Here is a 1,145,959-nt window from a genome sequence, read left to right on the forward strand (position 1 = left end):
GACCCTGTAGCTAGGAATCTTGCTGAGGTTTTCCCTGAGAGCTGGGGCTGCCCGTCTCCCAAGATTCAGATGTGACCAACAGTCTATGAAGGCCAACTACATGCCAAGCTTGAGCTGGGTGCACTTGCTCACTGCACGTGTTCATCTGATTCTCACAACTCCTCTACGTGAGAGGTAAGTTATTCTCAACAGATGAAGAAACTGAGGTTCCAGGACTTCCCTGGTAGCACAGTGGTTAAGAACCCGCCTGCCAATGCAGGGGACATGGGTTCGAGCCCTGGTCCAGGAAGATCCCACATGCCATGGAGCAACTAAGCCCATGAGCCACAACTACTGAGCCCGCGTGCTGCAACTCCTGAAGCCTGCTAGCCTAGAGCCTGTGCTCCGTCACAGGAGAAGCCACTGCAACGAGAAGCCCGTGCACTGCAACCAAGAGTAGCCCCCACTCGCCGCAACTAGAGAGTCTGCTCAGCAACTGGACTCAACGCAGCCAAGAAGAAAAAAAAGAAACTGAGGTTCCAAGAAATGATGTGATTTCCTTAAGACCACACAGTTAGTTAAGTGGCAGAGCCAGGATCTGAACCCTAATTTCCTAACTCCAGCCTCAGTGCTCTTGCCTCTATCATGGCTGTCTTTCCTGGGATCCCAGGAGATGTGGGAGAGGGCAATACGCAGAGTCTGGCTCATTCTACAGTAGCTTTTGTACTGGAGGAGGTGTAATGTGAAAAAATGCATATGATCAAAGTTTTGCATACCATTTCCCCGGGCTCGTCATCCCCGCCTCACCAAGTCTCTAGGAAACCCACATTCCAACTTTCTGTTCCAAACAAGAGAGGGAGACGAGGCCAATTCACCCTAGGAGCTCAGCAGAGGCTTAGGCCTTGATCCTCGTTGGCTCATGCCTCAGCCCCTGCCTGGCCTCCATGGTGGCCATCTGCCCTTTACTCGTGCTCTGCCATTTTCTTCACACCACAGGAAACCAGCCTTCTCTCCTGCCTCTATCCGAACATGAACACAGGAGAAAGGCAAGGACATCCTATTGACATTGAAAGGAGATGGTAGGTGGCGGGGGGCGGGGGGGGAGTGGGGGGGTGTGGGGGGTGTGTGTGGATAGTAGTGGCAAGGAAGTAGAGGGATGGGGGGGTGGAGGTAGCTTGGGAGAGTGGAGAAAAAGCTATTGAGGAAGCAAGGGAATAAAAAGTGGTTAAGAGAGCACAGACTCTCTGGAGGCAGATTATGTGGGTTCAAACCCCAGCTCTGCAGCTTACTGTCTCTGTGTGACCTCAGATGAATTACTTTGCCTCAGAATATCCACTTGATAGGGCTGATGTAAAAATTAAATGAATTAGTGGGTGGAAAGTGTAAAGTTCCTGGTATATGTGCTCTGTGTTTGCTTTTATAATACCCAAACTAGCTGTGTGACTTGGGCGACTCACTTCCTCTCTCTGACCTTCAGTTTTCTCATTTATGAAGTAAAGGGGTTGGATTAGGTGGTCCAAATTCCTTTCTCACTTTCAAGTTTTAGGCTGCTGACCTCTCTTTAGTCATTAGGAAATATTCTCAAGTTTCTATTGAGAGCTGGCTCTGTGTCTCGTGCTTTAAATGATCACAGTACCCTTGTCACTTGGCATTTACCATTATAACACGTCTTTGGACATTAAAAATGTTTCATTTTTAAGATTGTCTAGCTGAAGTTCAAATTCTCTAGGAGATCCTAAAAGCAAAAAAGATTAAAGGACCCTAAGAGCAAACAAAAGGATAGGAGGCACCTGAGGAGATGGGGTGGCAGCGCAGGCATGGCTGCAGCCTGCCACCATCTAAAATTCCCACTCTGTGTGCCCCTTCGGTCCTGCTGGCTACCTCTCTTGCCTGGATCTCCCTTCTTTCCTCAACTCCACCGTGTTGTTAAAGCTGCTACCATATTTGTTTCTTTCCTCACTGCCAGACTTTAGGAAACAATGGCCAACCCCACCTGCCTACACGGCCTGGCCAACTGGCCACACCACCATCTTCCCAGGCCTCTCTGAGTAGCTCCACCCAGTTGACTCCTTCTCAAAAGGCTCCTCCCCTTTCATGTCAGTGACTGACACTTTAGTCTCCTTTTGACATTCAAACAGCCTCCAGTCTAGTCTAGCTCTAGTCTGGCTGACCCTTGGCTGAGCCCAGGTCTAGGGTGTGGTCAGGCTCCGGGAAATCCCATCAGGGGAGATTTGGCCCATCTGAAGAGACTAAGATTGCCTTGGGGCATATAATCCATTTCAAGGGTGTGTGCCATTCCTTTCCCTTCTCCTAAGCTCTTTTTTTCCACCCCTGAAATGTCCCCTTCCCTTGCCTGCTTTTGAAATAAATGTTCAGGGAGCTGCCCAGGCAGGTTCAAAACAAACAGCTGCCTCAGCACCAGCTCTTCCCCCACACTTGCTGCTGCTATATGTAGAGTGGGATCTACGGCCCTAAACGCTGGAGTCAAATTGCAGGTACTCAGCTCTTTAGCAGCCTGTCCTTCTGCCCTGTGTTTTTGCTTAGGGGGATCTGAAACCCGTGCACCCCCGCCCCCTTCATTCCATGTTTCCCCGAGGCTTTGAGGGCTGTGGCTCTATCTGATGCCCAGTGTGTCTGGCACATGCTCTGGGCCTGGTGGTCCCAGGGAACCTTGGAGTGGAGCAGCAATTCTTTTACACTTTTAAAGCCATGCTAGACTAATGCCTTTCAGGCACCTCTATTCTTTCCCCAAAATGAACCTCTCCAGAGTCCCATGTGTTTGTTAGACAACACTTGTCAGCATGGAACCTGACTGTGGGATTAACCAAAAGGTTTATTTTTCTCACAGAACAAGAAGTCATAGGTAGCGTCCCAGGCTATGCAGCAATGCCAGGATGTAACTAAGGTACCAAACTCCTTAGATGTTTTTGCTCCACCATCCTTAGTAAGTGGCTCTTCTCATGGCCTAAAGATGGCTTTTGCATCTCCCAGCATTATTGAGAAAGGATGCTACCTTCTCCTTTTCTCTGCTTTTAAGTATGAAAGCAACTATTTTAACTAAATGAGTGATTCATAAATTCACAGGCCTTGTAAAAATTTAGAAAATTACAGAGAAGGCTAAAGGCATCCCTTCACCATTCCTTTTCCCAGTCCCTGGAAGTGAATATTGTTATCACTTTTTGGTTTTCCTTCAGACCTTTTCCTGCATATTGCATACACGTATATGTGCACATGGAAAATACAAAGTTTTAAAATAATTTTACTTGTATCATATTGTATGGATAATCCTTCAACTTTATTTTTCTTTCCAATTCAACCATAAATTTTGGCAATCTATTCTTTTATTACATGTAGCTTTCTCAAGTTGTCTTTTATTTTCTTTTTCCAAACTGCTTCCTGGTATTTCCTACTATGAATATATAATGCTCTAGTTTCTTTAGCCAGTCAATCCCCTATTAATTGACATATAGGTCATTTCCAACTTAGGATACTGCAGAACAATGATGCAAAGATTATCCTTATACATACGCCTCTTTTGTACATGTAGATACCATAAAATGAAATTTCTGGGTTTTAGGATGCAGGTATTTTTTAAAAAATATTTATTTATTTATTTGGTTGCACTGGGTGTTAATTGCGGTATGCAAACTCTTAGTTACAGCATGCATGTGGGATCGAACCCGGGCCCCTGCATTGGGAGCGTGGAGTCTTACCCACTGCGCCACCAGGAAAGTCCCAGGCATTTTAAATCTTTACAGGTATTGCCAAGTAACCCTCTCCTCCCCCGCAGAGAGAGCCATATCTAAGAATCTGGTTTGTTCACCTTTAACTCCGTTCTACCTTTGGGTCTAGCACGGTCTAAGCTCAATAAATGTCTGTTAAATTGCATGCTCCGCCAGGATTTTATATGGAGATTACGCAGGCAAGTAGCTACTTCTCCATTAGACTGCTTTCTCTGTTAAAAGTACATTCTGTTGAGCCTTATGTTCTCTCTCTCTCTTATTTATTTATTTATTTATTTATTTTTGTGGGATCTTACTTCCCCAACCAGGGATTGAACCTGGGTCCTTGGCAGTGAAAGCATGGAGTCCTAACCGCTGGACCGCCAGGGAATTCCCCTCTCTCTCTTTACCATTATACTTTGGTTCTTTCCTATCCCTAAGATCCAGGGAGAACAAACCTAATTCCTGTTTCATGTGACGTGCCCAGCCTGTATCAGACTGAAGATTCCTGCTTCCCCCTCCCCCATGCCCGTTTTTAATTTTTCAGAGTTTTTGTGAAGATAAATGAGATAATCTTTGTGAAAGTAGTCTGAGTTCTCTTCAAGGCTGGAATGTAACTATGGCAACAACATGTCCCCAGTTTTTGAGGACAGATTCATTTCTATCTGATGAACTCTTATTTCATACATTTAAGTTTTTGAATATGAAATACATTCACAGGGCTCAAAAATTCAAAAGTACAAAAGGGTATACATTGAAAAGTCTTGCTGCCATCCTTATCCCCCCCCCATCCTTTTAGTTACTGACTTCTGTCTCCATGCCCCCCACGTAACCACTTTAATTCATTTTTGGATAGCATTCCATAATTTCCTTATTTAAGTCCTTACAGATGTATGTTTCCCCACTGTGTCCCCCCAACCTGCTCCTCACTTCTTTCTATTCACATGTATATCTTGAAGATATTTCCATATGAAAACATAGAGTGCTTCCCAATGATTACTTTTGCCTTTTTCTATTAATAGAAAATTTTAAACAGTATATAGAAAATTTAACCTTTCATATAACCTCCATCCAGCGTCAACAATTATTGGCAATTTGCCAATTTTTAAATCTACTCTTCTTTTAAAATTTTTGTTGTAGGATCCTAAAGCATATCATATTTCTATTTTCATCTTTATTATTTTTAATGGATACACAAATACTCTGATATAAAGATATGCACCATAATTTAATTTAGCAGTCCTTCACTGATGGATATTTGTTTCCATAGTATAATTCTTTTTAATAAATGGGATTATATCTACATATGTATATATGTGTGTGTATATATATATATATATATATAAATACAGATATAGATAAACACATACAAACACATGTAGTATATTTTTTACTGTTTAAAATGTTCACATAAATTCACTACTCAGAAAAGGAAAATTTTTATCAAACCATGGCTTCAATTTGGAGTTCATAAAATAGAATCACTGCAGAACCTGAACAGCAACTATGGAGTTTCTAATCTGCTCTTCTCAAAATGCTGCAGTATCTTTGATTTTAAGTATTAAAATCATATTAACACTCTTCTCGCAATTTCATGATTAAGAAAGCTATGGATTTCCTGAATTTTATTTTCTCTTTTTTCTTTTCAAGGCTTTTCTCAACTTACCCAGACTTTGTCCAGTTTCTCAACCTCAGCACTACTGACATACTGCATAACTTCTTTGCTTATCCAATTGTTCTGTGAATTGCAGGATGACCTGCATCATCCCTGGTCTCTACCCACTACATGACAATAGCACTTCCCACCCCCCTCCATTTTAACAATCAAGTGTCCCAGACACTGCCAAATCAAGTGTCCCAGACACTGCCAAATGTCCCCTGGGGAGCAATTTCCCGACCTTGAGAACTATTGCTTCAGACTTAGAGCAAATGGAGGAAAATTGGACAAGATGGCCAGTAGCAGACATAGAAACACGTCATGCTCTACTAGCTGATATCCAAACAAAAACAAGTAAACTGAATTATGCTTCTGTTTCATTTTCCATTCTGAGCTAATTACTTCTTTGTTTATTTAATCAAAAAGTTCTAACTTAACTAGTTTAAACAACGTTTGAGAATATTATTAGAAGCAAAAGACTAATGAATGAATTTTCTAATTCCTCTTTCCAGCCAGTGACCTTGGTTAATATTTCTTAGCAGTGACATGTCTCAAGTACTGTTTATCTTTTTACCTCTGATAAGTCATATTTTGTGTAGTTATTTTGTGATTTAATGCTGTGTTTTCCATTGAATGCCTCAAAGTGAACTCTATGAAGTTGAAACATTTTTTCTATGTGAATTTATATATAAGTCTTGATTAATTTCTGCATCAAAAGTTCTGTGTTGTGGTCTAGGTGGCTCTCAAGATGTGTATTCAGTTTTAGAATTGGATACTGACTTCAGATGAGAAAATGCAAGAGGAGTATGGAGTCTCCTTTGCCCTCCTTTTTGAGAAACAACTTGTCTTCTTTGCAGAGGGAAGAATGTAACCAAATTTTCTCAGCCTAGACTATAAACATGCTGTCAGATGCCTAGAAATCCTGCCTAGCTAGCCAGGGTCAGTTCACTTTCTTACTTTTCTATGAGTTCCTGCACCTGCTAAGCCACACTGGCCAGTCTCATCCTCTTCGCTCTGACAGTGTTTTAAAACCCTGCCTGACATCATGGTGAGGTGTGGACACATGTCCCATTTTTTGTTTGTTTGTTTGTTTTAATGAAACTGTGTGACTTTATTAATTTACTTATTTATATTTTGGCCATGCTGCGCGGCTTGCAGGATCTCAGTTCCCTGACCAGGGATTGAACCCGAGCCACAGCAGTGAAAGCATCTAATCTTAACCACTAGACCACCAGGGAACTCTCCACATGTCCCCTCTTAACCTGTCACCTCCTCCATTTGATTGTGAGCAGCTTAAGGGCATGAACTCATTTATATGTATCCCTGATATGCCCAGTATCTGTTATCTTACTTGGCACACACTAATTGCCAAGTAAATCTCAGTTTAGTTTAAATTAGTTAAATAATTGAACCCTTTCCCCTCAAATCTTCTGACTGCTTGAGGAGCATTTATTGCTTATTCCTTTTGGAGTTTATGCCTTTGGGATATTCCTTCTATGCCCAGTGACCAGCGTTGCTGTGTTGCTATCAGTGAAAGATGACATTCATTATCATCATCATCATCATCATTACTATTAATAAGAGTCTCTTATGTGCCAGATATTTTACACATAATCTCATTTGTTATTTTGTAATTACGTTGCAAAGTAGGCATTCTTATACCCATTTTTCAGATGCATTAGAAAGCAGAAGCTGGGACTTCCCTGGTGGCGCAGTGCTTAAGAATTTGCCTGCCAATGCTGGGGACACGGGTTCGAGCCCTGGGCCAGGAAGATCCCACATGCCACGGAGCAACTAAGCCCGAGTGCCACAACTACTGAAGCCCACGCGCTCTAAGGCTCACATGCTGCAACTACTGAAGGCTACTGGCCTAGAGCCAGTGTTCCACAACAAGAGAAGCCACCACAATGAGAAGTCTTGCACTGCAACGAAATGTAGCCCCCGCTCACCACAACTAAAGAAAGCCCACACTCAGCAAAGAAGACCCAACACAGCCAAAAAAAAAAAAAAGAAAGCTGAAGCTCAGAAGAGTTAAGAAACGTACCCAAGGTCACCCAACTCATAAGTGGACAAGTTAGAATACAAACTCAAATGTCTGATCTCTAAATATTTGCTCTTTCCATGTGTCATTTCACTATGTGATCAAGGAGAATCTCTGGGGGAGAACCCATGTGGGGTAAAAGCTTTGGTCAAACAGGACATTCAAAACCTTGGTGGTCTCTTAGATTTCTCCTCCACAGGAGAGAGTCCTTTATCTGTTAGGGTTAGAAGGACGTGGGTCTCCTGCCTGGAGAATTAGTTTGCTCACAGTAAGGCAGGGATCCACTGGAAGGGTCATCTAGGGTCATAAGAATCCTCCGGCTTGTTCCAGCCTTATTTCCTCCTGTCCTGTAGGTCATAGCTCTGGCATTGTGCAAGGAGGGGTATGAGCATTTTGGAAGAGAGCATCTGAGGCAAAGCCGGCGGGAGTAGCAGGGGTGGGGCAGACCCTGAGAACATCAAAGCCCTAATGAGGCCTTTTCCATGCCTACTGCTCAGTGACCTCTTGAGCAATTCTTTTTGTAGTTTTTTCTATTCCTTTGCTCCTGGTCTATCTTGGATAGGGTGACTATGCAACATTGTCCAAACTAAGACAATTTTGAGAAGAGGACAATATTAATAATAACGCTGGGATATCAGAACCTCCTGGGGAAACCAGAATGCATGATCTCTCTATTTAGTTTGTAATTTTTTTATTTTTTTGGCTGCACCGAGTGGCATGTGGGATCTTAGTTCCCTGACCAGGGATGGAACCTAGGCCACAGCAGTGAAAGCGCTGAGTCCTAACCACTGGACCACCACAGAATTCCCTGGTCTCTCTATTTTTGAAGTCCTATTTCCATAACATTTCAGAAAACTTTCAGAGGTGAATGTCCCTGACACCCTTGAACACAGAGAACACATTTGTATAGGCTTGATAGGAAATGTCATAAGGCAGTAAAAATCGATGGGGCCTTTTCCAAACTACATGACCTTGGATAAGCCACTCAACTTCACTGAACTCAGTTTCCTCATGTATATAAGGGCATAATGGTATTTACCTCAGGGGGGCTTACATGGAATAAGTAAGATATCATAGATACTATCTGCATAGTAATCCCTTTCTCAGCTGAGTTGGGAACCCTTGTGGCTTTGGGGTGATGGTGGGGACCCCCGAATATTTGGTCCAAGGTCAGGGGATCTCTGGAAACCTTGAGAGATGGTCTGAGTTTCACGTTCCTGTGATCTGAGGATTCTTGGCCCACCCTTAATTAATGAAAGTGGGGCCCACTCATTTTTACTGGTTAAAGAATATTCATCCACCAGCTGGGAATAAGAAAGGAAAAAAAGAGAAGAAAAAAGAGCTTCAAAAATGTGCGTTTTGTACTGCCCTGGAGATAGGACAGAGAAGGGTCTGGGGAGACTCTGACATGATCCCACCCATGACAATGTGGAGAGAGTATGAGAGTTCATCTTGGTTGCTGTGTTTGCAGTTTCTGTACAAATAGGAACTGAATAAATAGGAAGTGAAGGAAAGAGCTGAGATCCTAAGCTTAGGGCTGGAAACGACCTCAGTTTTGGCCTTTTACCTGTTTTCTTGGCCCTGACAAATAGGCTTGCAGTTTCCTGATTGGACAATGATCCCTCGGGCATCCAAGCTCAGGGAGCATTTTCCAAGACAAATTAGAGTTTAGGAGAGACTTTTCCTGGTAAAATGGCCTCCACCTTAGGCTTCCTTGTCCTGAGGGGAGGAGAGAGGGAGGCCTTGCTTGCCTGAGACCTACTAGTTTTGCTTAGAAGGGAAGACTGTTGAGTCCCATGCTTGCTTGGTCGGTCCTGACTTCATTAGTTTTGCTGGAACAGCTACAAGATGGGCCACATGACATCTGTTCCCTGAGAGTAAGCTGAGAACACCACGTAAATAATGGTCACGAATTCCATCCAAAGAGACAAGGACACAAGTGACTCTGCTTACTGGGCTTCGAACAAAACACAGCGGGCCTGGGCTGGCACCCAGGGGCCGGGAGATTGTCATGAATTCTCATCTTTCCTACCTTTGAGCTCCTTCTCAAGGCCTGCGGCTGTGTCTCTGTTTTCAGCCCTCCAGGCTCCTCTGCTCTTCCAGTGGGATGAGGACCAGATGTGCTGAAATGCTGGAAGGCACATGGGGCGCTGCGATGCTATTTCTGGCTTGGGCTGAACTCACAAGTCCTAGAAAGAATGTTTCTGACACTACTTGCCTTCTGAGAATTCATGATGCTCTGCCTGGCTGTTCCTGATACTCATTCAGACAATAAGCTTGTGGACCATGGCATCCAGAGGGGCCAGGGCAGAAGGGTGATGGAGGTGGTGACCCAGCACACACCGAAGCAGCTCTCTAGTGGCTGGCTCAGAGCAAGCCACACCCTTGGCTGCTTCATTTATTTATTCATTTGTGCATTTATTAAGCAACTATACTTGTCAGACATTGTTCTGGGAACTTGACAGGCGTAAGAGAAAAGATCAGACTTAACATTCCTGCTTTCATGGATTTTATATTCTAGCAAGGGGAATATAGATAGTAAATAATAAGTATCATAAATAAGTAAAATGTTTAATGTTAGAAGATGTTAAATGCTATAGAAAAAAGAAAGAGCAGAGCAAAGGAGACCAGGAGTGCCAGTGGGGATGTTGCACTATTAGCCAGGGTGGTCAGATTAGATGTCATTGAGAAAGTCCTCCTTCAAAGACTTGAAGGAAGTGGTTAACTTAGGTTATATCTGAGGGAAGAGTGATCAAAGTAGAGTTAACTTCTAGAGCAAAGGTGCAAAGATGGAAGATGTCTGGACTGTTCAATGAACAGCAAGGAAACCAGCGTAGCTGGAGGGGAAACAGCTAAGAGGGGAAGAATAGAAGAAGGGTTCAAAGAAGTGAGGAGTATGGGGGGAGGCACTGACCTTACAGGGTCTTGTAAGCCATTGTAAAGACCTTGGCTTTCACTTTAAGTGAAATGGGAAGTCATTTCAGGATTTTTGAGAAGTGGCATGATCCGACATGATTCAAAAGGATCATTCTGGTAAGATGGCAGCAGCAGTGGTGGCATACTTTTTGGATGTTTCTGAATCTCCACATAAAAACAGACAGAGAAACTAGAATGAAAACTAAAAACCCTTGGACATCATTTAGCTCAAAACTAGATGACACTCAGCTTGGTGCTCTCTGATGACCTAGATGGGTGGGATTGGGGGGTGGAGGTGGGGTGGGAGGGAGGCCCAAGAGGGAGGGGATATACGTATGCATATAGCTGATTCACTTCATTGTACAGCAGAAACTAACACAACACTGTAAAGCAACTATACTCCAATTTAAAAAAAAATGAAAAACTAGGTGACAAGGTGTTTTCACAACTCCCCAGAAAAGAAATGGACAGAACAAATCACCAAAAGCCACAAGACCTGCATAGTATCAGCTTCTCCGCAGAGGAAAGGAAGGGATTTGATGGACCTGAGGACAGGAGAATCACAAAATAGCCAACAGTTATTCACTGGAAGACACAGGAGGCCAGTCTGAGAACAGCATTCTGCTGGTGGGGGACTTCAGGGCCTGGGTTAAGGTCAGGGCTGGAGCACACCAGTCCCTTTGAACTTTTGAAACTGCCCATTCCAGGCTCCCTCCCTGGACACAGTCCTGTTTGAGGAGAAACTGCTGGGAGTGGATTCAAAATACAACAAAATAGGACAACAGAGATGCAGAAAGAGAAGCCAAGTGGTAGAGCAAAACGGAACCAGGAAATCTCAGAAAAAAAGCCACGATGGCTCATTTTGTTTTGGTTTGTTTGGTTTTCAATATTGCCCAAAACAACAGAGGAGGAGGTTCTTCGAAATTAGAGAAGCTATCTGAACCAAGGCTCCTTCTAACAATTCTAGAAAATTTAACTCACATCAAAATGAGCAGCAGAAAAGTATCAAATTTAAGTCCATACAAAACGGTTATAAGAAAAACAGAATATGGATCATGAAATCATGCCAGAAAGCGTGCTCAAAAAGCAAAAAATCAAAGCAGTAGTATATATTTTTTCAAAATGAAATAAAAGATGCTAATAAAATGTCTTACATTTGAATTAGAGAAATGGAAATCAAAATTACATAAGCTCAGAAATGATGTGACAAAACTCAAGAACTAATCAGAAGTGAAAAGAAAAAAAATTGAAATAAATATCATAATAGAAAGACCACGAAAGCAAATTAAAAAAAAAAAACCTTAACAGAAATAGAAGGTAAAAAGGCAGAACACTTTTAAATATCAAAAAGTAATGGAGCTTCCCTGTGGCGCATTGGTTAAGAATCTGCCTGCCAATGCAGGGAACATGGGTTCGTGCCCTGGTCTGGGAAGATCCCACATGCCTCCGAGCAACTAAGCCCGTGCACCACAACTACTGAGCCTGCACTCTAGAGCCCACGAGCCACAACTGCTGAGCCCATGAGCCACAACTACTGAAGCCCATGTACCTAGAGCCTGTGCTCTGCAACAAGAAAAGCCACCGCAGTGAGAAGCCCGCGCACCGCAACAAGGAGTTGCCCCCACTCGCCGCAACTAGAGAAAGCCCGCGTGCAGCAATGGAGACCCAAAGCAGCCAAAAATAAATAAATAAATAAATTTATATACTAAATAAAAGAAGTAATGAAGAAGATAAGGATTTGAGAGAATGTGACAAATATTTCAGATTGGTAAAAAGATACAAAATAAAGGTAATGGGAGTCCTGAAGAAGAAAACCAAAGCAAGGAAACTAAATACTAAACACTATAACTTAAGAAAATTTGCCTAAATTGCAAAAAAAAAAAGAAAAAGAAAAAAAGATTTAAAACTACATATTGGAAGAGCATATAATGTGCTGGAGAATAAACATATCTTAGTAAAATTTTTAGATTGTGAAGAAAGTGAAATGAGCATGTTACTTATAAGGGAAAGAAAATTTGTTTATCATCAGACTTTTTCACAGCAATGTATTATGCCAGAAGCAAGTGGAGTACCACTTTTAAGGTACTCAAGGAAAGGAAATATGAACTGAGGGTATTAAATCCAGCAAAATTTACCTTAAAATAGAAAGGCCCTGACAAATCTATCAACATGCAAGAGCTCAAGGAATATTGTTCCCATGAGCTCTTCCTAAAGAATTTTCTAAAAAATGTGCTTCAGACAACCACAATGACTTAGGAATAATTGATATAAGGACTGTTGGTGAGTATTAAATATACAGTTACTTGTAGAATTAGATTAAATGAGAGTTAAAAGGCGTAAGGCATAGTGAATGTAATAGCTATATGCTCTGACACCGTAAATTTAATATAACCATTAACAAATAAGAAAGAAGAGAATAGGAATGGCATCAGCAAAAGCGATTGAAGGGCTGGGGTGGAAAAAGTATTCTTACAAAGGAAAATATGTCCTTTCTACCAGTTCTCAGGAATGTCTCCTACCCTAGCCAGTCTTCTATTTTCATCTATAAAGGGGCCTGACTGAAAGGAGCTTTGCTTTCGCAGTGAAGTTCAAACAGCCACCCACCCACATTTTTCTAGCCCACAGGCTGTTTCCCTGCCCAACAAACATCGTCCTGTGTCACTGCAGTGCTGTCTATGGCGCTAACAATATCCTGAAGACATATCTTAGACAGTTCAGGAGTTCACATTTTTATGAAGTTTCTCATTTGCCACCTGTGTTCTTTTTGGCCTGGCTTAACATTCCCCAGCCCTGGAGAACAGGCTTCAAGGAAATCGTGCGGACTGATTTAAAGCTAGAGGTCCTTGTTCCTGTTGTTCTCTTTAATCTGTGTCTGTAATCCCTAGCAATCCTGACATGGCATGTACCCTCTCACAATATCCTGGGTCCCCAGCGACTTCCTGGCACAGATAGACTCAGGGTCCCCAGGACTACCACCTCCCGTGCCCTCCACTGCCCTGCGCCTTGCCTCTTTCTTCCCTGACCCTGGAGCTTGAGCCTGATGTCCAAACACTCAGAATCCGACTCATTATGTAAGTTTCCTGGTCCCTGAACTGGGTGATTCAGCACGGGGTGGTGCCCCGCTGTTTCCCAGCCTGGGGCAGCACGCTAGCAAGCTGCAGTGGAAAACAGGCCTGCTGTTGGGGTCCAGCCCTTCAGCCTTCCTTCCCAGTGTGTCTGCTGAGCCCAGGAAACCCATGGGAACCACCTGAGGGCTGTAGCACACTAACCCATGGGTGAAGTTCTCCAGCTCCCTGCCCACTTCCTGTTTCCTCCCCACTCACGTTTGGTTGAGGGTCACAGAAGCTGCACATTTGGTTCCCCTCTGCCCTGAGGCTGCCACTTTCTGGGTCCTTGTTAAGAACTGAATGTTTGTGTCCCTCCAAAATTTGCATGGTGAAGCCCTAACCCCCCAATGTTAAGAGGTGTTAAGAGGTGGGCCTTTGGGAGGTGATTAGTTTAGATGAGGTCATGAAGGTTGAGAGTCCCTCTCTTTCTCTGCCATGTGAGGACACAGCAAGAAGCTGGCCATCTGAGAGCCAGGAAGAGGGTCCTCATCAGAAACCCACCCTGCTGGCACCCTAATCTTGAACTTCTAGCCTCCAGAACTGTGAGAAAATTAATTTGTTTCAGCCTGAGCTAAGACAGTCCCACTGACTTGGGCCCTCACCTCTGAGTTCTATCAAGGCTCAGGCAGGCAGCAATGTTGGTGCAGGAGGAGGCCCCTTGGGTGCGGTTCGCCTGGACCCAGACTCTATCTCTCCTCTGCCCCAGGTCCCAAGCACAAAGGAGGAAACCCACTGGGAACACTGGTCATAGAGAGGACAGACTTTGGCTGATTTTGGTCTTGGGTCTGGTTCTTCCTCATTTCCCTTTCCTGCAGGCATATAATTGAGTTTTCTTTCCTTTCTAGGACAGGGACAGGTGCTGGCATCCTGCTAACTGTTGGACTAGGAGCCAGAGACCCCAGATTCTAGTACAGGTTTTGCCACTAATCAGGTGTTCAGGGTTATAGGCAGCACACTTTTTCTCTCTGTGCCCCAGGGATTCATCTGAGCGACACCCGCCTTAGAACTGTTACTCGTTCATTAATAAAAATTGTGTGCCGGCTCTTCTAGTGTTGGGATATGGTGCTAAACAAGATAGCTATGATTGCTGCCCTCCTGGAGCCTGCATTCCAGAGTGAGGAGGCACGAAGGAAATAGGTAAATAAGACAATTACTGATTGTGACAAATGCTCTGAGGGAGATAAATAGAATGATGAAATAGACAGCCACTGGGAGGAGGTGACATTTATTTAAAAGACTCCTCCACCTGCAAACTGAGAAGGGGCCAGCCCTGCCACCAGGGAAGAGCCTTTCAGGCAGACCTCTGAGCTAACAAAAGTAAACATGCTCTACAAACTGTATAGTGCAATGCAGATATCAAGTTTAATAGGAGTTAAATCGCCTTCATCCTCTGTGGCTTTGCTGCACATTCCTTGATCACAGCCTGGAGTTGGCACCACTGGCCAGTGTCTGGAAAGCAGTGTGAGGACAATTTAAGTCCCAGAGTGTGGTAAAAAGAAGGGTGGACTGAGTTCTGCTCTCTTTGAGGACGTGATGATCCAGTCTATGTAGGCAGACCCTTCTCCTCCCACAGACTCGTGTCCCCAAATGCTTCAGTTCTCTGTCACCGTGCTTGCAACATTCACCTGGCATTTATGGAGCACCTTCTGAGAGACAGGGACTCTCCCCTCCTCCAAGCAGGAACTCAGGCCTGTGGGAGGCCCCTTCTCCCAGCCTGTCCATGTTTGGGTCCGTGTTGCCTGCTGTCCATTTTGTTTATTAGTTTGCTGTCCAGCTAGATCCTAAGCATGTGGCTCCAAGCATGCTGCGATTGTAAACTGATGCCATTTACCACCCAGAGGGGCCATTTGGGGCTGGAATGTTTCCGCGTGTGTCTTCTCTCTGTGGACAAATATCCAGGGGCATGTGGAGCAGTCATGTGGTGCATCTCCCTCAGGGCACCCCGGCAGAAAAGTTCCCCAGCTGACCGAGTGAGCCAGCCTCAGCACAGTGGCACAGCAGGGCTGCTGCTTCACATCCTTTCTGGGCACGTCCCCTCGGAGTCAGGGATGCTGGACAGAGTGCCAGAACACCAGGGTCTCCACCTGCTAAGCGTGGAAGCTGCTCTGCAGTTTTATGTTCCTTTGGTGCTAACATTCTCTAGCTGTGTGACTTTAGGGGGACAGTGGTTTTCAAACTTCAGCGGGCATAAGAATTCTCTAAGAGGTTATAGAAGCATAGCTCCTTGGACCTGCTAAATCAGTAGCTCATTGAGTAGCAGTGCAGGAATGTTCGTTTTTAACAGGCACTGAAGAGCGATTCTGACTGCAGGTAAACTGCAGCTGAGGAAACGTGGCTGTTTAAAGACATAATTCAGTTCACTCCTCCCTTAAAGGACTAATGGTTCCTCAGGGAGCCTTGAAGCCAGGCTGCCTGACAGGGTTTATGCAGGCAGCAAAGGTGACAATGCCTCCTCTCAGGTGGCACCGATGCTTCACAGAGTGCAGGGCTCAAGAGTGTGTGCTAATGTTGGCTGAATGGATGAAGTGCCCAGAGACTCAGAGAGATGGGAAGGGCAGTTGGGGGTGGGCTGTTAATTATGTTTGTGCTGCCAGAATGCAAGTTCCAGAAAAGTAGGGAAGTAAGAATAATAATTCTTAATTATTCCCAGGGCCTGATCCATACTGAAAATGCTAAATGAATTAATGACACCACCCACTTCTCTCTCCCTTGCGAAAGAGAGAATGTCTAAAAGCTCAGTGAAATAAACCTACCATATCTAATGAAATTCCCTAATTCCCCCAATACTTGATTTAAATAGACTCCCATAGGATCAGCATTGTGTGATTAAAAAACCAGGTTCAGGGGACTTCCCCGGTGGTCCAGTGAATAAGTCTCCTCACTCCCAGTGCAAGGGCCCAAGGTTCAATTGCTGGTCAGGGAACTAGACCCTGCATGCCACAACTAAAGGTCCTGCGTGCTGCAACTAAGACCTGGCACAACCAGGTAAATAAATCAATAATAAATAAATAAATATTAAAAAATAAATCAGGTTAAGACTTCAAGGTTTTTAAAATTTATTTATTTTATTTTTTGTCTGCGGTGGTTCTTCGTTGCTGTGCGCGGGCTTCCTTTAGTTGTGGCGAGCGGGGGCTACTCTTCGTTGCAGTGCACGGGCTTCTCATTGCAGTGGCTTCTCTTGTTGCAGAGCACGGGCTATAGGCATTCAGTAGTTGTGGTTCACGGCCTCTAGAGCACAGGCTCAGTACTTGTGGCACACGGGCTTTGTTACTCCGCAGCATCTGGGATCTTCCCAGACCAAGGCTTGAACCCGTGTCCCCTGCATTGGCAGGAGGATTCTTAGCCACTGATCCACCAGCGAAGCCCCAGGACTTCAAGATATTTTTGATACCCAGTGACAGGCAAACGCATCAACTGGGCACAACAAAGTGAGTCATGCAATTTCTATTGTAATGAGAAAGGATGGAGTAACTGATTTCCCTTTCTTCCCCTTAAAACACCAGGGCCAGAACAGCTGGGCCATTAGGAAAATTTACTAAATAACAAACCTCATTAGAAGCAAAGAAAGAGTAAATTAAACTGATAATGGAAAACCATTTTAGAACCACCAGGTGGACAAAAAGTAAAAAGTCTGACAATAGCAAGTGTCAGCAAGGATGTTAGTATGATGAAAACTAGTTGACTGAGGATGGTCAACCACTTTGGAAGAAGAGTAGACATCCTCAAGCAAAGTTGCAAATGTGCCTTCATGTTTTATGACTCAGCATTCCCACTTCTAGGCAGTTACTCCATTTTTGCACGTATACAAGAAACATATAAGAATGCTCATAGCAGCACTGTTTTATATGGCAAAAACCTGAAACAAGCAGCCCAAACGTACATCAATGGTAGAATAAAGAAACCATTAAGCACATACAATGGCAAACCATATAGCCGTGAAAATAAATGAACTACAGTCGTGCATCAATATAAATGAAATTCAGTAGTATAGTATTGATTGAAAAAAGCCAAGTCACAGAAGAATTTACACTATGATTCCCCTGATTTAAAGATCAATAACAGGACTTCCCTGGTGGTGAAGTGGTTAAGAATCCACCTGCCAATGCAGGGAACACGGGTTTGATCCCTGATCTGGGAAGATCCCATGTCCCTCAGAGCAACTAAGCCCATGTACCACAACGACTGAGCCTGCACTCTAGAGCCTGCGAGCCACAACTGTTGAGCCCGCATGCCACAACTACTGAGGCCCGTGTGCCTAGAGCCTATGCTCCGCAACAAGAGAAACCACCACAATGAGAAGCCCGCGCACCACAGAGAAGAGTAGCCCCTGCTCTCCACAGCTAGAGAAAGCCCGCATACAGCAACGAAGACCCAATGCAACCAAAATAAATAAATAAATAAATAAAATAGATTCTTTAAAAATAAATAAAGATCAATAACAGAACAAACAGAACAGGTTATCAAATTTGGGCAAAACTTTATGTTCTAGAATCTTTGGGGTTTCTTTCCCTGGAATTCCCTTCCTTATTTTATTTAAGAACTTCTCATTCTTTCCTCAAGATAAAACTTAAAGGCATCCTCTATGATGCCTTCCCCAAAGGCTCCACGTAAAGTTATTGCCCACCTCTCTATCCTGACATATCTTTCCCTTGCACATACACTGTCAAAGCTCTTGTCACATCATGTTGGCACAAATGTTTGCAATGTCTGAGCCAGTCGTGTGCTGGTAGCTGGTTACTAACTGGATTTCCATGGCTATCTTTCTATCTATCTACCTATCTATCTATCTATCCATCTATCATCTATCTACCTGCATATAAATTTATTACAAATTTTACTGATATAAAGGGTATATAACACATAATCTATAAATAATAATAAAATATTCAGTCTCCTTATGTGAATTCTATGTAGCCAAATTGATTCTCACAGAATGTTTTTTATTGTCTGCAGAATCTTGAATGCATAGCCAGCCTTACATTAATTAATAAGAAAAAGTAAAATAATAAAGACATTAGGACTTCATTTGTTCGTTTGCTGATGACTTTGCTGAAATGGATGATAACTTTTGAGTACTGGAAGAATATTTCCTCAATTTTCTGCACCATTTACAATGTAGTAGCTATAGACATGAGACACTTTGAGTTTTTATCTGCATTCTTAACATTTTCTCCATCGCTCAGGTCTGACAGCCAACCAAACAAGAAATGAAGCACTGATTTGTAGTGTTTGCCAATTTCCATGGTGTAAATTCTCCCACCATGGAAAATTCAGGGTTTTAGGGTGATGTTGAATGAAGAGTTGGAAAGAGATGCATGGGAGCATAGCATTATACATACTTGTACCACATAGACACAGTACAGGTAAGTCATCACAGGAGCATAGATAATAGTGAAATGTAGTAAATAGTAAAAGACCAAAATGAAGCTATAAGTAATTAGGAAGTGATGAGTACTACTTTTGTTTGTAATATAATTTACTTAATGGTAAGTTTATATAATTTTAAAAATAATGGCTGTGTTTAACAACTGGCTCTTAAAATTCCTGAAAATGTAACCACCAACATTTGTGTAGCATTTGTCTGCATGAGTCAGCTCCAGCAAGTGTCACTGTGTGTCTCCCAACCGAAATGTAGCTCCTGTGTGGTGTGGATGTGCCTTATTAGTTTTGTCTCCCAGTGACTATCAAAGTCCATGGAACATAAGAGTCATTTAACAAAAATTGGACAAATGAATGAATGAACTCATACACTGCAGGCCATTTTGCAAAAATTCTGGGAGTGTAAGTGGCTTGGTTCTGGTATCACACAACATCTAGGACTTCTGAGTCTCCTTTATGTTAAGGGTCTCCCAGCTCTAGGAAGCATTCTCATATGCTCACACCCAGAGAACAGTGCAGGTGTGCACCTGACTTATATGGCAGGGAGAAGGGTTTGTAACTGGCAACTAGAAGAGTGCAGGAAGAGCCCAGGACTCTACCTGAAAGAAAAATTTGTAAGATATAAGTTCAAAGGCAGGCTGGGTGCCATGTGCTGAAAAATGTGTGTTTAAGAGGCAGAGGTGAAGGGGAAGGGGTACCATCTGAATTTCCTCTTGTGGCTTTGAAACACAGCATGTAGGCTTTCCCCCTAGTGATTTACTGTCCTCATGATCAAATTGCCTGTTTGGCTCAGTGAGTCTTAAAAGAGGTTGTTTACCCTTGGCCCACCATAGCAAGAACTAAGGAAAGTAGTTTGTTCCTAGAAGAAACCCATCTGAAATTAGATACTATGTTTTGGGCTTTTGGTCTGTTTTAAGGGTCAGACCCAGGAGCAAAACCAATAGCTGAACACATCCTTGCTTCTTGCAATGCACCCAGAACAGAAACCAGCCTACATGACTCCCTTCATGAGCTCCCACTGCTGTCGGAGTAAAAGCTAACTGCAATCTGACTGCAGCCGACCGTGCCAAGCCCCTAGTATATTTCTACCTCTCTGCCTTCTTTCTTGTCCTCTGAAACCCTGCGCTCTTTCTTTCCTTGGTGGTTTGACATTGCTGCCCCTGCTGTCTGAATAGTTCTTCTTCTGGTTCCTTAAAAGGATGGCTTATCCTCGTGCTGCAGATCTCAGCTTAGATGTTACCAACTTACAGAAGCCCTTGCTGACCTAATTCACCCCCCTCATTTATTTGCCTACGAGCCTATTTCCTTCGTCACGCTCACAGCAGCGTTTAATTATCTGGTTTATTTGTTTATTGCTGCTTCTCCCATTAATGTCCTTTCCTTCTAGTTAAGGACCTTGTCTGTCTTGAACATCACTCTAGCCAAGGCCTTCAGCAAATATTTGTAGAATGAGTGAACGAAAATGTAAAAGAGGATTCCTCAAGACAGGGGTTCTCAAGCTTCAGCATGTAAGGGAATCCATGGAAAGGCTTTTTAACACAAGATTGTTTGACCTTCACTCCCAAGGTTTCTGATTCTGAACATCTGAATGAGCTGAGGGGTTTCCAACAAGTTTCCAAATGCTGCTGGTCCAGGGACCATAGTTTGAGAGACACTGCACACCCCCATCTGTACCCCATTAAAATGTATCTGTTGACCAGTCACAGGAGGAGCCTGGGAGGGGGGAGTTCTTGTTGAGGGAGAGGAGAAATCAAGACAAGCTGACCTCAGAGGTACCGTGGAAAAGGTAAGGGGCTCCAGGACAATGGTTGGGTCTCTTTCTACTCAGAGGTCCTGGACTTTGGAGACAAAAGGCTGCTTTTCCAATGAGGAAGCCACGGTGGATAAACAGATCTTTCCTTCCTCAGCTGCCAGAGCAAGCAGGGCTAAATAATGGTGTGTAGGCTCCCAAACTGTACACCCATCATATTCGTGACTTGCAGTGGTGATTTGTGCTCGAAATGAGTTCTGCCTCCAGATCTAACCCAAAGGTTAAAAAGTGGAAAAAGGGGGAATTCCCATCTTCATCCAAAGTCAGCTTTTCCCAAAGTGTATTCTGAAGAATATTTGTTCCATAGAGTCACACCATGACAAAAGCCTTCCATAGTCAGATGAAATGAGAGGATTCTGAAAGCCATATCCCCTTCTCAGAGATCCACAGGACATGTCTGAGAAGTCTTGTGGTCAAGAAATCAACTTAAGATTGTTAAACTCAGTCTTGGGAAATAGGACCAAAGAGCATGTTTGCTTATAACACATGTTTTGTGGCACATACTTAGAGAAGCACTGCTTTTGAATGCCTTCTTTCTTCAGAGAGAGGAATTTTGTTTTGTTTGTGATGGCAACTTCATGTAGGCATACAAGACCAATCTGATACACACACACACACACACACACACACACACACACACACAAGGCTGCCTCCTGCCTCAATCCCTAGATAGGCAGGAGAGGAAGTATCCAGAATGACCACTTCAGTTCTCTTTCCTTCCAGATGTGAAGCTGCCCCAAGGTATGACATTAATTGCTGCCTGGGTGGGGCACAGGGGCTGCTTTTTGTTTGTTTGTTTGTTTTGCGGTACGCGGGCCTCTCATTGTTGTGGCCCCTCCCGTTGCGGAGCACAGGCTCCGGACGCGCAGGCTCAGCGGCCATGGCTCACGGGCCCAGCCGCTCCGCGGCATGTGGGATCCTCCCGGACCGGGGCACGAAGCCGTGTCCCCTGCATCGGCAGGCGGACTCTCAACCACTGCGCCACCAGGGAAGCCCGGGGCTGCTTTTTAATGGGGCAGTTCGGGTGGGTGGAGGAGGAGGAAGCTCTGGGCATAAGTGATAGGCAGCCAGGAAAGTGCTGGCCTAGGGAAAGGAAGTGGAATTTTCCTCTGGAAATCCTTTTGAACTAAGTGGATTTGAATGTTGCACCCCTGGTTGCTTAGATCCCGTGGCTAAGTGATTCTGTCTTCATTTTCCGGTAATGATTAACATTGCTGTAGTCACTGCAGTTTGGGGACGGTTTATTTAACTGTGGTGATGGAAACGAGGAGAAAACCCTTCCCCAAACCCCTCAGCAAAATCTGCTTTCCACTTCTGACTGTTGGTGGGAAGAGGAAGGACACTAAAATGTTCCTGTGTTTGGAAGGATTGTTCTGCCTTTTCTTAAATCAAATACTTCTCAGTGTCTTATTATATTCTTGTAACAAAGCACCCATCTGGGGCTGATGGGTTATGTTTCCATTAGTCATCCTAGTGAAACTCCACTAGGAAATGGTGTTTTTAGATTAGGAAGCAGAGGCTGATAGGCCCAAATCTTTTGGGGGCAGGAGTGGGGAAGAATGGGGTGCCTTGTCTCCTAACCTGTTGGAGACCTCTGACACCACCTGGCAAGTTGTCTGGGTTCCACATTTCACTTTGAATAAACAAGTGGGATGTGAGAACCAAGTGGGGTCAAAGAGTCATGGCTTATAGGATGTAATACCACTTACCCAGCCCCTGACTTGCAGGGGAACACTGCACCTCCTACTCCCCGCAACCAACCAACACTAAAAAGCATGGCTCTGTAGTGTGATTTTTTATTTTGTTTCCAAGAGCTTTTCTCTCTCTTCCCTCTCTCCCTCCTTCTCTCTCTCCCTCCCTTCTTTCCTTCCTTCCTTCCTCCCTTCCCTCTCTCCTTCCTTCCTTCTTTCCTTTCTCTCAATGAAAGAGGAAAGCATAACAAAATATTGCTCATTTGAGAGAGGTAACAATAGAAAGCCCTCAGAATCTGCATCTGGGAGTAAGGGGAGAGCTTCCTCTTCCATGACACAGCAGACGCCTAGAATGTCAAAATAAGGAGGGACCTCAGGCATTGTCCTGACCCATCCTGTCAAAGAAGATGGAGGCCAAATGCGGAGCTCCTGCACAGGACTCTTCATCACAACACTGCCCCTTTCTACTGCTCCAGGCTAAAAGGGCGAATGGAGTTTGTTAGGCAATGTCACGGGTTCTGCTGCGGCTCTCTCTGAAGCATGGCATGCATGACGTGACACTTTTGGGAAACTTTGAGCTGGAGCATCCTCTGGATCGTGCTGAGGACTTGGTCAGCTTGGTCATATCCGTGGGTGCACAGGGTGGGCCGAGATAGGGATGAGATGACCGCCTGCAAATAAAGGCTGCTTATCCTAAAACCTAAAGGTATTGAAAACATGCCTTGATGCATTTCTGAGCACTCTGCCAAAATAAGTTTGCCAAAATTACAATGTTTGAGGGCTCTACGATGGAGAAAGAGGGACACGGAGCAAGGTGTGGAATACCCCAGGCACAGGAAAACCCACCAGGACTCCGACATCATTTGAAGCCCCTGTGTAACTCCATCCCTCATGAGGTGATGGCTGAGTTTAAATGCTGGGCCTCATAGTTTCATGTCATTCGATGCTATGGAACCACTGATGAAGAGCATGGCAGTGTTTGTTCTAGATAGTTTATTCCTTATTCTTGTGACAGTGGGATAAATGTAGACTTTTTTATCATTGGGAATATTATCAAGTATCAATTATTTGTTAACCACATTCTTAAAGTTAATATGCAATGACGGGGACTTCCCTGGTGGTCCAGTGGTTAAGAATCCGCCTTCCAATGCAAGGGATGTGGGTTCAATCCCTGGTTGGGGAACTAAGATCCCACATGCTGTGGGGCAACTAGGCCTGCGGACCGCAACTACTGAGAGTTTTGCAGATGATAGAGGGTGTTGAAGTTTGTGTCTCTAAACTCTCAGCCAAGTCCTCATCTAATCATGTATGTTGTTTTCTCTGGATCTAAAGTAATAACAACGTATGAACAAGAATTAAAAAGCCTGGGAAAGTGCATTTCCCAGAGTAGGGGTATGAATATGTGGTTTAGAGCCTCAAAGTGAATCCCCATGTTGGGACTGACTCATACCAGGCAGAACACAACTTGACATGTTCCTCAGTTACAGCTGCAAAGAAGGGTGGCCATCAGGAACCTAAGATTGCTCAGGACATAGACACCACTAAATGCTAGGGCTGGGAGGACTTTGTAGGTCATCTAGTCCTTTCTTCTTCCTTCCAGCTCTCAGACAATGAGTCAGTTGGTGGAAGGAGGGGGTGGGTGGGTAGGGGGGAGCTCCTGTCTCTGATTTTGTCCTAAATATCCCAGAAATGAGAATGATGTCTTGGCCACCAAGATGCTATCAATCTGTTCTAGTGTTTATTTATTTATTATTATATTTTTAAATATTTATTTATTTTTTGGTTGTGTTGGGTCTTTGTTGCTGCGTGCGGGCTTTCTCTGGTTGCGGTGAGCAGGGGCTACTCTTCGTTGTGGTGTGCGGGCTTCTCATTGCAGTGGCTTCACTTGTTGCAGAGCACGGGCTCTAGGCACACGGGCTTCAGTAGTTGCAGCACGCGGGCTCAGTAGTTGTGGCGCATGGGCTTTGCTGCTCCGTGGCATGTGGGATCTTCCTGGACCAGGGCTCAAACCCGTGTCCTCTGCATTGGTAGGCGGATTCTTAACCACTGCGCCACCAGGGAAGTCCCTAGTGTTTAGTTTTAAAGGGACGCAGTGCATGGATAAGAGTGATTCATATTATCGAGGGCGCATAATGTTGTGTCTGACACCCTGCTGAGCACGTGCAATGCATCCTACCTCATTTAATACTCACACCAGCCCTAATGAGGCAGGCACTTCATTATACAGATCAAGAGACCAACACATAGAAAGAGTAAATAACTTACTCTAGATCACAGTTAGCAAGTGGCCGAGCTAGGGCTCAGACCCAATTATGCCTGATTCACACTTCAAACTCTTAACAGTCCTATTCTATTCCCCATTGGCAAGGAAGTCCTACCATTATGAAAAGGTTCTCTTTATATGCTGAAAAATTGGTTTTGATTTATGGGTCAAAAGACCTTTCCCTTACAAGTAATAAGAGGTTCATTATTAGGGTTGCTAGATTTAGCAAATAAAAATATAGAATGCCAAGTGTTTTTCATTTTCTTTTTTTTTAATTTTTTTTTTTCTATTTGTTTTATTTATTTATTTATTTTTGGCTGTGTTGGGTCTTCGTTGCTGCACACAGGCTTTCTCTAGTTGCGGTGAGTGGGGCTACTCTTTGTTGCAGTGTGCGGGCTTCTCATTGCGGTGGCTTCTCTTGTTGTGGAGCACGGGCTCTAGGCACTCAGGCTTCAGTAGTTGCAGCACGCAGCCTCAGTAGTTGTGGCACAGGGCCTTAGTTGCTCCGCAGCATGTGGGATCTTCCCGGACCAGGGCACAAACCCAACTCCCCTGTGTTGGCAGGTGGATTCTTAACCACTGGGCCACCAGGGAAGCCCTGAATTTCTGATAGATAATTAATTTTGTAGCTTAAATATTTTTAGTATAAGTACATCCCAAATAGTACATGGAATAGGCTTCACACTAAAAAACTATTCTTTGTTTATCTGAAATTCAAATTTACTGGGCATCCTGTGTCTTATCTGGCATCCATATTCATAATGAATGAGACCAGGTTGGTGAGGTTAGTCTCTCTATAGGACACTTTATGTTGCTCTGTTCCATGGCTGACCCCTCTCTACTGGGAACCTCTTCATCCAAGGCTTCTGTGAACCTCTCAGTCCCATAGTCCCTCATTGTTTATGTATATCATAGATTAATTTATTTATTTTAAAATATTCTTATTATTAAATGGTTGATACATACAGAAGAATATATGTAACATGTTCTAGTTAACAATTGCTGAGTCAAAGGTTATAGGCACGTTTAGCATTGCAAGATAAGGTTAATTGTTTTCCAACATGATGGTACAAATATTCTTCTTCCATTGGTATACATTAGTTCCCTTTGTTCAGTATCCTCACTGCACATGGGGTATCATCAGTCTTTTAAACTTTTGCCTTTGTAGTGGGTGAGAAGTGCCCTCTCACTGTGATTTCAATTTGCATTTATTTCCCTGATTTCTAATGAGTTTGAGCATCTTTTCACAAATTCACTGTCTCTTCTTCTTTTTCTTTTTTGTTTTCTCAGATTTTTGCATTCCAACTATGTGCTGGGGTCTGAAAGTCCATTGTTTTCAGGAGGAGACTCAGAGATAGTAACTCAGGAGAAGGTTAAACAGAGAAGACTCCAGATACAGAGTGCACACTGGTCCTCAGTGAGAAGAAGGAGGAAAGTGTGCTTTGTATGCAACACTACCTGAGGCCTGGAAACCCCTCTGTTGCCCAACCAGCACTTAGCTCCTGCCCACTGGCAGCCAGGTGCTGTAGAAACTATTTCCAAGCCAGACAGACGTGGATTTAAATTCTATTTCCTTGCTATGTAACAGCAAGTTACTTTCTTTCTCTGAGTCTCAGTTTTCTTATCTATAAAATTGGTATGGAAAAACGTGCCTTGCAGGGTTGCTCTAGGATTAAACAAGATAGGAAATGGAAAGGACTGTAAGGTAGGGCCTCAACCCATGTTGCTTTCTACCAGGCTTCTTTGTTTTAAGAACTGACCAGAAGAAAAACACCTCAAGAGAACCAATATTCTGTTCCAAAAAATTAGAAAAAATTGTCAGGAACTTTGCACTTACGATCTTATTTGTGGCAAAGGTAAGCCTAGGGTTTCTCTAAGAATCAAAAGGTTGGGTAGATTTTGGAGACATTCTGACTTGATGACTCCTTTCCAGGCGGTTCTGCGAGTAGATCATCAGAGAGCTGTGTCAGCCATCATCCTGATGCTCCTTCAGAGGGAGATTCCACCATCACCCGGATGCCTGACTCAGTGTCTCACAATCTTTCTGTAGTTTAGAGTTCTTCCCAGTGTCTTACATAGAATCTCTCCTGCTTCAGCAAAGACTGTGCTCTCCCCAGAGTGAGGGAGCTCTGCCATGAGACAGATGTTTGAACTACATAGCAACTCTGCCAGCTGCTTCACTGGCCTGGTTCACAAGTTATTATATTATGGGATGTTGGGCCTAGGCCACACCTCTTAATTCACATGAGAAAACAAGGCCCAGAGAGATCTGTTATGGCTATGATACTACAGCTAGTAAGGGGCAAGACCTGTGTTTCAATTCAAGTTTTCTGAGTCACAAACTTAGGATTATTTTGTTCCCTTTCACCGAGGGTCTCTTTTTACTTGGTCTGTGTCCAAAGGTGACCCAGAATCCTTTGGCCATCCAAGGGCCACTTTCAGACATCTTAGCCCAGGAGTCAGGAGACCCTAGTCCCAATCTTGGTCCTCTTCAGAATTGCTTCTGTGGAGAATGCAGTGACAAAAGAGCTTTTGTTTATGTGCTTTTGAGGGATATCAAGTGTTATGGGTGATGCAGGAATATCCTTTGGAAACTAGAGTCTTTGCATGGGACGATTCAATTATATATATAATTTTTTTAATGGAGAGAGGAGTTACAAAATTTCATCCAATTTAAAAAAAGGGGCCCAGGACCTCAAAAAAGGCTAAGTAATGCATTCATTAATCTTTCATTCAGCAAATATTTTTCAAGTGCCTACTGTGTGTGAGGTACTCTACTAGGCCCAGAGAATATAATAGAAATATAATAGATGTGATCCCTACTCTCATAGCACTTACATTCTAGTGAGGGAGGCAAATGATAAATAATAAGTAAATAATAACATGAAATAACACCTGAACAGGTTCAGAACTACTGGTCTAACTAGACTTTGTCTTTCTCTCTGGACTCAAATATAGAGGTTTCCTCAACTGAGAAAGCCAAACCCCACTGGAAGCAGACTCAGTTTGACTTCTCAGTTGTAATTTGAAGGTATGTAGTTAAGTCCCTAAGTCTCCTGACTCTTCTCCACGTTAACAGGGTTGCTTTGTGCAGCCAGGCTGATTAGATTAACCCTTCATTCCTCCCTGCCTCCCAGGCAGGCAGGATAATTCCAGGTCTCTAGAAATGAAAGACAAGTCTGTTTGGCTAGGATCAGCCACGTACTTTCCCCTTGCAGAATCTCCCTGCTGATTACAACTGCTGCTTGTGCAAGACTAAATGATCTGAAAGCCCCAGAAAGGCAAATCACCGAGAAGCTTTGGTGAATTTTTAAACTTTGTGGATTCTCATAATGAGGATATTGTTCACAATTTTATCTCAGATCAGGTTTTTGTGCACCACTGAGTGGATTTTCACATGTGCACCTCTATTGTTTAAAAATGCAAGTGAGTTGGACTTCCCTGGTGGTCCAGTGGTTAAGACTCTGCCCTGCCACTGCAGGGGGGCACAGGTTTGATCCCTGGTTTGGGAAGTTCCTCATGCCATGTGGTGCAGCCAAAAAGAAAAAAATATATATATATACAAGTGAGTTAACCCCCCTGCCCTCATTTCCAATCCTGAACGAACTCATAGAATTGTTGCTATTTTTGAATTGGTGTTTTCCTAAATTCAGCTTTGGGGGTTGGTAGTAGAAAGGAGTGACCTGCTGAAAGTGTTACAACTCAATGGCAAAGCGGCAATCCGACTCTAGGACACCTGATTTCTGGGTCCCTGTTCTCCAGGCACTAGATTAGATCCAAGGGCCTGGCTCAGATTACACATGCATGTGCACACAATATTATCAGAATGCTGTTGGGGGGGGGGCGGTCAGTGGATTAGAATGTTCAGTCCTTACTAATTCTAGGGAAAGTGTCACACCGCCAACTGAAAGGCCAATTCTGATTAAAAGAAAAACAGACTCTGTCAATGAAACTGGAGTGCATGGTCATTACACTTTGAAAACACAAGTATAGGAAATTAAAAAAAAAAAAGAAGTTGGGGAAGGTTATGGATATCATCTGGAGGGTGTAAATGAAAGAAAGGTTAATGATGATGTACAATTAAGGTTACCAGGTCAGTACCTAAAGTCCTATCAGCGGTCCAAAGGGAGTCTGAATTGGTTTGAACTCGTTGATGGCTTCTCTGTTCCTTTCTTCATACCTCCATCCTCTACTCCATGTCTCCCTCCCATCCGTTCATATCTTGGATCTGGTGGGGAAGTGACATTCCCTTTTCCTGAGAGTCTCTCTGAGGATGGACTTCAGGTCATGGTATTATTAGCCTTAGAAATGAGTTAGCTTTGGGGGGTCTCCCTTAGACAATATCGTCCTCCTCAATCCCCCAGCAAAAGCATGGGAAAGAGTCAGAAAAGGAGGGACTTCCCTGGTGGTCCAGTGTTTAAGGATCCACCTTCCAACACAGGGGACTTGGGTTCCATCCCTGGTCGGGGAACTAAGATCCCACATTCCACGGGGCAACTAAGCCTGTGTGCTCTAGAGCCTACGTGCCGCAACTAGAGAGACGCCTGCATGCCGCAATGGAGATCCTGTGTGCCGCAACTAAGACCCAATGCAGGGCTTCCCTGGTGGCACAGTGGTTAAGAGTCCGCCTGCCTATGCAGGGGACATGGGTTCGAGCCCTGGCCTGGGAAGATCCCACATGCTGCGAAGCAACTAAGCCTGTGTGCCAAAACTACTGAGCCTGCACTCTAGAGCCTGCATGCCACAACTACTGAAGCCCGCGTGCCTAGAGCCCGTGCTCCGCAACAAGAGAAGCCACTGCAATGAGAAGCCTGTGCACCGCAACAAAGAGTAGCCCCTGCTTGCCGCAACCAGAGAAAGCCCACGCACAGCAACGAAGACCCAATGCAGCCAAAAATAAAAATAAAGTAAATAAATTTATTTTTTTTTAAAAACCAATGCAGCCAAATAAATAAATAAATATTAAAAAAACAAACAAACAAAAACGAGTCAGAAAAGGAAATGTGCCTGAACTGGACAGAAAGTCAGACTTCCTTCCCAGGAAGCTATTGGTTATTTCTGGAGAGCCAGGCCCAGGATTTATGCCCATTGCTGAGAAAGTGTCATGGCACAGACTGAAATAATTAGGCACAGTGTCCTCCCATCTTGTAAGTCCGTGCAGCATTGGTTCCTGGACTAGGGGTGTGCGTGTGTGTGTGTGTGTGTGTGTGTGTGTGTGTGTGTGTGTGTGTGTTGAGGGGCCGGGGAGAGAGCCTGAAAGATAAACTGAACAGGGACTCTTTTTTCATTGCTATTGTGACTCAGTCAATTCCAGGATTTAAACGCAGGCCCATTATGCCTCCTATTCAGTTCTCCTGGGAAATGCCATCTGTTGGGGGTACTTATTTCTGGGCAGCAAAAATGCCATTAGTTCGATTTTGGTGTAGCTGCTATGTGGCATGCCTCCCACCAGCCTCATCCCAGGCGTCAGGGAACAAGGGTAGGGCTCAGGCATTTGCCACCATCCAGTTCTCCCTCTTTTTTATGTTGTGCCTATTAACCCAGCTTTCTGTAAACACCCCTCATTTCCTTGACCCACATATACGCAGCCAAACCCTGCCTTAGTTTTCAAGCCATGACATGATTTAAATGCTTCTGTGAATTCCATATCAAGTGTACTAAGGCTTAACATTTGCTTGGAGTAAATAAGGAAGTGCTGTTAGGAAATTCATTCCTTAGGATCTTATTTATGTCTTAAACAAGACCAGCACCTTTTGTTATTACAGCTGCTCTTCAGTGCGGTGCACATAGGCTTGCCTTTCTGACCCTTTTTGTTTGTTTGTTTTCTTTCTTTTGGCCACAGTGCTTGGCTTGAGGAATCTTAGTTCCCAGACCAGGCATTGAACCCAGACCCCTGGCAGTGAAAGCACCGAGTCCTAACCACTGGACCGCCAGGGAATTCCCTCTGACCCCTTATTTTGAATGCATTGTTGGCTGACACTCACCCCTAGAAGAAATTTCTACCCTTTTTCCGATCGTTAGGACAAATTCACATGCCGGTTTAGGCTGGTTCACCTGCTCAATACTGAGTGATTTGAATGGGGCCGTCTTCTCTGCACTTCACTGGCCACAATGCACAGACACACTCCACTCAGGAATGTAGTCCTGGGAATTCCCTGGTGGTCCAATGGTTAGGGCGCCGATCTTTCACTGCCTGGGGGAGCCCGGGGTTCCATCCCTGCTCGAGGAACTAAGGTCCTGCAAGCCCTGAGGCACGGCCAGAAAAAAAAAAAAAAAAAAAAAGAGGAAGGAATGTAGTCCTGGCATGGGAGCTCAGGAATTCCTTAAAGATTTCAGGAGTGCATGAGCACAAGCCAACAGAGGAGTGATGCATATGCTGGCTTGAAATTCTGGAGACAAATTCCTGTTCAAAGCCCAGGAAAGCTAGTTTTCTGGCTAAAGTCTTAGGGAGATGGGAAATTCTGGGGATGTGGGTTAACAGAGGCCAGGGCTAGGGATGAGAGGGGGAAGGAAGCCATGTACTCAAGACAAAGTCATAGGTGACATTCTTGATTTTTCTCTCCTTCTCACCCCTCATAATCAGTCTCTTAGCAAGTCTGGCAGTCCCACCTTCAAAGCTTGTCCTGAAGTCCCTGCTGTTTACCCTCACTGCCATCACCCTAGCCAAGCTTCTGCCATCTCTCATCTAGTCAACAAGATTACCTCCTCCAACTAGCTTTTGTGCATCTCTCTTGCTAATTTCTAATTAATTCTCCATGCAGATGATAGAGAAATCATTTATAAGTGCAAATTAGATCATATTACTTCCCTGCTTAAATCCCATCTCAGCTAGAATTATATCCAGCTCTGCTCCAAGGCCTACAAGCCCCATGTGCTCTGGGGTTTGCTCACCTCTTCAAAGTTCTCTCACTCCACTCTCCCCCACTGACACTGCCCTCTAGCCACACCGAAAACATTGCCTGCCAAGCATTTGACGCCTAGGGGCCTTTGCTCTGACAGCGCTCTCTGCCTGGCATGCTCTGCTCACTTCTTCACCTGGCTGGTCCATTTTTACCTTGCAGGTACCCACTGCAATGCTTCACGATGACTTCACCTAAAGTAGCAATACTCCCCATCCCTACCCCTCAGTGGCTATCTCATCACCATTATTTCACTTCTAGCATTTCTCATAATCTAAAATCATCTTCTTTATTAATCTCTTTACATATTTATTTTCTAACTTTCCCACTTGTATGACGGCAAGAGAGATTTCTATCTAGATCTGTGTTGTCTAGTATGGTAACCACTAGACCCACGTGTGGCTACTGGGAACTTGAGATGTGGCTAGTCTGAATTGAGATGTGCTTAAAGTATAAAATACACGTCAGAATTTGAAGATTTAGTATGAAAATATCCTATTGATAAGTTTATACTGATTACATGTTGAAATGATAATATTCTGGAAATACTAGTTTAAATAAATTATATTTAAAAATTTTTTTTAAACATTTTTTTCTTTAATATTTATTTGGTTGCACCGGGTCTTAGTTGCAGCAGGCGGGCTCCTTAGTTGCAGCTCAAGGGCCCCTTTTTAGTTGTGGCTCGAGGGCTCCTTAGTTGTGGCATGTGAACTCTTAGTTGTGGCATGAATGTGGTATCTAGTTCCCTGACCAGGGATCGAACCCGGGCCCCCTGCATTGGGAGCGTGGAGTCTTAACCGCTGCTCCACCAGGGAAGTCCCTGTTATAAAAATTAACATTGCTATTTTTTATCTTTTTTTTTAACTTTATAATGTGTCTACTAAAACATTTTAATAGCATTCATGACTCACATTATACTTCTATTGGCCAGGACTAATCTGGATCACCAAAACGCTCCTCAATGCGCATTAAATACTTGTTTACTGAATGGTTATTTGCTTCCACTCTCTCTTTGAAATTTACCAAAGAGAAGTCAAATGTTTTTCATTTCCTCCTTCCATCTGTTCCAAATTAGGAGAAAGACAAAACAAAGCTCAATACCAACAACAACACCATCAACGGAAGAAATCCCCTGAGCCATTTAACTCCTAGCAGCAAGCCAAGGAAGGCAAACTGGGATTAGGGAACAAAAGGGTAACCTGGGATGGTGGCTGGATGGGGTGAGCAGTTTCAGCAGCCAGAGATCTTCCCTTAGGCCTAGGAGGTGACACAAGCAATTTTCCCAGGATCATCCTGACACAAGCAATAAAACAAGTTAACAAGGCAGAAGGTCACTGAACCTGGTCTCAGCCAGTCCTGGTGCAGCTCTCCCCTAACATGTAAGCAAAGGGGCTGGCAGAGAAGTCTCCTCATTCATCAGCCCGCCTCAAAAGCACATCTTCCTGCTTGTATTGTGGGAGGAGTTGCAGAGTTTGGAGAGTCAAAGTGGAGTGGGGGAAGGGAAATAACTGTGGGGATAGGAAAAGCCCTACTGATTTTTTTCCAGCTTTCCTTTTAAGGGCTTCTGGAGACAAAAGGGGATTAAAACTTCAAGTTAGGGAGAAGTAAAAACTCATAGTTAACTGATTAGGTGGGTTTATCTGATTAATCCTGGGGAGTCTGGGTCATAATTCAATGCAACAAAATTTACCAAAGTATGGAAATTTAAAAACGTTTTGAAGCCAGACGCCCTACCCCGACAGGGTAATGGGTGGGAGAGGATGGGAAGGAATGAGACAGAGCTAGGAACTGCCTTGTTCTGGGAACAAAAAAAGCTGAAAGAGCCCCCAGGCCAAGTGGAGTTGGAGTAAGACTTTGCCCTTAATTTCTTTCAGTTCCACTCATTAATTCATTCATTCCACAAATATTGAGTGCCTACAGTGTGTTAGGCCTTTGCTAGCACTATGAGTTGGACTTCTAGAGTTGTTGACTGTCCTTTGAGAAACCACAAATATTGCCTTAAAATCCTTAAGTCAGTAAGAAAGTGCTTCAACTGAATGAGCAGGCAGGTGGATCTTCCACTTCCTCCTTTTATCCCTTCTCCCTAGTAATCTGCAATCCCAACCACTCCATCCCTCTGCTGTTTGCTGAAGTTGTTTCCACTAAATTTCCCAATGACCTCCATTTTGCCAAAACCATATCCACTTGCATCTGTGGAGTATTTTTTAATATAAATTTATTTATTTATATTTATTTTTGGCTGCGTTGGGTCTTCGTTGTTGTGCTCGGGCTTTCTCTAGTTGTGGTGAGCAGGGGCTACTCTTTGTTGCGGTGCACGGGCTTCTCATTGTGGTGGTTTCTCTTGTTGCGGAGCAACAGCTCTAGGCGCATGGGCTTCAGTAGTTGTGGCACACGGGCTCAGTAGCTGTGGCTCGCAGGCTCTAGAGCGCAGGCTCAGTAGTTGTGGTGCATGGGCTTAGTTGCTCCGCGGACCAGGGCTTGAACCCATGTCCCCTGCATTGGCAGGAAAATTCTTAACCACTGTGCCACCAGGGAAGCCCCCACCTGTGGAGTATTGACATCTCTTGAAATTCTGTCTTCCTCCGGTTTTTTCCTTTTCATTGGTTCTCCTCCTTCATTTAAAGCTGCTCATCTTTTAATATCTTTCACCTCCTTTGGCTGACTTTTGAAATGAAAAGGAGTCCTCAGGAGTCCTTGGCTTTCTCCTTTTCTCACTCTATTCATAGTTCTTGGGCATCAATAACCAAAATAACAGCTTCATCTACCATATAGACATGGATTGGGCTCTCAAAACTGCATCAGGCCCTTATCGCTCATCACACTTGTAGTCACATGTGATAAACTGCCTGCTAGACCTTCATTGGATGAACTTAACCCCTAAGCCAGTCATTCTCCTGTTATCCTTATCTTGAGGACTGACACTACCAAAAACCTGTGTCTGTTTAGACTTATGCTCCCTGTCATATCATTCATTCAATAGATTGATCCCTTCCTTACTAGATCCTAGACACTGGGCCCTGTGCTAAAGGGTACAGAGATAAATAAGATACAACCCCTGCCCACAAGGGACTGGGCACTTGGAGACAGGTAAACAATCAGAGAAGTATACTGTAAGACATCATCAGAGGGAAGTGAAAAAATAGAAACACATTTAAGATGCAAGACACAAGGACTTCCCTGGCGGTCTGGTTGTTAAGACTCCGAGCTTCCACTGCAAGGGGCATGGGTTCAATTCCTTGTTGGGGAACTAAGATCCTGCATGCCACTTGGTGTGGCCAAAAAATTAAAAAAAAAAAAAGATGCAAGACACAGAGAAAGCACAGTAGAGGGACTAACTGGGAGATGGAATATGAGGAAGTGCTTCCTTGAGGAGATGATGCCTGAGATGGGTTTTGAAAGACAAATGGAAATGTAATTTGCATGACAAGCACGGGAGTTATGGTATTTTTAGGCATTGAGAATAGTATGTAAAAGGCATGAGTACGTGAAACCAAATAGCATATCTGATAACACATGAGCAGTGTGATATTGATGGGAATGTAAAGTACATGGCAAAGGGATATTTGGTAGGAGGTGAACTTGGAGTAGTAGGTAGGGACCAAATCATAAGGGATCTGTATAATAATAAGAACAATAAAGGCTACAATTAACAAAGCAGACTTTATCTACAAGACCACTAGTGCTTAATCGGCTCTATGTTATTATTCACACACTACAGCAAGGAAGCCAAGAGGCTACATATCTGGTATAGTTTAGCTGAAATTCACACCCAGGATTCTTTGACTCCAAAGCCTAGGCCCTTGGTCATACATCTTGCTGCATGTGCATGATGCTAAAATGTCCTTACCTCACGGAGCTTATAACATAGTGCAGGGTGAAGGATATGGTGGGTTGAGGCAAGGATGGGAGATGGCTTCTGTGCCTGTTTGCAGGGTCAGGAACTAGGATGAAGCTGGCTTAGCCACAGCTGGTGGTGGGCTGGGTCTTGCTTGCTCTAGGAAGTCCACACCTCTGGGTGGTGTACAGTTCTAAAGAAAGTCAAAATATTCTTACTTCTATAATAGTTCTTTCCCTTGGCTTCCCATGCCCTCCTCACCTGCTTCCTTACCACCACTCTCCCACCCTCAGCAATCATCTTCAACACCATCCAAATTTGACCTCATCCATTCCTACTTAAAATCCTCCTCTGGATTCTCATTGGCTTTGCTGACACACAAACCCTTCCTGGTGAGGGTTCTGCCCACCCCCTTTAGCTCTGTCTTCCACCTGTGACTCAGTCACACTGCATGGTCTGCTATCCCACCCGTCTGTATCTTCCCAGGTGCTATAATTGTGCCTGGAATGCTTTCCCCTTACCTGACTTCCTAATCCCACACCAAACCTTCAGGATGGTGTACATATCACCTCCTCCAGGAAGCCTTCCCTGACTTCCCCTGGCTGGTCTAAAAGCCCCTCTTTGGTGCCCCCAGCATAATTTATATATTCTTTTTGTGTGTGTGTGTGTGTGTGTGTGTGGTACGCGGGTCCTCTCACTGTTGTGGCCTCTCCCGTTGCGGAGCACAGGCTCCGGACGCGCAGGCTCAGCGTCCCTGGCTCATGGGCCCAGCCGCTCCGCGGCATGCGGGATCCTCCCAAACCGGGGCACGAACCTGTGTCCCCTGCATTGGCAGGCGGACTCCCAACCACTGCGCCACCAGGGAAGCCCAATTTATATATTCTTTACTATCTATGCACTTGTTTCTATTGCCTTCTAATTGTGTTAGGTTCAACTCTTAGTCTGGCTTCTTCCTAACCACTTGACCTTATGCAGGTTATTCAAACTCTTGATTCCTCAATTTACTCATCTATAAAAGGGGGTGAAAATGTCATTTCTCATAAATGTGCTCTGAAGATTCAAGATATTTAAAACATTAAAATGTATTACATGGGGCTTCCCTGGTGGCACAGTGGTTAAGAGTCTGCCTGCCAATGCAGGGGACACGGGTTCAAGCCCTGGTCTGGGAAGATCCCACATGCCACGGAGCAACTAAGCCTGTGCGCCACAACTACTGAGTCTGCGCTCTAGAGCCCACCAGTCACAACTACTGAGCCCACGTGCCTAGAGCCTGTGCTCCACAGCAAGATAAGCCACTGCAATGAAAAGCCCGGGCACCGCAATGAAGAGTAGCCCCCGCTCACCGCAACTAGAGAAAGCCCACGCACAGCAACAGAGACCCAAGACAGCCAAAAATATAAATAAATAAATAAGTTTATTAAAATAAGTGTATTATAACATATGTTAAATATATTATATATCAGAATATAGTATTTTTTGTTAAATATATTATATATCAAAACATATATTAAAATTCTTTGTATAGTGTAAGCACTAAATAAATGTCACTGTTATTCTACCTGTTACAATTGCTCATCCATACTAGACTCTAAGTGGCTTGAAGGCAATGATTTATTTAATATCTAGTATACTGCCTGGCATCTGGGAGGTGTTCAGTAGACATTTGGGTTTTATATCCTTCTCCTGTTTTCAATGTTGGCTTTGCCACTTCAGGTTCTCAATTCAATATATATTTTTTTCTTTTTAAAAATTGAGTAAGATGAGAAGAAAAGGGGGAGGGGATATTTGCATTTACTTATAGAGATTTCTTAACCCTGGGCTGTGGTCCAGCCCCCAAGGGACTGCAGGGAAATGTTATTTCTGTAGATAAGAGAGCTTTGGCGCCTACCCTAGTCTTTCCCACTCTTCCACCTCCTTCCCTGCAGAGATCCTTTCCTACTTATACTGCCTTCTCTGTCCATTCCTGGCGCTTTGAAGATTTTCAAAGAATGTGGTGGTAGTGGTTGTGTATGGGGAGAAGGGGAGTTTGTAGGTAGCTTGGGGGGGAAATCCAACTTTCTGAGGCAGTCCCAAAAGAGATGAAAAAAGATGAGGTTGTACACTTTCCCTAAGGGCCTGGAGGCTTGGAGAGCGTTATCTGAACCTGATCTTGTAAGGCAGAAGGGCAATCATTCTTTTCCATGTTTTTGTTGAGCATTTGGAAGTCCTAAAAATAGAGAGCTCATTCATCAGATAAGGACTCAGGGTGGGTGGGGAGCTGCACTAGATGAAGTAATCATTGTAACCAAATTTTCAAAACCAATATAGGACAAACTATGGCATAAAAGAATTGTTTAAATACTGATTTGTGATTTTATTTATGTAAAGATCATGAGAAGATATAAAATAATGAAATTGCCTTGAATGAATGGTCTTTATTAAGGACCATAATTACACAAAAGAAAAAAGTACAGTCAAAAATATTTTAATCTTTGTAACATTTCACAACAACGAAGACTTAATTCAAGTCTTTGCTCACTTTTGCATTGAGTTGTCTGTTTTCATTCTTACTGATTTCCAAGAGTTCTTTAAGAATTCTGGCTATGATTGCAAATATCTTTTCTCATTCAGTGGCTTGCTTTTTCATTCTTTTAATGGTGTCCTTTTATGAACAGAATATTTAAATTTTAAGGGAGTCTACATTATCACTCTTTTCCTGTATGGATAGTCTTTTTTTGTGTTCTGTTTGAGAAGTCTTTGACTGCCCCAAGGTCATGGCAATATTATATGTCTTCTTCTAGAAGCTATATTAGAGAATGTTCAGATGGCTAACAAGCTCGTGAAAAGATGCTTGACATCATTATTCACCAGGGAAATGCAAATGAAAACTGTAAAGAGGTATATCTATACCAGAATGGTATATATATATATAATGAAAAAGTACAATACCAAGTGTTAGAGAGGATGTGAGCAACTGGAACGTTCATGCTCTACTGGTGGGTGGGTAAACTTACACAGTAAATTAGCACAATCACACTGGAAAACTTTTACTGAAGTTGAACATAAGCTTACCCTATGGTTTAACAATTTCACACCTAGGTTTGGACCCAATGGAAACTCAGACATACGTGCATCCAAACTGAAAAGTGCTCTCAGCAGTTTTGTTCATCAAAGCCTCATATTGGAAACGATCCACATGTCTGTCAATAGTACTGTAGAAGGGACAAATTCATGTAGCATATATAGTCAATGGAACATTATACAGAAATGAAAAAAAACCCCAGCAAACTATTACTGCATGCAAAAACATATATAATTCTCAGCCACATAATATTGAGCAAACATATCCAGACATAAAAGAGGACATACTGTATGATTGCATTTATATGAAGTTCAAGAACAAGAAAACCTAATCTGTGGTGAAAGAAGTCAGGATATTGGTTATCTTTGGTGCGGCTGGGAGCAGGGGTTGATTAGAAAGGGGCAGAGGGAGGCCTCTGGGTGGAGGTAATATGCTCTTGCTTGATCTGTGTGGCAGCTTTAAGGTTGTATATGTTTGTAAAAATTGATCCAGTGTCACTCAGAGATTTGGGCATTTTACTTCAATATAAAAAGTTAAGGGATTTCCCTGGTGATGCAGTGGTTAAGAATCCGCCTGCCAATGCAGCGGACATGGGTTTGTGCCCTGGTCCGGGAAGATCCCACATGCTGCGGAGCAACTAAGCCCGTGCGCCACAACTACTGAGCCTGCGTTCTAGAGCTTGCAAGCCACAACTACTGAGTCCGTGAGCCACAACTACTGAAGCCCGCATGCCTAGAGCCTGTGCTCCACAACAAAGAGAAGCCACCGCAATGAGAAGCTCACACACTGCAAAGAAGGGTAGCCCCCACTCGCCACAGCTAGAGAGAAAGCCCACGCGCAGCAACGAAGACCCAACACAGCCAAAAATAATTAATTAATTAGTTAATTAACTTAACAAGTTAAGAAAAAATGTTATTTAATAAAATATTTGAGTTGTGATTTTTACCATTCATTGACAACAGAAGTTGAAAGAATATTACTTTGATTATATTTGTGTGTCGAAGAATAAAAGTTACTCAGTCGTAATATTTACTGATGGATTCATTCGGATATTGTTGGCAGGACTCTATGAGGGCTGGGATATTTAAATTTGATATAGCACCAGAAAATACAAGGAGTAGAGTTGGAGGACATCTAACATCCCTCTGGAAGTAAGGTATAATGAATTGTCTGAGATCACATATAGTAATAATAATATTAGCCTTTGATTATAAAAGCAAGAAGATATAAAGACCTGTTTGAAGTATGTATAACAATAATAGCATTGTCCTTTGATTATAAAGGCTATACTATGGAGAATATTTTGAGTTTTTTTCAGAAGTGTTGACTGAATTGAAATTGACTTTGCAATTTTCTGCATAGAACATCCCAAATACTTGGTTCTTGCATTATACTTTTCAAAAAGTTTTCCATGTATTATGTGATCTGCTACTTACACGTTCAGTGAATAAATGAATGAATAAATGAACAAAAGAGCACACCATTCACTTTTTTGTGCTTAGTGCTAGGATCATAGTAGTGAAAAGTCAGACCCGTTCTCTGCCCTGATGGGTGCCTAATCTTCTAGGAGGAGAGACTGACCTTAAGCAAGCATAGGCATGGAAGTGCTAGGAAAGGGACATATCGTCTGATCTAGGAGGTCCAACCTAGCCTCAGGGATTGCAAAGAGTTTTGTGAGGCATCTGACACATAACCTGAGATGAGTTTAAGCTTGCTAGATAAAGTGGGAAAATGGAGGTAGTTTGGGCAGAGGGTTAGCATATTCCAAAGTTACAAGAATACAGAGCAGCATGCTTTGGAAGAAAAAAAAAGCCCAGTGGGTTGGAAAGGAGAATTTGAGGAGTTATCTGGGAGCCATTAGATGTGGAGGGCCCTGTTTGCCCTGTTTAAAATATGGGACTTAATCCTGGGACAAGGTGAAGCCACTCCAGGTTTTAAGCAAACTTATATTTATAAATTTAATATTTATATTTTAGGAAAATCAGACTAGAAAAGGGACAACGCTCTCCTTTTGGTAGGTTCTGTGGATAAGAAGTACAGCTGGAACTAGATAGCAGCTCTCCAGGGGCCTGGTCTCTTACCACCCTCTATTCTCTGCTCTTTGTTGGTCTCAGACTAAAGTGAAAAAGGAACCTTGGGTTAGAAGTGAAGCTTAAGAGCACAGCTGGCCCCCTTTTCCTTCTTTACTTGTATCAATACCATGCCATAAGCTGGAGAGAAAGGAGGGCTGACTTCTTGCGTGGACTCATGACAGAACCCTTTACAGAGGAACCTAGCCTTGTAGGTTCACACACAGCAAGACTTTTTAATCCTTTTCATTGATTTTATCTAGAAATACTTTTGAGGTAAAAGCAAAAATCCCTCAAATAGTGTTTCCATAAGGCCCACTTGGAATTCTGTGAAAGGATAAATGTCACCTAGGAGAGTTGTAAAAGTCACTTGGTCTATATCCAGAACACAGTGCCCAGGGTTAGTAAACTGGAAAGCAGAGGGATTTTCCAGGACAGACAATTGTTTTTTGAGAGGAAAAAAAAGAAGAGTTACAGAAATATCACTTCTTGAAGGTCCACTCTATGCTCCTCGTCCTTACTTCTTCAGATCCACGGACAATTGCACCCACAGGAATTTGCTTTCTGTTCCTACTGCTCTATGGAAACTGCTCCTGTCCAGCTCATCAATGACTACCATTTTTTGCAAACCCAGCAGCTTCTTTTTGGTGCTTATGCAAAACCAATAATCTGTCCTGAAAAATACCTCTGCTTTTCAAATCCTGTGCACTGAGTTCTGGAAACAGACAGATTGATTTTTATAACTCTCTGTGGTGACACTTAGTGTTTCACAGGATTCCAAGTGGGGCTATGGGAACCCATTATTTGAGGAGTTTTTGCTCTTTGCATTTTCATTCTGTTGACCTTCCTCTTCTGTGCAGGAGAAACTTTCACAGTTCTCTTCTCCATGGCTTTGGTGATGCTCCTCATTCCAGGTTCTCCTTTTAGTTTCCCATCTCTGATTGGTGTCTCTAGCTTTGCACCCCATTAAATGCTAGTACTCCCCAGGGTTCTAATTGTAATTTTCTTTTTCCTTTCATATTTGCTGAATAATGTCCTCTACTTTCATACATCATTGACTGATGATTCTTAAATGTGTATTTCTAGCTCCTACATCTTCAGGGTTCTAATTGTAATTTTTTTCCCTTTCATATTTGCTGAATAATGTCCTCGATTTCAAACATCATTGACTGATGATTCTTTCTTTCTTTCAGGCTGCGTTGGGTCTTCGTTGCTGCACATGGGCTTTCTCTAGCTGCGGTGAGCGGGGCTACTCTTCGATGCGGTGCGAGGGTTTCTCATTGTGGTGGCTTCACTTGTTGTGGAGCACGGGTTCTAGGTGCGCAGGCTTCAGTAGCTGTGGCACGCGGGCGCAGTAGCTGTGGCTCGCAGGCTCTAGAGTGGAGGCTCAGTAGTTGTGGTGCACAGGCTTAGTTGCTCCATGACATGTGGGATCTTCCCAGACCAGGGCTCGAACCCGTGTCCCCTGTATTGGCAGGCGGGTTCTTAACCACTGCGCCACCAGGGAAGTCCTGACTGATGATTCTTAAACGTATATTTATAGCCCCTACATCTTCTGGGCTCTCGACTTGTCAATGATCACCTACTGGATTTCTTCACCTGGATGAACTAAAATCGTGCCATCTTCCACAAGTTAACTATGCCCAAGGATCACCCACATCCCAAGTAGAACTCCAGCATTTTCTGTTTCAGTTAATAGCATTAATATCTGTCTTGGGCAGATTCTGGATTCACTCCAGAATCCCGGGATTTGTTCTTCAACTCCTTTCTCTACCTCACCTAAGAGCTCAATATGTCATGAATTCCTGTTACCACTACATCCAAGATCTTTCTTCCTACCACACTTCTCCAACAATCATGACTTGTTTTGTTTTTAAACTTTTTATTTTATATTGGAGTATAGTTGATTAACAACTCATGACTTGTTCTTAACCCAGGATCTCTCTATACTAGTGCATCCCTCCCTGTTGCTACCAATAATCACTTTTAAAGAGCACATCTAATGATCTCACTCCCTTCTTTTAAGTCTATGAAGTCTCTGAAGGCTACCCATCTAGAATAAAGTGTTATCCCCGACTATGGTACACAGGGTCATCCACACTCTAGTGTCAGCTTATTTCCCATGGGTCACCCCCTCTGTTGAACATGCCCTTGGTGCCCTGCCCCTGCTTTTGCCCTTGCTGTTCCCCTGTACTCTCACCCTTTCTTCACACCTAACAAACTCTTCTCCACTCTTCAAAGCTGTCACCTCCCTGTGACTTTTCCTGATGCTCCTCTTCAATATCCCAATAGATGAAATCATTTTCTTTGCTCCCTTGGTACTTTCTACATGCCTCTATTATAGCAGCTATTGCATTGTTTCATAACTATTTGCCTTATTGTTTCTCTCTTCCTCTCTCAGGGATCTTTCCTTATTCACCACTATAATCCCCAAGTGCCTGGCCTATAGTAAGCACTCAACAATGTATATGTTTTAATGCTTCTTCCCGTTTTTGTTTCTGACCTCTTTCCAGTAAACTGATTAAAGGTATAGACAAAGCCCAACCCATATTTTCCCAGCTGAGCCAGTGCTAATGGACACAGAAGGCATGAGAAATAGTAATAAGAGTGAAAGATCAAGGGCTAGGAGAACAAAGAACACATTGAGTCTTTTCAGTAGGGGTGACTGGGATTGCACCACCCCCAATGCTTGCTCAGAAAATAACAGTAATGCTTTATTGCCAGGTCCTGTCTTACACTTTCCAGCATGTAGGCCAGCTGGTGTTAACAACAACATGGTGAATGAGCCAAATGGTGTGTATGTACCCTGGTGGGCATTTTTGTGGTGACAGAGGGGAAGGTATTATCTTTAGTTGGGAGGTGGGAAGCACGGCTGGAATTGGGCTACTGATCTTCTAATGCACGGCTGACCAACTTTTTTGTATTTCAGGCTTTGTGGGTCCTTTGCAAAAGCAGCTATAGAAGATACATAACAAATGGTCGTGACTGTGTTCCCGTAAAACTTTACTCATGAACACTGTAATGTGAATTTCATATACCATTCATGTGTTGTAAAATAGTCTTCTTCTTTTGATTTTTTTCCCAACCATTTAAACATGGAAAAACCATTCTTAGCTCTCAGGCCATACAAAAGTAGGCATCAGGCAGGATGTGGTCCACAGGCCACAGTTTACAGCTGCTGCTCTGGTGCTTAGTCCACTACTACACTACCCGGAGTAGCTTTATTGGGACCAAAGCCACATGGAGAGTGCTGACTTTATCATAGGACCATAGTAGCCTCACCAAGAGCTGGGCTCTGCGCTTCATATGCTCTCTCATTTATTTCTTACAAAAATCCCAGGAGCAAGGAACTAGGATCATCCCTACTTTACAGGGACTCAAACTGGTCACCCAGCCCATTAACTGTCAGAGTCAGGCTTTTGAAGGTCTGTCTGGTTCCGAGGTATGTGTTCTGACCACTGCATCAGACTGCCTCCTGTGGCAAAGTGTCAGTGCTGTGGAAACCATATGTGAAGGCTTATGTTTTTCAAGAACACAGATATATTTTATCAAAAAGAGGTCGGGTTTCCAAAAGAAAAAATGGGGGACAAAGATGACCATGGGAAGATTGGCTCCGAATCTCCCAAGACTTAATGACTTTTCTGAACTTGTTATCTAGTTCTTTCCCCCAGAAATTTGGAGGAATGCACAAATCATCTCAGTCTCCACAGGGACCCTCCCCTCATTGCTTCCCACTACCCTCCACTAACCCCCCCTCCACACACACACGCGCACACCCACACACACCATCTTAGGCGTGCATGTTAAACTACTGTCAAGCAATCTATTTGGCATTAGTATCTAAAGAACAGATGTCAACCTATTGTCACTGCTTCCAGTGGCCCTGCCAGGTGAGTGCAAAGGTGGGCATCGCCCAGCAGTGCCTGCACTTTCCTGCCTTCTGCTTCCATAGTTTCTCTTCCTTGGACACCCAACCACTTGGAACCCAATACTGAGGGCAGCTCAAGGGTGGGCCGCACTAACAGTGTAATGGGGGTGGTGGGGAGCTGGGTGCCCTCAGCTGCCCTCTCCACACTTCTGAAAAGTCTACTCCAAGCTTTTTCCCTCCTCCCCACCAGCCCCACCTCCCCCACTTCCTCCCTGACCTCACAAGCTACTTCCCTCTGCAAGAACCGGGTGTGGCTGTCACCCTCACAGCAGGAGCTGCAAGCCCTGGAGAAACAAGCTCAGATTGTCAGGGGGTGATGGAATTAAGTTGCGGGTGGGGGTGGGATCTAGAGTTTGAGTGAGGAAGATAAAAGGAACACAAAAGGGAACTTAAGGGGCTTCCCTGGTGGCACAGTGGTTGAGAGTCTGCCTGCCAGTGCAGGGGACACGGGTTCATGCCCCGGTCCGGGAAGATCCCACATGCCGCGGAGCGGCTGGGCCCGTGAGCCATGGCCACTGAACCTGCGCGTCCGGAGCCTGTGTTTGTAACGGGAGAGGCCACAACAGTGAGAGGCCCGCGTACCACAAAAAAGGGGAAAAAAAAAAAAAAAGGGGAATTTAAGACGTCTGGCCATGAGTAGAGGGGGTTGGAGCCAGAGGAGGAGGTGGAGTGTGTCTGAGCTGAAGTGAACCTTGCCTCCTGTCCCTGGTTTTCTCCCAGGCCTTCTCTGCATCCTTGGAGGTCCTTGGAAATCTGCCAGCCCCTGAACAGGGCAGTTTCAATTCTGTATTAGAAACCCCCTTCTTTGCTCCTTTGCCTCATTCCCCTCCTACTCTTGATCTCCTCCCTTTCCCATTTTGCTAATGAATCTTTTGGGAGCAAGCTCTCGGGGTGCACTGGGGGTAGGGGCACAGCTGTGGAGCCATTGGTGACCTCTTAGCTTATGTCTGAACTTGGTTCCTACAGACCTATGTGCCTGAACTACCTCTGTTGTGTGGTTTTCAACTCACCATCTGCCCTTAAATAAGGGTAATGGCCTTTGCCGGATGCTGTGCTGGACAACAGGAAGGAGGGCTGGGCCGGCCGTGAGGTAGGAAGATCTGAAGCCTTTGTACTCAGGTCACTCAGCTTTCAGTGAGGCTTCTTGATGGGATCAGGTCAAGGCAAGGCGATCTACATTAAAAACAAATTTAAAAATTCATCCCATCCACCATTACTAGAGTCACATTTGTTCATAGTAAAAAAACTCGGACAGCACACAAACATAAAGACAAATAGGAAGCAAAATCACCCATAATTCACAACGCTGGGAAAATTTCTCCAGGCATTTTGATGTATTTCCTTCTACTCTTTGCTCAATGAATATCTTTGTCTCTATCTCTACCTATAATATATGGTAACTACCATTTGAAAGCCTGCTTTTTTTTTTCCTATTGGCTTTTTTTTTTGAGTATTTCCCCATTAAAAATTCTTCTAAAGCAATGATTGACATTTAATGAAGAGATATTTGCCTTCCAAGACTAGACAATGTTCATATGCAGGAATTCATTTTGAATTATTATTGACGACATTAACATCCCCACTCAACACTACACACACACACTTCTGTCTGAAAGTTTATCAGGAAGTCATGTGGATCAAATACTCCTCACTATGAGGGGCAGACTCTCCAGATGGGATTTGTAGGCTTGGGGTGGGGTGGAAGCCCGGGGGTGGGAGGTAAGCACACAGGGATTGTTTATAGCTGCTCATTCCCCCTCTTGAAGGCCCCACTCCTTAAGCAGAGAACTTCATCTGGGATGGACTGTGCTGGGACCAGGGCTCAAAACTATGTGGGTATATGTTTTGATGTTCAAGCAAGCAAAATGATTCAACATGAACTCTGCCCAAATAAAAATGGATCAGACAGGGAGTTTTATCTGTTTTCCTGAGAGTGCTGACATTCTCCACATCGTGGTTTATTTTCCTGCTTCCCTGGGCTGCCCTTAATTCTGTCACACACTCCAGAACAGAAGCATCCTTTCTGTGGAGATGGTGGCCAGCACAGCCCTAAAGGCCACCAGCACAGCCTATGTGTCCAGTCCCCTAGGGCACAGTTCTTGGTAATATTTTGGATTTGGTGGGGCGAGCAGAGGGTAGGAGAATGGGGGTATAGGTGGGAATTATGGCCAACGGCAACTGTGAACCCATCTGCAAGAAACCTGACACAAGCCGCAAGTGAGAGTTCCCAAGGAATGGTTCTGAGGGCCAAGTTTCTCAGCTTGGAGGGTCAGCAGCTTGTTTATGCAGCTTTCGACACCACTGGAGGTTGGAAAGAAGCGAGAGGAAAAATGAGAGTAAAGGTGAAGGAATAGGAGCAGGGCTTGATCACCAAGAAGCCAACTATCATGCTCAGGTATCCAAAAACAAGGGAACCCAATATTTAATATTTCATAAAGAACATTCATGTATTGCCTGGAGGTTAGGGTAAGGTGGACAAGGGGGAGGTGATTAAGACCTTAATTATTTCCAGTTATTAGGACCTCAACAAGTCCTAATGGACAGAAAGGAGATGGGAAAGGAGGAAAAAGAGGAAGTTGGAGGATAAAAGGAGAGAACGAAAAGCAAGGATAGAATCCATTTACAAATATGTATTAAGTGTTAATTATGGTGTAGGCTTTGTGTTAGAAGCTAGGAACATAGAATTAAAATTTTCAAGCTGTGCCTTCAAGGGATAGCGCACCCTAAGCTATGTGTTCCCTAAGCCCTGCCCTAGTGATTGCTTCTAGAGATCTTTGTTGTTTGGGTGAGTCATATGGAGTCAGAGGCTGTGTACAGATTTCTGGGCTCCAGATACCATGCTGGTCGTATTCACTGGGTTGGCTCCTGAACTAACATCCTTTTATGGCTGCCTGTTCTTCAGGAGGAAACCCAATCTCCATCTTTAGATGGAATGTGTTCTAGAGCCATGGGGAGGGGCTGCAACTCTATAAGGAAGACCAAAGAAATGTCAAATATCTTGATTTAAATAGAGTCTGGCACGTTCACCATTTATTTATTCATTTGTTCATTTTTCAAACTTAGAGATCACACCTTATTGCTAAAGGTGAGGTCAAAAAGAATATATCCAGCCATTTCTTTTCTATAGCACTTTATTTTATTTTATTTTTGCCTCACAGCATGTGGGATCTTAGTTCCTTGACTAGGCATCGAACCCGTGCCCCCTGCAGTGGAAAAACGGAGTCTTAACCACTGGACCACCAGGGAAATCCCTCTGTAGCACTTTAAAACACAGGAAAAGCTGTTATGACAGCCTCTCCCTGTGGCATTAATGATCTTAGTAACAAGTTAGACCTTAGACCAGATTAAGAAGGGAGGTAGAACCATTCTTGAATCACTGAATACTGGGGACTATATAGCCTCAAGGTGAAACCCCTCAAGGTTGAGCGTTGGGGACAGATGTGGGAAATCTGCTTAGAGCTTCTTATTCTTGGCTCTGATTGGTATCCAATGGCTCATTACCTGGGCAGAATCACGGAAGGTGTGTGTGATGCTGCTGAATCCTTGCTCCGCACCATCAGCTGCCTTTACCGTCAAAGGCTCTTGGGAGACCAGGCTGCTGTCATGTAAGGCTTGAGTTACAGAGATGAAGAGGATGCATTCCCTGCCCTTGTGTTACAGCCTAGGAGAAAAAGCAGGAAGGTAAACAAATGATTGGAATTTGAAGCAGAATAAAGTGAGTTCTGAACTGTGGAAGGGGCAGTGGGTTGTGGGGACTCAGACGTAAGGGCATTTAATTTAATTATCATGCAGGATTACAGAAAATTTCATGGAGACGATATTCATTTCAGGTGGACCTTCAAGGCTAAGTAAGATTTCACAGGTGGAAAAGATGGAAGGACATTTTCCAGGCTAAGGGAGTTACATGGAAATATGAAAGCATGCAATGGGTTCCAGGAGAAGCAACTCTTGGGAGGTAGCTTGAAGGGAGAGGGAATGCATAGAGTGATGAAGTAAAAGTCATGGATAGGGCATGAGACCCACAGGAAGAAACTCAGCAACCTTCCCATGGATGTTCAGATGGAAGGCAGTGCAGGACCATTGGAAGAGTGTGGTATTCTAAGTCAGGCACACCAGAGTTTGCCTCTCGACTCTAGGTCACTGTCGCTGACTGACATTGAACAAATTATCTCACATCTTTGATCCTTATTTTCATAATGTATAAACTGAAGGTGTTATTCTTACCTCTCAGACTGATGTGAAGTTTAAATGATATGATGTTCAGAAAATGCCAAACAAGTGCACATGATAGATCTTCATTAAATGTAGCCCCTTTGTTTACCCCCTCAGGTGGAATAAATTAGAAAATGTAGTTGTGCATCAAAAGGTTGTCTGTACTGTCATTCATTTTACAAATTATCGACCACCTACTATGTGTTAGGTCCTGTGCTAGGTGATGCAGGATATCCAAGATGCAAGCTCTCAAGGAGAGAATAATACAGCTGGGGGGATGATATACAAAGAGTCAAAGTTAGGTAATAGTCTGAGATAACTAGCTGAGAGCCATCCTAAGCTGTCTGTGATTGATGAATGAATGAGCGTCCAGACAGTGAACACTGTGAGTGAAGTACAGGTGGACAAAGGGCAGTGTGAGGTCGCTGAGGGCTGGGGGATTGGGTGGCTGGAATTGTGTCAAGGAGCAGAAGAAATGTGAGCCAGACCTCAAACACGGTTAGCATTTGGTGAAGCAGAGGAAAGGAAGAATTGTGCTACATGGTAAAAAACCACCCGTGGAGCAAGGTGAACTTAGGGTGCAGTCTGGTTGGATTGTAGGAGCCCTGGGAGGTAAGGCTGAGATGGGGGGTGGAGGTCAGATTATGGAAAGCACTGGAAGTCAGGCTAGGGACTTCAATTTCCATTATAGACAATGTCTTTTTCATTGTGTGTTCTAGGCCACACTATCTGATCGGCGCACCAGATGCAAATGATCTGTCCCCAGCCACAACTTGTATTTTTTATGCCACTTATTCTCTAGTATTTATATATTGCCTTATCTTATTTTCTCTGTTGGATATATGGGTCACACTGTGCACAAAACAAGATTGTAAGTTTCGTAGGACAGGTCACATAAGGATTTCCTAACTTGACATGGCTCAGAGTGGTAGCACACCTTAGAAGCTGAGAGGAAAGGAAGGCTTAGGGATACCCATCGAGAAGCTGAGGTCACACGGTGGTGATGGCTTGTAGGAAGTCCCAGCCACTGCATGGGCACCATAATCAGCACATTTGTCATCTCTTCAATGTTGATCTTAATGCTCTTGGTGTTGCCTTCATGGTTTGGTCCTCTAGTTAGAGCAATATCTCTATGGACTATATTTGATGTACTTCCCATCCATTAATACAGAATCCTCAAATACAAGTGGAGGGGACACTTTTATGATAAAGGGTCTTAGACCTTCCAGATTCTTTTGAGCTTTGCCTGGTCAAGCCCCTTGACTTTCCTGGAAAAATCAACCAATCATTTAACAAGAGAACTGCTATGTGACCCTAACCCTCTTACCCTCTAGAAATCCCTGTCCTTTGGTATTCCCAGCTGCCTTTCTCAGCTTATTCCCGAGGAGGAGATCAACCAGGAATCTTGGGAATCAGATGACCAAGGGTGGACAGCAGAACTACAGAGCAAACCTGGCCTGCACCAGTGTTTGCTTTGGTTTAAAGAGTTACTGGGGAGAGTATACTAACCTTTTGTTTTGCAGGAGCTTTGCTTTCCTGGTAAATAGCTGTTTTTTAATAGCAATTTCTCCATGTGACCAGTTGAACAGATTCCTAAAATAGACCTGATTCACTTCTTTGTGGATCAGCCAGGATGGCAGCAGTGACATCTGGGTCACTGGTCCCACTCACATGCCAAAACAATGGCCAATCAGGAGTGCGTGGGTTCTTTATGCAGGGCACAGCTGTTCCTTCCTCTCACTGCCTCCTGAAGCTGTAGCCTTTGGTAGCCCTGATCACCACCAAGTGCTAGAGTCCTCAGATGAGTGTTTGCCGCCCCAGACACTGCTAGACACCCTCACTATGGGGCATGCACATGAGTGGTCTCTGGACTAAATTACTTTGGCTCTACAGACACTTTTTAACTTGGTTTTCCATGAAACAACAGCAGCTAAACTGGGGTGTGGGTGAATATGGGACTGGAAAGAGGCCATACCTAGTTGTTCCTATAAGGAACAAGGACATTGAGAGGTAGGGGGAGTCTGTAGCTGGTTGGTTGATTAGGTCACAGCCAAGCTCTCAAGGCCCAGCAAAGGTGGCTATCATTTTTTCCTTCCTCTCATATGTATTTTCACTGGAATAAGACTAGCTCTTTACAGACACCCCCAAGTCACATTACATACATGCATCTTGTGCCAGTTCCCCCTCTGGTCTTTGTCTTCTATGATTGTGCTGTTCTTTTCTCCTAATAAGTCCTTCCCTTTCCTCTGTATCTATTCAAATCTTTCCCATCCTTCGAAGTCCGACACAAAGCTACTCAACATGACCCATAAGCCTTATTTTGGATCCTTGAAAATGAGGGTGTCTAAAAACATAATGGCCTTTGCGTGCATTTCTCTTTCATTTAGTTGCTGACCAAGGGAGTCTGACTTTAACCTCTCTGATGTTTAGTTTGAACAAGTCAAATTAGTAAACATTAAATGAGCATCTGCTAAGTACACTTCACTCTGCTGGATCCTGGTAGTGAGACCTGAGGCCCTGCTCCTGGAGAAGAGAGTCGAGAAGCCTTTATTAGTTGCCTTCTTAGCCCTAATGGGAAGTGACCATGATAGATAAGAGCAGTAGCCACAGGCTGTTCAGGGCAAGAATAAAAACAAGGAAGGGGTACTAAGGGGTCAGAGGGTCAGAAGCGGGAATGAAGGACTTCAGGTTCCAAGAACACAAACTTGTTGGTTCTCAAACTGGTTGGCCTGAGGTGACTCAAATAACCAATTACGCAAGTGACACAGTAGTCACCAGAACAAGATAAGACCTCCAAGTGAGGGGAGCCAGCCCCAAACTCTTTCTGGGGAGCAGCCAAACATTCAACAGTCATGGAACCAAGTCAGCAAAAGTCCCTGAGAAGAGCTAAATTTATCCAGGTTGCTGGAGATGATTGAGGGCATGAACTTCAGGGAAAGAAATACAAATGAGGAAACACTTATATGCCAGGGAGAGAGAACAGAAAAGATGGTACCCATGGCTGGTGAATCACAGCAGCAAAAGAGGGAAGTCTCATCAATGCTGACCAGTATATATCACAGTATGTGGGGGACGAGGTTGGGGTGGGGGGTGGGAGGGGTTGTCTTTAACTGACACACTTGAGCCTTCCCGAGGATTTAAAGATGACAGAAGACCAGGAACCTCATCAAGCTTCCACTACCTCTAATGACAGATAGAAATGCAATGTTTTCTCAAAGAACTGGGTGAACAGCTGAGAGTTACAAAAGCATGTCAGCTCATACCCAATGATTGACGCATGCAATGCTCAGGGTGCAATATCTTGGTGACGTGATGGTAGAATCCCTACTAATGGTCCACAGAGAAAATGCTGAGATCATTGTCAGCTTGGGCAATGTGTCTAATTTGCAAGGAGTTGGAGGAAAGCCAAGATTATTAAGTGTTATCTTGCCCACTCAAGGGTGGTTTTCAAGGGGAAGATGAGCAGAAGGAAGTAGGAGGTGAGGGAGCACTTGTTGAGTACCCACTGGTACCTTTTCGTAAATACTATCTCATTCCATCCTTTGAGGTAAGCATCTTCCCCATTTTAAAGATGAAGAAAGCAAGACTCATGGGGTCTACATAACTCTCACAAGGTCACACTGATTAATTGTTAAAGTTAGGGTTCAACCTTAGGCTGCGTAGCTCCAAAGCCTGGGCTCTTTCTTCTCCACTACAGTGCTTTCCAGCTCTCTCTACTCCCTTTGGGTATGAAATCCCAGCCAGGGAGAGCCTCCAGGGAGGGCCTAGTGTAATTAGGACATGGGGGAGGAGATCTGGAACTCCTTGCTCATAAAACCTACTGGATCTTGGATCAATCAAAAACTAACAATCAACCAACAACCCCTTCCAGGCCAACTCAACACTTTCCTACTTAGAATTTCTATTTTTTCTAAAATGACATTTCCCTGAGAAATACACTTAACTAGGTGAAAGGTGCATGTCATTGCCTTTTCCCCTTTGCTTTTAGCATATGATAACCTTTTTGGTCATGTCCAGTCTCCTTGGCCGTTCTCCTCATCACAGAGCAAGTGCATGTTTACCCAACCTTTATACCACATGGCTCTGAGCAGCACATGCTCTGATCTGGACCAGGTTCATTTGGCAGAGGGGTAGATGGCCTTCCACTGACACTTACAGGAAACACCTGTCCTCCCCAGGTTTCCCTGGGGCCCTTGCTAGTGGCAACAGTGCTACGATGGGGGCAGAGTGGGCAGCAGCTTACTTTTCCACAGGAAGTCCAAAACTTGTTCCACCAACTTCTCCAGGATGAACCTGGAGAAGTTTGAATGCCTTTGCTCACCCTTAAATCCTCCCACTTCCTTCCTTCTATAACTTCAAGCACTGGCTAAAGATACTTATGACACACATTTAACACTCAGGAGAAAAACAAGAAATGAGTTTAAGACGCATAAGATGGTTACTCAGAGACAGGTATAGGTTCCAGGCACTGCTTGTATTCTCCTTTACTCTTCCTGTCCTAAGGCTGGTGTTCCTTAGGATCTTGTCTTGGGCATCTTCTCTTTTCAGTGTACTCATTCTCCCGAGGCAATCTCATTCTTCAGTGTGACAGTGATCACCACCTAACTTGTTGATGACTCTGAAATCTCTCACCTCAGACCCCAACATCCACCTGTCCACTAGACACCTCTATCCGGAAATCCCTCAGGACATAGTGGGTGCTCAATAAGTCAATGTTGAATTCATGGATCATCTAAACCCTAAAGGTTGGCAGCTCAGGGAGAGGTAAGCCTCTGACTTGTTGGATTTTATATCTCCCCTTTTACTGTTGTTGCTTTGTGAGGCAGTCTGGAGTGGTGGAAGGATCACAAGTCTTAGAACTACAACTGTGTCCAGATCCTGATCTTGTTCTAAAATCTATATCTATTTATCTATCTGAAGGCTACAGGTCAAACTCTGAGGTTGGCAGTATGGAGTCCCATCCAGGGTTCTAGATCCAGTTCTGATATGGGTAAGCTGCGTAGCTTTGGACAATCTCTTTGCCTCTTTGTTTCTCCGGGGACAGTTGAACTGGATGATTTCTAAGGTCCTTTCTAACACTTAACCTTTCAGTGTAAAGCATTCTATCACCTCTGGATAGGATGGGTTTTTTTCTGACTAATTAGCTGATAGTTTTTGCTGGAAGGGGATATTATAAATCTCAGCAAGTTGGCAAATTTCATTCTGTTTTTCTATAGCTTTGTGTAGATCTCTCTGAATGAGGCTGAGAACTAGCTGTTGGCTTCAACACTGTTCAACATTCAGGCTTCTATCATAGTAGGTGTACACGTAGCTGGCTTAAAGATCAAGGTAAAAATATCTCTTTCCACACAGACACCTATTTTTGTCTAACTCATCCCTTTCCCTCTTCCCGAAATGAGGACTGGCAGAAGCAGCTGTTGCCTGAGCATACCGGGCGGGGGTTTGTCTGAACGGGTGACTGTGGTAAGGAGCTGTAACTCCAGGTTGGTAACTGCTTGATAAGATGCCAGATGTACAAACGATGCATCTAAGTGAATTGTTATTTTTCCAGCATTCACCTTGGTAGGTGCATAGTTATTCTAAAACTGTCTGGGGGCTACTATATATTTCGGAGAGTAAATTAATTTAAAATTTAATCGAAGCGACATAGGCCCTGAGTTGGAACAAGTCAAATGCACTAAAGATACTTATCAACCCAGCAGCCCAGTGGCCTCCTGACCACCTTCCCCCACATCCTGCTCCCTAGAGGCAATTACATTCATCTTCCAGCTCTTTCTTGTGATATGTACTTCCATTTTTTTTTTTTTTTTTTTTTTTGCGGTACGCGGGCCTCTCACTGTTGTGGCCTCTCCCATCGCGGAGCACAGTCTCCAGACGTGCAGGCTTAGCGGCCATGGCTCACGGGCCCAGCCGCTCCGCGGCATGTGGGATCTTCCCAGACCAGGGCACGAACCCGCGTCCCCTGCATCGGCAGGTGGACTCTCAACCACTGCACCACCAGGAAAGCCCATATTTTTAAATAATATACTCATCCTGCTCTCACTTGATTAATGATTTGACATTATTTTTAAATTTTTACTGTAAATGAGGTATTAGATTTCTCATACCCTCTTTTTTTCTCTAATGCTTCCAATTCCTATTCCTCCAACAGAGAATTAAAAACAATATTCAGGGTTTACATTATTATGATCACTGATAGATTGTGCATGCCAAGCCTAAGGACTATGATTTCAACCTTTTGCTTTTTCAGGTAATTCACGGTAACCTACTCCCTTCTCCTCCTCCTCCTCCTCCTTGTACTCATCCTCCTCCTTCTCCTCCACTTCCTCTTCCTCTTCTTCTACCAATTACCTTGGTATCTATGGCTAAATTCTCCTACACCATTCAACATCCACTCTATATACATTTCCATGTGGTCAAACCAGGTGTCAGTGGAGGATGGAGATAATTTTGCATTTGTCTTGAAGCTTGTTATGTGTCCAGCTTCATTTTTTTTCTGTAGCTCTTCCTCCAGGATGCTCTGTCCTCCAACTCCTCTTTGGGCTTGCTCTCCAGGCTCACTGAGAACCTGACCACATGGAAATTCCCTTCATAGTCATCCCGAGGATTTCCTTTATCTTTCTCTTCTGTTGCATCTCCCATTTCCTGGATCCCATGCCTTCTTCTCAGTTTACATCTTCATTTTGGTGGGGCACACTCACTAAGAATTCCTGAGAAAGCGTACATCGGCAATGTTTTGAAATCGTGCTTATATGAAAATGTCTATTATATGCTCACATTTAATTAAGACTTTTAGTTGGGAATAGTTGAAAATAATTTTCCTTCAAAAATTTTTTTGTCTACTAGCTTAGTCTAGTGCTGATGTTGAGAAGTTTACTACTATTCTTATATCTCATTTCTTTGTCTGTAACTTACTTTTCTCTGTAGAAGCTTTTGTTTATCCCTAGTATGTTGAAATTCTATGATTTTATACATTAGTGTGAGTCCTTTTAAATTCATTATGTTGTGCACTTGATGGGCCCTTTCAGTCTGGGACCTCGGATTCTTCAATTTCTTGTATTATATCTTTGATAATTTCTTCTCTATTATTTATTTTTTCTTTTCTTTTTCTTTCTGGAACTATCACTAGTCAGAAAAATAACTCCCTGGATTCTCTTATTTTTAAAAGATCTTTTTATCCATCACTGTACACATTTTCTCTTACCTTTTGGAAGAGTCCTTCAATTTTATTTTTTACATCTTCCACTGAGTTTATTGTATCTTTAGTTCTCAAGCACTTTTTCTTATTTTCATGGTTCCTTTTGCTGTTGTTTTGCATCTTCTGCTTGTTGCATGGATATAAACTTTCCCTTACCTCTCTGAAGATACTAATCATGTACTCACAGTAGTTTTCTGTTTTTGGATTGCCTCTGCTTCCTCCAAGTTGCTTTATTACTGTTTGTTATTATTTTCATCTTTCATGTTGGAGGGTTTCCTTAAGCATCTGAAGTTTCCTGGTTGTCTGCTCTTATTTAAGAGTGAGGTCTGTCAACTGGTAGGCTACATTTTACAGTCATCAGGTGACAAGTGGGCTTTTTCACACAGAGCTGGTCATATTCAGAAGACAGAAAATGCAGTGCAAAGGCCACAGGGGTGGAATTGAAACAGGGGTCAATGAATTAGTATGGTAAAAGTTCAGTGCTTTTCCCTCTCATTTAGGGTGACTGTTTCATTCTTGAACTTTAGAAATCATCAAAGGGATTAATAAGTTATTATCCCTTTGAGGTCATTTCAAATGCTGTCCAAATCTTGGAACTAGATTCAAGGTTGGAACTGCAGCTCATTGAGCCTGAAAAGCACCCTCTTTGGGGGGGGTGGGCACAATCAGCTGGAAAAGATGAAAAGAAAGATTACTTGGATATTATGACTATCCAGGGAATTGGGATTGATGCAACTGTGGCAAGCAAGAGTGAGACTATATAGATATAAAATCCTAATGTTATATGATCTTTCTGTTTGACTTTCAAGGGAGAAGCTTATTGCAATATCACTACAGGATCACTGCTGTTGACTAGGAAGCTGTCTACAATAGGATAGTCATATGGGGATGGAGAAATTACAGATACCACTGTCTTTAAATAAGTTGAAATTTCTTCTCCCTGCTCTGAAAACAAGTTTTCATATTTTAAAGGAAAAGTGCCAGATCTGTACTCCCTCAATTCCAGCCATGGCATGCCATGAAAAGGCATCAAGTCCATCCTGGAACCCAAGGGAAATGCTTTCCTCTCTTTCATCTGTCTAATTGTTTATCCATCCAACCACCTATCCTTATCCTATCTACTTGTTGAGACCAAGTTTGAGAAGCTTTGCTTAACTGTTTAATTCTACAGATTTCTCCTTTCCCTGAATACCTGCAACATAGCTATCAGCCTCATGCATTCTAGCATTCATGACTTAGATTGTAATTCATGACTTAGATTGTCCCCAGGAGCGGTCACGAGCACAAATGACTCCCAAGGGCTAGCAGATAATGTAAATGACGTCTTCTCAATGAGTCAGCTAATAGGGAATTCTGGGGACCGGAGTGAACTGGAGAATGGGCGCTCTCAGTAATGGGCAGTCACACCTTCACTCCAGTCAATTGCTGCCTGGCAGTAATGCAGGTTAGCAGTCATATACCTTCTAGTTTTTCAAGAGGAGCCAGATATCCAGCTTTTCGTGTGATCTTTTAAAATAATGGTTCAATTTTACAAAAACACAGTGTAGGACAAACACAGTGGGTGTTTCATGCTGTAGGTTTGTTTCCTCTGACATAAGTTTTCTCTCTTCAGGGGGTGATGAGCTTCTTGAGCTCATTGTTTCTGAGTCTCCCCACAGCAGCTCATGCATTAGCCAGCATGCATAATAGGTACCTGACAAATGACTGTCCAACTTTGCAGAATACCACGTTGAAGCCAAGCAAAATTTTTGCCTCAGCTGACTCTCTGTAGCCTATAGGTGGTGAAAAGAAAAATCTTCCCCTAAAACTCGTTTATGTATTAAAGCTCTCCACCCTGCCCCCTGAATCTGGTGAGTCTTGATGTATTTGTCTGGCAGGTTTAAATAAGGTATTAATGTGTTCTCTGCCATCTTTACATAAAACCCTCTCTCAACCTCATCTTTCCATTCTTCTATTGCTACCACTAATAGTGTAAACTCACTACCTCTTTTTTTATCATTTCGTTCGTATCCTTCCACACGCCTTAGGAATCACTCTCAATAATAAGTGACCTCTTTGATATTACATGCGGTGATGGTAATCAGTGCTTCTCATCCTCTAATCTGCCTTGAATCAGGCTATAGCATTTGATGCTGTTGATTATTTCCTACTTCTCAAAATTCCTTTGTTCCTTACCCTTTGGGGGCTCTACTGCCTCCTGAATTTTCTTGCATCTTCCTAGATACTCCTCATCAGACTCCTTTCCTGCCCAATTCCCAAAATGCCAGTTTTCTGCAGGTTTTATTCCAGGCCCTCTCCCTTCTCCCTCCACACATTCACCCCGAATGACCTTATCCTCTCCTATGACTCTCCCCCACCATGAGTGCTGATGACGCCCAGTTCTACCATCTCCGCTCCAGATTCATCTAATCAGCTGCCTTCTGGCAGTGTCTGTCTCTGTTGATACTTCAAACTCACACGTCCAAGGCTGAGCTCATCTCTACTCTGCCCCTGCATATCCTCTTCCTGCATCCCTGTTCTTGGTGAAAGGCATGCCATCCACCTAGTGGCTCACACATGAATTTCACAACTCCCTCCCAGTGCTGGCTTTTCCAATAAGCATGAAAAGGCACGTGCGTGAAACACCAAGAAAACAAAACCAGGATGCCAAAGAATTATTTGGAAAGAGTTTAGTGCTTTCAAACAGTATCAAAGTAGCCATTCTAAAATAAAACAGAAAATTTTTGGAATTCCATACACCTATTTTATTTTGAATGATGTATACACAGGAGCCTGATTGGGCATAAATTTTTCAGGGCTGAGAACCAGTACGTAAGTTCTTACTACAACCCTGATCATGCTCACCCAACCCCTCTCCACACCCAATTTGTTCCTAAGCCCTGTTGATTTTGTCTCATTAACAACAATTGAGCCAACTCTAATGGAATGTTGGGGCTTTTGCTGTCTGGTACCCGGCTTGCTACAGCAGCCTCTTAACTGGCTCTTCCTTCCCATCTGTCCTTCACAGACGATGTATCTTCTTCACAGAGGAAATAGCTGCTTCCTGTATGTCACTCTCCTGTGTAAAATCTTTTCTTTGCCACTTAGTACCTTCAAGGGAAGTTCCAACTACTTGCCATGGCCCTGCACACCCTGCTTCCCCTCATTTGGCCTCCTCAACTCCATGCGCTACTTCACTTCTAGCCTTGGCCCTGGATTGTCCATGGTTACTCCACCCCCTGCACCCCTCCATGTCCCTGAACCTGAGGAAAGGGTCTGCATGAGAAGTAAAAAAAAAAAATCAGAAGAATCTAAACCTCTGGTCTCCAGAAAAGAAATGAACATCCCAGCCCCCTCCATCTCTTAAACGTTTCTAAAGAAGAAATGAGCAAACATAGAGAAAGACCTCAGCCAAGAAATCATTTCCTTCTTCCCTTGGGATTGTCTTGTGGTCATAGCTCTTGCTCATCAAATGCAATTAGATGCATTACTGGGGCCACATGCAGAAGAGGGTCATTGTCTTCTTTCTCTCAATGCCCTGCTCAGTGTGAGCATCTTCACGTCACCAGCCACGAGCCAGCCACTCAGCTGATAGAACTCGTGTTTGCTGTAAACAGGGCCTAGGAGAACACTCGCCTCCGGCCAAGGCTCAGCCGTGGCTGGGGAGGATGGCATTACTCACTGGAGCCCCATCCACTCCTCTCCCCAACATTGTTTGCCCATTTTCACCAGGGGACTAAAATGGGGATGGAGGGGGAGGCGGGAGAACACAGAGGAATGGGGCTGTTTGTTTTTTACTTGGTGTTAACAATACAACATCTGTTCCCCAGCCTGGCAGCTGGACCAAAGTGAAATGATGTGAGCATTCATTGGCCTCTGGATCAGGGGGTGGAGTGGGAGAAGGAAGGAGGGAGGGGTGTGGCAAGGGCCAAAGCCTCCCTGAACAATACCAACAGCAACACTAATGAGAATATCTTCCATACCACTTGGCAGGCGGGTCCATGGAACCCACAGAGCTGGGTAACTTGATGTTCTGGCTGATCCACATGCTGTAACTAATGTACCTAAGAGCGATCTATGTGCCTTTTAAAAAATCACCCAATTAAAAGGATAGTGTTTACCTGGGAAATATCTGTTTTGGCTCATGCACTTTGACAGAAAATGTCTTTGTTTACCTAAGAGTGAGGCTGAGGGAGGTGAGGCTGAGAGGTGGAGAGCAAAGAAGGAGAATGAGAGTTGGAGGGAGAGCAGCAAGGACAATGAATGACCCACATCCTCCAGGTTTCCCTCCTCCCTTCCTCCTGTTCCTTCTCATTCTCTGATGCTGAATGCTGCCATGCTCCACAACTCAGGCAGTGGGCCTCGTCTCCCTTCTCTCTACAGTTGCCCTCAGGGTTTTCATCTAGTCTAGTGATTATACATCTCATCTAAATACTGACCATTCCCAATTTATACCTCTAGCACCAACCTATCCCCTGTTTTCCAGCCTCATATATCCAACTGCCTGCTTGTTATCTCCAGTCAGATATCTAAAAGTATACCCAGCCAAGCATCCCCCAAATGAGATTCTGACGTCCTCCATCTCCCAAACTTGCTCTTCCACAGTCTTCCTCTTCTCAGTTAATGGCAACTTCATCCTTCCTTGACTCTCCTCTTCCTCTCACATCCCACAACAAAACAGTTGGCAAATCCTGTTGACCTGACCTTCAAAATGGAACCCAGAACCCAATCACTTCTCCCCACTTCAACCACTGTCACCCCACTCCAAGCCATCATTAGTTCTTATCTAGATCATGATAACAGCCTCCAGACTGCTCTGCTTCCACCTATGACCTCCTTTCCCAGCCCATCCAGTCTATTCTCAACACAGCAGTCAGAGCCCTCCCATAAAATTGTAGTTTAGATCAGACCCCCCAAAAGCTTCCACTCAGACCCCCCAACAGATCCCCTTCTCACTCAGAGTAGAAGCCAAAATTCTTACAGTGGCCTGAGAGGTTCTCTGTGACTTCTCATGCTGTTAACTCTGCTTCAGAATGTACCAGGCACAGTCCCAGGACTTTTCCTGAACTGCTCTTCTCTCTGAGTTTTGCTTATCTTACTCTCTCATTTTTAGGTCTTTATCTCAGCATCTTCTAACCTCCTTTCTTAGTTTATTTTTCTCTATAACACTGATCTCATCTAACAGGTTATATCTTCACTTATTTATTTTGCTCATTGCCTCTTCCCAGTGATGATGCAAATGGTACAAGAGTCTAAGACAGTCACCAACCAGAACTACAAATACTCTCCATTCTAGGTGCAACAAGAGTTTAATTTTGTTCCAAGGAAGAATAATGTTCTTTGTTTTGTTTCTGGTTCATAGTGATGTTCAGCATTTTTGTTTGACTTTTTTTGACCAAGGCAGTATATTCATCTCATGCTCTCTGCTGGCTCAGAATTAGAAAAATTCATCAGCACACGGAATAGGCACACAATAGTGAGACTGCTCAATTAATGCCTCCATCATAATCAGGATATGAAGATCAGTATCTGTAAGATTCTTTTCATTGGGTTTTATTATCATATTTTTTATAGCCTTTTATTACAGCAAACTGCCAAGTGATTTCTTTCTTTTTAAATTTCTGTCTAAACTTCATTGCAGTGTATAATATAAAATAATATTAAGAGGTAGCAATATTAACTTTACAGTATTAAATCCATCTTCCTTTCCATCCATAGATCAGGAGAAATAGGAAAAGTGCTGTACTCCCATCTCTGCTAGTCAAAGCAAATATTTAATATAAAACTTCTTGGTTCCATCTGAAAAGCTGACAGACCTCTGAGTCATAGGTCTTATATCTTAATAGCTCTTGAGACAGTTGCAGGAAGAAATGGTTGAAGGTGGTGGTAATAAAGTAGAGATTCCTTAAAATTAGTAACAGCTTCAAACCAAATGAAATAACAGTTTAGATTCAGTTGGGAGAACATTTTGATCTTCCAGGTTTATTCAGCTTCAGTTGTTTTCAAAAAAATCAGAAATTTTAACACAGCTAAAACAGTTTCTCTAAGTGTTCTTTAAAAATACTTCTGGCATTTTGTGAAGAGAAAGTGTAAGTTTATTTTAGCTAAAGGGATGTCAAAGGCTCTTCTAAATTTGATTATCAAATGACAGTCTGTCAAGTATTTGAAGACTTTTTCATGGAAGTCTGCAATTTTCTTGGGTAAATATCTTAGCTTCCTTCCAACTATTTCTTATATGACAGGGCTGCCCTATTCTGGGTATTGTGTCTAGTTGTCATTCAACGTGCCTGTTAATCTGCGAGTGTGGCACCAAGAATTGAATTTACCACTTCGCATGTGGATTGACCTGGACAAAATAAAGTGGTACTTCTACAGTCCCTCTTTGGAATTTTTTTAACTTCTATTAATCCTAGCCACATCAACATTAGTTTGTCAACCACATCATAGTATTGATTCATAATATCTTGTAGTCAACTAAAACCTCTAAAATATCTGCTGTTATTTCTTTCTCTTAAACAAGAGTAATTTTTAAAATTTTTATTTTGAAATAATGATAGATTCTCAGAAAATTGCAAAGATAGTACAAAGAGATCCCAAGTACCATTCCTCCAGCTTCACCCAATGGTTCCTACTTACTTAACTATAATAACAAAACCAGGAAACTGATATTGGTGCAACGTGTGGGCATAGTTCTTTGCTGTTCTAGCTATTTTTTTGACCTAAAAAATCTAAGTTCATCAAATAACAAACACTGTAACTACATAAGTTTCTTCAGATGCCGTCCTCTTTCTCCTGTATTGGAATAATTTATATTGTCAGAGTTGAAGTTTTTAGAACTTCTCACTTCACTTTCCTCTCTTAACATTTCTTAATACCTCCCCTGACAAAAAAGCAACCAACCAACCAAAAAAAACAAAACAAAAACAAAAACAAAACAGAAAACCAACCCTCCTCTCTCAGCATCCTATATCAGTAAAATGGTACCACCACTCACTCAATTACTCAAACTAAAATTCTTGGAGACATTGTTGCTCCTCTCCTTCACTTATACCCTATATCCAATTCATTAGCAAATCCTATCAATTTTACTTTAAAAATTTATCTTGAAGCTGTTTCTTTTCACACGCACTATGACCACCTTGGTCTAAGCTGCCATCACTCTGGCCACCACTGTGGCCTCCTAACTGACCTCTCAGTCCCACACTTGCCACTCTAGAGTCTATTCTCCACAGAAAACACAAGAGAGATCCCTTAAAGAACTAAACTGAGCCATTAACACTACTCTGCTCAACACCTCCAGTGGCCAAATACTTATTTACATATACATCACTTATTGTATGCCAAGAATGTTAGTGCTTTTTTTTTTTTTTTGCGGTTCGCGGGCCTCTCACTGCTGTGGCCTCCCCCGTTGTGCGGAGCACAGGCTCTGGATGCGCAGGCTCAGCGGCCATGGCTCATGGGCCCAGCCGCTCCGTGGCATGTGGGATCTTCCCGGACCAGGGCACAAACCCGTGTCCCCTGCATCGGCAGGCGGACTCTCAACCACTGCACCACCAGGGAAGCCCTGTTAGTGCTTTAAATGTACTAACTCATTTAATCCTCACAACAACCCTCTGAGGCAGGTTCTAGTATGATCTACATCGTATAGATGAGGAATTTCTGATACAGAGAAGTTAAGTGACTTCCCCAAGGGCACACAGCTATTATGTGGAAGAGCCAGGATGAGACATGGGCAGGCCGGCTGGAGAGGGCACACTCTGCTATTCCGCCTTGTGCCTTTGGAGGAAGACACGATGTGGAGCCCACACTTATGGGGTGGGAGTTATGGTCCACCTCCTTGAGGAAGGATTATTTACATAAATTATTTGGAATTCTTCTTCATGGAAGAGTCACCTCTTCTCCATTTATTTGTTTGTTGAATCATTTATTTACGTCAGTGTGAACTCAGAGATACTCATTTTACACCTTGGGTTATAATTCAGTACTGCTTTGTTTTGTTGCTCAATTTATTCCAGTTCTGGCCATTGGGAATGCTTTCAGTTTGCTTCTGTGTCCCTTTGACATACCCCCATTAGTGTGGGGTTTTGTTTTTTGTTTTTGAGCACTTCCTTACTTCCTGACACTATAAGATGTTTCAAGCTTATTTTGTATATTTCTTGCCCTAGTTCTAGAATCAGCCATTTCTCCAAAGAGCTTGCTCAAACTACTTTTAAATTATATACTTATTTATATATTTGTATTTTATTCCTCTCTCCCCTGACTATACCGCAAGTTCCATGAGGACAGGAACTTTGCTTTATCCAATGCTGTATTCTAGCCATAGAGTGCCTAGTAATTATCAATTTTGTATGTGTTCAGTCCATTTTGTTAAATCAATTTCTGACATGGGACCAGTGTTCTTTTTTCTCTGAACTTTAATTTGCTCTCCAGAAGTTGGGAATATGCAACTCACCATTTACTTGTTTGCCTCTTCATGGTTATTTTCCCCTAAATTTTCCCTCATCTCTGCAATCCTGATGACTTTTTACTTGTTGATCAAAATTAAGTCTAGAATAGCGTTTCTTTATTGCTTCCTCATGTGCAAGAGTTCAGAGAAGTTCTGTTTTAAGAAAAAGAATGAGGCTTACAGTAGATTTCCAGATAACTGAAAATAATTCCTCATCACGTCTGTATTTTCTATGCTGTGTTAGAATAGCATCATTCTCAGTCCAGCCATGTTGCTACTACTGGTTATCCTTGTCTTTAGATTTCCCAGATGGTCCCCTTTGGGCTTTCATCTTTGACTTCATGGATACTCGAGACTTGCTGTATCTGCTAGGTCCAGGAAATCTACAAAAGCATACCCTTCCATGGCCATGTTGCAGTTACCAGACACTGTCCACTAAGTCTCTAGAAAATCCTTAAGACTGCATTACATTCTTTTAATTAATTTATTAATTAATTTATTTTTGGCTGCATTGGGTCTTTGTTGTTTTGCACGGGCTTTCTCTAGTTGCGGCAAGCGGGGGCTATTCTTCGTTGAGGTGCGCGGGCTCCTCATTGCAGTGGCTTCTCTTGTTGCAGAGCACGGGCTCTAGGCGTGCACGAGCTTCAGTAGTTGCGGCACGCAGGCTCAGTAGTTGTGGCTCATGGGCTCTAGAGCGCAGGCTCAGTAGTTGTGGTACACAGGCTTAGTTGCTCTGCGGCATGTGGGATCTTCCCGGACCAGGGCTCAAACCCGTGTCCCCTGCACTGGCAGGCAGGTTCTTAACCACTGCGTCACCAGGGAAGTCCAAGATTGCGTTACATTCTTATATGAAAATTTCCAGTTTATTTTGTTATTTAAACTCTGGTATTATTACTGAACTCTATTACAGTCATCCCTCATTATCCGCAGAGGATTGGTTCCAGGACCCCACTCATAGCAATATCTAAGGATGCTCAAGTCCCTTACATAACATGGGGTAGTATTTGCATATAGTCTATGCACGTCCTCCTGTATACTTTAAATCATCACCAAAGTATTTATGATACCTAGTACAACGTAAATTCTGTGTAAATAGTTGCCAGCTCGTGGCAAATTCAAGCTTTGCTTTTTATAACTTTCTGTAAAATGGAGCTCGTAAAGGTGTCTAGCCCTTTATATTAGCAACTGTGCCAATGTGTCTATTCAATCATAATAAATAATTTATTTCAAATATATTCCAGGGACTTCCCTGGCGGTCCAGTGGTTAAGACTCCGTGCTTCCACTGCAGGGGGCAAGGGCTCGATCATGGTTGGGGAACTAAGATCCTGCATGCCATGGTGTGGCAAAAAAAAAAAAAAAAAAACAGCAGCAACAAAACCAAATATATTCCAAAATACCACCTTTTTATTAATTCACAGAGTTTCCTTCCAAATAATGCAAATTGGTGGATTTTTTTTTTTTTTTTTTGCGGTACGCGGGCCTCTCACTGTTGCGGCCTCTCCTGTTGCAGAGCACAGGCTCCGGATGCGCAGGCTCAGCGGCCATGGCTCATGGGCCCAGCCGCTCTGCAGCATGTGGGATCCTCCCGGACCAGGGGACGAACCCATGTCCCCTACATCGGCATGCGGACTCTCAACAACTGCGCCACCAGGGAAGCCCAGTGGAATTTTTCACATCTATAAAAATGATTTTCTTTTTTTTTGAGGCAGTGGAATTTTTGTATGGCAAATTTTTATCTGAATCTATTGAGGATGGCATAATGGCCTTTGGTTGCAGCAAGCAAGAATGCTGTCAGACAGAAAGGGGAACTGGACGCAAGTGCAGATAAAACTATTCATGGTAAGTTCCCCTTGTCCCCTGCCCCGAGCTGACCTGACACTAAATAAGAGTCTGTGGAGACTCCTTGCAGTGACTGCTGTAAGGATGTTGCTAAGGATATGCCCATCATATTGCTCAGTGTCCCTTTTATGAGGATCCTTCAGAAAAAGATTTTCCCTAGTTTTAGTATAAGCTCAATTATTCAACCAATATTCACTGAGGCTCCTCCTAAGTGCCAGACTCTGTCCTAAGAGGTACAGGCCAGGTCTTGTGCTCATGATTTTCTGTAATGGGAGAGACACACAGTAAACATATTATCAAATAAGTGAGTTAAAATTTTTCATGTAGTGATTAGGGGCTATGAGAAAAAAACAAGCAGGGTGAAGCAATCTCACATTGGGCTTAGGGGAAGAGGAGCCGCTTTCAAGTGGGCAGTTAGAAATCATTTCTCCGAGGATGGGACTTTAGGCTGAGGCCTAAATGACGAGAACAAGTCAGATGTGTGAAGATCTGAGGAAAGAGGAAAAACAGGTGCAAAGTTCTCGAGTCAGGAATGACCTTGGTGTGTTCAAGGAACAAAAAGGAGACCAGGGTGGCTGACGTGTGGTGAGGAAGCAGGGGGTTGGGAGCTGCTGAGATTGAAGGCCCAGAAGGACCTGGGCATTGGGCTTCCTAGGTGAAGAGGAAGTTGCCGGAGCTGAGAAACACACCTGGGCTGCTCTGCCGTGTGTATCTCTGGGTCCCATGAACGGATATCTTAACCCACTTCCTGTTCTCATCTCCTGTTCAACAGCTTTGGGCCAGATTTGTGACCTTTGGTGAGTGCCTCGGAGCCTGAGTTGCGTATTAACTTCATTCACGGCACCATCTCGTGCCCAACTCTTGTGTGTCCTTTTTCTTTCTAATACTTCTTATTGTAGCTAGTTCTGGTTTATGTTATGTTTTGGGTGAGTCACTTCCTGTCTTGTTTTGGATGAAGATGGGCGGACAGTGCATACACACAAAAACAATGGTGGAGGGAGTCTTGGTCACGGAGTCTTCAGAACGGGATGGATTTTTATCTATCCAGCTGAACTTAGAGGCTGTCGCCCCTGTCTTTGACTTTCTGCTCCTTGGATTTTAGCGTGAGGCTATGGGTTTGGAAGGGACTACTATTCGTTAGCCACCTCTCTAAAAAGGGAAGAAGAAAGAGAGGGAGGGATGCCACCAGGAATTTTTACCTGAGGCCACCTCAAGAGATATAAGATGGGTCCCGATGAAAACAGGAAATGTATTTCAGATCCCAGATACCTAAGAGGCCACAGCAGTCAGTTCCAAGAAAGTGTACATTAATTCCATAAACTCTGTGGAGTAAAGGGACAAAAAGAACTGGGAATGTCAGGAATTTCCCTCAAAAGTTACCTGGAATTGCTGTGGACTTCTCAGAGTGTTGTGGTCTCCACAGGCCCTTCACTCAGCGGTGATTCCAGGTGTGGCAGAGCCATCCCAGGCTGACCACTGTCCCCTGGTCATCTCTAGCTCTTGGCTAAACCAGACTTGAGGTTTTGAGAAGATACACAGGCCAGGGATCTCGTCACGTTGTGGTAACTACCATGTTCTTCCCTGTTAAACGATCATCTAAAAAAAAAAAGGTAAGCACTCAGAGTGGGTGTATGATGGGGGGTGGGGTAGGGAAGAGTCACTTACAGATTCTCTCCAGGATAGGGGACAAAGACAAAGGCCTGAGATCATTCTACAGGCAATAAAGTAGCATATCTGTTTTGCTTTAAAATAACTATCTTTCTCTAAAACTAATGCTAACCTGAGTCAAATTTGCCTCCATTCACTTCCTCCATAAATATTTCTTGAGTGCTGATTAGGTGCCAGGCACTGTTCTGGGCATGGGGATACACCACTGACATTACAAGCATCTTCTCCCTCCAAGGTGATCGGGGCCTTCTGCCTGTGATGACCACAATCCTGTCAATGTTCCCTGTCGCCCTGAACTTGCTGATTCCCTCTTGAATAATTGTACTCAATGAGCTGTACAAGGACCTCATGAAGGAGGAGCTGGGTGAAAGCAGGGAAAGAATCTGGGTATTAGTTCTTGCAATACTCTACCACGAAGATGTCTGATTGAGAGAGCTGCACGCCCATGTGGCTAATTCCACGGTGGCTTGGGCCTCTTCCAACCCACTCTACGCCCTCCTTGCAAACATGAGCTTACATGTAAATTTTTCAAGTCATCACCTCCTTCCCCTGTACCCTCCCCCTCCGAAAAAAGGTAGAGAGTACATTTCTTCCTCATTATTTTGCCTTTTCATGCCCCTCCTTACAACTGGCCTCTACCACAACTGGCAGCAGAAGCGCTGACCTATCATGAGAAAGACTTTCTGGGGGATGTGTGGCCTGGGCAGCAGCAGCAGGAAGTACAGGAAATCTCATGAGACAGTCTTTTCTTGAACACTTGCCCGTCTTCTTCTGCAGACTCATGAGGTAAAGAGAAGCATCCGAGTTACTAGGGAGGTAACTGAAACGGAGTCGCAGTTCTTAACTGTTTGAGGTTCACCCATAACTGGCAAAATAACCGCAGGGCACGACCGTTAGACTCCAGCCAAGCCTGCGGCCATGGTGCTGTATGTTGAGATACTTTTGATTCTAACGGTTCTAAGCACCCAGGGAGCCCAGCAGTTACAACTAGCAGTGAAAGTCATAAAGCAAGGCTTTGTCTGCAAGCACTATAATGTGCTGGCTCATGGTAAGATGCTGCCATGGAGTCCTGGGGCGGTCACGTGATAGGGGAGGCATTGTGGTCTGTTTTCTTGAGGAAAAAGAGAGCTGCTTCCAAGAGGAAGGGCAAGCAGTCTGAGTCATAGATCAGAGCTGACTTCTGTGGAAGACTCAGGATGGGGCCCTGTGACAGCTCTTGTGCTTTGCTGGATGATTTAGCTAACTGATCACACACAAATGTGAGCTCTGGGATGAAGACACTGGCCTCAAGACCCAGACTTCTAAAAGTTACATCACTTGTTATTAAGAAAAAGGGAGAAAGAGAGAGAGCGAGCGAGAACAAGACAGACAGACAGAGAGAGAAAGAAAGAAAAGAAAGAAAGAAAAGAAAGAAAGAAGCTTTCTCTGCCACATCTCTGGCAAGTGTTGTCTCCTGACACAGCAAGGTCCATTCTTAGAAATGGCCAGGCTTCACTACCAGGGTTTGCTGAAAGCACTGTGTTAAAGCCAGCACAGAAAGACCGGCCCCAGGCTGAATGCTCTGACCCATCCAAATCCACCCAGGCACATGCCCAACTACCACACCCTGTCTTTTGTTTTCGGTCACATCTGATCCTCTGGTGCACACCTTGGGACACTGGAAATTCTAGGATGGTTTGCCTCTGTCTTACATACACCAAAACCACCAGGCCAGGCACAGTGGCTTCCTTAGAGATAGCATCTAATGAACCCAGTGGATGACTTCTTCAAGCAAGTTGGCAGGTCAACCTAATTTGGAGGAAGAAAGAGAAGCAGGCCAAAATATGGCCAGAGATCAGAGATGGGCCCTGGACCAACCATCACCAACCTAGCTAAAACCCCCCTCTGCTACTTCTCTTTCCTGAAGGGGAACTCCTCCCTAGGCTGAAAACATAAAGAGCAGAGCTGGGTATTGTCAGAGGCTGGGTGGATTACAGCCTGGAACAGGGCCTGCCAGTCAGGAGACCAGGACTGGGGTCCCAGCATTATGATCAGGTGAAGATTATCATCTGACTCACCCACTGGCCATGTTGATAAGGCCCCCCAGCCTGGTTGTGGCCGGGGTGAGAGGGTTCCTGCTCTGCTCCTCATTTGGATGGAAGGTATCACATAACTGATTTATAAAATGCAATTGATGCTACGTAAGCTCAAAACACTTAATATGTCTTTCTAAGTTCAGATATGGTTATTTCTAAATGGATGCTCTCCTCCCAGCTCCCCATTGCCCATAGCTGACTTGGTGATTGAGCTATTCTGACCACTCTTTTTAAATTTACAATCAAGTTCTAAAGGTGAGCATTTCTTTAATAGATGTATAACACAGTCAATAAAATTAAAGGTGTATTCAAAAGACCTTTTTCCAAAGCCTGGGAGTGACTCATTTATTTAAGATGAGAGGGGCTGCTCAACTTCAGCTGGGCAGCGGTGGGAATGCAGGGATTTTATCACTACCTCTCCTGGGGAAAATACTAAGTAACAACTCTCCCTACCACCATCAACACCACCCAGAACATAAAAACACACATGAAACTTTGGCCACGTAGATTTTTTTCCAGGCTGACCAGATATTTTCTTTTGTCTTTTTGAATTTTATTTATTTTTGTCTGTGTTAGGTCTTCACTGCTGCATGCGGGCTTTCTCCAGTTATGGCGAGCAGGGGCTACTCTTCGTTGTGGTGTGCAGCCTTCTCCTTGCTGTGGCTTCTCTTGTTGCGGAGCACGGGCTCTAGGCATGTGAGCTTCAGTAGTTGTGGCTCGCAGGCTCTAGAGCGCAGGCTCAGTAGTTGTGGCACACAGGCTTAGTTGCTCCACGGCATGTGGGATCTTCCCAGATCAGGGATAGAACACATGTCTCCTGCACTGGCCAGGTGGATTCTTGACTACTGTGTCACCAGGGAAGTCCCAGACCAGATATTTTCTAATGAGCATCTATTAGCCCTAGGGTTATTTTTGTTTTTTTAAATTGGAGTATAGTTGTTTTACAATGTTGTGTTAGTTTCTACTGTACAGCAAAGTGAAGGAGAGTTCCCTGTGCTATACAGCAGGTTCTTATTAGTTATCTATTTTATACATATTAGTGTATATATGTCAATCCCAACCTCCCAATTCATCTCACCCCCTCACCCCCCATATCCCTAGGACTATTATTAAAAGTTGCTTTTTTTGGTGTTTTAAGGTAAAATCTTCTTATAAGTAACACCATCATCATAAAAGGTCAGAATAAGTGAGAGAGTTTGGGATTGACATGTACGCCCTGCTATGTTTAAAATACATAACCAACAAGGACCTACTGTATAGCACAGGGAAGCTGCTCAATACTCTGTAATAACCTAAATGGGAAAAAATTTTGAAAAAGAATAGATACATGTATATGTATAACTGAATCACTTTGCTGTACACCTGAAACTAACACAACATTGTTAATCAACTATACTCTAATATAAAATAAAATTTTTTAAAAAAAGGTCCAAATAAAATTTCAAGTCCCTACCTATGGCCAATATATTTCTAAGTAACATCCAAAGTAACAATATTCCCATAAAAATGTTGGCATTGTGTAATACTTTCACCTGCCTTATCTGGTCCTTATGATCACATGAGTAAATTGGCCCAGCTCTACCATCCCCACTTTACAGTGAGGAGGAGCAGTGGATGTTGGAGCACATCTCTCCAGCCAAGGAAGGACACAGCCAAGGGGCACGTGACTGACCAGCAGACAGCCTCCCACTGTCAGCTCCTTCAGAGTGGCCTCAGCGGCCAAGATCCACCTCACCTGAGGCACGCCCTTCTCAGGGGTGACTGAGTGAGGAGGGGTAGAAAAGCCCAGCACTTCAGTCCCCTGCACGATGACCACAGTGGGCAACGCTCACCCCAGATCTCCCTGCCCAGGTCAGCCCAGGTTCTGTCAGATCTACGTTGCAGGTTGACTGCTTCCTCCGCCCAGCTCTGCTTCTTCCTCCCATCCTCTCACAGGTGTTGAACCCCCAAAAATATCTGCACCCTAAACTCCATCTTAACAACGTCCAAAGAACCCAACCTTTGAGTATGGATGCCAAAAAGGCAAGGGTGTGAAATGAGATTTCACTGGCTGGACCTTCACTGCCTGGTTGGCAAACTTGTCACTGGTGGTGAGTGAAACACAGACAGCCCCCCCTGCATGAGGTGGTTATTCACTTGTTCAAACTTTAACTTCTGTGAATTGGGAAGGTGTATTGGTGGCAGGGGATGCACTAACCTGTGTAGATACTCCAGGTGTTTGCAGTGTGTGGAGGGAAGGATGATGTTGTCGGATGGTTATTACTAAGTGCCACTGGTGCTCTGCATGAAGATGAAGATCGGATGAAGAGTCACAGGCAGTTGAAAGCCAGGTGTGGAAGCCAGAGGGCCTCTTTGGTTGCCCTGCAGAGGAAGAATGGAGAAAGACAAGGACCAAGCCCATGACTTAAGAGTGCCTGAACTTCAAAGACAGTTAAATGCCCAACCGAGGCAGATCTGCTATGCCAAGTTCAGGGCACTGGTTGGAAAAACCTGAGACCCTAGCACAGTGCATGTGGGGACATGGTGGATCGTCCCTCCACAGGACCCATCCCTACCTCCCTCATGGCCTCTAGGTTTGAGTCACAGGATAGCACAGCTGGAAATGTACCAGGCCTGATGAGGAAGGAGACAGCCTATGCCTCAAAGGAATTGGAAAAACTGAACAGAAGATACTGGTAGAAGCCAAAGGACCATACGTATAATTAAGTTCTGTGGGTGTTTGATCAAGGGAGCTGAAACATACAGATAGGGAAGGGTTTATAGGATTGAGGGAAGCCTCCTGAGATACAAGACTGAACACCCTGGCAAGGAACCCAGGAGATAGTGTGAACTTGCTACTTGGATGGCTCCCAGAAGCATAAAGAAAAAGTGATGGTACACATTGAGAGAAACTGAAATGCTAGAATTGTAGTGGCAGATAGTAGAGGAAGGGATCAAAACGCTATGGTGGTGGGGGGACTTCCCTGGTGGTCCAGTGGGTTTAGCTCCGCACTCTCAATGTAAGGGGCCCAGGTTCAATCCCTGGTAGGGAACTAGATCCCGCATGCATGCCACAACTGAGAAGCCCACATGCTGCAACTAAAAAAAAGATCCTGCATGCCTCAGTGAAGATCCCTCATCCCTGTGCCAACTAAGACCTGGCACAGCCAAAATATATAAACAAATAAATAAATATTTTTAAAAAAAGGCTATGGGGCTGGTCATGTGACAGTGAGTATAGTAGGTATGGCTGGATGATCCACTGAATGCTTATATTCCAGAGGAATGCCCAAAGGGCACACCATTCCACAAGGCCATTGGGATGTGCTAGGGGAAAGTTAAACAGTGGCTCTCCTCTGAAGGCCAGGGGCTGATGGTAGCAGAAACTGTTACAGACCTTGGCTTGCTCATAGCAGTAGGGTTGATGGGACATTGAAATAATAAAGGTCAGGAGACAGCATTTAACTGCCAAAGTTAAAAGTTTGTAATTATTAAAAAGACTGATGAGGTCAGAGTGGCAGCCAAGGAGGCCTGATCCACAGAGAGTTATGGCAACAGTTAACAGAACATGGGGTTCCTAGGAGAAAAGAGATGGGAAGTTGACAAGGATATTACTCAGACGGTATTAGCAGAAAAAATCTAGCATGGGTGATTGGCAGATTGTGTATGAGAGGAGGGTGGTCATCCCAATACTAAGTCACCACTCCTTGCACAGCCCCTAGATAGGATCCAGTTTTCAGACCTGGAACACACTGTCTGATGAGGTGGCTGGGTCTCCAGGCAACAATCTGGAGGACCCTGCAACACCATGACAAGTGAACAGGGTATTTCTCTAGTCCTTTTCCAAAAGGATCTATAGCTATTTATTTGAGTAACTGTGTCCTGGGCACAGGGTCTGAATTGACATTGCTATGCAGAGACCTGCAGTATAATTGTGGCCCTTCTGGAGGGCACCTGAGGTCAGATATTCAATACAGTCCTAGCCAAAGTTCTGCTTAGAGTAGGCCCCCTGAGTGTGCAGACCCACCTGTTGTCACTTCCTTAACCCTTAAGTGTAAAATTAGGATTGACATACTTGGTCCAACTCCCACATTGGGTCCTTAGCTTATGGGGTAAGAGTTATTATAGTGGAGAAGGCCAAGTGGAAGTATATGAAACTGCCTCTTCCCGAGATAGTAAATAAAATTTTAAAAACCACTATTGCATCCCAGGGGGGATGGCAGAGATAAGTGTCATCCTTAAGTGTCCAAAGGATTCAGGAGCAGTGGTTCCTAGAATATCTCCATGTGAGTCACCAGTCTGGCCACTGCAAAAACTAGATGAATCCTGGAGGATGACTGCAGATTATTACAAACTCAAATAAGGAGTAGCCTGATTACAGTACAGCTGCTGTTCCAGATTAGGTATTTTTGCTAGAACAGGCTAATATAGCCTCAGGTTCATGGTATATCGTCATTGATTTGGTAAATGCATTCTTTTTAATCCCATTTAAAAAAGAGGATCGGAAGCAGTTTTCATGTTGCTCCAGGGCTATGTTAACTCTCCTGACTTCTGTCCTAACAAAGTCCAAAGACAGCTCTACTGTCTGGACATTCTATAGTATCGATCCATTATATTGATGATATTATGTTAATCAGGCTGGAGGAGCAACAGATGGCTAGCACACGTGCACTTAGAGAGTAGAAAATAAACCCTATGTAGATTCAGGTGCCTGTCACTTCTGTACAATTTTTGGAGGTCTAGTAGTTAGGAGTGTGCTGGGAAATCCCTTTCAAAATAAAATATAAATTATTGCATCACATACCTCCTACTATAAAAAAGGAAGCACAACACGCAGGGGGCCTTTTGGGGTTCCGGAGGCAGCATATTCCACTCCTAGGAATGGAGGACATGAAAGGATGCCAGATTTGAGTGAGGTTCAGAGCAGACAAAGGCCCAGTGGCAGGTCCAGGCAGCAATACAAGCATTTCTGCCACTTGGACCATATGATCCAGCAGACCCAGTGGTGTTAGAGGCATCCTTGGTAAGGAAAGGTGCCATTTGGAATGTGTGGAAAGCCCTAGAAGGAGAGTCACATGGATCAAGGCCATGCAATTTGCAGTAGACGATTATATGCCTTTCTAAAAAACAACTCCAGGTGTGGTACTGGGCCCTGGAAGAAATGCTTGACCATGTGAGACCAAGTGACCATGAGTCTAGGACTATTCATCTTGAGCTGAATCCTGTTATATCCATGGAGTCATAAGGCCAAGTGGGCCCCCGAATAATTCATCATAAAAGAGAAGTAGTTCATCTGGGATTGAGCACACGCAGGCTACATAACAGAGCTCCTCCGCACCGCACACCCATCACTGTTGCATCCACGCCTCTCCCTCAGCTCACACCCAGGGGTGTGAAGGGTGATTTTTTTTTTTTTTTTTTTTGCGGTACGTGGGCCTCTCACTGTTGTGGCCTCTCCCGTTGCGGAGCACAGGCTCCGGACGCGCAGGCTCAGCGGCCATGGCTCACGGGCCCAGCTGCTCCGCGGCATGTGGGATCTTCCCGGACCAGGGCACAAACCCGTGTCCCCTGCATCGGCAGGCGGACTCTCAGCCACTGCGCCACCAGGAAAGCCCCGGGGTGATTCTTAACAACTAACTGAAGGAGGATCAAAAAGCGCAAGCTTGCATATGAATGGATTGGCTTGGTATTTCTGTGAAAGTTGAATGGTTGAATGTTGATGACAGCTGCAGGACAGTCTCACTCAGGCTTGGCCTTGAAAAAGGCAGGGGCAAGAGAAAGTCCTCCCAATGAACAGAGCTCTAAGCAGTGCCCATGGTCATTCACTTTGTGGCAAGAGAAGGGGTCTGAGGTTAGAATATACATGGACTAATGTACTGGAGTATAATTCTAGCAGGAATGATCCCCGATGTCTCACCCAGCCTCATAAGAGAGAGGTTGGAATGTTATTTTCCAAAGATAAGCTCCATTCTTTTGGAGGGAGCCTCCCTTTGTCCCAAGACTGACCTGGCTCCTCTTTGGGGCCCTCCTCAAACTCAGAGGATCCCTCAGAGGTTTAGGAGGCCCACTCTCTCCTTTTAAGGTGTTGCTGGTCCCGCATGGCAGAGAGTACACAGCACACATAGAGAACACGTCAAAAACAAATAGCTCCTGAAACTCTATCTCCAGCTTTGGGTTAGGGCCCCTCCTGGCACAGACTTCTCAGAAGCCTGAACAGGGTTGTGTGATTTTCTGTACCAGGATTAGCTAAGACTAATACAGATCTAATGTAAACATACTTAGGGATATGTAGGAAGTATGCTTAAATTTGCACTTATAGCAGCCTGGTCAAGCTTTGGGCAGGGGAAGGAGGATATTTTTTTTCAATTAGACACTTGATTGGTGATATAACTTAAATATTTCAGATTGCAGTTCGTCCACAAGCAGATAGAGGAGAATGAAAAACTGGGCAGAGATTTTCCAAGAAACTTATTTAACCAACAATTGCCATTTTTTATCGTGGAAAGAAAGACTGGCCTACAGAAGCCTTGCCCCTTGTCCACTTCTGGTTCTGTAGCTACCACAAAATACCCCCAAATCCAGGAAAACCTAGTCAAAAAGGACCGAGGGACCCAGAGGAGAAGGCCCTTGTTGCCATACATTCTTACAAAATTAAACTGGCTTGTCAACCTGTAAGAATAACGATGAGAACATAGTGATAACATTTAAAATAAAGTAAAACTGTTATCTTTAACTTTTACTTTAGATGAGAAATACTTGGTGGGGTGGTGCCTTTAAAAGACACGTGGGCTCTATTCCCTGAGGCTCAGAGATGCAATTGCTCTGAGGGGGCAGCCTGGTAGGTAAACACCAAAGAAGACCTTGACCTAACCTAGCACCAGGTGATTTCTATCCCCACAGAAGAATATACGTTTGGCAGGGGGTGGGGTGGAGAGAGGGAGGCCTAAAAGAACCATTGAAAAGAGATCTACAGAAACCAGTAAACCGAAGCCGATTTTAAAATGACAACTCATGAGCCTCTATATTCCACAAAGATCCTGTGAACCTTTTGAAACACACCATGATATTAAATCCACATTTCATGTATTAATACCAATTTGTTTGCTAATAATTAGACAATAAAAAGTAAGGTTATTGTTTTACAATGTCTTCGATTTGGGTTCTGTAAATGGGCAAGCAAATTCCTACTGGATGTGCCAATCAGAAAAAGAAGTCTCCCAGAGGGCTCCCAGAGGGCCCTCAGAAAGCCCTCCCAGAGGGCTTTTGAGAAAGCCCACCCCGCCAGTGCAGAACTACATGTTGGCAGCCCAGTAGAGGGATGAGCGTTAGTCCAGGAGCTAGGTGACTTGGATCTTTGTCTGTTTTTGATACCGACTTAGCGAGCTATTTACCTGAGATCCTTTTTCATCTGTAAAATGGAGATAATAATGATTATTTTAATAACTTGAAAGGTAGTTGTTATTTTATTATTACATTATTATCACTCCACATGTAACTTGACCCAGTGGGTCTTAGTCTTGTTTGGGAAATTACTCTTTTTATTATAATCTTCATGACCAACGGCCTTATTTTTATTTTGGTTGGCATCATTATTTCTGTAGCAAAAAACCAGAAGAAGTGCCAAATAGGTGACCCCAGCGAAATGGCCTCAATGATACAGTTATCTAAAGGATCCTTCCTTCCCACATTATACAACAGTACATTTTATTACACTGTCTATACTCTTATACCATGAAAATCCCCGCTTCAAGGCCTAAGGAAAAGCCAGTGACTTCAGTACTCATGATCCCAACTGCAGAATGTCCTTAGAGGGCTGTTGTTAGCATGGAATGAGAGTGAATATGAAGACACTTTGTAAACTATGAGGCACTAGACATGTGTGGGTGATGGTGATGACAGTGGTGGTTATGGAGAAGATGGTGTTAATGACAGTGATACAGACCAATTTGTTAACCTTGAATAAATAGGTAAGGACATGAACTGCTGGTCCCCACTCGAGTAGCAGATGTACTAAAGGAGACAGGGCAGCCTCTGGAAAAAGGCTAAGTCACGTAGAGTGAAACATAGAGCTGGCTGGTTATAAAGTCTTATAGTTCTAAAACTCTATCCCATCCCTTTCAAATCTGAGAAATGCCAAACAACTTCCTGGTAGTATTCATTGGGTTTTCTTCCCCTGCATGCTTCTTTCTAGATAGTTCACTTGAGGCTTTGTCATGCATATCTCTTGTTCAGCAAAGTCCCTCCTTCTGCACAATCTCAGTGAGTACCACTCTCTGGACCATAGGATGGGTGTCAACATTGGCCAAAGGGCAGAGTGTAGAAAGGAAGGGGCAGGACAATGAGGAAGACTTGTCTACTCATCCCCAGGAAAGTTTCATGAATTACTTGTCCTTACAACACACTGACTGCTCTTTTTCTAATGGCTAAACTCTTTGAGACAGTAACACAGAAGCTTCCACTTTGGTGGAGAAGATAGACATAGTAAAGCATTATAAAAGTACACATAAGTACCCCCAGTGCTCAGAGCAGGCTGCTACAATTCCATTTTAATTGGAAGATGAAAGGACTTCCCTGGCAGTGCAGTGGTTAAAACTCTGGGTTTCCACTGCAGGGGGTGCGGGTTCCACCCCTGGTTGGGGAACTAAGATCCCGCACGCCACACAGCCATAAAAATTAATTAATTAATTTTAAAAATTGGAAGATAAAAGATTTCATAGAGGAATAGGAGTGGGGACAAATTTAAAAAACTGGATTGAAAACTAAATAAATGTGAGGGATTTGTTAACCATCCAGAGGTTCACTTTTTTTCCCCCAAACAGGAGAAGAAAAGTATCATTATCCTTGTTCCGGGGCTTCTCCCACATCTTTTGGATCCCTTAGTCTGGCAGTTGAAAATTTCTTTCTCTAACAGTTGGGGACTTTTTCCTCCAGAAAGCCATTCTGTCTGCCTGCTACTGCTCAAGGTATCTTTGACCAAAAGAACTGCATAGAGGACAAGATCTCAGTTGTTCAGGATCAGGGCTGGAGGTCAGAGGTAAAAGATGCATAAGTCTGTACCTCTCCCAAGCCATGAGCTGTCTCCTTGGATTAGCTCAGAGCAGTGAATGGCCATGGGCGCATGACCATCAGGTCATCCCAGCCTTGTGGAACTTGATCAGTGACATAACTATGCCCTGCTGCTGACAATCCCTCTCTTTAGAAAGACATGGGGTGGTTGTGAGAACTCTTACAACTTGCTGTGGGACCACTGGGTAGATAACACCCCATCTGCCTTCATCACAACACTTGACCCTTAATCCTTCAATGATGCTTTTATCAGAGATTTTCTTTTTAATCTCTGGAGACTTTCCCAAACTCTACTGAGTTTCATGTTGTTGGTTTCATCTCACCCTGTGTGTTCTAGCCATTAGTGTCTGGCCCTTCTTTTAGAGCAGACTTTCTCATGAGAGTTTTGGGCGCTAGAAGTAGATATTCTTCAGACTGACTCTTCTTCTAGGGAGATTAGGCAGGAGTCTAAGAATGTAAATAGACAGGCCCAAGAGAACGCTTTGTGTATGACTGGATCCCAGGGCATCATGGACTGCACTGGGTGGGGGATGGAGCTTGACCAGAAACCTGGTGAAAGTTCATTCTACCCTGAAGCCCCGCTGGCTCACTGCATAATGAAACGATGGCTCAAAGAGTCTGTCTCCTCCACGGTCAATAAGGCCTCTTGCAGCAGACTGCTCAGGCATACGTGCTCATGTGCTCCCACATCCTATCTGCCGTGCGCTTCCTCTTCTCCCATGGACTCTTCAGGTTCAATGCCTGAGAAGCCACTTGAGGACCCTTCAGCACCACAGCTGCCAGTGCCCTCCATAACAGTACTGATACCTGTGCAGGTGTTGCTGTCTGCCCGCCCCCACCCCCGGCCCTTACCCCGTGTCCCCAAAGCTGTGTAGACCAAGGAGCTGTTACAGTCTCAGAAGACCTCAGTCCTCAGTATGTCTAAAACACCGCAGCCTCAGCACAGAAGCAAACAGAATGCTCTTCCTTTCCACTTTCAGTTACCCTAGCATCAGAATCCTGCTTTTTATATCTCCTCCAATGTTGAAAACTGGCTGTTGTAGCTTCAGCTTGTAGCTTCTCTTTCCCTGGGGCCAAGGGCGAGATTGGCTAATGTCTGAGATACCCATTCCCACTCCTGCCACATAAATCCCTTCCAAAGTGACTCTTGCCAACCTTTCTGTGACACACACACAGGCAGGTCTGAATCCCTGAAATGGGCACCATTTAGGCTGCAGTGGGGGACCCTGTATGCTATTTAAAGAAACAAACAAAAAAGAAACGAAATCCCAGGAATCTTGAAGCTATTCATCTTGAAGACTATTCATGGAAGCAGGGAAATTAAACATGACATCCTTGAATATATACCCTCCACAGCGCAGCTTGGCCTATTGTTTCCCTCATAATGACAATTTACCGATGGGAGGTTGAGAGCGGGGCACTCTGCTGGATCAGGTATCGGGGAGGAAATGAGAACAAAGCTATATTGTCAGGAAGCTTGAGGGCTGACACAAACATAGCAGTGCTCCAGAAAATTATTGTTGAAAATGTTTCCTCCATAGCTGCCTGCGGTTGTTCAACCTAATCTTCAGTGAGACTGGACCTGGAGAGGAAAACTACTCCTGTGTGTTGCTATTCCATTAAGGAGAGAAACATAAAGACATAAATAAGAAGAGTGGTGTGAGCCATTCCCATTGTTCTGTCTTCCCTTTCTGCTCCCTCTTCGACATCACTTTCCAAGACTCAAGTGTTCTCTTAGCTCTAAGGGCTGTTGTCATTAGGAGAAAATATTGATTTGACTTACATGCCTTTCTTCCTTTTGTGGAGCTCCTACCTGCTCACCTGCTCATTTGATTACCTGGGGACCTGATGAGAGTAGAAAATCCCAGAGACAAAACCAGGGCCCAAGGTGGAGTGTATAGAATCTTTAGAAGCGAATTGTTGGGCTAGAAAAATTGTCAAGGTGGAATCTAAAATGGGATCTGTCATCAATAAAATCCTTTAGCCCTTCTGCTTCTTTAGATAATCCCATGGATACCCCAAAGTAGATTTAAGTGCCCAACTAAAGGACACAGGGGGTTATTGTGGATGTGTGAGGCTCATTGTGAGCAAGATAAAGTTTCTCTAAAGTCTTGATCTGTCAGCACTTCTGGTTGAATTTTTTTGCGGCAGCTGTAAATCAATTCCTTTCTTAAGAGTGCAGGAGAAGCTGTGAAGAATCCTGCAAAGAGTGAAGATGAAATATGGAAGGAGAAAAGGGACAGAACTGTACTAATAAGCTAGTCATTACAAATGGCTTTGGGGATTCATTCATTCGTTCATTTTTCATTCATTTATCCACCCAGTCACTCAACACATATTCACAGAACCGTTTACTGTGTGCTAAGCATTATATTGTTGGGGGCAGATCAGTGAATAAAATAGGAAAGATTGCTGCTTTCTTGGAGCTTTTGCCTGGTAAGGGAGACAGACTAATACGACACAAATTATGTAACTGTAATTGTGGTAAGTGTTAGGAAGCAGAGGCACAGGGTGCTATGAAAGCAAATAACAGGGTGGCGATGGTTCAAAAAAATTTCCATGAGGAAAGCTGAGCCCTGGAGGATTAGCCAGATGAAAGAGAGGGGAGTTTGGGGAAATGACCTAATCAGGAAATAATAGCACGAATGAAGGTGAAAAAATGGTCAGGTGAAAAAATGAATCTCAAAAAAATAGTCATCTGTAAAAAGCAAATGAGCAAAACTCAATGAAGAGAAGGCAAAACAAATAAAGCCAAACCACAGTGGGGCAAATATCTGCTCCAAAAAGCTGCAGTGGCGGCAGGGGAGTGGGTGCAGGGCCTCCTCCATCCATCTGGCTTCCGTCTCTCCCACACTGATAGCAAAAGGCATTTTGTGGAAGCACAAGGTCAAGTCCTCCACTACTGCATCCCTAAGATGTTACCCTAAGGCAGATAGATGCCATGAATTCTTTGTAAAATTAATATGGTTATCAAATGACAGAATGGCAAAGTTGGAGGTGGGGATAAAACTAAAATTACTGGGCATCCATGATGTGGCAGGTAATGTCTAAGCCCTTCGTGTGTATATTCTCATTTAACATTCAAATAGACCTCCATGGTGGATAGCACACATTTTATACTCTAAAGAGAACTGCAGTCTGGATAAGGTAAGTCACTTGCTCAGAGAGTTAAGGCTGGAGATAAACCAGCTCCAGGTGGTCTAACTCTTACATCTGACCATACTCCCACTCTTCTTTGCAACCTAATTAGAACCCATAGAGCTTGTCTGGTCCCAGCCTGTTCTTTTGTAAGGGGACCTGGAGCTCACAAAGGTTCAGAGACTCATGTAAGGCCGTGGGATTAGAGGCCAGTGTAGGATTAGACCTCTGGTTCCCATTGCTAATCCATACATCTTCCCCATTTCTTCTTGTTTTGTTAAATGTAATAAAAACACACAGTTGAGAATTATCAGGATAGAATGCCAAAACTACACAAAAATTCATCATCATTTTTCTTGAGTTACATCCCTTTTTCCCTGGAAAGCTTCAGTGTCATAATATGTAGTGGAAACTTCTATCAAAAAAAATAAAAACCCCACTAAATGATATATTTTGTAATGAAGCAATCATACCTTACTTTTGGATTTTTGTATTTTGAACTCTATTAAAGCAGGACATGTTTGCATTAAGCAGCTGATTTGTGCATTTTATACAATATTCTTCGACATTCATCTAATAAAATGCAAAGTCTTAAATAAAGTATATTTAATCAATTAGCTTCTCTAATAAAATCTCATATCCAGAATAATATCTTGGCTCATACACTGAATAATGAAACAATACTGTGGAACAGGAAGATAAAAAATGGTAACCATTTGCTCCAACAGAGAGGAATTCTACATTTGTTATTATAGAGTTGCTTCTAATTAGGTTTAACTTTGAACATGCCACTCACTCTTCTGGCCTTGGATTCTGCATTGGAGAAATGTAGGGATTAGACCTGATGGTCTGTAAGATTCCTTTTAGATTTGAACTTCAATGAGACAATGGGTCTTGGAGGTTTATTTACAACTAGCTCACCCTTTCCTCCTCCACAACCCTCAGCCATCATTCTCATCAGCTGTCCCTTAACTTGATTTCCAGCCCTTCCCTACTGGGTCTTAGAAATGCTAAAGGGAACGTCTGACATTTTCAATTCCTGGGCCTGAGCGCCCCCTAGGCACACAGAGAAAAATTGTAGCTCTGGGAGAAGACGGTGTCTCACTATGGTCAGCACCAAACCCTTGCACTTCCCTGTATGTACTCTGAGGCAAGAACACTGGGGCAGGGAGGGAGCTAGGAAGGACAAGAGGGAGTGGGTGGCAAGCTCTGTCGTCAACCACACATTGCAGGGGCTCTGTGCGGCTGTCCCCCTAACAACAGGCACATTCAGAATGGAAGGAGGTGAGCTAGAGGTGGAGCAGACCCTGCCCCGTGGAAAGAAGTCAGGGGCCACATAGTGAATGTATCAGGCTAAAGAGTAGTTACTGGAAAAATTTTACTGTTCAACTAAATCCATTTGCAGAAAATGATCCAAAGGTTACTAAATAAACATCAATTATTTGCATTGCTTACATTGCCTTCCTGTTCCTATAAATATCATGCATGCATATCACTGGATTTCATCTTTGTGTATTTACCTTTTTTGCTGTTTTTCTTATTTCTGGTACTGTTTTGTATACATACCTCCCACACTCACAGTCCACATAAATATTACCTTAAACCTTCTGTAATATGGCTAAACCATAGTGAGGCACTTATTGAGAAGAAAATTTATGCCTGTGTATATGTATGTGGTATTAAGTGTTCACTGTGTATGTTTGTGGGTGTGTATGTTTGGGATGTATGTATTATATGTGATAGTATGTGTCTGCTGTGTGTGTGTGTGTCTCGGTATGTATATGTGGTATATGTTCATGTGTGTGGTATGGTATGTGTATTTGTGTGTATATGTTTGTGGCATATGTATTTGTGTCTGTGTGTGTGTACATGGTGTGTGTATGTATCTGAACGTCTCTGTGTTTGTGTGTGGTGAAGTGTGTGGAGGGTTTTGTGATGGGTGTGGTGTGTATGTGTGTCTCTGTGTGTCTGTATGTGTGGTTTGTAGTGTGTATGTGTCTGTGTGTGTATGTGGTGAATCCCTGTGTGTGGAGGTGTGTGTGGTATGTATGTCTGTGTTTTGTACATCTGTGTGTATATTTGTGGTGCGTATGTTTCTGTGTGTGATATGTGGTGTGTATGTTTGTGTCCCTCCGTGTGTGTATGTTTGTGTTTCTGTGCCTGTGTGTGTGATCACTCCTATACGGGGACTTCAGTCCCACAGGTCTTGGTCCTGGGCCCTTCTCTCAGACCTCAGCATCTGTGCCAGAATACAGATACAGAGACTTCCTGGTACTCACATGGACTGCGGTTTGTGTCCAGACAGAGTGGAGAAAGCATGTCCTACTGCAGGTGTTTATAAGCCTGCACAGACGTGTGCCTGGGTGTGTGATATGCCAACTGCTTCTGCAGAGGACAGGTGTCTGCAGTTATCAGCAGAGTCAGGACCCTCAGGAAGCAATTACCACAGGCACCAGGATGCTTGAATTCCTGGGGGTCTGTTTTTCCTCTAAGATCATACTTTCATTCTCTATTAAAAGAAAAAAAAAAGGCAAAAATAAAAATCTCTTGGGTGAATCAGTCAGTCATTGTTATTAGGCCCTTCCATCTCGACATCCTCTGATCCTAGAAGCACTCAAATCCACCAAATGGCTTTTCCCCTATATTCTGGTTTCAGTTCTCTGTGGGACTTGCACACACAGCTCCAACTCCCTCCACCACATGGGCACCTCTTTTGTGTCTCTCTCATCATTGTCGGCCTTCTGCCTTCCTGACCTGGATCAGACCCAGAAGGTGAAGACGACTGAGGCCACAGTATCTAGGTTTAATTCTCTGTTTAAATCCCTGATAATTAATTCCTCTAATGTTCATTGAGTAGGTGTGGCCACATGCTGGGTTAGGCGTGCAAGATACAGTGATGGGTAGAATAATATGGTAGTTAAGAGCGAGGGCTCCAGAATAATATAGAACCTGTTTACCTCCCATCCTCACCTCTTAATCTGTGACCTTTGACAAAGCAACTTCCTTAAGGCTCTGCTGCCTTATTTGTGAAATAAGTACATACCTCACTGGATGGCTGTGAGGTTAACCTGGCATGAAGTACATAGAAGAGTACCTGGAATGCAATAGTCCACACGTGAGCTCTTGTGTGGACTGGCTCACAGACCTTCATTCCAGCCTCCCAGGTAGAGGGAGACGTTGGGAAGCCAAGCACCATGTTTTCTGGATGTCTTTGCAGTCAGAGTTCTAGATGCAAACTGCCTTCCATCATGTAGACACACTCAGCATAAGAAGTGCAAGGCATAATCTGCTCCCTTTTGTGATATGTGAAATAAAATGGAGTCACTTATGTCAAGGGGTCTTAAAATGGAGCTGGGAGGTTATTAAGGAGGTGAACCTTACGCATGTCCTCACTGGGTGGAACAATGAAGGTTTGAACTGAAACCACGAAAATTCCAAGGACTCTATAAGAACACCTGAAAACTGTCATAGTAACAAACTTCTACCTTCCTCTAGTGATAGCCTTAGCATGAAATCATGATTAGCCAAGACTAGCTTCCACCTCCAACTCCAATTAAGACTTTGTAATGCAGACCTCCCAACTTTGCCTTTATTTTGTTTTTATTTATTTTTTGCTTTGAATATCCAGCTTCTAATACTTGTTTCTTTAAAAAATTTTTTTTATTGAAGTATAGTTGATTTACAATATTGTGTTAGTTTCAAGTGTACACACAGTGATTCTGTTATATATATATATATATAAAAATACATATATAAATATATATCTTTTTTACATTCTTTTCCCTTATAGATTATTATAAAATACTGAGTATAGTTCCTGGTGCTATACAGAAGGCCCTTGTTGGTTATCTATTTTAATGTGTATATGTTAATCCCAAACTCCTAATTTATCACCCCTCTCCCTTTCCCCTTTGGTAACCATAAGTTTGTTTTCTATGTCTGTTGTTCTAGTTCTGTTTCATATATAAGTTCATTTGTATCTTTTTTTTTTTAGATTCCACATATAAGCAATATCATGTGATATCTGTCTTTGTCTGGCTTACTTCACTTAGTATGATAATCTCTAGGTCATTCCATGTTGCTGCAAATGGCATTATTTCATTCTTTTTTTATGGCTGAATAATAATCCATTGCATATATATGTGTACACACACACACACACACACACACCCCCCACACATCTTCTTTATCCTTTCATCTGTCAATGGACATTTAGATTGCTTCCATGTCTTGGCTGTTCTGTTCTATTCTATTCTATGCTGTTCTCCATACTGTTCTCCATAGTGGCTATACCAATTTATATTCCCACCAACAGTGCAGGAGGGTTCCTTTTTCACCACACCCTCTCCAGCATTTATTATTTGTAGACTTTTTGATGATGGCCATTCTGACTGGAGTGAGGTGATACCTCACTGTAGTTTTGATTTGCATTACTAATAATTAGCGATGTTGAGCATCTTTTCATGTGCCTTTGGGCCACCTATATGTCTTCTTTGGAGAAATGTCTGTTTAGATCTTCTGCCCTTCTTTGCCTTTAAAAGCCCCTGAACTTTACTCAGTGTCCCTCCTAGGGACACTGGGTTGTTACCGAAATCTGTGTGCCCGAATTGCAATTCCTTGATCCTAAATAATCAAGCTTTTTGCTTGCTTATTGTCTCTGAGGTTTATTTAGGTTGACCCTCTTTTAGCCGTTTTTGCTGGCAACCAAAGTTGTGGAAATGTGAGGGTTTTCTGCAGTGGTGCTCTGGAGTCCATTTTCCAGCTTCTTGGGCATTGAGAGGCAGGGACTGTAGCAGAGGTAGCTTCAGGATTCTAGCACAGCTCCCGAGGTGCCCCAGAGGTGGTAACTCCCCTGACTGGTCATTTCTGTGTTGTTTTGGAAGCTGTTTCTGGAGCCCCAGCCTAGAATCGGCGTCTTCAACCCTTCTAACTTTGCAAGCACATTATTCCTTTATAAACTCCATTTCCAATCATTAAATTAAATCCTATTTAATATAAATAAAGCAATTTCTATTTCATGCCCTGAATTCTGATGGATACAACTATTATTATTTGTATGTGTTATTAATATTAATATATTATTATAATATTATCTTGTCGTAAATAATATATATCATTATATATTATGCACATTAATATAGTATTTGTATATATTAAATAATATTAAAATAATAACAGCTACCAAATATTGGTTATACTATAGGTCCAAATGTTTACAGATGTTATCTAATTGCACTGTCCCAGCAAAAGCACACAGTCTTTAAGGGACCCAATCAGGGTGTGAACCTAGATCTTTCTGCCACCTAGATCAGGTGCCTAACCACTGCACCCTACTGTTCCTTCTCTGGTGGAGCTCTTGGTGCAGTCAGGATGGCTACCATGCACTGTAAGAAATGCTGAAAAGAGCTGTGGGCCCAGGGCTGTGAGAGCCCAGAAGAGAAAATGTCTAATTCTGCCTGGGCCTTAGAAGTCCACGATGGTGTCTGCTTTCCACCTTGGCAAGGGGTCACGACCTCTAGATTCCTTAATATGTTGGGGGACCCTGCCTCAAAGATCCAGTGGCCTGTTTCTCAAGTAATAATGACCTAAGAACCCCAAATCTGCTTGCTTGCAAAGGTAACTGTCTGCTCTTGCATCCAGGTGAGTCATTGCAGGCCCTGGGACATTCAGACTCCTTTGTGGGACACATTCTAGCTGGCAGCTGGAGAAGCACATAAGCAGAGTGTTTGGCCAGCCTGGGGCAGATGTGTACACTCACCTTCTGGGCAGCTCTCTCCCTGTTTCTCACAAGACTTCTCTGCAGCAACACCTTCTTGCTGGGAATGCCTCAATTTCAGAGACCTTGCCTTATTGAGGTCTGTACCTCTCACATCAAGCATATTGCAGATCCTTGGAGAATGAACACATGAATAAATGAATGAAGAAACCCCAGCCTGCAGCTAAGCCGGGCTACCTGGAGAGCTGGATTCTTTGCATTCTATTCTCAGCTCTTTTCTGCCCATGCTTCTGGTTGCCATGGTTCACTCACATGCCTGGCCTTGCATGGACTGCACTACTCTCATCCTCTTCCCAGCATCTGAAACACTGGGGTTTGTCTTTAATTGATGCTTCTTTTTTTTTTTTTTTTTTTTTTTTTTTTTTTTTTGCGGTACGCGGGCCTCTCAGTGCTGTGGCCTCCCCCGTTGCAGAGCACGGGCTCCGGATGCGCAGGCTCAGTGGCCATGGCTCACGGGCCCAGCCGCTCCGCGGCATGTGGGATCTTCCCGGACCGGGGCACGAACTCGTGTCCTCTGCATCGGCAGGTGGACTCTCAACCACTGCGCCACCAGGGAAGCCCTTGATGCTTCTTTTAATTCCATGAAATGATCTATATCTTCATGGGTTGTAATAATTTTCCTTCACTCAGTTTAGAAGCTTATGTGAAAAAACAAAAGCTTATGGCTTCCAATGTGTGTCTGAAAGGTCTCTTGATCCAGAAACAAACAAGACCTTTTTTCAGCTGAAGGACTGATGAGAGTTTCTATCTCTAAGTGGAAGGTTCATCCCAGTAGCCAGTTATAGCTGACCTTTTCTTTTTGGGAGTCTGGGGACCCGAGGCTATATAAATCTTTGCATTTGCATGCTTTACAATTCACAACAGGTTTTTTTATTAAAAAAGCAACAAAACCTCCCATTGATCAAGATATGCAGAGCAGGTATTATTCCTATTTCAAAAGAGTAGCTTTTGAAGCCAGAGTCACACAGCTTTAAGTGGCTGAGTCAATCCATGACTCTGAATCAGTGCATTTTCCACTTTTCCTTGGAACTAAATCTTTCCCAGAGCTGTGGGTTCCACTGAGTGGGTGGGGGCCAGGCACAGGGAGTCTGACTTCCTGGCTCTCGCCTCCCTCGTTTCCAGGATTCACTATCATCTCTTAATTTTCAGGTTTTGGGTCTTGCAAAATGTTATGAATTAGACAATTAGAAGCCTAATCCTGGAACACATTTTCAAATTCCTAGCCTTTGGGTAATTGGATCCTCTGCCTTCACATTCAGCCAACACCCACAACCACACCTTCAGCAGAGCCCTGGGTAGGGGTGCAGGGAACTGCAGGAGATTCTGGTCCCAGAACAACTTTTAAATGATGTCAGACAAAGACCGCCACAGACACACACTTCAAATAGTCTTAGGTCACAAGGACCTGATATACCATGGTATTTTATAGGGGGCACAAAAAGGGGGCTAAGAAATTATGCAGCTTCTAGAAGATGAGTTGACAGAAAGTTACAGTGGAGGTGACAAAGCACTCTTAAAATAATGATACCAAATATTGCATGCATACAGTGCTTGACAATGTTACAAGCTTTCTCATATATATCATTTCATATAATTCTCAGAATAACAGCCTTATCAAGCGGCAGAGCAGACATTAGGATACCAGTTTAAGAAATTAAATCTGAAGCTTGGGGTTGAGGTCTTCTGATCCCAAATCCAGCTCCCTCATGAAAATCAGGACCAATATGATATAAGGTTATTTCAATTTTTTTAAAAGTCTATAGTCCAAGTTACATGCTTCTGCCTCTTACCTGTGTATGCAGGAGTTTACTCTCCTGCAAATTCCCCCTTGATTAGTTCTGGGAGTCCCTAAGAGGTTTCTCACATGCGTTCAGCAAGAAGACCACTCACAGAAGTTTTGCTGCCGGTGACTGTTCCAGTTCTGGCTGGACCCCATGAAGGTCACAGCACCCTAGGCCACTGATCAGGACCCACCCCAGCACTGTCGTTGCCTCTCTGGAGCTGTGCTCTTTCCTGCAACTTCATCAGACCCACCAGTTTCTGCTAGTACTCGTTTCAAGTCCTCAGGCTGTCAAGGATATCTGGTGTTCTGTGGCAGTGTAGGGGACCTCCCTCTTTGTGGAATCATGCTTTGTCAGAGACTCCCAAAGCAGTGTTGTTATGACTGCAGTGTGATACAGGGGTTAACTGAGCAGCTATGTCAGTTTTTATGTATCTGGGGGTGACCTTGGGACAGGTGCATTTAACAGCCACAGAGCTCTACTGGATTCTACTGGGTGTCTCCACAACAGGGCTGTCTATCAGTCAGTCTGAACTTAGGAACCAAATGGAGTGAAGTACATTTTCAGTTAAACCTTTGTTGTTCAAAACTAAAGACTCAAGCAGATTTGGGTAGCCCATCATTCTTCAATACCTAAGTGCTCTTATTTGGATAGATGGGAACGCTAGTCATAAGCCCTCTGATATGTCAGGCTTGTAGTTACAAGTGATCCAGTGACATATAAGGTGGACGCAATTCCTACTCTATTGGATCTTACCCTCTGGAAGGTCAAGGTCATAGCACCAAGTTCTTTGTTTATCTAGGATGAGTTCTTTCCTGGGAGACTTATCTGGATTGTTCACTCCCCTCCTACACACGTCCCTACCATCCCACCTTCCCAACTTGCAAGTAAACATTGTTTTAATTAAATTTTTATTCTGAGATGATTGTAGATTCATTTGCAGTTGTAATAAATAATATGGAGAGATCCTGTGTACCATCTACTTTGTTTCCCCCATCTTGTAAAACGATGCTATAATATCACAGTCAGAATTGACATCAACACAGCCAGACACAGAAAATTTCCACATCCACCACAAGAATCCCTCATATCACTCTGGCATAGCCAACCCCACCTCCTTCCCCCATCCCTGATCTCTGGCAATCTGTTCTCCATTCCTGTAGTTTTGTCATTTTGAGAATATTATATAAATGGAATCACACAGCGTGTGCCTTTTTGGAATTGACTTTTCTTCACTCAGTGTAAGTCCCTAATTATCTGGAGATTCACTGAAGTTCTTTTATCAATAGTTCATTCCTTTTTATGGCTGAGCAGTATTCCATGGTGCAGATGTGCCATACTTTGTTTATCTAGTCACCTACTGAAGGACATCTGAGTTGTTTCCAGGTTTTGATTATTATGAATAAAACTGCTCTTTATAGGTTTTTATGTGAATATAAAATTTCATTTCTCTGGGACAAATGCCCAGCAGTGCCATTGCTAGGTTGTAGGGTAGTTGCAGGTTTCGTGTTGTAAGAAGTTGCCACATAGTTTTCTAGAGTTGTGGGACCATTGTCTGTCACCACTAGCAATGTGGGAGGAATCCAGTTTCTCCACATCTTCATCAGAAAGTAAACTTTTAACTGACTACCCCACCAAATCACCAGACCCTCCCAGACAGGTTGAAAGTCACCAAGGGGGCACAGCCTGAGATTGTTTATTTGTTTGTTTGTTTCTCCCAGAGGGCTCTTTAGACTCTGTGCAAATTTGACTTCTACCCAGCATGTCCCACCGTTTCCCTGGACATGTCCAGACATGCCTGAAGCCTCAGAGGGATCAGCAAAAACTGTCAGCTCAAGCTACATGTCCCTCTGCATATAGTGAGATGTTTAGGGGTTTTACCCCCAGAGCCTCTTCTAAAGAACTGCCCCTCCCCATATCCCCTGCTGGGGAAAGGTAGGCCCCAGATACCAGTTTGTCCCCATCCACCGGACCCAAGGGAGGCTGTCTGTGACTTGTGTAGAGTCAATCCCATTCTTTCCCTTGGTGTCTACTATGTGTCAGGCACTGTTCTAGGTGCTGTAGATAAAATAGTGAACCATTGGGATTTCCCTGGCAGTCCAGCAGTTAAGACTCCATGCTTCCAATGCAGGGGATGTGGGTTTGATCCCTGGTCAGGGAACTAAGATTCCGTATGCCACATGGTGAGGCCAAAAAAAAAGAAAAATATGAAGGGGAAATAGACAATAAAGAAGCAGGACGATTTCAGATGGTGATAAATACAACAGAGCCTACACCCAGGGCAACGTGATAGAGTCTCCAAGGAACTCAGCTTTTTCAGTATTAGAATTCCTACTTTTTTTCAAAGCTAATTATTTATATTTTTTTCTGTAATATGTTTTCTGATCCTAAGATCCCAGAGTTGACTTTTGCTATCAACAATTCCTTTTATCCATTAAAGATCATTTTATAATTTGGTTTTTTGAATTAAAAAATATTTCTCCAAATAGGGAATGGGGCACTACAGATGCAGTGAAAATACTTTCTTCTTTAATTTCAACACCATATTTTTATGAATACAGCCAAAGACTGCAGGCTTTTGGAAGGTTCTGTTCTTGTCCATTTCTTGTTCTGTGAATTAATATTCCCAGGTCCTTTCCAAGCAAATACTGTAAAGTCAAACCCCTCACATCCTGTACTAACTAGTTCCAAGCTATTTACGTAGATATACATCAAACTTGTTAGCCTCAGCCTGCCAGATATTTCTGCCACTTGAGTCTGTTTTGAACAAATCAGGCGTCCACCAGGCATCAGGTTATCTGTGAATGTGATAACGTGCACTCTTAGATCAAATTTCATCTTCAGGTGTTAAGAGTACAGAACATCGAGGCACGCTTGGCCTTCAGACCGGCATAGTCCACTTATACTCTATGGGCTTAGTTGCTCAGTGAGTTAGGAAGTCATCTTAGGCTTCCCCATCTTGCCCATGAAAGTATTACCCATGAGAGCTTTGATAAGATATTTTGCTCAGATCAAGCTACGGTACATTACCTGTTTGGTAATCCCATTAATAAAGCAAATGAGAGTTTGATGAGACTTGGTCTCAATGATCCCATGTTGGTTTCCAGCTTTTCAGTCCTGTTTGTAATATTACACCATCTGCCTCAAGCAGTTAGCCTAGACTTTTTCTGGTTCTTCCTGCTCTGAACACGACTGAAACAAAAATCTTTGCTGTCCTTAAGCTTCTTGAAATCTCGGCTGCTTCTGACATTGGTCTTTGGAGGACTTATGTTCCATCTTTTGTGCTCATGTTTATAACATCTGAGTGCCCTGAGCAGCCAAATTGTTAACTTCCATGTATTATTTTTGGCATGTTCATACACAGATGCACAGCAGCTTGAATGACTTATGACTGTATTAATAAAAATGTTATTTTTAAATAATCTTCCAAGTCCCTTGACATGTTCCGTCTTCTGGAGTCATTAGCCACAGGATCATCCTCTCTTCTCTGTTTATTTTATCATACCCACTTTCTTAAGCCTTAATGTGCAAGGCTGATTCTCCCTAGACTTCTCTTTCTTAACTATATGGTCTTTAAAATGGCATGGTTACTTTTCACCAATCTTAAGAGGCCTGGTTAACAATATGGGCTTCGGAGTCAGGTAGATCTGGGTTGGATTCTCAGGTACTTTATTGCTAGCCAAGTAACATTAACGCTCAGTTTCCTCATGTGTGAAATGGGGATAGTTTCATAGCTTGTGAGAACATTAAAGGAAGTAATGCTTGACACATAGTGAACACCCAATAAATGATGTTAAGGGCTCAACAAATGTAAGCTATTGTTATTTGTATTATCCTTGTACATTAGGATTGCATCTGGAGTGTCATGTCCTCAAAATGTTACTTCTGCCTTCTTCAGGAAGGAAAGAATTTACCAGATCCTTGCTTTTGGAGTATAAGTCTTCCATTGCTATTGGCTCTTATTATGTTAGTTTTCTAATATGATTTGCAAAATGTCCTCCACATCCTTAAATGCTTCCACAGTTTGATCATTCCATTTCTCTATTCTTTAATCCTCATCTAAAAGTGTCTATTCTGCTTTACAAATGTCCCTAAATGTAAATAATTCTATTATATGTTGCAATTTTTCCACCCTTCAATTAGTTGTCCTTCTTTTGGGTGGTGGATGCTATCACATGATGCATGCCTTAACATGGCAGAGAATATACTCTAGCCTAGAGTCACTTTTTAAAAAGCCAAATACTTCCTTTTAAAAGCATGATTTCCGTTTGATATGAATTATCACATTCGCTTTTATTATCTATGCTTAGCTCATATCTGAGATCACATGTTTTGCTGCCACATCTTTCTCCTCTTGTTTTCTCCTGAGATCAGCTGGGAATCTTCACCACTGTTCTTTTCATTTAACACCTGAGTCTTCAGTTTTATCTGAATCTTTTTCTCCCTCCTCATCAAATGTTAATGGAAAACACTCTTGTTCAGTTTATGAACTACCTGCCAAACTCTCCCTTCCTGTTCTGTCTCTTGCCAAGAGTCCATAGCTCTATTATTATAAGCCATGGTCCAGGAAAATCAAACCTGTTTTTCAACTCGTTTATGAAGCTAGCAGTTCCCTTCCAATATCTCCTTTTCTCTTCCAAGGTTATTACTTTCAACTGAAATATGAGCTTAAATGATCTTCATTGCCCTTCAAATGCCCATTTCCTATTCATGATTTTGCAGCCATCTGAGATGCACCGGCAAATGTCTTTGTGCTGTATTTTCTTTCCATGAAGATTGGTGGGAGCAGGCAGTGGTCAACAGGCTTGGCGACCCTTGGCAGGCTCTCTTACGTTTCAGGTGCCCGTGTCAAAAAACAACAAACCTCCAGAGTTTCCTATTGGGATCTCCTTGCACAACTCCATTTCAGCCACACTGGCCTCCTTGCTGGTTCTTAAATACACTGGGTGTGGTTCTGCCCTGGGGTCTTTGCACCAGATATCTCCCAGACATCTGCAAGACTCACTGCCTCACCCCCTTTGTCTATGTCCCTCTGCCCTATGTTTCAATAAGGCCTACCCTGACCACCTTATTTAAAATCACAAACTGCGCTGCTCTGCTACCTCTATGTTACATTCCCTATCTTCCTTACACAGCTCCATTTTTTTCCACAGTACATATCACCTCCTAATATATGAGACAATTGACAAATTTATTATAGTTACTGTGATTGCCTGATACCCCCTCTGCCTCCCCTTCCTACTGGAATATAAGCTCCATGGAACAGAGATTTATACATCCTGGAAACTTACAACAGCCCTTGATACATACAGATGTTCAGTCAATATCTGCTAAATGACACTCAGGATTCAATGGCAAATTACAGTTCAAATCCACCACCTGCCTTCTTTCGTGTTTTCATTCCTTTATTTTTTTTTTTCCTTCTAAAATAAGATTCTTTAAAATATAAAAATAATACTAAAGTTTGGAAGTAAAAATTAGGAAAAAAGGAAAATCATAAATGGTAAAAATAAAGTTAAACATAATCTTACCACCCAGAGGTAAACATTGATAACCGTTGTTAACACTGAATATTTTTTCCAGTTTTTTAAAACTGGATGTGTGTTTATACATAACTGAAACATGCTACTGTACATGTCATATAAGCAATACTCTACATAGTACTTATACACACAGTATTTGTATGCAATGTATTTATACATACATTACTATGTAAATAATACTGTACATAGAGTTTGGTATTCTGATTAATATTAGAGGGAAAGTGTTTTTTTCCTGTTTTCTTGGTGCCCTGCAGGCTCTCAGAACAAAGTCACCCCATTTCTCTGCCTTCAGTAAAGAAGAACCTAACCTAACCCTAACTTAGCCCTAACCCTAATCCCTAATGGCTCTCCTAGACTAGGACTTCTTCCTATTGGGTCTTAGGAGAACATGAGATGGTCTTAAAGCTTTATTTTGTTTTACCCACTAAGAAACTTCTTTGAGATCAACCTTTTAAATGGTTCTATTCTAGTTCATCATTTAGACTTGGCATTTGCCATTCTCACCCTTTTTCTTTAGTGAAAAAACGTAATTTTGTTCTAGGCAGCAGTTTACTGAGCCAAAGGACTATATTTCTATGTCTTCCTTGCAGCTAGTAGTCCACGTTACTGAGTCCTGGCCAATGACATGTAAGCAGAAGTGTGTTGTGGGACTTATGGGAGGGCAGCCATAGGCATGGTGGTTGGGGTTGTCATAGCCATCGTGAACTTTAAATTGACCTTGAGGATGGAAGTCACTTGCTTGGATGTTAGAACAGAAAGTTATCCCTAGGCTACCTACTTTAGATTCCTTTTACACTGTCCAAGAAACAAATATCTATCTTGTTTCAGTAAGTATTATTTGGGGCATTAGTGAAATTCAAGTCAAAATACCAAGAGGATTTTTATCTATTTGACACTTGGTAGGCTGTTTGAAAATCTATATGGAAAAGTAGAGGGAGAATAGCCAAAACATTTATGAAAAGTACTATAATGTAGATGGATTATGAGATATCAATACTTATTATAAATTAGAGTATATAGATAAAACAGTTTTTTCTTTATGAAAATAGACAAATTGATCAAAGTAATAAAATAGAAATCCAAAAAACAGCAACGAATATATAGAATCCTTATTTATGAGAGAATAGGCATGGCTTATCATAGGGGAGATGATGGATTATTCAGTAAACAAATTGGGATGATTAGCTATTCATATGGAAAAATAACAAAGTTGGAGCATTATCTCACACTCTACACACCAAAAAATCAATTCTTAGTAGATTAAATACTTAAATATGGATACACATAAAATTTTAATGTGAGAGAGAATCGCAAAATTTTTAGAATATAGAAGAATCTTTGTGAACTCAGTAGAAGGAAACATTTCCTAAATAAAACACAAAACTTGCTAACCAGAAAAGAAAGGATTTCTAAATTTAATTACCTTAAAATTTAAAAAACCTGTTATCAAATAACATCATAAAGGAAAAGACAAGTTATAATCTGAGTGAAGATATTTGTAACTCATCTAATTGACAAAATATTAGAATCCAGAGAACATAAGATAAAGCAATATAAAAAATATAACCCAACAGAAAAATGGGCATCAGACATGAACAGGCATTTCCATTAAAAAAATGCAAATATCATATAAACATCTGACAGCATGTTCAACAACACTAGCAAATAAATAAATGCTAATTAAGAAAACAATGAAATACCATATACACCTACTAGATTGGCAAAAATTAAGATATATGTTAATGTAAAGTGTTGATGGGAATGTAGAACAAAGGAAAAGTTTAGACACTGCTGGTGACAGTTTAAATTGATACAACCACTTTGGGAACAGTTTCCCACACCTTATGACTCAGCAATCCATTCCTAACTATATGCCCCAGAAACCCTTATGCACTTGCATACCAGGGGCCATGTTACAAGAACATTCATATCAGTATTGTCTGTAATAGCCAAAATGTCTTATGGCAGGAAAATGAATAAATATATTGTAGTGTAGTCATACCTTGGACTACTATACTGCATGAAAAATAAAAACTTCCACTCCACACAATAATATGAATTAATTTTAGAAACTTGATGTTTAAAAGAAAGTAGATGCCAGATGTTGACACACGTACGTCCCTCCCCACACTTTTTTTTCATATTTAAAGACAATTTTTTAGAGAAGTTTTAGGTTCACAGCAAAAATAAGGGGAAGGTACAGAGATTTTCCATATACCTCTGTCCCCACTCATGTGTAGCCTTTTGCATTATCAACATCCCAGAGTACTACATTTGGTACAATTGATGAACCTACACGAACACATCATTATCACCCAAAGTCCACCGGTTACATTAGGATTCATTCTTGATGTTGTACATTCTGTGGGTTTGGACACGGACTTTCATATAAGATTTAATTCTAACACATATAAATAAAGCTTACCTCAAGAAAAAATCAACATTAGCTGAAAGAAAGCAGATGGAATAAAATAGTAAAGATAAAAGCAAACATTAATGAGTCAAAAATAGAAAATAAGTAAAACTAATAAATTAATAATGCTGGTTCTTAAAAAAGTAAATGAAATAGGTAAACCATTAGCTGATCCAATAAAAAATGAGAAAGCATACTATAAAAAATTAAACAGGAAACGTTTTTAAAAATGGCATTAACTTGAAAAAGTCTGTGTAAATAAATTTGGAAATCCCGATAACACAGATAATTTCTTAGGAAAATACTCTTTCCCAAATTGACCTGCATAAAGAGAGAAACCTTAAGCAGACACATTTCCATAGGAGAAAGAAATAAAGTGATCAAGACATTACCCTACAAAAAAAGCACAAGACCCGGATTATTTCACAGGAGAATTTTTACCAACACTTTATTTCTAGTTTAGCTCCAACATGTAAAGAGCTGTTACTCCCCTCCTTACAACAAGAAAAATGCTGAATGCACAAACTAAAAATCAATGGATTTTCTTAGATCCATCAAAGAATTGAAGTCATAGGGCAAACGTCCACCCTGTAATTTGGAGAGACATGCAAGTACAGATATCACAGCCAAGATCAAAGTCATTCAAGCCATTAACTGGTAGAAACATTTAATGGTAATTTTGACTAATTGCTGGGGGCTGAGCATAGACTAGCTCGAGAGTTAAACATTCCTAGGGGCCCAGGCTTAGGGAGGATTCCACACTTTTGAGGGATTTATACCTTCAGGTTCTCACATTGAAGACTGAAGAAAAATATCCTTTGGTTTCTAGCAGGGGGAAGGGAAAAATAACCATTTAAAGATGTGCCCAGGGCTTCCCTGGTGGCGCAATGGTTAAGAATCCAACTGCCGGGCTTCCCTGGTGGCGCAGTGGTTGAGAGTCCGCCTGCCAATGCAGGGGACAGGGGTTCCTGCTCCGGTCCGGGAAGATCCCACATGCCGCGGAGCGGTTCGGCCCGTGAGCCATGGCCGCTGACACTGCGCGTCCAGAACCTGTTCTCCGCAACGGGAGAGGCCACAATAGTGAGAGGTCCGCGTACCGCAAAAAAAAAAAAAAATCCAACTGCCAATGCAGGGGACACGGGTTTGAGCCCTGGTCTGGGAAGATCCCACATGCCACAGAGCAACCAAGCCTGTGCACCACAACTACTGAGCCTGCGCTCTACAGCCCACGAGCCACAACTACTGAAGCCCGCGCGCTTACAGCCCATGCTCTGCAACAAGAGAAGCCACTGCAGTGAGAAGCCCCCCCCACCACAACGAAGACCCAACACAGCCAAAAATAAATAAATAAAATAAATTTATTAAAAATAATAATAAAAAATAAATAAAAATGTGCCCAGAGTGAAAGAAAACATTTTGAAATATTTCAAAGAAAACATTTTGAAATATTCTCCAAACCAAAGTTCTGCCCTCCAGGGGAAACTACTTTCCCAGAACCTTATCTTACTGGGAGAGAGGGTAAGCTCCAGCACTCTCTACCCTTTCTGTCTGAGGAAAAGAAAAAAAATGATGAGACACATTTCTGAAGGGCAGAGCCCAGGGACTCAGGCCTGTTAATCATAAGATTATAGAACACTTATCCTCTCCAACACATTAACAGGGCTCCAATATAATAGTGGAGTACAACTGAGAGAGCTGTAAGATGAAGACTTAATTTAAGAAGGAGTTCTTAGTGAAACCCAAAGAAAACAAGGGAGGAAAACAAGAAAACAAAAGACCAGGAACTCTCAGTGCTACTTAAATGCCAGCGTAGAGAAAAAAAGTCCAAATTCTATATACCTATACCTGAACTAATGCAAAAATCCTGAAATAAAGTATTAGTGAACAGAATCTTTTAGCACATTAAGAAAACAATACATATGTATCAGGTGGAGTTTTTTTCAGAAATATAAAAATGATAGGATAAATGCAAGGATGGTTCAATATTATGAAATCCATTAATATAATTCATTATACTATTTGTTATAAGCTAAATATTATTTTAGCATCTCTGTAGATTATTAAAAAGACTTTTGACAAAATTCAACACCTATTCCTGATGAAAACTCCAAATAACATAGAAATTGATAGAACTTCAACATAATAAAACATAAAACCCACACCTAAAGTTAAGCTATTCTGTGACCATGAATTGGAAGTCTTAATATTGTTAATTTCCATTGAGGAAAACAATATGGAGTTTCCGCAAATAGCTAAAAATAGAACTACCATATAATCCAGCAATTCCACTCCTGGGTGTATATCTGAAGAAAATGAAAACACTAATTTGAAAAGATATATGCACCCCAATGTTCACAGCAGCATTATATACAATTGCCAAGATACGGAAGAAAACTAAATGTCCAACAACAGATGAATGGATTAAAAAAAAGTATACATGTATATGATACACACACACACACACAAAATGGAATACTACTCAGCAATAAAAAGAATGAAATTTTGCCATTTGCAGCAACATGGATGGACTTGGAGGGTATTATGCTAAGTGAAATGTCAGACATAGAAAGACAAATACTGTATGGTATCACTTATAGGTAGAATGTAAAAAATACAACAAACTAGTGAATATAGCAAAAAAGAAACAGATTCACAGATATAGAGAAAAAACTAGTGGTTACCAGTGGGGGGAGGGAAGGGAGAAGGGGCAATACAGGGGTAGGGGTTTAGGAAGTACAAACTATTATGTATAAAATAAACTACAAGGATATATTGTACAACACAGGGAATACAGCCAATATTTTGTAATAACTATAAATGGAGTATAAACTTTAAAAATTGTGAATCACTATATTGTACACCTGTAACATATATAATATTGTATATGAACTACACTTCAATAAAAAAAGAAATTAGGTTCAGAAAATTTTAAAAAAGAGAATATATCTAGTGTTATAAATTGAATTATGTCTTTCAAAAAGATCTGTCCTAATCCCCAATACCTCTGAATGTGACCTTATTTGCCAATAGGGTCCTTGTAGATGTAATTAGGTGAAATGATGTCATACTGGAGTAGGGTGGGCCCTTAATCCAATATGGCTGTGTCCTTATACAAGAGGAAGCAGAGACACATGGAAAAGATAACCATGTGACATCAGAGGCAAAGATTGGAGTGATGCATCTACAAACTAAGGAACACCAAGGATTGCAGGCAAACTCCAGGAGCTAGACAAGGCAAGGATCCTCTCCTACAGGTTTCAGAAGGAGCACAGCTCTGCCAACACCTTGATTTTGGACTTCTAACCCCCAGAAACGAGACAATACATTTCTGTTATTTTAAGCTACCCAGTTTTGTGGTAGTTTGTTAAGGAAGCCCTGGGAAATCTAGTAACACTTATGCATATATGTATGAATTTTTAAAAACTTATTTTTGCAAAACAGAAATTCACAATGGGTAAACCAGAAACTAATGAAAGTGATTTCCTTTAGGGTATGTGTGGCTACAAGATGGAAGGGGTTGGGATGGCAAGAAGACAACTAGAAGCATACCTTTTTAAGCTCTGGCCTTTGAAACTTGCAAATGTTTTATATAATAAAAGAATAAAATACAATCAAAAAGAGTGTAGAAAAACAAACCCAAAAATTGAATATCATCAGAAACCATTAACTACCAATGAAATTGATAATAAAACCACACAAAGAATTATTTCATGTAACTTTGGAACACAGTTACTCTAGCTATACATCTTTAGTGGGATATATTCAAAGTACAAAAAAGTAAAGCTTTGTATCCCAAAAGGCAGATTATGAGTGGCATTCTGAGTCTGATCAAAGGGACCTTCTTCAACTTACCTACCTCCTCCTGGATAAGATGCTGCTGCGATTGGAGAATGTTTTGTAATTCAGCTGCGATCCAGATGCCAGGGAAATTGGGTTAACTCCATTTCTTGCAGCTCAGTTGGACTTCCTTGGTTTCCACAAATGCAGAAGCCTGACCTTATGCTAGAAATAATCAAGCCCCACACTCCTGGCTGAAATGGCAAGAGAGTGCATGGCGCCTAGAAAGGACAAAAGGGAGGTGCTGCAGGCACAGGTCAATATTCCATCGGCACTGGGGGCTCTACCTCCAGGAAATAGAAGCAGTCTCTACACGGGGCAGAGCTACCATGAAGGTTGGAATTGCACTATTTAGTTTGTGGTTGAGGCAGAGGTTGAAAGTCCTAATAGCATCTAGCAACACAGCGTACAAGGTCTTAGGAAGCTTAATTTGCTGAAGTAAAAAAACAACACTGAAAAAAAAAAAAAACAAACAACACTCACACTCCAAGTTCTTGGGAATCGTTTAGGAGTCTTCTAAGGAGTTGCTTCCTCTTTTGACATCTTTACCAGTTTGGTTCCTGGGCCCTTTCTCTGCGACTCCTCTGGCTTCACTTGGCCAGTTTTTTGCCATCTGAATATTCAAAATACTCAAATTCCTGGTTCAGTCTTGGAAGGTGTACCTTTCTAAGAATTTGTCCATTTCTTCCAGGTTGTCCATTTTATTGGCATAGAGTTGCTTGTAGTAACCTCTCATGATCCTTTGTATTTCTGCAGTGTCAGTTGTAACTTCTCCTTTTTCATTTCTAATTTTATTGATTTGAGTCCTCTCCCTCTTTTTCTTGATGAGTCTGGCTAATGGTTTATCAATTTTGTTTCTCTTCTCAAAGAACCAGCTTTTAGTTTTATTGATCTTTGCTATTGTTTTCTTTGTTTCTATTTCATTTATTTCTGCTCTGATATTTATGATTTCTTTCCTTCTACTAACTTTGGGTTTTGTTTGCTCTTCTTTCTCTAGTTCCTTTAGGTGTAAGGTTAGATTGTTTATTTGAGATTTTTCTTATTTCTTGAGGTAGGCTTGTATTGCTAAAAACTTCCCTCTTAGAACTGCTTTCACTGCATCCCATAGATTTTGGATTGTTGTATTTTCCTATGTTCATCCATTTTTTTCCAGAGTTCCCTGAAAATCTTTATGATCATTACTTGGGACCCCAATGTTTGAATCAGATCTGACTGTCATAGAGAATTACTGTACTCTGCTAGAGGCCCAGGATCTTAGGGTTGTTAAGAATCCTAATGATTATCAGTTACTTCCAAAAGATCCTGAAACCATCTATACAGATCCTGCTGAGGGATTACTGCTTGAATACCTTGTATGCTGGGAAACTCATTATCTTATAAGGCAGCCAGGCCATTAGTTCATTAATTAAATATTTATTGAATGCATTCCCTAGGCAGGCACTAGGACTACAAGGTGACAAAAACTTAGGCCCAGTACTTAAGAAGTTTATAATTCAGAACAAACTTCTCTTCTGTGTTTGTTCGTTTGTTTGTTTGTTAAACAGGACCATATACTTTGCTTCTGCTAATGGTACTAATCACTACTCTCCATTCCACAGGTCACCCAGCATCTGGGTGAATTACAGGCACAGTGCTATAGTCCTCTCTCAGACTCAATCAACCTCACCCTAATTATTCCTAGAAAAGTGCATTGTAATTCCCCTGGGGCATTTAGAAATGGCTTACACAGCATTTTTCCAAACCCTCTTCTCCCCAGAGGACTTTTACAGTCAGTCATTTTCTAGTTGACAAATTGCTTCTCCTCTGCCTTTCCATTTTAGGTTTCCAAATTCTACCTCTAGGTCCATTTCAAAACCTGTAATTAGATCACTCAGCGGCTGAGCTGCTGTGGAGTGTCTGTGTCCTTCTCCATATTCATCTTGGAACAAACCCACACCAGAACTCACTTTTCATTGCAAAATTTGCCTGTGCTTCTTATTCCAAAACCATTGCATCTGAAAAATGGCCACCCATCTCAAAGCCACCATCTACTTTGTGTTACCAATTCAAAACATAAATTGTGTCTAGAAACCAGGGTGCTTTCAAAATTGTTTTGGAAGGTATTCTAGAAGGTCAGTTTAAAACTGTCAGGATTATCTTCCCTGACTACTCTCCTCCACTCCAGCCCCCAGCTCTCTTCATTCTCCCTCATTTAGAGTCCTAGGTCAGACCACAGATCAGCTTAATCTTTGCTCTCAGCTTCACCAGAAAGAATTCCTGTCTGATTAATGTGTCAAACTTCGCTGTAAAGTGGGAATTTGCAGATTAATAAGCAAAAGTTATTTCTCAATGTCCCAATTTCAACTTTTAGGCAAAACCCATTGTGTTTTTAAGCTCCATTTAGCACTCAGTTCCTTCTACTGGTCTGTCCTGTTCTAACCAGCCCTGGGATGTTCTAGTGATGTGAGGGGAACCAAGCAATTTGTGCCCACTGGGTACCTGATCTATACTAGCCCATTAAGTCCTCTACACAATCCTGGGAGACTGGCTCTACTATCTCAATGCCAAAGATAAGGAAATGAGGCAGAATCAGGTCGAGTCACCTGTCTAAGACCTCCAAGCTGGCAAGTGGAAAACAAATTCACATATGTCTGACTCCAAAGCCAAAGCTTTTTCTACTGCTTCAGCTAATCAACTTCCTTATTTGAAGGTTGGAACTATTCAGGCAAATAACCTTGGACAAGCCAATTAACCTCCTCTGAACATCAGGTTCCTTCCCAAATGAAGAAGTTGGACTAGATGGATGCTAGGGTCCTTTTATCTCTTACATGCTGTGCGTTCCTACTGCACTCGGGCTAGCTGATTCTGGAGGAAGAACTTATGCCAAACTTAAGCCACAGCAACAGCAGTAATATCAACACTAACCATTTATTGAGTGCCTACCCTATATGAGGTGAATTATAACTTTACTTATTTTAATCCTTCTAGTATATTCTACATATCATCCCTATTTTATAGATGAGGATGACAGAAGTTAGAAACATGCCCAAAATCACACGGCCAATAGAAGCAAACCCAGGGGTATCTGATTTCCAAGCCCATGCTCATGGGCCCACTATGCTATGTTTTGGGAGAGGCAGGGGACATAAGGAGGGCAGGCATTGTGAGAAATGGTCATTTAGTGATACAGAAATGTATACACCTGGCAGAATGATCAGACGTAACTCAGTTGGGATGAGGAAGGGTGTTCAGATATCCAGGTAATTAAATCCCTGTCCTAGTCTCTGCCACTTTGCTCCCAGCTCTAGGCAGATGTGTTCCTTGCTTCCATACACAGAATGTTGCCCTGGCAGGCACTTGGCCTGGGAGAGCTTTGCTTGGTACTGAGTCTTGCTCCCAGAGGACACTTAGACCCAAAGTCACTAAAACTTTCATCTCACTGTTGTTGTTTTTAATCTCATCTTATTACTGGGTCCAACATTTTCTGACCTCTCTGAACTTCAGCCAAAACTGTCAGACCCCCAGCCCAAGCCTTACCATGGCCAGTACTTTTCTGGGGCTGCCTGAGTCTCGGTATGCAATAAGTAGGGCTTCCGGGAATATGAAATCATCACAGCTATAATGGAAAAGAAAGAAAAATGGGTCTCTGAAGAATAAGCAAGGGTCCATCAAGGGTTATTCTAAGCTGGTCAGCTGACTGAGAAGGACTGGCCAGTTATGAGGGAGGGCCTGGGCGTGGTATGAAGGCTGCCATCTGTGGGCATAAAAGTCCCACAGCCCCTGGGGAAGGAGGTCAATTCAGATTTACAAAGGCCGGTGCATGGATGGCCTGGTGGAGCACAGGCATGGACTTTGGGACCAGGTAAACCTAGATTTGGATACTACTTGGCTACTTCCCTTTTCTGGCTCCAATGTACAGCCCCAGTCAATAAAATGAGGATGACTAGAACTTCACAGTGTGGCTATAAACATTAGAAATAATCCCCACAGTACTTTAAGCACACTGGAGAAACAGGAAGGAGGCAGTGCCTGTTATCCTTACTCTGAAGGAAACAGTATGAGAAAGGCTTTTTTCCTGCCATGAGTACTCAAGCAGTCATCACCATTTTTCATGCTGTTTTGCTTGTCCAAAAATGGGGGCGTGACCATTTGGTGAGTAAAAGCTGACAATACTTACTGGGCACTAAAATTCAGAATGAAGTAAGTCTCTGGAATAAAAAACCAGCTTCTTGAGACTGCTGGAAGACACCACTCCAAGCTTCAGTGGAGGAGTCATACAGCTTTTCACATGGGGAATTTTTAAAACCTGCCTTTTCCCCACTTCAAACTAGAGATCTAATTATTGCCTGAAGATCACTATTATCCAAGAGAATAAAGGGATAATAGGTCAAAACCAGGAAAGGGAAAGGACAAATCAGTCATAGTAAAAAAGAAAGTCACCTGTGAAATGGGGCAGAATGGTGACCATGTAGGATAAGAAACGGACCCACCAGTCATGCAGGTAAGGGCTTTGTCCCAGAATTTTCAATAGTGACCCCTTTAATTCTCAGAGATGTCCCAGTGTGAACGATAAATTCTTTGGTCACCTAGTAGTCATGTGGAATCTAGAATATCACTCACACATTTATGTGATGGGAGGGGGAAACTATACATGCTATTTGGGCTACAAATCCCCAGGCAGGTGGACACTTAGAGAAGGAACTTCCAGAACCTTGCTCTCTAATCCAAGCACTCTTCCTCATATTTTTACTAAGTACCTCTGATTTTTTACTTAAGCCCATTTGCTGGCTGGTGAAATGAAGTGGAGAAAATAAGAGAGTGTGGGATGAGGCAGAGGGGAGAAAAAGCCCAAGAAATCATAGGATCGTCAGTTGTTTTACACTATGAAATCAAATGGGGAAATGGATTGAATGACTGTGCTTGTCTGTGGCAGCTCTGTTTGTCTTTCTGGAAGGCAGAAGTATTGCATAGGGAGTGGAGAGCATTAGTCAGCAGCTTGGCTTGGCCTGACTCAGTGGCCTCTTTGAACACTCTCTTGCTCTAGGGTTCCTGGGAAGTGTCCTAAAGGAGCTCACCGGTTTCTGACCATTGCAGACTCGACCGTCTGAGGATTTGGTATTTGTCCAAGTTCCACTGGAAGTGAGGATGTGTATGTGTGTGTCTGGTGGGTGGTGTGCGTGTACCGCCCTGATCCAGGAAGTGCACAAAGGCAACCCCCCCACTCCGGCCACACCCAGCTGGCCCCCTGTGTTCTATTTTAAAAGCCCCAGCATAGCCTGATCTGAGGTCTGTCCATTCCATCCCCTCCTTGTTTACTGGAACATTGGGTCACTGCAGTGCAGTTGGAATGCAATCTCTGGGCAATTCAGCAAGGCCAAGGCAGGCCCTACCAGGCGTCATGTCATTGCGCTGTTTTTCCTCCCCTCCCACTGAGTTTTCTTGGAAGTTCTGAGCCAGGGTCAGTATGTATCTCCAGAGGTGCATTCCAAATTCCCAGCTGCCTGCAACTCAGCAAGTCTCACTGCCCCTCCTTTTAAAATCCAGGTGCCCTAAAAGGTTAGAAGAAACCTGCACCAAGGGGTGTCCCAGACTCCTGATGTGTTAGCTACTGCCTGCTGTCACACAGGCTTCAGACAGTGTCCCCTCTAAAAAGCAAAGAGGAAAATCATCTCTGTTGAGATGGCTTTGTGACCCAGCAAACTTGCCTCTAGTCTGTGCATCTGTCCTAGCTGAGGGGACTTGGGGGCAGCTTTGCTGCCTTTTTTCCTCCTGAGTACAGGTTTCATGTGATTCTTTACCACCCTGAACTCCCAGTTATCTATCCCAGACCTCCTCCTTATTTCCCTCCAAACTTCCTGCCTCCTTAATTTCTTCCCTGCAGTGTTTTCTCTCCTCATTATGATCGCTTTATCCCTTACTGGACTAGAGGAAATAATGGGGGACGGGAGAAATAGCCAAACACATCAATTACGTAAAAATCATATTTGTCTCATTAAGGGTGAAAATGGGACCTATGCCTTTTGGATTTGTTCTTGCTCTTGAATTATATATTGATTTTTAGGAATTTTTAAAAATTTAATTTATTTTTGGCTGTGCTGGGTCTTGGTTGCTGTGCGCGGGCTTTCTCTAGTTGCGGCGAGCAGGGGCTACTCTTCATTGCAGTGCACAGGCTTCTCATTGTGGTGGCTTCTCTTGTTGCAGAGCACGGGCTCTAGGCGCGCAGGCTTCAGTAGTTGCAGCACGTGGGCTCAGTACTTGTGGCACGTGGGCTCTAGAGGACAGGCTCAGTAGTTGTGGCTCACGGGCTTAGTTGCTCCGCGGCATGTGGGATCTTCCCAGACCAGGAATCGAACCTGTGTCCCGCTGCATTGGCAGGCAGATTCTTAACCACTGCGCCACTAGGGAAGTCCCTTGATTCTTCAGGATTGAGCGCTGGCTCCCCAAGTGTGGTTCCCTGACCTGTAGCAGCAGCCTCACCTGGGAACTTGTTGGAAATGCACATTCACAGGCCCTAGACCAGACCTGCTGAATCAGAAACGCTTGAGCTAAAGCCCAGTAATCTGAGTTTTCACAAGCCCTCCATGTGACACTGATGTGTGCAAAAGTTTGTGAACCGCTAGGGTAGAGGATTCTCCATGGGATTGGGGGCAGGGGAGGTTTGAGGTTTCCCTCTGCTCTCCAGATGTCAGAATCAGTGTGAGGAGAATAGAGCCTGTGCCATGCTCCTGAGGGCTGGCTCATGCACCTTCCTTCTCAGGCAGGGGCAGGTGTGAGAGTGAATGTGAGGAGAAGCACTGAGAGGTGGTGGTCACACTATTGGATGCCCTCAGTGAGCTGGCTTCATGGGCCAACCCTTTGGATGGGGTCTGGAGCTTCCTGATCTTCTTGTGTCCAGCACCCCTCTAAGAGCGTGTCATGTAAACCATCACTCAGCTTCTCATCTGCTCTCAGGCAACTAAGCCAACCACTAGTTATAGATGGAAATTGTAGAGTTTACTACTTTTATTTTTTTCTTGTATTAAATCAAGCACTAACTAGAAACATGCTCTTCATCTTGCCAATTCTTTCCTTTCTATTCTCCAGAAGAGCCCCTAAGATTATTAAGAGGATTGGGATCTATGAGTCTAGACTGGTGACATCCAGCTCAGTAGCTTCTAGCTACATGTGGCCATTGAGCAATTGAATTGTGGGTAGTCTGAATTGAGACATGCTGAAAGCTTAAATACACATCATATTGCAAAGGTATAGTAAAAAAAAAGTGTAAATTATTTCATACATTTTTTTAATATCGATTACATGTTGAAATTGTAAATTGGATGTATTGGGTTACATAAAATATATTAACATTAATTTCATCTATTTATTTTTACCTTTTAAAATGTGGCTATTGGAAAAATTAAAATTATAAATGTGGCTCATATTTGTGACTCACATTTTATTTCCATGGGGCAGTGCTGGTCTAGTTAGCTGGGGGCTCTGGTCAAACCCAGGATTTTTTTTTTTTTTTTTTTTTTTTTGGCTGCGTTGGGTCTTTGTTGCTCCGTGCAAGCTTTCTCTAGTTGCAGTGAGTGGGGGCTACTCTTTGTTGTGGTGCACAGGCTTTTCATTGTGGTGGCTTCTCTTGTTGCGGAGCATGGGCCCTAGAGCCGCATGGGCTTCAGTAGTTGCAGCATGTGGGCTCAGTAGTTGTGGCACATGGGCTCAGTAGTTGCAGCTCACGGGCTGTAGAGCGCAGGATCGGTAGTTGTGGCACATGGGCTTAGTTGCTCCACAGCATGTGGGATCTTCCTGGACCAGGGATCAAACCCATGTCTCCTGCATTGGCAGGCAGATTCTTAACCACTGAGCCACCAGGGAAGTCCGAACCCAGGATTTTAAGTAAGACTAGTGGATAGGCCAGGAGCAAATACAAGGGAGCATGTATAAACTATAACATGTACAGCATGTTAGGTAAGGCAATGTAGTCTAAAGCATGGCAACTGATCTCCTGAACCTTGGAGCTAGACATACTAGGGTTGTCTAGATTCTGCCACTTACTCAGTCAAGTAACTTAACCTCTCTGAATTCCAGTTTTCTCATCTGTAAACTGAATTGTCTTGGTTCCTAACTCAAAGTGCTTTTGCAATAATTAGTTAAGACAATGACTGTAAAAGCCTGAATATTATTCCCAGCTATTAATAAGTACTCAATAAATATAACTCTTCTTAAGTAAGAAGAAATTGTATTACTAGATGGTATTAGATACTCATTGTGGAACCTTCATTTTGGAGGGTCCTTAACATTTTAGATGGATTTTCCTCTATCTGGAATGGTTTGTGTATCATCCTACTCAAAATATGGGGTGAATATGTTACCTTTTCAGTGCTTCCTCAGCTGGAAATCCACAGCTGGCTATGGACCCCTCCCCACCACTTCGTACTGTGATACTTAAGGTCCTCACAGTGAAAAACCGGATTACATAGAGGATTGCTCCTGGACAGAGACCCTGGTTTGTTATGGTTACAAAACTTGACAGTTTATATGGCATAGACTGGATGGACTCTGACAGCAACAGAAGACAGTGTCCTTCCTGAATGAGGGAAATAGAGTCTCTTCACTAGGAAATATAGTACTCCAGGTGAGTAAAGTCAGGGTTGGGTGGTAATGGGAAGGGAATGCTATGGTTCTGGCTTTTACGATTTATGGATGAGCCCTGAAAGAAGTGTTTTAGTCCTTCTGTTCATAAGAGCACAGAACATCTAGTTTAGATTTTCCCAAAGACGAGGCATAGCTCTCACAAGCTTACATGGAGGCAAGGATGAGATAAAAGGGTAATAGTAAGATGAAAAGACAGTGGAAAAAACAAACAGAAAAAGGTGCTGCCTGGCTCCACTTTGAAAGACCCTAAAAGCATACAGTCAAAGTAGCATATCTCCAGGTGCAAAGTCTCTGAGCTCCCAGAACACTGACAACATGATAAAACCTCTAACTGTTCCTTAGGCGTTAAAAAAAAAGATCCTGAGTTTCCAGCCATGGCTACTACTCAAAACAACTACAAGAATGAAGAAGCAGCGAAGAAGCAAGGTGTTTCCATGCAAGACTGAGTGTTCTGGATATCTGCTCTAGGCAGTGTTCAATCTTGAGAAAAGAAACAAAGTGGTGTGCTTGGCTGAGAAAGGGATTGAAGAGTCTTTGGTCTCTTTCTGAATTGTACCACTTAATTTATCATCATCACCATCATCATTGTCATCGTCAACACAGTGCTTCCTACATGCCAGAAACTTTGCTTTCCCTGATTGATCTCATTTAATTCTCCTGAAAGCTCTATGAGGTAAGTACTATTATTATGCCGTCTTCATGAATGAGGAAACAGAAGCTTAGAGACATTAAGTAACTTGCTCAAAGTTACACACACCCCTGTCCTGGGCTTGCTGGGACTTCCATGCTCAATAAACAGAGAGGCAAACTGAAAGTGCCTTATTATAGATCACAAAGGGAATCCCTAGATCAGAAGTTCTGAACCCTATCTCAACCCTAGGGCCCCTTTCTATAAGAAATCTTTTATAACACCACATTTACTATCCTGAAATGAAATTCAGATTATATAACCCACCTAACACACTATATTTGAAAATCAATATTTAGTCATAAAGAGACATTAAATGAGTGTATATTATAATAAAGTAGTATACATTACAATATGTAAACATTCAAGCATGATGAAATCATCAGATGCTGGCACCTATGTATAGAATCACCATGGAAACCACAGCTACAAATGCTGACAATTCAAATACCACAAGTAGTACTGATATTGGTCATATGTTTATCTGGCAAGATAAGAAACTCCTAGTAAATTTCTAAATAAATAAAGTACAATTTTACCTTGATTTATATGTTGATTATATTCTGGGAAAATTCAGTGTGTATTAATTAAAAACATGCAAATAATACTTTGTGTTTATATGTAAGGTGGAGTTAAGTTCCAGATCATATAAATTTTTCAACTGTGTCAATATCTGGTAGGATATTCAAAGGGTGGGACAATGTTTTTATTGGGAGGGAATTGTTCTAGGCATTATAAGACATTATGACATTATGACATCTAACCCATATCGCTGCCAAGAGAAATGCCAGTATTATCTCTGCCCCAATTATTGGGCCACCAGAGAGACTCCTTGTAAATTTCCAAACACCTTAGGAAAATAGTCCTCAACCTTGGCTTTAACTCAGATACTGACACTAGGGCAGCATCTGCAGAGCCTCTGATATAGTTGGTCAGGGCCAATGCCTGGTCATAAGGGTTTTTAAAAACTGCTCAGTTGATTCTGTGTAGTAGCCAAGGCTGAGAACCATGCCGTAAGGGAGGTTCTGCTCTTTTGAGCATCGTTGCCTTAGCTGAGTCAGATCACCAGAACATCGACCTGACAGGCTTTCTTTCTGCCTCATGGAGCTATTTCCTGTCAGATAGAGCCCAAGGGCCTCCTAACCTAAGGATCAACCTCTCTAATTATAAAGTGGGACAGCGGGTATGTGGCTCTAGGCTCTGAAAAGTCAAAGACCTACTTTCAAGAAATCCCAAGAGATGGGTAAATGATTAATCGTTTACTTCCACATTTAGAACAAACAGAAAAACATAGTTTAACTAAATTAAAAAACAAATCAACCAGTGACTGATTATTTAGGAAATAAACTTGTACTACATTGTGACCAAACACCTTCTAGAACCTCTAGTCATCCCTCCTTAGGCCTAACTTGGGCCTTTAACTTTGTAGGAAAAATAAATTTATAGTCTTTCTTCAGTTGTCTACTAAACCCTAAATCAGGAACACTAGATACATTTATCTCCAGTGCTAACTGTAAACAGATCAGATTTGTCTGCCTGGAGAGGACTTTGAAGTCTGATCCAGGCTAACTGAACAGTGCTGTGGTGGGTTGGCTAGTGATACCTGTCATGGGCACAGGATGGGGAGAGGAAAGGAAGTGCCCCATTCCTCCCATAGACCCTAGTGGAAGAGGCACATTTCTCAAAAATAACAGGTGAGCTTCTCAGTCCTGGTCAGCTTTTGCAACCTGATTGGATTTTATTACCATCATCATCATCATCCAGTGAGTTTCCATTTATTGAGGTATAGCTATGCACTGCACATTTATTACCTCATTAATCCTTACAACTCTACAAGATAGGCATTTTCATCACAGTCTGCGATCCCACAGCTCATGGAAGGAACTAATCATCTAATCTGTGGTTGCTTGACGTTCAACTCCCACAGTACAATAAATAATATGGAGGGAAATGTGGCCTCAGACCATCCTCCAAAGCTCTAATGTTCTTTATCCTGCATCCACATCCCCAGGATTCTTGCTCAAATGATACAAGATTCAACAAATACCAAATGATAATACACATACTTATTTCTCAGTATTTTCCCATTATTTCCTGGTACTGCATCCTGTCCATGTACTTAAGCAAAAAACTTAAAACATATGGCAAGGATGTTTGTGTTAATAAACTTTCTCTGCTTTGTGTTTTTCCTTTGTTGAAAACATTTTTAAAATGTTCATTTTCCTGTGACAGTCCAGTATAATAGAGGGAATCCAATTCATTGCCATAATTCAACACCTAGAAGGGTGTTGGCACATAATAGACATTTAATAACTATTTTAAATGAATTAATCAATGCAATTGACATTTTTGTCCAAGAGCAAATGATTAATTTTTATGAAATTAAAATGTTTAATTTTGATGAAATCCAATTCATCAATTTTTCCTTTTATGATTTATTTATTTTAAACAGTTGACTTTTTTAAAAATATATTTTTTTAAGTTTTATTTATTTATTTTTTTGGCCACGCAGCTTGTGGGGTCTTAGTTCCCTGACCAGGCATGGAACCCTAGGCCCTCACCCTCAGAAGTGAGAGTGTGGAGCCCTAACCACTGGACCACCAGAGAATTCCCCTTTTATGGTTTATTTTTTGTGTTTTAAATCTAAGAAGTTTTGGCCTTACCTAAGGTCACAAAAATTTTCACCTATGTTTTCTTCTAGAAGTCTTGTAGTATTAGCTTTTACATCTAGGCCTATGATCCATTTAATCCATTTTTGATTATTAAGATTTGTGTAGAGCTTAGGGTCAGCTCTCTAAACACATCTTCATCTGCTCGGCACTGAAGAGGCAGGTGAAGCAGTTTAAGAGTATGGATATAATGCTTCCTGTCTTAGAACATGGTCTAAAAGTTGTTTTTCCAGAAAAGTGTCTCATGGCAATGTCAAATTTATCGTTTCACTCTTTCTCATAAGTAGGGGTGTGTCCCTCCTTTTCTTCCCCTCTCTTCTACAGTCTCCAGAAACAGAAAAGTCTAGTTTCTCTTTCTGTTTCAGAATAACAATGTCACAAGTAGAAAAGGAAGTATTAATCGATACTTTTTTTTTAACATCTTATTTGGAGTATAATTGCTTTACAATGGTGTGCTAGTTTCTGCTGTATAACAAAGTGAATCTGCTATACATATACATATATCCCCATATCTCTTCCCTCTTGCGTCTCCCTCCCACCCTCCCTATCCCACCCCTCTACGTGGTCACAAAGCACTGAGCTGATCTCCCTGTGCTATGCGGCTGCTTCCCACTAGCTCTCTGTTTTACATTTGGTAGTGTATATATGTCCATGCCACTCTCTCACTTCGTCCCAGCTTACCCTTCCCCCTCCCCGTGTCCTCAAATCCATTCTCTGCGTCTGCGTCTTTATTCCTGTCCTGCCCCTAGGTTCTTCAGAACAATTTTTTTTTTTTTAGATTCCATATATATGTGTTAGCATAGAGTCTTTCCACGCTTCATCTAGTTAACCAGATAGATAACAGCCCCGAGCAGCACTCTTTCAAGTAAACCCTGAGAGGCCTTCGCAGGCGGGTGGTGGCTACCGCGCTTGCCGCTGAGGGCGGGACGGAGGGCGGGACGGAGGGCGTACCTGAGCGTGTGCGAGCGAGGGAAGGGGCGAGCGGGCGAGCCAGCTGCCGGCGCCCTCCGCTTGAAGCACCAGTCAGGCCCCGCGCCGCGGCCACGCTGAGCCGAGCTGGGTCGGGTCCGGGCCGTGCCGCTCACCGTGTACTGTGTGCGGATGGACCTCCTCGAGGTGACCTTTCCCCTCCAGGTGACCTTTCCCCTCCAGGTGACCTTTCCCCTCCAGGTCGACGCTGACTTGGAGCTGCGCAACTTCCGCGCTGTGCGAGCTCGAGTCGGCATCCCAGCCGCCGAGGGCCAGATCGTCTCCACTGAGAGGCCCCCCCATAGACCACCAGGGATTACTGGCTGCTTAAGTCTTAAAAGATGGCCACGTTGGGATTTTAACGAAAGAAGGAGAATGCAGACCCTTGACTTTCCGTGCAGTTCCCAAACTTACCCCGAATAGACTTGCGTAGTTTATCAAAAGGCTTTCTTCAAAGGAATATAATCGGATATTTTCAGTCAGCAGTACTTCCCAAAGTGAGACGTGTGAAAGGAGAGGGGAGATATGCTAAGAGCCATTTTATTTTGAGGTACTTCTTTTTTACATCTTTATTGGAGTATAATTGCTTTACAATGGTGTTAGTTTCTGCTTTATAACAAAGTGAATCAGTTATACATATACATATGTTCCATATCTCTTCCCTCTTGCGTCTCTCTCCCTCCCACCCTCCCTATCCCACCCCTCCAGGCAGTTACAAAGCACTGAGCTGATCTCCCTGTGCTATGCGGCTGCTTCCCACTAGCTATCTACCTTACGTTTGGTAGTGTATATATGTCCATGCATCTCTCTCGCTTTGTCACAGCTTACCCTTCCCAATCGCCATATCCTCAAGTCCATTCTCTAGTAGGTCTGTGTCTTTATTCCTGTCTTACGCCTAGGTTCTTCATGACATTTTTTTTTCTTAAATTCCATATATATGTGTTAGCATACGGTATTTGTCTTTCTGACTTACTTCACTCTGTATGACAGACTCTAGGTCTATCCGCCTCATTACAAATAGCTCAATTTCGTTTCTTTTTATGGCTGAGTAATATTCCATTGTATATATGTGCCACATCTTCTTTATCCATTCATCCGATGTTGGACACTTAGGTTGTTTCCATCTCCGGGCTATTGTAAATAGAGCTGCAATGAACATTTTGGTACATGACTCTTTTTGAATTATGGTTTTCTCAGGGCATATGCCCAGTAGTGGGATTGCTGGGTCATATGGTAGTTCTATTTGTAGTTTTTTAAGGAACCTCCATACTGTTCTCCATAGTGGCTGTACCAATTCACATCCCCACCAGCAGTGCAAGAGTGTTCCCTTTTCTCCACACCCTCTCCAGCATTTATTGTTTCCAGATTTTTTGATGATGGCCATTCTGACTGGTGTGAGATGATATCTCATTGTAGTTTTGATTTGCATTTCTCTAATGATTAGTGATGTTGAGCATTCTTTCATGTGTTTGTTGGCAGTCTGTATATCTTCTTTGGAGAAATGTCTATTTAGGTCTTCTGCCCATTTTTGGATTGGGTTGTTTGTTTTTTTGTTATTGAGCTGCATGAGCTGCTTATAAATTTTGGAGATTAATCCTTTGTCAGTTGCTTCATTTGCAAATATTTTCTCCCATTCTGAGGGTTGTCTTTTGGTCTTGTTTATGGTTTCCTTTGCTGTGCAAAAGCTTTGAAGTTTCATTAGGTCCCATTTGTTTATTTTTGTTTTTATTTCCATTTCTCTAGGAGGTGGGTCAAAAAGGATCTTGCTGTGATTTATGTCATAGAGTGTTCTGCCTATGTTTTCCTCTAAGAGTTTGATAGTGTCTGGCCTTACATTTAGGTCTTTAATCCATTTTGAGCTTATTTTTGTGTATGGTGTTAGGGAGTGATCTAATCTCATACTTTTACATGTACCTGTCCAGTTCTCCCAGCACCACTTATTGAAGAGGCTGTCCTTTCTCCACTGTACATTCCTGCCTCCTTTATCAAAGATAAGGTGACCATATGTGCGTGGGTTTATTTGTATGGAAACACAAAAGACCCCGAATAGCCAAAGCAATCTTGAGAATGAGGTACTTCTTTTTATAGCCTATTTTACTCATGTGTATAAAAAACCCACCTCCTAATAAAAATCAACATTCATAAGAAAAAAAGAAACAAAAGACAAACAAACAAAAAAAACAACTCTGGGAAGTGCCAGCCACCAGGAACCCAGCAGTCCCACTCATCTCCTGGAAAAATAGCTTCATCAGGGCTTGGACAATCCAGCCTTGTTCTGATACCTTATGCTGGCCAACTCCTCCACGAGCTGTCCTTGCTGGAGGAATGCAATCCGCCCTGGCAGATGCTCTGCTCAGAGGAGATCTTGAGAAATCTTCTAGGATCCTGGTGGAGCAGCAATAGGACTGAGCCTGGAGAGAGCAAGAAAGGATTCATCTCTTTTCTGCGGATCCTTTTACTCAGGCAAAGATAGAAGAAGATATAAGGCAACAGAACATTGAGGAAAGCATGACAATAGCTATGGAAGAGGGTCTGGAAAGTTTTTGCTGAGTAGTCGTGCTTTATATTAACTGCAAAGTGAATGGGCATCCTTTGAAAGCCTTTGTTGATTCAGGTGCCCAGATGACCAGTATGAGCCAAGCTTGTGCAGAAAGGTGTAATATTGGGTTGGACAAAAAGTGCCTTTGGTTTTTAAGTAAAACTAAAAGACACATTTTTTCATTTTCACCAAGGACTTTATTGAACAATGTATTCACCCTTTTGTTCCACTACCTTTTGCCATTTTTCAGGCAACTTCATAATTCCATCTTCCCAAAACTTTTTATCTTTTTGAGCAAAGAATTGTTCCAGGTGCCTTTTACAGTCTTCCAGGGAATTGAATTTTTTTCCATTAAGAGAATTTTGTAAAGACCTAAATAAATGGAAATCTGAAGGTGCAATGTCTGGTGAATACGGCGGATGAATCGGAACTTCCCAGCCAAGCTGTAACAGTTTTTGTCTGGTCATCAAAGAAACATGTGGTCTTGCGTTATCCTCATGGAAGATTATGCATTTTCTGTTGACTAATTCTGGATGCTTTTCATCGAGTGCTGCTTTCAGTTGGTCTAATTGAGAGCAGTACTTTTTGGAATTAATCGTTTGGTTTTCCAGAAGGAGCTCATAATAGAGGACTCCCTTCCAGTCCCACCATATGCACAACATCACCTTCTTTGGAAGACAACCGGCCTTTGATGTGGTTGGTGGTGGTTCATTTCACTTGCTCCACGATTTCTTCTGTTCCACGTTATTGTACAGTATCCACTTTTCATCGCCCGTCACAATTTGTTTTAAAAACAGCACATTTTCATTACGTTTCAATAGAGAATTGCATGCGGAAATACAGTCAAGAAGATTTTTTTCACTTAACTTATGTGGAACCCAGACATCAAAGTGATTAACATAACCAAGTTGGTGTAATGATTTTCAGCGCTTGATTTGGATATTTTGAGTATGTCGGCTATCTCCTGCGTGGTATAATGTTGACTGTTCTCAGTTAATGTCTTGATTTGATCGCTATCAACTTCAACTGGTCTACCCAACTGTGGAGCATACTCCAGCGAGAAATTTCCAGCACAAAACTTCACAAGCCACTTTTGACATATTTATCAGTCACAGCACCTTCTCCATACACTGCACAAATCATTTTTTTTTTTGCATTTCAGTTGCGTTTTTGCCTTTCTTGAAGTAATCAAGCATAATATGCCAAAAATTAATCTTCAATATTGAACTGGGTACACAAAAATTCATCAATTTTGATAAGTCTTTTTAAAAATGTGTGCTGATATGACAGCTGTCACATACAATCTAACAAAATTGTTTAGAATGACGTTAAAGACAACTAAGTACTACTAGAGCCATTTTACAGAAAAAACCGAACGAACCTTTTGGCCAGCCCAAAATAATGAGGCTGGTGGACCGTTGGTGGACACCCAGAAGATTACTAGAAGGGTACATCTAATTCAGGTAAAAATTGAAGGCGATTTCCTGGCGTGTTCCTTCTCTATACTTGAGGAAGAGCCCATGGACATGGTTCTGGCACTGGACATGCTGAAATGGCATCAGTGTTCCACTGACCTCAAGAAAAATGTACTCGTGATCAGCACCACAGGCTCACAGAGCACCTTTCTTCCGGAGAGGGAGTTACCAGAGTGTGCCCAGCTGGCATATGTGGCCAGGCAAGAAGAAATACGGCCAAAGGAGGTTGCAGAAACAAGAATTAGCAGAAGCCCTTCAGAAATCTGTGGAGGATGCAGAGCGTCAGAAGCCATGATGCATGTCGTGTGTGTGTACTGCAGCTGGAGTGCCCCAGAAGAGAGAAAAGAGGTAAAGAAACTGCCTTACTGGGAATGTCATCATTACCAACGTCAGGTGGATTTAACCATCAAGCCCATCCTTCAGGACAGAGTCCTGAGATTGGTAATCCTACAAGTCTCGCTCACTCTGTCTCTGCTTCAGTCTACCCCATCAAGCCCAGTGACCCAGACAGCATTGAACCTAAAGCTGTGAAGGCTTTGAAGTTTTCAGCTGAATTCCAGATAAGCTCTGAAAAGAAAGAGCATCTTCCTCTACAGGATCTTTCTGATTGTGCTTCCTCAACAGACAATGCTCCAGCAAACCAGAGTCCAGCTACGCCTTTGCAGAATTCACTTGAAGAAGTCATTGTTGCAGAAATCTAGAGAAATCTGCTGAAAGAAGCACCCAGGGCCTCAAATCTCATCTCCACACAAGACAGGAAGCTAGGTTATTTGTCACAGCTTACTAAGATGCAAGAACCACAGAGGCTTATCAGTGAAAATGGTTGGCCTCCAGAATATCAGTACCTGATTCAGGTAAATGGCCTTCAGCAGCATGAAGAATCGAGGAATGAACAGCATGAGGTTAAACAACAAAATGCTCCACATAACCAAGAACATCTTTATAACAGAGGGGACCTTGAACTTCTTGGAGAAAAACAACAAAGAAGAGTTGATTTGGAAGCTACAATGAAAGGAGACAGTTTACAGCAGACTGGGGACCTTCCAGGTACAGAGAAAAATATTCTACCTTCAGGATGCTTTGGCTGCTCAAATTCAGAAACACTTGTGGAAGTAGATACAGTAGAACAGTCCCTAGTTGCTGTGCTTATTTCAGCAGGCAGTCAAAATACCAATGTCAAGAACATCGGTGCATCTGATCTCACCTTAGATAATCCCTTGATGGAAGTAGAAACATCAGAATGTAACCTTTCCCCTGAAATATTGAGTAATTCCATTTCCACTCAGGATTTACAGCTTCTAGAAAGTGATGTTGAAATGTCTGGAACAAATAAAGAATATGGGAATTGCCCTCATCTTTAAGTCTCTGTGCAGTTGTCAGCCCTCTGCAGAGTCAACAGAGGAATCTTGCTCATCTATAACAGCAGCCTTGAAGGAACTTCATGAACTTTTGGTCATTAATAGTAAACCAGCTTGAGAAAACACATCTGAAGAAGTTATCTGTCAATCAGAGATAGTAACTAAGGGCCAAACAGATATTAAGGACCTTTCTGAAAGATGGTCCCCAAATGAGCATCTTACAGCTACCCAGAGTGAACAGTGTTCACAAGTCTCCTTTCATCAGGCCATATCTGTATCAGTGAAGACAGAAGAATTAACAGACACTTCAGCTGATGCTGGAGTAGAAGATGTAGAAAATATTAACTTCAGGGGTCCGTGTGATAGCCTGTTAACTGATAAGGAAGGTGTCCCCAAATCTAGGGAATCAATAAATGAGAGCAGTTCTGTCACTCTAGCCTCAGCTAAAATGTCTAATTAACTACACTGCACCTTAGGTGTAGAAATTTCACCTAGACTTTTAGCAAGTGAGGAGGATGCGCTCAATCAGACTTCTGAGCAAACTGAGTCCTTGTCATCCAGTATCACATTGGTTAAAGATTCAAGTCAGGGCACACAGAATCCAGTGACAGACAGGCCTGAGACCAGAGAAAATGTTCTGCAGCTGCAGGGCCACTTCTAGAATTTGAACCACCTACCAGCCATCCATCATCAAGTCCCTCTTTTCTTACACAATTAATTTTTCCTGCTGCAGACATTGACCAGATTCTCCGTGCTGGCTTTACTTTGCAGGAAACTCTTGGGGCGTTGCATCGAGTTGGTGGAAATGCAGACCTTGCACTTATTGTTTTGCTAGCAAAGAACATTGTAGTTCCTACATAACCATGGAAAAGTGGGCTAGACATTACTCCATTCCCTTAAAAAAAAGCTACACACACGCACACACACACTCACTGCATATACAGTATATGTAGAAACCTGCAAGCGAATGTTGAGCCAGATTTTTTTTAAAGATTTTTTTTGGCCAAAGTAATTTTTGATCTCTCGACTGAATTTGTCTGTTTGTCTAGATGGATTGTCTATTTGATGGATTTGTCTATTCTGTTTGTTAAAATTTGGGCCTTTTTAAATGTATTGGCAGTATGTGCATACAAAAGCTTTTTATTATCATTAAGATGATGTAATCTGGAATAAAATTGATGGTATTTTGTATAGCATAAAAAGTAAAAATAAAAATAAAATAAAGTAAATCCTACATTGTCTGCAAAATAATCCAGGGCTTGAGGAACAGACAGACCACCAATAGTAAGCTGAGGCCTATGGGTGGGAAAGGGTAAGAGGTCAAGGACCCGCTATTCTGGTCAACCTCTAGCTATTTCAACTTTGAGCTGTGATACCACATGAACAAGACCTCTCTGTTTAGGGACTTTCATGGGGAATCAGGGGAAGGGGATGTCTTAAGAAGGATCTTGTCCTCTGAATTCATACAGCTCCTGAGAAGACTTGATTTCATAGCTGGAATGGCAACCAAGGTTCTGTCTGCTTACAATTCCAATTGCACATTTATACCGTATTTTTATTTCTCCGACCTTCTGGGAAGGACTGAGAAAAAGGAAATGGACTTTGTTAGATCTTCGTTAGATATATGGAAAAAACGTTTGCTTCTCACAGTTGAGCTTGTGTCCTTTACTGTTTGTTTCACATACTCATGCTCTGGATCACTCTACTGGCAGGAAGGACATCCCCTGAGCTTTCAAATCGTACTTACCTATTGACCAAAATCTAACCCAAGTGTTTTTCTGTGAATCCAACTACTCAGGCATTCTTAGTGATCTCTCTATTTCCTAGTCTTATAAAAGGGCACCAATACCAGAAATAGCCAGGAGCTAGGAGAGATGCTGGGTGTATATAGAAAAAATGAGACACAATACATACCTATAAGGAAACTTGCAGCCTAGTGAGGGGGTCAGATGCAGCAATAGCTTATTATAACACAGTGCTGTGATAAGAGATGTGCATAGACAGCTATGGAAGACAAAGATTGGGCATCTAATACAGAGTACAGTATGGAGTCAGGGATGATTTTCTGGAGGAGGCAATAGGTTTTGTTGAGTTTTGAGATTAACTTGGTATAGACTATCAACGGGGTGGTTCCAGGCAAATCTGTCTAAAGCACAGAGGCATGAGATGGCATGGGAAATCCAGAGAACTACAGGTAGTTCAGTAACCCATAACCAGACCCTCTTAGCTCACTTTTATTTTATTTTTATTTCTATTTTTTATTTTTTATGGTAGGTCCTTTTTGGTTATCTATTTTAAATATAACAGTGTGTACATGTCAATCCCAAGCTCCCAATTTATCCCTCCCCTCAACCCTTCCCCACTGGTAACCATAAGTTCATTCTCTAAGTTTGTGAGTCTGTTTCTGTTTTGTAAATAAGCTCATTTTTTAGATTCTGCATATAAGTGATATCATATGATATTTGTCTTTCTCTTTCTGACTTACTTCACTTAGCCTGATAACCTCCAGGTCCATCCACATTGCTGCAAATGGCATTATTTCATTCTTTTTAATGGCTGAGTAATATTCCATTGTACAATATGTACCATATCTTCTTTATCCATTCATCTGTCGATGGACATTTAGGTTTCAGCTCACTTTTAACCAGTTTCCTTTAAATTTTTTTAAAGGAAACTAGGAGGGCTCTTTGATGGCAACATGCAATTCCTCATCTCAATTGTCCCAAGCAAGTCTATTCCTTGGCCTCTGACTCAGTTCAACAAAATTGTGCAGAAATTTAGAAATCTTCTACTGTTACTTACACAGGTCCCTGGGGGGTATCACTCCCTCTCCTTAGCAGTTTATCACAGGACCTCACAAAATGTCTGCTCCTTGAGTTGTTCTGACAATTCTATCCTCTACACCTTGCTAGATTTCTAGTGATGTGTTAGAAAGCCTTATAGATTGGCTCCCTGAGGGGACTAGCCACCCTTAAGACAGCTCCAAGAGTGGCTGGAACATAAAATATAAGAGAGAAGTGTCAAGAAATTTGGTTTGGTGGAATATGAGTGGGAAACCAGATTATGAAAATCTTTGAAAGTAGACGGAGGGGCCAAAGGAAAATTAGACTGTTGACCTATAAACTGAGCCACACAGATGAAAACTTGCTTATTCTAATTGCTCTAAGGTACAAGCTGCTCCCTCCTACTGAATTATACATACATTTCCTGAGGGCAGAAGTCCTGCCTAATATTTCCTCTATGATTCTACATACATGTTCAAGCACATAGGAAGGAGTACAAAATATGTTGGTCAGTGGATTCGAATGGGCTACCAAGTGAGGCTGCATAGATTTTTAGAAAGGGATACCTTGCATTGCATAGAGTCAGATTTTCAAAGACAGATGGCTGTTTCTCTCAATTTTCCACCCTCTCCGCCACTAGGAGGCAGCATAATTTCCCTTTGCCCTCTGGGACAAAGATTCTCTATCCCATAATACATAGTACAAACATACATACATAATACACACAAAAAATATATGTTTCACCTGAAGCTTTGACCTTGATTGACTGGAAAAATGTTGCTTGGTGTTTTGGCCATTTGGCCCCAACGCTCAAGACAGAGGGTTCTAGAAAAACACTCTGACCTCCAACTATCCCTGAAGGAGCTGCCCCAATGAAAACTACTTTCTATGAAGCATCTGAATGGTACATTAATTCTGCAAGCAACAACTGGCAAACTCAAACATTACAGAATCCTATATTGGGTAAAGAGGGTTTAAATGGGGTTGGCAGTCCTCTCCTGTTGAGTTTTTTTTTTGTTTTTTTTTTTTTTTTTGCGGTACGCAGGCCTCTCACTGGCGTGGCCTGTCCCGTTGTGGAGCACAGGCTCCGGACGCACAGGCTCAGCGGCCATGGCTCACGGGCCCAGCTGCTCCGCGGCATGTGGGATCTTCCCGGACCGGGGCATGAACCCTTGTCCCCTGTATCGGCAGGTGGTCTCTCAACCACTGCGCCACCAGGGAAGCCCCCTGTTGAGTTTTATGCAACCTTGGACCCCTAGGGAGTTTCCACAGAAACTCAGTTCAGGATGTGCCGGCCTTGTTTGTTGTAGCTTTCTGTTTATTTCTTAGTGGTTGCAATATAGTGGCACTTGTGTTTATGCCGGCAGCCTGAAGCCTTTTAGCAAGCTAGAAATGTAATGCCCTATTAAGAAGCCAAAGTATGTTCCAAGCATATTTTTCTCAAGGCCGGTGTTTTCAGGATTACTTCTGCCTTGGTGACAGTGAAACTTAAGGAAAGCTATTTAATTTGATCATCATTGTCAATGTGCCAGTTAAACGGTGTCGGGGTGTCTCAGGCTGTCCTGGAAAAGATTTGTCAATCACTTTAGCAGAACTGCTCAAAGCTTGTGACATCAGAGGGTTTCAGGTTATTTCTGAGTCACAAGACGGGACAGCCAAAGCCAAGAACATGGTCAGCCTCACTCAGACACGCAGCTTGTCAAAGTCAAGTCTTGCGCTGGCCTCCTGCTTAAGCCCCTTTAAGAAAGATTTGCTTTGACAGGTGACTAGTGCAAAGACCAAGATTATAAGCTACTGTATGTGTGTGGGGAGCAGAGACCATGCAAAATTTTAGGAAGAAATTCAGCTTCTCTTCCTTTGAGCTTTGCTGAAATCTCTCCAGAGTTTTCAAAGGCAAAGTCAGCACTGTTCCTTTCATAAGCATGTATTGAGTCTGAACTCTTGCCAGGGCCTAGGACACAAGGGAAAATGAGACCTAGAATGTAGATTTGGCCATCACACCTGTTGCAAATGGGCTTGCACTGGGCTAAGGGACATAGCCAAAGACAAATACTTTCCATGTGACACATTCATGATAATAAATAATAAAAAATAAATGAAATACTACTTTTAAAAAGGAAATAAACATTAAAGCAAAACAGAAACATTGACTTGGATTTTTGGAGCTGCTATTATAATGGAAGAGTCACACATGTATATAATAAAAGAGATGATTATAATGTACAGAATTGCCACCCATATAAGTATTTTCTAAATTGCTATGAGAATGCAGAAGAAGGAGTTATTGACAGGAGTTTAACTCTCTTCCCACAGAAAATTTGCAATACTAATGACAGAGAAAGCCTGGTGGAATCACCTACCAGGAAGACAGTGACCTTGATTCAGACAAATATTCATTCACTCAGCAAATATTTATGGAGCACTTATCATGTGTTGTTAGGTTCTTGGGATACATCAATTAACAAAAGGGAAGAAGGTTCCTGTCCTTATATTCTAGCAAAGAAAACAGGCAATGACCAATAAAAACACTTCCTCTTTTTAATTTTTTTATTTCTAATTTTTTAATTGAAGTACAGTTGATTTACAATGTTGTGTTAATTTCTGCTGTACAGCAAAGTGATTCAGTTATACATATATACATTCTTTTTCATATTCTTTTCCATTATGGTGTATCACAGGATATTGAATATAGTTCCCAGTGCTATACAGTAGGACCTTGTTGTTTATCCATCCTATATATAATAGTTTGCATCTGCTAATCCCAACCTCCCACTCCATCCCTCCCCCAACCACCTCTCCCTTGGCAACCACAAGTCTGTTATCTATGTCCCTGAGTCTGTTTCTGTTTCATAGATAGGTTCATTTGTGTCATATTTTAGATTCCACATATAAGTGATATCATATGGTATTTGTCTTTCTCTTTCTGACTTACTTCACTTAGTATGATAATCTCTAGTTACATCCATGTTGCTGCAAATGGAATTATTTTGTTCCTTTTTATGGCTGAGTAGTATTCCATTGTATATATGTAGCACATCGTCTTTATCCATTCATCTGTCGATGGATATTTAGGTTGCTTCCATGTCTTGGCTATTGTGAATAGTGCAAAAGCACTCCCTCTTAAGTAACATGAAAGAATCTAATTGGTTTTTTGTTGCCATCAACTACTAAAAGCCATAGGACATCATAGCTCTTGATCCTGAAGTCTCACTAAAATAATAGAATCCAACAGTATGTTAGAATGATGATTGCCCCAGATAGATCCTGAAGACAGTTTTAGGATTAATGTGAGCCAGTTGTGTGCTGGTAAATGCTTAACAATTGGCTCTCAGAAATAAATAACAAAAAATAAAGCCCTCATTTGTAGTATCTGCCACTTTTTGTGGTATAAGTACTCTCACTGTGGCCCTTTCAAATTAACAATGAGATATTACTGAACACAGAGTTGGAGAAAAAACACACACAATGACTCTTAAGAGCCAGTGCAACCTGGCTCCAGCACACCACTGATTGAGGGCTCATAGGACAATGAAACATCCCACATGCAAGGGACCTCAAAGTCCATGGACAAATGTTTCTTGTTCACAGTGTATTACAATCATTTCTGACAGAGGTGTCACAAGTGAATTGCTACAAATACTGTATTTCCTTAAATCACTTCATTGATTCAAAAAAAGCTTTGGGGGAAAAAAAGAAACATTAAACCTACACAGAATTTATTTTATTTACCAACTAGAGCACATTCAGTACTTAAAGGTTCTTCTTATTTACTTTTGGCCATGGGCAGCTATGCAGAGCATTGTAGTGAGGAGCTGCTATTCTGGGGATCTTTACTGCTTTTGCAGACTTAATATTGACCTTGAAATTGAGACATATTAAAGAATACCTGGGTTTGGTCTACATTTCTTATTGGCTTAAGCAGATATTTTGTTTTCTTCTTAAATTATGTATTGAGGATTGTTAAGCAGTTAGTTCCTCTTGAAAATCAGCCAGGAGATTTTGCCAGATCCATGTTTGGAGTCTGAGTCCTTTGTGATGGATTAGTCAGTTACATCAAGTTATTCCACCTGGATGTTTGCTGCCTCTAATTTCATTGTGTGTGTCTCAACAACAAAATAAAACCCTGCTGGGGTCTAAAGGACACTTGGTTGTTGCTTTACCAAAAAATGTGAAGGGTGTTCACTCCTCTTTTGACAAACTTTGATTCACTTTTCCTAGGTGTGTCTGCCTGAACTTATGCACTAGGAACTTTTTCATTTTAAGGCTGAAATGTGCGGAAATATTTTGGTGAAATTTTAAGCAAATTTAGAGAACTACATCAAGTAAAATTCAACCAAGCACCACATGTAGTCTAACTTTGGAATTGCAAAAAAGAAAAAAAGTAAAAATATGAAGATATAATACAACTACAAAAACATAACCTTTGACAATTAAAATAATATTAAGTTAGGTGTCAACATTTATAAGAGATGCACTGTTGTTGGCTTTCAAGATGGAAGGAGGCAGCCACAAGCCAAGGAACGTGGGCAGCATTTAGAAGCTAGAAAAGGCAAGGAAACAGATTCTCCCTTAGAGCCTCTGGAAGGAATGCAGGCCTGGTGACACCTTGATCTTAGCCCAGTGAGACCCATATCAGATTTCTAACCTATGGAACTGTAAGATAATAAATTTGTGTTGTTTTAAGCCACTAGGTTTGTGGTAATTTTTTTTACAGCAGCCATAGGAAATGAATGCACATGTGCTTCTCTACATTTTCCAGTCTCTCTACAGAGAGAGCATAAGTGGGGCTGTGAGACTAGCTCTGGCTCTTGGAATGGGGGTGGATGTGATTTGCACCCTAACTAAGCAATGTGCCATAATCTCTCTCTCTGCCCAGTTGGGCAGCCAAATGCAGAAGGTCAGTAGAGTATTCCAAGGAGGCTCTAGTGGACGGCAGAGCCACTGTTTGCAAGGAGCCTTCAATTTGAAGTCACCATTTGGAAGTGTTGCCCAAGGGGGCTGCCTCAACCGAACGCAGGAGGGCTAAAATCCCCTGAGTCTCCAGAGTTCATGTTTCCTGCAGCAGAGCTTCTCCTAGTCTAATGCCAGAATCTCCAAATCAGAGATGCTGGAATTAAAAAAATTTTTTTTACTATTCAAGAACATTGCTGTTTATTTACAAGTGACTGATGCTATGCATTTATTACAATAATGGAATTTTATTTTAAGAATTTGACATGAGTTTTTTGTTTTTTTTAACTATTCTAAATGGGCAGTCAGAACTTTGTTGGGCTTCCTTAGCCTTATTTTGTAATTTAGTATTTTTAAAATTTCACATAGCACCTGGAGAGCATTGTAATAAAATTTCCATACTTAGGGCTTGTGAAGTTCTTAAAACCTGTTCTGCTTTCCAGGCCACGGAGGTACCCACAGCCTCACAGTTCAGACAGCTCACTGGTCTCTTACAGGATTTTCTGGCCCTTTCCTAAATACGCTCTCTACTCCCCTAAATTTCTACTTTTGTTCAGAGAGTCCTTTTTCTTGGAATATGTACCCCACCCCCTCCTTCAAGCTCAGCTCAATCCCTTTTCTTTCAAGAAGCCTTTCTAGATTCTCAAAGGAATATGAATTTTCTTCCTCTATGATTCCCTGTATTCTTTCATCATAGTTATTGCATTTGTATCTGTCCTCTCTCCCTCAGTACACACACATACACATACTAAAATATAGCTTCTAGAAGGCAGGTACCATCCCATACTCACTGTTGTCCTCACCATAACATAGTGCTCTAAATGCAGTAAATGTTCAATGCATTTGTAAACTTTAGCAAAACCATCTGTGGCTGGTGGGAGAATTTTGCTTTGTTTGTTTGTTTGTTTGTTTACCAGGCAGGGTCATGTGGTGCCTTTTAAATGATCACATAGGACTGCTCCATTTATATGGAGCAAGGGTCCCCACAATGTACCTTGTTTATCTACCAAAAAAATAAAAATCTGAATGCTTACTCTAAGCCAGGCACTGTGCTGAATGCTGGAGTACTGTGTACCCTGTGTAACTATCATATGTCATCAACTAGGACAGCTGCAAACCACATATAGAGTGTACCTACTATGTGCCAGACTTTGCGCAGATGACTTACAGCAGCCTGAGCCTCTGGCCAAGCCTTCTCTCTCCAGGACTTCTTCCTCTTCAGGGAAATCTAGCCTCGCAGCATCTGGAGATTGAACTGCTCATTTGTTAATGTTTGTTTGCACATCAGGATTTTTCACTTTCAGGAACAGTTTGTCTCTCTGGCTCAAATTTCTGTGTTCCCATACCATTATTTATGATGTAACTAAGAATCTATTGTACAGAATTAAACTCAGTTCCATTTTGAAATTGTGCAAGAGATCTACCCCGCCCATTTTCTTTCCATTTAAAATGCAAGAGGGGTGTGTAGGAGCAGTTTATTAAGGGGCCCTGGAGCTAATCCCAGTCCATTATTTCTCCATTTCTTTACAACTCACTGAGAGGGGTGGGGGAGAACAAGGAAGGGGAGACTGTTCTTTCTTGACTGATTGGCCAGATCCACAGGGATCCCTACTTTCCTACACCCATCAGGGAAGTAGCGTTCAGAGGGTCATCCCAGGGGCAGGGCTGGCTGTGTCGGGCTGTGATGAATGGGAGGTGGTATTTGGCCAACAACAGGGAAAGTGTGATAGGAGACAATAATCATTAGAACATTTAGACATTGAGAATAGGATCCATGTTTGTCTTATGTATCCTGCGTATCAATACAGTAACTGCCCTATAATGTTTAAATGATGTCCAATGAATGACTGAATGCATGAATGCCATATTCTTGCTTCCTTCTCCAAACACTCTTTATAAAATTATGGCATCTCATTCATGTCTCCTCTATAAATCAGGAATTTGGTGAGGCATACAGTTTATTGCTTTGGAATCATTTTGCTTAATCACAAAGGCCCCAGGGGTTTGGGCAAGGAAAAAAGCACAGTTAGGGAGAGAGAGTAGGATAGAATCTTTCTAGAGACTTCTCAAATAGGCTAGAGCCCCACTTCCCTGTATGGTTAGTTTCAGGCTTCTAAGCCATCCTTCCAACATGTTGAAAGCTCTATGAAAACCAAGATCAGCAGTATATGACAACAGTTAAATGCTCTGTAGTCTGGGCTTCCCTGGTGGCGCAGTGGTTGAGAGTCCACCTGCTGTTGCAGGGGACACGAGTTCGTGCCCCGGTCTGGGAAGATCCCACGTGCCGCGGAGCGGCTGGGCCCGTGAGCCATGGCCGCTGAGCCTGCGCATCCGGAGCCTGTGCTCTGCAATGGGAGAGGCCACAGCAGTGAGAGGCCCGCGTACCGCAAAAAAAAATAATAAAATAAAAAATAAATAAATGCTCTGCAGTCTATAGCTCTGGGTTCTAATCCTGGTTCTCCACTGACAACAAGGAACTCATTTAGGCACCCTGCCTTCAATTTCTCATCCATAATATGGGGATGATAATGGTACCTATTTCATAAGATTGCTCTGAAGATTAATTTGTGTATTATTCCCATAAAGTACTCAGCCCAGCCCAGGGACATAGTACGCTCTGAATAAATGAGAGCTATTATGATAATTAGCTCAAAACATAGCACACAGAACATCGCAGACATTTTTTGGTTGCCTGACTGAAATGGGATCTAGCTTGGAGAAAGCAGAACAAATTAGAGTCAGCCAGTTCATCAGGTTTCCTTCTAGATCTGTAGTTCAAGCTTTTCTCTTGCCTTGGTCATTTCTCCAAATGTGAGCACTTCCGGGCTCTTTGCAATGAGGGAAATGGGTATATTTGCAGGATAATTTACAGTTTAGGGAAGCTCTCTGAAGGGATAGTTTTCAGGACTTGGCTCATTCTTGGCTAAGTACCTTAAAGAACTTGAAGGGTATTGAAGAGCTATTATTCATCTCCATTGAGGGCAGGTGAGAGGAAGTGGAACCCAATGGCAGCTGGCACACTTCCTGCTACACAGGAAGAAATTCCTGGAAGCAATTTAGTCTCCTCAGGAGGGCAGGTAATATCCTTCCAGGAAAAAAATTAATGAACTTTATTGAGGTATAATTTATATACAGCAAATGCATTCATTTATTGGGTGGAGTTCAATGAGTTTTAACAAATGAATACATTCATGTAATTACTACCACAATCAGGGTTTAACACATTTCCATTAACCCAAAACTTTCCCTCATTCCTTTTTTAGGGCCAACCTCCCTGCATCTTGGGTCCCAGGCAATCACTGATGTGCTTTCTATCATTATTTTACCTACTCTGGAATTTTATATGAATGGAGTCACACGGTATGTACTCTTCTGTGTGTGGTGACGTTTGCTCATCCATGTTGTTGTATATACCTGTCGTCTGTTCACTTTTTTTAACAGTAATATTCTATTATACGGATATAGCACAGATTCTTTCACCTATCTGTTCACATGTAGATGAACATTTGGGTCGTTTCCAGGTGTGATCATGATAAAGTTGCATTTGGGTGCAAGTCTTTGTGCGTATGTTTTCCAAAATGGCTGCATCATGTTACATTCTCACCAGCAGGTGTATGAGAGTTCCAGCTGCTTCACATCCTCACCAACACTGGGACTTGGGAGAGGTAGAATAATAATAGCCTCCAAAAGATGGCCGTGTCCTCATTCCCCAAACCTGTGAATATGTCACCTTCCATGGCAAAAGGGACTTTGTAGCTATGACTAAGTTAAGGATCTTGAGCTGGGAAGGTTATCCTGGACTGTCTAGGTGGGCCAATGTAATCATAAGAATCTTTAAAAGATGGAAGACAGGTAGAAGCAAGAACAGGCAGTTACGGAGGGAGAGCTCATATCTTTGGTTGCTTTGTCTTAAACACATGGTTTGTCCTACTCATCAGGGGTTGAGCTGAGCCTTTAAACCAGATTTGCCTAGTTTATATGTACATTCACTCTGCTGGTCAGCCTTCCCAGTGCAAGACACTATCAGGACCCCTCTAAACAGAGGGATAATTGTGGGGTTTGCTGGGTGACACTGGGAAACTGGGGAGAGGGTGACAAAAGGAGCTGAGAAGGGAGTTTTAGGAAACATAATTCCAGGTTAACCAAGTTGACTTGTACAAATCACCCTGTGTGGCAAGCGCTGCAAACCTCTTTCCGTGTATTACCCTCAAAAGCAGCAGGGTGCACCATCCATGGGACAGCCCAGAGTCTCCGGGCACTAAAATTGCTGGCACAATGCAATCTTGCATTACCTTCAGGCGTAATTCAGAGACTTAGTATATGACTAACGTTCACTTACTTTCTTTTTCTTCTGTCAGAAGATTAGAGGAGGGCTTATCATTTGAGTTTTGACCATTGGTTTAAAGTATAAAAATGAACAAAAAAGTTAATTCAAAAAAAGAAACCTCTTTACAGACAAGCAAGGTGATAAATTTTTCAAGCATTGGAGCATAGAGGACAGTTAGTGCTGGGCCTGGATTCCATTTAAAACAAAAGGAAGTAAAGTTAAAAAAAAAAAAAATCCTTCAGTAGTTGTATGCCAAGGATTCCGGCAAAGACAAAACATCCTGAAAGCTCAGGATGAGTCATCAAATTTGTTTGCCAAGGCTTATCCAGCTAGTAAGGGCTGTACGTTCGTACAGGGAGAATTCCTGTTTGCAGCTTACTGGTAGCAGTCACCACACCAGTAGGTTCATATTAGCTGCTCACCATCAAAATCAGTATATGGACAAATGAGACTAACCACAGGGCAAAATTATCTTCAGCTGATTTACAGACATCCAGGAGGACCAGGAACCCCAAAGTTCAGGGGTCTTCTGCCTGCCTCACTGTAACCACACTCCTTGCACAGAATCCATTCTTTCCTGCCTCAACATCTATCTCTTATTGGTTTCATTGTCATCAGGCTAAGAAATTCTCTCCAGCAACAATGTTAATTTTGCCTAACATGCAAATTCCCATGGATATTTAGAGGAGTAAAGCAGCTTTCCATGAGCATGTATGTGCGCGTGCGTGCACACACATAGGGCAGAAGAGAGGTGGGTGCCCTGAGATGGGCAGGTCAGCCCCCACCCCGGAGCTCATTACATTCGTTACATAATTATTTATCAAGCACCTACCTGTATACCAGGCACTGTGCTACGTGATGTGGAAACCATGGAAAATAAAATAGGTGACTCATATCTTTTCTGGACAGTGCCATTTAAAAACACTTATATTCTCTGTGAAAGTTAATTTGTGTCTATGAGACCTTTATCTGAAAGTGTGAGTTTGGAAAATAGCATGGCATATTTATTCCTCTCTATTTTTCACATTTCACATGGCCTCAGCTCCACCCTATTTCAGTCCTTATCTGGCTTCAGTAGATTAGTCTGTCAGTAGATTAGAGAGCAGGGGCCTGTGCGTCATTGTCTATTTCCTTAAAATTATTTGTCATTGACTTTTGGAAAGACAAGACTGAGGGGAGCCATATCCCCGATGCGAAAACTGCAGAAACATCAGTCATGATGTCTTATCGCGTGTAACCAGATGATAAGTCTCTCATGTTTTTTTATAGGCTCAGGTTGTAAGTTTCTTTGGAAGACACCATCCATTTATTTTAAAAATTTGAAAAAAAAAATCCCCAAACAATAGAGATAGTGATGTGGATTCATGTGGGACAGAAGCTCTCAAATCATCTCAGACCAGCAGTTTCTCTGAATCAGAGTGATCACCGCATTGTTCCATTTTCACTCAGACACTCCCAAACTCCAGGGACTTTGCGGCCATAGTTGCCACAGTTGGGTCTTTCCCAAGGTTCTAGCAGAGAGTCCAGATGGATATTCAATTAAACATGTCTGCCAGCCTCAACCGTACTCTCAGTGGAGCCAGGTCATCCAACCTTGCTCCACAAGCGGAGTGTCTCTCCTTTCTCTGGAGACGACGCTTTCAAACCTTCTCCATCCTCCTCACAGGGTTGAACCCTCAGCTTTCCCTTCACTTCCTACTTAACAGAAGACATGGAGAAGTAGTCAGATGAAACTTCCTTCAGCTTCCTGCCTGTCTTGTGCCTACCCTTTCCCTTTCCTTCTTATTCTGATGGAAGAGGTGCCCACGCCTTCTGAGACTGAAGCTGTGCCCCCATCCCGCCCCCTCTGGTCTGCTCAGGGACTACACCTTGGTCAGCATCCTCTCTGCTGGCTTCTTCCCACTAGTTTTTACACATACTCTGATTTCTCCCATTTAAAAAAAACAAAACAACAACAACAAAAAACTCTGCGTATCCAACATAATCCTCCAGCAGCTGCCTTCTCTCTCTCCTCCTGTTCATGCATTTACATCCTCAGCTCCGTCTAGCCCAGTCTAACCTGTTGTAGTTTGGCTTCTGTTCCCATTACCCCACTGAAACTGTTTTGGGGATGGTCTGTGTTAATCACGCAGGGATGCAACTAATCTCCCCTTCCGCTGACACCCGGCTGTCCTTCAATCCTACTCTCTGGGGCTAGTTGTTGGTTTTTCTGTTTTTTTTTTTTAATACCCTTGGATGAATCTATAATAGGTCCATGGCTTTTCTGACCGCTCTTAAATGGTAAGAGACCCTCTGGTCACTCTGAGTTTCACAAACAACTTCATTTCCAATATTAAAATGCCTGGTCCAACTTTTATTTAAGGATACATCTTCTCTCCTTCCTGAGCTCAGGGCAGCTCCAGGTTTGAGAAAGTAGACTGGGGTTGGCTGCCTTTCTCTTTACTCTGTTGACAGTTCCATTCTCCCTATTCCCCACTCCCAGACTTGAAATCTACAGGCTCTGATCCCTCAAAGATTGGAGTGAGGAGAGAGAAGAGATAGGGCTCAGGAAAGATCTCACTTGGTTGGCAATGATGGATTGCAGTTTTTCTCTGGATGCAGCAGGGATGTATTTAAATCTGACTTTCTATCAGGGCACTTTGTGGATTCTTTGGAGGAATCTCTCTCCTGTTATTCCATTGAATGGACAAATGCATCCTTTGGCTGGTCACTTAGGATCCTCACTTCCTCTCCCCTCCAAGAGGCTGTCCCAGGTGGGGTTTAAGAAACACAGCAGGCTCTCTCTTATGGCCCACATGTGGTGCCAGGAAGCACTCTTTAATCCTTGGCCCTGACAAATCCTAGGAGTGTAAACTGTCAAACACAGCCACTTCTCCTGGCTCTGCCCACAGACCAGGATTCTCCCAACCACAGCTTTCCACATTTAGATGCCTCAGGCATGTGACAGAGGCCTCTGTGCCCTAAAAGTTGCAGAAGACACATACCAAGCTTTCCAATTGGTTCCATGGAAGTTCTTCTCACTTGATTTGCGTAAGACGAGGGCAAAGTACTTCCTTTTCTCTCTCCACCTCCCTAAGATTTGCAGGACACAGATGACTCTTCAAAAAACTACCCCCTCTCTCAGCCTCTTTAAACATCCTGTATAAAGTGATCAGCTAATGGTCTAGAAAAATTTCCAGACACCTCCTTTGCAGGTCTAGGATAGGTATTTAGTACCTTACTGTGAAAAATGGGAGTCTCCTTTTAACATTCTCTTGCAACCATATCTCAGCTTTTATCTTATTACACCTGTAACCAGCCATTATCTCCTGAAATTAAGAGAGGATAACATGAGCAAAGTAAGAAGACACTGAAAATCCAGAGCACATGAGTAGACTTCTATGATTGGCTGTGGCCAAATTCTGGGGCAGGGGAGAACGCATCCTAGAGTAAACCTTCCTTTGAAATGCTGCCTGGTTGCTTTTTACTTAGACTCATTTCTTGGGTCCTCTGAGGCCAGCTCCTCCTCCGTGACATGCCCCAACCAGGAAACAGTGACAGTGGCTGGAGAAGAGGCTCAGATGTGGGCTCTGTCAGTCTGAGAAGGGCTAGGTTAGCCAGGCAAAGAATTCCAATTTTGTCCTGTAGGACCCAGGGAATCTGGGGAGGTATTTTAAGCAGAGGAGCATTATAATATGACCTGTGTGGGAAAAGGATGACCCTGAATGTGATGTCCTTACCTTTTCTTTATTAGGCGCAAGTACTTTTTTTTCTTTATTAACCTTTGCTGTGGGGACTGCAACACTCCCAATGAACATTTTTCTGTCCCCACTTGTCTTAGTTTGCTTGGGCTGCCATAATAAAATATCACAGACTGGGTGACTTAACAACAGAAACTTATTTTCTCATGGTTTTGGAGACTGGAAGTTCAAGATCAGGGTACCGGTATGGTTGGTTCCTGGTGAAGGCTGTTTTCCTGGCTTGTAGACAGCTACCTTCTCACTGTGTCCTCATGTGACCTTTGCTCGTTGTGTGCATGCAGAGAGAGAGTACTCTGGTCTCTCTACCTCTTCTAAGGACACTAATTCTACCAGGTCAAGGCCCTACTTTCATGGCCTCATTTAACCTTAATTACTTCTGTAAAGGTCCTATCTCCAAATATAGTCACATTGGGGGTTAGAGCTTCAACTTATGAATTTGGAGGAGAAACAGATATTCAGTCCGTAACAATACCCAATAGATTTTTTTTAAATAGTTGGGAATATCAAGCTCTTAAAATATTCCAGAAGCTTAAATGCAGTGGGGCCCCATGACATCAATCAAGGTGCAGTAATTAATCAGCAGATAAATGCAAGACCTATTTTAGTCCAGCTGTTGACCAACTTTGATTGTCTCCTTTAATCTGTCCAGAGTATCAGTTTATCCCAGTTAAATTTGTGCTACTTGGATGTCCCCAGGAATTCCTATTTACTCTCCTAAATCTGACTCTGGGGGCTTATTAGGCACAGAGTTCAAATCCTGACTTCCCAAGTGATCCTTATGAATCCAGCTTCCTTGCCATCCTTGCTCCTCAAGCATCCAGAGTTGTATCAGATGCCTCTGTGCCTGGTGTATGTCTATGAACTCTATGGGGAAGCTGGCTGCCCCATTCTGATGGGAAGCAACAGTTACTCATGAGTCTCTGTGCCCTGGTTGGGGCATGTCACCTCAGGGGAGAGGCTGCCCTCATAGGATCCAAGAAACTGAGTCTGAGTCAAAGTGAAAAAACAACCAACTAGCGTTTCCAACAGAATGTCGCTCTGAGGTGGCTACATGTGGAAATTAAGTAGGCAAGGGTGAAAAATATATTTCATAAATATTTTTACTTCAGTTTTGTTAATATATCCTATTGGCTTTTCTTTCTTCCTTCCTCTCTTCTTCCTTCCTTCCCTCCTTCCTGCCCCCTCCTTTCCTCCCTCCCTTTCTCCTTTCTCTCTTCTTTCCCTTTCTTTCTTTCTTTCTTTATTCTTTCTTTTTTTCTTTTAAAAAAACAATAGTTTTGGTGGATTTTTAAAAATGAGGTATGATCTCTGCAATTTAAATAGCAAAACACTGTCTATGAATTACTACATACACCTGACCCATAATAGATTCTAAAAGTTAGTACCCCTGTCATTATTTGTACAATTTATAGAAAACAATAAATAACCACAGAGACCATCTCAATTCCAAAGCATAATTAAAGACTAGTCCTATCCTACAAACAATCTGTATTATTCTTCATTATTCCTTTTCTCCAGAACCAGACTTAAGTATAGTTCCTGATATTTTTCTCTATGTTCTCCCAACCATTGTATGGGTTCAGCCATGCTTTAAAAATACATGTAGGGCTTCCCTTGTGGCGCAGTGGTTGAGAGACCGCCTGCCGATGCAGGAGACATGGGTTCGTGCCCTGGTTCGGGAAGATCCCACATGCTGCAGAGCGGCTGGGCCCGTGAGCCATGGCTGCTGAGCCTGCGCGTCCGGAGCCTGTGCTCTGCAACGGGAGAGGCCACAGCAGTGAGAGGCCCGCGTACTGCAAAAAAAAAAAAAAAAAAAAAAGAATCGTCCCCTTGTAGGAGCCTGGATAGTAAAGACTAGTAATTAAATATTTTTCAAACCCTAACTTAGTTCATTCTGTGGAGCTGTCTTTTTTTTTTTTGTATTGAGGTGCTCCTATTATATTGAGGTAGGTTCCCTCTATGCCCATTTTCTGGAGAGTTTTTATCATAAATGGGTGTTGAATTTTGTCAAAAGCTTTTTCTATATCTATTGAGACAATCATATAGTTTTTATTCCTTAATTTTTTAATGTGGTGTATCACATTGATTGATTTGTGTATATTGAAGAATCCTTGCATCCCTGGGATAAATCCCACTTGATTATGGGGTATGATCTTTTTAGTGTACTGTTGGATTCTTTTTGCTAGTATTTTGTTCAGGATTTTTGCATCTATGTTCATCAGTGATATTGGTCTATAATCTTCTTCTGTCATATCTTTTTCTGGTTTTGGTATCAGGGTGATGGTGGCTTCGTAGAAAGAATTTGGGAGTTTTTCTCCCTCTGCAATTTTTTGGAAGAGTTTGAGAAGGATAGGTGTTAGCTCTTCTCTAAATGTTTGATAGAATTCACCTGTGAAGCCATCTGGCCTGGTCTTTTGTTTGTTGGAAGATTTTATTTTATTTTATTTTTTTAATTAATTAATTAATTAATTTAGTTTTGGCTGCGTTGGGTCTTCATTGCTGTGCACAGCCTTTCTCTAGCTTCAGAGAGTGGGGGGCTACTCTTCGTTGTGGTGCACAGGCTTCTCATTTTGGCTTCTCTTGTTGCGGAGTATGGGCTCTAGGTGCGTGGGCATCAGTAGTTGTAGCACGTGGGCTCAATAGTTGTGGCACATGGGCTTAGTTGCTCCACAGCATGTGGGATCTTCCTGGCCCAGGGATCGCACCAATGTCTCCTGTGTTGGCAGGTGGATTCTTTTTTTTTTTTTTTTTTGTGATACACGGGCCTCTCACTGTTGTGGCCTCTCCCGCTGCGGAGCACAGGCTCCGGACACGCAGGCTCAGCGGCCATGGCTCACAGGCCCAGCCACTCCACGGCATGTGGGATCCTCCGGGACCAGGGCACGAACCCGTGTCCTCTGCATCGGCAGGCGGACTCTCAACCACTGCGCCACCAGGGAAGCCCAGCAGGTGGATTCTTAACCACTGTGTCACCAGGGAAGTCTGGAAGATTTTTAAATATGGTTTCAATTTCATTACTTGTGATAGGTCTGTTTATATTTTCCAATTCTTCCTGGTTCAGTCCTGGAAAATTATACCTTTCCAAGAATTTGTCCATTTCTTCATGGTTGTCCATTTTATGGGCATATAGTTGTTTGTAGTAGTCTCTTATAATCCTTCATATTTCTGCAGTGTCAGTTGTGATTTCTCCTTTTTTAATTCTAATTTTATTGATTTGCATCCTCTCCCTTTTTTTCTTGATGAGTCTGGCTAAGAGTTTATCAATTTTATCTTCTCAAAGAACCAGCTTTTAGTTTTATTGATCTTTGCTGTTGTTTTCTTCATTTCTATTTCATTTATTTCTGTTCTGATCTTTATGATTTCTTTCCTTCTACTGACTTTGGGTTTTCTTTGTTCTTCTTTCTGTAGTTGTTTTAAGTGTAGTGTTAGATTGTTTATTTGAGATTTTTCTTGTTTCTTGAGGTGAGAATGAATTGCTAGAAACTTCCCTTTTAGAACTGCTTTTGCTGTATGCTATAGGTTTTGGGTCATCGTGTTTGCATTGTCATTTGTATTTTTTAATTTCTTCTTTGATTTCTTCAATGATCTCTTGGTTATTTAGTAGCACACTGTTTAGTCTCCATGTATTTGTGTTTTTTATAGTTTTTTTCCTGTAATTGATTTCCAATCTAATAGCACTGTGGTCGGAAAAGATGCTTGATATGATTTCAATTTTCTTAAATTTTCGGAGGCTTGATTTGTGACCCAAGATGTGATCTATCCTGGAGAATGTTCCATGTGCACTTGAGAAGAAAGTGTATTCTGCCACTTTTGGGTGGAATGTTTATAAATATCAACTAGATCTATCTGGTCTATTGTGTCATTTAAAGCTTGTGTTTCCTTATTTATTTTCTGTTTGGATGATCTGTCCATTGGTATAAGCGGGGTATTAAAGTCCCCTACTATTATTGTGTTACTGTCAATTTCTCCTTTCATGGTTGTTAGTATTTGCCTTATGTATTGAGGTGCTCCTATGTTGGGTGCATAAACATTTATAACTGTTATATCTTCTTGGATTGATCCTTTGATCATTAAGTAGTGTCTCTCCTTATCTTTTGTAACAGTCTTCATTTTAAAGTCTATTTTGTCTGATACGAGTATTGCTACTCCAGCTTTCTTGTGATTTCCATTTGCATGGAATATCTTTTTCCATCCCTTCACTTTCAGTCTGTATGTGTCCCTAGGTCTGATGTGGGTCTCTTGTAGACAGTATATATATGGGTCTTGTTTTTGTATCCATTCAGCCAGTCTGTATCTTTTGGTTGGGGCATTTAATCCATTTATATTCAAGGTTATTATCGATAAGTTTGTTCCTATTGCCATTTTCTTAATTGTTTTGGGTTTGTTTTTGTGGGTCTTTTTCTTCTCTTGTGTTTTCCACTTAAAGAAGTTTCTTTAGCATTTATTGTAAAGCTGGTTTGGTGGTGCTGAATTCTGTTAGCTTTTGCTTGTCTGAAAAGCTTTTGACTTCTCCATGGAATCTGAATGAGATCCTTGCTAGGTAAAGTAATCTTGGTTGCAGGTTTTTCTCTTTCATCACTTTACGTATATCCTGCCACTCCCTTCTGACCTGCAGAGTTTTTGCTGAAAAATCAGCTGATAACCTTATGGGGATTCCTGTGTATATTATTTTTTGTTTTTCCCTTGCTGCTTTTAATATTTTTTCTTTGAATTTAATTTTTTTTAATTCAAACAGAAAGTCACAAAAATTATAATCATCCTCATCAGTTCACTCAGTCCCATGTAATTAATTTTTTTAATCTTGATCTTTTGTTAGCACTTTTATGAATTCATCAGTTTTCCATTAGAGTTCTGAAAATGCTTATTCATTCAGTTCAGCAGTATAGTCAGTTACCAGAAACCTGTACTTGTCAGTCTTTTCCATGTGAATTTAATTTTTGTTAGTTGGATTAATATGTTTCTTGGTGTGTTTTTCCTAGAGTTTATCCTGTATGGGACTCTCTGTGCTTCCTGGACTTGGGTGACTATTTCCTTTTCCATGTTAGGGAAGTTTTCAACTATAATTTCTTCAAATATTTTCTCAGTCCCTTTCTTTTTCTCTTCTTCTTCTGGGACCCCTATGATTTGAATGTTGGTGCATTTAGTGTTGTCCCAGAGGTCTCTGAGATTGTCTTCAATTCTTTTCATTCTTTTTTCTTTATTCTGCTCCTTGGCAGTTACTTCCACCATTTTGTCTTCCAGCTCACTTATTCATTCTTCTGCCTCAGTTATTCTGTTATTGATTCCTTCTAGTGTATTTTTCATTTCAGTTATTGTGTTGTTCATCTCTGTTTGTTTGTTCTTTAGTTCTTCTAGATCTTTGTCAAACATTTCTTGTATTTTCTCAGTCTGTACTTCCATTCTATTCTGAGATTCTGGATCATCTTTACTATCATTACTCTGAATTCTTTCTCAGGTAGATTGCCTATTTCCTCTTCATTTAATTGGTCTTGTAGGTTTTTACCTTGCTCCTCCATCTATGACATATTTTTTTGCCATCTTGTTTTTTTGTTTTTTTGTGAGTGCAATTGTGTTCCTGTTTTACTGGTTGTTTGGCCTGAGGCTTCCAACACTGGAGTTTGTAGGCTGTTGGGTAGAGCTGGGTCTTGGTGCTGAGATGAGGACCTCCATGAGACCTCACTCCAGTGAATATTCCTTGGGGTCTGAGGTTCTCTATTGGTCCAGTGGTTCAGACTTGGAGCTCCCAGCACAGGAACTTCAGCCCTACCCTGGGCTCGTGAACCGAGATCCCGCATGTCTTGTGGGGTGGCAAAAAACAAAAACAAAAACAAAGTAAAAAATAAAATTAGACTAGGAAACTAACAGATATGTTAGAAAGAATGTAAAAATAAAAATATAGATGAATCAACAACCAGAATGTACATCAGTACCACAATAGTAAAAAAGAAGAGGAGGGAAAAGAAAAAAAAATAAATAAAGGAGGGGAAAGGCCTTGGCTGTGGAGGGTGGGGCCTAAGCAAGGGTGAGGTTTAGGCAGTGGGTGGGACCAAGGCTCAGGACCCACAGGGCTGGAAAAGGCCCTGGGGGCTCTGGGGGGTGAAGCTTAGTCTCAAGGAACAGAAGGGGTCCAGGTGTGCCCCCCACCCCTGGTCTCAGAGGGCAGGGGACCTCACCTGGGAGCCCAGCAGGCTTTCTGGGCTCAAGTGGGGGTGGCAAATGCCCTCCTCTCCTCTCCTGCTCCTCTGGTCTGGGATGGCTCCTCCCACCTACCTCTCCTGATCTCCCCAGCCTCAGGGGCGCCAATCCTGTCTGGCCTCCACTTCTCCTCCTGCCTCAGTCCCCCTACATCCTACCAGTTCACTCTGGGTTTCCTCCCATCTCCTTGGGTATCAGAGTCACCCACTGGCAGCCAGCAGGTGCCTTCATTGTGGGGAGACGTTAAATCCAGGTCTTCCCACACTGCCATCTTGACTCCGCCTCCTGTATATTTATTTTCTAACTGACAATATCTTTTTACATTATTTTCTTTCTTTTTTTTTAATGAATTTATTTATTTATGGCTGTGTTGGGTCTTCGTTGCTGTGTGCAGGCTTTCTCTATTTGTGGCGAGTGGGGGCTACTCTTTGTTGCAGTGCACGGGCTTCTCATTGTGGTGGCTTCTCTTGTTGCAGAACATGGGCTCTAGGCACATGGGCTTCAGCAGTTGTGGCACGTGGGCTCACTAGTTGTGGCGCCCGGGCTTTGTTGCTCCGCGGCATGTGGGATCTTCCTGGACCAGGGCTTGAACCCATGTTCCCTGCATTGGCAGGCAGAAATTTAACCACTGTGCCACCAGGGAAGTCCCTTATATTATTTTCTTTTACAGTACATTCTCTTTGGTTTGTGATGTAGACAATCACATTATTTGCAAATAATAATTTTCATCCTCCTTTCTTCAACCCTCCTCCCCTTATTTTATTTCACTGACTAGAATCTCCTCATCATTATTAAAATAGCATCAAGAGAGCCACCTCCTTACATCCTTTCTGGGCTTTAATGTGAAGACCCCTATTTTTTCACTATTGAACATGGTGTCGACTATAAGGTCTACATTAGTGTTGTGTCATTTATTGAATTAGTTTTCCATATCCAGTTTACTAAGAGTTTTGGGGAGGAATGTTTACTAAATGTTTTAATCCGATTCTTGTTGGCACCTGTCAAAATGACATATAGCTTCAGCTTTGTTTTGCTGTTTACTATCGAATTATATATTCCTACCCATAGTTCTACTCCAAGACCACTTAAGAACTTTTATTTCTTATATTTCTCATAATTTGTTTACTTCTAAATTTTTTAGTGTTGATATTCACCATAATATTTCACCCTCATCCCCATCAAAGATAAAATAAGCAGATGAAAACCTGTCTAGTGGACACCAACAAATTAAGTACTGTCTAGCTACAAGATTAGAGCAATCGCCCAGAGGATAATTTTAAAATTCCGTAACTTGAGTAGGTTATTTTATCCCAGGAATGGTCAGCCTTCTAGATGTATTTTATTTACTTTTGACACTTAAAAGCATTCTTAAAGGTATTAGCTTGCTCTCCTTCCTCTATCCCATATTTCTTTTTAAAAGAAATCTCCTATAATCTCCTTTGTATTTTCAATCAGTATTTATTCAGGAGAAAATATTTTGAGCACCTACTGTTTATTCTACTATGAAAGACTCTGGGAAAACAGGTGACACTGGTACAATCCTTTTGCTCCAAAATTTTGTCCGGTATTGGGGGTGGGAGTCCTGCAAGGGGAGCTCAGGACACAGATAAGAAAATCATGGAGTCAGTGGGGTGTGGTAAGTTCTTGAATAAAGATATAAAGAAGATATTTAGGAAGCATAGAGGAACACTGAACTCTGCCCTGAGATGCCTGGCAGAGGGGTCAGGAACTACTTCCCTGAATGCTGCCACTCAGTTGAGTGGATTTTGCTTGAGATGACCTGTTTATTCACCACTCCACAAATGCTGGAAGGATAGCCATCCTTCTGCCTCTGTAGCACTGAAATAATCCTTCCCCATAAAGCCAAACCTTAGTTACCTCATAAGAAGGCTGATCATAAATCCCAGTTTATCCAGGGTTGTTCCATTTGCACCTATTGTCCCCATGTAACTAATAGTTCTCCCTTTCATTCTCAGACATGCCCCAGCTTGAACGATAAATGACAAAGCACCCCATCAATTCCTCTTCCTCCCAGCCTTAATCAATCAAACTTCAGTCAAATTAAACTTCATGAAGGAATTGAATTTTAAAGGCAGATAATAATAATTATCAGCAACTTCATATATCCTCTGCCTCAGTCCTCTGTACGCTGTTCTTTTTTGCCCAAGGGGCAATCTCTTCTAACTCTTAGCTCTTTCTTATATTTACCACCATTTTTCTAAATAATATGTTACTTCTTAATTTTATCATTTTATATCCTCTATTGACTTCTGTTGCAGAATGAATTGTTTCCCCCTAAAATTTATATGTTGAACTCCCAACTCCCAGTGTGACTGTGTTTGGAGATAAGACCTTTATGCAATAATCAAGATTAAACGAGGTCATCAGGGTGGGTCCTGATCTGATAGGATTAGTGTCCTTATAAGATGAGGAAGAGACACTAGAGTGCTCTCAAAGAGCACAGAGGAAAGGCCACGGGAGGTCACAGTGACAAGGTGGCTTTCCTCAAGCCAACCAGGAACAAAACTGGCCCACACCTTGATCTGGGACTTCCCAGTCTCCAGAACTGTGAAATAAATGTGTGTGGTTTAAGCCAGCCAATCTGTGGTATTTTGTTATGGCCACCTGAGCAGACTAAAACAACTTCCTACTGTGAAGAAGAGACCTTAGCTTCTTCCTACAGTTCCCCTACACACACACACACACACACACACACACACACACACACACAACACTCACACACACACCCCACACACACCCCCATACATATACATGACACTCACACACATTCACACACACCTCACATAAACCTCACACACACACCCCTTATACACACATATATTCACACACACACTCTCACTCATTCACACACATCTCACCACACTTCACACACATACATACATCTCATACACACACTCACACACTCACTCACACACACACACACGCTCATCTTCTTCTTCCCAGTTTCCCCTGTTTCTTACCTAGTGATGCCTCCTGTCCCATTCTCTTTGTCTGTGATGATTTATGTGTAATGTGGTTTTAAAATCTTTTCCCTGACATATTAGTGGCATTTCAGGATGGTGATCACGTTTTCAACCCATCATGCTTACCAGAAGTTCTTATCACTTACCTTTACCACCACATATGGCCCTAATACACTCTCCATTCACCACTTGTGCTAATTTGCCAAGAAGTATCCCTGAAGAAGCACTTATGTCACCACTGTCCTCACATGCAAGGCTTTATGACCATCAGCTGGCTTCCTCAACCTTGGTGATTTCTAGCCCTTGAACTTTGGCCAATTTGTGTGGCCTGTTTAAGTTCTCCTTCAGGACTCCTTATGCTCAGCTTCTGTAGATAAAATATCTTTGTGATATGGATTCACCTCTGGTTATAATTTCAGGGAGGCATGTGAAAGTGCTTTTTAAAACTGTATGGGAGCACTGTTCAAATATAAACATTATTATTATCAACAGTAACAAAGTGAAAAAAATGCATAAACTGTTAAATTGTGTCATCCAGATACTACCCTCAGCACTTTTAATCATTGGACTTCAGACCACTTTCCAACTCTACAGCATTCAGGTAAGGAAATGCTCTTAGTCTTGGTTTCCAGGACACAATGCAGAGAAGACTCACTCCCTGTGTTAAATGAATGAATCAGGAGGCCCATCTAAGGCCACTGATTCCTACTAGCTCACCTTTCTCATTCTGTAATGACCATATAAATTCTGAATGGCACCAGTTTTTACCTTTATGCATATAATAAGGCATTACATTACCTTCTATTGGAAACACAAGGTTTCTTCCCAAGTGAAGAAATTAAATGCCCCACAAACTCAGAGTATAATACCAACTTCAGAAATTTTCAGCAGGAGTGGCATTACAGAATACTATTTTGCTGAACTACATCAGTGTTACATGGATACAAATGACTTTTTAACTGAATTCTTTAATTTATAAAGAAAATATTTATTGAGTACCTCCTACATTCCGGTCACTAGAAGTAGTGGATAAAAGTAATAGCTAACATTTATATAGTGCTTACTATACTCTATATTGTTACATAAACTCATTTAATTCTTATAATGATCATATGAGAGGGCTACTATCATGATTCCCATTTTACATATGAGAAAACTGAGGCACAGAGTCAATAAATTACTTGATTGGTCTACACCAGAGGTTCTCAGCCAGGGCTGATTACCCCACCACTCCTGCCATTTGGCAATGTCTGGAGACATTTTAAATTCTCATGACTGGTGATGACAGGTAATAACAAAGCCTAGGGATACTGCTAAATGTCCTACATTGCATAAAATGGCTTGACAACTAAGAACAATCCATCGAAAATGTCAGTAGTGCTGCTATTAAGAAGGCTTGATCTACACCAGTTAGCATAGCATTCTTCTGGCAACAGTCATTGAGCCAGTGGTAGACACATGACTTACTCTGGCCCAATCAGACTAAAGGAGACGGCTTTGGGGAGAAGTTACTTTCATTCATTTCTCTCCTGCTGGGCGTGAACAAGGAGCACATAGCTTGATATCTAGGGGTAGCCATCTTGTTATATTGAGAATAACCAACCTTCCAATGAAGCCAATGCTGAGGACAGCAGAATGGAAGGGCTGGAGTAACCATTGTCCTTAACGATGTTACTGAGCAGCAGTGAACGATATCTCTCCTGGAAACCAAGCCATCTCTGGACTTTAAGTTATGTGAGGCAATACATTCACTTTGTTTAAGCCTACTTGAGTGAACATTTTCTGTTTCAGGCAGCTAAAAGTGTTGTAACCAACACACCTTGCTAATTACAGGCAATATCGTGGAAAATTCAGCAAAGTCTCTTTCACATGATCAGATAGGAATCCGAAATTCATATTTCTCCCTTCTGGCTGAACTTTGTCTTAGGAGGATAGTCAGAGACACCTTCCTCAGCTTGTTCTCCTGTCTGAACAAACATGTACTAAGTAGAGACTTTGTGGGGTCAGTCAACAAGCAACTGGAGTCCAATGCCCTGTTCTGGGGAAGAATGAGGGGAAGGCCGAAGAGGGAGATTGCAATCTAGGTGGAAACGTGGAATGCTATATACATGGAGAAAGCAGAGAGAAATGAGTTGTGGAACTCTGTGATGAGGACCATCTGTTTATTGGAATTTATAAAATGGAAAGGATGAGCTGGAATGATTTGGAGGAGGCCAGCTTGGAAGTGAAGGCCATTCCCATGTACCCCAGGTGACTTGGGATGATGTGTTAAGGGAATTGAAAAAAAGTGATCTTTAAACATTGTTCCAGTGGGACATTCCATCATCGAAACTGAAGGAGATGGTAACCTGAACTGTTTGGTATCCATATTACATCCTACGGACTCTGATTGTGGCAATTTTCTTTATATGTTCTGGAAGCCACCATCTTGTTATTGCCCAGGTACCTACATGGTGTAGCATAGACGGGCCCACCTCCTTCCATATCATTAGTCACACCTGTGAGAAGGTGAGTAGAAAAGGAGATAGGAGCTGACTTTAGAAGCCCGAGAATGCCATAAACGAAGTGTGTTGGATGCTAGATGACTTTCTTAGATATCTATACCGCATTAGGGAGTATTCTGGAGTCTGTATAGATAGGCATTGTTTTGTTTTGTTTTGGGGGGGGAATAAATTCTTAGTTTAGTTTCTAAGCCCTGGAAAATGAATCATTTCAACATAATCTGCCAAAAATAATAGTTGTTTTTATGGTGCATATAGCACTTTATTATCACAACATCATTTGTGATTTCCCACATGATCTGAGTGAATATCAATTCCTCTTATCCTGGATTGGACTATAAGTGGCCAGTAAGCACACACTCCCACAGTGGGGCTTCTTTCAGAACTCTCTCACATGCACAGAAAAAGTCCCTCAAAACAGAGAAAACAGAAAGAGAAAAACAAATACCGTATACTAACACATATATATGGTATCTAAAAAAAAAATGGTTATAAAAAACCAAGGGGCAGGACAGGAATAAAGACGCAGACGTAGAGAATGGACTTGAGGACACGGGGAGGGGGAAGGGTAAGCTGGGACGAAGTGAGAGAGTGGCATGGACTTATATATACTACCAAATGTAAAATAGATAGCTAGTGGGAAGCAGCCGCATAGCACAGGGAGTTCAGCTCGGTGCTTTGTGACCACGTAGAGGGGTGGGATAGGGAGGGTGGGAGGGAGATGCAAGAGGGAAGAGATATGGGGATGTATGTATACGTATAGCTCATTCACTTTGTTATAAAGCAGAAACTAACACACCATTGTAAAGCAATTATACTCCAATAAAGATGTTAAAAAAAAGATTAAAAAAAGAAATATTGTAAAAGCTTCAACCTTATAAGAGAAGCAAAAAAACCAGAGGAAACAGGCACAAGTTTTCAATAATCTCTTTCCCAGGTCCCTAGACAACACAGCAAGAAAGATGGAGCCAGAAGTGGGATAGTAATTGGGTCTTGGAGGCTCTGAAAAATCCAGGTGACACCACATGTGTCCTCAAACATTACCTGACTTTTAATTTCCCTCTGAAAAACTGACACATAGTCTGTGGACTCCTTACTGAAAGGCTCCAGGACTCCAGTTTCCCGTTTTTGCCTTTTCCCTGACCACCCAAATTAGATTTGATTTGATAATTCTTTGCGGTGGTGTCCAAGAAGGGAGAACTTTGCTGACGCCCATATTCACCGTTTTTGCTGAAGGGCAGACATATGATCCAAGCCTCTCCTGCTGAGCCTTGCCTGTGGCTCATACACACTTGTTTTGCAATCAGTTCCTGTGTTGCCACATCAGACTCTTTCCCTCTGAGACTGAAGAGAAACTGACCTGGACTCTCCTCTTGCTAGCAGAGAGTCTCACCTGTGGTTAGCTCCCTGGAGCAAGCCATTTCGTGTTGACCCAATGGTTAGAGAGGCAGACATACTGCAGTATTTTCCAAACTGCCGATCAAGATGCATTAGAAGGTCCGGAACAAATTTAATGCAGCACAACTAGCACTTTTAAAATGCAATAGAGTTGAAAAGAACTGAGGGGAGAAGGTTAAATGTTCCAGTGCCCTACATATAACAAGGGCAAGTATTGTTTGGTGAAACTGTTGTTTCAGTTATATAAATTCAACAATATGAATGTGCACATTGTGTCTTGATGTAAAGTGCATTTCTTACTGTGGGGTGGCAATCAAAATTATTCGAAAGCTACTGAAATGTAAATTTGAAGTTTGATTTCATTATCTTCAAAACTCGCTGCTGGGAAGTGACGAGTCTCTCGTTTATTTAGGGAACTGGAGAGAAATGCTTTTAGTTACCCACTGCATAAACTCAGTGATTCCAAGAACCTGCCTTTCTCTTAGGAAGCTCACTATGCTATGCATGAAAACGCCCATGCTTCAGCCAGCTTTTCCTCCTTCTATTCCTTCCACAATCTTAGCAGAACCCTCAAGAGGAGCAGGCATCAGAACTGGTGAGGCAAATAGGAAGGTCAGAGCAGATTCTGCATCCCTCCGATGATGACATCCACTGAAAAGCATCTACTGTGACATCTGCCTGCAAGGTTGGAAACCGGCAACCTTCATCTAATAGGGCTGAAGCAGAGCTGCTCATGCAAAGAGGGGAGCAGAAATTTCAGCAGCTACTTGGACATTATTTTTCTTCGTGCTTCATGTGGTTTCTTATTGCAGTGAAATGTACACAACATAAAATTTACCATTTTAACCATTTTGAGTTGTATAGTTCAGTGGCATTAAGTATATTTGCATTTTTGTGCAACCATCCATCTCCAGAACTTTTTCATCATCTCAAACAGGAACTCTATACTCATTTAACAACAACTTCTCATTCATCCCTCCCTCCAGGTCCTGGCAACTACCATTCTACTTTCTGTCTCTGTGAATTTGCCTACTCTAGGTATTTCATACAAATGCAATTATATTTGTTCTTTTGAAACTGGCTTATTTCACTTAGCTCTTTTCCAAAATTCATCCATCTTGTAGTGTATGTCAGAATTCCCTTTGTTTTTAAGGCTTAATAATGTTCCATTATATGTATATATTCAGATGTTATTTTTAATATATATATAAACACTTCTGCTTCTCCCCTGGCATTCACTGTGTAATGCTCATTTTGGAGCAGCAGCAGAGGGGAGAATGCTATGAAGCTAGTATTGTCCATAAAAGACCTGGGGACAGTGGTTCAAAAATACTAAGGCCAAAACTACCTGGTGGCTGAGTTCTCTGGCTTTCTTTTCCTGACTCTGGAAGTATGCAAAAGTTAGAACAACTTTTTTTTTTTTTAAGAATGCCAAACTTCATAACCTGTTGAGATGTTCCCTTTGGTCCTTACTCCCAGCAGTAGGACCCAGCTTCCCTTGGAAACAAGCTGACTCCTCTCTCTCGGGGCTACTTCTTAGCATCTATTAGTGGGAAACAGAAGAGAATATGCCTGTTTTGATTCCTTTGTTTCTATCATTCATAAACCCCCATTTGTATTAATATAACTTAACTGTGACTTCTAGAGCAGACATTTTGCTATGTGCCACTCCCCTCTTTTCCTTACTTATCCAGGTTCTAGATGATCTAGATGCTCAGTAAGAATGTGGGCAGTACATTTGTCCAGAATGGAATTGTTAGAAATGAGACCGGAACAGAGACAGGGCAAAGAATCCTCATGTTTAGGTATCTGATGTCATTATACTCAATGATTCAGTGACAAATTCAGGTGTAGAAAGCAGCTTGGGTAGGAGACATAGATGAAGTAGAATCCTACCTGAGTGTGTCTATGGGGTTTGAGTTGTGGCCATGGTCCCAAGCCTTTGTTTATGAGCCAATCCTGTTCTGATCACTACCCATTAGTGCTAATAATAGCTAACATTATTGAACTCTTACTATGGGTCAGGCTATTTTCTAAATGCTTTGAGTTCTCTCATTTAATCCTCAACAATAACCCTATGACATTCTATTACAGTCCCCATTTTACAGATGACGACCAGTTAAGTGGTTTGTATGAAGTCATGCAGTTAATGAATGGTAGTGCTGGGATTCCATCTGAGGTGGTGGAGGTCCAGAGCCTTCACTCTTCAGCACTCTTCTGTACTGCCCTCATTTAATTCTTCAACTCAGAAGCCTAACTTGTGATCAAGCTTAGTCTTGCAGATGCCTCTGAATCTGGGCCATATGATCTGGATCACATTGGGCCAATCTCTCTGGAGAGTTATTACCAATACTGCAAGCACACAGCAATACTCAGAAGAAACACTGCAGGTCTCTTCCTTTGTCATCTCATCCCCAGGGCATCATCCAGTAGATATAGCCTGAAGATAGCCTGTTCAGGCATCAGAACCATCAAAATTACTTCTTATTATTTTAGATTGTAAGAAACATTTTATTACATGTTCTACTAATACTGCACTAGGCACATCACAGAATAAGCATCTCTTGCATTCACAGCAAGAACACTGTAGAGAATGTAGCTAGAAATTAGCTTCCAAAAAGCATTGGCTTATAAGTCTTGTTAAACACTTCACTACATGCATTGCAGAATGGGTATTGCTCCATCAGAATTACTTCTTAAAGTCCACCAATTAATATTGACTTTTGAACACCTACTGGATGGCCAGCATCATGCTGAATACTATTGTGGATACAAAGAAATGTGGCATGATCCTTACCCTTTTTAAAAACCAACCCCTATGAACTCATACAGGGTAATATAAAAGTAAGGGTTTAGTTCTCTGACACGTGGGCATTGAACAGTGTATGGTCCATTCAAGGAAATCTCTATATGTTAACTTTTAATATATAATGCCTGCACATTTCCTCCACAAGTCACCACTCATCTTTTTCTCTAGAGCAGATTCAATCACTTCCCATTTCTTCCTTACTATTTATTTCTTGTCAATCAATTTCTTTAAGAACCAAAATATTCCTTTAAGGATTTCCTTAATTTCTTTGCCTTCAATGGCAAAGAACCAAGGGCCAGAAGAGGCTCAGAGCAAAATATATTCACAGCACACAAAAATAAAAACAACCCCACTTAAAACTAATCAGCACCAGAGAGGAAAGCAAGGTCAACACAAACATTTCCTCTGTTTCCAACATGAGAGGAATTCCTCCCAGGGTTTTGGTCATGCTCATTTCTGTTCATTTTCTGGTTCATTTCATGTGACTTCCCCTGTGTCTTATTTGGATTGTTTGAATCAGAAATGACAGCCAGTGAACCCACTTAAATCCAAGTCCAGCATTGCATGAATCCTGCTATTCTTAGAGATCCTGGAGTCATTTTGGAAGAGGGAATGGAGCACACGTTTCACTAAGTGAAGACCTAGAACCTCCTTCTTTTGAAAAGTTATAGTGTCAGCTGAAAGACGCTGAAGGATACTTGTCAGCTCCAAATGGCCTGGGGAGTATAGACACTATAGCCTGAATCTGGCTATATGCTTGGAAGTCTGTTTATACCATGGTTTGGGCTATATTCCAAGGTAGGTGATCCCTGAGAACAGTGTTTCTTTGCTACATGTTCAGCATCCATCAAAACCTGCATAGATTAGGGTGTTTGTGAAAAGAACAGATTCTAGAACTCCACTGAAGGCTTAAGGACTTCTAAACTTGGAGGCGGGGCCCAGGAGTCCACTTTCTTTAACATTCTCAGGGTCCCTTTCCCTTTCCCTTAATCTGTCAGCCACTGAAAAACGGCAGAGGGACTTCAGCCAGCTCAGTCTTGGGAACAATATTGGGCAGCAGAGTGTCCCTTCCAGCAGGCAAGAGTGATGCCCAGGGAAGGGCCAAGAGGAAGCAGTGACCAGTGGCCTTTTGCTATAAAAAAGCCTAAGGCCAGTGCCAGAGCTGGAACAAAGCTGGGCTCCAAAAAAAAAAAAACAACAAAATGCAGCCTGATTATACCTCTGCCTAGAGATCCTCTGGCTTTTAATTCTCAAACTTAATAGAAAAACCAGATTTCTTCTTCCCACACTCGACACCCCCTTCCAAATCCATCCCTCTCCCAGCACCTCTTATCCAACCTGTACTTCACCCAAAGTGATCAAATGGAAAGTTTAGTCCAGGAAGAGAAGGATGGGGAGGTGCTGGGGGACCAGTTGTTTGCCATGGGAACCCCGCCTGGTGCAGGGTCTCAATGGTTTTCTGTTTGCTGACGTCCAGTTCTTTAGGGCAGGCCTTGGCCTCAGCAGGGGCCTGGGCACCGCATCCTGTGTGTCCCGTTTCCGGCATCCGGCCCAGTGGCATCCACCCCAACAGGTCTCCTGGGAGCAGGCAGGGTGTCTGGGACTGAATGCTTCCTCCTGACCTCTTGTCCTGCTGCTGCTGCCCTCCCCAGCTGGGAAGTGAAGGGAAGCAGAGGGTGTTTCCCAACTCTTTGAAGAGAGAGTCCTTGTTTTCTTTTGCATTTTATTCTTTCCTTCCTCATCATCCAAACACAAACCATTGGCCATTTGCCTGTCTCCCTGCTGGCCAGCTGTCCTTGCCAGTCTCAGCTCTGAATTTCTATTTATCTCACAGGGACTGCAGAGTTTGTTTTCATCCAGCTTGGTACACTGGGTGAGCTGCTGTTTCTAGTCTGCTCTCTGAAATTGTGCCTCCAGCAGCTGATTAGAAAGGCTGAATGACGGCCATCCAGATGATCCAGGGAGATGATCGATGGTTTTAGTCTATTTGAAAGGTTTATTAGAGCCAGGTTAGGAATGACCGAGGCCTCTAGGTGCCTAGCTCATGCTGTGTATGGAGCGTATGCCACCATGCTGTAGGCTACCATGCTCACATACCAGTTCCTCCAACTGCCAACTGTGTTTTACATTTGTAGGCCTTTACATAGGCTATTCCTGCTTGGAAAGTCCTTGCCGCCCATTTTTATTATACTTTGGCTTACCAAGCCTTGAATGTACCAGCCCCTGCTTTCCTCCCTAGCAATGTATCATGCATCTCTCCTTTTCATATTCACCTTCCACCAGACACAAAGGCCTTTTTGCAGTTGCTATACAGTCCTGGCAATTTTCTGCCTCAGGGCCTTTGCACATTCTCCCTCCACGGACCCATGCTCTTACTTGTCTTCCCATGGTTAATTCCTTCTTATCTTTCAGGTCGTATCTAACATCAGCTCCTCAGCAAGGTCTTTCTTGATCATTTTAATGTGACTTCTCTTTGTTCTCTATATCAGCACCTTTCTTGTTTTTCCTAGCATGTCACACTTTGTAATATTTGCTTACTTCTTCTTGCCTTATCATACTGCCTGGTGCAATATTTATTGAATAAATGGAAGAGTAGCTCATTTCTACCCATCCTTCCAAATTCCACCTGGACGTCAATTGCCTCCTTGTGTAAATCCTTCCTGACTACCCCTCCACAGGCTCACCTCCTGGGTCTTGGTGGGGTGTCTGCCCTGAGTGTTCCCCTGCACCCTGGGCTTACCTCTCATGCTATATTATAGTGCTTGCTGGTGTGTCCTTTCCTTCAAGCAGAGGGTAAACTTTGAAAGGGAAGGATTATAACTTCCATTTCTAGAAAAATATCTGACACATAGAGATTGCCTAATCAATGTTGGTTAAATGAATAAATGAATGAATAAATAAATGACTAGGTAACATTTCAGATACGTATAGAAAACTTGGAGTGGAGCTACTACTTACTTCAAAAAGAGGCAGAGATAAGTTTCAGAAGAAAACTTTTGTACAATTTGGTTCTCATGTTTCTTGGTCCTTCCTGGTCTGGTGATATTCCAGTAAACTAGGCAAGCAACAATCTGGTAAGGTCTTAAACATAAATTAAACCAAGGAGTCTCAATTCTTACAACTGAAATGTTCCTATCATTACAGGATTTTATGATGCTCATTCCCAAATCTTAAAACATGGGGTTGGGGGGACTTCCCTGGTGGTCCAGTGGGTAAGACTCTGGGCTTGCAGGGGGCCCAGGTTTGATCCTTGGTCAGGGAACTAGATCCTGCATATATGCCGAGTCTGCGTGCTAAGAGTCTGCTAAGAGTCTGCGTGCCACAACTAAGAAGTCCGCATGCTGCATCTAAAGATTCCCATCCCGCAACTAAGACCTGGTGCAGCCAAAATAAAAAATAAATAAATAAGTAAATATTTTTAAAAAACACACTGTGTTGGGGTGAATTTTAGACACCTCTTTGTGCCTCTGTTTCCTCATCTGTAATGAGAAGGATGGATGACATCATCTCTAAAGAATCTTTTAGCTCTAGCACTTTATGATTAAAAAAAAAAATCAAGGTAACTAACATTGACTTTTGAATGCTTTGAAAAATTTCCAGCGTCTCATGAGCTCACTGGGGGTGCTCTAGGGCTGAAGAGAAACCTGGCTGGAAACCACAGCTCTGGGCATCTCAGGTTTGATGCTCTCTCCCAGAGCAGATGAGAGTTACCTTCTTACCCACATAATCAAGTGTGTTGTAGCTCAAAAGATTGTGGGGAAAGAGTGTAATATGGGACCAAGTGCATGAAGGGGAGAAGAGAGAGTCTAAAGGATGTGGCCCCATTGGTCCAGCAAAGAGTGATGCTGAGGGGGCCAGAGGTGGGTAACTTTATTTTAATTGAAATGAAGGCATAATGTGTCCTAGAAAAATAAAGATTTAGGATACAAACTAGACACAGGGGTCAGGGTTGCCCCGAGGGTCAAGGGATCTTTGGTCTGGGGCTGGACGTGCTAACAAGGGCTCTAGTCCAGGAGAAGCTTATGGAGGACCCTGGCCCACAGACCTCACACTGCATCCCTTGTGGGCAGGAATGGTCCGGTGGGGAGGGTCTGTCAGTCTCTAGGCACAGGACTGCTGGTCCTCCACCCTCGGATTCCAAGCAGTTCTGGGAACACTGGATGTCAGTGGAGCTGTTAATAGTGTTTCAGGGAGTGATAGGGAGAGGGCTCAAGGGGGTTGGAAATCCAGCCATTCGGCAGGGCTTTCAGCTCACAGCTAGTACCGGGTCGAGGGGGGCAGAGCCCCTGAGTCAGGGGTTTCAGAGAACACGTGATGTACTTGTGGCAGGGAGGGAGGAAGAGGACTTGGAGGGGGGGGTGGAGAAAATGTGGACTGAAGGTAGAATGAGTTGAGAGGAAGGATTATTGAGACAAAGAAAGAAAGAGAGGGTAAGAATAACGGGCAGCCAGTAAAATGCTGCAGAAAGATCATGAGCCCAGCAGTCAAAAAACTTTAGCTCAAGTCGTCCACTAACTAGCTGTGTGAAGCCAAGCAAATCTCTTGACCTCTTTGGGCCTCAGTTTCTGAATCTGCAAAAATGTAACAAATAGCACCCTCCCCACAACACAGGACTATTTTTCAGACTAAATTATGCTTATGGAAATGAAAGCGCTTGAAAAGAATTTTTAAAAAATGAATGAAAGCAGAAATGATTGGGTCAAAAGGGTTAAGAGCAGTTATGGAATAATACAGCAAAAAGTGCTACCGCATTAAAGAAATACTATCAGGAATTTATAACTCACAAGGAAATGGATCAAAGAGGTCAGGGAAAGGTTTTTTCCCCCCAAAGGCTTGGTCATATTTTTCCAATTGTTTAAAAGAGAAAAATTAATAAATGTTATCTTTATTTTACCCAAAGGTGACTTACAGGAATTGAAAGGGTTGGGCCAGGACGAGGCTTCATGGATCAAAACATGACTTTGATGGAGCTAAATCCCAGGTAATTACTGTCCTGGAAAGTTTCCCTAAACTCAAGGCCCTGGGCTAGACTGCCCATCAATCATCCACATACCCAGCCAGGGCAAGAGGAAAACCAACTAACCAACCAACAAAATCTGAATCCAGAGCCTGAAATGACAGTCAAGGGAGGATGCAGGTCAGGTAATGGACTTAGAAAGAGGTTAAATAAGCTCACCACCAGATAAGAGTAGACCTTTAAAGATGAGAAAACAACAATTAAGAGCAGAGAGCTGCTGTTTTATGTCCTTATTTCAGTTAAGGCCCAAATCCAATTCCTTTCACAGTAGGGACTACCCTGGTGGCCAGTGGATAAGACACCGTGCTTCCCCTGAAGGGGACAGGGGTTCGATCCATGGTCGGGAAACTAAGATCCCACAAGCCACGTGGCGTGGCCAAAAAAGTAGAAAAAACAAACAATTCCTTCCACTGGAAAATGGGTTGGTCTTCTAAAGTTGGCCAAGCCCATCTTCAGAGCCCCTTCTTTCATGGGGTACCACTTCCAACCCTGGCCCTTGTCTAGTATCCTACCCCCCTAGAATGTCCCATTTTGTTCCAAGCCCCTGTGCTATGCCTGCCTGACTTTCCTTTCTGCTCCAGCACCTCCATCAGTTCTCCATTTCGTTGGCTGCCCCCCTGAACCTCTACTGTCCAGCCCCCATCTCTTTGGATTGAAGCTTGCTAAATCAACCCAGGCTAGCTTTAGCTAAGCCCTACTTATATGCAAATGGTGCAGGGCCAGAGGCAGCCAGCCCTCCAGGGCCAGCTCTTACGCTTCCTCTTTGGGGCCTGTAAAACTTTTCCTGTAATGAACCAGATAGCAAATATTCAGGCTTTGCATGCCACGTGGTCTCTGTCACAGCTACTGAACTCTGCTGTTCTACAAAAATAGCCTTAGACAATATCTAAATGAATGGGCAGGACTATGTTCCAACAAACCTTTATTTGTGGATCTGAAACTTAAATTTCATATAGTTTTCGTGTGTCATGAAATTTTTTTCTTTTGATTTTTTTTTAATAATTAAATATATAAAAACCATTGTTAGCTAATGGGCCATACAAAAAACAGGCAGATTTGCAGCAACATGGATGGGCCTAGAGATTATCATACATAAATTAAGTCAGAAAGAGAAAGACAAATACCGTATGATATCACTTATATGTGGAATCTAAAATATGACACAAATGAACTTATCTATGAAACAGAAACAGACCCACAGACATAGAGAACAGACTTGTGGTTGCCAAGGGGGAGGGGGAATGGGGGAGGGATGGAGTGGGAGTTTGGGGTTAGCAGATGCAAACTATTATATAGAGAATGGATAAGTAACAAGGACTTACTGTATAACACAGGGAACTATATTCAATAGCCTGTGATAAACCATAGTGGAAAAGAATATGAAAAAGAATGTGTGTGTGTGTGTGTGTGTGTATCTGAATCACTTTGCTGTACAGTAGAAATTAACACAACACTGTAAATCAACTATACTTCAATCAAATAAATTTAAAATAAAAGGCAGAAGACAAGATTTGGTCCACAGGCCTAGTTTGCAGGTCCCTGCTTTATGGCTGCACCTTCATGGCTGACTACTGAGTACTCAAGATATGGCTGGTCTGTATTGAAATGTGTTCACGTATAAAATATCCCCATTTCCAAGACTTAGTAAAAAAAGAAAATATAAAACAGCTCAATAATTTTATATTGATTGCATGTTGAAATGATAGCATTTCAGATATATGGGGTTAAATAAAATTAATTATTAATTTTACTTTTTGAAATATGGCTACTAGATATTGACACATGTATACGTGGCTCATATTATGTCTTTGTTGGATGAAAACACTCTAGAGGCAGTGCTGGGGCCTTTGCTGAATGAATTCATGGGCGAATAGAGCATCATGGAGCTAATCAGGCCCACCTCTCATTTCATGAATGATGATCTGAGAGGTAAAGTACTTCCCTAAAATCTCACAGCTGGCTGGACAAGAACCCTGGTCTTTCTGTGCTATCAGCCCGTGGCACTTCCAGTACACATTTTGACCCAGACAAGGAGTTCAGGTGTTGAGCAGGGTGCAGGTAGAGCCCTGCGTCAATGCCACAACTCACAGAAAGTAAGAACATTTCTATTCTGCCAGCCCTGGATGTTGGGATAACTCCCCCACAACCTTTCTCCTTTATTACTTCTAATTTTTTCTCAAAGTCTGGTCCCAGGACCGCGGATCAGAAAATCCTGACAGGGTATGTTAAAAACTGCATTGTGAGCCTCACCCCCAGGGATGCTGAATTAGTGGGTTTGAGGTAGGGCCTGTGAATCTGTATTCTGCCAAGAAGCCTCTTAGGTAATCCCTAAGGCACATTAACCTTTAAGCTCTGCTACTCCTGGAGTGGCTTTGGAATCCTGATCTATATGACACAGGGAAAGCTTCTTTCTATGGGAGCAAAAGAGACTAGAAATGAAAACGGGTTGAAAGCCCTTATTTTGCAAGCACTGTGATCACCTCAGAAGAAGGTATTCACATAGGTAACATAATATGGTTGCAGCAATAATTTTAGATAATCATGATTTCTTTTTCTTCTTGGCATAGCCTCGGATCTCTCTAAAAGGAGCAGTTTTTGATCCGAGAGGCAGCTCTTAGGACTCTAAGTCTCTTGCAAACTGTGCCTTTCAATATTCTGTACATCAGCTGCACGTGGGTGAACAATATAATTTGAATACTATTCATCAAAATATTCACGGTGTATGTGCAGGGAATGAAGGTTTAGCCAGTGCTCATCACAGTTGTTGCCACAGCTGAGAGTTCTGCATTCAGCATTGGCCAGAAATTCAGGCCAACTCATCGCAGACTTTACATTTGGGGAGAAATGAATTAGGAGGCTCAATTCCTTTGGCCACAAAGGTGCCTATAATTTTGAGATTTTGCTGGTAGTAATGGCTCTAGAAACAAATGATAATATCTGTGTAAGACATATAATTTGAAAGAGTGCCCACTGCAATATTCATCTTGTGTGTAAGGTATTTTCAGATTAAAGTTAAGCAAAGTAATGCATTTATGAGGAAAAGAGTCATACTCCATTTTGGAAAGACAAGTACAGAGCTACCCATTCTGGTGTAGGAAAGGTCTCAATCTTTCCAAGAATACTTCAATTCAATGTGCTACTGCAACTTTACTTATTTAATTTTTAAAATTCTTATACAATTTTTAAAGGCTACACTTCATTTACAGTTACTACAAAATATTGGCTCTATTCCCCGTGTTGTCCAGTATATCCTTGAGCCTATCTTACACCCAGCAGTTCATACCCCCCAGCCCCCCATCCCTATATTGCTCCCCATCTCCCACCCCCAACCCCGCACCACTAGTAACCACTAGTTTGTTCTCTGTACCTGTGAGTCGGCTTCTTTCTTGTTAGATTCACTAGTTTGTTGTATTTCTTAAGATTCCACATATAAGTGTTATCATACAGTATTTGTCTTTGTCTTATTTCACTTATCAATATGCTACTTCAATTTTAAATGACCAATAAAATGTTGGAGATTGTCCGATACAAACTATAAAATGTTATCTTAGCCTTGTATAAGCCCTCACTAATCTATCACATGGAATGCTTCAAGCAGTTAAGCCTATCTAATTCTGATAAAGAAAGAGAAATGTTCCAGAAAAGAAATCAAGCAAAACCACTGATTTATATATTCATTCATGTATTGAACCAACACGTAAGTACCTAATTTAATACAAGTCCCTAGAATGGAGATACAGACTCTGCCGTCAAGTAGATATAATCTAAAAGGAGAAATATGAAAGTTTTGTGTAACTAAAATCCAATAGAGAAAGTGAAACGTACCATAAGAAGGATTGAAAGGTAGAGAGTCCTGTGGTTATTTCACATGAGAGTGAAATCACTTCTATCTGGGGGCATTAAAAAAGGCTTCAAGGAGGGGTTCATCTTTGAGCTAATCATCAAGTATAGATTTTGGCTACGGGGAAATGAGGAACAGGTGGGCACAGAGGAAGGGCATTTCAGTTTGAAGGGTCGTGGGAAACTGAAGGCATAGACCAGCCTAGAACTGGTGGTTTGCCTGGAGCACGGCGTCAGGAAAGGACGCATGAGAGCTGCCTTATAAAAACACTGAAAACATGACTTTTTGGCCTTGAAAGATGAGGCCTTAAAGCATAATATAATAAATCTAAAGAAAAGCAGAAGTCTCTGTGAGGGGAAATTGGAATTTACAAATCTTGGAGTATTAGAATTACGGACTGTTCTTTAAAGATTGGAGATAGGAGCATTAGTTCAAATAAGAGGAAGCACATAGAATCTGATTAAAACCATTTTAGTCAAGACATTGTGCAAGCAGAAGATTAAGATTCAAGAGGAATTTAATTAACTTTGAGATAATAAAATTGCCATGGTTGTTGAGAGAACTAAACAGTGTTTCAGGGAGCCCAACCCCAATCTTATGTGGTTAGTTCCTTTCAAAGAACACGATTCTTCCCTAAAAAACCTCATCCCCAGAGTGTAATTGGTTAAAAGCTTGGGTTTGGGCTTCGGACAGCTCTGGGTTCAAGTCTTTTTTTGTAGCATGCAAGATATATCTCTTTGAGCAAATTACTTTGTCTCCCCAAGTTCCAGATTCATCTGTAAAGTGGTGACAGTGGATTGTTATGAGAACAGCCATATTAAATAAGAAAACACTTGAGAAGTACTTAACAGAATGCCAGTACTTGAAAGTAGATGTTGGCTGTTACAGTTATGACCTGAGTTGAATGGACCATGCGCCCAATTGGGGGTGACATTTCCTATGGTTTGAATTTAGGGATTCAAAGGAGTAAGTAAATATGTCAGAGCTTGCCTTCAAAGGGGGCCTAACAGGTATGTGTTTTGCATGTAACATGCTCAGCACTACACCTGAGGGCTATCACTACATGTCTTTGTAGTGTTGAGAGCCATGGATTACACATGAATTTGGTTTTAGGTACCTCGAGTCTTCAACTGTCAAGCTCAAAAATGCACAGATTAATCCTGTCTTGTGCCCAGGGCTGGGCTGAGACTTTGAGGTTTTTCATGTGAGAGCTGAATAAATTAGTTATGCAAGTGTCAGGGCCAGGCTAAAAAAACATGGGCTGAGTGAATGTGATATTGAGCTGAGATTGACATAGCAGGGAGCCACGCTGGCCTGGGCACAAAGACAAAATTGAAATTCCTTGTGGGGAAAAGCACCAAAGCACACAGTTCTCGGGGGTAAAGGCAATCAAAGAGTAATGGGTCGGTAGGAGAGATGGCCAAAACTGGAGGCCACATGATCCTGTCTGGAAACACTGTGTTCAAAGCTGAATTCCATAACCAAAAATTTACTCAGAGATGGGCTGGGAGAACAGTCCTGAGACTCTCTAAAGAAATGTAGTAGACAGAGAGCAAAAAAATTATCTGCAGTGACTCAGTAGGGCCGGAACAGAGGCTGAGGGAATCTGTTGTCATGGAACAATGAGATTCTCCAGGGCAACATGAGATTGGGGCCCCTCAGGACTCTCATCCACCCTCCCTGGATGAGTTGCCCCATGAGGACCTCTATCACTTAGGGAGTACCTCCAAAGACACCTCCTTCCCTCCCCAGGGGCTCCCATCAAAGACAGCTCCCTTCCCCTCCCGTATTCCCCTCAAACCAAACCCAGTCCTCAGAAGCTTCCTCCAAGCCTCCCCTGTTTTATTTTGAAAAGAGACACCAGCACTAAGAAACAGTCAAGACTTGAAAGAAATCAGATTCAGAAAGAAGGGTGACATTGGATAGTGACAATAACAATCACAGCTTTCAATCTTCCTCAAGCTTTAGAGCTCAGGTCTCTGAAGCCCCTCACCAAGGCCATGACACCAGCGAGGGTGGGGAAGGCTGACGGCAGGTCTTAGCGTCCCTCTTGGCAAACTGGCAGTGCGTGGAAAGAAATGGAAGCGTTTTCTCACTCTTGTATTTCTTTGCTGCATCCCTTATTTTTCTTCCACTCCTGCCTCTTGCCTCTGCCCATCTTCCTACCACCAGTCCTCTGCCTTTAGAACCTTTCCCAATAACTGAAGAACTTCCAGAATGAAGTAGGAATAGGATGGGAGTGAGAAGGAAAGAAGGAAGATCTTCCCAGAGCTGAGATGTCTTACAGGTTCAATAAAATATTTGGGGTTTGGTGGAACGTTTTTCTTTTAAATACTTTTGAACATTGGCACTAAAAATGAAACCCAAACTCATTTCTTCTTCTTGAGCTTTCCTTCTGCTCCTTTGTGCCAAACACTCAACAACTGAGACTCTGAGCACCTCGTATGTGCTAGGCACTATTCTAGGTTCTCGTGAGATAAATCAGACAAAATTCTTGCCCTAGAGGTACTTACGATAAAAGAAGCTTCCAATTATATTTCTCATTTATTCATGCATGTCTTAGAGAACTACTATGCAGAAGGGTAGGTTTTACCAGTAGTAGAGGAGGGGGCAGAAAGAAGAAAGGAAGGGACTGGGGTAGGGAGCAGTTCTGGGCAAAGGAGAAAGCACTGTGGTTTCTCTGCAGGTTCTGAGGCCATTGGTTACCCCTGCACATACTGCTACAGACACCCAGGTCCAAGTGACCAAGGCTTCTTTGCTCACCATCTGGGTTTCCAGGTAGGACTGGGTCAGCAGGAATCTAGAGGGGCAGAACATCCCACCCTGGTACCCTGCTCTGAGGCCTAGGTTCATGGGAGCACCTAAGGCAGAGCTGCAGCCTCGGCTGACATTGTAGCTCCCACTGAGTCAGGGAAGCATGGGATGCAGAGCAGGTCCCGAATGCTGGTGAACAGACCTGAATCCCAATCTTGAATCCATCATTAATGGTTTGCTCCTAGGTTACTTGAATTCTCTGAGCCTCAGTTCTCTCAGCTGTAAAATGGAGACAGAATATGTGTGCTGTTGGGTTATTATGAGAATTAAATAATTTAATCTTGCATAGCACATAGTTAACCCTCAGTAAGGGGTAGCTGGCATCAGATAGTACACCGAGAACTCAGGGATGAGTTGACCCAAGCATTCAATTCATTTTAAATATCAGAAAATATTTTCATTATCTGAACCATATGGTTATGAACTCATCTGAGTAGCTGACAATTGTTTTGAATATTATATATGGATCCTTGGAAAATGAAATAAAATAAAATACCTTTATAACTATTTTTCTAGATGGGGATGCAGCCGGGAGTAGATGAGGAACCCATTTTCCTTCACTTTCCAAACATTACAAGGTAACTCTATACATTCTAAGACTAAGATTTTAGAGATTGCTGGGTAAAAGTCACTTTCATCATTTTGGTTAGAAATTGACTTTTAGTAACCAATCTCACAGAGGAAAACAGTTAAATTTTTTTTCAATCTTTCCGACTCAATACTCTAATGAGTAGGAATTTTAAGTCCATGAATTCTGCTAATGCTAATACTATGACTACTGATTATTATGATAGCTCACATTCATTGAGAGCTTACTAAGTGCCAGGCCGGGCAGTGTTGTAAGTGTTTTGCAAGTATTAACTCATGCAGTTGTCAGAAACAACTCTGAGATCAGTGCTATTATAAGCCTTCCTTGACAAACAAGGAACTAAGGCACCGGGATGTGGAGAAACTGGCCCTTAGTGGTCTCCCAACTCCTCTCCTAAATGGGGAGCTGGGACTTAGATTCAGGAAGTCTGGCTGCTGTGCCTGCGTAACCACCTCTGACAGACGTAGCATTTCATCATCCTCGAAAACTTAGCACTTGGAGCCAGATATGCCTTTTTTACAGGAAGATTAGAAACTGTTTCATTTTTCTCATAGAGGAACTTATTTGCATACATTGATGAGGCTTATTGCTGCTTGCAAGGTATTTGAAATAGCATTGTTCTGTTTTCATGATTTCATGTTGTCAGTTCTTGATTTTTATGCTTCCTTTTTATTTAAGAAGTGATCTTGATTTTGCACTTAAAATGAAACGGAAAAGTTTTCTTCTGAAACAAACCGTTTTCAGTAAAAAAAAAATCTGCTTCTAGCAAAGTGATGAAGCATTCAAAGTATCACCAGTGTGCCTGGCATGGTCACAACGGGCTGGTAGTCCTGAGGATTGCTGAGCGCACGTTAAGCCACAGCCATCTCTGGTCAGCGAGCTGACATTTGCCTGGACGAGTCCAAGCAGCAGATGACATGGGACTGAGGCTGGGGTGCCACAGGTAAACTCACCCCAAGCTGACCTCATGATCCTTTGGGAGGGCAGTCTCAGATCTCACATTCCTAGTCACCTTGTTACCGACTCCTGTGGAAAATTTAACGTGGCCAAAAGGAACTCTGACCCCTTCTAGGGGTAAACATGCTCATGCTTTAATTATTAGCTCTTTAATATTTTTATTGAAAGTATTTATTTTATACTGCTCTAAAAGGGTGAACATTTTTTAGGTATTGATCTAATGCTGCCAAGAACAAGAGAGGATACAATTGAAGAAGGTGTCAGATTCAATACACATTGTATTTAATTGTTCTTTGATTTAAACCCCGCCCTTTCACTGATGTTGCCACTTTTCTCATTTTTCAAAATTGCATGTTGGAAGAAAACAACAAGAGGGGAGGGAGCAATAGTGTGGCCTGGGAAACTAGGGTGTTTACTGCCTCGAGGAACCAGAAGTTCAGAGGGGTCTGGCTGGACTAAGAAATGACAGCTCAGCATAGGGAAGGGGAAAAAAAGAAAAAAAACAAAAAACCGACAGCAGCAGCAAAGCAAGAACAAAACATGTTAAGAGATCTGGCCAGAACTGGTCTGCACAAATTCCTGTCCCGCCTTCCTCTTCCACTATGCCCCAAGCGGTAGCAATCTTGCTTCCCCTAGAAAACCTGCCTGCAACTCACAGCCACTCCCGGCGAGCTGTGCACGCGCCCCGTGCATTGCTCCGCTCGCCTCCCACGCACCCACTGAAGGCAGACCACGTGTGAGGGAGGGTGAGGAGTGGAGCAAGAGAGACACAGCTCAGCTGGCTGGCCCCGGCCCCTGAAGAAAACAAGCGGAGTCAGGGAGGGGCACGTACTGTTCCCTGCAAGCGCATCACCTCCGTGCAAGCCTCTGGGTTACACACCCCGGGACGCCGAGGCCCAGAGGTGAAGCTGATTAGAGCCGTCAGGAAAACCAAGCGTGCTGACTGTTCCTGGGCAGATTAGAAACACGTTGTTGGAGAAGCGGGGTGGGGTGGGGGGCGCGGGAGTGCTGGAGGCTGGGGGTTGGGGGGAGGCTGGAGCCCGCGAGCGGGCGGGAGCAGGCAGAAGGCCTGCGGGGAGTGCTCTCCTTGTGAGCTGCGATTCCAGCTCCCGGGGTGGCCCCTGGCAGCTGCCCAGACCTCACAGTGAGAAATCTGGAACAGCCAAGGCGCTGCGACAAAAGGGTCTCTGGACAGAGGGGCTACAGGCTTCATGGGGCCAGGGGCACTTCAGTTCCGAGGGGCACCGAGCAACCCCGGTGTGAGACTGGAAGCAGATTGCCCACCACACGGGATTACTTAGGAGGAAAACTAACGTTTATTGGGCATTTTCTGGGTACGGGGCACTATGCTAGGCTCTTTTTACGTATTTCATCGAGTTTGGGGTCACAGTATGGATTCTCACTGAGTTGGAAAACGGGAAGCAAATAGCATTTTTCCCCCAGGTGACCGACACCCTAGACTTGCGCAGTATCACATCGGTGCAGTTGTAACTAGAGGCCCGCTGGGAATTTTGTCACTAGGAAACCAGTAGAGCATGCCCCTGTAGCTTCCAGCTCAGGCAAGGACATTCAAGAGTGTGAGGACCGAAGTATGTTTTCGCATCTTCCCCTCTCGGCCGCCCCCCACTGCTGCTGGACCCTCAGCCTCTCAAACCCCCGCTCCCCTTGCGGGATCCTCGTAACAGCTGAGTCACCGCCAAAGTTCTCTACTCTAGCGCCACCTGGTGGCCCTGACGGCTAATCCATGGCTGACTTGGCTAGGAATTGCTGGTTTATAGCAGCTAAATTAATGTCACCTAGCTCAGCTTTGTGAGGCCCACCTGTCCTTTCGCGCTGCCATTGATCTCCACGTTCTTATCAGTCTTTTTACTACTTCAGCCTTTGCCAGTTCTCTGCTGCTTCATCTCACTAAGGCACCCTCAGTATTATTTTCATGGGATCCCAAATCAGGGAGATCTTGCTCCCATTCTTACAATTTTGCCAGTGCACCAGCTTTTTCATTTGCGTAGTTTTCAGTTTTCTAGAGGATCCTTCTCTCCCTTTCCCTCCGAGGGTTTGGGGCACGGACATATTTCTGAGTGTTTGATTTCACTCTCTGTGAGTGGTAGAATGCTGTATCCCACCCGAATTGTCCCTCCCACCGATACTCAATCAGCATCTACGTCTGGGGACTGAAACTGGGGACAGCAGCTCTGTCCAGTCCCAGGGTGGTTCCGGGCCCACCTGGAAGCCCTCTCTGAGAATGCAGATGAGCAACTTTGCCCTGGTTTTGACCAGGAGGCTCAGCCTGGTGTCTGATTCCAATCCATGAAGCTTGACCAAGCACAGTGGGAAAATCAGCCTTATGCGCAATGGACGTGGAGGCCAAGCTTGAGTGAGAAGGGAATTTGTCCAGAGTGCCCACTGCAAAACAGGAGGACAGCCAAGGTTGGAATGAGAGAGGCAGGGTCAGGCCAAGGATGTCGGGGAGAGGAGGACAGATGAGATCTGCGAGGAGATTGTGAAGAAGCCACGGCAAGGATGTTGAGGCTCTTATCGGTGGCCTGCTGCATGGTGGGGGTCCAGGTTGGCAAGGTGGAAGTTTGTAGTGCTGGCCCAGATCCACGGGGCTGGACACACCCTCCAGATGTCTGGTTACTGTTTCTTCAAGTAGGCCAATCGAGATCTCATGTAAACAGAGCCCCTGATTAGCCACCCTGGTGATACAAAGCCCACCATGGATGTAGAGCACAGGTACCTCTGGGGTCTTTGTCACACTGATGTAACAGGTTGATCAATAGGGCTTACATTTATATAGCGCTTCATTCAAATGTTAATTTGTTTCTTAAATCATTTATTCATTTTCACTCAACTGTCTACTGATGTGCTGGTACAATGCTGGGTGAGGGAGCAGAAGACAAATCAGATACAATCTTGGCTATAGGAACTTACAGTTTGAGGAGAGAAACATATACATAGGGCAACCATCACATCATTATCTCCCAATAGTTTCCCAGTAACCCCGTGAAGTACCCAGGGCCAGCATCACTGTGATCACTTAGCAAAAGCGGCTGACTATCTGAGACAGTTTTCTCTTCTATGTAATGGTACTTAGGGAATATTAAAGCCAATGACGTCAGTCAAGTCCTTAGCATTGTGCCTGGCATGTAGGAATTGCCTCATAAATGTTAGCTTCATGATGGCTGTGATAAATTTGGAGCTGAGAAGAGTATTGTAATTGGCCCAGGATTATCTACTAATGATAGAGAAAGTGTGGGCTCCACACCTGGACCTTCTGATTCAAAATTCAGTGTACTTCCCTTTACTATCTAGTAAGATGCTGTCTTAGAGACAGACACAGCAGCTGGGTAGTAAAATGCTTTTAATCACTTTTCTACTGTAGAGTTGATAGCAAAAACTATGATTTAGGAGGCAGAGAGGCAAATGACCATTTGGCTGCCCAAATATCAGTCGCAGCTGTGATTCTTCCTACATCCTGGGCTTGCACCTGAATCAGAGATCACGTGAAACATTGTTAGGGATGAAAGGAAGCTGTGAATTCAACATACAGAAGGCGGATTCTCCTCTGTCCAGGCTAATTGAAGTGGATGTCAGTTTGGATGGGAAATTCAGCAGAAGAGTGGGGACACTGCCCCCAGAGGTCCTCATTCAGTAAATCCCTCTCAAGGTGCAGGAATCTGTGCCTTTAAGGCTCTGATGATGAGCAGGTTTGGGAAGGACTGGACTAGATACCTCGTAAGGGTCTCTGTTTCTCCATGGCCTGGCTGCTCCCAGAAAGGAACGGTCTGTTTGGCTTAGAACATGGCTGGGAATGAAAGGCAACTGAACCACAGAGGATGAAAGTCTGCAGGAAGCTATGAACTCAGAGAAACGACTTGAATTCTGGCCCCGGGAAGGGCATTGCCAGTCCAAGCCCTAGGTGGTAGAGCCCGCCTTGGCCTGCTCACAGCTGCCGTCCAAATACCAGTTCTCAGGAATTCCCTGGAGATCCAGTAGTTAGGGCTCCGCGCTTTCACTGCTGAGAGCCTGGGTTCAATTCCTGGTTGGGGAACTAAGATCCCACAACCAAAAAAAAAGACCAGTTCTCATGATAAAATAAGCAAAGAGTATGTTTATATCTTTCTTCTAAGTCCTTTGCTAGGTCTGGGTGGAGCTGATCTAGGTAACTCTCGTTGACAATTCAGCAAGATCAACCCTGAGCCAACACATTGAGAGACCAGACATCTCCAGATTGGTTCATTTCCGAAATTCTGCTTCAGGCTCCCTTATTCACCTGCACTGCCCTTTCAGCCAGATCTTTTGTCCGAGGGTGAGGCCGCCCAAGGATAACAGCACACAAATTCCTTGAGCTTGGGCAGGTAAACAGGCCCAGGCCAGCCCATGTGATGACCTCGCCCGGCCCTGGGTCACAGGCTCCTGATAAGTAAGCAGCAGCTGCAGGTAGTATCACCACCCCAGAGGATTTCTCCAGGCTCTATCTCCTAACATCAGCTATAAACCCTCCCTGCTCTGTGCTGTTTCCCCTGCATCTCTTTCCTGGGTTCTCCTTGCCTAGATCCTCTGCTTTGATGATGACTCTCTGAAGTGTTCTCCCTGGATTTCATTCTGTTTTCCCCTTGAAACACCACCCTCCTCCTCTCCATGTCCTGCATCCCTCTGTGAGAATCCTGGAACCCCAGCACCACTGGCTTCCAGGACACAGGACCCGTCCTGTGTCCAGCTCCTATGACCCCTCCTTGTCTAGAGCAGAGAACGAAGGTTGGGTTCTATAGCCTGAGCAGGAACTGGGTGTTTCTATCCCGGGCAGCACAGGACCTGAGAGCCCAGAGGAATAAGAACAAAAGAAAAGTGAAAAACAGGCAAGGATGGACCTGAGCCCTGGGTTTTCAGTTTGCCTCCCTGGACCAGCAGGCCTGAGTGCCTTAGACTGCCTTAAAGGGCCAGGAACAAGGAAAATCGATGGTTCTCAGCCATGGTTGCACCTTAGAATCACCAGGAGAGCTTTTAAAGAAAAACACCCATGTCCAGTCTCCACCACAGAGCAATTTAATCAGAATCTCTGGGGATGGTCCTGACGTGTGTGTGTGTGTGTATGTGTGTGTGTGTGTGTATGTGTGTGTGTGTGTGTGTGTGTGTGTGTGTGTGTGTGTGTTTTAAACCTTCTCAGAAGAGCTCGATGTGTAGCCAGGGTTAAAAACCCCTGAGATGATGACAGAATCAGATCCCTTTGCCTGGTCTTCAGCGTCTCTCACCTCTGTCTTTCCCAGCAGCATGTTACGAGGTCCTCCCAGGAGCAGCTTGATGGGGTAGAGAGAGCCAGGGCTTTGGAGTCATACATGAATTCAGATCTTGGCCAGATCACCAACTAGTTGTGATCTTTGGCAGGTCTGAACATTTCTGAAGTAGTTTGAGAATTAAGAGATGGGATATTTAGCACCCAGCATCTGGCAGGTTTATAACATGTCAATTCCCTTCCCTGTTACCACACAATTAGCTCCCCTTGTAGGCCTCCCTGGGTGTTGAGACCATCCTAGAAGAGATGAGATATGCATCAGAGCCACTGCCCAGCATCCTGTGGGAGCTGGGCATGAATTCAGACTGCCAGGCGTGGGAGGGAGACCATGGCCACTGGGCTCCCAGGTTGTCCCAAAGCCTTGTTACACTGTCAGCTCTTCCTAGGATCTAGCATCCTAGGATCAAATGCCCAGGTTATCCCTAAACTGCTTAAACCTCTCTGCTTCCCTCTACTCCCATGCCTTGTCCCAGTCCACATGTTTGGGATTTTGACCTGAGCTAACTGTTGTTGGATTCTCCCTTGTCATCTCTCCCTTTGCGGAGAACTTCCTTGAGTGTCTAGCCTGGTACCCTGCTTAACTCCTATCATCATCTCTCCCTGGGATGAGGCCTGGCTCTCACATCTCAGCCCTGGTTGGGTTCCTAGTCTATGCTGGCACATCTTCCAGTATCACCCTCTGCCTACTTGGTAACCACAGGCTCCCGGACTTTGACTGGCTCCTCCACCTGCCCACCTGCTCCAGCCCTGAGATGGAAATGGCTGTGCTACCCACGACACCACTCCTGGAGCACCCAGCTGCCCTTCCAGGACCAGTCTCAAATCTGGGTGGGTCATTCCTGTTTCTCCCTCTCGTCACAAGGGATCAGGCCCTTGCTTGATTCAGTGAGACCTCTCCCCTCCTCTCAGCCCTGGACTTACCATTCTTTTTTTTCAAGTATACAATACCACATTTTATTATTGCTCTTTTAACTACAATTATTGCTGATAAGAAGTGCTTTTTTGATAAGAAAGTTTGCATTATTTTTTCTTTCTGTGTTTCCTTTGCCTTAAGAAGATTTTAAAGAGAAGCTTACTTTCTTTTCTATACTACAGTAACTATTACTACTTTTAGAAGTTACAAAGTTCATCCCCAATAGTTTATTTTTATTTAACATTTATAAGTTGCTGGGCACTAAGAGTTTCTACCATGTTATGTTTTGTTTTGTTCCCATTTATTTATTTTATTTATTTATTTTTGGCTGCGTTGGGTCTTTGCTGTGCGTGGGCTTTCTCTAGTTGAGGCGAGCGGGGGCTGCTGTTTGTTGCGGTGCGCGGGCTTCTCATTGCGGTGCCTTCTTTTGTTGTGGAGCATGGGCTCTAGGTACACGGGCTTTAGTAGTTGTGGCACGAGGACTCAGTAGTTGTGGCTCGTTGGCTCTAGAGCACAGGCTCAGTAGTTGTGGCACACAGGTTTAGTTGCTCCGCAGCATGTGGGATCTTCCCGGACCAGGGCTCGAACCTGTGTCCTCGGACTTACCATTCTTCATTCTTGAACCATTTCAAGCCATCACACCGTTGTGCAATGTAAATACTTGGTGACAAATTGTGACTTTTGTGGAATTTGGAAAGAAAAGGGGAAGCCGTTGCATTAAGGTGGAGCTGTCTGCCTGAAGGGGCCCTGTGTTATTAAGATGGACACTTGATTTCTTGCCACTTTGTGTGGAATGGTGAGGTACATTTAATGTGTTATAGAAAATATCTAGAAACACATTAATCTTTTCCAAAATCCTAATCAACTCTGAGTCTTCAACAGTGCTTCTAGTTTCTACATTAATTCAAAGAATCCAGATATATAGAACATGTAACATAAAGCCGTAGTCTCTTCCTGGAATCACTTCTGCAATTTCCTCATAAAAGGCACTCTTTATGGGCAGCAAACTCATGTTGATAGCTTTTGGATGGCTCAAATTCCTTCTGTCATTTTTCCATACCAACAAATTGACCAGTATGAGTCAGCTTGGAAAAGCAGTCTAGGGGGACCATCTAATGTAAAAACTCCAAGTAAAGGTGTCAGAATACAGTCTATGGTGGCAGGTCAGCTTTTGATGTTGTTCAGGCTTACAGTGCCGAATCAGAATCTGAGGCTGCATCTGAGATGATATTACTGGGCTATAGGCCAAGGGCAGCAATTAGTCCTATCATGTATCAACTCTGATCTATCAGTAATGGCTTTCTAGAGCACTATGCTAAAAGAAGTTGGGAGGCCCAGTCTGGGCTGAGTGAGAAAGAATGCAATGATTGATTAGTGATGCCTGCCGTGGGCGGACAGCATAGTAGTTAACAGCCTGAGTATTGTAGTCAGAAGTTCAAGTTCTGTCTCCACCACTTATTTGCAGGGTGACCTTGGGCAAGTTACCTAATCACTTTCAGCCTTGTTTCTCATCAGTAAAATGCAGATAAATTATAGCACCTGCTTCACAGGATTTATTACGAGGATTGATTGAGATAATTCATGCCAAGGGCTTAGCAAAGTATCTGGCACAGAGTACTCAATAAATATTAGCTGTTAGTAGCATAAATATTACAGGCAAAGAACGGGGTGAGACGGCTTGTGCTTGGCATATCTGCCTTTCCAGGTTCAGGCTTATACGAGTGCTTATAGGGACGTAAGACAACTTTTAAAGGCATTTGTAGAGGTTGTTGGAACTTCTTTATTCCTAGGATACTGTCAAAATGTTTTCAGTTGATGTTGGTATAGATTTTTTTTTTTTCCTGCTTAAATACAAGTGGTTTCTTAGAATCATCAAGTAGCACAGACCCTCATTGTAGGTATATACAAGTCTGATCTGATCTTCTAATTTGATTCTCACTGTTTACAGGACAGAACAAAGTATCAGCATGGCTTAAAAAGATTTACCCCTGCCTGATTTGCCAGTTCCTACTTCTTTCCATTACATCTCCTGAGCTCCAGCTGTACTGAACCTGAACCACTAATTTCCCAAATTCATTGCACTGGATAATCACAGCTGTGATTTTCAGCAGAGCCTACTCCAACTTCAGAGGGAGGCTGTAATGTTTTACTATTAACCAGCATTATCTGACAACCAACTTTATTGCCTGCAAAATCTCCTTTTATTTATTTATTTTGGTTAGTTTTAATTTAGTAAAGAGAATCCCTTATTCAGAGAAGATGTCTTATGTCACAGGAATCAAGCAAGGGTCATTCATTCATTGATAGTGACTGCTTGAGGCCTAAATGCTCTTCCAGCCTTTCCCCCAAGCCCACATTCACTGCTGCAAGTGCCCACAGCAGCACTTCTCAAGAACACCCACTCTCACCCCAGGCTTGGCTTTTTAAACTTTAGGACACCAAATCCATGTTAGCAGTGGACCTGATATGCCTGAAATTAAGATGCATCCTCATGTCCAGTGTTGCCTAAGGCATTATCAGGTCAATCCACCAAGAGCCTGCAGGTCCACACATGAAGCTGGCCCGGTGATGGCTTTCAAGAAAGACTTCATAAGCTTGAGGAGTAGGCAAGTCATTCATGTTACTGTGGTTCAAATGGCTTTGGGGGCTGCTAACCAGAAGAAGAAAAGTGCCAAATTTCACATCTCCTCTGAATTAAAGTCTAGTCGTTCAGCTCCTCTGTTCTCCAATAATCTCCTTGTGGAATTTAGACTCCATGGAACAGGACCTGTGCTATTGCACTGTAGTTCACAGCAGTGTTCTGCAATGTCACTAGAGGAAGGAAGAGAGATTGTGGCCCAAAGTAGAAGGAGCACAGGGGGCGGTGGTGGGGGACAGCTCCTAGGACAGAGCAGTCCAGGTTCAGCTATATAAAAGGCTCCAAGAGTCTCAAACGGTTCAACAGTCAGCTAAGAAGGAGAGTAGCAAAACAAAACTGGGTTCAACTTCAAGGTTAACCAAGTGAAAAGAAAGCACATACATTAAGACAATGTTTTAAGCCAATTGGCAAGTTTTACAGGAACTAGGCAGTGGTTGGGAAACAGTATACCAAAGCCAAGGGTGGGGCTGAAGCCAGGCCTCCTGGTGGGTTACTGGGGAAGCCATTCCTCTGGCCGCATGGGAGACCAGGAGCTAAAGGTCGCTGGTACTCTGACCACATAGTCCAAATCACCTTCTAAGATACACCTGTGTTTCCTTCCAACTTAGTGTGAAATTCCACCTAGGCATGGCAACAAACACCAAGATTTTAGTGCTAGAGCAAACCTCAGAGCTCTGTGACATGCTTTACTTCCAGATGGGGTAAGCTAGGCTTAGAGAAGCTGAGAGACTTAACCAAAGCTATATAGCTAGTGAGTGGCAAATCCACAAGAGCCCAGCCACCGGACCTGGTTCAGTGCTTTTTCTAGTACCCAGTCTGATTCCCAATGTCTGGCTTCTGGAAATTCTTGTTTTCCTATGGCGCCAGGTTTCACGTGTGCTTTTGTTATAAATTCTACTTATAGCTAATAGTGGAAGTATTAGCAGCCCCTCTGGTGGTAAGAACTGCCTCACTAGTTTTCATTTTGCAGGCTGGACATTGACTACAGGAGATCAAAATGAGTTTTCTCTTTTGGTAAAACGACATTCCTAATGCAATCTTGCTTCCTGAAGCTGCTTCTCAGGGTGGTATGTGGCATTCAGGGTATTTATTCAATGTCAACAAGAAAATAGTTATCTCCTGCTCAAAATCACGGAGTTTACTAACTAGTCCAGGAGCTAAAACTGGTCCATATGGAAAAGCAGTGATTCTGTAAGGCAAGTAGATTTGTGAGCTAAAAGGATATGCTCTGTGAAGTTCCTGGACGGGGAGCCCAGTGAGGGTCGGAAGTGATCAGGGAAAACTTCGTGTGGAAGATGGGACATGTGTTAGTCTTGGGATAGATTTATGAATGGGGGACTCCATTGCCAAGGGAAGGGAACACCAAGAGTGAGGGCAGAGACAAAGGAATATGCAGGGCATCTTCATGAAGAGTCAGCTGGACTGGGACGGAAGAGGGGATGGGATGGCAGGGAAAGAGGCTGAATGATATATAGTTTCTAGTAACGCAAAAAGAAGATTATAAATGAGCCACCATAGGAAATGGGGAGCCACAGAGATGTTGAGCAAAGAAATGACATGAATGTAGTTCTAAAAGGTGATTGGTTTGCCCTGGCATGCAGGACAAGTTGGAGGACACACAGACTAGAATCAGGAGAACTTGCCATTACATCTATATTGTAAGATATGAGTATGAAACATCAAGAACCAGGGTGTACCAGTACAAATGGAAAGGAAGCTACAGGTATGGCAGACATTTGAAAGGAAATACTGAACACATGCCAGCTGCTCATATTGGCCTAAGTAGCCTTTGTTCATTCCTCAAAGAGATGAAACACCAAATAGTTTTGCTTTTGAAATATTGTATCATGTAAATGTCTATATATCAATATTTATAGGTTTCTCATGATTTACTTCATTTTCCAAATATTTAATTGCTTCAGATGAGGTTTAAAGTATTGGATGCATTTTGTAGGGTGGAATTAGCAGAATATTTTTTGGTTTCAAAATGTCATCTCAAAACACCTTTGAAATCTTTCAAGGCTCTGAATTTCACAACAGATGACATATTATTCAGGCTCTTTCAGATTACAAGAAAGAGTCTTACTTAAATTATCTTAAGCGATGCAGTTTTACTGTTGGAATTTACAGGGAAGTAAGGAGGCAGGCCAAGTGCTCAGCAGTTCCATAGCCATTGTGGGTCCTGCATATTGGTCCAGGGCTTTCACAGTGGGATGCACGGTAGGTCTAGATTGAATCCAGGGTAGCAGTAAAGCAGTTTTTAAAATTAATTAATTATTAATTTATTTTTGGCTGCCTTGGGTCTTCATTGTTTCGTGCAGGCTTGCCCTAGTTGTGGCGAGCAGGGGCTACTCTTCGTTGCAGAGCTTCTCATTGCGGTGGCTTCTCTTGTTGCAGAGCATGGGCCCTAGGTTCAGCAGCTGTGGTGCACGGGCTCAGTAGTTGCAACTCACAGTCTCTAGAGCGCAGGCTCAGTAGTTGTGGCCCACGGGCTTAGTTGCTCCGAGGCATATGGGATCTTCCCGGACCAGGGCTCGAACCCGTGTCCCCTGCATTGGTAGGCGGATTCTTAACCACTGCGCCACCACGGAAGCCCAATAAAGCAGTTTGACATGATTCACCGTACTGTAATGGCTCCTGTGTGACCCGTCTTGTCTGTGAGCACCTCTCATACTCCCCAACAGCACTGTTGTCAATCATTGTCACTATCCAATGTGGAGGGCCACCACTGGATAGAGTTTCTCCCCAAGGCACCATGTAGAAGCATGTTTTGCATCATCGTCATCCCATACTTGATGGCCTTTGACTGGGGCTCCATTCCTATTGTCGTCAGCTAGAACATGGTTGCTGTCTCTCATCACAAATGACATAAACCATAGCCATTCAGGCAGAAAGAAAAGCCTGGGTTCACTTTCCTCAGCAGGGGTCTGTGGCAGACACTCAGAGCTCCTCTGTTTTGATGGGGTGGACAAACTATAGATCTGTGTTTGGAGGCAGAAGGAGAAATTGTCTTTATCAGAGAGTCATATAATAGCTCCCTGAGTTTCTAAACTTAGGAAGACAGCTGAATTTCAAATGGGCAAGTGTTTGTGTATATTTCAACTTATCACTAGCTTCTGCTTACATCAAAAATTTCTCTCCTCTTTCACTGATGAGACAGGAAATATGGTCAGACACAGCACACCTTGGTAATAGGAGAATGTTCCATATTTTATTGTGGTCTTTATTGGAAATTAGATATCAGAGAAGGTCAACTGCCTTTTTTTTTTTTTTCTGGAGTCCAGAATTTGTCTAAACTACTTCACCCAAGTTATTATCAATAATTAGCCAATGACTATCTGGTGAGTACCTACTTTACTCATTAGCTTCGAGATGTCGTATTATTATTTCATCTCATACACTAGCTCTGACCTATTAGAGTGGTTCCTAGAATGTTCCTGAGTTGAGAAGGATTCTAAGGTTTTAACCTTTCTCAAAAGGAGAAAAGCCAACACTGATTAGTGACCACTCCATGAGCATAGGAAGGAAGAAAAGGAACATATGCATGGTATTCGCCAACATTATACCAACCTTACACCCTCGCATTATTCTCAGTAATGTACCAGCTCCTTACCCCCATCCCAGTTTGCTGCTCCTAAAACTTGGAGACTTCGTTGATGCCTGATTTCTTTCACTTCTTCACCTCCACTCAAATGCATGTTATCAACAAGGCCTTTCTGAAACCTCTCTCTCCCTTTCCATTCGTCCAGCCATAACCTTGGTCCAGTTGGCTTTGCTGGCTTTCAAAGCTGTTGTCACTTAGAGGGGGGTGGTAGAGTCCAGGAGATGCCAATTAGGTGCCCAGAAATTGTCCAAATTGGCAGGTCCTTGGGGATCTGAGATCTAGTCTTCCCTCAGCCTTGTAAGTCTAAAAACTCAATTGTGTCGGGGCCCCAAATTGGACCCAGAGGGAAGTGATTTATATGAATCAGTCATAGGAGACTGATAGATAAAATAATTACCGGAAAAAAAATGTACTGGCCTTAAGAGAAAATTGTAAAGTTCTCTGATCTGCACATTTGTCCCTGGTGAGAAATTTCCATGCAAGTCAGGACATGATCAGAAGGGGGTTCAGTGAACATGAAACCAAGGTAGGGAACTACTGTGGGGCCTAAAGGGCATGAAGCCATGATGGCCTATCTCCACATAAGGATGTCTCATCACCGTTTCCCCTGGACAGTCTGGGTAAGCGCTGCCATGCTCCACTCTTTGCCAGTCTTCACGCTGTGCCGAGCCTTTGTCAACATGCCCTTTAACAACATGGATATCACTTTAGCTACTGTCAACTTGCTCCATTCAGTTTGTCCTGAACAGCCTGCACTTTTAATACTGTTGATTTTGTTAGGGGAATCCCTCCAGGTTTGGGGGGGTCCCCGCTCTCATGCTTACCTAGCCCACTTCCTAGCTGTTTAGCTAGCTTTACCATCTCTAGATTTCTAACTAATTCATTTGCCTAAAAAGACCTTTCATTATTTAACACATTTGATGGGCCCAAGTTGACAAAATCCTTCCACAGGCATTGTCACCCAAAGTCCTCACCATGGGCTTGGGCAGCAGGTAAAGCGTGGATTCCCACACGAGGGAGGAAGTGAGGCCCGGAGAGGTCTTAAGCAAGTTCCTGCGGGGAACCCACCCCAGCTCCAGGCCTGGGACCATGGCTCCTGTCTTGGGGACCCATGTTTTCTCTGCCACTCACCCTCCCCTGCTCTTTTTCTACTAAAGAAGCTCGTAAAAGTTCCCAATCCCTGCTCTTGAGGTAGGATGAAGTTCCTAATGATGAGTTTTCAGGTCCTCAACCCATGTCTGACTTCCTGCTCCCAACCCCACAGACTTCTCATTCTTCCCAGTCATGTGAACCCTTTTCCCATTTCCACTTGCTCCCACGCTCCAGCCCCTGCTTTGGCAGCCACTGAGCAGAGAGAAAACAAGTTCAGAGTGTGCTTCTGAGTCCCCTATGTGTGCCTTTCCCCAAGCTACCCGGGGTATCAGTTTGGCAGGTCACCTTCTGCTGGCAGTGGGCTCAGGACCTGGAGATGATGAGGGGAGGGGAGGGACAACAGGCTGAGAATGGGATATTTTCAATGCATGTTTGATTTCTCATCAGCATTCAGGGCTCCTCATTAAGCCACAGATGCGGTGCGGACGACCTGCTCTTCATTTTGAGTTGGCAAGGCCTGAAGCCCCATTAGCAGTAATATGCACCAGTGAGACTCCAGGGAGAGGAAGAAGGCTGAAAGGACTAGAGTTTCTGGCCCATTTTTAAAGAAAAGAAGAGAATGAGAGACCCATAAAACTCAGCAACATTCTTTCCCTGGGCTCATTCACATGGAAATGCAAGTCTGCTGATCAAGGACAGGGAAGTGATGGCTCTGGAGCAGGGGTCAGGGTGACCTCCAGCCCGACCTGCCAGCAGGACTCACCTCCTGAGCCACCAGTGCCAAAGGGAAAGACTTTTATGTCACATCTTTGGACACTTGGCAGGAAGAACCACAAGTGTTCCAATTACTAAACTAATAAGCACTCAAGACCCCAAACAGCCCTTCATGGTGCACGTACTCCCAAGCTTTGGGTGCTGGGAAAACTTCTCATCAATCACAAGTCTCTTTGGTTGCTATACTCGTGATAGGAGCAGAAAAAGGATAGCAGTAATGACACTGGCAGTGGCTGTCAAATGTTGCTCTGAGGGCTTTGTATGATGGGTATGAGGCTCAGGCCTGGTGGGTGTCAGGGTTAATGCAGGGAAAGGAAGCTGTGGATCCTGTTCCTTGAAACTTAAAGAAACAGGTACGAAAACAAGATCTGGTGTTTTGCAACCAGATCTCTTAATGACCAATGTAGAGAGCGGCACCGCCTTTGTTGTAATCACTCTGCTTCTCGCTTAATCTCTAAGAATGCCACCCTGAGCTCAGCATTACAGATGATGCATGGGGAGATGCCAGCCCTGGTTCCAGTGGCACAACCTTCACCTTCACTCAGTGAATTCTCAGCCCATCCTCAGAGCCACTCAGGGAGGTACGCAGGGTGGTGTTAATCTGTCCACTTTGCAAATGAGGAAATTGAGTCTCTGCGTGTAAATGATCTGCCTATGATCCGCAGAACTTAGACTCAAACCTGGACCTTCTGACCAACTCCAGTACTTTTTCCAGGAATCCACCTTCTAGAAAGATCTCAATCTAACCCATGAGGTGGGGATTGGGAAGGGGCATCAGATTTGGGACTGTGAATCACTCTCAGTTGGAAGACAAGTTTCATGACATGGGCTTCCCGTAGATCCACCAATTGTTAGACTTTGAATAAGAGGCCTGAGCTAAGGCTCTCATCTCAAGGAGCAGCCTAATAGTAATATCATCAAGAAAGATATACTGTGCCCTTCAGTTTACAGAGTTGACTTCCTGTACTTGACTTCCTGTTCTGCTTTCCAGCTGGCATCTGGGTTTCACATTCCTCTTGTTGATCATTTGCTCTTCCTTCTACGACTGCTGACCTTTTTCTTTCCTGTCCTTGGGTTTATTGCCCTTTTTACTGTCTTCTTCACAATGCTGTCTGAGGATACCTGTCGTCAGAGACCAGAAAATTTGTATCCATTAGAGGAAAGAAAATAGAGAAAGCCCTTCAATGAAGCCTCAAACATGTGGGCATCCTACCAGCACCAGAACATCTCAAGCATCACAGATCATGTATCTGGAGTGCACTTATCCATCAGACCAGAATGGTGTTGTAGAGTGATGTCAGCCTTCTAGAGTTCTGCTTAGGGAACAGAGGGGTTTAGAAGACAGAGATTGACTCATTTTACTAGTGAGAGGTGATTTCCCCAAAGTTACATGGCTAGTCAGTGGCAAAACAGAAGCTCATTTCTACTTGTGTTATTCTCCATCCCCCCCTTATAATTTGTAAGACTGAAGGATTGGGAGGAATATCCAGCACCTTTTTAGTTGAGAAAATAAGTCATACAAGCCTACGTTCCTTTCCCACATAGTTTTTCTGAAGGCTCTAATGGTGAGCTAAGAGGATCTTGCCAAGAGGTACTTGAGGGAAAGATCTTAAAGAAAAGGATCAATCTATCCTCTCTTAGACTCTTAGTCTTTCCGTCCATTCCTTTAAGGTATGAGTAAGGAGTACGAAATATGATTATATAATCCTCAACCCAAAGGCACTACCTCACCTGGAGTGAAGAATTGAAAACAGGATTTTCCATCTGGGATGCCTCAGGTGAAAGCATTTTTGCAATCTTCGGCTTGAATCCTGGATTTTAAAACACAGTGGCTACATAAAATGACCCCATATAACACTTCTCTATAAAGAAAGACTTACTGTGCAGCCCTCAGATTTGTCCGTATCTGAGCAGCTTAAAGGACTTGCCTGCCTTTGTTTTCCCTGACAGTGACCTTATTTTCTGATTTCAAACCCAAGACTCCAAATGTGGCAAAGTCTTGCTTTATATTGTGAGTTAACTTATACAGAAAGTCTTATGAAGGTGTAAAAGTCAAAGTGCATTTAATCAATGCAATTAGCTAAACATAGATACAAAAAAACCCCAAAAATACATGAAATCAAGACTGTCCCCATTAATATTTTTCATGGGGAGAATCATGAGTTGCTAGTTTAGTTTTTTAAAGTTTATTAACATTTTTAGATATATTTGGTTACTTTCTTTTTTTTTTTGCTGTACGCGGGCCTCTCACTGTTGTGGCCTCTCCCGTTGCGGAGCACAGGCTCCGGACGTGCAGGCCCAGCAGCCATAGCTCACGGGCCTAGCCGCTCGTGGCATATGGGATCTTCCCGGACCGAGGCATGAACCCGTGTCCCCTGCATCGGCAGGCGGACTCTCAACTACTGCACCACCAGGGAAGCCCGGTTACTTTCTTTTTAAAGTACCTTTTTTCATATTATAAAACTTAATAAATATTCTTTGTAGAATATTTAGAAGATACAAATAGGCAAAAACTGTAAAATTTTAAAACTTTATGATCTTACCCATTCAAGATAACCAGTGTTTGGTCACTTATTTTATTTTCCTTCCAGACCTACACACATACTATGTAAACACATGCACACGTGCACACCTGTGCACTTGTGGACACACACCCCCCCCCACTGGATTACATTGTACAAACAGCCTATATTTTTTTCCATTTAATATTCTAATAAATACTTACCTATGACATTATTTCAATGACTGATTTGTATTTCTTTGTATGGTATTAGTTAATTAATCCATCCCATATTGTTTGGTTATTTTAAAGCTACTGTAAACATCTTTGGAACTAATTAATCACTCGAGAGGTTTCTCAAATTCGGAAGCATTGTTTTCCTAAAATGTTTACTTCTATCACATTCATTTTCAGTAGCAGGGAAGTTATAAAAACTGTTAAAAGCTTGCAAACCATCATCTTCAAAATAACTTAAGACGGTGACCGAAAAGAGTCAGATTGCTAGAAATTCAACTTTAATAATAAAAGGCAATGTGATCCACAAAATAGTATCTCTTCAGGTATTTTTTTTACACAATTCTTTTTTTTAAATTTTAATTGAAATGTAGTTGATTTACAGTGTTGCGTTAGTTTCAAGGGTACAGTAAAGTGCTTCAGTTATACATATATGTATATATTCTTGTTTTACATTCTCTTCCCTTATATGTTATTACAGGATATCAAGTATAGCTTCCTCTGCTATACAGTAGGTCCTTGTTGGTTATCTATTTTATACATAGTAGTGGGTATATGTTAATCGCAAGCTCCTAGGGGTGAGGGAGGAGCCAATGTGGTGTTGCAAGAAGGAAATTGCTCTTCTAGGACTGGTGTGAGAAGACCACCAGCTCGCACCACACACAGTCAGCACCCTGAACTCCCCAAGGGGCCCTTCTTGCATTTATTTTTCCCTTCTATGTTGACCTTCACTAGAGAATAAAACTTACAGAGTGGTGACGAATTACATGTGATTTGTCCTGGGTTCCGTGACCCACGTCCTCCATCCTATCACCGTTCATCATGGCTGGCCCCCGTGCATTGTTAATAAACAGAGGGAGGAGAGCTGATGAAGACATGGTAGAGAAGATTTGAGTGCTGTTCCTGGAAGACTGGTGTGGGCTGTCCCACATGCAAGTCAGCAGAAGCATATTCCCTTTGTTGCCTGAGACTAGATTAATACCGTCGGTTTCTGCACCACTCATCAGTGTCAAAGTTATGAGCATAATAACTTCCTTAAGTGACACACGTCATAGCCCAAGTAACAAAAGCTTCCTTTAGAATATTTGGCAGTGGTAATTTACTACTAGTAATGTAAATTATGGATGGTCACAAGGTTTTTTGTTGTTTGTTTGTTTGTTATTATTTATTTATTTATTTGGCTGTGCTGGGTCTTCGTTGCTGCTCACGGGCTTTCTCTAGTTGCGGCGAGTGGGGGCTACCCTTTGTTGCAGGTGCACAGGCTTCTCATTGCGGTGGCTTTTCTTATTGCACAGCATGGGCTCTAGGTGTGTGGGCTTCAGTAGTTGTGTTGCACAGGCTCAGTAGTTGTGGCGCATGCGCTTAGTTGCTCTGCGACATGTGGGATCTTCCTGCACCAGGGCTTGAACCCATGTCCCCTGCATTGGCAGGCAGATTCTTAACCACTGCGCCACCAGGGAAGTCTGGTCACAAGGTTTTTTAAAAATATCCCCAAATTTCTTATACTAAGCATCTGACAAAAGAAAAAAAACCAACAAACCCAGCTCATCCAATTCTCAATTTCTCATCCCAATTTAAATGTATAAATTTATGAAAAAATGGCCACTTCCACATTAGCTGGTTTGGCTACTTCGGAGCAATTTTGGTTTTCTACTACAGCCTCTTTCCTCCATAAAATGCCTTGCTAGATACCTCTGTTTCAGATGCCTGATTTTGGCTGCTGGTGAGAAGAACCAAGGGATGCAATCAGCCCCTCTGTCTCTTCTATCTTCAGGCCTGGACAGGGGCCCTCCTCCGCTCTATGGCCTTCTTGAATATGGCGTCTGCATTCATTCCCAGCACAGGGCCTGCCCCAAGGAGGGGACCTCCTTGCAGAGCACTCTTTCCCCACAGTCCCTGATGCCTGTATTCTGAGATAAAGTAAGCCTGTGCTCCATCCCCTCTGCCAAACTTCTGCTTATCACTAGGCAAGGCAAATATCATTGGAATGTTTCAGTGTGTTACTAACCAAATTCCAGTGCAATCCCAATCACTTGCTTGAGGGTTGTGAGCACTCACCAGTCCTGGCATTAAGTCCTTGAAGGAGGTCAACAACCTCAATGAGGATAAACATCAGCTTGCCCTTTCACATTGAACATGTCAAGCTGACCTACAAGGATGTAAGCACCCCAAGGGCTGCAGCTTCTGTATTGTTCTCTAATGCATCCCCCTAGTACACCTGGAATGCTACCAGAACAGTACTCTAGAGTGCCAGGGACATAGTTGGTACTTAATAAATGATTTTCAAAAATCGAGTTAAAGTTTCCTTACAGTGAACAACCCATTCTTGAACTTCATATAAGTGCAGTCATTTAGTATGAGCTCTTTTATATGTGTCAGAGTTTTAAACTCAACATGTTTTAGAGATTTATCCATGTTTGCATATATTAGTAATTTGTTCTTGTTTATGGCTGTGCAGTACTCCATGCATAAATATTCCACAATGTGTTTATCCATTCTCTAGTTGATGGATATTTGGTTATTTCCAGTTTGGGGCTGCTATGACTAAAGCTTCCAAAAACATTCTTTTACGTCTTCTTGTGGATGTATGTTTTTAGTTCTCTTGGGTAAATACTCAGGAATGAAAATGCTGGATTATAAAGTAAGGATAACTTGATAAGATTCTGCCAAGCTAGCAATAAATATTGATTGAGTCCTTTAATACGTATCCAGATAAGTTGGTCTTTCAATTTGAAATATCCTTTCCCTTTCTCAATCAATTATCGTAAAATTCATTTTTCAAGGTTTTGTTCCATAAGGACTTACTTCCCTGATTGTCACAATATGTATTCAGCAAGTTTAATGTTTAACAGATATTTATTGCACATCTACTAGTTTCCTGGTATTTTATTGTTTTCTGAGGCTACAGAGGTGGAACTCAATCCTTGCCTTCAGGAAGCTTGCAGTCTAGTGGAGAAGACAGCTGTGATGGGGGATAGTGAGGCATGCACAGGGTACTAAGGGGCTGCAAAGAGGAAACACATAACTCAGTCTGAGAGGTCGTTCTAGGACTGGAAGCCTCAACTGAATGTAATAGTTTGTGGAAAAAGAAGAAGACATTCTAGGCAAAGAAAACTGCAGGTATGAAGAGAGATGAAGGAGAGCATGCTTCATTTGGGAACAAGTGGATCCCCATGGCTGGAGCACTGGGCATGAGTGTGGGTCAGGGGAGGCACCAAGGAGACAAAGGGGGCTGGGGAACAGCCAAGACCTGGATCACAGAAGGCCTTGAATGTCATATTAAGGCATCTGGACTTTACCTGCAAATCAATGGGGAACCACTGAATGGTCTTAAGTAGGGGTGACATTATAGGATTAACTGCCTCTCCTACTTTTCCACAGCAACTGACTTGACTTTTATTACACCACTTGTTCCAATTTGCCTCTTGCTGCTGTGGTTTGTAGGTGTGTCTCCTCTCCATCTGGCCTTCAAGGTAAGGCTTGTGAATGTCTTCGGGATCTCCATGACCCCAAAGCACCTATCAGCTGGTGTGTATATGGTAGGTGCAAGTGCTTTATGGGGTTGAGCCATGAATTCCTAGAGGCAACCATCACCCTTGGGGCTGCTAGACTGAGGTTTAAGGAGGATGTTCATTTTCCTTGGGGCATAGATCCCACTGAAATGGATTTGAGAGAAAAGTTCTAAACTCTAAGATGGAAGAAAGGGGGCAGAAATCACACATAACTAAGAGCCCTCAGTTTTTCCTGTCATGATTTTATCTGCCTCCCACCCCGAATTCCACTGAGGTATTTTGAGGCTGTTCTATAGCAAAAACCTGGTTGCTTTTCTGAAGCTTTCTGGAATTTCCATCTAGTGAACAGATGGCATTGCTTTCTTATGTAGAGTAAAAGAATCTCATGTACTCAAACACTGAAAGCTTGAGAAAACACACAGAGCCTGGGTAGTAATTATAATGGGGAAAGAACATGATATGTCAACAGAGAGCTAGTCTCTGTACAAAGCAAGAATCCGGTTGGTTCCTTGGCAGGTAATGTGGCCTCTGCAGGGAGTGTCGGGGTTGAGGGTATGTGTGCACCGATGTGGTGCTAATAATGGGTCTGGGCCGGGCAAGGTCTCATCTATCAGCACGACTGAATTGTCTTCTCTCTATATATAGAAAGTTCCTATTATGTGCTTGGCCCTGAGAATCCAGAAGTGAAAAGACAGTCCCTGACCTCAGGGGCTGTCAGCATGGTGGTGGAGACAGACTCATAAAAGATCTGCACAAAAATCGAGAACAGAAAGTAGAAATCTCTAACCCAGCCTGGAGAGATCAGGGGAGGTCCCTGGGGGAGGTGACATGTGAGCTGAGTCTTATGAGTGGGTTGGGAGCTGGCCAGGAGGAGTGGTAAGGAGGTGAAGTAAAGGGCAAGACAGCGGACATTCCGGATTGAGGAGACAGTGTGAGCAAGGGCATGGATGTCCCAGGAGTGAAGTGGATACAGAGACGTCATATAAGCAATGCTGCATGGCTGGATAGGGTAGGGAGTAGCCAAAAATGAGGCTAGAGATGCAAGCTGGGGATTAGAAATATCTGAATATAGAGAAATACCTGAGCAAAACAACATTACACAAGTTCATGCAAATTACTGCATAACAAGGTGCACCCTATCAGGAAACCTGCTTACAAGGTTGACAGCATGGGAATATTTGGTATCAGAACCCTACTGCCAAGGTCAACACGTCTCACAAAGGAAGAAGTAGTCATTTATTCATTTAATCTAAATACATATAGAGAGCAGGTGCTCAGTGCTAGGCACTAGAAGTCTATGCTGAATACTATATTCCTGACAAAATGACTAGTACTTTTCATTCTGCCCAAGGTGAGGACTCCATAGATAGTTGTTCAATAAATCAATGATCAATTTGAGCCCCTGCCCAAGGAGTTCACAGTCTATCAGGCAGGTCAGAGAGGTAAGCAGATGATTATGATAGCAGATGATTACAATTAAGATAGGACAGGGAACTCAACCTAAAAATGTCTGCAAGAACCAAAAAAGTAAAATAAGTAAATGAAGAGACCTCCAGGTGAGGGACAATAGGGACTGGTGGGGACTACAGCCAGTAGAGAGCGTGTTCTCATTCTCAGGAGGATAGTTGCTACTCAACTCCAGGTAAATTAGGATCAAAAGGGGCTGGAAATTTGTGCTTTTATCAAGTGAATGTTACTGTGTAAATTGGTCGCTCCCACATGCTCACTGTTCCAGCATGATCAGCCTGGTACCTACATGGAGGTGGCCTGGAGAGAGAGACATTGGTTAGCAAGACACAAGGGCTGAATACCTGCCTTTCTGGGTGAACATGGCATGGGACACAGCAACCTGCAAGATCAGAGGGGGACACGATAGTCCTTGCAGCCAAGAGGGCAAACAGTGTCAGGCACTGCCAGGGACCCCAACCTCCCGGCAGCCCATCAGGCTCATGTGCAGGCTCATGTTTTAGGTCAATCTCTGACCTTCTTAGGTCAGGACTGGGCTCCAGTGCAGCTCCTGCCCCAGAGAGGACTTGTGTGGCAGTTGCTAATTCTCTGGCCACAGGGATCCGTTTGGGGCTGTTTGTTCTGTCGAAGGAAACAGAAGATTGCAGCGTGTCAGAATCCTGCTCCTCCTTCTGCACCGCTCCCTCTCCCACCACATTAAAAACTACTGAACAAACAGAGAAATCAAAGATGATTATATGCTGCTGGAAACCCGCGTGCTTCCGCCTGGCTGCGTACCCCTGCCAAACTGTTATGTAAGCCACGGCCCCACTCAGGCCTGGAACCAAACAGAGATGCCATTGACAGCTCGTCACCCACAGCTTTCCCCAGATCCTGTCTCACCTGGAGTGAACCTTCCCCCGGGGGAGGGGAGGGCCACAGCACAAACTGACAAGCTGCTTTTACATTTGTTTTGGGATTTCCCTCTCTCCCTTCCCAGCCAGTTCAGAGGTATGGGTGGGTCAGGAATAGGAGTTTACTTTGGCCGGATTCCCAGCGACTGAGACGTTTTATACTGGAAAACTCCATCTAAAATCCTGGGGAATTGAGTGTTTTTCACCCTCTGAAGTGAATAAGGCATTTTGGACGTTTAGATACCAGAGTTGAACAAGGAATTTCTGGAGCCCGAGGTGACCTCTCGGCCAGACCACACTGCTCTGATGACCAATACTTATTTCTATTTAGGGATTCTGGGCATGTTCCCCAGCCCTAAACCACCTAAATGGACTTAGAAGAGCTTTTCCTTTGATGTGTCAATGACTTGAGTAAATGAGCTGAATTCTCAGGGTTTTATTTTTTTTCTTCTGTACCACAGGGTTAGGAATACTCAATAGCTCCGATAGCAAGTGCACTAAAGGTTTTCAATGTTAATTATGACTTTTTGGCATGGTTATAATTATATCTGAAGTGAGCTCCCATCTGTTTACTGTTGACAGTGTTCAGGAGTTTATATATTCATAAATATTCAACATTGGGATTCCATTCCTTTCCCTTTTGCAGCCTTAACTGACCATATTCCACATGAGAGATTTAAATCTCAAGTAGAAGGGCCTGAACTTTGGAGTCAGATAAAACCTGTGTTGGAGACACAGCTTTTTCATTCAGAGTCTATGTGACCTTGTGCTGTAGCTTCAGCCTTGCTAAGTCCCTCGTCTACTGGTTCCCCTTAATTTTCCTATATCACTTTAGAAAACAAGGCTTCCAAGGTCCAATTCTGGCTTTGGAGAATGGCTGACTGTGTCCACCTCCTGGCCCTCATCTCTTTTCCTACTAACCCTGGAGGGAGCTCCTCACGAGCCAAGGGGCCAGGGTGGTTGTTCAGCTCTTTCTAACTCTTGGTGACCTAGAAGCCAGATCTTATAGTTGATACAGATGTCTCCTCCCAGGCAGATGGCCAGCAAATTCTTATTCCTTGCACAGGCATTCTGAAAAAGCTCACACCAAAGAAGGAATTGCCTTTTTTAGATCCCAAGCTATAGAAGGGCTAGTCAGTAGGCCCCTAAAAAGAGAAGAGATTTATGGGGGTACCACATAAGCATTATGGCAGAGAGAGCAAACTAAATACACTGAGAACTATTTTTACTAAGTGAAACTATTTTGCACACCGTGAAAACAGTCAACTGCCCTCCCATTGTCTGAATGTAAATAGGGGAACCAAGCTCAGAGCCTAACCCTCTTATTATAGGGAAGCTTTGCTTCCCACTCTGCTTCAAGATGACCTTTGGCTGGAAACAAAATGTGGGTCTGAATTCAGTAAAGCTTGGGTTCTTTTATATGACTCCACTCTCCCAGTCCAGAGGAAATAAAAATCCCTGCTTCCGAAATCCAGTGGCCTCTGTGAGTGAGCTCATCCAGCCCTTAATGGTTTTCTGGATAATAATTAAACTCATGTTGACCAACCTCCTTACACTGTTATCTAAAAAAAAGAGAAGTGGTGTGGTTGGGATGGGGCCCTGGGAAGCAAGCCTTTTTGAGCATCTTTCTCCCTCTGTCCAACTGCTGGCTTCCAGCCTGGCTATACAACCTCCAACAGGAAGCCTCCCTCCTCAGACCCTTCAGATCTCCACCTGGAGAAAGGGGATGAGAGTAACAAGGAGTTGAATAATCTTAACTAAGGGAGTTGGTTTCTTCATAAAACATGCTCTCCTTAATCTGGCTGGAGCAGGGTAGATGAGAGGGAAAAGCAGCCCAGTGAATGCATCAAGGCTGTATCAGCCATGCCCCCCAAACGGGCACAACTAGAATGGGGTGTTTAGCACCAGAGAACACTTTCATGTGCCTGAGAACTGGCCAGCCTGCCAGTTTGAATGTATGAGATCAGCTCTTTGGAAGCCTCCTCTTCAACCCCAGGCAGTTTGACTAATTCAACAGCTCTTAAGTGATGGATAAAGGGACCTGGGTCAGTAACATGCAGTTCAAAGATATAGATAACGAGGTAAAAAAGTGTGTGACACATACTTTTTGTCAATCATGCTTTGTCTACAAAATAAAGAGCAACAGGAATCACTGATATATATACATATATATATGTGTATATATATATATATATATATATATATATATATATCTCCATACACATATAGATTTAGAGATACATAAACACTCCAGTGTACAAATTTGGAACTTCTGCACTAAACTTTAATCATTAATAATTACTGCTCATTCTAATCTGGGCCATGATCTTAGCAAATCAATTGTTTCTGGATGTTTCTAAGAATAAAAGCTCTTCTGGAATATGTATGTGGCTTTGGAGAATGAGGATTTTTAAAACAAACTTTATTTTTTACAATAGTTTTAGACTTGAAGAAAAATTGCAAAGATAGTACAGAGTTCCCATATACCCCTCACCTAGTTTCCCCTATGAGTAACATCTTACATGAGCATGGTACATTTATTACAATTAAGGAACCGATATTGATACATTATTATTTTTTAAATAAATTTATTTATTTATTTTTGGCCACGTTGGGTCTTTGTTGCTGCGCCTAGGCTTTCTCTAGTTGCAGCAAGCGGGGGCTACTCTTCATTGCAGTGCATGGGCTTTCTCCTTGCAGTGGCTTCTCTTGTTGCAGAGCACGGGCTCTAGGCATGCGGGCTTCAGTAATTGTGGCACACGGACTCAGTAGATGTGGCTCATGGGCTCTAGAGCGCAGGCTCAGTAGTTGTGGCGCATGGGCTTTGTTGCTCCGCGGCATGTGGGATCTTCCCGGACCAGGGCTCAAACCCGTATCCGCTGCATTGGCAGGCGGATTCTTAACCACTATGCCACCAGGGAAGTTCCAATACATTATTATTAACTAAAGTCCATACTTCAAAGAATGAGAGTTTTACAGAAAATTGGCATTAAAATTCTTCAGAGGTATCTTAACTCAAGTTTTCACATCACAGAGAGAAGTTCTTTTCTGACCTCCTATCTCCCCCATCACCTCTTAGAACATTCACTGATTGTTTGCTGCTTTGCTGCTATATGGTCAGGCTGCTCAAAATGGCTGCTCTCTTACTCTCTGTAAGAGAGCACATCCCCTGCCCGACCAGTGCCTGCTTCACCTATACCCTATACACATGACTGACTTTCCTATGTACTTGTCCCAGACCCCAGCTAGTGATTGTTCTTATCAAAGGGGTAGTGAGGGGTGTGCCCCTCTACTGGTTTCCCTGGTAGCTAATGAGCCCACCTGACATCAATTCCCCTATAACAGGTAATCTCCCCTCCCCGCCCCGCTTCCAGGAGCGAAGACTGTCACCATGTCCTGCCCGTCGTTGCTCCAGGACTTGCTTCAGACATGTAAGCTCCCTCATCCATTAAATCATTTATGTCTCTGTGGCTGACTCTGGGCTCTTTCTTTGGTCTTGAAGCTGGGCTTGTAAGCCTGCAGGATGCAGCCCAACAGCTGCCTTCTATCTGCAAAGGAAAAGATGTTTTCTGGTCTAAGAACTTGACTATCCACCGGGAAGCAACTCTCATACATCTTGTTTTCAGTTGTTCCCCTCAAAAGTATTTTAAAATAGTGGTGGAGTGAAACGGTGAAGAGTAGAGATTTTGGAATCAAACAGATTGAATCCCAGTTCTGCCATTTATAAGCTATTACTTTATCAAGCCTCATTTTTCTCATCTGTAAAGTGGAAATAATAGTATCACAGATATAGAGAACAAACTAGTGTTTACCAGTGGCGAGAGGGGACGGGGAGGGGAAAGGTAGGGGGAGAGGATGAAGAGGTACAAACTACCATGTATAAAATAAATAAGCAACAAGGGTATATTATACAGCACAGGGAATAATATTTTATAATAACTATAAATGGAATATAATCTTTAAAAATTGTGAATTACTATGTTGTACACCTGAAACTTATATAATCTTATAAGTCAACTACACCTCAAAAAAAGAATGAGATATAAAATATGTATAAATTACAAAAGAAATAATAGTAGTATCTTTTTCATTGATTTGCTGTGAGGATTGAATAACAATATTTCAAAACACTTAGCACAGTGCCAGGCATATAATAGTAGCCCAATAATGGTAGCTATCATTAAGCTGAAAAGGTGAAGCCCTTTTGAAAGGCAGCTGTGGTCAATAGACTAGTCAATGAGTAATCTAGATCAATTTGGTCAAAAATAGCTTTTTCAAAAAAGATCAGTTTCAAAGGTCAGTAGAGAGAAGATAAATAGTTATGGAAGCATAAACTAAATTGCCTGAAGAATTCTTTTCAAATTAGAAAGAAAATGGTCATTAAAGGGACTGCTGACGTGAAAACATGTGAAGCATTACCCAGTGTCTTTCTCTGCTTTACCATTCCATTTGAAGAATTAAATTATCAGTAAATGCTTAGAGCAGTAAATATCCCTATTGAAGGTATTCCTTGGGAAGAAATGATGTCTCAGAGCTAACTGGGAATATTATGGAGATCTGGGCCCTGTCTACATCTCTGGCTCCTATTCACCATGTCTCATCTCACCACATTCTAATTCTCCAGCCATGTGGAACTACTGCAGTGTATCAAACATGCATGCCCTCTTGCCTTCCATGGCCTTGCACGCTTGGCTCCTTCTGCCTGGGTACACCCCATACTTTCACCTGGCTGACATACTCTTCAAGACTCAGCTCAGGTATCACCTCCTCTGGAAAATCTTCCCCAGCCACTGCTCTTCTGGTTAAGGCATACTCCCAGAGGCTCCCAGGCTTCATTCTTGTAACATTTAACCCAATTCCTCACCTCTCTCTCCCACTCTGTTGTAAGTACCATAAGTAACTGAAGTCTTGCATGGTACCTGGGACATGATAGGTGCTCCAAACATGTTGGCGACTGCCTATTCTCTGATCATCTGCAAGCCCACAGGCTTTTGATTCTTCTCTCAAATTCTAAAGTGGAAGCAGTTAGGGGAGGCCCATGGATTGGTGAAAGCTGCATTTTTACACCTGAAGCATAAATGAGAAAACTTGAAAGGTTACTCTTCAAAGAATATCATTAAAGTCAATGTAGGATTCAACCACAGCAGATAATCTGTGCAGTGGTTTCCAGGCCCCAGTGCATGACACGATACTGGTCTGTGTGAAGTTTTCCCAAGGCAATGAGGATTCTTCTCAAAAAATTTCCACCTGCTTCATGAGGCTGTTCAGTCTTGTGAATGGCCTGAGATGGGGGGTGCCTTACAGTTCACGTCCTCCAGCTCTCCCGGGACAGATGTCTGGTCTACGCCTTCCCACCTTCCTATAAATTGTGGCCATTCTGATTGTACAGTTGAGGAAACCAAAGTAATTTCCTGAAGGTCTCATAGTTACCAAGTTTTAAAATTAAGATACAGACCCATCTATCTCGTTCCAGAGCATTTAACCACCATCTTCTTCAGCTGGTACCTGATCACATCATAGGCTTAGTGCCCAGAAGGACAGAGCCTCCTCATATGGGGCTGAGCTTACAAACCCAGGTCTATTTTACTATATTTGTATCCCAGACTGGACTGCACTAGTGCCTTCATATCATTCTGGAAGTGTTTTACACCTCCTAACTCTCTTCTTCCCTTCTTTATCCTGTGGAGTCCTCTGGTACTGGGTAAGGAGAAAACCTTCCAGGGTAGATAAAGAGGGACCTTCCTATCTTATACGATTATATTATACTTACTTACCCCACAGCGGGATCCATTCTGCACCTGGGGATTACAGTGGAATTCCTAGTGGTAGGGATAGTGCCATGTGTCCAATCATTCTACAGTGGATTCCAAAAATCTCTTTAAATAGTTAACTTGGGCAAGAGCTTTGTACCAAGATAAGTAGGTTTTTAGTGGGGTTTGGGAATTTTCTTTAATATGTAAGGTTATTTGTTATAATTCTGGTATCTTGGCATGAAATTTAGTCTTATATGAAACACTAGAAGACACACATGACTTTTAGGTTAAATTTTTGGCACTTTGTGATTTATAAGTCAAAGCAGCAATATACCTACAGTACAAAATTCCCATGCAAAGAGCCCCTGGGCCCAGCTGCTACATATTTTCTGGATGTGACTCCGGACACAGGCCTGGAGCAATGGTCATCCTGTCCTCGAACTGAAGAGTGCCTGAGAACAGGTGAGTCGGCTGGCTCTGTGGAAGAAGATGCAGCCCATTTTGCACTTAGAGGAGATGTTGTTATTTCTGTTTCAGAGTCATCATCTTCACTGACAACATTCTTTCCCTGCAAAGTGAGCTGGAACAGAGGTAGAATATGAGTGATTCAGAAGTGAAAACCCATGGAGAGATGATGAAACAGACAGGAGCAGCAGGCAGACCCATACATACCCTCTGGCTTCTGCCTTTTAGGCCCACAGCAAGTCAGCCTTGCTGTTCCCTCGCTGGGAGATTATTCTGTGGTTTTGGCACAAGACAGCGACCTGGGAGAGAAAGCAAAGTCTATGGATATGTTTGCCTTTTCTCCTCTAAGCCAACTAGTGCCTTGTTTTTCTGTGAGCCTGCCACTGTGGGAAAATTGCAAGAGTGTAAAGTTTCCCTCTTTGTCCCCAGCGCACTTCATTTACCAGCGAGCCAAGCTGGGAACAGAGCCGCCTCTCACAGGCCTCATGAATGACTCCATTTTCTCAGGGCAGCTCTGCCCGCCCATTGTCTGACTGTCATGCCCTCTTGTATAGGTGTTCCCTGCAGGCCGTCTGTTATGTAACGCCTGTGCAGGGCACATCTCGTGAGAGCGACAGGATCAGAGAAAGAGAGGAAAAACCCAGAGGGTAACCAAGATCAAAATGTCTTCGTGGAGAAGGAAAAAAAAAAAAAAAAAAGACTAGCCATCCTTCAGCTCTTTTCCTGGGCTTGTTTGCCTGAGTGATAAACTTCGATTGCTGGCCCATGGCTGACTCAAGTGAGTGCTTCTGTCTATGTTATACACAAGATGGAACATGCTCTACCCTCAGGCCCACACCAGCACAGCTGCCACCTAGGTCCTCCTGTAAGACTCTGACAAGAAATGCTACTCCTTCTCTCTCATGGCCTAGGAGGAAAGGACCTACCCGCTCCTCACTCACCACTTTCTATGCCTCCATCTCTTGCTACTCCGTTGGCCCAGTGAGCCTCTCCGTCCTGCTTAGAGAACAATCCACCCCCTCAGACTTTCCTCTGGCAATTTTTAGGTGGCCTTGACTCTCCATCAGAGTTCAGTGTTGAGAGGTAGCTGTCGTTTAATGTCCACAAACGGGGACCACTGTCCCCCATATTTACATCACCTGAATGGCATGTCCTGGGCTTAAATGTTATCCATCATCTCTTTTGGTCACATTACCAATATGGTGGTGACATGTAGCAAGGTGGAGGTGGTGTATGTCCTTCTTTCTCTATCTGCCCCCAGCATTTCCTCCAGGTTTTTGCTGCAGAACACCAGCTCTGGGGTCATGAGAAGAGACTTTATGGCAAATAAAATAGGATTGCATGGCCAGATATTTGGCATACTCTGTACCCTTTTTTGCATAGAGTATACCCTGCATACTCTACCTTCCTCTTGGAAAGTTGAAATGCATGCATCATAAAACCCTGAAATGTTTGCAGTAAAGAAACCTACATCACTTTGGTATAACATATCCAAACTTACTTGACTGTTAGGTTACAACCTGCATGAGGACAAGAACTTTACCTGTATTTTTCATGGTTGAATTTGTAGTTCACAGCCCTGCTGTGGGTCTTCAAAAAATGTCTTAAATTAAATTGAAGTGAATTTACTTGACCCTTCTTTCCAAGTCCTATCCATTAACATCTTACAGAACTAATGTGCCCTGGAATATACTGTGGTAAATGCTGGTCTGTGCCATTCACTAATACTACTAACTGCAATGAAAAGAAAACAGGAGCACAGGTACGCCCAAGATGAAGACTTTCTGGTCCTCACCTAGAATAGGCTGCAGGATGTTGCTCTGTCCACAGCACTTTAAATGCATCCAGCTCACCCACGAGCCATCCCACAGGGAGGATGGTATATGCCTCTGTCTCTGTGGCTCATCTGGACCTTCTGACTTGTCCCACCACCTACTTTCTTTCACTCACCCTGGTTCTTTGAAACCTCAGCTTTATGAACTGCCTCACAGTAGGTTTTTCTGACTCTCCTCCTTGTTATAAAAATTCATTAAAACAAAATAAAACCTTTTCTCCATCTTCCTGGCTGGGGCTTTGGAGTCTGAAAAATCTAGATTTGAACCCATCTTCTGCCATTTACTTGATGTGAGGTTTTTAGAAATTTCTTGTACCCATCAGAACCTATTCTCTATAAGTAAGGATACTAGCACCTGTTACACAGAGTTGTCCTGAGAAGTAAATAAGCATGTAAGGCTTCAGCACAGTCCCGGCATTTAGCCAGTGTGGGGCACATGACTGCTATTATTCAGTTGCTCTCCCCTCTTACCTGTTGCCTCAGTTTGGGCACATGCACACCTCCAGGTGAGCCTCTACTTTCCCTCTACTGGGTTAGACCCAGCTGGCAGGAACTCTGGTGCAGATATCCTCTGCCTGTGAGGATGTCTCTCCTCTCTTCCCATATGTCCGCTCATTGTTGCCTTCAATAGCCCCTTAGATTCACCCCTTCGTCCCTTCTTATGTCTTCATTATCAGACATAGTAATTAATTAGTAGAGTGTTTCATAGGTTACAAAATTCTTTCTAATACATCATCTCACTTAGTCCTCACAACAACTCTCTGCAGGCTGAGTTATCTTTTTACAGATGAGAAAATAAAAAGGGACTCAATGACTGGTTTGAGGTTACACAGCCATCAAACCTCAGAGGCTGAGTCTGAACACAGGTCTGCCTTCAGATGCAGTGCTCTCCCTCACCACCTCACCACATTTGCCACATGGGTGACTGTGAAGCACAGTGGGGTGGGTGGAGCCTATTCTCCTGCCCCCACAGGAACTTGTCATTACCATTCGATTTCTACCTCTACTTCCACCCTAGGATGTGGTCTTGCATAGCAAAGAAAGGACTGGAGAGAGAGGACATGGGGGGACAGGAAGATAGGAGGGGGAAAGGGAAAGGTAGACCAACTGATCCTCCAACTGCATGTCCCAGATTCTGGGACTCAAGTGTTCCCAGTCTGCCCTTTCCAGGACAGTGGCACACGGGATGCCTATGTCCACATCCAGTAACAGTGAACAAAGATATTCAATGAAACGTGCAGCAGAATATTCTGATTAGCCTACTTGAGATTCCAGTATAAGGAATGTTACATTGTCAATGAGTAAAATACCTCAACCCTTCTAGGAGAACTTGTTTAGTCCTGGTTCTGTTGAGTACATATACTACACCTCCCACCCCCCCACCCCTACACAGAGGCGTCTGTATGGTACGAAGGTAAAGAAATGAACAAATGGTGGTCTTCCTTTTTAGATTGGTCTTTATATCACATCCTAAAACTAAATATATGAAACCTAGTGACAAATCCTTGATCATCTTAGGATCTAGGATGCCTTTGTCATTGTAAGTCACTGAGCCTATAGATGTGAGTTCCTGTGAAGAACAAAGCGTGTAAGGAGCAAGAGACATCCAAAAGTCATGGTAATCCTCAGCCAGCACCCTGGACAGTCACCCACCTTTCTCCTGATCCCTGAGGTCAGATGCCCTAAAAATATAAGCGGCAAATGAAAAGAAAGAGACAAGTCTTCTTTCTCTGTAGGAAGAATCATGCACTAGGAAAAGTAAGGCTCTTGTGTTCTTCTCTAGGGCAGTGAACACTGTTGGGGAATTGGGATCGTAATACATGACACAGAGAAAGAAATGGTAGTCTCTCGTCCTCTGATGCGGAGGTACCGGGAATAGCCTGTCTGTCCCATGCGTCTCTTCCTTCTGGTCCACTTTAATTCCTCTTTCTTTCTCCCAGCCTCCAAACGGCCCTGAAAAAGTATCTCCAGTGTTATTTTCACACAGAAGCCTCAACACAAAGAGTTTAAAGCCCTCTGACTTATCATCCCATTCTGCCATCTAAGGGCACATCTAGAATCTCAAATTTCCACCTTTACAGAAAAGGCATCAAATGAGAGTCTCTGTCTGAACTCTGATGATGAGGCATGTTCTGCCCATATGTTCCTGCATGACAAGCAACTCTAAAACCTAGTGACTTAGAACAACAGTATTTATTTTGCTCATAAGTCTGCAGTTTGGGAGAGATATGGAGGGAAACTTTTGATCCACCCTCACGGGATGGATCCTGTGAGGATCCATCAGAGGAGCTGGGATCCTCTGAAGGCTCGCTTACTCACATCTCCGTTACTTGGGTGGGAAGACACAAAACTGGAGGCTGAAAGAGCTGGGGTTCCTTGGGCATCTCTCTCTGTCTCCATGTGATATCTCCACATGACCTTGCAGGGTAAGTGGACTTCTCACAGGTCAAATCAAAGTTCCCAAAGTGTAGACTGCCTTCTATAACCTAACCTCAGAAGTTATTCAGTGTCACTTCTATTATGTTATACTCATCCAGGGTGTCACAGGATCCACCCAGGTTTGAAGGGAGAGGAGATAGACTTCACTTCTTGATGGGGGACTGACAGGTCCTGGAATAGCACATAGGATGAGAAATATAGCTGTGGCCATTTTTGGAAAGTTTAATCTGCCACACGGAGTAAGTCAATGGAGGGAACATCAGTCTGAAGGTTACTAGTTTCTGAACTGTCAGACACTGGGCTAATGAACTTTTGTACTGCCTTTCAAGCGTTATAAGTTGTAAGGGAATAAAACAATAAAACCAAGTACAGGCCAAGTCAGTTGTAAAAAGCATCCATCCCTTCATATCCTTCTTGCCTCTTCAAACCACTGGTGATAGGCATTGAAGCAGGCATCACCATTACTGTCAGTCAGAAAGCCAAGGCAAGCTGTGATTTTTACATCAAAGGCAAGAAGATTGACAGTGATACCCAGGATTGACGGCAGGGTGAGGAGAACAAGACTAAATATTGCTCTTGCAACTAGAATAACCAGCAAGGGTATTTCTCATTTCTGCTGAAGGAAGGGTTTTACTCTGAGGAATCAGGGGCTTCCAGGACACAGATATAAGGAATTTGATAGCACGTGGAATGAATGAAGACATAAAACAGTGTAGGACCCAATCCTACTAGAAGGAAGGTAACGTATTAACAAAGGTAACATATTAATAAATAAAGCTCCATGCTGTGGGGCACAGTAAAAAAGACACAAGTCTCTTTCCATGAAGAAGGAGAATGAAAAAAACATCAAAATATGTGAGGGCTCTAAAAAGAGAAAATGAGATCTCACTCTCAATACGCCCATCCAGTTATGTAAAAAAATCAACTTTTCAGATAATAAAATAAAGATTAATAAGGTAGCAAATATAATATACCTTTAAGGTAGCAATAATATAATATTAATGCTTATTAATAGTGATAAAAATAAGAGAAAAATAAAACTCAAGAAACAACATAACAAACCACCTATTGAAATGACTAAGATACTTGGACAGTATGCATTCTAATTCTGATTAATCTTAAATATTATTATTCAATTAAACTCTTCAAACTGAAGAACGAACACCTAGAGGTTATTAAAGGCCTATTAAGTGCCACCACTAAGCTAGAATACCTTCAAGTTTATTACAGATTAGTGAAAGTGATAAATATAAAACCTTTTCAATATAATGGATTGTGTTTTATTATTGAGGTCTACCTTGGGAGCACACTGAAAGATCACTTGGACTAGCCTGGGGAAGCTGATTCTTAAAGAAGGAGTACAAATTAAGCAGGTGAAGAAGTGAGGGAAGGAAGAGAAATTCTTGCAGAAGGAATAACAGAAATGTTTGGACGCATAATATATTTGGTAATTTTAGAACATGAACTTCAAAAAAGGGAACATGAGTCTTGAGAGGTAGGCAGGGGCCAGGTTATGAAGAGTTTTACAAACTGGAAAGGAGCTGGCATTGTCTGCAGGTGACAGGAAAGCCCTGAGAGCTTTAAAGAATGCACTGCTGCGTTTGGTCACTCTGTGGAGGATGGTCCAGAGAGAATGGAGGTGAAACCAATTAGGAAGCCAGTGCTGTACTCCAGGTGGGCATTGAAAAGAGCCCACATTAAAGCAATAAGAGTGGAGATGTCCAGGAGAAGGACAAATATGAGAAATATTTAGGTTAAAAACTCATCAAAGTTGGTGATTTGGGGTAGGATGAAATAAGGGGTGACCATTAGGTTACTAGTATAGGCAAGTGGGAAAAGCAGTGGCACCAACTGGGGCAGTAAACAAAGTGAAGGAGAAGCAATTAAAAAGGGGGAGAGGAGGGCTTCCCTGGTGGCGCAGTGGTTGAGAGTCTGCCTGCCGACGCAGGGGACGCGGGCCCCGGTCTGGGAAGATCCCACATGCCGCGGAGCGGCTGTGCGCGTGAGCCATGGCCGCTGAGCCTGCGCGTCCGGAGCCTGTGCTCCGCAATGGGAGAGGCCACAACAGTGAGAGGCCCGTGTACCGCAAAAAAAAAAAAAAAAAAAAAACGTGGGGGGAGAGGAATCTATACTAGTGTTTCTCCTCATAATCGAATGAATCTTTTATCTTTTACTAAAGATTCACATGGGGAGGAAAAAGCATGACAGTTGCCTCAATTCTTTGAAGGCTTGTGGGAATAAACAAGGCTGATATTTCTGTGATAAAAATAGATCTAACGATGAACTTTCCTGCTAGCCCAGTCTGTTAGACTCGGTGCTCCCGATGCAGGAGTTCTGGGTTTGATTCCTTGGTAGGAGTATGGTCCCACGTGTATCCAACAACTGGGAGTTCACATGTCACAAATAAGGAACTCTCCTGTCATAACTAAGGAGCCCGCATGTTACAACCAAGACCCGGTTTAACCGAATAAATAAATATTTTTTTAAAAAGTTTGGGGGGGAGAAGAGATGCTGAGCTTTGTTTAGGGCATATTGAAGCTGGGTTGACAGTGGGTGGATCCATCTCGTAGTCCACCATCTGATAGTCCTTTACAGCCCTAGAGCTCCCTGGAAAGAAGCTAGACCAGCCTTGAACTTGAAGATCCCTCACGATATTTTGAGGAGCTGAGATTGGAGACCCTGAACTTACAGGTCTTTTCCACTCATACCATTTAAAAACTTTATCTTGAAAAGGAAACTTGGACAGAGAGGCTATTCTGTGATATACTGGATGCGGGTTCATTAGATTGAGGAGTCTAGTGGCCCATGTAGAAAGTACCTTCATTAACAATTGTATATTTCACCCTTTTACCTATTCCTTCTCTTACTCAACAAATACTATCCGAAATTACTCTGCTAGGGGCTGAGAATACAAAGATGGACAAGATTTAGAGAACATACTTAAGAGATTCATAGTTAAATATTAAGAGATTATTTTGACTTCTGTAGCTGGCAATGTAAAACTCTGGTTCAATTTGAAATGCTCTGGTGTTTTTCTTTTTTTTCTTTCTTTTTCAGTTAGAGTAAAGGGTAGCTTAGTGTAAAACAAAAGAAACAAGTTTTGTAGGCAGCCTTACCGAAGCTCTTCAAGATGTATGACCTTAGTGAGTTCGTTAGCCTACCCAAGTTTGAAAATGGCAAACTAGATATTTCAGACCAATTTTCCTGTTGATGATAACTAGAAAAGCTTAAAAAAAAAAAAAAGTGAGTGCTAACAAGAGCGTGAAGAATTACCAGGCCAGTATAGTGGCCCAGAGCAGTAAACTGGTAGATAGGACTGCTTGAGAGTATTTGGTAAATCCTGAGGGGTTGGAGAGAAGCTAAGAGGCTGAACTAAGGGAATGGATTGCAGTCCAGGGGTGAAAAGGGTCAATGGTGAATCCTCTTACTTTGAGCTGAGATGCTGAAGAAGGAAGAATTAGAATTAGACAAACCCTCCCAGGTGTTTCAGATTAGAACCATCCCAATTGCCTGGCAGAAGCAAATGTAAATCCTCTTTCAAGGAAGAACACATTTCTACAAACAGTTTTGCACATGCAATTAGCTGAACATCTTTGTTTTGTGCGCTCTTTGATAGGTGAGTTGTAGTTCCCAATAAAAAGGGCTTTATACACACACGTACATACATATTTCATACAATATATATGTTAAGCACCTAGCCTCGTGCCTGGCACATAATAGAGAACATGAGATTGCTTCCCGTCCCCCGTTCCTTCTTATTTTCTAGCAGAGAAAAGAGAAAAAGAGGAAAGTGTGAATGTTCATAAACATCTCACTTCCCAAGTACAGGCACCATCATTCTCTTGTTCTCTTGCAACAATTTTCTTGCCATGGCAACTGCAATCAAAGGTTGAGCCTGTGAGGAAAAGGAGGGATGTGGGCACTACAGCCTGAACTTGATTACCTCCTTGCACGAGGACATCCTCGCTGATAACTAAATTGCTGGAGTCCTAAGTTGAAAGTGCCCATTAATGGATAATATGTTTGTTTGTTCTATATTTTCTTTTCCCTTCCAAAAAACCAAAGCAAAACCTTTGTGTAAAGGCTTACCTCTGCTGCAGGTTGCAGTTAATCCTATAATCACTGAATAAATGGTTATCAAGCCAGACATTCTTTGTGCGTCAGAGAAGCAAGAGGCCTGTAGTGGAAGCCTTGTCTGCAAGGAGATTGCGATGCGTTGGGGGGACAGGGCTGGGGGGTGGGCGCAGCGGGCTGTGGGCTCCAGGGAACGGCTCGCTGCTCCTCTGTTCACCTGCTCCCGCTCTGGCAGCCCTCCCTCGGCCTGCACCCGCTGGACTGTTTGTCTGCCTCCACCCGCTCTCATGCCTCAGGGATAGGCACAGCCATCTGACATGTTTGCAACTGGGGAAAAGGCTAATGACACTTGGGAACAACACTGAAAATCTATCAGATGAGAAATCAAAGACATCTGAAAATCAAAGTGGTGCCAAAGACCATTTATGAATAAAATAGCCCTTACCTTCCTTCAAGCCACCTCCCACCCTCCCATGTCTGCCCTCGACCCCCAACCAATTCACCTGAAAAATACCAGACTTGGAAAGAGATGAAAGAGTGAGATTTCCAGGCCTGAAGATGAGCAGCAAGTTCAAAGGGCCAAATACTGAAATCACAAAGGACCCGGGAGGCTTATTTTCAGCTGATGTTGAAATTCTTTCTTGTGACCTCAAAGAAAATCCTGCCTTTAGCATAGATTTGTTCTGCAAGGGGGATCAGACTGAAATTTCTTATGGACTGGGAAGGAGGTGGTGGACAGGGGGAGAGTGTCAGGAGAGGACATCTGGACTTCACTTTCTTGGACCTGTGGAATTAGTCAAGAGGCATTCTGCTGGTAGAAGTGAGAATCCCTGAAAACTAGGTTATTGATTAATTAACTCAGCAAATAGTTATTGAGGACCTAGAGTATCCCTGTGCTGTGCTGGGTACGGGAGAGCACAACCAGAGAGACTGTATCCCTCACCCCATGGAGTATAAGGACAGGAGAGTGATGTGGCTCAAAACCAGGTTCCAAGTGGGCTAGACACCTATAAACACATGGGCATCGCAGGGTGACCAGCCTTTAAAAAGAGAGGAAGAATAGCTGGAGAATTTGCAGGCCAGAATAACCACCAATTCCTCCATTTCAGGTCTGCAGAAGTCTGGCAGGAGGGCAAGGCGTGAAGAAGAGGGTGGCGTAGGAGGTGTCATAGATGACTTGCAAACACAAAGACCCCCCCGAACATGGTCAAGATGGGCCAGGGCCAAGGGGCACCCAGGAATATGGTTGGGGAGATTGGTCATCTACATAAATGTATAAATTGTGTCAAGAACCAGAGAAATCAACTAAAGGCCAGAACAGTGCCATCTTGCAAACAGCAGAAACTATCCGAGTAACACCACAGATACTTGTATGAGTATCTTCTTCCAGGGAGCCCAGAACTAGAGGGAAGAGAAAACACAATTGACAGGTGGTAGACTGGCCACGCAGAGGTCAGCTAAGAAGGGCAGTCTGCTCATGAGTGGGAAGCTGAAGGTATGATGTCCCATCTGTCTGGAGCGGGTAAGAGATGCACTCAGGGATGAGCTTTGCCCGCTGGTCTGGTCATGCTATGATTTCCAGAATGAACTGGTACAGAGGCAGCAGAAGGATCTGAAAGGGGAGAACTTCCTAGTCTTGATTTTGCTTTGGATTCCTCTTCATGACCCTTGGCAAGCTTCCTTCCTTAACAATTTCCTCGTGACAAAGCATCAAAAACACTCATGATAGCAATTCCAATCCATTACCTTTATCATGCTCACTGACAAAATTAAATAATGTAACACCAACATATCCTCTGTAATCCTCCCCTATGACATCATCTCTGATGTTTATACAGTGTTTCCAGCCAAATTAGAGCCGGAAGAATTGGACCTTAACATCTAGAGAGAGGAGGATGTGGTCATCTCCTTCCACAGGTTGAAGTCATGGCCCTGCATAGTTGCTGTAGGTGGCCCTGGGGCACACTGGGTAGGACCCAGCCAACTTGGTGAGCTGAGCCAAGCAAAACATCCCTCAGCTCTTATAGCCTGCAGGACCTCAACGCACAGATGTGCCCTAGTCATAGATTGCCTTGCAGTGGGATTTTACTCTTCAAATACATGTCTTTCTTCCACCACAGGATTGTAGGACAGCGGAGGACTAGAACTTGACATTGTTCTTTATTTCTCCCTCAGTATCCAGAACTAATGTTTGTTGTCCATTAAATTATTGTCGATAGAACAAATTCAAAGGACATCTGCCAAATGCTGATTGAATGGATTCTGTGTGACAGGCACTGAGATACAATCAACAGATTTTTTTTAATGATGTTTTATTTATTTATTTATTTTTAAATTAATTAATTTGGCTGTGTTGGGTCTTAGTTGCGGCACGCAGGACCTTCTTTGTGGCATGCGGGATCTTTTGATGTGGCATGTGGGCTCAGTAGTTGCAGCACACGGGCTTAGTTGCCCTGCGGCATGTGGGATCTTAGTTCCCTGACCAGGGATTGAACCTGTGTCCCCTGCACTGGAAGGCAGATTCTTAACCACCGGGCCACCAGGGAAGTCCCAGATGTTGTTTTTGTAAAGATCCAGTCAACTCTCTGGGTAGGTGCTTACAGTTACAAATCGTTTTTAACTGCTCTTCAAAAATAGTCTACCAGATCTGTATTTCTCCCTAGAATAGCAGCCTCCCAGAATTGAGAGGGGAGGGCACCATTCTCCGCCATCACACAGGCCAGTTCCAGCCCAGGGTCCACAGTGGGGTCAGGCCAGTCCTTGTCCGAGCGAGCCGGGACCTGCTGCTGAGTGTGACAGGGCAGAAGCAAGTTACTGATGCAAGTTTTAGGGGCCACTAGGGGCCCCCAATTCACTGCAAAGACAAAGAAGGGAACTCAGCTTAAGAGTTTTACTAGTTTATGGTGAGTTGAATTGTTTTCTGAGATTCTGGTGATGAGATTGAGGGGAGGTGGTGTGGTGTTTAGGGACAGGGTGGTAGGAGAACAGGTAGGGAGAGTCAAGCAAGGGGAACATTTCAGAGGGACACTGAAACCGTCAAATGTCATCTCAGGTGGTTGTAAAGGTGAGCGCCGCACTTACAAACTTTGTCCCTTTGATAAGATGAATGGAACAGAAAACCTGAGTGCTGTTATCTTATCACTTCTATTCTTAGGAAACAAACCTAGAAATGCTCCCTGTCGGCCAGCCTGGTTCTTATCCCACACTCAGAGTGCAGACCTGTAGACACCTGGCAGACCCAAGCAGGCTCAATACAGAGGGAACAGTCTTCTGCATGCCCTTTCCAGGAAGCCGAGCCTTTGAGGACAAGGTACCATGTCCTCTGAACCTTTATTAATGGCCTGAAAGCTGAGGCCAGGCTCTTGCTATGCTGACCCACAGATTTCCTGGAAATCTCATCTCATGACTAAAGAATGCTGGCAGAGAGGTTCTGTGGATATATCCCCCCTGACCTCCCACCCCTCCCTCCACCCATATCCCAGGGCCAAAGTGGCCCTGCAGCTGAGGGTCACAGGGACATTCAGTCTTGCCATGACCTTTCTCTTCCCACACTGATGACCTCCCGCTAGATCTCTGTGAGAATTCAGACCTGCCCTGAGCCCGAATGAACTGGGGCATTGGCACAAGGCTGTGTCTCCACACCCCAAATGCAGGGAGACAAAGGTCTGCGGTGGCCAGAGCTCCCTGAATCAGACTGGCTTTGGAGTGAGCCTGCTGGGGCAGGCTGTAACGAGCTGCTCCATCAGCAGCAACCCCTGTGGGACCAGGGAAGCTTTCTTCCCGTAAGGCCAGGGAGAGATTAGAAACTTCTCCCTCGACCTCTCTGCTGCCCCAGACGGTGACCGTCTCACTTATTCTCATACCACAATCACCTGCTGCAAAGGGGGCCATACTTCTTCCAAGCCCTTTCCTGGGGCCACTTAGCCTGAAGCAAGACTCTATCAATTCAGTGATAGGGCAACTCTGTTGAATTCCAGAGCTCAAGAGTCACAAAGACCCAGAGTTGGAAGAGACTGGAGAGCTATCCACTTTACCCCTCATAGATGTGAGTTACCACTGCAACACCAAGGCCAAACGGCCATCTCTTTTTTTAAATCTCTTAATTTAAAAAATCCTATTTCTCCTTTCTCTGTGCTCTACAATCTCAGTTGCTATAGTCATTCCTCATCCTGAGCATATGAAGAGGAACAAGATAGATTGACCAGGTAGGCACATAAGTACAAGGCCCTGAGTGCTCTGTGGGGCCACGTGGCAAGTGCTACAGGAAGTGAACACCTGCAGCAGCGGGAAGGATTCTCAGGATGCCTGTTGCCTGAGCTGGCTGCTTTGGACAATAAATGAGATTTCCCAGATGGACAAATGGAAAAGGAGGACATTCTAGTCAGAGGAACCAGCACTGATTCATTTATTTCCCCTTTCATTCATTTACCTCATATTTACTGAATACCTGCTTTGTGGCAAGATCTGCTCTAAGTAAGAAAATAAGAGTGAAAAAAGCAGCATGGCCCTGAGGTAGCTTACAGTCTAGTTTGGGATATCGGTAGGAAAAAAAGGCAGCAATGACATAGTGAGTTAAGGCAAGAACACAGGGGAAAAAATAGGTGCTTTGGGAGCCTGCAGGAGGGCATGAAATGAGAGAAAGCAGGAAGTGAGAACCAGCTTGGTTAGCTTAGGGGGACAGGCGGCCAGGGCATCAAGCCCACTGAAAGAACAGAGGGAATGGAGCTGCAGAGATAGGGCTAGAATGTGGAAAGTCCTAGGTTTTATTCTGTAGGTAATGGGAGAAAGAGCTCTGAAGATGTTAAATAAATGAGTGATGTGAGCCTATGTGTGTTCAAGGGAAACCACCCTGAGAGCGGTGAGGAGAACCGGCATGAAAGCTGTCGTGGTTTTCATGGGTCCCGCTTTTCTCGTCTCTATGCACCCTGCTATGTCAATTTCCCTCTTTAAGCATGATGCCAGAATGGAACAAAATACTGTAGGTGAGGATTGACCAGCAGAGATGCCATAAGATAACTAATTACTGTAGATACCACCCTTCTAGGATGACAATAGGTTTTGGTAACATACTGCTATGTTACTTCATGTGGAGCTTATTATCAACATTAAATTCTGGGGTTGCTTTCTCATTTACTATGGCCTAACACTGGTTCCTTATCTGATATTGAGGTATTCAGTCCTTGCTACCAAAATGCAGGAATTCCCATTCATTCTTATTATACGTTACTTTGTTAACTCTGCCCATTCATCTAGTCCAACAGAATTATTTGGGATCCTACGTGTTCTGTCAATATATTTCTATCTTTCCTAGCTTTGCAATGTCTGCACACTGGACTATCATTTCAATGATATTTTCATTCGAGTCTGTGACAGAATTTTTGAACAGGCCAAGGAGAGAGAGGGTAGAACATGCCATTTATAAATTCAAGTAATAAAACTGTTTCACAAGCCCATGTATTGCCATCATGTTAAAAAATACCAGAAGAGTCTTTTTCAACCACCATGTTGAAATCTGGGCAAACTATTGCACTGTCCAGAGATACTTTCTAAATAAAAGAATGTGTGTCATCTGGCAAAACCTGTTCTTGGTGGACGGATCTTGAATTCTAGTTATCACCACTTTCTTTCCAAGGGTCCACTGACAATCCTTTTAGCCAGCTATTCCAATGGTCATTTTTCAGTCTTCATCTTACTTGACCATGTGGCAGTTGTTGACACAGTCAATCCCTCCCTCCTGAAAACCTTGTCTTCACTAGCCTTCAAGATACTACCCTCTCCTAGTTGTGCTCCAACCTCACTGGCTGCTCCTTTTGGGTCTCCCTGTGCTGCTTCCCCTTCCTCTTCTCAGCATTCAACATTGAGATGTGCTCCAGCTCAGTCCTTAGGACTTCCTCTCTTTTCTAGGTTTTAGTCTCTTTTTGTTTTAATAAATTTATTTATTTTATTTATTTATTTTTGGCTGCGTTGGGTCTTCGTTGCTATGCGTGCAGGCTTTCTCTAGTTGCAGTGAGCGGGGGCTACTCTTTGTTGTGGTGCGCGGGCTTCCCATTGCGGTGGCTTCTCTTGCTGCAGAGCACGGGCTCTAGGCGCGCGGGCTTCAGTAGTTGTGGCATGCGTTCTCAGTAGTTGTGGTTCGCGGGCTCTAGAGCGCAGGCTCAGTAGTTGTGGCGCACAGGCTTAGTTGCTCTGCGGCATGTGGGATCTTCCTGGACCAGGGTTTAAACCCATCTCCCCTGCATTGGCAGGCGGATGCTTAACCTCTGTGCCACCAGGGAGAGGTACATCCATTCTCATGGATGTATTTCACCAACCTTGGCCTCCTCCCTCATCTCCAGACTCAGGAATCCGACTAGCTGCCACATGTCTTCTGGGATGCCAAGTAAGGATCTCAACTGTAACCTATCCAAGAAGAAGCTCTTTGTCTCCTCCCACCCCCTGAGCCAGGTCCTCCTATAGTCATCCCATTTCAGTTAATGCCCCTCCATCATTCCAGCTGACCAGGCCCAGATCCTTGACATTAACCTCCCTTTTTCTCTCATCCTCATTCAATCTATTAACAAAATCCAGTTGTTTCTGTCTAGAATTTGACTACTTCTTAGACCACATCTCAGCACCTCCTTTAGCTACCAGCCTGATTCAAGCCATCATCACTGCACAGTTTATTACAAGAACCTCGTAATAGGCCTCCCTGCTTCCACCAAAGCCTCCATTCAGTCTGTTACACCATAAAGTGAACTTTTAAAATGTAAATCAGAGCATATCACTCCCCAGGTCAATGCCTGTCATCTCTCTAAGGACCATCCGTGGTCCTCACAAGGGCCTGCAAAGCCCTGCCCGGTCTGGCCTCCTGTTGTCTCTCTGACTCCATCCTCTGCCATTCTCCCCACAAGTCCTTCCACTGCAGCCACACAGGACAGCCTCCTGGGCTCTTTGCACTTGCCGTTCCATCTCCAGAGGGTGACACATCTTCAGGTTTTACTAAAAGGTCTTCTTGTGTCCAAGACCTTGGCTGACTCTCCTCTTTAATATTGAAACCCTCTCCCTCTAACACCCTGTATCTTCTTGCCTCACTTTGTTTCTCTCCACACCACATATAGCAGCCAACATGTTTTATATTTACTTATTTTTTAAAATTATATGTCTCTCCTACTAGACCTACTACACTGAAGAGGGCATGGACTTCTGTTTATTTTGTTCACTGCTATATTTCCAGGGCCCAACACATAGTAGGTATGTAATAATAATTATTGAATAACAGTACAGTCAGAAATTTTGCCTGGCACTGATAGCATTGAGAAAATTCATTTCTTTTCTTTTCAAAATTGGAATGTATTTGTTTATCTCTGTCTTCTAAACTTTTCTCTGATTGCCATGTTTCCTAGCCAATGTTTCATATCAGATCAGCCATATACTGTAGTAATAGCAGCATCAGCTAACAGTTTTTGAGCACTGAAGGTGCCAGGCTGAGCGCTAAGAATAAATAGAATCTTATCCTTTCATCCTTCAGCAATCCCATGAAGTAGGTATTATTGTTTTACCCATTTAACAGGTGGAAAAACTAAGATTGATTAGGTAACTTCCCCAAGGTCATACAGCTAGCAAGGGACAGAGCCAAGATTCCAACCCAGGCAGTCTAGTTCCAGGGTGTGTGTTCTTAACTATTCTTCTGAAGCTACAGCAATCCCTTCTTGAAATTTTTTTTTTTTTTTCAGTACGCGGGTCTCTCACTGTTGTGGCCTCTCCTGTTGTGGAGCACAGGCTCTGGACGCGCAGGCTTAGTGGCCATGGCTCACGGGCCCAGCCACTCCGCGGCATGTGGGATCCTCCCGGACAGCGGCACGAACCCGTGTCCCCTGCATCGGCAGGCGGACTCTCAACCACTGCGCCACCAGGGAAGCCCCCTTCTTGAAATTTTTTCAGAATTTTGGAATGTAATATACTCAGGCCAGGATATGTCAGTTAACTTGAGGAGTAAGTTTCACTCTTGCACACTCTTCATTCTTTGAGGATGTCGGTGTCTTCTGCTCCTTTTGGTCTTGAAATCATTCCCTTTGACAAAGAAGTTGGAAGCAAAATAGATGGGTAGGAATGTTTTTCTGACCCTCAGTAACACCAGATCACCCACCACTAGGGACAGAGCTAAGTCTCCTGTGTTTGTCTGCTCAAACAATGCTTTAAAAAGCTTTAAAAATCTGTGTTAACATTTTTCAGATAGCTTGCATTCCTGACATGACTCTTACAGTGCCATACATATAGTTTATGTTGTTATTGGTCAACAGCTGCTTTTCTTTTATACATGTTCTTTCTTAACACTGAGCTCATCTGAGAGCTTCCTGGGTAGCCACTTCTGCCTTTTTATTTACTGCCCCATGTTTATTAAGATGGCCCTTTTAGATCCCTCCCTCTCTCCTTCCATCTCAGGAGTAGCTGAGATTTCAATGGTAGACTCTCATTCTAGAATTCCCCTTCTGATTCCACCAGAGTCATGTTCTTTGTCCACAGTGTGGAGTTGGTGCTGGGAGGGGCTCTCCAGCATGGACTACGTTTCTCAGCCCCGCTTCAGACAGGGAACCCAGTTGTTGAGTTCCAGCCAATGTCATGAAGGCAGACATGATAAATACCGCTTGCAGGGCTGATCCAAAAAGACCTCCTCCCTGGCTCTCCACGGCCCTCTTCCCCATCTGCAGCTGGATGTCTCCAATCCAGCTCACTTCAGAAGCCACATGTTAAATGGGCAGTGTCTCTGCCAGCCTGGGTGCCTGAGTGAGCCCTTTCCCCATCAGATTTTGTGGGAGTACAAAATAAACTTGTATCATGTTAAGCCACTGAGATTTGAGAATTTGTATGTTACAATAGCTAGGATCATCTTAACTAAAACAAATCATATTTGTGTTTCTCCGTGAGTCTATTGAAATCTTCTCCCTACAGTCTGGAAAAATGCATTGAGCCTGTAGCATGGGTTTCTCTCCTCAGCCATCACAGGCTTCACAGGGAAATGGGTACATTCCCCCCATAACCCCATTGCTGCCGTTCTACAAGCAATTCTTCTCCATCTCAGTGAGGTCCACGTCACAGTTTCCCTCGTCATGTTCCCCATCCTACCTTATGGGAAAGAAAACTGTCAAAAGAAATGAAAGGTGGAGGCAGCTCTCTAAGCAGTTGGTTTGAGTAAGGGGCCACCTGGATCCTATTAAAAGAAAGAGGAGAATAAGAAGAATGTGAGGATTCAGAGAGGAGCCAGTGTTTTGGTTCTTCCTGTTAGGAAGCCTGGAATAAGCTCCAGGCCGTGTAAGGAACTTTGCACTGGGGCCTCAGAGCCAGGCCAAGGCCAAGAAGCAGGCACTTGTCCATCCTATGTGCGAGGCAGCAGGAAGCTGCTGGCAGCCCCGACCCCCAAGGGGCTTAATGTGCTCTTCGTGCAGGATTTATGCTGCAGCAACAGCCGGAGCATCCCCAGGACAGGTGGGTGAGTGAGCGCAGAGCTGGCGGTAGGGAGAACGTGAAACCAGGCTTCACTCCTTAGCCAGAGAAACACATGAATTCCTAGAAGGCCCAGTCCAGGTGCTCCGGTACCTCTTGGGCATAAGAAAGCTCCCAGGGGGAGCTTCAGAGAGCTCAGCTCAGCAAGAGGTGCAGCCTGGGACCCTGAGCTTAGAGCACCTATTGGCTGTTTAGCTTCAGTTGTTTGTATTTTGTTTTCTACATAAAAGGGGAGTAAGGCAACCAATTTGCCCTGTTCGGACATAATATGAAGTATCGAAAGTAACTGTTATTAACAACAGTAATAGACACGGACCATTTACTAAGTGCTAACCACTGTTCTACGTACTTTACACAAATCAACTCAGTTCATCTTAAAACAAATGCTATGAGGTGGTGCTACTATAATCCCACTTTGTAGATGAGGGAACTGAGGTCCAGAGAGGGGACATATCTTTTCTGATGTCACGCGGGTAGTCGTGGCAGTGCATGGGATTTAAACCCAGGCAGTCTGGCTCCTGAGTTCACGTTCTTGACCACCATGGGAGACCTCCAGGGAACACGGCAGTCAGTTTCCACGGGAGGAGGAGGGCACATGGAGGAAAGGGTCCATGCTAAGGCTCTGACTACACCTTGGCCCGCCTCTTCCTGCCTTGTCTCCCTGCTGAGGGACTTAGAGAGGGCAAATGGCGCCATTCCAGGTTCAAACAAGAAGGAGGCAGCTTTTGTGTGGTAGCAAAACGCTGCATTAGGAATCGGAAGACCACTTAGCTTCGTGATCTTAGGCGAGTGGTGGAAGCAATCAGTTTCAATTTCTGGATTTATGGAAGGAAAATATGCCCCTTGTAGGGTTGTTATGAGGCCTACCAGCATTTAGTGGCACTTAAATGAGTTAGCTGAGTGTGAATCCAGGATTGAATTCCAGGGAGATGGGATACTGTGGGACAGGCAGGGGGCTTTGAGCAGGAAACGCTCTACTGCACTAATGTCACTTGGAGGGCTGATGTCCACAGAAGTCATCGCATTTGGGCTACTACATGTTCCAACCTTTGAGAACAAAAATCTTATCCCTGAGCAGACTGGAGCACAGGGGCATAGCACATGGCCAGGGGGATACATCGCCCCGAGCAGAGCAGGCTCTTGCCTACTCAACTGCCCGGAAAGCTGCTCTTCCCCCCACTAACTCTGAGCACTCCCCCATCAAACCAACATGGAAACTGACAAGGTTTGGTTTGGTTTTGCTTATGTTCAAATGATAGAAAGTCTTGTTCAGCACTCAACATGCCTTCTGATGCTTCCTTTCTTTTCTCTCTTGGACCGTCTATCAGGAATGAAGCTTGTTTTTTTAAATATTTATTTATTTATTTATGGCTGTGTTGGGTCTTCGTTGCTGGGCGCAGGCTTTCTCTAGTTGCTGCGAGAGGGGGCTACCCTTCATTGCGGTGCACGGGCTTCTCATTGTGGTGGCTTCTCTTGTTGCGGAGCACGGGCTCTAGGCGTGGGGGCTTCACTAGTTGTGGCTTGCAGGCTCTAGAACACAGGCTCAGTAGTTGTGGTGCATGGGCTTAGTTGCTCTGTGGCATGTGGAGTCTTCCTGGACCAGGGCTCGAACCCATGTCCCCTGCATTGGCAGACAGATTCTTAACCACTGCGCCACCAGGGAAGCCCCCAGCTTTTTTTTTTAATTTTTCTGGTTGCACCGTGCCGCACGCAGGATCTTAGTTCCCCAAACAGGGATCGAACCCATGCCCCCTGCAATGGTAGCACAAAGTCTTAACCACTGGACCGCCAGGGAAGTCCCTGGTTTGGTTTGGCTTTGGTTTTGGTAATTATTGTTACTTCTGCTGCTTTCTGCTGGGATAATAGACTGGACAATGGGCTTCTTGCCTAGACAGACAAGATGGGGATCCAGCTGAGCTTTCGGCCTCCACTTGGGGTTTTCATGCATTCCATGTTCCCACATCATTTGGGATCTGACCCTATGGGTGATTTTGTCCCTGCTCAGGCCACCATCTTTCTCGTGGGCTGTTACAGTTGTCAGGGTCCCCACTCTCTTGATACGATTCATGCTCAGCAGGCCCATGTTCTACTTCCCGAGCCTAGAAGGCCCGTTCATTAGGTGTGTCTGCACCACAGGTGCTGTGTGTGTAGCCGAGAGCACAGGGCTTAGAGCAGGTGTGAGTGTGTGTGACCGTTGTCTGAGGTTTCAGGCATGTCACCCAGAGCTCATTTAAGCAAATACTCAGGACTAGTTACAGCAGGAAACCATGAGTGTCTGCTATGGCTGGCCTGGGAGATTTCCTTTTACTTACACGAATCCATTCCTGAGTCAGAGGTGGTCCCTGCTTCTTCAGTGGGTTTCAGGATACCAAGTGTAAGATGCAGTTTCCGAATCCAGCCTCTGCAGAGCCAGCAGGCTTCTCTGAGGGGATCTGGGCTCCTGGCAGGAGGGGAGGAGATGTATTTTTCTGGCACGTGCACCAGGTCCTTCAATGACCAAAAGGCCTTGGTTAGCGTGATGGGCTTGATACTCCGTCCTCTGCGGCTTGTGAAGGAAAGTGAGGGAGAGGAGGGGAAGATACAACATTCTGAGCAGTTTGGGTCAAATATGAGGAGCCAGCTCATTCTTCTCCTGAGAATTTCTCAAGCTTCTGTCAAATAGAACGTGTTCTCTTTCCTCTACCCATCAGAGCATCTTATAAATACTGTCTCTTTATGCTAGGGGTTTGCCAGGCCTGCAGGGGCTGGGGCAGCAGAGCCCCACAGCAGGCTCTGGGGCAGATGTTGGGGGAGGGAAGGGGAAGAGGACCCATCACTGGGGCTCCTGTCCCAGGATGTGCAGGGAAGGGGTGGGTCAATACGCTTCTCCAACAGCCACCTTACAGCCACGATGGGCGTCTACGGCGCCCAGGCACAGATGCAGGCGAGAACACGCTTCATCTAATGGGCATTTGCTAGGCACCTGGGATGACCAGGCTCTGTGCTAGAGTTCAAAACTAAATGAGACCCGGACGTGCTGCCCAGGAGGAATGGTCAAGGGAAGGAGGCAGCACAGATGTGCGGACAGAACCAGGCTGGTTTACCAACCTGAGGATGGCCCTGTTCTTAAAAGGTTAGCGACTCAGAGGACGCAAAGTCCTGCCGCAGCCTCCCTCCCCTCACTTTCAGAGGAGCACCCAAATCAGCACCCCAAGTTCAGCAGCTGCTCTGTCCTCAGAGCCTCTGGGGCTATATGGAACCTAAGTGTTCATTCATTACCTCAAAAGATGTCCACTGAGTGCCCACGAGGGGCAAGCATTGCGCTCGCTGTCAGAGATAGGGAACCCAGGGCTTCCCAGTGGGGAGGACAGACCCATAGACAAATCACATGTCTTAACATGAAGAACCAAATCAGAGCTATGGATGCAGAGAAGGGAGAGTGTGTTTCGGATGAGCCAGGAGGGAAGAGCCGCAGCTTGTTTACCGATAAGTGCTGGTCAGCGAAATGGGCTCAACACTCATCTTCCATAAAATTCACCCAGCATCATTTTGATCTCATTACCTCTGCCTTTCCTGGTTCTGACCCCATGAAAGGGCACAGGAAGATGCTGACATCAGAAATGGCAAGTCAGGATGCCCCAGGCTGGGTTCCGGGATGCTTCGGCTTCCCTGTCCCAGCATCTCCGTGCAGCCTCTTCCTGCTGCCCCAGGGACAGGCCTGACTTCTGTGGACCTGCAAGTAGCGCTCCAGCTTTACTCTACCCCGGACGGGGACCTCCCCCTAGGGCAACAAAAGTGATTGTTTTCCTCTTGTGGTTGCCCTCCTTTTCACCTGAGTGACTCATGGGAGGCGGCAGGCCAGCCTGAAGCAGGGGAGGAGGGGTGTGGCCTAGGGCCAGCCTGGGGCTCAAAGCTGGGGCGGCCACAGATGGCCAGATCTACAGGATGCCACAAGAGAGAAGCCTGCTCCCGCATGAACATAACTTGTCTGTTTTTCTGAGCTCAGCAATGTGGCCTGATAAAGGATACAGTGAGGCCCTCAAGGAGGAAGAAAGGAAGGCAGGGAGATGTACACTTTTTGGCCAGAGCTCCATCAGATAGTAGAGAAAGAACGCATTCTCCTAGGGGAACGCAAGGCACGCTCTGTCCTTGGGTGCTGTTTTCCCAGACAACAGGGGTGAGGCTGGGCGAGCCATGGAGGGGGAGGGTGGGGTGCTGACCATGTCATGGGCCTGCAGCTTCCCACCTGGACCACAGCATCCACACCCACTCTCAGGGGCCCATGGGGTGGCCGAGAGGGGACTCCCTGGTGGAACCTTTCTTTGTCTTAGACAAACTCAGAAGGGAGGATGGTGAGCATGGGTGATACATTCTGGGAGGAGCGAAAAAGCTGGAGAACAAGGTTTTACTCATCCTGGGGGCCCCCTTCCTCCATCCTGCCTGCTGTCCCCTCCAAACACCCTGACCCTCGTTAAGCAAAGACGCCAAACTTTTCACTGAAGAGGGGAAGCATGCAAAGTCTCACAACGCATACCTCCGGGTCAGGGGAGAAGGTGGAGGAGATTCTTGAGAGCACAGAAGTCCCCAAAGATGTGTTCCCCAAAGACGTGCATTCCACCTCTCAGGCTGTTCCCTCTTTGATTTTAGGATGTGGCTTTGCTGGGCTGGTGTCAAGCATGGCCACACCATAAGCCCAAGGACTGGGTTTGGGGGTGCCATGCCCACCCTGACAGCATATCTGCCTCCAGCCCTCTCTCTGGTTTTGTGTTTGATGTTCCTTTCTAAGTGTGAGCTGGGTCCAGGGAGGAAGCCAGGGTGTGGCTCTCCATGCACTCCTCAATCCTGGGTAGTTCCACACATTCCAGAAAGTTGTACTGGGGATTGACCAAGAGCATCAACAGGATCGCCTGTTGATCGTTGATTGGTCCATGGCCACCATGGGCCACTTTCCTCCCACCCTGAATATTTCAGCATTGACTTAAGAAGAAAGATCTGATAACATGCTGGTGACCTTTTCACCTAATCACTTAACCCCTCCTTCAGGGCCCAGATCCATTCCCACCTCCACGATGAAACCTTCCTTGTCGACTCCAGATCGCCACCATCTTCTCCAGCATCCTTATGCATTTGTAAGAGTTAACAACCACACCCCTTTTCTGGATTTCTTTATCACTTCCTGTGCATCTCCTCTTGTCAGGTCCTTCCCAGACCCTGCACTAGGGGCTGGGGGCAGACGTCACATGGTACCACCACCCCCTGTTTCCGATGCAGTCGGGAAGATGTACATACAGGAGGGATGCTCTCACATGGCGCCATGAGGGGGCGTCAGAGAATGTGCTACAGGAGGTGGAGGAGGAAGATGCTGCACCGACCGCAGGGAAGACAGTGCAGGGGCCTCACAAGTGGCATCTGAAAGTGACTTTCTGAAACACATAGGATTTGGATGGCAGGGGCCAGTCCAGGAAGAGGCAGAGGGAGAGAGTAGACACGGCATGGAGACGGGAAGCGGTGGATGGCTATGTGGGGAGCCATCAGGGTGGACCCCCACCGGGCCAGCTCCTTCGCGTTGGCTGCTTAGCACCTGGGCTCCCCTCCTCCAAGCTTTCCCCACGTTGGCAGCTTTGTGCCCAGGGCCATCTGGGGGCAGTGACTGGGGGAGGCTGCAGGAAGAGAGAGCAGCGATAACGTAGTCCCCTGCTGTGAAGACCCACAGTCAGCCACCCCGCCCGGATTTCCACGCATGGGTAGCCCCGCCAACTTGGGCCCCCGATCAACACCAGGACGCCCTCCATGGGCCTCAGTTTCACGGGGTGCTGCTGGAAATTGTGCCTGCCTGAGAGGTGATGGGGCTGCTTACTAAACCGTTTGCTTCTGCAGACTCATCAGCAAGCCCCGCGGTGGGGTTAAAGCTCAGCTGGCGGTGGGCGTGGGCTGTGTTCTGGCTACAGCCCGAGCCAAGGCTGGTATAGGAACAAGGAGAGAGCAGGGTGCCGTGGGAGCACGAGGCTGTGCCTGGCGCCCAGCAGCCATCTCCTGGAGACACCTGCTCAGCCTTCGCCGACGAAGTTCGTGCCTCTGGCAGAGCGGTGGGCTGTAGGCTGAGCTGTGCTAGGCTTTCTTAATCGATAAAGTCAACTTTGTGTCTGAAAGGCTGGCCTACGGAATCAAATCAGGCAAATAAGAATTTGGCCTGCTTACATCAAAATCACCTGGGGCTTCCCAGGGACCCATCCAGGAGATTCTGATTCAGTGGTTCTGGGTGAGACCTGTGCATCCTTTTTTTTTTTTTTAAACAAGTATGCAAGACCTGTAGAGCTAAGAAGTCTTGGAATTAGAAAAAATTGGATCCACAAATAGTTACAGATCCAACTGCGTGTAGAGCACCTGGCATCTTGGCCTTGTCTGCGCCTCAAATTACTCTCTGAGACTGGCCTTGAGAAGGCCTCCTGGGGACCATCTCCCACGGCAAGAAGCCGTGCTAGCTTATCCTGGGGAAAGGAGTCCCTCATCTGAGGAGCAAGGCTGCCACCTGCTGGTCGATGCTAGAAACGTCTCCCGTTCTCGGAGGGAGGATGCAAATAGAGGTGGGAAGCCAGGGGGCGTGGCCCTGCCCTCCATTTCCTGTTCTGTCTTTGTCCTATTCTGAGAACTCTAGGTGTCCCCCAGTCTTGTACCTCTTCTGGTGCCTCTCATCTAAGCCCATCTTCCCTGGGCAGCCACCAGTCAACAGGCAGAACCTGCTAATCCACCGTCTTGCCCTGAATTCGGTTCAGTTTAGCACACACTTGATATGAGCCAGGTGTGGGCTGGCCATACAGAGGAAAGTAATGCAGAGGGATGGAGAAGTAAGGGTGACTCATGAATACGGATAATTTCTATCTGAGGTGACGTCTGAGCTGAGGGTAAGTGGGAGGCTGTCAGGTGAAAAATGGGAAAGGAGATTCCGGGCTACAGGACTAGCAAGATAGGATATTTGAATATAGAAACTGAATTGTTTTATTCTTAATCCACTTCTTGGCTGCCCCTAAAGGATGGAATGCAAACACTTCCCCTCAATTTCTGGGCAGATTTAAAGATTACGAGAAAGGGAAACAAGTTTTTCAGTTGTTAAAATCAGATTCTGGATTTTAAGGGCCTCCAGGACTATTGTGAAAGTACAAGAGGGAGGGCTGGGTTTGAGGGAAGAAGCCATGTATCCAGGGGAAACAAAAGGCAGAGGGGGTTTCTCCCCTCTGCAGAGTTCTCCTGGCCCGGTGGGGTGAGGGCTCCAAACCACCACTCCCAACCTGGCCCTGCAGCGCCCCAGAGACATATCAAGGCCCCAGAGGGAAGTGGCTGCAGTGCCAGGATGTGCTGCCCTTCCAGCCTACAAAGAACTTCCAGGTCCCGAGAATGGCAGAGAAGCATCCCTGAGCCTGCAGACCTGTGAGCCCCCTGCTGTAAGAGACCCAGCTGTCTCCATGGTAACCCGTGGAGACAGATGCCCAAGAACCAGAACCCTTGGTCCTGTGAAGGACTTGAGGACCTTGACATAGTTCCAGAAGTAGAGAGATATACATTCAAACCACAATGAGAAAACAAAGGAACTCAGTATTCCTGCACACCAGGGCCTGTAGCAGATTCTACTGGTAACAGGTACAAGGCAGGTCAAGATGTGGCACTGGAATCAAATGGAGAAGGTGTAACTATTGTAAAGCTGGTTAATAAAATAGTCTGGGTGGTGGGTGGGAGGCCAATAGTCTAGGACATTCTGTAGCTCTGGTGATTGCAGGATTCCAGCCAAATGTTTTCCTCCAGACAGCTCTAGGCCTTGTTTTGTGCCCCCAGAAGGTTGGGGTCATCTGGCTCCGGAGTGCCAGCTCTGCACTTGTTCTGGGGCCAAACACAATGGGGGCCCAGTTTAATCATGTTCTGTTTCTGCTCATAATTGTTCAGCAAAAGAATTATATACCTTCTAAAGATAAAATAATCATCCTTCAGTGGAGCCCAAGCTCCTTAGCATGTCCCACGGGCCCCGCATCCACATCTCTACAGCATCAGCCCCTCTCACCTCCTCTAACTCAGCCATCAGAAGGGCTCCCTACGTTCTCTCAGTAGCCTCCCACCCTCTCTCACCTAACTCCTGTTCATCCTTTAGGCCTCTGTTTAGTCATTTTCTGAATCCCCCCACCACTACCGTGGCTGAGTTAAGGCTTTCTCTTGTGTGCTGTCTCTGGGTTTGCCCCATCATGGCTCTTAGCAAACTCCAAATCACCTGCTCACTTCCTCATCTGCTTCACAAGACTGGACTACTTGACAGCAGAAAATCTGTGTGTAGATCACTTCTGTGGCACCAGCACAGCACCCTGTTTTAAGGAGGATGTTCAGCAAGGTTTCTGAGAGGAAATAATACTCAACATGAGATCTAAAGGAGTGGGGTGGGGGCAGAGGTGTGATTTCAAGCATATGCAAAGGCCCTGGGGTTGCAAAGAACTTGGCATGTCTAAGAAACATGCTAAAGACACTGTGGCTGGAGTGCAGGAAGGGAGTGAGCAGGTAGCGTGAGACTTGGTCTGAGAGGTTCTAAGCGTGGTGGGATGTCACCAATAGAAACATTATCCTGTATCTTCACTGTCTTCTCTTTCCCTTTTTGCTCTCATTGAGCACAGGCTCTCTTCTGGAGCAATTCCATGCAGCCTCTGCTCAAGGGGTGACTTATCTTTCTCTTCTACATCCCTCCTACCATTTGGTGGGGCAGGTGTCTTCTTCATTCCTTCTTGCTGTGTCAGGCCATTCCTTTAAGAACTTCTGGGCTTTGAAGATCACATCATCAGCCTGCAGCACCCACCACCCCTCCTTGGTACAGTCTCCCACACACCCCAGATCACCTTCCTTCATTCTTTATGTGGATCTTAGCATGTGGCTCACTGTCACTCTCACCCACACCATCATGTCATCATTCTTGGGACTACACCCCATGTATCTGGCTTCTCAGTTCCCTGATCTCCTCTCCTCCAATGGTCTCATCCTCCACCCTATCCCAGATACTCTAAATGGCGTAAGTCACCTGCCTGACACTGATAAAAACCGCACCCCCTCCATGCTCTCAGTTTCGGTGCATGTTCCTCTCTGACCAGTGCCTCCCAACTTCCTAGCTCACTGCTCCTGAAATGCCGTCACCAACCATCCTTCATCACAGTGGGACTGCTGGATCCTCTGCCTTTTAACTTGTTCTGCGCCCCTCATGTTCTCTCTCCCTAATTTACTTGGCTTAAATTCCATGGTTTATCACTTTAATCATATCTTCTTTTTTCCCATACTTCTTCATCTTCAACACCCTTCCTTCGCTTTACTGTATTGGTTTGGCAAAACTCTAACCCTGGTTAACTCCACTTCGAAGCCTACTCCATTCTGGTGCCCACACAGCTGACCATGGCTGGAGGAAAGTACACAACCTTCCTGACCGGTTTAACATTAATTTATGACTGCTAACCTCAAGTGGGCCTTAAATGCTGCCTGGCAATCATGGACCCATTCACCCTGCTACTCTCCTAGTTGAATATCTCCTACCTCTCTCTCTTCAGGCCTCCCACACCTCCTCCCCCACCCTTCATCTCAGCCAATGACCTGCTGCCTATCGCAGGGAGAAAAAGCAGCCCTAGAAAGAACACTTCCTCGAGTGTTCCCTCCCCACATCTCCCCACACACCTGCACCTGTGTCCATGTCCTTTAGCTTTTCTCCTGCTCCTGTGGATGAACTGTGTGGAGGCCAACATCTGCTTGTGTCCTGGATCCCATCCTCTCTCAGTTTCTCAAGGACATCTCCCCAGCAATTCCTTCTGCTCCTGCCTCATCAATTTCCCTTTCTCTACAGACATACTCTTCCCATGTCCCAGCTCCCTCTTACAGGAAAACTCCTTGAAGGAGCTATCTATACTCACTGACAATTCCTCTCCTCTCCTAAATCTACCCCAATCAGCTTTTGATGCCCGTGTGGCTAAGCCAAATGGTCATTTCTTAGTGGTCATTTTAACATGAGCTCTCAGCACCATTTGATATAATAGATCACTTCCTTCTCCTGGCATCATTTCTTCCCTTGATCTCCAGAATATCACATCCTTCTGATTTCCCTTCAAATCTTTTTGTTCTCTTCTTTTCATCTCTTTTGCTGAAGATATCTTCGTTTCCCTCTCATCTCCCACACTTATTAACATTGAATCTGTCTAAGGCTCCTCTTCTCTTCCGCTTTGTACACTCCCTTGGTGACTCATTAAAATGACATGGCTTTAAATGCAATTCATGCATTGATAACTCTTAAATTTTACATTCTACCAGGTCCTCCATCTTGAAATCCAGATGCCTATACCCAATCCACCGCCAATATTCAATTTTCTCTTCAATGTTTCCACTTGGAAACATTGTCCAAGCCTAAACTCCTTGATCTTCTCCCTGAAACTCTATTTCCCACAGTCTTCCTCAACTCAGTTAAGGGCAACTCCATCCTTCCAGTTGCTTGGACCAAAAATCCTAGGGTTGTCCTTGACTCTTCTCTGTCTTTCACTTCCACGTCCAGTGTGTAACCAAATCATGTTAGCTCTAACTTCAAAATATACCAAGAAGTTGACCATTTCTCACCATTTGTGGCCATTCTGGTCCAAACCACCATCATCTCTCATCCAGATGACTGAAAAGCCTCCTAACTGATCTTCCTGAGTCTACCATTGCTGCTGCCATCAGGTTCCTGCATCTGGGGACCAAGTGAGGAGGAGGTAGAAAGACCTGGCCTCAGGACCTGGAGTTTTTGTTTGTGTGCTTGTTTTTAATTACAAATTCAATTACAGGGTTATCATCATTACCTATTTGTTCTTGAGTAAGCTTTAGTAGTGTGTTTCTTTCAAGGGATTTTTCTGTTCTAACTTGTCAAATCTATTGGGATAACGTTGTCCATAATATCCCCTTTTTATCCTTGTAATACTGTAGCATCTGTAGAGATGTCATATCTCCCATTCCTGATATTACTAATTGGTGTTTTCTTTTTTTTTTAACCTGATCAGTCTGACTAGAGGATTATCAATCTTATGGATCTCCTCAAAGAACCAGCTTTAGGTTTCACTGGGTTTTTTCTCCGCATTATATTCCTTTTCCATTTTATTTATTTCTGTTCTGATCTTTATCATTTTCTGTAGTCTACCAACTTTGGGTTTACTTTGATCTTCCTTTTTTAGTTTCTTAAGGGGGAAATTGAGGTCATTTCTTGAGACCTTTCTTCTTTTATAACATAGACCTTCAGCGTTACAAGTTTCTTGTGGCTGGAATTTGTGTCTGCTTTGTTCGCTGATAAAACCCTAAAGTCTAAAACAGTAATTGGAAATGGTGGGTACTAAATATTTGTCAAATTAATGAATTGATACCTCCTATCTACCCAAAGCCCTCTGAAGAGTTCCCATTTTACTCCAAATAAAACCAATTCCTACATCATCTATAAGGCCTTACACAGTCGGCCCCTCGCTGCTTCTCTGATCTCCTTTCCTGCTGTCCCTTCCCTTAGCTACACTGGTTCCTCTGTTGCCCCTCAAACAAGCTGGGCAGAATCTGAACTCATGGCCTTGGCATTTACTGTTCTGCCTGGAATACTCACCTACCCCATTTGTCCTGGTAAAGAATGACTTCAAATCTCTGTGCAGAGAGCGTCTGCCATCTCTCATTCTCTTCCCCCTCTCTGCTTCCACCCTGATGAAGAAACCTGGCTGAAAAGCTGAACCCGGACACTGAGAGTTCTCATTTCCAGAGGAGCCCTGCCTGGAGTCATCACCTCAGCAGCCCCACCACCCCGTCAAAATCACGTGTCTGTTTCTGTGAGGCTGAGGACTGGATTCAGCTAAGGCGCTTTCACCCGGTGAGGCCCAGCCACTAGCAGATTGTGGATACTTTTTTTCTGAATGCAAGATTTTAATTTAAGTTTTATTTTTATTCATTTTATGTATGAGGACATAACTTATCTCATTGTTGTTTTCAAATGTATGGCATAAAACTGCAAAGTATTCCTGTATGTGTTCATAACCACTCTCAATTTTGTGTGTTTACATCCGTCCTCCACCCACACCCTCCAACTAGACTTGTCCGAGGATTTCAGTCTTTCCAAAGGACAGACATGCGCACTGCTGGGCTAGGGGGCAGGGCCAGTCCTCAGCTCACCCTGGCCCGGAGAATCCGCACGTACCGAGTAATATCGCATCCCAGGAGCCCTAAACGAAATTTCAAGAATCTTGGCTTCACACCCTCTGCCAGACCTTTCTGAAGACAGGTCCTCTCCAGTTATGTTCAGTGCAGCAGCTGACAAAGGGAAAGGGAGGTGTGTTTTCCTGGAAACCCCAAACGCCTCTCCTCATCTCCTGTGAATTACCTCTGTGTTCAGGCAGCTGAGCTAGACACCTGCGAGGAAACGCGTGTGTGTTCAGTGGGGGCCTTGGAAAGAAAAGGCCCCTTTTACCCCTGGCCAGCACTGTAGGTGGTATGGCCCAGGAGGGCCCCGTGGCAGCAGCTCGGCTGCTGCAGGCAGAAGTCAGAATCCCGGTGGCAATGTTCAACTGAGCCAGAGGGGGAGCCAGAGAGCTGAGAGGCCCGTCCCTGTACAGAGAAGGGCGGAGCAAGGCCGAGGAATGTGACGTGAAATTCCTGATGGTAGTGTGGCCCTGTCCCTCCCCGTCTGTGCTTGGTAAACTCAAGTTCATCTTTCAGGGCCCATGTCAAAAATCATCCTTTTGGAAAGACTTCTCCGAAGCCCAGACAGAGCCAATTTCTCCTCCTTCTTGCTCCCTGGAGCATGCCTCAGAGTCATGCAGGGGCTTGTCAGAATGCAGATTCTAGGGTCTGCTGTTACCCCAAGAATCTCTGGGAGTGTGGTCCTACCATCATCATATTTAAACAGATTCCTGGTTTTTTTTTATGCAGAGCAAGAATGATACCAAGTACAGCATCATCTCCCTTAAACCCCATAAGAACTCTGGAAGGTAGACGCTATTATTAACCATAACGTACAGATCAAGAAACTGAGGCACAGAAAGCTTAAGTAACTAGCCCACAGACATGCAGCCAGTGGTAGAAACAGGATTAACTAACCCAAGTAGCCTGACTCCAGAGCCTGCATCCTCGGTCCTTACACTGTGCAGGCTTCCCCCTTGCCAGGTGGTGCTATCAGTCAAGCGAAGGTCTTCGGATCTCGGGTGGCCTCAGCCGGCACTGGCTTGAAGCAGGATTTCGGCTCCCAGCCAGAGATTGAGGTCGGGCAGCAGCCGTGAGAGCACTGAATCCTAGATACCAGACCACCAGGGACCAGTGACCAGTAACAAGGTCCTGGCCTGTCAGCTATGTAGAAATGAATTTCCACATAGAGACGGAACATAGTGAAGTAAGTAAAGTGTTCATTAGGAGGAAAAAGAGTACAGGACGTGTGGATAGACACATGGGCGGGCTCAGAGAGAGTTGCGCACTCGTGGTAGTTTGAATCACTTTTATGGGGCATTTCTTCTGTGTTTCCTTTGACCAATCATCTTGCTTTGCCTGGTTCTGAGTCCGTATTTGGTCTTTCTCAGGATCCTCCCCTGTGTGCGTGCGCATCTCTTAGCCAAGATGGATTCTAGCAAAGAGGACTGTGGGTCGTTGACATCACTTACTATGAGGTGGCGCCCCCTCGCTTTTTGACCTCCAAGGAGCCTTTCTGTGCATGTGTAGTCAGGGAGGTCTCCTTGACTTCGAGAATGAGGAATATGTGGTCTTTCATCTCTTATCTGGGCAGGGCCTAGCCTCCTCCATCATCCTGCTTTTATGGAGTTTCTGCTATTATGGAGTTTCTGTCCACAGGGTAGAAACTGTTCAGCCTGGGGTCCGTCTATCTCCTGCCTCACTTCTACCTGGTACCATCCTGCAGAAAGTTTTAGGAAGTACTGACATTTGGGGTCACTGCCATGTTCTGTCATCCTGTCTAGAGCACGAACCTCCCAGCCATGGCATTGACTGCCATGTGTGTCGAGTGCAACACACAATGAAAAGCCCTGACATCACTGCTCTGAGAACATCATTGGCCTTGAAAAAGTCTGCTTGGCTGGCCTCTGAGTGGGAATGCTTTGGGCAGGGAGACCAGAGTAGGAACCAGAAAGAAGGTGCCCTTCAGGTGGCAGAGTAATTAAGGACAAGCATTCTGGAAGGACAGGGATGGGGTAAAGACATCAGCAAGCTCCCACCAGCTCTAGGATAAAAATAATAATTTATTGAAAAACCACTACATGGCTGACACTGGGCTAAAACTTTACAAATATTGTTTCAGGGTATTTTCACAACCACCCTGTAATGAAGGTTGTAATGAATTCTTATTCCCATTCTACAGACAGAGAGCCTAAGGCTCAGAAAAGTTAAGGAAATTGGTCAAGGTCGTCAAACAAATACACCTGGGTTTCAAAGCCAGGTCTGTCTAGCCCGAGATCATGTACCAAGTTCCTGTTCCACCCACAATTCTGCTCGCCCGCATGCATTCTCTTACTCAACAAATTTTGATGCATGTGAGAGAAAAACAACAAATATTTTAAGTCTCTCCCACATATGGGCCACTTAAGTGGCTCCATTAATCTTCCTCAAGGATGACACAGGGGCAAGAAAGCAGACTGGATGACTGGTTTCTCAGCAATGGTTCCCACTGTTTGAAAGCAGCTCAGCTAGATCACTGTGATGACAGCTGGCGGCAGAGCATGGGGAAAACCTGCAGGGGAGGGGATCCTGGAGCCTCATCAATGGAAGCGGGAAGTTTCTCAGGTCCTCTCAGAATCATAATCAGACCCAACGTCCAGGCTTAGCCACGGTTCGTGAACTCAGCGAGGTGCCCACGCGTCCTCCAGGACGGAGGGCTAGTCTGGCCTGTTCTCCACCCGTGTCACTCAGCCCTGCCGGTGCAGTCGGTGTGGTTCATAGGCACCGCTGGGCTCTGGCACCATGCCTGGCAAGGGCCAGGTTCCCTTCTCTCTCCCCAGTGCCCTGCAAGCCTCTCTCAATCTGTCTTTTCTCCCCTTCCCAGACAGGCAAGGGGACCCCAGTTTTCACCATTGCCAGTCAGAACAGCTCAAGGAAAATGCCAGATTTTGAAGGTAGACTTGCAAATAATAACAAACAAAAACAATGCCTCCCTTGTTTCCATACCGAAGGGATTGGGCCAAATTATATAGATTCCAAGAGCTCTTAAAAGAAGGAAAAAGATGTGGCTTTCCCTTCACCTCTCATGCCCAGTGGTCCCCAGAGTGACGGCTGGGGAGATTAAATAGTGAATGTGCTTGTGCTGTCGAAAGGAAAAAGATCCCTGTCCCCTTGGGTCTGAGCAGGTTGACCAGGGGCCTGAGCAAGACCCAGGATTCAGTTCTGAGGCCTGCTCAGCCCCCTGCTTGCGGCTCCTTAGGACGAAGTTCCACACACAGAGAAGGTGCGTGACACTTCAAAGTGCGATGTCAGAGAGGGCTCCGGGGATCTCTCAGGGTAGGTGACTCGGGATAAGGGGCTCCTGTTCCGTCTTGCTGTCGGGAGTACTCCCCTGTGTGCGTGCGCATCTCTTAGCCAAGATGGATTCTAGCAAAGAGGACTGTGGGTCGTTGACATCACTTACTATGAGGTGGCGGCCCCTCCATTTTTGACCTCCAAGGAGCCTTTCTGCGCATGCGTAGTCAGGGAGGTCTGACTACACAGGATGTCAGAGAGGGCTCCGGGGATCTCTCAGGGTAGGTGACTCGGGATAAGGGGCTCCTGTTCCGTCTTGCTGTCGGGAGTACCCAGGCTGCTCCTTATCCCATTTCTCACTCGGTGAGGTCGCCTGGCCCACACCAGCGAGGTGGTCAGGGCAGGGTGTCTTGGAAACCAAGGCGGAGACAAAGTGGGCAAGTTAACACGGAAGTTCCATGGCGTGTGGGCTTTTGTTATACAGTTGATGCTTAGGGTTTCTAGAAATAAAGCACGCCGAGAGACAAGATGTGTTGGCTGGACAATAATAAGTTGGCATTCATGGGACCCATCGTCTCCTTGGGCAGCTGTGCTGAGGGAAAAGAAGGTCTTCTGGAGGAGGGACTTCAGGGACCACACACACACACACACACACACGCACACACGTCACACAGCCTCGGGTGGAAGGACTGAGGGTTTCCAGGAGGAAGGGAGGGCAGCGCCAGGCCAAACACACAGGCTCTGAGGTGACAGTGTTTGAGCAGTTTGTGCTCAGTGGTTCAAGTGCAGACCCTGATACCTTGGAACCGCAGCTCCACTCGGTAGTGACCATGTGCTGTGAGCCTAGAAAAGGCGCTAAGCTGTCTGTGTCTCTGCATCCTCAGTCTGTGGACGGGAGTAACATTGACAGCAGCCACTCCACTGCAATGCAGTGAGGATTAAGGGAGACACTGCATGTGGTGTCAGCGTAGTGTTGGCACAAGGAAGAGCTCAGCGCATGTGCACCGGTGCCGCGAGGCTGGGAGAAGGGAGGGACCCGTACACTTCCACCCCAGCTGCAGCCTTCACCTCCTCTGGCCCCTTTGAGGAATTCAGTCACTTCCTTGCCAAAGGTATCTGAAGGCCATCCTGTATGACACGGCCACTTGGGAAATTTTGAACAGCAGTGTTGGGGTGTGGGTTGGTGGCAACACCAACTGATACATTGCTATGGGAGATATTTTAAGTACCAACTCTCCTATCCTATCGCTCCCCCTGCACAAAGGGGATCACAGTCCCTTTGAGAAATGCGTAATAGCTAAGGATCCTCTTGCCTAGACAGTGCATATCCACATATCTGTAGCATTCTGCACTTTATTTCAGGGACATCAGGTTTTGAACCCTGTTCCAGCCTTGCAGACTCAAAGACCTAGAGGCATCTCTCTGCTGCCTGACTCCTTCCCCTGAAGCCACACCTACAAAACGCCAAGGGGCAGAGAGACCTACTTCTCTCAATCACATTCTGAAGTTTACTGTTCAGAAAAATGTGTCAGGTGTCACTATGGCTGTCAGAGTTGCAGCCCTGACAAGGCAGTGGGGATATGAAAGGAGCCCCATGAGCCATGTCTTCCCTGGAAACAAGAACATCCATAATAACAAGGTGGGCAGCTAACTTTTCTGGGCACTTACTATGCTCCAGACACTGCTAAGCTCTTCACATGCACGATTTTATTTAACCTTCCCAAGACCCCCACGATGGGGATACTGCCATGATTCCCATTTCATAGATAAGAAGCTAAGGCACAGAGAGGTTAAATAACTTGTCCAAGGTCATACAAGTCATGAGTTAAGATTTAAACCCAGTCCCAGAACCCTACTGTCAACCAGTATAGTTTTGGCCACCTAGGGACATCACAGGTACCATACTCCCATCCCCTATTTTAATGTCCTGAGCATTCACCCTAATAAAAGCACCTTATACTCGAGTGGATGCCAATTCTAGACATACTGAGGCTTGATCCCGGGCCAATTTTCTCTTCAACATGAAACTGCATGGGAAGCAATGCTGAAAGAAGACAGAAGTAGAGTCACAGATGCAGAAAACAAACTTATGGTCACCAGGGGTTGAGGGCGGTAGGGGTAAACTTGGGAGATTGGGATTGACATATCACACTACTATAAATAAAACAGCTAACAAAGAAGGACCAGGGAACAGCACAGGGAACTCTACTCAATACTCTGTAATGGCCTATATGGGAAAAGAATCTAAAAAAGAGTGGATGTATGTATATGTATACGATTCTGTGCAGCAGAAACCAACACAACATTGTAAATCAACTATGCTCCAATAAAAATTCTTTCACAATTTTCTCTTCACAATGAACCTGCATGGGAAGCAAGGCTGAAAGATGGAGAGAGAAGCTTGGTTTGTATATGAGTCAGGAGAGAAAATTATCTCCCTGTACTCCACCCGCAGCTAAATAGTCATGGGCATCCTTGAGCCGATGATGACTGCAAAAGATCCTGGGAACAACCCTGCTCAAACCACAGTGCTGCAAAAGGTGGGTACTAGCATGGGGAGGTAGGGGTACAGGCCTAATACCCTGTCCTGCTTCCCAGGAAGGGAAAGCATGCTTCCCCCAGGAAGCTCACAATGTGACCAGAGGCTTACGGACATATTGGGGCAGGATGGAAGGACTGAGTGCCTGGTCTGCTGGAAGAAGGGATGACAGTGAGCAGAAGGGAGAGGGCCACCTGCAGGAGGGCTGAGTAACCTTCCTGAGGGCGGGAGGAAGGGAGGGAGGGAGGGAGGCTGGCCTTGGCAGGAGGGGAGGCGGGCGCAGAGGAAGCAGCAAGATCAGTCCAGGCAGTGAGACAGGGCAGCCCCAGTAGACTTCCCAGGCTGCCCTCTGGGAAGCAGGCAGGAAGGTTGAGTGTATTACGTTGGCCCCGCCTCCTGAAGCTCTCTCCACAGCTGCTGGACTGGACACAAAAGCGTGAGGGACAGAGACACCATCTCTGCTGATTTGTACCCAACTCTAGTTCCAGTAGCTGAGAAGCTACATATGACAGAGAAGCTGGGGGGGCGGGGCACGTGGCTGTCTGCATTTCCCAGGTAAGTGACTATTTGTGTCGGAGCCAGAAGTGACGAGCAAGGCCTGAAGGTGGTGGGCAGGGGAGAAGGCAGGAGGCGGCTGCCCTGGGGTGGACGGGGTACCATCTATGGAAGGAAAGAGGAGCAGGGGCTGGGAGCTGGAACAAGGCCTGTGGCCAGGCTTCTGCAAAGCATCCACGTCCACGGGTGAGGTAGGTGAGCCGGGGCCGCCCCTGGCCGGCAAGCACGGAGGAAGGTCCAGGAAAGGGCTGTGCTCTGCCCGCACCAGGGTGTCAGCGTTCCTCTTCCAGACTGGGAATATTTGTGTCGACCTGGCCAGAAAACCCCAGCCTGAGCCCTTGCCTTCCTCTCGGTCTTCTTGGTGGTCAAGACAGCACCTTTGGCAGCTATAGGAGGAAGACAGCGGGACATATTCACTGGGAATGTGGCCGCAGACAGAGGGATTTCCCATCTGGAAAGGCAATCCCCGTCAGCTGTGAGCTAGCAGAGGGCTGTGTGCCGCCCTGAGGAGGCTCCCCTGTGGCCCAGAGGAAAGGGATGAGACACATGTTGTGTAGAAGGCGGGGTGGGGAGTGGGTGAGATGAATGGTCTGTGAACAGCTCTCTGTGAGCATGCATGGCGTGTTGTCCCAGAGAAAGAAAGACGCCTTGGAACCTGCTTCAATCAAATCCAGCGTCCCCAGTAAGTCATAGTAAGCTGGTTAGTGCTGTGTCCCCTCTACACACACACACACACACACACACACAGCCACTCTCTAAGAACCACTATGCTGAAAATATGTCAAACTTGGTTTCCTGCCAAGAGGTATGCCAGCTACACTCTGACGTGTTATGGGGATAGAGCAGAAGGGTCAGAGGGAGAGAGTGATCCCTGGGCTTCGGGTACAAAGGGACATGAGATGCTGAACTCCAGTCGTTACTGCACTGTGTCCTCCATTTATCTGTGGCTACTGTATCCACAGAGAGAGTGAGGAGTCCTCCCCATCGCTGCCCCTCCCCTCCCTCCAGCCCACACACAGAGCAACTGGGCTTGTTGTGATCAGGCAGGAGCTGGGGGAAGGGCAGTCTGGTGAGACAGGGGCTAATAGAACAGGACATGACCTTACTGTGTGAACCTTGACCACCAAACTGCAAAGATCATCGACCTAGACACCTCCCGGGAGTCCCGCTGCGGTGCAGAGGAGCTGGCAGCACGGGTGACAATGGCCCAGTCACTGAGTGCCAGCCATGTGTGCAGGAGCGTCCCCCACACTGTACAGTAGGGGCAGTATGTCCATCCTGCAGACGGAGAGAACCTGGCTCAGAGATGTTTGTCGACACACAGGCATACGGTTTTGACTATTTGGTCAACATCTGTCGAATGAATGACTCCGTCTTGCTGAGGGAGGATGGCAAGCCTCCCGCCCTGAAGCGGCACGTTGGAGCCACACCAAGAGCCTATCCCTCTGAGAGGCGGTGGAAGGTGGGCGGAGGGGAGCAGCGGCTTTTGGAAAGCAAACCCTCAGTGACTCATACGCCGAACCACCTCAGTCAAAGGCCTGGCCTCTCTCTCCTGTGCAGGGCAATCTGGGTCAACAGGGTCAGGGAGGAGCCCAGCCGTGAGGCCCCGTAGCCAAGGTGTCTTGGCCCAGAAAACACAAGGGGCTTTGATGCCTCAGAAAGCAGCGGCTCTCCCCATCCCAGGATGCTGCGGCTGCTCTTGGGCAGGGCCCAGCCCCGGGGCAGGGCCTCAGTGTGGAGGCCACATGGGGGAGCTAGGGCAGCCCCTTGAAGTCAGAAACCCCACGGCTGCTGTCTAGGAGCTGTGTGACCCTGGGCAGGTGAGTAATCTCTTGAAACCTCAGTTTTCTGGTCTGTAAAATGGAGAGGATACTAGCACTTATCTTAAAGGTTGCTGGGAGGATTAAAGGAAGTCATGCTTGTGAAATGCTCAGCACATTGCCGGGCTCATAACATTTGTCCAGAAAATGGAACTGCTAGTAATACTGCTCTCTGGGATTCTCAGAAGGTTCCCTCCAGAGCAAAGCAAACTCAGCCCCCGGGTCAGAAATTGCTCCTCCCCCACCTACACCCCATCCTGCCCCACTCCCCACCCCCCCACCCCCGGCCTCCACAGAGACCCTCAGTAGCCTGTCTCTCACTCCAGCAACTCCTGTAAAACTCACACAAACAATCCTTATTAACCAACCCCAGCAGGCTTTCTTTGTATCTTCAAGCTAAAATAAAATCAATCAGAAAATGCAACTCAAAGCCTCCCTTGTCTCATGCCTTGCTGTCAAAACCCTAAGTCCATACTTTTCAAGTTGGGATATGTACACCCGTGGGAGCCTATGGGGGTATGCCAGGAATACATGAGGCCATGGGATAAATACAGCACACCTGGGGAAAAGTTAAACGTTTAAACTGAAGGTAACTTAAAACACTATTTTTATGTTAAAACAGACATGACATAGAATCTACATTCTCATGAACAATTAAGATGAAGCAATACTTCAGAGACAGTTCAAGCTGTTGGTGGGCATCCCTTTCTCCCTGGGTGCATGTGTCTACCCCGCCCAGCAGCAGGGGGGTCCTCACTGCAAAGGCCTGAGAAGCTCCCCTTAAGCAGTGAGAGGCAGCTGGGTTTCTTCTTGGGAACACGCTGGTGTCTTCCTGACTCACCCCCATTCTCCCAGGAGCTGGTCCTTATCTTTGGAAGGGGTGGCCCACGCAGTCCAGTGCCTGGGAGGCAGTCCCAGCAGACATGGCAAGAGCCGGCCTGGTTTCCAGCTTCCCGACCAGGACGGCAGTTTAAGAGGTCCGAGGAGGACCAGACCTTGCTTCCTGCCCTCTCTCTTCCCCAGGCTCACAGAGCACCCACCTGGCTAGCAGTTAGTGTTTGAGCCCCTGGCAAGGGCAGGGCAGGGCACAGCTGGCACTCAACAAATGCCCCACGCTTGCCATCCTGACAACATTGTCTCCTGGGGCTTCGGGCAAGTGGGACCTCCAAAGGATTAAGGGTGACTGTGGAGTTCTCAGCAGGGCCCAGCTCCTCCTTCGCCTGTGAGGGGCAGCAATGTGGCTGGAACGGCTACCAGCTGGACACAGATCTGTAGTGAGAACTCAGTCCCCGTGGCCGTGAAGGTGATTAAGTCCATTCTTTGTGATTTTCCTTTTTGCAGGTATCTTGAGCCAAGTCAAAGGTCTGTGTCGGAGAAGCAGGGACAGAAGGGCCTGCACATATGGCACAGGTGGACCCCCAGGATGGACAGGGTGAGGCATCTCCTCTCTGCAGCTATGACCCCCGGATGCTACGCATGAACTTGGAGAGTGAGGATGAGGACCATGGACAGGCAGGAGACAAAGAGGGCACTGGTGACACTGGTCAGTGGGCCCATTCAAGGCTCAGCTCCCAAGGGACTCAGGACAAAACTGACTTGCCACGGCAGCATCCGTTCCACAAAAAGGAAGAGAAATTCTCTGACTCCTTTAGTGCAGGAGTCGTGGGGAAGAAACCCATGGCAATGCCTAGGAAGAAGGCCAGCTGGGAAAGAGACGAGTCAAAGATCACCCTGACTCAGGACTCCCCCAGAGCAAGCACAACTCCCAGTGGCCTCCCCAGCAGCTTCTCACACAAGGGGTTCGGTCAGGTGCAACCTCCTAGGGACCCATTACCTGCTGGCAATGATGGAGACTGGAGGGCAAACCTGGACACTGCTCTAGGTATCCCATCCAACTTCCCTGGTTCTGGAAGATATTTCTGTGCACAGAAAGGGGTAGACAAGTCCCCAGACAGCTCCTCTCCAGCTTGTGTCCCCAAGGCGGCGGGCAGTTGGGACCCGTCCACGCAGGAGACACATATACCAGCCCAGGGGTCGGCCACCCCAGCCAACCTGGCAGCGGAGGCGCTGGCCAAAGTGCGGAAGGGCTTTAAGGACCAGAACCCGGCGGGCGCCGGGGAGGGCGGGCAGAGGGAGGCGTGTCCCCACAAGCGCCGGTGGGGCGGGCAGGCCTTCCAGAAGCCGCCTGGCGCCAAGCCCTACGCGTGCGAGCTGTGCGGGAAGGTGTACTCCCACCGGGGCACTCTCCAGCAGCACCAGCGCGTGCACTCGGGCGAACGACCCTACCGGTGCCCCTTTTGCGACAAAGCCTACACGTGGTCCTCGGACCACCGCAAGCACATCCGCACACACACGGGCGAGAAACCCTACCCTTGCCCGGACTGCGGCAAGGCCTTCGTGCGCTCCTCCGACCTGCGCAAACACCAGCGCAACATGCACAGCACCGACAAGCCCTTCCCGTGTGCCGAGTGCGGCCTGACCTTCAACAAGCCGCTGTCGCTGCTGCGCCACCAGCGCACGCACCTGGGCGAGAAGCCCTTCCGCTGCCCCACCTGCGACCGGGAGTTCGCCGTGGCCAGTCGGATGATGGAGCACCAACGCGTGCACTCGGGTGAGCGGCCCTTCCCCTGCCCCACCTGCGGCAAGTGCTTCACCAAATCCTCCAACCTGATCGAGCACCAGACGCTGCACACGGGCCAGAGGCCCTTCAAGTGCGCTGACTGCGGCGTGGCCTTCGCGCAGCCCTCGCGCCTCACGCGCCACCAGCGCATCCACACGGGCGAGAGGCCCTTTCCTTGCGCGCAGTGTGGCCAGGCCTTTGCGCGCTCCTCCACCCTGAAGCGGCACCAACAGATCCACTCCGGGAAGAAGGGCTTCCTCTGCGCCGAGTGCGGCAGGGCTTTCCGTATTGCCTCGGAGCTGGCCCAGCACATTCGAGTGCACAACGGGAAGAGGCCCTACCAGTGTGAGGACTGCGGCCAGGCCTTCACCCGCTCCAACCACCTCCAAAGACACCGAGCCAAGCACCGCAGCTGCAAGAAGGAGCCCATCCCCTCCTCCTCGGACGAGTGAGGGCTCCATCAGCTGACTCTCAGGGAAGGTGAAGACATGGCCGACCTCGGATGCAGTGACGAAAAAAACTAGCCCATTCTGCCCTCAAAGCCATGTGCAAATACCGAGAAGGTCCGGGCTGGTCCTGTCTAGAGAAAGGTACTTTTCTGTTTTTATGTAAATAAAGGAATCCCCAGATGTGGTCTCTATGGAGGAATCTTCCAAAGCAGCAAATTATACCTGGGGGTAACTCAAACCCATCCGAATGGCTCAGCATTTCACTTTCCTAACGAAATGACTTTACCCTGGGGAATGTCTGAGTCATGGCTTTGAATTAGAGACGGCCTTTATCTTAAAGAGAGGGGCGTTTATGTCCTATATTTGGGACCTAGTTATCCTAGAAATCCAGAACAGCCTTAGCCTCTGAAAAAGAAGAAGCCCGCTTCTCTTCACAGTGGAGCTTACTAACTGGAACTAATCAGAGTCTCAGCCGCAAAATTCACAGGTGCCTCCTCTCTGGCTACCTCTTCTCCTGTTTCCACCCTGGGAGCTTCAATCACATGCTATATTTACAGAGGAATCTGCCCATTTACAGAGACATATACAAAATTTCTCCCTATGGGCTTGACCATGGTTCGGGAAGCCTTTTAGATTCATTTAAACTTGCCAGGATCAAGAGCTCCAATGTGAAGTAAATAAAATAAAGGACCCCTTGCCCAAGTGCAATCAGCTTGTTTCACCGTCATTAAAAACAGGTTTGCAAACCTACGTGACTCGCAGTTATTCTCGAACAAGGTTAACCGAAATTTGCATTACTAACAGCCATCCTTAGAGATGTACTGCTACATACATTGATTTTGTATAGTTTAAAAGTCAGTAGTTCTTAGCTCTGGACCTCAAGCGGGAGGAATCCGTGACTTCACAGAGTTCCGTTGACGCACGCAGGTAAACGACACTTCTCATCTTACCAAAGTTAAAGAAGGCACTCCACAAAAAGGTATTGCACTCTCCTTCTGAGGATATCTTTGCTATATTCCTAAAATCGCCACCCAAATCTGCCAAATCTGAATTTCACTTGAATTTCAGCTGATTTGGACCCAGGGAGTGACTGCTAAATGGTGTTCTTACGCTTGACACGTGGAGTCCAGGGAGAACTGCTATATGCGTCATGCCTTGTTTGACAGAGGTAACCTTAGAGCTCTGACAGCATGCCTGCAGGTTTTGTGTGTTGACTCAGATAGATCTGCGTGTCCAAACGACAGAGTTAGCCAGTTCTGGGTCTGGCTGGAGAGCCAGTTGTTGGGTTCCTAATCCATCCATCTCCATATTCACCAGTGATGTGACCTTGAATTCAGCTTCTGCATCTGAATTGGCAAAATAGGAATGATAATAACGGGGTAGTAAGGGTGAGCATCAGTCTCCCAGGAGAAGAGCTTTGAATTCAAAAGCATTAGATTGGTAGCAAAGTCATAAGAATCAGCCATAACCCTGTGACTATGAAGATAGCAAAGGATAGTATACTTTTTTCTGGGTAGTCAATGAAATATTTGAAAACTGAAGTTACTCTTCCGTTTCTTTGTGTTCCGTTTTTCTTAAGGTGGTTGTTAGTAGAGCTTTTCCTAATTAAAATTTTGGGTTTGGCCTGTAATTTCTTAAGGTGGTTGTTCCCCAAACCAGTTCATAGAATGGCTGTATAGAAATCACCTGGGATGTTTGTTAACCATACAAACTTGCTGAATCCTAGCCTTGAATATTGATACAGGTCTGTAGTGCATCTTGCAATCTAATTTTATTTTATTTTATTATTATTTATTTTATTTATTTATTTTTGGCTGCGTTGGGTCTGTTGCTGCACGCGGGCTTTCTCTAGTTGCTGTGAGCGGGGACTACTCTTCATTGTGGTGTGCGGGCTTCTCATTGCAGTGGCTTCTCTTGTTGTAGAGCACTGGCTCCAGGAACTCAGGCTTTAGGAGTTGTGGCTCGCAGGCTCTGGAGCTCAGTAGTTGTGGTGCATGGGCTTAGTTGCTCCACGGCATGTGAGATCTTCCCAGACCAGAGCTCGAACCCATGTCCCCTGCATTGGCAGGAGGATTCTTAACCACTGTGCCACCAGGGAAGCCCCCTTGCAATCTGATTTGTAAAGCTTCCCATGTGTTCTGGTGCACAGCTAAGTTGGGACCACTAGTATAATTAATATATTGGTGATGCTTAAATTTTATTATTTAATAAACAAATAATAGAGGAATAAGAAATGGGCAATATGGATGAGATCACAATAGAACTAGACTTAAAATAGGCACAAACTACTGGAACATCTCCTGAGTTGGATATGGTAGACTCAAACTGGCAAGCAAGTTTTGAAGTGTCCCATAAGTTCATTTCTGCAGATGAGATGCAGCATCTAGGTATGGCTTCCAGGTGGTTATACTTTTGGAATGAGAGTGTGAGTTAATAGGCCAACTAGTTTAGCTTGTGCTGGGTACATTTGGAGCTGTGTACTGTGTTTCTGGAAATATAAGGGTGTATAATGTACTGAATATTATATAATATGCCGAAGAGAACTTCATTAATCCTTCAGTGCTTATTACATAAAGAAGTCACTTTTTTTTTTTAAAGGAAAATTGTCCCAAACAGTCTTTTCTCACTACATCAGCTGCAAGCGTCATGCTGAGTAGGTATTGCGGGGTGGGCGGGGGCGGGGGGGGGGGGGGAGCAATCCTGTTGCCATAGTCACAGGGCCATTCCATTGCTGCACGTAGAAGGCAGCAACACATGGAGTGGCCAGCAGAGAAATCAACCAGCTGCAGGCTGGCTTGACACACATTCTGCCCAATAGTCTGTCCTTCCAAATTAGAGGCAGTTGAATCCTCTATTTGAAGAAGAATCAATGCTGGAATACTGGTTATTCTGGCTCAGATTGTTGCCTGCAAGCGATGCTGAGCTACTTTTCTGGTTTTCTATACACCCACTGTACCTCAAATCTTACTTCCCTAGTATGTAATTTAAAATCAGAGCAGGGCCCTCATTGTGATAGAAGAAATTTAACATTTCTCTCTGGACTAGTGCTGTTTCCACTGTTTAGTTTGCCAGAGTTAATTTGGATATGCCCAGTAAAACTGTTCATTTGTAAGTTTTCACTTAATAAAAATTCTCCTAATGTATTCACCAGAGTCTACAGTCACCATGATCCACATCCTTTGGATAAGAGTTGGCACTTACAGTGCCAGGAACTGTTTTAAGTGTTTCTCATGTATTAACTGTTTCATTTTTAAAGTAAGCCTTTCTATTCTATTCTGTTTTTAAGATGAAGAAATCAAGACACATTCTATTTTTTTCTATGTATTTTTTAACATCTTTATTGGCGTATAATTGCTTTACAATGGTGTGTTAGTTTCTGCTGTATAACAAAGTGAATCAGCTATATATATACATATATCCCTATATCCCCTCCCTCTTGAGCCTCCCTCCCACCCTCCCTATCCCACCCCTCTAGGTGGTCACAAAGCACCGAGCTGATCTCCCTGTGCTATGTGGGTGCTTCCCACTAGCTATCTGTTTTACATTTGGTAGTGTGTATATGTCAATGCTACTCTCTCACTTCGTCCCAGCTTACCCTTCCCCTGCACTGTGACCTCAGGTCCATTCTCTATGTCTGCATCTTTATTCCTGTCCTGCCCCTAGGTTCATTAGAACCATTATTTTTTAGATTCCACATATGTGTTAGCATACGGTATATGTTTTTCTCTTTCTGACTTACTTCATTCTGTATGACAGACTCTAGGTCCATCCACCTCACTACAAATAACTCAGTTTCCTTTCTTTTTATGGCTGAGTAATATTCCATTGTATATATGTGCCACATCTTCTTTATCCATTCATCTGTCGATGGACATTTAGGTTGCTTACATTTCCTGGCTATTGTAAATAGTGCTGCAATGAACATTGCAGTACAAGAGACATTCTATTTTTAAGATGCAGAAATCAAGAGACAAAAAAGTTATATTGCCCAAGATATCGTAACTAGAAAGTAGCATAATAATGATTTGACATCCTGGCTCCAGAGACTGTGTTCTTAACCACAGAGCTAACTGCTTCTGTTTGGTACAGAGAATACCCTGAAATTCTTGATAACATGCGTTTTCAAAGTGGATGGTCATAAATTCAAGGGAAGATAAAGTTTGAAACACAGCACAGCAGAAACCACGGTGTGACTCTAGGAAGGAGACCTGTGAATTACTTAAGAATGGGTGTGGGAGACCCTGGGATGGCAGCTGTTAATCATTAATTCCTTTGAAAAGCTGTCAGTAACCTGGTCAGAGGGAAGGAATTGAATCTAAAGGAACGATGGTTCCCTGAAGACCTACCATTACTTAATCTCACTGAGGAAAGAAACATTCTGTGCCTATGCTGGACACAGAAAAATACAGCAGCAATGAATCTTGGCACTCAGCATTTACACAACATTTTATAAACCAAATGCACACACTGAGCAGCTATAGTACCCCCAATATGAACACAATAGATCACCCAGGAGTTCCAAGTAGGCCTTAAAAAATCTTACTTGGAAGGAAATTTTGTGTAAAGCATCAATTTAATTGCTAAAATACTCAAGCAGATGTCATTGCTAGGCTCAGAACTAGACTATGAACTACAGACTCAATTACCCATGAAAATATTGCCAGAGATAGAATGACTCAATGTTTCATCAAAAGAGAAAAAGGCATCTTTTTAAAGTTGAGAGGGAAGCTCATTTTTTATATCAATTGCCCTCTTTCCATTCTGTATAAAATCATGCCAGTATAATTAAAATTTTTCCACTATGGCTGGATAATATTTTAAAATCTTCCTTTTCCTTGTTTTCTCCTCAGTCAAATTGGCTCAGAGTTTCACTGACTCATCTCAGGAGTGTCAGGCTGTTAGTAGATTGGCTCAATGAGTGAATGGAGTGTCTATAAAACATAACCTATGATTGAGATTTAAAGAAAAACAGGAGGGAAGCAAGGATTCTGTCTGATAGTTCAGATGAAATCAAGGACAGGTGGGGATAATACATTAAATGAGAAGATGCCTGAGATTTCAAAGGTGTAGTCAATTAGGCTTGATGACGGGATAATAACTTCTATTTAGTGAACAATTTTTAGGGGTCAGAGACTACATTCATTATCCCAATTAATCCGGTCTGTTATGGGAGACCCTTGAGAAATATTCCCATGTGGGGTCTGCAACAATTTTCCTTTCCAGGAAAGCAGGTGAGATTAATAGATCTTAGCTTTGCCTATTATTGTTAAGCAAGGGTCACTAAATCACTAGAGTCTGTGTACCCCTTCCAAGAAATAGGTTGCAAACCTGCAACAAGGAGAACATGCAGCAAATCCCCTGCCTTTTGGTTTAGAAATCATGCTTGCTTACATTTTTATTTTCCATCATTGTGGTGGTTTAAAAAATATATCCACATAAGTGTCCATCAACAGGTAAATGGGTAAAGAAGATGTGGTATATGTATGCAGTGGAATATTATTTCAGCGATGACAATGAAGGAAATCCTACTGTTTGTAACAACATGGGTAGAAATGTTGAGAACATTATGCTAAGTGAGATAAGTCAGACAGAGAGAGCCAAACACTGTATGATATCCTTATATGTGGAAACTAAAAAAGTTGAGCTCGTAGAAACAGAGTAGAATGGTGATGACAAGGGACTCGGGGGTGGGAGAATTGGGGAGATGTCGGTCAAAGGGTACAAACTTTCAGCTATAAGACGAATAAGATCTGAGGGTTTATGTAAAACATGGCGACTATAGTTGATAACACTGTATTGTATAATTGGAATATGCTAAGAGAGTAGAACTTAAATGTTTTCACCAAAAGAAAAAAAATAAGATAAATATGCGAGGTGACGGATATGTTAATTAACTAGATGAGGGGAATCCTTTCACAATGTATGCATATATTAAATCACCACATTGTAGACCTTAAGTATCTTACAATTTTATATGTCAATTATACCTCCATAAACTGAAATTTAAAAAAAGAATTTTAAAAGTTTTAATAAAAATATGCCCACAATTCTTTAACACTCCTCCCTTCAAGAAGTAGAGCCTAATATTTCCTCTTTCATGTGGGCTAGACTTAGTGACTTGGTTCTAATGAATAGAATAAAGCGGAAATGTTGGCGCACAACTTCTAAGGCTAGATCATAAAAGGCACTCTGGCTTCTACAGCTCTCCTCTGTCTGTCTCCCTCTCTCTCTCCCTCTCATCACTCACTATGGGGGAAACCAGCTACCATGCTGTGAGTAGCCTTACAGAAGAACCCATGTGGTGAGGAACTGAAATCTGCTGCTAACCGCCACATCAGTGAGCTCGTAGGGGATCCTCTAGCCCCAGTCGAGAGTTCAGGTGACTGCAGACCTGCCCACTGCTTGACTGAAACCTCATGAGAGACCTGCAGCCACAAGCATCCAGCAAAGTGGCTCCCAAATTCCTGGCTCTTGGAAACTGTGTAAAATAATCAATACTTGTTGTTTTAAGATGATAAGTTTTGGTTGGCAATTTGTGACCCAGGAATAGGTCACAAACGCTAGAGAACAACTTGCCCCTAATGAATTAGAGAGCAGTCACTCGATGTCACCCTGAGCCCTGATTTCTGCCCTAAGGAAATTGACAGAGGGGTTGAAAAGCATCTCCACTTCCTGTCATCCCTCCCCCCCCCGCCTCAGGTCACTGTTAAGGTTGGCAGAAGCTCAGCTGGTGTACATCTCTGTCATAGGCCCCATTGCCAAGTGAACTGTCCTAACCCTAGGGCCCAGCAAGATAGACCCTCTGGGAAGGGGGCAGAAGCATTGTGCATAATATCTGGACACTAGCATAATATCTGGACACTAACCCTTTTGCTTGCCCTTGTTTCTGGAATACTGCAATTCCTACTCCATGGAGATAAGTGAATCAATGCATGATCTTCCCAGAAAGGGGGGAAATCTCTAGTTCTCTAGAGTGTAGAACACAATCCTGTGAAGGAAGTATTATTATCTGCATTTTGCAGGTAAGGAAACAAAGGAGTGCAAAGATTAAGCAACACGTCCAAGGTCACAGAGCTCCTAAGCACAGAATCAGAATACCAAGTCAGATCTGTGGAGCTGTGCTGGCTCAGCCTTGGGGTAGGGGAGGGCGTGGGAACCAAGGATTGGCCCCAGGTTTCTCCCTGGGCTCACTGGGCAGAGTCAGTGCTCTTTCCACTCTGACCACTGGCTCTTATTCCTAATTTCTTTTTGTTCCCACTTCCCTGCCCTAGGCCTTCTGTAAATACCACAGCTAGCATTTTCCCATTTCTCTTTCCCACTCTCACTTTCCAACCCCTATCTCCAAAGAATGAGGGGGTTAATGGGGACTTTTAAGAAGATGGTGATGTGGACACATTTGTGCGGCAACTGAAGCTCCTGTTGGGTCATCCTCAGCTCATGTTTCCGGGAAGAAAGTGACATGAAATATATAGATACCTAAAGCTTTTCCATTTGGAGACTGTGGAGGTATGTCTTAAAAAAGGGATTTTAGGGGGAGGTACAAACTGTTGTGTGTAAGACAGGCTCAAGGATGTATTGTACAACACTGGGAATATAGCCAATATTTTGTAATACCTGTAAATGGAAAGTAACCTTTAAAAGTTGTATAAAAAAACCAAAAAATTTTAAAAAATTAAAAAGGGATTGTAGGCGTCAACGGAAGGAGATATTTGGGAGAGGCACCCTCCAAGTGCTCCTCGAATCATAAGACATCCATCTGGAAATTGATATGTAATTATTTATGTCAGCCTGGAACATCTATAACTCGAAACAGACAACGCAGAAGTGTAGTTAGTGTGCATCTTGTTTCCCCCAGTATAACGATGTTCACAATCATGATGCCTGGATGTCTGTGTGGGTGTGTGTTTAAACCACTTGTATTAGTTTCCTGTGGCTGCTGTAACAAAGTACCACAACCTCAGTGGCTTAAAACAACAGAATTTACTTTCTCAGTAGTCTGGAAGCCAGAAGTCTGAAATTAGAGCTAAAATCAAAGTGTCTTTAGGGCTGAGTTCCCTCTTAAGGCTTTAGGGGAGAATCCATTCCTTCTCTTTTCCGGCTTCTGGCAGCTGCCGGCTTCTTTGGCTTGTGGCTGCATCCTTCCAATCTCTGTCTCCATAGTCACAATGTCTCCTCCTTTTCTGTCAAATCTTTGTCTGCCTCTCTTTATAAGGACACTATGATGGCATTTAGGGCCCAGTTGAATAATCCAGGAAATCTCCCCATCTCAAAATCCTTAATCACATCTGCAAAGACCCTTTTTCCTGAGAAGGTAACATCTATCCACGCGATATCTTTAGATGGCCATCATTCAGCTTACTACCCTGATGCGCAACAAATAGTATCAGGGGTCTTCTTACAACTATGAATATTAAGTGATAAACAATTTTTCACTTAAGGTAGCTGAAAGGTCAGTGAAAGTATAATTTTCCTGTCACTTAAAGAAACTTTGGCACTACAGCGGGCCTTAGAGATCACTTATTTTGCAAGGGAGAAAGCTGCAAGTTACACAGCTTTTAACGGCAGTCCAGAGTTCTTTTCATTCTACCAGATCCTCTTTTTCATTTTTGTGTGAAGTTTGATTTCTAATCTTTAAAGTCACTAACAGTCATAACTTTAATTAGCTCTATTAATTTCAGAAGTTATGGTAGATTTAAATAAAATACTTAGATCTCAGAAATGAAAATTTTTACATTTTCTTTTTATACTAATAACATTGCTTTAATTTTAGAATTGCTTCAATTCTCGATCTATAGCTGTTTCTGTCTTCTAAGAGCCATTCATAATTCCCATTTCCATCTCAATTAAATGATGTACTTAAGCTTTCAAGTCTTTCCAGCACCATTACTCCTTATTATAACTTGTTTTCTACCATTGCCACTTATTATCTGGGCAAATATAAAAGAAAAAAAAGTTTTCAATCTTAGCATGCAATTTTCCAAATTTTTCTCCTTCCATCATATTTCAAAAGATCTTAAAACACCCTTACACCATGCAAAAGAGATTACTGCCAATATTTTCACAAATGTAAAAGAAAGCATTTATTAGAGGCATATTAAAGATGATACTTTTGTAATGATACAGCAGTCCTGAAGAGAAGCGGTAAAGAACTAAAGATGAAACTAGAGTGATGAGTCTGGAAGTCATTCCCAAAATCTTTTAAAGCAGTTCTGAACCTTTCCTTGAATCACAGGCTTTTGGAGAATTCAGTGAAAGCTATGGAGCCTATCCAAAAAACCCACATTATTGATGTTTTGTGTTATGATTTCAGAGTCACAGACCTTATAAAGCCCATCAACTGGACAGGAATTAAGAATCTCTGTTAGATTCCTCTTCCAAATATGTGTCCAGCACCAATACCCAGGAACTTAAGTCAGTTACAATAGGAAAGGGCTACAACAGACTTACAAAGTAATCCTCATCAAAGACTATCTTTTAGGGGATTTTACAGAGGGAAAATCACACAGAAGATGACTAAGACAATTCATACTCCAAAGGGATAAACATATTTCTTCAAATGCTGAAATGAATTTATTACGAGTATAAATTAGTAAATTAATTTATAATTAGTCATGTTAAATTAACATGTTAACTTAGTCATGTTCTCTCTTATAAAGGTAACAATTATTCTTGTAATTATAAAGTGGTATATGGAGTTTGAAAAAAGTACAAGTTCATCTCACTAAAGTATTGTCATAGCTTTTAAGAAAAACAAATACTTTTTTGAAAAATTTGCAACAGTGACAAGGCTAACCAAATTACCAGTGTACTCTAGGAAAGAGTCTACCTTTGCATCCTGAACTGCATGCAAACCTGCAGAGGGGTTACAACTATGGAAAACTCCAATAAGGACTAGTCCTTAAAGGACCAAGCGGAGCACCAAATTATGAAAAGAGCCAGAGGCTTCTTGATAAGGAGTCTGCCAACCAAAAACTTCATTTAGTTCTGCCATTGAAAACTGTTATCTGTACTTGTAAATACCTACTTCTTTACTCCTGCTAGAAATGACTATGGCATTTCTAAGGGGAAAAAAAAAACCCCACGTTCTTAGATTTATTTTAAGCCATCCATGAGGAAGCAGGGTCTGGGGAAAAAACCTGGACTAAGTTAATGACTATATTGGAAAGCTGGCAACATGAAATCTTAATGGAGACAAAACCAAAAGGTGATGATAAACTTAACAGTCCTAGCCGCTAGGATTACTCTGCTCTATGAGTCCATTGTGCCTCCTCAGAGCGCCTGACTCAGTGAAAGAATGATCGCAGGAAGCACAGGAGTGTGGTTTCTCTCCTGTATGAATCTGCTGATGGCCTTGCAGGGGTTTCAGCCAGGGGAGGTCCCTCCACATTCAACACAGTAGAAGGGGCGCCCTCCGTAGTGTGTTTGTCGGTGTCTTTTTAACCTGACTAGTGGTACAAAGGCCATGCCACATTCTTGGCACTTGTATGGCTTGTCCTGCCAATAGATCACCTTATGTTTCCATAGAAGATTTGGTTTGCAGAACCCCTTACGACAAACAGGACAGATAGGTGTATGGTTTGGAGCCTTTCTTTTCTTTGTTTCCATCATCTGAACTGTGATGGTTCAGGTACGCAGTGGACCAGGGATTCTCAGGGTACCATTTCTACAACCATTTTTGAGTGTTCCATCCAGTGCATGTTACACAGGTGCCTCCACACATCTGCTGTGTAGATGAAACCTTTATGACATTCAGGGCACTTCTGTGTCCCATCCCTAGAGTGAAAGAATTTGTGCACGTGTAGGTTGGCAGCCTGGAAGAATTCCCTACTACAAATGCGGCAGCAGTGGAAACATTCTGCTAAATGGTTCTGCTTATACTCCTGAAGTCCTGTAAGCTCCTGGAAAGCTGTCCCACAGTTCTTAGGTTGATCGGAGCTATCTTCTCCAGAGAGTGGCTCTAGGTCTTCATCATCAAATAAGGCAATAAGGATATGTCCATCATCCCCAATAGGCTCTCCCTGAAGCTCTTCTGAGTGCTCAGAGGAATATGTTTCCAGGTCTTCCTCCTCACACTGTGTGTCAAGATGGGTACTAGAAGTGACAGAGTCCTGCGGTGGTTTCTCTCCACGAGTGGTAGTAAGTTTTATAGGTGTCCTCATCTTCTCACTCAAGTTATACTAGGAGCTCTTGCTTACCTGAGAGCGCCCCACCCAAGATATAGCCAGCTCTGGAGGGTAGCAAGTACTCTTCTTGAACTTCCAGATGGAGGCTGGATTTCTTTCTTTTTTTCATTGAAGTATAGTTGGTTTACAATGTTGTGTTGGTTTCAGGTGTACAGCAAAGTGATTCAGATATACTATCTATGTAATTGTTCAAATTCTTTTCCATTATAGGTTATTATAAGATGTTGAATATAGTTCCCTGTGCTATGTAGTAGGACCTTGTTGTTTATCTATTTTATTACATAGTAGTGTGTTTCTGTTAATCCCAAGCTCCTAATTTATCCCTCCCCCCTTTCCTCTTTGGTAACCATAAGTTTGTTTTCTATGTCTGTGAGTCTGCCTCTGTTTTGCAAATAAGTTCATTTTTTTTAGATTCCACATATAAGTGATATCATATGATATTTGTCTTTCTCTGTCTGACTTCACTTCGTATGATAATCTCTAGGTCCATCTATGTTGCTGCAAATGGCATTATTTCATTCTTTTTTTGTGGCTGAGTGGTATTCTATTGTGTATATATACCACATCTTCTTTATCCATTCATCTGTCAGTGGGCATTTAGGTTGCTTCCATGTCTTGGCTATTGTAAATAGTGCTGCAATGAACATCAGGGTGCATGTACCTTTTTGAATTAGAGTTTTCTCCAGATATATGCCCAAGAGTGGGATTGCCAAATCATATAGTAACTCTATTTTTCGTTTTTTTAATATATTTTATCTATTTATTTATTTTATTTTGGCCATGTTGTGCAGCATGTGGGATTTTAGTTGCCTGATCAGGGATCAAACCCGTGCCCCCCTGCAGTGGAATCACAAAGTCTTAACCACTGGACTGCCAGGGAAGTCCCTATTTTTAGTTTATTAAGAAACCTCCATAGTGGCTGCACTAATTTACATTCCCATCAACAGTGTAGGAGAGTTCCTGGAGGCTGAATTTCTGATGTATCTTCCCCAGGCTCAGGCTGGTTTCATCTGAAGATGATTTCTCTGTGACCTGGACATCTCTGACTGCCATGCTACCTCTATACCCATCCTTGGGCCAATGGGCTAAGCATTTGTTTTTGGATTTTTGTTGAGGTTCTCATCCTTCATTCTTACATACTTCCTAAGTAGATATTCTAAACAGATATAGCTTCATTTTAGTTTTTTAAACATTCCAAGGGGAAAAAAGAGATCAGTTTTGTTCATAGAATTAGTTAAAATTTACTCTAGGAACTACAAAGTTATTTGTTTTTCTAAACAGTTTTAAATTCTAAAAAGAATTAAAACTGTAGTTGCCTGTTTTTTTAGTCAAGATTGTACCGTGAGTTTATACTTTAACTACCACTCCCAAAATACATGGCAGTGCATGATAGATAAAATATAATAAAAGAAAACAATTAAAATATAGCTATATTCCAAAGCAAGATATAAATCCTCATGGACCATATCTGAATAGAAACAAAATGCAGTGATTAGGGCTAAAGGTGTATAGTTGTTGGATTCTGGGTCAGAGAATTGGCAAAAGTGGCTGGGAGTATAATTCTCAAAGCATAAATGAAATAAAAATGCAGCTGGGCTGGAAGAATATGTGACCACAGCCTGTGAGATGGCTGATGTAAAGCTGTATACCTGGAATAGTAGGTAGAAGCAGATAAAGCCACTAACCCAGAATATGATCAAGATAGGGGGAAATTAATAATCTAGAAAACAGAAAAAAAATCACCATGAGAAGCTGGTTCTTTGAAAACACTAAATGAAAAGATAAAGCGTTAGCAAGATGGACAAAGGCAAAAGGAAGGAGAGCACGAAAACATTAGAAATGAAAAAAAGCAAAATTACATTTCAGTAGGAAATTTAAAAACTAGACTAGAACAAATATTTTGAAAAATTAAATTGATGCCCATATATTTAAAAACTTAAATGAAATGGAAAAATTTCTAGAAGAATATAAGTCATCAAAATGGCCTCAAGAAGATAAAAAATAAAATAATAACCACTAAAATTTAATCTGTTATTTGAAGCCTTACTCTCTTTCCTTCAACCTAAAAAAAAAGACTTCAGGCTTATGTGGCTTTACACTAAATCTACAAAGAATACATAATCCTTTACTAATGCAAGTCATCCTAGAAAATGAAAGAGAAAAGGCAAATTTATATCAAGACTGGATTAGAATAATATAAAGAAAGAAAAGTATGGCCAAATCTCACTTATAAATTCAAAACTCCTAAATAAATATTAGGAAATCAAATCCAGCAGGAAAAAAGAAAATCCAAAGCCAAGAAACCAACAGTGAAACAAAACTAACACATTTTGACTAGAAGGGTTTTTATCCCCCAAAATGAAAAGGTGTTTCCACATCAAGAAATTTTATTGAAGTAATTGACCACATTAATTAAACAAAAAGCAACATAGGATCTTCTTAACAGGTGTGATAGAAAACATATTCAATAAAATTCACTAGAAATTCATGATAAAAACCACAAAATAGACACTTTTTTAGAGTTCCTTGAAAACAAAGCTTCAGACGAGTAACAAAGTATTGAGTACTTTATTTGGGAGGTGATTCCGGGTGGCAGCAGTGAGGTCGCAGAGAAAATGAAACAAGCAAAGAAGGTGAGCCAATATAAATGTGTTATCAATATCACTGTTATAAACCACAACATCTCAATACCACTGGGATCCTTAGAAGCATAGAAAAAATCATCCATCAGAGGAAGGAAAGACTAGAGGCCAGGACATCCATCCTTGAGCTCCCATTCACCATTGATTCAGGGGTAACCTCTAGCCCAGCACTTCTATGTAGCATCTCCACACAAGGACTGAGTGGACTCCTATGGTTTTTGAAAAGCCCTACTATTGCAGAGAAGCCCATCGGGGAAAACTAAAAATGAAAACAAAACCCCAGAGATATATGGCATATGCTTGAGGTGAGATATTGTTAGCCTGAGTCAACAATGTTCACTATAGGTGCAGCTGAACTATAGTGAACTTTGCTGGGTACCAAAAATGTCTGCTACAGTTACCTAATAAGAAGCTACAACCAACATCATAATGGTGAAACTCTTTAAGGTCCGGAACAAGACAAGGATGCCTCTCATTATGATTATTACTACTCAACACTATTTGAGGAACCATGTGATGCTATAAGTTAAGAAAAAAGTATAAAAGTTTGAAAGAAAGACAAAACTGTCTTTGTAGATGATAGATCTGTCTAAAAAAAGTAAAAAAAAAAAAAAAAGAAAGATGGACAGACAAGCCATTGGAACTAAACACAAGATAAGCCTATAAAAATCAATAGATTTCTATACACCAGCAATAATCAACTTTAAAATGTAACAAAAACAGATAACATTCACATTAGCAGTGATCTCTAGGAATAAAAGCCAGTAAAATATGAGGACTCATGGAGACAATTATAAAATGTTATTTAAGGGTATAACATAGGGGGGCTTCCCTGGTGGCGCAGTGGTTGAGAGTCCGCCTGCCGATGCAGGGGGCGCGGGTTCGTGCCCCGGTCCGGGAAGATCCCACATGCCGCGGAGCGGCTGGGCCCGTGAGCCATGGCCGCTGAGCCTGCGCGTCCGGAGCCTGTGCTCCGCAACTGGGGAGGCCATGGCAGTGAGAGGCCCGCATATAGCAAAAAAAAAAAAAAAAAGTATAACATAGGACCTGATTTAATACAAGGTAGATCAGATTCATGCTTATGGATGGAAGGACTCAATAGCATAAAGATTAAGTTATCTGTAACACTCTGTAAAGTCATTGCACTTCCAATGAAAACCTCAATATGAATGTTTTAAGGACCTTGAAAAACTGATTTGAAAACGTATATGGAAGAGTTAAAGGACCACAGACAGCCAAAATAATTTGGGGAGGATAAAAAGAAACAAGAGGAGGAGGAGTAGCCTGAGTAGTTAGTAAGACATATGACACAGCAAGTCATTTTAGAGTAATTAAGTCAGTTTTACATTGATGTAAGGATAGACAAATAGACTAATAAAACAGAACAGAGAGCCCAGAAAAAGATCTAAGCATGTGTAGACTCTTAGTATGTGATAGAGCGGATATTACAAATCAGTGGCAAAAGGTCAACTTATTCAGTAATGGTGTTGGGATAACTGGATACACATATAGAAAAAAATAAATTTCTTCCCTATAATATAAATGATTAAATACCTAAATATGAAAAACAGAGGTTAAAACTGTAAGAAGTAAATGTAAGATATCTTTACAGCACCAGAGAGATTTTTTTTAACAAGACAACAAAAGGGATCATAAAGGAAAATTGGTAGAATTAGACTACATTAAAACTTTAAAGATCTGTAAAACAAAGGGTAGCATAAGTAAATATAAAAGACAAGTGACACTTTGGAAGAACATTTATGACTCGTGTGACTATAAATAACTCAGATGAATCAATAAAAACAACTCAAAAGAAAAATAGGCAAAGATTATTAAACAACTTTAAAAGAAGTAACTTGAATATCCAAGGAAAAGATGCTCAACCTTATAAGTAATCAAGGAAATTCAAAATAAAATGCAATTTCATTTCTTGTCCATTAGATTGGCAAAACTTAAGAAAATCTGACAACCTCCTGATGTGATTCACTGAGAACACAATATCACTTATATAGTATTCCTGCCAAAAATACATAACCCCATCTAATCATGTGTAAATCATCAAGCAAATCCAAATTTAGGAACAGGAAACAAAATAACTGGCCTGTACTCTTCAAATATGTCAATATCATGAAAAATAATATCTAAGGAACTGTTCAGGATTAAAAGAGACTAAAGAGAAATGACAAAGGCAACATGTGTGCTGGGTCAGAAAAAAAATTGCTAAAAAGGACTTAAGTGGGAGAATTGGTGAAATGTTACAGCTCTTTAGCAATGTTACGTTTCCTGAATTTGATCATTGTACCATGGTTACATAAGAGAATGTCTTTGTTCTTGGGATCTACATGTGGGGGTACTTGGGGCTAACAGGTCATACTTTCTGCAACTTATTTTTAAATGGCTCAGGAAAAAATTATGGAAATAAAACATAAATGCATATGAAGGGAAGGAGGGGAGGGAGGAAAGAAGAGAGAGAGGTAGAGAAAGAAAGTAAAAGTAGCAAAGTATTAATAATTGGTGAATCTAGATGAAGCTTATACAGGAGGTCATTGTAACATTCTAGCAACTTTTCTTCTGGTTTGAAAATTTTTTCAAAATAAAATGTTTAAAGCATCTGTTCATATCAAGTATTATTAAGGTTGTAGGAAAATGGAAATTTTCATACTCTGCTAGAAAGGATGCAAATTAGTACAGTTCTTTGGAGAGTAACATAATAATAATGTATTATATTGTATTGTAGATATATAATAATAATATAATAATAATGATAGTAATATAAGTAAAGGTGAACATGTTCATATCCTGTACCCCAGCAGTTCAAATGGGATGTGGGAAGAAAATAATAGAACTTTGTATTTATTTATTTTATCTTTTAAGAAAAAAATTTACATTTTACAGTGGATATTGTATATTAGTATGATAGAGCATTTATATAATTTATAGATAAATATAGAAATGTTGGGGATAGGCAGTCAAATATTTTCTTGATAGGGCAGCCTGATGAACACAGTAGGAGACCGCTGGTCTTAAGAAATTCAAATATGCACGAGGATATATATAGATATGTATGTTAACCGCAAATTGATTTGTAGTGGCAAAAATCTGCAAACATCCTGAATGTCCATCAGTAAGAGGAAAGATCAACTGTCTTTTATTCATATGATGCGGTACTAAATAGCAGTTAAAATGAATGAAACAGAGCTGTAAGTATTTACATGGGTAGGTTTAGAAAATGTTGAGTGAAAAAAGGAAGTTGGAAAACAATAAAGACACAATACTATTATTTATGGATATTTAAATCTGCCCTAAAAACAAAAGCACTGCCTAGACAACAAAATCCTGGTGCTTGCCTCTGGGAGGGATGGAGGAGACAAGTACCAGAAAAGAGATTATACAGAGCTTAACTTAATTTGTAAAGTTTTATTTCTTTGCCCCTTCCCCTCCAAAGAGAGAGTAAGAGATCTGAAGAAAATATTACTAAATGTTAATTTTGGTTAGTTCTGGGTAGCAGATATGTGGGTGTTTGCTGTATTATTCTTTGAACTTTCTTGTACCTTTTGCTTTGTCCAAAAAGCAAAACTCAAAGTTTTTCATTTTCCTGATGAATTACAGGCCCCATACAGAAAGCACCTGACCAGCCAAACCTGTTCCTACAACTCTGCATATATCTCAGCTTCTGGACACACCAAAGCAACTTTAAATCAGAGCTTCTGAAAAAATACTTATCAACAGAAAACTAATGCCTCTTATTTTCATAAATGTATTCCTAATTTTATGGAAATGTCAGTCTAGTAAGGAGCATGTAGAGCCACAAGTGATGCCATATTGAACCCAAATATTCTGTAGTGCTAAGTCATTGGCTGTTATCTTGATTTATGCAAGGATAAAACTGGAAATTCTCTCAAAGTTTAAAAAGTAATTTAAGAATACAAAAGTTGCATATTGCTGAGTTACATTTGTTAAAGTTCATTACCACTTCTATATAAAATTACCAGCCTCTTGCTAATGGCCCCCTTAGTTCCATATTTCAAGCTATGCTTGTATAATAAAAGAACTTTAATTATTCAGGGACAAATTAATTTACATTTCTCTAACATTTGGCCTCTTAATGGCTTTTTTGTTTGTACCTGTACTGACTCCACCTCCACGAGAAAGAGAGTGAAACTAAAAAGTTGGTCTCTTTTACTATGTGTTGAGAGAATTAATTACATTTTAGTGAGAAAAAAGAATAGACACTATTGATTTAAAGGAGACTTGAGGATTACCCCCCAAATTTAATTGTAGGAACTTCCTGTGGCCCTCATTTGCATTAATTATTAGGAGAGGGCTCACATATTATTGCTGCCAAGAAATCTATAGGATAAATGTCTATCCAATAATCCACCTATTTTAAGCAGTAATTTGGGCAGTTCCTCTGAGCTAGTGAGTGGAGAGAATAAGACATTAAGAATTTCTGTCTGAAGGAGTTTCTTAGGTCCTCCTCTTACCATATGTTTAATGTGTGCAGGATCTGTAGTGTGGTCTCTTTTTTCATTCCTTATATTGGACATTTGTCTTTTTTTTTTTGAAAAGTCACACCAGAGACTTGTTAATTTTATTAGTCCTTAAGTTTTTTGTTTTGTTTTGTTGATTCTCTACTATATATGTGTTTTCTATCTGATTCTCTCTTACCTTTACTATTTCATTGCTTCTACTTTTCTTCCCCCCTGCCCACTGCCCCTTGGCAAGTAGCTTTTTTTTTTCTTTTTTTTCTTTTTTTTTGGCGTATAGATGATTTACAATGTTGTGTTAGTTTCAGGTGTACAGCAAAGTGAATCTGTCATACATATACATATATCCACTCTTTTCCAGATTCTTCTCCCATACAGGCCATTACAGAGTATCAAGTAGTGTTCCCTGTGCTATACCATAGGTCCCCATTAGTTATCTATTTTATATATAGTAATGTGTATATGTCAATCCCAATCTTCCAATTTATCCCTCCCTCGCTTACCTCCTGGTAACCACAAGTTTATTTTCTACATCTGTAACTCTATTTCTGTTTTGTAGATAAGTTCATTTGTACCCTTTTTTTTTAAAAATTCCACATATAAGCAATATCATATGATATTTGTCTTTCTCTGTCTGACTTCACTCATCTACTTTTCTTGTACTTATTTTTTAGTCCTTTTATAACCTCTCTAGAAGGGTAGAATTCTTGCTCATTAATTTTCAGTCTTTCTTCATTTCTACTATATGGCTTTAAGGCTATAAATTTCCTTCTAAGGATTTCTTTAGCTAAATTGTACAAAATTGGATTGTACGTTTTCATATTGTTCAATTCAAAATATTTCCTAATTTGTTATCATTTCTTCTTTGACCATGGGTTATTAGAATATGTGCTAAATTTCCAAATATATGAGAATTTTCTGGTTACCTTTCATTATTCATTTCTAGCTTACCTGTATTAGGGTCAATAATATATTTTATCTAGTCTATATGATTTCATTCATTTGAATGTTGATGAGACTTTCTTCATGGGCCAGTTTATGGCAAATTTCTGTAGATGTTTTATGTGTGCTTGAAAAGAAAGTATATTCTGAAGTCTTGGGTAGAATGTTCTATATTTGTCCATTAAGTCAAGTTTCTTGATTATTCTTTCCTGGTATTATATCCTTAAGTTTTTGACTTCTTGTTCTATAAGTTGCTAAAAGAGGTATGTATAAAAAGCTCCCATTGCGGGCTTCCCTGGTGGCACAGTGGTTCAGAGTCCGCCTGCCGATGCAGGGGACACGGGTTCGTGCCCCGGTCTAGGAGGATCCCACGTGCCGCGGAGCGGCTGGGCCCGTGAGCCATGGCCGCTGGGCCTGCGCATCCGGGGCCTGTGCTCCGCAGCGGGAGAGGCCACAGCAGTGAGAGGCCCTCATACAACAACAACAACAACAACAAAAGCTCCCATTGCGATTATGGACTTGTCTGTTTCTCTCTGGTTTTGACCATTTTTACTGTATATATTTTGAGACCATGTTATCTTCTCTGCTTAAAATGTAGGGAAAAAAAAGAAAGAAGAAAAATTGGTTGCAAAGATAATTCCACCTCCTCTTAATAAATCAAAAATGTTGCTGGACAAGTAACTAAAATTGTAGGATATTTTCCATGATAACATTTGTTCTGGGTTGTATTGTGTCCCCCCAAAAGAAATAATGTTGGAGTCCTAACCCCCAGTACCTCAGAATATGACTTGACTTAAATTTACTCTGTAAAGACTTACAGTTCAAATGAAGTTCTTAGACTGATGTCCCTATAAAAAGGGGAAAATTGGACACAGTCAGACATATATAGGGAGAAGATGGCCATCTACAAGCTAAGGAGAGAGGCCTGTAACAGAATTCCCTTCACAACCCTCAGAAAGACCAACCCTGCACTCACCTTGATCTCAGGCTTCCAGCCTCCAGAACTGTGAGACAATAAATTTCTGTTGTTTAAGCCACCCAATTTGTGGTATTTTCTTATAGAAGTCCTAGCACACTAATAGGACATTTATAACAACACAATTTTGTCCTTTAAAAAGAAAAGTATGTTTTTAGCAGAGGGAAAAAAAGAACAATAACCTTTCTGCCCTTAAAAATGTAAAATGAGGAACCAGGAGTTGAGAAAAGCTGATTTGCTATTTAACAGAATATCCTTTTACATGTTAATAGTAAAGATAAAACTTTTTATCTGGTATCATGAGACATTTTTATTTAATAAATTTGGTGGGTCAGTCTTACTGAGTGAAGGAAAACAGTTCCCATGTTCTCAGAATTGCATTTTATGATTTCCTAATTAAGGATGAGGAAGACAATTCCCCAGTTTCCTTCAGAGAGGACTGGAGCAATAAACATAATGAACTCTAAGAAGTTTAATAATAAATCACCAAATCCAATGAGCATAATAAATACAACCAGGGAATTATTTTAATATAGACTCAGTGGAATAACCACAAATTCAACTTCAAAGCAGCATGGGTTACACATATATTAAACTTTGCTGGAAGTCAAATTTTAAAGAAGCTTAATTTTCTTAGCATAGATCTTGGGCCATGCCAGTTTTGAGGTTATTTCTTATTGGAAAAAAGAGAGGTATGACAATGTATAGCCTTACCTGTTCTAAGATAATGTCAGCAAGAGTAACAATGTCCTCCTACAAACCTTGCTAAAGAGAAAATATGAAGCTGCAGTAAGCGTAGGTTATGAATATGGACCAAGTGATAACTTCTTTAAGACTGTCTGTAGAATTTTGCAATCACATACACAGGTTGTCTTATTAGCAATATGCTGTCTGATTCCCAAAAGTATACCCTACTCTGATATTTTGAGCATTTTGAGGCTCTTATCTCACATGTTCAGACCAGTGCCTACAATATACGTTTGGCAGACGGTCAACTGATGAATAATATGAGACGAAGTTTGATGTGGCTCCATCTTTACTGGATCTCATAAACCCAGAGCAAGCTTATTTTTTTTTTAATTATTATTGTATTTATTTATTTTTGGCTGCATTAGGTCTTCGTTGCTGCGTGTGGGCTTTCCCTAGTTGCGGCGAGCTGGGGCTACTCTTCATTGCGGTGCACAGGCTTCTCATTGCAGTGGCTTCTTGTTGTGGAGCACAGGCTCTAGGCATGCAGGCTTTAGTAGCTGCAGCACACGGGCTCAGTAGTCGTGGCTTGTGGCCTCTAGAGCACAGGCTCAGTAGTTGTGGTGCACGGGCTTAGTTGCTCCGCGGCATGTGGAATCTTCCCAGACAAGGGCTCCAAACCCCGTTCCCTCCATTGGCAGGCAGATTCTTAACCACTGCACCACCAGGAAAGTCCCCAGAGCAAGCTTACTGTCAGTAAGAAATATATGTGTCAGTTTCAAACCCTTGACTATGACATCCAGTCTGATATGATAAATATGTAGACAATTTTGGCTGGATCAATGAAAATCTGATTTAAAGTCTTTGGGTTTAAGTATTTTCAAGTCAAAATTTGTATAAAGGGCCACTGTATGCAGGAAACTCATACCTAAGCTCTTCCTTGAGAGTTTGAGTGGTTCAAATGATAGAAATCTCTCATATTCATTAGGTATTCCATCCTACCATCTGACTGCTCTACTTATTAGAAATGCTTTCCCTAGAGTAGCCCTCAATTGGCCTATAGTTAAGTCTACTTATAAGGCTTAATTGTGCCTTAGGGAGATATAAAAAGAGGTTCATCCTAGAAATGACAGCTCTTCAGATATCTAAAGAGAGCAATCATGTCTCCACTAAGTCTATTTCTAATTACAATATAAATACATTTCTCTATTTCAATAAATGTGGGGGATACATTTAATTTTCAGTAATGGGGTTTGTGATAAGTAGGGGCTGGGGAGAATGATTTAATAATAGAATTACTTCTTTAAAGGGATTTTTGACCCTGCCTTCAAGCTTGTAATAACCTCCCTACTAATTTGTGTCTGAGCTAAGTTTCACATTCAGGGAGTCCAAAGAATATCTCAACAGGAAGCCAGGAAGGTACCTGGAGAGGAGGAAACAGTGAGCTGGGATAAAAGGAACCTTCAGAGGACATATAGAGATAAGGATCTTAGGTGATTTTATAGGTTGTTCATGTTGTCTGTCGTCTCTTTCCTCATTCTTCTATTTCTGGCCTTTTAAATTACCGGTAAGAAAGATCATTATGAAAAGATTATTAAGACTAAAATGTGGTGAGATACCTCAATTCAGTCATGAATTCCTTCACCTTATGATAAGCAGGATTTATACATTGTCCAGCAATTCTGTTCTTCCCAAACTTGGTTCCATCAAAGACTCCCTGGAAAAAAAGGGTGCGTATTAGTTTCCATTAATTTGTAATTTCTGAAAAATCTGATTTCAGTCCTTTAAATCTTGGTGCCTAAATTCTGAAAGACAAATGTCTTGAGAAAGATAACTGGAATGGTACTTAAGAGTGAATTTAATAAATAGAAACCATCTTTCACTGTTCTAATTTCCAGTAATAGCTACCTCTCCCTGTATGAATACAATATGAATCAATCCCTCAAATCTATAGATTTTAGGTATGAGCATTTTACATCCATATTTTATAATAATATATAAACAGACTGCTATTCTACAATGTTTATTTTGTGTGTGTGTGATATGGGTACATGTTATCTTAGAGGCCAAAAAAGACATGGGAGCAGGGAAGCAGTAGAAGAAAATTAAGGCCACATTCTAATTGGCATAAAAACCAGCCCATGTTTATCCCTATACCTGCCCTTGCCTTTTCCATGCTGGCCCAGTTTCTCTACTGATGCTGTTACTATTTATTCCTCCGGTCTGTCACATGTGTATGGCCACAAACATATAGGATAAACCTTTTTTTTCTCTCTTATTTGCAGTTATCCTACTTTTACTAACCAGCCTCAGCCCTAGCCAGTCTAAGCCAGTATAATTGTGTTGTGATTAGCATCAGAAAAACACATCCCAGCCCCTTCAACGTCTCTTGTAGAACCTGAGATTGCCAAAGCTTCAATTATATGGAAATGATTATATTGCTTAATGTGGTAGGGACATTCCTGTTGGATGGTTATCACAGAAATTATTATTCAAAAAGCAAAGGCAGAGAAAGAAAACTAATGGCCTATATATATATAGATTATCAGATGCTAAAAGTTCTTTTTGAGAAACAAATTCCTGTTAAAGTGTATCATTCGTGAGGTCTAGAGACATGACATATTAGTGTGAATTCGATGAATATATTTAAATCTCTCCTTAAATATATTAAGCTCAGAATAAAAATATATGCAACATTCGGAAGCACATACACACAGCAAATATATGGGCTAAAATAAACAGGGAAAATTTTGTGGGGTGATTGTCACGTTCAGTATCTTGACAGAGATTTGCGTTGCATAGGAGTAGCTGTTTAGCAAAACATATTGAATGATCTATGCAAGATTTGTACATTACATATAAATTTTACCTCAAAAGGAAAAAATCATAAGCAAATATTGAAATCTAGTTAATGATGTACATGCTGAAGTGTTTAGGGGTGAAGTGTACTGATGCCTGAAGCTTACTTAAAATACTTTAGAAAATAAGATGGATCATTGGATGGATACACAGATATATGAATAAAGCAAGTAGTGTAAAATGTTAGATAGTACACATCAGTTTAAGTCAAATAGGATTTATATAACTCGGCACCATGTGCACAGTACGCTAAGTTGGCAACTAGAATTTTGGATACTTCCATTTAATGCACAAGTGACATTTTATTTCTAGGCCTTATTTTGATTATCTCTAAGTTGTAAATTGTCATCCATAATATTAAAGTTAGAAAAATAACTCTTAAATGTTATTTGAGCTAAAAAAATATGTGAAGAGAATATAATTAGTGATTTTTCCATCAGTCTGGGCTACGTGGCAATAAAGATCTCAGAATCCTAGTGGCTCACAACACAGCTTTATTTCTCGTGTCCATACTGGGGTCAAGTTTGACTCAGTTCCATGTCTTTTCCATTCCAGATAACAGCAGCCCCTATCTAAAATGTAAGAGTTTCATGTCAGAATGAAAAAGAGCTGGTGGTGAAGGACCACAAAATGGCTCTTAAAGCTCTGTTCAGAGGTAGGACTGTCGGTTCAAGTCACAGTCCAATGACCAAAGCAAGTCACACGACCATGCCTGCCACGAGCAGAGATAGGTCATCCTCCCATAGGCAGGGGCCCTATGGAAGAGGCAATGAATATTTTGAGGAAAGATACCATCTATTACAAACTAATGTAACTTTCAAATTTCATCAGAAGTATGTTGAACTACTATGTTCCAGTCCTTTAGTAGTATTATATTAATACTTATATAATTAGTATATAATAGGTATTCAACAAATGTTTGCTGAAGAATGAGTTTTTCTGTATTACATCTTTTCAAATTTAGAAAGGAATCACAAATTATTCAATAGGATCCAGGAAAAGAATGTAATAAGCAAAATACCAGGTTTAAGACAGAGAGGCCTTGGGACTTCCTTGGTCGTCCAGTGGTTAACATTCTGCACTTCCACTGCAGCGGGCACAGGTTTGATCCTTGGTTGGGGAACTAAGATCTCACATGATGAGTCGTGTGGCCAAAAAACAAAAGAGGGGGGTCTTAAAAAAAAAAAAGTGAGGCCTGGAGTGGACTGTGGGGAATGCATGCCCTGTTATTACCTTCTTGCATTGGTGTGGTACATCTGTTACAAGTGGTGAAGCAATATTGATACCTTATGATGAATGAATAACCCCAAGGTTTTGAGCCTCAAAACTAGACAAATCAAAGTTGTCAGAGAAGTCAGGGCAGTAGCTGAAGAGAAAGAAATTTAAATTCAAGAAAGAAAAGAAATTTAAATTCCAAGGTAGGCATATAGACTAAGAAGAATATAAATCTCCTACAGTGGAAAAAAAAAAAGCAAAGAAGAGTATAAGTCAAGGTCTGGACTATGCAAAAGGTAACATTTCTGTGAAAAACCAGATAGTAAATATTTTAGGCTTTGTGAACCTACCTCTGTCACAATCCCTCAAATCCGCCATGGTAAACACAAAAGTCACCATAGACGATACATAACCAAATAGACATGGCTATCTTTCAATAAAACTTTGTTTACAAACACAGTCAGTAACCCGGATGTGGCTCCTGGGTCATAGTTTGCTGACCCCTTTTCCAGACCATGGCTTCTAGATTTGAGTACTACCTGGGATGATGGGTTGATCCTGGAGTACAAACCACCTCAGAACATCACAGAGGTGGCCTCAGGCCCTGTACCTCTGTACCTGGTATCATGCCAGACATACAGAAAGTGCTCAGTACATGTTGAATCAAGGTCACCGGTGAATACAATATTAAAGAGTCACAGAACTTGGTAAGACCTCTCTACCAAGATTTCTTGGCAAATAACTCAGAGGGAATCAGATAGTGACAACCAAAATACAGTTTTGATGACTGGCTTTGATTCCTCTTCACTTTTCTCATTTACCATGTGTGAGATATTATGCCAGTTATTTTTTCATAAGTTCACACAGGATTCGCATAACAACTTTGCAAGGAATGTACTTTTTTCACATTTAATTAGACTTTTATTTAGTTATATCTTTATTGAATGAAAGATTCTTTAAATTCTACAGTGCTTTACAATTTTCAAATTTTCACACATGATTTCATATAATCCCATAATAACCCTTTTTCCCCCTACCCTAATATTGCCCCTCCCCCCTTCCCTTTCCACACTGGTAACCATTAGTTTGTTCTCTATATCTGTGAGTCTGCTTCTTTTTTGTTTTATTCACTAGTTTGTTGCATTTTTTTAGATTCTACATGTAAGTGCTATCATACAGTATTTGTCTTTCTCTGTGTGACTTATTTCACTTAGCATAATGCCCTCCAAGTCCATTCATGTTGCTACAAATGGCAAAATTTCAATCTTTTTTATGGCTGAGTAGTATTCTATTGTATATATATATATATATACCATATCTTCTTTATCTGTTCATCTGTTGATGTACACTTAGGTTGCTTCCGTACTTTGGCAGTTGTAAATAATGCTGCTATGAATATTGGGGTGCATGTATCTTTTTGAATTAGTGTTTATTTCTTTCAGATATATACCCAGGAGTGGGATTGCTGGATCATATGATCATTATAATTTTAGTTTTTAGAGAAACCTCCATACTGTTTTCCACAGTGGCTGCACCAATTTACATTCCCACCAACAATATAGGAGGGCTCCACAAGGAATATACTTTTATTTTCATATAAGGAATGAAGATCTTGAGTCTTATTGGTTGAATTATGTACCCCCAAAAATGATACGTTGAAGTCTTAACCCTCAGTACCTCAGAATGTGGTCTTATTCTTGGAAATAGGGTCATTGCAGCTATAATTACTCAATGGTCATTGCAGCTCTAATTATTTAAGATGAGGTTATACTGGAGTAGGGTGGGTTCCTAATCCAATATGACTCTGGTCCTTGAAAGAAGACAGCCATGTGAAGACACAGAAACACAGGGAGAATGCCTTACAAAGACAGAGGATTGGAGTGATGTATCTGTAAGCCAAGAAACACCTGGGGCTACCAAAAGTTAGAAGAAGGCATGGAACAGATCCTCCCCTAGTCTTTGAGAGAGCATCACCCTGCTGACATCTTGATTTTGGAGTTATAGCCTCCAGAATTACGGAACAATAAATTTATGTTGTTTTAAGCCACCTAGTTTTTGTTACTTTGTTATGGCAGGCCTAGGAAACTAAGACACTGAGACTCAAGGAATTTGTCACTTGTCCAAGATCACCCAGCTAGTGTGAGACAAAGTCAGTAGTCAAACCCATGGCTGTCTGACTCCCAAATCCATGCTCTTTTGATTACACTGCACTGAATCAGTCTTTATTTTACTTTACTGTGATAAAATGATGTAAAATCAAATACTGACTCATACTAGAAAAGTGAGTCCCTCTCTTCTATTCTCACTCTACAATATTCCCTACGAGCAATACCGCTTCCTTCCTTTCTTCCTCCCTTCCTCCCTTCCTCCTTTCCTTCCTTTCTTTCTGGCTGCATTGGGTCTTCATTGCTGCGTGAGGGCTTTCTCTAGTTGCAGCGAGCAGGGGCTACTCTTTGTTGCGGTGCCCGGGCTTCTCATTGCGGTGGCTTCTCTTGTTGCGGAGCATGGGCTCTAGGCGCACAGGCTTCAGTAGTTGTGGCTCTCGGGCTCTAGAGTGCAGGCTCAGTAGTTGTGGCGCACGGGCTTAGTTGCTCTGCGACATGTGGTATCTTCCTGGACCAGGGATCGAACCCGTGGCCCCTCCATTGGCAGGCAGATTCTTAACCACTGTGCCACCAGGGAAACCCTCTTTCTTTCTTTCTTTCATTTTCTTTCTTTCCTTCCTTTTTTCCTTCTTTCTTTCAAGACTTCTCTACTAATATTACCTTTTAAAGTAAGGTTTCTTATACTATCCTTTATAGTCAGAAGCTATAAAGCTATACAAGTTTTGTCTTTCACCCTATTCTGGCCTCATGCTATCCATTTTTTACTGTTTTCTTTTTTAAGTAAACCATCTTAATCTATCTATACATGGCATATTTCTTTTAAAAACCTCTCCAGCACACATATTAATGAAGATCTCTTAAATATAGTCAATAAATATATCCAAGTGATATTTCCTGGAAATGAGGGAGTGGAAAGTGAGAAAAAAATAGTACATGCTTTGCACCTTTCAAAATATACTATCTCCGATTCTCATTCCAATCCTATGAGCATTATTCCCCCTATTTTTTGAAGAAGAAACTCAAGTTCAGGGAAAGTTAAGAAACTTATTTAAGATCAAAGCTAGTATATGGTAGAGCCAATATTTCCCCCAGGTCTGTCTGGCTCCAACATGCTTTACCTTCATCACATTCTCCCCTCTTTCCCTCACTTTCTTTGTGGCATTATTTCCAAACTAACACTACCTTTCCCCATTTCTTACCCAAGGAGTTACTTTGAGTTGTCATTTTCCATATTCATATATATACCACTAAATCCTTGCCTCTCACTTTCAAAACTGGCCAGAAGTAATATTGTGAAGTATGTAGAAATCCTATCAAGCATCCTTTAATCTTTTGATCATTTGGCAAACTTTAACAAGGCCTTGTGCAATATTTTGGAGACTGACAATCACATACAGCCTTTTCTCTTTTCCTACATTCTTAGAGATTGCGGTGTCCCTTCTCCTATATGAAATCTAGTTCTCCATCTGGGCCCTTGATCACATGCCTTTCAGTCTCCTCAGGGATCTTCCTCTGTCTCAGATCTGTATCTTTCATCATTCCCTCCTCCCCTGCTGCATCCTCTCTGCTCACTAATATTCTCTCTCAAAAACATCCTTCCTTTATCCTCCTATCTACCCCTCAAGTCACTACCCAATGGCCATCTTCCCACCTCTTTATTCCCAGCCTTGGAGAGGAAGGTGTAATTCATATCTGTCAACTCCATTTCTTGTTCAACCAAACCACTGAAGTCAGACTTTGCCCCCACCTTCCACTGAAACTGGTCTTAGATTACAAAAGCTACTTCAATATCAAAACCAATGCATTCTCTGAGGTCATCATCCAACTCCATTTCTCTGCTGCATTTGACAGTTTTTTTCATACCATTCTGCTTAAAACTCTCCCCTCCTTTGGTTTCTGGAAGATTGCATTCATCACGCTCCTTTTTTTCCCCTTCTTCTGCCTTCTAATGTGACCAACTGCTTGTCTCTCATTTCATGCTGTCCTGAGAATTCTTCCACTCTGATGATCTTCAACCAATGCTTTTATGCAGAACTATGCACCAGGACTATATAGTTGAGCCTGTTCTCATATGACCTCCTCTTCAGTATTTTCAAAGGACTTACTTTTCTCTTAAGATGAGTTTTGAAGTAAAAGTAGAAATTTTCTGTCAGACTCACAAAGTAGAGAGAGAGTATTCCAGGGAGGCAACTGCAAAATGATTTGCAGAAAGAAAGAGGGGAAGATTAATACAGATTGAGAGGGTTATCATCGGTTCAGTCATGCTGCAGTGTGCAGTGAACTGCTGGGGGTAGGGGTGGGAGGAGAGAGGAGAGGTGAGGCCAGGCAGATAGGCAGAGGTCAAACAATATGAAGGATCTTATATGCCATGCAGATGGTTTCAGATTTTGCCCTGTGTATGGTGAACCATTGTGGAATTCTGAGCAGAGGAGTTCCATGATTGGCTCTGAATTCTGGAAAGCTCATTATGTTAGGAGGGTGGAGAAAGGATGAGACTAGAGGCAGGGGAACAAAGAAGTTGTGCTAATAATCCAGGTGAGAGATGATAATGGAGTGAACTAGGGCAAAGAAATGGTTTGGAGAGTAGGGACAATGGGCCTTTCTAAAGTGGAATCAAGAGAATTTGGTGATTAATCAAATAAAAAGGTACATAGGAGGTAGACTGTAGGATAATGGGCTTTAGATGAAAAGCCTATTTAGATGAAAAAATATTCAGCACAATGGACTATAGGAAGTAAAGTAGGTTTATCGGACAACATTCATTTACGAAACAGATTTACTGAGCATTTTCTACATGCTAGGCACTGTGCTAAGCCCTAGAATGATTTCCATTTTGGATGTGTTTGAGATGCCTTGAAACATTCAGGTTCAAAACGTCTAGCAAACAGGTAGAGGAAGGCATTTAAAACTCAGGAGACATGTCTCCATTGTGTTGCTATTATTAACAACATTGTGACATTTTTGTCCAGATGACTAATTAGCTATACAGTGTGGAGATATTAGCGAGATGAGAATTAGTTGAAATCCATAATAATCCCATGCCATGTTATTGATATTACTTTTTAAAATAATATCCTACTAATTTGCATTCTTGTATGATTAACAATTTTCCAAGAAAGAAAACTTGCAACTGCATAATTGAGTGGTGTAGGACTGATTTCTGCAAAACTGTTATAGAATCAAAGGTTAAAAAAATCCTCTTCGTAGCATTTTATCACCCTCAAAGAAATTGCTACCTTCACCATACTTTAGTGGTGTCCTTTGACTTTACAAGAACATTTTATATATGATGCCTAATTTTATATTGATGACAGCCTTATGAATAAGTACAATCCTTTTTGGAAAATGGTCAAAATTTAGAAAGAGCTTGAATGTATGCATACCTTTTGACCCGGTAATTCAACATTTAGAAAATTCAACTATTCTAAGGAAATAGTCCAAGCAGTAGAAAAAGCTATATGCGTGATGATGTTTATCACAGCTTTATTTATAATTTTTAAAGAAAAGGAAGCAACCTTGGTGTCCATGGGAGTAAATTAGAGTTCATTTATATGTGACCATTAAAATTATGGTTAGAAAAATGATAGACATGCAAAATGCATATAATAGAATGGGAAGAGAAAAAATGCAGGAGAAAAATTTTAAGTAAACTGTAGTTACAGTTACGTAAAAAATACCCAGGAGGGCTTCCCTGGTGGCGCAGTGGTTGAGAGTCCGCCTGCCGATGCAGGGGACGTGGGTTCGTGCCCGGTCCGGGAGGATCCCACGTGCCGCGGAGCGGCTGGGCCCGTGAGCCATGGCCGCCGAGCCTGCGCGTCTAGGGCCTGTGCTCCACAACGGGAGAGGCCACAACAGTGAGAGGCCTGCATACCGCACGTGAAATAATACTTTTCATGTAGTAGATAATCAATAAACGTTTGCTAAATTTAATTTCTTTTGGAACAAGACACTACTTTCTGTTATGAGAAACTACTCTCATCTTGTGGATTTTTAGAACATTACTAGCAATGAATGTTTAATTTAGATTTTATTTTTTCAACCAGCGGAATCTAATATATTTCACATTTTTCTGTCTTCCCTTAGGTGCCAGTTCTTTGAAGCATATTTATTTGCTTCTGAGTTCGCCCCAGTGCCAATTACTTGAGGATACCAGATAACTTTGCTCCTTCTGTACTGATTACTTCTGTCAGCACCAAGATAGAAATACAAAGCTAAAACATCGAGAAAAAACCCTGAGGGAAAAGAGAGGAGAGAAGGTGGGAAGAGAAGAGAGATCTTAAAAAGAGAAATGGGTAAAAAATCTAGTTCATGAAGCAGGAAATGGAATGTAGAGTCTGGTCATGAATCCCAAGTAAGTACCTTGAGGAGAAGGATCCCGACACAGCAAGGGAAATACGAAGACCTAAGGGTCAGTCATTGTTCAGATCAATGAACAAGAAATTGGGGTTTGGAGGCTAAGATGTGGAATGATCAGTTCAAACCCATATTCCAAGGCAGCAGTTACATATACTTCTGACGACCTGGGTCCGGAAGGCACCCGGGAAAATGTTTTTGTTTATCTTGAGTGAGTTTGACATATGACCATCTTTATGATCTGTTTAAGTTCTTTTGATTCTGCTCGATGGAAACAGGTGCACCAGAGCTGCAACGCATCTTTCTTGGTCTCCCATCAGGTACTCAGTGAAGCACAGGGAACAGAAGAGAGTTCCCAGTAATAATGCTCCTTCCCCTAACTGGTCCTGCTTTATAGACAGAAAGTGAAGAACCAAGATGGGTTTCTGTGGCTCTTCCAAGATTTGAGGAAGGTGTGAAGCACGCTCAGCTGCAACGTGGGGCTGTGAATGCCAACACTTAGAAGGCTGTATTAATCAAACAAAATTATTTTGCTAATATGTATTCACAATGTATAGTCACAATCACCTATTTTTAAAAAACTTATTTCTTTTTGGGGGGCAATAAAGATTCTATGTATTGGGTGAAATACCACATTAAGTTTAGAGCTTTATAATACTAGGATTTTCTTTGTTTTATTTAATGTTTTGAGGAATTCTGATGCTAACAGGGTTAGATCTGGGAAAGGGACTGAGTCAAATGCCATTGGAGAGATCATTGTATGCAAAGAGGCTCCTGAATGCCTGTGGAATATGTCCTTGGCTGGATCAAACCTCAAATCAACATCTTACCCATTGCTCTGTCTTAGCATGCTGGCAGCCTTCCTTCAGAAGGCTAAAGGAAGAGCAGGGAGAAAGACACAGGTCAGGTATCTTATGTGGACCTTATTCATGTTATCTTATTGAATAACAACAGCCTATAAAGTGGGCATTGCCATCTTCATTTTACAGATGGTGAAGCTGAGGCTCAGAAAGCAAGAATTACAGCTAATAAAGTGTAGACCTGAGAGTCTGACCTAGTGCCTTTCCAAGGTGCATCCTCTATACTGTTCTATCTCAATGTGAGGCCTAGGAAAGAAGGTATTGGAGGGGTGACCTTCCTGAGCTGACGTTTTAGCTTATTCCATATTAGCCTCCACTGCATTTCGCAAGGATCCCCTCCGAAATTATTTAGTCAGTGAGCCTCCACTGAGAAACAAATGACTGACATACAGGAAATGTACATGTAGGAACATATAGAAAAATATTCTCACAGATAATAAAAAAACATGCACATTGAAACAGTGATGAGATCTTAAATACTGGACCTTCAAGTCATCTGCGCCCACACCCTAAGTATGCATGTGCTTGTTTATGAGCCTGAATTCCAGCCTGAATTCAAGGAAATTGCCTGGGAATTCCCAGCCCTTGTTTCTCCTGACCTTCTGGCACTCTAATCCTGCTCCAGCTTCCAGCTTCGTGACCTGACCTTATCTCTGGAGGCCTGTCTGTGCATATCCTACCTGATAATTGGGTCCTAGCTTGATTCTTTGAATTTCCTCTAGTCCATTCCTTTGGCTACCAAGGAACTGCCCACCCCAGGCTCAGTCCTGAGGAATCTAATCTGGCCGCAGCCATTCAGTTGACTGTGTTGGCGTCAGGAGCTGGGGTGAGAATGCTGACATTTTGTCTAAATGTTGTGAGGGACTCTCCATGCTCTTCTGGCAAAATTTAATTTACCCATTGGCATGCTCCACTTTCAGTTTATGGGAAATGGGATATATGGGAAAACAGTATTCCAGGATCAACTGCCCACACCATTGGCTCAATTACCAGAAGTAATGAAGGAGTGTTATCACTGCCTACAAGCCTTATGGAATTTTACTCAGCCTGTCACTTTCTCTCGGGTGTTCCAAGTAAGTATGCGGCTTCTCAGGAAGTGTTTTTGGTCTGAGCAATGTAAGACTTGCTACAAAGACCAAAAAAACCCAAAAAACCCACAATTATATATGGCAGAGCTATAGACTTCATGACAAGAGCCTTTGTCCCCACCAGAGGACACATTTACTTTGTGAATCTGTGGCTGTTGCCCTTCATAATTTTTTTCACATATACTTCCAGAAGGTTCACTGGGCTCTCAACTTTACCCAGGGTGTGGGGGCATATCTTCATCATAAGAGTTAGTGGGACTATATACAAGTGACCAAGCCTCCCTGTGCCATAGTCTTTTCATTAGTAAACTGGGGATAATAATAGTACCTACTTGAGAATTGTGAGAATTAAATGAACAAATGCATGTAAAGAGCTTAGAAGGTACCTGGCATGTAATAAGCACTCAGTCTAGGTTAGCTGTTGTTGGTGCTCTACTCCCTTCAGGAATGAACAGTAAAGGCCCTTCGGCTGTTAACATTTCTCAAGGGGATGATGCGGGACAGTCAGTTTCTGCTCCTGCATCCCCAAGTAACTTCCTCTAGTGAGGTCTTGGAGCACAGTACAATCAGATTTTCTATTGGCGGCTTTTCTATAAAGAAAGTCACTGGTGTTTGGTGAAGTGATGTGTAAAGTGACCCCAAAGTGGAACTCCTCATCCAGCCCCAGAAGGAAAGTGGATATTCGTCTACTCATCAGTGGGGAAACCTGCATGTTTCTAGGAAGGGAGGTTGGCATGTTACTGCTATAAAATCTTGTGAGTGGCTTGCAATGCCATCTTGTGGAGGAAAGGACCCTTCTAGTTAGGTTTTAGACCACATTCTGCCCCTAAAATATTTTACCTTGGAAAAATCACTGATGTATCTATGCCTTTTTTTATCACTTCAAAATTGGGCATTAAAATAGATGAACTTCGAAGTCCCTACCAGGTCTAACATCCTAGAATTATGTAATTTGTGAATCACCATGGTTTAGGAAAATCTTAAGTAAATAGATCTCTTCTTTATGTGGGGTCCACACTCATAATGCCTGAACACCTTATTAAATATTAGAGGAAAAAAAAACCCAACAGATAGGCCGTTTGGCTATTTTAAGGCCCTATTAACATAACTTCACAGGACATTTGGTAACTGACTCTTATAATTCTGCAGCTCTAAGTGCAAGAGTGTTCTCAGAACAAACTTAGAGTGAGGGTAGATGAGGGAGAAAATGAGTATATATCCACATCTCAGTACACGGTACCAAACTCTGCAGTCACATTGTACATTGTCTGGGCCAGAAATTGATGAGATGCACCTGATTCAGATGAGGACCTCCCCAGCACATATCCTGCTTAGCCATTAGAAACAACCCAAATGCCTATCGACAGGCAAACAGATCAAAAATAGTGGCATATTCATGATTGAATACTATATAGAAATGACAAAGAATGAAGTACTGCTACATGCAACAATATGAATAAATGTCACAAACACAGTAGTGATCAAGAGAAGTCAAACACACACACACAAAACACAAACTGTGTGATTCCACTTATATAAAACTGTAAAAAAGGAAAAAGCTAAAAAAAAAAAGCTAAAAAAAAAAGGAAAAAGCTAATATATGATACTAGATATCAGGTAGTAGCTACCTTTGGAGAAGAGGGTGGAAATTAGGCAGGGCATTGTAGGCAGATAGGGTAGGGGATTCCTGAAGGAAGAGAACCAGATGTAACTTTTTAAATATAATTTTTAAAGGTTACAGTCCATTTACAGTTATTACAAAATATTGGCTATATTCCCTGTTTTGTACAAACACTTTGTAGCCTACCTTACACCCAATAGTTTGTACCTCCCACTCCCCCACCCCTATGCTGCCCCTCTCCACCCTCTCCCCAGTGGCACCCACTAGTTTGTTCTCTATATCAGTGAGTCTGCTTCTTGTTATATTAACTAGTTGATTGTATTTTTTAGATTCCACATGTAAGTGACATAGTATTTATCTTTCTCCAGACATAACTTTCTTGACCTAAGAGAAGCCATTTTAGGCCTAAGCTATTTTGTGATCTCAGCCTGGCCACAAGTGCTTGTTCTTGACCAGGCCAAGGAAATAACCATACTGGGGACAATAAATCAGTTGTAAAGAATCCCATTTCTGTTTCGAAGGTAAAGATTAGCCTGAAGCACATTCCTGAGCTATTCTGCAAGCTCTAAACCCCCCTTGAGTACTCCACCACCAGACTAACTGGAACCTAAGGAATGATGAAGCTGACCTTTGCTGACCTTTGAGACTTCAATCAACTAGAGCCAGGACTCTGTCAACCTTTGCCCCAATTCTAAGCTGCATTCTCCTCCGCTCAAGCCCCTCCATGAATATGCACATACTATCCCGCCCAAGCCCCTTCGCGTAAGGAAGTACCCTTAGCTTGAAACTTCGCTCATTTTGCTGTTCAGGGAAATACTACCTCCGGAAATTTCCTCGGTGTTCTCCCAACTTGTTGTGAGCAATAAATCCTTCCTTCCTTCTGCTCTTTTGCTTGGTTGTGTCTTGGCTTGACACCCACCAAAGAGCGAATCCAGTTTTCAGGTAACAGCTTGAGGGAGGCTACCTGGATATTTATAATACTCTATTCCTTCATCCAGGAGATAGTTACGTGGGTGTGTGTACTTCAGGAAAATCCATCAAGCTGTACACTTAAAATACATGGTTTGATAACATCAAGGAACATTTTTATGTTTTTTTTTTTGCGGTACGCGGGCCTCTCACTGCTGTGGCCTCTCCCGTTGCGGAGCACAGGCTCCGGACGCGCAGGCTCGGCGGCCACGGCTCACAGGCCCAGCCGCTCCGCGGCATGTGGGATCTTCCCGGACCGGGGCACGAACCCGTGTCCCCTGCATCGGCAGGCGGACTCTCAACCACTGCGCCACCAGGGAAGCCCAAGGAACATTTTTAAAATTCAAGTTTCACCCATGACAAATGATAAGATATATCGAAGGAATGGAATACTCACAATTTCCATAATTTACTGAAATCTGATTTGCATAGAATTTCCACACTTTTTGAGACTAAAGTGATGGATATGATTTTGGCAAAATTGGGAGAGGCTAGTGCAACTAGAGAGAGGGACATGAGAACAACATAAAGGTAAGCAAATGCAGATCACATTCAGTGACTAGTGAGAGGTGGGGTATCATGGGAAAGGTAGATGGGAAGGACATTAGGGGCCATGCTGTGGAAGGTTTTGAATACAAGGCAGGGTTAGTTTTTAATCTCATAGGTCATAGACAGCCAGTAAGAGTTTTGAACAGGGAAGTAATATTCCTTTCCTCCAACTCTTTCTTTTTTTTTTTATTGGAGTATAATTGCTTTACAATGGTGTGTTAGTTTCTGCTGTATAACAAAGTGAACCAGCTATACATATACATATATCCCCATATCTCCCTCCCTCTTGAGCCTCCCTCCCACACCCCCCATCCCCCCCCTCTAGGTGGTCACAGAGCTCGGAGCTGATCTCCCTGTGCTATACAGCAGCTTCCCACTAGCTATCTATTTTACACATGGTAGTGTATGTATGTCAGGGTGAGGTGTAGGGAAGGTATCTGAATGTATTCAGAAATGTTTTATCCTAGGCTCGCACACACACACCATGTACTTACATATGAAATGAATGTATCCCCCATGACAATCCGAAGAAGTAGGTTATTCTTTCACAAATGAGGAAATTGATACCTGGAAAGGCTGAGTAACTTGTCCAAGGACAACAGAAGTGGCCTTCTGCCAACAGTGGAACAACCTTGCTTCCTTTTGAAGAGTGACCCCAGGAAACAGAACATAGAGGGATTCAGCAGGGGATTTATTAATTGGGGGTGGGAGGTGGTGAGTAGGGAGAGGAAACAAAGAAAACCTCAGGAGAATTCTGAAGAGAACACCATCCAGGGCTAGTGGCTAGCATGGTTTCCATGATGATAGATAGCCACTCCAGCCACAAAACCTCATCCTCGTCTAGGCCAGAGAACCTGATTTGGTGATTTCACTCAAGCTGTGGAATCAGAGCCACTCAATCCTGTGTCAGCTCAGGGCACCGCCTCTAGAAAAATACTTTTTAGCAGGTCATTATTAACAATTCTTCTTCCTTGTCTCAGAAATGTTCTGCTCAGTGATGGGCTGAGTGAATGAGTGTTTTCTGAAAATTTCCATCTCCTTCAGATTTGGTTCATGTGAAAAAGAGTTGAGAAGGTGGAAAATTTCCTTTACCTATACTGAAATGTGCGTCACTAGTTGTCTCTATATACATGAATCTATGATGTGCCGTTTTCTCCTTGACATCCAATAGTAGTTTCGATGTCAGATGGTGGTTTTGGTTCAATTGCCAGACCCATCCCTTCCTAGTTCTGTGATTTGGAGCAAATTAATAGATGTCCCATAGTTTCAGTTTTCTTATCTATATTGTGGGATTATGGTGCTAATACTTGTTTCACAATGAGAAAATGGACATAAAGTGCTTAACACAGCCAAAGCTAAATAAATTATTAATCTCATGTCTAGACTGTTTTTCTGTCTTTTCCACCATGTAATGGAGAATTCCTTAGTAATTTTTAACACCTGTTATCCTAAGGAGTTGGGAAATGTGGTGCTTCAACTAATTAAATATTATGAGTAACTAAGTTGATACACACACACAAACAAAATCAACATGAGATCAAGAATATTTAGGGAATAAGAATCACAATTATCGGGGTTTCCCTGGTGGCGCAGTGCTTGAGAGTCCGCCTGCCGATGCAGGGGACACGGGTTCGTGCCCCGGTCCGGGAAGATCCCACATACCACGGAGCAGCTGGGCCCGTGATCCATGGCCGCTGAGCCTGCGCGTCCGGAGCCTGTGCTCCGCAACGGGAGAGACCACAACAGTGAGAGGCCTGCGTACCACAAAAAAAAAAAAAAAAAAATCACAATTATATTCAAGAGGCAATATTATTGAAAAGCACTAACACTCAGGATTTGATTCCTATTGGCTAACTCTAGAGTCCCTAGTTTAAGCTTCCAAAGATAGGATCCTAAATGGGTTCTGTGTGTTCGCATTTCACAAATGCGTAAGCTGAGGTATTTCCTTTTCATCTACAAGTTTATTACACCTGAAAACGTGAACCCTCATTTTGTAACCATGAGAAAGTCATTTAAACTCTCAACGTTCATTTATTTTCCTTATCTGTAGTATAGAGACAATCTTAATAGCTCCCTTCTGGACTTGTGAAGTTTAAATGAGAGAGTCAATGAAAAAGAACTTAGCATAAGGTATATACCCATTAAATGTTAGTGTGATGGCTTCTCTTAGCGCCCCACCTGGATCCTCTTTACAGGCAGTGCGCCCACCCCCAGGCTCCTGTTTGACTGATAACAATTCACAGCTGCCCCAACCCTTGAAACTAGTCCTCAGCCAAAGAAGTCTTATTGCCCAGGAGGCAACGCCCCTTCCCGCCCAGGGCAGAGCTCAGCAAATGACAGCAGACTTCGTGGTAGAAAAGGCTGGCTTCCTTGCCTTGTTGTGGTAGAACTTCGGCCTCTCTGTGGGGTCGGACTGAGACTAGTCTTCGGCAGGTACCACAGTCTCGTTTAAGCTTTCTACTTCCATCCTCCTCTGCTTCTTACCGCTCCTCTTATCCGGAGAGCACTTTCTCAAGCATTTAAGAACATCTCAGTCCCAGCTGCTCAGGAGCCCAATGTAAGTCCACTGGCTTCAGAGGTGAATTTAAGAAGCCTACCATGAGGATGGGATTCTGGAGCTGGCTCACTTGCTGTCTGGATGGCAATGAGGACCCCAGAGCTGAAGGTAGGTGGAGAATTGATAATCCTTGCTATGCTACATAGTGTGACTGCTAAGCTTTCCATCTGTAATGAGCTGGGGTGAAATTCACGTGGGAGGGGATGTGCTAATTGGTACAATGAGTCAGCATTTGAGACTAATTTGTGGGAAATTAATGACTATAAGGTCTCTGGAATTGGACAAGTAGCTGAAGAGAGAAAATTACAGATTTATTGGTCAAAAATTTATAGCAAAACATGAGAGTCAGAAGGGCTTAACTCCTGCAGCTGGGATGGGGTGAGAGCAGAAACAGCTGAGATGGGGCATAGGACTTAATTGCAATAATGCAGAACTCTAAGAAGGCTGACTTCTCAGCCTGGGCAAGCCTTCTAAGTCAGAGTTGGGGCCTTAATGGGCAAAGAATGTGACCTTGAGACTTGGGATAAAGATATCACTGTGTAGATGTACTTTGAACTTTGATTCCTGTGAACACTCTGATCCTGAAAAAGTGGTCTATTTCTCTATTGAAGATAGGGCCTCCTACCCCCACCCTTCTTGAAGATTATAAAGAGATTTCAAATGAGGCCTTATAAAATAGTGCAGAGTCCTCTTCAAGATATCTTTCCACTTCCCCTCCTGGCCACCAGACTCATAACTAGCATCAAATCTCAGGGTAGCTCAATCAGAAAAGTGCTGGATCAGCCACAAGGAGATACTATATATTGAAGGAGCCTCAGGACCTAGAGAGAATTTATTGGCAGAACCTGTGGGAGTGTGTCTAACAGAGGCACCTGAGAATGCTTGACTGAGGGAGAACAGAATATAAAGTTTGTTAAGGGGAAGTTTGTGGATATCAGAGCACTCCATCATAGCCATAAGATAATACCCTACAAGGGCCTAGCAGATGACTCTAAATTATTTGTGGCATACCTCTCAGAAGATTGGAAAAAGCAATGACCAACACAAAGTGAAGTAAAAATGCAAAACTGCTATTGCAAATGGTGGAGGAAAGAATCAGGAAGCTCAGATAAGTGAATATACTGGATTGGATCTGCCTTATAGGACCAGAAAACCACTAGCTGACCAAATTTTAAGGACGAACCCAAGGTCACTCCATTTAGCAAGGCAAACAAGAGTGCACAAAGGTTCCCTTTTCTCCACATCCTTGCCAACACTTATTTGTCTTTTTGGTAATAGCCATTCTGACTGGTATGAGGTGATGTCTCATTGTGGTTTTTTGATTTACATTTCCCTAATGATTAGTGACATTGAACATCTTTTCATATACCTGTTTGCCATCTGTATATCATCTTTGGAAAAATGTCTATTTAGATCTTCTGACCATTTTTAAATTAGATTTTTTGCATTTTTACTATTGAGTTGTATGAGTCCTTTATATATTTTAGATATTAACCCCTTATCAGATATATGAGTTGCAAATATTTTCTCACATTCTGTAGGTTGCCTTTTCATTTTCTTGATGGTTTCCTTTGCTGTGCAGAAGGTTTTTAGTTTCAGTCTCACTTGTTTATTTTTGCTTTTGTTGTCATATCCAAAAGATCATTACCAAGACCAAAATCAAGGAGCTTATCACCTCTGTTTTATTCTAGGAGTTTTATAGTTTCCGTTCTTACGTTCAAGTCTTTAATCCATCTTGAGTTAATATTTGTGTACCAGTTTCATTCTTTTGCATGTAGCTGTCCAGTTTTCCCAATACCATTTATTGAAGAGACTGTCCTTTCCCCATTGTATGTTCTTGGCTCCTTTGTCATAAATTAATTGACCATATCATAAATTAATTGACCATATGTGAATAGGTATATTTCTGGGCATTCTCTTCTGTTCCATTGATCTGTGTGTCTGTTTTTATGCCAATACTATATTGTTTTGATTACTATTGATTTGTAATATAGTTTGAAATCTGGGAGTGTGATGCTTCCAATTTTGTTTTCTTTCTCAAGATCGTTCTGACTATTCAAGGTCTTTTGTGGTTCAATACAAGTTTTAGAATTGCTTGTTTTATTTCTGTGAAAAATGCCATTGGGATTTTGACAGAATATATTTACATATAAGAATTTGTGACACATGAGACATCAATGGAAAAAGAAAGCATTCTGCATTGTGGTGCTGGGACAGTCTAACAATTTGTAGGAAGCATCAGTTCTATAAACTATTGGAAGGCAGGGACCTCTTCTATTGGTCTTGAACCTCCAGTGCCTAGAACATAGGCACACATTAAATAAACACTAAACTTCTTTTACTAGGGACTTAGAAAGTTAATCATAGTAAAGCAACAAGAAATTAAGTGGTTGTCAACTTTCTGTAGAACTATGTTCTTATAAGTAATAAATCACCAAAGAAAGAATCAACATATTTTTTACATAAAGATTTTGAAAATTTCAGCATATTAAAAAAAAAGCTAAAGGCATAACTGGCAAAGGGTTAATATAGAGAAGTCCTGTAAAGTAATAAAGCACTAAATAGATAAATAAGCAAAGTTTATGGACAGTTAATTTATTAAAATGAAATTGTTATAAACAATTATACAGAAAAACATATACAAAGCCATTTCTTCCTCCTAAGTTAGCAAAAACTTTCAATAAAAATATACAATGCAGGTGAATGTGTGGATAAACACATACGTGCAGGTATGCCTGGATGCTTTATGTACTGGTGTAACTGTGGAAGCTGATTTTTGTAAAATCTACCAAGAGTCATGAAAATATAAATAAGGTTTGCTCTCACCTTTACAGTTTTGGAAATAATCCTAAGGAAATATCCATCCTAGGGAAATAATCCAAATTTAAATTAAAATTTAGACAGTAAGATATTCAAGGTTGTCTTATTTATAGCAACAAAAGATTGGAAACGTAAGTCTGGTGAAACGTAAGTATAGTGGAAGGGTTAAATATGGTATATCTCTTCTATAGGATATTTGTAATCAGTAAATGTAACAGCCACGAAGATAATCCAGTGCCATGGAAATACAATTATTACATAATGTTAAGTGATAAACACAAGATATAACACTGTGTATTGAATGGAGCAGGCCCCTTGAGATGCTTGCCAGTCACACTGTTCCCTTTTGTCAAACTAAGTGGTGGCCATGCTTCTGAGGGGTTTTATTTTACCCACAGATTGCTGGACCTTATATCACAAGACTCCTGACCATAGCTTCTTAGCACAAAAGATGAATGCCTGTATCAGTGGGCCCTTTTAAGCTGGAGAGTTGCAGGTTATAATCCATGGGTAACTTCTGGTGTTACTTCATAGAAAAATTCCTCCCAATCTTTTTTCTCTGTACTCTTCATGGAGTTCCTAACAATTGGATGGATTATAGACTTAATCTCTTTTACAAAATTTTTTTCTAATTTTCTCAAATTAATCCTCTAAATTCTGTATACAAATGCAAATTTCAGCTGTCTTAATTTTCAAGAGCTCTTTCTTGTTCTGGTAGTTCCTGTTGGAAGGATATTAGACAACTAATATTCCATGTGCTTCTCTATATTTTCCAGTCTCAGTTAGATTTGGACTAGTTCTGGCCAATAGTCTGTGAGCAGAAATGATATGTGTCACTCCCAGGCTGAAGCAGTTAAAAGCTGTGCCTCAGTCCACCCCTCTCTCCTCCTGCTGTGTCCTTGAAAGCCACATGAAAAGATGGTGACATCACAGAATAATGGGAACCTGAATCTCTGAGTCCCAGATTAAGAAGAACAACTTTTGATTGCTTTGGACTTGGTATAAATGAGAAACTTTAGTTGTCCTAAGTCATTGAAAACTGAGAGTTTGTTACTATAGCAGAGCCTATTATATTTTAAATAACACAGTTCCTTTTCCCTAGTACTCTGTCTTGTTTCATGAGCGCAATTTTTTTCTCTCAGGATACTCTAATTATTCTTCTGTTCTTTGTATAGTGTTTGTTTCTCTTCTTATTCATTTTCCCCATTTGTCGTCTCTCTTTCATGTTGGAGGCTTTCCTAAAAACCTTAGAGTTTTTGACTATTTAGTTTTAAAATAAGGTACAAAAATCTGATATGAAATTTTATATGCCTGCACAGGTCTTGTAGGCTATGGGGTTTTCACATGGTACAATCAAGGGTTAGCTCTTCATTGGGAGACCCACATATTTCAGTATGTGCACAGCTTTCTTTGGGGTTATCTGTTTTCCTAATAGAAGAATCCTTTAACATCTTGTCTGGGAAGTGGGATGGCACATGTGCTTGACTGTGTTCCGGGAGCAAAGGAAATAAGTGTTTTGTTGTTTAAAGTGCAAATTTTCACTGAATTCCCTCATTTTCAGTGCCTGGTTCACATCTGGAATGTTCTTTTTCAGTTTCGCTAGAGAATCAGCTTCTGATCTTTTTCAGGGACTCATCATGTGGCTGTGTAATTTTAGAAGGGGGATCTGGGAGGATTCAATTGCTCATTACATAGATTCCAAACAAGCCCCTTATTTCCAGTCCTACATCTCACCTTCATCTTTGGTAGTGCCTGGGTCTCTAAATGCTAAGCCTTTCCAGGAACCTCTTAGGCAAGTTCCCCTTGTCTCTGCAGGCACAGGAGCTGAAGCTTACTCTGCCATACCTGTCACTCCTCCTCCACCTGATATTTTAACTTCAGTAGAAATGAGATCTTCCCAAGATGCCAAATCTTCTTCTCGATGGCTTCCTTCTGTGGTCTCTTGTTCCTTGTGGACTTACATACTTTTATTCCTTCACTGTGACTTTACGGCGGTCAGGGACAGAGAAGAAATTCTCTTAAAAAGTAAATGGTAAACCACCTTGTTTACCTGGAGATACATTGCTTTTGTAATGGAAAAATCTGAAAAAGAGATAGGAAAATGTCGACACTGCTCACTATGGATAACAGAAATCTGCAGAAGTACAGCAAGAAGGTGGCCAACATACATGATTTATTTGACCTTCTATCCACTCTCCTCCCTCCAATATCAGCAAAGGTTTCACAGAGTTATGTAGGTGCTTGTGCAGTTTTTGGAATATTAAAGTTTAGTAATTCAATTTCACAAATATTTATTGATGAGAAAATCAGATCTCTGAAACCCTTTTCCAGAATTGTTTTCTGCAAGTTGACACAAATGAGGCAAGCAGGAATTAATATTTTAGCTTTTAATTGCTTTGTTCTTTGGTTATTTCTCCAAGCAAAACAGAAAACATAAAAAATGACTTATTTGGAGAAGCAAATGGATTTAAGTTATCATTTGAATTGACCGTATTGTAACATATAATTTCAGACATATTTCCCAAATGTGACTTGTTTTTATCATACCTTAGTTCTATTAAAGTTCTTGTTTCGGGCTTCCCTGGTGGCGCAGTGGTTGAGAGTCCGCCTGCCGATGCAGGGGACACGGGTTCGTGCCCCGGTCTGGGAAGATCCCACATGCCGCGGAGCGGCTGGGCCCGTGGGCCATGGTCGCTGAGCCTGCACGTCCGGAGCCTGTGCTCCACAACGGGAGAGGCCACAACAGTGAGAGGCTCGCGTACGGGGAAAAAAAAAAAAAAAAAAAAAAAAAGTTCTTGTTTCATAACATTTTCTCCCCTCATATCTGACAGTGAGTCAGAAGCTGCTTATTCCCTTCATCCATCCTCCTTCCCCCCCAACTATATCACTATGAGAATATAAATGCTTATACTTTTTATACTTAAGCATTTATATTCTCATAGTGACATTGTTAGGGGGTGCAGGAGGATTATCACTATACTTTCTGGGAATCCATCCTAAGAAAAAAATGCAAAATTTAAAAAAAATAGGCATTAAGAGACTCATGACGTTCTTATTCACAATAGCAAGAAATTAGGGAAAAAAAACCTACCACCCATCCCTCAAACACACAACTTACCCCAGTCAGGTATTAACTGCACAAGGGAGAAGCCGGCTGGCTTTAGAGGTACGTTAAAAAGTCCATCTTTTATAACAGGAAGAAAGCAGAGTATATGGGGGCAGATGGTTGGAGGTGGGTAAATGAGGTAGTGGGAGTTTGTGGAAATTCTCTTTTGATTGCTCCAATTTTGTGAGGAAAGTAAGAGGCAAGATCGTCAGCTGAGAATGAGCATGGGGGCAGAGGCGTTGGACTTGTGAGGAGAACGGAGAAGGTGTGAACTAATCATCTCAAAGAGTGGGAAGGCAAATACACCAGGGGAATCCAATGTGGCTGCTATGGTGGCATCAAGGGCCCCCTTGAGGTTCCGGACATGAATTTAAAGCACACAAGTCAGCATGGCTGTGTGTGTGTGTTTCTAGTCACTTCGAGCTGCATTGAGTGTGTAGGCCAGTGCGGCTGGCAGAAATGCTCAAATTTGGAGTTTAGCCAAGCAAATACAATGAATTGAGGGGTATGGGAAATGATATATACACAGAAGTTACTAAGGATTGACTATTGTATGTAAACTGGCTAAGGAGGGAAGGGGGCAGGGACAGTAAAAAGATGATAGAATCCCTGGATTATAGGTCCAGGTAGGGTCAGAATTCATTGAATCTGGGGCTGTAGAGGGAGATTAGCTGAAGTTTATGGGAGATGGCTCAGGGAGAGGTCGGCATGGGATCTGTTTCCTGGAATACTTGCAATGATTTGTTATGACAAAGTCTAGGATGTCACCATGCAAAAGGGGACCCTCTTGCACTGTTGGTGGGAATGTAAATTGATACAGCCACTATGGAGTACAGTATGGAGGTTCCTTAAAAATCTAAAAATAGAATTACCATATGATCTAGCAATCCCACTACTGGGCATATACCCACACTGGGCATAAAAACACAATTCAAAAAGACACATGCACCCCAATGTTCATTGCAGCACTATTTACAATAGCCAGGTCATGGAAGCAACCTAAATGCCCACTGACAGACGAATGGATAAAGAAGATGTGGTACATATATACAATGGAATATTACTCAGCCCTAAAAAAGAATGAAATTGGGTCATTTGTAGAGACATGGATGAATCTAGAGACTGTCATACAGAGTGAAGTAAGTCAGAAAGAGAAAAACAAGTATCGTATATTAACACGTATATGTGGAACCTAGAAAAATGGTACAGATGAACTGGTTTGCAGGGCAGAAATTGAGACACAGATGAAAAGAACAAACGTATGGACACTAAGGGGGGAAAGTGACAGTGGGGGGTGGTGGTGGGATGAATTGGGAGATTGGGATTGACATGTATACACTAATATGTATAAAATGGATAACTTATAAGAACCTGCTGTATAAAAAAATAAATTAAATTGAAAAAGAAAAAAGACACTGAGGAGGAACGAGTAGTGGCCTAGCAGCTGGAGGTGGGGGTGGCCCACGTTTCAAAAAGAAGAGGGAGTGATCTTATTGGCAAATATCACTGAGGTCAAGTAAAAAAAGGCTGAACAGAATCCTCTGGATCTACCATTTTGAAGGTCAAATCAAGGGAACTTGCATGGATTGACAGGGAAGAGCCAGTGGGTAGGGAATTGGGCACAGAGGCACTGAAGAAGTAGATGTGATTCAGATGATTATATCAAGACTTTTATCTTGGAGAAGAGAAACAGGGCAATAGAAAACATGAGTCTTAGAAGAGTAAGTTTTAAGCAACATTTAAGTGAAGATACAAAGAAAATAAAAAATACAAAAATAATGAATGATTGATGGAACAACCTCAAAGAGAAGATGAGGGAATGGGATCGAGGTTGAAGTTAGATAGGAGGTAGAACTAATATTTACTGAGTGCTTTCTGTGTGCCAGGGACTGTGGAGTTACTTTCATATACAGTCGTCCCTCAGTGTCTGGGGGTTCCAGAACACCCCCGCCCCACAAATGCCAAAATCCACAAATGCTCAAGCCCCTTACTGTGTATCGTGTCATTTAAATATTACAACCCCAGAAGTGTTGTATTCCTCATTTTACAGATGAGAAAGTTGACCACGGCTCAGAGAGGTTAAGCAACCTGCTCAAAGCCACACAGCTAGTGAGGTTAGAGTCCAGATTCCAAAACCAAGCCTATTTGACACCGAGATTCCTTCTTTTTCTACCACATCACACCTCTACCTCTTCCTTGAGATGTGAGATTGAGGTAAAGTAGGTAGAGTTGGAGATATGTTTGTAGAAAGGGGACCAAGTTGAAGATATTTACCCTTGAAGACTTGGGTTTTTTTTGTTGTTGTTTAATCCAAATATCCGTTCATGGGATCCTCTCTACCCCTCTAAACTGAGATAAGATTGCCTCAATATCATTCCAAACCTTGTAGAGGTCTTCCAGCCTTCCACAGATCTCTGCAGATTCCCAGGTTCTTCATGGGCTCCTCTGGGTCGTGATCATGGCTTTCCCTGACTTGGCTCAGTGGAGAGATCCTCTTGCATCCTGTGAGCACTCTGATGTCTCTGCCTCAAATTCTACAAAATGACATTCTCACAAAGCACTTTTATTTGTGGTAGACTTTACAGAGGCTTTTGATGGGGGAGCAAAGGAGGGGATTTATCCTAGCAACACAAACAGCTTCCAACTGACCATAACTCACTCTTGTCCTTAAAAGCCTTTTAGTATTCCCCACTGGGTTTTTCACTGGCTTCTTCACCCAAGGGTGTCAGCCTGCTTCAGCCATTCCTGTTAGCTTTCCTTTTCCTCTCCTTTTATCTCTCTTCTTTAACTCCTTCTTTCCTGTGGTAGCCTTGGGAATGCTAAAATGTTCTCATTCTATTATGCCGTGCAACTGTCTGAGCCCCTACTCCCCTCTGCTGGTCTAAGCCTTCCTTTGCAAATCCAAGTTCATCAAGGTTCTCCCCTGATTAAAAGGGCCTTCCACGGAACAAGATCCAGCTGTCTGCTTTTGATTTTTATGTTGCCCTGTGTGCAGAGAGAAGTAAGGCCATCTGCTGAGATGGGGAGCTGGGCGGGGGAGAGCAGGAGGAAGAAAGGGTTTGAAAAGGGAGTGAAAATGTCAGGTAGCCACTGCAGGGAAAGGAACACCAGGGAAGACAGAGACTCAGCTTAAGCAGGAATCTTTTAGATTTTTTTCTCTGGTAATCAGCTATCCAAGCAGAAAAAAGGTGAAAGATGGCTGGAGTTTCTTGGGGTTAGAAGTTTGCAGAGTGATCACGGGATAAAGACAAAACACAAAGTTGTGTAAAGTGATGGCGAGACAGTCACTGATGAGATGGGGTGTGGGTCTGGGGCGGGGTGGGTGGGAGAGGGCAGTGAGCAAGTAGGTAAGAGGAAAAAGAGTTCAAGATAGACAAACAGGGGTTGTGAGAGGAAGGGCAAAATGGGAGAAGGCAGTGGTCAGAAAGGGGGTTCTGGAGTTACACCTTTGCAGCTGGTTGGCCCTCCTGGCGCTCGGGGATCTGAGCACCCAGTGTGCCAGAGCTGGCTCTGCCTCCTGGCCCTTGCATCTTCTCCCTGAAAGACAAGCCTGTAGTGGCCTAAAGCAGCCCACCCCACCGGCCTCACAAACATGGAGATGAGAAAGGCTAATTAGGAAATCGAGACCCCCCCCACACCCTGGCTCCCTCCACGTGTCTCCAAGCGGCTGTCCAGTCTAGGAAGAAGCACAGTGGCACAATAGCTGCTGTTTCTCTCTCCCACTTCTCTCCCTGACATCCCACTCTCTTTGTAGGGAATACTGTTCTCTTTTGTCTGCTGCTACACATATGGGGGTGGGGGAAATGGGCATTTGGTTTCCCTAGACCTGAAATTTAACACATCTCTACTCCCGAAATGCTCTCAGTTTACATCTCCATTTTATCATCTTGTGGTCCTATTGTTCATAAGTTGCTTTCCTCCTCTTCCTCCCCTCCCACAGTTTCCCACATCTTTGTTTCAGTTTTTGCATGTTCATTTACTGCTCTTCCAATCACGTCTTCTCTGTTAACCCTGTATCTGAAGATGAGCAGAGAAGGCCTGTCTTTGAGCTTTCGTTAAAGGTGACCTGTTGTTTAAGAGGTGTTCCACATGCCATAGGTAAGCCATCTGTCCTCCGTGTACCCTGAAGCGGCATCTTTCCTGCCAGTTTCTTCTCTCTATAGCTTCTGCCCCTAAGTCGTATCGCTAATAGCTTGCTATCACGTACTATCGTGCCTATGGCACAGTTAGGGGCCACTTTAATGTGATAACAAATGTCCTTAGTCATGGGGCCATATGGAGATTCAGTGGGTGGTACCATTAGCTGTAAAGCTTGAGGCAGACTTGGAGTTGCCCAGAAAAGAATCCCAAATCAGAGAAATGTTTTAATAAAACATACTGCAACAGATTTTAAGCTGCTCTACCATCAAACAGGAGTCTTCCTCTTCTCAATTCAATTGTATTGATGTTTCCCCCAAATAGTTTCAAACACGACAGGAATGGGCATATAGATCCTGACACTTTATGCATCCTCAATGATCATTTTCTTATCCTATAATGACCACACTTCATCATGGTTCTCCCCGGAACCAGGAGAGAATGCTGTCAGCCCAGTGTTTAGGGGATTAGGTGGGAAGCCAGTGAGAGTTTCCCATCAATATTTCACCATGAATCTACATATTTCTGATGAACTCACAGGTAAACAACAATGGACTTAGGGCAAGCTCTTTATCAGCCACTGAACTATAAATAGCCCTTGAATTTTGAAGCAGCCTGCTCCCCCTTCAAAGTGATGTCATCAAAAGCAACCTGCTTTTCTATCACATGGACCAAAATAGACCATGCCTGTAAGCAGCTTGCAGGTAGGGCCCACGTCTCTCCTCACTGCCCTAGCACATGTTAGGCAAGAAGTAGGTCCTCATGGAAGAAATGAGCTGAATCCAGAGCTGACAGGAGCCTACAAGGTCATCTACAAGATTATCTAGCTCAGGATTTCCAAAGATGGGTTCCTTAGAACATTAGGGCTCAGTAGGATAGAGGTTAAGTGGTTGAGGGAGGGGGAGGAGGGGGAGGAGAAGAGAAGGGTACCAGGACGGTTTCATGGCCAAGTTAGTTTGGAATATGTGATCGACAAGGTTTTTTTTGCTGTTGGCGGTATAAGTTTGAAGACTAGGTATGTCCTGTAATAAACAAAGTGCTTCTGAACCTTGTGAATGACCGAAAGAAGGGATAAAAGTGTGATTGTGTCTCTCCCACTGGAGTGCTGTGTATCAGTTTGGGAGAGGATGAAGCAACCTAACCCTCTCATTTTAAGAATGAGGAAAATTAGGGCTTCCCTGGTGGCGCAGTGGTTGAGAGTCTGCCTGCCGATGCAGGGGACGTGGGTTCGTGCCCCGGTCCGGGGGGATCCCACATCCCGCATGCCGCAGAGCGGCTGGGCCCGTGAGCCATGGCCGCTGAGCCTGCGCGTCCGGAGCCTGTGCTCCGCAATGGGAGAGGCCACAACAGTGAGAGGCCCGCATACCGCAAAAAAAAAAAAAAAAAAAGGAAAATGAGGCTGAAAGAGGAAATGACATGCTCAGAAACACTTGACTTATTAGTCACACACCTGGGATTAGGATCTAGACCTCTCCTTACTGTGTGTTTTCCACAGGGGGTGTCGCCACATGGCCTTCTGCACCCAGGTAATAGGGAAAGAACCAAATGAATGAGCCTGTGGCATCAATCTGATGTCAGGTGCTTATTTTCAGCTTGACATCTCAAACATCAATGCCCTATGACTGTCAAGAATTACCCCAAACCTCCCCAGGCCCTTAGAGGAGGAATGCATTTTCCCTCACGAACCACGCAGACCTCAGATTTCTGATCCGTGTGAAGAGATGTCACGCCCTGCTTTATGTTTTATTCAGGTTAGTCCAAGTCATCACTTCACCAAAAAAAAAAAAAAAGGCAAATGATCCTTATAAAAAGAAATTTGTGTACAAATGCAAGGTCCTTTGCTGAAACTAGATAAAAAAATAAAATGCCAAGAAGAACAGCTAAACGTGCATGTAACACTAGACAGAGGGGTGTGATGGAGTGGGAGTGTCTTCTGAATCACTGCCCTAAATTTAGCAATGCAGCTTAAAAAAATAAGCCTTTAAGATCTGCTTCCCAGAAATCCTGTTGTTTCTTTGCATATGTCTTACGTAAGTCTGTGCCACAGGCCTGCAGAATAATGAGATGGGAAGGGCACAGCCCTATTTTGAAAGAACTACCAAGAGAAATCCAAGAGAATTTGAGAGGATAAGAAACTCAGGAGAATGCAACCTCTGTCTTCTCTAGCCACGCAGCTGTGAGTGGTGCCGTCTGAAGGAAGTGATGTCTGTTAAGTGCTTCCCACCTAGAAGTTGTGGGGTGATTCGAAGATGTATTCATCTCCCCCACCAGAATAAAGCTGTCATTGTTGTCGTTCATCATTTCCAAAAGCCTTTATCGTTGTTCTTATTTAATTCCTAAAGGAGCATCTCTGTCACATGCCTTCATTCCCTTGGCACGTCACTCTCCTCCCCTGTTTTCCTTTCTCTAGCCTCACCCTGTGAGTGGTTCCAGAAAGCTGGGCCTCGAGAGTTTTCAGGAATTCATGTTTTTAGATTCTTCTTCCAGCTTACATCCAGTGGTTTCTTATGCAGTTTCTCTGAATCTCCTCTTAGCGAGTGGTAGAGAGTGAAAAGAATCCTGATGGTCAAGGCAGGATCGTGTTGTAGGCTACACAGGTGATGTCACTGAAAGAAGGTCACAGTTAAGTGGGAACAAATGTCCTGATGTTTTCCAGCTCCCCTCTGACTGTCTCTATAAGCGCCTGCCTCTGTAAATTGGGGTCAGCTTTGAGCACACCAGTGAGGCGAGTGAAAGGGGTCATGATGGCAAACTCCTCTCCAGAAGCCCCTCTAGGTGTCCTCTACTTGCCTGGACCCTCTTTCAAACCATGCCTCCCCTGCCCCCTCTTTTCCCTACCTCCCCTAACAAAACCTTTTCACCAGTCTGCAATCCGATTTAATCCTCTTTTGCTTCCCCACTGAACTGCCAGAGATAGTCATGAATCCCTGCTAGCTGGTGCTCTGGAAAGAAGCCGATAAACAAATTCACAATAATCTATAAGTAACTGATAATAACTTCATATATTACTTGCCTAGGATACTTTACATTTTAATAGAAGAGAGCTCATGTATTCACAGAGTTACTGGAATGCCTAGAACAAGGCCTAGGGCTGAATTCAGGCAAGATCCCTGCTTATACTCTAGTGGGAGAGACAGACAATAAGCCAGAAAACAAACGAATAAGATGACTTTTTGGTAGCAGTAAGTTCTATGAGGAAAATAAAGCAAGGTAACATAGTTATTTGGGGAGCTGGAGTGAGCAGAGAGGTCTTCATTGAGGAAATGACATTTGCGTCTTCACCTGAAGAAAGGAAAGGAGCAAAATCTGGGGCAGGGTGTTCCAGGCAGAGGAAAGAGCCAGGGTAGAGTTCCTGATGTTGGAGCAACTTGGATGGGAACAGAGAGATGGACAGGGTGAGTGTGTGTAGTGAGTAGGGGACAGAAAGGAGGAGATAGCTCTGGAAGGGTGAGCTGGGGTCAGGTCATGGAGAACTTTGAAACCCATAAGAAGTTTGGAATTTATGTAATTGTAATGGGATGCCTTAGGAGAGTTTTAAGAAGGGAATTGACATGATCTAATGTAAATCTTAACAGACCAGCCCCTAACTTAATAGAATCTCTGTATTTGTAGAGGACCTTTCAAGCCAATGGAGAAAGAACTAAGAGGTGGTGGGTTGAGAAGTAGATTCGGGGAGTCTGGATGGAAGTTCTGACCTTGCCCAAAACAACTGACCAAAAGCTACCGCACGTCTTTGCCTTCAGGTTTTTCACGTAGGAAAGGATGAGGCTGGACCAATGAGTGTTCCCAGCTCTTTTCACATCAAAACAGATATAGAAGTTGATAGCAGGGCAGCACCCCTAGAAATAAATGAAGCTCCTCAAGGCTGTCCCGAGGGCTGAGGCACACTCACAACACACAGGGAGGGAATTTCTAGGCTAGATGATCTTGAAGGTTCCTCTCAGTTATGTTATCGTAAGATTTCATGACATTTCCTCGTGATGCCCCTCAATCCATACCACACAATCATCTATTAGAACTGAAGTAAGGGCGTAGTACTAATCTAGGTCATAATGACTAGTGTGGCCTATTATTTCGCATTTCCCAAGCATCAAACTTCATCCTAAATAATCAAGCATTGGCATCTGTGCTTTGTGCTTTCTGCTGCCAACCATGCAAATTTCCCAGATACACTGTGTCTCGAGTTCTCCTCTGCCACTTGGGTGGTCAATTCCTCCCCAAAGTGATCTACACAGCTCAGAACTGCTGGTGCTGCAGAACGTTCTGGCTTTTGAGTTGACACATTTAGATCTCAAGCCAAGTGACAAGACAATCTACCACAATGGCATATTAAGGTGGAAATTTGTATCGTTTCTTTTCCTCTTTTCCGTACTCCAAAAGAAATTTCTTCTAGAATAAAAAAGGAATAGCTACAGTTTATGTAATAGATAAGACATGGAAACTGAAGGTATCTGCACCAGGCAATCAAAAATCACTCTACAGCAATAAAAGGCAAATGTATAAACATGGTAAAACTTGCCCTCCACCCCAGGGCATGTTATTTGACACGTACATTCAGTAGTGCAGATGTGTTGGAATATACCCATCTTCATTTTCCTGTGTCCTTTGAGACCTGGCCTAGTAGATACAAGCTGATTGAACTCTACATCACTCATATTTATTCCACCCTCTCTAACCTTTTTTTTTGTTTTTACTCTCCTACATTTACCTTTGCTCTGTGCCCCATCATGACCTCAGTTCTCTGACCTCCCTAGTTCTATCAGCCCATCCTCCCTACTCCCAACCTTACTTATTCTGCTTTTCACTATATACCATATGTTCATTCACTATATACCATGTGCTCACCAGGATCCCTTGTGACCTTGACCTTCAACTTTATCAGTTCTCAACCATAGTCACTACCTGAATTCTCCAGCATTACCAGAATTACAGAACCCAGACAACTGGGTATTGATTGTGAAAGGGTCAACCTGGTGGCTTTGTCCGGTTAACACTGCACCCCACTTAGCTGGTCACAAGCTCCTCCGTAAGTATCCACGCCGTTGCAGAAGGTGTTCTTTTGTGTTGTTCCATGGAGGTGGTACCAGTGGAGAAAAGAATAAGACTTGAGGAAATAAAAAAGGGTACATCAAACTCTTATATAACTCTGTTCATTTAATAAGCTAGTCTTTTTGCCTATATTTCCTTTTCTTTCTTCTACTTGCTGTAGCCATCCTCTCATGTGTCTGACTTCAACTAACAGTTAAACATTTCTTCCTCTGTCCTATCATTGAACACACACTATAATCCTTTGCTTACATGTTTTCTCCCTTTCTAGATTATGGACATCTTTCAACACTAAAAATATTTCACTCCACTCTCTTCTTATTGCACAGATTCTGAAGAGAAGTCCAATATAATTTTTATCCTTCTTCCTCTATAGGTAGGATGTTTTCCCCACCATCCTCACTTCTTACAAGACTTTCCCAGGAATTCTCTGGTGGCGCAGGGGATAGGACTCCGCACTTTCACTGCTGAGTGTCCAGGTTCAATTCCTGGTTGGGGACTAAGATCCCGCAAGCCAGGCAGCACTGCCAGAAAAAAAAGACTGTCTTTGATTTTCTGCACTTTGAATATAATATACCTAGGTAGAGTTTTGGGGTTTTTTGTTTGTTTGTTTATCCTGCTTGGTATTCTCTGAGTTGCTTAGACCTGTGGTTTGGTGTCTGTCGTTAATTTTGGAACAACATTATTACTTCAACTATTTCTTCTGTTTCTTCTCTCTTCTCTTTCTAGTATTCCTATTATGTATATGTTACGGCTTTTATAATTGTTCCACAGTTCTTAGATATCCTGCTCTATTTTGAATCTTTTTCTCTTTGCTTTTCAGTTTGAAAAGTTTTTATTGACATATCTTCAAACTCACTCATTTTCCCTTGGCCATGTCTAGTCTCCTGATGATCATCAAAGGCATTCTTCGTTTCTTATATAGTGCTTTATATCTCTAGCATTTTAAAATTATTTCTCAGAGTTTCCATCTCTCTGTTTCCATTTCCAATCTTCTCTTGCATGATGTCTACTTTTTCTATTAGGGCCTTTTACATATTAATCATGGTTATTTTAAATTCCCAGTTTTGATCATTCTAAAATCTCTGCCTTATCTGAGTCTGGTTTTGATGTTTGCTTTATCTCTTCATGCGAGAAGTATGGGGGAATATTTCTTCACTATTCACCCCCAAACCTGGTGGGACTTCTGGAGGTAAAACTCATGAAAGTATAGGGACCCTCTCCCCTTAAAGTTGGGCCCCCAGGAGTTTTATCTTTCTTGTCCTTGTTCAGTCTCCAGCCATTAGTCATTTACTCTTAAATGTTCCTAACTGGTTCTTGCAGCAGCTTCTGTTCCAAGCAAGCTGTGATGCTTTGTATTTACATGTCTTTTCAGTTTTCAGGGTGGCAGTTTGCCCTGTGACCTCTATTCTCTGATTGTTTGAAGAGTGATTGATTTTCAGTTTTTTCTGTTTTTTTTTTTTTCTAATGAGGACAGGAGTGACAACTTCCAAGCTCTTCCCATGTTAGACTGGCAACTGTGGGCTTACTATTCATCACTGAAGTCCTTTATAATGACATAATACCTAGAAAATAGCAGATATCCAAATATTTCCTAGGTCAAAGTCTACAAGAACAAGAAAATGAGGGGCCATCCCCCTAAAGATATAAAGCTTGTTTCCAGCTGTATTATGAGAGGAGCTTTGCTCCTTGGTCTTGAACTGAAATTACATTGTTTTGTTAAGGATTAAGTGCTCGCGCAGGCCTCTGCCGCTGCAGGCTTGCCCTGCATTCCAATTATAACTACGTATCCCTCCCTCCCTCCGCCTGACTGAGCAAGAGCCCACTAATCAGCCGATGCTTTAACCCCATCCTGTCTGGGTAGGAACACATGCCTCAGGGAGACCTACATGCAGAGGTGGGGCCAAAACCAAAGCTGAACCCCAGGAGCTGTGCGAGCAAAGAAGAGAAAGGGAAATTTCTCCCTGCAGCCTCAGGAGCAGTGGATTAAATCCCCACAATCAACTTGATGTACCCTTCATCTGTGGAATACCTGAATAGACAACAAATCATCCCAGAATTGAGGTGGTGGACTTTGGGAGCAACTGTAGACTTGGGGTTGGCTGTCTGAGACTGATTTCTTTCTGATTTTTAAGTTTATCTTAGTATAGTTTTTAGTGCTTGTTATCATTGGTGGACTTGTTTATTGGTTTGGTGGATCTCTTCTTTTTTATTCTTATTTTTATTTTAATAATTTTATTTATTTATTTATTTTATTTTTCTTTCTTTCTTTTTTTCCTCCCTTTTCTTCTGAGCCTTGTGGTTGACAGGGTCTTGGTGATCTGGTCAGGTGTCAGGCCTGAGCCTCTAAGGTGAGAGAGCCAAGTTCAGGACATTAGACCACCAGAGACATCCCAGCCCCATGTAATGTCAATTGGCGAGAGCTCTCCCAGAGATCTCCATCTCAGTGCTAAAACCCAGTTCCACCCAACAGCCAGCAAGCTCCAGTGCTGGACACCACATACCAAAAAACTAGTAAGACAGGAACACAACCCCACCCAATAGCAAGACTCTGCCTAAAATCATACTAAGTTCACAGACACCCCAAAACACACCACCAGATGTGGCCCTGCCCAGTAGAAAGGCAAGATCCAGCCCCACCCACCAGAACAAAATACCAGTCCCCTCCACCAGGAAGCCTACACAAGCCACTGAACCAGCATCACCCACTGGGGGCAGACACCAAAAACAGTGGGAAATACAAACCTGCAGCCTGCAAAAAGGAGACCCCAAACACAGTAAGTTAAGCAAAATGGGAAGATAAAGAAATATGCAGCAGATGAAGGAGTAAGGTAAAAACCCACCAAACCAAACAAATGAAGAGGAAATAGGCAGTCTACCTAAAAAAAAAATTCAGAGTAATGATAATAAAGATGATCCAAAATCTTGGAGATAGAATGGAGAAAATACAAGAAATGTTTAACAGGGACCTAGAAGAACTAAAGAGCAAAAAGCAATGATGAACAACACAATAAATGAAATTTAAAATTCTCTAGAAAGAATCAATAGCAGAATAACTGAGGCAGAAGAACGCATAAGTGACCTGGAAGATAAAATAGTGGAAATAACTACCGCAGAGCAGAATAAAGAAAAAAGAATGAAAAGAATTGAGGACAGTCTCAGACACCCCTGGGACAACATTAAACACACCAACATTCTAATTATAGAGGTCCCAGAAGAAGAAGAGAAATAAAAAGGGTCTGGGAAAATATTTGAAGAGATTATAGTTGAAAACTTCCCTAAGATGGGAAAGGAAATAGTCAGTCAAGTCCAGGAAGTGCAGAGAGTCCCATACAGGATAAATCCAAGGAGAAACATGCCAAGGTACATATTAATCAAACTATCAAAAATTAAATACAAAGAAAAAATAGTAAAAGCAGCAAGGGAAAAACAACAATAACATACAAGGGAATCCCCATAAGGTTAACAGCTGATCTTTCAGCAGAAATTCTGCAGGCCAGAAGGGAGTGGCAGGACATATTTAAAATGATGAAAGGGAAAAACCTACAATCAAGATTACTCTATCCAGCAATGATCTCACTCAGATTTGATGGTGAAATTAAAACCTTTACAGACCAGCAAAAGTTAAGAGAATTCATCAACAAACCAGCTTTACAACAAATGCTAAAGGAACGTCTCTAGGCAGGAAACACAAGAGAAGGAAAAGACCTACAAAAACAAACCCAAAATAATTAAGAAAATGGTAATAGGAACATACATATCAATAATTACCTTACATACATATCAATAATTACCTTAAATGTAATTAAGTGGATTAAATGCTCCAACCAAAAGACATAGACTGGCTGAATGGATACAAAAACAAGACCAGTATATATGCTGTCTACAAGAGACCTACTTCAGACCTAGGGACACATACAGAGTGAAAGTTAGGGGTTGGAAAAAGATATTCCATGCAAATGGCAATCAAAAGAAACCTGGAGTAGCTATTCTCATATCAGACAAAACAGACTTTAAAATAAAGACTATTACAAGAGACAAAGAAGGACATTACATAATGAAATCAAAAGAAAGCTGGAGTAGCAATTCTCATTTCAGACAAAATAGACGTTAAAATAAAGACTCTACAAGAGACAAAGAAGGACACTACATAATGATCAAGAGATCAATCGAAGAAGAAGATATAACAATTGTAAATATTTATGCACCCAGCATAGGAGCACCTCAATACATAAAGCAAATGCTAACAGCCATGAAAGCTGAAATCAACAGTAACACAATCATAATAGGGGACTTTAACACCCCACTTTCACCAATGGACAGATCATCCAAAACGAAAATAAATAAGGAAACACAAGCTTTAAATGACACATTAAATAAGATGAATTAATTGATATTTATGAATTAATTGATATCAATTAATTGATATTTAATAAATAAGGAAACACAAGCTTTAAATGACACATTAAATAAGATGAATTAATTGATATTTAAATATTTATAAATATAAATATTTATATTTATATTTATTTATTAATTGATTAAACACAAGCTTTAAATGACACATTAAATAAGATGAATTAATTGATATTAAATAAGATGAATTAATTGATATTTATGATTAATTGATATTTATCCAAAAACAACAGAACACACTGTCTTCTTAAGTGCTCATGGAACATTCTCCAGGATAGATCCTATCTTTGGTCACAAATCAAGCCTTGGTAAATTTAAGAAAATTGAAATCATATCAAGTATCTTTTCTGACCACAACGCTATGAGACTAGATGTCAATTACAGGAAAAAATCTGTAAAAAATACAAACACATGGAGGCTAAACAATACACCACTAAATAACCAAGAGATCGCTGAATAAATCAAAGAGAAAATCAAAAAATACATAGAAACAAATGACAATGAAAACACGATGACCCAAAACCTATAGAATGCAGGAAAAGCAGTTCTAAGAGGGACGTTTATAGCAATACAATCCTACCTCAAGAAATAAGAAACATCTCAAATAAACAACCTAACCTTACACCTAAAGCAATTAGAGAAAGAACAACAACAACAACAAAAAAAACACCCCAAAGTTAGCAGAAGGAAAGAAATCATAAAGATCAGATCAGAAATAAATGAAAAAGAAATGAAGGAAACAATACCAAAGATCGATGAAACTAAAATCTGGTTCTTTGAGAAGATAAACAAAATTGATAAAACATTAGCCAGACTCATCAAGAAAAAAAGGGAGAAGACTCAAATCAATAGAATTAGAAATGAAAAAGGAGAAGTAATAAATGACACTGCAGAAATACAAAGGATCATGAGAGATTACTACAAGTAACTATATCCCAATAAAATGGACAACCCTGAAGACATGGACAAATTCTATGAAAAGCCCAACCTTCCGAGACTGAACCAGGAAGAAATAGAAAATATAAACAGACCAATCACAAGCACTGAAATTGAAACTGTGATTAAAATCTTCCAGCAAACAAAAGCCCAGGACCTGATGGCTTCACAGGTGAATTCTATCAAACATTTAGAGAAGAACAAACACCTATCCTTCTCAAACTCTTCCAAAATATAGCAGATGGAGGAATACTCCCAAACTACTTCTACAAGGCTACCATCACCCTGATGCCAAAACCAGACGAAGATGTCACACACACAAAAAAGAAACCTACAGGCCAATATCATTGATGAACATAGATGCAAAAATCCTCAACAAAATACTAGCAAACAGAATCCAACAGCACATTAGAAGGATCATACACCATGATCAAGTGGGGTTTATCCCAGGAATGGAAGGATTCTTCAATATATGCAACTCAATCAATGTGATACACCATATTAACAAACTGAAGGATAAAAACGATATGATAATCTCAATAGATGCAGAAAAAGCTTTGAACACAATTCAACATCCATTTATGATAAAAACTCTCCAGAAAGTAGGGCACAGAGGGAATCTACCTCAACATAATAAAGGCCATATATGACAAACCCACAGCAAACATCATACTCAATGGTGAAAAACTGAAAGCATTTCCTCTAAGTTCAGGAACAAGACAAGGTTGCCCACTCTCACCACTATTACTCAACATAGTTTCAGAAGTTTTAGCCACAGCAATCAGAAGAAAAAGAAAAGGAATCCAAATTGGAAAAGAAGTAAAACTGTCACTGTTTGCAGATGACATGATACTATATGTAGAGAATCCTAAAGATGCTACCAGAAAACTACTAGAGCTAATCAATGAATTTGGTAAAGTAGCAAGATACAAAATTAATACACAGAAATCTCTTGCATTCCTATACACTAATGAAGAAAAATCTAAAAGAGAAATTAAGGAAACACTCCCATGTACCATTGCCACAAAAAGAATAAAATACCTAGGAATAAACCTACCTAAGGAGACAAAAGACCTGTATGCAGAAGACTATAAGACACTGATGAAAGAAATTAAAGATGATACAAACAGATGGAGAGATATACCATGTTCTTGGATTGGAAGAATCAACAATGTGAAAATGACTATACTACCCAAAGCAATCTACAGATTCAATGCAATCCCTATCAAACTACCAATGGCATTTTTCACAGAACAAGAACAAAAAATCTCACATTTGTATGGAAACACAAAAGACCCTAATTAGGCAAAGCAATCTTGAGAAAGAAAAACGGAACTGGAGGAACCAGGCTCCCTGACTTCAGACTATACTACAAAGCTACAGTAATCAAGACAGTATGGTACTGGCACAAAAACAGAAAGATAGATCAATGGAACAGGATAGAAAGCCCAGAGATAAACCCACACACATATGGTCAGCTTATCTTTGAGAAAGGAGGCAAGAATATACAATGGAGAAAAGACAACCCCTTCAATAAGTGGTGCTGGGAAAACTGGACAGCTACATGTAAAAGAATGAAGTTAGAACTCTCCCTAACACCATATACAAAAATAAACTCAAATGGATTAAAGACCTAAATGTAATGCCAGACACTATCAAACTCTTAGAGGAAAACATAGGCAGAACACTCTATGAGATAGATCACAGCAAGATCCTTTTTGACCCACCTCCTAGAGAAATGGAAATAAAAACAAAAATAAATAAATGGGACCTAATGAAACTTAAAAACTTTTGCACAGCAAAGGAAACCATAAATAAGACGAAAAGACAACCCTCAGAATGGGAGAAAATATTTGCAAATGAAGCAACTGACAAAGGATTATCTCCAAAATATACAAGCAGCTCATGCCTCTCGATATCAGAAAAAAAAAACCCATCCCAAAATGGGAAGAAGACCTAAATAGACATTTCTCCAAAGAAGATATACAGATTGCCAACAAACAGATGAAAGGATGCTCAACATCATTAATCATTAGAGAAATGCAAATTAGAACTACAATGAGGTATCACCTCACACCAGTCAGAATGTCCATCATCAAAAAATCTACAAACAGTACAGAGGCTTCCCTGGTGGTGCAGTGGTTGAGAGTCCGCCAGCCGATGGAGGGGACATGGGTTCGTGACCTGGTCTGGGAAGATCCCACATGCCATGGAGCAGCTGGGCCCTTGAGCCATGGCTGCTGAGCCTGTGCATCCGGAGTCTGTGCTCCGCAACAGGAGAGACCACAATAGTGAGAGGGCTGCGTACCACAAAAAAAAAAAAAAAAAATCTACAAACAGTAAATGCTGGAGAGGGTGTGGAGAAAAGAGAACACTCTTGCACTGTTGGTGGGAATGTAAATTGATACAGCCACTATGGAGAACATTATGGGAGTTTCTTAAGAAACTAAAAATAGAACTACCATACGACCCAGGAATCACACTACTGGGCATATACCCTGAGAAAACCATAATTCAAAAATCACGTACCACAGTGTTCATTGCAGCACTATTTACAATAGCCAGGACATGGAAGCAACCTAAGTGTGCATTGACAGATGAGTGGATAAAGAAGATGTGGCACATATATATAATGGAATATTACTCAGCCATAAAAAGAAACAACACTGAGTTATTTGTAGCGAGGTGGATGGACCTAGAGTCTGTCATACAGAGTGAAGTAAGTCAGAAAGAGAAAAACAAATACCATATGCTAACACATATATATGGAATCTAAAAAAAAAGTTATAAAGAACCTAGGAGCGGGACAGGAATAAAGATGCAGGCATAGAGAATGGACTTGAGGACATGGGGAGGGGGAAAGTTAAGTTGGAATGAAGTGAGAGAATAGCACTGACATATACACTACCAAATGTAAAGTAGATAGCTAGTGGGAAGCAGCTGCATAGCCCAGGGAGGTCAGCTCGGTGCTTCGTGATCACCTAGAGGGGCGGGATAGGGAGGGTGGGAGGGAGATGCAAGAGGGAGGGGATTTGGGGATATATGTATACATATAGTTGATTCATTTTGTTATACAGCAGAAACTAACACAACATTGTGAAGCAAGTATATTCCAATAAAGATGTTAAAAAAAAAAAAAGGAATTAAGTGCTTCCCCAAACCTTCTGACCCAGCATCAGATCCTAGCCTCCCAACTAACTCCTTACTTTCCCTGTCTTCACTAGGTACCAGATTTTGGGTTCTTATTGACCCTACCTCATAGCATTCTCAGATTTTCTAAACCTCAACTTGAATAAAAGACCTTGTGTTTTACTGTCATCTACCATGAGCTCCTTGCATTTTCTCTCTCCCATATTTAACTATTTTTCTTTAACTAGGTAATGCTTATTGGCAGGTTAGTAACACTAAGCACTGTTTAAAGTGCTTTTTGAAGATTATCTCATTGGCTCTTCTTAACAAATGTTGAGGCGGGTGCAATTTCTACTTTTAGAAGATACGAAATTCTGTCTGAAAGATGACAAATTGCCTCATTCACATAGCTGGTAGGTGGCAAAGTTAGGAAATTTTCAATCTCCTTTCTTTGTCCAGTCTCAGTTTATCCGTCCATCCATCCATCCATCCTACAAGCAAATACTGAGCATCTACATGTTACAGGCACAGAACTAGGTGCCTTTTTGATACAAAGATAAATTACATGTTCTTGCCCTCAAGAGTTACAATACCCTACTTGAAGGAGTGGGTAGAAGAGGATGAAGAAGTGGCAAAAGGGGGAATAGAAAGGGTAGAATGAGAGAGGTCATTTTTCCAGACATCTGTACAGCACTTCCAATGCAAATAACTTCTATTTTTCCTCTTCAATAATAGACAAATCTAAGACTTAGCTCTTGGGTTGAAATTCTCAAGAACCAAAGTTAGAATATCAAGAAGGTCTTCAAAAGATGCTAATAAAAATATGCCCTCCCCCAAATATGTCTTTCAACCTAGTCAAAGACAGAAAAGTAAAAGCTGGGAGGGGATATCTTAGAGCTATAATGCCAGTGTACCTCCTCCTACCAGTCATATCACCAGGAAGAGTCACCAGCCTATGGCCAACTCTGGAAAAGTGGCCCATAGAGATACCATTTTTGCAACCCATCGACCTATAGTAAACTTGGAATGGGGCAGACCTTCCTGCTTGTGTGCTCAATCCAGGAATTGTATTATATACTCTATTAGTATATATATTAGTAATATATACTGTTCTACCTGATCTTAGATTTTTAAAGCTTCCCATATGTCCAATTCTGAGTTGCAATGATTTAGGTGTGGGCACCACCTCTAGAGACGAAGGTAAATGATAGAATAGGTAGATAGATCCAAGAGAGTAAATGAAACATGAGAGAAGAGGGAATGATTTGACCTTAGGGCAGGAAGGAAGCTTAGAGGTCACTTATTCATTTTATAAGTCCAAATATTTTTCTTTCTTTTACCATGCATATAGAACTTGCTTCCTGTATTGCGTCCTACCTGTCACGTTCTCTCTGCTTCTCCCAATGTCTTTCCCATTTCTTTACCTTCTATTTCCCTTTTCTCCGAAGACTTGGAGCAGTCAGACCTCTGATGCCCCTGAGCTGTTTGGAATTGGACTTGTTACTTGACCTCTCTAAAATTCAGTTTTCTCTTCTGAAAAATGGAGATAATAAATAATAGTTGTTTCATAGTGACTGCAAGGTTAAATGGGATAATATAGGTAAGGACTGTAGCTCAGTATTCAGACCATAATGAGAACATCATAATTGCTAGCTGTTCTGTTTTGCTATTGTTGTCATTATTTTAACTTTTTATTCGTACTTACTATTCTCCCTGCTTCTTTTTCCTACCTTGGAAAGCCATAGCTGGCTTTTCCCAGATGTCCTATTTAAGGCAGCTCCCTTTATAAAATCCAGAGGTTTGCATATGCATCAAAGAGTTTTCAACCCATAACTGGAAATACCTATGAAGATATGGATGTCCTGTTTACTCTGGCTGGGAAGACCTGGGATTTCCTTTTCAACTTATTCTAGTATAAGATCTCTACACAGCAGCTGTAAAAAATGGTTGCCTGAGGACTGAGAGGCATCTTACTGCCCTCTTCTACCCCAGACTCCATTGAAATTTGACCCCAGCTATTAACAAAAGCAATCTAGAATGGGACTAGGAAGGCAGAGTCTCTCTCCCACCTGCACTCCCCACCCCCCCATATAAATCTTGCATTTTCTGTCTCTCCTGGAGCTCAGTTACTACCTGGCTTCTGGGGCCACACCCAGAACAGGAACAAAGAGAATGTGGAAAACTTCCTGCCAAGCTAGGCTCTCAGATGGCCCTGAGGGTGCCTACTGAAATATGTATAACCCTAGTCACTTAGAAATACATCTCATTAAATATAAAGATATTTTTTAAAGAACGGGAAATAATTTATAAAGATAAAAATAACTCAGCCTTGCCACAAAAGTGCAAAAATAAATTCTGTACCTTCTCTGATTCAGGGAGGGAGGGAAGAGATGAGGGAAGAGAGAGAATATGAGAGAGAGAGAAAGAATATGATGAGAAAGAATGTATTCTGGCTGAAGCTATGTGAGAACAGAAACTTGATCAACCAGCAGTGGTGCTATGAGGCCCAGGGATCTTGGGCAGGATAGTGGAGGGGAATTGAAGTTTTAAATAATCTATTCCTTAGTTCAGAGCTCATCAAGTCATTCCCAGCATGGTGCTTTGTTTGTAAACAATGGCACACCACAGGGGTACATATCTATCCAGCCCCAGTTCCTCTCCCTCCCCAACACCTTTTAATTATAGGACTCTGAAAGCAGAAAATAGAGAGTTCTCAGAAGGTCCTTTCTTTTAGTGTTTTTTAAAATACACTGCCTGGGGCATGCTCTGGCTCACACGTGACCTCATCTCCTCCGAGTCTCCCCCTCAGCACCTGCCCCAGCCTCACTGCTCCCCATGACATTCCTTAAAAAACAGCCATGCTCCCACTTCAGGGCCTCTGTCTGTCCTCAGGAGGCTCTTCCCCTGGACACTGAGAGCTGCCCGGGCGAACTCTGGTAACACCTATGACTACACATAAGATTTGTTCAGCTCACATTATACTGAATAATAGTAGCCATACTTGTACTTTTAAAACATGAAAATGGCATCACAGACAAGGAATCAAGAAGCAATCTTAGAATGGAGTTACTTTTTCCCCTCTGCTTGTTTCTCTCCTCTTCCTGAGCACAGCAATCTCCAGGACTGGGAGTACCAGAAGTAGGGGCATCTCTTGCATGTAGTGTACAAAACCCCTTTAATTTCTCAATCCTTGTGTTCTGGGCTCATAATATATACCCAGTTGGTAATTGTGAGTAATTATAGTAATACATCATTCTAAGCAATCTGTACATAGTTGTAAATACATCTTTAATTTGTCACCAATTACTGGGAGGCAGTCTGTCCAAAGCTCGGGTGTACTTGCTCTGATTGGGGCCTGCTTCCCCTAATCAGCTGAACTGAACTTGGAGTCTCCCAGCACCCATGCAGGGAAGGTAGAAAGCATGTCCTGACAGGTAGGAAGCAGCAGAGAGAAGGAGCTCCAGTCACTGTTGAAAGAGCCCTGGCGAGGCAAGGCATTCTTGCCTTAGATCAAGTGTCAGAAGACTCAGCTCAAACTCCAGCTTCTCCCCTTGTCAGTTCTGTAGCCTTAGAAGAGTACTTGAATATATGGCCAAACTTCACCTCTGTCATCTCTGAAATGAGATAATGTTGCTTGCTCTTTACTCCATGGGGTGTCTTAATAATAATGAAAACAGCTAACATTTATTTAGTACTCACTATGTACCAGACACTGCTAAGTATGTGTATATATTTATACATGGAAGTTTATATATGTATATGTGTATGTAAATATACATATTCATACCTACAATAAGGTACACAGATTTTAAGTGTAAAGCTTAGAGAATTTTTACGTATCTATACACTCATGAAACCACTATTCAGATCAAAATATAAAACAATATCAGCACTCCTCCTCCCAAGCAGTAACCTCCAGAGGTAACCACTGTTTGACCTCTGTTGCAGTAGATTAGTTATACCAACTCAAGACCTCGTCTAAGTGGATTCATAGAAGATGCATTCTTTTCTTTTTTCTGGCTCTTTTCATTAAACATGTGTCTGTGAGATTCATCCATGTTGCATGGAACAGTAATTTGTTCTTTTATTCCTGTATACTCTTTCACTATATCAATAAACTTTATGAATTTTGTTGATAACAGACATTTGGATTGTTTCCAGATTTTTCTATTATAAAGCTGCTATGACCATTCTAGTGAAAGTCTTTTCATGGACATGCTTTCATTTCTTTTGGGTACTCAGGATGGAAGGTGCTGGATATTGGATTTATATATGTTTACCTTTAGTAGAGACTGACAAGTGGTTTTCCAACATAATTATACTAACTTGCAGGCCCAACAGCAATACTTGAGAGTGCCAGTTGCTTTGTATTCTCACCAACACTTGGTATTGTTAGTCTTTTTAATTTCAGCCATTCTGATAGGGGTACAGTGGTATTTTGTTGTGGCTTTAATTTACATTTTCCTGATAACTTACAGTGCTGAGCAAATTTTTCTATGTTTATTGGCCTGTTGCATAGTCCCCTTTTGAAGTTCAGGTCTTTTGTTTCTTTAGTTTTGTTGCTTGTATTATTTTATTAGTTTATAGGATTTCTTTATATATTCTAGATATGTGTCTGTTGCTACAGATATATATAGGCAAATATCTTCTCCCCATGTCTTGACTTTTTACTCTGTTAATTGTTCTTAAATTTAAGGAAGTCCAATTAATATATTCTTTCTTTTATGGCTATTGACTTTTGTGTCGTAAGAGTATTTGCCTACCCCAAGATTTATGAAGATGTCCTCATATGCTTTCTTCTAGAAATGTTATCATTTTATATTTTATGTTTAGGTCTATCTATGGTCCATCTTAAGTTAACTTTTATGTATGGTGCAAGGTGAAGTGAGGCAGCTTTTTTTTTCCATATTGAAATCCAGTTGACTCAATGATATTTATTAAAAGAATCATTCTTTCCCCACTGGCTTATAATGGTATCTTTTTCATAAATCAAGTGATGGTACTTACATGGACCTATTCCTGTACTCTATTATACTTCATTGCTCTATTTTATTCTTTCATCAATACCACATAGTTTTTATATTACTGTAGCTTTAAAACTAGGTTCTTGAACCCTCACTCTTCTTCAAGATTTTCTTTGCTCTTCTAGGTCCTTTATATTTCCATACAAATTATAAAAATAGCTTATCAATTTCTACCAAAAAATATCTGACAATTTGATTGGGATTACACTTAATACATAGATCACCTAGAGGCAAATTGACACCTTGACAATGTTGACCATTCCAATCCATGAATATGGTATATCCCTCTATTTATTTAGGTATTCTTTAATTTTTCTCAGCAATATTTTGTATTTTCAGTGTGAGTATTTAAAGTGCTATACTTAATCTCCTGAACAACCCTAAGAGACAGGTACTATTATAATACATATTCTTACAGAAAAGGAAACTAAGGCTCATAGACGTTAAATGTCTTTCCCAGGGTAATGTAGCTGGGGGAGTCACTGTATGGATAAAATATAATTAGGCAGGGACAGGATATTTATCGGTTGTAAAGTGCTACCCAAATGTCAGCTATGATTATGGCTAAGTTTTCTTGAGCACATGGGCCCCATGCTGCTATGTAATTACTAAGAACCTTGTTCCTCTGTGAACCCAGGGTCCTTAACATCTCGGCTTGGTTGGTTGTCTTCTAGACTTTACTTTGAATTCCCCTTTCTGAATAAAATTTTGTGTCCTGAGAAAAACTGTTGGTGCAAGAACCATGTTTTTCTCATTCCTTTCATGCTGCACTGTCTGGCATGATGTTTGAGATATAGTTTGTGCAGTAGATGTTTGCTGAAATGATAGTCTAGCCACAATGGTGAATTTTGTTAGCACTCATCATGTTTTCTCAAAATAATTCCTTGGTGAGCAAAGATCACCATGGCTTAGTAGAAATTTAAGGACCACTAGCTTAAATCCAAGAAATAGACTAAATTGTCTATTCCACATTTTAGAGGGAAGTAAGAGCCGAGGATGTGGTCAAATGAGTAAGCGTCGTCTTCTGGAAGCTCTCTCTTCTCTCACATATTTTTGAGTTACTGCAATATGGTATTTCTGTTTCAGCAGTTTTATTTAATCAGTAGGTATGCAATTTAGTAAACACTAGGGCATAGACTAGGAGTTAAATTATTTCAAGTCTTTGAACTAAAGACTATTTTCTATGTTAAAATATCCCAAACATGCAATTATGGAAGACAATTTGCTTTGGAAAATGAACCATAAAACTCTGCGCTAATAGCTCATGGGGAGAACTCTTTGTATACCTTTTCAAGAGGGTAGAAGGGTCAGGGTTTGAAATTAAAAAGAAAAATTTCCACCTAATCTCCATTACTATAAAACAGAAAATGTAAAGTGCAAGACACATGATCTTTCACTATCCTGTCAAACGCATGTCATCTAAGCAAGGAAAAGCTATATAACAGTTCTCAGAGTGATTTTCATTATCACGTATTCATGGGTTGACAATATAGAACCTCAGGAAGGAAACTTCTAAGATTCTTTTAAGGGAACAAATCATCTCAACAATGCTGCTGTGTGCGTACACTCACATGTGTGTTTCTGAACTTGCATGTGACCAGTGGATTCCCCCAAAACATGAGTTATAATTACTTCATACGTTCTCAGGGGTAATCTTGGGCATTGATATTTGCTAAAATGGACAAAATAATATCTAATGATGGGACTAGAAGAGAATCCAAGAAATGCAGGAAAAATACTTGTATACTTAAAAAGACAGTGAGGCAAGAAATGTAAATATAAAGAAATAATAAGGTTCTTTAATTTAGAAATCTCATTCATGAGAAAATTGTTTTAATTATCAAATATCAGCTGTTTTTTTTGTCATTCAAGGAAACACCAAGAAGTATAAGAAAAATGTATCTAGTTGTGTACAGGTTACATTCTGCATCAATCCTTATAGATTCTTCTCTGTGAATTTTTCTCACTGGTCCTCTGAAGTTGATAGACTATTGACCTAGAGAAGCACAGAAGAGAATAATAATTACAGTGAAAATAATAGCATTGATAATCCACCTTGAAGTTAAACAAGGACTTTCTTATATCAAATGCAAGATGTTCCTCATATATCTTCACATTAATGCTCACATAAAATTTAGGCAATTTAGGGGACTTCTCTGGTGGCGCAGTGGTTAAGAATCCGCCTGCCAAAGCAGGGGACACGGGTTCGAGCCCTGCTCCAGGAACATCCCACATGCTGCAGAGCAGCTAAGCCTGCGAGCCACAACTACTGAAGCCCGTGTGCCTAGAGCCCTTGTTCCACAAGAGAAGCCACCAAAATGAGAAGCCTGCGCACCGCAATGAAGAGTAGCCCCCACTCACCACAACTAGAGAAAGCCTGTGTGCAGCAACGAAGACCCAATGCAGCCAAAAATAATAATTAATTAATTTAAAAAATTTAGGCAATTTAGGAGCTGAAACAATTAGTGTTTCTACAGTTGGCATTAAGTTAAGATAAATCAATTGACTCACTTTACAGTATACATAGTTTCTCTGGATGAAATAGGTGGGATAATTCCCAATTCCCTCTTCAGACCTCTTTCAAATAGATTATATTTTTCTCCATTAATACCTTTTTTCCTCTTTTCTTCACTAATACTATAAGAAATTAGGATACATGTCCTTTCATATTGTGTTACCTTTATTATTACTGCAATAGTGTAAGTCTCTGGTGAACAAGTAACAGAAACTAAAATGTGCTGCTGGCATTAAGGTAGTTTTGAGTATTACAAAAATTTAAAGAAATAGAAATGCAGCTTTGGGGTCCATTCAATTATTGAAACTTTAAGAATATAGTGTAATCACCCAATTTTATTCTTGTTTTATTAGTTCCAAATTTTCTAATGCTGATCCTAAGAGCTATTTATAAATTCTGGGACTCAAAGTATTCCCTATGTATATATATTTAAGATGATTCCTCAAGTAGAAGTTAGTTACAGGTGTGCAAATTGAGTCTCCATAAAGAAAAGCTATCTAATGGCATCTGGAAGACTCAAAGGATGAACATATATTCGAGAATGGTCTATTGCAGGATTTAGATTATTTCAAGATTATTCAACAGCCTCAAAAAGTTAAGAGATGTGAACTCTATGAATTAAGAGGAAAAAAGTCACAAAGGGAGACAAAGCTGAGATGGGAATCATAAAATGAGATTAAAAATAGACCTAAAAAAGCTTGCAGGGAAATTGCAATACAAATATTACAAATTAAAATTTACCATAAAAAAGGAAAGAATCAATAAAAGAGAAAATGATGAAATCACAGAAAAAAATTAACAGACATAAAGAGCAGTATTGAGATTGTAGAGAATTAAAACAGTTGGAAAAAATGGGAAGATATTCAGAATTCAGATTAAAAGGATAAATAGAGGAAAATGCTGACCAAGACGATGATGTATATGGATGGTAGAAAATGGAGAGCCCAGTACCTGAATATAATAGATATTTTTGGATGAAAGATCAGAGTAAATGGAACCAATGCAATTGTCCAAGAAATATCATAAAAGCATTTCCATTATCTGAAAAAAAAAGTACCCTGTGTTTGCATTCAGGCTTTAGATATAATTAATAACTTTAAGAGGAACTCCATAGCTAGAGAGCCTGATCAAATTTTTTTAAATTAAATAGTCTTACAGACATCAAAAAAACCCAGAATTAACAGCAAAGAAAAATATTTTTTAAATCAGGCTGCGGGTACATTTTCAGCAATGATAGTCTAGGTTACTTTCTCTCTTGATAAGAACAACAAGAAAATCTAGAAAATTCATCTGTTTGAAAACATTGGAGAGTTTCAAAGCGGTGAGAATCTGTGGGGCTAAGATCCTGAGAGAAAAAGAAAGCAAAGGAGAAAAGCCCAACCTTTCATGTACCTGCCATGGCAACTGTCAGGTTCAAAAGCAGGTGCTGAGAGAATAAAATGCTGAGTAGAGCTGTAGACCCAGAGGTCTGGGGGAAAAATCAGGGAGTTAGGAGCTCAACAAGAAAGAATGGTACAGATTTTCAGCTGGGACTCTGAAAGGTTACACCCTAGGAATAAGTATGAATTAGGAATAGATCTGTTCCCTAGGGACAGAAAGCTACCTTCAAATCATCTAAATTTCCGATGGTATTAAGTGATCTGGGATTGCTAGTACTCCTAGCCTAGCTGCCAATGAGAAGAAAACATAAACTATCTCTGAAGGAAGAGCATATCATCTAGAGCCTCAAATGTCTATACAGTCTTTCATTAACAATGTCCAGCCCTCAGTCAAATATACTCAAGCATGTGAAAACACAAGATTTGACTGAAAACTAATTAAAACAGACATTAGAAATAGATCTATGGGAAATTCAGATAAGAGAATTAAAAGGGAAGCTATTATGGACTTTAAAATAGTTATGATTACTATGTTGATGGAATTAAACAAGAAGGAAAATTTGGGCAGAAAAACTAAAAAATCAAATGGAAATTCTAAAATTGAAAGACACAACTGTAATTAAAACTGAATAGGTTTAGATATAGCTGAAATGGAAGATAAGATAGGTAAGAAGAAAAGGTAAGAATCAATAAAAGAGAAGATGATGAAATCACAGAAAAAAATTGAGACACCTAAATTATGGTAAAAAAAAAAAAGTCTAGCATATTTGTGATTTTAATCTCAAGGAGAAGATAGGGAGAAAGAGGCAGACACAATATTTGAAGAGATAATGGCTGATAATTTTCTTAAACTGAAAAGATCTTGAGCCACACATTGAGGGAGCACTATGGACTTCAAGCAAGATAAATAAAGAGAAAAGTACACCGAGGATCTTTAACGTTTGCCAAAAGTTGACAGCAGTGAGAAAATCTTAAAAGAAACCAGTGTGGGGAAAAATCAGACTGGATCATAACAAAGAAAAAGAATAAAGGGAAGGATTAATAGATTTTATTACATTAAAATTGAAAACTTTTTTGTGATCAAAGTATGAGTAAATCAGAATGTCAATAGGACATTAGGAATCTATTTTTTAACATAGATGATAAAGTATTAGTACTTTACACATTAGTACTTCACACATACAATAGTATTTCAACTCAGTAGAAAACAAGAAACTTATGAAAAATGTTCAAACTTACTAGACATCAAAAATGCAAATTAAAACAATAAGTTTTCATTTTTGCCCAGCAGATCTACCATATAAAAAAATGATAAAACCAATTTTGGCAAGGACACAGGGAAATATGCACTCTCATTTCTGGTCAGGAAAGTAAATTCAGACCAATTTTCTAGACAGCAATTTGACCATGTGTATTGAAGCTTTAAATATTCCTTTCACTCTTTGCTCAATTATCTTTTAGGACTTTTATCTGAAGGAAATGTTTAGACAAGTATAAAAAGGTATATACAAGATCCTGATAGCAGCCTTTTAAAAAATGGCCAAAAGCATAATGTCAACTGGTTGTTTATAATCCATTTCCTAAGTGTGAAGACATCTTTATCTTTCCAAACTAAACGTATGTGCAGTTGATATTAAAAGACTACCTACAGCTGTCAGATGGAATAGTAAGTTATGGTGTGGTTGTCAGTGCTTTTCCAGGTGTGAGCTGAACTACAGACTGTAACTTAACAACTGAAGTGACAATTGGATGTAGTTATTTGCATCAGTATAACACTAAGCATTCCATTGTATAATGCTGTCAAGTCCCTTGAACTTTTAGCTTATTCGGGATGCCTCTTTATTGTGACAGGTTTCAGGACACAGTACCCTAAAATATGTCATGATGAATATTTCAAGCTGAAGGGATTTGTGCAGGTGCAGGAAGGATTTTCTGATCTTTCTCTGAAACAGCTCATAAGACCCTCATGTGAGAGGTGGCCTCCCTATACCTGGAGGAAAGGAGCATCCCTATTTCCTAAGACACAGGAATGTGGAGAGGAATCTGAATGAACAGGCAGGCCTTCCTATTTCCCCCAGTTTATTACACTTAGTTCATACCTTTTTTTTTTTTTTTTTTGCCCTAGCACATTTTCCCACAACTTTCTGGTCTTCATCAAACCTAGCATAAAAACACTCAGATTTAACCCCTTCTTTGGGACTTCATTTCCTTACAAAGGCTCCTGTGTCACATAAAACTTATATTAAATAAATTTGTATGCTTTTCTCTTGTTAATCTAACTTTTGTTACAGAGATTAGAAGTGTTGAGGAAAAAGAGAATTTTTTCCTTTCCTATAGTTGTATTAAATGCCCTAAAGAGATATTTGAATGATGAAAGCATTGAAATAAAAAGTTATCTTATAAATAGAAGACTGCATATCATATACTAGACAATACAATAAAAATTATATTGCCAAATCCCTTGTACTAAATAGAACTTTCAAAACCAGAGGAGTAAGGTATGGCCAATTCATGTGTTTGGAAGAACTAGTATCACTTAGGTCCTGTCAAATAATATAATTTTAAAAATAATAAAAATTTCCAAATAGGAAATGTAGACAAAATCCTGGCATTCCTTGAGGTGCTTTGAAATTATGCTATTAATCCTAATGGTGCCAAAAAGACCAATGTTATGAATATAGTTTTAAACAGCATAAAATTACTATAATTTTATATATGATTGCTAATGGCTAAAATGTTTTATAATAATTTTTAAAACTTAGATGAGAGGACTTAGATGAAAACTCTGATTTTAATATTAAAATATTATATGGACCAATGTGTTTTATTGTCTGCTAGCAAAAATTAATAAATAAAAACAACTTTTATATCCTTCCACGTCGATTTCCCCCCAAAATTGTTATTAAATTAACGGTACACATCACAGTGAATGTCATCGGAGAAATGAAAAACAATTCATAGGTGTAAGATAATCAGAAAATGGTAATATCAAAGCATTAGGTATGTTTACTGCTGAGTAGCATTTGTGTATTATCTTACTTCACTTTGTCTAATAAAACAGATTAATCATTATACTTTTCCTTTATAATCATAAATTCCAGAAAACGATGGCGCACATCTAGAAAATTTTGTAACCTGAGAATTTTGTACACAGCTAAACTTTCTTATATGTCAGCAAAATAAGGATATTCTCAGATATTTAGGCATTCAGAAAAGGTCCTACTCATGTATATTTCTTTAATAGCTACTTGGAGATTTGCCCCAAATGAATGAGGGAGCAAAACTAAAGTTCAAGATTAGGGAAATCAGGACAGGAATGGAACAGCAACGACTTCTTAATCCAGTTAAAGTAGAGCTGTCTAAATGCCTGTTCCAGGTCTGATTGTAAAATTTTATGAAAATGTAAAATGATTATTTAAAAAACAACATCAAAATATAAAATAGCATAACAGCATTATACAGAAATGCCAAGGTTATTGTTAACAACAACCTAGAAGTTGGTGCTGGTTGAAGGGCGGAGTGGAGAAAAATCGTGTCAAATGAGAGGACTTCAAAAATACTGTTGAATTCTCTCTAATTTTAAAGAAATACAAGTTAACAGAATGCTTTCAAAAAATCTGTTGGAAACCAACGATATAATTAGGAACTGCTTATATGTTTCAAAAACAATAAATTATAAGTGCAGAGAAAATGTAGTTTATCGAACGGCTGAAAACAAATAACAAGAAAAAATTTTTAAAGGATTAAGACCACCACAAAAGAATTAAGACCAAATTTACAATTTATAGAAATAAATGTAAATTAGATTAATTCCTCCATTAAAAGACAAAGACGTTTAGATTGAGTTAAGCAGCATGCAGTCTTTTTTAAATCAGAGAATTATTTAATGCAAGGTAGCATTAAAATTTATAATCAAACATGACAAAAGTATTTTATGCAAATGCAACTAACAAGAAAAAATATCAGTGATAGTATCAGTATATCAATATCAATCAATAGCAATATCAGTGATAGTTTCAATATACTGATGGTGACCACCATCAATATCAGACAAAACTTAATTTTTACAAACATTTTTACCCAAAAAATAATGATTTTATTAACAAGGATGTAGTTCTCAAAGCTGAAACTGTCATAAACCTTTACGTGACAAATAATACTACCTCAGTGTATTTAAGGGAAAGATGTTAGATATAAGAGAAGCAGAAATACAACAGCAGTAAAACATTTTTGATACGTTTTGCGTCTTTAACAAACTAAACAGGTAAATAATAAGCAAGGAAAAATTAAATACGTATATAAAAACATATACATTATGTATCAGTCAGGGTTCTCCAGAGAAAACTAACCATTACATCTTACAAAAATACAATTTTTCCCTTCTGTAATTCATAGTACATTTCATTGATCACATATTAAGCTGCAAAGAAAAATCATGTCCTAAAATCTGGTCATAATCTCTGACTAAAATGCAATGGACTCAGCATCATTAGTCAACAGGGAAATGCTAACCAAAACCATGATCTGTACTACATGGATAAGTCTTAAACATTATGCTAAGTGACAGAAACCAGACACAAAAGGCCACAACTTGTATGATTCCATTTATATGAAGTGTCCTCAACAAGAGAATCTCTAGGGTTAGAAAGTAGGTTAAATGTGGCTGGACTAGGTGGGGGAGTTGTGGGTTTTGGGGCGTGATGGTGAATGGACACAGTGATTCTTTTCGGGGTGATAAAAATGTTCTACGATCAGATTGTTGTGATTGTTATCTAACTCTAAACATACTAAAAACCACTGAACTGTACACTTTCAAAGGGTGAATTTTATGGTATGCTTTTATCTCAGTAAAGTTGTTATAAAAAGTCAATGGAACTAGAGATTAATAATGAAGTATTTTTTAAAAGAAAATAGGAATTTATAAAACCTCTCTCAATTTTTGGGTGAGAGAATTAAAACTCCAATCATAGATTATTTAGAAGTTTCTGGAAATTAAAACATTTCATATAAAAACAGGACATAGCCAAAGCTGTGCCTAAAGGGAAAATGAAGAGCACTAAATGATTTATTCTTAAAAACTAATAAAATGTTTAAAACATGTCACCGAGGAAAATAATTAATGAACTAGAAAATAGAAATATAAAAAGCAATGGAATTGATAAATAAATCCAGTAATCTGATATTTGGAAGACCAACAGCGTAGAGAAACGTTTAGAAAAGCATTATAATTTCAGGCTTGTCTCCTATTGTTACCCCAGGATGTAGGTTACATTTTTCTTATTAGTTGGTTAAGTCCTCTTATGGACAAGGCAAGGGATAAATCACACTTAAAGAAGCAATCTTTCATGACCTGTGAAACTGTAAAGTAATGAAAAGTGAGATTTATCTGATTTCTCCATAGTTCCTACAGGGGTTCTGAATGATCTTGTATCCACCTCTTCCTTCTTGAAAGCACAGACGGATTAGGATGAGAGCTCCAAGTCTAGGCTATGTCCCCTTTCAAGTGGTTCCTAACCTTTGTGCGAGGCGGGGAGGACAGTGCCACAGATAACTTTGGAACCTAATGGAAGCTAAGTACCTCCCCCCAGAAAAATATACCCACATACGTTGTGCCCTACCATCAGTGGCCTCCTGGATCTTTCCTGTGTACCATTCAGTCCAGAAATGGTGACAGTAACACAGCTTGACATTTCAATGAGGCCTGCAAATCAGTGGTTCTTAAACTTTTTAGTTAGTGCCCCTTTACACTCAAAATTATAGAGAACCCCAAAAAGCTTTTGTTCACATGGGTGGGTAAGATCTCTCAATACTTAACCATTTTCCGAATTAAAACAGAAACTTTAAAAATTAATTTAAAATAACAATAATAAACCCATTATATATTAATGTAAATAACATAATTTTAAGAAAAATTACTGCTAAAACAAAACCAAAAATAAGTGGCATTTCTTTTGCAACTTGGCAAGTCTCTTAATATCTGGCTTAATAGATCAATTCTAGCTCAATACGCATATCTGCCTTTGCTTGTTACAGGTCATATAGCCCCCGGAAAACTACAGTGTACACTCATGAAAGAATAAGAATAAAAAGGCCACTAATGTCTTAGTATTATAAAAACAATTTTGACCTTGCAGAACCCCTAAAATTCTCTTGAGAACCCCCCTGTGGGGGTCCCTGGACCACACTTTGAGAGAATTTTTCTCCAAGAAATTCTGTGAAACATTAATTCTTCAAAAGGTTAACAGATGTTGAACCGAGGGGGAAAAATTCAGCATATCCAAATGGTTTAGGGAAGACATGTTTCTATACCTGTGAGACTTTGTGTTCAAGATCAGTAGGACGGGCACAGGAACAGGGAGGAGCTCCTGCGTTACACAAGATGGCCACTGGATGGCACTGCTGTCCCACTCAGAAGATAAGCATCTGCATTAGGAAACAGCTTTTGGAAGCCTAAATTCCCTGGAAAGCTAAAAGACTTACACGGTACTTTAAATTTTTTAAAATAAAGTAGTGATTAAAAGCTGCCATAAAGGGTCATATAATCTCATTTATTCTCAGTGCAAAGGACAGTTTTCATTTAACCCCAAACTGGGGGCTTCCAGTCTATCGAAATCAACAGTGAGGTTCGGGGAGTAGCTCTCAAGTTCATGACTGAGTGAAGAATCTGAGGGGTCCGGAATGTGGAGATGACAGAGTCTCTGACCTCAGAGAGCTCACTTAGAATGTAAGAGAAACCAGGATGTCCTTGGCCAATATCCCCAGGTCTGATCAGTGTTGATTCAGCTTTACAATAGTCCAAAATTAACTGGACTAGTTGGGTGTGTCTGCATTGAGAAGGCATAGGGACATACTGCAAAAGCTGTCCTGGAGGACCAACAGCTCCACGGGGTGAGGGGTCCCTTACTGTGCCAGTAGGCTCTGTGGGAAGCCATTCAAGTGAAGGAAGATCCTGATGGCAGTTTGGGGGTGACATACGTCCTGGTCCACAGTGATGTACCCACACAGAGAGTGAGCCTGGCTCTACCCATCTTTGCTCTCCTTCAAGCTGCCTCACCGTGAATGTGGCTCTGGTTCAGAGCTTCACTATTCAGAGGGAACAGAATGTCACAGAGCAAAGGTCTGGAGAAGGTCAGTGCCTGCGATAGTCTGGTCCCCAGAAGTTCATTTTGCAGGCAGGCTCGTAGGATCTGAGGGGTGTGGAGTGGAGAGTAGAGGCTGGTGAGGCAGGAGGCAGGTTGGGAATTGGGCTTTTTCCCTGGGGGACAGTGGAGAACTGCTGAGGGGTTTTAAGTAGGTGCCCTGCTCTGTGCCCCTTCCTGCCTTAAGTGCTGCAATACAGAGATGAAAAGTGCAAGGTGGTCAATGGCTATTACTAGAGTGACAGATGTACAGATGTATATAAAAACAGCTAACACTCACTATGTGCTAGTCATTAATAGTAACTCATTTAATCCTCTTAACTATTCTATAAGGTAGGAGCTCTTATCACCCTCTCTTGCTAGAGAGAAAAATTGAGGGTCACAGAAGTTAAGGGACTTCCCCAATGACACACGGCCCATAAGTGGCAGAGCCAGGCTCCAGCCGCTGTTTAACTACCCCATCATACTTCCTCACTCATAAGAGGGAACAAATGGTCCTAAAGTACTACAGCTACTCTGACGGACATCATCTGGGTCCAGTGGGAGCCCAAAGAGGGGATGTTAAACTCTACTGGGATTGGGGTAGAAAGAGAAATTGTAGTAAGAAAGAAATTTATAGAGGACTTGAACCGAATCTGACAGTTGAGTTTGTGTTGAATAAGCATAGAAGGGGGAAGGGAGAGTGGGAGGACATTTTGAACAGAAGAAACAAGGCCAGTCTGCAAAGATACAGAGGGGGCCCATGCCAAACGGCAAGTATCAATAGTTACCTTTGGATTCTAAGAGACTTTTGGCTGCAAGTCAAACTGGGCAGGTAACTGGTGGCCAGGTGATGCTGGGCTCATGTACTCCATGTGAAGGAATACACCTTGTTCCTATTAAGCTTAGTCTGTTAGATTCAGTCCATTTTTCAAACATCTCAAGATCATTTAGGAGACTGCCCCCTCCATCCCAACTATTAATCAACCTTCTCAGGTTCTAACATGCAAGAACTTGTTAAAAAAAATGCCTCTGTCCAATTCATGGTTGAAAATATTGACTTGGAACAGGAAACATTTAGGACAAAGATAACTACTTGCAATTTTGACACAGGTCTCCTCTGTATCTTTGCAGACTGGCCTTGATTCTTCTGAGCTCTTAAGTGAATGAATATTTGATTGATAGTTTGGCCATGTATAGAATTCTGGGCTGGAAATTATTTTCCTTTAGAATTCTGAAGGCATTGCTTCATGTTTTCTAGTTCTGTTGCCAACGCTGTTGCCAGTGGATTAGTGGTAAATGCAAAGAAGAAGAGAGGCAAGTCTTATGCCATTCTGATACTTCATCCTTTGTATATGGCTTCTGCCCCTGATGTTCTGACTTTTTACAATAATGTGTTTGGCGTGAGTCCGTGTTCTTCCTTTGTGCTGGCCGCTTGGTGCACTTTTATAATCCAGAAATTAATGTCCTTCAGGTCTGAGAAATTTTCTTGAATTTATTATTTGATAACTTCTGTTTTTGCCATTCTCTCTTTTTGGAGTTCCTTGGTATTCCTGGCTTATCTCTCTAATTTCATTCATTTTCTATTTTTTTATATCTCTTTGTATTTTCTGTTCTCTGGGAGATTTCTTCAACTTACCTTCCCAATGTTTTTGAGACTTCATGCTTTTTATTTCTAAGACTTCTTTACTTTTTAGTCCTGTAAATGCCCCCTCTTCTTTGTAGAGCATCTTGTTTTTGTTTTACCAATAAAATTATTTCCCTTCTCTCTCAGGATATTGAAAAACATATATAAATTTAAAGGTTTCTTTTCCATGAATTTTCTTGGTTTTCTTCTAAATTCCTTTTTCCTCTTTTGTTGTAGCTGTTGTTGTTTGTTTTTGTCTTTCATATGAGAGAGTTTTTTCAAACATCTGGAAATTCTGGACTGTCCTTTCTAGTTTAAGAGTGGTGTCCTGAAAAGCTCCATGCTTGTGAGTGGGGTTCATTGACTAGAAACAGCTTCACTGTTGGGTGATCTGGTTGAATTGCTCCAGTGTGGAATCTTTTTAGTCTTGTCTCTCGGGCTAGTCCTTTTTTTTCTTTTCTAGGAAAAACAAACAAACAAAAAACCTTTCACTCTTTTCCTAGAGGGGAGGAGCCCGGTGTTAATGTCCTGGTTGTACTATGTAGAAGGCTTTTCCAGTTCTGTGTGCAAACTTTTCTTGAATCCCCCTGTCTTCAGGACAGCACTTCTGCCTTCAGATGCACCTCGTGGCCCTGATCCAGCATCCCTCCAGTCTACCCTCTTCAGTCTCCTGCTGATGGGAGAGGGTGGTGGTGGAAGGTATCTGGGCATCTTATTGCTTCTTAAACCAACCTTCTGCTCTTCCTTATGCTGTCACCTTCACCATCACCTTCATCATTAGAGGTATCTTGTAACTTTCAGGGGTTCTGCGGTACAGTTACTTCCACTGCCAGCTAAGATTTCAGCCTTCTCAGCTCTGGTGAGTCTGTTATCAAATGCCCGTCTGCTTTCCACTTCAAAATTATATGTTTGGTGTTCTTATTCTCTTTGTCCTTAAAGATTTATTCCTTAAAAAAATCCCTGTATTATCATTTTATTAGGGCTTCAGGAGATAGTAGAGATAATGTATGCTGAATCTACCATACCTGTTGTAACAGGAAGCACACAACTATGCTTCCAATCTTTGTGCCGTATGACCTCCTATTAGGACCTTCCCGGACAGCCTCCACACTTACAGAACCAATGCTTCCTTCTTTATAGCATTTCTGTATCTGAACCTTGCACACACTTCCTTTCTTGTATATATAACATGATTACGGAAGAAGTTTGGATCTCCCTACTGAATTAAAAACTGCTCGAGTGAAGGAATCCTGTTATCTACTTTTACATCCTCAAGATCTAGCACACAATCAGGTACCTAGATGCTCAATGGATGTTTGTTGAGTTGAGTAGAAATTGGGTGGTGTTTTTCATAAGTGAACTCAACTTCAGAGAGATGAATGGTCTAATTGTCCTGGCAGCAGAAAGCCCCTAAATGGGGGTATTTTTCTAAATCCTATTTCATCATTTCTATGGATGGTGAGCAGTGGAATTGAAGATTAATCTTTTTTTTTTTAACATCTTTCTTGGAGTATAATTGCTTTACAAGTGTGTGTTAGTTTCTGCTTTATAACAAAGTGAATCAGCTATACATATACATATATCCCCATATCTTCTCCCTCTTGTGTCTCCCTCCCACCCTCCCTATCCCACCCCTCTAGGTGATCATAAAGCACTGAGTTGATCTCCCTGTGCTCTGTGGCTGCTTCCCACTAGCTATCTATTTTACTTTTGGTAGTATATATAAGTCCATGCCACTCTCTCACTTTGTCCTAGCTTACCCTTCCTCCCTCCCCGTGTCCTCAAGTCCATTTTCTATGTCTGCATCTTTATTCCTGTCCTGCCCCTAGGTTCTTCAGAACCCTTTTTTTTTAGATTCTATATATATGTGTGTTAGCATACGGTATTTGTTTTTCTCTTTCTGACTTACTTCACTCTGTATGACAGACTCTAGGTCCATCCACCTCACTACAAATAACTCAATTTCGTTTCCTTTTATGGCTGAGTAATATTCCATTGTATATATGTGCCACATCTTCTTTATCCATTCATCTGTCGATGGACATTAGATTAATCTTTTTTAAGGAATTTCCTTCAAACCTGGGACATGCAGTGGGTTTGGTTCCCTCCCTCAAGAACATGGCAGCAGGGTCTGGAACTAAGGGTGGCCTTGGGACAGGAAATAAGTTGGATTGTTTTTGTCAATGAGTCAAGGTAAGCATGGTGTCATGGTTCTGGAAGGATGGGTGCTTATGACCACCATCTCTTTTTGGGGGGATGAGATGTGATCAAGAATGAGTGTTGTATCCTCTCAAACTGCCTTGAGTGTTCCTTGGCCCTAGAACACACTTACCTAGCTTGTTCTGATGAAAACAGAGCCATCCAAAGCTGGACTGAGCTGTGGACCCTCCAGCAGGGCTTGTAGAGTCTTCAGGGATATAAACAGAGTTCTGATTCAGGTGTCCCTGCTGGGAATCTAACCAACAGTGATCATGTAGGACACTCCTTGTACTGAGTTGATCAATAAATCTGCCTCTTCCCCACTAGACTGGAAATCAAGAAACACAACTCACACTGGTGACCAAGAAGCCACCCAGTAGCTGCCTTAATAAGTTGGAACTGTGGTCTTTCAGTTAGAGAACGCTGGATTGTGGAAGGTCAGCCTAGGATGGCAGCCTAAAACAGTGGAAGGTCCACTAAGTTGGAAGGGTCTTTGGAAGCAAGGGAAGGTGGGAGGGGCGTGAATCCAGGCAGTGTGAGCAGGCAGTCCCAGGCTCTGTGGTACAGTCAGAAATAAGAGGTACCAAAAATCACACCTGGGACCAATTATGTACATCTAATCTGATAGGTGAGATGAGGATGGAGTGATTTGGAGTTAAGGGAGCTCGTCTGGACCAAACACCTAAGCTTAGCAACATTTCTCTCTGCTTAGCTATTCTGGCTTCAGAAGGGTTGCTTCTTAAGGTCTCAGGCTACTGTTAGCAGCTAAAGCCCCCTGCAGTACGACACTTCACTCTGCATGACAGCTCACAATTCACTGTAATGACAGTGTTTAGGCAGGACCTGTCCAGGGCAGGAGAGAGAACAGAAGAGAGAGCAAGTGAAGGAAAAAAGATATTTTCTTAGGAGTGGATGGAGATTATATCCACCTGGGGGATATAAACCTGTCAGGAATCTGTTTGGGGTTGACACGATGTGGAATGCTGACACAGAAGCTGTGCAGCCTTGCAAGCCTGGGTGACTGAACGTTTTGACATTGGATATGCACATGCTGGGAGGGACTAGACTCTCGTAGCCAGAATGGCAGCATTGGGGGGAAAAAAACTGCAAATCTGGAATGGAAGGGAGCAAATCCTCTTACCCTTTCTCCTCTTCCTTTGTTTATTTTCCTGTTTTATAATTTATAAAACAGTAAATGAAATTTGGACATGGATCTGAATGTTACTGAACTGCAAACACATGAGTTGCCCTTAGAAAACCCAGAAGATCTCACAGAAAACGTCAGACAAGGCCAGGAGTTTTCCAAGTGACCTGTGAGACAGTCTGAGCTTTTGTTCTCCTTTGGGTGAAGAAGGCCCTCGAGGGTCTTGGAGGAAAACATGGGTGCATAAGTCAGGCACTCTGGACTCAAGTCCCAGCTCTGCCTGTTCTTAACTGTGACCCCTTAGCTGGGCAGGTGAATCAACCTCTCGAGGCTTTAGTTAATACACTTAGTAAACAGGAAAAATAGTCATTCCTACCTCATAGGCTGGTTGTGAATGTTACTCAAGATCACGTGACTAGCAAGGTTCACACAGAGCCTGGCACATAAGTGCCCAACACATGCTCCAAAGAGATTGTTGGTTTTGTCAGCACTCTCATGGCTACATGGCAGCAATGGCCCACCTGGGTGGCATTCTACCTTGTGGTCAGGCAGCGTGGACCATTCTTTGGTCACTCGGAGGAGATTATCGAAATTCAGCCAAAGAAATAAGTCCTCCAAAGAGAGTAGGTAAATAGAAATTGCATCATAAAGCTGTAAGCATCCCAAGAGGAAATAACTAGGAAAGAATTCTATGCATGCTCATATTAGTCATTAGTAATATTTTCTGGGAAGCAAAAGTGTACTCAGAACATAGACTTAAGACCCAGACAGACGTGGGTTCCAGTTCCAGCTCCACTTGACTTTGGACAAATTCTTTAACTCCTTGAAGTACTGGGAAGTCCCCATCTGTTCAAATGGTACTGTCAACGGTTTCCTTGCTGATTGCTACTAGGAATAAAGAGGCAAAATATATCAAAATATGTCGCTTAATACCTTATACATAGAAGGCATTCCTCGATGCACGTTGGCTTCTTTCCTTCCTGTGGTTTCTCTTCTATTGTCTACTGAAGAATCGCGGATGCATAATTCAGAACCCAGATGTCAAAGAAGGAAAAATAACATTGAGAGATGAGAGAATCAAGATTAAATAACATCTCAATAGGTTGGAATACTGAGACTGAAAAACAAATAAGCTAAAATTATTAAGGATATATGTGAAAACTGGCACTTGTCTCAACACCCACTTAGTGTCCAAATGTATGATGGAGTTGGCTGTATGTGCATGTGTGCACCCATGGGTGTGTCTATGTGAGAGCACAGCTCACGTCTTAGGCTTCTGTGATGAAGCACCACACACCAGTTACTGGAATTGATGGTTCCATTGTAGCCAGCACTGGTCAGACCATCCCTAGAGCATTGTGTCACATCTGGGAGCAGCAGTTTTTAAAAAGGAATCCTGATACACCAGAATGTCTCCAGCAACATCACCAGTGTGGTGAGTGCCCTGAGGAATGGCTCAAGGGGTCAAGGAATTTTGGTATGAAAAATAGAATAAAAGGAAAACACGACAGCTATTTTTTCCTTTTTTGTTGTTTTTTGCTTTTAATTTTTATTTTATATTGGAGTATAGTTGATTAACAATGTTGTGTTAGTTTCAGGTGTACAGCAAAGTGATCCAGTTATACATATACATGTATCTATGCTTTTTCAAATTCTTTTCCCATTTAGGTTATTACAGAATATTGAGCAGAGTTCCCTATACAGTAGGTCCTTGCTGGTTACCTATTTTAAATATAGCAGTGTGTACATGTCAATCCCGAACTTGCGATTTATCCCTCCCCCTCCCCCTTCCCCCCTGGTAACCATAAGTTCCTTCTCTAAGTCTGTGAGTCTGTTTCTGTTTTGTAAATAAGTTCATTTGTATCATGTTTTTTAGATCCCACATATAAGTGATATCATATGATATTTATGACATCTATTTATATAAAGATCATCTTTATGAAAGAGAGAATAGGTGAGAAAAGTGTCATACAGAAACGTAAAATTGGAAATTTCGAGAAGAATATTTTGACCCCTAACACTTTTATTCACTCATACATTCATTCTCTCACCCAACAAACATTGATTGAACTGAGTGTGCACTGTGTGTTAGGCGTGTTTCCCTGTAGGCAGTGGCATGCTGGTTAATGTTTAATAACGCTCTCCATTTGTAGCTTGTGCCGATCTCTGTGGTATAAATACTCCCACCATGGCTGATTACAGGCTACCAATGTAAATGTGAAATTGGGAGGAGATGCGCCCAATTGACCCTCCCAAGCTGAAGCAAGCTCTCTCCAGCACACCGCTGCTTGTAGATTCTGAGGATGTCCATGGTTTAGAGGGAGAAAACACTCCAATTCAGCTGTGACCTAGAACACAAACTTGACGAGGATGAGACTGCTTGGGGTTTGGCTAGGGAGAAAAGCAGAGGGAAACACATTCTGACAGAAGGAGCAGCAGCTAAAAATATGCAAAACTATGAGCGGAAATGGTTGACGTGGGGTTGTGTGCGTTGCCTGGCTTAATCGGAGTAGAGAGGATAAGATTCACTCAGGAAGGCTGACACTGGAGACATGTGGTAGCTGGAACACGGTAATGAATTTGAGCCTAATTTCGAAGGCAATAAGGAATGGATCAAAGGTTGTTAATCGGGGAGTGATGTTGTTATACTTGCATTTTAGAAAGTTCAGTCAGAGGAAAGGATAGAAAAACGGATTGCAGGGCTTCCCTGGTGGCGCAGTGGTTGAGAGTCCGCCTGCCGATGCAGGGGACACGGGTTCGTGCCCTGGTCCGGGAGGATCCCACATGCCGCGGAGCGGCTGGGCCCGTGAGCCATGGCCGCTGAGCCTGCGCGTCCGGAGCCTGTTGCTCTGCAACGGGAGAGGCCACAGCGGTGGGAGGCCCGCGTACCGCAAAAAAAAAAAAAAAAAGAAAAATGGATTGCAATAGGTCAAGACTGGAGGTAGAGATATCAATTAGAAAAATCCCTCGGTAATTGACAAAGTGTGAAGGTAGTGATATTGGCAAATACAAAGGGGGGATATACATCTAAGTGATGTCAAAAGCGTTAGAATAGATGGGACAAGATGACAAGGAGAGGGGGGAATAAGGCATGCTTATGACAAGTCTGCAAAGTAAGGGGGAAGGCTGAGTTAGGGAGGATGTGCAGTTCCGTGGGCCAGTGGCAGTGACATTCATCTTGTTAGGAAATAGATCTTACAAGAACTAACTGGAAGAGCTTTTTAAAGTGCTAATTTCTGGATATCATGCCTGGAGATTATGAGTTAGTAGGTGAAGCTGGGCCCATGTGTCTTCATTTTCAAAGCACCCCAGGGGATTCACATTCATTCCCTCAACAAATATTTGCTATGTGCCAGGTACCATTCTAGATATTGGAGATGCGGCAGTGAATGAGACAAACTCCCTGCCTTTGTAGAGCCTTTAAGTGGGATAGAGAGAGGGTAAACCAAGTATGTACAATAAACAATAATGTTTAGGTAGCAATACAGCCTATGAAGAAAACACAGGATAAGGGGATGGCATTTCACAGAAGGTGGGATCGGATTGCTATTTTACATAAAGTAGTTGGAGAACCTTCTCTGGAAAGGTGACATTAATGCCAGGATATAAAAATAAGTGTTAAACTTAGAGAAACACCATGTTACAAAATATAGGAAAAGTTATAGAATGTGATGTAAAAATGGCAGGGATGAAGAAATGGTAAGTTCAGACCTGTATTAAATGTTTCGGACCTGTATTAAAGCTCTCTGTTAGGCATCTGAGTAGAGACATCCAATAAGCCACATATAACAGAGTTTGTGGAGCAGATCTGGGCTCAGAATACTGATTTGGGAGATGTCAGGGTAGGGATGGTGGTTGAAGCCATGAGAGTGTGTGGAGTGAGAGTGGAACCCAGGGAAAGAGTGTTCTTTTGAGGGAGGTAAAGAAAGGACTCTGGGAAGGAAAATGAGAGGCAGGAGTCAGAGAGACAGGAAGGAAACCAGTAGGCAGTGTGGGTGGAGAAGAAGACAGTTTCAAGGAAGGTGATCCAAACAGGTTCAAGAGCTGCCTGGAGGCCAGGTGAGGTAGGGAGAGAAATGTGTCAATTGTACTGGGCAATGGAAAATAATTTTCTCTCTTGTTGAGAGCAGTTTCAGAAAGATAGTGGGGGGTATGGGGGAGCTGGAGTATAACAAACAGAGGAGGTAGAAAGTGGAGATAGGTGAGGTAAAACCATCTATTCAAAAAGTTGGTGAAGAGAAGTTCTAGATGGTGAAAGAAGGGCATAGGGTTGAGGGAGACTTTTTTAAGATGAAGAGCCTTGGACATGAATATGTGTTAATGGGAAAGAGCCAATAAAGAAAAGATGAGAGAAGAGGAGTCCTGATGCTACTGATGGAGAGTGACTGAGATCTCTTCCCCTGAGACCAGAAGGAAGGGTGGATGCTTGTGCAGATATGTTTCTAGGTAGGTTTGGGAGAGAATGGATGTCCAACTTCAGGACCTTTATTTGCTGTGAAGTGGAAGTTACAGCTGTTTGTGAAGAGCAGGGTGGCCAGGTGGTCTAGGCAGAATTGGGGAAAGTGGCGAAGGGATGTAAAAACTTATCCTTGGAAATAGGTTAGGGAGGTGACATGGTGTGATGGTTGGGTCATAGCTCAGGTGAGTTAGAGGCCCTGCCTTTGAGGACCACTGGCCTGCCCAGGTGTGAATGTGTTTATCCGAAAGCAGTATGGAGTCCAAGATGGAGGGAACTGAATAGATCTGGGTTTGGGGTTCTGCCCCATGAGTTTAGAGAGAAGGGAGAGAAAATGAGCAGCATTATCAAAGGAGGCTGTCACTACTGCTCTGGTCATGCCGTGGCCATTTGGTCCAGCTCTCCCTCTTGGAGTGTCTGAGTGAGGACTGCTTACATCAGAATCACTGTAGAGCTTATAACACCTGCAATGAAGCTCTGAGGGGCGGAGTCTATGGATTTGCATTTCCACAAGTTTCCCGCATGATTTTAATGTATACAAAAGTTTTAAAACCGCTCCTGAGGCCCCAAATCCCTCGACAGTATCCTGCTACATCTCTAGCCCCATCAAAACACATCCAAATGGAGCAAGAGGTCGGAAACAGGTCATGCTGCAGAAGGGAAGCCTCCTCTTCTGTGTCCCGCCCCCAGCGTAGACGTGTCAGATCCTCAACTTCCCCTAGCAATGCAGAGCTGCCAGGAGCGCATCCGTACTGATGCCGATCTATAGCGAGAAGGCAGGCCCCAGCCTCTGGCGTCCCCGTGCAGGCCCCTCTGGACCTCTGCCTTGCCCAGGCCTCCCCAGCAAGCCTGCAGAAAAGTCAGCTGTCCCCGGCACGTTCGTTCCCTGGAGAGCCCAGAGGGCTCCAGCTGCCCACCCCTCTCCCGGAGGAGCCCCTCCCCGGCTGCCTGGCCTTTTGCTGGCCCTGCTGCAACTTCGCCTGGAGCTCCTGGCTTCCACTCCTCAGCCTTCACGGACGAGAGAGCGGGAATTTAAGAGCAGAATTAATTAGGCAAGTGTAAGGGGGGCATGAGTCACAACAGACCTGAGTATTTTAGTCCATTACAAATCGGAGCCCTCCCAGCAAGGAGGAGCCTGCGGCACCGTCCACCGCCCCCACCGGTGCTGATTTAGGTGCAGCGCTAGGGGGCGTCTTTCGTTGACCGGGCAGGCTCCAGCCAGGCCTCTGCAAGACCGTCCGTGTGGGTAGCGGGGTATGGGACCCTAACCTTTTGAGGGAATCCTTGTCAGTTTGTTCAGATAATTGGACGCTGAATAGACAACCCAAGCCAAACTAAAGGCTTGCGTAGGCTATAAATTGAGAGCATCCTCGTTGACTAGAAGGGGCACGTTGGAAGAGAAAATTCTCAGAGGTTTTAAGGGAACCAGCAACCTGCCTGTGCTGAGTGTCTTCTTTGATCTTTTTCCAAACTCAGTGGTCCAGATGCTCACTCTGTTATTCTCCAAGCTGGGGGAGCATCAGGGAAATGGTTGCAATTTCTTGTGGGGTGCTTTGACTTATAAGACGCTTTGGCTGAGTCCTTTTTCCCCAGAAATATGCCCTCTTCTCCTTCCCGTGCCACCAGGCTCATCCCCCCAGACCAGGCAATGATTGTCAAATAAATGTAAAAACTGGGAGCAGTCTTCAAGCTCCATTTTCTATCACTTAATGAGTTTCATTCATTCAGCAAAATTATTTAAAATGCTGTCATGCTCCACACTGTTGTTCAATGAATTTGCCATGAATCCTGTTCTGGGTAGTTTTAATCTATGAAGGGATGTGCACATCCTGAAATATAATAAAAAGTGGAGAGTGATGAAAGTACCATGAGATATGTGAGGGTGATGAGTCGGGGGAGGCTATGAAAATCTGAAGAAGTGGAGATTAATCAAATGGGAGGTCGTGGCGGACTTCCAGGAGGAGGTGGTATTTGAAGCATTTGGGCTTGCGAGCATGGTTATCCAGGCAGAGAGGCTAGACCACTTCTCTGAGTCCAGAGAGTTAGTGTGTGGCAGAGTAGAATCAATGGTAGAACTCAGGTCTGAATCCCACTCCAGTGATGTTTAGCCATTAGATGGTGGGTTTCCCTCCACCAGATAATTCAAGCTAACAAAAGTTATGAGGTATTTATGACATGCAGTACCTCTGAGTCTGATGAGGGATCTTTCCTCGAAGAACTAACAATAGTAACAACAAGCCCAGGCCAGCCAAAACTCCTCAGCCTTTAATAGTAACGGCACCATCTTTTTCCCATTGGAATCATTCTCGATTCCTCCTTTCTTCCTCACTTCCTGTATTGAATTGATCACCAATTCTTGTTGGTTCTGCCTCATTAAAAATTTGGTCGATACGTATTTATTGGACATCTCTGTTAAGTTCTGGGAAACAAAGATAAATAAGGCACAGTCTCAAGAAACCCATGATTAATGATGGAAGCAGACTTGTAAACCAAATATATGGTGTAATGTGATACGTGAACAATATGTTATGCCAGGAGTGCTGTAGGGGCAAAAAAGAGGACAGGAACTCAGCCTGGGGGGGGTGGGGCGGGGGGGGCGTCAGCGTGGGCACCAACAAAATTTTCTAGTTCATGCCTCCACTCCATCCCCAATGCCATATATTGCATCAGGCTCTAACCGTTAACAACTGGACTATTGCAAAGCCTCTTAATGGTCTCCTTGTCTCCAATCTAGGCCTCTATCCATATATTTTCCATTCTGCTGCTGGCTCTTTCAAAAATGCAAATTATTTACATACACACTTCACCCCACTTAAAGCTCATGAGTGGTTTCCTGTGGATTAAAATAAAAATTGAACTCCCAGTTTACCATACAAGGCTAGTAACCATATGACCCCTGCTTAACTTTTCAACCCTTTAATAGGTACTCCCCCTGCCCCCCACAGCCCTACTTACTAACTTGTGATTACTTTTGCACGCTATTCTCTTGATCTAGAATCCTTTCCCCATGTGTCTTCCTAAAGAAACACCACTTTTCTTTCCAGACTCCATAAAAGCTCACTTCCTGGGCCCTGCCCTCTCGTCCTTGGGCACAATTATTCATCCCATCCTCGGTCTTTTCTTGGTATTTGGAACATCCCCTGTTACCCTCATCTCTGTTCTGGACTGAAACAGTCTGTTAAACACCTACCTGTGTTCATCACCAGACAGAACACAGGGGCTATGTCTTTCACATCTTCGTATCTGTGCTGCCCAGAACAGTGTCTGACACGTAATAGGCACTTGATAAATGTTGGACACACGAATATAAGTAAATAACTTGAAAACAGGTGCATTTTCAGAGACAGTAGCTTCAAAGAAACCACCTACAAACTGAGAAGGAAATTCTGTTGAAAGCAACTAGGCAAAGAAAAGTATGTAAAGATGATTTGGTGTTGACATTACCTGTTAATTTTTAGTCAGCGATGTTTCCTTCATTTACAGTTAACAGTCAGCACCTAACCTGGGATACCCGTTCTAGCTAAAGCAAGTAGTTGAGAATCCTAATGCCTCAGAGGACCCCCAGAGACATGGTGTGCCGTGTCCTTTCTCTTCAATTCTGGTACTTTCACCACTTTGTGATTTGGGTAATTTATCATCCTGGAGCCTTGATTTCCCTATCTATGTAATGAGAGTAATATCAGCTTGTAATGAGTTCAGTAATGGCCCCTAAAATACATGTCACTCAGAATGTGACTTTATTTGGATAAGGGTCTTTGCAAGCCTAGTAATTAAGGTAAAGATCTCAAGATCATTAGGTGGGCCCTGAATCCAATGGTAGCTGTCCCATAAGAAACAGACAAGGAGACACAGACATAGAGGAGAAACCCAGAGAGGCCACGTGAAGGCAGAGGTAGAGATTGCAGGGATAGGTGTATCGGCCGAGGAATGGCAGGGGGCTGCCAGCAGCCACCGGGAGCTAGGACAAAAGCATGGGGTGGATGCTCCCGCGGTCTCCAGAAGGAGCCAACCCTGCCAACACCTTGATTTTGGACTGCTGGCCTCCAGAACTGTGAGAGGCTAAATTTCTGTTGTTTTAAGACACCCAGTTTGTGGTCATTCATCATGGCAAGCTCTAGGAAACTAATACACAGCCTGGCCTGGCCCACTGGGGTTTTGAGAAGGTCAAATGGGACAGTGTCTATGGAGGTGCTTTGTGAAGTTCTGTAAAAGCAGAACTACAGAGCTGGGGAACAGAGGGGTGAGCTCCTAGCCCAGCACTGTCAGACAAGCAGTTCATTCCCCTGACCTGAGGGGAGGCTGACTTCAGTTCCAGGTGGCCCTTCCACTGCAGGCTCCACCATGCTACCTTGAGAAGTAACTCACCCTCTTCAAAGTGCTTTAAGAGCCCCAGGCCACAAGTACCATGAAGACAGAAGCCTACAGACTCTAACCCATCAGGTTACTTCTTTTTTTTTAAAGAAGGGGATTTTTTTTTTAATTTTTATTTATATTATTTTTGGCAGCGTTGGGTCTGTTGCTGCGCATGGACTTTCTCTAGTTGCGGTCAGCGGGGTCTACTCTTTGTTGCAGTATACGGGCTTCTCACTGCGGTGGCTTCTCTTGTTGCAGAGCACGGGCTCTAGGCACGCAGGCTTCAGTAGTTGTGGCTCACGGGCTCTAGAGCGCAGGTTCAGTAGTTGTGGCGCACGGGTTTAGTTGCTCCGCGGCATGTGGGATCTTCCCGGACCAGGGCTCAGACCTGTGTCCCCTGTGTTGGCAGGCGGATTCTTAACCACTGCACCACCAGGGAAGCCCCATCAGGTTACTTCTTGAGGGTGTTTTTTTTTTTTTTTAATTGAAGTGCAGTTGACGTACAATATTATATAAATTACAGGTATACAGTATAGTGATTCACAATTTTTAAAGGTTCTATTCCATTTATAGTTATTATAAAATATTGGCTATATTCCCCGTGTTGTACAATATATCCTTGTAGCTTATTTTATACATAAGTTGGTACCTCTTAATCCCCTACCCCTATATTGCCCTTCCCTGCTTCCTTCTCCCCACTGGTAACCACTACTTTGTTCTCTACACTCTGCGTCTTTTTTGTTATATTCACTAGGTTGTTGTATTTTTTTAGATTCCACATGTAAGTGATATCATACAGTATTTGTCTTTGACGCAATACACTTAGCCTAATACCCTCCAAGTACATCCATGTTGCTGCAAATGGCAAAATTTCATTCTTCTGTACTGAGGGTGTTTCGTACATAGTCAATTTCTGGCCCTTGGACATAGGTTAAATTCATTCATTATTTATCCTTTATTCTCCTAGCTGCTCAGCTGTGCCCATCTGAACGCTTTGGCCTGAGATGGTTAGGGACCTGGCTGCCTCCATCGCCTGGGGGCTGATTGAGTATTTACTGTGATACACAGCATTCCAGACTCAGGGAGCAGACAGGCCCTCTGTAAATCAGCATGGATATCGTGTTACCTGCCAGCACCGTGCTGAAGCCTGCCCCAGCACTTCGGGGCCTGGCCTTGAAGGCCAAACTAGGGAAAACCATTTGCAGAGCTACCACCTCCAGCGTAGTCTTGTCGAGATGATTGCTACCGCCCTCCCCCAGGAGGGCTTGAAGAGCCACCTGCCCGTTCACCCTCTGAAGCGGAGAAAGGGCCTGTATCAGAAGCAAACCTGAAGATCCGCCTTCAGCTGAGTAAGGAAGACATACCCATTGCAAGGATCTGAGTCCTACCTCTGAGGGGAGGGCATCAGTTCACTCTCAGCAGACTTGGCCATGACGATAGAGCTTAGAGCGATGTTTCTCAAACTCCAGTGTGCATATGAATTCCTTTGGGATTTTGTTGAGGATGCAGATTTTTTGGCCCACATCCCCAGACTTTGGGGCATCTATAGGTTTGACAAGTACCTCTGGTGATTCTGATGTAGGAGATTCCCAGGGCTATACTTAAGAAACCCTGCCAGTAGAGCACGTGGCTTAGAGACCTGACCTACAGCTGAGCTTGATATAGACTGAGGTTTGGATGGCAGCTCAGACGCCTAAGTTCTTAGAGCTTAGTCAAGTTGTTTAGTTACCATAGCCTCTGTTTCCTTATTGTAACATGAGGATAATAGCGCCCAATGTATATAGTTGTTTTGAAGGATTAAGTGATGTAGTAGATATGACGCGCTTAGTATAGTGTCTGGCATACAGTAAGTGCTCCAAAAATGTTAGAAATATCATTGTTGTTATTGGGGCAGGTGGTGGGCAGGGCAGGAGCCTAGAACTGGTATCCTAATGAGTAGGGGGAGGCCTGATGAAATCTGAGCAGGTCAGCTGGGACACCTGTTTCTCAGTAATAGGGCCGGAGCTTCCCTGTGGATTCAGGGGCAGGTCTTGATTCCCCAAGAGGGGCTTGCAAGGGGGAGGCAGGGCCTGTTGCTCCTAGGAGTGTCTGAGGGCGTCGGCAGCTTCCTGAAACAGAAATCTGGGTTGGGGGCTGAAGCACTGTGCTATATATTTGTTTGGTATTTTTCGTATATTATGATGCTTTGACATCTTACAAACATTGCTGACTGGGGAGAGACTGCCCCTCCCAGGGCTAGTCAGTTCTTAGAGACAGCAAAGGGCTCAGCCAGGAGCAGGCCTTTGATTGCAAACTGACCACTCCAGAGCCATGCCTCCTTTATCTGGTCTGTCCACCCCAGGGGGTAATATTCCTCTACCTTAATCATCCCAGGGCCATGCACCAGACCACTAAAGACCACCCCAGTAGCCTAAAGCCTGCCCAAATTATTCAAACTACCAATCCTAAACTGTTTACCCTCCCTTGCCTTTCCTGCAGAACCCCCCAATAAAGGCCATGGCCTAAGCTCTCCCCTGACCCTATCTACTGCCACCTGACCAAAACCTGGCTCTTCCCCTGTACCCCTGCAAGGCATGTGGTAACCCACTCTCTAGGACTTGTGAGGGTCATACACTCTGTTTTCCTGAGAGTCATATTTGGGATAGTCTTGGAGGGTAGGGTGGTAGAGGATTGATTATAGGGCCTGAGAGTAAGTGGGACTGACTGTAAGGATGTTGGCTTAAGCCCATGTGTGAATGTTGGCCTATTTATTGAGATAAGGAATGCTTGGGTAGAGAAGATAAGCCTCCAGGGAGAGGGCTCAAGAGTTTGGTTTTGTCCATGTTAAATTTAAGTTAGACATCCAAGTACAAAAGGCATTGGATATATGGGTCTCTATGTGTGGGAGAGGCTGGGGACTGACCTAAAAACTGGAGAGTCCTTGGTAGACAGATAGGACTAGATGATATCGTTTATGGAGTAAGGGTGGGTGGAGAAGAGATCCTAGGACAAGAGCTCTTCTACATTTAGAGATCTGGAAGAACAGAGGCTCCAGCTAAAGAGAGTTTTATATTATACCTGGCCTCCCCCGCCCTTTTTTTTTTTTTTTTTTTGGTACACGGACCTCTCACTGTTGTGGCCTCTCGCGTTGCAGAGCACAGGCTCTGGACGCGCAGGCCCAGCAGCCATGGCCCATGGGCCTAGCTGCTCTGCAGCATGTGGGATCTTCCCGGACCAGGGCACAAACCCGTGTCCCCTGCATCGGCAGGTGGACTCCCAACCACTGCACCACCAGGGAAGCCCTGGCCTTCCCCTTTTTATATCACCTGCCTGGCCCCTGTAAGCATTTGGGTGGTTAACATTACCAGCTCTGCAGTCAGACTCACCCAAGTTAGAGACCCAGCTCCACCATTTATCAGTGAGAAAACTTTGCCAAGTTATTAACCTCTCTTCAATTAACTCTTTTCTTTTCTTTCTTTCTTTCTTTCTTTCTTTCTTTCCTTCTTTCCTTCTTTCCTTCTTTCCTTTCTTTCCTTTCTTTCCTTTCCTTTCTTTCCTACTTTCTTTCTTCCCTTTCTCCCCTTTCTTTTCTTTCTTCCCTTTCTTTTCTTCTTTCCTCCCTCCCTCTCTCTCTTTCTTTCCTTTCTTTCGTTCTGTCCTCCCTCTCATCCTCCCTCCTGTTCTCCCTCCCTTTTGTAAAGTAGGGATAATAGCACCTACTTCCATAAATTTTTATGAAAATTAAAGGTGAAAATGCATGTAAATGGCTCAACACCTAGCACATAGTAAGCTCTCATTAAAGTTTAGCTCTCATTAACAATGCTGTGAAAAATGCTTTATAAATCATGATATGTTAAGGAATTACTATTGCTGCTACCATTATTATTTTACAGATTCTCAACTATATATACTTTTGGTTCCATGATCATTGAGATCATTACTCATACATATGACATATTATGTAAGAGAATCTGAAGATGGCCTCTCAGTGACCTTGAGAAAACCCATTTAAGTTGTGTCTGGATACTTCTGTTCCCCCAATAAAATGATTATTTCAGATGCTTAAACAAGGCGAGAGAAAACTGCAGTATTCAGAAGGGGTTTGCCATAATCAGTCTCTAAACATCCAGCCAAAATAACGCTTCACACTCTTTAAGTGATGGGATCCCTGAAACAGAAGATTCTGGAAGAAAGGTTTGCTAAGACACCTCAGCATCCAGGTATAGAGTTCCCTGGGACCATCCGCCCTTCCCCAAGATTTTATGATAAACAGGATTCTTGAGGGACCTTCTCTTCCTGGTACTTAAAGAAGCACAGACTGCTGCAGAACTGGACTGATTTGGGTAATTTGTTCTCTACGACTTCTCTCAATAATTGAAGTACAAAGAGCCTTGCCAGGGATCTGGAAGAACAGGTATCCTGGCCCAAAGTCAGATGCTTCAATCCCTTCCGGGCCTTGAATTCAAACTCCACCAGTTTGAATGGAAGGTAGGTCCTTCTCGGCTGCAGGGTAGGTCTTCAGTTTCTCACTAGAATGGCACAAGAAGTGAACACGTGCCTCTTAGAATCTGCCAGAGCCTCCAATAATCTTTTGTTTTCACGGGGTAAAGGGAATAATAGGACACTCTTTCAGTCCAGTCTGGTTAGTCCATCAGGGCAGCGTAAGGGGGAAGGTAGACACGTTTTAGAGTTTCTGGAAGCAGGAAGCAGCAGACACTGAGTGCCTGAGACTGGCAAGAACTCCATGTCACAAAATCAAGATGGTTCCAAATGAATCCAAAGTTTGAATTTTACAACATCCATTGAGTATTAACCAGCTATTCTAATGACGCATTGTCAAGTTGTTAAATAATTCAGTTAGATAGAGGACAGTGGTTTTCAATGCTGGCTGAACATAAGAATCACATAGAGAATTTCTGAAAAATATTGTTACCCAGGCCACACCTTCAAAGATTCTGATTTAGGGCTTCCCTGGTGGCTCAGTGGTTGAGAGTCTGCCTGCCGATGCAGGGGACACAGGTTCGTGCCCCGTTCCGGGAAGATCCCACGTGCCGCGGAGTGGCTGGGCCCGTGAGCCATGGCCGCTGGGCCTGCGCGTCCGGAGCCTGTGCTCTGCAGCGGGAGAGGCCACAACAGTGAGAGCCCCGTGTAACGCAAAAAAAAAAAAAAAAAAAAAGATTCTAATTTAATTAATATGCTGCAGGGCCCAAATATTGGTAGGTTTTAAAAGCTCCCCTGGTGATTCTAATTTGCAGCTGGGACTGACAACTACTGTGAAGAATATGTGGCCTTAACCTCATAGTTGTAACTATTAAAATAATTGGCTTGGACTGGCTACTGTTGGGTTTGATTGATTTCTCAGCAGTTGACCCACAACTGGTTGAACAAGTCGGCTGTTCTTAGATGACCTAGGGATCCACAACCTCATTTTCAGCAGTTTAGAGACTTAAAAATGTTTCTTCAAAAGAGGAAATTATCTTTGATCCAGAGAAACCAGCCTCACATACAAAGATGTGTGAATTCCAAATCTACTGCTGAATTTGGATATTTTAATTTTTATATGCAAACCAAAGAAAATGGAGTGTTACCAGGATGAGTCAGAACACCTCTCAATCTGGTAAAAGCCACTTAAGGCAGGACCCTGGAGAGAGGTGACAGAGGAGAGTCCAGCAGCTCACTTCTGTAAATACCATGTTCTCTAGTTTCTATGTTTCATGCTTTGACATCTTAGGGCCTTGCTGACCCTGGAGGGACTGCCCCTCCCAGGGTTAACCAATTCCAAGAGATCGTAAAAGACTGGCCTGTAAGCATGGCTTTTATAGGCAAATAAACCAATCCAGAGCCCTCACCTCCAACCACCTCCTCTGTGGGCTCTAATCACCCCGGGGCCAGGTACCAGACAACTAGAAACAGTTTATGCCCCAGAACCTGCTGAAATTATTGAAATTAGCCAGTGCTAAGCCTGTTCTCCCTGCCTCACCTGTTTACCCCCATGTGTTCCCTGTTCTCTCTGCCTCCTAACTGACCCTGGTGCTTCTCCAAGTGGCCCCCCTCATCGGGCCTCTTCTCTTGTGGTCTGTGAGTATAACAAACTATCCTTTCAATGGAAATCATTTTCTGGTCTGTTGGCCTTGACACCTGAATAATGATAAAACTTACCATTTTACAATAACTTTCTGGGTATGGGGAAAGAAGAAAAGCAGGAGTCAAGCTAAGGGCAACTAGGAAGGAATTAACATCCTTGTCTCTATTGGAGGTGGGGGGACGTTGAGAAATCCTTTGCGTGTACATGAGTTTTAAACCCTGAAAAGAATTCCAACAGTCAGAATTTGATCCGTGACTGTTTACCTAACAAACGCTGCCCTTTCTTGTAGAAGCTTTTGTTGCTCCCTCTGGATGGAAGTCAGTAAGTCAATGAGTCATACTACTTTTCGTATAAGTAGTATGCCCAGGACAGGACGTCCAATGAGTACAAAACACCAGTCATAACAAAGCCCTCCTCAGGGGAATTCGTGGCACCTGGAGCAGATTGCCCTTTGCTGATTTCAGTGGCTATTAAGGGAAACCCTGAAGGTGTGAAAAAAGAGGAAACTGTCCCAAAGGACCATCCACCTGGCAGGATGTATGTGGCAGGAGAGTGGGGTTACAATACCAGAAGTCTTCTCGGATTCTCTTGAGGGTCGTTAGCTAAGTGTGGCTTAAGTGCTGATCAGATATAATACCTTGGCATCTGAGTCATATGGAAATGCTACCCTGCCCTTTGCTCACTGTCTCTCTGGGTTGTTACCTCTAGCTACTTGGTACCTGCAATCGTGGTGGTTTCACACACACAAGGTTTGAAAAATGAGAGTCTTTGCCCAAATTTGGTGCATAGCTCTGATTCAAATGATGTGCTGTGAGGTTTCTCATCTCGATTTCTAGAGCTTCTCATAACTTAACAAATCTGGTTCTGGGTCTCAAAAGGTGGGCCACCATAGTCTCAGTAAGTACCTGAGTCCATACAAGATCAATTTGACTTCTCTGTGCCTCAATTTCCTCATGTATCAAATGGGGAATATATTTAACTACCTAAACATATAGAATGAGTTTATGTATGTAAAAATTAAGAATAATAGTACTTAGTAAGCACTCAATAAATATTAGCTCTCATTAACCACTAAGAAAACCACCAGGTGCTAAGAAGTAACTCATTTGAATTTTGTGAGGAGTAAACTATTCTTGACTCTCACATGAAAGGTGGAAGGAATCAGGGTTCGTTATCTTAGTTTCAGGGATGCTTAGGGTCTGCCCCACAAGTCTCAGAAGCTCAGAAGCTAAGGAGTAAATAATCATCTTCCAGCTTAGGAGCATAATTAAAACAGGATCATCAGAGCTTAACCTGCGTCCTGGAAGTCTGGTTTTCCATCCAGACTGGAGCCATTCCCACTCCCTCAGAGACAGACGGGTCCTGGGAGTTTAGGATTCTCCAAGGCTGGCACCCTAGCAGCTGATGGAGCAGAAAAACAAAAAAAGACTTCCCCATCAGACATATCCAGGCTCAAAATACATTCTGAGATGTAGTAGCTCAGAACTCTGTTTGGAAAGCGCTTTCCCTCCCTTTGCCTGGTTAATTTCTTTGTCCTTCAGAAGCGATTCAATGTTGTTCCCTATGAAAAGCGTTCCACAACTGGCTCAGTCCAAATCCACTGTTCCTTTCTCTAGTCTTATTTCTGTTGTAACATGCCATTGCCACTCAGATTGAATGGGACTAAAACGATATATTACAGAGCACTGTGTTGTAATTTTGCTGCTGACGTGTCTGACCCCGTGAATCTGGATGCTTTGAACATGAGTTCCTCAAAGTCAGGGACTATGTTTCATTCATCTTTGTATCCCCAGGGACTGTCAAGAATGCTGACACAGAAACTGCTGGGTAAATATTAGGGTAGGTGAATGAAGTAAGGAAACTCCTCTGAGCATCAGTTTTAAAGTGGGGAAAAAAGGATGCCAACTTCCCAACGTTGGTGTGTGGATGAAGTGAGATGGTACCTATAGTTTGTGCAGGATAATCACAGCTCAGATTCCTCCCTGTGCTCACTATCTGGCCCAGGTTGGCCTTCAATCAATGGTTATTTGCTTTCTTCCCACAGGACCCCTTCATGGAGGTGACTTTCCCATAAGGGTCTCTAGTCTTCCTTCCCAGTCACCTTGGGAGGTCTGCAGCCCAATGACCTGAAGCCCAACTGGGCATCTTTCCTTAAGTCCTCTAAGTCTGCAAAGATTAGCCTTATTTCACCCAAGGCACCTTTCTTAGACTCTCCAGCCATACTTTCCCCAGAATTATTATCTGGAACTTCATGTCTTGTGGTTTTGGGGCAGGGATTCTCTCAGAGTCTGCAAATTTTTTTTCTTTCAAAAAGCCAGGTGCCCCTGCTGCCTCCTCAAATTCAGTTAAATATTGTGGTGGAAACCTCAGCGATTAGGAGGAAATTTACCAGATATAGCAGGACCCACTGAAACACCTTCTGGGCTCTAAGACTATTTTCTGGACAGAAAAAAGTTCTTTGCTTCCACTGGAGAGCACCCTGCTACACTGTCGCTATTTCGGTCAGTCAGAAATATGGGTTTTATTCCTTCTCCCTCTCCACCAACCCTTTTCCGAGCTGATAATCTCCATGATATATTCATCCTGGTCACCTGCAATCCAGTAAAATAGGTGATGTAAACTGTAGCTGTGGGGAAGGAACTGTTGCTCATTCAGACATCAGCTTTCCACCCCCCGAGGGAAAATTGGCTCCTGTGAGGAATGGAGGTCTGAGAAACTCAATACTCTGTTATGACCTATATGGGTAAAGAATCTAAAAAAGAGTGTATATACGTATATGTTTAACTGATTCACTTTGCTGTACACTTGAAACTAACACAACATTGTAAATCAACTATACTCCAATAAAAATTTAGAAAGATCTAGTAACTGTGCCCCTGGGCATTTCCAGACAATCAAGTACGTTGCAAATGACTCTGAAACAGGATGTGTACTCCCTTACGGACTGCCCCACAGCACTGCGTGCTCCTGCCATGGCGTCTAGGGAAATCCCAGGCCTCAGCAGCCCTGCAGGAAGACCTTAACTGGAGACCATTCTGTCTGTAGTTCTATGCAGGCTGCTGGCAGGTGGAGATGGTGTTGCCTGTTGGCAGTGGCACCCCATCCAGGACGCTGCACCTCACTGCCAGATGCTGCAAGATGCTGGGCATGCACTGAGCTTTGGAGTTTACCTCCGGGTTCCAGAGGAGGGCAGGGTGACTGACTGTAACACAGCCAGGCAGCCCCTGCGCCTGCCAAGCATCTGTGTGCTCCCTACAGTGGGAGCCACTGCCAGTAGTCCTTGTCATCAGGAACTGATGGAAACACCACCCATGATCCCGTGGTGCAGGTGCAGCTCACGGCTCCTGAGTTTTTGCTGCATTGGCCCAGCCTGTGCTCATGGTAACCCGAGTGCTAACACCGTCTAACTTCCTTGATTCTACCAGGGAACCCCAGCAACGGAGCCTCTGTTCTGCTACTCTAAGAAACTAACCTACCACACTCCCAACACTGCCCATTGTTACTGAGATGGGCTTCTCAGGATCACTTAAAGTCATCAACACAGATTTTAAGTCAATCTTGGCCGAATGCTTTTAGGAATGCCAAAAGGACCATATTTTGGACATGAGTGTTCTGAATACAAACTAACCTTTTGAATGTCTGTGTTAAGAAGAAAGCAGAGGAGAAAATTAAAAAAAAAAAAAACCCAAGCAAACAATACAGCCAATTAGATGTGACAACACTAGCTAGAAATGCTGTTTGGAAACATTTTCATCTCTTCTAGAAAGTGCTTAAATAGCTGTGTGTGTGTGGGGGGGGTCCCACAGAATAAAAGCATTGTAATAATCCATTTAGAACAAGCTTGCTAGCTACAGCCAAATCACTGGCTAATTTTAGTAAATCCATTTCTATCCCTTATCGCCCCCCTTCTCTTTATTTTCCGCAGTTTCCTGTTTTAAATTACAGATTTCTAAAGGTTCAAATGTCTGGCATCAAAAGCACAACCCATAAAATAACAATGAACTGAACTTCACCAAAATGTAAAAACTGCTCTTTGAAAGACACTATTAAGGCAATAAAAAAGCCAAGCATTGGAGAAATATGCTTGCAGAGCACATATCTGATAGAGGACTTGTCTTAGAATATATAAAGAATTCTCAAAACTCAGTAAAAAAATAAATAACCAAATACTAAAAAGGGAAAAGTATTTGCACAGCACTACACCAAAAAATATATACAGATGGCACGTCAGCACATGAAAAGATGCTAAACATCATTAATTAAGGAAATGCAAATTAAAACCAAATGAAATGCCACTATATGCCTTTCACAATGGCTAAAATGAAAAAGACTGAGCATACAAAGTATTGGCAAAGATATAGAGGAAGGAGAACTCTCAGACACTGCTGGTGGGAATGTAAAATGGTATCACCTTGGAAAACAATACAGCAGTTTCTGAAAAAGCTAAACATATACCTACCATATGATCCTGCTATTCTACTCCTGTTTGCCCTAGAAATAAAAGCATATGTTCATACTACAGCTTGTTCACTGATCATATCCGATTAATTTACAATAGCCCTGAACTTGAAACAACCCAACTGCCCATCAACAGGTGAATGGATGAACAAACTGTGGCATATTCATACAATGGAATGCTACTCAGCACTTAAAAGAGTGAACCACTAATACACATAGCAACACAGATGAATCTCAAAATAACTATGCTGAGTGACAGAAGCCAATAATAAAGGTGTACATACTGTATGATTCCACTTGTATAAAATTGGGGATAAAGATGTGGAGAAGGGAAAGGGGGAAGGTTTACAAAGAGGCAGGAGGAAACTTTTGGGAAAGAAACATATATTTGCTATCTTGATTGTGGTGATGGCTTCACTTTTTTTTTTAGTTGAAGTACAGTTGGTTTACAAAGTTGTGTTAGTTTCTGGTATACAGCAAAGTGATTCAGTTATATATACGTTTGTGTGTATATATATGTGTATACACATATATGTATACACATATATATATATTCTTTTTCAGATTCTTTCACCTTATAGATTATTACAAGATATTGAGTATAGTTCCCTGTGTTATATAGTAGGTCTTTGTTGGTTATCTATTTTATATTTATTAGTGTGTATATGTTAATCCCAAACTCCTAATTTATCCCCTACCCTCCTGTCTTCTTTGGTACCCAAAATTTTGTTTTCTCTGTAAGTCTACATCTGTTTTGCAAATAAGTCCATTTGTGTCATTATTTTTAGATTTCACATATAAGAGATATAGGATATTTGTCTTTAGCTGGCTGACTTCACTTAGTATGATAATCTCTAGGTCCATCCATGTTGCTGCAAACGGCATTATTTCATTCTTTTTTATGGATGAGTAATATTTCACTGTATATATATACCACATCTTCTTTATCCATTTCTCTGTCAATGGACGTTTAGGTTGCTTCCATGTCTTGGCTATTGTAAATAGTGCTGCAGTGAACACTGGGGTACATGTATCCTTCTGAATTATGATTTTCTCTGGATATATGCCCAGGAGTTGGATCACTGGATCATATGGTGACTCTATTTTTAGATTTTTAAAGGAACCTCTATACTGTTCTCCATAGTGACTGCACCAATTTACATTCCCACCAACAGTGTAGTAGGGTTCCTTTTTCTCCACACCCTCTCCAGCATTTATTATTTGTAGACTTTTCTGATGATGGTCATTCTGAGCCAGTGTGAGGTGATACCTCATTGTAGTTTCGATTTGCATTTCTCTGATAATTTGCGACGTTGAGCATCTTTTCATGTGCCTATTGGCCATCTGTATGTCTTCTTTGGAGAAATGTCTATTTACATCTCTTGCCCATTTTTTGATTGGATTGTTTGTTTTTTTGATATTGAGCTGTTGGTACATGATAGAAATTAATCTCTTGGTATCATCATTTGCAAATATTTTCTCCCATTCTGTAGGTTGTCTTTTCATTTTGTTTATGGCTTCCTTGGCTGTGCAAAAGCTTTTAAGTTTTATTAGGTCCCATTTGTTTATTTTTGTTTTCATTTCCATTACTCTAGGAGATGGATCCAAAAAAATATTGCTATGATTTATGTCAAAAAGTGTTCCGCCTATGTTTTCCTCTCGGATTTTTAAGAGTATCCGGTCTTACATTTTGAGTTTATTTGTGTAGATGGCTTCACTTCTTGATTGTGCTGATGGCTTGATGTAGCGTTTAAATGTTAAAACGTTAAATTATGCCCTGTAAATATGTATAGTTCATAGTATGTTAATTATAGCTCAATAAAAATGTTACAAATGCCTGGGAGAGGGATCCCATGGGATACTTTTTCTGTGCACAGTTAGAAATGGTGATGTCAGCATATTATCTCCACCCTTGGGTTCACGGGGCTCTGGATTCATGAGGCATCACACGGGGACATCTCCAAAGCATTCCGAACCTGTAATTTGGGATTGCTTTTTTTTTTTTTAACGTCTTTATTGGAGTATAATTGCTTTACAATGGTGTGTTAATTTCTGCTTTATAGCAAAGTGAATCAGCTATACATATACATATATCCCTATATCTCCTCCTTCTTGCATCTCCCTCCCACCCTCCCTATCCCACCCCTCTAGGTGGTCACAAAACACCGAGCTGATCTCCCTGTGCTATGCGGCTGCTTCCCGCTAGCTAGCTATTTTACGTTTGGTAGTGTATACATGTCCATGCCTCTCTCTCACTTCGTCTCAGCTTACCCTACCCCCTCCCCGTGTCCTAAAGTCCATTCTCTATGTCTGCGTCTTTATTCCTGTCCTGCCCTTAGTGGGATTGCTTTTGAGGTGAAGAAGGTATCTGTGGGATAATCTATTGACAGCTCAGGTCGCCTTGACACACATGTATCTAGTCCTTTGCTCAGTGCTCATGGGAATATGGTTTAAAACAGGAGACATTCTAATCCTTAGAGGAACTTATGAGTTCAGTGGAAAAAGCAAGTCAGCTTCAGCATATAATGATTCAACAAAAAAATTATATAGTAGGCTTAGGTCTTAGTTCAATACCATGATCTGGTTTGGAATTATTTGATCATTTATAAAACAGGATGGTAATACATATCCTGTCCCTTTTGGAGGTGCTACAAACATCAAATAATTGAATAATTGTGGGAAAGTATTTGATAACTACTTCAATGTCAGCTATTATTAGATGCACGCAAGGAGAAGTAGGAGGTGAGGACTGTATGGTTAAGGATTGGTGGGATTGTCGGGTAGAAACTCCCAGAGTAAACAGGGAACACAGGAGATGAAAAGGGCTCCAGAATGTCCATTAGCTGGAGAATTATACTAGCTAAGAGCAGAACACCTGGGCCCAACTCATCAGTGTGGAACCCTCATAATTTGAGATCAAATTAGTGGTAGTTGTTTTTCCTTTTTTGACTATCCAAAAACCATCCCCTCTTCCTAAAAGCACTTGCATTTTCTTTAGGGGCGCCAGTTCTCCCCTACAGTAGATATACTTGGTGGAAGGGAATTCAGTTGCCTGTGTCTTGAACCCAGTTCTAAGGGCCTGAGATTGTTGACCATTGTGTCTGTCCAACAGCCTTTCCTTCTCAGGAGACCAGAATCTCCCCTTACTCTTGGAATTGTTTATTCTCCCGGTGCTCATGTGGTTATAGGGAACTTCCATGTGTTCACATCTTCCACATCCACAGTCTCTGGATGATTGCTTTACAAGTGGGTGTTGGCCCAAGCCAAGCCTATCAGGGTCCTTTCCTGGCCCTCTTCAAACTGGCACTAAAATGAAAGAGGTGGACCTTGTCTGGAAGTAAAATCTATGAAACATGAGCCATGGCATCTACACTATCATGCAGAGGAAGCTGACCTGTAGTAAAAGAACAGAAGAGGCAGAAGAAGAGAGCCCTGACGGCGTTCCAGGCCCCACAATGGTTTGGTTATTCAACTCCTCTTTTGCTTACATGATTTATTGTGTATTCTTAAAACAAAAACAAAAAACTCACCTTTTTGCCTCGCCATTTCGAATTGGGCTTATGTCACTTGTAACAAAATTTTCTATTTAATAAAAAGAGAGGAAGAGAATGTGAATTTCAAAGGTTTAGTTAACTGTTGAGCACCTACTTTTTGCCTACTGCTCTCACATATCTTTAATGAGATCTTCTGAGATCTGTGGAATTATTTCATTTTACAGATAAGAAAAACTGACAAATAATAATAGAGCCAGTAACAGGCAATAGAGCTGATGATGATCAGATTCAGGACGCTAATCAAAGTGATTAATTCCAAAGGCATCCACACTCTTCCCACTATTACGTATTACCCTCCTATGAACACAAGCTCTTCCAGGACCATGTCTTATCAATGCTGGTATTTTCAGCACTTTGAAATTTTCTTGTCACCTAATGGCCATCTTGTACATATCGGTTGAATGAGTGAAGTGTTAAGTTAAATTAAAATAGTTCTGGGGGACTTCTTTGGCAGTCCAGTGGTTAAGACTTCACCTTCCAGTGCAGGGGGCATGGGTTTGATCCCTGGTCAGGGAGCTAAAATCCCATATGCCTCCTGGCCAAAAAACCAAACCGTAAAACAGAAACAATATTGTAACAAGTTCAATAAACACCTTTAAAATGCCCCATATCAAAAATAATCTTAAAAAAATAGTTCTGAATTCAAAGAACTAGGAGGATAGGGTCAAGCAAGATTTGATAGTCTCTGCGAATAAGGTGTTTTACATAATTGTTATATTACTCCAAATGAGTGTAGAATTAAGCTTTCCTGCACCTAGTAATATTTTAAATACAGAGAACTTGCTCTCTAAAGGAACCTATGATGAGTCTTTTTAAAACAATAATTATGCTTCCTTTTTGACATCTGCATAAATCTAGATTTTCCCATCATATGTTTATTTAAAGCAGGAGCTGTGGACCTCTGGGCTACATATTTAGACTTCAGATATGTTTTGTTTAGTTGGCAGAGTGTTAAAAAAATTGAAATAATTGCCAACATTTACAAGCAGGAATTTTTAAATTAAACTTGGAAGTTTGGGTTTCTTTTTAAAAATGGGATATTGTGGTAACACAGAGCTTTTGTCAACATGTGGCCATAATCAGCTGAATGAAGGAATGACTGCCCCCTTTGGTCAGAAGAAGGCCACAGAATCCCCATTTGATTCCCTCATGCTACTTACCTTCCTGTGTGCATTTGCATGAGCAAACCTGGTTTAAGTTGTATTGTCTCTTTTTTTTAAATTTTTAAAATTTTATATTGGAGTATAGTTGATTTACACTGTTGTGTTAGTTTCAGGTGTACAGCGAAGTGATTCAGTTATACATATACATATATCTATTCTTTTTCAAATTCTTTTCCCATTTGGTTATCACAGAATATTGAGTAGAGTTCCCTGCACTATACAGTAGGTCCTTGTTGGTTATCTATTTTAAATATAGTAGTGTGTATATGTCAATCCCAACCTCCTAATTTATTCCTGCCCCTTTCCCTTTGGGTAACCATAAGTTTGTTTTCTAAGTCTGTGGTCTGTTTCTCTTTTATAAATAAGTTCATTTGTATCATTTTTTTAGATTCCACAAAGAAGTGATATCATATGATATTTGTCTCTGACTTACTTCACTTAGTATGATAATCTCTAGGTTCATCCATGTTGCTGCAAATGGCATTATTTCATTCTTTTTTATGGCTGCATAATATTCCATTGTATAGATGTACCACATCTTCTTTATCCATTCCTCTGTCAACGGGCAGAGGAATTTAGGTTGCTTCCATGTATTGGCTATTGTAAATAGGGCTGCAGTGAACATTGGGGTGCCTGTATCTTTTCAAATTATGATTTTCTCTAGATATATGCCCAGGACTGGGATTGCTGGATCATATGGTAATTCTGTTTTTAGTTTTTTAAGGAACCTCCATAGTGGTTGTACAAATTTACATTCCCACCAACAGTGTAGGAAGGTTCCCTTTTCTCCACACCCTCTCCAGCATTTACTGTTTGTAGACTTTTTGATGATGGCATTCTGACCAGTGTGAGGTGATACCTCAAAACTTTCACTCATTAAAAACATCATTAAAAATGAAAAAGTGAATCATTGTCTGAGGATAAAATGTTCAAATATACAAAAATCTAACAAAAGACTTGTACGCAGAATAATAAAGAATTCCTATAAATGAAAAAAAAATGTATTCTCTCTCTCTAAGTCAGATAGAGCATGGGAAGAACACATATAGAGAATGGAAAGATTCTACTCCATTGTCTTCCAAAAGCCCCCAAAATTCACAGGCTGGCAGCTGTACTTTTTAAAGGCATGTGTTTTCCTGACTACCTAGAAATCTCTATTTGGTAAATGCCAGAAAGTTACTTCTCACACTGATTCACTTGGTCAAATAATAAACTTGATTTTGTTCCTGGCGTATGTACCAGCAGTGGACTCATCCTCTAAATTATTTTCCAGTAATCTTCCCTAATGGCATTGAAGTGCAAATCGAAACGAATGCAAAACCAAGAGTTTGGAACTCTGGGCAATTAGCAAGGCTCATTTGTTGACTTGACGAAGGAGAAAATGCTGATGTAGAAGAGAAAAATATTTTGTCACTTTTATGGTGTCTGGACTGTCCTTTTGCTTTGTTGCATTGTCTTCTTTTGGTTTTGGTTTCTTATGATGTAACCCTGGTGGAGCTAGCAAAGAAGATGAGAAGAATTAAGATTTATTTAAATCCCCCTTCATCCCATCTGTGAATCACCTCCTTTAGACCATGCAACACCCATATATGATATACAGAAGGACACAGATGTTAAGCACATGGGGTCAGAGCCAGAATAACCAGGTTCTTACACTTACTAGAGCAGGGTCTTATTAGTGAAGTTATTTAACTCTTCTAATGTCTTTGCCTTCTTAGAAAAAAATTCTAAGGGTTTTGCATCCTGACTCTATGACTTGCTGTCTGTGTGTCCTTGGACATGTAGTTAACTCCTCTGTGTCTCAGTTTCCTTAACTTTATATAGGGATAATGTCCCTAGTAAATCCTTCACAGGATCACTATGAGTACTGTCAGAGCATGGTTTCCTGAAAGTTAAAAACATTCATATATATTTTAAGGATTGTATCAAAGGTTTATTTGACAATGATGGAACCAGGAGGAGGGCAAAACTGGTTTAAAAGAAGATAAGAAACGGATATATAGTCACTGGAAAAGAGAAAGAATGCTGTAATAAGATTGCAACGTTTGATACAAAACTGGTTAATATCCTACAAGGAAAACAACCATGACTTTTGTGGTTATCTTTTCTAACAGACAAAAATCATTTGCAAAAATCATTTGTAACATGTCAATTTCCTAACAGTTAAAAACTACCTATGTAAGTCCTGGACCCAAACAATAGTAAATGGAAAGTCAAAGTTACCTCCCCTAAAAAGTCATAGGGCCTTTAGGCAGGTTGTTAGACACTACTGTGTAAAACTTTGAAAACTCATGATGGAGTCTTTTTACCTTATTTCCAAATTTCAGATCATTTTACTTAAAAGGCTTAAATGAAATAGCGTTCATAAAGCCCTTGGAATAGCGCCTACTAAGTGTTCATTAAATTTTATGTTTTTTCACCATTACTCGTGAAATAGGGGAAAGTAAGTTTTCTACCCTATGTGATTATTACAATAATTAGACTATATAAGCTCTTAACATCATGCCTGGCACAGAGTAAGCCCTCAACAAATACAAGTGTTGTTATTGGTTGCTAGAACGTCAGATACTATATAAACATATTGTATGATCATATTAAGAATCCATGACAGCAACTTTGCACATGATCACAAATTCTGTGAATTTTGACATTATTAACCTTTAAAGAATGCACAACATTCAAGTAGCTTCAATTCCAAATCTATATAGTCTTATCAAGCGGCCTTAATTTGTTCTAAGTTATATGGGGAACACCTGAAACCCTTCAGGAGCAAGGCTCTTCTTAGACTAATCAGTCTGTCAATCAACCAGAGAGGTGTCCATGGAATCACACTGACCAATCTGGATTCTGTGGTCTTATTTCATGGAATACATTTTCACAGGGAGCAAGTGAATTATCCCCTTTCTTGTAAATAGTGTTCAGTGAGGTTGTCTGTCTTCAAGTCTGTGCATTAGATGTGACAGATTGCGTATTCTCAAAAGCCCCATGAATAAGATCTATGAGCTTTACTACACTAGACTATGCCTACTCTTTTTGATCCTGTCCTCTCTAGAGAATACCCAAGACCTGCAAAATGTTTTGGGGAAAAGAGGAGTGCCCAGATTAAGAAATGAGGACAGATACTGTTTTTCACTGTCTATATTGGTTTCATTAGCAATGCCTATGCGTATTGAAAACTAGCCAATATTTAGAGGTATTCCCCAATAACGAAGCCTAAAGGCAAGATAGTTCTTTTCCATTCACACTTGACTATTATTGAGCACCTACTCAATGTAATCTCCCACTACCTCTGTTATCTCATTTAATTTATGCCAAGGGCAGAGATCATGCTTTGAGCGAACTGTTTCACACCCAGTGCAGTTATAGGATTGAGAATACTGCCAGGGTGGAAAATTTTTCCTCTACCCTCTTAGGCTCAGGAGTGTGAACTAAACCAACAAAAGATAGATTAACAGGAGAAAAGGCACACAGTTTTTTATTTATTTATGTGCACGGGAGTTCACAGAATAGAAGTGAAATTCAAAGAAGTGGTTAGACTCAGGGGCTTACCATTTCGACAAAGGAAAGGGATTTGTTCTTCAAGGGATAATAAATTGTGAGGAAGTGACTAGGAAATATTTGTGGGAACTACTGGGAGATAAGAGTTATTTTAGTAAGGTCTGTTTTTTGCAAACTCATCTCATTGTCAACTTTCCATCACTGGTAATAAGAGTAATCTTCTCCTTTGGGAGGTGGTGGGAGGCAACTTCCTCAATGGGAAATGTAGGCCCTGCTTTTAAGCAGATAAGTGAGGTGGGCAGAGAACTGTGCCTGCAACTGTTGATTTTTCAATTTCCTTCAACTCAAAATAATCCTTGTGCCAAAGTGGCGTATTTGGAGGCAGTATATTCTGGACCACTTCAATACCCATTGGGCATGCAAATGTTGACTCTTAGAGGCATTCAGAAAACTTCAAAATGAAAGGAAAGAAGAAATAGGGCATAGGAGCTACTTTGAGCAGCTTTACATAAGCTGGTTACAGCTATCAAGGAACATAAAGCTTGGAATCTCATACCTGTTTAGAGAGACTAGAAGGTAATTAAACACCCTTGCACCTAATCTACTTTCCCAAAGGAGAGTGGAGAAGCCAAATTGCTCAAATTGGAGAATCCTCGCTGTTACACCATAAATTTCCAAGGAATTGCGAAAAACAGAAAATCAGTATTTATTATATACAAACTATACAATGTTAACAGGAATAAGAAAACCATATCCAAACTCTGTGACATTAACAGGAGTAAGAAAACCACTCAGCCTTTTGTTAAGAAATTAGGCTCAGTCAGTGGGTAAAGTCCTTGATCCATCAGTGAATATATTTGAGGCCTGTGGCTTTCCATCACTCTCTTAGGCATTCCAATTTTATTTTATTATTATTTTTTTAACATCTTTATTGGAGTATAATTGCTTTACAATGGTGTGTTAGTTTCTGCTTTATAACAAAGTGAATCAGTTATACATATGTTCCCATATCTCTTCCCTCTTGCGTCTCCCTCCCTCCCACCCTCCCTACCCCACCCCTCTAGGTGGTCACAAAGCACCGAGCTGATCTCCCTGTGCTATGTGGCTGCTTCCCACTAGTTATCTGTTTTACATTTGGTAGTGTATATATGTCCATGCCACTCTCTCACTTTGTCCCAGCTTACCCTTCCCCCTCCCCATATCCTCAAGTCCAGTCTCTAGTAGGTCTGTGTCTTTATTCCTGTCTTACCCCTAGGTTCTTCATGACCTTTTTTTTTTCTTAGATTCCATATATATGTGTTAGCATACGGTTATTTGTTTTTCTCTTTCTGACTTACTTTACTCTGTATGACAGACTCTAGGTCCATCCACCTCACTACAAATAACTCAATTTTGTTTCTTTTTATGGCTGAGTAATACTCCATTGTACATATGTGCCACATCTTCTTTATCCATTCATCCGATGATGGACACTTAGGTTGCTTCCATGTCCTGGCTATTGTAAATAGAGCTGCAATGAACATTTTGGTACATGACTCTTTTTGAATTATGGTTTTCTCAGGGTATATGCCCAGTAGTGGGATTGCTGGGTCGTATGGTAGTTCTATTTGTAGTTTTTTAGATTAAGAAACCTAAGTGCCACAATTGTAGAAACTCCATATTGGAAGGAATCATCTGTATTCAAAGGCGGTGTTCATGATTATGTTGAGCCTTTAATAGTTCGTTAATTCACATGTGTAGGGGAAGACTTTACCCTCTTAGGTTACCTCTTAGGTTCTGTATTTGGGGCCTATATATTGAACTGACAAAAAGACGGACTAACAGGAGAAAAGTATACAACTTTTATTTGATGTTCATATTTTTATGTGGCATGGGGGGCTTCATGGAAAGAAATGAAAATTCCCAAGAAGCATCTATACCCAGGGGCTTAGATACCATTTGAACAAAGAGTGATAAATTGTGAAGCCATGATAAGACTAAGGAAAAAGGTGTTTGGGATAGAGGTGGTATATTGTGGGAACATGACTGGAAATTAATTGTGAAAACTAATGGAAGTTAAAGGTTATGTTAGTAAGGTTTGTACAGACTCATCCTGGCAACAACTTCTTGTCTCTGATGACAAGAATATTTTCCTCTTCATGATACAAGGATGACACCTTTTTCATGGGAAATTTATGACCTGCTTTTAGGTAGAAAGGGGGAGGTCAGAGAACCTCCCCTTCCTGCATCTGCTGTTTCTCAATTGCCTTCACCTGCAGATAATCAATAGGCCAAATCAATATGCCAATAGGTCACCCCAAGGTATATTTTGGGGTGGTATGTTCTGATTCCCTTTGATTTCAGACACACACAGCAGTGAGTGGTAGCTTACAGTGGGCAGCAGCTTGAAGAGAGACAGCTCTCTGACCGGGGGTCAAACCCTGATCCAGTGGTGAGAGCATAAAATCCTAACCACTAGAGCACAAGGGCCAGTGGCTAGAGTTTGGGTTCTGAGTCCTTGTCTGTCTTGAAAAGAAAAAATTCTGACAAAGAGACAGAAGGTAGAGAGGAAAGTAGAGTGTTTATTAGAAAAGCAGAGTACATGCGGACGGAAGCATAGGCGAAGTCAGCAAGACTCGTGCCTAAGGGAAATTTAAATCCTTTACAAGGGGGCAGTCTTCCGGGTCTTTTTTCTCCCTCTGGCCAATTGTCTTTCTTTGCCCCCATGGCTGATTTGCCTCAGGACCTTCCCCTATGTGCGTGGGCAGCTCTCAGCCAAGAGGGATTTTAGTGCAAGGGTCTTGGGGTGGGGGGTGGGGGGGTTGACATGACTTATTATGGTCTGGCATCCCCTGCCTTTTTACCCCTGAGGAGCCTTTCTGCAGTGCCTCCCTTACCCCAAGGATGGGAAATATGTGACTTCTTGATCTTTTGCTCAAACAGGATTTAGCCCCTCTCTGTCCGTGCCATGACTGTTATCCAAAAGTGTTCACAGGAAACAAAGTCCAGCTATTTACCCTGTCCCTGTTGTTATTTCTATCTCGAAGTGCAGACAGGAGGCTGGTCATAAATATCTAGCCTGGAGCCCACTTGCCTCCTGCCTCAGGAAATGTGAACAGGAGGCCAGTTGTAAATGCCTAGCCTGGAGCCCAGCTATCTCCTGCCTCACCCTTCTCATGGTTTTAAGTTCCATCTTTTTTAAACAAACTATGGGGAATATGATTGAAAGAGAGGTCCTTTCCTACATGGGTCTACTTTTAAAATAATATGTAATTTTTAAAAATTGAGGTATAATTGACATATGACATTATATTAATTTTAGGTGTACAACATAATGATTAAATATTTGTATATATTATGAAATGATCACTACAATAAGTCTAGTTAACATAGTTAATTTTCACCATACATATTTACAAACTTTTTCTCTTGGGATGAGAACTTTTAAAATTTACTCTTAGCAACTTTCAAATAAGCAACACAGTAGTATTAACTATAGTCTCAATGTTCTAATTACATCCACATGGCTTATTTATTTTATAAGTGGAAGTTTATACCTTTTGACCCCCTTTACCCATGTTGCTCATGTCCTATTCCCCACCTCTGGCAACCACCAATCCATTCTCTGTATCTATGAGCTTGGATTTTTTTTTTTTTTTGATTCCACATATACACGAGATGATACAACATTTGTCTTTCTCTGTCCGAGTTGTTTCACTTAGCATAATGTCCTCAAGGTCTATCCATGTTGTCACAAATGTAAAAATTTCATGTTTTTAATAGCTGAATAATATTCCATTGTATGTATATGCCACTTTATCTGTTCATCCATACATGGACATATAGGTTGTTTCCATGGCTTGGTTATTGTAAATAATGCTGCAGTGAACATGGGGGTGCATGTATCTTTTCAAGTTAATGTTTTTGTGTTCTTTGGTTAAATACTCAGAAGTAAGATTGCTGCGTCACATGGTAGTTCTATTTTCAATTTTTTGAGGAAATTCTGAACTGTTTTCTGTAGTGGTTGCACCAATATACATTCCCACAAACAGTCCACAAAGTTTCCCTTTTCTCCATATCCTCACCACCATTTGTTATTTCTTGTCTTTTGGATAGTAGTCATTCTAACAGGTGTGATGTATTATCTCACTGTGGTTTTGATTTGCATTTCCCTGATGATTACTGATATTGAGCATCTTTTCATGTACTTGTTTGCCTTCTGTATTTCTTTGGAAAAATGTGTATTCAGATCTTCTGCCCATTTTCGTATTGGATTGTTTGCTTTTTTGCTATTGAGTTGTATGAGTTTTCTTTTACAATACTTTGGATATTAACCTCTTACTATATATGTGACTTGCAAATATTTTCTCCCATTCTGTATGTTGCCTTTTCATCTTTTTGGTTTCTTTTGCTACGCAGAAAGTTTTTAGTTTGATGTGGTCCCACTTGTTTATTTTTGCTTTTGTTGCCTTTGCTTTTGGTGTCAGATCCAAAAGATCATCACCAAGAGCAAAGTCAGGAGTTTACTGCTTATGTTTTCTTCTAGGAGTCTTATAGTTTCAGGTCTTAATCCATTTTGAGTTAATTTTTGTGTATGGTGTAAATAGCGGTCTGGTTTTGTTCTTTTGCATATGGCTGTCCAGTTTTCCCAACACCATTTACTGAAGAGACTGTCCTTTCCCCATTGTATATTCTTGGCTCCTTTGTCATAAATTAATTGACCATATATGCATAGGTTTGTTTCTGGGTTCTCTATTCTCTTCCATAATCTATGTGTTTGTTTTTATGCCAATATCAAACTGTTTTGATTACTATTGTTTTGTAATATAATTTGAAGTCTGGGAATGTGATGCCTCCAACTTTGTTATTCTCTCTCAAGATTGCTTTTTTTTTTTAAACATCTTTATTGGAGTATAATTGCTTTACAATGGTGTGTTAGTTTCCACTTTATAACAAAGTTTTACATATACATATATCCCCATATCTCTTCCCTCTTGCACCTCCCTCCCTCCCACCCTCCCTATCCCACCCCTCTAGGTGGTCACAAAGCACCGAACTGATCTCCCTGTACTATGTGGCTGCTTCCCACTAGCTATCTATTTTACATTTGGTAGTGTATATATGTCCATGCCACTCTCTCACTTTGTGCCAGCTTACCCTTCCCCCTCCCCATATCCTCAAGTCCAGTCTCTAGTAGGTCTACATCTTTATTCCCATCTTGCCCCTAGGTTCTTCATGACCATTTTTTTTGTTGTTTTTTAGATTCCACATGTGTGTGTTAGCATACGGTATTTGTTTTTCTCTTTCTGACTTACTTCACTCTGTATGACAGACTCTGGGTCCATCCATCTCACTACAAATAACTCAATTTCGTTTCTTTTTATGGCTGAGCAATATTCCATTGTAAATATGTGCCACATCTTCTTTATCTATTCATCTGTTGATGGACACTTCGGTTGCTTCCATCTCCTGGCTACTGTAAATAGAGCTGCAATGAACATTGTGGTACATTACTCTTTTTGAATTATGGTTTTCTCAGGGTATATGCCCAGTAGTGGAATTGCTAGGTCGTATGGTAGTTCTATTTTTAGTTTTTTAAGGAACCACCATACTGTTCTCCATAGTGGCTGTATCAACTTACATTTCCACCAACAGTGCAGGAGGGTTCGCTTTTCTCCACACCCTCTCCAGCATTTAGTGTTTGTAGATTTTTTAATGATGGCCATTCTGACTGGTGTGAGATGATATCTCATTGTAGTTTTGATTTGCATTTCTCTAATCATTAATGATGTTGAGCATTCTTTCATGTGTTTGTTGGCAATCTGTATATCTTCTTTGGAGAAATGTCTATTTAGGTCTTCTGCCCATTTTTGGATTGGGTTGTTTGTTTTTTTGATATTGAGCTGCATGAGCTGCTTGTAAATTTTGGAGATTAATCCTTTGTCAGTTGCTTCATTTGCAAATATTTTCTCCTATTCTGAGGGTTGTCTTTTCATCTTATTTATGGTTTCCTCTGCTGTGCAAAAGCTTTTAAGTTTCATTAGGTCCCATTTATTTATTTTTGTTTTTATTTCCATTTCTCTAGGAGGTGGGTCAAAAAGGATCTTGCTGTGATTTATGTCATAGAGTGTTCTGCCTATGTTCTCCTCTAACAGTTTGATAGTGTCTGGCCTTACATTTAGGTCTTTAATCCATTTTGAGTTTATTTTTCTGTATGGTGTTAGGGAGTGTTCTAATTTAATTCTTTTACATGTACCTGTCCAGTTTTCCCAGCACCACTTATTGAAGAGGCTCTCTTTTCTCCACTGTATATTCTTGCCTCCTTTATCAAAGATAAGGTGACCATATGTGTGTGGGTTTATCTCTGGGCTTTCCATCCTGTTCCATTGATCCATATTTCTATTTTTGTGCCTCAAGATTGCTTTGACTATTGTAGGGTCTTTTGTGATTCCATACAAATTTTAGTATTGCTTGTTCTATTTCTATGAAAAAATGCCATTGGAATTTTGATAGGGATTGCATTGAATCTATAGATTGCTTTGGGTAGTATAGACATTTTAACAATAGTCTTTCAATCCATGAACATGAAATATCTTTATGTCTTTAGTTTCTTTCATTAATGTCTTATAGTTTTCAGTGAACTTCCATCTTTCTAGTCATTTCCTTACTGTCTCCTCCTTGTATTTATCACATCCAACACCCAATGTCCAGGAGTGATTACAAATCTCCCATTATGCTATAATTAATAGAGTGTAGGAAAACCATCGTTTCCATCTTTCAAATACCATAGTTCATGTCAGTGCTGCCAAAGTTGAATCAGTTTTTTGGCTGCCACAGTTCAGAGTATTGACTCATACTCAGCCTTTCATTACACAATTCCTAATCTCCCTCACACGTGCTATTGCTAAGCTCCTTCTCCTCTACCTTGCTTATGCAGATGCTTTTCTGGAGAGGCAGCCCTGGCATTTAGAAGGGTATTTTTAGGTGTGGGCTCTTTATTAACTTCTTCATTCATTCAAACAATTTTTATGATTTCTTGCTATTCTGCAGTCATTCTTCTGGGACTATAAACTGAATATGGTGGACACAGTCCTTGAATCTTTCAGTCCAATAAGGAATAGGAACAATTATTCCAGTGAGTACAACTGAGTAAGATAAGAGCTCTAACAGGAAGTACAGGATGCTATGACAGAGTCTTTCACCCAGGTTTGGGGAATTAAGAAATGTTTCATGGAGGAAATGATATGTTAGCTGAAGAATGAAAGAGATGTAGGTGTTGGTTGAACAAAAAGAAAGGAAGAATGACCTCCCCACCAAAAAAACAAACAGCTTGATCAAAGAAAAGAGAAGCTGCATGGAGATTTTGAGACATTGAATCAGGTTAGGAGTGTAGGATCAGGAAGAAGCAGTAGAGAACAAGGCAGTAAGGGTAAGCCAAGTTTGAGTTTAAACATGATCCTAAAGAAATAAGGAGGTATTAAATGATATAAACAGAGTAATAGCATCCTATCATCACTTTAGAAAGATCACTCCGGCTTCAGAGTGAAGAATGGACTGAAGAGAGACATATTGTTGAAGGCAGGGAGACCAGTTAGGCTGTTGCACTACTCCAGGTGAGCCATGGTAGCAGTCTGAAACACAGTAGCAGCAGTGGCTATGGAGAGAAGGTGAGCAAGATATTTAGAGGTAGAAATAACAGAACCTGTTGAAAGATTAGCCAAGAGGGTGTAAAGGAGGGAGGTGGTAAAAATAATACCTGAGATTTTGGCTTGAATACCTGGATGAACACCGGGCACATTCACTGAGAAAGAGAATCTAGGTAGAGGAGCAGGTGTTTCCTTGGCTTTGTTGTTTGTTTGCTTGGGTGCAGGGTGAGTAATAAGTTCTGTTTTGCATGTGATGGGTTTCAGTTGACAATGGAGATGTTAAGTAGGAAACTGAATACAAGAATGTCAATCTGAATGACAGATTCGAGCTGGAGTTAGAGATTTGGGAATCATCAAGTGTATTGATAGGAAGTTAATACAGGGAGGGGATGAGAGGTTCAGTGGTAAGAAGAGACAAGGATATAAGAAACCCAACCATTTAAATTTTGGAAGAGGAAGAGGACTCCGCAAAGGAGGAAGAAAGGGAATGCCCAGAGTTACAGGTGGAAAACCAGCAAGGAACTCTCAAGAAGGAGGAAGCTATCAATTGTATCAAATACTGCTGAAAGGTCATCCAATGTGTTTTCATTTTTTTATTACAATTCTGTTATCCAAACTTCAAATATGTCACTACATTCATTCATTCACTCATTAAAACAAATATTTATTGAGCCCTTACTATATGCCAGATACTGTTCTAGATCCTAGACATATATAGTTAATAAAATAGACAAATACCATATGTAAGGCAGATTAGAATGTTAAGCCAAATTAAGCAAAAGAGTCCTGTCTTACTTTCTATAATTTGGAAATCAGCATCCAGGGGTTTCAGCTAACTTTGACCATCTAATGACATCAAATTTATATTTTGTTTTCTTCCCCAAAGGAATATCATGAGGGACCTTATGAAGTGGCATGTCAAATACCATACTGAAATCCAAATACAGCATGTATCATGTGTTTTCCTGATCTCCTAGTGGAACAGTGTGTGTGACTGATTTTTCTACTTCCTTGGAGGTGGAATTGTCAGAAAATCAAGTTTTGAAACTTGTCTGACACTTGGATTTCAGCCAGTTCATTAGCCCACAGGTTATTAAATATCTGTTGAGCACCTGCCTTGTGCCAGGCACTTTACCTGGATACCATGGTGGTCAAAACAGACAAGGTCCCCAACTTCTCACAGAAGATGGGGTAGGGTAGTACTTAAGAGCATGGATTTTGTTTAAAGCCCTTCTCTTCCACTTAATAGTAAGTTATTTAATCTTTTCCTGCCCCAACTTCATCACCAACTAGGGCTTAGTTTCATCATCAGCAAAATGGGGATAATTATAGTAAACCTATCACATAGTTGTTAAAAGATAAGTTTTTTAAAGGATTTATTAATAGATGCAAAACTAGTCAAAATTAATAGGGTGGTAATCAACTGCATTTTACTGAACATGAGAGGTGACATCTGAGACAGGTAGGAATTAACCAGATGATGGTAGGAGAGAGTAGGAAAGGGGAAGAGAAATGCACGTAAGTCTGGAACATTTGGGGAATTGAATTTAGCCTAGTCTAATGGACTATAGACTGCAGTGAAGGGAGAAAATGGTCAGAAAGAATTTGAAGATCTTAAAACCCTTGAACACTATGTCTAGGAATTTGGATTTTAAGAAAAGGATGAAATGTTGAACAATTTGGTACAGGGAATTGATAAGAATTGATTTGCATTGTAACAAGGTCTTAGGATTTCAATCAAAGAGCTGTGTAGAAAGAAACAAGACTGAAAAAAGGGAAGTGAATTAGGCATTTTTACAGTTATCCAGGCAAGAGATGGTGGTAGCCTCAACCAGGGGCTTAAAGTAGTGATAGAGAGAAATAGAATCTAAATTCTTTATAGAGGACATCTGACAATGAGTGATGTGTTGTAAAGAGTAAGAGGGAGAAATTAAGGTTCCAACTCAAGTTATAACTTGAGCATCTGAAGAGATGATGCAGTCATTAACTGGGACAGGGAACACAGAAGAGGAAACGAGTGTTTGAGGGGGAAGATAGTAAATTTAGTTTTGGGCATGCATGTAGAGTTTGAGCAGCCAATGGGGCATTAAATGGAGATGTTAATGTAGTTAGATATGAATCATAGAGGGTAGAGGCAGATGTGGAGTCACTGAATATAGGAAGGAAATAAAGCTTGGTTTAGGATAGCTCACCCAGAGAGAGTAAGGAGAGAAGACCTAAGACGAACCCTGGGAACACCAATATTTTAAGGATGGGCAGGGAAAGAGCAACTACCAAGGAGACAAAAGGGGGCAATTAAATGTGTAGATGGAAAACCTGAGGAGTGCAGAATGGCAGAAAAGAGTGTTTCAGGAACAAGAGAGGGAGGGTCAAAAATACTAACAGAGAGTGCTCACCATGCAATAGACACTGTTCTAAGTGTTATACATATATAGCTCATCACATCCTCTCAACAATTCCATATGATAAATACGATTATTATCATCCTCATATTATAGATAGGAAACTGTCAACTGAAAAAAAACGCACGACCTAAAACTTGAGAGTTATGTTTTTTTTAATATGAGGACTTAAGCCTGGGACACAGCATCTCAGATAACTCTGAGAGACTGCTCTGAAGAGGCAAGGTGGGGAGCCAGGATATACAGGAGTTTTTGCAAAAAAGACCAAGTAGTTGAAACATCTGAAGATTATTGTTAATTAAAGAAAACCAGATATCTCAAGTTAAGGAAGTTAGCGCTTTTCTTTATATTGGAAGATGCAAACGTCTAGTCTCATTGAAATCATTCCTTTGATATGCACCTCAGCTACGGGGGCTAGAATTCTGTGCTTTCTCATCCCGAGTCTCCTCAGAGTGCACTGCTGGGGGTGGCTGCAGAAGTTGACCACTAGATAGCAGGCATCCTGTTTTTATCCTGAGTTCCCTCAGGGCTCGCTGTAGGGGCAGCTGTAAAGTGATGGCTTGATGGCTGCAACATCCTGTGTTTACTGATACGGCAGGCAATATTTTTTATTCACAAAACCAAAGCCAAGAAGTTAGATAACCTCTCAAAGCTCGCATGAGGAAGAGTCATAATTCAGATTCAGACTCTCTGACTAAAGAGTTTACGCTCTTAATACTCTGCTTACTGTGTTGTCACACACTGCAGAGGTCAGGTCTGCAGAGTCTAAGAAGTGTTCATTAGATTTAACAAGACAGTTATTGGCAACCTTAGTAAGAGGAGTTTTAGTTGTTGGTGTAGAAAGGCATATTTGAGTAAAGGAGTGAATAAGAGACAGTATTTGTTTAAGCAGTTTAATTGTGAAGGGGAGATGAGGAGGTAGTGGTTTAATGAGAAGGGATAAAGGAAGATTGTGTTATGTTTGTGTGCTAAGACGGAAGAGAATTGACTTCATTTAAATATGAACAGCAAGAAACTCAGTCGAGAGGGGTGGTTTAAGACACAGGGGAAGGAAGAAGTAACTAACAGGTGGAAATTTCTGAGAAGGAGGTGGCATACAATCCAGAGGTCCCTCCCCGTCGATTGTATCGTGAGAAAGGTAGGAAAGATTGAATAAGGTAGGTCCCCTTGTAGATCTGAGGGATCTGAGAATTAGAGGGAGTTCCTATATGATGGAGGACAGAAGTTCATATATTGTTAGGGGGCGTTGTAGGATGGAAGATGGGCAGTTGGGGGTCCAGTCAGGGCCAGAGTTTCAGATCAGAAAGTCCAGATCCCAATCAATATAGTATGGGTATAGCTGGCCAGTCTCTTCTCAGACCTCATCTTATCCAAAGCCCTCTTCACAGGATCCTTGGGCCTTCCGCTTCTTGCTCAAGAATTTCACAAAGCCTAAATATGGTCCCTAGGTTTTTTCCAGTGGAGTCATTCATGCAGTCATGAATCACACCTGGAGGTTATTCGAGGGTTCAGTGCATCTCACAGGCTCTTTACCACACCTGAACACACTTCACAAAGATAGGACGTTCCTCCTACAATCATTTTTGTGGAGGACTTATTGGAGGACAAATATTTATCTTAACAGCTTTGAAGAAAAATAAAAGCTTATATCTCTACCACGAGGTGGTAAAATTGTCTTTTCCTGATTTCCACTGAAGAAGCGAACAAACCATCTTCCTTCTCTGGAAACTGTGAGTGAGGGCTGGGGGGATCCCTCACGTACCTATCTTATGACCTTACTGGATATAAAATTTTTTTGCAATTTCACAATTCTAAATGTATTGTTGTCTGTTCCAGTGGGTATGTTTAGAGGACAGATGATAACCAGCTAGGTATCTAAGCAACTGTTCTATGACAGACTAAAATTGGGGAGCTACAAGTGAAATCATAAGAAGCACAGAAACATTATGTTAAAAAAGTCACAAGGCCAAAAAGCATTGCCAGGGGTTCCAGGCAAGGGACTGCAGCTGAACATCAGAGCTGCATTGTGACAAGACACTGCCAGGCTGCCATTGCACTGTGGTTGTCAAGGGAACTCAGGTAAACTCTCTAGGAGAGTCATCATTTCTCCTTCTCCAGCCTTCCCCATCTTAAATCAGTAGTTATCTCCTCTCATTTATATAACATTTAAAAAATATATATACACAATATTGTATACCTGAAACTAATATAATATTGTAAATCAATTATACTTTAATAAAAAAGAATAAAACTATGTATAACTGGACTCCCATCCCAGAGATTCTCTTTTTCGACAAAACAGTTACTAATGTTTAGTTGACATACGATGAGCTAAACCTACTTAAAATGCACAATTTGGTAACTTTTGCCATAACAGCATCACCACAATAAAGAAAATGAACACATTCATCACTCCCAAGAATTTCCTCCTGCCTCTGGGCAATTCTTCCCTTCCACTACTCTAACCCCCATTATCAGAAACTACAGATATGATTTCTGTCACAATATATTAATCGTCTCCTGAAATTTTGTGTAAGTAATATTAGTATTTATTCTTTTATGTCTTCTATCACTTGCATAATTTTTTTTGAGATTCAGTCATGTTGTTTGATCAATGGTTTATTACTTTTTATTGCTGAATAGTATTTCATTGTATGCATATATGACAGTTTGTTTAACCATTCATCTGTTGATGGACGTTTGGGTTGTTTCAAGTTTGGGACTATTGCAGATTAAACTGCTATGAAAATTCATGTGTAAGTGATTGTATAGATATATGCTTTCCATTTCTCTTGGGTAAATACCTGGGAGTGGAATAGCTAGCTCACATGGTAGTTGTATTTTTAACTTTTTAAGAAGTTGCCAAACTGTTTTCCAAAGTGGTTGCACCATTTAACATTCCCACCAGCAGTCTATAAGAGTTCCAGCTACTCCACATCCTTTCCAGTACTTGATATAGTAAATCTTTTTTTTTTTTTTTAGTTTAGCCATTTTAAAAGGTATGTAACAATATCTCATTATGGATTTAACTTGCATTTCTCTAATAACTAATGATGTTGTGCATCTCTTCATGTGCTTATGTGCCATCTATATGTCTTTGATAAATGGGCATATCCTTTGCCCATTCTTGTTGGGTTGTTTATTTTCTTATTATTGAGTTGTGAGAGTTCTTTAGCTATCCAGATACAAGTCCTTTATCAGATACATGCTTTACAAGCGTGTTCCCCCAGTCTGTGGCTTGTCTTTTCATTTTCTTATTAGTATCTCTCAAAGAGAACCTTCCTTTTTTCTTCTTCTTCTTTTTTTGATGAAGTCCAATTTATTCATTTCTTACTAAATGGATGATCCTTTTGATGTCATATTTTTAAATCTTTACCTAACTCAAGGACACAAAGATTTTTCCCCTGTTTTATTCTAAAAGTTGTATAGCTTTTACATTTAGGTATATAATCCATTTTAATGTAATTTTGGTATACAGTGCAAAAATGGATTAAATTTTATTTTTCTTTGTATATGGATATCTAATTACGAATGATTCAGCACAATTTGTAGAAAAGACTATCTTTTCTCTACTGAATTGCCTTTGCATATTTGTCAAAAATCAGTTTACAGTAGATATGGGAGTCTATTTCTGGACTCACTGTTCTGAATCACTGATCTATGTGTCTATATTGACACTGATAAAACATTGTCTCAATTACTGTGGCTTTATAATAAATCTTGAAATCTGATAGTATTTATCCTCTAACTTTGTTCTTTTATTTTGAAGTCGAATTGTCTATTCTAGATTTTTTGCTTTTCCATGTGAATTTTAGAATCAGTTTGTCAGTGTCTACAAAGAAACTTGCTGAAATTTTGATTTGGATAACATTTCATCTATAAATAAATTTGGGGAGGATTGATATCTAATAAAATTGAGCTTTCCCACCATGACCATGGTAAACCTCCATTTAGAACTCTAATTTTCTCAGCAATGCTTTATATTTTTCAATGTACAGGGCTTGCACAGCTTTTGTAAAATTTATCCCTAAGTATTTTATATTTTTATTACTATTTACATGTTTTCTTAAATTTCAGTTTCCAATTGTTGAATGATTGTATATAGAAATAAAAATTGATATTTACATATTGATTTTCTATCCTGCAACTTTGCTAAACTCACTTATTAATCCTAGTAATATTTTGATAGATTTCATAGGGCTTTTTACAGAGATGTTCATGCTGTCTCTGAATTTTAAAAGTTTTACTCTTCTTTTCCAATATGGATACCTTCCATTTGTTTTTCTTACCTTACTACACTGGTTTGAACATCCAGAACAATGTTGAATAGAAGGGATGATAGCAGACATCTTTGTCTTATTATTAATCTTGGGGGTAAATATTCATTCTTTCACCATCAGGTGTAGGTTTTCTGTAGATGCCCTTTACTGGTTTGAGAAAGAATTCCTTGTTTGCTGATTTTTTTAATAAGGAATAGGTGATGGGTTTTATCAATGCTTTGTTTGCATTTATTGAAAAAATCATATAGGTTTTCTTTATTAGTCTGTTAATATGGTGAATGAGGAAATACAGTGACTGATTTTGAAATGTTAAAACAATCTTGCATTCCTGGAAAACTCCAATTGATCATGAGTTATTATCCTCTTATATATCATTGGATTTAATTTGCTAAAACTGTGTTTAGAACTTTTGCAGATGCCACCAAAAAAGCTCTATTGTACTAGAGCTCATCAATGAAGTTGGCAAAGTTGCAGGATACAAAATTAATATATAGAACTCTGTTGCATTTCTATATACTAACAATAAACGATCAGGAAGAGAAATTAAGGAAACAGTCCCATTTACCACAACATCAAAAAGAATGAGATATCTAGGAATAAACCTACCTTAGGAGGTAAAAGACCAGTACTTGAAAAACTATAAGAAACTGATGAAAGAAATTGAAGATGACACAAAAAGATAGAAACTTATACTGTTTCTTGGATAGGAAGAATCAGTATTATTAAAATGCCCATACTATCCAAGGCAATCTCTATAGGTTGAATGCAATCCCTATCAAAATACCAATGATATTTTTCACAGAACTAAAAAAAATAATTTACAGTTTTCTATGGAAACAAAAAAGACATGAATAGCGAAAACAATCTGGAGAAAGAAGACCAGAGCTGGAAGGATCAGGCTCCATGGCTTCAGACCATATTGCAAAGCTACAGTAATCAAAACAGTATGGTATAAGGTTAACAGCTGATCTTTCAGGAGAAAATCTGCAAGCCAGAAGTGACTGGCAGGACATATTTAAAGTGATGAAAGGGAAAAATGTACAACCAAGATTACTCTCCCAGCAAGAATATCATTCAGATTCAATGGAGAAAATAAAAACTTTACAGACAAGCAAAAGTTAAGAGAATTCAGCATCAACAAACCAGCTTTACAACAAATGCTAAAGGCAGGAAACACAAGAGAAGGAAAAGACCTATAAAAACTAACCCAAAACAATTAAGAAAATGGTAATAGGAACATACATATCGATAATTGCCTTAAATGTAAATGGAATAAATGCTCCAACCAAAAGACATAGATGGGCTGAAAGGATACAAAAACAAGACCCATATATATGCTGTCTACAAGAGACCCACTTCAGACCTAGGGACACATACAGACTGAAAGTGAGGGGATGGAAAAAGATATTCATGCAAATGGAAATCAAAAGAAACCTGGAGTAGCAATACTCATATCAGAGAAAATAGACTTTAAAATAAAGAATGTTACAAGAGACAAGGAAGGACACTACAAAATGATCAAGGGATCAATCCAAGAAGAAGATATAACAATTATAAATATGTATGCAACGAACATAGGAGCACCTCAATACATAAGGCAAATGCTAACAGCTATAAAACAGGAAATTGACAGTAACACAATAAAAGTGGGGGACTTTAACACCTCACTGACAAATGGACAGATCATCCAAAAAGAAAATATATGAGGAGACGCAAGTTTTAAATGACACATTAGAGAAATTGACTAATTGATATTTATAGGACATTCCATCCAAAAACAACAGAATACACTTTCTTCTCAAGTGCTCATGGAACATTCTCCAGGGTAGATCATATCTTGGGTCACAAATCAGCCTTGGTAAATTTCAGAAAATTAAAATCATATCAAGTATCTTTTCTGACCACAACATTATGAGACTAGATATCAATTACCGGAAAAAACTGGAAAAAATACAAACACATGGAGGTTAAATAATACACTATTAAATAACCAAGAGATCACTGAAGAAATCAAAGAGGAAATCAAACAATACTGAGAACCAAATGACAATGAAAACACAGTGACTCAAAACCCATGGGATGCAACAAAAGCAGTTCTAAGAGGGAAGTTTATACCAATACAATCCTACTGCAAGAAACAAGAAACATCTCAAATAAACAACCTAACATTACACCTAAAGCAATTAGAGAAAGAAGAAGAACAAAAACAAAACCCCCAAAGTTAGCAGAAGGAAAGAAATCATAAATATCAGAGCAGAAATAAATGAAAAGAAATGAAGGAAACAATAGCAAAGATTAATAAAACTAAAAGCTGGTTCTTGGAGAAGATAAACAAAATTGATAAACCATTAGCCAGACTCATCAAGAAAAAGAGACAGAAGACTCAAATCAATAGAATTAGAAATGAAAAAGGAGAAGTAACAAATGACACTGCAGAAATACAAGGGATCATGAGAGATTACTACAAGTAACTATATGCCAATAATATGGACAAGCTGGAAGAAATGGACAAATTCTTAGAAAAGCACAACCTTCTGAGACTGAACCAGGAAGAAATAGAAAATATAAACAGACCAATCACAAGCACTGAAATTGAGACTGTGATTAAAAATCTTCCAACAAACAAAAGCCCAGGACCAGATGGCTTCACAGGCGAATTCTATCAAACATTTAGAGAACAGCTAACACCTATCCTTCTCAAACTCTTCCAAAATATAGCAGAGGGAATAACACTCCCAAACTCATTCTACGAGGCCATCACCCTGATACCAAAACCAGACAAAGATGTCACAAAAAAACTACAGGCCAACATCACTGATGAACATAGATGCAAAAATCCTCAACAAAATACTAGCAAACAGAATCCAACAGCACATTAGAAGGATCATACACCATGATCAAGTGGGGTTTATCCCAGGAATGCAAGGATTCTTCAATATATGCAACTCAATCAATGTGATACACCATATTAACAAACTGAAGGATAAAAACCACATGATAATCTCAATAGATGCAAAAAAAAAGCTTTTGACAAAATTCAACACCCATTTATGATAAAAACTCTCCAGAAAGTAGGCATAGAGGGAACATACCTCAACATAATAAAGGCCATATATGACAAACCCACAGCCAACATCATTCTCAATGGTGAAAAACTGAAACCATTTCCTCTAAGATCAGGAACAAGACAAGGTTGCCCACTCTCACCACTATTATTCAACATAGGTTTGGAAGTTTTAGCCACAGCAATCAGAGAAGAGAAAGAAAGAAAAGGAATCCAAATTGGAAAAGAAGAAGTAAAACTGTCACTGTTTGCAGATGACATGATACTATACATAGAGAATAGCAAAGATGCTACCAGAAAACTACTAGAGCTAATTAATGAATTTGGTAAAGTAGCAGGATACAAAATCAATGCACAGAAATCTCTTGTATTCCTATACATTAATGATGAAAAATCTGAAGGAGAAATTAAGGAAACACTCCCATTTACCATTGGAACAAAAAGAATAAAATACCTATGGATAAACCTACCTAAGGAGAAAAAAGACCTGTATGCAGAAAACTCTAAGTCACTGATGAAAGAAATTAAAGATGATACAAACAGATGAAGAGATGTACCATTTTCTTGGATTGGAAGAATCAACATTGTGAAAATGACTATACTACCGAAAGCAATCTACAGATTCAGTGCAATACCTATCAAATACCATTGACATTTTTCACAGAAGTAGAACAAAAAATTTCACAGTATGTACAGAAACACAAAATTGAGAAAGAAAAATGAAGCTGGGGGAATCAAGCTCCCTGACTTCAGACTATTCTACAAAGCTACAGTAATCAAGACCATATGATACTGGCACAGAAACAGAAATATAGATCAATGGAACAGGATAGAAAGCCCAGAGATAAACCCATGCACATATGGTCACCTATCTTTTTTTTTTTTTTTTGTGGTACGCGGGCCTCTCACTGTTGTGGCTTCTCCCGTTGTGGAGCATAGGCTCCGGACGCGCAGGCTCAGTGGCCATGGCTCACGGGCCCAGCCACTCCACGACATGTGGGATCTTCCCGGACCGGGGCACGAACCCATGTCCACTGCATCGGCAGGCGGACTCTCAACCACTGCGCCACCAGGGAAGCCCGGTCACCTATCTTTGATAAAAGAGGAAAGAATATACAATGGAGAAAATACAGCCTCTTCAATAAGTGGTGCTGGGAAAACTGGGCAGCTACATGTAAAATAATGAAACTAGAACACTTCCTAACACCATACACAAAAATAAACTCAAAATGGATTAAAGACCTAAATGTAAGGCCAGACACAATCAAACTGTTAGAGGAAACCATAGGCAGAACACTCTATGACATAAATCACAACAGGATCCTCTTTGACCCACCTCCTAGAGAAATGGAAATAAAAACAAAATAAACAAATGGGACCTAATGAAACTTAAAAGCTTTTGCACAGCAAAGGAAACCATAAACAAGATGAAAAGAAAACCCTCAGAATGGGAGACAATATTTGCAAATGAAGCAACTAACATAGGATTAATCTCCAAAATATACAAGCAGCTCATGCAGCTCAATATCAAAAAAACAAACAACCCAATCCAAAAATGGGCAGAAGACCTAAATAGACATTTCTCCATAGAAGGTATACAGATTGCCAACAAACACATGAAAGGATGCTCAACCTCACTAATCATTAGAGAAATGCAAATCAAAACTAAAATGTAGTACCACCTCACACCGGTCAGAATGGTCATCATCAAAAAATCTACAAACAGTAAATGCTAGAGAGGGTGTGGAGAAAAGGGAACCCTCTTGCACTGTTGGTGGGAATGTAAATTGATACAGTCACTATGGAGAACAGTATGGTGGTTCCTTATAAAAACTAAAAATATAATTACAATATGACCCAGCAGTCCCACTGCTGGGCATATACCCTGAGAAAACCATAATTCAAAAAGATTCATGTACCACAATATTCACTGCAGCAGTATTTACAATAGCTAGGACATGGAAACAACCAAAATGTCCGTTGACAGATGAATGGGTAAAGAAGATGTGGCACATATATACAATTGAATGTTACTCAGTCATAAAAGGAAACAAAATTGAGTTATTTATAGTGAGGTGGGTGGGCCTAGTGTCTGTCATACAGAGTGAAGTAAGTCAGGAAGAGAAAATCAAATACCGTATGCTAACACATATATATGGAATCTAAAATTTAAAAAAAAAAAGGTTCTGATGAGCCTAGGGGCAGAGCAGGAATAAAGATGTAGACATAGAGGATGGACTTGAGGACATGGAAAGAGGGAAGGGTAAGCTGGGATGAAATGAGAGAGTAGCATTGACATATATACACTACCAAATGTAAAATAGGTAGCTAGTGGGAAGCAGCTGCATCACACAGGGAGATCAGCTCAGTTCTTTATGACCACCTAGAGGTGTGGGATAGGGTGGGTGGAAGGGAGGCACAAAAGGGAGGGGATATGGGGATATATGTATATATATATATAGCTGATTCACTTTGTTATACAGCAGAAGCTAACACAACATTGTAAAGCAACTATATTCCAATAAAGATGTTAAAAAATACATATGACCCGGCAATCCCACTACTGGGCATATACCCTGAGAAAACCATAATTCAGAAAGAGTCAGGTACCAAAATGTTCATTGCAGCTCTATTTACAACAACCCAGAAATGGAAACAACCTAAGTGTCCATCATCGGATGAACGGATAAAGATGTGGTACATATACACAATGGAATATTACTCAGCCATAAAAAGAAATGAAATTGAGCTATTTGTAATGAGGTGGATGGACCTAGAGTCTGTCATACAGAGTGAAGAAAGTCAGAAAGAGAAAGACAAATACCGTATGCTAACACATATATATGGAATTTAAGAAAAAAAATGTCATGAAGATCCTAGGGGTAAGACAGGAATAAAGACACAGACCTACTAGAGAATGGACTTGAGGATATGGGGAGGGGGAAGGGTAAGCTGTGACAAAGCGAGAGAGAGGCATGGACATATATACACTACCAAACGTAAGGTGGATAGCTAGTGGGAAGCAGCCACATAGCACAGGGAGATCAGCTCGGTGCTTTGTGACCGCCTGGAGGGGTGGGATAGGGATGGTGAGAGGGAAGGAGACGCAAGAGGGAAGAGATATGGGAACATATGTATATGTATAACTGATTTACTTTGTTATAAAGCAGAAACTAACACACCATTGTAAAGTAATTATACTCCAATAAAGATGTAAAAAAAAAAAAAGATGTTAAAAAATAGAACAAAACAGTATGGTACTAGCACAAAAACAGACACATAGTCAATGGAACAGAATAGAGAGCCCAGAAGTAAACCCATGCACTTATGGTCAATTAATCTATGACAAAGAAGGCAAGAATATACAATGGAGAAAACACAATAAGTGGTTCCAGGAAACCTGCACACTTACATATGAAAGAATTAATTTAGAACATTTTCTCATACCATATACAAAAATAAACTCAAAATGATTAAAGACCTATGTGTAATGTCGAAAACCAAAAAACTCCTAGAAGAAAACATAGGCAGAACACTCTTTCACACAAATTGAGCAATATTTTTTTGGATCTCTCTCCTAAAGCAAAGGAAATAAAAGCAAAAGCAAACAAATGGGACCTAATTAAACTTAAAAGCTTTTGGATAACAAAGGAAACCATCAACAAAATGAAAAGACAACCTACTGAATGGGAGAAAATATTTGCCAATCACATGATTGTTAAGGGGGTAATATCCAAAAAATATATACCACTCATACAACTCAGTATCAAAAAAACAAAAACAAAAACCCAAACAACACAATTAAAATTGGACAGAAAACCTACTGGACAAAACAGGCATATGAAAAAATGCTCAACCTTGCAAATCAACAGAGAAATGCAAATCAAAACCACAGTGAGGTATCACCTCACAGCTGAGAGAATGGCCATCATTAAAATGACCACAAATAACAAGTGTTGCCAAGGATGTGGAGAAAAGGGAATCCTGTACACTGTTGGTGTGAATGTAAAAAATTGGTGCAGCCACTGGGAAAACAGTATGGAGTTTCCTTTAAAAACTAAAAACAGTACTACCATATGATGCAGCAATTTTGCTCCTGAGTATACATCCCAAGAAAATGAAAACATGAATCTGAAAAGATACACACCCCAGTGTCCGTAGCAGCTTTATTTACAATAGCCAAGATATGGAAGGAACCTAAGTATCCATCAACAGATGAATGGATAAAGAAGATGTTGTGCAATGTGTGTGTGTGTGTGTGTATATATATATATATATATATATGTATGTATAGATATATAGATATATAGTAGTATTCCATTGTATGTGTATATATAATAGAATGGAATACTATTCAACCATAAAAAAGAATGAAATTTTGCCATTGCAACAACATGGATGGACTTGGAGGGTATTATGCTTAGTAAAATAGGTCAGACAAAACAAATACTATATGTACCACTTATATTACAAACTTTGTGTGTCCATAAAAATAAAACAATCTAAAATATAATTTTGCCATTTTGCAACAACATGGATGGACTTGGAGGGTATTATGCTTAGTAAAATAGGTCAGACAAAACAAATACTATATGTACCACTTATATTACAAACTTTGTGTGTCCATAAAAATAAAACAATCTAAAATATAAAACAAAAATTTAAAAAACTAGTGAATATAGCAAAAAAGAAACTGACTCACAAATATAGAGAAGAAACTAGCGGTTTGTTTGTGGTGAGAGGAAAGGAGGGAAGGGCAAAATAGGGGTAGGGCATTAAATGGTGCAAACTACTTTGTATAAAATAAATAAGCTACAAAAATATTTTGTTCAGCACAGGGAATATAACCAATGTTTTATAATAAATATAAGTGGAATTTATAAAAAATTTTACATCACTATGTTCTATAACTGAAATTAATAAAATTGTAAATCAACTATACCTAAATAAAACTTTTTAATTTAAAAAATTGAAAAATATCAGTTGACTGTAGATCCATGGATTTATTTCTTGACTCTGTACTCTTTTCCATTTGTTTATATGTCTGTGTTTACGCCAGTACCATATTGTTTTGCTTACTGTAACTTTGTAATATATTATGAAGTCAGGCAGTGTTATGCCTCCAAGTTGTTCTTCTTGCTCAAGAGTGCTTTGGCTTTTGGGGATATTCTGTGATTCCATGTGAATTTTAGAATTGTTTTTTCTGTATCTCTAAAGAATGCCATTGGGATTTTGATAAGGATTGCATTGAATCTATAGATAATTTGGGGTAGTATGGACATTTAAACAATTCCTCAATCCATGAACACAGTGTGCCTTTCCATTTATCAGTGTCTTTAATTTTATAATTTTCAGAGTACAAATCTTTCACTTCTTTGGTTAAGTTCATTCCAAAATATTTTATTCTTTTTGTTTCTATGGAGAATGTGGTTATTTTCTTAATTTCCTTTTTGGGAAGTTCGTTGTTTGTATAGAAATGTGATTGATTTTTACCTGTTGATTTTGTATCCTACAACTTATAGACTTCATTGTTAATTCTAACAGGTTTTTGTTGTTAATTCTAACAGGTTTTTGTTGTTGTAGTTAAGTCTTCATAGTTTTCTATGTATCTGATCATTTCAACTACAGAGTTGATTTTTCTTCTTCCTTTCCAATTTGAATGATTTAAAAATTTTTTCTCATCTAATTGCCCTATCTAGGACTTCTAGTGCTATGGAGAAAAGAAATGGTGAGAATGGGTGTCCTAGCATTGCACCCAATTTTAGATGGAAAGTTTTCAGTTTTTCTTCATTGATTATGATGTTAGCTGTCAGCTTATTAGATGTGGGCTTTATTGTGTTGAAGTAAATTCCTTCTATACCTATTTTGTTGAGAGTTTTAATCATGAATGGATGTTGAACTCTGTCAAATATTTTTTCTCTATTGAGATGACCATGTGGCTTTTTTACTTCATTTTGTCAGTATGTTGTATCATATTGATTGATTTGCATATGTCAAACTATCCTTGCATTCCAGAGATAAATCCCTCTTGGTCATGATGTATGATCCTTTTCATGTCCTGCTGAATTCGGTTTGCTAGTATTTTACTAAGTGTTTTTACATCAATGTTCATTAGGGATATTGGCCTGTAATTTTCTTTTCTTGTAGTGCCTTGTCTGTTTTGGGTATTAGGGTGAAGTAGGCCTCTTAAGATAAGTTTAGAAGTGTTTCCTCTTCTTCTAGTTTTAGGAAGAGTTTAAGAAAGATTCGTAATAATTCTTTGAATGTTTGGTAGGATTCACCATGAAGCCATCTGGTCCTGGACTTTTCTTTGTTAGGAAGTTTTTGATAACAGAGTCAATCTCCTAATTTGTTATGGCTTTGTTAAGGCTTTCTATTTCTTCTTGATTTAGTTTTGGTAGGTTGTATGTTTCTAGGAATTTATCCATTTCTTCTAGATCATCCAATTTGTTGGTGTGATTTTGTACATAATAGTCCTTGATAACCCTTTTTGTTTCTGAGGCATCCACTGTAATGTTTCCTCTCTCATTCTAATTGTACTTTTTGAGTCTTTTCAGATATTTTGTCTAGGAATTTAAACTCTCGCTGAGTTTTGTTTATCTTTTCAATAAACCAACTCTTAGTTTTGTTTTATTCTATTTTTCTCTGATTTATTTCTGCTCTAATCTTTATTATTTCCTTTCTTCTGCAAATTTTGAGCTTAGTTTGTTCTTCTTTTGTAGTTTCTTGAGATGTGAAGTTAGGTTGTTTATATTAGATCTTTCTTCTCTTTATTTTAGACATTTATTACTCTAAACTCTTGGTACTGCTTTCATTGCATCCCATAACTTTTAGTATGTTCTGTGCCTTTTGTTGTTGCTGTTTCAAGGTGCTTTTAAAATTCCCTTTTGATTTCCTCTTTGATTCAGTGGTCATTCGAGTGTATTGTTTAATTTTCATTTATCTGTGAATTTTGCAAATTTCTTATTTGTATTGATTTCTAGTTTCCACTTTTGGGAAAAGATACTTGGAATGATCTCAATCTTTTTTAAGTTTGTTAAGACTTGTTTTGCTACCTAACATGATCTGTCCTGGAGAATATTCCATTTATGCTTGAGAAGAATGTGTATTCTTTGATTGTTCGGTAGAAAGTTCTGTACATGTCTGTTAGCTCTATTTGGTCTATAGTGTTGTTCAGGTCAGTTGTTTCTTTATAAATTTTTTGTCTGGGTGACTGCCTATTATTATAAGTGGAATATTGAAGTTCCCTACTATTATTGCACTGCGGTCAATCTCTCCCTTCAGATCTGGCAATATTTGCTTTATATATTTGGGTGCTCTGATGTTGTGTGCATATATATTTATAATTGCCGTATCTTCCTGTTGAATAGATTCTCTTAACATTATACAATGACCTTTTTTTAAAGACATTTATTTAGTTATTTTTGGCTGTGCTGTGCGGCATGCAGTATCTTAGTTCCCTGACCAGGGATCAAACCTCGGCCCACTGCATTGGGACCATGGAGTCTTAACCACTGGTCTGCCAGGGAAGTCCCTCCAATGACCTTCTTTGTCTTTAGAGACAGTTTTAGACTGAAAGTATATTTTGTCTGATATAAGTATAGCCGTCCTGGATTTCTTTGGTTACCACTTGCAGGAAATATCTTTTTTATCCCTTTATTTTCAACCGATGTTTGTTTTTATATATATGTAGACAGCATATCACCAGATCTTTATCTATTATTGTTATCCTTTCAGCCATTCTATGCCTTTCGACTGGTGAGTTTAATCCATTTACATTTACTCATTGATACATGAGGACTTACTATTGCCATTTATTAGTTGTTTTCTGTTTTGCAGTTGTTTTGTCTCTCTCACTGTCTTTTCTCTTGTTGCTGTTATTTGATGATCTTTTGTAGTGATTTGCTTTCATTCTTTTCACTTTGTTCTGTATCTGCTATAGTTTTTCCTTTGTGGTTAGCTTAAAACTTGCTTAAAATATCTTGTAGTTATAATCCTGTATTTTAAGTTGCTAGCAACTTCAGTTGCAAAAAACCCTCTACACTTGTACTCCTCATCTCTACACTTTGTGTTCTTGTAGTCAGAGTTTGGTTCTCTATATATTGTGTATCCGTTAATAAAGTTCTATCTTTTAACTTTCATGTTGGGGTTAAAGGTAATTTATGTATCACCATTACATTGTTTCATTATTCTGTATTTGTTTATATATTTACTATTACCAGTGAGATTTATGCTTTCATGTTGCTTCTAGTTTTTGTTTCTATCTGAAGAATTCCTTTAAGCAGTTCTTGTAAGACAAGTCTACAAGAAACTGCTCAGTTTCTGTTTGTCTGGGAAAGACTTTATCTTTCTTTCATTTTTTAAATGTGATTTTACTGGGTGTCTTATTTTTGTCAGTTTTTTTCTTTTCTTTCAGGACTTTGAATTTATCTTTCCATTCTATCCTGGCCTACAAGATTTCTGCTGAGAAATCTATTCACAGTCTTCTGGGGGTTTCCTCATATGTCACTTTTCTCTGCTGCTTTCAAAATTATCTCTTTGTCCTTGAATTTGATTTATAATGCACCTTGGTGTGGTCTTCTTTGGAATGATCCAGTTTGGAAACTTTTGAGCTTTCTGAATCTTGATGTCCATTTTCCTCCCACGATTTGGGAAGTTTTCAGCTATTATTTATTTAAATAAGCCTTCTGCTTCCTTCCCTATCCTCCTTCTGGGACTCCCATAATGCATATATTCATCTAATGTTATGCCATAAATCCATTATTTTAATTCTTTTTGTTTCCTCCTCTGACTGGATGATTTCAAATGACCTTTCTTTGAGTTCCAAGATTATTTCTTCTGCTTAATCAAATTCATTATTGAAGATCTCTATTGCATTTTTTCATTTTATTTATTGAACTCTTCAGCACCAGAATTTCTGTTTTGTTTTGTTTGGAGATTTCTCTTTGTTAAACATTTCATTTTGTTCATGTATTGTTTTCCTGATTTTGTTGAGTTATCTGTCAGTGTTTTTTTTGTTTGTTTTTTTTTTGCGGTACGAGGGCCTCTCACTGTTGTGGCCTCTCCCGTTGTGGAGCACAGGCTCTGGACACGCAGGCTCAGCGGCCATGGCTCACGGGCCCAGCCGATCCGCACCATGTGGGATCTTCCCGGCCCGGGGCACGAACTGGCGTCCCCTGCATCGGCAGGCGGACTCTCAACCACTGCGCCACCAGGGAAGCCCGTCAGTGTTTTTATATAGCTCTCACTAAGCTTCTTTGAAACAATTATTTTGAATTCTTGGTCAGGCAAGTTATAGATCTCCATTTCTCTGGGGATGGTTATGGGAAAATTATTTTGTTCTTTTGGTGATATCATGTTTCTTTTGTGTGTGTGTGTGTATGTGTGTGTGTGTAGTCCTTGCAGACTTGTGTTGATGTCTGCACATTTGAAGCAGCAGTCACCTCTTTCAGATTTTTTGTAGTGGCTTCAGTGGAAAAACCTTCACCTGTGGGTAGGTGTGAGAATGTCAATTGGGTGTGGTGCAGTGGCTCCAGCTCTGTGAGGGGGAGGGGCAAAGTGGCATGGACACCAGGCAGCTCTGTCAGCTGAGGTCAGATTCAGTGAAGACCATAGGAGTCCTCAGCAGCCAAGGCTGTGGGTGTCTACAACAGCAGCAAGGGCTGTCTGGGTCCTCATTGGTGAAGGTTGCTGGAATACTCAGTGGTGAAGGCTTCTAGGGTCCTAATGCTCTCCTTTCCCCCCAGAGTGGGAAATTGCAGCTAAGGAGGTCCTTCTTGGTACCACTTTCTTGGTTGTAGGTATGCGCATGGTGGTGGTGGTTCTGGGGTCCAGGATGTACATGCATATGCGCATATCGCAATGAAAGGGTTAGAGGTTGTGATATTTGCATGCACATGGTGGCATAGGGAAGTGGCACTGAGGCTGGAGATGGTGCAAAGGCTCTGGCCTTGGTGGGGGGGTGCACACTGATGTGTACTCTGGGCAGCTTCATCAGCTCAGGTTAACATTGGAGAAGACTGGAGGGTACTTTGTGTGAAAGCTGCACATGTCTACAGCAGTGGCAAGGGCTGCTAAGTTCCTCCTGCTCTCCTTTTCCCCCATGGGGGAAGGTCATAGCCGAGGGGATTCCTCTCGAAGCCAAGCTGTGCTGGACTGGGACATGGATGAAATGCTTCCTATGACTTTCTATACAGCTATCCTGAGTTCTTGCACTCCACTCATTTGCTACAGCTTCTTTATCATACTCTGGAGCTGTCTTAGAGAGCTTTTTCTTGGTGGATAATTGTTTGTGGGTAATTGTTTAGCCATTGTTTTTGTGTATGGTTGAGCTTTGGGGCCTGTTAGTGTGCCAGCTTGCTGAGGTCGCTTCCCTACACAGAGCTTTCTTTGTAAAAATGTTTTAACTATAAATTCAATTTATTTAATAGATATAGAGTTATTCAGATTATTTAATTCTTCTTGAGTGAGTTTTGGTGGTTTGTGTTTTTTAAGGAACTTGTCAATTTCATCTAAGTTTTAGAATTTCTTGGTGTAAAGTTGTTCATAATACCCTTCTGTTTTCTTTTTAATATCTGTAGAACCTGTGGTGATGTATCCTCTCCCATTTCTAATATTGGATATTTGAGTCTTTTCTCTGTTTTGTTTTGTTTTCTTATTAGTCTGGCTAGAAGCTTACAGTGTTATTGATTTTCTCAAAAAATCAGCTATTTTTATTGATTTTTTTCTATTTTCTATTTTGTTAATTTCCATGCTGATCTTTACTATTTTCTATCTCATGCTTACTTGGGGTTTAATTTGCTCTTCTTTTTGTAGCTTCTTAAGGTAAGAAGCTGAGGTCATTGATATAAGTTCATTCTTCTTTTATAATATAGGCATTTAATTTCCCCTTATGTACTGTTTTAGTGGCATCTCACACATTTTGATATGTTGTGTTTCATTCAGTTCAAAATACTTTCTAATTTCGCTTTTGATGTCTTCTTTGTCCCATTGGTCCTCTAGAAATGTGTTATTTAATTTCCAAATATTTGGGGATTTTCCAGATGTATTTCTGTTTTTGATTTCTAACTTACTTCCAAAGTGGTCAAAGACCATGCTTTGTATGACTTAATTCCTTTTCAATATATTGAGGCTTGTTTTATAGCCCAGAGTATGGTCTATCTTAGTAACGATTACCTGTACACTTGACAAGAATGTTTATTTTGATGTTGTTGAGTGGAATGTTCTATAAATATCAATTAGTTCAAGTTAGTTGATAGTGCTCAAGTCTTCTGTAATCTTACTGAGTTAATTGCCCTATCAATTTTTTTTTTTTTTTTTTTTTTTTTTTGGCGTTACGTGGGCCTCTCACTGCTGTGGCCTCTGCCGTTGCGGAGCACAGGCTCCAGATGCGCAGGCCCAGCGGCCATGGCTCATGGGCCCAGCCGCTCTGCGGCATGTGGGATCCTCCCGGACCGGGGCATGAACCTGCGTCCCCTGCATCGGCAGGCGGACTCTCAACCACTGCGCCACCAGGGAAGCCCTGCCCTATCAATTTTTAAGAGAGAAGTATGGGAAGCTCTCACTATAATTGTGTATTTGTCTTTCTCCTTCAAGTTCAATCTGTTTTTGCTTCACATATTTGTTGTGTTATTAGATTCATAAACATATAGAATTGTTATTTTTGTAATTGTCTTTATCCCTGTTAGTATTATTTGCTATGAAATTTAGACCTTCCAACCTTATTTTGATTAATTTGAGCATGGTATATTTTTTCCATCCCTTCATTCATAAGCTATTTGTGTCTTTATATTTCAAGTGTATTCCTTGCGATCAAGATATACTTGAGTCTCACTTTTTATACAATCACACAGTGTTTGCCTATTAGTTGTGTTATTTTGACCATTCTGTTTATTGTGATTATTGATATGATTAGGTTTGTCTAACATGTTATTTGTTTTATATTTGTTCCCTGTGTTCTTCCCTGACCCCCTTCTTCTTCTTTTTCCTGCCTTCTTTTGGGAATACTTAAATAGATTTCATGATTCCATTTTATTGCCTTTGTTAGCTTATTGGCTATAGATCTTTGCATTGTTATTTGAGTGTTTGCTTTAGAATATATAGTACACTCCTTTAACTTACCAAACTCCATATTTGAATGATACTTTACCACTTCATGTATAATAGAACTTTACAATAGTATATTTCTTCCTTCCTCAACTTTGCGATATATTTGTCAAATATTTTACCTCTACATGTGTATAAGATTGCAATACACTAAACACCACATTGTTATCATTTGTGTTTAAACAGTTAATTGTCTTTTAAAGTGATTTAAAAAGTGGGAAAAAATCATAAATATTTATCCGTGTAGTTACCATTTCCACTGCTCTTCATATGTTTTTATAGGCCATATTTCCACCTGGTATCACTTTCCTTCTGCCTGAATGATTTCCTTTAACATTTATGATAGTGCAGATCTACTGGCAAAAAATATATATATATGTGTGTGTGTATATATATATATATATATATATATATATATATATACACATATATATATATATATTTCTGGTTTCTTAGTCTGAAAAAGCATTTTGCCTTCATTTTTAAAAGATATTTTCTCTGGGCCTAAAATTCTAGGTTGACAGTTGCTTTATTTTAGTCCTTTAGAGTGTGATTCCACTGTCTTCTCACTTGCATTGTTTCCAATGAGACATCTGTTTTATTCCTTACCTTTATTCTTCTGCAGATAATGTGTCTTTTATTCATTTGGCTGCTCTTAAGATTTTCTCCTTATCACTGGTTTTGAAGTTTTATTATGATGTATCTTGATGTAATTTTATTAATGTTTTTGTGCTTAGGGTTTTGTTGAAATCCTTGCATGTGTATTTTTATCGTATTCATCAAATTTGGCAACATGTCAGTCATTACTTCTTCAAATATTTATTCTGAAACACTCCTGCACTTTAGGTTCTTCAATTAAAAATATATTAGGCTGCTTGAAGATATTCCAAAGCTCATTAATGCTTTGTTCATTTTTAAAAATTATCTTTGTGTGTTTCATTTTGAATAGTTTATATTGCTATGTCTTCATAGTTTTCTGATCTTTTATTTTGTCATGTCTAATCTGCTATTAATCCCAGCCATTGAATTTTTATCTCAGCCATTGTACTTTTTATTTCTTGAAGTTTTCTCTAGCTCTTTTTAAAATATCTTCCATGTTTCTAGTTAACTTTTAAATTATATAGAATACAGCATTTAATTTCAATGTCTTTATCTATTAGTTCTAGTATCTGTCAGTTCTCGGTTATTTTCAATTATTTATCTCCTCATTATGGATTGCATTTTCTTCCTCCTCTTTATGCCCAGTAGTTTTTTTTTATTGGATACCGAACATTTTGAATTTTACCCTGTTGAGCGCTGGATATCTCTGTACTCTTATACTCTTGGGCTTAGTTCCGGAACATAGTTAAGTTACCTGGAAACACTTTAATTCTTTCTTGTGCTTTTAAGATTTGTTAGGCAAGACTGAAGCAGTTATCAGTTAAGGGCTAATTATTCCCCACCACTGAAGCCAGAAAACTTCTGTTTAATCTACCCATTGCCCCTTGAATCTTAAGGTTTTCCATTCTAGGTGTTGAGAATAGACACTATTCTTGGCCCAATATGAGTGTTTCATATTAATCCTTTAATCCTTTCAGATTATTCCCCATAGTTTTAGATAATTTTTGTACACATATGCACTGATCAATATTCAGATAAATACTCAAGGAGTACCCTCTGCAAATATTCAAGGCACACACTCTCTCTCTCTCTTTATAGCATTTTTCTCTCTGATACTTTGTCCTGAGAATTCTACCAAGTTAATTTCCCCAGAATCTCAGCTTTCCCTCTCCAGTCACAGTGCTCCACCCTGTACCAGAATCTGGCAACAATCTGGCTGCAAGCTGGGGTAATCACAAGACCTACCTCATTTCTTTCCTGGGACTCAGAGATCACTGTCCTTTGTTTGCTCATGCCTGGGGTCTTGCAAACCATTGCTTTATATATTGTGCCCATGTTTTGGCTGTTTCCAATGGGAGAGTAAACATGATCCCTGTTAGTCTTAGTCAGAAGTAGAAGTCCCAGAAATTCTGTCTCAGGAGGTATTGGATTAGGCTTAACATATGATTCTGAGAAGCAACCAAGCTTGGGGGCTTCTGCTCTAGGCTAAAGAATAACCTCAGGAAAAATGATAACTTCCACAGTCAAATAAGCAATAAGATGAAGGGAATCTCTGTTTTCCTTCCATCATAAGCAAAAGTTAGAAGATGTTTCCTTCCTGCTGCTATGGCCCTTTGTCTAACCCAGAGCATAGTCAATCTTATATTTTTCTCCTTCAATGTTAAGATTCCAGGAAGTACTTCCAGGAAATGCCTACTCTGTCCTCTGACTCTACATTGCCCTCTCCCTCCCTAGTTACTGGTAAAGCTCACAACTAACCTTTGAGGATGATAGGTTGATTATATTATATGTTGTTCTACTTTGCAGACTGAACAATTGAAGGCCAGCAAATGGTGTAGGGCATCACCCAACCAGAGGCAGATCTAATAAGGAAATCTCTGGGTTCCCTTGGGAGTCCATAGATTTTAACAGAGAAAGGAAGGTAGCCCTTGGGGGAGGACCCAGAACTGCCAGTCTGCAGCCTGAGACCTAGAGACTTGTGTCCCTTGTAATTTTGCCCAGACAGGTGCTGCTGCAAATGCTATTCTTGTTGTCAGGACTCCAATTTGGGATTAAAACACAGCAGCTTGGCTCACTATCTCAACACTTTAGTTATCCCTTTCCCTTCTAGAATTTCAGTTAGAGATTTTTTCACCTTCACGAACTTGTGGGAAAAAAGGGTACCCCCAAATGACTCCTCATTGCCTCATGGATCCAGATTCAGAAGAATCCACCAGAGAAAACATCACTCACTCAGGCTCCCAAGGCAAGTAGAAATGGTGTATTATCCCCTTTTTATAAGTGAGGAAGCTGAGACCTTGATGAATTATATGTCCATGGGCCTGTGCAGAGATATCTCTAGGTTAAGGAAAAGTAAGTGAGTGCTTAGGACCTTGGAAACACCAAACTTAGTCTTTGGTTTCGCATTAGAATACAACATAAAGTGAAATAAACATACCCCCTACTGGGCATTTCAGGACTATCATCTAATGGCTAGAGTGATTATCAATCTTTGCACGCTTGTGAAAAGTACTGGTTGACTGCTGGTCAGATCAATTGGAGCACAGTAACTTTAGCCAAACAAACTCAGCAATGCTTAGCATAACGGCCAATCACAGGGCTGTTGGGTGATGGTGGTAGTTCTTTTCAAACCACCAGAACTCTGATAACAAAGTGAATCTAGTTGTTTTCTATTATATTAAGCAACATATATCATTAAGAAAAGTGAAGTATCTGTAAGGTAAAGCTTAGGAAAACAATAAGCCTATGTGTATCCCCCAAATGTCTATCAGTAGAAAAAAATATTCCAACAGCAGAAAATTTGATTGAGTTATGCAAAAACAGAAAGAAGGAAAGAGGCTCTTTAGAAGATGGTTTTGTCTCCTGTATGACTTTTGCCTGGGGCCTAACTACTACCTCAAGTTGCCTCCTAATCATATAACCAGAAAATGTAGAGCCAGAATTATTAGGGTTCTTGGTATTAATACTTAGTTGGGTGGCTGGCAAATACACAATAAATGAGTTAATGAGAGAAGAAATGAAACTCTACTCGGCCCTTCCTGATGTGCCCTCAACCTGTCTCCCGGTCTTCTCACCTACTATGCTCCTTTTTCACTCCTCCAGTTTCCTTGACATTCTTGCTCTTTTTGAAGCATGACCTGCTCATTCTTGCCTTAAGATCTTTGCACGGGCTGTTTCCTTTAGCTAATTGCCCTTCTCCAGATCTCAACATGGTGGACTCTTTCTTACTGACCTTTCCTGATTCCTGATCTAAAATGGCTCATTAATCATCACATCACATCCTCCTCCTGACTTTCACCTTAGTATTATCTCCACCTGGTGTTGGTGTATTTGTTTTTTCTCTCTCTCTCTTCTTCATTAAAATACAAGCTCTATAATAACCAGCATTTATAGAGACTATGTGCCTTGCATCATTCTAGGAACTTTACACATGGAATAATGTGTTTAATCCTCATAACAACCCCATGAGTTTAGTTTATTATTATTACCCTTATTTCACAAGTGATGACACTGAGTCAAAGTCTATAATGAAATCGAGGTGTGGGGAGATGAAATAACTTGTTAGTAAGTGGCAAGGCAGGGCTTCGAACCCAGGCAGTCAGACTCCAGAATGCATGTTCTCTCTGCCCCCTTCTGCAGGGAGTTGGGGACTCTTGTTAGTCAGGATCCTCCAAGAAGCAAACACCAAGATGGGATTAGACATGCAAGAAACTTACTGGGGGAAATCCCAGTAACAGAATATGAAAAAAGAGCTGGAGGAAACTGGTAGAGAAGTTAGACCATGATGGAGTTCTGACCCTGGTGACGGAGAGAGGGGTGGAAGGCAGAAGAAGGAGGGAAACAAGGAACACCACAGATTGCAGTATCATTTTAAGAAAAGTCTCCCAAAAAAGTCAGTCAGAATCATGCATCAGAGGAGTTATATCTTCCAGGACCTAGCCTGCGTTTGTACCTCTGCCAAGTTCATTCATTAACTGGGAGCAGTCCTTGGGAAGTGCAGCCTTGGCAGGAATATGGTGATGGATTTCGGAGCACAGCAGCTGGGGCTGTCAGTTAATGACATTCCCTGAGATGTGTATTTTTACAGTCACCACAGGGATGCTGCCTTGTTAAACTACCATACCTCGGACACCTAGACACCTAGACTAGCACATGGCAGACACTTAATATTTGTCAACTAAATAAATTACCCCTTGGAAAATAAATATACTTAATGATTGATTGTTGGATATAAACAAATAAGTGAACAAATGAACACACGAAAGAAATAAAAAGAAGTCTCCTAACTCCTTTAACATTTGCCCATCACCATTGTTGCTTTGGTGAAAAGCAAGAGTGGGAGGAACTTCAAATAGGGTCATAGGAGACACAGTATCTGCTTCACCCTTTCTTCTTGGTAATGCTGTGTTTAGGCAATGATTTCCAAAGGTAAGTGTCCTCCCCCAGGGAAAAGAATGCCATTTGGCTGTTGTTTGGGCAGATGTACTTCTGAACACTTCAGACCTGCACATTTCAAGAACTTAATCCACGTGAAGTAATGATAGTTCACTCTCCTGAATCCATTCCAAGCTGTCTAGATATATCGCATTGTGTTTTGTATCACAGACAGGCCCTCTCAGGCTCACAATTTCCTTTTTCTTTCTTCCTTTTTTCCCCTTTTTATTTTTGTTTTCCTCTTTTCCCCTTTCTTTCCATCTCTCCCTCTCTTTCTCCCTCCCTCCCTTCCTTCCTCCCTTCTTTCCTTTTTACCTTTCCTTTAAACAACAAAGATGTATTCTCTCACAGTTCTGAAAGCTAGGCATCTGAAATCAAGGTGTGTCAGTAAGACAGAGCTCCCTCTGGGGGCTCTCGGGGAGAATCCTTCCTTGCCTCTTCTTCACTTCTGGTGGCTCCTGGTAACTCCTGGCTTAGAGCTGCCTCACTCCAATTTCTGCCTCCACCATCTGATGCTGTTCTCCCTGTGTCTTCTGTCTCTGTATAGAAATTTTCCTCACCTTTATTTTTAATTCTGGCCAAATATATAGAACATAAAATTTATTTTAACCATTTTTAAGTGTACAGTTCAGTGACATTAAGTGCATTCACCTTGCTGCACAACCATCACCACGTCGGTCTCTAGAACTCTTCGTCTTGCATCACTGAAATTCTGTACCCACTAAACACCAACTCCCCATCCCCCTCTTTCCCCAGCCCCTGGCAGCCACCATTCTACTTTCTGTTTCTATAAATTTGACTACTCTAGGTACCTCGTATAAGTGGACTCAGACAGTATGTGCCCTTTTGTGATTGGTTTATTTCACTTACCATAATGTCTTCAAGGTTCATGTTATAGCATGTGTTAGAATTTCCTTCCTTTTTAAGGCTGAATGATATTCCATTGTACATTGTATTCATTTTCTAGGGCTGCCATAATAAAATACTACAGACTAGGTGGCTTAAATAACAGAAATTTATTTTCTCACAGTTCTGGAATTTAGAAGTTCAAGATCAAGGTGTCTACAGACTTGGATTCTTCTTGAGGCCTCTCTCCCTGGCTTGCAGATGGCCACTTTCTCACTATGTCCTCACATAGTTATCTCTCTGCCTGTTGTCAGTGTGCCAATCTCCTCTTCTAGCCAGATGACCTCATTTTCCCTTAATCACCTCTTTAAAGACCCTACCTCCAAACTGTCACATTCAGAGGTAATAGGGTGAGTACTTCAACACATGAATTTGGCGGCAGGGCACAATTCAGCCCATGACACCCATGGAATGGTTATCAAAATCAGAAGGTTAACATTGATACAATTCTATTATGTATTCTATAGTCTTGGTTCAAATTTTTCCAGTTGTTCCAGGAATGTCATTTTCCTGAATGAGGATACAATCCAGGTTCAGACCTTGCATTAGTTATCCTGTCTCTTTCGTCTCCTTTAGTCTCAAACATGTTTTCAATCTTTCTTTCATGACCTTAATTTTTTTTTTTTTTGGCGGTACGCGGGCCTCTCATTGTTGTGGCCTCTCCCGTTGCGGAGCACAGGCTCCGGACGCGCAGGCTCAGCGGCCATGGCTCACGGGCCTAGCCACTCCACAGCATGTGGGATCTTCCCAGACTGGGGCACGAACCCATGTCCCCTGCATCAGCAGGCGGATTCTCAACCACTGCGCCATAAGGGAAGCCCCATGACCTTAATATTTTGAAATGTATTGTTCAGTTATTTTATACAATGTCCCTCTTTGTATGTTTCCTCATGATTAAATTAGGTTTTGCATTTTTCAAGAATGTCACAGAAGTGATATTGTGTCCTTCTCAGTGCATGATATCAGGAAGCATATAATGTTAATTTGTCCAGTTTCTGGTGATGTTATCTTTGACTATTCGGTAAGGGTGGTGTCTGCCAGTCTCCCCCACTGTATTTTTTTCCTTGTAATGAATAAATATCTTATGGGGAGATACTTTGAGACCATGTAAATATCATGTTTCTCATACTTATGTCTACAAATTTTAGTTTCCACTGATGATTCTTGTTGAAAACTATTACTTTAGCGTTTACTAAGTGGTGATTTTCTAGTAATCCTTCTACATTTATTGGAGTGTAATTCAAGGAAGAGCTTTCCTTTCTCCACCATTTATGTATCTATTCAATTATTTATTTATATCTGTGTGCACTTATGGATTCAATTTTACTCTATGAGTTATAACCTACAGTTGCTCATTTTGCTGCTCAAACTGTTCTGGATGTGGTCATTGGGAGCTTATTCATTTGGCTTCAGTGTCTTTTTATATGGCTCTAACAGTTTTCAAGCATTTCCTAATCTCTGACCCCACAAGATGTTCCAGACTTATCTTATATTTGTCCTGCCCAATCCTTGAAATGTGCCTTTTCTTCAAGGAGTCCTGGTTCATTTTATTGAGAATTATACTTTATTGAAGCAGTTACTTTTACTAGAGAATAGGCACTAGGTGTGCTCATTGGTGTAGGGGTATAATTGCTTCCATGCCTTCTCAGCAGACAGAGCTATGAATGCACACAGACACACACAGACACAGACACAGACACACACACACACACGCACACACACACACACACACACACAGAGCTACTTTTATATCTATCTGTATATATATATATTTTTGAAGAATTCCTTAAATTTTCAATAATAGATGTTTATTGGAGTATAATTGCTTCACAATACTGTGTCAGTTTCTGTTGCACAAGAAAGCAAATCAGCCATATGCATACACATGTCCCCATATCCCCTCCCTCTTGAGCCTCCCTCCCATCCTCCCTATCCCACCCCTCTAGGTGGTCACAAAGCACCGAGCCGATCTCCCTGTGCTGTGCTGCTGCTTCCCACCAGCCAACTATTTTACATTCAGTAGTTGTATATATGTCGATGCTACTCTCACTTTGCCCCAGCTTCACCCTCCCACCCCATGTCCTCAAGTCCATTTTCTATGTCTAGCCCTTTATTCCTGCCCTACAACTAGGTTCATCAGTACCACTTTTTTTTTTTAATTCCATATATATGTGTTACCATACGGTATTTTTTTTTCACTTTCTGACTTACTTCACTCTGTATGGCAGACTCTAAGTCCAACCACCTCACTACAAATAACTCAATTTCGTTTATTTTTTTGGCTGTGTAATATTCCATTGTATATACGTGCCACATCTTCTTTATCCATTCATCTGTCAATGGATACTTAAGTTGGTTCCATGTCCTGGCTATTGTAAATAGTGCTGCAGTGAACATTGTGGTACATGCCTCTTTTTGAATTATGGTTTTCTCTGGGTATATGCCCAGTAGTGGGATTGCTGGGCCATATGGTAATTCTACTTTTAGTTTTTTAAGGAACTCCATACTGTTTTCCATAGTGGTTGTATCAATTTACATTCCCACCAACAGTGCAGGAGGGTTCTCTTTTCTCCACACCCTCTCCAGCATTTGTTGTTTGTAGATTTTCTGTTGATGCCCATTCTAACCAGTGTGAGGTGATACCTCATTGTAGTTTTGATTTGCATTTCTCTAATAATTAGTGATGTTGAGCAGCTTTTCATGTGCCTCTTGGCCATCTGTATGTCTTCCTTGGTGAAATGTCTATTTAGGTCTTCTGCCTATTTTTAAACTGGATTGTTTGGGTTTTTTTGATATTGAACACCATGAGCTGTTTGTATATTTTGGAGATTAATCCTTTGTTGTTTCATTGGCAAATATTTTCTCCCATTCTGAGGGTGCTCTTTTTGTCTTGTTTATGATTTCCTTTGCTGTGTAAAAGCTTTTAAGTTTAATTAAGTCACATTTGTTTATTTTTGTTTTTCTTTCCATTACTCTTGGAAGTGGGTCAATAAAGATCTTGCTGTGGTTTATGTCAAAGAGTGTTTTTCCTATATTTTCCTCTAAGAGTTTTATAGTGTCTGGTCTTACATTTAAGTCTTTAATCCATTTGGAGTTTATTTTTGTGTATGGTGTTAGGTAGTATTCTAATTTCTTTTATGTGTAGCTGCCCAGTTTTCCCAGAACCATGTATTGAAGGGGCTGTGTTTTCTCCATTGTATGTTCTTGCCTCCTTTTTCATAAATTAGATGCCCATATGCACGTGGGTTTATCTCTGGGCATTCTATCTTGTACCATTGATCTATATTTCTGTTTTTGTGCCAGTACCATACTGTCTTGATTACTGTAGCTTTGTGGTATAGTTTGAAGTTGGGGAGCCTGATTCCTCCGTCTCCCTTTTTCTTTCTCAAGATTGCTTTGGCTTTTCAGGGTCATTTGTGTTTCCATACAAACTGTAATATTTTTGGTTTTAATTCTGTGAAGAATACCATTGGTAGTTTGATAGGGATTGCATTGAATCTGTAGATTGCTTTGGGTACTATAGTCATTTTCACAATATTGATTCTTCCAATCTAAGAACATTGTATATTTCTCCATCTGTTTATGTCATCTTTGATTTCTTTGATCAGTGGTTTATAGTTTGATGAGTACAAGTCTTTTGCCTCCTTAGGCCGGTTTATTCCTAAGTATTTTATTCTTTTTGTTGCAGTGGTAAATGGGAGGGTTTCCTTAATTTCTCTTTCTTATTTTTCATTGTTTATGTATAGGAATGCCAGAGATTTCTGTGCATTAATTTTGCATCCTGAAACCTTACCAAATTCATTGATTAGGTCTTGTAGTTTTCTGGTGGAATTTTTAGGATTTTCTATGTATTTTTCTATGTCACTGGCAAACAGTGACAGTTTTACTTCTTTTCCAATTTGGATTCCTTTTATTTCTTTTTCTTGTCTTGTCTCTGTGGCTAGGACTTCCAAAACTATGTTGAATAAGAGTGGTGAGAGTCTTTTTCCTGATCTTAGTGGAAATGCTTGCAGTTTTTCATCATTGAGTATGATGCTTGCTGTGGGTTTGTCATATATGGCCTTTACTGTGCTGAGGTAGGTTCCCTCTATGCTCATTTTCTGGAGAGTTTTTATCATATATTGGTGCTGAATTTTGTCAAAAGCTTTTTCTGCGTCTATTGGGAGGAGCATATGGTTTTTATTCCTTAATTTGTTAATGTGGTGTATCACATTGATTGATTTGCGTATATTGAAGAATCCTTACATCCCTGGGATAAATCCCACTTGATCATGGTGTATGATCCTTTTAATGTGCTGTTAGATTCTGTTTGCTAGTGTTTTGTTCAGGATTTTTACATGTATGTTCATCAGTGATATTGGTCTGTAGTTTTCTTTTTTTGTGATATCTTTTTCTGGTTTTGTATCAGGGTGATGGTGGCTTCGTAGAATGAATTTGGGAGTGTTTCTCCCTCTGCAAATTTTTGGAAGAGTTTGAGAAGGATAGATGTTAGCTTTTCTCTAAATGTTTGATAGAATTTGCCTGTGAAACCATCTGGCCCTGGGCTTTCCTTTCTTGGAAGATTTTTAATTACGGTTTCAATTTCATTACTTGTGATAGGTCTGTTTATATTTTCTAATTCTTCCTGGTTCAGTGTTGGAAAATTGTACCTTTCCAAGAATTTGTCCATTTCTTCATGGTTGTCTATTTTATTGGCATATAGTTGTTTGTAGTCGTCTCATAATCCTTTGTATTTCTACAATGTCAGTTGTGATTCCTCCTTTTTCATTTCTAATTTTACTGATTTGCATCTTCTCCCTTTCTTTCTTGATGAGTCTGGCTAGGGTTTTATCAATTTTGTTTATCTTCTCAAAGAACCGGCTTTTAGTTTTATTGATCTTTACTATTGTTTCCTTCATTTCTATTCATTTATTTCTGCTCTGATCTTTATGATTTCTTTCCTTCTACTGACTTTCAGTTTTCTTTGTTCTTCTTTCTCTAGCTGTTTTAAGAGTAGGGTTAGATTGTTTATTTGAGATTTTTCTTGTTTCTTGAGGTGAGATTGTATGGCTACGAACTTCGTTCTTAGAACTGCTTTTGTTGCATCCCACAGGTTTTGAGTTGTCATGTTTTCATTGTCATTTGTTTCTAGGTATTTTTTTATTTCTTCTTTGATTTCTTCAGTGATCTCTTGGTGATTTAGTAGCACATTGTTTAGCCTCCATGTATTTGTGGGTTTTACAGTATTCTTCCTGTAATTGACTTCCAGTCTCATAGCATTGTGGTCAGAAAAGATGCTTGATATGATTTCAATTTTCTTAAATTTTCCAAGGCTTGATTTGTGACCCAAGATGTGATCTATCCTGGAGAATGTTCCGTGTGCACTTGAAAAGAAAGTGTATTCTGCCACTTTTGGGTGGAATGTTCTATAAATATCAGTTAGATTTATCTGGTCTCTTGTGTCATTTAAAGCTTGTGTTTCCTTATTTATTTTCACTTTGGATGATCTGTCCATTGGTGTGAGTGGGGTGTTAAAGTCCCCTACTATTATTGTGTTACTGTCAATTTCTCCTTTCATGCTTGTTAGCATTTGCCTCATGTATTGAGGTGCTCCTATGTTGGGTGCATAAGCATTTATAATTGTTATATCTTCTTTTTGGATTGATTCTTTGATCATTATGTACTGTCCCTCCTTATCTCTTGTAACAGTCTTTATTTTAAAGTCTACTTTGTCGATATGAGTATTGCTACTCCAGCTTCCTTTTGATTCCCATTTGCATGGAATATCTTTTTCCATCCCTTCATTTTCAGTCTGTATATGTCCCTAGGTCTGAAGTCAGTCTCTTGTAAATAGCATATATGTGGGTCTTGCTTTTTTATCCATTCAGACAGTCTGTGTCTTTTGTTTGGGGCATTTAATCCACTTACATTCAAGGTTATTATTGATATGTATGTTCCTATTACCATTTTCTTAATTGTTTTGGGTTTGTTTTTGTAGGCCCTTTTCTTCTCTTGTGTTTCCCACTTGGAGAAGTTTCTTTAGCATTTGTTGTAAAGCTGGTTTGGTGGTGCTGATTTCTCTTAGTTTTTGCTTGTCTGAAAAGCTTTTGACTTCTCCATCAAATCTGAATGAGATCCTTGCTGGGTAGAGTAATCTTGGTTGTAGGTTTTTCTCTTTCATCACTTTAAGTATATCCTGCCACTCCCTTCTGGCCTGCAGAGTTTCCACTGAAAAATCAGCTGATAACCTTATGGGGATTCCTTTGTATATTATATTTTGTCTTTCCCTCGCTGCTTTTATTACTTTCTTTTAATGTAATTTTTGTTAGTTTTATTAATATGTGTCTTGATGTGTTTTTCCTAGAGTTTATCCTGTATGGGACTCTCTGTGCTTCCTGGGCTTGGGTGACTATTTCCTTTTCCATGTTAGGGAAGTTTTCAACTATAATCTCTTCAAATATTTTCTCAGACCCTTTCTTTTTCTCTTCTTTTTCTGGGACCCCATAATGTGAATGTTGGTGTGTTTATTGTTGTCCCAGAGGTCTCTGAGATTGTCTTCAATACTTTTCAATCTTTTTTCTTTGTTCTGCTCCTCAGCAGTTATTTCCACCATTTTGTCTTCCAGGTCACTGATTCATTCTTCTGCCTCAGTTATTCTGTTATTGATTCCTTCTAGTGTATTTTTAATATCAGATATTGTGTTGTTCATCTCTGTTTGTTCTTTAGTTCTCCTCGATCTTTGTTAAACATTTCTTGTATTTTCTCAGTCTGTGCCTCCATTCTATTTCTGAGATTCTGGATTATCTTTACTATCATTACTGTGAATTCTTTTTCAAGTAGATTGCCTATTTCCTCTTCATTTATTTGGCCTTGTAGGTTTCTACCTTGCTCCTTCATTTGTGACATATATTTTTGCCATCTCATTTTTATTTTTTTAATGAATGGGATTGTGTTCCTGTCTTACTGGTTGTTTGCCCTGAGGCTTCCAACATTGGAGTTTGTAGGCTACTGGGTAGAGCTGGGTCTTGGTCCTAAGATGAGGAACTCCATGAGACCTCATTCTGTTGAATATTCCCTGGGTTCTGAGGTTCTCTGTTAGTCCAGTGGTTTGGACTCGGAGCTCTCACTGCAGGAGCTTCGGCTGGATCCCGGGCTTGTGAACCCAGATCCTGCAAGCTGCCTTGGTGGCAAAAAAATCCCAAAAAACACAATAATAACAAAGTAAAATATAAAATTAGACTAGGAAATTAACAGATATGTTAGGAAGAATATAAAAATAAAAATATAGATGAATCAACAATATTAAAAAAGAGGAAGAGGGAAAAGAAAAAAAGGGGGGGATGGAAGGCCTTGTCTGTGGAGGGTGGGGCCTAAGCAAGGGTGAGTTTTGGGTGGTGGGCAGGACCAATGCTCAAGACCCACAGGGCTGGAAAAGGCCCTGGGGGCTGTGGGGGGTGTGGCTTAGGCTCAAGGAACAGAAGGGGCCCAGGTGTGCCCCCCACCCCTGGTCTCAGAGGGCATGGGACCTCACCTGGTAGCCCAGCAGGCTTCCTGGACTCGAGTGGGTGCAGCAAATGCCCTCCTCTCCTCTCCTGCTCCTCCTGTCTGAGAGGGCCCATCCCTCCTGCCTCTCCTTATCTCCCTGGCCTCCCTGTTATGCACTCAAGGACCCACGCAGCCTGGAGGGGGCCTTGGAGGGCAGGGGACCGGCCTAGGAGCTCAGCAGGCTCCCTGTACCTGAGTAGTTGGGCAATCACCCTCTGCTCCTTTCCCACTCCTCCTGGATGGTTCCTCCTGCCTGCCTCTCCTGATCTCCCTTCAGCTTCCTTCCTATGCCCCCAAGTACCCACACAACTTGGAGGAGGCTTTGGGAGGCAGGGGATCGGTCTGCAGCTCAGCAGGATCCCCAGCCTGAGTAGGCAGAGCAATCACCCTCCACTCTTCTCCCTCTCCTCCTGGATGGCTCCTCCCACCTGTCTCTCCTGATCTCCCCGGCCTCAGGGGCACCGATCCTGTCTGGCTTCCACTCCTCCTCCCTCCTCAGTCCCCCACATCCTACCGGTTCACTTTGGGGTTCCTCCTGTCTCCTTGGGCATCAGAGTCCCCCAGCAGCAGCTGGCAGGCACCCTAGTTCTGTATATATTTTTAAGTCCTTGAGCTTATACTAATGCCTCCAATTTTAGTTCAACCTCACAAGGCTTATTCTAGCCTTCCCCTTTTCCTGATCTGCAACTCCTTTCCCTGACAAAGAGCAACCTAGCTCTTATTATTCATAATATATTTGCCGACTCATAGAATACTCATAAAGTAGTTTCAGAATTGCTAACCCATAACCCTGTGGAAAACAAACCTACCAACTAAAGTATAATATTTATGTAGTTTTTCCTTTTTTTCTTTTCTATTTAGTCTTAAATTATATAGTCAAACTTCTATTTTCCAAAGTTACATTGGTTAGTTATCCACTGCCACCACCATGCCATCAGTGTGGTTATATTATTGGTAATAGAGTTTGGCTCATACTTTTCTGTTTATATTCCTTTTGGAGTCTCCTTCACCACCATTCATTTTAATTATATATCTATATTTTGAGTATGTGAGATATTAATATAGATCTAAGTCACAACTATACAATTTTTATTTTTTACTCAAGAAGTGGTGTCCCCCAATTCCTACCACATTCCCGTTTTTCATCCTGTTTCTACCCACTGCCTGTGGCTGACCAATATTATTAGTTTCCATTTCATCCTTTCTATTTTTTTAATAAATAAGTATATTTATGTATATTTTCTTTTCTTTTGTTTAAACAAAATATTTTTTTTTGATGTGGACCATTTTTTTTAAGTCTTTATTGAATTTGTTACAATATTGCTTCTGTATTATGTTTTGGTCTTTTGTCCACGAGGCATGTGGGATCTTAGCTCCCCAACCAGGGATTGAACCCACACTCCCTGCATTGGAAGGGGAAGTCTTAACCACTGGACCGCCAGGGAAGTCCCTGTATATTTTCTTATTTTTCCCTTCTTATACTCAAAGTAGCATGTGATAGACACTCTTGCATAGATTGCTTCTATTCACCTAATATTATGCCCTAAAAATTACTCCATATTAGTTCATAGATAATTTTCTCATTTTTTTTTTTTACAGTTACATAGTAGTACTGCATTCTGTGGATGTACCATAGTCTATTCAATCACTTTGCTGTATTTAAATTGTTTCTTATATTGTACTATTACAAACAATTCTGCAATGAATAATCTTGTGCATGTATGTCTTTATATTGCTAAGTGTATATCTTTAGGGTAAATTTCTACACTACTTATAGCAATTGCTTTGACTCTTTGCTGGGTCAGTAATATTACTAAACCTGGATTTGGGTCTGCTTTCCTGAGAGCAGTAAAGCCAATCTATTGACACCAGGTTGTCATGAAGCATTTATTGCAGGGTGCTGAGCAAGGAGAACGGGAAGCTCATGCTCAAAAGACTCAAACTTCCTGATGACTTTCAGGGAAGGATTTTTAAAGGCAGTGTAAAGGAGGGGGTTGTAGGGTGTGTGATCAGTTCATGCACAATTCTCAGATCAGTTGGCATCAAGGTGAAGTTTCAAGAATCACCAGTCTTCTGGTTTCAACCAGTCTGGGGTCTAAGTGCTTGCGGTCAATGGTTTCCATCCGCTTCCTGTGGGAACAACTTAGGAATGTGTGTCAGACCTTTATCTATATCTTTCAGGGAACTGGGAGTTCTGTGATTCAGCTTTGTGGCTGGTTTATAGTCTAAATTGTTACCAGTCTCTTGGCCCAATAAGTATTTTTCATTTCTACCTCTTCACATTTCCTAATCATTAACTCTTGAGCCAGACTTTTGAAACCCAGGGGAGGCCTGGGAGACTAAACCAAAAGCCCTTTATTTCAAAGGCCAAGGATACAGGGGCTTGTATGTGGTTCCAATATCCCCTTTTCTTTGATACTTCTCAATCTTGAGGGGAATATGTTCAGGACATGAAGGCGAATAAAATTTTGGATAGAGAGGTTAATCATAAACCCAGCAGAGGAACTCGGTTTCAATAGGTAAGTGCGTATGTATTTTTTATTATGTAAGCACAAATTCTTCTCCAAAAGACTTGCACTAGTTTATATTCCCATCAACAATGTATGCGAGTGCCTGTTTCTACATAGCATCACCAACAAAATGTCTTTTGTTGTTGTTGTTTTCACCTTTATGCTGGATAAGAACGGTATCTCAGTGTAATTTAATTTTCATAAACTTATATTTCATAAAATCTAATTATGATTGAGATTGAACATTTTTTCATATACTTGAAGGTCATTTTATACATTTTTTTGTTATTTGTCTATTCATATCTTGTCAATATTTTAATCAGAGTTTTGTGCCTCCCTTCTTAATTTTTATAAGTTGTTTACATATTAGAAATATTAGCTTTTATCTGTTATATATCCTGCAAATATTTTCTACTGGTTGACTAGTTGCCTTTTGACTTCACTTGTTGGGGCTTTTGCCATGCAATTTCTGTTTTGTGTACTCAAATTTATCAGAAAGATAGATGATTTCAAGACAGTGTCCTATAGGATGGTTGAAAGAGTTTCTAGAGAAGAAAAGCTTAAGAAAATAATCATTAATTTTCACTTATTTGGATTACTGTCATGTGAAAGAAGGACTAGACTTATTATTCTGTTTCTCCAAGGGAAAGAATTATATTAAATGACTTAAAATTGAAGGACACAACTTTTGCCATAATGCAGTGAGGGGCTTCCTAGTGATGTATGGACCATTGTTTTATAAGTAGCTTATTCTGTATCACCAGAAGAATTAAATTAAAGGTTGCTGTCATAGTGCAGGTTATTCTAAAGGTCAAATATTAGTCTTTGGTACAAAGTAAGATGCCAGTTGAGCTGGGGTAGTAAGCTCAAAATGGATTGTCAAAGACAGGAGTGATTAGAGCAAATTTGACATTGAGTGACTGAGCCAATCTAAGGTTGAAAAACCAAGAAAGTCTAGAGCAAATCAGAATGGGTAACAGGGGCTTCCCTGGTATTGCAGTGGTTAAGAATCCGCCTGCCAATGTGGGGGACACAGGTTTGAGCCCTGGTCCAGGAATATCCCACATGCCGCGGAGCAACTAAGCCTGTGCACCACAACTACTGAGCCTGCGCTCTACAGCCCGCAAGCCACAGTTACTGAGCCTATATGTCACAACTACTGAAGTCCATGTGTGTAGAGTCCATGCTCCACAACAAGAGAAGCCACCGCAATGAGAAACCCATGCACCACAACGAAGTGTAGCCCCCACTTGCAGCAACTAAAGAAAGCCCATGCACAGCAACAAAGACCCAATGCAGCCAAAAATAAAATAAATTAATTTTTAAGAAATGGGTAACAGAAAAGGGACTGGATCATATTTAGAAATGTGGGTTAATATCCTCAATGATTTTTATGAGTTTTTGCTGAATATCCAGCAAGGTAAATTGAGTTAACATAAACTATACCAATAGAAACCTTGATAAATTTGCATTTTCTATAAATATTTATTGAGCTATGGCTCTGACACTGTCTAGGTGATCTAAATATAGCAGAACAAAAAAAGACCTTTTCCTGGTTTTGCAAGGCATGCAGTATTGAAAGTTGCTATTCGCCCTCTGTGAATCTGCTTACCAGAACTTTGTTCCAGGTCAAATTATTTCACCTAACACATAAGAATATCAAGAAATGTCATCTTGCTGAAATTCAGATGACTTATCTGGCTGGGCTGAACTGAACCAATTGTATTGCCCATATATTTCATTCTACGTACTTAGAACAACTTACACAATTTAATCATGACTATTCTAACAGAAGCATTTTCAGTATCACCCCATGAGAATTCAGAGGGATTAAGGGAACTGATAAGGTGGAAAGTAATAATCATCCCAGGCTGGGTGAATCAGCAATGGACCCCAAGCAGGACTGAAGACCTCATACTCTCAGGATCTCCATTCAATGACTAGACTACACAGCATGACAATTTGGCATCCTCATCCTGTGCCTTTAGGTTGCCTAACAACATACAGAGACATCCATAAAATTCATGGAATAGTGAAAAATTGCTTGAGACATCAGGCTAAGATTTACCCTAAATAGCTGCATTTCTCTCAACACTTGAATTTAAGTTTATGGACCTCTGGGACATAGAATAATTAGATGTCATAGACCTTTCAACCTTCGAGCTAGAAGATTCTGTACAGTCCACCTACTCTAACATCCCATACTGCAATGGCCTGGAGAGGTGAAGAGGTCTTCCCAAGATCACAGTTGGTTAATTGTATTTCAGAGTCTTCCACACTGTGGCTCCTGGGTATCTCATCTTCATCTCAGGCTATTTCCCCCTGTTCTCTATATTCTGGCTCATCTCATCCTCCTTTAATTCCTCATATGCATGATGCTCTCTTTTGCCTCTAAGCCTCTGCACATGCTGTCCCCACTGTTTGGATTAATTCCTCTTTATCTCTCTCTGGACAACTTTCTCACTTAATTTTCTGATCTCAGTTTATTCCGTAGGCTTAGTAAAGTCTCCTCTTCCATGTTCTCATGGAAGAGAGAGACTTTATATCCCCTTGGAAATGTTTATCACACCTGCAATTACATGTTTGATGCTTATTTCCCACCCCACCCCCACCCCCCTGCCAAAGTCAGTAAGCTCTTTTTGTCTTATTCCCCACTGTATCCCCAGATGCTAGCCCAACATTTTTGGACACAGTGGTTACTCAATAAATGATTTTTTATTGAATGGAAACCAGGATGCAGATTTAGTTTTTCTGGTTCCCAGTGTGACACTATTTCCACACAATAGTCCTGACTCCTGACTAAACATTCTTTCCCTCTGGAGATATTAGAGGACACTGACAAGGATCAAGTATTTTCTCTGAGGTCATATGATTACTGTGGTACTTAAAAAGTATCTTAAAAAAGAAAGATATTTGAGAGATTAGAGTGACCCAAAGTTAGATGGATGAAGCCTCACATGAGATAAAAATGTCAGCAGGACAATTTTTCAATTTGTAAGACAAAAATACACGTTTGGTTTGGTTAAATCCTGTATCACAGCAAATGTCATCCGAGATTATCCAACCAGCAGGATCAGCCCATCAGTTCTGATATTTACTGGTGTGAGAGTTTGCCCTTATTGCCAAGGTTTTTCTGAATTCAAGAATACTCAGGGAGTTACCCATCACCAGTCCCTCCCATCAGGAAACTTGCACAGGCCTATTAGATAGCCTCATCCACAAGAGAGCAGAGAGCAGAAACAAGAAGAACTACAATACTGCAGCCTGTGAAACAAAAACCACATTCACAGAAAGATAGACAAGATGAAAAGGCAGAGGGCTATGTACCAGATGAAGAAACAAGATAAAACCACAGAAAAACAACTAAATGAAGTGGAGATAGGGAACCTTCCAGAAAAAGAATTCAGAATAATGATAGTGAAGATGATCCATGACCTCAGAAAATGAAGGGAGGTAAAGATCGAGAAGATGCAAGAAATGTTTAACACAGACATAGAAGAATTAAAGAACAAACAAAGATGAACAATACAATAACTGAAATGAAAAATACACTAGAAGGAATCAATAGCAGAATAACTGAGGCAGAAGAACGGATAAGTGACCTGGAAGACAGAATGGGGGAATTCACTGCTGCAGAACAGAGAATAAAGAAATAAGAATGAAAAGAAATGAAGACAGCCTAAGACACCTCTGGGACAACATTAAATGTAACAACATTCGCATTATAGGGGTCCCAGAAGGAGAAGAGAGAGAGAAAAGACCAGAGAAAATATTTGAAGAGATTATAGTCGAAAGCTTCTGTAACATGGGAAAGGAAATAGCCACCCAAGTCCAGAATGTGCAGAGAGTCCTGGGCAGGATAAACCCAAGGAGAAACACGCTGAGACACAGAGTAATCGAACTGACAAAAATTAAAGACCAAGAAAAATTATTCAAAGCAACAAGGAAAAAATGACAAATAACATAGAAGGGAACTGCCATAAGGTTAAGAGCTGATTTCTCAGCTGAGACTCTACAAGCCAGAAGGAGTGGCATAATATATTTAAAGTGATGAAATGGAAGAACCTACAACCAAGATTGCTGTACCTGGCAAGGATTTCATTCAGATTCGATGGAGAAATCAAAAGCTTTACAAACAAAAGCTAAGAGAATTCAGCAGCACCAAAACAGCTCTACAACAAATGCTAAAGGAAATTCTCTAAGTGGGAAACACGAGAAGAAAAGGACCTACAAAATCAAACCCAAAACAATTAAGAAAATGGTAATAGGAACATACATATCAATAATTACCTTAAACGTGAATGGATTAAATGCTCCAACCAAAAGACACAGGCTTGCTGAATGGATACAAAAAAAAAAAACCCATATATATGCTGTCTCCAAGAGACCCACTTCAGACCTTGGGGCACATAAAGACTGAAATTGATGGGACACAAAAAGATATTCCATGCAAATGAAAATCAAAAGAAAACTGGAGTAGCAATACTCATATCAGATAAAATAGACTTTAAAATAAATAATGTTACAAGAGACAAGGAGGGACACTACATAATGATCAAGGTTTCAATCCAAGAAGAAGATATAACAATTATAAATATATATGCACCCAACATAGGAGCACCTCAATACATAAGGCAACTGCTAACAGCTATAAAAGAGGAAATCGACAGTAACACAATAATAGTGGGGGACTTTAACACCTCATTTACACCAATGGACAGATCATCCAAACACAAAATTAATAAGGAAACAAAAGCTTTAAATGACACAAGAGACCAGATAGGTTTAATTGATATTTGTAGGACATTCCATCCCAAAACATCAGAATACACTTTCTTCTCAAGTGCACATGAAACATTCTCCAGGATAGATCACATCTTGGGTCACAAATCAAGCCTCAGTAAATTTAAGAAAATTGAAATCATATCAAGCATCTTTTCTGACCACAATGCTATGAGATTAGAAATGAATTACAGGGAAAAGAACGTAAAAAGCACAAACACAAGGAGGCTAAACAATATGTTACTAAATAACCAAGAGATCACTGAAGAAATCAAAGAGGAAATAAAAAAAATACCAAGAGACAAATGACAATGCAAACACGATGATCTAAAACCTATGGGATGCAGCAAAAGCAGTTCTAAGAGGGAAGTTTATAGCTATACAAGCCTACCTCAAGAAACAAGAACAATCTCAAATAAACAATCTAACCTTACACCTAAAGGAACTAGAGAAAGAAGAACAAACAAAACCCAATGTTACCAGAAGGAAAGAAATCATAAAGATCAGAGCAGAAATAAATGAAATGGAAACAAAGAAAACAATAGCAAAGATCAATAAAACTAAAAGCTGATTCTTTGAGAAGATAAACAAAATTGATAAGCCTTTAGCCAGCTGCATTAAGAAAAAGAGGGAGAGGACTCAAATCAATAAAGTTACAAACGAAGAAGGAGAAAACGGACACCACAGAAATATAAAGCATCCTAAGAGACTACTACAAGCATCTCTATGCCAATAAAATGGACAACCTGGAAGAAATGGACAAATTCCTAAAAAGATATAAACTTCCAAGGCTGAACCAGGAAGACATAGAAGATATGAACAGATGAATCACAGGTAATGAAATTGAAACTGTGGTTTAAAATCTTCCAACAGGGCTTCCCTGTTAGCACAGTGGTTGAGAGTCTGCCTGCTGATGCACGGGACACGGATTCATGCCCCGGTCTGGGAGGGTCCTACATGCCACGGAGCAGCTAGGCCCATATGCCATGGCTGCTGAGCCTGTGTGTCCAGAGCCTGTGCTCTGCAACGGGGGAGGCCACAACGGTGAGAGGTCCGTGTACCGCAATAAAAAAAAAAAAACTCCTCCAGCAAACAAAAGTCCAGGACCAGATGGCTTCACAGGTGAATTCTATCAAATATTTAGAGAAGAGCTAACACCCATCCTTCTCAAACTCTTCCAGAAAATTGCAGAGGAAGGAACACCTCCAACCCATTCTATGAGGCCACAATCACCCTGATACCAAAACCAGACAAAGATACTACAAAAAAAAGAAAATTATAGACCAATATCACTGACGAATATAGATGCAAAAATCCTCAACAAAATAGTATCAAACAGGATCCAACAGATTAAAAGGATCATACACCATGGTCAAGTGGGATTTATCCCAGGGATGCAATGATTCTTCAATATACGCAAATCAATCATTGTGATACACAATATAAACAAATTGTAGAATAAAAACCATATAATCATCTCAATAGATGCAGAAAAACTTGTGACAAAATTCAACACCCATTTATGATCAAAACTCTCCAGAAAGTGGGCATAGAGGGAACCCACCTCCACATAATAAAGGCCATATATGACAAACCCACAGCAAACATCATTCTCAATGGTGAAAAACTGAAAGCATTTCCTCTAAGATCAGGAACAAGACAAGAATGTCCACTCTCACCCTTATTATTCAACATAGTTTTGGAAGTCCTAGCCACATCAATCAGAAGAAAAAGAAATAAAAGAAATCCAAATTGGAAAGGAAGAAGTAAAACTGTCACTGTTTGCAGATGACATGATGCCATACATAGAGAATCCTAAAGATGCTACCAGAAAACTCCTAGAGCTAATCAATGAATATGTTATAGTTGTAGGATACAAAATTAATGCACAGAAATCTCTTGCATTCCTATACACTAATGATGAAAAATCTGAAAGAGAAATTAAGGAAACACTCCCATTTACCATTGCAACAAAAACAATAAAATACCTAGGAATAAACCTACCTAGGGATACAAAAGACCTGTATGCAGAAAACTATAAGACACTGATGAAAGAAATTAAAGATGAAACCAACAGATGGAGAGATATACCATGTTCTTGGATTGGAAGAATCAATATTGTTAAAATGACTATACTACCCAAAGCAATCTACAGATTCAGTGCAATCCCTATCAAATTACCAATGGCACTTTTTACAGAATTAGAGCAAAAAATCTTAAAATTTGTATGGAGACACAAAAGACCCCAAATAACCAAAGCAGTCTTGAGGGAAAAAAACGGAGCTGGAGGAATCAGACTCCCTGACTTCAGACTATACTACAAAGCTACAGTAATCAAGACAATATGGTACTGGCACAAAAACAGAAACATAGTTCAATGGAACAGGATGCAAAGCCCAGAGATAAACCCACACACTTATGGTCAATTAATCTATGACAAAGGAGGCAAGGTTATACAATGGAGAAAAGACAGTCTTTTCAATAAGTGGTGCTGGGAAAACTGGGCAGCTACATTTAAAAGAATGAAATTAGAACACTCCCTAACACCATACACAAAAATAAACTCAAAATGGGTTAAAGACCTAAATGTAAGACCAGACATTACAAAACTCTTAGAGGAAAACATAGGAAGAACACTCTTTGACATATATCACACCAAGGTCTTTTATGAACCACCACCTGGAATAATGGAAATAAAAGCAAAAGTAAACAACTGGGACCTAATGAAACTTGAAAGCCTTTACACAGCAAAGGAAACTATAAACAAGATGAAAAGACAACCCTCAGAATGGGAGAAAATATTTGCAAACGAATCAACGGACAAAGGATTAATCTCCAAAATATATAAACAGCTTATGATGCTCAATATTAAAAAAAAACAATCAAAAAATGAGCAGAAGACCTAAATAGACATTTCTCCAAAGAAGACATACAGATGGCCAAGAGGCACATGAAAAGCTGTTCAACATCACTAATTATTAGAGAACTGCAAATCAAAACTACAATGAGGTATCACCTTGCACCAGTTAGAATGGGCATCATCAGAAAATCTACAAGCAACAAATGCTGGAGAGGGTGTGGGGAAAAGGGAACCCTCTTGCACTGTTGGTGGGAATGTAAATTGATACAGCCACTATGGAGAACGGTTCAGAAGTTCCTTAAAGAACTAAAAATAGAATTACCATATGATCCGGCAATCCCACTACTGGGCATATACCCAGAGAACCATAATTCAAAAAGACACATGCACCCCAATGTTCATTGCAGCACTATTTACAATAGCCAGGTCATGGAAGCAACATAAATGCTCGTAGACAGACGAATGGATAAAGAAGATGTGGCAGATATATACAATGGAATATTACTCAGCCATAAAAAGGAACGAATTTGGGTCATTTGTAGAGACATAGATGGACATAGAGACTGTTATACAGAGTGCAGTAAATCAGAAAGAGAAAAACAAATATGTATATTAATGCATATATGTGGAATCTAGTTAAAAGGTACAGATGAACCAGTTTGCAAGGCAGAAATAGAGACACAGATGTAGAGAACAAACATATGGACACCAAGGGGGGAAAGAGGCAGGTTGATGGTAGTGGGATGAATTGGGAGATTGGGATTGACATATATACAGTAATATGTGTAAAATAGATAACTAATAAGAACCTGCTGTATAAAAGAAATAAAAATTAAATAAAAATTAAAAAAAAAACAGAGAAGAGAGTAATGCTGTAAAAAAACAAAAAAACAAAAAAGGTTATCATAGGTATAAGTCCCAGAAGGAAAGGAGAGAGAGTGATTGGGGCAGACCTGAGAACTGAAGAGATAATGGATGAGAATCTTTTGAATGATTCAAAATGTTCAGCAATCTCCAAAGAGGATGAATACAAAGAAAGCCAACCAAAGCACATAAAGTTAACCTGTTGAAAACCAAAGACAAATATAAGAACTGCTGATTCCAGTTTTCCCCAGTAGCCAGCCGCTGCCTGGGCCATGCCTGATATCCAGTCCTTTTCCTGATTTGTAAAATGCTCCCAGGAAATAAAATGCTACCAATTTCAGCTCACATAGAAAGGAGTCTTCCTCCCTCCAGAATTTTGTGTTATCTAGTCCTTATTGGTTCCACATTTCTTTGATGTCTTAAAATACTTTTTTCAATTGTCCTATTATTTCTTAGTTGTTACAGATATAGTTTTCTTTTTTAAAAAATATACATATCTTTAATTTAGTTTATTATTATTTATTTATTTACTTTTGGCTGCGTTGGGTCTTCATTGCTGTGCGTGGGTTTTCTCTAGTTGTGTTGAGCAGGGGCTACTCTTTGTTGCAGTGTGCAGGCTTCTCATTGCAGTGTCTTCTTTGTTGCAGAGCATGGGCTCTAGGCATGTGGGCTTCCGTAGTTGTGGCACATGGGCTCAGTAGTTGTGACACACTGGCTTAGTTGCTTCACGGCATGTGGGATCTTCCCGGACCAGGGATCGAACCTGGGTCCCCTGCATTAGCAGCCAGATTCTTAACCACTGCGCCACCAGGGAAGTCCCAGCAGATATAGTTTTCAACTCTCTAATAAAAACTGGAGTGCCAGTCTGCTTACAATCAACTGTTACATACTACTTTGATGTGGAAGTTCCCTTATATCACTTTTTATTTAAAGAAAATAGTTAAATTAACAGCAAAATTTCAGAAATTTGGGGAGGCTAATCATCCACTAATCTTAATGATATTTTATTTTACTGTCTGTGAAAAATAAAGGAGTTCAGTAAATTATTTCAATCAGTGTTCAAAGTTAATAAAATCTCAAACATTAAGAAAATATTTTAATATGTCATAGGAATATGAGAGGATATGAGAGAAGAATGAGATATAAATGTTGCATGTATGCCTTGCTTATATTCACAGTACATTATTATACATTTCTAATTCAACAGGCTTGAATTAGTAAGCTCTTTTCAGTTCCCCGTGACATGTAGGTGACTAGATCTCTATCCTTGTTATACTCTGAATTCACTGAGCTGACACGGTGCCATGACTAAATCTGGACAGTGGTTTGCTGTTAAATGTCTGGTAACTGGCTCTTCAAGGAAAAGAAATTGTTTTAAACCCTAGTTTGTAACATTTGCCAATTCCATGTTGTAAATATTCCAACCATGTCCAACTTCAAGCTACCATTCGGAAGTTACTGAATGTGGGGTTTGGGAAGAGATATGAACAATTGGCTTGTATGAGCCCATGCCAACCAGCCCCAGTATACCACTGGGTCCCAGGATTGACTGAGCTGAGGGCAGTGAGAGGGAATTCTTTAACAAAGCCCATTCAGTCTCTCTTAAGGTCTCACCACTGGCTACTCTGATGTGGTCTGAGTGCACAGTAGGCTGCCTTTAGTGATCCTTTCCTTGTTCCTTTGCCCATTATTCATTTCACACAGGCAACTCAGAAACAGCATCTCCTACAGAAACACTAAGAGAATAATAACAATAAAATGAAAAAATGTTGCTAAGTTCCATGTGTGCTATTCCAGCTGCTCCCCACCCTAACTATGACCACGGCAAGTCAGACCACTCTGCCTCACTTGTGAAATAAGAGAAGGACCCCCACATGGGTCCCACGTTGAGCTGCTCTAAGGCCAGGACCCAAAGGCAGAGGCAGTGCTTGGAGATGGAAGCAGCATACACAAAACAGAAGACTGTGTCATGGGGACAGAATAAATGTTTTACATTGCCTATGTAGCAATAAAATCATCTCTAGTTAAAAATAATTTATACATTTATTAAGATATATACCCAGATTTCAAGTGAGAGCCAGCTCTCAGTGGGAAGGAAATCTTAGTGGAAGGCAGGGAGAAGTCCAGTGGTTAAAAACAAACCAACAAACCAACAAACCAAAAACCCCAGCAGCTGTCATACATCTAGTTACCCCAAGGAAGAGTGGATAAGAAGCTAAAAGAGTCTGGAAGCTTCCAGAATGTCAGGGTTAGAAGAGCTCTTGAGGATCATCTAGCTTTACCTCCAAACCAGGTCAATGGTCTCCCCCACAGAGGAATCTTTTTTTTTTTTTTACATCTTTATTGAAGTATAATTGCTTTACAATGGTGTGTTAGTTTCTGCTTTATAACAAAGTGAATCTTAACATCCCCTGGAATTCAGAGATTTCTTTCTCTTTAATTTAGTTTCTCTATCCTCTAATCAAGTAGTATCCAAAATTATTAGAAAATTATGACTCTGACATCCCTAAATATGCTGAGAGTCTATGACCTTACTAAATATGGACAAAACTTAGAGAGGGATAGGAATGTTTCATGTTGATTGCAAACTTCAGATGACTTGCTGAGCCATGATCCATCACTGATACCTGATAATTGATCAACACAGCATTAAGGGAGAGGAAATAGGGAGAAACGTCAAAGCAGAGGGAAGTTGTTTACTTCTTTTATGCCAGGCTTTCTCTGTTATAATTCATAAGGGACACACAGAGTAAAAAATAAGGTGTCATCCAGAATTTGGAAAAGGGGTAAATTTCCCTCACTGAATTATGACCAGCATATATGACTCTGGTTACAGCAAAGATATGCAAAGTCATCTGAAAAATACAGCAAAGTTTGACTGTAACCCAAACGGATATATGAGCAGCGCTCACAAAAGCAAACAGTCAGGATGGGGTTGGTCAGTAAGAGAAACTTAGAAAAAGATAATTCATAGTGGGATGACTTAAGCTACATAAAGGAGGCAGAAAGTACATAGCAAGAGACCAATGTGGGCAGAACTTTTGATTCCCACTGGTAGGGCCCTCTCTGTAGTGTACGAAAGGATTCCAAGCCTTCCTATCTGGGGAGCAGAATCTCATCTAAATACCCTTGTTCTGCTTGGCTGTTTTTGGAGAATGTAGCTTTTCAGAGAGATTTGTCTGTTTATAGTGGATGTGGTCAAAGTGGAGAAAGAGAGAGGAGAATAGGAAGGTTGTCTGAGAATCCCTTAGGGAGCTTTCCAGGAAGTATGGGAGCATCATAATGGATAAGGCAAGAAACCACGTGTATGTTGAATTGCTCTCCATGTGACCCTGATATCCCCCCAACACTCATTCCTGAATATCACCAGACTTTAGAAAAAGAGCATATCACACACACGTGAAATTCCAGCCCATGTGATGATTATACAGCTGGCCCTTGAACAACATGGGATTTAGGGGCACTGACCCTTTGCACAGTTGAAAATTCATGTCTGACTTACAGTCGTCCCTCTGTATCAGTGGTTCCTCCTTACCTACAGATTCAACCAACCAGGAAACACGTAGCACTGCAGTATTTACTATTGAAAAGAATCTGCGTATAAGTGGACCCTCGCAGTTCAAACCCATGTTGTTCAAGGGACAACTGTATTTCTTTTCATAAGTTAATAAGTTATTAGTGATGTACACAGCAATTCCTGTGAGTTTAGTTAATGTAAAGCTACCCCTGATTAACCAACTCGCTCTCAGAAACCCCAAATCATTTTCTGGTCCTCGAAACTGATGACCAAAATCTGGACTGAGGTGAAATCATCTGGTTAAATGGCAGCCTTCCTGATGCTACCTGACCTCATGATGGGGACTCTTAAGTTTAGGCAACGAAATGTGGGAAGACTAATATCATAAGCTCTTTCTAGTTCCTACCTATGAAATGGGGATAATACCTTCTACATAGGGTTGTTGTGAGAACTGAATCAATATCAATGATAAAGAGCCTGGAACATCCTTAGTGTGGCAGGCTAGCTTGGAAGGCTGGATGCTCACCAATCCATTTTCTTATGCACAGAGAAATGTTACATTTCCCAACATCCTCTGAAATTAGACTGAGTCCACCAGATTCTGGCTAATGGGATGTGGGTAGAAAAGTCCCTACACAATTAGCTCCCCCTTTCTCTTTCTATGGTGCTTCTTAGAAGCCACATGTTTAAATAGCAGTTTCACAGGATGCAAAGGTACTGAAACCCTGAGGTCACTGCCAAGCTGAGAGCCCCCAAGGAGAGCCTCTGACCCGCATTAAATAAGGGTATAAGCAAGAAATAAACCCTTGTGGTTCTTAGAGCAGCTAGAATGAATTCCTCTAACAAAGAAATTGGTATCTTGAATTGGGATGTTACTGAAAGCAAAAGCCCAGAATTTGTGCCAGGACCTAAAAAATCAGCACTGAGTGACAGCAAACCATTATTGGAGGCTAAAAAGATTAAGATACATATTAAACAGGGCTTCCCTGGTGGCGCAGTGGTTGAGAGTCCGCCTGCCGATGCAGGGGACACAGGTTCGTGCCCCGGTCCGGGAAGATCCCACATGCCGCAGAGCGGCTGGGTTCGTGAGTCATGGCCGCTGAGGCTGCGCGTCCGGAGCCTGTGCTCCGCAAGGGGAGAGGCCACAACAGTGAGAGGCCCACGTACCGCAAAAAAAAAAAAAAAAGATACATATTAAACAGTGCCATACATTTGATGAAACACTAGAACTTGAAATACAATGCTGTAACCTGGATGTCAGATCATGTGTCTAATAACTTCATAAATTTAGGGGAAGAATCTGGAAAACAGGATGCTACCAATGCATGTTGGATACTCTTGGTTGCATTTGATGAGGTATTAGAAGAAAGAGATAAGTTCAGGAAAGACTCAGCTTGTTTGCAAGCAGAAATAAAATGAATAGAAAGTCCAGAAATCCAGGGCTTTGCAGGATTGTAAAAGCTGGCTGCTTCTAACTCTGAAGTGTTAGAGATGGGATTTTTGGAACCTCTGAAGACAAAACCCTTATAAAACTTCTCATTTGATGAAAGTGACTAGGGAAAAGATCAGATTCAAGTGACTAGGGAAAAGATCAGATTGTGGTTTCATGATAGCCATATTTAAGTTGAGATAGAGAACAATGGGGGTGAGAAAATAAAGATTTGAAAAAGCATATTTGAGAACTATGTCTCAGGAGAAATCTGGGTGTGGTTACTGGCATATGAGATGCACTGGAAATAGATAGATTAGAAGTCCATTATATTTCTGAGGGAATTATGTTACTGAAGAAACCATTAATGTGGATTTTAAGAAGGACTTTATTGTTCAAAACTTAAAACAATCCTCAAAACTTCCACAAACATGGCCTGCTTTAAAAGCTGCACAGTCCCCCCAAAGGGTACTTTATAGGTTTAAGAAACAAGGGGAGCCTCCTTGAAGAACCAGGAGCCACAGAGAACAATGAACAAGAAAACTCTTCAGAATCAATACAATAGAGGAACTACCCCACCCCAAAGACGGGTGCCTTTATGACATCTGCCTAACAAGTCACAGAATTGCTCCAGACAACTTTCTGTACAGTGTCTCCACTCTTCCCCTTTCTGAAGGGGTGTTTACTGTGGTTATCCCAGCCCTGTCCCATCCGTGTATTCTTTGTGCGGGCAGGGGAGGGGAAGGGAGATGCATATAACTTTCTCCTTATTTCATCAATTGCCAAGCTAAGAAAACCTACATGTGGAGCTGATGGAAAGGGCTGCCTAACACCTGGGTTCCTGAGCTTCAAGCAGGATACAGAGACTGGGTGGGGCTTTAATTGGCCTCCTTGATATGTATGTCCTATGTGTGAAAGCAGGAGTGAAAAAGACTTCCAGATTGGCAGCCTATGGCAGAGGCCTGCTAGATGCTCACCAATCCCATTTCCCTCTTCTTGACACGGAAGACTACATTCCCCAGTGTACTTTGCAATTAGGTTGGAACAGTAAGAATGGGTTCTGGCCAGTGGGATGTGGATAGACGTGATCATACTTAGCCCCTGTACTGTCTAAGAAGGTGGTCACTAAATTTAAGTCTAAATAAAATAAAAAATTGAATTTCTCAGTCATAGTACATGCCAAGTACTCAATAGCCACATGTCCAGTGGGTACCATACCGGCTGGTACAGATACTGAACATTTCCTTCATCACAGATGTTCTATTCAACAGTGCTGCTTTAGCCCTTCTGCAGTGACCTTGGCAGTCATTCCCTAAATGAGATGAAGGCTCAGAAGGTCCAAATAGTGGAGAGAGGGGTGACTCTAATGATTAGGACAAATTTTATAGATTTAAGTTTCAATTAGAAATGAAAGGTGCCACTAGTTAAACAGGTGACCAGTGGAGGAAACAGTCCTATTTATGCCTGTGGCAAAGAACTGGCGACAAGGGGAATAATATCTGCTGCTTTAAGAACAATGTTATCTTCCTTGACACTGAAAAGGTTTGCATCCTTTATCTGCTTATGGTGTTTGTAAAATGATACGAAAATAAGCCAACAGACTATCCTGACTTCTAGACTGATTATCCCCTCAGAAATCTTATTAGCACCCTTGAATTATGCTCTCTATGAAGGCAGAGTTTGTAAATCATAGGTAAACCTCAAGGCTTGTTGAAACATATTCCTAAGCAATAAAGTTCTGGGATGCCTGCAAAAGTGCTTCTGGAAAATTGAATATTATCTAAATTATGATTAGGGCCAATGACTGCATGTATGGTTGAAAGATTCCCTGTGGGCATCATAAAAATTCTTCCCACCCCTCCACCCAACAGAATCAAGTTAACAGAGCATTTTGTGAAAATATTCAGAAGGAAATAAAGTAGATCTTTTTTTAACTAAAGAAAACAGAATCCACCATAATTTCCAACCTGACATAGTCTCTTTTCTCATCTGATTCTCCACAAGAATCTAATGGATAACGATCATCCTTCATGATCTTAGCTTTCTCTCTGATGATTCTGACAAGGTCAAATGTCCTATGTTAGCCTGGAGCCACAGGTGTTGTCTATTTGTCTTTCATGCATAAATATGTGTCTATATTACATATAGACACATACCTCTTCCTTTTTAAGATTTTGCCTTTCTTCATATCTAAATGCAAGAATGTTCCTACATACACAAACATATCACACTGGTAGCATTTTGAGGGGAAAGGCAAACAGCATGATTCTACCGCTATCTATGTGACCACAGGCATAGTCACTTAATTTTTCAGGACCTTGTTTCACTCTAAAATGCACACAGGAATGAAATAATCTCTAAGATCCATTCTTGTTAACTCACATTATTTATGACTTTCATGTAAAGGAAAACCAAATAAAAAATATATCAAGAAATACTCTACTTAAAATTTCATTGTCCAGCTTAACCATTTACTAGTTTTAGGCAAGAATGTTTGACTTATTTAATAATTCCCATAAACAAATTAAACTTTGTTTGAATTTCCCTATTTTTTTGAATTTTTGAATTTTATTTTATATATATTTTAATACAGCAGGTTCTTATTAGTTATCCATTTTATACATATTAGTGTATACATATCAATCCCAATTGCCCAATTCATCACTCCACCACCCCCACCCCCACCCCCACCCCCACTTTCCACCCTTGGTGTCCATACACTTGTTCTCTACATCTGTGTCTCCATTTCTGCCCTACAAACCCATTCATCTGTACCATTTTCCTAGGTTCCACATATCTGCATTAATAGACGATATTTGTTGTTCTCTTTCTGACTTACTTCACTCTGTACGACAGTCTCTATATCCATCCAAGTCTCTACAAATGACCCAATTTCATTCCTTTTTATGGTTGAATAATATTCCATTGTATATATGTGCCACATCTTCTTTATCCATTCGTCTGTCTATGAGCATTTACGTTGCTTCCATGACCTGGCTATTGTAAATAGTGCTGCAATGAACATTGGGGTGCATGTGCCTTTTTGAATTTTGGTTTTCTCTGGGTATATGCCCAGTAGTGGGATTGCTGGATCATATGGTAATTCTATTTTTAGTTTTTTAAAGAACCTCCATACTGTTCTCCATAGTGGCTGTATCAATTTACATTCCCACCAACAGTGCAAGAGGGTTCCCTTTTCCCCACACCCTTTCCATCATCCAGTTGTTTGTAGATTTTCTGATGATGCCCATTCTAACTGGTGCAAGGTGATACCTCATTGTAGTTTTGATTTGCAGTTCTCTAATAGTGATGTTGAACAGCTTTTCATGTGTCTCTTGGCCACCTGTATGTCTTCTTTGGAGAAATGTCTATTTAGGTCTTCTCATTTTTTGATTTTTTTTTTTTAATATTGAGCATCATAAGCTGTTTATATATTTTAGAGATTAATCATTTGTCCGTTGATTTGTTTGTGAATATTTTCTCCCATTCTGAGGGTTGTCTTTTCATCTTGTTTATAGTTTCCTTTGCTGTGTAAAAGCTTTCAAGTTTCATTAGGTCCCATTTGTTTATTTTTGCTTTTACTTCCGTTACTCTAGGAGGTGGTTCATAAAAGACCTTGGTGTGATTTATGTCAAAGAGTGTTCTTCCTATGTTTTCCTCTAAGAGTTTTGTAATGTCTGGTCTTACATTTAGGTCTTTAACCCATTTTGAGTTTATTTTTGTGTATGGTGTTAGGGAGTGTTCTAATTTCATTCTTTTACATGTAGCTGCCCAGTTTTCCCAGCACCACTTATTGAAGAGACTGGCTTTTCTCCATTGTATATCCTTGCCTCCTTTGTCATAGATTAGTTGACCATAGGTACGTGGGTTTATCTCTGGGCTTTCTATCTTGTTCCATTGATCTATGTTTCTGTTTTTGTGCCAGTACCATATTGTCTTGATTACTATAGCCTTGTAGTATAGTCTGAAGTCAGGGAGTCTGATTCCTCCAGCTCCGTTTTTTTCCCCTCAAGACTGCTTTGGCTATTTGGGGTCTTTTGTGTCTCCATACAAATTTTAAGATTTTTTTTTGTTCTAGTTCTGTAAAAAATGCCATTGGTAATTTGATAGGGATTGCATTGAATCTGTAGATCACTTTGGGTAGTATAGTCATTTTCAAACATTGATTCTTTCAATCCAAGAACATGGTATATCTCTCCATCTGTTTGTGTCATCTTTGATTTCTTTCATCACTGTCTTATAGTTTTCTGAGTACAGGTCTTTTACCTCCTTAGGTACGTTTAAACCTAGGTATTTTATTGTTTTCGTTGCAGTGGTTAATGGGATTGTTTCCTTAATTTCTCTTTCTGATCTTTCATTGTTAGTGTATAGGAATGCAGGAGATTTCTGTACATTAATTTTGTATCCTGCAACTTTAGCATATTCATTGATTAGCTCTAGTAGTTTTCTGGTGGTATCTTTAGGATTCTCTATGTATAATATCTTGTCATCTGCAAACAGTGACAGTTTTACTTCTTCTTTTCCAATTTGGATTCCTTTTATTTCTTTTTCTTCTCTGATTGCTGTGGCTAGGACTTCCAAAACTATGTTGAATAATAGGGGTGAGAGTGGACATCCTTGTCTTGTTCCTGAGCTTAGAGGAAATGCTTTCAGTTTTTCACCACTGAGAATGAAGTTTGCTGTGGGTTTTTCACATATGGCCTTTACTATGTTGAGGTAGATTCCCTCTATGCCCACTTTCTGGAAAGTTTTTAATCATAAGTGGATGTTGAATTTTGTCAAAAGCTTTTTCTGCATCTATAGAGATGATCATATGGTTTTTATTCTTCAGTTTATTACTATGGTGTATCACGATTGATTTGCATATATTGAAGAATCCTTGAATCCCTGGGATAAATCCCACTTGTTGTGTGATCATTTTAAGGTGCTGTTGGATCCTGTTTACTAGTATTTTGTTGAGGATATTTGCATCTATATTCATGAGTGATATTGGTGTATAATTTTCTTTTTTTGTAGTATCTTTGTATGGTTTTGGTATCAGGGTGATGGTGGCCTCATAGAATGAGTTTGGGAGTGTTCCTTCCTCTGCAATTTTTCGGAAGATTTTGAGAAGGATGGGTGTTATCTCTTCTCTAAATGTTTGATAAAATTCACCTGTGAAGCCATCTGGTCCTAGACTTTTGTTTGGTAGAAGATTTTTAATCCTAGTTTCAATTTCATTACTTCTGATTGGTCTGTTCATATTTTCTATTTCTTCCTGGTTCAGTCTTGGAAGGTTATACCTTTCTAGGAATTTGTCCATTTCTTCCAGGTTTTCCATTTTATTGGCATAGAGTTGCTTGTAGTACTCTCTTAGGATGCTTTGTAGTTCTGTGGTGTCTGTTGTAACTTCTCCTTTTTCATGTCTAATTTTATTGATTTGAGTCCTCTCCCTTTTTTTCTTGATGAATCTGGCTAATGGTTTATCAATTTTGTTTATCCTCTCAAAAAACCAGCTTTTAGTTTTATTGATCTTTGCTATTGTTTTCTTTGTTTCTATTTCATTTATTTCTGCTCTGATCTTTATGATTTCTTTCCTTCTGCTAACTTTGGGTTTTGTTTGTTCTTCTTTCTCTAGTTCCTTTAGGTTAGATTGTTTATTTGAGGTTTTTCTTGTTTCTTGAGGTATGTTTGTATAGCTATAAACTTCCCTCTTAGAACTGCTTTTGCTGTATCCCATAGGTTTTGGATCATCGTGTTTTCATTGTCATTTGTCTCTAGATATTTTTGGATTTCTTCAGTGATCTCTTGGTTATTTAGTAACGTATTGTTTAGCCTCCATGTGTTTGGGTTTTTTTACGTTCTTTTCCCTGTAATTCGTTTCTAATCTCATAGCATTGTGGTCAGAAAAGATGATTGATATGATTTCAGTTTTCTTAAATTTACTGAGGCTTGATTTGTGACCCAAGATGTGATCTATCCTGCAGAATGTTCCATGCGCATTTGAGAAGTGTAATCTGCTGTTTTGGGATGGAATGTTCTATAAATATCAATTAAATCTATCTGGTCTGTTATATCATTTAAAGCTCCTGTTTCCTTATTTATTTTCATTTTGGATGATCTGTCAATTGGTGTAAGTGAGGTGTTAAAGTCCCCCACTTTTACTGGGTTACTGTCGATTTCCTCTTTCATAGCTGTTAGCAGTTGCCTTATGTATTGAGGTGCTCCTATGTTGGGTGCATATATATTTATAATTGTTATATCTTCTTCTTGGATTGATCCCTTGATCATTATGTAGTGTCCCTCCTTGTCTCTTGTAACATTCTTTATTTTAAAGTCTATTTTATCTGATATTAGTATTGCTATTCCAGCTTTCTTTTGATTTCATTTGCATGGAATATCTTTTTCCATCCCCTCACTTTCAGTCTGTATGTGTACCTAGGCCTGAAGTGGGTTTCCTGTAGACAGCATATATATGGGTCTTGTTTTTGTATCCATTCAGCAAGCCTGTTTCTTTTGGTTGGACCATTTAATTCATTTACGTTTAAGGTAATTATATGTATGTTCCTATTACCATATTCTTAATTGTTTTGGGTTTGTTTTTGTAGGTCCTTTTCTTCTCTTGTGTCTCCCACTTAGAGAAGTTCCTTTAGCATTTGTTGTAGAGCTGGTTTGGTGATGCTGAATTCTCTTGTTCTTGCTTGTCGGTAAAGCTTTTGATTTCTCTATTAAATCTGAATGAAATCCTTGCTGGGTAGAGTAATGGTGGTTGTTGTTTCTTCCCTTTCATCACTTTAAGTATATCATGCCACTCCCTTCTGTCTTGTAGAGTTTCTGCTGAGAAATCAGCTGTTAAGCTTATGTGGCTTCCCTTGTATATTGTTTGTCATTTTTCCCTTGCTGCTTTCAATAATTTTTCTTTGTCTTTAGTTTTCTCAATTTGATTACTATATGTCTTGGTGTGTTTCTCCTTTGGTTTATCCTGTATGGGACTCGCTGCACTTCCTGGACTTGGGTGGCTATTTCCTTTCCCATTTTAGGGAAGTTTTCAACTATAATCTCTTCAAATATTTTCTCTCATCCTTTCTCTCTCTCTTCTCCTTCTGGGACCCCTATAATGCTAATATTGTTGTGTTTAATATTGTCCCAGAGGTGTCTTGGGCTGTCTTCATTTCTTTTCATTCTTTTTTCTTCCAGGTCACTTATCCGTTCTTCTGCCTTAGTTATTCTGCTATTGATTGCTTCTAGTGTAGTTTTTCAGTTATTGTATTGTTCATCTCTGTTTGTTTGTTCTTTAATTCTTCTAGGTCTTTGTTAAACATTTCTTGCATCTTCTCGATCTTTGCCTACATTCTTTTTCTGAGGTCCTGGATCCTCTTCACTATCATTATTCTGAATTCTTTTTCTGGAAAGTTGCCTATCTCCACTGCATTTAGTTGTTTTTCTGTGGTTTTATCTTGTTCCTTCATCTGGTACATAGCCCTCTGCCTTTTCATATTGTCTGTCTTTCTGTGGGTGTGGTTTTTGTTTCACCTGCTGCAGGATTGTAGTGCTTCTTGCTTCTGCTGTCTGCCCTCTGGTGGATGAGGCTATCTCAGAGGCTTGTGCAAGTTTCCTGATGGTAGGGACTGGTGGTGGGTAGAGCGGGCTGTTGCTCTGGTGGGCAGAGCTCAGTTAACTTTGATCTGCTTGACTGCTGATGGGTGGGGCTGGGTTCCCTCCCTGTTGGTTGTTTGGCCTGAGGCAACCGAACACTGGAGCCTACCTGGGCTCTTTGGTGAGGCTAATGGCAGACACTGGGAGCGCTCATGCCAAGGAGTACTTCCCAGAACTTCTGCTGCCAGTGTCCTTGTCCTCACGGTGAGCCACAGCCACCCCCCACCTCTGCAGGAGACACTCCAACACTAGCAGGTAGGTCTGGTTCAGTCTCCCCTGGGGTCACTGCTCCTTCCCCTGGGTCCCGATGCACACACTACTTTGTGTGTGCCCTCCAAGAGTGGAATCTCTCTTTCCCCCAGTCCTGTCGAAGTCCTGCAATCAAATCCCACTAGCCTTCAAAGTCTGATTCTCTAGGAATTCCTCCTGCCGTTGCCGGACCCCCTGGTTGGGAAGCCTGATGTGGGGCTCAGAACCTTCACTCCAGTGGGTGTACTTCTGTGGTATAAGTGTGCTCCAGTCTGTGAGTCACCCACCCAGCAGTTATGGGATTTGATTTTACTGTGATTGCGCCCCTCCTACTGTCTCATTGTGTCTTCTCCTTTGTCTTTGGATGTGGGGTATCTTTTTTGGTGAGTTCCAGTGTCTTCCTCTCCATGATTGTCCAGCAGCTAGTTGTGATTCTGTTGTTCTCACAAGAGAGAGTGAGAGCACATCCTTCTACTCTGCCACCTTGGTTCAGGGCCACAAATTTTGCTTCTTCCTTAATTTTCTCCCACCAAAAGTATCAGCTCTGTGAAGGCACCATCAGTGGCTGCTTGTTTGTTGTATTTCCAACACCTCACTCTGTGCAGCTCTGGAGAGGAAAGAGCCCCACAGAGTGCAGGGCTGCACAGGGAAACTGTGAGGGTGGTCTCTGGCCACAGAGAAAGAGACCAACTGCAATTTACCATCAAAGACTTTTACTGGAAGTGGCAAGCCTGCAGTCTATACCACAGTGTTCCAAAGTAGTTATATCACACAGATTCTGCCAGTTTTATTGTTGTCTAAGTGAGGAGACAGATTTCTGGTGCTTCCTACTCTGCCATCTTCCCAGAATCCTCCTACATTAATTGAATTTTGCATGTTAAACCAACCTTGCTTGCATCCCTGGAAAACCCCATGATGTATTATCCCCCTTTACATATTGCTGGATTTGATTTGTCCAAATTTTGTCTAGAATTTTTGTATCTATATTTATGAGGGATATTGATTGGTAGTTCATTTCTTGCAATGTTTTTATTTTGTTTTTGTTTAACTTTAATGTCAAACTCATAGAATGACTTGGAGAGTACTTTCTTCTTTTCAATTTTCTGAAAGAATTTGTGTATACTTGGTATTAATTATTTATAAACATTTAGTAGAATTAACTAATGAAGCCACCTGAGCCTGGAGTTTGCTTCATAAGGTTTTTCACTAAGTTCATCTAAGTTGTCAAATTTATAGGCATAAATTATAATATTCACTTTTTAGCCTTTAAATATCTATGATCCATAGTAATGCCCTTGATCTAATTCCTGATAAGAATACTTTGTGATTCTTACCCTGTGTAGCTAAATATTTATCCCTTAATTTCAAAGAATCAGCTTTTGATTTTGTTGATTTTTCTCTATTTTTCTGTTTCATTAATTTATGTTCTGACTTTTCCTTTATTCTACTTCCTTTGAATTTAATTGGCTCTCCTTTTTCTAGCTGGCAGCTGAGGTCATTGATTTGAGGACTTTATTCTCTTCTAGTATTGGCATTAATTCTATAAAATTGTGATACTCTACAAGATTTGATAGGTAGTAATTTCATTTTCATTAAGTCTGAAATAATTTTTTAAAATAATTTATTTTATTTATTTATTTTTGGCTGCATTGGGTCTTCGTTGCAGTGCATGGGCTCCTCATTGCAGTGGCTTCTCTTGTTGCGGAGCGCGGGCTCTAGGTGCAAGGGCTTCAGTAGTTGCAGCTTGTGGGCTCAGTAGTTGTGGCTCACAGGCTCTAGAGCACAGGCTCATAATTGTGGTGCACAGGCTTAGTTGCTCCGTGGCATTTGGGATCTTCCCGGACCAGGGCTCGAACCCATGTCCCCTGCATTAGCAGGCAGATTCTTAACCACTGTGTCACCAGGGAGGCCCTGAAATAATTTTTCATTCCCCTTTGATATATTCTTTGACTCATGTATAATTTAGAGATGTGTTATTTAGTTTCCAAATTTTGGGGGGATTTTCCAGAGATCTTTCTGTTATTAGTTTTTAATTTAATTTCATAGTAATCAGAGAATATACTTTATATGACTTGAATACCTTAAAATCTTTTGACACTTGTTTTATGGTCACAATATGGTCTATACTGGTAAATATTGCTTGTGCACTTGAAAATAACATGTATTCTACTATTTGCAGAATCTTCTATGCTAGTAAAGTAGATCAAATTAAATGAAAGTGTTATTCAAGTCTGCTCTATCATTGTGAGAAGGTATTGACATCTCTAAAAATAACTGTAGATATGTTTATTTACCCTTGTAGTTCTGTCAATTTTTGCTTCATGTGTCTTAAAATTCTCTTATATGGTACATAAATTTATGCAGTAGAAGTAACAATTATAATAATTTATTTCTTTATCATTATGAAATACTATCTTTATCCGTAGTAATAATGTTTGCTGCATAATCTACTTCACTTAATACTAGTACAGCTGCTTTAGTTTTTTATTTTTACTATTGTTAGCATTGTTTATTTTCTATTCTTTTACTTTTAATCTATTTGTGTATTTATATCTGAGGGGTGTTTCTTGTAAGTCACATGAAGTTTCTTGCTTTTTAAAATAAATTGGACAAATCTTTGATATTTAGACCATTTACTTTTAGTGTAATTATTGATATGTTTATTTTCAATTTATCCTCTTGCTGGATATTTTTGTTTGTCACATCTGTTTTTTTTTTTTTTTTTTTTTTTTTGGTGGTACACGGGCCTCTCACTATTGGGGCCTCTCACTGCTGGGGCCTCTCCCGTTGCGGAGCACAGGCTCCGGACGCGCAGGCTCAGCGGCCATGGCTCACAGGCCCAGCCGTTCTGCGGCATGTGGGACCTTCCCGGACTGGGGCACAAACCCGTGTCCCCTGCATCAGCAGGCGGACTCTCAACCACTGCGCCACCAGGGGAGCCCACATCTGTTTTTCATTCTCTTTTTTTCCCTGCCTTCATTTGGATTTATTGAACACATTTTTTTTTTTTTTTTTTGCGATACACGGACGTCTCACTGTTGTGGCCTCTCCCATTGCAGAGCACAGGCTCTGGACACGCAGGGTCAGTGGCCATGGCTCATGGGCCCAGCTGCTCCACGGCATGTGGGATCTTCCCGGACCGGGGCACAAACCTGTGTCCCTTGCATCGGCAGGCAGACTCTCAACCACTGCGCCACCAGGGAAGCCCTATTGGACACTTTTTATAGTTCTGTTTTATCTCTTTTTTGTTGTTTATTTATTATAAGTCCTTGTTTTGTCATTTTGGGGATTGCTTTAGGGTTTATAGTATACAACTTTAACTTATGACTTATTGGTTGTCTATTTTCAAGTGATATTATACAACTTCTCATAAAATATAAGACACAACAGCATACTTTCATTTCACTCCTCCTGACCTTTGTCCTATTGTAGTCATAAATTTTAATTTCACAGATGCTGTAAACCACAAAATGCATTGTACTTTTATTTAAACACTTTTAATTTTTATTGGAGTATAGTTGCTTTACAATGTTGTGTTAGTTTCTACTGTACAACAAAGCAAATCAGCTATTCATATTTATATATCCCCTCTTTCTGGACTTTATTCCTATTTAGGTCACCACAGAGCATTGAGTAGAGTTCCCTGTGCTATACAGTAGGTTAGTTATCTATTTTATACACAGTATCAATAGCGTATATGTGTCAATCCCAATCTCCCAATTCATCCCACTCCCCCATTTCCCTTTTGGTATCCATATGTTTGTTCTCTATGTCTGTGTCTCTAAAATTGAAATCCTATCAAGCAGCTTTTCTGACCACAATGCTATGAGATTAGAAATCAATTACAGGAAAAAACTGTAAAAATACAAACACACGGAGGCTAAACATTTATTTTTAATAAATGGTTAGTAAAAATATTTCGTACTTACCCATGTAATTATCATTTCCTGTTTTCTTTATTTTTTTGTGTCGATTCATATTTCAATCTGATGTCATTTTCCTTCTTCCTGAAAGACCTCCTTTATCATTTCCTCTATTGTAGGTCTCTTCAGATTTTGTATATCTAAAAGAAACCTTATTTTACCTTCATTTTAAGAGTGAATTTCCCTGGGTGTAGAATTCTATGTGGATTTTTTTTTTTTTTTGGTACTTTAAAAATGTTGTTCAAGTGTTTTCTCTCTTGCATTGATTATAATAAGAATCAGCTATTATCCTTTTCTTTGTTCTTCTGTGTATTGGTTTTCTATTTGCTGCTATAACAAGTTATGACGACCTTAGTGGCTTAAAACAGCACAAGTTTATTATAGTTCTGGAAAAATATTCAGAAGTCTGAGATGGGTCTCACTGTGCTAAAATCAATGTGTTGACATTGCTGTCTTCCTTTCCAGAAGCTATAGGAAAGAGTGCTGTTTTGCTTGCCTTATTCAGCTTCTAGAAACATTTTGCATTCCTTGGTTCATGACCCCCTTCCTTTTGAAGTCAGCAACATCAGGCCAAGTTCTCACACTGTTATTTCTCTGGTTCTCTCTATGGTCTCCCTCATCCTCTTTTGAGGACCCCTGCGATTATATTGGGCCAATTCAGACAATCCAGGATAATTTTCCTGTCTAGGGTTACCAGATTAGCAAATTTTATTTTATCATCTATATTAATTCCTTTAGGCATATAACATAAAATAGTCATAGGCTCTGAGGATTAGGACATGGACATCTTTGGAAGGCCATGGTTCTGACTTCCACATTCTGTATGTACAATATCATGCCTTTTTTTCTCTGGATGCTTTTAAGATTCTCTTATATCACTAGTTTTGAGCAATTAGATTTTGATATGCTTTAGAGTAGTTTTATTCCAGTTTTTTTTGTTTGTATTTCATCTAGCTTTTCGGGTTTTGTTTGTTTGTTTTTATATAATTATTTTTTATTGAAGTATAGTTGATTTACAATGTTGTGACAATCTCTGATGTACAGCAAAGTGACTCAGTTATACACATATATACATTATTTTTTATATTCTTTTCAATTATGGTTTGTCACAGAATATTCAATACAGTTTTCTGTGCTATACATTAGGACCTTGTTGTTTATCCATTCTAAATATAATAAGTAATAGTTTGCATCTACCAACCCCAAACTCCCAGTGTATATTTCTCCCTCCCCCTCTCCCCCTTGGCAACCACAAGTCTGTTCTCTATGTCTATGAGTCTGTTTTCATTTTGTAGATAGGTTCATTTGTGCCATATTTTATATTGCACATATAAGTGATATCTTATGGTATTTGTCTTTCTCTTTCTGACATACTTCACTTAGTATGATAGTCTCTAGTTGCATCCATGTTGCTGCAAATGACATTATTTCATTCTTTTTTATGGCTGAGTAGTATTCCATTATATATATGTACCACATCTTCTTTATCCATTCATCAGTCTATAGATATTTAGGTTGTTTCCATGTTTTGGCTATTGTGAACAGTGCTGCTATGAACATAGGGATACATGTATCTTTTTAAATTATAGTTTTGTCCAGGTATATTCCTAGAAGTGGGATTGCTGGATCATATGGTAATTCTATTTTTAGTGTTCTGAGGAACCTCCACACTGTTTTCCATAGTGGCTGTACCAACTTACATTCCCACTAACAATGTAGGAGGGTTCCCTTTTCTCCACACCCTCTCTAGCATTTGTTATTTGTAAGCTTTTTAATGATGGCCATTCTGACTGGTTTAAGGTGGTATCTTATTGTAGTTTTGATTTGCATTTCTCTAATAATTAATGATGTTGAGCATCTTTTCATGTGCCTACTGGCCATCTGTATGTCTGGTTTCGAGAAATGTCTATTAAGGTCTTATACCCATTTTTCAATTAGGTTGTTTTTTTGTTGTTGGCTGTATGAACTGTTTGTATATTTTGGAGATTAAGCCCTTGTCTGTCACATCATTTGTAAATATTGTCTCCCATTTCATAGGTTGTCTTTTCATTTTTTTAAATGGTTTCCTTTGTTGTGCAAAAGTTTGTAAGTTTGATTAGGTCCCATTTGTTTATTTTTGCTTTTATTTTTATTTTTTTAAATATTTTGGAGCTTCCCTGGTGGTGCAGTGGTTGAGAATCTGCCTGCTAATGCAGGGGACATGGGTTTGAGCCCTGGTCTGGGAAGAACCCACATGCCATGGAGCAACTAGGCCTGTGAGCCACAACTACAGAGCTTGCGTGTCTGGAGCCTGTGCTCTGCAACAAGAGTGGCTGCGATAGTGAGAGGCCCATGCGCTACAATGAAGAGTGGACCCCGCTTGCCACAACTAGAGAAAGCCCTCACACAGAAACGAAGATCCAACACAGCCAAAAATAAATAAATAAATATTTTTAAAAATATATTTTCTTATTTATTTATTTAGTTGCATCAGGTCATGGTTGTGGTTCACCAGCTCCTTAGTTACAGCACAGAGGCTCCTTAATTGTGGCATGCGAACTCTTAGTTGTGGCATGCATGTGGGATGTAGTTCCCCAACCAGGGATCGAACCCAGGCCCCCTGCATTGGGAGCATGGAGTCTTATCCACTGTGCCACTATCTCTGCTTTTATTTCAATTTCCTTGGGAGACTGACTTAAGAAAACATTAGTATGATCTATGTCAGAGAATGTTTTGCCTATGCTCTCTTCTAGGAGTTTTATGGTGTCATGTCTTATGTTTAAGTCTTTAAGCCATTTTGAGTTTATTTTTGTGCATGGTGTGAGGACATGTTCTAACTTCATTGATTTACATGTAGCTGTCCAACTTTCCCAGCACCGCTTGCTGAAGAGACTGTCTTTTTCCCATTTTATATTCTTGCCTCCTTTGTCAATGATTAATTGACTGTAGGTGTGTGGGTTTATTTCTGGGCTCTCTCTTCTGTTCCATTGATCTGAATACCTGTTTTTGTACCAATACCACACTGTTTTGATTACTGTAGCTTTGTAGTATTTTCTGACGTCTGGGAGAGTTATGCCTCCTGCTTTGTTTTATTTTTTCCCCCTCAGGATTGCTGTAGCAATTCTGGATCTTTTATGGTTCCATATAAATTTTTGGATTATTCTAGTTCTGTGAACAATGTCATGGGTAATTTGTTAGGAATCACATTAAATCTGTAGATTGCTTTCGGTAGTATTGCCATTTTAATAATATTAATTCTTCCAATGCAAGGGTATGGGATATCTTTCCATTTCTTTGAATCCTCTTTTATTTCCTTCATTAATGTTTTATAGTTCTCACCGTATAAGTCTGTCACCTCCTTGGTCAGATTAATTCATTGGGTTTTTTTGGGGGGTTTTTTTGGTGGATTTTAAAAGGTATTTTTTTTTTTTACATTCCTTTTCTGATATTTCATTGTTAGTGTAAAGTAATGCAACTGATTTCTGAATGTTAATCTTGTATCCTGCTACTTTGCTGAATTCATTTATTATATCTAGTAGTTTTTGTGTGGAGTCCTTAGGGTTTTCTATATATAGTACCATGTCATCTGCATATAGTGACAATTTTAACCTCTTACCTTCCAATTTGGATAACTTTTATTTCTTTTTCTTGTCTGATTGCTGTGTCTAGGACTTCCAATATTATGCTGAAGAGAAGTGGTGAGAGTGAGCATCCTTGTCTTTTTCCAGATTTTAGTGGGAAGGCTTTCAGCTTTTCACCATTGAGTATTATATTGGCTGTGGGCTTGTTATAAATGGCTTTTGTTATGTTGAGATATGTTCCCTCTATTCTCACTTTGGTAAGAGTTTTTATCATGAATGGATGTTGAATTTTGTCAAATGATTTTTCTGCATCTATTGAGATGACCATGTGTTTTTTGACTTTTCTTCTGTTAATGTGTTGTATTACATTTATTGATTTGCATATGTTGAACCATCCTTGTGAACCTGGGATGAATTCCACTTAGTCGTGGTGTATGGTTTTTTTATGTGTCATTAGATCCCGTTTGCTAGTATTTTGTTGATAATTTTTGCATCTGTATCCATCAAAGCTATTGGCCTGTAATTTGCTTTTTTGGTGGTGTCTTTGTCAGGTTTTGGTATCAGGGTGATGGTGGCTTCATAGAATATCTTTGGGAGTGTTCCCTCCTTATCTTTTGGAAGAGTTTAAGAAGAATTTGTGTAAGTTCTTCTAAGTTTGGTAGAATTTGCCTGTGAAGCCATCTGGTCCTGGACTTTTGTTTGTAGGAAGTTTTTTTAATTGCAGATTCTATTTCACTTCTTGTGATCAGTCTATTCAAAGTATCTATTTCTTCTTTATTCAATTTTGGTGGGCTGTATGTTTCTAGAAAGTTGTCCATTTCTTCTAGGTTGTCAAATTTGTTGGCATAAAATTGTTCATATTATTCTTTTATGGTTTTTGTGTTTCTGTGGTATCAGTTGAGATTTCTCCATTTTCATTTCTTATTTTGTTTATTTGGGTTCTCTCTCTTTTCTTTTTGTTGAGCCTGGCCAGAGGTTTGTCAATTTTGTTTACCCTTTCAAAGAACCAGCTCTTGGTTTTGTTAAGTTTTTATATTTTTTTAAATCTCTATTTTATTTATTTCCCCCTTGATCCTTATTATTTCCTTCCTTCTGCTGACTTAGGTTTTGTTTGTTCCTCTTTTTCTAATTCTTTTAGGTGGCAGGTTAGGTTGTTTACTTGAAATTGTTCTCTTTTTTTGATGAAGGCTTGTATTGCTATGAACTTCCCTCTAAGAACTGCTTTTGCTGCATCCCATAGATTTTGTATAGTTGTGCTTTCATTGTCATTTGTCTCAAGGTATTTTTTAATTTCCTTTTTGATTTCCTCATTGACCCACTGGGTTTTTTTCTGTTTTTTAAATTTTATCATGAGACTTAGTTGTGGTTTTTTTTAACATTTTATTTATTTATTTTATTTTTTGGCTGTATTGGGTCTTAGTTGTGGCACACAGGATCTTTGTTGAGGCATGCAGGATCTTTTGTTGCAGTGCATGGGCTCTTCATTGCAACATGCAGGCTTCTCTCTAGTTGTGGTGTGTGTTTTTTCTCTCTCTAGTTGTGGCGTGCGGGCTCCAGAGTGCATGGGCTCTGTAGTTTGCAGCACATGTACTCTCTAGTTGAGGCACAGGAGCTCAGTAGTTGTGGCACATGGACTTAGTTGCCCCGCAGCCTGTGGGATCTTAGTTCCCTGACAAGGGATCGAACCCACGTCCCCTACATTGGAAGGCAGATTCTTTACCACTGGACTACCAGGGAAGTCCAACCCATTGGTTTTTTAGTAACATGTTGTTTAGTCTCCATGTAATCGTTTTTTTCTCATTTCTTTTCCTGTGGTTGATTTCTAGTTTCATGTCACTGTGGTCAGAGGCTTGAAATAATTTCTATATTCTTAAATTTGTTGAGGTTAGTTTTGTGCCCTAGGATGTGGTCAGTCCTAGAGAATGTTCCATGTTCACTTGAAAAGAATGTATATTCTGTTTCTCTTTTTTGGATGCAGTGTCCTGAAAATGTCAATTAAGTCTAACTCTTCTATTGTATCATTTAGGACCTCTGTTGCCTTATTGATTCTCTGTCTAGAAGATCTGTCCATTGATGTGAGTGGGGTGTTAAAGTCTCCTACTATTACTATATTCCTATCAATTTCTCACTTTATGTCTGATAATAATTGTTTTATGTATTTGGGTGCTCCTATGTTAGGTGCATATATGTTGATGAGTGTAAAATCCTCTTCTTGTATTGATCCTTTTATCATTTTATAGTGTCCTTCTTTATCTTTCTTTATAGCCTTTGCTTCAAAGTTTAATGTCTGATATAAGTATTGCAACTCCCGCTTTCTTGTCATTTCCATTTGCACGAAATAGTTTTTCTATTCCCATACTTTCAATCTATGTGTGTCCTTTGCCCTAAGGTGCGTATCTTGTGGACAGCATATTGTAAGCTCTTGTTTTTTATCCAGTCTGCCACTCTATGTCTTTTGATTGGAGCATTCAGTCCATCGACAGTTAAGGTAATTACTGATAGATATGTATTTATTTCCATTTCAAACCTTGTTTTCCAGTTGATTCTTTGTTTCTTCTTTGTTCCTTTCTTTTTCTTTTTGTGGTTTGATGATTTCCTTTTATTTTATGCTTGTGTTCTCTTCTTTTAGGCTTTTGTGACTCTATTGTATGTTTTTGGTTTGTGGTTGCCCTGTGTTTCAAATATTTTAACCCCCTCCTATATCTGCTTCTTTTAGATTGATATTCATATAGGCTCAAACACATTCTAAAAAAAAGAAAAAGAATCTGCATTTTCTTTCTTTCCCCACATGTTTTGATTTTGATGTTCCTTTTTCCATCTTCATGTTTATTCTTTGCTGTTCCTTGTGTTTATCATTGCTTTCACAAATACTTTTTTTTTCTTTTTCTTTTTATCTTTATATACTGGCTAATTTAAGAGATTTAAATATATAGATGTATATAAAGTATATCTTTATATACTGGCTAATTTAAGAGATTTACTTTACAACTGTGAATTCCTCCTTCCTATTTCTTCTTGCCTCTTTTCTGTTTAGAGATGGCTTTTCAATATTTCTTTTAGGATAGGTTTAGTATTGCTGTGTTTTTTAGTTTTTGCTTGTCTGAGAAATTTTTTATTTCTCCTCCTATACTAAATGATAATTTTCTAGGTAGAGTATTCTAGGTTGCAGATATTTCTCTTTCAAGACTTTGAATATATTTTGCCACTCCCTTCTGGCCTGCAGTGTTTCTGTAGGGAAATCAGCTAATAGCCTTATAGGGGTTCCCTTCTAAAGAACTCTTGGTTTTTCTCTTGCTGCCTTTAGAATCTTTTTTTTATCTTTAACTTTTGCCATTTTTATTATAATATGTCTTGTTGTAGGTCTGTTTGGGTCTATCTTGTTTGAGACCCTCTGTGCTTCCTGTATCTGGATATCTATTTCCTTCTTTAGGTTTGGGAAATTTTCAGCCATAATTTCTTCAAATACATTTTCATTTCCCTCCTGTCTTTCTTCTCCTTTGCGTATCCCTATTATGTGTAGATTGACCCACTTTGTATTATCGCATAGGTCTCTTATATTGCTTTTTTTTTTTTTCATTTGGCTTTCTGTCAGATGTTTTGATTGGGTAATTTCCATTAGTCTATCTTCCAGGTCACTTATTCTTTCTTCTGCATTATTCATTCTGTTATTCATTTCCTTGAGCTCAGCTTTTGTTTCATCAAATGAATTTTCTGATTTTTCTTGGCTCCTCCTTATAGTCTCTAGTTCCTTTTTACAGTAATCTGCATTTCTGTCAATAGCCTTTCTTAATTCCTTCAGTATTTCTATTACCTCCTTTTTGAATTCAGTGTCTATTAGACTGAGGAGGTCTATTTCATTGTTCCTTCAGGAGAATTTTCTTGGTAAATTAAGAAAGGTAATTTTTCTTTTAACTGAAAGTGGTTACTCTGCTTCTTCATTTTGCTTATATGTCTCTTAGTCTGTTAATTTAGGAGAAACAATTATCTACTGTAGTCTTGGAGGGTTATTTATAAGCAGGAGCATCCTGTGTAGCTTGTGAGAGTATAATATTTTTGTGGCATGAGGGCTGTTTATGGTTTGCATGCTTTCTGTTTCTTTCCTCAGAGAACATTGGGGTGCACATATCCTTTTGGACCATACTTTTCTCTGGATATATGCCCAGGAGTGGGATTGCAGGATCATATGGTAGTTCTATTTTAGTTTTTTAAGGAACCTCCATACTGGCTGTATTCTCCATAGTGGCTGTATCAATTTACATTTTCACCAACAGTGTAGGAGGTTTCCCTTTTCTCCACACTCTCTCCACCATTTATTGTTTGTAGATTTTTTGATGATGGCCATTCTGACTGGTGTGAGGTGATATCGCACTGTAGTTTGGATTTTCATTTCCCTAATAACTAGCAATGTTGAACACCTTTTCACGTGCCTTTTGGCCATTTGCATGTCTTCTTTGGAAAAATGTCTATTTAGGTCTTCTGCCCATTTTTTGATTGAGTTGCTTGTTTTTATGATATTAAGCCACATGAGCTGTTGTTTGTAAATTTTGGAGACTAATCCCTTGTTCGTTGCATCATTTGCAAATATTTTCTCCCATTCTGTGGGTTGTCTTTTCGTTTTGTTTATGTTTTCTTCTGTTGTGCAAAAGCTTTTGCGTTTAATTAGGTACTATTTATTTTTGTTTTTATTTCCATTACTTTGGGAGATGGATTGAAAAAGATATTGCTGTGATTTATGTCAGAGAGTGTTCTACCTATGTTTTCTTCTAAGAGTTTTATGTTATCCAGCCTTACATTTAGGCCTTTAATCCATTTTGAGTTTATTTTGTGTATGGTGTTAGGGAGTGTTCTAATTTCATATTTTTACATGGAACTGTCCAGCTTTCCCAGCGCATTTATTGAAGATACTGTCTTTCCTCTATTGTATAGTCTTGCCTTCTTTGTCATAGATTCATTGACCATAGGGGCGTGGGTTTATATCTGGCCTTACATTTAGGGCTTTAATCCATTTTGAGCTTATTTTTGTGTATGGTGTTAGGGAGTGATCTAATCTCATACTTTTACATGTACCTGTCCAGTTTTCCCAGCACCACTTATTGAAGAGGGTGTCCTTTCTCCACTGTACATTCCTGCCTCCTTTATCAAAGATAAGGTGACCATATGTGCGTGGGTTTATCTCTGGGCTTTCTATCCTGTTCCATTGATCTATATTTCTGTTTTTGTGCCAGTACCATACTGTTTTGATGACTATTGCTTTGTGGTATAATCTGAGGTCAGGAACCCTGATCCCTCCAGCTCTGTTTTTCTTTCTCAAGGTTGATTTGGCTATTCAGGGTCTTTTGTGTCTCCATTCAAATTATAAGATTTTTTGTTCTAGTTCTGTGAAAAATGCCATTGGTAATTTGATAAGGATTGCAGTTAATCTGTAGATTGCATTGAGTAGTATAGTCATTTTGACAATATTGGTTTTTCCAATCCAAGAACATGGTATATCTTTCCATCTATTTGTCTGGTATGTTATTACTTTTATCAGTGTCTTATAGTTTTGGGAGTACAGGTTTTTGCCTCCTTAGGTAAGTTTATTCCAAGGTATTTTATTCTTTTTGATGTGATGGCAAATGGCATTGTTTCTTGAATTTCTCTTCCTGATCTTTTGTAGTGTATAGAAATGCAAGAGATTTCTGTGTGCTAATTTTGTATCCTACAAGTTTACCAAATTCATTGATGAGCTCTAGTAGTTTTCTGGTAATGTCTTTAGGATTTCCTATGTATAGTATCATGTCATCTGCAAACAGTGCCAATTTAACTTCTTCTTTTCCAATCTGGGTTCCTTTTCTTTCCTTTTCTTCTCTGACTGCCATAGCTAGGACTTCCAAAACTGTGTTGAATAAAAGTGGCAAGAGTGGACATCTTGCCTTGTTCCTGATCTTAGAGGAAATACTTTCAGCTTTTCACTGTTGAGTATGATGTTAGCTCTAGGTTTCTTGTATATGACCTTTATTATGTTGAGGTATGCTCCCTCTATACCCAGAGAGTGTTGGTCATAAATTGGTGTTGGTCAAAAATTGGTGTTGAATTTTGTCAGAAGCCTTTTCTGCATCTATTGAGATGATCATTTGGTTTTTATTCTTCAATTTGTTGATGTGCTGTATCACACTGATTAATTTGAGGATATTGAAGAATCCTTGCATCCCTTGGATAAATCCCACTTGATCATGGTGTATGATCCTTTTAATGTGTTGTTGGATTCTGTTTGCTAGTATTTTGTTGAGGATTTTTGCATCTATGTTCATCAGTGATGTTGCCCTATAATTTTATTTTTTTGTGGTATCTTTTTCTGGTTTTGGCACCAGGGTGATGGTGGCCTCATAGAATGAGTTTGGGAGTTTTCCTTCCTCTGCAACTCTTTGGAACATTTTCAGAAGAATAAGTGTTAACTCTTCTCTAAATGTTTGAGAGAATTCGCCTGTGAAGGCTTCTGGTCCTGGATTTTTGTTTGTTGGGAGTTTTTAAATCACTGATTCAATTTCAGTACTTGTGATTGATCTGTTCATATTTTCTATTCCTTCCTTGTCCAATCTTGGGAGATTATACCTTTCTAAAAATGTATCCATTTCTTCCAGGTTGTCCATTTTATTGACATATGGTTGCTTGTAGAAGTCTCTTATGATCCTTTGTATTTCTGTGGTGTCGGTTGTAATTTCTTCTCCTTCATTTCTAATTTTATTGATTTGCGTCCTCTCCTTTTTTTTTCCTTGATGAGTCTGGCTAAAAGTTTATCAATTTTGCTTATCTTTTCAAAGAACCAACATTTAGTTTCATTGATCTTATTGTTTTCTTCATCTCTATTTCATTATTTTTGCTCTGATCTTTATGATTTCTTTTCTCCTACTAACTTTAGGTTTTGTTTGTTCTTTCTCTAGTTGCTTTAGGTGTAAGGTTAGGTTGTTTATTTGAGATTTTTTTGGTTTGTTTACTGAGGTAAGATTGTATGCTATAAACTTCCCTCTTAGAATTGGTTTTGCTGCATCCCATAGGTTTTGAATCCTTGAGCTTTCGTTTTCATTTGTCTCTAGGTGTTTTTTGATTTCCTCTTTGATTTCTTCTGATCCATTGGTTGTTTGGTTGCATATTGTTTAGCCTCCACCTGCTTGTGTTTTTTACAGTTTTTTTTCCTTGTCGTTTATTTCTAATCTCATAGCTTTGTGGTTGGAAAAGATGCTTGATATGATTTCAATTTTCTTAAATTTACTGAGGCTCGCTTTGTGGCCCAGCATGTGGTCAATCCTAGAGAATGTTCCATGTGCAAGTGAGAAGAATGTGTATTCTGCTGTTTTTGAATGGAATTCTCTATAAATATCAATTAACTCCGTCTGCTCTAATGTGTCATTTAAGGCCTGTGTTTCTTTATTGTTTTTCTGTCTGGATCATCTGTCTATTGATGTAAGTGGGGTGTTAAAGTTCCCCAATATTATCGTGTTACTGTTGATTTTTTTATGGTTGTTTATGGTTGTTAGTATTTGCCTTATGTATTGAAGTGCACTCCTATGTTGGGTGCATATATATTTACAATTGTTATATCTTCTTGGATTGATCCCTTGATCATTATATAGTGTCCTTCTTTGTCTCTTCTAACAGTCTTTATTTTTAAGTCTATTTTGTCTGATATGCGTATTGCAACTCCAGCTTTGTTTTGATTTCCATTTGCATTGAATACATTTTCCCGTCCCCTCACTTTCAGTCTGTATGTGTCCCTAGATCTGAAGTGGGTCTCTTATTGACAGCATATATATGGGTCTTGTTTTTGTATCCATTCAGCCAGTCTATGTATTTTGGTTGGAGCATTTAATCCATTTACATTTAAGGTAATTATCCATATGTATATTCTTATTGCCATTTTGTTACTTGTTTTGGATTTGCTTTTGTAGGTGTTTTTTCTTCCCTTCCTCTTTTGTTCTCGTGATTTGATGACTAACTTTAGTGTTGTGTTTGGATTCCTTTTTCTTTTTGTGTATGTATCATAGATTTTTGGTTTGTGGTTAACATGAGGTTTGGATATAGCAGTCTATAGATAAACAAGATTGTTTTAAGTTGCTGGTCTTTTAATTTCAAATGCATTCCCAATATCCTGCATTTGTGCTCTCCTCTTCTCATAGTTGATGGTTTTGATATATTTGTGTGTGGATGATTTCCTACCTTTAATGTATGTTTGCCTTTACCAGTGAGCTTTTCCCTCCATAATTTTCTTTTTTCTAGTTTTGTTCTCTTCTGTTTAGAGAAGTTCCTTTAGCATTTGTAGCAAAGTTGCTCTGGTGGTGCTGAATTCTCTTAGCTTTTGCTTGTCTGTAAAGCTTTTGATTTCTCTGTTGAATCTAAATTAGAGCCCTGCTGGTTAGAGCACTCTTGCTTGTAGGTTCTTCTCTTTCATCATTTTAAATGTATCATGCCATTTCCTTCTGACTTGCAGAGCTTCTGCTGAGAATTCAGCGGATATCCTCGTGAGAGTTCCCTTGTATGTTAATTGTTGCTTTTCCCTTGTTGCTTTTAATATTTTTTTGTCTTTAATGTTTGTTAATTTGATTACTATGTGTCTTGGTATGTTCCTCTTTGGGTTTATCCTACCTGAGACTCTCTGTGCTTCCTGAACTTGGGTGACTGTTTCCTTTCCCATGTAAGGGCAGTTTTCAGCTATTATCTCTTCTAATATTTTTTCAGGTCCTTTCTCTCCCTCTTCTCCTTCTGGGATGCCTATAATGCAAGGTTTGTTGTGTTTAATGTTGTCCTAGAGGTCTGTTAGACTGTCTTTCTTTCTTTTCATTCTTTTTTCTTTATTCTGTTCCACAGCAGTGATTTCTATCATTCTGTCTTCTAGGTCACTTATCCATTCTTCTGCCTCATTTATTCTGCTACTGATTCCTTCTAGTGTATTTTTCATTTCAGTTATTGTATTGTTCATCTCTTTGTTTGTTCTTTAGTTCTTCTAGGTCTTTGTTAAACATTTCTTGCATCTTCTCATCCTTATTTCCATTCTTTTTCCGAGATATTGGATCATCTTCACTATCATTATTCTGAATTCTTTTTCCAGTAGGTTGGTTATCCCCAGTTCACTTAGTTGTTCTGGGGTTTCATCTTGTTCCTTCATCTGGGACATATTCCTCTGACATCTCACTTTGTCTAACTTTCTGTGATTGTGGTTTCCATTCCACAGCCTGCAGGACTGTAATTCTTGCTTCTACTCTCTGCCCTCTGGTGGCTGAGGCTGTCTACGAGGGTTGTGCAGGCTTCCTGATGGGAAGGGCTGGCTCCTGCCCAGTTGGGTGGAGCTGGGTCTTGTCCCTCTGGTGGGCAGGGCTGTGCTCAGGGAGACTTTAAGCCACTTGTCTGCTGATGGGTGGGGCTGGTTTGTTGTTTGTCCTGAGGCGACTCAGTACTGGAGCCTACAGGCTGTTTGGGGCTAATGGCAGCCTCTGGGAGGGCTCATGCCAATGAGGACTTCCCAAAACTGCTGCTGTCAATGTTGCTGTCCCCACAGTGAGCCACAGCAACCCCTGCCTCCACCAGAGACCCTCCAATATTAGCAGGTAAGTCTGGCCCAGTCTATTCTGGAGTCACTGCTTTTTTCCCCGGGTCCTGGTGCACACAGGACTTTGTGCGTGCCCTCCAAGAGTGGAGTTTCTGTTTCCCCCAGTCCTGTGGAAGTCCTGTGATCAAACCCTGCTGGCCTTCAAATACAGATTCTCTGAGAACTACTCCTCCCATCGCCAGAACCCCAAGCTGGGAAGTCTGATGTGGGGCTCAGAACTTTCACTCCTGTTGCATAACTTCTGTGGTATAATTGTTTTCCAGTTTCTGGGTCTCTCACCCAGCAGGTCTGGGGTTATTTTATCGCAATCGTGCCCCTCCTACTGTCTTGTTGCAACTTCTTCTTTGTCTTTGGATGTAGGGTATCTTTTTTGGTAGTTTCCAGTGTTTTTTTTGTTGATGGTTGTTCAGCAGTTAGTTGTGATTTTGGTGTCTTTGTAAGAAGGGTGTGAGCTCATGTCCTTCTACTCTGCCATCTTAAGCTAATCTCTCTGTTTACATTTTTTAATTCTCATTTCTCTGTGTGTATGGTTTTTAAATTTTTTCTTTTACTATATCTTGAAGTTTACTAATTTTTTCTTCTAAGCCTAATCTGCCATTAATTTCATTAGGTTTATTTTTATCTCACACTTTGTTATTTTCATTTCTAGAAGCTCAATTTTAGTCACTTTTATATTTTCCATGTCTCTTCTTAAGTTTTGAGCATATGGAACTCAGGTATAATAATTGCTTTAATGTCTTTGTCTGCTAATTCTAACATCTGTATCAGTTCTGAGTCAATTTCATTTGATCACTTTATCTCCTAACTATGGGTTGCATTGTCCTGCTTCTTTACATCCTGGAAATTTTTATTGGATGTCAGATGTTTTGAATTTTACTTTCTGAGATGTGCGATATTTTTATATTCCCATAAATATTCCTGAGCTTTGTTATGGGTTGTAGTTATGTTACATGAAAACTGTTTGATCTTTTCAAGTTTTGCTGTTAAGATTTATAAGAGAAGACTGGAGCAGTTATCAATCCATGGCTTATTATTCCCTATTACTTAGGTAAGAGGCTTGTGTGCACTCTACCCAAATCCTCCTCAATTTTTTAGTTTTTCAGTCTGGTTTTTGGGACTAGACATCATTCCAAGCCCTGTCTGATCACCAGGCACTGTTACCTCTAATTATAATCTTTCAAATAGTTTTCCCCCAGCCTTGAGTAGTTTCTTCATATGCATGTGCTAATCAGTATTCACCTAAATACTCAAGGGTAAATCTTTGCATATCTCCAGAGTTTTCTCTCTGTGTAGCGCTTTCCTTTCTTGTACTCTCTTTTTAGCAACTTGAGCTGCCATAGTCTCCTACAAACTCTCCATTCCTTATCCTCAGCTCAGGGAGTTCACTGGGCTCTCCGTGATTGCCCTCCACCCTGCACCATGGCCATCATAATGCTCTATCTCTCATAGGAATATGGTGTTTCCCATCTCTCAAGGACCATTTGCCTTCATTGCCTGATATGTAGTGTCTTGCAAACCTTTGTTTCATATATTTAGTCCTTTTTAAATTGTTTCAGTTGTAAGGTTAGATATGGTCCCTATTATTCCATTTTACAGAGAAGCTGAAGTCCCCATAGCCTCATTTTTTTTATTTTAAAGAGTAGAAACTATTTTGCATAGGCAGCAAGGGAGAGGAATGGAATTCTAGAAGTCATACTGCCTTTCTTAGAGGAGTTCACCTTCCTCTAGCATGTCTCAGCATCAGATATTTATTTGGTTTCTCGTTTTCTAGTATATTCTTTAATATCCATGCTGGATCTGCCATCTGCCTTTATGTAATGCTGCTTTCTGTGGACCATTCTTCCTGGGTGTGCACTGTTGGTAGAGAGCAAAGTGTACCTAATATTGATAACTCATGACATACCAAAACAATATTTTACTATAATATAACCTCCAGAGAAAATATTTCGAAAAATTATTCAGAAACATCTCTTTCTGATATTTCTGGACTACACAGGTCTGAATCATAGATGAAAGATCAGACTATTTTATGAGTGTTTTTGAACTCCCCAATCTTTGTCCCCTTCCAAAAAATAGTTTATTCAGTGATGATAGTATTTAAGATATATGGTCAGAGAAATGTATTCATCATTCATTTATCCACTAAATAAATATTTGAGAACCTATTATGTGCCAGGCACCTTCACTCCCTTGGGTTGTATATGTGTGTCTCTCTTTAGCACTTTATACCTTTATTACTCTTTGTTTTGTGTTAGTATATAATGTCAATCTCTCTTCTGACTTGTGAACTTATTTCATTCAAAATCCATACCTTATTTAACATCTATATATCCCTCATAGCATTTGACATGTTTTCTAGAATCTAGAAAAACCTCAGTAAAGGATTTCCATTTGGAATGAACTTTTAAATACACATGTGCATTTGTGGTTTTGGGAATATAGATATATACCTTGTCTGTGTATTCCTTACTTACTGACTTGCAGCTTTTACACAGAAAACAATTTTCAGGAGACAATATAGTCCTTTCTTTGTAAAAGTCATTCCTTCTCAGCAGTAACTGTTGTGTCTCTGCAAGTTTGATCAAAGCAAGGCAAGAGTCCCTCAAGAGGCCCTGGTTGTTGAATTTAGAAGGAAAAGTGTTTTGTTTCTTATGAATATTTGTAAGAGGACTATGCTTGGGAATGATGGTGCTAGTCATTTACATCTATGGGACATAATCATTCCTGTGGATGCACTACAGCTCCAGGGTGAGAGATAGCAAGGGTAGTCCAGACATATATAGATATTACCTGTTTCTCCCAATAGCTTTTAGCTCAGACTAAATGATAACATATGAGGGCTCTTAAAGGAAAGTTTTCAGCAGAGGTTATTTTCAGCTTTATTTAGGCACTACTGACCTGTCTACTTAGTTATTTTATAAATCTTACCAGGGATAGGAGCTTTTGGTTTCTATCTTTATTTACTCTTCTGCACAAATTTGGGGATGTATCAATGGATCTTTGCTGTCCTTATCTCTCCGGGTCACAGAGAAAAAAGTACTTTGGAAACAGCATAATGGGTTTACTGCTCGGAACTAATTTTAAATGTATGCAGTTACAGGCACATATCAAAACCTCCCTCAAGGCATGAAGCCCCTTTTGCTTACTAGTTTAGTCTGATTTTTTTTTTTTTTTTGCGGTACACGGGCCTCTCACTGTTGTGGCCTCTCCCGTTGTGGCCTCTCCCGTTGCAGAGCACAGGCTCTGGATGCGCAGGCTCAGCGGCCATGGCTCACGGGCCCAGCTGCTCCGCGGCATGTGGGATCTTCCTGGACCGGGGCATGAACCCGTGTCCCCTGCATCGGCAGGCGGACTCTCAACCACTGCGCCACCAGGGAAGCCCCTGATTATTTTTTAAATGGGCAATATTTATCTATAGGCCAATGAGAGCAAACTCCTGCTAAAATATCTATTTCCTTTTTTAAATTTTCAAAAAAATACTAAAGATGAACAAAGATTTGGGTTAAAAGATGAGGAGCCTAAACTCATGTTTCGCAATCTCACTCTTTCACCTCCTCTCTTTCTTTGCCTCTTCCTTCTCTATTTACATTATGTTTGAACTTTGTATTTACATGAATGAGTTAAGAGGAAAACTTTACGTATAAAAATGGGTTAAATAAAAGGTCTCTGACTGGATTTCTACTTAAAAGCATGATGAAATAACATGGACTAGGGCAAACTTAGCTTATAAACAGCTAGCAAACTAGATAATATACATGTGTCTTAGTTCATTCAGGATGCTTTAACAAATTATCATAGACTGCGTGGCTTATAAGCAACAGAAATTTATTTCTCACAGTTCTGGAGGCTGGAAAGTACAAAATCGAGACACCTGCAGATTTGGTGTCTGGTGAGAGCCCATTTCTGGTTCATAGATGGGAGTCTTCTCACTGTGTCCTTACGTGGTGAAAGGGGCTATGGAGCTCTGTGGGGTCACTTTTATAAGAGCATTAATTTCATTTATGAGAGTTCATGGTCATGACCTAATCACCTCGCAAAGGCTCCACCTCCAAATATCATCAAGTTGAACATTAGATTTCACATATGAATTTTGGAGAGACACAAATATTCAGTCTATAGTAACACAAAACAAGTATTTCCCAACGTTTTACAAGCAGGACAGGAGCGTGTCCCCTATTAGATAAATGGAGATAAACAAGTAAAGTGAGCCTTGTGATCATCTTGGATTTCTGCCTGGAGGCAACTTCTAGGCTGTGGGCATAGGTGGAGGGGCGTCAACTCAAGCAGGGCCCAGTGACCTTCATGAATTCAAGACATAGATATTCGGAAATTAGGGCTCAAGGCAGCTACAGTGGTGGATGTTACAGTACAGAATTTCAGAAAATATGTGCAGAAAAAGAACTCCAGAAACCTAAAAAAGAATCCTCATGAATCTTTGCTGAATACAAGCTGTACAGTCATAGAGGAAAACCATACAAAGCCAGGTAAAGAAAACCCAAGAGAATTGTAATCAGAATAATCCCCAGAGCTCATACAGGTCAATGAGATGTTTAAGCTGTGAGGATGTATTCAAACTATGGCTAGCCAAATTGGAGAGCCATTGGTGATCACACCAGGGCATTCAGTGTAGACTCCACAGCTTGGCACTAGGGCTATGCTATCATAGGGTGAAGACTACTCTAGACCTGCTCTAGAAAAGGTTAAAGACAGGCCTTAGAGATCAAACTCATCTGTAAATTACCTAACTGCCTGCCCAACACTCTTTAAGGAAAGACAGCACAATCCAGACACTCAACAACATAGTATTCACAAAGTCCTGCATCCAGCAAAAATAAATAGACATTCCAAGAAAAGGAAAATGTGACTCATAATTAGAGCAAAAATCAATCAATAGGAACAGAAATGATAGAAATGATAGCATTAGAATTGAGTGTCAGAATTGAGATTAATTGTAGGACAATTCAACTGGTGTTGAACAACCAGCTGGTGTTTGAGAATTGCGTGGTGGTATGTGGGGAGAACCCTGCCCCACATGCATTGTAATTGGTGACCAGAGTCAGACGTGGCAAAGGAGAATTAAGGGAGAGGACAGAATTAAGTTTGCTAATCAGCTAACCTTAAAATAAGGAGATTATCTTGGATTATCTGAGTGGGCCCAAAATAATCACAAAGGTCCTTAAAATTGGAAGAGGCAGGCAGAGGAGAGAACCAGAGTGATGGTAGTATGTAAAGGACTTGGTTGACATCGCTGGCTTTGAAGATAGAGGTGGGGGAGGCCCGTGAGCTAAGGAGTGCAGGAGGCCTCTAGTAACTGGAAAAGGCAAGGAAATAACTTCTTCTCTAGAACCTTCAGAAAGAAATGTATCCTGTTGACACATTGACCTTAGTCCAGTGAGATCCATGTTGGGTTTATGGTCTATAGCAGTGTAAGATAACAAACTGTTGTTCCTTTAAAACACTAGATTTTTTGTGATTTGTCATAGCAGTAGTAGAGAACTAAGACTCTTGCTGAGGGTAAAATCTCAGGGAGATTCTTACACCAACAGGGCCATGTTCTTCACCACAGGACTCCTAACCCCAATTTAGCCACAGCTCATTTGCACATGGAGGACATGCCACATAAAAGCAGCCCATCTATAATCTGGCCAATGGACAATCAGGTGTTGATTAAATTGGATTAATCAGATGTTTTCCCTTGAGCCTTGGAACTAGAGATATGAAAGAGCCAGAGTTCAATAGAAACAGAAGATAGAAGTGGAAAGGCCCAGAAGGAGTCAGCTCTGGAAAGAGTAGCTGAGTCATGCTAGTAGGGCAGAGTACAAGGGTGACCATGAATGGATGCCTACTTCCAAGGGGCCAGTTATTAACCTATTTGTCAAGTTGTCAGGACTCTGCAGTATCATGAATCTCTTCCAGTTTCGTTGACACCTTGATATGGTCAAGATCACTGTTATTCTTATGTCCAGATGTATAAAATTCCCTCTGGTACTAGGATCAACCTTGCTGAATATAGCCATTCATTTCCTATAAGCAGTGGAACTTATGTATTACTAAGTGCCTAGAATTTCAAAGGTTCTGAATGATTAGTGCCTCCCCAAGGATTGTTTAGAATTCTCATACCCTGTTTCAAATTTTAGTTAAGGAAGGGCCTAAGCAGCTGTAACAAAGAGACTCCAAAACAGAGGGACTCAAACAAGTTGTAGGTTTATATGTTCCTCATTTAACAGTCAAAGTCAAACAGCCTGTGCATGGTAGGTCAAGCAGTTTCACCCTACAAGATCATCCAGGAATCTAAATTCCTTGTACCTTGTTGTTTTACCATCCCTTAGGGTGCTTTCTGTCTCTACATGTTTCAGTCTCACTCACTAGCACCACAACTGCCTTCCAGCTGAAAGAAAGAGGGAAAGAGACAAAGTAGATGGCAAGCATATCCTTTCAAGACACTTGTGCGTATCACTTCTGCTTACTTTCCCTTGGTGACAACTTGGTCACTGGCTGAAAAGTTGGCTGTGATGTCTTCTCTGGTTTGGTGGTCCTGTGACCTTCTAAAATATCAGTGTGGAGGGAGAATACTATTCTTGAAAGAATCAGGGGGAATGAATACGGGGAAACCGTTATCAGTGTCTTCCACAGTTTCTAATGTTCATCTGAAAATACTACTATTATAGGCTAGGTCCTTGTTGTGCCAAGGATAACATTGTTATAACAGTAACACAGTGTCTGCCCTCACGTAGCTTACATTCTAGTGGAGTGAACTGACACATTATAATTTGGTGTGATTATTTTTTTAATTAATTAATTATTATTATTATTTTTGGGGGGCTGCATTGGGTCTTCATTGCTGAGCGTGGGCTTTCTCTAGTTGTGGCGAACGGGGGCTACCCTTAGTTGCGGTGCACGGGTTTCTTATTGTCGTGGCTTCTCTTGTTGCAGAGCACGGGCTCTAGGCACGTGGGCTGCAGTTGTTGTGGCTCCTGGGCTCTAGAGCGCAGGTTCAGTAGTTGTGGCACACAGGCTCAGTAGTTATGATGCATGGGCTTTGTTGCTCCGCGGCATGTGGGATCTTCCCGGACCAGGGCTCGAACCCGTGTTCCCTGCATTGGCAGGCAGGTTCTCAACCACTGTGCCACCAGGGAAGCCCCTAATTTGGCGTGATGATTGCTCTAATAGGGAAACTATAGGGAGCTATGGGAATATATAGTAAAGGTACTCAACCCAGCTTCAGTTCTCCCTGAAGCCTGAGTAGGAAGCATGGCAAAATGTCGTTGGGAAAGATTTTCTAGGTAAATAAAAGTGTGTGTTTACTTCCTGAGGTGAGAAACTTAGTGCATGCTGAATAAAGAAACCTAAGAAAGGGTGGTGACTCTCTTAGGTCACTCGAGTACATTCTAAGTGAATCACTCATTTTTTTCAATAAGATATTTTCAGTGCTTATTATGTACTAGTCCCCTTCTGGGCACTGGAAAGCTGGAATGAGAGTTAAGACAGTGTTGTTAAGCCAGAAACTGCCATTCCATAGCTATGTAAATTTCTTTGTGTTCATGAAATAAGACTAGACTGTCTAACTTTTCTCCCAAGTAAAATGCCCAATAACCAATAATCTCACAGGGACTTTAATTCTAACCAGACTTTCAATATATACTGAACTGCTAACAGATTAGATGTACAAATACAAAATCTCATGACTCAGAGCATCACAAGGGGTTACCTGGTAGAAGGTCAGTATCCATAACAGTAAATTATACATATAATAATTAGATTAGCAAGCAGTGATATAGAATCAGGTTCTGTTCTAAATGCTTTCTGTGTTAATCTATGTGATCCTTATAAGAACCACATGAGGTGGGAACAAATACTGTCCTCATTTTACAGATAGAACTGACTCTCCCAAGGTCAGTAAGTGGTGAAGCCAGAATTTGAACCCAACCAATATGGCCCCAGAGTCCTTGTTCTTAGCCTCTATAGAAAACTGTGAAATACTTGGTAGTTAACGTTACACAACAGGGTCATGTAGTCTCTAAGACGTGAATTGCCCTTTTTTTTCCCCTCTTTCTTTCATACTGAGTTCTTATATCCAGCACCTCACTAGAAGGTTCAAGTATCACTCCACAGAGTGAAGGTCTTGTAAATGATTGTCAGTAATTAGGAAATAAATTGATTAGGATAATATTTAAAATTTGATTATATTTTTGGGATGATGAAAGTGTTCTCAAATTAATTGTGGTGATAGTTGCACAACTCTGAATATAATAAAAAATACTGAATCGTAACTTAAGTGGATGCACTGTGTGACCTGTGAATTGTATCTAAAACTTTTAATTAAGACAAATCCATGCGACTTCAGTTTATTGTCACCACAGCTAAAGCAATCCCCAGTCCTTACCTGGCAAGTGGGAGGCATGGGTGCTCTCTCCCTCCATTCCCGGGATGGGTCCCTTTTCACAAACTCTTTTCAATCTTGGAAACCTTCAAACCTCCAAGTGAGATGTGTCATCTCCCTTCACATCTCTCCCCCAGTTCTAATGATGGTGCTGATGTGAGGGAAGGGGGCGGAGCCCAGGAACTGGGTTCAGATCTACATGACACACTTAAACAAGACAGTGGTGTTCTAGATCATACCCCAAGGAGACAGGAATTTGGAAAGAGGACACCTGGATAAATTAGGGATGTTTATCCTGGGTGTCTTGATAACAGTCTTCAAATATCTGATGACCTGTCTTCTGGAAAGAGAATTAGACTTAGGTAGCTCTAGAGGACGGGTCTATGAGTAATAGATGAAAGTTACACAGAGAGGGGAAAAAACGCCATGAAATGGGGCCCATCTCAAATTGCCACCTATTTAGTCAGGTCCACCTTAAAATACTACATTCAAAAGCTTACCCTTTGATATTTAAAGACTGGCTCTACATGGTATGTGCAAACCAGAGAGGAGTCACACTGACAGGAAATGCCCTGGGTCCAGTTCCACAAAGGACAAATTTTGGAGCCTGAATTAAAGATTCTGTGAGTGTCTGTCTAATCCCAGATACCTTTATAATTAATATCCTTTATCCTGGCTGAGTCAGTGTGAGGTCTCAAACCTTCTACATAAGAGCAGACTGGCTCAAAGCAGCTGATGCTTCTAAGAAACTCCTCAAGAAGGAAAACAAAACATTATAGCTTCTTTTCCTTTGAAGCTGACATCAGCTACTAACAGAAAAGAACTTCCAAGCCTATAAATATGGTTACATCTAGTGAGTCTCAGTTTTCCTTTTTGTTAAATATTTTCTCCGATAGATGATATTTTCTGGAGGGAAGATATAAAGAGACTTTTGCAAGAAGAAAGGACCATGTAGCCCCCAAATGCCATAAATGGAAATACCTTTGGACTCAGAAGGGAATGTGTATTTGAGTTTTTATTTTAGATCAGGCTGTAGTTGGCCTATTGTGTAGCCTTACACAGGATAGATTTCTTTTTCTAATTTTTATTTTATATTGGAGCATAGTTGATTAACAATGCTCTATTAGTTTTAGATGAACAGCAAAGTGATTCAGTTCAGGATAGATTTCTTATCAATAAAATGAGGTGCTGGAATTAAATCCCTCTTTCTCAAACATGGCTTCTCGGACCACTTTAATCTGAATCATCCAGGATGCTTATAAAATGTGAAAATATGGAGCCCCACCAAGACCTACTCTATCAGTATTTCTGGAGGTAGAACCCAGGAATCTGCATTTTCAATAAACAGCTTAGGGGATTCTGATGTACACTACAGTTGGAGAACTATTGGGTCAGATGGTCACTAATATCCCTTTCATCTTGAACATTTTCTCATCCAATACTTTTTCATCCACTGCGGAGAACCTGGAATATCTTTCAAGTAAAGATTTTGTACTGCATCTTACCCTTTATGGAGAGACCTAGGCTGACCAATGGTTGGTTTACCTAGGAGTAAGGGGATTCCCAGGATGCAGGCCTTTCAGGCAAACTGAAGCAAGTCTGTCATCCCATGAGGACCCAGCTGAAGTGATTATTTCTTCCACTAGAGAGACCTGCCAGTCCACCAGGATGCCGGAAACGTCTCTGTGTCAGTCACAAATACACATCTAGCTGAGATTATAATTCCCGGCACTCTGATAGCAAAGGGTCAAGACACCGATGTGCCCCTTGGCATGAGGGTCAGCTCAGAAACTGTTGCCCTCTCTGTAGTCCATTGGCACGGCTCGCAGTGGGGATGGGTGGGTGGGTGGGCTTCCGTCTTGGGGGGAGTTGGCAGGGCAACTTCCATCAGCCACTCCCATCCATCTGTACAGCTTGTAGCGTGAGCTAACGTGAGTCATCTCTGCTGCATCAGTGCAAACCACCCATGGGGAGTCCGACCTCTGCCTATTTCTAGAGAGGCATTTAACGAAGACTGACCTAATTCAAGCAAAAATACGTCTCAATTAGTGTGCAACTAACCCACTGATTTTTTCTAGAAAAGAACCTTTCTGCCATGCTTGGTGACTCGATGGTGATGCTTGGTAATGGTGAAGTTGCACTTTGCTTGTGTTAATGCTTCTCCTCCTTCTTCTTTCTTTTCCTCCCTCTCCTATCCTAGCTTTCTCTCTCTCTCTCTCAAGGAGGGTTAGCTGCTGGTGATCAATCATGGTGCCTGAAAACCCTCTCTTAGTCCCTCTATCTGGCAGAGCAGCTCCCATTTTTCATTAAATGAATATGGAAATTAGAAATGAAGAATAAGCAAATTGGGACTTGTCTCTGAGACAAGAGTGGGGGCATGATTTAAAAATAGATCTATAATAACGTATAAAGACTGATACAACCATAACATTTCTTATGTGAGGGGTAAGGGGTTGCCTTCTTAGATGAGAAGGCACTGTGATGCTTGGAGTGATACACTTTGAAGATGGAGCAAGGGTTCACAAGCCAGAGGATACAGGTGGCCACTAGAAGCTGAAAAAGGCAAGGCAAGGAACTCTCCCTCAGAGACTCCAGAAAGAACCAGCCCTGCTAACACCTTGACTTTAGTCCAGTGAAACCGACTTCTGACCTCCAGAACAGTAAGAGAATAAATCCGTATGGTTTCAAGCCACTAGTTTGTATACTTTGTTGCAATGGCAAAAGGAAACTAATAGACCATTTTAACTAACTAGCTGGCTCACTCATTGGAAACTACAGATTCGTCTGTCAGTGTGCCACATCAGCCAATCGTCAAAGCCTGCCTAATCCTCCCCTAAGTGGACTTCTCAATTCCGTCCACTTCTTTCCATCTCTGCTGTCATTATCCTTGCCCAGGATAATGGATTTCCCCTACAGTGGATTTCTCCTCTTTGAGCCCCATTCACCTCGTTGCAGCCAAAGTGTTTTTGTTTTGTTTTGTTTTGTTTTGTTCTTACAAATCACACCATGCCATTTCTCTGCTTCTAACCACCTCAGCGGCTGGTCACTCACTTCAGGATAAAGTCTCGGGGATAAACAGAGTCACAGGTCAGAGGGTTTGTGATAGAGGTTCCCAGAGCCTCCTGGGAAACGGCCCCTCTGGGGTTCTACAGCACAAAGCTGAGGGATTTATGTGGCCCGGACTGTGTTAGGCTGTGGAGGGGGTGGAGTTGAGGGTGATAGATGGGAGCTGTCCTCCAGCCTGAGAGTTCTGCCCTGTACAAGCCTTGTCATCACGGTGTGATTTCAAGACTGATGAGGTGCGCCAGTGGAGGCATCCCCTGGCACCTCTCCAGACGGACCTACACGGAGAACAGCTTCAGTGTCATGCCTGGCAGTGGAACCTGGAGGAGATGGTTAGGCCTCCAAAGGGTCTGACGTAACCTCACTCATTCACATCGTCATCTTTGGCAGTGTACTCCCAGTGCCCAATTTGGTGGTCACAAGATTGTGTCTCTGACTGTCATGCAGAACATTTTTATTTCTCTTCAGTGTATACTGACGGTCGTGACTTCCTTCTGTATCCTTTCGGTAAGCGAACCCGCTCTGGCTCACCCGTGCGATGTCTGTGTCTAGTCTTCTCATAATTTAATACTTGCCATTGACTAACACGGTGGTTGCGTGAAGGCTAAGCTCTGAACACGGTCTCTGTGCTCTCCCTTAATGCTCCAACCTTATCCCTTCACACACCCTCTCAAAGCTCTGCCCTTGAACCACAGCAAGCTATTAATAGGTCCTCCGACACCTCTACCTGGTACCCTCTTCCCCACTCTTGTGGCCCAGCTAAACCCTGCTATCCTTCAGCCCTCAACTCAAATACTGGCTCCCTCAGGAAGCTGTTTCTGACTCCCAAGCCCCTCTTAGGGGCTTCCAGAGTTCCCTGAAATTTCCCCCCTGCGTAAGAATCACGCAGTGGGGCAGTGGTTTGTTTGTTGTCTGTAACTCCATTAGGCGGTGGACAGCTCGAAGCCACTACTTCACCTGTCTTCTTCACCATCAAAATCCTAGTTCTTGGCACCATAGTGTGTGATTAATAAATACATCTGATGAATGGGTGAATGGATTCATAATAATAGTAATCATGTTTTATGGAATGCCTGCTATGTGATAGGCACCATGCCAGGTACTGTGTGTGTGTGTGTGTACAGCTGACCCTTGAACAACACAGGTTTGAACTGCTTGGGTCCACTTTTCTGCAGATCTTTTCAATAAATATAGTACCTGTATTTTAATTTTACAGATCTTTAAATTAAGTAAGTATAGGGAAAAGTTTGTGTTCAATTAGAGAACACAATATGTGGAATCAAAAGAACTAAGGTTTGAATCCTGATTCTGTCCAAACTGTTTCAGCTTCTTGCCCTTGTTTGAGTCACTTATCAGTTCCTCTGTTTTTGAGGCAGAGATAGCGGTATGCAGATTTTCGATGGCTTGGGGGTCGGTGCCCCTAAACCCTACATTGCTCAAAGGTCAACTGTAATCTCTAATCCTAAATACAACTATGCAAGGTTGGTCTTGTTATCCTAATTCTGTAGTTGGGAAAACCAAGGATTAGAGGCTAAGTTACATGGCTGGGGTCACTATTCGATGCATAATTGGAATTTTGGGCCAGATCTATCTATTGCTTTATGTCAGTATATTTACTGAGCTGTATTTATAATGAAGCACCCTTTTCCCCTCTCAAACCCCTCCCAGCCATTCACAGTGTAATCCCATCCAAGTCAAGCCATCAGATCTGGAGGCCCAGGAAAGCAGTGTTTCCAGCATGCCTGGGAACTGGGCCTGGATTCTATCCTTTGTTTCCAGAGGCCCAGATAGTTTGATGTCACAGCTCTTCCTCTGAATTCCTTTGAGGCAAGTAGCTCTGTTTTGGGCTTGGTCTTTCCCTAATACCTCCTGGGACTGTTGTGGGGGAATTATAAACAGCCTTTGGGGTGGGGCTGGGGGATGTGAAGACTCAGGGTTTTTTGTGCTTTTTTTTCAAGAGAGAGGACCCATAGCTTCCATTAGATTCCCAAAGGAGTCTTCTGGATGTGTGAGCAAAAGGGCCTCCTGGGTATTTCTCTGCTGTTTTCTTCCCCTCTTCTCTTTTGGAAGTTGTGCTAGGGTGGGTGGAACCTACTGTGGCTGCCCAGATTCACAGGAGTCCTCCTTGATCTCTGGAAAACCCACATTAGAGTTTTTCTAAATCTCATATCCCACACGTACGAATAAGCTTGGGCCAGAATTGACACCTAGGCTCCTTCCTGCTCTAACATTCTGGTTCTGTGATTCCTGTGTGTTACAGAATCATTTAAATATCAGCACATGGAGGCTAAAGGTATTTTATGCACACATGTGGTCTTGCATGCAGAAGCAGGGGCCGGAGGTTTGGAAGCAATACCTGACGCATGGGGGTCCCCTTCCTGGATGGACTCACGGCTCTTGAGCCACGTTGCTCTGCCTTTTTGGTTCTCTATTCCCTGCAAAGCACTGCAATTTACGTCCAGAGCGGATGCCTTATGAACTAATAATTTTTATTGACCACCTAGCAATGGTTTTTTTAAAGGATTTTTCTGATTTTTTTCTTTCTTTTAATAGAGTAACAATCAGGCCGTTGACGCTGAATCTGATTCTCTTACATGTGCCATTAATTTGTCAGTTGCTTCATATTTCAAATTGCCTTGAATATTGCTAGTTTATATGTGTGCAGTATTTTTAATATTGCCATTAACTTTATTCCTTTTACAATTACTACCTCCCACTAATGTTTCTCCCATTTTGTTATTAAATGAATATGGAAATTAGAAGTGAAGAGTAAGCAAATTAGGGCTTGTTTCTGAGACAAGAACGGAGGCGTTATTTAAAAATAGATATACAATAATGTTTTGCTTGCTTTTTAAGGCTTAATTTATTCCGTTCTCGTTAGAAACCTGTCTACAGATCAGATTGTCCTCTGTGTTTCACTGACAGAAAAGGAACACCCACCCGGCATACTCTTCTGGTTAGAACGTGTCTCTGAGGGTTCAGTTTCTCGGATTTAGGGGGGTTGGGGAATGAACTTTTATGTGATGATAATGACAAGGATGGTGTTCCTATGGGGCGGGCACTGGCTATTCTCTTTATATGCAGTAACTTGTCAGTACCGTATAACCACCCTAGGAGGTAGTTACTACTATTGTTCCATTTTATTTTATTTTATTCTATTTTAAATTTTTTTTTTTGGCCGTGCCGCACAGCACGTGGGATCTTAGTTCCTCGACCAGGGATTGAACCCTTGCCCCTTGCATTGGAAGTGCAGAGTTTCAACCACTGCACTGCCAGGGAAGTCCTATTGTTCCATTTTAAAGATGAAGAAAGTGAGTGTTAGGTTAAATGGCTTGCTCAAGGGCACACAGTTCATGAATGGCGGTGCACAGATTTGAACTCAGTTGGGTCTGACTCCAGCACTTGCTTTTATAACGTCTCTTCTCCTCTTTCTCTGTGTTGCCTCTTATGCTTGAGGTGTTCTAGAGTCATATACACCTGTGACTAGTCCCAATATTTTGTGTTTAAGGGACTGACATCTTGGTCTTTGGGAATTTTCCTAGCTTATTAGCAAAGGAACTTGGTATACAAGTAAAAACAAGTTTTTAATACTGTAGAAACTTTAAAGGACATGTGTTAGGGTAACCAACAAATGCTCAGAAGCATAATACAGAAACACCAGAAAGAAGTGCAGAACAGTGTCTATTTTTCTTTATATATGTTTCCTAGTGCCATCACCGTGTGAAATACTATGGACCTATGGTCTAGATTAGAAGGAAACCAAAAAAAAAAAAAAAACCCCAAACCCTTATTAATCCATGTAGAAATTCCTTACAGACCAACATTTGCCTAAACAAACCAACTAGTAATCCCATAAAAGAATGAAGGTAAGGAAGACTGTTGCTGACATTCCATCTTCCCAGCTCCAATGGTGATGAAAGCCATGGGAAAGAAATTGTGACGGGAAAATACACAAAACCTGAGAGTTGGACAAGATCTCAGAAGTTTCCAATCCAGCCTCCAAGGACCTAGGCCATTTTCTTATAATCAAAACCGTCCAAAAATGTGGTGCAGTAATTCTTACTTAACAAAATTATATGTCTTAGGGCTTGAGAGGTTATCTTGGATGGAACTGCAGAAATGGGGGACTTATCCTAGAATTCTTGGTTTTATTTAATTGATAAAATAATTATTCAGATTAAAATAATAAACCCAACACTAGGATTAGAAGATGATGATGCTTCCCCAGGGAGAATGAGACAAAAAGTTGTCCTCCAAATGGAGACTCAAAGGGACCACTGGACCCGGGGACTGATTTCTATCTTTTTATTAAAGAAGCCATGTTGGTCAAATAAGGAATGATATGGGCAGAAGGAAAGAATGGACAGTATTTCCTGAAAGGCTTGGGGAGTCTGCTCCGTCCTGAACTTGGCAGCTAAGCTGGTGTCCCATAATCTTCTCCCTCTTTTGGGAGGGAGGCTGCTTATAGTTCTTCTAGTCAAGAAGCCCTGTGTCCCATAAAGAGATTCTCTGCCTATTTTTAAACTCCTCCCCTGGACATAGTATTTTTCTGATTAGAAAAATTTGCCCAACTTTTTCCAACTAGTTTATCTGGTTATTTATTTATTTGTTATTTCCTCTAAGATGAAGAACATTTATTAATAAAAGAAAATCTTCTAGGACCAGGATGTCCTTGGAACTTTGGGAAACTCTGGAATTCCTCATAACTAGCTGGGCTGAGCAGACGTTGACATCCAGAAGCTGCTGCCCATCCCCCTTGAGAGTCCTGGCAACGATTCACTTCCATGATCTCCCTTTTGAGTGGGAGCAGAGAAACACATCGAGTGAGAGAGGGAATCAGGCCGATTAATTCTTTACAACAAGGTTTTATTTATTTATTTTCTTTGACCCCACCCCCCACCCCCCCAAAAAAGAAACAATGAAAGTTGTTCATCTTTCTTTTATTTTTAATGGTTTTCCTTTTGGATCCAAACGAGCATTTATATTACAGGATATCCACCTGGTTAACATGCAGTGCTGAACCCTGGCTTTGGGAGAGATGCACCGATACCGTGGGCAGTCCAGCACTGGCTGCCATTCCAACACGGTCACTGAAGGGGCATCAGGCTGGCACACCGCGGTGGATGCTGCCTGTAAGGAAGTGTCTCAAGTGACTTGACTCACACGTGTTTTGTAATGCAGGTGGCAGCATTTTAACAGCCTAAGGCAGATCACCCAATTTCCCTCTTGGTCCCATCTGATGTGCTCATCCTCTAAGAGCAAACCAAGCAGGGGGAATGGCCTGCCCTTGGGTCCCAAAGGACGGAGGGCATGGCCTGGGCACCCTGTTGTCCACTTCCTTGCAGTGTTATCTTTTGAGGCTAGTGCACCATGTGGGGTTTGAAATCTATTCCTGATAAAGCTTATCTCCTGTCCCGCTAACTGCCTCTCCTCCCTCTCCCCTCCTATGGTGCTTGTGCCACTAGGAAGATCAATGAAATCTCTCCACTACTGGCACTACTATATTGAAGAGCTGTTAGTTAAAGTCATCGAGATTGTTTTCAGGCTGCTTGAAAGCAAGAACCTCCTTTCTCTCCATCTCCCAAGTCTGGAATTTTTTTTCAGGGCTCTATTAATCCTCTGAGGCCTTCAAATCCACTACCTAGAGTGGAAAGAACCCCTCGGCCCCCGATATCATGCTAACAAGTTGACCCGCGATCTGGCATAAATGAGGATCCCAGGTCACGCTCCTCTAAGCCTTCCTCTACCTGGGACCAGCTGGTATTTCTCACCTTAGCCTTGTCTTTGTCCTAGAGCTTGTTTTCCCCACCTCTACCCAACTCGTCCCAGCTATGAAATGCCCTGCACACTTAGTGCTTTAGATGTTTCTCCTCTGTTTGTTTTTCTGGGTGGGTTCCCAATCTTGGACTCAGTTTGAGTGGAGATGGACGGCTCTCTAATGTCACCAAGAAGGAGGTTCCTCTGCAATCACAGCACTTAGGGTGGCTTTGTATAAATTTTGGTTGGTCACAAAACCCCAGGGTAGAAAAACACTGACTGAAGTTTGGCCTGCAGGCTAAGTATCTATCTCCATGGGTAGCCATTCAAATATAATACCTATGTTTTTACTAAAGCTGTTGGGATCTGCTTAATGCTACCTAGCTCCATATCAAATGTAACTAAGACCAGAACTACAGTATACTTTAATTGGCAGTTAGATTACCTTGTTTAGCCCTCATTTCCTATTATTTTATTTTTTTAAAATTGGCTAATGGCACTTTGAAGCTTTGCAGTGTGTTTTTCCTGCTCATCTCTTATCAAGATTTCTAATAGATTTTGAGTGGTGGTTCTTCTGTGCTACAGGCCATCACTAGAAGAAATTAGAGAGTACTGGAAGGAAAACTGAGTCACCAAATAAGGTCAAATGTGAACCTGGCAGTTTTGACTGATTTAGTCTCCTTGCAGTTTGGGGGTCCCCCTCTGAGTGAACCAAGAAGGAAGTGGTACTGCCTGGTACACATTCTCGGATCTGGTCCAGAACATAGAGAATAATCCATCCTTATCTCTGACAAGCTGGCAGAAGAGAGAGAGAAAGACCCACGCAGATTTCCAATGCTGAGTAGGAGAAGGGGTCTCAGGGAGGATCGTACGTGTTAGCTTGTGAGCATTGGATCTAAGACTGGTTCAGTGTCCACAAAGGAGACGCTGGACTGGGAAGCTCTGAGCATGGACACTCAACTGCCTTCCTGGATTCAAAAAAGAAAGTCTGGATTTTTGTTGTTGTTGTTGTTAGCAAGCTAAGAAGAAGAGGAAGGGAAAAGGGGAAAACTAGAGGGTGAAATTAAAGGAACTCCTGGATTCAGGATCCATTAAACATGAAGTTTCTTCCAAAAAAAAAAAAAAAAAAGAAAATGCTTACAGCAATGCCAAGAATGTCATAGGTCCTAAATGGGATATAGGGAGTGAAGAGTTTTCTAAACTGATTTGTGGAGACTTAAGTGCTTTATTTAAATGATGAGTTAGTAACTTACTTGCAAACGCTTGACACACCCATGACCTAGCCAAGCATTAGTATTTTAATTTTCCTAATAAGGGAAAGAAAGTAGAGAGAGGCGATACCCTGCTGAAGGCACAGGTTAGTACAGAAGGCTGGGATAGATTTTATTATTTTTGACTTTCAATAATTTTCATTTACCAGATTACTATGCCCTTTTTAAACTTTTTTATCTTTTCATCAAGACATAAATTTTGTATTTATTGGTTAAAGATGTCCTAGAAAAATTCTGTATCCATTCTATTATTTCCTTGGCTTTCCCTGTGTTTTCAGAGTTTTTCAGTCTTCTAGATAATATGTTAAGTCCCTAAAAGGAGAAGAGACAGAGAAATGAGAGACAGAAGCTGACTTAGAAGGAGAAAGAAGACAAAAAGGAAACCAGAGAGAGAAAATAGAGCTGGTACTGTGTAACCTCAGATTTTGGACTTAAATATCACATCATTAAATTGGACAGAAATTAATTCCTAAAGAGAAGCTAATTCAGAAACAATGCAGAGCACACGTTTACCCTTCTTTGCTGTTCTAGAGCAGGTCTCTTACCAAAAAGTGCAACTAACCAAACAAAAAAATCCAAAAAACACCCCCATAAATCCCCTTATCTCTTTTTACCTGATCTACTCAGCTCTTTCAGACCCCCAGAAATAAGAATTCAGGGACCTCCCTGGTGGTCCAGTGGTTAAGACTTCGCCTTCCAATGCAGGGGGTGTGGGTTCGATCCCCGGTCGGGGAGCTAAGATCCCACCTGCCTCAGGGCCAAAAAACCAAAACATAAAACAGAATCAATATTGTAACAAATTCAATAAAGACTTTAAAAATGGTCCACATCAAAAATAAAATCAATCTCAATAATATATTTACATCACAGCATGACTTATTATAAAATCTCTTCTTGCATTTAGAAGGTCAAGATACCAGCCCCCCTATTTTTAGCATGGGGGGGAGGAAGTAAGACTATAAAAATAGAAGCGCAGTCTGGGGACACCCCAGCCTCACCAGCAATGTGATAGGATCTCCTCTGAGTCCCATTCTTGCTTCTTAACTAACTGGCTTGAATTTTAAGAGCCGCTTTTCAGGCCCTTGGGTAGGTTGGGACAATCTATGAATCAGTTATCTTTGGCTTGGAGTGATCTCTCTGGGATGCCTAAGCCTCAGAGGCTCAAAGCAGAAGGGACTCAAGAAAAAGACGGCCATCAGAAACCAAAGACGGCTCTTTCCGTTCCTAGTCTTTTCTGCCCCCAAGTGGTACATCTATATCTCTGACAGGGTGAGTTGTAGCACATGGCAGCTGACAGTCGCTCCAGCAAGCTGCAGCTGAGCCTGCCACTAGAGCCAGCAGAGAAACCACGGGCTGCTGCTTTGCTGGGTTAGACCTGCCTATGATGACTGGGTGGTTCAGAGAGGAGAAAACAAAAATCAAAAAGACAACACTCCCGACAGAGGCAGTGTTTATCAACGTGGGATCTCCTCTGATCGCCTTGTGAAAATGTTAGGTCGCAACTCCTGAGTTAATCTCGTTTGGCTTTTGTTAAAATAAGAGTCTCAGTGTGGATATATAGTTATCCAAACCGGGACCTGATTCCCTATGGGGCTCCTGTCTGGAGTTAAACCATCATGCCCTGACTGGCCACTTGCATGGGGCCACTGTCCTCCTTTCCTACAGCATAAAGTCCTCTCCCGGAACTCCAGGGAAGTGCTCAATGCTCTGGAAACCAGGGGGGGAAGGACAGACAGGATGGGTGAGAAGCAAGTGAGGAAGAATCTACCCCAAGGCATGGAAACGCCTCTCTTCACCCCGATTCTCTGCATACACTGGCACTGGGCCTTTAAGATCTCAAACATAAGAGACATGAAACTGATAAAAATAGCAGTGAACGTTCCTTAACCTTCTCATAAAATCTCAGCAAAGTAGGTGACTTTCTGCTCCCCTCCTGTTACACATGCACCCCTTTCTCAATACAACCTCATAAGATGTATTATAGCTGAGCTTAGAAATTAAAGAATCTCTCAACTTATCCCCGGCTTGACCCACTAGAGAAATATTCTGTGCAAAAACGAGGCATCTAGAGCAGGCTTTAGAAATAAGGATGTAATGAAAAACTGAGAACTTTCTTAAAGCATCAAAGTTATTCAATTTTGTTCCATTTTACTCCAGGAGAGACCTGATTTCCCTACGATGGGCTTTCATCGAGTATGTGGACGATTCATACACACCAGCGAGAGTTCTGCACGTTACACTATCTCAGATCATCTTGTATCACCAGGTGAGTCCCCGACTGTATTTCATGAGGCTCAAGCGTGCCCTAACGGCAGAGAGCCCAGCAGAGTCAGGCAGGTCGGCAGATAAGCTTGGACTGGGTGGACTTAACCATCTCAGGAGTTGGGTCATTACTAACGTGTGGCAAAGCAAGGGCTGGGCTGGGAGGACAGAGGGCGCCCAGGCTCATCACATAGCCTATGTGAAGGAGGATGTGTGTGGAGGATGCGTGCTGGCCGAGTGGTGGAACATGGGGTCTTCTCTTTGTGGTGGCAGAGTCAAGGGAAGGCAAAACCAGCAGATCTGGAGCTCAGCTTCAGAGAACTGGTATCAGTGATTTCGGTACCTCATAGAAACACTGAATGGGGAGAAGTGAAACCCAGATCAGAAATAGATTCCTCAGCTAGAAAAACACACAGCCCCACGTTGGGCGGCTGTGTTCACGGCTCATGTTGAGCCTGGGGGACCCTCAAGGATACCGTCCCGTCACGGTGTAGGTAAGTCTATCCTGACCCTGGCTCACGGCACCTTGGCCTAGAGCCTAGAGCTCTACCCCCTTGTCTGAAGGCCTGCTGGCGCTCATGCCCCCTTGGTGACTGAGACAGGCAGCGGGACACACATTTGCGTACACGGAAAGAGAGATGAATTCCCCACCAGAAGTCTGTCTGGAGCCTTAAGTGAAAAGAGGAGTATCTAAACACAAACCTAGTTAGAACATCTCTCTGCCTTGGTTTCTTTTCTTTTCCTTCTCCTTCCTTCTTTTTCCCTTCCTCTCCCCACTACCTCCCTCTTTCTTATTCTGAGGGGATCCCGAAGGCTCACATTGGCAAGGGAAACTGGACGTACAGCTAAAGAAAGATTCTTCCGAGGGGACCTACAGTGCTGAGTTTGAGCACGCTGTGTGTCTCAAACACTGGTGGTGGTTCTGTTTTGCTTGGAATTTCTCAAGATGCTGCCTTACTTTTTAATCCAAAGAGAAGCACAGGTTTTGAGATTTAAAGGTGGGGGGGATCTTTTCAAGGGAAAGAGGCAGAATCTGACACCTAGGAATGGATCTCCAGGTTGGCTACTGGGGGAAGGTTAGGGTTCGTATTTATTCAGAGGTGGAAGGAAACCATTGCAAGATTATGCTAATGTGTTCCGTGACTTCATAGAAAATTGTCTTTTATTATCTGGTCTTAATAGAAGGGTAAATGCAGGCTAAGGGATTAGAAACCTGATTTCTTGGTCAGGGGGAGGTGAATTAAAGAGATGAGTTCGTAAGTTCATGGGTACTACAAAAGCCCAAGGAGTTGGTCAGGGGCCTGCATCTACAGTGCAGTATGCCACTTTATTCAGGACTCAAGTGCTTGTGTGGATGTGAGTTTAAGGAGTTCAGATGTCCAGGAAGGTTTCCTGGCACAGCAAATCGAGTGTCTGTAATGTTGTTTGCAGGCAAATCCCACTTCTGGTAATTGCTCTGCCAGCCTCAGTGCCTCCTGTTGCAATGGTGTAAGACGTCACTTCAACACCCATTCTCAAAACACAATGCAATAGACTCGCTGGTGCAGAATGGCCGTCCTGTGTCAGCCGTTCCCTCAGGAAAGCTGCATTTCCGAGGTGGAAGAAAGCAATTTTGTGCGAAGCAGCCCATAGCAGCACTTTGGCAGGAAAGGACACCGAGCAGGGGAAACCTTTTAAGACAGTACAAGGCCCTGAGTCTGAGTCTCAGGTAACAATCCCGCCTGTTAGGATCAGGGTGTTACACAGTCACACTCCCAGTTACCCCTGAGCACACGCGTGTGCTGAGTGGGAGAGGAAAGGGAAAAAAGACGAGGGTTTCAGAGTGGGAGGCCTACGTCTCTGCCTCACTCGTCTCCTGCCCCAGGACTGCTTTGGTTTGGGGGCTGGCTCTGGGCCGTGAAGCTCCATCCATGTCTAGGACAGAAGGCAGGGCCATCACAAATGATTTTGCAGCCACAGGGTTGAATCTGGCTTTGCAGAGCTGATACGACGATGCCTTATTTCTATTTCCACAACAACAAACAACAAAACAAAAAAACCCAAGTTCGTAATAACAGCCACTGACTGCTCCTACCCAAGACGTGAAGTCTGCCTGGGCCGGAGGAGAATAAAGAGTGTTTATCCGCTGCGATCTCAGTTGGGGGCCTCTGAGTCGCCCCATGGAGGGTCCCGGGAGGCAGGTTCCATCTGCTCCTGGCTGGGAGAGGAGGGCCCTGCCTGGTACCCCCTGCAGGAAATCATTCCACCTAACGGTGATGGTGCTGGAGGACTGGAGAGGGACATGAGGGGGTGATGTGTTTCCACCGAATGGATAATCGATACAGTGAAGGAGAACTGATCAGCTAAGAAAGGGCTCTCTTCTTCTCAATGCTTACGAGTTTTGGGGGTTAGGAACAATGTCCTGAGGTTGTATTCTGCTCAGCTCTACTTTAGGGATGGGGAAAGCCCAGGGGAATATTCAGGACCACCGGGGTCCCAGGCCTGTCACCTTGTGTACTGAGGCCCCACTGGAGCCTGCTTTGCTAGCAGGAACAGCCCAGGTCTAAGCTGAGGTATATTTACTCATCACCTTAAAGTATCCTTGACAAACTGACCCTCAACCACAAACTAGCTGCAGAAGCTGCCCGTCCAAGCGTCCCTCCCTCACGGGAGCTCCTCAGTAAACTCAGAGCGACTCTCTCATTGAAGCTTCTCTGGTTGCAATCTGTTGGCCTTTCTCATCTCTCCGGAAGAAGTCCCTACCAGGTGATGTGTAGCTCACCTTGGATGTGTGTGTGCTGCCCTCTTGGGGAGTGGCTGGGAAGGCCAGGCCACTGGCACTTGGGCTCACTGGCCTTGGCACGGCACTGGCCTTGCTGCTTGGCAAAGAGCTCTTCTGCTCCTGGCCCAGAGTCTGGGCTGACATGCAGCCGGTATGTGCTGGGCCGGCTGCAGCGCCGTTCCACATACTGAATTACCTCTATACTGGTTGGAAGACTGACTCTGCCTGAGCCCCTTAAGTGCCCCCCTGCCACACTCAGCCCACCCTCGGGGCTCCCCCGTGCCCGGCCTCTCCCGGGCTAAGTGAGGCCTGTCGGGGCATGGGGTGCCAGTGCTGAGGCCGGACTCCACGCTCATCAGCGGGTGCCCTGGTCCCACGGGTTGTTAAATACTTTGAAAATGTCACCCTTACCAGAGCCTTCGGCACCTCCCTGGACCTCAGGGGGCCTCCCTGGCCTATCCTCAATGAACACAGCACCTACTGAGTGGGTGACAGGCCTCAGACGGGACTGCAGCGACCAGCAGCAGCAGCTCTCCGCTCCTTTGCCCCCCCCCCCCCGCTATGGTGAGGGCTGCCGGCCTATGGCTTTGCTCACCCAGACCGGCTCTCGCTGCTGCTACCACAGCGCCCCGACCCCTTCCCCTTCCCCCTCCCTCTCTGCCTCCTACCCTTGACATCCAATGCTCCTGAACTCAGCCTGTGCTTCCTCTGGGGATGCAAGCCACAGGATAACGCATGAGATGCCGTCATGGTTGGCCTGGTGGCAGGGGTGCTGGCCGAGGAGGAAGGGCTGGTGAGGGAGGAGAGTCCTCTCCCAGGGTCTCCATGACTCCCCAGTTAAGAGCCAGAATGTCTTCCAGGCTTCTCAGGGCAACAGGCATAGCCACAGGCCGGCCTGACATCCCCGCGGCTATAGAAAAGTGGGAAGGGGCAAGGGGAAGCAAAGCCATCCTCGTGTCCCTTCTCCCCTGGGAATAACCCTCCATGTTCTTGTATATTCTTTCCCCAGCAAAGAGGCAGAACTATGGCAGTGCCCATCTTGCCAAGGGAAATACAGCGATTTGGTGGGTTTGACCGGTTTTCCTTCTGTCCTTTCCTTCCTCTTCTCTGATAATGCACGGTGTCCTTCTATCTTCTTCCTCCCTCTTCCTCCCCCCCGGGCCGCACTGGCTTCCCAATTGGGGGTCTTGGTTTTCTCCGTGTTGAGAGAAGAGCATGCATCGGAGGGGGGCGCGGCCTCTAGCATTTGTCGTCTTCTTCCGTATCGCTCAGAAGGTCGCTGACGGCTCCACACATCATGCCTGGTCCAGGCCCCCCGTGCCTCCGCCGCCGATAGTGCCCATTGGGCATCTGCCAGCTGTGCCGCAGGGGCGGGGCTGAGCCGATGGTGTTGGACCGGCCGAGGCTGGTCGCCACAGCTGCTTCAAAGGTGAGCGTCTCCTCCTCGCCACAGTCCGAGGCGTGGGAGTCTTCGTGCAGGGCCAGGTAGGGCTCAGAGATGTAGCGCTGTGGGGAGGAGGGGTGGCCCTGCTGTACGTACCGGGGGTTGCAAGGCTCGGGCAGGCTGGCGTCATTGCCCTCCAGAGCTTGGGAGGTCAGTGGGGAGCCACCCTCGCTCCCATCAGCAGGTGGGGAGATGCTCCCAGTGTGTCTTATCAGGGAGCTGTAGGAAAGGAGGGGCCGAGGCTTCGGAGGGACAGGTGGGAGCTGCCGACGACTTCGTCTTGGGGTGCTGGTGTCGGAGACGGAGGGAATGGAGCTTTCACTGAGGGACCCTGTGCCCTGTGCGGCAGGAAGAATATGGCATGTTAGCCTGGGTTTGGCATCATTCCTACTTGGGACCTGGTTAAGGTCCCTAACCCCTCCTACAGAGAGCCACCAGAGTCCCCTCTGCTACCAGTCACATCCGCTCAGGGACGCAGAGATTACAGGAGACTCAGGAGCCAGTACCATGGAGACCAGGGTATGTCAACTTTCAATATGCTTATGCATCTTTGGGGTCTTCTTAAACTGCAGACGCAGCTCAGAAAGTCTGGGGTGGGGCCTGAGATCCTGCATTTCTAACAAGCTCACAGGTGCTGCCGGTCCTTGGAACAAACACGTTGAGTAGCAAAAGATCCGGAAGCTCACTCTCTCTAGCACGTGGCACGTTGAAAGAAAGACTTGAAGCTTTTGGGAAAGACAACTACGTGAAAGGTAAACGAATGCTCTAGAGTTGCTCTGTCTGGGGAACGTTCTTGGGAATTGGATCTAAGGGCATGGCAAATACCTTCCCTCATCTTCTCTTTTTGCATCTGTGTTTTCAGTGGCGTGCTAAGACTAACTTGGCTTCTACACCCGCTCCCCACTTATCTGCTGGTTCAGGCCTGACACACCTAGTCCCAAGGGTCTCTGAGCCCAGGGGTTGGTACCTGGACCTCCAGCTCGGTGTTGAGGCTTAAGGTGTGCGTGTAACCTAGGAACCACATGCTCAAGATCTCCTGGGAGATTCTGGGGTCCTTCCAAGTGCAGACTTCTGGGTTCTACTTTACAGCGGGTCTCACTACTGAAGCAGAAGCCTTGAGGTCCCAGGAACGTGCACTTATAACAAGCCCTAGGTGACTCCGTTCTGCACTAAAACTCGACACCACTGCTCTAGAAGTAAACTTCTCAACTGCGTCTGAAAGTTGGCTGTGGAAGCCCTTCCTCTTGCCCACTGCTCACTGCCGATGGGTCTCACATCTGGACTCCGAGAGTATTGGAGCAAGGTAGGGCAGGGAGTGAGGGATGGTAGTCAGGAGGAAAACAGGGCCAGAGAGTGTTTTCACACAGCCCTCATAGTTGTATCTTAGACCTAGGCTGACGTTTCAGTAACTGGCCGGAAGGAGAGATGCTCTTCCTCTTGGGATGGCCGGAAGCTAGATAGATGAAGTTGAATTGATCTGACTTTTGAATCCTGTGTTGAGAGAGGAATCACCATTCCAACCACTATTAAGGGTCACACGACTGGTCAAAGCTTTTCTGGCTAAAAAACCATCCTTTCCTCTGAAATCTGCCTGAGATATTTATGAACTTATTTGTTGTGACTCTGTAACTCTGGATACTGAGAACCAAGATGGAATGACCCCTAGACACCATTGTCTTTCTTGGGGGGCTCTTTGGTTTTCTGTGAATCCGTATCATTTCTGAGTACACAAGTGTTAAGTAAAAAGCTAACCTCTATGCACAATGGATGCAGTTTCCTGTGAAGCTGAGGTCTGTGTGGGTGCTGGATGCCCACATTCTGCACCTCATGTTAACAGCCCGCCCCTCCCTGTCTTCTGCAGAGGCTCAGCTTCCTCTCCATGCTCACCGGTCTGTTGGAGGTCTGCGACCTGCACTCGCTGGGAGACCGGGACTGATGACGTTCTGGGGACTCCCAGTCGGCCTGGGTCCCTCGCTCCTCGGAGTTGCAGCGGGAGACGTCGGGAGAGAGAAGATGCTTTCGCTCTTTCGATCGTCCCCGCTCTCTGCCCCCTGAGCGGTGGGTGTCGGACTTGTGGCCTATGAGAGATGACAGAAGCAACTATCGTAACTCTGCCCATCCTGGCCGCTGAACACAAAGATAAGTCTTACAGCTTGGGACCAGGCCCCTCAAGGACCCTGGCTTCTGCAGACATGTCAACAGGTGATCTGAAAGGGAAGAAGGAGAGAAAGACTGGAAAATTACCCTTTTGGGAAGAGGTAAGTGTGCAAGCTGCCACTGGAAAGACTTGCAAATTCAAGGATGCAATCACTCTCTTCTTCCATTTACGCTAGATACAATTCAGGTAGAATCTCTGCCAGCAATGTGGCCCAAGAATCCTCTACGTCCTAAACATGGGTGTGTAACTTTTTAGAGGGAAAACGGCACTAGCAGAAGGGAATTAAGAAGTTGCTATGAACAAAGTAAACACAGTTACTGTAATGCCCTAGGACTGAAGTCAATGGATTTCACTTCTAGTCCCCTCTCTGCCACTTGCTGGCCCTATGATACGGGACATGTCACTGCTTTTTTATCTTTGTTTCTTCACTTCGTAAAAATAGTTTGAACCAGACTAGTGATTTTCTGTTTCTATCTATATGACCCTTTTCCTTAAAAAACAAAACTCAAATGCATAAAACAATTCCAGGTAGCACTGTCTGGGTCGAAGTGCAGTTAGTGGGTAACGCTCCGCCCTCGCCAGGGGGTCTCTAATGCTTCCCTAAGGCAGTGGAGTGGTTTTGTAGAAGGCCCTTGGGAAAACTCTGTTTTAATGATTTTTATAGCCCTGGTCTGGAAGAAAGAAATCTCATCAGCCTTCGTGATGACTAGAGAGGGTTTTGTTGCTTTGTTTCATGATGTGAGTCAGACAGGAAACCCCCTTTGTTAAGGAGCATTGTTCCTTCACTCTCCGCAACCCCATCTTTATCTAGATTCTGTTCCTGTGACTTTCAGTTCTCGTCAGAAAAGAGGCAAACGGTGAAGACTCCCTCACCTGAGTCAGAGTTCAGGCGGTGGGCTGACAGCCTCAGGGAGGAGTGGTAACTCCGGCGACGCGACTTGTAGGTGTTTTCGCTGCTTCGCTCCATGGAGAATTCCTCCAGCCAAGAGGAATTTGAACGCTTTTCCCGAATAGTGGAAAATGAACGTCTTATGGAGCTAGGGTCTGTCACCACCTGGAAACATGAGCCCCCAGAAGAACACAAGGTATGGATTAATTACTGAAATGGTCTAGAAGTAAGGAAGATGTAGGACTGAGATTGTTGAAGACTGCAAATTGTCATCTCCCATAAATCCCTTTTGCTCAGACCTTAGCTGGAGGAGGCTGTTCCAGAAAGTGTCTTTACGTTAACATAGTCACTGGGCTGGTGCAGGGCTCCTCTTCACGCTCAGGAAAGCAAGGAGCTGAGGGTCCTGTGCAAGCCGCCCATAGAACCATCTACCCTGGAGACTCAGCCAGGACCTGCCGTGAACCTGGAGCCACTTTGCAACAAGTGAGGGCAACTGTCAAAAAGTCTCCACCACGAAAGAAGCACGGCTTTGCCGCTTGTTTTTTGCCCTCCTCAGGGAAGGCGCCACCCTATAGCGCTAGAGCTTAGGAGAGCTTGTAAATGAGTAGCTCCTGAGAATGCACTGCGCTCTCTCGATCAGTCCCACCCCAGCTCCACCTTAAACTCTGGCATTTTGACTTGCCACAGATGTTAAAACAGATCCACAAAAACTTCTTGTCTCTGTCAAAACTTGATGTAAGACAGACAGACAGAAAAAAGCCAGGAAAACAGACAAAGAAATGAGGCGTGGCCTGCACTGGCTAGGACAGACAGTCCTGACACAGAGCTGTGTGTGTACGTAACTGCATATGCGCTAGAGGAACCAGGAAAGGAGAAAAGAAGGAAAAATGCACAGGGGAAATCCTGGAAAATATTTCTTGCACGGCTGGTTGGGTCTTGAGGATGTTGAGCCCATCCGGGGGCCTGCCCTTTGGCTGGCTAGGCTGTTGTGGTTAGGGTTTCATTGGAAACACAGTGTGGAGGAGCAGGCTCTGTAGAGAAAGCCCGTGAGCCAGGTTTTGCTTATAGAGAAGGGGTGGGGGCAAGTCAAGGGCTCACCTGAAGATATCAGATGTGTGTCCATAACCCACCAATTCAATACAGCCCAGGATGCCACTGCATATGGTAGGTGGTGGTTGCGTTTTACCTGGGGATCCACAGTCAGGCGTGGCATAGAGGATGCCCTCCCAGATCCCGCATGCTCCTGGGTGTCCGAAGGAAGGTAGATGCCATGGTTAGAGGGCTGCACGCTTTTTAATTCACTAACCTCTGGCTCCTAGAAATAAACACACAGCCAAGCTTGTGGGACTTGATTCCATCCCATTGCTTCTCACTTCCAGGGGATGATTCTGCCTCCTCCATGTGAAGAACGGCTTTCAGAAGAGACACTTGCATCTCTAAGGTCTCCGTTGTGTGTGTATATATGTTTGTATCTACGTGTGCACATAGGTGGTATACCAGATGTCCCAAACAGAAAGCTCTAACTAGGATTGAGGGATAAGGATCACCTTTTCTGGTTAAGTATCATCTTAGTTATCACTGAGCAATGCTTCAGATTTTATAGCTTTGTGAAATTTACCTTCTGCAAGTTGACAGTATGGGGTTTATGCTTGTAATCTGAAGAAGCCATTTGTCAATTAAATAGAAATCACTATTTTAAGGAAAGTCAGCAATTTCCGGTGTCAGGTTTATCTTCTGAAACCTTAAGACACGTGATTTTAAGAGCTTTCTTATGATTGAAACCATCCAATAATGGGGGGTGGGTAGCCATCTTTCAGGAATGCTTTGGACTAGTGCAGGCTAATAGAAATATAATGCAAATCACTTATGTCATTTAAAATTTCCTAGTAATTATATTTTAAAAAGTAAAAAGAAACATGAAATTTAATAGATTTTATGTAACCCAATATAGCCGAATATTCTCATGGCCACATGTAATCAATATAAAAAATTAATGAGCTATTTTACATTTTTTGGTACCAAGTCTTTGACATTGGCATGTACTTTACACCTATGGCACGTCTCAATTTGGACTAGTCACATTTCAAGTGCTCAGTTACCGTATGTATTGGACTATGAGAGCACTTGAGAGCTTTAAGAAGGTTGGATGGGAGATCTCTAGGGTCGTGCCCAAATCATTTAATTTTCCTGGTTAAAGAATGTTAGTTTGGCAAATGTACGTGCTCTGTATAGACAGCTAGTGTCATTGCGCAAAGAGTAGAGCCGCTTTAAAAATGTTTACGTGGGCCACCCAACAAAGAGACCTAGGAATATCTTAGACATCTGGAGATTATACCAGAAAAAAAGCATTTTACGTTTAGGAAATGACACCTAAAAACATGGGTGTATGAGTCGGGTACTATTAAAGGAAAGGGGGCCTGAGACACCCCCTTGGCCTCAATGACCATTTGGCTGAGTGGTTCCTGGTGTGAACGGGAGGACTGCCTTCAAAGGACATGATGTGTGCACCTGAAGAAGTTACAGTGTTTGCAATATGTGCTCTTTATAGCACCCAGGTCTGACTCAAAACAGACGTGATAACAACACTGCAGTCTACGTGGTAACAACAACTGCAGCCAACGGGTATCAGAGGTGGTGCAAGACACGCCCACACACACAAATCATGGCCATGTCCCAGGACGTTGAGCAGGGAGCCCCAAAGGATGGGCAGGAGTACACAGTGGTGAGTGTATAGCATGGGCTGACACCTGAATTGAATTACAGACACCAGTATTGACAATGAGATGAACATATATCCAAAAAGTCCTGGCACTACAGCTCAGCCCTGGGAAACCTGCAGAAAGGGTGATGTAATGAAGCCTCCCTGTGAAAGAAAGGACACATGATTGAGATTTTTCTCACCAGACAGACACATCACCAGGCAAGCCATAAAATGACGAGAGGCCCTTTTTAGAATTAAACTATCTGGACCAATTAGTCCCTTTTCCCCTCTGAAGGGTACCCATTCCATCAGACATGCCCTCCACAAGCAGGCCACACCCACACTCCACCCACACATCCATTCAGGAAGGCGCTGGGGTACACTAACGGTGAGGAGGGGTCAGGGAAAAAAATGAAGGGGAGAGAAGAACACAGGTGAATTAGAATCAAAGTGACATGGGACTCACTTAATACAAGCTGTCTATATAGACTACTGCAAAGGTTGGGTTTTACCCTTTTTCTTTCCAGACCAATAACCACCTGGATTTTAATTCTAAGCTCCAGAGGGAACTTGACCTCATGGCTCCTGAACTAATAGTAAAGTCCATCATCTCTGGGAGTCCCATTTTAGCTTTGTATTATCAAAATCTAAAGTTCCATCTGTCATCCATTGGTGCCATCCATTCTTATGATGATTCATCCTCAGGCTCCCTCTCAAAGGCAAGATTTCATTTGTCACTTCTGCTTCTCCATTTGATGCCCAGGGGCATAAATTAAGAGGGCTTGGCCTGAAGCATTATAAGTTCCTGAAGCAGGTAAGGAGCCTCTGGGGTTGTAAAACCCGAAGAGGGAGCATTTGTCAAAGAACATGAGAAACTCAGCTATGAAAGGGGAGATGGCAGGAAACTTTCAGGGTAATTGGTTGGACGATCAGAAAGGTTTTTTTTCTGATGGAGCAAGGCTATGGAATAAAATTTGAAAATGAGAGGGGGAGGGATCAGGAAACCAAGGAAGTATTTTTGAGGTCATGTAACTCATTCATTCACCAGAGATTGCTGTTCCTGGAATTGTCCATCGTCAGCTGGGTCCATACAGGCCAACTGGAATATTTCCTGCGGAGAGAGTGGACTCATCGAAGGGTATCCACTCCGGCCACTCCTGCAAAGCAATGCCAAGTTCAGAGGTAACGTGTGCATAAGAGAAAGAGAAACAGTCATGACGTAGTTGTCATTACCAATTCCCACCCAGACAAGACTTCCTCCCCAGCAAGGGCAATACCCTTTAGCCTTGGCTGGCTTGAAAGCCTGATAACTTACAGGTGGCTGGCCCTAGAATAGAAAAATTTTTTAAAAAAACATTGGAAAAGAGGAACCACTGTTTTCAACCTGCATTTGGAACCATTCATCATTTTGCTGGCGACTAGCATATCTGTGACAAATGACATCATTTGTCACACTCAGCCATATGGAAGACCAATGCTAGATTGTAAACCTGTTTCTCCTCAGTTTCTCCATTCGGCAGAAAAATGCCATAGTTTAAAGTGAACAGTTTGTTTAAATATTAAGCAGTCATGGTCTTTTAAAAAATTTCCTCCACTCTCAGAATATGGTTTTATTGTGCCAACATCCCTGGCCAAACCAAACAATTCAATGCCATGAACATTTATTGAAGGACTGCTCTGTATCAGACACTGCTGGTGTATGAACTGCATGGAACGATTTCAGAAGAGGTGAAAGAGGTGACAACGTCTGGGTCGATGGCTATGTAGGAGGATGCTTCAATGGTGATGAGGTAAAAAAGGACAGGGGCAGAGTTGGCCAAGTGTTTAGGGGCCTCTGAATGAAAAGCATGGAGAGCTGTTGCAGTGTGCCTGCTATTAAACCACGGTTTGGTACCTGAAAGACACCCTCAGCCTATGGGATCCATTGGGCAGGTTAGGAAAAAAAAGAGGCAGCCAATCTTTCCTGAGAACTTGGCGCTGCTGCCGCCACTCATTGCTACTAGTGCAGTAACAGTTCCTCTTTGACCTAAGCCAGCATGCAGACTGAGCTTCCTGATCACGGGAAGAGGAACGTGGTCAGTGACTGGGGCAGCAGCTCCCTCAGTGGGTGTGGAATTAGGAGGGAGAGATGGGACACCGTCTCTGCCAGTGTCCCATCTGCTCCGGAGAGAGCCACTGCAGAGTCTCCTGCTAATGACTGTGAATCCAGTGGAAAATCCGAGACCTAAGCAAGGATTGCCAGTTACTGAAAAATAATCCGTTAGACTGGGATCACAGGGGAAAATCTGAAGCACACACTTTTCACCCAACCTGTCCCCTCGCTGCTAGTGAGGGCTTTAGCTGAATTGTTACAACTGCTAGAGAGCAGTCTGCCGTTTAAACGACTGCTTAAATGTCAATCATCTTCTTCTGTGTGCCTTGGCCTGAGAACCATGGGAAACAAGCACTGCTCTATAGGAAATGGGTCCCCTTTTGTCCTACAGAAAATGAGTAACTCCAGGATCCCCAATAGGTAGACAGGACACTTAAAAGCACTGAACAACCTTATAGACTTGAAGAATTTGAACCCTGAGTAACCTCTTACTTTGAAAACCTTGTCTGGCTTCTCACTGTTATTAGGAGAGAGTCCAGAGGCCTCTCTCTCAGTTGGTTGAAGGTGCCAGGCTTCTTTCTGCCTCAGGACTTGAATAAAGGCTGTTCCCCAGAGTGCAGGATGCTTCTCAAACACCCGGTCCCTTGCAAACTCGTTTTTGAATTCATCCTTCAAAATTCTTCTTAAAAGTCACTTCCTTAAGGAAACCTTACCTGATAAACTCGTCAGAGGTCGCTCTCACACGCAATCAGATCATAATGTATTTTTTTCCCATCCTAGCGCCCACCAGAACTGTGATTAAATCATCAAAAATGACAAGTGGTTTTTTTTCTGATAATCTGTTTCATGTTTGTTTTTCTACCAGCTGTAAGCTCAATGAGAGAGGAGCCCTGTCACGTCCACCACACTACCTCCAAAGCAATCTCTACTTGAACAATTCAGGGCTCTAGAAACACAAGTTGTTCCAAAGAACCAGCCTGCTGCTCCACCAGCATCTCCGTTTCAGGAAGTGGACCAACATCCACCTAGAAGCTCAAACCAGAAACCCGAGGGTCATCTTGGATTCCTCCCTGTCCCTCACACCATGTAGCAAATCAATCAATCACCAAATCCTATCCGTTCTGTGTATTAATTGCCTCTCAAGTCTGATTCTCTCTCCCCATTTCTATCCTGTTAGTCCAAGCCACAGTCTCACAATATTCACAATTGCAGCCACGTACTAAATGGTGTTCTATCTCTCGAACTGCTTCCCTCCAATCCACGGAGCCCACACTGGATTAAAGAATGATCTCTGGAAAGCCCAAACCTGATCATGTCACTCTGATGATCGTGTCACCCATTATCCTTGGATGACACTAAACTTCTGTATCCTGCCTGTAAACTACCTCTGTATCCCTACATCCTGGCCCCTCCAAATCCATCACCTGCCACGTCCCCCGATATCTCTGTGCTCCAACCATCATGACAGTTCTTAGGTTCCTTAAACTTACCATACTTTACTTTATTTCACCTCTTGAAGTACCTGCTTTTGAGTCTCAATCAAATGTTACTTCCTCAGGGAAGCTTCCTCAAATCCTCAAACTACGCGCGTTGCCTCCTTTACACAGAGTCACAATAGCCTACCCTTCCACATTTTAACCTTTATCACTCTTGTAATTTCTTTTTTAAGAACTGTGTCCATGGGGACTGTGTGATTATCTGGACTGAATCCCCAGTGTCTGAGCCAGTTTTTGGGTCACACCGACTCTCAGTAAATATTGGTCAAATCAATGAGTGAATGAATTAATAAACATATGGGACAGAGGCTGGAATAGTCCAATGATGGGAGTTAATTTGTACAGCAAATTGTTGTGGCTAAAACAGATCTAGATGGTGGAGGGTGTCCTCTATTTCTAAGCCAAAGACCCTTGAAAAACACTGTAAACTCTTCCAAGGAGGTAGTCCCTAGTACTCTAATCACACCTCTTGACCACCTTCCTGCACAGACCAAAGATAAACATGTACTTGTGTTTTTGTAGACAGGAGAATCCATACCTGCTATTTAAACACCTCACATGTTTTGTAAAAACGACCGACGGCCTTGGTCGTTTTTTTTCTTTTTCAAATGCGTTGGATTGTGACCTTTGAAAACAATGCTTTTCAAAAACAGGTCTCCAACACCACAGGCAGAAAGAAATTTATGGCGTGAGAGATTGCAAATGGTATTCTGACTGAGGGCTCATTCCTAAGCCTGGGATTTCACTCCTCTGACAATTACTGAAGTTGTGATATTTAGTGATTTACTGGTTCCACGAGAGCTAGACTGGAAAAAAGTCACTAATCATAACCAACGACAACAAGCCATTTACGCTGGGTAGAGGGACCATTTGGGTACATCACTTGTGATGAGAGAAAGAAAGCATTAAAATGAAGTATGTATATTACATTAGATCCTTTATGGCTAATGACCACATTGGGGCTAAGGCTTACAACTCGGAAGAATTGGCACATGCCTTAATTAGGGTTTTGTTTCCACTTTCAATATAGAAAATTAACAAAAAAATTGTTTTGCCTGATTTAAGGTTCTTTTTGTTCATTACAGATAACACAGTGTAGTGGGAAGACTCTGGGCTTGCAAATAACTGACTTAAATTCCAATTCAGCTTCCTACCAGCCATATGGCTTTGGGCCACTTAGTGAACCTCTCTGAGTTCACTCTAAAGTGATGATACTAATACAGCCCCTTACTTCCTTTGTCCATTCACAGTGCTCCCTGTCTCTGGAGCTGGCCACGGCACCAAACACGCTCAGTCTGCTTTTCCATTACCCCTGCTGAATAACCATCTTAAGATACAACATGTGGTCTTCTCACCCTCAGAGAGGGGACCATCCATGCATCTCAGCGTTAGTATTAGCTCGGGCACTTCTAGGCAATGAGTTTCTGGGTCTGCCCGATGGCACACGTGATAATGCAAGCAGGGGAGTCATGGACCCTCTGGTAATACTCACAGGCCTGAAACGGGGTCCTGCTGGAGATAAGGCAGGGCTTTGGCATTAGCAATGATCTCCTGAGGCAGAGATGACGGCTCCATCCGCTGGAACATGGGTGCGTTTTTCTGTGTTAAAAGTGGAAAGGAGGAAAAAGGAACTCAAATGACTGTGGGGGGAAAATACCATTTGAGTAAAACAGGAATACGACTGATACCCTGTTTGACATTCTGAACCTCTGCCCCACTGGTTTTCTAATCCCTTGATCCTAGGGAGGTTCCTGGACCCTGCAAAGCAAAGCCTGACCTCTGCTTCTAAGCACTTGCAGGGCACTGTGCCCCAGGGATGCACAGGCCTGTCCCTTCAGGGGCCCACCCAGCCACCACGCTGTCCTTGACCTTCACCTGTTCCTCCAGCTGCTGCCTCTGCTTCTTCACCTTGCTCTGTTTATAGTAGTCCATGATCATCATTGCTGCATAGATTTTGCCCACAGTCAGGTCAGAGGCTGAAGACACAAGTGTGGCATGGAGGGGAACAGGGAGAAGACACGGGGGGAAAGTGAGGACACCTAGGAAGCAGGTTTGCCCCTTCGGCCACCCACCCATCCAACATTTATTGAGGGTTCCATCTGTGCCAGGCACTGAGGCTACAGAGTGAACAGGTCCCCATGTCTAGCCTCAGGGAGCTTCCACGGCCACCCAGGGAGGGTGATGTTACCAATGATGTGCAACACATTAGTAAGCACCTCCCCACCCCCAGAATGGTCTAGGTTTCCATCTCTTAGTAACACCACCTTTTCCCCAACGGCTTGAAGGTTTGCTGAACTGTGTTATGTGGAAGGACAGAGCTATGTAGCCAAGAAGTTTCATCCACAACCGCAGTGACCTATCTTAAGAAACTGTTCTCCAGTGTGGAGGTTCCTCAGAAAACTGAAACTAGAACTACCATGTGATCCGGCAATCCTACTCCTGGGCATATATCCAGACAAAACTCGAATTCAAAAAGATACACACACCTCAGTGCTCATAGCAGCACTATTCACAATAGCCAAGACACGGAAGCAACCTAAATGTCCATCAACAGATGAATAGATAAAGAAGCTGTGGTACATATATACAGTGGAATACTACTCAGCCATAAAAAAGAACAAAATAATGCCATTTGCAGCAACAAGGATGCAACTAGAGATTATCATACTAAGTCAGAAAGAGACAAATAACATATGATGTCACTTATATGTGAACTCTAAAATATGGCACGAAATGGAAACAGACTCACGGACATAAAGAACAGACTCGCAGACATAAAGAACAGACTTGTGGTTGCCAAGGGAGGGAGGGTAGGGGAGGGAAGGATTGGGAGTTTGGGGTTAGTAGATGCAAACTATTACATATAGGATGGATAAACAACAAGGTTAGTATAGCACAGGGAACTATATTCAATATCCTGGGATAAACCATAATGGAAAAATATAAAAAAGAATATATTTATGTATATAATCAATTATGTATATAATCACTTTGCTATGTAGCAGAAATTAACACAACACTGTAAATCGATCAACTATACTTCAGTAAAAAAAAAAAAAAAAAAAAAGAAACTGTTTTCAATTAATGACAAAAGGAACTTGAGAAGTGAGGGATTTTTGTTTCCTAAGAATAAAAGAGCACCCTTCCCTTATCTCTTCGATCATTCTGTGTTCCCCCCAAAGGTGTGGTCTTGGCGTGCTGGGCCCACAGTGACAAGGATACCCTGGAGGAGACCCCACACCTTTGGGCATGGGCACAAGCAGATCTAACATCTTCTGGGACAGGTGAGGCCAGATGGCCAGGGTCTCCTTCTGTAGCTCTGAGTCTAGCTGCTGCCTGTCCGCACCACCTAGGGGAAGATACATTTATTAATAGCGAAAACAGAACAGACACAGAAATAACAAGGACGGAGGGAGGAGGTGGGGCAGGAGCTGAGTCAGCACGGCACGTCATATTCTCAGAGGGGATCTTGGTACTTAGCGACAGTGGACCTTGCAATACTGGGTCTTTCTGCTGAAGAAGCAGAACACATTTTGGCTCCGTTTTCAGTGACTCAGGGATATCCTGTCACAGAGAGCCGAGGCCCTGGGACCAAGATGAGCCTCCTCATTGATTCACAGAGGCTCCCAGCTGCTCAGTATATCAGAAGGGGGAATGCAGAGAGCCACGAGCCAGCCTCCTCTGCCTTTATACGTGTATCAGTTCTTCCAGCGATCTGACTCCAGAGTCTGAGTGACCTGATTTTTTTTTTTTTTTTGCGGTACGTGGGCCTCTCACTGCTGTGGCCTCTCCCGTTGCGGAGCACAGGCTCCGGACGCGCAGGCTCAGCGGCCATGGCTCACGGGCCCAGCGGCTCCGCAGCATGTGGGATCTTCCCGGACCGGGGCACGAACCCGTGTCCCCTGCATCGGCAGGTGGACTCCCAACCACTGCGCCACCAGGGAAGCCCGAGTGACCTGATTTTAAAAAGGATTTGGGTCAGGTAAGAGCAGGAAGCTGGAGGCCCATCTGCAAGTAGTAAACCCTTTCTTTCCTAAACCACTGAATTAGAAATCAAAAGGAACAAAATACTGCCATGATAGCACCTGCCACAGAAGCCTTCCTAGTTGTTAAAGGCACCACATAAGGGGGAAAAAAAAAAAAAAGAAAAAAAAGAACTGAATCAAAACTCATTTGTTCAATCAACAAATATTTCTAAAATGCCTACTTTGTGCCAGACACCAAAGATCACATACTGTTGAAGTCAAAAGGAGGCTTAGTGATTATCAAACCATTCATTTCCCCAAGAAGAAAGGGCAAATATAATAGTTACTGTAGCTCAGAGGTGAAACAGGGACCCTACTATTTGATCTCCAGGTCACTGCCTCATCAGAGGGATGAAAGGTCAGACATTTCCATCCTGCGCCACCCTGCGTGAGTTGTTTCAGAATCTTTCCCCCCCCTAAGCTTACTGACCTTTGGCGATTTTAATGTCCAGAGCTGTCCGGATCAGAGCCATAAGCGTGGAAGTGAAGTGGACAGTCATGTCCTCAGCCACCGGCATATTCATCAGGACTAACCTCTGTGTGAAAGAGAGAAAAGAAACAGCAGGAGGAAAAAAATATATCGAGAGAAACCTTGGTGAGAAGGGAGGAAAAGTGCAGAGGTCAAATGCAGAGACAAAAAAGAAGGGCAAGGATACCCCCGTCCCCTGTCCCAGTCCTGCCCTCTCCCGGCTTCTCACTTAAGGCTCATTGGCTGCTGTTTTGTTTTGCTTTGTTTATTTCTAGGGAATGATGCCGAATTCCAAGGGAAGAGGGACTAATCATTCTGTAGGACTCCTCCACAGTCCTAAGAATGTCTTTAATAGGGATTCCTAAAAGCAGTGGCTCAGGGGAAGGAGTCAGCTCTGTGAGGTGACTCCATTCCCTGTTTCAGGGCTGCTCTACAATTCCACTTGTCCCATGAATACCCCCCAAAACTCACATGGGGGAGATTGTGCTTTGCTTATCTGACTTGAAAGATGCATCCTGATGCCCCCTTTTTGAGTCTTTAAAAGATGAAATTTGCCAGCACATGGTTGAACATGCAGAAGTCCAGCTTATCCAAAAGATGAAGTGGAGCAGAATGGAAAAGTGGGAGAGTGCAAACAAGGTCTAGGGGAAGAGGGCTGGGGAGAGCAGAGAAGAGAAGGGTGATCAAGGCAGGAGCAGAGTGGGCAGGCCTTGTTCCCCTCACCCAAAGGAAGGGGATCAAACTGAAATGGCCAAATCCACTTTCCAGAGAGTATCTTGCTTTTGGAATTCTTTAACTTTTCCTCCAATCCCCACATCCCTTCTCCCACTGAGCTTCACCCCAGAAATGCAAAGAACTTAGGGCCACATTCCACCACCCGGTACCGTTAGATGTGGAATCGTGAGCAAAAAGGATGCCAGCCCCTAAGCTTCAAAGGAGGAGCCATGTAGTGGGGTGGATAAGGGTCCCTAATGGGCACCCCCATTCCAATGAGATGCTCTCTGGAGCTTTCAACTTGGAGGTAGCAGCAGGAGAAGGTCCTCCAACAGAACCACCAGCCTAGCAGGAAGGCAAGTGTTTCTTCCCAAGACAGGGTTTCTAAAACTCCATTGGAACATCTTGCTTAACGTGATGCCACAAACACGGTGTCTGAGAGTGTAAGGCCAGTTTCTTGTTTGTATCTGACTTCCATCTCTCTCCCACTTCTTTAGGCTTCTAGAGAAGTGGCGACATCGCTAGGGTGTATTCCTAGGTGAACGAAAGAGCTCCAGAGTTCTGGGTCAGTCTAAACAGCAGTGGGGAGTTAGCAGTAACTATTATCCATTGTGGAGAAAAAGTTCAGGCCCCAAGGCTCTGAACACCCCAATGGCAGTTGACTCCCAATGCACAATGCTGTCCTAAGCAAGCTGAGGGGAGTCCACCCATCTCAGTCATGCCGAGAAGGCAAATCTAATGCTGAAGGCAACTTGTGTCCATCATCACCCTTTCCTTTGAACTGCCAGGAAAAATGGGTAGCTGGGCTAATGGGGAAGGGAGCTGCATCCTTCATCACGTATCATGGGATGGAGGTTGCCGTTCCTCTTTCTTTTCTGGTACCTAGAAGGAACCATGCCATCGTTCCTCCCTACGTCATGGAGGAAGAAATTTGTTAAGAGTTTTCCTCTCTCCTAAAAATTTCTTCTTGAACCATGTTTAGAGGAATTTCTGCATTATTTCCTGAGCTTAGCTGATGGAAGATTTTTTTTATAAGCTCTGATAGCTGTCTTGCTGCAGGCTTTCTTCTTGCCCATATATGCTATTCCACAGCCCACCACTCTGCCTTCTCTAGAAGGAAACATGCTACTTAACACTTCCTTTCTAGGAACCCACTCACAAGAAGCCACACACTTGTAGAAACAGAATAACATTAAAAAAAAAAACCCACGGCGAATAGTCTTACACACCACCTTGCGTATCGATTCAGGACTTCACCCCTTCTGTGAAGTTTCATGACCTTTTCATCTCATCATTCCTTTTTGCCTTGGTTCCCTCCTCTCCCTCCCCAGCCCGGCTTCCTCCCCACGTCCTGACCTCCCCACAGCTGGCGCCCATTTCCTGCTGGTCACTAGCCCAGAACAAAGGAAGAGGTGGTCTACCTTATATGCCACCTTGGAGGGACATCTCTTGCCGAGGCCTAGCGGTGGTGACATGAGAGTCAGCATTTCATACATCTCAGTGTAATGGATGCGGCCACTGCTCATGGCGGGGTGGTAAGTGGGGATGGGGGCAGGGGGGCAGGGCAGGGAGGGTGGCAGGGAAAGGATGCAGACAGGGAGGAGAGGAGAACAGGCATTCCCGGGGAGCCAAAACAAACAAACAAAAGAGTACAGAAAACAGGAGAAGAAAAACGAAACAAAATGGACAGACAGGAAAAGAACAGGAAACCCGTTAATCAAGGCAAGTCGTACACGTGTCTCCATCCTGGTGCGGATTTATAGCACACCCAACACAGACCCGGGAACGTGGCGGCAACCTTTGGTCTCTCTGCGCGGCTGTCACAGGGACCGGTTTTCTCCTCCAGGATGAGCATCACCCTACCTCTCTGTTCAACTCATCCATCCCCCATCCAACACAAGCTTGTCTTCAATTCCCAGGGCTGTGTGAGAGTGGTATAAACCAGATAGACGGTGTTCCAGCCGTGGGTTAGGATTTCTGGCCCCGGCTGGGGACGGGGGTGCTGGCCTGGAAGTCAGGCCTTTCTCCTGCTCTGAACCCGCAGGCGGAGCATCGTGTATCCCCCTCTGTGGTGTGAGTGCAGCAGGAGACGGCGGCTCGCGCTGGAAGTGCTGCGCTACGGCTGCTGGGCAGAGTCGGCCCGTTGCTTCCACCTGGCTCTGGTGGCAAGAGTGCTCTTTGTGCCCCGGCATGCCCCGGGGGCGACGGCATGCTGGGGACAGAAGAAACAAAACCAGGAGGAGGAAGAGCATCTCGCATGCCATGCTGCCCTCCCCGGCTCTCCCACATGCGGCTGCAGGTTTCACCAGGGTGGAGTTTAAAGAGTCTCTGCAGAGGCAGCTGTTCGGCCTCCTGAGTATGGGAATCACTTGTCACCATCCCAGGCCATCTCCTTCCCATCGCCCAGCCTGGCATCTTCCTGGGCCTAAGTCGTCTTCCGGCTGCCAGACTGTGCTACGCACCCGGGAGCCCGCGCATCCCTCCTGTAACACCAGGAGAGACTTCCTTATCTAGTGGGCTTGGCCTTGGACAGGGACTGGGTGGAGCCACTGTGCTAGTCGAAGAGGGAGGTCCTGTGCGCCCCTGAACAACTTCCTTGGTCTCACAAACAAACAGTGACTCGGCAGTTACAACAGAGCTCTCGGTGCCTCCAACAATACACGGCAGGACCCTCAGGCAAGAAACCTGCTCCGAGCCCTCGTCCTCTGCTGGGACCTTCCCAGACCCTCTGAGCTATTAAATTCTCCCACCGACTCTATCCTCTTTGCCTTCTTGACTTATCCTCCCCTCCTGCCCTCTTTTTTTTTTTTATGATTTCTCACCTCCCTTTTGTCCTATAGCTTTTATAATTGCTTGTGGCCGAACTACCCAGAGCTGGGCAGAGGTAGGCATGGCTAGAATCACACTTCTCTACACCGTATATGGGATGATGCTACTAGTTTGCTAAAAGGAGGCTCTCTGTCTCCAGGGAAAAGAAACCAGAACTCCTTGCTGGATTCAAAAGATTTCTGCATTCTCTGGAGGAGGGAGAGGTCCCTCTGGTTAAATCCACATATTAAGGTGGAGTGAGAAAGAGAGAGAGGAGAATGTGTGTGTTATACGTGCATGAATGAGTGTGTGCATGTGAAGAAAACAGAGGTCAAAGCAGCCTCCGTTATTAAGTCCTTAACTCTTTTTTTATCCGCCGTCCCCCCAAAACGTTCCCTTCTTCCTTGTGTAACAGCTGCTGGTTCTGGGAGGGTTTGGACCTCTTTAAACTCAAAGGAAAGCAACATGAAGGTTCCCTCATGTGGCGCAGTGGTGGTGGAGCAGAACGGAGAGGAGGGGGGTTGGAGGCTGCACCCCGCCGCCGGTCACGGTCATGGTCATGGTCACAGCTGGGGACCGGAGGCAAACCTTGCAAGCCACCCTGTAGGGGCAGTTCTCTCCCAGGCCCAGAGGTGGCGAGATCACCCGCACTAATTTGTACATATCCTTATACGGGATCCTGCCGCTGTAAAGGAAGCACAGGTGGGTTAATAGGACACTCAGAGAAGGGTAGGAGAGAAACGACAGCCTAGCCACGAAGGGGATGGCTGGAGGAGGAAGGGCAGCTGCTTTCCTTGGGCCCAGCAAAGCCAGATTAGGAGAGACTGAGGACGAAAAGCATCAGAGAACCACCACCTTGCAAACAGCGAGGTAAGTATCAGAGAACCATCACTGCAAACTGCACTGCCTCGAATTTTCTAAGGAATCAGAGCTCATTCAATGCCTAGTGGCCACGAGCACCCAGAGATATCTGTTGGGCCTATACCTGACCAGATGCAGAAAGTGGAGCCTGGGTCCAGCTAGGCCTCTAAGAACAAAGCCCACCAATTCACAAATACCTCTGACTGCCACCAAGAGCAGACACCAGGCTGCCGTGAAGCAGACTGCAGAACCCTTTGCTTACACAGACACTGATCACAGTCAGACCCACTTGTCAGGGCAGTGGGAAAGTCAGCCTCCTTCTACAGAGTGCGAGAAAGAAATTTCCCATTAGGCTAATTAGCAAGGAGCACAGTTGGCATGAGGGAATTTGCAAAGGGCTTTGCTTCTCTTTGTGGCAGATTTTTCCCCGAGTTCTGCTTGGGCAAACTCTTCTCAATTTGGCTGGAGCCTGCCCGGATCTGTGCTCAGAAAGCAGCCTGCAAGGGAGCCGAAATGCTCTCCCGCCAGTCCTGCTCCTGCAACCCAGCCCATAGGCAGCTTGGTCAGATCCAGTCAGAATTCCAGGAACACTGTGACCTATCTTATCACTCCCCTTTCACAGAGCCTGCTAGAGAATTCTGATTTCCTGTGTAAAGGACAGACTCAACAGTTGATTCATTTTCAGTGGCTAAAGCATCTGCTCCCTCAGGGGCCAGAACAAGTCAGCAACGGCCAGGGATCTGAGGGTCTGGACACATCCTGGTACAGACCAGGGCTTCCACCGGAAATGATGAGCACGCATTTTCCACCTCCAAGCATCCGATCCTCGCCAGTGATGTCGAGACTGCAACTTTGCCCCAGTGTCACTCTTCCTAATCTTTTCTTGATTTTGCTGTTGATTCCTCCTCTTCTTCCAAACAGCAGCTCAGCCGTACTTCCAGGTCTCTTGACTCTTAAGGGAAGGTTCATTTTACCACGTGTTCTTTTGTTTCTCATTGTGGATGGGACGTGGGTGCGTTGGTCCTGCTGTCTACAGGCTGATGTGCTCTGCAACCTGTCTCCTTTTTGAAGACATCGGCTTACTTTACCTTGGTTAGTTTCCCCTCTCATCTCATAGAGAAGGCCAGTAAAACTAAAACCAGGACAAGTTACGCTGTGAATTTCAAAGTAGACACAAGAGGTTCTCTTTGGTCTTTTTGCTCTTTCACAGCTCATGCGTCTGAGTCTCATGATTAGTTCTCGTGGAATTGTTCTTCCCAGCAGATGGAAGAACTGGGGAGCAGCATGTTTAATGCCCAAGGCAACTGGGTCCCAAAATAATGTGAACCCCAAGAAGCTGGGGTTTCTGAGAGCCCAGGGCACCTGAGTGAGGCTAGGTGAGCCATGGACTCCTTTGCTAGCAGCTGCTTTCTCCTCTCTCAGGTGAGTGAAGAGGTCCCTTCTTGGTCTCCCGATCCCATGGCCATCCAGCTTTACAGACACCAGTTTTTCATATTTTCTTTCCCATATGGTAATTAATTATAACAACAGTTAATACATGATTTAATATATTCTTCACAACCAGCCTTCAAGGTAGGCAGGATCATTACCACTATTATACAACAAATGTGGAAGCTCAGAGTGGTTGAATGACTTATCCAAGGCCACAGAGCTGACGAGATACAGGCCTGGCTGCATTCCCCTGTAACACAGTGCCCACTGCATTCTAAAGCAGCCTATCCTACTAGAAAGAAGGCCCAGAAAGTACAAGCCATTGCTCAGCCATTGTAACAGGAATGGATTTAGAGAACTCTGTGCTAAGTCATTAATAATGACTGAGGGGAAGAGGAATTCTGATTCACTCTTTCAACATCTAAAGCAGGGACCCAAGTTCAACAAGCCTCATAGGAGGACAGATTTGGGAAGAGTCTTAGATTATGAAGTAGTTCCAGGTGGAAGCAACGTGGTCCATTCCCATGAAGGATGGAATTTCTTGTAGTATTTTCAGAGGGGGACCAGAATGGATAGATTGGTGAGATAAAAAACTAAGATGACTTGGGACAGAAAACTTCCCATGGAGTGAGTGCTCACAGCACTCTTACCCTGTCTTCAACTGTGAGGACCAAAAGGCTGCCTTTGAACTCTAAATCAGGGATTAGCAAACTTTTTAAGTAAAGGGTCAGATAATACATATTTTTGAGTTTGAGGGCCATGCTGTCTTTGTCACAATATGCAGCTCTGCCTTGTAGTGTGAAAGCAGCCACAGACAGTACATAAATGAGCATGGCTGTGCTCCAATAAAACTTTATTTGCAGGGCTTCCCTGGTGGTGCAGTGGTTGAGAGTCCGCCTGCCAAGGCAGGGGACACGGGTTCGTGCCCCGGTCCGGGAAGATCCCACATGCCGCGGAGCAGCTGGGCCCGTGAGCCATGGCCCCTGAGCCTGCGCGTCTGGAGCCTGTGCTCCGCAACGGGAGAGGCCACAACAGTGAGAGGCCTGAGTACCACAAAAAAAAAAAAAAAACAAAAAAAAAACCCCAAAAAAACCCCACCAAACTTTATTTGCAAAAATAGACAGTGAGCCACATTTAGCCCATGGGTTATAGTTTGCCAGCCTCTGCTTTAAAGCCCAGAAGGCACAATATCACTTGAGAACTATTGGAAAGTGAAAAAGACCTAGGGAGGTCATCCCCGCAAATTCCTGCCATCTAACTCAGTTCCATGCAATAAAAATCCACAAGTACTTAAGCAATCAGTTAGAAGAATAACTTGCTCGCTTTTTTATATAATTTCAGAGTTATCTGAAACTGTACCTTTTGAGAGGGATGAGATAGAGAAAAGACGAATGTCACTGACCATGGTGGCCAGATGTCCAGCTGGCCCCAAAAACACTTGTCAACCCCCCTGGTGACTCAGAGGGGTCCACTAACCATTTTGGAAGCTCCTCTAGGGACTGACTCAAACACTCTGAGGTGCAGACTGTGTACTGAGATAGGCAAAGAAAGGGAAAAGCCTGTCACAGAAGGAAAGAGAGGGGAAAGGAAGATAAAGAAGCTAAATGGTCCATAACTGGCTTGATCCCAGAGCCAGTTTGAGGACCTGGCCTCTTCCACGGGCCACAACCAAGAGGAATCTCCTCTCCTTCTCTAACAAGCAAGCATGGGTGTCTCCAATTCCAACCTCTTCCTTGAGAACTCCAGAGGCCCTTGATAGGGGCCTCACGGGGGGCGCCGAGAGGCCTACGCACCATGCCGCTCTGTCATACTCTGCCCAGACACGGACAAACTCGTCCAGGTGGTGAGGCCCCAGGATGGATGAATCCCGAGTCAGGTACTCAAAGTTGTCCATGATGACGGCCACGAACAGGTTGAGCATCTGGAGGGCAAGGGGGAGAAGAGGAGTTAGGAGAAACCCAAAGCAGAAAAACAGGCTTCAAGGCAAATAAAGAATTCAGAAGTTTGTGAGGCTGAGGCTCCTAACCAAAGCACCGTTGACCCTGCCGAAGGCAACGCAGCATTTCCACGACTGAACTACACGTGTCTTTCTGCGTGCATTATGATTTCACTTTCCTCTGCCACTTTGTATCTGCAAAGTACTCCTCAGTCGCTTTTGTTATCTATTAAATTTCTTTAATTATTAGTGCAGCAGCAGCAACACGTTCTCAAAGCCTAGAGGAAGTCAAGGCCCGACACCAAGCCTCCCTGCCAGCCTCCCTCCCCAACCCCTGCTCCCCAAAGCGGCCAGTGAGAGAACTGGTGGGATGCCTTATAGCGGATGAAGGGCTCACTGTGCGACAACTTGAAGCTGTTCACGGCTCTTAAGTGCTTCCAAGACCCTGTTCTCCCACTTATTTGTTCAACAACATTTACTGTGCACCTACTATGTTCCAGACAGAGCTCCAGGTGCTGGTGGTGGGAGTTAAGAAAGGTCTGGTCCGAGATACATTTCCATAACTAGCACGTTGCTTAAGGCATAGCAGGCGTTCACTAGATGTTGTTACTTGAATATTCTTAAAGACATTTAGTATTTACCAGAGACTGTGATGTGTTGGAAACATACAAAGGTTACAGATTTTTTTAAGAGCCATGAAAGAAGCATGTACAGCAGGGACAAAAAGGAGTATGGGTTCGAATTTCATATAATTTTCATGTCATGAAATATTATTCATCTTTTGATTTTTTTTCTCAACTACTGAAAAATGTAAAAATCATTCCTAGCTCATGGGCCATAGAAAAACAAGTGGGAAACTGGATTTGGCTTGTGGGCTATCGCTAGTGGAGCTCTATATAATCTTATCCAGCAACAGGAAGCAACAGGAACCCCTAAAGGGGTTTAAACTAGGAGAGAGACCAAGGGCTATGTGCGTTCAGAAAGAACACTTGGTCGCAATGTGGAAGGTGTGGAAGGTGGGCAGGAGACCAGGGGGAGAGTTTTGCAATGCTCTTGAACTAAGCCAGTGCCAGACAGCAGCCTGGATAGAGAGTTTAAGGAGGTGGACTCAACGGGCCTCGACCACAGCGAACAGCACTTCTTTGTTGTTTCTTGGCCATCCAGCACCCATATACTGTACTTCCGGTCTCCTGGGGACACACCCCTTACCTATTCCCAGTTAATATGGTTTAGTGGGGCACCACCATGACCCAGGCCTCAACCAGCCATTGAATTCCATCTCCCTGGGCTACAGTGACTGGTAAGCCAATCAAGGCCAAGAAAATGGCATTGAATCTTCTGAGCAAGAGACTTGTTCTTCCTTGCTGGCCTTGAATACGTGGGGAGTGAGGTATACAGCTGCTGCTACAGCCATCTTGGAGCCAAGGACTGGAGTTGTTGGAGAAAAGAGCTCACACGCAGAAGCCTGGAGAAGAGATCTGACAATAAAGAAGGAAACCTGGGCCTGGGGATGTCATCTGAGCCCCAGATCAAGCTTGCTTAAGCCTGTCCTGCCAGACCCTTCATTTATATGAGCCGATGAAATCCCTTTTTGCTTAGGTCGGATGCAGCTGGACTTTCTGCCACTTGCAAGGGAAAGAACCTTGCCTGACAGAGATGAATTGGCTGTGGAGGTGAGCGAACAGGAGCCTCTGTTGCTGATTCCCAGGTTAAGTGGCTGGGTGGGTGGAGGTGCCAGGTATGCAGACAGGATACACAGGATAAAGACAAAGTCTGCAGGATGGAGTTGCTGGGAGTCTTCTCTGCAACAGAGACTGCTGGCTGCATCCTAATTATTATTAATGTTAACAAAAACTATTTGTATTATTATTGCTTTACGTTTGCATAGTCTTCTATAGTGTTGTGTGCGTATTCACACCTACCAGACGTTTAATGCTTGCTCTACCCTTTCGTGAAGCAGGTTTAATTACCACCAGCCTTTCAAGGACACAAGTGCTTCCTAGACACATCTGTGTTCTTTAGCTCCAAGCACATAGCTGGGCACATCCCAACGCACCGGTAAATCTTTCTAGAGTGGTTGGCTTGAGTTGAGAAGCTGTGTGACTTGCCCAAGGTCACAGAGTCAGTGTCGGGCTGAGATTTGAAAGCAGAACATCTCATACTGAATATAGCCTCTATAAAAATAACATTAATGTGAATTATGCAGTAGCCTCTATCTCAAAATTCTAAAAGTACCTTTATGGTCACTAATTAATTTTCCAGTTATATCTTTGGTTTCTTTTGAAATATTTATTAAACACTTAAATGATGAAGGATAAAATGGAGATGTCTGCATGGCCTTCTATATGCTCCACCTCCCCCTATGATAAGCACTGATACTCCTGTATGAGTTTCACCTTTCAGTTCTAGGTGACGGATGCACTGAAACTCACTGACGGCTTCACCTCAGTGTCTAGCTCAGTGTGGACCTTTTAATGGCCACTCAGTAAAAATGTGCTGAAAGTGCTGAATACAGGAATGAATAAACAAAAAACTCCAATTTATATCATCATTCTAAATTTCCTTGGTTATTTTCATTATAGGTTATACTTCCCTATTCCTAAATAAGATAATATTTTCTGTTCTTTTTTCATCAAAAAACCTTTCACATCCACGAGAAGGAACACATGTATCAGCTCACTATACCAATAATACTCTTAGCAGCAAGTACTTTTTCTTCCCATTTTACAGAAGCCACAAATGGGAAGGTGCCTTGGCCAAGGCTAGAACAGCAACAACGCCAGTGTGGGCTGCCCAAGTCTCCGGTCAGTTCAACCCCTGCTACATCGGCCTGCCCACCACCCTTACCAGTCTGTGTGTTAGCCACTTCCCCACACCCGACAGCTGGACACATGGCAAGTCCCCTTGGGATCACTTGAAAGAGGTAGAAATTCCTGGACACCAAACAATTCACTCTGGGATTCCCAGCCATGAAGCTGACCACTTTTAAGTGGCATTGCTTTCGTTTTAGATTTTCTGTGTAGCCGGTGGCATCAGCAGTGAAGCCGAGCCCAGGGACGTCAGGGTGGCCAGAAACGCCAGACTGACCCTTCCAGTGATCTGGCAGCACCTCGCCCATTCTTCTCTTTATCACCGCTTGTGTGATTGTGCAGGGTAGAGATTTCTGGATGCTGCCGTGCTGAGTCCTGTTTTCTCCCAAAGAAAGAATTAAGAAGGCACCTAGGGCTTCTCACTATTTTATAGGTGGGCGTGTGGCACGTATATTACTCAATATTTACTAAGGCCTAAAGCAGTCATATCCTTTCATGTCTATCAAGCTGGCCAGCTGTCACCAGACGTAGTGACATGAGAGAGAACCGCATCTACTACATTGTATATTGTCATCATCCTCTTCTGATTAATGCTATCCCCTTACAGTTTCAGAGTACGTTTTCTCAAACAGTTCAAAGGTCTCCAAAGGAGAGATAAAAGATTCTGAGCCCTGCTTGTGAGATAAAATACCGGAGATACAGAAGAGAAAGATTCACTCTGGGTCACAACTGATTCAACGTGATATTCAATACTCTATTCACGGAACCCTACCTACTCCCCTAATTAGCTCTTCTCACACAGTCCTCGCCTAGAAGCAGCAGAGACATCTCTCAGCCATGGAAAGTCACCCACCCTGGCCTCCAAGAGCCTCCGTGAGGAGACCTATTTCTCATCATGGGCTGGGGTTCGTGGCGGAACGTACACCAAAGGAAACCTCTCGTCTGTTTATCAGAGGGGGGGACTGGGCCACATCTCAAGCCAAGAGCACACTGCTGCTCACCAAGAAGGAACAGAAGAAGATGAAAGAGACGAAGTACACGTAGGCCAGGTCGGTGCCACAGCGCTCGCTCTCGCTCTGCCCTGAGGGTGCGGTGGTGTCAGGCTCACAGCCCTTCTCCCCGAGGCACGACAGCATTATCTCCTGCCAGGCCTCACCCGTGGCACTCCTGAGCCCAAAAGACAACTCGGTTAGTAGCAGCAGGTCTGCGTGTCCTAACCTCTCCTCAGCACTCTTCCCGACTCACTCATCTAGGTTCCTCTTATGCTCAGCCTCCTTCGAGTGCGATGGAGAGTACCAGTGAGGTCTCTCCTGGGCTCTGCCACCTCACCCACTGCCTCTCCATCTTCTGTTGACAGCGGTAGAGAGGGCAGTGGAACTCTCTAAGACCCCACGTAAACCTGGTCATCCGTGGTTTCAGCCCTTAAATGGAATCTGGCCTGCAATCCACCCTCACCTTCCCCTTCTCAAAGCCCTGGAGGATGTGCTGAAACTGCATTTTGCAAATTGACCACTGAGTCAAAGATGTGGAGGAAACGTTCTAAAGTCAAGTCATCGGAGCAGTTTTTCGGACATCCTGCCCCTGCTTCCGCCCTCATCTCACTGTCTATCCTGTGAGCAGAGACAAAGGGGAACGGGCGGAAGAGGCAGGCCGACTGTTTCTCTCTCGCAGGAGAGCTCCAGCCACCACAGTTACGGATCCAGGTACCTGAAGAGTAGCATGAGGGACCCAAAGAAACTCCGGAAGTTGTTGTGCCGGTTGATGTGACTCTCCTCATCTAATTTTATGTTTCCAAAGACCTGGATGAGAAAAACAACAGAAAGCCCTGAGCATTATTGAGCGGTGGGATGTGTCCAGTGCAGGATATTAGATGTACCTGCAGGCTTGGTGAATTCACATGCGTGGCTTCTCCCACTGGCCTAACCATGAAGCAGACAACTCAAAACCCAGGAAGGCTGGTAGACCCCCACGTTCTTGGCCTGATATGCGGGAGGAGTTATATTCTCCAGTGACGCAAAGAGGATGAATGCTTGCAAGGACCGCAGAAGGCAAGATCTTTGAAAGCCATTCTGCTTAGATGTAGTTCCTCCCACACCTAATTTGGTCTTTTTATTTCTGTGATACCTACTCACTATGGTACTCAAGCAGTCTGTCAAAGACATTACCCTATAATAGGCATGCAGGGAACGAGTTACCCCTCCCCTCTTCCTGTCTCAGCTGGTAATGATGAGAACACTTGCATTTGCAGAAGATGTGATTTATCCCTTACAAAGGATAAATAGGCAGATGTTGTCCTGGAATTTGCAAGCAGTTTAAGTCAGAGAGGGGTATCTCTATCTTCCTTGGATATGTTCCCATCTGAAGAGTCACATCTCAGAAGTGTGATACAGCTATAACCCAGAGTCCATGAGAATGAACACACACCAAGTCCAGGCCAATAGGATGAAGAAAGTCTGGAAAACTGGATACTTGGAAAAGGAAAAAGAAAATGGATTGGGGCAGATCTGGCTATAGAGTGAGTTTACTAATCTGCTGTGGGTCTCTGGGCTTAGAATGAGGTCACTGTGCAAGTTCATGTGGAAAAAAGAGGGAAAAGTCAGAGATCTTTATCTATAGTGAATAATGATGAGCTCTCAGACACAGTGCTGTCTGGAGCCAAGGTCGACCCCATGTCTCTCTAGATGGGAAGGGTGCCCTTACACGTGTACTTTCCTCCCCAGACATGATTCAGATCTCAGGATCTACTCTCACGAGGCAATGTCTGTACAACCGAAGGCTTACAGGTCACTTTTCCGGCCTTTTGAGATTATATTGAGCCTGTATTTAACATGCTTCAGTTTACCTAATACGTGCTAAATGGAACACATTTCCCGCCCCCCCCCCCCCCAACAGTGTCTAGAATGTGCAATTAAGAACAGTCTCTGCTATTTTGCTCAAATAGCTCCCACTGACACCTGCTTGGGGAATTTGTTCTCAACGCTGATTTTCAAAACCTAAATACTACTTGTCTCTCAGGGAGAATGGAGGTGGCAAGCTAGGCAGTGCTGGGGAGGAAGGGAAGGAGGGAGATAAGGCTGAGGGCCCCCAGTCAGACAAATAGTAGCACTGAAAAAAATCCCACTCAAACAATCAAACCTAGTTCTGGATGCCCCAGGAGGAAACCGCCATATATCCTTGCCCATGTTCACATCCCCTTCTGTCTTTCTTTACACCCATTTAACTCAAAATCCATAGTTTATGCCTGATTCATCACACGCACACAACTTACAGTGTATTTCCTCCCTGTGACACTCCTGAAGCCATTATTCGTTGTCCCCTTTACGATATTCTCGAATACCTTACCCAATCATGAACTAGCTGGAGGGCACACTGTGAGTTTACAAAAGTTATGTATGTAATAGTCAAGGAACTACTGTCAAGCCAATAATGTATATTTATAATGAAGGTGGTGTTTAAATTTTTCCACCTTTTGAAAAAGCTTTTCACTTAGTCCTTGTCAGTAACCCAAATCTCCTACATCCAAAGGAAAGGCTATGGAAGAGAAAGGTTTGATGAGACCCACTGGAACACTTAATGAAAGTATAGGCTTAAATCTGTTTCACTTGGGATTACAGAACTTTAGAACTAGAAGGGACCTGTAAAGCTATCTATCCAACTCCTCTACTGCACCGGTGATGGGGTTAAGGCCCAGAGAGGTTCAGTGACTTGACCAAGTTTGCACAGCTGGTCAGTGGTGGAGCTGAGGCTGGAAGCCTATAGCCCCAGGACTCTCCCAAACCCAGCAAGTTACTCCTTCCTTCCATCTTCAGACTTCTCTGCAAAGCTCTCTTCTTCTAAGAAGCCCTTGAAAGTTCAGAATAATGGTGCTTCTCACAGATACCTCCTATTGCTAGTTCTCTTTCCAATGCTTGTCTACTTTCCTTTTGCTTTTCTGTTTGTACGGATCCCTCTGCTTTGTTATGACTGTATGAGACACAGCCTTTCTAGGTACAAGCTAGGTGTCTTCTTTGTGTGTGGTGTGGGGTCTCCGTCACGGGACAGGATGAAGATGGCCAGCTAAAGGTAAGTCACAGTGGGAATGGCATTCATGTCTTGGTGGAATGGAAGTAGTGATCTTATTTTTTGGAAATAAGTCTGAGGGCAATAAATGATTACCCATTGTGGTTATTGTAAATATTGCAATTTCACAACTGAAGAACTCCTATCTCCCACTAAAGGGTCAGAGAAATACTTGTATTTGCTTGTTGGTGGGAGGAGAGACAGTGCAGAGAACTTGCAGTCCAGTAGGAACATGGGCTGCAGAGCAGACAGAGCTGAGATTTAAACTCAGCTCTCCCACTTACTATCTGAGATCTTGAGTGTGTTACAAGTTACTTAGCCATGCTAAGCAACAGTGGAGACAATGAAACCCACATATAAACATTTTCACATCACTCCTGAATACATCAGTCATGTATCTTGTGGGGGGTGTGTGTGTGTGTAATATATATATTTGCGGGGAGAGAGAGAAAGTGAGGGAGAGAAAGGGAGGCAGGAATGGGTAAGAATATCTATTTAGCACAGTGTCTGGAACACTCAGGAATTCAAGTGATGGTAAACAGTATTATCATCATCAGTAGTATTACTAACAGGTTAATATTAGAGATGGTGTTAATCTAGTTTATTTTGCTGGAAGATGAAAAGGGGATAAGAACTATTTTAAGCATGGACCAAAAAAAAAGAACCCTAATTTAATCAAGTTTCATTTGGCCGTTCAAGAACATTTTAATTCTAGAATCAAATATTTGAGAGTTTGGATGGACTTAATAGAAGTCATCAAGCCAATCTTCCACTTCAGCTGGGATTCAGCTTGCACCCACTTCTGACATCATCATTAAAGCTCTACCAAAATATCCTCCGTGAAGGAGAACTCATTACTTTTCAACCAAATCTCACCGTTTTTGACACTTGACATTCTATTGTCTTTTTGGAGAACAAAACTCTCCAGTCATGGGATCAGAAGATGAACAAAATTTGGAAGTGCAGGCAAGAGAGAGGAACAAAAAGAAGACATTTCAGAGAAGCGCTCAAAAGGGCTGCTGACACGTCAAGCCTGGGGGATGCGTGCAGTGGCTCCAGATGGCAGCCACCACTGAGAAGGCAGCTGGCCGTTCAAAGGCAGCCAGACCACCTGACTGCAGAGACTCCCACTTGGCTGAGGTCCTACGCTGGGGTCTAGTCTCCACATCTCCAAGTCAGAAAATCAGCCTCTCGGAGCCCAGCAGAGAGCCTGTGTATCCAACTAGACAGGTGCATGGGATGTGCTGCTGGCTGTTTATGGTAGGAGTTCACCCACCACAAATGACAGCAGCCTTTGAAAGATCTTTTGGCCTCTTCTGCTCAGTGGGTTTCTGGTTACCTGCCTAAGTACCCAGGGTGGGAACCTCATCCACTTCTCCATTCCGAAACTGGAAAGGATGTGGTAACCAAGGAGAACCATCCAGCGAGCTGCGTGGTCCTTGGACAGGCATCAGCCGGGATGTGGCCCTTGGGTTTCCTGAGGACTGGGCACACTGCCAGGAACTCTGAGCTGTTCCCAGTGGTGGGTCTTAGGGCATCCATCTCAGCCATGTGGGATGGAACTCGCATACATTTTGTGCTGCTGTCTGCAGAAGAACCACCACCTGACCTTCTTTTAGGTCTGGCTCAGATATGGGAGGGTCCTGAGATACGCATCATCACGAGCCCTACCCTATCCTTAGTCTCGTGGGGGGAACCCCTCTGGCTAAGAACAGCGGTGTCATCTTCACTGGAGTCCAGCTGCTTATGAGGCAGCACCATGACCTGACCACCTCAGAGGAAGCCCCTGTATCAGACCACCCTGACCATCTGGGCAACCCGAGTGGGGAACCCTGCACACGTGAATTCCCAAGGTCATATTGCAACAAGATCCTGGGAGCGAGCCTCAGGGCAAGAAGGGATTCTTGAAAGGACCTCAATCCTGTAGGCTCAGGCTAGAAAGCCAGAGACAACCTGGGCAACAACTGTCCCCCACCAGAGCCCTGATGCACCCTCTCTCACCTGCATCCCAATGATGGCATAGATGAAGAAAAGCATGGCAATCAGAAGGCAGACGTAGGGGAGGGCCTGGAAAGAAAGCAGAGACACGACCATGAATTTAAAGGCAGGCAGCTCCAGGGTCACCTGCAGCACGGGCAGACAGGAACTCTTGTCCTGAGACTGACTTAAAACACAGGGCTGGGGCTCTCTATTCACCCGGGATGTTCTATTTTGGGATTCCATACTTTTGCAGATGTCCATATCCTCTGACAGATATGTAAGCTGGTGGCCCCAGAGAGGCTTGTAATTTCCCCTCTGTCGAGAATATTCCCTGACCCACAAGTGTGTGGCCCATATATCCAAGGGAGAGCTGGGAAAACTTCTTGGGATTGGGATTCATCCCACTCTGTATGCAGAATATTAATAACCTGGGCAGTTGTGATGCAAATTACACAGCAAGCATTTAGCTTTGGCTCCCAAACCCCTGTATTACCCTTCCCAACCCTCGCTCAATGTGAGGTTCATAACGGAGCATTTGGAAGCAAAATGAAATGGCTGGGGTCTCAGTTGCCGGTCAGTTCCTAGCAGGCTCCTTCAAGCTCTGATGAAACATCTTTTTCCAATGTTTAAGCGTCCTGACCTTTCATTCTGTGTCACGCAAAATTCCAAAAAGGCTTTCAAAGCGTGAGCCATCACAAAACCCTGCCATGAAGCCACATGGCACAAAATTCCACACTGTGCCAGCTAACTGCCACTCTGGGGTGACAACACTTTACTGATGGGGGTGAAAGGGCGAGTGCAAGAGACAGAAGGCCGGGAACTGCCCCTGGTGGCTGGGGGAGGATGGAGACATAGGGCAGTCTGGTTTGGAGGCCAGGATTATAATTCTGGGCTGATCTCAGTGCTGACACGGAAGCCCCTCTTCTTTACCACCCAGGAAGCCTCCCTGGCAGTTCGTGCAACTCCGAGTCTCCACCCTCTCTCGAGTGTGTACAGCACAGCTCCCCGGAGAGCAATTGAAGGCTTTCAGACTGCATGAACCAGGCAGAGCTTATCAACAGAGCTAACTAAATGAAGAGCCCTGGGAGACTTTTACAACTTGAATAAAGAATAACATTAAAATGCAATAGGGCTTCCCTGGTGGCACAGTGGTTGAGAGTCCGCCTGCCGATGCAGGGGACGCGGGTTCGTGCTCCGGTCCGGGAAGATCCCACATGCTGCGGAGCGGCTGGGCCCGTGAGCCATGGCCGCTGAGCCTGCGCATCTGGAGCCTGTGCTCCGCAATGGGAGAGGCCACAACAGTGAGAGGCCCGCGTACCGCAAAAAAAAAAAAAAAATGCAATAGAGGGGTTTCCTTGGGGCGCAGTGGTAAAGAATCTGCTTGACAATGCAGGGGACACGTGTTCAAGCCCTGGCATGTGGGAAGATCCCACATGCTGCAGAGCAACTAAGCCCGTGCGCCACAACTACTGAGCCTGCGCTCCAGAGCCCGCAAGCCACAATTACTGAGCCCACGTGCCACAACTACTGAAGCCTGTGCACCTAGAGCCTGTGCTCCGCAACAAGATAAGCCATGACAATGAGAAGCCCGCGCATCGCAACGAACAGTAGCCCCTGCTCACCGCAACTAGAGAAAAGCCCGCGCAGCAACGAAGACCCGAGCCAAAAATAAATAAATTAATTAATTAATTAAAATGCAATAGAGAGTTGGTGGGAGAACCCCTTCTCCAGTGGAGTGCTGATTCTCAAGATCTGTGAGGAGCGACTACATCCCGAGGGGGCATGTGAAGACACCATCTGCTGAAAGGAAAGAGTAGGGAGGCAGGTTTCTCTCCCAGCTTTGAGGAGAGGACCAAAGAGTCATCCTGATCTCTCTTCTTGTCATGTTGTAAATTCCAACACAAAATAAGGAAGAGAGAAGAACTGAGTAGGGGTCAGCGGTGGAGAACTGGGTGATGCTCAGGGTGGGGCTGGGGAAGGCAGAGGCAGGGGCAACGCTGTTTACACACTGTTACTTTCTGCTGTGTATGCACAGAGGCAGCCTTTGTTAAACCAGCTTCAAGAAACAACTTCTACACTGTGTTCCAGGGCTGCACCATCCATCACAGTGTCACCGGGAGGCAGATGCAGCTGTCTTCACTGTTCTCTCTCTATTCACTGGAATACGCCAGTCATTTGGTCATCAATTTTTGACATGCTTTTCTTTGCCCTCGACAGTATACACTTTGACAGAGAATCAGTGATCATGAGACTATGACAGGCTGACACATATTTCTTAAGAGACTCACTAACAACTGTAACTTGTCGCACAGGCCTCTATAAAAAGCTTTTAAGACCATCTTGTGTTTCAAATTCTAAATCCAGATCCACCCGAGACTCAAATGGTAAATTCTTGCTAAGGTTTTCAATTTCTCCCCTGTCACTGAGCTTTGGAGAAATAGTTTTCATGGAGGTGACACCTCTCTGGGAGTCATAGCACCAAACAATTATCTGAATCCAATAAAAATGTCAAGGTTGCTTGTGGGACCCTGAGCGTCCTTACAACTGGCCTCACATCTCAGATCCCCAGGACTTTGCTGAAGAAGTAAATCAGTAACGATGGTGTGGCACGAAGTCCCTTGCAAGTGACAAGAAACCATGAATTCACTGACAAGCTTTCTTTAGTTCAATCTGTAGTTAAAATGTACAAACAATTAAAATAAAGAAGGCAATTCAATAAATTCATGATTTTTCATCTTTGAATCAATTTCATCAACCACATTTTTAAAGTACATTCATTGAAAGACTCTTTTTTATAGGAGGAAAATAGTAGGCTTTTGAGCAGCGTTGATGTCCCCCAAAGCTGAAAAACAAACTAATTGTATTTGCTAGAGCTTGAAGATATTGAAATATGTTTGGAAAACTTCTTTTACTGGAAACCTCTGCCATTATAGTGGATCTCAGGTATCAATTTTTAACTTGTTTATTACATATACATCTCTGTATGGCTCCATGAGATCATTCAGAAGAAGCTCTCACCATATTAACCTTGCTCAGGTACCCTCTGGGTTTGTGGGATGCAGAGGTAACTATTAGCATGGCATATATTCAGTGGTTCAGGAAATACACTAATGATGACACGGGTGGGACTGGTATGAATCATCTTGTTATAAAACACAACTCAAGGAGTCCTTTGAAAAACCGTTCTGTGAAATAAAGCCACGGACAAATCCCTGAAAAATGCAGAGGATATGTGACTACAGGTGGCTGGCTCTGTCCGTGGATGGGATTGCCCAGGGCATACTGAAATACCTCGGGAGGGAGCACACCTCATAAAACGAGCCCCCTGCCTCAGTGGACAGAGAAGGTAACTGAGTTACAAAGTTGGGGTGATTTTTTAGCATGAGATTCTAGCCAGTTAGTCATAAGCTAACCGCTGCCTGGCCAAGTTGTGTTGTAACTAAGAACTGCTGTGTTTATCTAATGCTTCTGACAAACGCCCATCCCCAGAGGCGAGGGGACTTGTGGAATCATGCTGCGTTGCCTGGTGTGCTGTCTGATGTGACAGGGCCGCTGCAACCCTCAGAGGGGAGGAGCTTGTGCCCTTTACCTTAAAGGACTGCACGAAGGTCCAAAGTAAAATACGGATGGTGTAGCCTTGACGCAGAAGCTTGATGAGGCGGGCGGCTCGGAAGAGCTTCAGAAAGCTCATATTGAAGCCACTGGTGTTCACCAGCTGGTGGATCAAAAGGAAACGTATCATTAGTGACATTATGGTCATTTAGAACATCTAAGCACTGGTATTTGTGTATTTATCTCTCATTCAGATCATAGAATGGAACATGGATGCTGTCTTTTGTTTTTAACCCCATTTTCAGCTGATGGGCCAGTGGGGACCATCTCTCGGAGCCTCCCCAGGCCTGCCCTCTATTCCCAGAAAGAAGGCATGGAAGTACCACAGATGGATGCCCCACATACAACTGACAAAACTGGCCTCCCCAGTCTTCTCTAAGTAGTCCTAACTCTGCACTCGGATGCCAGAGGGCAGACCTAACCATCTCTCTTGCACATGATGGCCCTCCAATATTCGAAGACTTGTGATGAGCTCTCCAAGTCTTCCTTAGGGTGAACCATTTCAGGGAAACAGTTCAGGTCTAACAAGTCTGAGGGCGAAGACCCTGTGCCTCTTTTGTGTCTCTCAAAGAATCTAGCAGGACACTGTGCACACTCGGCCTCTCCTGGGCCCTCTATCCCATTCACCCCCATTGGATGGCTGCTATCTGAGTCGTGCAAATGGGACCAAGCCTTCCATGAGATCCAGCGCCATCCAATGTTCCCATTTTCTGGCAAAAGCTCAGGAATGAGGAAGTGAACAGGGGGCTGCACATTGGACTTGTGGAGTTAAAAATGGACAATGTGCAGAGAATTTTTTTTTAATGCAACCCCAGGGCCAAGCCTAAAGAGAAGGACCAAGGAGCCACTCACCTTGCTGTCTGTCAGAATAATTTCTGTGATACTGCCAATCACCGTGATGAAGTCAAAGATGTTCCAGGTGTCTCGGAAATAGTTCTGCCAAGTGGATTCAGCCACGGGAGCATCCGGGAAAAAAAGGAAAAGAAAACACGGGAGAAAATGGAAAAAAGACGTCTTTCATGACATAACTTTGTCACTTGGAATTAAAACTTGTCAATTCCAGGACAAGTTCATTCTAACTTTCGCTTTAGTTTCCTATTTCTAACCCAAAATGCTGTTTTTCCTTCACTAATTTGAGAGTTCTCATTTGGGAAGCAGTTTCATCACTATTTGGAGACCTTGTTTTTGAAGCTGTCACTAAAGAGCTACATCAAAAAAAGTATAAGATTTTTTCATGTAATATTACATAAAAATATGTAAGAAAGAGATCTGGGGCCTAGAACATTTTGATGTCCAAAAATGAAAGATCATAATTGTCACCTACAAGACAATAAAATTATTTACAGTATCACTCCAAGGTTTTCTATAACTTGTAAATTATTATTTATATAGCATCATGTGACCCTATAAATATAGTTCTGACTTTCAACTAACAATAAAAGTCACAGAGATGTCCTAAGTGACTAAAGATCAAAGATGTGTCAAAAATCGCTTCCTAACTCCACTGAGCCTTTTCACACCAACTGCTGATTGGCAATAGGATGAACAAACTCATCTTTCCCCCGTTTCCCTGCTCCGTTACACCTTTCGAGGAGGTGTAACTAAATACAATACAAGGAAGCAGCAACAGAATGAGTGGGTTAAAGGACACGAAGAAGTAAAGGACCTGGATACATGCACCAGCCAGCCAACGTTAAGCTTAATAGAGAAAGTGGGCTCTGCTCCCATCTCCAGTGCTCCGGTGAAAACAGACCTTGGACTATATTTCTTAAAAGAAACAAAACGCTTGGGACTCCAAGACGTTACCCACTTGCCCTTGGGTGGCGCTTCCCGTAAGAGACCCTCAGAGCACTGCAAAATACACCCTCTTCCATCCCCACAACTGGCATTCATGAATCCTTGCTACACATGCCAGATTTTGTGCCAGGTCCTCCCTTGGCATTCTTTCAGTTCATTTATTCCTCCCATGGATGCTGTAAGTAGGTAGTGATAAATACCTCATAAATTACTGAGTGGTAGGGCTAGCAAGAAGAATGGGTAGAGATACGCGATAAAGAGAGAAATGTTCTGAGGAGAGAGAAGGTACGTTTATGAGCACCTACTCAGGACCTGCCACCTTAGGTATATTCCCTCACGGGACACACACACAGTATCTAAGGCTAATGGCAGCTATCGTTATCCTCCTTTTATGAATGAGAAAACTGAGGCTTAGAGAGGCCCGTCTGATTCCAAAGTCACAGGCACCTGCCAGGCATGTACAGAAACTAAGTACACAGACTCAAAAACTCACTGCTGCTAAGGATGACTACCTCAGGAGTGGGGTCAAGTTGAGTCTCTGAGTTCCTCAATTCTCAGTGCTCTCCTATTACCAACCCGGGGTGAGCTTCCTAATTCTTGGTTAGGTCCCTATATGAGAGCTAGAATATAAAACTAGCTCTCGGGGGACAGAAGCCCTAGATTCCAGTAGAGGAAGTCTTACAATACAGTATGGTAGAGCACAGCATAACATAGTACAGACTAGTAGATTACAGTGGACAAAGTGTGGGCTTTGAAGCCAGAGAGACCAGGATCTGAACACTGGCTCTGCCTTTCAGTAACCTTGTGCAAAGTACTGAATCTTCTTGAGCCCTAGCTCATCCGTATAAGAAGAAAACCATAATGGCCATCTAATAGAGTTCTTATGAAGCTAAAATGGATGATACATAAAGCTTTTGGTACTTAGTAGACAACCAATGTATGTCAATTCTCTCCCTCTTTCTTTTTCCTCTTCCTTCCTTTTCTATTCCCACTCCACTTTCCAATTCTACTGCCTTTTATTCTGTAATCTTCAAAGAGCGACACAATTTTTCTGACCTTCAATTTCCTCATTTAAAATAACAACAACAACGATAATCACAGCTTCTGCCATGCCTATTTCAGAGTCATCGAGAAGATCTGACAAAAACAGTATATATTAGGGCGTTCTGAAAATCTACAGTACTATATCAATGAAAAGACTTATTCGGGACTAGTGGTGCCTTTTATAGTGTGAGAATGCTTCTAGACCTTGAATGAAAATACGGGGCTGAAGGTGGGAAGGAGGCAGGCTTTGGGGCCGAATCATCTAGTTAAGCCTGTAAGCATGTATTCCGCAATCACCATAATTTGACACAGAATTGGGGACTTGAGTCACAGACGACGTCAATCCAACATGCGAATAATCAAGATGCAGGGAAAAACTTGTCCTGTTTTTACACAGGCTTCCCCCACCCCCTTCTCCTCCCGCCCAGGGCCAGACTGTATTATAATGGCATCTTTGTTGCTGGTAGTTTACTTTTATTTCTCCAAGACTCAAAAGGGAGTCAAACAACCAACAATACAGCCACCTGCAAGGGGTTCCCTTCAACTCTCCTCCCCAAACCATCAAATCAATGACTTTTCAAAGAACCGCCAGGAAACCAGAAGCAATCGCCACCGTCAACACTCACAACCATCAAGCCGAGGCCAGAGTCCCTGTTCAAGCTGCCCCCAGACAAACATATATTCAGATAATCAGCTGAGTTTCTCTTCTTGCAGGGAAAGCCATATACATATAATTTGAAATGGTAGCTCACACACAAAGTAAGTGTGAAGCAGCTGTCGGGTGGGTTTATCTGCAGCCCACTGATCTCACTGTAAACACTGAGGCAAGGGTGGCAGAGAGGATTATTTTGTTTACAGGACACTGAAGTGAAGGGCTAGGTTTGCTTCACACCCTTGATGGTAGATGCGAAAATCTGCCAAACAACTATAATTAGTAGTTGAGGAGAAGTAAAAGGAGGACTCATGCCAGAAAAACTCAACCCAACCCTCCCCAAACCAATTCCAGAAACTGCCCCCCCGACCCCACACTTGCTCACTCTCTCTCATACACACACTTTAAAGGCCATTAGCCTTTGGAAGCTTAAGTGCTAAACATTTAGTTTTAGTGGCAGAAATTACTCTTCAGGTAACTAAAGGGAGGAGGATTACTAGGTAAAATCTATTATTTGCTATGTTTGAGGCTAAGCGGGACAGATATGTTCCCATTTGAGTTATAAGATTTTCAACCTTTCACCAGTAAATAAGCACTCAGGTTTATTAGTCCAGTCCTTGTTTTGCTCTTCCTGACAGATAAATCTTACTAAGTTCTAGTAAGACTCAACGACTGTCGCCCCTTGACAACTGACAGACTTTGACGAGAACAGAGCTGATAGCTAGAGGTAGGAGCTGGGGATCTGGTTCTCTTTGTCTTTTCTCCTAACACCCTCACACATCATCCTGTCTCTACGGCAGTTTTTTGAAGCAGTCGAAACAAGCCCACAATTAGGTGGGCAGGTGTGTGAACCCTTTCTGGAATAGCGGTGACCGCCCTCCCTTCCAACAAAGGCTGGCAATGTACCCAAAGAGAAGGGAAGACAAGAATGATGCCGGGATAAATTCCATGACGTACCAAGAAGCCAAACGCAATGATCTTTAGGACACATTCCAGGGAGAACACCATGGTGAAGGCGATATTCAGGTACTTCAGGGCCAGTTCATAGGTACACGGAGCAGAGTAGTACTGCCGGGAAGAGAAAAGAGGAAAGAATCAAACCCCTAAAGGTGAGAGGGTCCATGAGAGAGGCTGGCCATCTCGCGCCCCTGCCCTTGGGGGACATTCTGGTGTCATCTAGGGCTAGAGAGGAGAAGCACACGTCCTAGCAAAACAAAACAGAGGAAAACACGGGTCTTATTAGCAAAATGGCCAGTCTTCCTAGAGTTGAAGGTGAGAAGGGCAGAAACATTTCCTAGAGTTAATTACTTTACCATTTAGTATTAAAAACCTCTTCCGACACTCTTTTAGAACCCCATGATCATCTACATCTCCTGACATCTCCACCCTTGTCTGCGTCTGATTGCCATCGCCAACCTTTGCTTTCAGAGTTCCTGGACTGCTACTATATATTTCACTGCATTTTGCCCCAAAGACCCAAAGGCTGGGCTGTGGATGGAGACAAGATGAAAGAGAAATTCCACGATGGAAAAGTAGGTAACAGGGCTTCCCTGGTGGCGCAGTGGTTGAGAGTCCGCCTTGCCGATGCAGGGGACACGGGTTCGTGCCCCGGTCTGGGAAGATCCCACATGCCGCGGAGCGGCTGGGCCCGTGAGCCATGGCCGCTGAGCCTGCGTGTCTGGAGCCTGTGCTCCGCAACGGGAGAGGCCACAGCAGTGAAAGGCCCGCGTACCACAAAAAAAAAAAAAAAAAAAAAAAAAAAGAAATGTAGGTAAGGAGGCAACAGACTGGTAAGCTGGAGTGTTTTCTCAGTGTCTCGGGCACACACACAAGTGCTCTGCGAAGGGAGAGTTGCCGAGGCTCAGCCTGCCCGCGTGCCTCCCAGCCACCACCTTCTCACCTTCATCATCAGCACGACAGTGTTCAGGGCGATCATGGCCATGATGGTGTACTCAAAGGATGGAGACACCACAAAGTGCCAGACGCGGTACTGGAAGGTGTGCCTGTTCTGGGGCATGTAGCGGGTGAGTGGTTTGGCACTGATGGCGAAGTCGATGCACGCCCTCTGCAGGAGAGTCACACTGATTAGTCAAGCTCAGATTCCCTAAACCTCGCACACGGGTGAGCTCTCTGTCAGACGGTTAGAAGAAGAGGACAGTGTGTGAGAAGAGGCTAGGGCTGGGCAAGCAGAGGTAAAAAGCAGCAAAAGAAATTATCTGGACAGAGCTGCAGGTGAGATGTCACCTTAAACGAATACACAGAACTAGAAGGGTTCGGTCCCATGCGGTAAGGACTTGATGGTTATTAATAATGCCCTTTACACAGCACAAGACTTAGATATTTGGGCAGGAAGCTCACAGTCAGAAGTAAAAATCTATCTCCCTGTGCATTCCCATAGCACTTTATTTGCATTTCTCTTATAGACTCTAACAATTTCTAGTTCAGTTCCAGGATAAAAACAATGGACCCGACAATGTGTCAGAACTACGCTTGTTACTACAAAAGCAGTAATAAGTTAGACAGGTTCCCCGCCCTTACAGCAAATATACACCATTGAGGGATGCAGGAAGGGAAGCAGACGTGTTAACGTTATAACGTTAGCACACGTCTTTCACCCCCACCTCCAGACGATGCGCCACATAAACGCAGGGGCTGCATCTTAAACACCTTACATCCCTCCCGGTTCTCTGTGTCTCATACCTGGGCTTTAAACAGAGCGGATACTCCAAAAACATTTATTTAATGACTGGCTAATGCATTTCCCCCCAATTCTCTCTCTAATTCACAACAAAATGGAGAGCATTCTGTCTTCCTCCTAACACTGCTGGTCTGAGAGTCCTTTCCAGAGCGCCCCCTGGCCCTACACTCCAGACCCCTCGTTTCACCTCGTTCTTCTCCAGGCTGCACTCCTCCATCATCTTGTCCCCTTGCTCCTGGAAGGTGATGATGATGAGAGCCACAAAGATGTTGACGAAGAAGAAAGGAAAGACCACAAAGTAGACCACGTAAAAGATGGACATCTCCATGCGGTTGCTGCGGCTCGGGCCTCGGTCTTCCTCTGTCACATCGACAGAATGCTGCAAAACTCTGGGGACAGAACGAGAGGGCACGGATGGTGGACGGCGATCTTGGAAGCTGCTGTGACTCAAGGCTTCATTAGCAGATGTACCATCTACTGTATTTTCTTATCTGACTTTTTAAACTTGGTGGATCCTCCGTGAATTTGGGGCTCCACAACCAAGCTGGCGGACCCCCAATCCACTGCTCTTTCTAGCCCCGGTGCCATCACGCATCCAACTCCCTAACACCAGAGTGACATTACTTTATAGTTGAGGTTGTCATAAAATACCAAGAGACTCCTGAATTTCCCTTTGGCATTTTGCTGCCCCCAGAAAGTAGTGTCTTGGCTACCGCCAAGTCCCTGAAAAAATAAGCCTGCAGCTACGAGCAGCATAAAAACTGCATTCTGTTGTCTTTGACATGTGAGGTATGACCACAGAAAGCATCTCTGGGTTCTGCCACCGCATCCTTAACCCTTGACCCTCATGTCCAGGGCCAACTCGGAGGATAAATCTGTCTAAGACAGTCCTCAGGGACTCTCCTACGGTGCGGAGAGCTGTTCAAAACTCATTTGTTCTGTAGGAATCAGATGGCTCTATTCAACTCCTTGATCATGGGCTGAAACACTGTGTTTCAAATATTTCCCGGACTTCGTCAGCTCCCTCCTGATTCCCGCCTGAAGGATTTTCATTCTTCCTGTCTCCTGCCCGTCTTACCTACTCATAACCACTTACTTTCCTTGGTACAATAACAAAGGGTTAGCCTTGTTTATCTTGAATCAACTTCTCAAGGCAAACACATGGCCCTAGCCCAGCTCACAGACAAGCATGCCAAGCCAAACCCATCACTCACTGAGGCCATCCTTCCCCTGTGGAGACGGTGAAGAGGGTCAGCAGGGCCCAGATGATGTTGTCATAGTGGAATTCATGGCGCTTCCATTCTCGGCCTTTCACCTCCATCTTGTTTTTCTCGTGATCTACATAGTTTCCTCTAAAACCAGAGCAGAAGTGAACCAGAACCTCTTCACTATAGCTCATGGAAGAGCAAAGAAATTCTAGGGACTTTGATAATGTACAGTAGTAATTATCAGCATTCAAACCCAAGCAAGAGGGGATTTTATTAAGGCAGTGTATTATCATGGAATAAAAATGAGATTTGGTGCCCAACAGACATGGAAGATTAAATCCTAGTCCTTTCACTAGTCACTGTATAACCTTGAGCAACTTCCTTAAACTTTCTGTGCCTAGGCTTCCACACCTATAATGTGCAAATAAAACCTATCTCAAAAGGTCATTAGAAAGATTTAAAATTAAAACCTGATGCAAAATGCTATGTTCCATGTCTGACACAAAAGAGGTACTCACTCAAAATGTGGCAACTTCTTATTTTGCCTTTTTTCCCAAAAGAGGAATGGATTTAAGAAAGGGGGAAAGAAAAGACCTATCTGTAAAGGGTTGTGTGGACCTTGGCAGAACGCACTTTAGCAGAAAGTGAGTGGTATGTGCTGGTGGCGCTTACATGCACTCCTTCTCTGTGTCCTTGGAACTGTCTGTGCAATAGAAGAACTTGCCCTTGAAAAGTTGAACTGCGATGACAGCAAAGATGAACATGAAGAGCTTATAGACAATTAGTATGTTGAAGACATTTTTCAAGGAGGTGACCACACAGTCGAAGACAGCCTGTGAACAGAAAAAAGAGCCCTGGTGTGTGAATCCCTGAAATGGCCTGTGTATTTGCCTACAGCTGAGTTGGACCCAGACTACCACCAGCCAGCCCACTGAGAAGGTGCCCTAGGAGATAGCACCCTAGGAAGAAGTGACACTCATGGGATTCGGACCTGTTTTCTAAGCTGGTCATGACTGTAGGAACCTATAATTTAGGAGGGGAACACATGTTCTGAATCTGGAAGGAAACCCAAAGCAGTAGAGACCAAGATGGTATCAGGCAGTGGAGGGAGTCCTTTGTGGAATCCTATTACGGGCACTCCACTTAGCGTGAAACAGAAATTTATTCCAGAAAAGGGATCCTTGAAATCATTTCGCCTGTTTTAGGCGTTAAATAGCTTACCCATAACTTCATCTATTTGGGGCACGTTCTTAGATTTGATTTATATACTGAATATGTATTGTTTTCTCTTAGCCTTTCTAAATAGATCAGGGAGTGATAATAAACTCTCATCTTTGTTCATTTTAATGATATTTTGTAATAAGTTCACACATTTACCCCAATTACATTCCACACTTCACGTAAATGTTCTCTAGTTTAAAGCTGGCTGTGCTGGGGATGAAGATTCAACAGGTGATGTGGGAAGGGGTAAGAGCCACCCTCTCTTAGAGATGGGAGGATCAGATGGACAGAATCAGGAACTTGCACTTCAGTTCAAGGCAGTGAATCTCCCTCTGAAGAATCCATTGTAGGCCCTAAGCCATGAATAGTTACATGGGAATTCAACACATTTCAAACCATTTTTAGGTTATTTTCTAGGTTTGTAGGTTTAGCTCACTGAAGAGTCTAGCCCCACAGTGGCGCTGCATTTGAGCAGTTGCCTCTTCACAGCGCTGGGTGAACACTGCTGGTTTAATTAGTTCAGCACTGCAGGGAATGTGAGTGACACGCAGCCTCGTGGAATTATCAGATCCACCTACATTTCCCTCAGGTTATGGAGCTGCAGAGCAAAGAGCCAGCCCTTCCTAATTAGTTGGAATTAACCAAGGTTGGGTCGCCTTCTTCAGCCTGTTAATTAATCTCATCATCCTGTCCAAGCCCTTCTCAGGACCCCAACATAGCTCAGAGGAGGAGACCAGTGGACCTGGGCTGCAGCTAACAACATTGGTTAGGGCCCCAGGCCTCCCGGCCAAATTTTTCTGGGGGTGAGGCAGAAAGGAATGAATGTTCACAGGCACTGACCCCGGCCAGGCCCTGTGCTGGGGCCTGTCACCAGGTGGAGGGTTATAATGAACAGCGTGTGAAAGATTTCCTGATACCGTGGGAGGTGCCTGATCCAGGAGGGAAGGCAGGGCAGTGGAGGAGGAGAGCAGGCAGTGAGGACACTTCCTTTGGAGCACGAGTACCTCTCCTCGGGAATCCACGCAGGAGGCCAGGGCCCTGGGCTCTGAGAGGAAGCCATGTCTCAGCCAGTTAGGGGGTCTTCCAAAAAGACCTTCCTGTGGTCTTAAGCCTTTGATCAACCTGGTTGGTTTAACACCTCTCTGCAGAGCCAGAGGGCTGAAAGGGAAGCAGTTGGGGTGGCGGTGGAGGGACTGGTGGGGAATATCAGAGGTGAGGCAAACCCAATGGGAAAGAGGAACTGGGGAGCAGGGGAGTCCCTTGTTCCCTCCCTGGTGGTGGCTGGCTCTCATTCGCAGGAATTCAGGAAGGAAAAACTTTTCTCCCATGAGGCTTCAGCTTCCATAACAGCAAGGGATCTGTGTGGGAGAGGCGGGTTCCACAAGCCAGCAACCTAAGGGCAGGAAGGCTCAGGGAAGGAGCTCAGGGTGGGTGAGCAGGTCAGAGGGCAGGAGAACCCAGATAATAGTCCTATGAAGACACAGGTCCTGGCAACAGGGAGAACTTAGTTGTGTGAGCTCACTTCCCCATTTCTTCTCTGCTTGTGCCAAAAATGACTCTGTGTCCTTGGGCAAGTTATTGGCCTCTAAGATATGAAGGGTCAGGGCTACAAGATTCTTTCTTTCTCTAGAATCATGAGGAAAGAAACCAGCCCAGGTGACTTGGTCTGACGTAGTATGTGGACCACAACACGCAGGGCTCATGCTCCTTCCATTGTGGTGTCTGACCCACCTTAATGACACAGGAGGCTCCAGGATAAAGCCACACAGGGTTCTTCCTATGACTTCCCACAGAGGGTGGGGCAAAAGTCCTTAGAGACAGATTTTTTAGGATATTGGTTATTTTCCTTTGAAACTCAGACCCTTAGTTCAAGCAGATGAAAAGAATCTCAGTCTCTGTGTGAGCAAAAAGAATATCCCCAGAAATAATTCTCCAAAAGCAGGCCACCTAGGCGTCTCTCTCTAGAGGAAGGGGAGCTGATGGGAAGAAACTGGCGAACGTTACCTTGAGCTTGGGCAGGCGCTTGATGGTCTTGAGCGGTCTCAGCACACGCAGCACCCGCAGGGACTTGATGGTCTTGATGTCCCGGCCCTTGTTGCTTCTGCAGGGGAGAAGCCCCGGGAAATCACAGGACAGGGGACAGTTAAAGTGACAGTCACACTACTACGTTAACAGCAACAGGGAGAAGGGAGAAAGAGGTGTGGGCAAGAGGCCTGAAACTGGGTCAGAGTAGACCCCAAACAACACTTTCTGGGAACATTTTCCAATCACTCCCCAGCATGCACACACTCATATGCACGCACACTCATGCATACTCACAAAGGGCAAGACACAGGCACACCACAGAGGCACCCGTGCACACACGTCAATCAACACTTCCTACCCCTAACAGCCGGAGCAATGCTGCTCATGACCACACTGACCAAATGGACATGGAGGATCAATCGACTGGGGAACACGACCGTAGCCCGTTGTGGACAGGCATGGTGCCTAGCCTAGGGAGTCTTCAGTAGAAGGCTCTCAAAGAGCATGTGCTGAATTGAATAGGGAGCCATGGTTGACAGCAAGTCTCATCAGAGGACTCTGCCTAGTCCTTCCTTCAGCTCTAGGTTTGTCACCTCTGCACAGTTCATGAGTTCAGGGGAGAGCAGGGTAAGGAAGGCTGGTGGGGACATGACACCCATGCTGGGCTGGGCTGCTGGCTCCAGAGAGAGCACGTCATGCAGGCTTCTAGCCAGGACTTGGGCTCACACCCCGATTATCTCTGTGCGAGTGGCTCTTCCAGCAGTCCCTTCCCATTTCCAGCCCTCTGCACCTAGCACAAGCGGCAGAGAGCCTGCAGTTGGAGGAGGTCCAAACTGCAGCCCCCGCCCACCTTTATCCTTGCCCTACAGCTGATGACCCTCCCTCTTCAGCCTCTCGGAAATGTTTGCTCCTAGTAGACAAAATACATCTTTCTATTTTTAGGAAGGAAATGAATAAATCAACCTGCATTTCTCTCTCCACCCTGCCCATCCCTTGAGATCTTTGCATTCGAGTCAAACAACTGCAATTTGTAAAACATGCAGATGGTAGAAAATGAGACTCTAAATAGTGAGCTCAGGTTCTGGTTCTTTCCTCACGTTGGCCCAGATCACCGTGACACCAACTATCGGAGGAAATGGGATCCATCTAGAACATCAGATGGGAACTACAAGGCTTCTGCCTGCTTTTCACCCTGTCCTTCCTGCCATACCCATCCTCCAAATAGGGAGATCAAAGGCCATCCATTCCTTCATACAAGGCAAGGCAGGAAGACAGTTAATGGAAGGCTGACTGCCTAGAAGGTGAATTCTGAGACCCTCTTAAATGGTTACAATCCATGATGTGTAAGTTGCTTTTACTCCGTTCTAGATCTGAATATAGATAACCCGAAAGTATCACATTGATATCAATGGCCTTTTGCATCCGTGGGCTTTGTATATTTTATAAACTCTTTTACTTTAGTAGGATCGTCTATCTACCTTTCTAAAAAGGCAACATATAGGCCGAAAACATATCCAAACCAATAAGAATGATCATTTCCCAAGAAGGCTTGGTGACTCCTAGTTTCTGTTCTCTTGGATATCAATGAAAACACACCACTCACATAAACTCACCACTCCTTTCTTAGTGAGCCAGTTCCTTCCCTCTCAACCATACTTTCTCCCTCCTCCAACCCACTCCCCATATTTTTTTACTTCAAAGAAAACTGAAGAAAAAAATATTTACCCCAAGGCATTCCTATGGAGGATCCAAGCAGAAAGCAGTTAAAAAAAAAAAAAAAAAAAAAAAAAAAAAGGAGAGGTAATGGAGAGAAGGGAGATAGTCAGTAAATTCAGGGAGAAAAGAGAACTTTAGGACAACGGGAAATTGGAGATGCCCAGACCCTAGAGATCCCGCTTACAGCCTTGGCACTTGCAGAGTCCGCACGCTTTGTGAAGGAGAGGAAGAGCCAGCACACCATCGCTCCACACCCACCTCTCCACCCTGCAGAGGCAAAGGACCTCTTGCAAGCGTTAGGGACGCTGCCTCGAACTATATGGCATTCCCCATGTGTACTTTATTCCATGGAGCCTCGCTGAATTGGCGTTTTCTAAATGTAGTCTTTCACTTCCATTTCCTTAGTAGCCTTCAGACAAACTCCTTCTGTTTCCAGTGAATTTATAAGAAGCCAGGCTAGAGGAAAAATGCCTGATCTGGGCCAGAAACTATGTCTTGGAAAAGGAGTTTCAAGACATAGTGGCATACTTATGCTTATGAAGGAGTTCATTTGAAGAGTGAGACACAATGTCCAGGAGAGGGCTACTCTGACATCTCTCAAAAGCACAGATGGGCCATACCATAAAACCACCTTGAAATACGGGGGAAGGCATTGTCTATCAAGGTCCTGATGTCACATAAAGGGATGCCTTTTGATAAATTAAATGACCACCTGTCCGTTGTGAGCTATTTACCGTGTAGCTTGCAGACAAATCATCCCAGTTCTATTGGTGAGGCTTAAAAATGACAAAAATAAAGATGGGGAGCATAAACATGAAACATTTGAGATAGAAATAATAAAAGCTAACTTTCTGAATATTTATTCTTGGCCAGACTCTGTTAAGCACTTTTAGTGCAACTCTTTATTCGGACGTCCTAATAACTTTCGGACAAAGGTATTATTATCTCCATTTCACAGATGAGATGCCGAGAGGCTGAGTGCCCAGCAGTGGCAGGGCAAGCTGGGACTTGAACCCAAGTCTATATGATGCTCAGAGCTCTTGCTCTGCACCATTAAGCTTCTGCGCCAGCAAGTTTTTGGTTCTAGGCTCTGTCAAACAGCTCACCAAATTCTAGAGCTGGAACAGATCCTTGAAATCCACTTAACTGCAAACAGAACTGCAGCCTGTGGAACGTGTGCCTTGCATAAGATCTCAGTAAGTGAGCCCCAGTGCCACGGGTGAACAGCCAGCTGCTATGAAGAAGTGCTTAAAATTCAGCCTTTGCTTCTTGGTTGACAGTTGGCTGTGAAGGGTACTTCTTTTTCCTTTCTTTTAATTTTTTTTTACTTACCACAAACGTATGTTACACCACCATATACCACAAGCAAAGATTTCCAATGACCATTTTATTCAGTGAATGATCCCACATTCAAAATTATATTAATTTTCACTGTAAATGCCAAATGAATGGTGGTTTGAGAATTAAACCCAAGTCCTTATAAACCTTAAATCCCTCATGTGATAATCTCCAAATGCTCAGAAGGCAGAGGAAATATCTTCCCCTGAGTTATAACAGTGTCTTCTCATGCATGAGACTGGGCACGTGGTAGGTCAGCCAAACATACCTTTATCCATTCATACAACAGCACTGATGGAGTCCTTAATAAATGTCTGGCACTATTCTAAGTACTGACTACACGGTTGTGAATAAAACAAATGAGGTCCCTTCCTAATCTAGGAGGGAAGACAGGCCTTAAATAAACAAGCAAACAAATGAAGGTATAATTGCAAGCTAAATGCTTGGGAAAGATGGAATCATTTGACTGAAAATTTTGCCAGAATAACTAAATAGGTCACCATCTTTTCCCCAGGCTACATTCATCTTTAGCAAAAGCTCAGGGAGAATCTTCCAAATCCTTGAAATGAGAGAACAAAGTGGTCCAGGCTTTCACCTTCCATTAGCCCAGGTCCTTAACACCAAGACCTTTATATCCAGTAGACTCTAAATGGGTTCATACTCACAGATGCCCATCATATTGAAGGAAAGTTCAATAATTTTTTCTCCTCATACACACCCAGATAAAGGACAGAATTTGCTCTCTACAATTAATTTTGTCCCAGGATCCTAGTAAAATGTCACGCTATAGAACAAAGGGGATCTCTGACGACCTGTGTGTGTGTGTGTGTGCGTGTGTGTGTGTGTATGTCTCCCTTGGTTTGGGAAGTGGAATGCTTCGATGGTACACTCTGATCTTAACAGCTGATTGTGGTTGCCAAAGTACTGGGCTATTAGTCCCATTCTGACTCCTACAGAGTTGAGCCAAGGATAGTAATCAGACACAGGCCAAAAGTAAAATAAAGATTAGTCACTGCTCTGCACATCTTTCAAACAGGTCTGCAGAAGAGCTACTGAAAAGCTAGGATTTTGAGTGGCTGTAAAAAAACATGCTTGGGTTCTCAGTTTTGTTAACACATACATTCAGTACGAACTTGAAAATTGTCATTTGAAATGAAAGGAATACTGGCTGACAAAGCCACAGGGTCAGGAAAAGCATCAACAACGTAGTCCCCATTAATTAAAATATAGCATAAATTTACACATGGGCTAGGCTAAACTACCTCTCCCAAATCCCTGCATACAAGAGTCATTTAAGCCATTATCCAAGTCAACAAGATTGCAAGGGAGAGGTTTTATCAAACCAGGAGAACAGACTCTTCAAATACATCAACTGCAGCATATTGTTTAAGAAAAAATTCATGAGCTTTTTACAGCTCATTTAAATATAATCATTTGATAACACTTAGCTACGCTTTGCTACTAACTGTATAAGCGGAATTTTTTTACACTGCCTGGCTAATTGGTGAAATTTTATCAGGTTTAAAATTGACTCTAGAAGTTTTAGCCACAGCAATCAGAGAAGAAAAAGAAATAAAAGGAATCCAGATCGGAAAAGAAGAAGTAAAGCTGTCACTGTTTGCAGATGACATGATATTACACATAGAGAATCCTAAAGATGCTACCAGAAAACTACTAGAGCTAATCAATGAATTTGGTAAAGTAGCAGGATACAAAATTAATGCACAGAAATCTCTGGCATTTCTATACACTAATGATGAAAAATCTGAAAGAGAAATTAAGGAAACACTCCCATTTACCACTGCAACAAAAAGAATAAAATACCTAGGAATAAACCTACCTAAGGAGACAAAAGACCTGTATGCAGAAAACTATAAGACACTGATGAAAGAAATTAAAGAAGATACAAGCAGATGGAGAGATATACCATGTTCTTGGATTGGAAGAATCAACATTGTGAAAATGACTATACTACCCAAAGCAATCTACAGATTCAATACAATCCCTATCAAACTACCACTGGCATTTTTCACAGAACTAGAACAAAAACTTTCACAATTTGTATGGAAACACAAAAGAACCCGAATAGCCAAAGCAATCTTGAGAAAGAAAAATGGAGCTGGAGGAATCAGGCTCCCTGACTTCAGACTATACTACAAAGCTACAGTAATCAAGACAGTATGGTACTGGCACAAAAACAGAAATATAGATCAATGGAACAGGATAGAAAGCCCAGAGATAAACCCACGCACATATGGTCACCTTATCTTTGATAAAGGAGGCAGGAATGTACAGTGGAGAAAAGACAGCCTCTTCAATAAATGGTGCTGGGTACATGTAAAAGAATGAAATTAGAACACTCCCTAACACCATACAGAAAAATAAACTCAAAATGGATTAAAGACCTAAATGTAAGGCCAAACACTATCAAACTCTTAGAGGAAAACATAGGCAGAACACTCTATGACATAAATCACAGCAAGATCCTTTTTGACCCACCTCCTAGAGAAATGGAAATAAAAACAAAAATAAGCAAATGGGACCTAATGAAACTTCAAAGCTTTTGCACAGCAAAGGAAACCATAAACAAGACCAAAAGACAACCCTCAGAATAGGAGAAAATATTTGCAAATGAAGCAACTGACAAAGAATTAATCTCCAAAATTTACAAGCAGCTCAATACCAAGAAAACAAATAACCCAATCCAAAAATGGGCAGAAGACCTAAATAGACATTTCTCCAAAGAAGATATAGACTGCCAACAAACACATGAAAGGATGCTCAACATCACTAATCATTAGAGAAATGCAAATCAAAACTACAATGAGGTATCATCTCACACCAGTCAGAATGGCCATCATCAAAAAATCTAGAAACAATAAATGCTGGAGAGGGTGTGGAGAAAAGGGAACCCTCTTGCACTGTTGGTGGGAATGTGAATTGATACAGCCACTATGGAGGACAGTATGGAGGTTCCTTAAAAAACTAAAAATAGAAGTACCATATGACTCAGCAAGCCCACTACTGGGCATAAAACCTGAGAAAACCTTAATTCAAAAAGAGTCATGCACCACAATGTTCATTGCAGCTCTATATACAATAGTCAGGACATGGAAGCAACCTAAGTGTCCATCGACAGATGAATGCATATAGATGATGTGGCACATATATACAATGGAATATTACTCAGCCATAAAAAGAAATGAAATTGAGTTATTTGTAGTGAGGTGGATGGACCTAGAGACTGTCATACAGAGTGAAGCAAGTCAGAAAGAGAAAAATAAACACCATATGCTAACACATATATATGGAATCTAAAAAAAAAAAATGGTTCTGAAGAATGTAGGGGCAGGACAGGAATAAAGACACAGACCTACTAGAGAATGGACTTGAGGATATTGGGGAGAAGGAAGGGTAAACTGGGACAAAGTGAGAGAGTGCCATGGACATATATACACTATCAAACGTAAAATAGCTAGCTAGTGGGAAGCAGCCGCATAGCACAGGGAGATCAGCTTGGTGCTTTGTGACCACCTAGAGGAGTGGGATAGGGAGGGTGGGAGGGAGGGAGACGCAAGAGGGAAGAGATGTGGGAACATATGTATATGTCTAACTGATTCACTTTGTTATAAAGCAGAAACTAACACACCATTGTAAAGCACTTATACTCCAATAAACATGTTAAAAAAAAAAAAACCATGCATGCTGGGGCTTAAAGACAAGAACAGGTAGACTGGGAACTTCTGTCTTTCTTTCAGACACTTCCTTCGTGTGGCTGCCACTACGACCTTCCTTTTTCCCTCCCAAACCCTGTTTGCAAGGCAGCTAGGGTGTAAAATGCAGCAGTGGGAATCCCAAGAGTCCATGGACATTAATCATCTTCAGTGTCCCTGCTGGGGTCCAAAGTCAGATAAAGTCACTCTTGAGGTGACTCTTAAGGCTGGAGTCTCAAGCAATGACATCCTTCTATCTGCTCACAGCTGGAAATTTCTAATTCCAGCTCAGCTGGCATCCTAAATCCACAGTTAACGGGCTACCTGACGGCTAAATTTAATTTTAATCCTTCATTCTCTTCCACAGAGCAGTGGAACTGGATGAACTGTCTGGCGCAGTGGTAAATGGGTCTTCTTTGAACGGAGTAGGACTTTGTCAACCCTTTTTCCCCCTACAAGATTAATGAGTAGTCAGAGCTTCCTGTGGGAGACACCCCTCTCACTTTTAAAAGAATGGGGGCTGTCAAGAAAGAAGCCCCGAGGCAAAACTTGAGGTTTGAGGGGACTGCCTCAGACACAGGCAGACAGCAAAGGACAGGAGAAAGGGTCAGGCAGGTGTAAGGTGAAGTATCAGTTCCATTATTACCAAGCTCCGCTGAGTGTGAGCACGTACCAGCATTTCAGTTCTAAGTAGTCACTCCTTTCTCATGTATGCACACTCCCACCTTCACAAACACAAAGCCTCAAATGCAAAACCAGAACCAGAGTACCAATTCCAAGTCTACAATTGTCTGTGCTTGTGTATCTCGTTGAATGAATTCAGAACCGGCTCTGCTGCTGTGGCTGGTTCTGAATGCGTTCAAAAGACCTTATCCATCTTAGAGACTAGGGCAGACTGTCAAGTGTCAGGAAAGTGACATACTTCAATGAAAAGAATGTACTAAAAGCTAACGTGGGAATTCCGGTTCCTTCTGGCATCAAGAGGCGATTGACTCATGTTTTTCTTTCCTGGCTAAGGACCAAATAATGAAAGGCCAAGTGCGGCTGTGATCCAGATCCCCTGCGTGCCAGGGAGCCCTGACCTTACCTCGTGCCCTGCTATGATGGAAAACGGTAACGGGAAGCTTTGGCGTCAGCTGCCTGAGAGCCTGCATGACTGACTGATGTACACAGCCGTGCTGGGGAGGAGGTGGGAGCTGAATTGCTAGTTATTTTTCTTTTCAACTGTTTGTGTTGAGAAGCCATCATAAGCTGTGAATTTACTATTTAGAATCCAACTCAGGACAGCTCACCTGGTGCTTGACTTGAGCTGGTCAAGTAACATGTTGTAGAGCAATAGGAATGAAGAGGAGGGAGGGGCCTGGGCTGGAGTGCAGGATCACACCCTTCCCATCCTCCCCTGCGGTCCCTACTGAGGTGCTGGCCTGGCCCCGCCCACCTGCCTGCCAGAAGCCCTTCACTAAACACGGAAGACGGGAAGCCTGAGGGCCAGACAGCATCGCCATCAATGGGCAGGATCCCATAAGGTTTATGTACTCAACCTGCACAGTGGACACATGACCCCCCTACAAGGCAGCCGACTCTGGGGGGTGCCCCAAAGTGAGGGGGTGTGTCCAATGTGCAGATACCCAGAAATGCCAAGGCTGGAACCATCCCTGCTTTCCCACCCAGCAGACCGGGAAGCAGAAGTGATGGCAACAGGGTGTGAGAAAAGTGAGAAAAGCAGTTTCTGGTCTTTCAGTGGAAAATAATTATCAAACAGAAGAATCCCTCTTTTTCAAATAGAAAAAGATAAAGAGAAAGGTTTCAAAGGCCCAGTCACTCACCAGACTTTTCTTGAAACCACAGAGAGGAAAAGGCACAGTCAGGATATTTATAGTTGGCAAACACTCCGTGTCCCCACGTGGCCCAGAAAGCAGGGTGTTGTGAAGGCAGTGGGATGAGGGAGAGCTGTAGCCAACCTCTGTCAAAACTTTGCCCCCTCTATACAGGTATTGGGCTTATGGAGGGAGACCTGAGGGTTCTTATAAATGCTTTATAATGTAAAAGTGGACTCAGCAGAACAGGAAGGGTGCAATACAGGTATCTTTCCATATATTTTCTTATCCCTTGCTATGCCCACACTCAGAAAATAAACCCCCTTCCCCTCCTCAAAAGTCAATACAGTGCCCACATGGAATCTGTCGAGTTTACATTATAAAGAATCCCTTCACTTCACATATGCAGCTATAAAGAAGAGAGATCCCCTTCCAGCCAATACAAAACAGCATACACGCTCCTAGAAAATATACATGATGGCAGGGGCAGACCGCTGCAGCAGAAGGGCTCAGCTTTCTCTGAGAATTCAGCTAGAGGCCATTTTCTCCCCTTGGTTAGGGGTTGCTCCTGGGACTTTGGCTGGGTCCTCAGAAGGCTCTGGCCGCCAGTGGTGGAAGAGATACCAAGTCATTTCTGATTTCTGAGGAGCCACGGAAAGGTATTACCATGACAATCGCCATCAGTTCTGCTCAAATTGAGCAATAACGTTTGCAGAAGCCTCAGTAAAACAAGGTTCAATTTCAAGGAGAGAGAGAGAGAGAGAGCAGGAGTAAGGTTATGTGAATGGTGGACATTCTTAGGGGCAAAAATATGGGATATGACAATGAAAGTTTTATCCACAGGGAGGGAGGTCCTTGACAGGCCTACAGAAAAACTCACACGTGGTTCTCTTGGCCTGAGCCCCTGACCACAGCCCCGCAGGGGGACGTAGGCCTTATTCCGATGTCAACCCGTTTCAGGTCAGGCCCTTGCTTTGCTGTCAGGGGAAACCCTGGCTAACCCTACCAAAGTGATAGGAGAGCTGAATTCTCTGTGCCCTTCATGAGGAAAGGGGGAGAACAGAATTAGAAAGCATGAGCATACGAGCAAGAGAAAGCATTACCTGGACCTCAGCAAACGTGACGAAGGGCAGAGGAGGGGGTGTGTGAGCCTGTCCCATAAGCAGGAGAAAGGGGAGAGGAAATGGGCATGGCAAGCTTAGAAGGATGCTAACAAAAGAGAGAGTGTGCATGGAGAAGGATGAGCAAGTACCATTTACATTTTGGAGAGAAATGAATAAAAAGTTCAAGAAGTGAAATCACTAAAAGCAAGCAATGGGGCTTCCCTGGTGGCGCAGTGGTTGAGAGTCTGCCTGCTGACACAGGGGACGCGGGTTCATGCCCCGGTCCGGGAAGATCCCACATGCCGCGGAGCGGCTAGGCCCGTGAACCATGGCCGCTGAGCCTGCGCGTCCGGAGCCTGTGCTCCGCAACGTGAGAGGCCACAGCAGTGAGAGGCCCGCGTACCGCAAAAAACAAACAAACAAAAAAGCAAGCAATGGATCATAACGCTCAATCCATCACAATACACGTGGACCCCAGAACCAGGGGATTTCTGGGGTACCCTGCACTGTACCTGGTCTGAGGACCAACAGAGAGGCTTCGGCTCCGGGGCTGTTAAGGCTTCCCCCACCACAAACACCAAAGCTACCACTGCCACGTTTCAAAGGGCACAAAGAAAGAACAAGACAGATGACAACCCTCCAGCCCGTCGTCACTGCTCTGGATCTGAGGAGACACAGCTGGACTGTGGACATGTGGCAGGCGTGCAGAGGCTTCCTTTAACACACACCTCCTTCCCACTGGCACCAACACAGGCCAGGTGTGTGTGCACAACAACCAAGTCTTGGAAACCAGCCTGTGTTCAACTTTTTGTGTACGTTATGTCTCAACACACATTTTACTCCATATTCGGACTTCATGACGTGATGGAGAATGGAAGCATAAGGAAGGGAATTCACGTTTACTGATCGCTCACACTCGGTAAGGCTCTGGGCTAAGCCCTTGACACACAGTATTTTGTCTCCATGTCAGAGATGAGAAACGGAGGTTAAGAGGGTTAATACTTTGCTATGTTGCTCTAGGCCATGAAACTGGTAAGTGGAGGAGCTGGGCCTTCCTGACTCCACAGCCCACCCCCTTCCTCCCACTCTGCCCTGTGACCCCAATGAACTCCGTTCTTTCCCAAGAGGACGTGGCTCCTTTCCTATATGCTCCTCTCTCCTTGTCCTTTATTTCTTCAAAGAGAGACAACGTATTTTACCGAGATCAAAGTAAGGGAGAAGAACAATATGGTGAACAATGTACACAAATGAGTTGGAAAAATGAAAAGGGAACTTGACTTTAAAAACTCAGGGGTAAGATTTATCTCTAACATGAAAAGGTGGACCTCCTTAGGAGGAAGGCAGACTTTGGTGCTTCTCCCCTTGAAGGAGGAGGAAGAGGAGCTGGGAGCCCCCTTATTAGAGCCAGAGTTGCCTTTATTTTTATCTTGCTATGAGAGTCCACACAGGGACCAGATGCTTGGAAAAATGTCATACTTTTGTGAAATCTCCTTGGGAACAACAGTTCAGAAACGTCTGATAGGAGGTTTCCTTGTGAGGGGCACAGGTGACTCCACGTGACTCTAACGGGGTAAATACACTGGTGCACATAAGGACAAAGGACACTGGAATTGTCCTGACTGCCAGCTCAGGGTCACAAGTCACATTCAGCCTGGTTCTCCTTTGGAGGGTCCCCCATAGCTGGGGCAGCAATGGACACAGTCTACTTCCAGGTTCTGGGAGGTCTCAAATTCTTAGCACAGCTGGGGACCTTTCATCTCTCCTCCCACTCCTGGCCACCTGAGGAACATTCCTTCTTAACTCTTACCCCATTTCTTTCTCTGCCAGATGGATAGGGACGGAGGCTGACAGTGTCTGGGGAGAAGGTGGGACAGATGATCCCTATCTGACCACTTGGGTCTGGGAAGGTCAAGCCTACGGAGGTGTTTTGCTCCTTCCCTTTTGTAGCTGTCATCCATGACAGAAGCTCCCAAATGCTTTCCTTGTGCCCCATCACACAGTGTAGCTCGTCTTGCCTAGAACACTTGGCTTCTCTTGTACTCAGAAGGCTGGAGGGCATTCTATTGTGCCATCCGGCAAAGGGTGTAGCTGCTTTGACAGTGGAACAAGGTACGGACAGAGCCCAGAAGGCTGTCATTCATCTTCTGGGGCCCTCTACCCACTAGCTCAGGGAAAACGCTCTGACAATATGTCTACTTCCTAGCTACACCCTGGAGGGCTAGGAAAGCCCTTCCCTGGATCAGTGTTCAGAAAAAAATAATCCCCTAACGTAATGAACATGGTTAGTCACCTGAATGGTTTAAGACTGTTTTCTTAAGTGTGTTACCAAGGAAAGTTGGGAAAGTCTTTCCTTCTGGAGTTCATCATATTAACACGCTTCTTATGTCCTTGGGATAGCTCTGGGGTACTTCTGCTTATAAGCAGAGAATCTCCCCACACCCAGGACTCTGTGATTCCCCAACTCTGCTCTACCCGCTGCATTTTTCTTTCAAGCTGATCCTTTGTTTGACAGAATCAAGAAATGAAAGGGTACCTCGGCTGCCCCTGGGTCCCGTGCCGAGCCCATGGGGGCACACAGGTGAGTGCCTGCCCAGGCCCGCTCATCTCGAAGGGAGGAATGCCAAGGCCTTTGGCTTCTCCCTAGAGACTCGCTCTGCTCCTCCTTCACCAGTCCCACGACTCAGGGCGTGGGAGCTGAGGCTGTAAGGCCCTCAGGAGCCCTGTCGAGGGGTAACTGGGAAGCAGACTCCCAGGGCAGCGTTCATGGGCACCATTGAGTGAACTGGCCCTGGAGAAGCCCTCAAATCAGCCGTCTCAGGAAGGAAGGAGGGAAGGGAATTGAACGAGAAAAAAAGAGTTACTTACGCCAGAGCAAAGGCCACCAATGCACCAACCACTACCACAAAGTCGAGGATGTTCCACAGGTCTCGGAAGTAGGACCCATCCTGCAGGATCAAGCCCTGGTCTATCATCTGCAGGAGGAGGATGTGAACAGCCACGAATGAGCCCAGGAGGTGCCGGTCATACGTGCCCTGAGCTCTGGGCTCCCCATGGCAATATCCCCACTGCCACTGCCTCTAGAAAGCAACCCACACGGGGACCCAAGAAGCAGGAGGACAGGTCCCGCAGGCTCTGTCCACCTAACTGTGAGGCCCAAGGCCCTTCTCATAGCCACCAGGGTTCACTTAGACTCCCTGGCTCCTCGAAAGCCGCCACATCCCTCCTTACGTTAGTGGCTCAGAGCCCCAGGCATCGCCACATATGCACAGACGAGAAAAATCTCAGATGGGTGAGACTGGGAATAAGATGGTAACGTGGGGTGTTCTAGTGGCAGGGAAGAGAGTGGAGGGCAGTGAGTACGGTTGGGACTAAATGAGGCCAGGAAGACATCTCTATCTAACCCCCTGCCTTGGCAGGTACCCAGGCTCAAACCAGGAAGCGTGTTGGGGAGGTGAGAACAGTCCCCACGCCTGGAGCACCTCTCCTGCCTGCCTGAGAGGGGGCCCGCCTTCTCCCCGGGCCATGCCCACAGGTCTGCACCAGTCTAAACAGATCCCCACAGTCACGTCCTGCCACGACAGACCTCACTGGGATCTGAGGCTGGAGGAGGGGTCAGCAGAGGCGCCGCTGAGATTCTGACATTGATCAGGAGGTGACAGTCCTGGGGAAGGGCACCAGACTAGAGAGGCAGACGGGTGGCCCATCCAAGCCCCAGAGCCCAGGTTTGCTCTAGAGGCTCTTACCTTTATAACCATCTCAAAGGTGAAGACGCCAGTGAAAACATAGTCAAAATACCTCAGCACCTGTGAGACACATAAGGTAGAGACCACCAGGCTACACACACCCCTCAACACAGGCTCTCCTGCACGCCCACCCCAAGCCTCGCTCACTTCTACCTTGGAACAGAAGCTCGGAGTTGTAACTGCTAATCAGACGCAGGGAAGAGAGGAGCCGTGGATACTGCTGGGGCCCCATTACCGCTGGCCAGTCCTTGGCCCCTCCCTCCCCTGTGGTCAGAACTTAATGTCTTGGGTCCGAACTGCCCCCCAGGTCTCTCCCTCCCTGGGATCCTTGTCCGTTGCAATCCTCCCCACCCCCTTGACCCCTCCTGACATCCACCCTGGCCCTCCAGGAGGTGCCTCAGCTCCCTGGGAGGAGCTGCAGCGCCCTGATGTCACCCACATCACCCATGCCCCTAGGTCAGACCCCACATCCAACCCATGGGTGACTGCAGACCCCCTTTCAAGGCCATGGCTGGCTCTGGGTGTAAGGCCCACTGCTGAACGTAAAGGTAAGCAGTGTGGTTAGGGTTAGGGTTGCGGGTGGGGACCGGCCTGGAAGCGGTTCACGCTTTGCCCTGAGGACTGGGACCACGCAATCTCTCAAGCCTCTGTCATTCTCCAGGAACCTTCCTTAGCTCATCTCTAACGTTGGGATGGGAGGGGCTGCGATGAGGCGGTACCAGGGTACTACGGGGGCTGGCGGTCAGCCCCCGCGCACCTACTTTGTTGCGCTCCGAGTTGGTCAGGACGGGGTCCTCGGCCGCCAGGGCAATGCTGCTGGCTGCGATCACCAGGAGGATGCACATCTCAAAGTAGCGCAGGTTCACGATGTAGTGGCAGGCCCTGCGGATCCTGTGGGCGGCAGATGAGCCCGCTGAGCCGGCCCCCCTTCCCTCCCATCCCCATCTTTCCTCCCCACCCCCATGCACACCAGCCTCTTCCAGACAGCCAGGCCCTGGCCAGAGGAAGCCAGGGGGAGAGCCATTTAATTTCTCAGGCACCACCCTTGATTTAAAGTGCTGGTGGGGGGAAGGTAATCAGATTGGATAGAGGCTGCAGTACGCAAGCCAAGATACGTTATCTGCAAGCACATCTGAGCTGGGGGGAGCCGCGGCCAGCACCAGATGACACACGCGCGGGTGGCTACAAGGTACCTTCCACTAGGTCTCAATGTCTACTCCCCAACTGTACAGAAACTGGGGCGCAGCAAGGAACTCCTAAGAACCAATAAATGTAAAAGCAGACCTTGATCCTAAGATTCCTGATGGAAGCAGCAACAGGCTTCCCTGAGCCTCAGGTATTCTGATTAAAGTGACTATTCTATAGACAGCATCCTGGCCTCGGTTGGCCTGACATCTCTTAGCCCCGGTTCCTTCCTTCCCAGGGCCGTGCCTGAATACTGCCCACACGGTCACTGAAAGCCTTCTCACCTTCCTAGACTCAGAAGCTGGTCTATGTGTACATCTTGCTCATTTCCAGGGTGGAAGGCAGCTTCTCTTTCAAAATTCCATCTTTCCTAAATCTAACCTTCCAGATTCTTCCTGGCCAACCCCATCTCATGCCCTGCCTCTGCTCTGAGGGGCACACCCACTTCAAAATTCACACGTAGGGCAGCCAACGGATGATCGAGTTATGCAAGCCTCCCTATTCTCAGCTCTGTCCACCTCTGGAATATTTGGTCACACATCCCAAGTAGATTTCCTTCCTTCTCACCACGCCCCACCCCCCCAACCTGCTGACCAAAGAGTAGGTGAAGGGTCCTTCCCTCATGACATTTCTCATTCTGTACTGTCTTAAATTACTCTTTAGACTATGGGCACAGAGTTCCGAGGCTGTTCATTAATTCCATGACTGGCCTCACCTAGTGAGCACCCTGGCGTCTTCAGATGTCTGGCCACATTCCACCAGGAAGGCTCAGGAGGAAGACTGGACCCCCATCCCTCCTTCTCATCACCCCGCCCTGGCTCAAACCTGGGCTGTTTACTCCAGCACCAAAGGGAGGTGGCAATGGAGGGTGTCTTACGGGTTGGTGGTGCTGAAGATGAACATTGAGCTGTGAGGCACCATGGCTTTGCCCGTCTCACGCTTCTCCTTCTTCTGCTGCTTCTTCTCCACTTCCTCCTCATCCTCTTTGATCTCTGCCTCTTTCAAGGGACTGGCTTCTCCATCAGTCTTGCTGCTGACTGCAAGAGGAACGTGTTGAAATCTTCAGAAACCTTGCTACGTGCAGAACGGTGCCCTTCATTTTCCACTGGGGATGGGATGGAGGGGACGGGAGAGGCAGCTAGGGATGTGCCTGGCAAGGTGCCTGAAAACATCGGGGTGTTTGCTAGATTATACTGAGTTAAGCCCTGCTCTCTTCCTAGCCTTACCCCTGCCCTGATTTCAGGTGGTATAGCCCTTTTTTTTGCCATATAAATGATAATCATGTTTCCCGGGGTAAAACAGAATGGTTGTTTCTGTTGTAAAGTTTACAAAGTTTATTTATATCTAAACTCTGAACTCTTTGTATATATTCACTTATGGCATTTTTCACATCACTACACCTTGGACGGCATATATTATTATTCCCCTTCTACAGATGGGAAAACTGAAGTTCAGGGAATTCAAGGACCTATCCTAAGGTCATACAGCTGGCATGGGTTCCCAATTCAAAATTCTACCTCCTTTCAAAGAAATCACACTGCAATGGAAGACTTTAAGAAGACATTACTCTATTTGTGGCAGCCTTTCTGGCTGTGCTTTTTCCCGTCATGATTAATGTAGAAACAAGAATGCAATATTCACGCGAAGATGGGTCCATGACTTTATCCCAGGATTGAGAGGATGAAGAAGCAGAGACAGAGTGGGGCTGCTGGACCACTACTCTCTGTTTCCTTATGCAAGTCCCAGAGTGGGGTGAGTGGCAGAGAGGATGAGGCTATCAGAGTGGGGCAAAGGAACCTCTCCCACGTTCCCATTCAGTGAATGCTTCTGCCCTGGTACCTTGTGTAAGTAGCAAACCTCTGAGGTCCTGACCCCTTCCAGGTCCTTCCAAAAGGTAAGTCATCCAAAGTGTCCAAAAACCCTGATGACACGCTCTTACCTACAACCAAGGACAGGGACTAGCCCCAGAAAGAGAACAGAGGGGGGTCAAACTTTCTTAATGTTGTGTCTCATAAAGGAGGGCCCCCAAAACTTCATTATTAGAACATAAAATTAAATAAGACAGAAAAAAAGGTTGTGAGTCTGAGATCCTGAGACATGTCCACCCAAGTCAACCCCAGGGGCACCGGATATGCGAGATTTCACTTTTTAAAGTAGTACTGGCACTCTGAAGAACACTTTGAGACATTTTCTTCACTTTGAGAAGGTGAAGAAACGGAGACAGAAGTGGGAGAGAGAAAAACAGGGAGAGAGGACTGTTCTGTGAAAAGAGAAAAACATGGGGAAAGAAAGAGAGGAAAAAAAGCAAGAGTGGAATCCTGTGGTCGCGATTCAGTGATGATAAGGTGGATGGTGGGATTAATGCAGAGATGGGTGGGGTGTCAGGGCAGGGATGGGTGTGGGTTAAGTGCTTTTGGGTTGCTTCCGTTTAAGGTCTCACAGGTGAACAACCATTGCCTTTAGGAACTATAAGAGAAAGTGTGACTAAGAGCTCCTAGGAGAAAAAGAGTAGATAAGAGTAATAGATTCATAAAATGTTAGCACAGGGAAAGATCTCAGAGGTCATCCGGTTCGATGCCCTCACTTCACAGATGATAAACTGAGGCCTCGAGAGACACAGGGTTTAGGAGGCTACACACCGAGCACAGCCAGTGCCGGCCCCAGCCCACCTGCCATCTTCTGTTCCAGCAACGGTCCCCAAACTGTCAAGTGGCAGAGCACCTGGGGGGTCCCAGACAATGCCGTCAGATATTCATACAATAAATCAAATAGCTGAATATAAAAATGGGTCAAAAATCACGTGTGATCTCTCTGAAGACTCTAGGATGGTCACAGGGGCCAAAGGCCTAAGGACATTTTATGGGCAAAACTTAAGATTGAGAAAATTCTAACTTATTTTTCTTGCAAACTGGGAAAAAATCTGCTGCTGTTTTTTTTTACATGTTGAAGAGTGAGTTCATCCCTCTGGTGGGGTTTTCCACGCAGCTCTCCAGGGATGACTCCAGAGCCAAGACTCCCCCAGCCCCGGGCACGATGAGCAATGGGGGTGAAGGGGACAGGAACTGTGTTCTCACTGTGCACCACGGTCGAGTCCACCAAGGGGTCCACGTCAGGGATGGCGACGGTGACGCTGGTGCTCTCGGGGGCAGCCCTGTCCGTGTTGGCCGTGGTGCAGGAGAGGTCGGGCTCACTCTGGCTGATGACCCGGCCCATGTCCAGCTGCACGTCCCCCAGCAGGGCTTGCTCACTGCTGCCCTCCGGCTCCTGTTCCGTCAGCGCTGCATCCTTCTCCGCTTGCAGCTCTGGTTGGGGCAGGGCGAGGGGTGTGTTGGCCTCGTCGAGGGCTCCTGCCAGCCCGGAGCGTCTGTGCACCATCAGACTATTGGTCCTGTGAAGAGAGAGGGGGACACAGGTGGTGCTCAGATCGAGAAGCTGTTCCGAAACGTCTGATACGCCTGGCGAGAAGCAGAAGTGCGGGGAGCCAAAGCAGCCCTGCTGGAGAGCACGTGGCATCCGGTGCCTCCCACCCCACCCAGCCAGGCAGTATCCACAGACAGTATCCACTGCCTTTACTCCTATCCATTCATCCACTACCCACTCCCAACAGGAGATGCCCTGGTGTTCAGGGGGGTGGACGCCACCGCTGTCATATTTACACACGCCTCGTAAAAGGCGCATTAGCATCACCTCCATTTTACTACAGGGGAAACCGAGGCTTGGAAGGGCTCACGCTGAAGAACCCCTAACTCCAGCCACGCTACATGCCTCGGGCATGCTCCTGCGTCTCATTTACCTCCTTAAGTCCTGGGATCGCTCTTCCTCCTGGATTGTGGGCTCCTTGCCCCCATGGCTGTCCCTGGGCTCGAGGTCCCTCTCCCCCTCACTGGGCACAGCTTCATCCAGACTCCGCTCCTGGCTGGCAGACCTGCTCCTGGAAGCGGAGGAGGACTCCTTGCCCTCCGTCCTGACGCGGCGGTGCCGGCTGCGCCGCTGGCTCTGCCTGTGCCTGGCCCGGTCCTCGAAGGCCACCACGGTCTCCCCGCCCCCGGCCTCCTGCTGGGTCGGGTCACAGTTCCCATGACAGGGCCTGGCCAGCCAGGGCGGCTCCCGTTTGCCCAGGGACACGGGGCTCCTCTGGTTGTCCAGGGCACTCGACAGGTCCCCTCCGTCCCCCTGGAGGGACCCCCCGCGGCTGACGCGCTCCTCCTCACACTTCTCCAGACCCAGGCCCAGGGCCGGCCCCTCGATGGGCCTGGGTCTCCGGTAGAGGCTGGGGTGGGCATTGAGTGGGTGGAGGGAGCTCAGGGGGTTGAGGGGGTTGAGGGGGTTCATGGGTGGGGCCTCCTCCTTGTTGAGGGCCTCCTGGCTGGGCATCTGCATGTGCCTTCTCAGCTGGCTGGTGCGCTGCTCCCACACCGACATGTGGTGTCGGCGCCTTCGCTCCCTCCTGGCAAAGGGGAGAGGGCGAGGGCTTGGTCAGAGCTGACGGCTAAGGGCCAGGGAGGGCGGCCACGGGGCAGAGGCCAGCCCTCGGTGGCCGTGGGATGGGGGGACACACAGTGCAGGGAGCGAACGGGAGAGCCCAGGACCTGCAGACAGGGTGCACAGAAAGACGCGAGGGGCCGAGGGGGTGGTGGGACCACTGTCCCCCGGTCCGTGGGGCTTCCCGCTCTAATCACTGCTCCGCAGGAGCTGAGAGGGGTGGGGTCAGCCCAGGATTGAGTCCCGGTCCCCAGGACAGTAGTATGAAGGCTTACCAGATGTCCGCTCCCCCAGCTCCCCTCTGCTTTCAGGGCAGCAGCCTGTACCTGCTCTGTGCCCACCAATGGCCCTTAGTTCAAGGTGAGAGGCCTTTCTTCCTCCTCCTCTCCCTCTCCTTTCCCTTTCTGAGGACAGCCTGGGAGAGCCAGGGCTGAGAAATACAATGGGCAGGTACTATCCAAGGGTGACGGATGACAGTGGCGAGCAGACCCGTGTTATAAAAGGTCTTGGCATCACTCTTGCGGTGATGCAGTGGGGTCTCTTCCACAACCACTAATAAAATCCACAGGACTCTATGTCCAGGGACCACCAGCAACTCATACTCAAAACAACCGCTGAACAGTCCAGCTCAGGGGCCTGGCTGAGCATTCACGTGGCAGCGGGAACACACAAACGTGACACAGAGAGTGGGCTCCCACGGGGGGGGGTGGGGTGGACGCCTATGCCCACACTCACACACGCCTGCGGGCGCACGCCTAGAGCCCGTGCAGGGGATGCTCACATGTGCCCACACGCATCCTCACTGGGGCCCACACGTGCTGTCCACAAGTGCCTGCGTGAAAGGCACCCCACCGGCACTAACGACCCACACCGACACATGCCCACTCACAGGCCACACGGAAGAGCAAACTGCACACGGGGTCACATACCTGAGACGCACACTGAGATAGGCACATGGTGAGAGGTGCGGAGGGGCAGATCCACAAACCATGTGCACGGAACGCCCACGCACACACCATGGCACACACTGACACGTGCACGCCCGATGCCACTCTGCCCACGGCAAGGACAAAGACACGGTGTCCCCGCACCCACACGTAACCACTCACAAACACGCAAACCGGTACACACATACAGGTGGCTGCTGCGTGGCTCCCACATCGACATGTGGTGTCTTCTCCTTCTGTCTCTTCTGGGGAAGAAAAATGGACAGGTTCAGTTTATCCTGACCTCTAGGACCCGCAAGCCCCACGGCCACCAGCCGATCTCCAGGGAGAGGTGCAGAATCCCCTACGTGTCTGCTGCCCTCTGTACACTCCCAACCTTCAGCTCTCCAAGGGAGTGACCTTGGTTCCTTGCTGTGTGCAAACACACGGATCTAGTATTGAAGCAAACATGCGGGCACACAAAGGGTCTATTGCTTCCCGGAGGTAACAGCTTCGGATACTCAGTCATCAAGCCCCACTGGCACTCACGCTTTCACCTAAATATCCTTCAGAGACCTATTTTGGAAACCCTGTAAACTTGGACAAAGAGTTGTATTTCCCCCTGATCATTTCTAGGATATTCACAAGGGTGTGACTCCCCAGCTCATCACTCCAATTTCACACAACATGCAGGGAACAAACGCACTGCCATGCACACCATCGAGGCCACCAAGTAGCCCACGGCCAAAGGCGGGGCCACCACTCCGTGGGCTGCTGTCCACATACTTCAGGATGTAAGCAGTGCCCCCTGCATGTGTGCAATGCAGTGGCCCTGACCAGAGGCCTTCAATGTTCAGTCTATTCAGCTGGGTAAAGCACAGTATTAACCTTCCTGGCCTTGCACAGGGAAAAATCTCTTCTACAGATACACACGTGTTGTGTCCTTTCAAACACAAGGAAGGTCAGAATGGTAGGGTAGAGGCATCACCCACAAAGGCAAACAGGAAAAATGAAGCTGTCAGTGCTCAGGTGGAGGATTGCACGTCTGGGACACCCGTGGAATGAGCTTGCCCCAGTTCCTGGGCTGACAAACCCAGTCTGGCCCAATGGGCCCTGCCTGGACCTGGGAGGTTGGCAAATGCTGCTCCTTCCCCGATGAAACTGACACCCACCAGTGGAGAACACGCAGGCAAACTAGCACTGTTCAAACGCCGTGTCCACATCTGCAGAGAAGCGTGGTCCACGGTGGGCAAAGGGAGCAGAGGCAGCTGGTCTGAGCCTGAAGAGGCGCAATGCACATAAGCACCCTGGAATGGATGTGGATATCACTGTGGAGACACCTGTGAGCTCCGCAAATGAAGGCACCCCTCAGCATTGACAGCTGCAATGCACGTAGAGTGGCCATGCCAGGAAGCACGGGCAGCACAGAGAAAGAGAAGCAGACGCTCTAGACGGGCAGCATGCACTCCCACCAGGAAAAGCACCTTCCACTGGCTATTTGCAAATTCTCAGATATTCAAATGCCAGCCCTCCAGGAGCACATGTGTAAGAGTGTAATTACATGGAAGAATTCTCTCTCTCTTACATGCTCACACGTGTGCATACCCACATATGCGCACACGCACACGCGCATACACACACACACACGCGCCAGGCAAAAGAGAGAACCAACCTCTAATTTCCACACAAATCAGATACACACTTCAAACTTCACTTCTCCAGTCGCACATACAAAGATCCAGACTCATATCCCATCACAACCATTAATATGTCTTCATACCTAAAATCACAGAGAAGCATCTTTCCAACTCATGCATATATGACCTCACATACACCTTGCAAGGACCCTGTGGATCAGGAAGGGTGGTTGGTATTCTTCATTTCGAAGATGGGGAAACAGGGATTCTGAGATGCCAGGAGGTTCCCTCAGCGTGTGAGGGACCGAGCTACGACTAGCACTTGGGCCTTTTAATTTGTAACAATGTTCTTTCCGTGTTTCTCTATGGACACCACATTCGCACTTAGTTATACCGTAGTCCGGAAGTCAGGAGTCTGGGCTGTAAGCCCAGGCAGCGCACACACACCCTGACAACGTTCCACCTGTAGCACCCACCTCGCAGCACAAGCACTGCACCCAAAGCCTGGATCTCTGCTCATCTTGGATGGTCACAGCGCCTCTCCCACCTCACTGTGGCCGGATACGCACACAGCTCAATGCCTACTGCCATGTGCCTACCAGCATCTCATTCATTCTTTCATTCCATAAATAGTGATTTTCTACTCTGGGCCAAGCATTCTTCCCCCGCGTATCTCTAACCCACTCCTCCTCCAGGCTTCCTCATCTCAGTAAATAGAACCACCTACTGCTAAGTGACAGCCAGCCCTACCCACCAGCATGTTTGGATACCTGTGTATATGTATTTTTAGCGCAGGCTCATGAGCGCAGGGAAAGTGGAGTAGAAACTGCTCAAGGCCCAGAGAATGCTCTAGGGAGCAAGGAGTTGTTTCACCTTTCTTCATCAATCTTTAAAAAATTTGCCGGGGGTGGGGGGGAGGGGAGTTTTTTTCTCATGCAGGGGAGGGAGGTCCCCACACATAACTCTGGAATGTTCCTACAAGGCGAGGCCGAGGACATTCATAGCCTTTCACACGAGCTCTGGGCAGAGAAGGGCTCCCCCCTGATCAGCTTCTAGTAATAGATGACAGGGTCTGGGGCCAGGCTAGAGGTCCAGCTGCCAGGGCTCTCAGACCCTCCCCAGTGATACCCCAGGACCCCTCACTAAGTTCTCAGGACGGCCAAGAAGCCACAACAGGAATTCCGTGGTTCTGTGGTCACTTCTCAAGGCCCTTCTCCAAGGCCCTCCCCCAGCACCATACAGTGGTCAGTCGCCCCGCAGGGCCCATGGCCTGCCGGTTCCACCAGCAGCCACAGGGCCAGGCTGGATCCTCAAAGACAGTCTACACTCGCCACTCTAATTTATCACCTCCCATTCTCTCCCTAATCCGCTCCAACTGGATTCTGTTCCCACTGGGCCACTGAAACGGCTCTCGGGAAGGTCGCTAACAGCGTTCATTTTGCCAAACCCAACACTCCCTTTTCTGTTCTCATCTTACGTGATCTTTCAACGGTCCTGAGCTCCGCCGTCCACTCCCTCCGTCTGGAAGCGTGTCCTTCTCCACATCTCCAGGACACCACGCTCCCTCGTTCTCTCTCCCACCTCCGGGCTGCTCCCCATCAGTCTCCTCGCGGGTTTTCCTCGAGGCACGGAGTGCTCTGGCCTCTGTTCTCAGCTCCTCGCTTCTCCAGCCCACCTCTCCCTGAGTCAGCCCGCCCAGGCTGACAGCTAAAATGCCGTCCAAATGCAAATGCTCCCCCAAATCCTTATTTCTAACCCCGACTTCTAAACTCCAGACTCACGGGCCAACAGCCCGTTCAACACCTTCACTTGCATGTCTTAGCATCTCAAATTTAACATGGCCAAAATGAACCTTGGATTTCCACTGTTCTCCAGGCTAGCAGTAAATACCACCATCATCTACCCAGTTGCTTAGGTTCAAACCTAAAAACCTGGGAGAAACGTTTGTTTCTTCTCTTTTTTTTTTTTTCATCCCCACCTCCATCACATTTATTCCATCAGCTCATCCTATTGGTTCTCCCTCCAAAATACAGACTGAATGGGATGACTTCTCATCTTCTCCATTGCTATCATGGTCTAAACCACCACCAGCTCTCACCTACTTTACTCTAAGAGCCAACCTCTGTCTTCCTGGCTCCAGTCTGGGCCCCTACAGTCCATCTCCACAGAGCACAGGGACCTTTTAAAAGTGTAAATCCTAACCTATCCACCCTTCCCCTCTAGACCCTCCTATGGTTGTAACTAGAATAAAAGCTAAAGTCCTTCACCTGGGCCTTCAGAACCTCCCGGGCCATGTCTCCTTCTCTTCCCCCTTGCTCCCTTCATACCAGCCACACTGGGTCTTGCTGGGGATATTCCACCTTCGTAACGTCACACGACCATCTTCTACACATTTAGGTCTCTGCTTAAATATCATCTCTTCAAAGAACCCCTCCCAGATCGCCCGAAGGTACTCCACCCAATTCCTGTTCCTCTGCCTTAGTACCCTGTTATATGTATTTGATAGCTATTCTCACTATCTAAAATTATTTCTGTGTATTTATCAGCTATCTTGCTCACTGAAATAAAAGCTCTGTGAAAAAAAGAGAGCCTGTCTTGCTCACTGCTGTATTCACAGGACGTTTCCTGGCATGGAGCAGGCGCCCTGTGAGAGTTCACAGCTTTGGAATTGAGCAACTGGCTGTCAGCACAGGAGCCCAGGGGTCTGTGAAGTGGGGACAGCGACTCACTCGATGGAAGGCATGTTGGGTGCAGACATCGGGCTGACCTCCTTGGCCTTCTGCAGCGCGTGTTTCTGGTTGAAGGCCTCCTCTTCTTCCTGTTCATCCTAGACACAAAGCAGAGAGGGCTTTGTCTGGGATCCTCGTGAAGGACAGCAGCTCCCATGGCTCTCCCCAGAAGGCGTTCTGGAGACCAGGCGAAGCGAGACAAGCAGGGCAAGAGGTGAAACAAGGCAGAATGAGGTCAGGTTGGCTCACAGACCTCGGGTGGCCAGCAGCCAGCCCCCTTGAGACAGCAGCCTCCTGGCCAGCAATTCTGGCCTCCACCCTGCCCCACCTTCTCAGGACAGCCGTGCAGTTCTACCCCAGTGCCAGTCCTCAGGGGAGCTGGCCGGGGTTGTGGAGGTCAGAGGCCAGAGCCGACACTTCTCAGATGCTCTGCAGTGTCTGGAAGTGATGGAGGGGGAACTTCCAGGCACAGCCCCCTGAAGTAAACACCACACTTCCCATCACGCCCTCTTCCCTGCACAGCTAAGTGACCCCCCTGGGGCCCAGGCGGGGACCTTATCCCCTCACCCACATTCCTGCTCATACATGTCCCTCTATGTGATGACACCAAGGAAAGCCGGTTCAGGTAAAATGACTAGAGCTCCTAGGAATACATACATCTTCAGAGCCTGCTCTGGTTTTCACACACATCATTTTACTTGATCCTTGCAGTACTCCTGTGAGGTATGCAAGGCAGATATATCATTCCTTTTTTACAGATAAAGGAAGCAAGGCTAATGGAGACCAGGGGTCAAGCACAAGCTAAAAGAGCCAGTAAGTGGTAGACGCATGACTTACAGCCAGCTTTTCAGATACTAGAGCTGGTATTTCTCCCTGCCTGCAGAGAAGAAGACCCTCAAGGACGTAGGGAAGAGCAGTCACGGAAACATCACCAGGTTGCTATGGGCTCTGCCCCAAACCAAATTTGTATTACGTGGGGAGAAGTTTTCACTCATCTCCCTAGACCATCCCACGGCAATCAGTATTGCCTCCACCCCTGAAGAAATGACTCAGAGGAAAGAAAGGAACAGTTCTTTGAGCAATGTAGCAACTAGCTTCATTGAAACTTCCCTCAAGATGACCATGGCCACTGGAGTACCCCAGGAGACACAGTCTAGGAACAGAGATGCTCCTGGCCCCTCTCACCCCCAAACCCAGAAGTATGAAGGCACATGATTGAGGTCACACAGCCACAGGTCAGAGGAGCAGAGGTGGGACTTAAATCCAGGACTTTGGTGTTTTCTTTCTTTTCCAGGGCGTAATTCTGCAAAGGATATCTTTGGGAGTTTGCAGTGACTAAGTGATTATCTTCTACATCCCATGAGAGATCCAGTCTGCTCCAAGGCTCAGCAAACTCAGCGAGGGTGAAGCAGGCTCCTTTCATGGATGTGTGTCTCTCCAGCTGTCCACAAGCTCCCAGAAGGGGCCTTCCTGGCAGGCTTGAGCCAGGCAACGCAGACTTTTGGACACAGCCAAAGGCCAGCAGGCACCCAACGGCACTAGAGAACCATCGGATCCCCGGAGAACAACGCTTACCTTGGTCAGCTCCTGGGCATTGGCCAGATTGTCCACAGCGATGGCCAAGAACACATTCAGCAGTGTGTCTGGGGTGATGAGTTAAGGATGGGCAAGTAAGAAAAGCCAAAGGCTCCAGCAAGGCTGAGAGGGCATCTCCAGGCCTTTCCTGCCTGGGACACCAGCAGGAACAGAAACCACCCCAGAGTCACTTAAGCGGGGGCTGTCGGGGGAGGGAGAGAGACGTTATGCAACTCTGTTTGATGGAGAATATGTCTTCTCTCCTTCCACATGTCATCTCTTTGTACAGGACAAAGAAATACCTGAATCAAAGCTCCCAGAGGGCAAAGTGAGCTACTTTGTGACAAACTGGCCTTCCATTTCTGTGACTCACTGCCTAGCTTTCTTTTTATGGGTTTTTCATGTTTAGTTTATAGTCTGCTCTGGCCCCTAGAAGTTTTCAGGGCAGAAAACTTAAAGAAATATCACTGTTCTGTGAGACTATGGAAAATGCAAAAATATAGCTGCAGCACATGGCTGTCCCTTTTCACTCTAGCAATCCCAATTCAACGCAAGTCCCACCCCCCCAAAACTTCTAATGATCATGTAGAAGTTTGCAGTTTATAACGTAACACTCAAGCAAATTATCTCATTTACTATTCATAACCATCAAAGGAGAGAGATATTGCTTCTTCCTTTCAGATGTGGAAACCAGGCGCTCAGAGAGATTAAGTGACTTTCCCAAGGCCACACAGCTGGTAAACAGAGTTGCTGGGATTAAAACTTAAATCTTTCTGGTCTAGAGCCCATGACCAGCCATGGATTTTGGAATTAAATGCACTTAGTTTCTAGTCTCCCTTCACAACTTACTAATTGTTTGACTTTGATTGAGTTATTTCCTCTAAGTCTTATAAGGTAAGGATTAGATGCAATAGTGCCTGGAAAGCATTTACTACAGGGTCTCATGAACAGCACAAGTACGATAAATGTTAGCTATGCTCAGTAGTATCAGCATTAATCATGATACTAATATTTTTGAGAACTTACTATGTGGAAGGCTCTGTTCTATATTAACATATAGAGCTGCCACATGATCCTGCAATCCCACTCCTGGGCATATATCTGGAGAAAACTAGAATTCGAAAAGATACATGCACCCCAATGTTCATTGCACACTATTTACAATAGTTAAGACATAGAAGCAACCTGAATGTCCATTGACACGTGAATGGATAAAGACGATGTGGGATATATATACAGTGGAATACTACTCAGCCATAAAGAAGAATGAAATATTGCCATTTGCAGCAACATGGATAGACCTAGAGATTATCATACCAAGTGAAGTAAGCCAGACAGAGAAAGACAAATATCATATGGTATCGTTTATATGTGGAATCTAAAAAACATGATACAAATGAACTTATATACAAAACAGAAATAGATCCACGGACATAGAAAACCAAGCTTATGGTTACCAAAGGGGAAAGGGGGAAGGAGGAATAAATTAAGAGTCTGGGATTAACATATACACAGTACTATATATAAAATAGATAACCAACAAGGACCTTCTGTATAGCACAGGGAACTATACTCGATATTTTGTAATAAGCTATAAGGGAAAGAATCTGAAAAATATATATATATGTGTAACTGAATAACTTTGCTGTACACCTGAAACTAATACAACATTGTAAATCAACTATACTTAAATAAAAGTCTTTTTTAAAAAAGTAAAAAAAAAAACCATATAATTAATTCATTAGTATTATAATCTTGTCACTATTTCAGCCCATAGTGATCTCTGTCTTTTCTTATTTTCCCCAGCTCATTGTATCTCCAACCATTTACTATAACAGACTCATATGTTTTTATTTGTGATGCTAATCTGATAACTTGGATATTATGATATCTGATCATTTGGATGATACTTGCTTATATTTATCTTCTTTACCCAACTAGCAGATGATCCTTAGATCGGGATCCTTGTGCCTCTTAGTACACCTAGCAATGGTCACCCCAGTGCTACCCCGCCCCCCACTATTACCACCATCAGCACCACTACCATCACCTCCTCCTCCTCACATGCTGGTCCCTGCAGGCAGCCCAAGAGAAGCCTTTGAAAAAGGATACAGTTTCCAAACAAGGTGAGCACAATGAAATAGATAGCTGACCACATGCCTGAGCTGACCCCACCCTGGGAGCGGATCCCATTGTACATCACCTCATTCCAGTCCTCACCCGTCAGGATCTACGCAAAGCAAACAACAGGCAAATCAGAGACCTGGGTTGGATGAGAAAATGGGGTCAACGGAAGGGGGAAAATTCTGGGCCTGGGTCTTTTCCATCTACCCCTTGCTTCATTATCCTGCGAGAGAGAAAAAAGTGTCACGGCCATGAATAATCCTCAACTTCCTTCTGATATGTAAGAGACATTGAAAACAGAAGGAGAACATCAAAAGGAAAGATTCTATTCCTCAAAATACAGAGTCTCCCCACCCTGACCCAAACATCAGCTTTGCCCGGCCTGTGGGAATCACACAGATGAGGTGGTCTGGTCACTGCCTGACTGCCCCCAGGAGTTGCCAAGATACAGTTCCTGAGACAGCAGCATTATTGGAAAGGGCCTCATGGGCTCCAGTTCTGGAAACCTGGGTTCTGGTTCAGCCTCAGATTCTGGCTAAATAGTGTTCTCCTTCAGCTCTTAGACATTATTGATTTTGAGTTTCCCCCATGATTTAAAAAAAAATTTTGGGGGGGGGGGTGCGTGGAATAGATGCTTCTTTAAATGCACACGTGGGTTTGAAGATGCTTCCAATTTCATAAAACCAGAAATGCAATGTTGCTGAATGACTTTGACTAACATCTCTTGCAAACTCACAAGTGTAAGGAGAAAGCCAATGAGGTCATCACAATAGAGCTCTTTTATTATTGGTAAGGACATAGCTATAGAAATGCTAGGAATTATAGTGGTGATGATTACTCAATAAGCAAGAGTACCCAGCTGCCTGAGATGAGCTTGGAGAGGAAAGGGAGAATTCTCTTAACACATCATTTTATAGTGTGTGCACCAAGGGATCCCAAGTAACATTTTTTAACGTCTCATACCTGGAATACAGTCATGATGGCTGCAGGGAAGGTGTCAAAGTTTGCTGAAGGAGTCCCATCATTAAAGTTGAACCTGAAAAAGGAAATTCAGAGAGAATGAAATGACCAAGTTTTCCTTTCCCGAGATCATGCCGTTTTCATCACTACTTTTCCCCTTTCTCCACATCCCCCTGTGCCCTACTCTCCCTTCATCCCAGTAACTTATGAAGACAGTTTTAGTGACTACTACTGGGGGACTGTGCACTTGAAGGGCCCTGGTAATGGGACGGGGTCTGGGCTGATCCTGAGTTACAAAGCCCCAGGCTGTACCTTTCAGGGACAGCTCCAGAGAGAGGGGTCCCCTCAGTAAGAACCCTGTACAGTGTGAACGAATTAAAAACAGAGATATCTGTTCCACACACATGCTCGTGGTTGATTTGAGCCACAGACACGAACAAACGAGATAGTTAACATGGCAATCAAATTAGTGACCCCAGCGCTCACAGGTTGAAGTCTAGGTTTTGAGGCTCCTTTGGATGCAAAGTTCATTGGTGCTTACCTGCCTCCAAACAGCTGCATTCCTAGGAGAGCAAAGACAACGATGAAGAGGAAGAGAAGGAAGAGCAAACTGATGATTGACTTCATGGAACTCATCAAGGAGACCACCAAATTCCGGAGGGATGCCCAATACCTACAAAGAACCCAGACAGCATTACAGCAGTGAACACTAAATACCAAATTATCTCCATGCACAGCTGGGCATCTGCCTGGTGGTCTATGAGATAAGCCGCATCTGCATACTTGTAGGAAGGAGAGATGACAGCAATAATGTGGCTCCCTTGGGAATGTGGCACAGGATATGGCATCATGGGCATTTTTCTGGTTTAATCTTCGGAGAAGAAGAAGGAACTGGAGAACGGAGTGGGGGGTGGAGTCAGAAAGGGGATCATGTGGTAAGGGCATGTGGGGATGGAAGGAAATAAATATAATAAGGCAGAGAGAAGCGTCCACTCTCGAAGGTGGTTGGGAAGAGTCTAGATTCTGATCACTTACTTGGTTATTTTAAATATTCTTAGAAGCCGGAGAGCTCGCAAGACACTGATTCCAAAAGATGTACCAGGTCTGAAGATCGCCCAGACCACTTCAAAGATGCTGCCCACTGTGACCTAAAGAGCCAAACCCAGCCACGGTGAGAAGAGGAAAAGGAGGAGGAGGTGAATGAGGAAGAGGAGAGAGGAGCAATCTGGTATTCCGCAACCAACAGCTCTCACTGGGCCATTGTGAAATTCAAACTCCCCCCTCCCCCACCCAGCCCACCTGCAACAGGACCACCTGTTTGTGAAGGCTGCCAAGGAAAAACAAGACTCTACCACCTCTCTCCCCACTGCTCCCCACTCCCCTTGCTAAATTTCCTCCTTCATACTACAGATTGCTTTACTGACTGCTGTTCTGTCCTTTGTGAAAACTGCAGTAGTCATTCACCACTTCTGCACACATCTGACAGCCATACTGTTCTTATAACACCTTGAACAGACAGAAGAGTGGTCCTCAAATGAGAAAACAAGTTTAAATTAATACACGTTGCATTCCAATACAAAAACCTCTGAGAAGATCCACGTTCTCTCACTGTCCTAGAATTTAGTGCTAACAAGAATGTTTCAGTCACCTGTACATGAAGTATCTTTCAGTCACTCAGGACCCCATACCCCAACGTGATGGTACTACTTGGTGGCGTAGAATCTGACTGCTATAGAAATAGCAACGTCAAATCAACCATCCAATTTGTTTTACGCTTTAATTATGTGTTTATTGAAAGCCTACTACATTCCACACATTGCACTAGGAGAAAGAACAAAAATTAATTCTCACAGCAATGCTGAAAAGTATGTACATAAGGGAACTAAGGTGAAAATGGTCTTTCACTAGTTATTATGCCTGAAAATTGCCTGTACCCAGAAGCATATGTTCCAAGTTAAAATGCAGATTGGCAAGGGCTCAGAATCGTTAGCACCTAACTGGAGATTTGGCAGAAAAAGAAGTAGGTTTGGCAGAAAGAGAGATGGTTCAGGAACCCAAAGTTTTGAAACCGACTTCTGCTGCTAACTGGCTGTGTGAACTTGCACACAAGGTCTCCTATTTACTCATGTGTAAACGGGCAGCCTAACTCCCAGCACCTAACATCGTGGACATCGGACCCCTGCAAGCAGTGGAGGACAAATATGTACGTGAGAGCACCTTGAAGACTGTTAGTAACGCACACATTTATATATCAATATTATTTAGGAAAGTGGACACTGGGTGAAGTAGTCTATGTGGGGACTTGCTAATACACGAGTGTGTATGTGCATATGTGCGTGAATGTTTAAGGGTATACCCAGATAATTTTCCCAATTTTAAAGTGAACTCAAAAAATAAATATATAAGTTGCTCATTTTTGATTGAACCACCTTCTGGAATCAAGTCTTTTGTCCTTCTCCCCCAGGCTCCCCCCAAGATAATAAGAGGTTCAAAACTTTGGCTATGGGTAGTTTTGTAAAATTTACCAAAGTGTTTACTCTATGGTATGTGTGTTACCATTCAGTAAAACATTAAAACATTAAAAACATTAAAAATAAAAGAGCATTTAAAAGACCCAAACAGACCCTAGTACGGCAAGGATTCACTCATTCCTGACCTCCCTTTTGCTAATCCTATCTATTCCCCTTTTATAAATTCTGATTTTAGTGCTGCATGCCGAGAGCCCCGGAGCAAGCTGCTTATCTCAAACCATGGCATAGCAACACCTGGCAGAAGGATGGGCGGGCTCCAGAGCACTTACCCCAAAATCAAAGCAGTTGAACGAAGAGTGAAAATAAAGGCGAGGCCCCATGCCGTACATCTTCAGGGACATCTCCAGGAGGAAGAGTCCCAGAAACAAAAATTCTGCATAGTCTGAAAGCATTAAAGGCAGAAGCGTTGGTTCCATGGATGGCACGGGCTTCTGCCCTCCCCGGTCCAATCGCCCCACCTACAGAGGAACCCTCCACAGCAGCAGGACCTACACAAGCGGGACTTGCAGTGACCATGCCAGCTCAGTGCCAGGCAAAACCTAACGAAGTCTGAAAACGCTCAGACCCAGGATGAGTCCCAGGCACACTCCACAGGGTCAGCTTTGCTCTCTTGACAGGTGGCTTTGTCATTGCCCTTCAAATGGTAGATGGCTCTCAGGAGAGAGAGAAAGGGCTTAAGCATGGCTTTGATGAAAGAGCTGGATTCGCTCTCCACACTCCCGGCAGTGACAGCCTCTGGGAGCCTCACTCGCGCCCAGCGGCAGCCTTACCGAGAGCTGACCTATACGTTTCCTTTCTGGTCTATTGAAGGTATCCATTTCCCTAGGAACTTTTTCCCTAGGACTTTGGTGACCGAGACACCCTACGTCGCTGAGCCTACTTAAGGCACTAAGCTGGCCTCAGACTACCCAAGGTGTAACACCATCTTGTTGACTCATCAGCAAAGATTTGTTGATCTGATTCAATAATGAGTGACAGCTAGGAATGGTCGTGTGATAACCCCGACCCCTTGAGGACAGCTCTGGCCTCGGTCACAACGTGGTGGAGAGGCAGAACTCTGGGTGGGCAGGACCACTGCCAGGCCCACGTGACACCTTGCTCTCTTGACATTCACACCCCAATTGAGCAGCTGTCGTGAAAGCCAGTAGTCACCATTCACTTACAGAGGAGGTGGGTGAGCCACTGGGGCTGGTTGTGATGGACGATGGCCACACAGGCGGTGTTGAGAGCCACAAGGCTCAGCACAATCCAATAAAACACCTGGGATTTAACCATGTGGCGGATAGAGATACGCAGAAGCCGCTCCTTGTGCCGGAAGTAGGAGGCCCCGTCCACCTTTGTACTCTTGATGCTGGCTCGGGCGAGGGGTGTGCCTAAGTGGGAGAAGTAAGGAGGAAGAATGAGGCTGCAAAGGACATCACCCTCCGTGGCAAGCAGGTATTCGCAGGGCAAGGTGGGCAGCTTTGGTCCCAGGGCTAGGGTACTGCCACGTGTTATGAGCTAAGAGTTTCCACAGCACAGCAGGGGACCCTGCTTTTCCTCTGGACACCCTCAGTCCTAGGAAACGGAAAGATTCCCCAGGCAGGACACCAGGTATCCAGCCGGTATCTTGAATCCTAACAGGATCGTGTTTATGTCTGTAACAGATTGGGCTTCTCTCTGGCTTTTCTTTTTAAATATGCTTCAGGCACTGGAATCATCCTGCCGCATTTGTGATTTTTCTGCCACTGGAAGCCTAAAGCAGCGATGAGCTCTGTACGCCTCTTCTGCTTTGGAGGATGAAGTCAGACCCTTCCCTTTTATCTGGGGAGGAAAAAATCTGCCATCAGCCAGAATCTCTAAGGGAACCTGAGGTTGAACACCAGTCATGTTAAAGGGTTGTCAGTAGGAATTTGTGTAAGTATCACATGGAAGCAGGCGATGGAAGTAGGTAGATGCTACTATGATTAAGCAAATGATTGCAGGTTCTCAAATGGGTGTCCTCAGGATCCTTTGAACAATTTCCCAAAGTGGGTTCTCATTATCACATCCAGGAGAGATAGGATATATATGCCGATGGGATACATCTGCCACACTCGAAGAATCTGGGTTGGATTCTTGGCCCTAAGCCCCATGTTTCACATAACAGTATCCCCTGGTCCATCTTTTTCTGTAAGTCATTGTCAACTAGATTAGATTCCAACGCCTCTTCCTAATTACATCCCAAAGTTCTGGATTCTTTGGCCTCCCTTCCTCCTGGTGGTGTTTCTCCAAAGACAGGATGTTCCCTTTCAGAGGAGGTTCAGAGCAGTGAAAGGAGATCTGACAGCCTCCACTCACCCACAGAGGAGATGTCGACACAGTGCTCGTCGCTGGAGTCCCGCGTCATGGCCTCCGTCCGGCTCCTTTTGATGGTTGCCCTTCGGAGCACTACACCGGGGAAGGCGGAGGCCAGGGAGAGGACACAAGAACAACCGGATCAGTCTGGTCAGAACTGAGGACTGTGGGCAAGAGGCCCCTCTGACACAGGCGCCTGCCTTTAAATACCCGAGCCAGGGTTAGTGAAGTCAGCAGCACCTCTGACACACGAGGCTCTTGAATCCCATGGGACAAGGCTCCCGAAGCCTTGCTAGAGCTTATCTAAATGCAGTAGGTAACAGGTACTCCGTATCTATTTGTTCTGGTTCTTCATAAACAATGTCACTTCCTGCCAATGAAAGTGGTCCCAAGATGATCCCCACAAATTGTCAAAGAAGATCCCTTTCTGTGCCATTGGTTGTATGATGGCTTTTTCACTGCCCGTATCAAGCACACGCCCTGGAACAAAGCAACTCTTGGATTTCATTTTCATCACTTTAAAAAACATTTAAATCCATGACTCAAGTCCCTTCATTTTAAAGCATGAGGGATTTTATGACAGAGAGACTTGCGTTTCAAATCCCAGAGCGCCCCTCTTTTCTTTCTTTCTCCTCTTTTGATCAAGAGAGATTGCCTCTGCAGAAGAGGGGGCAAACGCGAAAGGAATGAGGCCCTGGAGCACTTCCTTACCTTCTAAGGCTGACGTTCCAGCATTTTTATTTTCTTCAGCGAGCATGACTTCCTCTATATGGAAACAAATGGTTTAGTAAATTATCGGTAAATGCCAAATTACTTTGCAACATGAAAATCCCTCAGGAACGGCTCTGGCTCCAGGGCAAGAGAGAGAGAGCAAAGAGTTCAGAGCTGGTCACAGGCATCAGCAAGACATCAAAGGTCATGAAGGGAGCACCCGAAGGTCAGAACAGAAAGGAAGGTCTTCAGTGAGGGGGTGTTGGTGGGTGATCGGTAAGATTCAGCTCTGTCTCTGATACACTGTTTAGGAGAATAGCCCTGAGAGCGAAAGCTGATCTTTTTAACTAAAATCCCCTAAATTGATAAGAATGACAAATTTCCATTTCTGTTTTTTCTTTTATCCAGGTTCCTTAAACCTTTTCTAGCAGCAGGAGCTCCCTTAATTTTGCTTGTCTGCAGCCCCCAGGTCATAACACCTTACCCCTTCATTCTGAAGGTGAGACCGTGTTTGGGTTCTAGCCTACTCCTTTAAGGAAGGGGCGGAGGAAGATTCTCACAGCCACCCAAAAGAGAGGAGCAGGGCTTATGGGCTTGCCTCCTCTCCCCGCCACCACTTCCGTCCTGCCTAGCTGAGCAGAGCTTGCGCTGAAGAGGCTTGGGCCTATCATGAATTTGTCCCTGTGATATAATAAAATATAAATATTTGGTTTCTGTCCACCTTCCTGGCACAGAGCTTCCAAACCCTTGGAATTTACTGTCTTTTGTACGCTAATGAGATGACTCACTGTGGGAGAGGCCTAGTTAGTTTAAGGATGGGGGCTGGTTTCCCCCAAAAACCAACCACATGATTAGAAGGTTGTAACTTTCAGTCTCATCCCCCTCCCACCTCGCAGGAGGGGAGAGGGTCTTGAGGCTATTCAATTACCAATGGTCAGTGATTTAATCAATCACGTCTACGTAAAACCTCCATAAAAACCCTACACGACGGGGCCCGGGGTGCTTATGGGTTGGTGAGCATATCAGGGTACTGGGAAGGTTAAGTGCCTGGAGAGGGCATGTGGGATCTGCATGCCCCCCAAACGCCACCCTCATACCTTACCCCGTGTATCTCTTCCATTTGGCTGTTACTGACTTGTATCCTTCATAATAAACTGGTGGTAGTTTTTCCTGAGTTCTGTAAGTCATTCTAACTAATTATCAAACTTGGAGCCCTCTGAAATTCTAGTCAGCCGGGAAGAGGTGCAGGTCACCTGGGGACCCCACTGTGGCTGGTGTGTAAAGTACAGGCAGGCTTGTGGGACGGAGCCTTTCACCTGTGGTGTCTGCACTAACTTCGCGTCAGAATTGAGTTGAATTGTTGGACACCCCAACTGGTGTCAGAGAGTGGAAGGCCTGGTTGGCATTGGGACGATGTATTTGGTTGTTGGCGTTTGGAAAACAACCACTCAGTCCCCTGGACGCCCCTCTTGGCCTCCCCAGGAGCAGCCTGTACTCCACAGCGGCGTCATCATTGGCAGGATACTATTTTCTGCTAAGACTTATCAGAATATGCCTCACTGACATCCCTCCAAACTTATCAACAAAACAGCCCTTCTGTCCCATGTGTGCTGGGATTCTGAGCCCAACTATTGGGCGTGGTGTGGATGAGTTCTGATCCCCGCCCCTGTCTCAGCCACAGGTGAGGGAGCTGGAGGCCCCAGCAATCATTCCCTAAGATCCCAGCTGCTGGGGAAACGCTTGCAGCAGGGTCTATGAAGCAATGCTTTAATTTAAGCACTTCTAACAAGTAAAAGGACAGGCATAAGAGGGTAAAGTTATTACCATAATTCCACCTGCATAGAAAACTGAGAGCATATAATGTATTTCCCAGGGAGGGGAACATTTTGAGGCTCGGAGGGTACCAGGCAGGATGGCCATTATAAAGTCATAACATTTAGCTTTCGTTTTTAAGTACAGCCCTCCAGCAAAACTAAGTTGACAGGTTAAGTGTTATTGGTGGGCTGCTCCTTGATGAGGACAAAGAGGGTTTTAAAGTCATTAATAGCACTTGCTTTTGGAGGGCATCCTTTTAAAATTAGGTACTTGTTAAAATACCTCATAGCAACATGAACGACCTCAGCCAGAGAGTCTTTTTCGTTCTGTGCAGTGTCGGGGCTTTGGGATCAGCAGATCTGAGGACCCCCAAGGCAGACGGAGGGTGTATGGTGCTGCTGAGTACCTCTGGGAAGCGCTCGAGGACTCTGGATGGGCTGGAACGGCCCTCCCATCCCCCCCCCCATGCCTCTTGCCAAGTTCGCTTTCGAACTTGAGCATGTCTTTCCAGGCAAATGTAACCCATATGTCTCTGAATCACTCACGCTCCACTTGTAAAGGGAAGGGCCAGGAAGCACAATTTGACGTCGCGGTGCGTCTTTTTTTGCTGAGAAGGAGAGTGCTGGCTTTGCCAACTGGAAGAAAGTGGAGCCTTGGGATTCTGCGTGCGACTGAAAAGCAGAGCCGCAAAGAGCGGCATACCGGGCTGCCTGACCCCGAGCAGGGCCGTGGCAAGGGTAGGGAGGGTTGTCTTCCAGCTCTGCTGCCAGCCTACTCGCTAGGGTGGTCTGTCAGACGGCTCCCCTGCCCAGGAAGCCAAGGGCAGTTGGGAACTTCAAGCTGCCGGCCTGGCCTGGAGGCAAATCTGCTGAGATACTGTTCCAGGAAGAGGGAGGGGAGATTCACATTCACCTCCACACAAGAGCCTCAGAGGAGAAAGGGCAAAATGGAAGTACAGTCACCGCTCTCATGGCTCCTGCTTCCAGAAGCAGCAAGTCCCAAATGAGACGTGGCTTCTTTCTGGCTTTGACGTGGCACTTTCCACCACACATGCCCTCTCACCCCTGAAAGATAATCCAAAGTTGACTCCTGAACTGAGAGAGCTTTTGTGTGCTGTGATCTGAATAAGCATCATAGCATCATTCCAAAGCTTAGAGAAGCATAAGGGTCAGGCACCTAAGTATCCAATCCTATTCCAAATTTGTCCAGAGAGACCTCTTTGTTCTCTGCTTTCTACCAGGAATACAGCAAAGATGCTGACTATCATGTGTATTTTTTTTTAATTAAAAAATAGTTTACTCTTTTGCTCGGGAAGATATACAACACCAATGCAACGCAACCTTTAAAATAAGACGGAAATCAAATACATCCTTTTTACTGACAGATGTGGTGTGATCGATGTCCCTCCTAAGCAGCAGAGCCACAGTCGAACTTGCATCTGGGGGCTCTGTGGGTTAATGAAATCGGGATAAATCTGGACCTATCCTCGGGGCTGGGCAAGAATTTTTCCCGAGGCTGAGCCAGAGTGGGGAGCTGATGACAGTGCAGGGAACAGCGAACACCAATTCTCACCATCATCTATTAGCTGCCTTACTGCAGTGGCCTCACAATCAGTCTCCCTGCTTCTGGCCTTGTCTTCCTACTGTCTGTTCTCAGGGCAGCAACCAAGTACTCCTTTAAAATCTTAAACAGAGCATGTCCCTTCTCTGCTCAAGACCCTCCTGTGCTTCTTGCCTTATTCACCGGAAAGTTCCAAACTTTACAGTGGCCCGTAAAGGTCATACACAATCTACTGCCTCTGCTCCCACCACAGCTGCCCTCATCCTTACTCTTGACACCTTCCCCTGCTCACACCTCCTGCTATTCCTGGAGGGCTCCTGGCCCCTCCCACATTAGAGCCTGGGCACTGGGGTCTTCTTCCCTCAGAGCTCCCAGTGGCTCACGCCCTCATCTCTTTCGAATCTCTCTTCACACGGGTCTACCCTGACCCTCTATTTAAGACTGCAACCTACCCTAAACCCCTAACCCTACCTTGATCTGTTTTCACTGTACTTATCACCTTATCACAAGTAATTATTTTGTTCATCGCTGCCTTCCCCAGCTACAGGGTAATGAGCTCCACAAGAGCAGAGCTCTGGGGGAATTCTCCGGCAGTCCAGTGGTTAGGACTCAGCACTTTCACTGCGGTGGGTGGGGGGGCCGGGTTCAATCCCTGGTTGGGGAACTAAGATCCTGAAAGCCGCGTGGCATGGTCCAAAAACAACAAAAAAGGTAGAACTCTGGCTCACTGCTGTATCCTAAGTGCCTAGAACAGGACTTGGCACAAAGTAAGCTCTCAATAAATATTTGTGGAATGAACAGACTGTTAGTAGTAGTAGTAACAGAAGTAGTGTAGAATGTCATCAGCCCAAACTCATGGGTTATGTTACCTTTTACTCAGTTCACCTTGCTAAAATGCCTGCCTCGTGAAAGGCGTTTGGCTGAAGAACTGGGACAGACTCCAGAGGGAGAAAAAGGGACCAGCGGGGAATCCAAAAAGCCAACAAGTCATCTCGAGCTTCTCTCTGCTCTGGTCTAGGCTGCCCCTTTGAATGCAAGTATTGGGAGTGGGAACTGGGGCAGGTCCCTGATGTCTGGGCAGCCCATCACCAACCTCCTCCAGCCCCCAGGCCTTACCTGCTTTGTCTATCCACGCGCGGTACCCATTCAGTTCACGCTCGATCTGCTGCTGGCGCCGCAGTTTCATGAAAGCTCTCCGGTTCTCCACTCTCTCTCTCTCTTTGGCAAATTCCCTGTGGACAAAGCAGATAAGATTCACTAGGTTTGGGCAGTGCCATGACTAAAAGAAAGGGCGAAACAAGCAGGAGGGAGAGCATGTTTGAACAGGCACTGTGTATACCCCATTTCCTTTGTCCCAGGCTGCAACGGGGATCTCCTTAAAAGGTCGCACAGAAATGCACTTCGTCCAGCCTCCTGCAGGAAGCCTTCGCAGATCAGTTTCATTCCAGTCAGCACTAATGCTCTCTGCTTGCTCTATTTTGAAAGGTATTGACTTAGTAACGTGACCAGCTAGCTTCCAGAATGCTACGTTATGTCTCTCCGGCTACAACCGAAGCCCTTCACCCTCTGAGGGGCCCAGCTACCCTTTCTGCTCTTAATAACAACAGTGACTAATGTACATTGACTGATGATTATGTGCCAGCCTATATGAAGTTTTTCATACCCATTAACTCATTTAATCCTCAAAATCACCCTATGAGGTAAGCACTATTAAAATTCCTATTTAACAGATGGGGAAATCAAGGTTTAGGGGAGAGAGGTAACTTGCTGGGATCTGAACTCTACCCATAATGCTGTGCTTCCCCTGGTGGCCTGTACCCTGTGGTGATCAGTATGGGCTGCCATGGAAGACCACGACACTGAGGCCTAGAAGGGCTGAAATGCTGTTTGAAGATGGCTGGTCGAGATTAAACAAGAAAGGTAAGGACACAGGAAGGGCACATGGCTCCAGTAGAAAGAGAGTAGGAAGATGGGGTGGTGTGGAGGGGAAAGTGAGACAGACGGAAAAAGCCAGCATGAGGGTCAGAGATAAGACAGAGCCCACTAACAGACACAGGGGACCAGAGCCACTCTGGTCAAGATGATTAAAAAAAACAAAACAAAAACAAAACAAAAACGGAAGCTCCATGGGAAAAAGAAGACAGAAGAGGAACGAGGGTTCCCTGGCAGAGAGGAAGATGATCAGATTCAATGAGTGAACAAATGGGGATCAAGAAATATTCATTTGCTAACAGGCCCCTCCAGATACCACCTCTGCACCAATGCCCGTCTCATCACCAAACACCCTTCCAGCCGGAACACCCCTTGCTAGCGTAGTGCCTCCCAGCCACGGCTCGCGCACTCTCCTACTGCCCTGGAAGCTGATCCACTTATTCAAGGTGTTCCCCGTCCATAAAGAGCAACAGCCTGAAGATAAGTGAGTCGAGCACCCACTGTGGGTCCTGCCACCTACCCCCTCATGTCCAGGGAGGAGAAAATGAGCCAGGGGCTGAGGGACGTGCCCCAGCCCTGGTGCAGGGAAAGGAGAGGTGCCAGTCTACTGTGAGGCAGAGGGATATACCGGTTTGGGTCTCATACAGCCCCTCCTTCCAAGATAGAGAGGGATTCCTCGGGCACAGACACCTTACAATGGTCACAATCAGGCTAAGGGCATGGGGACAAGGCACATGGGCAGGGGAAGTTCTCCTGGGCTTGGTTTCAAGCTCGGTGGGTTCTCCTAAGGCTGCTGTGGGGGAAGGAAGAGTTGAGCAGGGCCAGCGAGAGTCAGGGTAACAGAACTTAAGCCCTGGGACACCTCCTTTTTTCACCTGCCCCTCTGGATTTCAGCAATTAGAAAGTAACGAACAGCTAGCTTGGTTCATGGCGTCACCATCTACCAAAGTTCCTACCTTTGGTTCTTTGTCTTCTTCCTATCCTTCTTGTCTGACGAATGCTATTGTTCTGTTGGTTCTATCTTCAGAATAGCACTTGGACCCAGCCTCCCTCTGCATCCTCACTGCCTCTTGGTCCTCATCCTTTCCTGCCTGGACAACTGCAATAGCACCGACTTGGTCTCTCAACCACCTATCTCCCTTCCCTTCATTTCATCTGTTTCACAGTTACTCCAGTTATCTTTCTAAAACGTGCACTGGATTTTGCCACTTCCAAACTGAAAATAATAACCCCAGTGAGTGACATTTATGGAGCACTTTCTAATTTCCAAGCACCTGCATCCATTTTGTGCATTTAATCTTTACAACCAAAATGAGAAGGAGGTAGAACATGTATTTTCAGCCTCGATTTAAAAGTTAAACAACTTGCTCAGGTTCAGGTAAGAGATGGAGCCAGGTTTGGAACCCAGGCCTGTCTGCTCTAAGAGCCCAGGCTCCCCGCATATCTGCCGGCCCAGTGGCATATTTATATGCTGCTTTCTTTATCTTTTCATACGTATGCGTCTTCATTTTCCAGCTATGCTCTAGGGAAATCCAAGAGGGTTTTGCAGGAGGTAATGTTTTGAGCAAGACATTGAACAAGGAGAATTTAAGCAAGCTATGAGCAGGGGAACACAATAATCTTTCTTTTAGCATCTGCATTATTACCTCCATTTTCCAGCTCAGAAAACTGAATCTTGGTGGTGGGATGAATTGGGAGGTTGGGATTGACATATATACACTAATATGTATAAAATAGATAACTAATAAGAACCTGCTATATAAAAAATAAATAAAATAACATTCAAAAATTCAAAAAAAAAAACAAACCCAAAATCTGAATCTAAGGGGAGTTAAGTGGCCAGCCACTAAGAGGAACCACGACCCTCAGATCTTCTAAATTCCCCCTTCTCTCTACTCTGTCCTCCCCTCCTCCACAGTCTCCTCCAACAGCTGCTAAACACCTAACAGACCCTTCAAAGGCCTTCACAGCTGGATCTGAACCTTTCATTCAAACATCACCTCCCATCAATCTGATCTATCTCTTGCCTACTTGCAGCCCATCACGGCCATGCTTGAAACACAGCACACTTTCCACAGTTCCTGAAAAAGCAGTGAGGGATCTCAAGGTTTAATTCACACTGCCCAGAATCTGTTCTTACCTTTTGCCTGAGTCTCTCTTTTTTTTTTTTTTTAAACATCTTTATTGGAGTATAATTGCTTGACAATGGTGTGTTAGTTTCTGCTTTATAACAAAGTGAATCAGTTATACATATACATATGTTCCCATATCTCTTCCCTCTTGCGTCTCCCTCCCTCCCACCCTCCCTATCCCACCCCTCTAGGTGGTCACAAACCACCGAGCTGATCTGCTTCTTCAAGGCCAGGTTGAAATGTCACCTCTAATGTTTAGCTTTCCCCTCCCCCTCTCCCTTGCCCCCAGTCTTCTGGCCTCCTTTCTACCTTATCTCTATCTCTTCACAGCTCATGTTACAGCCAGACCTCTATTGTGGTGAGTTGTACATGTGACTGTCTCTCTCCCTCTATGTGAGCTTTTTGAAAACATTTTGTCTTACTCAACTTTGCATCTTCCAGGACTAGACTAGGTCTGGCGTATAGTACTTATTCAATAGATTATTTTATTACAGATACCCAGGCTGACTTGAGGAGCACACAGATAGCTCTGACCTGATTCCCAAAGGCTTAAATGAGGGGGCGCAGCATCTCTGCACTGACCCAAATGGAGCCAGGTGAACTAGCGGGAATTTAGCAGTTGCCAGGTAACTCCTGGACACTGCCACCACTATTTTTCTTTGTTTGACTCCACTAAAATCTCTGTAGCATGCGTCTATGAAGTATGCAGTGTGGTACCTCTATCTGACCCCCAGGATGACCGCGTGGCTTGATTTCCGGTGGGATAGCCCAAGACACCGCAGCCTAACCTCCCTGTATATTTGGAAGTTTCCTGGCTCCAGTCTCACCAGCTGGCTTCCCTGCTCTCCTCTGCCACTGCAGGCCCCCATTTCCTCCCACCCTCCCACCTGGCATCTTACAGGCCCAGAGCCCAACAAATCTGGCTTGGTCTTTTTAAGAAGCCTCTTGGCTAAAAGAAATCGAGTATGCACCAACGGGGCTACTTCCTGAGCAGCTCCCACGTGTCAGTGGGGGGAAGAAGGGCTGTGTTTGGGGTTCTTCTGTACTATGTTTATCATTTGGCCTTCTGTGTGTTTTTTTTTTTTCCATCTTTGCTCTTATTTATTTTACAAAAACTGGATCATAGCGTACTGTCTATAGCACGTGGCCTTCTGTGTTTTGTTTTGCTTTGTTTTGTTTGTCAGCTGGGAGCCTAGGGCAGAGAGTCTGGCACCAGTGTCTCTCACGACACTTCTTAACCCCCTCCCTTGACATCACAGTGTGCCCACGGCTTTTCTCTAACTAATCGGAAGGTTCCATGAGGCCAAGTAGAGGCTGAATCATATCACATTCTATCAAGGACCAATGAAGTTTAATCCACAGCCTCGTATTATAGCAGATTCCATAGATGATAAATAAGATATTAAGCTTTTTAAGGCACATTTGTAAAATTTTTATTTTCTAAATCACTTTCATGTAAATTATTTCATTTAGATTTGCAAAAACCCTGGGAGGTTCAGAAAGGTTACTTCCCCAAAATGACCAAATTATCAGGAGGCAGAGCCAGAATTCAAATGAATGCCTTTTGATTCCAGATGAAGTGCTGTTTCTACGAGGCCTGAGCTGTCTTCCATGTTATGTAGCAGTCAACATTTAAAATCCACAAGAGGGATTTATTTTTCAGCCAAAGGTTGAGGAAAGTAAGGACATAAAAACAGAGTTTTGTGTTTTTTCTAAAAGGACTCTCTTTTTAATTGAGAGAGCAGTGTAAAAATCCATTGCTCTGTGTTGGGTTAATAAGGACCTAGTATCAATGCTACTAATTTGTAGCATTAGTCAAGCTAGTGATGTGCTGCTTGATTTTGTGTCTATATCACACTCACCATTTATTTATACACATATTTCATTCTGGAGAACACAGGGACAAACAGGATTCAGCTCTATTACCTGCCAAAAATAAGTGATTATTCTAACCTTAGATTCAACATGTCTGCCAGTCTTGTGAGTATATATGTAGCCAGATGGAAGAAAGGGAAATGTGTTCCTCCCACTGGCCCCTCTCTTCCCTGAGGACCTGAGTACTCTCTCCTCTTCATAGAGGATTATCCTGGGGTTACTCAGATGATGATGCTTTTGCAAAGATAAAACATATGGCCGTTGCCTTACTTAGCCATCTCGATGACCACCACCAAACTTCTTAATGAAAGGTGCCTCAAGGAGTGGCCCTACGGATATCTCAATTTATCCAGTTTCCTTGGATCAAGCAACAGGAAGTTCAAAGGAGAAAAGTCTGGCTTACATTAGAAGAGTGCTCATGTCCCCTAAGAGCACTTAGCGTTAGCCTGTGGCTCAAGGTAAGAGGATGGGTAGTCAGCTCCCTTTCATTTCCTCCATCCAGTGTTTCCACACCCCTAGATGTAACAGAACTCAAGCTGAGATGCATCTAGACACTCAGGAAAACACAAATAAATCCCCATGTGATGTGGCATAAATACCACCAAGTCAATTCTCAGAGCTAGGTACCCAGGTAACCTTTGCTGCTAATAAACTGGGCAGTAAACCTCTCTGTCTCAGTTTCCTCTTCAGCTAGTGTTGCCATTAGAAAGACACGAAACCCCCCTACTCATAACCAGAGCAGGAATAAATCTGTTTTAGTCTGGAAGTCCTGAGTGGATTCTTGTAAGAGATTGTAAAATGATAAAAATTCAATGAAATGGCAACCTATGGAATGAAAAGGCAGCCTATGGAAAGGAAGAAAATATCTGCAAATCATGTATCTGATAAGGGGTTAATATCCAAAATATATAAAGAACTCACACAACTCAATAGCAAAAAAAAAAAAAAAAAAAAAAAAATACCATTATAAAATAGGCAGAGGAACTAAATAGACATTTTTCCAAAGAAGACAAACAAATGACCAACAGATACATGAAAAGGTGCTCAACATCACTAATCATCAAGGAAATGCAAATCAAAACCACAGTGAGATATCACTTCACATGTATTAGAAAAGCTCTTGTCAAAAAGACAAGAGATAACTGTCAGAATGTGGAGAAAAGGGAACCCTTTTGCACTGTTGGCGGGAATATAAACTGGTGCAGCCACTATGGAAAACAGTATGAAGGCTCCTCAAAAAATTAAAAATAGAATTACGATATGGTCTAGCAATCCCGCTTCTGGGTATGTATTCAAAGGAATTGAAATTACTCTCTCAAAGACATTATACACTCCCATGTTCACTGCAGCATTATTTACAATAGCCAAGACATGGAAACAACCTAAGTACCCATCAAGAGATGAACGGATAAAAAAATGTGGTGTGTGTATGTGCATGTGTGTATACACACACATGCACACACACACACACAATGGAATATTATTTGGCTATAATAAAGATGGAAATCCTGTCATTTGGGACAATATGGATTAATGAAGGCATTATGCTAAGTAAAATATGTCAGAGAAAGCCAAGTACTGTATGATCTCACTTATTTGTGGAATTTTAGAAAAACTGAACTCATAGAAACAACATTTTGGTGGTGGTCAGGGGGTGGGGGAAATGGGTGAAGGTGGTCAATAGGTACATACTTCCAGTTATAAGTAAGCTCTGGAGATGTAATGCATAGCATAGTGACGGTAGTTAACAATATTGTGCTGTGTATTTTGAAGTTGCTGAGAGAGAAGATCTTCAAAGTTCTCATCACAAGAAAAAAAATGTAACTATGTGGGGTGAAGGATGTTAACCTACTGTGGTGATCATTTCACAATACATACAAATATTGAACTAACACAACTTAAACTAATACAATGTTACCTGTCAATTATATCTCAATAAAACTGGGGGGAAAATCCATTGCATTTCATTCAAATATTTCTTACCCAATTCTGTTATCCATAATTTTTGGCTGTCTTTTTTTTTTTTCCTGGGAGGAGAAATGGCAGTTCCCCTCAAAACACAGCTGTCACAGAGATGGAAGGATGATGACGTGGAGATGAGCACAGCTGAGCCTCTATTCTGGTTGTCTCATGTGTATGCAAGGTTTGGGATTTTAAACTTCAGTTACCAGAACGAAGAAGGAGGCTGATCTATCTCCCCATACTGCACGGTTACGTACAATTTTCTTCCTACGTCTGACTTAGTGAATTTACATTTGTGACCGCTTTTGTTTTTTAGCAGTTTACATGAGAGGCATAATTTGTACAAATCAACTATTCATACATAACCTGTTCCATATTATTCACAATTAGATAAAGTGCAAGAATGATGTAGATAATCTCAGACAAGGTACAACATCCATGTGCGCTTATCATGTTTGACTGGGGGGCGGGTGGTGGGGAGGAGGTAGAGTTGTCTTTCAAGTCATATTTAGGTTAATGTTAAAATTAATTTATATTTTATGAACTTCTGAACCTATAAAGGAGCCACAGGTAATTCACAAAGCAGCTCATCTGTATATTGATAAATAAGTGATTGGCTTTGTTCCATAGGGTGATGGGAGGGGCTTTGAACACTCAGGTTGCTGGAATTTATTATGAGATGACTAACTGCTGGGGGTTAGGAGTGAGGTTCCCTGAAGCCTTGCTCCAATTGGAAATTCCTGCCCATGTTATGTCACCTCAGGATCACAGGGCACCTGAACAGGTATCTCTGTATTTACCTAGTGGCGAAGATGTGCCGGTAGGTCTGCTGTGACAAGAAACGGGAATAAAGACACAGACCTACTAGAGAACGGACTTGAGGATATGGGGAGGGGGAAGGGTAAGCTGGGACAAAGTGAGAGAGTGGCATGGACATATATACACTACCAAACGTAAAATAGATCGCTAGTGGGAAGCAGCCTCATAGCACAGGGAGATCAGCTCGGTGCTTTGTGACCACCTAGAGGGGTGGGATAGGGAGGGTTGGGAGGGAGACGCAAGAGGGAGGAGATATGGGGATATATGTATATGCATAGCTGATGCACTTTGTCATAAAGCAGAAACTAACACACCATTGTAAAGCAATTATACTCCAATAAAGATGTTAAAAAAAAAAAAAAAACACTCTGTAGGAGGATTAGATGGCTCCCAGTTTTGGCTTCTAGCTCCAGACCCCTCCTCCTGGTTCAGTCACACAGGCAGCTTTGTTTACGGATCGGATCGGAGGCCCTCGCTGTTGTCATGGCAACCAAAAGGAAGACAAAGCCCGCCAGGAGGGGCTGGCCCCTGTGACTCAAAGACCTGTTTACCCACACTCCCGTATGCACTTGTACACTTCATCACACACACACTGGCACACATGCACACATGCTGACAGTGGCACGCAGAAGCATATGTGGACAGACTGCCAAGCTCACAAATGGCCACGTGGTCATATTTCTATTAATCTTCAAAGCCCATATTTCCAAAGTGCTTCACCGCCCCCGTGGAACCTTGCCAGTCTTCCTGTAACACGTTTGCTTTAGGAAAGAGGAATTTGGGTTAGACATCAAAAAAAACAACCCCTTTGACCCTAACTGTTCTAAAACTAACAAAGAAATTGGGGGAGGTCAGAGAGGCAATTGTGTGTTGGCAGTGTTTTCATTTCGATTTCATTGGAGAATGGCATGGGTGTGGTGGGGTGGAGGGGGTTGTAAAACAGTCTTTCAGTGTACTAGGAGCCTGGGGAACATTTTCTCCTATTTTTCAGAGGAGCAAACACAGCCCCGAGAAGGTAAATACCTTACCGAAGGTCACACGGTTCAGCTGTATTACAGTTATTTACACCTTATCCCTTGATTTGTTCCTGAAAGGATTTAAGGAGACTTAGGTTGTCAATAAATAAAGGCCCAAACAGCACGCAGTCCTCTAAATGCCATCCAGTGTTGACTCTAACAAGCAGAATGGATGGGCATAGAGGAGGGTGAGGGATGCATTAACTCAGGCACTGCATCATACCATGTCGTGTCTCCTTAGAGATCAGGGGCTCCAGTGAGCAAAAGTCCTTCCCTAAAGCAGTGAAGGCAAATAAATGGCCTTACACAGAGTACTACAGCCCACCCTCACTCCTCCACGCTATACCCACAGCAATGAAAGAAAGGCCACGAGTCTCACAGGCCAGAATATCAGGTGGGAAGGACCTCACAGACCACTTCCCCAAGTGCCGCCTTTTACATGCGAGGAAACTAAGGCACAGAGAGATCAGAGGGCTTGCTGGCCCGAGGCTGACAGGGTGCTCGGAGGCTGACCTGGAGCAACTCCAGGTTCCAAAGCCAGTGCCATTCCACATCTTCATGATATTTCAGTCATGAGACCTCAAAGAGGCAGATTCTTTTAGGATCTTGGGAAATTTGCTCGGTCTTTTTATTTTTTTTCCTTTTTCTTCTTGACATTGAGATCTCGTTTATTTATTTGTTTGAGCAGATGCAAGGGAAGGCCTGGCAACTAACATAAAGGACATAATGAAGGAACTATGTCTCCTGTTTTGCTTTTTAACCTTGAAGTTGGTATAATCCTGACTGTTATAGCATAATGATTAAAAGTTCTGAAATGTGACCGAACTGGGTTTAAATCACGGCTCTGTCAGGGACCTGGGGCAAGTTCTTAACCTCTCTGAGTCTCAGTTTCCTCGTTTGTAAAGTAGGAATAAACACTGTACCTCTCTCAAAGCGTTGTGAGGATTAAATTAAATAATAGATGGAAAGTGCAAAGTATAGTATCCAGCACAGAACAGGTATTCCAAGTGCCTATTTTAAGAACTGCTGACATTCCTAAGAATGTATCATAATACACACAAACTACTATCAAGGTCCTTATCTGTCTATCTATCTATCTACTTATTCTGCTTCCAAAATATAATTTATTGAGTGCCTACTACATGGTTGGCATTGCTTTAGCACATGGGGATACAGCAGCAAACATAAAAGTAATAATCCCTGGCCTCATGGAGCTTACATTCCAGTAGAGGAGACAGGCAATAATAACAAAGATAAGTACAAATATAAAGGATGTTATATACTGATAAGTGCTGAGGGGAAAACAAAGCATGAAGAGGAATAGTAAGTATGGGGGTAGGGTCTGGGGTTTGGGGTAGAGTGGCTGGGAAAGGCCTCGCTGAGAAGACTTGAGAAATGACAGAAGAAGAGTGAGACAGTGAGCCATGCAGACTTCTGAGGAAGAGCATTCCAGAAGAGGCAACAGCCAGGGCAAAGCTGTGGGGCAGGAACATCCTGGAGGAGCTTCCGAAGACCTGAAAGGAGCCAGTGTGGCCGCGCTGGACGGAATAAATAGAAAATGAATGAGATGAAGTCTGAGTGCGTAACAGGCCACATGGAGGTGGGAGGCTAGACCAGGTAGACCGTGGATAATAACCTGACTTTCACTTGGTGTGATCTGGAAACCATGGGGTGGGGGTGGGGGGTTTGCAGCAGAGAACTCATGTGACCTGATTAAAGTTTTCAAATAATGTCTCTGATTGCCCTGTTGAGAACAGACTGAAGAGGGCTAAAGGTGGAAGCAAGGAGATCTCCCAGGTTATTTCCAAATCATGACTGCCTTGGCCAGAGTGGGAGGAGCGGGGACACTGAGAAATAGCGGGATTCTGGGTATATTGTGAGGTAGAGCTAGGAAGACTTGCTGACACATTGAATGTGGAATATAAGAGAGACATGAGTCAAAGATGACCCTCAAGGTTTTTTAGCTTGAGCAACTAGAAGGATGGAGTTCAAATAACTGAGATGGAGAAGAGCAGTTTCTGGGGGGCAGACCAGGAGTTCAGCTGTATATCAAGTCAGCTGGATATCCTGGGCCCAACAGCACCAATTCTCTGTTATCCATATGAGATCAGCCAGCTGCTTCAAAAATCATCTGCTGTGACTGAAACAGCCATCCTAGACTCCTTCCATACCCTGCTTTCTCCTCCACTGCCCACAGGTGCTAGAAAGATGTTAACTGATTTTTCAGCAAGATATTATCGAGAAGTTGTTTTAGCTATTGCTGCAAATACAATTCAAAACAAAACCCCACAAACATTCTTGAATGTTGTACTATTTCACTCTAACTAGCTTTATCATTTCCTTCTATCATCAGAGATAACCATGGAGTAGCAGGTACGAAGAACACAGTGAAAAGTTTTGAGTTCTCACAAGCTTGTCCTTACAACTTTTCAGGAAGGAAACTAAGGGACGCTCATACTTTTACCCCCATTCTTCTGATTGGAAAAATAAAGCCCTGAAGGATCAACTGACTCTTTTTTTTTTTTTTTTAATGAAAAACAGTTTAACGTATATACTGTGCCTCAGTTTCATCTAAAGAAATAGTAAGAAAATGCAAAAATTCTTTCCAAAGTCTACTCTTCAAAATATACAAGCATGTCAAAATAACCATCTTTACTGTGTGTCTAATATAATCAATGACCACTACCTTTCTTTGTAAAAATGAAAGCCCCTAGATTAAAAATTGTTGTAATAATAGAAACACATTTTTAACACATATTAAATGTGTTCTATGCCACAGGCATTGTTCTAACTGCTTTACTTCTATTATTTCATTCATCTTCACGACACTTTTAGGTATATACTATTCCTATCTTCGTTTCCAGATGTGAACAGAGAAATATTGCCAGAATTTATGTTGAGGAATGTGTTCATTCTTCTTTAAAACTTGGGATACAGGCTAAATCAGTTCAACGTGACTCTTGGAGAGGCACAGGGTTACAAGGCAGAATTCTGATCTCCCGACTCTGATAAACTCCCCCCAGGCTGCACCCTCTCACTTGAGCACATAGGCACCATGGAGGCAGAAACTCAGGGGCACACAGGTCGCTTTCTCCCTCTCTGTGCATATAACAGTGTGTGTTTCAGTCACAATATTTCAGTGAGTTCAAAGCCCTGCAGTGCAGGAAGAATAAGCCACGAGGGGAAGTAAGAGCGTTTCATATTCCTCCTTCTCCCCCATTTCCACCCCCCTACAGCACTCTAATTACAGTATGAAAGAGGCATCTTGACAGAGAACAAATGGCTGTGTTCTTTTCAGAGACACTTTCTGCATTTCTCTGAGAAGCTGCCGCAATCAGTACCCTCCCCGAAAGGTTCTGAGGCGCGTGAGGAGTGGGTGCGGCTGGGTTCAAGGGAGTGGCTGACAGTTTATTACCAAGTTCAGCCATTATACACTGAACACTGTGTGGGCATTTGAATTTCCCAGAATCCTTTGTTCCACCTCCCCAGATCATTTAAACATTAAAGATGCCTCTCAGGAAGGTCAAATCTTCTTGGTTCAGCATCAAAGGATTCTTCTGTGATTCTTCTCAGCATCAAAGCTCTTTCTTCTGCTTTGGGATGGACAAGCAGAACCAAAAAGAAGGCCCAGAGCTGAGAGAACAGCAATGGTGAAGGGCGAGGAGAGGAGCAGACATCTAGAAGGAAAAGTTGGAGACTTGCTGTAGGCTAACACACCAAACGTGAGCTCGCCACACAGACAGGCTGCCCAGGCCTCCCCACTCACTGCCCTTTTCGATGTTCCACGAGGGGCTAGACAGGAGTTTACAACCTCAGGGTATATCAGAAAGCTCCTCAAACTTAGTTCCATTTCTCAGACGGAAAATCAAGGCTTAGAACAGCAGCTATACTTGCCCGAGTCTCACAGTCTATACTAAAAACAGCTGTACCTCAACCATTTCTGTTCATTGTAATTGTCCACTTGTTGGTGACCTTATTATGTTATAAACTCTCTGAGGGCAGGGACTGTGTCGAACTGTTCTCATTCAGCGTTACACCCACGGTGCCAGCACAGATGGGCTGCTCAGCAAACGTTTACTAAGTGAACGAAGGGCATCACACGGTAAGGGCAACCACCGGACACAGAGCAGGTTCGGATTTTGGAACAAGAGGCAAGACTGGGTCCAGTGGAGTGAGTGGGGCCTGTGCCGTGTCTCAGTCCCGGGTCCTGGATGTGCAGGGTCAACAAGGGGTGGGAGGCACGTGTGGGTGTGTGACTCCAGCTTATTCTTTCAGGAGAAGGAAACTTCTTGTCTTAGGCTTTTCTGCTTTGCTTCTTCTCCATCTCCTTCCTTCTGCTGGACACATGGGAATGCCTTAGCGTCCAGGCCTAGGTCTTCTCCTCTAGCCATTCTCCCTCCAGATGATCCTGTATAGGCCCACGGAAGCAACCTCATCTCTATATTATCAAATCTATAGCTCCAGCCCCAACTCACCAATGAGCTCCAAACACGTTTAATGCAACTGTCTACTTGTGATCGGCAACTGGGATGGCAAACAGGCATCCCAAATGTAACACGGCCAAAATCGAATTTTTGATTTCTCCCCCAAATCCCTCCTCCTCTAGACTGTCCCACCTCAGTAAAGCGTATCAGCGAAGCTAGGAGTCACTTTCAATTCTTCCCTTCATCTCACTGCAACCCCAATCCAATCCAATTCCTAGCCATCCAACCGCCTCTCTCCAACTCCACCGCTGTCCCCTGAGTCCAAGCTACTCTGCTCTCTTGCCTGGATGCTTCCTGCTTTCGGTAGCCTGAAGTAACCTCTCTAACTCACTTCTTGTTTCTACCCTTGCCCCAATCCCCCCTATTTCCCTCATAGAAGAAGAAGAAGGAGTGACTTTTAAAATAAGTCATGTTACCCTCCTGCTTAAGACTCTCCCCTGGCATCCCCCAGTTGTCTATGAGACCCTACATGAGTCTGACTCTTGTCTGTCTCCTTAACTTCAGGGAACCTTCCCTGATCACAGAACCAAAACTAGTAATCCCACTACCTGTCACACTCTATTACAACTACCTGTTTGATTTTATTAATAACATTTGTTGCTACAAGATTACCTTGTTCAACTATTTGGATTTTTGTCTTCCCATAAGAATGTCTTATGGGGAAAAAGGGGGTCTCTTCTGCCATGTTCACCATTATATCCTCAGTGCTCAGAACAGTGCCTGGTACTTAGAAGGAACTCAACAGATACTTGTTGAATGAATGAATAAAGGTAACAGAACATGCAGAATTATACATTCTTTTCTCTGGAGGTAAGTTACCAATTTGAGTCATGACCATTGCATATCCTATCTACTGGTAGTGTGATCAATTCCTCAACCTCCAAGAATTAATTCTCAACCAAATCCAAAACTAAAATCTGCCCCTTTTCTTAGAACATGAACTTTCAAAACCACTCCAAAGCTGGAAAGCATCGATCATGGCAGGAAATTCTTTAGTGTATTCTACTCAAATATTTTCTACTGCAGTTGAGACCTTAACCTTCTGCAGTCTCACTTAAGTTGATGGTTATCATCTTTTATTCAGAAATCTTTCTCAAGTTGAGGATATTTAATAAATCACCATCTTCTTTAGTTTGTCTTACAGTTAAGCAGGGTTCTTTGTGAAAATGTAATTAATTATTACCTCATTGAAAATTTCAGTGTCTCTTAGAGACAAATGCTACAAAAGCAGGTGATGTTCAAGCAAAGGTGTTCTCCTGAAAGGCTGGCATGTGGTGGACATTACTGTTTAGGACTATGTAGGCTATGCATTTTCCAACGAGGACTCTGTAATAATACATATACAACCAAAGAAACAAGATGTTTTGAGAGATAATTAAACATGCGCTATAGTTTAAAAGAACTGTATCTAGACTCAGTACACCTAGCTTTGAATCACAGTCCATGGGAAAGTCATCCAAGCTCTCTGAGGCTTGATTTCCTAATAAATGGCACTGATAAAAACAACCTCACTGGGCTTCCCTGGTGGCGCAGTGGTTGGGAGTCCGCCTGCCGATGCAGGGGACATGGGTTCGTGCCCCGGTCCGGGAAGATCCCACATGCCGCGGAGAGGCCATGGCCGCTGAGCCTGCACGTCCGGAGCCTGTGCTCCACAACGGGAGAGGCCACAACAGTGAGAGGCCCGCATACCACAAAAAACAAAACAAAAACAACCTCATTGAGCTGTTGTGTCAATGGGCTCAAAAGAGCAAAGGTACCCATCATGGTGTGGAGCATGGTACATATTAAATATACACAAGCTGAATTTGAACCTGAAGCCCCAGAGTAGCTAGTTCACTTAAAGTATAAAGCACTGTGAGTGGAGGACTCTTGCTGTTCATATTTTATCACCTTGGGATATTAACTCAAAACAGGTATTTAGGTCAAGGATAAGATAAATCAACACCAGAAAGGAAGGAATACCAGTGAAGTCAGAGAGGAGAAAAGTCCGTCTTTTGACAAAGTCTATGTTACGAAACATTAGTAAACTATTTAGCTACTTCTCAATTCTAACTGCTCACCTCACAGATTTCTGGATAACTCTGCCACCTTCAGAAGAAACCACTCCTGCATTGGACTTTTTGATGAGAATTTCCTTTAGAGAAGACGTTCCAGAGTTTGGAACAATCTGGGTCATGTGTGCAAATGAATGCATTAGTTGGGGGCGGGGAGCTGCCAGCTTGGATCATAACCCTTCACCCTAGCATAGACTTCTAAGAACTTCCAAGCCCTTCCCTTACCAAAGTTTATCCTAATATATATATAGCCATCATAGATCTGCTCCTCACAGAGCAGTGGTACTCAAAGTGTGGTCCATGGACCAATGCCCATCTGTACATTGTTACTAGTTCATGATAAAACAAATTCAGAAATTAAAAGTGCTTAGTAACTTCTACAACAATTTGATAGATATTTTATGTCAATCGAATTTAAGAATAAAATTGAGGGCTTATATTTATGTCTCTGTGTATTTTTATTTATTATGGTAATCCATTTTTGTGACAACTGCATTTCACAAAAGTATCAATACTCACTAGACTGGGAATGTTAAAAAGTGATTTTTCACTATAGATAGTTGGAGAAGCACTGTCTGGAGCAAAACTAATGTTTTTTGTGGCTGGAAGATGTGGTATTGAGATCATAACACTAATTACCATTTATTTTGTGTTTATGATATAACAGAAACTCTGCTAAATGTTTTATAAGCACTATATCATTTAATTTTCATAAAAACACAAGATACACGCTATCATCTCACTTTTAAAAAGAGGCCAAAGGATATTAAAAAACCTGTTTGAAGTCATAAAGTGAGGCAGTGATGGCACCAATATTCTTTTGACCACAAACAGCTCTAAGAGGCAGATGAGAAGCCAGGAGGCTAGTGTTACTTGATGCCCTTATGATTATATTGGTAGCATTTAGTCACATCTTTTCAGTGTATCTTTCTCTTCTTTCTTTTTTTGCACCCTCCTCCTCTGCTTTTTGTTTTTCTTCTTTTTCATTCTTTTCTTTTCTGTTTTCCCTTCTGTCTCTCATCCCTGAGGATGGACTCAGCCAAAAGGATAGAGCCTGAGGTCACAAAAACCCCTGAACTCCACTACAGGATGTCCCTGCCCTACGCTGCTCTGTGTGGTTGAGCGGTTGAAGCCATAAGGAGGCATGAAGTTCACATTCTCATCCTGTGCAGAAAGTATTATCAAATGGTAGTTAAGAGAAATGAGTTCTCATTAAAAGCACCAATATCCAACAGCACAAATCACAGCCACGTCCTTTTGTAAGTTAAAACTGCTCTGCTAATAAACACTAATCATTTTTTCACATATCTTGCGTCCAAATATTACAATGAATTCTAAGTTTATGTTAAAATATTACTTACTTTCAAATCTTCATTCTTACTAGAAAATACACCTTATCTGGAAACACTATCTGTGAATACATGTGGCTACACAGTCATGAAATGGTACATGCACACAATGGGTCTATACATAACACGTGTATAGCCAGAGCCCCACTTATAGGAAGGCTCACACCTCAGAACATATACCATGCCGACATTATTTCCAGAGGTTAACCTACTGCTTTTCAGTCATGCGTCCTACCTGGGGAAGCAGTAAGTACAGGCTTTATGTCTGAAGGGGTAAGTAGATAGGTTTTGACTGAACAATTTTGCTTAAGTATGACGTAAGGTAGTCACTATCACGCTAGAACTGTATTTCCACCTCATGCTGCTCAGGAAACTGTTGTATCTCACAGGTAATCTGAAAAGTAAAAAAACTGACTTCTAATTCTGGCAGACTCATGCACTAATGTTCTGAAATACACTTTACACAAAATATCCGGATGCTGGATAAATTACAACACGCATGCTAATTAATACATTCCTAAGCTTACAGGAAAGTAAAAGAAATCTCTAAGGTTAAAAAGATAAAAATGATACGTATTATGCAAGTACTGTCCCCGGTCTCATCTTTTGTCAGATTTGTTCCTAGATGTCTGATTTTTTTTTACTTTAAAATTCTTCATTCATCTTAATTCATTTCAGTTGAAACTGAAGTATTTTCAGTTGAAATTGAAGTACACTGCAAATATTATTAACCCAATTAAAATTTTGAATTTGACCTATGTCCTATGATCTTGCTAAATTTGCTTATTAGCTCTAGTAGTTTGTAGATTCTATTGTTAGATTTTCAAAACATGCAATCATATTGTCTGTGAAAAAATTACAGTTTTACTTCTTCCTTTCTGATCTATGTGTCCTTTGTTTCTGTTTCCTACCTTTATTAAAATGGCTCGGATCTCCAGAACAATGTCGAACAGAAGTGGTGAAAGTGGAAGTTCTCGCCCATTTCCGGATCATAGGGGAAAAAAGGGATTCATATTTCACCATTAAGTATGACATCAGCTGAGAAAGTTTTGATCAGACTGAGAAAGTTCCCTTCTATCATTAGTTTACTGTGAGTTTTTAATCATAAAAGATTATTGGATTTTGTTATATTCTTTTTGGGCATCTACTGAGTTGTCACATGTACTTCCTCCCTTTAATACTGTTAATGTGGTATATCACACTGATTGATTCTCAAGTGCCAAGCCAACCCTGAACTCATGGATTAAACAACATTATCCTTTATAGTTTGCCAAATTTGACTGATAATATTTTGTTAAGGAATTTTGCATCTATGTTCATGATGAATATTATTCTGCAATCTTCCTTTCTAATTATATGTTTGTCAGGATTAAGTACTGGGGTTATACTGTCTACATCAAATGAGTTGAGAAGTCTATCCTCCTCTATATTCGAAAGAGTTTGTGAAGGTTTGGTATTATGTTTGGTAGAACTAACTGATGAAGCCATGTGGACTGGAGTTTTCTTTGTGGGAAAATTCTAAATTACGAATTTGATTTCTTTAATAGATATGGGTTTAATTAAATTTTCAATTTCTTGTATAAGTTTTGCCAATTTATGTTTTCAAGGAACTTGCCATTTTCTCTAAGTTGTTGAATTTGCTGGCATAAATTTATTCATACTATATCCCTATTATCTAATGTCTGTAGGGTCTATAGTGATGATCCCCTTTTTGTTCCTAATGTTGATAATTTATTTCTCTTTCTTTGAGATTTAAATTTCAAAGGTAAGTTATACCGTAAAGCAGACAGCATTGAAAGAAAAAGTGAACTATAAAGAGATAGGAAAGATGAAAGGGAGGTTAATACAAATGTTTGACAGGATAAAGATCTTAAATAGGTCAAGTCAGAGTTCCATAAAAATAGAGGAGATAGAAGAAGAAGAGGAAATATTTGAAAAGATGCCTGAATTTCTCAGAATTGATGAAATACTCAAATATATATAGTAAGCACCATACATATAAAAGCAGTATGAATAAAAAGCAACCCATAACAAGAACCATTAGAGTAAAACCATACAACACCAAGGACAAAGTCTTTAAAGAAGCCTCAGAGATTTTTAAAAATTATCATTTATCAAGGGATGTCAATTAGGTCTCATCAGTAATGTTGGAAACCAAGATATAGGGATTATATGTTTAGAATGCTGAGACAAAATAATTGTCGCCTTTGAATTATGAATCCTGACAAACAAACTTTTAAGAATGAGGTCAAAATAAAGATATTTTTCAGATAAATAAAAACCGAAGGAACCTACACCAAAAGATCTCTGCCAAAGGAAACTCTGAAGGATGTACTTTAGAAAGAAGGAAAACAGAGTACTGAGTAGAGTTCCCTGTGCTGTACAGCAGGTTCTTATTAGTTATCTATTTTATATATAGTAGTGTGTATATGGGAAAAGAATGTAAAAAAAAAATGGTGGATATATGTATATTCACTTTGCTGTACACCTGAAACTAATGCAACATTGTAAATCAATTATACTCCAATAAAAATGTAAAAAATAAAATAACATGTTGAAAAACTAAAAACAAAAGAAAAGTTTACAATGGAAGAAAGAATGGTAAGCAGAAAACGTGGTAGACATGCAAGTAAATCTAACAAATATATTTGTTCAAAATTGTAAAGACTATATCTAAATTGTTGAATTAAGAAATTAGAACATCATATTGACCAATAATAGCTTATAAGCCAAAAATCAGGTAATACAAGTAATTGAGTTTTTATGTTATGAGGTAGGAGGGTTAAGGCATTGAGTTTACAAAAATTTCATTAATTTAGAATGCCTGGAAAAGATTAAAATTAATCCACTAAAAGAAAAGAAATAGAATGCTACCTTCACATCTGACAGAAGGTATAAAGTAGACTAAGTGGAAAAAAGAATTAAAAAGCTGTGTGATCTTTGGATGATAATACTATTTGCTGAAAACCCCAAAGAATCTACATATAATCTAATAGAATTAAGAGAGTATAACAATATTAATGAATACAAATGATCAATTTCCAGAAATCAATGAAAACTAGATACCAGAGCAATTAGAAAATTAATAACAAAAAGGTACCATGTGTAACAGCAACACAAATCACGAGGTACCTAGGAATAAATCTAACAAAAGATGTGTAAGACCTTTCTGGAGTTATGAAATTATATTGAAAGACATTAAATAAGGCACCGAAAATGAAGATATCTATATGCTCATGGATAGACTTCTTATTGTAAATATCAGTCTCCCTAAGTCGCACTAGAGGATGCGAAGCATTCCAATAAAACCCTAACAGATATTATCTTGGAACCTGGTAAGGATGTTAGAATTCATATGGAAAAGAAAAGCACCAAAAAGAATAAGCTGTTTTCTTATAAGTGGTGGGTCCCTAAATTTTATAAAATTTTTAGAATATAAGAATATCTTTATAACCTTGAGGTAGAGAATGATTTTTTTAAAACAAGTTTTATAAAAACATAAACCATAAAAATAAGACAAAGAAATTAAAACTTCAAACTTCTGTTCATAGTTAGGAAATGACAGAACAAAATAATGATGTGCTACAAGCTGTGAGGAATTACTTCTAGACAAAATACTAATAGCAACAAAAGTAATGTTTACCTAGAACATACAAAGAACTCCTAGAAAAAGACAAATAAGCCAAAAGAAATATAGACAGAAGATGGAAACAGGTAAAATACAAATCGACAATGAACATTTGAAAATATGCTCAACCTCATTAGGAATCAAGAAAACACAAATTAAAACCACAAGATGCTGTTTATACACATTAGGTTGACACAAAATCAAAAGTCAAAAAGGTTAAGTGTTAACAAGGATGGCGAACAACAGGACCTCTTATAAACTGCTGGTGAAACTGTAAACTGGTACAATCATTTAAAAAAATAACTATGCATTGTCTCATAGAGTTGAAAATGCATATGACCTATAACCCCAGAAAACCACTTCCAGAATCTTCATGGCAACATACTTGCATTAGCAAAAAACTAGAAGGACCCACCAACAGGAGGATGGATAAATAACTTGCAGTACATTTACACAGTGGAATTCTACACAGCAATGACCCAGATGAATAAAAACATACACAGTACGTTCCAATTCATATAACCAAACAATGATTTATTGTTTAGGGAAACATACATAAAACTAATGAAAAGCAAAGGGATAATAAGTACTACCCTTGAGGGGAGGTGGGAGAAGCAGTTGGAGAAAGGCCATTGGGCTCCACTGGTACCAGTAATAATGCTCTCTCTCCAGCTTCACTGTGAATACCCAGACACTCATTTCATTTATGTTTGTAACACATATATGGTACAAACCTTATATAAAATTACATATACATTTTTTCTTTTGTATATGAAATATTTCAGACAGAAGGGTTTTTGTGAGTCAATGAACCATGAGTCATGAAAACACATTGCTTCATGGTTATGAGGGTGTTGAGTTACCTTGAATAATAAGAAAAACAGTACTGACTAGAAGGGGAAGAGCTGGTTTCCAGTCCCGACTCTGACGTAGCCTAACTGCGTGATTCTGGCTAAGTCAACAGTCTCTGTTCCTTACAAAATGGGGATGATAATTTCTCTTGAAGTTATGGTGCAAATAAAAGAATAAAAAATATATACAAAGGTGTTCTGGAAAAGGTAAGAAGCCATATATATATATGAAATATACATATATATCAAAAGACCCTAAAAACACATGCAGGAAATAATTTTTCTTCCAGTTCAAGAAACTGTGTCTGTCAGCTACATTCTTTTATAGTTGACCCAATGCCCCTTCTTATAAAAATGTATGTGGCGGTCGGAAAGCACGTTAATATTTATCCTCACCAAGTTCAGCGGGGAGCATCCGGGCTCTCAGACCCAGCTGCCTGTGTTCACTTAAACAGACCCTTTGGCATGCCTTCCTCCCAAGCCTGCGGTTACCCACCTTGTCAAAGGGCCAAGCTCCAGCCAGCTGAGGTTGGGCTTGACAAGCCAGAAGAGCTGTGAGGAACCCCAGGTCATTTAAGTCCCTAAGTAACACGCCTGATTTCCCAGCATATCACCCTGAGCGACTTTCCAGAGCAGGCTGTCATAGATTCCAGAGCTCATTAAAGGAACATTAAAGATCAAGACAGAAGACACGACACCCCCAATGGAAGACTGTGAAGGCTGGGGCGGAAGTGCCATCTGTTCCCCCTGCCCCGGCACCTGCTTCCCTGATAACTCCAGGGTCTCTGTTCCCATCTGGCTGCTGGGGGTTAGATGTCATACTTCTTCCTTCAAGGGGAGCCCTTCTGTACCCACACCAACCACCTCTCTTGAAATCTGTGAATTAAGAGTAGCTTGTTGAAACACCACCCACCCCACACCCGGCCCCGGTCTCATGGTCCCAATCAAGCCAATCACATTTCTCTTGCCAAGAAGATAGCAAAAGACACGCAGCAGCCATCGTACGAATAGGCGGAACAATAAAAATCAGCGTCACAAGTCGCCCAGGATCTCCACCCCTCTTTGAGGGGAGCTAGAGGAAAGTCCGTTTTAGAGTCTTTTTAGAATTCCCTTTGCCCCTCACCCACAAGCCTGCTTTCCTAAACACCTCCACACAAGAGAGCTCTCACAGGAAAGTCCTGCTAGCATCCCCACCTTGGCCCGTCCCCTCTGGACATGTCCTCCCTGGATTAGGAGGGCCTTATGATTCCTACTACCCGCAATCCAAACTGCAATATCTGGATAGCAATAAGGACTAAAGGAGGCTCATCATCTTGCTACCAGCCTGAAAGGCCAATACTCAGAGACACGAAGCCACTGCTTGGAAACCTGAGTTCTTACTGACCTCCAAGGCTCTGTAATCAATTTAATATGGAATGAAAGTGCGGTCCTCGGCACCAAATGAAGGCCTGGGGATAATAAGGATGGAAGTCAAATATCAAAAGGCACATCTGACAAGGGTAGATAGACAATAAACACTGAAGAGGAGTCAAGGGGCCGGGATTCCAGCCTTACTCTGACACTTGCCACCTCTGGGTCTTAGTCAAGCTAATTCGTGGGGTGGAGGTGACTCTATGACCTCAGCCATGAAACATTCTCTAAGGGCCTTGCTAGCCTGAGCACTTTCAGATTATAACTCAAATGAAACCCAACGTTAGTTACATCTGATGCTCCCAGGAAGTGAAATTTACAGAACTAGGATGCAGGGTGTGAAGCATATGAAGAAATAGTCCAAGTTATATAAAAAGCAAAACAATCGGAGTACAAAATGAGTAAACTCTAGAAACCAGGGATAGTAAAACAATGAGATATAGGTGAACTATTCTAAACAGTCTTGGAGATAAAGTTTGAGAGGGTCTCTTGAAAGTAGGTATAGTCATGCTTTTCCCACAGAACTGAACATAGCACCTGGCTCATAGTAGGAACTATATTTATGCATTGAATGAATGAGACCAGGATGGAGAACATCTGCTGGAGAGGGAAACACCTGCCCAAACCATGGCAATTTAGAACATTAAAGGAAAGACTTAGGATCCTTCCAGAAGTAAAAAAGAGGTATCCAAGAGAGTCTGAGTCAGTAGGGGTAAGGGGACTGACCCCCAAGGAGGAAGATGGTACAATGCGCTGCTGTCGGTTGGGTTAGTCATCCACAGGGTCCAGCTGCGTGCCCCTGGAGACTTGTACAAGGCCTTCAGAACACAGCACTGACTGACTTGAGGGGTACAGTTTCTGGCTGAGGACAACATGAAATAATAGACGTAAAAACAATTTGAAAAATTAAAAGTGAGCTATGTGCAACCCAGTTAGGCAAGGAAACATCTTCTTTGTAAGCATACACCTAGGGGGAAAAAGTCTTCATTTGCTCATCAAATTCTCATTCAGCATCTATTATGCACCAGACATGATGCTGGATGATAAGTAGAATATAATGTTAAGTACACTACTTATAACAGTATGTTACTTTACAGTCTGTAAAAAACCTTCACACAGAGTATCTCAAGAGTAACTCAGTCTTGGACTTCCCTGGTGGTGCAGTGGTTAAGAATCCGCCTGCCAATGCAGGGGACACGGGTTCAAGCCCTGGTCTGGGAAGATCCCAAATGCCGCGGAGCAAATAAGCTCATGCGTCACAACTTCTGAGCCTGCGCTTTAGAACCTGCGAGCCACAACTACTGAAGCCCGCACGCCTAGAGCCCGTGCTCCGCAACAAGAGAAGCCACCGCCATGAGAAGCCCACGCACTGCAACAAAGAGTAGCCCCCTGCTCACCACAACTAGAGAAAAGCCCACGCGTAGCAACAAAGGCCCAATGCAGCCAAAAATAAATAAATAATTTTTTTTTTTAAAAAAAAAGAGTAACTCAGTCTTTGCAAAACATTAAGCCCCCAAAGCCATATAGAATCCTTTAATTCAGGCTGTCAAATTGCAAAGTAGAATTAATCTATTTATTTCCTGTAGCATGATCCTAAAAGGGCAAAAAAAACCCCCCAAAACTCAAAAACTTTTGTTTAGGGAGAACATCCATCTAGAATGGGAAAGTGGTATTATCACCAAATGAGTAACAAAGCAAATTGGCAAACCTAATGAACAACAGAGGAAGAAAATCTGATAAGAAACAGTCTCCTAAACCCAAGAATAAGCACATGGAACGCAATTCTGTAAGAGACTAAAAAATTACAAGCTGAATAAAATTCAGTAGAAAGTGGGAACAAGAATCAAGAGTCTTAGGTTTTGGTACCTACTCTGCCTGTTTGTACGGCTGTGGGAATTGCTTTTGTTTCCAGTCATTCAGACACAGAATCTTAGCCAGTGGCACTGGATAAAGTGCCGCTTGTTAGACTGGAAAATACAAAGATGTATAAGATACCATTCCGATACTCAAGTAAATCCAATCTTCCCAGAAGACATGCAAGTAAAACAATAAAAAATGGAATGCGCTATAAATGAGACATGGATGAAACAGGAAAGAGAGAGGCTCCAATTCTATGGGAGTAACTAGGGAAGGTGTCCACAGAAGATGAGATGTTTTGATAGATAAGTCGAGAATAAATGGTAACACCAGCCACTGAGAAAACACAGGTTGAACGGTGGGATTTGCTGGCAGAGATGAAATGAGGGCTCAGGATGGACATGCTGAGTCTAAGACGCCAGGGAGCACTAGGTGGGGATGTCTGGCCCTTCTTGGTCCTTCAGTTTCCTCATCTGTGATGAGCAGAATTGACTAAAAGATAGTTTGCATTCCTTCTAGTTAGAGTATCTTTGAGGGTCAGGTTTTTTTTTTTTTCCGGTACACAGGCCCCTCATTGTTGTGGCCTCTCCCGTTGCGGAGCACAGGCTCCGAATGCGCAGGGTCAGCGGCCATGGCTCACGGGCCCAGCCGCTCCACGGCATGTGGGATCTTCCAGGACCGGGGCACGAACCCGTGTCCCCTGCATCGGCAGGCGGACTCTCAACCACTGCGCCACCAGGGAAGCCCCGTCAGTTCTTATCTTAAAGTCCTTGACATACTTAAAGCTACTGTGTCCCATCCTCTTTGGAAGAAGGCTAAGCAAAACCTGACAAGGTTGACTAACTAGTGGTCCCATGGAGTCTCTGCGTCAGAGCTTGGTCAGGCAAGGAGGCGATCCAGAGGCCAAGGGTCTGAGGTAACTGCTATGGGGTAATGCAGCAGTCTTTCAAGCTGCTCACATAATGCTTTTGGCTTTCTGCCTTCTTAGCCCCTGAGGCTGGATATGGCCATACGGCCAGTTCTGTCAAATACATTTGAGGACAAACACTTCACTGCCAGGATTAGAGCCTCCAGAGCTCTCTTTCCCCTTGTCATGGTGTGAGGAGGTGGCTGAAGTACAGTAGGCAGAGGGGGAGAAGGAGGGGATGAGGTCAGAGAATGGCTGCTCCATCAGCCCAGGTCTGAGAGGAAGCATAATACCGAGCCCCCAGCCAGCTGGATGATGGACGTGAACATGAGCAAAAGATAAAGCAACCCTGTGAGGTAGGTATTATTATCTTCTTTTTATAGGTTGGCGAACTGAGAATCAATGAGATTAAATAACTTACTCAGAGCTAGTAGGCGGTGGACCAGGATTCAAGCTCTTGTCGGTCTCTGTTCAAATACAACTCCGTTCCCCCCAAGGAGTTGACATGATTTACTCTGTGGGTCGTAGGAAATTCTCAAAGGTTTTTACATAATGGAGCAACACAGTTAGATCTATTTTTAGGAAAATCGCTATGTTTTTGCCAAGACCAAAGGTGAAGAAGAAACACTATTTAGTAGACTATGGCGGGAATCCGGGCCTGAAGTGACCAAGGGCGTTGACAATGGAAAGGAGGATGGATAGGCCAACAGATATTTCACAGAATAAAAAGGAATTTGTAGACCAGACAAGGAAGAGCCAGAAATTTCAAAGGCCCCCAGGATGGCTAAGTGGGTGTGTTAGCAGAGAGAAGAGGTGGGGAGTTTGGTATCAGAAGTTCATTTGGTTTGCAGTATGATGACCTTAAAGTAATTCATTCAGACCTATCACACAATTGGGAATATGGCTTTGCAGCAGAGGAGAGAAGCCAAAGTTGGGGATGTGGATCTAAGGGTCAGAAGGACATGGAAGGCTTATAGCTGGGGGAGTAAATGAGACTTTCCAGGAAGGGCAGGGCGATGTGGCTCAGAATGGCTCCCTATGGGGAGCCAGTGTTTCACCAGGACGTAGAAAAAAAAGGCCAGCAAACAGAGTGAGGGAGACACTACTGACAGCTCTCCTCGACTTCCGGGCACATGCAGGACTGCTCATCTTCCAACTTTGACATTAGGCAAGGCTATGTGACAGGTTCTGACCAATGAAATGTGAGAACTGTTAGGTGGCACGTCTGTGCCAGAACTGTCAGCCTGAGTCTCTGAGAGGCATCTATGATATGCAACCTTGACCGTGTAGCTGGAGTAAAAAATAAACTTCTATTATTTCAAGCTACTGAGATTTGGGGCGTCGTTTCAGCCACATAGCTTAATCTATACAAATACTGAGAGGGAGGGAGTGGTCAGAAATCTAGGAAGTGAAAAAGAGAAACCTAAGAGAAGAGGAAAGGTCTCCATGAAGTCATCAACATTTTCAAAGGCTGCAAAGCGTGGAAGAGTTTCATGACTGAAGAGACTATTAACTCGGCAATGGGGACTGCCTGGGAATAACCAGAGACAGGTATGGGGTGTGGTGAAGTGTGCCGTCAAGTGGACTGATGTCTGGAAAACTGCAGAAACCAGTATCAGGAGGTTTTCTTTCTTTTGGCTCTTCCTTTCCGGACGCAGAGAGCCTGAGGGGCAGGGAGGCCTGAGCTGGTTTGCATGTGAATTAGAGAACACACAGTTCCTTGATTTGCCTTGGCCCTGTTGGTTGGCAGCCTACACACTTCTCACTGTGGCAATTTTCATTCGCTCTAGCCCATTGGGTAGCCACATCCTTGGCCTGTGCTCTCACCCCAAACCACATCCCTCTGCCCACTCCCCCGCCCCCGGGGTTGGAGTTTCACGCATTATAGCACATTATAGCTTGAGAAGTGCCCAGCCTGCCTTCACAAGGAGGACAGAGAAACCACAATAAAAGCCCACTCTCTGCCCAGGGAATCCTTCCAGAGCCACCTCCCCACACCCGTGTTCATTCTCCTCACTCACTGACCCCTCCTACCCACTGGGTCCTCCAGCCTGTATCCTGACTCCTGTTCTCTCTGTAGCTCCTTAGATTGGGGACCCAGATTTAGAACATCAGCCCTCACTCTGACTATGGTCCCCTTCTGGGCATGGATCTGTTTGTCAATTCCGCACACTATAATGCTAAATAACGAACGGCCTGCCTATCCTAAGCTCCCCACCGGCCACTGCCCACTCAGACCTGCTCCTTGCCCAGCCACGGAGAGGGGAACAGATGCTGAGCAGCACCTCTCAGAACCCCAACCCTGCTGCACTGTCCTGACGGCTAATGTGCCTTGGGAGTGCGGACAGGGGCTCACTCTGTCTCCCCCAAACCAAGCCAGCCCTAAGGGACACAGGAAGTAGAAGCTGTGAAAGCATACCTTTCCTCCACTTTCCCCCATTTCCCTGTTAACAAGTCTACCTCTTTCACATCTTTACATTGGGCCCTTTGGCATTATGCCCTTAGCCTCTCCTTGGCTTTCCTAGGACACTTGGCCCCCTGAGTTTGCCTCCTTCCAATAGGCATCATCGCTCTATGCATTTCCCAAGGGCCAGCAGAGTACAGGACAAAGCACACAGTCTTTGGATTAAGAGAGCCCTGAGTTCAAATCCTGGTCCCTCCATTTACTAGCCGGGGATCCTTGGGCAAGTTACTTAATCTCCTGTAGTCCACATCTCCTCATTTGTAATATGAGGAGAACACAACCTACCTTACTGAGTTGTTAAGAGGATTAAATAGATAATATATTAAAATTTTCTACCATACTGTGGTTACTAATTACATCTTGTTTGGAACAAGATGTTTTAGCTTTTTCCAGACTCCTTCATATTTTACAACTCCATTCCCCAACTATTAAAATGATTCTGGGACTTCCCTGATGGCACAGTGGTTAAGAATCCGCCTGCCGATGCAGGGGAAATGGGTTCAAGCCCTGGTGCAGGAAGATTCCACATGCCGCGGAGCAACGAAGCCTGTGCGCCACAACTACTGAGCCTGTGCTCTAGAGCCTGTGAGCCACAACTACTGAGCCTGAGTGCCACAACTACTGAAGCCCATGCGCCTAGAGCCCGTGCTCTGCCACAAGAGAAGCCACTGCAAATGAGAAGTCCACGCACCGCAACAAAGAGTAGCCCCAGGGACTTCCCTGGTGGCACAGTGGCTGAGAGTCTGCCTGCCGATGCAGGGGACACGGGTTCGTGCCCCGGTCCGGGAAGATCCCACATGCCGCGGAGTGGCTGGGCCCGTGAGCCATGGCCGCTGAGCCTGCATGTCCGGAGGCTGTGCTCCGCAACGGGAGAGGCCACAATAGTGAGAGGCGCGCGTACCACAAAAACAACAACAACAACAACAAAAAAAAGAGTAGCCCCAGCTCGCCGCAATTAGAGAAAGCCCACGCACAGCAACGAAGACCTGACGCAGCCAAAAATAAATAAATTTTTTAAAATAAGTAAATAAATAAATAAAATGATTCTGTCCTGCCTAGGTACCACTCTTCTGGGGCTCTGTTATTCTAAGATGCTAATAAATGAGTCACGCAAAGCTGCTGAAGGAATATGAGGGAGAAAATGTGTAACTTTCACTATATATCGTGTTTTAGTTATTTAGAGGCTCTTACAAAGCCTCAACTCAAAGATACAGCAGATAAAAGAAAAATTATGTTTCCACAGGAGGTTAGTTAAGTTGCCCTTAGTAATAATAGCGCTATGCTATTGAACATCGATTATGTGCCAGGCACTGTTTAAAGTTCACTGCGTTTATTATCTCATTTAATCAACGTCAAAATAATTCTATGAAGTATTGCGATCCCCACTTCAAAGATTGGGAAACTGAAGCTTACAGAGGTTGGAAAATTTGCCCATCATCACACAACAGTAAAATGAAGAGTTAGGATTTAAACTTGAGCTCTCCAATTCCAAAACCACTATGCTAGACAGTCTCCTAGTTTTGGTAAGGGACTCTTCCAAAACATTCCCATCAGGGGTTGCCTTTTTTTGTCTGTATTTACCCCCAGCACTGTAAAATCCTAATGACTGTTCATTATGTCCTTGTTAGAAGCATATATGTTAGAGATGCCCAAACACAGTAAGAAAAGCCCTAACACTCAGTAAACACTTTATAAACAGGGGCTTTATTATTACTATTACTGTTATGATGTACAGCCCTTTGCTACAGCTCCTAGATGTGTGTGTTTACAAGGGAATGGTGACTATTATTTTTGATTTTTGATTTATCTTTTAAAAAAGGCCTTTCTTTTGAAACAATGTGCATCCTCACATGTAACCGCAAATCTCAAAGCCACGGTCTCGGTGGAATGAATGCTCTTTCAGTCCTTTCAGAAGCATCCTAGCCTACCTTCTGTGCCCGGCATGTCTGTCACAGTGCAGAGTGGCTGACAGAGGGACACAGCCATAGTCCTCCTGAGAGACAGCTCAGAGCTCCTAGAAGATGAAAGAGTTGGGGAGGTGTCAAAAGAACTAGATAAGCAGGAGTCCTTGCCCCCAGGACAGGTCTGTAAGTCCATCTTCCTAAAACACTATATCCCGCATGGTCATCCTGTATCGTCCATCCAGTATACACAATGACTCACCCACCTGCAGGAGCAAACCTAATCCCCTCTTTTGTGAGCCCTGCCATCATCTGGCCAGACACAACTATAAGCCAACCTCGTTTGCACCACTGTCAAATGCAATGTCCTCTATCTCACAAATAAATTAGGGCCTCAAAGCTGGTGCTCGGGCTTCCCCGGTGGCACAGTGGTTGAGAGTCCGCCTGCCGATGCAGGGTACACGGTTCGTGCCCCGGTCTGGGAAGATCCCACATGCCGGGGAGCTGCTGGGTCCGTGAGCCATAGCCGCTGAGCCCGCGCGTCCGGAGCCTGTGCTCCGCCACGGGAGAGGCCACAACAGTGAGAGGCCCGCGTACCGCAAAAAAAAAAAAAAGCTGGTGCTCATCCTATTCCTCCAGCCTGAAATGCTCCTCTCCCCCAACCCCACTCCACACCGTCCCTGGCTTACCTAAATTTTAGCCACCCTTCAAAGTCCAGCTCAAATCCCCCTTCTTTCCACAAAGCTGCTCTTCTGATAGAAGCCACAGTTGATCCCCAGCCACAGAACGCCTGTTACAGCGATCGCCAACATAAAAGAACGGCAGGTTTAAGCTTCTTGGGGAGGACGTAAGCCCCAAGAGAAAGAACCAGTTCTCAGACTTCTCTTTCATTCGCCTGTTTTTGGTGATCAGAAGGCCATACACCAGTCAAGTGTGCTACAAAGATAATTTCTGTTCTGTAACTGTGCTTTCCCGACTGACCTTCAATATAAATATCTAAGGGATGCACACCGAACTTTCTGGATTCCTTGAATGTGACAAAAATCGCATCTGAGGTTGTACTGTATCATTTTAAATTGTATGTTTAAGGGGGGAAAAAAGACTTTGCAATCAACCCTAACAGTACTGTGGGGATCAATATATTTCTTCTCCCCCTGATTATGGAACCAACTGAGATAAACAGAATATGCAGGCGTCTGATACAAGAAGACAAAAACATCAGCTTTATTTCGGATCCAGCCCAGTGGAGACATGGCTTCAGCTCCATCTCTAACGTTTGCTTCAGCATTTTGAGCCGCCCAGTCATAGGCACAAGCTACGCGTCTAAGCCCGCCCTATCACAGGATGCTATCCCGGTAAGCCAAGAGCCAGAGGAGGCGAGGACACCCACACCTGGAGGGCAGGCCGGCCCTAAAAAGGAGAAAAAGGCTGAGGGAGCCATACCCAGTTCTTTTATTCTTACCAGTTATGAGTCGGGAGGAATGAATGAAGGGTAGGGAGAGAAATGTAGTGTTTTCTGGAGGAAGGTCCTCCGCATGGATACATGAAGCCAGAGAAAAAGGAGGTCCCCTCCCTAATAAATGGGTCTAAAATATTGGAAGTGTAATGCAATACGAACAATGTAACCGGTTAATATCTGGAAGAGAGATTGGTAGATTAGTCTCTGCTGATCCAAAGAACTCACTCAGCGTGATGTGCTCATTTCAGTGGCGTTGCTGTCCTTCTTAGGGGTACAGGGCTCACCTATATGTCGTCTGGTGAGCTTCCTGTGCATTATGGCCAAAGAGCCCTTTGTGAGAGTCTGGCCAGAGCACATATAATAAAAGGGGCCTGAAACCTGAACCAGAATCAAGCACTCATTCATTCATTCAACAAACATATTAAGTAATTAGAGTGTGCTAGCTACTGTGCTTGGCAGCAGAGATATAACAGCGTACAGACTAATGGGTACCCATGTCAAGCAAGCACAAGGTGGCAGCAGGATCCCCAATTTCACGCAGTTCTAAGAACAAGGCTGTTAATTCACGGATTGGTTCAAAATGCTGTAAGATAAACGCTGATTATACGAGGGAAGGATACGTATTGAAATGTCCACAGCTATTCTAATGAGAAAAAGAAATGAATGATATTTGAATAAGGATAAGAGAACACCGAGGGGTTGCTTCATGAAATATACCTCTTTTAAGAGTAAACAATTCTAAGATGCTTTGGGTGCATTTCCAATGTGAGTATGGCAGACGAAAAAACCATTACCTACAAATCCTTCTCAGCCCTCACATTTTATGCTTCTCAATGCTGCCTTCTCTTGTCTGAACCCTACACAGTTCTGGGACTGGGGAGAAGAGCTTTCTAGTTATAATGAGTGCCCCGTGATGGAGACTTTCTGTTCTAAACTGTTGTGGTGAGAGGGATACAGCGCACACTGTCACTTGAGTGCCAGGGAACCCACTGCAAGAAGGAACGCTGAGAGGGGGGCAGGTGGGAGGAGAGGAAGGGGCAGCAGAGCAGGACGAGAGCCCGGCTTTCAGAGGCTTCTCCCCCCACGATATGCCTCACACACAATGCAGTTTCCTTTGTCAGAATCTCTTAGCCTCGCATTGTCCGGAGCCCAGGAGGTTGCGAGAAGCATTGTACGCGGCCCGGCAATCCCCGCAGTCTCTGCCGCGCTCGGCCAGGAGCGAGCAGCTCCACAGTCCAGGTCCCCAGGTAGTGGCAGGATGTGTTAAGAGCCTCTTCAGAGGTGTCCTTGGCCTCATGATCACTGCTTTATTATTTGTATTATTTTAATTCTTTCCTTCTGGGCTCCCCTGCTTCCCCTGCAAAACTAGTTCAGAGATGCCATTTTGGAGCTCATTATGTTGTCATGGCAACTAGAATTCTCAAAGTTTATTTCTCCTCCACTTCTCCCTTCCAGGAACTCCTTTTCCCTCTTCCATCTCTTGCCGCGTATATGTTTTGCACATGAAACAAAACATGGAAGAAAATACGACCAATATCACCACCGGGTAAATTTTCTCACACACTTTCTACTTCAGCACTGCTTGTCCCCCTGGGTATTTGAAATTGCCCCTGTTCTCACAATATCCAATTAATATTCTTAGGCTTCAAATCCCTGTGATGTTTGGGAGCAAGGCCTTGGGTAACAGCCATCAGCTTGCCCCTCTCTTCTCTCCTCCTTCTCTCTTCCTGCAGAGAGAAGCAGATTTATTCCTTCCTGCTTATATAAACCATGCACATGCTGTGTCTTATTTATCCTTTGTTAGCCCTTGAAAACAGCATTTAAAAAAAGACACAGCCACAACTGTACATGAAGGAAAGTGAAAACACCTTGGATGCGGGCTCTCCGGAGATCAGAGGAGCTACAGTTGCCGAAAGGAAAGGAAAGGCAAGCCCCAAAGAAAAGTTACTACATTGATTGTTTAATTATAACATGAACCTTTGCTATCAAGAACCAGATGGAGACAGAGAGGGACAGGAAACCGAAACGAGGAGAGAGCCTGAACTCCCACACTGAACACAAGCCATCGCGAGAGGCTGGCGCTGGCTCCCACCTGCTTCATTCACTTGTGAGGAGGAAGCTCTGAGCTCTGGCATGCTGGGGCACCTGTAGGTGAAACAGTTGTTTGGGCCACACTGCTGCTAAAGGAGTTGTCACCCCAAGGACTCATGCTCTGGTTCTCTGCGCTGGGGTCTGGGTGACCCAAGAGAGGTGGTCAGGACAAAGTACACCCACGAACTCTTTCCTCCTGACAGCCCCGCGCCTCTGCTGCTCTCCCCACTGGGGAGAGGGAAGATGACTGGGACAGAGAACATAGGAATGCTAGGCTGAGCGGGGTACGAAACGGACAGAAGGGGCCTGACCCAGATTATGGGACAATGTCCTGAGGCTCTAAGATTGAATGACCCTCTGGCTACTGAGATCGAATATTTTTAATTCACAGACCAACTGAGTTTGAGATTAGACTTTGTGACATCACCAGTGATGGATGAGTGTTTTTGTTTTTATTTTGGTTTGTTTGGTTTTTTTTGCGGTACGTGGGCCTCTCACCGCTGTGGCCTCTCCCATCGTGGAGCACAGGCTCCGGACGCGCAGGCTCAGCGGCCATGGCTCACGGGCCCAGCCGCTCCGCGGCACGTGGGATCTTCCCAGACTGGGGCACGAACCCATGTCCCCTGCATCGGCAGGCGGACTCTCAACCACTGTGCCACCAGGGAAGCCTGGATGAGTGTTTTAATTGAGACTCTGCTTACTTATTATATCATTCATCACTGTTAACAGAAGGAGATCTCCACTTGCTTAAGTCATAAAAGCTCCAGACTCCAGCATTGCTTAAATTGGCCCATAATAGGATTAGCTGCGTAGATGAGGGAACTAAATAATGATAAAGGGAATACTGCACTTCACAGCAAGGGGAGGGGAGGGTGAAAAGGGAAGGAAAGCCAAGTAGGACAAACGCATGTTGGGATACACTGGAATGGTGGGTGTGTTGGGGAGAGGAGAAGGCGGAGAGAAATGGGTAAGGAGAAGAGTGGGGTCACGCTGACCTCAACTTTCAGGAGTTGGGTTGGCCTTGTGGGATATGACAGGGGTGTCCTGCCCAGCCCATGGCTTCTAAGCAGCACACCTACCCCCAGAGCACCTGTCTCCTCCCCATTGAAGGATGCTCTCATTCTGAGCAGTGGACCGACCACCTGCTCCTCCAGCCCACTCCATACCTCAAGGCTCTATTCCCACTCTGCTTCTTTTAACTTACCTGGACACTAACCTCAGAAATACTGTTCCTGGCACATAGTAGGTGCTCAACAAATGCTGGATGAATGAAATATTCCTTGAATGGGCAGCAAGCAGTGTATGCTCTGGATGGCCCACTTCATATTCCCTCAGGTCCCCTCTGAGTTGTCCTGAAGCTGCGGTGGACGGGTCCTGCGTGCTTTGACAAATGTGACAGTCCCCACTTCAAGTGCCCACACTTTTCTGTTTCTCTGTCTGAGGGACTTCTTCAGTCCCCCAGGGGCTTGATCAGCCCACAAGCAGGGCAGCCTCAAAGTGTCATCACTCAAGGAGGGCCAGGAATTAAGGGAGATTATGTGTAAATACATATCCCAATGGCTCAGTCCTCAGTGGAGCAATTCTGAAATATATCCTATATGGTTCCTTACAAGGTTCCCAGTGGGTTAAGCCTCAGCAACCCATACTAGAAACTCTCTCAATTAATACATATTATTTGGCTTTGCCACTTCTGTCTCAATGTCTCCATTCTTTCCCTTTTGCAGCTAGAGATCACTTCCCAAATAAACTACCTAGCCCCAATCCTTTTCTTACGATCTTCTTTCAGAGGAACCCAGCCCAAAACACTACCTGTGAGCCAGTTAGTCCAGCAAATCATTTTCCTCCCTGACAAAAAGGATGGGAAAAAGGAACGGGTGACATTAAACTTGGGGAGAACAAAGGTATGTCATCTCAAGGATCAATGCCTACTTTTCAAATTTTGCCAGGACCGAATCTTGACCAGGGTTGAAAGATTATATACATGGACCAGAAATTCCTAGAAAGAAAGGTTAATTTCTGTTTAACTCATCTGTAAAAATGGCCAACCTAGAGACAGCTATTTGTTACTGCTTCTAAGGACAGTGCTGAGAAAAGGGGCCAGAAATGAGTGACTGAATCAATAACATCCTTCTTCTCTGGGGAGTAGACAATCTGGGACGTGACTTGGCCTTGAGGTTCCCTCTGACCGTTTTAGACTTTTACTATTCATAGGTGTATGCAGAGGGAATGTAGAAGGCAGAGATATCAACAAAAGCATAGTCCTGGATGCTGGCTCATTATCTCTGGAAGGAATATTAAGTTGCTTGATCCACTGGGGCATCTTTCACTGATGGTTAACACAGAGGCACCCTTTTTAACCCCACCGAGTGCAGAACAGGGGGTGCCCCACACAGATTAACTAACACGTTCAAGATACTACTGCTTGTTAATTTTTTGTAGCCCCATTGCTTGGGAAGTGACATTTTCAGAATAACAGATACTGTCCTTCTAGAGCAAAACACGTGCCATCTCTCCAGTGAGGGAGCCCTTGTGTCAGGCTGAGAAAAGTATGTCTACAGATCTGACACCTAGGTCAGACCCATGTTGCTCTCTCAAGTCTGATGTTTTTCACCCTAAGACAAGAGTTAGAGCTGTTATTCAAAGCCTGTTCATTTGCTTCATAACATGTACCATTAATACGGTGCTACTTGCTTGTTTTCTGTCCTGGCCATTAGAACTTCATGACTATGAAGTTCATGAGGGTGAGGGACCCCACTTCTCGTCCACCATCAAACACAGGTGCTTAATAAATGTGTGCTGAAAAAAAAATCTCCATAAATCATCAAATGGGTGTTTCTTCTCCTTGCCTTCCTCTACTTAAAAAAATTATCTCATATTTCCTTCTCTCAGTTCTGGGTCTCAGACACCTGCTGGCTGAGGCATTGATGTCTGCTAATAAGATCATCCCTCCCTTGTGTTATATCTGACCACTGGGTATTGTTCTAAAGGAAGAGCATAATGTGAAAAAGCAGGGGCAAGGTGATGGAAGAGATACTTCTCTGTGTACAGCACACAAGGTCGTGGGAGGAGTGGGGAAGATTCGTGTCCCATTTTACTGCCATTTCAGTCAACTCTGGTGAGGGTCTCCTCTGGTCTGGTCAACTTGAGCTTATGAATTTGTCAGCTGGTAAACAGATTGGTTATCAAGTTTAGTTTAACATGGGTAAGAGTAATGTGGCCCCTTTAACAGGCTTTGGGGTCCCCTCCTGTTCTCTCAAAGCTCTCAATAGCTGTTCATTTCCTGGGTTCTCTATGGAACACACCGTCTCCGTGTTCTCCCTGCGTAACAGAGTTTGCTTCTTCACCAGGAAAGAGTAATTGCAATATTTTTGCTAAATGAGGAATATTTGGGGATGCAATGATAATTAAGTGTTGAGAATGTAGTGATGCACTTGACACCGAGGGGAAAATAAAGAACTTTTAATTCAACTGCAACTCTAACGGCACTGAAACGTAACAGCTAGAAATGCCAAGTACCCAGTATATAACCAAGTTATAAAGACTGTGATTATCAACCGGGGAAATTGGGAGGTATTATTTCAGCCACCTCAGTGTGCACATGTCTGCAAGCACACAGAAAACATGTCTAATTATAGGGGCTTGACTGTGGGCTATAAGCTCAGAATGAAGTGAGGCTCTAATACTATTACGAATTTCTATGTGGTGAAATCAGTTACTATGAGATTCCACAGACAAGAAAAAGAGACATTGGTTCAAGCAAAAAAATTTTTTCTAATGTTGAAAAAACTAAGATTTTGGCATAAAAGCCACAGTGAAATGAGCATATGGGATAAATTTTGTCAGCAAAAAAAATCTGTTAAAAAGCCCCTCAAACAGCCGTGGATTTGATACAGTGGCTTATGTCCATCAATCTGATAATGACAAATGTTCCCTCCTTCTCCCTGTAATGGAGAAGGTCTAAGCACAATTGTTAGAGTTGCTCCTTGACACCAGCAAAAGAATGGAGTTCTGCTACAGTCATCTGTGCTCCGCTCTTCAACTAATGTTAAACTTGGGTTTCAGGGAATTATAGCCACTGAAAACAGTGCCCAAAATCTCAGGAAAATTTCTGACAAATGCAGACATCCCATACACAGGAAGACGGCCTTTGATTTGTTCACTAGAGGGTATCTACTGGGAGCCCACTGAATGCCTGTTAATTACGCTTGCCAAGTGCTGGAGAAAGGAAGGTGAGCTCACCATGGTGCCTGCTTTCATAACCCTATGAAAGGGGCAGAGACCTCCACAAATAGCTATAAAATAAGACAAGTGCTCTAATAGAGGATTACCAATGGTGCAAGAAAAACACAGATGAGGGTACTTAAGGGGAATTTGACCTTGAAAGATGAGTCAGAGTTTCCTAGTCAAATAAGGCAGGTGTATGAAGGGGGATATGGTGGTTCTTTCTAGGCAAAGGAATGGAGGTGTGTGTACCTGGGGCATCCAGGAACAGCGAGTGTGTAGCAGGGCTAAAGGAGAGGGAACATAGCATTGAGGCCAGAAAAGTAGGTTGGGCTAAGCTTTGAGAAGTCTTACAAGACAAGGACCATTTCTTTGGACTTTTTAATAAATTGATGATTAAAGAAGCTAGCAGTTGGAGATGTGTTTGTGATTATCCTGTTTTAAAGCCTTTAACTATTAAAATTAAAATTTATTAACTCCATATTCATCTTTCCAATCCATCTAATGTTGGTTTTGTTGTTGCCGTTTATTCTCTTTTTCTGAGAACTTCTTGGTCCATAATGTTTAAAAACATGATCTATCTAATAATCATTGGTTTACATTACTTATATTACCTTAAAATTTCCACATAAATTGTGATTTTTTTAGTGTTCATTGTATATTATTATTTAATTTTTAAAAACCAGCCAGTGAGGACAAAGAAAAACCAGAATTCTCACTTTTTCTGGCAGGAATGTAAAAGGATACAGGCACTCTGGAAAGCAGATTGGTAGTTTCTTATAAAACTAAAGACGCAATTACCCTATGACCCAGCAATTATACTCCTGGGCATTTATCTCATGGTTACGTTCACACAAAACCATGTAGACAAATGTTCAGAGCAGCTTCATCTGTAATAGCTCAAAACTCAAAACAACTCAAATGTCTTCCCAAGGGGTGAATGGATAAACAAACCGCGGTACACCCACACCATGAAATGCTGTTCAGAAACAAACAGGAATAAGCTATTGATACGTGCAAAGATCTGGATGGCTTTCAAGGAAACTATGCTGAGTGAAAAAATAAGTCAATTTAAAAAGGTTATATACTATATAATTCCATTTAAATAACATTCTTAAAATGACAAAATTAGAGCGAGGGAGAACAACTGAGTGGTTACCAGGGGTTGAGGAGTGGAGGACAGTGGGTGTGATTATAAAGGGGTAGCATGAGGAAGTCTCATGGTAATGAAATAGTTCTGCGTCTTGATTATGGTGGTGGTTACACAAATCTACACTTGATAAAACTGCATGGAACCACACACACACAAACACACACTTGCACACACACAGGAGTGCATGTAAAACCAGTTAAATCTGAATAAGCTCTACAGATCGCACCAATGTCAATTTCCTAGTTTTGGTATTGTACTATAGTCATGCAAGATGTTATCACTGGGGAAACTAGGTGAAGAGGATACAAGTCTTCCCTGCACTTCTTGGTTTTCAACTTCCTGTGACTCTATAATTGTTTCAAAAAAAACAAACAAACAAACTTTTAAAACAAGCTAGCCAGGTCCTCCACATTGAAAACTTCAACAGCTATTTTTTAGTCATCTTTGTATTGACTCTATGATTCATTCAGCATTTGGGATTTTCTCATTCCTTTTAGAAATCCTGTATTTCTTTGCCCTCTACGATGTGATGCTTTTGTGATATCCTTTTGACCAATCTCGATATTTTAACTCTTTAATAGCTAGCATTCTAGAAATCTTTATCCTTGGCTCTGTTTTTTCTTCTCTACATGCCCTCCACGGATAACCCTATCTATTTGTGCCATCTTCTCTACTATGTTCTGAGAGTGTGTCTCATCTGTTCTCCCTCTGTTCTCAAAACACAGATATTGGCTGATCCTATCTACTTGTTAGGCTCTCCTGAACCTCAAACACTCTCTGTCTGAAATTGCATGCATATTCCTCCCAGAACAGAGATGTTTTTCTTCCTATATTATTCATCTCAGTAAATGGAAAACCAAAGTTCTCCAAGACATTTGCAAGTGAACCTTGGGATGTATCCTAAATAATCTTCCCTCACCCATTACAGCCAATCATTTACGTTGTCCTGACTATTTTATCACCTAAAATCTTCACCTCTGTTTTCCCTTTTTCATTTCAGCCATCAGTGCCTAAGATCCTCACTTTCTCTCCACAGCTAGAGCTCTTCACAGTCTTATTACTAATCAATCACCTTTTTTTTTAAAACCACCTTCCCTAAGCCTCAATCTAAAATTCAAAACTAACTCAAATTTTGTCTTTTGATCTTATTAATGAATTATGGTAGTCAGCACATTTTTATTTTTACAAATTCAATTTATCAATTGTTTCCTTAATGGCTTACTGATTTGTATCATGCTTAGAAAGGCTCTCCCCCTTAAAGAGTTTTAAACAGTCCGTAATCTTTTTGAATATTTATAGTTTCATTTTAAAAACGTGTACTTGCTCCACCTGCAATTTACTTTGGTATAAGATATAAGAGATGGGGAGCCAATTCAACTTTTTCTTTACAAGTGACTGGCCAGTTATCAACACAATTCACTGAATAAGTTCACTAATTTGAAATGACACTTACATACACTATAAATTCATATATATATATATATATATTTGAATCTCATTTTGGTCCTCCTATTACTACATCAGGCCACACTGTTTCAATTACTGCAGCTTTAGAACACATTTTACTACTTGGAGAAAAGTCCCTGTTCCTCACTGTTCTAAGAAATGTCTTGGATATTCTTATATACTATAGTTTTCAGATAAATTTCCATTTAGTAAAGTAAATCTTATTTGCATTTATTAATATTCAAGTTAAAGATGAAACTAGGGAAAACAGACATCTTTGTCATCTGAAGCATTCCTTTTAGAGTACAGTGTTTGTCTTCTTATTTACCTAAATGAGAATAAACAACTTAGAGTCTCCCCGTGTTGGAATTCAAGCTCCACAAGGGCAGGACTTTTTGTTTTGTTCTCTGCTATATTCCCAGTTTCTAGAACACTTTCTGGCACAGTAGAAGCACAATACCTATTTGTTGAAAAACTGAACAAATGAACACATAAATTATCCTATTATTTAGGCAATAGAAAGCCATTATAAATAATTAAGGTACACAAACTGTGTAATTAGATGTCTAGTTAGGAAAGACTGCTTTGATCATGGAGAGAAGGCTGCATTAGAGTAGGCAGAGCACTTAAAGAGGCAATTGCTACAGTCCAGGATACAGCTCATGAAACCTTTCAAAGGGGGAATCAGTAGGTCTTGATGAGCAACTAGATGCAGAGAATAAGTAAAACGAAAGGACTAAGGTTAACTAAGGTTACTGTCTTGGATTACTAAAGTGATAATAGATAACAGAGGGAGAGTATGGAAGAGTAGTGGGTGTTTTTAGTGGTGGAGTAGGGGAATGAGGCAATGAATTCAGTTTAGAGCATCCTAAGTTTGAGACATGTAAGGGATACCCAAGTGAAAATATCCCTTTTGGAGCTTAGTAGCAGATGGGTGAATTAAATCCAGGCTGGCCTGGTAATAAGCCATCTTCTTAAATATAACTTTATATTATATTATTTTATTAAACACAAATTAGCTCCTCCTCTGAAAAACAGATAACTTAAATGGGATTTTAAGACAGAAACAGTCTTAAAAGAGGCTTAAATATAGTGTGCAAGTGTGCAATACAGTGTACACTGTACAAGGCAAGTTCAGAGAACTGTATAGTCACCTACAGGGTCCTTAAGTACTTTATGGAGGAGCAAAGACTGGAATACAGCATGTATATAAAGTTTGAGCATGAATATAAGCAACATGTACATGTGTGGAAATATGTGTGTGTATGTGTGTATGCATATAAATGTGTGTGTATATTTGTGTGTGTGTGTACAAATGTATGTATGTACACACACATATATAAATAAAGGTATCAGAGTGTTCGAGAATGAATCTCGAACCTAGTTATTCAGGTTATGGCAGAGGAGATAACAGTATTGTTTCAGCCACCTAAGAACTTGGTGAACTAAAAATTTAATGCACGAAAAATCCTTCAACAGAGAATGGAGGCATTTTTATATTTAGCTGTAGTCTTCATCACCAAAAAGGCACCTAATGAATTCCAGGTCTAATGTTCAAATTGCTCTAGAAAAAGTATGAGTCCATGTAAAACAGTACCTTGTTTTGATGATTTACCTTGACTGTCCTACTCACTGATTTCTCTATTCCTTTTTTGTTAACACTTTGACCCTGCCTCTCGGAGTTGACCTTTCTTGATAAGATTGTTAGTTTCTACCAGATATGACTTCACTGCTCCATCCCCACCACACACATATTCAGAAAATGATCCTCCCACCTTGGCCCAGGCCCTCAGAACCATCTATCCCAGTGCAGCCCCTGCTCCCCCAGATAAATAAAAGAGTGCACTAGAGCTTGACTTTGGAGAGGGAACAAATTTTAAACAATAAAAGAGACCTAGAGCCTTTTTCTTCTCAAAGCATTACATTTCGCATTCACAATCTCAGCTCATAAAGTTATCAACAAGTGTGATTTCAGGGTATTGGCACTGATTATACTTCTTCATATTAGTACATCTTAAAATGGGGAGTAATAGTCTAGAAAACAGAGATTACATGTGCAACACAAAAATATAAGTTACATGAGGGGAGGGATTTTTCAATTCCAGCATCTAGAACAGTGTTTGGCACATAGTAAGTGCTCAATAAATATTTGTCAACCTAATAACTAAATTCAAAAGAGCATTTTGTGGTTTGTTGGAGCATGTATGTAAATCACACCGCTATGTCTTGAATAGAAGCTGAGCAGCAAAGATTCTACTGGCAATACCCAACTCCAGAATGGAGTTGGGTATTGCCAGTAGTCTGTGTAACCAGGAGCATTGGACTAAGGGTCAGAACACCACACCCTTAGATTTAGGATTTAAGGCATGTCGCTTGCTCATTTTTGAACTTCAGTCTCCTTACTTGTAAAATAACAACACAGTTCCTAGAGTCACTATGAGAATTAAACCAATGAATACCCATGAAATGCTTTCTAAATGAAGTGCTCTACGGTAAAAAAAGAAAAGAAAAGAAAAGAATAACTGCTTTAGTCTTTCTGTGCTTCCAACAGACGTAGTTGCCCACAATTCCCACTAGGATGACAGCTTTAACTATCCTTAAGTGATTGTTCCCTAAATATTTGCCACATGTGATTTATATGGATTAATATCCTCACTATATAAATAGAAATTTTAAGTTCATGTGAAAAAGATAAATATGGCTAGAGGAAAATGGGCAAAGGACATGAGCAATTAACTAAAAGAAAAAAATCAATAGCTATGTGAAAAAATGTTCAGTATGTGACAATTGCATGTTTGTAACACCTGTTAGATGCAAGCAGGGACCACCACTCTGCAAAGTAAACAGCCTCTCTTGGGCTTTCGCCTGGATCTCCAATGCTAGTGACTGTGCTCCTGACTTTCAAGATACCAGCCTCTTCATAGTCCTCTGCAGTATTATTCTCCAGAATGCCACAAGGGGGTAAGAAATCTTCTAAGAGGGGCCTGGTGTTAGTTGGTTTCCCTTCAATTCAGCAATTATGTACTGAGCACAAGATAAGGCACTAAGATGTTAAGAGAGGTCCAATTATGTGGAAAGCCATCTCCAACATAGGAAATAAAACCTGGACTTCCCTGTGGCTCAGTGGTTAAGAATCCACCTGCCAATGCAGGGAACACGGGTTCAATCCCTGGTCCGGGAAGATCCCACATGCTGCGGAGCAACTAAGCCCGTGTGCCACAACTACTGAGGCTGCGTGCTGCAACTACTGAAGCCCACGTGCCTAGAGCCCATGCTCTGCAACAAGAGAAGCCACCGCAATGAGAAGCCCGTGCACCGCAACGAAGAGTAGCCCCCACTCGCAGCAACAAAGACCCAATGCAGCCAAAAAAAAAAAAAAAAAGAAACGATAAAAAAAAAAGGAATAAAACCTAACAGGTGACAGGGACATTCATAACTCCAATACAAGGAAGACAGTGCATCCTGGGCGGGACAGGAGAGTTCTGCCCCCTGATAAGTCATATTTAAGACTCAAACTTTCTCAGCCTCCATTTCCTCATTTATTATAAAATGGGGTTAACAATACTACCTTACTCGTGAGGCTGTTATAAAATTAATCAAAATAATGTGTATAAAGTATTTAGCACAGTATCAGGCAGATAGCGAGCTTTCAATAAATGTTAGCTCTTTTCTTTAGCATTATTATTATTATTAAATGACATAACAAAATAGTGTAATGTTATACTGAGTAATAGGTTCTAATGGACAGGTACATAGTGCTATGAGAGCATATGGGAGAAAGATTTTAATCCTAACTGCAGAATGGGACTGGTGGTATGGATCTGGAAAGATCTCATGAAGGAAGTCAAAGCTGAAACAGGTGATGAGGGATGAGCAGGAATTCGACAAGGAAAACTAAGGGGGCAAGGCTTACTCCAGACCACAGGAGCAGAGGGCATTGCTAAGAAACTGCAAGAGGTATAGTGTCCAAGGTGATGGCCACATGTGGAGGTACAGGGGTGTGGTCCAATGATCCATCATTACTATTCCCTCTAGGGAATAGGGTGCCATGGGTGGTCAGCCCTACCAGTGGCATCTGAAAACACCCGAGTTCATGCTAATTGACTCAATGGGGGGACTTGGTAAGTAAAAATGACTCTTTTCCAGCCCTACCTACTGAGGTGTCAACCAAGGTCTGGAGAGAAGAAACCTGCTACTCAGAGCTAACACTGATTAAGTATTTACTATCTCCCAGGTACTGAACACTTAACATGAATGATCTGATTTAGTTTCCCCAACAATCCTACATGGTGGATCCTAGAATCCTTGTTTGCCATCGGGTCATCGAGGGTATAGAAAAGTGGAGCACCTTGCCTAAGGTCATGCAGATGACAAGTGACGGACATGGGATTCAAACCCAGGTACGCTCTTGACAGAGTCTGTACTTACTACTAAGCTATCCCCATTTGTGCAGAGGAAATAAGCACTCTGAACAGGGAACCAGAGGACTAGGTTCTAGTCAAGATCTGCCGCTAAATAGCTGCGTATGACTTCAGAAAGTCTCTTCACTCTCTGGTCAGACTTCTTCGGTTATAACACGGAGGCCAGGAGTAAACTACACTTATAGTCCCTTCTGCCTCAAATAATTTTTATCACACTCTAGGGTACAACTCTGACAACTGATACACAAAACAGCTTCTTGGGGAAATGCAGACGCTTTCCACAAACCCTCAGAGCTTTATGTGGGAGTCCCATGGGCAAGCAACTCATCCAGGAGCATGCTTCCAGTCAAGGTGGGAAATATGAACACTCTACTCTGGTCATTACAGGTGCTTGACATGAAATCTCTGTCTGCAGGACTGGAAAGCTCTATATGTCCCACCAGCCACCAAGGGCCCCTTCATTTCCATCGAGTTCTGCGATACTAGATCCCAGATAAATTCCTTTTAACAAGGACATTTAAACTATATGCAAGATGTATTGGGGTCCGGCCAGACCTCCATCCAAATTCTGAACCTGCTGCTCTGTGAGCTTAGGCAAATTACCAAACCTTCCCGTCACAGCTATCCTATTTATAAAGGATAGTACTAACTCAAGGGTCATGGTGAGGATTAAATGAAACAATATGTGTCATGAGATTAGCACAATGCTTGGTGCATAGCACAGTCTCAATAAATTACAGCTTAAAAAAAAATCAACCTAAAACAAACCCTACACTACTGCTGTGAACTCGCCAAAGGTGTAAAATGCGTTACGCTTTCTCAAACCCTATAGGTACAAAACCTAAACTCTTTCCCTCAAAACCTCTTTGTCCTGTCTTCTCCCTCGACCACCTAGTGGCTCAATTCCGAATGAAAGAGACTCACAGACAGAAAACAAACTTATGATTACCAAGGGGGAAAGAGGGGTTAGGGGAGGGATAAATTAGGAGGCTGGGGTTAACATATACACACTGCTATGTATAAAACAGATAATCAACAAGGACCTACTGTATAGCGCAGGGAACTATACTCAATATTATGTAATAACCTACAAGGGAAAAGAATCTGGAAAAGAATATATATGTGTGCATGTGTGTGTTTGTATATATACATATGCTGTGTGGCACACCTGAAACTTACACGATATTGTAAATCAACTATACTTCAATAAAAAAAACTTTAAAAAAATCTAGAAGTAGTCCAAGACACTTCCCTCTTATTTCCACCCCCAGTACACACTCAAACACACCCACACAGTCACCAAGTCATGCAGATCCCATCCCACCAACACCTCCTGGATCTGGTCCACCTTCTCCATCACCACTCCCCTCTGCCTCACTGCTTCTCTGCTTCTTTCTTCATCTGTTGCTCCAAACATGTCTCCCTGCCTCTAGTCTCGCTTCTCCAGGGTAATCATCTTCAAATGCAAACTGGCTGTCTTCCCCGCTAAGCTTGAGAACCCCGCCCCCCACGAGCTCTAGGGGTCAGGTTTGAACTCAGGTTCAGCCCACAGGAGGGGCCCTGCATGATGAGCCGCTGCCTCTAGTTTCACCTCCTCTACAGCCCCCGACATGCTTCACTCCAGTCACTCACAATGGCCTCTCATTATACATCTTCCTGACTACCAACCTGATGGAAAGTCCTCTTCCCTTCTTCTTGCTGGCCATTACTCATTCTTCAAAAGAATGCATCAATGTCACCTTCTTCAGGTGGTCCTGCCTGATCCTTGCCCCCATCTAATATAAATGCTCACCCTGTGCTATCTCTCTACCTCTCCACCTAGACTACAAGCTCCCTGAGGGTAGCAGCTCTCTGTCCCTGTCTGATCTCATTCCCAGCCCTAGGAGCAAGTGACATATAGCAAGCACTCAGGACCTGCTCGCTGAATTCCTCCCAGTTGATTCCAGTGCTGGAATCCTGGCAGGAGAATTACCGTGTGGTCCATGCACACGCTTATCTTAGCCAGTCTCCTTCGATGTCAGTCTGCCTCGGGAAGATCACACACAGGCCAAACTGATACCCACCAACCCCTCAGAGCGCTCATCTGGACCACCGATCTGGGCATGAACAATTTCCTTCTTAAGACCACCAGCCATTCCTATCTCAAGTCAGGCCTGGGAAATGCTCAAGTGCCGCCTCCTAACATCCAGAGGGAAGCAATGGCAGGTGACTCAGGATATCCAACATTTAATATTGAAGGTACATTCATTAGCCTCTTCCTTGTGGACAGGACCTAGGTCCTACTCACCTTTGTATTCTCAGCAATGCTTCACAAGATAGTAGGTGCCCAAAATACATGACATATGAACCTTTAACTTTTGATAGGGCTAGAATTCTGGATCTATTGAATTTAGACACCATTACATGTATTTTGAATGATTTCCTTAATTAATCTACAATCTCTTTTACTCATCTTTGTAATCTCAGAGTCTAGCGTGGTGTCCTAAGCACAGTAGCCACACAATCAGCTTTTGCTGAATTGCACTGAATCGTCAAACCTACCCAGCAAAGGAGTTGGTGACAAGACAGACGGACCACAGTCATCTTGCCAGTCATGGGAGCCACTCCACTCATTCAAGAGATGCGACCAGAAGAATTCCTCCTCTTATACGGACAGTCCACCACTCCCTATTAGTCTTGAGGGCAAGAGGACCTGGACAGTGGGCCTTGGCATCTCCTACCTTGTATGTACCAGGTCACATTGTGTGCTGAAGACCAGTGTATGAGAATAAGTACATGCTTCAATGTAGGTGCAGATTACAACTCGTACCAACATCTGTATGGTCAGGATGATATTCTAGGTTAACCACTGGCCAACTTGCTCTAGTTGTGCCACATTGGGTGCCAGTATTCCTGGATGGAGGCCACCTGGTGCAGGTGTATTAAAACAAGTCCCTAACCAGAAGGTGGGAAATTATTACCTCTGGCCACACCTCTGCCAGCAACTACTTGGGGGTTAGCACCTCTAAACCGCCCTCTTCCCATCTGTAAATAAAGATAGTGTCTACCTAAGCAAAGGTGCTCTGAAAACTATGACATGCTTTACATACATGCTCCCTGTGTGCATGCGTAAGCAGTCCCTGGCTTGGCTGTCCCTGCCCTGGTTTGGAGATAGCACAGCTGCTCCCCCAAGCCTACCTCCCTCTCTCCAGAAGCCCTGGAAGCAGAGAGTAGAGGCGATGGGATAAGGGTCATTTTCTGTTTGCATGAGCCTTCTGCCCTGTAGCCCCTGACTGCACTTCAGGATGTACTTAAGCAGCCCTGTTTTGTTTCCATGGAGACAGGAAGCTCTGCTTCTCTTCAAGCCTAAACTAATGGTTTTCATCAAATCCCATTTCCTCTGAGACAAGTAAAAATGCGACAAAGCTTCTATCCACACTTCCTGTTTAAATACACTGAAACTGACAAACAGACCTCTGAGCCCTCCTCCCACCTAGGCCCATCCCCTGGGACAGGTGCAACCATCACTTCCACACCTGGTGGGCCATAAGCACCGGTACGGGCTGCCTGCCCCCACGCACCGGACTCTTCTTCACTTGCCCGGCAGAGGGGTTCCTCCTTCCATTGCCTTCTCCCTGCTTTAGGAAACCTCGGTACCTAACGTTCAAACTGCCTGCAGGTCACTGGGAACATGTATCCCAGAGATAAAACCTTCAGAGCTTTTCCCTGGCTTATGAGTGCAGCTCCCAAGCAACCTCTTACTCAAAGGAGAACGCCTCTATCCCCTCCAGGGGCATGTGAGAACCAGACAAAGCAGGAGAGAGAGCCCATGCCCCCCCCACCCCACCCCCACAGCCCTGTACACAGAACTAGCTGCTGCCGAACCCTCTGCAGACACCAGTGAAACCCAATACATGTTGAGCATCAGAACGAGAAAAAGAAACCAGGACAGAAATATTCCAACCCCGGCCTGTAAGGCCCCTATTGTTAACACTCTTTGAAATGTTGGAATTTATTCACACCAGCTGTTCCCAGCTGCTGCTATCACTTCCTAGGCTTCTCCAGGAGTGCTAAGGAGGCACATGCCATGCAGTTCTGTTTCATCTCCCAGCCTGAGGAGGCCGCCTCCCGGTCAGAGAGGAACTGATGGCCTCGCGGCAGGTTCAAGCCCAACATCACAGGCTGCTACTCAGATGATAGCCACCTGCACCTAACAGGCAGAGTAAACGAACATCGATAATATCAAAGGGTGTAAGAGCTGACAGCTACTCCATGCCAGACCTGGGCTAGGCTTCTGCCTGGGAGAGGGCTATGGCTATCCCATTTCACAGAGGAGGAAGCAGGCTCAGAGTAACTTGTCCAAGTGCACGATGCTAACACGCGGCAGGGGTAGGATCTCACCCGTGACTGTCAGATGCCCAAGCTCCCATTTCCCCCAACCTCCCATGCTTTCCCACCCAGAGAAGCATGTAGGAGAATTCAAAGATGCAATTCCAAACTAGAGCTAGTCCATCAGAGTGGACACGGTCAGACAGGAATTGTGTTTCAGGGCAGTGCTCTGTCCCATTTCCAGCTCTGTTATGACACATCCTCAACCCACACTGGAACCTTATCTGGAATATCAATGACCTGTTATTCAATAGTGAGAATCTGACTTGAATTTTCTCAACTAAAACGTGGACAAGTAAGGACAAAGAATGTCGGATAAGATTATACAAACAAGAGATTATCCCCTCAGTAGAAATACAAGAAGAAAGAAGTCTATGGTCAGGTCCCTCCTGGGCAGTCATTGAGGTAGAGCAGGTGACTTGTAGCTATAGGCTATGTGGAGAGAATTACCTATTGAGCATAAGGGATGTCAATAAATGCTCACTGAATGAGTACATACATAAGAAATCGCATTATGTCTTATGACTCTCCACTCAAGACATACACTATTAAGAACTTCTTCACACTGTCTCTTGTCCTTCCTTCATAACCATTTCACAAGTCACCCAAGGCTCTTAGTACCACAGAGTTGACTAATATGGCTGTTTCCTCCTTAATCCTCCTGTATCTGGTCTCTCTCCAGGCCAATCCTCCCCCGATGATGCTAGACGAATAGTCTTATACACTCCTTTCATCCTGCACTTTTCGTGTGTGTGCAGTAATTTTAAAATTTAATTTCTATTTTTCTCCAAGTCATGCATGTTGAGTTTTAAAGTCAAAAGTTTTTAAAGCTTGTAATGAAAAAATAGCAGCCCACTGCCTCACCCCTTCTCACCCCTGAATCTGACTCCCCAAGGCAACCATTTATAACTCTTTTACCTGGTTCTTCTAGTATCCGTTTCCAATTTTATAAATATTATACTTACACAACTGTTCTTTCTTGATATTTCACTTTTAGTTATCACTTAAGGACTTCCCCACTGTAGAACCTAAGATTTTAGTCTTTGACATTCCCTTCTCCTCCCCATCTTTATTCTCCCCCATCCTCTTAAGGCAATTATAGCACCATAGGGGCTATCTCAAAATCCAGTGTGAACAATGTACGTCTGATTGACAGCTGAGCAGTATAGAGTACTTACTTTGCTTATATTACTTTAGTGGTAACACTTCTGTATTTTGTGGAATTGCTTAGATTGGTGTGTGTGTGCAAATACATATAAATATTTATATACTCATATACATAGTTTTAGAAAAACTTAAACTCTTGTAGGTAGAATAATACACATTGGGAAACATATTAATTTCATTGTTTTCTTAAACGTATTTTTAGAGCCCTCTGTCATCCTACTCAAATCTGAACTTGCTGCTCACTAGGCCTTCTGACAGTTATTATCCTTAAGTTCCCTTCATCATCATCCTGGAAATCTCCTTTCTTTCTCTCTAATGAATCCCTTGTTTCCATGAGTCTCGGGGTCCTTCTCTTTCTTCAATTAATTCTTTATTTTTAGTGACTCACATTCTCCAGTAACTTCTTCAGAGAAAGTGTCTCAAAATATTGCTATTCCATCCTCACAGATAATTGCTATTTGGGCTAGGTATAAACATTCTATCTTGGAAATTTTTTTCCAAAAAATTTTTTAGGAACTACTCTATCGGTTTCTAACTTTCAATGTCATGGAGGTGTCCAAAGCCATCCTAATTCCTGATTCTTTATAGATAAAATTCATCTCCTTACTAAGCACCAGAAGCTTCCAGAATATTATTTTACTCAGATGCTCTGAAATGTCATGGTTTATCTTGGTGTAGTCTCTTCTCAGCTGTTGTGTTGAGTGCTCAGTTGGCATTTTTATTATTAACTCACTTGTTCCCTTTTTTCTCCACACCCACCTCCCATCTCCTTGCCATACAAACAACCATTACACTATATTCAATGTATAGTTTTTATCTGAATGAATTTTTACGAACTGTATATTATGTGTACATGTATTTTTTAATTTATGTGGATGGTATTATACTGTTTCCTTCTTGTTTTCACTAAACTCTGTTTTTAACATGTACATGGTCTTTGTTGCTCCTGACTGTCACATAGTATGTCATCCGAGAGTTATGTCCACCTAACTACTCTCCTAGTTATAGGTACCCAGGTTGTCTCCAAGTCCCCACCATCAAAAACTAATGCTAGAAAGAATATCCTTGCACGTGTCTCAACCGATCTTTTAATCTGGCGGTATGAGTTTATTAGTTCTGAGAACATTTTTGGTATTTTTCTTTGTTAATTTCTTCCTCTCCATTTCCCTATTTTCTTTATGGAATTCTTATTAGTCCAATCCTCTAATTTTCTTATTTCTGTTCTACCTCCTGGGTGATTTCATCAACTTTATAATCCAACCGTTTACTATTTATTTTTATTACATTTTAATATATTTACATTAATTAATTTTACATTAATATAAATTTTACACTAATTATTTTACATTAATTTCCAAGAGCTCTTCTTAACTGCTAAATGTTCTCTTTCTTTAATAGCAATCTGCTGCCTTGTAGATAAAATAATTTCTCTTCTATCTCTGTTGATATCAATTATACTTTTAAAAAGTTATCTTCCACTCCCTGCATTATTCCTGTTCCCTCAAGTTCCTTTTTCCTATTTATTATTTTGATTTTGTCTTTTGTGTTGGACCTTTTCTTTGAATGCTGATGACCCCTAGCTGTGTGTTTATATTTAAGAGCAAAGCACAAAAGGCTTACTGGAAATTCCTGCACGAATGGTTGGGGCTTGTAGAATGCTGGGTGTAGTGGTTTGACTGGTGGCCCCCTCCCCCAAAGATAGGTCCACATCCTAATTCCTGGAACCTGTGCATGTTCCCTTATTTGGAAAAAGGATATTTGCAGATGTAATTAAGTTAAGGATCTTGAGATGAAGAGGTCATCCCGGATTATCCAGGTGACCCTAAATCCAATGTCAAGTGTCCTCATAAGAGAGAGGCAAAGGGAGATTCTAGACAGAAGAGAAGGAGGCAACTTGACCATGGAGGCAGAGACTGGAGTGACACAGCCACAGCCAAGGAATGCCTGGAGCCACCAGAGGCTAGAAGAGGAAGCAAAGAAATTCCCCCGTAGAGCCCTTGGAGGGAGCATGGCCCTGCCAGATTTTGGACCTCTAGCCTCCAGAACTATGAGACAATTTCTCTCACACTTTTAAGCCACCTAGTTTGTGGTAATTTGTTGGGGCAGCCTCAGGAAACTAATATGGTGAGCCTCACTGAAGGTGAGGGATGGGACCATTTCTCTGATTACCCTCAAATATCAGGATACAGACGTCTTTTCTCTTCAGATGGGTAGTTCCCCCATAGGGGAAGGCTGTGAACTCCACCACATTGCTACATTTTTGAGAGCCAAGCAGAAGTGGGCTGGGAGCATGACGTTCAGTTTGTGGACTTTCATGTAACACTCCCGTTTTCAGTACAGAATATCAACCCCACCCTGATGTTACTATTCCACGCTTCTCTGGTTCAGCCTCCTCAGAGAGGAAGTCTTCTAACTTTGGCTGGTGGGGGGGGGGGGAGCGGGGGGGGTGCGGGGGTTGGGTGGGACAGGCACCTGTGAGCAGTGTCTGGGGGAAGAGATCTAAGGTACCGGGGAGAATGCATCTAGGAACTGGGAAAAATCCTCTTGTTCTAGAATCCCCCCCATACCCCAGCTTTTAGACATACCTGGTGCCTCAATTCATGAGCCTTTCTCTCATTTTGCTTTTTTCTTGGCATTCCTCGCTGGAGGCAGTGTAACCTCAGCTTTTCGTGCCACTAGATTAGTTACCATTTACTGGCTTCAAAAGTTCTGTTGACATCTCTCATCTATTTTCATACCCTCTCCTGTTCTCTTTGTCACTGTGTCCTTTCAATATTTACTTCCTGTGTTAGTGGACTTATAAGAGATGTCCAACTTGGTTCAATCTGCCACGTTTAAAGAGAAGGACCACCTTATAAATTTCCATTTCAAGAATGTCTGCCATTCAGACAAGAGATTATGTTCAGTTTTGCTCAGAAAAATGAAAGCCTCTCTAAGGCCCTGTTTTAGCCCTCCTATTTTAACCTTTCAATTCCCAAATGAAATTTCCACTCAAGTTAAATTTGGTTGCATTCTAGTCTCCTCACTCTCCATGACGAATCCCATTTCTTCATGTTTGCTTATGGTGTGGTGCTCAACTTCCTGGAATATTCACTCCCATATATTCTATTTTATTCTATTACATATTTTGTATCCCAAGCAAAATCCCAATCCTTTATGAAACCATTTCTGATAGCTTCAGACTATATAGATTTGTCCCTTCCCCCAAACAAATGAACTGTATCTTATATTAGTCAGTAAAAGAACTCCTGTTCCCTGTTTCAAGTGGTTGTGTTGTCTTCTCAGCAAAACGTAAGTTTCTTAAAGGCAGAAACCGTGCCTTATACTTTATGTGCTCTTTGCGATGGCATTGAACGTTCAGTACTTGTTAACTGATGTATACTAATTCAAGCCACAGATATGGAATCTGATGTCCGATACACAATAGAGTAAGAACCTTTTGAGGGTAAAGGCTGTTTCTTATTAAACATCATATGTCTATCAACCAGCACAGTGTTTGACACAGAAGGTCTCTGTTGAGTGACAGAATGAAAGTATGGATGGATAAATGGACTTGCGTTAGCTACCATGTTCAAGGTTGTACCAGTCTAAAGACTTTTCAGTTCCTAAGAACACTGAAGATGATTAAAACAACGGTTCACGACTGCCTTCCCAGAATCTAGAACAGCTTTTAGCACATAGGGGCTGCCCAGTTGATGAAGGTTACATGAATGAATCCGCAAGGAGTCAGGAACACTAGTTTATCGTTAGAAAGGAGAGAGAGACATTTGGCTTACCCAGAAAGCACTCCCAGGACGAGGTTGAGAACAAAGAAGGATCCAATGATGATCAGTGGGATGAAGTACAGCCAATTCCAGGTGGCTCCTAAGGCATCATTGGTCTGAAAGGAAGAAAAATGGTTCCTTAATGCTTCATCAGAACCACCCGCCAGGTGAAGGCCTCTGTTCCTGCAGCACATTTAGGGTGATGAAAAAGCACAGTGCAATACGGTTAAACGCTGCCTCACTTCACTCCCAATTTAATGTGGTTGTAGATTAACTCATGTTCTCCACGTACGCTGTGAAGGGCACCGTGTCAGCCACACATAACATCCTGAATTGGAAGGGTCTAACACCCTCACTCGGCAGGTAACTGAACCCAGAAAGGTAAAATACTTTTCTAAGATCATGCAAATAATCACTGGTTTTACAGTGTTTGGTGATGTGGGTTCTAAGCCTTTGTACTCTAAACTGGGCAAGTTCTCAAACGACTGTGGCAGGCTGTGTCCATCACTTTATCCCAGGGATGCTGGCAAACACCTTGACAGGTTGCTTGGGAGAGATTAATGTCATCCACATCCTGCTCAGCTCGTGACCCTGGGCTCTGGCTTTCCTTCCTCCATCATAGTCCAATAGTACAGAGCTAGATCAGGCCTGGCCCTGGGAAGGCTCTGGTAAAAGAAGGAATAAATCTAGATTTGACGAGTGATCCCTTGCGCTCTCTCTAATGTGAACACACAGTTAACTAAAAACCGCATGGAAACCCATATTCTGGATTCTTATACCACAAGTGAGACGTAAGGCCCTTGAATGGTAGGGGGCTGAGGGAGGATTATACGACATGTCTTAGCCAAAAAAAGCAAAACAAACATAAAGCAACTCTCAGCAGGATGTCTCATTAAGGACCTTTAAACAGTTTTGGAGAATTCTGAAAAGTCCTAACACATGGACCTCTCAACTAAGCTTTGCCTTGACTGTCTCCCCTCATGATATGAACCCCAAATCTTCCTAACAAGTCCACCTGAATCGCATTTTACATATACAGGGCTTTGAATCCCCCCAATCCCACTCCACCCCTCACACACAAACTTTAATACCTCTTTGAAACTCAAAAGTTTCTGCAAAGATATTTTATTCCCAATTCACTGGAGAAACAAGGCCATCCAAATCCAATGCCACGCCTAAAATTCGCAGCTAAATTAGTGAAATGAAGATCTGAACTCAGAATTTCTATTGCAAAGTGTTTCTTATCCCCGTGAGTTACCTTTTTCTCCCTCTCACTACTACCTTTGCAAACATATTTTGATTCATTGTCTTCCTGCTTCCCATGGACTTCTATGACATTCTATCTTGTTTTTCCCCAAATTATCTCATTTTCCTTCTGCCTCCCATTCAAATATGTCAGTCTATAAAATACAGCCTCCCACTAATCATGGCAGCTATCACTGTACAGTAGATTTTTCCATTAAAAAATAGCTTCTAAGGCAACCTCTTTCACCAAGCTCGTGTCTTTTTGTCTTGCCCCTATGCTGTTCAGAGAGATACGTTTGCAAATGAAGCAGAATAAAAGTTAAAAACAAACAAACACCTTCTGAACTGTATGAACAAAAGCAGAGACCTGCCAATTTCAGTGTATAAGATCTAGGCTCTTTGGTTCAACCAGGTCTGCTCAGTCAAATGTGAGCAGGGCAGATTCGGGTCAGACCGCAGAGAAAATTTCTCCTGATATCAGAAGGAAGATGCAGAAGAATTAGATGCCAAGGGCCACAGGGGGTTTTAATGGACATAGGAAGCTAGTTTTTCTGAGATAACTGAGACATGGTTCTTCCTGTGAGCTACAGGATGGACTGAATGATCTTTGTATAACTAGCTCTATCTTGATCCATGACTATAAATGCAACATTTTGTAAAGACTGGTTAGCGCGGACGGTTCACCAGTGGTGCTCCAGATCAACAAGTTTCATTCACCCCATGGCTCAGACAGCCCCACCCTGAGAGTTCTTCGGCAGCAAGAACTGAGTCTGCTCCCAGCACCCAGATCACGGCTCAGCTGCCAATACACATTAGTTGGTGTCAGCAATGGCAATGATGAAATTGTGACTTTGAATCTGTTTTTGGTCCCAGGAGTGACGGTGCTACGTTTTGAGGATGGCTAGAGCAACTTCGGTTGGGTGACTATTTGCCAGAGATGCTGCACAGTGAAGAACAATTCCCAAATTGTGTTCTCCTCGTCGCTAGCAATCTGTAAGATGTTCATGGGTTCTGTGGAAAGTGAGCTTCTGGAACCAAAGAAACTGGGGAAACACAGCAGATTATATTTTCGTGTCAGCCTGTGAGAAGATCCACCAAAAAGGAACATTATTAACTTGATTTCCTCCATCATTTCTTACGCTTCCTTGATTACAAAACCTCCTTTTCAACGGCAATCTATTAACATATCAGGAAATACCGCCTGTGAAATACAGGGAGAGAAGGACTTCCCTCACAGGCCCCGAGTCTGGAATGTGCTTCCCAATTCTCTAAAATGCTGCTGATGCAGAGGGTCCTTTTACTCAGTGCGCTGCGAGAATGTTTTGGTTTCGCTTTAACCTACATTAAGGCAAGAGCCTCCACTGTCTGCTCATTTCTGTATCTGGCATCTGACAAGGTGTTTGGCACACATAGATGCTCAACCAATCAATAAATGACCACAATTTGAGTAAGATGATTCTCGTGTTTAAAATATGCCCAACAAAATTCATTCTGATATTCTCCCCAAGCTTTGTCTGAATTGCTTTAAAAGAAAAAAACAAAAGTCATCCACCATGGTACTGGGTCCTGTTGGATGAGAAGGACAGAGGAGAAAGGGAAGAGAAGGAGAAAAAGAATATCTGGGAGGACCCCAGCACCAGCGGCTAGGGGGTTAATAACCCTAGGGGGTCATTAAGGATGACTGACAGCTTACAAGGTTCTTCTGGAGAAAGCAGCTTGACAGCTCCCCGAGATTATTCACAAACCTTTTAATAGACTTGCCCTACCCTCTCTACACCTTCCGCCTCTCCCTCTGGCTTCCTCTTCCCTCGACCCCTCCCGTTCCTCCTCTCCAGGTGGCCTCACACCCCCACCTCCCATGCCTGTCAGTGGATCAATGACAAGGCCACCAGGACAGGGGAACACACCTCAGCAGGAAGTGGGCAAGCCCAGGACTTCATGCTTCCCTCCTCCAAAATGGCAAGGTTCTTTCTAATGCTGATTAGAGCTTCAATCTCCTTCTGATTCATCGTTATTAAAAGCTTAAAACTGTCCAGTGTAGGAGAGACAACTACTGAAGTGTCTTTTGAGATGAAAAAAGAAGAAAGTAATCGACAACTCTGAAGGCAGCAAGTGCCCTGATACCATATGAGGTGGGACTCAGGAGCGCCAAGCAGAAAGGTACCAGTTCAACTGCAGAGCTGTGACTGTGTTCCCTCTGGGCTGGGCATGTGTGTCTGTGACACGGCAGGACACGGGAGAGAGGAGGGGCTGCCTGTGTGAGAGGGAGAACCTCTCCCTTTCCTTCTGTCTCCCCTGTACCCCCTGCTTCTGTGACTCTCCCAAGCGCCTTGCCTGCGGGAGCATCACACTTCATTCTCCCTAGCAACTCTTCCTTCAGGGCCAGGGGACAGCTGTGCTAAGTACTCTTTGCAAGATCCCGGGGAAGGAGACCTACAGCTTTCCAAACATGGTCCACTGGATTCTGGCCCCAGGAGAGTGGACCCTTCCCTGCCCAGACCGCTATTGTGGAGCAGCTAAAGTGTAAACCAGCCCCTCACTGCAAAGACAGCTGCACACAGAGTACCAGCTTCCTCCTCCCCACCATTCATGGAACACCCACTCTGTGGCAGGCAGTACATGAGAGCGCTTTTCTTCGGGCAATGTCCTCTTATTTAAGATGCTGATTCTCTTCCCACCGACCCAGTCAAGCCCCTAGACTTGGCAAGCAGGCTACCCTCCATCTCTCTCACCTGCTGATTCCCTGAGTGACACACACACACGCGCACACGTGCGCAGGATGGGGCTGATGACAGAGAAAGCGGTCGGGGGTGGCGGCCCACCCTGCACAGGGAGTGCTCAGCGGGTACCAGGCCTGACACAGTGGGAATGTGTTCCTTTGGGAACCTGCCTGACTGGGGGTGGTGAGTGCACCCACTCCTTGCGTAAACAGGCACACATGGCAATTATCACATTAATCTCCGGGTGATGGGGGAGATGGTGGAAGGCAGGGGTGGGAGGAGGACTGGTAAGAAGGATGGAGATGGAGATGACAAGAGGTAGGGGGTCCCTGCCCAGCCCTGGCCTGGGTCACAAAGGCAGTACTATAGCTCCCATCCTTGGAAACAGGCCTCCATCAGGGTTCCACAAGGCTCTGCAGAAAACAGGCTGAAGGGCCTCCTCCTGGATGTCCACGCCTCTCACAGAGCAGCTCTGGCCAGGGAGGCTGAATGACATATAGCTGAGTGGGGAGGCTGAGTGAATTGGAACTGGGGAAAAAACGAGGATACTTATTCCAGGGTCCTTTCAGAGGGAAAAAAAAAAAGGTACACCTGCTTCCCAGGCTGGAGGTGGCACCCGCTGGCAAGCCCTGGCCTGGCCTGCCGCAGGCTCAGTCTGGGCACCATCGGCATCGTGGGCAGGATGATTCTTTGCAGTGGGAACTGCCAAAACACCTGGGGGCAAAAACTGGCTTCAGTTGAGAACTGCTGGCCTAGAGGCTCTGCCTCAAAGAGAGAGCTTTGGAACTGCCAAGTGAGCTCAGGTCAAGGGAGGGCTGTGGCAGCCACCCTGGGCTGTCAAAGAGGCCAGGCCATTCGTCTCAGCAAAAGCATCTGTCCTAGGCCTCTGCAGACCATCCCGGGGAGAGAAAATTCAGAGAGGGCAAGAGGTGGAGGAAATAAAGTTAACAGTGTTCCTTTTTGGTGGGTCTTCTCACAGGCTAACACAAAAATATAATAAGGAGGCCAAAGATGATTCAACTGCTTACCACCTCCCCTGAGGGAATGACGCCTGGGCATCCGGCACTGCCCAGCTGACTTGCCTCGCCTGGGCCCCTCACTTCTTTCCAGCACCAAGTGTACAGCTCCTTTTCATCCCAAGGGACTTGGGACTCGGAGTCCATGTCTCAGAGCCTAAAGGCCATATTTTGTTCAACAAATTTGTGGACCATGTACTAGGCAACAGATATCCTCCTAGGTACTGGGGATAAATGATGAACAAAGCAGTCTCAGGTCCTGGCCTTCATGAACTAGTGTCATGGGGAGACCCACATTCAATAAGTGAGCTCACACATGCTGTGCGGCTTTAAACCGAGATGAGTGGGATGAAGGGACCACCAGGGAGCTGACCCACAGGTGCGTCTGATCTGGTCCAGGGGGTCAGGAAAGGATTTACTGAAGCTTTCAGAGTAAAGAGTCACATGACAGTCTAAGAAACTACCTTGGCAGGAGGCAGCAGAGGTCAGAAAGGCAGAGAAGAGGTTTATCATGGAGGTGAAAGAAAGAGGAGGAGAAGGTTAAGATTAAGAAGTCATTAAAAACACAGTCATAAAAAACAAACTTATGGTTACCAAAGGGGAAAGGGGGGTGGGGAGGGATAAATTAGGAGTTTGGGATTACCATAGACACACTACTATATATAAGATAGATAACCAACAGGGACCTACTGTAGAGCACAGGGAACTCTACTTAGTGTTTTGTGATGGCCTGTAAGGGAAAAGAATCTGAAAAAGAATGGAGATATATATATATATGTATATATGTATGTATATGTAACTGAATCACTGTGCTATGCACCTGAAACCAACACAACACTGTAAATCAACTACACTTCGATTAAAAAAAAAAGATTCAGGGCTTCCCTGGTGGTTCAGTGGTTGAGAGTCTGCCTGCCAATGCAGGGGACACAGGTTCGTGCCCCGGTCCGAGAAGATCCCACATGCCGCGGAGCGGCTGGTCCCGTGAGCCATGGCCGCTGAGCCTGCGCGTCCGGGGCCTGTGCTCCACAACGGGAGAGGCCACAACAGTGAGAGGCCCGCGTACCGCAAAAAAATAAAAAAAAAAATTAAAAAAAAAAAAGATTCAGAAGTGTCAAGAGGTAGGGGACACGTGAGAGGAAAAACGAGGGCAGGGATTGCTCTCTGGGAATGAACTCCTGCCTTCCTGTGATAGCAGCCCCCGGGGCCCCGTGTGGATGTTGTACTGAAACATACACGAATCATAAGGGCACTCTTAGTGGATTTTTTCAAAACGTATATAACCGTGCAGCCAGCACCCAGATAACCCCAGGGCTTCCCTCACACCCCTTCCTAGGCACCATCTCCCTTCCCTCAAATGTAACGTTCTCCCGACTTCTATAACCATCAGTTATGTTGGCCTAATCGGAAAATCACATCTGAGCATTTCCCGGCATGTCCTGAGCCATCCCCGTCCCCTCTTTGCTCAGGGACTTATATTCAGAATAGCCCCCTCATACCCTGCCTCCTAGCCCCCCTCCCTGTCCGGCTCTCAGCAGCCTGGATATGGCAGATTCTGTGCTGCCCCCATAAGGTCTCCTTTACCAGCGGGTGTACCCACCCCCCTCCCACCCCAGCAGCTCTGAGTGTTGGCTGCTAACGGCTCACACCTGGATCCTCCTGAGAAGTTGGCCCCTGGCTGACAGACCCTCCCCATCTGGGAGTTTATGCCTGTCCGAGGGGGACAGTGATCTGGAACCAATAACTCACCGATGCAGGGGTGTCAAGGGCCCAGCCCCTTCACCTCTGCATGGGACAACTTCTGTGGTGCAACTCACTGTGGAGCCGCCTGGGGGATATGACTGAAGCTAAAACGTCTGCAACCACACCTTTGCCTAGTATTTTCTCCTGACTTATTCTACTTCCCTCCTATCGGTACAGGCTTCTCCCGAAAGCAGTCCATAAATAAATCATTGCCACAAAAATCTCTGTCCCAGAGACAGTTTATAGGGAATCTGACTTAAGCCATTAAATCCCTTTCTCATCAGTGTTTTGGTTTTTTTTTGCGGTACGCGGGCCTCTCACTGTTGTGGCCTCTCCCGTTGCGGAGCACAGGCTCCGGACGCGCAGGCTCAGCAGCCATGGCTCACGGGCCCAGCCGCTCCGCAGCATGTGGGATCTTCCCAGACCGGGGCACGAACCCGTGTCCCCTGCATCGGCAGGCGGACTCTCAACCACTGCGCCACCAGGGAAGCCCTCTCATCAGGGTTTTGACCAGCCTTACAAAGCAGGTAACATCCTGCCCCTGAGTCACACAGATAGATGGTGGATGGTGTTTCTAAGGGCAGAGTCACTGCCCTTTGACCACACCCACATTTTAGCCAAAGGACACAATGCCCACCCAGCATACCGTGCAACCACTGGGCGAGTAAAGCTTGTGGATCATGCCATCTGGTTTCTTGTATACCAGAAATGCTAGCCACAGTCTTGGAAGATTATGAGAACACACTGCCCAACCCACCAGTTGGTAGAAGAGGAAACCAAGGTCCAGGCGAGCAAAGTGAAGGGGTCCCAATCTAGAAGCACAGTGGGTCAACTTCTTGAGGACACTTGACTCTCCATATCTCGTTTGGTTCCAAATCTCTTAAAAGCAATCCTACCCATACTGTCTCCACCTTCTAGGGGAGAACCACATTCAATAAGAAAGCCAACACTAGGCTCCGGCAGCCAGAACATGAAAGCTGTCTTCCCAGTCCCCAGGCAAGAAAGAAGGGTGGGGGGAGCAGGGGAAAAGAGTGAGGACAGAGAGTCCCGAGTGCAACACAGCCACCTGCTGCCACCCAGCAAGGAGGCAGAACCTGTCAGTCCTGGAGGCAGGGCATTTCATTATGTCTCAGATCCCTGAGCATATCTAATGAATATGCTGTCTCCCCCACACAAACAAGCTCCAAAGGCAGCATCTGGCTTAGCCAGGGGCCTGGGATAAGTAATCAAGACTCTCTACGCATTCTGGCCCTCCCAAACCCTCCCGGACTTGATGGCCAGCAGCCACTTTCTCCACTTGCCTGGACGGCCAGTGACCGTCACTGATGCAGCAGTGCCTTAGCCCACATGCAAAGCACCTCCAGGAGGACTTCCTGTTGGGCATTTTACCACCTATTCTTCCCCTTCTCTGACTACTGGAAAAACAGAGCAGGACCAGTCAGCCAAAGAGGAGAACCAGAAAATAACAGCTCGCCCACCCTGGTCCACAGGCAGTAGCATGATTCCAATGAGACCACCCTTGGGAGCTCTGCTCAGCATCATGGACCAGTAAGCACTGCCTCACTTTGGACGTGGGCGGTGAGCACCACTGGTGCTGGGCAGACAGGTATTGACGTGTCCGTGAAAATCCATCCACACACCTGGGAAGAAGACTCAAGAATAAATGTCAAAGTGAGGGAGGATGAGTAGTGCCACATCTGACCAGGAAGGCTGCCGTGACGTTGTCCACGCCAAGTGAGAGCCTCAAAACCCACAGAGCTCGGAGCCCTGCTGTGCCTGAAAACTCTTTGGTTAAATCCTAATAATTCCAATATCACTGTTATGTGAGGTTATTGTCACCTCCCTTTCTGAGCCCTGGCCCGGAAGCCCAAAATGGACATGAGAGATACTTTCAAGATCTTTTAACTGTTGAAGCTGGGTGTGGGTTACACAGGGGCTCAATATTCTATTCTCTCTACTTGTGTGTATGCTTGAAAACTTCTACAATAGAGGGTTTAAATTTTTCCCCAAATAAAACTGTATAGGTTATTTATACGGTTCAGGGTCATATGTGGATTTTATGATAACTGGGGGTGGGGGGTAGGCAGGGTAGAAATTAGTGATTTTGTTTAAAGATCTTTTTATACTTTTCCTATACTTTGCAACTTTTCTGCAGTAACTAAGTGGTTTTTGTTTTGTTTGTTTTCATGGTCAGAGAAAACATACAGGGGGGAAAAAAAAGCCAAAGAGGAGGTCCTCCTGTCCAGCGACTGCAGCAGGGTGCCAAGGAGGCTGACGTTCCTGGGGCCACTGGGAAGCCGGACAGTTGACCATACAGTGAGCCATCCAGGCCAGGATGCTGCACTGCTCTGGGAAAAGGCGAGTGTGTTGTTCTGATGCCGCCATAGGCAGGCTGGCCAAAGTAGGCCACTTAGAGAGGATGCTTCCTATGATGATCAGCTAACACACATCACCCTTCTACACGGCGGGCTGACCAGAGACTGAATGTCTTTTTGCAAGAAAGTCAAGCACCAGAAAGAGCTCAGAGAATGAGAGAAGACACGAGTCTCAGAAGACCCTTCCTTTGAGGCCCAGGGACAAAGGGTGCACAAGGCTTGATAGATCCTCTGCACTGTGAGAGCTTTGTGTAGGGTCCACTGTATTCTAGAAAGACTGTGCTGATGACACCAGGGCAACAGGTCTTCAACCAGTTCCCCAGCTGGTTCTCGGCTCTATCCTACAGTCCTTGAGGGTCAGTCCTTCTGGTTACCATCATTTACTGCATTTCCATGAGTCCCCGGTCCCCTCCAGCTAACCAATCACTATTTCCCATTCATCTAACATGAATACTGTAACTTTCATCATCTTGCAGTACATAGAGCTAGGAGGAATCACAGCATCTTGCACAAACCCCTCATTTTATGGATGAAGAACCACGGGTCAAACGTTGATTGCTGAAAGATACCCCACTAGTTGATTACAGAAGCAGAACTAGGACTTCTGATCCCCAGGCTACTCTGTATAGCCCTTGTATTCTCTGCCATATCATTTAGTACTGATAAATATGTATGGCCCTGCTCTCTCTGGTTATTTTGTATGTAGTAGTCTAGCTTCATGCTTTCCCTTGGAAGCTACGTGAAGGTGAAGACCACGACGATGTGTCTTCCTTCTTCTGAAGGTTTGGAGCACGGAGCTATGAACATGGCTATCGGATTTCATAAAGAAAGGAGTGAGGCTAGAGATATCCTGGAAGGCTTCCTGGGGCTGTGCCGTCACCTGGACTTGAAGTAGGAGAAGGATGTAGATTGGCCCATCAATGGAGGAAGAGAGTCCAAGAGAGGGAAAGAAGTGGGAATGATGAGGCCACAAAGAGCGGCTGTGGGCAGTGGCGAGGAAGGCAAGAGGAAGAGGAGTAGGTCCTGGAGGACCCTGAATGGTGGTCTAAATGTTTGGATTTGCTCACTCCCCAAGAGCTCTTCCTTCCTTCTACCCTCTCCTCTCTGTGCCAAGCCATGAGTTCCCTCATACTGGACAACACTGCTCAGTCTCTGGAAGGCTTCCCCAAGGCGTGTCACTCTGCTTCTCTCCAGAATTTCCCAGCGCTTAGGCGTACCCCATAGCAGCATATATATTCATTCAACATTTTTGAGTGTGTACTCTGGACAAGATGAGTGAGAAAGGAAAACAGTCCTTAAGGGCCTTGGTATCTGTAAGAAGGCTAAGTCATGAGTATAAATGCCTATAATTGAAAACAAAACATTAAGTGCTGCACTTGGGTTTTTATTTGTACTTATTTACAGGCCCTCTTTAGATGTATTCTGTCTCTTTCACATATTGGTCCTCCCTTTCCATCAGGGTTGACTGGTTCTTAAAGACAGAACTGCATCTTTTATTTCTCTGTTCACTCTCTAATGCCTAGAATATTATTCTACAAACAAGAGATGCTCAGTAACATTGTTGACTACCAGGAGATTGTTAACACCACTACCATTCTTCTGCTTCACAGGCCTGCATGAGTTTCCTTCTCTGGAAATAAATATATCACCCATAAAATGGCATCTCTGTTGACATATAGCAAGAACACTTAGCTAACTCAAAAATTCAGCACAGCATATAAGAGCAGACGCTCAAGAAAAGAGCTTCAGGTCATCATTTTTCTTGGCTTTCATTCCCTCCACAAAGAGCAGGTGAATTAATTTATCACTGAACATCCCCGTTCTAATTAACGATTGCATGTCAAACACTAGGTAAGGCTGGTAAGTGCAGCTGGTTCCCTGAAGAAGCCCCAGGCCAGTTAGTTTCATTTATTTTGTGGCCACAGGAGCCACTCTTACTCCTTGGTAAGAACGGCTTGAAAGCAAGAAACCATGGCTTTGAAGTCTTTATATCTTCCGATTTCAAGAAAACATGCTCAATTAATCTGCACTGGTGCTGATAATTGGTGATAATGAAATGCCCAGTCCCATATGCCTATTTGTCACCTGAGGGGCTGAGAGTACCTGGGTGAGGGTCTTCACCTGGTCCTACTGGATCACAGTTTCTCTAAGCACACTGGGCTTGGAGAAACACAAGTGCCCAAAACATCACTCCACTCAACTCTCACAGCCGCTGGCAGAGCCTGGCTCAGCCAGAGTCCCCAAGGCAGTCACCTCCACTTGTGAACAGCTTTGTCCACTCACCCCAGCGCTAGACAAATGTTATTTTCTATTTGTTCCATGATGTGGAAAAAAAAATGGGAATCACTGTGCCAGACGACCATCTGTCAGGGACATTGAGGAGGGAATTCCTCGCTTGAGTAGGTGCCTACATCAGACAACAGATGTGGGGTCCCTTCCCACTCAGACCCAGATTCCTCACTGTGCTTCTCCTCTATCTCATGGACTCGAATTCTCCGGTTTCAATTCTACTACTCCCTCGAAACCTTCTCTTTTCTCATCTCCTGATTTCTCCTGTCTTGTTCACTCTGCTGCTGCCCTCCTAGGAATTCACCTTGGTTCTTCTTCTTTCCCCTAAGATACACAGAGTGCATGCCCCAACTGAGCTCTCCCATTGGTCTGGGGGCATAACAATGTTGAAACAAAATACAGATAATAAAGTAATAATGTTCACTGCTTCCCCAATCTGGGAACCATTGGAAAGAAAAATCTCTTTTGGCCTTTCCCATTCTTTGTACAACTTTCGTTCCTGTTCATTAGGGTGGAATGTACTGAGAGCAACCACGATGGGTGACTAATACAGGACTGCATATAAACTGTTGGATGGCAAATCCAACACGGACCCAGTCAGACCTATTTCTGGAAGTACTAAGAAGACCTGATTAAAACATTCTTATCTCCACATTTTCCTTTGACTTATACCCTAAGGCTATTGTAATTGAGAAGTGTAATTGAGAAGTGTAATTGAGAAGGAGAAAGAATCATGGCTTCCATTCGTTAAGCATCTAGTCTACGCTGAACGATGAGCTAGATGCATAACAACCACGTGTAGGAGAGGTGCAACTGTAATTTCATATGCTAAAAACAAACAACAACAAAATCCAGGCTCAGAAAACCTAAGGACTTGCCCAAGGCCCCGTAGTCAGTATGTTACAGAACCCAAATCCAAACCCATGTCTGACTTCCTCTTAAGACATGACATTATGCTGCCTCTTGTATGGTGGGAAAGGGGGAGAGAGACAGAAATAAAAATGTTGTTTTAACGTGGAACATATCTGAGAACAGAGCTATGCATGCAGGTATTTACAACAGCAGTGCCAGCAGAAGAAATAGTTTCTGACCAATTGCATACTGCAATCCCACCTGAATGTTATGTGGTTTCAACTCCTTTGATGTCTACACCTTAAAGCAGTGGTTTCTTCTCTGCCCTCGATGTCTGATAAGGTTGGAAGGACTTGTCACAGCAAGTTCCCTGGCTAGTAGTGCAACAGTCACTCTGTTGTCAGGGTGATCTTGTAAAGTGGGACGAGTGATTCCCAGCCACGGCTGGCTTCAGTCTTCAGAGCAGGGGAAAGCTGTCATTTCTAACCAGCATCTCTCACCCTGTCTCTCTTCTGCTTAAAACCCTCCAAAGGCTGCCCTTGTCAAATCCCCCACCATGTGCGAACCCAGTCCAACCTCTCGGGCTCACCTCACAGCCCCCGCCTCCTCGTATACCAAGTCAAGTGGCCACACCCCACTTCTTGCAATTCCCCCATACGCCACGTTCTTTCATAGCTGTATGCTTCTGCACATATTGTTCCCACTTCCTAGAATACCTTCTCTGCCTTTTTCACTTGGAAAGCCTCTACTCAGGCCCTGATTAAAGGTTACTTTTGCCAGGAAGCCTTCCCAGAGTTGGTTGCTCTCTTCACTCTCTGCACTTAAGGCTACCATGCCACTCAACTCTACTGTAATCATGGCTTGCTGGTATGTCTTTCTCTACAAGACTTGACACCCCACAGGAACAAGGAGGAGGTCTTATTTTTCTATCTGTCCCAGAACCCAAGTTAGCTCTCAGGAGGTGCTCAGCAAGTGTTCACTGAGTGAACAGATAAATGAATAAGTTAATAAGCTGAATGTATGGCTCTGATTAAATCTAAGACAAGCAAAAGAAAGAAAAGGTGATGAGAAAAGATTTCTTAAAGAGTTAATTAAATGCCTAGAGGTTTCTTTTATCACTAAGAGGGCAGAGTCACTGGATGATTAGAGGGGGTTTATCAGGAATTATCACTTAGTAAGCCCTTCCCAGGTGTATCTTGCCACCGAAGGACTTCATCCTCTAATCCTCTCCAGAAGAAGAAAGGCTTTATCACTCATCTCCGATAAGCTCAGGAAAGAATTAAAAACAAAACTGGTAGCTTCTGCCACTTCATCCAGCTACAGTTTCAGCTGTAAAGCTGGGTTTGAGGGAGGCAGAAAATACAGACTTGATTCTCAACACGAATGTGGACAGTGGTTCCTGCAGGGCCCCATGCAGAGATTAAGGGAACTCTCCCTTATCTCGAAACTAGAATAGTGAAACTCATCTCTCAGCGGACAGTGTGGGGTGGAGTAGGGGGAGGTAACCAAGAGGGGAGAGAGCAGCCCCTTTGGGAAAGCAGCAAAAAATGCAGCCTCTTTGCTGTGGCCTCTGGGCACGAAGGTGATGGGGAAGAAAGCATGTCTCAGGGAAGGTGACCCTGGTTCTCTCAATGTCAAAGGTAAACTTGAAACTTTCTAGATCCCAGCCGGAGGGCTCTGTGTTCTGTCCTCTTAAGCTTGGTGAGGTAGAGATGTTCTTTTTTTTTTTTTTTACATCTTTATTAGAGGATAATTGCTTTACAATGGTGTGCTAGTTTCTGCTTTATAACAAAGTAAATCAGTTATACATATACATATGTTCTTTCAGCTGGGAATTCTTTTAAGCCTCCGTCTAAAACTGCCACTCATCCTCTCAAAAAATAAGAAATGCTTTGTCAAAAATCCTGGCCATCCTTCAAGGCCTTTGTTATACTCCATCTGGATGAAATGATGCCCTGATCACCCAGCCAGGGCCGTCTGGTGCCCCAGGGGCTTTTTGGACTTGTTTGGAGATCCTCTAACTCTCACATTCAGAGCCAGCCCCAAACCATTCTCTTGGCTAAACCCTGGTGAGTTATTTAGTCTGAAGAGTATAAACTTCTCTAGGCAAACTCTCTTGATATTCAACATGAGGTCACACAATATCAATAAAAGTCAACACTTTTTGGAGAAATTACTATGTACATTTTGCCCACATTTGCACATTTAATCTTTTCAAGAATGCTTTAAAGCTGATAGTAGTACCATAGCCTTTTTCTCCAATGAGGAAACTGAGGCACAGATTGGTTAGCTAACCTGCCTGAGGTTGCACAGACATTAGGGACAAGACTAGAACTACAGCCAGCAGTCTGAGAACTGAAACATAGAAAATGCTCCACACACATGACATATTAATATTATTTAAATAGGTTAAGCTCAGTTCCCTTTAACCCTTGAAAAAGGGGGAAAAAAAGAATGGATGAATCACTTTTTTTAACATTTTTATTGGAATATAATTGCTTCATATTGTTGTGTTAGTTTCTGCTGTATAACAAAGTGAATCAGCTATATGTATACATATATCCCCATATCCCCTCCCTCTTGTGTCTCCCTCCCACCCTCCCTATCCCACCCCTCTAGGTGGTCACAAAGCACTGAGCTGATCTCCCTGTGCTATGTAGCCGCTTCCTACTAGCTATCTGTTTTATATTTGGTAGTGTATATATGTCAGTGTTACTCTCACACTTTGTCCCAGCTTACCTTTCCCCTGCCCTGTGTCCTCAAGTCCATTCTCTACATCTGCACCTTTATTCCTGTCCTGCCCCCAGGTTCTTCAGAACCTTTTCGTTTTTCTTTTTTAGATTCCATATAAATGTGTTAGCATACGGTATTTGTTTTTCTCTTTCTGACTTACTTCACTCTGTAGGACAGACTCTAGGTCCATCCACCTCACTACAAATAACTCAATTTCATTTCTTTTCATGGCTGAGTAATATTCCATTGTATATATGTGCCACGTCTTCTTTATCCATTCATCTGTCAGTGGACATTTAGGTTGCTTCCATGTCCTGGCTACTGTAAATAGTGCTGCAATGAACATTGTGGTACATGTCTTTTTTTGAATTATGGTTTTCTCAGGGTATATGCCAGTAGTGGGTTTTCTGGGTCATATGGTAGTTCTATTTCTAGTTTTTTAAGGAACCTCCATACTGTTCTCCATAGTGGCTGTATCAATTTACATTCCCACCAACAGTGCAAGAGGGTTCCCTCTTCTCCACACCCTCGCCAGCATTTATTGTTTGTAGATTTTTTGATGATGCCATTCTGACCAGTGGGAGGTGATACCTCATTGTGGTTTTGATTTGCATTTCTCCAGTGATTAGTGATGTTGAGCATCTTTTCATGTGTTTGTTGGCAGTCTGTATATCTTCTCTGGAGAAATGTCTATTTAGGCCTTCTGCCCATTTTTGGATTGGGTTGTTTTTTTGATACTGAGCTGCATGAGCTGCTTGTGTATTTTGGAGATTAATCCTTTGTCAGTTGCTCCATTTGCAAATATTTTCTCCCATTCTGACGGTTGTCTTTTCGTCTTGTTTATGGTTTCCTTTGCTGTGCAAAAGCTTTTAAGTTTCATTAGGTCCCATTTGTTTATTTTTGTGTTTATTTCCATTTCTCTAGGAGGTGGGTCAAAAAGGATCTTGCTGTGATTTATGTCACAGAGTGTTTTGCCTATGTTTTCCTCTAAGAGTTTGATAGTGTCTGGCCTTACATTTAGGTCTTTAATCCATTTTGAGCTTATTTTTGTGTGTGGTGTTGGGAAGTGTTCTAATTTCATTGTTATACCATCTCATCTAAATATTTTGCTTACCTTGTGCAAGGAGATTGGTGTCTACTTCTAAGCCTCTTATCATTTGCAGGTGATTGTAATATTTATCACACCAAACAATGATTATTTACTTGTCAGTCCCCTGTACAAATTGTGAAATCCTGGAGGACAGGGTTTTGTGGTTCGTTGTATAGCGTACCTGCTATAGTACCCTGAATACTGCTCAATTAACATCTGTTGCACGAAAGGGTGAATGAGCTAATCAAATCCTTTAGAATCGAAACGTAAAGGAATATTCCAGCCATAGCTAGTTCAAATTGGATGAACACAGTCTAGAACAGTGGTTCTCAAAGGTGGTCCCTGGTCCCCCAGCATCAGCAGCTTTGGGGGCCTTGTTGGAAATGCACTGGTCCGAAGGTACCAGTAGAGACCTTCGGATCAGAACTCTCGGGATGAAGCTCAGCACTCAGCCATCTGTGTTCTAACAAGGTATTCAGGTGATGCCTGCTAAAGCTTGAGAACTAATGGTCTAGGGAAAAAAATAAGTCTGCCATGGTAGCCTCAGTTGCTATGCTGTTGTATCCAGGAGTGCAAAAGACAGATCTGAGGAAGGAGAAAGTCTGAGGTTGAGTGGGGAGGAGAGAAGATGACAGAAGGGTGTGGGGAGAGATGGAGAGGGAGGAGAAAGAGGGTGGGTGAGAAGGAGAGAGAGTCATCTCCTGGGAATGAAATGGGTTCATGATCTCAGCAGCATGTTGCCACAGCAACAGGTCCAGCACCTCCCCCACCCCCTCCCCAGGATGACCAGGCATTAGACACACCTACGCTGAGGCCTGAGCCCTGCAGAAAGATTTAAGCTTCAGCAAGTTGGAAAAGCACAGTGAGGGGAAAGCTTATAGAATTAGCTCCCCACACAGGCTCTGGCCCCCAGGTGCACTCCTGGAAAGGTCGGTTCTTCCTAAGGTCAGTGATCAGTCCCAACAGGCGGTGAAGACACAGCCATGTGGGTTTGCTCCTCTGCACCCCAGCTCACAGCCTGGCTAGGATGGCTCTGCTGCCCTACAGAACTCACTGTGAGAAAGGATGAGTGGCTTAGAGGAGAGGGAGAGAGCCCACCATGCTGCAGGGGTGGAAGCAGAGGAGGGCATAAGGAGACAGGGCTCAGAGACCAGGGATGGATTACTCCAGAAGCCAGGGCGGGAGTCCAAATGGGGAAGGAGAAGAGGAGCGGAGCTTGCATGCAGATTCAAGGGGCTCAGCGGGGAGAGCAAAGGGGTAGTGAGGAGCAGAAGGCTCTCAAGAGCATCTCGGCCCTTTGCTGGAAATGGCTGGAGCTTCCAGGGCACCCACAAGGCAAACGCACATCCGACCGGCTTCCCTAATAAAGGCAAGACAGGGGCTGCAGGAGGACACTGAGATAAGCAAAACGCACAGTGTTCCATATGCTCGATGGAAATAACTCCGGGAAAGCGAGTTTACAGCCAATTAGACATTAAAAGTAAGATATAATTGCTGTTGCTATGTTTGTTTCCAAGAAGAACTGTGTTATGATTAGACTAACAGGCTAGTGTTAGAATTCTGAGCAAACTGCATGGAAGACTTAGTCTCGCTTTGTCTCCGCGTGAGAGAAGAAAGAAGGTGAGAAAAAGATGAATCAATAAACCACCACTATGTTCAAGGTATCCACCCTCTGAAAACCCCTGAACCGTTTTTTGGAGGGGGAGAGGGGGACTAGGGGAGAATATGCAGAGATTTCTCCCATCGGATTCCTTCTAATCCGCATTAACAACCCAATGAAGTCATCACTGCAACTCCCATTTTTATGGATGAGGACACAGCCCAGAGAAGTCGAGGAGCATGCAGGTCATAAAACAAAGACTGGGGTTCGAACTTACCTCTGCCTGACTTCAAAGACCATGCTCCTTTACCCACAACAAAGGGCACAATTCTGTCCACAAAAATGGAGGTGGGGAGAACTGGTGGTCCACAAGTTACCCAAGGGCTGTGTGCTATTCCAGCCAGAACTGGGTGTCTCTCACTGGAGAGGTTATTCCTGTGAGATGCTATAGTGTAACGGGAAAACACTGCCCTCACCTCTTATTAGTTCTGTGACAGTGCGCACATCATTTAAACTCTTAGTGCCTCAGCTTCTCAACTTGAATAATGCGGGTGATAATCTCTCTCATGAAGCAGTGCTGGGAAGGTTAAATGAGAAATATAGTGTGATAGGTTAACACCCACCCCACCCCACCATGTTATTAGCTGTGGGATCTTAGGTACGTTACTTAGCTTCTCTGCCCGTCAACTGATTAATCTCTAAAATGGTTGGACTAGGAATAATGCAGCTCAAACACTCAGCTCAAGGCGTGGCATGGCACGCAGAAAGCATGTGATAAGTGGATGCCGTATGTTCTACTTCTAGCCAGCTCTCCTCCTCGGAGAGCACAAGCCCATCCCACAGCTGCTGGGACCATCTGTCCCTGACAGCTCACAGCTGCATCCCTCACTGGGCATTGCCCTGTACCTCTGAAGGGGCACCTAGCTCGGCTGGTGTGGGTCAGCCTCTCCTCTGTCCGACTTTGGTCTCCTCACTTCCTCAGGTGTATCTCCCAAAAGCACATCCCGATCAACACTCTGCACACAATTCTCCAGTGCAGAGTTGCTTTCCAGAAACCCCAATCTAATCTATAGGATCTCTATCTCAGTGCTCAGCAAAGAGTAACTGATAACAGCAATTATGAAGTCTTCAAACTCAAAAGGCTATGATACTGTACATGTGACTCCTGGAAGCTTTACAGAATTATTGGCCGGACTGTACATTCTTTAAGGAGCAGGACCGTGTCTTAAATGTCTTTGTTTCCTTCAAGCACCCTCAAGACAGCACATCCTCTAGAAACATATTTGACTCATACGGGCTATATTTCTATTCAGCCCAGAATCAAATCCATCTGCATGGGTCCAGGGGGTACACATTTCATTTCCACAGCATTGACATACATGGTTCATAACCAGGACATGCAGCGTCTCAGCAGGAAGGAACTTTATAAATGAAATCCCTCTGACAGAATAACTTTGTAAAAATGGGCCACACAAATCAAACAAGGGAAGTAGGTTATATGAACTATTATTAGTATTCTTGAAATATTAAATATTAAACAAAGTTCACATCTGTAAAGGTAAGTGTTTCTGACCTGACCCTCCAGCCTCCCTGAGAGAGAGACATAAGCTCCTTGGGGGACAGTCGATCCCAGCACAAGTCTCCTTCTACCCCGCCTCCTACCAAGGTGACACAGAAAGCCAGTGACAGTGCTTGGAATAGAAACTAGTTCCTCTATTCCCAAACCTGTATTCTTGGGTTACACTATATCCTCTGTAATTTGCTCCCGTGGAAGCGTAGGTATAAGAGAAAAGGGGAAATGCGCAAACTTGCCCTTTTGGTGCCGTGAAACAGGTTAACGCCCTGCTGTTGATATTTCCTCAGTGATGTCCATGTGTTAGCTGCAGGGTGGAGAGAGGCTGAGAAAGGGCGTCTCAGGCAGAGGATGTGTAGCTGCCAATACTGCCTCAGCTCATTCAGTTCAAGGTGACTCTAGTTCGGTCTGAAGTCCGTGGGGCTCCACAGGGATGAGTTCTTTCCTCAGGACCTCCAGACAGACTTGCTGCTCTTTACATCTGTCTGAGTTCTGGTGGGTGGGGTCTTGAGATCCACGGAGCAGTATTCCTGTCGCTTCACGAAGCCTGGGCTGAATCTCATCTCCCCGGGCTTGTGGAGCCAGACAGGAGGCCCTCGGAAAGGCCGTGTCCATCGTGTGGCTTCCCTGGGGCCCAGCCAGAGCCATCCATCAGAAAAAGCGGTCAAACCAAGGGTTCCTCAACTTTCCCTTCAGCTTGCAACGAGAGTCAGTAAAACAGGCATTTTAACAGGTGAGCTTTCGGCATGTTCCCTGGAAGCCGAGGAGCGAGCTTCTCCTTCTCCTCTTCCCTTGGAGTGCAGCTTGTGGGGCGTGTTCCCTCTTCCCCTCAGCTGCTCGGGGGTTCCCTTCACTCTGAGGGGCAGCATCCAGACGAGGGGCCGGCAGGAGGTCCTGCGATGAAAGGTCCATCCCTGCTGCCCTGCCTGCTGCCACTGGTCCCCGGGAATACAGCTCCAGGGACTCCCCGGAATCCTCACACACTCCAGGTATCTCTGGGCTTACTGCACTACCTATGCCCAAAGCACTATGCTGGGGGAGCAAACTGTTCGAGACACTCCTGGACCTCAGGCAGCCTAAGATGTAGTCAGGGAGACTGGAAAGTGCAACAAATCAAGGCCAAACAAATGATACACCAAAAAAAAAAAGACTCAGAGAGGGGAATAGGGTCTGAGGGCCTGAGGGGTCCTATAAGACGTTCTCAGAAGAAAGGTCATCCTGGGGCCTGAAACATTAGAGCTCTCTGCAGAGGATGTCCATTCTCGGCCAGAGGTCTCCACAACAGCCCAGACTCATTAGCACCCAGCCCGGGCCGGGACAGCATATAATCACCTAATTAACCGAGCATCACGCACCTGGCTGGCAACTCGGCCGCCCTGGGCACCAAGCCTGAGAAAGCGCCCCTGTGATGCGGCGTCAGGCTGGGTTTGTTTGCTCTTGGAGAGTAGGCCTCCAAGGAGCACCTCCCAGCTGACAGTGACAAGCCAGGCTCCTTCCAGCCAGGTCTTCCGGCTCCCTGAGGACAATTCCAGAAGATGCTAGCCTGCCTGGCCTGAGAGGAATCAGGTCAGAGTTGGAAAAAACAACACTAACACTTGGAAGGTGAGCAGGGCTCAGAGTCAGTACAAGCAGAAAGTCTGGCATATAGTAGGCAATCGTGCATGTACGTGTGTGTGTGTGTGTGTGTGTGTGTGTGTATTTTTAAATGATAACTAAGGTAAGAAATTGATAAATGAATGAATGAACGATAGGGCCTCAAAATGGAGAGGCTAAAATAAAACAGGTGTAGTGGGTGGTGTCAATTACACCACTCTGTTCTAGGCATGATATTAAAGTCCCTGGCAGGAGGAAAGACGTTCACCTCACTTGGCATCATGTAGCTGTTTTCTAGCTGGTTTGAACAACCGTATGGCCAGACGGGAGCAGATGGGAACAGAAAAACCATCCTAATCGGTTCTTAATCTTTAAGTACTTGTGAAATTTTAAATTACAAGAGCAATGAGCCTTAGGAATAAGTAATAAACAATACAAAAAGGTATAAAGAAAGCTTTAGTTTCCCCTCACCTCCACCCCATCCCACTGTGTTTACACCATGTCCATGGCCTGATGTGTATACCTCCCCACCTATCTCCATGCACATTCAAACTGACATATAGCACTTTGCTATTTGTTTATTCTTTTAACGGGATCACACTATACACATTACTCTGTAACTTGCTTATCTTATGTAAAACACGTTAGGAATGTCCCTCCAGGACAAACACATAGATCAAACTCATTAAAACACGCCATACACACACCACATGGGCACAGACATACACAGAACCACAGCTATGTGAGTAGGGGGTCCACAGATCTCCCTACTGCTGTTTGTTTGCTCTTGCTTTGGGTGCTGTAAAATAAGGCTGAATACTCTCTCTTGCATATGATATCCATATTGACTGGTCTTTTAATTTCAGTAGGTGCATGTCTCAACAATTGGGCTTACAGGGTCTAAGGCAATACCTATTTTCAGTATTAATTCCCCTAAAGGTTGTAGCAATGCACCAAATACTCCACCAAAATTTCATGAATGCCTCTTACTCCACATCCTCACAGGTACTGGATGTTATGACCCTTAAAAGTTGGCCAATCGGATGGATGAAAACTGGGTTTTATTTAATACTTTATTTTGCATCTTTCAGGGGTCTCAGCATCATTTCAGGTGTTTAGTAGCCATTTAGATTGCCTTTTCTTTGAACTGCTTACTCATACCCTTTGTTCTTTTTTTTTTTTAACGTGGTTGTCTTTTTTCTTATAAATTTGTTGGGGCTCTTTGTATATCAGTTACATTAGAATTTGCTTTATGTCATTTTTCTCAATCTGTCAATTGTCCTTTGACATTACCTAAGGTGTCCTTTGCCACAGAAAATTTGTAATTTCTTAAGGTTGCTGAGTCCAATATTAGAGTTCCCACTGGAAATTAAAACATTCATGTTCTTTTTTCTCTCCGTCTTGTTGGGGGGTGTCCTGCTTCATGAATAATAAGGTTTCAGTCTTAGAGACTGAACTTACAGACTGAAATAAGGTAGTTCATAGTACAAACTCCACAAGTATACTTGACGGAAAAGTGGAGAGAAAAATAGTAAAATAACCTCTCCTGATGATTAGGGAAGCAAACGCTGTGAACAACTTTTCACCAAAATTCACTCCACGTAGAAGGCTAGGCAAAGACCATCAACTGCTGATTGCTTGTCCTGACACCTGAACCACTCAACACCGAAGTCCACCATGCCTCTGATCCTGGTCATCTTGGGGGGTGGTGGGAGGCCACCACCCAAGCAAGCTCTGCCTCACATTTTCATCTCCTTGAGCACTCGGCTCTGGCAACATCTATACCTTCCCTCACCGCCCCAGGCCAAGGGACTCTGATCTAATGGGCCTCCCCGCACTCCTTGGTATATCACACTTACCTCTGGATTGATAATTATTTACCTGTCATTCTTATTTATATTCCCAACACCTATTACTGTGCCTAACACACGGTCTCTGCTCCTTAAGTAGCTGGTGAAAGAAAGGAGCAAAGAAAAAGGACAAAACTGAGGAAGAAGCATTAAAATCCAAAGCTGAAGGTTCACAGCTAACTGCCAACTCAAGATCAGGAATGAATCTTAAACATTGCTGAAATTACAGGGTAAGTTAATAATAAAAAAAAAGATTCCATTTACAAAAAGCTGACTGACACAAAATTTCAAGAACAAGCCTGGTTCATAAAGAGAAGCCCGCCTACACTTCAGGCTTGCTCAGCTGCCACTCTCCAGCTACCATGTTTCACTCTGGGACGAATGGGTTTTGGTCAAGGATAAAGTCTAAATATTCATTTTTCAGACTCTTAATGAGTTTTTAGAATGATCACTATCATTCAGCCCTAACTGCAGCCAATTTTCTCTGAGTTAATCTTGCCATCAATACCCCACCTAAAGACTTTTCTGTGATAAAAAATGATTCATGGGATAGTGTTCACACAATCAAGCTTGCACCTTCCAGAAGCAGAAGTGACACGTTTTTGAATTGACTATCAGACTACAAAGAAGGCCACCAGCAATGAGCTCCTGGGAGAATGGATTTCAAATTTTTAACAGAGGAAAGATAATCTGGTTATACAGATTCCTCCTTTAGAAATAGAGTCCTGGCTTCCTCTCTGTAAGTGCTATGGACATCCACTCTCCGACTTGGCCTCATGTATGCCCTGAGAGTGAGTGTTTCCATTCCTGAGGAATGCTGAAGAATCTAAGAAAATGGAAGGCTCCTGAGACACCCACAGTGATCAGAGCTGGACACATGCGTTTGCAGTAAGACAGTTGAACTTTTCACCTAGGATGGGGTTCAAAGGTTGCTGACACTGGCCAGTTACTTAAGGGACATACAGACCATCTCAACCCCTCATCATACCATCTAGCTTCTTGGTGGTTTTTTTTTTTCTTCAAAGTATGATTACGCAGTCCCATGATTCTAGCTTACAGCATTAGGGAAAATTTCTAATGATCTAAACATGAAATGCCTAATAGAGAAGTAATTTAGCTCACTTGAGAACTGAAGTGAATATGAACTAAATGTCAATAACGGGATGGAAGAAGACTAGACAGAGAAAGCAGAGGTGGGTTGACAAGACATGACATTAAAACAATGAAATTATTGTATCGCAATTCCAAAAAGTTTAGCAACCTTTAGCCTCACCCACTGGATAAGCATTTTAGTGACACAACTTAAACCTTATTCTCCCTAATTTGTAATAATTAAGGACAGTGGGGAGAAGCCTGGTGCTTATAGAAGTATCTACCATCTTGAAAGGCCTTTCTCAAAAACTATGATCCCTAGACAACATTCCCTTATAGCTGAATTACTGTGCTGGCCTGATGACTCCCCTCCAACCCACTCAGCAGCCAACACACTGCTTTATCACAGCCTTCCTCTGCTCAGAACTCTGCACTGGCTACACTCTGTTCACCAACTAGAGGCCATGAGCGCGACGAGCTGGGCCCAATCTGTCTCTTGGACTCATACCCCCCCTCCCAGATACGATCCCTCCCACATACCCAAACCTGACCTTTCACAGTTCCTTGATAACACACTACGTTTTCCAGATACAGGTGTTGTTTGCTTTGACAGAGAGATCTACTTTCCATATTCTATCATTTGCTAACTCTTCCCATGAGTCCTAGTTCAACAGCTTTCTCTTCTGTGAAACATTCATCCTGTGACCAGCTCTCCATCTTGAATCATAATTATTTGTAACCCTCACAGTGCTTGTAATATTATAAAGGTTAAATAAATATTTATTGAATGATACGGGTGTTTGTTGAAATGAACTGAACTTTGAAATTTTTCATTGTTCTTTTACCCTGCTAGGATTTTTTAAAATGAAATTTTGTTCTTCTGCTTATGAAAGTAATACATGAACATTTGAAAAGTACAAAAAAGCAGAAACAGGAAAGCAAAAATTACCCATAATCATCACCTAGAGATAACCACTCTCATTACTCTCTTAATTGCACATTTTACATCAATGCAATTTAACAAATTTACATATGGAAGTCCTACGCCCTGTGCATCTTTTCCTGAATTTAGATCAAGTCACATACTATGTACTCACCCAGCATTTGGTTGACCAGAAGTCTCTGCCAATGAGCACTCCTACCTATCAATAGTACAATGCAAGCAAATGTTCTTGGTGATGCAAGTCTCTGAAGTACTTTCTCCCAAATCATAAATGCATAGAACTTTACTGCTCAGAGAGACCTCAGAAAACATCTCCACTAACACCACCTCTCCTCCCTCCTGTGCATTTGGCCGACATGGCTAATCATTTAAGATACTCTTCAAAGATGGGTTTGGACATGATCTCAGAATCCTCTAGGAAATCATACCCATTGGGTGAAAACTACATGCAATGTGAAACCCAGTTGTCATCTGAGATTCCATCCACTCATTCTGCACATGGTAAAAGGTCTTGAGAGAGACTGAGTAACTACCCAAGGTCCAAAAGCCCATGAGGGGCAGAGCAAGAGGCAGAACTCTCCAACTTGCCTCTACTGTCCTTTGCTTTATGTCACCCATCTAAGAAAGATGAGATTAGATCTATATGGTTTGAATTTAAAATGTATTTTATTTCAATTTGATTATTTCAAAGTTCATAATTTGCAAAATCTATACACCAGCCTATTAAGTACTACATTTGATTAAACAGAAATTTCTAAGTTTATGGACCCAAAGAAATACCACTGCTTCAGACAAGTCCTGTAATCATGTAATCATCCAGCAAACATTTGAGAACCTGCTCTGTGTCTACTCTCTGCTAAACTCTGGCAGAAAAAAAAATATAAGGAGTGATCCTTGTCCTGGAAGAACTTATTATGTAGGGTTTCTAGGCAACCACTTCAGATCCCACCCTTTTATCCTCTGGAAACAGCCTAAATGGATTTCCAGAAAAGGGGTTGGAGGGAGTGGAGACAACAGAAGGATGAAGTGTGGAGTAAGGAAGAGCTTCCCCACTGTTATGGGCTGCTCTGTGCCCTCCAAAATTCATATGTGGAAGTCCTAGCTCCCAGTACCCTAGCATGTGACTATACTTGGAGATAGGGCCTTTAAAGTGGTGATTATCTTAAAATTAGGCCATTAGGGTGGGCCCTAATTAAATCTGACAGATGTCCTCATAAGAGGAGAAATAACAGACACATGAAGCAACACCAGGGATGCACACACAGAGGAAAGACCATATGAGGACACAGCAAGAAGGTGGTCATCAACAAGCCGAGGAAGATGTCTCAGGAGAAACCAAACCTGCTGACACCTTGATCTTGGAAGTTCAGCCTTCGGAGCTGTGGGAAAATATCTTTCTATTGTTTGAACCACACAGCCTGTGGTGTATTTTGGTTTCCCTAGCAAACTAATATACCTACCAACTACTCTAACATTGCCTTCCTAATCAGAGAAGGTTCAACCATGAAACTTGACTCCTTGAAAGAGAGCAGCCCTCTACTAAGCCAACAGCTGGCTTTCAAAAAGATCTAAATGATTGTGAAAGACTCTCAGGGGAAGGAGACAGAGGAGCTCACCTTGGATATGCCAAGCATTACCTGATAACAGAAATGGGCCAGAGGCAGCTCTGATGGATCCGTGCCAAGGAGAGGTGGTGGAGCTCTGACTGACCTAACTCATCCAGGAGAAAGGAGTAGGGACTCTGCTACTCAAGGACCCTCTTAGGGCAGGGACATTCTGGGCAGTGAGAGAGGCCCTGTACTGGATGCCTTAGCTCAGCAGGGTCTTATATGCCCTTTAAGGAGGGGATACACTCATGACGGGGCTGGGCATGACCCACACCACAGCTGACAAAGCTGGTTCCGTGAGTAGATACTCCCTTACCTATGCGTTGTAGGGAGACTAAGCTTGATACAGGCAAAAACTCTGGCCAGTAGTGGAGAAAAACAGAGCTAGTAGTAGAGAAAGTTCCCCTCCCCTCCTTACACGTATACAATCCTACCTACACTTTGTACAGGGTCTTCCATGGCTGTAAAGGAGATACACAAAATGTAGCACAAGGCATTATGGGAGTAAAAAAGCATTTCTGGGATCAGCAGTCAAGAGTCTGAGACATGCCCTGCCACTGCCAGGCTGGGTGACTTAATAGGTCATTCAGCCTTTCAGTATCTTGGTTACGTCCCTGGCAGATAGGGTTGATAATACCAATCTCATAGGGTTGTAGTGAGAATCAGGTGTGATAATATATGGTCATGTTTTAAGCCATTATGGAGCTCCACAAATGCTAGCTGAACTGACAATGATTAAATTTCCTTACCATAGCTCTTTCTGCTTATCTAAGTTCTGTCCTCTTTTATTGGCTAGTTGACTTGCAACGTGGACATGCATTTTATATTCAGTTAGACTTTGAGCAATGGAGGGAGGAAGCCATGTGTTCAATTTTTTTCCCTGTCTCCCATCTACATGTATTAGAAAGCTACGGACATGGTAAGCACTTATCACGCACCTATTTGGTTAATGTACAGTCAGCCCTGTGGTACATGCTTGGAAATGGTTCTGTGTCTTTCCGTTAACCCTAACAGCATTGTTTTAACACTCTCGATTCTCCTTCTAGCCTATTCTCTTCCTTCACTTCACCACCACCAGACGTCTCACGACCCCAGCCCGCCTGCACTCTGCTATCAAGAGATCTGTCTAGAACACATTTTTAAAACAATCTCTTATCCAAAAACTTCTAGTCAGCTGATAACTGCCAATATGGTGAAGTTCTAATTCTTTAGCTTGACAGTCAAAGCCTTACATAATGTAGCACCAATCACACATCTTTGTCACATATTTGTCATGAATCTTCCGCTATGGTCAATGTGGCCTGTTCACTGGTGACAGACAATATTTGCTGCATAAGTAGATGGATGTTTGACTAGCATCAAACAAATGACCATATCATGGCTGATTCTACCTCCTTGCTTTTGTCCATGCTCTTCTTCCCTCCTGGAGTATCTGTTTTGGGCCCACTGATTACACACATAAGACACATGATTAGGATATATATGGTGCTGCATGAAGCTGTGTAGGTATTTCCTGCACAACCACAAAGAGGAGGCTTCCCCCTCTTTCTTTTACTTATTTAAGTCCCTCCATTTCTCAAAGGCCGGTTCAATCCTCACCCGCTGTGAGAATGAGCCTTTTCTGACTCCATGGTACACAGGAGTTTCTTGCTTCTCTGCATTCCTCACGACATGTTACCTTCACCATGCCCTTGCCTTCTAGCGCCCTCCATCTTGCATTGTTATTTGAACTATACAGTGGATGGAAGTCCACCAGATAATAAGTCCCTTCAGGAAACTCTCTAAGTCTTCTACCTCTTTGCACCCACCACATTGCTTTGAAAGTAGTGCGATCCACTTGGGACTCCTAGGAAGAGGACAACAAGCTGGGCGCATCTGTCTTCTCAGATTCATGAGCTATCCAGGGTCGACCAGTCCTAAGCATGCTCTGATCCGTGTTATCTCTGGCCCATTTGTCAACTCTACCTCAAAGTCTCACCCTGAGATGAATGAACCCTAAGAAAAATCAGAAATGAATTCAACTGCACATGTCAGCCCATGACTCAACATACGGATGAGGGGTGTCAGCATGGCGAAATGGCATTCTCCAGGTGACTTGTATCTGCATATCTGTCAAAGCAATCAGGACGTGCTCCCCTTCACAGCAAGGATGATGACACGCTGACTCACCGCAGTGAGGCTGCTTTCCCAGTAGTGAGGCTGGCTGCTGCTGATCCATCACCCTACTCTCCCCAGGCTCACCTGTGGCCTTGACGCGCACGTGCGCTATACAGCTAGCTTGGGCTAGTGGCTCTGAAACTAATCAATGGCCCCCCAGTAGAAAGACCTATTTGGGTCACATACTAATGGAACACATGACATCGGCTTTGTTCTCATTGAATTTTCATGGCCATCTATATGCTATAATAATAATGTGATACTAAATATAAAATATGTATAAATAACAATAAAACAAAATAAAAAATATATAATAGAAACTTTTTTTATATACTATAATAACCCAGCAATATAAAGGTTCACCACAAACCTCTCCTCTGACCTCCAGAGTCATATGTCCCGCTGCCTATTCCAGATCCTCCGTGGAGGTCCAACAGCCATCTCAAACTTCACATGTCTAAAACTGAGTTCCTGATATGCCCCTCACAAGTCTGTTTCTCCTACAATTTTCCCCATTTTAGTTAGTTACAATGCCATTCTACTAGTTGTTCAGACCAAAAACCTTCAAATCACCCTTAACTCCCCTCTGTCTCTCACATCCAACTTCTGGTCCATCAATAAATCCATCAGCCCTTTCCTTCAAAACTCATCCAGGATTTTACTCCTTCTCCTCCCGTTCTCTGACCACCCTGGGCTAAGCCACCACGATGTCTTACTGGGCTTAGAGCCTCTTTCAGTCTATTCTCAACACAGCAGTCAGCATGTTACATTTAACATTTAACAGTGTGACCCTGTTAAAACATAAGCTGACTCATGGCACTGGCTTCTTCTAAGCTCTCCAAAGGCTTCTGAGCTCACTCCAGGTAAAAGTCAAAGCCTCATCATGACCCACAAGGACCCTCCATGACCTGGGTCCCCAGATCTCACCCCGTAGCCTAGATTGCTCTCTTGTTGCTAAGCTCTACCCACACTGTCCTCTTCGCTCTTCCTCAACCTCTGCAGACCTATTCCTACTTCAGGGCTTCCACATGTACTATTCTTCTCAGAATGCTTGTTGCCCAGATATCCATGTGTCTTAATTCCTAGCTTTCTTCAGGTCTTTATTCAAAAGCCAACTTCTCTTTGAGGCCTTTCCTACCTATCCTATATAAAATGACAACCTCAGGCCCTCCTACCAAAACTGCCCATGCCTCCTCGGACTGTACCCCTTTCTATCACACTATGTATCACTTAATACTAACATGACTAATATTACTCATTTATTTTACTTTTTAAATTGTTTAGGATGTAAGTTCCATGATGGCAGGGATTTAGATTGTTTTGCTCCTTGCTATCTTCCCATTACCTAGACCAGTGCCTGGTACATAACAGATGCTCAATGAAAATGTGCTACACAGTGTAATAAATCTAATTCAGTCAACTGAAATTCATTTTACCCATTACTACTGTATATCTATGAATCAAAAATTTGATGATCTTTAAGGTGAATACTTTAGGAACAGACTAATCAGATACTCTGAAGACTATCTTAAAGAGTAGCCTTGACGGAATTTTTACTAGCAGCAGCTATGTATTTGGTGTTCATTCCACAAACATTTAGTGAGCACCTACCATGTGCTAGGTATTGAAATAGGTGCTGGAGATACAACAGTGATCAAGGCAAATATAGTCTTTGACCTTTGACATTTATAAGCTAGCAGAATCAAAGTTTAACTTCTTTACCAAGTAATGAGACATCTCTGAACGTCAACTGTGTTGTCTATAAAATATGGATGAGGATACTTCACCTACCCAAGAACGGAAGACTCAACCAGATGATGTTTGATGTCCCTTCTACTATTATGAATCGAATCTGCCATGCCCACTATCATCCCTTCTCTGGTATCTTCCTACTCTCCCCAAGAATATTTCCCTCTGGTTCATCTAGCCCCCTATCTCACATATCCACATTAATACAGACGCACAGTCACTTCATGGTTGGTATTTCTAAAACATTCGAAACACCACTGCAGGCAAATTAAACATCATGCAGGGACTCACTGTCTATAACTTTGGGTCTCTGGAGCAAGGCAGTGGGGGCAAGCCATATCGAGTTTGGAGTCTTAAATGAGAAAAAAAAAAAAAAAAAAGAGGAGCTGCCATGCAGATCCAAGAAGCCTTTCTTCCCACACTGAAAATAAACTCCCTCAGTGCTAGGACTCACCCAGCTAAGTGTGGACAAAGCAGCAGTCATCCAGATGACATGCAAAGCCCTAACGGCACTTCCAACAGAGTCACTGTGCTGATACCACATCACTCTGTCACCGTCACAAAGCTGCGCCCCTTAAAATACCCAGAGTCATTTGGGCTCTTTTGTAATGCAGAGAGGGGTGGGAGGCAATCCTTCCTTGGGGGAACACTGAAAAGGAGGGGCTGTCGGGAATGCTGGCAAAGAACACACTATATACTTAAGCCTGTAGCACTTCTCACTGCTTTCATTGTTAGTGATGGGGGTGGGGGAGAGGGGAAGTAGAAGTCCTTGATAGGGGGACTGCTAGGAAACAGATAAGCATGAGAGCCGCCTAAATCAGAGAGGCAACTAAACAGAAGACAAAGGTGCCCAAGGGAGCTGCACTATTCACTGGCGGCTGAACAAACTCAGATTTCCGACTACCTCTGTCCGAATCTCCTGCTCTTAACAAAGAGTCAGTGCTTATTCACTCATTCATTCAACATTTTCTCGTGGAACACTAAGAATGTGCCAGGTACTATTCCAGGTGCAATTTACCATGGTGAACAAACAGACACTAAAGACGCTAATTAAAAGACAAAAATTACTTACAAAAAAGCACACCTTAGATATAAAGATGCACAGAAAGGTTGAAACTGAATAGCATATTAAACCACTGCCCAAATTCGAAGAAAATAATAAGGAACAGAAATTGAAATAAAAATAAATTTGCAATACGGAAAATCAACAAAACCAAGAATTGGTTCTTTGAGAAGATTAATAAAATTGATAAACCTCTAGCAAAACTGATCAAAAAATAAGTAAATAGAAGAGAGAAAGCAGAGATAACCAATATCAGAAAAGGGGGAAAAAAAAAGACAACATCACTACAGATCCTATGAACATCAAATAACATAATAATGTATGATTAAAAACTTTATGCAACTAAATTTTAAAATTAAGATGCAATTATTTGTGGAGTCTAGAAAAATGGTACAGATGAACTGGTTTGCAAGTCAGAAATAGAGACACAGATGTAGAGAACAAACGTATGGACACCAAGGGGGGAAAGTAGGGGTTGGGATGAATTGGGACTAACACATATACACTAATACGTATAAAACAGATAACTAATGAGAAACTGCCGTATAGCACAGGGAACTCTACTTCACTTTGCTGTACAGTAGAAACTAACACAACATTGTAAAACAACTGTACCCCAATTAAAAAAATAAAAATAAAGATGCAATGGATAAATTATTTTTAAAACATGACGTAAAATAACTGACACAAGAATAAGTAGGAAAGTTTACAATTTGATGTCTAGCAAAGAAATTAAATCTGTAATTTAAAAAATCACTAAACAAAATAAAACTTGAACTTTACTAAATTCTTTTTCTATATTGGTCATGTTTGCATTGATCACAATTTTTCTCTTTCATTCTTTTAATATAGTGAATTACACTGATTGACTTTTCCACTGCTAAACAAACTTCCAACTTGGATAAAGCCAAAACAAAACTTTAAAAAGTAAAAAAAACCCCACACCTGCCAGGCCCAGATGACTTCATGGATAAATTCTAAGGAAAGAAGTAACTTCAATCCTTCAATCTTATAAATTCTCCCAAAAAATAGACAAAGAGAGGGAACATATAGTTTTTATTTATTTATTTTTATTTTTATTTTTGGCTGTGTTGGGTCTTCGTTTCTGTGCGAGGGCTTTCTCTAGTTGCGGCAAGTGGGGACCGCTCTTCATCATGGGCCTCTCACTATCGCAGCCTCTCTTTTTGCGGAGCACAGGCTCCAACGCACAGGCTCAGTAGTTGTGGCTCACGGGCCTAGTTGCTCCGCGGCATGTGGGATCCTCCCAGACCAGGGCTCGAACTCGTGTCCCCTGCATTGGTAGGCAGATTCTCAACCACTGAGCCACCAGGAAAGCCCGAACATATAGTTTTGATATCAAGGTTAGGTTTCATGAGGGAAACCTAACCTTGATATCAAAATCTAAGTAGGACATTTTAAGAAAAGGAAAATTACAGACTAATCTCTATTATGAAAATAAATAAAATCATAAACTAGAATATAGCAAATCAAACTCGATAATATAAAAAAAGCATACATAACAAAATTGGTGTTAGTCTAGGGCTGAAGGTTTAATACTGGAAAATCAGTGTAATTCACTAAATTAAACTAACATAGGATGGACTTCCCTGGTGGCACAGTGGTTAAGAATCCGCCTGCCAATGCAGGGGACACGGGTTCGATCCCTGGTCTGGGAAGATCCCACATGCCACGGAAGATCCCACATGCCCATGCACCACAACTACTGAGCCTGTGCTCTAGAGCCCATGAGCCACAACTACTAAGCCCGCACATCTAGAGCCTGTGCTCCATAACAATAGAAGCCACTGCAATGAGAAGCTTGTGCACTGCAATGAAGAGGAGGTCCCGCTCGCCACAACTAGAGAAAGCCAGCAGGCAGCAACAAAGACTCAATGCAGCCAAAAATAAATAAAGAAAATAAATTTATTTCTAAAAAAAAAGTCAGTGTTGTCGACTTAAAAAAATGCACAACCTAAAAGTGGAGAATTATGTAAAAAAAGAAAAGAAAAGAATATAGGAGAAAAATCATGTGATCATTGCAGTAAGTAGAGAATGAATTTAAGGAAGTTCAACCTCTGTTCATGCTAAAACGAAAAAAAAACAAAACTTTAGCAATTTAGGAACAGAACTTTCCTAGCCTGAAAAGTGGTATGTATGAGAAACCTACAGCAATCATCATATTTAATGAGGAAATATTGAAAGCTTTTCCACTGAGATCGTGAATAAGAAAAAAAAATCCATTTTTATCACTTCTATTTGTACTAGAGGTCCTAGCCAGTGCAATAAGAAACAAAAGGTATAAGGATTAGAAAGGAAGAAATAAAACTATTCTTATTTGCATGATGGCATGAGTATGTATGGAAAAAATCCGAAAGGCTCTTCAGATACACTATTAAAATAAACAAGTGAATTTAGCAAGATAGCTAGATACGAGTTCAATAAACAAAATTCATTTGTGCGTTGGTATACTAGCAACAAAATATTAGAAAACTATAAAAATAATACCAATCAAACAAAACATCAAAAACATTGTTTAATAAAAGATGCATCAGACCTATACACAACATACTATAAAACATTACTGAGAAAAATTAGATATAATAAATGCTATGCTCATGAATGAGACGGCTCAGTATTGTAAAGATATCAATTCTTTCCAGTCATCTACAGACTTTATAGTCCCAGTCAAACCCCAGTAGAAATTTTTTATGAAAATTGATGTTAATTCTAAAATATGTATGGAACTGCTAGGAGAAAAAAATAAAAGCTAAGACAAACCTGAAAAGGGAGAACAAATTTGGAGAAATTATATTACCACATATCAAAATTTATTATAAAGCAACAATTATTAAGAAACTGGTATTTGGAACAAAGACAAAGAGACACAATGGAACAGAACAGAGAATCCAGAAACAGACTCATACACATATGGTCACCTGGTTTATGATAAAGGTGACAAAGAGAGTAATAAAGTAAGGATAGTCTTTTCAGTAAATACTGCTAGGTCAATTGGATATCCATTATGCAAAAAAATGAGTCTTAACTCTCACTCACAACATACCTAAAAATCAATTCTGGGTGAAATGAAAACTAAATATGAAAAATAAACCAATAAAACTTCCAGAAACTAAGACAGGAAAATATCTTCATGACCTTGAGGTTGCAAAAGTTCCTCAGTCAACCTGGCAGTTTTGTGTATACTCAAGAAGTGAATGAGGAGGTATCTTACTTGGCACTGTAGATGATAGTAGCTATGGACCAGAACTTTTCACTCTGTTACAAAGAATGATTAAGAATATTTGGTGGGCTTCCCTGGTGGCGCAGTGGTTGGGGGTCCGCCTGCCGATGCGGGGGACGCGGGTTCGTGCCCCGGTCCGGGAGGATCCCACATGCCGCGGAGCGGCTGGGCCCGTGAGCCAAGGCCGCTGAGCCTGCGCGTCCGGAGCCTGTGCTCCGCGGCAGGACAGGCCACGGCGGTGAGAGGCCCGCGTACCGCAAAAAAAACAAACAAAAAAAACAACAAAAAAAGAATATTTGGCATCTTAAACCTAAAAAACTTAGATGCACAATACTGTAGTCTGTGCCTGGCTGTGTTACAGAACAAGCAGGGTAGGAAAGTGCTGTAGAAAAAGATATGCTCTTGGGTATCTCCCAACACAACTCCTCATACACGCTCTGCTAATCCCCCAATTATGCAAAGACATGTTTGGAAGGAGACTTCTCAAGCTTATATGTTTAGGTTCCTGGTCTATGATTTGAGATAGGGGTAAGAGGGATGGCTGGAAAAATTATCCAATTGGTAGTATATGCAGGGACTCTAAGAGGGCTGACCTTCAGGAAGTCTGCTCAGGCCACAGACCCTCTTTGCAGTACTGGAGGCAAAAGGCTTGCCCCCTTCTTCTTGGACAACATGGGGAACAAACCATCATGGCTTTTAGACTAAGAGGAAGGTGGCTACGACACACCAAACTGGCGGTGGGCTTTCCCCAGCCTTTCGTGACCATCCACCAAATGAATGCTTGTGTTTGTACATCTCTGGGCCAGCTCCCAGAACGGGGGCGGCTGGGGGGCGGGGTACGGGTGGAGATGTGCTCTGTCCTGGCAGCTCTTCCCTACCTCCATCCACCCAGTTAAGAGTTCGTGCTGAGGACCTAGGTCCAGGTGGAACAATCCCTCGACAATCCTGGTTTTGCCCCTTTGAGTTTGGGATCCACCTGTACCACTTGCCAGCTGTGTGACCTTAGGCAAGCTACTCACTCAGCCTTGCCATCTCTAAACTGAAGCTAATAGTAGTTCATCTCATAGAACTGTTGTGAGAATTAAATAAGATTATGCATAGAGGAGCTAAATACAGTGCTTCATGACATGATGAATAAATGATTATGAAGATTTGTATTGGCTCATTAGCAATTTTTCTTACAACTTGCACACACACACGCAGGCGAATCCCTCACCGATTCCCCATCCTGACCCAGAGCTCCTTCTACCTCACCGAGTCTGGTGTGCCCCGGTCACCTGCCCCCTCCGTTCTTCTCTTCCTATTTCTATTCGGCCACACTTGGGGCTACTATTCCTAATGCTTGCTTCCCCATCCCACCTGACACCACCCCATCCCTGCCACCGCTAAGAATGCATCCTTTCCAAATAGCTCACCCCCATTCTCTTACCACTGACCAAACAAACAAAAGCAAATAAAGAAATAAAAAAAAAATACAAACGTCTTTTAAATAAGAGGTTGTAAAGGAAGGGAGAGTAGAAGAGGGGGCGAGACAACCAGAAAGCAAGCGAGCGAGCCCCACTGCCATTCTCTCTCCCAGGGCCCTCATCTCCTAGGGTGATGTTTTATTTTCTTGTTCGTCTTGTTTCAGGTCTAAGCTCAGGGAGCGCCACTAGCATTTCGCGTTGTTTCCATGTGGCCCTGATGCACCTTTTGTGCCTGGTAGATGTTAAATAAGAATTGGCATCATACAAAGAAATGGCACTGGATAGATGGGCAGGAGGTGGCCCTGCTAGGTAAAGCATTCATTCCGTCAGGTGTAAGGAAAAAGCCAGGGGGGAAAAGTGCCCTCTCTTCATTTCGTCTTCCAAAGATTAATGCCCTTTGCAGACCCTGGGGCTCTGCTCGGAGTCTAAAGCTGCCTGCGTGGTCCAGGCTGCGGCCGAAGGGTTGAAATACAGTCAGGAGACACCACTGTCCCAGCCCCACAGGCTCAGAAGCCTCAGTCCATCATTCCTGAGTCTTACAGTAAGAATGCACCACTGGGAATCAGGAATGTGGAAGAGGGCTCCAGAAACAAGGGAGCAGGCAGCTGTAGCAGAGATGTCCCAAGGAAGAGCAGAGAAAAGCACCCGTCACAAAGACCCCTGGCATGGGACTAGATAGAGGGGAGGGAGGTACAGGGGAAAGCGAAGCAATCCCGCCCACAAATGGCAGGACTGGGGACCTCTCTGTGCCCCTGGGTCTCCTGCGGACATACATGGTGGCTGATAACCTCCACATCCAGGTCTCATCCATTCCCAGCGGCCCTTGTGTTCATCCCGCGCTTTCCGCTCGCACTCAGCTGTCATTCAGTCCAGGCCCCCTTACAACAGTCTTCCAGTCGCTCCTTGCTTCCCTCCACCCACATACTTCTGCCTAAAACATTCTTCCAAACACAGGTTTCCTAATGGGTCTTCTCTGTTGAAACATCTATAACTTCCCTCGTTCGCAGGATAAAACTCAACCTTCCAAGCGTTAACAGTCAGCTGTGGTTTGGTCGATGCTACCTACTTCTTAAATCCTATTTGCTGTTGATTTCTTCAGCTGATCCCTAAATACTTTCCAGCCTTTCTGCTCTTTTTCTTACACCATTATCCTCACCTGGACATCCTTGCCCCTCCTTGTGCCTGTCTTCCCAAATTATACCCACCTGGCCTGGTTATTCTCCAGTTGCCTGCCCCTCCCCCATGTATTCCCTACCCTTCTCTGTGCCCTGAGAGCTAGCCCCTTCGAACTTCTTCATGTGGCTCCCTAGCCTTCTCACTTCTCACAAGAGGCACCAGCAGGAGGAGGGAGCTGGAGGTATGTCTTTCCCAGCTCCCTTGGACTTTGCTGCGGGACTATGGTTGGACCAGGTCCCTCTGCGATCGCAGTCTGGCAGTCCCTCTTCCCTGCTCCCAGCTCTCACTGGGCTCTGCTCACCCCACCCCCATCCTTGCCTCACTCCTCTGGACCCAACAGTGGAAATGGCCTTTCATTGAAGCTGTCCCTGGGGTCTAAACATCACTGGCTGGCTCTGACCACATCTCTTAAACACTCCCTTCATGAAATCTCTCCCTACCCCAGCTGAACATGCCTTCTGTTTCCTGTCAAGATCCTGCCTGAAACACCATCTTTCCAGCCTCAATCTCAATCCCACCCCCTCCAAGAAACTTTCTTTTCCACTGCAGTTGAGTGATGGCTCATCTCTCGTCACTCCCCAACATCCTTACTTAATTCCAACACTCTTATGAAGCTGTACGGTTTTCAAAGTATTTGACATAAATGAACTCATCTTTTCCTCACAACAACCCTGAAAGATAGACAAGGTATTATTACCATTAATAATCTCATTCGCATTTTGCAGAGAGCTGAAGCTTCTAGAGCCATGGCTGAGAACACGCAGCTATTCGGTTGTCCTAACGCAGTGGTTTGGGCCACAGGACCCTCTGGGATCCCAGGGATACAAGGCCAGTGGGCAAAGGGAGGAAGGATACATCTTGGAAGACAGGGGCTGGAAGGATCTCTGTGTATATACGACATCCAAGAAAACAAAACCCAGTGAATGTGTGTCCACAAAGTTTAAGACACAGTCCTCAAGGAGTACAAACCTCTATTTGGAAACATGCATACGTGCATGCACAGGTTGATGACACAAAACATTTTAGGGCCAGGTGGGAAGGGGCCTTAGGCCAAGGACTCTTGGTAATTCCTTTCTGAATGTCCTGCCCCACCCCTACCCTGTGCTTGAATCAAAGCCCCAGACACAGAGGTGTTCGGGGCAGATTCATTCATTTGTTCAGCCTCTACAATGGGCCAGGCAGGGTGCCGTATTCCGGAGACACCACAGTGAACAGGACAGACAGGGCCCTGCTCTTGTCGAGCTTGCACTTATTAGGAGGGATGGCATTACTTAAAACATTACAAGTGACCGGAATAGCACAATGGTGATAAGCACTCCAAAGAAAAACAGGAAGGAGTCACGAGTGAGATTTCTGGGGAGAGCTGACTTTGTTTAGGGTCGTACCGAGGGAACATTTCCCTGAGAGTATGTCCTTAAAGCAGATCTAAAAGACGAGCAGGAGTTGACCAGCAAGGGAAGGGGCTCCGAGGGAAGAAATTCCATTACGTGCAGAACAGCATGTCCAAAGGTCCTGAGGCTGGTGCAGCTGTGGGCTGCGTGGTTCTGACAAAGGCCAGCGTGGCCACAGTACAAAAAGCAAGGGCCAGCAAAGCTAGAAAGGCTCACAGGGGCCACATCCCTCACAGATCACGTTAAAGATTTCTGTCTATATTTCCAGTGCAACAGGAACCAAATAAAGGGAAAGGGAAGTGACGTGGGAGACGTGTATTGTTTAAAAATCATTCTGGCTGCAGAGTAGAGAATGGATTGAAGAGGCACAAGAGAGAAAACTGGGAAGGCAGGAGGCGACGGCAGCAATGCGGGGAAAGAACACGGCAGCTGGACCAGAGGGGCTGTAGTGGAGATGGGAGATGGGGGACTGGAATGCATTTTGAGGGTAGAATCCATAGGATTGGGGTTTGATGGGAGACAGAAGGTGAAGGAGTGGGAGGAAACAAGGAGACAGGAGGCTTCTGCTCGTGCCACTAAAGAGGTCGTGGGGGGCTTTCCTGGTGGCGCAGTGGTTGAGAGTCCGCCTGCCGATGCAGGGGACACGGGTTCCTGCCCCGGTCCTGGAAGATCCCACATGCTGCGGAGTGGCTGGGCCCATGAGCCATGACTGCTGAGCCTGCACGTCCGGAGCCTGTGCTCCGCAACGGGAGAGGCCACAGCACTGAGAGGCCCGCGTACCGCAAAAAAAAAAAAAAAAAAAAAGAGGTGGTGGGGCTCTTGTACTGGGATGGGGGAGACCAGAGCGAGAGGATGGTGGCGGATCAAGTGTTTAGTTTAAGGCTCGTTTTTCTGAGGTATTTCAGGATGGTGCAGGCAGTAGGTAATTAGATATATATGCCTGGAGCTCAGAAGAGAGTTCTGGGCTAGAAATATAAATTCCGTCATCAGCGGATCGTCAAGGGACTTTCAACAATACCTCCCAGGGAAAGAGTGTGTGAGAAGAAATGAGGGCCCCAAGGAGAAGCAGCAACCAGAAAGACGGAAGGGAACAGGTCAGTGTGATGGCTCTAAAGCTATAGGGAAGGAGCATCCCATAAACCAGGATATACTGATCAGAGCCACACACCAAAGGTAATATGACTGGGTTTTTAAGCGCTCAAATGGCCTCATGTTTATATCGTACCCCAGGAAAAAAGTCTACGCTAAAATCTCCACGTACATAAATACCTAGTAGGTAAAGCCTGAAAGCTCCCTCTGCTGAAAGCCTCCCAAGAAGATCACGGTCTCTTCTCCCACCCAGGACAGAGACCAGGACAAGGCCACTGGGCCCTGGTGGGTGTTGCTCCGAGGGCCCCTGGGACGGGACGGAAATAGCTGCATAGATAATAAGATCTGTGCCCGCTCCGAACTGCTAAGAACACTGGGTGTTGATTAAATTTTCATAGCTCCATGACAGATTCCACCCCCCCGCCCCCCATCTCTTTTTTCCCCCTGTGTTTCTTTTTTGGTGGTTATTCCTGTTTCCAAAACCTAAAGAAAACACAATAAAAGAGGTTCTTTTCCTGCATGAGTTTTGGCTTGAGGTTTGAGTGCTGCCTGGGGCATCAGTCTGGCTTCCAGGAAAAGTTGTGTCAGCATCTGGGAAACAGTGCAGGCTCCCCACCTCCCCTCTCTGCCTTTTGCCCTTGTTCCTAACTCCCTTCCTTACCTCTCCCTTTCACTGCCTCTTCAAGCAGCCTCTTCTCCGTCCTCTTGTCCACATTATGCCACCTTCTCCCCCACCTCAGTGTTCTTCCAACTTGTTCTAATTTCTCTCTGTTTTCCCCTCAATTGCCTCCTAACTTTTTTTTTTTTTTTGGCGGTACGCGGGCCTCTCACTGTCGTGGCCCCTCCCGTTGCGGAGCACAAGCTCCGAACGCGCAGGCTCAGCGGCCATGGCTCACGGGCCCAGCCGCTCCGCGGCATGTGGGATCTTCCAGGACCGGGGCACGAACCCGGGTCCCCTGCATCGGCAGGAGGACTCTCAACCACTGCGCCACCAGGGAAGCCCACCTCCTAAGTTTAAATCCACGATGTTGAAGCGTGCACGCACACAAGCAAAATGAGGTTCTTTTCTCTCCCTGTCCTCCCTTGCTCGCTTAGTCTCCGGATAGCTCTCCTTATTTCCATTCTCAGAGAAGAACTCTAGAGATTGTGGGTCTCTGAGAGAAGACAAATAATTGCCCGTGCCTTCCTCCACGTTCGGAATGACAAATGGGGCCATTCTCATCTCTCCCACACCAGGAGGGGTTCAGGGGCACTGTCCTCCCCTTGTTCTACAAATTGGACTTAGGAAAAGAGAAAAGATTCACTCTGACCTCTGTTAAGAGCCCCTGTGCTAGGTGAAGGGACGCAGCCTGGACCAAGCCTCCACCCCAAGGAGATCAGAGTGGCCCTGGGAGGTCTCCTCTCCTCCCTCCAGTCGGGATGTGGGATCAGATCCAGCTGGAGGATAAAGTAGGGCAAGGTGTGTAGTAAGCACAGTTCTACCTCATCCCACAGGAATCGCAACAGGCGACCCAATTTCATCTCCAGTGACTTGGTAGCAGCCTCACCCTTGTCAGTAGAAAGCGGCATCAGAAGCCTAATCACATGAGTGTGAGGCTGGTGCCGTGCAGACAGAACCTACTGGTCCTGATGTAGCTACTGCCCCCTTTCCAGTCTCAGCCCAAGGAGAGGGGAGCCAACCTCGGCTCCTTTTCCCAAACGATTCCACGGCTGCCCACTCCACGAGAGGCGTTACTCAAGGCTGCCTGCAAGATGGGTGGGATGTGCTTGTGTTGTGTTGAAGGTAGTGGGGTGTGAGCATCCTGATTACTCCCCCAAAAGGAAGGCTGACTAAGGTGGGGCGGGTTCCCCAAAGGCCCACACTCTGGTGGCAGATGGGACCACAGTCTGAGACAGGGTCAAGGTGGAACTCCGCATCTGCTCAGGCCTCAGAAGGCAATGGTACTTGAAGGCTGGACATCAGGGTACCATTCACGGGAGTCACAAGGACCTTCCTTTCAAATCAGGATGAGTCCAGCAAACACAAGAAGCCTGGCCATTCTCTTAAAATCAGTGCTTCTATTAAGATGTTATGGAAAAACTCAAGCAAACTTTGTGGCCAACCCAATAGAGTAAGAAGAGCTGGCCAGCTCTGTTACCCACAGGGCACGGCAAAGTGTAGAGGGGGGTGGGGCAGAGGTCAATCCCCAAGCTTCATTACCACCAAGTGTCACTGATCTTCTACCATCACTCTCCGCCTGAACTGCCCTCAGAGGTCCACAGGTGGGCTGCTGCAAACCTGACCCCCTAGCCCTGGACACCTGATGGTGAGTCAGCACACGTCCATCACCAGGAATGGAAGACAGTTGGGCAGAGGCAAAAACAGGAGAGGACAAGAAACTGGCTCCTCTAATCACCAGAGAATCCTTCCTGGGTAATCAAGAATTTCTTAGTACAGAGGATCAAAGGGGAAAAATGCTTAATAGCATCTAACCAGTCTTCAAGGGTCCCAAACCCTCCAGGACCTTCATCGAAAGGACAGCCCTACTTTAACATTCTCTCTTATGAAAATTCAAAAAAAAAAAAAGTGTCATAAGCAAAGTCTCCAGCTAGGCGCAGTGGGGAAAAAATACCTGTTCTCTCTTGGAAATACTAATTACAGTGTTCACATATGCATGCCTCATAAAAAATCAGTTTTCACACACAGCTACTCCCCACAATAATATCACAAATCAAAACATAACATGTAAGCATATTAAACCACCTCCCTATTCTGCTAAATGGCCCGTTAGCCACACTTATTTTGAGACAGTTATAGTATAATGATTAAGGGTACAGACTCTGAGAGCAGATGACCTTGGTCTTCTCAACTGTAAAACAGGGGTGTAACAGTCCTATCTGAAAGGGTTGTGGAGACCATCAAGCGAATTTATACCTATAAAGTACATAGAACAGTGCCTGGCGTACAATATATGCTATGTAAGTGTTTGCTGTGATGCCTCACCCTGGTCCTTTCACAACACTAAATACCCCCAAGGATATAAACAAGAAGTCTCCCAGTACTTAAGGCCAGTAGGTTTTCCTTCCTGGTTTTAAGGTTCACTGACCTCCACTTCATTCACAGATTTAAACTCTACTCAGTGGGGCTGGAGGCTTGCTGTAGCACCTGGATGAAGGCGTCATGAGGGCTCCCTCGGGAATTCGGATCTCCTCCCCGTCTCCCAGCCAGAGATCTCACAGTTATCTTCATGCATAAAATTAGATCTCATGAACCCTCAAAAGAATGACTTGCTTTTGTGACTATGACCTCAGTGAGCCCCTGTGTGGATGTATCTAACCTCATACCTGGGATGGTCAGTTTGCTAATAATACTAAGGACAGCTGGGTGAAGGGCTCACACACCACCACCACCCCCGGCCCCCGTGGCGGCCAGCTGGCTTCTCGAATGGGAATGCTGTTCTGAGAGCACAGATTAGGTCCCTCACGGCAGCCAACCATCTCACAAATGCACTCCACCCATCAGCAGAGGTTCTGGCGCAATAGCCAGGGGAGTAACAGTAACTATAACAGATACGGTGCATTGACCACAACCCCTCCCTTGTGGGCTCGTATTCTGTCATGTATTCATTCAGCGAATAGTCATTAAAAACTTAGCTTGTGCCTGGTATTGATCTGAGCAGCAACTGTTCAAAGCAGTGAGTAAGACAGAATTCCTGCCTCCCGAGGCTTATTGTAATAGGATGAGTTAGTCTTCAAACAAATAAATGGGAAAAATATACGTTGTGGTAAAAGGTTAAGTGCTCTGGAAAGAAAGAAAGCAAGCAGGAAGGGGGACAGAGACTACTGGGAAGGGGAAATTCCACCTTAAATAGGGTGGGCATGAAAGGATGCACTGAGTAAAGACCCGAGGAGGGGAAAGGGTGAGCCCAATCTGATCTCTGGGGAAGCACATTCCAGCAGGACAGCACAGTTGCAAGGCTCCGAGGCAGGAACATGCCTGGTGTGTCTACTGCAAGAAGACCGCTGTGGCTGGAGGAGAAGAGTGAGGGGCAGAAGGGGGGAGGGGCATAAGGGGGCAGGGGCAGATGGTACAGGGTCCTGTGGCTTCCCGGCGAGAGCTCTGGCTTTCACTCAGCGAGGCAGGAGGAGCCGCTGGAGGGTTCCCTGCAGGAGATACGCGTGCTGACCTACATGTACCAGGGTCACAGGGCCAGACTTTTTTGTCTTGTTTTGGTTTTTTTTTTTTTGGCTGTGCCACACGGCATGTGGGATCTTGGTTCCCTGACCAGGGATCAAACCTGCGCCCCCTGCATTGGGAGCCCGGTGTCTTAACCACTGGACTGCCAGGGAAGTCCCAAAAGGCAGACTGAAGTGGGGCAGTGATGCACTCAGGGAGACACTGCAGTAACTCAGGCAAGAGATATGGTGGCTTGGGCCAGGGTGCAGTGCTGCAGGTCAGACTGGTGGTCAGGGTCTGGATAAATAGGGACTGTAGAGCTGACGGGAGTGAGCGATGAATTAAATGTGCGGTACGAGAAAAAACCCAGAAGAATGGTTCTGAGGTTTGGTAGTTACAGTATCTAAGAAATCAATGATGTAACAGCTGTGAATAATGGTGTACAGGTGAATAATACACGCAGTGCAAACAAATCGAGACCAGCTGGGAGAGAGCAGCTGACAGAGAGCAGTAAGGAAATTTTCAGAGGAGCCCTGGGTTGGAAAAGGGAGCATTCCAGCCCTCAGCCCAGCGTCTGGCACGTAGTAGGCCCCCATAAATGTCTTGAATGTGAAGGAGTACAGTTACACAAATAAACACCAAGCTTTACGAGCAATATCATCTTGAGGGAAAATATAATTTTTATAGAAGAGGAGCAGACGAAAGGAAAAGGAACCAAACCAGAACAGACTTGGATTGAAGAGCTTTGTCCACACCTGAAACCGTATCTGTCCTAAGCCAACTCCTTGGCTGGTGGTGGGAACTCCTATCTGCCTTCCCTCTAGTAAAGAAGTCCTGGCCATAATCGACAAACTGGCCCTAGAGCATGTTATTATCCTGCTAATGTCCTAGGAGAAGGAATAATATTACATTTGGGCTAAATTCCAAAAAAAATAGCTCTGAGAGAAAACCCCGAAGTTCTCAGGGCCTTAATAATAGGGCCACTACTGGGCGAATACACATTGAGTTGTAGTTCCTCGCAGCTCAGTCCTTAATCCTCTTTTCTTTTTTTTTTACATCTTTATTGGAGTATAATTGCTTTACAGTAGTGTGTTAGTTTCTGCTTTATAACAAAGTGAATCAGTTTTACATATACATATGTTCCCATATCTCTTCCCTCTTGCGTCTCCCTCCCTCCCACCCTCCCTATCCCACCCCTCTAGGTGGTCACAAAGCACCGAGCTGATCTCCCTGTGCTATGCGGCTGCTTCCCACCAGCTATCTACCTTACCTTTGGTAGTGTATATATGTCCATGCCTCTCCCTCGCTTTGTCACAGCTCTTTTCTATCTATACCTTCTCCCTGTGCGGCATCAGCCAATCAAGCCCATAACTCTAAAACCTTTAATAAGTTGATGCTTCTCAAATGTGTATCTCCTGCTCTGCCCTCTCCTCTGAGCTCCAGGCTTATATATCTAACTACTCACTCATCGTGACACCACTAACTTGGATACCTAAGATGCATGAAATAGGCATCTCCAATTTAACATACCCCCAACTGAACTCTTGACCCTGGTCAATCAACCTGCCCCTTCTCTAAGCTTCCCTGTCTCGGGAAATGGTACCACTGTTAATACACTACTGTAGCTGAGGAGCCATCATTGGTCCCCACCTTTCTCTCTCACCCCACATTCAATCCATCGGCAAGTCCTACCAACTCTACCTTCAAAATACAGCCCAATCTGACCACCGTTCATCGCTGCCAGCGTGACCATCCCAGGCTTCACCACCATCGCCTTCTATTACCTCCACCCTTGCCCACCATGGCCAGTTCTCCACACAGCAGCCAGAGTGATCTTTCAACATATACCAAGTCACACCACCCATCTGCTCAAAACACTTCAAAGACTTCCCATCGAACGTGAAATACAACCCAACGAGGCCCAATGGGATCTGGCCCCGACTGGCTTTCTGATCCCTCTTCCCTCCATGCCCTTCTGAAGCGCTCCTGCCTTCCTGTTGTTCCTTGAACCCACCAAACAATCACTGTGCCAAGCAAGCCACTGTGAGGTTTCTCTGCGAAGCCTTTCTTGACCACCTCAGACAGAATACGGCTATCGTCTGGTTGTTCTCACAGCACTCAGTCCACAAGGGTGGAAGGGATGATAACACTTTATCATGGCATCCACTGAACACAAGTCTGTCTTCTCTCCTCAAAAGGAGCCACAAAGTACCTTCTTACCATCCCGGCAATGAGGAGGCTGTCTAAAGTCTGTTGTGTACATTGAGTTGAACTGAATGGCCCAATCAGCCACCACCTCCTCTGCCAATCTAACTGATGGCAGCAGGGAGCCGTGGAAAGAGCCTGGGCTTTTCTAGTGACACAACACTAGGTTCCAATCCAGGCTTTCTACCTTAATAACTGAACCACCCTGGGCAGGTCACTTAACCTCTCTGTGCCTCAGTTGCCTCATCTGTAAAACAAGGAATGATCAGATTCAACTTCAAGGTTACTGTAAGAACTAGAAGCCACACAGGTAAAGGACCCGGCACAGTGCCTGGCACACAGTAGGTACATGATAAATGGTAGCTAGTATTATTATCCACATATATCTTGTCTTTCATCTCTCTTTACGGCATTACTGAACGTCCAGAGATTCCAACAAAGCATGCTTTGTCCTTCGAGAGGAGAAGTAACACGATGAGAAAGACATCAAGACATACGGATGGGAGAAGAGGCTTCACTCCAGGTGGTGTAAGGGGAGGTGGCAGACTGAGGCCACGGGAAACAAGACGACTGACAACAGCAAGATAACCCCCTTTTCCTCTCCAGCCAACCTCTGCCCACTTCGGAACTGTCCATGACCGCAAAAGCCACAGAGGACCCAAGTCCCCACTGAGGTCTCAGCGCCTGAGCGCCAGGGTGGGTCTCATAAAGAGAGATTGGTTGCCACAGCAGAAAAGGATATGCAAGCTCTTCCAAATTAGAACAGGAATTTAATTAAACCAGGAGAGAAATGAGAGATAGGGAGATGATTAAGGCCCCAGGATATTTCCTTCCTTAGAGGCGAGGGGAAGAGGCAGGGACGAGCTAGAATTCACCCCCACTCACAGTCTGCCCCTTTCCTCCCCGCCCCCCAGTCATGTCCCTCTACACCCCCTACTTCTGACTCCTGGGCAATCTTCTTCCTCCGTTTTGGAACCCCTGGGCCCCTACCCCAAAACCAGCTCGGCACAAAACTCTCCCTCAAGACATATGTGCTGCTGACTCATTCTCCCAGCTTGTAACAAAGCTTAAAACTTTTAATTCCCCAGTTTTTAGTATCTTTTCTCACTCTTTCTACTTCATCTTGCTTCATGTTATGAATTATGTACAGTACTTCTGGTACTCAAGAAAGACCCTTTATCAAATCTGTGCAAAAGAGAATTCATGAGTGATTTTGATCGACGAACAGTCTCTTGAAATGACAAAGAGTTCCCCGGGCCTGCAGGGAGTTGGAGCTTGACAGGCACACAGACAGGCACATGGTGGTAGGGAGGGACACTGTGCTGTGGACATGAGACCTCATTTGGATTCGGTGGCTATAATATGTTCTAAGGACATTCTCCCTTGCGTGTCTCCCCTCTGTGAGCTGCTTAAGACCAGAGCACGTAGGGAAGAGATGTGATCATGTCAGGTGAGCACAGAGGTGGGGAGCTGCCTTACCAGGTCGGGTAGCTCACTGCAGACTTCATGCAGTCTGCAGGGCATGCCTTCGTTTTTTTAATCCGTAAACTGTAACTCAAGATAATGTCCATAGGAGGCTGCTTCCCAAATGCCTGAAACAGAGAAAGCGCTTCAAGGTCCTCCAGCAAAGGGGCTCCCGGCGGACAAGCCACAGCACACGCATGCCTTACCCATCTGAAGGGAGGGGAAAAGCCACCTCTTGTTCCTCTTGGCCCCTTTCTCTGAATCTCCTCTGCCCAAGCTCCCATCTTTCTCCCTCCTCACCGCCCACTTCCCCACTTGCTGAAGACACCCGAGATCTGGCTAAATAACCCACTTTGCAGTTTATTTAGCTCTAAATGGAAGTCGTAAGACAAATGCAATAAATAACTTGGGTACAAAAGGGAGGCATGTGTCCTCCCTCTCACTCTGTCACACACGTGCACACAGACTAAACAGGGGCGGGTACTCTCCACGGTAACCTTTCGCAGGCTCCGTGGGCCGACGGTCACAGCTGCTTCTAGTAGTGCAGGATGACAGGCAAGGTCCATGTTCCCGGGTAGACTGGGGTCCTGGAGGGTAGACCGGGGTCCTGGAGGGTAGACCAAGACTGCTGGCCCAATGAGGCCACAGAGTCTGTAATTCCCAGGACTGGAACCCCGCTGCCCACTCTTCGGGGAGCATGACCTTGGTGACCTAGCTATTAGCCATGGGTGCCTCTCTGCTCTTCCCAAGCCATTCAGGTGGCGCGCTCCCTGAGGGGCTGTGTCATGCCACTCCAACGCCACCTGCTAAGGAAGAGGAACCTGTCACAGAGAGAGAGGAGAGTGGGAGACCTGGGGAAGGGAAGGAAGACAGAGAGAGAGAGAGAGAGAGAGAGAAAGAGAGAGAGAGAGCCCTGATTGGAAACCCTGGGAGAAAGGGAGGCTGTGACAGAGATGCACCAGCCTGGCGAACTACCCCAGCCCCACCTGGGTTTGGGAGACACGTTGCCAAGAGCTCGAATGTGATCACGACTGGCGGTGAGGGAGGCGTGATCACCTGGGTGTGCGCGTGCCTGCTGCCCTTTCGATCCTGCCTTTCCTTCCAAATCAGGAAGGGCGGCCTCTCTGATTCAATGGCACAGCTGTACCTAGCAGCACCCCCGAAGGCAGGTGGAGGCACACCTCGGTCATTCAGTCAAGGTGGGGTCCCTTGGAAAAGCACTCACGTTCCCACACCCTTTCTTTTCTGCTTCATCTAGAATCTGCTCTTTTTATACAAAAGACTCCGGGAGTGGTGGCTCTGTTTCACATCATCAAGGAAACAGTTGGAAAAGGTCACGGTACCATGTTTTGTGCACAAAGGAAAGAGAAAGATCCTGACGATGTTCTAAATATATATATTCTGCCTTATTTCCTAGGGATCCCACTGATCATATCTGCCAAAACACATTTAAAGATGATACGTGAAAAATCGATTATTGTGAAGCTCAAAAACAGAAATCCTCTAAACATCACTGTTCATAACCTTCAACTATTTTAACAATACCTTAAATTTATAAAGCATATCTTGGTGCACAAAGCCCTTTCATACATACATTCTGATTTAATTCTTACAACCATAATATGCACTAAGTGTTCCAATTTAACGGAAGAGGAAGATGAGTCTCACTGAGGTCATGTGACTTGCCTAAGATCATGGTATGAGGGAGGGGGGAGTAGACAGAAAATAAAACCTGAACTTGAACCCAGATCTTCTGAGTACAACCCAATGTTGAATACTACCTATTCCTTATGGTATTCGCTATGCCAGCCTAACTGGTTTTCTAAAATATTCGTTCTTTGGTGACAAGTCACATAAGCAACTACTAATTCCTGTTAAAATTAATGTAAAAAGCTCACTGTCACCACAATGGGGGAAAACAAACAAACAAAAAACTCACATGCCAAGCTGCTAATAGCAATATTGTGCATTCACAAGTAAATTATTTACATCAATGTAATTACATTAATAGATTAATCTATCCTATAGATAAAATCTATATAACCATATTTTTTTCAACTTTCACAGATCAGAGAATTTTCACAAAACAAATACAAAAGACTATGGGCTTGCCATGCAGTTGTTAACTTTTTCTTCTGCCAAGAAAAGATATTAACTTTGAAAATTCAACTTCAAGTTGAACAAATTTAGCTTCCCAAAAAACTGTACTGCTATTATTTTCTCATTATGCCAGACTGCTAAAAACTTCATCAAGGGCTCAGTCCCGGCCCATTCAGGAACACCGCTGGAGATAAATGTCAGGTCTGCCCTAACACGAAGTGTAGAAAGTCCTGAAGTGTGTTAGAATTTGAGAGCAGCTGTAACATCAGCATTTCGCCAGTTATCCAGAGGTAATTCAAGTTAGTAAGAACTGGCATGAATACGTAAAATGTGTTCAGAAGCCATTTTAGCATCAACTACAGGTATGTTTTTCAACGTGCACATAATATAAATAACACTACACTTCAAAGCAAAAGCACAGGCCATGAGAGCTCTCAATACATAGAGCAAATGGAAGCTAAGGAAAAGGAAACATGATGGGAGAATTTGCCTTACATGCCCCCAGCAGCAATCAGATACTCTATTTGAATAAGCAAAACAAAAAACAAAAACAAAAAAGCTCACTTAGCAAAATCGAGTTTATAGGTACACAGCTCTTATAAGTAAAAAGGAGGGAGACGCAAGAGGGAGGAGATATGGGGATATGTGTATATGTATAGCTGATTCACTTTGTTATACAGCAGAAACTAACACACCATTGTAAAGCAATTATACTCCAATAAAGATGTTGAAAAATAAAAAAAAGCACTCATAAAGCAAAGAATGAGGGTCTTTTTCAAAGCACTTTCATATGTTTTATCTCATGTAATTGCTACAAGACTCTTGAGGTTAGGAACAGCTGGTGGTATTACCCACGTATTACTAATGAGAGGACTAACGCATGTTTATTTATTCATCTGACACTTACAACGATCACAGGGCTCATGGCAGAAGGGGGTCCGGTGGCTGTCCCCCTATCCTCAGTGTAAGTATCAAATCCCAAGCTGATGTTCACAAAGGTAAAAAATGGAACTTGTAGGGCTTCCCTGGTGGCGCAGTGGTTGAGAGTCCGCCTGCCGATGTAGGGGACACGGGTTCGTGCCCCGGTCCGGGAAGATCCCACATGTCACGGAGCAGCTGGGCCCGTGAGCCATGGCCGCTGAGCCTGTGCTCCGCAATGGGAGAGGCCACAACAGTGAGAGGCCCGCATACCGCAAAAAAAAAAAAAAAAAAGGAACTCCCAAACCCTAACCATGTCTCAGATTACCATCTCTTAGGTCTGCGTCTCTTTAAGAGCATTTCAGAGCCAGGTTCCAAGCCAGGAAGGCCAACTGTGTCACAGAAATTAACTACTAATTACACACAAACCCTGTGTAAACATTCCAATAAATTACAGTCCCCCTACTTTTCACTAGTTGGGTTTTTTTGTGTGTGCCTCTACCTGTCACAGGAGAAGGGAGCATGGCGCTGAGCTGGAGCACAGCAGGGAAAGCAGACGGCAGCAACAGTGGGGACGGCCCACTGTCCAGCATTAGCGGTGTCCTTCCCGACAGCAGCTCCTTCATCTGAACCTAGACCCTATGCTGCATATGCTGACAGCCGGGCAGCCTGGAAGCCAGGGCACCCTGGGTGGGTTCACAGAGCCTCTCTGTGAAATTAGCCTATTGATGGATATTTACTTGAATACATAATCATGTCTGGGGAACTGTGGTTGAAGCCAGAAGACAGAATGGTGTTTTGAAAGGGAAAAGGGACAGAGGCACCTAAAAGACAACTCCTGATAGGGGAATCTGGGAAAAACATCAGATGAATGCTACTGACGTTTAGGTCTGGGGGAGAGGGCTCAGAGGAAAGATCTCTTTTCCTTTGAGTTTTCAGGGATAGTCAGAGAAGGCTCTGTGGAGGAGGTGGCCAATGTTTTGGAGGAAAAACTAATTCAAAAAACATGAATGTAAGCTTGGCAACGATGCATATGAAAGGTACTAAGTGGCTAGGCTGAGAGATAGGAAAGGACCAGTCGGAGAGGAGAAGATCTGGGCAGCGAGTGGGCAGTGGAAGAAGATGTTCTGCTTGTCTCCCCTATATGAGTGGTTTTCACAAAATGTTCTAAATAATTATTTAACACCATTAGTGCTTCCTATGTGCTAGGCACATGTCAAGGGCTTTATCCAAGATATCTCATTTAATTCTTACTACAACTCTGTGAGGGGGGTACCGAAATTATCCTCACATTACAGATAAGGATAATAAGGCATAGAGGTTAAGTTGTCCAGGTCCCACAGGTAGTAAGGGTGGGACCAGGATTCCTAACCACTGTTATACCACGTCTAGTTAAGAAATCATTGTTTCAAACAAGATCATCAGAACATCAATGCAGAAAACGTACAGAGAGGAACACCTTTGGCATAAATGTATTTTTGCTATTTTATATATATATATGCATTTATCATACAAAACATGTATATAATGTAGAATCAATCACTCAAAACATAAGGTGGTTTTGGGGAAGATGAGCACTAAAGCGGGGGGTAGGATGCCTGCTGCAGTCTTGAATCAGCTTTGACATCCAGTTTATTTCTGTATTTTGTTTTAGTTTCACAGTACTGAGAAAATCCTCAATCATGCAGAAAAGTAATAGTGTGCTAACTTATATCACTGTCTGTGAGCAAACAAGCTCAGGCCTGAATTTTTTAAAAAGACTAACACAGAACTACCAGCCTTCTAATAGCACATTTACACAAAGTTCAAACGAACACAGAGATGGCAAAGGGAGCTTTACTCCAGGGTCTGCACAAATAAGCCAGGGCAATCATGAACAGTCTCCAAGTATGAAGATCTGGTCTACGAACACATTGATTACGTGTGTCTTTTTAAATTAGTTTTTTTTTTCATCATTTTCTATTTCCTCGATTCTAAGATACACCTTTCTTTGCAGACAAAGGTTTTAGGACTAAGAATATACGAATATGTAACATACAGAATGTAGTAGGGGTTCCCTCCTGAAATGCCATTATTAACTTTTTTTTTTTTTTTTTAGCGGTATGCGGGCCTCTCACTGCTGTGGCCTCTCCCGTTGCGGAGCATAGGCTCTGGACGCGCAGGCTCAGCGGCCATGGCTGAGGGGCCCAGCCGTTCCGCGGCATGTGGGATCTTCCCGGACCGGGGCACGAACCCATGTCCACTGCATCGGCAGGCGGACTCTCAACCACTGCGCCACCAGGGAAGCCCAAATTTTGATTAAAGTAGGACCTCGTAGAAATCCATGTAGTGGGGGAGACGGGCTTTCTGAAGGCTTTCTCTTTAGTATGCTCCCATTTCACCCTCCCCCAGCCCAGTCATTACAACCACACGGAACTGTCACACTTCACTGTGGCCTCAGAATCACAAGAGAGCTTGTTAAAAATACAGATTCCTTCTTCCTAGCTCTGTAGCTGCCAGTTCATTAGACCCAGGAGGAGCCCAGGAATCTGAAATTACATTAATTGCCCCCAGGCAATTCTAAGACGGCCCACACTCTGAGGGGCACTGAAAGAAAGTCCTCAATAAATATTTTTCTAGTGAATGATAAATTGAGGGAAAAATGAACAGAGACCTTTTGGCTGCCTAGTGCCAGAGGCTGGCACTGCGCCAACCAGTCTGGCTGGGATTCCATAAGGATTTGGCCTCCAGGGTGAGCCAGTTGAAAGTACCTGAAACAGCCACTGAGTCACCAACACACCACCCCCAGTTAATTTCTGCCCCTTAGTCCTAAGGCCTGGGGTTGCCTCAGAACAGAGAGATCATAGCCTAAGGCTGCATGACACACCAGGCACCTGAGGCCTCTGGCCACGGATCAGCAATTAAATTGTGTATTAGAGTGGGCTAAAAGAGAGGCAAAGAGCCCTGAGCCAGCTTAATGATTCTGCACAGGTGAAAGATCTGGAGACTGGCTTGGTGAGTGCGTGGTGTGAAATTCAGGCACCTGATCAGGAGGCAAACTTCGCATATTTGGAATCAACCCTAAACACGCTGACATCTCTGGTTTGACAAGTTATTAGGAAATCAAAATGGATATGAAAGAGTAGGAATAATTTCAGGGTAGAAGCAGCTATGGATGGGAAGGAGAAAGAAAGCAAACCACAGTTTTTTTTTATCCCACGGAGGGAACCAGGGACTGGAAACTGTGGACCCCAGGCTCTGGCCCAGCGGGCAGGGAGCAAGGAGAAAGGCATTGCAGGGTTTAGAGGGAGGACGAGTGATTCACATGGAGAACAGGCTGCCAAAGGCAGCAGCAGAAGCCACAAACATAAATGGTTTTTTTTTTTCCACCTGAAAAGCCGATATCTTTATTTTTTTTTAACATCTTTATTGGAGTATAATTGCTTTACAATGGGGTGTTAGTTTCTGCTGTATAACAAAGTGAATCAGCTATGCATATACATATGTTCCCATATCTCCTCCCTCTTGCGTCTCCCTCCCACCCTCCCTATCCCACCCCTCTAGGTGGTCACAAAGCACCCAGATGATCTCCCTGTGCTATGCAGCTGCTTCCCATTAGCTATCTATTTTACATTTGGTACTGTATGTAAGTCCATGCCACTCTCTCACTTCGTCCCAGCTTACCCTTCCCCCTCCCCGTGTCCTCAAGTCCATTCTCTACATCTGCGTCTTTATTCCTGTCCTGCCCCCAGGTTCTTCAGAACCTTTTTTTTTTTTTTTTTAGATTCCATATATATGTGTTAGCATACGGTATTTGTTTTTCTCTTTCTGACTTACTTCACTCTGTATGACAGATTCTAGGTCCATCCACCTCAATGTGTTTTTAAAAAGAGACACTCTGGGGCTTCCCTGGTGGCGCAGTGGTTGAGAGTCCGCCTGCCGATGCAGGGGACGCGGGTTCATGCCCCCGTCAGGGAAGATCCCACATACCGCGGAGCGGCTGGGCCCGTGAGCCATGGCCGCTGAGCCTGCGCGTCCAGAGCCTGTGCTCCACAATGGGAGAGGCCACAGCAGTGAGAGGCCCGCGAACCGCAAAAAAAAAAAAGACACTCTGAGGAGGAAAACAGGATTACAGAGTACAATGCTAGTGAGGAAGGTGGGCGGGCCTGGTAGGTTTCAGTCCCCCACAGTTTCCCCAGTCAATGCTCTGAACTGGGCTGACGCAGGGCGAGGTGCCCAGGAGTGAAGTCTGGGAGGGCCCAGGAGGTGTGCCACACCTTCTGTCACAGCTTACTCTGCTCACGGGGACACACACCCCTCACTCACTCACTCTCCCTCTACTGGGGGCAGTTCAAGCGCCGAATTAGAAATCAGAACAGCTAGTTTTAAAGCTCACTGCCTACGTCTTCAGAGCAATGAGACAGGTTTCTCAAACTCACTCCATAGACTGAATTTGTCCAGGAGATTCCAGAGTAACATTTGAAAAAAGGCCTATAATCCGTTTACTCCCTTTTCACAGTCTCCCCCCGCCTCCCCACCTCTTTCTTCCCTACCCAGCTCAAATTCCACCTCTCCTGATTCTCATTTTATTGGTGAAAGCCAACTCTCCACCTACTTCCTTGCCTGAACCTCAGGGGCCAAATGTGACTACAGGAAAACACAACACAGTCACTGGTCTCACTTTCACCCCAGCACCATTAACCCCGAGCGGGTCCTCAATGCTGCCCGGGGATCAGATCCCCACTGCACTTAGTCCCTCGCTCCAACTTCCAGCATTTCCCTCCTCCCACCTTCGGCTCATGACCTGACTTTCTATTTCATCGAGACAATAGAAGCAATAGGGGAATTTACACGCTTCCGTCACCACGTCTCCCCCCCATCCCAGCCTCTGCAGCCTCCCTCCCAGGACTATGGATGAACCATGAAGCTGGGCTCCAAGCCTCACCCTCCAGCCTGTGCTCTGATGGGCTAGGAGCCCACCCCCTCTTACCTGCTTTCGAAGGCCGCTCCACCAGCTGTCCTCTCTCTCCAGCAGCAATGATTTTTACCTTGAATGACTCATTCTCACCAAAAAGCAAGTGGTATTTCTTCTACCTGCCCCACTCTCTCGGCTTCTCTTTCAACAGAACTCAACACAACGGTCTGTATGGTTGTCTCCAAACCTCTCTTAAACCTTCTCCAATCAGGTTTTCGCCCCTCCCACTTTCCCCTCCTGGCCTCTGATGATTAATTCTTAGCCCTTATCTGCCTTGACCCATCTCTAGGCAGCATTTGATTCAGCTGATCACCGCTACTTCTTCCTGAAGCACTCTCTTCCCTTGGCCTATAGGACACCCTGCCCCCCCGCGGCTCCTTCTCAGCCTTCTTGCTAACTCCTTAACTCACCCACATCTTAACACTGGAACTTAGTTCTGGAACCTCTTCTCTATAGTTAGATATTTCCTTCCTTGATGGTTTCTCCAGTCTTTGCACTTTAAATACCATTCTATACACAGAAAACTCCTGAATTTATCATCTCCAGCCTAGGCTCCTACCCTGAATCCATTTACCCAACTCTCTCCTTACACCACATCAAATAAGCATCGCAAATTTTTCATTCATGTCCAAACTCAATTCTTTATCTTCCTCCCCATCTACTTCACCTCTCAGCCTTCATGGGAAAGGGGCAGACTAACTTCCGGTATCCACTTATTAATCCCTTTGTGTATGAGACAAGTCACAGATGAACAGACACTGGTATCAGATTCCAGGTGTCATCTGTATTACAGGGACCCAGACAACTGCAAGGACACGGGAACAGGCTCGCACAGACAGGGATGTAGGGAAAAAAACAGCCTATTCCAGAGCATGAGTGATCAGTTACAGGAGTCTACAAATTGTACCAACTAGACACCTTATCCTAGGTCAGCTGGTACACCTTATCACTCTGACACCGTAAGATGATGGTAGGTTCCTGGCCCCTATCTGTCAAATGAGCTTTGAGTATGTTCTGTTCCCAGAGCATGTGGAGGAGGTGGTGATGAAAACTAAAGGAGAGATGAGCAAACAACATTCCCTAGTCGCATGGAACTCAGCACCGAACACGTTCTCTGCAGATACTATAAAATCAGAGAAACTTCAGGAAGCTGGAGACGGCAGTTTTCCACCAACCCTCGGATGTGGCATTATTCTTTCAACATACAACAATTATATGTTGTATACGTACAATTATCTTTTCAGCAATGAGGCAAAAAGTGAGTTCTGTTAACCATGTAGCACAGATTAACTATGTGTAGCTGGGAGAAGGCAACTTAAGGAGCGTCACGGGCTCTGTCACAGACCAAAGGACTTCTGAGAGGGAGGAAGACTCTCAGAAAGCATCAGACCACAGGTTGCCTCTTCTTTCCAAAAGCCAGGAAACAGTATAAAAATCTTCCCCACAGCAGCGCAGAGCACCGAGGCAGTCATAACAGAACATAACAGTCATAACACCTGTGAAGCCGAAGAACGCACACCTCCAAAAGTGTCCGCATCTGCATGAGTTATCAACACCAGGTGAGAAGAGAAACAGCTTGATGAAAAATACAGATGAAATGTAGAAATACAGATCAAAACGACTGGACTTGAAGAGCACAGACTGGAGGAACCGCAGACAGCGAATGGGAACCCCCGCAATCTGTATATTATATTCCTGGTACCACAAACAGCAGAGAACATAAAACCAGAATGACGACAGGGAAATCAGACTCAGCCCAGAATCGGGAGAAAGCCAGATCTGAGAGCCACATCTCACCCAGGTGAAGAAGGTTAGAAGTTAATAATGGAGCCACGGTAACATCTGTGGAGTGAACAGCACTGAGGGAGAAGGTGCTGTCCTGGAGAAGCAACACCTATCCAGATTAGAAGAAATGAAAGGAATTAAACTCGTAAGAAGAGGGGAGAGTCTGCAAATGGAGGAGACCTTGGGAGAGACAGTCAAAACAGGAAGAAGCAGCCAGCAGAACCGTAGACTGCTTTGCATCTTTCTACCACAAGAGGGAGGGAAGCCAAGAATACAGTTGGAGTGTGACCAAGCCAAGTTGAAATTTTGGGAGAGACTAAATTGAGCACAGCACGCAGGACTCCAGGTTGCCCTGACAATGGGAACTCTCCCCCACCCTTACAATCATGCATGCTCATGAGAAAAGCTACATGCAAATGAAGTCAACGGTAATCAATGGCAGAGCCACACAAGGTCACAGGAGGCATTTAGGAAGGGTCTGTGTGGCAGAAAAGGGATGCAAACACCAGGGAAGCATTTAACTTACATAGAAAAAGGTTAAACTGAGTCCACATGTTTGAGAGAGCTTCTGCGTACAGTGTCAACCTGAAGGTTCTCCTAATGGTTTGGTTATAACTGGCGCCAATAAATCTTACGTATTCGTTGTAACCACTGAATAGAAGAGGCATTGGACAGGGAAATAGGGACTCCCTTTACTTTGTGGTCTTTGTGAAGAAATACAGTGGCTGGGTGAATTGGGCCTTCCAGGAATAGGGGTAGAAAGGGAGATCAACAGTTATATCTGCGTCTTATTAGCAGTGGTAATAATAAAAGGCACAGTGGGTAATTTTTCTCTATGTAGAAACATACATATATACATACATCTATTTAGAGTACTCAGGTGACTAGTTGTTCATAGTTAATTCAGTGCTGTGTAACCAGTTCTAATATATATGTAAAGTTCTGTCATTAAAAAATCTTAAGTTAAAATTAAGAGAAGAAAAATAAATACTCAGGTATCGTTGACATGGGCTTTCAGAATCTGCACGTTTTCAACCAAGATCCCAGGCATCTCTAATCTCATACTTTCAATGGGCATAAGCGGGAGAGGGGTGTTAGGTGAATTAGTCTGTACTATTTATTTTAAAAAAAAATTTTTTTAATTTATTTATCTTTGGCTGTGCTGGGTCTTCGTTGCTGCGTGCAGGCTTGCTCTAGTTGCGGTGAGCGGGGGCTACTCTTCGTTGAGGTGCGCAGGTTTCTCATTGCAGTGGCTTCTCTTGTTGTGGAGCATGAGCTCTAGGTGTGCGGGCTTCAGTAGTTGCAGCACACTGGCTCAGTAGTTGTGGCAAACAGGCTCAGTAGTTGTGGCTCACGGGCTCTAGAGTGCAGGCTCAGTAGTTGTGGCACACGGGCTTAGTTGCTCTGCAGCATGTGGGATCTTCCTGGACCAGAGCTCAAACCAATGTCCCCTGCATTGGCAGGCGGATTCTTAACCACTGCACCACCAGGGAAGCCCAGTCTGTACTATTTAAATTGTTATTTTCCCCCATCCTGGATCCTCCTTCCTGTCCAAGCTAAATGGTTGAATTTGGGTAAATTAAAAGTGTTTAAAACAAGACAACAGGTTATGCTAAGCCCCATGTCACCAATGCAAAACTTCATTTCAGTGTCAGCCTCTCCCACAAATGGGCTCTTAAACCAGTCAATCAGGAATCACCTGTTCAGCACTAGTGATCAGGTGAGTCATCTGCACCAGCATCTTCCTGATAAAACCCTGCCACGCCCCAAAGGAAAGTGACCTTGCCACAACTAATCCACTTTTTACTAACTTCCTGGTCCAGCGCCCTTCTGCATATAAAAGCCTTTCGTTTTTTGAACAGCTCCTCAGAGCTCCTTTCCAGCTGCTAGATGGGATGCTGCCCAATTCATGAATGGCTGAATAAAGTCAATAACATCTTTGAAATTCACTCAGTTGAATTTTGGTTTCTTTAACAAAAGCTTGCATGATGTGACTCCACCATATATTGCAAGCCCTACACCCACCAGACTGAAGAGTCCACAGCTCTGAACCTTCCTCTAGCAGCAGAGAACCCTAACTCCAGGATGTGCATCCAGCTCCTGCGAGAGAGCTCTGCCTGGGCCATGCTTTCCACCCCAGTCTCCTGCTCAAAGGAAGCCCAGACTTTGACGGCTCCTTCTCTTCCTAAGGAGCCAGACTTTGTCCTTGTTCCACTGGCCTTTTTCATCCACCTTCTCCTGAATCAAGGGGTCATTACCCATCTAACTACAACCATCACCTCTGCCTGTGGACTCTTGGCTCCATGCCCTCCCCCTAGATCCAATGCTTTGGAAAGTGATGTCATTTCAAAGTGGGCATGAGTTCATTCTGCCCCATAAGCAGCCACTTTTTGGAAATCAGCCCAACAGCTCACTGAGTTCCCTCAAGTCTGGATCCAGCCACAGGGGTAGCAGGAGGCCTTCAGTAAACAAGTTCAATGACTGATGTCATTGTCAGAGGTACTGTGAGTCTGTGGCCCTGGGAGCCCATGCAATCCAAGGTTTCAGAGAATCTGCAGCTTGACCTCTTCTCCCTGCTTCCTCGGTAGAGCACACCTGCGTTCACTGTGTCTGGGTGACCTCCATACCTATGTTGGACAGATAACCTGAGGGAGACTGGAATTTGAAGAGAGCACCAGGAGAGCAGGGATCATGGCACTTTTTTTTCCCTCTGTTTCCCCAGTGCCTAGCACACTGCTTGATACATCACAGATGCTCACTAATATATGTCAAAAGAATGAATGAATGAACAAAGGAACTAATGTAAGTGATGAGTAATTCCTGTTTATCTCAGTACCTTCTGAGCCTTGGCTCCGGAGGACCAACAGATCTCGCCTTTATCTTCGAATGCAACACTTCTCCCTTCAGGCTTTCAATGCATTTATCACATCACTTAGGTGAGTCTACACATAGAACTGAAATACATCGCTCCCAAAGCCCCGCAAATGACACCAGCCGCTGTGGGGACAGTGCTGTCATTTCCAGAGGTGCCTGGTTAATCTGAGTGACACGGCTTCAAGACAACCTTCACATCTCAAATGAGGAGCAACTGGACTCATCAACCTCGGCTCCCTGACCTCCTTCCTGCCACCCCACAACTGGTGAGAATCCCAGAGTGTCCTCAAGGGTTTTCTAGGTCACACATAACCCCCCTGGGATTTCTGGGCATACGCTGGTCCTTGGGACTTCTTCACTGCCCTGTAGAGCTTTGGCATAATAGCCTGTGGCTGTTTTCTGCAAAGCTCTACCTGCCTGGGAGCTTGGGAATGGGTCCAGGTTAGTGATGGACATTTACTAGGTACCTACTTGTACGGGCTTTATGCAGACCCTGGCTCTTCCTCCATGACAATCTGGTTGAGTCTCTCCTGAGACAGCATTTCCTTTCCTTCCGGTATAGATTATGTCCAGAAGTCCTTCTAAGGGGGGCTTTTTGTAAGCCACCCCATGTTCCACCCATTATTTATACAGACGGAATCAGGTTAGAAGGAAAGGTAAAGGTAGACTGTGGGAGGGCAAGTAAGATGGGTGATTGCTCCAAACGGATCTGCCTTGGGGTGGGCTGGCTGTATGCATAGGAGGGTACGGACCTTTATGAGCACCTATTTACAAGACAATTTGCCCAAATTGCTTTGCCCCCCCTAGGCCTCCTATGTAGCAAAGCACACACCTCCCCACCCTCTCATTTTAGAACTTAGACTCTGCACCATGCCTTTCATAACTTGTTGAGATCAGACTCTGGGAGGTGGAAGACACTTCAGTGCTCACTCTAACATCCCGCACAGACAGTTAGATAGCCCTGTCTTGTACACCAACTCAGAACTTTCCCAACATGCCCAATCACATGAATCACCAGGGGCACGTGTAAAAAATGTAGCTCAGCTCACCAACTATTCAAAACCACATGAAATCAAAATCGCCAAGGGCCTGTGAATCAGAATTTTCAACAAGCATCCCTAGTGAGTCTTACAATTAAGCGTGTTACTTATGTGCATGTGATGCAATGGTTCTTGAGGGAAGCTACATATTAGTATCAGCTAGGAAGCTTTAAAAAGAAAATCAATGACAGGTCTTTACCCCTAGCTATTCCTACTTAACTCGTCTGGAGTAGAGCCCAGGCAATGTCAATTTTTAAAGCTCTCTCCCAGCTGATTCTAGTGTGCGGCCAGGGGTGGGAACTACCGGAATACCTTCCCAGACCAGTGGTAAGCTCTTTGAAGACAGCAACCAACAAATCTATACCTCTTGGTGCCCCTCACTGAACCCCACCACCATGTCGAACCAGTAGCAGAACAAAACGGCTGAGCTGATCTAACTAGCAGTTCACCCATCAAATATGGCATGTAATTTCCTAACTATATTAAGAAGCTGTGTACTTAGCAAGAGGCCAAAAAACAGAGGCAAATAAACTGCTAAGTATAGATTATGTCCACAAGTCCTTCTAAAGGGGGCTTTTTGTAAGCTACCCCATGTTCCACCCATTATTTATACAGACAGAATCAGGTTAGAAGGAAAGGAAAAGGTAGCCCGTGGGAGGGCAACCATGGTTGAGTCTACACACACACACACACACACGCACGCACACACGCACACACACACACACACACACACACCTGCTCCGGCCCCTCGCCAGCTCTACTCACATTGTACAGCACGGTGGTCCACCCTTCCATGGTGATGCACTGGAAGACAGTCAGCACAGCAAAAAGGATGTTATCAAACTGGGTGATCCCGTCATTGGGGCCGATCCAGTCCCGGCATTCATAACCAGCTGGGCAGCCCTGCACACCACATGGGTGAGGGGGGTCAAATCCTTCTAGAATACCTGCAGACACATTTGGAGGGTGGGGGATAAACCACATGATGCTTAGCATGAGCTGGAAATGATCCCAGGAGGCCACAAGCATGCAATTCTATTTCCCACAGAAAGGTTTGTCCTTTGTCTCCAGCTCCTACCCTTCTCTGGCATCTCTGCACCTCACAGCTCACATACCATGTGTTCAACCCAATGGTTCCCAACCTCCTGTGAAAATGAAGCCTTTTCCACATGCCCCCCCCCACCCCCTCTTTCCTCAGGTCACATCTTCTACCTTCTCCTGAGTCCCACAGGAATTTACAGGACTGGGTCACCCAGAAAGGTCTGAGCTGAAGGCAGAATCTTACTGATTTTCTAACTTCAGACTCCAGGATAGACTCTTAGTTCTTTCTGGGTTCCTTGGGAACAATTATAAACTACAGTCCCTTCCGTGGATCTTAACTCCTTGTTTTTATGGCCTAAATTCCTCATCTTAAATAAGACAAAAATAAAAATCCAACGTGAAAGGTGTCCTTTGAAGATTCTTTTCATAAAAACATGGTACCTAATTGGGCTCCTTCAACCTCTCCCCTGCCCCCTTTCCTCCTAGAGCACTCGACTGAACTTGAAAAGAACAAAGAAGATACAGGGAGACAAGAATGCCAGATCTGTGTACGCTGCTCATCTCCCAAGCACCCCTGCCAAGTCATGCTCAGAACTCCCCCAGTTCTTCCACACTATGTGTGGGTCACAGCAGAGAGGGGGAAGGTCATGAGCTCGAGCACGGATGGAAAATGTCCCCAAGCTCTGGAGGGGCCCCAGATCTGACTCCGGACTCCTGGTCTCTCTGGCTGTGGGCCAAAGAGGCCACATACAAAGGGTAATTCTTCAGGCAGAAGGTTTTTGACATGCATTCTGATAGCCTCCTACCAAGGGGTGGGGCAGCTGAGACCTTCTATTGAAATAAACTATAAACCTAAGAGGTTACTCGCTTTGCGGTATCAGTGCACAATGGGGACCTTTAGGCTGGTTGTGCGTCGTAAAGCTGCTGACTAGGAAGTCTCTGGTTCTAATTCTAGGGTTGGGACCAGCCTCCAAATGCCCTGAAATGACCCCGATGACCAGAGGAGAGAGGAAGGAAGCAGCAGACGTCAGCAAACAGTGCCCCTACCTGAATTGTTCATGAAGCAAGCTCGGTGCAGCTTCCCACTGTAGAACTCCAAGCCGATGATCGCAAACATCAGGATGGCGAAGAAGAGCAGAAGGCCAATCTGCAGCAGAGGCACCATGGCCTTCATGATGGACTTCAACACAATCTGCAGGCCTGCAAGGAAAGCAAGAGAATGATAAACGGAGCCCTCGCTCGGCACCACCTGATACGGCAGGCTGACTTCTTCCTGGGAGAAGGGGGGCAAGTCTGAGGGAAAAGAACCATTGATCCTGAAATGAGAAAGCAATTCACGAAGGGACAACCAGGATGAGTCAAGCCAAAGACGGCCATCACCCCCTCCCCTAGGGATCAATCCCTACCTCTTCCTCACCATTCCCTGATCATTTACATACCTATCACCCTTCCCTTATTCACTGCACCCATGCTGTCTTCTGGATTCCTCCTATAGATGAAACTTATTAGAATACGCTTCTTTCCTAAAGGGAATTAGGCCCAGCCCTGCTAGGCTATAAGTCTGTAAGAACAAGGAAAAAGTTCATCTTCCCCACAACTCAATCTCAGACCCAGCTCTCCCACCCACTGTTGGGGAAGCAGAATTAGTACAACCACTGTTCACGAAACACCATATCCTTTGACTCAGAAATTGTCCTTCTAGGATTCTAGCCTAAGAAAATAATCAGAGATTTGAATAATATTTAAGTAAAAAGATGTTTGTTGCAGCACTATTTCTAGTTAGAAAAAGAAAACTGCAAATAACCTAAATGAATAGCAACACAGAAATGACTACCCAAGTCAGGGACTGTATAAGACAGACTATAATACAGATTTAAAAATCATATTTCTGAAGAATTTTTTTTTTTTTTTTTTTTTTTTTGGCGGTATGCAGGCCTCTCACTGTTGTGGCCTCTCCCGTTGCGGAGCCCAGGCTCCAGACACGCAGGCGCAGCGGCCATGGCTCACGGGCCCAGCTGCTCCGCAGCATGTGGGATCTTCCCGGACCGGGGCACGAACCCGTGTCCCCTGCATCAGCAGGCGGACTCTCAACCACCGCGCCACCAGGGAAGCCCTGAAGAATTTTTAACGTCAGGAAAATCAAATGCTTATGATGGGATCCAATACCAAAATTACAGCATGATCCCAATCACATTAAAATGCACAGGAAAAAATGAATGAAAAAATATGCTAAAATGTTAACAAAAGTTATATTTCTGAGTGATAGGATAATGCGTGCTCTTCATTTTCTATTATTTCCTTTACTTTCCCAATTTTTTACAAAGATCTTTCATTATCTTTTAAATATGAAAAAAGTCTGCTAAATTTTAAAATGGAAGGTGATGCCGGATTGCTGCAGGTCCTCTATTTATTACTGCAGGGGCTTCCTCTCAGGAGAAATTATTTCTTGTTTATCCCTAATTCTCTTCGACCCTGGATCTGGTTGAGGACACATCAGTAAAGCTATCAGCAGAGGAGAAAGAAGAAAGGTGCTCACTAGGTATCCCCGACACGAGCTTCAGGGGCCTTAGGACACGCACAGCCCGGAGCGTCCTCAGGTCCACATGTGTGTTGAAGTGGGTTCCCGCAGTGGCCAGGATGCTGCAGATGGAGACACAGAAGGTCAAGGTTACCACAGTCTGCCTTTCTCCTGCTGTTCCATGGGGGAAGCTGGGTTAAAGAAGGATCATCGGCCTGGAAAGCACACAGAGCTGATGCCAGCTGCGTGTGGGCGCACCTGAGCTTGGGTGAATCACCAGTGATTCCGAATGGAATTAAATTTAGCCGCATCTGGATTTCACTTCGAAAAGGAGGAAAACTGATCATCGCAATGGAATCCTAGCTCCAAATCATTAGTAAAACACAAGGTCCCCAGCATCTGTCTCACCCCTGCCCCGAAACCGTGTCCCCTACCCTCCTCTCTGCCCCTTGCCAATTTCCTTCCCCTCTTTCCAACCTACCAAGGGCCTCACATATTTTATCTTAAAATTTTCTTCGATTCCCCTGTCTCCTATTGCCTTCAGGAAATTTCTCTGGATTAACTGCAGTAAAGGAGTAACTCACTCTTCTTTACCTTGACGCTTAGAATTTTTACCAAACAAAATCAATCACTCTGATGCTTATACTTAGGGAATAACGTCACTGGTCCCCATGCAGTATTTTTATAATCGCCCCCAAATCACTGTGTGACCTGGATTTGGTTTCTTTGTTTCCACTTTTCTACTTCCACAGCCATATCCAGGAACACACACACACACAACAAAAATCCATAACAATCCTATTAGATGGTGTACACCAAGTACCTTGTCTTGAGGAGACAATTTATTTCATATAATCCCATGACACTGCAGGTACTTTGGAGAGACAAAGACACTTAAGTATTTATGACAGGTACAGCAGAAGACTAACAGTCAGAAGAACTGGGTTTCAGTCCTGACTCATGTACTTGTGAACTGGGTGCCTTGAGGCCAGTCAACCTCTATGAGCCACGCTACCCTTATCTACAAACTGGGGGAGTACCATGGCCTAGTTACAAAAACAAAACGACATGGAATTGAATGTTATGAGTGCTCTGTAAACTATAACGTGCAAAACAGACATTATATCTAACACAAATGTTAATAATATTGCCTTTACAACTCTGTCTAATTTTAGTCTTCTTTCTGTAGGGTACTGCTTTTTCTTCCTTACAACTTCCGGGACAATTTCAGCTATGTGGAACTATTGGGGAATGACTCATTCAGAAAACTGAGTTTTCTATATGGTCAAAGGGTGGCAAGAATGATTTATTTCATTTAATTATTTTAAGGGGCTTTGGAGGACTGGGGAGAGGCTGGTTCAGCTGAGGGTAAAAAGGGCCTGGACACATCTCGTGGCTGGCCACGCGAGGCCCCTGCACCATAGTTTTGCTTCTCTCTTTGACGTTAGCTTTACTTTTCTTCTCTTTCCCATGTCATCAACCCTGTTTCTCTGACATTTGACATTCAAGATACCTTGAAGTCTCTTTAATATGTGAACGAACCGTTTATGCTCTATTATCTCTAGAAAACAGATACAGGATCAACAGAGACAAATTACGCAGACCCAGATTATAATCACGAGCAGTAACTTTGATACAAGCAGTGCTGGCCAACAGCCAAGTGGGCTGCTTTATGTGGTAGTGACTTCCCGACATTCGACGTATTCAAGGACAGACAGAAGAACTCTCTTTTACGAAGGTAAGAGGGTTCCAACATTGGGTTGAAGGTTATTTAAATGACCAATAGAGATTTCTTTCAACTTTAAGATTCTATAATTCTATATGGAGCCAATCTCAAAATCAGAACCAGAAAGAAAGTTTAGTCTCATAACGCATCTCAGGAGCTAGGTGTTCTCTGTCTCTCCCAACCCAAACTTCCATCCTCTCATCTTAAAAGGAGGGAATTCAGGAGACACTGCTTTTGACTGTATCTTCCAAGGCCAAAGAGTAACATTAGGGAGGGGAGTGATGTAATTTCTAGTAAGTAGGAAAAAACTGAAGAGAAGAGAGAACAAGGAGAAACATGGAAAATAGGAGTGAAAAACAGGACAGAAATAGAAAAAAAAACAAAGGAAAAAAGAGCGAGAGAAAGAGAAGCTTCAAGGATAGGTATAGTGATAGAGAAGCAGAACCCCAAGAAAATGGTGTCATTGCTCCCCTGATTCCGCTAACAAGGGAAGGAGACTGTACTCAGTCTTCGGAGGGGCACGCATGGAGGCTGCTTTCCCTCTGGTTTGCTGTCTTACAAACACAGTGGATAGAATCTGCCGCGTTCAGAAACCAGAGTTCTGTTTCCTAGGATACCCAGATACACGTGAGATGCTCTTTCATATCATAAGAAGGGCCACTGAAAATGAAAATCTCCTCCCCAGACCAGAGATGAACAAGGTACATTTCGGAACACGGAGGTAGGAGGCCAAGGATGACATTAAAGGGCAAGAAGGTGCAGGTGTAGAGAGAAAAAAAAAGCAGCAGAGGGAAAGGAGAATGAGAGGATGGGCAGTGAGCAAAGGAAATGTGGAGATGAAAGCAATAAGGGAAATAAGAAGTGAAAGCTGGTGGAGAAGCAAATGTCAGAGAAACAGGGATGATGACATGGGAAAGAGAAGAAAAGTAAAGTTAACGTCAGAGAAGCAAAAATATGGTGCAGGGGCCTCATGTGGCCAGCCATGAGATGTGTCCAGGCCGTTTGTACCCTCAGCTGAACCAGCCTCTCCCCAGTCCTCCAAAGCCCCGTCACACTTCAGGCAGGGCTGTGCGCCTGTGGCCCTGTGCTCCCCTGGCCCTCAGAATTTTCTTCTCTTTCATCCAGTGCAGGAGGGCTGTCAACTGAATCTCTGGCTGCTGCACATTGGCCACCAGCTACCTGCTAGTATTCAAATCGTCTTTGAGGGCAGGAACCACAATGTGGCTCCCCAATCCACCTGTCAGAAACAGGAGCAATGGGATCCTCAGAGGAAAAGATCATTAAGGAAAAGGGCCCTATCCTGAGCTCCCATAAATTCTGTGCCCACCGCCATCACTGCCCTTAGCACATCCCAAAGGAAGTCTCTGTGTTCTCATCTGTCTACCCTCTGAGATCCAGCGCATCTCACCTGGAGACACCGTCTTCCTCATCTCGACAGGCCCCACACCTAGCCCAGGGTCTGGCAAGTAAAAGGTGCTCAATAAATGCTCGAAACTGCACTGATGAAAGTAATAAACGTGTTGAGGCAGAGACCAAATGGACAGACATACTGCAGAAACCCTAGAGCTTATCAATGAAAAGATTCAGATAGCACAGCTGATTTGCTACCCAAACACGCGCCTGTGTGAGCATACAGGAGCGCACAGGAAATCTGGCCTCGAGCACTGTAGGGTCTAATGAGGATCTTCTGAGGTACTGCTAAGACTCCTGCTCTCAAACAGATCCCACAGGACAGGATCTGCCCAGCCCTCAGTGGGAGAGTTAGAGAGGGAGGGAGGAAGGAGGAAGACTCAAAATTCAAAGACTTGCCTCGTAGCAAAACCCAAGTACTGAAGAGTACCCAGCTCAGCACAGCTCCAAGCCTTGTCCGGAGCAGGCCTGCACGAGAGGCTCTGGGAAAGTGAACCAGAGGAAAAGACCCTGGCCCTCAGTCTAGTGGAAGGAGACAGACACGGAAATGAAATGATTATAATTCACCGTGACGAGTGTCAGAACAGAGGTGTTTACAAAGTGCTGTGAGAATGGGAAATACTGCAGTGGACAAATACAGGGCTTACTATCTGCTAGCATTTTCCAATATGTTATCTCATTAAGTCCTCCAAAATATCCTGATATTACTATCGACTCCACTTCATAGGGGAGGCAACTGAAGCTCAGAACAAAATTAAATTTCTAATAAATGGCAAGAACAGGCATTAAAGTTAGTTTTCCTGTGAGGTCAAAACCAATCGTTTCCCTCTCTGCCATGACGCCGGGCAGCATCTTCTCGGTCCCAGGCAGCTCCACTGTTCCTTAGTCCAGTGAGTTGCTAAAAATATCAAGGTTGCAGAGTGTGGTCGCCAAACGAGCCAGGGAACTTGGCTTCCTTCATTCCAAGGCCACAAACTGCTAACGCCTACAGACTTGACAGCAATCGCTCTCAGAACCAGCAGGGTATGAGGCTCCTCGCACCCCAGGTGGTGACCGCCACAGTACCTACACATACACACAGGAAGGGACACGTGCACCACAAGGTCAGAGCGAGGCCACTGCGGAGGAGTTCAGTTCTGAGTTAATAAAAGCTAAGCTCTCCGCCGTCCCAAGAGGCATACGCATGTGCTCTTCAGGAGTGAAGGCTGTGTTCTCCATTCCTTTTGTCACCATGAGCACAGAGCCTGGTGGAGAGCTCTGGACACAGAGGGGGGTCTTAATTACTACTTTATCCCCCCAAGCAGAAGACAATCGGACAGCAAACAAACTTCTGACCAGCACCAGCACAGAGACTGTGTTCTGTAGGCTGTGAATGTTCAAAAACTGTTTCCTGATGGATGTCAGGGCTCAGCCCTGCCTCTATCGTTTTTGCTTGTAGGTGTCAGCAGGTAAGAAGAGAATGGAGGCCGATATGATTCTGAGGGTGTGGCCTGACCATCACACAGTGGCACAGCACAGCAGACGATGGGAGTGACGCTCTGGGCAGTTATAACCAAAGGTCTCTTCCCAAGTCGTTACTCAAAGAATTCTTCAACACTGTATTCCTTTTGACCTTGGGGTTCTGCCATAACCTCCTTGTCGATCCAGATCTAACAGTCTCTTTGCACACATGTATTTCACTATACACTCCCATGGCTGAAGGTGCCCGGAAGCATTGTACAAATATTACACTAAAAATGATTCGTTGCTTATCTGAAATTCAAACTTAACTAGGCATCTCGTATTCTAATTAGCTAAGTCTGGCAACTCTACTTCAGTGGTGACCAGAAATGACCAAGTAAAGACCCTCCCTCTCAGTGGTTGCCCCAGCCCTAAATGAACATTCAAGTTGTCTTCTGAGAAGAGACACAAGCCCAGGACTGTTAGCATCAGGCCTAGAATTCCCTCCTGAGCTCCAGAAATCACCTGTTTTGTCTCTGACCATATAAATCCCCAGGGAGAACCTCATTAGCATTTGAAAGCCAAGTTGTCCATATCTGTGCAAAAAGACTGATTAACAGTAGCAAAAGGTGTTAGGTATTTATCCAGCCCATGTTACGAGGAGACCCAGAGGAGGCAGGAAGGCACCTAATTCAAGTTGGATTCCAACCCAGAGTTGAGTCAGGATATCATTTCCTTGGGTAGTCAACAGAAATGAGTTGCTGTGTTCACTTAAAACTGTTCCCTGGGAGGTTGACTCCTTCATCTCTTTCACTATTTTATCTCCAATGAGGCACCAAAGTCCATCATCTCTTTCCTCTACTGCATCTCTTAGATTTACCTGTTACTCTCCGGCCTCGCTCTTGCCTGGACTGCCCTTCTTATGCCATCTCTCTCCTGCCTCAATAATATGATCCAGACTTCAGGTCCGCAATCAAGAGAGACTTGAACTAGGATTCTGAGAAAGTAGTTGAGCCCATGCTCTCCAGTCACACTGGCTGGTTTTAATACCAGTTCCATCACTCACACAAGCTGTCTGGCCTTATGCAATTGTCTCTCTGAGCTATAGTTTTCTTATCTGTAAAATGGGGACAGTGCTTCTCTAAGAGGGTTAATGGTGTTTAAAAGAGGTTGCTTGTAAAATTCTTCACACAGCGCTGATTTACCACGGTAGGGTTCCTGGTTGAAAACGACAGAAACTAATTTTAGCCTTCTTAAGCAAACAAACCCAAAAAAAAAGTATATTGAGAAGATATCAGGATCTCACAGAACTGAAGGTATATTGGAAGACCAGGCTGGGAAAACAGAAAAGCAGGAATCTTCGTGTAGTTGGCTGAATAATGCTCCCTGAAGATACCCAGGTCCTAATCCCTGGAACCTGTGAATGTTACCTAATATGGAAAAAAGAGGTTTTGCAGATGTGATTAAGGATTTTGAGATGGGGAAATTATTCTGGATTATCTAAGTAGGCCCTGAAAGCAATCACAAGTGCCCTTATGGGAGGGAGGCACAGGAAGACTTGACTAGAAAGAAGGCAATATGGTGAGTGAAGTAAGATGCTATGCTGCTGGCTTTGATAGATGGAAGAAGGGCCCACCAGTCAAAGAGCACCGGACATACAGCTCTCTAGAAGCTCAGAAAGACAAAGGAATGAATTCTCTCCTAAAGCCTCTGGTGGGAGCACAGCCCTACTGACACCTTGATTTTGGCCCAGGAAAATGGATTTTGGATTTCTGACCTCTGGAACTGTAAGAAAATTAATTTTCTTTAAGCCACCAAGTTTGCAGTAATTTGTTACAGCAGCAACAGGAAACTAATACACTTGGCAAAGGTCAGAGAATCCAGGACATCTGATTCTTAGGCCACTGTGGACATTCTTAGGAATATATCTGCCAATGAAAACTCACATCAGAATGTCACTAGCTTAAAAGTCATGTGGAAAAAAGCCATGTGGTTGAGCTTAAGTCACATGTCCCCTTATACCACATCTGGCTGCACTGGGACAGTCCTCCACCACTTCCAAGGAGAGCAAGACCCCTAGCAAGAGCACAAACAATAAAAGATGCTCCCAAAAGGGAGGTCAGGGACCATGGAGGAAGCTGGATGTAGGATAACTAAAAAAAACAACAATGTCTATTAAGTAATAAATAGGTGTTGTGGAGGAAAAAGAGAAAGAATGTATTTGTTTTCTTATCTATAAAATGAGGTGGTCAGATAGAGAGCCCTCTCGGACCCCTTCACGCTCTCAAACTCTGTGAGTCAAAGCCTACCCACATGGTGCTACACCCTGCAGCTCACACCAATCTCCCCTTCCTCTGGCCATCCAGAGGGCTGCACAACACTTAACACTTGACTGCATACTGTTCTTGCATCTTAGAACAAAAGTCTGATCATGAATGATAATTAGCTGGACCCTCATAACTCAGTTCAAAGCCAGCTCCTTGATAGCACATTTCCATCTACCGCGGCCCCTTCCCTAACAATATGCCACAGTGGTGCCCAAGAAATACCCTTGACTCAGGGATAAGTGAGTGCTAATACGTCCCCCCATTGAGACGGATTGGCTGGACTTGTCCATGGAGCTGTGAGTGAGCCCACAGGCACCTGTACATGTAACTGGACATCCATTTAAACCACATGTGCACATAATGATGATCTACCAAAAATCTACTGAATTACACCTTATGTTTGGCTCTCCGTTTCTTTTTAATGAATTACTGAAAGTATGATTTGATCTGGGAAGCAATTTCTAAACACTTTACTTCATCTACTCAAAACCAAAAATGTCAGTATATATTAAATGGTTTACACGGAGACAAGTCTTCCCTCTCCAACGTTCAACTTGACCAAAATATACTTGAGGGAAGACAGTGAGGCTGGGAAAGAGACAACAGGGGTCAGGCCCAGCCCAGTCCCCAGCCTCTGGAAGCTGCCTCCTTTTCCTCCCCAGCCCTTATGCTGGGGCCCCTTGACCCCATTCAGGCTTAGCTCCATCCCAGAGCCCAGAACCCATCTACAACCTACTGATACGTATTGAGTGTATGCCCTGCAGGAGATGCTGGCATTACCATGGAGAACAAGATGGAGATGGTGGTTGTCCTCATGAAACTTAATGAAGAAGACAGGCACTAAATAGATCACAATTATAGGAAGTGGAAGGTCAGGAAAGAAAGGCATATGAGGGAAGTGGAAATAGCACATGAGCTCAAAGGTAAGGTATGAGTGGCCAGAGGAAGCAATGTGGGGAGAACATCCCAGATGCAGGAAAAGGCACGTGCAGAAGGCCCAGAGGCAGAAAGGAGATTGGCATACTTGAAAAATTCAAACAAGGGCTTTTGTGGCTGGAACCTAGTGGTCCAGGGAAGGATGGAGAGTGGAGAGGCTGCAGAGACGAGAAATAATCTTCCCAGATAATAGAGATATCCTTTGGTCATGCCAACTGAAGAGGCTGGGCCCCTCTCCAGCCCAGAGGGTGCACCTAGATTAGTCTAAGCAAATTGTCTAAGCAAATTAGTCTAAGCAAAAGTCTAAGTCCATTGTCACGAGTAGTGACTGGTTAAGGAATGGGCAGGGGATGGAACTCAGGCCTTTGGTGTTAGGGAAAACATGCTCTGGGGCTTCAACTGACCCACGTTCTTAGAACAAAAAAGCATAAACAGCAATGATTTTCAAAGCTTTTCTGACCACAGCCTATAGTAGAAAACATTTTACATCATAAGCCAGGGGGCATGTACATATATAATTGTATAATGCTTCATAAAATAATACCTACTCTTTCTATGTGTAATACATTCATATTTTCTCCTCAATTCTTCCTTTCTACCTTTTGTTTAATGCTGGTTGCAACCAACTATATTGCTTTCATGACCCTCTAATGGGGTTTGGCCCACAGTTTGAAAAACCCAGATGTAGAAACCAGCCAATACGTACGCTCATTCTCTCTAAGGAGAGGATGAGATGGACCAACATGAATTGCTGCTTTAATAGTACCATTCTTGGTGTTTTACCAGAACAATGAAACAGTCTGCCTTGAAAGGCTTAGTGATTTTCTAAGAACTGCAGACACAGCATTGTAGGAGGGACCCTGTTCCCTCCTATGGTATCTGAAGTAGCATTAGCATCTTGCTGTCCCGGGGAATGGGCAATGTTAAAGAGATCACATACACACACGCTAACTTCAAAATCATCCTGAGGCAGCCACTTGTTTCTGTTTTGTTTTGGTTTGGTTTGGTTTGGTTTGGGGGGGGGTTGGTTGTTTTTGTTTGTTTGTTTTGGTATTTGGCTTGGGTCAGAAGAGTGGAGTATGGACTTTCTTATAAGTCCACAGATAGTAAATCATACCCAGAAGCCCTAACATTTCTTAGGAAGATGGGAGGAGGGCAGGGTCAATTTGCCCCTTTCTAATAGAGAAGATCTATTTCCAGGAGGGAACGAGTAGCTCTGTATTTAATAAAGATAAGGCAACACTTTCTGGATTTTAAAATGGGGTTTCTAATTAAGTTTCATAAGAATCTTAGTGGATATGAAGGAGTCCCAAAATATGCCTTTTGATGAGCAATAAAATCTTAGCCTAAAAATCCTCTCTTTCCTTTCCCACCAAAAGAAAGTTCAATGCAAGTTGATACAGCCACTATGGAGAACAGTATGGAGGTTCCTTAAAAAACTAAAAATAGAATGACTATACGACCCAGCAATCCCACTACTGGGCATATACCCTGAGAAAACCATAATTCAAAAAGAGTCATGTACCAAAATGTTCATTGCAGCTCTATTTACAATAGCCAGGACATGGAAGCAACCTAAGTGTCCATCAACAGATGAATGGATAAAGAAGATGTGACACATATATACAATGGAATATTACTCCGCCATAAAAAGAAACGAAATTGAGTTATTTGTAGTGAGGTGGATGGACCTAGAGTCTGTCATACAGAGTGAAGTAAGTCAGAAAGAGAAAAACAAATACTGTATGCTAACACATATATATGGAATTTAAGGAAAAAAAAAAGGTCATGAAGAACCTAGGGGTAAGATGGGAATAAAGACACTACTAGAGAATGGACTTGAGGATATGGGGAGGGGGAAGGGTAAGCTGTGACAAAGTGAGAGAGGCATGGACATATATACACTACCAAACGTAAAATAGATAGCTAGTGGGAAGCAGCTGCATAGCACAGGGAGATCAGCTCGGTGCTTTGTGACCACCTAGAGGGGTGGGATAGGGAGGGTGGGAGGTGGGGAGATGCAAGAGGGAAGAGATATGGGAACATATGTACATGTATAACTGATTCACTTTGTTATAAAGCAGAAACTAACATACCATTGTAAAGCAATTATACTCCAATAAAGATGTTAAAAGAAATAAAATTAAAATAAAATGGGTAAAGACAATTTAATAATGAACTTGGATAATATACATGAAAGAAAAAAAAAAGTTCAACAATCAAACCATGTCACACCAAGGAGAGGAAGTTGTATTGACATTTGAGACCATATGTTTAGGAAGTTGTGCTGTGCATTGTGGGATGTTGAGCAGCATCCCTGGTCTCTACCCACTAGACGCCTATAGCGTTCCCTCCTCCATTACCCCCTCCCCAGGTTATGACAACTAAGGATGTCTCTAGACATCATCAAATGTGCTCTGAGGGCACCCCTGGTTGAGAACCGCTGCCATAAGGGAACCTCTCAGACAGTGATTCCCTCAAGCTGAGCTACAGTCTGACCAAAGGCAATGTGCTTCACAACTAGTCCCCAACCATGCTGGGAGAAGTACTCATAGCCTCTCTCAGGCAGAAATGAAGAGGTTGCCAGGATGACCCCCAGCTACAAGTCATAATTTTCAGGGACCTCCAGCATTGATGAAAATTCCCTTCTGCTTTCTTCTTTAAACATCCCCTAGGGAATGCATAAAACTGAACCCCACAGTGTCTCCAAAGGAAGACTTAATCCAAAAGAAAAGTTTCCCCAAATGATGCAAGGTAAAGAACAAGGAAACGTAAAGGGGGGTTTTAGCTCCTTAACCTCAGTGTAGTGGAAACAAAGGTCAAGTTCCTACCAGTGGTCCCTGGTTTCTTTCTTTCTTCCCTTCCTTCCTTCCTCCCTCCCTCCCTCCTTTTTTTCTTTCTTTCCTTCCTTCCTTCTCTCTTTCCTTCCTTCCTTCTTTCTTTCCTCCCTCCCTTCCTTTCCTTCTTTCTTTCTTCCATCCATCCTTCCTTCTTTCTTTCTTTCCTTCCTTCTTTCTTTCTCTTTCCTTCCTTTTTTCCTTCCTCCCTTTCTTCTTTCTTTCTCTTTCCTTCCTTCCTTCTCTTTCCTTTCCTTTTTTTTTTTTTTTTTGTTTAGAAAGTCCCTGATGATTCACTCAGACACAGCAAAGAGAAATGCCAAGGCAATGGGTAGAAACTCTGTCATTCAGGACCAGGTGATGACTATGAGGATAAGAGAAAACTGCCTCAATGTTGTTTCACAGCTTACATAACCCTGTTCCATAGCGATACCATTATCCCCCGTTTTATAAGTATGAGAATTAAGGCTCACAAAGAGAAATTGGCTAGCCCAAGGTCACTGAGATAGTAAATGGTCAAACTGAGACTCAAACCCAGAAATTTAGATTACAAATTTGGAGTGATTTCAGTAGCTACAAAAGATAATGGCTAATAGCTACAAATATATCCCAAAGGCACATATATTTGACAAATGCCTTCTCTTGGACAACCAAAGAGCTGCCTCTCTGCAGAGCCTATGGTGTCCTGTGATTGCAGCATCATATGCACGTTACCAAAACTGTGCCTCAGAGAGTTGGCAAAGAAGAACTGCTGGAGAGGGAAATCCCACATTGTAAGAACTCGCTAACATAAATACATGTTCTTTGAGTTGTTTTGCTAGTAGTGGTGAGGGATTTCTGTTGATCTGCCACCCACACACTTTCTCTCACCAGGTCTCCTGCAGGACCAGGAACAAGCTTCTGTGAGACGGCTAGCCAGGGAGGGAGCCCAGCTGAGGAACAGAACACAGCTGATTATCCATGTGGGGGCCAAGGCCCTAATGTTAGCCTCGGCAGAAGAATGCACTAGCAAACTCCAGTACCAGATTACAGCCACCAGCTTAATAGTCCAGCACGGCCCCTACTGAGTGGCCGCCTATGGTTTGTCCTGCCTTTCTTCCCAAAACACCACTCTATCCCTACAGTTCTTTTCAGAAATGACAATGTTCTTATGTGACATGGCTGGTCAGTTTACAGGTTCAGAGACAGGGAGTGCCCTGGGATGTTTGGACTTAGGACCAGAGTTTGGTTGAACTGTTCTGAAGCAGCTATAAAATAAAATATAAGCCATAAAATAAAAGGCTGTCACTGCCCATGCTTCCTCTCACAGAACAAAGCTGGCTGCAGTGAAAGAGAAAAATAAAGCGGATCCCACAGAGGTAAGAAGAATGAAGGAAGGAATTCTGCTGGAGATGGCATCCTGATCCTACAGTTCCTGAGGCCCTACTCTTCCTAACATTTCTGCAACTTGGTGGTCCTGGGAAACCGGGACCCTGAAAAGCCCCTCTTTGCTTAAACTAGTCCAAGTTTAATTTCTGTCACTCACAATGACCTACTCACCTATTCTGTCCAGATAATACCATCTGGATAAGAAACCAAAGTGAAGAACTTGAAATAACTGGCATGGTCAGACAAGAGCTAAGTAAGATTCATGAAAAACAAGGAAAAACTCAGAAACATAACTCTGGCATGGTACCAATATATCAGTTAGAGGATGTACAAGCTTTTTTCTTGATGTCACCTTAGCAAGTGGCTTAATTCCTAAGATATTGAAACTTTGGTCTCTCAACAGCTTCAGAAAGACTGAAAAACTACACACATTCATAATCCTGGGGAGAGTCCGAGACCTCTTCTCCAGACATCAAATGCTGATGAGTGCAGGTTAACCCTGGATGGAGGGTTGACTGAAGGGATCCTTAAAAGTAGAAGGAAAAGAAAAGTCTAAGTAATAAAACTCTGCTTTCTCATAGTGTGTTGAGGTAAGGAGCACCGCCCCCCCTTTTTTTGGGATGTCTGGGAAATACCTGGCTGAAAGAATCTGTTTGAGTTTATAAAACATTCTCAAATCAATGACTCTTTGAGACAAATCATGGCTCCATAAATGTTAGAAAAAAATATACTTGTCCATTGTTCCACTTTCCTAGTTCTGCCTACAATGCCTGAGACGCTGACTAGCATGACAGGCATATGCTCTCCATCTTCTAGGATGACAAGTATTAAAAAAAAAATACTCAGATAATTTCCCATACTTGCATAGAAGACAAACCTACAATTATGGTGCATGATGAAGAGGCAGCCACAAAGTCGTTCTAAAATATCAACTCTCTGTAGAGCACCCAAATGAACTAGAGCTATTTGTCAAGAAAACAAAGTGTTTTTTACTTTTCAGAGTCATTAAACCAAAATACATTCCAGTACTTCTGAGTCATATCACATCCAATACCACCTATTTGGAATACAATGAAGAACAAGCAATTTTAATGATTAAAAAGAATTGCGCTTATATCCAGGAACGCTTTGTTACCCAAATCTATTTGATAGAGTATGTAAGCACAAACAAAGTAAGTGGTTTTAATTGCACTTTCATTGTGAATAAATAAAATGCTGAGTTGTTAAAGGAATCAAGAGGTTGCTCCTCCAGCTGAAGAACTAAATAGCATGGGCATTTTCTCAGAAAGGAGTTTAAAAGAGCGCCTTTCTCTATTTATAAGGAACAATGGAGTGTGTTCGTTAATAATGGAGTCTAGACGAAGGAACTGCTGCCCCTTGTACAAGTGCTGACACCCAGGGTCCAAATTTAACTCGACGGCATTGCTCTTTCTTTTCAGCTCTGAAGTTATTTTTACCTTGCCAGCTATGCAAATTAACTCATGGCCTCCGAGCATGAAAGAGAGCAGGCTGAGATTGGTTAATATTTTATGAAAAATGAAAATACTGTAAACCACCGTTCCTAGCACTGAGCTTCACATACTCTATAACTGACTCTGTGAAGATAGAGCCATGAAAAATTTCTGTGCTATTCTAGCATCAAAACCAGCAAGGCTAGAGATGACTTACAAAAGAATAAAGAGAATGTTTAGTGATTATATGAAAAAGTTCCATAGCATTGTAGTCAAAGAAATTCAAATTAAAACAACATGATAGCCTGTTCTGCCTATCAAATTACCACCACTAGAAAGACGGTAAATTGGTACAACCACTTTGAAAAATTCTTGAACAATGTGTATATAAAGACACTGAAGATGTTCACAATTTGATCTGGTGGTTTTAGGAAATTATTTTAAGTACAAGCTCCAAACTGAGGGCAAAGTTTTACATATAATGTTGTTCATGGAAGCACTTTTTATGATAGTACAAAATTTCAAAATTACCCACAACTAAATAATAAGAAAACAAATAACCCAATTAAAAACATGGTCAAAAGAAGTGGATAGATGCTGCACCAGAGATGTGGATGGCAAATAAGCACATGAAAAGATGCACCATTATTGTTTTTTTTACATCCTTATTGGAGTATAATTGCTTTACAATGGCGTGTTAGTCTCTGCTTTATAACAAAGTGAATCAGTTACACATAGACATATGTTCCCATATCTCTTCCCTCTTGCGTCTCCCTCCCTCCCATCCTCCCTATCCCACCCCTCCAGGCGGTCACAAAGCACCAAGCTGATCTCCCTGTGCACCATTATTAATCACTAGGGAAATGCTAATTAAAACCACAATAGTTATTACTACACCCCTACTAGAAGGCTAAAATAGAAATGAAACAAAACAATAAAAAGCCTGACAATAGCAAATGCTGGTAAGACTGTGGAGCAACTGGAACTCTTGTATATTGCTAGTGGGACCACAAAGCGGTACAACTCACAGGCTTTCACAAAAGCACTCTTCATGGCCCCATCCAGGAGGGCCACTGAACTGGGTGAGGATTTCCATTTCGGAAAACAGTTGGGCAGCTTCTTAGAGTTAAACATACACTTGCTATACAACCCAGCAGTGAATGGTTACTTATCACAGTTAGATTCATAATTGCCCCAAACTGGAAACATTACAAATGTCCCTCAAATGGTGAATAAACGAATTGTGATACACTCATACAATTGAACACTAGGCAGCAATAAAAAGGAATGAATTTTTGGCATATGTAACAACGTGGATGAATCTCAAAAGCATTATGTTAAATGCAAGAAGCAAGAGTGAAAAGATGACATAAGTGATTCCATTTATATGATATTCTGGAAAAGGTAAAACCGTAAGGACACAACAGAGCAGTAATTGCTAGGGGCTGAGGCCGGGGAGAGAGGACGGACAATAAACAGGCTTGAGGGAACTTTCAGAGTGAAAGAAATATTCTATATCTTGATTGTGGTGGTGGTTAGCTGACCACATACATCTGTCGAGACACACAGAATGGTATACCTGAAAAGGATGGCTTTCACTATATTTAAATTATACCTCAGTAAACTTGACTTCAAAACGCATCAGACTCCTTAGTGGGTTTTTTTTTTAATTGTGGTAAAACATACATAATATGAAATTTACCATCTTAACCATTTTTAAGTGTACAGTTCTGTGTCATTAAGTACATTTACATTGCTGTGCAAACATCACCACCATCCACCCTCAGAACTCTTTTCACCTCATAAAACTGAAACTGTACTCATTAAACACTAAGTCCCCATTCTCTCCTTCCCCCAGCCCCTGCTAACTATCATGCTATTTTCTGTTTCTACAAATTTGACTACTCCAGCTACCTCAAGTAAGTGGAATCACAATATTTGTCCTTTTGTGACCGGCCTACTTCACTCAGCATAATGTCTTCAAGATTCATCTGTGTTTTGCACATATCAGGATTTTCTTTCTTTTTAAAGCCTCATGATATTCCATTGTATGTCTGTATCACATTTTGTTTATCCACTCATCTGTCAACAGACACCTGGGCTGCTTCCACCTTTTGGCAATTGTAAATAATGCTGCTACAGACACTGGTGTACAAATACCTGTTCAAGTCCCTTCTTTCAATTATTTTGGGTATACGCCCAGAAGTGGAACTGCTGAGTTATATAGTGATTCTGTGTTTAATTTTTTGAGGAACCACCATACCATTTTCCACAGGGAGTCTTTAGTGTTATAACAAGAGGGGAATGGTTAAGCAAAGTATAGTGCACTCAGTGAAATAGTATGCAGCCTTTAAAATGCTATTTCTGTATTACTTTTAATAATATGGGAAAATTCATCATATAGTCTTAAAGGAGAAAACAGTGTCATTTTAAAGGAAAAATATTTTGTACGATATAAATTCAACAATGTGCAATGTGTAAGAGCAGAGAAAAGACTGGAAGGAAATACACCCAAATGGGGACCGTGATCATCGTTAGGTGGTGGGAACTACAGGTTACGTATATTTTCTTTATGCTTATCTGTACTTTGCAAATTTTCTTTACTGAGAATGTATTCCTTCTATAATCAGAAAAACGTAACTATAAAAAAAAAGGCAAGGTTGCTTGGAGTATCTCCCCAACCTTCTGAAGCCAGCATCACAGAGAACAACTCACAGGCCTTCACAAAAGCACTCTTCATGGCCCCATCCAGGAGGGCCACGGAACTGGGTGGGGATTTTTACATTCATATCGAGACATGTTTTGATTGATAAATCTGAAAATATGACTAAAATATAACACACGTAAAAAAACTCTCCAATAGTCATTGGATCCTTCACTTAAAACAATCCAACCCTTCTAGTACCAACACGGACTGGGCAGAGGTGACGTTGTTCCTCACGTCAAATCCTCATCGGAGGCCCTGTGTTCCGCATCCTCAGGGGTCCTGCGCTATGAGTGCCCCTCTCCTGTTTCTTCCACTCCTTAATCTCTATCTGTTGACACAGCTCTTCCCTGGGTGCTCAAGGTGCCCTTCTTCACCTCCTTCGCTGTCCAGCTTCTGAAGCTGGTCAACATAGCCACTCTACCTCCTCAGCCCACTGCCCTCTGGCCTCTTCCCTCTCCACTCTATGAGAGTCATTCTCATTAAAGGTCATCAATGGCCTCTACGCCCCCAAATCCAACATGTACTTGTTGGTATTCTTATTATAGCACTTGCTAAATCTGTAGGTTTTGGTGCTCTCTCTTTGAAATTCCTCCTTTTCCTTCTGAGTTACCTTTTTTCCTCTGGCCACCCTTCCTCCTCCACCCTCCTTGAAAAGCAGTGTTTCCCAAGGTTTCATACTTGCACCCTCCTCCCTTTTTCTTCAATTCAACACATTCTCCCTCAGTGGCCTCAGTGAAACCAGGCTTTTTTCACTTAGATACTAATGACCCCACCTCCCCACCCCCAATCCCATCTTTATCTGCAGGGCAGACCTCTCTCCTTGCATCTCCAGTCCCCAGTTGGGCACCTCCACTCTGCAGTCCAACTACCTGCTACAGGGCTTCAGGCCTGCATGCACCCTCCACAGTGCTTTCTCCACATGGCAGAGTGAACTTCCCTAAAGCGTAGATCACATCAACTTGCCTAAGATGCTGTAGCTTCTCCCCATGCTTACAACAATGACTTCCCACGAATCAGGTCCTGCATGATTTGGGCCCTGGCTCTCTCTCACCTCATGTCCCTCCAGTTTCTCCACCACCCCCTGTGATCCAGCCATACCAGTCTCCACTCTGTTTCTCGAACACTCCAGATTTATTTCTGTTTCAAGGGCTTTGCTGGTCCTTTGGTTTGGAACTCCCTTCATTCCACGTTTTCACATGGCTGCTTTCTTCTCATCATTCAGGTGTCACCTGAAATGTCACCTCTTCTGTCTTTCTCTAGATATTGTCTTACAGTAATTCCTGTAGCTTTGTCTCCGTTAATCTCTCTATCCTCACTGCCAACGTCCTCATCATTTTTCACGTCACTACCTAGTGGTTTCTCTCTGTCTTGCTGCCCTCTTCTCCCACAATCCTATCTCCAGACCATTACTAGAACGATCTTTCTAAAATGCACGCCTGATATGCAACTTCCCATTTTAAATCCTCCCATACCTCCATGTTGACTTTCAAATAACACCATGATCTAGCCCAGCCTGTTCCCACACCTCCCCCACCCCACCCTCCAATCACCTGAACTAATTATGGTTTCCTACAGGTGTCAGGCTCTCACACGTCAATGCCTCTGCATGTACCTTGCCTCGTCTGGGTATAACCTGCTCCTCCAAAACATTTCCCTTAAAAGTCTGTTCAGCGTGAACCTCCTTTAAGAAGTCTTCCCAAATCACCCTCTCCCCCATCTTCTATCTAGTAACTCATTCTTCTTATCTGTCTTCCCTACTAGACTGAGTTCTCTGAGGGCAAGGCCTGTGCCATAGTTCCAGTACAATATGGAATAAAGTATGTCTTCGTCTGTTTGGGTTGCTATGACATAATACCAGACTGGGTGGCTAAAACAACACAAATGTATTTCTCACAGTTCTGGAGGCTGGGAGGTCCAAGATCAAGGTGGTGGCCTATTTGGTATCTGGTGAAACACGTTTCCTGATTCATAGACTACCACCATCTTTTTGCTGTGTCCCCACATGGAGGAAGGGGTTGGGGGAGTTTTCTGGGGCCTCTTCTTATTAGGACACTAATCCCATTAACCAATCACCTCCAAAGTCCCACTTCCAAATATCATCACCTTGGAGATTAGGTTTCAATATATGAATTTGGGGGGGACATGAACATTGCCTATGACAAGGTACCTGGCACACAGTAAGTAGTCAATAAATGTATGTTGCAGGGAAGAGAACTAGATCAACCTCAAGTGGGAAACGATCTTGGAAAACATCAAGCCCAAACTCCAAGCCCCTATATAGTGTTCCTAGGCTAAGATCATTCCAGCCGCTGTTTGGACCCTCACAGGGATGAGAAGCAACATTGTTCCAAGGCAGCCCACCCCTGACCTTGAGGCTATATAAAGGAACCCCCTCTTAATGGAGCTGCAAGACTGTCCTTCAAGTGTTCAAAGGTCCACACTCCTGGTCTTCTCCAGGCTTACATCCTTATTTCTTCTCTCACGTCCCGTAACTTTTCTTTAGGCCAAACCCTAGTTATTCTGGACAATTTTATGTGTAACCACTCCTTTTTGTCACTTGTTTGGGACCTTAAATTCTGGTTACAGAGGCCTGGATGGCCTTATCCCCTTCTCAGCAGCCATTTCACTCCCTTAAGGTATCCTGAGTCCTTTCCCACAACCCACTGCTCAACCAGCTCCAAGTCGTCCTCCGCTGAGAGACGGGAGCCATGGATGGTTCTTGACCAGGGGGACAACGTGAGCAAAGCTAGGCTTTGGCAGGTCGTCCAGCAGTGGTTGAAAGAGTGGCCAGAGAGAGGAGAGACGCCTGGGCAGAGGAGCAAGGAGGCTGTGAACTTGGTGACAGAAAGTGGGGTGAAAAGGAAGTTCATTATCTCCATCTTCCCAGAACACTCGGCATGTTGACGGGATGCGTCTACCCCACGTGGTTGTCAGCAGAAGGACGATTAAAATGCGCAAAGCTGTCAAAAAGGATTGAGGCAGCCACCGTATGGCAAAGGGTGACCGCAGGAAGGTTCGATTTGCTGGTGTAACTTTCCAGAGGGGAAACGAAGGCTCTAGAGAAAAATCAGGAGGTGCTCCCGAGCCAAATACAGAGGCTTCCCACACATCCCTCTCTACTGACACCTGCTCTTTGCACCTCTCAACAACCTCATCACTGGAGGAGCCCACATGACTGTCAAAGGAAAGCCCTGCTGAAGGCCGACAGGCTGAGCCTTCTGGAGGCCAGGAACCAGGGTCCCAGGGAGGAGAGCTGTGGGAATGCCGACCTCACGCTCCCCCTGAGCTGATCCCCGACACCCCCAGCCCTCGCCAGAGCCCCTGCTCCCAGAGCTGGGGGGCAGGGGGTGCCCCGCAGCTCCCATCCTTACACCGCGTGATGCCCCTCCCGCTCATCTCACTGTCTCCGACATATTTAAAAGAAAAGCCGTGGGGATGGGGAAGAGGGACTAAAAGTTCTGTGTGAACTGTGAGAAAGCAAGTTATCTCTGGTTCTCCCTCCGAAGTCTCGTTTTACACCTCTTGGTAGCAGCAGCCGTGGCAGCGATACTGCACGCATTCCGGTCTCCAGCCCAGTGATTAGGAACGTAGGCCCGTCAGAACTGGAAGCTTTAGCATCTTGTTTCCTCAATATGACCACCCGACTTCTGCCCACCAGCCCCACAACGTGGCCTGAGGCCATGCACCCTCCAAGAGAATCCGCAGGAAGTGGATTCGCACTTCAGGGTGACCCCTCTTTGGGTGAGAAGGTCCGGATACTATTATGGGAAGAAGTGCATTCAAAAGACCAGTGTCCGCAGGGCTTCTCTGGGGATGAGCTATCCAGGGGAGACAAACTGCTGACTCCACCCACACGCCGCCCCCCTCCACACCCCATCCCTTCCAGCAGTTTGGATCTGCTGTGACTACGGAGGAAGCCTGAATTTTTGGCTTTTATATTCTTGCTTAGAGGTGACTATTACGGGGAAACGAGGAAGCAAGACTCTCTCCCAGAGATACCGACGATATCTGGACGATAATCGATGAGAACGCAATGTCTTGGGAATTTAGTGTTTAGTGCAAACCCTGCATGAAGGTACACCGCACCGCTTCCGCCCCAGAGGGATGAGGTGAGGGGTGTTGATGCCGCCCTGCAAGACATCCAGTAAGAAGGTGCCCTGGGGCTTCCCTGGTGGCGCAGTGGTTGAGAGTCCGCCTGCCGATGCAGGGGACCCAGGTTCGTGCCCCGGTCTGGGAAGATCCCACATGCCACGGAGCGGCTGGGTCCGTGAGCCATGGCCACGGGGCCTGCGCGTCTGGAGCCTGTGCTCCGCAACGGGAGAGGCCACAACAGTGAGAGGCCCACGTACCGCAAAAAAAAAAAAAAAAAAAAAAAAAAGAAGATGCCCTGGAACACTCTAGTATATCCACATTTGAAGCAGAAAATCCACCCTGCATCTTACTCCTGCAGTGCCCTTCACCCATGACAGCAGCTGGAGGCCCAAGCACTCCTACACCACTCCAAAACCATTTGCTCATTTAGGTCCATGTTTCCAACAATCTCAGAACATTTCCTTTCTTTTGGACAGGATTTAAAGAGTAAAGATGGGTGGAGCTTTTCTGATGAACTCCTTTCTGGGACTCCTCATAACAAAGCTTAAGAAAGATTGCATGTCATGGCAGAAGCCACAGTTCCCATGAAAAAGATTTCTCCCTTCATTCCTTTGTTCATTACTTCCTGCATGAATGTACGCTGACATTTCATGTGTACCAGGTAGCAGACAATGTGAGGAGCTAGGATGCAATGGCAAGCAAGATGGTCACGAGATCAGGGCTTACAATCTAACGGAGCACATCTTCCGAGAGCTGAGACCAGGGATAGAACACAGCAGCTCTGCTGAGGTCATGACACCACGTGAGCCCATTCTTCTGCGTCTTAGTTTTCCCAATGAGAAAATGAGGCTGCTGGCCATAGGGGAAAAAAGCTGGTTGCTCTCTGTATGCAGCCCACCTTCCCACAGTAACGCCAGAAGAAACTGCAGAGGTAACCAGATTATTCTGCTGACACGGGGAGGGTGGAAGAATAAAGAAAAAAAAAATAAGAAAATCTATGCATATGGTCCCCTCCTTCTGGGATTAATGTGATTTGCTTCTTTGAGGACTTCTGCCGGTTAGGGACTCCTTGAGTCTGCAAGCCCATTTCTTGCACCTCAAGCTAAAACAGTAAGGAAGATGGCTAGCGGGTACCTCTTTCTGGGTCTGGAGACTAATATTCGGCCATACCTCTGTGTGTCTTATAAATATATAAAATAAATAAAAAAGGGTAGGGCAAATTTTGTTTAGAGAAAAGTGAAACCCAGGTAGGAGATAATATAAGAGAGAATCCCTAACCATTTTAGATAATAACAATAGCTCAAATATGTCTGGAACTTTCAAGTTGGACAAGCATAAGCATTCTCCCAACACGAGTATTTCAAAATCCCTAGAAATATTCTGCATAGGATTATTGTCCCCATTTTAAGGATGAGGAGACCAGAGCTCAAGAAGATTGAGTGATCTGCTGTTCGTCCCATAGATAAAAAGCTACAGTAGAACTGGACTTGAACCCAGTCTCCAGCTCCCACATTCAATGCTCGTTTAGACTCAGCACTGAAAGAACATCCAAACTGCTTGTGAGAAATTGGGGATAAAAACAGAGGCCTTGGGCTTCCCTGGTGGCGCAGTGGTTGGGGGTCCACCTGCCGAGGCGGGGGCGCGGGTTCGTGCCCCGGTCCGGGGGAGGTGCTCCCGCGTGCCGCCGGGCGGCTGGGCCCGTGGGCCGTGGCCTCTGGGCCTGCGCGTCCGGAACCTGTGCTCCACGGCGGGAGGGGCCGCAGCGGTGGGAGGCCCGCGTACCGCAAAAAACAAAACAAAACAAAACAAAAACAGAGGCCTTAAAAACCTGAACAAATGTCTTGATTGCCAAAGAGAAGATTCTAGAATGGTAACAAGTAAGCTCATTGTCAACCCCGGAGGAATTTAGCAATACATTGGTAAATAGTTTGTGAGCAATGAGAAAGCAAGATGATCAAATAATGCATGGGAAAGCTTAGCTCAGTTCCTAGCAGAGGTGAGGAGGGCTCAGTAAATGTTAGGACTGTTCCTATCACTATTATCATTGTTTCTTATTACCAGGAATTAGCATGGGATTGCTTGGAACACACTGAACTAAGCTAACCTTGTTTCTTGCTTTTAAAGGGTTATTGGATGAATAAGTCAGGAAAATGCTTACAATTTGGTATCCCTGTATTTCAGTAAGGCCTCTGACAAAACCTCTTATGCTATCAGAGCTGTGGACAATACCACTGGGTGAGTTGCTGACATTTGAAAAATCTTGCCCAAATTATACCGATCAGTGAATAAAATACGGAGTTCAAATTCTGACTTTGCCACTTAGAGCCTGTGAGACCTTAGGTAACTTACTTAACCTCTCTGTGGGGTGCCATATCCTCATCAGAAAATTATTATTATCATTAAATAACAGCAACCAACTCAGAAGACCACAGAAGGTTGATTAGATGGATGGATAGACAGACAGATAGACAAGCAGCAAACATTAGCTGTTAATGTAATTATGTTGTCAATTTCAACCTATAGGGAGGTCTCTAGAGGTGTGCCACTGAGTTCTAGCATCATTATTTCTGTCCATTTCAACATATTCATCAACAGCTTAGAGGACAACAGCAAAAAAAAAAAAGTAGAAAACTAGAGGACAATGACAGCTGTTCATATGTACAAGATCTGAGGATGACAGACAGTCAGCCAATGGTGTGATGAGGGGATTAAAACGTAAGCCCCGACTGTGTTCATAGATGTGTGGTACCATCTGCAAGTTTGCTACATGGGTCAGACCAGTGGAGTACGATGTTCAGTTCTAGGTGTCATATTTTAAGAGCAACACTGGGAAACATGGGGGATGGGGTAGCACAAGGAGTCTTGTCTTGAAATGTCAGGTGAGAAGAAATTGAGAAAAGCATGAATGTTTTGTTTGGTAGCAAGTGGCTATCGCTTGGATGAAGACTTACACTGCTTTTCTTCTTGGTGTTACTCGAGCCAGTGGATCAAATTAGAAGGGGCCAGATTTTGCCAAGAAAGACAGAAAGACAGACAGAAAGGAATGGAGGGAGGGAGGGAGGGAGGATGGGGAGAGGGGTACCTAGGAACTAACAATGGAACGGTGTGCCTTGCCCAGTAGTGAGCTCTTCATCACAGGGAGAGTCCAAGCAGGGGCTTGATGACCAGACATCAGGGATGCTGTTGAAGAGTTTGATGAACTAGATCATCTCAAAGGCCATTTTCAGTTCTCAGAGGCTATAAACGCCCCGCCTCTGCCCTGCTCAGAGCTCTGTTCCACACACCCCTTCCTCCATCAAAGTCACTGTGGAGCTCCTGATCCCATGAGCACCTGCCAAAATCTGGCCTGCGAGATGCATTTTCAATAGTGACGGATTCAGCTGGATGAACTTGGCTGGCCTGTCTGGAGACTTCGACACTGCAGCAAGTGACCCTCTGGAATCCCAAATGAATTGTGGAGAGCATCAGAGCCTGGGCTTCAAGCCCCCTACTCTGGGGACCTCAGCCACACAGGCCAAACGCTGCATCACTACCTCCCCTCAGCTGCCCACCATCACCATAGCAACCACAGGGGCTGACTACCTCTCAAGGCATTTCAATTCAGGCAGAGGGAGGCCCAGTTTTTCCTGCAATTTTCCAAAGAGTGAGCCCTAAGGGGATGCAGGGAGGAGGACTGGAGAGGGAGAGTTTCTCCTATCCTCCCCCAACAGGCTGCCCTGAGGCCACCTTGAGTCATACATAGCCTGTCATGCATAACTTGACCTTGGCATCCTCTCACGCTAACCAAGAAACAGGAGAGAAAGCCATGGGGGAGTTTCATTATTTTTAAGAGTACAATCACGTAGCAACCTAAACATCCCATTCTTCCCCACCCCTCCAGAAGCCCAAAGAAATAAACAGTATTGAGGACTCCAGTGTTTGGCTCTGATACAGCATGAGGATGTAATAATAATAATACTTTCTATTTATATAGAAATAAAGCTTGCCTTCCAAGGACCTCAGAGAGTCTTAGTAAAATTAAGGCACTACTAACCCCTTGCACCTGGCCCCCTCTGCCTCTCAGTGCAAACTTCCCAAGGGTGACTTCTCTGCTCTTTCAAGAAAGCCTACACCCAGAATGGACTTTACGTATGGAATCTAAGACATGAAACAATAACAATTCATTCCAGAGGGGCAGGGCCCCTGTATATTACTGCCTCCTGCAAAGAAAACTGCACTTATCTCTAGCAAGGAAGCAGAAAAAGCTCAGGGTTTCTCAAGCAAATGCCAGCAGTGATTCCCCTCCTCACATTTCACCCTGTTAACCATTTGCTTCTTCCGTAAACTCCTCCCTGCTAATGGTCTCTGCTAATCTTGTCTCCCACTCTGTGCCTGCTGCCTCTCAGCCTCCCCTCCGGGTTGCCCTTGTTTTCTGCACATGTTTAATGCAGGGTCCTGTGGAGTCCATCCTCAGCCTCTTCTCTCTCTGCTGCTCTCCTGGGACAACCTGATCCATGTCTATGGTTGCACATGGCAGCCACACACCGATGAACCAGAGATGTCCACACAGACCCTTGAACTGACCTCCAGCCTTTTGACCAGGGTGCCATACCCAGTGGTCCAAAAGGCATATCCAGCCCAACAGAGACAGAATCATCCTTTCCCCCAATCCTGGGTGCTCCTCATCTAGTGTGTTACCCTCTCTCTCAGGGAAGGAGTCCACCCCCCACCTCGCCAAACCTGGGACTCATCTTTGATTCTTCCCTCTCCCTCATACTCCCAATTGAAGGATCCCTAAATTAAGAGTCTCACGCTCTACCGACTGAGCTAGCCGGGCGACTGTGCAGGATCCCTAAATTATATCTGCCCCCTCTTCTCTGGTCTCACTGACACAGTCCAGATTCATACCACCATTTCTTTCTAGACAGTAACACGCGTAAAGGAGAGCCTCCTAACTGGTCCTCTGGGCTTGAGTCTTAGTTCTTCCTCCCTAGCCAGCATCACCCACTCACGTGTACCACCGGCAAGAATCTAAGCCGTGGTGAGTTGGAAGGTTTACCTATCCAGGAATTCTTTCTCTCTTGCTTTAACCCTTTAATGATCCTCTGTTGTCTTCATAATAAAATCCAAATGTGTTATCACGGAACACAAGACCCTAAGGTTTCCACCTGCCTATTGGTCTACCTCTGGAACCACCATGCTTGACGGTCCAGCCCCTGCACACTCCAGGCATGCCATTCTCCAAATACAGCAGGCTTGCTCTCGCCTCCACGCCTTTGCTTGTATTCTCTCTGTATGGCTTTCTTCCCCAGCCCCACCGTGCAGCTGAGGAGCCCCTTCTGAACGTCTCCATTCAAGCAACAGCTCCTCTGTGTGGCCTCTTTCCCTGACACTTCCAAAAAGAGCTAGATGCTTCCTCTTTCATGCTCCCTGAGCACCTTGTACTTACCCATCTTACAGCCTCACCACCCTATGGTAATGGTTGGAGTCCAGGTCTAATTTCCCAATATACTTGGACTCCTGCAGGAAGAGGCCGTGTCTTCCATCTGTGTCCCCTGAACTCATCACAGCGCTCGCCATTTACTAAACACTTAAAAACACCTGTTAGGAAGGTACTCTGGTTTCCAGAGCTCCACACTCTGCTGCCACGCTCCTCTGATGGGACTCTAGACAGTCTGCATCCCTTATACAGTATACAGGAAACAGTATATACCTTGAAGAGTATGCACCTTGAATTAACACATCATTTACATGGAGAGTGAAGTCAAAAGAACACACATACTATTACTGCCTTTCCTTTGGACCCAGTATTTCTACAATACTGATGCAAATTAAGATGACATTAGTTAAACCAGAAAACATCAGTCTTTCTCATATGCATTGCTGGAAAGCCATAGCTCTGCTATCTGGTTCTTAAGTTATTCAATTATGAAATCCTAATTCAGGACTTTACAATTCTCCCTTTCTATTTCATTTATGTAGGACTTTGGATCTCCTTAATTAGGGATTTGGGGAAATCTAATCATTATTATCTACTCCGTTCCCCCACCAGAAGATATGCGTCCTGCCCGATGGGGCTCCACTCATCAACAGCTCCTTCTGCCAGTGCCCCTTGCTCCAACAAGTATGATAGGAATCCAAGGGTAATTCCTCCTCTTCCCTCCTCCCCCTTTGCAAAGATTCACTCCCTAGAAGTTTCCAGAAAGCTCTACAGTTGCGGCAATATCATTAAAAGGGAAAGAGATGAATCTGGAAGCAGCCTGGTGGGGAGCTGTTTATCTACACGTCCCCAGCCCTGATTCTTGTGGCATGATTCTGCCTTCTCTCATTCTCTTACTTGTTCCTCTTTCCAAAGGAGGGAAGTATCCTGAATCAGAAGCAAATACCAGGGTATATGCCCAGTAGTGGGATTGCTGGGTCATATGGTAGTTCTATTTGTAGTTTTTTAAGGAACCTCCATACTCTTCTCCATAGTGGCTGTACCAATTCACATTCCCACCAGCAGTGCAAGAGTGTTCCCTTTTCCCCACACCCTCTCCAGCATTTATTGTTTCTAGATTTTTTGATGATGGCCATTCTGACCAGTGTGAGATGATATCTCACTGTAGTTTTGATTTGCATTTCTATAATGATTAATGATGTTGAGCACTGTTTCATGTGTTTGTTGGCAATCTGTATATCTTCTTCGGAGAAATGTCTATTTAGGTCTTCTGCCCATTTTTGGATTGGGTTGTTTGTTTTATGGTTATTGAGCTGCATGAGCTGCTTGTAAATTTTGGAGATTAATCCTTTGTCAGCTGCCTCATTTGCAAATATTTTCTCCCATTCTGAGGGTTGTCTTTTGGTCTTGTTTATGGTTTCCTTTGCTGTGCAAAAGCTTTGAAGTTTCATTAGGTCCCATTTGTTTATTTTTGTTTTTATTTCCATTTCTCTAGGAGGTGGGTCAAAAAGGATCTTGCTGTGATTTATGTCATAGAGTGTTCTGCCTATGTTTTCCTCTAAGAGTTTGATAATTTCTGGCCTTACATTTAGGTCTTTAATCCATTTTGAGCTTATTTTTGTGTATGGTGTAAGGGAATGTTCTAATCTCATACTTTTACACGTACCTGTCCAGTTTTCCCAGCACCACTTATTGAAGAGGCTGTCTTTTCTCCATTGTATATTCTTGCCTCCTTTATCAAAGATAAGGTGACCATATGTGCGTGAGTTTATCTCTGGACTTTCTATCCTGTTCCATTGATCTATATTTCTGTTTTTGTGCCAGTACCATACTGTCTTGATTACTGTAGCTTTGTAGTATAGTCTGAAGTCAGGGAGCCTGATTCCTCCAGCTCCATTTTTCATTCTCAAGATTGCTTTGGCTGTTCAGGGTCTTTTGTGTTTCCATACAAATTGTGAAATTTTTTTTCTAGTTCTGTGAAAAATGCCAGTGGTAGTTTGATAGGGATTGTATTGAATCTGTAGATTGCTTTGGGTAGTAGGGTCATTTTCACAATGTTGATTCTTCCAATCTAAGAACATGGTATATCTCTCCATCTATTTGTATCATCTTTAATTTCTTTCATCAGTGTACCCTGAGAAAACCATAATTCAAAAAGAGTCATGTACCAAAATGTTCATTGCAGCTCTATTTACAATAGCCAGGACATGGAAGCAACCTAAGTGTCCATCATCGGATGAATGGATAAAGAAGATGTGGCACATATATACAATGGAATATTACTCAGCCATAAAAAGAAATGAAATTGAGTTATTTGTAGTGAGGTGGATGGACCTAGAGTCTGTCATACAGAGTGAAGTAAGTCAGAAAGAGAAAAACAAATACCATACGCTAACACATATATATATGGAATCTAAGAAAAAAAAGGTCATGAAGAACGTAGGGGTAAGACGGGAATAAAGACACAGACCTACTAGAGAATGGATTTGAGGATATGGGGAGGGGGAAGGGTAAGCTGAGACAGAGTGAGAGAGTGGCATGGACATATATACACTGCCAAACGTAAAATAGATAGCTAGTGGGAAGCAGCCGCATAGCACAGGGAGATCAGCTCGGTGCTCTGTGACCACCTAGAGGGGTGGGATAGGGAGGGTGGGAGGGAGGGAGACGCAAGAGGGAAGAGATATGGGAACATATGTATATGTATAACTGATTTACTTTGTTATAAAGCAGAAACCAACACACCATTGTAAAGCAATCATACTCCAATAAAGATGTTAAAAAAAATTTTTTTAAACCAAAAAAAAGAAGCAAATACCACTCGCCCCTGTCTTTACTCCTTCTTCCTCCCCTTCTCTCCAGCCCTTCCGTGATCACCTGCAAGTCTATTCTAATCCATTCACTTCTATTCCTCTCTTAATGCCCTCAAAGCATAAAACAACCCAGTTGTGTGACATTTCTGCTAACAACCTAACAGGGCTGTGGTATTAGGGGAACCGATACCTGAGAGCCAGGACAGGGGCCCAAAAGGCCGAGCTCTCTCCTCCCCCTGCCCTGGGACTTTGGGCTGGCTTCCCTTCTTTGGACCTCCATTTCTTTATCTGTAAAATGAGGTGAGACCTTCTAGCCCTCAGGGTTGGAATTCTCTTTCTTCCTAGCTTTCCCTTTCTGTTTCCCCCAGACATACCTTTCCTTCCCAGACCACTGCAGTTTGGGTGCTTGGAAAATGCTGCCTGTGCCCTGTTACCAGGAATTAGCTTTATTCTCTGTGCCACAGAGTAAACAATAAAAATGTCATCTCTTCATTATCTGGGCTGACGGAGGGAGGAAGAGACTTAGCCAAGTAACCAAGAGACTTAGCCAAGTAACCATGATGGATAAAAGCAAAGTAACTTATTGTGTATTTGACTTTGAGAGGAGGTTCGAGACACACTCACAGACATACAACTACCTCTGCCCGTCTGGAAACCAGTCCAAACCCTCCCAGCCTGGCCTGCATCCCAGCCTGGGGTTTGGCCGCATTGGTGGAAAAAGGCTCTGAGCTGTGCAGAAAGACCTCATGTGGATAAGATGGTGCTAATTGTGTCATTATTCATAATATTCAATTCAACAGCCATGTATGGGGCACAACTTCTTAATGTCTTGGGACACTCAGAATCCAGGAGAAGGCAGGACTTTGTTCATAATTATCCACATGTTTTGAGCCACAATCAAGGTACTGATCAAGTGCTATGAGAACAGAGGGGAGGGGGCTACCTGATTCTAACCAGGTGGTTCTGGGAAGCCTCAGGAGAAGAGTTCAGGCAAAGCCAACACTGGTATGGCGGGGCGGGTCCAACATGAGCCTTGCCTGGAATTGCCTTGAAATCCAGTGAATCCCCAAATAAAGAGTGAGTTCCATTCCATGCCTGGAACTGTGTGAGATGCTCCAGGCTACAAAAGATATTTAAGACAGTTTTGACTACCAGGCATAAAGTAATAAGTGAACAACGCAGTGTTATATTCTGATATAATAAAGGGCTCAATGTGTGGAACTGACAACACAAATGAGATCAAACTATACTAAAGTGCTAATTGCATGGAGAAGGCAGTGAATAAGAAATCCTCCACAAACACTGTTATTTACTTCCACTGCATCTCCGTGGCTGGTGACGACAACACCCCAGCTAGCTGTGGGTAAGAACACTTCCTCTACATCTGTAGGCGGCATGTTACGATGGGAGCGCAGGACCAGGAACGGGAGGCCTGGCCCTGGCATCGCCTGGTATGTATCACAGGCAGGTTATTTCCCCTCAAGGCCTCGGAAGAGAAGCAAGACTCAAGGCTCTCGCATGAAGTGTGACAGAGGAACCAGCTGACGTCATGGTGGAAGGTGATGAGGAGAGAAGAGACTGAGGATGAACAGGAGATGAAAAAGGAGGGACGACAGAAGGGATTTCCAGTGAGCGCAGATGCTGAGCAGAGCTGTGACAGTTAGAGTGATGGAGGTGTGCTTAAAAGAACAGGGCTGAGCAGGTGGCTCCAGCTTCGGGGCAGGGATGGGGACAGCATCACCAACCAAGGAAGGCTTCACAAGCCATGCAGAAGAGGTCAGACCAGGGACCACAGGAAACAGGTGGCCATTCTAGGTTCCCGTTCAGGGGCATGCCTTGCTGGGGAAGGGCCTGTAGGAAGAGTCTCGTCACAGTCAACAGACTGAAACTGGGGACAAAACGAAGGCAAGGAGCCAGCGAACGAGCTATTAAATCATCCACATTATTGAGATGAGGATGTGGGCTGCTGGCTGGGAAGATGACATTGAATGGAAGAACAGATCGCTTATTCTGAAAGGACAGGTAAGACTTGGGAAACTCAGGTATGAAGGATACAGAAAAGGGATGAGTCCAGTACCTACCTCACCACTTCAGACCCCAGGCAAACACCCGACCCCCAGTTTGAAATAGCCCAACACCTATACATCTCGTGCTCCAAAAGATGGGCTGTTGACAGGAAGAGGCAGAATAGGAACTGATGAGTGTGCACTGACCCCACAGACTCTTTCTTATGGAGAAGAAGGCCCTGTTTAACATTGCATCTCCCATGGCAGCTGGAACAGTGCTTGGCACAGAACGACGATCAGCACTTGTTCATTCACTGAGAGCCACTCTGAACCTTCAGTAATCCCTCACGTAACCGTACAAACATTAAGAGGCATCAAACCTATATGAGAGCAGATCCGGGAGGGGACCATTTGAGATAGAAAAGAGAGGGCACACAAGAAGCACATGAAAAGCTGCTCAACCTCACTAATTATTAGAGAAATGCAAATCAAAACTACCATGAGGTGTCACCTCACACTGGTTAGAATGGGCATCATCAGAAAATCTACAAACAACAGATGCTGCAGAGGGTGTGGAGAAAAGGGAATCCTCTTGCACTGTTGGTGGGAATGTAAATTGATACAGCCACTATGGAGAACAGTACGGAGGTTCCTTAAAAAACTAAAAATAGAACTACCATATGACCCAGCAATCCCACTACTGGGCATATACCCTGAGAAAACCATAATTCAAAAAGAGTCATGTACCGCAATGTTCACTGCAGCACTGTTTACAATAGCCAGGACATGGAAGCAACCTAAGTGTCCATCAACAGATGAATGGATAAAGAAGATGTGGCACATATATACAATGGAATATTACTCACCATAAAAGGAAACAAAACTGAGTTATTTGTAGTGAAGTGGATGGACCTACAGTCTGTCATACAGAGTAAAGTAAGTCAGAAAGAGAAAAACAAATATCATATGCTAACACATATATATGGAATCTAAAAAAAATGGTTCTGAAAAACCTAGGGGCAGGACAGGAATAAAGACGTAGATGTAGAGAATGGACCTAAGGACATGGGGAGGGGGAAGGGTAAGCTGTGACAAAGTGAGAGAGTGGCATGGACGTATATACACTACCAAATGTAAAACAGAGAGCTAGTGGGAAGCAGCTGCATCGCACAGGGAGATCAGCTTGGTGCTTTGTGACCACCTAGAGGGGTGGGATAGGCAGGGTGGGAGGGAGACTCAAGAGGGAAGGGATATGGGGATATATGTATACATATAGCTGATTCACTTTGTTATACAGTATAAACTAACACACCATTGTAAAGACGTTAAAAAAAAAAAAAGAAGACACGCACCCCAATGTTCATTGCGCACTATTTACAATACCCAGGTCGTGGAAGCAACCTAAATGCCCATCGACAGACAAATGGATAAAGAAGATGTGGTACACATACACAATGGAATATTCTCAGCCATAAAAAGGAACAAAATTGGGTCATTTGTAGAGACGTGGATGGATCTAGAGACTATCACACAGAGTGAAGTGAGTTCGAAAGAGAAAAACAAATATCATATATTAATGCATATATGTGGAATCTAAAAAAATGGTACAGACGAACTGGTTTGCAGGGCAGAAATAGAGATGCAGATGTAGAGAACAAACGTATGGACACCAAGAGTGGGGCGGTGGTGGTGTGATGAATTGGGAGATTGGGATTGACATGTATACAGTAGTATGTATAGAATAGATAACTAATAAGAACCTGCTATATAAAAAATAAATAAATAAAATTAAATTTTACAAAAAAAGGAAAAAAGAAAAGAGAGGGCCCAGCCCCAGCAGGGGCTGATTTGGGGAGACCAAGGGTAGCAGGAAATTGGGAGGGAGGGAAGGAGGGCTGTTGCAGTAACTCTAAAATGATAAATCAGCCATCTTCCAAATGCCCTAAGCTGTTCTCAGCACCTCCGTGCGGTAGGCGGAGAGCAGCTCTACCTGCTTTCAGAGAAGAGGGCAGAGGACTGGGGAAAGAGGAAGCTGGCAAGTGCCCAGGTCTCTGAATTCTCAGGCCAGCATGCTGTACCAGACCTCCCTCCTCCTCGGGGACGGCACACGCTGGCAGGCTTCTCAACTGGCCTGAGACTGCTTTAAAACTTGATGACTTGGCATTCATCCCCTTTGAAACCAAGCTCTGCCTCTGCTGGATGTGGACTCTCCATTTACCAAAGTGTCAAAGGCCAGCTGGCTGCTTCCCATCACCTGTACCCCTCACTCAAAGCTTCAGCTTCCCTCTCCACGAGGCTGGCCAGCCCAGCTCTCGTGCAGCCCGAGACAGAGCCCCACGGCCCAGCAGGTGGCCACCCTGGAGTCTATTTGGTGACCTCCTCTGCACCTCCATGCCCAGCCATGTAAAGGGGACCAAGGAAAGAATACACCTGAGGAAAACAGCAAAGAAAGAAACTGGATCGGGGCGGGGCAGGGGGGAGCTGAGGTAGCCTTTGACCAAGAAACAAAAATTCCTCCCTCCTAGAGATAGGGGGTAAAGGCAGGGGTCTTAAAACCTAGGAGAGAAAAGAAAAAAAAAAGTGACAACTATTATGATCCAAACATGGCATCCTCCCCAAACTCTCAGAACAGATGTCTCCTGGGACCAGGCAGGCAGGCTGTGGTTTCCTCATTCCTCCTCTCTTTCCTGTTCTGTCAGTAGAAATTCTATCCTGGGGCTTCTAGAGTTTCTGCGTCCTGCCCTGATGGATTCTGTGTGGAGCCAGGAGTGGTCACCAGGGGACCCTCCGGGCAGAGGGCCTGTGGGAGGAGATGGGCAGGGCCAGGCCCACCAGGGGACTACCAAGCTGAGGGCTGCCATCACCTATAGCCCCACGGGAAACACGAAGCCCGATCTAAACTTCCAAAGGTGATAAAGTCCTCTGATATATTTCTTATTATGAGATAGTTCAGGTACTCAGGACATAAGGCAATGTTCATAGTGATACATGGTCCCATCTTTAACAGGGGTTACCATTTTCTGCTATTTGCTTCAAATCATTTTTTTAAAACAGATGAACATTTCAGACACAGCTGAGGCTCCACCCCAACCTGTTTTCTCCCCCACCTCCCTAGAGTAACTGCTGTCTGGAGTTGCTCACATCAGTCGCATACAGATTTAGGTACTTTCCCAAAACAGTTTAGGTGTTTTTCTAGCTCAGATGTTTTCAACGGTGTCTAGGAACCACCTGCACCAGGGTTATCTGGGTGCTTCCTTAACGGGCAGATTCTTGATCCTCTCAGGGTTAAGGCCAAAGTTCTGCTTTTTAAACAAGAGCCCCAGGTGATCTTAATGCACACCAAAGCTTTGAGAGCCACTGTTCTAGCTTAGAACTTTAAGCTTTTTTAAGTGCAAAACAAACAACAACAACCAAAACCAACCAACCAACCAATCCCGGGAAGGGCAAGGCATGAAATTGCTGTCTCTTACTGCTCCATGTAAATGACAGATCCGAGGCAGGTTTTATACTTTCTCCAAACTGTCTGAGGTCACCCTGCTGCTTCACCATCACTGCCTCAGCTCACTCAGGGCCACAATGAAACAACAGTAACATTTATTATCTCCTTGGGGAAGGAGGAAGAGAAGAGAGTTAAAGGGCCATCCTTATCTAAATGTCCTTTGTATCAGCCCACCACTGCCTCCAAGCCTCTGGCACCTTACAGATTATAACAGAGTTAACAACATATGCCACAACGGGATATCTGTATTTTTGTTGTTATGCTAAGTTAGAAGCTATACACATTCCTTTTTACAGCTGCTTCGAGTTATAATTTACAACCACAAAACTCACCCATTGAAAGTGTACAATTCAGTGGTTTTTAGTGTAGTCACAGAGTTGTCTGACCATCTGCACTGTCTAATTCCAGGATATTTTCCTCACTGCAAAAAGACGCATTAGCAGCCTCTCCGCCACACCCTGCCCTCCAGCCTTGGGTAACCACTATTCTACTTTCTGTTTCCTGGATTTGCCTATTCTGAACTTTTCGTCTAAATGAAATCATACAATGTATGGCCTTTGTGTAAAGGACTTCTTATACTTAGCATAATGTTGTCAAGGGTCACCCATGTTGTAGCATGAATCAAAACATCCTTTTCGTAGGTAAATAGTATTCCATTGTATAGTAGATCACATTTTGTTCAGCCATTCATCAGCTCTTGGGCACTTGGGTGACTACCATTTTTGACTATCATGAATAATGTACAGTTTTTTTGGTATGGGCACATGTCTTCATTTCTCTTAAGAATATAGCTAGGAGTGAAACAGCTGGGTCATGTGGTAACTTTATTTTGAAGAACTGACACATTGTTTTCCAACGTGGCTGCACCATTTTACATTCCCACCAGCAAATGTTTAAGGGTGCCAATTTCTCCATATTCCTGCCCAACACTTGTTACTGTCTTTTGACCACTTCCCTACTTTCTTTTGTTTTTTTTTTTTTCGTTACGCGGGCATCTCACTGTTGTGGCCTCTCCCATTGTGGAGCACAGGCTCCGGACACGCAGGCTCAGCGGCCATGGCTCACAGGCCCAGCCACTCCACGGCACGTGGGATCCTCCCGGACCAGGGCACGAACCCACATTCCCTGCATCGGCAGGCGGACTCTCAACCACTGCACCACCAGGGAAGCCCTTCCATACTCTTTCTTTAAAGCTTTTAGCAAGGAGCCTGGAATCCACTGTTTACAGTGATTCTCAAAAGGTGGTCTCTTCCCTCCCCTGCACACACTCACATACCAGCAGTATCACCATCACCAGAGATCTTATTAGAAATGCTAATTCTCAGGCCCTACCCCCAGGTCACCTGAATCAGAGATTCTAAAAGTGGGGCTCAGAAATCTATGTTTTAACAAGCTCTCCAAGTGCCTCTAAGCTCTCTTAAGTGGAGGCTTAAGTCTAAGAATCAATGCTATAGAATAACATTTCTTACAGGGCGTTCCATAGCATTTTACCAAGTGATGTTCGATAAAGAAATTTCTTGTCAATATAAGTTTGACAAACACTGGGCCAAACAAAAAATTCTTTACTCAGAACTTTTCAGACCCTTTAACATGTTTATGAGCATTGTAAATCTACAAAAGGAGATCCAGTGTACAGCATTTCCCAAACTTATATGAGCATCAAACCCCTTTTACATGGAGCATCTTACAGGACTAGTGTTCCACAGAAGTTACTTTGGCAAACATTCTTTTTTAAGTATCCTGTGCCACTATTTTCTTTATCAAATCAAAATCTGTTAACAGTATCCTTTAAACTAGTTCTTTACAAAGTCTTTTGCTTCTGTTGTCTCCCACTGCACAGCAAAACGGAGTGGCTTATGACAGCAATCAGCATGTGTTATCTCACACAGCGGTCAGGAATCTGAGAGCGACTGAGGTGCCTGGTCCTGAAGCAGGATCTCTCAGGGCCTTGGAGTCAAGATGTCAGCAAGGGCTGCATTTATCTGAGGCTTGACTATTCTGGGTTTCCAAGATGGCTCACTCACCTGGCTTTGGCAGGAGTTCCTCACCACGTGACCTTCCACAGGGCTCATTGAGAGTCCTCCTAATATGGCAGCTGGCTTTCCCCAGAGCAAGTCATCCAAGACAGCAAGGCAGAGTGGCAATGCCTTTTATGACTGAGCCTCAAAAGTTATACTCTCCCTTCTGCCATGTTCTCTTGGTCACGAAGACCAACACCGACACAATGTGGGAGACGACTATGCAAGGACGTGAAAACCAAGAGTTGAGGATCGCTCTGCCAGTAAGTGACTGGGCTGCGATGGACCCCAGGCAGTCTGGTTCCAGAGTCCAGGATGCTGTGTCCTGCTGCCTCTGTGTTGGTCTTACTAAACATGCTCTCTGTTCTCTGATATTCCTTTAAGAATGGGTAACTCAAAAAGACCAGCCTTTGCAGGTCAGAACTCAGCGTGGGTTCCTCTGCTTGGTGTTATCGTGTCCATACGCTTTTGCAGCTGCTGTTAAGCACTGCAGTTGCCCAGAAACTGAGCTTTTCAGAACACAGGACTGGAACTGTTCATTAGCTAATTAGGCTGTTCTTAACTAATCTGGGATATGAGCATCAATTTACTTCTGTTTATGCTCGCAACAATCCTGTTACTACTAAACTAGAAATCGTGCCCCTTTCCCTTTTTTTTCCCCTTCATTGTCCACCTGACTAATTGGGAGACTCATAACTCCTACAACCTCTAGCTTCTAAAATCCTATTCTTAGAATCCCTCCATCTTTTTTTAGGTGTATCTTTTTTTAGGTGGTTTTTTTTTTTTTTTTTTTTTTGCGGTACACGGGCCTCTCACTGTTGTGGCCTCTCCCGCCGCGGAGCACAGGCTCCGGACGTGCAGGCTCAGCAGCCATGGCTCACGGGCCCAGCCGCTCTGCGGCATGTGGGATCTTCCCGGACCGGGGCACGAACCCGTGTCCCCTGCATCAGCAGGCGGCCTCTCAACCACTGTGCCACCAGGGAAGCCCTTTTAGGTGTATCTTTAACTGCTATTATTATGGCAATGGAATGTTGAGTATAAAGCCTCAGCTCCTTTCAAAATGAAATGTTAATATTTTTGACTAAAACCATGTTAAATCTTAGGACCCCTAGGACCTTAAAAACATTCTTGAAATATTTGCCTGCCTTCCTAAAATCTCCCCCTTTTCATATCTGCCATTCATTCATCAGCTTGTTCAATATTCATCAAATATTGCTGAATGACTTCTAAGTGCTATGCACATAAGGAATAAAAACAATCCTATGGGCTTCCCTGGTGGCGCAGTGGTTGAGAGTCCGCCTGCCGATGCAGGGGACGCGGGTTTGTGCCCCGGTCCGGGACGATTCCACACGCCGCGGAGCGGCTGGGCCCGTAAGCCATGGCCACTGAGCCTGCGCATCCGGAGCCTGTGCTCCGCAACGGGAGAGGCCACAACAGTGAGAAGCCCGCGTACCGCAAAAAACAAAACAACAACAACAACAACAAAAATCCTATATAAAATCATATAACATACTGTGTGCCATAGAGTATGGAGACCATGGTGGTGAACATAGGAGAAATCAGATGAGGCGACAGGAAATTCCTGCTGATGAAGCACCCAGTCAAAGACCTCTGATGTTTATTGTGTGTATGTGCACAGTTATGATCAACCCCACAAGGTATGTAGGAAACGTGTTTACATTAAGGTGGGTTTTGTGAAGATCCTCCATTTCCCTCGTCATAAACAGGCTCTAACTATGCATTGTGTCACCAGCGCATCATAACCACACAGCAGGTATTCACTGAGTATCTGTTGGTGGTTGTGATAAGGAGGATGGAGGCCAAACAGGGACTAAACAGAGAACACTTTAAGTTATTGTAAGACTGGGGACCTGAAATCAGAAATCTTGGTTTCTAATTTCGCCTCTGTCCTATTTGAACTTAAGACCCCTGGTCAAATAACACAGCTTCACCGTATACCACTTCTTACATACGGCAACTGAGAGCAAAGTCTAGACTCTCCGTCAGTCTTCTATAGAGAAAAGGTAAGTTCTAACGGGAGTTTTATCCATTAAGTAATGTAATGGTTTTATATCTAATATTCAGAGGTTACTGACCTGAGGAAGGATTTCTATTAACTAAGAAGAAAGCTTAACATTTTTTTCAGGTTGCTTTTATTCAGCTCGAGGAAAGATTCAGTGGGACTCAGACATCGTAGGACACATGCAGTTGAGCGGCTCATGCAGAATTAGTACTGTTAAAGGACCACTGGAGAAGGAGAAGGAGATGGGGAATGATATATTCTTCCTCCCATGAAGGTTACCCTTGGACAAAGATTGGATCAACTCAGCATTTCTTCATCTGGCCTTAAGAGCATCCTTGAAACATTTGCCTGCCTTCTTAAATTCTTCCCCCTTTCCCATCTGCCATTCAGGAATTCACTCATTAGCGTGTTCCATCATTCATCTGTTTTTCAGCAATATTTGCTGAATGACTACTAAGTGCCAGGGACACAAGGAGTTCAGATAAGCATAAGATATATCCCACTAGATGGGCTGCTTGCCTGCCCTCAAACCCTCAGCAAGCAACCCATCTAGTGGAGGAGACACTAATGTCAATCGTGGGAGTTAAGTTCCAAGTGAGCCTAGCCAGGAAGGAAGGGAAGAATGGAGAGAAATGAGGAATTAGCCAAAGGCGTGGCAAGCATGGTATAACAGGCGAAAGAGCATGATCAAAAGGAAGGAGGCATGAAATGCATAAAGCTCAAGGAACTGTACGTAGTCCAGTATAATTGGAGGGCAGGCTGCATATGGTCAGGTCAGGAAGGATCTTAATGGCTCTTGTACTCTGCTACTCTGCAAACGACTAAAGAAGGGCTTTAAGCAAAGAGTTGCATAATCATATTGCATTTTGAAAATCCATGGTGATCCTCTTCTGCAAGATCTTTTTTCAAAATTCAGCAGAAGTCTTTTCAGATTAACATCATACCGTTAACCAGATTTCATTTTGTAGATTCTTAGGGGTTTGCAATTCAGTTTGCTTTATATTGGGTGATATCCTCCGCTTTCCTGACTGAACACCCTTCCCCGCATTCTCTATGGCAGCCCCTTATCCATCTTCAACAACAACCAAAAACAAACATCATCTCTCCTGTGATTTTTTTTCTTCCCCCAAACACAGTCAACTTCTCTTTCCTCCATGCTCCTAGAATACCTTCTATAGAGCATGACTGCACTGATGCATTCCAGTTACTCCTAAAAAGTCTCTCTCTTCCTAGCCTCTGGGTCCCATGAAGGCAGAAACTTGCATTTAATTTACATATACTACAAGCTCATTTTCTCATCAGTACTTGATCGAACACTTGCTCTGTGCCGAACACTGTGCTGGACACTGGTTTTTAATACAGTACTACTGAATGAAGGAAAATTTTCTCATGCAGTATATGTAAATGTGTTTGTGATGTATATGTATATGGAAATTAAAAACTGATTTCTTTTAAGCAAAAGTTAATGTCTTCTTCAGTACTCTGAACATGAGAAATTACAAACAACTGATTTTCTTTAAAACTTATTAACTAAGTTACATATTTGTGATCACACCCTATGACAAAGAAGAAAATGTTGAAATGGTCTCGAGCACCAATACCTGAAAATCTAAAATGTTGAGCTGGTAGGGTGGGAACCAAGTTTCTGGGAACCAACATCCAGAAACCCACATTTTTTTAACTACAAAAGAAAGCACCAGGATAGAGGTTTCTATCCAAAGATTGCTACACGACCTTCTGCAGACCAAGTGGAATGTAACTTTTTGCTGTCTTTTCATTCATTCACCATGTATTTTTTTGTGCCTGTTATCAGCCAGCTCTGTTGTTAACTCTGAGAAAAATGATAATTGCCATTTTTTAATGAATTTAACACATTTCAACTACCATGTTAAGTGCTTTACGTGTATTAATTCAATAATCCTCATACTAACCCTATTATTTGGGTAAATGGGCCACTTATTTGGGTAAATTACTTAACCTCTCTGTGCCTCAGTTTCTTCATCTATGAAATGGCAATAATAATATATATCGTAGGGTTGTTGAGGAATTAGATGAGTTTACACATGTAAAGTGTGAACTTAGAATAATGCCTGACATATACTATACTTTCAAATATTAACTAAGTGTCACCACCATCACCACCTGGTTGTGAACATGAGAAAACTGAGGATCGGTGAGATTAGAATAAGTTGTCCCAGCTTCTCTCTCTCAGACAGGCAGACAGTGCACACACTGTGGCCTCTTCTTCTTTCCAATTCCTAGAAATCATTTTACAAATACATATAATAACCACACTGGAAAGCAAGAAGGGAAATAGGCCTTTGGTCAACTAGAGATTGTAATGAATGCCCTTAGGACAGAAAATAGATGCAATTTGATTTTTAAAAGAAACCACAGCTCCCAGGCCTCAGAGGAGGATGCCACTCCCATAAATGCAGGCTCGCTCCGTGAGTGCTCCTGTCTGCAGACGGTGGACACCAGAGTCTGGAGGGATCCAAGGGTGACCAACAGGGTGACAGTGGGTAGAGTAGCAGTAAGATCAAGCACACATTTTACTCTCTCCTCCTTACCCTTCTTTCCCTTCCTTACCTCCTTGGACCAGGAAGCAATAAAAGAATGTCTGCCTATAAGCCAGGGCAATGGGCATGGAAGTTGGGTGAGAAAGTGGGGCAGTGCCCTTTGTGCCTTTCCATGCCTGAAAGGAACAGGCGATTGGCCATCAGAATGACCCACCCAGCAGCAGGTTGCATCCCTCCACACTCTCACCAGACTGTTAGCTTGTTAGCTTCATAGTCTAATGTCCCTTCAAGCAGTTTGCACAAACAGATATGACAGGTGACGTTACAATCAAGAACCACAAAATACTTGAGGAAATTCAATACCACAAAGTGAGGAAACAAACTCAACAAAGAATTTACACTCAATGAGAATGAATACATATAATTACTAGCTTAGGGGAAAGTGTGAGAACATTACAAGCATTTTAAAAAATTGCTAGAGATAGGGCAAATAAAGATTTCAATAACTGAAAATTTTTTAAGTGGCTAAATAAACTGAATGGCAAGATAAGACAGTTGAATTAGAGATCTGGAAAATAAAACTGAGCAGTGTTCCCAGAAATCAACACAAAGCAATAAAAAGATGAAAAGAGCAAAGTTAAGAGATATAGTGGATATACAGAAAAGTCCCAACGTTATATATAATGAATGCTAGAAATAAAGAATAGATAAAATGGAGAGAAAGCAATATTAAAAAGAGAGAGAAAAGGAAGGAGCAATTTGAAGGAAGGAAAAAACAATTCAAAAGTACTTCCCAGAATTAAACAATAAAGATATGAATCTCTGGATTGAAAGGGTCCCCAAAACTGGCATGAAAGATAAAAATAAATAAATAAAAACCATCATGTAAAGCACATATTAGTGAAATTTTACACCACCAAAAATAAGGGGAAAATGCTAACATTGTGTAAAGAAATAATCAAGTTCACATTAGAACTGTCATCAACTACATGGGATAAAAGACAATGGTAGGAAGGTTTAAAATTTTAAAGGTAATCGTGTGTGTGTGTGTGTGTGTGTGTGTGTGTGTGTGTGTTGAAATGGAATTGAACCTTTTTGTAAAGAAGAAATTTTGGTTGCATTTTGTTCAAAACCAGTTGGAAATCTCTTTAGTAGCTACCCTTTAATATTAAGGATAGCCTTAAATTAATATTAATATTAAGCTATCTTTAAATATTTAACAGATATTTATGCTGATTATATTAAAGATGTAACTTTTACATCTTCTTGAACGATTTTCCTTTCATCAGAATGGAATAGTCATCACTGTCCCTTTAATGCTTTAACCTTAATGATTTTTTAAAAACTATATTTCTTTTTACTGAGATTTCTTTTTATTGACATTGTCTAGCATATTTTTTACCACTCTATTTTCAATTTTCTAATATCATTTTTATTTAGCTAAATCTTTTAAACATAAGTTAAATTTAAATCACAGTTTATATTTTTAAAAGTAAGTTTAATCTATTTACATTTGTTCTGATTGCTATTAAGCTAAGACTTATTTCTACATTCATATTTTCTGTTTGTCTTATTGTTTCATTTCTCTCCTTTCTTGCTTCTTGATGGACTTTCTGGAGTTTCTTTATTACCTTTTTTCTTTACTGGTTCTATTTGTCTACAGCTTCTATTTCAACTTAGGGAATACCAGACCTTGCTGGCTGTGATTAAGAATTATGTGTACCTCGCAACTCCATGAATTTCCATTCCATAGGCTTCTTAATTTAGTAAAAACTTTATTTCTACAATAACACCAACATTATACCAAAATCATATGCATATTATCACTCCAAAATAAATGTTTATTGTTTTTTAATAAGAAGAATGGTTATTTTTTATTTTTTTGGCGGTACGTGGGCCTCTCACTGTTGTGGCCTCTCCCGTGGCGGAGCACAGGCTCCAGACGCGCAGGCCCAGCGGCCATGGCTCACAGGCCCAGCCGCTCCACGGCATGTGGGATCTTCCCGGACCGGGGCACGAACCTGTGTCCCCTGCATCAGCAGGTGGACTCTCAACCACTGCGCCACCAGGGAAGCCCCAATTTTTTAATTATTTAAAAACAAGGTGCAATTTTTCATTTTACTATACTCCAATAAAAATTAATTTAAAAAACAATATGTACTCTAAAAGTTTATTGTTAATGCTAAACTTTTAAAATGAATTTTCAATAGCATTCCCCATAATTTCAGTGCTTAACCTTCTGAAGAATGAACTTCCAAATCCTTTGAGTTTATAAATTAAATGAAAATACTGAGCTATTGGTGAAATTAATTTAACTGTTACTCTTTACTTACTTTATAAAGGGTATCTACAATAACATATAGTGTTATAACAAATATCTGTCTTGATGGTGAAGCTTTAAAAATATTCCCTTTAGTATCAGAAATAAGATATGAATGCCTTCTATTACTGCCGTTATTCAACATTTTCCTAGAAGTTCTAGCTAGCGTAATAAGGTAAGAAAAATTATATAGAGTGCATGAAATGGAAAGAAAGAGATATAATAACACCTATTTGCAGTTGATGTAATGTTCTACATAGATAATCTAACAGAATTATCAATTAAAGAAAGGGTTTGACATGACTGGAGGGTATAATACCAACAACCAAAAATAGTAACATTCCTATACACTAGCAATGTTTGATTAGAAATGAAAAAAATATTAATTCATTCACAAGAACAGTAAAATTATAAGGTACATACAAATAACTCTAATAAGAGATGTACAAGTCCTAAATAGAGAAATCTCCAAAACCCTTATAAGACCTAAAATATATCCCAAATAAACAAAGACATATTGGTAAGACTCAATATTATAAAAATGACAATTTTCCTCAAATTAGTCAGTAAATACACTGCATTTCCAAACAAAATCTTAAGATTTTCACACGTTAATTCTAAATTTGTATGAAACTATAATGTCCAAGATTAGTCAATTTTAAAGACAAATGGAGAAGGGATGATTAGCACTGTCAGTTACCAAAGAGCATTATAAATACATAGTCATTGATAGGACAAATAATAACTGATGGACTAGAACAGAGAGCCTAAAAACAAACAATGCATATATAGGAACGTGGCATATAAGCAGAAGTGGCATCAGCAGTCAGTGGGCAAAAGATGTACTATTCACTGAATGAAGTTGGAAACCTATGGAAAAACATATAGGTATATTCATACTTCACATAATAACACAAAAATAAATTCAAGAAGGATTAGAACATAAATATGACAAGCATAATTTTAAAATAATACTAGAAAATATAGGGGAATATCTTTTATGACCTTCCTGAAAAAAGTCCAAATGACCAATAAACATACTGCCATATCTTCAACAGTCTGGCATTCTACTTATACACTGCCTCTGTCTCAACTCCCTAAAATAAAATGTGGAGTCTGACTGCCTGAAGAAAATGAACTCTGTTTAGGTAACAAAATTATTTTTTCTTAGCTGGCTTCCAAAGATCAGGGTATATTCAGGAGTCCCAATTTTTCCCTATAAAATGACCAAAACTGAGAGGGTTTGTAGGTAGAGAATGTTGCTCTTCTACAAGCTAGGCATCAGTCCTACTGTCTCAGGCACACAAATATTTAATGACAGTTTTCAAAGATAAGGAAGAGCTATAAAATGAATGATAACCAGGTGTTCTCTGTCTTCAGTGAAGGAGATATATGAGGAAACTGAATAGCGTGGCAGCAGAAAGTAACTAGGTTAAGACTCTGGGTTAAGAAAAAAAAAAGTCCCTTGACTAGGAAGGTCTGAAATACTATATCGCAAAGGGAGGAAGGCAACATACCCCCTTTTTTCAAATGCTTTGAAAATCAAATTAACCATTCATCTTGGGAAGAGTGAATAGCTGGTAAATTTAAAGGGGATAAACTCCAGTTCCCTGATTAATCTGACCAAAACCAGAACCACCGATCTAGAAGGACTGAAATGCATACACACACAGAGAACCTTGCTTTCCCGGGAGAAGCTCCAACCCTCTCACCTTTGCTAGAACACAGAGAGGAAGACCACATATGCAGTCTGTTCTGCCCCTGGGCGATGAACTGTACCATCCCCTCCACAGAGCCAGGGAGAAACCTCTGACCTTTTGTAGGAGGTGCTGATCACACACACACACACACACACACACACACACACACACACACACACATCCTGTTGCCCCACCATATGGCCCATGAATCATTCACAAAGCTTCTGAATCAATTATTCATCCAAACCAAAGACCAAACACTTTGCTAATTGTCTAGGAAGGAGGGGTGAAGGGGGAAGGGAGACTGACGGAAGGAAAAGGAATCTAAGCCAATCTGACAATTGGCAGTATTAATACTTCATTTATTTTAAAGAAACAACAACAAAGCACAAAGAGAAAGAAAATAGCTTCGTCTAAGTTAACTGGATAACTAATATGGGATACGAGCTGAAGGAGAAGAGGCCCTCCCCCCAGAGTCCTGATCAAAGCACTCCACCCCATGGGACCCCATTCTCCGCCTTTAGCCTCCCACCCTCAGCTGCACGAGGAGCTCAGCACCCACACACACCACTCCTGGGCCTGAGGTTCGGCCACGGCCTGCATTTTTACTCCTGCTGCGTGGGCTGAGGATGAGAAAACACACCAGGGCAGACTATGAAACTGGAGTTCAAGGCTTCAGCTGGGTCCATGTTTCCCTCCCCACCCTCCCCACTCAGCTCCATGGGCAGATACCAACAGACCCTTGCTTTTCACCTCCTTATTCATCCCGCCTTTGTTGGGCATTTATTATGCATCTGAGAAAACCCAAGTCACCCTAGGGAAGAAGGAAGCAGTACATGTCCCAACCTCAATCTCAATGCAGAGACAAGAGGGCCACAGGAATAACGAAAGAGGAAACGCAGCACCTGCTGATGAAGTGAAAATGCAGCTAAGTGCTTAGGGAGCCTGGAGAAGGGGGTCTATCTTGCTGAGGAGTCAGGTCTTGAGCTGGTTCCCACAGAACATCATGGCACAGATTATTAAAAGGCACGCAGGATATAAACAAAGCAGGGTGACAGCAAGTGAAGGAATACAGAAAGAAGCTTTGAGATGAGAAAGGCACCTCCGAGTCTGGCCCTGCTGGGATGAAGGAGCCTTCAGTGACAGTAATGACACAACAGGGGCAATGGGCACGAGGCAAGGAGGAGATTCAGCTGACGGGTGTCCGGGATGCAATGCTAAAGAGTTTCTTTTCTTCTTTTCCATTCCAAAGAGGAAAGAAAAGTTTGTCAAAAGGTCCTGATCAGGAGAGAGGTATACAGAAAGAAATGATTCAATTGCACATGTGATGACAGAGGAGAGCTGGGGCAAACCTGTGGCTGGAAGTCAAGTTATGATGGCCTTGCAGGGCAGGGACTCATTGATGACAATCCCAATGAGGGGAGAGATGACAGAAACAGGCAGGAGGAAAATAAGGTCTTGGGTTGATGAAGACATCAAACATAACAGAAATGTCTACATGACGGGAAGGCTAATAAAACCCAAATAAATTCTCAAACTTGTAAGTTCCTTAAAGATCATTTAAAGGAATGGTCCTAAAATGTGGGTCACAGGCTCCTTTGATAAAAGCTATAGACCCTTTTCCTGGGGGAAAATGCTCGTATATATTAACTTATTAAATGATTTTAGGTGATGCAAGACTCCCTAAAGCCCACCCATCCAAACTTCCCAGGCTGCAGCTGGGGTTGCGGCTCTGAAGGGTCTGATGGTGCCTGGAGCAGATCCTAGTATTCCTGACACGCATCAAGGTCGTTTCCTTGTAACCACACAGACTACTGACACCGTTGATAGAAATGGTGATGTTGGAAAAGGTATCATTTTGTAGGAAAGAATTGAATCAAAGAGAAAAATCAAGGAGGTAGAAAAAAATAAATAAAAACTGTGCTGTGAGAAGTTACCTTTCTGGAATGTCTCTGAACTCAGTTTAAAAAAAAAATCACCCTTTTTTCAAATCCCTTGATGTTTGTTTTTGTTTTTAATACACAATTAAATTTGGAGGAGATGTGCCCTTCAAAAATCATCAAACAGGCTCTCCTTCCTCCCTCCTTTCACATAAATACAGGGAAGACAGTCTCAGCTTACCCCATTGGGAAATGGGTCTGCCCTCAAAGAGCAGACCATGAGTGAAATAAAGCCTGAGTCGCTGTCCTTGCTGTGACAAATTCATTTTCAAATGTCCATCTAAGCCCAGGATTTGCATTCCAGAAATGATGACCTGTGGGAGTTTCTTCCCAGGAAATTCTAAGGGTTGGCAAAGACAAAACCAAACCGGTCAGGGTTGGGGGCTGAGGACGCCACTGAGGTGGAGAGAAGGAAAGAGACATCGCTTTGTAGCAGTTTACAGAAAGACAGGGAAACCCACCCCTAGAACAAGCTATGGTAATATTATAAACCAATGTTACAATAAAAAATAAATTCTTTAAAAAAGGAAAGAAAAGGCTTTTAAATCCTTTTAACAAAATCCCTGATATAGAAAAACAGCTACTAAGAGAACACAACTGTCATGCTGTTTGCATTCAAGAGTTCTCCTTAGGATAATACATGATATGGTGGATACAGATGAAAGTATAGATGCAGATGTACTTTGACACAACGTCAGGCAAGGATATACATGACACATCGGCAGGCACACATATGGGCAGATCATAAGCCAGAAGCCTGTGCCTATCTTCTTCAAAAGCTGTACGATTTGATTCTTATTCTTCTCTCCTCTTCCATTTCACCTCTCCAGCCCAGCAGTGCCCAGGAGCACCATCAAACTTTAATGGGCTCTCTCCTCTGCAGCACCACAGCCTGAATACAGATAAACTGCATAAGGGGCCTCCATGATTCCTCCTACTGATGCGCGGAAGTCAGGAGGAAGGTAGACAGGAAAAGACGGCAGCAGCAAGGAAGGTACCAGACACTCTCACATATGTCATTGCATTTAATCTCCTCAACACTTCTGGAAGGCTAGTACTGCTCTCTTTGTAGAGCAGACGATTAAGACTCAGGATGGTTACAAACTAGCCCTACCGTCATACCAAAAATAAGGACAGGTACTAGGAACGGATCAGTTTTGATCTGGACGGGCTTTCCACTACAACAAACAATTTCTCACTGGCACTGACTCAGTTTGACAGTCAAATTGTCAGTGATACAATAAGCCTTAAAAATCGACTATAGGGCTTCCCTGGTGGCGCAGTGGTTGAGAGTCCGCCTGCCGATGCACGGGACACGGGTTCGTGCCCCGGTCCGGGAAGATCCCACATGCCGTGGAGCGGCTGGGCCCATGAGACATGGCCGCTGAGCCTGCGCGTCCCGAGCCTGTGCTCCGCAACGGGAGAGGCCACAACAGTGAGAGGCCCGCGTACCACAAAAAAAAAAAAAAAATCAACTATAAACTCAGCATCAAGTTTAGTGCTGTTATGTGTATTCATGCTTACAGGCTGCAAAGGAGTGGGGGAAGTGATAGGGAATAAAACAAAAAAGATAAAACGTAGTAACTCCACCATAAGACTTAATAATTTGGTTGACAATTATAAGAAACTGATTATAAGATTCCGATCAATACAGAAAAAAATAAGGAAAAGAAACATGAAAAAGAATAAGGTCTAACGAATAGCAAATACTGTATGACTGAAAGCAGATAAATCATTTATTATAATAAATGTTAATGTTTTGTGTTCTTTCAAAAGGGGAAAACTCAGCTGTATAATCAGAAAGCAACACACACACACAAAAACAGAACTATCATGAGATACTGACTCCAATTTACTTGTTGTAGTCATGCATAGTTCACTAGTAAACATCTGACTTCTCAACCTTCTTTGTGCAAACTAAGGATAGAAAAGACATTAGTAAACTAAGAAGCTGGTTTTCCCTCTGACACTGGCTCCCTGATCCTCTGTCCTACTGGCCACAGAGTTTGGAGTTTGACAGATGTTAACCAGCAGTGATATCCAGGCCAACATGGACATTTTATAAATAACCTCAGCTGGCTGACTACCACTGGGAAAACAACACAAAAATCAAATGAAATGAAATAAACTACCTGCTTCTCATCCTTATCTTCAAAGCCTGATCAAAAGAGGTGGCAACACGTGTTCAAGGGCTGCTGATACCGGCTTCTAGTATAGGTGCCAACAGTAGCATTAGAGCGAAATGAAACCAAATTCCCAATGACCTTCCATCTCCTCCTGATTTAACTCTATCACTGTCCCTCTTACAACTCACAGCTATGCTGCGTACACAGTAAGCACTTAATAAAAGGTGGGTAGACAGAGAGATGGAAAGCTGAATGGACAGAACAGATTTATTTGCAAACTCTCCTCCTGATCAAATGGTTTGAGCACAAATTAAAACTATCTGTATACAGATGCTATCTCTGTATCAGACTGACACTCCTTGAGAGCAGATATCTTATTACTTATCTTTTTCGTCCAAATACTTAGTAAAATGTTTTATACATGCATAGGAAATATTGCTTGAATCAACAGGTATTACTAATAATCAGAAGAAAACATTTATTATATACCACTATCTGTCCAACAATTTACATACATTTTCTTTTTTAGCCTTCATATAGACAACGAAGAGGTCACTACCTGTCCTCCAAAATTGATGCTCACCTTTCCACAGTGTAGCGTTGTTGCTAGGAAGCAGCTGCCCAGTTAGAGATTAGATCTCCTAGGTTGAGTCACGTGGCTGGTCCTTGCCAATGAGGTGTTAGTAGAAATTATGTGTGTCTCTTCTATGCCAATGAATGTAAAAAGTGACTGTGCCTTCTTCATACTCTTTCTGTTTCTATTGAGATGTAAACCATGAGAACCTGGAAGATGGCAGAGCCACCAGACAGGAGGAGACTGGGTCTCTAAATCACCAAGTGAGTGAAAGCCAAGAACACACGGACCTATTGCAGGAGACAGATATAAATCTATTGTGCTAACCCACTGAAATATAGGGGGTTGTTTCTTAGAGCAAGTAGTGGTACTCAATCTAGCACATAAATCTTGCAACAGAGGTATTTTAGACTTAAAAAACAACAACAACAAGAATCCAACAGGCTAAATAACTTGCCCAAAGTCACATCCGAATGGCAAAGCTGAAGTTCAAGTTCAGGTCTACCTAAACCTAAAGTCCTTAGTCTTTTCACTAAGGTATGATTTGATGTTGGTAATGGATGGGCACACATCTACGAAACAACCACTTCTCCCCACTACCAAGTGCAGTAGAGGCAACACCAGGCTAAGCTTCCTTATTCCTCCCTAAGCCTGGATTGATGGTAAGTTCCATGAGGGAATGGACCATAACAGTTATATTACTGATATAGTCAGCATCCAATATAGCACATGGCATTCAAATATTTACTTAATAAATAACGCATGATGGTTTGTCAGATGGATGAGTGGATGGATAGGTGCATAGGTGGGTGGGTAGGTGGGTGGGTGGGTGGATGGATAAGTGGATGGGTAGACAAGTATATGGATGGATGGATGGATGGATGGATGGATGGATGGATGGATGGATGGATGGATGGATGGATGGGGAAGAAGTATTACTAGGAGAAATCTGGTGAAAAAAGGACTAACAATCTCTTTCCCCCCATCCCACATCCTCTTGCAGCAAGAACCAAGGATGCTGAGAGTCCTTATATATACCACTATACCTTCTTTCCCTGTTCAGTTCCCCACAAAGTCTCTCTCAGCCTTGCTGTGAATCCATAAATTTTCATTGGTGAACTTCAGGGAACAGACGTAAAGAGCTAACGTTGTGCTCCTTTATCAAGCAGTAATCAAATCAAGATCTATAGTCAACCTGAAAATCCTTGAGCAAAAAGACATTTTCATTTAGGACAGTAATACAAGGTGTATATACACACAGGGTCAAGAAAAGATGGGCAAGCAACCACCAAAAAAGACTTAACTATCCAAGTTACCTTAGATCAACGGTGAAAGACAAAGAACCCAAAGGCTAACTATGGAATACCTCATCTTGGATACAGATCTGGGTATCACTGGCCCAACTTACATCTTTCCCTTCTAGCCACTCCTAGAGGCTGAACCACCTGACCACACTGTGCTGAGCTGCCTTATGTACAGATACACATACATATGTATTCTACTCCAAGCAAACCATTTCGTTCATGAGTGCACGCACTGGGTCTAACTTCCACTTCTACTTCCCCGCCATATCTATACCGCCAGACTGAATACAAGAAATTATAAGCCTGACCAAAATCGGGTGTTAGCTATAGGCAAATAACCTCCCAACCAGAGACAAGAGTACTAGGCATACACTAGAGTTCAAGCTCTCAAAGCCCTCTCTGGGCCTCAGCCCCTTCGTCTGTAACAATGGGTCACACTGGGTCAGCCATTCTTACCCTTTCAAGTGTGAGGCTCCTTTTTGAATGTCAAGAGTCCAAGACCCACTTGACCCTCCCAGAGGAGTTATTTCGTTAATATAGCCCCATGACAACTCTGTCAGACAGATGTTATTATCCATCACCACCTCCCCTTTTTTATTGAGACCTACAGAAGCTGGATCATCTGCCCACAACCACAGAGCTAGGAAACAGCAGAGCAGAAACAGAGCCTACAGAGCCCAAACTGTTAACCGCTATGCTATACTGACTAAATGAGAAAAACAATGCCACCATTTCTTCAAGAATGCTTCTACATCTGTTTATATCTAATAAATGACAATGGCACCCACACACATTTTAGAAAAATGATACTGTGGTACATATTTGTGGGAAACACTATTCAAGAAACAGCCAATGCTAGGTGCGGCCATGGAGCTTCACGCCCACTGCAATAATGCCAGGGGTCTCTTAAGGTGTATTCTTAAGGTATATTCCTGCTTTAACTTCCTACCTGTGGTCCTAAAATTTGAATTCCTGGGTGACTTCAAGGTGCTTAGCTTTAGCTTGGTTTCAGATCAGTCACAGCTGGGGGGGAGTTGAAGGACTCATGGAAATTTCTCCTCCTTTATTTTCAGTAGTAGCTGTTCAAACTTTGAGCTATCAGATTCCCAGTAGGGAGAACCCTCCTCATATATGGATTTGTTTGCTGGAGAAGAGGGGTTGAACGTCAGACTCCCTCTACAGACAGAGCCCTAAGAAGGCGTCTGTCAGAACTAGCAACACATACAGACACACACACACAAATACACCACCTTCTATGGCACGTGTCCTCAACTCACCCAGTCTTTTATTTTGAACCAGGGTGAAAAATGAAAACAGAGAAAGGTTAGGCAGAGAAAGAAGAGAACAAAGCCAAGAGCAGGGAGGAGGAAGCTGGCTGCACTCATGTGAAGAGAGGATGTGAATTTAAGTACTCAGTGGGAAAGCCTGGGGTAAGCAGTGAACACCTCCCATCGCTAGCACCAGAGCCCAGCTGTGAAGCCTCCATCCGGGTGACCTGTCTCTAAAACAGAGAACACAACACTTACTCAGAAAAGGAACCGGGAGGGAGGCCTCTGTTTCCTTTTTCCAAATGAGAAGTGGGAAGAGGGTGAATTACAGAGCACTTTGAGCTCCCCCCAGAAGGGGCCCCTAAATCACAAAATGGTATATTTATCGTGGTTATTAACCAGAGTTCAACCTGGATCCAGATTCAGCATCATGATGTGTCATGGGCTTAGAAAGCAGGAAAGAGAAACATCCCATAAACAAGCATGTGGGCTGGCTTGATCTTTTGACTATTGTTCTATCAGAAAAACAAAAATCATAATAATCATACAGCAGTGTTCTCAGAAAAGCATTTTTAAAATAATTTCTCTGCTGAATATCAAAAATAAAAGCCCCCACACTCATCAATTCTTACCCATTATTTGAATCAGTAGGAGATGCTCAGAGTGTGAACCCAGAAGACAGGACTATGTCTTTACTCTGGGCAGGGCTAACAGATTTTTAGCATAGGATGGGCTAGATTATAAGGTCTAGAGACTGGGTTTTGGTACAGTTCCAACAGGTTAAACAAAATTATAGTTGAGGGCCAGTGTTGGAAGGAGGAGGCAAGAGGAGAGAGGGAGGGACTCTTCGAAAACATTAATTCTATCCTAATTCTGAGCAGACTGGGAATCATTCCGGGAAGTTCTATTTTCTCAGTGAACATCACCCATCCCCAGTCATTTTCTGCAGCTATGTCTACTTCCCTGCTTCAAACCAGTCAACGGCTTCCCACTGAACACCCTTGGTGATGCCAATGAGACCCTGAATGATGTGGCTCCTCCCCCTCTCCAATTCCCCTCAGGTGACTGTCACCTCAGACACTACGCGTTGGGCTCCACTGGCCCTTCTGTTTCCCAGAGCTGCCAGGCCCTCTCCCACCTCCAGCCCTTTACACCTGCCCTACCCTCCACCTAAACCCTCCTCGTCCCGCCCCCTTCCCTCTCGTCTTCTTTTCCTAGCCAAAGGCTACTCCATCTCCAGGTTTCAACATTAACATCAACTTCTTGACCTCCTTCCCCTCAGATTAGGTTAGAGTCCCAATCTCAAACCCTCCTGGCACTGTTAACACTTCTCCTTTGCAGCACTTTATACACCACTGCAGTTCAATTTAATTTACTATCTGGCTTCTCTGCTAGACAGCAAGCTCTAAGACAATAGAAACTCTATCTCCATCCAGGGCTGTACCCCTTATAGTGAGCACGATGTTTGGAACATAAGAGGTCCTCAACTAATACTGGCTGCCTCTAGCCTTCCCTCTCCCTTGTCTTCTCCTGGCTCCTCCTATGTCTTTCCCCATGATTCAAAGTTTCAGATACGGGGGCTAGGGATGCTTAGCTCTGAGTGGGCCGGGGCCAAGAGATACATCATTCTGGTCATCACCCCTCACCCACAGTTTTGATTAAGTCTCAACAGCAAAGATACCCCAAACCAGTTCTGTTTCAGCTGCAGCTCTCCATGGCCACTCATGTGGTCCTAGACTAAGGAACAACTCCTCAAGGACCCTCCTGGCCCTAGAGGGTTGATGGGGGAGGAGGTGAGATGCATGGAACCGCCCACAGTGACGTAAATCATGAGACTTCACCGCAAATGTCATCTGAAGTGTGAAGCAGCCACACCTGTCACTCTGCCTCCCAGTCACTGTCCCAGAGTTTGAGGCCAGGGAGAAAAGCCATGACCTTGAGCTCCTCTCCTAACCATTCTGTCACCAAGGCCCAGGCTCCTGACAGAAGAGTGGCAGCCGAGACGGAAGGAAATGAAAGACAAGGGGAAGGACATCAGAACTCAGCCTTTCCTGTCAACTCTCCTCAGAGCGAGGATGAGAGTTCTGTGCACGATCCTTCTGATGGGACATTCCTCCTTGGGGGGAAAAGGGCATCCTCTTCAGCCTTCCTTTGTAGCACTGTAGCAGCGCCTTCTGACTTGTGTTTGTGTGAAGCGGGAGGCCAGAAGATGAAGACAAAGACACGGAATATTAAAAAAATAAAAGTAAGAATATGGAAAAATGTAATATTTTCATTGTTGATAAGGCTAAAAATGAAGGCCTTTGTTTCCGCTTTTACTTGGAATTTCTTTGCTGTTGTTGATAATAACCGTAGCAGGATTTGACTCGTTCTGATAAAATTAGATACTTCTAAGAGGAAATGAGATATATCTCACGTTCAGTCTGGAGTACTTCTGCCTTGAAGCAAAATGACAACTAATGGGAAATTTTAAATCAGCCACAGCCTTGGAATTTGCAGTAAGTTGCGGTGAAACTTGTCTTTGTAGTTGCAACTTTTATGGAGGTCAATGCCTATTCTGAATGAGCTACAGAACTACAGTATTTTGAATATTTTTAAACATCTTTTTCAAAAGGCACTCAAGGTGCTTTATGTGTATTTTAACATTTATCTTCATAATATCACTGACCTGGGCGGCAAAGTATTTCTGCTCACTGATTTCGTATTTTGCTTTATTGTCTTCCCAAACACTTTTGCTGAGGCGGCTGTGCTGTACAGTAGACGTCACACGGGCTTTAGAACTGCTGATAATACGATGAAAATGCCGATCCCTCCCCTTAGTAAGTGTTTGGCCCTGAGCACGTGACAGCCTCTTTGAGTTCTGAATTCCTCATCCGCAAATCGGAGATAATATTTGCCTTGATTTATGTTTCTCTACTTAAAATGATATATGCAAGGGCTGACAATAGTGTATGAAGGCTTCCACATTTAAAATAAGACATGTGAGCTCCTGGTAAAGTGCGAGCCATCATCACCGGTATCAGCATCGTCATTACTGTATTTGTTTGTCACAAGACCTGGTGAGGCAGCTCGTGCAGGCGCTACCTTCATCTCATAAATGACGTTTCATGAGGAAAGCTGAGATGGTTTAGGTATCACCCAGGATCACACTGAGGTATCAGAAAGAGAATGCATATTAGCGTCAGGACCAGGACTCAGGGCCCCTGAAATCATTTAGTCCACTAAACTAAACTCTGTTTCCATATAAGTTGCGTGTATATATATATATATATACACACACACACATATTTATATATATATATATATATATATATTCCAGCCAACCAATTACAAAAATCATTTCTTTCTTAACATCCCAGTTTAATGGCCTGAACACAATCAAGAAGCATCAGATTCTGACTGCCGGGGAGCATAGCGCATAGCTACGACCAAGTCCTGGATTTGGAGTTAACAAACCAGTATCCAAGTCCCCGCTCACCACGTTCCAGCTCTAAGACCCTGGACACGTGGCTTAGCCCCTCGGGCCTCAGTTTTCTCTTCTGGGAGAAATAATAAATACAGAAAGTGGGACAAATTTATCATTCCCCCAGGTCTAAAATTTGTTGGTTAAGTTTTAGTAACCTCAGACTTAAGCTTCCTTTATATGTTCTCCTTAAGCCCCGCACACCCTCTTTTTCCTTTCAGCATCTGCACTGCTTCCTGTGTTAACCACTCTGCACTCCTCACACCTGCTATTTTCTGACTTCAGGGAATCATACATTGAATAGTACTGCTGCATTTCGCATTTCACACTGAACTGTGGACTATATTTACAGTACAGACAGAAGTGCACAAAAGCTCTATCCAAAGGAGGAAACGTGTATCACCCACAGAATGGAAATGTAAACACTCCCTTTAATTCTCAAGTCTCCCTTGTAAATTTAGAGAATGAACATTTATGCTATAGCCATCTCTGCTTTGCAATCCTGCCTTGGAATTTTCACCCCTGCTGCGCTCTTCCACACACAGTCATGCACATGCCTAAGATTGTATGCACTTAACAGCCTTCCAACAGCAGCTCCAGGCCCAGGGCGGTGGTCTGGCTTAGAAAGCATCTGGCCATCATTTCTTTCCCTTTGTTACCCTGAATGAACATAAAGCCAGAAAAATACTCTGAAACCAAACCATCCGGGGGGTCTGGACCTTCCTCCACTTGCTCTGGCTTTCCTTCCTCCTTGTTGACACCAAGACCAATTCACGCCCCCACTCAGTTCTCTCCAGTTTGAGCTTCTATCAGTCAATGGAGGCGACAAGAAGCAATGTTTCAGGAAAGAGAAACCATCCCAACAGCAATGTCTTACACCCAGAACACAGTAAGTAGTCAATAAATACCTGCAAAATGAATCAACGATGACTCTCAATACAGAAAAAGGATAGAGTACATATGTAAGAAGAAATGATCTCCCACCCAAGGAGCAACCCCAGCTCAACTGCCTGTCACCTACTACCTGGGACTCTCATCTGGGGTCTCCCTGAAAGAACTGGGTTTATCATTAGCACAGAGTGAAGAAGGGACCTCCAAGCTCCACATTCTGCCTTCTGCCTACCTCTCCCCTGAATCCAAATTCCATATCCTAACTCTATCTTTTCCATCATGCACCCATCTGGAGGGAAATGGAATTAAAAGAGAACTAATGTTCTGACAAACGGAGATGCTGCAAGTAGCAGCTGTGTTCCCCCAAAGTGAAGCTAGAAATGAACGAGGAGCTTGTGAGGAGGTGGAGGTCTTTCAGACAAGCAGCCACCAACTCTGCTGGGAGAGAGCACTTGAGAAGCAGGCGGAGCTTAAGGACTAGCAAAGCACCCCCACGGCAGCATGAAGGTACAGAAGACCTGGTCTCCTTCTACTGACTCGGGTCTTCTGAGTAGCTCCCAGCCCCCCCATATCACCTCACTCAGCCTCAGTTTCCCCGTCTCTGAAAGGACAAGCTCCAATGTCTCCTCCCTCTACCCAGCCTTTCCCTGCTCCCCACCTTCCTGCTTCGCCCACTTAGAGCAGAAAGGATGAGTAAAAGCCAGGTCTGTAAAATCTCACCAGGCTCACTGGCACGGAGATGCTATATAAATACCAAGCGTTATCATACTATTACCACAGAGATTTAAATTGGGCTGGGGGCCCCGGGGCTGCGTTCGCAACACCTCCCGCACATTCTCAGCACTGGAGAGACGGTGCTGGAGAAGGAAAACTGTGCTTTCCTCGATCTTTAGCTGCTCGGGAAACTCGTGTATTAGGGCAGCCTCCTTACAGAAACCCTCTAAAAATACCTACCGATGTATATTTAGCTCCAGATACCGTCCTCCTACCAACAGGCTCTGCTTGTGCCACTGGTGAGAAGCTGGGGACATCCAATAGCAGCTCCCAGCTCTTCTGCAGCATCTCCTCAGGCTCTTCTCCTCCCCGTCCCCTCTTCCCTTCATCCTTCTTTTCCCTGCTGGGTGATGCACCTCCTCCCAAACTGCAACTAAGGGTATACTATGGCTTCCCTCTCCTTTCCATGCCCTTTGCTCAGCGTTAATTCCAGGATGACAAAGACCTGTGCAGCATCCAGCACTGAGTTAGAACTAATCATTCCACCCCTGCTCAATGCCTTCAGTGGCTCCCCACTGCCTTCTGGCTACGGTACAAGCTCCTCCTCACGGCCTTGGCTGGCCCCTGCTGACCTCTCTGCGAGCATCGCTCACTATTCCACTGGCCAACTCTCCAGAAGCATCCTGCGTGCTCTCTCTCAGCTTCAAGGATTTGTATGTAGCATTCTTTCTCCCAGAAAAGCTCTTCTCCTTCCTTGTCTAAGTCCTAACAGCCTACCTCTCACATCCCAGTTTCAATGTTACTTCCTCCAGGAAGTTTGCCCCAGTCCCCAGAGCTAGGTTGGATGCCCTTCTTCTGGGTTTTCACGACATGCAGCCTCCTGGTGGGGACACTCAGCCCTGCCCCACCCACATCTAGCACAGTGCCTGGCACATTGTGGGTCGTCAACAATGTCCCTTGAAGGACTTGAAGGAAGACAATGTCCCTTCAAGGACTTGAAGGAAGACAGAGGGACAGGTGATCACCTGGGCCCTGGGGTGATGGTCTTGGTAGAGGAAGGAGGCAGAGCCCCAGGCTCAGATACACTTGCCCACTCTTCAGAGTTTGTACCCATGTTCTTGCAGTTAAGAAAATAGTCAAAACAGGTCATCTCCCCCAGAAAAGCTGGCAAAACTGATAGTAAAGCATGTTCTGAACAATAGGTATAGATATAGATAAAGATATAGATATAGATACAGATACAGATATAGATAGAAATGTAGTCTTTGCAATATAGCTCAATAGATGGAAGCTTTCATTACATGGCAAATGCCAGGTGAGGCATTCTTCTGCTTCTTTCTCCATACGCCTCCCCCAACCCACAGCCACCTCTAGGAAGTTGGGTCTTCAATATTCAGCCCTGACCCCAACCCTGCACCCAACACCCAGGAAGCAATTCCCAAAAGGTAACACTGCGAACCTAGTAAATAGGCCCAAATGATATGAAGCCCAATATTTTACCCACCTAGAGGCTGAGTTCCCAGCTTTCATTTCTCTAATAAAGTGATCAGGATGTGAGCAGCCAGGCTGAGTCATAGCTACATGAGAGAGATGTAGGTACTGCCTGGCTCAGCCGGACCAAGAGGCAGGACTGGGAATAGGCAACCCCTCCACACTGCCAGCCCCAGGCTGCCCCCAGCACTCTCCTTTGTATCCTATCGGTGACAAGACAATCTGGGATGGAACAAGTGATTCCATTCTACTAGCATTTATTAAGTACCTACTCTGACCAGGCACAGACAGGAATAGGGTTCAAAGACACAGTCCTGGCCCTCACTTCCCTGCTCCTACCCATGGGTTAGGAGTACCTTTGAGTTCTCATCCTCCGCTATCATTGTCCATCTATTCCAGGGACTATGACTTATTATTATTTTATTTATTTATTTATTTTGCGGTACGCGGGCCTCTCACTGTTGTGGCCTCTCCCGTTGCGGAGCACAGGCTCCAGACGCGCAGGCTCAGTGGCCATGGCTCACGGGCCCAGCCGCTCCGCGGCATGTGGGATCCTCCCGGACCGGGGCATGAACCCGTGTCCCCTGCATCGGCAGGCAGACTCTCAACCACTGTGCCACCAGGGAAGCCCTATGACTTATTATTAAGACTAATATATAATAACGACTTCGAGTAATTTAGAATTCTCCAGATGGCCTAACAAATGGTTAGAAATAGCATCTCTTGAATTGTTACCAGTACAAGAGAGATTCCAAGTTATGTAAGGTAAGAATTTGTTAAAAGAATAGCAAATTCCACTGTCTTTTAGAAGAAATGAGAATACATTAACCTTGGTGTTTCTCAGTCCCAGAATTTGCTTGAGTATTCAACAATACACGTTTTGTTGAATAAATGAAGGGATGGATGGGTGAATGAATGAATGAACAGGCCAATTAATGAAACAAGCTGGAACTTCGGGTTCAGTTTTTATGTATTAAACCATGAGAGTTAAGTAACGTGCTTTCTTAACCACAGAGCAGGGAGTTGATTGTATTCCAAGCCCACAGAGAGAAGTCTTAGGATGGACACATGGGGCTCTGGTCCTCTTCAAGGTGAAGCCTCAGCTCTGGGTCAGGGACATCTGCCTGATTATGCCACTTCCTGAGCCCATTCCACATTGCTTCAAGGGGACCAAAGGAACATGCAATCACAGAGCTACAGAACCACAGAGCCTGTGAGGTTGTGAGGTCACTGATGGTGTGGGGAAATGAGCATTGAAGAAGGAACTTGGATCCAGAAGATACAGGCTCAAGTCCCAGCTCTAGTACCTCCTAGTATATCACATACCTTCTCTAAACCTCGGTTTCTTCATCTATAAAACAGGGATAACGAGATCCCATTTTGGGGATTATGAGGATTAGATGAATAATGTACATAAATTAATCTTCTGAACCATGGAACTCCCTCAGCTTACAGACCTAAGGATTCTAAAGGTTAGAAGGTCGAGAGTACAGGCAGAATGTGGTGGCCCAGGTCTCCCAATCTCTGAGCCAAAGGCAGTGATGGAAGGTCTCTGGCTGAGCCAGCTGTCTGGCACCTCAGGCCCCCACGCCTCCACCTCCCATCACACACTGAGAGCTGAGAAGTTGTACAGCCTCAGCCTGAGGCGGTGTCCTGCTCTAGTACCTGTCACTCCTCCTGTGCGCCGGTGGCGGATGTGAGGTGACACCTGGAGCTGAGGTAAGAAGTCAGAGCAGCCAGCACGGGCTGCTGCAGGGGCAGGTGTCAGGAAGCCTAAAGGAGGGGTTGCACCGGGCAGAGGTAAAACACCAGGCTTGGGTCAAAGGGCACAGTTCCAACTCCTGTATCTGCTGTCAAGGAGCTGGTCGTCTTGGGCTGAGCACTTAACCTCTCTGAGTACTGGATGACTCCTATCTAAAGCCTGATCTGCCTGCTTCCCTGGGCGGGTATTACAACATATTCACTGCATCTAAGACCCCAGCAGTTGTAAGATGCCCCGTGGTTTTATTTACTACTATGAAAGACAAATGCTGTCAATTAAACTATATCATGCCATTATTGTAGGACACGGGCTGATTTTAGAGATGCTCCAGCAGGAGAAATATGCATTTTAGAAGCCATGCAATGTGGTAGATGAAAGCATCGTGTGAACAGAAGACAACATCTGATTACCCATTCCTGCGGGGTAGAACCGCAACCCTGAGCTCGGATCTCAAGAGTGCCAAGCCCTCTCCCTGGAGAGAAAGAATGAGTAGGTGCAGGAAGAACAGGGGCAAAGTCCTATTGGTTCAGAAGGACAGCAGTCACCTTTCAGCAAAGTTTGAAGAGCCACTAAGCATGGGAGATGCCCGGGCTGGGGGGAGAGAGAGCAGAGAGAACAAGTGACTTGGCCAAGGGCTCAGCACCTGCGCGCACTCGTGTGCACCCCACACACGCAGGTGAGGACACAGAGGGCCTTCTTGGCCATGCTGACAAAGGACTCTGCAAATCTGCCCCTTCAACCACCTGGCAACCCTCATTTGAAGGCAGTGCTTATGGCTCCCACCAGCCTTCTCTCGTCCCATCAAATGGCTGGCCCATTTCCTCTACCTTCCCTCACCCATCCTAGTTCCCAGGCCCCACCCCAGAAAGGCAGATTCTCCTTTAGAAGTACTTCAACCTATCAAATGTCTCTTAAAATGTGACATCCAAAAGATGTACATTGAGTATCTTTAATAATTATTTATAATAGCCAAAACCAGAAAGCAACCTAAGTCTCAGATAAGTGCGAAAATGGAGAAGTAAGCTCGGTACATCTATTTAACAAACTGCTGATCAGTCCTTACAGATTTTTACCAAAATATGGAGTAATATGTACTATGCCCATACTATACTGAGAAAAGGTAGCACAATTACAGGCATCGAAAGGAGAGCTTAGCATTAGAGGGGATGGAAGGAAAGACCACAAAATAATCAGGAATTTTTCTTAATCAGTGACTGTTTTTTTTTCTTTTGATTTTTCTGTATTTTCCAAATTTTCCTTAATGAACATAGAATAGTTTAAAATAAAAATAAATAGACTAGACGAGAAATTTCAAATGGCCTCTGACACGTATAGGCCTCAATGAGACCAAGAATTCATGCAATTACAGTACTCTTCTTTTAGACAGAATCATATTTCTAAAATGACTCAGACTCATTTAGGCCTTTTACTGTACATATCTTCCTTGACTTACAATGAGGTTACACCCTGATAAACCCATCATAAGCTGAAAACACATTTAATACACCTAACCTATTGAACATCATAGCTGAGCCGAGTTACCTTAAACGTTCTTAGAACACCTGCATTAGCCTACGGTTAGGCAAACTCACCTAACACAAAGCTTATTTTTTAATGAAGTGTTGAATATCTCATGTTATTTATCGAATACTATACTGAAAGTGAAAAACGCAATGGCTGTATGGGTACACAATGGTTGTCAGTGTATCGGTTGTTTATCCTCGTGACCTCAGGGCTGACTGGGAGCTGTAGTTGCTGCTGCTTAGCACCACAAGAGAGTATCATACTGCCTATCGCTAGCCCAGGAAGAGATCAAAATTCAAAATTCGAAGTACAGTTTCTACTGAACGCGCATTGCTTTCACATCATCGGAAAGTCAAAACATCATACGTCAAACCATCATAAGTTGGGGATTACCTGTAGAGTATATATTATTTATTTTAGGGACATTTAAAACATCACCCAGTTATTAGCAAAAGTCAAAAGATAACAATTGTCGGTGATGATGTGGAGAAAAAGGAACCCTTGCGCGTTGTTGGGGGAATCGTAAATTGGCGCAGCCACTATAGAAAACTGTATGGAACTTCCTCAAAAGAATTAAACATAGAACTACCATATAATCCAGGAATTTCACTTCTGGATATATATCCAAGACAATGAAATCATTATCTTGAAGAGATATCTACAATCCCATGTCCCTTGCAGCATTAGTCACAATAGCCAGATATGGACACAACCTAAATTTCCATCGATGAGTGAATGGATAAAGAAACCGTGATACAGGTACACACACACACAGAGGAATATTATTCAGCCTTTGAAAAGAAGTAAATCCTGCCCTTTGCAACATGGATGAACATGAAGGATATTATGTGAAGTGAAATAGAGAAAGACAAATGCTGCATGATCTCAATTCTATGTGAGGTCTAATTTTTTTAAAAGCTGAAGTCATAGTAACAGAGGAAGGAATGGTGGTTACCAGGGGCTGGGAGTAGGGGAAAAGGGAAGATACTGATCAAAGGGTACAAACTTTCAGCTACAGATGAATAAGTTCTGGAGAATTAGTATTCACCATGGTGACTATAGTAAATAATAATGTATAACATCCTTGAAATTTGCTAAAAGTGTAGATGTCAAGTGTTCTCACCACCAAAATACAACAAAAAAAGTAACTATGAGAGGTGACGGATGTATTAATTAGCTCGATGGCAGTAATCATTTTACAATGTATACATATATCCAATCATCACATTGTACACCGTAAATATATACAATTTTTATTTTTCAATCATACTTCAATTAAGGTGGGGAGAAAACCCCACAAAACATCATCCAGGTGTACTGCAGTCTTGGACCATGTACTTCTGAAACACTATGCAGAAGGTGTAACTTTATACACTAAATCACATTTTAAATGCAGTCGTAGAATTTTCTTTTAGAAAAATAACCTTCAGAAAATCCTTCTGTAAGGCAACAGACGTTTTTAAACATAAAGAGTCATCTCCGTCTACTTATCTGTTCCCTATATTAAAGGGTTCAATGCTTGGGAGCTTCCATTTATACATTCTAGTCAATTGCCCCTTCAACTTTTTCCCCTTCACTTAATCACAGTTGACATGAAGGTTAAACATATGAGGATTATGTCTATTGCAGAAGACATAATGAAGAGATGCAAATAGTCTCAAACTCACTCTTGTCAGATTTTACCTACGCCCACTCCTCTGGCTCTTCCCTGGGTGTGGGGTCGGGGGTGAAGGTCCTCTTTGCTCCCCTCTGCCTTTGGTCAATCATAATGGTAGCTCCTATCTCCCCACTCCTCACTTTTCTACTCCACTCTCATCTTGTCCTCACGGGTTTGAACAACTGGGCAGCCGGGTAAGGGAATTTCCATGCCACACCCCTTGCTGCCACACCCACACAGGACCCACCTGGCCTGGACTACTCCCCTCCCCTGCAGGTACCAAGAGCAACCTGATACAAAGACACACAAGAAGCCACAGAAGCCCAGGGAGGCAACGCCCATCAATACCAGTCCCAAGGTCCATTGCATATGCTGCCAACAGCGCTGGATCAACCCCAGTATAGGTATACGATATTCATTTACAAAAGAATGACTAGCGGATATTTAACTAAATGTACTGCCATCATATATGCTGCTCATGACACAACGCAGTATTACTATGTTAATTTCCAAAGGGATGCGTTGTCAGACATTTTCGTGTGATTCAGTTTTACACCTCCTCGTATAATAAATATGTATAAATCTGTAAATCATAAAGAATTCTGTTGTCAGGACACGAGTCTCAATTATCAGTTCAAAAAATATACTTCGAGTCTTTTCCAACCTCCAGAAGAAAACTGCACCTAATGGCATCTTCTGGCCCATTTTGGGTGGGGGGTGCCGCTTGCTGTAGTGAAAAGACTCACTTGGAAACGTCTCTGCATCCCTAGCCAAACACAGAATGGGAAACCAGAAGCAGCAGCGGCCAGACCTTGGGTCCACGGCCTCTGCCGAATGCCAGGTGCGTCTCCAAAGTCCTCGCACCCCCTGCAGGTGGCTCATCTATGGCTCAGCCCCGAGGGAATCTCACCCTTGAACTTCTTCCTCCACCGAATTCTGCCTTCCCACCCCCAGGTTCCTCGCACCAGCCACTTCTTCACCCCACAGGCCCCTCCACACACAAAGACGAGACAGGAAGAGGACTCACCCACTGAGGACCACGATGAAGTCCATGACATTCCAGCCATTGCGGAGGTACGAGCCCTTATGGAAGATGAACCCCAGGGCTACGATTTTGATCCCAGCTTCAAAGCAAAAGATCCCGATGAAATACGGTTCTGTCTTCTCCTGTGGGATGAAGAACAGGGGTGCTGGTGAGAGGAGGACTGTGCTTCATGAGACACAGGCCAAGGCACCCCTGGCTAGCTATCCTCTCTGCTCTGACATTTCCTCTCTCCTACAGGACACCTGGACGTCTGCACTGAGCCAGCCCCATGTACAGGTGAGGGTGCTGCGGGACTCACAGAGAGCACAAGAGCAAGGGAAGCCAGCTGCAGAAATGGTTGGATGCGGGTCTCATGCCCAGGACCGGCCATCCTCCCACGACAATGGCCAGCGGTGCTGGCTTTGCCTTGAAGGGGTCAGCTTTCCCACTGCTGGCCTTCACTTACGTTGGAAGCTTAAGAGTTCTTTCCATCCATGGATTATCAGGCTGGAGCCACCTACCCGTACATTTGGATTTCAGGCATTTTGTTTGCCCTCTTTAGAGGGAATACTTTAGACACATGGATGAGTTCTTTATAGAGAATACGGACAAACGTTTAGGAAGTTCGGAACAGTGAATGCACGTAGGCTTTGAGCATCCTTCATGCTCTCTCCTTTACTCTCCCTCTTCCTCTCACTCCCAAAGTCCCTCAGAAAGAGGAGAGAAGTGTGTGTGGACCCCGTGTCCTCCCTTTCTCCTTGCCTGGCTTCCATGCAGTGTATACACAGAACTTCCTGGGAGCAGGAATTTAAAAGGTCAGTCCTCTTGTCTTTATGTATCCCAACGGGACTTGTTACCAACTTGTCCCTCGGCAAAGAACAAACTCACAGAACTGTACAGAAGGGAAGGGAGCCAGGTGAAGAAGCAAAGGAGAAGGGACCCAGGCAAGAGGAAGAACAGGGGAAAAGAAAGATGAGAAGGAAGGAGGCACCTACCAGTCTGCGGGACATTGGGGTCTTGTCATCCTCAGGAAGATGTTGCTCCAGGGCCAAGACGATGCAGTTGGCAATGATGGTGGCCAAGATCATGTACTCAAACGGCGTGGGAAAGGAGGAGTTAAGAAACAGATTCACCGAAGAGAGAGGGACACAGCCTCCAAGATGGCTGTGTACATCAATACACAAACGTTATCAAGCCACACTGTGTGCAGTCTGCATGACTGATGTGAGCAAACAGGCAGGTAGGACAGTGGAGGGTCCTCAGCACGTGGAACTGTAACCATTTCTGATTAGGCTCTGAACACAAAGTATCTTCTCAAGAAAAGAAAGAGTGTAGCCAATAAATAATATATTAGACATACGGTAGACACTCCAGATACTTAGTGAATTCAGTGACATATCCAGGAATTAACCAGGACTAAAAAGGGAAGTGGGACGAGGGGAGGAAGAAACACCGATGCTGTTGCAGGCTCCCCGTTCTTCTCAGTCTTCAAACCACTGGACTGTATAATGATGCTTCAGCAAGGATCCAGCTGTGGCTGTTCGTTGCTGCCTCGGGGAATCACATCGGTAGTGCCCTCTTCTAGAACCTCTGCTCGAATGAATAGAAGAAGAGCCCTTGGAAAAGGAACAATTCTCTCCATGAGCTCCCTTTTAATACCCAATTCAGGAAAATCTATAATGGGGCCAGAAGAAACTGGCTTTGTCCCACCTTACTTTCTCCTAAGCGTCTACATCTATAAGAAACAGACAGACAAATCATTAGTCTGCATTCAGGGCAGGAAAGTCGGGGCCTCTAGGAATCAAACTACAAAAGAATGGATAATGAATTCAGGCTTCGTTTTCTGCTGCATTTTTCTGAAGACAGGTGAGTGGGCTCCCTGCGACTTTTTGAAAAACAGGACTACGATTCTAGTGCCAGCATCCCTGACTCCCGCAGAAAGGTTGTGCCGTAAGCCCAGGGGAAGGCAGGAGAGGGGGACTTCTAGAAAAGAGAGAGGGAATCACCAGCTCCAGGATCACTCTGCACGTGGGATTTTGTTCTATAACTATGGTTGTGACAGACAGAAGTGAGCGGTTGCCACTGGTCTTGCTGAGCAACCTGGGATCTGGCAGTTTCTGGAATCCAGGCGGGAGAGATGAGTAGTAAGTCGGATAAAGCGGAGGGAAGGGAAGGGATCTTGTCTCCCCACACATTCAAGCTGGCTGTGTAGGATGTAGGGCCCGGAGCCCTCCCTAGGGAGTACAGAAGGAGGGCAAATCATAAACACGCCCCCATGCCTCCCCATCCCCACCAGGACATGTGTGCCGGTGAACATCAGTGGCAAAGAAGCACTCGCGGCATCTCTGAGAGGGGTTAGGGCAGAGGTGGTACGTGCAAGATGTGAGCTGCCCCAGCGGCTGCTCTAGTCCTGGTGCTGGAATGGGAGGCTTCAGGGGGTGAGATGGCCGGCCGCATCCGAGCCTCCAGAACTATTCATTCTCACTTAGCAGCACCGCTCCCCGCCCCCTGGCCCCATGCAGCCCTGAGTCACAGCCCATTCTCCAGCAGCTGGCCACCCTCCCTTCCCACACACCCCAACACTCACACGGGACTCATACCCTGGGGACAGCTCTGCTGGCCTCTAGGACCCAGCCACCGGATCTGAAAACTGGATGGATGGGGCTCAGAGGACCTCAAGAGCCAGCCTCCTGCCCCCATGCCCTACTGTGCTGGCTGAAACCCTCTCAGTCAGAGGGGAGCCTCACCACAGGCAAAGTCCCCCAGCACACCTCGCCACTCTTCCTCCTTCCGTCCTTCTGGGCACCGAGCATGGCCCCTGAGAGCTAAACATGCCAGCAAATACACACCAGAGATGCCCACCGCACTAACAAGCCTACTTTCCTGTGACAAGTCCCCACACACAGCTCGCCCAGGGGTACCAGTGCCCACCAAGCACAGGGGGAGTTCTCCTCCGTCCCATCATGGGCTCTAATCCAGCGCTCTGAACAAGTGCAGGATGACCAGGACCGCACCAGGATCTGGTGTCCCGTAAGCCCTCTGAATAGGCTAGCCTGTCCTTGGCCTGGTTCAGACACCCAGAATTCCCCAGACCCGAATGGTAAAATGAAGACGGGAACATGGCAGAAGTGGAGGCCCAGGAACCCATGCCCTTTCCTGAGAACATCCCTAGGGAATCGGTACAGATAGGGAACCAAGAACACGACAGCAAGCCAATGACAAATGGCAAAAGAAGTGAAGGGCACTTGGGACATGTTTCTAAGATGCAGGCCACAGGATACTAGTGCTACAGGGACTTGCAGTCAAACGAATGAGGGAGAGCCTGGGTTCGGTCAAGGTGAGGTTTCCTCCCAGCAGGGTGCTTGCAGCCTTTAATACTCTTGTACACAGCATGCACCCCCTCCCCCAAAGGGGGCTGGGAACAGGACACAGCACTCCCAAACTTCTTCACCATATAACCCTGCTGTCAGAGCATCTCTCCTGGGGATTCTGTTCATAGGAACACATCTGGGGAGCCCTGATACAAAGGGCAGAGCTCACGGCCAGTCCCCAAGGGTCCGGGGGATGCGAGGATGGCGGCTCTGACAGGAGTGAAATTAATGCCTCTCCCACTTCACGCCCTGTCCTTGTCTCTAACAAAAATATTCGAAGTGTCAGGCTTGGCCAGCCCTTTGCCATGGCTGGAAGGCCCCACACAAGTTCAGAAGGCTACTCAGCAGGTCCAAGGGGCCCAGCACGTGACCTGGGAAGCAGGACTGGGGACACGCATGTTCACATTCAAGCTGCAGATGTCGCGCACTCTCATTGATCTACTGGGGGGACAGGCTTCTTCTCCTGAACACCTTCGAGGGACAAGCACAGACTCAAAAGTAAAGGAGCTCTTAGTTGCTGACCTTCAGGCAAGGCAGCTCCCGCTGGCTGTGCATCTCCAAGGCTTTCCACCCAGCAATGCCCACTTGGGCTGCCGCAGCCCCTCTGTCACCCGATTCCTCATGCCCACTTCCACACCTGCATCCTCCTGGCCAGACAGTCTAAGCATACAGCTCCCTGCTAGGACCGGTAAGCTCACCTAGCCCGGAATGTCCAGGTGCAGATAGATGAGGCTTCTGGGGGACACAGGGCTAGCTCCTTGGCCATCACCATGAAGGGCGCTCAGTGCAGGAGAAAGGCTGACGAGCCAGACTTCCTGTGGCCAGACAGGTGTCTGGATGGCCGAGAATTCACGAGGGCGCAACAAACGGCACCACCTATGGCCCAGGGGGCTAGAATCTAGGTGAGGCCTTGGTAGTTCAGTTTCTGAGAAGACCCCGTTCCCACATCCTCCCGACTCAAATCCTCTGCCTGCAGTCTGATGGCTAAGGACCCACTCAGAGCAGTGATCCTTTGGCTTGAAATTCTGAAAACCTCAGGAAATTCCCTGGCGGTCCAGTGGTTAGGACTCTGCGCTTCCACCGCAGGGGGCACAGGTTCGATCCCTGGTCAGGGAACTAAGATCCCACAAGCCGTGTGGCAAATTTTGAAAACTTCAAATGCACATATTCTGGAGAGGGATGTCCCTTTAGGCCTTATAGAGCATCTCGACCTCAGGATGAATTCATGTCTGGGGCAATTAAGGATCTGAGGTGAAATTTTGGTGTAGAAGTAAAGGTGAAACGATGGGAATTCTGTGTATCTGTGACTAGCTGAAAGGAAGAAGGGGGACAGGGAAATTTTAGGAGAGGAGAGCAGGAGAGAACACCCGGCTCAGCCCAGGCCCTAGCCACTCCCTTTCCTTCAACCTCTTGTCCACTTCCCTTTCTGAAGAAAGCACAAAGAATGGGCACTTACATCTTAGTGATTTTGCTTCCTCTTGCAATGGCCTTTCTCCTCCTTTCTGGTCATATATCAAGATGGAGGTGAAATTCACCTTGTCTGTAAAGGCTTCTCCCTGTGCCCCACAGCTCTCTGCATGGTACAATTTTATCATCCTTCCTCATACTGATCTCCCCCAAGAAACTATACCTAGAAAGCAGGGACAGTGTTTTGTTCACCTCTCCACTGGTGGTTCTCAGCAGAGCTCCTGGCACACAGTAGGAGCTCACTCAGTGTTAAGTGCAAGGCATGAATGAAAGGGAGGCATCCCCGTCCGTGAGCAGCAGCTCCACCGAGGAGCTGTCACGAAGACCAGGCTGTAGTCACTCCCACTGGCTCGGGCCCCCAGCTTGGGATCTGACTCAGGGGCACCGCTCCCTGTCTTCCTGAAACAGAAGTTCAAGCCCCTTACCAAGGGCTCTGCTACATCTCCCAGAGGAAGAGCCTGGACCGCAAGTAACAGCCCACAGGGCACAAGGATGCACCTCGCAGGCTAGGCAAAGATGTGCTTGGAAAGGTCAAAGGAAGCTCCGTGTTGCAAGGCCTCAAAGAAAACGCCCTTCATGAAACAGAATGGAAGTCTGTTCAGGACTCTGATGCCTTCTGCCCAGGAATTCAGAGACTCCCATTACATTCTGCGCCTGACACCAAATGCATTTTGGAGAACACTCTCTCTCCCTGGTGTCTGTACTGTTTGTGGCTTGAGATTTTGATTATATGGAGCTGATGAGGGAGCCTGAGGGCAGGGGCTTTGTTTGCCCAGGGACCTCTTGCACCCCAGTGTCCAGCACACAGCGGTCACCCCATGACTGGTTTTTAACTAATAAAGTAATCAATCAATTCATAAGCTAATAGCACAGGAAAACCAGAGCCGGAGCTATCCTTACAAAAGCTACCCATACTTTCTCTACACAGTGCACCCATCTGAACTTTGTGTGCTATATGCTGTGTACACACATTAGCTCTTCAAAAAAAGAAACCAGCATGCATAAAAGACCCCTTTAATGTAAAAACAAAATTTTTTACGAGCAAAGGAAAAAATCTGTCTTGCTAGAAGGATAATGAGTTTTCTTGGAGTAGCAGGATTTCTTCTTTACTCCTTTACTCATTGTGTTATAATGAGCATGTATTCATTTATAATTATAAAATCAATTAAAGCTATATCTATTCTAAAAAAACCAAACCAACACAAAAACCCATGCCAACCTGAGGGTCATGGAAATCAGCACAAGATTTCTGAGAGGATCAAATGCAGGAGAACAAAGGGACTGGACCGCATGAGGAAATGACCACGGAAATTCTCTGAAAGCTGCAAAGATGCCTGTCTCTGCATCAGTCTCGCTGTCTGCTCGCTAGGGGCCTCATTTTATAAACTTCCTTGGCAATCTCCCCAAATACCCCTTCACTCCTTTCTCGCTCTAAGCCCATTAGTGAGGACCTGTGTCACTCCAACACTCCCTTTCCCATCTCGCAGCTTCAAGACAATCATTAGGGAAATGATAAAAATAGGATCCCTCATTGATTTATCTCCTTTACCCAATGCTCCTTCCTTCAAATGGTTGACTTGTTTCCTTAGCAACACAGCTAATTTGAGCAGCACGACTTGGCCTGCACACCTGCTATTTGTTCATCTCCTTCCTGAAGCCCAGAAAGCTGGGGCAGGGGAGAGAGAGGACTGCCCTCCCAGCTAGCTACTGGCTACCACGGAGGCACTGGCTCTGCTTGTCAACAGAGCCCTGGGGGCCTGGCCTGGGAGCTAAGCCCTCCCTTTGCTCACCCAGCAGAGTTTCCCCATCCACACCTCACAGGGACTGATGTGCAGGTACAGGACTGGGAAGGTCTTAGGGCCCGAGCAGCAAATCTGGGGTGTCCCCATGGAAACATGCACCTCTCTACCATCAGGAGGCTGATCTTAGGCCCTTATACTCTCAGCTGCTTCCTCTCAGAGCTGTGACGCTAGAATACCAAGGAGGAGACTGAAAGAGCTCAGAGGGCTGAGGGCCCACCGGGGACAGGCAGTCAGATGGAACGCTGTGCCCTCTCTCCAACTCCTGGCCTAATGGAGAATGTGCTTTTGTGGGGGGCAGCCTGTGGCCACCTAGGCACTTCCTGTAAACTCCTGGGGAGTCTAGAACAGCACAGTCTGAGAGGCAGCAGGCCTCAGGACCCATCACCACCCCTCACCCCAGGCCGAGAGCACGCCCCCTACGGGCAGGTCTGTCTCCTTTCTTCCTGTCCATCCCTGCCTCCTGTTTAGGGATGTCTAATTCTAAGAGATGGAAGATTCTCAGAAGACAGCCTGGGCAGCGTTGTGCACATCCTTCCACTCCTCCCTCACCTGCACAGAAATGTCATTCTAACCAGTGGAATGTTGACTCAAAAACAGTCACGGGGGGCTTCCCTGGTGGTGCAGTGGTTGAGCGTCCGCCTGCCGATGCAGGGAACACGGGTTCGTGCCCCGGTCCAGGAAGATCCCACATGCCGCGGAGCGGCTGGGCCCGTGAGCCATGGCCGCTGAGCCTGCGCGTCCGGAGCCTGTGCTCCGCAATGGGAGAGGCCACAGCAGTGAGAGGCCTGCGTACCGCAAAAAAAAAAAAAAAAACCGTCACGGGGTGAGGAGTGCTGCCTAGTCTGTGATTCCCTCAAACACAACACCAAAGGGATATTTTAAATATGAACAATAGTGAAATCCAGCTATCCAAGACCTTCGTGCTGCCTTTTTAATATGAGAAGAATTAGAATCTTCCTCGAGACGTGGAATGCAATGGAGAAAACGTACCTTGGCAATGGAAACCAGAGCCATGGCTCTCCATGCAAAAGTCACCCCGACATGATATTCAAGTCAGAGAAAACCACCGCCACCCGTTCCCCCAGAACCAAAGGAGGACAACAAAAGGATCAAAGTCTAAGATAATACATGAATATGTACACACTACTATATATAAAATAGATAATCAACAAAGACCTGCTGTATAGCACAGGAAACTCTACTCAATACTCTGTAATAGCCTATAATGGCAAAGAATCTGAAAAAGAATAGATACATGTATATGTATAACCGAATTACTTCGCTGTACACCTGAAACTAACACAACATTGTAAATCAACTATACTCCAATATAAAATAAAAAAATTTTTAAAACCCTTTGAAAACCGTAAGGTGCTACACAAATGCACAGTCGTTTTTATTCTCCTACTAAATCAATCTTTAAGCACTGCTCTGGCTCTAAGCTTTGGGGGAAGCAGCTGTTAGGGGTCACAGCCTCCGGAAGCGGGCTGGCTGTCTGCAGCCATGGGCTGACATTGAAGAGACCCACCGCAATAAAGGATTTAAAAGAAAATTATGGTAATGGGCCTCCGGGAAGAAAGCAAAGACATTTGGCCCAGAACCTCCTGGGAACATGCAAAGCACATCCAAACACCAGTCCCCAGAGGAGGATTTATGAACCTGATGGCTCTGATGCAATCTCACCCAGTGATTAGAAGGGACATTCATCACACCCAAGGCCAAGGCTAAGAACAGGAGGGGTTGAACCGCCACAGAGGTCAGGCTCTGGCTCCTACAGACCCTGATGGAAATGCAGTGAGATCATGCTGGTGAGATCATATCCCCCGGCCTGGGCTGCAGAGAACAATACATCTGCCCTGGAGGGACCAGTAATAGTGAAGAGATGAGACTTAGGCCTAAAAGCCAGACATGACCAGAGCCACCGCCATCGTTTCCACATGCAGTGTCTGCACCCCTCCCTAGAGGCTGACATTCTCACAGGAATAGCTGTCTCCTAGCCTTTCCACACACATCCTATGTACAGTTCTTCAATGCCTCACAGACTGAAAAAAAAAATTAAAACCAGCCCTGTTAGGCCTGGGGCCAGCTCTCCTTCCTGGAAGGGCCAGCTCACCTTTTCTTCAGATTGTGGCATGAAGTAGGAGGAAATATGAGATAAAAAGATTGAGCCAATCTTTCTAACAGCTCTCAGCAAGCCTTCGCAGCCCTGCCCCACCGAGGCCAGGTTCAGAGGTTAGCCACGGTCCAAGGGAGCTTCGGCCCAGTGGCTAACATGCTCCTGGATGGGTTCCTCCTGGACTTCTCTGAACTTGCTCCCGTGGCTGACCTAGGAGGACAGTGCGTCCAAAGAAGACTCATCCAGAAAAGGGAATAAATAGAGATACTGTATTCTGTGGGGTTCTGAGGGGCTACAGATAAATTTTTTTTCAATTTCCTGAAAAACAATGTTAAGCATCTGAACTTATCAATGTATGAACCACTCTCATCTCTGGGGCAAGTCACACCCTCAACTGCATTCCCAGCTCTTTTCTCAGTCCTTATTTTTCGGTTTCCAGGCTCTGTCCCGGGCTCGTCAACAGAGGGTGGACCACACGTTGCCACCGAAGGGCAGGAGGGCTAAACCCCTGTGCTTCCCCATGTGACAGAAGAATGAGTACACAATTCTGGCTGCAAATCTGGAAATCCATCCTGGATCTCTCCTTCCTTTCCCACCCCCATGGCAGCAGAAACGCACTGTTAACAAGCAGAAAAATGGGGTGGAAGGCTCTGCATACTTCGTATTGTCCCATTTCATTATCTCACTGCTTTCCTTACTAGAATTTTTCTCGTCTTAAAAAAAAAAACCCAACTCGTCTTAAAAAAAAAAAAACAACAAAAACAGATTGAAAAACCAAACCCCTTTTCTTTTTTTAAAACAAAACAAAACAAAAATGTATCATGTGACTTCCAGCCTTAACATTAGTTTTTTAACTTTGGTTTCCATGGTGGTGGGATGCAACCTGCCATCACCATGACAACAGCTGCCTCTGTTCAAATTCACCGTATGACAGGCAGTCCTGAACACACCTCTCTCCCTCTCTCTCTGTCAAGAAGATGGAAATGCCATTACACCTACTCCTAAAGACTTAAATCCTAATGAATGAAAAACAAAGGAAGCAATGTTGAGAATACAGCAGAGAGGCAGAGACCCCCCCACCCCACTGAAAGAGGCTTTCTGTTTGCCGGTACAGTCCCACTGCTCACTTAGGGAGGTCAGTGGACTCAGTTACCCAAAACAAAGACCCCTAGCATTACCCTTGCAATGCTGGCTGTGTAGCTGCATTGAACTTTTCATTCGTCTGACTCCCCTGTCCCTGCCCTCTACATAAGATGACTAAAAGGAAGTTCACATTATTGCCAATCTGGTTAACCCGTGCTGAGGTCAGTTCCAGACTCAGCCGAGCCCCAATTCCAAAAGGATGGGGAGTGGCGATTCTGCGGAACTCAGACAGCACCGGCTTCCTTCTCTCTTTTGTCTAACAGTCAGCTGGATAGGTCTTAACAAATTCCCTTTTTGTGCATCTGACTGAATCCTGGACTCAAAACGCTGTCATTCGACACAGAGTTTTGGTGATCAGGAGACAAATGATTGAACGCTACAGAAAAGGGAAGAAAGAAAGGGGGAACGTTAAAAGCCGCTGGAAGGAAAACAAAACAGTGGTGGGAAAATTACCTGTTTCAGAAACCAGAATCTGTGTTTTGATGACACTCTGATGAATTCAAGCCCATCAAGCATTCTGGCAGCAACGTGCATTTTAGGGAAAGAATGTGGGCTGCAGTCAGCAACCACACCCAAGACTGTAGCCTACCCCACATCCACACTCACTCCGTGTGGCTCAGCCGGTACTCTGAATGCAGAAAGAGAATGAAAAGCCTTTTGTGAAAAAGTCCACAGATCATCTCTGGGAGGAGTTTTCGTTTTCCTCTAAAAACCCTGCAACTGCACCCCAATATTCAAAGCCACCTACTGAGCCTCCAGACCACATGAGAAAATGTTGAACACGCTGAGGGTACTCAGCTTGGAAAGGGAAGACTTGAGAGAGACATCACAGCTGTCTTCAAATATCTGAAGGGCTAGCTTGTCAGAGGGGGCTTTGATGTCGTCTAAGTTATTGCGAAGGGCAAGGCTGAGACCACTGGGTGGGGTGCCCACCCAAAGGCAGATCTGCGGCAATACAGAGAAGTTCCACTGTTCCGCAAGCGAATGGACTACTTTGTTAAGTAGTAAACTAACTGTTGTACGAATAGATGTTTAACCACCAGCCTCTCTGAAGAGAGAAAAGCCCTGATGTGCAGCGTGTGTCAATTTCTGGAGTGTAAAGACTGTCTCCGTGGTGACTGAGGCTACCAACTTGACACCAATGCACATGGAGTTGGGAAGAGATACACACAGTTGAAACCCACAAGCTGGGACTAGCCAGTTCCGCACACTACTTACTGTAAGTTCCATGTCTCTGGGAGACCATCAGGGATATTAAGGAAGAGATTCCTGTATTTGATAGCAGTTGAGCTAGATCAACCCTCCTATGCATAAGGAGTTAACAAATGGGAAGGAAGAAAGTCAAGGATTCTTCGGTCTCTTGCTCAAGGGCCTCATGGGTCAGCATGACTCCCTCTGTCCCTTAGACTCAAGTTGCTCTCTTAGCTGGACCTGCCTTCATGAAGTCTGAAGCATCGCCCGTATCACAGAAGGCTGGTACCTGTGTGGCGGGATGTGTGCCAGAAGCAGCCACGGGTGAAGTTTGCCAGCACCATGAAACGTAAGAATTAATCATCCCATTCTCTCAGGTTGAATTCCGGGAGACCCGGGGGCTCCTGCTATATCACCGTAGCCTATAAGAGGAACCTACCAAGACAAGTGATTAAAAGCACAACCCAAGGAAACAAATCAGGCAAAGGCTCACCTCTTATTCTGGAAGATGAGCGGATCTCAGCCTTTGCTACAAGTAGAATCACCTGGGAAGCTTTGAAAAATTAAGGATACAGGTATTCCATCTGTAGAAATCCTGATTTAATTTGTCTCAGCTACCATCTGGGCATCAGCATTTCTAGAAGGACCTAGGCGGATTTCAATGTGCAGCCAGGGAGAAGAACATTGCCTTCAGTGCTGGAGGCCATGACAGCTCATGGTGTCCTCAACTCAGCTGAGATAACAAATGAGGAAACAATCCCAGAGGCACCTCGCTAAGAACTGAAAGGTGCCTTAGAGCTCTCTTAACTGATTCAGCACACTCATTTTATAGATGTAGATACTGAAACCAGAGCAGGAGTAAGACTTTTCCGGAGCCAGGACGAGAAATCTCTATGGATTCCTGAAAAGCTTAGGAGCCGATTATCAGAGCAATCAAATGAAACTCCCTAGCTTCTTGGCTTGAATGGACAGTTCTTAGAAAAAGATATAAGGTATCTTCTTACTGAGTCTACTGCCCCATCCCTACTCAACTGTCCTCAAGAGCGTATCTCTTAAGGTAGGTATGGATCGTTTCCCTTTGTCAGGACCACGGAAGAGTCCAGAAAACATTCTGAGATGAGTGCTCGCCTCAGCAGCCACTCTCCCATCTGCTGAGATGTGATCTTGGTTTTACGTTGGGTAGAAGCCCATTGCCTGCTGAGTACTACCACTTCATAACATTCTCCAGCAGAATTTTTGGGAAAGGAAAACATCGACCATTGTTCTGAATCACTGCTTCCCATTCTCATTGGATCTGTGCTGGTTGGCGTCTCTTAAATTTTCCTTCTCTTGTCTACTTTTTCTTAATTAAATCCTTTCTGATTAATCATGACCCAGACTCCTATGCCCCAACCCAGAGAAACACTGAAAACATATACCTGCTAACAAAAAAAAAGGAGGAAAGCATCCCAGAAAGAGGATGAGGGGATAGAAGGATGATGACCGAGTGGAGAAAGAGTACTGAAGCAAGCACAGAGGAAATGTGCTAAAAAGGAGCCCTGGACTGAGAGTCAGGAGCCCTGGGTTCCAGCCCCGGCTCTGTCACTTACTGAGAGATCAGTGACAAGTCATTTAACCTCTCTGACTCTCAGCTTTCCTACAGATAAAGGAAGGTTTGGTTAGAGTCTCTCTTAGGTCCCCGTAACTCCAACATTCTCTTAGTCTGTGGTGCTAATAAGAAGTAACATGATGGGAAGGGAAGTGAGACAGAAAGGGGGAGCGCCCATTATTACAACTGAGAGAAGTCACTTTGGGCGAAGCTACTAATGAGTACATCCAACAATAACACCCAAAGCAGAAGTCCTGGCACGCCTAGGAATACCTTTCAAGTGTCTAAAGTCAATGGAAACACTTCTAAATTTTCAATAGCAGGAGCTCCATGACAAGCTGGACTGGCTAGAAACACCTGTAAGAGATAGTTAATAAAAAGTCAGAATCCTCCAAATGGTGACCTGAAGGTGAACCTGAGGCTGCTTTTCCATAAACCTACTGTAAGCCTTTCCTACACTCTCTGTCGGGATGGTAGAGTCTTTTCTGCAGCCTCTCTGTCCCCACCGCCCCCATGTCCTTAACAAGCCGCGAAGGTAAGAGCATTCAGTAAAAGGTGAAAGTTCAAAAACAGTCCTAAATGTTGTCTACTCCACACTACCACTCACACTATGGGTGCCCCGGAAAAGGGAGGGCTGAGAACAGACCTTTTGAGGGCTGGAAAAAAGAAAATGGACTTGATATGCTAATATTAAAAAGAAAAGGAGAACTGGCACTTCCAAATCAAAAGTCCTTTGCAGAGTGATGACATCTGACTGGAGCTTCTGGTGAAGACAGAAGACAAAAGAGCAAAGGGCCCCAGTTCCAAATGAAGCTTGCATTCCAGTGACACAGGGCAAGCTGCCTCAGACCCATTTCATGATGATGGGTGAGAGATCTTCGTGCTTTTCCCATCTATCGCTCCTTTACTCCCCCATGGGTTTAGCCTCATACCCAACGGGGGCTACTGATACAGGCAAGCAGTTCACAGTGTCATCCTAAAAGATGCTCTGTTAGGGAAGAGTACTTGCTACTCTTCTGGTCTGACCTGAGGCAGTGTGGTACAGTGGAAAGAGAGGAGCCAGTGGAGTCATTCAGACCACATCTCCCTGTGACCCTGGGCTAATCATCTGTAAGATGAGAAAATAATATCCACTTCACACAGCTTTGGGTAAAGTGATAGTATGGCTCTAAAGCACACTGCAGAGTGTCTGCCACACAACAGGCGTTTATTAAAGGTGAGGTTCCTCTGAACACTCCCAGGGATGTGCACTGAAGGATGGATGACTCTCCAGGTCTGGATCGTGGTCTCTACAGCATGCTGGTAAAATGATATGAAAATAATTACATGAAAATAAAAATAAATGAAGGGAAGAGAAGAGAAAGGGATGATAAACCTTATCATCGTGCAGGGTTGCTCTGAACCCAGCCTCTTCCACAGTGGAAGTGTGGAAAGCTGTCAGACAGTTCTCATTTCCCAGAATCTATTCCCTTGCTTTGCTCCTTTGAGCCTGTCTACTGAGGTTTGGGACAGAAGTGAGCTCAGTCTTCCTGAGCCTGCACATTCAGGGGTGGGCATTTGTTTGTTACTCTCTAATCATCACCAAGGAGAGAGGTTACCCAGAGAAGATGTACCGTCCCTTATCCACAGAACTTTGGGGGAGGAGGGGCAGATGGTGATCTCAAAAATAAATAAATACATTAACTATCGATGAGAAGGGATTATCATGTTGCCAAAGTGCCCAGATCCTCTGAATTTACATGGGCCCATATCCCCCAGAACTGCCTCTCCTCATGTTACCACATCCACCTACCCACCCCACCTCCAGAAAAGCCCACACCCTTCAACTGCTCCTCATATCAGCAGACCAGGAGAACACATGTATCCTTGTACATCCATATGGCTCAGTTATCTCATAAATACAAACTCCCTTGCAAATACAATCCAAAGTTAGCAGAAAGAAGAGGCAGTTCCTTTCATGTTTCTTTAGGCCCACTCCCTAATTTCCTTTGGGTCCTGCACCTGGTTTCCAGAAGCCAAGTGGTATATCCTGGTTCTCCATTCACATCCACATCAGTGCCCAGTTCCCTCAAGTAAAATGCCCTCCAGTGTCCTGGAGGAGTTAGCTAGAAGGCTGACAACCTCTGAGAAGAAAACCTGCCCAGAGGCCAAGCTGGGGTTCTAGGAGGGACACTTCCACACACCAGCAATCAGGCCATCTGAAACTTGCGGCTACCATTTCTGTACAAACAAAATCGAGTGACTTTGTCTAAGGTTGATAGTTTTGAATATCTCATCTCCTTTTATCAAAAGTTTGCTGGAAAAATTCTGCATCATTATTGCTCCTACAGATATTTTTTTTTCTGGATTGTAAATCCAAGTGTGTCCTCAGGGACAAGGTTGCTGTAAAACTGGCATCAGAGACCCATGAAGAAAGACAGGTTTGGATGTAGATATTTTTAATGTATCTTTAAAAATGTAAACCCAATAACTTTGAGAAGAAAAACAAAAAGGGCTGGTGGGCAAACCACCTAGTGGCAGTGGTTGAGAGCACGGGCTCTGATCCAGGCCTCCAGGCCTCACTTGCTGTGTAATCTTGGGCAAATGAGTTAACCTCTCCACACTGTAATCTTCCCAGCTGTGAAATGTAGAAAACAAGCATGCATATCTCTGTGGAACTGTCCTGGGGAATAAATGCCAATAATCCATGGGACGCACTTAGCACAGGAATCTGGCACATAGTAAACATTCAATAAAATGTTGGGTATTTATTAACCCTATTGACATTAACACTAGTGCTAATATCTAACACGTTTACAAAGGGTTTTCATACATATTAGATGATGCTAGCCTCACAACAGTCTCGCAAGGGAGGCAAAGCAGGGCAGGTGACCTCTGCCTCACACCTGAAGACGCTGAGGCTAAGAGGGGTTACAAAACCAATGCAAGGTCACATAAACATCTGGCAGTGTTCAGGTTAGACAACCAACAAGGGTCAGGAGAAAATAAATGGTATTGTTAGAAGGAAAAAACTTAGCTGCAGAAATTCAATGTTGAGTCAACTGAAATTAACCAGATACTAACAACTAAGATGTATTCATGGCTTACTATGTGCCAGACATCGTTCTCACATATTCCATGTGTCATCTCATCTGATCCTCACAAAAATCCTCTAAGATACACCTTATAGGTAAAATTCCTATTTCCACTTTAGGTTTGAGAATTCTAAGGCACAGCAAGGTCAAGTAACTCCCAGAGGCACGAGCAAGGAAGTGGTGGAGACGGTACCAAGATTTGAATCTAAAGGCCACATTTTTAACTATGACACTCTAAAATGCTTCCAAGCAGGGACTGGTAAATCCTAAACCCTAAGGTGAAGCTTTCATCAGCTGGGCACTGGACTACCTGACGTCTAATATCACTTCAACTCCTACGATCACTTCAACTGTCCACAGGAAAGAAATAAAACATTGTCTAAGTGAGTCTCTGAAAATGACACACAGTGTGGACTTTGCAGAAAGCAAGATGCTATATATCCTGGCCTAACAAAGGCATGAAAGAGGCATAAAGGTGTGTACAGATTTCAGCAAAGCATGTGACAAGGATATCTCGCACAATATCCTTACAGGCAAAATAGAGAGCTAACACCTGGCTAAAGGACCGTTCAGGAAATGTGAGAAAATCTGAACAGTCGATGAGCACTTACCAGTGCACTAGTAGTAAGCAGAAGGGAGGTCCCCAGTTCTAACCATATTTCTATCAGTTACCTGAATGAAAGCATAAGGCACATGTCTATCCGGGCTGCAGTTGATGTAGCCCTCAGGGTAAAGAGCACGCCCACTAAACAGCAGGGTCTAGAGGCAATGTGCGATGGAAACCACCTAAGTGTTGGAGTCAGACCACCAGGGTTCAAGTTCACTGGTGATGACCTTGGGCAACCGAATGAATCTTCCTTAGCCTCAGTTTCCCCATATATAAAATGTGGATAAAAATATGTATAGAGTCTGAAGTTTACGGATGCTCAGTGAATGTTAGTTCCCTGTCCCCACTTGAAAAGGATGTCTACAGGATGGACTGCTGGACCAGAAACAAGGAGATAAAATGTATTTGAAATAAACACGGAGTCCTGAATTCACATTCAACAATTAAATTGAATGAGAAGAGTTCGAGGGAAAATGAACTCTGTCATCAATTCACAGTAAAAGATCCAAGGCTTTAAGCTGACGACAATCTCAAGTCAAGTCAGGATACCGTTTCTTCACAGAAAAAAAAAACTTTAAAAAATTATTTTAATTTAAATAAATGGGGACTTCCCTGGTGGCACAGTGGATAAGAGTCGGCCTGCCAATGCAGGGGACACGGGTTCAAGCCCTGGTCCGGGAAGATCCCACATGCCGCGAAGTGACTAAGCCCGTGCACCACAACTACTGAGCCTGCGCTCTAGAGCCCGCGAGCCACGACTACTGAGCCCATGTGCCACAACTACTGAAGCCCACACGCCTAGAGCCCACACACCACCACGAAGAGTAGCCCCTGCTCACCGCAACTAGAGAAAGCCCAAGTGCAGCAACAAAGACCCAACACAGTCAAAAATATAGTATAAATAAATAGATAGATAGATACGTGTGTTAAATGCCAATGTTAGTAAGCACTGTTCTAAGTTCCGGAACTTATAGATAACGGCCCTTCGCTTGTAGGGATTTTAAACCAATACTAAAGCTATGTGGTAAGTGAGTGTTATAAGAAAGTAATAAACTAGGTGGCATATGGGAGCCAGAAGGAGGGAGTTGGCCTTACTCTGCTGAGAGAAATCAAGGAAGGCTTCATGGAGGAAATGACCTCTGAGTACAGTCTTAAAGCCAGGAAGTCGGTGGGGGGGGGAGAGAAAACATTCCAGGCAGAGGGAGCAGCAAGTACGCAGGGATGGAGGCCTGGGAGAGGATGGTCCCTTCAAGCGGCCCATTGGAACAGCTGGAAAGAAGGGCATCATGGCGGGTGAGACAGGTTGGTGCCACGTGCAGAGGGGATCGCAAGAAGCCCTATGCAACAAGCTAGGGAAACTGTGTCCAGTTACAAAGCAAACAAAGAACAGAACCCAGACAGGAGCTCAGGCTTTCTGACTCTATCTAGCCTCTCTACTTCTGCTTCCCTGTACTGCAGCTACTAGCCATATGTGGCTATTCAAATTTGAATTAATTAAAATGAAATAAAATTTAAAACTGAACACTCCGTCACGATAGCCACATAGCAAGTGCTCAAGAACCACATGTGGCCAGCAGCTACAGCACTGGACAGCACAGATAAAAACATACCCATCATCACAGAAAGTTCTAGCCAATAGCACTGCTCAGTACCACAGTACCATTAAGTGAACAAGAAGTAGATTCGGTCTGTGTTGCTTTACAGAACAGAAACAGGAAAACAAACAAACAAACGGGTGGAAACTATAAGGAGGAATATTTCAGCTTCCTACACTTTAAGTTTTCTAATAATGGAAGAGCACCCTGACACTAGAAGCCTGATGGCCGTCTATCAGGGTGATGGAGAAAGAGTTCCAGCATTGACTTAATGCTCTTTGGTTAGAATGTTTATGTTTCATCATGGTAGCATGGCTGATGCACTCACACAAACAGATATCTGTAGCTCTTCCACGTGAAGTCCTGTCACAGTTGTACCTAAAGGATACATTGTCCTGATGGCCCAGCATCCCAACATCCCAGAATGTGGGAATTTTCTAACATAGTTAGCATTTTTAAATTGTGATCCATGGACCGCCCCTCCATGAAATTTAATGCAAAATTGTATGTGGATTTTTCAGGGAAGAGGCGTCCACAGCATCACTTGGATTGCAACAGGATTTGTGATCCCGATACAGAAAGCAAGAAAACACTGTGCCAGGAGGACGTAACTGTCCCCATACTCCAAGAACAGTCACCTAGATGTCATCTACACAGTCGTTCGGGTCAGTCCCAACTCTAAAGTTCCACAGCCTTAAGCATCTAAAGACCATCACCCTGAAATGAACAGTTTCAAACCAAACATCCTCTGATCTTGATCAAGGAGAAATGAGATGGGCGTATAAAAGAGCATGGAACAGTCCAAAGCACAAAAGTTGGGTAATTCAATCAAGTTGGGGAAGGTGTCACCTGTCAATCTCTTGCTGAGATGCCTATTGGGGACCCTCTTGGAAATCTTGGTGGTTCATTTTCAACGTGAGCCTACAGAACCAAGCACACCCAGTTAGATGCAATGCCGGCTTGTCAGCTGGAGAACTTGCCCACTAAATCTAAAGCTTGCTGAGCTATTTAAAAAATAATGACTTTGTTCTAACCACCACCTGACATTATGACAACTGTACCAGGATCCATCTCCAGGTCCTACAGTATTACCAGAGTTGAAAGGACTCATTTCTAGAACAATGCAGAAATTCCTCTATTATCTGGTGTAGCTGGAGAAGACGATTTTGGTTAATTTAACAAAAAAGTGATAAAGAGCTACTTTATATAATCAATATGGATTATAATTTGCAGCAGCTCTGAATACAATAAAGTACACACACCATTCAAGCCATGTTGACATAATGTAACGAATGCTTCATTGGCCGTCATATTCAGAAAGCACTACAGCATTCTGTGGTACCTAGGGGCCATCCGTATAAATGTCAATTGTCATTAAACCATAGATCTCTGGGTGCCAATTAATAAAGAGTTTTGTACAACCAAATGCCCGATAACAACAGACACCAAGTACTTTCTGCACAGCCTGTGTTGGATATTATAGAGACTAGAGCGACCCTTAGCAAGGTTCAAAAGTAGGTGAAGCTACTTTTCCAACCTCCAAATTCCCATGTAATGACCTTTCAATCCCCTGCCAGCCATCCAGTGCCCTCACCACCTCCCAGCATTCTCCTCTTCCCCTACTAAGGCTATGCCTGGTCCTACAGGTCCCAGTCAGTGCAACACTAGACACATAACAGGCACTTCGCCGATGCTTGTGGTTTTAATCAATAGCAGCTGATTAATTCTATCATTCAACAACAGTTTACCGAATACTCACCAAGTGCCAGCATTGTGCTAGGTGCTGGAATTAAATGCGCATGTCCTTTGCCTATTGTCAGAACAGGCTGCTCTCAATTATAAGCCCAGAAAGAATAAGAACTAACTCTAAGTGGATAATGTCATATACTAGCTTACTATGTCCCTGCTCCCAAGATCATCTGTATTTTGGTAAAGAAAGTCTCAAAGACTCACTACCTGAACCCAAAGAACCCCTGTTAACAGCAAGGCTCCAGGCTGTTATATGAGAGAGAGAGAGATTTAGGATGGGCGCTTTGTAAGACTGGTCTTCTCTAAAGGCACTGCCAGGCATAGCAGTGGTTCTTGAACTACGGTTCCAGGGCCAGCAGCATCAGTGTCCCCTGAGAACTTGTGACAAATGCAAATTCTCAGGCTCTACTTCAGACCAATGAAGTCAGAAACTCCAGGACTGAGGTCCGGTAATCTGTATTTTCACAAGCCCTTCAGGAGATTCTGAGACACAATGAAGTTTGAAGACTAACGGTAGAGATGAAACAGACAGAGTCCATATGTATGACTTCGACACAAAGAAGCTAAATGAGGAATTAGCCTTGATGCTGACAGAAACCACCTGCTGGCAAGGAACATCCCTGACAGAGCGGAAGCAAAACAGTTCCCAATAGGACACAGCTGGAATTGCCAGGACGTCAGCGAGTGACTGCTGAAAATCCATTTCATGCTTTTTGACTCCGACCAGCCCCATGACCGTGAGGTGTGGAAACAGGAGAAAGGTACAGAAAGTTTGCAACGCTTCAAACCTCCAACTGAGCTGAAGGCTGGGAAAGACTTGAGAGCACGAACTTCCTCCTCACGCTGGTGTGCAGAGGCTCTCCTCTGGGTCCCTGAGGCCACTCCCAGCCCCCTGTATCTCGGCTACGGAAATGATACCAGACTCTGATTACTGGCCAGAGCACTTCTCCCCTCTAACCTGTTACCCACTGTGTGGCCACATCCTTTTCATCTCCCCTAAAGGGGAAGAGGAAAAAAAACAGGACACCCCACTCCACCGCCACCTTCTGGCTTTAACGACACAAGCCTTTAGAAAGCCAGTGCGTACATCTGAAACAGGCTTTCCAAATTCTCACGAGATGAGGCAAAACAGATGCAGCAAAAATGCAGCAGGACCAAATGCAGCCCCCCCCCCAAAAAGAAGCCTCATAATTATGCAGAGTTGCAACAGAGATTCAAATCAGCCACCTACAGGCACAAAGGCCACACTCGGCATAGGAGGGTCCCTCCCTGAAGCCGCTCACTTAGCTGGACCACAGGAGCCTAGAGCTGGAGCCTAGCCTGGACTTACATCCCCAAGCCCCACCCACCTGCCTCTGGGATGAACTACTTTACAAAAATGGATTCATTGCAGGCCTTAAAACAAAACAAAAAAAATTCAAAAAGGCTGAGAGTGGAACTGTTCAGTCCTACAAACTTGGAACTCAAAATACAATAAGAAAAGAAACCCCTAAGGGATAACCCACTGCATTGTCAGGGACAGGGTGGGGTATGGATTGGATAACAGACACTTTTTAAAGTCATTCAGTGCTGTTCTCCTTAATCTGGCCCATTTCTGCCTCTTAAGGATATACCTTCTAGCTGCTCCTTGCTTTCCAGAGAAGGGGACATAGGGGCTCATAAATAGGGTTAAGAGTTTATAGCCAAAGACCGGCCAAAGGTGTGGGGAATGAAAAACTCAGTAAACATTCTTGGGGTGCTCAGTGACCAAAAATACACCATAGACAGCGCACTGAAGTAGGCTTAACGCATAAGAGGCTGCTCGGTCGGAGGAACCTAAAAACTCTGTGCTGTACTTTCCGTCCTTAATTAAGGGCAACGCTGGCAACAGGGCTGGTGAACCTCCACCGGCCCTCTCTGCGTAGGTTTAGAATGTTTGGGAAGAGAAGCGTTGATAGAGGTCCCTGGCATTTTTATCCCTCTTTGAAAGGACTGCTTCAGAAGTCACATGGTGATGGGGGGCGTGATACACTAATTTAAGTGTCTGCTCCCCACTCCAATCCTATGTGAATTCACACTGGAATCTGAAATGAAGCAGTTACAGAAGCCTGCTTCTTAGCTCAGTGGCTCAGCATTTATCAGCGTGAAGACCTAGGAGGATGAAAGGATTCAGAGTGACAAGTGCTTGGGGACATAAATATCTTCTAGTTAACCACGTTCTCTGAATACAGGAGGGGAATGGCTGCAAACTGATGGGGCACCCAAATGTAACAGGACTGGGTAGGAGGCAATCATTACAAAAGCAGCAAGAAAAAAACGATTTAAAAAGATTCTTCCCCCCAGCTACCCTTCTCATGTGTCCCAATCCCACTGCAAAAATATAGAGGACTTAGAGAAAAAAGTTGATTTGTGAAGTTGGCCCTCTGCAAGAGATCTTCCTCATAACCAAGCAGAAGATGAATAACCTTCCTTTTCCAAAAAGCCTAGGAAAAACCCACACATATAATGAATTATTCACAAAGGCTGAACCTAAAAATGAGAGGGAGAAATATAGAAAGATGAAAAGGGCGGAGGACTGGGCAGAAAGAGAAAGTGAAGAAAAGGACCTGGTCTCTCTCTCCGTGAATAAAAGGGTATTAATTACCGTCACGTATAGGTTCCCCCTTTTAATGTCTTAGTGGTCAGTGATAAACAAAATTAGATCAGCACAGTTGCCTCTGATGGGCTGGACCACACGCTGGCCTTGGGGAGCTGCAGCCTCCCAGGCAGCCCTGCAGATGACAGGAGGGAGGCTACTGATGATATGATAGAACACAGAGAGCCAGAGTCTGCAAGAGTTCTCATAGTTTTGCACATCTTGACTGCATTTTATTTCAACTAAGAATATGAAAATGGAAAGAAACCAGATGTTCCTATAAAGAGGGGGAAATGCAGCAGAGTTTGAGGGGGGAAAAAAACACCTACATTTTGTATAGCAGCAGCTAAAAAGAGATAAGCAATTCTGGATCGAGCTACTAATCCCAGAGTCTAGATCTTTCAAAAGAAGATAAAAAGAAGGCCTGGCTTGTGACCACCTAGAGTGGGATAGGGAGGGTGGGAGGGAGGGAGATGCAAGAGGGAAGAGATATGGGAACATATGTATATGTATAACTGATTCATTTTGTTATAAAGCAGAAACTAACACACCATTGTAAAGCAATTATACTCCAATAAAGATGTTTAAAAAAAAAAAGAAGGCCTGTTCTCGTTATTTTCTTCCTCCTCCTCCTTTAATTCATAGTGTGCCCTGCACCTAGCACAGGGAAAGCAAGTGGAGAGAAGTGGGGAAATAATGACATGCAAACCAACAGACAACACTATCACATCCAAGATATTTTTGTCTCCATCCTCAAGTCATTTCATTTCTGTCAAACTCCTTCACTCCAACTAGCATTCCAGGCTGCATCCGAATTACGACTGGTCCCCACGACAAGTCCTAGCCTGGTTTCTGGAGGGAACATTTCTCACACCTTATTTCAAGGGCAAAGCCACGAGGCAACATGGAGATTGTCCTGGGAGACTCAGAAAATGAAGACCTTTATCCCGCAGCATCAGTGCCAGTTACAGTCGCTATCTGTTTCACTGCCTCTGTGCCCAGGTACACAGAAGATGTGAAGACTTTCTGCATTATCTGATCACAGGATATAATTACAGACTTCATTCTTGTTAGCTGCCACCCTCTGCCCTAATCAAGGTGCTCTGACTCATGAGCCATTAGAGTTACATCAAACCTGAAATTCCTGCCAGGATCACAGTCTACTATCTTTCACAGTGCAATATATTTATAGGCAACAGAACAGGAGAAAAGTATATGCCATAATGGGAGATTGGGGAACTAAAGCTTTCTGTAATCTTCAGCAAAATCCTCCAAAAATAATGGATAATCGACAACGGGAAATTCTCCACAACAAAGCACATAACCTCTGACTCAAAGCCAGAGCCCTTTGGGGCTATAAAGAAATTCTCTGAAACAAGAAATCACGAATGAGTATCCACAGGTTCATTATAATGAGCTTCATCAGCTCAGTGGCTACAAACACATTTGATCTTCCTACTTTAAACCATGTTCATTTCCACATGAAACATGTGCTCCCCTGCTGAGATAACCCACACCGTCAGTGGGGGAGAAATCTCCCACTGCCCCTCGATGGCACAAAGTCAGACATGCCATTTCTTCCCTTCATCCTCTAACCTGGAAAAGTGCAAACGCGTGGGGAACATCTCACCAACCATGAGGGAGACCCTGTAGGTCCACAGGGCAACTGGGCCTGGGCACAGAAGGGTTAGAGCCAGTAAGCTTATGACACAGTGAATGCGGGGTGACATTCACAGCAGCCGATTCCCTGAGAAAAAGAGAACCCTTCTGTTAGATCTATTAGATGAGCAAAAAAGAAAAAGAGGAATCATATAAAATGTAATACCACATTTTAAATCAGATTAGCATTTTCAGAAAGGTTATGGCACCCACTGCAGAAGAGATTGCCATAAGAAAATAAAATTATCTCCCTGTGCAGATGTAGCTTCCAAGAAAAATGAAACACATTCAGAGTGGGCTGTTGACTTGCCACCATTTTTCTTGCCAAATCTAGGTTATCCTATGCATTTCTTCCCATAAGAACGAGATCTGCCCTGTTAATAACTGGACGAGGTTATCACCACCCCCAACCAAGTCAGAGAGTGGCAAGTCTCAATTAAATCATTCCTTCTGTTTAACTGATCTTTTCAGGCTAATCTGATTAAAGACCAGTATTACGTGGTGTTCAGAGACCACTAACACAGCACACAGAAGTACATATTATCCCCCTAGTTCTACAGTGACTTTTTGCAGCCAAGAAAAGATGTATACATCTCAAAAAGTGTACTACATGAATAATCAAAATCCTCAAGCACGTTGCATATGAACATGACAGTTCAAAACAGGTCTTGACATGCGTCCTGAACCTTCCTTTCTGTGAAAATCTGGCCCTTACGTAGAGCACAGAAGTACTTGCCAGGCGTGAACAGGCATACTGAGCACCTGAGGATCTTATTAAAATGCAGATTCTGATTTAGTAAATCTGAAGTGTGGCTCAGGATTCTGAATTTTTTTTAATGGAAGTATAATTGATTTACAATATTATATTAGTTTCAGGTGCACAACATAGTGATTCGATATTTTTATAGATTACATGCCATACAAAGTTATTATAAAACATAGACTATAGTCCCTGTGCAGTACGTTACATCCCTGTGACTTGTTCATACTATAACTGCTGGTTTGTACCTCTTAAGCCCCTTCACCTATTTTGCCCCTCCCCCTGCCCCTCTCCCTTGTGGAAACCACTGGTTTCTTCTCTGTATCTGGGATCCTGAATGTTTAACAAGCCTCCAGGTGATGCTGGTCTTTGCTGTCTGTGGGAGACAAAAGCCTAGAAGACTTCGTTCACCTAGAACTAAGATCCCTCCCTTCTGGTATGCTGAAATTTCTGAAGGACTCTATTAATAATAATAATAGCTAGTGTTTGCAGGGAATTAGGCGGTGTTCTAGGAACCTGACATATATTAATTCATTTAATTCTCCCAGTAACTCATTATTACCATCCTTATTTTACAGATAAGGAAACTGAGTCACAGAGAAATGAAGTAACTTTTCAAGGTCACAGAGCTGGTGAAGGAACTGAGATTTGAACCCAGACAGCTTAGCTCCCAAGCTTTACTGGTAACCAGTGCTCACACTGACTCCCAGTAAGAAAAAGGAATATAATTCCAGAAAGGAATTAGAAAAGAAGAGAGGTGAGACTAGGAACTGATATGCGGTATTAGAGCAAACGCAGAACCCACAGAAGCGCAATGTGTCCACATGGTCACCACCAGAGGGAATATATATTAGTCAACTACACTGTACAGCCAGGAATAAACAGCAAACATGGTGTGTTTTAAATTTGCGAACAGGTCTCCACTACACACCTTAGCAGATGCTCTCCAAACACTAACAGCCTACATGCTGTGGAAGCACTGTGAAACTTCCAACTATGGGGATGGAAGAGACCACTGGGACGGGGCTCAAGGCCAAGGCACTGAGTAGGATGCCGAAATCAACTCCCTAGTCTCTCCTTTGAGTCTCTTTGGTGCATTCTGGCCGAAGACAAGGAAAGAGCGCAGTGAAACCCACAGTCGCACCTTGCGCCGCTCGCAACTCCTGCTATTCTAGGCGGCGTTTTTGCAGCGGAAGAGAAAACGTGAAAAGCGGCGAACGCGTGGTGTAGGAAACGTGCTTAATTTCCCCTCCCGGGAGCCTGGGCCCGGCCGGAAGTGCCCGAGGTGCTGAACCCCGGGGACGGTGGCGCCCAGGCCGCGGGGCAGTTTCGGTGGCGCTGTCCGAGGTACCAACGCTGGCTGCGGGCACACTCTGCCACCCGCGCGGCGGCTGGGCGGCTTTGTCTACCGCCGGGAAACGGGAGGGCGCCTGTCTAGGTAAACAGGCCCCTAAGAGAGGCAGCACCTGGTGGGTGGGAAATTTTAGAGAATTGTAGAAGATGGGCGGGCGGGGAAGGGGGTGCCGCTGAAGAAATCTCTAGGGACCTGACTAGAGCAGTGTTCGCAGCCGCAGCACGAAAACACAATGAGAGCTGTCGCTTTGTGCAGCTCACCGGCAGGCGGGACTGCAGGGACCGGACCCTTCCCCCTCCCCAGTCCCCCTCACCCTAGGTAGGTTTAACTCTGGTACTGTTTGGCCCCAGGACCATTCTGTGCGGGTAGGAGAGGGAGGGGAGTGCAGGGAGAAGGGGAGAAGAAGCCCAGCCAGCGGGGGCTGTGGGAGGGTTCGAGCAGCAGCAGGAAGAATATCTGCCTAGAGATGCTCCTCCGTTTCTAATGAGGGGTACTGCCTAGAAGCACCACGAGCCAGCCAATCGCCATGCTGCTGAGGCAGGGAACTAGGGAGGAAAGAGGGGAAGGCCAGAGACGAGGGTGGGAGTAGCAGGGAGATGCCCAGACCCCGAGGGGAGTGAGCCACGAGCCTCGCTGCTACTAGAGACCCAACGTGGCTCCAGCTGTCTCCCTGCTGCACACCTGGAGGGTGGGAGAGGGGAGGAGGGAGGATGGGGAAGAAGAGGAGTGGCCTCTTTCGCAGGTGCATCCCTCCCAAGAAATCCCTCTCCACAAGCATCAAAGTCCCATGTCTCCAAGCCTACCCCCACGTATAACACCATCCCACGGGCTTGCTCCCTACTCATCCCCCTCACCATCCAGCAACCCCCAATTCCTAGAGACCTTGCCAGACGCCCATATTCTTAGTGAAGAAAGAGGCAGTGAGATGCCTAATCAGCAGCCCACATTTGGCGCACTTCATTAAACCTGCAAAGAACCTCTCTCTATGCCCGTTCACCCTGACACCGTTACCATCAGAGATTCCCCCCACCAGCTCTTTGTGGAGAGCAGTTCCTCTGGAACTAGGGAGAGACAGACTGCGTGCACACCTCTGGGCTCAGCTGATGCAGCACCCCGCTGATGCATTCAGGCCCAGCAGATCTGCCTGGATCCTGGGCACTAGGAGAGCGCTCAGCTGATGAAGCATTAAGAGGCAGGAGTACCCAACCCAGGACTAAGGAAAGGATGGGCCCTGATGAGCTGCTCTTTCATGGCTGAGAAGAGAGCCCGAACTCTGCGTTGTCTGGGCTGTGTCATTAGAGATTGCCTCCCCTGACACACTCATTCACTCCACTTCCAGTGGAACTTAAACTCAGTCCCCAGCAGAGTTAGCTGGGTCCCAAGCCAAACGCCTGCGTTATTTATCCATTTGTCAACTTGTCTACAGGGTTTTGGTTCAGAGCTCTTGAAGCTTCTGAACTGATAAATCCCCTCATGGAGTCTTGACTTTCCTACAAGCTGATAGTGTAGGTGTCTTCCCGGCTGGTGGGGATGGGGGCAAAGGGGATGGCTTAAAGGGAGGGAAACGGGGGGCTGAGTATGAAAGAAAACCCAGAGATTAGGGGCAACCCATTCTATGCAGCTTGTGAAGGGACTAGGGGGCTGAGAATCGAATAAAGCCCAGCCACGAAAGGGGCAGACACCACAACACCACGCACCCAGGGATGCTGGAGACTTCCACGTAGGAAATATCAAAAACCAAAAGTCTTACCTTGCAAAACACTAGTGCCCACATCGGTTTCTACAGCACCAAGCTTGCCTCTTAGGTGCACCAAAGTACAGAGTGCACTTCAGCAGAGGCAAATCGGCACCAGGAAAGGCATGGGGGTGCAAACTCCATGCTACGTTTCCCCCCTTACCCGAAGAAATGCAAAGGGGGGAGAGGGGAGCGATGGTGGGCAAGAAAGGATATGGCCAATCGATGAGCTTCTTGGCGTATTTCCTGACAATGTTATCTTCTCCGAAGATGAACAGGGATCTGTTGACGGTGAAACAGTTCTGCCGGACGGGAATGGGGTTGTACAAAGCCATAGTCCGCGCCCTCTGCGCTTTCGACTGCTTGTAGGCGGCCGCCGGCCCGGAGGCCGGCACGGGGGTTCCTTGCCGGTTCCTGCTCTGGTCCGAATCTCCATCTCCCGACCCCGGCCTGCCGACCACCGCCTCCCCGAAGCGAGCCATCCTGAAGTTTAAACAGACAGAATACACACAAAGGTGATCGTGGCCGAACACCCGCACACAGCAACAAGCAGAAAGACACACGGAGTCTCAGAGCCGCATCCAGACGGACACGGGGACCACCGCCTCCGGGGAGCCTCGCGAGCTCTTCGGAAAGGCGGCAGCAGCAACCCCGCCGCTCTGAACTGTTGAATCTAAATACAACCTCTGCGAAGCTCCATTCCTCAAGGAGGAAAAAAAGGGGGGAAGAGCTTGGGTGTGCTCAGTTTCTGGAGGCAATTTTTTTTTTTTTTTTTCAAAATGCCAGTGTGTGGTGGCGTTCAGGGACTGGAGAGGAGACGGGTGGAGTAGGCTGCTCTTCAAACATAGCTCCTCTTCTGGCAGACGCACCACCTAGTTCTGGGAGAGAGGCAGGCACCGGCCCGCTAGGTAACAGTTTGGTAATTTATTGGTGGGGGGAGGGGAAAAATGAAAACAAAAGAACTTTTCAAAAAAAAAAAAAGACAAGGACGAGGTTATGGTGACATGCTTTATAACGCCAGCCCCCGCAAGTCCATCTGAGAAATCCCACAGCCAAGACTTGGGTCTTTAAATCTGCCAGCACAGACGCATCCAAAGGTTGAGAGACAGAAAGGGAGAGAGGGGGGGAGAGCGCTATTGAGGTTGCTGCGTAAACCGCAACGCCCAAAATATCAAAATAAGAAGTCGATCCAACCGGAGAGGGACAAATGACTTCAAAGCTCCTGCGCTTGGGAGAGAAGTTGAGCAGCATCCAGAGAGCCGCGAAGCCCGAGTGCCAGCATCCGCCCGGAGCGCTCGCCGCCGCCGCCGCCGCCGCCGCCGCCTCCCCGGATCAGCATGCAACAGCGATCCGCGGCTGCGCCGGTGAGAGGGCGGGAGAGCGGGAGCGAGCGAGCGGGCGGGCGAGCGAGCACTTGGGCGAGGGAGGAACAGGTTGCAGCTGAGCCCAGCGGTAGCCTGGCACGGGAGTTGTCCAAGGACCGAACTTGCTCACTACCGACTCAGTCTTCCTCTTCCACCCTGGCAGCCCCACTCCGAGGAGCAGAGAAGAAGAAGCACGAGGCCAGGAGGGGGAGAGCGAGCGGAGCGCAGAGGCGCAGTCAGGCGCGTACTGAAGAGCCAGGAGAAGCGGGGGCGGGCCTGGCGAGCTAGGGCGGGGCGGGGATGGAGCCGGAAGGACCCGGCCAACCGCTGCAGGAGGTTCCTGGGACCCGAGGCTGGCTTGGGCTACTGATCGATGTAGCCAGAGGGTAGCGGGCCCCCTCTGCAAAGATCCAGGCAAGAATCGCCTTTCCCCAAGTACTGCTGAGAGGAGACAGCCTGGCGCAGCTGGCGGCGCGGCGGAGTCTCCGCCTGAGAGCCGAGGCCTGGCGGGGGCGCACACGCACGCGCGCACGCTCTCGCGCCTCCTGTCCCCGCCGAGAGGCGCCCGCCGGGGCTGTGCCCCGCGCAGTGACCGGCGCGCCGCCGCCCTAGCCGGGAGTCGAAGCCTTTGCGCTCTACGCGCCCTGCGCCGGGGCCGCGCCTCCGCACCTCCCAGGCTCCGAGAGCGCTGCCCCAGGGTTTCCGCAGAGAAGGCATCACCCTCTTCTGCCCATGTCCCCACTTAGCAGCCTGGAGGTCCCACGAGGGACGCTAGGACCTCTGGGGGCTCCGCACTCTGGTGTTGGAGCCAGCTCTGGCGGGAGCTTCTGCACCCCGCCCCTCTCTAAAAGCGATCTGGGACGACCTCTTGGGTTTGGCTCTAATAGAGCCCTGTATCTCTGCGATACTGAGTTCCGAGGTAGTGAGTTCTAGGCTAAAACTACCTTCTCAAACAGGGGGATCCTCCCACCCCTATCTTTTACTCCCAAGTCCTCTCCACTGACTTCCTCAAACACACCCCAAGAATGAAGAAAAAATAGAATTAGCGTCTGAGCTGCAGAAGCGGGAATGGTGGACTTCACGCCCCAGAGAACGAGTCCCTGGGTTTAGCAACCAAGCCCTTGCGCACAGGTGAGTCAGTGGTTTGAACTGAAGATAGGTACCAGCTGCCCCCTGCTTTGGCTTGAACGCACAGCCCTATCCAAATCCTCCCCACCTGAGCCATGGAAGAGACGGGGTGGGGGTGGGGGTGGGGTGGGGACAGAGGAAGGAAACAAAGACTGACCATAGCCCGGAGGCTGGAAATCACGGGTGAGTGTGGATTCGCTGGTGTGGAAGGCAGTGTCTGTGTGTGAGAGTAACTGGTGAGAAGAGAGGTGACATCTTAGTGAGAGGCACGTGTGTTCCTCGGTGGATGTGTGTGTGTGCTGGACAAGGCCATGTGAGCACTGACACGGGTCTGCTGTGTGAGAATGTATGTGAGTGTGTGTCTGTGTGAAGGGAAAGTGTCTGGTGCTGGAAAACAAAAGGAATGGTCTCAACACGTCCTCCCCTAGCAGGCACTGCTGCCCTTGGGCATGGCGTGTTGACATTTTGATTCAGGAAGGCCCATTTTAAGCCAAATTACTATTCGAGGTGAGTCAGAGTATTTTGCTTTCCCATTACTGCCTTACTCAGTCCTTCTACCTACCTCAATTGGAGGGTCCTTTTCTGCCTGAACACCTAGTCAGAGTGAAAGGGAAGGCGATACTATGAACCCAAAGTCCCGTCAGCTGTCGGTCATTTAGAACCAGTCACAACTGGCTGTCTCAGTAGCCCTGTAAACCATACAGGAAGAGAAAAGACTTTCGGAAATGATCAAATCCATGCTTTCAGAGGTAGGACCCATAACCCAGAGCACAAAATTTATTCAAATCATTTGACAAATATTTCTGAGCCCTAGGCCCTGTTTTAGGAACTGAGAGCACAATCATGGACAAAATAGATGATGATAAAAATAAAGTATACGCTTCTGGGATTAAATTAGATTGTATAACTTTACTGGCTAGAATGCTAGATGGACCTCATTCTCATGCTGCAACTTCATCCCTCTGCTTCGTGTCCCGGCCTTTGCAGGCTAGAGGGTGGCATGCCTGTTAATTCTCAGAGGAAGCAGGGCTCACCAACCCATTACCTCCTGGAAGAAGTTCATGGAAGATCAGGAACGCTTGGCTTGTGTCTTCAATGTCACCTACTAAGCAGAGATCCAGTACTAATTCCTTTTGCTCTCTCTACAATGTCCTGTGTTCTCTGTTGCTGCTGTAATTCTACGGACCTAGAATTCCCAAGACAGGAGGTTATTCACGGAAACGTGAGGACCCACTGCAGTTGAGGCTTACCTTCCTACCTTCTCAGGAGGCAGGGATCACAAATGCATGTGTTGGGGATGATGTAAAGTGTGCTGGGGAGCATGAAAACCTCTGTAGGGGAGTTAAAAACTGGGAATTCCTAGAGGGTGGAGCCCAAGAGGACAAAGGCAAACGTGACGGCACAAATGGCTTTGGGAATGGACTTGGCCTGAGGACAGTAATGCTGGGAAGAAGGCACACTCTCATATTCACCCCCACCTGGCTGTCACAGCTCTTGAGCCCTTTGAGATCTGTGAACTTCTTTCATGCTTTCCGATGCCCCCATTCTCCCAGTCCCCAAAGGGCTACAATTTCAATGGCTGAACAATATCTTATGTGTCTTCAATAGTTTTCACTTTATGTAACTCTAACTCCAAACCTCTGAGGTCAGCCTGGCAACACATGTATTACAAGCCTGATGTGGTGAACGAATTAGAGTTTCAGAAATGTTAAGTAGTTTGTCCACATCTGATAAGAGGCAGATTTTAGACTTCTAACAGATCTTTCACTTGATGGCTTTTTCCAATACCCAGGCTAATTTCTCAGGGGCAGTAATAGTGGGATCCCAAATTGTTCAACATCAAGAGAACAAACTATGCAATCACGCTAAGCCTGTGGGAATGCTGGGCTTACCATCCTCAAATTGAATCTGATCAGTGGCCAAATGCTCCTGGGACCACGCTGGGAAGATGCTTAACTGGGAACACATCTACTGCCCTCAAGATCCGGGAGGATCCTTAGAAAAAACTTCAGATTAGGTCACTGCCGTAATGCTTTGTAAGGGGAACTTGCCATGTCCCTAGTTCCAGTGTCCTCCTAAAGACCCACAAACGGAAATATAAAAAATCAACAACTGGGGCTTCCCTGGTGGCGCAGTGGTTGGGAGTCCGCCTGCCGATGCAGGGGACACGGGTTCGTGCCCCGGTCCGGGAAGATCCCACATGCCGCGGAGCGGCTGGGCCCGTGGGCCATGGCCGCTGGGCCTGCGCGTCCGGAGCTTGTGCTCCGCAACGGGAGAGGCCACGGCAATGAGAGGCCCGCGTACCGCAAAAAAAAAAAAAAAAAAAAAATCAGCAATTGGTCATAACTCTGATTGGAAACCGGTTTCCTAAAATCCCTTTCCAGCCCAGGAGGGAGAGCAGCCATATTTTCATGTTGTTAGAGCGCCATCTACTGGTCATTTGTGAGCATATCCCTGTGAGCTCAGGTACTTGGCAGCCTAGTACCTCGGGCACCACACCTCAGAGCCTAGACATTCCTAGACGTGAGCTCTTGTCACTAGCCCTCTACTCCTGTGGTACTTTGTTGAGGCCCAAGCCCCAAATTTCACCAACAATGCCATCAGCCATCTCACAGTACTTGAAACGTGCAGCCCCACACACTGGGCACGTGAGTACAAGGTACACACACACACACACACACACACACACACACACGAGTTAAGATGGTGCGGCCAAAAGGTCTACATGTTTTCCTGCAAGAAGTGACCTGAAAACTAGAAACCCAAAAGGATCCAAGGAAGCAAGTGAAAAACTTTCCTGGAGTATGAATCCCACGCAGATAGTCCAATTCCAAAGCATTAACCCCGCAACTCCTCTAATGGTGCCTCCAGGGCACCATTCAAAGTGCAAGCAAGAGAGAAGCTGACTGGTAGGGGGTCCCTCCAGCATCCTCTGGAAAAGGAAGGAAGCAAGGTTGCCACGCTCCCCCCAGACCAGGCAGGCCATGGGAGTTTGTACCAAGATGGAGAGATGTGAGTGGCAAAGATGGAGAAGCACTTAGCCTATTTCCCTCATTCATAAAGCTCTTCCCAGATCTGTCAGGTCTTGGGCCATCTTCACAGGAGATTTCAGCCCACCACTGGGGAGTCTGCACACCTTCGCCTCATCTAAAGGTGTGTGCCCTCACACCAGCCCCACTCCCTCATCTCCCCCTACCCGGCCAGTTCCACTCAGATAGCTTATGCTTAAGTGATCAGGGCCCCTTTTGTTCTATTTTTCCCCTGTTGAGCCTTTCCAAGAAATAGACTCTTATGCAAAGCATTGCTCTAAGGAACATAATGCAGAGAGGATTTGGGATTGGGTTTTAAGAAGAAAAGTTGGCAGGAGACCATATGCAAATTCATAGCAGAGCAGAGGAGCATTATGGTGATGCAGACATCTTGGGAGTCTGGCGGCTTCCACAATACCTTACAGCCCTGACTTGGGTGAAAACATAACTTCACATCCTTATGTAATGTCTGTCCCTAGAACCGGCATTTCTCAAACCTATGCCTGAGCACAGCTCCAACCCTCGATCAGCTAACTATAGATGTGCAAAGTTTGCTAAAAAATATTTTTTAAACCATTCATTTACGACAACTCAATATTTCCTGGGTGCCAACCGTGGTGATGTTATCTCACGGCATCTTTGCTGCAGGACTGTTGAGACACATTCTATTACCTGGGGCCCAGAGGTTCAGGGACGTGTCCAAGTGTACAGAGACAGGAAACAGCAGAGCTGCATCTCCTGGTAACGAGGTCAGGATTCCTTACGATGTGTGACCACACTTAACATACTGCATGTCAGGATAATGTTTTCCTTGCTTAAGAGTCTGGTCACAGGCATGATCTTAGACCTTGGAGAAGTAAGCCATGACCTTGAGCCAGAGAGTCTCCCAGAGGGTTAAGTTTCTAAGAATGCCCATCACCTGTCCCACAGGGCTGTTATGAAGATTGTTAGTTAATATTTATCAAGCTCTTAGATCAGTACCCGGCACACAATAAGTGCCGCGTAAGTGTTTGTTAACTACACTTTAGCTGTGACCACGGCACACACAGCAAACACCGCACATCTGACAGCTTTCTGCTTCTGAAAGCAGACTTCAGAAGTGCATCCCACGGGTGGCTGTGGTGTGTGCAGGATAGATGGAGGTGGAGAGAAGTGTAAGCGCCTGAGACTTAGAAAGACGAGGGAAAAGAGAAAAGAAAGCAAAATATTAGAGACCAGAGTCTGAAGACCCCAAAGGTCTTGATACCCGGGAGAGTCGTGCTTGTTTACTTCTTCGTTAATTCATAAACGCATTGAACAAATAAGCACTAACCCCTTTTAATGTGCCTGGCATTGTTCCCAGGGATTCTGAGTGTCAAGGATAAATTAGACACAGTCACGGCCCCTAAAAGCTTACGGTCTAAAAGAGGAGAAAGGGAAAACATCCTTATGAAGAACCCTAAGAGGAGGCAGAATGTGGCGGGCACCCTAAGAGAGCACGGGGTCTGGGGTGGAGGAAGAGCCGAGGAGGGAGGCGTCCCCTCGGGCTGGGGCTGGAGGCGGCTAGGAAAACAGAAGAATCAGTGGCACCCCCTGAAAGAGACAGCACTGGAGACCTTGAGAAGTGCTGGGGGACGCAAGAGCCTGGGCATGCAGGGGCTGAAAGGTAGGGAATTCATTAAGCAGTCAGCATCTTTCATTTCTTTCAGTGTATCTAGGATCATAAACGGGTCTAGTATTACCACTTCAATCCTTTGTTTTCCATAAGATGAGGTCACTTTTCGGCCTGGACAAAAGTCAAACTTGAAAGACATTAACCCCTATTGGGAAAGTCATTTTGGAGGTTCAGTGTCTAGCCCCAGACAGCCAAGGATGCCTGCCCCATCCCTGTGCACCTCAGCTCCCACCCTCAGTGTCCAGCCCCGCTGTCCGGCCGAGGCAGGGGACGGCAGGACCACTCCGCAGAGCTCCAGCTCTGACCGACAGGGGTGAACCGAGGGTCCCTCGCCATCTAAGGGTGAGAACAACTGATGCAAACACGCCCATTCACCTGCCCCCTTGGTCTCTTGACTTGGAAAACAAAATACAGCCCACACATTGCAAAGCTTGCTCAGCCTGGGTGGGCTCGGGCTGATGCGTTCATTCAACAGAAAGAAAATGAGAGCCTTCACGTGGCGTCGTGCTGAGGATGAGAGGGCGCTGGGCTGCATCCTGCACTGACGGGCCGCTCTTGACCCACTCACTCCCCACGTTCCACTCTGGAAGTAGATGTCCCACCAGCAGGGAAAGCAGCAGCTCAGAGCCCAAACAGAGCCTCGAGGAGCCCTGCCGGTCCAATGAAGAGAACTCGCACCCACCCCGCCCACCAGGCTTGTCTCTCACAGGACTCTGGGTTGGAATCATCGCAGATTAAGCCACCACCTGTCCATCACCACACCCTTTCTCTCCCACTCTCTCCTCCGCTGAACAGCTGGTTACACCCACCTGGTATAAAATAATCAGAGTGAATAAGGCGTTCCCATATGATATGGACTTGAGGCCAGCTTTGAAACGTGCATCCGAGCAGACCATACTGGTTCTGCCCCTTCCAACCCCCAGAAATTGCACAAAGACCCCACTGACCTTGTATGGTCTCTGTTTTCCCCTCCTTCTCCTGGACCATCATGCAGGGTTTGGCACCACTGACCTCCCCTTCTTCTCAGAGGTCCGCCCCTTAGCATCCCAGTCTCCACCCCTCCCAGAATAAGAGTAAGAGAAGGACCCACCTCACTGCCCGGTCCTTCTCTTACTCCTCTTATTCCTGTCCCTTTATCATGGGAGGCCCCATGGGTCTGTCCTCAACCCCTTGACCTTCTCTCTCTAACTTCTCTCCCTTTGGGGTCATGTCCTTACCCACAGTTTCAACTATCCTCTACTTCCACGTCTAGCCTCTATCCCGTACCTTTCACCTCATTTCCATAGCCAAATGCACAATTAAGTAATGGGTAACTCTGTACCGACTGGGCTACCCACCATCCTCTCAAACTCAATGTACTTGAAAGTGAATTCTTTATAATTCCTTCAAAGCAAGCTCCCCCTCCAAAAATGCCACTTTCTACCCAGGTGACATCATTCTCCCTGTCAATCACTTGACTTCAGTGGCTCCTCACTGCCTAAAACATGGCCAAACTCCTTAGCCTGACAACTCAAGACAATCTGAATTCAACCTACCTTTCCAACACCATCTCCCCGTGTACCAGAGCATTAACCAGTCATAACACATTGTGCCCATGCCTACCTCAAAACTCTTACTCACAGCACCTGCTTCGGACTGACCCAAGCACACGCTTCCTCTTTTCTGCTTCCCCAACTCCGAGGTATCCCTCAAGGTGTGTGGTTCAGTTCAATTCTGCCTCTGCCATGAAGACTTCCATAACCTCTCCAAGTCAATCTGTGATCTCTACCTCCTATAAACTCACAGAGCTTCTGTATTGCTCATCCGCAGTACCCTGTTTACTCACTGTCATTGTTGCCATGGATATAACTTCAACAGTACATGCCTATTTAAGTTTGCAGTTAGGTATGCCATGTCTCCTCCACTGTGGTATAAGCGTCTCAAGTACGGAAGACATATATTCTCCTTCATTATTACCTAGAGTGCCTGCATGATATTATCCTCATAGCAGGCCTTTACTAAACACACAGTCAATGAATGAATGATTGGGTCTCCTGCAACTCTTTTTGGTGAAAAGAGCTTTGGCATCAACCAGGTAGCTGGTCCCTGTCTGAGGGGCTGCCCTTCTCCTAACACATTCTGCCACTGACTTTGAGTCTCTGTTCTGTTGTCTGATGTTTCCAGCTGATCTTTCTGAGTTGAGTGTTCATCCTCCCCTTAATTAGAAGAGGCGCTTACCTCTCACGTAGGAGATCAGGTGACTCTAACTCAGGGGGACCTTTTCCAGCACAGTAAGAGCCTCACCCTCATTTTATCCATCATAAATTATGGGGTTCATTCCCCTACGAGGAATATCTCCTGCTCTTTAAAAATGTAGTTGAATTAAGGTTTGGGGAATCAGTTATTAAAAAGAGACATTCAGATCCCTACATAGAGAATATTTTGAGATCCCTTTCCTCAGAAAATAAAACATAGCAGAATAAAATTCTACTTCAAAAAAAAAATCGACTACAGAATTAACTTGTTCTATCTCTTCTCTCTACAAAAAAGGCAAATGTCACCATTATACACCTCTTTCCCTTATGAAGAATTACATGTGAGGACTTCCCTGGTCGCGCAGTGGTTGAGAGTCCACCTGCCGATGTGGGGGACTCGGGTTCGCGCCCCGGTCCGGGAGAATCCCACATGCCGCGGAGCGGCTGGGCCCGTGAGCCATGGCCGCTGAGCCTGCGCGTCCGGAGCCTGTGCTCCGCAATGGGAGAGGCCACAACAGTGAGAGGCCCGCGTACCGCAAAAAAAAAAAAAAAAATTACATGTGAAAGAGACACACACACTTTTGACTGTATGCAGACATACGCACTAGCTTCTGATCTGATCTCAAGTTCTGCCAGTCACGTGTCCAAACATATACAAAGAATCTTCCTATGCTGTTGAGAGCTTTCAGACAGGCTTAATAATACAGTACATTCAAAGGTGAAGAATTATAAGCTCTTTTGAAGATTTCTAAATATTCCTAATGTGTCATTTAAAATGGGAAAGGTGGAAATGTAATTCTCAATCAAAAGAGAGAATTTGTGAAATACTCCTCTCTAATACCCTTAACAAGCCAGTCCCTTGGACACACACACATAGACACACTCACTATACAGCCCTTTCCATTAAAAACTTGTTTTTGTTTTGTTTTGTTTTTCACATAATCACCCCATCACTCAATCACATTCTTCAAAGAAATTCTACCAGATGTAAAGTGGTCACGTATTAATATAATCACCCAAAGCTTCCTATGATGCTATTTTCCCCTTGTTAAAATAATCTCTATTCTCCAATAAGTCATAATTTCATATGAAAAATTCCAGGACTATAAAAAACAAGGAGAAAAAGGGACATGCGTCAAGCAAGCAAAGAATAATTACAAAGAAAATACTAATGAGTGATAATACTAATTGCAATAGGTATTAAATACGTATTATGTGCAAGGCACTGTCCTAAGCCCTTTACTTTCCTTATTTCTCAGAATAATTATATGTGGTAGGTATTATTATAATCTGCATTTTACACATAAGAAAAGCAAAACTGAAAGAGACTAAATAATTTCACTTAAGGTCAGACAGGTGGTGAATGACATCACAGAAACTCAACCCAAAGTCTGTTTGACTCCAAAATCCATTATCTTCACCACCACACTGTACGGCCTCTCACTGGTATCATTAATAGAGATTTGGGGTGGTCACTTATTGTCATGATGATCCTACAATTCCAAGAGGCAAGAAAATGTCCAGACACTACAGCAGGTTCTGAGAGACCCCAGAATAAGCGAGTTATGTGTGTGTGAGGCAAGACAGAATTATCCCTCGGTCCTGGTTGGGTTTATTGCCCCACCTGCGGAAATGACAGCAATAGCGCCTGCCATCTGAATCTCAGGAGACTATTGACAGATCAACTATGAAAAGAGACTGTCAAGTGCATTGTATTCCAATCCATGCTGGTACTATTAGCCTGACCTGCCTCAGTTCTGCATTGCTACGTCCCCAGGCACAAGCCATGCAAGAACTGAGCCCTCCTTCAAAAACTGTTCAAACTCTTCAAAACTTCTCAAAATCCAAAGTGTATATCAGTGTGCACTGTTTACTCACGATGAACATGGTTTTCTATCCCATTTACTTGTTATCCAATGAATGGCCAAATCTACCCCAAATGCCCCAGCCCCTGAGCTCCCTGGTGGGTCACTCTAGGTAGCTATCTGGAAAAGTTTTCAGCCCAACTCAGGAGGGGTCACTGAGGGAGAGAAGGGAGAAAGGGAGAGGAGATGACGCCCAGCAGCAGAGAAGGAGGGTACACGACACTGCAGACCCAAATATTAGCCAGTGCTCTGTGTTCAGGAAATCCAAGGCTAGTGCCATTCCGACCATTCAGGAATATCGATGCTGATCACTCGGTTTGGCTTGAAGTTTTTTCCTACGAATACTTCTGCTGCCGACGCGTGCCACTAAAGGATTCAGCACACTTAAATCCTCCTGCCTTTCAACTTGTTGTTTCCCTGCCTACCCTCCAGCAGGTAAGACACCCACAGACTCGCGGTGCTCCAGTCTGTAGAATTCACAGGAGTCTATAATGTTCAGGTTATTTTTAAACTTTCAGGCCACTTTCCCTCAACACGAACAGCAGGCCTGCCATTTAGAACAGTGTTTAACCCACACCCCACCTACTGTGAAACTTTAGCTTTTTGTGTTAAAATAAAGGAAGCTATCCTTCACGCTCATGCATGCGCACTCACACACACACACACACACACACACACACACACACACACACACACACACACCCCTAAAAAATGAAGACAGTCACCAGCTCTCTGGAGTGAAAGACCCAGCTCCCAAAATGATGCTGAGCTTGTTGAGATGATGTGTGTGAAAAGGCTTTGTAAACTTAGAGTGTCACACACGGTAGGTGGTATTATTGTGATATTTGCAAGGACAGATACCAGGCGTTATAGGTGATGCCAAAAGACAGCTCCCTACTTCCAAAAGGGAATTATACCGGAACAATCAAAGCATTCAAGGCCCTTCATTTGCCTAGGGAGCCAGACAGGGACTGGCTAAGGGGTGTTAGGTTATAATTTTCTTCAAATTAATTGCTTATTTTTTTAAAGTGGAAAACATTGGAAGAGAGGGAAAGAAATTCTGAAAACAATTCAACGAAAAGAGAGTGAAGCAGGAAAATGAAAGAAAAAGTTTCAAAGCCCTAACAATACCTACCATTTGTGGAAGGTCTAACTGATAATCACCGTGTATGTGTTACCTCATTTGATCTGCATAAGAATCCTCAGAGGCTTCAACCATTTTTCAGATGAGATCAGAGAAACGATGTCCCTAAACTAAGATCACACAGTGAGTATGTGGCGGAGCTAGACTTGGAGCTAGACCTGCCCGATGCCAGAGGTCACATCCCACACCTCCCTCTCACCGCAAGAGCCACACGGAAGGAGCAAGTGTGGCCTGAACGGTGAGGCTGGGTAAGAGTGGTTTCAAGGGCCCACAGTGGAAGAGCTCAGGGTCACTCTAGAGTCCATAAGGGTCAGGCAGTGGGCACATAGGCTCCTCCACAACCCAAAATAAAAACATGAACAGTCCCTATTCCTGGAGGAAAGCTGAAGGATTTGCGCGAGCTATGTCCACACAGCCACCCAGGCTGTGGGGAACGGGATGGCATGGACAAAATCCATCACAGACAGTCCCCAGGGTCTTCGCGGTGGGGGGATACCTCTCAGGCCAAAGGCTGTAGCTTCTAAAGTCCCCTTGTTGCCACACTGGTACCTACCATAAAACAGATCAAGCAGCTTTTCCCTCACAGCAAACCTCTTCACCACAACTCCGCACACACAGGAGGGAAGACTCGCTGGAGAGCCTTCTCCTCCCCCTTTCGCCCCCCTCCCCCTCTGGCTGAGGCCCTGAGAAGTGATCAAATGATCAGGTGGCTCAACACTTCTACAGCTAAATACGTTCCAAGGGATTTTTAACACCAGAGTCTGTTTCCCTGGAGGCTATCAGGGTGTGTACACATTCTGCTGCATCCGGGGCTCAGCAGGAACTGGCTACCCCGCCTCCCTGCTTCCCCGACCCCTCCGGGAGTATCTCCAATCTCCTGTTCTCCCCGCACCTCTCTCTTGGTGATTCCATCCATCCAGATGGCTTCAACCACAGCTAATATATGGAAGATTCCCACATCTTTTCCTTTGGCCTATTCTGTTTAAAGTGTGGTACCACATTCACAACTGCTCAAAGGCTCCTCCACCTGAATGGCCTGAAAGTGCCGTCAATCAACTGGTTTAAAAATCAACTCATCATCTTTCCCTCCAAATCAGCCCCTTCCCGGGTCTCTAATTCTGACTGCAGCACCACAGTCTCCCCCTAACTCAGGCACGAAACTTTGGAATCAGAGTTGATTCTTCCTCTTGCCCATCTCCTCCACCAACCCTTCCCCAAGTCCTGTCAGTTTTTTTTTCTACTCCACTTTCACAGGCTTCCTTTCATTCCATGTGCACCACCACCTCTCAAGGTCAGACTCTTATACCTCCTCAGAAGCTGGGAAGAGCCTCCCAACCCATCTTCCTCTTCCAGGTTCTACCACAAGTGTTCACTGCATAACCCAACTCCGACCCTATCCCCAGCCTGCTGTGCAGCAAAATCCAAGAACTTGTTCAATGTTGCACTCCCCGTGCCTAGCACACTGTCTGCTAAAAAAATCATTACATTTATGTATTGAATGAAGAGGTGAGCTTTCTAGTGCCTAACAAATATAACTATGGAATCACGAGACCTTAGAATCTTAGGGTTGTATGTAAGCAAACTTAAATGTCATCCCATTTAACTCCTTGTTTCAAGGACCAGAACTAAACAAAATGCCCTGCCACATCTATGCTCCCAGCAATATCTCCTACGACTGTGCAGCTCTCACTGCCTGCTCCAATGAAGCAGGACTCTCGCCAGTCCACAGACACAGAAATACACACCTTCCACAAATGCAAGTCCTCCTGCATATCACTTCTCATTTTCTCTCTCCCTTCTGTCCCCCTTCTATGGTACCTACCTGTCAAAAAACTAGACTTCAAAACCCAGTTCATGCCAAACTTCCTCTGCAAAGCATTTTGTGATCATAACACAACAGGATCTCTTTCTCCTCTGAGAACCTTGGGCACTTTATGACCTCCTGCCTCAGACACTGTGGTGTATGGATCTCTCCTCCCCACTACACTACAAGGGGCTTCATGTATCCGTCCTTTCATTTTCCACACAATTCATGCACTGCCTTACGCCTGGTGGGTACAAAACACATATTTTATTGAATGAATGAATGGTAACTATATGAGAAGCCAAAGGGACACAACCAGGACATGGACTTCTTAGGATCTGTGCCATGTTGGGAAGGTTGCGTGGGCATAGCTAGAAGTGATAAACCTGCTCTGCAGAAGCAGTTCAGCTCAGAGAAGACAGTCCTTGGCTCTTACTTCACAGGGACAAGTGTGGAGGCAAACACAGTAGTCGCTGTGAACCTGCTAAGCTCCCAGCATTCTGAGGACACAATTTCCTTCTTTTGGCAGAAAATGAGGTATGTTTTTAGCCCATTTCATTTGATTCATGCTTCTAAGGATGTGACATGGATAGAAGTGGTCTGTGTTAGATAGGGCATGCAAGTTGAATATTAGAGCTTACCTATCATATCAACCTCCTCTTCTAACCCCTCCTTTTTATATAAGAAGAGGCAGGTAGAGCAGGGTTTTGTCAACCACAGGCATGTCAACCACAGTACTATCGACATTTCTGAGTCAGACAATTCTTTGTCCTGGTGGGCGGGCCTGTGCACTGTAGGATGTTTAGCAGTATTCCTGGCTCCTTACCGACAGATGCCAGAAGCACCTCCCAGTTGTGACAATCAAAAATGCTTCCAGTTGCCAAATGTCCCTTGAGGGGCAAAACTGCCCCTGGTTGAGACCACTGGTATGGAGTAATTAAATGAGTTCCTCAAGACCACAGGACTCACCAGCATTGGAACCAGGAACGCAGTAACTCCCAGGAGAATGCTCTTGCCACACCAGCACTGTCTTTCACTTCTCTCCCTCATATCTGATGAGACACAGCCTTTGGGGGCCAGAGTGAACTCAGAGCTGCACATGTGGTTTTCTAATGGCCTCATAGCCCTACATGGGGATCCACACCTCAATGTGAGACATATTCCTAGCAGAGACCAAAGGGAGAACTCAGGCTGAAGCATAAGAGTGATCATAATCCAATATCATCTGCTTAAGGCTTAGCAAATGGATCTCAGGCAAGTGGCATTTCCCCTAATACTTCAGATGCTAAGAAATGTGGTTACCAGGCCCCACAGAGAATAGGTTTTCCCCCACAAATTGGCTTTGTCTTCAGTGAAAACTCCTACACGCATGCTTTCAACTCAGTCCTTTACACCCTCACCCCTGCTTCTCCTTCTGTTTGCTTCCTCTTCTAATGTTTAAATTTAGAGGAGAGCTTGAGTCCTTCAATCTCTCCTTTCCCCAACACCTCCTGTGGCTCCCAGTTTGCTTTTAGAATTTACTTTCACTAGAACTTGAGAACCATCTCCCTGCTTCCAGATTCTGATCTTTTATTCCCTAAAAAGACTCAATCACTTCAGGCAAGATATTTTTAGAAGCTGCTTACCAGGACTTGCCAATGATCACTTTTCTAAGTGAACTGCCATTAGCTAAACACTCAAGTACCATCTGAGGGGGCAGAAAGTAATTGTCCATTAATGCACTACTGTTCCTCCCCCACTTCCTTCCTCAAATCTTCTTCTACACTCAGTCCAGCACTGAGTAACCTCTCCATTAGGAACATCACACTTACAAGTCTTGAAGGATGCTGTGTATGCCCCCAGGAAATATCTTATGCTTTCCTATTTTAGTGAATTCTCTTTGTAAGTCATTCAAGGATCCAGTACTAGCGACACGGCAGAATAAGAAAAAACCTCTTGCTAAAAATTTCTAGAAAACTAAAGTACAGAAATATATTTTCAAATATATTTTAAAACATATATTGCTGAACTTGCAAAACATAAAAGGAAATCCCTAGGAGGAAATGAAAAACATAGGACTAAGCATGTGAACTGAGACTGCAGCTGTCCCATGGGCAGTGATTAGTCCTGGTAACCTAGAGGATTTAATGGATGGGTTTTAATGCCCATTCAAGAGCAAGAGATAAGGTCTTAAGAGCACCTGTGAACAGAAGTTAAAACTAAGATTCTGCATTAAGCTGGGACACTTGAAGGACTGCACTCTCAGTTAAACAATAAACTGCATAAAAGTCAACTCTATAGCAAAAGGAGATGGTGAAGAAGCTTTTATCTCTGAGTGACTGAAAAAAGCAAAACCCTGAGAAATCAAAACCCAACATTGTATATGTTATATGAATTTATGAGCCGAATTCATATCACATGTTCAGGAGGGTTCAGAAACCCTTAAGCCAAAGTAAAAACCAGTCCTAGTAACTTTCCTGGGTTAAATAAGAGAACTAAACAAAACCATCCTATGAGGCTACTCTCACAACCCAGATTCTACTGTATTTCCATAGGAAAAACAAGCATCATTAGACATGAGCTTGCAATCAAAACTTTTCACTCACACAAGGAAACAATCTACTATAAGGGAAACTTAGTTGATATAATAAATAAGATAATTAGAGCACTAGAGCTTGAAATAATAGAAAAGGTATATAAAGAAAGACATTAATAGGATACAATGAAAAAAGTTTAAAGTGACAAATACAATTTTTTGTAATGAAAAAGCTAATCTTTGAAATTAAAGGCAGTAGATAAGTTAATTATTAGGTTAGACACACTAGGGAGAGTGTTAATGAACAGGTAGACACATTTGAGGAATCTGAGCATAACGGCACAGAGAGATAAACAGATGGAAAATATGATTAAAGGTAAGAGAAAGGGAGAACAGATTTAAAAGATCCAAAATATATCTAATGGGAGTTCTAGAAAGAGATAATGGAGAAAGACAGTATTTGAAGAACTAAAGATTAAATTTTCCAGTATTAATGAAAGACATAAATCCTCAGAGTCAAGAATTTCAATGAGTTCTAAGGAGGATGATAAATAAATCCAACCTATACACATTTTAGTGAAATATTAAAAGTTCTAAAATTATGAAGAGAAAAATCTTAAAAGCATCCTGAGAGAAAAATCTTAAAAGCATCCTGTAGGCAAGCATACAGATTGCCTAAAGAAACAACAATTAGATAATCAGCTATAATACTAGAGGCTAGAAATGAGAGAATAATACCTTCAAGTGCAAAAAATATTCAGTAAATTGTTACTCAAAACTGAGATTGAAATAAAGCCTTTCTCAGAATAATAAAGAAGATTTTACCACTCAAGTTCAGGTGAAATAAGTACTATACAATATTCCTCAAGAAGGACATTTAAATGGAAGGAAAGACTGCCATGCAAGAAAATGGCATGATGAGCAAAAAATAATGGTAAACATGAGGACAAATGTAAACTAAAGATAGATAGATAGGCAGATAGATGATAGATAAAAGAGATAGTTTAACTTGTGAATACACACACATACACATACACACACACACACACACACACACACACACACGACGAAGGCATATCACTAGACAACAGTGCCTTGTAAGGTAGGAAGGATGACCAGAGGTAAGGTATTGGCCAGGAGGAGTACAGACTTGAAGTCAAACCATATATTTGAAGTGAGGTATGTGACTAGGACACCCACTAAAAATGTTTCTATTCATCGTTGTACTTAAAGTACTAGTCAGTGTAATAAGTAAAGAAAAAGAAAGGAACGGCATATGGATTATAAAGGAAAAAAAACAAAGCTGTCATTATTCACAACTGATACTGTCTACATAAAAAATATGACAGCCTATAGGGGGAAAACCATTCAAAGTAATAAGACAGTTCTGCAAGAATGCTGGATATGAAATAAGCACACAAAAGTACAAATTCTGATACAACTACAACAAAGAACCAGAAGATACAATGATAAAAAGGCATCATGCAATAGCATCAAAACTGTAAAACAAATCAAATAACAAGATGTGCAGTAAAAGATGTAGAGAAAAAAATTGTAACTCTCTTGGGGGACTTTAAGGAAGATCCAAGCATAGGAAGAAACATGTCATGTTCAGGGCTGGAAAAATAGCTTGAAGATTGCAACCCTCCCTCAAATAAAACTATAAATTCAATTTCAATCAGAATCCCAGTTTAAAAATGAAATACAAGAAGCTTATCCTAAAAGTCATATTAATGAATAAAGGCCAATATCCAAGACAATTTGGCAAGGGTGTGGAAAGGATTTACCCTAATATATGAAAACCACAAAGCTATAAAAACTAAATTAGTGAGAGAGGGGTGAAAGGGATATACCATTAGACCAGTGGAATAAAAAAGATGCCCAGAAACAGTGGAAACAAATTGACTCGTCACTAAATGGTGACTAATGGGACAAAGGTGACTAGTCACTAAATGGTGACTAATGGGACAAAGGACTAATCATGGGGGTGGGGGGAGATTAAAGATAAAATTAGAGCCTACCTCTACACACAAAAATTAATTCCAGATGAATTAGAAGAGCCAGATGTGACAAGAAAAACTAAAAATTATAGCTTAAAAAAATACAAATGAGGGACTTCCCTGGTGGTGCAGTGGTTAAGAATCTGCCTGACTGGCTTCCCTGGTGGTGGAGTGGTTAAGAATCTGCCTGCCAATTCAGGGGACACGGGTTCGAGCCCTGGTCCGGGAAGATCCCACATGCCGCGGAGCAACTAAGCCTGTGTGCCACAACTACTGAGCCTGCAATCTAAAGCCCATGAGAAACAACTACTGAGCCTGCGTGCCACAGCCACTGAAGCCCGTGCACCTAGAGCCCATGCTCTGCAACAAGAGAAACCACCACAATGAGAAGCCCACGCACCGCAACAAAGAGTAGCGCCCGCTCACCGCAACTAGAGAAAGCTCGCACGCAGCAACGAAAACCCAACGCAGCCATAAATAAATTAAATAAATACATATTAAAAAAAAAAGAATCCACCTGCCAATGCAGGAGACACGGGTTCAATCCCTGGTACGGGAGGATCCCACATGCCGCAAAGCAACTAAGTCCGTGCGCCAAGACTGCTGAGCCTGAGCTCTAGAGCCCACGTGCCACAACTACTGAACCTGCATGCCACAAATACTGAACCCGCATGCCACAACTACTGAACCCGCGTGCCACAACTACTGAAGCCCGCACGTCTAAAGCCCGTGCTCCGCAGCAAGAGAGGCCACTGCAGTGAGAAGCACGCACACCGCAATGAAGCCCCAACGCAGCCAAAAATAAATAAATTTATTAAAAAACAATACAAATGACTTCTTTTTATCTCAGTTTGTGGAAGGAATTTTTAAATAAGACAAAATGAACAAAAATCACAAAGAAAAAAGCAGATAAATTTTACCACACTAATATTAACAACTCTGTGACAAAAAGCACTGTAGACAAAGTGAAAAAGACAAGCCATGTGAGGGAGAAGATATTTTACAACCCACAAATCATATCTGTTTGTAAGGACTGTCACAAATCATAAGAAGAAAACACAAACTACATGATAGAAATATGGGAAAAGGATATGAACCTACAATTCACCTAAGAAGAAATCCAAATGCCCAATAAACATATGTTAAATGCTCCATTTCGTTAGTAATGGGGGGGAAGGAAATGCAATTAATGCAGTAATTGGATTTCATTTTACACCCATCAGATTTGTCAAATTTTAATAATTCTTATCATCTCAAGTGTTGTGGAAGATATATGGAAATGGGAACCCTACACATGGTGGGAGGGTAGATGACACAGTCACTCTGGAAAGCAATGTGGTGACACCTGATAAAGTTGGAAATGTGCATTCCAAACCTCAGTAATTAAACTTTCAGGCACCTATCCTAGAGAAAAATCTCACATGTGCCCAAGGAGACATGGACAAGGTTGATCATTTTCACATTGCTTATAACAGCAAAAGCATCAGAACAACCCAGCTCCCCTCAGAAGGGGAGTAAATTAACAACCTGTGATTTATCTATACAGTGCAGGTGTAGGCAGAAAGTGAATAATGAACTAGGTGTTTGTGTAACAACACTGGTAAATCTTAAAAATAAATGTTCACTTTGTTGCAAAAGGGCACATTCCATACATCATTTATATAAAACTTCAAACTCACAAAACTTCACATGCATAGGTTATGAAAACATACATATGTAGTAAACTTACACAAATGCACATGGTAATGAAATATCAATTTCAGAAAAGTGGTGACTTCTGGAGCTATGGATAAGGATGAGGGTACATACATGCACCTGTAACATTTTATTTCTTTAAAAATGGGAGAAAGAGGAAGTAAATATGGCAAATACCATGATCCATTTAATCTTCGTGTTAAGTATATGGATGTTTCTTAATTATTTTCTATACTAAATGTCTGAAATATATCATAATTCAAATAAATGTTTAAGAGAAGTTCAGGAGATATTCTTACTAATTAAAATACAGAGAGGGGACTTCCCTGGTGGTGCAGTGGTTAAGAATCCGCCTGCAAGGGACACAGGTTCGAGCCCTGGTCCAGGAGGATCCCACATGCCGCGGAGCAACTAAGCCCGTGCGCCACAACTACTGAGCCTGCACTTTAGAGCCCGCGAGCCACAACTACCAAAGCCTGCGAGCCACAACTACTGAAGCTGGCGTGCCTAGAGCCCGTGTTCTGCAACAAGAGAAGCCACCGCAAAGAGGAGCCAGGGCACCGCAATGAAGAGTGGTTCCCGCTCGCTGCAGCTAGAGAAAGCCCATGCACAGCAATGAAGACCCAACACAGCCATTAACTAATTAATTAATTAAAATAAAATAAAATACAGAGCTGGCAAAGATCTGGGCGATCTTATCCACTACTAGCAGGGGTGTAATTAGTACAAACTCTCCTGGGGGAGATTGGGCAATATTTCTCAAGCATCATAAATATATGTATTGCCTATGCCCCAATAATTCTAAGAATTTACCCTTATGAGATCACTGAACTTGCACACAAATATGCATTTGTAAAACTGTCCATGGGATTATTAATTCGAACATTAAAAGCTACAATCCAAAATACCAATAAGGAACTGGTTAACATATTATGATACAGTCATACAGTGAAATATTTGACAATTATTTAAGATCATAGGCTAAAATAAATCGTATGGTAAAATAACATTTAAGGACACAGGAAATTGCTCACAGTATATTATTAGGAAAGCAAGTTACAAAAGCAATATGTATGCACTATAATCCCCAGTGAGTACAATAAACTGTATTTAGGTATATGTATGTGACTGTTCATATGAATGCATGGAAGCAGGGGAGAAACTGATCCAATGTTAGTGATTAATTATATATGCAGGAAGATTGATCCAATGTGAGTGATTAATTGTACATGATGGGATTGTGGATAACCTAAATTTTCTTCTTGTGCTTTTCCATACTTTCTAAAATAAACATAAAGTACTTTTGTGATTTCAAAGAAGCCACATTATTATATCTAAGATGGGTCTAAGGTTCATATGAGTTGTTCACATCAGCCACCGTTAGCAACTGATGATTTATCCTGCAAGTGCCAGCATTATTTTTAGTTGAGTAAGGGAAGAAGAGAGCATGGAGGGGGGAATGCCTTGGAGTTTGATTGCAAATTGGGAAGGCACAACTGCCTAAAGTATTACAATCTTCCGTCTATGAAATGGATTGAAAACACTTGTCTCAAATTATCTCACAGGGGCACCATCACAGTTATTCATAGATGGATGCTGCTTGGAGCCTCTCAGAAGAAAGGGCTAGATTCCAGCCTCCTAAGTATCACCAGAGGAATGTTTTATAAGGATCTATTACCTCCTTTAATGGCACAAACTCCAGAATCTCCGGACTAAACCCTGGAAAGTGGTCTGCCAGATGAGGGTCAAGGCTGAACCCATCTCAATTCAACCCCACTGAACTGCATCTTCCATGGGATTAATTTATCGTGAGTGCAGTGACGGGAGAGAAAGAGCATGTATCAGGCAGGTTACACACCTAAATCATTTCATCCTCACAACTCCAGGCAGTTGGTGTTATTAATCTCCATACTGAAGATGAGAAACTTAGACTGAGGTTCTGTAACTAGGAACTGGTCAAGCTAGACTTGAAACCGAGAGCTCTGTGAATCTAAGACTCAGTCTGGTCTTATTATGGTAAATTACTACTCCTCAATGGAAGAAGTATTTCCTTACACTTTTAGCCATGGATCCCTTTCTGCAAAAGAAATAACCACTCTAAGTGTAAACAAATGAAACAAATGAAAGTGGAGGGCTACTCTGATTCAGCTAAGAGTGGGAAACCAAACTCCTTCCCCCTGAGCAGGGAGCAGTTCAAATAACACCATCCCGAGGTGACTGCAAAGGTCTTCAGTTGTCCCCAGCAGTGTTCCCCAAGGGTGAGCCTTCTCTAATCTCAACATAGATGAAGGTCCATCCATGGACCTTGTAATCTGTCATCTTGCTGAGGCACACATTTGAATGCCAAGCATAAAGGCTGCTGTGCAGAGGTGAGTCCATTACTAAAAGCAATCTGACCCACCACCCAGCACCCATCTCAGTGCAGCCTTGCCTTATGATTGGCCTCATCGCAGACACACATGATTATGCCCCCCACTGCCCCCACTCTCGTTTGGGTCATCATCCATCTCTCACCTGAACTATGGCAATAACCTCAACACTCCTCAGCCTGCTTCCACTCCTGCCTCCCTTCAATTTATTCTCCCAACTGCAATCAGAGTCATCTTTTTAAAAAATCAGATCATCATTCCCCTGTTCAATATTCTTTAACTACTTCTCCTAATTCTCAGAATGAAATGCAAAATTCTTACCATGTCCTACAAAGCCCTCCATCAGCTAGTGCCTGCCTGTCTGTCTCAGCTTCCCCAGAAAGCAGAGCCTGAGGCAAGGATTTAGGTACGATCACATGGAAGCAGGAGTGAGGGAACAGGGAAGGAAGGCAGGGAAAGAGAGAGCCAATACAAGGGTGTATTACCAAGTTAGCTGCTGCTAAAAGCCCAGGTAACTGTGTATTGGGGCAGTCCATCAGAGGGGAAGAATTCATCTGCTGGGTCTCCTATTGGTCAAAAGTTATCACTCAGAGAGTTAATTTCTCTCTTCAAATTGCAGTTGCCCAGAAGAGTCCCGAGTGTCTCATGGGTCAGCATCAATAGAGAAGCTCCAGGGTAAGAGGTAGGCAGTGCACAGTATGAGGTGAAGGGCTGTCGAGTTTTACATGCATAAAGTTGGCCAATCACTACAGTGGTGGCTGGGCTGGAACAAGCAGCCAAAGGTCCCAGAAACAGGTGAAGCCAAGAGTCTCTACATGGCCCATGTTAAGGCATCTGACACGATGACCTCAGATCTGACCATATCTCCTACCTCCTTCTCCTTCACTCATTCCACTCACACTGACTTTGATATTTCTAAGCACAGGCTTGCTTCTGCGCTAGGGCATCTAAGCTAATTGTTCTATGCTGGGAATGCTCTTCCCCCATCTGCCCATAGTGACTACTTCCTGGTGCTCCAACCTCAGCTTACATGCCACCTTCTCAGAGGCCTTCCTAGACCACCCACCCAGAGACCATCTATGACATCACCCTATGTTAATCGTCCACTTTTTACTATCTGGTATTTTCTTATTTATTTATTGTTGACCTGTCTCAGAAGAATGTAAACTACTTGAGAGCAGAGACTGTCAATCTTGTTCACTGCTATATCTGCATAGTTGGAAGGTACTCAATAATTATAGGTACTCAGTAATTGTAATAGGTACTCAATAATTATTTCTCCCCTATTTGTTGAAGAGATGGATGAGTAAATAAGTGATTTAAAATGTATCTTGTGGGGCTTCCCTGGTGGCGCAGTGGTTGAGAGTCCGCCTGCCGATGCAGGGGACGCGGGTTCGTGCCCCGGTCCGGGAGGATCCCACATGCCGCGGAGCGGCTGGTCCCATGAGCCATGGCCGCTGAGCCTGCGCGTCCGGGGCCTGTGCTCCGCAACGGGAGAGGCCACAACAGTGAGAGGCCCGCGTACCGCAAAAAAAAAAAAAAAAAAAAAATGTATCTTGTGAAACATAGCCATGATGTGATAGAAAACCCAAGTGAAAGATGAAAAGGCTAACGTGGTGATGCAATGCACCAAAAATACAGGACCCTCAAAAACACTTGCGTATTCCTGGGCTCTGAGATTCCCAGCTAGAGGCTGCTTAGCTCCCAGAGGCCAAGGGCCCACAGCACATCAAATTATGCATGTTTCCTAGATGTGGGTTTCACAGGCTAAATCCTGGCTCCCTCTCTGCTGTCTTTTCTCTTCCTAGTTGTGGATGGGACAAGTAGATCCAACGTGTTTTCTTGGGGTTCTTCCCCCAAACAGCCAACCCATCTCAGCTCTTCCACAGCTTTACCCTGTAGGAAGCAGCCCATGCCTTGCCAGGCTGTTTCTGAAATGGCCAGAATAAAAGAAAACTGTAGGGCTTTCCCGGTGGCGCAGTGGTTGAGAGTCCGCCTGCCGATGCAGGGGACGCGGGTTCGTGCCCCGGTCCAGGAGGATCCCGCATGCCGCGCAGCGGCTGGGCCCGTGAGCCATGGCTGCTGGGCCTGCGCGTCCGGAGCCTGTTGCTCAGCGGCGGGAGAGGCCGCAGCAGTGAGAGGCCCACGTACCGCAAAAAAAAAAGAAAAAGAAAACTGTAACTACTGCTTCCTTTTTTTGCTTTTGCCTTTTGGCAAGCATAGGTTGTGGGACCTGCAGGGCGATGGGGGCAGAGGAGGCCAAAAGGGGACTTTGTAGTACCAGGAGTTCCAGAAGTACCATCCCAGGATCACCTGTGTCTTCTGCCTTCATGTCCTGCCAGCAAGACACCCCCAGCCACTGGAGACCCCTAGCCAGCTACCATAGCAACGCGAGGACAAACTGGGACAAGAGAAAATCATGACACACAGCTCAAAAAAGCAGTTTGAAGAACAGAAGCAGGCTTTCTGGTAAACGGCTAGAAAGGCAGGAAAAGGCAGCTAGAGGAGTGAGTGGAGGAGGGGCACTGGTCCACTGTGGGGAGTCACACAGGTGGACCCACACCATGCCCAGAATTTATATGGGGTGACAGCCCCACCTGCTCCCAACTTTGAGATTCCTCTTTTCACCCCTACCCCATCTCCCCTACGTGTCCCTTCCTCCAGCATCGCTGGGAAACCTCCTTTCCCATGGCAGGAACGTATCAAGGTCTTAGAACATCACCAGGTATTCACCTTCCTATCACTCACAAGCCATGCTGAGTTGAGACACTTCTCCTATTCCTGGTCTCAGACATTTGTTCAACTTACTACATATGTTCGACTCCTGATAGGTGAGCAGGTAAATATGGAGGCTGAGTCAGCATCTGGCGGAGTCCCAGGGGTAGGAAGCAGTTATGTACCTAGCCATGGGAAATCAGCTCAGCCTCCCCTGTAGGGGTGGTCCACACCGGCCAGCACCAATTGAGACCATCAAAGTAATGCCTCAGATTATGTCATCCATGCCCTGTAGTCCCCAACTCTGTAGTCCCTCACCTGTAAGAAAGTATCCCTTGGCTGGCAGCTACTCCCGTTCCCGGGCTGCCCAGGGGCTGACCCAATCTTTAGGGCATCTCCCCAAAGCCATCTGCCCAGCAGACTCATCTTCCCTCCTTGCTTTTTAGTAGCGAAGTGAACACAAGACCCCCGACTTTTCCCAGCTATCTCTGAATTCTCAACCAGGCAGTCCTGAAGATTACAATTACAATTTTTCCCCTTTTCAAACTTCTAGGGAAAGACAGGTGGAGGAGGAAGAGAGAAAAACGTCCTCTCCACCTCCAGCTGTCACATCCCACAGCCCCACAGCTAATGCAGCAGGTAAATATTAGCTCCCACTGGAACTGAAGAATACCAGAAAGAGAGTGAGGGAGAGCGGGGGTGGGGGTGGAGGGGGCATGTGAATATCTGCTGCTTAGCACTTTCTTGGCAGCGTGGGAAGCTGGTGGAATAAGCAAAACATGGGCTCTCAACTCCACACACATAAATAAGCTCAAATAGATGCCCTGCTTAGCAGCCCATGACAGAGACCTAAAGAAGGATGGCCCCCTTGGCCGCTCCCCTCTCTGTGCCCTACAGCCACTCAGTTCCTGGAAGCAAGGACCGCTTTCCCCTGAGGAGGGGTGGGAGGCAGGGAAAGACGTGAAGACACCAAGCAAAGGTGGTGGAGGTTTGCGTCAAGGAAATACCTCAAATCACACAGAGGCTCACAAAACAAGCACACCTCTCCCTCACCCTCAGGCTGCTCACCTACAGTGCAAGATGACTTCTAGTCCTGAAAGGATGGGTCCTTGCCAAAACCAAGTATATGATCTCTTGGTTAGCGGAGTCTCTCATCTTGTCTACCATGGGCTCCCCAGCCCCCTATGGTCTACCCAGCCCTTCCTGCACCAATTCCAGCCTTCACATGAGGCTGCACTCTCCCGTTTCCTCCTCCTCCATGCTCTCTGGACCTGCAGCAGTGATGCAGTCTCTCTCTAGAAGCTCTCGATCATGAATCCTTCTTGGCTCCAAATGGATCTGGTCCTTCTCCTCCAGCCTCCCTTTATCTCGCTTCTCATTTCTGGGCTCGGCAACTTTGAAATCAAATTCTTTTCCTCTTCCAATCAGGCTCTCTTCCTATTTTAATCAACGGTGACCATCCCAGCCCCACACCCACAGGCTTTGGCCACTGGCTCCTCCCTCTCCACCCAGTCACGTGTTCTACTGAGACTTCTTCCATTCCCTCAATCTGCCCTGTGATGCATCCTACACACTACTGCTCACTGGGCCCTCCTCAGGAGCTGAGGCTAACTCCATAAGGGTGCTACCCTCAAGGGCGTACATCTTGCCTAAGGTGTATATCTCTGGACAAGGCCAGAATGAACGAGTTCAGTCCAACCCAGTAACGAGGCCAAGTTGTGCTCAGGGATGCAAGCAAGAGGTCAGAACTGGAAATGAGTGACTGCTGGCCAGAGGTGAGCGTTAAGGCAAGGTCAAAGATCAGCATGTGAGAGGGCAGGCCAGAGCCAGAATACCAGGTCGACCATGTCACTGATTCAGTGACTGGGGTAAGGGGTTCAAGACAGTGACTTGGTTAATTCAAGAAAGCCAGAGATCTGTTGTTATTGTAGTAACACCTGGGTGAATTTTTTTTTTTTTTTTGCGGTATGTGGGCCTCTCGCTGTTGTGGCCTCTCCCATTGCGGAGCACAGGCTCTGGATGCGCAGGCCCAGCGGCCATGGCTCATGGGCCCAGCCGCTCCGCGGCATGTGGGATCTTCCCGGACCGGGACACGAACCCGCGTCCCCTGCATCGGCAGGTGGACTCTCAACCACTGCGCCACCAGGGAAGCCCCAGCTGGGTGAATTTCTTCTGGGCCCAGCAGGTAAATGGACAAGGCTTCCAAACTTCTTCCTATTACCCTAAATGAACCCTCCAATCTTACCCCCAAAGTTCTTTTCACATTACTCCCTCAAGGGGAAGATTCCTCACAGCCTTCCACTTTATCAAATCCTTTGTCAAACAAAATCGATGTCTGTCCTTTCCTTGAACACTCCAGTACTCAATAATTGCTCCTTCCCTTGGCTCTGGACAGGTGTGCACACCAAAGATTCTCTTGCTTTTGAATTTCAAGGATGAGCAAAATTTCAAAAAGAAACATATTATGTAGCCAACTTTTTATTTTTCTAAGTATGGGCTTTCAAAAACAACTACCACTATTTAGACCCCATCATTTTATAAAAGAAAGAGCATTTTAACACTAAAATTTCAGAAGCATATAATCTCAGAAAATTCTGTAAAACAAATACCTCAGAGATATCACGGGTTCAGTTTCAGATCATCGTAACATAGCGATGCAAAAAAATACCGTAGTAAAGCAAGACACCCGAATTTGTTGGTTTCCCAGTGCATATAAAAGTTATGCTTACACTGCACTGTAGTCTATTAAGTGTGCAAGAGCATTATGTCCATAAAAGCAAAGTACATACCTTAATTTATAAAATACTTTATTGCTAAAAACTGCGAACTGTCATCTGAGCCTTAGCAAGTCACAATCTTTTTGTTACTGTAGGGTTTGAAATATGGCAAGAATTTCTACCGAAATGAGACACAAAGTGAGCAAATGTTGGAAAAAATGGTGCCCATAGATTTGCTCAACGCGCGATCGCTGCAAACCTTCAATTCATAAAAAAGGCAGTACTTGCAAAGTGCAGAAGAGTAAAGTGCGATAATACAAGGTACGTCTGTAATCTGAGCCTTATAAAATAATCACTACTTGCCTAGCTTTTCTCATTTCACAACAAACTGATGAAAATGTTGTCATCAACAGGCACCAACCCATAAATTAGCATTGGAACCATAAATAGAGATGTCTCATTTGAAAATCATACAGTGCGTTGCAGTTTTGCTTAGTTTTATTTTCTCCCATATTGTTTATCCAACTTTTCAACTGTTCATGTTTTCTCTGTAAGCTAGATGGGAAGACCCTCAAGTTCTGTTTATATTTCTTTGTATCCACCAACTCACAAAGCCTTGTACACATGGGATAAATACCAAGTGAGTGAATGTCAGGTCAGAGCAGGGAAACACTTAAGAAACCCAAGGTAAAGAGGGAGCTAAGCTGTAAAAACAGAGGGGAAGACAGCACTTTTCCACCTCCATTTTTTTTTTTTTTTTTTTTTTTTTGCGGTACGTGGGCCTCTCACTGCTGTGGCCTCTCCCGTTGCAGAGCACAGGCTCCGGACGCGCAGGCCCAGTGGCCATGGCTCACGGACCCAGCCACTCCGCGGCATGTGGGATCCTCCTGGACCGGGGCACAAACCCGTATCCCCTGCATCGGCAGGCGGACTCTCAACCACTGCGCCACCAGGGAAGCCCTCCACTCCCATTTTATGCTACCTTTATGCTACAAGTCCTTGAATGATGCTGATAAAAACAGCATTTGTCTATGATAAATCTGATAAGCGTGTGTGGTCCAGCCAAAGGGGTCATTAGTTCATGATGCATGAACTAACCTCCCAAGCCTCCGAGCTGTCACCAATTTTTAGAGCAACTATGTAAAGGAGGAGCATTCTACTAGGAGGCAAGGGCCACATTTTCTGCTCTGCCTTTGGGGTGTCATTTCACCTCTTCGAGCCCTCAGCTGCCTCTCCTGTTAAATACCTTTATTTTACATTGTATTGGAAAATCCTCTCCAACTCTGAGCGTTGTGATTTTTTTCACTTCCATTTTATCAGTGTACAAAAAGGACTAATACACAGAGAAGGTCCAGAGGCTTATCCCAGAGGCTTTGGGGAGGACCCCGATCACTAGACCCTCACTCCACCATGCAGCATGGCTATCCTGACACTCGTGAGAGTGACGTGTGACATCTGTGCTAGGCCACCCAACCTGTGGCCTCGATCCCCTTACGAAGCCCTTGGATCACAGCGAAAGTAAGGAAGTACTATTTATTTGAGTGCCTATTATACACCAAGCACTTTCCTTGTGCTGTCCCCCATCTTCTCAACAATCCAGCAAGGCAGGCATTATTTCTCCTTTGTACCGTAAGGAAACTAAGGCCAGGAGAAGTTAAGCAACCGACACAGCACAGTGGGAAAAAAAGAGCAGGGACTTGAACCCGGGCCTCTGATTCCAGAGCCTGTGCTCTCCCAGTGGTAGATCTGGTGGGTGAGCTGTTCCAGGGTAATGTCTTCCACAGCTCCAGTCTGTCAGGGACTGAGAAATCAAGAGCTACTCATGATCAAATTTTCAAAAACACACAATGGAAATATCTTGAGTTTGTCTCGGCACGAGGATCCCACTTGAGTCCAGAAACTCTCCACCATCAACCACGCCAGCAGTTAGGACTTGATTTATCAGTGTCAGCTCTCTTTCGCTGGACCTTTCCTGCCCTCTGTCCCCAGAAGAACTCTACCATCAACCCCCACACTTCTGGAGTGGGATACACAAGGGTCACCTGTCAGAACACCAGTGTTCTCACTCGGAACCTTGAAATCATCTGGTTACTTCCATTTTTCAGGCCACCCTCAGTACTCACTCCATCTATCCATCCCTACCCTCTTCCTTGTATCATTTAAGTCCATGCCAGGGCCATTAACTCCCTTGAAGGCAGAAACCATTTCTTAAAATCTTTGTATCCTCTACATAATCTAGAACTACGCTTTGCCCCTCAGCAGGTGCTCAATAAGTATTTGAGAAGAAGATAAAGGCTTAGGCCTGAATTTCACAAACTGTGAGTCAGGAAGTTGCCACTCAATTCTAGGCAGTCCTCAGAAATGGAAACCACAGAAATACGAATTCTTAATTTTGCTGTATAATCAGGAAGCAAAATTACTGTCTTTGCCTCTGGGTCTTTTCTCTTTAGCCTCTAACGCATACCTACTAGTGCATCAAGGCGAACTGCAGCCTTTTAAAAAAAGATTTTAATGGAAAAGGGATTGTTTTAATGCAGGTACAGTTTCTGAGGACGAGGGAATTGGTAAATTGATATGCGTGAGATGCAGTGGTTTCAGGAAAACACTGCCACTAAGTGTCCAAACACAAGCCCATCAAGATTTGAAGATACTCAAACTATCCTGCTGATGGTCACAGGGTCAGGAACGATGCACGTCCAGGAAAGAATCCAAGCTGGTAAATTTTTACACTCACTCTTCCAGTGTCTGGAGTGCCAGGAGTCTACAGGAGGAGGCGGAGGGACAGAAAGCAAACAGACAGCCTGATGAGAAGAACTGGTACCACAGAGCATAGGTCCAGAGGGGAGAGGCCAGAGCTGAGGCCGAAGGGTTAAGGTTAGAACAAAGCAAGTGGCTTGCCAGGTGTTGTGTGTGGTAAACAAAGGACCAACACCAACTTTGGGGGATGGTTTGCAGACAGATGTGCCTTGAGGAGTCCTAAAGACAGGCTGGTGTAGGTTCCCCACACTGGGAAATGCTTCCCTGGTAGAAAACTTCCAAAGAAGGCTGATCTAAAAGGCTGACAAATGCCTGAGAGCCTGGCTGAGGTAGGCTGGGAGCTAGCCCTGCCTCCTAGATGCTTCCCAACACCTGTAACCCAATGCAGTCCCTGAAGGGCTCCAGGGAACACAGTTTGCAAACCACGGGAGAAGTGAAAGAGCCAACCCTGGGATCTAAAGACCCGGATTTCAGCCTGGCTCCGTAGCTTACTAACCTCAAACGTCTCTGAGCCTCAGTTCCTGATCTCTGCAATATCCTCTAACTCAGCGGTCCCCAAACTTTTTGGCACCAGGGACCAGTTTCATGGAAGATAATCTTTCTATGGACTGGGGGGATGGTTTCGGGATGATTCAAGCACATTACATTTCTTGTGCACTTTATTTCTATTATGATTACATTGTAATATATAATGAAGTCATTATACAACTCACCATAATGCAGGGTCAGTGGGAGCCCTGAGCTTGTTTTCCTGCAACTAGACGGTCCCATCTGGGGGTGATGGGACCGCCTCAGCTCCCCCTCAGATCATCAGGCATTAGATTCTCACAAGGAGCGCGCAACCTAGATCCCTCCCGTGCGCAGTTCACGGTAGGGTTCACGCTCCTATGAGAATCTAATGCCGGAGAGGCGGAGCTCAGGCGGTGATGTGAGTGATGCGGAGCGGCTGTAAATACAGAGGAAGCTTCGCTCACTCCCCCGCGGATCACCCCCTACTGTGTGGCCCAGTTCCTAACAGGCCACTGGCCAGCACTGGTCGGTGGCCCAGGGGTTGGAGACCCCTGCTCTAACTTACCTGCTGAAGGGATGAAATGAGGGAATATACCTCAAAGAGTTTTGTAAACTGCTAAGTGCATACAAAGGCTTTTACTTTTCCTAAGAACCCTTTCCGCCTATTCAAGCATCTAGGCTTTGAAAGGGAACTCAAAAGTCATGTAGTTCCAAGGCGCTCTCTCTACTACTGAGCATTCCAGCAAAGGCACATGGATCGACTAAGCCCTCAGCTGACCCTAACCATCAGGTGAAGGAAGAGCCTTCACACTGGGGGCTCCGGACTATGCTGTGGGACAGAACTACTTACTGCAGGATGGTGCTAATCACCACATGCGGTGAGCCGTTTCCTTCTGAAGAGGCAGTATTATCTTGCCTACCCCAATTAGAGCATAAGCTCCCTGAGGGCAGCGACCTTATCAGACTTCTTTAGCACTCTTCTTGGCCCTGGGAGTTCCATTAGGTGTCTCATGCTTCTGCTTAAAATACTTTATTGGCTCCTTACTTCCTGTAGGGTCGAGTCCAAATTCCTTAGCCCTGGGGGGCCCCTCTTCTTATTCTGTATGCTCTCCTTGAAGACCCTCATCCACTCCAAGGCTTCAACCTTTAGGCTGATGACCTCAAACAGAGTACAGTCATCTCTCGGTATCTGCAGAGATTGGTTCCAGGACCTCCAGGGATACCAAAAGCCACAGATGCTCAAGTCCCTTGTGTAAAATGGCATAGTATTTGCATATAACCTACAAACATCCACCTGTACACTTTAAATCATTTCTATACTACTTATAATACTTAATACAATGTAAATGCTATGTAAGTAGTTGCCAGCAAGGCAAATTCCAGTTTTGCTTTTTGGGACTTTCTGGAAAAAATGTTTTTGAATATTTTCAATCCATAGTTGGTTGAATCCAAGAATGTGGAACCCACAGACATGGAGGGCCAACTGTATTCCTGACCATTGACCTCTCTTTCCCCTGAGCTCTTGACCTTTTACAACCAACTGCCTGCAGGACACTTTGCTGTCTTCAAGGAGAGATGTTAAAAATACTGAATGGGGCTTCCCTGGTGGCGCAGTGGTTGAGAGTCCGCCTGCCGATGCAGGGAACACGGGTTCGTGCCCCGGTCCGGGAAGATCCCACATGCCGCAGAGCGGCTGGGCCCGTGAGCCATGGCAGCTGAGCCTGTGCATCTGGAGCCTGTGCTCCTCAACGGGAGAGGCCACAACAGCGAGAGGCCCGCGTACTGCAAAAAAAAAAAAAAAAAAAAAAAACTGAATGGCCCTGGCAAGGGCACTAACCAGTCAGAACAGGAGACCTTCTGTCATGCCGCATATGACCGACATTATCGGTTTAGTTTCTAGATCTTGGGGAGGTCTGAGTGGCTGGCAAGCACAGCGGTGGAAGGGGAACAGGGATGAGGAGCTGCTCTGGGCAGTGGCTCTCTATTGGCAACACAGAAGTATTTCATATTTCAGTAACCAACCAGGCCCAAATGAGTCAACACCGATGAAGGCTCCAGCTTGGCCATCCCACAGCCCCTCACATTCAACCTGTCCACACTTGACTCATCTTCTCCACCCCAGCCTCCCGCATCTGCTCTGCCTCTCCAGCCCTTGTAGCTGTGAAGGTGGTACTATCCATCCGGTTGCCTAGGGCAGAAATCTAGGTGAATTCTTAGTACCACTTCCTCTCCCTGAACCCTACTGAATCAGTCATCAAGATCAAGTCCCATCCTTTGCAATTCCTAAATGTTTCTCCAATTCACCCACTTTCTCCATCCCGAAACTTAAGTCAGGCTACTGCTTTTTCCACTTAAGACCCCTGTAATGAGCTTCCCTGATGACGCTGCCTCCTCCAAGAGACTCTTCACATCGCAGCTAAAATAATGTCCTTTAAGGCAAACTGGTTTGTGTAACTACTCTTCTATACTCGTTCAGCAGCTCTCCGTTTCCCTGAGGCTGAAACACAAATTTCTTTACTTGGTCTATAGATTATCTAGTTTTTCAGTTCCCGCTAGGCTAATCTCTCTCCACTTTCCATCCATCATCCTACTCTGAATCCCACCCATCATCTCTGCTTCTAATTCTCTCGTTTGCCTAATTCTCTCTGGCCTCTGGGCCTTTGCCCATAACATTTATTCTGCCTAGAACTCTTCTTCTCTTTGACACACACACACACACACACACACATACCCTCCCTCACCTGAGGAAAAAAGCTCCGGTTTGCTTTTATGTCTAGCTTGTATGTCAGTTCCTTTAGGAAGCCTTCCCTGTCCATCCGCTGCCCGGATTGGGTTGGCACCTTCCTGTGTGTCCCCATAACTCGCTATACTTCCCTGCCTCCCATACAGCATTTACAACACTCTATTGTATTTGCCTTTTTAATCAAGGGAGAGGTTTGTCATTGTTTGCCCTTGAATATCCAAAGGAGATGTTCATTCAGTGTTTGCTGAAATGAAACAGAGGAGCCCGCAGCCCAGCACCTTCACATACAGGTGGTTTGTGGGAAGGCACTGGTCATCAACAGAAAGAAGCCCAGGTGTCTGCTCACCCAGGCTCCTCCCTGGGGCCTCCCACCCTCCCGGGTGCAAACAGAAAGATGCCAACACCACTTCCTACAACGCTCCGCTCCGGACTCTTGATGCAGAAGCTAAGAGGGAGAAGAGATTAGGCTAGACGTTAGAAATTCCTCATCAGTCGGAACTGAAAAGCAAGTCAGCAACTTGCAATCCTGATCTGTCAGAGTCACTTTAATCAACATGCAAAGACAGAATCGTGGTGCCCTGCTAGCCTGTCAGAGCAGTACCAAAATTGGAAGTAAAAACCACAATACTGAAGCAGGACATAAGCCGATCACATATTTAAAGTGTATACGTGAGTGTACGTATGTGTGTGTATATGAGGCTGAAATAGCTACAGCCTCCCCAAGTTGTTACTGTGGCAGGAATCTCAGGGATGGGGCTGCGTGTCTCTGGGGATCTTTCTAACTGAGGCAGAAACCAGATATCTCTGGCTTGAACTGTGAGCTCCCAAAGGCCACAGCATCAACAGCCTACCCAGATCCAAACCAACTGCATCGGCAGGAAATCAATGATCATAACACTGGGGTGTTTTACAGAACTGGTGGCCTCCAGGTGTGGACCCGCTGACAGCCACACCAAACCTGGCATGCCCTTCTGCCCCACCCTGTCTCTCTGGTCCCTGCAATTCCTGCAGAGCTCCTCCAGTTCTGATGCGGCTGGCACAGACACTCCAACCCCTCAGTTTCAGTCAACTGGGAGGGCAGACACTGCTTGCCCAAGGCCAACCTCCTGCAGGGCCCCAGGCATCTGAGATGAGCAGAACAGAGGAAGGAATTCAACCAGCTTCCCAACACCCAGGACAGGATACCACAGGCACAAGATTCCTGGTCCCACCTTAAGCCACTCTTAAAAGATTTGGAGCTTGGCCAAAGGCCCTGAGACAGAGTTCCCTCACTTCCTCAATTGTCTTTCTTGTCCCAGGTGATATAAGTGATATAAAATTGGTTCTGCTGCTCATCAGAGACAGGAGTCTGGGAGAATGAGTAATCTATACTCCACCTCCAGCTCACATCTCAAACAGACTTTAATGAATCTAGAGGAAACATTTATATTTAAACAAGCCTAATTCTGAAGCTCTTGGTTGAGATCCCAGGAGAAACAATATGGAATGATAGAAAGAACAGCATTCAGACTTTGGAGTCTTACCCTCTTGGGCTCAAATCCTAGCTCTATCATTTACTAAATTTTGGATCTTAGGCAAGTTACTTAATTTCCCCAAATCTCAGTTAACTCATCCCCCAAATGAGGAGAGAACTTGCCTAATTAATGCACGTGCAGGTCTAGCATGGTACTTGGCATACCATAGGTGCTCAACAGATGTTAGTTCCCCTCCCCCTGATTGTAACCTCTAGAATTTAATGCACTATGGGCTTTCTGAAGAAACGATATATGATAAGCATAATAATACCCAGCCCCCAAAGATATCCCCATCCTAATCCCCAGAACATGTAAATTAAGAGGATTAAGTCTGCAGATGGAATTAAGGTTGCTCATCAGCTGACCTTAAAATGGAGAGATTAACCTGGATTATCACAGTCCCATCGAATCTAATTACACGAGCTCCTAAAAGCAGAAGAGGAAAGGCAAGAAACGTGGATGAGAGAGATGTGACATGAGAAAGATTCAGCCCACTACGGCTGGCTTTTAAGATGGAGGAAGAAGGTCACAAACCAGAGAAGGCGGCACCCTTTAGAAGGAGACAGCCCTCAGGCTACAGCCAGCAAGTGACTGGACACTGAGATCCTACAACGGCAAAGAAATGAATTCTGCCAACAACAGGAAGGAGCAGGAAACACACTCTCGCCTAGAGCCTCCAGAAGGGAACATTCTGCTGACACCTTGATCTTAGCCCAGTGAGACCCACACCAGATTTCTTGCACACAGAACTGGAAGGTAATAAATCTGTGGGGTTTTTAAGCTGCTAAATTCATGGTAATTTGTTATGGCATCAGTAGAAGAACTAATGCACTACACTATGTATATATAGATTTAACTTTTTAATAGAGTTCTATTTTGATAGGGAAAAAAAATCCCAAACTGGAATAGCAATCAAGTTTTCTTTTACTCAGTTAATGACTCCTAAGAGAAGCTTGGATATTCTGTATATCTGAACCTTGAGGCTCTCATCCAGGTCCTTTCCTCCTGGTGTCCACTAGTAAAAGGAGGCATAACATTTGGAAGAACTTAAGAGCCTTGGAATTATAGTCTAACCAAATCACCCTATGACACAGGAGTACATCATAAGCCTAAAACACAATGGCCCAGATTCTTCTGGGAGTAAGAAAGGCTCCAACAGGTGCAGTTCTAAAGAACACTTTTAACAATGGTGGGCTTGGCCACTTATGCCGAACATGGTATCTGGAAATAACACAATGATCCAGGAGGAACCACAGCCCTACCAGCCACAAGAAAAGCTTTTCTGGTGACATGTATGGCACATTTCACAACTCCCATCAGGTTAGAATCCACCCTGCAACCAAATGGCAGGGTGCAAGAGTCCCCAAGGGCACATGCTATAAAAGAATAACGGGGGTGAGTAGAGACAGCATGGGGACCAAGATAACTTCTTCGTTTTCAGTCCCAAGGACTTCTAGATTTAGACAGTCCAAGCCAAGAAGCTGTAAACATTAATTCAGCATTTGATCATCTTATTAAATGCCTCTGAATCTTCATATAGTGCATTAGCCACCCAAATGCCAGGAACAAGAAGAAGCTGATGGCAGTAACTCCAAGCAACGGGTGCTGAGGGAGCCCACAGCTGCATAACGAAACAGCGGTCTGCCATATTAATAAGCACATCTATAATAGCTTTATCCACAGTAACCAAGACAAGATGGTACTGGCACGAAAACAGAAATATAGATCAATGGAACATGATAGATAGCCCAGAAATAAACCCATGCACATATGGTCACCATATCTTTGATAAAGGAGGCAAGAATATACAATGGAGAAAAGACAGCCCCTTCAATAAGTGGTGCTGGGAAAACTGGACAGCTACACGTAAAAGAATGAAATTAGAGCACTCCCTAACACCATACGCAAAAATAACCTCAAAATGGATTAGAGATCTAAATGTAAGGCCAGACACTATCAAACTCTTAGAGGAAAACATAGGCAGAACACTCTTTGACATAAATCACAGCAAGATCTTTTTTGACCCACCTCCTAGAGAAATGGAAGTAAAAACAAAAATAAACAAATGGGACCTAATGAAACTTCAAAGCTTTTGCACAGCAAAGGAAACCATAAACAAGACCAAAAGACAACCATCAAAATGGGAGAAAATATTTGCAAATGAAACAACTGACAAAGGATTAATCTCCAAAATATATAAGCAGCTCATGCAGCTCAATATCAAAAGAACAAACAACCCAATCCAAAAATGGGCAGAAGACCTAAACAGACATTTTTCCAAAGAAGACATACAGACTGCCAACAAACATATGAGGGGATGCTCAACAACACCAATCATTAGAGAAATGCAAATCAAAACTACAATGAGGTATCACCTCACACCGATCAGAATGGCCATCATCAAAAAATCTAGAAACAATAAATGCTGGAGAGGGTGTGGAGAAAAGGGAACCCTCCTGCACTGCTGGTGGGAATGTAAATTGATAGAGCCACTATGGAGAACAGTATCGAGGTTCCTTAAGAAACTAAAAATAGAACTACCATATGACCCAGCAATCCCACTACTGGGCATATACCCTGAGAAAACTGTAATTCAAAAAGAGTAATGTACCACAATGTTCATTGCAGCTCTATTTACAACAGTCAGGACATGGAAGCAACCTAAGTGTCCATCGACAGATGAATGGATAAAGAAGATGTGGCACATATATACAATGGAATATTACTCAGCCATAAAAAGAAACAAAATTGAGTTATTTGTAGTGAGGTGGATGGACCTAGATTCTGTCATACGAGTGAAGTACATCAGAAAGAGAAAAACAAATACCACATATATATGGAATCTAAGAAAAAAAAATGGTTCTGAAGAACCTAGGGGCAGGACAGGAATAAAGATGCAGACATAGAGAATGGACTTGAGGACACGGGGAGAGGAAGCTTAAGCTGGGACGAAGTGAGAGAGTGGCATTGACCTATATACACTACCAAATGTAAAACAGAAAGCTAGGGCTTCCCTGGTGGCACAGTGGTTGAGAGTCCGCCTGCCGATGCAGGGGACACCGGTTCATGCCCCCGTCTGGGAAGATCCCACATGCCGCAGAGTGGCTGGGCCCGTGAGCCATGGGCGCTGAGCCTGCGCGTCTGGAGCCTGTGCTCCACAGCGGGAAAGGCCACAACAGTGAGAGGCCCCCGTACCGCAAAAAAATAAATAAATAAAAATAACAAAAAACAGAAAGCTAGTGGGAAGCAGCCACATAGCACAGGGAGATCAGCTCCGTGCTTTGTGACCACCTAGAGGGGTGGGATAGGGAGGGTGGGAGGGAGACGCAAGAGGGAGGGGATATGGGGATATATGTATATGTATAACTGATTCACTTTGTTTTAAAGCAGAAACTAACACACCAGTGTAAAGCAATTATACTCCAATAAAGATGTTAAAAAAAATACCTTTATCCATTAGGCCCACTGTATTACAACGTGCTCAGGATGCAACGTTTGGCATCAAGCAAGCCTGGGCCCTTTGGCTGAGATTCATTTCATCCTCTATTAAAGGCAGAGGCAAAACCTAAGCTGTGCTGCAAGGCCAGGATAGCACCTGTGTGGCGACCTCACAGATGCTGGGAGACCCCAGACAGGTCCGTGGTCCAGCAGCCGCTGCCACATCCCTTTCCTGGTCTGGAAGACCCTCCAAAGAACACCACAGGCTAGCAAAGTAAAGAAGATTGCCCCAGACTCTGAGGTCAGCCCTGTTGGTGAGCATGTAAGGAGCCAGTCTAGAAAAATGATGCTATTTTACCTTGAGAACAAACTGCTAGGTGGGCTCCAAGATGACTGCGTGACAGTCATTTGCAGGAAGAAGGATAAGCGTGCGTCCTTACATTCCTCCTCTTCCATGAATGCCGGGGCTGGGTGCTCACTGTGGAGGGCTGAGGAGAGCAATCATCTCCCAAAAGTGGGGTTGCTGAGGATTCTCTTTGACCCAACTCGGGAGCCATATACAGAGATGCAAAGATGCTTTCCCCAAAACGATGTCTTTCTTTTTGGAACCTGAACGATCCTGGAGGCATGAACCACTAATTTAGCAAGTGAGGTGAGGCTGGGACCAGATTTGTCAAATGCTGCAATTTTTAACTCTAACTTGGAAAGTTCCCCAACTACTGTGTGTCAGGCTTATTTCCCTCTGCTCTTTGAGGGCAGGGCCCCTGTGTGGTGCATCACCTGTTATACATCACAGCCCTGGTGTATGCTAAGCACAGGGCAAGTAGGCAATAAAAACATGTGGGTGGGCTGCGAAAAGCTCACCCACCACTCAGAGAGCCACCCCAGGAACTTCCTCCAGGCCAGAGAACCACCGCCACTCTTCATCCCCATCACCATCCTTCATCCCCATCACCATCCTTCATCCCCATCACCATCCTTCATCCCCAACACCCATCCTTCATCTCCATCACCCCACCACCCATCCTTCATCCTCTCCAGCCCTGAAGTCTAGATTCTGGAGCAGGGGAAATGGCTTCAAGGCTTCAATGGCTTCAAACATATTTTCCTCATGTCTGATTAAATCCATGCTAAACACAGAAGAGGCACTCAGGAAGAGTGCTAAAATGAAAATACAGGGGAAAAAATCTTGAGTTGGAAGATGATGCATTGTATTTTTATCTTTTCTTTTATTAGTAAGTTTACAAAAGAAGTAAACATACAATTCCTCAAACACTAGTTTCCCCAGTGCATGTAAAAGAAGACTCAGTGCTTACGAACAAAGGGATGAATAAGCCAGTTTTCCTACCCTCAAGAAATTCAAAGTCAGGAAGGAGAATGGGACGCAAAAACATATAAATTATAGAACTGATCAAGAGAACAATCTAAGTACCTGTCTCCTTTCCTTTCCCTCCATTTTGTCTTGTTTAAGAATACATCTATAACTAGGACTGGAAAACAAGAATGCCATCAGTGAAGCAGAGGGGTGAGAAAATTCTAAAAGATCAAAAGCCACGGGTACAAACAGACAGGGAGAGAAGACAGAGGAACCACAGCCAGAAAAATGGAAAGAGGAGACCCTAGACGTGGGAGCAATTCCAGGGAACTCCAAGCGGAGTCAACTTCAAAGAACACTCAAGGTAGGGAACTGGGGAACTGCCTTCCGAGCTCTGGGACCAGCTCTTCCCATCTCTCCCGCTGGTGCTGAGCCCCCCAGCAGATGACCGAAGGCTAAAGCAAGGAACACACCTGCCAGGACCAGACAGATGGGGCCCTAGTAGACAGTGTCTCAAGTAGATAGCAAGGTAGCCCTGAGTTCAGAAAATATATTCTCTTCCCTAAACTCTTCTTCCCCCCACCCCAACTCAAGTCTGTTTCCCTTCCAGAATTCTCCATCTTATTCTACCCTGTCTCTGTAGCCAAAATCCTAAGTCACCCTTCCCTTTTCTTTCCCTGTCTCTCCAGGCAATCCCCAAGTCCTGTAATTCTACCTGTCGGTGCCTCATAGCTATCTCCTCCTCTCTTTCCCCGGTGGCCTTCTCCGTAGCTTAAGCCCTCTCTTTTAACTCTCTCTCCTTCATGCTCTCCCATATGAAACAATATAGAGGAAAATCCTATTTTGTTAAAGCAATGTCGTCTCTACCCTTGGAAGACACCAGCTCTGTTGGGTGAATACTTTGCTAAGCCACTTGGGGAGATAGCAGAATCCCTGCAAATGCTCACTGGCCTGTGATCAAAGGGAGTCAGCTCAATGCACCACAGAGATTCTGCTTGGCTGCCCTGTGTACGCTGCTAGGGTGGGCGCCGAACTGCTTGGAACGATGGAAGGGGTACCAGGGGCCAAAGGAAGAGAGTGAGAGAAAACAGATGAACCAAGCCCGAAATGGAGCTGAGGGAAAGGCATCAAGGAGAACAGAGATGTTAAAAAAGAATTCAAGGAATTCAAGAAACTTTTCCTAAGTGATGTGCAATGCAAAATGTCTTCCTCATCCGGCCCCAGAAAATCTTTAGTCAAAGCTCCATTTCTCACCAACGTGCTGTGAAGCTAGATTTATTCTGCAGATTCGTCCAAGTGCTAAGTCCTGCTTTGAGGTGGGTGCAGGGTGAGAGCTGCCATGTCTAGATCTCATGCATAGTCAAGTACATGGTGCTGCAGTGGGAAGAGGATGGATCCTGGCATTTGACAGACCTGGGATCAAATCCTGGCTTCACCACTTACCACTGCAGTAGCTCTGTCCGCTCACAAAACCTCAGTCTTCTCACATCCACCGGAAGAATAAGAATCCTGCCAGCGCAGTTGTTACAGGACACCCCATCTCAGAAGCTGCTGTCTTCATGAATTTGTAGTGAGATGGTAAGACTGGTGGTCCTGCCTGCAATGGGCTGTCTTCCTCCTTTTGAACCTGCAACACCCCTTGTACTTTTCCTCAGCAGTTGACTGTGGTTGGAAGGGCCAGGACTCAAAATGTGTTTAAGCCATTTTCGTAGTTGTCTCTAGCATCTTAGAAACAAGAAGAGCACATTTTCCCATCAACTGGGAAAATCCAGGGAAGAGGCAAACCTTGAAGTGTGAGGTCAAGGACCATGGGGACGAACACCATGATGTTTGTGATAGAAGAACAGTTGAGAAGCCTGAGGCTGTCCAAGCCTGTCCAGAACCTTACTTTCATCCAGTATTTAATATTTTGCAAACAGCCTTTGCACGTTTTATATATTAGTGCTGTGAGGGAGAGAAAGTAGAGACATTTTGCAAAGAAAGAAACGAAGTCTTAAAAAGCAAAGTGACTCATGCAAACTTACACAGTTTGCAAAGCCAGAGGCAGGACTCGAACCCAAGTCTGGTGTGTTTCCTATCACCTCAGGCTGCCCCTTCGGGCGTGGCGGGCTCATCTCTGTCTGTGCTTTTCTTCTCCTTGGTTTATAAGCATCCTACTCTTCCGCCTCTGGGCTGAGGGAAAGGAGCAAAGTCACCCTGAGCCAGAGGGGAAAGGCTGAGGAGGGTGCCCCAGGGCAGAGTGGGTCTGCAGAAACAGCTCTTCTGCTGAGGGAGTGACCCTCGGATGGGACAGCTGGGCACCGTAGCACTGAGACGCTTGCTGTCTCGTGGGGTGAAACATCATTAGCTGAGCCCATTGCCCCCAGCATCCAACACCTTCTGGGGGTGGAAGAAAGCAAGGGGATAGAAGGATGTGGAAGGACTGAGAATTAAGGGCATTTGAGTCTATCTGAAGACTAACAACCAGGACATAATCATGTCTTCAAACTCTTTCTAGGACCTTAGGGAACCAGGACATTTGGAAGCTGGAAGAGACCTTTGGGGACCCCTGCAATCCGGGTGACGGGCAGCTGGCCTGCTCCCAACAGAGGAAGTGGGAAGGCAGACCACTGGGAAGCTCTTTGGGAGCAGCTGGGAAGAGAAGGCTCAAGAACAAAATAAGGAGCCACGATGAAGGCCCCTGCCCTTCACACCCGTGCCCTTCACACCCCTGCCCTTCACACCCCTGCCCTTCACACCCGTGCCCTTCACACCCGCGCCCTTCACACCCCTGCCCTTCACACCCGTGCCCTTCACACCCGTGCCCTTCACACCCATGCCCTTCACACCCCTGCCCTTCACACCCGTGCCCTTCACACCCGTGCCCTTCACAACCCTGCCCTTCACACCCGTGCCCTTCACACCCCTGCCCTTCACACCCATGCCCTTCACACCCGTGCCCTTCACACCCATGCCCTTCACACCCGTGCCCTTCACAACCCAATCCCCGCTCCCACATCCCCCAGTGAAGCAGGAAACGGCACTGCTATTCTTACAGCCGATTACAGAGCACGCCAGAGTCGAAGGTCCACGTGGGCTCTAAAATGCTGTAACTGCACTGACTACACAACCTGTGAGGCGTAGATGCGGCAACTTCAGTGTCTGAGCTGTCACATGAGGTGAACGAAGGCTTCCCTAACTCTCCCCCATCCCGTCTTCCATCACCCTCTCCAAGGCTGCTTCACGTTCCCCAAAGTGAGGTGCCCCTGCCTCCAGTCACTCTCTCTGGCCCCTTTCCTACTGCGCTCTGTAGAAACAGGCTAAGAACACACAGGAGTTTGGCTCCAGCCCAGACACACTCGCAGCTGCCCACAAATCCCACTTCCCAGGCAACCCAGCAAGGCAGAGGGAAGAAAGCAGAGGCGGCACTCGATACATTCCTCTGAGGCCCCATCGGCAATGAGTTCCTCCCCATCCAATACGATGCGCTTTAAGTTCTGAGAACACAGAGTGATCCACGTGTTTGCATTAACCAAATGCTACAACAGAGCCAACTCGGCACTTCTAACTTGGGTAGGGAAGGAAAAGTATGACCAACGCCACAGTGTTCTTAAACCAAGCAGCCATCCGACAGCACCTCCTTGGTATCAATAAACAAATGCTAAAAGCACTGAATCATTAACTTAGCCAATTACAAATAATAAATTGAGGCCTCACCACCCACTGTGCAATGCAGATTTGACATATGCCCTGGGGGCCAGGAAGCCAGCTTTTCCAGGCTCTGGGAAGACCTGGGCATCTTACCAGCTGGGGCCCCAGTCAGACCATCTTGAGTTGACAGTATGGAGCTGACCCAGTCATCCAACAAGTTATGTCAACTTTTTCAGTAACACCACCCCCTTTTGCCTCTGCCTAGCCTGCAGGTGTGAACACAGACCAAACACTCCCCCAGATTTGGGGGAGTTTCAGGTGCCTATTGTTCTATGGCTGATTGACAGCTTCTTTTTTTTGTTTGTTTTTGGTTTTGTTTTTTGCGGTACGCGGGCCTCTCACTGATGTGGCCTCTCCCGTTGCGGAGCACAGGCTCCGGACGCGCAGGCTCAGCAGCCATGGCTCACGGGCCCAGCCGCTCCGCGGCATGTGGGATCTTCCCGATCCGGGGCACGAACCCGCGTCCCCTGCATAGGCAGGCGGACTCTCAACCACTGTGCCACCAGGGAAGCCCTGACAGCTTCTTTGACACACACACAACTTCCAGTCCACCTCCCCTGGTTCGCCCCTGAACAGAAGCATTGTGCTACACAGCACATACGTGTATTTTAAAAACTGAAGTAAATGACAACTAATTTCCTTTGAAGAATTCCAAGACAACCCTGGGGAATCATTAAGCAGGGCTGGGAATCACTGATGTAAGGTTTCACCGCTAGGGGTGGGAAACTTTTCAGCCTTGGCTCCTGCATCTCCTATGGGAGCACACAATTGCCTCTTTCTCCCGCACGCTCATGCAACCCAAAAAAGTAGGTAGCCCAACGCTGGAGACCATTTTCCAAAGAAAACATCTACCCGATCACAAGGACTGCCTGAGACTATGGTCGCCAAACCATGCTGAGATAATTGACAGGAAAGTACTTTTGAAAGGTATAAAGCATTCTGTAAATGTAAGTCCTTATTATTTCCTATTATTCCCATCATTGCATCAAGGATGGTACTCCATGTACCACACACTCTATTTCCCACTCATTCTAGAGCGTTCTGGTCATCTCACTGGAATTGCCTCCAAAGCTTCGACCCTGTTGCACTTAGCATTCAACAGACATTTGTGAGATTGGATGAACTTGAACAGAGCTCCACAAGGGTATTTCCTAAACGGAAAAGATGCTGTCTCCTTGTAGGGATGGATTTGGCCATCATTCAGGAAGGCCCATTTTTATGCTATTTCCTGTGACCGGATGACATGTTATTCTCTTGGTAGATAGACCACGCTATCTCTGTGGGTGAGACCTGTTTTGGGTGGGGAAGTGCCTAGATAAGCCTCTTGCCAAAGCAAGTGTATACACCAGGAAAGTCGCCAACGAAGTGATGCAACTGAAAGGAGCTAGCAAGTGCTGAGAGCTTGTTCATGGCCGATCACTGCACTGCGTGCTGGGGACACCAAGGTGAGTGGTGCAGACCCAGTCCCTAGGGCTCATCCTCTAGACAATAGGGTGACTGTGCATAGTGGTTTCATATCATCTGCAACTTGGAGCAAGTTGGGGACAGAAAGGAGCAAAAGTCCACCCCTAACCGCCACCGACAAAGGCCTGACCCACTCACGCTAGTCCTAGACCTGGGTTTTAAAGGTGGTTCTTAAAAAAAAAAAAAAAAAAAGACATTTGGGAAATGTAAATCTAGCATTCTGAAATTCATGGGGGAAATGTTTCAAATCTGAACTTTCTGTCTGATTTTATGCATGCTGTTCTTCCCTCTCCCGGAAATGACTCAGGAGGCACCAGGGTTTTTACATCTTCATCCCTAATTCCCACCTTCAAACTCCTCCCCCTGCACCAACACCTTCCCTGACACATTTAGCATATAATCTTAAATGTTCATTTATCTTTATAAAATATGAGATATAGGGAGGGAGGGACGTTTTCAATTTACCTAAGTCATATTATGTTACGAATTTCATTCAGTTCCTCATTTTTTTTCACTCAGTGCTGTTCTTAAAGCTTATCCATATTTCAGTATGCAGGCTCTTGCTTCCCTACGGCATGTCCTATAACTGCTCCCACTGCAGTTAACTGTTCCCTTTGTAATGGGCACCTAGGTTGCCATTAACTCCCTGCTATTACAAGCAACACGACAATGAAATCTTTGGACACGGCCTTTCGGATCTATGCAAAGCATTTCTCTAGGATCTATGTATCTGAGTGGGACTTCTGGGTCATAGGTCATACACATGTTTCATTTCACTAGATTCTACCAAATTATTATACTGATACTTTCCAGAGTCGTTGTACCAGTTACGCTCTCACCAGCAGTCCATGAAAGCTCCCATCTCCCCACATCAGTGCCTACGTGGGTACTGTCCAGCTTTCTGAATTCTGGCGTTCTGCTGGGTATAAAGAAGTTAGTCCTAATTGTTTATATTTGTCTTTCTTTGAGGATTTCTAGCTTAAAACACCATCTGACTGACAGTGTTTGATTTAGACTCTCCCACTCCCCACCAAAATACCCATGATGATAAAGGAAAAGATGGACAAAAACAAATAATATGTTTTCTAAAAAAAATAACAACTGAGAATGGAATTGGAACAGAACAAACTTACGAGCCTGAAAGAATTTCCAGAAATGCACCATCCCTCATCTGCAATTCCTGCTGCACGTCACAGGGAGGCAAGGGTTCTACTGCCCAGAGAACCAGGAAGCCACCCTTCTCTTGCGTGGGTATAACTTGTGAGAAGACAGAATACCACTGCCCACTCTAGCCTTCAGCACCTCTGTTTCTAGAGCCATTACAAGACCAAACTTCCTAAGAAGGAACAGGAAGTGGGAGTAGTGGGGAGGGAGAACTGGCCACAGACTTTGGGTTCTGGGACATGTGCTACAAAATAAGGAAGGTCAGATCAGAGAGAGGACAGTCCTGGAAACAGCACCCTTGGGAAACGTAGCTGTTACCTCACCACACACCTTCCTTAATCCTTCAGCATTAACTGGGTTTGGAGGCACAGTGTAGACGGTGCCATCTGTAGAACAGGGAAGACATGGAGGAGGAGGAGCTTGGAGGATGGGGTAAGTTGAAAGTTCTGGTCTGGACATGTTAAGCTGAAGATGCTACTAGACCCCTGAGTTAAGCTGTCAGGGATGCAGCTGGATTAAGCCTCAGAAGCTCAGAGGAGAGATAAAGGCTGGATCTATAAATGCGGAAGTCATCCACATACGGATTTCTGGAAACCTGTAAGAATGGATGAGATCCTAGCGGGTGAGTATAGATAGAGAGGAGAAGAGGGCCAGAACCCAGACCTGAGGCACACCTACATGAGGAATAGAGCAGAGAGGAAGGGCCAGCAACAGAGACTATAACGAATAGTCACAGAGTTAGGAAGGAGACTAGGAGAGCGTGCTATCCCAAAAGCCAAGAGAAGTAAATGTTTCAAGAACGACAGTCGTCAGCTGTACCAAATACTCTGAGAAGTCAAACAAAAGAAAGGCAGAGAAAGAACCTTGGGACTCAGCAACAAGGACACCACTTTACAAGAGCAGTTTTAGCAGACAGAAGCCTATTAAGAGTGGGTTAAGGAGGGAACAGCAGACGAAAAAGTGGGGACGACCATTGACAACTCTTTCAAGAGGTTTTGCTGTAAAGGAGAGCAGAGAAACAGGACAGAGGATAAAGAGGGGTATGATATTCGGGGAGGGTTGCTTTTTTTTAATATGAGATTATATAGCATGTATTTACACTGGTGGAGATGATCTGGTAGAGAGAGAGTGTGGGAAGGTGAAGAGATGACATTGAGAGCAAATGTGGAAATTTTTAAAAGAGAATATAAAACTGTCAGAAGCAAGACTACACACATCAGCCTCGTGGTGAGAAGGGAAGCCTGTGGTGGTATGAGGCTACCCGTGGCACACGGTGATGGGTGGTCTGCTGGCCTTTAGAACAACCAGTCAGAGATGCTGTTGGTGAGCACACAGGGAGGTCCTGGCAGTCTCACTTGAATCATGCATTAGTGACAGTGCTTAGTTGTTCATGTTTTAATGGGTAACAGATGTTTAGTTGCATTTTATTGCATAATATTTTGTTATCAATCACTGAGCTCTTTGGATTTAAGACACCTCAACCTCAGAAATATCATTAAACTAGAATAAGCCAATCCTGGACATTCCAAGTAAGAGAACTCATTCAACTGTATTAGAATTAACTCAAGAGTTCAGAAGGGTAGTCAGATGCACTGGTTCATTCCAAGAATATATCAATATATTGAGAGCCTACTATGTGACAGACACTGTCCTAGCCAGTGGACGTAGCTTGATAAGTAAATGGCCATGGTTTTTGCAAATAAATAATTATAGATTGATAGGGTGGTTAGGAAAGTCTTCTGGAAAGAGAGGATGTGTGAGCCCAGACCTGAAGGATAAACAGGAATCAGGTACATAGAGAACAGAATGGGAAGTTCCAGATAAAAGGAACAGACTGTGCAAAGTGGTGAAACAAAAAGGTCAGGATGTTGGAGGAGGTAAGAGAAAGCCAGATGGCCCAGAGGACAGACAGAAGAGAGCAGGTGTAGGAGATGAAGCTGGAGGGGCAGGCGGTGCCAGATCAGGCAGAGTTTTATAGGCCCTGGGAGTTTAGATTTCAATGGGACACCAATATAAATGGTCGACATACATGTACACAAAAAATTACAGCTTGCCTGCATGCCAGCAATAACATGTTAGAAAAAAGTATCTTGTTCATAATAGCAATAAAAACTATGTCTAGAAAAAAAAAAACCTCAACAACAGAATTTGTATAAAGGAAGGAAATTATAATATTTTACTGCAAAAGGTAAGAGAAACCTTGAATAAATACCATATTCCAAGATGGAAAAAATATAAATGTCCCTTTTATCCAAACCAATTAAAGACTGTTGCAATTCCCAACAAAATCCTAACATTTTTATATTACTGCAAAGTGATTCTAAAGTATGCTAAAGGAGACTTTACCTTATCAGATATTCTAATATATTATAAAGCTCAAAATAAAAACAGCACGATAGTAGGAAATAATAGATCAATGTAATTAAGCAGAAATAGAAACAGACTCTACTATACCTAAAATTGTAGATGATGATACAGATAACATTAAAAACCAGTGGAGAAAGATTTCTTCAATAAATACTGCTGGGAAAGTTGGTTAACCATTTAGAATAAAATGAAATTGAATATTAACTAAAAATCTTAAACCAAAATAAATTCTAGATGGATTAACAATGTATTTTTAAAACATAATTAAAACATAAATGAAAATTCCTCGGGCTGAAGAAACAATATAGATCTTATTCCATACAAATGTAAAACTTCAATATATTTTTAAAAATTAAAAGAGTACAGAATAAACTAAGAAAAAATATTTGTACCGTAATGACAAAAAATTAAAACTTTTAGTATATAAAGAGTTCTGACAAATCAATAAGAAAAATACAAACACCCAATTTTAAAAGGAGTGTAGGACATGAATAAATAATTCAATAAAGAAAATAAACATATGAGTGATAAACATTCAATCATTAATAATCAAACAGGACACCATTTTTTATCTAACAAATTTAGTTTTTTTCTTTTTTTCCCCCTTTCTTTGCTTGCTAATGATCAGTATCAGTAAAGTTACAGGAAAGGTTTCTTTTACTGCTGGTGGAAGTATAAATTGGTGAAAACTTTAAGGAGGTAGCAATTAGATGATTTTACGCAGTAATTTCACTTCTAGCAATTTCTCCTAAGGAAGTACTCAGAACTACAGTCAAAATGATACGTTCAAGGATGTTCATTACAGTATCACCTCCATTTAATTCATTCTCCACAGAGAAGCTAAAGAAGTGTTTTTAGAAACCCAGATCAGGGTGTTCCAGGGGTGTGCTGGTAAATGCTTAACAATGGACCCTCTGGAGGATGAAAGCCCTGATTTGTAGCAACTGCTACAAATTTCTGTAGTGTGAACACTCTCACCATGGCCATTTAAGTCACCAACATGATGTCACTAAACAATTAGTTGGGAAGAAATGGGTATAATCGGTTCTCACAAGCCCCCGTGAGCCAAGTCCAGCTCACATGACTGAATGTGTGTTTCTCCCCCACACAAAACCCCCCAGTTGGGGTCCCTCACATTTTGCAATAAAGTCCACACTTCTTGCTCTGTTCCCCAAAATGCTCCATGATGAAGTGGCCCCTGCCCATCTCCCGGGCACCTCCTCCACCCCCTTTGCTCACTCACTGATTCTGAATTTTTTTTTTATATATCTTCATTGGAGTATAATTGCTTAAAGTGTTGTGTTAGTTTCTACTGTACAACAAAGTGAATCAGCTATATGTTTACATATATCCCCATATCACCCCTTTTGAGCCTCCCTCCCACCCTCCCTACACACCCCTCTAGGTCATCACAACGCATTGAGCTGATCTCCCTGTGCTATGCAGCAGCTTCCCACTAGCCATCCATTTTACATTTGGTAGTGTATATATGCCAGTGCTACTCTCTCACTTCATCCCAGCTTCCCCTTCCCCCGCTGTGTCCCCAAGTCCATTCTCTAAGTCTGCATCTTTATTCCTGCCCTGCCACTAGGTTCATCAGTACTGTTTTTTTAGATTCCATATATGTACTGCTTCTGAATTTTGACTGAACTCCCCAAGTTCACTCCCACTTCAGAGCCTTTCAACTTGCCCTTTCCCACTTCTTCTCCTTGTCATTCAAGCCTTTCAACTTGCCCTTTCCCACTTCTTCTCCCACATCCTTCTCCAATAGGATCTCCTATTCAGAAAGATCCTCCCTGACCACTCCATCTGAAGTTGCCACCTCTTAGTTCAGTACATTGTCTTGTTTCATTTATAGCCCTTGTCACCACCTGACTTAGCTTCTTTGTCATGTCTCTCCAGTAAAATTTAAACTCCGTAAGATGACACCTGTCTAGTTACCCCATGTAATTCCTGGCATTTAGAAGAATACTTGGCGTCTAGTAAGTGCTCAATAAATATGTGTTGAATATTGATAAATTAATTTGGTTTTAATAGTGAAAAAATTTTTAAACACATAAATGCCCAATGATAGGGAAATGGTAAAACTAACATTTATTGATCATTATGTGCCAGGTACCACGATACATGTTATTTGTTCACCTCACTTAATACGTACAAAACTCTGTGGGGTGAGTACTATTGTTATCCACATTTTACAGATGAGGAAATAACCAGAGAGGTTAAGTCATCTGCCCAAAGCTACACAGAGCCAAGGAAGTAAGTCAAACCCAAGTCAGCTCCACAGGCCCGTCTAGACCATCTAAGATTCCAGCGAGGGGGGTGAGGAGGCTTCACTTAGACCAACGAGCCCAGAAACACCCAAGTGCTAGTTTCAAGTGCTCCCTGAGCTATTATGGAAAGAGTTTCTTATTTCACAGTTGGCTGCTGCTCTTCAGAGTTGCAGTTCTCCTGGGCAAGAGCTCTTTAGGGAGGAAGAATAAGCCGCAAGACAGGAACTAAGTTTACATGAGTCTCTATCTCAACAGCAGCGTAAGAACCCCCAAATCTCTCCCTGAACTTCAGCCATTAGCCATTACAAATCCGGTTTTCAAATAATATTGAATGGTATTACTATAATACTCACAATATAATGAAAAGTGAAAGCAGCAAGATAGAGAACTATATATTCTGTAGGAGCTCAATTTGGGGGGTGGGGGGCCAGAAGTTAAAAACACATTTGCATGGATATAAAGTGCTTTGGAAAAGACCAGAGGGAAAAACACACCACAGTGTTGGCAGCGTTTGGATTCGAGTGACTGGACTGTGTGTAATTTTTATATTCTTCTTTATATTCTTCCTTATTTCCCAATTGTTTTCCAATGAATATGTCTTTTGTAATGAGAGGGGAAAAGTCTGTATCATTACGTTTTTTTAAACGGTTGAAGATTTTAAAGGCAATGGGATGCAAAATTGAGAGAATGTTAAACAGCCCAGATAAGCAAGATTGGGAGACTGCAAATATGGTTTCTCCGGGGCCAGGCTGAAAGAAGCCTTGCGGGGAGAGGCCTCAGGTACTTAACCTGAGAAACGGCAGCTAGAGAAGTGGTCACAAAGGAGACAAGCACAGGACAGAGAGGGGATGGTGAGGAAAGGTAACAGGGTAGGTTAGGTTTCGAGGGTTGGTCCCTTCCCCCGACACTGGAGGGAGGTAAGTTCTAGGTTAGGGTAGAGTTTTAGGTTCCTGGACCCAATTCCAATACAGGGTGGGGTGTCCCCTACAATTCAATTCTGACACTATCGACCCAGAGATACCCTACGATTCCACAGGTTAAGGGATCAGTCCTACAAGACCGCCCCCCATTGCCTCCACTTCAGACTCCAATCACAAGCCCAGGTTGTTACCTGTGCTTCTGACCAACCTGCTACAGATTGGAGGTTCCCATCACCTGCTCCTTGGACTTCAGATGCCTACTGCAAGCCCAGGTTGCTACCTGTACTTCATTAAAAGGTATGAAATTTAGCCATTTTCAACAACATGGATGGACCTAGAGAATATCTTACTAAGTGAAGTCAGACAGAGAAAGACAAATATCATATGATATCACTTACATGTGGAATCTAAAAAACAATACAAATGAATCTATTCACAAAACGGAAACAGACTCACAGACAGAGAAAACAAACTTATGGTTACCGAAGGGGAAAGAGTGGGGAGGGGATAAATTAGGAGTATGGGATTTACAGATACACACTACTATATATAAAATAGACAAGCAACAAGGATATACTAGCACAGAAAACTATATTCAGTATCTAGTAATAATCTATAATGGAAAGTAATCTGAAAAAATAATATATATATATTATAATCACTTTGCTATACACCTGAAACTTAACACAATATGGTAAAACAACTGTACTTCAATTTATAAAAAAGAGTCATGATGTCTTCAAAATGATAAAATGACATACCTCTGAGTTTCAGGGTCAGTATGTTGTGATCTAAACCAAGTCAAAAGCAACTGGAGAGCAAAGATGATGTACCCCTGCCACATCAAAAATCACTTCACAATTTCAGCTCCTTATTCAAAGCAAACACCAATTTTCCATTCAAATTTCCTTTTAAGCAGAGCTGAAATTTATCTTTTGCCTTATTTGTACAGTTTGAATTGATTTTTTTTTAGCAAATGGTCATTAATTTCTACATGAAAAATTGAGGAAGAAGCATACTCCTTTGGAATACCATTTTTCTATTTTATGTATGTGAAATAAATTACTCATAATAATTTGTAGGCAAAAATTGTTCAGGCTGTTGTGTGTATATGAGTGCGTTTCTGGGTGGGGAGAGTTCCATAGCTTTCCTGGGATACTTGGAGGAGCCCATAAGCCTGAAAAGGTCACCACAGTTCCAGATCTAACAATGGCTGAACTTATAGAAAAGTTAAGTGTCAGTGGCCTTGTTCCTTTGTGACAGTGTTAGTCCCTGGGCCCTCTATGAACCTTACTTATTTACAGTCATATGAAATTGCAAGGTCCATGTTCAGCAGAGTTGGGACGTAAACGAAAATGTGGGTTCAATCCCAGCTCTAGCTGTGTGATTCTGGGTAAAACATTTAATCTCTCTAAGCCTTTCATTTTATCCGTAACAACTGGCCAGGTCATTACAAGCTCAAATTAGATGACATAATGAACATGCTTTGTCCACTATATAATGTCCTAGAATTGTAGGGTTGTATTGTAAGGTACATAATGTCCTACAGATGAGGAAAATGAGGTGAAGGAGAACTAAGTAATTTACCCAAGATCAGACAACTAAGAATTGCTGGATTCAAACTGGATTCAGATCCAGATAAGCCTTCCCCCTCCCATTATCCCAGGACTCAGACAAAAGGATATAAATTATCATCCAGTGAGCCTTGGCCCCTTATTTTACATGTACAGAGATGCAGAACCCCTCAGAGATGCTCTAATTGCCTTCTAAAAGGCCTACAGGAGCGGTCTACCCCCCCCCAAAAAAATGTGGGGGGTCTCAGGAGATAGTCTCAGACAATCCGCTATGTCCCAGGAAAGATGATAGAGGGACTGACTCCTGACAAAGGCTGGACACAGGTGCCTGCCCATCTGCAGCCACAGGTCTGGGTCAAAAGCTCTCAACCCTGGCTGCAGCTTAGAATCACCTGGGGAGGTGTAGAAAAAATATATATCAATATACATATATACATACATACATATACATGCATACACACATATCAATGCCAAGACTCCACCTAAGAGTATCTGCATCTGAATCTTTCAGAGTTGGAATCTAGACACCCATATTTTATAAAGCAAACTGGGAATGGTGTAGGTGGGTCACTGAAGCTCAATGTGTAAATGACGGTCCTGCTTCCTGGCTACAACCTAAGGAAAGTGAGGGACAGAGAAAGACTGCAATGGACTGAATGTTTGTGTTTTGCTAACATTCACATGTTGAAATCCTAAAGTGATGGTATTTGGAGGTGGGGCCTTCAGGGGGTGATTAGGTCATGAGGGTGCAGCACCCATGAATAGGGTTAGTGCCCTTACAAGAAGAGGCCAGAGAGCTTGGTGCTCTCTTTCTACCTGTGAGGACACAGTGAGAAGTCGGCCGTCAGCAGCCCAGAAGAAGGGCCCCACCAAAACCTGACCGTGCCGGCACCCTGATCTCAGACTTTCAGCCTCCAGAGCTGCGAGGAATAAATTTCTGTTGTTTAAAAGACACCCAGGCTATGGTACTTTGTTACAGCAGCCCAAACTGACAAGCCAAAGATGAATAATAAACGTTAGTGAAAATGAGATTAAACACATCACGAGAGCATAAGAAAGTATGAAGCTTGTCGGTAAAGGTAAATACATAGACAAAAAATAGCCCTGAGATGTTGCTGCTGTTAACCCCAGAAAGATAAAGAGACATGTCAGGCTACTGGGTGACAGGCTCAGGTCTACCTAATGCCAAGGATTTTCAGCCTCCACTGAGCTCTGCTGCCAGAAGCATCTGAGAGGAGCCTGAGACAGCAGAGTCAAGCCCAGACGCCAGGCAGGTGATCCTGGCTGGTGAAAGTGAGGAAAGACCCAGACCCTCCACTGAGAGGCTCCAACCATCTCCATAGGTGTGCAGACAGGTCGGAGCAGAAAGGTAAGCACTCACAACAGAGGAGCACCCTTGGGAGAACAGGTCCTGGCTGGTGTTCCAGAAGGTTCTGGCCAGCCCCCGTGCCTCTGCTCAGAGTCAAGTCTGTACTGTGTGGATGGGGGGGGGACATGACGTCCTCCCTCCGTGTGGTGCAGGAGTCCTTAAAGCAGTGTGGTGGATGCCATGACATGCCCTGTCTCCCCTTCAGGACTGCAGGTCCTTTCCCCCAGCTGCTGGGATGCTGTTGGCACACAGTCCGCACTGTCACCCCCTCAGGAATTGCCTTACCTGCAGCTGCCCACCTGGACCAAGGTCAGGACACCTTCAGGGCCGGTGGGGGGCGGAGCTGCACGCATCCAGTGTCTGGTCGATGAGGGAAGAGAAAGGCCTGGCCTCTCTGCCCCAACTCCAGACAACTCTGGAAGACCATCCAAGTTCTAGAGTCCTCTACCTCCACCCCATGAGGTCATCTGAGGCCTCTGTTGAGACGAATTGCAGCCCAACTTCTCCCTCAGCCCAATCCTGCTTCCCTCCCTTCCTCTCCCCCAGTGCTGATCTCAAGAGCACCCCCAACTCTGCGTAAACATCCTGCACATTAATCCTTGTCTCAAGAGTCTGTTTCCCAGAACCTGGTCTGCAACAAGCAGCCTCCCACCCCTGCAGCAGCGTGGGAGCAGAGGCCCCAGAGCAATGTGGGAAGGAAGGCAGGTGTCCTAGGCACCGGAGGGTAAAGGATGGGCTTGACAGAGCCTGGCCCTTAGCCAAGCCAGGGCCAAGTGCAGGAGGAGGCGATGCCTGCATCCCAGCCCAGAAGATGTGGCTCTGTCTTAGCCGCATGGCCCCCAACTGGCTCCATAGCCTACTTGGGAAGACGGGGAAGGAACAGGGCTGAGTCCCAGCCAGGTGGCCTAAGAAATTTCCATGTCAAACAGCGTACAAACGTGGGAAAAAATTATTCTCATCAGATTGGAGTTTACGTCAATATCAAACCAAGATTAGTTCTAAGTAATAAAGGCAGGAGGGAACAGAGGCCCAGAGAGGTGAAGTGACTTACCCAAAGACACCCAGCTCCCAGGTGCTAGAGCCCGGATGGAAAACAGGGCAGTCCCACCTATAATTTATCATGTGCTCTGAGCCATCTGACCACACTGCCTCAGACAGCAAGCAAGGGCTACCTCTAATCCAGATTACAAACAGAGCCCAGAGACGTAAAGAGGCTTGGCCAGGGTCACACAGCTTCTTGGTGACAGTCTCCTCTATAGGAACATTTCTTGAGCAACTTTATACAAGCCTGGCACTATATGCACGGGCCAGATGCTACACCTCATAGGAGTGTACGTGTAGTGAAGGGGGACGGTGGGGTTAGAACAGTATTTATGTTGAGGCAATCTTCCTGGGCCACCTCCCCCTAGAGGGAGCCTGTGATGTGAAGGCAAGGCTCCTCCCTGAGACAACTACACCCAACGCAATCTGGCAAGTGTCACTTGCCTGCAGCAGAACCAGAATCACAAACCTGCCACGTGGGCCAGCACACACCAGCCAGCACCATCTGGACAGTAACCCCCAACCCTGCCCGCCGCCCCCTCAGCCTGTTTCCATTCCGCCCCCCAACCCAAGGAGGCACACAGGGTTCCCTGGAGGAACTTCTGAATTCAGCCAGCCCCTTGCAAGGAGGCCCCTACTCCACCCAGGAAGGCACGAGGGCTCCCTGCTCTGCGCCGGATGCCACAGGCTGAGCCACGAGCGTCCCCGAAGCGTCGCCCTGGCTCTGGATAAAACCGAAGCTGTCAGCATGCTAATTATTGAGAGGAGAGGTTGGGCACACTGACTGACAATTAATGACTCCATATCTCTGTTTCCTGCTGGCATATTATTAATTCATTGTGCCTCTCCGGTGGGGCCGGAGAGATAATACAGACTGCGAAAGTTCACATTTCAATTTGCAGCCAAGATGAGAGGAGGGGTTTGGGGAGAAGCCTCAGTCCTCAGGGGGCGAGAGGGCACAGTGTGGGAAAGCCTCCTCCACCCACCCCCTCCTTCAACTCTCTCCTACAGGAAGGAAAGCGCGTGTCACAGAGGCTCGATCACAGAGGGTCGCTGGAGCGCGGCTCGTAATCGCCGAGCGACCGGAAACTCCCCTGGAGAGGGGCTATGTGAACAAATTGTGGTTCTAAGGAAACTGCATCTAAGGAATACTATGTAGCATGAAAGAGACACTGTGGTCATCTTTCTAGAAACTGCCAGGGAGAGATATCCATGATAGAATGTTAACTTAAAATTAAAAGCAAAATGCAGACCTGTACGTCTAATATGATTGCACTGTCATGACAGAAGGAAAGGGAGAGACAAGTGTTCCCAGCTTCAGCACAGAAATAAGGGGAAGAGAGTCACCACAGTGGATGATGGCTGGGGAGCGCTGAGATGAGGGGGGAGGGGGATGAAGATGGACTTGACCTCAGCATACCCAGGCCAGGTATGTCCAGCCACCCTACCCCACACCAAAGAGCACGCCCCCAAGTAAGTATTTCTGTACTCTCAGAACAGAAAGAGAATTTGCCTAACTCCTCCCTGTATTCTTTATAAATGTGGGGAGGGATGCAGCTCTCCCATCACCGAGATCAGCAGGTGGTGAGCAGCGTGGCCCGGTAGTGAGATGCGTACACACGGCAGAGGGTCTACACGGGGCTTCCCAGGTAAGAGGAGGAGGGAAGGGAGAGAAGCAAGAAAGGAACCCAACCCCACATTTATTCATTCCTTTCCACACTGGGCTTTGAAAAACAAATGAGGAAGAGAGGGGGTGAGAGGGGCCAGCAGCAAGGAGAGATGGAAGACGGTACAGGTGGGAGAGCAGGCCTCTTGAGGGGCATCCTGTGCTGAGAAGAGAAGCAGCCCCTGAAAACAGCACAGGCCAAAGGTCACAGCAGACTGGCCACAGGGCCTAAGGTGATGCACTTCTTTCTCTCCACCTCTGCTTTCTCATCTGAACGTTAAAAGAGAAATTACGTGAGGCGATGTTTTTAAACGTCTTGCTCATCACAATACCCGGAATACCGCAGGTGGTCTGTATGTGTGTGTGATCTTCAGCACCAAGTATGTCCTTTTCTACATGTGTCTTCATCCATTCTGGCACTTCCGAGAGAAAGACACCCCTGACTCATCTGGAACCAGGCATCCAGGTGAGCGAAGGAAGGGCAAGGCAAGGCGGTGAGGGAGATGGGAAGCCCTGCGCGCTCACCCAGCTCTGCAAGGCCCTCCATCTTCTGGCTTTGGTGTCCTTACCTGTGATGTGATGGGTGACCCCTAGGCTGCTCCGGCCCATTCCAGCTACACAGCACTCTGTGAAAAGCTTCCAAGTGAGAGACAATGGCTGCACTACACAGAAGTGACCACTTGGGGGCACCATAAAACAGGAAAAATTATCTCAAGAAGCAGGGAAAGTGTGACAAATTGTGCCGCTGACAGTAGAGGGCGCCCCTTTCCCCATTTTCTTCAAAAAGGTGTCTCAGGGGATAGAATCGCTTCCTATCTTGACGTGTTCAGAAGGCTGAACGTCTTCTGAAGGTACCCAGGCATGGATCATGCTGGCAGAGAGGAGATGGTCGGGTGGCGGGGAGGAGAGATTGGCTCAGCTGTCCCTCAGAACAGACAAGACTGATGCTGCCAGAAAGGGAAGCACAGACACGGACTGGACACCTGGGGCACATCAGGAATGAGAGCTGGGCTTCAGACTCACACATTCTCCTCCCCGCCTCCTCCTTCCTGACCTGGCCTTGAAGGGACGAACCAGGACAACAGAGACTCACCTGACCCCACTAAGTGCTGGCTCCTGGCACCATGCTCTGGAGAAGGTGACACATTCTGGTTTCCCTTAGGGCAGCCAGTGGCTCAGCGAAGGAGCAGAGAGGGTATGAGGGGTGAAAGTCACCAGGCACTGCGGGAGGGGGCTGGGCACCTGCACAGGGACCCCCGCTGCTTAAGCTCCCCACCATGCGAGTCCCCACAGCCTGCTCTCTGAGGGAAGCTTTCACAGAACTGCCAGAAGGTCTGAAGGAGAAAAAAAAGTAGGGAAAGGAAAGTCATTAGAGAACAGACCTAGAAGAAGACCATTTTTTTGAAATCCCTGGAAGACAGGTAAAAAAAAAATTCAAGGATGTGTGCTGAAGCTCCCCCAAAGGGCCATCCATCCTAAAGCCAGTTTCTCGGGGTCACCAGAACTGTGCTGGTTCCCAGGGTGGGCTGGGGGGTGGTGCCCTGTGCCGCTCAGAACTCCAAGAAGGCAGGGCATATGCTGCAGGTCCCCGCTTGGCTCGTGGCTTCCAAACGTGTTGTTGGCTAGTGATAACGCAGTGTGTTGAAGGCTCATGATTTCTGTGTTCCATTGGCACGTGTCCTGGTTTTTGCAAGGCTGTTATATATACTACAACCCTAAGAGCCTGAAATGCCTTGTCTGTGAGTGAGGGGGCTGAACTCTGCAGGGCTGCCTGCTCAAGCGCCTTCGGGGCAAAGCTGGTCCTCTAAACCGCCTGAATCAGCCCTGTCTGAGGCAGTAGGGAGTGATGGGGACTGCAGTGACCTTCCTGCCCCTCCTCAAAGCATACAAATTTAAATTGTATTAAAATATCGGATCATTCAACAAAGCACTTCTATTCAACTGAGCAAAAACTCTGCCCCTGTGCCCTCCTGGCAATGACATTTTTACAGACTCTAGTATTCTTAAGAACTAACCCAGATGAGCCTGATTTTGCCAGCAAGTGACAGCATGTGGAAGGACATCCCCACTTAGTCTGACTCGTCCTGCATGGGGTTAGCTGCCTTTCAAGAGTTCAGAGAAAAATTGGCCACATGGCTTTAAAAATTGAACCAGAAAGCTTCAAGATTGAGACGTCTGGGGTTTTTTTTTGTTGTTTTTTTATACAGAATTTGTCACGGATGTTGAGTGTGGTGTGAAAGCTGGCGAGAATGTTGGTGGCGTGTTTGAGTTATCGTCTCTCCCAATCTGGCTGCCCCAGTCCCACCTCCCAAGATAGCACAGCTGCAGGGCTGTGTGCGGGAGTGATGGGTGGGATTTACAGGGCTGGGTCCTCCAAGCCTTTTCATTCACCACAGTCCACTGACCTTGCCATCAGAAGAATGGTTTCTGTAAAGCAACAGCAGTCACCCAGCCCTCAGGACCCCAGTTTCCTCATCTGTAAATGAGGCAGCTGGACCAGGAGGAGGGGAAGGGGAAAGGGAAGGGGAAGAAGGAAATGGCTGGTGCACACCGACTCTTTACCACGTGCTGGGCACTGTGCATTTCCTCGTTTCATCACCTGAGAGCTGCTGGGGTCCACTGACTTATGCAGCTGATCCCAACCCTGACTGCACCCTCTGTGCCACGGACTTCAGCAAACCTCTACGCCCTGCTGTAGACAGGGATGGCAAGTCACGGCTCTGGAAGGTGAGGAACCCAACATTAGGGGGAAAACAACCAAACACTGGACTAAGTACTTGGCATGTTCTTCAGAAAGGTCAACGTCCTCATCCACAATCTAGCTAAGGAAGAAAATGAAACTCTGAATGCTTGAATATTTTTCCCCAGGTCAAATAACACATGGTTCAGTGTGATCAAAGGAAGGTGTGAAGGAGGACAGTGCCCAGATGACCTGCAACTTAACCAACCTGGGTTTTCACGGCCCATGAGGCTTTACACCCCAAGGGCGGACGCTGGTCTAGACTCAGAGCCCTGAGCTCCCCGGACCCCATAAGGTGTCTGGGGGCTGTCAGAGGCCGGGTGAGCATCGAGATCATAATTATAACCATGTCAACTGTTCATTGAGCAATCATTCATTCATTCATTCACTCACATATATTCACTAAGAGCCTGGGTGTCAGGCATTGCTCCCAGCACTGTGACTATGGAGGGGACAAGGCTGCGTGGCACTTGCGTGGGGAGGCAGTCAACTGTGTAGGGTGATGTGACCCAGAGTTACCAGATGTCTAGTTTAGACTATGTGGTGAAGGGCAACCTCTCTGAGGAGGTGTCATTTTAGCTGAGGTCAGAATGACAAGAATGGAACAATCTTGTTAAGTTCTGGAGAAAGAACATTCTGGGCAGAGGGAGGAACCAGGGCAGAGACGTAAGCCGGCACGGGCCTGGCCTGAATGAAGGCAGGTGGGCGAAAGTATAGGGAGGAAGGGAGAGAGTGGTCGGGATGAGGCCAGAAGCCACCCAAAGACCAGGTGGTGTGGGAATTCGTGAGGCAGAGAAAGGAGCTCAGACTTTACTCTGAGAACAAGGGCAAGTTATGTCACAGAATCACGGTTAAATTTACATCTTTTATAAACATCCCTGTCTGGTGAGAGAATAGACACATTCCTGATTACAGAGAAGCCAACACGAGGGAGAGGCCAACAGGGAGGCCACTGCAGTGGTCCGAGTGACGGTGGTGCAGAAGAGACTGGCAGCCATGGGGATGGAGAAGTGCTCAGACTTGGAATATGTTTGGGAGATGTGTGGGTAGAGGGCTTACCAACTGATTGGAAGCGGGAGAAAAGGGCAGGAGAGCAATAAAGGATCCTGAGAATCTTTGGCTTGAGGCAACGCACAGATGCGATGCCATTTACAGGAACGAGGAGGCAGGTGGGGTCAGTAGAGGGTCAAGGGTTCTGCTTCAGCCATGTTAGGTTCTCAATGCTGGTTAGACCACCACCAGTGTGGAGATGCGGGGCTAGCACTGGGCTACAAAAGTCAAGAGTTCTTAGGAAATCTCCATTCGGGAGTCATCTCTATATATGTGGACCTGGTTGAGGTCACCCAGGGAGACTGTGTAGGCAGAGGCGAGGCCCAGAAAAACTCTGGGGCTCACCAACATTTTGAGGACCCACACCAGCATATGTGATATAATAAATATGGCCAAAATTTGCAACAGATCAGCAAGGCAAGTATTATTACTCTCCTCCACTCTAAAAATGCAGAGAGCTTACAATCAGCCCAGGTCCCACGGTGTACAAGTTTAGAATCAACCCCACTAGTTTGAATTGGGCTCCTGTCACTTGCCCGGGCTGTGTAGTCACTGCAGGGGATACTAAGGTGGGCAGAACACCTCCGTGGAGTAAGACAGGAGTTGAAGTCAGAGGGCCTGGTGTGAATCCTCATTAGCTGTGAGATTCGGGACAACTAACGTAACCTGGTCAAACCTGAGTTTCCTAGTGTGTCAAATCACATCTTACTTTTTGTTGTTTTTTTTTTTTTCATTTTGCAAATATCTATTAAGAGTCTATTACGTGCCGGGTACTGTGCTAAGTGATGGAGACACAATGCGATTCAGACAAACTTCTCTGCTCTACAGTCTAGTGGAAGAGACAGACATGTTGTAAACAGGCAATTACAATATAGCGTGATAAGTACTATGATTATGGAAATACTGTTTCCCTCTTCATAGAGTAAGTTGTACCAACCTACGCAGACTTTAAAGTTACACATATTTTCCTTTCTTCCAAATCCATAGGCAATAATAGTCCCATATGAAATGTCTCCATTCTTTATAATAGTACCTGTGATTTCCATTAGAATAAATAACATGCAAAGTGTCTAGCACGTAGCCAGTGCTCAATCGATAGTGGCCGCTGTTATTAAGACACGGGTTTTTTGACCTAACGCCGCCTCTAACTTTGCAGCTCATTTTCCTTTCTGTAAATTAGAAATAATAATAGCTGGTCCATAGGGTCATAGTGGGGGTCAGATAAGACAGTATATATGAAAATATTTTGGAAGCTTGAGGGAATTATATTACAGCATTAGTAAAACATGGTTTCATGCCCACTTGCTAGAGCTATAAAACTTAAGTGTTAAACAAAAGGTCTCATAACCAGTACATTGGGCCTGAGGAAACCTTTTAACAGGTTCTTTGGGAAACAACATTCCGCACAAGAAAATCTGCTTCATCCAAATGACCTACAGTCTGTCTTCGGGAAAACGGAGACCCTTTCCTTGAAGTCTCCTCCTACCCTCCCAACTCCCCCTCCCAGCATTTAGCTCCCCCAGGCAAAAGCAAAAATGCTGGAAACAGCCCAGGTTGGTTTCTAGTCTGCTTCGTGCGGCACCAGAGTCCTGAGTCAGCGCCAAGGAGGCAGGATCTGTAAAGCGGGTGGTGTGCGTGTGCCATAGGCTGTCAGCTGTGTGGGCGGTGGACAGGGCCTAGGGAGGGGCTGGAGCTGAGGAGCAGGAGGAGCTGAGGAGGGAGGAGCAGGAAGCTGGCAGGGCCACCAACAGACTCCTTCCTGACCTCCTACTGCAGCAAATCCATGCTCTGCAGAAAGACCAGGCTGCCCTGTCCTACTGCCAGGAGGAGCCTGTCTATAAAAGGTTAAGTCCGGAGAAGCTAGAAGGCAGAAGACAGAAGAGAGAAGAAGGCTCCATCTCCCCAAGGTGCACCACAGACACGGGGTCCTGAGCAGCCCTGAAGGAGGGCAGAGAACAGACTCCCCACTTCCTCTGCTGATTGTTCAACTGGAGGGCCTTGTGCAGTCAGCAACCTGCACAACTGCACAGCTGACCCAGAGAACTCAGTTACCTCTTTCCCTGGAAGCTAGCTGATTGGAATAGGTATCAATTCCCCTCAGTGCGTTTATTTCATCATTCATTCAACAAACAGTTATTGCGAGTCAACTACATATGGGACGTTATTCTATACACTGAAAATAAGCAAAGTCCCTGCTTTCAAGAAGCTTACATTTCAGTGCAGGGAGACAAATGTACACACACAAAATACGTGTGTGTGTGTCTGCGTCTGTGTCTGTGTGTGTGCATGTATCTCTATGTGCTTGTATGTGCACGTATGTGTGTGTTGGGAAGATGATAGTAAGGCTATGATGAAAAATAAAGCACAATAAAGAGACCTCAACAGAGAGGGGTCAGGAAGGTCTCTCTGAGCAGGGGCTTCAGTGAAGTGGGGGGTGAGTGCTCTGAGGGGAAGAGCACTCCAGGCAGAGGGAACAGCAAAGGCGAGGGTCCTGCGGTGAGGTGGGTTCAAGAAATGGCCTGAGGCCAGCAGAGCTGGAGCAGATGAGTGGGGGAAAGATAAAGAGATGAAGTCGAAGACGCCTGTGCATCTCTGCAGGGGAGAAGTCAAGGTCAAAGTCGAGGAGGGAGGTCACGCAGAGCCTTGTAGACGATGCTAAGGACTGGGGTTTGTTCTGTGGGGTGAGCGCCACTAGAGGGTTCTGAGCAGAGGGCTGATGCAATGGGTTTCTGAAGACTCTTTCATGGAAACTCTATGCACTATCTTTCCAGCTCCTTTGTAAATCCTTTTTTTAAAAAGAAAAAAAGAAAAAAAAGGAAAGGCAAAAAAGGACGATTCACTGCAGTGAGGGCGACAAAAGCCTGATTGGAATGGGTTCCAGAGGGAATTGTAGGAGAAAATTTAGAGATAGAGCGAATAGACAAACAGGCTTATCATGCTCTACGTGGGCACCAGACCTCCACATGGAGTGTGATGAGGGGTTGGTCCACAGAAACAGGAGGAATGGCCTGGAACAGGGGCCAGATGCAGCAGGTGGTCAGTGCGGGTGAGAGCTCATACAAACCTCTCTGACTGCTTCTATTTTCCCAGTGAAGTAGGAAAGCAATTGTGGTCATGAGCTAGGAACAGGCTGGCAAGAGATGCTGGGGTTTGAGAATGAAGGGAAAAGTGTGTGAACTAATCTCTAAAAGAGTGTGAGGGTGGATGAAAAAGGAAAAGTAGTGGGATTTCTGGGCAGGACTAAGGGTGGACCTGAGGTAGGGGTCACAAATTTACAGCCAGACCAATGAGCACAGCTGTGAGTTTTGCTATAGCAATGTTCAGCTGCCCAGGTGCAGGTGAAGAAGAGGTGGCAGGTGGGATTTAAGCAGGGCTGGAGTTTTGCCAGACCGGTATAATGGAGCACCAGAGGGGCAAGGAAGTCGAGGGTGAAAACAAGGAAGTGACCACCACGATGGTGAAGCATGAAGTGGGCTGAGCAACTTCGGAGTCATCCAGCATCCTGGCCCTCGGCTACTGACTGGCTCTATCTTAGAAGGTGGCAGGAGAAAGAGCTGAGAGAGTAGGAGGAGACCTCAAGTGAAATGTCACCGTTTTTCTCTGGAAAGTATTTTTGGTGCTTACAATGGAGTTTAACTTGATAAGATGGGAAGTGAGGATACGGCTGGGGAGGGGGCAGTGACAAAGTAATAGGATCATCCACGATAATAGGATTATCCAGGATAATCTCACTGGCCTCCACGTCTTGTGGAGGCCAGTGAGATTAAAGAATCTTGGAAATGCAGCACCAGAGGGAGTGCACTGGACAGAAAGGAGGTGATGGTCAGACAGTGGGATGAGTGAAACTGAGACCGTGGAGCAGTGCAGTTACGACACGGTCCAGGCTGGCCAAGGAGATGAGGTCTCGGCTGGAAGCGTGGAGCAGAATCATCGGGGAGAAGAGGTTAAGGAACCAAGGGGCCAGGGTACAAGAAGAGTTATCTAAGTGGATATGGAAATAACTAAGAACTGCCGGCAGGAGAAGAGATGGGGAGAGAGGCAGTAAACCAAAAGCTGTAATCTTCCTGGCATGAAGGAGAGTGGTCTGGGCGTCTGTAGATGGCTGCAGCAGGAAGGAACAGCAGGTGGTGCTGTCTGATGCCATGAGCTCCAAGCTGGTGTTTCAGGACAGGTATGAGGAATAATGGTCTGGAAGCAACAGCGAGAAGCAAGGAGACACATACCCCACCTTCAGGCTCAAGGGTACAAGGCAGTGTGGGAGGGAAGACAGCCATCACGTGACGCGGCTGCAGGTCAAGTAGCATTCTTGGGAGAGAGGCAGGTTCCACTTAGAACAGGAGGTGAAGGGACTGTCCAGAGAAGGTTCTTGCTGATGATGGAACATGAGTCCTAGCCAGTGCGATATCAGGGAATTTGGGGAGAGGAGGAAGGGGATCAGACTAAGGCATGCACAGAGCCTTGTGGGGAGGGAGTTTGTGGTGAGGAAAAGGTCTTGGTGGTATTGACCACAGAGATCTTCCAACAGACTGCAGCGATGGCTGTGAGTGCTGGGAGCAGGGAGGGTGTGGCCATGTCACTCCCACTTTCTCCGCAACCCACTCCATCTGGAACCTTGCCCCATCACCCTACTGAAATTGTTCCCATTAAGGTCACCTCCATATTGCCAAAACCCAGTGATTCCTCTCCATCATCATTTTATTTGACCTTTCAGCAACATCCAACACAGATGGTGTTCTTTCTGACACACCCTTCTTTTTGATTCTCTGTCCCTGTGCCCTCCGGTTTTCTTCCTACCACTCCAGCCACTTCTTCTCACCTCCTTTGTGGGCTCCTCCTCTACCGCTAGTCTTAGAGGTTGACATGACCTCAAGCCATTGGTGTGTCTGCTCTGGCTCACCTCCTCATGGACCCACCCTGATGAAAGCACAGTCTCCCACCATCCCCACAGTCACTCCATCCTCCAACTAGCAAACGGTTAACTTAGAGAAAGACCTAAGAGTTATTCACAAATCGCTAGGCATGGTGAAGCTAAGTTTTCAGTGAGTGTTGTAGGAATTCTTGAGTTAGGTCGTATGACAGGCATTGAGTGACATGAAGAATGTGCAAGACAGTCTCTGCCCTCAAGCTGTTCAGCATCCTCTTAAGAAGACAAGACAGAGGTGCATAAAAATATAGTACTTCTGGAATACGAAGAAATACCAACCATCAGAGTTGTACCGTATTCAAATGGTCATCTACTTTCTCCTACTCGTTTTTCAAAGCGAAGTAACATGAGTTAGGTAAGGTGCTTAGAATGTTGCTGGCACTTAGAGAGCTATGTAAGGTTTTTAAAACTAATAGCACTGGAAGATGATTAACAGGAGAGAAGGCCTGTTGAGTGCTGAGTGCCCAACTCCTCTCTGAATCCCAGGAGCCTGGTACATGTCACTGAATGAACAAACTAATAACAACCATAGGAAAAGACCACCAGAGATCAGTTAATCTACCCCCATTTGCACCATACAGGATGTCCAACAAAAGCAGGTAGGTAAATTCCACCATGACCGGCACCGTCAAAAAACACCTGTTGCTAGTCTAACATCTAACAACTCAGTCTAAGGCAAGAGAGAGAAAGACATACAGATCACAGGACACGCAAACATGCAGAATAAACACTGGCATCCGAAGGACAAAGTCCCTGGGTGGGATGTAAATCTGGAGTGACTGAGAATTAAATGAAATACTATCTTCCTCTACTTTATGACTCCTAGGAGTAAACTCCCAGTCCCCAATAAGCATCAATCAGGGTAAAGGTAGCCCAGGACGGAACACAGATCCTTTTGCTCTACACAAAAAGATCAGAAATAAAGTCATGGAGGGGTGGGGGGGTGGGGAAATCTTGGTCAATCTCTTCTATCCACTGAAGACCTGTCCCCAAAAGTAATCATTCACTCAAGAATGACACCAGAAAGAGGAGGGTTACAGCAGCAATTCCGGAGGGAAAAACGAGAGAGATGCTTCCCAGTTGGGTGGATTCTCCATGGTTGATAGAGCTCCTCTTCTCAGGGAAGCTCAGGGTGTGAATCAGAACCCAGTGCTTTCTGCCCAGGCTCTCAGTAAACTAGGTGTACTTTGTGGGGGCATGGGGAGGGCGGGCTCCAAGTGAACCAGCTGTAGCCTCGGTGAGGTTCCGCGCAGCCTAGGGCTGATCAGTGAGATCAATCGGGTCTGACCTCAGGGAACTACCTCGGAGGGTCGAGCCCCTCTTTGGCGGGAGCAGCGATAGATCCATCTGCCTCGCTGGCCCATCCGTTCCCGCGGGACCACCGACCCGGTCCCCACGCCCCCTCGGCTCCTCCCTGGCCACCAGCCGGGCTGACGCCGTGCTCCCCAGTCCCGCCCGCCGGGTACTCACTCCCACTCCTTGCGCCGCGCCTGCGGGGTGCTCTGCATCTTGTGCGCCTCGTGGGCCTTGATGATGTCGCGCTGCTCGATAAGACCCCCGCGCCGCCGCTTCATCACCTCGGGGCTCACCGGGAGGAAGGGGCTGGAGCCGCCCTCCCAGCCTGGGCCCTCGCCCTCCTGCACCGGGAAGAAGTTGTCGAAGCCGGCGGCGGAGGCGCGCGGGGAGGCCGGCAGCATGCCCGCCTCGTCCGAGGCTTCGGCCTCGAGCAGGGCGCACTGCTGGGGCCGCCATGCCTCCTCCTCGGGCAGGGCCAGGACGTGGCGGTGGCGGCGGCGGCCCTCGGCCCCGGGCTCAGGGCTCCCGCCCGCAGCCGGGCAGAGGGCGGGCTCCAGCAGCCTGCGGCCGGGGCTCAGTCCACGCATGTCGGGCACCATCACAGAACATTGCTCTGCGCGGGGAGGTGGGCGAGAGATAAGGGGTGGGAGGGCGGGGAGGGGAGGGGTGGGCACGAGGGAGATAGAGAAGAGAAAGAGGTTAATGACTTTGTCGTCCAGGGCAAGGCTTCCAGCCTGGCCCAGAAACTGGCACACAGTAGGAACTCAACAAATGATCGTTGAACTCAGAAGCACCCACTGCGGGCCAGGCTGTGTGCCAGGTGCTGGGTGTCTACAGTCACACAAAGCAGACTTGAGTTTTGCCCCATGAACTTCAGTCTAGCGCAGAGGACGGACGTTAAAGAAGTAACTGTATGCAACTGTGATGAATGTCTCAGGGTGCTGCTGTCGGGAGAGGAGAATGCCAAAGGCTGTCCTTCTCAGCCCCTATCTCGACAGCTACCTGGCTCTCCTGGCCCGTTGTGGTGAAAGAGTGCCCCTAACCCTCTCCCCAGCTCCCCTGGGGAAGTCCTACCCACCACCTGCTGCCCTAACTCTCACACCCTCTCCCGCAGGACTGCCACAGGCAGGCTGTTCGGGAGAACTGGGTCCCGTACATGGGCTCCTTCCTCCTTTCCTTATGCTCATTCGCGCAGGATCTGGGGAGCATGTGTGGAATCAGGTGCCTCGGCGGGCTCCCTCGAGCCCATTCTCCTTTTCCATGCCAAGGAGGATGTGGCCAGATTTGCCGCTGAAAGATGCGCTCATTCAATCAACATTAACCGAGGGCTTACCACGTGCCAGCCGCTGGGCACGCCAAGATGAGCTGGATGTAGTCCACATCCTCCTTGCGGGAGAAAGAGGAAGAACGTGAATTTGACCACACAACGCCATGTGCTAGGATTGATTGCTATGTGAGCTCACAGGAGGGGCCCCCCAGTCCACTTGAAGGCTTTGTGTAGGAAGGGACCCTCAGTCTGGGTTTACGCAGAGCTTGCCCGGCGAGGAAAGGGAGAGGATTACAGGCAAAGGGGAGAGCATACGCAGAGAGGATTTAGGGAAACTGAAGGATTCAGAAAGAGTTCCCATAGCAAGTCTGAGGTCTGGGGGCCAGTCCTGACTTGAGAGAACCTGAACTGAGCACCTTTTCCAGATCTCTACCGACTGTCTCCCTCCCAGCCAAGAGCCCAACACCTGAATTCCCAGCCTCCTCCCATCCATGTTCCAAACCACGCCCCTAGTTCCAAACCACACCCCATCCATGTTCCAAACCACGCCCCTAGTGACACAAGTGGCACACACATGCCCCCTCGGCTCCAAGAAGTACCATTTGCTCTACACCCTGGGAAGAGCCCTGGCGTCCAAATCACTCGTACAGGGCTTAGTGAGCACCCACTGCGAACTGAGGGCTATGCTGGGCCCCCAGGGGAGGCATCTTCCCAGAATGCTGCCCTCCAGACCCCGCCCCACCTTCCCCAGTCTGGACTGCCTATCAAATCGCAAGTCACAAAAACAAAGAATATTAAAATGGGCAGGAATCTTAATGGTTGAGCCATATCATTTTACAGGTGAGGGAACTGAGGTCCAAAGAGGTAGACAGTCTTGCCCAGGGTCACACTTAGCAATAAAAGTCAGAGCTGGGAGGGGGCTCAGGTTTCAAATTTAGCTCATAGTTTTTCCACCGTATTGATCACACTGCTTCTACCCCACGAAGCAGAATCCCTAGATGCCTCTCCAGGCCCCTCCTCATCACACTAAGGAAGCAGGTAGAAAAGAAAAAAGGAAGGATGATCTTGGCGCGTAGGTGATCAAGCCTGACGCGAACATTAAATAGACTCTGACCTCCCTGGAGAGAGGGTGGGAGATAACTTCTTTATTTGTCTCCTCCCGCATTTCTAGCACCTGGACTGGTCGTCCCAGCCCTACCAGCAAACATCTTGGGAATACTGGGCTGGAGGCTGGTCGGCGCTAGATACTCAGTCACCAAGCTGGGTCAAGAGGACAGGGCCAGGGGAGGTAAAGGGTCCAGGATAAGCTTGGTAGGGAGGAGAGAAGGAGAAAATAATTTCCAACCCTGCACGCAGTTGGGTGGGTCCCTAGAAAGAGTGATTCATGTTCCTCACGTTGTCATTCTGTCTCAACTCTGCTTGATGGATTTTAAATTTATCCTTCATTCCTACAATGTTTAAATGTCTCTCCTCCACCACACACACGCACGCACCCCTCCCGGGCTGCTCCCACTCGCTCCGCAAGCTTCAGCACCACCAGAAACCCAAGCAGTCTCGGGTTCTGCGGCCTGCAGCCTCCTCTTCCTCATGTCGCCCTATGGCAGAGGCTCCTGGGCCACCCTCCCGGCTCCCACCAGGCCACCAGGACCTGGCTCCTTGTCTACGCTTCCTGGCCCACCCTCTCCCTCCTTCCTGGATTTCCCCTTCCCAGACACTCTGCCAAGTTGAATCACATCTTTGCCAAAATTACAGCAGCAATAATATGCACCACAGCGCTCCCGCTTCAACTGAATCAATTTTACAAATATCAAAACATGAAATTATCTCATCTTTCCTTTAAGAATTCCTGTTAAACAACCCTTCTATTATTGATATAAATGTTCATCAGGGGAATCTGTCGCTCCCACTGCCTGCCAAGCTGGCCAGTCCCCAGGTCTGGCTATCATCAAGCTGAGAAAACATCTTTCATCTCAGGCAATTTAGACAAGACAGAGTCTACATCTTCCAGGGAAGGACATTTGAATCTACTCTATACTTAGATTTCCCCCAACCCCCCAATTCTGGCATTCCTTGAGTTCCTTGAGATCAGGGATTTTGTCTTATCTTTCTATATCCAGCCCCTAGTACTGAGTTCAACACATAGTAGATTGCTGTGGTGGTCATTGGTACTGTTGGCCCCAGAGTCTGGTTATTCCCTTCCTGGGCACATAATAGGATGCACTTCCGGCCCCCTATGGTTGAGCAGGGTCAAGTGACCGTGCTGCCCAGTGAGTTGTGAGTGGAGTACGCACGTCACTTCAGGGCTAAGCACTTAAAGCCAGTGAGAAATCTCTAGATCTAGAGGGACAGGCAAACTTTGTTTGTAAAGGACCAGATAGTAAATATTTTAGACTTCGCAGGCTCTGCAATCTTTGTTGCAAATACTCAGATGCTGCTGTTGTAGCCTGAAAGCAACCAGACAATATGTAAATGAATGTCTGACTGTGTTCTGATAAAACTTGACTTATAAACGTCTGTAAACTTTGCCCTTTCAAGTGCACCTCTTGGACACCATCATTGTCACTCAGTCTGTGCCCACAGGAGCAGGTTCTACAGAGCAGCAGGCAAAAAGAGAGGATGGAGATCCACAAAACAGAATCAAGGGTGGACACACCAAGAAAGAAGCTTCCTGAGGGCAAAGTTGCTGTCCTGTGGGCCCCAGCCCCAGTCCCTAGGGGAAGGAAAACAGGTCCCGCTGCTCTGAGATACTGACCTAAGAATGAGCTCATGAAAGCCCCGAGGGCACCTGTCTTATTCCTCTAACGTTGCTTTCCACTTACCTCTCTTCTTTTTCTTTGTTGCTTTTTTTTGGCTAACGCGCAGGGGACGGGATCTTAAATTATAGGGGTCCTGAGGAGGAAGAGGGCTTAGTGACACATTTGCAATCCAGCAGCTCCATTAAAAACTCTTCCTTTGCTTGCCAGGCCACATGGGGTAGCAGGGTAAGGGCTCTCCTTTCCACCCCTACCCCAAGTACCCTGCACTGCCAAAGATGCTAGAGCCAGTAGTCACACTCCGGCCTGCCTCTGAAACCTTCTCCCCTCTCTCCTCTCAGAGCCGAAGTCGAGATCTTCCTCCACAAAGGAACATTATGTTCTTTGCACCATCTTTCCCTTTATATCCTATCAAGAGTTTTAATTTTATTCATCTATTTTTGATTGCTTTAGTAATAATGGCCCGGGCATCCCCTTGGCCTCTCAAGCCCAGCAGGTGAGTCTGCCATGCTGAAGACATGCATCTTCCTCTCATTGGGTTCATGCCCATCCCACTCTCACCCCTCACTTTCTAATTCTTCCAGAACATGTGCATCTTCCAGCCACCTTCTGAGAAATGGATACACTAGGAAGTCAACAAGGTCACAATGTTCTTATGAATGTACTGCCTTTATACCCTGAAAGTTTTGAGTTCAGCAAGGAGGAAGAAATCACCACGGACTACACCACCAAGCAGCATGGGTTGGGAGACGGTGAACAGAAATGGGACTGATAGGCAGTAAAAGGTGAGTGGTGGGCACACATATGTGCCTGAGCTGGACCTGACATATCCCAGCCCTGTGCCCTTTGTCTGCCCTGGGCAGGAAGAGGACAGAAAGGTCCCCATCCCAACTGTAAGAAATGAACAATCCCAAGAGGAGAACACTTTTCAAAATAAGATACTACACAATTGAGATACCGTTCTGAGTTCTTGTCTAAAAATGATGCTCTACAGAAGAGAACTGACACAATTAATAGGCTTCCTGCCCAGTGAAAGAAAAGGCAAGGAATAACTCTACTCTTCCTCTTCACCCACCTGCTCAGAGAGGAACATTCCTGGTATAGAGATAAATATTCCTCTAGGGATTCTTATCTGAGCCAGCCTGCTACCTGACTACAAAGGAGTAAAAGCTGGGTTAGTTCATCTGCTGTAACCTCCCGAGGCTGTGGTTCTCAGGCTTTAGTGAACCTCAGAATCATCTCCATTGCTGGTTTTACAACAGAAGATTCCTGGGACCTCCCTCCAGAGATCCTCATGCAATAGGTCTTGGGTGGGCTCAGGAATCTGCAATTTTAATAAGCACCACCCTACCCCCTCCACCCCCAGGAATCACGTCTTGAGAAACAGTGTCCTAAAAGCAGCCTATAGTCCTGAGAGGTTGTGCTGAGTTGGTAAGAAGTAATGAATTAGGAGGTTAAAAGGCCCCGTAGGTAGGACAGTGTTCCTTTCACCCATTTTCAATCTACATCATGAAGTGAAGGGACCAAAAAACATCCAAGATGAGTTCCTTGACCCACCCACACTCCCTGCAAAACTCCATTCTCCCCTCCACTGGCGTCAGTTTTTGCCCCTCCCACATCCCTCTCCATATGTCTGTGTTGTTATGGTGACTGTTCAAGGATGGGCTAATGTCCAACAGCATTTGACAGCTGGTGCATTTTGAACGGAAACCAAGACCCAAGGAAAACACACGACTTCAAACATGGAGTGATCGCTACGTCTGCTGCACTGAGGGAGGCAAAAGAGCCTCGATTTGGTGTCAGCAGCTCGGGGCTCGGGGTATAGTTCTGCCATTTGCTAGTCAAGTAAGCTTTCTAGGTCAGTTTCCTCTCCCGAACAATGATAATAATAATCATTATATAATTTATGTTACATTATACAACAGTTAATAATAAATATATTCTATAATTATATAATGTATTGTCATGGATAACAATATAACCTGTCTTACAGAAGTCTGTGGTGAGAATCAAATAAGATAGCCCCTGGGAAAGAACTTGGAGATGGGAATTATGTAAATATGGAGCAAAGAAGAGAGTCTAGGAGTCAGCATGCTGAAACCAAGCTGCCTGCGTATGAATCCCAGCTCCCCTCTGACCAAATGAATTCCTGGGCAAATGACATAGTCTTTCATTTCCTCATTTTTAAAACGTCACTAAGAGTAGATACTTCATAAGGTTGTTTTGGGAACTGAATATATAAACACGTAGAACAGTACCTGGTAGAAACGCCCAATAAATGTTAGCTCTCATTTTTTATTATGCAAATGACATTTTATTAGAGTAAGTAATGCTAGTAACAACGCCAAAATGTCTGTGGTTTAATACAGTAAAGGTTTCTTTCTCTCTCATGTCATAGTCTAATAATGCAAGTTGGCCTAGAAGATGAAAAAGAGGGACTCTGCTCCATGATGTCATTCTGGGACCCAGATTTATTTCATTCAGGGGCTCTGTCATCCCCTAAGGATGGCATTTTTTTATTAAAGGGCTGGAAAGTAAATATTTTAGGCTTGGCAGGTCGTGAGTTTCAGCTGCGGATACTCACTGCTGCCTTTGTAGTGTAAAAGCAGCCATAGATGAGACATAGGCAAATGAATGTGGCTGTTTCAATAAAACTTCATTTACAAAAACAGGCAGCTAACACCTGAGCCTAGAGCCTCAGAGTCCTCCACTAGACTTTTTCTCTCCAGCCTGGAGACAAAGAAAAAGAAAAAGAAAAAGCACTTGGGGGACATTGCGAAAGGTCTTGAGGCCAGACCTGGAAGCGATGGATAGCACTTCTCCCCTCTTGCATTAGCCAGAACTGTCTCCTGGCCCTCCTCAGCCGAAGAACAGCAGAAATGCTGTCTACCTGAGTGCCAAGGACAGGGAGGAGAAAACAGTATTGATCGTCTGCGTCACACTATTGCTACTTGCATCGTGATATAACCACACAAGCGAATCGAAATGCAAATGCTCACAAATATGTGAAATACATGGAATACTGGCCAATCCAATGAAGTATTAATCAATTGCTGAAAATTAGCCACATCGTAATGTGCACAGAGAGAGATAAACAGATATATTTTACACAAAAGGAAAAGGAGAAACCCTAAGTGGTGTGACAATCAATTCACCAAAGGATCCTGATGATTCCGAAAACAAGACCTCAACAGTGCCAAGTGTTGGTGGGTCCTAATCAATTACGCAGCAGGCTCATACCACAGACACATCTATCTTTACAGTCCTTTGATGAATGACCACCCCCCCTCACACACACGCTGGCCTTCAAGCTACATGAAGGCAGAGGCCACAACGACTTTATCCACCGCTGTATCCCTAGCACCCAGCGCTGTAAGCATTCAATGAAGATTTATAAAAGGAAGGAACGGGGGTGGGGGGAGAGGAGGGAAGGAACGTAGGGAGAAAGAAAGACACTCCGCAATTTCCCATACCATAATTTTGCTATTGTGGTAAATTAGTCCCCTTAAAGATCTGGCTTCTGCAGAGATCCTTACAACTACATTTGAGTGGGTAGGAGTGGGTTTAAGGGGCTTTTGCTTGCAACTTTCCAATCTGCTTGAATATTCGCCTTTACTGTTCTGCTTTAAGAACTGCTTACAATCTCTACAGGACCTGCCTGACTTGGAGAAGGGAAGGGAGATGCTTTCACATGGGAGGGGAGACTTAATACACCCCTGTGCAGAAATGCCCATAGATTCATTCAACAAACACTTATTGAGCACCTACTATGTGCTGGGGAGTGATAAAGGCACTGAAAAATCTTTACGGTACCACAGAAAGAATCCAGAAAGAAACCCAAGGGGTGAGGCCCAGTACAGGCACTTTTTTTTTTCTTACTTTTTTTTTTAAACACAACTACTTTGGAATGTAAACCAAAAATTACTTCCACAGGAGTATCTTGAAATTCCTTGAGCATTTGTGACTTTTCCAGGGTTTGTTACTTCTGTCACTCCTTCTACTTCCCTAAGGCACCCAGACGTAAACAGACAAAGCTAAAAAGGAATGCATACGTTTTCTGAAGATTTTAAGGGAAGTAGAAATCTAAGGACAGAATACTGTTCTTTGGATAGGATCTGGAAGGAGTCAGTTATGATGACAGCTGGAAAGAAAGCAAATGCCACAACCCCTTGGACTTGCAGAAACAGAGTTGAGATGCCACAGTTGTCTAGCCTGGGATAGAGAAGGGCTGGGGGGCTTCTAGGAGACCACACGTATTCCCTGAAAGGTATGTGGCCAAGCCACTGCAGCATCAGGCTTGGACAGCTGAATCCAAACAGCTGCAAAAACTCCTCCAGTACCCTTGTTTCCATCAAATACTTGTCAAGTGTCAATTCCAGGAGCACTGTGGGTCTCCAGCTAGCGCCTAATAATATCCCTCCTGCCCACAGAGACCAAGACGACTTGAGCTGATTTGCCTGGAAGCTGTCTTGCAAAGAGGAGGAAGTTACTGCCACAGCAGAGTTTGGGGTGGGAGTCAGCACTATTTGTGCAGTCAAACGGCATCTCTTCTCTGAGCAGGATTCCAATTCCGTTACAGGCTCTCAGAGGCACTAGCCCAGGAGCAGCCCCTCACTCTGCGGATTTAAGCAGGGAGCATGGTTTGCACTGAGAGAGCCGGTCTGAATCACCACCCACCCAGAGAGATAAGCGCAGAGCCCCGAGTCTGCGTTCAAGGCTTCCACAGTGTGGCCCCAGGAAGAAGGACAGGCCTACAGCCCTCAAGGCCTTGCATCTTGGCCAGCTGTGAGCCCCTGTGGTGGTGGCTGTCCCTTCCAGATGCTGAGCTCTGCCCCATCTGTCCGCCAGTGCTGGCCCCTCCCAGGGGTCAGGCCCCCCGATGTCAGACCTGTCTCAGAACCCAGCCTTTGTCCGGCCACCCACTCAGCTGTGGTCAGACACATGGGAAGTGACAGTGAAGCCTGCCAGCAAGTGCCAAGTCATGGCTTCTGAGCTGGATGCTTAGGCGCTGACGGAAACAGAAGGATGAACTGATGCCTTCCAAGCGTATCTGGCCTCTGAGAGCTTTGACACTTTCCTTCATCCCACCTTCATCTCTGCACTCTCTGCACTGTTCATTTATGCTTTTTTCCTTCCGGTCACTTACTGTATATTTTGCCACGTAATTATTAATAATGATATTATAATTAACTTGTTTTTTAAGCCAAAGAATTCATTGAGAACAAAATTTGCATTTCCAGGGATAACATGACGTGCAGGATTTTATGCTCAATACACACGCACAATGCACAATGTCGGCAAAACCAGGTGTGCGGCTCAGACTGGTGGCCCCTGGAGCTGTGCACTAGGACACAGGGCACTTGTGAGATTAGACCAACAATTACAGCCACGCTGAAAGTGCCTGCACACCGGCAACAAGCTAAAAAGAAAAACTGTAGTGGGCATTACGGTTAATCTTCCAGATCCTTCCATGCCCCACCCTCATGCAGTCTCTATTCAACCTGGGCAATGGGCTCCAGCACCAGGGTGGGTTCTAGTTAGTCTATGCCAGTCAAGGTAACCCTAACCCTTTGCCAGTGACTAGTTAAGGGTAAGGCACGTGACTCACTTAAGGCCAATGAAGGAAGAAGACAAGCTTACTGGGGCTGTGGAGAGAATTCTCCCGGCTTTTAAGGAAAGCTTTTAAGGGAATTGCCTCTGGACAGTGTCCTACACAGATGTGAACCATGGAACTGCTGCCACCACCTCGCTGCCAACCTGAGGACAAAGCTGCCACATGGAGGAGGGCAGGCCACAGGAATGGAGTCACCAGATTCTGTCAGCCTGGAAGCCATCCACCTCTAGGCCACTAGCAAGATGAGGCATCACAGCTCCTGCCTGATGGCTGCAGCCCATGCATCTCATCACAGCTCCTGCCTGATGGCTGCAGCCCATGCATCTGAGTTAGATTTTCTGTCACTTGCGTCCTAAAGCTTACTAACTGTAGAAGCCCCGTACCCACCCGTACAATGATAAGATGTTAACTGTTCCACGAGCCTGCAAGACCACTGAATTGTTTTGGTCACAGCAGGGCGAAAGTCACCTCATGCTCCTCTACATGTTTTCTGGTTGTAGTTCATCTTTTATACATAGACACTGGGACTTCAGTCTTGCATGAAATTCTTGAGAGTGAGATTCTAATTCTAAGATTCCCTGGTATAACGGGGAAATGACTCAAGTTAAACTGAATAAAGTTAAATTCAACTGAGCAAGCAGTAAGTTTTAGGTGGGGAAGGGAACTGAATTACATGGAAAGGACTTATTGCAATTAAGTGTAGTATAAAAATATTTAGTGGTCCTAGCAGACACTGTCATCATTATAATCATCAATAAATACAATGGTTAATATTTATGGGATTTTTATTTTATTTATTTATTTTATTTTATCTTATGCTAGATACTGTATTAAGGGCCATTCATGCAATAGATCCTTTAAGATTTCATTTAATTTTTGTGAGAAAACTGAGGGGTGAGACTTCAAACCCTTTGAGACTTCAAAGGGTTATGTAATACCGCAAGGTTAGGGTTACATAGTCATTAAATGGTACGGCCTCTAACACATGTCTGACTGACTGCAAATGCCCTGCCGTCATCCACTGCGTTGCCCTGGCTCTAATGACAGTAATAATACAACAGTAATAATGTTTTATCACAATAACTCTCACTTATTGAACACTTATGCAGAGCCAGAAATGCATGTTTATTACCCGCCCTATAAGGTAAGAATTATTACTATTCTCATTTAATAATGGAAACTCACCCAAGGTCACATCACTAGTAAACACTGAATCTGGACTTCAATATCAGATTCCTCCCCCAGTGTCCCTCTGGGAAGCTGTACTTTGCAAGTGGAGCAGACCTCAAATGGTCCTATCCCCAGGCCATCTGCATGTTTCGGTGACTGCATGTACATGTATGTGTAGTGGGTTGTTAAGTTCATGCACGTTTGTGCCGGACTCTCCCTGGCCCCTCACCCGGCTCTGGCTCTATGTCTTTACACAGGACTGTGCAGAAGAAGCAGAGCTATGGGCAGTGGCACTTTCTAAATAAGCACAGCATGGCACGGGGGCAGAGCACACTCTTGGCAGAAATGTCCCAGGCCTCCCCAGGCAGCACCAGGCAGGATCATCACAGAGCAGGCTCTGGGACTGCCCAGAGGTGCGGAAAAGAGGGAGTGAGTCGTCAGTTGTGATCGTGTCATCACCTGACAAAAATCAAGTAACAGCTCTGCTCTGGGATGAAACAAGGAAAAAATGGACAAAATGAGTCTTGGGACCTTTCCACCTCCTTTCCTGGTCCCTAGGCTCTCTCTTGCCACCTTATAACCCCATCCTCCGGCTGCCAGGGTCCTTATACTGCCCTTTGGCTGTTGCCAAATTCCTGTCTTCACCATAATTTTGTCCAAAAAAATCCACTATGATTATGGCAACCTTACTTTTCAATCCAAAAATTAAAACTGGTCTGAAAAAAAAGATTTTTTTTTAACTTGAAAAATTATGTATAAGAAACATCTCATATAGTTACCTATACTGGAAAAAACATAATTATACAAAATTGGGAAGCACCAGAAAGGCTGGACCATCTAGGCATCAGACACATGCTCCAAGATAGTCTATCCTGCCTTTCTTCTACCTCTTTTTCCCACCTTAAACTTGAGTTCCCCCAGCAGCAGGTTCTTAGAGGCAAAATGAAAATCACTTAAATACATTAGCACATTCTAAGGTGCCAGTGTTGCAGGGAGCTGGGCTGCATGACAGCCAGTCAGTGATAACAGGAGGTGAGGCAAGAAGAGGGGCCTCTGCTAGTCGTGTGTAAGAAAGACTTGATGCTGTAGAAACGTGGCACTGCCCCTTCCATCCAATGCACATTTTCCAAACATTTCAGTCTGATATTTTTATACAGTTCTCCTGTATAAAAATCAGTGCCATTTTCTCTGGGACTAGCTGAATTCTAGACAATACAGAAGTTCCATGGCAAGAAGCCCTCCCTTATCATACAAATTATAAATTCCCTCTTTTTGAGCCAGGCACCATGCTGAAGGCTTTACGAGCCTTCTAGTTATTGCAACAATCTTTTTTTTTTTTAATGAACTGAGTCATTCATTCATCCATCCAATCATTTATTTCTTCCACACATGTATAATGAGCACCTAGTACGTGCCAAACATTGGGCTAGGCATCAGGGATAAAAACCGACCAGTAAATAGATTCTGACACAACACTATGATAAGTGCTTACATGAGAAAAAGAATCACATGCTTTGGGAGTCCACAGAGGACAGTGGGGAGTCAGGGAGGCTGCTTGGAGGACAGGATATTTATTTAAGCTGGGAACTGTACCTTAGGTAAGAGACGGCCATGTGCAGGGTGGGGAGAGTTGGGGTGGGCTGCAATTTAAATAGCCTGGTCAGGGTAGGCCTTCTGGGAGAGGTGACATTTGAGCAAACTTGAAGGAAGGAAAAGAGTGAGCAATTCAGATCTCTGAAAAGACAGAAAAGGCAGTGCAAAGGCCGTAAAGAGGGAGCAGGCCTAGAACATTCCAGGAGCAGGAAGGAGACCAGTGTGGCTAGAGCAGGAATATAGCAAGAGATAAACTGAGAGAGGTAACATGGAGGGACTTTGTTTTTGCTCTGAGTGAAATGGGAAGCATCAGAGGGTCTTAAGCAGAGCTATGATACTATCCTACTTGGCTGGTATTGAGAACAGGCTCTAGAGAGCAGGGGAAGAGACCAGGAGCCTATACTAGTTGGAAGCTATTAGAGCAATAATACTGTAAGTGTGCCTGCTTCCTCTCTGGAACCCTGGGCAGAGACAGCCAGTAGAAGTTCCCTGATCAACAGGAGCTCAACGAGCCACAAGGAAAAGTAGAGGCAAGGCAGGACTGAGGAGAGGCAGAGGGAGGGCCTGGGATGGCCCCAGCTCACCCCTAAAGCTCGTGTGCCCTCCAAGTGGTGCAGGAGAATCTCTGAAGATTTCCCATCTTCAGCACACACTCCTGCCCACAGAGAGGAGCGGGGGAATCTTGCCACTGTCCTGAAGGGGCCTCAAGGTTCGGGCAAGGAAGAGACAGGAGCCTAGAGGCATGGCAGGGCACACAGAGGCTCCAATAGCTAATGCAGTGACACCAGTGCCCGCCCACCGGAGGACACCTACACTCCAGTCACAGCCAGTCTGCAGCCAGCCCCGCAGGCCACATACCCCACACCAATGTCAGGCCATGTAAGCTCCAGGAAAGAAGGGGTAGGAGACAGAATATTAGTTAACTGTATATTTAATCAAAAGAATGATAAATCTTGAGCTAACTAGAAAATCTCTGGCTAGAACCAAGGAAAAGCATGACTTTGAAAAATTCAAGTTGCTCTCCATTAAAGTGACTGGGGATTCAGAAATCAAATAAGGTTCTAGAAATAATGCAAACCATTTCTGAGTTTTGTGGCTGCGCAAATTCAAATCTGTGTCACAATGGACCCTTGAAAAGAGCACTGAGATATAGCATAGAAATACTGTACATACGATCCTGTATTATTTATCCAGATCATCTGTACAATTCACCCTTTGGACTAGTTAGAGCTGAAATTCATCAATGAAGGTTTTAAATGTTCAAGGTCATGTCTTAGGACCCCACCTGTAATTTGTGCAGTCTTAATGTGGGTTACCATGGCATTGATTGTCTTAGCTTCATCCTAGGCAATGATATCCATAAAATCTTGATTTGATGTGCTGATTCTATTTTTACTTTTTTTTTCAGTTTTTTAAAAAGACTTTTTAGAGCAGTTTTAGGTTCAAAGCAAAATTGACAGGAAGGCACACAGAGTTCCTATATACCTCCTGCCCTCACACATGCACAGCCTCCCCCATTGTCAACATTCCCCACCAGAGCGATACATTTGTTACTACTGATGAACCTACAATGACGCATCATTATCACCCAAAGTCCAGAGTTTACATTAGGATTTATTCTAGTTGTCCTGCATTCTATAGGTGTGGACAAAATGTATAATGACAGGTGTACAGCATTATAGTATCATAAGAGTATTTTCGCTGCCTTAAAAGTCCTCTGGGCTCTGCCTATTCATCCCTTCTTACCCTTTTGACCGCTGGCAACCGTGGATCTTTTTACTGTCGCCATAGTTTTGCCTTTTCCAGAATGTCATATAGTTGGAATCATATAGTAGGTAGTCTTTTCAGATTGGCTTCTTTGACTCAGTAACATGCATTTAAGCTTCCTCCATGCCTCTTCATGCTTTGACAGTTCATTTCTTTCTAGTACTGAATAATACCCCATTGTCTGATGTTCCAGTTTATCCATTCACCCACAGTAGGACATCCTGCTTCCGAGTTTTGGCAATTACGAATAAAGCTGCTAGAAACTTCTGTGTGCAGGTTTCTATATGGAGATAAGTCTTCAGCTCCTTTGGGTAAATACCAGTGAGCACGACGGTTGGCTCATATAGTATGTTTAGTTTTGCAAGAAACTGCCAAACTATCTTCCAGAGTGGCTGCACCATTTTGCATTCCTATCAGCGGCGAATAAGAGTTCCTGTTGCGGGCTTCCCTGGTGGCGCAGTGGTTGAGAGTCTGCCTGCCGAGGCAGGGGACACGGGTTCGTGCCCCAGACCGGGGGGATCCCACGTGCCGCGGAGCGGCTGGGCCCGTGAGCCATGGCCGCTGAGCCTGCGCGTCCGGAGCCTGTGCTCCGCAATGGGAGGGGCCACAACAGTGAGAGGCCCGGGCACCGCAAAAAAAAAAAAAAAAGAGTTCCTATTGCTCCACATCCTCGTCAGCATTTGGTGTTGTCAGTGTTCTGGATTTTGGCCATTCTAATAGGAATGGAGTGTTATCTCGTTTTATATTTTTCCTGTTTTTAATAGTAAATTCTTCACCAGTGAAAATCCTCTAGCATACCACCACGTGGGAAACATCGTCCGGGTCGAGATGCAGGCTCTACCTAAAGCGATTGTCATCCAGGGTTTTAATGTTGAACACGAGACAGAGGACATTAAGGATTACCCAAGATACCCTCCCAGTCATCACTTGAGACGGCCCTAAATATTCCCTGCACAGTCACTCAGCCTATATTTGAACACCTGTATTGATAGGGATCTCACTGCTCCCAAGGCAACTCTTCCAATTTTAGACAGCTCTATTAGGATGCTCTCTCTTATTCTGAGCTGAAATCGATGTGCAACACAGAAATCAATAAACTGTGAGGAAGAGTAATTCATTCACCTCTACCCAATGCTGACAATCTAGAAAAGGAGGATATAACCAGCGATCAAAACAATGAAGAGAAGCCAAAAATCAATGTGTCTACTGTTGGAAGAGCTCTCCACTAAAATAATTCAGAATTTTCTCAATGGACTCAGAGGACAAGATTTTTCAGTTGCTTCTTTTTTCTTTTTCCACCTCTTTTTCTTTAAAAATACATCTCTTTGATCTTTCTTCCCAGTGAAAAGCTGATTGTAACTTTCCTAAAAGCCATTACTTTTTGATTCAGGATATTTCAGGAAGAGTCAGCTCCCACAACTTCAGAAGGGCAGAAAGGTCACAATATGAGGACAAATCTTTAAGAGATTTTGGATGTGGGCTGACGGGGCTCACTGAAGGATCAAGGTTCACCTAGGATCTGCAGAGGAGGTTCTCCTGATATGTATGTCCTCTTGGTGTAAACAGAATTTCTGAAGTGCTATTTTTGCACAGCAGGACCACGGGAAGGGGAGGAAGGGATTCGTTTCTAGTTGGTTCTCCATTGCTTTCTGCCCTTTGATCAAGCTAAAAGGCTGATTTTTAAAGATGGGGCTACAGATTTCAAAGAGGTACTTGGTTTTGCGCGATGAAGTGAAACCCCTCAGAAACATACTAGAGTAGGTCCAGCAGTGCTGCTAAGACATTTTCCTGAAAATGAGACAGAATGAAAAGCTGACACAGTGAAAGGTGATCCAGGTGGGGCGTGGGAGAGGCGCAGAGGTGCTGGTGCTCCACGAGCCCCAGTCTCCTTCAGCGAGGTCTGTGGAGAGAAAGCACTCTCGAAGCCGCCTGGCTCCAGCTGCCAGGAGGGTTTCCTCCAGCATCTACTTTTGCTTTGAATCACCTTTTACTGGCCTTTTATCTTCGCCTTCCTCTATTCCTAGCTTTGTCATTTACCAGCTTAATGTCATTGAGCAAGTCAGCAGCCTCTTTTGGCCTCAGTTTTCTCATCTGTAAAATGGAGATAATTGTCCTGGCCTCCAATATATGAGGATTAAATACGATAAAATGTGAGAAAGCACTTTCTAAGCTATTAAGCTTATGGAGGAAAATGTTGTTGTTGTTGTTATCATCTAATTTAAAGTTTTAGCACACCTTTGTCCTATTTTTCAGGAAATAGGGAGGAAAGGAATAGCTGTTCCTCACACTCCAAAGACTGCATGAGAAATGGGAATTAAGCTGCCCTCTGTCAGCTGAAGCATCCGGGTAGGGCCTGTGGTCTTCACAGATGTTGAGATGCCAGCAGTTTCATTTTACAACTGACCTCAGAATAGACAGAGGTCAAGAATCAGCCCGCTGCAGGAATCCTGTGGTCCATGGAGCCTTCCAGAAGCCGGGGGTTGACGCAACAATGGAAAATTGAGCGCCAGAGCAGGGATAGAAGGAAGAGGCAGCTCCGCTGAGACATGTACCAGCTTGAAAAGGTGGCATTAGTACATTAGCATCAGACTGGCTAATTGATTTGTTCCTCTTACAGAAGCATCTGTCTCTGCAAAAATGAGGTGGCCACCAGCTCTGGCACGGTTGCTAGGAGAGCATCCAGGATCTCCAAGGTTACTTTCTGCCCCAGCCAATGGGATGAGGGCTTTGGGGGAATCAGGAGGGCGCCCATGGGAATTGCCTACAGGACAAGAGGAGCAAGGACTGACCTCATGCTCAGGTCTTCACATGGAGGTCGCAGGGCTGAGGAGCCAGGCAGGGGGAAAAGAGGACGAGGAGAAGGTAGAGGGAGGGGTGCCAGGTCTTAAAAGCTGGATTCTAAGCATCACAGGTGTGGTCCATTCAAAAGCTTCTCTCACTGTCCTCCCTCCTCCTAGAGCCTTCCTAGTGGACTCAAGAGGAGACCAAGTCACTTGGCCCAGGCCGGAGGCTGGTCTGCTTAGGGGTCCAAGGCAGAGTCCTAACCACTATTTATTCCAGTGAGATCCAATAAGAGGAGAGGATTTGATAATGTAAGCCCTGCTGGGAGCTTGCGGCGGGGGCGTGGGGGTTAGTTGATGCTCCTGCTTCTTTCAGAGACATTCTGAGAACTCCAGCAAGTCCCTGTGCTTTTTCATTATGCAGTCTATTTGGTCAGCTCTATAATTCCCTCATCTTGAAACAGAAAGCCTGTCTATCTTCAGGGCTCTGAACTACCCTAGAAGTCCCAGCCAGTCATTCGCTAGGTTGACTACAGATATTTTCCAACCAGGCTGCAGGCTGACCAGATATGTTCTACTCCTGAAATAAAGAGACTCCAGTCTTCTCCTGATGCCCAGAAAATAAATTAGTTAGTGAAAAGAATTTCCTCAATATTAAGATTTCTCCCCTGTAATTGTTTTCTTAAACTCTTGAGATCTGGTACCTCTTGTCTATGTAAGAATGTGTAGGTGATTTTATCTGTTTTAGCATAAACTATTTATTTGGAGTTAAACAGACCTTTGTTTCTATGTTAATTTGCAAAGAGTACCGTGACTTTGCAGATGCCCCACCATCTGGACAAGTTATGAGAACATAAGTTCTACCTTTTGACCACAAGCAAAAGGAATCGTGAGGAAGGTGCCTTAACTGCAGCCATAGTTACCCACCATCATCAAAGTCATCAAAGGTATCAAAGCCGCAATTTTTAAAGATATATACCATCTAGCCAGCCTAGCTGATGACCTCGCTTCCCACTTCACTGCAGAAAAAGCAATGATCAGAAGACAACTCCCCATGGTGGGATGAACTGGAAGATTGGGATTGACATATATACACTAATATGTATAAAATAGATAACTAATAAGAACCTGCTGTATAAAAATAAATAAATAAGTTTTTTTAAAAAGACAACTCCACAAACTCCCATAACCATATCTGCCCACCTACCATGTGGTGTGTCTTCCTGAACCCAGCATGCTTCTAGCTAAAGTCCACTCTTCCTTGACACAAGCTCTTATCTCCATCTCCTACTCAAGGACCATGCTCCAGTCATTCTTTCTCTTCTATAATACATCAACAATTTTTCACTCTCTGTTGTACTATTCCCATCAACACACAAACATAGTGCGATTTCTCTCACCTTATAAAAAATACTTTCTTCACCAGCTGTTACCCCATTTCTTTGCTTCCCTCTTCAGCAAACTTCAAAAGAGCTGTATACTGACTGCCTTAGTTCCTCTCCTCCCACCCTTTCTTATACCATCTGTAATCAAACATTTCTCTTTGTGGCTTTTGTTAAGGTCACCAATGACCTCCACGTTGCTAAATCCAATGATCAATTCTTCTTGTCATACTCGATGTGGTGGCCAACTTCCATGATGTCCCCGTCCTCCTGGCATTCACACCTTGTGTAATCTCCTGCACATTGCGCCATGTTTGGTCTGTGTGACCAAGAGCATCCAGAGGTGATGGTATGACATTCCAAAATCAGGTTATAAAAGGCTATGACTACCATCGTGGATGCGCTCTTGCTTGATCTCTCTCTCTTTCTCCCTTGCATCACTTGCTCTGCGAGACGCTGCTGCCATGTCATGAGGCCACTCAGACAGCCTACAGAAAAGCCCACATGGTGAGGAAATGAGTTGTCTGGCCAACAACCAGTGAGGAACTGAGGACTGCTAAGAACTGTAAGAGTGAGCCTGGAGTAGGATTCTCCAGCCCCAGCTGAGCCTTGAGATGACTGCAGCCCCAGCTAAGAGCTTGATGGTAACCTGGCAAGAGATCTTGAGTCAGAACCACTCAGCTTAGCCACTCCCAGATTCCTGACCCTCAGAAACTTTATGAGATAATAAACATTTGTTCTTTTAAGCTACTAAGTTTTGGAGTGATCTGTTACACAATAGGTAACTACTATACTTGACCCATCACATTATTTGACACAGTTCATCAACTCCTTCCACCTTGAAACCCTTTCTTCCTTTGGCTCCCATTACAGCACACTCCCTTGTTTTCCTTCTACCTCATGAATCATTTCCCCCTCAACTTCCTCTGTTGGTTCTTCTAAAGTTGGAGCCCCTAAAACTTGGTCCTTGGTCCTCTTCTCTTGTATGTCTACACTCTCCCCCTTGGGGACCTCATCCAGTCTTTAATGGTGTTAATTATTACCATCTATATATTGTCAACTCCCAAATTTATATCTCAGCCCAGATCTCTCTCCCAAACTTCTAATGAATGTAGCCAGCTGTTTACATGACTTCTCCACTTGGATATTTAATACACAGCTCAAATTCAACATGACCAAACGTGAACTCATAATTTTTCCCATCCAAACCTGTTCCACATTCTTCTGAACTGATAGCAGTTCCATCCTCCTACTTACTCAGTCTGTCCTTAATTCCTATCTTCCTCTTAGTCCTCACATCCAATCATCAGTGATTTCTACTGACTCTACCTTCCAGAATATAAGAAGACCTAGTTGCTTCTCACCAACCACTCCTACCACCGTGGTTCAAGCCACCATCATCTCTCACCTGGACACAGCAGTAACCTTCTAACTGGTCTCCTTGTTTGCATCCTTGCCTCTCTCAGTCAACTTTGGACACAGTAGCCAGTGTGCAGTGCAATCCTCTTAAATAAGCAGATCACACCATTCCTCTCTGCTCAACAGCCTGCAATGCACCCTCATTTCACTTAGGGTAAAAGCCAAAGCCCCACCCCCACCAATGGCAGCAAAGCCCTACACAGTCTGGTTTCCCTGTTACTCCCTGACTTCGTCTCCTTCTCTTCTCCCTTTACTCTGTTCTCGCCACACTGGCCTCTGTGCTGTTCTTGCAACACGCCAGGCACAGCCCCACAGCATTTGCACTTACTGTTTCTTCTGCAAGGAATGCTCTTCCCCTAAACATCATCATGACTAAGTTCCTCATCTTCTTCTTCAAGTCTGTGCTCAAACACCACCTTGTCAATAAGAGGCCTGTCTTGGCCATCTTATTTAATATACACACTGCCCCCCACCCAGCACTCCCAAGCTCCCTGACCCTACTTTTGGTGTTTTTTTTTTCCACAGCACTTAACATCTTTTTACACACTAGAAACTTTATTCATTTATGTTAGTTTACTGTCTATCTTCCCTTGCTAAAATTTAAACTACCAAAAGGCCAGTATCTTTGCTGTTTTATTCACTGATATGCCCTAAGCCTTTAGGACAGCATCTGACACCCAGTCAACACTAAAAAAAAAAAAAAATCTGTTGAACGAATGACTAACTATTATCTATAATTATGATAAAAATCCTCACAAGATTTTTTTAATCTACATTTCACAAATGATGGAACCAAGGAAAAGGGAATTAACACTTAGTCTTACTATGTGCCAGGCTCTCTATATACATTATCTTAGATACTCCTCCCGTGTTCCAAGGCTCAGAGAAGTTAAGTTGCTTCCTAAAGTCACATAAGTGGTGATAAGCCAACCCCGATTTGAACCCAGGTCAGGCTGGCACTAAAGGCCCGAAGGATGCCCCTAGCGCTCTTCCCTCTCTTCCACTAAACACCCACCACACGCTGGGCTGGTCAGGGATCTGCAGTCACCTGAGACAACAGTCTTTGGCCCAGAGAATCCACTGCATCACACCCTCATGGCATCCTTAAGGGTCCTGTCTGGAGACCAGCAGCCAATCTCTACCTTTCCTCCTGTCCCCAGGTGCAGGCATCCAGCCCACCGGTGACACGTGGTGATGGACAGTCACACAAACAGCACCAGCCCCTCAAACCCATAAGCCCAGGATGAGGTTCTTGGTATTCACCTTTTGAATGTTGCAAACATTTTTGCAAATATTTGAAATATCGGGGTTTTCTAAGCCTTTGAGGCCAGATGAGTACACATTGGTCCATGACTTCTCACTGCCTCCGTCAGGAAAGAACACCAGCTCTTCCATCAGTCCCATCCTCAAAGCCTTGAAGACACTGCCAACTGATGGTAATAATAACTAACAGTATATTGGCTCCTGCAACATGCTAGACACTCCTGAAAGCTTTACGTAAATTACACCTCATTGAATCCTCACAGCACTATAAGGGAGGTGCAATTATTAACCCCATTTTACAGATGAGAAAAACTGAGGCACAGAGAGGTTCAGTAGCATTCCTAAAGTACCATAAGTGGTAAGTAACTGAGCCAGGATTTAAGCCCAGGCAGCCTACCCCCACATCCTGTGTTTAACTGATGCACTACACTTCAGCATGGAAGCGTGTGGAACGTGTAAACAATACCTAGGGCTGTTTAAGGCTCCAGCACTCCACAGAGCAATTCCATTCATAGTCACAGAAACATTGAGATTGGTAAACAAACTGACATTGTATCTTCCAATATAGCTACCCACAGTTAACTTCCTTATCACTTCACAGACCCCATTTTTACCTTCCTAAAGAACCAACCCTGCATTTTCCACTAGATCAGTCATCTATTACTCATTGCTAACTGTAACATTTTTAAATTGCCAACATCACACAGTATCTTCATTCTAAGCTTTCTCAGCCTGCTCCCCATCTCAGCCTCTCACGCCGCTGTCTTTTCTTTTTCCAGCTACCCGTTAATTAAGGGCAGCCTCCCTTCTCCCCAAGGGCCACAATTTCAAATTTGCTGCCAATGACAGTATTGCTCTGTCTTGTTCCTAAAGCACTCTCTTTGGGGGGGCTCATTAATCATTGACCACACACATTTCTACCTGCCTCACTTTTTTTCTTCTTTTTAAAACACTGATTGTTTGATCTTTAGGATTGCATAAATTTCCACTCACCAGATGTTGGTCAGACATCCACTCTGTGCCTGCATATAGTGGTGACATCTCTGAAATATCTCTCTTGGGAAAAGCTGATTTAACCAAGTAGTGAAAGCAACTTTAATCCTTTGAAGAATTCTGCAAAGGAGAGAAAGATCTCTGTGGGCTAGAGGAAACCAGGAAGGCTTCATGGAGGAGGTGAGGTTTGAGCTGTTCTTGAAGGATGGATAGGATTTGGCCAAAGAGATTCTTATATGTAAAGGTGAGGAGGTTGAAGTTAGGAAGGCTTAGTCTAGTATCAGGGAAAAGATTCCAGTTGGAGAAACATGGGAGATAAGATTGGATGAAACCCGAAAAGGCTTTAATGCTGCCTGAAAAGTCACTGAGATTATATTCTGGAAGCACCAAACTGCCTGTGTTTTGCACTTTCTCTGCTCATCTGCCATAGAATTCTCTTAAGAATAATAATCGCTGCTTATCGTCCCAGGGTCAAAAAGAGGCCAATAAGAGGCTCTCCATCATTTAGTCAGCCCGTGGACCAGGAGATACCTGTCCCTCCACTAGACACACAAACACACTCGCACGCATGCACGCACACACACACACAAACACACACACACACACACACACACACACAAAGAAATGTGAAGAGCTGAGCAGATTCCTGGGCTATGGTACTTTCTGACAGACAAATTCAGCAGCTTTCTGTTCCACCCACGAGTCAGACTCAGTCTGCACCAATAGTTCAGCCAGTGCCTGATGTTCCATAAGCTAGCAGTTTACCGCACACCCTCCTCCAGGATACAGTTTGGCTCCCAGGCCATCTGCCTCAGCCCTCAGCCCCCAGCCCCAGCCCCTACCTGTGTCCTGACCGCTGCGGGGCATTTCCAAATGCCAGTGGTGAACAGCTTGGTTCACCCCTAGCTAAGCTTAGGGATCACCATGTAGGGATCTTTAGGCAGGGTCTCCAGGGTCTATTCAGTTTCCATCTACATGGTGATTCCCTAAGCTTAGTTAGTTCTCACATTGTGACCAGCCCTTGTTTCACCCCATGTGCATCCCAGACCCAGGTTAGGTGGGAATAAACCCACCCTGCTTTGCCATTCCAACACTGCCTTCCTCCACCTCTCCCTACAAAGAGACAGACAGCCTTTTGAAGAAGGTCAGTGCCAGCTCCCAGCCGCAAACCTCCAACCTCTCCCATCCCCGTGCTTTGCCCTTGGCCACCAGCCCTGCCCCCAAGTAGAAAGAGCCAGTGGAACGGGGGCGAGGCTGCAAAGGAGAGAACAGAATGCGAAGCTTGTAGAAACTGTCATCCCTGACAACATGTCTTGGTATTTTTTTTCATTGTGGTAAAATACACATAACACAAAATTCACCATTTTAAAGTTTACAATTCAGTAGTATTTAGTACATTTATAACGTTGTGCAACCAACAGCGCGATCTAGTTCAGAACTTTTTCATCACTCCAAAGGAAACTCTGGACCCGTTGAGCAGTCTCTGGACAATCCCCCTCCACCCCACTACCCCCTCCCCGAGCCCCTGGCAACCACTACTTGGCTTTCTCTCTCTATGGATTTTTTTTTTAATTTTTTTTAAATTTATTTTTGGCTGTGTTGGGTCTTCGTTGCTGCATGCGGGCTTTCTCTAGTTGCAGTGAGCGGGGGCTACTCTTCCTTGCGGTGCGCGGGCTTCTCACTGCGGTGGCTTCTCACTGCGGTGGCTTCTCTTGTTGCGGAGCACGGGCTCTAGGCACGTGGGCTCAGTAGTTGTGGCGCACGGGCTTAGTTGCTCCGCGGCATGTGGGATCTTCCCGGACCGGGGCTCGAACCCGTGTCCCCTGCATTGACAGGCAGATTCTTAACCTCTGTGCCACCAGGGAAGCCCCTCTCTCTGTGGATTTGCCTATTCTGGGTATATCATATAAACACAATATGTGTCTTTTGTCTTTGGCTTTCCTGATGATGTTTTGAATCCACCCTAATGCGTGCTGAGGACCCTGAGGGTCTAGGCTCTAACGACAAGAAGAACAGGGTCTTGTCTAGTGGACCCATGACACCAACCATATAGAGCCTTGGGAAGCATGGTCCACCTGCCTCTGCACATAGAAGGTGAGCACCCTCACCTCAAGGAGAGCCGGGCCCTGTGAGGCCCTGTGAGGGCCCTGTGAGGCCCCAAGAGATCTAAATCAGAGGCGAAAGCCAAAGCTTCCCCGAGCAACCCAAACAAAGGGCTTCAGCTTAAAGGAAAGACAGGAAGGCAAAGGAAAGGCCTGGGATGGTCAAGGAAGGCTTCATGGAAGAGGCAGCACTGACTCTGGTCCTGAAAAGGTGGTCAGGACAGAGACAGCATTTAACTGCCATTTATATTCGGACACCCAAACGTCTACTTCCACCTTTGACTTCACCCCGGAACTCCCGGCTCCTGCAACGAGCTGCCCAGATGGCATCTCCACTTGGGGGTCTGACAGGCTTCTCCAGATGAAAAGTCTTCACTCCCCTGCTCTCTACCCCCTGCTCGGTTTTCCTGTCAGTGTCTCTCGTCTCAGTAAATGGCACCACCAGTCACCCAGTTACTCCAGTAAAAAACACTGGGAACCACTTTTGACTTCTCCCTTTCCCTAAAACCCCACATTCACTCCATCAACAAATTGTATTGACTCCACATGTAAAATATATGTGGAATCTGACCATTTCTCACCAACAGCACTGCTGCTCAGCTCCATCATCTCTCACCTGTACCGCAGCAACTGTCTCCCAACTTATCCCTCGACCGCCACCTGCCCCATTAAGAGCCTACTTCTCAGAAGCAGTCAGCGTGATTCTAACACAATGTAGGTCACATTACATCAATCCCCAGCTCAAAACCCTCCAATGATTCATCACATTTAGAATGAAATCCATAACCTTGTCTGTTACTTACAAGCCTACCATGATTGCTCCCTGACTTCTCCCTCCATTCCCACCCCTCTGCCTTCATGCATTGTACTCCAGCTTCCCTGTCCTCCTTGCTCTTCCTGGAATATCTCCTGTCTCAGGACCTTTGCACTTGCTGTTCCCTCTGCCTAAAACACTCTTCCCCACGATATTCACATGGCTTGCTCCTCACTTCAGGTCTTTTTCACATGTCACTTCCCACAGCACAGAAAGACCTTCCATGACCACCTAAGCGAAATAGAAATCCTCTCACCCCACATTTTAATTCTTACAAAGTTTGATTTTTCATAGAACTAATCATTAACTTGTCAAAAAAAATTATATATATATACACACACACGTATGTTTTCATGAAATTAATCATAACTTGGCAAAAAATAAATACACACAAATAGTATGTATACATATATATATATATGTATATATACACACACACAGGCATGTATCTTCCTCGCTAGACTATAAACTCCACAAGGAGTTTACCTTATTTACCACCATATCTTCAATTCACAGAATAGTGTGTGGCATATAATAGAATCTTATTAAATATTTTTTTTGGAAAAAAATGAACAAATGGGGGAAAACTGGGTGTGTCAGGGCCACAAAGAGACCATTTCTGCTAAAAGCGGAAGTCAGGGAATGGTAGGAAATAGTCCTCCTCTTCAAACTCCTTACGTCACCTGCCCCTCCCAGCTTATTGACCTCTCACCTTGCATCATGTCCAGGTCCCTTGCCCATCTCCCCATCCCCATACACTCAGCCCCCAGAGCCACTGCTTCCTGTTCTCCAGATAGCCATGCTCTTGTACCCCTCTGGATTGCATACTGTCCCTCGGCTTTCATTTCCCTTCACCTTCCAAGCTGGCCCTGGGATATGAGCAATCTTCGTGACACCCTGGGAAGAGCTGGCTGATCCCCGGCTATGGCCCCAGTGCCTTGCACGGAGCTCTGTTAGCACAGATCACACTGCACTGTAATCATCGGTTTACAGGTTTATCTCCCATATTAGACAGTGAGCCCAAGGTAAGGGACCCCGGTTTTACATTTACATTAACACCCTGTTTTACATTTAAATGTCTCTCCCCTTACACTGGCAGAACCCGGTTCTTACCAGGCACGCCAATCCTTGATGAATAAATGATTCAATCAATTAACCACACTAGAATTCCTCTTCAGTTCACTAGTCTTTGCTAATGGCATCCCTCTGTCTAAACCAATTGTGACTAGGATAGTTACAAAATTTTCACTGGAGTTAAAAATGTAGTAACTCTTGGGCTTCCCTGGTGGCGCAGTGGTTGGGAGTCCGCCTGCCGATGCGGGGGACGCGGGTTCGTGCCCCGGTCCGGGAGGATCCCGCATGCCGCGGAGCGGCTGGGCCCGTGGGCCATGGCCGCTGGGCCTGCGCGTCCGGAGCCTGTTGCTCCGCGGCGGGAGAGGCCACAGCAGTGAGGGGCCCGCGTACCGCAAAAAAATACACACACAAAAAAAAAAATGTAGTAACTCTTTGGACACTTTTTATGCACCCTTCAAAGTACAGTTCGGAACACCCTGCTCAACAGCTTTCCATGGTTCCCTATTACCTAGCTGAATAAACCCATTAACATAGCTTTTAAGGTCCTCCATGATCTGGCCTCAATCTGCCTCTCTTGACCTAATTCCTACTTACTGCCCATCACTTTCTTTACACTCCAACAAACCAAAGTCCTCATCTTTCCTGAAATACACACTTTCCAATATCTCTGCTTTTATTTTTGTTATTCCACTGTTTGAGAATGTTCTTTCTTCTCTCCCATCACTGCTTATTGAGATTCTACTCAATTTCAGCACTCTTCATTTATTCATGCCACAGACATTCACTGAGTGTGTACTACGTCTGGCATCATTCTAAGCGCTGGTAATGTTCACAACAGTTCACTGCTGAACAGCGCACACAAAACCCCTGCCTCCGTGGAGCTTTCCTTTAAAATGAATAAGGTTAGCAAGCTGCTTTCATGCAGTTTACAGTCTAGTGGGGAAGATAAATAAGTGTGTGTGCGCACACACCAAGTAATGACTAGCTCTATAGAATAATAATAAGCTGTGTAATGAAATAAAACACGATGGGTGAGGGGCAATACTTAGCTTGGGTGGTCGTGGAAGGCCTCTCCGTGGAGGCAACATTTGAGAAGAGACCTGAATGAAGTGAGGGTAGACAAGAATACACAACAAACAAATAAAATAATTTTGCTGAAAACAAGAACCATAAAAAACTATCAGGGTGGGCTTCCCTGGGGGCGCAGTGGATAAGAATCTGCCTGCCAATGCAGGGACACGGGTTCAATCCCTGGTCTGGAAAGATCCCACATGCCGCGGAGCAACTAAGCCCGTGCGCCACAGCTACTGAGCCTGCACTCTAGAGCCTGCGAGCCACAACTAGTGAGCCCACGTGCCACAACTACTGAAGCCCGCACACCTAGAGCCCATGCTCCGCAGAAAGAGAAGCCACTGCAGTGAGAAGCCCACGCACCGCAACGAAGAGTAGCCCCCACTCACCACAACTAGAGAAAGCCTGCGCGCAGCAATGAAGACCCAATGCAGCCAGAAATAAATAAATAAAATTTTAAAAAATTAAAAAGAAAAAAAGATCTTATCCACAAAGCCAGTACAAAAGAACTAAACATTAATTCATCAAAAGAAAAAAAAACTATCAGGGTGATATTACAGAGTAGGCGATATTATAGAATAAGGTGAGGGGAGCTCCTTTACATGGGGTGGTTGGAAAGGCCCCTCTGGGGAGGTGCCATTTGAGCTAAGACTGAGGATGCAAAGATAGGAGCCAGCCAGGAGGGTACCCAAGGGATGCATATTTCAGAAAGAGAGGACACTGTCCAAAGGGGTGAGGAACGGTGAGCCTGGGGAGCTCGATGACTAGAAAGAGGGCTAGCAGAGCACGCCTGCTAGGAGGAAGGGTACAAGGCAAGTTGGTACAAGGCAAGGGTGGACAGGTAGCCAGGGCCAGATGGTGCGAGTCCCCACAGGCAATGGCAGAGAGCTGGGAGGGTGCCAGTCTTTGCCTATTGTCAATCTGCTTCCGCCCTTCCACACTTCGCCTTCAGCATTTCCCAGGCTCCCTTGACAACGAGCTTCTGGCAAAGTTCAGCCATTGGGAAGCCCTAGAGAGAGACCGCAGATAGGGAAAAGGGAGAAGCCAGAGTATTTCTCCCTCTCCTTCTTGGCGCTAGCCGGCATTTATGGCAACAGCAGTGTCCCCTTTATCACTGCAGCTTCCCACCAGACAGCCCCTCCCTCTGAGGTCCCAGCTCCCACCACAGGGGACCCACCAGAGTTGAGTAACTTCTGGGTTCTGGGCTTGGGTCCCTCCAGCCTAGAGTTGGTAGTGGCTTCCTGCTCTGGGTTGCCTCATTTTCTGTTTGTTTTTATGCAACAAAATCCTTGTATTCGTATTACCTGTTTGAAATACCTAAAGTGGTTTCACTGACTAATACAGAAAGCCGCAAAGGTTTTTGAAGAGGGGAGTGGCAGGATCTGGAATTATCTTTTGGAAAGATAACTTTGGCTGCTGCAAAAACTACTGATAGGAGGGGAGGTTGGGTAGAATTTTAAACCACCCAGGAAGCTCTTTCAATAGTTCCAGCAACAGGTGGTTGTACCCAGGGCTTTGGTGGTAGCAATAAATAAAGAGTGCAAGGGATAGACTCGAGCTCTACGCCAGAGATAGACGCTAAGCAAACTGGAGAAGGATTGGATGTGGGAGATGAGGAAAAGAGAAGAAGTTGTGATGGATCCACTAGCATTTTGGCTTGACCAACTGGGTGGGAAGCACAGAGGTGGGACTAGAAGGGCAGGGGCGGCGTGGGGGTCGAATACCATGTCAAATCAACTCCTTCTTCAGGACGCATCCAACAGCCCTTCCAGTGGGAAGTAATTTTTCCCTCATTTGTAATCACATGATGGTGGGGAAATATTATAATTATATAGCTATATGTCCATCTGACTTACTTCCCCTGCCAGACTGTAATTTGCTGTAGCTCACTGTATCTAGTTCATCTTTGTGGCCTCCCTAGCACCTCTGCCATAGGGCAACTTTGCCGTAGGGCAAAGCACTGAGCTGACAACCTAATAGAACAGAATCGCCCCTAGGCGACAGGCCCCAAGTTCCACCTCTTACTATACAAAAGGGTATGAATTTCAGCAACCACTTTGAGCCCTTGCTAACAGTCCTGGATGTCCTTCCCCAACTCACAGATGAAGCCCGCTCCCCTGTTGATGGGCAGCTGTCCCTGAGCAGATTCTATCTCTGCCCAGCCTATGATTCCATCCTTTCCAGCAGGAAGGATATTCAGAGGCTCAACAAGTGACTACCGAACTAAATCAAACTGACATCACCAAACAGCATGAACAGCATGTCTTCTTTTATAAGCTCTCAACTTCCTCCACTTTCCTAACTTCTCATTTAAAATAAATAAAATGGTGCCCTCTTGTCTGGCCATCGCAGAATTCAGCTGAAGCCATTCAGCCTATGGTCAGGTCAGTGATGGTGGGAGCCCAGGTTCCCATTCCCTTGAGAAGGTGGCTTAATCCCCGCTCCCCACCCCAGGCCCTTTGCTCATCTGAACAGTGGGCATCACAGCCCGGCCGTCTCAGGGAGCTGTCGCGAAGAGCAGCCATCCTTTATGTGGAAGGGAGGCCTCGTGTTTTCAAGAAGGAAAGTCCTCCCAGGGAAATGGAAACAAGCCTCTGCCTCACACCAGCCCCATCCCAATACACAGAGTCTGTTTCTCCCACATCATCCTTCTGTGGCTGCAGCCACTTCAGTCTCCTCCCACAGGTCCTTCCACTGCCTCTTCATTTATTTTTTGAATCAATCTTAAGCTTTGTATACTCACTCTAAGTGCTCCTTAGGTCCTCCGTGCATCCCTTGTCTCATTTCATTCTCTCCCTCCACTCCCTCTGCTCTGAACTAGCGCTGACAACATCCCCACAGCCCTCGTAGCAAAGAGTCACCCAGTGCCCACTCTGGACCAGACAGTGAAGATGCAAATGAGAGGTACGTCCTCCCCAAGCTGAGTCCATCCAAGGACATGGGACAAAAAGTAAGACTCACTCACTAGACGGTCAGGACCAATACTTTAGACCTTCTTGCAATACACACTTGCATAGGATGTCATACAATTTCTGCCTGGGCATTCACTCTCCACATCTCTGCGTAAAGCTAACCATTTTTCTACTTCTTCCTCTTGTTTACGATATAATCAATCCTCATTATTCACAGATTCCATATTTATGAATTCACCTACTCACTAAAATTTATCTGTAACCCCCAAACCAATACTCGAGGCACTTTGGCAATCATCCACAGACATGCCCAGGTTGGCAAAAAATTTGAGTCACCCAATGCAGACTTCCCAGCCGAAGTCAAACAAGGTGACACTCTGCCTTCTCATTTCAGCTCATACTGTAAACAAGTCCTTTTCACTGTCTCTTTTTTTTAATAAATTTATTTTCTTTTAATTATTTTCGGCTGTGTTGGGTCTTTGTTGCTGCACACGGGCTTTCTGTAGCTGTGGAGAGCGGGGGCTACTCTTCGTTGCAGTGCATGGGCCTCTCGTTGCGGTGGCTTCTCTTGTTGTGGAGCACAGGCTCTAGGCACGCCGGCTTCAGTAGTTGTAGCTCACGGGCTCTGGAGCGCAGGCTCAGTAGTTGTGGTGCACGGGCTTAGTTGCTCCACAGCATGTGGGATCTTCCCAGACCAGGGCTCGAACCCATGTATCCTACATTGGCAGGTGGATTCTTAACCACTGCACCACCAGGAAAGCCCCTCACTGTCTCTTTAGGGCCATGGTTTTTACAATTTTGTGCTTCCTGTTGGTGATTTCACTGTTTAAAATGGCCCCCCAAGCCTAATGCTGACGTGTAATCTAGTGTCCCTAAGCACAAGAAGGCTGTGATATGAAATACGTTTGGTAGATAAACTTTATTCAAGCATCACTTTATAGCGCCGTTGGGTGTGAGTTCAATGCTAATGAATCAAAACTATATATTTCCCTGGTGGCGCAGGGTTGAGAGTCCGCCTGCCGATGCAGGGGGCGCAGGTTCATGCCCCGGTCCGGGAGGATAACACATGCCGCGGAGCGGCTGGGCCCGTGAGCCATGGCTGCTGAGCCAGTGCATCCGGAGCCTGTGCTCCGCAGCGGGATAGGCTGCAGCAGTGAGAGGCCCACGTACCACAAAAAAAAAAAAAAAAATTAAAAATATATATTACATAAGGTGTCTTTAAGCAGAAATACACATAAAACAAGGTTATGTATTGATTGGTTGATGAAAACATGACCAGATGCTCACAGGAACCCTAACCCTGTATTTCCCCTAGGAACAGTGCTCTAGTATTCACTAATTCAGCAACTCTATAGAACATAACTACTGCAAGTAACAAGGATGGACTGAAATTGAAGTTCTACAGTCTCCCAGGGTGTGTTAACGAAGGAGAGCATCTAGAATAAGGGAGGACGTAGCTCTACTCTACGTGGTCTGCTGAGGCCACCAGTGGTCTGTGAAGTTTTAGCTCCGGGTGGTCCACTCTGGGGAGAAATGAAAGACTGCCAGCCAAGATGACCACGGGGCTTCACTGCTTATCCTCCAAGAAACAGGGAGCCTATCTGGAGAAGGAAGACTCAGACTATCATCAAACACCCGGCCGTATTCACGTGGAGGAGGGATGATCAGGCTGGGTTTATAGGGTCCCCTGGGGAAGGTCAGGATCCAAGAGTGAAAGCTACAAAGGGGCGGATTTTAGCTCAGCCCCGTGAAGTGTGTTCCCAACGTCAGAAGGACCTGCAGATACGAGGGCAGCCTCGTGCGGTAATGAGGTCTCTGTCACTGCAGGTGACAACAACCAGAGGGGACCCTGAGAAAATGCAAGCGCTGACAAAATGATATTTGAGAGTCTGTTATTCTATGAAAATAAATTTCCCAAATGGGAATCAGGACTCTGCCAGGGCAAAATCCCAATTCCATCACTAAAATTACCACGTCTCCAGTCTCTGTGTACTCTGAAAAGGGGGCGACACTATCTGCACTACCAGAGAGAGGAGGACGAGCCCCAGCCACCGTGTCACATGGGCCTCCTGCTGACACACAGAGACCTGCGCTCAGGAATGGCTCTCCCTCGGGGCAGGAGCTCTACCATCTTTGGCTCTGATGGTTGGGGGAGGCTACAAAAGTGGCAGATCATTGATTATCCCCAGATTGATTGAGAGCAATTACCACAAGAATGTTTCCTTTTATGACTCAAGCTGAGCCGAAAACATAAGCGTGGAAATAAGACTATTTCCCAATCATTTTAAAACTGTAAATCTCAGCGGGAAAGTGATTTGACTGTCAAGAGAAAATGCAGGAATGGAAAGCAAACTCCCTGTCACCATCAGGCTTTCAGAAGAGCAGCCCAACAGTCCTTTGGGGGTGGTGACAAGGTCTCATGAGGTGACACCTCGCCATTCCCTGAGGAAGCAGAGAATCCCTCCACCCCACTGCACTCACAGCACTGAAGTGTCCCAGGGATGGGCAAGCGAGAGAGTCTGGGGCTCCCCGGAAGGGGTCCCAGAGGCCCTGCAGTTCAAAGGCAGATTTCTTCCACGCACCCTCTGGAGGCTGGGACACAAGCCGGTATCTGCATCCTTAGAGCTTTCTATCCATTAGCTCACGAAGGAAAACAGGAGCCAATTGGTGAAACAAAAATTATTCGATGAATACAGGCTATGTGGCCTGCCATGGGGTGAAAACAAAAGCCAAGAGCAGTCCCTACTCTGAGAATATAAAGACTCATTGAAGAGGAAGGGAGACACACATAAAAACTGATAGAAAATGGTTACCCAGTTAACCAGGAGATTTGACCGGTACAACAGGCCTCAGTGGCTGGGGAAGGCTTGAGAGGAGCAGAAGGGCCAGCATGGGGGTCCTGTGCAGAAGAAATTCCATTATATTTCTGGGTATGATGAGCAGACAATACAGATGTGTACTGTCCAATATGGCAGCTTCTAGCCACATGTGGTTATTTAAATGTAAATAAACATTAAAACTCAGCTCCGGTCTTCCCTGGTGGTGCAGTGGTTGAGAGTCCACCTGCCGATGGAGGGGACACGGGTTCGTGCCCCGGTCCAGGAAGATCCCACATGCCGCGGAGCAGCTGGGTCTGTGAGCCATGGCCGCTGAGCCTGCGCGTCCAGAGCCTGTGCTCCACAACGGGAGAGGCCACAACAATGAGAGGCCCGCGTACCGCATTAAAAAACAAAAAAAAACAACTCAGTTCCTTGGTCACGCTAGTCACATTTCAAGTACGCAACAGTTACTGTGGCTAGCTGCTACCATATTGGCCAGAGCAGGATTTCCACCATCAGAGAAAGTTCTATTGGACAGCTCTGATCCAAACTGTCCACACCCTCTCCAGCATCCTTCAGATGCCCTAGAATGAATGCCAAACTCACTATCGTGGCTTAGGTGGCCCTTAGCGATCAGCCCCTGCCTGGCCCTCAAGACTCATTTTTGCCACTCTGGCTCCACAGGCCACAGGCACCAGCCGTGCTGAGCAAGCTCCTTTCCATCCTTCTCACAAGCTGCTCTCTCCAGCAGCAGCTAGCTGAACCACGATCCCTTTTGCCAACCTAATTTCTTCTCAACCTGCAGGGTTCAGTCAAAGAACCCTGTCTCTGGAGTCCCTCCTGAACCCTTAGATGAGACAAAGTCCCCTGCTTTGCAATCCCAGAGAAGTCTGTTCTTTGCTCATCACGGCCCTACTATCAGTTGTTCATGGATGCATCCCAGGGCCTAGTACACTGCCTGGCTCACAGTAAACTCTCCGTAATTATTTGTTGAACGAATGAACAAATGAATAACTCTTTGTTAGAATTCCTTGTTTCATTGTTTGTCAACCACTGTAGTTTGCAATTAAAAGGGACCTTGTTTATTTCATTTACCACCTTATCTCCAGTCTCTTCATTATAGTGAATGATCAAAATTATTAAAGAATTATCGATAAGAAAAGAAGGGCTGGAGGGAGGGAAGGAACAAGAGAAGGAGAGAGGGATGGAGAGGAGGAAGGAAGGGAGGGAGAAAGGGAGATAAAAGTAAGAAAAACAAAAGGAAGAGGTAGGTGAATAAACGATGGATGTAGTTTCTGCCTTAGAAGACAGGGAAAATTGTGGCATTATTGAGTAACAGAACAGCTGGGAGCTAATGGCACCAAGCAACTAAGCTCTGACTATACAATGCAGGAACGATTATTTTCCCATCACCGACTAAAGGACAGGCTTATAGAGCCTCCCTGAATAGCCCCATCCTTGCCACCCCTACTCCCCAACCCAGTGGAATGAGAAATAGAAGCGCAAATTCAGCTTCTTATTACAATTAGCAGCCTAACACAGGCATCGCCTGTCCTGCTGAAATGTGATATTTCATCTAAGACACTCATAATCATAGCCCAATGGGGGAGACTGTGAATCAATTCACTGCCTATTTTTCAACAGCTTTATGTAAAATGATTTTTATTCTTTACACTTGCTAGTTATCCCCAAGGAACTCAAGGCAATTTACAAACTTTTAATTCTCCTGACACCCAGGCAGTGCAGGAAGTGAGAGCCTAGAATGTAGAGGTGGGGAAGAAAAGCCATGTGACAGGATTAAGGCACCCAGACAAAAGAGACTCACCCGGTCCCCAGAGCCCACCCTTCTGAAGCTGAACAGAGAATCATTATGGCGATATTCCTAAAAGCCACCTCGGCAGAGAAGTTGAGGCAGAAGCTGGGCTGGAGAGGCTGAAGGTGAGCAAGGCGTGAGGCGGTAGCGATCGCAGGTATGCACGTAATCGTTGGTAAAGAAAACAAAAGCAGTGAACCAGGCAAGAGGGCTAAGTGCTAAGGCTGAAGACAGGGGCACAAAACAGAATGTGGAAGGGCCTGTGGTGGGGTGGGCACAGGGTGGCTGGAGCCAGGGTCACTGGGACTGAGAACACTTTCAAGGGAGGAGGAGAAATAGAGGGGGCAGAAGGAGAGCAGATATTTATCATTTTTTCCTTTCTGTGTGTTTATTTTTAATTGTGGCTTTAAAAAAAAATCATTGGTGGGCTTCCCTGGTGGCGCAGTGGTTGAGAATCTGCCTGCCAATGCAGGGGACACGGGCTCGAGCCCTGGTCTGGGAAGATCCCACGTGCCGCGGAGCAACTGGGCCCGTGAGCCACAACTACTGAGCCTGCGCGTCTGGAGCCTGTGCTCCGCAACAAGAGAGGCCGCAACAGTGAGAGGCCCACGCATCGCGATGAAGAGTGGCCCCCGCTCACCGCAACTAGAGAAAGCCATCGCACGGAAACGAAGACCCAACACAGCTAAAAATAAATTAATTAATTTTAAAAAAATCATTGGTATTAAGTACATTTAGTGCCATGCAACCATCATACTGTATTTCCAGACTTTGCCAACATCGCAAACTGAAACTCCAGACATAAATGGTAACTCCCCTCCCCAGCCCCTGGGAACCTCTAGTCTACTTTCTGTCGTATGACTGGACAACTGGAATACCTCATAACTGGAATCACACAGGATTTGACCTTCTGTGTCAGGCTTATTTCACGCAGCCTAACTCTTCAGGGTGCATCATGTTGTAGCATGAGTCAGAATTTCCTTCCTTTTTAAGGCTGAATAATATTCTGTTGTTTGGATGGACCACATTTTGTTTATCCATCCACGAGAGAGCAGATATTTAAAAGAAGCATTTTAGGGACAAAAAGAAAAAGGTTGGTGAGCACACCCAGAAATCACAATTTTATGGGTAAGGAAGTCAAACCAGAGAAAAAATGTGACTTGCCCGAGCCCACATGGTGAGCCAGGATGGAGCAGTCTCTGCTACGCTGTGCAGGGAAAGGAAGTAGTGTTTGCCTCCTGAGCTCCATTCCCACCCCCCCACCCCCACACCCCCCACACCCCCTGCAGCAAGATAGGGTGGGGCAAGATTGGGAGCTCAAGAGAGGAGAAAGGAGACTGGATTGCCCATTTAAGAATGACACTAGATAACTGGGTTTGATATTAGATACTGAGTTTGTCCAGCCACATTGTTGAGCAGCTAAAGATGGATACCACATGAATTTTTAATGTAGCTGAATCAGCAGGTATCCCTCACTTTATGGAAGAGATACTGTACCTCAGTGTCTTAGCACAGTAAGTATTTATTTCTCATACACTTTACCAGGTAATGCAGATAGGCTGGAACTCTGCTCCACCCAGCCACTCAAGGAGCAGACTCCCTCTAAACAACGCTGGGCTATCCAGTACGGTAGCCATAGCCCTCTGTGGCTATTTAAATTCATTAAAAGTAAATAAAATTAAAAATTCAGTTCCTCAGTCAGACTAGCTACATTTCAAATGCTCAGTGAGCACACGGCTACCATATTGGACAGCAGAGAGTTAGAACATTTCATCATCGTAGAAGGTTCCACTGGATAAGGCTGCTCTCCACTGGAGCTCTGGCATGCAGCCAGCAGGCAAAGAAGAGAAAGAGCTTAGATAAGGATGCAGGAGTTTTATCAGCCAGGCCAGAAGGTGCCACACAGCACTTCTGCCCCTATTCCACTGGCCAGAGCTCAGTCACACTGCCACACATCACTGCAAGGGGACCGGGGAAATGCAGTCAAGCTGTGTGCCCAGGTGGAAGAGGAAATGGGTTTAATGAGCATTTGCCAGCTTCCTCCACAGATACATTCTAAAAAATTCCTAAAATAAAAACTCATTTCCCAACTACAGTTCTGTAATAAAATCAGACTGATGATCCTAAAAGGAGAATATCTCTCCATAGGCTGTTTTAAATTTTAAGCAAGTTAGAGTTAAGATGGTGCTCAGAGTTGTGGTTCTCTAAAGGCATTTCAATACACATACCTTCCTAATTCAAAGCACTCCCAACTGCTCCATTTGTGCCCTCTATTTCCTTTGTGCCCCCCACTCCTAACCCATCATTTATACTGGATACAGAGATATTTGAATCAACATTCACAGGGGAGGCAACAATTCAAAAATAAACAAGCAAGACTACATCAAACTAAAAAGCTTCATTCTGCACAGCAAGAGAAACCATCAACTGAATGAAGAGGCAACCTACTGAATGGGAGAAAATAGTTGCTAATCATATATCCGATAGGGAATTAATATCCAAAATATATAAAGAACTCATACAACCAATAGGAAAAAAACAAAATCCAATTTAAAAATAGGCGGAGGATCTGAATAGACTTTTTTTCAAAGGAAACATACAAATGGTCAACAGGTTCAGGAAAAGGTGCTCAATATCACTAATCATCAGGGAAATGCAAATCAATACCACAATAAGATATCAGCTCACATCTGTTAGAAAATGGCTGTAATCAAAAGATAAATAACAAGTGTTGACAAGGATGTGGAAAAAACAGAACCCTTGTACACTGTTGGTGGGAATATAAATTGGTGCAGCCACTAAGGAAAACAATATAAAGTTTCCGCAAAAAATTAAAATAGAGCTACCATATGATCCAGCAATTCCACTTCTGGGTATTTATTCCAAGCAAATGAAATCACTATTTCCAAAATATATAGACAGCCCCATGTTCACTGCAGCATTATTTACATTGGTCAAGACATGGAAACAACCTGTGTCCATCTATGGATGAATGGATAAATAGGATGTGGTATATACATACAATGGAATATTATTCGGGCAGAAAAAAGGATATCCTGACATTTACAACAACATGGATGGAACTTGACAGCATTATGCTAAATGAAATAAGACAGAAAGACAAATACTGTATGAACTCACTTGTATGTGAAATGTTAAAAAAAAAAACTCATAAATACAGAGAACAGATTGGTGGTTGCTGGAGGGGGGGGGTGGGAGCTGGGAGGGGTGCAAAATGAGTGAAGATGATCAAAAGGTATAAACTTCCAATCATAGGATAAATAAATCCTGGGGGTGTCCTTGAACGAAACTCACTGCAGCCTTCCAGCCCAACCAGGTCATGCTACCTTCCTCCTTCCTGACCAACGTGAGCCACACTGGTCTCCAAAAACAGCTCCTAGAACACGTCAAGGTCTTTCCCATCTCCAGGCCTCTGCAGTTGCTGCCCCTCGGCCTGGAAACACTGTTCCTTTTTTTTTTTTAACCCCTTTATTGGAGTATAAATGCTTTACAATGGTGTGTTAGTTTCTGCTGTATAACAAAGTGAATCAGCTATACATATACATATATCCCCATATCCCCTCCCTCTTGTATCTCCTTCCCAACCTCCCTATCCCACCCCTCTAGCTGGTCACGTAGCACCGAGCTGATCTCCCTGTGCTATGTGGCTAACACATATATATGGAGTCTGAAAAAAACAGTTCTGAAGAACCTAGGGGCAGGACAGGAATAAAGACGCAAATGTAGAGAATGGACACTGTTCCTTTTGATCTCCACACGGCTGGTTCAGCTCAAATGTCACCATTTCAGACGACCTCTAATTGCCCTATCCCAACAGCCCCTGTCCCCAATTACTATTATAAAATTTGCTGGGAGTGTCTGCAGACTTCTACTCTTCCCTTGCTCCCTGCTATCCTTCCAGGTATCTCCTCCACTCTCCTGTCTCCGGCTCTCACCTCTGAGCCCATCTACACACACATGTGGCAGCACTCACCTCTGCGGCTGCAGCGCCACATTCCCAACTAGCTCCTGGGTGTTCCCACCTATATAGGTCACGTTTGGCAAAACAGAAATCACTATCTTTTGCAAACCAGTTCCTATTCCTTTCTCCCTTATTTCTGCTACTCCTACCATCACCATTCCAATTTCCTAAGCTTATAAACACACAGTCTTCTTTAATTAATTCCTTAAATATAATTAAAAACTAACTTTTCTGTAGTGTTATACAGTATATAAAAGACTTTCACATGTCATCTTCTTAATCACTTAGGTGGTCATTATTACTTTTAACAGGCTTATTGAAGCAGAATTGAATAAATATGAAACCATTACCAAAATCAAGATAATGAACACATCCATTATCCCAAAATGCTGCCTTGGGTCCCTTGGTAATCTCTAACTCCTCCCACCCCACTTCTCCATCCTCTCCTGGAAACCACTGATCTGTTTTCTGTCACTACATTCGTGTACATTTCCTACAATTTTACATAAATGGAATCATACTTTATATACTCATTTTTGTCTGGCTTCTTTCACTCAACATGATTATTCTGAAATTCATCCCACGTTGTCACTTGTGTCAATATTTCCTTTTTATTACTGAGTAGTATTCCATTGTATTGATGTACCAGTTTGTCCGTCATCTGTTGATGAATATTTGGAGTTTCCACCTTGGGGCTATTACAAATAAAGCTTCTAGGAACATTTGTATGCAAATTATTATACAGATATGATGAAATAAAATGTATATTTTAAGGCACAACAAGAATAAATTAAACAAAATTCTGTGTGTTTGTTTGGGCCTCCTCCCTCCCTAACGTGCAATGTGCATTTGCATTATACATTAACCAGAGCTCCTCAAAGACGGGAGTACCTGCTCAACCACAAAGATTTTCTTTTTCTTTCTTGTGCTCTAGCAATGTAACTTCTTAAAAGAATAGTGTTCTTTCCCAGCTCTCATGGTGACTTGCTGCTCGCTTTGTATGTGCCTACCTGGACTAGGTATCCTTGGTGACCTTTATGTAACATATCAGTATGTCACTCTGATGGACGATCCTTTGTCTCAAAAACGTATATGGCTGTGCCTTCGACTTCTAACAGGTGGAAGAATTCTCAGAGTTTTCTGAGAAGCTGCTTCCTGGGTTATAATCCTCAGTTTGGGTCGAATAAAATTCCCCTTTTTTCTTCTTAGCTTGATAGCTAGTTGAATTTTCATTGACATATATGCTTTCATTGCTCTTGCATTAATCACTAGGGGTGGAATGGCTGTATCATATTGTAGATATATGTTTAGTTTTTTTAAAAAAAACACTGAACTCCTTTCTAATGTCGTACCACTTTACACTCCCACCATCAGCACTTTAGAATTCCAGTTCTTCCCCATTCTCACCAACACTTCATATCATCAGTATTTTGAATTTTAGCCGTTCTCACAGACATGTAGCCGTGCCTCACTGAGGTTTTAATTAGCCTTTCTCCAGTGATGATGTTCAGCATATTTTCATGTGCTCATTTGCCACCTGTCTGAATTCAGTTTGCTAAAAATTTTTTCAGAATTTTTGCAACTATGTCTACGAAGGATATTGATCTACAGTTTTCTTCTCTTGGGATGTCTTTGGTTTTGGTATCAGTGTAATGCTGGCTTCACAAGATTAATTGGGAAGTATTCCTTCCTCCTCAATCTTCTGAAAGAGTTTGTATGGAATTCTTATTTAAATATTTGGGAGAATTCACCAGTGAAATTATCTGGGCCTGGAGTTATCTTTGTGGAAACGTTTCTAACCAAATATTACATTTTTAATACCTATGCAACTTATTCAGGTTATCTATTTCTTTTTAAATGAGCTTTGGTAGTTTGTACCTTTCAAGGAATTTGTTGATTTTATCTAAGTTGTTGAATTTATTGGCAGAAAGTTGTTCATAATATTATTCTTATTATCCTTTTAATATTTGTTGAATCTATAGTGACGTCACCTTTCTCATTCCTGATACTGGTGATTTTTGTTTTCTTCTCATTTTTTTTCCTGATCAGTCTGCCTACAGGTTTATCAATTTTATTGACCTTCTCAAAGAACTAGCATTTGGGTTCATTAATTTTTCCTTATTTTTCTGTTTTCTGTGTAATTAATTTCTGCTCTGATCTTTATGATTTATTTTCTTCTGCTTACTTTGGGTTTACCTTGCTCTTCTTTTTCTAGTTTAAGATGGAAGCTGAAGTCACTGCATTAAGACCTTAATTTTCTCATATAGGCATTCATGGCTATCAAGTTTGTGTCTTTATATTCAGTGGATTTCTCCTATGTAATATGAGCTAGCTCTTGCCTTTTCCTCCAGTCTAACGATCTCTGTCTTTTAACTGGGATGTTTATTGATGTATCTGGGTTTGAATCTATTATCTTGTTTTTCTTTTTCTATTTGTCCCATCTGTTCTTTGACTCCTTTTTTTTTTTTCCTGCCTTCTTTTGGATAAACTGAATATTTTGTATGATTTTTTATTTCTGTGATTAGTTTACTAGATCTTTGTTTTGTTATTCTAGTGGTCACTTTAAGATTCATAGTATACATAGTTACCTTAGGACAGTCTACCTTCAAGTGCTACCACTCACATATAAGAACCTTACAATAGTACATTTCCATTTCTCCCCTCCCAATCTTTTTTGTTGTTATGACTTAGATTTTTATATATATTACAAACGTCACACTACATTGTTATTACTTTTGTTTAAACACTTTTTTCTTTTAAAGAGATTTAAATAATAAGTAAAAAGTCTTATAAATTTATCAATGTAGGTACCTTTTCTGGTGTTCTTCATTCCTTCCTGTAGATCCAGAATTCCACCTGGTATCCTGCTCCTTCTGCCTGAAGAACCCCCTTTAACACTTCCTATAGTGTGGTTCTGCTGGTGATGAATTCTTTCAGCGTTTGTATGTCTGAAAAAGTCTTTATTTTTCCTTCATTTTTGAAAGATACTTTCTCTGGACGTAAAATTCTAAGTTGACAGGGATAATTTTCTTTCAAAGATGTTCCACAACCTTTCATCGGCATTGTTTCCAAAAGGTATCTGCTGTCATCCCTATCTTTGTTCTTCTATACATATCTTTTTCCTCTGGTACCTTTTAGTACTTTCTCTTTACCAGTGGTTTTGAGCATTTGATTATGATGTGCCTTGGTATAGTTTTCTTCAGGTTCCTTGTGATTGAGGTTTGTGAGCTTCTTGGATTTCTGAATTTATCATTTTCATCAAATTTGAAAATTTCACCCATTATTTCTTCAAATATTTTTTCTGTCCCTTCTCCCTCTCCTCTCCTTTGTGGACTCCAGTTACATGTATGTTAGGCCACTTGAAGTTATTCACAGCTAACGAATGCTCTGCTCTTTTTTAAAAAATTCTCTCCTATTCCTGTGTTTCATTTTGGATATTTTCTGTTGCTAGGCCTTCAAGTTCACAAAATTTTCCTTCTGCAAGGTCTAACTTACCATTAGTCTCATCGAGTGTATTTTTCGTCTCACACATTGTAGTTCTCATTTTTAGAAGATGGATTTTTATATCTTCCATGTCTCTAATTAACTTGTTGAACATATGGAATACAGTTATAACTATTTTTAATGGCTTTGTTTGCTAATTCGAACATCCAGGTCAGTTACGGGTCAGTTTCAGTTCATAAATTTATCTCATTGTGGGTTGTATTTTTCTGCTGCTTTGCATGCCTGGTAATTTTTTTTTTTTTTTTTTTTTGCATTACGCGGGCCTCTCACTGTTGTAGCCTCTCTCTTTGCGGAGCACAGGCTCCAGACGCACAGGCTCAGCGGCCATGGCTCACAGGCCCAGCCGCTCTGCGGCATGTGGGATCCTCCCGGACCGGGGCACGAACCCGTGTCCCCCGCATCGGCAGGCAGACTCCCAACCACTGCGCCACCAGGGAAGCCCATGCCTGGTAATTTTTGATTGAATGGCTGATACTGTCAATTTTACCTTATTGGATGTTGAAAACATTTTCCCCATAATTATTTGTGAGTTTTTTCCTGGGATGCAGCACCTTGGAAACTGTTCAATCCTTTTGTGTCTTGCTTTTAAAATTTGTTAGGAGGAACCAGAGTAATGCCCTTGAACCTTGAGGTTTCCAGCTGGGCTACTGAGAACAGGTACTATTTCTGGACCTGTGTGAGTGCTGGGCACTGTTACCTCTAATCCTTTCGGTGATTCTTTCCCCAGCCTTGGGTAGTTTCCGCACACACATGTACTCATAAGTACTCAGCTGAAAGCTCAAAAGGGATTCTCTACAAACTCCTGGAGTCCTCTCTTTGCAACTTTCTCTTCTCTGTTACTCTGTCGTGAGAACTCTAACTGCCTTCCTCTCCCTGGACTCTCAGCTTTGTCTCTTCAATTCAGGGAGTCGGCTGGGATCTACCTGGGTTTCCCTTCCTTGTATGTGGCCTGGAAACTCTCTCAAGACAGTAAGCTGGGACAATGATAAAGTTCACCTCATGTGTTTCTCATCCCTCAAGAATTACTTTTTTCTCATGGAAGCAAACTAAATGTCCATCAACAGATGAATGGACACACACACACACACACACACACTGGAATATTACTCAGCCATAAAAAAGAATGAAATCATGCCATTTACAGCAACATGGATGGACCTAGAGATTATCACATTAGGTGAAGTAAGTCAGACAGAGAAAGACAAATATCATATGATATCACTTATATGTGGAATCTAAAAAAATGATACAAATGAATTTATTTAAAAAATAGAAATAGACTCAAAAACACAGAAAACAAACTTATGGTTACCAAAGGGGATAGTGGGGGAAGCAGGGGGAGAGATAAATTAGGAGTTTGGGGTTAACATATACACACTACTGTATATAAGACAGGTAAACAACAAGGACCTACTGTACAACACAGGGAACTGTACTCAATATCTTGTTTAAAAAAAAAAGAATTACTGTCTTTTTCTGCCTGGTGTCTAATTTCTTGCAAATAATTATTTCATATGTTGTTTCTGAATTTTGGTGTTTCAAGTGTAAGTTAAGTATGATCCCTTTTACTCCACCTTGACCAGAAGCAAAATCTCTGTCATTATTATTATACCCATATTATGAATGACTAAATTGAAGAAAGGATCAGCCCAAGATTCCAAATTTTAAGTGTTCTTTAGCTTCCCAGCAAATCTAGCACCAAGTTCTGTCCATTTTTCCCTTTTTTTAATTACATAGTTTAAGATTTAATTATCATCTGAACTATCAAAATATTTACCTCTTAACCAAGTAATGAAGAACAAAACTATGTGTATTTTATTTACATTTATATGTTGCTAGCAGCTCCTTGCACATTGTTGGGGTTCAATACATCTAGGGAAAATATATAGTGCAGTATTAAGAGTACGTAACACTGGAGGCCAACTGCCTGTGTTCAAATCCTGACTCCACAACTCACTAGCTATATGACCTTAGACAACTCACTTAACTTCCTTATGCATTTGTGTTCTTGCCTGTAACACAAAGATAAGAGTATCAAACACAGGGGAGTGTTGTGAAGATTAAATGATTTAATATATGTGAAATACACAGAACAACGCCTGGTACACAATAAGCATTGTGCAAGTGTTAGCTAGTATTACTGACTTGAATTGAATTGGTCTCCTTGCTTTCAGTTTCTCCTCCCTTTAATTTATCCCCCAGAAGATACTTCTAATGGAAGATGCTTCCTAAAATCCAAGTTTTATTCTAATGCATCCCCACTGTAAAATCCTCTATGGCTCCCCATGTAACCCCCAAAGTATTCCCACTGTCTAGCCCCAGCCCTCATCTCTAAATTAATCTCCCCACCACCACTACCACATCAACTCTTCGCTCCAAGAATATTGATCCTGTTGCCTGACCCCAAGTACATCTTTCTCCTGACCTTTGCTCACACAATCTCCTCCACCTGGAATTTCATTCTACAGCCCCCTCCACCCAAGTCCACTCTAATCGAGATCCTATCCATCCTTAAGAGTCTAACTCAAACTCCATCTCCCTATAAAGGCTATCCTGATCACTCTCAAAATATTCAATCTCTGTGTCCTCTCAACAACCTCGGCCACACTGTCCATGATTTTCAGAGGACCCCTGTTGACTTCCTTTTTTAGTAACTGTTATAGACCTATTCACCTAGCATGCACTCGATAAACAACCACTCACTGAACAAATAAATTAATTTGACTCAGAGGACTAATGGGGACATTTAAGGCAAAGAACTGTACAGTCAATTCTTTCCTTAGCCAGTTCTTCCTGAGAGAAGCTGAGCTCCTCATCATGCAAATGGCAGGAAGAACTGAGCCCAAAATAGCCACGTTATCCCTGGCAGCCCCCCGGGGTACAGAAGTAGCAAAGTCCACAAAACTTCAGTTGCCAGTTTCCGGGCTCTTGAACTTGTCTAATTAACACAGCCTCACTGAGTCAAATGTGCCAAAGAGAAGCAGAACATCCCACCAAATACAGACTGCTGCCATCCTCCCCTGGAAATAGAAAGTAGGAGGCAGCAGAAGCTCAGGATGCAAAGGAAAAATGACATGGTGTCACAGGACGGGAAACCAGCCCATTCCTGCCATCCCTGCAGCAGCAAGAGAGAAGCATCCCCTCCCACATCGAGCTGGAGGGACTTTCCCGAAAGGTTGGGAAAGGAGGGAACAAAGGAAGGCATGTCACAAGCCACCTCCCAGCACGAGGTCCTTTCTGCATCTGTCTCCTAGAGACTGAAGGAGGAAAAGAGAATTAAGATATCAAAATATGGAATCTAAAAAAATAATACAAATCAACTTATTTACGAAACAGAAACAGACTCACAGATAAAACAAATTTGTGGTTACCAATGGGGAAATGGGAGGGGGAGGGATAAATTAGGAGTGTGGGATTGATAGATACACACCACTATACGTAAAATAGATAAACAATAAAGATTTACTGTATAGCACATGGAACTATATTCAATATCTTGTAATAACCTATAATGGAAAATAATCTGAATATATATATATATATATAACTGAATCACTTTGCTAAACACCTGAAACTAACACAATATTGTAAATCAACTCTAGTTAAATAAACATCTAAGAAATAAAAGCTATAAAAACCTGTTCCTGCAGGTTCTGCACCCCTAATCTGGTTCAGGAAACACCCGATAGGCCAAGGCTGTCAAAGAATGCAAATTGGCCCTGTCCAAGCTCCTTCCCTGTTTCTCGTCTCTGCCCCAGCAAAGTAAACAGCTTACCTTCCTGTGTGGGTCATCCAGGCTGAGGTTTATTTTAAAGCAAACAACAAAAAGAGAGGCATCCGTATAGGTGGCAGGCATAATTTGTAGGTTTGTCCCAAGTACCTCCACAGCCTGCTCCCACCTCCCTGCCACCTTGGGTTTTGACCACACATCGTTCATGCAGCTCAGGCCCTTTCCAGGCTCCACTCACTCAACGAATATTTGCTGAGTGCCTTACGTGTGCCAAACTCTTGCACTAGAGATTAAATAGAAAAACAGATGCACACACAGTAATTCTGCCCCAATGGAGATTGTGGTCTACAGGGAGAAGCAGACATTAAATAATTTCACGGATAAGTGTGTAGTTATGTAATGAGTTCTAAGAAGGAAAAGTATACAGTGCAGTTAGAGCCTGCAGCCAGGAAGCCCAGCCTCATCTGGGGTCTCAAGAGAAGTCACCCAGAGGAGACAAGAAGGATGAGGGGCTCCAGGCTTGACATCACTTCCCAACAAGGAAATCCAGGGCACGTTGCTTAGCTTCCCTGTGCCTGGGTCTCCTTATTTGTGAAATGGGTGGGGATCATGGTCATACCTACTTCACAGAGCTGTTGTGAGGATTGTGAGTTAATTCAACACATTTTATATGCACACAGTGTTTTTTGAGTAGTTCCTGACAAAGTAAGTACCAAGTGTTTGCTGTTGTTCTCTGGGTTGCTCCTGACCCTTCAGCTCAAGTTTCTCCTCTTGGTAGACCCCTCCTTGACTCCCCCTGGGAGAATCAGACATCTCCAGAAACCTCAGCTTGTACCTCTGTAATAGCACCCACCATAATCCACTCTGATACACCTGCCTATGTGTGTTACCTTCACGGCCATGGGAGGTTCTAGAAAGCCTTGACTCCATCTGACATTTATCTTTATGTTCTCAGGGTCTCCCACAGTACGACACAAATAAGGGTTCATAAACATTTAAGGAAGAAATGGATTCCTTTTCAGTTTCATAGCTGCTCCTATCAAATTTAAATACCAGACAAGATGACTAAAGAGCTACAAATGCAACCGACATGAATGTGACCCCTAATAAAACCTCTTTTGCCAGAACTGCTTTTAAGGTTTGTGCCCCCAGCCTGCATGGACAAACCTATAGGAAACAACTCCCTGAAACTCAATCCAACTGTGAGCTCTGTGAGGGCAGGGCCTGAGTCTCACTCTTTGTTTCATCCCCAGCCCCTGGCATGGTAAGCGTGTTGTGCACATCCTATAAATATTTGTTGAATGAACTAACAAGTGCCCATCATATTGTTATTCATCCACTACATCGCTCAGCACCTTCCGGTCTCTCCATCTTTGGTATCTGGAAACCTTTCTCCAGAGCAACTGTTCTTCTCTCACCTTATGAAAATGTGACACCTATGACTCACTGTGCTTCTCTTTTTACTCCGGCTACAGAGAAGGTCAGAGCCAAAACTTGAAGTCCACTCTCTAAGTGTGAAGGCATTTAGGGTATGCAGTATACCAGCTTTCTGTTTGGTCTTAACTATGTTGTATTATTTTTCCCTTCACTCTAGTCATTCTTTTATGTCTTTTACCTTTATTACTTGATATACCCAGAAGTGCAAAAATTATATACAAATCCTAGATGTGTAAAAAGTATTTCAATTTTTTTTAACTTTATTTTATATTGGAGTATAGTTGATTACAATGTTGTGATAGTTTCTGGTGCACAGCACAAAAATATACCTTTTTAATTTTAAAACTGAATTCATTTTTATTATTGAGCCCCAACCCCTTGGATAGTGGGCGAAATTTTTTTTTGAGGGGGGGGAATTTTTAACTTGCCATTTCTAGTTATTTTATACTCTACTGACATAAAACGTTTCTTTCAGGCTATCTCAGGCCTTTAGGGGCAAAATCTGAATCAACTGAGAGCTGAATTTCCTACCAAGGCTATTTCTACTAATCAGATGATGTCTGAGATGGAGGAGGCCATTCAGGCATCTTGATGGCCTTAGAGAAGGGACCCGTGGTCTTCACAGGTCTCCCGTGCAATGTGGCAGCTACAGCCTGGCTCTGGGGAGCTGGAACTTCTTGGCTCTTCTGGGCTCATGTTTCATGCTGACACCAGCTGCTGAGGGAGTCCCTCCAGGAGTGAGGGCCCCATCTTTGAGGCCTATGTATTGGAACTATAGGACAACTTTCATTCAACAAATTCACTGGAGAGAAAGTTCTGTGATGTGGCTTTTTGAGCTTCATGTGACTTTTGCATCCCAGAATGCCTTAGTTAACGTGTGGAGAATTCCATTTCTTCTTAGGGGAACTCTGACTGACAGTCAGAGCAAGGCTTGTGACATAACAGGCATCAGTTTTCTCCTGTGGCCCAGTCAGACCGAGAAACAGAGACTGGAGAATGCTGCCATTAAAAAGCCTCGGTCAGTGCTTCCCTGGTGGTGCAGTGGTTGAGAGTCCGCCTGCCGATGCAGGGGACACGGGTTCGTGCCCCGGTCCAGGAAGATGCCACATGCCGCGGAGCGGCTGGGCCCGTGAGCCATGGCCGCTGAGCCCGCGCGTCCGGAAAAAAAGCCTCGATCAGAAGCCACGTAATTTCTCCAGTTCTCAACCACCACACTGAATTTTGTGCAAGGTTTAAATTAGTGGAAACCTCCAAGCTAGAAATATCTCAGAGTCAACTAGCTTTGAAATGTTGACACGCAACTATTCACCGGTGTACTTGCAGGCCTTTCTAATTAAGTGAGGAGTGTCCCAACTGGACCTAGAGAACCACTTAGACAGAAGGATCCACTCTCTTCTACAGCATCTGCTTCAACCTGTCTGCATGATGCTTCCTTTAGTATAGAGTCAGAATCCTGACAAATCAGCATCAATACAAATCCTGGTGGTAATTTAAAACGAACCTACTGTGTGCTGAGTACTTTACATACATCATCTGTACTCCTTGAAGAATCCACAGGGACAGTGTTATGAGATCCACTCTATGGACGTGGAACTAAGCAATTTGACTCCAAAGCCCATGCCATTCACACCACTGCCTCCTCCAAAATATTTCGATTCTCTCCCCCTTGGAAAGTTGGAAACAAATTTAGTGTAAATAGAGACCGACCAAAAAAAACTTTCTTTTTTTTTTTGCTTTCTTTATACAAAAACTTTTTTCAAAATTGGTTCCATGCAAACTTACAGATACCAAAGGAGAAGGGTGGAGGGAAGGGATAGTTAGGGAGTTTGGGATTGACATGTACACACTGCTATATTTAAAATGGATAACCAACAAGGATCTACTGTATAGCACAGGGAACTCTGCTCAATATTATGTAACAACCTAAATGGGGAAAGAATTTGAAAAAGAATAGAAAAAGAATAGACACATGTGTATGTATAACTGAATCACTTTGCTGTACACCTGAAAAAAATTAATTTAAAAAGAAGAAGAAAAACAAAATTGGTTTCACAGTCTCTTGTATTAATGATGACTGTGGGCAAAATACTACCACTCTCCTCACTGGTCCTGTCTCCGCCCCCATCGGCTTTTCTCTGTCCTCAGAAGACACAAGAGGAAAAACATCAGATGTAAATTTTGAAAAGTGGCTTTTATTAAGGCCCCATAAGGTTGTCTGAATTATTTCTGTCACACAACTGAACTGCCTTTTTCTTGTTCAAATTGATATTCTTATTTCAGGCTAACTGTGATTTTCAGCTAGCTTTTATTACTTCTAATTCAGATGTCTTTAATAACTTTTTAGAAATCTTTTTGACAATAAAATTTGTACCCCAGGTTGTCTGTGGAAATAGTTTTCATTTGTCACCTAGTTATAAATATCTCCTTTTCAGTTACTCTGGCAGATCTGTGATGCATGTTCTCTTTGCCAAGAGCTTCACACGGCTGTCTATCAAAAGTGGCACATATATACAATGAAATATTACTCAGCCATAAAAAGAAACGAAATGGAGTTATTTGTAGTGAGGTGGAGGGACCTAGAGTCTGTCATACAGAGTGAAGTAAGTCAGAAAGAGAAAGACAAATACCGTATGCTAACACATATATGTGGAATTTAAGGAAAATAATATCATGGAGAACCCAGGGGTAAGACAGGAATAAAGACACAGACCTACTAGAGAATGGACTTGAGGATATGGGGAGGGGGAAGGGTAAGCTGTGACAAAGCAAGAGAGAGGCATGGACATATATACACTACCAAACGTCAGGTAGATAGCTAGTGGGAAGCAGCCGGATAGCACAGGGAGATCAGCTTGGTGCTTTGTAACCACCTGGAGGGGTGGGATAGGGAGGGTGGGAGGGAGGGAGACGCGAGAGGGAGGAGATATGGGAACATATGTATAACTGATTCACTTTGTTATAAAGCAGAAACTAACACACCATTGTAAAGCAATTATACTCCAATAAAGATGTTAAAAAAAAAAAAAAGCACTGGTAAGGATTTCTGAAAGCTCTATGAGAAATAAAGCTCTATTTTCAAGGAAAGCAAAGTAAATTACAAATAAGTAGTCATATTTCTCATGGTTCTGGAGCAGAATCGTATTTGTTGCATTTGAAAATAATTAAAATATAAAAGCTAATTTACCATATCTTACCCATCCCCTATGAAACAATCTCTGAAGTAGTTAGCTAGTGACTCTCTGCTACTTTCACTTCTAACTGTAAGGCCAACTGGCCCGAGGCAGGGGAACACAATCAGACTCACAGGCTGCATCAGACCAACACTTTCCGGACCACCCAGTTCCAGAAACTGACCGGGGGACTTTCCACCCGGCCCAGCCTTCCCGCCTTTCAAGGGGCGGGATTAACAGTCCCAAGACTGATGCAACCGGCACCAGATATGGCCACGATACCCGAAGAGACCACCAAATAAGGAATACCCTGCGCCCTCCCGGATTCACCACACCCTTCTTCCCCTATAAATTTTGTTCGCGCCCACACCCGGACGCGTCTTCTCTGGCCCCTTTCTCTCGGACCAGTGAACCTCGCCCGGGAGCGTTCCCAAATAAAGCTTGTTTAAGCTCTCCTCCGTTTTTGGTGCCGTTCCTTACACTAACTAGTACAAACATAATTATTATCCCAAATCAAGTTCATCTGGAGAGCTTCAAACTTTGATTTATTTTTTATTCATATTTTTCTACAACTGTACATTCGGTACCCCTCTGAGGGGGCAAGCTTCCTAAATGGTTTTCAAGGTTGCGGTGCACAACAAAAACAAATGTCCAGGTGGTCCTGGAACAAACTAAGGGAAAAAATCTTGAAGCCTAAGATGGGAAAGAGACAACGTGAAAGGAGAGATGAGATGGTGACAGTTCAACTCAAAGCAGAGTTTCTGAAGCAGCACTTTGGATCGGGCACCAGGCCAGAGATCTTTGACAAATTCTAAATCTTGCTATGAATCTGCCTCAATCCTGAGGAGCAACAGAGTCTCCAGAGGCTTAAGGTGATACCGCAATACCCTTGAACGACAACTCTCCAGGGATGGGGGAGGCAGGAGATGCAGATCCATCCCAGGAAGTCGGGGTGTCCTGAGACCAGGTGGGGCTCACCCCTGGGGTAGCCCTAAAAGGAGCTAATAGGATGTGTTAGGCAGCGGGGTACCTCCTTCAATACAGACACGGGATCACGTAATGGAAAGAGGTGGAAGTTTTAAGGGATGCCAGCCTCCAAACCATCATCCTTTCACTTATAAACTTGAGCTAAAAGTACTTCAAATGGCTGTTGTGAGAATTATAGAGGATACAGGTAAGCACCTGGCACAAAATAGGCCTTTAAGGGATGTTAGATATAATTACTATTATCAGTATTAGTTTATCATCTCTTCAGTTACCCAACCTAAAGGCATATGTTTTCTCTTCCATTTTTGTGAGAAAAAGTCTCCGGTTCAGAGAAGTGAGGTAAATTGCCTGGGGTCACACAGCAAATGGGTGGCAGGGTCAGGGCTCACACTGCTGCTCCTTGCCTTTGCAGTCTGCCCCTTAGCCCACCCACGTGCAGGATGCCCTCTCCTCCTGCAGCAGCTCCTGTGAATGCCGTCCCTGCAGGATTAGATTTGTGGCAGCAGTGTGGTGGCTCACCTCTCAAGAGATGGGAGAAAAGCGGGGAGATTACTGGAGAAAGCAGAAGAAAATGACTAGATTATACTGGGAACCCTCAAAGTGCCACAGGTCAAATCAGTCAATTGGAGATATTGAGTCCTACCCTTGAGATAACTGGGTCTCATGCAACCTGCAACCCAAGTGCATCTAGTCAACTTATAGCACAGGGCATCGCCCAGTGTCTGATAACAGGGATCACAGAACATCACAGCCCCTGTAGTAAGAAAAGGGGAGGGGGAGGGGAAGATGCAACACAACAGCTGTAATACGTGCAAGGTATCAGTCCTCTCCCCCGACCCTAAAACAAAAGGTGTAAGATGGGAATAAAACATCCACAGAGGATAGTCAAATGAGACTATGGTCCAGGGCAGGGAATGGGGAGGCTCATTCTCTGGGGACACCAATCCCAGGCTCCATGTGACAGCCTTTACTCCAGCTCTCACCAGCCGGTGGATGTGGAGTCAGAGTGACAACAATAACCCCAGTTCAAAGGCTCTGGCAGGCCTCTGGTCCTCACAGGGTCTTCCCAACCACAGGGGAAAGGCTCCAAGAGCCATCTCGACTATGCTCACCAGCCAGTTTCCACAGGGCATCTGTCCCGATCTTCCCCTCCCACTCTGGCCCCCTCAACCACTTCTTCCCATGACGATGCTTGTGGCTGCGAGCATTGCCAGTGTCTGCCTCAAAAGACTCTCCCCTGTGCCTGGGGTGCCATTTCCTGCTAGATGTTGGGGCTCGTGGCCCCCAGACACGTGGGGAAAGCCCTCTTCTGCTACCAAGGCAAATACAGCTCCTGGAGCTTCTGCCTGAGGCACCCCTCCCTCTGCTGTCCAGACCATGGGTCCCGGGTTTGGGGTAGAAAGAAAGATCAGTGACTGAGGCAGTCTCTGAACTGTCCACCCCAGCGCAGGACTCCCCTTGCTAATTTTTCAGGAGAACAGTAACAAACCATGCCACCAGGCTGCAGCTGCCCCACCCCAGCTCCTCAGACTTACCTGAGGCTTCTGGACTCCAGGTAGCTCCAAAGGTGGGTATCCCCGTCCCAGTAGAGGCTGTCCCCAGCTTCCCTCATACTCACACGCACTCACTACTAGCTGGCTAGATGCTCAGTGCTGCTCCCCGACCATGCCAGGGGGCTTGGCTGACGGTGCCAAGGGCTGTGTACAGAGGAAAGGCCCCAGGGGCCACTCATTATCCCAGCAGCCCCGTCAGCAGGAAGGAGGCCACAGGCAGGAGGGTGGGAAAATCCTCTGTCCGCCCTGCTGTGCACCTGGCTGTCCCCAGCACAGGAGTCAGGCTCAGGCCCCAGTGCATCAGAGAGCAGACTTCCCCTTCCCCACTCCCCTGCCCACTCCTGGGAAAACCTGCTCCCTAGACCATCACTGCATTGTGTATTCTTCCAACATGCTCCACCTAGAATCCTGCCCCGGGGCCAAGCCACGCACCAGTGACACAGCATCACTCTACTTTCCTTGCCCAAATCTTCATGATCCTTCTTGTATTCTCCTTCCACTCAACCCTTCCAGCCCTGTTACTTCTTCCCCAAGATATCTCTGAGGTCCAAGCCTTCCCATCTAGCTCCTTCCCTGGCAGCCTCCATCCTACCTCTGGTGCGCAAAACAGAGGTCCTTGTCCACACAGAGCTCCCATCACAAGGAGAGACAACTAACAATAGATGCAATAAATAGGTAAGTTACAAAGTGTGCTGAAAGCTCCTAAGTGCTATAGAAAAATGAAACTGCAGAGCAGAATAAAGGAAACTGGGAGCATAGGGTACAGGAGAGCACAGTGCAGAAATCAGGGGAGGGGTCAAGGTAGACCTCGGCGAGAAGATGGAATCTGAACAAAAACCTGAAGGAGGTCAGGGAATTCACCATTCCATGGGGGAAGAACATTCCAGGCGGTGGGGAACAGCCAGTGCATAGGCCCTAAAGGGAAGCACGTGCCTGGCCTGCCTGGCCTCTGGGCTCTGCCACCTCCATCTCCTTGAGCATCACCGTTGGGTTCATCTTTCTGTTTCCCTGTGCCATCCAGCTGCTCAGGAATTTATAAGGGCTTCCAGTTGAACAGAGGACCCAATCTGGACTGCTTACTCGGGTACTGAAGACATCCCATGCCCTGCCCCGCCCCGCTATCTGTAGGTGCTGTTGGCGCTCTGCCCGGATCCCTGTCACTGCTACTGTGCACCTCCCTCCTTGTCTTGTTTCTGACAGCTGGTACTTGCGATATTATGGAGAGCCCTGCCACCACCACGCAGAAAGTCAGAAGTACCTGGGGTCCAAGTCACCTGCCTTGCAACAGCCTGCAGACACTGAGTGGGACTGTGAAGGGCCAGGTCCCTGCCTAGAGCTTGGACAGAGTCAGCCGTGTCATTTATGCTCCAGAGCTCCCAGAGGGACCAGGCGGAGGCTGGGATGTCACCTGGAATAGCATCCTTGCTTGGTGCCTTCCCTGCCCTGTCCTGCTCCCCCTGGTCCCTTACTAGTTTCTCCTGGAAGCATTTTCTTTTTTTTTTTTTTTTTTTTTTAGGTATTTTCTCTTACTTTTTTTTTTATTCAGGTATAGTTGATTTACAATATTATGTTTCAGGTGTACAACATAGCAATTCACAATTTTTAACGATCCATTTATAGTTATTATAAAATATTGGCTCTATATTATATTCTCTGTGCTGCAGTATACAGTATTCAGCTTATTTATTTTATACATAGTAGTTTGTACCTCTTAATCCCCTACCCCTACCTTGCCCCTCCCCCCTTCCCTCTCCCCACTGGTAACCACTAGTTTGTTCTCTATATCTGCAAGTCTGTTTCTTTTTTGTTATGTTCACTAGTTTGTTTCATTTTTTAGATTCCACACATAAGTGATAACATACAGCATTTGTATGTCTCTATCTGACCTTCCTCACTAAACATAATACCCTCCAGGTCCATCCATGTTGTCGCAAGTGGCAAATTTTCATTCTTTTTATGGCTGAGTAGTATCCATTGTGTGCGTACATACACACACACACACACACACACATACACCTATATGTATGTATGAATCTCACATCTTCTTTACCCAGTCCTCTGTTGACGGACACTTAGGTTGCTTCCGTATCTTGACAATTGTAAATAATACTGCCATGAATACTGGGGTGCATGTATCTTTTCAAAGTAGTGTTTTCGTTTTCTTTGGATATATATCTAGGAGTAGGATTGCTGAATCATATGGTGGCTCTATTTTTAGTTCTTTGAGGAAGCTCCATACTGTTTTCCACAGTGGCTGCACCAATTTACATTCCCACCAACAGTGCACGAGGCTTCCCTTTTCTCCACATCCTTGCCAACACTTGTTATTTGTGGTCTTTTTGATGACAGCCGTTCTAACAGGTGTGAGGTATCACACTGTCACTTGCGTACAAATCTTTAACTCAGGGTCTGTCTCCAGAGAAGTAAAAGTGACCTAAGAAATTGTCCCAATTTAGTTCCCACTACTTCCAAACATGGATTCTCTCCTTCCTTCCTAAGCCGTTCTGGCAGTACTATCTCTCCCCTCTGGATGACAGCAATAGACATCTCACACACGTTTTGGCAAGTGTTCACAAAGGGGTGTGTTTTGTTACAGTTTTCATAGATCTATTTCTTATCTTCCTAAAGAGATTGTGAGTGCCTTGAGAGTATTCCTTGTAACCTTCAGTACCAGACCAGGCACAAAACACGCCCTGGAAACTTACTGAATGAAGCTTGAAATGAATGCAGGTCTATTTGTCTCCTGTTCATGGCTGCTTTGAAGCAATCTGGTTTCAAAGAAAGCAGCAAGAGGCGACCATCTGCACAGCTCACCTGTCTTAGAAACACAGCTGCATCCCCCCAGGGAAACTGTGGCCTTTGCGGGCCTGTAAGAGGCCTGATGCCAGACCTGAGATGAAAGATTTAACCCCTGCGGTCTCCTCCTGGCCTCTCTGGTAAACTCATAATGGGGTGTCTGAGGAGGCCTCAGGCCAGGGGTTGGGTCAGCCGGAGACAAACTATACAGTCAAAAGAGTCTCTGGATTCTCCCATCCATTCTTTCATAGTCCTTCCCAATTCTCCAGTTTCCCTTCCTAGATGTGCACTTCTAAATCTTATTCCTATCATGCCTTGCTCTAACCTACTGATACAAGGCTTCAGGTGAGGTGCCTCTGGGAGATATTTGTGTTTCAAGAGGGGTGACAAAATCGTCGGTAGTCAGGAGTCTAAAACAATAATCCCTTACAACTGTACAGCATTTTACAAAGTAGGTAATATTCTCACATTCAGTGTTCCACTAGATGCCAGTAACGATCCTGTAAGGGGGGGGCAAGGCAAAGAGAGCATCATCACCCCATTCTACAGATAAGGAAACTGAGGTCTGGAGAGGTTGGGAGCCTCACCTAAGACTACACACACCTACCAAGCAACAAAGCTAAGGCTAGGTGAGGAATGTACCGTGTGAGGAACAGCAACAAAGGCAAAGATTGTTCCCATAATGAGGAGGTCTTGCTGTCATCCAAGGCAGACAGGACTGCAAGTGAGTCCGTTTCTCCATTTCTGCAGCTCCTGGGAAAACACATGAGACTCTGGGCCTCTGGGAAAAAAAGAGTCTGGAGTAAAACAGACCCAGAGTTGTGAGATCATGATGGACACGAGGAACCTCTCCTTTCTGTCTCTGCTGAGAAAGGACCAGAAGCTGTTAGAGAAGACGTGGGAAAAGGTGGATTAAGGTTCATCTGACACCTACTGAACACCAGATGCTGTCATGCAACCAGTCTTCAAAACTCTCCTGTGAAGTAGGTAAGATTAGCCCCATGTGACAGATGAGGAAACAGGCTCAGAGAGGGTAAATGAGTAGCTCAAGCTCATGACGCAGCTAGTAGTAAGTCAATATCATACCAGCCATTTATTGACACTTGCTGTGTGTCAGGCACTGTGCTGAGTAATAAAGATACTTAGTAATTCTAATAATCCTTAATCCATAGGCCGGAGAGTCTTGAATGCATTAAGTAATCGAATTACCATTTCCAGATGTGGAAACTGAGTCTTGTCAAGGAATCTGCCCAAAGGAGCTCAGCTTGTGGGTAGCAGAGCCATCCTGAGGACTTCAAGATCAAGTCGAGTTCCCTTCCTTCCCCATGACATCCTCAGATACGTATAGAGCAGTGATCGGTCACAGGCTGCTCTGTGAGGCGCCAAGGCCCACACCTGCAGGAGGGGTGTGGATGTATTTACAGGTGAGGGGGGAGGAGAGTAAACAGCTGTCTCCATGGGGCTGGTTTCAGGGGCATTACAAGGGCTCTGTTCATGTTGCCTCTGCCCAAGGCCAGCCCCACCCAATGACAATCCTTGAGGCTTCCAGGGGGTCATGGGGAAATCTAGCAGCTGAATCTCCTGGCCTGGGAACCTCTGAGACCTTCCCTGCTACATCGGGCAGGGGCCTCACACAAAGTAGAAGACTAGGCGGCATGTGGTAGGATGATATTCTGAAATGTTAACCGAGGTTTCCAAATCCAGCTCCGTATCTCCCTGCACTGCTCGGTCCTTCCCTCACTGGGTCCGCTGAGACAGTCTGTGTGCGCTGCCTTGGGAAGGACAGAACAGAAGAATCACAGACGAAGAAAGAGTTAGTTCCAGCTTTTGAGTTTTCCAAGCCCAGCCCTCATGAAGGAGCAGACAGGATTCAGCAACTAGACCACAGACAGAAGGGAACTACACAAAGAAGCAGCTCAGAGCTTCCCATGCTGGGGGATCTGGGAGACATCAGGGGTGAAGCAAAGATGGAGAGATGCAGTGGGTCCCTGAGAAAGGGGAACGCTGTGCCCTGCTCCCACCGCTTGAGGGTCCTTGTACCACCCTCCCCATGAGTTTACGGGATTTGAGACCATCAGGGGTCCTTGCCCCCTTACCCAGGTAGAGTCCTAAAGAGGCTACAAGATCTCAGAGAAGAAATAGTTGCATAGGGTATGCAGAGAGAGAGTGGATTTTTCACTCTCTTTTTTTTTTAATCTTCAAAACAAAGATATAATTCACATAAGATTCACCATTTAGCCTGACCTTATTTGGCCAAAAGAAACATATGAGAGATCTGTGGTTAAAATGAAAGTGAGGATGACTCTACAGAAAAAATCTTTTGACTTCAGGCAGTGACTTGTGATAATTTGTTACAGATGAAGAAATAAGTAGAAAAAAGTTGCTTTAAGGGTTTTGATATTTCACTAAAAATGATGGTTTTTCTTAAGAAACACATGGCTCAGGGCAATCGATGAGCCATTAAAAATTGCCACCTGTTATTCCACAGAGATTTATTTTGCAGACAATTATGCACTGATATCAGAAAACGTTATTCACATCTCTGGGGTTTTTTTCATCATAACCTCAGTAAAAACGATGTGTCCACACCACCATTTAAAACTGTACAATTCAGTGGTTTTTAGTATGTTCACAATGTTATACAACCAACACCACTACCTAATTCCAGAACATTTCCATTCCCCCAAAAGAACCCCCACACTGTCAGTAGTCACTCCCCATCCCTCCCACTCCCCGTACACGCAGCCCCTAGCAACCGCTCATCTACTCTCTGTCTCTATGCATTTGCCTGTTCTGGACATTTCATAAAAACGGAATCATACAATATACGACCTTTATGCCTGGCTTCTTTCATTTAACATAACGTTTTCAAGGTTTATATTCTTGTGTTATAGCATGTGAGCGTACTTCATTCCTTTTTATGGCTGAATAATATTCCATCGTATGGAAAGCCCACCGCTTGTTTATATATTCATTAGCTGATGGACATTTGTGTTGTTTTCATTTTTCGGCTATTATGAATCTCGCTGCTATGAACATTCATGTACAAGTTTTTGTGTGTCCACAAAACACACAAATTCTATTGGTTATATACCTAGGAGTGAAACTGCTGAGTCACAGCTCTATGTTTACCTTTTGGGGGAACTGCCAAGACTCCTTTCCACAAAAGGCTGCACCAGAGATAGGGCTTTCGACAGCCCGTGGAGCTACCCATGGCCTAATGAGTCATGGACACAGCAAAATAACTATGATTCCTATTTGCCAAGGGAGAGAGCCAGACGTGAAGAGGTCTTATCGTTGAGAGAGGGAAAGTCAAAGCCACTCAGCAGTGGGTTGCAAGGCTGGACAGCAGTGCTTACACTTCAGCAACTACCAGGGTGAATGTTTATGCCAGCTCCCTCCATGCACCCCAGATTTAGCTATAACCCTAAAGAAAGGAGAGGGCTCCAAATTAAGTAAGATTAACTTTCCTGTCTAGCAGAACGGGAATTTATTATAGAAATTAAGTTCAATTATAGAGAAATAAAATTACATTTCTTGCATACCTAACTTGGTGAATAGAGATAAGTAACTACTACACAGCTGAACCTTGGAAACGTCTCAGAGAGGAAGCCAGGGAAGCCCATGAGGAGTTGTAAAACCCTCCACCCCCCAAGCCTCTGGGTATTTATCCAAAAGGAAGAGTAAGCTCAGATCCACAGCCTCTCAGAACTAGAAGGCCCTTAGTAGGAGAGCAAGCCCACATGCCTTAGACTGGCCTATTCAACCCAGCTTCCTCTCTGGCATCACGTCCCCCTTCAACCACACTGCACCGCTTGCTGCTCCCCACATCCATGCTGTATGTTTGAACTTCTGTGTCTTTGCCCACACTGTTCTTTCTGCCTTTCCCCCTTGTATACTAAAAATAATCCTACTTCAAGGCCAAGTAGAAATGTTACTTCCTGCAGTGACTCATTTGCTGTCCCACTCAGGCAGAATTAATCCATCCTTCATTCATGCCCCTTAGCATGCTGCACACTTGACATTGTATTTATTTGTTGATTTGTCTCTGTCTTCTGTCTAAAGCCCCTCCAACCACCACCACCTGCCCACCCAGCTAAAGGGCAGTGTATTATCTGACTGGGCATCCCGTGCATTTAGCACACAGCTGATGTTCCATAAATACCAGAGTGAATTAATCAGGCTAAGCCTCTATTATGCAAATAGGGGACTATGGCCAAGAAGGGTGGGGGACTTATCAAGGATTCCAACAGTCAGCGGGTGGCTGAGCCAGTGCTCGAACCCAGCACATTCAGGGTGATTTCCAAGGAATGGCCAGAAATTGCATCCAAACAAGTACTCCAGTGTCAGCCAAAATACCGGTCGGTCCCACAATTGCTTCCCTGAGTTTCTGATAAAATGATAAAAGTAAGGAAGTGTTATAAGTGGGGAACATTGCTGGCATATGCGTCAGACTGGTATTTGAGGAAGAGATATATGGGGGGAAATGTTACAAGGACATTATGTAGTGTGCCGGGTGTACCTCTGAGGGAGGACAGTTTCTAGAAGCCTACTTTACATTGATGTGAAATGACAGCTCGTTATGAATAAATCAGATCTAACACACAGCTCTGTAATGGCCAGATTCTCCACTTACCAACACTCCTTCTGCCAAACAGGACACTGCCATTCAACTCATTCCAAAAAAGCAACTATCTAGGCTTTTCCAAGAAATCCCCATGGAAGGATTAGCCTTAGTGTTCCTTGGTTCACTTGATCACCAGCCCACAATAAGAAAGCTCTTTCAAACATCTAAAACAAATCCTCCCTGCAACCTTGTAAACTTTCATAAGATTATACATTGAATAAGATTTCACCAAATACTCTTTCAAATGTCCCTTTTTCCACCAGAGTAGAAATCGTCGCAAACCCCACTGTTGCATCTTGCAGCAAAACCAAACTGAGTGTGTGACCTTTGGCATGATTTTGCATGCTTCCAAGGTCTTAGCTAAGTCTCAAGAAATAGCTGCTGACCAAGGAGCAGGAGGAACGGGTAGAACTCACCCATTCCAAATGAAAGAAAGGCTGCTTCTCCCTGGTCCCCGCAAAATGTGAGGAATGTGAGATTGCTCGGGTCATGCACTGAAGAAGACGTGGCACCGACCCTCCGCACGGAGAGCCGGCTGTGGACAGATGCAGTCCAGTCTGTTTTTAGAGCCAGCACTTTCCTGTCCTCCTGAAAGTCATGTCAAGCCCTCTCTACTCCACCTCCGCTTCCACTCAGCAGATGACCAGACCTCCCACTCTGTGAGAGCTCTCTACCAGCAAATCTCTCTCTCCCTTCCATGGCTTTCCATGACATTTGTCCATAGCCCACCTCTCACCATGAGAGGCAGATGTCCATAGCCCGCCTCTCACTTTCCTCCTCTCACCATGAATGAACTGCAGGAAAATACCCCTCACTGGAGTGCAATCGACCTCTCTGCTACCCTCTCTGCCCTGCAATAGACAACGCCAAGGGGCAGAGATTCCAGGGATGGTATCTAACCGGGACACCTCAGGGGCTGGGCGTTCATAGCACATAGGTTGCAAATGTCCTTCAGCTGTTTGGGGGTTAACCCATATAGCTTCGAAATCCAGGAAAAACCAAATACCCTCTTATTTGCCCCAAATTGAACAGTGATGGTTTAGGCAGGGCTGACGTTCCCGGTAGAGCAGGGGAAGGTGTCTTCTGGGTAACACACAGGCAATCCTGTCTGGGAATTCTCATCATCAGCCGACTCTAACTGAGCTCACACAGGGTGCCTGGCAGCGTCCTTTATTTCAAATTGAGAAACAAATAAAAATAGGAAAACCAGAACAGGAGTCTGTCCCCACCACAGAGACTAACGGCCCCGGAGGGACAAGCTCTGATCACCGGGGGCCCTGAGAAGAGTCAGAATTATGCACCTTTGGTTTTCTCGTACAGAGATGGGAATAAATAATGGTTTGGGCGTTAAGAAGTCCAAAGTGTCTCACTGAGGACTTCTGAGCATGGCAGTGGGAGGTCGTACCCATTCCTGGGGGCCCTGAGCCCAGCAAAGGAGGAGTGGGCGCCAGCGCCGTCAGCCAGGGCTCCCAGGGACCTGCCCATCTTTCTGCTGAGCGAGCTGTTGGGGTTAATCCAGGAACACGAACAAGAGTAAAGACTCCTTTCAAACAGTGGGCGGTGGAGGCAGCAGCAGGTGGGAAGGCAGGAGGTGAGCAGCTTCAGCGGAAACAATTACATTTGCTGCTAAAAGAGAGGCAAAGAGGAAGCCTGGGAGAGGGCAGCTCCAATGATTGCTAAGATAATCAGAAATAAACAGTCGTTTACCCAAGTACAACTTCTCCATACCCCCTAGCTGAGCCTCTTTGCTGCACTGGTTATATTTAGAACCAATCTGAGCAACCAATTTGAGTTAGTTTGTCCACTGGAGCCAGAGAAGCCGCTAAGGGCTCCCACCAGGGCTTGGGAGTAGAGAGGAGGAGGGGACAGGGGGTCGAGACGCCAGCCTCCCCCGACCTGGAGCCCCGGGCTGAGGAAACCCCCAGGATATAGCAGGAGTCGCCCTGGGAGGAACAGAGCCCAGCAGCGGACCCTGGAATAGCCTCCAAGGCGGCGCTGACTGAAGCCAGTGGCGAAGGAATCTAAACAAGGCTGAGGCCTGCAGGGCCTGGATATCTTCTCCCAGCAAGGCCTGGTACCAGGCAGCGCGAAGGCCAGAGCACACATGTCTTCTAGCTCTAGCAGGGCTCTGGGGAGGGTCCAGCCACTGAGAGACCAAATCAAACCAAGAGTCTATCGTGCATCTTTGTCCCCAAGCCCCAGGCACAAAGTCATACGTTAAACTAGGGGCAGGGGAGATGCTAGGGTTAGATACAGAGCAAGTAGATGATATAGGAACCACTTTCTATGATGTCACAATCAACCTGGACACACACACACACACACACACACACAACTGGAAGGCAACAGCCAGGGAATAAGATGACTAGAGAGTCCTGCTAGCCTTCTCCATCCCTGCATTCTCCTGCTCCACTTTCCAACAGTTCAAGGAAACAGAACTCCGCCATAAGCACCTCTACGTCATCCCAGACATTCTTGATAAATCTGTCCGCAGGTGCACACCTGCATGAGGGAAGGAACTCACAAGTCGGTCAGTGAGCCAAGAGTCTCCGTGCATTTTCAACATGCCTGCTACCACTGGGTGCCGCGACAGCCCTGGGAGCACAAGGTGAGAAGACTTGCCTGCACCCGCTTTTGCTCACAGGCCAGCGCGTTGTCAGGTAAGGGCTGTCCTTGACCTTAGCAGAGTAGGGTCAGCTCAGGTGCTCAGCCCACTTCTCACGAGAAACACCCATTCGCCCTCACCACTGTTTGGTTACGTCATAGGAACCCCCTGCCTGCACAGGTGCCTCGGTTCATCAATAAATGTGTTCCTGAAAAATGAGCTGTGGGAGGTATTATTGAACGAGAAAAACGAGAAGCAGAAAAGTGTATATACGATGATCACCTTTTTATAAGATGCTGACGGAAACAATCCCCGATCTATACATGCCTCTGTTTTAAAAATGATAGCATCACACAGAGAAGGACACAAAAGATGCATTTCAGGTTGTAAACACGGGGAGGGAGGGTGCTCCAATGGTGCCAATAAAAAGGTAAAAGAGGGGTACTGCAAAAAAGGAAGGGGGGAAATGAACCCCTTACACCAACTCAGCATATCTTATGTGAAATTTTGGATCACCAAGTAGTGTGCAAATTAATTGTCTCAATGCCCCACTGGTTTGCCGCACAGTCTTAGACGTGCTGCACCTTCATTTCTGATGCTCTAGACTTGGCAATGCCTCCTGTCAACTTAGCTTTAACAATTCTCTGTCCTCTAGCAACTGTCAATCAGTTACTGATCTGAAAACAAGCATGGTGGGGGAGAACTCTCTTTTAAAGGAAGCCTTTCCAGATTTGGGTTCTAATTATTAGTAAAATGAGCCCTTAGGCCATGGGGTGCCCCAGGCTAAGAACTCGGTACTCAATGCCTCATGTAACCCTCACCTCCACCTGTGATGTATTTCTCCACATTTTCCAGATGAGGAAACAGATGTGGAAAGGATACTGATTTTGCCCAACGTCACCAGCTAGTGCACGGCAGGGCCAGGATTCAAACCCAGGCCGTCAGCTCAGGGCCTCACCCAGCTCAATCACCTCGCTGGACCATTTCCCCTAGGAACTGTTGTGTTTAGTAAAGTCACCCCTTCCTCTGTGGGGTTCCTCCAAGTGGGGCTCATCCCCCCTCATGGAGCAGGGTCCCAGCAGACGCTGGCCTCTTCCATCTCCTCACACAATGGAACACAGCTGGGATTTCTGGAGGTCTTGGACAGGAGGTCGTAAGATCCCGAACCGCGTTTACTAATGCCACTCACTAGGCTTGGGGTTGGCTGTTTCAAGTTTTCTGTTTTGGTTTCTTCGTGGGCAAAACCCTCCTTTTTCTCCCTCCCCCGCCTTCCTCTTTCCAAAGGAACTCAGCCCCCCCGGCCCTTCCACGTCATGCCCTGCAATGCTATCTCCTCGCCGGAACACTCTGGGGCAGCCAGGGCCTCGCGGCTTTGCCCTTTCTCCCTAAAACTTACGCTTGGGGTGGGATAGGCTGAATCTTCCACACTGAGCTCTCACAATCACAGCTCCGTGTCCCTCTAAAAGAACAGGGTAAGGTACAGACAACCCAAGCTGCAGGAGGGAATCTCTAATTGTGACTTTTCTGACCCTGGGAAGCTGGCAAGGAAGGTATGGATTTTGATGAGGTGGGTTCCCACTGCCCCAAACAAACCATGTAAGCTCATTCATTCATTTCTTCAGATCTACACACAAAAGTCACCTCCTCATCAAGGCCTTCCTTGAGGGCCCTATTTGAAAGAGCAACTCTTCCCTGGCACTCCCCGTTCTCCTGCCTGGGTTTTCTCCGTAGCACTTATCAGCAGCAGACATGTTACAGATTTTACTTATGTATTCTATCATGTGTCTTTCGATGCCCATAATGTGACTGGCACATGGTAGATATGTATAGCTACCATGATAGATATTGATTTCACTCATTTTTTTTCATTGAGCAACACTGATTAACAACTGTGTGGCAAACGTGATTACAATAGACATTGGTTTTAAAAAAAAAAGTTTGCGCCCTTATTCAGCTTCCAGTCTGATATGGAGATAAATATCACACTTGACAAATACACAAATAAAGTAAAATTGCAATTTCTGTGTACAGGAGAGGGACCAAGTCAGCCAGGGCAGTTAGACAGCACTCAGGAGCTCGGGGAAGTGGCTCTTTACCAAATATGTATGGAAATATTTCATTTTTAACAATCCAGTATAGCATTACTGGTGCCTACCAATTAACTATCAACTTTAGGAGTCAGGGGATCTCTTCAAATTCCTTACCCGTAAATAAGGGTAGCCCTGCCATCACCTTCCGTCCTCAGTATAGTGGCCACAAATTTGAATATCTGACACTCCTCCAATCAAGAAGCAGAGTTTTTACCACATACCCTGAACCTCAGTGGGTGGCTCTATGGCTGCTTTGACCAATGAAATGCATTGGCAAAAACTCTGCCAATTTCTGGGCCCCCGGCCTTGAGAAATTGACAGTTTCTAATTCCTCTCATGGGATACTCTCTCTCTGGGGATCCTGAGCTTCCATGTAGGAAGTTCAGCTACCTTGAGGTGACCTTACTGGAGAGTCCCAGCCAAGCCTGACCTTCCAGCCGTCTCCAAGGTGGCAGATGTGTGAGTGAAGCCTCTTGTACCTCCAGACCAGCCCATCTGCCAGCCGAATACAACCAGTGACCTGTGTCAACCCCACATGGAACAGAAGAACTTTCCGGCTGAGCCCTGCCCAAATTCCTGACCCACAAAACAGTGAGATATAACTGTTGTTATGTTAAGCCCTTAAGTTTCTCTCTTTTTTTTTTTTTTTTTTTTTTGTGGTACGAGGGCCTCTCACTGTTGTGGCCTCTCCTGTTGTGGAGCACAGGCTCCGGACGCGCAGGCTCAGCGGCCATGGCTCACGGGCCCAGCCGCTCCGCGGCATGTGGGATCTTCCCAGACCGGGGCACGAACCCGTGTCCCCTGCATCGGCAGGCGGACTCTCAACCACTGTGCCACCAGGGAAGCCCAAGTTTCTCTTTTTTTATATAGCAATAGATGATCTCATCTCCTCTCACTCAGTGCTATTCCTGGAAGATCTCATCTTTCTATCGGCTTCAGTTACCATCTACATGCTGAGGATCCGAGTCTGCCTCTTATGTCCTGTTCTGTCTCCTGTGTTCCAGACCAGTGTCATCTCCACTTGAAGCATCTCAAGCCCAGTATCTTTCCTTAAAAGTCTGCTGCACCTCTTGTATTTCCTATCTGAGCAAATGAGATCATCATTCAGGCCTGTTGCTCAGAAAATGAAGTCTGGGTGTCATCCTCTATTCCTCCTTCTCCCTCACCCTCCACAATTGCAAAGCCCTGGCACTCCTTCTCTTTTAACATTTCAAATATCTTGTCTTCCCACCATCCCCCCTGCCAAGACCTTAGTCTATCCCACTAATGTCTTTTGTCCAGACGACTAACAGCCCTTGAACTGGTGTCCCTACTAAAGAATCCTTACGCTTCCCCAAGCCATTCTGCACATGACAGCCAGAGTGATTTTTCTAAAATAATAGTAAGTGTGAGTCTGATCATGTCACTCCCATGTTTAAACCCTTTTATGATCCATTGCCCTAATGCCCCATCCGAAGAGTCTATACCCGGTTCACCCTCAACTCTTCCCACCCCCGTCCCTCACCCTACACTACATTCAGGCCAAACTGCTTATGGTTCCCCAAACACATCATGCTCTCTCTCTCCAGACCTTGGCCATATGTTATTCCCTCTGTCTGGAATGTTCACCTCCACCTTTTACTTGGCTAATCCCAAATTCTCTCTCAGACTTCACAGTAGACATGACTGCCTCCAGAAAGCCACCCTTGGCTCTGTGCTCTCAGATCACCCAGCACTCAGGCCGGTAGCAGCCCTTATCCCACTCTATTATGATTGCCTGTTACTTGTCTGTTTCTCCCATTAGACAAAAGCTACTTGGGGACCAAGCTCGTGCCGTGCATTGTGGTACCCCCAGAACCTGACCCAGAGCAGACGCCATTAAATGCTTGTGGGATATATAAATGAAGACCCCTCACAGGACCTCAGAGAGATGATCTCCTGCAGGCCCTTGTAGATTAGCAGAGGAAGCCCTTAGTTCTTCAGAAGCCAAACAGCTACCTGTCCCATTAATTCCAAATATGTGTAGCTGGCAACGATCTGCATGAAACAGAACAGAGAGCGACACAGCCAATAACAAGCTGCTGTCTGGAAGCCAGGGCAGCATGACTGAAGCCCCAGAGACAACTCTGACAGGGGCACTGAGAGTCAGTCCAAGTCCCTGTCCTGCCCTCCCTCGGGTCAGAGCAGTGCTCACAAGTCCTGCCTGGGGACAACCCCAGCCTGCACTTAACCCCACCCTCCTTCTTCCCAATCAGAAAAGATGCCTTATTTTAAAGGACTCACCAACCTGAGTCCTGCACTGAGACAGATTAACGGGGAGCAGACATTGGCACAGACCCCCAGGAGCTTAGAGACGAGGACCCTCACCCTCCAATCATAACAACCACCTCGACCTGCAAGCCAAACGAGCAATTTAGCCGATGTCTACAAATTGCGCTGCCACATCTCTGATCTATCTCTTTCCGCTCAAACACCTTCAGATGATATAGATGCTAACAAGTGGCAGAGGAGGCAGTGAACAGAGAGACCAATGCATTAATTATTCAAGTGTATTCTTGTTTAACTTCAGAAATAATAAAAAGAAATTCAATAGTTCTGGAAAGACTGTCTAGGTAGGAGAACTTAATGCTTCTTTGACAGCTCTAGGAAATACAGCGTTCTTATTTACTTAATCGTATCTTACGTAATTATTCAAATCCATGAATTCTCAGTATCTAACAATAAAAACTCAGAACTGAAGGCAACAAGGACCCCCCTGTTAATGCCAGTGGAAGTCCCCCCCCAACCGCCACCGCCCTCCGTCCTCCTCATCACCCGCACTTGCTTGGACACCGTCATTCCCCACTGCTCTGTGCCCTTTCATTCCATGTCAGGAGGTTTTTTATTTAAAACATAAAAAGTTGATGTAACTGAGAGGCCCAGGGTTTCTGCCACCCCAAACTTCTCATCCCTCTTTCCTGCTGGCCAAATCCTCTCCTGGGAATGACAGGATTAAGATATAATGAAAAATTAAAGTATCATAGCTGGAGGTATAATTAAGTATTTTTACCAGTACTCACTGGGGCTTCAAACCAGGCGCCGAACATATCCACTTCAGACACTGGTGCCCGGACCCTGCCCACGCCCTCCCCAACCTCCTCCTTCTCCTTCACCGTCACATCTTGGGTAGGCTAAATAGTAGCCTCCAAATATGGCCACGTTCTAATATCCCAGAACCTGCAAATGTTACCTTATATGGCAAAAGGGACTTTGCAGATGTGATGAAGGGAGATTCACCTGGATTACCCCGGTAGGCCTAAATGCAATGATAAGTGTCCTTATAAGAGAGAGGCGGAGGGAAATTTGACACAGAAGAAGACAGTGAGACCAGGCAGCAGAGATGGGAGGGGAAGTGGGTACAAGCCAAGGAATGCCAGCAGCCACTAGAAGCTGGAAGAGACAAGGAACAGACCCCCCCCCCCCCACCAAGAGCCTCCAGAGGGCGATCAGCCCTATAGACACCTTCATTTCAGTTCAGTGATTCCAATTTCTTACTTCTGACCTCCAGAACTGTGACACAATAGATTTCTGCCGCTCTAAGCGTTCTGCCACTGCAGAAAACTGATACAACATCCAAATCGCTTTTTCTCCAAAGTAAAATCCAAAGTTCTGCAGCTCCAGGACTGAGGCCATTTTCCTCAGTCTTGGCGAGTCCAGGATGGGACCATTCTTTACCTGCCATGTTCCATGATACACCGTGGACCCTGAGCACTTCTTGTGGGCCCTGGGACTTCGGCCCTAGAGGTGGTCCCGGCTGACACTCAGTACATTCCCTCCCTACTGCATGAACCACCCACCCTGCCTTAATTCCATCGCTGCTCATGAGTGAGGAACCCAGGCACACCAGTCCTCCTTCAGGTATTCCAATTTTCCCGGCCACTCCCTCCATCTGAAATTCTCTTCATCCTGCTCTTCAAATGGCTGGCTCCTTCCTCAAATCTAAATTTAAATGTCACCTCTTAGAGAATTCTTTCCTAACACAACATCAAAAAGAGTTCTCCTCCTGGATGGACCTAGAGATTATCATACTAAGTGAAGGAAGTCAGACAAAGAAAGACAAATATCATACGATATCACTTATGTGTGAAGTCTAAAAAATACTACAAATGAACTTATTTACAAAACAGAAACAGACTCACAGACATAGAAAACAAACTTACGTTTACCAAAGAGGAAGGTGGGGGGGGGGACGGATAAATTGGGAGTATGGGACTAACAGATGCACACTACCATAAATAAAATAGATAAACAACGATTTACTGTATAGCACAGGGAACTATATTCAATATCTTGTAATAACCTATAATGGAAAAGAATGTGAAAAAATATACAAATAACTGAATCATTTTGCTGTACACCTGAAAGCAACACAATATTGTAAATCAACTGTACTTCAATTAAAAAAAAAAAAAAAAGAATTCCCCTCCTGTTTTTCTCTTCCAGCTCCTTGTTTGTTTTTTTCATAGGACTTGCCACCAATTATAGTTATTTCATTTATTGGTTTCTTTGGTTGGTTTTTTAATTGTTTGGTTGCTTCCCTCCCAACGTACAGGAACTGCGTTTGTCTTGTTCTCCCCTGTATCCTCAGCGCCAACACGTGCCTAGTAAATGGTAGGCACTTAATAAACATTGTTGAATTAATTAATCCCTTAACTGTAGAGGTTATGGATAGAAAAAGTAGGGACATATAAGGCAAAGGAGGTGGGGAGATATTTCTGACCATTTCCAAGTCTGAGACATGGGGGATGACCCTCTTGAGACAGGAACCCAGTATGGATGGCTAAAGTTGTACGTGCTCCCTGACTCTTACTTGCGTGCCCGTTCTAACCCTGTGCCTTTCTCCACCTTCCCTAAATCCTCTCCACCATCCTTCAAGGCCCATCAGCTCCCAGCTCCTCCAGCCCCTTCAGCCTGTCTCCTATATACACCCAGGGTTGGCCTCACAGGCTCTCTGGACTGGCAGTGTCCCCTCTTCCTTTGCTAGATTTTGGTGTCATTTTTAAGGCTACCTCCATTTCCTGATTTGCACTTTAGTCCCTGTCCTGCTCCAATCCAGACAGCTGACCACAGGAACCACGGCATCTGCACACACTCACCCCTACCTGATGAGCACAGCCACTGCCTAGAAACTCTTGCTGCAAGGCCCGCACACTCATCACATGCTCTTGGACCCAGATCAGAATCGAAGTCATCAGACCCCTCTGGACACTGTGATGTGGACCTGAACCAGGGGAGTTTCTTTCAGCCCAAATCACCCAGTCCCAGTTTTCCCTCCTCCCCTCATCCAATTCTGCTTGGGTCCCAGGGCACCTCAGAGCTGAGTCACTATCATTACCTGTGGGCCACTGAAACCCCACAGTGGGCATCTTGTGCTATTGTCTGGCCAGCACCCTCTCTTCTTTAGAGGCACTGCTCCTCCCACCTCAGTCATGTGATTCTGATGGGAAAGGAGATCACAGAACCTACCTGACTAGAGTCACAGGGTTGGCCATGAGAAGGAGGCCCAACCAAAGTCATTCATTCTCATACTGGGCCAGAGTGCTTCCCTCAGATTTTATTTATGGGTACTGAAAGAGAAAAACTCTCTCTTTTGCTACACTCAGATTAAGGAGCCTGGAAATACCATCCTTCTCCCCATTCAAAGTGTATTTGTAATACTGAGGAAGAAAGTCAATACCCAAAAAGAAGCAGAGGAGAAAACATGAGTGAGGGTGAGCAATCAAGAGAAACATGGAGGGCTTCCCTGGTGGCGCAGTGGCTGAGAGTACGCCTGCCGATGCAGGGGACACGGGTTCGTGCCCCGGTCCAGGAAGATCCCACGTGCCGTGGAGCGGCTCGGCCCGGGAGCCATGGCCGCTGAGCCTGCGCGTCCGGAGCCTGTGCTCCGCAATAGGAGGGGACACAGCAGTGAGAGGCCCGCATACCGAAAAAAAAAAAAAAGGAGGAAAATGGAGAACGGCAGCGTTTAAACTCTTGGTTCAGTTGAACCTGATCTAGATCCACCCCTCTTCTTCCCACTTACATGAACTAAAACCTGCCTTTTTTACTCTCAGCCAGCTGGAGCTGAATTTCTGTCTCTTTTAACTCAAAAAGCCCTAATACTTCACTGCCACTTCTGCATTGATCTCTTGCCACATACACCCTCTGGGCCACTTAACGCAATGCTGTGCCTTCTCATTGGTTAACTGCTTCATGATAATCCTTGCTTCCTCCTCAGCTGGTTGAAGGTGCCTCTACGCAGGGCTGTTGTCCTAGAGCTACTCTGATGCCCAGGGGTCAGGGTCAGTGCAGGCACATGACATGTGTGAGGACTCATTCCGTCTTAGATTCTCTCCGTCCTGGGTGAGCTGAGATCTCCGAGCCCGTGTGAGGTTAGATCAGAGACATGGAACCAGAGGGCACATCGAGTCCCCCTACTCTTGGATATGAAGGCAGGGATGAAGGAGGGGGAGGAAAGAGGAGGCTGCTCAAAGCCCCAGAAAGCAGGGCTCCCCTGTGTCTCTTCTTTCTGCCACAGGACACCCCTGTTCTTGGGGGGCAGCTACCAGGGACCCGCCCCCTCCCAGCACCGGGTAATGGAGGGCTCTCAGTGCCAGGAGCCATCACTTACATCTTGCACTGGGGCTCCAGGGAAGTGTTTCCAGCCTGAACGATGACAGATCAAGAGAAGAAGAATATCACATACCTGAGTTTCCCAAAATTAAAATGGAGAATAGGGCCTCAGGGAAGGCTGCCTGGATAATGAAGGCATTAATTCAGGCTCTGGTTTGCCTGAGAGCGCCACTGAATTTCTCCCAATAAATAACGGCGGCTCCAAGGCAGTCTCCCGACCAGGGTGCAGGATCATAAAAGACCCCCTTCCTCTCTGTCCCCTGACTGTCATCCTCAGGGAAGATCTCAGAAGCAGTAACATCAAGGAGTTGAGGGTCTTTACTCAAAATGCCTCTCTTACGAGTTAAGGCTGGATAAGGTCTGGAAAGGCAACTAACTACATCCCAGAAAACTGAGGAACAGAGAAGGGTCAGGATTTGCCTGAGGTCACACAGCTGTTGGTAAGTGAGAATGGAATCAGGAATTCGATATCCTGATATCGGGATAATACATTTCAACTTGATTCCATCAAACATTTCTCGGAGCCTCATTCACAACACGCCAATATGCACGCACACACACACACACACACGTATACAAGCACGCACATGCACACACACATGAATCCATCCTTTCTACACAGGCCTGTCTCCTCGTTGTCACCCAGTAACTCTGCGCTTTTGTTTGAGATGCTTCCCCCGCCCCCAACTCCCCCCACCCCACCCCACCCCCACCCCCGGCAGCCCTCACACCTTCCCTCCCTCTCCAATTTCACCCACCAGGAAGCTTTAGTTCAAGACCTCTCTTCTATTACCTGCCAGGGCTCCGTTCCCTTGTTTGAACAACTCCAGCACTTGGAGTTTTCATAGAACACATCTTAACCCTGAATCCTATGGCGCTGATCTCATCTTCCCAACAAGACGGCAAATTCCCTGCAGATTCCTCTGGGTAGCCCCTGCCTCCTACCCCAGCCCAGCCCAGCCCACAGCGAGAGCTCCGTCACTCCCCGCTCCTTGGAAATCAGGGATCCAAGTCCAGACCAGGATTTGCTGACTTTCATGGCCTTGGATAAACCCCACGGTGCACCTGCGCCTCCGTCCCCACCCAGACATGGGCATCAACTCTACCGAGGGCCAAGTTTATGCCACACTGTGATGTCTCTCTGACCTTCTCTCTATCCCATAACAGCATCCAGCCCAGTCCTGCCACGTCCCTGCTCTCCCCACGGGTTCCCAAAAGCCTCCAAAGGATGCTGCTGTCTGCGGAACTCTGTGAGGGCACGTTCACCAACTGCTCTGTCCTCCCTGCCCGCCTTCAGGGCCTTCTCTGGACTCGCGCGGGAGATGACAAGGAGCGGCGTACCTGGTGGAGGCACTGGACGGGAGCTCTGGGTTGGATCCTGGGTTCTGGTCCTGTCCCCCCACCCACTGCCTGTCCATGTGCCCTTGCCCACTCTCTGTAGGCTCACTTCTGTTCAATGAGGATGCTAGAGTTCACTGCTGCTCCCTAAAGACTCAGTACTTTTTGATGTCTTTAAGTAGACATCAGTGTCTCCACACACAAATGACAAGCAGAGCAGCTGAAAGCATGGCCTTAAGTGTCCTGGGCACGTAAGAAGAGAAGAAGGAAAATTAGCCCTTTTCTTGGAAATCTGGTTTGTATCTCCCAGAAGAGTGTGTGCAGTCAATGCTAGAAGCTACGAAAATCTCTGAGGCAACAATACACCCACCTGACACATATACACACTCATCGCCACCATGCACGGCTTCCCAGGAGCATGGCAATGGTTAATCATATCTGGGACCCAGCAACTTGTATCAAGGCCCATCATTCAGATAATAACAAATAGAACTGCCACTGAGCAAACCACATTGACTCTCTAAGTCAGCTCCTCAGATCACAGATGTTTTCTTCAACTGTAAATGAGGGACGGACGAGACGTGGGGCGGGGAAGATGAGATCCAACCTCCCGCAGGATAGGCAGACCTTGGGTTCTGAAGCTCCAAGTTATATATGCCCCTCTCTTTCCCCTGGTGTCCGAGTATGCCCAAGTGCGACCCTTCATCTCCACTGCAAGGCTGACCTGTCCACCTAGACTTCACCTAAGCTCAGAGGATAGTTCAGTGCTGGGAACAACTGGCGTTCACATCCTCCCTCCCCGAAACCAATGACTTCGAGGAGAGGGACTGAGTCTATTATTACAACTATCAGTGCCACTGCTCACTTCAGAGCCACAAGTCACCGGGGTGGAAGGCACCTGGAGAAGGTGACCCTGCCCATCGCCCTCCCACACTCGAGCCCCACCAACTTAAGTATCAGTGACCAGATGGTGCCAGTCCAAAGAGGTGGTCCGGCAGAGAAGTCAGCCCATCTCAATAATAGCCAAGTATCACCTGCTGGTCACCTGAGCAGGTGAGAACCAGGCTCCTATTCCCACCGCCCCAAGCCTGGCCCTGAGTAGGTTCTCCCTGAGGGCTGCCTTTTCCCTCCCGGCTGTAAAGTGAGCAGGTGTCTCCGGACCAGCACCCTGAGGTGAGTTGCTGTCCTGCAGCATCAATAATTAACGCTCTGCAAAATGCCTTTTCTGCCTTCAGCTGGGATTTTTTTTGTTTCTTGATAAGAAGGGGAAGTATTTACTGTCACGGAACACGTCTGACTAGAATCCCACAGAGCACAATACCGAGGAAAGCCCTCTGTGGTGAAACGGCCACTCCCTGCTCCACCCAGCAGACTGTGGCCATTTGCTGTCACCAACTCCATCGCCCAGGACAGTGGACACAGTCACACTGAGTTTAGACTTCACGAGCCCACAAATGACTAAAACATGCAAAGTAAATGAAGGCTTGAGGCCCAAAGACCCGGAATTATGGATGGAGGAGGGAGAGGTTCAGAGGTGACGATGGGTCCTTTTATCCCCGCCCCTCATCCCTGAACCTGTGGGGTCTTTAGTTTGGGGATGGAGATGTAAGCAGGTCTCTGAGGCTGTCTGGATGGGAGCCTTCTTGAGAAGGAACCTGTCTGCCTCCCCGTACAAAAACAAGCCGCATGTTGATTCGGGGGCCAAAGTGCCAGACAACCATATGGGGATGGGAAGAAAGAAAAGGCAGGGTTGGAAGAATATTCAGATACGTTCTTATTCTTTCATTCCTTACTTTGTATCTCTTCAGTTTGGGAAGTTGCTTGGAACTTTCTGGCTTCCTAGACAGGTATGCTTTAGAGATAATTAGACCAATCCTAAGAGAAAGCAGGTTAGAGCTAAAATAAATGAGGTTGTGAGTCAAGCCTGTGGGATGTTTTATTTCTGTGCAGGAAGGTAGTGGCCTTTCTTCAAAGTCGAGGAGAAGGGAACCGAATAAAGGAATTTGGGAGAGTAAATATTTCCTTGTTTTCAACTATAAGGCAATACTGGGAAGTTCCCATTAAGAGCTATGGTCCTCGTTGATTAGGCCACATTCAGTCAGCGAGCATGTCTTGGGTGCCCGGCTCTGTTCTCAGGAAGTCTGTAAAGAACTCTGTACCCCAGGTGCAAGGCAGGCTGCCCTAAGAGTGCACTGCCCAAGGTCTGCTTCCATAGAATGGAACAGTCCAAGCAGTGGTCCTGCAGCAGGTGGGGTCAGCAGCCACTTCCTTCTGGCATCTGAGAGGCAACCACTGGAGGCCTGGAGTCAGGAAGGCCCTATCCTTGGCTGTGATGCCTGGAATTCCCACCATTAGAGATCCAGCCCTTTGCATGGAGGGAAAATGGTCCCAAGAGTCTTCAATTAAAAGCCAATAGAAAGTAAAGGCATTAACACACACCCCAGATTGGCTGACTCCCCAGGGGGAAGCATCTTGAACAAATGGAACCCTGCCCGGAGGGTTGCAAGAAGGGATTTAGGAAAGATTAGAGGAGAGACTTCCTGGTGGTCCAGTGGTTAAGACCCCACGCTCTCAATGCAGGGGCACGGGTTCAATCCCTGGTTGGGGAACTAAGATCCCGCATGCCACACAGCCAAAAAAAAAAAAAAAAAAATTAAAGTAACCTGCAGTAATTAGGAAGAACAGGGTCTACCATAGCAGCCTGTAGCAGCCAAGGTTGGTGACACCCATGGTGGCCCTCTGCCTTCGACCACAGGCTGCCAGGCAGTTTGGGCTTATATAAAGTAACACATCAGACACTGATCCCCGACCTCCTATCACCTGCATTCTAATGGAGGATAGAAACAATATCAAAAAAATTTTTTTAGGTATAACAAATGGCATTTTAGATGGTGGTAAGGGCTAAGGAAGAAAAATAAGGCAGGGAGATGTAGTCGCCTCAAGTTTAGAAAGAATGACCAAGGAAGATCTTCCAGAGAAAGTTACTTTTGAGTAAACTTCTGAAGGGAGTGGAGGATAGAACTATGGAGATATGCGAGGAAATACATTCCGGACAAAGGGAAGAGCTAGTGTAGGTGCCCTGAGGTGAGAGCAGGCCTGGGGAGAGAAGAGGGACGGGAGACTGCTGGCTGGAGCACAGGGACGGCAGGGTAACGGATTGATGCTGCATGTATACATGGCCCTCACTGACCTCTGCTGGCTTCAGCCTTCAGCCTTCAGCCGTGCAGGAGTCTCCAACACACATCCTACTAGAGCTTGCCTACTTTGGGCAAAGCCCCAGGCTTAGCCCTTTCGTGCCCAATCGCCAATGGAAAATGTCAGATGGGCTTTCCCTCAGGAACACCTGGCTCTGCGTTCAAGAGAGGTGTGAGCTAATAAGGACCTACTGTAGAGCACAGGGAACTCTACTCAATACTCTGTAATGGCCTATATGGGAAAAGAATCTGAAAAAGAACAGATATATGTATAAGTATAACTGAGTCGCTTTGCTGTACACCTGAAACTAACACAACATTGTAAATCAACTAGACGCCAATAAAAAAATTTTTTAAAAAAAGAGTGAGGTGTGGGGAGGCGGACCTAGCCCTGGAGCCCCTCCTTCCTGTGACCTCGCTGCCCCCCAGTATCACCTGGTGGCCCCAAGAGCCCACTCCTCCCCTCTAGTGGAACCTAGAAGGCGCTGAGAGGGCTCCTGGCTGGGAGGAAGATCTAGGCTCAGCACCGGCTCAGCCACTCAAGAATCAGGAAGACGTGAGCAAGTCATCCGACGTTCCTGGACCTCAGTGAGGACACTGGGTAACTCCTCTCCGACATCTCTTCCAGCCCCTGGTGAACCCCCTGCTCTACTGATAGACCAGCCTTGCCCATGTGTCCATTTGTGTCTCCTCTCAGACCGTGAGCTGACATTCTAACAGTAGCCCTGGAGTCACACAGCCAGATGCCCAGGGAGCCTCTGGAGCCAGCAGACCCTGAGGTGCTACCTTAGGCCCCAGACCTTCTCAGTGGCGCGCTCACACCCCAGGTACGGCCACCTGGGCCGCCATCTCAGCTTGTGACCACGCCCAACAGTGAGGAGGAATGAAGCGATTCCATGTCTTGCAGGCCCCCCACCAGTGGTGTTTTCTATTGCCCAGGCTCACACCAACTGCAAGGGACCTCAAGCCCAGGGTCCGCAGAGCTCTTATGAAAAGGCTTTACAAGGAAATAAGCCACCAGCCCTCCAAGGCGACCGCCTTCAATCAGGATGGCAAGTGGTCACTCACCCCGCAAGGCAGCTGCTCCCCAGCTCCGCTCACCAGGAGCCCAGGCTGAGTCTGCAGTCTGTGCCAGGGCACCCACACGGTTCCCTACTCTGGCATCTCTGCTGAGGCAGGTAACGGGGAGCTGGCTGGAACTATGGCCAGTTCTGCCAGCCTCAAGCCACTGTCTTTCATTCCAGGGTCTGGGTTGGCTCGTTTTTTTCTTACAGGGATGAAATTCAGTCTATCATCCCTAGGGATGGCAGGTATCAGTGGAACAGGAGGAAGGAAGTAGCAAAATTGCAAGAATGACCTCCGATGTGGCTAAATCCTTAGGCTGACCTGGCCAGTGTGAACCACAGAGGCTTTCAGGGCTCCGTCAACAGATTCTTTTTTTGTTTTTTTCCAGAAAAATCACAGTTTTATTAATTAACCACTTGACAAACATTTATACTTTTTCCCTATATTTTCGGCTGCATATTCTTTGGTCATTTCTTTTTTTATTAATTTTAATTGGAGTATGGTTGATTTACAATGTTGTGTGCCAACAGATTCTTAAAAAAAAAAAGACTTAAGGTTCCCAGGCAAACAGCGCAGAAACCTCACCCCTATCCTAGGCCCACGAAGGCCACCGTCCAGCGCACACTTTGCGGGGCTCTTCTTCCACTTAATGACTCCTTGAGAATTCATGCTGAATGGAAGTGGGAGTGCTGGGCAGGGAAGATATACATAATGTCATTTGATTGGCTTTGCCAGATGTCTGGTAGAACAAACAGCATTTGCAGCCACTTAGACCCAGTGTTTCCCCCAAGGCAATTTTTGGATCATTTTGTCTGGGAGGCACCAGAAGAGCTGATTTCTGTTCTCTCTTCTCTTTCTCACAGCTGCTCCGGTAACATCTGTGCCTCCTCCTTGGTGACCTTCCAAACCCTTAGGCAGAAAAGCATCTGCACTCTCGGAAGACTTGGGGGGACGTCTGTAGCCTGAGACAGGATGCTTGTGAAAGGAGCAGTACGAAGTGTGCCTTGGCATGGACAGAGTCCAGGAGGAAGTTTTGTGGGTGGAAGAGCGAGTGCCTGGAACGTGTGTGGGAGAGGGTATGTATTAAATACTAGTTTATCAAGAGGTGTTTGTTGAGCATTTGCCTTAGCAGGTGTGGCACAGCTGTGTGGGATGCAGCTTCAATCAGGATGGCAAGTGGTCACTCACCCTGCAAGGCAGCTGCTCCCCAGCTCCGCTCACCAGGAGCCCAGGCTGAGTCTGCAGTCAGGACCTGGCCATTGCCCTCAGCTAGCTTACAGTCGACCAGAGGAGATGGACATGAAGAGCTACTTCAGGGCTGTGGGGTGAGCGCTAACAGGAGAGCTAAATGAAGGAGGGGTTTGAGAGTACACAGGACGGCACCCCACTGGGTCCTGGGGGCTAAGAAACATGGAAAGGCTGTCTGCGGGAACAGGTATCCAAGGTGAGACTTGAAGACTGGGCACAAGATGAAGGGTGAGGACTAGGGAAGAAGCTGGAGACAAAGAGGACAGTACATGTAAAAGCCTGCCGTCCTTTCATGTGGCCAGTATGGGATGACGGAGGAGCCACTGGAGACAAAGTTGGAGAGGCAGGACCCGACTGGGCATGGTGGCTTGAGGCGACAATGAGGAATTTAGCCTCTACCCACTGGGCAAGAGTCATTGGGAGGATGTGGGGAAGAGAAGCTGCATCACCAGATTCATTCTTTAGATAGATCTCTTGAACCAGGGGGTCAAGAATACAATGAAGGGAACCGGGCTGGAGGTCGACTAGCCAGTTAGGAAACTGTTGCCTACTTGATTTCTCCATTAAATACATAATATGCATCTCAGACTTGACAAAACCAATGCAGAATCCTTTATCTCCCCTTCCAGCCCACCCCCCTCCCCAAGTCTTCCTTCTCAGGAAATGGTACCAGACATGCAAGCCAAATACTCAGGGGGCATCCAGATGGCTATTTCCCTCATCACCACCACTTACCACCCGATCTGTTGGCAAGTCCTATGGACTTCACCTCCAAAGCACATCCCAAACCCATTCCATCGAAACCACCACAGTTCCAGCACCCTCGCCATTTGCCGGGATGTCTGCAGTCAGCAAAGTGCTAGCCCTCCCCCGACTCTTGGTTCCCTTCAACCCATTTGTCACACGGCAGCCAAAGTGCAGTGTGTACACATTTTTATTGTAAGATATAACACATATGCAGAAAAGTCCAAAAAACGAAAATATGTAACTCTGTGGTTTGTCACAACATGAGCATACGTGCGATCACCCCCAATGGCAAGAAGTAAAACATTCCCAGTCCTACCCCAAAAGCCCTCCTTGTACTCCGTCCCTATCACTGCCCGTCCTGTCCTGCCAAAGACAAGCCCTATCCTGGCCTTTAAGGTAATCCCTTCTTCAACTTCCCTTCTACTTTACCACCTAACCACGAATCCCTAAAAGCTACTGCTTGGATTTGGGCTGATATCTGAACTCTACATAAATGGGATCACACTGCATGTATTACTTTGCGTTGGACTTCTTTCACTCAGCATTTTCTTTATGGGATTCATCTGTGTTGTGTGTATAGCTCTAGTTTATTTTAATTGTTCTATGGCAGTCCATTATTTATCCATTCTACTGTTGATGGGCATTTGGGTGGCTTCTAGTTTTTCAGCCAATATGAATAATGTTGCTATGAGCCCTTTGATATTTGTCTCTTGTGCCGGAATAGCCTTAAAATATGGATCAGACCATGTCTCTCCTCTGCTTAAAACTCTCCAAAATCTCCCCGTCATACTTAAAATTCAAACTCCTAACCTTGTCTTATAAGGCCCTCGCTTCCTTCTCATCCTTCCTCTTATATCTTCCTCCCTTTGCTAACAACTTTCCCACCTCATCAGTCTGTTGCTGGAACATGCCACGTTCACACCTACCTCAGGGCCCTTGCACTGCTCTCTCCTATCCCTAGACTGCAGATCTTGGCATAGTCAGCTTCTTATCATTTAAGTTTCAAACCAAATAACACCTCCTTAGACAACTCCCTTGATCACCTAATTTGGGAGAGAGCACAAATCTCCCTCCTTCACATCCCCTTGTTTGGTTCTCTTCACGGCACTCTTCACTATGGGAAGCCATCCTATTTACCTGTCTGGTAGCTTGCTTACTGTTTATCTCCTCCCACTTCCCTGAGCTCAGGGACTTTGTCTTGTTCACTGCTACATCCTCAGCAACTGTAACTGTGTCCCACATAGAGCAAGCATTCAATAAAAGCTTGTTGAATGAACAGATGAATGAATGAATCTCCAGGAAAGATGGCAGCATAACTGGTCTGGTGGAAGTTGAAGGAAGTGGGCAGATAGAAAACAGTGAACATTTCTGAGAACTACGGAGGAAGAAAAAAGGAAGGAAGCGAGGCAGGAGGTGAACACTAATTGAAACTCTGTGCTCTGAACCCTGGGCCGAGGGCTTCTCCTTAGCCCCTGCGGCCAGGTCTCACGTGTGCCGGAGGGCTGCGTGCCCCTTGCAGCCCCGCTGATCCTGGAGCCCAGGAAAAGATGCCCAGTGAGGGAAGGAACACTGAACCTCCTTCAGAGCACAAGCCAACCCCTGCTGAAGCAGTGGAATAAGCAAGGCTGAATTTAATCCGTGTCTAGACGACAGGAGAGGAAGGCAAGGGTGTTTCATTGTTCTGAGAAGTCAAGGCAGCAGAATGAGATGATTTGGGTTGTCAGCCTGCCAGAATGACCTCTGGAAATGACAAACTTTCCCAACTACTGCCTCAGTAGACATCCAGTGAGCAACAGAGGCCGGCGCCAGACTCCGTATCTCACAGCTGGGCGCTGGGGTACGCTCCGAGCGGTTTCGGGTCCATCCCTGCACAGACCCAGAGCAGCCAGGCTGGGGTTTCAGTAGGGAAGACTGGGATGGAACACAACCCTGAAGGAGAGACAGAAAGACTCCTCCTGGAGGTGGGACAGGAGTGTGGGGCTCCGAGGCAAGGACAGTGATTGGAAGAGCCCGGATGAGAATGGGGCGGGGGGGGGGGGGGGGGGGGGGGCCAGGTCCAGCCCCACCCGTATGAGCTCAGGAGAGCATCTCAATCTGCCTGACTGACAATTACTTCCTCCTTAAAATGGACATGAATAAATACCCTCTTTGTTAACATCTCAATGTAATTGTAAGGATCAAATGAAATCACATACATAAAAGAGCTTTTTAGTAAGATGATAATAATGGGCTTGAAAGAGGTCCATTACTCAGAAAGTAAAAACAGATAGTAAATCATAGGCCAGATTTGGAATAAGTGGCAACGTCTGGGAGGATATTTTCCTTTCAGGACACTGTAGCACCCCAGGCCAGGAGGGTGGGAAACTTGTAGTGACTAAATGTCTAAGAGCACAATGAGATCTCTAGTAGTAAAAGAGGAAGGATCCTTATAATAACAAATGAAAACACAACTAAAATGCTAGGAACAAATTTAATAAGAAATATGCAAGATGTATGAAGACACGTTTCATTTAAAACACTACTTAAGGACAAAAAAGAACTTGAACAAATGGAAAATCATAACACGTTCATGGATAAAGAAATTTAACATCCTGAAGACGTAAACTCTCCCTAAAGTTTACTTATGAGCTGAATGCATTCCCAACATAATCACCAATAAGTTTGGGAGAGAGCTAGGTAAGTTTAAACTAAAGTTCACATGGAACAATAAATAAGCAAGAGTATCCAGGAAGGGCTTCCCTGGTGGTGCAGTGGTTGAGAGTCCGCCTGCCGATGCAGGGGACACGGGTTCGTGCCCCGGTCCGGGAAGATCCCACATGCTGCGGAGTGGCTGGGCCCGTGAGCCATGGCCGCTGAGCCTGTGCGTCCGGAGCCTGTGCTCCGCAATGGGAGAGGCCACAACAGTGAGAGGCCAGCGTACCGCAAAAAAAAAAAAAAAAAAAAAAAGAATATCCAGGAAAATTCTAACAAAGAAATGTTATGAAAGATAACTAGTCCCCACATATTGAGGCACATTATAAAACTGCATTAATTAAAACATGCATTCTAGCATATGGATGGACAAATGGATCAATAGAACAGAATTAAAAATGTAGAAAGAGACCCAAATATCTATAAGAAATATATTTCAGATCACTGAGGAAGTATGAATAGTCGATAAATGGTATTGAGACAACTGAGTAGACATATGGGAAAAAATTAAGTAGGATCCTTCCCTCAAGTCTTATGCCAAAATAACTTATCAATGAATCAAAGAGCTAAAAGTAACAAATGAAACCATAAATAGCATTTTTAATGTCTAATTTTTGTAGTTGTGAAGGACTTTGTTAGCAATATAAAACCAAAACACGGTAATAAAAAGGCTGATACGTTCAACTACATAAAAACTGTCATAAAAACATAAACAACTTCAAAAGCCAAACGACAAATTAGAAAACTACTTTCTGCATCTATACTGCAAAGGACAAATTTTCTTAACATATAATGACAAATTAATATGAAAAATATACAAAGGATATGAACGACCAATTCACAACGAGGAAACATAAAGGGCTCTTAATATCTGAAAAGATGTTCAATATCACAATAAGAGAAATACACATTTAAACTAGGAGATACCATTTCTAATATCTTAGATAGTCTAGAACCAAAAAAGTTGGATAACACACTATGTTGCCAAGGATGCAAGGAAACAGCCACCATGTTGGTAAATGGATAAACTGGTACAACTTCCATGGAAGGCAATTTGGGACTACAATGCAAAGTTTTAAACTCACTCTTTGGCTCCACAGTTCTACTTTTAGGAAATTTTCTTCATGTGTATTTGCATATGTGCAAATGACATCTTTATATGTTTATTCATTGAAGCATTAATAGCAAAATATTACCCCAAAAAAGAAACCTATATGTCCTTCAAAAGGGCATCAGCTAAATAAATTATGGAATGTATATAGCCTTTGAAAAGAGAGAGGCAGATTTCAGTGTCCTGATCTGGAAGGATCTCCAAGATCAATTCTTAAGTGGAAAAATACCTAGGTGCAGAACAATAAGTTATGTATGTTAGTTACTATTTGGTTCTGAGAAACTTATACGTTAAAATTTTATTTACACATATATAGAAATGGAATGATACATGAGAAAGTGCTAACAGTGGTTACTTTCTAGGAGGGAAACTAGGTGGCCGGGGGAAATTTTAAATAAAGAAAAAAATTTTAAATAAATACACTGAAAACTATAAAACACTACTAAAAGAAATTAAAGAAGATACATTAAAAGACTTAAGAGTCTTAAGATCTCAATACTGCCCAAAGTGAGCTACAGATTTAACGCATTCCCTATCAAAATCCCAACAACAGTTTTTGCATAAACTGAAAAATCAAGCCTAAAATTTATACGGAAATTCTAGAGGCCTTGAACAGCCAAACAATCTTGAAAACAAGCAAAGTTAGAGGTCTCACACTTCCTAATTTCAAAACTTACTACAAAACTACAGTAACCAAAACAATGTGGTACTGGCATAAAGACAGACATATATATCAATGAAATAGATTAGAGAGTCCAGAAATAAACCCTCCCATATACGGTCAGACGATTTTCAACATGGGATCCAAGACTATTCAATGGGGAGAAGACAGTATTTTCAACAAATGGTGTAGGGAAAACTGGATATCCACATGCAACAAATGAATTTGGACCCTTAGCTTACACCATATACAAATAATAACTCAAAATGGATCAAACACCTAAATGTAAGAGCTAAAACCATAAAACTCTTAGAAGAAAACATAGGAAAAAAACTTCATGACATTGGATTTGGCAATGATTTCTTAAATGGGACACCAAAAGAAAAATAGATAAATTGGACTTTACCAAAGTTTAAAACGGTTGTGCATCAAGGGACACTGTCAACAGAGTGAAAAGAGAATCTACAAAATGGTAGAAAATATTTGCAAATCATATATCTGATAAGAGTCTAGTATCTGGAATATGTAAAGAATACATACAACTCAACACCAGCAACAAAACAAGCAACTCCATTTTTTAATGGGCAAAGTAATTGAATAGACATTTCTCCAAAGATATACAAATGATCAATAAGTGCATGAAAAGATGCTCAACATCATTAATCATTAGGGAGATGTGACTCAAAAGCACAGGGAGACAAAGGAGGCAGAAATGTACAGTGGAGAAAGGACAGCCTATTCAATAAGTGGTGCTGGGAAAACTGGACAGCTACATGTAAAAGTATGAGATTAGATCACTCCCTAACACCATACACAAAAATAAGCTCAAAATGGATTAAAGACCTAAATGTAAGGCCAGAAACTATCAAACTCTTAGAGGAAAACATAGGCAGAACACTCTATGACATAAATCACAGCAAGGTCCTTTTTGACCCACCTCCTAGAGAAATGGAAATAAAAACAAAAGTAAACAAATGGGACCTAATGAAACTTAAAAGCTTTTGCGCAGCAAAGGAAACCATAAAGAAGACCAAAAGACAACCCTCAGAATGGGAGAAAATATTTGCAAATGAAGCAACTGACAAAGGATTAATCTCCAAAATTTATAAGCAGCTCATGCAGCTTAATAACAGAAAAACAAACAACCCAATCCAAAAATGGGCAGAAGACCTAAATAGACATTTCTCCAAAGAAGATATACAGAGTGCCAACAAACACATGAAAGAATGCTCAACATCACTAATCATTAGAGAAATGCAAATCAAAACTACAATGAGATATCATCTCACACCAGTCAGAATGGCCATCATCAAAAAATCTAGAAACAATAAATGCTGGAGAGGGTGTGGAGAAAAGGGAACCCTCTTACACTGTTGGTGGGAATGTAAATTGATACAGCCACTGTGGAGAACAGTATGGAGGTTCCTTAAAAAGCTACAAATAGAACTACCATACGACCCAGCAATCCCACTACTGGGCATATACCCTGAGAAAACCATAATTCAAAAAGAGTCATGTACCAAAATGTTCATTGCAGCTCTATTTACAATAGCCCAGAGATGGAAACAACCTAAGTGTCCATCATCGGATGAATGGATAAAGAAGATGTGGCACATATATACAATGGAATATTACTCAGCCATAAAAAGAGACGAAATTGAGCTATTTGTAATGAGGTGGATAGACCTAGAGTCTGTCATACAGAGTGAAGTAAGTCAGAAAGAGAGAGACAAATACCGTATGCTAACACATATATATGGAATTTAAAAAAAAAAAAAAGTCATGAAAAACCTAGGGGTGAAACAGGAATAAAGACACAGACTTACTAGAGAATGGACTTGAGACTATGGGGAGGGGGAAGGGTAAACGGTGACAAAGCGATAGAGAGGCATGGACATGTATACACTACCAAGCGTAGGGTAGATAGCTGGTGGGAGGCAGCCGCATAGCACGGGGAGATCGGCTCGGTGCTTTGTGACTGCCTGGAGGGGTGGGATGGGGAGGGTGGGAGGGAGGGAGGCGCAGGCGGGAGGAGATATGGGAATATATGTATATATATAACTGATTCATTTTGTTGTGAAGCTGAAGCTAACATACCATTGTGGAGCGGTTGTACTCCAACAGAGATGTTAAAAAATAAATAAATAAATAAATAAATAAAGCACAGGGAGATACTACTTCATACCCATTAGGATGGCTATTAATAAAAAAAATTTTTTTAAACAGGAAATAACAAGTACTGGTAAGGATGTGGAGAAACTGGAACCCTTGTGCATTGCTGGTGGAAATGTAAAATGGTGCAGCCACTGTGGGAAACAGTATGGCAGTTCTTCAAACAAATTAAACTTAGAATTACCATATGATCCAGCAATTCCACTCCTGAAAGTAGGGACTCAAACAGATATTTGTATACCCATGTTCATAGCTGTATTATTCACAATAACCAAAAGATGTAAGCAATCCACGTTTCCATTGGTGGATAAATGGATAAACGAAATGTGGTATATATACACACAATAGAATATTATTCAGCCTCAAGAAAGAAAGAAATCCTGACACATGCTGCAACATGAATGAACCTTGAAGAAATTATGCTAAGTGAAACAAGCCAGTCACCAAGGGACAAATATTATATGATTTCACTTATATGAGGCGCCTCAAGTAGTCAGATTCATAGAGACAGAAAGTAGGACGGTAGTTACCAGGAGCTAGGGAAGGAAGGAATGCGGAGAGATTGTTTAATGGGTATGGAGTTCCAGAGTTTGGAAGGAAGGAATGCGGAGAGATTGTTTAATGGGTATGGAGTTCCAGAGTTTGGAAGGAAGGAATGAGGAGAGATTGTTTAATGGGTATGGAGTTCCAGAGTTTGGAAGGAAGGAATGAGGAGAGATTGTTTAATGGGTATGGAGTTCCAGAGTTTGGGAAGATGAAAAATTTATAGAAACGGAAGATGATTATGGTTGTACAACAATGTGAATGCACTTAATGCCACTAAACTGTACACTTAGAAATGGTTAACATGGCAAACTGTATGTTATACACATTTTACCACAATAAAAAAATAAAGAGAAAGAAAGAAACATTAAATAATATACAAAGAAGAGTGAACTCTAGAGTCCACACTTCTGGGTGTGAATCCTCACTACTTCCGTTCATAGCTATGTCACCTTAGAAAGGTACTTAACATTTCTAAGATTGTTTCCTCATCCAAAAACATGGTAATAAAAGCACTGCCTACTATATTGGGCTATTTGGAGGCACATAAAGGCCTTAGAGCAGTGCCTGCCACACTGTTAATGCTTAATAAGCAGTAGTTCCTCATTCATAATTGTCTTAGACATTTATTGAGCATCTATTAGATTCAGACATTATGCCAAGTGCTGGGAACACAGAGAGGGATAGGATGGATTCCTGCCTTTAAGAACTTCACCACTTGGTAAATGGGACCTTAACTGATTCTACCTTCACGCAGCCCTCACTGTAGGAGTAAGTGTTGAAATAGTCACTATGGAAGTACCCTTCAAGAAGAGAAACAAGAGACTCAATTAGACTGAACGCTCCAATGAGACCTATCTGAAAGTAGAATGAGCTACCCTGAAAAGCAGTGAGGCAGCCTGAATAGCCGCTTCTCAGACACATAGCAGGAGAGACTTGGAGGGTTAGACTAGGTGATCGTTGGGGTACCATCTGGCTCAGAGAGTCTCTGATGCTACAAAGTGAGGACAAGCACTGACTGATGAGTGGCCTGGCTGGGGAAAGGCTCCAGGGCATCAGCCTTGCAGACATCACCACTTCATGCCATCATCCAAATTCCCCCCAGCAGGCACCTGAAGTCTCCAGATGGCAGGTGTGGATTCAAATTCAAAATGACAGACACAATTTTCACATAGATGAATGGAGAGGCACCAAGGCACACTCATCCCTGGATGACAGACAGAAGGGAAGAAAGGCCCAAAGAGGTCACTGTGGCCTTTTTCTGGGCCAGCATGAGCTCCAGAATAAAACATTGAAGCAGGATTCCTCAGTGAAGACGTGGAAGAAAACACCCCAATGCTGCCTGTGAATCCACTGAGGGTCCCCACACCAGCCCCCAGCTCTGAGACACCCCAGCTGGTCTAGCAACCCGGAGGAGTCAGACAGCTTTTTTTTTTTAATTTTTGCCCGCATTGGGTCTTCGTTGCTGCGCGCGGCCTTTCTCTAGTTGCGGCGAGCAGGGGCAACCCTTCGTTGCGGTGCGCGGGCTTCTCATTGCAGTGGCTTCTCTTGTTGCAGAGCACGGGCTCTAGGCGCATGGGCTCAGTAGTTGTGGCTTGCGGGCTCTAGAGCGCAGGCTCAGTAGTTGTGGCGCACGGGCTTAGCTGCTCCGCGGCATGTGGGATCTTCCCGGAGCAGGGCTCGAACCCGTGTCCCCTGCATTGGCAGGCGGATTCTTAACCACTGCGCCACCAGGGAAGGCCCCAGAGAGCTTATTTTTTAAGGAAAGGCAACAGAGGTCTGTTTCAGAGGGTGGAGGGGTTCGAGGGTGTCCTGCATGGAGGGAGAGGGAAAGGCAGGACTCCCCTCACCATCTTGGAGCTTCACCTACAGTCCAGACCAGCTGCAGTGGGAGTTGGGGTGGAGGAAGAGGAGAGGCAGGGAAATGCTCCTGTGTGGTCTCAGCCGGGCAGCTTCCCTATTAGGGTCTCAGGGTAGAGACAATCCACCTTCTCTTGGCTGAGATCTTGACTTTCTTCTTTCCTGGCGTTGCAGGGGTGGAGGGAACAGTAGTGTGATCAGGTAAGGCCTCACTGAGCAAAGACCTGAAGGTGGTGAGGGGCAAGCCACACAGATATCCGCAGAAGAGCACCCCAGGCAGAAGGAGCAGCAAGGGCAAAGAACCAGAGGCAATGAGTGTGCTTAGCGTAATGGGTACAGCAGGGAGCCTGTGTGACTGGAGCAGGGAGACACATGGGAAGAGCTATAGGACATGAAGTTAGAAAGGCAAGGGGTGGAGGTGGGGTTCAGGCCCTGTAGGGTTCTGCAGGCCACTTTAAAGATTCTGGCTTCTACTCTAAATGAGATGGGAAGCCCATTGAAGGGTTCTGAGCAGAAGAGTAAGATATCCTGATTTATGGTTTTTAAAGGGTTCCCTGGGCTGCTGGGTTGAGAATGCACTACAAGTAGGGTGGCATGACCACCTGCTTCAGTTAGTAGCAGGTGGTTGCAACAATCCTGGGGAGGGGTGACAATAGCTTGAACCAGGTTGGTAGCAGTGGAGGTGGTGAGAAGCAAATATATTTTGAAGGAGGATTTGCTGACAGATTGGACGTGGGGAGTGAAAGAAAAAGAGATATTAAGGATGACACTAAGATTTTTTGGCCTAGATCCTGGAAGGATGGAGTTTCCATTAACTGAGATAGGAAAGACTGAAGAAGGAGCAGGTTTTATGGGGAAGATCAAGCATTCATATTTAGACATGTAAGGTTTGACATTTCTCTTAGACATCCCCGGGGGAAATGTTTCATGGGCAACTTGGAGAGACACATGCAGGGTTCACAAAGAAGACCAGGCAAGAGCTACATATCTCATATCTTATTAAACACATTTAATATACCTATATATTTAGCTAAATATGTACACATTTAGAAGTCATCTATGTCTAGAACCCTGGAGAAGCGATTCAGATAAAGAAGAGAAGAGGTCTAAAGACTCAGCCTAGGGGAATCCAAGACTCACAGATTGACTGATTAGGAAAAATTAACAAAAGCCACTGAGAAGGAGTTACCAATGGCAAAGAAGAACCCAGGAGAGGTGGTGGGTCATGAAGTCAGGTGAAGCATTTCACAAAGGAATGAGTGATCAGCTATGTCAAATGCTGCCAGTAGGTCAAGTATCTCAAGATGAGAACTGGAAACAGAACAGAGGATTTAGCAACAGGATGGTCACTGATGATCTTAGAACAATTTTGGCGGAGTGGGGCAGAAGGGAGCCTCATTAAAGAAGGATCAAAAAGAACGGAATAGGGCTTCCCTGGTGGCGCAGTGGTTGAGAGTCCGCCTGCCGATGCAGGGGACACGGGTTCGTGCCCCGGTCCAGGAAGATCCCACATGCCTCGGAGTGGCTGCGCTTCCGGAGCCTGCGCTTCCGGAGCCTGTGCTCCGCAACGGGAGAGGCCACAGCAGTGAGAGGCCCGCGCACCACAAAAACAAAAACAAAAAGAACGGAATAGCCAAACAGTGCAGGGAAAAATCTCTCTTTGTAAGTGATTCCTGCTAATAAATGAAGAAGGAATGACAGGATTAGGATATCTGTAGGCATTGTGCAAGCCCGTAAGGAAATAAACAATCCAGGCAGGGATCAGCAAACTATAGCCCTTGGGCTATATCTGGTCTGCTTGTTTTTGTAAGTAAAGTTTTACTGGAACTCACCCGTGCCCATTCACTTATGTATTGACTCTGGCTGCTTCCACACTACAATTGCAGTGTTGAGTGGTTGTGATAGAGACCGCATGGCCCACAGACTAAAATATTTACTGGCCATTAATAGAGAAAGTTTTCCAACTCTAACCCAGGCAAATAATCCTCAGTGACTGCTGACGTCACATGAAGGGAAACAACCAGACATTATGTGCCTCTGATGGAAATACCTACCACCCCCTAGGAAGTAATCTTACAAAGTAACAAAAAAGCAAATCTGAACCAGATGGAACTAAATGCCAGCTTACAGGAACTACAGGGAACAAAAACATTCAACAACCGATGGGGATGCAACCACCTAACTCCAGAATGTGGGAAAATCCGCAGAAAATATGACCAAGTTTCTTCAACAAATAAACCATGAGGCTGAGAAACAAGTGGGGTGAAGTAACCTACAGATAAATGACTTAAGAAACGTTTCAACAAAATATGAGGTGTGGCCCTTATTTGGATCCTGATTTAAACAAACAAACCGCTTCTTAAAAAATAATACAATTGGAGAAATCTGAACACCAACTAGGTATCTGAAGATACTAAGAAATTATTGTTAATTTGGGGGAGTGTGGTAATGCTATTATGGTCTTTTTCTAATCCATTATCTTTTAGAGTCTAGTACTTAAATATTTATGGATGGAGTTATATGATGACTGGGATTTGCTTCAAAATAATCGAGTGGGGAGGTAGAGTAGGGAGACTGAGGTAAAAAAAGTTGGTTATGAGTTGATAATTACTGAAGCTGGGCTGTGGTCACTTGTAGATTCATTACACTACTCTCTCTACTTTAGTATATGTTTGAAAATTTCCACAATAAAAAGGTACTTTAAAAAGGAGAGAATAAAGGGAGAGAATTTGGACCCAACAAGTACAAGAAACTCTTTGGAGGAGTTTTTTTTTTTTTGGAATTGTACTGCGTTAAGAAGCAAAATGGAGCAATTTCTGGAGGAGGAAAGAAGAGTTTTCAAAACATGGTCATCTCCTTAAGGAGGGAATTTGGAATTGACAGATACATACTACTGTATGTAAAATAGATAAACACCAAGGACCTACTGTGTAGCTCAGGGAACTAAATTCAATATCTTGTAATAATCTTTAATGGGGAAGAATGGAAAAGAATATATATGTATATATACATATATATATATACACACATATACATATATATATATACACACACACACATATAAAACTGTACCCCTGAAACACTGTAAATCAACTGTACTTCAATTTTTAAGAAGGAAAAATAATAAAAGCAAAAAAAAAATTTTTTAAACAGTGACATGACTGGGATAAGAACACAATTCTAGACTTACTGTGGTGGTAATTTCTCAGTGTATACAAATATCAAATCATTATGTTGTACACCTGAAACTAATAAAATGTTATCTGTCAGTCATCTCCACTAGACTCTCCCTTCACAGTCCCCACAGCTTCCACTGGAGCTTTCCTGCCTCTCCCTGGCTGCTCTCCTAAGTAACATATTTGGTTTCTTCTGAGACTTCCCACTCTGAGCCTCTAGGGAGCCAGTCAGAAGGCGAGTCTCTGATCTTGAGAAGCTGCCCTCTAACTACACAGTCAAGTCTAACCACAGCTGAAAAGTTAACTAAAAGACAAGGAGTGTGGGAACATGTAACTCAGGGGATGTGAGGGCCTTAAGGATACTCTGGTTCAGAGAAGAATAGGAGGGCAGGGGCAAGGGCTGGGAAAGATGCCAAGTACTTGCTGGAGGAGATGAGACGCTGGAAGATGGGCAAAGAGGAGAGAGCAGTGCATTTTAGGAAGGAAAGTAACACGAGCAAAGGCTGAGACCAGGAGGGAAGCCCCTTCCACAGAGTTCACGCTGGAAAGGACTGGGAATGATGTCATCCACCCTCCACGCCACCCTCTGATGTGTCCCTGTGAATTACTTCCCATGGGCCACAGTGACCCACAGCCAACTTTCTGGGCATCAGGGCCCACAGCTGTGGAAGGGAGACGCTGTCCCTGTGCAAGGCGGGAGGCACCCTCAGAGACGGAAAGTCTGCACGATGAGAATGGAGACGCCCCTGGTGAGTCCTGACACCAGAGAGATGCACTGGCAAAGGTGGGGCCCAGGCCGACCTCTCCATCTGGCATCTCTGTCCTCTGAGTTCTGCCCAGTCCTCTCGTGGATGACTCACGATGCTGAGAATATTCTCCATCTGACATGATCCACTCAGACTCCAAGGAGGATGGGCTTCATGAAGCTCTGGCGTCCTGATATTGTATGAATATTTGAGGTATCCATTTTACTAGGTCGAGTCCACAGCCTTCATCAAATTTTCAAGGGATTCTATGACTCCAAAGGTTAGGAACCACACGACTAGAGGCTTAATAATTGTTTGATGTACTGGATTTGGGGTGAGGTCTGAGGTATAATTATATCTGTTGGGACTCCTTCAAAGGTCCTCCTACCTCTCAAAATAGAAGATTGCTTCAGGATCAATGAAAACAAGAATTAAAATTCTCCAATGGCAGGCTAATAGCAATGCAAACCTCAAGTACCCTCTACCTTTATAGGCCAAACAAAATAGCAACCTTATCAGGAGCTACTTCCCACATAACAGCTGACATTATACACATTTCAAGCCACACGGTTTACAAAGCAAGTATTTCACTGGTACTTGCCACGTCATGCGGGATCTTAGTTCCCTGACTAGGGATCGAACCCAGACCTCGGCAGTGAAAGCGCCAAGTCCTAACCGCTGGACCGCCAGGGAATTCCCCTCATTTGTACTTTATATTTGGACTTCGAGAATTTTGCTCTGAAAATTTTAAAAAGCAGACTAAAACAATAAGATGGAGTGCAACTCGTATTTTTCACAGAATTGTGTTTGTCTTAGTGGTTTGAACGGCCTCTACAAATTGGCATCCCCCAAACCCTCACAACTTTACATCCCCATCAAAGGTATGACTAAAAGGATATGGGACCCAAGACGGTCTTGACTCTCTGCCTCCCTCAAATATTTTATATGTTCATTTAATCAACTTTTATGGATGCCCAGTGGGCTTGAGGTTCTGAGATGCCACAGGATAGCAGAGGAAGAGGGTGGGCCACGGGTACCTTGGCAGTGCCCAGCCAGACCTCTTGCCTACCGTTCTGCCTTCTCTCTCCTCCCCACAGAGTTCAGCGCCATCCCCTGATCTTAAACAAGTCTCAATCATCTCTAGCTAATATCTGTTGATTGCTTATACTGATTCAAACTTCACACAAATCCTATGAGGTGGGACCTACTCCTGTATACATTTAAGGAAGCTGAGATTCAGAGAAAGTAACTCACCTGCTCAGAGCCGCTCGGGAATGAATGGGGGAGCCAGGACCCGATCTGAAAGCTGCCTGACCCCAGGTTGGTGCTCTAAGCCCTCTACCACAGAACTGAGTCCCCATCCACTTGGTTACTACTCGTCTGACACCCTCTGGACTCACCCATCCACAAAGAAACCCTGTCACAGCGACCTGGGCAGCTCTATGTTTCAACAGCAGAGTTTCAACAATTCTAGGATGCCAGCAAGCCTCGCCCCACCGCACAGGGGAGAGAGCAGGACAAAAGCAGGGGCCCGAGCGGCTGGAGCCATGCATCACACTTGGGCTGTGTCCGCCCAGTTCCCCAAGCACCTTTCTCGGGCTCACCTGGCCAGGTACTCCACCCTGCTTACTCCCTGGCCAGCCAGCCTTACCACAATGAGTAATGCCTGTTGTGACATTTCATTTGAGATGCCTCCGCCTTTCATTTCAGTCATAATGAGCTGGAGGCAGGCAGAGAAGAAGGAAAGGGACAGAACTGGGAGGAGGTGGCCACGGCAGGGAGAGGGGGCGGGCAAAAGCCAGATATTACAGGCCTGGTTCCAGACCCCTGCAATACAGCAAATACTGCAGGGGAGGGATAAATCAGGAGTTTGGGATTAACATATACACACTACCTTATACAAAACAGATAACCAACAAGGGCTTACTGTATAGCACAGGGAATTATATTCAAGGTCTTGTAATAACCTATAATGGAAAAGAATCTGAAAAAGAATAGATTTATATAATATGTATAACTGAATCACTTTGCTGTACATCTGAAACTAACGCAACATTGTATATCAACTACAGTTCAATTTATAAATGAAGGGAAAAAATAAAGCAAATATTGCAATAAAGCAAGTCACCTGAATTTTTTGGTTTCCCAGTGCGTATAAAAGGTATGTTTACACTATGCTGTAGTCTATTAAGTGTGCAATAGCATTATGTCTAAAAAACAATGTACACACCTTAATTAAAAAACACTTTATTGCTAAAAAAAAAATGCTAACCATCATCTGAGTCCTCAGTGAATTGCAATATTTTTGCAACAGTAACATCAAAAATCACTGGTCAGAAATAGAGACACAGAAGTAGAGAGAATGGACATATGGATACCAGGGAAGCGGGGGGAGGTGGGAGGAATTGGGAGACTGGGATTGACATATATACACTACTCTGTATAAAATAGATAACTAATAAGAACCTACTGTATAGCACAGGGAACTCTACTCAATGCTCTGTGGTGACCTAAATGGGAAGGAAATCCAAAAAAGAAGGGATATACGTATACGTATGGCCGATTCACTCTGCTGTACTGTATAAACTAACACAACATTGTAAAGCAACTATACTCGAATAAAAAGTAATAAGAAAACAAAAATCACTGGTCACAGATCACTATAACAAATATAACAATAATGAAAAATTTGAAATATTGCAAGAATTATACCAAAACGTGACACAGAGACACGAATAAGCAAATGCTGTTGGAAAAATGGTGTCAAAAGACTTGCTCCACAGAAGGTTGCCACAAACCTTCGAATTGTAAATAACACTCTATCTGTAAAGTGTGATAAAGCGAAGTGCCATAAGACAAGGTACGGCTGATGAGAGATGAGTTAGGAGGCTGCTGTGTCATCGAAGTAAGAGATGATGGTGGCTTGGTCTAGGTGGGGGAGCGGGGGAGGGGTGTGTAGATAAGAGTGTGGATCCAGAGGTATTCAGGCAGTTACACTGTCAGGATTTCATAATGGATTGCGGAAGGGCATGTAGAGGTGCAAGTATCAGCAGTGACCCTGGACTTGTGACTGGATGAAGGTGCCACTCATCAAGACAAGAAAGCTGGAAGAGTAGATTTGGTTGTAGAGATCAAGAGTTCAGTCTGAAAGTATTAAGTCTGAGACAGCCAAGTGGAGACATTACGAAAGCTGATGGATCTAGAGGTCCAGATCTTAGAAGAGAAGTCTGAGCTGGAGGCATAAATTAGAGACTTGCAATAAACTGTTTGAGTAATGGCCCTGTAGGTGGCTGTGAGAATGTGCCTGGCAGACGTCTAACTACAGGGTGCTTAATTGACCAAAAACCCCAGCTGCTGGGCTCTGAAATCCATCACCGAATTTGCACAGAGGGAGCAGGACAGGGACGCTAAGGCAGGCCCACTCCTGGGAGACACGGGACCCCTCTGATGGCTGACTTGGGCTGGAGAGCTTCCCAACAGCCTTGCCGAGCATCCTTAGATTGCAGAGCAGGTTGAGACCCTGGTACCGACCTTCTTCTCTCTACCCATCACTCAGGGTCAGACTTGCACGGTGCTCTGATAGTTCTTCCAGCCTTTCCCAGCTCCCTCCCCATTACGTTTCGTAGGAGTTTCCCCCCAACAAAATCTTTGCACATTTAATCTGATCTTGGTGTCTACTTTGTCGGAGGACCTTCCTACAGCGAATCTCACCTTGACCCTGTGCCTTGCTTTAGGCAGTGAAACAATAGCAAATGTGATACAAGCGGAGTATTGAGAAAGGCCTGTGCATTGGGGACTGCCTTCTGGGGATCGCCTTCTCTCTGGCTTCTGGGAACCCTTCCACAACCATGTGAACAAGCCTTGGCTAGCCTTTCTGAGGATCAGTAACCAAGAGGAGAGAGGCTCCAGCCATTCCAGCTGTCTCACTGCCTCAGCTGATGACCCATACATGTAAGTGAGGCCAAACTAGACAATCCAACTCCAGCCACGTTGGCCCAGGACAAGCAAACCTACCCAACCAACCCAGGGAATTGTGAGAAATACTAAATGTTTGCTGTTTTAGACTACTGAGTTTGGGGATGACTTACTATACTGAAAAAGTAAACTTACATAGGAGTCTGGGGCATAAGATGGTACTCAAAGCCATGGGAATAAGTTGGTCCTATCATGGACTCATGGATCCTGTCCTCAGGCTCCCAATCCAAAACCTTTCATAGGGCTCCTTCCATTGGCTAAGTCCCTTCTGAAAGTTTATTTAGCACTTACTATGTTCCAGATAGCATACTGAGGAGCCATGGGTATACAATTACAACTGAAACACACTCTTTATCCTAAAGGAGAAAAATGGGGGAACCGAAGAAAACCCTTTTTCAACTTTCTATTTATTAAAAATTACTGGATACAAAGTTAGCAGGACTACAGAATCTACCTGGATTCTTCTACTTCAGGCTTCATGGGACTACTTTCAAACACACATACACACATATACACACACTCACACACACACATAGTCACACACACTCCATGGCACCGCAGCCTTCAGTCAACTCACCACTTTCTCTGAGAGAAGTTGATGGGTTCTTGCTGTCATTTCAAAGTCAACAAATGATAAAAACTCTGTTGAAGTCACAGTTGGTGAGTGTAATGACCCAATCACAGGGAAGATGGTACACAACAGAGGGAAGGAGAATCAGGATTGGTCGAAGGTTCCAGAGTGGCTTCTCTACTTGTTTACATATTCAAGAAATTTATCAGTCACCTGCTAAGTGCAAAGCTTTGAGGAGACATAGATAAAAGAAACAATTCCTGCTCTCAAAGCTTTCACACTCTAGGAAAGAGGCTGGCAATGACAACAGTACAGCACAAGACACTGAGAGAGTACAAAGGAAGAGGTTCTGGCATAGCTTGAAGAGAATCAAGGAAATCTTCCTGGAATAAGTAACTGAGTTTGATAGAATAGGCAAGGATGAGCCAGGCTCTTTGAGGAGGGGCTAGGAAAGGTCACGTTGAACTAGCACTGGTGAAGGTATTAAGGCTTAATAGAGGAAGGCAGGTCTAGGTAACTGAAGTAGTCCAGTAGGGCAGAGTACAGGGAGAAAATGAGTGGAAATATCTAGAAACAAGACTGGAGAGGCAGGCAGGGGGTTAGACCGTGAAAGGCTTTACACATCATGCCATACATACTTTATTCTGAAAAAAGGAACCATGGAGTGGTGTCAAAAGAAAGCATGACATACTCACGTCTGCATATTAGAAAGATGGTTGTGGCCACAGTACAGAATATGGAGATAAGACAGGTGCAGTAGACCAGGAGAGAAATGATGAGTGCAGTGGTAGTGGAAGAAGGGAGAAGGGCCGGAATTCCATGGCATTAAGGAGGAACAGTCAGCAGAATGTCCTCACTAACAAGATGTAGGTGAGGAGACAAGGCAAAAAGGAGGAAGTAAAGTCACAGATAACGTCCATATTTCTGGCCTGGTCAACAGAATGGATGGTGGTACCACTTGCTGAAAGAGGCTCTATGAGAAGAAAACGAAATTTTGTAAATGATGATGGGTTTAGTTTGGGACAAGGTAACTTTGAGATACTGTGAGGTGTTGAAACAGAAATGCCCAATAGTCAGCTGGAGAGAAATTCTAACATACAAAAGAGAATCCTGGGTTGGAAAACAAATTTGGAAGTCATCATCATATGGGTGATGGCTGAAGCAAAGGGAGGGGTTAAAGGCCCTCTAGGAGAGTGTACGGGGACCAGGGAGCTTCTATATTTAAGGATCAGTCACTCAGTTCTCATCTGGAGGAGGAACCCAGCCAGAGCTAACCAGAGGACAGATTACCAAAGCAGTGAAAGCACCCACAAGATACCACCACCTACTGAGCTGCTCCAGCTCTCTTCTCAGAAGTCTATTGTAAATGGCCAGGGGAGCAATTAGCACTAAGGTGTTAATGGTTAGTAATAGATGTCTCCAGATATATTTGCATTTTAATTAGGGGTATAAACTTCATAGTGATTCTGGCTTTGGAGCCAATGCTTAGATTCTAATCCAGGGCTCTACCACCTACTGTGATCTTGGATTCTAGAGGCCTTCATTTGCTCCTATAAAAGCAGGAATAACAATGTTTCTATCTCAAAAGGTATAAGATGTAGCAAGTTTCTGGTGCATCCCTTCATCTATGCCTCTAACAGTGGTTCTCAAACTTTAATGTGCATCACACTCACCCAGTCCCAGGTTCTGATTCAGGATGTCTGGGCTAATGCTGATGCCGCTGGTCCAGGAACCACACTTTGGGATGGGATGTTCTACTTAAAGGACTCCTACCACATGAGTGAATGCCCACTCATATGTACCCCATAAACTGGTCTTGAGGCCCTAGAGAAGGGCTGTGGGATGGGAGCTCTAGGTCGTCAGTGCAGGAAGCATGACAAAGCAATGGGAAGGTGAAGGACAGGGACAGGCACCCAGTCTTCTCCCTCAGCTGTCACCCAAGACATCTCAAGGGCTACAAGTTGGGTGATTCACACCTGCAGGTTTGAAAAGCCGTGACTCACAGGATTCAGTAGGTGGGCTGCATTGACTCAACACCCAGGGAGGGTGACAGGGAGGGAAGCAGGTCTGTAGAGTCAGCAGAATGGACTGAGGTCCCCTGGACACCCAATGAGCCAGGTTCCAGACTGGAGGGAAGAGGGAGATGCAGCGGGGCTGGGGGAAGGCAAAGGTTTCGGACGCATGGGAAGGGAAGCCTTCCAGCCATCTGTGGAGGGCGAGAGGGAGCTTATGGCCTCTCTTCACAATTTCAGATAAGTTAGCCTCTGCTCTGGGTTAAGAAGACACTGAAAAGCAAGAAAAGCAATCTGGAATTTCCCCGGGAAGTCTACACTCACAGTACTGCCCGTTCTTCTCCATCCCTCTGTGCCCTAGTGATGTCCAGGGAACCTGCTCTGCTCTCCCCAGGGCATCATGGATGGAAATCACCAGCAAAGCCCAGTAGTGGCGTGGCAAGAGTGGATGGGATATTGTCGTCTTTCAACAAAGGCCTGTCACAGACATCATCTTATTTTATTTCTTAAAAATCCCCTCTGAACTCCCAGTTTTAGATACATAACTTTTTCAACCTGCAATTACTACCATGCTAGGTACTGAGACTGCAAGTATTAATTAATCACAATGCTTGCCCTCAAGGAATTTTGCCAGATGAGATATAAAATGTGCTGCATTTATTACATAGTCTATAGAACACTTTCATATACAATGGTACTTATTCCTCATAATGGCCACATTATGAGATTTGGTGATACGGATCCTATTTCATTTTTTGCCATTCTATCTTCAGCTTAAATATTACCTCTTCAGAAGCCTCCCTGACATCCAGTCTAAAGAGCTACCCAATCAGGTGCCTCGTCACCCTATATTCATTTTCTGAATGACATGTATCGCAGTGTGATTTTTTTAAATCAATTTACTAGTCTATTTATTGTCTCTCTCTCCCTGCAATAGAATAAAAGTTTCACCAAAGTGGGAAATTTGTCTGCCTTGGTCACTGCTGTATTCCCAGTACCCAAAGCAGTGCCTGGCCGAACAGGCACTTAGGACACATCCGCGGAAGGAAGGAGGGTGGGGAGAGCAGGTGGGAGCGGAGGAGGGAGGGGAGAAGCACTAAGTGGCAGAGCTGAGGCTCACATCTGGGGCTTTGCCCCTCCCCCCCCCAGCCCAGGTGCCTTCCCATCCTTGGGGAACCTTGGGGGGGCCACTCTGGGCCAGTGCCAAGGTTCTGAGGTTGACAGGCTGACTTTCTTTGCCTGGGCACAGAGGCAGAGGTACCCAGGACTCTCAGACTTCAGCACTGAACAGCTCATTAACCCCGAGTCAGAGATCTGACAAAAAGAAAATCAGGGATAAGTGCTCACCTGTCATCACACATCCCTTCTCTAAAGAAGGCCTGGAACTCCGTCTGTATTTAGGATCCTCACACTCAAGAAAACATCAATCAAGGACCAAAGAAGTCAAGAGAGATTCAATTTACTTTCTTTTCAGAGGCAGAAATATAAAATGATCTCCAGTACTTTTTAAATTAAGGACTCCTATTCAGTAAATACAGCAAACAAAAAAAAATCTATTGTATGACTAGGTAAGAGGGAGACACAAAGAATAAAGAGAAGTGGAGAGAGAAGGGATGGAAAACAAAATCACAGAACAGTCATTGCTCTTAAAATGGAAAGGGGCCTCAGATGACTGTTGGGTCCAGGCCCCTTCTCTCCAAGATAGGCTACCGGGCCTGTTTATTGATAAAGCAGCTGAGGCCTAGGGGGCTAAGTGATTTGCCCATGGTCTATAGCCAGTAAAGACTGGGGCAAGACCAGATAACACATAATTTGGTAAAAGAAATCAAATTTCTTCAAAGGACTGTACTTAGAGCTAGAAACCAATTATTTGAGAGAACCATGCCATTTTCAGCTTTATTTTCCCATTTCTCCCAGCAAAAGGCCTTGTACACATCTGATTCATGGGGGAACCCCAAAAGATACATAAAGGAGGCATAAACACAGATACCTTCTGCCAAGAAGATACAGAAAGCTGTATCAAGTTACATTTCTGCAACTACAGTGATATTTCCATCATTAAAAGCTGCGTCCATCAGTGTAGCCCTAGATTTTGTTACTCAGGTTAGAAATTACATAAAAGCCCACCAGGCTGGATGCCCTGCTCTGCCACAGGCTGCAGTGCCTGCCCCGTATCCAGGACAGCATCACACCTTCCTCTTGGGCCCCAGTTCTGTGCCCTCCCCCAGCACCCATTCAGCTGCTGCCGCCACCCCTAACCCTACAGTGAGAATCTGGAGCATTCTCTCTCTGCCCCAATCCCAGGCTAGCGTTTATAGGGGGAAAGATTTTTTTTTCAAGTGAGGTCGATGTAGTTGCAAAATCTCTGTGATTCCAGAGGATGTATCTTTCAAAGTGCTACTATGTGAACATAGAAGGGAAGGCCTTTCCTTGGTAAAGCCCAATTCTGTTCTAGAATCTCATTCATTGCCATTCCCCCAAGTCCACACATGTACAGCAGACAACAGAACCCTTTAGAATCCTCATGTCAGAGATGAGGATTACACTCCTAACACATTTTCCAGGTTACAGGGAAAGAGGTACCACACTTCTTTGCTTCTGCCAGGAAGTTTCTTGATTTGCATGTAACCCACTCTGTACTATAACAAAGAGCTTTGCAATGGGCTTTTTGATTCCAAATGGCTTTAGTTTGTTACTATACAATGGCCTAGATCCAGGCTCCCTACCATACTGCAAGTGCCATAAACATCAAGACCATGTCTCCTTTCTCTTTTTCTTTTTGTAGACCACCTTCTTCCATCCTCCTGCCTACCACCGCTGCCCTTCCCCCAGCGCTCAGCTCATCATTCAGGGAATACTGCAGATGCTGGTTAGCACAGTGTGGTATTTCCCGCTCTTCCCAATCCTCTGTCACTTACTGCGGGTACAAGGAAATACAACTTCTTGGGGATTCAAGACAACACAAGGCAGACAGGAGGGAAGGCCAGATAAGCCACCCCATTTTTCCAGACCAGAACTGGGCTAAGGCCTGCCCACAGGAGGCCAGGGGCAGTCACTGCTCCTCCCCATGACGTCTCTTTCATGGCCCCTCCACCTAACTCCTATCCATCAGCCTCCTGTGCTTCCCCAAAGCAAGGAGTGGCTCCGCCTAGGATTTATGGAGCTCAGAGCCCAAAGCTACGCTGAACTGTGGGATCTTCAACTGCTGGAGCTGGGAAATACCTGTGGAGCATCTGCCCAGTCTTCATCTTCAGGCAAGTGAAATGAGGCCCAGGGCAGTTCGTGACTTGCCCAGGGTCACATGGCTCCTTAATGGGGCTCAGTTGGGCTAGAAGTCAAGTCTCCCAGGCCAGTGCTCCTTTATCCACTCCACTCTCACCTGATAACGCCCTGTTTCGCCCAGGCATGCTGTTCTTGGTCTGATTACATACTACGGGGTAAATAGGAAGGATGAGCAGGTGGAAACAAGGTCTAGAATTACCTACTTAAGGCTCTATTTTTGCCTCAATGATAGAGAAAGGATCTAAAGGACCGAACCAAAACACTTTCAGCTGGGAACGGTCAGGTTCCCCTGCTGGTCTATAGAGTTACTTCTGGGCAAACCAAGGGGCGGGGAGGCTTTCTCCAATTCTAGGCCATTGTCAGTCTCTGAGACAACCGGACTCAGTCAACTGCGATCCTGAGGGAGGCAGGCTTCAATAACTACGGTGTAGACAGACCCTCAGTACCAGATGGTGACACCTGCTCTGCGCATCCATGAGACAGTCCTCTCAGCACAGGCATTCACAGGCAAACTGGAGTGGGATCTAGGTGAGAGGGTCCTCCAGGGATGGTCCAAGTGGCAGGGCAGGGGGTGGAGCACACAAACTTCACAGATACCAAGAAAGGACGATGTGGACAGAAAGAACAGGGGCAACACGAGTCAAGAACCAGGCGGGACGGACAAGTGGACTGTCTAATCCACCCTACCCTGAAACCATCCATCGCCCCCAGACCCCCAAACAGGTTGCACCACATGTGTGAGCCAAATACTGACCACGTCAACTTCAACACAAGGAGGTACCCATTGCATGGAGAGAGTCAGCTGTCCTCTGGGTGAACCTGAGCAAGTTACTTAACTTTTCTGAGCTCCAGTTGCCTCACCTATAAAATGAGGATACCTACTTAATAGGATTGGATACGGATTAATTATGATAAAGTCTGGAAACTCTTTGCTCTAGTATCTGGAAAATAACAAGCACTTAATAAATGATAACTAAACTGTTGAAGCCCTGCAGGGACTCGGCTGCCTGACAGACTCTTGGGCTCCTAAGGGGCTGGAAGTGTTACTGACACATCCCCTAAGAATCCTCATCACTCCCTCACACAACCCAGGAAGTAAAAGCCAGGCACTTCCCTGCAATAGGATGCTTCTTGAACATATATATGTTCAAAACCCGTACGTGTTCAAAACCCAGACACATATAGGATTCTTTCCTCTCCCCTCTCCTCTCTCACACCCAACACACACACCACCCCCAGCCTCCGGACAGCTGAGGAGTTCTGACAGCAGTGATCCAATCACTCAACCGTGGGACTCTGAGGGTCACTGTATATCATCCTGCCATCAACATAACACTCACAAATCCTGGCAGAAGGATGGCCTCCTGGGAGCCCAGGCTCATAAATATCACAAGGAAGCAGTCAGAGGGATAGAAACATGTAAATCATTTCCATGGAAATCACCCTCTACTTGTAACTCCTGCAATCAAAGCATGAAGTTCCCCTCTGGAAGTGGGATTTTTGAAGGGTTTCGTGGAATTGAGGAAAGAGGAGTCATCACGGGAAAGAGATTTGTATTCAGCACTGGTTTCTCAGAGGCAACGGAAATAAAGTCCGTTTGCAATTTGAGTCAGGAAGAACCACGCCAATAAGGAAGGTGCAAATCCAAATGACATGAAAGCATGGCATGTTGCCTCATGAACTGTCCCTCACTCTGACTGTATAGTCACTCTCAGGGCAATCATTCATCCCTATCTGTCTAGACAGTCTCTCTTGTCCCTGTCTAATTATTACTAATGTCTCTATCTACTCTCAAAAGTGTCCCAGCTTGGACAATAAATTATATGATTACCCAATACTACAAAGTGGTTAAAAAAAAAAAAATACATCTTAGCTGGCCAGAGACAAAGCATGTGAGAGAACAGCAGAGTGGAATCAAACAAGAAAAGGTCATCTCCTTCTAGGCTCTAGAGATGGCTGCACAACCCGACCAGACCCACACATTTGCAGAAGGGGAATTTCTATTATTTTCCATTAGTAACTCCTCGTGGAACTGTCAACTGGGGAAGTTTTCCCCAGTGCCTACCCTAGCTCCCAGTCCCAGTAAAGAAAACCCCTTTTTTCTAGCTCAGGTGTCAGTGGAGTTAAAGCGATGCTCTTATTTAAGCGTCAGAAACATCTTTCCTTTCATGAAAACATTTCTCTGAGTGCAGGTCTCACAGTCTCTAGTCTGGACTAAACTGCTTGGCTTCTCCAGCCTTTCCGCTGACCATGATGTCTCTGAGACACAGTGTGGTTCTTGAACCCCACGACTAAGAAAGAATTAATGTTCCAACACCATGGCCTCCAAAGGTAAGAGGGAGTGAATCATTACAATCCCCCAGATCTCGGTCATTCACCCACCTACGCAGCGTGAAGCACCTGCTCGCTGCTCGGAGCGGCCAGAGTCAGGCCTGGTGAGAGGGAGGATCCCTCCTTGGGCAAGTGGCCAAAGTGCCACCTCAGTCCCCAGAGTGAGACGGCGGAAGCCTCGATCTCAGGGGGATGTGCTAGAGGAGGGGGTAGTGTCCCCCATCATTCTCTCCTGGGCACGGGCACAAAGCAAAGAGGCTCAGAGAACTGGGTGTTCATCCCTGGAAAAGGACATGCAACTCACCCTCTCGTAGGGAGACCCAAAGCCGGTCAAAAAGCAAGTCACTCTAAATAGCCCGGCTTCTTCTCCGCACTCCCCTTCCTCCGAGGCCCAGTTCCCGGCTCTCTCCCAGGATAGGGTCCGCTCGCCAGCCCATCCGCCTGGTCGACCCGAGGCTCCAGAAACACCCCAGCCTAACCTGCACCAATCCCGGGGCGCTTCCAACGGCGCACACAGCTTCCTTCCCAGAAACTTCGCTGGAAGCTTAGCCCCTGCTCAGCGAGCCTTCCCCAGGAGTGCCCCCCCACCCCCGCAGAGAACTTCCCGGCGGCGGGGACTGGCAGAGCCCCGGCTGCCGGCCGGCACCCCCTCCTCCGAGCTTGGCTGCGCTCCCCTGGCGGCACGAGGCTCCCTCGCTGCCGGCTGAGCGAACACGCAAGCACGAACGAGGTGCCAGCGCCGGACGCCCTGACAAGGAGCACACCCCTCACACCCCAAAACGCCCACCGCGCGGGGGCTTTCTCACGCCCGGGAAACGAACACGGAAGTTGCAAAGAAAAGGGCAGCGCGTGGAGAGGAAGAACCGGCTCAGGGGAAGGTTTGGGCAAACTAGGAATCTCCACGGTCCATGCAACGCCAACAGGTAGCAGCACCGGGGACACGGAGCTGGGCGCCCGGCGCCGGGGAGGGCAGCACAGCCCCCAAGACTGCGGGCGCCAGGGCGCAGACGACCATTTCCTGGGTAGCAAGAACCGGGGCTTACCTTGAATTAACGCAGAGTCCCGCGCTCGGATGAATGAGGAGAGTGTGCTAGTATTCCCGAGACATCACAAAATTATTTTCAAAGGGCACACGGGGAGCGGAAGGGGCACGGGGAGAGGGGGCAGGAGAGATGGTGAAATTGAAGGGGGAAGGAGGAATCGGGAAAAAAGAAGAGGGGGGCGGGCGGGAAGGCAGGAGGAGGGAAAGGAGAGAAACAGAGAATAAAATGAATAAAAGAGACGGGAGACAGTTCGCGGGGAAAAATCTGTCTCCTGCCCACACAGTGGAAAAGAAATGTCTGAGAATCAGAACGAGAACTCGCACACATGCCCCCCAGAGGGGTCAGACGGAGACAAGAAGACTGGAGCTGTACCCAAACAGAGAAAGAAATAGCAGTCGGGCCGGGCAGCACCGCGAGGCGGGAGAGTGCGGAGACGGACGCCGGCGGGAGCGCGCACACGGGCTGCGGGCGGGGCCGGGGGCTGGATCGCGGGCGGGAGGGCGGGGCTCGGTGTAGTAAAAGGGCCTGGAGGCGAGAAATTTCGGTCGGGGTTTCTGTGGAAAAGTTCAGTGACCTCAGACTTCCACGGGCGACTTCCACTCGAAAACACCGTCCGCGTTTGTGGGCAGGAGCGGCACCTCCCAAGGTTCCGCCGGTGGACCTCACCGCGGCCCCAGGGTCCTGGCCGTTTGCCTCGCTGGCCCGGGAACCTTGGAAGAGCGTGATTCCCCCTGACGGGAAACAGAAGCGAATGGAGGCTTTACGGATCAAGTTGAGGGAGAGAGGGAAGTGTGGGAGGACCAGTACCTGAGCCAGATGCTGCCCAAGGAAAGGGGACCCCAGCCCGAGTGGGGAGCATCTCTGATGCCTCTGGGGGGACGTAAAGGCTCTCCGAGGGTGGCCAGGGGCCAGAAGCGAGACTCTGTTCCCCAGGGGTAGTTCAGGGGCACAAAAAATTAACAACCCTAAACACAGTCGGACTGGCATATCTCCAAGGCTTTCTAGACTTGAATCCCTCAGAGGGCTCCCTCTGCCCCCATTTCTCTGGCTCTTTGCCTATCTTTTCCTGGATAGTAGCAGAAAGGCCTCCCAGAGCCCTTGCTGGTGAAGACCTCAGGTCCCACCAGCCTATCTCTTCAATCCATGTAGGTCCCCAGAGGGCCTTTGCCAGGTGGCTATACTCAGCTGCCCACCTTCCACCAAAAACTCAGAATCAGAGGGCACAGGGCCCCCGAGAGAGAAGGGAGAGGCAGTAGGACTGAAAGGGCCAAGAAGAGAAACAGAAAGGAAGAAGAGAAGGAGGAGAAAGAGAAAGAAAGGAGAGCATTCTCTCCCCTGTAGCTCTGGTTCCTCAGGCCTGGTCTTGGCACAGAAAGATGGGGCAGGTTTTCTGAAGACTCCCTTTGGGGGTTGCCACGGTTGAATGAAGACATTCAGCCTTTCCTACTTAGCTGTGAGCTACGGCTAAGAGCAGGGATTGTATTTAGTCAACTTTGTATGCTCTACACCCACCTACCCAGGGCCTGGCACATCTCAGAAAACATGCATTGACAGGAACTAAATGATCACAAGGCCAAAGGCTCCTCTCCCCTTCCTCTTAGCTTGGGATGGGGAAAGGAAGTGAAGACCAAGGGCAGTGCAGCCTTCTTAGCTACTGCCTACTTCACCACACCCCCAAGAGGCCTGGTTGGGAGATTCCAGAACCTCAGCCCCAGCATCAGGTAAGTCCTAAAAATTATCAACCCTGAAAAGAAGTGAGTCTGGTCTCTATGAAATAGACTTTGGAAAACCAGGCCTTTAGCCTTGATATTGAAACCTGCTCCAGCTGGGCATTAGGGGGAAAAAAATCAGGACTTCACGTCAGTTTTTTAGAGGCTGACAGATTTTTGGGAAGTCTTACAGATCTGGTTTCCCTCATGAAGACTTTTTTTTGTTTCAGTTCAAGCATCAGTGGGAGCCGCACTCATAGAGGAGATCATGGGCCCTGCACAAAGGGGGGGTCAGAATCCTAGGTCCTGGGGAATTAACAGCCCTCCCCTCAAGGGAGAAGAAACACAGAGTGGGGAGGACACAGGGAGAGATTTTCCCACTTTAGAAAACTAACCTCAGAATCTATTGAATCTATGAGAGGGAAGGAGAATGACTCCATTAACCCCAAAGTGGACTCTTCATGCCCCCACCGCACCCCAACATATGTACACACAGACACAAGGCAGTTACCAGCGGCTGAAGCCCTTCTTCCATCAGCCCATAAGCAGGAACAGTCACACTACAATGTTTGGGTTTCTTTTTATAATGAAAAAGTTTAAAGAGCTGGGATACCAGAAGGCTGATGGTTTTCCTGGCTTGGAATCTCCTTAAGAGAAGAGCAGCCACACTCACTCCCCTCAACCATCAAAACAAACAACAATTGTGCCCACAGACAAGACTCTCCTTGACAGACCATTCTTATTGCTGGGAGTGGGCCATGGCTACCAACCGCATGACCCCACGACAGATTCCCTTTACCTATCCGAGGAGGCATCACAATCCCAGATGCCCCAGTACAACCCCACTGACACACCTGCCATTTTATTTCTTGCCTCTCTGGCTACATGTAGCAACTAATTCGAACAATATGGTGCCCTTTCAGACATAACAAAACATTGGTTTTGGTTCTTCTTTCATTTGAATGAGTTGTGGCTGTTGTCCAGTGCCTTTTGCTGGAGGAAGTGGGGGCAGTAGGCTGGGATGCAGGGATTCAGTTCAGCACACAGGGCCTGTGTCTCTCCAACTCTTAACCCCAGCAGATGCACCTCCTCCCTACTCCCAGGCCTCTACTCTACTCAGTGAGGCGGGGCAGGAAGGGCTCAGTGCTCAAGGCACCACTGTCCTCTCTTGAGCCAGACCATCAAGGGAGCACCTGGGCCTGCCCCGGCACAGACCTATGCTCCATACTGCGCCCTGCGCCCCTAGAGGGACTTCGTACTGGGGCCCTGGCTTCAAAGACCCTGGTTTAATAATTCAGCCTGCTTGGATGCCATTTGGTAGCCATGGCAACCAGTTCCCTGACATCTAGTTGTAGGAAGGATGTGGTTAGACGGGGAAAAGAAAGGGAGAAAAATGAGGAAAAGGTAAAGGGGAAAGGAAAAGAAAGAAACCCAGCTCAGATTTCATCGAAACTTTCCTTGCTTTCACTCCACGCAGCAATCCCGACAGTGTGCCGCCCAGGAATCTCTAGCTGTCTGTGCCTCTCCCTAGCTCTCGTCCCTTTTTTCTGACTCCTCTCTCTCCCCATCTTGTCCATCTCTAGCTCTTTCTCTCTCAAACCTACTGGAAGCCATGAGATCTAGGTTTCTTACTCAGCATTTTAACTAAACACATTTGTGACTCTGGCAATGCCTTTCTGTGTCTCCGTTTCCTTATCTATAAAATGAGGGGATTTTAGATGTTCTCTATGGCTTCTTCCAGCTCTGACAATCCTCGATTCTCTGGTCCTCTCTCTATTCCTCTCATCTCTCCACTTCCAGCCTTTCATCTCTGTCCAGCTGTCTCTGTCTCTGTCTCTCTGCCACTTTGTTTCCTATGTTTCTCCATCTTTTTCTCCTCTGCTTATTCTCTCTCTCTCTCTCTCTCTCTCTCTCTCTCTCCCCCTCTCTCCCCACCCCCTCATGAATACCGTTTGCCATCAGGTTTCACCTGTGAGGCAGTTTTTTTTTTAAATAACATTCCATTCCCACTTGCTGGAAAGTATCCCATCACCTCCCTTTACCCAGCTAATTCCCCCTCATCTTTCAGGTTGCAGATCAGACATCAGTTCCTGTAAGAAGCCTCCACACCCCCCTTATCAGCCCCCCGTAGTGCCCTGGATTGACCCCATTGTACCTTTTCTCACCATATTGTTGGTACCTCAGCTGCCGTGTGAGCTCACCAGGGGCAAAAATAACGCCTCCTTCATTGCTGTACCCCCAGTGGCTGCCATTTGGGGGGCACATAAGAAGTAGTGGTTGAATGAAAGGGTAAATCACCTCAAACCAAGGGTTTCTGAATCACTGCTCATTAAATACTCAAGGCACACCCCAGAAATGGCATGAGGAAGCCACCGTGGGAGCCCATTTGAGTCCCAGCCTACCCCATACTACAAGCACGGGGTGAAGGAGACCTCCTCCCCAGACTGTTCTGATGAGATGGGCAGCCAAGAGCAAGGGTCCCTTTCAGACATTTTGGTGGGACGATCCAGAATGGAAATAGGTCCTGGAGGGATTGAGAATAGACTCCAGAGGGAACGGGGAAAGTGAACACCTCCAAGTGAGAGATTCCCTTCTGCCCATCTCTGAGGTCGCTCAGGCACCATTTGGGTGAACTCAAAAGGTAACTGTACCTGTGCAGAAATGGGAGCTCCCTTCAAGGTGTCAGAGCTTCAGGCAACCACCTGACACCAGATATCTTGCAGCCTTTTAGCCTAACTGCTTTCTTCCGGGAGCAGGGCCATGAGGAAAGCAGACAGAGGCTGGGATGCTGCTACTAGAGACACATGGGCCAGCAACAGAGGAGGCAGGGAGGACATGCGCAGTGTTTCAGGCCCCTGAGGGGAGACACCAGGGTGGGTTCCTGTTATCCAGGAAGTGGCTACTTTAAAAAGAGAAAAGAGGGCTTCCCTGGTGGCACAGTGGTTGGGAGTCCGCCTGCCGATGCAGTGGATGCGGGTTCGTGCCCCGGTCTGGGAGGATCCCACATGCCATGGAGCGGCTGGGCCCGTGAGCCATGGCCGCTGAGCCTGCGCGTCCGGAGCCTGTGCTCTGCAGCGGGAGAGGCCACAACAGTGAGAGGCCCGCGTACCGCAAAAAAAAAAGAGAGAGAGAAAAGAAAATATTCTTTTGATAGTCATCTTCTGATGGACAAACAAGATCTACCCATTTAAGAAACTTTAGCTATAAATATGAATGGAAGACAACGGTTTCTTCCCGATGCTCCCTAATAAGTTCTCTTTTATTCATACATTACATAGAGGGGGAGGGACAGAGCTGAGAAACACACAGACACACAAGCCCCTGTACTCGTATGCACGGAGCTCCCGTTAAGTTGAGACTCAAGTACAGGGCCAGACTCTGCCAGTGTGCTGTCCCCATTCATAACCCAGAAATCTAGGCCTGCAGATCTGAAGCCTCAGCCTTCATATAGCTTTTTCCCCAAATAATCCTTAATCCAGATGGAGCTGCTGTACTGTCAAAGATCTGCCAAGTGACACCCAATCTTCTTGACATCACACACGTACTGAATGACATCTCATCAGCAGACTTCCACGAGTTGTCCCCACCGCCCCCCAAGTGCCCCATTCTCAACAGCCCTCATGCCACAGGCAGGCTAGCCCAGTCTTCAGAAAAAGGGAAAGCTTTAAAGCAGAAAGCTAGAAGTGAAAGAAAGAAAAGACCAGCACATACTCTGAAAAAAAAAAGACACTTCTTTGTAAAAATGAGACCCCCCTAGACCTGGTTTGCATCCACACTAGATCATTTGAAAAGCTCAGTACGGATCCGCACCGACTTTTCCCGAACCGGGGGAATCATACCTCCCAGCTGGTGAAAATCCAACCCCTGTACACCTTTGTGCAATTGAAACCTGATATAGGAAAAGATAAGTTAACAACCGTCCTGTATGCCCAAACCATGCCACCACGTCACCCTCCACTAAACTGAAAATGCACGTCCTCTCCCACATGCTCTAACCAGCTCCAAGTACAGCACCCAAACATTAGGACAAACCTACGCTCTTACATCACTCCGAGAGCAGAACCAGAAAGCATGTGGTAGTGAACGCCCATGCTAGTTCCATCTGATACACACACAAACTGTCAAGGCATCACACAAACACACCCCACATACACAGTAACTGAAACATAAGCACATGCACACATACTCATACACACACATTGCCCTCCCGGGGCGTGTGTGTGTGTGTGTGTGTGTGTGTGTGTGTGTGTGTTTTGTTCAGAGACTGATGATGCTTTGGATTACGAGGTTTCCATGGTTACCTTCTGTGGAGGGAACTGGGGTAATTGAACTCTTGGGGTTCAACAGATGCAGCTTGCTCACTCCTGCATGTTCACTTGCTAACTGGCTTGCTCTGTGTGCGTTTTATCACCATTAGTGTTTAGTTACAAGTTTCAAGTTGAGTACACTGCAAGAGTGGAATCTTCTGAGGGCTCTGGCTTTACCCTGGAAGGAGGGTATTGAAAACTCTGACTTCGGTATGTGGATTACCCTGGAAGAGTCTCAGACTAACTAGGGTCTGGGGGCAGCCATGGTCCTATAGACCCACCATTTCTCCCCTATGCAGAAAGGACAACCACCCCAGAATGAGTGAGAAAAATCATATCTACTAGTTCATAGAAAGCTCTAAGAGAATAAAATCTAAAGACCCAGGCCAGCATAAACCACAGGGGTGGGGACAGGGCTCCAACACCCATGTTTTCTCCCCTTTCCACAGCCTTTCCCAGGAAGCCTCCCTAAATGGTTATCTTACATCAATTTAGAGCAAAGTAATTGCTCAAGATAGTGTTAGCATCAGAGATAGCCCCATCTATATATATGAGAAACTGCCCAGATTGGCTTGTCAAATAAAATACTTCAACACACATTACATGCTGATGTCTCATTTCCTCTGATGAGTCTAAAAAAACAAACAGAACTGGGAGTCTATTGGAAAGTAATTGCCAGGCTCTTCTTCAGACTTTGCTGACCTACAGGAGCAAAGAAATGAAATCATTTCATTGAATCAATAGAGCCATATGGTTGGGGGCTCAGGTAGGGGATGGGACCAGGGAAACTCTTTGCACTGAGTAGTAAATAGAAGCATGGAGGCCTCAAGCAAGACTCTTAGCTTCCCTCAGCCTCAGCATCTTATGTTTCTATGATTCTTGGTTTCTAGAAGTTCCAAATTGTTTTCCACATATAGGAGTAACCCTTTGGCCTGTTAATTCAACACGTGGTACAGGACAAAAAGGACCAGCTCAAGTGCTAAGGGGGCAGCTGAATGGTAGATTAAGATAGAAATCAGAATTATTTTTTAAATGTTCATCCTGTTTTCTACTCTTTTATCTCCTCAATCTCTACACTAAATTTTCTCCTCCAACCCAGAATGGGCAATATTTCTATGAACCAGTAAGAGGAAAGAGAAAAATTAGATGTAAATGAACACAGTATGCTTTCAATTTGGATCCAACTATTTACAAAGCAGAACATGAAATTGGACACATCTATGGGCAAAAGAACCATGTAGATAGTCAACCAGTTGGGAAAGAAGACCTGGGAGGCAAACAGCAGAGGTGGGAGTATTTCCTCATACAGAAGAGAAGAGCAAGAGGCAATCTAATCATTATGGACTTCAACAGGACCCACATTCTCCATCACCCTGTGTTATGGGCTAAATTGTATCCCTTCCCAAAATTCACATATTGAAGTCATAACCTCCAATACCTCAGAATGTGACAGTATTTGGAGACAGGGTCTTTAGAGAGACAATTCAGGTTAAATGAGGTCATTGGAGTGGGCTCTAATCCAATATGACCAGTGTCCTTATAAAAAGAGAGTAGGACACAGACACAGAGGGAAGACCATGTTAGGACGGGGGGAGAAGACAGCCATCTACGATCCAAGGAGAGGGGCCTCAGGAGAAAGGAACCAACCCTGCCAACACCTTGATCTCAGAGTTCCAACCCCCAGAACTGTGAGAAAATACATTTCTGTTGTTTAAGCCACCCATTCTATGGTACTTGGTTAGGACAGCCTGAGCAGACTAACACAGCCTGAGGCCAAACTGAAGAGGTGCCCTGAAATGAAACAGTGAGGAGTGAGTCCCATGCAGTGGCCCAGAGGGTGGGCTCTGGCGTCAGACCACCTGGGGTTCACCACCTGCTCAGCCACCAGCTAAATAACACGTGAGCTTGGGCCAGTTGTTTAAGCTCTCTGTGCCTCAGTTTCCTCGTCTGCATAATTTGGATAATAACAGTAGCTTTCTTACAGGGCACTTGTGAGGCTTGAAGGAGATAATGCCTGTCAAGTACTTAGAACAGTGCCTGGAACATAGAAAATGCTCAGTAAATGTTATTACAAGCCAAGCAATTTTTTTTTTCATTGAAGTTTTTTTTTTTTTCAGCTGGAATTGAGTCAGGGGTCTGGGTTGGTCCTGCCTGCCGATAAAGAAATGGGTAAGATAACTTCCCATGCACCCACCTGGCTCTGAAATTATGCAGCTGTCTGAGAACCACCTTGCTCCCTTTCAGAGAAAGCTGCAAATTTGAATCCTTCAATCCCACACATATTGATTACTTTAGAAAAGATCAGTAAGCCAGGAGTATCCATCATTTTTCAAAACCTTCACAGTCTGTGAACTGTTTCCCACAGATGCTCCCCATAGCCCCCTGGAGGTTTCTCAGGTTCTCACCTTCCATCCTTGTGACCACATCATCCCTGACAGATCTTTCTTTGAAGGAAGCCCCTCAGGTCTCTTCACTCCAAGGACAACTGATCTGATTTGTTCTCCACTCTGTCCCTGTGGGATGTTTAGAATCAGAGGAGGCAGGACCAGGGATTTAACCTAATGACACCAGAATAACACAAGCAGGAATTCATTTTCATTGATTGGGAACAGATGGCAGCTACAGGATCCTGGAAACAGTAGGTGGTACTCCCAGCAGCCTCTGCCTGAGCCTCATGGACGCCCTGATGATGACTCACCAAATGCCCCCTCGCTTTCCATCACCTAGACCCCAGGCTGCCCAGTCAGTTGTCCACTTTGGGGCCTTTGATTTGGTTGCTCTGATTCTGCCCTGCAATCTCTTCAGCCTCTGTTGCGCTCAGAAACCCTGGCAGGAAACCCAGACCTACAGTTCTTGAGACTCCGGTAATACGCAGACTTCCATGAGCCATATTTGCCCACGGAGAAATCCAAGACCAAAGAAGCAACATTTAGTTCCACATCTCCAGGGAATGCCGAAAATGGCAGTTCATCCATTCATAGAGACCAGTGGTACCCAAGTTATCCAGGCCCAGCATCCTTGAGCAAAGAGCAAATGTGTTACCAGAGGAAGAGTTTAAAATGTTCTCTTCTTATGCCCAGAGTATGCACTTCCCTAGAGCCCGCCTAATCAGACAACCCACTGCTTCTCCAGTGTGTGCCACTAGGTGGACACTCTTAAAATGTAGTTACATGCAAAGATGACAATTTTGAATCTGTGGCTTTCCACGTCCATGGAGGTTGAGAACTGGAGAGAGAGGAAGAAATAACAATAAAGGCATGAAACCTCTGAGCAACGGGAGCTCTCCTCAGTTGTTCGTGTACAAGACAAACACCACCTTGCTTCTCTCACCAGGCTGTGATATCAATGGTATCGGCATATTTTCAAAGAGCTTTTTGGGGAAGGAAGAAAAGGGAAGGGCAAATATTGGGACAGGTGACTCTAGCTTCTTGTCCACTAGAAACTGGGAGTTCCTGAAGCACCCATTAGCTTTTTCTTCCCAGAAAAAAAAAGGAATAACCCATGGACTTCTTTCCATCACATCTTTACCTCGCTTCTCCCTGTCTCTTCAAGTCTTATAAAGCACCTGTTTGGGCTTCAGTGTCACTTTACTGGCTTTGCTGTGTCCAGCACCTTCCCCCTTGCATCAGCTGGCTCTGTTGTGTTCATTTAATAAAAAGTGAGGAAACAGACCCATACTCTCACCAGCCCCCAAATTATCCTAATCTATACTTCCCCTGGTCCTGAATCTTTCTAGTCCCCATGGCTTGTTGTATGTGATATTGAGTCAATTTACACAAAGTAAGCCAGCTTCTAAACTGATCAAATGAATTTAATTCTGCAAATAAAATTCCATTAGGACATTAAATGCAAATATTCCAGATTTCTGCTTCCTGCTCTCCCCATCACTGAGATACAGAGGACTTCATGCCAGAGAGACCTCATCAGCTCAGCAACTCTGACGCCCCCAGGTCTTTCTAAAGATCTGATGACCAAGCCTAGCAACCACATCCTGTCTCTGTCTTCTTTTATTGTGGTAAAACATACATAACCTAAAACTTAACCCTTTTCATCATTTTTAAGTCTACAGTTCAGTGGCTTTGAGTACATTCATGTTGTTGGGAAGCCATCACTACTATTCATCTCCAGAACTTTTTATCTTCCCCCAACTGAAACTCTGTACCCATTAAACAATAACTCTGCTTCCCCACTACCCCTGCTTCCTAGTAACCTAGTAACCTAGTAACCTGGTTCCTAATAACTTCCTAGGTTATAGAGGTCATTCTGTATCTATGAATTTAACTACTCTACATGCTTCATATAAGTGGCGTCCTACAATATTTGTCCTTTGTGACTGTTTATTTAACTTAGCACAATGTCCTCAGGCTTCATGCATTTGTAGCTGGTGTCAGACTGTCCTTTCCTAAGATTGACTAACATTCCCCCGTGTGCATACAGCACATTTCGTCTATCCATTTATCTCTTGATGCGCATTTGTGTTCTTCCCACCTTTGTCTTGTTATGAAAAATGCTTCTGTGAACACTGGTCTACAAAGTATCGAGTCCCTGCTTTCAATTCTTTTTTTTAATTGAAATATAGTTAATTTACAATGTTGTGTTAGTTTCGGGTGCACAGCAAAGTGATTCAGTTTTATATATAATATATATATTCACATATATATTTTTTCATATTCTTTTCCCTTATAGATTACTCAATATTACAAAATATTGAGTATAGTTCCCTGTGCTATACAGTAGGTCCTTGTTGGTTGTCTATTTTATATATAGTAGTGTGTATATGTTAATCCCAAACTCCTAATTTATCCCTCCCACCCTTTCCCCTCTGGTATCCATAAATTTGTTTTCTATATCTGTGAGTCTATTTCTGTTTACTTTCAGTTCTTTTGGACGTCTACCTAGGAGTGAAATTGCTGAATCATATGGGAATTCTATGTTTAACTTTTTGAGAACCACCGAACTGTTAACACATTCTCTTTTAAAAAGTCCTCATCCACAGAACCTTCCCAGGGACATAAATAACACCATGTTTCCAATTCCAAATTGGGCCTGGGGTGCATTGCCTTAATGTCCTCGGTCCTTCACCCTCCTGCACCTATGCCCTCTGCTGTGTAGCTTGATGGCCCCTCCCACAAGAAGGCAGGGAACTCTTCCAGGCCTTTGACGTTGGCTCAGCCATGTGACCTGCTGTGGCCCCTGGGATGCCACAGACATGACACATTAGGGCTGTCCCTCTGCCACCAGCATGAAGAGAACATGCCCTGCTTGGCCCGGCGGTCCCAGGAGAAACAGGAGGGGCACGTGACACAGAACCAGCCCGGCCACTGCAACTGGAAGCAAAGCTGCCCCAGTTGACCTACTGCTCCTTGAGAAGAAATGATTGTTTTAAGCCTCTAAGTTTGGGGTTAGCTTATGACTGTTATCATGGCAACAGTTGACAGTACAGGGACAGGCCCATTTACTATTTAGCCTGAATCTAGGTGAGAGTGAAATTTCTGCAGAATAAATAAATTGGCATAAAAATCTCATTGGCGGGAATTCCTTGGCGGTCCAGTGGTTAGGGCTCGGGGTTTTCACTGCTGCGGGTCGGGTTTGATTCCTGGTCGGGGAACTAAGATCTCGCAAGCTATGTGTGGCAGCCAAAAAGAACAAAAATCTCATTGGCTCCAGGATTTTTTTTAAACTCACTCAAACCTGAATTAAAAGCTAGGCACCCCCTCTGTCTCTCAGCTCTCTAGGACTGCCTGGGGGCCTTCTTAGTCTGTTCTCTACCTGACCTTATCATCAAGCCTTGTTCGTACCAAACCCAGCCTGTGAAAGAATTTTAGCTTGGCATAAAATGTGCCAAACAGCAAACACTGATTAAGTAACTCTTTGGAAGGTTGTGATTAGTTGGAGCTGTTGCAGTTCAAGAAATCTTCATAAATGGCCAAGAGGGAGGAGGGCTGCTACCTAAGATGTGCCCCACAAGGCAGTCATGAGAGTCATAGCTGTTTAGAACCTGACCTCAGCTGGGCAGTTTCAGAAACTCAGCTGTGTTAGTTTCCTTGAAATTAACCAGCACCAGAGGGAAAGTCCCATAAACCAAAATGTCTAGAGGCTGGAAAACTGGAATGCCAGTTTATTAATTTACACACGGGAGGTTGTCCTTTCTGGGTCCTGGAGTAATGGACTTAAATTCTGTAGCCAGCATACCTCCTTCTTGCTGTCAACATATCTGCAAGACCAAATTAGTCATCAGAGGCTGCTGCTTGGTGAGCACAGAATCATTACAAAGGAAGAAGGACAGTGTTGGTACATTTTAATCCAGGCTATGGAAAATCCTTGTAAGTATTCCCATCCCAAAATAGAGCTCGATTCTAGGAACCACATATTAGCATAGTATAGCCCACCTTAGGGGCTAGTCCTCTAATCAAATCAGTATTATCTTGGTAAAAGTAAAAAAATAGGGCTTCCCTGGTGGCGCAGTGGTTGAGAGTTCGCCTGCCGATGCAGGGGACACGGGTTCGTGCCCCAGTCCGGGAGGATCCCACATGCCGCGGAGCAGCTGGGCCTGTGAGCCATGGCCGCTGAGCCTGCGCATCCGGAGCCTGTGCTCCGCAGCGGGAGAGGCCGCAGCAGTGAGAGGCCCGCGTACCGAAAAAAAAAAAAAGTAAAAAAATAATAATTGAAGAAATAAAGCATAAGCTCTAAGCATAAAGACCTGAGCCACCTCTGGATTTCTAAAGTGAGGACAAATATCTCATCACCTTTTTCAAATCCCCTCTAGAACGTCTGGAATCCAAGCCCTCTGCCACACCAGAGGCCAGGCCACTGTCATCTTGCCTGGGCAACTGTACCCCGGTCTCCCTGCTGCCACTTTTTGCCCTCCACTCCATTCTAGAACCACACTGCACCCCCAGAGTGATTGTTCTAAATCACAGCCCAGGTCACACCCTTGCTTAAAATCCTCCAAGGTATGAATGGATAAAGAAAATGTGGTAGGTACATACAATGGAATATTATTCAGCCTTAAAAAGAATAGAAATAAAGCATTATACAGAAGTATCATATTATTATTGTTGTTGTTATTGTTATTATTGTATGTTTATAATAATAAGCGTGAGCAGTGCCATGTAGGTAGAAGTATACTGAACTTTCAGTGAAGACTCAGATTCTCATCACGGTTTTGTCAATCAAATTACTACATGACATTGGGAAACTAACTATGGTACCCTGGACCTTGATTTTCTCATGAGTAATGAGAGTGAGTTGAACTAAGTGAGCATCAAAGACAGAATGACTTGAGTGTGTGGGCTGTATGGACAATAAGTGTTGGGATTTCAGAGGAGGGAGAAATCAGTGAGCTTTATTCACAAGATGGTCAGAAGAAAAAGTACATGGAGTAAAACACAGCCAGTAGCACTCCTGGCAAAACAATTTAAAGAATATATCCTGTTGGGTCAGGAAGCAAATTCTGGACACAGAATGTCCAAAAACCACTTGTGACTAAAATAACAATAATGTAACTATAGTTGCTGAGTTAGAGGTACCCAATTCGAAAAATCCTTGGGTCACAGAGCCTTTGGGGTAAAAAAAAAAAAAGTCAAGTTGACATTTAGGGTCAATATTGTATGCTTACTTTATTGATGTTAAATTTTAATTTCAATTAAAGTGTCAGGATCATGCCCCAGGATTTAACTTGGTTAAATCCCTAAGCTGTTGAAATAGCCATGTTTACTTTCTCAATAATTCTCATCTTGGCTTTAAGCCCTTCAACCTAAGTTGAAATCTTCAGATACTCAGGTCCATTATTTACTTTTTTCTTTTAAAGCTTCACTCCTAATATCCAGCACTGCAGACACTGCATACTTGGGAGTCTTGAACTGGTAAAACTGCCCTGGCCTTTCTGGTGTGCCCTCAGCATGATTTTAAGACTACCTACTGTGAAATTTACAGACATTATTTTCTGCTGCAAACCCAGAGCTCTGAGCTGTCAAAATTCATCCCTGGTTTCAAGTTCAACTCAACTCTACTTTGACAACATGTCTTGTGCTAGCATTGCTGGGTAGATAAATTGTGTTAGAAATAGGACTCAGACCCTCAGAATGATTACAGACTGGTAGAAAAGACGGACATGTACATATGAAATTATTAGAAGACAACACAGGGGACAATATAGTTCACAGACTCTCCATTCCTCAAGAGATTTTAAAAGAATGCCATTAGTGACACCTAGAAAAGGCTTTACGAACAAAGTCGGAATTGAAAGACACCATAATATAGCACGAATGTTATACAAAAAGCAGAAGATATGTGTTGGGCTCAGTGATTGCATTTCTCAGGATTCAAGAAATGGAACTCCATCCCTGATCCCCCTTCTCTGTGCTTTTGTGGACACAATATTCCTCTGATGAAGATGAGGTGGTCATCTCACTGTCAGACTGAGGGACATCCTCTAACATGGGAGATTTAAAGAGATGTTGCTCATGTCGGCTATACACCTGCATGCTCAGAGGTGGGAGGTGGGACACCTGACCCTGTCCTGATTCCATCTAACTCCAGTGGCATGCAAAGGAACAAAAGGGGCAGGAAATACTCCTTCAGGGACACGCTTGTTAAACAGAAAGCCTCAACCAGAGCCTCAACCCAGACAAGGCCAGCTTTGCCATAGATGGAGTTGAGAAATCACTGATGAAAGACACTTACAACCAAAAATAATCCCCACTGGGCCTGCCCCAGGCTGGATTCCCCCATGAATTTCACATTTCCGGGGCCTTTTCAAGTACTAAAAGAAGTTCTGCTTCTGGAATGGAGGAGTAATCACTAACCAAACCGAATAACAGCTCTAAACTCTGGAGAAAAGTGCAACAAAAGCTACCTGGATAGCTAGTGGGAAGCAGCCGCATAGCACAGGGATATCAGCTCAGTGCTTTGTGACCGCCTGGAGGGGTGGGATAGGGAGGGTGGGAGGGAGGGAGACACAAGGGGGAGGAGATATGGGAACGTGTATATGTGTAGCTGATTCGCTTTGTTGTAAAGCAGAAACTAACACACCATTGTAAAGCAATTATACCCCAATAAAGATTTAAAAAAAAAAAAACTACCTGGAAATTCTGAAGACAGAGCAAAGGCAGGCCTATTTTGAGGGGAGTAAAACTTGGAGCAAGTGACCAGTATGGAATGAGCTCCCTGCTTACTGTGGCTCTGCCCTGGGAGAGACCTCGGTTACAGCAATGCTGGTGTGGGTGGCTTAAATTCTGGTGGAAAGCCCCCCATCTTCCTGACCACAGGAATCGTGCAAAGGAGCCAGGACAACCAGGGCTGCCAGAAAGTAAGGCGGGAGCTCTAGAAAGGAGAGAGCAAGCAAAGGAGAATCTCAAATTCTATATATAAGCCCAGCCTAAGTCTCTGGCTGACGAAAGCAGATTGTAGGTATGGCTTAAGGAACTGAAGATCTGCGCCACCACCCAGCACAGGCATGACCACTGGCCATCTGAGTCTAGATCAAGTTAATCGTCTGCTAAAAACAAAACACTGCCACTCCTTGGAGAAATATAACAGGATGCAGAGTCTCTACAATATAACATTCACAATGTCCAGGGTACAATCCAAATTTATTCAACAAGAGAAGACTCAGGAAAATGTGACCCATTCTCAAAGAAAAAGATAATCAACATATGCCAACCCTGAGATGATCCAAACGTTAGAACTCTCAGACCAAGACTTTAAAGCAACTAGTATAACTATATTCAGTAAGGTAAAGGAAAACTCACCTGCAATTAATCAAAAAGTAGGAAATATCTATAATAGACGTGATTGTTTATAGAGAAAGTCCTCGGGAAACTACAAAATACCTCCTAGAACTGATAAATGAATTATAGCAAGGATACAAAATTGATATACAGAAATTCTACTTTTATACACTAGGAGCAAGCAATTTGAAAATTAAGTTTTTAAAAATATTAAGTGTATATTTATTGATAAATCTAGACCAAATTATAGTTACAAAGGACAGTATGTAAGAATATGTAAGGCGATACGAAGTCTGACAATTCTCCTGCACTAAAACCATTACAAAACAGAGGGAGGCTGGAAAGAAAATGTGAAAAGTAAAACAAGCTCACTGAATGCCTTACGGGAATTAACTGGGAGTAAAAGGATGTTACTTCAGAATAGCTTTAGTGGAGGGAAGGGGAGGGGAAAGAAGAGATTATTAGATGATTTCAGTGTTGAGCCAATAGAGAAAGAAACCAAGAGACAAAAATTCCAAATCCAGCATTTTACAAATGAGGAAACACCTGCTAAAGCCCTGGGATGTATACCTTAAGACAATAAACTAGCTTCTTCCTTCACACACACACACACACACACACACACACACACACACACACACACAAGAAGACAAGCACTATCCCTTCCTCTATTTAATACTGTCTTGGAACTGATGCAATTAAATAAGAGAAAGCATCTAGAGGAATAAGAATTGGAATGAAAGAGGAAAAACTCTATATGCATGTGATATCATTTTGAAAATTGAAAAGAAACAATGGAAAAACTACTACACATAATAAGAAAATTTAGTAAAGTAGCAGGTACTAAAATTATCATATAGAAAGAAACCCGGTTAGAAGTCTAATGGGAGAGAAAAAATCCATTTCAGTGTAACAGAAGAAGATAATATACCTAGGCACAAACCTAAAAGAAATGCCCAAAATCTATATGAGGAAAACTATAAAATAATCAGAAAGAAACAAAGTAGACTTGAACAAATGAGATGACTCAGCATCCTAAAGATGTCAGTTTTTTATAAGATAATTTGTAAGTGTAATGCAATCTCAATAAAAATACCATCAGATAATCTTTTTTACCTTGAGTCAGACAAGTTGATTATAAAGTTCATTTGGAAGAATAAACAAGGGAGAATCACCAGGAAAAATATTAAAATGAAGAGCAATGCCTATGTGGGTGGAAAGGGGCTAGTCATGTCAGAATTCAACCCTACTCTAAACCTCTAGAATAAAATATTTTGATATTGTTACATGAACAGAAAATACATATCTGAAAAACGACCCAGATATAAACATTTTATTTATTACATGAACATTAAGTATATGGTAATGAAAACATTTCAAAGTGGAGAAAACATGGTATAAAATTACTGTATAACCACATAGGAAAAGATAAAATCAGATATATTGCTCGTACTCTATATTCCAGAATAAATTCCAAATGGATCTGAGATTTAAATATAAAATTAAGTCATGTGGGTATTCGAAAAAAATATTCGTAAATTCCTCTACAGTCTTGGAGGAGGAAAAACCTTTCTAACTGTGACTTAAAACCCAGAAGCAAGAAACATATTGATAAATTTTATTACATAAGAAAAATTTTTTAAAACATTTGCATGGCAAAAAAATTATTCTAAGAAAAGAACAAAGGCAAATGACTAAGTAGGAAAAATTATTTGCAACTTATTCATAAACAAAGGCTTAACGTCCTTAATATCTAGAGACCTTCTAAAAACAGAGAAGAGGCCAACAACACTTTTAAAAATATAATATGTAATAAAGATATGAACTGAGAGTTCATAGGAAAAAATGCAAATGGCTCCTAACCACATGAAAAAATGTTTACCCTCACTCATAATAAGAGCAAGGCAAATTAAAACTACACAGATACTACTCAGCCATAAAAAAAGAATGAAATTCTGCCATTTGCAACAACATGGATGGACTTGGAGGGCATCCTGCTAAGCGAAATAAGTCAGAGAAAGACAGATGCTGTATGTTATCATTTATAGGTGGAATCTTAAAAAATACAACAAACGAGTGAGTATAACAGAAAAGAAATAGACTCCCGGATATAGAAAACAAACTAGTGGTTACCAGTGGGGAAAGGGGGGTGGGGAGGGGCAATTTAGGGGTAGGGGATTAAGAGGTACAAACTACTATGTAGAAAATAAATATGGTACAAGGACATATTGTACAGCACAGGGAATAGAGCCAATATTTCACAATAACCACAAATGGAGTATAATCTTTAAAAATTGTGAATCACTGTTGTATACCTGAAACATATATAATATTGTAAGTCAACTATACTTCATTTTAAAAAATAAATAAAAATAAAAGTTTTTTAACTACACTAAGATACCATCTCCCACCAGTCGGGTTGATAAAAATCTCGTATGACATCATATTCTGTTGAAAATCTGGTGGGAAGGCAAGACAATAAAACCCCTATGGTTAAGAATTTGACAACGTCTAGCAAAATTTCCAGAAATCGCGGAAGATGTCAAAGACTACAAGAGTCACGTCAAATGGACATAGAAGCCAACTTGAAGAGGCTCCTACTAGCCAAAGATGGGACAATCCAACTACCGGTAAGAACAATTACAGTCAATTGAAACACATTAAATAAGTTTACATCCACAATTCATTATGATACTTAAAAAAATAAACCTTTATTGATCACACTTGTAAATCAACTCATTCTTTGGAAAATGGGTAATAAAAGGAAAGAGTCAAGCACTTATTCTGCTTTTCCTATACAAACTGATGAAGGGAAGTTGATGAGGGAAAGTCTCTATACATTAAAGAGTTAAGGATATTAACTCTTTGTTTACGAATAACTTGCAAATATTTTTTCTACTTTGTCATTTTATCTTATGGTAATTTTTTGCCATGCAAAAGTTTTTTTAATTTTTTATGTAATAAAATTGATCAATTTTTTTATTGCTTCTGGGTTTTAAGTCATTGTTAGAAAGGTTTTCCCTACTCCAAAAAAGATAGAGGAATTCACCCATTTAAAACAAATACTTGTATGGTTCAATTTTTTATATTTAAATCTCTGATCTGTTTAGAATTTCTTCTGGAGTACAAGTGTCTACTGCTCTTGGAGCGCCTTTCAATCCATTTACCATTTAAATTGCCCATCCTGGGGCTTTCCTGGTGGCGCAGTGGTTAAGAATCCAGCTGCCAATGCAGGGCACATGGGTTCGAGCCCTGGTCCGGGAAGATCCCGCATGCCATGGAGCAACTAAGCCTGTGCGCCACAACAACTGAGCCTGCGCTCTAGAGCCCATGAGCCACAACTACTGAGCCCACATGCCACAACTACTGAAGCCCTCACGCCTAGAGCCCGTACTCTGCAACAAGAGAAGGCACCGCAATGAGAAGCCTGCGCACCGCAACGAAGAGTAGCCCCCACTGGCCGCAACTAGAAAAAGCCCACACGAAGCAACAAAGACCCAACACAGCCAAAAATTTATTTATTTATTTATAAAAATAAAATAAGTTGCCCATCCCCCCCATAATTCAGCCCAGGAGATAGGGACACTGAGGTTCTTCACAGAAACTCCTAAGTTCTGTCATCTATGTCCCAGCAATAGCCATTTGGCTTCCATTCTCCTCCCTTCCCCCAGCTGGTCCCATTTTCATCTCCTTTTGAATGGGAAATAAATTGCGTCATCCTGCCTTTTAAAACTTCAGCTCTCTGGACTTTGGCTCTTGATATTTAAAACCAAACATTTTTAATGTAAAGCCTCAGCTTTTAAGATTTTTGTTCATGCCAGGCAAGTTCAGGTTTCATCAGAAATCCAATAGACATTTTTGTTTTAGCTCCATCCATCTGCCCCCTGAGAACAGTGTAATAAAAGCTCTCGGTGTACTCTGAATGTGAGTGAGGAGGAAAGAGAAAAGGAAGTTTGGGGATGGGAAGCAGGGACTCAAATTCTGAATACCTGAATTATTATATTTATCACTAGAACACCTTTGGCCCCTCCCTTCTCATGCTCAAGTCTGGCTCCATCCTGTTCCCTCTGAGGTTCTATCTCTAATCCCCTCTCCCCCAAGCCAAGACACGCACCACTTTCAGAACATTGCTGACAACCTGCCTCCTCCAGGGAGCCTTCCCTGACTACACTACCCATCCTGGTCACCCCTTCACATCAGCAGCCCTCCCCACAGTTTTGGCGTGTCCAGACAGGGCTTCTCTGCAAAACCATCTCGGGCCTCTGGACTTCTGAGGCAGGCTGCAAGGTGCCCTGTTTGCCTGCGGGCCCCTAAGCCAGATGAGAGAAATAGAAAAGAAGAAGGCTTTGGGACTGACAGGCTCTCTGAACATAGCAATATGAGAAGACTTCAGAAAAAAGGAAGGAGAGAGCTAGGCTACTCCAATTTGTGGTGGGGAAAAGTGTTACTGTACCAAACTTGGGTTCACTCGCCCTGCACAATAAAGCCGATCTACTGACACCGGGTTGTGGTGAAGGAAAGTGCAGTGTTTATTGCAGGGTGCCAAGCTAGAAGTTCAGGGCAACTAGTGCTCAAAACACCCGAACTCCCCACGGGTTTCAGGAAGGCAATTTTAAAGGCCAGGTGAGGGAGGGGGTCCCAGGGTGTGTGATCAGCTCATGTACAATTCTCTGATTGGTTGATGGTGGGGTAACAGGGCAGAGCCACAGGGGTTAACAGTAGGCCTGGGGGCTACAGGCTCAGGGTCATCAAGTAGTTAATTCCTTCCATTTGGTGGTGATCTTAGCATCTGTAAAAACAACTCAGGATATGTGCATCAGATACTATATATCTAGGTGCTTCAAGAGAGGAGATAAAGCAAAGGGTAGGAGGAGGAGGTCTGTCCAGGGAAGGCCCCGTAGGGTCCTGCTTGGTTACAAAAGGAGTTGGAAAGGAATAAGAAACCTGAGAGATGGAAGGCTGTCCCTAGCCTGTTGCTCAAACCCTCCTCCTGTCCAATCTCTCACATGCTCATAATTTTTCTGTTTTTATTTTCTATCTTGATTTTAAAAAACATACATCCCTGTATAGCAAATGGAACCATGTTTATGTGACCCAGTTTTTATAGCTCTTTTCACGTACTTTTGACACTTCCATCATAGCATCAACTATTATAATTCTGAGTTCTTTTGGGAAATTGAAAATGAATGCACTGTGAACTCAGGGAGCATGCACATGTGCTCTCCTGCATCTCCCCAGAGGGAGTGCTCAGTAAGTGCTATCAGCTCATCAACTCACTAAATGCCGGCAAGAGATATTTGGATTCAGCAGAATGAAGAACTTCAGAAATTGGCTAGGAACTAGGGCAAAATATGGAATTATTCCTTGGAGATCTTTTTAAAAGAGGATTGTCTTCTCGCTAAAATGAGTTTGGTATCATTCTCCTCCACTGTCCACTCATTTCCCCTTTCCTCAGGCCAAAGACTGTCAAGGACGTGGACGACTGCTGCTAAGTTTCCCTTAAAGCCCTAGAAAAGCGGCCCCATGCTTGAGGTCCGTTTGCCATTTCCAATAATCCTATAATAGCAACACTTTGAGAAACCAGCTGTACACCTTGGGATGTGCTCAGCTGCTCCCCCACAGACTAGACCCTGAATCAGCCACTTAGAGCCCCAGGTTCCCAGACCCACCTGGTGATCCTTTCTAGATGATCCCGGCCAAGGTTAGAAAAAGACCTTTCTAGGCCCAGGAGAATGAGTAGAGGAGCCTGGAGTTAGCAATCAAGAGTTAATATTCCAAGAGAGGAATTTTCGGAAGCACTTAAAGAGGAACATGGTGTGGTCACACCGGCCATCATAAAAGATTTAGCAGCGGGTAACTTCTTTCCTCACATATTTTGTAGTTTGGGGAGTGTGTGTGTGTGTGTGTGTGTGTGTGTGTGTGTGTGTGTGTGTGTGTGTAAATTTAATGAAAAGCTTAGGATATAGAGTTAGGTTTACCCACTTAATAGTTTCATGGTTTTAAATAAAACATTTAGTATATTCTCTGTTTTCATGTCTGATTCAAAACAATGGTGTTGGTGGTAATAATGCTTAATAATAATATAAACAATAATACTAGCTCTACCTACCTCACGGTGCCATTAAATTAGGCAGGAAAATCCCTTCTGTAAATGTAAAGCACTATAAAGATGTAAAATATTATCATTGCAATTTCTGACACGCTATTAGAATATTTTTCTTGGAATTGAACTTAAATTGGTCCCATTTCCATCAATAATGTACTCTGAAAGCACAAAAACAAGCCTAATTCTTCTTCCATATGACAGTCCTTTAAGTACTGGGAAATTGTTCCAATGCTATTCCCAAGGCTTCTCCTTTCCAAGTTAAAGATTCTTAGTATTCTTTGTTTCCCCAGTCACATGTCACATGGTACCATAGGACTTAACTGGGCTTTTATTAAGTTTCCTTTGGCCTCTCCACATCTCCGGATTGCTACAATGGAGGCTGAGGAATAGTGCACGCCCCAGGTAACTTTGGCGCCCCAGGTAACTCTGGTGCTTCTGTGAGGCAAGCAGGCTCCGTCAGCAATGTGTGCCCAATGCCAGGCTACTGTCCTACCCGTGGGACACCACACAGCCCTAGACCAGCTTTGGCCCTCAGTTGCTCCTTCTTGCTGTACTTCAATTAGAAGGAGCCTTGAGCAACACAAAATCCAAAAGGGTGTGAAAAAACTACACCCCAAGCTTGAACACCAATGAGATCTCACTTTAGCCTAAAGAAATCCTATGAATTATAATGAGAGAAGAATCATTTCCATATTAGATTTCTATAGCTTCTTTCCTCTAAAATGCTCAGGGCACTGCACTGGGAAGTTTTCATGCATTAACGTATGATTTCTTCAGTGCTACAGGGTGCAGCTTCTCAGGGCTTGGCGAAGGCCATTTCACTCACTCAGGCTGAGTTCTCCCTTCCTTGAAATGCAACCATTTCTTGTCTACTGCACACCCAGGGTGCCCTGTGGTACAGAGCATGGGTGGAGAAAGCCAAGCTGCAGCAGAAACACGGATGGAACCTCTAGAGACAATCCAATCCACGCCTCACCCCCCAAAAATGATAACAAATGAACTTATTTACAAAACAGAAACAGAGTCACAGACTTAGAGAACAAACTTATGGTTACCAGGGGGTAAGGGTTGTGGGGGGAGGGATAGACTGGGAGTTTGGAATTGACATGTACACCCTGCTATATTTAAAATAGATAACCATTCTGGCCGGTCAGAATGGCCATTATCAAAAACTCTAGAAACAATAAATGCTAGAAAGGGTGTGGTGAAAAGGAAACCCTCCTGCACTGCTGGTGGGGATGTAAATTGATACAACTACTATGGAAAACAATATGGAGGTTCCTTAAAAAACTAAAAACAGAACTACCATATGACCACTACTGGGCATACACCCTGAGAAAACCATAATTCAAAAAGAGTCATACAAAAAAAACAAAAACAAAAATACATCGGGCTTCCCTGGTGGCGCAGTGGTTGAGAGTCCCCCTGCCGATGCAGGGGACACGGGTTCGTGCCCCGGTCTGGGAGGATCCCACATGCCGCAGAGCGGCTGGGGCCGTGAGCCATGGCCGCTGAGCCTGCGTGTCCGGAGCCCGTGCTCTGCAATGGGAGAGGCCACAACAGTGAGAGGCCCGCGTACCGCAAGAAACAAAAAAACAAAACAAAAGAACAAAAACAAAAAGAGTCATGTACCACAATGTTCATTGCAGCTCTATTTACAATAGCCAGAACGTGGAAGCAACCTAAGTGTCCATCGACAGATGAGTGGATAAAGAAGATGTGGCTCATATATACAATGGAATATTACTCAGCCATAAAAAGGAATAAAATTGAGTTATTTGTAGTGAGGTGGATGGACCTAGAGTCTGTCCTACAGAGTGAAGTAAGTCAGAAAGAGAAAAACAAATACCGTATGCTAACACATATATATGGAATCTAAAAAAAATGGTTCTGATGAACCTAGTTGCAGGGCAGGAATAAAGAGGCAGACATAGAAAATGGACTTGAGGACATGGAGTGGGGAGGCGAAGCTGGGGCGAAGTGAGAGTAGCATCGACATAGATACACTACTGAATGTAAAATAGTTGGCTGGTGGGAAGCAGGAGCATAGCACAGGGAGATCGGCTCGGTGCTTTGTGATGACCTAGAGGGGGTGGGATAGTGAGGGTGGGAGGGAGGCTCAAAAGGGAGGGGATGTGGGGACACGTGTGTGCATATGGCTGATTCTCTTTGTTGTGAAACAGAAACTAACAATACTGTGAAGCAATTATACTCCAGTAAAGATCTATTAAAAATAAATAAATAAATAAAATAGATAACCAACAAGGACCTACTGTATAGCACAGGGAACTCTGCTCAATATCCTGCAACAACATAAACAGGAAAAGAATTTAAAAAAGGATAGATACACGTATAGGGAAAGGAAGGAAGGGAGGGAGGGAGGGAGGGAGGGAAGAGAAGAGAAATCGTGACCCTGAGAAATGACTTCCTCAAAGCCACAGCTACTTAGGGACAGCATTAGGCACTTTATTTTACTTCCTCTGATCTGAAAAACGCAAGAAAATGAGGTAAGGCTGCACAACACCCCCGAGAAAGAGAGAACTGGGAGCAACAGGAAATTTCCTCACAGCTGTCTTAGCTTTTACCATAAAAACCTGTAAGTTTCCCAAAGAAGAACAACCATAATGACTAGGTGAGTACATGGGCCAACTGAAGGCAGGATCAAATCGCCCGGGTTAGCTCTGTCAGTCATGATTTAAAAGGGTGGGACAAACAATGCCCAGTGTTTCACAGTTGTTATGTATCAAGGAGAAAAACTAATTTGAGAGGCACGAGGGGAAGATAACTGGGCAACAGAGATGAAGAAGCTGAATCAAGAGAGGAAAAGTTAAGACTGAGCATTTGAGAATGCTGCCCAGCACAGCCTCCCATAAGGACCCTGGGCGCTTTATTGCAGACAATCTTTGTTTTGGCAGGAAAATGAGCTTGCCATGCTGCTGCTGCTGCCGTTGCTGCTGCTTTAGTTTTCGTGATGATTTACAGGACATATGTATATACACACACACACAAAGATAATGTTCAAACACTCCTACAGTCATGAAAAGTCTTCCCTGAAAGCCTGTTCTATCTTTTTACATTAATACTCAAAGCAGTTAAATCATGGCGTGCTCCCATTACCTGTCAAGTTTTGTTATTTTAAAAATACAACAACACGGTTTTGGATTCTATTCTTTGGTCTACATGCAGCCTTTCAAAGGTGGTTTCCTCGGTTGCCCCAAACATGAACTTTCATCCAGGCGGTAAAAACAGCCTCACTTTGAGATGGCTTGCTTTTGTTGAGAAGGTTCTCCTTCAAGGGGTGCCACACTCTCTGCCCTTTACGGGAAGAGGAAAAGAAAAGGACCAAAGGGATGTAGTGTGCAAGGTCGCCATCACGCTGCAACCCACACAAAAGCCAGCACTTGATAATGGCTCTAGCTGCCCCCCTCTAGGCTACTTTTCCTTTTGGACACTTAGGGACTTACTAGGCATGTATAGCTTCTTGGAAAACTTTCTGTTGGTTGTGCTAGAAGAAACAACCCAAATCACGAGGGGGTGAGTAGTGTATTGTTGACTTTGAGTAGACTCATGTCATCAACAGTAGAATCCCCAAAACTCACTGTAACAAACAGATCCAAAGAGACCTCAAAGGTGATCCCCAATGCTGGGCCAGAACAGACCTCAAGGTGTCACATACCTACCCCAATGGCCAGAATTTTCAAATGATATAAGCCACCTGAAGGATTTTTTATAAAGAAAAGACATGACATTCACTGATTAATGTTCATAATGAAGAGTCCACAACATCTCTAGATAAAAACTAGCCAACATCATGTCCTTTACAAAAAGATCTACTTTGACAAATTGGTATTTATCCTTAATGCCTGAGTAAGCACCTTCATTACACAAGGGTGCTGAGCTAGGTGCCATGGGGGACACAAATAAGGATAAGCCAATCCTTACCTCAGGACTGTTACAATTTATTGGAGATAGAAGACAGGTCCATGTGAAAAGAGAACCACCAAAGGCAGTGAAAGAGGGCTGCATTAATGTCAAGTGAGTGAAAGCATCAGCAGCAAACTCTAGGCAACTCACCTGTACTGGTGACAAGGCCCTACATTCTAGAGACCAGGGAAGTCCTCACAAGCCAAAGGGGGAGAAAACAACTGTGACTATCAGGAAATATCAAATACAGCTTCAGAGCTACTGTAAGCTCTGTCTCCTATTATTCACAACAGACCTATATTCATTTCACCCACCACCCCAGGGGCTAATTACGCCCCCCTCCAGATGCAGAAGAGAGGTTGTCCAAGATCAGCCTCCTGCCTTGGGAAGTACAGACAGGTAGAAGGACCAGAGCACCAGAGGCCATTCTCCCTGCTGGAGGGCTGCATCAATCTGGTGGTGCTGTTTCAAATGTTTGCCAAGAGCAACAGAAGGTGTTTTCCCTCTTGGAATTTTTTCTCTTCCTCCCTCCACCCTGCCTCTAAAGGTAGCTCAAATATGACTCATAATTGGGGCATCTGGTAGTCACCCTCTTTACCCACTTATCCAAAGTCCCCTGGGTTCCTATAAGCTCAACCTCTCACCATTCAGAAGGCACTGAGGTATGATGGGATTCATCACAGAGTACAGAATCATAGAAGTGAAAAATCTTAGGGTCTTTCAGATATTGGAATCCTTCCACAACATTTCCCCCAGATGTGCATCAAACCTATGTGTATCAGCAAACTTACTACCCACAATGGGCAAGCTAGCCCATACTGGAACTGTTCTAATTGACTTTTCTCCCCTACCTGAATTTCCCTGATACTTCTTTGAGTTGCTCCTAATCCCATCTCTTAGGTTCACCCAGATCCAGTCTAATTCCTGTTCCACAAGACAGCCCATCAGATATTTGAAACCTCTCAGATCCTTTTGAGACCTTTTTTCCACTAGATCAACATAGAGACTTCCTTCAACCATTCCAGATATCACCTGGTTTCAAACTCTTTCATTTTCTCATTTAATTTCTTAAGACTATAAGAGATCAATTTGCCTATTTCTCTCTTTAAACTTAGCCCCTAAAAAGGAATAAAACACTCTAGACATAAACTGGCCAATAAAAGTAAAATGGAAAGTCTTTATTTTAGATTCTTAGATACTCTAATTTATATAAACTAAGAGTGCATTCAACTCTAAGTTGTGGTCACATGGCATGGCACGTGCCTATTGTAGACTAAAATCCTTTGGCTGCAAGTGCTTCCCACCTGTGGGTGAAATCATTGATTATGCCTCCCTCACACAGCTGGGTGTTATCCCCAAAACTATGTAAGAAACTGACATCTTTCATGCTCTTTCCACTCCTTCTATTTGACCCCCAACTATAGATTTAAATGACTGTTTCAACAATCTAGGAAAAGAAACCTTTCCTCCCAAGAAATCTCCCTGGGAAGATGTCAGCATGGAGTTCCGAGATATAAAAATAAAAGCTTCAGCAGCTTCAGAGGACCCCAAAACTGTTCCTGATTTCCATTCTGAACCTTTCCTTCCAGTGTCCCTAAACAAATCAGAAAGCCCTAAGGAGAGGCCCTGAGACGTGAGTGAACCTTTCCCATAGCCAAGGGAGAAGGGAGGGGACCTGCATTCAACCAGCCATTTAGTCAGTCCCTTCTTTTTTGTTTTTTGGGTTTTTTTTTTAACATCTTTATTGGAGGATAATTGCTTTACAATGGTGTGTTAGTTTCTGCTGTGTAACAAAGTGAATCACTATACATATACATATATCCCCATATCCCCTCCCTCTTGCATCTCCCTCCCACACTCTCTATCCCACCCCTCTAGGTGGTCACAAAGCACTGAACTGATCTCCCTGTGCTATACAGCTGCTTCCCACTAGCTATCTTTTTTACATTTGTTAGTGTATATCTGTCCATGCCACTCTCTCACTTCGTCAGCTTACCTTCCCCCTCCCCGTGTCAAGTCCATTCTCTACATCTGCGTCTTTATTCTTGTCCTGCCCCTAGGTTCTTTAGAACCATTTTTTTCTTTTTTTGATTCCATATATATGTGTTATCATACGGTATTTTTCTCTTTCTGACTTACTTCACTCTGAAGGACAGACTCTAGATCCATCCACCTCACTACAAATAACTCAATTTCGTTTCTTTTTATGGCTGAGTAATATTCCATTGTATATATGTGCCACATCTTCTTTATCCATTCATCTGTCAATGGACAGAGGTTGCTTCCACGTCATGGCTATTGTAAATAGTGCTGCAATGAACATTGTGGTACATGACTCTTTTTGAATTACGGTTTTCTCAGGGTATATTCCCAGTAGTGGCATTGCTGGGTCGTATGGTAATTCTATTTTTAGTTTTTTAAGGAACCTCCATACTATTCTCCATAGTGGCTGTATCAATTTACATTCCCACCAGCAGTGCAAGAGGGTTGCCTTTTCTCCACACCCTCTCCAGCATTTATTGTTTGTATACTTTTTGACGATGGCCATTCTGACCGGTGTGAGGTGATACCTCATTGTAGTTTTGACTTGCATTTCTCTAATGATTAGTGATGTTGAGTATCCTTTCATGTATTTGTTGGCAATCTGTATATCTTCTCTGGAGAAATGTCTATTTAGGTCTTCTGCCGAGTTTTGGATTGGGTTGTTTGTTTTTTTGATATTGAGCTGCATGAGCTGCTTGTATATTTGGAGATTAATCCTTTGTCAGTTGCTTCATTTGCAAATATTTTCTTGCATTCTGAGGGTTGTCTTTTCATCTTGTCTATGGTTTCCTTTGCTGTGCAAAAGCTTTAAGTTTCATTAGGTCCCATTTGATTATTTTTGTTTTTATTTCCATTTCTCTAGGAGGTGGGTCAAAAGGATCTTGCTGTGATTTATGTCAGAGTGTTCTGCCTATGTTTTCCTCTAAGAGTTTGATAGTGTCTGGCCTTACATTTATGTCTCTAATCCATTTTGAGTTTATTTTTGTGTATGGTGTTAGGGAGTGTTCTAATTTCATTCTTTTACGTGTAGATGTCCAGTTTTCCCAGCACCACTTATTGAAGAGGCTGTCTTTTCTCCATTGTGTATTCTTGCCTCCTTTATCAAAGATAAGGTGACCATATGTGCGTGGGTTTATCTCTGGGCTTTCTATCCTGTTCCATTGATCTATATTTCTGTTTTTGTGCCAGTACCATACTGCCTTATTTAGTTCAGTCCCATCTGATCACTAGATTGTAAGACACTGAAGATATGGACAGGTTAAGCATCATAAGATATTGACTGAACAAGTGAATGAACAAATGCTGAAGCTTTGTGTAATGGTTACGGTCTTAAAATTTTATTACAGGTTTTTGTGGTGACGATCTATTTTATGGCTTATTTAAAAAATAAAATGTAAGCATAAAACTTATTTTAAAAGCTCTTTAGTGTCAAAAGTAAATTTAAAATTAAGCTCACATGAAAGTGGAAGAAAAAGAAGGGGACAGAATACATAGGACAAAATCTTCCATCACTTTGCTGCAGGCGAACCTCCCATAACTCTCTCTCTTTGATTGTTGTTGCATCAAGTCCACATGCCTCGGACAGGCCTTAAAGATTTCTATTATTTGGGGTCCTCCTTTTATCCAGTCATATTTCCCAAATATGACTTCTACCGTGGTTGGGTCAGCCTGAACTCCTATGATGGTTGCCAGGAGATTTCTGTAGCCCAAAGGAACCTCCACCTCTTCTTCACCATATCTTTCAAGAAAAACACTCATAAAACCTCCTCTGAAAGTCTTCTCTGGCTAGTGCCATCCCATACTGACTATCCTGTTTCTTTCTCTAAAGCATATGGACAATGTGTAAGACAGTATGTTGGTTATCTTCTGACTAAAGAAGGTATAAGAATTCACTTTAAAAGAGTAATACCAAAATAATGAATTATTATTATGATTATATTTTAACTTATATGTTTGTCTCCCTTCCCCAGGGGGTTCATAAACTCCCTGAGGGTAAGAGCAGTAGTCTTTATTTTGTATTCCTTAAAAATGCTAGATAACAACAGTTAAATAAAATAGATGCTAGATGACTAAATGAATGAATAATGCATTTCAGCTTATGAGTCTTTGAAGACTTCTTCACTGCTAGAGTTGTCTGAGGCTCTAGTGCTGAGATAATGATAAGCTTGGTCACAACCAACTAAGCAAATGACTAGTGACAAATTCTGCTAACCCCCAACCCTGAGAGAACTCATCAGCTGGTGACCATAATAATCATTAAATAACCTGCTGTCCCTGTCACCCTCCTACATTTAGTCCTCTATACTTCAACACCTAAATCACCATTTCATCATGTCAACTCCCTGCTCAAAAACCTGGATGTAAGGACTCCCTATTGCATGCAGTAATTCTCAATCTGCATAGTACTAATAGAATAGAAGGTACAAGTTTTGTCACTTAAATCCTAAAACACATCTTAGCAGAGCAGCTACCACATAATTTGGAAAATTTTATTTTGACTAATGAGACATATTTCTGAGGAATGTGTGCCACGGACCAAATTGTATTCCCCCAAATTCATATGCTGAAACCCCAACCCCCAATGCGATGGTATTTCGAAATGGGGCCTTTGGGAGACAATTAGGTTTAGATGAGATCATGAGGGTGAGGCCCTCATGATGGGATTAGTGCCCTTATAAAGAGAGATACTAGAGCTCTCCTCTCTCTCTCTCTCTCTCCCTCACATTTGAGGACATAGTAAAAAGGAGGCCATCTGCAAGACAGCTCTCAACAGAACCCAACCATTGTGGCACCCTGATAATGGACTTCCAGCCTCCAGAAATGAGAAAAATAAATTTCTATTGTTTAAGCATCTAGTCTATGGTATTTTGTTATGGTAGCCCAAGCCAACTAAGACAACATATATGACCCATATTAACTGTATGAAGGCACACACAATACATACATACACCTCATTACACAAACTCAAATACACACTGATAAATACTGTTCTAGACTTCAGGTCCACCCATGAATAAATAACTGCTATGGAAATTGCTCTCCTGACTTAAAATATATTAAAGATAAAATATATTAAGATAAAATATATTAAGCAACTATTTTCAGATATTGGACTATAAGCAATGCAAGATTATGACCCTTGAAAAAAGGGAGTTAAATATAATAAGTTTTATATTCATCCTGACTATCCACCTGCAAGGAAATTCCAAATTGCAGCACAAGGAGGGGGAAATCCAAACAAAGCTTGCTGGTCTTGCCAAGTTGAGGAGACAGAGATTGAAATTTGAGAAGCCCAAAGAAGCTAGAAGTTGCAGAGTAGAATACTGAGAATAAGGGAGCTATATGAAGGTAGAGCTCCAGGAATTTGCATAGGGGTTCCCTCAAACCTTTGCCTGAATACTAACCTGTACACACATAGGGTCAAGTTCCAACATGCCAGGAAAGAACAATTAGCAGAGAGCTGTAAGCCAAGAAATTCCCAGAGCTCAAACAGATCTGAAAATCATTTGAGTTTGCATCAGCCAGAGTGGACAGATCTCACTTAATTCAGGAATCATTCAGTAAAGTCACTAGAAGGTTCATAGCTTAGCAATGCGGCAAATAGACCCTACTATATTGGAGCTGTAGACCTGCCCTGAAAAACCTTCAAAACAAACCTCAAGAGGATCAATCTGATCTTCAAGCAACTTAACTGCCTGCCAAAACAAAACCATCACTCTTTAAAGAAATACAACAAAATCAAGCACTCAACAAAGAAAATTCACACTGCTCAGTTTCCAAAGAAAATAACTATTCGAAACGCAAAAGAAGAATATTGTGACTCAAAACCATGAAGAAAATCAGTCAATGGACACAGATCTAGAAATGGCAGATTTGATGGGGAATTTTCAGACAAGGATGTAACACAACAATTATAAATGTTACAACTATGTATAAGTATTTAAAAGGAAACGTGAACATATGAAGAGAGGAATGGAACATATAAGTAAAAATAACATAGATCATCTGGAGATTAAAATGCATTATTTGAAATGAAAAGTTCACTGAATGGCATTAAGAGCAGATTAAATACTGCAAAAGAAAATATCAATGGACTTGAAGACATAACAGTTGAAACTATCCTAATGAAGTATAAAAAGAAGAAAAAAATAAGACAAAATACCCATACCTCAGTAACCAGTAGGACAATATCACACTGTCTAACGTATGTGTAGTTAGAACTCCAGAAAGGAGGAGGGGAAGAATAAAAACAAATTTGAATATATAAATGGCTGAATATTTTCCAAATTTTGTAAAAATTATAAATCTACAGATAAAGACACTGAATAAATGGTTTAAGCATATAGTCGAAGCAGTCTAAACACACCAGAGAACCGTCATAATCTATCTCTCAAAACCAGTGACAAGGAGAATATCTTTTCAAAAAGCCATAGAGAAAAAAAAAATGCCATATGGAGGAACAAAGGTAAGATTTATGCAGACTTCTTTATTTTTTTTTAAGTTTTTTTGATGTGGACAATTTTTCAAGTCTTTATTGAATTTGTTACAGTATTGCTTCTATTTTATGTTTTGGTTTTTTGGCCACGAGGCACATGGGATCTTAGCTCCTCAACCAGGGATCGAACCCGCACCCCCTGCATTGGAAGGTGAAGTCTTAACCACTGGACTGCCAGGGAAGTCCCTATGCAGACTTCTTATCAGAAACAATGCAAGCCAGATGACAATAAAATGACATTTTAAATCCAGGGAAAATGAAATTTTAAAATGAAGTGAAAGTAAGTATTTTTCAGACAAACCCTGAGAAAATTTGTTGCCAGAGACTTTCAGTCCAAGAAATGTCCAAGAAATGTAAATCCAATTATTCAGGAAGAAGGTAAATAATACCAGATAGAAACTTGAAGCTACCCAAAGGAATGAAGAAAGTTGAAAATAATAAGTATGAGGATAAAATGTAAAAATCATTTTTCACATATTTTTAAGATAACTATTTTAAAAACTAACATGAATGTACTGTGGAGTTTATAATATATGTTGAAGTAAATATATGACAACAATAACATGGAGGACAGGAAGGGAAACACAGAAGTATATTATTCTAAAGTTCTTGTATTATACATGAAGAAGTATAATATTATTTAAAGGTAGACTATGTTAAGTTAAAGATGCATATTGTAAACCCTAGAGCAAACACCCACACACATATATACATACACACAAGAGGTATAGCTAGTAGGCCAATAGTGGGGAGAAAAGAGAATACCACAAAATATTCAATTAAAAAAAGGTAGAGAAAGAGGAAAATATGAAAAAAGAACAGAGTAAACAAAATATAAAGAGAAAACAAAGAGAAAAATGTAGATTTAAACCCAACTATATAAATAATTACATTAAATGCAAGTGATCTAAATTGTCCAATTAAAAGGCAGAGGTTGTCAGACTGAATAAAAAAGCATAAGCCGGGACTTCCCTGGTGACACTGTGGTTAAGAATACACCTGCAGGGGACACAGGTTCGAGCCCTGGTCCAGGAAGATCCCACATGCCACAGAGCAACTAAGCCTGTGAGCCACAACTACTGAGCCCGCATGCCACAACTACTGAAGCCCGTGCACCTAGAGCCCATGCTCTGCAACAAGGGAAGCCACCGCAATGAGAAGCCCACATACCACAACGAAGAGTAGCCCCTGCTTGCTGCAACTAAAGAAATCCTGTGCACAGCAACGAAGACCCAATGCAGCCAAGAAAAATAAAATAATTTTTAAAAATTAAAAATAAGAGTTTCTAGAAAAAAAAAGCATAACCCAAGAGCATACGCCATCTAGAAGAAAGCAACATTAAATATAAAATCAAAGATAAGTTAAAACTAAAATGATGTTAAAAAGATATATGATGCAAATACTAACAAAAAGAAAACTGGAGTGCCTATGTCAATATCACAAGGAATATAGCCAAGGATAAAGAGCCACGTTTCATAATGATAAAAGGGTCACTTTCTCAAGGAAACATAATAGTCCCAATTCCTAAAAGCAGAGTTTTACAATAAAGGAAGCAAAACACGAACTGAAAGGAAAAGGTGAACACATAATTATAGGTAGAAATTTCAACATATGTTTCTCAATTGTCTTAATTTGAGAAATTAAGAAATTTGACAAACTTCTCAATTTGTCTTAATTGACAAAATAAGTAGACTAAAAAAATTCAATAAAAATAACAGAGGACTTGACCAACACTTGAACCAACTTGAAATAACTGACATTTACAGAACATTCCACTCCACTCAGTAGCATGTACTCAGAGAACTTATAATGTTCTCTGACTACAAAATAATGAATAAATCAACAATAAAAAAATTAATTGGTAAATATCAAAATGTATTAAAATCAAACAAAACGCTTGAAAATAATCCATCGATCAAATAAAAATCATAACAGTTTTTTAAATATCTTGAAATGAATGACAATGCAAACACATATATAAATATACGGCATGTAACTAAAACAGTGCTAATTGGGAAATTCCTAGTTTTAAACACTTATATTAGAGAAGAAGAAATGTATAAAATAAATTATCTAAACTTTCACCTTAAGGAGCTAGAAAAAGAGCAAATTTAAACTAAGAAGGAAAAAAAGGAAATAATAAAAATAAAAGCAGAAACCGATGGCATAGAAAATGGATAAAAATAGAGAAAAATCAATGAAAAGATGATTGTTTTAAAAGATCATTAGCAGTAGCATCAATTACCATGAAATATTCAGGGAGAATTTAAACAAAATATGTGCAAAACCTGTACACTGAAAAATACAAAACTTTTAATTTTTTAATTTTTTTTTATTTATTTTTTTTTTTGCGGTACGTGGGCCTCTCACTGCTGTGGCCTCTCCCGTTGTGGAGCACAGGCTCCGGACGTGCAGGCTTAGCGGCCATGGCTCACGGGCCCAGCCGCTCCATGGCATGTGGGATTTTCCCGGACCTGGGCACGAACCTGTGTCCCCTGCATCGGCAGGCGGCCTCTCAACCACTGTGCCACCAGGGAAGCCCAAACTTTTTATTTTTAAGAAGGAATAAAAACATTTTATCTGTGTATTAAGAATCACACACAAGTTACCTTTACAGTTCAATTTACTATATAGAAATCATTTGGGTTTTATAGTTTCAGTTAAATTCTGAACTGAGATTACAATATTGTTTTTTTAAAAAAAAAAGTTGTTACATTAATTCAGTATTTTAAGCATACCAAATTGAAATACATAAGTTCAAACTTCAGATTTATGGCAGTCTTCAAATACAACGCAGATATTTCTTAAAGTTACCGTATCATTCACATGTCTTGCAACTCTGAGCTGTTATACACAGAATAGCTCTCCTATAAATATGGCAAAATCAACATGCCATGAAGCTCAAAGTTGTATAGTCAGGCCAATGACTCAAAGTTGTACCATCTCTTAAAAGATTTGGCATTTCTGAACCAAAAAGCACAACAAGTAAAGAAGGTTAGGAACAATTCCTCCTCCTTATTACAGTTAAAAAAAGTTGCATGGGGTTTCCCTGGTGGTGCAGTGGTTGAGAGTCCGCCTGCCGATGCAGGGGACACAGGTTCGTGCCCCGGTCTGGGAAGATCCCACATGCCGCAGAGCGGCTGGGCCTGTGAGCCATGGCCGCTGAGCCTGCACGTCCGGAGCCTGTGCTCCGCAACAGGAGAGGCCACAACAGTGAGAGGCCCGCTTACCACAAAAAAAAAAAAAAAAAAAAAAAAAAGTTGCATGGTAGCTTGGAATTTTGCATAAAACCCCACATTACACCTTGGAAAAGTCCAAGGGTAATTAGAACAACAGATTGGGGTCCTTTTTTTTTTAAATTAATAGAACCCACAAAATTCAAATGGGAATTAATCAAATCAAAAATATTAAGCACCTACTGGTTTAAGAGATTGAAATTTATTAGAGACTCATGACCAGTTTCCTTCTACCTTGAAATCAAGGTGTAAAAACCAACTATTAAGTGCATTCCAAACTTCTCCTATTAGCACAGGTAGAGTTTTCTGTCCATTGCCACCAAAGTGAAGTCACATTTCCTCTTGGTAGACAGAAATTCCACATCTGAACATAGAGTAAGTTAGGAGAAAATGACCCCTGTTGTTTATTACTATTGTGATTCTGAGATCTAGGATAACAAATATACTAGCAGTGAACAACGCAAATTCCTGGCAACAACTGTCAGGTTAGTGACTCTAACTCACTTCCCCCAATCACCATAAAATGTTAGTATGAAAAGAATTAAAACTACACTAAGCTGAACAAATAAGAAATAACAAGAAGCTAATAGCTAAAACAAAACAAACCCTAAGTTTGAAATCACTGCAACTGAGAAATTGAAAATAGGTGTGCTTCACCGCCCCCCACCTCACAATTTTCAATTTAAATAATATTCTGTGCAAAGGAGCATCAGGTTTCTGGATATAGATGTAGCCCTTCTTTAAGATTTAGTGAGCTGCAGAGTTTTCTGCAATTTTATTTCGCTCCCCCAAAGTTTATTCAAGGTACTTAACAGAATCTTCCATTTCAGCCAAAAGATATGTGATTCAAAGATTTACTAAGGTACTCTATGCACTCTATCTATACAGAAACAGCTATTAATTATTACAATTGGTTTATGCAGGATGAACATTTTCGGTGTTAAAATTGTTAAACATCATGCTTACTGCACATCAACTCTCCATAATGAATCTCAACTTCACAATGATTTACCAAACATTTTACTTAAATTACTAATTAAATAACTGAAAAATGTACTGAGCCAAACTAAACTTAAATGGGCTATAAAGGAAAATAACCTTCTAAACAGTCCATATACACATCTCTTTCGAAACTGCGTTTGCTAGCTAGCCCCTTTCCCAAGTTTTAGTCTGAAAAAACAGTAAAATCTACACAAAATTTTATTGCAATCATACAAGGGTAACATTAGGTCAAATACAACAAATACTATGATGCAATTTTACATGCATTAAACTACAGTTCAAAGCACAAATTTACACATTCTAAATACACTAAACATATCTAATGAAGTCACACTGGTCTTCCACTGACATTTGGTATATCTGGGTGAAAGATCTTAACTTTACAAGACTTTTTAACACGAATCCTTAGTATAAAAACTGTGTCCTTGTATGTAAACGTTTTAATGAGGAACCCAATTAATGGGCTTCCATCTCCACTAAGTCATCCTTTTTTTTTTTTTGCGGTACGCGGGCCTCTCACTGTTGTGGCCTCTCCCATTGCGGAGCACAGGCTCCGGACACGCAGGCTCAGCGGCCATGGCTCACGGGCCCAGCCGCTCCGCGGCATGTGGGATCTTCCCGGACTGGGGCACGAACCCGTGTCCCCTACATCAGCAGGCGGACTCTCAACCACTGCGCCACCAGGGAAGCCCAAAGTCATCCATTTTGTTGCATATTTTATTTTAAACGCTTAAGGGGTAGGGCAAACTGGTAAGTTTAAATGTGGATACATTCTCTTCATCTCAATTACCCCCAGTGAATTATAGATGAGAGCTAATTTTGTCTGGTCCCAAATAGCTATTACTAGTAGTTTTTGTTTCCAAGAGAATTAACCGAATAAGATTGTTCAAATTTTTTCCACACTGGAATGTAGACCGGACAAGCTTAACCTGCAACTTCAGATCTAAAAAAGCGTTAATGCCTGCTAAAGCTTCAGTGGAAAAGCTGTCTTCTTGGCTCAACTGAATGCAAGAAGGCACAAAGAAGAAGTTCTTCATCATTGTGTCTGAAGTAATTCCAGAATCTTGCATCTCATACCAATCACTATATGACATCATATAATAAATAGCTGGCCTCTGAAAATCATTAAAAGCAGATGGTTCGTGAAAGAATCTGCTCCCATGTTATCAAAGATAAGCCAATCTCCCACATTCAGCTCAGGAAGAAGACAGTTTTCCACAATTTGATCAAGCTCATCACAGGATGGACCCCAAAGGCTGCTTGTAAACAGAGGCTCATCTTCCTTGTATTTCTTGTGAACCTCTGGAATGGTATTTAAGTCCTCAGACAGTTTACTTGCAAAAGAACCATAAACACCGTCGTTCATATAATACATGAAGGTTGGTTCATCACTTCCGGTTTTTCCTACTCCAGAGGAAAACTTATTTTCAACAACTTTCTTTGCAATGATATTAACTGCAAGTGTAAATGCAGAAGACACATAGTAGCTTCCGGGTTCAGAAATTATCTTAGTGTCAGATCCTTCAGGAAAGTAGACATCCAACAAAGGGCTGATAACATGATTAACCTCTTCCAATCGAAATTCGGTTCCTGTGAAGCCAATGTCTAACATGTTCATTGCGAAGCCAAATTCTCCAGCCATATCAAATACACATCGAGCATCAGATAGAGCATGTACATATACTTGAGATTCTTTGCAAGCACTTGAAACATGAAATTTAACCCCAATAATTTGGACATCAAGTTCCTTAGCACATTCCAAAAGATGCCTACATTTCTTCAGGGTAGTGCCAAACTTTGTTACCCTCTTCACCTCCAATATTATCTTCTGTTGCGATATGTAGTAAGACCTTGGCATTTGGGTCATCATGTGCAATTGTCTTCAATTTGACTTCATTGCCACATGTCATGATATTCACTCCAACTTTTGCCACATACTTTATCTGAGACTCTTGCTTGCCAGGACTTATGTAAATGATGTTTTCTGGAGATACACCCAATTCTTGCACTAAAGCCATTTCAGTTTTACTGGAACAAGCAAATCCAGTTCCAAGAGCTGCCCAAATGTCAAGTACAGCTGGAGTGGAGTTGCACTTTACCATGTAGAATGGCTTTATCTGGGCCACTGTGTTCTGCCACTGACTGTGTTTCTTCACAATCTTTCCAAGATCTCCCCAAAAAAATGCATTTTTCCCTGTCAGGATATGTTCATAAACATAGTTATCAACAACATTTCCAAGGTTTGTTCCTTCATCCAACGGGCCAACGGAGTAGTTTGCATCGTCAATAAATCCTTTCATCTCAGCCATATTCCACAAAGCCGAAAGTCATAAACCAGGAAAAACAAGAGACGGGCCACCAAGCCTTACATCTGGGTCCTTAGAATATGCAACAAAATGGACAAGTTAGGAGATGGAACCCGCCTATCATCATCTAGCTTCCCAAGGTGGCTCAGCGTTGAAGTCGAACTGCTCTCTATACTGCACTTCTCCTAGGCCCTCTAGGTAGCTGTATACTTGGTCAGAAAGTTCGCCGTGAGATTACGGCCCAAAGAGTCGGGTAAAGCGTCTTCTCTTTTTAGGCGGAATTTTAAAAGAGGGATGTGGTTACCTTGAGCAGAAATACCCAAGGCCGCCTGGGCCATAGGTTTCGGGGACGACGTTGGGGAAAAAGCGCGGCACCGACACCAGCAGTGCAGCAGTGGTGGCGGCGGCCGAAGGAGAGAAACAGAACAACAGCGCGGGGAGAAGAAAGGCGAGCGAGGACTGGGTGCGGAGAGGATTCAGCTCGTCACACCGCAGAGCAGAGAGCGAGAAAGGATGAGAAAAGGCAGAGAAGGCGAAAAAACGAAACACTGCAACCGAGTGAAGAGCCACAGAGTGTGGGGAATACAAAACATTTTTGAGTAAATTAAAGTAGACCTAAATAATTGGAAAGATATCCGATATTCATAGATTGGAATTAACATCTTAAAAATACTATTTTTAAGATGTTAATTCTGCTTAAATTGATATGTAGATCCAGATTGGGATTCTGATGAAAATGCCAGCAGGCTCTCTTGCAGAACTTGAGAAGTTGACTTTAAAATTGATATGTAACTTCAGAGAAATTAAAATATCCAAAACAATTTTGAAAAAGAATTAGGTTGGAACACTTAAAGTAAGGGACTTCAAGACTCACTGTAAAGCTACAGTAATCAAGACTGTGGTTTGGATATAAGGATAATCATATAAACCAACAGAACTGAATTGAGGGTCCAGAAATAGATCCATACTCACATGGGTCAGTTATCACTATTGACAGAAGTGTCAAGGGAATACAGTGGGGAAAAGAGTTGTTTCAACAAGTGCTACTGAAACAGCTGGATATCCATACAGAAAAGAATGAACCTCAACCCTTCCCTCACATCATATATACCAAAAACTAACTTGATATGGGTCATACACTTAAATGTAAGAGCTAAAACTATGAAACTTCTAGAGGAAAAGATAGAGGAGAAAATTTTTGTGACCTTGGGATAGGCAAAGATTTCTTAGAGAGGATACAAAAAAGCATGAACCATTAAAAAATAAACTGACCTTCATCAAAAATAAAAACTTCTGCTCTTCGAAAGACACCATCATAAAAATGAAAAGCCACACAAGAAAAAATTCATAATACATATGTGTGACAAAGGGCCAATATACAGAATATTTCAGGAATGTCTTCCGGCCAGTAACGTCTTCCGACAAACAACCAATTATTTAAATGGCAATACATTTGCACAGATACTTCACAAAATAAGATATAAAATCTCAAATACGTGAAAATATGTTTAAGAGCATTTATCTCAAAGAAAATTTAATTTAAAACTACAATGAGATACCGCTACACATCCATTAGAATGGCAAACGTTTTAAAGACTGACTATATTAGACCAACTCTATTAGTTGTTAGGCTATGGAGCAACAGAAATTCTCATACATGGCTAGGGTTAGATAGATAGAATGTTTCAACCACTTATCTTATGACCCAGCAGCATTACTCTTAGATATGTATCCAAGAAAAATGAGAACATATTTCCACAAAAAAGAGTTGTACATAAATGGCCATAGCAATTTTATTCATAATAGCTCAAAACTGGAAACAAGCTAAATGTTGTAACAAGAGGCAGATGGATCCGCAAATTTTGGTATATCCATAAAATGGAATACTGTTCAGCATTTTTTAAGAAACTCTATGCTATATACAAAGTGGATAAACCTCAAAAACATTATGATGAGCAAAAGAAGCCAGTCTCATAAGAACACTTACTAAAAAAAAAAAAAAAAAAAAAAAAAAAAACACTTACTGTTTGATTTATATAAAATTCTGTAGGAGGCAAATTGACGCCATATCTTTTGCCTAGTATTATGAACAATAGGAGTGTTGATTGCAAAGGAATATGAGGGAATATTTCAGGGTTGTAGTAATGTTTTATATCTTGATTGTGGTGGTGTTTACATGTGTCAAAGTTCATCAGACTATACAGTTAAAATGGGTGCATTTTACTGTATGCAAATTATACTTCAGTAAAGTTATTTCGTTTCTTTTTCAAACAACTGGTCTAAAGAACAAACTCAGATTCTCTCAGACTAATATTCAGGACCCTCCACACTACCTTTCTACTCTTATTTCTCATACGCCTCAGATTCAATATTACCCTGAAATGCAAACAAGTTGGCTTTCAACCTCTCCTCCCCAAACAAGACTACTCCTCACTCCTGCTCTTAGCTTCCTGGGTCTACATATACCCTCTTCATTCTGCAGAGCCCAGACTTATGGCCACCGCTTTCACAAAGCCTTCCTCTAGCTTGCCCTGAGTTTTTTGATTCTTTGGTATTTATACCACTTACACCGTTTCCGTTGTTCATTATCCATTTTGTGTGTGTTCCTCTCATCTCCCAAAAGGCAAACTGTCACCCTTTGATATACAGCCAATTCTGGTTACTCCTGCTGGTTACGTTCCATATAGTTGCTGTAAACACTGAATTAGCGAATACTGAAGCATTGTTCCTAGGGAAAATACAGGGTTAGATTTTTTCTTTTTTTTTTTTTTTTGCGGTACGCGGGCCTCTCACTGTTGTGGCCTCTCCCGTTGCGGAGCACAGGCTCCGGACGCTCAGGCTCAGCGGCCATGGCTCACGAGCGCAGCCGCTCCGCGGCATGTGGGATCTTCCTGGACCGGGGTACGAACCTGTGTCCCCTGCATCGGCAGGCGGACTCTCAACCACTGCGCCACCAGGGAAGCCCCCAGGGTTAGATTTTTGTGAGACTCTGGTCACAACATTTTCATCCACCAATCCATACGTAAGCTTGTTTTATGTGTGTTTCTGTTTAAAGACACCTTATTTAATATATGTTGTTGATTCACTGAACTCAGCCAATAGCACTATATCTCATGACTGAATAAAGCTTATCTAACACACATATATTTTCCCTAATGCACATCAAAGCTTTCTTGTGCTTTGGAACACTAGACAGCACTTCAGCACTACCCTTGGGGGCTATTTTAAATAGGGAAATCACCAAGAAAAATGCAAAAACATGGCATTAAGTGCATTGCACAAAGGATGCTTATTTAGAGTATGAGAGATAAAATAGAGCAACAGCTTGTTCTGCCTCAGCTGGGAATGTGCATTTTGAGCAATTCAAATTTTCCCTGTACTACATATGTCCACAAATAACCATAAAAGAGCCATTGATTACGATTACAATAAATTTTAGCAAGAAAACAAAGTCATAAATATGGAATCCGTGAATAAGGAAGCTTGCCCATACTTCACAGCATCTTATACAGTGCAAGACACTTAGCTGGCATTCGATAATTAATTTATCCAGACAATTGGAAGGACAAACAGAAAGAACTAACTCATGACTTTACTTAAATCTCTATCAAGAACCCTTGTTTAAAGTTCATTTTAGGAGGTGTGTTCAAGCTTGAAGACAAGTTCTCCAAAGTAAGATTTCGAGACTCTTGCAGAGACATATTGGGGGCCATTGCTAAGGAGAGGCTCAGGAAAATATCATAGGACCATCTGCTATTTGCAACATCCATTAAAAAGAAGGGGTTTCTTGTTCTTTATTAGCAACCTAAAAGTTTTCTACTTCTGATGAGGAGAATGGATAAAAGAAAAAAATTGATTGTTATGTTTCTAAAGCAAAGTGATATTTCCCACCTTACTTTTTGAAGAGAAAACAGACTCTTTAATTTAGCCCATTAAAAGTTACTTTCTAAGAATCAGTTGTGTTTCTATAAACTAACAACAAAATATCTGAAAAAGAAATAAAGAAGACAATCCCATATGCAATAACCTCAAAAACAACAAAATACTTAGAAATAAATTTAACCAAGTAGGTGAAAGTTCTGTACACTAAAACCTGTAAGACTTCTGTGAAAGAAATTGAAGAAGACACAATTAAATAGAGAGATACCCCGTGTTCGTGGGTTGGAAGAATTAGTATAGTTAAAATGTCCAGTCTACCCAAAGCCATCTATAGATTCAGTGCAATCTCTATCAAAATTCCAATGGAATTTTTCACAGAAATAGAAAAAAACAATCATAAAATTTGTCTGGAACCACAAAAGACCTTGAATAGCCAGCACAAGTCTCAGAAAGAACCAAGTAGGAGGTATCATGCTTCCTGATTTCAAACTATATTACAAAGGTTTAGTAATCAAAATAGTATGATATTGGCATAAAAAGAGACACATAGACAAATGGAACAGAACTGAGAGCCCAGAAATAAACCCTCACGTATATGGTCAAGCAATATTTGACAAGGGAGCTAAAAATACTCAATGCGGAAAGGATAGTCTCTTCAATAAATGGTGCTGGGAAAATCGAATAATCACATGTAGAAGAATGAAATTGGACCCCTATGTTACACTATTCACAAAAATTAACTCAAATGAATTAAAGACTTAAATATAAGACCTGAAAATGTGAAACTCCTAAAAGAATACACAGGGGGAAACCTCCTTAATATGGGTCTTGGCAACAATTTTTGGATATAACACCAAAAGCACAAGCAACAAAATCCAAAATAAATATGTGGGATTACATCGAACTAAAAAGCTTCTGCACAGCAGAAGAAACAATCAATAAAATTAAAAGGCAACCTACAGAATGGGAGAAAAATATTTGCACATTAACCTGATAAAGGGTTAATATCCAAAATATATAAGAAAATCATACTCAATAGCAAAAGACCAAACAATTCTATTTTAAAAATGGGCAGAGGACCTGGATAGAGACTTTTTCCAAAGAAGACACAAAAAGGCCAACACGTACATAAAAAGATGCTCAACATCACTAATCATCAGGAAAATGCCAATCAAAACCACAATGAGCCATCACCTCACACCTGTTAGAATCGCTATCATCAAAAACACAAGAGATAAGTGCTGGCAAGGATGTGGAGAAAAGGGAAACGTTGTACACTGTGGGTAAGAATGTAAATTGGTGCAGCCACTGTGGAAAACAGTCTGGAGGTTCCTCAAAATATTAAAAATAGAACTACCATATGATCCAGTAATCCCATTTCTGGGTATATATCCAAAAGAAATGAATTCAGGATCTCGAAGGTATATCTGTACTCCCATGTTCATTGCAGCACTATTCATAACAGCCCAAATATGGAAACAACCTATGTGTTCACCTACAGATGAATGGATAAAGTTTTGATACACACACACACACACACACTCATGCACACAATGGGATATTATTTAGACATGAGAACAAAAGAAATTCTGCCATTTGCAGCAACATGGATGAATCTTGACAGCATTATTCTAAGTGAAATAGGCAGAAAGACAAAGACAAATACTGTATGATACCAATTTACATGTGGAACCTAAAAAGCTGAACTCGTAGAAACAGAGAGTAGAATGGTGGTGGCCAGGGGCTAGAGTGTGGGGCAAATGGGGAGATGTTGGTCAAAGAACATGAGCTTTCAGTTATAAGAAGTAAATTCTGGGGGTCTAATGCACAACATTGTGATTAAAGAACTGATCTTAAATGTTCTCACCACAAAAAAACAAATGATAATTATGTGAGATGTTAGAGGTGTTAACTAACACTACTGCGGTAATCATTTCACAATATATAAGTGTATCAAATCAACATATTATATACCTTTAACTTATAGATGTTATATGTCAATAATATCTCAATAAAACTGGAAAAAATTATTTCTAAGAATAACCTAGAAAAAGAGCAAAGAAAAAGTAAGAAGAGAACAAATAATTCTTTTCAAGTTAAAATGCCCCATGTTGTCAGACACGTGGGAACATGAGCAATCTTGTACACTGCTAATGAGAGTATAATTTGGTACCAATTTTCTAGGGGGAGGTGGTTAGTAATATATGTCAAGAGCCCTAAAAATCCTCCCTTCTCTGATCCAGTAATTCTACTCCTGGGAATTTATCCTAAGGAAATAATCCTAGATGCAGACTGGGATTTATATGCAATAATGTCCATGCAGTGTCATATAATAGAAGGACCTTGAAACAAACCAAAGGTCTCACAAAGGAGAAATGGTTCGATAAATAAATAATGGCATATTCACGTGTAGCTCAGGTGTTAGACTTTCCTTCCTCCCCAAACTCCTCTACCCTTTATTTTTAAGGTCACCTTTATTATATGATGGAAGGAGAATGTTTTATCCTAAGGGTACTCATGGTACTTGCCATGCCATTTCCCATTCCACCTTGGACCGTCATTCACTTCACAGATGTTCTCCAAAACTGGCACAATGATCACCCTCCCCAACCCCTGCTGGGCCTGCCCCTTTTCACCTTCCCCTGCAGAGGACTGAGCTGGTGCAGAGGAAATAAATGTCTGCTGGTGAACTGATGTCAGGCTCTGGCCCAAGGAGATCAAGTTGCTGAAACAGGCTGCAGGGTATAGTTTTCCCATTTTACAGATGAGGAAACTGAGGCTCAGGGGAGCAAGTAGCCCAGTGTTACTTAGGTGATAAGCAGTGATGCCAAGATTTGAGCCCATGTCTGTTTGACTACAAATCAGAATCCTTTTCACTACAATATTCCCCTCTTCTGCACCTCTACCACTTCATTCCTCTTCAACTTTCCAAGTGGAAATTTATCCCATTACTTCTAGGAATTCACCTTCCTGAATTGGTTATAAGGATTAGTCTCTCCACTAACTTGCAACCTGTGAAAATTTACCCCAACCACAAATGTCCTCATACTTTCACCACCTCCAAAATTCACTTCTACACATACACCCGTGCTACTGCAGTTTACTGGCGTTTTCTTTTCTTCTCTCTTTTTTTTTTTTTTTTTGGTTGTCACAATTTTAAAAAATTCTACCAAGTGGACGGGGGGGGTGGGGAAGTTAAATAGTTACTATATTTATACTGAGAATGGATTTAGGTGATAATAAAGGCAGATGTTGCTATAGCAACGAACGTTCTAGGATCACATACACATCTTTTTGCATTTGTGCAAAGTGCACTGGATTGTAGCTAACATCTCCCCGAATGGTCTGTGCAGAGCAGGGCACATTGACCATTGTGTGGTCAGGTCAGGGCCAGCTCACACACATGGGTCTCCTCAGCTACCAAAACACCGGCTGCTTTGTGACCACCTAGAGGGGTGGGATAGGGAGGGTGAGAGGGAGGGAGACGCAAGAGGGAAGAGATATGGGAACATATGTATATGCATGACTGATTTACTTTGTTATAAAGCAGAAACTAACACACCATTGTAAAGCAATTATACTCCAATAAAGATGTAACAAAACAAAACAAAACAAAACACTTGCTGCAACCTGGGGCTCCAGGTAGATCTGGATGCCAGCACAGCTTCAGGGAGAGCCATCGGGAAGCTGTGCTGTCTCCCGCCTGGGTAAACTCTCTCCCTCGCTCCCCTTTTCTTTCGCTCTTTTTCATGCTGGTTCTAAATTATGCTAACTGTTTAATGACAGCCTGGGTTATTTTCTGAACACCAGTGGCAGGAGGAGGTTAGGGTATTCACTCTGACAATAACCCACCTTGGTGTGAGGGAGGGAACCCCAGGGCATGCCCTGTGTGCTGTGCAGCGAGAATAGCCCGGGGCCCCTTCCCCTGGGACCCCTCCTCTATTGGCTGGGAGTTCTTGCCCCAGGATCTTCCTACAATCCTCCTGACCCCAGGCTCCCAGTAAGACAGGTGCCCTCCTTCACCCGCCCAGTCAAAGCCATCCCTCTGTGCATCACACAAAGGGGAAAAGACCTGGCTGGAATGTAAATGATGTGTGTTCTAGCTCTGCTCTGCCACCTAGGAGCTGCCACCTAAGAGTTGCCACCTAGGAGCTGTGGAACTTCTCTGAATTGTAGTCCCTCCCCTGTGAGAGAAGGCTGCATCTCTGGAGAAAGTGCTAACCTGGTATACTCATTCACAAGTAGGTGAAAATGATAACACCTGGCAAATGCACTGTATTCACCATTTTTACACAAAATATGAGCCTTAAACCAAAAGAATAAATGCCAAATTGTAGAAATTTACCCATCAAGTAACAGGCAAGGGATATGCTCTCACGGCAATGGGCTCCCATGGTGACCAACTACACGTAGCGCCATCATTTAATGACATGAACTACATCTGCCCACCATGAAGCCACTAGGTGCTCAAGAGCTCAGAGCTGGTACCAGAGGCAGGTAGGAAAATGGTGGTAGACATACCTTGTGATGGATGCCATGGTGGGTGTGTGCTTTGAGGAGGGACACCAAAACCACAGGGAAGTACTAGCTGTGTGAACTTGGGCAAGATACCCACTCTCTCTGAGCCACAGTTTTCTCATCTGTGAATTGGAAAAATGTCTGACCCATGAAGCTGTTTCTGGGTACACTAACCTTCGAAGTTCTGCTGGATCAAAGATATTCCAAAGGGGAGCACACATAGGAGCTCTTCAGATGTCTCCACTTTATAGTAGCTTTGCAGCGTCCACAAGAAGTGGGAGGCTGGTGAATATCATGCTCCCTTTGCTCCAGGAGAAGCTCAGTTCAACAGCTTTACAAGATGACATAGTGGGACAGATTGTCAGGTATCTCATCTCCACGGCCAGGGCTCCCCAACAGACCAAGTCTGAAGCGTTAGTAATTTGTATTGATGAGAAGAAAAGGCTGCTGTAGATTATTGAACTTGGCCAATTAACAAGTAAACAAACACGCAATTGCAAGCCAAAGCCCTGGCTAACACAATGTACCTCGCTTATTTAATTTGACATGAGTCGTTTAGTTTTAATTAGGACAGTACTTCACGGTCTATTAGTAGGAGTCCTGTAGTATATGTTGTGGAAATAATGAAGGTTTAGCAATGATACCTGTTTCAGCGCTCTGCTATTAAACCTTCACTGAGAAGGGAGGTGAGGCTGCCAGGCTCTTTGTGGAAATGACTGGGTTTGGAAATTAGCACTGTTAGAAAGATCTAGGTGAGACAGAGTCTGGCAAAGCCTCCAGGCTCCAGCAACCCAGGCACGCTCAGCTCACGGGACTGAGGACCAAGCCCACTGCTGAGCCCCAGGATCGCCCAGCTTTGCAGATCTCAATGAGGCCTGGAACACAACCCCACTCTCCCACCCGCAGTGGTACACAGGACAGGATGGAGGCTGCCCAAGAGAGCACTGAGGCTGTCACCAGAAGGAGAACGTCCCAACTCGGTCACACTTGACTCCTCGAACCAGAACCCTCCTCAGCAGACCACTTGTTCCCCTAATGGGAGAAGATTCAAGATTCATACCCCACTCTCATTAGCTGGTTGAGAACGGGGCCTCTCTCCCTTTCTTCCGCCTTCTCAAGGTGCTCAGTCCAGTCACTCCATCGTGAAACGGTTCTATTCATGCTCAGAAGTTAGATAGTTTGTTTGCTCTCCTCCCTCTCACGTAGGAGCTCTTCAGATGTCTCCACTTAGCCATCAAGGAACAGGCAAGGGGTTCAATTTCAGTTTGAATTCCACACCTCTAGCCTTTCCTTTCTATCCCATCCATGCTCTCCTCCCAGCAGGCACTGGGATAGCTCCCGCTTCCCTGCCTCCCCTAAGGAACTGCCATCCTTTATCCCTCAGCAGAGAGGCATCCCCGTCACTGTTCTCTCTCCATCATTTGCAATTTCAGCCTTTCTCCTCTCATTTGTGGAGCAAGAAGCTTGTCTTTTAAAGCAGCTCCATGTGTCACTGAATAAGTAGAAGATATTTGCCTGGAAAAGGAGACAACTATTCCTGTCTCTAAAGTTACCACCGTGTTATAAAAAGTGCACTGAACTGACAGACACAAGGAATACAGTCTAGGCCAGGTCTGCCACACCACCAATGCCAAAATCTTGAGTAAGTCATTCACTTCTCAGCCTCAACTTCCCTTTTATAAAAAGAGGGGGTTACCTAAAGCATTTCTGAGATGCCAGAGGAGAAAAAACTCATTTCCCCAAGGCCACCTCTTTTCTACTTACTGTGCCACGACCCCTGTCCTGGGTCTCTCTCCTTCCCCCTCCCTCCTTTCCTCCCTCTTCCTCTCACCTCCTCCTCCCCACTTCTGTCTCTCTCTTAGAATTCAGTAAGTTATCACCAAGGAAGACACTTTGTAAATCCACATCTCCATGTTTCTGCAGCGCCATCCCAGGGTACCTAGGTTGCTCAACCAGTGAAAATAGTCCCAGAGGTTCCCAGCATCATAAGCAGGAAGAACATGGGTGGGGCCCCAACCACTATAATGGAAATGCTTAAAAGGAGCCCACAAATCTTCAGTCCTCTGCAAGGTGAAAAATATAGGAAACGTCAGCTCTTGGGAATAAAATTCGGAGCCCTGGACAGTGAATGTATTTGGGGCGGCAGCTGGGGGAAGGAGTGTGTACATCATCTTGATTGACTCATGGGGTTTTTTGTGTGTGTGTGAACTAATGTTAACTTAACTCTACTAAGTGCTTGGCATTGACTTCAGTGTGATTAATGAGTAAGACACCAGCCCAGCCCTCAAGGAACTGTGTACAGTCAGGGACAGCGACATGGCAGAAGGTAATTACAGTGCAGAGGAGAGGCGGTGGTGTGTGAGAGCACATCACAAGCTCCTGAATCCACTCTGGGGGTTAGAACAGACTTCTTAGAGGAGGGCCAGTCAAGCTGAGACCTGAAAGAGTGTCTTCATCTAAATCAGTCTCTCAGCAGCATTTGATGCACTTAATACCTCCTTCTCCCACTTGAAACCCTTGCTTCACTTCATTTTCCTCCTGTTCAGCTAATCCTTCTGAATCTCCTTTGCTGGAGGCTCCTTATCTTCTGAACATTTTAAATGTTTAATGTTTATTAAATTAATTAATAAATGTTAAATGTTTAAATGTTTAAGCCCCCTTTGCTGGGGCTTCCCTGGTGGCGCAGTGGTTGAGAGTCCGCCTGCCGATGCAGGGGACACGGGTTTGTGCCCCGGTCCGGGAAGATCCCACATGCCGCGGAGCGGCTGGGCCCGTGAGCCATGGCCGCTGGGCCTGCGCATCTGGAGCCTGTGCTCCACAACGGGAGGGGCCACAGCAGTGAGAGGCCCTGCTTTTGATCCTGAGACCTCTTCTCTTCTCTACTGCTCTCACTCCCCAGGAGAGCTCCTCCATATCTTGGCTTTAAGTACCACCTACTACTAGAAACCAGCAAATTTTTGTTTCTAGATCTGACCTCTCCCTCTCACCACTAACTCAACAGCTCACCTTCATGGTCTAACAGGTATCTTTTTTTCTTTTTTTTAATAGATCTTTACTGGAGTATAATTGCTTCACAATAACGTGTTAGTTTCTGTTGCACAACAAAGCGAATCAGCCTTATGCAAACGCATGTCCCTATGTCCCCTCCCTCTTGAGCCTCCCTCCCACCCTCCCTATCCCACCCCCTCTAGGTCATCCGCAAAGCACTGAGCAGATCTCCCTGTGCTGTGCTGCTGCTTCCCACCAGCCAACTATTTTACATTCGGGAGTGTATCTATGTCGATGCTACTCTCACTTCGCCCCAGCTTCCCCCTCCCACCCCATGTCCTCAGGTCCACTCTCTACGTCTACCTCTTTATTCCTGCCCTGAAACTAGGTTCATGAGTACCATTTTTTTTTTTTAAGATTCCATATATATGTGTTAGCATGCGGTATTTATTTCTCTCTTTCCTAACAGATATCTTTAACTTAACATGATGGAAACTGATCACAATTTCACCTCCCCCAAAAATACCTCCTCAATCTATCTTTCCCTTTAGGCCAAAACCTGGAGTCATTCTTTAGTTCTCTTTTTCTCTCACACCAACATTCAAGCAGTCAGCAAATCTTGTATCATCTCTACCTCAAACACGTAACACTAATTTGGCCCCTTCTCACCGCCTCCACGGCTCTCAACGTGGTCCAAGCCACCACATCTCCCTCTGAGACTCCTGCATTAGCCTCCTAACACATCACCTACACTTTGTCCCCAAAATCAGAATGATCCTTTAAAGCTGTAAGTTAGGTCGCGTCGTTCACCTGCTCAAAACCCCCTGTGGTTTTCTATGTCACTCAGAATAAAATCCAAAATCCTTCCCATCCCCTAGAAGAGTCTGATGTAATCTGGGCCTCCACCTCTCTGGTCTGGACTCCCCCCGCTTCCCCGCCAGCCACACTTCACCACACTCACGGCTCCAGCCACACAGGCCTGGCTCCTCTCCCCTGAACGTGCCAAGCACCACCCTCCACTCCTCCGCTAGGTCTTCCCTGTCTGCTCGACCATCTTCTGCCGGATACCTCCCATCAAATGTCATCTCCTCAGAGGGACCTCTGTGGCATAGATAGTGTTACCTATTGTATCAGGGGGTCTTAGCCAGATGTAGATGGAACACGCATCTTTGAGAAGATCTTTTTGTGATGGTATTCACAGAGGAAACCAAGAATAGCTTTCAAGGCCTCAAGGACTAGCAACGCTGGGAGGCCGACACCACCCTTACTCCTGAAGGGGGAAGACAAGGAAATGGTGCTACCAGAGCCCTTCCGAGAGCTGGAGCCATGGGTGTGAGAGTGCCTGGTGGAGCTGTGGCTATAGGAGAACAGTCACTGCAGAGCTCTGGCAGAGCAGGGAGCACAAAGAACATGGGCCCGCCCTTCCCCACCCTCGGCTCTCCTCCTGGTGTACCCTTTTGGCCAAAGTCAAGCGGGAGTCAGAGGGCCGGGGAGCCCTGGCGATACAGTCCATGGAGTTTAGGCACAAGAGCACGGAGCAGGGCAGAGAAGGACAGAGAGCAGATCTGGGATAAATGAAGTTACTCAACACATCAGTATTTCTGGCTCCTCTCCTTCCAGGCACAGGGTAGTTCCCCACATTCCCTGCTACCCTTGAAGTCAAGTACAGCATGCAACTTGCCTTGGCCAGGGTCACTTCCAGACATAAGTCTTCATGTTCCCCCTTCCACCTCCTATAATGACCAGGGACAGTCCAGAGGATGAAGACAGTCAGCCTGGGCTCCAGAGTGATAAAGATGTGGAGTAGGATCCCCGCTGTCCCACAGCAGACAAGCAGCATATGAGCAAAAGGAAGCCCCTGAGATGTGGGAGTTGTTCTGTCATTGCACTTTCACCTAGTTTATCGTGATCCACTTCTTCTGCTGAAATAGAAAGCTACGTCACCATGATACCTTCCTCAATCTTGCTTTCCTCATCCAATGGATCACCACCTGATAAACTGCGGTATTTATTAGTTGTTTGTCTCCCTCCCCTCGTATGTAAACCATGGGGGCAGGACTTTGGTTCACTACCAATTCTCAGCGCCCAGAGTAGCACCTGGTTGACAGCAGATGCTAAAATTCTTTGTCAAATAGATGAATGAATAAATGAGCATGTAATGACTAACATATATTATTAGTTATATCCTAGACACATTCTCAGGAATGATGTCTAGGTGATTCTGAGGAAGTGAAAGATTAAACAATTCGCTAAGGTCACCTGGCTTAAGTCATGGAGTGGGTGGTGAAGGCATTTTGACTCCAGAGCCCAAGCCTGTGACAACTTTGCCACTTCCCAGTATGAAGGGGGCTTGGTGGGGAAGCACAGGAGAAGCCATTCTGGCCAGAGACTGGAGAGGGCCAGGCAGCCTACCTACTGCAAAGTGTTAGTTACTGCTGGAGCCAAGAGTGACAACCGATAAACTATACAGGGTAACAGGGACAATTGAAACTGTGTTGGCTATGTACAAATAATGCTAATTACAGTCATTTATGTGAGTTGCTTACCATTTCTGCCTAATTACCACGCAGCACAACAATTATGTAGATCTTTAATGTCAACCTAAGTTTCCGGGAAGTTTTATTTGATTATAACGGTAAAAGCTAAAAGCAAGTAGTCCATCCATGAGCTGGTTGTTCATGGAGACTGGTTCTCTGCCCAGAATTTTAAATTAGAGAGGAATTACCTTGTCTTTACCAGCCACTGCCTGTATTGTTAGTGATCTTCCAGGTATAAGCATTTCACCTGGACTAGAAACTCCTTGAGGCTGGTACTATCTCATTTTTCCTGGTATCATTATCCCCTCCCCACTTGGAGCCCAGCTCAGCCCTGAACAAAGGGGGGCTCCTACACCATTGTTCATCTGTTGGAGCTCTGTCTTTGGAAGAAATGGTCCTGCTTCATGTGCCTCTGAGTCTCTTCTCGTTGCCTGGAGGCTGAGGAGTGAGATTGGCTGAAGGGTGCCATGTCTATACCAGCTGTGACCATGGCAAGAGACTTTCCTGAGCCCTGTAACAGGCCTTCAGAAGAAGGAGGGCAAGGGTGGGATAGAACGCTTAGTGGCCTAGGGATAGCTGAGAATAATTCAGGAAATGTAATAACAGAGAGCGCCAGCTGTCCGCCTAGTATCTACTCTCTTTCTTGAGTGAAGAGAGTTTTAGCTGGGCACATGGCAGCCCAGATAAAGGCCATATTCCCAGGATCATTTGCAGTGAGGTGTGGCTAATGGGATGTCAGCAAAAGTGATGTATGCAACTTTAAGACCATGACTTCAGAAGGAAAGGAGTGAACCTTCCCCCCCCTTTCCCCTCTTTCCTCTGCCTGGGGTACAGGCAGGATCTTAGAACTTAGGCAAGCCTCCCTGGACCCAGGATGGAATGCAGATGTTGAGATGCCAGAGCAGCAAGATCAAAGGAGCCTGGATGGTCAGAACCGTGGGACTGCAGTACCACACCATTGCAGAGAAGTACAACCACGCTCATGCAATAGATGTATGTCACTGTCAAAGCACAGAAAATAGTAAAATGTAGTAAAATAATTAGGAGGTGGTGAGTTTTCATTGCCTTTGTTTTTAGGATAGTTTATTTCTTTTTAAGTTTATATAATTAATTTTTTTTTTTTTTGCGTTATTTGGGCCTCTCACTGTTGTGGCCTCTCCCGTTGCGGAGCACAGGCTCCAGACGCGCAGGCTCAGTGGCCATGGCTCACGGGCCCAGCCGCTCCGCGGCACGTGGGATCCTCCTGGACCGGGGCACGAACCCGCGTCCCCTGCATTGGCAGGTGGACTCTCAACGACTGCGCCACCAGGGAAGCCCCTATATAATTAAATTTTTAATGATGGCTATGCTTAACAACCAGCTCATAAGAATTCTGAAAATTTGTGACAGCTCCAGCTTCAGGTCTTTGTCAGACTAGCAAAACCTGCATCCTAACTGATACAAAGGTAATGCAGGAAGTGGGAGTTGGGTTTGAGATCATATTCTCAGATGTATGTGATATGTAAATCAGCCCATGGATGACCCAGGGTTGCCTGAAAAATTATGTTGCTCCAGGGATAACTTCGAACCAAAAATTCTAAAGCTTCTACCAGTTATTATTGAAAAAAATTCTTGTAGCCTAGCCTAACTCCAACTTGAACATACCCACGTCTGTGGAGGGCCATGGCTCTAGATGATGGCTAAGGCCCTTCCTGCCCAAAGCCTGGTGCTCCTACACAGCCCAGTAGAGCATTTCTGCCTCTTTCCCACCTGCCTCTCTTGGGATCTTCTCTCGCCAGTTTAAGGGCAGAGAGGACATCTCTGGTGAGAGGCATAGGACCCGATCTAACCTCTCACTTTTGCCAACACAGGATGAAAGGCAAGTAAGTCATTGATTCAATAAATTTGCACAGATTAAGTGGAACAAAACACATCTCAGTGTAATGGGCTCTGTAGAATCCTATGTTGTTGGAAGGAAGGAAGGAGGAAAGAAAGAGGGAAGGAGGGAGGGAGGGAGGGAGGGAGAAAGAAAGGAAGACGCAATGGTATCTATATATGCTGTATATATGTTTGTCTGAGCCAAGAGAAAGTTGTGGAAGGACACCCACCAAACAGGTAATCTCCTCGGTTACCTGAGGAAATAGAACAGGCTGGGGGGAGGGTAACTTTTCTTTATATGCATCTGTATTATCCAGATTAATGTGGCAAGTATTACTTTTAACTTGTTGTTTTTTTTTTTAATTTTATTTATTTTATTTTTGGCTGTGTTGGGTCTTTGTTACTGCACACGGGCTTTTCTCTGCTTGCGGTGAGCAGGGGCTACTCTTCCTTGCAGTGTGCGGGCTTCTCATTGCAGTGGCTTCTCTTGCTGTGGAGCATGGGCTCTAGGCACGCGGGCTTCAGTAGTTGTGGCACGCGGGCTCAGTAGTTGTGGCTCGCAGGCTCAGTAGTTGTGGCACACGGGCTTAGTTGCTCCGCACCATGTGGGATCTTCCTGGACCAGGGCTCAAACCCGTGTCCCCTGCATTGGCAGGAGGATTCTTAACCACTGCACCACCAGAGAAGCCCCTAACTTGTTATCTTAAAGCACAAAAAATATGATATGAAATACTGTACACGAGTTAAAAGTGAATGAACTAGAGCTATAGTATATCAACATGAATAAATTTCAAACAGTAATTTTGAGCAAAAGAGCAAAGCTAAGGAATAATACCTACATTCTGAAAACAATTACATAAAGTATTAAAACACAATTTATACTATATATTGTTTATGGATACATTTATACAAAGCCATAGTATATAAGAATATACATGGGGGGGCTTCCCTGGTGGCTCTGTGGTTAAGAATCCGCCTGCCAATGCAGGAGACACAGGTTCGAGCCCTGGTCCCGGAAGATCCCACATGCCGCGGAACAACAAAGCCCGTGTGCCACAACTACTGAGCCTGCGCTCTAGGGCCCATGAGCCACAACTACTGAAGCCCACGAGCCACAACTACTGAAGCCCGCGTGCCTAGAGCCCGTGCTCCACAACAAGAGAAGCCACCGCAATGAGAAGCTTGCACACTACAACGAAGAGTAGCCCCTGCTCGTCGCAACCAGAGAAAAGCCCGCGTGCAGCAACAAAGACCCAAAAGCAGCCAAAAATTAAAAAAATTAAAAAAGAATATACATGGGGATAATAAACCCAAATTCACATTAACAAGGGAATGAGATCTGAAGAAATATATCGATTCTTTCAGCTGATCTGCAGTGCATTTGTGGTGTGTATTTTCGCGTAATATGGCAAATGTTAAGATTTGATAAAGTTACATGGTAGATACACAGATGTTCTTTATCAAAGTCTTTATATTTGTATGCTTGAAATATTCCACAATAAAAATTACCTTAATTTTAATTTAAAAAATGTATTCATGTAGATAAATTTAATAAGAAGAAAATGTGCACATTATACATATGCCCATTAAAGTAAGTATCTCATTGTGTTGTCTTTACGTAGCTGTAGTTCCCATATCACCATTAGATTGTGAGTCTTTGAGAGCAGTGACTATATATTTCAATCCATCCACAGAACCCGTGCTAATCCCTGGTCCAACATCTCTTGTGCCCCTGTTATATACCATATGTTCTACTAGACTCTAGGAATACAAAAAGGTCATTTAGAATCACCCCCTGCTTTTGAGAATCTTACATCTTGCAGGAGAGACGGATGAATAACTAACTGTAATTCACCAGGCTTGCTCTATGGTACACACACATCGTCCTGGCGGTGCGTCTTCTGCTCATAAAGTGGCAAACAGCCATGGAGAGGCAGCATGTGGGGGGAGGCAGACTTCAGCTCACCTCCCAGCTCCCTGGCTCACAGACATGGGACCCTGAGTAAATTACACAACTTCTCTAAGTGCTATTTATGCACAAACTCTTCACAGGGTTTTAATTTAAGTAGTTAATAAGATAATCTCATTGAAAACACCTGGTACTTTGACAGGGCAGCCAGGGCTCAATAACTGTTAGAACAGGTGCGGCAACTGAGGCTCAAGAAAGGTGAATGATTCATCCCGGATCAAACTACAGGGGGTGACGGATCCAGGATTCCAAACCAGGCGTGTGTTCCCAAAGGTGCCTCGGACACAGTAAGTTTCCTGGGTGCTCAGTAAATGCTTATTGAATTGAGACTTCACGTCCAGCTTAAAGTCAAGTCTTTAAGCATGGGATCATTTAAAGCATTTAACTGTTACGGCGATCATAACAGTTAGGAAGGTCAAGACAGAGAGGTCCACGGACTCCAAGACCTCACAGCAGGTGGGGCTGTCTCCAGGTCTCCCTCCTTCCACCACAGCTCACCTCCCAGGTCCACAGGCGCTCTTCTGCTCTCCCTGGATAGCACAGCTCCCTGCACACTAGCTCCTGACGCTGGTGAGCTCCTCTCTCATCAAATCCTCTCTCATCAAATCCATCCTCCTCATCAAATCCATCCTCCTGGGGCATTCTCATCAAATCCATCCTCCTGGGGCGTTCGAGACACGACTTGCTCCTGGTTTCCTCCTACTTGACTGTCAGCACCCTCCCATCTCCTGCCTGGATGTCTCCTTCTCTACCCATGTGGTATTTTGCGTGGCTTTGGGGAACTCTAGACATCCTTGTGCCTCTGGAAATCCAGATCAGGCCGGGTTGGGGGCCTTGAGAGAACACCTGGAAGGGTCAGGTTATGTCACCAGAACAGAAAAGGCTCCACTGAGAGAAATGGGGCATCTACCGTGTACCTAGTGGTGTTCTCGGCTTACATCATTTTACTGAATCCTCTGACTAATCTTATGAGATAGACTTGATTATTCTTCTGCTTCACACGTGAGAAAACTACCAGGAAACAAAGTCAGAATTCCGGCCCAAAGTCACAGAGGAAGAGGTAGAAGCCGGGATTTGAACTCCTGAGGCCAAGACTTACCCACTGTGCAGCTGCCTCTTGGGAACAGGGTATACAGCATACCAGCGTATCCACAGCACTGGTGAGTCCTCAGTTTGACATAAACCTGCAAGATGGAGAAAATATATCTGCACACGAATTTACCTTCTTGCATTAACATTCAGGTTCAATTGTTTGTGGCCCAAACCCTGAGCAGTTGGGTCTAGAGACTACAGTCACATTCCCAACCCCTTCCTTCTGATTTTCATTTGAAAATTTATCAACTGCTTCCATGTTGCTGCATACACCATTGATGATATTGAGCTTTCCAGGTGTTTTTCTGGGCCTTTTTCTCCACAGTCTCAGATGCCCCTTTAAAGTCTTCAAGATGGGTTTGGCAAGCATCCAGGCCAAAACCCACACTTCCTGGGTTTTCACTCCGTCCCTGCCAGCCACCCATCCCTCTAGTGTGTTAAGTCCACTGATCTTATACTTCAAAACCCTCCCCAGAGCCAGCTGCGCACGTCCCACAGCCCCCTCTCTCTTCCAAGGTCACAACCTTCGACAGGAAGGAGGGATGAAAACACATCGTTTTCAAGTCCTCAAGTCCTTCTATCTCCTGCTCAAAATGTCAAAGTCTGTGGAGACACCTTCAAGGTTGTCTTTTACCCTGACTAGATCATTTCTCCTGTGTGAGTCAGCAGAAGTAGGCAGTTGTGTGAGACCTGAACCAGCAGGCTAAACCCTCTCACTGCCCAAATTAAACAAGATGATGAAGATGCGTGTTGTGTAAGTGGTAGAACAGTAGTCAGACGTTAGATGGTGGAGGTTATTTGGGACGAGTCATCAGGAAGAGGGCGCATATCTCCTTTTTAGTCCTGGCTGATCAGACACAGCTGACTTCGTACCTCATGGGAGGGGTCACAACGCCACCTCCAGGGAGCCCACCAGGATACCGCCTGCCTTGAGACAGTGCCTAAGGACACTGTTCTGCTGGAGGAGCGTCTGTTTAGCCAGGTCAACACAGCTGCTCTTGGATGCGCCTTTGTCGTCTCTGATTTGTAACTCTGAGGCCCTTGGGCTCTGGCACCAAAGACCTGCCCCTCCCATCGCTGGCTATCTGGCCCAGACCTTCGACCCAAGGGTTTCTTACTTTTTGCTTTTCTTCACATGTTTGCAAAATAACAAATGCAGTTAACATTTATAAAACAATGTACATATTTTATCTCATTTGATCCTTGCACCTGTGTTGTGACATCATTAATACATTCTGTTTTGGAAAACTGAGGCTGAGAAAGGATAATTGCCTTATTTATTTATTTTAGCTGCACAGCTTGCGGGATCTTAGTCCCCAACCAGAGCTTGAACCCGTGCCCTTGGCAGTGAAAGCATGGAGTCCTAACCACTGGACCACGAGGGAATTCCCTAATTGCTTTGGGGTTTGTTTTTTTTTTTTTTTTTTTTTTTGCAGTATGCGGGCCTCTCACTGTTGTGGACTCTCCCGTTGCAGAGCACAGGCTCCGGGCGCGCAGGCTCAGTGGCCATGGCTCACGGGCCCAGCCGCTCTGCGGCATGTGGGATCTTCCCAGACCGGGGCACGAACCCGCGTCCCCTGCATCGGCAGGAGGACTCTCAACCACTGCGCCACCAGGGAAGCCCCCTAATTGCTTTTATTAAAGCCCCAAGATAGTATGTGGCAGAGCTGAGACTTGAATCCGTAGCTATATCATGTAACAGCCCATTCTCTTAATCATTTTGTTAATCCCCCTCATCCTCATAACTTAAAAGCTAGGAACACAAACAGTTTACAGCTTAGAACTAGGCACTTGCACTTTGTTCCGGAATACTGGGAAGGGGGCAAGCTGCCCTGCTCACACTACAAGCCTCACCTAGGTAGCTCACAAAACATCTGATGCTCCTCAGACTTTCAAGTACATAGGAATCACCTGGGGGTCTGGTCCAAGTGCAGCTTTTGAGTCTAGGTTCGGGTGAGCCTGAGAGCCATAGTTCTAACAAGCCCCCTGGCAATGCCACGCTGCTGCTCTGCGGACCACACTCCAAGTAGGAGGCCCTAGAATTCTGGTGCTCTGACTTACCCGGCTGTGAGTGGCTGATCAGAACATCCCAAAGGCCAGCTCGGGAGGGGCCTTCTGGGCTGAAGGTACAGCAAGAGCTAAGGCACTGAATCTTGACTGTGTGTGGGGCAAAGTATACCAGGCAGTCAGCAGAGCTGGGACCCAGGGCATGTGGGAGAATGCAGTAGAACAGAAGTCTTAGAAAACAAGTCTGGAAGGAAAATCTGGAGTTAAACTGTGAAGAGCCTTGAATATGATGCTAAGACATTTAAGAGCCCAAATTTACATCTCTTTTTAACCACACCTCTTTCATGGTGAAATTATCCATTTCTAGCTTCTTAATACCTATCCTCCTTATTAGAAATAAGGAGTGCAGTCTCTGAATCATCTTTTTATGCCCTAAAATGCCTTGCACCTGGGTCTTCAGTAAAGACCAGAGAATGGGGAACACTGGAGTTCTCTGAAAGGAGGAATGATGGGACTCAGTCTGTGCCTCAGGCATTAGGAATGGTGGATTGGAGATGCAGAGATGTGTTAAGAGACAATCCCAACATTCCAGGGTTGGGATAATGAGGCTGGAACAGAGACGATGACTGTGGGGATGGATAGAAAGGGGGGAGGCACTCTAGAGGCAATTGATCGGACTGCACACTGGTTATTCTCCATTGCTGCCCTCCCCTCCCCCAATCCCTCTGGCTCTCTTTGCCCTGTGCTGTTCTCCAGAAGACTGACCCCTGTGGGCTGCACCATCCAGGCCACCTTCCCTTCTGCTTCCAGTTGAGTTCAGCCAATGAGAGGCACCAGTAGGAGACTGTAGAAGGAAGAAATAGAGGACAGAGGTCGAGGTCTGTCTTTCCACACCCCCTATGCCCTCACTTCTTCCCTACCTCACTGAGGTCTTGCCAGGTTGTATTCATCCATGGCCAAAGCTTCAGTAGGGCAGTCCCTTTTCCATGGTGCCAGCTGGGGGGCCACTTTCTGTAAGGTGCGGATGCTATCCTGCAAGATGAGGTACCGTGGCCAATGTGTATTCTTTCCCCTAAAGTCAGATAACCCAGGTCCCTGAACCAAGAGTCAAAGGTAAGAATGACTCGTCTTACTGCCCAATAACCCACTTTAGGGATTTTTTTTCCTTCCCTTGGGCTCAGTGGTGGTGACACACACTACTCGGGCTATGCCCCACTTCCCTTGGCCCACCTGAGACACCCCGAAGTGGGGGCAGGCAGATCCTAGCATGCCGTAAGGGTCAAGTGCACACCTCTCTTCTTCTCTGCCAGAGGCCTTTCTCCAGCACCGTGGGAGCTTGTTCTACTACAGACACACCTAGAAGTCAAGGTCGAAACCTCTACCAATGGTGGATGGGAGTCCCAGCCCCAGCCTCCCTGTTCTCTGGTAGGATGATTCTGAAGTGTGTTTCACACTATTTCTCAGAGTCTCCAGTAGGACCAAGCCCAGTGGCCACAGTCATTTGATCATTAATTCACCTTTCATTGGCTCTTCTCCCCTCCTTGTCTCATCTCCCCACACCTTCACTTATGTTTCCTGAGATCACCTCCCAGATAAACTACCTACACCCTAGTCCTTGTCCCAAGGTCAGCTTTTGGAGGAACCCAAAATAAGACAGTGCATTTGGAGCAAGGCTGCCACCAGAGAACACACTCTGAGCTACATTTGGCCGCTTGGAGCTCTCATGGATGGTCAGAGAAGGGGATGATTAATGAATTAATTTAATGAAAACAAGAGGAAGCTGGTTGCTGCTACATGGGGCAAAAGGGACTAAGATTGTGATTGAGAGGATTCCCTGGGACATCTCTCAGCGCTCCCATGGCCAGTAATAAGGGCCAATGGGAAGCCATGGCAACCCAGTAAAGATGGGACCCCTAAAATTGTGGACCCTGCAAAACTGCAGGTTTGGATCATCCACTAGGGGCCCAATAGTCAAGGTGTGGGCAGGGGCTTGAGGGAACACAAAACGAGTGGTGGAAAAAGAAAAGCTTTATGTTGCTTCTTTCCCCTACTTTTTTTCTGCTGCTTTATATGAAGAGCAATGGCCAACGTGATAGCTTTCGAGATTGGAGTGTTATCGAACCAACATCATCCTATGATGATAGAGGGGTTCATGGGACTTGGGGCTTTTCCTGTGTTGGAGAAACACACATTTCTTCACTAAATAAAGGACAAGAAAGATGCCAAGTGACAAACAGGTTACACTGCGCTGATTATTCTTGATTTGTCCCGCAAATCCCTTCCCCACCCTCTCTGTTCTGCTCTGACCTCAGAGGCTGGCCTCCATGGGCTGCTACACTTGGCATCCTGCCCTCCCATTTCTGGTTCAGCCAATGCAAGGCACCAGTAGGAGATGTGAGGGCGGGCGAGAGAGATGCTCGGGTATTCAGTTCTTTGCTCCCTCCACGTCTTGCCACAGTTTGGGAAATGCAGCGGCTGTATTTCTACAAGCCTTTGAGCGGTGACCCTCCTCCAGGCTCCAGCTCTCCCACGGGCTCCAGCACTATGGCTCCTTGGAGGCCTGTGGGTGGTAACAGCTTCCAGATCTCACTTGTCCCTGATGGGTCACCATTCGTGGGGATTCCCTGAACCCTGTCCACACAGAAATAGAACCTTTATTAAACTTCCTTTAGTTAAACCATCTCTTTCCTACTGGGAACTGGGCTGATCAAGACAGGTGGTGAAAAGCAAGTGGAGAGAAAGGAGCAGGAGGGGATGAGGACGGCCGAGGTTTCCAGCCATCAGCTGGAGGGGACACTGTAGAGCAGGTTTGTCTGATACACGCTTTCAACCACATCCCATGTGCTATCAGCTTCCTATTCTCCCTAAAACTTCTTTTTCTGCAGTCACTCAGGCAGATTTGGGTTTTGCCTGAAAAGTCTTCTTAGAAGAGGTAGGTGGCACCTTAGGCTTGCAGAGTTAAATAAAAATGACTAGCCATTAAAAAAAAGGAAGAGGGCTTCCCTGGTGGCGCAGTGGTTGAGAGTCCGCCTGCCGATGCAGGGGACACGGGTTCGTGCCCCGGTCCGGGAAGATCCCACATGCCGTGGAGCAGCTGGGCCCGTGAGCCATGGCCGCTGAGCCTGAGCGTCCGGAGCCTGTGCTCTGCAACGGGAGAGGCCCGCGTACCGTGCAAAAAAAAAAAAGGAAGAGGTAGGTGGCTTCTAAAAGAAAGAAACAAAGCAGTAATATGGAAGCACATGGGTTCACGTTTACTCTGACTTGGCCCCACTGAGGTTATCATGGAGGGCAGAGGCGCTGTGTCCACAGAAGGTACCCAAGTGGGCGACACTGCATTTCCTTCCCCTCCCAGACAACTGAGTGTCCATCCGCCAGTCCAGCTCCGAGCCTCAGCCCGAGGATAGCAGTAGCAGTTCATAGTAGACACTGTTTATTCAAAGACATCAGTGGTTGTGCGAGCCATGCACCTGTGTGTTCTTAGACCATTGCCCTGCTCTGTTCTGCATCACAGAAGACTCATTTTGCAGGTTCCTTTACCCTCGAGCAGGCTCAGCCAATGGGGGCATCTCTCCTCATCTCTCTGGATATGAATGGCATGTCCAGCCACGGCTCTGCCTCCCCTATGATTCCAGCTCCCCCTGACATTCCCTGTCTCTGTGGTCCCAGCTCCTGGGAACAGCAGCCTTGGCTTCTGAACTCTGATAAGTCCACTGGCTCCCTGGGTCCCAGAACTGGCAGCTTCCTGCTGTGCTGGTCCCATGTTCCCCACCCACTGCTTGTCTCTTTGGCTCTTCCATTCCCTGTTTAATTAATTACCCTCTATTGAAAGATGAAGAGTGGCTTCTGTTTTCCTGACTGGACCCTGACTGATGCAGTGACTTGTCCGAGATCCCATGACTGGTAAGCAGCAGAGTCGAACCAGTTCTGCTGACCCCAAAGCCCCCGTGCTCCCCCTGCCATGCCGTCCTGCCACATCACTGCCTCAGAGGACTCCAGGCCCTGGCATCTCACCGAAGCTTCTGCTCTCCATTGCAGCCGTGTCTCTGTCCTGGGGGTCAGGGTTTTCATATTTGGATTCAAAGGTTCTTGTGCTGGTTACCTGATTTGCCTAGTTCAAAGCTCACTCAGGACCTAAGACATGGCGGCTACCAGGCCTGGAAGGAAGGCCTCTCTTTGCTTTTGTTTATTTCCTTATTTTTGTTTATTGGTGTGCAAGAAAATCTCAAGTGAATTTAGGAGTCCCCACTGAACCACATATGAATGTACTTCAAAATCTTCTCAGTTTGAGGGAGCTCCGGTGGTCCAGTGGTTTGGATTCGGTGCTTTCACTGCTGTGGCCCCAGGTTCGATCCCTCGTTGGGGAACTAAGATCCCACAAGTGGCGTGGGCACAGCCAACAAAAAACACAAACTTCTGGGTCTGAAAGAGAACTTACTTACTGCCAAGTAAGGAAAAGACGGTGCCTTGGCCAGTGCAACCACAGAAGGGCAAGGCCCGCTCCACTCCACTGTGCGTGGAAGATTACACAACAGCCCCAAAGTATTCACCATAATTGGCTTGGGTGTAGTTCTCTCTCTCCAATTCCCTTGCTGGGTGGAATTGATGAGAAACAGCACATTCCAGCTTCCCTATGGTAGCTCCACGGGAACCCAGACCTGAAGTGCACCGCACTGTGGGATAATAAGACCTCATCTAGCAGAGAGGAGGTTATGTAACTAGAAATCAGCCCATCCGCCATAACAAAACAATCAGGGAGGGTCGGGAAGACCGACGGCGCCATTCCAAGTGACCTGTTCTAGTTCTGTGGGTGGGATGGGGGGTGATGAACAGAACCCCCTAGAGATGCGATTCTGAATTCTTCAACGTGACCCTCCTTTCAGCAGCAGCAGCAGGCTGTAGGGCTCAGAGGAGGGACTCTTCTTTCTCCAGAAAAGAAAGTCTCAGAAGCTCTCCTGCTCTCCTCACAGTAAGCTCAGGCCTCATCTTTCTGCTTCCCTCTCTGACCTCCCAGAGCAGCTACTGTCAGTACTGCTGGCCCTCAGATATTTCTACCTGACTCAGAAAGGGATGCAGGCAATGGTCAGGAAGGGCGCATCAGGCCCGCATACCTGCTGCACACGGAGGGGGCTGGGAGCACAGAGTAGGAAGGCTCTCTACATCCTGACAGGGGCACCAGAACCAGAAACGAGCTTTATTCACTGACCTAACAATGGAATGAGCTTTGGTACAAAAGCCCACATCCAAGACTGTTGTTCCCAGAGCTCTGTCAGAGCAGGTGGGTGACAAAGGATTACCTCATACACATAGGCACACTCTCCACAGACAGAAGTCAAAATTAAACACAGGCAGAAAAGACAAGTCAATGCTATCAGAGTGCCATAGCTAGTTAGATACCAAAATCTCCCAGGCTCCTTTTAAAAGCTCAGTCCCAGTTCCTGTCCCCAGACACTGGGCTGCAGTAGTCTGGGGTGGAGCCAGAGGCCACGGGCAGATGACCACTGGTGTCCCCCCAGGAGCACTTGGGACCCCTCTCTCCTTCGTTCACCAGCCCTTCAGTTCCATTCACACCCAGTACAAGGTGATTCCAAGAACTGAGAGAGAACCTCACAAGATGAGGAGACATCATTGGAGATTTCAAGCTTCATGCTTTCCATGCACCAAGCACGTATGTGACATACCTCTACCCCAGGCATTGCTCTAAACACTTTACAAATTCATGTCGTTTAATGCGGCCCTTCTAGCAATTTTCTGAGGCAGGTACTCTTACTATGCCCCCATTTACAAAAAGGAGCCCAGGCACAGAGGGTTCAGTGGTTTGTACAATGTCATGCGAGCAAGTGCCGGAGCCAAGATCTCAACCCACAGAGTCTGACTTGAGAGTACACACACACACACACACACACACACTCACACACACATGCACACACTCACACACACACACACTCACACACACATGCACACACACTCACACACGCACACACACATGCACACATGCACATGCACACACACACTCACACACACACTCACACACACACACACGCACACATGTGTGTTTGTTGCACATGGGCTATTGGAAAACTCACATTCAACAAAACTGTGAACTCCTTGAGGCAGAAATGGAGTGCTGGTCATCCAGCACACAGAGCTAGAGCTCAATAAACATCACCGGTTCGAGGGCCTGCTCTGTGCCAGGCACCGGGCTAGGTGTTGTCACATCGAGTTCCACGTTAGTCCTCACCACCCCTGCCTCACACACGCGTCCTCGTGCTCTTTCTCTCTCCCTCGGGGAGCACTGACAAGGCTCAGAGACAGATGAGTGGATATTCACAGGTACATCCCTGCTGTGCTTTTCACACTGCTTCTGCCTTCCATGGCTCAGAGCCATTGCTGCCTTCCCTTCTATGGGAGCCAGTGACACGTCTTTCTTGACAGGGAAAGAAGGGGTGACAGGAGGTGCTCAGACGAGGGAGGAATGGAGGCGCTGGCCTAAGCCCGAGCTCGCAGGCTCTCCAGGTGTGTCACCTGCCCCGCCTGGCCCCAGCATCCTCAGCAACTGCAGACACATCACACTCACCTCCACTCTGCCTCTTGCCCACTGGTAACCACTGTGCTGGTTTTGTTTTTGTTTTTTTTAAACCTCTTTATTGGAGCATAACTGCTTTACAATGGTGTTAGTTTCTGCTGTATCACAAAATGAATCAGCTATATATATACATATAACCCCATAGCCCTTCCCTCTTGCGTCTCCCTCTCACCCTCCCTATCCCACCCCTCTAGGTGGTCACAAAGCACCGAGCTGATCTCCCTGTGCTATGCGGCTGCTTCCTACTAGCTATCTATTTTACATTAACCACTGTGCTTTTAACTACTGGCAAATCCTTTCGCAGGATGAGGCAGACGTACATCAGAGCCCTTGTGCTTTAGTGCATCTAAAGTTTCACTTGGTCCCCAACTCAGGACGTTACCACGGCCCCTTCAAAGCCCAGGATCCCCAGCGAGGCCTCCAGGCAGTCCCTGGGCAGGCGGCAGTCTCAACACGCGCTCTCAGCCCTCTCCAGCCCAACACCCCACTAGGCCTCCTAAGTGGTTACCTTGTGTCCATTTATGCTCCCCTCAGTCTATTCTCCATGCAGAACCAGAGTGATTCTGCTGAAACGTAGGCCAGACTGTACCCCTCCCCTGCTCCAAGCCCTCTCTGGTAGGCAGAGTACTAAGATGGTCCCAAGATTCCTGTCCCTGGTATGGGTGGGCCTGGTTTAATCAGGTGAGCCCCTTGGAAAGAAGGTCGAGAAGTCAGAGACAGAGGAAGTCAGAGAGATTTGAAGCAGCAGAGATGCCCTCCAAAACAGCCACACTGTGGAGAGGGCCACCTGGCAGGGAATAGTGGCCTCTGGGAGCTGAGAATGGTGCCAGGTGAACAGCCAGCAAGAAAGCACGGATCTCAGTCCTACAGCTGCAAAGAACTGAGTTCTGCCAACAGTCAGTGAGCTTGGAGAAAGGTCCCACGTCCCAAATGAGACTGCAGTTGCAGCTGACACCTTGATTCAGCCTGGGGAGACCCTGAGTAGAGGACCCAGTGAGAGCATGCCAGACTCCTAACCCTTGGAAATGGTGAGACAGTAAATGTGCGTTGCTTTAAGCCATTAGGTTTCTAGTCATTTGTTACACAGCAATAGGAAACTAATATACCCTCCCATGCTTCCCCTCTTGCTCAGAGTAAGAGAAAAAGCTTGAACCCAATCTCCTACTATTCTTGCCCTAGTTCTCTCTGAACCAACTGCATAGACCAGGCATACAGGCGCCTCAGGGTCTTTGCACTTGCTGTTCCTTCTGCCCACGAGTTCTTCCCCTACAGATCTGCATGGCTCTCTACCTCACTTCTCAGGGAGTCCAGCCTTTCACCCACTCCACCTGCTGACCCTCTATATCACTCTTCTTTGTCTTATTCTTCTCAAAACACTCTATGCCTACTAACATACCATAAACGTTTATTCTTTGTTATTGTCTATCTCTCCCCCCAAGAATTAAACTCCATGAGAACAAACACTGGATTAGTCTCTTCCATTCACTGCTGCATCCCAGGCACCAAGCACAGGACCTACCACGTGGTAAACACCCAGAACTTATATGTTAAATGAATGAATGGGTTTGGGCCCCTCTCAGCCCCAAATGTTCTCACTTATGTGGACATTATGTACTGTTCAAGGCCTAGAGGAAATCCCACCTTCTCCGGGAAGCCTATGCTTCACTGATCTCATATACCTCCGACCTCCAAAAGCAGTGACAGTCTGCGCCACAACATTCACTTAGCAGTTAAGTATATCCTGAAGTTTTTATGTAGCCCAATCATTGCTTCCCAGATTTAAGTCTTCTCCTGTCCCCCCTCATTTCCATCCCACAGCTCCATCCCTGCACTAGGCAGTGGGCTTCTTGAGTACCAGGATCAGTCCTTCACTAATTTTTGGAAGAATAGTTGATTTACAATGTTGTGTTCATTTCTGCTATACCGCAGAGTGACTCAGTTATACGTATATATTCTTTGTCAGATTCTTTTCCATTATGGTGTATCACAGGATATTGAAAATAGTTCCCTGTACCATACAGTAGGACCTTGTTGTTTATCCATTCCATATATAATAGTTTGCATCTGCTAATCCCAAACGCCCAATCCTTCTTTCCCCCTTGGGAGAAGATGGAGGGAGAGAACTGGGTCTGTTGAAGGGGTTAGAGACAGGGATGAAAAAGTTAATCATTATCCTTAGTGGAGAGTCAATAGATAATGTCTCAAACCGAAAAATCAAGGAATAGCAGTACACACGTCATTTAGAGACACGGGGGCTAAAAACCAGAATAAATAGCTAACAGGGTTGAAAGACGTTGCCTCTGAATTTGAGATAGGAAGAAGTAGGATGGGGACTGATGACTGTCATTATAATCCTTGCAGTACTTTTTCTTAACTTTTAAATTCATGTATATGTGCATATATATATGTGTGTGTGTGTGTGTGTGTGTGTATATATATATATAACTTTAATGAAAATAAGAATTTAAGATACGGCATAGCTCTTACTGAGCTCAGTTCAAAAAACATGCATAGGCCCAGACTGTGGTTCCAACTCCGGCTGCACATAAGAGTCGCCTGGAGGGTTTTATAACAATACCTTGCTTGGGTGCTCACCTGACCCCAAAGATTCTGATCTTATTGAGGTGAAGTCTGGGCATATAGGTATTTTTTAAACTCCTAGGTGATACTAATGTGTAGCCAGACTGGAAATCACAGTGCAAAATACCTCGGGGAACTGGAAAGCCGCCTTGGGTCTCCTTTCGGAGCCTGAGCTCAGCCTCTTTGTCCTGATCCATCAACAGACCCAAGAACCCCAGAGCCTGGATGAAGGTGGGGACCAAGCAGAAGGCTCAGTAGGACTTGTTCTTTTCCAACCTGGCTGCCTGGAGCCCCACACCTGCCCTCCTCCCAGAATTGGGCTGGAGTCTTGAGTCTCCCAAACACAGATCTAATTAATGCACGTCCAGTAGGAAGGGAATGAAAAGGAGACAAGACCGGTGGGAGACCCTGGAACAGAAGAATTATGGAAAAGCATAAGGATCCTTAAACCCATTGTGGTCTATCCAAGAAGAAGGAGAGCTTCACAGATCCCTGACCATATACACCCTGGAAATGTCCCACCCCAGTCTCTGCCCACATTTACATGCACACATGTATGCATATGTGCAAACTCACCCCTGGCTTCCTGGCAGGGGTTGGCCCCCTGGCCCACCTCTGGGAGAAAAGGTATGCAAGTGATGAAGCTGGCAGTGAGAGGGCTAGAGTAAGATAATTAAATAGTTTAAAAATCCCACTGGGGGATTAAAGACACAAAGGGAATTTTAAGGGTGTTTGGGAGACTATTGTAAGCTAATGACCATTCAAGAAAAGAATCCAGTAACCTAGCAACAATCTACACCACCTTGAAGGAAGACCAGGTGCATCTAAGTGCCAAACACACCCAAGCCACAAACCCTGATAGTTAAAACACAAGACAGTAGATATGGGGTCTGAATCTTGTTACATGAAGTCAGGGAGTTAAAAGTCCTTGAAGAGTAGCATTTCTGCATGTAGCCAAGACAGAAATATAAATGAAAGGGGAAAAAAACTAGGTGAAAAGGGACATTATACTGAAACCTGAGAAGAATTACCATATTTTAGTATACGTTACCACCCTTCTGCTAACATACACATGATTTAAATAGCAGCATGACAGTCCCGGTTAAACCATATAGGGTCAAAGGAGGAACTAATGATGTAAGCCCTGACATCTGCCCAAGAATGAGGAAGAAGATGGTCTTCTCCCCCTCCCCACTTTTCTTTTGTTTATAAAAATAAAGTCCTCTCAGTCCTTGGGGCACAGGCTTCTCACCTGTCTGCTTGTGTCTCTCACAAGCGTCCTATGCTAATAAACTCACTCTTTGCCTGCAGCTCTGCCTCACGCTGAATTCCTTCTGCGACGAGACAAAAGAATCTGAGCTTCAGGAAGTCCTGACCCCAGATGAGTGGTTTCAATGAAAAGACAGTGGTTTGGAGCCCTCTCCTAGTCAGGGATCCTGGGGTTCAAGTCCCAATCTGAGCTCTGGCTGGATTCCAGTCCCACCTGAGAAGCAGTGCAGTTGCAGCAGCACAGGAAGACACAGGCCAGCGGTTCTATACCATGCCCGCTGTACAAAGGAGCGCTTCTGGGCCTCCAAGGGCAGGGAAATGCCAGCGCCTATAGTGTAATCCGACTGCCTGAGGCCATGTCACAGTTTTCTGGGAACAAAACCAATTAGGCATGACAGAGCTCAAAAGTGACCTCTGGGAGGCTTCCCTGGTGGCGCAGTGGTTGAGAGTCCACCTGCCGATGCAGGGGATGCGGGTTTGTGCCCCGGTCCGGGAGGATCCCGCATGCCGCAGAGCGGCTGGGCCCGTGAGCCATGGCCGCTGAGCCTGCGCGTCCGGAGCCTGTGCTCCGCAACAGGAGAGGCCACAGCAGTGAGAGGCCTGCGTACCGCAAAAAAAAAAAAAAGTGACCTCTGGGGCTTAGCAGCTGCAGGCAGCAACCAGCTGCCATTTGGAGCCAGGAGAGCCCTACTGAAGGCTGGAGTGGTCACTCTGGGACTGGCCTCCTGCTTTAAGGCTGTTTACTCAGTCTCAGACCCTGAGGCCAAGAGGCTGCAGGGTTCAGAGGTTAAGAGCATGGCTATGGAGCATACCCCACCCTTGACCTTCACCCACATGCTCAGACCCCCACCTGCCCAGTGTGCCTGTGTGAACCAGGAGGCAGGCAGGTTTGCAGGCAGGAGCCTGAAAGGGCCTGGGCCTGAGAAACAGGACTCTTATTCTCAAGACAGCTGTGTGGCCAGGAACAAGTCACTTCACCTTTCTGGGACTCCAATTCTTCACCTGCAGGACGAAGGGGTGGGACTCAGCAGCCCTGAGCCCCTTCCTGAGCAAAGGTCTGTTCAACCAAATTTCTTACTTTTTTTCTTTTTCTACATAATATATTGAGTTAGTTTTTCAGGTACCGGTACTTTATTAGCTCTTCAAGTACCTCTGTATCTGTAAGCTACCACCAGCAGGCTACTGCTTACCAGCCACAAAACCCCAGTGGCACACAAAAGTAAACAATTTTAGCTCACATGGCGGTGCAGAGGGGCTGGTACAGGCTGGCTCCCCAGGCGTCTGTAGATCTGCTGGGGGCTCTCTCTGGGATGCTTGGCTGGTACCTTAGCTAGGACAACATTGCTCCACACGTCTCTCATCCTCTTCCTCTCATCAACCAGCAGGTGAGCCCAGGCATGATCTTCCCAGGGAGAGAGCGAGAGGGCAAGCCCAAACACGCAAGGTCTCTTGAGGTCCAGGCTGGAAATTATACTTCTGCCTTATGCTATTGGCCAAAGCGAGTCACATGACTAATCCCAGATTCAAGAAATAAGGAAATAAAATACACAGAGTTACATGGTAAAGGGCATGGATAAGGAGAGAGGGAAGAATCGAGGCCATTCTTATAGTCAAAGAATAGGAGCATTAATGCAATGGACCACAGCCTCTCTGGGAAAAGAGGAAAGCCATCCAAGTCGGGTCAGTGGTCCACCCTGACCCTGAGTGAGGTTTTGGTGGTATCAGCCAATTCTTACGAACATATAGGCTCTCCATCCCTCTGATGGCGTAGCCTGAGACAGAATGCTTGACTCCAGAATCCGCCATCTTTCTCTGCCCCAAATCCCACAGTCTGGATCTCTTGGAGTGCCGAGTCCAGGGTAAGGAGGGTTACCTCAGCGACTGATGGATCAGGGAAGCAGAACCTGCTCAGGCTTGGGTCCTCTGAAGCCTCTCGGTACCTGACTTGATTGGAAATGAAGATGATGGACTTGATTTGGAACTGAGGAGGAAGATCCAGCAAGGGAGGCCATACCCCCCAGGGGGCGCTCCAAAGCTCACAAAACACCTCTCTGGCTTAGCAGAAAGGATCAAAGCCTGACCTCAACCTCAGAAAACCCAACTACCCATCCTGGTTCTGCCACTCACCAGCCAGGGGCCTCAGGTAACCCATTCAGCCTCTCCAGGGCCTGTTTCCGTATACTGGGAAATGCAGATGATACATTCCTCCTAAGCTTAAATGAGGCTGTCTACATGAAATGGGATTTGCCAAGCACCCCTAAATATCCCCCAAAGCCACACGACACCCACCTCCCGCAGCAGCCCCAGGCATCCATGCCCACCCAGCTCTGGGGTGGGAATAACATTTTCCATCCCCTCCCCGGACACTGCTGTCTTTCTGCCGGCATGGCTTTCAGGTCTAGTGTGGCTCCCACTGTTTCCACACCCCACAAAAGCCCTCTGCATTCACTGGTCCCACTGCCAACATCTGATTGCTGTTTTTTATTTCCAGCTCTCGGGCCGCCCTCCCCACCAGGCTGTGCCCCCCGGCTGTTCCACCCGTGGCTGGTTTAGATTTGCCATCAGTATCTCTTGGCTCGATTCTTCTAGTCTGTCCCAGCAGGTCGGCCTCACACACCCACATTAAAGGTCAGCTCTTGGACGGTATTATGACTGAGCAGCTGGAGGAAGCCTCAGAAGCTGATTTCCCTTTCTCTAGCTACTAAATCATTCTTTTATCCATGAACTCCCAAGCAAGACCCCCGGCCCTAAAACGGGCTGTTCTCTGTCACCTCAGACAATAGCATCTTTGAAAATCTCATCTGGACTCATCTCCCTGAGTGATCCCACCTCCCTGGAGACGAAATCCATTCTGTCGCTAAGTGACAACGCTCACACTGGGAGGCCTCGGGAAAAGACGGGGCTGCGAGGGGCAGGACGGGGGTCTCCCGAACCACGCTTTTTTTTTAACATCTTTATTGGAGTATAACTGCTTCACAATGGTGTGTTAGTTTCTGCTGTATAACAAAGTGAATCAGCTATACATATACATACATCCCCATATCTCCTCCCTCCTGTGTCTCCCTCCCTCCCTCCCTATCCCACCCCTCTAGGTGGTCACAAAGCACTGAGCTGATCTCCCTGTGCTATGCGGCTGCTTCCCACTAGCTATCTACTTTACATTTGGTAGTGTATATATGTCCATGCCACTCTCTCACTTTGTCCCAGCTTACCCTTTCCCCTCCCCGTGTCCTCAAGTCCATTCTCTACATCTGCGTCTTTATTCCTGTCCTGCCCCTAGGTTCTTCAGAACCGTTTTTTTTTTTTTTAGGTTCCATATATATGTGTTAGCATACGGTATTTGTTTTTCTCTTTCTGACTTACTTCACTCTGTATGACAGACTCTAGGTCCATCCACCTCACTACAAATAACTCAATTTCGTTTCTTTTTATGGCTGAGTAATATTCCATTGTATATATGTGCCACATCTTCTTTATCCGTTCATCTGTCGATGGACACTTAGGTTGCTTCCATGTCCTGGCTATTGTAAATAGAGCTGCAATGAACACTGTGGTACATGATTCTTTTTGAATTACGGTTTTCTCAGGGTATATGCCCAGTAGTGGGATTGCTGGATCATATGGTAGTTCTATTTTTAATTCTTAAGGAACCTCCATACTGTTCTCCATAGTGGCTGTCCAATTTACATTCCCACCAACAGTGCAAGAGGGTTGCCTTTTCTCCACACCCTCTCCAGCATTTACTGTTTATAGACTTTTTGATGATGGCCATTCTGACGGGTGTGAGGTGATACCTCACTGTAGTTTTGACTTGCATTTCTCTAATGATTAGTGACGCTGAGCATCCTTTCATGTGCCGAACTGCATTTTTTTCAGCCATACAAGCAGCACCTGTTGCTCACCAGCTCCCCGCTAGCCTTCTCAGACCTGCTGGATGAGGCCACGGAGAGGGTGAGAGGAAGCCCTATGACTCAGTCTAGACAGGGTCTAGAGCAGTGAGAGAGAAGGAGACCACTGTCCTGCCAGCCAGGCCAACTGACTGCCTTCATCCAAAGATGGGCACCTGTCATCAGGTGGCCTCTCGATCTTAACTGAGCCTCTTACGACCAAACTCTTTGAGGTGGGTCCTGTGCTCTCTTTTACCCAAGATCAACAAATGACTTACTTCTGTCCTCCAGCTGACAAATATATATTGAACCTCTGCCATGTGACAAGTAGAGGTGGGACTGGGGATAGTGCAACAGTGAATAAAACAGACAGGGTCCCTCACAGAACCCACTCCTGGGGAAGACAGATCATAAACAGCTGAAGTGAGCAATAATCAAAATCATTTCAGACTGTGAAAAATTCTGTCCAGGAAATAAATCCAGTGCTGTGATAGAGTCTAGAAGAGCAGGGATGTCTTCGTGATGGGTGGTCAAAAGGTCCTTTGAAAGGAGGATCCTTTGATATTTAAGCAGAGACCTGAAGGATAAGGGACAGGAGGAAGAGTGGGCAGAGGGGCTGCACATGCAAAGCTCTTGGTGTGTCCTAGGAAGCGTAAGAAGTGCCGTGTGACTAGAGCAGAGAGAAGGAAAAGGAAGGCAGGAAGAGCCAGGGAGGCAGGCCAGGCTGACTCACTCAGGGTGGAAAGTCACTACATGCTGGTTTTCTTTCAACTCAATGGAGGATTTTAAGCAGGGGGCTGACACAGTGTTTTGAAAAGATCTCTCCAGGGGTGTAGGGAAAATGCAGGTAAACGTTGAATCAGAACAGAGGAGGTTTAAAAAATATATATATATAACAGAGGAGGTTTAAGGTAGCCAGAAGAGAAGGCTCTCTGATAAACAGGACCTGCTGGAAAGGGAGTTGCTGGAAATTTCTACTTTTTGGAATAAACTTAAAAATAAGATGGAACCATCTATCTGAAATGATTTAAAATTGTCTTACCTTGGAACAATAGTTCCTACATGAGCTGTATCTCGGCTGAATTTTTCAATTATATGAAACAGAAAATATCTACCTATTTTGCCTCTTTTAATTAAGTAAGATAGTAAATTTTGGAAACATTGTAGGCATTATGCAAACAAACTAACAGGTGTGTGTTGAGAAGTTTACTCTGAGCCAAGCTCTGTGGAAAATACCATTCTTTTTTTGAAGGCGGCCCCCTGTCTTCACAGAGCGTACACTCTGATTTGGGGAGATATGACAAAATAACATAGAACGTTAAATAACTATCTGGTACTGGAATTTCAATTCAAGACAAACAACAAAAGAAATATCATAAAGTTGTACATGAGAACTCACTAAATGGACTTTAAAGAAAATGTCCAGAACTGTTGGAGGTGTGGAGAAATCACATCTGGCCACACGTGGAGTGGCTGGCTCAGATGTGGGCTTTGGAGCCCCTACAAGGATGGGGAAGGCACTCCAGAGGGGGAATGGGCTGGACCAAAGCACCAACAATGGAAAGTACAGGGTGTATTGGGGAGAATACTGTACACACTCCTGTCTAGTCACTGATGGTTGTAAACATATCCCAAACACACGTGTGTTAGCATAAGCAGGGACAGATCTGGGTTTTGTGATATCTGAAGCTTACAATATTTTTGTGCCCTCTGCAAGGAAAAGGACACATAATAACTAATATAAAATTAGGTATAAAAGAGTACATTTATTTCAAATAAGGTAAGAAATAATAGCAAGTTATTATTGGAGCCTTAGAGATTCAAGACCTTTCTCCCCAAATCTCTTTATGCTTCCATAGAAATTCCCCTCTCCACATAGAATATTCTTCAAATCCAAGTACCTCCCAGAACCTGGAGCCACAGCCTCATGAATTCCAGGTAAATCTGTCCCTGAGCACAAGCAAACCAGCCAGCGACTGACTTGGATTCAAGTTCGAGAGAAAAGGCAGCGTCAAGTCTGTGGAGTAGGCCCTGGAGAAGACCTTTGTGCCCCGCTGGCCAGTGAAACACAGAGGGCAGCCACTGATGTGACCAGGCATATAAACACCTCTAGCTCACGTACGCATTCATGTCGTTAGTATGACCTCACAGGAACCCCACCTGAGCCCCCAGTGGGGCCAGTGGCTCATTTCATTTGCAGGAGCTGTGCCTTTCAGTAACGACACCAAAGCTGGAGAGTTCAGCTGGCCTGGCGGGTCAAACATATAAATTCCCGGAGCATTTCTAGGTATCAGAGAATCAGTGCTCGTTCAAGCAAGCCAGGATCCAGGTTCTCCAACCACACATCCAGCTCTGCTGCTCCCAAAGTCTCATGTACACTCTGTGAACTGGGTTCCGAATCTGTAGGAGGACCCTTTTAGACTCCCCAACCATGGCTGAACCTCTACAGTTTCCACAGATGTGCCGCCTGGTACAGAGCAGAGCTGGGGACGATGTAAGAGGATTTCTCCCAGTTGGACACCCTTAAGTCACCATTAAAAGTACGGTGTCATAGACTGTCTGCTCTAGAAAGAAACTCAGAGGTCATTCAGTACAGTGGGTTGGAAATGTTTAGTTACCTCTTCTCTAAAAGGACTTTTATCTAGAAGGCCAAACAAGCAGGGCAAAGGAGTGTCTCCACGTCACTCACATTCCTTATTCTTCTAGAGTACACTAAGTTGGGCACCAAGTGTCTAATCCTGGTAGCTAAGGAGTCCAGTATGAATAACAGCCAGTTACTGAAGCATCCTCTCCCGCATCCCATCCCTTGGGTCACTGGGGCTGGGGCTTCATCTCCACATCTACCGTTGCTCCTTGCACAGAGAAGACCACCCTCCACAACTCTCTTCTAGGTTCACTCATCAAGACATACTTGACCACAGAGACCCACCCATGGCTATTCTCAAGGCCAAAGCGCTGGCCTCCAAAAGCACACAGCAGCCATCCAACCACCAGTACCATTACCTTGGCAGGTGAGACAGGTCTCCACCCCTCACTGGCCCCTGCCAGCCCTGCTCTCCCAGGAAGGACCTCCCCAAGCCCAGACTCTCTCTCCTCTCCTCCCACACAACCCACCTCCTAACAAAACTTAGGTTGGGTAAGCTGGGACGAAGTGAGAGAGTGGCATGGACATATATACACTACCAAATGTAAAATAGATAGCTAGTGGGAAGCAGCCACATAGCACAGGGAGAGCAGCTCGGTGCTTTGTGACCACCTAGAGGGGTGGGATAGGGAGGGTGGGAGGGAGATGCAAGAGGGAGGAGTTATGGGGATATATGTATAGCTGATTCACTTTATTATAAAGCAGAAACTAACACACCATTGTAAAGCAATTATACTCCAATAAAGATGTTAATAAATAAATTAATTAAATTAAAAAATAAAACAAGTTGGGGGAGAGTGATCCACCCTGTGCACGACCTTTTTTGTCCTGAATCTCAAATGCTGTTAACAAACCCCTAGGGCCAGGAGACCAGAATTCCAGATTACAGGAGGAAAAAACCTCACCTCATTCTGTGGAATCTTTCGTGAGAGCCAGAACAAAGTATGAATTAATAAATAGAGTAGTTAATGCATGCTGGATTATCCCACCACACAAACGACATAAATAGAAGCAGGGCTTTTCTAGCAAAGAGTGTCAGTGTCCTATGCCCCCATTACCCGGCCCTATGATCCCTGAGGGCCAGTGGTTTGAAAACTACTAAGTATTACATCACCCCACCCCCACTCACACACTTCATTTCACACACGAGGAAATGGGAGTGGCTTGCCCAAGGTCAGCCAGCTAGTCAGACCTTGAGGAAAGCAAGAGGTCCCCTTCAACACTAACAGGATCTGTCATTTGACAGCAGCCCCCGTACCCCAGCACAAGCCCCTTTCCCCTCAGCAGCTACTACAGAGAAGGGCCTCCTTTACCCTTTAAATCAGGGGTCCCCAGCCCCCGGTGCTGGTCGGCGGCCTGTTAGGAGCCAGGCCACACAGGAGGTGAGCGGCAGGCAAGTGAGTGAAGCTTCATCGGCCACACCCCATTGCTCCCCATCACTTGCAATACCGCTTCACCCATATCCCCCAACCCCCAACCCCCCACCATCCGTGGAAAAATCGTCTTCCGCTAAACTAGTCCCTGGTGCCAAAAAGGTTGGGGACTGCTGCTTTAAATGACTGTTTAAGGGATTTTTTTTTCATCTGCTGGGGGTCTAAGCCTTTCAATTCTGAGTCTTCTGAATAATTGGAGGAAATCAGGGGCTGAATGGGACGTGTTTTCTGCCCCAACTCACTTGGAAGAGGTCAGATTGAAGGGTGCGCAAGACACTCCAGGGATCGGCCAAGCAGAACCTCTCTTCCATAAGCTGTCAGAAATGCCACCAAGGGCTGGAAGACTTTTACTTAATATGAAACATTGCTCCTGGAGGAGGGGAAGGAACCTGTATCGAGCGACCGATGCAACCAAATGTTGACAGGATCTATGGTGTCTGAAAATCATTGGTGGGATGCCTAGAATTCTTAATACAAATTTCAGAAAGTCTGAAGCCATCTGGGTAACAGGGATGAATTTAAAACGAGATAAATCTATGATATGCCGCAGTAACTAATAAATCCTGAAATTTTAATAAGATTAATCTCAGTCCTAAAGGTTTACCAAAACAAAGATTTATTTCTCATTCACAAAAAATCGGCCACATGTCAGGAGGCCCTTCTCCATCTTGCAGCTATGTCCTATGGACACATGTTCTTCAACATAAGAGAAGAGAGAGATGAAAAAGTCACACGCATCTTAACTGCCTCCCCGTGGAAATGGCTCCCATCACTTCCATGTGGTCCATTGGAAAGAACCAGGCACATGGCCCCAGTATAATTACAAGGGATGCCAGTGCATGTAGGGAACACGTGGATATTTGATGAGCACTGACTAGCTCAGCCACATCGAACTCCCAGCTTCTGCCCAAATGTCTGATCTTTCACCCAGGGCCTTGAGCTCCTTACCCCTAAATATCCCATTCATTTCCCTTTGGGCCAGAGCTGTTGTCAAACATGGACTAAAACACATGTCCTGACAGGCTTGTCTAAGCTCAGGTTTCACAAAAGCACAAGCCAGAGAGTCATCAGAGCAGAGTGTGGCTTCTACTTTCTGAGGTCCCTCATGGTAACAGCACATCCAAAAAGGCTGGAAAATTGTGACTCGTGACAGTTTGCTCGTGCAACAAACGTTTATGGAGCAGTCACCGTGTGCCAAGCACGGTGCTCCCTGCCGAAGATAAAGCAATGACTCAGCAGACACGGTTCCTGCTCTCGGAGAGCTTAGAGTCTAGTGCAGAACCATTCAGATCACTTCACCAATGTGACAGTAAGCTGAAGTGTGTGCTATGAGGGGAGAGAACAGGGAGCCATGGTAGGATATGATCTCGCCTGGGAGGGTCAAGGAAGGTTTCTCTGAGGAAGTGATGTTTGAGCTGAGCTCAGAAGCATGAGGAAGGGGAACTGAGGCAAAAGGTACAAGGTGAAGGAAAAGTGTTCCAAGGGTGAAGGCACAGCACATGCAAAGGCCCCAAGGAGGGAGGGAACACAGAGCGTCTGAGGAGCTTCAGGGTGGCCGGGGTAGCTGAAGCTCAGAGGGCAGGAGTGCCACTGGGTGTCACAACCCCAGAGGACATAATTCATGTGGAAAAATGTGTTTTATATTTAAATGAGATTTTTGTCTCAAGATTGCTTCGGTGCGGAGTGGCTCTTGGGTCTGTGGATCCTCCCTGGCGTTGGCACTACGTGGTTCATGGTCAGCACCCCCTGCTCCTACACAGCGTTCTCACCAGAGTTCAGGGTCCAGCCACACCCTCAGCAAAGCTTCCAAAGAAAACATGCAGGGAAAGATCCAAACTTACTGGGAAAATAAAGCTGTGCAGTTATAAAAGACCCCCCTTCATATCATCAAATGCCTCAGACGCCTCAAATCCCATAAACATCTCTTCAGGAAAGAAATGGTTAAAAGAAAGAAATTAGGGGTGAGCAGTTTCGCAGCAGAGGCCAAATATAAAGGGGTGCTCCAATGGCCCAGAAGACAAGAGGGCCTGAGCATAAACTAAGGGGGACCTGGGCTGGCTGATGAGGACCCCGAACTCGGGAGTGTCACCCCCAGGCTAGGGTCTGGCTCTAGGGGCACCTCACTCTCTAAGGGGTCCCAAAGGCCCTGGGTCTCCCTGTCCCCAGCCAGACTTCATGGCCTATGACTCTGGTAAGCTGTCCCCTGCCTAGATTTCTGCTTCCCCTCATCCCCAACCCTGCTGCCCCTCTCCTTCCCAGCTCCAGCCACTTCAGACCTTTCCCGGTTCCTCACAGCTTCTCAGAGGCTCTTCCCTGGCCCAGAACATCCCTTCCTTCCCTCCTCCTCCCTCCTTCAACTCAGCCTTCTCCTCTCAGGAGACCGTCCCTGACCCTCAGACAGGGGCAGGTCCCCCATGCTCTGGCCCCCAGCACCCTAGCATTCCTGCTCTTCACCCCATCACAATGCAATAAGGACCCTTTATAGTGATCACTTCTTCCCTCTCGGACTGCAAGCTCTCCCAAAGCAGCACCCACTTCTACATGGGCCACCACTGTCTCCCCAGTGCCCACACAGTGCCCGGCACATAGCGGGGGCTTAACCACTAATTCCTGCGCGAATGAACATCCCACTACAGAACTAGGATTTAGGTTTCTCAAAACCAGGAGTTTGTGTCTAATTTATTCAAGGCTACATCCCCAGCGCCTAGAACAGATATTTGTGGAATGAATGAATGACCTTCTGAGCTGGAAAGGACACCTTAAATGCCTTCATTTGACAAGTGAAGAAATGGAGGTCCAGAGAAACCAAAGACCTGCCCACGTTTTCACAGCTCAAACAGCCGGGCTGGGCTCCGGGTGCCAAGAAGTGAGGTCATCTGTAACACTCTGCCCGTCCCTCTTTTTTTCGAGGAAAACACGCACAGGTATTAGTCCTTTCCAGAAGCAGCTGCCCAAAGTATTTATGTAGATGTGAATGTATTTATTTGTTTATTCCCTGCCCTACTCTCAAAAGAACTAGAGGCAGTTTGCCCGCTGTAGCTCACGGCAAGTCTGTATTTTCCAAACTCTAGAACAAAACGTGAGCAAAAACAACCTGTTCCAGAAGGAGGGGAGACAGCACCTTAAGCAGAACAAGTTTCCTTGGCCAGAGCACAAAAGCTCCAACAGAGAGGGTTTTCCCTGTAATCAAATTACCAAAATTAGTGACTAAGAGGAATAGAGCAGATGTGGAAGATTTCAGTTTTGCTGAAGGATGTGGCACAGTGTCTCAAGGAACTGAATTTGCAAAATTCTTGCGTAAGAACAGCATCACGTGGAAGAAAAATCTGGCTGTGGGACCACAGATGGGGGCGATGCTGACAGCCAAACCCTCCAAGTGATGTCGAGGTCATTGACACAAATGTTATCCGCCTCCTGATCTGCAAGGGGCAGCAGACAGCGCCTTGAGAAAGCTGCAGCCACGGTAAGAATAAAACACCGTCTATTCCTATACAGCAGTTAACTTTCTAAAGCCCTTTCAGCCACACCATCTTATCTGATCCTCGCCATGGAAAGTAGAGGCTCAGAAAAGCTAAGTGATCTCTCAAGGTCACCACGCAAATGAGTGGCTGAAGCCCAGCTCTGTGGTCCACTGCTTCCCGCCCACTCATGGTTGTAATAAGGATTGAGGGAGTGGCTCATTGTGGGAAGGACATTTAACTCTTCCAGGAAACGAGAGCATCAAATTTTTTAATGCCACATGGCATTAACTGCTTACCTGACAGATCAATTAGTCCCCCTAAGGAGCATGTTTTCAGTGATCATTTCTTACAAGGGTTCAAGTGGACCAAGTTAAAGAGGAAAGAAAGCACAGTGGCTCATCTCTGAATCTAACCACAGATGCTTCTCTAAAGAGCCCGACGTTTTTCCTGAGCAATGTCCTTCCCATGAGTCCCAGGAAATAGGTGCAGTCTTATCCCAAACTGAACTCCTATGCTCTTCCCCCAAACCTGGCTCCCATACGTGACAGATGCCACCACCAGATGTTATAAACCAGAAGCCTCAAGTCATCCTTGACACCTCGTTCCCCTCACCCCCCAAATCCAGCCCACTGCCAAGGCCACCTGACCTCCCAACTACTACCCAGATCCACCTTCCTTGCCCCGTCTCACTCCCTGCACCTCAGTTCAAGCGATCGTCAAGTTTTGCTTGAGATGATTCCAGCAGTTTCCCACCGCTCTCCTCATTTTCCTTCTCGCGCCCTCCAATCTCTCCTCCACACTGCAGCCAGAACGAGCACTTGAAGATGCAAATTTGGACACGTCACTCCGCTGCTTAAAATGCTTCCGTAACTCCCACTGTACCCAACATGGGCAACGAGGCCTGGTGAGGTGCCTGCCTGCCTTTCTGGCCTCTCCATCACCACCGCCCCCCTCCACTCTCCAACCTCCAGACACACGGACCTTCTCTCTGCTCCTTGTTGAGGCTACATCTCTCCCACCTCAGGGCCTCCATGTGTCCTGTTCCCACCATTCTCTGTCCCCACATATCTCTACCGACCAGATTCCTAGCTATCCTTCAAAGCTCAGCTCAAATGCCATGTTCCAAGGAACCAGCCTTCCCCAGCCCTCGTGGCTGGGTCAGATCCTCCTGACAGACACGGTCATAGGACCGCGTGTTTAGCTTTTCCAGCACCTATCACGATTTAAATCAAATCATACTCCATGACAATGGCCCGTGTTCATTCCGTCGCTACTTTATTCCTAGCAACCAGAACGTCACCTGGCACGTGATAAGAACTCAGTAGATGTTTACTGGGAAATATTTTAATGAATGAAGCCCAGACACGGTAGATGGGGAAACGGAGTCTCATTGAGATGAAGGACCTTGACCAAGGACATGAAATCTGCCAGGATTAGGCAGAACATGGGCATCATCCAACCCCTGGAGATATATCTGGGGATTATACCCTCCTGAAATTAAGTGAAATGTTTCTATTGAACAGGATTGAAAGTTGAGGGAAGGAAACTCCAAAACACACACAGTGTCAGGCCTAGTGGTGAGAATGGCTGTCAAGGGAGGGCCCAGCTCTCCATTTCTTCTCAATTATCCACCCAGTTAAGGCTCAGTAGACCTAGGAAGAGTCAGAAGCTGGAGCATTCAAGAAAGTAAAACTGCAGCTTTGGGCCTCCAGTGGCACAGAGGAGGCAGGCAGGAGGGTAACCCCATCCTGGTTATAAAGTTGATTGGGCTCCCTCAAGCATCATCAGCTCCTTAAACATTTACTAAGGGCCAACCATGTTCCTAGCTGAATATCTGGATGAAAAGCACAGTCTTTGGCCTTATGGAGCTCTGTATCTAGAGAAGAAACAGATCTGTAAACACTTCACTACAGTTTAGTAATTAAGTGTTAGAATTGTTACCGAGTCCAAGCTCATACTGCTCCCCACACACAACAGGCCAATAAATTGAGAGACAGACGGATGGGGCAAGGAATGGCAACTTTATTCAGAAAGCCATCAGACCGAGAAGATGGTGGACTAGTGTCCCAAAGAACCATCTTGCCTGGGTTTGGATGCTAGTGCTTTTATAGAACAAAGACGGGGAGGTGAGGAGGTAAAGTAAAAAAGGCAGTAAGTTGTTGCAGATATTTCCTAGTTACAGCCAGACTCTCTAGGGGATGTGTTAATTTCTTCCTTCCTGCAACCATTCACAGGTGGGCCTGGTTAGGATGTTTCCTGTGAGCTAAACAAAGAGGTATTTTAGCTTAACATTCAGGCATGAGAAGCAGGGTCCCCGGAGGTGGGCTGTCATGATACTTTAAGCTATAGGCAACATCCCTTCAGTGATTAACTTGTAGCAAAAAGCAACAGAATAAAAAGGTCAAAGTAAAAGAAACAGATCCAATATGGAGTCAGATTTGTTCCCCCCTATCACAGAATAAAGGTATGTCTCAAGTGCCGTGAGTGCTCAGAGGAAGGACAATTGACCTCTGGGGGTAAGTCAGGGAAGGGGCTGCTCAGAGACAGTGCCACTGAGGGCTGCATCAGACCCAGAAGAAAAGTGCATCCCATAGGCAGCCTATGCCCACCACAGCCTAGGGCAGCATCAGTTGTCCTGCAGTGACACACGGAAACAAAACACCCAGAAGAACAACGATTGTCCCCAAGGTGGTCCTTCAAGTAGCCAAACCAAGACCAGAAAACTGTGGTGCCTCCTCTTCACATGCAGAGAGCTGAAGGAGGAGTGAAATGCCACCAAGAGGAAGAAACTTGAGGGTAGAAGTCAGGAGGGCAGCAAGTCTTAGAACACAGAGCTGCTGGTCCAGGGTTGCCCGTCCACATGCTACATTGGGCTGGGTAGTGTCCCCCCCACCCCACCCAGATTCATGTCCATCAGCAACCTCAGGCTGTGACCTTATTTGGAAATAGGGTCCTTGCAGATGTAATCAAGTTAAGATGCAGCCATACTGGATTAGGGCGGGCCCGATTAGTGCCCTTATAAAGAGACACACAGATGCATAGGTGACAATAGAGGCGGAGATTGGAGTGGTGCATCTACAAGTCAAGGAGCGCCCAGGATGGCTGGCATCCGCCAGCAGCTAGCAAGAGGCAAGGAAGGATTCTCCCTTAGAGCCTCCAGAGGGAGCGTGGCCCTGACGACAAATTGATTTCAGACTTCTGAGCTCAGAGCATAAATTTCTGTTGTTCTAAACCACTTAGTTTGTGGTAATATGTTACGGCAGCCCTAGGAAATTAAACTGGTACCTAGAGACCAAATATGTAAAGCAATGAGGTGAGCCAGCGTGGCAATCAGAAGTGGGCCCCAACGTGGACCCCACTGCAGAGCACTGCCTGCGGCATGGGGCAGCAGTCACTCAGTACTAGCCAGTTGTAGCCAAGAAGCAGTGATGTTGTCAAGTATGCCAATTTTTCTAGAGAAGGAATAAAATCCACACTTTTACATGAAACCTCTAACTTTCAAACGTTAGCTCTAATGGTTTAAACGTTTGTTTGTTTCATTCTTGTTTTTTGCTTTTTGGAATCAGCGTAGGCCAGAAAAGTTCAGACCAGCCTCCCCATTTTTGCAGATAAAGAAACTGAGACCCATGAGACAAGGTGATTTATGTCTTAAGTGAGAATCAGGGGTGAAACCCACATTGACATCTACTGCGCTGCAGCCCTGCCGTCTGCCCCACCACTGCCTTCTCTCCCCACTGGAGAAGCAGACATTGGCTTGCCCTGCTCAAGATACACATCCCTCATGAAAGGGGCTGACTCCTGAGCTGGAGGAATGGGCACAGACCAAAATATGCCCTCATTGACCCAGCTGTCATGGTGTCCAGCGGTTCCTCCCAGTCTGGGTTCCCAGCAAGAAGTTATATGTGTTCACAGTAAAGTCCTCAGCCACAGAGAGAGAAAGGGATGGGTTGGGGTCTGAAGAGGCATGAGACGGTGGTGGTGGAGACTGGACAGGAAGGGCATTTTACAAGTGTCACATCTACTTGGCAGCATCTGTGATGCTCCAGCAGCAGGTGTTTCCCACCAGGTTATGGGGCAGGCTGGATAGACAGAGGGAGCTGTTCTCAGCAGTGAGCACAGAGACATCCCAGCAGCTCCAGCCAGTTACTGGGGGAGAAGGGGAGGGGCAGCAAAACTGTGCTAATGAGATGTCAGGGCAGACAGGCCTGGAATCACATCAGAAGTGTGTCTCCGACTCTCTCAAGAATTCCATGCCTGACTTCAGACTATACTACAAAGCTACAGTATTCAAGACAGGATGGTACTGGCACAAAAACAGAAATATAGATCAATGGAACAGGATAGAAAGCCCAGAGATAAACCCACGCACATATGGTCACCTTATCTTTGATAAAGGAGGCAAGAATATACAGTGGAGAAAAGACAGCCTCTTCAATAAGTGGTGCTGGGAAAACTGGACAGGTACATGTAAAAGAATGAAATTAGAACACTCCCTAACACCATACACAAAAATAAACTCAAAATGGATTAAAGACCTAAATGTAAGGCCAGACACTATCAAACTCTTAGAGGAAAACATAGGCAGAACACTCTATGACATAAATCACAGCAAGATCCTTTTGACCCACCTCCTAGAGAAATGGAAATAAAAACAAAAATAAACAAATGGGACCTAATGAAACTTAAAAGCTTTTGCACAGCAAAGGAAACCATAAATAAGACCAAAAGACAACCCTCAGAATGGGAGAAAATATTTGCAAATGAAGCAACTGACAAAGGATTAATCTCCAAAATTTACAAGCAGCTCATGCAGCTCAATATCAAAAAAACAAACAACCCAATCCAAAAATGGGCAGAAGACCTAAATAGACATTTCTCCAAAGAAGATATACAGATTGCCAACAAACACATGAAAGAATGCTCAACATCATTAATCATTAGAGAAATGCAAATCAAAACTACAATGAGATATCATATCACACCGGTCAGAATGGCCATCATCAAAAAATCTAGAAACAATGAATGCTGGAGAGGATGTGGAAAAAAGGGAACACTCTTGCACTGTTGGTGGGAATGTAAATTGATACAGCCACTATGGAGAACAGTATGGAGGTTCCTTAAAAAACTAAAAATAGGGCTTCCCTGGTGATGCAGTGGTTGAGAATCTGCCTGCCAATGCAGGGGACATGGGTTCGAGCCCTGGACTGGGAGGATCCCACATGCCGCGGAGCAACTGGGCCCGTGAGCCACAGCTACTGAGCCTGCGCGTCTGGAGCCTGTGCTCTGCAACAAGAGAGGCCGCGGTAGTGAGAGGCCCGCGAACCGCGATGAAGAGTGGCCCCCCCCTCGCCGCAACTAGAGAAAGCCCACGCAGAGAGACGAAGACCCAACACAGCCAAAAATAAATAAATAAATTTATTTTTAAAAAAACTAAAAATAGAACTACCATACGACCCAGCAATCCCACTACTGGGCATATACCCTGAGAGAACCATAATTCAAAAAGAGTCATGTACCACAGTGTTCATTGCAGCTCTATTTACAATAGCCAGGACATGGAAGCAACCTAAGTGTCCATCAACAGATGAATGGATAAAAGATGTGGCACATATATACAATGGAATATTACTCAGCCATAAAAAGAAATGAAATTGAGCTATTTGTAATGAGGTGGTTAGACCCAGAGTCCATCATACAGAGTGAAGTAAGTCAGAAAGAGAAAAACAAATACCATACGCTAACACATATATATGGAATCTAAGAAAAAAAAAAAAGTGGTCATGAAGAACCTAGGGGCAAGACGGGAATAAAGACACAGACCTACTAGAGAATGGACTTGAGGATATGGGGAGGGGGAAGGGTAAGCTGTGACAAAGTGAGAGAGTGGCATGGACATATATACACTACCAAACGTAAAATAGATAGCTAGCGGGAAGCAGCCGCATAGCACAGGGAGAGCAGCTCGGTGCTTTGTGACCACCTAGAGGGGTGGGATAGGGAGGGTGGGAGGGAGGGAGATGCAAGAGGGAAGAGATATGGGAATATATGTATATGTATAACTGATTCACTTTGTTATAAAGCAGAAACTAACATACCATTGTAAAGCAATTATACTCCAATAAAGATGTTAAAAAAAAAAAAAAAAAAAAGAATGCCGTGCCTGTTTGCACAGGTTTTGGCTTTCCTATCCACGTTCTGAAAACTCTGGGAAATGAGAGGAGAGGCCTTTTCAATTCTGTTTGGACAGTGCCTGGTATGGCACTGAATGTCAACAGCTCCAGCAAAGGGCTCCTCTGTGCCAATTAAGGTAATGTGACAATACCAAAACCACACACACCCAGACCTCACACCCTCACACTCCAAGCAGCATCTTCCCTTGTCTGGTGGGGAAGCTTCTTGGGAGAACGGCAGAGAAAGGAAGACAGTGCTTTGCTTTGCCTTTTTTTTTTTTTTTTTGTCCTTTGACAAGATGCCAAAGAACTTTTGCTAAAAGTTTTTCATGAAGACCGGAAATGACAGTCACAGCCTTGCTTGGCTCTAGCAAGCCTGTGATACCGTGTAGTTCAACAGCCCTGGCCTCCCACCCTGGCTGGTCCTCACAGAGCTCCGTGAGGCCGGGCCCAAAGCAGACGGGGGCAGGAAGAGGTCTGTGACTTCCACAGGACCTCTGGCTGCTATAGATGCCTTCATGACAGGGTGGCTTGCTGAGACCCCCCCAGACACACACACACATCCACACGCACAAACACGCTGGCCGCACAGTAACTATTAAAGACGAAAAACAGGGTCAGGTCCGAAAGGATGGCAGCTCCTGTGTTAAAACATGAGAGATAGGCAGAGGCACGCCTCTCTACTAAGCCCTCATCCCCCTGGCATCTGGAGCCTGCTATCTGCATAAGTAAATGGCAGCTCATTAAGAACACATTAGTCGCTCTGTAACCATGTAAGGAAACCAACCCACTGAACCCTAAGCCACTGGAGGTTTCTCTAATTCAGTTTCACAGCCTTGGAGGCATGAAGCAGAACAGTCATCTGCAGTCTGTCTGTCCAGCCAGAAGAGGAAGAATAGACCCTTATGGAAACACAGAAGAGACTTAATATTTGTGGAAGAATGAACAATGGTAGGCCAGCTTTGCAAGGGGCAAATCTTACTAAAACTAGAGAAACGTTTAAAGCACACTGGCTTGGAGAAGCATTTCTCCCCGTGTCTAGCCACCCGCTAAAAGCCTGAGGACGGTGGTCACAAATCACCCGTTAGCTTTTCCGACATTTGGCCGTATGATGCCTCTGATTCCGGGGATCACAGACAGAGCCCAGGAATCTGGAGTTTTAAAATGCCTCCCAGGGATTCTTATTTACTCCCCTGTTTGAGAACCATCGCACCTGAGCCTTCCAGGAGCTTGTCAGAAATGCAGAGTCTCAGACCCCATGAAGCCCTGTGGAGTCAGCACCTGCATTTTAACAAATGCTCTGGGAATACTTTGGCACCAATCTAGAGGCCGTCGAGGCGGCCTCTGTGTGAGCTGGGTAGGCCCTCTGACAGCCAAGCAGGCTCCTGTCTGAGACCTGCCAGGGGTGGCCCGTCACCAGGCGTGTGGCCCTTCGGTCACAGCCTCAAGTCTCCACATCACCCTCCTACAGGGCGCAGAGGCTGTACTCAGTGGCCCACCTCAGAGGTCCTTGTTCACAGTGCAGACCTAAGTAATCCTCCTCTTTCACCATGTGTAGACCCAGAAGCAGGGCTGCCCTCAGAAGCGCAGGCTGGAAGCCCGGGAGTAGCAGGGCCTCGAGCTCATGTCTCTCCTATGGTGTGTGTCCCTGCCACGTGGACCAAAACAGCAGGAAGCCCCAGGGCCAGCAAATCTCAGGATGGACTGGGCCCAGGCCCAGCAGTGACTGGGAGGGCCTCTTCCACCCTCAGCAGCCACTCAGGGAGGGTGGACAGGCTCAGAGCATTGGTGCCTGTCTCCGGTGCCCTCCAGAGCCACCAACGGTTTGATTATTCCAGGCAGGCTGCCCAGGGGTGACCAAGCTAGTGACTTTTGTGCAGTCAAAGAAGGAAGGCCCTGTGTCTGCCAGGGCAGCAGCTGCCCCTCCTCTTCACACCAGCCCTAACTCACGCCTGCCTCCGCACCAGGGCCATCAAGGTCATTGTGGGTTTTTTCAAGTGCCTGCCCCTTTCACCCTAGGCAGGACCGCCCCCCACCCAGAGGATCAGAACAGAGTAGGGGAGCGAGACACACAAGGCAGAGACTCCCAAAACCATGCAAGTGCCAATTGTGGGAGTATTTTTAGCCCTGATCCCTCTGGAAAAGCATCTCATGAAATCCTCTTCTGTCAGCACTCTCTCCCTCCCCTGGCCCAGGAGGGGCGAGCGTTGCCTTGGTAACCGCAGTGTGGATCTGCTGCTTTGGGGACACCTGAAACCCGCCCACAGGTATCAGCAGAGGGACCCCGGAAACCTCACATTCGGGCTCTGGCCTCCTTTCCCTGTGCAGAGTCCCCAGGGAATGGGGCCCCCATGGCTCCGGGATCCAGGAAACCCATGCAGACGTCACAGGGCCCTCCGCAGGCAACGCTGAGACTTCGGGTTTTCAAAGATGCCCAAGCCACGGTGAAGACAACATGCAGTGCCTGCCTCAGCTCCAGTCTTTAAATTTTCATGAAATCCCTGCTTGCTAAAGGCCAGCCCCTCAGCTCGTTGGGGGGTTAATTATCCTTGTGAGGTGATTCTGCGGGGAGCAGGGCTCAGACAGGAGTAGGCCTTGTCTATCCCCTTCTCCTCCTCACTCTGCTTTTTGAAGACCTTCATACTTTTTCCTTGAAAGGGGCTGGGGGCAAGGGGCCAAGTGTTTCTCCGAGGCCCAGAATTTTTCTCAGTGGTGTTTATTCCTTCCTTATTGCTTCTTTGCTCTCCATCAGGCGCTTGGTAAATTTCGGCCCTAAATCTCCGGTTCATTGCCCTTACGTAGCATTGCACCTCTCCACAGTAATGAACTTGGGATGATGCACATCGGCTGTTAGTTAACTTGCAGCACAGGGAGGAAATGCCCGAACCCAGAACAGACGGGCATGAATGCTCCTGGGGCAAAGCAACTGCAGGTTCCGATGTGCATTTAGCCGTGTGATCAGTTGAAGAAGAAATCGTTACTGTCCGCATTCAATTAGTTACAGCCTGTTTTTGAGGGCCTGAGTCATAAAATGTACTAACAGAACAAACCACAGAACCTCCAGTAATCACACTGATTCTCTTTTATTCTTCCACGATGAAAATAGCTCTACTGGATTTTCTTCATGGTTATATAAATAATACCTGCTTATTGTAAAAAAACAATTTAAACAGTGCATAAATGTGTCGGGGAATAAAGTCAGGGTCGCTTGCCACTCAGACGTTACCACTGCCTGCTTTTGATGAGCAGTCTTCACACTTCTTGCATACATACGTGTGCAATTTTCCATAGATGGAATTGTTTCATGCGCACTGCAGTTTTCTTTCTTTCTCTTTGTCACAGTGTGTTTGTGAGTTTATCTTGCCATCTCCTCACCTGACCTCCCTGCCCAGGTACCCAATGTTAGTAGACCATCCTATCGTCCAGGCTCAGATATGACTTGAAGGCATCCTCTCCTACATCAGGGAACCATCTCCCCACACTCCCATAGCTGGGGCCAAACACTATTTCAGTCTCTCTTCAACATCTCAGGGAAAGTGACCTTGTAAAACCCTAGGTCACTTCTCTGCTAGAAATGGTCCAACAGCTTCCCATCTCTCATCAAGATAAAAACAAAGACTCTGGACTTCCCTGGTGGTGCGGTGGCTAAGAACCCGCCTGCCAATGCAGGGGACACAGGTTCAAGCCCTGGTCCGGGAAGATCCCACATGCCGTGGAGCAGCTAAGCCCGTGCGCCACAACTACTGAGCCTGCACTCTAGAGCCTGTGAGCCACAACCACTGAGCCCGCATGCCACAACTACTGAAGCCCGTATGCCTAGAGCCCGTGCTCTGCAACAAAGAGAAGCCACCGCAATGAGAAGCCCACACACCACAACAAAGAGTAGCCCCCGCTTGCTGCAACTAGAGAAAGCCCGCACACAGCAACGAAGACCCAACGCAGCCAAAAATAAATAATTAAATAAATTCAAACAAGCAAATAAAAAAATAAAACAGAGGCTCTGAAGTGACCCACGAGGTCCTGTGTGATCCTCCCCTCTCTCCATATCATCTCCAACCAGTCTCCCTTTTGTACCCCCTGCTCTGGCCCTACTGGCCTCCCCACCACAGGGCCTTTGCACCTGCCATTCCCTCTGCCTGATCCATTCATTTTCCACACATCCAAAAGGCTCATTCCCTCACCTCCTTCCAATCTTCAGTCTAATATCAGCTTCTCAGTGAGGCCTTTATTTGCCACTCCATTCAAAACTGTACAGCCTTTCCCCCAACATTCCTTTCCTGTCCCTTGTTTTTCTCCAGACACCTATCTCCAGCCAACATGCCACACATTTTACTTACTTATGAGCTGGGTCACCCCACCAGGAGGTAGACTCAATGAGGACAGGGTTACTGATTCTGTCGGTGCACTGCTGCATCTCCAGCACCCACCACAGGTAAGGACTCAATAAGTATTTGTTGAATGAGTGAATCATGAGATCTTTAGGTTTGAGCAGGGGGCCTGGGTAATGAGCAAGTGCTTGTTCAGTAGTTGCAAGTTTCTCCTACAGCTATACTTTCAAGGTCAAATGGTTCCATGAGCCTTGCTGTTCATAAGAGTAGGCACATGCCTTGTAATTCCTGGGATGTGCTCTCTGCTTCTTTGATCCCAGAAGCAACAGGTTGCTCCCCTCCAGCTGAGTTAATAGTCCAGATGTTCCAACATGGGCTCCACACAAAATCTGGGGAGACCCCTGCCCCTGAGTCCTTGGAAGGGCCTTGAACTTCCCCAACAGTGTTCCTAACTTGAGCCCCTCCTTCCCACCCCTCCCGTGGGTATGGCTTTCATGGCTTTCTGTGAAAGCTGGACAGTCTTTCAGCTCAGCCTTGGCTGTGGGCTGCTCTCTGGTGGTCCCCAACATGGGCATCCTGGACTCTTGACCAACACTGCAGTTCACTGCATCCCCTCCTGTTCCCTGACTGCAGAGGCCGACCCGGAAATGTCAGCCTCCTTCCTAGGGCACCAGGGAGGTGCCTGGAGCAGACAGCTTGAGCCTGTGGTTGCTTGGTTTGTCTTATGTTTTGGTTTGTGTCGTTGTTTTACTGTTGATGATTATTATATAATATGGACTGTCTTTTAAAAGCTTATTACTTGGATAATATATGTAAGGCAATACATGTATAAAAATTCCACTTCCTTTGAATTGTAATCTGTTCTACATTTAACTTGTGGGAAGTGGCAGGAACGGGGTATGGTTAGGGAGACAACTAATCAAGGACTCTCCTGCCCTTGGTTTGAGACCTTTTGACATTTGGTCAGAGAGTCTGCCTATGGGAACACACACACACACACAAATACATACACACACACAGCATTCACAACCCATATGGCAGGAGCCTGAGTGCCAAGTTCTGTCTGGCAAAAGACTGTCTACTTCCACTGCCAAAGCATATCCAGGATCAGAGTCACAGGAGACTAGAAATTTCTAAATGCTGGCCCTGCTGTGGCAGATGCTCCCACCGTCACAGGAGGGGAATGGGTGGCCAAGGTGGACATTGGCTCCTTAATCAGTTCAATACTGGGAGGATTATCTTCTCCCAGGGTGCAGCACGATTAGATTTTTTTAAAACTAAAATATAACTGTTTTAGAATAAACATGAAGGTGGGAGCGCTAGTGAATCTTCAGTTCTACCAGTTGTAGAAATTTTTCAATGTAATTATATCTCTTACAACTACATAGAGTAATATGAACTCCAGGCTAGACATTAGACATAAAACAGCTCATGTAATACTCACAAGCGGTCTGAAAATATTATAATGTCATTTTATCCTGGTGTTCAAATAGGTTAGAAGCTAACAGCTGGTGAGTAGTATCCCTGTAACTATTTACATTGCACTGATCCTGGATGGATGGATGGATGGATGGATGGACGGATGGATGAACGGATGGATGGATAGATGGATGGACAGATGGATAAGCAAATGGATGGATGGACGGATGAAAGCATAGATGAAGAGCAGAAAGAAAATGCAACTAAACCACATAATTTCCCAGTTAAACTAATGAAATAGTGGGGTTGTTTAAAGGAATGAATTAGACTGATTAGTAATTAGCATTTCAGCAGTCAAGAAAAAGAAAAGGGAGACAGGAGGAGGAGGAACTACTATTATTAGAATCTGTGCTCTAGAGCCAGACTGCCCAGGTTCAAATCTCAGACCCACCCTTTGCTAGCTGGATAACCTTGGGCTAGTTATTTAACCTCTCTCTGCCTCTGTTTCCTCATCTGTAAAATGGGGCTATTATAACATAAGGTTGTTGTGAGAATTAAGTGTGTTAATAAAATAATGTGTAAAGCATTTGGAACTTTGCCCAGCACCTAGCAAGTGCTCAATAAACGTTGCTATTGTCATCCCCATTTTGTAGGTGGAAACAGAAGCCGAAGGAGGGAGATGATGCTTATTCTGTAATTACTCCAATCATGCCACTTTCAGTACTGATGGTTGGTAACCCTTTTATTCAGTCATGGGGCTGCAAGAACATTTGAGGCAAGTCTAGCCAGACGATCTTCAGTCGTGCTAAGGATCTAGATTTTAAGGAAGATCTAGATTTTTCAACTATAGCTTTTTAGATAACTTTTAAAAGGTGATGAAACAAGGCAGAGACCTCGCTTCCTCAGAGATCGATACACAGTTTCACCATTTGCTATCACAGGAGTTGGGAGAAACTTGATAGTGATTGAAAAAAAGATGGATCTGTGTATTCTTAAACTGCCATAAACGTTTGTTGGGTGAATGAATGTTACCGACTATCATATTACTCAAGACTCCTTATTCAAAGACTATGATAAATTCATCTCAAAATTTAAGGAATTTATTTCTTCTCCAGAAATTCCTAAAACAGATCTGGAACTCCATATCAGAAACCCCTGGAACAGACGCATTTCAGAACTGAGAATGTCTAGAGTTTTGAGAGCTACTAGAGTGCAGCTGATTTATACAATGTGGTTCCCCCTGGAGGTCTGGGCTGCCACCTCATGGTCAAGCAGCCTGATAGTCCTGCAGAGAACCGTATATGTGAACCGAACATTTACATTTAGTAAATACAGAAACTCTATGAGCACGTCAGCATCAGCTCAGCTCAGGTTTCGCCACCAAATTAGTTTCTTGCAAACAAACGGAAAGGCCTTGGGCTTTCAGAGCCTTTGGACGTCAGATGGCAGTTAGGGGATTGCGGACATGTAGTGAATAGGGAGCCCAAGCTGCTATGAAGAGCTTGGTTTGTGTCTCACCAACGTTGACTGAGCACTCACCACATGGGCACTGTTCTAAGCCGGTTTACATGAATTGTCTCATTTGATTCTCGGAATAACTATAAAGGGTAAGTAACAGGCCCAAGGACAAACACCAGTGAGGCCGAGCTGGTATTTAACCTTGGGCATCTGAGATCAGCCAGTGAAGTTTCCCAGCCAGTGGGTCATTTCCAATATTTTTTTCTTCTTCCCTCACTTTTAATTTTTTGGTTCCTATCTTTCAATAATAGTTTTTGATATTATTTTCTCTGTGTTTTTCATTGGAATTAGTAGGTAGAGGAGGTATCGCAAAAATTTTTTTTAATTATGAACTTTCATCTCATACTTTTAACAACATGGACTTTCAATCCTTTGTGAGGTTTGGGGATGTAGCAGAGTCAGCTTCTAACAAGCTTCAAACACATATGCCGGACTCACCAAGACAATCTCTGGTAAACAGAATCCTACTGAGAATAAAGCATGGACAAAGGAAGCGAAGCGTTTACTCCAGAACCTCAGGTGGTTTGAAAAGGTTGAAATCAAGGTCTCTCTGCTCAGTTTTGCAAATAAAGGGTCTCTTTTGGTTTTCCTAATCGAGGGATCCCATTTGACTCCATCCATTTTAGGAAGCGCCAACCGCACGAGCGGCACAGTGCAGGATGCCAAAGCTGTTACTTTGGAGCTGGGGGCTATGAAGTAGATGGAGAAGGCAAAGGAGGACATTCCAGAACAAAGAAATTGCAAAGTGTATTTGGAGAATGCAGAGTGGTCTGGCAAGGCTGGAGCTGAGTGCACAGGCAAGAGGTGGAAATCAAGGGGTTACAAAATAGTCTGGGGCTGATACTGAGGTGCTCCTAACACCAAACTGAGGGGTGTGCCCCTCACCCCAGGGGTCCTGGAAACCCCCCGGAGGCCATAGGACAGAGCTGCCCAAGGACACTGGAGACCTGTCTGTCTTGCTCATGGCCATACCCCCAGTACGTGGAAGAGTACCATACCCCCAGTACTGGAATAGTACACAGAGCTGGAGTTTGATGTACATTTGTTGAAAGAAGAAATCAAAGAATGAATACATGAATAGACTTACATCGGAGAACATACCTGAATGTAGAGGATGGGCAAGGAGGAGAGAGGAGGCCCTGCTAGGAATTCACAGCAAGAGTCCAGGTGTGAACTGATGAGGGAAATCAGTGGTGATGGGCATGGGGAGGAGAGGACACAGCCAGTGAACAGCGATGGCAGACGCCACAGGACTTGTCGACCAACGGGCTATGGTGTCCAAGGGCAGGAGGCCTCAAAACCACCAGACCAAGTGTCCTGATAAAGAAGAGAGAAGAGGGAGAGGGCTCCTCCCAATGGGCTTCCTGAGAGAAGAAACCTTTCAGACTTGGAGATGCAAGATACCCCGGGGCCACCCTGGGGGACAGTATTTTCATGCTCCACTAAGTTGCTGTGCGGGGAGAGGCCAGAGCTGGTGAGCAAAAGTACATAGTAGCCAAAGTAAGAATGTAGTTATACGGCAGCCACATGCAGAGATCAATCTCCCTGTGTCTCTTTTCCCTGATCACCACGCTGTCCAGCCCTTCACCTTGGAAACGTACCCCTGGAGACAGTGGGGCAGCTAGAAAGTGGGAAGGAAAGCAGGGATGGAAGAGAGCGTCAGGCTCGTGGGCAGCAGTGAGCGCTGCCAAGCTGGGCACTGCTGGCAGCAGCAAGGTGTTAGGGAACACAGGAGATTCAAGGAGGGCCCAGCTCATACCAGTGGAAGTTCACAGGGAGGCTTTCCAGCTGCAACAGAGCTAGAGTGGGTGGGACTGATGATAGATTTGATGCTCCCTGGGGAGAAGGACAGAGTGGCTCCTTTTCCCATGTATAGGCATGATTCTTAGGTTTGGGGTGGCAATGTCATTACCTTGGTGTTCCCTCCACCCTGTTCCATAAACTTTGAGAGAGCCAGGGAGGAGCCAGGGAGCCTCATGGAAAGAGCTCCTTATAGCTGTGACCCAGCCCCCAGCAGCCTGCAAGTCTACAGGCCTGGACAAGGGGCTCCAGGTAGCCCAAGAGAGACATTCAGGGTGATCCTTCTGACAACCATCTTTCAGACTTGTTCCACAAACCTCAGAAAGCTAAAATCTGATCCAGCAATGCTGGCTCCTCCAGAAAGATCCACACAGAGTCAGCGGGGTCAGCCCTCCCCAAATTTATTGAGAAAGCCCAGGCTGAGTAGTGGGTGGCTCACCCAGAATCACAGAAAGAGCTAAAGAGCCCAGAGATGAACCCTAGGGAAGGGTCCTCTCTAGGAATGGCTGTGATTCATAAAACATCCCCACCATAAGGTCTGCTCTCATAGGACCATACCTTTGGGTTTTAAAGGGACACATTTATTGAGCTTACTATGTTCCAGGCTCTGTACTGAACACTGAGGATACAAAGGTGAACGTGGCTACTTGGGGTCCAAGATGGTGGTGTAGGAAGACTCTGAACTCACCTGCTCCTATAGACAGACCAAAGCTATACCAATATATAGAGCAATTCCTCCTAAAGAAATGAGGGTTGACTGAACAGCTTCTATACACACACACACACACACACACACACACACACACACAAAACAATAGAAGGACCCATAGATATGAGTAATAGAGACAGAGACACAGTATTGATGGAAACCCCACTCCCAACATGGCGACCTGCTGTATGGAGGGATATCTCTCAGGGACCTGTGTGCAGACTTGCCCACCCTGTGCTGAAGCAAAAAAACAAAAAAAAAACCAAAAAAAAAGCACAGCAGTTTAAAGAACACCTAGACTAGATGTGAAGGAAATCCATTTACTAACCCTAGCACATATGACAAATGGGCAGGGAACTGCTGGAACTCTCTCCAGGTGAAAGATGCTGCACGGCTCAATTTTTGCATTCACCCTCCACCTCGATGGCATGAGTGGGAATATGGTCCAGGTGCTCTAGCCAGCCAGCCAGGGCTGACCCACTGAACCCAAGGCCCCTGGCCCACACCAGCTACAGCTGTCCTCTCAAGGTGGCCCTGGCATGGTGTGCCCTGGGTCCACCTCTGCCTGTGCTCATCCCAACTCCAGCCATCCCACCAAGGTAGCCCCAGCACAGCATACCTCAGGACCTCCCTGGTCTACACCCACTTCAGCTCCAGCCAGCCTGCCAAAGCCAGCTGGTACATGCAGTCCACACAGGGGACATTCCTATACAAGGCCATGCCTTCAAGACCAAGAGAGGTAGCTGTTTCATCTAATTCATAGAAACAAAGACAGAAAGTCAAACGAAATGAGGAGACAAAGGAACATGCTCCAAATTAAAGAAAACATAAAGCCCCAGAAAAAAATTAAATGGAGATAATTTACCCAATAAAGAGTTCAAAGTTATGGCCATAAAGAGGCTCACCAAACTCAGGAGAAGAATGAAGGAACACTATGAGAACTTCAGCAAAGAGTTAGAAGATATAAGAAAGAACCAATCAGAGCTGAAGAATACAATAACTGAAATAGAAAATACTCTAGAGGCAATCAACAGCAGATTAGATGATACAGAACAGATCAGTGATCTGAAAGACAGAAGAGTGGAAATCACCCAAACAGGACAACAAAAAGAAGAAAGAATTTTTAAAAATGAGGATAGGGGCTTCCCTGGTGGCGCAGTGGTTGGGAGTCCGCCTGCCGATGCGGGGGACGTGGGTTCGTGCCCCGGTCTGGGAGGATCCCACATGCCGCGGAGCAGCTGGGCCTGTGAGCCATGGCCACTGAGCCTGCGTGTCCAGAGCCTGTGCTCCGCGACGGGAGAGGCCACAGCAGTGAGAAGCCCGTGTACCGCCAAAAAAAAAAAAAAAAATGAGGATAGTTTATGAGACCTCTGGGCAAACATCAAGCATACTAGCATTCACATTTTAGGGGTCCCAGAAAGGGAAAAGGGAGAGAAAAAGGGCCAGAAAACTTACTTGAAGAAATAATGGCTCAAAACTTCCCTGACCTGGGGAAGGAAACAGATATTCAGGTCCAAGAAATACAGAAATCCAAACTAGATGAACCCAAAGAAATCTACACCAATACACATCCTAACTAAAATGGCAAAAGTCAAAGAGAGAATTTGAAAGGCAGCAAGAGAAAAACAACAAGTCACATGCAGGGGACCTCTCATAAGACTATCAGCTAATTTTTCAGCAGAAATTTCACAGGCCAGAAGGGAGTCACATGATATATTTAAAGTTCTGAAAGGAAAAAATCTGTAACCAAGTATACCCTAGCTAGAAAGGTTAACATTTACAGTGAAGGAGAGATAAAGACTTTTCCAGACATGCAAAAACTAAAGGAGTTCATCACCACTAAACCAGCCTTACAAGAAATGTTAATGGTCTTCTTTAAGCAGAAAAGAAAAGGCCATAACTAGAAGAAAATATATGAAAGAAAAAAATCTCACTGGTAAAGGTAAATATATAGTAAAGGCAGAGGATCAGCCACTTGAAAAACTAGTATGAAGGTTAAAAGACAAAAATAGAAATTTCAACTATTGTAGCTCCAGTGGTGCAATTGATTAGTGTGCGGTACTTATAAGAAATTTCAACTATAACTACAGTAAGTAGTTAAGGGATACACAAAATAAGAGATGTAAATTATAACATCAAAAACATAAAATGTGGGTGGGAAGTAAAAATGTAGTGCTTTTAGAATGCATTCAAACTGAAGTAACTATCAGCCTAAAATAAACTGCCATATATATAGATATAGATATTGATATACATGAGTCTCATGATAACTACAAACCAAAACCCTACAATATATAGACAATAAATAAAGGGAAAGGAACCCAAACATAAAACTAAAGAATATTATCAAACCACAAGGGAAAAAACCAAGAGAAGAAGAAAGGAAGAGAGAAGAACTACAAAAACAACCAGGAAACAATGAATAAAATGGCAATAAGTACATATGTATGAATAATCAAAAGATGCAGGGTAGCTGAATGGATTTTTTTTTAAGTCCCATCTATATGCTGCCTACAAGAGAATCACTTCAGATTTAAAGACACACACAGACTGAAAGTGAAGGGATGGAAAAACACATTCCATGCAAATTGAAACAAAAAGAATGCTGGAGTAGCAATACTCATACCAGACAGAATAGACTTTAAAACAAAGACTATAACAAGAGACAAAGAAGAGCATTACATAATGATAAAGGTATCAATCCAAAAAGAGAATATAACATTCATAAATATTTATGTACCCAACATAGGAGCAGTTAAATATATAAAGCAAATTTTAACAGACATAAAGGAAGAAATTGACAGTAATACAATAATAGTAGGGGACTTTAATACCTCAATAACATCAGTGGATAGATCATCTAGACCAAAAATCAATAAGGAAATACTGGCCTTAAAGGACACATTAGATGAGATGAACTTAATAGATATGTATAGAACATTTTAACCAAAATCTGCAGAATGCACATTTTTCTCAAGTACACAAGGAACATTCTCCAGGATAGATCACAAACTAGGCCACAAAAAAGTCTCAATAAATTTAAGAAGATTGAAATCATATCAAGCATCTTCTCCAACCACAATCAACTAGAAATCATCTATAAGAAGAAAACTGAAAAAAAAAAAGAAAAATTCACAAACACTGGAGGCTAAAAACATGCTAGTAAACAACCAATGCGTGAATGAAGAAATCAAAGAGGAAATCAAAAAATACCTTGAGACAAATGAAAATGTAAACACAACTTTCCAAAATCTATGGGACACAGTAAAAGCAATTCCAAGAGGGAAATTCATAGTGATACAGGCCTACCTCAATAAGCAAGAAAAATCTCAAACAATCTAACCTACCATCTAAAGGAATTAGAAAAAGAAAAGTAAACAAAGTCCAAAGTCAGCATAAAGAAGGAAATAAAAAAGACCAGAGCAAAAATAAATGAAATAGAGACTTAAAAAAAATTGAAAAGATCAATGAAACTTACTAAGAGCTGGTTCTTTAAAAAGATAAACAAAATTGACAAACCTTTAGCCAGATCATGAAGAAAAAAAGAGAGAAGACCCAAATAAATAAAATCAGAAATGAAATGGAAGAACTTATGACCAATACCAGAGACATACAAAGACTCATAAGAGACTACTGTGAAAATTATATGCCAACAAATTGGACAACCTAGACTAAATAAATTCCTAGACATACAATCTTCCAAGACTGAATCAGGAAGAAATAGAAAATCTGAACAGACTTATTACTAATAGTAAAATTGAATCGGTAATCAAAAACTCCCCAGAAACCAAAGTTCAGGACCAGATGGCTTCACAGGGGAATTCTACCAAACATTTAAAGAAGACTTAATACCTATTCTTCTCAAAGTATTCTGAAAAATTGAAAGGAAGACACGCTTCCAAACTCATCCTATGAGGCCAGCATTACCCTGATACTAAAACCAGACACCTACAAAAAAAGAAAGTTACAGCCCAGTATCCCTGATGAACATAGATGCAAAAGTCCTCAACAAAATATTAGCAAACTGAATTCAATACACATTAAAAGGATCATACACCATGATCAAATGGAATTTATTCCAGGGATGCAAGGATTGTTCAATATCTACAACTCAATCAACATGACACACCACATTAACAAAATGAAGATAGAAATCATATGATCATCTCAATAGATGCAGAAAAAGCATTTGACAAACTCTCAACATAGTGGGTATAGAGGGCATATCTCACACAATAAAGGCCATGTATGCCAAACCCACAGCTAACCTCATACTCAGTGGTGAAAAGCTGAAAGCTTTTCCTGTAAGATCAAAAACAAGACAATGATACCAACTATCACCACTTTTATTCAATACAATATCAAAACTCCTAGCCATAGCAATCAGACAAGCAAAAGAAATAAAAGGCATCCAAATTAGAAGGGAAAAAGTAAAAATGTCACTATCTGCAGATGACATAATACTGTATAAAGAAAACCCTGAAGACTACATCAAAAATAATTAGAATAATTCAATAAAATTTCAGGACACTAGGGAATTCCCTGGCAGTCCAGTGGTTAGGACTCCATGCTTTCACTGCCAAGGGCATGGGTTCAATCCCTGGTCAGGAACTAAGATCCCTCAAGCCATGCAGTGCAGCCAAAAAATAAAAATAAATAAATAAAAAATAAATAAATTTGCAGGATACTAAATTAATATATAGAAATGTACTGCATTTCTATCCACTAATAATGAATTATCAGAAAGAGAAATTAATAAAATAATCCCATTTACAATTGCATCAAAAAGAACAAAATACCTAGGAATAACTCTAACAAGGGAGGTGAAAGACCTATTCTCTGAAAACCATAAGACACTGATAAAATAAATTGAAGACAACACAAATAAATGGAAAAATATACCACGCTCATAGACTGGAAGAATTAATATTGTTAAACTGTCCATACTACACAAAGCCATCTACAGATTCAATGCAATCCTTATGAAAATACCAAAGGTGTTTTTCACAGAACAAGAACAAATAATCTTAAAATTTGTACAGAACTACAAAAGGCCCTGAATAGCCAAAGCAATCTTGAGGAAGAAGGAAAAAGCTGGAGGTATCACACTTTTTGGTTTCAAATTACACTACAAAGCTACAGTAATCAAAAGAGTATGGTACTGGCACAAAAACAGACATATAGATCAATGGAACAGAATAGGGAGCTCAGAAATAAACTCTTGCTTATATGGTCAGGTAATCTATGACAAAGGAGGCAAGAATATACAATGGGGAAATGACAGTCTCCTCAAAAATGGTGTTAGGAAAACTCAACAGTTACATGCAAAAGAAAGAAACAGACTACTTTCTTGGACTAAAGACTTAAATGTAAGACCTGAAACCATAAAACTCCTAGAAGAAACCAAATGCAGTATGCTCTTTGACATTTGTCTTAGCAACATTTTTTTGGATCTGTCTTTTGAGGCAAGGACAACAAAAGCAAAAATAAATGGGACCTAATCAAACCAAAACTTTTTTGCACAGTGAAGGAAACCATCAATAAAATGAAAAGGCAACCTACTGAATGGGAGGAGATATTTGCAAATCATATATTCAATAAGGGGTTAATATCCAAAATATATAAACAACTCATACATCTCAATATCAAAAAATAATATCTGATTTAAAAATGGGCAAAGGGGCTTCCCTGGTGGTGCAGTGGTTGGGAGTCTGCCTGCCGATGCAGGGGACACGGGTTTGTGCCCCAGTCCGGGAGGATCCCACATGCCGCGGAGCGGCTGGGCACGTGAGCCATGGCCGCTGACCCTGTGCATCCGGAGCCTGTGCTCCACAACAGGAGAGGCCACAACAGTGAGAGGCTCGCGTACTGCAAAAGAAAAAAATGAATAAATAAATAAAAATGGGCAAAGGACCTGAATAGACATTTCTCCAAAGAAGACATACAAATGGCTAATAGGTATATGAAAAGATGCTCAACATCACTAATAATCAGGGAAGTACAAATCAAAACCACAATGAGATATCACCTGACACCTGTCAGAATGGCTATTACCAAAAAGACAACACGTAACAAGTGTTGGTCAGGATGTGGAGAAACGGGAACCCAGGAAGACACTGGAACTGACCAAAAAAGATACCCCACATACAAAGACAAAGAAGCCACAATAAGATGGTAGGAGGGGCACAATCACAATAAAATGAAATCCCATAACCACTGGGTGGGTGACTCACAAACTGGAGAACAATTATACCACAGAAGTCCACCCACTGGAGGAAGGTTCTGAGCCCCACATCAGGCTTCCCAACCTGGGGGTCCGGCAACAGGAGGAGGAATTCCCAGAGAATCAGACTTTGAAGGCTAGCAGGATTTGATTGCAGGACTTCAACAGGACTGGGGGAAACAGAGACTCCACTCTTGGAGGGCACACACAAAGTAGTGTGCGCATCAGGACCCAGGGCGAAGAAGCAGACCCCATAGGAGACTGAACCAGACCTACCTGCTAGTGTTGGAGGGTCTCCTGCAGAGGCGGGGGGTGGTTGTGTCTTACTGCGGGGACAAGGACACTGACAGCAGAAGTTCTGGGAAGTACTCCTTGGGATGAGCCCTCCCAGAGTCTGCCTTTAGCCCCACCAAAGACCCTGTAGCCTCCAGTGCTGAGTCCCCTCAGGCCAAACAACCAACAGGGAGGGAACTCAGTCCCACCCATCAGCAGACAAGCAGATTAAAGTTTTACTGAGCTCTTCCCACCAGATCAACACCCAGCTCTACCCACCATGAGTTCCTCCCATCAGGAAGCTTGCACAAGCCTCTTAGATAGCCTCATCCACCAGAGGGCAGACAGCAGAAGCAAGAAGAACTACAATCCTGCAGCCTGTGGAACAAAAAACACATTTACAGAAAGATACACAAGATGAAAAGGCAGAGGGCTATGTACCAGATGAAGGAACAAGATAAAACCCCAGAAAAATAACTAAATGAAGTGGAGATAGGCACCCTTCCAGAAAAAGAATTCAGAATAATGATAGTGAAGATGATCCAGGACCTTGGAAAAAAGAATGGAGGCAAAGATCAAGAAGATGAAAGAAATGTTTAACAAAGACCTAGAAGAATTAAAGAACAAACACCTAGAAGAATTAAAGAACAAACAAACAGAGAATGAACAATACAATAACTGAAATGAAGAATATACTAGAAGGAATCACTGGACATTTACCCCAGAGAAATGAAAACTTATTTTCACACAGAAACTTGTACACAAATATTCACTGCAGCTTTATTTGTAATAGCCCATAGCTAGAAACCACTTCAATGTCCTTCAATGAGTGAATGGGTAAATAAACTGTGGCTCATCTAGATCATAGAATACTACTCAGCAGTGAAAAGAAAAAAGTAGAAACAACCCAAGTGTCCATCAACTGATGATTAGATAAACAAAATATGATATTACCCATACAATGGTATATTATTTGCCAATAAAAAGAAATGAAGTGTTAAAAATAAATACACTAGAAGGAATCAATAGCAGAATAACTGAGGCAGAAGAACAGATAAGTGACCTGGAAAACAGAATGGTAGAAATCACTGCTGTGGAGCAGAATAAAGAAAAAGAATGAAAAGAAATTAAGAGAGCCTAAGACACCACTGGGACAACATTCAACGCATCAACATTTGCGTTATAGGGGTCTCAGAAGGAGAAGAGAGAGAGAAAGGACCCGAGAAAATATTTGAAGAGATTATAGTCGAAAACTTCCCTAACATGGGAAAGGAAATAGCCACCCAAGTCCAGGAAGCGCAAAGAGTCCCAGGCAGGATAAACCCAAGGAGAAACACGCCAGGATACATAGTAATCAAACTGACAAAAATTAAGACAAAGCAAAATTATTAAAAGCAACAAGGGAAAAACGACAAATAACATACAAGGGAACCCCATAAGGTTAACAGCTGAGTTCTCAGCAGAAACTCTATAAGCCAGAAGGAAGTGGCATGACATATTGAAAGTGATGAAAAGGAAGAAACTACAACCAAGATTACTCTACCCAGCAAGGATCTCATTCAGATTTGATGGAGAAATCAAAAGCTTTACAGACAAGCAAAAGCTAAGAGAATTCAGCACCACCAAACCAGCTCTACAACAAATGCTAAAGGAACTTCTCTAAGTGGGAAACACAAGAGGAGAAAAGGACCTACAAAAACAAACCCAAAACAATTAAGAAAATGTTAATAGGAACATACGTATCGATAATTACCTTAAATGTGAATGGATTCAATGTTCCAACCAAAAGACACAGGCTGATTGAATGGATACAAAAACAAAACCCATCTATATGCTGTCTACAAGAGACCCACTTCAGACCTAGGGACACAACAGACTGAAAGTGTGGGGTTGGAAAAAGATATTCCATGAAAATGGAAATCAAAAGAAAGCTGGAGTAGCAATACTCATAACAGTTAAAATAGACTTTAAAATAAAGAATGTTACAAGAGACAAGAAAGGACACTACATAATGATCAAGGGATCAATCCAAATATAAGATATAACAATTATAAATATATATGTACCCAACACAGGAGCACCTCAATACATTAGGCAAATGCTAACAGCTATAAAAGAGGAAATCGAGAGTAACACAATAATAGTGGGTGATTTTAACACCTCACTTACACCAATGGACAGATCATCCAGACAGAAAACTAATGAGGAAACACAAGCGTTAAATGACACAACAGACCAGATAGATTTAATGGATATCTATAGGACATTCCATCCAAAAACAGCAGACTACACTTTCTTCTCAAGTGCACACAGAACATTCTCCAGGATAGATCACATCTTGGGTCACAAATCAAGCCTTGGTAAATTTAAGAAAATTGAAATCATATCAAGCATCTTTTCCAACCACAATGCTATAAGATGAGAAATAAATTACAGGGAAAAAAAACATAAAACATACAAACACATGGAGGCTAAATAATACATTACTAAATAACCAAGAGATCACTGAAGAAATCAAACAAGAAATCAGAACATACCTAGAGACAAATGACAATGAAAACACAACAATCCAAAACCTATGGGATGCAGCAAAAGCAGTTCTAAGAGGGAAGTTTATAGCAATATGCTCCTTCCTCAAGAAACAAGAAAAATCTCAAACAATCTAACCTTACAACTAAAGGAACTCAAGAAAGAAGAACAAACAAAACCCAAAGTTAGTAGAAGGAAAGAAATCATAAAGATCAGAGCAGAAATAAATGAAATAGAAACAAAGAAAACAATAGCAAAGATCAATAAAACTAAAAGCTGGTTCTTTGAGAAGATAAACAAAATTGATAAGCCTTTAGCCAGACTCATCAAGAAAAAGAGGGAGGGCTTCCCTGGTGGCGCAGTGGTTGAGAGTCCATCTGCTGATGCAGGGGACACGGGTTCGTGCCCCGGTCTGGGAAGATCTCACATGCTGTGGAGCGGCTGGGCCCGTGAGCCATGGCTGCTGAGCCTGCATGTCCAGAGCCTGTGCTCTGCAACAGGAGAGGCCACAACAGTGAGAGGCCCACGTACAGCAAAAAAAAAAAGAAAGAAAAAGAGGGAGAGGACTCAAATCAGTAAAATTAGAAATGAAAAAGAAGTTACAATGGACACCACACAAATACAAAGCATTGTAAGAGACTACTACAGGCAACTCTAGGCCAATAAAATGGACAACCTGGAAGAAATGGAAAAATTCTTAGGAAGGTATAACCTTCCAAGACTGAACCAGGAAGAAACAGAAAATATGAATAGACCAATCACAAGTAATGAAATTGAAACTGAGAGTAAAACTCTTCCAACAAACAGAAGTCCAGGACCAGATAGCTTCACAGGTAAATTCTATCAAATATTTAGAGAAGAGTTAACAGCCATCCTTCTCAAACTTTTGCAAAAAATTGCAGAGGAAGGAACACTCTCAAACTCATTCTACGAGGCCACCATCACCCTGATACCAAAACCAGACAAAGATACTACAAAAAAAGAAAATTACAGACCAATATCACTGATGAATATAGATGCAAAAAAATCCTCAACAAAATACTAGCAAACAGAATTCAACAGCACATTAAAAGGATCATACACCGTGATCAAGTGGGATTTATCCCAGGGATGCAAGGATCCTTCAATATACACAAATCAATCAATGTGATACACCATATTAACAAATTGAAGAATAAAACCCATATGATCAACTCAATAGATGCAGAAAAAGCTTTTGACAAAATTCAATACCCATTTATGATAAAAAAAAAAAACTCTCCAGAATGTGGGCATAGAGGGAACCTACCTCAACATAATAAACTCCATATATGACAAACCCACAGCAAACATCATTCTCAATGCTTAAAAACTGAAAGCATTTCCTCTAAGATCAGGAACAGGACAAGGATGTCCACTCTCACCACTATTATTCAACATAGTTTTGGAAGTCCTAGCCATGGCAATCAGAGAAGAAAAAGAAATAAAAGGAATCCAAGTTGGAAAAGAAGAAGTAAGACTGTCACTGTTTGCAGATGACATGATACTATACATAGATAATCCTAAAGATGCCACCAGAAAACTACTAGAGCTAATCAATGAATATGGTAAAGTTGCAGGATACAAAATTAATGCACAGAAATCTCTTGCATTCTTATACACTAATAACGAAAGATCAGAAAGAGAAATTAAGGAAACAATCCCATTCACCACTGCAACAAAAAGAATGAAAAACCTAGGAATAAACCTACCTAAGGAGGTAAAAGACCTGTACTTGGAAAACTATAAGACACTGATGAAAGAAATCAAAGATTTCTTTGACACAAACAGATGGAGAGATATACCATGTACTTGGGTTGGAAGAATCAACACTGTGAAAATGAGTATAATACCCAAAGCAATCTACAGATTCAGTGCAAGCCCTATCAAATTACCAATGGCAGTTTTTACAGAAGTAGAACCAAAAAATCTTAAAATTTGTATGGAGACACAAAAGACCCCAAATAGCCAAAGCAATCTTGAGGGGAAAAAAATGGAGCTGGAGGAATCAGACTCCCTGACTTCAGACTATACTAGAAAGCTACAGTAATCAAGACAATATGGTACTGGCACAAAAACAGAAATATAGATCAATGGAACAGGATAGAAAGCCCAGGGATAAACCCACGCACCTATAGTCAACTAATCTATAACAAAGGAGGCAAGGATATACAATGGGGAAAAGGCAGTCTCTTCAATAAGTGGTGCTGGGAAAACTGGGCAGCTACATGTAAAAGAATGAAATTAGAACACTCCCTAACACCATACACAAAAATAAACTCAAAATGGATTCAAGACCTAAATGTAAGACCAGACACTATCAAACTCTTAGAGAAAAACATAGGAAGAACACCCTTTGACATAAATCACAACAAGGTCTTTTATGACCCACCTCCTAGAGCAATGGAAATAAAAGCAAAAATAAACAAATGGGACCTAATGAAACTTAAAAGCTTTGGCACAGCAAAGGAAACTATAAACAAGATGAAAAGACAGCCCTCAGAATGGGAGAAAATATTTGCAAATGAATCAACGGACAAAGGATTAATCTCTAAAATATATAAACAGCTCATGAACCTCAATGTTAAAAAAATAAACAACTCAATCCAAAAATGGGCCAAAGACCTAAATAGACATTTCTCCAAAGAAAACATACAGATGGCCAAGAGGCACATGAAAAGTTGCTCAACATCACTAATTATTAGAGAAATGCAAATCAAAACTACAGTGAGGTATCATCTCACACCGGTTAGAATGGGCATCATCAGAAAATCTACAAACAACAGATGCTGGAGAGGGTGTGGAGAAAAGGGAACCCTCTTGCACTGTTGGTGGGAACATAAACTGATACAGCCACCATGGAGAACAGTCTGGAAGTTCCTTAAAAAACTAAAAATAGAATTACCATATGACCCAGCAATCCCACTAGTGGGCATATACCCAGAGAAAACCATAATTCAAAAAGACACATGCACCCGAATGTTCATTGCAGCACTATTTACAATAGCCAGGTCATGGAAGCAACCTAAACGCCCATCGACAGACAAATGGATAAAGAAGATGTTGTACATATATGCAATGGAATATTACTCAGCCATAAAAAGGAATGAAATTGGGTCATTTGTAGAGATGTGGATGGACCTAGAGACTGTCATACAGAGTGAATAAGTCAGAAAGAGAAAAACAAATATCATATATTAACGCATATATGTGGAACCTAGAAAAATGGTAAAGATGAACCGGTTTGCAAGGCAGAAATAGAGACACGGATGTAGAGAACAAATGTATGGACACCAAATGGGGAATGTGAGCGGGGGGACGGGGTATGAATTGGGAGGTTGGGATTGACATGTATACACTAATATGTATAAAATAGGTGACTAATAAGAACCTGCTGTATAAATAAATAAATAAATAAAATTAAAAGAAAATAGAACTACCGTATGGTTCAGCAATTCCACTTCTGGGTATTTTTCCAAAGAAAATGAAAACACTAAATCAAAAAGATGTATGTACCCCAATGTTCACTGCAGCATTATTTACAATAGCCAAGATATGGAAGCAACCTAAGTGTCCATAGATAGGTGAATGGATAAAGACAATGTGGTATATATATATACAATAGAATATTAATCAGCCATAAAAAAGAATGGAATCTTGCCATTTGCAATAACAAGGGTGGACCTAGAGGGAATTATGTTAAGTGAAATAAGTCAGACAAAGAAAGACAAATACCACGTGATTTCACTTACATGTGGAACCTAAAAAACAAAATAAATGAACAAACATAAAACGGAAACATACTCATGGACACATAGAACAAACAGGTGGCTGCCAGAAGGGAGGGATGGGGGGAGGGGTGGACAAAATAGGTGAAGGGGATTAAGTACAGACTCCCAGTTACAAAATAAATAAGTCACAGGGATGTAAAGTACAGCATAGGGAATATAGTCAATAATATTGTAGTAACTTTGTATGATGATAGATGATAACTAGACTTATCACGGTGATTACTTTGTAACGTATAAAAACTATTGACTCACTATGTTGTACACCTGAAACTAATGTAATATTGTAAGTCAGTTATACCTCGATTTTTTTGAAAGGCAAAAAATAGGACAAAACAACAACTATAATAACAACAAAAAAATGAGTGTGACATGGTCCCTACTTTTAAGGAGTTCATAGTCTATTGGAAAAATAGACATGGACCCAAGTAAGTAGAATGAGTAAGGGCATCATAAGGATTCGATGAGATAGGTAGGGATAACAGTAAGTCACTTAATCTACACACCAATACTCTGGGAGAGGTATCGCTAGCCCATTTTACAGATGAGGAAACTGAAGTTACAATGGTTAAATCACTTGCCGCAGTTCATACAGCTAGTAAGAGACACCACGACCAGTGGGCTGCTGCATGCTCACACAGGCTGTGAAAGTCAGTTTTGTGCATCTCTTCCCAATTCCTAATTCAGTGACATCACATTGGTAACTTGAAATCCACCAACAGATGGACCACAGAAATTGGCAAACACTACAAATCAGGTGACAGTCTGGATCCAAACCCAAGTCGGAAACCAAAGACTTTTTCCAGTCTCGCCCAGAATTTTTTCTGGATTAAAGCATCCCTTTCTAAAAAGCCTGGCTCCCCAAGAGAATCACGCCAGGCAATCCTGGAGAAGGCCAAACAAGATAATGGATGTGAGCTGCCTTCTAAGTCACAAAGGGCTGTGCAACTAAGTTTAGTCACCATCTGTCCCCTTAGCTCCTGAGCAGACACATAGGGGCTCAGACATGCCCAGCAGGCCTCAGGTAGGGGGCAAGGAGGGGGGCCAGGAGGAAAAAGGAGGCTTCTCTAGAATACTGATCTCCGTAAGTGTCATTGGTATGATTATTTAATTAATCTCTGTCTCCCCGACTAGTTCCACAGGGATAAGGTCTCCACAAGGACAAGGATTGTGGCTGGTTTTGCTGACCACTGTAGCCCCAGTGCCAAGCAGCATGCTTGGCAAACAGGAAGCCCTACATCCACATTGGTTGAAAGAATGAATTAATAAAGCAGGAGGGCATCAGAGCTAAACTATACACAGAGCCCAGGCATGCCTCCTTAGAGTCTGCGAGGAGAAGGGGGTCTGATGCCCACCCCAGCCCTGAGAGGAGACTGCAGGAGAGCCAGACTGCCTGGGTGGGACCCCCGTTATGCCACTTACTAACTGGGGAAGCTGTGCCTCAGTGTCCTCAGCTGCAAAATGAGATGTGGGGTTGTTCTGAGAATTAAAGGCGTTAACATTTGTAAAGCGCCTGGCATATAGTAAGTGTTGTGTGCTTGTTAATAGGTTAAGAAACCCCCCTCCCCAAATCACGTGCATTGCTATTTTCTCCTCTGCTCTTGGAATGCAATTATCTGGCCTATTCTAATCCTGAGAAGGCTTGCCTGGGGAAAAAGAAGTTCCAGCAAGTCCTCCTCTCCCCACCCCTTCCTACCCTACGCTGCCCCACCCCGGGCATCCAGACCCGCCCACTTCTCCTTAAACGACCCTGAGCCTTGTTCAGCTCCACCTGGCCCCAAAGCCTGGTAGCCGCGCCCAGGCTCCGGGTAGGCACCCCCTTCCCTTTGCCTCCTCTCTCCAGCGCCCCTAGGAGCCCGGCTCCCAGCTGGGGTTGGAGGAGATGGAAGGCAGGATGCGCCATCTACAGCCAGAGCCGTGACCCGAGCCCGCACACTGTGGGCGGCTGCGCCACCCAGTGGCGACCTGCGGAATCGGCGGTGGGGAGGCTGGTGGAGTTGAAGGTCCAGAGCGTCGGGGTCTAGCTGTCCTGGGCCTCTGCAGGGACGAAGGGAAGAGAAGGCAAAAGAAAGGGAAGGTTGGTGGGTGGAGAGAATGTCACCAAAAGGACTGGTAGGATCTAGCTCACAGGAAATTAATTCAGTTGGAAAAGCAGGGCTGTCTGCAGGGGCTCTTTTCTCCCTTGTCTGTTCCTACTGGGCTCCTCAGGCTTCTCCTCCCATAAGAGAGTATTTGGTTGGGGGTGGAGGCTCCTGTCCCAGGAAATCCCTGACTACCCTGCACTGCCCTGGGCTGAAGAGGAGACAAAGATAGAGGGCGTCTGCAGCCCTGAGGCCGGGAGCAGCCTCCTTGCCCTGTGGGTGGCATCTAGGGAACAGGACCCAGGGAGAGTCCAGATTCCAACCGCAGCTCCGCCCTGGTTCCTTGCGGCCCGGCCCCCATCAGCCAGTGCCTGGAGAGATGATAAAAATAAACACCTACCCAACTTCCCTCACAGAGGGGTGGTGAGACTCAAACAAGATAACACTGGGGAAAGCGTTTTTGCAAGAACAATAGCCATCGCTATTCGCTATTCGGAGTTCCTGATCCTTCATAACTATAGCAGCCATGTGACGAGAGGCAAATACAAACACACTTGCTTCAAAAGTAAGACCCTCAAGTCCTCACTATTAAAAACTCCTCAAACAAGAGATTTTTATTTGGAGGTGCAGGAAAGGAACATGCAGTTGAGATCCAAAACCACGAAGTTCCATATGGGAAATTTAAATGATCAAGAATGTCTTGTGGATTTTTTCCACATTGAATTTAGAAGGCAGCTTGCTCTTTAGGAAACCTGTGGAATAGACACTATGATCCCCCAAAACATTTGGAGGATGAAGAAGCAGCCAAGAGAGTTATCTAGGATCCTACTCAGAACCACCGCAAAGGCAGAATCACAGAAGCCCTGGCTTTCACCTTGGCCTGGGACATCGCTGGCAGCTGCAGGCACCTCTATTCAGAACTTGAGTGAACACCTCCACTAGGCAGCCGCATCGTCCTTGTAGGAGAACAAATCCGCGTGCTGGTCCCATTCTGATCTCCCTAGATGTGGAGTCCAGGCCCCCCGACCACTGGCCCAGTATCACGAGAATAAGGCTGCCCCCATCTCAGAGTCCAGGACTGGGAACCTCTAGGCAGGATGGGAGTTGACAGCAGAGTAAGGGAGAGAAATAAGAGGCAGCCCTGACCCCAAATCCCACCCGCAAGTGAAGCAGTGAGCCAACCAGCATCACCCACTGCCTGCACACGATAGGCAGAGCCGGAAGACCCGCTTTAGGAGAGAGGATTGGGGCAAGTTGACCAGAGCCCCAGCACCTGGCAGGGCAGACACGAGTTTGGGATTTCAGTTCCCTGGTTGACACATCTCTTAAAAGTTCCCTCTGATACAGGGTCCCTATGCAGGTCCCCATGGCCCCTTCCTCCCCTCTGTCCTCTCTCCCTAACCAGAGAGGGTCACATTCACTCTCACAGCCCATGTATTTCCACTGCCCAGGGGTTTTGTCCTGACTTGTTCTGCTTCTTAGACTTTCCTTAATCTTGGCTCCATGTTGTCATGCGATATCTATTTCCTCTGTGATGGTCTCCCAAAGAGAGCCAGGATCTTTGGGTGTAAACCTTCACATACACCTCTTCTGAATCCTCCTAGCCCAGGGGGCCATGGGCACTTATTGTGCACCACTGTATGGGTACTCGTGGGGAGGCAGGGAGAGGGCTCACTCTGATGTCAGTTCCATCCTGTCTAGAGATTCCAGGTCTGTACCCTGACGGGAGGGCAGACCCAGACCATCACTCACTCTGGCAGCACTGGTTTCAAATTCATCCAACAGGTCCCTGTTGTTCCCACTCTGTCTCCAGTGCTGTGCTGGGTGTTGCGGGGGAGGACTCCAGAGGTAAGAGGAGACATCTCAGGGCTCCCCACCTCTGCATACCTCCCGTCATTCTGTCCCGAGGAGGGAGAATGCTCATCTGATTGGGCAGACTGCAGGTCACCGATTGGCCCATATTTGCAGGTGGATGTGGCCACTGTTCCTGAAACATGGGCTGGGGTGGGGCGGTGGCTGGCCCATCCGTCTCCTCTGTTCCTGCAGCAGATCAGTTCACTGGCCCAGGCTGATGCTCTCTCCCTGTCCTTGCATGAAGCTGCCCAGAGCACAGGAGGAGCAGAGATTCGGGGAGAACAAGGCCCACAGGCTCAGCCCAGCTGACCCCAGTTTGCTGTGTGAGGCGTGGGGACCCAAACCCAGCTGCGTCCAATTTGACTCTTCTTTCGTCTCTGCTCTTCCTCTAACTGTCCCTCTGGGACTTTGTGGGTAGTGGATGCTAGGGTTTGGGGTCTCCCTGGGTCCTCTGGCCATCAGGCACGTATTAGCCCCTCACTGCTGCCAACCTTGGTGACGACCCCTCAGGCTCCAGGAGAAGCAGTTCAGTGGGAAGTTTAGAACTGTGCCGTGACACGAGGTAAGAGCTAGACAATCAAGTTTACTGGGGAGCGGCGAAAGGCTTCACGGGGAGAGCAGAGCTGGAGACTGGCCTTGAAAGATGTATAGGATCCCACTGACATTTGGGGACGTGGGGACAGACAGTCCAGGCAGAAGGAACCCAGGCACATTTGGAGAAGAGTAAAGAGTCCAGTGTGGTGCTGGCCACATGAATGTGGACAATGGAAGAAGATTCTAGAAGGTTAGGTAGACCTACAGGTTGGAGTCCCCGCATGCCCAGTCCAGAAGTTTTCACCTAATTTAGTGGACACCTGCGAGCCACTGAAAGCTACCAAGCAGGGAGGACTGCCGTCAGGACTGAGCTCTAGAAAGAATCTGGCGGAAGCATATGGGGGTGGATTGGAGCCAAACAAGACAGGGGCAGAAGGACCAGCTCGGCAGCCTGCACAGTAACCCAGGCAAGCAGAACATAAACGCAGGGCGGTGGGACCAGGACGGAGGCCCCAGGGGGAAGGGCGAGCACAGAACCCAGAGAACAAGAGTCCCAAGGAAGACAGAAGATGGGCTGTGGAGGGTTGCCGGAAAAGTCTCCAGGAGAACAGAGAGAACAGGTCTCGGGTGCCTCCACGGAAACTGAGGGGTCAGGGCAGGCGGGGCTGATTCGCAGAAAGATGGGCTTGTCCACCTGCCCTGGGCCTGCTACCCTGCCGCCTTCCACTGCCCCAGAATACCATCAGCTGGTGCCCTGCGCTGCTTTGTCAGTGTCTTCTCCTCTCTCCGCTTCCCCTTTCTCCCACTTATTCTTCAGTCCTCAGCTCAAGATCGCCTCCCCCTGCAAGCTGTCCCTGAGCGCCACCCCGGGGACATAGTTAAGTGCCCCCCTCCTGCTCCCCTCCACCCTAACACGTGTGCGGGGTGCACCACAACTGCTGGTTCCCTTCTCGGCTTCCCCCATCAGGTGTTTCATTTATTCAACAGGTAGGAACAAGTGTTTATTGAGCACCTACTCTGTGCTAACCCCCCAGGTGCTGAGAACTTCACACCAGGGAGCAAAAGCAGCGCCTGCTCTCAAGGAATGCTTGGTCCAGTGGAGGAAGGAGGAGACCAGATCAACAGAGACTAGGGCTTCCCTGGTGGCGCAGTGGTTAAGAATCCTCCTGCCAATGCAGGGGACATGGGTTCAAGCCCTGGTCCGGGATGATCCCACACGCCGCGGAGCAATCAAGTCCATGCGCCACAACTACTGAGCCTGTGCTCTAGAGCTCACAAGCCACAACTACTGAGCCCGTGTGCGATAACGACTGAAGCCCGCGAGCCTAGAGCTCTGCTCCGCAACAAGGGAAGCCACTGCAATGAGAAGCCCGTGTGCCGCAACGAAGGATAGCCCCTGCTTGCCGCAACTAAAGAAAAGCCCATGCGCAGCAACGAAGACCCAACACAGCCATAAATAAATAAATAAATAACAACCAAAAAACAGAGACTGGCCACGTAATAGGGGGTCATCTCTTCTCTGACTCTTTATCTCCACCCCTAGTGGGCCTGGCATGGAGAAGACTCTAGAAATGATGCTTGAGGGAAGGAAGACACATTGACTTTGAAGTGTGGCAGGACGTCCAGAGAGCAGCTGGGAATGGGGTGTGCGTGGCGGGGGGCTGGAGGTCAGGAGAGATGACCGGAAAAGGGCTATTTTTGGAATTCTGCCCTCTCACCTGTAAGTTACCGTGAGTGTCACTAAACCTGGCATGCAGAGTATGCGGGGTCCAAGCGCTTACCTGGAACATGAAGAGAGTCAGCAGGCTCCGCACTCCTGACGCAGCTTAGATTAACAGGGGGCCTATTCTTGAGCCCAGGCTGCTCCCACTCAGAGCTCATCCCGTTTAAGGAATCGGGACATCAAGTCGCCTGCTCCGGAGGGCCAGACAACCATCAAAGGGAAAACGCTTACACTATGGAATGTTCCTAACTCAGGGAAGCGCTAGTGTCAGTGGGGAGAAGGGAGGCTGCCTCTGCGCAGTGCCCCAGACAGCAAGTCGCGTCTCCAGACTCCAGACCAACCAATGATTAGGTTTTTCCTCATCTGACACAAGACTTCGGCTCCGTCTGAATGCCTGTGGCACTGAGCAAATCAAATGTAGATCCCAAAGTGCTATCAGAAATGGAAAGAGCCTGTTCTGGGCATGGTTCCTGCTGGTCCTAGAAAAGAATTATCCACATTGCCACCCAAGAGCTCCCCCTCTGGCTCCCTGAGGGCAGCCAGCCCACTAAGGGCTCCTTCCCCCTCCCTCCCTCACCTCTGAAATGCACTGTATCTACCAATGGCTTCTAGCTGTCTGGAAACACTTGCAGGTAAACAAGCCTGTCCCAGTCACACTGCATGACTTAGCTTTGCAGGCTGCTGGACTCCCCGTCCTGAGTTTTTCCCCACCCCACCCCAACTCTGTGGTGCCTGTGACTTCCAGCTGGTCCTCCAGTGAAACATCCGTCATCTAGAATCCAGACTAAAAGCTCCATGTGGGCAGGGCCGTGTCCCTCTGCTCACTAGTGCATCCCCAGGTCTAGGACATTGCCTAGCACACAGTAGGCCCTTTATAGGTATTTGTTATGTAGATTCAATAAACTTTGGTCAAGCACCTCTCCTGTGTAAGGTACCTTCAGGCCTGTCCTTCTCAGGACACAGAGCAGAAAGGGCGACCAGGGCTCTTCCCACCAAGAGCCCCTTCTGCAGATGAGCCAGCATGTTCCAGAGGGGTCCCGGGGTCAGAGTGAAACGGAGCAGGACCCTGTGGTCCTAGCCCCTCATGTCCTCTGCCTGCCTTTTGTCTGTGGAAAAACTTTAGCCAAAGAATAAGTTTAATGAGAGAAGTGAGAGAATGCAGAAGCAAAAGAAAACAATCCAACAAGACTAAATAATAGTTTAGCCGTTAAGCAAAGTCAAGGACCTTTTAGTTCCTCCTCAAGGGCTACAGATAATATTCTGAGCCGTGTGAGCTGTCTTATAGACACTGAAACCCCCGCCAGGTGGAAGATGTTAACTACATGATGACCAGACTGCAGCCATGACATAAGCTGCCACAATTCTGAGAACCGGCCTCAAGGAAATGGGAACAAACCACCCTGGAAGTGAAGATTAAAAAAATCAAGATGACACTGGTCAAACCACCGCATGACCAATTGCAAGATGACTGTCAGAGCCGACTGTGCTGTTTCTGCACGTAGCCCCCTCCCTCTGTCTATAAAAGCTCTTGCCCACTGATTATCAGTGGGGGGAGGGGGGGAGTCAGCCTTTGGACAGGAATCCACCCTCCCCTGCCCGCCCCCGCAGTTGCCAGCAACCAAAATAAAGCAAACTCCTTTCCACCAACCTTGCCTCTTTAATGGCTTTTGAGCGGCGAGCAGCTGGACCCCACTTGCGGTGACGAGAGGAACACATGTCCAGCCCCTGTGGTTCCCTCTGCCTGAGCACAGGTCTACATAAGCCCCTCTCTTAAAACCTACAGTGAATTCGGGCCAGCCTCCCCCCTTCCCACTGTCTTCCTCCCCATCACCCCAGCACTCCTGTTCCCTCCGGGATGTTTCCAGGAACATCTGGCACCATTTCAGAGAAGTTCAAATAGCATGGCTTCCTTAGCAATCTGGGACACTTAAGCCACCCAAATTACTTCTGCCTTTGCTTCGGACAACACAGTAAGAGAGCTGAATCCTGTCCTCATGAAAAAGGGTCAATGCACATTCCACAGAGATAGACATTGTAGGTAAGAGGCAGGCTTCATAGCCAACATACCTGCGTTCCAATCCCGGCTCTGCCATTGACTTTCCGGCGACAGGGGAATTTCCTTGTCTCAGTTTCCTCACCTATCAGGTGGGGATGACATTAGTAGTTCCTACCTCATTGGGATATTATGAAGGGTAAATGAGAAAATCCATGTAAAGCACTTAGAAAAGTGAGTCTGCAATAAAAGTTAACTTTTATTTTTATTATCATTATTATTATTATCTTTAACTACAGTTCAGGAAGGATCCCACTAGAGGGTGTTTACTGCAATTTTTACACATTTTCTCCTAGTTTAGGGTGGCTAATGAAACCTCACCCCTCTGACGCTAGGAGGCTCCTCCCCACCTCCTCATGGAAACACCTCTGCCAAATATCTCTCTCTCAGCCCCAACAAAAGGGATCTTATCACCTACCCTCATGTATGCTCTGTATAAGTCAGCACAGCCTAACTGCTGTAACAAACACCCCCAAAGCCAAGGGCTTGACACAACAAAGGCTTTTCTCACTCGTGATCCAGTATCATCAAAGGTAGGAGATATTCTGCTCCACAAAGTCATTCGGGCACCCAGGCTCCTTCCCATGGGCTCCACTATCTTGCAGGGCCATGGACCCCCACCCTGGGTCCTCTGCATCCACCAGCAGGTGGGAAGAAAGCACATGGAGATCACATGCAGGTTTGGGGACCATACTGGGTGGGAGAGTTTATTCCTTTAGCCACATCCATTAGCCAGAAACTCAGTCCCATGACACCACCTTACTGTAGTAGAAGCTCTGAAACAGTCTTTCCACGTGTTCAAGAGGAAAATAAAATCAATTCAATGATCACATAGTATTTTTTCTGCTACCTACTCCTTCTGAGGCTTCTCTAGGAGGGAACTTGAGTTTCGTGCTTCCCCTCAAATCCTATAGCAGATGATGTCATTCCACCTGGGCAGCAGACATGGGAGAAAGAAGGCGATCTTCAGAATGGGACAGAGCTGGGCCTACATCGCAGCTTTGTCACTTACTAGGACAGCTCAGCCCTCTGAGTCAGCTTCCTTTTTTACAAAGTAGAAGCGGTAACACAGGGTGGTTACCAATTGGAGACGATACTTATAAAGGGCGGCCACGAGCGGAATTTTCTTTGGCCCTCTTCTGTTCTCCCATCCCCCAACCAACACCACACCATCCTCTCCAGGCTAATTAACGTTCCTCCAAGCCAACAAAGTGAGAGTCAGGGCCACGACGGGGGAGGGTGTCCTGGTTTGTTTTTCAACCAGTCAACCTGACTGACTCGGCCCTAACAACTGGATAGAAGACGGAGGTCAGAATGGTCTGTGAATGTAATTAAGTGAATGTAAAATCTGGAAACCCAAATCCCTCTCGGCCCCAACCAATGCCAGTTTGATCCGTTGGTGTTTAGACCCCGCCCCCCATCCACCCGCACACTTTACGCTCTGATCCAGATGGCCTACGGATGCTGGAAGCCAGCCAGCACGGGGAACTGGTTGCTTCATAAGCTCCTACAGACTCTGTCCCTAATTGCAAACCCATTTGGGACATTTTCTGAAACAAGAGGCTCTGCACGAACCACTAGCTCCTAAACAAACATACTAACAAACAAACGAACATCAGGCTTTATGCGTTTCCCCCTCGTTCTCCCACTCACCTGGGTCCTCCTGCACACCTTGCTGTAAAACAATTACTGGGGAAACAAAAGCACCGCCCAGTCCATGCCCCTGGTAGTACCACGGCAGTCAGGAGTCCCTGTTCTCCTAGGAACGCGAACGGCCCCAGCTGTGCGTATTTGCTGCTTGGATTACACGAGCCAGCAGCCGGGGGTGGGCATGTTGCTAGGAGAACCTGAACCTGAGTTTAAATTTGCAACCTTTCTTCACTGTCACAGCTTTTTCTCAGCTGCAAATAGACGCACACACTCAAGAGTAGGACCCACAACCCTGGGCTCCCCTGGGAAATCCCAGCTCAGATAAGCCTGTTGTGGGTCATTTTTTTCCCTTGATTTTTCAAGCCGAGCCAACAACCACACAAATAAACAAGAATTATAAAGAACTATCCATTGGGCAATGCTGACTGAGCCCCTACCACTGCCAGGCACTGTGCTAGGCCCTGGGACACCGCTGTGAAGGAAACAGGCATCGGGGGGAGGGGACGGTAAATAGACAAACAGAACCCGCAGGAGATATATATAAGTGTGTGTGTGTGTGTGTGTGTGTGTCTACATATGTGTATGTATAGAAGTAGATATAGAAAGAGATTTATTTCAAGGAATTGGTGCATGTGGTTGTGGGGACTGGCAAGTCTGAAGTCTGCAGGGCAGGCAGACAGCCTGGAAACAGACAGGAGGCTGCCGTCTTGAGGCAGAATCTTTTCCTCCACAGGGAAACTTCAGTTCTGTAGTTAAGGCCTTTCCACCGATTAGACGCTATCAAGAGTAAGCTCCTTTCCTAAAAGTCAACTGATTGTAGATGTGTACCATATCCTCAGAATACCTTCACAGCAGCACGAAGTTGGTGTGTGATTGAATAACTGGGTACTGTAGCCTGGCCCAGAGGACACAGAAATTAACCACACAGTGGTATATACCTGCCTGAGTAGTGAGAAGTAGGCGCAATGGAAAAGAAGAAAGCAGGATGAGGGGATCAGGGAACCCCGTGGAAGGCGGACAACAGGAGACCCACCTGTGTGAAATACAGTATGTCATTCAATGCAACCTAAGTGAAAAATAAATGAACATACCTAGGCATTGTGCTCAAAAAGCAAGACAAAAATCCTCACCTAGTTACACACCTGCTTAATCTTGACCGTGTTGCGTGGTAACCGAGACCAGAGGTAAGTCGTCTGAATAACTCTCATTAGTATTACTTGACACAGCCAAAGCCAGGCTGTCCAGTCTCCTCGACCTGTTCATTAGGCAGCAGTGAAACCCTGTGACCACAGCCTCCTGGCCGCGCCTCTGCGCACGATCCCTCCCCTGCGCTCCTCTGCCCCGCCCCTCGGGGTTCCCAGGGCTCCTGGTCCACGAGACTCCCTGGGCAGCCTCCTGCCTCTTCTGCCCTGACCTCTTCTCCTGCAGGCCCTCTTCCCGCAGCTCCATCCCGCTGGCCTCTTGCCGGTTCCCCAACACTCCAGCCTGCTTCTGCCTCAGTGTCTTGGTCTTTTCTGCTCCCTCTTCCTGCAAGGGTCCCCTCTCAGCCATCTCCTGGGCTCTCCCCCTCACATACTGCTCAGAAGGGCCAACAGTGAACACCCTGTAAAACAACACCTCCCCGTCACGCTCTGTCCCCTTAGCCTGTCTTGTCTTCACAGCACTTGTGTTAAATGTATACTTCTTTGTTGTCTGTCTCCTCTCACTTGAATGCAGAAGGGCAGGGACTCTGGGTTTTGTGTGTCTGTGTAGTACAATAACATAAAATCTACTGTTTTAAAATGCACAACTCAGTGACATTCAGTGCATTCACAATGTTTTGCAGCCAGCACCACTACCTAGTTCCAGAACACGTACATCACCCCAAAAGGAAACCCCATACCCGTTACGCAGTTGCTTCCTTTCTTCCCTCCTCCAACCTGTGACCGTGGATCTAGCTATCCTGAATGTTTCATATAATTGCAATCGTACAATAGGCGGCCTTTTGTGTCTGACTGCTTTCACTTACCATGGTGTCTTTGCGGTTCCTCTCACCGCATCGGATCGCTGTCCTTCTTTTTTCTTTTTTCTGGCTGAATGACATTCCATGGTGTGGATATGCCGCGTTTTGCTTGTCTGTTGGTCAGCCGATGGACATTTGGATTGTTTGTACCTTTTGCTGCCGTGAGTAACGCGGCAGTGAACATTTGCGTACGAGTGTGTGTTTGAAGGGAACTCTGTTTTGATCACTCTGTATCTCCGGCCCGTGAACAGACCTGCACAGGGAAAGGCTCAGTAATTAACAGCTATGGATAGTTTAATCCTCAGACAAATAAATAGTAGTCAAGGTTTGAGCGTCTAATGTCCTTGGGCTCCGGGCCCCCTTCATCCAGCCTCTGCAACAGTGCAGGACTGAGACCCCCATGTCTTCCTCTTCCCAAACCCACATTCTCAGTGTCCTGGAGCCAAACTCTACCCAGCAGTGGGGCAGCGGTCCAGCTGCCCCACTCCCCAAACATAAGCCCCTCCAGGCAGTGGAGAGAAATGGGCCCTTTTGAATTCTCGTGGAGCCCTGGGATTCCCCCCCAAAACAAAGCCTTATTGCCTTCAGGGAAGGTCTGATTGGTAGGCTAATAGAATGCAGAAATCTTCTTTGGAGAGGATAAAATCTTAAAATTTCACAATTAGGAATACAATCCTAAAAAAGATAACACCCCTGTATTGGTTTCCTAGGGCTGCCATGACAAAGTACTACAAACTGGGTAGCTTAAAACAATGGAGACGGAAATTCATTCTCTCACAATTCTGGAGGCTAGAAGTCTGAAATCAAGGTGTTGGCAGGGCCACTCTCCCTCTGAAGTTTCTACGGAAGGATCCTTCCTTGCCTCTTCCTAGCTTTGGGTGGTTTCCAGCAATCTTTGGCAGTCTTCAGCTCACAGCTGCATCCCCCCAATCTCTGCCTCTGTCTTCACTTGACATTCCTTTCTCATATCTTCACATCAGTTTCTTATGACACCAGTCATATTGAACTAGGGGCCCTCCCTGCTCCAGTATGGCCTCATCTTAAGTAATCACATCTGCAATGACCTTATTTCCAAATAGCATTGCATTCTGAGGCACTGAAGATGAGGACTTCAGCATGTCTTTTGGGGGATACAATTCAATCCACAGCCTTGGAGAAGGTAACGGGATACATATCCTTGATTTCACTAAAGTGTAAATGACTGATAGGGTATTGGGGGGCAGGGAGCTGTTGTGCAAATGAAGAGAGGAGAGGACCATGCATAGGCCAGTGGGTCCACTAATGAGGAGAAATGGGGTAAGGAAGAGGAGGATGGAGCCATGAAGAGTGGTTTCTTTGTCTTTCTAGTGACGTAGCTGAGGGCCAACCCTTCAGCGGGCCCAGTAGCAGAACAGGGAAAGGAGGTGTCTCGGGTCTCCTAGAGGGAATCTTTTAACACTCACACCAGCTCACTCCTCTGCTAAAAATCCTCCAGGGGCTCCCTTGTCCTGAGGGCCCACACCATCCACCCTCTGCTTCTGCACACACTCCACGTGCTGTCGCTGCCCCACTGTTCACTCTGCCACCCTGGGCTCCTTGCTACCCTTGAAAGTGCCTGGCATGCTCCTGCCCCAGCCTGGGTCCGGCTATTCCCTTCCTTCAGAGAGCTCTGTGGCTCAAACTGCATCTTACCAGGCCCCCACTGAGCACCCCATCCCCACTCCACCCAGCACTTTCTATGCCCTCACCTTGCTAGTTTTCCCCACAGTGCTTATCGCCACCTGATACACAAGTGCTGGCCTATTTCCTGCCTGTCTTCCTCCGCTAGACTATGAACACCGTGAGGACAGGGAGTTTTGTGTTAGTCGCTGCTGTATTCCGGGTCTGCAGAGCAGTCCCCGGCACGCATTAGGCGTTCGATAAGTTTTCATCAGCTATATCCCTTATATGCAGAATCTTAAAAAAGGCTACAAATGAAATTATCTACAAAACAGAAATCGAGTTACAGATGTAAAACATAAACTTATGGTTACCGGCGGGGGTAAGGGTGGAGAGGGATAAATCGGAAGATTGGGATTGACACATACACACTACTATATATAAAAAAGATAACTAATAAGGACCTACTGTATAGCAGAGGGAACTCTACTCAATACTCTGTAATGACCTATATGGGAAAAGAATCTAAAAAGGAGTGGATGTGTGTATATGTATAACCGATTCACTTTGCTGTATGGCAGAAACTATCAAAACATTGTAAATCAATTATACCCCAATAAAAATTAAAGAAAATTTTTTTCATCCGATGAACGAAACTTCTGCTACACTACATGCTTGGGGAGGCTTGCAGCTACAGAGAGGACCTCTGTGATTAGCTGGGGCCCCCCTGGATGATCCAGGATGATCGCCAAGATCCTTAACTTAATTGCACCTGTGAAGTCCCTTTTGGCGTGTAAGGCAGCATTCACAGGTTCAGGGGGCTAGGACAGGGACGTATGTGGAGGCTGTTATTCAGCCTCCCACAGGCAGGCGAGGCAGGCCTGCTTCTTATCTGTTGTCATGACATCCATCGGCTGCCATGTCTGCAGTGCCAGGCCACCCGCCCCGCCCCCCCTGAGGTGGAGCCCCACCTCCCAGACTCCTTCCATCAGCCTCTCCCAAGCCCAGCTTCTGGGACTTGTGACCCGATGCCCTCACTCCCACCCCAGGCTTTCACACCGTCCCTGACCAGCTGCAGGCCCCTGGTCACGCCTGCTTTCTCCTGTTAAAGGCACAACAAGGCCGGGCAGTCCTGGGAAGCAGTGTCACGGAGGCCAGGACAGCGGTACCTTCTTTGAATTGTTTTTTGGGGAGAGAAGAGCCTAGAGGGGACAGTCAGGGTGTGTGTGTGCGAGGGGGGGTGTCCCTCCATCTCTTCTGCACTTTTCTTTCCTTCTGTTCTTTCACCTGCTTCTTCTCTCCCCCGGGACACACTCTGACTTTTCTGCCTCTTATCCTCCATCCTTCCCACCTCAGCTGGTAACATCCAGTGGCATCAGGCACACCTGCCATACTCAGTACACCCAGGAGAGTTCACTGAGCCTTTGCTGGGTGTCTCTCTCTCACACACAGGGATCGCATTCTGAGTCACATTCTAAACAACGCTTAATGACCAAAGAGGCAAGGGCATGGACCCTGCCCCGCCTCAGCCCAGTGTGACGACAGGAGCTATGGAGCCAGAAGGGCCTGCCCCCAATGCCATCCCTGACTGGCTGGGAGACCTGACCCCACTGACACTCAAGGTCCACATCTTCAAAATGGGTATAACAGCCCTCTTGGGATGGCCCCCCATTCGTTGTCCCCAAGATCCTGGCATAGCTTTACAAAATATCCTTGATGTGGAAGAATCTTTGTAACAATTGAACAAGGAAGAAACAGATCATGGCTGCAGGAACCTCAGGAGGTGCACTAGGCACCTGGTGTCAGAGGTCGTGGGGATCCACGGCACCCAGCCAAGCCTTGACCAGAACTGGCTCCAGCTGTCGTGACACCACTACACGCTGGAACAGTCCCAGGCCTCCCTCCGCCCTCCCCTCCTCGCCCCCGTACAGCCCAGAGGGGCAACAGAAGGGGTCTCTAGAGCAATCTGTCTCATTTCACCACGCACCGATAAGTCCAGCATCGTCCTTCGAGGAAACAGCTTCCCCAGACGGTCCAGTCAGTACCGGCTGGTTCCAATCAAGGCCGTGAAAAGCTGTAGGTATCTGACCTCCTTCGTATTGTTCTGCCTTGAGAAGCTAAGTAAAGACCGGAGAGAGAGGTGAGAAGAGAGCATCCTTCCTGCATTCAGAGTTATCTGATTAGAATGACTGTCCAGCAACTAACCTCAGGTTGGTTATGGGTAGGGGGCTGTCCTGAGGTAATGTGAGGAAAGCACAGAATAAGCCCCCAGTAGCACTAGTCTACCCCCTGCCTCACTGCTTTGTGGGGGGACCTCGTGCAGGTCCCCCAAAGTCTCTGAGCCTCAGTCTCGGGTTAAATGAGCTGCCCGCTGGCTTGACTACCTCACGAGACCCGAACACAGTAATGTGTGTGAGGGTCACCTTGAAATGACTGGAACACACATACAAATACATTACATAAAAGAACAATGAGGAATAAAGGAAACAAAACAAAATAATTGGCTAGGTGGTGTATTAGTTTCCTAGGCTGTCATAACAAAGTCCCACAAACCGAGTGACTTAAAACAACAGAAATTTATTGTCTCACATTCTGAAAGCCAGAAGTCCAAACTCGAGGAGTCAGCAGGGAGGGAACTGTTCCCAGTCTTTCTCCTCCTCCTGTAGCCTCAGGTGTTCTTTGGCTTATAAATACATCACTCCAATCTTCCATCTTCACATGATACTCCCCCTATGTCTTCACACTATTTTCCCTCTGTGTGTGTCTATCTCTGTGTTTTAAAATGTACCTGGTGCTTTGTGACCACCTAGAGGGGTGGGATAGGGAGGGTGGGAGGGAGACGCAAGAGGGAGGGGATATGGGGGTATATGTATACGTATAGCTGATTCACTTTGTTATAAAGCAGAAACTAACACACCATTGTAAAGCAATGATACTCCAATACAGGGGTTAAAAAAAAACGCACCTGGGATTTCCATTTTTTTCAGGTGTGGTGAGACCAAGCGCTCAGAAGATGATTGCCATTGAAAAGAGAGTTTGTTCCTCGTAGTTCTCAAAAGGAGGGGGCAACCCACATCACACAGGGCCACACGGGGAAGCACCAGGATTGGTCAGGAGGTAGAGGAGAGGAGAAAGTGTGGGCAGGGTCCTTATTGTGGTTTTCGAGGGAGGGAATGAGGACAGTATAGTAAGCAAGCTGAGTAGGTTTAGGATTGGATGGTTCAAATAATTTCAGCAGGCTCTGGGCTGTGGGGTGGTCCCTAGTTGTCCAGGACGTGGCCCTACATTGATTAGGAATATTGCCTCCTGAGTGGAAGAGCCAGATAGAGGAGATGCTTTGGAGTGTGGGCTCTGGATTGGTTAGTTAGCGTACGAAAGACATGCTTCTGTGCAGGTCCTTTGCTACTTCTGGGAACCGTTTAGCCCTGGGAGAGACAGTCCCTCCCCAGTCACTGAAGCCCCAGATACCAGAGGATCAAGAATACAGAAAATAAGGCTTCCCTGGTGGCGCAGTGGTTGAGAGTCCGCCTGCCCATGCAGGGGACACGGGTTCGTGCCCCGGTCCGGGAAGATCCCACATGCCGCAGAGCTGCTGGGCCCGTGAGCCATGGCCGCTGAGCCTGCGCGACCGGAGCCTGTGCTCCGCAACGGGAGAGGCCACAGCAGAGAGAGGCCCGCGTACCGCAAAATAAAAAAAAAAAAAAAGAATACAGAAAATAAATAACCAACAAGGACCTACTGTATATAGCACAGGGAACTCTGCTCAATATTCTGTAATAACCTAAATGGGAAAAGGATTTGAAAAAGAATAGATATAACTGAATCACTTTGCTGTACACCTGAAACTAACACAACATTGTTAATCAACTATACTCCAATATAAAATAAAAATTAAAGAATAGAGAAAATAAGAAAATAGAGTTAATAAACTGAGTCCAAATTTCCCGTTTATAAGGACAACAGTTATCTTGGATTAGGACTCACCCTAATAACCTCATTTTAACAACTTGATTACCTATAAAGACCCTATTTCCAAATAAGGCCACATTCTGAAGTACTGTGGGTCAGGACCTCAACGTATCTTCTTCACAGGACATAATTCAATCCATTCAGACAAGGAAGAGTAAACTTTTTCAGTAAAAGGCCAGATAGTGAATGTTTTAGACTGTCACGGGAGAGCAGCCACAGACAATAGGTAAATGAGTGAGCATGGCTATGTTCCAATAAAACTTTATTAACAAACTAGGCAGTGGGCCAGAGATGGCTCACAGGCCACAGTTTGCCAACCCCTAAGTTAGGAGACAGATTTCCAAAATAAGAAAAAAAAAGAAAGGGTTGGTGCAGCCTTTCTGAAAGAGGGAATTCCACCCAGGAAATAAAAGTCAGGAGCAAATTTTGAGTCCCCAGAAGCGCTAGGGTTAGAGTCAATGCAGGTCTAGCCCAGGGTCTGGGCTCAGAGACTTGGATTCACAATGAGGGACGGCAGAGGGCCGGGGAGGATCCCTCACAGGCCCTGGAGGGGCCCATCTTACAGAAAGACCCAGTGACTTGCCTCACAGCCACTAGAGGTGGGAAGCAAACGCAGGTGTTCTGATTGGAGGCTGAGTTTGTAACCGCACGCCTCCCGGGGGGGCGGGGCCTGGCTACTCCAGATGACAAGGGCCGGAGAGCCTGGAAGGAGCTGGTGGCGAGCCGAAGTGGGCGGGTCATTAGAGTCATGGACGTCAGGCTCACCCCTGAAACGTCTTTAGGGAGGGTCCTTATTAACACCCCACCCACAAAAGCGGCTGAGATGGGACAGCTTTACTCTGAATTGGCAAAGGCTCTATGAATTCTGTTAAACATACGTTAATAATTAAACATCCAGGGAATCAGTTCACCAGGACCCTAAGGAAATAAAAGCAGAAACAAGGTCAGGAGACTAAGGGCAAGACACTAATTGTGCCTATTTAGCTGCGTCATAGAATTTCACCCTTATTGGCCCGTCATCGTCACACCTCATTGAAAATCCGTTAAACCAATCGCTGGGCCCTTAACCCTGACTTTCAGGCAGAAGTTTCCCTTGGGCACAGTTTTTGACTAGGGTCCCTTCGTTAATACTGGCGTAATTGCTTGTAGCTGGAGGACTGTGATTACATACCACTATTTAAATATGGAGGAGGCGCACTAGAGGCTTAATCTTTGCATCGTTTTAATTTTTTAATACGAATGGACTTACCTCCCTCGGGCAAGATAATATATTAAAACGTGAATTTTTAAAACAGCGGGTGATGACTCAATTTAGAAGAGAATTCACTATAGGATTTCTTAAATAGTGAGTTCCCAGAGCAATAAAAATTCTTTGATTTACAAATTTTCAATTTGCCAGCATCTTTTCCATATTATAACTCGAGTGTAGAGGCTGTATTTGAAAAAGAAACACAATTGCTAATGAGTACCCTAGTGACAGCAGCTGAGCAAGAAAGAAACATTTGCATTTATAAACAGGGTGGCTAGAAGGCATATTTTAAGGACTACTTGCAGATGTCTCAAAGCCTGGGATAGGGCTCTGACCTGCTAGGACACACAAGGCAGACAGGTGAACCAAAGAGGGAACATCAGTCAGAGAAGAGGAGACCCAGAGACCAGACTGCAGTTTGGAGCTACTGCGATTAGAAGCTCTTTATGTGTGTACAGACGGTAAAGGCCCAGGTTCCCGGAAAAGGAGCTCTTACCCCTCCATCCCTCAGCCACACTCAGTGAGACAAATTTACCCAGCACCACTTCAGATACTGCCTGTTATAAAGCCTGGGAGAATATTAAAGACCTTTCCCATAAAACAGTGGCTTCTCTTAGCATTTCATTACCTCCATTGCTCTGCATTTAAAACCAGCCATGTGACATTGCAATGCCATCTTCCAGATGCGTGGCAACCAAGTCTGTAGACTCAACTGAGTAGTAATTGTTGCTAATTATTGCTAAGGTCCGGATTTGACTAATGACTTACTCTTTTAGTTGTGGTTTTTAGAGTAAGTTCAAGGTCACCCCTATATTCGCATCACGCTCACTCTCTTGCATTTCCTTACGTTTTCGTGAGGCAGAGAGAAAGGTGTAGAGTTGACACGCTGAGAATTGCCCAGTAGCCTCACCACACAGACGTGTGTCCCATTTGTAACCATCAATTGTCCAAGCTGGGGCAGGGCAGGGTAAGGGGGTGCCTGGCATGTGGTTCCCAGAATTTAATACATCACACACCAGTAAAATGTGCACAGAAAGTGTGGGCTCCTGGAGAGAATTGAGAATTTTCATTTACGAAATAGGAACACTTAATCAATAATCTATCATTTGCTATGACCATCACTCCATAAAAGAATAAATACATTAACAGCGACAAAGTCAGAAGGACAACCTCCAAGCATTCCCTCAAGCAAGATAGGCGATAATCTGACATTGATTTTATATATTAAAAAACATGATTCATATTTGTCTCATTCTGCTGCACATGGGTGGAAATGTTCCTCACGGACGTACAAACATCAGTGCAATAACAAGGACAGACAGTGTGGAAACCACTGCCCCAGACCTTTGCTGTCCAATTCAGTGGCCACTAGTCACATGTGGCTATTAAGCACTTGCAATGTGGTTGGTCTGAACTTAGATGTGCTGTAATTGTAAAATTCACACCAAATTTCAGAAACTTGGTACAAGAAAAAAAAAGTATATCTCTTGGTAATTTTTATATTGAATGTGTGTTAAAATGATAATATTCTGGATATATTAATATATCATTAAAATGAATTTAACAGTTTTTTCACTCTTTGAAAAATGATGCTACTAGGAAATTTTAAATTACTTTGTGACTCACATTGTATTTCTACTGACAGTGCTGCTTCGATAAGCAGCACCCACCTGAAAATGTTAGATGCTATCGAGGTAGTTTATAGCTTTTGATTATATTCTTATATATTTTATATACTTGGCATTGAAATACCAAATAAATAGGACTTGAATTTATGTTTCCATGCAGGGCAGGGAAGTTATGACTATGAGAACCTTAATGTGTTTAAGACGAACTGACTGGTCTTGGGGCAACTTAAACTTGCTATTCCAGGGGACTTCACTGGTGGTGCAGTGGCTGGGAATCTGCCTGTCAATGTAGGGGACACAGGTTCAAGCCCTGGTCCAGGAAGATCCCACATGCCGCGGAGCGACTAAGCCCGTGCGCCACAACTACTGAGCCTGCACTCTAGAGCCTGCAAGCCACAACCACTGAGCCCACGTGCCACAACTACTGAAGCCCGCGCACTCTAGGGCCCGTGCTCCGCAACAAAGAGAGGCCACCGCAGTGAGAAGCCTGCGCACCGCAACGAAGAGTGGCGCCCGCTCTCCACAACTAGAGGGGGCCCGCGCGCAGCAACGAAGACCCAACGCAGCCAAAAATAAATAAATAAATTTATTAAAAAACAAACAAAAAAATCTTGCTGTTCCGGACTATACAAGTTGATGCCCATTGTGGCCACTAGAGGGCAGTAGCGTATATAAAATGTGAACTTCCGCACAAATATTACCTGAGAAGACGCTGCAGGCAAAGCCATTACAAGGGAGACACTCAGTAATTAGAGCTGATCCTCTTTCCCTTGCTCTTAAGTGCCATATGCCTCTAGAGGAGCGAGAGGCCGCAGAGGACTGGGTAGAGCTTGAGTTGGCCCTTAAACCGTGAGTGAGGTTCAGACAGCAGCAAAACAGAAAAGCCATTCTGTATGAGAGAAAGCGTGTTCAAGGGCAGGTGTTCCAAGACCCAAGCTGTAGAGTCAGGTTAACCTTCCTGGATCTGCTACTAACAATGTGTGGAGCCCAAAGCAAGGCACTGGGCCTCAGTTTCTTCCTCTGTGAAATGAGGAGGCAGAGAGAGGTGAATTTTTTTTTTTTTTTTTTTTTTTGCAGTACGCGGGCCTCTCACTGCTGTGGCCTCTCCCATTGCGGAACACAGGCTCTGGATGCGCAGGCTCAGCGGCCATGGCTCACGGGCCCAGCCGCTCTGCGGCATGTGGGATCTTCCCAGACCGGGGCACGAGCCCGTGTCCCCTGCATGGGCAGGCGGACTCTCAACCACTGCGCCACCAGGGAAGCCCCGAGAGAGGTGAACTTTAAGGCAGCCTCCGACCTCAGCATTCATTCCATACTTTCAAGTGTAAACCCTGTGGGCCTGGTGTTATCACAGGCTTGGTGAAAAGAGTAGTCATTATAGGACTTACACACAGGCACAATAGTGCTGTAAATTCATGCTTTAAGGTCCCCTCTGCTCCAAACACTTAACAATAACAGATAAAATACAAAAAATTAAAAGTCAAAGAATTACTCAAAAAGATCAGCATCTCCAAGGGTTACAGCAGAGACACAGCGCTGTAAACTGGGATGGTGCTTGGGACTGTGGGTCTCCAGGGCGGGGAACAGGCAGAGGTAGTGAGGAGCTTTTCTCCTGTGGTGAGATGGGGAATACCACACGAGGAGGGGTCCCCAACTCAGGGACTCTGTGGGGCTCCCACACCCGACAACCAGGGGTATAAAACACATAACAAACTGCTTCCAGGGCTGAGGCTTATACAAATCTTCATACCCCCAAATGAGGAGGAACCTGGTCCCTAGCCCAATGACAGGATCAGAAATATCCCCAAATTATGACAGCATGGATACCTGAGCTGATGATAGAAATCTGGTTCTGAACTGGGGGCTCTGGAGGCCAAGGGGAGGTAACTTCAAAACCACTAGGTTGGGAAGGGGTGAGCAACAGAGTGATCAAAATTACTAATAATAAGTCCCCCCAAGAGAAAGACTAAGAGAAGCAGTCCAAAATTGCAATTAAAAAATGTAATTAATAAATGCAATAAAAGAAGATGCGGTACATATATACAATGGAATATTACTCAGCCATAAAAAGAATGAAATAGGGCTTCCCTGGTGGTGCAGTGGTTGAGAGTCTGCCTGCCGATGCTGGGGACACGGGTTCGTGCCCCGGTCCGGGAGGATCCCACATGCCGCGGAGAGGCTGGGCCCGTGAGCCATGGCTGCTGAGCCTGCGCATCCGGAGCCTGTGCTCCGCCACGGGAGAGGCCACAACAGTGAGAGTCCCACATACCGCAAAAAAAAAAAAAAAAAAAAAAGAATGCATTATTTATTCAGCAAATATTTTAAGTACCTACAATTCTCAGATATTGTTTTAAGTGTTGAAGATATAATAATAAATAATAACTGCTCTCATGGACCACATTCTAATGGAAGAGCCAGGCAGTTTTTCAAAATTGCATAATATGCCAAGCAGTAACAAGTGCTGTGAAGAAATGTTTAGGATCCTCAAAGATCCTATATATAAACATACAACCGTATATAAAAACATAAATTATAAAACAACAAATAAGCAAAATTAAACAAAAGCAAGTTAGGAAAAAGAACCAATCAAATGAAAAATATAGTCATTGAAATACATAAACTCAGTAGTGGTAGATAAATGCTATGAAGTCACAGTGGAAGAGAGATTAATTAGAAGGCAGTACTGAAGAAATCACCCATAAAACAGCACAAAGAGAGAAAATGAATTTTTAAAAACATGAAAGAACAGTTAACAGCCTTGGAAGGTAGACTGACAGGCACCAACATACAGCTAATAGGGATTCTAGAAGAAAAGAACAGAAGGAATGAGAGAAAAGTGATGTCCAAAGAGATAACATCTGAAGTTTTCCAGTATTAAAGTTAGAATTCACTAAGAACTCTAAATATGGATATACAGGAACTTGTATTTTCACAATGATGTGTCCAAGTGCCCATACGTCATAGTGAAACTGCAACACATGTAAGGATAGAGAAATAAATCATAACCGAAAAAATAAGACTACCCACAAAAAGGAAAGAAAAACTGATGGTAGCAACAGATGCCAGAAGACATGGGAGGAGCTCCTGAAAAGTGCTGAGAGAAACTTACTAATCGACATAGAATTCTATACCCAGATTAACTATTGTTCATTCAAGAGTGAGAAGAAAAAATATATATATGTACATTTTCAGGCACACAATAATAATTCTTTCAGTACAGCCCTAGGGCCCATGGGCTGTACTAAAAGAAATTACAACCCATGGGCCCCAGGTAAAAGAAGTACTAAGGAGTGAAATCACAATGGAAATTACAAAAATTAAGAAGTAAGCAACAGGGGCTTCCCTGGTGGCGCAGTGGTTGAGAGTCCGCCTGCCAATGCAGGGGACATGGGTTTGAGCCCTGGTCTGGGAGGATCCCACATGCCGCGGAGCAACTGGGCCCGTGGGCCACAACTACTGAGCCTGCGCGTCTGGAGCCCGTGCTCCACGACAAGAAAGGCCGCGATGGTGAGAGGCCCGTGCACCGCGATGAAGAGTGGCTCCTGCTTGCCACAGCTAGAGAAAGCCCTCGTGCAGAAACGAAGACCCAACACAGCCATAAATAAATAAATTTTAAAAAAAGAAGTAAGCAACAAAAGTACAACATATCTGAACAGTAATAGCAATAACAGCTTTGATATGTTGCTTTCAGCAATAAGCCAGGAATTATATTAGACATTTCATAAGTAGTATATCTCTCAGCCCTCAAGGTCAGGTTATGACCTAGGCATTGTTAACTCTTTTGTAAGGATGAGAAAACTTTCTGGTAGAACAAGATAATCATGCTGTTATGGACTAAATGTTTATGTCCCCCCAAAATTCACATGGTGAAGGCCTAATCCCCAATGTGATGGTATGAGAGGTGGGCCCTTTGAGGGATAATTAGATTTAGATGAAGTTCTGAGGGTGGAGCCCCCATGATGGGATTAGTGCCTTTATAAGAAGAGGAAGAGCCACCAGAGCCTCCTCTCTCTGCCCTGTGAGACTATAATAAGAAGGTGACCACCTGCAAACCAGGAAGAGCACTCTCACCAGAACCCCACCATGCTGGCACCCCAATCTCAGATTTCCCAGCCTCCAGAACTGTGAGAAATAAACGTTTGTCATTTAATCCACCCAGTCTTAGTAACCCAAGACAACCAAGACACATGCATGGTAGTCTGGGTCTGTACAAGATAGAGAGCCAATGAAGCAAGGAGGGAGGTGTGGGTGGAGTTTTACTGACCCTTGGGAACAAGAATAGGGGGCCTATGTCAGGTACAAACATCTGTTCGACAGTGAGGAGGTAAATGGCAATCTACTCAGAAGCGGTTCGCGCTGGGGATTACCCTTTGCCCTACTCACCTTTCCCCTAGGCCCACGTTGATTTGCCTCAGCGTTAAACACTATAACATCAGGAACACCTGCCCAGCTTTTAGCCAGACTGGGTTACAAGCTGTAAAGAAAGAGGCATTTACAGGAACCACACACAAGGACTGAGGTTCCCAAGCCCAGCGTCACCCAGGAATCCCCCGGGGAGCTTTCAGGCACACAGTTGCCCTTCCCCCAGTCCTATTCGTGTTCAGCTGACTTCAGCTGCTACCCGGGCAATAGGATTTTTTAAAGCTCCTGGGGAAATACTGTTGTTCAGTCACAGCTGAGGATCACTGGCCTAGAACAGGGTAAGATGAAGGAAAACGTTCTTTCTGCCCCAACAGACTGAATCTGGGGACGGGGGCCTGGTAGCCCCTCTCAACAGCCAGCACCAGCACTTGAGCAAACTTCAGAGACAGCTGTTCTGACAGCTTTGGGAACTGGTTCCCCTTTCCCTGAAATCAGAGAAGAGGAAGCATAGTGTGCTTGTCCGCAAAAGTAATAATTCTCCCAGAGCGGAGGAGGGGACATTTCTCTTCCTTTGACGTGGACAAAATCACAGGCCAGCAGCCAAGGCTTATTCTACGGGAATGTGCTGACAGTACTTAGGGTTTTCTGTTCAACAGATTGCTGCCCCCATGCCCCTTTAGGAAAGCGGTTTTCAGAAGGCCAGAGCCTCCCTTCCCAGACGAGCCAGAGCCTCCCTTCCCAGACGAGCCAGAGCAAGTGGGCTGCTGGAATGAGAGGAAAGCCCGCCTGCTTGTCCCATCCTCAGAGAGGGTCATCTATGCTCAGAGCCCCGCGCTGAGCATCACAGGGCATCCCCCGGGAGGGAAGCTGGAAAGAGGCTCCCTCCTCTGGGGCTTAGAGCCAAGGAGACTCTCGCGTCCTCAAAGACCACGCCTGCCCTCGGGAAAGGGGGAGGCAGTGTCCTGAGCCCAACCCAACCTGATCTGAAGGCCCACCTCTCAGCCCAGAGAAGTCACCCAGCCCCCGGACCTCGGCTGCTCTGTGCCCGCCGCCTTCAGAGACCTCCGTTTCACGAGGTCCGAGCAGAACACGTGTTGGATCGGGGGCAGCTGATGCTGTGGCTGTGCTGGTTGCTGTGGTTACAGCTGGGTTGGTTGTGGAGTTTGTGGTCGTTGCGGTCGCGTGGTTGTTGTGGGCATGAGGTGGCTACAGTTCCTGCGCTTGTGTTTGCTGTGCTTGTGTGGTGACTGCAGGTATTCTAGCTCCTCCGGCACCACAGCCTGAGGAGCAGGCCAGCCGCCGGGGAGAGGTGGCCTCCCGATCCATGTCCTCTCAGGCGGTGCCCAGGCAGACAGACAAAGGGCAGGCAGAGAGAGGGGGTGTCGCCGGGGTGCAGATGACAGGGCACAAGCTTCCCCAGCCCCACAGCCCTCTCTCTTTGGCTGTCGGGGACCCCCCAGCACAGTCGCGTAGGCCGCTTATCTGGAGCTGGAGCCACGTCCAAGTGCTTGAAACCCTGAAGGTTCTCCTGCGCGCAGCACAACCTCTGTTTGCAAGCACACCCTCCTGTGCAGAAACCCTTTCACCCAGAATGGACCCTGCCCATCCCGCTGCCCTGAGGTGCTCCAAGCAAGCCAGCTAGACAGTGCTTATAGCCTGGGGGGCAACGAGCAAGCAGGCTTCTACTGGAAGCAGTGGGGGGCGTGATGACAAGACAGATCACAGCAGAGGCCCGAGCAGAGGGCCTGGCCCGACGCCCACCTCCTTGACCCTGGACCCGGAGTCAGCATGAAGCCAGGGGGCTGGGTCAGCCCTCCAATGGGCAAGGCCTGGGCATCTCCTAGCTCACCTCCACCCATCACTCTTACAAGGACCCCATGAGAGGATCAGAGCTGTGGTGAGGCCACGGTTTCCCCAGCATGGTAGGCAGAGACCCTTGGGCCCTGGTACCCGGGATGGAGTTTTACACCTGCCTCGGGGAATCTGCATCCTGTACCATATACCCCTCTCCTGAACCCTGCTCCCAATCAGAAATGTATGTTTGTTTTAAATGTATTAATAGATAATACTTCACATGGTCCATAATCAAATGTACAAAAGGGAATGCGGTGAAATATGCTCTCCCATACCTTTCCCTTAGCCACCCAGAGATAGTTGATGAATTTGCAAGCAAATACGCATGTGTAAGCAAACAAAGGAACACAGCATGGTGGGAAGAGTACAAACTCTGAGCCAGTCTGTCTGAGCTCAAGACCCAGTACTGCCCCTTTCCAGCCGGGGACTTTGAGCATTTCTCTGTGCCCCGGTTCCTCCCAGCGGCACAATAGGATATAATCACATTACCTACCTCATAGGAGGGGGACGGGGTTAAACAACACATATTAGCGCTCAATGTAATGGATGGTCTTTTCCATCTTATAGAAGTGATATCACACTGTTTCACACATACTGTTCTACATCTAATTTCTTTCTCTTTCAAGTGGATCTCGGAGCTCATTCAGTCTCTTGTAGAGCTGCATGGCATTGCGTTGCCTCAGTGCACCTAATTTATTTAAGCCAGTCTTTTTTAAATAGACATCTTGGTAGTTTCCAGTCTTTTACAAGCAATGCTGCAATGAATAATTTTGTACATACTATATAATTTTTACGCCCCTATCATGTCACATAATTATCTTTTTGGGGATAAGAATGATTAAGATCTAGTCTCTTAGCACCTTTGAAGTTTATAATACGATATTGTTGTCTCTAATTGCTATGCTGTGCATTAGGTCTCCAGGACTTATTTACCGACTGGGTGCAAGTTTGTACCCTTAAATAACATCTCCCCAAATAGATATACTATATTTTGTCCAAAATGATTAGGATAAATTCCTAGAAGTAGCATGCTGGTCAACAGATATGTGTGTTTGTTACTTTTTGCCCTCCAGAGAGGCTGTACAGATTCAGTTCTCCATTGGCAACATGTAAGAGTTTCTGTTCTCCATAGTTTACCAACAGTTTATAAACACATCTTTTATCTTTGTCAGTTTGGTAAGTGAAAAATGGTAAATGCTATCTCTCTGTAGTTTTGTTCTACAATTTCTCTTAGTATGAGTAATGGGAAGCATCTTCGTATGTTTATAAATCATTTGTGTTTCCTGTTTTGTGAACTTGCCATTCATATCTTTTGCCAATTTTATCATAGTCATTTTTCTTCTTGATTCGTAAGAAGTCTCTATGTGTTAAGAATATTACCGTATTTTTCCTGGTTTGATGGTACTCTAGAATTTCCTTTTACTAGTTTTGCCAAACATGATTTTTTTTTTTTAATATTTATTTGGCTGCGCCAGGTCTTAGTTACAGCATGTGGGATCTTCATTGCAGCATGCGGGATCTACTGACCAGGGATCGAACCCAGGCCCCGTGCATTGGGACCACGGAGTCCTAACTGCTGGACCACCAGGGAAGTCCCATTGCCCTACATAGTTTTAATGCAATAGAAGTTATTTTTTTCTTCATGGTGTCTGTATCTTGTGTCATCTTTAAAAGTTCTTCCCCTTAAAAAATAGTCGTTCGATTAGTTTTTAATCTCCCATAGTTTCTTGTAGCAATTTTTTTTTTTTTTTTTTTTGCGGTACGCGGGCCTCTCACTGTTGTGGCCTCTCCTGTTGCGGAGCACAGGCTCCGGACGCGCAGGCTCAGCGGCCATGGCTCATGGGCCCAGCCGCTCTGCGGCATGCGGGATCTTCCACGACCGGGGAACGAACCCGTGTCCCCTGCATCGGCAGGCGGACTCTCAACCACTGCGCCACCAGGGAAGCCCTCTTCTAGCATTTTTAAAATTTTAAATCACTTATTTCTCCTGGTATGTATCTGATATTAAAAAAATGAGGTATGGATACAACTTAATTTTTTTCCAGATAGCGACCCAGTTGTCTCAACACAATTTATTGAATAGTTCATCTTTTTCCCAGTGATCTGCAATGCCATCATTATAAACTAAATTCCCAATAAATTTTGGTCTATTTCTGGACTTCCTATTTTATTCCAGCTACAAGATGTCCTACACTATTTTAATTATTCAAGTTTTATAATATGCATTACATCTTATAGGGCTAGTTACTATTCATTTTTCAGCTTCTTTTTCCATATGAGCTGTTAGTTTTATTGGGATTTCTTTTATAAGTTAACTAAGGCAAGCTGACATTGAATATGATGTTGGGTCAGTTTTGGGTGAACTATATTTTCCCAGAGAAGTATCCAATATATTAAGTTTTGCAAAGTTAGGGGGTTCCCAAGACCATCCTCAGGTTCAAAAATTTGCTAGAAGGACTCACAGAACTCACTAAAAGCTGTTGTATTTGTGGTTACAGTTTATTACAGTGACAGGACATGGATTGGCACCAGCCAAGGAAAGAGGTGCAGAGGGCAGAGTCCAGGGAACGTCCAGGCACAGAGTTTCACTTGTCCTCTCCCAGTGGAGCCATGGACAGTGCTCCTATCCCCCCAGCAATATGCAGTGGTACACATAGAGTATTGCCAACCAGGGAAGCTCACCTGAGCTTTAGTGTCCAGAGTTTCTATGGGGGTTCAATCACACAGTCACTGACTGCCCACATGGCTGACTTTTAGTCTCCAGGTGCCCCAGAGATAGAGCAAATACTGTATGGCCCAAAGATCCCATCATAAACCATATTGTTAGACTGTGGGGTGTTGCCCAAGGTAAACAAAGACACTCCTAGGCCTAGAAGTTACCTCCCAGGAGCCAAAGACCAAGGCCAGATCTCTCCTGGGGTAAGGTTAATGTTTTTACTACCTAAGTTTTTAAATTTATTTGCATGGAGTTGACCCAATTGTCCCTAAGGATTCTCTTCATTCCCTCCACCTGGGGTTCTTTTCCCCTTGGCATTTCTTATTTGTGCCTCCTTCCTCTTTTCTCTTGACAATTTATCAATTGACAATTTATCAATCTTATTCTATTTTCAAAGAATTAGATTTACTATTTACTTGTAATTTATTAATTATAAAACTTTTCGTTTTACAAGTCGTCCACGTTTGCTTTAACATTTATTCATTCCTTCCTCCTGCTTTTCTTATGTTTATTACCTTTTTCTAACTACTTTAGTTGGATGCTTAGTTCATTTGTCATTCCTGTGTAATTTTTTATTAGCTCATTATAAGACTATCTATATTAGTCAGGGTTCTCCAGAGAAGCAGAATCAATAGGCTATAAAAAGAAATTTATTATAAGGAAATGGCACACATGATTATGGGGGCTGAGAGGTCCCAAGATCTGCAGACAGCAGGCTGGAGACCCAGGAGAGTCAAAGGTGTAAGTTCTAGTCTGAGTCCAAGTCCAAAGGCAGAAGAAGACCAATGTCCCAGCTCAAAGACAGAGAGAAAGAATTCTTTCCTACGCAGATTTTGTCCTAGGCAGGCCTTCAACAGATTGGATGAGGCCCACCCACACTGGGAGGGCAATCTGCTTTACCCAGTCTGTCAATCCAAATGTTAATCCCATCCAGAAACACCTTCACAGACACACCCAGAATAATGTTTGACCAAGTATCTGGGCGCCCCGTGGCCCAGTCCAACTGACACATAAAATCTCACTATACTATTTTCTCTGGGCACTGCTTTAAGTGTACCTCCTAAGTTTTGATAAGTTTTGTTACTTTAGAGGTAATCATTCCTTCTAGAAAGCGCTTTGTGGCTTACAGAAGAAATGTTATGCTACTAAATTTTGACCAGGCAATAAGTACAACCAGTTGCCTTTTCACATAAGGTTGATCTGATTCTCTTGAGGCCAACACGAAGGTGAACCAGGACCTCCTCAGGGCCCAGAAGTTGCTTCGAAAGGATTCTCTCAGAACCTCACATTTAAGTACCAATGGAGCACGCACCTACTTACCTAGACGAACTTCTTAACAACCAACATCAAGAGTTCCCCTGTTAAATCTCAAATCCAAGAGGGAAAAAAGGAGCTACCATCCCTCTCCCATCCAAATCATCATAAATAATAATATTATTAACAAAATTATAACAGCTACCATAATACGGCTTCAGTGCTTTATATATGTCATCTTTTGTAATTTTTACGTGAGTTCTGAGATAGCATTCTTTACATCTTAAAGATGAGAAAACTAAGCCTCATAGGGGTTACGTAACTTGCTAAGATCACACCTCTTTTTAAGTGGAAGGGCTAGGACTTCACAGTGGCTCTCTCTGACTTAAGCCTTTGTATGTTTTCAGGATGCCTCTCTTGTCTCTCCTCTGCCCTGACTTGCAGCAATAAGGTGGGTCTGCCTCCCTCGGCAAAACTTCTTTTCCGGGCGGAGAGAATACATCTGCTACAGTCCACTGTCGATTAAGGAGGAGTCCAGCCCACAATTCCGGAACTGAGACGCAGCAGGCCACCAGCCAGGGAAGGCCTTTGCCTGCTGAAGCCATATGGAATGAAGACGCTGAGCCAGGCGCTCAGAAAGAGAAAGGGGAGGGAAGTCGGGGTGGGGGCTGAGAGAGTAGGGGGCAGGCAGCGCCGCTTCAGGAGGGGAACACGGACCGCGGCGCCTGCACGCGCCAGACACACCCATCACCCGTGCCAGGCCCGTCAGGTTTGCCTCAGCTGTCTGGCAACTGCCCTCTCATGAAATGAGCCAACGATTTCCTATAGGGAAGGTTTCAGTGTCATTGGCCAGGTCTCAGTGGGAACAAGAGAAGACGACCCCAAGGGGGCTGGAGGCCCTGGTAGCAACAGCCAGAGCCCGCTGGCACATCTCCGAGCGCCTGCCAACCGGGCACATGATCAGAACCCTGCTGCAAAGAGATAAGGAGTGGCCTGGTCCAGCTCCTAGAAGGGCAGGGCTTTATATAGCAGCCTGAGTAGGCTGCAAGGGAATGTCCTGGCTGAAGGCCCTGCTCTAGCCCAGGCAGAGAGGGGAGTGGGTGGGTGGGAAGGAGGGAGCTTATAAATAACCCCCTGTGTACTGATCTGCTCAGCAGCCTTGTATTAGCAAGGCCTGGGATCTCAGGAGGGGGGTCATTTATAGATAATTTTAATTTTTTTATACTTCTATTTTCCAAGTTTTCTACAGTGAACTTGAACTCCTTTTATAGTCAGTAAATATGAATACAGTTTTAAAGAAAGTAAAAAAGAGAGGCACAGAAGGAAATCCTTCCGTTGGGAATCCTTCCCCTGCTCACGGGTCCCCCAGTCATGGACCAGTCCCCTCCCCTCTTCTCTGGTCTCTCTTGGAGGAGCCCTCCTCTGTGCTTGCCTTTGCCTACGGTGCACGGTGCACGAAAGGACCAGTTTTCCCAGCTCCTGCGTTCCTCATACTCTCCCCGCCCCCATCAATTCAAGTGTCACAGTTCTTGGGTTTGATGTCTTTAGATAAAGCACCCAGGCCCCTCATCTCTGCTGGGGTGCAGAAGGGTCACTTTGGTACGTCTGTCCTGTGAACTTCCCAGCCCCTAACGGTAGCTTAGTAATGGAAAAAGGAGCAATGGAGCCCCTTATAGAGAGTGTGTTTTGCACTCTTTGAGCCTCAGGCTCCTTGTCTGTAAAATGGGGATAATAATAGCACCTGCCTCATAGAGATGATATTAAGATGAAAATAAGACAGTGAGTGTAAATGCCTGACACACTGGAAATGCCCAGTTAAATATTTACTAACCATCATGCCTCCTGCTCCACAGCCACCTGCCCCTTGAAGGACCACACCTACCAAATTTGGCCAAAATGACTTTCACTGTGTCCAAAAACAGCTCCTCCCAGGTGTGAGGATTCGCCACCCAACTCAAAGCAGCAATTCCACAAATGCTTTGAGAGGCGATAGGCTCCTTGGAATCCTTGATAAAGCCCCCTTAAAAGGCACTGCCCTCATTTGGATGTGTGTCAATGTAGGGCAGCTGGATACATAGATAAATGAATAAACATATTTCTTTGTAGTAATGACCTTACGTAGGCTGAGTTCAGCTTATGACTCTGGAGCAATTTTTAGGAGACGAAAGTAGGGAACATATCAACTGATCTCTATTTTCTGAGCAAGTGCTAGGTGCAAAAAGGCACTGTGCTAAGATTCCAAAATGGAACATTAAAAAAGATGAAAGCCTCAGGTCTCAAAGAGATTACAGTCTAGTTGAGCAAGTAAACTGCAGATACAGAAATAGAAAGCTCGCTCAGCAAAGCAGGATAGGGCCCATGCAGGTGATAGGGTAGAGAGTTTCCTCTGGGTTCTGGAGGTCAGAGCAGGCCTCGTGGAGGAAATAAATATAATTGGTAAGTGGGCACCAGTCCTGGTAGTATCCAATGCAATCAGGATAGCCTGAGAAAGGGTCTCAGGCGTTCATGTCAACAAGACAAGGTGTGGGTTCGTACAGGTGGAAGAACACCATCTTTTTTGATCCTGACCACAGCATTGTGTGGTGTCATCATTCCTGTTTTACAGGTAAGAAAACAGTGGCTCAGAGAAGCTCAGAGAGGTTAAGTTATATGCCTAAAGTCACACAGCAGAGGCAGAATTCAAACCAAGTTCTACCTGCTCCAGAGTCCACGTTCTCGCTTCTATCACCTGGCACTGCTAAGATCTCCCTTATATCTGGCTCCCAGAACAGACCTAGGCTGTCTGTGACTAGTAACGGGGCTCTCATTCCATGGCTGCGGCCCTCCAGTAGAGAGGGTGCCTCCCAGAGTGGCTGGCAAATTCTTTGGAGATATATAGACCTTATATTGCCTGCCAGTATCATGGGATAAGGTGCGATGACTTCTAAAGCCTAGATCAAAGTAAGAATTTTGACTACATCTTGTAGTTTTAAATATTTAAGCCCCTCCTTCTACTCTGTAGTATTTCCCCCAGTTCAGCAATGTGTGCTGCTGGCATATGGCAGGCCTAAACCAGCTATTTGTCCAGGCCAGACACCTGCCCATCATCCTTTACTCCTCCCATCCCTCAACGCCCTTATCCAGTCAGCCACCAGGTCCTGACCTTCTACCCTGGACGCATCTAAAACCCCTCTACTTCCTTCCATTCCCTCTGCCATTTCCATGTTCTTTTCTTGGATTTCTGCAGCAACGACCAAATGGGTTTCCCTGCTTCCAGACTTGCTCTCATTCAGTGTAATTGCCAGACCACAGAGCATAGTAAGAAACTTGGCCTCATGCAGGGCGAGATCTGGCCTTTGTGTGGGCTCCTGGGGTAACCTCTAAACTCTTGCAATTTCTGCATTGAGAGGAGTACCTTTGCTATTCAAGGTGGGCCCTTCACGTATGCTAATGAGATGATTCAGGCTAGGGGCTGCCATGCCAAAAGACCAACACGACACATATGACTGGGGTTGGGGCTTTGGGCCACATGACATCAGCCTGACCACCAGGGAGGGGAGGGGCCTGGAGATGAATTCAAACGTGTGGGCAGCTATTCCATCAGTTGTGCCCGGGTAAGGAAGCCTCAGTAAAAACTCTGGACACTGAAGCTTGGATGAACTTCCCTGGTTGCAAGACTCGTGTGTATTGTCACATAGAGATGCTGGGGAGGAAATGCAGCCTAGGGATACAGAAGCTTCCTGCTAGGAACCTTCTCAGGTTCCACCCTACGATTCTAGTTTATACCGTTTATATATTTTTATTATAATAAAACTCTACTCCTAAGTATAACACTTTCCTGAATTCCATGGGTTGTTCTAGCAAATTACCAAGTCTGAGGGTAGTCTTGGGAACCCCTGAATTTATAGCCAGCTGCTCTGAAGAGAGGGTGATTCTGGGGACCCCCAAACTGGGGGCTGGTGTCTGAAGTGAGGGCAGCCTTGTGGATACTGTGCCCTTAACCTCGACTTTGGCTAACTCACTAGACACAGCAAGAGGGGTTTTCTAAAATGGGACTGTGATCATATCACACATCTGCCTAAAACACTCTCCCTAGGATGAAGTCCACATGACTAAATATGGCGTCCAAGACCTGGAATGATCCAGACCCTGCATAGGTCTCCAGTCTCATATCCTCCCAGGCCCCTTCGGATTTGCCATTCCAACCTCGCTGAGCCGCTTGCCACTCCCTGAGCGCTCCAGGCGCTCTCATTTTTCCAGACCTTGGAGCATGTGGCCACTCATCCTGTAGTATTCTCTCCTCTCTCCCTTTCTCCCATGCCTCTTCTCTTGGCTAACTCCCACTGGTCCTTGAGGCCTCAGCTTAGATGTCACCTCTTCTGGGAATCCTTGCCACGCACACTACGTCAGGTCAGGGCCGGGCACTCGCTCCTCTCGAAGGCACTTGGCATGTGTATTGAAACATCCCGGTCACCGGCCCGTCCCTCCAACCAGACTACAAACTTTCTGAATATGAGGACGGTGTTTTCTCCCCCATTATATCCCTCCAGTGCTTAGAAGACTAACACATAATTTCAAAGAGAGAAATGATAACTTTGCTGGGGAAAAACCTGGCAGGCACCAACATGACTAGGGTTGGATGAATGAATGACTGTGTAGATAGGTTTTGGAAGGCTCACCAGTCGCCTTGATGGAAATTTGGAAAGCACCCTGGTTGTATCCGGTAGCCAATTACAAGTCATCTTTCAAGATGGTTCCACCCACAAATGGTTAATCTCATTCATTTGAGGCTGATTTGGTTGGTTTCAACTTCAGAGGATGGATTTTTGGTAACTTTGCGAAGTTCTGAGACGTGTCCCTATTGTGAGGCATGTATCAACTGTGACTTGTCCTTTGGACATTTCTGTGAGCCTATCACTGCTATTATATATTTCCCACCCTACCCCTTATGGCATTTGCGAAGAGAGGGACTTCAACAATGCATTATATTTTAAACATAAGTAACTGGATAATTTATTAAAACAATATTAATTACCAATTCATACCTGTGTGTGCCTATATCTATACTTTCTTATTAATTAATACTTGATTAGCACTTACTGGTTAGGTGAAATGGCATCTCCTTTTCCTTCCTTTTAGCTTTTAGTTAAAACAGTCTGCACAGCCTTCTTCTTTCTTTTTTTCCTCTTCCCTTTCTTTCTTCTTTCTTTCCCTTCCCTTCCCGGCATGGAAGAGTGGGCATCAGGCGCCCATGGGGTACTGACACAGAGAGAAGGCTGCCATGTGGAAGTGCTTTGGTGGTGCACCTGTTGGCGTCCAGGTACACAGGGCGCCGGAGGGTGGGAACAGGGAGTGGAGGTAAAAGGCACAGCTGGGGCTTCTCTGTTGGCGCAGTGGTTGAGAGTCCGCCTGCTGATGCAGGGGACACGGGTTCGTGCCCCGGTCCGGAAAGATCCCACATGCCGCGGAGCGGCTGGGCCCGTGAGCCATGGCCGCTGAGCCTGCGCGTCCGGAGCCTGTGCTCCGCAACGGGAGAGGCCACAACAGTGAGACGCCCGCGTACCGCAAAAAAAAAAAAAAAAAAAAAAAAAAAAGGCATAGCTGGTGTGATCGGGAGAGTGGAATTGGTTACGTTAAACAAATAAGTAAACATATTGAGCAAATTGGTACATATATTGAGGATAATGAGAGTCAGGTTGGAGAAGGGAGTTACATATATGGAGAGGAAGAGAGTTATAATGAGCCTTGAAGGAGGATTGGGATTGGAGGTATAGGACCAATTTATGTTTTTTTTAATATATAGACACAGGTAGATATAGAAATAGTTATAGATTTAAGTGTGTGTATATACAGGTGTGTGTATATATATATTTCCTAAATCTCTCCAATGAAAGGGCCTAGAACTCCAGCAACAATAAACACACTAAGTGCCCAGATCTTGATTTCTAAATACCATCCTCCACTGAAAAAATAGCAGGGCTCCTTGGAGAAAGGGCTAATTCCAAGCTGGGGCAGAAAAGGTATAAGGTGAAACTGGGACAAATTGTGGTGCCAGAAAGTAAGAAAGGGTTGAGAATGAAGGGGACATGTCAGAAGGATGCAGGGACTACCCTGAAGGAACCACTTAAATATATAAACAAACGCAGAAAATGGGAAAGCTCGCTATTTCAGTAGCCTTTCAACTAATAAAAGAAGAAGGAATGATGAAAACAGAAAACAATCATTTGGCAACTGTCAGAGTGGTGGTTGTTTCCAGTGGGAGACTTCAATGGAGACCAAGATTGATGGATGGGAGGTTGATAAAGAACAGGAATATCTCCCCTCAAATGCCAATCAGTATAAAAGGGGGAAATGGTAGCTTTATATGGGAGCAACCTGACAGACACCAACATGACTAGTAATCAAGATAAATATCACCAAATGGGTGAAGGTGGTCAAAAGGCACCCAAAAAAAAAGGTAAATATCACCAGTTGTAGGATAGGCTGACATCATATGTTTCCCCCAGCCCACCCCCACATAATCCACTGAGAAAACACAATTCTGTGGTATTCTTATCAAGAAAGCATGACCCAAGTCTGGTCATGAGAAGACACCAGACAGACCCAGGGACATCCTACAGAATGAAAGGTCTGTACTCTTTAATTAAAAAGAACTGAGAACACGAAAGACAAGGAAAGACTAAGGAACTCTTCCAGGTTGAAGAAGACTGAAGAAGCATGAGAACGATGCAACATGTATTCCTGGATATAATCTTGGACCAGAAAGGAAAAAGAGACATTGTTGGGATGTCTTGAAAATGTTAAAGGGGGGTGGAGGGTCTGTGAACTGGGCAGTAATGATGTGTCAAAGTTCATTCCCTAATTTGGAGGGCTGTATGGAGGGTATATAAACCCTTGTTTGGTGGAAATATACACTGGAGTATGAAGAAATGGTAGGGGATCATATCAACAGCTTGTTCTTAAAAGGTTCAGAAAGAGGTAAATGGTTCAGACATATATATACATGTACATATATGTGCAGGCACACACAGAGAAACTGAGAGAGAGGTTAATAGGATAAATTCGGTGAAGCATTGAATTGGGAAATTTGGGTGTGGGATATGGGAATTCATTATACTGTTCTTGCAACTTTTCCAAAAGTTTGAAATTATTTCAAAATAAATTATTAAAAGTTTTATATATATATATATATATATATGTAAATATATAAATATAAATATATATAATAAAGCCACACATCTCTCCCTTTTATGGCTGGCCAGGGCATCCATTCAGACATGTGGCTCTTTCTACAGCAGTGAGCCGTTCTGGCTTCCTGAAGGTTCTATTCCTAACATCTTCAGCCAAAACCTGCTACCACCTCTTCTACTAATCAGTGTCTCTGTCTTCCGCTGACAGGGTTATTGAGGAAGTGTGCTGTACTGGTTTACCAGGGCCGTCACAGCAAAATGCCACAGGCTGGGAGGCTTAAACAACAGACATCTATTTTCCCACAGTTCTGGGGGCTGGAAGTCCCAGATCAAGGTGTCAGAAGGGTTGGCTTCTCCTGAGGCCTCTCTCCTCGGCTTGCAGATGGTACCTTCTCACTGAGTCCTCATAGGGTCTTTCCTCTGTGCATGCACATCCCTGATGTCTCTCGTGTGTCCAAATTTCCTCTTTTTATAAGGATTCCAGTAAAGTTGGATGAGGGCCCATCCTAACGACCTCCTTTTAACTTAACCGCCTCTTAAAAGGCCTGTCTGGGAATTCCCTGGCGATCCCGTGGTTAGTACTCTCACTGCCAGGGGCCCAGGTTCGATCCCTGGTGGGGAAACTGGGAGACACAACTCAGCTCCTAATATGCTCTATGCCAGACACCACACTGGGTGTCGAGGTTTAAAGATGGTTAGACAAGGGCGCTGTCCTCACGTGGGTCACAGTCCAGCCATGGTCGACATGAGAACAAGCAGGATCGATTGATGTACTGAGCAGAGGGAAGAGGAAATGGTTATCCCTGTGTTGAGAGTCGCGAAAGACTTCATTCACTCGGTGCTGCCATTTGAACTGGCCCTTGAAAGGACAGGTTTTCAGCAGGCAGGGAAGGTCATTCTCTGCAGATCAGAATTGGAAGACCTTAGTTCTAGTTCTGCAATAAATGATGAACACGTTGCTAAGGTCCAAGGGTCCAGTTTCCTCCAGCCCTGAACATTCCTTTTGATATCCCATCACTTCACACAACAGGATTCCCTCCTCACATTCTTTAATGTAATGATATATTTGAAACATCTTCATCCACTGCTTATTTTCTGATAATATCCAACATCATGTCAGGGCTCCAGCATCCTCTTTCTCCTTTTGTCTTTCAGTCCATCGCTAAGAATTTATCTTCTTCCTGACCTGCTACTTCCTGTTTTCCTAACTTCAAGGGTTTTTTGTTCATCGGGGGTGCAAGGTTTTATTCTGCCTTGAAGCACTCTTCCTATTAGCTAGGGGATTTTTTGACAAGCAGGGTGTGTCTAAGCCCTTTTTCTGTAAAATCTGTCACTGCCTAAGTGGTACCCTGCTGCTTGACTCCTCATTCGTCTCCATGGCAACATTCTGAAACTATTCTGCTTGTGCGAGTAAGTTCAAGGCCCATCAAATTATTTATCACAACAGAGCCAGCATACCCCACCAATGCGCCCACATACACATTCGGCACATCACAGCACCATTTGTAAATGCAGCCACGGTTTGGTTTGCATTCATTTCAAAAAACAGCAGCACAGCCTGTGAAATAGATAGCCCACTCATCAGCTGACTTCATTTACTCATCCTTCATTCATTCATTTACGCACCCAGGCTTAGTGGGGGAGACAGAGACTTAAATTTTTACCTCCTCCTTGGAGGATGGAGATGGGAATCAGGAATGGCTTCCCCGAGGAGTGGCCAACTGACCACAGAAGGGAAGGGCTTTTCTGACAAAACCAACACATGGGCAAAGGCATGGAGATGTGAAGGAACATTCGAGATAACAAAGGAAAAGTGTCTGCCAGTCAGGCTGGGAATAGGATGGAGGAGGGTGATGGAGGGAGGCACAGAGGGAGACAGAGTTGGAGCTAGAGAGAGGGGTAGCAATGAGGTCCTGAGGGACCTGTAATAAAATCCTAAGGAGTCTGCACTCCTGGAGCAATGAGGAGGATCTTAAGAGGAAATGCAGCATTATCTCGTTTACATTCTAGAAAGTCTTCTTCTGCTGCTGCCCTGGGGTTTGATTGAACAGTGAAGGCCCAGAGCTAGAAAGAAGCTGGCTCATGAGGACCTGAGAGGACCAGAGACCAGAGGTGTGCACGGGAAAGATTCAAGCACCACTTTAGAGGCAGGCCAGGTGAGACTTCACGACCAATTAGCTGGAGGAGTGAAGGAGAACTTGAAGATTTCTGGTCCTGTTTGATGTCCAAGAAAGAGCAGTGTGGGGGAGAAGATGAAGCATTTAGTTTGGGACAGTTTCAGTTTGGGGAGCCTCTGGACATCCAGGAAAACAATCAGAGGCACCCCTGTCCACCACTTTCCCCACATCCTTAATTCTCCACCACAGGGATGAAGCAATCCAACAAGCTCATCCCCACTGACGTAGAATTATGATGTAAGGGTAAACGTGTGACGTCCCCTTAGGAATCGTATTTCTAGTTAGCATGAGAGTACCACCTAGCCAATGTTAATCAAGGGAATGGCTTTCCTATAGTGAAATTCCAAGCAATGGGATGGGCAACTTGGGGGCATATTTCCAGGTAGGGAGATCTTCCCAGCATCCCTAAAATCACATCACAGAGGCTACAGCTAAAACTCTCAGTGAGGAGAATGCTGTTGAAAAGTCACCTTCATTCCACAGAACCCTGTTCACACCATAGATAACGGGATCTTCCTCTTGGGCAGGATTCTGTTCTCTTAGCACAGGGTGATGGACAGCAGATGTCACGAAGCTCTGGGGTCACTGAGTTCAAGTCCTGGCTCCAGCATTTACTGGATATATAACCTTGGGCACATCATTTAATCTTTCTAAGACTGGTTCTGTCATTCATTAGACAGGGCCTCGGAACACCTGCCTCTCCTCTGGGGTGTTGGTGAGCTTGGATTTAAATGAGATGGCTGCCGTAGACACGACACCATCCATCATTCGCATTACCTCCACCATTTATCTCAGTGTCTTTCAACACCCAATTCACTTAGAGAAGCCTATTTTTCTCCATGTTCATGGGCTATTAGCTGCTCTGACAACTTTAGGTGATGAAAAGCTACCTTTCCGGCGGCACAGGCTCAGAGCCTGCAAACCCGGTGGTGAGGGGCTGTGCCCCCTAACCGCCTGCAGGGGGCAGCATCGGGCAGCGTACGGCCACGCCGGGGCCTCCCTTGTCAAACGCTGGGAAAGGACCGCGGAGACGGCTTTGAATTCAGACTCCAGCTGACAAAGGACCCGTGTTATTCCACGTGGGTCTGACATGCGGCCTCCCGGAAAGTCGGGTCTTTGGTGAACAAGGGATCAGGCAGCGCTTTTCTGAAAGCATCCCCGGCCCCGCGACAAATCCAGCCGGGTTTTTCCCAAGCCCACACCAGGACTGAGTACAGTTACCTTTCAATTTAGCGCTGGTCTGACCTCGGAGAAGCAAGACGTGGGCCACTTACCTACCCATAGGGGCCCTGCTGCGGATGCCTCCAACCCCCATGAGGTAAAAGGAGGGAGCGCCTGACAAGGGCAACATGGGGTGCTTACCACCCCTCACCCGCCAAGCGTTTTTTTAGTTCCCCACACTTTCAGCCCCTTGGGGGAGTCCGGAGAAGACAAAAAAAGTAAAGGGACACAGCTCAGACTCTTTGGAGCTATTAATATTGTTGAAAAGACATGCAGATGTGAAACCAGAGAAAGACACAAGGATACCCAGGATCCCGCGCTCTGGTTGTGATCCAGCCTGGTGGCTCCTGTTCCCAAAGCCCCAGGAGGCATGCGCAGACCTAGGATGATTTTTCTATGATTTGTGAATGTGTTTACGTGGGAAAACAAAGAGGCAGAATGTTTAAAATCAATCCAGACTGCCCCGAACATGGGATCACTGTAGGGACAGATGATCCAAGCTGTGGGAATTTGGAGAAGGGAGCTACCGATGGAGGCAGCGTGAAGTGGCCCGCAAGGGGACATGGTCACTCCTAAGAGCGCCTCAGGCCTTGGTGCCCAGGAGACACACTCGTCCCTCACTCTCCTATTGCCTTTGCTGGGGAGGGAACCGCTATGTCACCATGACATCACCTCCTTCCAGGAATCGCTGACTCAGCTTGGGGCCTCAGGAAGGACCACTCACTTCCTCCAACCAGGCAGAGGGGGAGCAGTCCCCCACCCCAGGCAAAGCTGGGCCTGTTCCTTCGTCACCGTCCACCGGGACTCAAGAGGAGGTCAGCTTTGCAAGAAGACACACCGCCTGGTGCCAGCTGTGCCTACTCCCACCGGTACTCCTGTGCCGTGGAAGAGGGGCCCCCAGTGGAACGTCACACCTGGCTTAGAGCTGAAATGCAGTATCCCTGGGAGAGGTAGCATGTTTAGCTTTGTCGGTCACTTACAGCTCCTTGTGAAGGAGAAACATTGTGACAGAGGAATCAGGACGGATTAAGTAAGAGGGAGTTGGGGCTAGCTGAGGTGGGAGGGTTAAAAGAAACCCTGTGCCCCGTCACAGCTGAAGGTTGCCACAGATGGTGCTACGCCACAGACAGTCAGGGGGGTTTTGTCCAAGACCACTCCTTTTTCAAAAGAGAGTGGGTACCCACACAGGCAGACTCATCCGTGGCCAGAAAGCCAGGAACAGGGCCAGAGGGTGTCTGTCTGTAGCCCTCAGAGGATGACTTTCTCTTGCCCCTCCCCCAGTGCAGTCTCAGCCCTTCCCTCTTCCCCTTGGCCGACCCTTCCCTTCCCCGTTAAGAGGATTCAAGCCAGAATCTGTCCACACCACGTCAGAGTCTATTTCGTCCTGGCATTAAACCTGATGCTCTGTAAGCCGGTCTTATGAAGAAGAAAATTAACCAGTAGGCAGTAATGCAATTTACAGCACTGCAAAGGTCCTATAGTCTCCCTGCTCCCACTAATACACACACACACACACACACACACATGCACGCACGCACACACGCACGTACACACACAGTCTGCTTTGATTTTGTTTTCATCTTTTACTATATTGTTTCACTTAAGGCCAACAAAACCCTGCCAGGTAAGTATCGCCATCTTATAGATGAAAAAACTGAGATTGAGAAAGGTGAAGGAAGTCTTCCAGGGTCACACAGCTAGTGAGTGACGCAGCCAGTCTTGGAAACCAGGTCTGTCTGACGCCAAGACGCCAACTGATGACCCAAAGTAAGCGCCTCTTCTGAGCCAGAAATTATCAAATTAGAATTTCATTCAGCAATCCACAAAATCTTAAGGTTGGGAGACATTTTGAAGGTTGTCCAGGCCTATGACCCAGACAGACGTCTGAATCTCCTGCATGATGTCTTGGCTTTGGCTTAGATACACCAGCTCCAGGAAAGGCATTATGGCCTGATTCAGGCCATGCCAGCTGAGAATCACTGGACAGTTGTTTTAGGTTTAGGGCTGGAATCTCTCTCCCTGTAATGTCCACACATCAAGGCTGCCCTTGGGACCACAGAGGAACTAAGCAGTGAGTCACCCCTGAATTGTCTGTCTCCCGACTACACTTTTTTTTTCTTTTTTTTTTTTGCGGTACGCGTGCCTCTCACTGTTGTGGCCTCTCCCGCTGCGGAGCACAGGCTCCGGATGCGCAGGCTCAGCGGCCATGGCTCACGGGCCCAGCCGCTCCGCGGCATGTGGGATCTTCCCGGACCGGGGCACGAACCCGTGTCCCCTGCATCGGCAGGCGAACTCTCAACCACTGCGCCACCAGGGAAGCCCCCGACTACACATTCTTGATTCCTTTCAACCTACTCTCACATGGCAGTCTCTCACCACTCTCCTGGGAATGAGGTCTGCTTTGTCTCTTCAGTTTCAAGGTGGGACACCAGGGTGACTACGGTGCTCCAGAAGTGAGCTGACCAGCCGGGAGAAGAATGAGACCAGACTATATAACCCCTTCATTTTTTTTCGTGAGTCTTAATATTTCACACTGGGAACTCACTTTGATTTTATCATGAATGAAAACCCCTAAGTGCTTTCCCCATGAGCTGTCCCAAAGCCACATCCTCTCCTGCCCCTTGTCTGGCTGGGTTTGGGATGCTCATGTCCTATCCTCTCCAGGAGGCTAGACCTAACAAGTACCCAGGCAGTGTGGCCCTCCTCCTGCTGCGTGGACCCCCACTCTGTGCTCCCTGGCACCACTGACCCACTAGGGCTCAACCACATCCTCCCTCTGGTCCCAGCTCCGGTTGTCCACACCAAGACGCTCCACGGGTCCCACTGACCCAGTCACTTGGGTGAGGCTCTCAATTCCCAGGCATGCTGGCTCTTATTCCCAGCTTCCTGATGTATCTCTAGGGGTCATCTGGGAGGTTCTGGACACACCCTCATGCAGGGCTCGTGGAAGCAAGGGCCACTGTCTCAGGCCCTCCCTCTGCTGAAACACAACACAACAGTATTTCTACCGTACTGTGACTGCCCCACCCAGACATCTGCAAGGGATTCTCCTCCCAGTGATCCAAAAGTGAAGTGGACATAAGCCCCTCTCCTCCCCACTTCCTGTCACCCAATCTGGGCTGATTCTACCATCTTGCCCACTCCACCCGGAATCTGTGGGTAGTGGGAGGGCACACAGCATCTTACCCTATGTCCTCATCCCTCTGAGTCTCACGCCAAGCTTCTCCCAACACCAGATAGGTTTTTCATCCATCCTGCGAGGCCAGAGCTTCCTTTGTGTTGAGCCCTCTGTTCTCTGCACCCCGGCTTAACACATCACTCTATGCTTAGAGTCCCACACGGTGCTCTAGTTACAGAAAAGGCATCTTCTTGGAAAGCAGAAAACTGTCTCCCTTTCAACAACCAGGCTTTTTTTTCTTTTTGGCTGTGCCTCGTGGCTTGTGGGATCTTAGTTCCCCGACCAGGGATTGAACCTGGGCCCTCAGCAGTGAAAGTGTGGAGTCCTAACCACTGGACTGCCAGGGAATTCCTGAGGCTTTCAAGATGATTGATTATTGGCCTCCTATGGACTTGTAATATTCTAATTAGAAATGTAAAGCTGAGTAAGACTTCTTTGTCCTAGGATGTGTGAGTCTCCCCTGAAGCCACAAACCCATTGATTCAGTGGACAGGAGCATCTTGATTACTGAACCTGACAATCCATTATTCTAATATCTCAAAACTAATATCTCACGTCTCTCTCATGGCCCAAGACCAATATCTAAAAGAACTTACTTCTTTTGCCTCCTCTATTCATACCTTCAGCTCTCCTCACCGCCAAATTCTTCACACATCCCCAGTTCTCTTCTCCCAGATCTGGACTTGACTCTTCATAAATACATCCCGAAGTTATCTATGCGGTGTCTGCCTCACTCATCAGTCATCCCACTGTGTGGCATAAAGGTCACACCCCCAAAGGTGTGCTCACATCCCTGTGTTTCCAACACAGGTATTAGCCTACTTAAAACCAATTAAACTGCGATTATTTTCACCCCAGCCTCATCACTCTCAATCCACTTAATATGGATGGGAGGATGGGGCTTGGACCCACATATCCCAATTCGTTATAAGCATAGATGCAACAAGGTCCTAACCAGAGGCTACTATACGCCGTCCCCACATGACCCTCCTGGAAGCATCACTCCCTACACCACTCCAGTCCGGGACTGACCCCAGGTCTGTGCTTCTCAGCCTCATCCTCACCAACCCAGCAGATGCCCTCCAACCACTGAGGCCTCACACAACTCCGCCTTGACCTCGACTTTGAGCCAGTCCCCAAGCAGCAGGATTCTGTGGGTTTACACAGCGACCACCTTCCAAAATCCCTTCTGTAAAATTTCCCTGTTGTGGGAACATTTTTTCATTTGCCCTCTCTAAAGCACTCTAGATTCATTCCTTCATTCATTCATCAAACATTTAGGAACACCTTCACTGTCAGGCACTGTTCTAGGTGCCGCAGCGACGGTGATCAAAAGGCTGGACAGAGCTGGGCTTTCAAAACGACATTCTGGTTGAGGAGACACGCAGTATACAAGAACACACATAAACAAATGAGCACAGCAGATTGTGGCTGCCTTCTTCGAAGGAAAGAAAGACAATCAAGCAAGAGAGCACAGGAGAAGGAAGCCCTTTAGAAAGGGAGATCAAGGAAGGCTTCTCCGAGCAGGGGGGCTCATATTTCTGTGGACACCTGCCAGATGAGAAGAGGCAGGGGGAGGAAAAGCATTCCAGACTGAGGGGAAAGCAAGAGCAAAAGCCCAGAGCCTAGGGGCAAGCCTGGTGTCTGCCCGCAATCGGGTGGGCGGGGGTGGCTGAGAAAACAGAAAGGAGGTGAGAGGCAGGGAGGCCACGGCAGGCCTGGCAGGGTCAGGGTAGGAGGTGGATTTCACTCAATGTGCTGCGAGGTGACATGAACTGATGACAGTTTTCAAAGATCGCTCTCGCTGCTGTGTGGAAAATGGAAGCGGGGATTGGGGCAGGGGAGGCAGTGGGAAGTAAAGAAGCCAGCTGGGCCATCGCCCTTGTCTCCCTGAGAAACGACGACCAGGGTGTTGGTAATGAGGATGGAGCCAACAGAAGGATGGAGGTACGATCTGGAGGGAGCTCTGCGTTGGAGGCGGGACTGACCTTTGTCACATGGTTGTCGGCAGACTTTAGGAAAGTGCATGAGGAAGCATCTCACACCGGGAGTCGGAGACACAGGCTTCGGTGAGGCCGGACACACGTGCATCATTGGCCGGGGCGTGAGAGGCAGCCCGCTACCTGTGTGAGTGCGCATGCGCACACAGGCACACACCTGCAAATGATTTGGCAGAGAACTGAAAGCCTTCTAGAAAGATGCAGTGGGGTGGGGGTAGGAAGAAGCGGAGGCGCACCAAGTACTAACAACCTGAAAATTGAAAGAAGCTGTGCTTCTGGCCATGACATCATCGCTTCCCTCGTAAAGTATCCGACGGCATATTTACCGGTCATAACACAGGAATGGTGAAAATCAACTGCACATCCCAGCCGAATTGCTTTCTCCTGTTGTCCCGTCAGAAGAAGGAGGTGTCGAGTCACAGGTGGGCCTTTCTAAACTAGCTTCAGAACTTCGCCTCCGTGCATAACGGTTGTTCTGCGAGGGAAGTGGTTCCCAGTTCCTAAAAGTAACCTATAAATAGATCCCTGGAGCCCAGTTCACGAGGAAGTTGCCCCACTGAGGGAGGGTAACACACATCACACTGCCACAAATCAGGTTTTTCTCACCAATCAGTATCTCTGCTGCTTACTCATGCTCAGTTTGTGGCCAACTGTGACACTCCAGGATTTATTTTCTTCTGTAGTTTTGCCCAGAAGGGTTTAAGCTGTTAGTTCTTGTGCCAATTCATAGTAAAATGGCCCAGAGGAGTCATAGCAGGAAGCATTTTTAAAAGAGTCTTTTAAAGACAGCCATTCCTCCTTATGAGCAAAGGCTAGAGAAAGTATATTATTTTAGAGTCAAGGGTGAAAATAATTGTTTTTGAAAACCTATAAATGTAACCGAAGATTGTACAGACCCTGCCAGTCTGAGACACAAGAACAAGAGGAACCCATATTGGGCTGGTTCTGAGCCACACCTGCTCTAGGCTCCCCTGCAGCCCCCCGCCCAGTATTTCTGAAGGGCTCCAGGGAGGGCAGTACTCAGGAGCTCAGACAGACGGGGGCTCCACTGGTGGCTGGAGATTTGAGCCTCGGTGTTCTCATCTGTAAACTGCAAAATGTAAAAGCTGAAAGTGGGAGTAACTCTAGCCTCAAGGTAATTTCTAAGGAGAAAATGAACTAATACCTATAAAGGACTAAAGCACGGCACCCAGCATCTAAGCAGTGCTGAGAAAATGACACCCACCTCCATCTACCACCATCATCACATCATCATCATCAATATCCATCTCTCCCCCCCCCCCAGAGGGGATCTCCCCTCCCCTCCCCTCCCCTCCCCTGACTAAGGCTTTCTTTCCAGGCCTGGTTTAACCATGCCTCAGAGTCCAGTCGAGGCTCCCAAGGATGTCTGCAGTCTTCACGCAATCGGGCTCTTGGCCAGCCTGCCCCACCAGACATGCCCAGGCATGTCTGCCTCCCCCACAGCCTCAGGCTGAACTGCTGCCACACAAACTCAGAGGTCCAGGTACACACGGGCAGAGACACACCACTAGCAACCCTGCTTCTGCCAGGCCCCGGCTGCCCCCCCAACCCCCCCACAAGGAGTGCCAGCCCCAGGCTCCCAGGCCAGGGAGACCAAGGCTCTGAAGAAACTGGCTCCTGGCAGGGATGCAAATAAAACGAGAGCTTTCCAGAGAGTGTCTGAAATTGGCAGTGGGCCCTCGGAGCCATCAATGGTGAAAGCCAAAGATAAATCATCTCTGATAAAATCAGGCAAATGGGAGAAAATAGCTGGGGGCACAAGGACACTTGGAGGAGCAGAGGAAAGGCAGGGATGACACAGCAGCGTCCCCAATTCCTCCCCCACGAAAGCCCAGCATTGTCAACGCAAAGCCAGAGAAACACTGACGTAGCATTCCCCCAACGGAGGGTTAAATGCCAGCTCTGTCAGATGCTGAGTGACCTTTGACAAGATTCACATCTCTTGGGGGAACCACAACTTCCTCATTTAAAACTAGGAGAGCCACCTAAATTGCATGCCCACCTGCAGCGAGGCCACTGCCATCACCTTTACCTGGTCTGTGCTCAGTGGGCTCACCTTCGTCTTCTCTGAGCACCTGCTGTGTGCTGGGGGCCACTAGGCCTGGGGAGTAAAGGGTAGCAGAATACACCACCCCCAAATATGCCACTTCAGCATAAGGACTATTTTGAGCTGAAGGCAACTGAGAAGAACATACAAGAAAAACCCTCTGCCCTCCCCCTCTTTACCTAAAAGCAGAACATAAATTTGTAAAGATGTTCCCCCTCCCCTCTCTACCAGGAAGGTCAGGAGTTAATCACCAGAGACAACTCTAGACCCTTATCAGCCCAGAGAAGACACCAGAGCAATCTCCATCGGAAACTCCACTAACCAGCCCTTATCTTCCATTGGTTTCCCCATATAGTTACATTCCCACAGTTTGCCATCTTGGGAAGCCTACAACCCCTTCCCTCTGTCTTGTCACTTTTCTACGAAGGCATTGTTCTTTTGTTAAAATGCTATGTAAGTCCAAGGTCTAACCACCCTTTGAGTTACTCAACACTGAGTGTTCCCTGTGTCTGCATGAGGCCTAATGAACTTCCGTTTGTTTTTGTCTAGTTAATCTGTCTTTGTCAGTCAAATATGCAGGGTTCAAGTCAACAGCACCTAAGGCAGGTAGAGGAAAAAGAAGAGTGTTTCCTCTCCTACAGGAGCAAAGGCCTGTGGTTGCAGGAGGTGTCCTCATTCCCACACTGCTCTGCAAACAAACCAGTTGGTGGGTCAGTGGCCTTCAGCCCTGACTTTGAGTTAGAATCACCTGGGAAGGTTTTAAATGCCAGTGCCCGAGCCAACCTCCAGACCCACAAAATTAGAAACTCTGGGGGTGCTCCTGCTCTTCCCGTTTCAGAGAACAGGTTCCCTTCTCCCTTTATGGGACAGTTTCCTGCTTACCTCCGTCTTAGATGAAACGTTCTTTCTCTGTGAGGACATCTTGATTCCCCTGAATCTGGGTTATGGGTCCCACCTGTGCTGTCCTTGCCCATTTGTGTGTCTATACCCCCAACTCTCAGCTCCTCAGTAGTGGGGCCTTTAATTGATCTATCCTTTATTTGACTCGGAGTAGACGCTAGATACATACTTATTGGATGAAAAAAAAATGAACGAATGGATCTTATTTACATTATAATTTGCTCTTCACAGAGCTCTACCTTCTCACTAAGAATTGGAATCGACCCAAATCCAAAATTTGAGTTCAGAAGGTTTTTTTGCCCCCCGCGCAGGTGGAGTGTCTGAGAGGAGGCCAAGAATTGGTGAAATGAGGGAAAAGGAGTCATCGACAGCCAGGGTGGCTGCTCCTTTCCCGCTCCTGCAGAGGTAAAGCAGCAGAAGGAAGCCGTCTCCTCCCTCCTCATCCAGGCAGGGTCATTGCCCTGGAGCCAAAGTGCCGTCCCCTGCCACGCTGCCAGGCTCCGTGCTCCCGCAGAAGAGGTGGGCAAGGTCTTCCCTGGAAAAAACAGAGGGACTAGGCCTTGCAGGAACACCCCTCTAGGGAAACTCTACATCTGTAACTTCCCTGAAGGTCTGAGGGGTCACAGCCGGGGCAGGAACTGCAGAGCTTTGACCCTAAGCAGCAGCTGGTGACTGGGCCGCACAGTTCCTAGGGCATCAATGTTTTGGTGTCCCCGGGAGGGCACAAAATGTAAAGCCAATCTGTGAGCTCGGCACCTCCGGGGAGAATGAAGAAGCTAAACGTTCCAGATGAGGTTTTAGGGTTGATTATCTGGGAGCCCCCTGCTGTTCACGGTGGCCACCTGGAGGTCCGGCCAACCACTGACCTCACCGGGTTCAAAATGATCTCCTTTCAGTCCGCTGCCCCAACCCCCAAAGCGCCTTCTCTCTGTGACTTCCCCATTTCTATAAATAACCCCACCATCCTCCTGGCCGACATTTTGGTCATTTTTTATTCCTCCCAGGCCCACAACTCTCTGGCCCACACATCTCCCCTCCCCTCACCCAGCCTCCCTGTAGACGCAACCTCCCCACCGCCAACACAGAGGCCTCCTACGTTGGCCCCTGCTGCTCTCCCTTCCCCTGTTACCCCCCTTAGACCACTGCCAGGACAACCCTGCCCCTGTGACGCCCCCCCATCAAAACTCTCACGGGACCCCACCCTCTACTGAAGAAAACACACCCTCCACGGTGGCATTAAGACTCCACAGCATGGCCCCAACTTGCCTCCCTGGCCAGATGTCCTTCCAAATGCCCCCCCATAGTCTGCACTCTGCCCAAATCTCCCAATACACTTCTGCGTGCTTCTGCGTCTGCTACTTCCTCCATTTAGAAGAAGCATCACCCTTCCAAACGTCCAAGTCCTGCTCATTCTTTGGGGCCATTTCAAAAGCCTTCTCGGGCTTCCCTGGTGGTGCAGTGGTTGAGAATCTGCCTGCCAATGCAGGGGACACGGGTTCGAGCCCTGGTCTGGGAAGATCCCACATGCCGCGGAGCAACTAGGCCCGTGAGCCACAACTACTGAGCCTGCGCGTCTGGAGCTTGTGCTCCACAACAAGAGAGGCCGCGATAGTGAGAGGCCCGCGCACCGCGATGAAGAGTGGCCCCCGCTTGCCACAACTAGAGAAAGCCCTCGCACAGAAACGAAGACCCAACACAGCCAAAAATAAAAATAAATAAAATAAAAAAAATAGATCTCCTTAAAGTGGAAAGAATCACCCTATGAATAATGTTATCGTGAATATCACGCTAACAATTGAATAATTATTCCAATAAAATATTTAAAAAAAAAAAAAGCCTTCTCCACGAAGCCCCTCCTCCCCCTGGGGGGGGGGCAGGGGGGCGAGGGGGCGGTGGGGAGGGTGGGCCCTTGGCCTCTGCTGTCCCCTGGCCACAGCTTGAACAGTGGCTTTGCCCTGTACTAGCTGAGTGAGGGTGGGAGAGACCCTTAGCCTCTCTGAGCCGAGGACAGCACAGCATAATGGTGCAGCGCATCATAAGCGCTCAGGAAATAGCGGTGGATACAAATTCGCTTCTATTCTTTCTTCAGGGGGCTCAGCTGAGCCAGTGGGAGGGAGCCCGCCTGCAGATACACGTGAACGGGCATCTCCCGTCGAACTCTGCTGGCTTCAGCTGTCCATCGGCGGCGTCCGGTGACTTCCTGGCCGGGGGCTTCCTCGAGGGGCACCAGCGTCTCTGGCTTGAGCACTCCCTCCCTGTTCCTCACAGCCCCTCACAGAGCCCGTCGGAGCCCAGCAGGGCCAGCTCTATGACACACACATCCACTCGGGGTACCCCCCGCCCCCAGAGCTGCAAAATGCTTCCAGAGCCGCCAACGGGTGATCTTCAAGTGACTTTAGCGAGGAGGAAAAAACCATGACACGTTGGTGGATGCTAAATGGACCTCTTTGCACTAAATCAATCTCACTTAGCTAATATGGTCTCCTGGTGCCTCAGTCACGAATTAGCTCCGTGCAGATTTCCCGCTTCAAGGAGGTAATGGCGATTAGTTCCACTTTCCAGGTGGGACAGGAAGACAGCTGCTGATAAGGCCTTATGCAGAAATCTGACAGAACAGATTTCTGGGAGAGCAAGTGGGGGGATGCACATCTCAGGGTCCAGAGAAGGGGGCAGCGTTGCCTGGAAGAAGCCCGGGAGGGGACGCAAGCTGAATTCTGACAGGGCTCCCGGAACGGAGTGTGACAGGAGAAGTGCCAGGGGGAGAGACGCTTCCAACCCAAGGCCAGCTTGTATCGTCCCCAGCAGAGCAAACAGACCATTCTCTGTGTCCTTCGTGACTTCACCGAGCGCAGAATATGAGTCCAAAGGAACACCAGAGAAACGCAAAGCCGCACGTTCATCATTGTTATTTCTGTCTGCTCCACGTACGCCCTGCTGCCTGGGGGCCTGCATGGAGGAGGAGGGATATTCTGCCACCTGACAGCAGACGGTTCCATCAAAGCCACTATAAATTCCCCAATGTGAGATTCTTTGAGTTCACTTCCATGATGGCTCCAGGAATGCACAGTTGTACTCCCCAGGCACACCACGTCAAAGCACATATTTGTCAACACAACTTTTCTCCCCAGCTCTAGAGACCAACCATCACACTTCTTTCCAAAAGTCTGCGGTCGGTGGCGGTTCAGACAGGGACCCAACCTTCACAGCTGCTGGGCAGGGATGGGCTGGACCCCAGATTGCTGTGACCGGAAACCCAGCCTGCTCTCTCAGCCACCCCCTCCCTTCAGCTACGGCCCCCACACCCTCACTTCCTCTTTCCTAGAACAGAAATACGGCGACAGCTTCACACATTGAGATATTCTGTACACCTTTGCCTGCTCCCGGCTTTCATTCTTTTCTGCATACTTTCATTCCCACTTCCATACCACTCGGGTCTTCCTCTCCACAGTTTTCTGTCTCCTCCTCTCTCCTCCCGTTTTAGCTTTCCTACCAAGACCCTGAGAGCACCCATTCCTTCCGCACTTCTTCCCTCCTCCCCCCACCCCCTTTCAGGCCTCTGTCTCCCTCTGTCCTCTTCTTCCGCTTCTTCCACCTCCACTCCACGCCAGCTCATGTCTCCCCAGTTCTGAAGAAAGCTGACCAGAGAAATCTGTCTCCTCCCCTTTGCCTCCCTCCCTGGCCCCCAGGCACACAAAAGGAAACAGAGGCACCAGATGGCCTGGTGCTAGCAGAGGGGCTCAGGGAAGCTGCTGCCCCACAGAGGTCCCCGCTGGGCCTGCGAGCTAGTCCAAGCTGCCACCCGGCCCAGCCGCCCAGCTGGCAGAGGAGCAGGGCACAGGGCCAGCCTCCTCCTGCCAGCTCCCTCTGCCCAGCCTGCCCCCGGGCCAGCCGTGAAGGGGGGCAGGCTCACCAGCTGAAAAGCAGAGAGTGTCCCCACGTTTCTGAGCCTCAATACCAGGGCCCAGGGCCCAATGGCCTGTGGGGACACTGGGGTTTCCCAGGAGGGAGGAAGAGAGCCTGGCAGTCTGCTCTTTCTGTGGAACAGGCTTGTGCCAAGGAGGGGCCTCAGCGATGGCTGAGTGGGCTGCAGAGGAGCTAACTGTCCCCCAACTCACTGCCCCCCCAAAAATGCTTTGATGATGCAGTGAATAGTGTTAATGGTTACCATTCATTCAATGGTTAGTTGAGCCAGGCATTAAGCTAAGTCATTACTGCAATATCCCCAATCCTTCAGTAGTCCTGCAAGGTTAAGTATTTGGATCCCCATTTTACAGACAAAGAAACTGAGGCTCAGAGAAGTTCAGTAACTCCTCCCAAGCAGAGCCAGAAAGCCAGTTAACACCACTTAGTTTCTTTCCCAGTTGAGAGTCTGTAAGTCTTGCTAAGGTGATATTCCAAACATGGGTACCTACTCTTTCTCTTTGCTCCATTTGCCCCACTAAGGCCTTCAGGAAAGCCACGGGGTGGAGGGCGGAAGTTTCCAATCCTGGCTGGCCATGGCAAGTGCCCAAGGGACTTTTTTTTAAAAAATGAAGATCCCAGGACCCCTCCAGAGGGGGCCCAGCCTCTCCGGGAGACACTTGTGCAGGACCAGGAGCTGTGAGATAAGCAGCCTCGGTCTCCTGTTACCGGTCACGTGACTTTGGGAAAAGATGCTTTTCTCTCTCCGAGCCTCAGTTTCCTGGTGTGAAAAACATGGAGATAATGCTTACTTCACCAACACTTCGTGAGTAGCGTATGGTGCCTGGCATCCCGTAGATGAACAGTTGCCGGCAGCTCCCTTTCACTTCCCTCCAGAAACCTGAGGTTCCAGAGTCCAGACCTCAGAAGGCTCAGGAGAAAGGGTCGAAGCCCATGAGTATTGCTCATGTGACCCTGACCTTTGATTTGTGCCTTAATAAAGGTCCGTGCCCCCTGCTCCCGGGTCAGCCAGCTCCCGCAGGGCCGCAGGCGGTCTTGACAACAAGCCAGTGTGGGATAGGTGATTTCCAAGGGTGGGATCTCTGCTCTCAGGACTTACGCGGAAAGGGCTCAAAACTGACCTACTCCACCCGCGAAAGGTCAAAACCCAGCCTTGCTGAGAGTTTCTGTCAGACCATCAAAGTATTCCCTGGCCTTCCTTCTCTCACCGACCAAAGCACGTATGGCCAGAGCCACCGTCACTGGCTGCCCCCCTCTGGAGAGTGACAGGCTCGCCCCAGGTCCCGCCCTCCCACCCTGTCCAGCCACCATCAGCCCCTCAGGCCACTCTCTCCTGCCAGCCCGGGGCACCTCCTAGCCCCTGCCTAGACCCACTTTCCCCCTTTGAAAGGCGACGATCCCCAAATATTCCCTTCACTGTCGACACTGAGCTAGCTGTGACTTACCTTGAGGGTGGGCCTACTGCCAGCAGCCTGGGTGAGAATATGTCCTTTTCACCCTTTTAACAGGGAAGAACTCCCAGGAATACTGAGCTACCTCTCTAGAGTATACTCAACCCAACATTCAGCATCGCAAGCCACGCGGAGGAGCCCTGTCCCACAGGTGGCACGCCGGGTGCATTCATCTTCTCCTCCTCCCACCCGAGAAGTGAGGGAGGCAGCTGCCTTTCTCCTCATTGTATAGACGAAGGTCATTCACGTGAGCTCTCACCGTTCGTGGGTAGTGAGCTCAGGATTCAATTCCAGGATTTCTGAGTCCCAGATCAGAGCATCTTCTACTCCACTGTGGGCTACCTCTCTGCAACCTGTCTTGAATCTATTGATTTTTCTCCCCCTTTGCTGCCCTCAACTGAACCCACCATCCCAGCTCACCTGGGTCACGATAACAGCCTCCAACTTGGTCTCCTCGTGCCCATTCTTGGTCCCTAAAATCTGCTTTCCACAACAGCCAGAGTAGAGTGGTCCTTTTCAAAAAGTGATCGTGTTGGGGCTTCCCTGGTGGTGCAGTGGTTGAGAGTCCGCCTGCCGATGCAGGGGACTACGGGTTCGTGCCCCGGACCAGGAAGATCCCACGTGCCGCGGAGCGGCTGGGCCCGTGAGCCATGGCCGCTGAGCCTGCGCGTCCGGAGCCTGTGCTCTGCAACTGGGGAGGCCACAACAGTGAGAGGCCCGTGTACCGCAAAAAAGAAAGGAGAACTGAAATGCTGGGTTTGTGCTGGTAGCTGTGATTTTTTTTTTAAGGCCATGCAAGGGGGTTCCTGCAGTGGTTCACCATGAGCAAAGACAAAAACTTCTAGAAAAGAAAGGAACTGGGAGAATGGTGAGAACTAAGTGCTGCGGACTAAGATGGAAGAGGCTCCCCAGAGCTTGTGCTCACGTGTGTGGGTTCACGTGACCTTCAGGGAGGCCTCCTCCAGAAGAGAAGAAAAAAGAAGAAGAGGAAGGAGCAGGAGGAGGAGAGGAGGAGGAGGGGGGAGAGGTGGGGGAGGGGGGAGAGGAGGGGGGAGAGGTGGGGGAGGGGGAGAGGGAGGAGGAGAGGGGAGAGGAGGGGGGAGAGGAGGGGGGAGAGGTGAGGAGGAACAGGAGGAAGAGCAGTTGTAAACAAGGTAGCCCAGTGACCACAAGGAGTGAGTAACTAGGTCCCAGATGACCTTGGCAGTGAGGATCACGTGGGGAAGTCCAAGGGTGCGCCCTGACTTCAGACAGTGAGAGGTGGAGGGAGGGAAGCAGTGCAGCGCTGCTGGGAAATGCTCAAGTTCCTCCTTGTCCAGCTCCTCCAACCGGGCCAAGCGCTTCCTGCTCTGAAACTTGTGCTGGCTGTACCTCTCCCACTACAGACTGTGTCCCTGGGGATACTCAGTGCTTTGGGATAAATGTGGCACATCTCTCTGGAGCATTGATTTTACTCGATTATTTGGTGGGAGGCATTGCTTGATTAAACACATAGGGATTTTATTTTGCAATAGGTACAAGATGTATGTGAATTTTTAAGATAACATGGGAGTCTTTCAAAAATGTCATACCTGTAGCTGTCTTTATACACAGCCCAAGGGGTCTCTACTCTCTCCCGTTGTTCAGAGGCATCACTAGGAAGGGTAGAACGTCCGTGGTTCAATGCACAGGCTCTAGCACCAGACTGCCTGAGGTCACCTCCAGGTACTGCCTGTATGACCTTGAACAAGTTACTCAACCTCTCTGTGCCTCAGTTTCCCCATCTGTGGAACTGGGCTGAGAGTAATGGTACCTACTTCATAGGACATGTGCGTGAAGTGCACAGGGTAAGCACTAGGTACGTGTTAGCTGTTTCACTGCCCAGGACATTTGATTCCATGTCACCTCGAAATACCTTCTCTCCCCAGCAAGAGCATTGGCCACATTGGGAGTGGGATAGTGGTCTGGCTCTTGGGCATGACCCGTGAGCTGCAGGCACCAGCAACTTTCCCCCCATACCCTGCCCCCTCCAGAGAGGATCTTGGGAGGCTCTCACCTCAGGGCTCCGCCCCTTGCTGCCTGATTCCCTTACTTGAAAGGTGCTTTATTCACAGTCACTATCTTCCCTTTCCTACTAACTCCTCAGGGCTGGGGCTGGGACTAAAATAAGACAAAGCAGAGGCTTAGATGGGAATAAAGACACAGACCTACTAGAGCATGGACTTGAGGATATGGGGAGGGGGAAGGGTAAGCTGTGACAAAGTGAGAGAGTGGCACGGACATATATACACTACCAAACGTAAAATAGATAGCTAGTGGGAAGCAGCCGCATAGCACAGGGAGATCAGCTCAGTGCTTTGTGACCACCTGGAGGGGTGGGATAGGGAGGGTGGGAGGGAGACGCAAGAGGGAGGAGATATGGGGATGTATGTATATGTATAACTGATTCACTTTGTTATAAAGCAGAAACTAACACACCATTGTGAAGCAATTATACTCCAATAAAGATGTTAAAAAAAAAAAAAGTAGAGGCTTAGGGTACAAAATTTAAGGAGACTCGCTCTCAGAGCTGTGCAAGTGTTCCTGGCTCAGTTCAGATGTCACGTCCCCCAAGAAGCCCTGCCTGAACACCCTCATCCAAGTCTTCTTGGATGTCCCTCACTGCCCTCCCCTCTCATCAGACTCCATTGCAACTGCCTGTTGACCAGCAGGCTCCCGCGCCGGCCTGCGCTCCAGAAGGTCGGGCACGTAGCATCATCCTTTCTACTCCGACAGAGCCTCACACGTGCTGAGCAAGGGAAGGAACACCGTGAATGTCTGGTGGATCGAGGTTGAAGGAATCGTTCTAGAGGAGACCCTGAAGCCTGGCAAAGGTAAAGTAATATGCTAATCGCCCAGGTCGGGTAGTGAGACTAGAAAAGAGAAGTGAGGGAGGAGGAGGGGAGAAGGGGAGAGCAGAGGGAGCTTTGGGATGGCTTATGGCAGAAATGCCCCCAGCTGAGGGGCAGACGCCCAGGAAAGAGGGAAAATACCTTCTCCTACCTGACAAACGTGGAACTCACTCCATCATTCCTTCATTCATGCACAGGGTGCTGACACCAGGCTCTCTTCTCGAGAGTGAAGAGACAGAGGTGGGCGGCAGGCCCCTCCCCCAGGGCTCCCGGAGGCCCTCCCCCCCCACCCCCCACCATGGGCTCTGCTCTGTTTCTCCCTCTTCCCGTGCTGATTATGCACCACTCAGGCCTGTGCCCCACGTGCCTGATGCTGACATATAAGTCACAGCAACCTCAGTCTTCAGGGCCACCTGTGACAATCCCACTGTAGGAACTGTGCTTCTGGGGAGACTCGGTGAGGTGCGATGAATACACACGAGAAAAATCAGAAGGTTGAGTGCTGGGGCCTCAGGCACTGCTGATCCTCTCACCCCTGGTCCCCTATCCCTATCGCCTCCCTTGCGACAGTCCTGATAGGCCCACGAATGGCCAAAAGACAATCCCCACACTGGAAAACCTGCCTCCGAAAAGGAGGGGCCACAGGAGGCAGTGGAAGGAGCAGAGTATTTGCCCGCAGGTTTGGCAGGGAACCGCTGAGTGACTGTGCTGTACCGTCTAGGCTGTCTGTGCCCCATCCCAGCCCTGCTGATTCGATGACATGACATGCACAAAGGCCCGGCACCACCCACAGGGGGCTTCAACACATGCTAACGCTGTTCCTTTGAATAATGAACTCCACGATTTATCCAGATAGTTTTATAAAACTTCTTTGTGTAATTGGTATGTTGCAGGGTCTCCCCCACTTAAAACATTATTTTCTAAGGCTGTTCATTCGTCAGATACCCACTACAGTGGTCAAGCACCAGATGGTTCTGCTTCTGGGCAGCAGAGACCCGAGCTCCATTCTGGGGACAGGTAGCACAAGGGAGGGGCAACCATCTCCACCCCGGGCATCTGGAAACGCTAACCAAAACGGGCGAAGCTCAGGTTAGGACAGAAGACATAAATGGGAGGTGGGGCGGTGACTGGAGCTGGCTGAGACGAAGGGCAGTCCGGGGAGAAAGGCCAGCTTGAGAAAACCTGCGGACAGGGGAGCGTGTTGCACACGAGGGAACTGCAAACGGGTCCCAGGCCTGGGGACCTGGAGAGGAGACGTGGCACCACAGGTGGTCAAGGTCCAGTCCGAAAAGGCCTTTTATTCAAAATAATGGGTTTGCCTTTATCCTGAAAGCTACAGGGAGGTACACTTGAGCAGAAGGTTGGACGGGAAAGGGTGGGAATGGCTCTAGGCAGAGGTCAATGTGATGAATTATCTGATGAATTATCAGAGCCTGGATTAGCACAGTGGACCCAGGAACGGAAAAGAGGAAGTGGAGTCAAGAGCTGTTTAGATGGTAAGAAAAACAAATACACCCATTAGGGATGAGAGAAAGGGAGTTATCTAGGCTAACCTCCGTATTTCAGGCAGCTAGACCAGTGGCGATTTACTTAGGCAGGGAACCCAGGAGGAGACGATAATAGTGAACTGGGTTTTGGATAAAATGAGTTTGAAATATTTGAAGGACATCTAGGTGGTGTCCTATAGAACTTGTAAGCAACACTGTGTTCACTGAGTCTGGTGAGTGCTCTTAGGCCTCCCAGGTCCTGTGTTCTCATCTGTAAAATGGGGTTGATACCTACTTCCTAGAATTATTGAGAGAATGTTCACTAAATAAGATAGCCATGGGAAAGCGCCAAGTCCTCTAGCTGGTACACAGTGGGAATTCCTTGAATAGTCACTGAACCTGAAGGTGATGGTGACCATAGATGTTTCTTTGTTTGAATACCTTTACTGCAGGTGTTCATCATGGTCTCCTCAGGGCAGTTCTGGCTATGTGGAGAGGACCGTGTTCAGGGTTGCCAGGAGACCAGCCGCTGAGAGAGGAGCTCTTCGCGTCCACCTCATCAGCTCCCACGCCAGGGATGTACCTCGCCTCTTCTTGCGCCCTGACAGCCTCCCTGCCCCAACGAGATTCCAGAGACAGGGAGGTGCTCCTGTCTGACTCAGGTAAACTGACATGCAGGGGCCCTGAGGCACATCTTGCCCTGCGAAGACAAACAGGTTTTTATTACCTCCACCTTAGGACGAAGCCCCAACCTCTCGCTGCTGCTGTAGGAGGTTTCATTCCCAGGAAGAAAAAATCACCTCTAGTTGCAGTCTGCATGGGGCACCTCCCTGGCTAGACTGTGAGCTCCTTGAGGGGAAGGAGCTGGCTCCCTCAGGTCCCCATTTCCTCCTGGTACTCAGCACCATTCCCATCTGAGCACGTGGTCAAGGAAGGTTTGTTGAATTTTCATTCCTCTGTGATTTGTTTCTGCTTCTGAGCCAGGGGCTCCCTCCAGGTAAGCAGAGTTAAACGCACTCCGCAGAATTCAACAGGAAAATGTCATACACACTGGGTCAAAGTTACGGGGGCTCGGAGCCAATAGTCCCTGCTGCTTCTTCCCCTCCTTCCCCGCTCTGCACCTGTCTCAGCCTATGATGCTGAGGGTCTCGGAGGTGGATTCCTAAGTCATGCCAAAGACAATGCATTAGGTCCTTTAACATAGAAAATTCAGTTTGCTGGCCACCAAATTATATCACCTTTAGCAAGAAATTGAGGCAACTCCAAGAGCTTTCTCCTCCCCTATGATCTCAAACTCTGGTCTATGGAGGGAATTCCCTGACAGTCCAGTGACTAAGACTCTGTGCTTCCACTGCAAGGGGCTCGGGTTCGATCCCTGGTCAGGGAACTAAGATCCCGCATGCTGTGAGGCATGGACAAAAACCAAACAAACAAACAACTCTGGTCTATGGAGCACTGGAATGGAGCAAAAGACGCTAGGGCCTACTACCTAACACACCCACGGGGACTTGCCACTAAAACAAGCCGACTGACACGAACCCACCTTCCTCCCCATCTTTATCTTCTCCTCTGCTGGGTCACCTCTTAGACCTCTCTGGCCAGCCAGTACCAGGCAGCCACCGCAGAGCTGCTTCTCATCCCAACTCGCTACAGCAGTAGCACACGTGCACTCAGCCCCATGCCCGGCACAGCAGCTATGGCATTTCAGCAGAAGGGTGGCTCCCAGACCAGCCTCCTTTCCCCCATGTTACCCCTGGGGCTGGCTGGGTCTCTTATTCAGTGGCAGCCTCTGACGTCCTCCCCCCAGCCAGGTGAGCAGTCATTCATCCAAGGTCTCCACTTGGAGAACAACTGATTTAGATTTCAGAGATTCAGGAGGCCTGGGGAGACTTTCCTAAATGAGATTCCCCCCCTGTTCCAGCCCAGACTCCCAGTTGCCTAGCAACCGTAGGAAGAGATCTGGGAAATCCAGAGCTTCCTCCACAGCCCCGGATGCTGTGATGAGCTTGGTGTGGCCGAAGAGGAGGAAATGCGCTGCAGCTGATAATTATCAGGGGTGGCAATCATAATCCCAAACCTGCTATTACTGTGTTTACTGAGGAGCAATCGCCACAGAAGCTCACACCACTGGCCTTTCCCAGGCCCTCACCCTTCCCGCCTAGTGCTGACTAACGGAGTAGAAACGGCCTCAGGCTCCTCCCAGGAGTAGAAGCTATAGCCTCAGAGAGCCCCAGGGCGCTCTGACACCAGTCCTGCCACTTACGCTGCTCCCCAAAGTTGTGAGTGGCCCCCAGAGAGGAAGGAGGAAGGTGGGAAGTGAGGCTCAGGGCACACCCCCTTGGCTTGGGTCGGGGCGGGGAGCGTCCGTGGCCAAGAGAACCAGAGGTGATGTTTGGGTTGCAGGGGCGCTGGTCTTGCTAAGGGGTTGCTGGGTTCTCTTTCTTTCCTGAAGCCAGTGGCCTGCTCTCTGCCCTGTTTTCTGAGTGGCCCGCTCAAGGCCAGGCTGAAGATGAGGAACAGTTGTAGGGTTGAGGATGCTAAGCCCCACCCCCTACCCCCCACCCTTCCCCCTTCTGGTCTCCATGTCTCAACTTTGTCAACTGTGGTAAGGAAGAGTAAAAGAAAATTCCACCCCGTGTCAGGAAGCCTTGTTTATGAGCTGCCGACTTAGGCTTCATGGGTGGAAAGAAAACACCCAGGCTTTCACCAAATTGTCTCTCTGAAAGTGACATGTCACCCTTCCAGAAAGCTTTCCACTCTGCCTTCCTCCATGCCCTGGGTCCAAAATCCTGGCTCTAGCAATGACATCGTGATGTGGCCCACCTCTTTTCTTTGGTTTTTCTCCCTCCATGAGGCAAAGGCCAGAACCTCATGGTGCCCACCTGGGAATCCAGACCATGGGGACTAACTAGTCAAAGTCATGGACTCTTAGACTGTTAAATTTTGGCATGACATTAGATATAAGCTAATCTAATATCCCCATTTTACAGATGGGGAAACTGAGGCCCAGAGAGAGAAAGTGACTGACCCACAATCACACAGCTGGTTAATGGCAAATTTGAAACTGGAGCCCAAGCTTCCTGACAATTATTCTTTCCAGCACACCAAACTACCCCTTGATTCTGCGTGTACTTTGGGTTCAGATCACAGAAATAGAGATTTTTTTAAACCTAGCATTGTGGGATTTGATACTAAACACTCTGAACTTTTTCCAAAAAAAATTTTACAAGGGTCTTTCTTAGCCTTTCCTCAAAGCATTGTTTTCAGGTAAATGAAAGTTGATAATATTACTCTTGCTGTCTAGGTTGGGAAACTGAAGCCAGAAAGAGTTACCCTGAGTTACAACAAGGATGTATCTAAAGTGGGAAGAAGGGTTCATGTTTCCTGTCTCTTCATCCAGTGCTCCTCCCACTATACTCTCCGCCTCCGTAAGTCAGGCATTGCCACCCAACTAACCAAACTTGCCAAACGCTACTATCACAGGGGCCCCTTCCAGAGACAGTCAGAACTGCCACAGTATTTTACTTCTGAGCTCACATGCTGCCTCGCTCAAGTCACTGTCCTCTGAACGTCATCCTCGAGGAGAAGCCACCTCCCCTTGCTCCTTGCACGGCCCCTCTCCCAGCTTCCTCAGGCCCTTGGGGGAAGAGCGCTTCTCCTTCTCCGTTGGTTCCCACTCCCAGCGGGAGAGCTGTCAGGGAGAAGTGCCTGTTCAGCACCCCTGGATGCCTCTGGGGTTGTTGTCAGTGGGTGGGGGCCTCCAGTACTTTCTGAGAGCTGCAGGGTGTTCACCAGGAAGCCTGGCTTGTGAGAGCAGTTAGCAGCTGCTGCCCTGGCCTCCCGGCTCTGGACAAGGGTTTCTCTTCTTGGACTGTTGCAGACATTGGGATCACCATTGTGATCAGTGGTTCTCAAACATCGGAATCTCTTGGGGGGCGATAAATTCAGATCACTGAGCCCCATCCCTTATTCAGTTCCTTATTCAGTAGGTCTGGGGTGAGCCTGGGAATTCGCATTTCAAGTTCCCAAGCAAGGCCAATGCTGTCGGTCCACACTTTGAGAACTCCCGTGAAAAAGGCCATGACCGGGCTTCCCTGGTGGCACAGTGGCAAAGAATCTGCCTGCCAATGCAGGGGACACAGGTTCGAGCCCTGGTCCGGGAAGATCCCACATGCCGCGGAGCAACTAAGCCCGTGCGCCACAACTACTGAGCCTGCGCTCTAGAGTCCGCGAGCCACAACTACTGAAGCCCGTGTGCTTAGAGCCCATGCTCTACAAGAGAAGCCACCACAATGAGAAGCCCGCGTACCACAACGAAGAGTAGCCCCTGCTCGCCGCAACTAGAGAAAGCCGCGCACAGCAACAAAGACCCAACACAGCCGAAAAAAAGGAAATTAAATTTAAAAAAAAAAAGGCCATGACCCACACAATCTGGTCAGCTACGAGGGCCTGGAGTATGGAGAGGATTGGAGAACACGGAAAGGAGGGTTGGGGCTGGGAAGGAGTTAGACAGAGGACCAGCCACCTACATTGGAAGTCTGCACATACAAGTGGTGTACACAGGTGTGACGATATAGATGCTCATGCCAGGATTAGTGTAGTAGTTCAGGAATCGGGAGCCTAGGGGTGAAAGGCCCTGGCAACTTAGTTGCCAATTCTCTCTCTGTTACTACTCTCCCTCTCCTCTCCATTCTCAGTGGCTTCCCTCCAGAGAAACTTCCCTGAGCTTTGGCTCCCTGGTGACTCATAGGTGGGGAGAGGTGGCGAAAGGGGGAGGGGGCGAAAGGGGGAGGCAGAGGAAGCTGAGCCACTGGTCTCTCCGGGCACAGGCTGGGCGCAGTAAGCAGCTCAGAGGGCAGGACTCACTGGCCAGGTGGGAGTGGGCTCCAAACGTACGGGACAGGCAGGAGGCAGGGGCAGGGCAGCCCCAGTCACCCCTGTCTTCTGCTGGCAACTGGCCCTCCCTGTCCTGGGCTCCTCCAGGGGGCCGCATGTGTGCCAGATTTCTGGAAGAGGGGGAATCCAGTCCCCTGGGAGGCGGTGGGGGGTGGCTCTGGGGGAAGGGGCCCCCTCTGTGGTGGGGTGGCCTCCAGACACTCACCCTGGTCCAGCCTCCCTCCCGCATGGTCCCTTAGGGCCAGGAGGCCTGGGAGGAGGGAGACAATCTCTCTGCACATCAGTGCGCATGGCTGCTCGGAGCACAAGAGCGCCAGGGAGGATGGGAAGCAGAGGCCTTGTGGCTCAAAAAGGTAACGACTAAATGCCAAGAAGGCTGACCCAGTCCTCCTGAGTCATTTCCCAACAAGCTTCCCAGTAGCCAATGGGCTTACTGTGCCCAGGACCTGCCTCACCTGTAGGCCGAAAGGGCATATAGTGTATAATTTAAGGGCAGCCAAGCAGATTTCCGGTCTCCCAAACTGACTCCCATCACCTATGGTAGGGCCAGAAATGAGTTTTCATTGCTTTGGGACTCAAGCTCTTTTGGAGGGAAAACATGGGATGGGGGGCAGAGAGGAAGCATGAAAAATACTGGGATTCTTCTCTGCAGCAGAAGGATGTCATCCGGGAGAGGGCGAGGGGGTTGATAGGAAGGCAAATGGGGAACAGAAAGAGAACTTGAGAAGTCACTACCCCGCACATGGGGCCTCCCGCTTGTGCCGGAGGAGTGTCTCAGATGCACCACCTCTGGCCCTGTGAGCAACAGGCTGGGCCCCTCCCTGCCTCCACACCCTGGCCTCTTCCCACCTCGCACCTGTCAGGAATGTTGCAAGACTCCATTGACCAATGTTTACAGAATGCTCCAGAGAAGAATGGTCCCAGTTGCCAAATGCCTGAGTCATCGGGTCTCATCACCCTTTGCTCCCACTGGAGCAGGGATCACGCTTAGCCACATTTCTTCACAAAGAGGCCTTTTTACAAACACAGGCAGGAGGACAAGAAAGGGACCTGTAGTGAGTGCCTAACATATGCAGGGACTGAAGGAGACACTCTTGCATATATTACATTATCCAATATTACAAACCTTGGGTGACATCGCGACACCCATCTTCAGCTGAGGCAACAGAAGCAGAGAGGTTAAGTGGTTCGACCCAAAGACAAAGTTAGTAAGTAGCAGAGCCAGGAGTGGAACCTGTCTTCACCTGGGCTCCCCAAAAGCAGAGCGTGATTATACATGAGTAGTATATTTGAGAACGTGATCCAAGGAGGCAGAAACAGGGCAGGAGAGAGAGCCAATACAGACAGTACACTGTGAAGCCATCCATAAGGGTCAACTGGTTGACCAGTCCTATGGGACCATCTAAGGACACTTTGAAATGTATCTCAAAATCATCCACCAGTGTAGAGAACAGACTTATGGTTGCCAGGGGGGAAAGGGGGGAGGGATAAATTGGGATATTGGGATTGATATATACACACTACTATACATAAACTAGGTAACTAATAAGGACCTACTGTATAGCACAGGGGACTCTACTCAATACTCTGTAATGACCTATATGGGAAAAGAATCTAAAAAAGAGTGGATATATATATATATCTGATTCACTTTGCTGTACACCTGAAACTAACACAATATTGTAAATCAGCTATACTCCAACAAAAATTGTTAAAAAAAAAATCATCCACCGGAAGAAAGGGGGAACTCATTTATCCACTGGCTATAGTTCCCCATTGGCCAGGAGTTGTCCCACAGAGTATTAATTCCTCTATATTTCTGAGCTGCATATGCACAAGGCTGGGAATTCTGCACAGAACTGGCCACCGCAGCAAAGGCTGGAATGAGGTCCCAGGCACTGAAGGCTTGAAGTGGTGCCTAAGGGCAGTGCTCTGGTCCACCGCACATCCCACCACACCACCCTAGATACACTGAGTAACTTACACGCGATCTCCAGGGCACTCAGGGGAAGAGCCAAAATGTGAATCACAGTCTCTGACTCCAATCCATTCATTCAACAAATATTTATCTCAGGCCTACTGTGTGCTAGACACAGGGGCTTAACAGTGAACAAGGAAAGCAAGATCCTTGCTCTTATGGAGCTTAAATTCTAGTGGGGGGAGGGAGGGGGCACAGGGGACACAGGCAGTTAGCCACTGAACAAATACACAAGTGCTGATTGTATATCAGGCACTGTGCTGAGCACTGGGAAACCCCAGAAGAAACTGTTTTCTTGTCACTGAGACACAGGAGCAAAGCACCACAATCTAATGTGGTAACTGCTGTGATTAGGGTTAGGGTTAGGGTTATGCACACCCTCTGGAGCACACAGAAGGGGCATCTTACTCCAGACTGAGAAGGGGTGGGGGGCATCAGGAAAGGCTCTCCGGAAAAAGATGAGATGCAAGTTCTTTGGAAGGCCAGGCATCTCTGGAGTTGGGGAAGGGAAGGGTGTGCTCCAGGGGGAGGGAACAGCATGGGCAAAGACAGAGAGGAATGAGAGGATGATATGCTCTGCAAATAATTAAGTGTGACTAGATGGTGCTATATATGCAGGATAGTGTCAAAAGATGAGACAGAAAAGATAGGCAGGGGGTGAACCACAAAGACCTGAGTACCTAATACTGAAGCATTTGGATTTAATTCTGAAAGTGAAGGCAAACTTATTTTAGTCCTCTAAGCCCAATTAGCTCTCGAACATCTCAGCCAAAAAGGGAGATAAAACCAATCAGTCAACACAGAAACAGACCCCAGTGACCTTGGAGAACCCGAGGATGGCTGATCTGCATTGCCTGGGTTACCTGTCAACAACTCAGCTCTCAACACTTGAAGAGGCATGGTGGCAGAGGGCTCTCTCTTGGTCACTCTGTCCAGTGCACCAACCTCAAGGTCAGTTCCTCTGGGGCTGAAGAGTCCATCCTCTACCCCATCTCTTTCAGCTGCCAACTCAGCCCCTCCCCTCCTCAGCCTTGCCCATTGCAGGCAGAAATCCAAGGGCTGCCGTCCAGAGGTCTGTGACATTGAGGACTTTGAGCTCAGGTGTGGTGCCTCTGGCCCTCCTTTGGTTTGCATGAAATACTTACCAGGGCTTTCCAGCAGAACCCCACCACCAAAGGCTAAAACCAGAAAAGCAACCAGCATCTGGCTGCCTCCTTTGCAGAGGCCCATCCCATCCATCATCTGGGCAGGAGAAGAGCTTCCTGCAGCCCACAACGGCATCCAGCAATTTCCCTGCAGAGTCCTTGTCAAACTGAGCCCCTGGTTTCCGTTCATTCTTCAAAGCAAAGAACACTGTGATGATCTGCATGCAGACGAGAGCAAAACTCCCAGCAGCACCCTTCCTGTTCTCAAATTCAGAGCGGAATGAAATTCCATGCCAGCATCCTCCCATCCCGTGAGGTTCTGAGATGACCTAGGCCACCGTCGAGGGTCCACCTGGAGTTCAGAGGTGCTTGAACACCTTGAGCCTGCAGCCAGGACCTGGGGTCAACTTCAGAGTCCTTCCACTCACAGGGATGGAGTGAAGACCTCAAAAACAGTTCCTAACCCTAGCGCTGGTTTTGGGGATTTTTTTTTTTTCTCCCTTGACTTGTCCCTACCACCAGCAAAATTCCCTGGTCCTAGATCCCATTCCTGCAAGTTCCCGGTCTGCGCTGGGTGGCCCTCCCGTGCTTGCCAGTCTGCTCTTTGCAGCAGATGGTGATCCAGGGCGACATCATTCCCACAGAGGCATCACTGGCATTTCAGTGAGAACTGAAGCTTGTGCTTCAAAGTAGACCAATATTCCAACAGAAGCTGCAGGCTAGTAGGAGTCGTGGTTAAGGGCATGAGACTGCCCCCCTTCCCCCAGGAAAGACCCTTGTAATCACACACCCAGGTGCTTCTGGAGCTATAAGACATGACCCCCTAAAGGACATTCTGGGCATAAGATTCTGAGTATCCAGGGCAGTGGTGGAGGGAGGCTACTTAGGACACGTACAAATGTAAACCAACAAAGCAGAGGTTTCCATCCCCAAGGATGCCAAGGACTCTCATTAACCTGACTCCCAGTTGCTCCCCTGAATAGAGAAGCAAATCAGAATCTTTGCGAGGGACGCTTCCCTTTCCCCAGACATTCACCCTCCTGCAGTGGTCCCCTCCACCGCCACCCCACCACTCTCCCTGGCTTACAGGTGCCTGGACTCCTCCTGAGGAGGCTGCCTAGGGAGAGGGAGGATGGGGTGCTGAGCACCGGCCAGGGAAGGAGCTCTTGGGGCTTAGCAGGACTCCTCTTGCCAAGGAAGGGAAAAGAGAGCTGGACCCCAGAGCTGGTTTCAGGCTGCCCAAGTGCTGGGATATCACCATCTTTCTCAGCAGCCATAGCAAGCCCCCACCTGCTCCATCCCCAGGCTCCTGGTAGGAGCCAACAAAACAGATGTCTTCATAAATCCAGGCCCTCTCACTGACACATCTCATCTTTTAAAAGACCGAGAGAGATGAAACCTCCCAGTCTCTTCTTAGATCTCAGTGACAGATTTTTCTGATTCACCTCATTACCTCCTCCTACGGGGGCCCATTCGTTTCCACCTCATTTTCTTCCCAGTTCTCATTCCTGTCCCCATCCCAGCATATCCTGACTGGGGGGCAGGGGGTGTTGTCTGTCTTCACCCAGCTTTCACCCTTCCAGACATGGCCTCACCCCCTTGGCACTTCTCTCTGGATTAAGACGGGGTCTCTTTTCTGCCCCTCTCCTCCAGATCAAAAGCCCTGGAAATCTTTCCATCCCGCATCTCAGGAAGAAACAAATCACAAGGCAATGGTGTAAGAGGATGCTGTCCTCTGGGCTTTGATTAAGAAGTAATGGGGGGGCTTCCCTGGTGGCGCAGTGGTTGAGAGTCCGCCTGCCGATGCAGGGGACGCGGGTTCGTGCCCCGGTCCGGGAAGATCCCACGTGCCGCCGAGCGGCTGGGCCCGTGAGCCATGGCTGCTGAGCCTGCGCGTCCGGAGCCTGTGCTCTGCAACGGGAGAGGCCACAACAGTGAGAGGCCTGCGTACCGCCAAAAAAAAAAAAAAAAAAGAAGTAATGGGGGACAGGACCTCTCACCCTGGCCTGGAACCCTTCCTGCCTCAGTTTGCTCTGAGTGTTAGTGGCCTTTGCAAAGATCTTAAACCCCACCATTCACATCTCTGAATCACCCACGGCATCTAGCAGAGCAGCAGCACAAAGTACACACTCAATAAATAATTGATGAATGGAATCCCTATAAAGTTCGAGTCATTCATTGAACGCTGCCTAGGATCATTAATATATTTCAAAATGGCAGGCTCTTGGAGTTAGAAGGGACCCATAGGGGTCATCCGTTCACCCTCCACCCAGCACAGGAATATGTACTGCAGGATTTCTGACAGGTGGACATCTAGCCTAGACTCCTTGACCATCTCCATGACCATGAATACCTAAGGCAGCCCAGCCCCTGTCATAGTTGAGATGTCTAGTTATGAGAAAAATCTTTACTATTTACCAGAAATCTCCCCTCCCGACTGCTGAGTCCCACACCCCTCCACACATGAACTGTTTGCAGAGCTTGTGTTTTCTGCAAGAGTGTAAGTTCCCTGAGGCAGTGCCCAGGGCAGATTGGCTTGCAGATTGGTTTGCTAATTGAAGGTGGTAGTAAATTCTCTCTAGAGCACGGTAAGTAAGACAGAAGAAAAGAAAGCCAAGACCCATGGCTCTGCCCATACGTGTCCCAACTCCATACAGCCAGGCCGCCACCCCTCTTCATAGCTTCCTTCGCCAAGGAGACAGCAACCTAAAACCGGAAGAAACACAAATGGATCCTAGGTTGTTAGGCTCTGTTCCTGACCCTCAGCCCCATCCCAGGCCATCGAAATGTTATCGATAACACTTTCCCCTCAGAAGGATATGCTTAACAGAGAGAGCAAGGACGGGCTTTCTCAGACTGAGAAAAACAAAACCCTACTCCCTCTGCCTTCTGCTCAGTGTGCAGGACACTGTTCACTAATCCAGAAGATGGGAAGAAAACAGCAGGATAGCTTTGGATTAGGTTTCAGACAAGCTCTTCCAAAACACAAATCAATTGTTTTCACTCTGAGGCTTTCAAAGAACAAGATGCCTGTAGAGCCAAAGAACTGGCTGGAAGTTTTCTAGGCATCTGGATGTTAAGCGAATGGAGATGCAAAGACACACTATGCAAATAAGAGTCACATGACAAACCTCTTTTAGTTTATAACTGTTACTGGACCACAGGCCTAAAATGGACCAAGGCTCTTCCTTACCTGTGTTCCTGGGGCCTGCAATTTGGGCCTTGGCCAGATAAAGAGAGGAGGGGATATTAGGGAGCAATACTGATGAATATTTATTCCCTGAAAGGCTGAGTTATAAAGTTAGTGGGTGAAAGGGACCAAGTAGGGGTAATAATAATGGTTGAGGTGAGGTAGAGCTAAGTGGCAGATCTTTATAAACTATAAAGCCCCAGGTATAGTAAACGTGAAGTAGTACAGACTATAGGAGCAGATTCCCAGGCAGAAGATCCTCAGAAAATGTTAGATACGTTTTTCTCACCTGAGGCATAGCTCTACCCTGGGACTTTTTATGGGACAAAAAGCAAAAAAAAAGCTGACTTTGTTGGACAGAAAACAAACAAAAGGAGATGGATACACAAAAAATGTAAGTGCTTAGAATCTGCAGCATACATTGAACTCTGCCCACCTGCCTTTAATATGCTCCCCAAAGCTTCTGATGGTCCCCTTCAGGTTCAGGCAGGCAGTCCCAGCTAGGGTTCTGGGAGATGGCAGCAGAACCTTGATTCTGGGATGACCTTGGGCTTGACTTTGCAGAGCTAAAAAGGAAAGGAGTTAAAACAATGCAAAGCCCTCCCACCGGATTCCACCTTCTTCTGTTGGCCACTTCCTTCCTTCCCTCCTTTTTCCTTCCCTTCCTGCAGGAGCTACTCTGCCCCACCTTCCTTCCTGGGGAGGAGGACTTGCCCTTTCCTCTTCTAGGGCTGGTGCCAAAAGGATGAACAATGCTATGTTGAGGGGGGCGGGGGCGTGGACGGGGTGAAGGGAGTCTAGAGGTGGGAAGAGGCAGTTGATGTATGACCTGAAGCAAAGAGTGACCAAGCAGAGACGTTTACTCCTCAGGTTGCATTTCAAGGGTCTTTGGCCAGTTCCCAGAAGTTTCCTTTACTTAAGCTTACAATCAAAGAGACAGGTAATTGTGGCGGCAGCAGCAGAACTCCCACACTCCCAACAGAGCGTCACCCATGGTACCCAAGTAATGCGATTTCAGGTCGCAGAAAAAAGGGTGGTGTCAGCGAGATACAAAGGGGGCTCAATCTAGGTAGCCATTTGCAATCTCCCTTCCACTGTCCACAGTCCTCTTGAGAGAAAGAGGCAGAAAGGAAACTGGGAAAGCAGCAGAGATGTCAAGAGGGTTTCTGGAAGTCTTGAAAAGGCTGAGGACAGAAAGTAAACTGTGTTAGGTGAGGGAGCCAGCGGACAACAGAAAAGGTAAGACAGAGCAGTCGCCCTCATAACAAAAGCATTAAGTTAGCAAAGGAGATGACAGAGTGCGGGAGGGGCAAGGTCAAATGGAGTCTTTTTTAAGGCAAAGCTCTGAAGTGAGGGCCAAACTTGAGCTGGTGAGCACAAAAGAGAAGGCACTCCAGGAGGCAGCTGTGAGGGGTGGGACGAGTGAGGGATGAAGACGAGAGTGGGAGGAAATCAAAGGGTCCATCGAGTGAAGCGGGGGGGTGCCAAGGAAATTCTCCCAGGAGGGCCCCGCTTTGTCTGGCAAGGGCGGCGGCGGGGTCAGCACGTGCAGCCGGGAGCGCCGGGGCCGGGCTCCCCGCCGAGGAGCGCCGGGGAGGAGGCGCGACGCGCGAGGGCGGGCCCCGCGCTACAGAAGGGGCGCATTGTCAAGTCCCAGGCCGCAGCAGATTGCCGCTGTCCTGCAATACCCTCGCACCCTGGCACCGCGCCACTGGCACCACCCGCGGGTTGGAAATAGCTGCGCCGTTCCCATGGCGACCAGGCAGCGACTCCCGCCCCCGCCGCCCGCCCCAGGCCCTCCCCGCCCCGCCCCGCCCCGCCCCGCCCGCTGCGCAGGTCCGCCGGCCAGCGCCCAGGCCGACTCCCTCCCACCTGGGCGCACCCCCCTGTAACCTTGGCAACAGTGGCCGCGGCGCACGGTGGGAGGGGAGGAGGAGGGGAGGGAGGGGAGGAGGAGGGGAGGGGAGGGAGGAGGAGAGGGGAGGGAGGAGGAGGGGAGGGGAGGGAGGAGGAGGAGGGGAGGGGAGGGGGGAGGGGAGGGAGGGGAGGGGGAGGGGAGGGAGGGGGGGGAGGGGAGGGAGGGGAGGGAGGGGAGGGAGGGAGGGGAGGGAGGGGAGGGAGGGGGAGGGGGAGGGGAGGGAGGGGAGGGGGGAGGGGAGGGAGGGGAGGGAGGGGAGGGAGGGGAGGGAGGGGAGGGAGGGGAGGGAGGAGGCGGGGCGCAACGCCTAACGCCGCTCGGCCGGCCCCTTCCCTCCGGCCAGCGGCGCCGCGCGCTAGGCCCGGGCTCTCGCAGACGCCCCGGCCCAGGCCTGGCCAGCTCTCGGGCGGGGCCACCGAGGGGCCCGCCACGGGAGCCGGCGCAGGAAACCTCGTCTCCCCGCCGCCTGCCCTCCTGGAAAGGGGGGAGCAGGGGAGGAAGCTCCGCGGCGACTGAGCCTGCGGGAGCACCGCGCTGACCGCGTTGTCTCCTCGGAGCCTCCTCCGGCCCCGCCTGACCTCCTGCCCCTCGAAATCCTCCCCGAATCTCCCCACCCTTCCTCCGGCAATGGGTGGAGGCCTTGGCGGAGGGTCTCTGGCCTGCGCAGCCCCGTGGAAGGGGGGCCGGAAAAATAAAGCTCTCTCCCGCCCGACGGCCGGGGGCCGGGAAAAACCGGGAAGTGTGGGCCGAGGGGGCACTGGGCTGGAGGGGGAATCGCCCTCGGGCGCCGGGGTCGTGCGTTCCAGGGAGCCCCTCCCTAAGTGCACTGCACGCTGTGAAAGTCCTTGTAGCTCCTCGGTGGGGTTGACGCTCCCACCCCTCCCTTCCCAGAGGAAGATTTCCACTGTACGTGACCCTCGCGCTTTGGTTTGCTGGTGTGGTGTGCAGGGAGTGTTGCGGGTCCCAGCTTCCAGGGTGATTGGGTCAGTACTGAGACTTTGACCGACCAAATGGGGGGAGGGAGGGGTGGAGGAAAGAAAGGGGCAGACTAGAGAGTTTCACTTCCACCATCCCTTTTCAGGGGCAGAGTCTACCCCTGACTTCTTGGAAGGTGAGTTCCTGCAGGGCAGAGCCCCTGGCACATAAAAGGTTCTGAACTAAATTAACGTTTATGAAGGGATATGATTAAAACCAGATACAGCAGTGCCTCCGTCATTCAGTTGTCCCGGGTGGGCAGGGCATCCCAAGGAAATACACTTAAGAAAGTGTTCAGGGTCCCTTGAAATTTGGCCCCAAATCAAAGGAACCTAATAAAATAATTAATACTCTGCATTTGTAAAGTCTTTTCCTCTAAGAATGTTACCTCATTCCAAACATATTTTTTACTTCAAGTTGGATAAAATTCCAAAGCAGAAGAAAGGATTCATATGGGGCAAATAAGTTTCCAGCTATCCATGGTCAGAGTGGAGGAGCACAAAGAGTTAGCTTCGTTGATTCTTAAAGCCCTGTGCTTTCTTTGAAGTGGTATGGTGGGGTTACTTTGGTATGATCGAAAGAGTTAGGGGATGTACAGTCAGAGGACCTAGGCATGAGACTTGCTGGGCCATTTAGGCCTAAATTTCCTCGTATGAGAAATGATTACTGTGACGATGAGATAATATGAAGTATTCTTCGTAAGCCATAGGATATGCCACATAAATGCTTTAGTTACTGGGACTGGTATACAAGTCATGATTCATATACTGTAGCTGCAAAATACTTTCCCAAGACCTTACTGGTTATTTCTCCAGATATACTAGTAAGACACAAACAACCTCTTTCCAGTCACCTCTGAATCGGGGAAGAAATTCAGTTGTTTTTCCAGGGCCACTCCTGTATCCTTGGCTCAGTTTGGCATCAAAACGCCTGATGACTTCCTTTTTACATCTTAGCCTATAAGATAGCTTCAACTACTACACACTCCAAGCGTAGGCATCAAAACCCAAGCCCAGAAGACAAAGGAGTTATAAAAGAATAAATGTTGACCCAGGACCAGAAAGACAATCTGTTGTCCAGAGAACAAGACAAGAGGGTGCACGGACTCAGGTGCCAGATGTGCAAGCGGGGGTGGGGGGGGTGGGGGGCAGGACTGAAGGGCTCTATGTGCTGTTGAATCTCCTTTAATATTACTATGGACTGAATTGCGCTCCCAGCCCCTGCATTCATATGTTGAAGCCCTAACTCCCAACGTGCATCTGGAGATAGGGTCTTTAGGAGGTAATTAAAATTGAGTTCATAAGGATTGTAGCCTTATATGAAGAAGGAAAAGAGAGATCTCCCCATCACCATCACCAGAGTGTGTATATAATGAGAAGGCAGCCGTCTGCAAGCCAGGAAGAGAGCCCTCACTGGAACCCAACCATGCTGGCACACTAATCTCAGACTTCCATCCTCCAAAACTATGAGAAAATAAATTTCTGTTGTTTAAGCCACCTAGTCCGCAGCATTTTGTTATGGCAGCATGAGCAGACTAAGACAAATATGTCTTTGCTTGGAGCTGAACACCCTTCCTGCCACCTCTGCCACCTGGCATTTTGTTCAGCACTTCCACAGTTGTCTCATTTTTAATTCCTAACTGTGTGAGTTGGAATTGGCAGGATTTATTTTTAAATGAAAGAGCTAAAACTCAGAATGATTAAGTGACTTGCTGAAAGTCACACAGATTGTGAATGGGCCAAACCAACACTTGAGTCTCCCCAGACAACATCTAGTCAACTAATGCTAAGTACTACCATGTGCTAGGTTCTGATCTGGATTATGGGACTAGAAAGATGAATGTGATTTAGAGATGGGAAGGGCACAGTCTGGTCAGGAAGAGGAACATGTAAACAAATCATTGCAGCAAAGAAAAGTGTCTACAAGGATAATTGGCCCAGCAGGTTTTTGGGGAAAGTGTTGCAGGCAGAGGAATCCTGGGAAAACATGGCTTTTCAGGGAACCACAAGTACAGCTTAGAGCAGAGTATAGTGGAGGGAAGGAAGAGGCAGAGATGCTCCACAGGCCATTGAAGATACTGTTCCTCTTCCTCCTGCCCAAGGACTCTGATTGCCTCCCCAGGGCCCTGGCCAAAAGAGAGAACTGAACTTGAACAGAGATCAAGGCAGTCCTTAAGGGACCTAATATCCCTAAGGAGATGCAGCAGTGAACTCTTCAATTAGGTTCATATTGACATTCTATAGTAAATTATCTTTGTTTGATTGTTTGAGCTGGGGGGGGGTCTCCTAAGGGTTAGCTTATTACAGCCCTAACCACTTGTAAATAAGTGATAATGTGCTTTAATTAAGAGAAGATATGAATTGCATACCTATGCGTTTTACTAGCAAGTGTCAGTGTTTATATAGAATGTCTGGTTTCCAGAGGCACAGAGTCTTACTTAAACTAATACAGGATCATCCCTCACAATAGAAATGCAGAAAAGGATAGTAGTTAATGAAGGGACTAACATCTGTCTGCTCTGTTTTGGGAGCATTAGTCCACGTTCTTACCAGTTGGATACGAGGATTCACTTACCTTCTACTGTTTTCTTTACAAGTTGCATACTTGTGTTTATAACAAGTATGACTTGTGATATCTGACTTTCAGGGACTTATTAAATCGCAGCACACAAATGCCCTCTCTTGGGGAGAGACTGCAGGTTGGGGAAGAAATGAACCCAGAAGGGCTATATGCACTCCCAGCCCCTCTCCCAGAAACTGGGTTCCGCAGGTCTGCCCACCTCCCCAGGGTGCTCATTCTGCACACCAGGCCAACAGCCAATTTAAGGGCTGGTTCTGGGATTTCAACATCTCTCTGCCTGGGACGAAATGAAGACTATCACCTCTGCCTCACTGGAGATCTCATTAGAACTTGAACTCTGGTCTTTGTTCTTTCCCAGCGGGTTCAGTACAGTGGAGAAGGTGAGGGGAGAAGGGGGGGTCGGTAAAACCACAACTCCCAGAGCATCAAGGGTCCGACGGGCCTCTGAGATCTGGAGGTGAGTTAGCAAGCAATTACCTACAAGACAGCCTGGTAACCAGAGAAGCGGCCAAAAGAATTTGATTCTGCTCGCTCTGTGAGAGGATGTCTGCCTTCCCTCAAGCACCCCACCCCTCCCCAGCTTCTGAAGGCTAATTTCACCACCCTCTGCCTACTTTCCAAGTGATATTCCACCCTCAGTGGAAGCAAGGTCCCAGGGCTCAGAGGCAGAGGGCTCTGTTCTGGCTACATTCTGCTTGGTTTGGCCATTGTCAACATCACTGCTCTTTGTCTATATTGGGAGAAGGGGAAAGAATCAGAGGGTGCTGCTACCCTCCCTACTCCAATACCCCTACAGCCTTCAAACCCTTTGGGGGAAGAGAATTTAGGAAGAAAGAGGTGACTCAGAATTTTCTCAGAAACCAGAGTGGGAGCCCAGCTGGGCTGCAGGAAGTGTGGGGTCTGAGTGAAAGAAACCTCACATTCCTTTCTCTGTTTGGCTGTGAGCTTCCCCCTGCCTACTGTTGCTGGGCTAGTTCCCCCCCCCTTTTTTTTTTTTCACTTTCTCTGGTTCAGCTGATATCAATTCAGATCCTGGTACTGAAAGGCCTCTACATAGATAAGATTAAGGTCCTGCACTTATCTTCAAAGAATTTTCGAGAAGGAAAGAATTTCAGGAGGTTAAAAAAAAAATGTACCTAAATAACAATACAAGGCAATAACATGTGCCTAGGAGACGGGCCACTGCAGCTAATAGTCCCGTCATTTCTCACCTGAATTACTGAACGGCCCTGTAACTGGCCCTGCCTCACCCTGCCTCCAGGCTTTCCTCTTCTTCCACTCCCCATCTAGTCTCCACACAATAGCCGGTGATGGATCTAAACGCAAATCCGATTGGGTCCCACCCCTACTTAAAAGCCATCCTTGTTGGCTCCCCCACATCTTCCAAGATGAAACCAAAGCTCCTAACATGGTACCCTAGCCTTTTGTAGTCTGACCTCTTCTAATCCACGAAGCCATTCCCACTCCAACACTCACGCTCCAACAGGAGTGAAGCATTTGTGATGTCCAGATACTACCGGCTCTCTGGCCTCAGGGCCTTTGCACAGGCAGCTCTATCTGCCTGGAATGCTTTTCCTCTTACTGGCCACTTGGCTAACTCCAATTTGCCTTTGGGGATTCAGCACAGAAATAACTTCCACCTCCCAGGAACCCTTCCCTGATACTGAGTTAAGCACCCCTCATCAATATCCCCTTATCACCACAGTATGAAGTCTGAATTATAATGAGGTTTTCATCCCTCTCCCTTGTAAACATCAAGTTCCTTACTCATCTTTGTACCTAGAGCCCCGCACAGAGTAGACACTAAATGACAGTTGGATGAAAGGCTGCCCAGCAGGCAGAGGAGCTCATAGAGAATATGGGAAGTCATTAGAGGCTTTTGAGTCAGAGGCTGATAATATCCGAAAACTATATTGTAAGCTGAGTAATCCATTAGTTATTCAGTAGTGCTGGGAGGAGGGAGGTTGAGGGAGCCGGGAGAACGACTGAAGTAGTAAGGGCTGGAAGTTGAGAATGACAAAGACTACAGTGGGGACTGGAAAGGGGATGGAAATGAGCTTCACGGTGGAGGTAGGGCTAGAAGCTTGAGCAAGACGTTTGGATGTGTTTAAGAGGGGGATGCGGGATGAGGTGAGGCCAAGGTCTGCAGCCCTGGTGCCGGAGAAGGAACTCGAATAGAGGAAGCAGACCAAAGTCATGAGAAGGCACTGGATGCAGGTAGCAGTGGGAAGAGGGCTGCTCGGGAATCTGATAGAGGAGATGATCTGTTTGTTTTTAGAAATAGCTTCAGCTAATTAGGACAGAAAGCAAACCGACTGGAGGACTTTTGAGCTCTGCGTTGCTTTTGTCTCTTGGTGGTCTAGGCATGGAAAGCCTAACAAGCTATAGGGCCTTATCTTGTCCTTTTTTTTTTTTTTTTTTTTTTTGGCCATGCTGCGCAGCTTGTGGGATCTTAGTTCCCTAACCTGGGATTGAACCCTGGGCCCTCAGCAGTGATAGCGCGGAGTCCTAACCACTGGACCTCCAGGGAATTACATTTTTTTTTTTTTCTTTTTGTCCTTTCAAAAACTGTGATGAAGGCTCAGGAATGGTGCTGCTGGGTAAATCTCTCCTCCAGCTTCAGCACAAAATGATCCCACGCCAAGTAGAGCTATTAATTCTTTTGCATTTCCCCCATGCTTCAGAGGACTTTGCTGGGGGGTAATGCTGTTTCTCCATCTGGAGGGCACTATGTTTTATCAAATACACAGTTCTCAGTTCATTACCTTTTTTCTCCTTCTCACATTCTTCCTGTTTTCTGACTCTGAGTTTATTTTAGTCTCGTGTTTCTCTTGAAATTATCACAGACATCTGTCGCTCCTGCCTCCACCATCCGTCCACCCCTCTCTCCTCTCCCACTCCTACCCTCATCTCCTTAACCTCTCATCAGTTGCTTTACGAGACCTAAAACTGCTCAGCTTCCCTCCCTCTTCTCAGCATCCAGGGCCTCTTTGTTGGGCACGTCTCAACCTGTTCTCAGTCTCAGACTAACCCTCCGTAACACCGAGAATGACAGATGAGGTCAGACTTGCTGGGGAGGGAAGGAAAGGCGAGTTTCTTACCCAGGAAACCATGCTCATTCATAACTGGCTTTCCAAATGAGAACAGACTACGTGTGTGTGTGTGTGTGTGTGTGTGTGTGTGTGTGTGTGTGTGTGTGTGTGTGTGTGTGTGTGTGTGTTTTCTGCTGACAAAACCCCCAAGCCTGCTTTCCTCAGAGCACATGCCTGCATTCTGATGTTTTAAACTCCGAAAATATAAAGAGAACGAAGCATTAGAAATATACATCTTTAGACTCATAGCTGGCAGGTGCTGGGGTTTGGGGGAGTGAGCCTTTATCCTCCGGGATCCTCCTGCACATTGTTACCTTGCCATCTGGTAGGCTGGGGTTGAAGCTGCAAGAGTCTTCTTGGGCTGAGAGCGAGGCAGAAAATGCAGGCGACTGATCCTAACAAGGTCCCTGGAGTGATTTATTAGCGACTCCAGTCTCCTTTTATTTGACAGGAGAAGGAAAAGAAAGTTGTTTATTCCTTCTGATAAGAGACACTTACTTAGTAGTTTATATATTCAAACCCCATTCACCTCAACAGGCCCTTTCAATGGACGCCACATCCTCTCTAGCTATCATCCTGGTGCTCTTTCGCCTCTTACGCCAAATTTCGGTGGGGGGGGAAGCTACAGCCGGAGCCTCCACATCCTTCCTTCCACTCCCTTTATGATCAAGTTTTCTCTCCCATCTTCCACCTGAATCTCTCTCAAAATTCACCAGTGACCATGTTTAGTTCAATGTTCCCGTTTTCCGTGACTTGTATGTTGCCCATCTCCCTGTGTAGAAGCCTGATTCCCACCTTTCCACAAACTGTGATCCTGACAGAGCCTTCTTCCTACTCCAGCCCCTAACTTCATGTTTCCCCTTCACGAGGTCCTTAGCTTCTGCCCTTCTCTCTTGCCTGCAGAGTTTCTTTATGCTGTCAGCTTTAAGGATCATCCCTAAACTCGGCTATGCTCCCCCTGGAGAGCAGCATATGAAAAGGCCCAGAAGCCTGCAGCTAGTCCCACGTGGCAGGAGGCAGTGTATGAGGAAAGGAACGGCCAGAGGGAGCCAGGCTTGAGTGACCTCAAGGTGAGAAGTTCAAGCTGGATACCACCTGACCCCCTGCCACCACCACCCCCATCAGTGGAAATAACTGCTTTTTACTTGATGTGTCATGCAGATCACCTGGGGATCTTGTTAACTGCAGATCCAGGAGGGCTGGGGTGGGGCCTGAGATTTTGCATTTCTGGTAGACTCCCAAATGACCCATGCTGCGGGTCCAAGGACCATACTTTGAGGAGCAAGGGGCTAGATCACACTCACCTATGGTCAGATTTTCTGGGGGGGTTCTGTGTTGTTTATGCATCTCATCTGGAATGTAACCCAACTTGAGGGCCAGGATCCAGTCGTTTGCATCTTTGTATTCCCTACTGATGAGTTCCTTCTGGGTGTTCCTGTAAATACTTAATTGATGGAACCCAGGGCTGAGTTGTTTATATCTTCCGGCTTTGCCTTACAAACACTAATTTATCTTCAAATCACAATCCTGAGGCAAGGGGATACTTTTTTTTTTTTTTTTTTTAAACTACAGATAGAAACCAGGAAAGATGAATGACTCTCCAAGTAGTGAGTCACATTGTCAGATCCTGGCCTACAAGTCCCTGGCTCAGAGGGATCCCAGTCCAGGGGGAATTCCAACACTGCCTCTGCTTGGGTTCTCACCTGCCCGGGCAAGATGCCCCACTCACTCTCTGGACCTTGTTTTCTCTTTCCTGACTGATCCGTAGGAGACCCTCCCCTCCTCACAGAGGAGCTCAGGAGCCTTAAGGAGTGGCAAACTCCATGTTAGGAGGCCAGATACCTCATGCTGAGGTGACTAAAAGGTTGAGAAGCAGACAGCTGCGCCGGCCCACGCGCTGGAATCGTCCACACACTGCATCTTTACAGCTGCTCTCAGCAGTGCAGACTAGGAGCACCTTTTAAAAGACATTTTGAAGAGGGAGTGAGTGAAGTGTAGGGAGAAAACCACAGAAATCACAGAGTAATAACGACCTCAGCATAGCGGCCCATGTACTCTAAGTTCAGCTTCTGAAACTGAATCTTTGGGTTCAGGGATTTCTCCCATGGCCATAAAAATAAAAGCAACTCCAGTCTCTAAAGTAGGTCACGCAATTAGAGAGAGAGAGAGAGAGAGAGAGAGAGAGAGAGAGAAAGGCTCGTGCTGATAAGTGCAGATGTCAAGGTGCTTTCACCCTTTTCCAAACCAAAAATAAAAACTTGGAAATTGTCTGAAGAAAACAGGAGGTTGTGGTGCAGCTTGAGAAAAGCCAGGGGGAAGAAAGTGGGAGGGGCGCTCCTGCCCTGGAGAACGTGACTCCACGGCGATTGCGCCCCCATCCATGACTGTTCCCACCCCACAGTCTCTCTTCACGATCTCCAGCTCACTTGCTGCCCATCACCTCTGTTGCATGATTCCAGTGGGTTGTAACTATTCCCCACTCCCACTTCTGTTAACTCACTGTAAAAAGTTTCTATTAATCAATCAAAGCCTCGAGAGGAAAGACAAAGCAAAGAAGCACTTTGGGACTTCTCCATCAGAGGAGGCCTGGGGATCCATTTTCTGTTCTAGAAGGCAGCACTGGGAGTTCCAGCAAAGGCAAGGGGGATCTGTGTAGCCCACGTTTGGGCTACGCTGACTTTGCCTCTCCTTTCCCCCATCTGGTCCAAGCCAAGCCGGCTTTCAGTGGCTGCTCCTGTTTCTAAGATAGATACTCCCATACCCACCCCCTGCTATTATGCTGGAATCTGGGGTCTGGTGAGGCACCAGGGTTGGACCACCAGCAATCACAGCTGTGGCTTGATCCCTGGGGGGCAGAGTCTCTGGAGACCGCAAGTCTCAAGTTCAAGAAACCCAACTCTGCTCCTTCGTAGCTGGTGGTAGCATTCCCAATCCCAGCTCTTCCCTGTGCCTCAGACCCTTCCCCAGGCAAACGATAAATGTGAGTGCCCTCGGGAGACGATGGAGGGAGGGGGATCTTAGAAAGACCCAGCAGAGACAGAACAACAAAACAGCTCCAGCACTGAAGAAAGGATCTGTGCCACAAAGGGCAGGATGATGCTGTGACTGGCTAGAAGGAAAGAGCCATGCACTTGTGGATCAATTTGGAGAAAGACTCTTACTGGGTGGTGTCCTGTATTCAGGAAAGGCATCAAGTGTGGGGAGTAGCCTAAGGAAATCCTGCCCTCAGAGACAACTTCAGTGCTTTGAGCAGAGGGAACAGAATGGTTTTTTACCTCAGAGAAAGCAAGTTGCCAGCAGCTGCCCTGCCCCAAGACTTGAGAGGTCAAATGAGTTGAAGAACAAGCAGGTGGGAGCACATAGTTTTGGCACAGCTCTGAGTGCTAGAAAAACTGAAAGGAGCCTTGCCTTGGCATCTAGGGGAATGATTGGGCTGGAGCAGCCTGACAGAAGCCCAGTCCTCAAAGCCCGGGGAGAAAGCAGAGGGCTGGGATCAGGGCTGACTTGGTGCCTAGAAGGGGCGAAAAAGGGACGCTGCATCTCACCTTCATCCTGTAAGTTAGGGATGTGGCTTATGACACAGAGACGTCGTGTGACCAGGTCCCAGAAAACTTGATTATATAAAATAAGTAGATCTACCAACAAATATCAACAGGCCTATTTTATAGCAGTCTCCTAAGAGAACTGCTACTGGAGAGGCTCGGTGGTGATGACCGGCACCAGCCCTTCTTTCTGCAGCTCCCCAAAGCTGACAGCCAAGACTCTTTCTCACCTGCCCTAAAGCGGGCAGCACCCAGCAGTGGAAACTGCTTCTGATCAGCAGAGTGGGGAGAGGGAGAGGCCCTGTCAGGAATCCAGTCCCTGGAGGCTTCTCCCTCCCTGCTCGTAGAATTCCAAACGTCTGAGATAAACCGCAGGATACAGTCCAGCAACATCCCAATCGGGCTATATTCCTCTGGGAATGAGCAATAGCTAGACAGAGATTTTATTTTTAAAACCCTCATTCCCACTTGGGGCAGGGGGTGGTGGTAGGCATTGGGGAAAACTGTGCTTGGATCAGGAAGGGGGCATTCTGCTAGATGTGCATATCCTCTTACACTTTTTGTTCTTACATATTCTCTTCTCTAGTGTACCCTCAAGAATTGTTACTGAAAAACTCCTAGGGCCATGAGTTAAGATCACAATGATTCCTAACATCAACTCTGCTTCTACTCTATTTTTCCTCCCAAGGCTTTCCACTGGGTAGAATTTTAAATTTGAACAATGGTTCAAAGGCTGAGAGACAAACTGCTCATTACTGGAAAGAGTGCCAGGAATCCTGGGAAGCAGACCTCACTCCCCACCAGAGTTCTGTACCTAATCGGAAAGGCTTCTTTCATAGTCACGGGAGGGTTAGATTAGTGTTTCTTTTCATTCTCGTCTTCTTTCAGGAACTGCTGGGATAAAAGCAAGCCTAGGAGAATAAAAAAATTCACAAATAGGACAAGAATAAAATATTTAGGGCAAGAGATCAGAAGTTCTTTGGTTATTCAGTGAACTGAACTAACTCTACTTTAAAAAAGTATAAGGAAGTAAACGTCCATCAGACTGCATGTCACAGTGGGTATTAGCCTTTCGACCCCATCTCACAGGCTCTAAGCTGAGTTGTTATGCCTAGCAAGTTGAAGTGATAAAATAGAGTTTTGTCATCATGAAGTCTGTTCCCGATATTTACTCTATCTTTATTCTGAGATGCATTCTACCAAAGTTGTTAGATGGCCCATTCCCTTCCACTTCTCATCCCAAAATCTAATCAGCAGTGAATGGTAGGAACGCAAGAGTTATTATTACTCCGTTAGGTGCCTTAAAGCAAAGCCAGTCACTCCGAAGGGGCAGTTCAAGCTTTCCAGCTTTCTAGCATTAGTTCCTTTCCCCAAATACAATCAGTGGTTTCTGAGAAGGAAGACAGGCTTAAAGAGACACAGTTGAGAAGTATTGTACTAAAACTTATCACCTTTATTCACTATTGATGTGATCTTCCTGTAGTACTTGTCAAAAAGCACTTTAAACATCTGGAAGAAAATTTTTTCCTGGACCAGACCTAAGGTTAAATTGATCAAAAAACTCCCGCCCAGAGTTGTCAAGAAGTGGTTAGGTACTAAAACTATGGTTCGTTTCTAGTCACACTGAATCTGATAACCCCATCCTGGCACCAGGAAGGCTCTTTTCCAGGACCTATCAATTAACAGGCTTAAGAAACATTCTATGCTCAAGTAATTCAGGCTAAAAATAACTTTGTGGGCTATTTTTTTCTCTACTCATCCACAGAAAGCATTTGTGTGTCAACAAGATCTTTGTTCCTTGAGAGTTTTCACTCCAGCTTACTCCTCCCTGAAAATAGTTGTTTGAGACAATCAGGAAAGTCACAGGGTTGGTGTGAGGCATAGAGAACAGCAAAACTATTCTAAGCTTTGTGCACTGCCAAGGTCCAGAGGAAAACAAGAATAAAAGAACCCAGAATTCACAGACAGGATTAATTTAAAAACTGACTCTCCTCTCCCCTCCTTTCTTACAAATACACCCAGTTCTTTGACCATAATAGATCTGAGTTATACATAGAACTTCTACATTAACAACAATTGCATGCTTACTATACCATGTATGAGGTACTTTTCTAAAAACGTTAGGGGCATTAACATTAATTTTCACAACTCTATGAGGTAGGCACAATTATCTCAACTTCATATCCGAAAAAACTGAGGCACAGAGAGATGAAGTAAGTTGTCCAGGGTCCCTCAGCTAATAAGGGGCAGAGCCAAGATACGAACCCAGGAAGTCTGGCTCCAGGTCCCAGCTCTAACCATGACACATACTGCTTCTACAATCAAACAGATAATGATCTTTACTGATTTCCTACAAAGCTGTATTTCCCTATCAGACATGTCCATTTACCTTCTCTAAATTAAGCAGACACATGGTCCCATGGTTCATCTTAATGTGAAAACAAGGATCAATGGGGATTTTCATCTCAACCAAAACACATCAACTCAAACACACCGAATGTTACCCTCTTTCAAATATAAAAATGCACTGAGACAGCTGTTCAAGCATAATCATTACTTTCTAGCAACAGGAAATGTTTGCAGAATTAAGGCCCTGTACATCTTCAGTTTACGCAGCCAGCACGCAACAGATCTCTTGTGGCTGTAACAGAACTTAACTAACCTCTGAAAGAAAAACAAACTAATTTTAACAAGACCCTGATTAGGGAATGTTTAATTCTATGAATATATTATTTATGGTGATGAAGCATAACGTAGAAAGTTCCTTAGGCTTAATGAATCACTAATAAATTTGCAAAAATGTCAAAACACGGGCCTACTCGGCTATGACAGAAGTTCATACCGTCAGGACTTTAGGGAGGGCAAAGCACCATTCACATGCTCCTTCTGCCCAAAGGAAATTACCCTTTCTTAAAGCTTTGTCTAATGTTTCCTCAATTTCTCCCATCCCATAAACACCCAATTTCTTCATAAGATGTTTTAGAACAATTCCGTCTTTTAAAGTGCTATCAACCGTATTTTAAGACACCATTCTCTGATTTGTTTCTGAAATAGATAATTGAATACCTTTCAAAATACTGAACATTTTGCCTTAGACAAAAAGCTCTTAAACGCAGTAATTGTATTAAAAAAAAAATCAATAGATGACTTGGCTGTCATCATCGAAGTGTTTGCTATGGCCCAAACACTGATGTCACCATTTGGGTGACAAAAGCAAATCAGGTTTTGCTAAATAAACTTGTCTAGCCCTCCTTGGCCTACTGTCCTTATCTAGCTTGACACAAGCTATTTCCTTTCACTGATGCATTTACTTTCTACAAATATAATTAAAAATATTTTTTTTAAAGCACTGAAAATTCCATCCTGACATCCGCTGGAATGCAGAGGTAGCCCTGATCAGCTGGGCATGTCAGTCTCATCAGCTTCCTTCATATGTCAGGTTTTTTTTCAGTAACAAAGTTGAAAGATGACCCATGTGACCTAACAGGAAACTAAAAATTTTAAGTGAAAAACACTTCCGTGGATGGGAAGGGCTTCAGAAGTTGGCACTTTATTTAATATTAGACACTGTAAGACTGGGCTGTAAAAACTCAAATTGCCTAGACTTTAGAAAAGGCAGTTGCAGTGGCAGGTTTCAAGAAACTGGCATACCACTGATATTAGTATCTAAGAGCACTCCTCTTGATGTGAAGGAGAAATTAAACGTGTCTCTCTCGATACTTAGTGAAGCCAGCAAACAATGTCCCCAGTCTGTGAACCACTGATATTAAGAACCACACCTTCAATTTTCCACGTGGACCATAGTTCCCCTCCTCCCACTTTCCTCCCTCCCAACCCAGACAGGTGATTACAGACAAGGAGGCGGTGAAGTTGCTTCAAAATATTTAATACGTGTTAGACACGTAGTTACATTTTTATACAAAAATCAAAACAACGAAGGAGAAAATACTGTACAAAAACCTTGTCAGCTCCCCCAACCTTTATACAACAAAGACTGGAGTCACTATCTACAAACCCATAAGGTCTTTCCACTTAGGGCTGCTGTCTGTAAACTTTGTTTCCTTAAACAGTTTTTAAAAGCACTGTGTAATAGGTCTGATCTAGAGCTTTTAAAAAATAAATCTCTTCTCTATAAACTCGTATTTCCAAGCTTGAACTCTGCCGTGAAGTTCATCAAGCATTTTCCCTGTGGGGAAGACAAGGGCCGCTAACGCTCCCCTTTCCCAGAGTGATCACAGGGTATAAACGTTTCTTCAGGGAGAGAGAAAGGTGGGGAGGGAGAGAAATACCACAAGCCCCTAGTCCAGACGAAATCCCTCTAGTCTGAGGAAATCCAGTGAGGAAACGCCGCTCCTGGCCCCGGTGCGGTTCTAGCTTCACATGAGGGGTCTGTGTAAAGTCCCTTCCTCCCCCGACGGCGAACGGGGAACTCCCCGGGCCCGGCCTTTCTCGCCGCTTCCTTCTCGGTGCTGCCGGCGGCGGAAAGTCCCTGTCTGCCCCCAACCTCCCAAGCCCAGGGGAAGGGGGGATGCACTCCAGAGAGACAAAATAGTCTTCATTCAACGAGACAAACTAACAGACACAAACACAAAAGTCCACGATCGTGCTCCTCCGACACGCCTCACACTGCCCAGTCTCAAGAGGAGACCCGAGAGGCTCCGCACAGCCGGCCGCCAAGCCCGAGGGCAGTCGGTGCCGCCCGGCGGCACCCGGTCTCCTCCTCGCGCTCGGCGCCGACGGCCTCTGGGGCGTCCTCGCAGCCGGAGGGGCCCAGCCCTCACGTCGGGACGCCCGCTGCTCAATCTCCTTCCCGCTCGGGGACCCGAGGGCTCAGAAGGCCACGATGGCAGTGCTCCAAGGGTTGATGTCTCTCAGCACCGGCTTATCGCAGCAGATCTGCCCGGGCTCGGCGGCTTCCGGACCGCTCTCCTCTCCCTCCGCTTCCTCCCGGCCGCCCCCGGGGCTTTTCCGTAAGAGTCCCGAGAAGCTGGAACCGAAGATGCTAATGAGGTTAGCCACGTTACCGGTCTCCATCTCCTCCTCCTCCTGCGCGGCCACCGCCGCCGCCGCCCCGCCCGACTGCTCTTCTGAGTTCCGGCGGGGTTTCTTGAGCGGGGTCGAGCCGGGCGCCGGGCGGTCCGCGGGGCCGCCGCCCACGCCCTCCGCGCCGCGCTTCCTGGGGCAGACGGCGGGCGGCACGGGGGGCTCGGGCCCGGCGGGGCTAGGCGCGCGGCAGCCGTCCACGCGGGGAGATGCGCTCATCTTGTCCTCGTCCCCCGGGGGGCAGCCCCAGGGACGGCGCGCTGCCCCAGGCCCCTGGGGGAAGACGTCTGAGCCTCCGGCGGGAACCCCGGCTCCTCCGACCGCCGTCTCTCGCGGTCCCTCCACGCGGCGCCAGGCAGCTTCCGCCGCCTCCACCTCTCCGCCCTGAAGAGTGTCCCCGGCGCCCGTCACCGGGGCTGCGGGCTCCGCGTCACCCGCCCGTGGCACTTCTAGGACGGCAGGAAGCTCCAGCTGGGGCTCGGGCTCCGGCCAGGCGGCACAGGCGGCCGGCGGAGGTGGCTCCCCCCAGCACGCGGGTGGCCCGGACACCGACTCCCCAGGCTGCTGCGGCAGCGCCGGGGCCCCCGGGTGACCGGCCAGGTAGAGTCCGGGGCACGGGTCGCTCAGGTAGACCTGGCGGGCGCTGCGAAGCACCAACGAGACTAGGAGGTTCTTATGCAGCTTGATACCGCCGCGCTGGGCCCGCGAGTTGTAGATCTTGCCCAGAGAGATGCTGACGATGCGGTGAGCCTCCAGTTTGAACTCCATCCTGCCTCGCCTTCCCAGGGCTGGCGCGGAGGTGAGGGAGTGAGCCCCGACCCACCTTCCGAAGCTGAGACGGGAACGATAGGGGTCAACGAGTCCGCCCCGAGAGTGGAACCTGGATCTCTGAAGACTCCGAATAGAAACGGCTCCGGCGACGCGCTCGCAGGCTTCCGCCCTCCCCAGCTAAGCTTCGCAGCCAGGTTGGGGTCGGGTCGCTAACTGAGGGCAGTCCGGCCTCCGGGCGCCTTATAAAGGCCTCCCGACAGCCAATAGCGAAGGGCCGCCAACCGTTCCGGGGCCGATCGGCGCGCCCTCGTGCGCCTCGCGCGGCCAATCGGAGACCGAGGAGGGGCACCAGGGCCATTCGAACGTTGGTCCCGCGGAGCAGGCTCTTAAAGGGGGCGACGCGCGCGACCGCTGACCGGCGGGTCGGGGCCAGTGCTCCGAGCGGCGGGGGCCTGGATGGCCACGGTGTTGTTTGTACTTAAACTTGCTGGCCTGTGCGCTACTTGCCGGAACCAAAGCGAACTAAACCATTCGAACTTTCATCCGAGTATGGTGGTGGACTTTGCTCTGCAATAAAGTCCTGATCCTTCCCTGATCAACACTCCTCCCTCCCCCGCCACCGTTTGCAAGGCGTCACACACCCGTAAGCTCCGGGGCAACCCGATAGAAATGGAGATGATGGCAAAACGTGGCACAGGATACCCTTGGATAACAAATAGTGTTACTACAAGATATTTAGCAGATATTAATTTTGGATAAATCCCTTGCCTTCTAGAGTCACATACACTCGTTAGCACCTGTCAGTTTTAACACCGAAGAAAGAAAAAGAGGGTTCTAAAAGTTCCAAAGTTTCTGACTGCTTATCAAGGCTTTGTGTCTACGTACAAAGTTTTTGGTTCTCCACTAAAGCTAGCATCTATCACTTTGTTCTCTAGATTCTAGAACCAACACAGTTGTCACATCAGTTACAATGAAAGGTGGTACACGTTCTCCACAATGATTTTTCTTCAACACGAGGACTGACCAGTCCATCCTTGGAAAAATCTAACAAGTTCTAAAAATACAAATAGAGAAGTCCTGTATTCCCATCATGATGTCATAATTTTATTTTGTGTCAAGGTAAAAATATAGGGGAAGAGTGTTGTGGAATTTTCTGGTCAATCAACAACTTAGTCTATTTACTGATCCTTACAGCACAGGGTTGTCCAGGGTCCTAGACTGGGTTCCTGGAGAGTCAGTTTGAGTTAGTCCAACCTAAGCTCCACCACAAACCTGCCGATGACTCTGGTAAATAACCTCAGGATGCTTTAATTTATCCAACACTAAAAAGGAGAAATCACATATACATCTGCTCTATTATGCAGCATCTTCTGATGAATAACAACTCTCAGCAACAATCTGAGTTATAAAACTAAACACAGGGGCTTCGCCGGTGGCGCAGTGGTTGGGAGTCCTCCTGCCGATGCAGGGGACACGGGTTCGTGCCCCGATCCGGGAGGGTCCCACGTGCCGTGGAGCGGCTGGGCCCGTGAGCCATGGCCACAGAGCCTGCGCGTCCGGAGCCTGTGCTCCGCAACGCGAGAGGCCGCAGCTGTGAGAGGCCCGTGTATCGCAAAAAAAACCCAAAAAACAAAACTAAACACAGTTTTCTTGGAGTCCACGTGGAACACTGGCCTGATCTTGCATCAGGGTTTGGCCAAGTAGTGTATTTAGTTAGGAAAACTATTCGTGAAAGGTGGGCTTGATTATGGCTAATTCATAATCAGGAGGCCCCCAAAGGACGTGATGGCTCAGTAATTATCTATTCCCACAACTTAACGACAATAACAGACACCAGTTCATGAGACCCAGAATCTCTCCCCTCTAGGAATTTTCAGCTCGCGTAAAGAAGGAGATAAAATAACAACACAAGTAATTACAAAGGCAAGCCATGTGTTTTGAGTAATAACATGAGAAATTTTTTCTTCTGTTTTCTCTTTCTTTGAGAGCTGGCCGTCACTATAAAACACTAAGAGCTCAGGCTCTGAAGACAAGCTTCCTGAGTTGGAATCCCAGCTCTACTTTTTACTTGCTGTGTGACCTTTGGAAAATTACTTCACTTGTCTTGGACTGTTTTTATCTTAAAATAGAGATAATAATAGTGTCTACCTCTTAGAGCTTTTGTGAGCAGGAAACAAGGTAACACATTCAAAGCTCTTAGAAGAGCCTGACATATAATAAACTAGCAATGGATGCCAGCTATTAGAACACATCACTCCTCACATGACTTGGGGTGGAAAAAGAGGCTGGGGAAGGAAGGAACATAGATGGGAGAAAGTAGCCGTATTTGAGGTGGGTGTTGAAAAACCCTGAGGTGGGCTCCACAAGTTCCAACCAGCAGGAGCAACAGAGTCCATTGTAGGGAACACCTCATTTGGCAGATACCAGGCACCTATAGTACGTGGAAAAGACTGGAAGTAGAAGCTGGGGTTACATGGTAGTGGGTTGTGGATGCCTCAATGAGGAGATGGGGCTTCCTACAGGGAGCTACTAAAAGTTGTTGAGTAAGAGAACCTCAGAATGCATTCTAGAAAGGTCAGTACACTTAATTACCACTTAATTATAAAGGGGACCACTTAATTATAAAGCTCTTGCTGGAGTTCAGGCAAAGAGTAATAAAGGTCTGAGCCAGGTGGAGGTAGCAAGAATGAAAAAGCCTAGAGACAAAAGGAACTTTAGTGATGATCTGGGATGTCTTCACCCACCCAAACAGGTCACTGATAGAGCAAGCCTCGGGGGAAGCCTTCCAGACCCACCTGAGCTGGGCATTGCTCCATCCTCCACAGTGGAAGCAGACTCCTTCATCACTGTCTTCATTACTTTCTCCTGTCATGCCCAGGGCCCCTCCCAAACTGTGCTCTCATCAAAGGCAGGAGCCCATCTCATTTGTAGCCAGGAGATATAGTGAAAATATTTAACAACTGTAGGATACAGGCACTGACCATCAGGACAGAGTCCTGGAGGCCCTTACAGTGCTGGGGGTTATGGGCAGGCTCCTACAGGAGGGGCTGCGTGGCCTGGAAGGGGGGCACTCAAGAGATTCTGCCAACTGGCATGGAAGAATTTCAAGGTTTTAACACTTGGGATGGCCATACCAGGTGCATACTGAGTGATTATGCACTTGAACTAATGAATCCCTAACAATGATATTGTCTACCAGGCACTGAGCTAATCACATATAGGCATTATGTATCATCCTTATGAAGTTCTGAAAGTCCATGTCATTATCTCCATCTCCAGGTGATGAAACTAGGACTCTGAAAGGTTAAGTAATTTACAGCTGTAGGTGGAGAGGGGGGGCTTCAACTCCGAACCTATTTAACTCTAAAGCTCGAGTGTGGGGTTCTGGGGCTAGATTATATTGTTCCACTTCTTACCTGTTGTGTGACCTTTGGAAAGTTATTTCACATCTAGGTGAAATAAGGAAATTATGTTTTGTAACACGGGCAAGTTATTTCATCTTTCTGTGCCTCAGTCACCTATTGTGTAAAATGGGAATTGTAAGAATACCTACAGTGTTTAGTATAGTTCCTAGTGCCATTAAAACATTTATTTATCGTGATTGTTATTACTATACCAGTGCGTAGCTCAGTAATAGGCACATAGTAGGTGTGCTGTTAGCACTTGTTGAATTTTGAATGCTTTTTCTACTATACCAAGTAACAGATGGTCAATAAATGTTTGCTGACTTGAAATTGAGCCTGATCGCTCTTATCATCAGGAGTTCCTCTAATCCTGAGAACAAAACAGAACCTTGAGAACTCATCTCTGGAGGACCTGGGCTCTCATGATTAGCAAGCTTCACCTCCACTTATTGGGAAAAAAAAGGGAAAGTATAGAACGTACTCTTCTAAGCTTTAGAAAGCAGAGTTAGAATTTGCCGTCATCAATCTTTAGGATTCTCTCAGTTAAAAAAAAGTTGGTAGCACCATGGGACACACTGGGGGTATCAGAAGGACAGAGGAAGCAACTGCTCTGGAAGAAGTGGCGAGAGGATGTCTATCAAGTCTGTCCTGCCCTTCCACCCCCCACCTTCTCCACTGGGGCACGAGCAGATTAGCACGCTGAGTGCTGTGGCCACAGCTGTCCCCACTCAGGCACTGTTTAGGCTCTGGCCCGAGGATTCCTTTGAACACAGCGCCTGTCTGCCCACTGCTGTTGACTTTCTCGTTTGCATGACGAATTGAAGACTAAGTATTATTATCAGATGATTACAGAGCTTATATTGCCTTAAATGGAGTCTAGTCTGTGTAAGAAGAATGCCAACCCACTATGGATCACGCAAACAATAGCTCTGTGAGAAGTAACCATGGGTGAGTGAAATAACTTTATGTCCTACCTTTCAATGTGAGGACATTTGGAAATTTTTTGGGTCAAAATTGCTTATGTAAGTGAATAATCATTTGTATGGCATCCCGAGGCCTTCAGGAGGAGAGCTCCACAGAAATATATTATAAGCACTTTTTTGTAAATAATACTCCTCTTGCTCTTCTGCGAACAGGCACATCCACTTTTCAACTTTTTCTCTCTCGCTATTCTGGCATATTTTACATCTTTTTTTTTCTCTTGGCAGCTTGACAGCTATAGAATTTCTTTATCGTCAAAGAGCATTCGGGGCTTCCCTGGTGGTGCAGTGGTTAAGAATCCACCTACCAGTGCAGGGGACATGGGTACGCGCCGTGGTCTGGGAAGATCCCACATGCCGTGGAGCAACTAAGCCAGCGAGCCACAACTCCTGAGCCCACGGGCCATAACTACCGAAGCCCGTGCACCTAGAGCCCGTGCTCCACAACAAGAGAAGCCAACACAGTGAGAAGCCCGCACAGAAGCCCCTGCTCACCGCAACTCGAGAAAGCCCGCGTGCAGCAGCAAAAGCAGCCAAAAATAAAAAAATAAAATAAATTAAAAAAGAAATAGTGTTCAACCAGGGGTGGGCACCAAAACCGGCCTGTCTTTTTTTTTCTCCTCCCCGTTTCCCTTCCAAAACTGTTACAGCCCCGCCCTCTGTCTTGTCCTAAATTTTGTATGTTGGTTCAGAGAAACTTAGGATGTTTTTATGATCATCTTTGTCATACCTCACCTCCTTTAATACTCCAAAGAAAAACAAATTCCCTCAATAAGTAGAGCACTCAAACTCATTAAAATGAGCGTGGTACCCTCTCTAGCCACAGAATGAAAAAACACCACTATAGAAGACCCTAGACCTGCACTGTTCAATACTGCAGCCCCTAGGCCAATGCGGCTAGTGCAACCGATGAACTGAATTTTACATTTTATTTCATTCAAATCTAAAAACTGAAATAACATAAAATCCTTTTACTGAAACCCAACTTGATGTGTCATATTTTTGAGGTTTGAATGGTTAGCATCCAAACTGATGCTGTAGTTGTAAAACACATAGCAGATTTCAAAGACTTAGTATCAAAAAGAGAATGCAAAATATCTCATTAATGTTTTTAAGAATGGTTACATGTTGAAATGATAAAATTTTGAATATATTGGGTTAAATAAAATTATTAAAATTAATTTAACCTGTTTCTTTTTACATATGTGGCTCTAATTATATTTCTATTGGACAACACTGCCCTAGGGATAATAAAGGGATAGGGAGGTGTGGACATATAAATATGTATGAGCATATTGTGAGCAATTAACAAATGTCCTTGATTGTTGAAGAGGGAGAGCAAAGGAAAGATAAAGTGAAAGGGAAGTGAAACATGAAACACTTAGATGGTTGTAGAGGTGAGGAGAAAATCAAAGAAAAATGTAAAAAACAGAGCTAATTGGCCAGAAGAAAGTTCTTTCTAGAACTGAGAAGTAGCCACAAAGTTAGAGAAGCCCAATTCTACGTATCTGAATGTGACAACACATAAATTATCACAATATTATTTTAAAATACAAACAGGCAGACAAATGTCAGAGAGAAAGCCTACTCACTTGGACAGCCTCATTCTCAGGAGTTCTTAGCGTGCATTGATTCTTTTCAATTCTGAAGTCCACCTGGAATTGCAGGACCATTTGTTTTCAATGTGCCATTTTCCTGCACAAAAACCTTCAGCGGTTCCCCATGACCTTTATGGCAAAAATCCAACCCTCTGGCCTGGTCTTCAGAGTACTACATACATCGTTAAAGACAGACAGCCTGGAATGGGGGAACAGAGCCTGGCTTCTTACCAGCTGTGCATGGGTAGATTTGCAGGTGGTCCTTGTTTTGTACAATTGGGCAGTTGGACTAAATCAGTGGTCCTCAGAAGATGGCTGCATATTAGAATCACCTGGGGAGCCTTAAATAGCCAGTCTCCCAGACCTCACCCCAGATGACTCAAATCAGAATCTCTGGGGTGAGACCCAGGCAGTGGATTTTTTAAAGCTCTGTAGGTGATTACCATGTGCAGCCACGTTTCAGAACCAGTGGCCTAGCTGATTGTTTTAGGATCATTTCAGGTACAGAATTCTATGATTCAATGAATCTAGGCAAGTCTTTCGAACCTTTCTACTACCCTGAGCAACATAAATGCCCCACCTCTTCATCAGCTGGACAGGTCTAATCAAAAGTATATGTCTCATCTGCTGCTTCCTCAACAGAATGCACTCTCCCCTCCTGCCCAAACGCTGCACCACCATTTCCTCCAGGAAGCCTTCCACGGCCACTGGTATTTACAATGTGTTCACTTGGGCACACACACTCTCATAACCTAACATTCATTTGTTACTTAAAACCACAATACCACTTGTTATCTTATAATACCCTTATGTTTTAGTTTTGTATTTTATTTACTCACATGTTAGTTATTTAACTTGGATGTGGATGTATTTATTTCCCAATAACAATATAAAGTGCTGAGAGGTGCTCCATTACACTTTTTTGCATCCTGTTTCCACTACACCCAGAACCCTGAGTATCGCTATGTACATATCAAGGGATCAATAACTATTTGATAAACCAATTAATGGGTTCCCAAAATTTGAGGCTAACATATTCGAACACAGCTAACTAGAAGGGGGAGAAAGGAGTACTTGACAAATTATTCTAGTGGCAACAACCCTGGCTCATAATTATTCATGACCCTAAGCTCTACCATTTCCCTATAAAAGCTGTTTTTCACATAAAATAAGGGGTTTTTGTTTTTGATAGATGGTTTGCTTTTGTTGCCATGCTATTTACAAATAGGTGATATATTACTGAGAGAGTAGTTGCTTGCCTACTCTGTTCTAATTAAACATTACTGGTTATGATGTACTGAAAACCCTACTGGCTATCAGCACCTCATTTAGGGGCACGCTATATCTCTTTCAGCCAATAAGAAAGTCTTGCCTCATCTCCCCACTCCCCCCTTCTAATTGCTGTAGCTAATGGAACAAATTCTAATTCATCAGTCAAGTCCATTTTAGATCAACACATCTGATCTAAATTTCAACACGAACGCTCATTCAGTTTGAAAACCCCAAATCACTAACCCATCTCATGCTCATTTTTTTTTTTTTTTCCTGGTACGCGGGCCTCTCACTGCTGTGGCCTCACCCGTTGCGGAGCACAGGCTCCGGACGCGCAGGCTCAGCGGCCGTGGCTCACGGGCCCAGCCGCTCCGCGGCATGTGGGATCTTCCCGGACCGGGCACGAACCCGTGTCCCCTGCATCGGCAGGCGGACTCTCAACCACTGCGCCACCAGGGAAGCCCTCATGCTCATTTTGACTAAGCAAATTCTGAGTAAGTATTTATACAGACACCTCCTCCAGTGTAAAAGGAAGTTTCAGATCTGCTGTCTAACCAGGAGCTAGTGTGTGGATTAGAAGATGTATGTTTATAAGGCAGTCTGAGCTCTTTTGAGGAAAAATGATTGTAAAATAGGCAGCACGCTCATATCCATCCCCTGAACCATTATCACTTATAAATTTCTCTGAGTTCAGCTCCTTTCTTACTGAGATAATTCCTTTTGGCATTACCGGAAAATACCAAAAAGATCATTGTGAAAAAAAACAAGTGTTCTTTAAAAGTCAAGTAAGTCTAGACATCGTTCCTTAAGAGAATTGGTCAAGGAAGAAAAAATAGTTATAAAATGTTTTTGTGGCATTGCCCTTTTAAGAAGCGTAACATTTTTTGTTCCCAGTCTTTTCGTCCCCTTTCCTAGTAGGCTGATGCAATGCTTAGGAAGTTTCAGAGTCACGTGGGCGACCCTGCCTGAGGTCAGAGTCCTGAGCAGCCCTTTCTCAGTGTGGGTCATTTTCTGTTTGATTTTGAATTTGTCCACGCTGTGATGGAGTAAGTGCGTGTCGCCGTGGGTGTTCTGATTAGTGTGCCTGGGTAGAATTGTTCTCTAGTGTGTCAGTGGGTGCCGGCCCAGGGCTGGGGGATCTGCTTAGTCATTTTGGCCTCAGTGGTTTGAATAAATGCTGTGGTCCCACTGGATGGCAGAACCCCTATGTCTCTTTTGTTGTGATGGGATTTATGTTTGTTTGGCTTTTTTTTGCTTGTTTGTTTGGTTTTGTTTGTTTGTTTTGAGCTTTGTAAATGATTTAAAACTACTTTGGTTCTTGGGCCAATATTATGTTTATGTGTTTCCAGTTGGCTAGAAGAATTAGTTTTTTTTTAAACATTAGTTTGTGTGTTTGTGCTTGAGGAGGAAAGGAAGCCAGTTATTCCCCCCACCAGCCCCCCCACTCCGGCCCTACCCGCACCCCCCCTCCCCCGCTTTGGGAGAGTAACATAGAATGAAGGAAAGGGTATGGCTTTGTTCTTTTTTTTTTTTTTTTTCCTTCAGTGAGATCTAACTAGACTGGAAGGGTTTGACAAACAATTAACAATCCTTCCCACTCAGCTGCTGTTACCCAAAATAGCATCTCCTTGGCTGCCAGGGTAGATGGGAGCCTTCAGGGGAGGAAGACACAAAGGTGCCCTCTTTAGGAAGCCTGAATCTCTGTGAGATCTTGAAGGCAGAGGGGGAAGCCCAGGGGATTAAATTAGCAGGCAGCCCAGGCTCCACCTGGAAGGGAAATAGATAATAGGCTTTAAAGACAGGAAACAGCTTGTGCTCCAAAATAATAATTTTCGAAAGCAACACATGATGGATGCTGGGAAGGTTTTTCTCCCCACCGCACACCCCCAGTTCATAATTTTGAAACAAAATCTCCGTTTAAGATGCGACTCAGTCAAGTCTTCTGGTATTCCTGTAATTCTGCTCCCACCTCGCCCCCGTGTTGGGAAAGACCGTTCCAGCCAGGTTTTTTCTAAACCTGACTCTCAGTTACAGAAATTGCTCAACAGCAGGTCTGGAGAGATCTGATTAGGGCTGGTGTTGCTGTTTTTTTCTTTTTTCTTCTCTGCCTTGTCCTCTTTCTTTTTTCTCTTTTCCTTTTTCTCCTCTCTCAGCCTGCCATTTTTACCTCTTCCTCTGGCTTTTTTTCTGAAAGGCGGCATCTCACACTCCCACATGTCAATTTGTTCTGCCAGCCAGGGCTCTCTGGGGTCCTGAAATGTCTCCTGTCATGAGAGGGGATGTGGATGGGAAGAGAAAGCACACGATGCATTAAACAAAGGGAACAGACCAGCGACCTGACTTCGAGAAGGTCGGGAGCCTGAAGGCAAAGGAGGGAGGTGGAGAAACAGAAGGACCAAATATGCCCCCAAAGGATTAAAAGATTATACACATCAAATTGGATTCTAGGTTTTGCTGTTTTTAAATTTCCTTGAAAATATACCCAAAGGGAATTAAAGCAGCTATCAAAAACAGAAACCTGTTCCATGAATTAACTCACAGTGAACCTCAGCTGCTAGAAACCATGGGCTTGGTTCCTTTTGCATTGAGTACATGCTTCCACTCTAACAATAACGTTCTGGCTCATGGTCTGATCATACAACCATGTCCCTCTGGACTGGGACTTCCCTGAGGGCAGCAGACAGGTGTACATCCTTAGTGCCTAGCACAGCACTTGGTCCAAAGGAGACAACAATGTTGGAAGTGTTGGGGTGAGTGGATAGATGGATGGATGGATGGGAGAATACATAGAGGAAGACACTTAGAATACTCATAAATTATCTCTTTTTCTCCTGGTATTTTAGAAAAGGGAATATACGATTGGCAAACTCTTCTAACAGGTAAACAAAATAGAGAAGTGATATGATTAACTTTGATGTTCCAACAAGAGTTTTTCCTCATATATCGTCTTCAGCACCTAGCACTGTACATGGCATGCACAGGGTTATGCTCAGCACATGTTTGTTGAATTAATGATTTAGAAAGGAGAAAAACAGTTATCCTCCCTTGAGGGAAAGGTTTCCCGGAAAGAGAATGGAGGAGCAGTATATAGCGCCACAAATGTAAAGTGTTTTATGACATTATCTTTCCCAACTTTGACTTTGTGAAACATCTTAAAGAAGAAAAATACCTCAGGAAGAGAACGGTATTTTGGAGACCAGGGAAGGGCTTTCAGAGTAAAGAGAGTAATGGGGGTGTGTATGTGCTGTACTATTTCCAAAGGACCCTCCCACAAAGTCATCTGTGGCTGACTCAAATGTTAGACGTTAGGACCCAGAGATGCTTTCATTCTTTTTATTTTGGCAAGGACTCTGCATGGTAGAGGGATGTTAATTAGAGAGTAAGGTTGGTGGTAGAATAGCAGTCAGAATACTTGCAGCCCCGAGAGCATGACTTCTGTCCTGACCCAAATTGGGGCGGGAGAAAGGCTGTGTGAATCCATGAAGGACCGCTGTGATGCTAAACAAGTACATGATTATGATGATATATAACCAATATTTGGTAAAACAACAAGGTAACTCAACCTGGGATTTATCACTCATCTAGCTTTAGGTCATTCATTTTCAATTCCTCTCCCACTCCCCAAGTCCTGCAAAAAACAACAAAAAGCATAGGAGAGCTGAGATTTACATAGGCCAGGAGCTTTATCAAGCTCTGAACACAGAACATGCCTGGGAGGTTTTAGAAAGGGCAGTTAATTGGTTGGCTCCCGAAAGTGTTAACCCTGAGCAAAGCTGTGTTCCTACCTCATTAGCAGATGAATTCTACTGACTATTCTCTGCAGTCCGGTATCACTTAATATCCTGGGCATTTCTGGAGGTGGTTTTATAGTATCAAGTTGTATTGACTAGAATTTCAAATAAGACTATTGGCTCGAAAGCCCTCGTTTATGAACACTAGATTAAGAAAAGATAAGGGAGTAAGTATGTGCCTGAAATACTGAGCCTGGTTCTTTCTTCTCTGCTCAGAAAACCTGTGGTAGGCCTGGGCATCGTCATGGTTCCTGGCCTCTCCTGTGAGCACACAGTGAGCGGTGAGCAGCGTTCCAACCCATCAGCTGTGTGGGAAATGGTCCCCGGGACCAGTGAAGGATTTGACGTCCCCGCCTCCATATCCACACACCCACCACCACTCTCTCTATGGAGCAGAGTGGGCACACTTAAGATATCACATTCGCCCCAGCATCTTCTCCAGTTCTTCAAGTTGAAGTTCATTCCCGCATGGATTTTTCATGTCACTTATTTTTTGGATGTATTTTCTAGAATTTTCCACATACATGTCTTTCTTTCTACTTGATTATAAAATGGTTCAAGATAGGGACCTTTTTTCAACCTCTGTCTCTCCAGTAGAAACCAGCCTACTGTCTTGTATGTAATAGGTACCCCATAAACATCTGTTGCTTTGAATTTTTGAGAGAGAGCAGGGGATAGTGGAGAGAACACTGGATGAGGAATTAGATTCTCCCGGGGTTCTGCCACTAGCCAGCCAGTCCCTGAGCAAGCTGTGGGACTTCATGGTTCACAAGATCCTAATCTGTGAAATGATGAGGTTCATCTAAGGTCCCTTTGAGCTCCAACACACTAGAAAAAGAGGAACGAAAAAGGCTTTGCATAGCCCAATTTTATTTGCCACGTTAGTGGCAGTGGAGAAATATTTTAAGGAAAAAGGAGCTGAGATGTTTCCTAAATTTTTCAGGGTTTATTAAAATCTCTGCAGTTTGGGCTCTAAACCCACAAAATATAAGAGGACAGAAACAGCCATCCCAACATTCTAGTTAACTCTTGAAAAAAAACCTATTTGATGTCATTTATCCAATGAAGATGCTCTGTCCACTTGTACTGGGCCCCAGACGGGGCTCTGGGAACACCTGGATGAGTTTGGCTCCATCCAGACCCAACATCACAGAATATACTTTCTTTGTTGAAATCTCCTTCCTTGGCTTCTGGGATGTCACCGTGTAGCATTCTGAGCTGATCAAAAAAGTCGTTAGGGATAAAGTGAACAGAGGATGTGTTTAATGTATTCTTTTTATTTGTTCATTCAACAGCTCTTTTTTGAGCACTGCGATGTGCCAGCTACTGTCCTGGGTGCTAGAGATACCTCAGTGAACAACACAGACACATGCGGTGCCCTAGCACACTTTGGGGGCAGATGCTGCTTCATTAAGGGTTGGATGATAGCTGGAGCTCTTCCACTCACTCCCATCTTTCTGTACCTTATCCTCTTCTGCAACTTGTAGAAGAAAAAGTAGCTCAAGCCTCTTTCTCTGACACCGTGAGCCTTGGTCCTCAGTGCTTCCCTTGCCCCCCCTGCCCTTCATCACAGAAGAATTACCTTTGCCCTCTTGGATCCCACCTTTGTCCTTGCACGTAGTCCTGTTGTAGGACTGATCACGATGAACTTCTATTGTATTCTTACCTGTCTGTCTTCCCTACAAGGAGGTGAGCTGCATCACATGCGGATCAATTCCATGAGGAACTGCCCCTAAGGAACTATGCAGTTAACTGAAGTTCAATCATTAGGTTGACCAGTACAGTCATAACGGAAAGCATTAGCCACACCCCTTAGGTCACTAAGAGCCCCAGAAAACAGGTGACGCACCAGACTCAAGGTACAGCTGTGAACAAGTAGAAAACAGCCGCTGCAAGGGAACCAGCTTGATAACCCGACAATCCAAATAGCTGAAGTATAATCAGTCTTAAGAGGTAGCCCTCCTGCCTCTGCAAAAAGAGGCTTAACATCCAAATCATCTTGAGGTGCTCACCACCAAGTGATGGGCGTTTTGGGTCACATAGGTCGATGATGCTTACCTTAACTTAGGTGGGGACACCTTCAAATTGTAAAAGACGGTAGCAGGACCCCGGCACCAAATACGTTATGCTTTTTCTTCTACAGGGTTTTAAAACAGTGGAAATGCTCCCAACACTCCCCAAACAAATTATTTTAATATTATAATCTGAAATTACCAAACTCTAATAAGACAGCCTTTTCAGATTATTCCATTGTTAACGGGTCCCCTTAAATATCTTAGTTTACAATCTGATTGCAAATGAAATGGGATTTTTCTAAAAAGGAGTTTGCGGGTAGCTGTGATAACAGGCACAGATCACTTTAACAAGCTAGAGCTATCAGACTGTTCTATTATTTGGCCAGTCTCTACGTGGAACTAGTCTCATATAAGCCATATAATTACCAGTATCATAAAAGAAATGAGTTGCTGCATTGTCCTTCAGTTAAAAGAAATATTTTATTTGTAAATAATTAGAGATTCACAGGAAAGTGCAAAGATAGTACAGAGAGGTCCCAGGTACCCTTCACCAAGTTTCTTCCATGGTTACAGTTTACATAATTATGGTACAATATCAAAACCAAGAAACTGACACTGATACAATATGTGCCTATAGTTCTATGCAACTTTTTTTTAGTCCCCTAATATATATATAGATATACTTTTAAATTTTATTTTCTTTATTTACTTTTTATACAGCAGGTTCTTATTAGTTACCTATTTTATACATATGAGTGTATATATGTCAATCCCAATCTCCCAATTCATCCCACCACCACCACCCCGCCGCTGCTTCCCCCCTTGGTGTCCATATGTTAGTTCTCTACATCTGTGTCTCTCTTTCTGCCCTGCAAACCGGTTCATCTGTACCATTTTTCTAAATTCCACATATACGCGTTAATATACGATATTTGTTTTTCTCTTTCTGACTTCACTGTGTATGACAGTCTCTAGGTCCATCCACGTCTCTACAAATGACCCAGTTTTGTTCCTTTTTGTGGCTAAGTAATATTCCATTGTATATATGGACCACATCTTCTTTATCCATTCGTCTGTCGATGGGCATTTAGGTTGCTTCCATGACCTGGCTATTGTGAATAGTGCTGCAATGAACATTAGGGTGCATGTGTCTTTTTGAATTATGGTTTTTCTCTGGGTATGTGCCCAGGAGTGGGATGGCTGAGTCATATGGTAATTCTATTTTTAGTTTTTTAAGGAACCTCCATACTGTTCTCCATAGTGGCTGTCTCAATTTACATTCCCACCAACAGTGCAAGAGGGTTCCCTTTTCTCCACACCCTCTCCAGCATCTGTGGTTTGTAGATTTTCTGATGATGCCCATTCTAACCGGTGTGAGGTGATACCTCATTGTAGTTCTGATTTGCATTTCTCTAATGATTAGTGCTGTTGAGCAGCTTTTCATGTGCCTCTTGGCTATCTGTATGTCTTCTTTGGAGAGATGGCTATTTAGGTCTTCTGTCCATTTTTTGATCGGTTTGTTTGTTTTTTTAATATTGAGCTGCATGAGTTCTATGTCATTTTATCACATGTGTAGATTTGTGTGACCACCACTGCAGTCAGGACACAGGTCTATCATCTCTCACATGCTACCACTTTATAATCACACCCAGCCTTTTCTCTGCAACCATTCCTAACCTTGGCAACTACTAATCTGTTTTCCATCTCTCAAAATTTTGTCATTTTGAGAGTGTTATAGAAATGGAATTATGTAGTGTGTGACCTTTTGAAATTGGCTTTTTTCAACCAGACTAATGACCTTGAGATTCATCCCAATTGTTGCATGTGTAGTTTATTCTCTTTTATTGCTGAGTAATATTCCATAGCATGGGTGTACCGTTGTTTTGTGGAGGGACATTTTGGTTGTTTTCCATTTCTAGCTATTACAAATAAAGCTGCTATGAGCAATGTGTACAGATTTTTATGTAGACATAAGTTGTCATTTCTCTGGAGTAAATTATCAGGTGTATAATTTCTGGATAACTGTATACTTAGTTTTTCCAGAATGCTTTTAGCATTCTGTGTTCCTGCAAACAATGGATGAGTGATCTAGTTTCTCTGCATCCTTGCCAGCATTTGGTGTTGTCACTACTTTTTATTTTAGCTGTTCTTATAGGCATGTAGTGATATCTGTGGTCTTAATTTGCATTTCCCTAATGACTAGTGACGTTATGTTATAAAGATGAAGTTTGTAATTAGTTTTAGATTTTCCTTTGGCAAATCATTTTCCTCTCTCCAAGCCTCAATCTTCTCATCTGTAAAATGAGAGAATTTAACTATATAACCCCTAAATGACCTCCCAGTTTGAAAAGTCTGTGTATCACTGGATCTACCTTGGGTGAGTTTGTTTGCAAGGTGAGGAGCTTTTTAAATTTTCCCTTTGTGCCTCAGCTATTGCCATCTGCCAACAATTGCCCAAGAATGAATCTTATCCATGGGCTTCACTGACATTTCCATGAAATGTGTGACAGTTCCCTATGTGTTTCATTTGGCCCTATTCAACATTTAGTCACATCCTCGAAGCCTGAGCAAAAAAATTCCAACCTTTCACAATTTATAAGGGACTTTATTAGTTTCTGATTCATTGTAAAGTTGTTTTTATTCATTTGTTCCTGAGGTTCACTATGGAACATAGTTTAGTGTAGATGACACCTTATAATTTCCATCAAGCATCGACTGAGTGCCTACTGTGTGCAGATAGGGTGATGTACTGGAAAGAGCACAGCTGTATATGGAGAAGGACTTGGGTTTGAATCATGCCTCTGCCATGTATGAACTGTGACCGTGTCAAGAGATAGAACTGATCTGAACTTCAGTGAAATGGGAATGCCTGCTGCTGAAGTTATGAGGAATTAGAGACAATACGCGTGAAGTGCCCAGTTCATAGTAAGCACTCCGTAAATGGTAGCTATGATTATGCAGGACATGGGGAGTAGTCCCTGGAGAAAACCTAGAGGAAGAGACACAGCACATGGCACGCCCTGCGCCATGTGCTTTCACACATTCATATCTCCTTTAACTCACACGTCAGCACTGGGAAACAGGTACTTATCTGTTTTTATAAAACGGAGGCTAAGAAGTTAAATAACTTAAGATCACCCTGATACCAAGCGAAGGAGGTAGAGTTCAAATTGTGTCCCTCAGCGGTGTCCAGTCTAGCCAGACAGATATGCTGTGTGGAAACATAAATTCCATCACGGAGTAGCCGGTGTCCACTGTGGGGCAGAGCCAAAGAGCACTGAGGGGTTGAGAGATGGAGTTAATTCTGAGGACTGGCCAGCTGGGGAACGCAAAAGGAAACGAGAGGATTAGAGCTTACTCTGTCTCACTGGACATCTCTGAGTTCCTAGATGTCACCATCACAACTGCCTGTTGGCCCTGGAAGCCCAGCCCAGCTGCTGCGGGGAGCGGGGCAGCCCTGGGTTTTTCCAGTCCTCCCCTTTCTCCCTCCTCTCATTCATTAATGCAATATTTATATGCAGACTTTCCTGTCTCCATTAGACTCGAAAGTTTTATCCAACTTGTGCTGTTCAGCATTATCACACAAGGTCACTGTCAGAATTGTATTTCCTCTATTAACATGAAGCCCAGGGTCTATTGTACAGAAATACATTCCAGATTACCTTCCCTAGAATCATTCTGTATTATGTGAGCTTGACTTGCTTACAAGCACAGGTCTGGGCCATCTCTGCACTTGCTAATTTTCAAAATGTCATTGGGCACTATTGCCTGTATAGTCTGGCTTGTGGTAGGTATTACAGAAATTCATTTAGTCAATATGCACATGTATTGAGGGCCTGCTATGTTCTAGGCACTGGAGTCTCAGGCCTCATGGAACATACATTCTATGAATGGCTGATTAACTAATGAAAGACGTAAGAATGTAACTTGAATATCACTGTCTGTGGCAGATTATTAGTGAGAAACTGGAGTAAATAAACTCTGTGGCTTTAATGAAAGTATAGTGTCTACAGTACCACACAGAGAAGCGACTAATTCGCGTGGCAGAGGCCAATCCTTGAAAATGTCATCATTGGGCCTATAAACATGTCATCTTGTAGACTGATCGCAGGTCTGTGAATCTGGGCAATTTACAAATCTTTGAAATTTGATCGCAGTTTCAGTTGCAAAGGCCTAAATTGGGTTAGAGCAGCTTGCCTTTGGTCCTCAACCCTCCTTGATCCTCAGGGATCAATGACTAATTCAGTTTTTTTTTACATCTTTATTGGAGTATAATTGCTTTACAGTGGTGTGTTAGTTTCTGCTTCATAACAAAGTGAATCAGTTATACATATACGTATGTTCCCATATCTCTTCCCTCTTGGGTCTCCCTCCCTCCCACCCTTCCTATCCCACCCCTCCAGGCGGTCACAAAGCACCGAGCTGATCTCCCTGTGCTGCTTCCCACTAGCTATCTGTGCGGCTGCTTCCCACTAGCTATCTACCTTACGTTTGGTAGTGTCTATATGTCCATGCCTCTCTCTCGCTTTGTCACAGCTTACCCTTCCCAATCGCCATATCCTTAAGTCCATTTTCCAGTAGGTCTGTGTCTTTATTCCTGCCTTACCCCTAGGTTCTTCATGACTTTTTTTTTTTTTTCTAATTCAGTTTTTTTTAAAGTCAGGTGGCAGGCAGCCCAAGTTCTCAGCCTCTGAGGGTGACATCTGGTTTGGCGACTTCCTGTGGTAGATCACACAGGGCCCGTGTCTGTAGCTGTTATGTAATATGCAGAGTATATGCGTTGGGATCTTTTAAGTACATCAAGGTGTTGTATTTCAGCAGATGATGGGACTCCAAATGTTTTGCTTTTTATTATTCCAGATTTTCCTGGAATTGTCACCTTTTAGAGTTTTGTGTCTTTTCCGGGTATTCCCAGAATTCTCTATTTAGGCTACTGTCATGTTGCTTTAAAAAAATAGAGAGCTTTTACTCAGTTCAGCTAACAAATTCACCTTAGAATCCACACTGATTCTTCAAAAAGGGAAAAAGGCAAAGACTGCTTTAGCTTGGGGTTAAATATCTCATTTTTCCCTTGGTTTCACTTCCTTTTCCATTCTAGTGGCTTCCCATTTCATTCGGAGCCTCCTGTTCTCTGAATTTCTTTTCCATTTAAGAAGCTATTTTCTCAGAAAACAAATATCGTATATTAATGCATATATGTGGAATCTAGAAAAATGGTACAGATGAATCGGTTTGCAAGGCAGAAATAAAGACACAGTTGTAGAGAACTACCATGTGGATACCAAGGGGGGAAAGCAGCGGGGGTGGGGTGATGGTAGTGGGGTGAATTGGGAGATTGGGATTGACATATATACACTAATATGTGTAAAATAGATAACTAATAAGAACCTGCTGTATAAGAAAATTAAATTAAATTAAAAAAAAAAAAGAAGCTATTTTCTCAGAAGTTGTTTTTCTCCTTAGTTGTTGCCACTCTCTGGCCCCTGTTTTGCTTCTTCGCAGGTCTGGCTGCTGCCACGGCACTTGCCTCAGCCCCGGCCTCGGCTTGCCAGGGCTCCAGGCCAACCCAGCCTTCCAGCTGCCCCTCAGCTGCTCACTCCAACTGTCCAGCTCCAACCGACTCAAAACCTTCTGGTCCCAAACATTCTCTCACACCCAACCCACACCAAGGAACAAATGCAGAAGCTTCTGCTGGGTTCAACTAACACTGAATGGGAGGAAGGGGGAAAGGAGAACAAATGCATGATCAATTCTCCTTAGAACAAGCACTTTCCTATCCTTCATAGGTCATGGGTAAGAACTGATAGAATTTGTATTTCAAGAACTCTCTCTCTCTCTTTTTTGGCTGTGCCACGTGGCTTGTGGGATCTTATTTCCCCGACCAGGGATCAAACCCGAGCCTTCTGCGGTGGAAGTACCGAGTACTAACCACTGGACTGCCAGGGAATTCCCAAGAACTTTCATTAACTAAATACCCAAGTGATGATAGAAAAGAAAATTCAGATTATATAACAGCTCTACTGGCCTTGAGAATAAAAAGATATATATTAAGTATCAGATATTTGGGCCCGCAAGATGGTTGAGAACTCATTTCTCAGTGCCTCTTCTCAAAGCCTTCCAGAAAAAGGTGCCTCATGTAAGAACCTCTGAAATCTGTCCTTGTCCCTAATATGTGTGTCAGGGAGGAGGAGTGTGGTTAGAATGTTTGGGATCCCTAAGCTCACAGACAAGGCAATAAACAAGGTAAAGTATGAAATAAAGAATGTTAACGCTGATGAAACCTCTGAAGAATTCAGATGAATCCTTGGAGTGTTCATCCTGGGCCCCTCGAATGTCATCCAATCCTGAGTGGGATATTTCCCCTCTATGACTTCAGCTGTAAGATGACACTGTTCTTTTGCACCAGTACATGAGGACTAGCTAATTAAAATACTGTACTGGTTCATTCAAGAAGTATTTACTGAGTTCCTACTACATACAAGGCATTGTGCAAACAGACTGTCTAATATGACATAGAAATTTAAAAATAGATCGCCATAAATAAATTCGATGATGGGATTATGTAAAACCTTTCAGATAATTTTAGCTGTTTGTGTCCACATACAGGGCTTCTGATTCTACCATTTTGAATGACTTGACCTGTATTTTTCCATCATTACCCCTCTCTTCCAAACTAATTCATTCAGCTTAGTCTACAGCCAATTTCCATCCATTTTCTAATGGTAGGACCAGCGCTGTCATGTAAAGTTGTGCTCTGTACAAGGACACCCCACCAAGGGGGCAGACAGGGTAGAAATCCACTCTATGTTCTGCTGGCTAAGCTCTGCGACCCGGCCTTAGGCAGCGTCCACCCAGAGGAAGGGAACAATTTCCTAATTTGCACAAATGTCCCTTATGGGTTAGCTGCGGTCCTAACCCACAGAAATAGAACAAATGCGCAGAGTTTAGTGTTGCCATCAAACAAGATTTACAACAAAGATACATTTAACGGCAGATATGGTGTCTCTCTAGCTACATGGTAAGTCACTCATGTATGTGGCGGTATTTGGTGTTCTTTTTACTCAGACAAGCCAACTATGGGGAAGCAAGAGAGCAGGAGAAGGACGCCTCAGTGAAAGCGTGGTGAGTTCCTCTGGAGTCACAGTTCGGGTTTCTTCCTCAGCAGGGGGTGCCCACGGTCTGAGTGTTTCCAGAAATCTTATGTCCGGGGGTCTGAATGCGTATTTAACCTACTGAAAGACGCAAGCATCCCCCGTCTGGCAGAATGTGACCTTCTTATGAGAATCAAAGACGCAAGCATCAGAAGCCTCAGGCTCTCGAGGAGAAGCTGTTGGGCAAGTAGATCAATGAGCAACTGCCTTCACCATCTGGGATGAGAGTTGGAGGTCGAGAATACCTTTCCTTGTCCTGCAGAGGTTGGGAGATGAGCCTTATACATGGAAGAAAACCGAGTGGTGTGATTTAAAGAAAGGATGGCTGTCCCCCCAATTCCCCCAGAACCATCGAAAATTCTGCCAGATTCATTTGACCTAACTCTTCTCACGGAGAGTTAAGGTAAGGTGGACTGATTACTAGTCAATCTCACTATAGGGAGAATTCATTTAATTAGTTTGATTTCCTAAGTGCTAGCTGATTCCCTGGAGCAAAAGGAGCTTTTGCTGGACTGAGGGGAGCCTGCAGAGGTTTGGAACAGGTGTGCTGTGGGCTGAATTGTGTACACCCCCAATTTAAGTCCTAACCCCAGTACATAAGAATGTGACCTTATTTGGAAATAGCGTAGTTGCAGATGTAGTCAGTTAAGATGAGGTCCTACTGGAGTAGCATGGACCCCTAATCCAGTATGACTGGCGTCCTTATAAAAAGGGAAATTGGACACAGAGACACACACACAGGAGAACACCATCTGAAGACTGGAGTTATACAGCCACGAACCAAGGAACTACCAGAAGCTAGGAGAGAAGCCTGGGACAGATGTTTCCCTAGAGCCTTCAGAGGGAGCACAGCTCTGCCAACACCTTGATTTTGGACTTCTGGTCTCCAGAACAGTGAGACAAAAACTTTTTGTTGTTCTAGAAGCCACCCAGTTTGCAGTACGTTGTTACAGCAGCCCTTGGACACTAATACAAGGTGGAATGGGGAGCAGATGGTGGGGCATGGCACTTGTGACAGGTTCTATCTTTCCAAAAATGGCCGCAACAATACCTCCCACCCACATGTTCTTCTCACAACGTGACTTTGACAATCTTCCCATTGAGTGTTGGGATCTCTGTACCCGCCCCTTGAACCTGAACAGGATTTTGTGATTTCTTTGACTACTTAGAGTAGGGCAAAGGTGACATTATGTGACTTCCAAGGCTAGGTCAGAGGAATGCTATGCACTTCTGCCCTGATCTCTTGGGATACTTGCTCTGAGGGAAGCTAGCTGCCATGTAAGCGGTCTTGCTGCACTGAGGCCACCATGCTGTGAGGAAGCCCAATCTAACCCACACAAAGAGACCACATGGAGAGCCCCCAAGTCTCCACACAGAGAGAGATGCCTGACCACCCCCCACCCCTGGCTCCTCCAGTACTGCACTGTTTTAATTCCAGCCACTATTTGACTTGAAACCCCAAGCCAGAACTGCCTAACCAAGCCCTACCCAAATCCCCAACCCACAGAAACTACGAAAGATAATAAAGCGATTGTTGTTGTTTTATACCACCAGGGTTTGAGATTTGTTACACAGCCTGCAGGGTTTGGGACAACCAGAAGATAAAAGGACTTTGGAGAGAGGGAGCCCAGAGTGAAAGAGAGATGTAGAGATGTTACAGCGAGATCAAAGGCTAAAAGATGGCAAATGTCCAAAGGAAGAGAGGTGGTGAAGACATTTCAGGAAGGGCAGTGGAGACTCTTCCTCTGAGAACGGCAGTGCAGTCAAGTGGAAAACACCTGGGCTGGGACACAAGCGACCCTGAACCCCTCCAGCGCTGCTGCCCACTCTCCCTGGAGAATGTTCTGTGAATGAATAGTGTGTGAAAGAACAGCTAATCCTGGAAAGGGGGAGCTAAAGAGCAAGAATTGTCCCACACCGCCACCCCAACCCATGCACCAGTTGTGGAACCACCACACACAGCTCTGCCTCTGATTAGTTGTTCTCACGTAGACTCTGCTGCTGGAAGATGTACTGACCAGCTGAGACAAATATCTGACCCACTTGGCAATTGTGTTTCTCACAGTAAATGAATACATTGGCACTCCAGTTTATGCACCCGTGGGGATGCTTGACCTGCACATGTTAAGGCAAAAACTCCAGACATGGGCAATCAAAATAAGGTGTGGCCTCTCAGAGGGACCCTGCCAGAAAATGATCAACTGGCTTCCCTAGTGGACGACTATTCCTCATGGCCACAACTGCGAGAACAATCTCCTCTTAGTCAAAAGTAGACAGAAGGGCTTCCCTGGTGGCGCAGTGGTTAAGAATCCACCTGCCAGTGCAGGGGACGTGGGTTTGAGCCCTGGTCCGGGAAGATCCCACATGCCGCAGAGCAACTAAGCCCGTGTGCCGCAACTACTGAGCCTGCGAGGCACAACTACTGAGCCCATGTGCCACAACTACTGAAGCCCGCACACCTAGAGCCTGTGCTCCACAGCAAGAGAAGCCACCGCAATGAGAAGCCCGTGCACCGCAATGAAGAGTAGCCGCTGTTCGCGGCAACAAAGACCCAACGCAGCCAAAAATAAATAAATAAATTTATTTTAAAAAAAAAAAAGTAGAAGAGGAAAAACCAAGTACATGGTTCCTCAGAAATAAGGAACGGCCCAGAAGAACTTGAAAATAGTGGAAGAGGCAGAGCAGGCCAGCCCTCCGATGGGACAGCTCACCCCTGCAACAGAGGAGCCTGGTCCAGGAAAACTTTGCCTGACTTTCACCCTGCTCTTCAAACTGCTTTTCTTCCCTCCCTGTTACACTGCCATTTAAATAGACTATAGTTTGGTCTGTATGTGCTTAAAAAGAAAATAGACAATAGAGTTAAAAAAATATATGTTGAAGAAGAGAGTTGAACAGATTTCTCATCCAGTGTTCTTAATCCAGATATTAAGTAAAGACAATGCAAAGTCAAAACATGATTGTGGTGACAGCACAGTCCTTTGTTTTTAATGTTTAGATTACATTATCAAATATTTCATAGTTTCCAATTACCAAGCATCTGTAAGCAACAAACAAGTTCATGAAGCAATAAGTCTAAAATTATTAAGAAACAATGTAATCTTGAGCTACTTGTAAAATGAAGGTGCAAAATTGTTCAAATTATTGAAAAATCATCCCTTTATGTTATTTTTATATGATAACTCTCTTTATATTATAAAATCCCCAAGGGAGAAACAGAGACGCTGCAATTGCACTACCGAAGGTCTCATCACCACATCCTTGCCCTTGCCTCTGCCTCCTCCTCTTCATCCATGTGGACATTTTTATTCCATGTTAAGTGTAGGGCAAGGCCCTGGGAGCACAAAAAGGCTTTGACCATTCATGTGTTTGATGAGAGTACCAGGCAGTTGGAGAAGACATTTATATAGATACAGCATCTGAATCACTGTAAGTGTCCATCCAAAAATATTTTAAGTCCTAACTATTCTAATTGTAAGAAGAAACCATTCCAGAAATAAAGCTGCTCTCTTCACAGTGCAACGCTGCTTAAAAGATGGTATGGCAATTGCCCATGGCAACCCTAAAAGCAAAATAAACAAACACAGTTGTTCTCTTATGCAACTCAGCGGGCACCAGCAAAGAGACACGGGGTGGGAGCTTCAACCATGGAAGAAGGTGGGGACAGTGGAGCAAGGAATAGCCCTAGCACGCTGAGAGTGCCTGTACCTGTGGCTGTGATGATTAAAGCCGGAGGGCAAATGCATTGGTCAAGGGAAAGCAAAGGTCAAGTCTGACATACATATTCAAAGTCAGTTGTCAAAGTTGGGGCCACTGAAGCGAGTATCAGAGCCGACGTGTGCGGTCAGACAGAGTCAGTGAAGTGGGACCGATGAATGTATAACTGATGGTCCACCCAAGGACCGGTGGCTACAGAGGGCAGGACAAGAGGTAAATGATGGTGAGGATTTTAGGCGGTTGGGAAGAGTAAGGAGGATCAAGGGGATGTTAATTCTCACAGTGGGGCTTTTATTTATTCCCAGGGCAGATGTACGGAGAAAAAGCACATGTATAAAGATGAGTCGGGCCCATCTACAATAAGCCAGTAGAGGAAGGACAGAAATTAGAACTGGATGCTCTTCTGAGACACACTATCATTTTTACATTAAAAGATAGCAATTGGGTTCAAGTCTCTGTATTTCTACTAAAGGTGATAATGTCCGATACTTATTTTTCTTACTTTCTTACAAAAGACAGAATGAAATCACCTCCACAAATCTGACCAGGTATATTTCCAAGATGCCAAGCTACCAGGCAGAGCTGCCTGGCAAAAGAACAGGGCACTTTTGCTTTCTCTCAGGCCAGGGAAGGTGTAAACTGATCCCACCAGTGCACAGGCCATTGTAGAGACTGGCTGACTGCTCTCATGGGGTGGTCCAACCTGTCTGTAGGGTCACAGTCGTGGCACCCACCGCTTTTGCCTAGTCAACACTCTCATGAAAGAAGAGAAAGGCCTTTTGTGACGTAGTGAGGTGACGTTCACTGGTGGAATTCAAGT

The 1,145,959-nt window shown here is 44.4% G+C and overlaps 4 protein-coding genes, 6 long non-coding RNA genes, 1 other non-coding gene and 2 pseudogenes across 13 annotated transcripts; 8 read left to right on the forward strand and 5 right to left on the reverse strand.

The window, feature by feature from the left end:
• Positions 1-35,315: 35,315 nt before the first annotated feature.
• LOC117201304 (uncharacterized) lies at positions 35,316-84,570 on the reverse strand. The gene is made up of 6 exons (XR_004483312.2): positions 84,238-84,570; positions 71,973-72,136; positions 67,413-67,628; positions 47,859-48,018; positions 45,368-45,530; positions 35,316-35,492 (listed from the first exon to the last, which is right to left on the reverse strand). It is a non-coding gene; the product is annotated as an uncharacterized LOC117201304 (long non-coding RNA).
• Positions 53,421-56,628, forward strand: LOC125965253 (uncharacterized). Its single transcript, XR_007478941.1, has 3 exons — positions 53,421-53,559; positions 53,969-54,032; positions 56,577-56,628. It is a non-coding gene; the product is annotated as an uncharacterized LOC125965253 (long non-coding RNA).
• Positions 84,571-110,298: 25,728 nt separating the features above from the next.
• On the forward strand, positions 110,299-118,559 carry LOC101274829 (protein DDI1 homolog 2-like; annotated as a pseudogene).
• A 76-nt stretch (positions 118,560-118,635) lies between these two features.
• LOC101288472 (regulatory solute carrier protein family 1 member 1-like) lies at positions 118,636-120,735 on the forward strand (annotated as a pseudogene).
• A 79,332-nt stretch (positions 120,736-200,067) lies between these two features.
• Positions 200,068-200,187, forward strand: LOC117201326 (U5 spliceosomal RNA). The gene has a single exon (XR_004483331.1). It is a non-coding gene; the product is annotated as a U5 spliceosomal RNA (small nuclear RNA).
• Positions 200,188-229,763: 29,576 nt separating this feature from the next.
• On the forward strand, positions 229,764-271,022 carry ZNF648 (zinc finger protein 648). Of its 2 annotated transcripts, none has more exons than XM_049713267.1 (3): positions 229,764-230,018; positions 233,180-235,886; positions 266,087-271,022. In XM_049713267.1, the coding sequence occupies exon 2, from the start codon at positions 233,240-233,242 to the stop codon at positions 234,908-234,910; it is 1,671 nt and encodes a 556-aa protein (XP_049569224.1). In that variant the 5' UTR covers positions 229,764-230,018; positions 233,180-233,239; the 3' UTR covers positions 234,911-235,886; positions 266,087-271,022. The 2 variants fall into 2 exon arrangements, with proteins under 2 accessions (XP_049569224.1, XP_004269877.1); XM_004269829.3 differs by having other exon boundaries at positions 233,180-235,834.
• Positions 271,023-448,309: 177,287 nt separating this feature from the next.
• Positions 448,310-923,180, reverse strand: CACNA1E (calcium voltage-gated channel subunit alpha1 E). Its single transcript, XM_049700372.1, has 50 exons — positions 922,738-923,180; positions 839,256-839,375; positions 817,429-817,867; positions 749,423-749,689; positions 722,377-722,482; positions 721,385-721,524; positions 657,051-657,154; positions 655,562-655,714; positions 654,239-654,420; positions 592,340-592,443; positions 538,713-538,828; positions 534,222-534,275; positions 533,514-533,603; positions 532,358-532,567; positions 531,464-531,576; positions 529,699-529,811; positions 529,205-529,336; positions 528,667-528,739; positions 527,692-527,809; positions 525,580-525,647; positions 524,005-524,102; positions 519,848-519,904; positions 518,024-518,677; positions 517,305-517,618; positions 515,108-515,267; positions 513,807-513,936; positions 513,046-513,105; positions 512,168-512,274; positions 499,595-499,691; positions 497,042-497,202; positions 496,376-496,513; positions 495,349-495,550; positions 494,364-494,528; positions 493,421-493,531; positions 489,823-489,906; positions 488,948-489,073; positions 485,380-485,445; positions 481,027-481,118; positions 480,321-480,486; positions 476,367-476,494; positions 472,870-472,966; positions 468,721-468,826; positions 467,507-467,614; positions 466,141-466,241; positions 465,758-465,864; positions 461,723-461,834; positions 459,163-459,291; positions 457,961-458,141; positions 456,817-457,007; positions 448,310-455,267 (listed from the first exon to the last, which is right to left on the reverse strand). Exons 3-50 carry the CDS (start codon positions 817,851-817,853, stop codon positions 454,725-454,727), a joined length of 7,359 nt encoding a protein of 2,452 aa, XP_049556329.1. The 5' UTR covers positions 817,854-817,867; positions 839,256-839,375; positions 922,738-923,180; the 3' UTR covers positions 448,310-454,724.
• Positions 458,051-460,733, forward strand: LOC125961730 (uncharacterized). Its single transcript, XR_007472665.1, has 3 exons — positions 458,051-458,172; positions 459,356-459,426; positions 460,532-460,733. It is a non-coding gene; the product is annotated as an uncharacterized LOC125961730 (long non-coding RNA).
• LOC117201303 (uncharacterized) lies at positions 750,639-753,972 on the forward strand. The gene is made up of 2 exons (XR_004483311.2): positions 750,639-751,701; positions 752,686-753,972. It is a non-coding gene; the product is annotated as an uncharacterized LOC117201303 (long non-coding RNA).
• A 37,066-nt stretch (positions 923,181-960,246) lies between the features above and the next one.
• LOC101274589 (antizyme inhibitor 1-like) lies at positions 960,247-961,947 on the reverse strand. The gene is given in 2 exon segments (XM_033428215.2): positions 960,247-961,089; positions 961,091-961,947. Coding segments are annotated over 2 exon segments (1,215 nt in total). The 5' UTR covers positions 961,600-961,947; the 3' UTR covers positions 960,247-960,383.
• An 18,509-nt stretch (positions 961,948-980,456) lies between these two features.
• Positions 980,457-985,070, reverse strand: LOC125961718 (uncharacterized). Of its 2 annotated transcripts, none has more exons than XR_007472643.1 (3): positions 984,751-985,070; positions 983,364-983,475; positions 980,457-980,528 (listed from the first exon to the last, which is right to left on the reverse strand). It is a non-coding gene; the product is annotated as an uncharacterized LOC125961718 (long non-coding RNA). The 2 variants fall into 2 exon arrangements; XR_007472644.1 differs by lacking the exon at positions 980,457-980,528 and adding an exon at positions 982,603-982,631.
• Positions 985,071-1,109,493: 124,423 nt separating this feature from the next.
• On the forward strand, positions 1,109,494-1,113,419 carry LOC117201301 (uncharacterized). Its single transcript, XR_004483308.2, has 2 exons — positions 1,109,494-1,110,983; positions 1,112,762-1,113,419. It is a non-coding gene; the product is annotated as an uncharacterized LOC117201301 (long non-coding RNA).
• Positions 1,113,420-1,119,270: 5,851 nt separating this feature from the next.
• On the reverse strand, positions 1,119,271-1,121,423 carry IER5 (immediate early response 5). The gene has a single exon (XM_004269825.4). It carries the CDS (start codon positions 1,121,209-1,121,211, stop codon positions 1,120,231-1,120,233), a length of 981 nt encoding a protein of 326 aa, XP_004269873.1. The 5' UTR covers positions 1,121,212-1,121,423; the 3' UTR covers positions 1,119,271-1,120,230.
• Positions 1,121,424-1,145,959: the final 24,536 nt, after the last annotated feature.

The sequence above is a fragment of the Orcinus orca genome, chromosome 1 (assembly GCF_937001465.1).
Source record: "Orcinus orca chromosome 1, mOrcOrc1.1, whole genome shotgun sequence".
NCBI lineage: Eukaryota > Metazoa > Chordata > Mammalia > Artiodactyla > Delphinidae > Orcinus > Orcinus orca.

Excerpts from the sequence above, each read along its gene's own strand:
- IER5 (XM_004269825.4), bottom strand. The coding sequence starts at position 1,121,211 with ATGGAGTTCAAACTGGAGGCTCACCGCATCGTCAGCATCTCTCTGGGC.
- ZNF648 (XM_049713267.1), top strand. The coding sequence starts at position 233,240 with ATGGCACAGGTGGACCCCCAGGATGGACAGGGTGAGGCATCTCCTCTC.
- CACNA1E (XM_049700372.1), bottom strand. The coding sequence starts at position 817,853 with ATGGTGCCCGACATGCGTGGACTGAGCCCCGGCCGCAGGCTGCTGGAG. Across the intron at positions 529,812-531,463 it reads TCAACTGCTTTGATTTTGGG|GTCACAGTGGGCAGCATCTT; the intron begins GTAAGTGCTCTG and ends TTGGCTCTTTAG. Across the intron at positions 459,292-461,722 it reads TCCAGGAACAGCAATCTCTG|GAGCCAGAGGTTAGTGAATT; the intron begins GTGAATGAATGA and ends GTTTATTTCTAG.